The sequence below is a fragment of the Tamandua tetradactyla genome, chromosome 11 (genome assembly GCF_023851605.1).
Source record: "Tamandua tetradactyla isolate mTamTet1 chromosome 11, mTamTet1.pri, whole genome shotgun sequence".
In the NCBI taxonomy this organism is placed as follows: domain Eukaryota; kingdom Metazoa; phylum Chordata; class Mammalia; order Pilosa; family Myrmecophagidae; genus Tamandua; species Tamandua tetradactyla.
In genome coordinates, this window is record NC_135337.1 from 53,601,191 (window position 1) to 54,754,623 (window position 1,153,433).

General features: G+C 35.6%; 1 protein-coding gene, 2 long non-coding RNA genes, 1 other non-coding gene and 3 pseudogenes across 4 annotated transcripts; 3 read left to right on the forward strand and 4 right to left on the reverse strand.

The window, feature by feature from the left end:
- Window positions 1-13,077: 13,077 nt before the first annotated feature.
- On the reverse strand, window positions 13,078-19,968 carry LOC143649525 (uncharacterized). Its single transcript, XR_013159085.1, has 3 exons — window positions 19,914-19,968; window positions 15,001-15,129; window positions 13,078-14,152 (listed from the first exon to the last, which is right to left on the reverse strand). It is a non-coding gene; the product is annotated as an uncharacterized LOC143649525 (long non-coding RNA).
- An 11,287-nt stretch (window positions 19,969-31,255) lies between these two features.
- Window positions 31,256-33,400, reverse strand: LOC143649123 (chromatin target of PRMT1 protein pseudogene; annotated as a pseudogene).
- A 21,070-nt stretch (window positions 33,401-54,470) lies between these two features.
- NEGR1 (neuronal growth regulator 1) lies at window positions 54,471-940,569 on the forward strand. The gene is made up of 7 exons (XM_077120622.1): window positions 54,471-54,932; window positions 414,074-414,306; window positions 554,822-554,947; window positions 658,501-658,632; window positions 742,056-742,176; window positions 773,093-773,244; window positions 936,808-940,569. Exons 1-7 carry the CDS (start codon window positions 54,757-54,759, stop codon window positions 936,930-936,932), a joined length of 1,065 nt encoding a protein of 354 aa, XP_076976737.1. The 5' UTR covers window positions 54,471-54,756; the 3' UTR covers window positions 936,933-940,569.
- LOC143651121 (U2 spliceosomal RNA) lies at window positions 653,060-653,250 on the forward strand. Its single transcript, XR_013159858.1, has one exon. It is a non-coding gene; the product is annotated as a U2 spliceosomal RNA (small nuclear RNA).
- On the reverse strand, window positions 886,537-919,779 carry LOC143649526 (uncharacterized). Its single transcript, XR_013159086.1, has 4 exons — window positions 919,698-919,779; window positions 910,945-911,100; window positions 900,367-900,479; window positions 886,537-887,370 (listed from the first exon to the last, which is right to left on the reverse strand). It is a non-coding gene; the product is annotated as an uncharacterized LOC143649526 (long non-coding RNA).
- Window positions 940,570-955,356: 14,787 nt separating the features above from the next.
- On the reverse strand, window positions 955,357-955,503 carry LOC143649527 (guanine nucleotide-binding protein G(I)/G(S)/G(O) subunit gamma-5 pseudogene; annotated as a pseudogene).
- Window positions 955,504-1,019,839: 64,336 nt separating this feature from the next.
- LOC143649124 (jupiter microtubule associated homolog 2-like) lies at window positions 1,019,840-1,095,286 on the forward strand (annotated as a pseudogene).
- The last annotated feature ends 58,147 nt before the right edge of the window (window positions 1,095,287-1,153,433 follow it).

The window sequence follows — 1,153,433 nt, forward strand, 5'->3', positions numbered from 1 at the left end:
GGTTGAACAGGGATAGAGCATTTCCAACAGAAAAGGGACACAGGTCAGAAGGGATACAACAAAAATGCCATTGCTACTAAATAACATCTTTTGAGCATTCACTATGTACGAGGAAATGTTTTTAACTTTTGTTTTTAAATAAATATGGATTCACAGGTTTTAAGTTGAAAACAGACTTAAAACCGAGATGCACAATAAGTTTATTGAGCTAAGTGGCACACGTGGGAGCAGAACTAAAAGAAAGCTACTGCTCAAAGAAAAATGGCAGGGAAACAGTTTTACCTGCTTAGAACAAAGAAAAGGTATGGGAGAAAAGAAAGGAAGAGGCAAACAGGACATGAGCTATATGAGTTGTCTGGAGCAGGGCATCTTTGGGTGTTGAAATCTGCAAAAGTTGCTCAGGCAGAAGTTTGTGTAGGAATATAGCACAATATCAAAACCAATTCTTATTTTATTCAAGCATTTCCAGCTTATTTGCAAGTCATAAAAGTCTAACTTAGATGGTGCAAGGGAAGCTCAGTGTTAGCATTCTCGCCTGCAATGCCAGAGATGCAGGTTCGTTTCCCAGAGCCTGCACATGCCAAGGGACAAAAAAAGTCTAACTTATAAAGTTTATGCTTTTAAGATTAATAAAACATAGTAATAATTACATGTCCCAATGTCTTTCATGGCCTAAATCTAAAAGGTCAACTTTTAGCTTAAAGAAAGAAGATGCATATTTCAATGGGAATTTCTCAACCAGCAAAGTAATCTAGGTCAAAGATTTTGTTAATAAAATGAAGATTCAGGTCTCAGCATGTATCAGCTCCAACTCCAGGAAAGCTTTCTAGGGCAAGGATATGCATCAATATAAGATTTTAGGATTCTTATACAACTTCAATGATACCAGCCAAGTGTGGGGGTGTACCTTAAATCATATTGCATCTTAAACTGACTGGATTATCAATTGGAATTAAACAGAACATCTTCCTAATCTGTCTTAACATTTTTAAATATCTTGCAAATGCAATGCTTCAACACATTTTCCTGATGACACCCTTAATGTGCCCAGCAGCCTACTATGTACAGTTAGATAATATACGCCCTCCACTGCTATCCAACAGCCAAGAGCATGATGGAGAAAAACGTAAGTCTTAAAACCTATGACTAGTTGGAATTTTAAAAAAAGAGATTTTTTTTTTTTGCAGACGAGAGTTTGACAAACAAAAGTTTTTTCATATTTGACATATTTCACTAAAGTTCTTCATTTTATTTACTTTAATAGAAAACAGAAAATATCTAATGAATTAAATTATGCTTTGTGTTTCTAGGTCTAGTCTTTCACTGTTTATGATGACCATAATAGAAAAAGCATTTATACATTATGTATTATATATAATTTAAACATTTTAGTGTACAATTGTGGAAGAATGATATTTTTCTTCAAAGATTTCTTACAAGCTCTATTTTTAAAAGGAAGCTTGGCTATATATCTTTTATGTCCTTTATTTAAATGAATAACTGACATATTTTAAATACCATTTATTTTATAAGAAATAGGAATGAAATGAAAGGGAGTCTTTAATTGTACTTTTTGGAGCATATATCTGCATAGGAAAAATCTAATCATATTAGTTGAAAATAAAAGTGTGTGACCTGTTTTGCTTTATTGCTAAATGGTGCATTTGACATTGAAGATAATGAAAGAGAAGATTCCAATTTTTATTTTAGCATTCCTAATAGGCCTAGCTCCTCCCTACCAATTTATAGGCATCATGGAACATCAGTTTCAGCAAAATTAAAGAATGTGAAACAGAACTTCGATGGCAGGAAAGTTGAGAAATTGATTTGTTTGGGCAGATGATAGTTACAATAGGAAAATATACAGCTATCATCAGGCAAGAGTAAAACCACTCAAAGGAAGATGCTGGGGGGTCAATTTCCTTATTAAATTCATTCCATTAATGGCAAGAGGCCCTAATACATAAGGGATCTTAATATTATGGGTTTTGGAGTCAAACACACATGATGTGAATTATTGCTAAGCCATATTATAGCTGTGTTATACTGGAGTATTTTCATATCTAAAGAAAAGTGTGAATAATAGTACTACAAACAAAAGTTTTGACAGAAATTTAACATTTAAGCCAGATCTACTAATTAAACATAAGGGTAAGTGGCTGTCTGACATTGGAAGAAGTGATCAGCTAGTTCCCTGGAGGGAACAATACATAGGGCAGATTAGAACATATTAATGCCTAGAAAATGAATAGATGAAAAGAATGAAACATACAGGAAAGACTGTACCAAGGAGAAATGAGAGTAGAAGGAGGAAGGTGCATACTGCTACTTAATGTCTACTCTCAGTATTTGATATAGATCAAATCATTTTTACATGAAGGCCATTCAGGACAAATTATATGGGGACATTTTCCATTCAAACATGAGAGAATAGATATATAATTTTCTTGAGAAAGGAAATTTTATGAAATATCAAAGCCTGTGCACATTGGGAAGTACAGCATGGTGGCAACTTGCCACTTCATTACTTGTAATGAAACTGGATTTTATACCACAGAGCAAGACTGGCTGAAATTGGCCTACAGTCTTTCCTTGCCTGCCCTCATTCACAGAGGCTCGAGTTGATTCAAACACAATGACTTGGACAAAGTATAAGATTGCCATCATATATATAAGATTGTATGGGACAGATGTCTCCTGAGCATAATGCTCCTTGTATTGAATTCCTGTCAAATATGGAGAAGGTCTGACTGTGGAATACAAGCAACTCAAGCCAATATACCTTAGGTATGGTGGAAGCAGTATCAGCTAGATTCTTCAAGAATGGGATTTTACAAATATCATCACTTTCAATCCTCACAATGTCTTTTAAGTAGCTGATATCCCTTTCATTCTACAGGAGGCAAATTTTGTGCTCAGAAAAGTCAAGTAACATCATTCCAAAATGGAGTCAGGATTCAAGACCCATTTGTTTCCCTGTTAGTGCATATTCTTTCAATCAAGATACAGTTTCGGCTTTATAATAATATATAACAGTAATAATTTATTGAGTATTAATCTGTGGTAGGCACCCTAGTAAATACTTTATTTGCATTCTTGTATGCACTCTTTATAATAAATTTTGAGTTGAGTATTGCAATATCTATTTCTAGGTAAGACAATTAAGGCTAAGTAAGTAAAAGAACCATAACTCAAAAATGTACTATTTTTATCAGACTTTTAGTTTTAAGAAATTTTGGAAGGATATAACGTTAGGTTCCTTTATTGACTGCTTACTGCAAAGTTTATATATATTCATATATAATTCATATGCATGGTGAACACATGCAATTCCATCAGTAAAAATGACAGAGTAAGACCTCTGAAATTTTGATCCTTCATAAAATCAATGACAAAAAATCCACACACACACAACGTGTCAGAATTATTTCTTTCTCAGAACTCTAGAAGTGAATCAAAGGGCTCTAGCTATGCAGAGATCATCTAATTAAGAAAATTGGCTGAATCTCTATTGTAACAGTGAGGTTTTTGGTGTTTTAAGTTTTTGTAATCCCATTTCCCACTCCTTAACTCAGCAGTACCCTTGGAAAATAACATTACTGGTACTTAAGGGAGCAGAATAAATTTGGAGTTCTTTCAAGGTCTCCTTCCCAAGCACCAATCATTATTAGACATTTCTGGTGCTTCCCTAGAAGATCCCACTCAAAAAGCTTGTTTTTATTTTGTATAACACAGATTTTACATAGTGGTAAACACTTCTCCCTGGAATAAAGGAAAAGGGAACTTGTGAAAAACACATGTAAACATGAGTTATAGTGCTGCTACTGACTTAGTCAAATGGATATCAGTTGGAACAAATAATAGACCAACCAAAAAGCGTAAAAGGAAAATCTGGGAGATGAGATATTCATTCAGACTTTAAAGAGCTCCAACATATTCTTGGTTAGTTGGAAGGTCATGAAAATATGTAGAACTGTATGGATGCTGAGGAAGAATCTGAGAAGACTCTCGGCTCTCTCCTCTGCCTGACCTTCTGCTTCTGCTCAATGATGAAGTAAATGCAAATGCAGAGTTATCAACTTCCTGTTTGAGTGTACAAGATGTGCTCCAACCCACAAACAAAGCCCCCTTGGAAAAGACTGGAAGATTTATTGATTCCAGATCTCTAAGGAAATCTCTGTGTCAGCATTATGTGACTCTATGTGAATAGATTCTTCAGTATCACCCACAACAAGAAATACAGATTCTACGGAATTGATTCACAAAATTCACTAAACAATTACCTAACAACAACAACAATAAGCAGCAACAATAAACCTAGGGATGGGAGTTACTGGTTTTCTAACTGTCAATGTTATAATACTTAAGATGCCCAGTTTCCAACAAATATTATGAAGTATCCAAAGAAAGAAGAATGTATGGCCCATAAACAGAAAAAAGCAAATAATAGAAATTGTCTTTGGAGAAGCTTAGGTATAGCATTTTAAAAACAAAGGTTTTAAATCTGCTATTTTAAATATGTTCAAATGGTCAGCGATATTCCCTTTGTCTAAAGAACTAAAGGGAACTATAAGAATGATGGCTTCACCAAACACAGAATATCAATAGCAAGAAAGAAATTATAAAAGGAATCAAACAGAAATTCTGGGGCTGAAGAGTAAAATAACTGAAATTATAATTTCAAAGTTCATGAGAGGGGCTCAAAAGTACATTTGAATAGGCAGAAGAAAGAAATGGCAGATTTGAAGATGGAGCAGAGATTGGGGCACAGAAAGATAAAGAATGAAGGAAAATCAGTCAAGTCTCAAAGATACGTAGGACACTATTACATATTCCTACATATGTTAATGGAAATCCAAGAAGGGGAGGACAGAAAGAAAAAGACAAAAAAAATTGAAGAAATATTGGCTAAAATCTTGCCAAATTTGAGAAAAATACATTAATCAATTAATGTGAGGTGCTCAATAAACAAGTAGGATAAACCCAAAGATGTCCATACTTTGACACATCATAATCAAACCATCAAAAGTCAAAGACAAAGAGAATCTTAAAAGAATGAAGAAATAAGAGGCTAAACACATACAAGTACAGACATATTTTATTGTTGTTTGCTTAATTGTGTTTTGCAGATATTGAGCTTTTTACAAATTGAAGGTTTGTGGCAACCCTGCACTGAGCAAGTCTATCAGTGCCGTTTACCAACAGCATGTGCTCACTTCATGTCTTTGCATAACATTTTGGCAATCTTCACAAAATTTCAAACTTTTATTATTATATCTTTTATGGTGATCAGTGATTGGTGATCTTTACTGTTACTATTATAATTGTTTTTGGGACACCACGAATTGTATCCACATAAAATGTCAAACTCAATCGACAAATGTTGTATGTGTACTGATTGTCCCACTAATAGGCCATTCCCCCACTCTCTTTCTTTTGGCCTCCCTATTCCCCGAGACACAACAATATTGAAATTAGGCAATTAATAAACCTACAATGACCTCTAACTGTTCAAGTAAAAGGAAGGGTCACATGTCTCTCACTTTAAATCAAAAGCTAGAAATGATTAAGCTTAGTGAGGAAGGCATATCAAAAGCTGAGATAAGTTGAAAGCTAGGCCTCTTGGGCCAAACAGTCAATGCAAATGAATATATATGAAGAGTTCTTGAAGGAAATTAAAAATGCTACTCAAGTAAACATGCAAATGATAAGAAAGCCAGAAAGCCTTACTGTTGATATGTAGAGTTACAGTGGTCTGAATAGGAGATCAAACCACGGACAGCATTCTCTTATGCCAAAGCCTAATCCAGAGCAAGGCCCTAATTTTCTTCAATTCTATGAAGGCTAAATAGGTAAGGAAGCTGCAGAAGAAGTTTGAGGCTAGCAGAAACTGGTTCATGAAGTTTAAGTAAATAATTTATCTCCATAACATAAAAAAGTGTAAGCTGAAGCAGCAAGTACAGATGCACAAGCTATGGCAAGTTTTCCACACTGTCCAGCTAAGATAATTGATGAAAATGAATATGCCAGATTTTCAATGCAGATGAAACTGCCTTATATTGGAAGACAATGCCATCAAGGATTTTCATAGCAGAGTGGAAAAGCTTCAAAGAAAAGGCCGAATCTCGTTAGGGGCTGCAGATGGTGACTTTAAATTGGAAGCTAATTTAAATTGGAAGCTCATTTACCATTCAGGAAATCCTAGGACCCTTAAGAATTAAGGGAACATCAAAGTCTAGATGTCTACAATATGGTTTACAGAATAGTTTTGAGATCTATTGCTCAGAAAAAAAGATGCCTTTCAAAATATTACTGCCCATTGACAATGCACCCAAGAGCTCTAATGAAAAGATGTTTGAGATTTATGTTGTTTTCATACATGCTTATATCCATTTCGCAGCCCAAAAATCAATGAGTAATTTCAAATCTTATTCTTTAAAAAATATATTTCATAAGACTTTAGCTGCCATACATCATGATTCTTCTGATGGATCTGGGCAAAGTCAATTGGAAGTCTTCTGGAAAGGAGATGCCATTTAAAACACTCATGACTAATGGAAGAAGGTTAAAATATTTAACAAGAGTTTGGAAGAAGTTGATTCCAATCTCTAGAGATGACTTTGAATGGTTCAGGACTTTAGTGGTGGAAGTAACTGTAGACGTGGTAGAAACAGCAGGAAAATTAAAATTAGAAGTGGATCCTGAGATGTAAGTGAACTGCTGCAATCTCATGATGAACCTTGCACAAATGAGTAGTTTCTTTCCAATACATACTATTAAAAATCTCTTTAATTTTACCTATTGTGTGACTAAAGTTTTAATTAACTTTCATTTTCCTGATGACCAATAACATTGATCATCATTACATATATTTAATGGTCATATATATATATATATCTACCTTTCTCAGATGGAATTAATATATCATTTGAGATGATAGAAATCAAAAACAAAAAGAGCTTCCATCCGAGAATATTTTTAATTGCACAAAGAACTCCTTTTAATTTTAAATTTACTGGTGACTTTGCTTGAAAACTTATTTGTCTGTCCTATATTTATAAAAGTTATTTCCACTGGTTATCAAATTGGAGATTGCCATTATTTCATTAAATCCTTTGATCATAATCATTTTGTTTTATTCTACCTTCCATGAAGTGGTAAATTGTTATGTCTTCTGGACAAATTGAACCTTTCACCATGATGTAATATCCTTACCCTCTCGAATAAAAGTCTCTGTTTTAAAGTCTATTTTGTCTGGTATTATTATAGCTACTCCTGATTGTGGTTATTTTCCTGACATAGTATTTCCATCTTTTATTCTATGAGATTTTCAGTTTAGCTGGGATTTTGTTTGTTTTACAAAAGACGATACTTTTATTCATTCTGACAATAATTGTATTTTAACTGGATAAAGTCATTCACACTATGTATGATTACTGATAAGTTTATGTTAGCTTCTGTTATCTTATTTTTAATGCTTATGTCTTGCTTCTTACACTTCTTTTCTTCTCTTTTTGGCCTATGTTTTTTAACCAACTAATTCTTCAACTTTTTACTCAGTCATTTACACATGCGCACACACACACACACACACATATACACATCCCTAAAACGTTAAGAGTAAACAAAGCAGTCAGAAATGGAGATTATGTATATATTAACAGCATGAATCTTTCTTTACCAAGCCTTCACCCCCTACCTAACATCCACTATTTTTTATAATTGCCAATAATGGCTTCCTTGTGATACAACGTCATGTGTCCAAATCACTGCCATATGTTTATTTTAAAGCTTTTGGTGTGTATACTTGCCTATATTTGAATGCGATAATTTCTCTTTCTTTCTTCTCTTGTTCTACTTCCTTCTTTTACTGATATGGAAATGATATATTTTCTCTCTATTCTTATGGTATTTATGGTTAAAATATAACCATGCATTTTTCCTTAATGAGAATTAAGGTTAAGGAATATCTTAATCTCCTTCTGAAAAATTCAGGACCTTGGAATAATTTGCCTCTTATCAAGCTCTTACTGACATACATGCTATTGTTTTACCATATATTAACTCCACAAAACAGATATATTTTGTATACACAATGGTTATGTACATTTATTGACTTTTTTGCATTTCATGGTTATTGGTTATGTACGTTTATATACATTTTTGCATTTCATGGTTTACTGACATGAATGCTGTCTAATTGTCATCCATGTAAACTCTATTCTCTCCTTCTGGGAATCTAATGTAAATGAATTTATTCTTCATTTTTCTTGCATCTTTTCCATATTTTTTATTTTGCTTTCTTGCTACGATGCATTCCAGATTATCTCTTAGATACAGCTGCATATTCATCTGTTTTTAACCTGCTACTTTACTGATTCTCTGAGAGTTTATTTTCAATACGTATTTCTTTTTCTAGACATTTCATTTGGCTCTTTTTTCTTGATAATCCCCTATTGTGTTATTCCTCTTTATATGTATATTCTTTCCATCTTCTATCTTGCTTTCAAAGCTATTGCATCTGAAAATAATAAAAGCTAAAAGCTCTGTTTGTTGTGTCTGCTGACTTTCACTCATGGTGGATTTGTTTTCTTTTTTAATTAGAAAAATTATTAACACTACACAAGTGTGGTATATTTATTAAAACATATTTATAATTGTACTATTTATAATTGTACATATTTATAATTGCACTATCAAGTATTGTCCATTGTTTACATTTAATTTCTCTGAGTCTTATATGTTGATTTTTTTAAAAAAAATTCTGATAACATATGCAACCTAAAATTTCTCCTTTTAACCACATTTATATATAATTTAGTGTTATAAATTATTTTCACAATGTTTGCTACTACCACCACCCTACATTACCAAAACTTCTCTATCAACCAAATAGAAACTCTGCACAATTTCTGAGTTTGATAATCTCTGTGAAATTATTTTTGCTTTCTCTTTATTTGAGAAGTTTGTTCACAAACAGTACAAAGATGCTTAAGGCAGAGACTTTGAAGGAGTTAAAATCCAGTACAAAGATAATCACATATTCTCCATTTTCCCAGAGTCTCTAGTTCACCATGCTGCTACAAGCTAAATCAAGATTTTGTAATTGGGTTTGCAAGATTTTCTCCAAATATATATTACTCATTCATCTGATTATAAGTACATGTTGACCTTGAATTATTGCATTGATTTTCCATTGCTTTTATATAGTGATTAACTACTAAAATGCATTATGTAAATGCTGTGGTTATTCCCAATTTATCTTGTTATCTTTGTCCCTTTCAAGTAAAAAAAAATATCATATAGAATCACTTTTATTCTTCCTCTAAGAATAAATATTACTCCTGTCTACTTTCTTCTTTCAACTGTTTATATAAACCATAAGTTATTTAGGTGACTTATATGTCTTCTCAATGTTAAAGTCAATTTTACATTATATTTTCCTATGTGAAAATTAAAATATCAAGTCTGATTATTTTTAAAGAAATCTCTGGGTTCATGTAAGATCAAACTTACTTCTTGTTATTCTCATGCCTCTTAAGTTAATTCATTTAAAAGTCTTCAGGAGGAATGCATTGTGTCACAAAGGTGATTTTATTTGTTTAGTCAGCCTACAGGTATTGTTACTAACAACAGACAAATGTTCTTATTTCAGTTTCTAGTCATATTATTTGAATCAATAAAATAATTGGCTTAATTTTGGGATGAGAAGTGAGTAATAAGGTGTATTGATGATGAATGTATTTATTGAAAAGGTATCATTCTGTTTCAAAACTGCAGTGTGTATTTCTTGTCTAGTTTATTTTTGACAGCATTATTTTATCACTAATTATTAATTAATAATGTAATTTCCCATTAATAATTGAATAATTATTAAAATTATTAGTGACCACAAACAACGCTAATCGATTACTTAATTTTTGTTAGTATATGGGCTAAACATTTTAGTTTTAGTTCTTGCAAAACTCCTTTTGCCATTTCACAGTCAGAAAACTGATGCAAATACTACTTAAGTGACTTATGTGAAGAAATATAGAAAAAGATGAAGGTCTTATTCCAAATCCTATACTATCAACTATTAAATTGTTCTGAATCTCTATTAAAAATCATATAAATCCTCATTACACTAGTTTACTGAATATATTTATTTATGGAAATAGATTTCTTTACCATCAAAATAAGAAGAAATAACAATCTAATTTTAGTTTGGAAAAATTCTAAACTGAGTAATAGATACACATATTTTACTTTTATGAATGTAAAGGTAAATGTATTGATCTATCAATAGATAGATAAGTAGATAAGATAGTTAGGCGCATAGACAGACTAATTTTGCTATAATGCTGGGCATGCAATTAAAAAGCATGACTTGTTGATTTTTCATTTTAAAAACCTTCATTTTTTATAACATAGCTTCTAGATTTTAAGGCTCCCAAAATCATTACATAGGAAAATAAAAGCTTGTTGATATAAACAAAACATAGCATTTGGTAGGACTTTCATTTCTCACACCAAAATACATGTTAGAATTATTCCTGTTTAGCAATAGTATTTGGCTCTGTAAACAAGCACTCTAATGGGAATGGATGAACCAGAAACCAACAGATTGAATCAAATCAGTGTCAGCAAACCTTGGAAGTCATTATCATAAATGCCTGTCAGCAAGTGTACATAAAGTTTGGATGTCATTTCTTGGTTTTTAATAGAGTGGCATATACATTACAGCCTCCCTTTTACTACAGCTGGTACCTTTGACCTCATACTGTAAAGGCAGACATGTGCTGACCACAGCAAAGGAAAAGGCAGGATGGAATGAGCATGGAATTGCACAGGGTGCAAATATTATTAAAGGATATTGTTTACTGAGCCCCCATCTGCCAGGAAAGATCAAGTCATTACACACAATATATCCTGCTGGGCATACTCTTGGCCTCTCCTTTCCCTTATGTAGTCCACATTTCTTTTTCTTCAGTAAAATGACTTTTTGTTTACATACAGAAAATCATGCAGCTGCTGTTTAAAGCAACATATCCCACTTTTGCAAAAATAGGAGGCAAAATGGTTTCAGTAGCATTAGCACGAGTGTGCATGCACATGCACATATACTGAAAACTGTGGCTAGGACTTGGGGCAGATTTTTGCATCCAAATAGCTTTTACGTATTTTTAATTTTTTTTTAACTGAGCTTATTAATGGGTAGTGAGTCATCTCGAATTCTCTGTAAAATATTTAGATACGTGTATATATTGTGGACAGATAGCTTCTTTCTATTCAAGGATCTGTCTCCCCTTCCCACTCCCTCCCCATGTGAATGAGTTGAGTCCCACGTACTATGTTCGTACTATATGACCTCAGATGTGCTGGTTTGAATCTATTATGTACCCCAGAAAAGGTCATGTTCTTTAGATCCATTCCTGTGGGTGCAGACCTATTGTGGTTGGGACCTTTTGATTAGGTTATTTCCATGGAGATGTGACCCACCCAACTCAAGGTGCACATTTATCCCTTACTAGAGTCCTTTATGAGGATAAAAGGCAGAAAAAAAGCCTAGAGAGTTCAGAGAGACAAACATCCAGAGAGCACAGAGAGTCACTGAAACCAGAACCTGGGGAGAAGGACCAGCAGACACCAGCCATGTGCTTCCCAAGTGACAGGGGTAGCCCAGATGCTAGCGGCCTTTCTTTGGAGAAGGTATCCTCCTGATGATGCCTTAATCTGGATATTTTCATGGCCTTAGATCTGTAAATTTGTAAACTATTAAACCCACATTGGAAAAGTCAATCCATTTCTGGTATATTGCGTTCGGCAACTTTAGCAAACTGAAAACACTGGGCCTATGGCTGCACTTGATGTATTATGACTCGTTTCTTGATCTAAATAGATCTGGTCAGAGTCCCTATCTTAGTAATTTGGAATGAAGATTCAGCATCAGCCTGTATGTGCTTAGAGGTTTATATGCTCCAAATGTAACATGAGTTGATAATCCAGTTTACAAACCCTGCAAAGGTGTTTCTTGTGCTTTGTGGTATTTTTACTCCCAGGCCACTAGGTAGTTTCCTTAGGCCTGCCGGATACAATGAAACTTTAGTTTTCCTCTAAAGAGGATGTAGAGTAACTATGAAAACAAATACATGCTCTTGAAATAAGCTGTTCAGAATAAACAAATTCACTTTGGTTAAACAACAACAAAACTTTTGGGATTGGACAGCATCTGCATTTCACCATACGTACTTCACTGTTCAGTTCCACTTGGTTTCTCATCCCCGAAACTGATGCTTCATAATTAGAGGAAAATCCAGTGACTCCAAAGTAGGTGATTTAGTATGGCAGAGTGAAAAGAGAATGTCTTTTGAGCTACATGGGTCCTCTGCTAATTGTGTGTGACCTTGGGCAAGTTATTATCATCCTGAGATCCATATCTTCTTCTTAAAGACATGGCAAATGGGTCACTATAAGAAGCAAATTCAAGGAGGTAGCACTTGTTATGTAGCCTGAATGGTGCCTGATACATAGTAAGTATACAGAGCATGTTAATTTCTTTCCCTGGCACTTACATTTGACAACCCACAGACTTAACTCAGAATTTCAGGCTAATATCCAATCAGGTCAATAAGGCTGGCACTGCTGATCAGAGCTCCCCACATAGTAATGCTTCCTTATCTACTGCTCCCATCTGCCCAAGAGGTCTTTGAGTGCTCTTGACACCAATGATGAAGAACCATTTTATTCATTTTAGAATCAATTTTCATTATGCTTCTATCTAGAACATCCCCTTTATCAATAATAAATGCCAGTTATTGATCACTAACTACGTAGTAATTGGCTAAGCATTATATGACTTATCACGTGGATGCTCACAGCAACACTCTAGTTAGCTAATGCTGTCTTTATTGTAATGCAAAGAAATCTGAGGCTTAAAGAGGTCAACTAACTTCCTTGCCCAAAGTGACCAGCTAGAAAGTGTTAGAATCTGAATTCAAAACCAACATCGTCTGTCTCTGAAGCCAACCAGCATTATAACCAGCTTCCTTTATGTATGGCCTTTCAAAGTAATGGTGCCCCAGCCTTTCAAGTATGTCACAAGAATCCAGGAGGCTAAGAGATAGAAGTTGTTGATTCTACCAACCAATACTTGGGAAAAATAAACCAAAAAAACAAAACCCAAACGTGCAGTTTATACACCCACTTTTATTTTCTCAATCCTTTACTTCATAATATCATTTGGTGATATATTTTCCAATTTCAGAATTGCCCCAGCAGTCTTTTAAATTTGATTTTGCTTCTCCTTTTAAGTTTAATATTTTAAGGCTTGCGCATTTTTTGCTGAGTTATTCTGCTTTGTTTTGATTGTGTTTTCTCTTTTTATTTTTTTATCAATTCCAGCTCATTTGAACAAAAAATAGTTGAAAGTGGGCTAGTGTTACCATTCATAGTTCCCCCACTATCCTTTTTTGCACCATCAAATAAAAGATGGTGAATAAACTAAAATATTATTTTAAAACTTTCATTAAACATTCGAATACTGGAAGTTTAGAGAACTAAATCACTTATTTGGCAAATTTAATCACCTATTGGACTTTATGACAGGTTCTGCTACACACTAGGAAACCAGAGTGAACCCAAGAAAGTAACTTCCAGCCCTAAGGAGGAAATATACAATACAATAAAATGAACAAATCTATAATTGTGTTAGGGAAAGACCAGTGTTATTTTAAAAATAAAGCACACCACTTCTTTGTAGTTGGCTGGGTCTGAGGGATGGTGAGGACAGCTTTTTACAGGTCTGTTCTTACATCAAGGCCCTGTTAGTCACTGCCGCCTGCGATACTATAATCATCACCATGATCTTGAGAACCCTTGATGTCTTCCTCTGCTCCTCAACTATTGTGGGAAACACATTTGAAATTGCATTCAGTGCCCTCCCATATGGCTCCTGGGCTACTTGCATCCATTTTTAGCAAGCTGGATCTAAAATTTTCTAGCACTGAGATGTTTTCTGAAGATCATATAGCAGGTAGGAACTGGATGTCTTCGCGCACCCAGACTGCCTTACAGATAATGAGGCTATCATTTCCGACTCTGTACAAAGAGCTATGAGGAGTTGATGTTACAGCCACCGCAAAGCAGACGATGCCAGGATGGGATCTGCTGGCTGGAACAAAACAAAGCAAACTAGGTAAACAAAGATGAATCAGTCACAGAAGCCATGCTACCTGTAAAGTTTATGATTATTTCTGGTTAAAAACACAATTTCCTGTCTCTACCACTGACTTTCATATTAATTGCTGTTTGTTGGCATAGTTTCGAAAATAGATTAGACCCACCCGAAAGTACAGTTTTGTAGAACTGCTTGTATGTGGATAATTCTTGCTCACGTTGCCTAAACCGATTCAGTACTCTAGAAAGACACTTCATTCAGATTGTTGCCAAAAAGCATCTTCTCACAAGGGCTTTGCATGAACACCTTGTTTGAGCTAACATTTTTCATTCTCTTTTCCATTATCCTTTTGTAGCTTTTTTCACTGCATTTAAATTCTTTGAAAACATATTTCATATGTGATTATCTGTTTATTTTCTGTCTTCCCCACTAGAATGTAAACTTGATTATGGAAAACACTTTGTCTCTTTTGCCACTAGAAGCTCTCACACCTAGAACACTGGCTAGCCTTCATTAGCAACTTAAGTAAATCTTTGTAAAAAAAAAAAAAGTCAAATACAGCAAAAAGATTGGCTGGGAATTTGAAGTCATTCTATAAAGAAATGAGATACAGTTTATTAAAGAGTTAAATATAAATAGAGACCAAATTACAACAAATATACTGTCATACTATGTTGTCTTTCTACTAATAAAACCTATTCTTTCCTTAGTGGGAAGTGACAAACAGTAGGAACTTAGTCACCATATATTTTCTATTCTTTTTCCTTCATCATTCATTGAAACGATCTTTTCCCCATGTTACAGTGTAAAAACCCACCATTTTCCAGTTATTTTCAACTTACATTTTATAATTTGCCATTGTTTTAGGGCGCATGGAATTCCTATTTTTTTTTTACTTTCTTTTTTCTTGTCTCACACATCCATCACTCCAAGAAACATGGAAAATATGTTGCATGTATATTCTTCTGATGCTTTATGCAAAAAAAAAATTGAGAATGTCTTTACTCAAAGCTTCTCCCAAAACATTTGTAGAAGTTAAGAATAGGACTTTAGAGCCAGAATGCCACATACCAGCTAATAATTACTAACTATCTCTGTGCCTCATTTTCCTCCTCATTAAAATGAGAATAACAGGACACCCAGATCACAGAGTTGTTCTGAAGATAAACACCCATTGTTCACAAAATATTTGTTTAACAGTACTGGGCAGGTAGTGAAATGCCAGTATTGGGATATTATTCTGCACAGATTGTTCATGTTTCTGCACGTCTTGCGAGCAGAGACATTGATAATTTTTTTCTAGGCTATCTTTTCAAAGATATTTGCAGAGTGAGCAGCATTGTGTCTGCTGACAGAACAAAAGGCAGATTTGTTTACTTTTCTACAAAATAATGTTTCCCTCTGGGACAAAATTTGGGTGGCTTCATGGAAGCCCGTTATAAAGATTGGGTCCTTCTAAACTCAGGGTTCCTCAGCTGTGATACAGACCCACAGACATCAACTGGCACTCTTTTTGTTTCCTTGGGAGAACCGGAGCTTGGAGAACCAGTGCAGAAAAATATTGATACTCTGGCTACCACCAGTGCTGTGAATGATAAATTCTCTTTTGTCTCTGACACAGGAGTCTCATGTCTTCTCTTAGCACTAACAGAACAGTGGTAATCTATCTTGTTAACTTGAAAGTAAGGTAAATGTCTAATCCTTCATAATTCTTGATAGCAATATTATTGTCAGGTGTTTCTCCCATGAATTTGAATAGACTCCTCTGACTCTGCACCAGAAAAATGTTTCTAAGATAATGACAACCTGGATAGTTCTCCCCCATTAATCATAAACACTTTTGACTTTTAATTTTAATCCCTGCACCCTTCCTACCACTCACTATAAAATGTAGCCTCTATTGGAGTACCTGACATTAAAAAGTTCTCCTAGCAACAAATTGCTACATGCTAGTTTCTGTTGTTTCACCATTTCCTACAACCTCCATATCAACTACTCAATTTATTCTCAATTTTCTAATTCTGTAAATTGAAGCATTTTCAATTTATCAGTTATGTACAGTTTTCTGTGAGATTTTTTCTTTCTTTGCTAGAGTTCCCTCACTTTACTATAATCTCCATTGCCTTGTTTTCTGTTTTACAAGCTCTCATCTTCATACCACATTCTTTATTCAAAAAACTTTACGTCTTTTAAATATGCAGAAAAGCAAAGTATAGCCAAGGGTTGAAGGTTTCTATTCACCACTTGAGTGATAGTGCATGAACAAAATCAGCAATATTTACAATCCAAAATGTGTTATAACTTTTCTTTTCTCTATTTGTTTATACTCAGTCCTTCATTTCTAGTGAAAAATCTCAAAATATTTTGCAAAATGGTTTAAATTAGGTCATTTAGTCATTTGCTTATCAGTATTTTATGATTATCTCCAACATTTATAAATTTGTCTCCTATGGTGTTTCCAGTGCAACAAACCATGTCAGAGATTATCATATCCTGTGGCTTCAGCAGCAGTTTATTAAGCTGTTTAGTAAACATAACTCAGCATATTTAAAGTTTGTGAAATGTTACTAAAACTTATGTTTTAAAATCGCTAATTTTTGAACTATTTATTAATAATATTGTTAATAGAAATTCATATAAAATTATAATAATTATTATATTTATTATTTTGTTGAATTTGCATTTCAAAGATCCCAGTTAAACATCTTAATCATATCAGTTGTTAAGTTAAGGTTGCCCCAATATTACTTAGGGTCTAAAAACAAAAGTTAAAGACTTCTTCACAAAGTTATTTCTTCACTATTGTACATTGAATTATGTTTCTCAACAAACACATGTCCTTTATCTTAATCTGCTTCCCTGTGGGTAGGAAGCTATTGTAAATGAAACCTTTAAAGGATGTTATTTTAAGTTCACGTGTGGTCATCTGAAACAGGGTTCACCTTCATATGGATTATATGATAAAATGGAAGTCACAAAGAGAGAAAAGAGAGGGCATCCCATATGATGATTGGCAGAAATTCAAATCAAGGAACCCCAAAGATTTCTGGAAGGAGCACAGGAATACTATTCTTTGGGGAGAAAGCAAGACTTATCGATATCTTGATTTTGGACTTCTAGCCTCAAAACAGTGAACCAGTAAGTTCCCAATGTTTAATCAGACCCATTGTGTGATTTGTGATAGCAGCTCTAGCAAACTAAGAACCACAAACACCTACAATCCCTGTGTCTTACACAAATAGAAACAGTACATACACACACATACACCACACCCGCCACAAAAGTTTATATGGTAGTATTCAAAAAGAATGATGGAAGATGATTCAGGAAATAGCAAATAGATGATATTTAACTCAGTTTTGGGGCAGACTATGTATTACCATGAAGACTATCACACAAGTCTAAGCAGTCCCATGTGTCTCACAGGTAGATGCTCAGCCAAGTGATAAGTTATTTGGGGAATTAATAGACAGCTATTATTCCCAGAGCCCCTCCCTTTGGGAGTTCATTACTCAAGGTAATTTAACTTCCATTTGGTTTTATTTTAGTACGTATGTAATAGATAGAAACCGATATTCTCCATCCCAGCTGTGCAAACCTATGATCAGGGTGTGGATTCCATTTTTCCCTTTAGATCTGGGTACGTCCCCACCACGTTCTTCATTGTTCTCTAGGTCCACTGCCTTGCCAGAGGTTTTTTTTAGTGTTGTAGATTTTTTCTTTGAACACTTTCTCAGAGACCTAAACTTACACTTAATTTTGTAGCTTAACTTTTATTTTTTCCTCTATAATGATCTCAGACAGTTTATATAAGTGATTGTCCTAAAAGGTCAGTATAGAAAAGTCCAGAGTGGGGATAGAAGAAAATACAATTCAGAGAAAAGTATAGGAAACACACAAGATGTAGCAATGGTCTAGCAGGTATGCCACCGAGTGCCAAAAAGAGAGGGAAGCTTTAGGCAGAAGCAACATTAGAAGACGTACAGGCAAAAAAATGTCCAAAATTGATGAGGCACATGAAGCTGCAGACTCAAAAAGTACTTCACACATTGAAAGGATCAGTAATTAACCCAAAAATTTACCTCTCAATATATACAATAGAAACCAGGGACCATAAATTACTTCAAAATATTGGAAGAACTGCTAAATTAAAATTCTACAGCCAGTGAAAATGCCCTTCATAATGAAGATGAAATAAAGGCAGTGAAGTCACCCCAGTGCACCTGTGCTAAAAGCAACATTGAAAAGGTTCTTCAAGTAGAAGGAAATGATGTACATGAGACCACAGCAATGGAAGGAAGGAAAAAAGAGAGGAATGGAATGAGGGAGAGAGAGGCTCAGGGAGGGAGGGAGGAATTCAACAATTTACCAGTGATTGCTGGTGTAGTGAATAAAGACAAGGCTCCCAAGACCCTAACTCTGTCTGGGAAGTGGTGAAACTACCAATTTAGCTTAGACTTTAAAGTCAAGGATGCATGCAGTAATCTCAAGGATAAACCAAAGAATGGAAAAAGAATGTGTGGGTAATAATCTAATAGAGAGGATGAATAGTATAAAAATAATGATAATAAAAACCACTTGATTCAAAAAAAGGCAAAAGAGAGAAAAAGGAACATAAACATGGTGAAAAAATAGAAAATTAGAAGTAAAATAGTAGATTTAATCCCCAATATATCAATGAATACATTAAATGTGAAGGCTAGTTGCTCATATTAAAAGACAAACACTGTGCAATAGTACAAACAAAACTACATACTGACTGAAAAAGATACTCCTTTAATGTAAGAAGACAGAAAATAGAAGGTAAAAGGAATGGGAAATGCATTGTAATCAGAAAGGAGCTGGTGAAGGAAAATGGTATGTTTGTGTGTGTGTGTTTGTGTGTGCATGAAATCAGATAAATTATCTATTATGGAAAGAAACATTGCCAGACTTTAAAAAGAAACTTTCAAAATGATAGTAAGTTCACCAAGAAAATGCACCTATTCTAAATTTCTATACATCTAATAACATAGCCTCAATACATAAAATGTAAAAATCAACAGAATTAAAAAGAAAAACACACAATTCAATAACAGGTGGAAACTTTGACCCAATTCTCAGTAATTGACAGAGCAAGTAGACAAAAAGAAAATCAGGAAGGAAATCTGAACAGCATGTTTAACAAAAATTGATCAACTTGTTGCATCTACACTACTGAATATACTGTAGGACAGAATATACAAGCAAACAGAACAATCAGCAAATGGAGCAACACTGGACTAAAAAAAGAGCCTCTACAAATTTTGAAGAATCAAAACGATGCGAAGTATACCGTATGATCATAGTAGAATCATGTACTCGATACCAAAAACTTAACTAGAAAGCGCCCATTAAGTAGTGTGCTTTCAAATTGCTCATGAATCAAAGAAGAAATCACAATTGAAACTAGGACATAATTGGACTTGGAGGATATTAAGTTGCTTAGAGGGATTTTCACACAGACGATGAGTGGCATCCCATCATTTAGCTGAGGAAAGAGCCCAGACAGAAAGTGGGACACGCAATAAGGCAGTATGAGTCCTGAGAGCAGACCAGAGTTCACTTCCAGCCCCACCAGGTTACAGACAGGTGAAATTATCAACACCCTGTGTAGGTACGAAGTCACCTGACTCAGAACAATTGTCCTTTAATAGCCAAAGGGCATAGTTTCTTTGTAATCCACAAGGAGGGACACATCTTACACTCCCAAATGCCCAAAGTTATGAGTACCCACCTGTTATTTGGTGTCCTTTCTTAGCGCTAAGTATTTCAGTGTTGCTTGGTAACACAGCTGAAATTCCAATTTTACAAGGTTTCCATGAGAATAATAATGAGAGAAGTTTGACCCAGGTCACTTTAGACCAGGAAGGAAAGAAAGTTTTGTTAACTCATTGTCCACAAATTTATAGTCTTAAGTGATATAAATTTCTAAACATCCAGATAAAGAAATTAGAAGAAACACAGTACTTTTAACATGAAAAGATAGGACATATTAAGGATCAGAAATGAATGAAATATAAAAATGTGTATTTATTTAATAGAAAAAATCCATAAAGCCAAAAGGAGGATATATGGTTTCTAAAATTTTTGCCCTATTCTTTAGGTTTTCTTTTCACTTTCTTTATAATGTCCTTTGATGCACAAAAGTTTTAATTTTAATGAATTCAAATTTGTCTATTTTTTCTTTCTTGCTCATGCTTTTGATCTAAGAATCCAATGGCTAATACACAGTCCTGAAGCTATTTTTCTATGGCTTCTTCTAAGAGTTTTACAGTTTTTGCTTTTATATTTAGGTTACTGAACTATTTCGTGTTTATTGGTATATGTTGTGAAGTAGGGATCCAATTTTCTTTTTTCTCTATGGACATACAGTTTTCCCAGCACCATTGGTTAAAAAGATGATTCTTTCCCCATTGAGTGCACTGGCATCTTTGTCAAAAATCAATTGGGTATAGATGTGTGGGTGTATTTCTGTTCTCTCAATTCAACTTCCCTGGTCCATATGTCTATACTTATGCCAGTACCACACTACTTTGATTACTATATATTTGTATTAAGCTTTGGAGTTGAGAAGTGTGAGTCCCCCAACTTTGTTCACTTTCAAGATGATTTTAGATATTTGGGGCCCCTTAACACTTCCATCTGAATGGATGATTAGAGTTTTTCCATTACTGCAAGTTGTTGTAATTTTGATTTGATTGCATTGAATCTGTAAATCCTTCTGGGTAGAATTGACATTTTAATGTCATGAGATACCTTTATATTTATCTAGGTCTTCTTTCATTGCTTTTATGCTGATTTTAGTCTTCTATGTACAAATCCTTTACATTCTTGATTACAAATTCCTACATATTGTATTGCATTAGTCACTATTGTAAATGGAATTGTTTTCATGATTATCTTTTCAGATTATTCATTGCTGGGGTAATAAAAACACTACTGATACTTTTTGTTGTTGGTCTTATAACTGCCACATTGCTGAAATCATTTATTAGCTCTCGTAACTTTCCTATAGATTCTTCAAGATTGTCTCTATATAGGTTCATGACATCTGCAAATAGGGATAGTTTTACTTTTTCCTTTCTAATTTGGGTACCTTTTATTTTTTTCTTGCCTAATTACTCTGGTCATAATTTCCAGTACAACATTTAATAAAAGTGGTGAAAGTGGGCATCCTTACCTTGTTCCTGATCATACAGTACAAGCTACCAGTCCTTCACTGTTGAGTATGAAGTTATCTGTGTATTTTCCATATATGCTATTTATCTTGTTAGTGAATTTCCCTTCTATTTCTAGTTCTCTGAGTGGTTTTATCAAGAAATGCTTTTATCAAGAAATTTTGCTGTATAGCCAGCCTGTGAACATCTTAATTTCTCCTTCATTTTTTTTGTATGCTTTATGGTGGGGGTCGCATTTCATTCTATTTCCCTTGTGACTATTCCATTATTGCAGCACTATTTTTGAAATTTTTGTGGGGGAGGTGCATGGGCCAGGAATCAAAACTGGGTCTCCCACATAGCAGGTGAGAATTCTATCACTGAACTACCTTTGCACCCCCGTCTCCTTCATTTTTGAAAGATAGTTTTGCCAGACATAGAATGCTTGGGTGACATTTTTTCTTTCCTTTCAGCACATCAAACATGTGATCCAACTGCCTTCTTGTCTTCATGGTTTTTGATGAAAAACTGGCACTTAATCTTATTGAGGGGCCCTTGCACGTGATGTATTGATTCACTCTTGCAGCTGTCAGGATTCTCTTTTTGTCTTTGGCATTTGACATTTTGTCTGTAATATGTCTTGGGGAGGATCTCTGAGTTCTTCCTGTTTGGAGTTCAATGAGCTTCTTGTATTTGTATATTTATGTCTTTTGCTAAATTTGGGAAGCTTTCAGCCATTATTTCTTCAAGTAGTCTTTCTCTCTTTCCTTTCTTCTTCTTCTAGGACTCCCATAATACCTGTATTTGTATGCATGTGTTGTTCCACGAGTCTCTTGGCTCTGTTCATTTTTCTTCATTCTTTTTTCTTTGTACTCCTCAGATTGCCTTATCTTCAAGTTCACTGATTCTTCTGCTATCTACAATCTTCTGTTGACCCTTTAGGGAATTTTCTATTTTAGTTATTTTGATCTTCAGCTCCAATATTTCTGTTTGGTTGCTTTTTATAATTTCTATCTCTTTATTGAAAGTCTCTTTTTTGCCATCCATCATTTTCATTACTTCCTGTAGTTATTTGTTCATGTTTTCTTTCACATCCTGAACATATTTATGAACATTTTAAAAAGTGTTTGATATGTCTTGGGTCTGGTCTTTCTTGTTGATTCTTTGTTGATGGTTTCTAATGCTTTTTTCTTTCTCCTTGGCATGGACCACCATTTTCTGTTTCTTTAAATGTTTTATAATCCTTCGTTACCCTACTAAGAGTTTTAAATCTTTAATGTTCCATCTCTGGAATTTAGTGACTGCTGTATTTATTGATTATATTTTCCATATAGTATATATGTATTTTCAAATAGTATAAATGGAAGATTGTATGCAGCTAGTGTTATGACTGATATTTCCTTGAGTGACAGGAACTAACCAAAAGTCAATCAGTCAATCAATCCATCAATATCTTTCACAGTCTGCAGATTGGGGTGCACAAGTGCCTGCAAAGACTATGAAAGGTAATTGATTGATAGGTAACAGTTGGTTTAAAGAACAGCCCAAGGCAAAAGCACAGGATCCTTCTGGTCTTTGATGAGCATGTGTTTTGTCCTGGGCATGTTTATGTGACCTTAGGAATTCCCTCATTTTCACAGAACTGAATGTCCACTCTTGCTCTAAGAAACAATTTTTCCTCTAGATACTGGGTGCTCTATTCTATGTCATAAAGCTAGTAATCCTCTGTCCCAGACAGCTGAGAGTTTATGGCTTTTTTAAAGCATATAGCTTCTTGGCTACTTCTCTGTGCTGGATGAGCTCTGGTATGGTAAGTCTATAATAAGTGTCCTGGTTCAATTCTTCATGTTGCCACCAGACAAACTGGTACAGACATACATATACCATAGTACATGCACAAGGGTTACCTGTTTCCTCCAGAACTAGGACCAGGAACTCCCACTGGGAGTGGGCACTGGCTCCACATAGAGCTGGGAGGGTGCAGGGAAGGGTCAGCAATAGTGCTATGATGTTTTTCTACTATTTTTAAATTGCCTCTTTCTTGATTTAGCACTTATCCATGTACTATAGTGCTTTAACTGTTTTTCTGGAGCTCTGAGAAACATGGTTCTGCATATTTTATTTTCCTGTTTTAAATTTCAATGGGGAATGGCACCTGGAGCATCTCAGTCCATCATCTCAGTGAAGTCACTATCTTTTTTAATATTTCTTGGAGGAAAAGACTGTTGATAACACATTCCCTAAACTTTTGCTAAACTCTTTATTTCTCTTTCAGTTATGAAAGATAATTTCACTACACATAGAACTAAGGATCTACATTTTTTTTTCCTTTTAACATTTTAAATATTTTGCTCCACTCTCTTTCTACTAGCATGGTTTCAGGAGAAAACTGACATAATTCTTATCTTTTTTCTCTATAGGTAAGGTGTTCTTTTCCCTGTGGCTTTTTTCAAGATTTTCTTTTTGTCTTTAATTTCTTGAACTTTGAGTATTATACGTCTATGTGTAGATTCTGGGGGATTTTTATCCTGCCTATGAGCATCCCGGATCTGTGGTTTGGCATCTCTCAATAATGCTGGAAAATTCTCAGTTATTATTACCTAAAATATTTCCACTGCTCCTTTCTTTTTTCTCCTTCTAGTTTCTCCATTACACACATATTACAGCTTCTGCAATTTCCCACCTTTCTTAAATATTCTGTTCCAATTTTTTTTCACTCTTTTATTTTTTTAACTTTACAGTTTGGGAAATGTCTATTGGAATATCTGTAACCTGTTGACTCCTCTGCTCTGTCCAGTGTACTGATGGGATCATGAAAAACATTCTTTATTTTTGTTACAATACTTGATTTCCAGCATTTCCTTTTGATTCTTTCGAGGTTTTTTTCTCTCTACTTTCAATATGTATTTGTTCTTGCATGTTGTCCATTTTTATTCCCATTAGAGCTGTTAGCATATTAATCAAAGGTATTTTAATTTCAAAGTCTGATAATTCAAAAATGCCTACTATATCAGCATCTCATACTGACATTTGCCCTGTCTCTTCAGGTGGCTGTGAAGGTTTTTCCTTTTCCTTTTAGCATGTCTTGTGATATTTTGCTGAAAGCTGGAAATGATGTATGGGGTAAAAGGAACTAAGGTAAATAGGTCTTTAGGGTGAGATTTCCTGGTTATCTGGCCAGAGATTAGGTAGTGTTTACTGTTTGCTATAGGGGACATAGCCCAAAATTTCCTCTGGTGTCCTTTTTGGTCTCCCCTGCAGTCTCTGGTTTTCATTTTGTGCCCTTTTATAAATAGGGTATGAGCCTTACAGGTCTTTTCAGCTATAAACTCTAACTTCCTGCTATAATACAAAAGCTTGATTGATGTGGTGGTAAGATGTGGGGAGAAGGGAAGCATTCTATAATCTTATGATTTCTTCCTTTTTAAAGAAGCTGTGCCCCTGAGCTGTGACCTTCACAAAAGTGTCACAGCTTCACCACCACCCCCTTAGGTGAGACAAGAAGGCTACAGGAGTTGGGAGAAGGGTCTTTTGTTTCCCTTTCCCATATCAAAGCCTAGAGGGATTTGCAGCTGGTATTTCTCTTTCTCCACATTGATTAGCTGCTGGTAAAACCCACATTGGTTAGACTATGGTAAATAGTTTCCCTTGAGGACTGTTATTGTTAAGGAGAACAGAAAGCTCTGGGTATATTTAAAAACTGATTTCTTTTCCCCTTCTCTTGTTGGAAGTACAAGGGGGTATTTCTCTGATCTTCACATTGGGAACCTGGCGAAGCTTCTTGAGGCAACTCATGAAAGTGTGGGGGTCCTTCTAAGGGTGGTTCCCCAGGGGATTCTTTTACTCCTGAGCTAGCCTACACATACTCCCCAGCAATTAGTCAATTTCCCCTTGAGCATTCTTACCAAGTGCTGGGTCCAACAGAGGTTTTCTGGTCTGGTAAGCTGTGATTCCATGTATCTCCCAGACCCTTCAGTTTTCAGAGCGCTGATTCGCCCTATGGTCCCAATTCTCTCATGAATATAAGAAGAGTTGTTGATTTTCAGGTTTTCAGTGTTTCTCTTTTTCTGAGGACATGAGTGATTAATTCCACGTTCTTTAAATACTGGACTGAAACTGGAAGTTTTACCTTTGAATTTTATTATTCAAATTTTATTGATGATTTTTTTTTGATATGCAATTCCATTTATTGCCTTACAACTTAGAATTCAAAAGTCTTTATGCCTTTTTTTTTGTCAACTTATTAGTTAATACACAAGAGTGTTATTAGGTTCCACCGAGAGAAATCACATGGTCTTTCCCATGAAGACAATGCAATGTTCTGCTCTTGGCAGTTGGAGCTTAATTTGTTTCCTCTTATTCAGATGGGTATTTCCCAAAGTTTTACAGCCTTGAATCTCTGTGTTTATTTGTTAGCCTGTAGCGCCCTTTCCTTTTTGGTCCCTCGGAGTCACTTTCCCGTGACCTGCACGATGCTTGCTTGGACTCCACTCGTCCTGCTTGGCCACAGTATATTTCTTCTGAAGCCTCCTGGAAGTGGTTTCAGAGCCCTCCTGTCCTTTCACCTTGTAAACCACAGGGATGCCATCATATGCAACAAGCTTTAATGCTGCTTATTTTTGGTGGGCCAAACAATGAGCTGAGGGAGGGAACTCACAGGAGACTTCCAGATTATCCTCCTGCCAACCTGCCTTGAGAAGGCTGAGGGTCCTGTGAATGAAGTTCCTGAAAGAGGGATTCAATCGCATACATCTTCTCGGCATCCTAAGCTTCCTCTCCCATCTCACAGTCTTCTGAATGCTCAGAGAGCAAGATGTTCACGGCACCATTTCTCTTCAACATGTAAGTTGTCGTTGGATTTGAGGAGTTAATACGTTCCTGCTTCATTCCTTTCACCTTTTTAATCTTTGCACAGTTTTTGAAGTTCAGATCCCTCTCTTCAATTTCTTCTTCATCTGTACACTATTTTCTATTTTTATTTGTTTGCAGAGATAGAGTGGCTTCCATTCCTCCTCCTCACTCACATCTTCAGCTGACTTCCCTCTTCCGACTGGAGGGCGAATGGCTTTGTCTCCATGCCAGACAGTGACTTATGAAGCCTTTTTACAGCCAGCATAAAATTCCTCAGGTGAAAAACAAATCAAACAAACAAACAAAAAGTTCCCTGCACAAGTGCTTCTCAAACAAGCTTTTATTATGAGAGACCCCTTTATCAACACAGTTGATACTGGCCAGCCAGGCAAGTACAGGACAGAATTTCTCAGGGGAACCATGGGTCCCAATTCTGGTATCTAGCTTTCTTTCCCCATCACTGAGGAGGTGCTGGGTGTTGAACTGTTGGCTCAGGTCATTAATAGCTTCATTGCAGACATCAAGTGGCTTCTTCACCCCATCCCTCATATCTTCAGCTGACTTGCACTGGAAGTCTATTGGCCCCCAATTCTCCTCGCTCACATCTTCAGCTAACTTACCCACTTCTGAACGGAGGGGCATTGGCTTCCACTCCTCCTCCTCCACCTTGCTCACATCTTCAGTAGACTTATACCCTTTGGATGTCAGGATATCCTGGCTTTTAATCAGTTGAGCCTTGTCTGTGGCTCTTACTTTATCTGAAGGTCTGGGAACAACCCCATAACTCTTCTTTTCACTCATGTTTGTCTCCATGCCAGAGGGTGACTTCTGAGTCTTTCATGAAGCCTTTTTACAGCCAGAATAGAATTCCCCTTTATCAACCTCATTGAAACTGGCCAGCCAGGTAAGTGAGGGATAAAATTTCTCATAGCTTTCTTCCCCTATCTAGGAGGAGGTCCTGGACAAGGTCTGGCAGCTCATTAATAACTTCCTTATAGTGAGTGAGTAGCTTCCAGTCCTCGCAGCTCTCCTCAAAGAAATTCCTTTAAAGCAGATTGAGCTGTACCACATTCTGTGGCATGGCTGTACCATAGGCTGAGTCATAGGCTGAATCATACAGAGGGATATTATTATCTCTGTCACTACTGTCTCCTGAGTGAATGTCTTGATTTTTACATTTATTTTCAGCCCCCTGAGGCTCGGTTAGGGTCTCTTTGGCTTTCATTTTCTTTCCAAAGCTGCCCTAGTGCCCAAATTTTGCTGTATGATGAAATATAGGCAATGCAGATCTTCTGTTAACTCTGGTAGGCAGTGGAGATTGTGGTACAAGAAGCCAGATACTCATTAGGTGTCACTGAATGTGGAAAGTAGGGATTTCCATTTTTCAAACCTGCTACAGGCATGAAGAATGGCTGATAGCACCAAGGATTCAGGAAAGTCTGAAGGGCCAAGTGGTGCACATAAAAAAAAAAAGGGTCTGAGGTTGCTGCTTTCAAAGGACGCGTAGTTTTGTGTTGAGTTCATTTTCTAGGTATAAAGGGTGATATAATCATGCAAAAAATTGGGGATATCATGACCACAATATACAAAGCTTTCCAAGTAGAATTTCAATTTTTATTATTTTTTCCTAAAAATAAACAGAAACAGTGATGTCATGCTCCAGAGGGTGCAAATGAATGATGACAGGGAAGGGTATCCGTTACCATTTTTTAGGCTTGCCTTAATAAATTATCTCAGTCTATATGGCTTAAAACAACATAAATTTATTCTTTTACAATTCTGGAGGCTGTAAGTCTGAAATCAAAATGTCCACTGACCATGATCCCTCTGAAGGCTCTAGGAAAGTATCCTTCCTCGCTTATTCCTAGATTCTGTCTTATTACCCCATTATTATTATTACTAAAACAAATGAAAAAAAATAACTGCAATGACTGAGTTTTGAGCATTCTGGGGCAGTGATATACTTTATCAAGTGCCTTTGTAAAGCTCTCCAGATAGCTCTCTCAGGGGGTCAGGTACTGGGTCAGACTTCTAGACTGGACTCTTTCTTGTGTTTTTTGAATCTCGCCTTATGCTTCTAGTGTGAGGAATTGTGTATCATGCCTAGTACCTCTATTGCTCATAAACTGGTAACTGTTTCAACATGATCAGCAGATTTTTATGAGTGGTCCACATAATTTAATAGTACATAATTTAATAGAGAAACTGCTTTATAATATTTTTGTTTTGTCTTATTTTCTTAAACTTAATGCCACATTTTTATCCCACTTATAACAGATTCTAATTAGAGAAAAATTACAAAGTTATAAGTAGAGGAAGAGACTAAAGAAACAACCTGCACTTATAGAGATAAATATTAGCATTTAGTTTTGTCTTCTTCTAGGTTTATTGTTTTATATTTAATACAGTTCTGTATTATAATATACATAAAACTTGTGCACACTGCTTTGTTTCCAAAACTTATCCAGCATTTGCTACATGCCAAGTCTTAAGTGTTTAAGTATATATGCCTACAGGGAATATTTTATCTATTTTTAACAAATTTTATCATGAGAACATAAAGAAAAGTACATAAAACATATACTCCTAGTTTGAAGAAAAGTTATTAATTCAACATCCATTTAACTACAAACTAGGTGAAGAAGTATAATGCTGTCATAGCCCCAGAGACTTTACTGAGTACATCTTCATTTAATCCTTCTCCCTTCCATCTTCCAGAGATAACAATACTTTTTAGCTATGTGCTAGCTACTTCTCTGCTTTATCCTTATATTTTTATTTCCTTGTGGATATGCAATAAGGCCAATGACAAGTATGGTGAATGATTTCAGATTTTACCCTATTTGCAAGTTAAAGAGTTAGCAAGCCATAGTTTCATGGCTGCTGACAAAAGATAACAAAACTTCTGTGAGCGAGACAAAGACCAATTTATCACTCGTAACAATAGCCAATAGCCAGAGTTTTAGCATTTGTATAAAATCCCCTGAATTCCATTTCCAACATGGGAACACAAAAGGGTCAGAATATAGGCACACATGCAGTGGGATGTGTTATAGCAGAGGAACTCTGAGTTTAAGGAACTTGAATTTGTTATAATGGGCAGCGAGTACACCTGAACTCTGACCCTGAAGAAGACATTATCTATTACACTGTACAATAAATAAACTTGCTCTTTGCTTTGGGGTGGGGAAGAGAAGAGTGGACAGTATCTTTACTTTCAAGTCTGTTTGCTTTACAAAATCTCTTAAAAGCTAGCTCCAAACAGAAGCAGTCAGTGCTGCTGCTCAAAAGACATGCATAAATATGAGAGACGTACGGAGAATTGTCATCTAATTTTCTTCATCCAATATATTATTTTTCAGCTACTTTGTTAATCTTTCTTAATTATAATTTTTATCCTTAGAGTCTTTGAGACTGTACATATGATTTTAAAATACTGTTGTTATTCAGGTGCAATAAATTTAAAATAAATTTTATTCTTATTTTTGCCTTAATCTTTGTTAGAACCTTGAGTAAAATATTACATGGAATTTGTATAGAAAGCATTCTTTTCTTATTTTCAAGTTTAGCAGATATGTCAAAGATGACAGGATGTGATGTTTAATATAGTAAGTACTCTTAAAAATCATTATCAGCTTGCATAACTAGTTTGCTAGTTTGCTAAGACAGTTTTAAAGTCATTAATGGATATTCAATTTATCCAACGGCTTTGCCTCTGAGATTTTAAATTACTATATGATTTTATATCTTAAGGTAATATGGTAAATTATTTGAGTGATCAGGGTTTGCAGAGTCTTGCATTCCTGATACAAATCAAATATAGACTTGAGATATTGTTTTTAAATATATTGGAAATTTTAATTTTAATTTCCAATATTTTGTGAATTATTTTTGTATCTCTATTGAGTGTGATGGGGCTTTGTTTGCTTGAAAGAGTATCCTTTTGGAATTCTGAATCAAAGTTATACTAACCTAATAATATAAGTCGGAGAGTATTATTTCCATCCAATTCTCTATAAATACTCGCATGCGACTAGAAACTCTATTCCTTTAGTTACTGGTGTAACCAAAACAGCAGTCTAACTCTAGACTTCCATTTATGAATTTTTTAGAACAATTCTTCAATTTCTTTAATGGTTATTGGTCTATTCACATTTATTTTTAGAAATAAGTTTATTTAGAATATAAGTCTATACTATTTCTTTTTTCCCCTTTTTTTTCACGATATAAAGTCAAGAGGACATTCTCTTAATCTCACTCAAGGATAGAAAGTGCACATACCCAACCCTGTGCACTCTATCACCTCTGTAGTGTCAACACATGCAGTAATGACTTTAACCAGATCAGAGCGGGCACCCCTTGTGACCTGTTATGTGGCCCTGTGAATAAGTCAGTGTTCCCAATTTGCTACACTAAATTATCAAAGCAGAAGAATGCACTTTAGAGCTTTAGATTTTTTATACGCTTCTAAGAGGACATTAAAGACATAGAATAGAACTACACCTAAGAAATCCAGACATTAGGGAGGCACACTCACCTCCCAATCACACTGATTGTACAGTGTACCCTAAATGGCTCTTTCTGGAGGCACAGAGATGACTGGAGGAAATGTGAGAATGCCGGAGCATCTATGATATGGGGCAAGGAAGAGGGTGCCAAGCTACAAGGCCAATGCATCATATTTAAAGAGAAATCTGGGACAAAAAAACACACAAAATTATATATAACCAAATTAAGGAAAAAAGGGTTTCATACAACACAGTTATCAAAAAGTAAAAGGAGGGTGGTGCAACGGTGGCTTAGTGGCAGAGTTCTCACATACTATCCTTGCCAGAGACCTGGTTTGATTCCCGGTGCCTGGGTACGCAAAAAATAAAAAAATAAAGAAAAGAAAAAGTAAAAGGAACACGCTAAATGCACTAAGTTGTCCATATGGCAAATCAGTCCATAGCCTATTGTGATAGGTCTTTCAGCATCAATCAGATTTCTTCTTACCTGTTGTCCCAAGATCATTTACTGATGTAGTGACTGTAACAAGACATTCTCTTGGGAGGGTGGGCAGGCTTAATCAATCATTGGTTTCAGGATCTGTCCGCGCCAAGGAGGCATCCGATTCTGCCTCCTGGTGTCCTTTGATTTTCTACATATATGCATCCAACTGGTTGTCCAGCTGCTTCTTGGTCAATACAGGGCAAGCAAGAGCACCTCTCCCACAGCCTCTGCCTCCAATGCGCCCTCGTCCCCTACCTATCATACCCCAAGCTCTACTACCCATTCCGTCGGGACTGAAAGCTCCATGCCCTAGGCCGGGTCTCCCAGGACCTCTGCGACCCAAACAACACATCTTAAGGGCATTTGGGGAGCTACGGCTCATCTACCTTGGAGCAGGTTGTGACCTTGGAGCAACATCCCCCTCCTAAGTGGGGTTCTCGTGGCATGTTGCACAGGCCCTTCCTCCGATTGCTCCCCTGGCCAGGACCCCTATGGGAGGGCTGAATCGTGCTGGATGTTACTCTTACCCAGGCGCTGCCTTAACTCTTTTGCTCCAGTTTCACTGCTATCTGGGCGGAAGGTCTATTCTCCATCTGGCCCTGGCAAGCTGCTGTTGTTCCTGCACCTTAGCCTGTCAGTTCTCTGGCCTCTGTTCTTCAGCATGTTAGTAAAGTGCTCATTTAGAGACATCTTGGTGGTGCTTTTGAGCACAATTTTCGGTGCTGATTGTGCAGCTGTCTTCACATCCCTAGAATCTAAGGAAGTGGTTGCCAGGGCTCCTCCCAGAGTTGCCAGCTGTCAGCTGGCAGGCAGGCAACCAGCTGAACATGAGTAGGTGATGGGGAAGCTTGGGTGAGCTTGGCGGTGGCTGATAGATCCCTAAGCCATGAGGTGCTAGGTTAGCTCCTTGTTGTTATTGGCTGTTTGGTCTGCCAGTCAGTCTGCTCTCTATTTCTTTTTGTGTTAGTTTGGGAAGTTCTTGTTTACTCATTTAGCTGCATTTGGAAAAAGTTAGTGGATAAGACCATTGCTAATTCCATGTTACCTAATTAAATCCCAGCTCATGTTAGACATTGCTCAATTTATTTCACTATTCTATGACATAGTTACTCAATATCTAAGTTGTGCACTCACTTGTCTTGTTCATAGGAATGTATATTGGTATAAAGATTTGGAAAATCTCTAAGGATTAAAGTGCTACTAAAACTCTAATGAAAGTTAAGATGTGTATATATACATACAGACACACACATACACATACAACTAAAGTTAAGATATGTATACCTATATCTATATCTCTCTATATATAATATATATAATATCTCTGAAATTCCTATTATAGATCCAAAAGAAATAAATGCTTATGTGTATCATAAACATATAAAGAAATGTTCACAGTGGAAGAATGTTAACATTAACTGAGTACTACTGACACACAGAGAATAGATGCATCTCAAGACATGATTAGAGCAAAAGGAGTTAGATACAAAAAATACAAATCATGATTCTGTTTACAGTACTTCAAATCAAGTCAAACTAATTGATGATAATATATGTTAACTATTAGTTATTCATGGAAAGAGGACACTGAGTACTAGGGGACACAAGAGAAACTTCTGGGTGGGAATATTCTGTCCTAGAATAAATATAAAAGGTTTATTACAGGAATTGACTCACATTACCATTTGGATTAGCTCTGTGTCAGGTTTCTTAGAGAAGGCTACGAGCTGGAAATTCCACCAAGGGTGAAGCTACGTTCTGTAGGGGAAGCTGGCTAGGTGAAATAGAAGCAGAAATTAAGACCTCCAACTGATAGAATGAGAAGACAGCCACCATTGCTGAGGACTATCTTTTTTTATTATGGATGCAATCAGCCATAGGTGCAAACAACAGTTTATAGGTGCAAATCCGTCTATAAAATCCCCTCACAGTAACAATCAGGCCAGTGCTTGCTTGAGCAGACAACTGGACACCATAATCAAGCCAAGTTGGTACACAAACTTAACTATCGGATTCTAAATTTTTATTTGAATGGTGGTTAAATGGGTTGTGACAGGTAAACATTCATTTAGCCATATTCATTATATTCATGTACTTTACCATATGTAAGTACTCCTCAAAAATGAGATAATCAATAGGAGGCAGGTGTCTTAGTTTGCCAGATCTGCTACAACAATGTCCACTTACCGACTGGCTCAACAGCAAGAATATATGGGCTCATGGTTCGGGAGGATAGAAGTCCATAAACAAGGTATCCGCGAAGCCACACTTTCTCCCTCAAGTCTGTAACATTCTGGTGCGGATATGCCTCAATTCATGGGTTCCTTGATTTGTATATCTGCCTCCTGTCACATGGCAATCTCTCTCTCTTTGTATCTTTTCTTTTAGTTTCCCAGACTTCTGGCTTTTTCCTGTGGCTCTCCGTGACTTACTGCGTCTGAATTTCTTCCTTTATAAAGCCTCTAGTAATATGGATGAAGACCCATTCTAATTTAATTTGGCCACACCTTTAGTACTAATAACATCTTCAAAAAGTCTTATTTATGAATGGGTTCATGCCCACAGGAATGTGAATTAATATTACAAACATGTCTTTTGCGAAGTACATGATTCAATCCCCAACACTAGGTAATTAGGGAACGCCTGCCCAGGTGAATTTTGAAAAAAATACTTTGATCAGTAAGATTATATGTAATGTCTGCATTTCACATCCTGTGCTGTGTTCTTTAATACAGTGGACACAGCAATAAGTGGTAACCAGACATCTGTGCAAAGAAATGATATGGACCGGTTTAACGCCGGTCAGATTAGCACTACTTATAAAACCCAGTGTAGATTTAGTTTGAGGCATATTGGCCTCCAGCCTGACTTCTAGCTGCAGTGCTTGTTCTGGGCTAGAAAAAAACTTGTTGCTGTTCTCCTAGACATCCTGCAGTCTGATTAGTGTCTCCTGCCACTTAGGGCTTTAGATCCTCTTCTATAGGCCATCTGGGACCTGACTCCCAATTTAGGTTATTCACCTGCAGTCCACAAGCTCTCAGCCAATGGATTTCAAAGACTTTTATATCCACCACCTTCAAATACATTGTGTTCCCTGTCCTGGTTATTGTGCATTAGATGTATTTGAAGCTGCAATTAAAGAGCAATTAAATTACACTGAACAAACTGTAGTCATGTGGGACTTGCTTTCAAACGTCATTACTTTCAATTTTGATCTGCTTTTGGCTTGTTACAACAACATTGACAAGATATTTATCACAACATCAACAGGGCTCCAGTACAATAACTGCAGAAAGAGCCAGGAGACATAGCATCTATAAGAGCGAAGCAAAAACAAAGACACTGAGGAATTTGAGTACCCTGGCACCTATAGTTACAGAAAATATTAATCATATCACAACTCCTTTAAATAGATTAACTATTAAACTCAATTTCTATTACTCGATACATCATATGTAACTTTCAACATCGACAAAACAGAACTTTCTTTGGTAGATGATAACATGATTGTCTATGCAGAAAATTCCACAGTCTTAAAAACTATCTTCTAGAACTAATAAGTGATTATAGCAAGGTTGCAGGATACAAGGTTAATATACAAAAGTCAATTATTTTCCTGTATACCAGCAATGAACAATTGGAATTTGAAATAAACACATTTACAATAATATTAAAAATAAATATTTAGGTACAAATATAACAAAACATATAAAGAATCTACATGTGAAAAACTATAAATCTGATGAATGAAATCAAAGATCTAAATAAGTGGAAAGATATTCTGTGTTCATATATTGGAAGACATAATATTGTTCAGATGATAGTTCTCCCCAAATTAATCTATAGATTCAATCAATCTCATTCAAAATTCCAGCAAGCTATTGTAGAAATTGGCAAACTTAATCTAAAGCTTATATGTAAAGGGAAAGGACCAAGAATATCCAGCATAATACTGAAGAACAAAGTTGAAGGACTCACATTACTCAGTTTCACCACAAATATAGTTGACTGGTCTTTGACAAACAGGCAAGGGCAAGTCAATGGAGAAAGAATAGATTTTTTGATAAATGACACTAGAACAATTGGACATCCATGTGTAAAAAAGAGCAAAAGGGAACAAGACATTAGAAAGAAAAATTAACTCAAAATGGGCCTAAATACAAAATGAAAACTATAAAACTTCTAGAAGAAAACATAGGAAAAAAATCTAGGTGACTTAAATATAAAATGAAAAACTATATCACTTCTAGAGGAAAATAGGGAAAGTCTAGGTGACCTTGGATTTGGTTTTGAGTTTTTGGAAACAACACCAAAAGCATGACCCATGAAAGAAATAAAAGGGACTTTAAGAAAAAGTTCGCCTTTATTACAATGAAAAACTTCTGCTCTGCAAAAGACACTGTTAATAAAATGAAGACAGAAGGCACAGAATAAGAGAAAACATTTATAAAACATTTATCTGATAAAGGACTTAATTCAAATTATACAAAAAAAGGCTTAAAACTCTAATACAATCCAAATTAAAAAAAAACAGGCAAAGAGCTGAGCAGATACCTTATCAAAGAAGATAAGCAGATGGCACACAAGCATATGAAAAGATACTCAACCCCACTTGTGATCAGGAAATTGTAAATTAAAACTACAATGAACTAGCACTACACACCTTTCGGAATGGTTAGAAACCGAGGACTGATAAAACCGAAAATTGGTAAGGATGTAGAGCAAAAGGCACTATCATTCACTGCTGGTGGGAATGCAAAATTTTATTGCCATTTTGGAAGATATTTTGGTGATATCTTCAAAAGCTAAACATTGTCTTACCATACAATCCAACAATCACACTTCTAGGTATTTGCTCAAATGATTTGAAAACTTATGTTTACACAAAAACCATACGTGAAAATATAGCAATTTTTTTCAGAATCACCGTAACCTGGACTCAATCAAGCTCTTCAAAAGGTGAAAAGATAAACTGTTTTACATCCGTATACTGCAATACTATTCAATGATAAATATTGGTAATGATATTGCTGCATAAAAGTAGTCAATCTAACAAAGCTACATTCTGTATGATTATAATTATACGGCATTCGGGAAAAGGGAAAAAATATAGAAACAATTTTAAAATTCAGTGGTTGCCTGGGATTTGGGAGAGATGGAAAGAAGATTAAATAAGTGAAACATGAGACTTTTTTAGGGTAGTGAAACAATTTTGTATGCCACTGTAATGATGGCTACATAATATTATGCATTGTTCTAAATATATACAACTTTATAGCACACAAAAAATTAACTTTAACATTAAATGAAGAAAAGCAAACTCATTCAGAAGATTGGGTGCTCCTCGGATGGAAAGCAGAGTGTGACAAAAGAATTTAACTGTACTACAAATGTAAGAAACAACTTCACTGGAGTGGGTGGGAGAAAAAGGTGCTGCGCTAAACTCCAGAAATGAGAAGACTCCTCTAAAGGAAATAGGACCTTCACAAAACCACTCTTGTTTAGTTGATAAAGGTGTTTTTCACTGAAGTATAGGTTAACAATTTAATACTGCTATACATGTATACTGGAATTGATAATGGATTAGAACTGATATGGACTAGAGTTGAGATATTAGTATCATCTCATGTTCAGCTTAATATGGATATATATATGGTTACATATGGAATATTCATAGATAGGTATACATGCACATATATATATTTCCTTGCTCTGTCAGCTGAGGTTGCTTACAAGCAATAGTACCCCAGTAACAATGAGATGCCCATGCCCACATCCTAGCTTCTAATACCATTTTCAAAACAAAAACAACAACAGGGCTACTTGGAGAAATGACTGGCTCTAGGAATGGGGCAGGAAATATACTGGATAAGCATGGAGACCTGAAGCATCTTATAGTGCATGAAAGTAAGGAAGAGCTTAAAGAAAAAGCAAAATATAATAAAACAAAAAACTACATTGATTTGGGTATGTCAAAAAAGATAAAAGAACCAAGTGCCAATGTCCAAAGCTGAAACAATGTGAGCAGGTACTGTCTAAAATAAATAAGCAGAATTTCAAATATTGTATGTAGATACTCCATCCTCAAGCATGGTGGCCATAACTTACCACTTTAAAGTATGGGCTGTGCTTAGTGACCTCCTCCCGAGGAGCACAGCATAGGAAAGTGGAGGGAAAGAATAACTACACTGGAGAAGCCTGAAAAAATCGTACTTTTGCCGGGTGATCAAACTCAATAGTAACAGTGTTAAATCATTCTGATAGTGTTTTGGTTTCCTAATGCTGTCTATAATGCAATATATTAGAAATGGACTGGGTCTTAACAATAGGGTTTTGTCAGCTTACAAATTTATAGCTCTTAGGCCATGAAAATGTCCCAACTCAAGGCATCGACAGGAAGATACCTGGACTCAGAAGACAGACTGCTTTCATCCGGGGCACGTCTGTGACATGGAGCGCCATTTAATCCTCATAATAACCCTATGAGTTAGGTGACATAAATAGCCCCATAGCAAAGAGACAGAAACTGACATACAGAAATCTGAGATGAAGTGAGCTGGTTTCCAATCCTGCACTTGCATCCCCACTACTGTCCTGTTTCCATAGTTTCTTTTAGTTAAGACCTTGGATTGAGTCACAGAAAACAACTAGTGCAAGATTTTAAAAAGCGGATGATGTTTTTTATTTGGACACTGGATCATGCTACTCTAGCTCTTTTTCCTCCATTTTCAGTTCTTTGATCTTACTTATAACTAATAGATTTGTTCCCCCTTCCTTTTCATTTTTCTCCCATATGTGGAACAAAGTTCCATCTCAGCACTCACATATGTACTGCATTACTCTATTCAGTGATCAAGGGAAACTTTAGATATTCAAATCCATCTTCTATAGAAATAAAAAGGAAATTATACATATTTTCTCCTATCTTTATTATCTATCTATCCATCCATCCATCTACTGTCTTTCTATCTATTTGATGTACACAAACATCCTTCATATACCAAAATACTATTAAATCTTGTCTCTCAGTGATGGGAAAAAATAAATATTTAAAAAATTTTTTCCATGTGTCTTTCTGTGTTTTCCAATCATTCTACGAGGAATGAGAATTTCTTTAATAATTAGATGTTTCCCTATATTTTAAAATTTATATTGAAGAAATTATGGATTAAAACACCCTCAAGATACCATCCTCCAATGCAAATGCTTATAAGGATCCAGAAAAAATTAAAAGTTTACAACACTACTAAAACCTAAAGCTGACAACTAACCTGATGCCAGTACCTGGGAGGTAGCTCCAAAACTATAAGAAATATAAAGTTGAATTAAAAATAACCACCCAAAGTCTCTCTTAAGTTTTATCTTATGAAATAAAATATTTGAAAAAAAAAGATATGATAGAAATTCTGTTCCCCTATGAGAAACCTAGGTTTTGTAATAACCAGAAAAATAAGTGGTGATCTTGCTGCTTCATAGGTTCTTATTTTACAATCTTTTTTAAAAAATTCTTTTTATCGGAAGAAATGCATCAGAGAAAATTTAGAAAATATAGATAAGCCAGGGAAAACTCCTGTCATTTATTTATTTAAACTATCATTATGCAACACGTTAGTTTGTATTCTTCCAGAACTTTTTCTATTCAGATTACAGTTCTATATGTCAGTTTCTACTTTCATGATATGGGGCTTTTTATGGTCCCTAATTTATAGGGTTTTTGTGAGGATTAAATTGTTCAAATATGGAAGTTAAAACTGTACATGTTTTAAAATTAATTCATTTTGTTATATTTCATAAATATGTTCATGGTTTTTCATTTTCTTTTTACAATTATGGTAGTTTTTAAAATGAAATACGCAGTGAAATTTTTCATTTTTATCTTTTTTTTAACTATTTGTATTCTTAAAAATCCTCTCCAAAACATCCCCCTCTATGTTTCTACTTGATTTTAGTGTATAATGTGAAGTAAGGTAGTACTTTTTACTCTTTTCCAAATAGTTAACACAATTTCTCATCACCATTAGACTCTTTCTTCTCTTATTTATTTATGCCGACATTATCATACATATATAATACCTAATATGAATCACATTTTCATTTTCCTCTAGCGCCTAGCAAGAGTTCTTCATGCTTTTCCTCCACATCATTAATTCACTTTATGCAGTATCAATATTATTTGTTTGTTTTTGTGTTTTTAGTAAGTTGGATATGGATTTTAATTCTGCTATTGCATTTGTGGTTTATTTGATTAGCTTATATTTTGTTGCATATTATTTTTGTTTAGGAATGGCACATTTATGTGCTTATGCAGTATTCATTTGCATGTAGGCCCCATGTGAAGTTTTTTTTTAATGTTTTTCTCCATCACATATTCATATAAAATATAAAGATGCTTGTTGACTCTCTGCTTGCCTAGAACATCAAATAGTTTTAACAGAAATATTGGATAATTTTCCAATGTTGTGAGCATTGTCTTATAAACAGGCAGTTTATAATCAGATAAGTCAATTTATAGTATAAATGGCAACATTCATGGATATGTACTCTTTCCTACATAGAAAACTAAAACAAATATCTTTCATTAAAAATATGGGATAACTGCATCAATCTCTTCATTACCGTTTCTACCACCTCTTCTATTTCTGATCTGTATTTCACATCGTGACTATAATTATTTTCCTAAAACATGGTAATCATGTTATTCCCCTACTTAAAATATGTTAATAATTTCATACTTTTTATAAAGTCTAATTTCTTTTAGAAGACATTTATGCTTCTTCACAATCTTTCTCAAGCTATATTACTGCCTGTTGCAACACTTATTTTATAGTCTCGCATAACAAAACTGCTTTTCTAGGCTCTTTCCCTCATGATGTTTCTTCTTTTCAGAAGCCCACCTTATCCTCCTTTTACTGAAATATTAGTAAAATTACAAAAGTAAGTTTGTCTACTTGTTCTTTAAGACAGAACTCAGATGGTATCACCAATATAAAGAATCTGCATTGAAAATTCCCCTGCGTGCCATAGCACTTTGTTTCTGTCATTGTTGTAAACTCCCACAATGAGACAAGCAAGTGTGTGGTAGTTAGACAGTATGTCAGCCTGGGTCAAAACCGGGACAGCTATCAAAGGCACACCGAGAGCTGCAGTGGGAGCCAGCTCCTTCCAAAGCCACTCTCATGGGGGTCACTGCTTGTGTCCAGTTCTTCTTTGTATGTCTGGGGCTCACACCATGGAAGCAAACATATGCCCATGATAATGGTGGAAAAATCTGAGCCAAGCAGCTAACAATTAAAACGGTATTATATATTACTTTATTTAGATGTAAGTATGTGTTTGAGCTTTTTTTTTTCTAGAGATTTGAAGAGTTCTTGGGCATTTGACATGTTGAATATTTAGGTGCCCTCATTGTTTAATTCTTTCAACAAATATTTCTTGATTACCCATTATGGGTAAGGTATTAAGATAGACCCTGGGAAATTAACAGTCAACAAGAAAGAGACTTATTATACCATGGACCATGATGCCATGATGGCGATGTTGGTGAGGTGGAGAGAAAACAGACCCTGCAGTCTGAAGACCTATGTTAAAGGATTATGGTTAATCTTTCTAGTACAAGAGTTTAACAGGGGTGGCATGTAATATTCGTTCTTTGAAAAGAATACTCTGACAGATTAGGTTGTCTGTGGACAAGAGAGTATGTCTGGAGACCAGTTATGTTGCCTAGGCAAGAGAGAGTCATTATAATAACATGGTGAGCAGAGAGGAAGAATTTTCAGTAACTATTTGCCACTAAAAGGTGACTTATCAAACAAAGTTATATTCAGTATTTATTCTGCTAAAGCATGTTAGGGATAATATAGGCTCAAGAAAACTTATTTCAAACAATATGTATACTTAGAGTAACAATTTTGAGATACATTAAGAGTCTTAATCATGCAAGAGCCAATAATGATAAATTTATCTTGCTTAACCAAAAAAGGGAAGTGAAGAATAGGTTTTGGAAGGAAGTTAAAAAAGTTTTGCTGATAAAATTGCTTTATAATTTAACGTTTTACATATTGTAGCTATGATCAAAAATATTTTTAAATAAATGCATTTTCCAGCTGTTTATCACATGCAGTTTGTTTTACAAAGCAAATATATCTAATGTACAATTATATCAAATCATATTATGTAAAATGAGATAATGCAGAACAAACAGCATTTGGTATATAAGAAGTTCTCAGTGAGTGTTTTTGGTGAGTTTTATATTTTTCTCATATATTTGATCTGTTTGGCCTTAATTCTTCCTGATGTGGAACCTATATTTAGTCCCTTCTCCCTCTTGCAAAATTAGACAATGTTAATGATGTCCTTGGTCATGAGGTAATTTAGTACAGTCACTAATCATATAGAACAAAATACTTTTGAAATAAGATCATTTTTGAGGGGGAGTCACAATAAATATTAATAACAGTTACTGACAAATAATCATAATAAATATTGATCTTTAATGACTCTCATGTTGCAGCCTCTGTTCTACAGTGAAAACTGTGTGGTGCATTAGAAATACAGCCATAATGAAATAAAGTTGGTTTCAGTCTTCAAAAGCCATGTGATCCTACACCAAAAAAGAAAACAAACAAAACACCCCACAACAACGCAATTATTATATATGAATAATCCAGATAAATGAGTCATTTGGGAATGCCACAATTGGTTTCTGAACGGTGATATGGGCAGCAGAAAAAGCATTTGGGAAAAGTGAGCAAATCAGATTACAAGAAATTTTGCTATTGTCTGGCCACAATCATTCTCTGCTTTCTCTGAGGAGTCAGAACTAAATATCATTAAGAGTTTCTGATAGCATCTGTATTTGCTTTTTGGGTAATGGAAAATTAGATCATCCATAAATGATCACAGATAAATCTTACCTTATAAATCCAATTAAAACTAACAGATAGGTTTAAGTGTAGCTCCTAAACCATTACTATGGAAAGAGAGTATAATTTTATTTATTCTAAGATCTGATCATTTACATGCCTTATGTAGAAATTATGGGGTGTGGGCAAATATCCTTTAGAGTCCAGACATCTCAATTATCAAACTGTTTTCACTGGTTCTGTTCAAATGTTCTTGAAACCCAATGCCAGACTCTTAAATACTTTGCAATATATACAAAGTGTGTATATATGTATGTGTGAATAAAGTGTGTTGTGTGTGTGTACCAGCTTAAAAAGGATATGTACCAAGATACAAGGAAACCACTTATTTTCCTACCAAAATTACATGCTATTTTGGTTTGTTAAAGCTGCCAGAATGCAATATATAAGAAATGGTTTGGCTTTTACAATGGGGATTTATTAATGTAAAACTACACAGTTCTTAGGCCATGAAATGTCCCAACTCAAGACATCAAAGGACAATACATGAACTCTGAAGCCAGGCTGCTGGCATCCAGGACCCTCCTCTCCCACGAGAAGGCACATGCCCGGCATCTGCTGGCTTTTCTCTCCAGGGTTTCAGCGCTTTCAACTTCTGGCTTCTCTGTCTGTGGCTTCCTTTCTCAGCTTCTGCGTCTTTTTCTGTGAGCTTCTCTTAATTTCATTTCATTAAAGGACCCTGGTAGAAGGATTAAGGCCCAACTTGAATGATGTGGGTCACAACTCAATTGAAACAACCTAATCAAAATGTCCCACTTACAATTGGTCTTTATCCACAGGAATGGATTAAAAGAACATAGCCTTTACTGGGATGTAAAACAGCTTCAAACCACCACACATGCTTAGGGAAATTCTGATTATTTTAATCTTCTAAATTCCACTTTGACACTTTGTCTCTTATTCATAATCTATCCAGGTATACAAAGCCCCACCTCCTAGTTCAAAGAAGTTCCACTTTAATCTCTAAGAATAATATAACTGAATTTACATGTCACAGTAAATGACCTATTATTTTAACTATTATTTTTCAAATAATGATAACAAAATAGAACCTAATTGGACAGCTCCTGTATAGTTATCCTACCCTGAAGTACTGAGAGATGTAAGCACTGGGTGTACAACAGAAAATCTCTCTTGGCAAAGGATCTAGATGACCTGTGATCAGGTAGCAGTCACCTACTTCATTTTATCACTGAACATATTACTGCATAATCCATCTAATTATTCTAACAGGAACCTTGCAAGAGGTGGAATGTAGTCCAAGGGAAGAGATTTGTCTTTGGTGCTTCACCACTTGGTTAAAACTTAAGAAGAACTAAGAAATCCTGTCCACTGTTTCAGTTTCCATTCCAGTTATTATCATTTAACCTAAACTACTGATTTAAAATTTATGTTCATCTATAACAAATTTCACTTTTATTTCATTTCCAATCATGAGGTAATTCCACTAAATATAGCCATCACAATTTACTTAGAAAGGAAACAAATTTTTCTGACTGATATAAACAATCAACAGTGGTTATAGAAACACAAAAACATGGATTGATATAAATATAGCCACTTCAACGATATTATATAAATTCATCCTGGTGTTTTGAAATACTTCCTGGGTTAGTGTTCCATAGTTAAGAAAGTCCATAATATACTAAAAATTTCTTCCTTAAATCTGTATGCTTCCCTTGTAGGGAATTAAATTCTAAGAATAGTTATTTATAAATAACTTATTATAAATAGTTATTTATAAATAACTAAGAATAGTTATTTATAGTGATAACGAACAAGCTAAGTTCAAATAACTTTCCAACAAAGAGAAAGGAATGCCTAAAGAGAGCTTACTAGAAAGAATAAGATTATAATTTTTGAAAATTAATGGGAGGGCATAGATACACTTTTCTCTATTCCTCCCATTAAGTCCTCTAAAATTAATGGCTAATGTCAAATTATATTTATATATAACATTATCAAACAGAAGAAAACCCTGAAAATTGGAGGAAAGAAGGCAGACTGGCTAGGGATCTGAGGGCCCAAGGAATGGCATGACGATGAACTCTCAGGGTTTTTAGTTTTGCTTCCTATTCGCCAGTTTTGGAAACGACAACAGGCAAGCTAAGTAAAAAGCACAAACCAAAGGACCAGAATGAGCACAGTCTGACAAGGCATAAAGCTTTCAGATAGTAACATAATACCACGGGAAAAAAAAGCAAAACTTCAGCCTCACCCTACTCCTGCCAGCAAAAGTTCAATGAGAAGACCAGACTTCCAGCCTCACCAGGCTGCAATAAGCAGCCCCAAACCTCTCCCTACTGCTGGGGTGGTATTAGAGAAGGCCAAATAGGGAGCGAAGACTTTCATCCACACCTGCCTGCAATGAAGTACCTCCTCCCTCTTACCTGCTGTGGTGGTTTCAGAGAAGATGTAGTGAAGAATCAGAAATTTTGCTACTGCCCTGAAGTAAGGAGACCACATCCCCTACCACAGGTGCAGTGGAGGCCTCTTGGGGCACTGCCTCTCATAGCCAGGGGTATATCAGTAGAGGCCTAACGGAACCTGAACTTTCACACCTGCTCCACTAGTAACATGGAGCCGCTTCTCTCAGGTGCCAATGGAAGCCAAGGAGGGAACCAAGACTTATACCTCCACCTGGCACTAATGAGATAGTGCCCTCTATCCCCACCGAAAGGTGTCAGAAGATGGCTGCTAAAACAGAATCCTTACATACTTTCCAGAGTTTCATAATGTAAAACACAAAATATCCAGGTTCCAATAAAAAAAAAAAACTCATCATACCAAGAATCAGAAAAATTTCGCCTTGCATGTCAAAACTAAGTGACACAGATATTATAATTAACTGACAAGCATTTTAAAACATCCATCATAAAATTTCTTAAACAATGAAGAACACACTGGAAACAAATGAAAAAATAAAGAGTCAAAAACAAGGAAATATAGTCTCTGCAAAGAAATAATAGAAATAAAGAGAAGCTGAAAAGAAATTTTAAAAAGAGAATAGTAGAAAAACTAAAATACAAATACTCAGTGAATGGGATCAACAGCAGAATGGAGAGGACAGAATAATCAATGAATTTGAACACAGAAGAATAGAAATTACCTAGGCTAAATGACAAAGAGAAAATAAACTGAAAAATATGAACAGATCCTCAAGACCTTGTGGGACCATAACAAAAAATCTAACATTTGTGACCATTGGCGTCTCAGAAGCAAAGGAGAAGGAAGGTGTAGTGAAAAAGGATTTGAAGAAAATTGGCTAAAAATTCCTCAAATTTGGCTAAAGACATAAACCTATAGAGTCCTAAAGTTCAGAAAACGCTAAACAAGTTGAATGCAAAGAAATTCATGTCAAGACAAATCAAAGTCAAACTTTTTAAAACTAAGCACAGAAAAAAATTTTGAAAGCAGCACCAGAAAAATGCACCTTATCTAGAGGGGAAAAACAATGCAATAGTAGATCACTCTTTAGAAATCATGGAGGCTGGAAGAAGTGAGACATTTTTACAGTACTGAAAGCAAACAACTGTCAATCCAAAATTCTATATGCAATAAAAATATACTTCAGAAATAAAAGGGAAATAAAGACATTCTCAGATGAAGGCAAACTAAGTTAATTCATCCAATTGACCTAAGCTATAAGAATGAACAAAGTTCTCTAAATAGAAAGGAAATGATAAAAAAGGGAATCATGTAACATCAGTGTCATGGTCAGGTTCATGTGTCAACTTACACAGATGGTAGTGCCTGGTTTTCTGGTCAGGCAAGTCTAGCCTGTCTGTTGCTGTGAGAACATTTCTTGGACTTAAATCATACTCACATTGGCTGTATCCACAGCCAATTGCATCTGCAATCAGCAAAGGAGAGTTTCTTCTACAATGAGTGATGCTTATTCTAATTACTGGAAAGAGGATTCAGAAGAGACAATCACTCTTTCTGGTTCAGCCAGCTAGACTCTCTTGAGATTTCATTGAGGACCTTCATTGGAGCTGCCAGCTTGCAGCCTGCCGTACAGATCTTGGATTCCTACATTGCCACGTTTGTATGAGACACTTTTATAAATCTTATATTTACAGATATGTCCTGCTGATTCTGTTTCTCTAGAGAATCCTAGCTAAAACAATCAGGAAGAGGAAAGAACTATAGACAGAGCAAATGTATAGGTAAATACAATAAATTTCCCTTCTCATCTTGAGTTGTATAAATTACATTTAATGGTTGAAGCGAAATGTGTGACACCATCTGATATGGCTCTCAAAGTATGTAGAAGAATTATTTAAGACAAACTATAGATGAGGAAGCAAAAGAGATTTAAAGGGTGGCAAGTTTCTACACTTCAATCATAATGACTAGATGTTGATACCGGTAGACTGTGATAACTTCTGTAAATATTAAGTAATACCTAGAGCAACAACAACAAAATGCTATTATAAAGAGATACACTGAAAATTTCATACTAAACTAATATGGAATTCTAAAAGTATTTAGGTAACTCACTGGAAGACAAGCAAAGAAAACAGAAAGAAAAGGAGGGAAAAAAACAGGAAACAAAAATGCAAAATGGAGAACTAAAGCCCTAAGATATAAATAATCACATCAAATGTAAATAGTCTAAATATAACAATTAAACAATGCAGATGGGTAGAGCGGATAAAAAAAATCCAACTATACGCTTTGCAAGAACCTCAAATGTAAATATAGGTAGGTTGAAAGCAAAAGGATAGAGAAAGATATACCATGAAAATATGAATAAAATGAAGGCAGGAGGTATAGATTGATATCAGATATAGTAGACCTCAGAGTAAAGGAAATTCAGAGCAAAGGGACAGAGAGAAATATTACTTGATGATAAAATATCAACTCATCAAGAAAATAGAGCAATCCTAAATATGCACAAACCTAGTAGGAGAGCTGCAAGGTATGTGAATTAATAACTGATGAACTAAAAGAAATAGACAAATCCACAATTACATATGGAGGTGTCAATAGCCCTCCGACAACAATAATTGATAGAACAAGTCAGAAAATCAACAAGAAGAGAGAAGAACTCAACAACATCATTTACCAAGAGGATCTAATTGATATTTCTAGAATACTCTATTCAACAACTGTAGAACACATTCTTTTCAAGAGCACTAAGAACATATAACAAGACAGGCCATATTCTGGCCATAACAAACTTCAACAAATGCATAAGAATTGAAGTCATACAGAGAATGTACTGTAATCAAATGGAATCAAATTAGAAATGGTAACAGAAAGAAAATGGGGAAATCTTCAAACACCTGGACACTAAAAATCATATTTCTAAAAAAATCCATAGGTCAAAGAGGAAAAATCAACAGAAATAAAAAAAAAATACATTGAACTGAATGAAAATGAAAATGCAACATATTAAAATATATGAGATGCAGTTAAAGCAGAGCTGAGAGGGCAATTTATAGCATTTAATCCTTACATGAAAAATGTCTCAGATCAACAATCCTGGCTGCTACTATAAGAAAGTAGAAAATGAAAAGCAAAATAAAACTGAAGGATTGAAATAAATGTAAGAGGAAGCCAATTAAACTGAAAACATACAGTTCATGAAAACCAATGTATCAAACTACATATTAAAAGAAGGATAAAACTGGCCAACTTCTTCTACTAAGACTGACAAAAAAAGAGAGAAGATAATAATGAAGTATAAAATAGGTATGTCACTCAGACTCAGCAGACGTCAAAAGGATAATAAGAAAACACTATGAACTACTCTACAAACATCAACTTGATTGCTTAGATGAAATGGACCATTTCTTTGAAAACTCACACTCCTAAACACAACAAATATGAAATATTTTGTATTGCTACATAACTATTAAGGAAATTGAATTTGTACTTTGAAAACTCAGGAAAATAAATCTCCCAGGCAACATAATTTAACTGTAGAATTTGACCAAATGTTTAAAGAAAAATTAACATCAATTCTGCACAATCTCAAGCCTACACAATTAAATACACACAAAATAGAAAAGAAGGAACCACTTCCCATTTCGTTTTATGAAACCATTATTACTAAAATCAGACAAAAATAGTCCCAACCCCCCCCCAAACCTACAAAACTTCAAAATCTGAAAACAATATCCTTCATGAACATAGACACAAAATTTCTAACAACATATTAGCAAATAGAACTCAGGAACATACAAAAGGTATATACTGTGACCTACTGGTGTTTATTCCAGTTATGCAAGGCTAATTCAATATTCAAAAATCAGTTGATGTAATTCATCATATTAACAGACTAAAACAGAAAGATCACATATTGATTGATAGAGGAAAAGCATTTGACACAATTCAATACCCACTTATCATAAAAACTCTCAGAAGACTACAGGAGAACTACCCCAATTTGATAAAGAAAATCTCCAAGAAATCCTACAGTTAACATCATACATAATAGCAAAAGACTGAATGCTTTCCTTTAAAGACTGGGAATGAGGCAACAAAATCCAGTCACACTGGTATTCAACAAAGTATGACAATTCTAGTCATCACAAAGGCAAAACGAAAAGGAAAAACAGGAACCCCAACATGACCTCACACCTTGTACAAAAATGGACTAAAAATGGATCATAGGTATATAGGGATATCACTATAGACTCTGCAGACATTAAAAGGATAATAAAAGAACACTATGAACAATTCCACAAACCTAAATTTGATCACTAGATGAAATGGACCATTTCCTTGAAAACTCAAACTACTATAACTCAACAAATCTGAAAAATTAGAAAACTCTTAGAAGAAAGCATAGAAAATCTTTGGGACCCAGGGCTTTGTGAAGAGTTCTTAGACATGATATTAAAAGTATGCTCCATAAAAGGATCATAAACTGTACTTATTAAAGCTAAAAGCTTTTGCTCTATGAAAGACTTTGTTAAGAGGTTGAAAGAGAAGCTCCAGCCTGGGAGAAAATATTTGCAAACCGCACACTTGAACAAGGAAGGGCTCATATCTTTAATATATGAAGAACTTTCAAACCTCAAAAGAAAAGCAAACAGTACAGTTAGAAAATGGGCAAAAGGCATGAAGAAACATTTCACTGAGGAAGTCCACAGATGGCTAATAAGCACATGAAAATATTTTCAACATCACAGGTCATTAGGAAAATGCAAATTTGAATCACAGGGAAATATCACTATAAAACTATTAGAAAAGCTAAAGTAAAACAATATGAAAGGCTGATAAGAATGTAGAGAAACAGGGTCTCATATATTGCTGTTGTAACATAAAGGGTAAAGATGTTCTGCAAAATAGTTTGGCAGTTTCTAAAAACAAAAACAAAAGCAAAATACTAAATACACAAATCATACTCTTGGGTGCTCATTCCAGAAAAGCGAAAACTATGTCACCCACAAAACCCTGCATATTATTGTTCACCGCAGCTTTATTTATTATAGTCCCAAACTGGAAGCAACCAGAATGCCCTACAATATGTGAATGGTTAGGCAATCTGTGGTACATTCATTCCATGGACTACTTAGCAATAAAAAGGAACAAAACACCGATAAAAGAAACAACTTGGATGGTTCGCAAGGGCATTATTCTGAGTGAAAAAGGCCAGTATCAAAAGGTTACATACTACATTATTCCATTTTTATAACATTCTCAGACTGACAAAATAATAGAGATGGAGAACCAGTTAGTTGCTACAGAGGTTAGGGATGGTGTGGAGAAAAGAGGGTGGATGTGTCTATACAGAGACATGACAAAAGACGGCATTGCTGTGATTGAATAGTTCTGAGTCTTGATTGTAGCGGTGGTTACACCTATCTGCATGTGAAAAAAATGAACTAGATCTACATTCACACACTGTATCGAAGTCAATTTCTTGGTTTTGGTATTATAGTTATGCATGATGCAAACATTGGGAGAAACCAGTGATGGGTAGGTATACAGGATCTCTGCAATATCATTGCAGCTTCCTGAGAATATACAATTATTTTAAGATAAAAAAGTTAAAAAAAAGGAAAGAATGTGGAGCTCCCACATTCTGTAATGTTGCTAAGAATTAGAACTTACCTACCACTGAAGGCAATTAAAAAAAACAGAGATGAATATGAAAAACAACTTTTTAAAGGCATAAAACAACATCCTTAAAAATTACTGGGTCAAATTCTAGGGGAAGACAGAAACACAGAGGTGAGTCTGGCACTGGCTGGTTTTGCCTTAGATGCAAACCCTAGAGATGACTGCAAGCCTGGTTTTCGTTACCATAATTGGGGGGAGGAGTGATACTGGCATCTAGTGGGTAGAGGCCAGGAATGCTGCTAAACAATCTCCAATGTACAAGACTGTCCCCACAACAAAGAATTATCCAGCCCAAAATATCAACGATGCTGAAGCAGAGAAGCCCTTCTATAGAGGAAGATCACTTCTCTGCCCACATAGTTCCTGAGCTTTGTCGTTTTCACACAGATCTGCAAATTATTACCATAGGTCAGTTTTAGCTGGGCAGGTGCTCCAAGCTAAGCCAGCTGAATTCAAATAGTGAGTCAATTCTGGCTCAAGTCAGAGTGCCGTTATTCATATGTCATGTTTATAAGGCCTTGCTGACTGACTCAGGAATTACGAAGTGTTCTCATTAGTTATTTCCATTCAGTCTTGCAGCCTGTCTTGCCTAAAATTTCCAAGGCCTGGACAGTAAAAGTATGAAAGATGAAGCTGGGTTTACTCATTCACTATCAAAAAGCAAATGCAAATATATAGTAATTGTTTCCATAGTAAAAATTCAATTTGTATCTTCAAATGAAAATCAAGTTTATTAAATTAAGGAAACTTAAGAAGCTTCCTTATAACATTAGCCTTCTTAATACCCTTGAGCGATTCAAAATAGGGGCATGAAATACACAGGTGTAAACCAATCTAGATAATGGCATAATTAGCTATCACAGTCAGGCTCCACTTTTCTCCTTTCAAACCAACTCCATACTGGGTATCACATATCTTCAAAAATTAGAAGTTGTGCTGTAAAAACAGAATAAAGGTATATGACTAAGGAAATAGGAATTAATTCCAAACTCAGTTCATAACAATTCTAACCAATAAAGTATCCTATTACATCCACTCCAATGGCCCTCATTATCTTGAAAGTTCAAAACAATGCTGTGACTTATCTTGATACTTACAAAAAAAAAGAAATTAAGTGCTATTTGAGCTAGGAGATTCCCTCTCTTTTTCTCTCTCTCTCTGTTGATTTTGTTTTTATTCTATTTTTCCCTTGAAAGGAGCCAGGGCTGGCAGGATTTGACCCTCTGCTTGGAAGAAATAACGGACCTCAAAAGCAAATACTGGAAATCCTGTACAATCCTCTCAGATGTATGCCCTTAGAAAGGGCAAGAGGAAAAGAAAGCCATAAAAGCTTTTAAAATCTTTTTCCTCTCTAGTCAGAAGGACAGCAGAAGCACCCGTGGTAAATGAGGCTGCCCCTCTCACAATCTTGCACTCACTTTCAAGAATAGTAACCTATGTGTAAATACTTTCTATCAACTAGATTTCGTTAATGCTTCCTTTAGATGGGTGTTCTGAAAGTTAAGTCCTTTATGACCAGTGAATGCAAGTTGTCATAAAAGCTAGAAGAAATAAGGAAAACAAACTCTTTGCCTTTCAATAGAAGTGGCTGCAGTTTGTTTACAAGCCTGAAGAACTGCTGTACATATAAAACTGCTGCATAGCTCCATCCTGGTCACAGAAATCCCCCCTCCTGTTTTGTTTTGTTTTTGTGCGTGAGTGTGTGTGTTTTCTTCCTTTCCCCTGCGGACACTGAAGAAGTCAGATCCCCGGGAACCAGCCGTTACGAAAGGATGCTTTTCATAGCTCCTACTAGAAAACGATGGCACCTCATCTCTGCATAAAATAGCACTAAACTGAGCCACAATGCCGGAAGCAGTGCTCGCTGCTTCTTTTCAATAGGATCGAGATGATTTCTAGCGAAAATACTAAATAACTCTACATAGTTTTGCCCATGTATGTAACATGTCAATTCTTCTAATCCCCTGCTTACCCCAGATAAATGTAAGCTTTATCCATAAGTAATGCCACGCGAGTAACAAAAACAAGATAACAGTGTTACTGAGGCATTTGGCATCAATATTAGCGAGAGTCCGTTATCGGACAATTATTACCCTAGTATACCAGACGGTAAAGAAAACGTTTTCATTCATCCGCAAATGACTAACATTTTATTGATGTTTTAAAACGCAGTTGAATACTATTGCACTCGCAATTTCCGAGCCGTTTTTGAGAGTTAAAACTGAATACTAATGACAGCACTAACTCCTGCTGCAAAATGTCTCAGTTAATTGGCAAGCCTTGAAGTGTCAGTTCAGCAGGGAGGTGTTGCTGGTGAGGGTCTCTTGGATCAGTCAGTCAGGGAATTCACAGGTGATGGGAACCCTCTCCTTTTGCCATATACTCTGCGCAGCGATAAAAATCGTCTTCAGCATCGCTACAGCCAAGCAAAACGACTCCCTGCCTGCTTCGTAAAGAGCTCAGTCTAGGGAGAAAGCCGGATGCTGACCCCTGCAGAGATTATAGCTTCTGTGCGCTTTGCCAAAGGATCCTGCTAACGTTATTGAAACGAGTTAGGGATGTACGAGGTTTTCCATTATTTATTTTCTCCAAGGAAAGAAGGGCTGGGTTCAGGCGAAGAAAATCTTTAAAGACTGCTAAAGAGGGATAGACCTGTGGGGGTGGGGGTGGGGGGTGGGGGGGAAGGGAGGGAAGAATCGGGGAGGGTGGGAAGCTTCTATTTTAATTACTTGTTTCTCTCCTTCACTTTCCCGCTCGGCTTCCCAAATTCCTCACTGAACAAGACTGATTGGCAGCTATCTACTCCGGCCTCGGTTTTCGCATAGATCTGCAAATGGCCCGGAACAGCTAAGGGATCTTGAATCTGGAAATGAGTTCAAAAAAGGAAGAAAGGAGGAAAGGGTAGGGGGCGACACCACGCGCAGCACCCTACTCTGCGGTAGGCCGGGCAGCGACCTAGAGCAGCTCGGAGAGGGGCCAAGGGGGTTGTGGCGTGGGAAGGAGGGGTTGCAGCTCTGCGCCGCGGAGAAGGAAGCCTGTCCAACCTGGTGTGGAGGGTGTTGAAAAATATAACCTGGTGACTCGTTAAATCCAATAACTCTGCCCTGCTTTGATTCGGATGCGCTGATCATCCCGCCTTATAGGCTCAAACAGGTTAAACTGCCTCTTACATAAGAGGGCTGCCTGGCTCTACACAATTAAAACACTTGATTGCAGTCTCTTCCCGACTCCGCTGCCCCGCACCACCCGCGCGGTCCCTCCCAGCGCGCCTGCGTGCCGCGCGCGCACGGAGTCCCCGCGCGCGCCCCGCGCTGCAGAACCGCGCACGCGTGCCCGCACGCGCATACTACACACACACCACACACACGCACACAACTCTCTCTTGCTGCCCACCCCCCCCCCGAAGACCCTACCCTCGCCCCCAACACACACAAACAACTCAGTGCCAACATGCACGTAGAAGGGGGTGGCGTCCTCTAATCCACACCGACTGACCCTACAGCCATGCAAGCTGTTCTGCTGCAAAGCCTTGCACCCCTGCGTATCACCGCAAAAAGCAGCCCCCTTCCCTCGTCCCTGCCGATTCCCGAAAAGGAGTAAAGGAGGAACTAGTTGGCCGCTCGTCAACTGAAGTGCAGCCGCCGTTATAAGGTAAAACAAAACAAACAAAAAGCAAAAAAATAAAACTCACAGTCGCCGGCGTCATAATGGCGCCAACCACAACTTAGAGGACTTTAAACTTACAGTGCCTTGAGAGGTAAAACGCACTGGAGAGGGAAAGCGCCCCTCTACCCTCTTCACCCTAGCCCGGACGCGAGACTTTTCTAGAAAAAAAAAATCACTGTAATGCATACGACAGAAAGCAAAGCGTTCTGTGCACGAGGCATCTGTCTTCCTCCCTCAGTTTGTATAATTGTGATATATCTCTCCTGATTTTTTTTTTCGTTTTCTTTCTTTCCTTTTTTTTTTCTTTTTCTCTCCCCCCCCCCCCCACCTCCCTGCTCCATCACCAGTCTCCGGGCGGGGTTGCTAAGGAAACGGCCGCTTGGCAACGCGCGCGAGCCCGGGGGCCGGCGGCCGCCGCTGCGCCCGGCGCTGCCTCTGCTGTTGCTGCTGCGATTGCAGCCGCCGCCGCCGCTCGCCCTGCCTCCGCCGCCGCCGCGCCTCCTCCCTCACTCGCCGGCGCGCTCGCCTCCTCGCTAGATGGTGTGCGAGCCGCCCGAGAATTAGACACACTCCGGACGCGGCCAAAAGCAACCAAGAGGAGGTGTAGTGTGGTGCCAGGGGGTGGGAGGGGAGGGAGGGAGGGAAAGCGAAGAGAAGGAGGGAGGGGAGGCAAGGAAAAAAAAAAGGGAAACAGAGAGCGCGCGAGAGAAACAACACCCAACAACTGGGGGAGAAAAGAAAGAAAGAAAGACAAGAAACCCACCCACCCACTAAAAAAAAAAAAAAAAAAAAAAAAAAAAAAAAAAAAAATCCTGTGGCGCGCCGCCTGGTTCCCGGGAAGACTCGCCAGCACTAGAGGGTGGGGGAGTGCGAGCTGAAAGCTGCTGGAGAGTGAGCAGCCCTAGCAGGGATGGACATGATGCTGTTGGTGCAGGGTGCTTGTTGCTCGAACCAGTGGCTGGCGGCGGTGCTCCTCAGCCTGTGCTGCCTGCTACCCTCCTGCCTCCCGGCTGGACAGAGTGTGGACTTCCCCTGGGCGGCCGTGGACAACATGCTGGTCAGAAAAGGGGACACGGCGGTGCTTAGGTAGGAAAGACGGCGTGCTTTTCGTACTTGTCTCAGTCTATCTTTCTGTCTCTTTCCACCCTCCTTGCCTTCTTTTTGAAAGCGAGTGATAATGCTGGTGGTGATCACCATCAAAAGACCACGTCTCAGAAAATCCGGGCGCTGACTCTTGCCGGCGCCTCGGCCCCTTGACGCTGGGGCAGGTAGCAAGCGGGACTCGTGACGCTAAAGCACTTCGCCAGAACGCCAAGTAGCCCCGGGATGAGTGAAGTGTGAGGTTTAGAAGGAGGGGCAGGTGCCACTTTGAAACTCGATTCACACGGTCTCTGTGTAACTGTCCTGGTGTAGGTACTCTTGGAGAGTCTGGCAAGTTTGTCAGGTTTGTTTCTAATTTACTCTAGCAAAAGCGACTTTGTCAAACTGCTGGCTCGTTACTCCAATATATTTTCCCTCTCGTTTGGACACTTAACCTCAATCGCAGCTTTCTCTTCCTTCCTCTCAGCTTTCCTTCTTTCCTCTTATCGCTTTCTCCCCCTTTCCTTTTTTTCTCCCTCCTCTTACTTTTTCCGTTTTCTCCATCTCTTTCTTACTCTCTGTCCCCTCCGTTGCCTCTTTCTATTTTCCTCTCTGTTCTCGTCCTCCTTTTTTTGATTTTCTCCCTTTCCTTTTATCTCCACCACTCTAATTTCTGACCCTTTTATTGAGCCCATTTCCTCCACTCTTCACTCTTTCCTTTTTCTCCATTCCCCGTTTTTCGTCCTCATTAATATCCCTATTCTGTGCCTTGTCTACCCTCTTGACTCTCCCCTTTCCATTTCCCAACTCTCTCCCCATCCCCCCTTTTCCATCCCTGTCACACGCACACAGGCATGTTCCTGCCTTCCCCCCCATCAGTTTCTCACCCTCACAAATCGCTTTTTCATAAACACACTCCCTCACATACTCTCTATCTCACATCCTCACACACGTTGGCTCTCCATGCTCTGAGAAGCACTTTCACATTCAGATTCTCTTTCGCTGCTTAAAAGGCACACACTCCTTCACTGTTCCACACACTGTCACTCACACGTGTGTACACACGGTCGCTCGGTTTCTCTCTGTCTCCCCTCTTCCTACCTCAGTCCTTTTTCAGTTTTACTCGTTTCCTCACTCTCCCCTTTTCCCCAAGCTTGAGCATTGAACCGTTTGTCACTCATGAACATCCACAGCCTGGTTTTAACTCTAAGCAACACTGTAGAGTGAGCTTCTGGAAACATTTCCTCTCCCATGAAAATACAAATTGATGGTCAGCAGTGATTAGAACTAAACAAGGCTAACAAAACAACCTTATTCTTTCATTTCCCATTGCCCTCCCTTCTCCCTGATGCTCCTACCTGGCACACACCTCAGATCTCACTGAAAGATCTTTCTCTCCACTGGGTGGTTGCTGGTTTTTAAGTGTGGATTGCACAAAATCAGTATACATGGAATGTTTAAGGTGAAAGAGAGTAGGATATGTTTCTGCTTGAATTATGCAATGTTTTTAAATTTAATGATGTGGGTGTGATATATGACTGACACCTACCAAAATGTATTTTTGAGACTGAATTTGAGTAGAATATTATTATATTTCCTAATATGAATTAATAATATGTTTTTCTAATATATCTTGTTATCTTTGCTGTAAACATAGAATTCCACTGAATGCATACAAAAGTGACAATTTTTTCTAACCAAGTAAAATACTTTTTCGTTGCTGGTGACAAAGAAGTCTTTGCAGAGCACAACCTTGTTTAGAGGTTATAAATTAAACTCATACCTACGTTCTTTTTATTAAGTTTGTTTTAAAAGTTTGTTCGATAGTGGTAAGGGTGAAAAACTATCTTCAGGGGCTGCAAATGCATATCATGGGGACTGCAATCTGTATATTCCTTAGCAGCATATTGCTTATTTGTGATCATCATTACCACTTTCAACATAGAGTGTTTGATAAGGTGCTTGTCTTTTGATTGTTGTATCTTGGCATTTTGTTTCCTAAAAAACAATCTAATAATAAATACTGTGTTCATTTAAATAGCTGGCCCTACAGTTCTGCTTTTAGGAAACCTATGTTTAGTTCACTTACTGCCTCCTACATTCTTTAACATGTGGTAACAGTATCTTTCCAATGTTGTTGTTTGGTGTAGTCCTTGTTTACTTTCTGTGCTCTGCACTTCATCCATTTATATGTTATATTCTGAGTGTTGCAGTATCTTATTTAAGGAACTTTTGATTTTTAAACTTTTTAAAGAGAATAGATATTGTCTCTTTTCAATGATGTTTATAGCCATTTGCAATTTTTTTTGTTTAATAAGCAGAATCGTTTCTTGACATATGAAACAGATATTTGGTCTGCAATACTTTTTTTTACCAAAAGTAATTTGCTCCTAACAATTTTATAATTCTCTAGGGAGTATCCCATTTGTTGAACATTTTTCCACTTTCCATAGATTTTAGACTGATTTAGCATAGTTATTTACTAAAAAATCCTCTCTCAGTTCAAAGAAAATATTTTTAAATCATGTTAATTTTTCTTTCCTTAACTCTTCTCCTGAGCTTGTATTTGCTCTGATAATAGACCAGTAGAAACCCAGCTTAAGGTCGAACTGAATGACATAGGTTTCATCAAAAGTAATATCACAGAATTACACTTTATTTTTTTATTTTGGATACTGAGAATCACATTTGATGCTATTCACTAACCAATTAGAAAACAGAAAGAATTCTACTCTTCACACATACATCTCTCCACCCATCAAATTGCATGAATATAGTGCTCAAGAGACCAATTTACTGAATTACATGATATTACTTATTAGTCTTTACACAATATACCCCATTTTTAATGTAATGTAGTTCTCTAAGTGTCTTTAATAAAGAGTAAATGGTGTCATAATAGTTATCAAACAACTTTAAGTGTTAAAGGCCTGAGAGGACCAATATGCCACTAGTGACTCTGGCTTATGGGAACACTAATGGAAGAGAAGATTAATGATCAGATGATACATTTCTATCTCTCAAGTATCAGAATGCCCATTTTTGAAAAGAGAATTAAGAAAAAACAAAACTTTCTTTGTAATACCCAAGGGAAATGAGTTCTTTGATCTTCTAACCACATCTATCATTTTGTAAGTCATCTCTTTAGCTTAAGTAGAGGACTTATAATGAAATTCCGTTTAATAAATTCAACATCTTTATCATTTTAACTTTGCCTTTTAAGGTTAGTGAAGCAATATATTAAATGTCAAATAACTCCTTACTTCTAATAATGCTATTCACGGCTCAGCCTCTGAAAATTTCACTTGAGCTATTTGGACCTTCTATATAAAGATAAGTATTTAATGATGCATCTGTTTAATATTGTAAATTTGATACCTCTTTTACTTGAGCTTTGGATTTAAATAAATACATGAACATATAATGTACATTGTAATTTGCTATATACAAGATTTAATAATTTTATTAATGTCATTAACTTATTACGTATAGGCATTGATTGCTACTATGTGAAATAAGCATAGTATTTTATGCCTAACAAAAAGCTTGAAATCTGTGCATGGAGAAATTGACTTTTTTTCCTGTCTTTAAGTCACAGTTTTTAGTACATGGAAAATCTGAGTTAATGTGTCAGAGAGTGAATTAGCAGAGAACAGGAAAGGCTAGAACCACTTTGGTCACACAGGACCTGTGTTTTAAGACCTGGAGAACCCAGAGGTACACCAGTACATACATTTGCCATGACTTTTTTTCAAGATAATTTTGAAATTCCTTGCACATAAATTACTTCCTTATTAACAAACACAGTTATGTGAACAAGTCCAAAGTGTTTAATGTTCTTTGGAAACAATACGAGGAACATCCTCATTTATTTTCTCCCAATGCCTGCACGTTTAAAAAACACGTCATTGTTAATGCTAATTCTTTCAATCTGTTTCCACTTCAGCGACTCTGTATGAATTTTGTACATTTTTAGCCACCTTCCTGATATGAATTAAAAATATCTATTCTCTGCTTGTCATGCTTTAATCAAGGAAAGAGAGATTCTCTTCTTAAGTGTGATATCTTTTTCCTTGCCAAATTTGAACACAACTCTGTCATTTTAATGCAATAGAGACCCTACTATAATAACGTAATAAGTAGGAAAACTTATTCAGAGCTTATGATGCATTTTAACAGAAGAAATTTCCATTGGAAACAACAAAACTTTAGAAGGTAGAGTTTTTGGATGGATATGGCAAGTATTTGTTACTTCTCAGTCTGTTTTATTGAATATAGTTTGCCTTTTGATTAGGTCACATTAATTAGTTTTGGCTTGGAATGTGTGCTCTTGGATACAATGAAGTAAATGGCTTAGGAATGGGAATGCTGACTTAGCAATAACAATAGAAATCAATTGTGCTGTACTTTTGGATTGTCATTGGAAATTCTCACATAGTCTTTTGAGTAATTTATTCCTACACATTAATGCGTTAGAATTTCCAAATACACTCTTCAACTACATAGGCATTTTCAGTTTAGAACCTTGAGACTTAATTTAAAAGTGTATGTGCTTGTTAATAGTGTCCTTAAATATTCTGTGGATTTTCCCCCTCTTTAAAAAGGATGGGGTAATAAGATTGGTAAACTGAGTCAATTTGGAAAAATATGCTTCAGAAATGGAATAAGTGCTCCAACATTACCTGTAGTGATTTGCAGAACTGTTCAACCCGCAGAACATATTGCTTGTTGTAACAATACACAACCATATTTTATTTTAAAGAACAAAAGAGTATTTTAAAATTTTCTAGATAAATTCACTTTTTGAGCCGTCTCTTCAGTTCAGAGGACTTGATAAATCCATGGTGGTCGTATCAATCTTTGAGCACAAGTGTTTTAATGAATTACTTATTTTAAATATATTGGCTTTATAATTAAATGACTCCCAGAATGTTAATTCTGCAATTCCAGACCTCTGAAGAGTTTAGGAAAATGATCATATCATGGTCAGTGGCAGTTCTGGATCCCACTGACCTGAGCCTTCTGTTACTCCGGGCATTTGGGAGTTGGGGATGGAGCTAATGCCTTAGGCTCCGTTTCCCAGTCTTCCACATCAGCTGTCTTCAGGCTGCAGTTGGCCAATGGAAGGTAATTTTGAGAGAAGGGAGGACACACTGAAGTGAGAAGCCAGGGTATTTCTCCCTTCCTTTCTTGCTTTGAGGAAGGTCTAACAGTGTCTCTACTGGAACCTCTTTGTTCAGCATCCACCAGGAGACTCTGGCTCCTGGGTTTCTGTTTACTGACTCGTCCTTTTGTTCCTTCAACCTAGGAATGGTAGTGGCTTCCTGCTCTTGCTACTTCTGGTTTCTCACTATCACCCATTTGGATTCTCAGTTCTTTCATCCCCTATGTAATCAATTCCCTAAATTCCCTATGATTTAAATATCCACAGTGATTCTTGTTTTGCTAGTGGAACCCTGATTGGTATATAGGAAAAATTAATAATTTAATATATTTAAATTATATTTGATTGAATGACCACTTTGCCCGTGGCACCATAATTGTTGCTTTTTAGCACTCTATGCAATTGTTGCTTAAGGAGACATGCATAGAAGATGAACATAACAACACTGAGGCTGAGGCGCATTTCAAAGAAGAAAGATGGATACATTGGGACTTTTTCCACGTTTAGATTATGGTGAGAATCATGAACAAAATATGTAAATATTGTATTAAATGTATTACTTAAAAATTATTTCAGTAGAAAAATATGTAACATTTCTATGCATTCAGTAATTCAGTGTCTTTTTTGACTGTGCAAAAGAGGACTAGGGCCAAAGCCTGCTTGTGGCTATGTGATCAAAAAGCTGAGACAATTCCTACAGTGTTGCCTATTGAAATCAATAAGAATTAAAGACTTTTCCTTTATGTAGCTTAATACCTGGGGAGCTAATCAAAGTTTCTGGTTTCTACTGAAGACCATGACCATAACAATGCCCCAGATTCAAGTATATGACCTTTGTGGAATTAGTATCATGAACCAGTTAAATCTTTTGGTTTCAACATATCCTGTTTCAATGGCATAAAGCAAGAGGTCATACCCACTCCATAATTTATATAGAAAAGCTAAGAGAACCTTCTACCTAGGAGTGTTTGAGGCTTCCTGCTATTGTGACTGTTAGAAGATGGGGATGGAGTTTATCCCTTAGGCTGCATTCCCCAGTCTTCCACATCATGTATTCAGGCTGCCAGTGGCCCATGGAAGGTAGTTTTGGGAGAAAGGAGTACACATGTTTTTTCTGTCCCTCTTAACTATTAGATGATACTTCTTAACTTCCCCTTAACTTCTATGAGACATTTTCTGAAAGATATTTAAGTAAGTGTCTGACTTCAGTATAAACAAGCAATTACCATCATGTTCTACTTTTGGAACATTTCTCCACTTTTTTTTTCACATAAAAGATGTTAATTTAAAGCCATTATTAATGAAATGACCCTCTCTTGGGATCTCTAGAGAGTATTTATGAATGGGAGGGAAGTTGATCTGTTTGATCTCTGCCATTGCTTCCATCTAAAAGTTTTGCTGATCTGTTAAAAATTGTCATTGACACTTTCTATGTATAAGAGAATATAAAAGCTATTGCCCTATTTTCCCCAAGGAATGTCATCTTATCTGCATTTGAGTTTTCTAGAGGACATTTAAAATTGGGTCACATACTATATTGTTAGATTTTTTTTTATATATTCATCAGTGGAAATAGGAACTTTCCATACTAGTAAAGAGTAAAATATAGGATTTTTCTATATAGGCATGATCATTATCAAATCAGACTGTAATTAATCTGTTATTTACCTAGTACAGGAAAAAATGTGACATTAAAATGTCTTGAATTAATTAAATGGTAATAAGAATTTTTCCATGCTTTCTTTCAAAACATACATCATTGCTTTATTAATTTTAATTGGCAAAACAGCTGGATTTGAGAAGTTGATGTCTGTGGTTTACAACTCTATTCCTAGGACCTTAGCCTGGAACCTGGCATGTATCAGGGTGACATCAACTGTTTTTTGAATTAGTGAATCAGTGGAAGGATAAATGAAGGAATAAATACATTTGTTCTTTTTATAAAAAATGTTTCACATTTCAATAATGGTAATATCTTTAATACTCTGTTGGATCTGCATGGTTATAATGTTTAAGCACTTTTTATTGAATCCCGTAAGCCAAAAGTCTTTACCATAATTAATTCCTGTAGAAATCTTAGAAGTGGGTTAAGAAACATATATTGGAATAGTTCAGTGTATTTGAATTGTGGGTCATGATCTATTAGTGGGTCTTGAAGAAAATGTATTGGGTACTAGAAGTATTTCTGAATAAATTGGAATAAAGTAGATGAGAAGACATTGCATGTAATAAAGGTGAGTATTGTTTGATTAAACATTTATTTGTTTGTATTTGTGTATGTGTGTGTACTATGCCAAGATTTCAGGCATATCTTTTATGTGTTGCAGCTGAAAAAGTTTGAAATGCTGTAGTCTAGTTATAATTTTAAGAAACTGCAAAATTTAAAATTATATAGGAAGAGTTTTGCTCATTGCAATTATAATCAGCAGATAACAGGGACAGTTGAAAATAGTAAGCTGTCTATTGTGACTACGTAACTTCTTTTTCCGTTTCTACCTCAATTCATTGAGCTTCCTCTTCCTTTCTCCTAAGGTTTCAATTAAACAAAATCAATAAAGATACAGAGGTAGAGAAAATTGACTTTTTGCAATGGGTGAATAACTCTCAATTGTGAAGTGTAGCCATATCCTCCAAACCAGAGCAGAAATTTGTATCATTCCAACTGTCTCCCAGAGGTAGGTCAACAGTACTTTATAAACCACAGGGTATTGATACTAGCTGATGGAATTTTAATGTGGTCATGTGGCTTTGATTTATAATGTGGAGGAGATTATCTATTAGCATAGTGGTTTCTAAGCCATATCAAGTTCTGTATCTTGACAGAGGACCTTTGATGCTCTTAAGCATCCAGCTGGCCTGGGAATTGGTCTCTTAATCACTTTCTCTAAGAAAAGGGGAATAGAGGAAAGGAAGAATTTGGCAATGTTGTCAGCATTAAGTGTTGCTCTTTTGAACAGAAGCCAACACATTGTACTTTCCAAATGACTGGTAATTTGCTCAGTTTAAAGAAGATGTCTATAACACTCTTCATTCCAGAACTAAATGTTTTTAACTAAATTTCACTCAGTTGTCTGGACACAGGGTTAGTGCCTGTGCTCATGTCACATGTTAGGGTTTCTTTAAAACTATAGCTATTGCCTTAAAGCATTTGAAGGTTTTGACTGATATAAAGGGCAAAGGAGAATATGTGTTCTGGTGTTTTCAGAAACCCCTTTCCTCTAGTGTAACTAAAATGTAAATGTGTTAAATGGACTTAAGAGAGCTTGTGAGCATAAGAGCTATAATTGGTTTAGAAGGCAAAATAACATTGTTTTCTCTTCTCTCCAATAGCATTCCATATTATTACTTAAAGATATTAAATGAATAAATCAAAAGAATCATAATGTTTTCCTAATCTTATTTATCGAGTATTTCTTGTAAGGGAACATGTTTTGGGATATTTAGTTTGTTAGTAACCTCTTTTCCAATTAGTATCTTTGGTAATTGATCAGTTCAATGTAAAATATTGGTAAAATGACATTTCTATTGCTTAACACAGAGCTTGGCAAATAATTAGTGCTCAAAACCTGAATTTTGTGTAAAGCCACACAGAGAGGAAGGGAATGCGGGAAGGAGGAAATATGTTATGGTATATGAGTGATTTCTAATCAAATTACCTGAACCTTTAAATCACTGGATAACATTCAATTAAGCCCAGAATTTCCACTAAATAGAAGAACTTCAGTAAGAGGAAATAAATTTCATGTCATAAGATTCATTAAATAATTGGAATGATCATAAATCTATGTGTGTATTGTACAAATTGAAGTTGTAAAATAATAGTCTTTGAAGACATTTTGTTGATAGCACTGTAAGGATGACACTATAAGATCCACTCTTCTTTTTCTAAACTTCTTTAGTAGCAAATTTATATTTCTTCTCTTTGTCCCAGTTTTCCAGGTCCTTCTTGCCACCAACACAGTTAATGCCATGCAGTTCAATTTTATCTGAAGAAAGCTACATATGCTTCTTATGCAAGAATTCTGATCATCCTGCCACTTCCTTAATTTGAGTACTGGGACAGTGTAAATAATAAATAAAAATGAAGATTTTAGATTCATAAAATATTAGGATCAGGCCTCCACTCACTAGAGTGGCTTCTTGGAGGTAGTATTTCTAAGACTGAAGTTCATCAACTCTAAAATGAGATGCAAGAGTCTTCCTCTGAGATAGCTATGAGGAATAAATGAGAAAGCATATATGATGCACTTCAATCCAAGTACCTGACACATAATAAGGATACATAATCTATATTATTTTTTTTATTTTGGGGAATCACTTCAATCTGGTTTATGTCTTTCTTATAATTTATTAGCCTGTGTATGTTCATTTTAGATGATAAGTAGTAGCTCTAAACCTTGGTCTGGAGTGAATGGGGGGGGGCGTGTATTTTGGGAGGAATATGTTCAAAAAAGGACATTCCTTAACACAGCTGCATGGGTTATTTGAGATAATACATGTAAACTGTTAATATAGTACATAGTACATAATAAGGAAAAAAACTTAGATCAGCTAATAATATTATGCAGCTTTTCTTTTCCAAATCACAGTCTTCAATTTATTGGCACTATTTGCTTCCTAGTGGTATGCTTTTCCCTATTTAAATTTCTCCGTGAATTATTGGTGAACCCTTTGGACATTATTCTTTGAACATATATATGTTTTATATTTTAAAGATTTTATTTAAACTTTAACTGTAACTCAGTGGACATTGTTATGTTCGTTGTTGAGCCCATTATACAAGTGAAATGACTCCAGATCTTGAAATAGATACGTATTAAAGACATTTTAGTCATTAAAGTGCAGACCCACAGCACTCAACAGCCTTAGAACCACTTATTTTTTTGCTTAACAGACTGTGTGGGTTATTGGATGTCCTTACCAGAAGTAAGAGATCACCGTAATTGGGTGGTCACATGAAACAATCCAGGACATAGGGTAGAAATGAAAATGAAAATTAACGATGATTAGATATTTCCTTACATTTCAGTGGTTCCTCAGGGTGTCTTTGTTTTATGCTGAAGGAGATACAGTTCAAAAACAATCTGCTTGGACAAGAGCATTCCCTGTAGGTTGTCTTTTTAGGCACTGACTGAATATAAGCTCAGAAAATGTGTGTGAATCCTTGACAACTCGATGTATTTTGCCAAATATAAAGCAGAAGGATTTGTGTTCATAATAATGACCCAGCCATCGGCATCATGATTCAGATTCAGCTTACACTCACTGACTACATTTTATATATGAGGCACTTTTGTAGCAATGTGAAATAAGGTGATGCTCTCTCAGTATTACAGCCAAGACAGTTCACTCTTGGGAAGGTAGCATAATGTTCTCTAGGGTAAACAGACAAGAAGTGGCTGAACCAAAATTCAGCTCTATGTCCTTTTTTCCCAAACCCAGTGTCTTTTTCTACTATTCTCTGGTGCTTTTCACTAAGAAAAGAGAAAAAATAATATTAATTAAAATTAAAAATCATTGCTTTTCCAGTTATTAACATTTATTAAGTACCAACTATACTTTAATTACTATTGAACATTCAGTGGTGAAAAAAATCAAGGTTTGTTATATGTTTGAAGGAAAATATGAAACTATTTAAAATGAGGTTGTGCTTAATATATTTGAGATGATCACAATCATTTGCTAGATTGAAAATACTGAATTTTTAAACTATAGATAAATAGAAAAAATTCTGCTAACCAAAAAATGGCTTTATCCCTAATGATTACAAGCAACTGATAGGATGAAAGAAAAAATAAACAGCTACTGAACATGATTTATAGTTAGACATTATACATTCGTTACCTGATTTAGTCCTTACAGCAACCTAAAATGTTTCTACTTTACAAGTAGGAAAACTTAACTTATAGAAGCTTAGTAACTTCCTGAAGTTTATATGATTAGCAAATGGCAGAACCAGAATTTGATCCCAGGTTGTGTATTTTCAAAGCCCATGCTCATTTTTTTCAAAGCCATATTTTCTGGAGCTTGTTGTATGTTGTACTCCGAGTGTTGACCACATTTATTTTCCAAGATAAATGGGAAGATCAAAAAAACAAACAGAAAAATTCAAGGACTTATAACAAATGTTTTGATTCTGATTTCATTAATCATTCGGTAATATCTTATAGACTTTTGTTTGGTTGCAGCCAATAAGTACAATCAAGCATATTGGAACTAGACATATTGCTTTTATCTGAGGGAATGCAATTTAAGAATCTTCGTTAATGCTCTTACATACCCACCTTCTACAAACTTTAAATGTGCACCCAAAAGGAGGGTATATTTAATAAATATTCACCCTCATGGTGACGACTTCTTCATGTATTCAAAGCTCTCCCAATTTAAAGTTGTATTTTTGCCTCATATCATTTAGGAACTTTTTCAGATCTTTCCAGCCCAATTTGTTCTCCTCTTTCTCTCAATTCTTACATCCTTCCAATTTGTAATGCTTGTTCTATGAATTTTATGTTGTAATATATTATCTCATTTTCAGTTTGAGGAAAATATAATAGCCATTGCCTTGTATAACTGACATTGACTTACAATACTTGAATTGATTTTTCTGTTTCTTCTTTTGGAATTTATTCTACTCATTGTGTACTTTTTCTATAATGAACAAGTTCTTTCAGACACTGATTTGCTCATTTTCTAAATATCTTTATGGAATGTCTGTGGACTTTCTGTGAGTTTGAGATGTGTGATAAGAGAAGTCCATTTCATTGCAATGTTTACATTCTAATTCAACCTGTATTCTTAAACGGTGTTGTTCAATAAAGGAACTTATATTTGAATCTTAAGCTCACCAACTATTAGTTCCACGGCCATGGGAAACTTTAGTTTTCCTGAGACTCAGCTTTCTTCTCTGTAATATGGAAATGATGATAGCTATTCCTATACTTATTGTGAATGTATGTAATGGCAGAGGTGAATTGCCTAAAACAGTGGTCAACACATAGTTGGTCTTCATTCAATGTCAATTTTCCTTCTTTATTCACTTCTCCTTGCCATTAATTTAATTATAGCTTATAGCCAGTTCATGCCAGTAATATGGTGATGATATAATAACATGGATGGGAAAAATTCTAAGCAATGATAATCTAAAAAACTAAGCAGCTGTTTCTCTGTTGGGTGCACGTGTAGTTCAGTGGTAGAATGCTCACTTTCCGTGCAGGAGACCCAGGTTTGATTCCATAACCACGCACCGCCACAAATTAAGCAGTGCCTTTTACTTTTTAAATGCAATACCACCTATAAATAAGTTGAGTTGTTTCATATTTTATTAAATCAAATCACTTGAATTCCAGAGAGAATGGTGGTAAAATGTTTTTCTCCCTAATTTTTTGAGTAAAGGATTTTAAAATAGGATGTCACAAGTAGAGAAGGTTTAATTTCTTATCTGATAGGATCAATCAGATACATTATCTGAATGAGGGAATTGTGATGCGTATTGTATTATGGCAATGATGATAATACCTATGATTTTTATAGCCTTATAAGAAAAAGCTTTTTAACTTCATAAAATTAGGAAGGCAGCTAAGGGAGTTTTCCAAATACATTGTATGTTCAATATTCCAGTGTATATACTTAATATCTTATGCCTCAGTAATTTAAGAATTTACTTTGGTAAATTCCTAAATTTAAGTCTTACTTTTCTTTTAGAGATAAAGAGCTTTTGGCTTCTGATGCTTGCAGTATATATTATGAGGCACTCATAATAGTAAATAGTTTAGTAAATAGTTTATTGATTGATTGTATTGCACTTCCTTGAAAGCTTGAATTATTTTTTAACCACTAACTTAAATTCCTTAGTAAATTAGAGACATACTTTGGGATCAGAGTTAGTTTCTAAAATTTTTTAAATTGTGGTGTTTGCGCTTCAGTCATTTTCCTTACAGAAATTTGCAAAAGAGGAAGTTTGATGTCCTCTATGATTAAATGGAAATAGTGAAAGTGATTGATTAAATACAAAACTAAAGTAAAAGGCTAAAACACCTGCTTCTTAAGAAAAGAGTCAGTTTATTATCAATTTTGAATGATTTTCATTTGGCATCAGCAGATGGGTTGGTGGTCAAACATGCAAACAGCTTTAATTAGTCACACATAATTAAAAAAGAAAAAGATTGCCCAAGAGTTGAGATTCAGTGTAGCTTAGAGAGAAAAATCTGACATATAAAATATACATAAATTGGATGTAATCATATAGTTAATCAACTTTTGATGAAAGAGAAAATGCAAAATTATGTAGATTTATTGATCTATTTTATGAATGAATAAGAATTGAGTAATTACTTAAAATTTACTCAGCACAGTAGCTTATGTAATAATTTCTAAATGTATTACATTTACGTGAATAATCTTAAAATAGATAAATCTATTTACTATCACTTCTTGTTCATATATTTTCCATCTACAGAAAAATTAGCCTTTGGTAATTTTTACCAAATTACTAAAATTAGCGTTTAAATTTTTACATTCAAGAAGTCATTTTTTTGAGAAGAAATACAATATTGACATTTTAAATAATGATTCCTTCTTTACAAGAAAAGTCTATTATTTATCTTTTTATGGGTGTCAATAGGGGCTGTATTTTCTGTCATTAAAAATGGTTCATTTAAATAGAGTAAAAGTATTTAAATGTTTTGAAAAATTAAAATGACTATAAAACTATTTGGTCTCCATATATATTTTTTACTTTGAATGACAAATAGTAAAAATGTAGGAAAATTTATATCAAAAAAAGTTGAAACATAATCACTTTTAATTATTAATTATTAACCTTTCTATATTTAAAAGCAGCCTTCAGTAAGGTTTTAGTACCTCAGACTATTGGATGATAGACTTAAATAATCACACCAAAGTGGTAATCAAGATATGAGTGCATTTTTAATTAAATAAAATTGAATTAAAATTTAAACCTATTTCTTTCATAACTTTGAAATAATAATGTCAAAATTGCATTTTTTTGGCTGTTTGCTATTTTTCTTAAATAACAGAGAAGCAGGACAAAGGTTAAAATTCCAATTTTATAGATGAACTCATAACTAGATGCTTTAGGACCTCTTATTAGCTATAAATAATAGAGATGGCTTGATAAGATCAAAATTTGGACTGGAACTTAATCTGGGTTTTTGTGCAGTGCACTTTTCTTCATATTAATGATTACATAAACATGAACTACTCAAAGCTGTGATTTTCAAGGGATTGTATATCAACTTTTCATTTCCTTTAGCCTCCATATTGAACGTATCTGCCATAATTAGTGATGCCTCTAATTTCCAGGAGCCACTACTTCCCATTGTGTGTTCCATTCCCAGTCACACTTTATCCATTTCCATTGAGTAAATGATGGCATCATCTAAGAACTCATAGACAAAGAATGATGTAGTGAAACTACTCAGTAATTTCCCACTATTTGCTATTCTCTTTTGACATTGCCCCTTAATAAATGTTTATGTTTGATTTATGCTTTGACCCTTTCTTTACTTTACTCTCAATCTCCAAAGAAGAAAGTCCCTGGAGATTATAAATATCTACTAATGCTGATTCATGAGACAGTTGCCCAACAGAGAATTATATTTCCACTTCGCTTAATTTTGGGGATAGGAAAGTCAGGGAATGGTAATTCTTTGCAAAAAGACATGGGCATATCGTGTTTAATCTTAATTTTATCTCTTGTACAACTCCAGAGAACCTGAGATTTCCTTACATGTTGTAGGTGAATGAAATATGATGAAAATGCATTCTGGACTGTAGGAAGACAATATAGGATTCAGTGGAATTAAAAAAGCTGAGAGAAGAGAGAAATAGATCAGAGACTATTCTAGTAGAGAGAAGTAGTAATTCTACAGAGTCTTTTTTGTTTGTTTTTGGCTGACTACAAAAGGTTACTCTAGGTCAGCATTTTCCAAATGGTGCTGTGAGGAATGCTAATCTACCCAATGTTAACACAATAGAAGCTGTCTTATTTGACTTCAAAATGACCAACACTGTTTATTTCCTCTAAAAAATACTAACAGATACTCATAAGCTCCCATGAACTTCTCTTTCTGTCAATTAAATTCAGAGCTTAGCAGAGTCAGTTAAAAGATAAGTGTGATGAAAGAGTTTTGTTTCTACATAAACAAAGTTGAATGCTTTGAAAAGGCTTCATAAAGGTAATTGCTGAAGGTAATCATGTTTAACACTATGTAGGTGGGTTAACTGTAAAATATTTGCAGGAAAATGATGAAAATCTAGATGTATCCTACACTCACATTACTTCACAGATGTGTTTAAGTTCTCATTCCACCTTGAGGAACTGAAAACAGGGAAGTTGGTCATCTTAATTAAAGCTTTATGTGACATGCAAAGACAATGTAAAACTTTAGTCAGTCATATTTTGTAACAAGACTTCCATCCTATCTTTTAAGACTTGTTTATGAATATATACATATACTGAAATGAAAATATTTAAGATATGCATATATTAAATTGCTTTTTGATTAACTGAACAGCATCATCTCTATTTTATTTTATAAGAAGTTCCTAAAACAAATATGCTGTATGTGTGTGGTGAATTAGAAAGCTAATGTCCTCAAATAATGTGTCCCTAATTATCTAGTGAAGCAAATGCTCTTTATTCTACATGCATGGATAAGAATTAAAATGATACTTTGAAATTGTTATTTATAAAGGATACAAGACATGGTATGTCTCTTGTTCTTTTGGGGAAAGTGTTAATCATTATTTATTAATAGATATAACTCATTTTTATTGAGCATTTAGTATACAGTAAGCATTATTCTAGGTATTTGGGATCCATCAGAAAAGAAAACAGAAAAAACATGTGCTGTCCTTAAGGAACTTATATTAGGTAAGTCAGTCAAGATCAGAAAGCAATCAGGGAGGAAAACTGTCTCCCGGAATGTTCCATTTGGATGTCTCCCTTGGGTACAAAAAAAGCCAATGAGCCAATGTTATTTCGGCTTTCACTTCAGTCAAGTTTTCAGTGCTGCCAGGACTCAACAGGAACACAGTCTTATCTCCCCTCTCAGCCTCACCACCTTGTTCTTTATAGTTACCATTATTTTGACATATAGTATTGCACTTGGTTTTGCCACCTTTGTGTTAGGAAAGGGAAATATTGTTCTCATTTCTGTCTTGTCATTTAGGTCCCAGTAAAATTCATCTCCTCAGATAAGTCTGTGCTAACCACCCAATCTCATGTAGACCCCTCCAGTTAAGCTTTAAGCAATGCCCATTTCCCCCCATCTATGTGGTATTTCACATTGATATGTTTATTGTAAAACTAAGGACTCAGGTAAGAATGGGGACCTCACATGCCTTTTGTGGGAACTTTATCCCCAAGGCCAAATCAGGACCTGCTGCATTGTTGGTGTTCAGTGAACATGTGGTGAGAGAAAACAGTAAGTGTCAGAAATAATTTAATTGTAGTTTTTGTTAATTGTAGAGCTTCATTTTACAGAATAAGTGATTTTATCAAAATTATTTTAGTCTTGGATATTTTTTCTTAGAGATAGCTCTTCAAACCAATATTTTGTATAGCATAGTTTGGGAAACACATTTATACATACACTATAAGGTTTGACTATTAGAGTTTTATTTAAAAAATAAGAAAATGAAGAATATTTGTAATACATCATGGTAGGGGCCAAAATCCCAGTACTCATATCCAAATAGGTTATGAAGTTAAATGACAGCAAATATAAATGTGCAAAAGGGTATGGAAATAGCTATGTATTTCAATATTTTCATTCTTTATAGTATAAACATAATGTCTGCTTATTCTATAGCCATCTATTTAGACTTCCATTAATTGTAAGTACTCTTTGCTTTGGAAATTGCTATAAAACGTGAGTTTTCCTCCTTCTGAATAAATATGTTCTGATAATTTTCACAATATACTTATTTATTATTACCCTTCTAAAGTACATCTCACTGTATGAAACTAACAAAAGCCAAAATCTTACAACTGCATCTGGAATCTTTCAGAAAGATTTGTATTGAAATGGTCAAATATTTTATGAACTTCTACTTAAAATTTATTTTCAAAAATTCTTCAAGAATTGTTTACATTTTATTCTGCCACTCAACTAATTTGATAATTCTGTCATTCATCAGAAAGGGATGTAATTACCCAATCTTTATGTAAATGCCAGTTTTTAAGAATGACTCCCTTGCTGTTTGGTAAAATACTGATTCAAGTGTGAAGTTGCACTGAATTCTATTTGGGATTCATTAAAAATATAGTGTTATAAATTGAGCAACTATTTAAGAGTGTATATTTCTTCCACAGTACATTTCATTTAGTCAAGTTAGCCACTGTGAGGAATATCTGACAGACTAACAGCGGAATGTATTAGTCTATAGTTTCATCTCTAGAGTCCCTTACTTTGTTTTGAATCAGGGTCTGCTCTACCACCTAATTGCATCTTTGGACAAATTTCTTGGATGCCTGGTGCCTGTTACCTCATCTGTAAAGTTGGGAGAATAATAATAAATAATTTAGAGAATTTTTTTGAGGTTGTGTTTACATAACAATTTTTGAATTCCTAAAAATAGTGCCTGGCCCCTTGTAAACAGCTTAGTAAATTTTAGTAAGTTATTATATGCTGATTGCTAACAGTTCATGTAATGTAAGTTGTGAGAAAATAGTTCCTGTTCAAAAATATTCTTCATGACAGTTGGATCTGCCATTAGAAAATCAAATCTTGGTTTCTGAAGGATGCCTCTGTAAAATATAAATTCCCTTTGGGGGAAGTATAGCTTTTTAGTTTTCAGATTTAAAAGTCAGGCCACCTAGTTCTTTCATTTCCCCGCTGTTGTGCCATTAGGCAGTTTATGTAACTTCTCAAAACTAGTTTCTTTATCTATAAAATGGTTATAAAACCTGTTTCATGAATTCATGTTTGTGATGATCAAAGAGAAAGTTTATATAAAGTGCTTTCTGCAATACATGGCACATAGTAAGGGGTTGATAAATTGTTGTTATTTTAACTTAAGTTTTATAGCTAATTATTTAAGAAAATCATTTTTAAAGCTAGAAAAAAAAAGAAACAGATGTACAAATGTGAAAATCATACAGTAAAAATTGGAAGAATTAGTACTGAGAATAGAGTACTAATAACAATGCAAAAGTTGAGAGATAACAAAAGAGAAATATTGCCTGCGTTTCAATTTTACCTGAAATTGAACTACATAGAAGAATAGTTTTATTTGTACCTCATTATTGTCAACATTTATTAGGTTCCCACATCTTCATTCTCTTGTAAAGGCCCATTAAATAGACATGATACTTACCCTTTAGAAGGATATAATGAGCTCTGTTCTCTCTCCACGTATAAGTTCACTTTCCATAATAGGTTTAATATGTTGGGAAACTGCACAGTGTTTCTGTGCAATACAATGAAATAGTAAAAATGTCTCCTTTTTGGGTCCAGATGAGATAAAAGTCAACCTCTTTTTGAGAAACTGCTTCTTCTTATTAAAAAAGAACACTATAATAATTTCGGTGATGCCTTGATGAACCATAAAAATATTTCTTCAGTTGCCACAGGAGTCATGCTTTGACTGAAGGTGTACATGAAAAGGGAAGTTAGGGTAAAACATGTACATGTCTGTTTATTAAAGGAAAAGAGGAGAGCAACAAGTAGTATGAAGTTGTTATCTCCTTTAGGAACTATCTAGACTGATTCCTATTTTATCCTCAGCTGTTAAACATCTTTTCAGCAAGTTGGCTGTTTCCATTGGTATCATCAGCACCTAGGACAGTGCATGAACTAAATTGAACTTGAATTGCATTGCAGTGCATGCCAGTTGAGTTGAATTACAATCTATAGCACCTTGTGTTTAATGTAATTTTTTAATACAGTTCTCATCTACTCAGTAAATGCTGACATGCTATCCACTGGAAACTGTCTTGATTAGACTCAGTCATAAAACCATTCATTTGGTTTCTCTATAGTTCAGCTAATATGATGCAAACAGGAAAAGCAAAGATATTTAAAATGTTTTACAAAGGCTTGGAAGTCAGCAGAACATTATATTTTATATTGTCGTGTTCTTTTTAATGAACTTTCACATGCTTTTACTCTTCCATGTAATCCTCAGAATATAGCTCACTGAGATATCTAGGGAGAATTGTATAATAAGAGAGAAAATAAGCAAGGTCATGTAGCTATTTAGTAAGAGAACTGCAGCTTAGCTCCAAATATAATGTGCTTTTAGTGAAACTAAAGAGTGTTAGGTGAATTTTGGTGTGCAAGAATACGTATTAGTGTATTTAAAATGTAATATATTAGCTTATCTCTCAATTATAGGGTAATTTTTCAGTACTCATAAAAGTTTTATTTTTCATTTTTAGGGTTCCAGAATAGCTAAAAGTTTGCATTCTGTATATTTGCATCATGTTTATTACAAAGTTGTATTTTTTATAATAATTTGGTCACATAATTGCCCTGTGGGCTTCAGGTTTATAGCTAATTTTGTTCTATAAATGACAATAGCTTACTTATGTGGAATTAATCTCTTTGTCCTTTGGACCCTACTTTCACTATAAATCATTGGTTATTAAATATTTGTGGACCATATTTACTCTTGAAAATCCTAATGAAAATCAAGGCTCTGAGGGTAGAGGTTGGTAAAGGCTCAAACACACAAAAAATTGCAATAATGTCACCATTACGGATGTCTCAAAGTTCATTCTGGAATTTCTTAATCTCTACTATTACTATTTTAGATTGGGTAATTTGTTTTGAGGGTTACTTTCCTGTGCATTGCAGAATGTTTAGCAGCATCCTTGGCCTCTGACCACCAGATACCAGTAGTATATCCTCACTCCAGTTGTGACAACCAAAAATGCCTACAGATATTGCCAAATGTCTCCCAGTAGGCCATACTGGACCCAGTTGGGAACCAGTGGGCCATAGCCCAATGAGCCTTAGTTTATGGGTCCAGGTTAAGAAAACTGCCATGAATGGAGATTTGGAAGGTTTGGGAATATTGAAGAATATATTAGTGTAATCCATTGGCGTCTTAAATTCAGGATCCTTCAAGCTTTTTACCTCATCTTTGCCATAAAACAATGGCAGAAATAAACATTTTCCAAATTAGAGAATTTTAAAGGTGGTTTCATTGCAAAAAGAGTTCAGTGACTTAACTGGAAGACAAGATCCTTACATGTGTAACATTTGAATTTTCATTCTTTGTGAATTTAAGATATCTGATCTTCATAAGTTTGATTATAAGGAAGAACAGTTAACTTTTGTAGCCTTAGATCACAGTTTACTCTCTCAAGGCTGGGTAGATAACAATGGGGCACCCAAAAATAGCAAGTAAGAAAGAATGATACTTCAGTACAGGTGGATACTAAGTTGTCTTTTCCCTTTTAATTTATTCCTAATAAATTAAAAATAGAAAAATCATTACTTAAAAAAAGATACAAAAATAGATTTCAGAATATATGGAGGAGAGGCATTTGGAAGAGAGGAGTTATAAACATGGTGTTACCTATCTATTTTTAAATTAGTATTTCTATAAATAAGGATAATCATAACAGTTGTGCTTTTAAAGTGCTTTGTATTTTCCAGGATCAGCGTACATTAATTTACATATTTAATTATTTTTCCATTCTGTCTTCTTCTAACCTTGCAAGGTAACTAACTATTCTTAACTATTTTGTAAAAAAAAAAATAATAATACAGATGAAAACCTTGAATCTTAGGTCATAATTTGCGTTTGAATCAGACTTTTTTCAGGCCCTATTCTGTTAACCACTCTATTACATTGATTGTGTATGCACATTCCATTTTTGCCTTATTTATTATTTTAAAAATTCAAAAGCTTGTAGTTAAGCTGTGGTATTTTTCTAATTAGATAAGCAAAATCTATAAAAGGACATCAAGAAAACAAATACCTTGACTAGGCACAGAATATATGTTCTAGATTTTACATAAATTTTGACTCATTAATTCTTTTCCTGCTGTGGACTGCAATAATGATACCAATGTTAGGAAATAAATGTTTGATGAGTATAAAGTATTGACATTACATGGTTAGAGTAATTATAATTCATAATTCAATTTTAATTTCAAATGTGTATTTTCTACCTCCCCATCAATTTAAAGTAGAGAGATTAGATAAACAAACAAACAAAAAGCACATTCTTGTTCCTTTCTGTTGAGAGTGGGGTAGAGGAAAAAGATCTGGCCAGCTGGTGCAGAGTTACAATTTGCAGTAAATGGCAGTGAAAACAGACTTGTTTAGAATCTCCAGCTGGATGAGCATTGTGTCAACACTTTTGTGATATTTCTTCGTGATATCATGTTAGTCTGAAGAGCACTTAACAGATACTAATTATCATCTGGTGAATACTCTTCAGTTGAAAAGGTGAAAATCTCTTCAGTATGTGCAATGCATGCTCAATTGCAAACCTAAACTACAAGTTAATAAAACTGAATGTTTTGATGAATAAAACACACCAAAACACATAAAAACATGTTAAGCTATAAATTGAGGTATGCGTATTTTAACTATATCTATGTAGCTAAGTATATAAAACTTCTAAGGAGTTATTTGAAGGAACAGGAATGGTTTTAAAACTTCTGGGAATATTCAGCTAGGAAAATATGGAAGTGATGAGCTTTTTAAACAAAGAAAGAATATCGTTTAATGGAGAGAAAAAGATGAAGCACTTTATATAAAATATCAACATTTTGCAGGCAGTTAAAAATGTCAAATCACATGTTGGATAGAATGTATATATGCAGAGGAACCAATGTATCATTTCTGATGGCACAAAAGTTTTCAGAACTTTACCTCCATGATTTGAAAGGCAGCATCATTCCTCCTTCCTTCATTTCGTCCATTCTGCAAGCCTTTGTTGGGTGCATCCATATATGTACAATTCTACTAGAATGAGGAAAAGTTATAAGGTTGTTGCCCATTAGAAGACAATTTGGTTGTAACCTTTTTTTTTTTTGGCATGTACTACATATAATATACATGTAGTACATGCTGTTTCCATTGATACATGGATACATATCATATTCATTTTAAAGTCAATACATAATGACTTAACCCAGAGAAAGGGGAGTAAATATGATTTAGCATGAAAATGTTATCCAACATCAAGTGAGATTTGAGGTTGACCTTGGAGAACGTATAGAATTTGGGTGTTAGAGAATACAGATCAGTGCATACTGTTAGATATTCTTATTCAAATATGCTTTAGGAAATTCACTCCTGGGTCCTTAGGAAAATAATTTTAACCACTTTAGATTTCAAATTTTCATCTGTAGAATGATGAATTTTCTTTAAATAATTCTATTGTTCCTGGTTCTTTTTAAAAATTAATCTTGTATTTCAACCTTAGCTATTGTCTCTTTGCTGATTACCTTTTCTTCCAACATCACATCCAAAATGCAGTTCCAGTTGCCTAAAATCTCCATTTCAATATCGTGGATTCAGTCTACATTCATTATGCTTGATATGGATCTTTTTCACTGCCCTATCATATCCAGAAATCTAAATAGTACTTCTGTTGATACCAGTTTTAAAATTATTTGTTCGATTAACTTTTCCTGTACTTTATTTGTTATATCTATTCACTTAGGAATGCCTCTGAAATCTCTTGTGGCTACCTCATTTCATTTCTATTTGTGACAAAACATTCCACTATTTATCTCCTTGTGTGAATCCTTACTTATACGTAGCTTACTTTCCTGTGTCTTTCTTCATTCTCTCTGTCCCTATAGTTGAATGGAAGAGACCCATACTTGGCTATGTCCCAAGATACGGCAGAAAGAATAACATATCAAACTGAAAATGAGTGTTAATTTGTTGCTTAATCCTTCTTCAGACTTATTGTCACTCCATAAAGGTATTCTGATTGTTTGATTTGATCTGAAATTCATTGTATGATTTCCCCATCTGAACTTCTGGGCATCTAGCCTAATGAGATGGAAGGATTTCCTAGAGAGTACCCAAAGCAACTTAATGTGAACCTTTGAATTCTTCAAGTATTTTCAAAAGAGATTGAATGAAAATGGAACTATTAGAGATTCTGTGTTGACAATGAGGAAGAGATGATGAATATGGCGGTGGAGCATTAGTGCACAATATCCTGAACAGAAATCACGACCGACAAATTCAGCATTATTTGAAAAGCTACGAAAGCTTTTTATTAGACCTTTATTAGATGCTGAAATATTAGATCATTAAAATGATTTCCACATTTGGTACTCTGTAAGAGGTAATACACTTACATGATCCCTTCCCAATATCTTCCCAATATCTGTCAAATTATTGCTTTAGGTAACAAAAGATCATTTAAGTTAAAACAAAACAAAAGGAAACAAACAGAAAAAATGACCCACAAATATTTACTTCTCTTAGCTTGGCAATACCAATTCATTGTCCTTTAGCAATTCCATTGCTTTCTATACTTAGAAAAATTCACCTTGCTGTAAATGTGGCCATTTATAGTGAGAAGTCTGATCTGGATGGTGTAGTTATAAAATAGATCACATACTATTTTCAGAGAATGCTTTGTCTCCCCTGTCCTCTCTCCCACATACGTGTATTGACACATAAATACACCTTACCTTCTTGCAACTTCTCTAAGATTGAACTAATATGTAAACTATAGAGTCCAGTCTGCATAAGAATTCCAATTATGGAGCTTAGTTATAAAAGAAGAAAACTGAACAAATATGTTATGGGCATGTCCTAGAATTAGTAAATGGGGCTTGAGCATATCAATGGATGGGCGAAGAGCTTGGTGTGTTAATGTTTGAAATGGCTTTTGAGTTCTGAGAGGAACTTGACAGAAGCCCACAGTGGTATAAAAAAAAAGCTTCTTGAATAAATTCACTAAGGTTCCTAATAAACCTGAAGATATTTAGCTTCACACTCTTTTTAAGGTAAAAATTCACTAACTGAGGCTTTGGGAACATTGAAATATAATGTTTAATGTGAAAATATACTTGTATTTACATAGTTATCTGTAGCCAAAACACCATGAAATCTACACATCCAAAGATAATATGCTGAAATTGTCCTTAATAAAGCTCTCTTCTTTGATTAGTTTTCTTTTTGAGGAAGTAATTTACTAAGTTTGACTGGAATGCATTGTTTAGTGCAAATGAAAATTGCTTTTAAGAAATATTGTAAAAAAAATGCTTTACTATATAGATATAATGAAATCATTCAAACAACATAGAACACATTTTTGTTCATCTTTTATTTTTGTTTTCTAATATATAGTTTTGTGATATGAAGAAGTTATAATTATTGCATATTTTTAAATTGCTATACTAATCTTTTCCCTTCAAAGAGTCATTGAAGGAATAAGATGTACATGGTACAAAAGGCTCCTTTTGTTTCAAATAATCCCTTGCATCAAAAAACAGTGTAAAACTGGTGAAGAAAAGTTATAGTGGTCAGCAATACCTAATAAACCCTTTTAAGATATAGTACAACCTAACAAGACATAATATGGTCCTAGGCTATTCTTTCTCATGCACATTCACGAGGGAATTTCTAGTAAATAGGAGTCGATTTTAATGTCCCATTACTCTCCCCACAAATTTTCTGTTTTGCCAAAGGATCCTCCCATAGGCAAAAGAAATCCTCTGGTGAATTCAGCTGGGGTTCCCTACAAGAAAAGAATTCATGAGTTAATAAATCTTTCAGTCCCTTCAATTTATCTGGAGAGTTATGGATAGCATGCTGGGTAACAGTACATGGGGCAGATCATCTTGAAAAATAATGTCATCTCCATAATGGGTAGGTTGCTATTTCCCAGTGGGGGGTTGCTGTTTAGGCTGCATAGATATAGCCCTATTGCACATTGCTGCTGGCAGGAAAAAATCACATTCTTCTTGGTTTCCATATTGCTTTAAATGTATTTCGTGGCTGAGACTTTAATTATGTCAAAAAGAGCACATGTAATCACCATTAAATGTCTGCTATAAATGGCCAAAGAAAAGAATTTCACAGTTAAATGTTTCATTCTCTTTTTACAGCTCTGAAATGTATGAAGGTATTACAAAGACTCCGAGATTATTAAGCAATATTTTGTGCCCTGTATGCTGTATCTTTAGGCACAATGGCAAACAAGAAAGTAGATAACCTTTATTGACTTGTTTTACATATTCCTGTAGAATTTATTATTTATTACTTGAGGGTAGAGATTTGTATTTCATTTTTCCCTAATTGAACAGAATAGCGGCTACATTTCTGAACGGTCACTTTTTTCTGACAAGTTATTGTTTCTCTTTTGCTGCATGTCACAATATGTATATATATGCTAAGATTTTAAAATAATTTTCTTTTTTCTGTGTAGGGGAAAAAGTAATTATTTAAATATGTAAGGTGACAAAAGGCAATTTTTTGTAATCAGTGATAAGATACTAATATATACCATCCAAATGTTGCATTGGAGAGTTGGAAAAGGTGTAAGAAAAATAAGTTACATGAAAAGGAATAGTTGCTTTGCATTTATAGGAGGAAGATATAAGAATAAATTTGCCTCTTTCCAGTAAGCAGTTGTGTTAGCTAGGGTCCTCTAGAGAAACAGAATCAGCAGGAGATATCTGTAGATATGAAATTTGTAAGAGTGTCTCACGTAACTGTGGAATGTAGAGTCCAAGGTCTGTAAGGCAGGCCGCAAGCTGGCAACTCCATTGAAGGTTGTCAGCGGACTCTCAGGAGAGGCTGGCTGGACAGTCATGGAAATGGAAGAGTCCAAAATCTGTAGATCAGGCTGTGAGGCTGGCGGCTCCGTTGAAGGGTCTGGATGAACTCCACAGGAGAGGCTGGCTGGCTGAAGCAGGAAGAAGTAACTGTCTCTTCTGAATTCTCCTTAAAAGCCTTCTCGTGATTAGATTGTCACTCAGTGCAAAAGACACTCTGCTGAGCTGACTGTAAATGCAATCAGCTGTGGATGCAGCCATTGTCATCATGATTTAATTCCATGAAATGTCCTCATAGCATCAGATAGGCCAGCACTTCCCTGACCAGATAACCAAGCACCACCACCTGGCCAAGTTGATACATGAACCTGACCATGACAACAGTGTATTCCATTTTTCTTTTTTGTATGGAAATACATCTCTTCTCTCTTTTTCCCTACTTAGACTCAATCCAGTGTAAACTTCAATACCAAATTTGTTTTATTTAGTATTCCGTGCTTACATTCATCCCTCTTTCCCTGAAATCATATAACCCTTATTATGTATTTAGCTTAGTACTCAACTGTTTTTCATTTGTTTCAGTTATCTTTTATTTCATCCATTAGCATTTGATCCTTTGAATTAAGCACGTGTCATTATATTTCCTCTGTAGGCCTCAAAGTGGCTTGTTCATATGAAGCTCGTTGTAATTTCCTAGACAATATTTGTGGAACTACTAAGTACATGCCATATTTTTACCTATCTATTAAGGGTAGTTGTATCAAACAAGAGAAGAATATCTTTTTGATGATGAACATATAATTTATGGGATTGCAATCAAGTTTCATTTTCCAGATGAATGATATAATAAAATATAGAATAAAATAATAGTTTTCATCCTCTCTACTCTAGTAGGATTGGTATAACACAATAAAAATTAGTTTTAGCATTTCCTTACACCTGTTTTCTAAGATATAGTTGTTTCTAAATAAAAATGGTGGGCTCTGTTCTAAAATTATTATTTGCACAGGATAATTACTCCTTAGCCAATGCTTTATTTACAAATAAATGGTTAAGGACACATGGTAAAATAGCTTTGTGTAATAGAAGACAGCATTTTTCAGTATTCCTGCAAGGGTCAAAAAGCCAAATAGTGATCTCTATTGATAGTTTATAATGTTTTTATGTTGGTTATATCTTCAGATAACAAGGAGAAATAGTGAGCTTGTTGAGTCCAGATAAACCATATGATTCTTACAGTGAACAGACTTTTGAGGGAAAACTATGCACGAGTCATTGTGCTATAGGTAATGGACAGTGATAAAAGGATGAATTACATACACTTCATTTAAGAGCTTGTTTTATTATATTATTGAACAAGGTAGAGTTTATAAAGCATTCTAAATTCATTAACTTCTTTGTTCTATCCTTAAGAACATTTTAATGTAGACAAGATAGATTGTGCAGGTGGAGATCTGAGGCACAGAAGAACTAAATCTATTTATTTATTGATTAGTTGATTCATTCCCTTATTGGATACAAGAATATTGTGTGTATCATTTGCCAAAGTTGCTAAGGGTTGGGGATGTCATGGGCTCTTCCCAAACTGACCCACAACTAATGGAACTGCACAACTGAATTACAGTTATTTTTTAGAGTGAGTCCTTAAGTGAACATTAATATCAGTGTCTTAAGTTGCTTTTTTACCTCAAAAGCAATTCTTAGAGTTTAGTTCATAAGGAAAGCATGCAAGTATGTCATGTGGTTCACCAGTATACAAAATTCTCTAGCTTTTCTTTAATTATAAAGAAAAATTTTGCATCTTCAAATTTTAAAATTCTTTATTATGCATACTTTCATATACAAAAAAGCAAATAGGAAATTTTATAGTGAATCTCAATGTGCCCATTTCCTGAATTCAAAACTTGTGAGTGTTTTGTCAATCACATGTGCCATAAGCACAGACATTTTTCTCCGGCTGAAAATTTTATATATCATTTTTACTGTCTAAAAATAGCTTTAGGAAAATACCATTATTACACTGAACATTATTGAAATAATTCTTTAAAATCATCTAATAGCCATTGAATACACTGAGCAATCTTAAAATCACGAAAGGTATGCAATCAGATATCCCGTGACTCCTAATTTGGGAAAACAAGAAGTATTCAGTCCCAACTATAAAGTTAATCTTACCAAAAAAAAACAGAGCCTGAATTTATTCAAGCCAATATAAGTAACTACACATTTACAGGTAGTATAGAGCATAGAGGGGATTGTAAGCAAAACTAAAAAGATGAAATCATCCAAAGCCAGAAGTGGATAATTCTACAGGACAAATGACCTGTTTCTTCAGTGACTGAGTGACTTGAAAAAAGGGATGAAGTATAATTTTTATAGAAGGAAAGTAACGTAATAGACTTAATCAACCAAAATCAAAGTGTGAACTTTGATGTTAACAAACCAGGTGTATAAATTAGGACAATTGAAAACAATTTGAATATGGACTGGTGTCACTTGACATTTAAAGCGTTTAATGCATTTTAAAAAATTTTGTATTTTTAGCATGATTTATTATAACAACCTAAAGGAATGTTTTACACATTTTGCATTTTTCTAAATATTATTAGATTTGGATATTAATCTTATTTATGAGTCATGACTAAACAATAACATTCTAATCAGAAGCTTACTTATTTAGTGTTCCAATATAAAAAGTTGATTTAAACAGTATAAAACATAGCTTTTTGTCAAAATGATCATTTATTTGTTCCATAATATTCATCTAGGCATCATATACTACAAAAAATGTTCAAAAGTAACTATTTAATAATCTTTGAAAGCAATTTATTAAATGCAAAAATCCATGTAAATATATATTAAATATAAGTTTGATTTGAGTCTCTTTTTGGCAAATAAGTTTATTTATGAAGAAAAAGTAGCATAATTATTTTAAGAAGAAGAAAAATTCCTTTCTCTGAGATGATTTGTCATGGCCCTGAATTTATAGCCAAAAAATAGCACAGTACAAAGAGGGAATGGCTAAATATTTGATAAATGTGTGTATGTGAGTTTAAGAATAATATTTTCATTCTTTTATTATCAAAGGCCACTTTCTAATGTATGATTTTTTTCACTGCCCTATGAGCTTAAATATTAGGCTTTTAATCCAATAGTTTATTCAACAGATATTTATTTTTTATCCTTAGAAGTTTTAGCAATGAAATATCAGGAATTTTTTAGAAAATGTCATTAAATGTTTTGCAAATGCATAGATAGCTTAGAATTAAAATTGCTTAAAGTTGCTAAATTTTCTGGTTGTTCTGTAAACACCCTCCTGTGATTTCCTTAAGAATATTAAAATGTATGTGAGACATGTCAGGAACTTATATACATATATGTACATGTATGCATAATATGTACGTATATACATATTTGGCACAGATTTAAGAATGATATAAGCTTCCCAATAATAACAATCTCTTGTTATTTAAAATGTGATGTTCCTTATTGTAAGCACTACATTATAGACCAAGTACTGTACAAAGTGTTGAAAGAACATTATTATCATAAATTATACTTTTCATTTTGCCTCTTACAAGACATTCTGTGTATTTTTGCATGTATTTGTCAATTTTAAATTATGCATGTATTTGTGTGAACATTTAATTAATACCAGTCTTGCCTATAAAGCTTCTTGGGAGGAAAGGCTATGTCTAATTGGTTACCATATTCTTCATATCTAGAACAGGGACTCGTATATGGTAGGTCTTTGGTTAAATTTATGAATGAATTTGTTCAAGAGGAATAAATTAATAAAATGATACAAATAGAGAAGCTTGGATTTCTGCATATGTTTGGCTTTGAAGCTTAGAACTTTTTGCACCATGCCTTGCTGACTCTCATGCCGTTGGTCCCTGACCAATTAATTTATTAAAAAAATAAAAAGAGTGAGAAATTTTGCCATTTCATCACAGGATAAATAGTCCCTGAAGATATACCTTATTTAAGAAGGGCAATAAAATATCCATGCTGGTGAATTAAATATAAGTTCAAGAAAAAAATATTGGTATTGTGTATAGACTGTATATGCTATCGTTTCAGCAGGTGTGAACAGTTAGATCTCCAATATATGCTTCCCAACTCCTCTCCATGCTCACACAGTGGCCCTACCACAAACTATTCTCAGCAATGCAGCCAAAATGTTGAGCAATCATTTTTAAGTGTGTGACTCAGAAAATGTCAATACTTTGCTTAAGATTTTCTAATATACCATCTCATTAAATGTATAATTCAAAGAACTTGCAGTGGCCAACAAGGCCCTGCATATTCTGACGGCTCGAAATTGCTCTGATTTCATCTCCTACTCATCTCCCACTTGCTCTTGATATTACAAGGCCTGCTCGTGCTTTATGACCTTTGCACTATTTCTTAGTCCTGAAACATCTACAAACCCTGTTTCTTTATTTCCTTCTGGTTTCTGATCAAGGATCGTCTTATAAGTAGGCTTTCCTGACCAGTACTCATCGTCACCTGACATTGTTTCTTTTACGTATTTGCTATTATTGATGTAGGATATAAGCTCATAAGGGGAAGAATTTTTTATTTGTTTACTACTGTATCCCTGACACCTAGAAAAACATCTGATGCATAGTAATTGTGCAGTACAATTACTGAGTTAATGCGTATTTGAGGAAGGTTTTAATAGATGTGGTCATTATTCATTTTCCTAGAGTCTTTGAACTATAATCCTCATAGTAAATTAGAACATCAGAATTCAGAGAATCTGGGGCATTTGAGCTTAATTAGCTGCAGAAATATAAACATTCACTGAAGTTCACTTTAATGTGTAAGTCTCAGATATATAAGGCATTTTGAGTTGAAAACATCTAAATCTCTATCTTGATTCAGCCACTTACTGAGGAAGTTACCTAAATGCTGACTCTATTTTCTCAAAATAAAATGGTACTACACCTATTCTTAACACCTCTCTCCATAGTCATCAAAAGGTATTTATTGAGATACTACTACATGGCCATGTATTTAAATATTACTTTGCAGGATTGTTTCCTAGGATAATATGTAAAGGACTTGGTTAAAAATATGATCTCAATAATCAACAATTATTTGCATTTGAAGGCACTTAAAGAAAATGCAGAGCTAAATTTATTGTTGAAATCTTACAGAGATTTCATGGTAAAGGAGTGGCAGGTAGTGATTAAGAGGGCAGTCTCTGGAATGAGACTATTCACTCAATATGATGCTAGCTCTTGTCCCCACTGGCTGAGTAATCTTGAGCAAGTGTTTTGTTTTAGTTATTTTTTAACATCTCTGTCTTCGGTTTCTTTATTTGCAGTATAGAGGAAGACAATAGCACTGATCTTATTTCATGCCATGAGGATTAAATGAATTAACACAGTTAAAGTATTTAGAAGACTCCCTGGGTGATAAACGCAAGCGTTGTTAGTTATTATTTGTCCTATATTACGCGATAGCGTATGTTTACTGCTAAAGATGCTTCAAATCTTTTTGAAACTAGATGGTATATAAATCTAAGATAAAGTTTGAGTTAGTTTGATTAGTAATATTTTGATGAATTTCTCATCAAATGCTCATTTCTTTTAATTCTTTCAATGTGACTTCTACTAAGGATGTGTACAATGAAATAATTCCTTAATTTCTCCAATTTCTATTAATTAGAAATTTCTATTAAGGTGTTTTTATAGGTAGGAAAACTACCACACTGCTGTCAAGTTCTGTATCAAACCAAACTGACAGTGGATGTAGAATGGACAAAGGGTGGTTTCAATTTCATTTTATAATTCTGCATCCATTTATTGATTGTTACTTTGCGATAACTACTGTGCTGCTTGTTTGGGTTAAAAAATAATTTAAAAAAATAATAATAAATAAGGCACTCCAAGTCTTGGAATTTACTCCTATATGATCAAAGAAACAACAAATGAATATGAAAAGTACTAAAGAACAAAATGATCAACGTTATTTATGGAAAGGGTCAGGCAAAACTTCATGGTGAAGCTAACTCTTGAATTGATTTTTGAATAAGCAAGAATTCATTAGGCAGGCTAAGAAATGAGGGGAATTCTAAGACACAGATGCAGGGCATTGAGGCAAAAACAATAGCATACTTTAGAGTAAATTAAAACTATCACTGCATTGCTGAGTACAGTGTCTGGAGAAGGCTTAGTAGGAGGAGAGGCTTACGAATTAGACAAATGCAAGATCTTAAAAGGACTTTTAATACTGTTAGGAGTTTGTATTTTTTGTTGTTGTTGACTATGAATTATTTCAAGTATCAAAGAGATTTGGTTAGGAATATACTTTAGAAGATAGATGACTGGAAAGAAAGAAGACCGTAAGACTGGAAATGTAATTATTAGTTTCGGTTATTGCAAAAACATTTTGGAGAGTTATATTAAAACAATTTGGTATTGTTTAGGGAGAAAAAACAATTTCTATGATAACATAATTGTAAACCATCTCATTGTAATAATGGCATTCAAATATAACCAGGGAACAAGCACTTTATGGCAAATATTGGTAAGAATATTAGTGTAGTAAAGAATATTATGTAAATGTTGCGTTAAAACTTGTGCTTAATTACATAACTTAATTTACCTCAGTATAAGATTTAGGTTCTCACAATATATAGTTTTAGGTCAGTACTTTTTTGAAACTTAGGTTGAGAATGTTTAGTAACAAAGTAATTTTGTGAAACATATAGTAGAAGAAGTCAAGAATTTATAATTGATTTTATATTAATGGGATATTTATTTAGTATTTTTGTTAATATTAATATTTACTATTATATTTCATTACCCTATAGGCAGAGAAACGTATGCCAATTTGAAATTTCTGCATTTAAATGTATACATCCTATATTTAAAATTAATGTTTGAATCTTATAAATTAATAGAAAATATTTTATTTTCTTATATTCAGTGTTGCTATTCTATATTTGAAATGATGTGATTTAAAAGTTGATACCTATTTTTTTTGAAATTGGAATTAAACTATGAATTAATGCCATATTAATTAAACCTTACTGCATGTTTTCAGGTATTAGTAATGATGTGTGAGCATGCCTTTGGGTCAGCAATTGAATAGAAATTGTGACACGTTAAGAATCATCTTTTTCAATGGAGCTCAGATAGTACCAAAACAAATGGCATTATAATCCATTTAGTCCTATTCATATTTTAATATATTTTAAATAATTTGCAAAATAATTTATTGAACATATGTTCTCATCAATTCTCAACCAATTAAAAAGCTTTGTTGGGCTGGGTGACCCAGCTTAGAAAATCTGACAATATGTTTACGATTTTCCCTACTAGTAATTTTGGCAGTATGAAGAAGATTCATAAACAACTATTGGTTTGCTTTCACACATACATTAAACAGAGTTGAAAAACGTGTATAAATTCGTATCATTTGATAGAAAAGCCCTAAATCAGGTATCAGGCTGCATAAAGTAGACAGAAGAAGTTTGCAAAATCTAACAGATCTAAAATTTCTTAATCTGTTGGGTAGTTAATGTTAGATAGATTATTTGACAAATAGAAAGTGATAAAAAGGTAAAATTTCTCAAATAGCCCTAAAGCTAAGGCATTTATAGTAGCCTAGATGCCATAAACCTCCTTTGCATTTTGGAATATATATTTTGAATATGAATAAAAATTCATGTGTATATGGAAAGATGTTTACTATCACGTGTTGTTACCAAAACAAAAAAAATCAGAATACTGAAAAAACTAATTAATGAGATATAGAATTAACTTTACATCATCAACTAAATATGTGTCCTGAAATAGGATTAAGATACTATACTTAGTTAAATCTTAAAGGATAAACCTTAGCTTTTCTCTACAAATCACCTATTAACCTAAAATAAAAAATAATTTCATTTTCAATTCAAATTAAGGTTAAAAATGTTTATCAAGTATATACTAATAGCACAATGCTGTTTATTCATACTTCATATCATACAGAAACTAATATGCTTATTTTAAAAAAATAATTTGAAATGATATAAAACTACAAATATGTTAACATGATATTTGAACTTCTTAATGCATATATTTAGGTAATGAGAGTTAATGATTTTAGTGGATATAATTCAGTAAATTTATGCACATAAAAGATCTCATTTTTCTACACTTTTATAATTGTAGTCAATTTAAGGTTTTTGTTTTTGTGTTGTTGATTGGTTAAAATACCTTTCTTCATCCAGTTATGGAACGTATCTAGTGTCAGGACTGCTTGAAAAGTAGCATGGAAATATGACTATAAAAGATTGTTTTACAAAGTCCAATGCTGAAAACAGCTACATAACACACCTTAAAATTCTGGATTGTTTGCTATGTAATCCTCCAAACAACCCTAGGAGGTAGGCATTATTTTGGTCTCCCATTTTTATAGGAAGGAAGTTGAAGCTTATTCATCCTCCTACAGAAGAGACTCAACCCTCTGAGAAACTGAAGTAGCCCTAAGTTTAGCACTTAAAAGAACATTTTTAGTGATACAAATCATATTTCCCTCTCAGAAATACAAACCAAGTATAATTTAATGTGGCAAGTAGTATACTTTATGGTGTACAAGTAGTTTACTGCTATGATTTGTCTGACTTGACCTGGTAAATAAAACTGAATCATCAAATACATTTGAAAGATTGATAGAACCATGTTTAAGGAAATACAGACAATATTATTGAAAAATGTTTTAAAGTTTATTAATAATGAAAAAAAGTCAAATTTTAGTTACTTTTTATTCCTTTTTTGTTCAATCCTTCATTTATAGCACAACAAAGTTGTCTGTTGTAATGCCATGAATAATATGAACATAATATTACTTTTAGTAATCATATTACATGATGACTTTCAAATACGGTATTAATATAATATTTTTTTCTTGGAATTATATAATCTTACTTTATAAAAGAATAACATTATACTCAAGGAACTTAATAATAATATCTATGGGAATATTTAGAAATCTTTGTGTTCACCTCCACGCTGATTTCTTTCTATAACTATAACTTTTTTGCGGTAGTGTAGGACTCACTCAAGAACGGGACTGAGTTTTACTCCTAGCTTTACCATTTAGTAGTTTAGTCACCTTGACAATAAAACTAATTTATTTGCACTTTGCTTTTCCCATCAGACAAATGCAATCAAGTATCTCATAGCATCATGATAGGGATTAAATTAAAGAAAACAAAGTACTGATACAGTATTGTTTCAGTTAGCTAAATCTGCTGGAATACAATATACTGGAAATGGGTTGGCTTTTAGCAATGGGCATTTATTAGGTTACAAGTTACAAGTCTGAGACCATGAAAATGTTGGAATTAAGGCATCAACAAGAACATACCTTCTCTGAAGAAAGGCTGCTGATATCTGGGGCTCCTTTGTCAGATAGCAAGGCACATGACTGGTGTCTGCTGGTCCTTTGCTCCAAGGTTTCCTTGTTTTCTGCTTCTGATTCCAGTGGCTTTCTTTTTGAGCATGTGTAAGGTCTTTCTGTCCTTTTGACCACATAAACTTGCCTCTCATGAAGGACTCCAGTAAAGGATTAAAACTCACCTTGAATTCTAAGAGTGTCACATCACCATTGAAACAACCTAATCTAAAGGTGCCATGCACAATAGGTCTGCTACCATACAAACGGATTGGAAGAACATGGCCTTTTCTGGGGTATGAGAGGTCCAAACTACCACAAGTATCTAGTATAGAAGTACTTGACAAATGTTAGCAATTAATTAATAAATGTGTAGTTTATATACAATGTCATGGAAAATTATTACATATGTGTATATATTTTATATACAGTATCAAATTATTAATACATGGTAATAGAGATTAGCAGACATATTAGAAGTTTAATAAAGAACTGTTAATGAATGAATGAAAGTTCTTACTTAGTATTTGGACCTAAAACAGTTGAAAAATTTTTATTAAGTGATTATTTGCCACTGGACCCTGCAGATGGCTCCATGAGCAGGACAGATCTTGTCCCTGCAAGCATCGTACTTAAAGTCTATTAGTGAAAAAAAGGTCTGTGTATGTACGTGTGCATAGCCAATTGCATTTGTTGATTATGGCTATGTATTAATGAATGCTTTGTAGTCTTAAGTTTTTTTCTATCCCAGTTCAAAATTTTAGCACCTCAGCTCATTATACTGCAGATAGAAACATGCAAAAATTACTTGTTTTAAAAGGAATAATATTCAAGAAGATAATTATTTAATATGCAGTCCAATTTGAGTAATAAATATGTTAGATATCAAGGATAACAATTCAAGTAGCATTAAGTATATTCTATGATAATGATACTATGATAAATTCACCATTATTTCTTTTGTCATCACCTGCATACTAAGAGTTTACATTATACAATACATCATTGTCCCTCTTATCCTTCTTTCTCTTTTGGATGGAAAATAATAATAGTAATGCTAGTTCTAATAAAAATAACAATCCTTTAATAAAATAATTCACTATAGACAAAAACGTTACCTTTTGCATAATAGCTAAGGTTTGTTGAATTCTTAGTGCCAAATGCTATTCAAAGGATTTTTCAAGTATAGTATTATCTTAAGTCCTCAATATCTCTGTCAAGTAAGTATCGTTATTAAACTTATTTAACAGATAGAAAAATTGAGGCAACAGAGGCTACGTAGTTTGTCTGCATTCACATGCCTGTAAGTGATACAACTGGAAATTAAATCCGTCTTCAGGATTTACATTCGTATCATCTCCATGCTTTACTGCCTCTACTTATGAAGTCATTTAATTTTAGATAATCTAGAAATATGGAAATATTATGATTCGCTGAATTTGGATTTAACTCCTCTTTGAAGCTTATACCATTATTTTATTTAAATGCCAAAAAGGTGGAAAAATAAACCAGTACAGAATATAGTAAAAACTGATTTGACAGATTATTAATTTTCATTAGAGAGATTTATCCTATAGGTTTAGGATCTGTTATATTGGTCAGTCCCCATCTGATCCAATAGATCTATGCATGTATTCATGTAAAATTTTTAAGTCACACTAAATCAATAGTAAGGTTACATTAACTCCACATAAAGTACTTAGCTCCATTGCACAGTTAAATTATTATGTAACTTGCCTAAGGTCATGTGACTAGTGAAAATCAAAACCAAATGAAAACTCAGATCTATAGGCCTCCCAGATTTCTCGTTATACTACTCAACCTCCTTAATAAAATACTCTGGAAAGAAAAGGCTTAACATAAGACTTGGTAATTTTTTTCCTAAGAAAATTAGATATTTCGTTATCAAACTTCTAGTAATTAGAAACGGAATTACAGATGCTTCTCATTTTACAAACGAGGTGTTTATTGGAACGTGTGTAAACCAAATTTTCTTTAAAACCTCCTTCATATTTAATTGATATTGATTTTAAATTTATAATTTTCTGGTTTTAGAATCCCATCAGGTTGTCATAGACCTGTAAGGGAATCTTTAAATGTAGCAGGATACTTCACTATTTAGACATGCATGGATACTTCGGTAAATTGTAATTCTGGGATTTTTTTTGGTTTTTCATAAACAGGTCCTAGCTGTGAAAAAAGTAAAGAATACGTTATAATTTTCTTTAAATATCCACCTATATTTCTTAAATTCTAACATAGTTCCTTGATTAGTTGGAGAATAGGACTCTGATGAGTCCAAATTCTGGTAGTGCTTGTCTTCTATTTTAACCTTTATGATTTATGGAAATTTAAAAAAAAAAATAGTGGAAGATGATACATTGAAAGGAAATAAATGCAGATAAATGTTGCCATTTTACACTAAACAAATTGATTTAATGTCAGGGATGTATATTTTATTTGAAAAATTAGCCTCGTGTGGAAAACATTATACTAATTATCTTGAACAAACAGAAACTAGATTTGTAACAAAATATTTTGACCCAGAGTTAGAATCCTCAACTGCAGGAACACAGTGTCTCTTGGAACTCTTAGTGACTCAGAAATCTCTCTAAATTTTGTGTATCTAAATTAAAATTATCCACTGAAATATTAGAGAATAAATTTTTTCACAGCAGAAAAGTCCTAAGCAATTGAAAGTGATTTGTTCAGTCATTCAAGGAGAACCAATATTGATTAATTCCAGTGATTAATTACTAGGAGTCAGTACTAGTATGGATATTTCATATTAGCATTTAATTCAAAGTCTTCATGTTTGGCTTTTTAATCTCAATGATCTCAGTTTAAAAGATTTACCTTTGTAATGTATTTTTCTTAAGGTTACTTTGACTACAGTCTCTTAAAGTCTCATGCTGTGCTAACTAGGGAGCACTAGCAATTCTCCCTAATGATCAATTTCTGCTAGTTCTTAACTGTCTCATATGTTATGTCTCAACACAGAGTTTTAGTCATGGTACTCTCTGCATAGGAACCTGGAGTGGCTTCCTACTATCTACAGAATCAGTAGTGAACTCCTCAGAACTTATGTTGTTCACCTCCACCATTGTTCTTTATTAAGTCAGTTCGATACTCAATAAGTCTCTATCATTCAAAATATCATACTTTCTGTCTCTAGATTTGTACTCTTTTGGCTCCTCCTTTCTGAAAAGGATGTTACTATTTTAACTATGTGCTTTTTAAAATCCTTCTACAATTATAATATTATTTAGTAGTCCCCTGCCAGCTTCCAGTTCATCTTATATTCTGCTTATCAAAGACCTCTGTAAAATGCAAATAGTTTCCTACTCTTTTCCCTAGTCAAAAACTACAATGCATTCTCACCACCTTGTAAGGCGCTGAAGTCCTTGAAATAGGTTTCAAAATCCTCCACCATCACCATCCTCCAGATGGGGTTTTTCCAGGTAAACCTCTCCCCACCAGCCTTCACAGATGCTTGAAGTTCCAGCCATGCTACATATTGATCACCCACATTTATCTTATGCTTTACCACTTCTGTATGTTTTTCTTTATGCTGAGATGTAAAATAATACCTTTTTCCCTCCATCCTTTTCCCTTTATATTCTGCACGTGCTGCTAAACCAAGAAAAAAATGTGGTCTCCTTTGTAAAAGTTTCCCTGATTAGTGCAGCTGTAAGGCCTGGCTGCTTCTACCTCAAGATGTCTTCACTTTTACACTTTGCTGCTAATAGAATTTGCACCTTGCTATATATTTGCATATGTACAAGTTCACTTTGTTAATGGAAACTGTATTGCATTTCTCTGCACTTCTGCATATCCATGTTCTTCTTGGTATAGTCAGCTTGTAAATTCTTGTTAAAATGTGGTGAACATATGACAGAGGTATCCTCACCCATAACCATCTGGGTTGTGAAATGAAAAACCTAGGTACCTGGTCAGCTAGTTTTCAGGAGGTTACTATGTGTACCTTTTCATTCATTTTATCTTCCTGCCTTTTCTGCCTCCAGAGGGCAGAAAAGAGTCTCTGAAAGAGTTAGATACCTTTAAATTTGGGTAGAACCAGAATGAAGTTCATAAAAATGTAAGGATGGGTTAATCCTTACATTATTTTAATCCTCTGTTTTCCCCATACTTCTCCTCTGCCCAAGGCCACAGAACTCAGTGTATTTTCCTTATCTTTCCAGATCAGCAAAAAACACTTCAGAAAAACAAACAAACAAAAAAAATAGGGCTGTCTGATGAAATTGAAACTATTTTTCTATAACTTTAAAGGAGAAAAGTATTACATAAAAATCTATCATAGCACACATTTTTATAGACATTGTTTGTCAAGACCAGCCCATTACGCAGTTATGGACATGGTAATGGTCGGTAACAGCTCATTCAGTGCCTAAGGAGATTTTTCTATCAAACCTCTCTAAGGAAGCAGAATTCCCTTAACTGAATGGAATGCATATAGCATAAACGTTGTTTCCTTGCCTGACTGTGCATTACAATTACCTTGAAAGCTTATTGAAAATACAGGGACTAAGACTGCTTTAAGAACTCTTGATTCAGTAGCTGTGGTCAGGTCTTATTTGTAGTTAAAAAATATATCCCCATTGATCTAGATACAGGCAACTCATAAAATAGTATTTGGTAGATTCATAAGAGTGAGTGTATATATTGATGAATGGTAATGAGGAACTTATCAAAATTCTGCTAAAAAAAAAATACCAAAATTTTATTTCCTATACAAATCTCCACCCATTTATTCCTTTTCTTTCTTCTCAAACTAAAATTAATTGGTGAATTTATCACCATTTATTTTCAGAAAACCATGCAACAAGTGAAATATAGATCCTGCCCACAAGTTGTTCAAAGTGTACAATGCTACATTACATTTGAAATGCCATGTGTTCTCTAATAGACTTGAACAAAGTTATTTGGTAACAAACATGATAAAGTGATGAATTGTGTCAAAGTGGACAAGGTGCTAGCTACATAACACCAATAATTATAAAACAGTAATAATTGCAAACACTCATATAGCATTTACTGTGGTTGTAAGTGTTTTTTATATATTTACTCATTTAATCATCAGAACAATCCTATATGGTAGGTACTATTATTATTTCCACATTAAAGACAAGAAAACTGATGCAAAACAAGGCTGGATGCTTACACTAGATCACATAGCTATTAAATGATGGATATAGGACTCATATTCTCAGGCACTCTAGATTTAAAACTTGTGTTCTTAACCAAAAAAAAAAAAAATTATTGAGGAGACAAAATATCAGCAGGTAATAAAAGGGAGGAAAAATCATTTCACAAAATGAAAGAAAAGAAGGACTCGAACAGATATGTAAAGAAGCTATGAAAGTGGTTGGCAGGGCAGTTTGCAGGAGGTAATTTGGAGGATTGAATGTGAAATGGGTATAAAGACAGTGATGGTATTTCACTTTCGTCTACCTTCCCATTTGCCTGGGTTGCTCCTTCAACCAACAGCATTCAATAATACATTCATCATGAACTTGCATATCACTCTGGACAGAACATGAATCACTGCAGTAGGTGCTTACGGACAGATACTTCTGGCATTCTTCCATGATCTTTAGAGATGGCTGTTAGGGAGGTGGACATCTTATTAGAATAGTTTAATAATGTATATTCGTGAACGGCTCCATGTTGACCTAAAAGGGCACGTTGAATCATGTGGCTGGACGTGGGTCCAAGATCAGTACTATTTCATATAACTCATTATTTGGAAGGCTAAAAAAAGAGTATGCTTATTAAAATTTGGATGACAGGAAGTCAGACATGGTTGATAGAATCTTGGATGTGATAGGATTAGAATTCAAATTAATTTTGACAAATCAGACATATTCAGCTTTATATTAAATGAAGAGGACCAATTCAGGGTGTGCTTTGCATATAAGAGAAATGAAAAGAATGAAAGTGGCTGGCTGAGAATAATATTTTAGAAATAAATCTGAGGTTCAAGGACTAGATTTGTTTTTATTCATTCAGCAGAAAGCTAGATTTATGTTTGTGATGAAGAGCACCATTATTTGATTTACATATTTGATGACTTGTGAAATGCATTTGAAACCTATCTTGGATTTCCTTTCATCAGTAAATCAGTTTCTAGCAACAAAGTTGTAAAAATAACTTCATAGGTACCATTTGTACCAATCAGCACCACATTTTTTTTTTAATTGGGTATTAGGTTCAAATGATTTTTGTAGTCTATTATCATGTCATTATGTCAAAGAGAATTTGTGAAAAAAATAGGTAACTTCATTCTGATAGAGCAGATTTTAACTTTTACTTGCCTGCGTTGCTAAAACTAGACTGGCAAGTGATTCCTGTGTTACTTCCAGCATTGAAATCAGTGAAGTATCTTACCCGGTATGGTTGCTTAAATGGTTAAATCCTTTGCAATCAGAGAACCCCCACAGAACTAGTGATTATCTGTATGATATATTCTAATATACTGAACAACTCTGTAAAGATCATGTGGATTGATTGTTCATTTTGCTAACTTTTAAAGGGATTGAGTGGAACAATTACACAGTACACTGTTCATTGTACAAAATCTGCTTTTCGATGAAAGTGGAATGTCCTAGAAGAATGTGGAATTTAGAAATGCAATTTTCATTACTTGTTGGAACAGATTTTCTTATTTATGTAAACATCCTTGAAATCAGAGGGTGAATCTCATTCTCTAAAGAAATTTTCGTTTTGAAGATTTTTAAAAATGCATTAGAAAATGTGATTATTGGGCCTCTTTAAAATTCAAATTAAAATAAGAGAAAAAATATAAAGATTAACATGAATATATCACTTACAATTAGTTTAGGTATATTTTCCATATTATGGTTTTACTGTATAGTTTTACTATGCCCGGCATTGAATACTAATTTTGCAAGAAGATGAAAAACTCTGAATTTAACTTTATGAAAGTATTGAGATGATTTACTTTGGAAAATTTTTAAATGTATTATTTAATTAGTTAATTATGGCTTATTAAAAAAAAAGAATGTCTAGTCTGTTGTTACCTAAACTTTTATTTACAATCAAAATGTTATTTCATATATGAATATGTGTGTACCTATAGTAATATATTTATGTATGTGTGTGATTATATACCTGTTAACCAGAAATATTATAGATTACAAGATCATCTTGCTCAAGTGATACAGTAGCATGCAAATTCATGTCAAGACTATAGCAGCTTTTTACAGATGGCACTGGGAAAATAATTTGGCAATGGTTTTCAAAAATCTAAAATTGATGATTCAGTGACTTACACTTATAAAAATATTAGTCCCAACATTTGTTCATTCAGTTGGAAATTTAATTTCACTAATATCTGCTCTGTAGAAGGCATTGTGTGCTGAGAAGAGGGAGAGGTGGAGCAGAGTTGATTAAAAACTTAATATTACTCAAACCCTTCTTTGAAGATTTTTTTTTTATTATTCTTTTACTGGAGACATATTAACAGTACTGACACCACTATTCTCAGCAAAGTGAATTTTCAATGGTAATTCCCTTATTCTCTTTTCCATTCCCTAATTCTGACCTTTCTCCTATGAAGCTAAATTGTGAGGAGCAAACTTTATTAAAATGCCACAGGATTAGTCTTTTTGAAGTTCGTTTTCCTCAAAGATGTATTACAATGCCATGGGATTAGATGTTTGAGGCTCATTTTCCTCAAAGAAGTACAGCTGAATGAAGACCTGAGAGCCTTACATTGGAAAGTCTCTTTAATCGCTCTTTGGTCCATAGAGGTCACAAGACTTTGGTTCCGATGCCTTAGAAAACCCCAGGCCACTTAGTATATTTTAGAAGTAAGTTAGGGTTTCCCTGGTACTTAAAGCTCTTTCTGTGCCCTAGGTGTTGTTCTAAGAGCATTATATGCATTTAATTTGTTTAATGCCAACATTATCGGGTAGGTATTGTTTTTCTTCCTGTTGGTATAAAGAGGAAATAGAGGCATCAAGAGATAAGGAACTTTCTCAGTGACATGCAATAATTAGAGAAGCAACCAGTATTCTAATTTAGGCAATCTAGCTGCAGTGTCTTAACTCTTCACTTGCTCCATGGCTAAAACTCCAGGTCCCCACCCTGTGAAATTCAAAGCGCTCTCCAATACTTTGTGAATTACCCATAGAGCTCATGTTGGTTTGTTTACTTATTTGTTTATTTTAATGATCACCTCTGCTCGCTTTGCAGACATTCAAAACATTCAAACATTTATCCATATGTCCATACCACATCAAACCAGTGTCTCTTGATTTCCAACAAGGAAAACAAGCTCTCTTTCTGTGACGGATTTTTGTGAATGGTAAAGGAAGGGTGTAGAGCTTAGCAAATCTAAACATTCAAATGAAACAGAAAACATTTCCATCTCTGCATTGCTTGAGCTCCTTCACTCGAGGACATGTCCAGTACCTGATCCTCATATCATCTCAGCTTTGAATATCCTCCTGATTTTCTCAGTCCTTCCCCCTCGGGTTCTTCTAATCTTATATAAAACAGTAACATCCCATCCTTCTTTAAGCCTCTGCTCTTTCCTTTCCTTAACATCTTTTTATCTCAGTTTACCAAACTTTAAGACATTTTCCCAGGCAAGAACTTTCTACCCTATGGGAATAGTGGTCAAGATAAAACAATTTTAACTTTCTTTACCTCCCAGTTCTTAGGTGCTCTTTATTTATGAGGCTTTACGCTTTAAAACATTGCTCTCATTCTCAAGAATTTCCCATGAGGGAGGCTCTTATTCCCATTTTAAAGATGAGGAAATCCCGTTCCAGGACAATTTGCTTCTCCAAGATTTCAAAGCCATTAAGTGTGAAGATAGAAATCCCAGCTCTTATTCCAAAATCCAGACTGGTTTCAATAGTGGTTTCTCTTCTTGGTCATGGATATTCTTAAATTCATTATTTAAATATGGTTTCATGTGATTAAACATTCTGCATGGATCTGTGTTCCATTTTTCTTTGAAGATCAGCTTGGTGACTGCTCTGTGAAATGGACCATTTTGCCTAGCCTAATATGACAATAATTAAGCCTTCACATCCCTTAGTACCATTTTTCAAGTTACAGAGTAGGAGTGTGACAAAAAAGAAAATGCTTTGTTTTGTTTTGCTTTCTATTGAGCTAAAAATATGTCAGTAAATATATATATAAAGAGGATAATTCTTTTTATGAGTAATTTTCTTTCTTATATTTCAAAAAGCATTATGGATGGGAATTATCAGCGTTTTATCAAGACATAAATAATTTTTGAATAAAAAAATGCGACTATACTGGTAACTATTTATTTCTCGTAGACTGAAAGTGATATAGTTGGTTATCAACAAAGTCCAAATTAATCTCCTAAAGTAAATTGAGCATTTTTGAATGTATGAAGTCAAATGTAAACTTTCCCTAGACAATTAGGAACTGAAAATTATAACATTTGCCACTGAGAAGATAATTATCTTACAAATATTCCATAAAGTCTATGCCCTGTGACATTAATGTTTCAGAAAGTAAGAATATGCCCTCTATGAAATATCTGAAATATTGGCTTTGGACACAAAGAGGCCACATGTGTTATTTCTAAAGTGTAGCCCTTTGATGCTTAGGTCTCTGATCAATTTAAGAACTTTTTAGGCATTCATTCATTATGTTTTTATTTAAAAAACTATATATGATAGTAGAATAATGTTTTACAATATGTCTACAGCTCTGTTCTACCAATAAAGTTCCTTATTAAAGACACTTAGAAAGATCCAAAATAAATTGAAATACATAGGTTTTATAGCCATTGAGAAAATTATAGCCTGGAACATAAATCATTGTGTTAGTCAAAGTAATAATTAATCATTAATATATTTGTATAATGCAGTTTTCTTAAATAACCATACTATATAATCTTTTGACATGTTGTCTTAAATACAGAAATAGTCTCTAGACCAGATCAAAATAAATGATTAATTTTATTTTGACTGTACTAATGAGTCAGTCTGCCTACCCTTCACTCCCACCCGCATAAAAACCTCTCTTTCTCTCTCTTTGTCTCTCTTAAATTGGAGGTCATATTGCTTTGTGGTTAACAGTATGATTTCTGTAAAAAGAAACACCATCTTTTAATCCAGCCTCCTAAATATGCCAGTTATGTAATTTTACGTATGTTATGTGTTACTGTGTAAACCTGGGTTTATTCATACACTGAATGAGAACAATAGGAGGGGACCTATCTCATATAGAAGTTATGGTAATTACATAAAATGTTGCATGTCAAAAGCAAATAATTAAGAGTGTTTGCCTTCAACCCTGTTTGGAACTCTCTTCCTCCAGATATTCAAGGCATTTCATCAGAGAGTATTTTCCTAATCCTCATTTTTAAAAGCATCTTCCTCTCCTATCTCCCTTCATTATATCTCAGATAACCTGACCATACTTTAGGAAAAAGGTCAATGAATTTGACAGCTTTCCTAACCAGTTTTTTTTTTTTTTTAACAGGGTCATTCCTACCTGACATAGTTCTCAAGATAGATCCCATTAAAGAGGAAAGTTCTTCTCAGAACTTAGAAAATTCTCGAATGCTATAGTCAATGAAAGTTTGAATTCTTGAGGGACAGACACTTCCATAGTCAATTTGGTGTACTTAAGCATTCAATAGTCTTCTAAGCTTTGTCAAAAATATTTTTAATTAAAGCAATTGTCTCGCAGCTGTGATGTTGTCACTTATCAGCGTAATGAATTTACACTGAAGGCCACTCTTACTGTGAGGATGAACTGATTAACTTGAGGGACCACATTGGTAATAATTAGTCAGAAAAGTGCAGTGGTGCAAATCAATATCTTGGTGCTGGCACTCTCCTTGGGGAATCTAAACTACAACAAAGCTGTCAAGCTGCTGGGAGATGGAGATATTGCTGATTTGTGTTGCTAATTTCTTCTCTGATACTTTTAACTTATATGCTGAATATGCCAAAAATGGGAAAAAAAGAAACTTCACTTCATGATCTGAATTTGAAGCCTTATTGATAATCACAGCATTTTTTGAGGGCGTGTAGGAGTATCAGTATTATTGTACTCCTAACTCTTTCTGTCAGTGTTTAGCAAATTTACGTCACTTGCTGTTCAGAGTTATAAATTATATGCAAGTAGTTTTATTTCAAATTTTGCATTTTAAGGGAAGACAATATTGTAAAGTAGGCAGAACCTTTAAATAATAAAATGATATTCACTCCTGTGGCTGATTACATAGCATGCTTCAGGGATGCATTATATAGAGTTAGACAGCTTGGCACTCATTGTAGGTTTTTAGGTTATGAAGTCCAGTAACTTATTATTCCTACACATTAGCTGTGGGGTGGATTTTGTGCAAAGCACATTCTTTTGGATTAATTAAAATGAAATAAAACTAATAATTCACTTCTTTAGTCACAGTAGCAATATTTTAAGTGCTTAATATCTTGTGGCTACCCTATTTGGACCATGGAAATATAGAGAGCATTTCCAGAGTGCATGTATGTAGTAATTATTAATTCAATTTATCTAGCAGTTTTTAACACAAGAAAACCTGGAAGATGATACATGTCATTTTATGACTTAGTCTTTGAAATCACATGGGCTCATCCAGCCTTACTCTGTTGAAAACAGCAGTAACAGGTCTGCCCAGATTCAATATATGAAGATATAAACCTTGCCTCTAAAGAGGTGTAATGTCAAAGAACTTGAGGGCCATAATTTAAAACAATCACAGACTAAATCTTTGCATCTCAAATGGATTGGTGCCTTAGAAAACTAAATATTTGTATACATGATGGGAAGGGCTCAGAGGTCAAATAAAAAATACTTGGTTTATGTTTAATATGACTTCATAATTTTTATAGCTTTCAGTGTGCTGATTGTGATTTAATTGTGTACCCTGACATAGATATATTCTATTTTTTAATGTGACCCTATAGGTTCCATCCATTGTAAATAAGAGCTCTTGGAGATGTTATTTTAGTTAAGGTGTGGTCAACTGAAATGGAGCAGTGTGGGGTTTTAATTCAGATTCCTGCAGCCCTTATAAAATAAACCAAGAGATCACAGAAGTGAGAAAGGACAGGACACTGCCATATGATGGGAGACAGAAATATTAATGAAGGAACTCCTGACAACCAGCCTCAGAACCCTAACAATCTCAGGGAGAAAGCAAGATCTTGATCTTGGACTTCTAGCCTCAAAGCCATGATCCAGTAAATTCCCATTGTTTAAGCCAACCTATTGCATGATACTTGTGATAGTAGCTCTGGCAAACTATGTCAGATACTGGTACCAGCAAGTGGGGTGTTGCTAGTACAAATACCTAAAAATCTGGAAGTGGCTTTGGAATTGCATAATGGATAGAGTCTGGAAGAATTGTTAGGTGCCTAATAAAAAGAAAAAAAAAAAAACCTAGATCAATTTTGAAGATATTGTGGGTAGAAAAATGGATGTTAATGTTATTTCTATGAGTTCTTAGAAGAAAATGGTGAATGTGTAATTGGAAATTGGAGGAAAGGCTATCCTTGTTATAATATGGGAGATAACTAAGTGAAATTGTGTTCTGATGTTGGATGGAAGGCAAAATCTGCAAGCAATGGACTTGGATATTTAGTTGTTTTGCAAATTAAATGTTGCTGGTACAATCTAGTTTCAAATCCTAGCAGCATATACTGAAATGCAAGAGGAAAGAAATAAGCTGAGAACTGAAGACATACATAAAGGAGCAGGCAATTAATCATTCGGGAAATTCTCAGCCTATCCAGATAGTGTGCTGTGAGAATAGGGCCAGAAGCAGCTCTCCAGGACCTTCCTATCTTCTGAAAGGTGAGCCCCTAGAGAATGAGGGTATAGCTAAATTACCCTGCACTAAGAAAGTTATGCATGTGCAGAAACTGCTGGTCTGAGCTGAAAAGGACAGAAAAACGTTATATTGTAGGAAGAATGGCTTCAAGGGCAGAACTATATAGAAACAGAGGCCTGGACTTGAGATCTCCATAGACCAAGAGAAAAACCCTACTCGTGAGTGTAAAGGACATCCACCCCTGCTCTTGGAGGAAGTGAGCTTTCTTTGCTCTGGTGCTTGGATGAGGGTCTGCTGCCCTCATGTTGAGGGGAGTTTGACCACTACCCCAATACTCAGAGAGGGTGGGGTCTATGGCCAGGTGTTTGGAATGAGTTTGACAGCCACTGCAATGCAAGAGTTTCCCCTAGTTTTCAGGCTGAGACTGCCACTGTAATGCTCCAAGAAGGTGGGGCGAGGCCCCAGCATTCAGATTGCTTAGCCACTGCTTCTGAACTCAGAAAAGTTAGGACTACCACTCTGGTAGGCCCAGAGGATAAATCTACACATGGTCCTGAGTCCTTGAGATCTAATGGATTTTGATCTGCAGCTTTGGACTTGCTTGGAACCTAGGACCCCTATTTTCTTTCCAATTTCTCCTTTTTGGAATTAACTGTCCCCCAGGTAATTGGAAGCAATTAACTGGTTTTCTAGGTTTCACAGGTCCACAGATAAGAGGAATTCTGCCCCAGGATAGACCATATCCATAAATTTTGATGAGATTTTGTATTTAGAGTGTTAGTGAAATGACTTGAGGGATTTGGGTATTGTGATGGGTGAACATAGCTTGCTTGTGAGAAGGCCATGTCTTTTGGAGCCCATAAGACTCTGGTAGATTCAGTTATGTGCCCCAACAAAAATATGTTCTTAATCTTAATTTGTTTCTCTGTGGCTGAGAACCTATTGTCAATAGAACCTTTGAAGATGTTTCTTTTAGTGAAGGTGTGGTTGCCTGAAGCAAGGTGGACTGCATAAAGAGAAACTAAAAGTTATAGGAGTGAAAAAGGAAGGGATATCACCATCTGATATGATGCAGAAAGGCCAAGGAACCCCAAGGATTGCCAGAAGCCAAAATCACAACTCTTTAGTCTTCTGGGAGAAGGCAAGCCTTGCCAGTATTGTGATTTTGTACTTCTTCGAGCCTTAAAATTGTGAACCAACAACTCCTGTTGTTTAAACATACTCATTCCGTGGTATTTGTGTTAGCAGCTCTGGCAAACTGAGACACTAATATTTCTGAGGGACATTGCATGCTGTGTTTACCAACTGCATTATATCAATGCATATTTTAGTAAATTAACAGTTCACATCTGGTAACTTAAAAGTTCCACAGAAGGAAAATTTGAGTAGTGCTGGATTGTTTTCTTCACTTTCTGAAATCCTGTGATTCTATTATTGCTCTTGTTTTCTGAAAAGCCTATTTTATCCATAAATTTTTCTGGCCTTTGAATTAAAATTAGATGACAATTTTGAGAGATTTAGCTAACTATAATCTTAACCTTTGTTCTTTTTAAAAACATTAGATAAAAATGGCTTTTTATTTGTCAAAATCTAAAAGATAATTAAAAGAAAAAGTGCCCTTGCACAGGGGCAAATTAAATTTATTCTTTGATTGTTGTTTTTTTGGGTTTTAAGTTTATTTATTTTACACATTCATTTTATTTATGAATAATAGTCAGTATCCAAACTAGCTAATATGGGGTCCTAAGTGATTTGCTCATTAAATTCTCATAAATTCTGAATGCTCATAATTTATTTAGTTTAGAATTCTGAATTCTAAATGCTCATAAATTCTTATGAATTTCAGAATATCTTAATAATGTTATAGCAATGTTTAAATATGTGTATATTATGTCAAAATTTAATTGGTAAATAATGTATCTCAGATTGGTTAAGCAATCAGGCCAAATTACTGCCTTACTCGTGATATTTTCTCAGTCCTTCTTTGATATTCTACTCAAATACATAAAAAGTGATGTTCTAGAGCATTTCACTGAATTTTGTCATTTATTGGCAAAAAACATCTACTTTATATCAATTATATGGCCTCTCATTCAAAATCTTACCATTTATCCTGAATTATAGAGAAATAGCTTCTATAGACCATTTTATTTATATCTGCCTTAAAAGTAACCAAAGCTAGCAGCATTCTCGCCTGCCATGCTGGAGACCCAGGTTAGAGTCCCTGTGTCTGCCCATTCAGGAAAAAAAAAAAGGTAACCAAGGATAAACACAAGCAAATTGTTTCTTCTTTTTCTTTCTTTCTTTTTGAAGACTTCTTACAAAAGGCCAAAATTGTTTGAGGAAATGGAAAGTGCATCATACTAGAATTTAGTTGTCGTGTGTTCTAACTGTGCTATAACAACTAGGTGTGTGAACTTGTACGTCACTGATCCTCTCTGAATGTCAGTTTTTTTTTTTATCAGCATCTGCCACCTCAGTTGCCACTTTCTATGGGAAAACTCCTGTTTTCTCCAGCAGAATTATAGTCCATCTTTAATGAAGCCAATGCCTTTTGGTTATATCTCTGTTGTACGTTGTATTTTAGTAATTAATCTCTCACGCTTATTAGAATGCCAGCATTTCAAGAGGACTTATATTTTTTATTTCTTCATAATTAGCAGCTTGTAATATGTGGTACTTCCAATACATACCATATATTATATATTGAATGAAGTTATACAGTAGACTATTGAAGTGTCTCCGAGAATTAAGCTGTGTTTTTGTTTTGTTTTGTTTTGTTTTTTTGCGATGTGGAGGGTGGGGTGGTGCATGGTCTGGGAATCCAGTGTGGGTCTCCTGCATAGGAAGATGAGCATTCTACCTCTGAACCACCTGTGCACCCCAGAATTAATCTATTATTTTAGACAACTACACATGTAAAATATCAGAACTGTTTGTGAATGACTTAATTGAAAATCATCATTTATGAAGCTATGTGATACTTGGTTGAACCGTTTTTCATGGAAGTAGGGATTTTAAATAGCAGGAAAATAATTGCCCATAAAGTTCTGTCTGTTGGCACATTATCAAGATAGATAGAACTTACCTTCTAATCTGAGATTCATAGTTGAGGAAAATAACTTTCTTTCATGCCTAACTTCTCCTCTGTTTTTGAACTACATATTCTTTACGTTTTTCTGACTTAGCTTATAGAAGCAAGAGTGCACACCTGACTCATTAGCTGAGTCAACCAGATATTCTTTGTCTTGAAATTTTAAAGTGAAAGACAAAGGAATTGATAGCCAACTGGTGGTAGCATTTGGAGCTGGAAGATCTATAGACGTAGATGCTAAGGAGGCAATCTGGTGCCACATTGGCTAATAGCAAATAGGGAGGATGTTTAATGAGCAGAGTGAGTGAAGAGATTATGGTGGACCTAACTCTGGAGAAAAAACTTCACTGAGAAGAGAATGCCCTCTACAGTCTGACATTTGTGTGTCTGTGCATTTGTGAATTCAGCGGTCCTTACACCGAGAGGATTTCCTCTTGGTGATGAGAGGGACAGCTTCTTTATGTGCTACTTTTGTAGAAATTTTTTTTGACTCTGTAAACATTTCAGGACTGCCCCAAAAGTGCAATAATGTTCTCCCTTTATGTTTAAACCCCTTTAACTATCACATCCTCCACTTACCTCACCCAATACAACTCATTTTTTCTTTCACAGGCACTGTTTTATATTTTGAACTTCATTTCATGTATCCCTGAAGAGTCAGAGGAGATCAAAAATCTACTGTGTTTTACTTAATCTCTGTTTGATCAATGTTATTTAGTCTTCATGGGAATAAGTCATTTCCTATAATTTAGGAAATATATGTTGATTAATCTATCTGCATTTCTTTATTGCTTAATTCTATTTGATCTTTAAGAATTGTACATTTATCTAGTTAGCATAAAATAGTATGGTGAGGTAAACAGTTGGTACTTTAAACATACTTTTATTCTATATAAGCCTCCAGATTCAGGGGAAAAAGAAAACTCTAAATTTAATGTTTACAGAATTTCTCCAAATTAAATGGTATTTATTAAAACTATCAAAGACTACTAGACTTTAGCAACCTATGGACTTTTCTTATCATATACCTTGGTAGCTAATAATTTTATAATAATGAATCTGTGCTCACTTTTGTCACTTGAGCAAATTATAAATGTTTTAAAACTACATTAACTTGCTTATAAGTTGTTTTAGTTTGCTATTTATTGGAGCTGTTGCCATGAAGACAAATCTTCATTGACATTTCCAAATTGGGATTTTCTTTCTTTCAACTTAAGATGCTACATAAGGCACATGCTTCTTTCTTTGTGCATTAACCTTACCTCAGAAAACTTTTGAGTTAACTTTATTGCTTCAGTAATAACCATTCAGGGCTAAAACCTTTGGATGTTTGATTTAATGTCAATGTTTTTTATTTTAAAGGCACCATTTAATAACCTCTAGAAAAAAATACAACTGTTTTGTTGAAAATATTTAATTTGAATTGTGGATTATTTTTCAAAATGCCTTGAATTCAAGCAATTTATTTATACATTCGAAATGTCAGAATTTGTTTTTTTATCCAGCAGTTTATTCTGTTATTACATCCAAAGGCTATATTAATTTTTTTATCATAAGCTTACTATAACTTGATTCCATAGTGCCTGAAAAGGTTGCTATTGATGACTTACAGATTTTTAAATGCTTGACTTCAAGATTTTAAAATGAGGGGATATTGGTGTTCTGTCTGAAAACGGAGGTCTTTTAATAATACAGACATAAGAACTTTGAATAAAAGTGTTTAGCAATGTTGCATTAGAAAACCAATTTTAAACATATGAACAATTACAAGAACTCTATGAAAGAAAATCTGGTCTATATTTATAGTGAATATTTCAATCTGTGTCATATATATGGTAGATTCTGGAAACATATTAATAATAATGCTTAACCTTTATTATTACATAGGCATTCTTATAAGTTCTTAATATGTATTTCATTTATTCTTGATGCCTTGTTATCACAGCTGTTTTTTTGAAGAACTTCTGTGAATTCAATGGTATAGTGAATAATTACCTTAACAAGTTGTAAATCACATAAGAACTTTCTAAAATATCATGTCAAGTGTAATAAGCCAGGCACGAAAGTAAAATTATTGTATGATCTTATTGATATAAAATAGAGTACGCAAATTCATAGAATTAGAAATTAGAAGACAGGTTATCATGGGCCAGAATGAGAGTAGGTAATGAGAGGTAATGCTTAAATTGTTCAGAGTTTCTATTTGGGCTGATGGAAAATTATTAGTAATGGATGGTGATGACGGTAGCTCAGTATTGTGAATGTAATTAGCAGAATTGAATTATATATTTGAATGAGATCAAAAGGGGATATTTTGGGTTGTATATATGTCACTAGAATAAAATTAAAAGCACACACACCAATATAGGACTGTGCAACACAAACAGTGAACCTTAATAGAAAGCATGGAATAGTTAATACTACAATTATAATATTATTTTACCAATTGTAGGACCAATGTACCACACTGATGCAATGTGTTAAAAATGGATGGTATATGAAAGTTCTACATTTTCTGCATGATATTTTTATAAATCTACAACTTCTCTAATAAAAAAATAGGGAGCCAAAAATTGTATTGAAAAATTTTATTTTAGTTTTATGCTTTAAAAACGAATAACTCATGCATGTCAAATCTCCATTGACTAGAGTATTTGATTTTAAGGTTTAGCTATCCAAGTTATTTTATAATTATGTATTTTTCTGTCCACTTTTTTATTTTTTTCATATTTTTATTGCACAACACAACATACAAACATGAACATTCTTAACATATGAACACTCCATACATGGTGTACAATCAGTGGCTCACAGTATCATCACATAGTTGTATATTCATCAGCATAATCATTTCGACCATTTCTTAGAACATTTGCATCACTCCAGAAAAAGAAACAAAAAGAAAAGCTTATACATACCATACCCCTTATCCCTCCCTCTCATTGACTAGTATTTCCATCTACCCAATATATTTTAATCTTTGTTCCCCGAATTTTTTCTGTGCCCCTTAATAATAATTTTCTTAGCAAATAAAATTAATAATATAAGAATGAGTCATTGATACCTCTTTCAATTAAAAACATGAAAATTAAAAAATAAATTTGATGAAAACTTTATATTTATTAAACAAAGAAAATATGCCATTATTTGAACAATATTTTGAAACTTCTGGATTGATCACATTTATTGGTTTTTAGAATATCTCACCTTAATAAGCCTTTTTTTTCTCCCTGTAATATGATATAGTGGTAGATTAATCCTTTCTGGTAGGAGGGCTATTTAACAGTTGGTGCTAACTCTAGATGTGATTATAAGTAGATATATTTCTTTTGTGAATTATGTGTGTATTATCTTCATAACACTTAATGTGAAAACCTTTTTATTAAGGTTTTTTATATATTACATAATTTATTACGATGACAGATATATGTATATTTTTATTGGAAAGAACAAAATTGAATAAGATATCTTTGAAGCATATGGGGAGACTGTGTCAGTTTTGCAAACGTTTTACAAAAATCAACAGGGCAAAAAATATGTCTGGCTCCATGAATAGTGAATTTGTCCTCATTTACACTTGTGAATTACACTTTGCCTCCACAATATACCCACTCTGTCTTCTGCCCCCTCACTGAATTACCAAAAGAGAATAAAAACATTTGTCTGCAATTAATAGCTTTACTATTTTTTCTATATGCTTGACTTCTTCAATGGTATGATTAGAAAGATACAGGCTTGCTTTCTTTCCATCAGACTTGTTCATCTCTCCATGCCTTTGGCTATGCTTCTTCACCTTGAATTTCTCCTCTTCTTTACTTCTAGCCACTAGTCAAACCATGCCATCCTGATTGCCCACCTTAATTTTTTTCTTTTACACAGCCTTCTCTGAATGTTTCTGTCCCACCATCTTCACGTTGACACACTTAGTCTCTACCATGCACTTGACACATAGCAAGATCTCCCTTTTAAAGACTCTTTCTTTTGATCTGAAGTATGACAGCTTTGTGAATAGGTCTTAATATTTACAATAAACTCTTTTAAGCTTTAGGTAATGGGGGAGATTTTACATTTCTTTGTATTTAACTCATGATTGGTTCAATTTCTTTATCTTGTATTCACTAAATTTTGTTGACTGAGTGGAAGGACCTCAGAATTCTTATTTGAATCCTTCTTAAGCTCTTATTTATTGTCTTCCACACAGTGTCCACTTGGAGACTATTTTGATGATTAATTCCGTATTGTTTCCTCCATATGCTTAGAGGAAAAAAATGTTTAAAGACAATGAAATACTCAGAGTGTGAGTTATTATTGAAAGCGTATTTAAATAATGATATGGATTGTGAGAATCTCTTCAAAATTGAACATTTATGACTTTGGAGATTAATCTTGGCTTAGATTGTTGTTGGTTTTTTTGATAAATTTGGTGTCCAGCTGCCCACCACCGTGCTTGGCTTCCTGAGATAAGTTCCAGCCAAATGTTTTGTTTTTTGCCTGTCCATTTCAGGATAGCACCTAACCTGTGAGCCATCTGCCACCCTGAGCATAAGGAAAACTGAGAAAAAAAATATTTCAAAACAAACCATGATGGGAAGGAGGATACATTTTTTTTAGAGCATTTTGTTAGAGATTATTAAATAAAGATGAGAGATTTTTCTTTTGTAAAAAATCTTATTTGTCTACAAAATTCTATATATGATTCCTTTAGTTTTCTTAAATCCTGAACTTCAATGAATTAAAACAGGATCTACAGACTTGCCAATATCATCACTTGGTGATTGGCCAGAATCAGAACACATCCATCATGCACATTTCCCTTTAGATTTAAGCATTTCATCCTTTGATTCTGTTTTTAGTATTCCATAGTTACATGTTCGAATTTGAAACATTTTCCAAAATCTTTCTTCTTCATTTACTACTTTCCTTTGTAGATGAGTGTCTCACAAAGATACTTACTAAAAAAGGTACTGAAAAACTGAAATATTTTCATAAGGTGGTCTCCATTATTGTTTACCCCATTCTAGTATGACAGTTTATTTGAAAATAAACATTAATAATATAAGAATGAGGCATTCTACTAAGGCAGGAATTTTTGAGTATTTTTGTCTCATCACTTTTATAGACTTAAAAAAATATTTAGGACCAAATTATGTGGGTAATGTCTGTCGATATTTACTATATTTGAAACTGAAGTTGAAAAATTTAAAATTAGTTGTTAATTGATTTAAAAATATAAAATAAAAAACCCATTACTTGTTAATATAAATAGCACGTTATTATAAAAATAATATATTTTTTAAAAGTGACATGAGTGAAAACTCTTAAATGTCTTCCTTAATGGAAGATGACTGGATTACAATATGATTATGCAATCAATCTGTCACAATAGGCTGGTCTGAGTGTAAGAAGAAAATTTTACTGAACCAGATAGAAAATTGAAAGATGATGAGCAATTTCATAGCCTTTTCGGAAAGTTTTGAATATTCATCTTTTATACTACACCAAAACTTGACAAGTGAAATTTCTAAAAGGTTAACTGAAATATGGAATGTGAAACCATAGCAATGCATTTTAATATTCTGTTATATTGCAATCCATTGTTATATCTTACATATTGAATACATCATTTACCTGTGCCTCATTTTGTAACATCATGCATTGGTCGATTAGAAAATATGGTTCATGGAGTTATGCAGACATTCCCCACATTCCAATATAAAAGAACAAAAATTAAACCATTTTAAAATAACACTACCAATACTTAGTAATGCCTTTAAAATGTTTAAATTCATACACATAATTATAATAGCAATGCCATGTGTGTAATACAAAAATAAGGGTTGTAGGAATTTGTGAATTTTTAAAATAATTTTGTCTGAAGTGGTTAAAGAAATCATTGAATGAGTTGAGTAGGTGCTCAAATTGCTAAGGTTTTTGTTCTGTAAATGATTGCATGAAGTGGGAGATAATTTAGTTAGATTTATCCAACAGATGGAATAGGAGGAAGAAAGAAAGCAGGAGACCAGTTAGAAGGCTATTACAGGAGTCAGAGAGGGCAGCGGTATTAGGAAGGGAGAGAAATTGGTGTCAAGATTAGAAATATGAAAAAAGGTTGAAGGGCATGGTGAGTCTTTGGTAGACAAGAGAAGTCAAAGTTAATTTCAGGTTTTGAGTATGGGTTCATAGAAACGTTTCATTTCTGTAGATTTCTGGGAGATGAAAATACATAACTCTCGTTTATTATTTGAGTGAGTGAATACATCAAATATAAAATAAATCTAAATATGATTTTTGTTCAAAATAGTTATCAAAAATCTTATTACAACACAACAGGAATATGTTAATATAAAACTCAAGGTACATTTGCTCCAGTTTATCTGTATTTTTAATATTTAAAATTACCCGAACTAGTATTTTACATTTATATCAGTGCTTTATTGTTTATCCAGTTCTTTAAACACGTGCACACACACACACACACACACACACACACACACACACACATTCCATTCTGTTACCGATAGCCACTTATTAGTTCAGAATGAGATCTTGAGTGCTATAGGAAAGTATTTTACTTGTTTTCTAATGAGTGGAAAGAGTTAGATTAAAAATAATTGGTAAAAGTCATTTCTTAAAAATGTATGTATAAAATTAATACAAGTGCAAATTTTGCATAACTCTTATTGGTATATATGTATAAGTTTAAAACTGCGTATCATTAAAACTTTTTTCTAATGTGAGTTTCCTATATAGATACATTCAGAAATACATAAGCTTATATGTGTATATATTTGCATTTTTATCTTGACTTTTCACATTCTGATTAATATAAAACGGAAACTATTTGTTAAGAATTTTCTGTTAATTTTGGAAGCTATTTTTATTTAAATCTTGTTTTAAAAATATTTAAATCTGATATTTTCCTATAGAGTTACCATTTTTGAAATAATGAAAATAAGTGAAGTGAAAATAAGTGTAAATATACTTGGATTTCAGCTTTACTTTCTAGCTATTAGTTTTCAACTTAATTATGCAAAGCTTACTTTGCACTTTAACTTATCTGTTTATTTTTGCTCCTCATGTCCTTCGATCATGGAAATGGGCGAGGACAACATACATGATCAGAAAAGACGGCTAGTAAAATATATTCTGAAGTCTTCAAACAATTAAAAAAGACAAACTTACAAGCACTTTTTTAAAAAGTATTTTTGGACTAACAGCAAAATAATGGCAAGACACTTTAAAAAACTGGTTATAATATTATGTCCTTAGGGGTGAAAATGAAACTGAGATTTGATTTGTCGTAAAATATAATGTGACTTGTTTTTCCACCCTCTTCTTCAATGGTTGTCTTGACTCTGAAGACCCAGGCTCTTTGTTCTCTATGCATTAGTCATTCCTATATACTGCAAGAATCAACTTGTAGAGTGAGAACAAAGTAAAATGTCAAGGTTAGTTCATTTGAAGATGGGTCCATTCATAAGGTCAGGATCATAAATACAAGAAAATAGCAGTCATTTAGATAGCATTATCAAATTATGAGGCACTTTAATACCCAATACAAAATTGTTTTCACTGGGTAGTTGCTAGCAATGAACTTTAAGACACGGGTATTTCTCAAATAATCAGTTTTCCTGTTTGTTCAAACATTTTTATAAATGTTGAAGTCATTTGTGTTTCATTCTCATAGTATACAACATTTTCAGAAATAGGTTTGTGTCCAGACTCAAGTATAATCATTTAATAATAATGTTGGGTGCTTTTTTTTTTTTTTTTTTTTAAAAATAGCATTTTCATGCAAACTTCCAAAATTGCCTGACCTCCTTTGCCTACAGAATTAATCATGCCATCTGCATTCACATAGTATTTAATCATACTTCTAGTATAACATTTATCACATCACATTATGAGTTAGTTGTATATCTTTTTGTCTGTTCCATCAAACTATGTGCCCATGAGAGTAAAGGTACCTCATCCATCTTGATATCCCCAGCATCTGGCATCCTGCTGACACATAGTAGACATTAAATAGGATACTTACTGTGTGTACTGCTTTGAAAAACAATTGAGTAAAATGAGTAGAAGTATTTTTTCATTAATAAAAATCATCTGCTAACCTAGCGCTCCTGAGTGTTCAGCTCAATTGTTAATGAGCAGCAAAGAATTGTGAAATGTCAGGGGCCTTAGAAGACTAACACAGTGCCTGCCTAGTAGAGCTAAACTGAACATGTAGTTTTAGCATTTGCTTGCTCCAATGTTATCTTCAAGACAATCTTAAAGTAGGCGAAGACCAGAGAATCAGTCCCTACTCCTTTAGTTCTTACAGTCTGACCACCCCAATTTAGCTTTCCTCTATTTGAGAATTGTATCAAGTGGTGGTAGCAGTGAAGAGACCTTCTATTGACCAATAAGTGAATTGGATGAGAAAGAAGTAATAGATCCTCAAAAGAACTGCAAGTTGGACCTGAATATTTTACCTCAAAATCAGTTTCACATTCCATATTAGCAATCTGATCCAGGTTTTTCTCCTAAAGAAAATGATCTGCTTTTCTTTTTCTCCCCAAAATACTACCCTGTTACCGGAGAATCCTCCATTTGCAATGCAGTAGGGTTTTTCATACCTCCAAGCACTTTGCTTTGACATTCATCAGTACAGACTCATCTTTGCTTCTTGCTTTATATTGTCTCCACAAGGGCATACAATTTAACTTTTAAGCATTGTTATCTGCCTCTTAAAGATTTGTCAATTTAAATTTGCAATGAGAAGTTGTAGTAGGGAAACTGGAAATACTTTTAGCATTGCTCACCAATCAGAATTGGGGGCCATAACCTATTTGCATCTTTAATTATATATAACATTTTGTTTTCATTTGGAAATTAAACATAAGTCTCTTTAATTGTTCTGTGTTACGACTTTGAAGTAGAAGTGAAAATTGGTTTATATATATATGTATACATACTTTCTATAACTTGTTGACATTGCCTTGATTATTTTTATACAGACTTATTTCTTATCCTTGCAACACAAAAGTATGAAATTAGTTTGGATATATGAAAAACAAGTTGCACTATTTCACATGCTGTGAGATATAAGTGATCTACAATAATATAAAAGATAGCAAGCATCAACAGATCATCCCCCTTTAAAGCTGAACCTTCTTGACTTGCTACCTATCACCTTTTAGGGAACTGAACAACATAGAGGTTATACTGATCTGATGCCTATTGACTGTTTTGTTACTGAAATATATGTAAAATAATTATCTTTCTTTTCCACATAATGCAAGTGAAGACAGTAAAAATGGACAGATTCTTCAGAATAAATGAGAGAGACTTCAAAGTGAGTAAACTGGTATTACACATTCATGAATTGAACACAATTACCGAGTCATCTTATAATATTTTCATAGGTACAATTTTTATCACTAGTAGTATAAAAAGTAGGGGTGCATCTTGAAATCATAAATTTACCTTAGAATTAGTGAAATATAATATAATGTAGTTAATATATGTAAATACTAAAATATAATGCAAGGATAGGTGGGGACATTTTGTAACTCAAAGTAGTATTCACACAATCTTATCTTGGTGTCAAAATCCTCAACTATCTTTACTTTCCAACTATTTGGGGTGGTTTAAATTTGAACTTTATATTAAATTCCTCTTTAAATATGTCAGAATTGTCATTCACCATCTCTGCTACATTAACTGAACAATTTTTCCAAATTTATCAAAGTATTTGATCAGTTGGTATGTTCTGTTTTCTCTTCCAGTTGTTCATATAGTCAAAGACAGCATAAGGCAGTCAAAGATAAAATGTGAGGAAGAAAATAATACATCAGAAAACATAATGCACTAAAGATAATCAAATTCAGCCTTTATGCATCAGAAGTAGGTTTGGTTACAAGTGACAGAAAACACTGAACAACAGTTGTTTAAACTAAATAGAAACCCATAAAATCCAGAATTAGGTGGTTTGGTGCTAGTGTGATATTCGTGACTATCACAGAGCCAGTCTCCTTCCATCTTGTTGCTAGGGCTTGCATATTCTCTATTCCCAAAGTCAGATCATGGATTAAGGTCTTTCCAGCTCCAATATCACATCTGCATTCTAGTCAGTAGGGCATCAGAAAAGGAAAGAAGAAAGTCTTAAACTCTCCCTTTAAACCCTTTCCCAGACAAATTGCCCATTCCATTTCCTCCAAATTTCTAAGTTCTTTGGTCAGAGCTTAGACCTATGGCTAGAGGTGGTTGTGAAGGAGGCTAGAAAATATTGTTGTTTTGGACAGCCATTGAAAAGTTGCAGGTAATTGTTCAGTTTAAGGAGAGAACAGTTGGGGGGAAATAGCATTTTCTACCTCATCCTTTCATCAACCATAGGAGATTGTTCAGCAACAAGGAGAGCTGTAGAGCATTCTCTGCTCCAAAGAGGAAGACTTTTTGCTTAAAATGTTAAGGCTAAATGTAGTCTTCATTTACCAACAGGGGTTAATTATTCCTGAAAAGACTTAATGTGCATTTCATTTAATAAATATTTATTAAGTGTGAATTTTGGTGGTAGGTACTCATAGTGCTATCTTATTGAAAAATTCCAGGATTACCATTCAAATTAAATAAAATGTTTTATGATACAGAGGATCTGGTATTTAAAATAGAAATGGAAAGCAAAATACTGTACTGAATTTTAGCTGATTTCATCAAAATCTGTTTTTATATTAATAAATTTACTCTTTCCTAATCTTTGGCTATAAGAAAAGCTGTTTATTTGTTTTTTAAGTTTTAGCCTATAAATGATTGTAATCTTACCAAATATAGAAAATGGTGCTGTTGTTTTTATCAATATGTTTTGTTTAATCTACTCCTGTGGACCTCCATTCTTAGTTCTGTGGGTCAAAAATCCAAATGCTTGTTTAGGTTGGAATGTATTGTGGAAGGTAATTTGTCTTGTAGATGAAAATGGAGAAAGTTTCAGCATTTGAAAATATACATTGCCGAGTGTGGGACTGTAGCCTACTCCTGGGCTACTGAATGAATGGCAGGTGTTCTAGTTTGTAAGTTGCTGGAATGCAATACATCAGAAATGCAACAGTTTTTGAATGAGGAAATTTATTAAGTTGCAAGTTTACAGTTCTAAGGCCTTGAAAAGTCCAAATTAAGGCATCAAGGGAAAGATACCTTAACTCCAAAGAAAGAGCTCACGAAGTCCAGGTTTTTTCTCTCAGCTGGAAGGGCACATGGCTATGTCTGCTAGCTTTCTCTCTTCATGTCATAAGATTTCCCAGGGGTATTTTCCTTCTTTTCCAAAGCTCTCTGGCGTTATCAGTTCTGGTGACTCTGTAGCTTTTTCTAAAATGGTTCCCTCTTAAAGGGCTCCAGTGAGCAACCTCACCTTGAATGGGTGGAGACACATCTCCATCTAATCAAATGTTACCACCCACAATTGGGTGGGTCATAGCTCCAGAAAAACAATAAAAAAGATTTCACCTAGCAATATTGAATGAGGATTAAAGGACATGCCTTTTCTGGGGTACATAATAGCTTTAAACCAGTACAGGAAGTATAAAGTCTATGGTGTTAATCAGTGTATAGATAATTGGTCTTAAACGGTTCACTTTTGAATATTGGATCTTTGGTCTACAGTAATCTGATTCTTCATTAAAGAGATAAATCATTATCTAAAGACTTAAATTATTAATTAAACCAAGTATTGTTGAAAATTCTGTACACAAAATATATTATTTTGGAGCCTAAAACCAAAGTGATAAAAGTTGTACCTCTGTTGATTAAGGTTATTGTTTCAATCATACAGCATGGCAAAATAAATCTTAATAATGTTTTTCTTTTGACATTGAGATTCTGTAATTCTTTAATATGATTTCAAGAACTAGGAATGATGCAACAATGTCTCATTGTGACAGAAAAGTTGGTGTACTTTGTAATGAATAATGAGATATCAAATTATTATGTTAAATTACTCTAGATATATTTGAAAGAGTGATATAATGGTTTAATTTTAAAATGACTATATTTACTGTGCACCAGAAATTTAAACTTAAGGGTACAAGTCTTAGAAACTTCATAATATTTGAGGATATAAATATGTTTTTCAAAATTCTGTTGGAGGGGGCAGTGCGACAGTGGCTCAGTGGTAGAATTCTCGCCTGCCATACCAGAGAACTGGGTTCAATCCCTGGTGCCTGCCCATTCAAAAAAAAAAAAATTCCATTAGGGGATATATGAGCAAAACTAATTATTTTGTGAAGAACTCCGTTATAAACAACTGGGAACCACTGAGCGAACTGAGTGCAGAGAAAGTGATGCCACATTCCTCATGGACTTTGGGAACATCCATCTAACTATGGTGGGAAGGTCAAGTTAGATAATGGAGGAACCAGTATGAGCAAGATCAGGTAGCTATTATAATGATCTAGGAAGAGATAATGGAAGAATAAATAATGGCAGTGGCATGAGAATGGCAAGTACATTAGTAGATTTGACACTTTAAATGGGGTAGGAGTAACAGAGATAACTCGATGGTTTGGAACCTAGGAAATGCCCAGAATGAAGCATTCATTTTAAAAAGGAGGGTGGCGTTCTTTTTAAAGTGATAAAACATGTCACTCTAATCTTTGTTTAGGGTTTTTATCACTATAATGTTTAAAGTTAATTTGAGCATTTATTTCCTTGAATCTTACCCTCATACCCTTTTGAGAAAAGGACAAATGACATTGGTGGAAGATAAAAGACCCATATTATATAGCTCTTGAGCTTTTCTCAATTTCCTTTGACCCAGGTAACATTTTTAAACATTTCAGGTAATTTTAACCACACAGCCTAAACAATGTCTTGTAATTTTTAGCTGAAATAGAAATTTGATGCTAACTAAGTTCTCTGATTAATTGTTCCGAATTATATATTAGGTTGTTCCAAATCTACTTGCCATTGTTATATGGCACATAGGGAAATGAGAAAATAGTTATTAAAATTTTAATTTCATTCTCAGTTATTAAAATGACTTCTTGTGGGACTATGTTTTATTATCTCAATTTGCCAGAAATCTTTTTATTAAGGTTTGTCATTTTCTCCCCTTCAGTGATTATTTTTCTAAGTACAAAATGCATTTTCCTGTCATTTTCACATAGGTGCATCTATTTTCAGCATTTTAGAATGTACTGTGACAAAAAGAAATAAATACTCAAATAAAAGTCAAACCTAAAATAAATATAACATTATTAAGAAAGTCCTTGTGGTACTACTCTTTATCCAGCCTCAGAATGCTTCTTTGACTGGCGTAAGACAGATTTCTTAAAGGTTGCATGTATTTCCTGGTAATGCCAAACCTAAATCATTCGAAGAAAGAAACCAAGAAGGGAGTAGGTGAACCTGAGGGAGGAATAAAACACGAGTTTACTGAGACTCAGGCTGGGACAACCTTTGTGTTGTTGCTGTACAGCTCTTCTCTGTTTTCCCAAACTCAACCACCACCTCCCCCTTCACTCCCCAAGAAAAGTTGCAGCTTGGTGATGAGTTTTTGGACAGAATATATAATAACATATAATTTCATGACCACTCAAGATTTCAGTATTCTACAATGTATAGATAAAGTTTACTGGTCCTCCCTAGTTCTATTTATATTTCCAGGAATTTCACATTGGGTATGGTTCATGGATAGTATGATATTAGGTATTAGAGATGTGTAGGTGTTAAACCAAAAAAAAAAGTCACGTGACTTACACTATAGGGCTATTCAGATGACAGTTAGCAAAGAAAAGCTCTCTTAACTCCTAATTTTTTTTGCTCTTTTTGTTTTCATTTACCTATTTAAAAAAATCATTTTTATCTCCAAGATTTAAATGTTGGTTTTCCTTAGTCTGACTGGTAGTTTTTAAAACAAAATTACATCCATTAATATAAAGAAATATCTGAGCCATTACATCTTAGAAGAGTGATTTAAACTAAGATGAACATGGATTTTAAAAAGATATTCTTTCTTGGCAATTAAAAATTTAGAGGCAGTTAGGCCTACCAGTGTCTATGAAAGGTAATTAATTATCTTGACTGGATGCTGGAAATTATGAATGGATAGGTACAATCACAGTGGTAAATTGTGAAATAATTAGGAAAATATATGAATAAACTGCATTAAGAACAGTAATTCCTTGCCCTCAGGTGGTACACTGGCTCTTCTAAAGTTCTTGGTGGTGGTTGTTTACAATGTAATGATAAGGCACCTACTTCAGTTACACCACTGGCCTATTACAATGGTTAAGCATGAATATTGGAAATAGTGCTATGTGACGGTGCCTCATTACTGTGATGGGACAGTAATTTGATTGACAGAAAGATGCCAACAGGTATCTGAGTGAGATCCTTTAATGTTTAAGATACAACATACTTTGCTTATTTTGCATGCATATATAGATTACTATGCATAGCTGGAGAGATAGCAATTACTTTGCCCATTTGGGAGGCATACTGAAAGGCCTTCCAGGACATGGGAAGGAGCTGGGGCCAATGAAAACATCTGGTAACATGCAGGACAGCAACCAAGATACTTGAGCGCTTTTGCTCAGTCATAAAGTGGGCTGCCTCTCATAAATCCAGGGTCATCAGAAAAATATGGAGAAAGAAGAGAAGAATAAAACTCCTTGTGTGGATAGTAAAACAAGATCCCCCAAATCCTAAATGGGATTTTCATGTGTAGCAGATGCTTTCATGATGCCAGCACCTTCCCATGCGCTGCCCAGACTGGGCAGACTTGTGGTCAGTTTCCCTTTTTAACATACCCCTGTAAGGCCAGGTGGTTAAGTCTACTTGTAGTCTACTTTTCAAATAATTGATTTTCATGCTTTTGATAGAACCAGCTTGGGAAACTTGGCAACCTCCCTGAAAGTGTTTCCTCTGGACTTCTACTCTAACATGGTTTACTTTCTGAAAAAAATATTATATACTTTTAAGACTCAAGGTTAGATGTAAATGAAATATTTATTAGAACAATATGCTATCACTAAAGATAAAAACTTCTAATTTGTCTCATCCTGTTGATTAGTACTTTACAAAATAATATTAGCTTCCTTACATTTATCATTCTGAAGAAAATATAGGAATGATCTTTTCCTTAAAGAGTTGTGTTATGTACTATCAATGTATTGAATAGGAGTAATAAACAAGTAAGACTTTATCAGGCTTTCAGATACCAAGTTCTAATATGTGATACACATAGAAAAAAACTGTAAAATACAAGATATCTAATTGAAAGGAAAGCATCCTACTATTCAGTGGCAGGCTTCCCAGTCATTTATAAAAATCTGGATGTGGTAACACTATAATCCCAAAACTGGTGTTTTAGTTTCCTAGGTGGCTCAAAGTAGATAATATGAAATATGCTAATTTGAAAGATGGGACCTTATTAACTTTCAGTTTTGAAGCTGAGAAAAATGCCCAAGTCACGGCATCATCAAGGTAATTCTTTCTTCCTGAAGACAGGCTGTCTGCGCTCCTTGACTCCTCTGTCACATGGCAAGGTATATGGTAGCTTCTGCTGTCCTCTCCCTTTCTTCTTGGTTTCTTTGTTTCTGGCTTCCCAGCACTCTCCCTCCTTTTCTTTCTCTCTTTTTCTCTCTCCATCCCATTTATAAAGGACTCCAGTAAGAGGATTTCAAGACTCAAAGGTCCTACTTAAAATAGGTTTACACCCACAGGAATGGATTTGATTCAAGAACTTGATTTTCTAGGGTACCTGCAGTTTCAGATCACTACCTGGTAAGGCAAAGTAACATCTAAGAAAAAAAAAGAAAAAGCACCCATTCTAATGTGACAATATTAAGTTTGATTTAATAGTGGTAATAAATGGAATATTTGAAGCTTAATTAGTATTTTACTTACCTAAGTGAAATATTATTCTTCTTACTGAATAAGTGCTAAGGATATGTCTCATAAAGACATATGCATATGCTCTCCTAGACTGTAATTTGCATTTTTAATATTTGTAATTTGCAATTAGCACTTTTATTTGGGAAAGTATACTGAATCAGTAGTCTTAAAATTTTAAGAACAAAAAATCCATATTTTGTAATGTTCTTCCTAGAGTACATTATACCTTGATGCATTTTACTAACTGCCAAAACTGCTCTCTTTCACAGCAGAAGATAAATTGCTCTTTATTTCTGAGCAGTCCTCTTTTTGCCATAGTCAGTGGGATTCAATACCACTGATTCTTTTTACAATCTTGGTTTAGAAAATTAAAGAAACTCAAGTAGCACTGCTGCCATCCTTCATGGCTAATACATCTTGTAACGCATGACTGAGAACAAGTGCCCTCCAGATTAAATTTTGCTGCTCAGCATCCTGCATTTTCATAAAATATGGTCCTTATATAGCTGCATGAATATCCCAGGCTTGTGGTTTAATTTAAACCAACATGCTTGAGTCACCTATTTAAATAAAATATTTGTAATGTTCCAAAACTATTTCATAAGTGCACCTTCTAAAAATAAAACAAGCAAAAATTACGGTTTCAAATGAGATCAAACAAGATCTACACAGTGATAATCAGAGAGGTCTTCAGGGAGGATCAGCTGAGTTGCTTTAGCTAATACATTGGACATCTATTTCTGAATATTGATTTGTAAAAGAGAAAGGTGGCACTGCCAGCTGATGCTATAAGTCACTGTAAGTGATGGATCAGCCAACCCTGTGACCCTACTTCACCCCAGAACCAAAGAACAGAGACATGGTTAATATGAATACCCTAGAAAAACATTACCTTCTCCAGCAATGCTCTATTTATGTTGTTAAGTTGCACCTTTTATAGTCACAGCTCAAAGGTGGTCTATGATGTGCAATTTGATAAAGTGTGTTCATAAAATTAAACTCTGTGAGTTTGGTAAGGATAAATGAGAGAAAAAGTACTCAGATGGATAAAATCATATCCTGCTAGGGAGGTATTTTTTGGAATAGAAACACCATGGATGTGTTTTTAGTATAAGAAACACATCTTGAAATCTAAGGAAGCATTTTAGACTTTTATGTAATGATGAAAACAAACGAATTCAGAGAAATACATGATGCCCAAAGTTTCCCTTCTGTGTATGTATGTGTGGGTATGTGTGTGTGTGTGTGTGTGTGTGTGTGTGTGTGTGTGTGTGTCTTCTGGTCTCAAAGCAATCCGTCCAATGCTGTCTCATTGTGATAAAAATTTACTTTAGGATCTAGTTCAAAAGAGTTTTGATCATATGAAGTGATGATGGCATTGAAAATGAACCTGAACTTTTAATGAGAAAGATTCAATCCACACTCTGTTGATATGTGTGAACATTTACTTATATCCTATAAATCAGTTGAAGGGGTAGTGTGGATCCCTAAAAAGTTAGTAGAATGTTATGTTTACAGGACTCTGAATTTGAACTGGGAGCTTTAGGGAACCCCAGTAAATGATCTGCAGTCACAGGGATTCATAGTTTCAGGGTCATCATGCAAGACTTTCCTCCACATAGATATTTTATTAAAGAGCAAAAACAGTTATAAAATTAATTGAGTCACTGTTTACGTATGGTTTAGATTATCATCAGCCTACAAAATGACATTACAATAGGTAGCAGAATCCATCTAAAACAATAAATAGTAAAACCAAAATGATTTAATGAATATGTGTTTTAATTACTATATAATATGTATTGTCATGTATAAATATTTAAATGCATTATCACATAAATGTAAAAAAAAAAACTATTGAATAGTTATATGCTATCTAATGGGAGTGGCAGGTAATTTATTTCCAAAGAGCAGTTTAGTGACTCTAAGCTGTTCGTATCATGTATAATTATTAGCTATTTTGGTACATTAACAAACACACTTTTTCGCCTCTCTGAAAGTTTAACTAAAATGCTAATTTTATGTACTAAGCTATTTGACTGCCATGTTATTTTACTATAATAGAAAATATAATTAAATTGAAATGAATGTTTAGATCACACTTTTCTCTGATTTCAAGAATGAGTGATTACTTAAGTTAATTAAGTATTAATAAACTATTTTCCAATTTCAATGGAATGAAATAAACTAAATGCTCCTCCTCCTGTATAGATATCTGAACCCATATTTCTTTTTTAAGTTGCTCATTTATAGATAATTCCTTTGTATTGTCAGGCATTTTTCCTATTTTTAATATCTCTCAAATCATTTCATGTAAATTATATACTATATAGTCACAAAAACCTGTATGTAGTTATTATTAATTATTTTCTATAGAAGTAAACACATCCACAGACACAACTGAGAATTAGGAGGGTTAAACGAACTTCCCAAAGATACCATGCCTGATTATACTCACAGTTGCAACATGATTCCACATATCGTGGCTCTACCTCTCATGAAGTTATACCTAATACAGCTCTATTTGACCAATAGAGTTCAGATTTTTCTATTCATGTATGATTTCTTTTAGCTAGTATGCAATTTTTTCCTTTATTAGTAAAATTTTTAGCATTATTTATTAAATTGAGACAAATGCTAAGGCAAAGTGTTTCTTAACACTTTACATGCAAGAGAGAAATAAATGGGGATTAGGTAAAGAGAAGAGGAAAGGAGAGAAGCAATGAAAAAATATACACTCTACATCTCAACACCAATTCTCAAGGGCTTACTTCCTATCCTCATAGCCTAAAGATTAAAAATAAAAACCAGATCAAATCTTTGAAGAGATCACTGTCAAGAGGGCAAGACAGACACATACAGAGAATAATAACACGAGAAGAAGTCCCAAGACTATATTGTTTTGGGAACCCAGAACAGGGGTACATGCCGCATGATGAGGAATTTGAGAAGACTTCCCCAATAAAGATGTGATCCCCGATAAGAAGTCTGAAAAGATAAATTGGAATTTTCAAGGTCAGGCAACTAGGGGAAAGAATAGGAGGTCATTATGAGTAAATCTAGGGAAGTGCGCAACAGTGTGAAGTTCCAAGCATATCTGTTTTATTTTATAGTGAGTTAAATGTCAGAAGGAGGGAAGAGAATAATTGCCACATTTTATGACTGTTGGGAGAGAGCACTGCAAGAATTAGTACATCACTAAAAAACATAATTATATAATTAAAAGATAGATACAGTAATATATTTTTATAATGTGACAAAAAGTACAATTTATTGATTGAATAAAGAAACTGTGTTCCTGAGACTAAGAGATGAGACAGTGGGCATCAAGCTTGCTGTTGGCAAGATTTAGAAAGTGCATTGGCAAATGTGTTACGTTTATGTAATATTATTATTTCAGGTTAGATGATAGGGAAAAGACTCAGTGGCTAATGAGAGTATAGACCTGAGAACAGATATTGAAGAATAAGTACATGTTAAGAACAATTTCCTTTCTTGTTTGCTTTTGACAGCTAGCTACAGTTGCTTATCAACCATTCCTAATTGAAGTACCAGTCCTAACTTAATGGCCTAACTATTGCTTAAAATAAGATCAAAATATTTTTTTTTTTATTTTGGACTGGAATAATAGGAATGTACAATTAAGGGAATTATTTGTAAATCCAAATTAAATAACACTATGAAGCAGAAGAGTGACAGTAAATGTTAATAAGTCAAAGATAAGTCCTTTGAAATTTTACATGAGATTTGCAAACGTTCTCTAAGATGAATAAAGTTACTTTAATAATAATTGAAAGGGGCTCTTCTTTTGTTTAAGCAGACTGTAAACTCCATCTCAGATATTCAATATAAATCACTTCTACTGACTTTGAATAAAAAATGCTGAAGAAAATGAATTTTTAGAAGTAAATGCACTAAAAGAAAAAATATGATTTATTTTACTACAATTAATGAACTGTTGCCAAGATTAAACAGTGCCATTCCCACGTGTGACGTCACCAGTGGGCAGACAAAGTATTTAATATACAAAATGTGGAGATTTAAATGATGTGCCATGGGTAGTAACATTGACAGAGAAATATATGTCCATAGTTATTGAGAAAAATCCCTACCTTCTTGATCTCTGCAAGTTCATAATTAATTGATAAAATTGAACTTTTGAAAGGTCCATTGTTTTAAAATAGTTTGGCTTTGAAAACTAATTATGCCGTTTTCAAGCACATATATAGCTAAAGAATGGCATGGCGTAGCAAGCACGAATCATTACATATTCATCTCATGAGAGTAAAGAGATCAGTTTTTAACGTGCAGGAGGCTTAAGGAACCAAAACTATGCTACAGCTTAGAATGGCTTGAATATATTTGGTAGTATTAAACTCTTTTTTCTATATTGATCAAATAGACCAGAGTGAAGTATTTTGAGGGCACATTACATGCAGCATATATGAAAGTAAGGAAGTATATCGTAGTAATTGTGCTATAGCTGAGCATGCCTGAATTTGAAGAGTGGCTTTGCCTTCACTCAATTTCTTAAAAATAGGAATTAAAAATAGTACCTAAATTATAGTTTGTTGTTAAGATAAGATAATGAACGGAAAGTACTTAGCACTGTCTGTCTTGCCTAAAGTTTCAGTAAATATAAATTATTATTATTTCTTCTTTAAAATATACTATCTTTGGGAGGTGTTTTACATTGCATATTTAAAATATATTTTTAGGGTACATGGGTGGTTCAGTCATAGAATGCTCACCTTCCATGCAGGAGATGTGGGTTTGCTTCCTGAACCATGCACCCCACCCAAATATATATTTATTTATATAAATTGCATAAATGTTTATTATTATTTTTTGTCTTCACCATTCAAAAAAGAAGTAGAAATATGAGTTCAAAATCTTACAGTCTGCACCCAGGAAAACTTAGACTAGTTTATATTATCAGTGGTAACCTATTTTTTTTTAATTTTATTATTATTATTTTTTTGCACAGGAAGGCCCTGGGAATCGAACGCAGGTCTCTGGCATGGCAGGCGAAAATTCTGCCACTGAGCCACCAGTGCGAAGCTATTGAAGCTATTAAGAGGGTCCTGAGGCCAAGTCTTTCATTTAGCTGATCAAATAATATATATTGAGAATGCAGATTCAGAAAATAAATATTGAATACTTACCATGCTTTAAATACTTTGCTAGAATCTCTCATGTTATTTCAATAAGTTATTTTCTAGAAAAAAACTAAGAAAAATTAAAATAAAAAAGATCCCTTGGCGACAAAATCCTAGAGCTTAATAATAAACATTTGAGAGTTAAGAAATTTTATTATTAGTGATTCTATAGAGGGGAGAAATCTCATCTGGTAAATTGCTAAGAGTGAATATCAACCTCACATAGACATACTCCCCCTACCGCTAAAGAGGCAGTCACTGGGAACTGGCATATCACCACTTTCTGATACAAGGAGAAAATGTATTTTCAGGGCATTGAAATTGGCCAACAACAATGACAGTGTCTCAAGTGCAGAGTGAGTGTTAAGCACACTGAGATTGGCTCCTAGTGAAACAGGGAAAGAAAAAAAATTGATCCAGAACTTCTTTTTTCCTTTTAAAGCAAATTTGGACAAGCACTTGACTGTCAAGAGAGAGAAGAGAAAAACAACAAAACAAAATAAAACAGTAGCAATATTACTTTCCTTTAGTGGTGAGTAAGTATTGCACAAAGCAAACCAAGAGGTTCGCTATCATGAAAATGATGACACAATCTTGCAGAACATTTTATACTTTTCAAAGTTCTTCTAAATGTATTATCTCATTGAATTGTCAAATAAACCTGCAAGGTTTTATTCTTCCCACTTTACAGTGGAGGGAGGATCCTTAAGACAGATCTTAATACAACTCTAAGAACAATACATTGAGATTTGGGAAGCCTCAGATTAAGGGTATATTCTAACACTGATTATCTATGGGATATTATTAATTATCTAAATGCAGTAAAATGGTCTGTTTAGTGTCTTAAATCTCATTGTGATTATAAAATTACCTTATGCTTGTCTTAGTTCTATGTCCAGTAAATAGATAAACTGAGACTTTGGCATTGATACCCTATCATCTGGTCCCGTTTTTTCCTCCCCTGTCTCATGCTTCTCCTCTTGAATAGATTACAATATCCATTAACTTGATTAAGACTTCATGAAAGATCTAAGGTAAACCATTCTTAAGGATATAAACCTGCTAATGAGAGTCACTTATATTGAGTAGGGAAGAGAGCAGAATGAGTGGAAAACAGGACTATGGGTGTGTGGGAATCACATGTTCTCTTTCAAAGCGCTTAATAACTGAATTTGCATCAACTGAATAAAAATTGCAATTCATGTAGGAAGCTGACAAAATTATGTGATAAGCTTCAGCTGGCCTGGGACAAGGCAATATCTGGCAGTCTGTTCAAAACTTTGTTAGATGATATTTTCTAAGTTAGATGTGGACTAGATCAGCCTCCATAAGGGAGCTCTCTTTTCACTGGGTGAGAATGGATCTCCTCTCCACTAAGACAGATTTCTGGGTTGACTAAGTATAGAATGGGTAATAACTAAGAATTTCTGATGATCTTGAAGGTTGCAACTTGAGTTTAATAAATTTTTAAATCTAAAGCCTCATCATGTATGATTTTCAGTACTTCCCTTAAATTAGAACTGAATAATAAATGTATAAAATGCCAAAGTAAAGCATGTATTTTTTTCTCCTATTTGGAAAAAGTTATTGTGTGAGTAGCTTTTAAGTTGATCAATGACATCAGGGTTTTATGAGTCATCCCGATTGCATTAGATGTAAGAGAACTTAAAATAAATGTGGGTCTTCAGAACTTTGATATTTAATGTAGAGTTGAGCAAACTATTAAGCAACAACCAAAAAATAACTTGAGAATAATCCATAGTAGATATTGCTGTTCATCTCAGGTTCTGACCTAATAAAATACTAGGTTGGATTTTAATTTTTTTTTCATCTAATCCCTCCCCCATGTTGGTGAATTCAAGTAGGAAATATAATGTTAATGGTAGAAAATCCCATTTAATGCATGGAAACATCTCAGTGAGTGCCATTTCATTTTTGTGCAGTTTATCTCCCACTTATTTCTGAGCCATTCAACAGTTCTCCTGGGAAAAGGCATCCCTTGTTTCTCAATTCTCAGATGCGGTACAAGTAATTGCTAAGTTTATGAACTCAATCACAAGAGATTTCTTTTTATTTCATTGATTGGAGATTTCAGCTCTTGGATTATACCATATTGTGTTTATTATGCAGTCTTCCCCATACTCATAGTTCTTGAGGATAAAGGGAAGTATAACAGCAAAACTACATGCATTTAATTGCCATTATTCTACACACAGTTCAAATTGTGGGGTGGTTTTCCTTAGTGTTTGGATGAACGTTAAGATCGATCCAATCAGTGTCAAAATAAAAAAAGCATTAGTAATATATGGGGGAAGGAAAATAAGAATGAGAGAGAAGAAAGAGAAGGAGAAGCCTATATTGAAAGCCTTGTAGCAGGCACCATGACAAATGTTTTCGATTCATTGTGTCGAATCTTTACAACATTAAAAAAGTAGTAGTAGTATCCTCACTTTACAAATAAAACTTTTTGGGGTTCAGAAAGGTTAAATGACTTGCTGAAGAAAATGAAACCAGTAATAACAGCTAACATTTATTGAGAATGTCCTATGCTATAGCTAAGCAAAGCACCTTTTAAAAAATATATATATTGTCTCATTTAATTCCCAGAATAATCCTATAAGGTAGCCATTGTTTCTAGAAACCACACAGTTGAAGAAACTTCTGCATAAAGGTGTTAAGTAAGTATTCATATTGACAAACTAATAAGAATTTAGCAGATATTGAGAGTTAGAATTTTAGTACAGTAACTGTACTAGGACCCAATGGTTCATAAGGATCAACCAGACATTTTAGGATACTGCTGGATTTTTCTGGATAAAACTTAATCACAGGACTTCTGGGAAGATGGCCAAGTAGAGTTGTTCAAGATTAGCCCTGTTCCATGGAAAAGTTAGAGAAGGGACAGGAGGACAATTGAGGCAGCGATTCGGGAGTGTGGCTGGCCGGGAAGAGCCTTCTGCACCACATAGGGCAGCCCTGGTTGCAGAGGCCGAGGAACTGAGGGGCAGAAGGCTGGAGGCTGGTGCGGAGGCACGGAGCCCGCCGAAGTACATGGAGAGGAGGCGGTAAGTAAGCCAGGTCGTGCTCCTTGGGCACACTACCCTCACCAGCACAGCCCCGTGACCGGTGACTCGCCCCACATCCCACGCACCCGAACCCCGTCACCTGCTCCCATTCCCCACGCTCCAGGCACCCGCACCCCACCAGCCCTCGGTGCATGCACTAGTCCCACACCCCACGTTCAGCCCAACCCACCTCTCCTGCACCTCTCCTGAGCACTACCTCCCCCTCCCTGTTCCCTGCAGGCTGTTGCCAGCACACAAAGGCTCCGGGCACTAACCTCCATACCCAGGCTGCCCCTGCCCCCCTGCCCATAGTGTCGGACAGCTTCACCCTGCTCCCCTGAGCTCTGCGCATCAGTTTAGGGCACGCCCAGGCCCACGCATGTGCACAGCCCCCATCATACCCTTCAGCTCTGGGAACAGCACTTTACAAAAGCCCTAGAACTGCACATGCGCATAGCCCTGAACCTCACTTCCAAGCTCTGAGAAAGTGCCGACCTGTGCAGCTGGGTCACATGCCTCCTGGCTGCCACAGCTCAACACATGGGCACAAAAGGCCCTGTGACTTAGACTAGCGCACATCAGGGTTAAGCCCCCCGGAACAGTGCACCCGCACAGCTATATTCTCCCTGGCCACTGGGTGCCCACACTCAGAATCATCAGTGTAACGTCCCCAACCTGCACCTATACCTGCCCTGAAACAAGTCACCACACTGAGTGCCCCACCGTGTGCCCTGTTCCCTGCTGTACAACCATCCCGCAAACACAAGGCCTTAGACTACTGAAAGAAATCAACTCCCAAAGTAAATCAATCAAGATATTTACATGCCATGAAGATCACTAAGCATATCACAATGCAAACAGATATAGCCCTGCCTAATGACCAAATTAAAACACCAGAGAAGACAAAGACATTGGAACAACTAATCAAAGATGTTCATACAACTCTACTCAATAAAGTAAGTGGGATAGCAAGTGACGTAAAGGGGATTAAGAAAACAGTACAAGAGCATAAAGAGGAATTTGAAAGAATAAATAGAAAAATAGCTGATATCAAAGAGAGTAAAGACTCTGTTGACCAAATACAAAACATGCTAGAGGCGCACAACACCACATTTTAAGAGATAGAAGGAAGAATAAGTGATAACTGACTTTGAAGACTCGAAACAGCAAATGACAAAAAAATATGGAGAAAATTGAATTGGATCTCGGGGAAATGATAGACAAAACAAAGTGCACAGATCTAAGAATCATTGGTGTTCCAGAAAGAGAAGAGAGGCCTAGGAAGAGTAATTGATATAATTGGGGAAAACTTCCCAACCCTCATAAAGGATGTAAATATACAAGTCAAAGAAGCCCAATGAACTCCAGATAGAATAAATCCAAATAGGCCTTCCCCAGGGCACATATTTTGACAAAGCCCCCAAATCCTCTGAAATGGGGTGAAATAGTCTCTTCAATAGTTGGGCATGGAAGAACTGGATATCAATACCAAAAGAATGAAAGAGGACCCCTATCTCACACTGTACACAAAAATTAACTCAAAGTGGGTCAAACACCTAAATATAAGAACTAGCACCATAAAGCTTCTAGAAGAAAATATAGGGAAACATCTTCAAGACCTAGTCATAGAAAGTAGCTTCCTAAACTTTACACCCAAAGCACAAGCAACAAAAGAAAAAAATAGATGAATGGGAACTCCTCAAAATCAAATGCTTCCACACTTCAAAGGACTTTGACAAAAAGGTGAAGAGACAGCCAACTCAATGGGAGAAAATATTTGGAAATCACATATCGGACAAAGGTATGATTTCCTGTATATACAAAGAAATCATACAACTCAACAACAAAAGAACAAACAGCCCAATTATAAAGTGGGCTCAAGATAAAATAGGCATTTTTCTGAAGAACAAATACAGATGGCTCAAAAGCACATGAAAAGATACTCATTTTCATTGACTTTAAGGGAAAATGCAGATCAAGACTGCAATGAGATACCACTTTATACCTGTAAGAATGGCTGTTATTAAACAAACAGTAAACTATAATGTTGGAAAGGATGTGGAGAAACCTGGACACTTATGCACTGCTGGTGGGAATGTATAAGGGTGCAGCCACTATGGAAGGCTGTTTGGCAGTTCCTTAGGAAACTAAATATGAAGTTGCCCTATGACCCAGGAATAGCACTACTTGGTATATCCCCCGGAGAGCTGAAAGTAACAACACAAACAGACATTGTACACCGATATTCATAGCAGCAAAATTCACAATTGCCAAAAGATGGAAATATATTAAATACCCATAAATAGACAAGTGGATCAACAAAATGTGGTATATGCATACGATGGAATATTATACAGCAGTAAGGCAAAATGACATCCTGAAGCACATGACAAGATGATGAGCCTTGAGGACATAATGCTGAGTGAAATTAGCCAGCATTTCTGTATGATTCCACTTTTATAACCAGCATAAAGGTATAATCAGAGGCCTATAATACAGAATATAGGGGACTTGGAGATACAAAGAAGCTAGAGATGGGTGAACTGTTACCTAATGAGGTTGAACTTCAATGTAAGGGAATAGATAAGAGAGAAAAAGTGGTACTCTAGTGGGTCTATAAGGAATATTACCATACTGAAAATGAACAAGATTAAAAGAGGTTGTATAGACTTACGTGTCCCACTGATTAACACTAGAAATATGAATTAGTTCTCACAAGAATTACTTCAAAGATATGATTTTTCTATAAAGAGTGTTTAAATCCAGGGTACAGGGGGAAAACTGCTATCGCATGCTATGAGCTATGTTCAAAGGAAACCATCAGCACTACCCTAGCAACAGCAGAGGTAAATAATGGGGTGAGGGACAAGAGTTAAGAAAAGGTTTAGATTTCCTATTCGATGAGGGTGTGTTTGTTGGTTTTCTTTCTCTTGGAAACAGTGAAATTATCTAAAATTGAGAATGTTGATGGAATGTGGACTTTGGGCCCTCTACATGGTACAATGAATGCAGGTGGCTGAAAGATGCACTGATGGAGAAGTAGATTGGTGAACGAGGGTGTATACTTGTGAACGAAGGCTGTGCTGCTACAAAAAGGAACAATGTCGTGAGGCAGGCAACGATGTGAATGAACATGTGGGACATTTGGTGAGAAAAATTAAGCCAGAAACAAGAGAACAAGAATGGTATTTAGAAAATGCTTATAAGAAAACAGGGGCCTAGATTAATGTGTAAGCTTTTAGGGCAGACATATTAAGTCCGGAGTGGTGATTATTATTTCCGGATTTGATGGTCTGTTTTACATATATAACCTGATATTTAGAGATAAGAATGAAGCCAAGCAGGTGGGGGTTATAGTAATTCAGAACATAGGGGTAAGGAAGACAGTGTCTATATTTTAGAACCACACATATTCTTTGAGACCAGTGGAAGAAACGTTTATTTGGTCTGTAACTGAAATTTTCTCTAGTGAATAATCTAATTCAACCTATCTGTATAGCTCATTTGAACAACTGAAACACAGGGAGCTCAGAATAAAAAAGAGGTCCTTTAATCCTGTATAGATTGTTGTAATGCCTGGATACATCCTAGAGTATATTAAGCAGATAATCAAAAAGTTTTGGCAAAGTCCTCTGAGGGATGGGAAAAAGAATATGGAGCTATTATCAGCGAATCCCCTGATACTGTGTCAAACTTTATAGACACCAAATCAATAGGCCGTGCCCTCGATCGTGAGGTTTACTCTTGTGAAGCTTACATAGGTAGCAGAGAAGCTTAGACTACCTATAGACATGCCTAAGAGTTACTTCTGGAGGACCTCTGTTGTTGCTCAGATGTGGCTTCAGTCTCTCTAAGCTCAACTCTGTAAGTTGAATCATTGCCCTCCCCCTATGTGGGACATGACATCCAGGGGTGAAAGTCTCCCTGGTGACGTTAGAGATGACTCCCAGGGATGAATCCAGTCCTGTGACCATGAGGTCAATTCAATCCTGACCAAAAGGGGGAAAAGAAGTGTAATTAATAAAGTATCATTGGCAGAGAGAGTTCAAGGAGTCAAGAGGCTACTCTGGAGGTTGCTCTTATACAAGCTTCAAGTAGACCTTACTACCTATCATAACGTGCCAATCCCCAACCAGGACCATTCCATCCAATCCTAAAGAACACCTAGGGCAATATATAAGATTCCACAAGGGTCCCATGCACTAGAGCAACTTTCCGGAAACCTACAATCTCCAGATGGGTCCCTGGCCCAGATAAGTCCAGAAACCTAGCCTAGCCTTTCCAGAACATCTGATAGTTCCATATCCCTTCCCCATATTAGTGACAGACCCTTCCAATATCAAAAACTTAGAATGACCATAGCCTAAACACCTTTAAAGAGAGGAATGGAAAGATCAAAGGTGGTGGTAGAGTTATGCAGAGAAGATAGGATTTAACAGATTAATATGAATGCTGAATCATTAAATTGATATCTCTTTTAGTCTCCAGTATTTTAGAGCAACTAGAAGTAAAAACCTAAAATTGTGAAATTATAACCCTTGACAACCTCTGAAATATGTCCTACAACTAATTGTAGTACTGTGCTTTGAAATTTATAGCATTTTTGTATATATGCTATTTTTCACAAAAAAAAGAAGGAAAAAAATTGATTGTGATGATAAAAAAATATTTAAACCTCCTCTGTTCTGGAGCAGCTAGAAGGAGAAATATGAGGGGATCATATAGTTGCCCATAATAAACTCTAGGATCTGTCCTGTCACTACTTGTTGAAGAGTGCTTTGAAAACTATTGCTTTTTAATTTCTTTGCTTTGTATATATTTATACTATACAATAAAAAAAGTAAAAAAGTAAAAAATAATAAAAAAAAACTTAACCAAAGTATGGATCTAAATAACATGAGTGCACATTGTACAATTAAACGTAGATTTAACTATGATCAAATCACAATAAAAACTCATACCTAGGAAATCCAAAACTATTGATTCAGGCCTGTATCCATTTTCTCTTATGTCTAATTCTTTTTTTCACATCAGTTATCTATTCTCTTTTCTGCCTAATTCTCTCTTCTCCTTTTGTCATTTTTGTGCATTCCATGAAGTTCACTAATTCTTTCTGCAGTGACTCAGGGCTCAGTCATGTATTGTTCTTTCTCTCTCGTGTGTTTTCCTGCTCTAGAGCTGTGGTTACTCACACTATCTGTTTCAGTTCATAGATCTTATTTTCTCTTGAATTCCTTTTTTTTTCCTGTTTTCTTTCTTCAATTACCTTTCATATATTCTTTTGTAGTTCAGCCAGCTTTCTTATTAGCTGAATTGTTTGGTACCTCCTTTGGTAAATGTCTTTCTCTTACAAATATCTTATGTATTCTGAAGTTTGAACACTCTATTTTGCTAGTCGTGTTGCTTTTGCTGCTACTGACTTCATAAAATACAGAGAAGATCCCCTATACTGCAATCACCTTCTTACAGCTTCTTTCATTGTTTCTCATGGCACGTGATGCTGTGACTTTCCCTCAAAGTTCCTTCCAGCATCAGCACCAAAACCTACCCTCTTCCATAAATCCTAGTGTTCTTTACTTAATTAAGACAGTAGAAGCAAAGGAGGTTTACCTGTCAATACAGCTAAGAAGTAATTTAATAAAATCTTGCCATTGGAATCATCATATATGAGGCATTTCCATTATAATGGATGTAGTTGTTGGATATCCCTCCAATATGTCATATACTTTAACATGGCTGTTCCTATGTTTATGCTGACCCTTCTATCTGGAATGCCCTCTTCCAATCTCCTTTCCCATCTCTATTTCCTATACTTGAGAGCCAATCTCAACTGTCAGCTTATTTATGAAATGTTTTATATCATCTCTTCCTGGCAGAAGAAATTGCAATTCTTCAAGTTCTTATATACTTTGTAAACCTCTGGATTATAGGATTTAGAGAATTGTGCTGAGGGTAATACAAATAACTGTCACTGATACTAAATTTTGAACTCCTTAAGATAAGGCAGTTCTTCTTACTCATTGTCATTTTCTCAGCACTTGGTATTAGACACAGTTGATGCCAACAGATGCTTGAATGATTTATTTACAGTGTGTCAGTTTAGGTATCCCAAGAAACAGTTGTCAACCCAGGATTGGATATGCAAGACTTATAGGTGAAACACTTGTGAAATATAAAGCAGGCTGGAGTGAAAGTAACCAGGAACAACTTTCAGACAGTGATGAAAGTCTGTCATCCATGGAAGGAGAGAGGGAAGGAATGACAATTGGAGAGGAAGAGCACAGTTCCGAGGCAGTCTGAAATTCCTAAACAAAGGTTAGAGGACTCCCACAACAGTAAGAAATGTCCTAACTCTAGTGTCCCCATTCCCAGTCATTCACTGGAATAAGCACAGGAAAGGCATGGCCTTGGCTCAAATGCCATAGTAGATCTGAAGTTGCACAGCTCGTGGTTGTCAATCAGCTATACTCCATAAAGCAGAATCTCTTAAACAGAGGTTTCAGTGGCCTACACACCCTGTTACCATACAGTGCTTTAATAGGAATAATTCTCTTTTCTACTTCATTAAGTTAGCATATTTTGGGGGGGAGGGGAGTGTAGGGGAAGCTACATTTAAAATTGTTATGCAAGTAATACTGAATTGGGAGTCACTAGACCTAGATTTTGTTCTTGCTTTAGTTGTTTTTAGTTTCATAACTACTCCAAGGCACTATATCCTTGAATAGTGACTTTGTAGGCCTGAAGTTTCATCTCTATGATATTCTATTAATTTTTTTTTATTCCATTTGAAGGGAAAGACAAAGTGCCATAAATAAGACTATTAATCCAAACCACAAAATAAGCCTTCCACTAGCTCTTTGTATTTGTCTCATTTAAAATTGCCATGATAATTCTGGAAGTGATTACTGTGGCCAACACCTTTTATGTTTTATTGACCTAATAGACATTTATGTATACTGATGTGTATATTGCTAACAAAATTATCATTGTTATTCTCAAATTCTTCCCAGTTCAGACCTTACAGAATCAGATGTTGGTTCCAAAGATTGTGGATTACATTTGGGTACAGGGTGCTTGGTAAATTGTCTCATTTGGGGTGAATTCTTCATTAAAACTGTCAAAGTGAAACAGAAGTGACAATCTTGCCTTATGATCAAGAAATAGAAGGAAGTGCCTACACTTCATCCTAATTATTTTATGTTTCACAGTTTTCATCAACTTGTTTATAAATACACATTGAACTATACATTGTAAAGCACTAATCCTAGTATTCTGGAAGGATAAATGCAAATCACTAAATAATGCTTAATATTTTTGTGTACATAATATACACCAAACATTTTTCTGAGCATTTCACAAGTATTAGATCATTGATTTCTTCTAAATATGCTGCATCAGTAAGTTATTGTCACAAAAGTACTGTGTAACAAACAACCACAGAATTTCAGTGGAATCCAAGAATCAGCATAAATTTAGGTAAAAAATCTCCAAAATATTTTTTAGTTTGTGGCTGAAGGGTTGGTTGACTTGGGCTGAACGGTTGTTCTGGTTTCAGCTTTACTCATTCATCCATCTTTGACTGGGTGAAGGATGCCTCTATGCTTTATGTATCTCTCATCTTACTTTGAGAGCAGTGGGTGGGCCTGGGCATGTTCTTCTCTTTGTGATGTCAAAAATGCAACATGGGCAGGTGAAAAGTCACTTGAGTATTTAAAGGATAGGCTCAGACCTAGCACAGTATCAGTTCATTCTAAGTCAAAGCAAACACAAAGTAGCTTTGGTTTGAAGGGGTATGAACCCCATAAAACATGTTCTTAAAGTTATTCCGTTCCTCTGGGTATAAATTCATTGTAAGCAGGACCTTTTGATAAGACTGCCTCAGTTAAGGTGTGATTTACCTCATTCAGAATGTGTCTTAATTCTGTTACTGGAGTCCTTTATTTAACTGAGTGAATAAAGAAAGAGAAAGAAGAAAGAAGCTGAAAGCAATGAAACCCAGAAGAGAATGGAGAGACCAGTAGACACCACTATGTGCCTTGCCATGTGGCAGAGGAGCTTAGGATTGCTGGCAGCTGATCTTCTGGAAGAAAACATTTCCTTGATGATGGCTTGATTTTGACATTTTCATGGACTCTATCCATAAGTGAATAAATTCCCATTATTCAGGACAAATCATTTCACGGTTTTTGCTTTGAGCAGTCTAAGAAACTAAAACAGAAGTCAAGAGGCAGGAAAGAAAACTGCGTCCACAGTAGGGGTGCTCTACTAAATTACATGGCAACCCATGTGGATATAGGGAGGGATGAATTATTGGGGCCAATAAAGCAAACTATCATGTACTCTAAGATGAAATTAATTTTCTTATTCCAGTTTTAGAGATGAGGAAACTGAGTCACAAAAAGTTAAAAACCATCCCAATGTCTAAGATAATAAGTGGCAGAGACAAGATCTGAACTCAGATAATCTGAGTACCTTCCCTCAGGAATCTTTTATCTGATTGAAGAATGACAAAGGTCCACATTTACCTGGAACACCATGCAAGTAATGTATGATTTAGAAAAAAATAACATTTTAAATAATTACTATTACATCACAAAAAGTGTGTAAACACTGTGGGATGTGGAAATATGGTTAAAATTTGAATTTTCAGATAGAAGGGAAAATGGCACTTGAGATGGGAGATAGTGGGATATATGCAGGCATGTATCCATATGTTTGCAAGACAAATGAGTAGACTAAGCAGACCAGTCAATATAATTTTGAAAAAGAGGATATGCAGTTGTGGAAATCAGGTTCAGTAATTAGTCTGTCCCTCTTGGAAGAATTGATTGTTCTGGACTATTCTCAGTGTTGAGTAACCCAGGTTGAAGATTATTATATTGGGCAGACATAAAATTAAGAAACCTGATTTAAGGTGGATATAAGAAATGAAGAACTATCATGGGACATTTTGGGGAATAAAGAGTAAATAGACTTGCTAACTAATCTCATAATGTGGGAAATGCCTAGGATGAAACAAAGTTAAAGGTAAGATTTTTGACCCTGAAACCTTGGAACGAAACTATGGACCCAAACAAGAATATTAGGGAAGAGGTATGTCTTGGTAGAGACAGAGGTACTGATTTTGATTTTGGACATGTGAGTTTAAGGTACAATAGGTGACATATAACTAGAATTGTCAAGCAGAAAAATAGAAATGGGGAGCTAGAACTCAGCAAAGAGATAAGGATGGTAGACTTGAGCAACATTTACCAGGAGGTAATAGAGTTAAAGCTGTGAGTTAAACAGTGGAGGGGGACTGTGTAGGAAAGAGCTCTGAAGGTTGGTAATTAAACCATTAGGCAAATTTGTGTTGGGAGAGAATGAGAAACATAAGGAAAATGAACCTAAAAGGAGCCAGAAGTATGTTTATCAAGAAACCAGAAAGAGGATGGTATAGGGAAATGGAAACCAAGAGCAGATAATTAAAAAAAGAACATTAAAAAAAAGAAGAAAGGTAATTTTTTCAAATCCTCCCCCCCCCCAAAAAAAAAAAAACACACTTGTAAGAAAAATTTGATGGGTTTGACTCTGTAAGCATATTGCTTCCCTAAAAGAGTGCTTTTCCCAATAAAATTCTAGAAGCTTGATTTGAAAGAACAGAAGAGTGAGTGGGTGGAGAAGAAATAAAGGAAAACAATATAGAGCGTTCAAAAATATGTGGAAATTAATACAGTCGGGACTGTGGTAACCAAAGTGGAGAACAGAGTGAAAGTTTGTCCCAAAAGAAGGAAAAGGCTGAAATGTCTAATGACAGTTTTAGAGAGTATTTGGCCCTTTCCCCCCGCCCCCCCCCGCCTCCTACTTTTGTACTTTCTTCACACTAGTGTTGTGATGTGGAGGAAAATCAACACTCTTGCAGGGTAGAAGTGTCCTATTCTTGTTCATTATCAGTTCTGAAAAAGAATAACCCTGAAACAACATGCATATTCATAGTCATAACAGAATTGATTTTTATTTCACAGGAGATTTTATTTTATATCATCTGTTGGTTATTCTGTCAAAACATTAAACTACAGAGTTTGAAGGAAAAAAATCGTTGGTGAGGGAGACCTGGTTACTTATCTAAACATTATCTCAAATATTGTAAAAATGTAGTAAGTCAAGATTGTTTTAAACTAGATATAAAAAGACTAGGGAAAAATTTGTGGAAACATCTTGATATCCCTATTAGTCTGCAACACTATTATTATTTACTTAATTAAATCATATATTGTCATGACCTGTGATGGGTGCTGGAAAGAAAATTGTGTTCAAAATGTCACTTTACTATGATCATTAATGTTTTATACACAAACGTGCTCACATAGACACAAGTATGCATTACTTTTTTGAGTTAATACTGAGCATAATTTAAGTCACTGAATGCTCTACATACTGATATAACCAAGAAGTTAGGATTTAAGGGATGATTTTGATTAATGAATCACTGTATCGATAGATATTCCTTTTTGCTTTCTGGCCTTTTGGAGTAGACAGAGGAAATACCTGAAATCTTTAAATAGTAATCCAGCTGCCTTGATCTCTGATAATGACTGTATAGCCTTTATCTTCTGCTCCTGTGATTGTAAAACCTTGTGACTAACGTTCATTTGTACCCAGTAATACAGCTTTTCAACTTCAGAGTCTTGTACTTACTAAAGACAGCCCCTAACGTTTATTAATGAAGAGTCTTGGGTCGGCCCAGTACTAAGTCTAAAATTGCCTTGTTGACCGAGACAGGGATCTAACTAAAGTGGGCCTGCCTGACATGCACAGTAGCTTAGACTTTAAGTCTCCTAGATCTCATTCCACCATTTTCTTACTTATATTCTGTGACTAGGCATGTTATCACTCTGCACATGCTCAGTAATTAGATCACCTCTAATTACATCGTCTGAGCCCACTGTGCTCATTATCCTAAACACTGCCCATCTTTTCTCTAATAAAATTATCAGAATTACTGCAGTTTCGGGAGACAGATTTTAGGCTGCTAGGCCATCTGCTTTCCGGCTACGTGCCTAGTAATAAACTTTTTTGCTCTTTGAAACCCCACTGTCTCAAGAATTGGTCATTGAGTGCATAGGGCAAAAGAATCCACCAACTTTGTCTGATAACACTGTAACACTAGGACATTGGATACACACACTCACAGTGAATACTTTTTAAGTAGGTCAACACTTAACAGACCATCTGCCCTATCAGTCCTCTTCATATGCATTTTTTTTATTTCAGTCTTGGTATGCTTTAAATTGGAAGGTAGTTGTGCTGGTTTGAAAAGATATATGTCCCCTAGAAAAGCCATGTTTTAGTCTAAATCCCATTTCATAAAGGCAGAATAATCCCTATTCAATACTGTATGTTTGAAACTGTAATCAGATCATCTCCCTGGAGATGTGATTTAATCAAGAGTGGTTGTTAAACTGGATTAGGTGACGACAGGGCTCCACCCATTTGGGTGGGTCTTGATAAGTTTCAGGAGTCCTATAAAAGAGGAAACATTTTGGAGAATGGGAGATTCGGAGAGAGCAGAGAATGCTGCGGCACCACTAAGCAGAGAGTCCGCAAGCCAGTGACCTTTAGAGATGAAGAAGGAAAACACATCCTGGGGAGCTTCATGAAACAGGAAGCCAGGAGAAGAAGCTAGCAGATGATGCTGTGTTCGCCATGTGCCCTTCCAGCTGAGAGAGGAACCCTGATCGTATTCACCATGTGCCTTCCAGATAAGAGAGAAACTCTGACTGTGTTTGCTGTGTGCCCTTCCACTTGAGAGAGAAACTATGAACTTCATCGGCCTTCTTGAACCAAGGTATCTGGATGCCTTAGATTGGACATTTCTATACATTTGTTTCAATTGGGGCATTTTCTCAGCCTTAGAACTGTAAACTAGCAACTTATTAAATTCCCCTTTTTAAAAACCATTCTGTTTCTGGTATATGCATTCTGGCAGCTAGCAAACTAGAACAGTAGTCATTTTAAATACCAAATGCTCTTAATTCAGACTTTGTATTATTAGTATTGAGACTTTCTATTTTTTTAACTTTTGAGCTAATATAAGTGAGAATAATAGTACTAACGTCCAGCATTAGAACTTTTCAGGATGTTCGATATCTGATACCGTATTCTTTGGTTCATTTCATTAGGTGGCTGAGTAAACCTGAGGAAGAGTCTCAATATAGAATGAACCTGGCAAGATAAGAGCCAGTGTAAGCTACACATTTAACAGGTAGAGAATTTTTAGAATCAGGGTCTTCCTCACACTCAGAAGACAAGGAAATGTGACAACATGGCTATCCAGTCTAAGCAAGAAGAGCTGTGAGAGGCCTCCAGCCTCCATGAGTCCCGGGTGTCATGATTTAGCCTACTTGCTCACGCGAGCTGTCAGGCAGAATCGGCAGAGGGCAAGGTAAATGCTGTGACAAGGTGCCACTGAGAGGAGAGCTAATTAGGATTCTGCAAGCCAACGGGTGTGTGAAGTTCAGCAAGTGGACCAACTAATGGACGACTCTGTTCGTAGGGACTGACCATAAAAAGCCACAAATTGCTACTAGCAATTGGTCCCAAATTCAACATCTGTGTGTTTTTTTTCAATATATATAAAATTAACTGTTGAGAATAAAATAATAGAGAAAAGAGTCATCTTTATTTCAGTTAAGCATGATACATTCTTTCCCTGTGACCTATATCCTTCCCCTTAAAAAATAACAAATACAAAGTAGGAAAAGGAAAATCTCTGTATAATTTAATATCCTTAAGTTTTTGGTATTTGCCCTTTTTAAAAACACATTCTCCTTGAAAGAATTTTGAGAACTAGGTTAATACTGTCCTCCTTAATTTTTAAGATCCCAAGGTTCTAGAAAGGTATGAATTTTCAAAGCCCATAGTTAAAGATCTGAAAAGCAGCAAGATGTGTTTCATCTCAGTGAGTCAAACTGCTCTTCACAATGAGACCTCTTGGCCCCCCTTGCACTGTCTACTTGGGAAGTTTTTCTTAGTGTTATTAAAATAACCTGTGGGTATATTGAAATATTTAGAGGGTATGGATGAAAAAGAAAAAAGGATGTGTTCTACAGTTACATTTAAATAGTGGTTTCTTTATCTAGAAGGTAAGAGTAGTGATGCTTTAGGAGGAAAAAGAAAGAAATACCCAACGTGGGTAAACTTCCTGGAGAGATTATGACTTTAATGTACTGTTGGTATAAAGATTAAAATTGCATGTATTAACTTCTATAAAAACAACATAATTTAAAACATGAAAATATATATGTATCATGATCAAAATAGGGTTAGCTAAGTAATGAAATATTGAAAGTATTGGAAGTAAGTGCTCGATAATAGGAAAATGGTTAAATAAATTGTGGTAAACTCTAAACCATGGTAATAAGCTTCTCAGATTGCTTATTCATGTCAGTTAGAGTACTGCATTCAAAAGAATTGTAGTAAATTTCTGTAACCTCTCCATGCCTCTTTTCCTTCATTTGTGAAAGGGGATAGTAGTATTACCTTAATTGTGAGGTTCACTAAGATTATATAACTGTAGCACATGTATCAGTATCTGGCAGATAATAGGTCCTCAATGAATATTCACTATTGTGAAGAGGATGTTGGTATAGTCATTTCTTTAGCTATTCAATTTGTACATTCAAAGTGTTCATTGAGTCCAACTTGAAACTGATTCCTGTTTCTAAACAATTCTTTTCATTCTAAAATCCAGCTCCAGTTTTGAAACTACTAATATAGTCGACCTTAAGTATTACATTTGTCCTTTTCACTCTCCTGCATAAAATCTCTCAGTGGACTCCCTAAGCATACCTGATAAACATGCTACTTAATCAAGGTACCTAAGCTTTCCATGATTTGTCCCTGCTTGCAACTGCAGATTTATTTCTCACAACTGTATTACCTATTTCATGTTCCAGAAATCCTGAAGTGTTAATTCTTTTCCTTGTAAAATACCAACCTGTTTTTTTCTCAAGCCATTATTTTTGTATATATCTCCTTTGCCTGGGAAAACTTGCCTGTCCCCAGCTTTGTCTGATTAACATCTACTAATTGACCATAAGCTCAATTAGTTTGATATCCTTTTGGAGCTAGGCTTCCCTAGTTGCCTCTACTGCGCACCCTAATGAAACTTTGTATCTATCTCTATCACCATATCTGCCGTGCTGTAATTTACTTACCTGTTTTGGTGGCCTTCCCCATTAGAGTTTGAGTATATCCATGGGATTATTGCCTGGCATAGTGCTTGGAGCATAGAGGGCTCAGTAAATATTTTGAACAAATGAAAGTTGAATTGATGTAATCATTGTGAACACTGTAAAGATCACTATGGAAAGTTATATTTTCACAATGAAAGATTTGGGTAATCCTAGGAAGTGAAAAAAAAAACAAAAAAATAGGGTACAAAATTCTGCGTAGAATTCTGCATACCGCTGTTGGAATTGTATGTATAAGTTTGCCAGAGCTGCAATGACAAATACCACCAATGGGTTGGCTTAAACAACATGAGTCTGTTGGTTCATGGTTTTAGAAACCAGCAATCCCGTATCGAGGCAATGGCAGTGCTATAGCTTTATCTTGGAGTCTGTAGCATTCTGCTGATGGCTTGCTACAATCCTTGAGTGTCTTGACTTGCAGCTCTGCCTCCATCACAAGATATTGTCCTTAGTCCTGTGCTTTCTCTGACTTTTGGCTTCTATGTCTTCTGACTTCTTCCAGGTTCTGGTTTCTACCAACCGCCATTATCCAAATTTCCCATCTTTATAACTCTCCTTAATATGGATTAAGACCCACCTTTGATTCAGTTTGTTCACACCCTAACTAATAATAAAATCTTCAAAAGGTCCTATTTATGAATGGGTTCACACCCATAGGAATGCAATAAGAATTGGAACATGTTTTGTGGACTACAGAAAATGATTCATCCCTCCAGTGGTCTACCCTCTGGACCCCCAAAAAATATGTGCTTCCTACATGCAAACTATTCCTATTCATCCACCCCAAATCTGAAAAGTCTTAAGTTATTCAAATAACAATTCCAAGTACAAAGTATCATTAAAATCAGTTATGGGTATGTTCCAACGTGGTATAAAATTCCTTTCCATCTGTGGACCTCTGAAATCTAGAAAACATATTTTCTGCTTCTAAAAATACTTGATTTGAATATGTCTTTTGTGAGGTTCATGATTCAACCCCAACACTGTATAAAAAATCATAAGGGGAAAATTGTTGGATTATGAATAAATTTTGTGTTCGTTTTCCAAATAATTTCCAAGAGTGGTTATTTAATATACATTGAAGTACTAGTGCAATATATGTAATTTTTCTTAGGAAATTTCAAAAAATATTTAGTACTCTTTCTGATAATGACTGTGTTCTAAAGCCCACAAAGTATCTTTCAGTGTACATAAATCTTTACATGCTATTACATAGATAAAAGTTACATAAATAGATTTAAACAAGTAGCACGATAATTGTTTAAATAATGCCCATATTTTAATGCAAGGCTGGTTAAAGAGAGGAATGTATGGAATCTTTCAGTTTAAAAAACATGTAAAATTAATTCATAGAAAAGAAAAAAACATGATTCCAAATTTCAATACTTGATTCTATAATACATCTAAAAGCTACAGCCAATACTTGTTTTGTAGGTAGAGAATGCCAGCACTTTTGTTCATATCTATTTCTTAAGTCCACTCCAAATTTAAACCTTATTTGAAACAAGCCCCTGTTCTTATTCTCTAGCATATTTTATCGTAGCACTTTGACATGATGGGACTATTTCTGAAGTACTCAAACCAGCTCTGATGCTATAACATTAGTAGCAATTTTAGACATTTATAAAGAGGAGAAGTGAACATTTTGCCATTTAGGTGATTTTGAAAAACATTTCTGAAAGCCCAGTTGTACTATTAAATTTGTCAGCGTCATGAATAGGGAGAAGGGTAGAATGGACAGAGCATCCATTTGAATCAGAAGACCAGGGTTAACTTCTAGATATAATTTCTCTTCTCTGTGGATTAATTTTGCATGATAACTAGCTTGTGATCAGCTTGTAAGAATGACCTGAATCATCTTCTGTACTATCTTCATCATTTATTGATGGGTTGTTGGACTTTCCCTTCTAATAATTGCAATGATCTGTGATATTCAAAAGAACATCATAATCTGTAAAGTAATTTCAAATACACTACCTTTAAACCTAGTCTACACAGTTCTTATAATGATTGAGATTATTATCCACATATTCCAGATAAAGTAAGTTTCAGAGTTTAAAAGACTTACCAAAGCAGAGAAAACTCCTTCTCATTCACTGGTTTTGCAATATACTCACTTTGATCATGGTAAAAACAATGAAACAGAGGTTTAAAGCTGAAAAACTACTTTATTTTTCATTCATTTTTACTTTTATATAAAATAACTTCCCTTTCTTTTAATCTATTTGCATTCTGTGGCAAGCCTGTCATTTGGATAGAGTGAAGAGCTTAAAAAATGCACTTAGTAAACCAAAATGTCTTTGTTCTAATTCAAATCAAGTCACCTGCTGACTAGACGGTATGAGGAGCGACAGTGAACTTCTCAGGTTTCAGTTAGCTCATTTTTAAGCTAGGGATTAAAAAAATGCCCAGTGTGCCCATGTCAGATTGTGGTAAAATCAAGAGAGAGTGAGAAAGTGTTTTGATAACTTAAAAAACACTTCAGAAAGGTACAGCTTCATTAATATTGCCATTATCCATATTATTTTCATCTATCTTTTCTTATTCAGTAGAATAGGAAATAGAACTGGAAAACGTGCTGATATATGTAACCAAGACTTGAGCTGGAAATAAAAGTATTAGAAATTAGTTGACCAAAAAAATGAAAAGGGGAAAAAAGGCTAATTAATTGCTGTAGTCCTTTCTCTTAAAAAAGTAAATAAACGTTTTAAAATTGTATTTTAAGGAACACAGGTTAGTTCTATGCAAGTTAGCAGTACTACAATAAATTCTATTGCATTATAGTAAATGTAATCCCTAGAATATCTGAGTATGTCAGTTTATGTGGCATAGGAAATTATGGTAGCACATGGAATTACTGTTGCTAAATGGTTTACTTTAAGATGAGATTATTCTGAATTATCTGAGTAATTCAGGGAAACCACCTGAGTAAAACAGGGAACCACAAACCTCCTTATAAATGGAAGAGGAGGCCAAGGCAGACAGAGAGATGGCAGCACAAGAACTCAGCCTGACATTGCTAGCTTCAAGGTGGGAGAACAGGGCCAAGCCAAGGATTGAAGGTCACCTCTAAATGGTGGAAAAGATGGAAAAACGGATTTTCCATTAGAGCCTGCAAAAGGAGTACATCCCTGCAGACACCTTGATTTTAACCCAGTGAAACCCATTTCAGACTTCTGACCTTCACAACTATAAGGTAGTAAGTTTGTGTTGTTGTAAGCCATAATTTGTGGTAATTTGCTACAGTAGCAGTAGGAAGCTAATTCAGTGTGCTTCGATAGAAAAGAAAGAATACATCTTTTGTAAATCATTTTTTAAATGTCAGAAAACCTATTTTCAAGTCCAGTGTGCCAGAATAGGATTTGAGATTACATTTGATGCTGGGATTTTTATTAATGGAGAATTATGGCCAATATATTATTCTTAAATTATAGTTAGATGTAAAATTGTTTCATATCTTTTTAAAAAGTTTCCTAGTGATATAAATTTTGTTGAAAAACATTGCATTATGGCAGAAGTAGATGCAATGATGGTACCTAGTTATGATGACAAAATTCTTTGACTATGCTTGGTGCAGAAAAGGAACTAGCATATACATTTCACTATACTTGTCTATTGTGGACTTAATATGTAACAAATTATATTTAGAATTATTTTATTGAAAAACTCTTACTGGTTCTACTTTTTTTAATAAAAAAATAGCAAAGGACTAAATGCTAACTATTCTATAATTAGATATGAATATAATTAGATAGCTCTCCGTTCAGCTACCCACTGCTGTGGTTAGTTCTCAATATCAAATAGCTTCATTTCCATCCACCAGTTTTCCCGTTCAGTGTCCTGCTATGACAAATTTTGCTTTAAAATCAATGGCCTGAGGAAGTAGTCTCTAGCCACATTTCTAGAAGAGTAATTTTAAATTATAAACATTTAATTAAAGGAAAAATACTGAATTAGAAAATTAGTTGTTGAAAGAACAGTGCCATTTTAATTTACCTTTCTCATATTTTTGGTCATTTTTCATAAAAGTATTAGTATTCTTCTAACACTTTTTGGAAATCTGTTGATTTTTTTTATTAGTTAAGAGACCTGAAGTTAGTTCTAATAGTTAGTTTAAACATCCAAATACTGTGTTTTCACAAGTAACTTATTTTTATCCATTATTTAGATAGGATATTGTTAATATTTTTCGAGAGTAAATTACAATAATATTCTATCTATGGCAAAAATATCAGACAGTGAATTAGAGAGAAATAATTTAAAGTTTCAGCTGGTAAAGAACTGGCAACACAGATTAATTTCACTGTATTTCAGAAGCTCCTAGAAACATAGCCAGAGTTTCTCCTAGGCAAATGTTTAACCAGCATTATTTCTATTTATCACCAGCTCCTGAACTTGACTTTACTCAATATTTCTTTGATAGAATTCCCACTATATGCCAGAAAGATCAAAGGGATACTTAGGATATCCTTATACCCGTGATCTAGGGTAGATTTTTGAACAGCATATACACCCAAATTTATAGAGGTAATGGCATTCTAATAACTTTATACCAAGATTCTTGTGATTGCAGTTATATTTGTAGGAAATATCAGATTTTGCTTCTTGGGTAACTATTGTTCCTTTAATTTGTGATTCTTCTACACTAAATTGCCAAATTTGGGTGCTTACACGTACATTACTCATTGAAAATAAACGTAGGATGCAAGGACTTAAACATTTAACAGATTAAGTATTTTCTTGGTTCAGCAACTCCCTTAAGGGTGCCCGAGTTCTAAAAATGATAAAATTTACATTTGTTTACTCATTCCACACTCCATTTGATCACCTGTCATGTGCCAGACAGAGAACACAAGAGCTACATCCCTTGCTGGCAGAGTTTACATTCCATCAAGATGGACAGACAATAGACAAATCAATAAGTAAAACATATAATGAGTTACATGGCAATAAGTGCTATAAAATAAACCAGGGAAGGAAGCAGGAGTGGGTTTACAGTTTCAAATAGGGTGGTCAAGAAAGTTCTCATTGGAAAGATGATATTTAAAGAAAGGTCTGACATGTGGGTTCATGTAAATGACAAAGAAGCAAAGCTGTAGTTGAAGCATTCATTTCTTTATTTGAGAAATGTCCAGAGTGCCTAGGAAGTCTGAGATTCTGAGCACTGTGGAGGGGCACAGAACTAACTCCTTAAGGAAAGACCCTTAAACCCCCAAAGACTTACAACCTGTCTGGATATAAACCAATAATTTTACAGCAGGGGTTTCAAAAGAAGTAGGAATAAAGGAATTTTGTGTATTTCTAAATGAAATAATTTTTATTTTGTGTAAGGAACTCTAGCTTTGAATTGGTTTAACTGTAAACTCCACTAAGATGTATACCCCAAATTTTGATTAATTTTCAATATAGTGTTCTCAAGAGCTATCTCTTATTCTCTTCTACTGAATATAGTCTTGTTAAATCTATCATTTGTCTTTCTTCTCACCTCTAATTTGTCAGTGAACCTTTAACTGGCATTTTTTAAAGTTCACTAAATTTGGAAAAGATTCTCAAGGATTAAGGGTTGTCGAATATAATTCTGTGCTAAAACAATGGATAAGAAGGAAAGCCTCATCAGTTTAGATCCATTTAATAGAGAGTTTGGCATAAATTCTGGATAACATAAAAATCCTTGTGGAAAAAAAGCACTATTTGCATAGGGTTAACCATTGGAGAGTTTACATTTCATTAACGTGTTGAATCTTGTAAAAGGTCAGAAGCATAAATAATATTAAAAGCAATAAAGAAGAATTCAGTAGAGACAATATACTTAATTCCTAAATTATAAGATTGCACACTAACTCCAGGCCTTAGGCAAAATTATTAAAATTGATAATTAACTTAAACATCAAAATTAAAATGCTATATAGCAATATATTCACTACTAAATTAAGATATAATAAATCATTTATAGGGGATATTTGGAGCCTTAAAATCAAGAATGGCAATATTTAATAGAATGTGCTGACAACTGCACCTTGATAATTTCCAGTAAAAATATTCTAAAGATGATTTGAAAATATGAATATGATTTTTAAAGTCTAATTTACATTTACCAGAATTCTATTATAACCATTATAAGAATTTAGTTCAACAACACAATATTCTTTCTTGATGATTAACTATTGCATATGCATGAATATCTGACTCCTTGAAAATTCATTTTAATGATACTGATTTTTTATTATGGAGAATAACACACATTTTACCTTTGACAGATTTTTCTAAAAAATTCAAAAAACATTCTCACGTTCTCTTCTATCTCTTTATTTCCCATCATTCTCAGGTTCATCCTAACTATTTCAGCTACTACTCATTTGATAAAGTTTCCAAAACCTTCATCAAATCTGTAGTCGCTTTCCCTATTGGCAAACTCACTTGTCAGTGTTCTTTAGACTGAAGTCCCCTCTGGGAGAATTCCTAGTTGAGGGGGAACCTTTCTTTCCTTGGCCTCAAAAGATATTCCCACTACTTCTACCTAAATCAGCATTCATTTTTTAGCAGCCAAACCGTTAAGAAGAATCACCATTACTTTTTTCCAATTCAAATATGTGTATTTTTGTTTGTGTGTGTGTGTGTGTGTGTGTGTGTGTGTATGTGTGCCCTTGCTTAGACAGAGAAGAGCAAAAGAGAAAGAGAACAAGGAAAAGAAAGAGATTGGCTTTCTTTCAGCTCACAGGATTCTCTCTAAAACTTAATGTAAACACCTTCTAAAAAATGGTCTGTTTTCTATTTCTAGTACAGAAGTTACTGTAAAATTTGTACAGTGCAACATTGTAAATTTGGAACAATGACAATATTAAAGGTAAATTTATATAAACCGATCAATATAAAGTGACACATTAGTGTGAAGGAAAGCAATTGATCCAAAAGTGAGAGTAATATATAATCTTTAACATTTCATGAAAAGATAATAAAGTTTATATAAAATTCTCATTTTACAGAGATAGCTCATTTAAAATCAACTTTGGTCTTGGCAAATGAAAGTTTTGATGAAAAGACTTAATGAATATCTAACTAGAGGGCAAGTTTATAGTAGCAACAAGAAGTATTAGTAAGAAAAATATGTAACTTTACCCCATTTCTTTTACAGTGGTTATTCACTTTAATTTGTAAAAATTCTTGCATATTATATATATTGTATAACACAATATATGTGATTTTAAAGCCGCTATTTCTAAAGTTTAACTAAAATATTTGTTTACTTAGCTACTATATAGTATTATGTGAAATTCTTGACTTTTCAGTTACCTATTTACTCTCAATTCAGTAATTAAAAAATCATTTCCTGAGATTGTTTAACATTTCATAGTAAAAATAGTTAATATTAATATGTATATATATATATATATATATATATATATATATATATTTTTTTTTTTTTTTTTTTACACGGGCAGGCACTGGGAATTGAACCCGGGTCTCCAGCATGACAGGCAAGGACTCTGCCTGCTGAGGCACTGTGGCCCACCCAGTATGAATATATTTTTATCTTTCTCTTCATTCTAGAAGAATTCACTCTTCCTACTATAGAGAGAGAATCATAAAGAAATCATAGGTAAATAAAATTACTAGAAGGAGGCTGTGTTTATGACACAGACAGTACGGCGGACCATGGCTGTTTGACCAGGCAGTATTCCTGTCCTTCCTTGGAATAGCATCTTCTTGTTTTGGGAAACAGCTTCCCTCCTCAAGTTAAGAATATTATCTGAGTGGGAGTGACCATGATTTTATAAAACCCAATTCTTTTACTATCAGAGATTAGACAGAGCATTAGCTTATAAATCAAGTTAGGCCAAACATGATAAAATTTAAGATCATTTAGTATGTCAAGGCTCATACCTTCTGTTCTAAAAGCTGTATGGATGAGTAACTAATCATGTTAACTGTTTTTAAAAAAATCACTGAAAGTTAGAATTTAAAAGTTGTTTGTAAGAAAAGAGAGAAAAATTTGATATGCATTTGGGAAGTTAATCAAAGTGATATTTAGCAGAAGCTAATGACATTTAAGTCTTCCTGTTTTCCTTCAGAATTTTCAGAGTATTATATTTATTAGTTTACCTGCTGTATTAGCTTAAAATCCCATATTACTGCACTTTAATTTGCACTCACTACCTTGATTTTCTTTGTATTATCATAAAAAAGAAATTAAGGGAAAAAGTGGGGTGAAAAGAACAAACAAAAACAAGTACATGAAAATATTTAAGACACTGATGATCTCGAAAATTATAAGCATTAGCTAGCCTACAGAAGAGTAAAGTTACTAAAACCAAAGGAAATGTTTAAATAGCACAAATTTTAAGGTATGTTCAGGTGAATCCTAAATTAATTGTATAACTAAAATGACAGATCCTATGAATTATTTGGATACTGAAAAGATTGGATATCACTTGCAATACAAAATACAAGTTGGAAAATTGGGGAAATATCTGAGCTGGTCTCATGGTTGTGAAGCAGTGCTTGAGATGGGTTGATTTTAAAGGTAAAGAGAGAAGTAGGGATGATACACAGGTAGTAGCAGTACCTGGCCTTAGATTACTCAAGGATATTCCTGCTTCTATTACAAAAAGCCAGTATCAAGTCAAATGGCTACATTCTGAATGTAAGCTTTATTCTTTAAGACATGCATTAACTCCTTTAAATGGTCATTTAGGGTCTCAGAGCAGCAGTTCACTTCAAGGTAAGCTGTAGCTTGAAGGAAATAATAGGCTTCCCCAAGGCTCGAGGGAAGCTTGTTTCAGTTGCCTGCACACTTATTGAACTTGATGGAAGGCCACTTCCATATCCATCCCTCTGCTTTCTGCTTTTAAATGGCTTAATCTTTACTTTTTTCTAAAATTCCTTTCTGAAGATTTATGTACATTAGGATTATTTTATACTCTTCATATCCTAAGAAAAGTGCTTCAGTGCTATCTCTGGACTTCAGGATAACTTTTAGTAACAAGAAAATATTCACTGTCTATGGTACTTTTCTTATTTGCTTCTATATTTATTAGGATTTCAGTTCCTGGTAGAAAATATGACCAAATACTAAAATGCCAAAACTAAATAACACACTATATTTCCGCTTTCTGATGTTAAGAATTAAATAAAAAGATAATTTACACAAGGAGACCAGTGTATCATTTGTCTTCACAGATGTTTCAGAAAAGTCTAGAATTCATCTTTAGACGTTGTGACATGGACTGAATCTACAACAGTCCCCAGCTTAGCAACTTAACGTTCTAAAACTTCATTTATGTGTTAACATTTGGTTTATGTGGTCTTCGGATTTCTGGCTTGACTATTTTTAGCAGCTAAACCTTTCTAATCATATTTGGGTATATGTGGCGTAGGGCATGGTAGAAAGAAAGTAAGCAAAAGAAAAATAAGCTTAAAATAACAGCAAAAATGCCTTTAAAACATGCGGTTATTAACCAAAAGGCTTTATTGCTGATACTTAACTACATATCATGGGTTAGCATTGTAGGCTCTGGAGCTCTAGGTTAGGATCTGGGCTTTGTCCCAGCATTTGAACTTAAACATGTTATGTAAGCTGAGTTTTTTGATATGTGAAGCAGGAACAATTATAGTATATGTTATGAGGATTGAGTGAAAATTTAATTGCACAATATATGTAATTATCGCCATATACTTATGCTAAAAGAAATATAATACAGAAAACTAAATAGCATGCTGCAATTCAGGACTGAACTATAAGCACATTACAATCTCGCAATATTTTCTAATCCATTTCCCATAACAAAATGGCTTTTATAAAATCTTATTATGTGATTTTTATTTCATGAATGCAAATCAAATGAGATAGAATATGAATTTATGTTTCCTAAACTCCAGCAATCTGTAACATTCCTGGAAAAGTATCTGAGCCCTGGCATTCCCCCTTATAAGAAAACTATTTATCTCCCCAAGCAATATGAAATTTTCACTAATGATTTTTAAATAATTGTGATCAAAGCTGTTAATGTACTTAGCTGTACATTATTGCAACTACTTTGCAATGTTGCATTCAAAGGAGCACAAACTTTTCTTTTTAAACTGCTGTATTCCCAGAGCTCAGAACTTTGACTCTGATATTATAGGTGGTCAATAAGTATCTTTTGTTGAATAAAGGATCCCTTAAATGCTTCCAGTCTCTGCAATCTATATGAGGTTATTAAATGAGGTGAGGAATTCTCTTAGTGCCCAAATTGTAATTATTCAAGACTTCACTGTTCTAACTGCTTTAACATCATCTCCTTGAGATTTCTGGAGTTTTATGGGGTTACCTCATGTGTCTCTAGGAACAAATTTTTCATGTTGTTTTATTCCAGCCTCCCATTTTCTTGGCCGTACTGCTGTGTCTGCTACCCAAGCCACAAGGAATCACCACCATGGTGATTTAATTGCACAATATATGTAATTATCACCACATACTTATGCTAAAAGAAATATAATACAGAAAACTAAGTAGCATGCTGCCATTCAGGACTGAACTATAAGCACATTACAATCTCGCAATATTTTCTAATCCATTTCCCATGACAAAATGGCTTTTATAAAATCACCATGGTGGTGATTCCAGAGAAATAGAGATGTTTCTCTGCCATTTCTTTGTGCAGAGTAGACAATTAATAGATCTTTAATTCAACTGAACTTACTTATCTATAGCTGATTGTTGTGATTAGCCTTTCCATAATTCCTGACAGCACATCTAAGCCTAAACTGCAATGTTTCTTTAATTTTGTTACCATATATACAATCTAACATTTTCCCTTTTAATCATATTTAGATATATATTTCAGTGCTGTTAATTTTGTTTAAAATGCTATGCCACTATCACCACCATCCATTATTAAAACATTTCCAACATTCCAAATAGGAACACTGAACAGTTAAAACTTCATTTCCCCATTCCCTAACATCAGCCTGTCCACTAGTAATCTATATTCTACATTTTGACTCTGTGATTTTGTTTATTCAAACTATTCCAAATCCATGAGATCATTCATACAATATTTGCCCATCTGTAATTTTAATTAATTATGATCAAAGCTGTTAATTAACTTAGTTGCATATTATTGCAATTACTTTTTTTTTAACCCTGATTGACGGAACACTTCAGGATAATGTCAGGAAAACATAGCATGAGGGGCATAATGCCCTTCCTACATACCAAAATCTGCCCTATTGACATTTTGTACTAGGAAATTCTTTTGTACGTGGCTGTCCTGTGCAAAGTTAGATAATACCAGCATCCCTGAACTCTACTGACTGGATGCCGGGAGCACATGCCCAAGTCATGACGGTCTTAAATGTCTCCAGACATTGTCCAAGCTCCCTGTGGGCAAAATCCCTTTGGCTGGGAACCACTGACGCTGGTGATGTGGACTAACTCATCTCTAGCACCAGAATTCGTACAAGCCATCTCACATCTTGGAAACCAAATGACCACATTCCAAGTGATCATGAGCATCTTTGTGCTCTCCGAATCAATCTCTTCTTAAAATCCGTCCCAAATTATAGTGAAGATATTCTCAGGGCTGAAGATCCCCCTTACAAAAACTTCATCCAGGCTCTGAAGTTCCTGCAATAACTGCTCAAAATCATTACAAACAATTCAATGAGCATATGCAATAGAAGTATGCACCTAATTGGTATTACTGAACACAGCAGTTCTTTAGTCCCTTCGCTGAATTCAACCTACCACCATGAAACAAGCATAGATTCTTGCTATGGAGCTATTTAAATTATAGTTTAAACTTGATGTTTTTGTTTGTTTCATTTTCCCTAACAACCAAAGGAATGACAACAAAAATAAAAATTCACAGAAGGCAGAATCTGCTTGAACAATTTTATATGACATTTTTCTAATTTCAAATAGTCTTAAATTCTAGCCTCAAAAGAGAAGCTCTTTTGCATCAGCTTTGTTAGGTCAAGTACCACTTTTAACATTCTGATAAAGCTCCTTTTACCTATGTAAAAGATGTTCTAATGATCTTTCCAGAAAAGCAATACAAGTAAAATCATCATTGTTAGTGTTTTCAGAGTCAATGTTATGATAAATCTATGTATATATCATTGGAAGTTGGGTTTATTTAAAGTTTCAAATTTGAATTTTGATACTTGGACTACTTGATTTTTTTCTGTTTTTTCTCTGATCTTTTTACTACTGAAATAGACTTTTCATTTAAAAAAACATTTTCACATGGAGTCATATAAACTGTAAAATCCCTGAAATGCAATATTTTTTATAAAATTGTAATTCCCCTAATTGCATATTGAGTTTATAAAGGGAAGAAAAATGAATTAAACTATTGCAATATTTTAGACTTTTTAAAGTTTAATTTGCCTTCCCACCTGGGCACTTTAGGGAATTTAAAAGTATTTTGATATAATATTCCAGTGAGAAAAGTCATCACCAAACGGTCTGTTCTTTTTAGTAGTAATATTGTTCACACATGAACACCTGCTTCTTTTGAGATGGTAGCAGCTGTTTGAGTTGGAAAAAGGGATGAAACTTTGATAGTTTCACACTCAGTACTATTGTATAATGAGCTAAGCCAGCTTCTGAAAATCCAGCTTATCTTTTGGAAGAAAGTGAGACATCGGTTTGGAGAAACTTTGGAGATATTCATTTAAAAACCAATAAATAGTTACCAGAAAATGGACAAGTTTAAAATGTATATGTATTTGAATGAAAAAAGTATATGAAATCTATTTAATTAATGTTACAGATTATTTTGTGTCAAAGAGGGAGGAAATATTGTTAGTAGTTATAATACATTTTAATTTTAGATTAGTCTAAAATATCAATACTTTGATTTTAATCAAAAGCTTAATTAATACAAATATACAAAATATAAATTCTGAAGGGTTCTACTATCCATAAGATTTGTGCATTTACTCATCCATGTCTTTTTTACATCTCATTTAAATATAAATAATTGTGCCTCCCAAATACGTCAATGTTTTTTGAAAATAATCTATCATCAAATATCAAATTATATTCAAGCAGTTTGTAGTATTAGACATGAATAAAATTTAAAAATATAATACCTAAACAAGGCATTGCATTCTTTCCTGTTCTTTAAATTCATTGAATCCAAATTATTTAATTTGTGGGGAATGGGTATGTGACACTGCTTGCAGCATTTAATGTTTGAAGTTAGCAAGCAGTTGTCCTCCTTCCTAAAGTCCTGTAGTACTTTATACTTGAAGTTGTCCTTGAAGACCATGGAGAGGTTTTGTGTTGTGCAGAATTCAGTGACCCACTTACTTACAATGTGAACTCAATATTGCACCTGTGCTCTGCAGTGCCTGTTTTACCTCTGAGTGATATTCAAGGTGTTGTGTTTAATCAACCAAGACCTATATGGTTTGGCCTATCGTTTTCTTAGAAATAAGAGTCTCTCCTCAGCTATGAAAGATAAAGGTTACAGAAAAGCAAGAGACTATTGGAAAATACTCTTACTGCTTTTAAATAACTTGTTCGCTTCCAGAAATAAATGTTTATATAAAAACATAATACAAATAAAACCTGGGAATATAACCTTAGCAGATTTTGGGGCCAAACTATTAAAATCGGGATGGCAAAAGACAGCTGTAGGTACAGAAGGAAGTGCTCATATCTGAACTTTTAATATTCTGTTAAGGTCAAGAATAATTATTTCACATTATGTAGGCAATATACTCACTACTTGCAGCCTCAGAAAATGTGTATTATTCAGCCTCACAAGGCCTTATACTTGCATTTGATTTCATTTCAGGATCAGTTTAACATGTTGAATTCAATCCTCTTAGGTCTCATCTTTATCAACCAAATTCTTAGATGATTCCTGTGACTGAATATTTATGAAAAAAATCATCAATAACATCATTTCAATTTGGCTGACCTTTTTTTTTTTTTAAACTCAATGAGGTAATGATCTGGGAAACTTAATGAACTGATGTATAGTATAGATTATATGTTTTCATATCATAACCTGGTTGAGTGCATGAATGGTCTTCCCATGCAGTATATGGTGACCTGGTAAAAGGGCTTCATTTTAATTTCTGTACAGATAGTGTCATTCCAGTTCTATCTAAGTAAAATTATGTCCTAAATTTTAAAGTAAATCATCAGGCAGAGAAGAGGAAGGGGTAGAATATGGTGGGGATCGTTGAGTGAACTGTAAACAAGCCAGCTGGAATACTATATCACATGAAAAGTACAAAACTCTCTAGGCAGTGGTCCCTTCATTTAAATTAGTAGCAGAATTGGGCAAACTACAACAGCAGTTGCAAGTTATACTAACGGGAGACATTTCCATAAAATGTCCTGTTTCCTGGGCTACATTATCTAAGAAACATTACATCTTGTCCATATTAAGAATATCCTAATCACAGGCTATTTCTTTTGACCCTGAGCCAATAAATGCAAAGACTGTTAGTGCCTATCTTTCATAGATGACAGCATCTACACACTCTCAGGTGGTAAATAATATCTGGTCCTAGTGTAGACATTTTATCATGTATTACTGGAGGAACATTCCAGAATTCCTTATTTCTTCTGTGACTTCAGTATGCTTCCCCAGTGCAGCCCTTCACTCTGGCTTTGGGGAGTCCTTGGCTCCATCTTCTGGTACTTCCATGGGTCAGATGGTGGAAATGTGGGATATCTGCCAAAGCAAGTAATGCCTGTTTGCTCTGATGACAGCATCTTCCTTTCCTTTTAAACAAGGCATCCTGTCTGTGGTTTTGTTCTTAAGTAGGAGTTAGCAGTGACAAATTTGTCTATAGGTTGGTCTCTGTTCTTTGACTGTACAGGGGAATAGAAAGTTCTTCAAAAGGAATCAAATAATGTGTAGTGCCATGTCTGTGAACTGCATTTCTAGCAGTTAGTCTCACCTGATGAGGTGCTGTTGTGGTGGATTCCTGCCAAGCAGTGCCAGTTGTTAGGGCTCCATGAAGCTCCCTCTGTCATTGTCTTTATAATGCTAGCCCTGCTGATGTGCTCACATCATATAGAACATTCAACCTAAGCTGGCTCAAATGCATCAAATATGCTCTTCATGTTAAGAACAACACTTTTTAATCATGCATCAGCTGTAAAATTAAAGCTGCCTTACAAAGGATGCCCTGGTTAAAGCCTCAGTCTTATATCCATAGCTGGTTATAAGAAGTATAGATGAGAGTCTCATCTGGAGAATCTGGAAACCACTGTCATAAAAGTAGGTGGTCAGAATGCTGAAATTATGGATTAATTTTATATTATATTGCATATCCTTTACCATAATGTTCATCACTGTTGTTCAAATGAATTACCTTAATTCTGGAAGAGAGTATGAGGCATTTCTATTCATTTCCAATAAAACAAATGCATGCTTCCCAGTGCTGCCCATTCAAAAAAAAAAAAAAAAAAGCATGCATACCCTACTTTATTGATACTAGAACAAGTGATGTGGAAGGTTAGGAAATTCTACATCAGTATGGTATAGATAATTTCTTTATTATCATCAAAGTTTATAAAAGCAAACAATACCAAAAAATACTTTATGTTCAAAATTAAAGAGGAAGACATTCGTCATCATGCTTATTTTTGATGTGAAAACGTTATACTCTGTTTTGTTCTAGTCTACTTAATGCTGCTAGCTAATTTCTATTGGCTAAAATTATGAAAGAAAAGCAGTACCATCTCAGAAACATTGTAGTACCTTGGTTATAAAAAATAGTAAGAGACTGAAGAAATAAAATGTTATGGCACTAAAAGCAGCGTCAAAAAGCAATACAAATGTAAGATTTGTATTTGCAATCTGTATGGATATCATCTGCCACAGATTCTGTCAAGAAAAGCCAATCTCGTTGAAAAGGAAGATTTTGCTTAATAGCAAAGTCCGTTGGAAAGGTAAAGCATTTTTTTTTTATTTTTTTAACCTTTTTTATTGTATAGTACAATATATGTACAAAGCAAAGAAAGAAAAAAAGCAGTAGTCTTCAAAGCACTCACCAACAAATAACCACAGGACAAGCAATTTATTTTTAATAAATGTGTTTTAGGCTGCTAAAGCTGCCATAATGCAACATACCGGCGATGGATTGGCTTTTAATAAGGGGATTTATTTGGTTATTAATTTACAGTACTTCAGAGGAAAGGCAGCTAGCTTTCATCTGAGTTTCTCTATCTCAGAGGAAGGCACATGGCAATGACTGCTGGCCTCCTCTCCTGGCTTCTGGTTGCAACACTTTCCCTGGGTTATTCCTTCCTGCATCTTCAGATGTCTGGGCTGAGCTGCGAGGTATGCTGAGCTGGTGAGCACTCTTCTGACTTCTCTCTTTTAAGCCTTCAACTAAGTAAGTTAAACCTCACTCATTGTGGAAGGCACTCCCCTCAACCCACCGCAAGTGTAATCAGCCATAGATGAATTCCACATGCTGATGATTTAAGTCCATGATGATGATAATGTCCAGTTGTTCTGATTCATGTTAACTTCTTATAGGAGGTAGCAGGACTTTCAGGTGTTAAAGTTCAGATAATTTTCTTATATATGAAACCATATGCCTAGGCTAAGAAAGCGTCCTCTAAAGTCTTTCAGTTTGTTTCTTTTCCTTTCTTTGATTTGTTGCATTTGTCTTGGCTTGACTTGGTTATCTTGGTTTTGTGTTGGGAAGATATGGAAGTGACTTAATACTAATAAAATACTAGTCACACTTATAGGACCCATGAAGGCAAGTATTGTGTCTATGATTTGACAACTAGCATAAGACTTGGTTCAAGATAGGTATTTGAAATGTCTTTGCAAATGAATATTAGTTCATATTTCCCCATTAAAAATAGACCTTTTATTTTAAATTGTGAGGGTTTTAACGTGTAAAATTTTAAAGAGAGTTTTTAGATGTCTAAAGGATATAAAAATAAGTAGGAATAATTGGAAGATGTGAAATGGAGATGTAGCAAAGTAAAGGCATACTTAGCTACTTCTTAATTTTGCTGTGGGCTACCCTATTTCTTGGAAAAGTCAAATGGAGTACTTCATTTAGGCCTGATTTCTCACTTTCTCACCATCTTTCTCAAAACATATTTGACGTTTCATATTAATTGCTACCCATTATTGAATACTTTCTATGTGTCAGTCACCTATGTTATATTACATTTCATTATCTCTTTCAATATCTGTGAACTAATTATTTTCCCCATTTTTCAGATAATGAAACTGAGGCTTAGATTCTACAGTTGACATTTATACTGTAATGTGGATATATAGACTGATTCAGATATATAAACAATTATATGTAGGATTTCTTTCTCTCTCTTTCTGTCTATCAATCAGTCAATCATTCTGCCTCTTAAGGGCTTAAAAACCTAAAATGGCTCTACAAATAATGGAGTAGATGATGCCTAGTTTAGCAAATGTTTTAAAAAATATTTTGCACAATCGGACCACAAAGATAATTATATTTTCAATTAATGGCCCATGTAGGAAAAAATACCCAAGTCCCTTATGAACTACAATGTAGCTATTATATCATTTTTGAAGAATTTGAATATGATAAAATGACTAGCTGTAAAGAGATACCATCTTTGCCAAAAGATTAATTATTTCAAAATGGAAATCTGATTGTTCTTATGTTAATTGACTAGACTACCAGGTTATGTGATTTGGTTGCTCATGACATCTCTTTCCTTAAATTGTGATTTGGAAATATTATGAAAGATGGGCTTCTTTCACTAAAGTTAATAGTTAATTTTTCAGTGTCCTTTAGCTTCTAACCTTTGAAGTGAGTATCTTTATTACTAAAGAGAGATGCGCTTAGAACCACTAATGGGATAAGAAGATTCAGTAGTGGTTCTTAAGCAATAATAAAAAGGTTAGAATAATTAGAAAGAACTCATGGCAGAATTGGAATGTATGAATTTCTAGTATATCATGAAACTGCTTTAAGTGGCTTCAGAAAACTAGAATAAGAATAATGAAAAAAATTAATTTGAGATTTCAAACTTAATTTAAGATTTGCCATTTTCTACCATGTATTTTTTCCTAGGGGACAGGAATTTGCAGTTATTCTGTTATATTCATCATTGTGTATATGCTGAATTATACTTTTATTATATTCAAACAGTAAAGTTATTCATAGTTATTCCTTTAATAATAGTCTCATCTTTCATCTATCCTATTCAAACGTGGCGTGCTGACATTCATCCCGAAGGATAATTTATTAATGTATTAATATACTCGGTGACCTGTGGACATCTAATAACCGCAAAACAGCAGGACTCAGATTTGCCCCGTGAATCATGTGTAAAAAAACTAACCTAAAAGTGTGAACAATCTTAAGCTGTGCCTCTGAGATGTCATTATAAAATACACTATACACTCGGAATGTCCAAGTTCATATTTTGAGTGAAATGAAATTTCTTATGAAGTGTGTTGTCCTGAACATTTTGTTGTGTTGTACCCACTCAAAAATAAGTCAGATTTGGTGAGTTTCTTCTTGAGTTAGGCATTGCTGGAATCTTTTCCACTAGGAGGATATTTGGTAAGCTTCTGCACTAGAAATTTAAACAGTTCCATTGTGACTGGAGGGAAGCTGACAGCTTTCAGAGTTACCTTGAGGACAGAAATGAATCCTGGAAAAGGCTCTAGGAGGACTGGTTTCAACAAAAATAAGGCTAAATCATGCACTAGAGCCCAGAATAGTGTAACCCAAAAAGTAATGTTAATTGGTTCTGAATTGAGTGGCTGACAAAAAAAAAAAAAAAAAAAATCTGCCTACTCAGGGACCTCACTTCATCTCTTACAGGATTCACTCCAATGTCTTAAACCTCTTTCTCTTCATTGTTTCACACTTCTTGGCATATTAACACATTCTCACCTTGTGCCAAACTTAAAAGCAACCAGATCTATCCACCAATCTCCTCTTCAGGCCAAACCTGTCTTAGTTCCTCCATTACATCTATCCCCACGTCTGTTTGTATTTGCTGTCCCTTCCAGTTCAACTCCTATTCATTTGTCAATTTTCTGCCAGATGACATTCACCTCTACCCAGAAACTTAATTTGCCAGTTTAACTCTCTGCTTTCTACTATTCAAATCAGTGGACAGTATTCTATCCTTAGTTTCCTGATTTCTAAGTGATACGGCAAGCACTGTGTTCTTATAACTCTGTTCACATTTCCATGCCATCGTCCTTTCTTAGGTTTCATTCTCTCCTCTGCCTTCCCCTTCTTAGTGTGCTTCACTGTATTTTCTTACGCATAGCATTAAAGTTATTATTCATCCAGGCCCTAATTTTAGGTCCTTTTCTTTCTCATTGTAAACAATTCCATAAATAATCTTTTTTATGTAAATGACATTAATCATCTTTTTACACTTTATGAAAATAGATAAAGATCTATGAGTTCTCTCTCTCTACCATCTCCCTAACCATCTCTCTGCTCTATTTTTTTATCTATCTCTTTACCTTCTATCATCTATCAGTCCTGCCCTCATCTCAATTATGACCTCTCATTCTATACAGTAAACATCTTTTTGGAAATCCTCATTTGGAATCTTAAAATCTATCTATACAAATCTCAACGTATAATAATATTATTTCCCCACACTCTGATTTTATTTATTGGTCTTTTTCTCAAATAATACAACTATCATGGTGTGGTCTCCAAACAATATAGCTCTGTTATCTCAGACATCTAGCTCTCTCCTTTACTTCCTTAAGTTGTGTCTTTTTTTCTCTTTTATTGAAAAGTTAATCTTTTTAAGAACCCATCTCTTGGTATCACTGTCTATTCTGTTTTTGTGTGTGTGTGTGTTTGCATGCCTATTTCATTTTTATTGTTGTTTGCTGTCTGGTGGGGGTCACATTTCATTCCTTTTCCATGTGATTGTCCCGTTACTGCAGCATCATTTGTTGACTTTTCTTTTTTTTCCCCTTTTGTTATTGAATTTTTTCATTTAATTGGATTTTGGTCAGAGAAAATGATTCTTTGCAACTTCTTTAGATTAGTTTTTTGCCTAAGTCCTAGAATGTGGCCTGTTTTCTATTGCTTCTCATAAATTAGAGAAGGATCCATTATGTTGAATGCATGATTTCCTATATGTCCTTTAAATCTGTGCTTTCAGTTATGTTATTTAAATCTACTGTACCTGTACTATTTTTTCAATATCATTTATCAGCATTGAAATAGGCACATTATGTTTTCCTACTTCGATAATTGCTATATGAATTTTCTTCCTGTTCCATAAATATTGCATATACAATTTGGGCCATTTTATTTGGTCTGTGCATTTTTTAAATCATTATATCTTCTGAATGAATTGACACTATTATTATTAGCTAGTGAACTTTTTGTAATGTAGTAGTATTTAGAGAATTTTTTATGATTTGTCAAATTTTTGTTTTATTAAAGGAGTCATCCATTCCTTGAGGTCATAGATACATTTTCTAGGCAATATTGTTTATTTTTTAACAATTATTTCAGGTCTCATTTTATTCTCTTGTCTTATTGCATTGATTGAGACTTCTAGTACAAATTGCATAATAGTGACAATAAGAGTTCTTGCTCTTTTAATGTGTTTAACATTTATTTAATCATTATATCCCAAGTGTTTAACAAAATGCCTAGCTAGCAACTGGTATATAATCAGTAAGTATATAATTGAATTAAAAAATGAGTAAATGATTATATACGTGCATTCAGAAGCAAATGTTTATTCACTAAGGAATAAGTAATGAGAGAATCATTGTGGAAAACTTTTTTTGCTTGTTGTACAAGTTATTTCTCTGAAATTATTAAAATTAGTATTCTAAAAGGGAGAGGTTTGTCTTTTGTTTGGTTGCTATTGTTTTCCTTTCCTTTTTCTTTCTCTTTTTGTATACCTGTGGACTAAAGAAGCAAGGGGGTTATTGATGGACCAAAAACTAAACTGAATAACAAAAATACAGTTGAATCAGGAAGATTGTGAATATGTAAACCTTGTTTTATTTTTTTATTTTTGTAGTTCAGGTTGTAGAATGGCATTGCAAACTATATGAATAATTAAAATTACCCTAGAAGTTGAATTTCTTCTTTTTGACCTTATAAAACTTTAAAATTGCATTTTATAGTGTAGAAAATGCATAATTATGCATATAGTAAAGCCCTGCAAATCACCAGCACATCTCAATTTATAAGTTTTCTGATCAGTGGTGGTGGCAGCAATCCAGGCTTTTCCATTCATTCTAATCAACAATACTGTATAATCACTCATTTTGCAAAGTGACTGCTATCCAAAAATCTCACTAATCCAAAATTTAAGATATGAAATGACGTACTGTAATTTGATCTATTGCCTTTGACATGTGCTAAGGCACCAGGGAGAAATTATTTGATTTAGTATGAGAATGAACAAATCATTATTATACAATATAATGTTTTTCAAATGTATTTCAGTTCATTTTTGCAAAGATTATTTTACTCATTGTTGATGCAAAAATTCCTATCATAGTCCTTTAAACTTCATAGACTTAACAGGAAATCTCTGCCAGATTTCCCTTTTCATTAAATATTCTTCTTCTAAAAGGAGAAATAAATGGCTCTTCTTCTCAAGTCAATGTGTGTGAGTTACAAAGTTATAGTATCTTTCTAGCTTGAAGAGTTTGTGTTTCATGATGGGTGTCAGCACTGGTGATAATTCAAGCTAATATTAAAGGACAATAAATGAATGGCAGAGGAAATCTGGAAAATCTTCTCTATAAGATACTAAGCTTTGGGCCCTTAATGCTAATAAAAATGAATTGCACTAGGCAAATTATAATAATCAGAGAACTGATATGTGAAGAGAACGACACAACAATATGGTTGACAAGCTTTTTGAATGTAAGTACTGATACTCAAGTTATAAACTGGTCTTACAGTTATTATGTAAGCATGTTAGTATTCGGTGGGTTTGCAGTGCCAGCTTTGTAAATGGATTAATTAATTTGGTTTCGCTTTTCTGTAAGAAGGTGATGTGTTAAAAATTGTGTTACTGTTCAATGTTTATTTTTAATATAGTGTGTCAAAGCAGATGGCTTTGAACTCCTGATGAGTTTAAGAACTATCTGTATTAGCCTTAGAATATTTCAAAAACCCTTTGGGAAATATTATTTCAATGAAGATTCTTTTTATGTACTAGGTTTAAATGTGTACTTTAAAGTTTCTATTGCCAAATTTGCCTTAGGTAGCATGTATATAAACACATACACATGCATTTTGATGTTTCATTATAGCAACAGAGATTGTCTAAGTCAGCTTCAATCAAATGTATTCATTATTAGTACAGGTCAATCAAGAGTACATAAATTTCTCATGAATTGAAAGTAATTGCATGTCATGGTATAGAAGCAAATGCAAGTTTCTACAAAATGCTACCATAGATTCTACTTATAATGTTTGAATTGGATGAATGCATACAAAAAGCATGTACTATGTACACTAAGGCCACCTGTCCACTGGTATTACAACAGATACAGCATTGCTCTTGACACAAGAAAGAACTTCCTTCTGCCAGAAATTAAAATGTAGTTTTAAAACATCTCACCTCAACTGCTACCACAACAGCAAACTGAAAGAGAAATGATGGAAGTCACACAGCATTTACAAACAGCAGAAACTTTGACAATTCTGTTCAACAGAATCCTCCAGCGTTCAAAAGAAAGCTAATGCACATAAATTCCAAAAAACAAATGCAAGTCACAGCAGATGGAATTCTTCATATTTAAGTAGAAAGTAAAATTAGGTGCAAAAGTGGGTGGAGTTTATAAAAGGAAGCCCTAATTAGAACAGCTGTCACAAGGACAAATAGAGTAATATTTTAGCAGTGTTGTTTTTGTGAGTGCTGCTGAAGAAGGAAAGCAGGAAAGTATTAATGAAAAGAATGAAGATGGCGAAGAAAGACTGATGTGGGATTACATGAAAAATCACAGTCAAAACAGAATTGTATTAGGATATCAGATGTTTTGTGAGATGTGCCTTTTACCGCCAAATGTCTACTTACCTATGGAGGGACGAAAAACAACTTAAATCACCCTAGCCTATACAAACTTTACAACAAACATCCCATTCCATAAGGCAGGCTAAGACAACCTAGATTTTAGAAAAGCACGATGCATGCACACTCATCTGTCAACTTCAAGTTCGCACATGGCTGCTTTGGTGCCCAGAACAAAACTGTGTTTCTCACCACCTTACAAACTCTATTTTCTGCTATCACGTTTAGCGTTCATGACTAACAAACGTGCTTTTTAACAACTCGATTCACTTCAAGTGAACTCTCAATGATTAATATACTTGGAATAAAAATAAAGCTACATAGGCATACCTTAATGCAGTCTAAAGAATACATACAATATGAATCTTTGGCAGACATTTTTTTAAGCATTTCTTTCTACTTACTATTCAGAATGCTTGAGATTTATGAGAACTGTTTCATCCCAAGTTTTCAGAGGTTCTTATGATAAATTATTTCTCTGGTCAGTTTCTTTATTTTTTAGGAGGACCATGTAGACATTTTTTTACCTCTCTCTTTTTGAAAAGTAACAGATTCAATTTTTTAAAACACTTCCAATAACTTCTATTAGTTCTTTGTTAAAAATGAACAACTGCATATTCTTCTTGTAGGTACATAGTTAGTGCATACAGATTAGGAGGAAATGCAAGTCCTGAGGCTGTGTTGCATATCTAAGATTGAATGAAGACCCAAGATCTACTCTTCCCTGTTAATTTTCTAAGGGTAGAGATACAATAAGCAGAAACCAGAAAAAGGATGTATTTGGTTATTGGAAGCATTTGAGGATATTGGGGATCAGCAAGAAAGTATTTTGAAAGACAATTCCTCCCCTCTAAAACATAGAATTCAGCGGGCCCTGTTCAATGTTCTTTTCTCTGAAATTTGGACACTCATGAGAATGGTGAAAGATGTTCAAAGCTATGTAATTAGCTATACGTACTAGACTATTAAGAAGTATTATCTGTGGTTAAGCTCAAAATACTTTTGTTTTGCTCTGTTCAAATGTGAAAATGTTGATACCTGATTATGAAAGTGTGTGATCCATTCATATATAAATTCTTCTAGGTTCTGAATTTCCAATTCATATCTCATAGCAGCTACAGCTTAGGTGCATATAAATGATGCTTTCAGTTTCTATTCTGTTTTAGTTTGCTTGTTGCTAAAGCAAATACCATGCAATGGATTGGCTTAAATGATGGAAATTTATTGGCTCATCGTTTTGAGACCAGGAAAAATCAAGGCGATATCAAGGCAATGCTTTCTTCCCAAAGACACCTGGCTGCTGGTGATCCTTACGTGGCTTCTCAGTCCATGGCATGGCAATGCACATGGCGGCTTTTCCTGGCCTCTCCTGTCTCAGGTTCCATTGACTTGAGCTTCTGGCTGTTCCTTGGGCTTTCTCTCAATCTATCTGAGTTTCCTTCTGCTTATAAAGGGTTCCAATAATAAGATTAAGAGCCAACTGATTAAGTTGGGCCACACCTTAACCAAAGTAAACTCATAAAATGGTCCTACTTTCAATAGATTCACACCTACAGGAAGGATTAGATTTAAGAATATGTTTTTCTTGGGTATATAGCTGCAAACCAACACATGTTCTTAATAGCGTTTCTCTTGGTTTTGTGAGCATAGTCTCTTTACGTAGTTGGTAATACCTCAAATACAAATAGTATTGAAAAATTTAAGTTGAGAGAAAATGATTGTATCTTTTCATGGATGATTATGTCTCCATAGCCTAGCACCTGCCCAGCACGAATAGGCATTCAATAAATATTTGTTTAAAAAATAAATGAATGATTGAATGAGGTACAATTTGAAAATGTTGGCAAACCCTATATGGTTTGTATAATTTAAAGTAAATAAAAGTCTGTTTCTGGAACATTCTATCCAAAATTGGATATGTGCTTAGTTTTCATAATCTTATTCATTTAAATAGTGATTTTCCTACTCTAAAACATTTGAGGGATAGAACACTTAGCATTGATAAAATTGATACAGAAGGAAAGAAGGTACCGAGAAAGTTCCAGTTCATTCTGACAAGTCCCTCTGCAGTTGAAAATAACTGAATTGATGATGATATCCATTTAAAATCCTTCCTATAATTTTCAGTACATTTTCTTGGAATAAAGTGACTACTTCTCTGTATAATAGATATGAATAATATGAAATACTGTCCATATTTAATAAATATATACATAGAACAATAATTTTGTTTTTCACAATTATTTCAGACATATTCACTATTAAATGGGAAATGGCTGCTTTAGAGGATATGTTGCCTTGTGAATCAGAGAAGTACTTATTTATTTATGAGATGCAAAAGAGTTTATCAGAAAAAAACATAGTTTCTTTAAATTAACACAAATTTAAAAGCCAAGTTATTTTCATTTTATTGGGTATTTTCATTGATTCTGTGGCTTAACCATATTGGCTTTTCATTTCCCACTTTTGATGTTTCCTTCAATATGAAGGAGATCATCAGTTTATATAAAGTCCTCTGCTCACGCTTTCCTTTAAGGGCACAATGACTGTCTTGGTTGGTGAATGTGGAAAGAGCATTTGGAAATGTGTGCCTCAGTCTCTCTAAGGGAAAACTATAAATTCACTGTATTTTAGGGTTCAGATTTAGGAAGCCTAATTGTTAGCCTGTATAGGCCAAAGCTCTCTATTATCAGCTTGAAAAACATATTTTGGTTCTACCTGCTCTGCTCTTTGCTCTTGTTTTCAAACATTTTAGAGTTTGAGCAAGAAAAAGAGAAATCATGGCCCACTCAGAGACTAAAGCAAAAAAAATCTGCCCAAATTCAGAAATGGTTAAATAAAAAGGCAGAGGAGCTTTTATTTTACTTTTTGAATCAGAACACTATTATTTAAAAATATTTTTTATTGAGACATCTTCACACACATACAGTCCATACATGGTATACAATCAGTGGCTCACATTAACGTCACATGGTTGTGTGTTCATCACTATGATCATTTTTAGAACATTTGCATCACTCTAGAAAAAAGAAAAAGAAAAAACTCATACATCCCATACCCCTTACCCCTCCCTCTCACTGAGCACTTGTGTTTCAATCTACCCATTTTTTTTACCTTCCCCCCCATTATTTATTTCTTTTGTATCCTTATTTTTTTACTCATCTGTCCTAACCCTGGATAAAAGGAATATCCGACACAAGGTTTTCACAATCACACAGACACATTGTAAAGGCTATAACATTGTACAATCATCTTCAAGAACCAAGGCTACTGGAAAACAGTTCAACTGTTTCCAAGTCCTTCTACCCATTCACTCCAATAACACCGTAAACTAAAAAGGGATATCTATATAATGCGTGAGAATAACCTCCAGGCAATTCTGCCTGAAATCTCTCAGCCACAGAAACATTATTTTGTCTCATTTCTCTTTTCCCCCTTTTGGCTTTCTCAGACCCATGGTGCTGGGTCCTGGCTCATCACAGGAGTCCTGTCCCATGTAGAGGGGGAGGGGAGTGAGTTCACCTGCCGGATTGGCTTAGAGAGAGAGGCCACATCTGAGCAACAGAAGAGATCCTCTGGGGGTGACTCTTAGGCATAATTATACCTAGGCTTAGCTACTCCTTTGCAGGAATAAGCTTCTTAGGGGCTAACCCCAAGATTGAGAGCTCAGTCTTTTGAGTTGATTATCCCCACTCCTTGTGAGAATAGAAATCAGAACACTATTGCCCATAATTTTTAAGAAAATGACTTGTGTGAGCAGTTTTCTACAAGTTTTTGTTTAACTGTTATAAAAGTTACCTCTTTGGTTTCATGGGGGAAATATATATAATATTAATGCTAAACATATATGCTGTCTAGCTGCATGACATAATATAGTTTAATGGAGTTTATCGTTATATCACCTCCCAGTTTTATGCCTTACCAAACCATTATTACTTTATCATAAAGAGTAAGTATATGACAACATATATTCTCATTGTGTTGTCTATAAGAATTGATTAAAAACCTTGGAAGACATATTTAACCAATGCTGACAGTTCTTTCTTATGTTCCAGACACAGGATAAGTCTTTAATACTTTCATGTTGAATTACTTAGTGAATAAACATAACATGATGATGTTATATATGAGCACAGAAGTGAGATGAAAATGAATTTATGTCATGAACAGTTTGAAAAATTTTAAAGTAAAGAGAACAGAACTATAGCTATTTCTTTAGCATTTTTACTTTTATGCCAAGACTATCAGATACTGTGTTCTATTTTGGCGTGTATATATTATTGAATTTAAATGTGGGCATAGTTTACATGTCACTAAATAGTTAAAAAAAGAGAGAGAGAGAGAAAGGAATGTAGTAAGGTTTACAAAAGTGTTGATCCAGACCTAATTTTATATTTTTCTGCTAATTCATTTCAACTGTATAAAATTTCTCACTTTTCACTTAAATATTAGTATATCCACTAGTAGAGTTCTAGATTCTGACTTCTTTAGAGATGTTATCTTGCATGTAGTATAAAAATGTTTATTTATTTGGCCATATATAAATCCTATATTAAATAATAATTCAATCCTCACCATAATCCTGTAAGATAAACATCTCTTTACCCTATTATATACAAGAGAAATGGAGGCATTCGGAGGTTAATAACATGCTACACATGTAACATATGAATTAATGCAATGTCTGCTATCTTAACCAAATTGGAATACCGCCCCTCTGAAAAACTTTTTTCTTAAGGGGGGTTAAATATGTGATCATGATAATGGGTAAATAATGATCCCATCATTTTACTTTCCAGTCTAGTTGTGATCTTTTTTTTTTAATTATTAATATATCATTATATTACAGGACATCAGTGGAAGTGTTAGTACAACCCTATCATAGAAAAATGATTCGCTGTTTATTATTACAGGCACTCATTATTATTATTATTATTTACTTTTAATTTCAGCACTTTTAATTTCTAGTATATAGTATTCATTATGCCAACCAATACTAGTACACAAGAGATTTGTTTCTGACATTCTGACATTCTGATTAGCAGGGAGTAGGTTATTAATCTTTTCTTCTTTAATTTTGGATGACTTTTATTTGTCATTTTAAAAACCCAAATCCTTTATAATCTCATAAATTTTTTTAAACATGCTTTCCCCAAGGTTGGTTGGGACAGAAGCGATTAATATGTAAAAGAGACTTTCCATTACTCCCCATTTGTTTTAGACCAATGCAATATATTGTCCTCTATGTTCTGTGACAGTTTTCTTTTCTTTTTTTATTATCATAATCAACTTTTTTCCCTTTTTTAAAGATAGCATATATACAAAAAAGCAATAAATTTCAAAGCGCATTGCAACAATTAGTTGTAGAATAGATTTCAGAGTTTAGTATGGGTTACAATTGCACAGTTTTAGGTTTTTACTTCTAGCTGCTATAAGATACTCGAGAGTAAAATAAATACAAATATAATGATTCAGCAGTCATCCTCATTTGTTAAACCCTACCTTCTCTGTATAACTCTGCCATCACCTTTGATCTTTCTCCCATTCTTATTTGGGATAAACCCATTCTAACTTTTTCATGTTGGAGGGGGCCATCAATAATATGGGATAGGGGGATGAAACTAGCTGATGTTCTGGAGAGGCTGACCTCTTTAGATTTCAGGACTTATCTAGTCCAGGGACCCATCTGGAGGTTGTAGGTTTCTGGAAAGTTACCCTAGTGAATGGAACCTTTGTAGAATACATATATATATTTTTTGCATGGTCAGGCACTGGGAATCACACCCGGGTCTCCAGCAGGCAGGCGAGAATTCTGCCACTGAGCCACCATCGCACTGCCCTGTAGAATCTTATATATTGCCCTAGGTATTCTTTAGGATTGGAAGGAGTGGTTTTGGTTGGAATTTGGCAAGTTGTGATAGGTAGCAATGTCTAACTGAAGCTTGCCTCTTGACTCTATTTGAACTCTCTCAGTCACTGATACCTTATTTGTTATACTTCTTTTCTAATAGAAGATATTCTAATAGGAGATTTTGGATGATACGTTTTTAAAAAAAGAAGCATGATTTCATGTGAATTGGCCCAGGCACTGTAAAACCAAATTTGAGCCTTGACTTAGTATTTGGGTCACTGATGCTATTAGGATTGAATAAGGTCATATATATGTAAAGCAACCTGGAAGATAATGGAAATTAAAGAAATTATTTTGCTTAAATAAGTTCAAATATATGAAAATATGTTTTAAACTATAGAGTGATATGTATATGATCACATCACATTATTGTGATTATTCAGTGTCTTGTCTTGTGACTAAAGTGGCTCTGATGGTGGTAAAATCTCTCTTTCAGGTGAATCCTCAGCATCCTAGCAGCTTGTTGACTAAATATTTTGGTAGCTTGAAATGATCACATCTGATAATTATATTCCATAGATGAAAATTGGGTTACTTATGTTAAAGATCAATGTTAAGCATATCATTTCCATCCCCAGGTGTCCCTGATAATCATTCAGAATTACCTTTTGTTTAGTAGGAAGTTTTAAAAATCACACTCTGACAGAGTAGAACCTAGCTAATGAAGCATTAAATTATAAAATCTAAGTACCCGTTGTTATCTTGGCCATGAAGGCACGGAGTTGCAGTCTGATGAAGTGCAAGGAATGATGAACCCCTCCAGTTCAGCAGTCTGATTTGCTGATACGTAGGTAGTTTGTTAAAGAGATAGTTATTCTATCAGTTTATTTATGATAATTGCAAGGGTGCAGTGTTCATGCAGTTACTCCATTCCTTTTCTTTATTAGCTGCTGACTTTTTAAAATTATCATGCCTTTGCTTTTTGCCATAAATCATTAATTATTACCTTGATGGCACTGGTTAAAACTTCTATTAACTGTCATTGTTTGACTAGCAGTTATGGAGATTTACTTTTGCTAAGCCCTCTTTGTACTAGACAATCATAAACCACAAGTCGCATTGCATTAGAGTCAAATCTTTCTGCTTTCGTGGCCTTCAGCCCAAGGGAGTGTGATTGTTTCTAGGTTTTTAAAGAAACTGTTGAGGGACTATGGATTTTGTCATGGAGGCTTAGTCACTATCATTTAAACAAAGGTCTTCACTAATCAAATCCTAGAGAAATAGATTGCTTTAATTAAGCTGTCACCTTTGGACTGATATAATTATCTAGGCTTTGCTAAAGTGAAGTTTATTATTAATGCCCCAAGAAAGTGAGTGCTGCTCTTATTTAATTGCAGAATATTCAAGTTTTAGTAACCAACTTCCAAAGGTATGGTTATATTCCATAAATGTGAGTGGATGATTTATTTATTGAATGTGTGATTTTGATATCTTTTATTTTAGTTCCTTAATATGAATTCATATAAATATTAGAAAATCTGGATAAAATATATCATTTATATTTTTACAATTTCTTGGCAATGACGTGTGTGTGTGTGTGTGTGTGTGTGTGTATTTCTCTTGCATCTTCACAGGGCGTCTTCCCAGTCACATCTTTGGTACCCCTGGACTATATTCCATGAATATTATTGGAATATATTCCAGTATACTGAATTTCATGGTTTCCTAAATGTACCACATGACAGTTACGGATTTCTCTGCAATGAATCTCCCTTTCCTGCCCTGTTTTATTTCTCTAACATACCTGTCTTAACTGAGCATTTTCTGTATTCTTCTGTAATGGGATTTATTACATTACACGGTTGTTGTTAGTGCATGTAAAGACAAGGTGTACAGCTTTAATCTTTATAGCCATGTAATCTAGTATAGTATCCACATTTGATAAAACTTTGTTAAAGAAAGAGAACAATTTTAATTCTCTTTCAAATTTAAATGTAAGTCCCTTTTGAAAGTCGTACTGAAAGATTGTGGTTTTGGCAGGTAAGATTAAAAGTAAAAAATAAATAAAAAGTAATATGTAAGCTTATTTACTAATATATGTTAGCATCTGAATAATATTTCTGATTCATGAATCAACTGCCTCATTTCCTGGCCAAAAAAAGGGGTGAATAGGTGAAAAATTTATTTCTCCTCGAACTATTTCCTTATTAAAACAAGATGGCATGTCCAATTGAGAATACCAAATAATTATTAGTTGATTATTATTTTATATTCTGTTACACAGAATTGATTATCTTTTTTTACCTAAATTTAACAGAGTATATTTTAGGTTACTTAAAAGAAAATTTTAAATTTAGATTGGAAAGAAATTGTCTAAAGAAGTGTAGTTTTATATTGTTCATGCTATTTGGTATAAATTAAATTTTCCTTTATTCATTATAAGCTGTCCCTAAATGTTTATTGCTAACAATATGAATTTCTTTTGAAATCAAGGTTAGGTCGCTGCCAAAAACTTGAGTATCTTTTTCCCATCCCCATTTATAGCATTATCTTAGTGCTGTGTTCATTTCCCTTACTAAAGACTATGTATGAATTTCCTGAAAGCAAAAGTAATGATTTCATTCACTGATTACTTAAAAGAGGTAATGTATTATTTTTAAGAAAAAATACTTTTCATAACTGAAATATAGAACAACTTTTAACAGAAGGAAAAATTTCTCAGTAAGGTAACAAAGGGGTTTCATAAGGACCCCCTTTTCCATTTTTGTTATGTGCAATAGTCTTAATCATTTGAACTAGAGAATACAGCCAATAAAAGAAACCATGCCTGGGAAATTGACTGGATGACATATGTATTAAGAAATTAAATCCTGGATCTCCAACCAGTTTTTGTGGGTTACTTTTACAGCTTTTTTAGAACTAGAGGCTCTATCTCAAAATGATGTCTGACTATTTAATCTTTGATGATTAGATATAATTTAATAATGTGATTCTTCTATAAGCTAGCAATGAAAAACGAGTTGGTGTATTTAGCTATTGGCTGGACTCCAAGGATTAGGGAAGGTGTAGAGTTGGTTGCTGCTACAAATTCAAATCTAGCTGTTGTCACAAGAGGCATGAGAAACAGAAGAAATAGTATATTTGCAGTTACATATATAATAATGATAGGCTCTAAGTCTAGAAAATATTTCTGTTTTGTAACTTCTTCTATGATCACATCACAGAATTCTACTTTTACAACTTTAAAAATGTTTAAACTCTAGAGTGTCAGCTTAAGATATCTTTGTAGTGATTAAATAAATCAAAGTGAAGAAAAATATATAGGATATATAACACTCTATCCCCAAAAGATATTTAACAACTGCTAAAATTTTGCAATATTTACTTTATATCCTTTGTTTTTAAAGAAATCAAATATTACAGATACCACTAGAAATCTTTGCCCCATTTGATTTCGTTTTCCCATAACTTACTGTTACTTCAAAGGCAAACTGAAGTTAGAGTGTATCTGGGCCTTCTAAAACTTTTATGCAATATATAAGAACTGTTTTATATATATATATATATATATGACATTTCCTTTTTTTTTTTCACTAAAATGCAATTTTGGGGGTTTCTTCATGTTAAACATGATAAAGTAGGTCATTCATTTTATCTGCTGTATAATATTAAATTCTATGACTATATTTCCAGGCTCTTTGTTTGATTAAAAAAAATTTGTATTATTTGTTACTATTGTTCCTTCAGTTTAATGAATGTTATCTTTAGTCTTGTTTTCATAGTACTAGTTTTAAATTGAACATTCTATTTCTGCTCTTATAGTAATTATTCTTATATTTGTAATAGGTATTCAGACCTCTACAGGATAAAAAGTGACTGGTAGCTCTATCCTCCAAACAAAATGCCCAGGGAAATCAGAATGCCTGAATACAGTTACCACATATGACATTTATGTTACTATTTTACTGTGTTTTAATTTTATCTTTTTTTAAAGATAAAAAAAATTGCTGCTACTGATATTTTTACTGATAATGCATGTGAGATTTTCCAAAACATTATCAATTTTTTTCTCTGTTAATTTTTTATCAATTCCTTCTTCCTGGAATTAGTTTCTTCCTTCATTCTTTCATCTCTTATGATTCATGCATGAATAATTTATGAAGAATACTTTTTATATTGAATCTGAAAGTGTTCTAATTCTAATGTACTCTGGCATGATAGTTCAGCTGGGTATGAAATTCAAGAGTCACTTCTATTTTCTTTAAACCTCTTGCAAATATTGTTCTATTATGTTGTTAATTAAAAATCTCCTACTAATCTAATTGTTTCTCTATATAAATTCTGACTTTCCTGTCTTTTTTCTGTCTTTGTGGTACTGCTATTTTAAGACTGGAAATATTGTTTAGACATGTTTGTTTAATCCAAATTTTGACTGAGTATGCTTCTTGAAGCTGAAGATTTAGTTTTCAATTCCAGAAGATTCATCCATTGCTACTCCAATATTGTCTTTCTCCCATGCTATGTATTCTCTTATTCTGAAATAGATACTGCACATGAATTGGGATGTGTCATTCTAGCTTTGAGATTACTGTTCTCTTTATTTTTTCTGTTTCTTTGTGCCTATTTGATTCATCATGGATCATCTTTCAGATTACTAATTACTTCCAGATTTTAATTTTGAACTGCTATTCAGTCTATTAATGCTAGTGTGCATATCTTCCATTGCTAGATTTTATTTCTTTTTCAATACTTTCTGTTCTCTTGACATGTTTTTATTGATTTTTCACATTTATTTTTTATCTCTTCATTCATTTTATGCACAGATATTTACAGATTCTTTTATTATTTTAGAATCGGCATATGAATCCTCCCATTTGCTTTATCTGTTGTCTTTCTAATACTAATTCATTGCCTCACTTGGCTTATAATTTTAGATTGTAAGTGCATCTTGACTAGATTGTTTTATTTGTCATTTGCCTATGTGTTCCTTTCTGTGGACCATGCATCATGGGTTTTGCAGTATATTTCATAAAAGTGTGAAATGTATTTTTCCTCACCCAGAGTCTATGTAGAAGAAATATTTCTAGATCCTTCTTTGAACAGGTGGGGGAAACTTTCTTTGTTGCTTTTTTCATTAATGAAGTAACACTCTAACCCTCCAGTCTTTATGCAGCTGTGTCAATTCTAGCTCTACATCTTCTGCTGTCTCAAGTTTTTTTCTACTATCACTACTTGAAACTAAATTCAGGTCCATTTTTCCCTCAGCCTCTGCAAGTTTAGAACATTAAAAAAAACTCAGTCAAAATTACCTCTGTTTATGGCACTAGATAATTCCCTTTTTTAATCAATTTTTTGTAACTTGAATGTGGATACTGTTTGGTTGTTTTATAAATTGTATAATTCAGCATATCTATACTTTTGTAATATGAAAGGGCTCCATTACACACACTTAAGTTTTAGAATCATGTCTGCCTTACTGAATATAATATTCTTGTAGCAAGGGGCACAGTGCATCCTGATCCTTAAGAAATTTTTGTGTCACCTTTTATGTGTGTATGAGTGTTTGTATGTTTGTGCATGTTTAGGTTTGTTAAGTTTGGGATATTCTTTTTTACAGTACATATTTAGAAAAATTTGGAATTTGTTAAATCAATTTGCAAAGTCAGTTATCAATGAAAACTTCAAGTTCAGGAATATGATCATGTAAAAATAAAATACTCAGCTATACTGAAATAATGACATGGGAAATGGGGTGGCAGTGAACATCATATTTCCATTTTCTTTAATAATTATGTTTTATTGCATATTTGGAATAATCTGTAGGCACTAGTTATGTTACCACCTTCATTCCTGATAAAGCTAATTTTTTTCTCTTTTTTCTGATGAGACAATAGATTTATCAATTTCATTGTTTTATCTCAAAGAATCAACTTTTGATTTATCGGTTGTTTACTATTTCATTGATTTTTGTTCTGATATGTATCATTTTATTTCTTTCACTTACTTTGGGTTTATTTTTCTCTTTATTTTCTAGTTTCTTAATGGTGAAATTGATGTTATTGGGTTGAGACCTTTCTTAATTTCTGATATTGATAATTCATGCCATATTATTATCTTTAAGTACTGTAGTTATGTACTATTGACTAATTGACCCCTTTATCTTTGTGAGATGACCTTCTTTATTCCTGGTATATTATTTGCTCTCATGTCAGCTTTTCTGTTATTAATATAGTCCCTCCAGCTGTCTTTCTATTAGTATTTTTGTAGTATATATTTACTCATCTTTTTATTTGTAACTGTTTAGCTCTTTATATTTCAAGTGTATTTCTTCTTGACAACATAAAATTGGGCATTTGCTCTTTTACCCAATTTGACAATCTCTGCCTTTTAAGTAGAATATTTATATCACTTTTGTTTCATATGATTGTTAGTATAGTTAGATTTAGAGTCATTAACTTATTTTCTTTTTGTTTATCTCATTTATTCCTTAATCCCTTTTACTCTGTTCTTTTTTCTGCCTTCTTTTGAATTGAAAGAGTGAATTCTCATTCTGTTTTACTTCTATTGCTAGCTTATTTTGTTTTTACGATTTGTCATTTTAGTGGTTAGTTTACTATTACTACTACTACTAATAATAATAATATACAACCTGCTATGACTTACATTAAACTACTACTATGTCTATTCACTTATGGGGTAAGAACCTTACAATAGTATACTTCAGTTTATCCCCTTAGCATTTATGCTATTTTGTCTTACAGTTTACTTATATGTGCGGTATAAACATCACAACACATTTTTATTATTTTTTAGACAATAGTATTTTAAAGACATTTGAGCAAGTAGAAAGGTATTATGTATATCCTAACCTTGTGACCTTTTCCAGTTCGCTTATTTCTTCTGCTTTCATCCATATTTCCATCAATATCATATTTTTTATGCCTGAAGTGCTACCTTTAAAATATTTTAGAGTACAAGATGCTGGTGGTGAATTCTTTCATCTTCTTTATATCTGAAAAAGTCTTTACCTTTATTAAAGACATTTTCAGTGGGTGTAGAATTCTAGGTTTACTGACCTTTTTTTTCAGTACTTTGAAAATTTGGTCCACTCTCTTCTGCCTTCCATTCTTTTGGTGAGAAATCTGCTGTAATTTATAAGACATTTGTCTCTCTGTATATAAACTGTCATTTTTCTCTGGCTTTTTAGAATAGTTTTCTTTATCACAGATTTTGAGAAATTTAATTACAATGCATCACAGTGAAGTGTCCCTAATGTTTCTTGTGTTTAGCTTTTATTGAGTCCTTGGAATCTGTGGGTTTATATTTTGTATCCATTATTTATTCAAATAGTTTTTTCCTCTCCCATGTCTTTTTTTTTTCTTGAAGATTCCAGTTACATTTATATTAGGCTTAATTGAAATTGTCCCCCAGTTCATTTATCTTTTTACATTTTTAAAAATTCTTTCTCCTCCATATTTTTCATATTGGGTGAATTATATTTCTGTGTCTTCAAATGTATTGAGTTTTTGTTCTGTAAATCTAATGTACTGCTAATCCTGTCCATGTATTTTTCATCTCAGATATTGTAGAAATTAGTTTTAAGTCTTTTTAATACCCTATTTGTCTCCACTTAAGTTATCAAACATATGAAATACATTTATGATAAATGTTTTAATATACCTGTCTTGTTAATTCTAACATTTGCTATTTTGAGGATAGTTTTTTTTTTTTTTTTTTTAACATGGGCAGGCACCGGGAATTGAACCCGGGTCCTCGGGCATGGCAGGCAAGCATTCTTATCTGCTGAGCCACCGTGGCCCACCCTTGAGGATAGTTTTGAGTGATAAAATGTTTTTCTTCATTATAGGTCATATTTTCTGCTTTTTGTATGACAGCTATTTGATCAGATACCAGAAACTGTGAATTTTATGTTGTTGAACACTAGCTATTTTTTAATACTATCAGTATTTTTGCACTTTGCTTCTTATGGTACTTTAGTTACTTACAAACAATTTTATCCATTCAAGTTATACTTTTAGTGTCTTTTAGGCAGGCCAGAGGAGAGTTCAGTCTTGGGCAAATTACTCCCTTCCACTAAGGCAAAACCCTTCTGAGGCTGTGAATTACACTTCAAGACTAGCTAGTGAAAATAGTACCTTGTGAGTTATGCACTTTCTAGTTTAGCTTGTGGTAGCAGTCACTCTTCTTGACCTGTGTGAGTGCCAGGTAATGTTTTCTTTAATTTTTTCAGATGGTTTTTCCTTGCCTTGGGTAGTTTCCATACATGCTTGTGCTTTAGAAATCTCAGACTCGCAACTTTGTCTTCTCAACTTGGGAAATTCACCAACTTCTCAATTCAGGATGTTCCCTCTTCTTTTGACATAGGAACTCTCCAAGGCAATAAATTTATGCAGTCATAAAAATGGCTCATTTCTTTCCCATCTCCCAGTGGTCACTGTCCTTCAGTTGCCTAAATTTCATAGCTTGAAGACAGATATTTCTTACATTTTTCTACGGTTGTTTGATTGTTTCAGACTGTTGCATTAATACAGTCTTTGGGACTCCATCATGGTCTGAATTGGAAAGCCTCATTTATTACTTTGAATAGTGAAAAAAGCAAAGAAGATCATCCTGTAAATTTGATTTTAAAAACTAGTATAAATGCTGGCTTAGTTATACAATGACCTTGCATACAAAATGTTAATGTAGTCATATATTGATCATGATGATATTCTTCATAAGGAAAATTTCCCCCAGATAATCATTACTAACATTAATGTGTCATCTATGATTTGTAGTGATACTTAAATATATACTGTAACCACAAGAAACATGTATGAATTATCATACACTTAAAGGCAATTTATAAGTTTTGATAGTGATAATGATTTTGTTTATATAGTGTTATAATATATCTTGATCTTTTTCTAGCTGACATATGAATGGATTTCAAATAAAAAAAGAATTGGTTTTATGAAATATGTTGATTTTTTATTAAGGGAAAAAATTAACGCATACCTTCTTCAAAATTTAATAATATGAAAATTTTGCTGAACATTTATAAAAGCCAAAGAATTATTGCAATGTTCATATGAAATTAGCTTTCATGGCTGATTTTACCCAAATGGATTAAATATACAATGGCTAATGTTTAATATATAATTAATCCCATTTTTATGTAAGTTTATATAGGAGTCTATAAAATAATTTACAAAACTATTTGTAGTTGTAAAACTATAAAAATCAGAACAGAAGTCACTCTATCCTGCTACTTATATGCTATTGGCATTTGTTAACGTATTTTCAGATTTTGCCTAAAAATGTTTGCATCTACTCCTTATTATTTTTAAAACTTTAATTTTACTGAATCCCAAAGATTTTAATAAAAATATCCGTAAAATTTCAATTGTAATGTCATTTTTAAATGAATGGCTTACTTTTGAATATCAAAGCATATGTAATACATCTGGAGTAACTTTGGGAACTTAGGTCTGAGAAGAAGAAGGTCTCTGAGGCTTGGTACAAATGAAAATAATATTTTACTACACAGTATAAAAAAGTCTACATTGTTTTCTCCCTTTTTATTACCTCTAAACAGAAAAAAAATATATAAAAACAAACATTTGCCATTGCTTAATATGTTTCTTGTGAAAAGTACAATATAATATAGAAAAGTGTCTGTTTGCATTGTTTTGGTTTTCCTGGCTGCTCAAAGCTTAATATGTTTCTTGTGAAAAGTACAATATAATATAGAAAAGTGTCTGTTTGCATTGTTTTGGTTTTCCTGGCTGCTCAAAGCAGGTACCATGAAACAGGTAAATTTTTAACAATGAGAATCACTAGCTTCCAGTTTGAGACCATAAGAGTGTCCAAATCAAGGACAGTGCTTTCTTCCTGAAGACAGGCTGCCAGCAATCCTTGGGTCTTCTGCCACATGGCAAGGCATGTGGTGGCATCTGCTGGTCTCTCCCTTCTCTTCGAGGTTTCATTGCTTTCACCTTCTTGCTTCCATGACTTTCTTTCTCTCTCTCTGTATTTATCCTGTTTATAACGGACTCCAGATTGAGAAGATTAAGACCAACCCTGGCTAGCCTTAACTGAAGTAAACTATTAAAAGGTCATACTTAAAATAGGTTTATGCCCAAAGGTATGTATGGATTAACCTTAAGAATCTGATTTTCTGAGGTACATACAGTTCTAAATCACCACATGGATTAAAGAAATATAACAATTTCTCAGTGCTTATCAAAAAATTTTGCTTCCAAAAAGTCATTTAGACTGTGAGAGCTTTGTATTTAAAGTTAATATAGAAGTTATAGTAAATTGTTCCCTTATATCTGAAAGGGTGCAAAATCAGGTAATTTACAGATATGGGTTGATTCAAAACTGTAATTATGATTCTTTACGCTTAAATGAGCACTGTCATGACAAAATGATGTATTTTTAAAAATATTTTTATTGGTCAATTTTCACACACATACAGTCCATACATGGTGTACAATAGTGACTCACAATATCATCATATAGTTGTGTACTCATCACCATGATCACTTTTAGAACATTTGCATCACTTGAGAAAAAGAAATAAAAAGAAAAGGAAAATACCCATATATTCAATAGCCCTTATCCCTCCCTCTTATTGATCACTACTAGTATTTCCATCTACCTAATTTATTTTACCCCTTATCCCCTCCATTATTTATTTCTTTGTTATCCATATTTTTTCACTCATCTGTCCATACCCTGGATAAAAGGAGCATCAGATACAGGTTTTTACATTCACATAGTCATACTGCAAACATGGATCATTGTACAATCATCTTTATCAATCAAGGCTACTGGAACACAGCTCAACAGTTTCAGGTACTTCCCTCCAACCATACCAATACACCATAAACTAAAAAGGAATATCTATATAATGCATAAGAATAACCTCCAGGATAATCTCTCAACTCTGTTTGAAATCTCTCAGCCACTGAAACTTTATTTTGTCTCATTTCTCTTTTCCCTCTTTTGGTCAAGGAAGCCTCCTCAATCCCATGATTCTGGGTCACCGTGAATCCCAGGAATTCTGTCCCACTTTGCCAGGGGGACCTATATCCCTGGGAGTCATGCTCCACATGGTGGGTGGGGGCAGTGAGTTCACCTGCTAAGTTGGCTTACAGAGAGAGGCCACATCTGGACAGCAAAGGAGGTTCTCTGGGGATGACTCTTAAGCATAATTTTAAGGAGGCTTAACCTATCCTTTGCAGGAATAAGCTTCATAGGGGCAAACCTCAAGATCGAGGAAACAATATCGATTTGGTTGTCCCTACTGCTTGCAAAAATATCAGGAATTCTTCAAATGGGAAAGTTAAATATTTCCTCCTTTCTCACTAATCCCTCAAAGGGATTTTGCAAACACTTCTTTATTCACTGTCCAAATTATGCTAGGCTATATTGGGGCATCAGACTAATCTGGACAAACTAACAAGATCTCATGCCCTGTTCAAGATTTCACATACTTATGGTGTTCAACTAAACTGAGCAAACAAATTAAATTAGATAATGTGCTACCCAAAATATAAATTTTGCACCAACTAAATATATATCTCTTTGATCTCACACAGAAGTTGAAGTTTTAAAATATGGATGAGATCATCCTTTAAATTAGTCACACACATCTCTTTCTCTTCCAAAATAAATAAAATCTCAAGAACAATTTGAAGAAAATATCATGTTTAATGAAAGAAAAAAATCTGTCAGCTCTGCTCTGCTGTCGATAAGTTTTTACTTCACTAATGAATATTTGAGGTTAACTGGTCTTTGTAATATGTGCTTTAGATTCTGTTTTAAATTTTAAATAATCTTTAGTTTTATACTCACCTATAGAGTAAATAACGGTCTTTTAGAGCATAATGTACATGTTATTATTTTTATTTTCATGTAGTAGGTGATTACTGTAATACTCACTTATTGGAGTTACACATTGTCCTATGTTAATAGTAAAGGGCATGTAAAAGACTCAATTATGTAACCCAAGAAAAAACAAATTCTTAATCCCAATCCATTCCTGTGGACCATTTGAGGGTATTATTTTTATTTAAGATGTGGCCATCTGCATCGCATGGGTCTTAATCCTATTATTGGAGGGCTTATGAAGAAAAAGCATCGGAGGAACTAGAAACCAGAAGGCAGAGATCATTGGAACCCAGAAGAGAAAAGAGAGGATATTGTCATGTGATGAGAAAGCCAAGGGAACCCAGGGATAGCCAACCAGTCAGAATGCTACTGAGCAGATTGGAAGGCAAGCCTTCCAGCCTCTGAAACTGTGACACGATAAATTTACGTTAAGCCAACCCATTGTGTGGTATTTGTCATAGAAGCCAGTAATCTAAATCAAGTGATATTATATTAATTAAAGATATAACATTTAAGAAAATCAATACTGCATATTTTACCTTCAGGATCTCTGTCAAACTGTGATTGCACATTGAGTGGCTTTCAAGTTCAGTTGCAAAAGCTCCAAAAGGCTTTTACTCTTTACATTCTTGACTTAAGGTTATTTTCTAAGGCTCAGGTTCCTGGAATTGTTAGGATACCCTGACTAATCCATTTGTTCTGTGTTTTTAATTTGTTTTATTAGAGAAGTTGTAGGTATACAGAAAAATCATGCAGAAAGTACAGAGTTCCAATATACCTACATTACACACCAAATTTTCCTTATTAAAAATTTGTATTCGTGTGGTACCTTTGTTACTGTTGATGAAATAATATTATTGTAAATAGACTATTAATTATAGTCCCTGAGTTACATTAGGAGCCACTGGGCGATGCAGTTTTATTTTTAATTTTTATTCTGGTAACATATACAACCTAAACATTTCATTTTTAACCACTTTTAACTCACAATTCACTGGTATTAATTACATGAACAGTGTTATGCTACTATTACCGCCATTCATTTGTAAAACTTTTTCAGAACCCCAAACAGAAAACGTGTACCAATTAAAAGCATTAACTTCTTATCCCCTATGCCTTGTGACCAGTATTCTACCATGTGATGCTTAAAGTTCACATATTTGAATTATTTAATGTAAGTGAGATCATATAGTGTTTGTACTTTTTTGTCTGGGTTATTTCTTTAACCTGATGTCTTCAAGATTCATCCATGCTGTCATATGTATCAGAACCCTATTCTTTTTTTTACGGTTGAATAATATTCTATTACATATATATATATATATATATATATATATATATATATATATATATATATATATATATATATATATATATATATATATATATATATATCACGCTTTGTTTATCCATTCATCTGTTAATTGACACTTGGATTGCTCCCATCTCTTGTGCATTGTGAATAATGCCACTATGAACATCAATATGCAAATATATATTCATGTTCCTGCTTTCAAGACTTTTTATATATATTTAGAAGTGGAAATACCTGGTCATATGGTGACTTATTTTCTACAGTGGCTAAAGAATTTTTATTCTTCCATAACAATGAAAGTGTTTCTATCTCCAGATCCTCTGTGCTACTTGTTATTTTCTTTTTTATTAAACCCATTTAGTGGGGAAGAGATGGTATCTCTTTCTGTTTTTTTTTTCTTTTTGTGTGCTATATGGAGGGGCCACATTTCATTCTTTTTCCATGCGAACATTCTGATATTGCAGCACCATTTGTTGAATTTTTGTTCTTGTTATTGTGTTGCTTCCACGTTGGAGCGGGGCACGAAGGAATATTAAGGAATGACAAGCGAGACAGACAGGATGAAGAGGTCTGAAGCTCAGTGACAACAGACAACTTTATTCCTAACTGGTTCCTGCTTATATACTGCAGGGTTCATGTGACAAAGAGTGCGTATGCAGCTGGTGAGAATACAGAGTGCTTACTTAAGATGACCAAAAAGAACCTGGGGCTAAGACAAAACAAACGTTCTCTCTCTCCCAGACTGTTCTCCATTAAGGAAATAACAATCTCCACAGATTACTACTGCCGCCACTCTGATACCAGCTGTTCTCAACAAATTCTGCAGGTCTTGTTTTAACCCTTGTTCCTACATTGTTGTTTGTTTTGCTTGTTGGTTTTTGGGAGTGAATGGGCTAGGAATCGGACCTGGGTTTTCCACATGGCAGGTGAGAATTCTACCACTGAACTACCCTTGCACCCCTTCTTTGTGGTTTTAATTTGAATTTTCTAAAACTGATGATGTTGAACATATTTTCATGCGTCTATTGGCCATTTGTGTATCTTCTTTGGCGAAATGTCTGTTCAAGTCTTTTGGCCAATATTTTTGGGGTTGCCTTTTTATTGTAGAGTTATAGGATTTCTTTGTTTACTACGGATACTAAATCCTTATCACATTTGTGGTTACCAAATATTCCCATTGTGGCTTGTCTTTTTATAGTCAGGATAAAGTTGTTTAATGCACAAATTTTTAAAATTTTGATGAAATCCCTTTTATCTTTAAATAAAGATTGTTGTTGTTTATGCTTTGATGTAAAGTCTAGAGAACCAGGACCTAACATAAAGTCCTGAATAAGGCTTCATTATGATTCCTTCTAGGAATTTCACTGTTTTGTTCATTTTATTGATGTCTGTGCTCCAGTTTTATTTAATATTTGTATATGGTGTGCGTTAGGGGTTCATCATTATTCTTTTGCATACGGATGTCCGGTTTTCCCAGCAGTTTTTGTTGAAGAGACTCTTCTTCCCCACTGAATGTAGTTGGCACCTTTGTCAAAATATAAATGGGCCATTGAAAAATGTGTTTCTTTCTAAACTCAAAATTGTATTCCATTGGTATATGTATCTGTCCTTTGTCAGTACCACACTGTTTGGATAACGAACTTTGTGTAAATTTTAAAATCAGAAGCGTGATCCTCCAATTTTCTTCTTTTTCAAGATAGGTTTGGCTATTCCAGTTCCTAACACTCCCATATTAATATGATGATTGGCTGCAAAGAAGGATGTTGGCATTTTGATTGGGTTTTCATTGAATCTGTAAATAACTTTGGGTAGAATTGACATATAAATAATGTTTCACTTTCCAATCCATGAACATGCAATATACTTCCATTTATTTAGGTCTTCTTTTATTTCTGTTAGCAATGATTTCTAGTTTTTCATGTCCATGTCCATGTCCTTTACATCTTTGATTAAATTTATTCTGATATATTTTTCTTTTAGTGTTGCCATTGTAAGTGGAATTTTTCTTCAGATTGTTCATTGCTAGTGTGTTGGAACATTAGTGACTTAGTATGTTGACCTTGTATCCTGCTTCTGTGCTGAATTATTAGCTCTTCCAGCTGTGTTGAGGATTTTTCAGAATTTTCTATATGTGGGATCATATCATCTGCAAATAGGGAAACAAACTTCTTGCTTTCCAACTGGATGCCTTTTAAGTCATTTTCTTGCCCAATTGCTCTGGCTAGAATTTCCAGTACAATGCTGAATAACAGTGATAGCAGTGCATATGCTTGTATTGTTTCTGATCTTGGGGGGAAAGTTTCATTTTTTCACCATTCGATAGGATGCTAGCTGTGATTTATCATATATGCCCTTTATCATGCTGAGGAAGTTTCCTTCTATTCCCAGTTTTCTGAATGTTTTTATTATTCATCTCCACTCTAATATTTATTTCCTTCCTTCCTTCTCACTTTGGGTTTAGTTTGCTCTTTCTTTTCTAGATCCTCCAGTTGTGCAGTTAGGTCTCTGGTTTGAAATTTTTTGTCTTTTTTTAAATATATGTAATGGAGGCATTTAGAACTGTTACATTTCCCTGTGAACACTACCTTTGCTGTGTCTTAAAAGTTTTGCTGTGTTGTACTTTTGTTTTCATTTGTCTGAAGAGATTTCTTAATTTCCCTCGTAATTTCTTCTTTGACACATTGGTTGTTGAAGACTATGCTGTTTAATTTTTACATGTTTGTGAATTTTCCAGTTTTACCTTTGTTATTGATTTCTAGCTGCATTCCATTTTAGAAGAAGTGCTTCTTCTCTATCTATTTCTTGCTGCTTGGTGAAAAGTTCTATATATGTCTATTAGGTTCACTTGGTTTATAGTATCATTCAAACCTTTTATGCTCTTATCGATCTTCTGTCTTTATCTTCCATCCATTACTGAAAGTGGTGTGTACAGGTCTCCTGCTAGTAATGTAAAGCCATATATTTGTCCTTTCAAATTTGTCAAAATTTGCTTCATTTATTTTTTGGTTCTGCTATTAGGTGCCTGTACATGTATAATTATGTGCTCTTGATAAATTGACCCCTTAATCATTATATAGTGAACTTTCTTTGCCGCCTTTTGTCTTTTGACTTAAAGTCTATTTCTCTGATACTGTTATGGTGACTCCATCTCTCTTTTGGTTACTGTTAGCTTGCTTTATCTTAGTCCATCATTTCTCTTCCAATCTACTTTTATCTTTAAATTTTAGATGTCTCTTGTAGACACCTTATATGAAGGACGTGGTTCTTTTATCCATTCTATCAATCTTTACCCTTTGACAGGGAAGTTTATTTTACTTACATTTCAAGTAACTACTGATAATGCCAGACTTCTTTTTGCCATTTTGCTATTTGTTCTTTGTAAGTCTTATACAAATCTTATCCCTCAAATCTTTCATTAATGTCTACTTTCATATTTATTTGATTTTTTTGTAGTATACTATTTTGTGTCCCTTCTCATTACCTTCTATGTATGTTTTTAGGGCATACATTTAACATCCAAAATCTATAACTATCACATTTGTTTTTTTTACCAGTTTAAATTCAATAGCATACACAGGCACAGTTCCTAGGCCACTCTGTCCCTCCACCTTTTTTTTTGTTGTATGTTGTTATTATTTATATCTGTGCATTTTATGTCCAAAACCATAGGTTTATCATTACTTTTATGCATTTGCATTTTTAAAACTGTAAGACATAAAAATGGAGTTCGTGTACCATAAAATGCTACACATTAGTATTGGCATTTATGATTACCCATGTGTTTTCCTTTACCAGATATCTCCGTTTCTTTTTGCCATTTAATCAATTGTCTAATGTTATTTCCTTTCCATCTGAAGAAGTCCCTTTAGCATTGATTGCAGAGCAGGCCTAGTGGTGATGAGCTACTTCAGCTTTTGTTTATCTGGGAATGTCTTCATCTCCTTAATTTTTTAATGCAAGTTTATTGAGTTATAGTCACATACAATATAATTATCAAAGTATGCAATCAGTGGTTCACAGTATATAGTTGTACATTCATTACCACAATCAATTTTATAACATTTTCATTAATTCAAAAAAAAAAGCAAAAGAACATCCAAAGCATCCTATTCCCCTTATCCCTCCCTATTGTTTATTTATTTTTCTCTTTATTTTCTTACTTAGCTGCCTAAACACTGGATAAAGAGAGTGTCAGTTACAAGATTTTTACAATCACATGATCACACAGAAAAAGCTATATAGTTATAAATCATCTACAAGAATCCAGGCTACTGGATTACAATTCAACAGTGTCAAGTATTTTCTTCTAGATATTCTAAAACATGAGAAACTAAAAGGGAATCTCTGTATAATACATTGGAGAAAACTCCAGAATGACTTCTTGACTATTTGAAATCTTTTAGCTACTGAAACATTATTTTGTTTCGTTTCTTTTCCCTGTTTTGGTCAAGGAGGATTTCTCAATCATGCAATGCCAGGGCGATGCTCACTTCTGGGAATCATGTCCCACCTTGCCAGGGAAATTTATACCACTGAGAAACATGCCCCACATAGGTGTGAGGGTAGTGAGTTTATTTGCGCGGTTGGCTTAGACAGGCCTCAGCTGAGCAACAAAGGAGGTGACTCTTAGATATGAATTTAAATAGGCTTAACTTCTCCTTACATTTCATAAGAGTAAGGCCCCAAGATAGAGGGCTGGATTATTAATTTGGTAGTCACTAATACTTGCAAGAATATCAGGAATTCCCCAGGTGGAAAATACTCCCCCAGTCCCTCAAAGGGACTTTGCAAATACTTCTTTATTTTCTATTCAAATTACCCTCGGATTACATTAACCTCTAAAAACAACAGGATTTCATTCCCTATTCAATGTTCCATGCAATTATGTTGCTTGAATAAACTGAACATACAGATTAAATTAGGTAATGTGCTACACACAGTAATAAATTTTGTTCCAAAGAAACATCTTTTTCTTTGGTCTCAAACTGATGTTGAAGTTTTAAAACACAGTCAATATCATACTTTACCCTATACTCTGATTTACCTTAGTCCTAGCCAGATCAAATCCATTCATATCTCTAATTGAAGCCTGAGCTCTTTTTCAGTTTCTTTAACTGTTTCTGTGTGGGATAATGCTGCAGAAATCTAACTTTGTTTCAGGTATCACACAGATACCCAGAGTTTCAGGGAATGACCAGGTTATACCCAGAAACTCCACATCTCAGAATTTAGAAATAACAGTTACCATTTAGGAATAGATATGTCTACTGTAAGAGCTTACAATCTAGAAACCTTTACAATAAGCCCTATGAACATTCTGTACTCCTTAATTGTCGATTTTCCAATTTCCGCTCACGTACTATCGCTGATAATCTATGCTCTTGAATTGTGTTCTAAGTTTTGCACATTATAGTTTGTTTATATTAGTGAGGTCTGATAATATTAGTGAGGTTAATGTCCTCAAGGATCATTTATGTTGTTGCATGCCTCACAACTTCATTCCTTCTTGTAGCTGCTCAATATTCCGTTGTATGTATACACCATAGTTCGCCCTTCCATTCATCAGTCAACGTACTTTAGGCCACCTCCATCTATTGAAAATCGTGAATACTACCACTATAGACACCAATTTAAAAATATCCATTTGTGTCCCTGCTTTCAGTTCTTTGAAATATATACCTAATAATGGTGTTACAGGGTCATATGGCAACCCTATACTTAGCCTCCTGGGGAACCGCCACATTGCCTCCAGAGGGGCTGCACCATTCAACTTATTTACCAACAATGGATAGGTATATTTTTCTCTCCACATTATCTCCAGCACTTGCATTCTGTTTATTTTTAAACAATTTTCTTCATACACCATACAAGCCATCCTAAGTAAACGATCTTAAGTAGACAATCAATGGCTCCTGGTATAATTGCATAGTTATCCATTCACCTTATGGAGATTTCCATTTCTTCCACAAAGAAAGAAGAAGGAAAAATGAGGAATAAAATAATACAGAGGAGAAGCAACAACACACTAAGAATCCCATACTCCTCCCTTATATTCCCCTCTTATTCACATTTAGCTTTGGTATATTGCCTTGTTACAATTTATAGAAGCATAGTACAGTGCTAATCTTAACTATAGACCCTAGTTTGCACTGATTTCATTTTTTCCAAATGCCATCCTATTTTCCACACCTTGCAATATTGATATTCATTTGTTCTTTCCTTTGTAAAAACTTCCTTTTATTTGTACATTTAATCACAATCATATCTTTTCATATCTGCCTGTGGGGCTGTCTTCGGTATTTCTCTAGAGCAGATTTCTTGAAGAGCAATGCTTTCAGTATCAGTTTGTCTGAAGATATTTTGAACTCTCCCTTGTTTTTGAAGAACAGTTTTGCTGAATATAGAATTCTTGGTCGGCAGTGTTTCTTTTTCAATATCTTAAATATATCATGGCTTCTGCTGAGAAATCCACAAAGTGTCATATTGAGTTTCACTGATATGTGATGGATGACTTTTATCCTGCTGTTTTCATAATTCTTTTTGTCTTTGACATTTGCCAGTCTTATTAGTGAGGGTCTTAGTGTGGGCATATTGTACCCTGTACTTCTTGGAACTGTAATTTTATTACTTTCATTACAGATATTGGGGAATTTTCAGTGATTATGTCCTCCGTTTTTCTTTCTACCCCCTTTCCTTTCTCTTCTCCATCTGGGACACCCAGAACATGTATATTCATGTGTGTCATGTTGTCATTCAGTTCCCCATGACCCGGCTCAAATTTCTCCATTCTTTTCCCTATGTGTTCTTTTGTATGTAAAATTTCAGAGGTCCTTCCTGTAGGTCACTAATCCTCTCTTCTGCCTCTTCAGATCTGCTGTCATATATCTCCATTGTCTTTTTCATCTCTCCCATGTGCTTTTCATTCCCATGAAATTCTGCCATTTTATTTTTAAGCTTTCTAGGTCTTCTTTATGGTCTCCCAATGTCTTCTCTATATCTTCCATCTCTTTTGCTATATCTTTCCTCAACTCATGATTGGACTTGGACTTTTAATTTGATTTAGGGATTTGTTTGAACAGCTTTAATTAGTTGTCTCAACTACTGTATCTCATTTGCAGTTTTAGTTTGTTCCTTTGACTGGGCCATATCTGTGTTCTTCCTCGTATGACTTGTGATTTTTTTATTTATTTATTTTTTTTGCTAATGTCTAGGTATCTCATTTTCCTTCAGTAGTTTCTTCTGGAGATCATTTTCTCTCTTTTCCCTAGGTTTTCTTATTGATTGACTTTGTTCTCTATCTGTTCTTTGACATTCAGTTCAACTTATTCGGGACCTCTAGCATAGCTTCTGTTTAACTGAACAGAATTTTTCATCTCTTGTTTCCTGGTTTTTGCTCTGCTTATATAGAACCTTCTTTTTTCTGTTTGAGGAGGGTCTCCCTAGATATAATTGCCCTCAATCACACTTTCTCAGACAAGATATGCCCAGGTCTCAGGAAGTGGGTATATCAATATCACGTTTCCCTGAGTATGACACCTAGTAGGTTGTCACTCTTTCCTGAGAAGCTTGTTGACACTGTGCTTTTCCTATCCTGCCCAACAGGTGGCACTTGTCAGCCTGCTGGTCCCCACCAGCATAAAGTGCTGCAGTGCCTTTAATTGCCAGCACTCCCTGTCCTTGCCAGGGTTGTGGTTGAGATGGAGGCTGAGAAAGAAGGTGAGCTTAAGCTGTTTCAGTTTTCCATCCCCTAGGGTCTGAATTCTCTAAATGAGATCCTGCGCTCTCCTTTTCTTGGAAAAAAATATGCCCCTTTGGAAAATATCTCCTTCACTTGTCTAGTTATTTTGTCTCTCAGACATACCTTCATTCTGCCCTTGCCTGGGTCAATGGGTCAATGCTGACAATTGAGATGCATGAGTTTTGTTTTTTTTTTTTTTTTTTTCTTTTTTCTTTTAAATTGACTGCTAAGAAAAGTTTTAAAAAAATCTTTTTAAGACCTGACCCCCATCCCCCTGCATTTGCCTATGAAGAGCCAGAGTGGGTACCCAGTTCTTTGTGCCCCTTTTCTTGGGTTGCAGCCATTTCCCGTATTCTGAGCTCCCCATCTTCAAAAGACTGTGGTATTTTGTTTTTGTTTTTTCATCAGCCCCACCTCCTCTCTGCCGAAAGAGACCAGGTTCCTTTTGTGCTTGCTCTGGGTTTATCTGTGCTCAGAGCTTGTATTCATCAGTGTGACTTAGTTAATTAAATCTGCAAATGGACTTTGCTTGGACTCTCCTTGCCTTTCTCCTAGTAGAGAGTGCTTCTTTTTCTCGTGGGAAATTGTTCTCAGGACACCCTGTCATGATAGTGGGAAAGGGGCACCAGTCTTCATGGTTTGGGAGACTTTGCTTATAGTTCTGTGCTGGGATATTGACCTTTTCACTCATTTCACAGTGGTCTATTACATGTGGTCAGTCACAGAATTCCCTAAAACATTTGTTCCAGACAATTCCTGAATGTTTACTAGCTGCCCTAGGGGACTAATTAAAATCCAGAACTCCTTCTGCTCCCATTTTATCCCACCTCTATTTTGGCCAGCCACTCTAATGTTTGAAAGACAGTTTTGCTTGATAATAAATTCTTGCTTGACAATTGTTTTCTTTCATCTCTAAATATTTTTATCCTGCTGCTTTCTTGCCTTTGTGGTTTGTGATGGGAAATTGGAACTTAATCTTATTGGGACTCCCTGTTCTTAGCATTTGGCAGTTTGGCTACACGTGTCTTGGCTTAGTTCTCTTAATGGGGTTTTTAGGGCTTCTTAATGTGCATATTCATGTCTTTTGTTAAATTTGGGTAATTTTCTGCCATTATTTCTTTAAATTTTCCTTCTGCTTCTTTCTCTCTTTCTTCTCCTTATGGAACACTCACAATGCCTTTAATTTTATGTGTGATCATGCCCATAGGTCTCTTAAATTCTGTTCACTTTTTTAAAGTCATGTTTTAAACATTTTTGCTCTTCAGCTTGAATCATTTCCATTGTCTTATCTCTGAGTGCATTGTTTCTTTTCACCATGTTTAATCTGCATTGAAAACGTCTAGGCAGTTTTTAATTTCAGTTATTGTTGTCCTCAACTCCAGTATTTCTTTTTGGTTCTTTTTAAAACGTTTCCATCTCTTTATTGATATTTTCTTACTGGTCATTCTCTGTCTTACTGATATTCTTTAGTTCTTTTTCCATGTTTCCTTTATCCCTTTGAAGATATTGAGGATCATTTTTAAAGCTTTTTGTCTGGTATGTCCACAGTCTGATCTTCATTGATGATTTCTGAAATTTTATCTCTTTCTTTTGGATGAGCAAATAATCTCTGTTTTTTTTTTTTATTTGTCTTTTAATGCTTTGTTGCATGCTATACACTTTTAAATATTTTAATTGAACTATGGGACTTAGTTCCTAAAAAGACTGTTCCTCAAGTTCCTGTCCACCTGGTGATTTCACAGGTTTCCTTGCATGCCAGGAGTTAAGAAAAGCAAACAAACCAATGCAAAACAAAACAAAAACGCCTTTCACAGTCTTTGCAAATTGACTCTATGCTGGCTGTTGCTCTTGTTCAGAATTTAGACTCCTTATCAAGCACTTTAGCCTGAGGCAAAAGTGTGAGTTCCTATCTCTCTTTATTAAGCCTGTGTCTGCCTGGGCTTGTGCTGTCACCTGTGGCATTAGGAATGCCATCATTTACAGAAATTTACATGCACCTTTGACTCCCTATGAAATATACATCCCTTTCTGCTCTAGGGAATTCTATTGTATATAAAAGCAAGTAATTATGGTGCTTTGATGTAATTGTTTCTTCAGCTGTTTTAGCTGTCTGCAAGCTGCTTCTACCTTCAGGGAAAGTTCTGACTGTCCTGGTACAGTTTTTTAGGCTGCCCGATGATAGATTGGCACTGACATACAGGCTCCCCAGGATGCTCATATAGGTTACCCTTCAACCTCTGGAACAGAGCCAGGGACCCAAAACAGAATTCTAGGTTTGCTCACATTGTGTAAGGAAGAGAATGATGGAGAGGCCAGCAAAGGCACAATGAGATTCCCATATTATGTTTTTAAGTTTTGTCATTTTGATTTGGTACTCATTGAGTTGCTGCAACTTGCTAACTCTTTTCTGGAGTTTGAGAAGATGGCTCTGTTGACTTTTCCTAGTTGTTCAAATGTTCTGTAGGGAAACCACATCCTAGAGCATTTCATTCCACCATCTTGGTCAACCAGAAGTCTTTTGTTTCTGCACTCTGATTTGCTCTTTTCTTACTCTATGATATTCCAAGAAGTGTGACCTATAAGCTCAAATTCAATTCTCTATGAAAAAAGCAAAATAAGTATGGATTTATAACCCTAAAAGAACATAATCAAAGTGTTGAGGAGATCCCATTAGTTCACCATTCTAGTTATATCTAATTCATGATCATGGATACTGGAAGTAAATAACTGTAATGGGTACTTAATACTATATACAGTAGATTCACTAATATAGACATTAGCAATGGAAAGTGCATATGATTTTTCCTAGATTTATCACCTAATTTCCCATTTGTTATTATAAGGTTGCCATGAAAAATGAGTTAATTAGATGCATTTTTCTGTTTGATTTACATAGTTTTCTCTGAAAAAGATAGACCACTGAAAATTGCTTTGGTATCTCATTTTGATTTCCTAAAGATGAAATTATCCTAATTCTACAATTAACCTTAATTTGCAAGCTTCCCCAAGTTTTTATTTTACTTTAATGGAGAAAACAATATTCACATGACTTTTGTACATGAAGCTTCTAACCCCACCCAAGCTGAATTTATTTCTTCCATATCTTAATTTTCACATTATATTTTGAGTTCTACATTCATGTATGTGTGAATGTCTTTCTTCCATATTATTTTGTAAGATCTGTAAGGAGAGGTATTTTAGTTTCCTTGGCTACTCAAGCAAATACCATGTAATAGATTGGTTTAAGCTATAATAATTTTTTTAGCTTATGAGTTTGAAACTAAGACTAGGTCCAAATCAAAGTGCCATCAAGCTATGCTTTCTTCCCAAAGTCATGTGTTCTCATGCTGACTGTTAGGCAATTCTTGGTCCTTAGCTTGTCATATGGGAAGGCACCTGGTGGCCATTTCTTCTGGATTCCGTTGATTCTAGTTTCTGGCTTTGACTCCTTCTGTGGCTTTTTCTCTCTCTGTCAGAATTTCATGTTATGTACAAAGAATTGCAGTGATCAGATTAAGACCCATCCTGGTTGAGGTGGGACACATCTTAGCTGAATAAATCTCATAAAAATGTCCCGCTTACAATGGGTTCACACTCACAGGACTGGATTAAGTTTAAGAAAATGGTTTTCTGTGGTACATACAGATCCAAACCACCGCAAGAAGGTTTTCCTCTTTATTTTGGTAAAATCGGAGTGTCTGACAACAGCGTAGTATATATATAATGCATATTTTGTTGAATATGATTAAAAGATATATTGAAAGATAGGTGTATTTGATATACAGCCTCTAGATGTAAAAGAATATACAGTCAATCTAATCAACAAGCTTGAGCAGGATTAGTAGAAAGGATTTTAACAAGGTAATGTTTGTAATGTAAAAGTATTTGCCAGTTCGCACAATTTAAACATGACATAAAACTTGAGCAAAAAAGAAATTTAGTTTTATAAAAATCAGATCCTTACAGACTGATATTTCTCTGTTGGGCAATTTTACTCTTTATTTCTCTTTCCTTCCTTTCTTCCATTCCTCAGCCATCCATCCATTCAAAAGTATTAATTAAGAATGTAATAGTTGCTAGGAACTCCTCTAGGTAGTAGAATCATAGAACAGACAAAAACTCCCAATCTCGTGCAGCTGGGGGCATGAGGAAGGAGCAGGACTGGGGTATTTAGGGATCACCAAGGAGATCAGAATATCCAGACTGTAGTAAGCAAGGAGTAATAGGAGAGGATATCTCAGAGGTATTAGAAAAAGGTGAGCATGGGCTATCTGTCCACAGTATAAGGAGGCAGCTTTAACTCTAGGTAAAATGGGAAGCACTGGAGGGTTTGAGCAGAGCAGGTTTTGATCAGAGTCACTGTGAATGCTGGGTTGAGAAGAAAGTCTAGAAGTGAAACTATTGAATCTGAAATCTGGGGCACCAATTAGTGGGCTATTGCCCTATCACAGGCAAAAAAATGATAGTAACTTGGTCCAGGTTATTAGCAGTGCAGATGGTGAAAAGAAGTATGTACGAATATCTTCTGAAGGCAGAGATGAGAGCATTTTCTGATACATTGGATATACAGTGTGAAAGCAAAAGAAGTGAAAATGACTCTAAGCTATTTCCTCTGAGAAACTGGAAAGATTGAAATGTCATTAACGAAAAAAGTTATCAGTACTATATACTTTCATTCCTTTCAACTCATTCTCTTATACCATGTGATTTGACTTCTATTCCAAACACTCTAATGAAGTAGATATCTAAACTTTTTCCTACTTGCCCACCTTGCAGCATTTTATATTACAACAGCATGTAGAATACCCAAACCTATTTCAGATTAAGCAGAACTGGTCACTTGTATATGACTGCTTTGTTTCTTCATGTATTAGAAAATCTTGTTTCACTCAATTGATCATAAATATTGTTTGTTGTGTTTCTTTTTAAAATTATTACTGTTAGATATGTAAACTTTGTGGCCCTAGTGCTTATTATGCTTTACTATCTAAGGGCAGCAATTCATTTTTTAGATGGACATGTTTCAGGATTTATTGCTGCATTTTAATACTTTGTCTTGATTGCCCAAATGTTCCACACCTGTCTTTTGTGAATATGTCTTACTCTTAGATTTAACATCATTGCAAACCTTTAATGTAATGCATTCCCAATGTAATTATGTTGTGTAATGCAATCTTAGCTTCTTACATTTTTGCTCTCTTTGAGCTTGTAACAATCTATATCCTGTAGCAAATGAGAGTTATTTCATGCTTAGTGTGGTCATCGAAGGAAGATATGAGCTCTATCCAGATGATTTTAACATGAGATTAAATAGTAATTTAAGATTCTGCTAATAGCTTGTACTATTGCTTTTCTTTCAAGTTTTGTTATTTGTATTCATTTGACTTGTAGAAACATATTCTGTTACTATGCGCCTTCTTCCTGCTATAACTGTCAATCATATGGATGCTCAGTAACTTTTGTCATTCAGTATATTAATATAGACTGAATATATAAATAATATATACAATTGGCATGCAACTTGTATAGCTTATGTATTGTTATATATTTTCAACCTTCTTGCTTAGACTTTGGAAAGGATGACATGGGATTGCAATGTGTATTTAATATGAAAATATGTTCTTTTCCTTTTAGAAGTAGAGACAGTGTAAGTCAGCTATTCCCTGATTGTGATGAACTGCATAGGTGCCTTGTCGAGGCTCTTAGATTAATGAATTGGGCGAACTGAATGTAGTCAACTACCACTTGTTGATTTATTTATTTTATATATGAAATACTATGTTCAAGGTGCAAGACTTTATTGAGAACTACTTAGCAAACTAGGCCATTAAATCACCTTTAGAAATTTTAATTTTCAGCACTTTATTATCCAAAAGCAAGCTAATACTTTAGAACTTTAGAACATTTCTGGTGGTGATAACTAAAATTGCATAACAAATCACAATTTTCACCTTTTTGAAGTGACTTTGTTCAACCGTTATGACATTCAGTCATCACAAAGGTAGTGTTATTACTTTTTAGGGGATAACTCTTCGTGGTGTTTCTACATATCTTATGACAACTTCAGCTTTCTTTTTTTCAAGGATACTTCTAAAGCAGTCAGACTTAGAAGAAGGTATAGGTTTTTCCTCCACACCAAAAGGCAGAATTTTTTGCTGTTCAGGATAATGAGGGTAATGTTTTCCTCCAGAGCAAATGATGGACAGTCTTGGTGGCATCCCCTCCTAAACTAGGGGGGATTCCTAATTTCAGGGTTCTTTAGCTTTGAGACCAGCCCACTGTTTGTATAGCATTCATCTGGCCATTGTCCGTGACCTCCATAGTCTTAGGCTGCAAGGAGAACTGAGAAGAGGATGAAGCCCTTACTATGAGTAATAAACTTCTTTGTTTTTTGACGTAAGAGTCTCATGTTTACCTCCAGCCTCTGAGAAAGTGGGACAGGCTAACTTGTTAGATTCCAGGTAAAATAAAATCTCTGACCCTTCACAGTTCTTGACACTGCTTTCATTTTGCAGAAACAATAACTGAGGTTCAGGGAGCATGAAAACATAGCTTTAGAGGACATCACTGACCTAGCTGGAACGCAAACTCATGTCTTGAGCTTGTTTCAGAATATGATACTGCTTCTAGGAATTGTACTTTCATTCCCCATTACTAAATTTATGATCTGCTGGGAAGTAACTGAAGCTAAACACAGTGAAAACTTTTTATGGCAGAAACATTTTAGGAGGTCAGGGATTAATAAGGAGATAGTAATAAAAAAATAAAAACTCTTTTTCACCACTGCTCCTTTCCCACAAAAATGTTTCCTTTCTCCCACTCCTTTCTTTCTTTCTCTGTCTCTGTCTCCTTCTCTCTCTCTCTCTCTCACACACACACACACACGCACACACAAACACATTTTCTTAATTGCGTTCTGATGCTTATCTGAAGGGAATCATATCACATAGTAGATATCCCTTGTGGTATTTGCTTAGGATTTGTCATTCTCACTATACCAGCTAGAATTATTTCTTCACTGGGGACACCGAAATGTAATAAATTCTGGACTGAGAATCTGGACACCTGAATTCTAGGCTCACCTGTGTCAGCAGTTGTGTGACCTTTGGCATATCACTTAACTTTGTTTTTTTAATTTTGCCCTTCTGGGGAAAGGAAAATTGATTGATCACTGTAATTTTAAAGGACCTGTCTAGGTCTAAAAGTCTGAGTATCTTGATTCTTTGTGAGAAATCTAAAACCTTGGAAAAGTAATATAGGTTCCATTATCCAATTGCATTTCTTCATAGTTTGAATTCTTTAGGCATTGGCTGTTATGTTTGGTCATTTCATACACTATTGGCATTTAAATATATCCATGATAGTAATAACATTTTCTTGCTATTTTTGTAAAATATAATGAAACTACTATTGGCTTTCATAACCGAAATTTCATAATAATCTGTCTTTACAAATAACATTATCTAGGGTATGGACTGAATTTAAGTTTTTTAATTTGGCTATGTTTTGTGTTGTACTTTATAACTTAGCATATCTCTGGAACATACTGTTAAAATGATAGTCCTTTGCAAACTGTGCTATTCTTATTGTTGTTTCAAAGATCCTGAGCAAATCTCAAAATACTTGTGTGCCCAGGTAGTCTTTTATTTGGGGTATTTGATTATTCCTGACAAAGATTAAGCCTTTTTTATAATTCTTACAAATAGCATTTATTTTCATTAAGATAGATATAGTGTAAAATTTGAATGGAGTGTGATCACAGGTATTCCAGTGATATTATTTTTATACAGTTTTGCCTGACTTTGATGTTTTCCCAGAAGTCGCTCCTTTCAACCTGACTAGCAGATTGTTTATTGAGGTTGTTATTGAGTGATACACAGAGATGTTTAAAAAAACAGAAAATAAGTTAAACTTCTGACTTTTATATAAACCTTTAAATTTTTCTCAGCATTAGTACACATTTCTTAAGGAAAACTTAATACTCATTCTAAAATGTAATCTATATTATCAGATGAGGATATTATACCTTAGCTATATAGGTGACTTTATATTGCCCAATCAGATTATTCATATCAATTTTGTGTTAGTGAAATTGGTAGCTCATGATTAATTCCACGTTAGTCATAAACCCTTTATTAGTAATCCTCCAGTAAAACCCAATCCAATTCTGTCACTGATAAATCATGAAATCAGTGCCAAGAATGAACTAGCCTGTATAATTTCTGCCACTAGCATAAAGACAATCATTAATCTAATATAAAAGGGATAATAGAAGTAGGTATCTGGTAATCCTTTATATCTACACAGACAACCAGATTCATTTTAGTTAAATTAGTACCAAATCTATAAGCAGTTTGGCCTTCACACTTAAACACATCTATATGTTACTGGGTTCCTAGTAATGTTTCTTGATATGTCAGATTTTTCAAGATGTTTTATTATTGTTGTTCCTACTGTTTTATTTTGTTTGTTTTTTCTATACTAATTTTAAAGTCTTAGTTGTTGCTCTAGGCTACTCTTTTTTTTTAGTTCCTTTAACTGTACTCCAGAGATTTCCAGAGAATTCTCTGGGGGCTCGGAAAGTTATGTGTAGCCATCTAATGTAAAGACGTCACCAAGGGGATGGATCTTGAACATGCAGTTATTAAACTTAAATGTATATTTATTTAGGATGGGGTAGAGTTATGGAGATTATGGGGGATCTTAGAACCTCCTTGATGATGTCTTGCCTATACTCAATTTCTTACTTTCTTATTTCTAAATCATCAACATACCTCATGAGAAGAGATTTGTAAGCCAGAAGTTTCTGTGGTTAAAGAGAAGAATGTTTTCATCCTTTTTTTCCAATTTATTGGACATTCCTTCTCAGATTACATAAGTTATATGAATGATAAGATTTCTAGTTGCAAAAAAGATGATTTGTACATAACTTTAAAAGAATATTTCTTAGGGCGGCAGACGTAGCAACAGTACTCACTTAGGCAAAACCATCCCTGGACAAAAGATTTTACTTCACTTCTGTAATTTTTATATGCATATATATAATATACCCATCCTCTCCTCTTGTTTTTAGGTGTTTAAATTCTTAGAACCTCAATAACTAATGTTTTGAATTCCATCCTTTAGAACAGTTTATAATAATATGCTACCTTCTCCTTTTAGCTGATAATTTGCCTATAGTTAAGACTAATTTATTATGTGGATAATAAAAAAAGAGGATATTGTTCTGATACCATGTCACTTTGTAGGGATTTTCTGTTGCTGAAGAGCTCTGAGAGACTCTTTGTAGTTCCTAAATTTTACCTTTCTTCATAAATTTCAGGAAACTTAGTGTATTGTCTAATATTTAACTTTTTTTCCAAGCCCCAAATATTTGCATTTATTGGAATAACCACTTATAGTTGGAATTTATGACCCTACTGATCCTACAGCATTTTTAAAGCTGTTGTATTGTATATGTAAAAGATATTTCTGGGCCTGTTCACATGATTCTCCAGGAATTTTACTTTTCTGCTACTTATTATATAAACTTACATGAATTTATGCAACTATACTCTCCAGAATATCTACTGAAATCTTAAAAAATATATAAGAATGAGTTTATTCATGAATAAATTTTTGTTTTTATGTTGGATAAAATTGGCTTTTAAAATAATATATTGTTTTATATTATAGTGGAAGTTACATAGAAATCAATAGTCAAAGATAGAAACAATTAAAACAGAAAATCTTAGAGTTCATGATTCCAATTACTGAGACTTTAATCAATTTAAGAGTCTTTGCTAGGAAATGGAATAGCACTCCCCAAATAAAATCGTGACATGAAACTGATTTAATATCTTGTGCAACTAACCTGTCTTTTAAAAGTTTTTACAGGAGGTATTGTATATGTAGATAATTCTCAAGTCTTGCCTTATTTAAATCTATTGAGAGTATGTCTCAAAGCTAGATGTGGCCATTATAGAATACAGCTGTTTTGTGTTTTGAAACTAATCTGTTTCAGTGTAGTCATAGTTTAACCCTGGTATTGGAACTCATTGCTTTCTGTAAGTTTGGTCATGGAACTGAGAGAAAACTTCATTCCAACACACTAAGGTCCTAGTGACATTTTCTGCTGTAAGTATACCAGAGAAAGGTGATGAATTCTCTACCCAGTGGGTCAAATGACCAATTTCTGAGACACCAGAGTTTCAAAGAGAGAATAAGTTTATTGCGAGATACAAAGCTGGAGATCAAATGCCTTTGTGGTCCCCAAATCTGTCTCCCTGAGTTTAGAGGATCAAGACTTTTATGGTCTCAAACAAGGGGAGATGAGAGTTGTTATTATAGTAGTAGGTACACACAGGGCTGAGACTAGGCTAGAATAACCATTACAGTAATAAATGTAAACAAGGGTAAGGCTAGGCTAACATAATTATTACCAATAGTCATTATGACCAAGGGTGAGACTAGTTGAGTTTCAGTAATTTCAGGTATCAACTTTTGGCTATTCTATAATATAGAAAGAGAAGAAACATCTATATAATGATTTGGTAAGCATAATCATCCCTTCAATCCTAATTTCTCTGTTAAATAATTCTTCATTTTCTTATGTTTATAATAGTATTTTTAAATGACAGTGCCCTCTAAAAATTGATTCAATAGCAATGGACCACTCTACCCTAAATAGTTTTGTGCCATTTCATGGCATGCAAATATTTTCTATATATTAAAGAGTTCTTTGTATAAGCCCTAAGAATTGCACTCAAAATGTATATATGCCTATAAGTATATGTATATGTGATTATATACATTTATAAGTATACATATATATGATTATATACATTTATAAGTATATATAAATATGATATGTATATACAAACACTCATTTTTATATACATACGTAGCCACATGTATATACACATAATATATACAACATATAAACTTCAAGGTCACAAGTTCATGTACATTTGTTTTGGTGAAAGACCATAAAGTTACTAAATAGTTTGGGAATAAATTCATAATTTTTCTGCCAAGTGTGAAACTGCACATTTCTGCATGTTCTTGCAAAGGCCATTTCTTTACAAATAGGGTCCTGGGGGATTGTTAGCACTAGATGAAGCTTCCTGTTTATTTACCCGCTCTGGGATTTCCCATTTGCCAACACTACAAATCCACTGTATTATAAATGAGAACAGCTTGTTGAGAGCGGTGTTTTAATGTTTTCTGGGAATAGATGAAGACAACAATTCTGCTGATATATTTGTAGCAACATCCAGTTAGGAGCTTACTGAGTATAGGGAAATTTTTTTTTAACAAACACGGAAAATATATTCTTGTAGTGATATCATTGATAATTATAAATCCTTCCTAAGAAAAGTAATTATGCATATTTTAGAGTATACCTCCTTTTAGGAGAACAACTGGTATTCAGTTCGTTATCTGGTAACAATATTATAAAGTTACTTGCATATGAACCTTAAAAATTTTCTGTATTCTCTCCCAAGAAAGAAGCTAAACTAGGAACTAATTTTTGTCACAGATCAATTTGTGAACTCATCTTGTTCCTCCTCATTTATCTTAATGCCATTTGAACACATAATCAGATAATGATCATCTTCTGAAAAAATGGGTGAGGGAGATAAAATAAAAGTCCTCCCCTACTTTTTTCTGCCAACATGTTTTGCTTTTTGGACTTTTCTACTTTTGCCTATTTCACAATTCTGAGACCTTCATTTTCTCAAAGACATTAATAACTGTCTCAAAGATATTTATTACATCTTTAAGAAAACCTGACTTACAGGTTTTTTCCTCCATTTTCTTATCAACAGATAAAGATAACTTAGATGTATAGAGGTGATATTTATTTATGGTTTTAGTATTTATTTCAACTCAAAGCTTGAATATATGTCTTATTTTATTTATAATATTGTCTTCTTTAAAATTTGTCCTGAGAGTTCTCTGAAATTAATTTCTAAAGATTTTCAGCAATTTTAAAAATAGCAAGAAAGGTTTGGATAGTTGATAGGTTACCCAAAAACTGCCCATTGCCCATTGCTTTTTGTGTGGGGTGTGTGTGCTAGCAAATTTAAGTGTAAGAGATGTATCACAACACAGTCGCAAAATATTGGGTAGCCTACATTGATTCAATTTTAAATGGGACACATATTTGATTTGCCATAAATTATAACAGCATGTAGAAGTTGTTTATGTAAAAATTGCAAACAGAAATGTAAGACAATTACTTAGCTCTACATGAAATAAAAGTACTTCTTTCTACACTCAAAATTTAAAGTTTAAGTATAGTCTTGATATATATATATATATATAAATGCACAAAAATTTGTTCTAACACTTCTGAGTGGTTCTGTTGACATCTATATTACTGATCATTTTTTTCATATTACTGAACATTTTTATATGCCAACATTGTGTGTTCAATTGAGCTATAAACAATGTTAAATCATATGGCTTCAGAATGATGCATTGTTCACTACAAATTGCAAAGGGTAAGGAAAAATGGAATGAATTTATAAAAGACCTTAATGCATTAAAAAAATAATTTGTTAAATGAGTATCTTAAGCAGTGTTAAATTATGCACAAACATATAAACCGTTAATAGGATAGTTGTATTAGTGGCTAATTTCATCTTTAATTGCTGCATTTATTTACAGCATGTATTGTGACATTTTAGTGTCCCATATTTCCAGTCATATTCTTGAATAACTTAGACATATTTCTGAGTGAATCTGCTTCATCAAAAAAGCATACCTTCTATTGATATGTGTATTTTTGATTGACCTTTTCCTTTTCTGCAGTGCAGTTCAGATATTTTTGGATGTAAAGAAAACATGTTTTAAGCCTTCTTTCTAATATGCTTTTTACTATAATATATTTATGTGTACTATTTTTGATGTCTCATATTTCCCAAAGGTTAACAGAACTTGACCTTATGTTTGTCAACAATACTCCTCTGCAAGTAGGTTAGCTATAGGATAACCTAAAAAGTTTTGTTTGATTAAAATTATATACAACCCATCAATATGGTGACTCAGGCAGCTCTTGGAAGAGTCTCTCTTCTGAATAAACTAATGAAAGGACAAATCCCACTTGCTTGGAATGCCAACGGATGATAGTTTGGAGAACTCCACAAGTGCTGATTTGAAGAGAAAGAAAAATAATCTCTAAAATCAGGTAGGGGGTTTTCATTCTTGACCCACCAGACTTGACCCCTTCATTATGACCCCTCCCCTTCCCTCAGTCCCACACAACTTGGGAGTTTCACATGGGTTCTTCCTGCCATGCAAATCATCTATAGAGCCACTCACAGCAGCAAATTAGAAACCCATGCATATCCAGGCACAGGGACAAAGTCCATAGAGACTTAGGGTGGAACACAAGCAACTGAGGAGTGCAGCATACAACAGAGTGTACAAAGTGAATCATTATATACAACTGAAGCATTGCTGATCTAATTTAACTATGTTTAAAGATTTCCTATCACTGCCTTTTTGCCTTCATGATTTCTGATGAGAAACTGGAACTTAGTCTTTTTGAGGACTTCTTGTCTGGGACACATTTGTTTTCTCTTGCTGCATTAAAAATTCTCTCTTTATCTTTGACATTTGGCTCTCTGATTAGTATGCATCTCACAGTAGGGGTGAATTTGAAAGTTTAAGAAGAAACATAACAGAAACTACAGGGATGAATGGTACAATAATGGAGGTATAAAATATACTAGAGGCATAGCACAGCAGATTTGAACAATCTGAAAAAAAGAATCGGTGAACAGGAAGATAGGGAAATCCAAATCATATGGTCAGAAGAACAGATAGAAAAAAGAATAGAAAAAATTGAGCAGTGTCTCAGGAATTTGAGGGACAGCATGAAGTGTTCAAACATATGCATCATCAAAGAACTTCCCCAGAGAAGAGAAGGGGAAAGGGACAGAAAGAACATATGAGGAAGTAGTGGCCAAAAATTCCCCAGCTCCTATGAAAGGCAAACATATGTTCGTTCAAGAAGTACAACATACTCCAAGCAGAATATATCATAATAGACCTACTGTGAGATGCATACTAATCAGAAAGCCAAATGTCAAAGATAAAGAGAGAATTCTGAAAGCAGCAAGAGAAAATGAATGTGTCATGTACAAGAAATCCTCAAAAAGACTAAATTCCAGTTCCTCATCAGAAATCATGGAGGCGAAAAGCAGTGATAGGATATATTTAAGGTACTGAAAGAAATGTGCCAAGCCAAAAATCTTTATCTGGCAAAACTGTCCTTCAAAAATGAGAGAAAGTTTAGAATATTCACAGATAGACAGAAACCGAAGGTCTGTCAACAAAAGACCTTCCATACAAGAATTACTAAAGGAGTTATCCAGGTTGAAAGGAAAAAAAATTGGAGAGAGTGGCTTGAAGTAGTGTGAAATAATAAAGATCTTCATTAAAAGTAGCAAAGAGGGTAAATGCAACCCAGTATTACTGTACCCTCAATATGCAACTTTGCCCTTTAATTTCTATGAGTCACAATACAATTGAATAAGAAAAAGACATTTCCTGATAATGGACCTGTAAAATATAAAGAGATAATGTGGGATAAAAACAACATAAACTGAGGAAATAGAGGGTTATGGGAGCAGACACTGTTGTGCTATTGTAGTTAAAATGGTATATTTTCAAATTAGTAGCTTATAGATAAAGGTTATGTAATACAAACCACAGGTACCACAAAGAAAGGACTTCAAACACACAGAAACAGAAATGAGAAAAGGATCTGTCAGATACATCACAAAAGGTCAACTATACAGAAAAAGAGGTTACAATAATAATAATAACAAAAGACATGACATATAAAAACCTTGTCATGCTGGAATAATTACCACCTTTACATTTACTGACTGTTAATGGAGTGAACTCCCCAAGCAAAAGACACAGATTGACAGAATGATTACAAAAGTATGATCCAATAATATGTTGTTTACAAGAGACTCATCTTCAATCCAGATGCAAATAGTACCAAAAAAGAGCTGGGGTATCCAAACTTATATAGAACAAAATAGTCTTTAATACAAAAAAATGTTAAAAGAAACAAAGGACAGAATATGTTAATAAAAGGACCAATCCACCAAGAATAAGTAACAATGATAAATATTTATGCACCTAATCATTGTGCCCCAAAATACATGAGGCAAACACTGGAAAAAATGTAGACATATCTACAGTAAGAGTGGGAGACTGTAATATACCACTCTGATCAATAGATAAAATATGCAGACTTAAAATCAATAAGAAAACAGAGAACTTGATTAAAAAGACAAAGGAACTAGACCTAACAGACAAATACAGAACATTGCAACCTAAAACAGCAGAATATACATTCTTCTCAAGTGCACATGGATCATTCTCCAGGATAGACCATGTGTTGGGTCACAAAATAAGTCTCAATTAATTTAAATGGATAGAAATTAGGCAGACCATCTCCTCTGAACATAATACAATGAAGTTGAAAATCAATAACATGCAGAAATCTGGAAAATCCACAGATATATGGAAGTTAAATAACACATTTAAAAAGTCATTGGGTCAAAGAAGAAATTGCAAGGGAAATCAGTAAATATCTTGAGACAAATGGAAATGAGAACACAACATGGTGAAACTCATGGAATGCCAACGAGGCTGTAATGAGAGCAAAATTTATAGCCCTAAAAGCCGACACTAAAAAGGAAGAAAAAGCTAAAATTGAAGACCTAATTGTACACCTGGAGGAATTAGAAAAACAAAACAAACAACAACAACAACAAAAAACAGCAAACCAATCTTAAAACAAGCATAAGGAAAGAAATAACAAAGATTAGAGCAGAAATAAGTGAAAATTGAGAATTAAAAGAGAGAGAGAGAGAGAGAGAGAGAGAGAGAGAGAGAGAGAGAACCAATGAAACCAAAGTTTAATTCTCTGAGAAGAGCAACAAAACTGATAAACCTTTAGTTAGAAGACAAAGAAATAGAAAAGAAGAGATAAATAAAATCAGAAAGGAGAGAGGGATATTACTACTGACCCAACAGAAATAAAATGGATCACAAGAGGATGCTATAAACAATTGTGTGCCAACAAATTAGACAACGTTGATGTAAATGGACAAATTCCTAGAAAAACACGAATAACCTATACTTACTCTAGTAGGAATAAAAGATTTTAACAGACAAATTACAAGTAAAAAAATAGAATCAGTCATCAAAAACCTCCCACCAAAGAGAAATCCAGGACCAGATGGATTCACAGGTGGATTTCATTGAACATTTCAAGAAGAATTAATACCAATCCTGCTCAAACTCTTCCAAAAAGTTGAACAGGAATGAACACTACTTTACTGGTTTGAAACTGTTATGTACCCCAGAAAAGTCATGTCTTTTTCCAGGTCCAGTCTTGTGAGATAGCAGTTTCTTTTAATCCTGATTCAATTTTGTAGGGTGGAAACTTTTGATTAGATCATATTCACAGAGATGTGGTGCATCCAATTGTGGGTGTGGCCTTTTGATTAGGTGGAGATACAACTCTACCCATTCAGGGTGGACCATGAATAGTTTACTGGAGTCCTTTGAAAGAGGAAACTTTTTGGAAAGATTTAAGAGCTGACAGAGATTGCTGATGCAGATGCTTGGAGAATGGTTGCTTTATTGGTGACAGAGCCAACGTGAGACCCAGAAGTTTGCAGATATGTGGCCAAACAGACATCACCATGTGCCTTCCCATGGGATGTTAAGCAAGCCAGAACCCAGAGTTCTGTCCTGGAGGAGCCAAATGAAGGCCCATAGATGGCAAGTGAGGTCCCCCCACAGGAAACAGAGGCTGAAAGCAACAGAGCCCAGGAGCAAGGGATCAGCAGATGCCTGCCACATGCCTTCCCACCTGACAGAGGTGTTCTGGATGGCATCATCCTTTCTTGAGTGAAGTTAAACTCTGGTTGGTGCCTTAGTTTGGACATTTTTTCAGCACTAGAACTGTAAACTTGTAACTTATTAAGTTCCTTTCTCCAAAGCCTTTCCATTTCTGCATATGGCTTTCTGGCAACAGGGAACAAACTAACATAACTACTTACTCATTCTAAAAATCCGACATCACCCTAATACCAAAGCCAGATAAAGATAGTTCAAGAAAAGAAAACTATAAGCCAGTTTCTCTTATGGATATAGATGCAAAAATCCTCAACAAAGTACTTGCAAATTGATCCAACAGCATATTAATAGAACTGCACACCATGATCCAGCAGGTTTCATTCCTGATATGCAAAAATGGTTAAGCATAAGAAAAATAATTAATATAATATAGCATATTAACAACAATAAGAGGAAAAACACATGACCACCCCATTGATGCAGAAAAGACATTTGGCAAACTTTGTTGATGAAAACACTTAGAAAAATATGAATAGAAAAAAATTTCCTCAACATGATAAAGGATATATATATATATATATGAAAGGAACCACAGGTAACATCATACTCATGAGTGAAAGACTTTCCTTCCTAGATCCAGAACAAGATACAAGGATACCCAGTGTCACCACTGTTATTCAATATTGTATTGGAAGTTCTAGCCCAAGTAGTTAGGCAAGAAAAAAGGTATAAAAGACATCCAAATTGGAAACTAGGAAGTAAATCTTTCACTATTTACAGATGACTTGATCTTATATAGAAGAAGTTCTGTAAAATCTACAAGAGCTAATGAATGCAGCAAAACACTCGAGTACAAATTAACATGCAACATTAATAGTGTTTCTTTACAATAATTGTGAGAAATGTGTGGAAGAAATCAAGAAAAAAATTCCATTTACAGTAGCAATTAGAAGAATCAAATATCTAGGACCAAATTTAACAGAGGTTGTAAAGTATAGGGTATATCCATGGAAAGCTAAAAACCTTTGCTAAAAGAAATCAAAGAAAATCGAAATAAATGGGAGGAAACTCTGTGCTCATGGATTGGAAGACTAAATATTGTAAAGATGTCAATTTTTCCCCAAATGATTTACACTTTCAATGCAATCCCAATCAAAGTTCTAGCCTTCCTTGCAAAATAGGAGAAGCCAGTTATCAAATTTATTTGGAAGGGTGAAGGGCCCCAAATAGCCAAAAGCATCTTGAAAAAGAAGAATTAATTTGGAGGGTTCATGCTTCCTGACTTTAAAGCTTATTGAAATGCTCCAGTGGTGGTCAAACAAACACAGCATGTTACCGGCATGAGGATAGATATGTAGAACAATGGAATCAGATTGAATGTTTAGAAGTAGATTCTTGCCTCTATGGTGAATCGATTTTTGGGAAAGAATGGTCTCTTTAACAAATGCTCCTGGAAAAAACGAGATATCCGCTTGCAAAAGAATGAAGGAGGACCCCTGTCTCACCACCATATGCAAAAATGAACTCAAAATGGATCAAAGACCCAAACTTTTAAACTCCTAGAAGAAAACACAGGGAAGCATCTTCAGGACTTGTTAGGCAATGGTTTCTTAAACTTTGCACACAAAGCACAAGCAACCAAGAATATCGATCAGTAGGACTGCATAAAATTAAAAAAAAAAAAAAACACTTTTGTGTTTCAAAGAACTGCATCATGTAAGAGAAAAGACAACCTGTTCAATGGGAAAAAAAAATATTTGGAAACCACATATGTGGTAAGGCTTTAATATCCAGAATATATAAGGAAATCCTACAATTCATCAATAAAGAAACAACCCAATGAAAAAAAAATGGGCAAAAGACTTGAATAGAAATTTCTCCATTGAAGATATTCAAATGTCTAAAAACTGTGTGAAAAGAATCTCAACCTCATGAGCTATTAGGAAAATACAAATCTAAACCACAATTAAATATCATTTCACACACACTGGAGTGGTTACTGCTAAACAAACAGAAAATCACAAATGTTGGAGAGGATGTGGGGATATAGAAACATTCATTTATTGCTGATGGGAATGTAAAATGGTGTAGCAACTTTGGAAGACAATTTGGCAGTTCCTGAGAAAGCTAAGTGTAGAATTACTATATGACCTGGCGATCCCTCTACTAGGTATATACCCCCAAAAATTGGAAACAGGGGCTTGAAAAGAGGTTTGCACACCGAATATTCATAGCAGCATTATTAACTGTTGCCAAAAGATAGAAGCAGCCCAAGTGTCCGTCAAAAGATGAATGGATTAACAGAATGTGATGTATGCATATAATGGAATATTGTTAAATATTAAAAAGGAATAAGATTCTGATACATGTATCCTGAGGACATTATGTTGAGTGAAATAAGCCAGACATAAAAGGACAAATATTGTCTGGTCTCACATATAAAATAATTAAAGTAAGCAAACTCACAGAGTTAGAATCTAGCATATAGGTTTACAGGAGTTGGGTTGGTGATAGAAAATGGAGAGTTGATGCTTAATTTATGCAAAATTTCTATTTAGATTGATTATAAAGTTTTAGAAATGGATGGTGTTGAAGGTAGATAACATTGTGAGTGTAAATTAACAGCACTGAATTATGAATGTGAATGTGGTTAAAAGGAGAAATTTTAGGTCAGATACATGTTATTGGAATAAAAATTAAGAAATAAAGATAAAAGAGTGTACAAAGCGAATCATTATATAAAACTGAAACATTACTGACTGAATTTAACTATGTTTAAAGATTTCATGTTTATTTAGTCATTACTCTTATTTAATCGTATGTATGTGATTTATTTCCAATTCATCAGAAGGCCCAGTTAAGCCAAGCCATTCTCCTAAAGTATATCCACACATTTCAGAGGGTGTGAGCATATGCCTTATAACATTTTTCTGTAAAATCACTATGAAAAGCCCTCTCAAGATTTTCCAGGGTTTCTCAACCTCGGCACTATTGATGTTTTGGTTGGATAAATTCGTTTAGAGGGGTGTCCTGTGCCCTGTAGGATATTTAGCAGTATCGAAATCCTCTACCCGCTACACGCCAAAGTGATGCCGCCTCCTCCCACCTAGTTGTGACAAGCAAAAATTATCTCCAGACACTGCCAACAGCCCCTGGCAAGAGGAGCGGAGGACAAAGTCATAGAGGTTGAGAGCTACTAAGGTATTCTGATATTTTACATAATTCAAACAGTATAAATACTACCTTTTGGCATATCTTTCTCATTATAAGAGTCTTAGAAATTTCTTGGTCATGTAAATAGTATGGTTTTCTTGTACCTCTTAATTGATTTTTTATCCTCATTAGCCACCCCCCCATCTCCATGCACAACATTTTTTTTTAAATACTAAGCCATTGAAATCTTACAGTATTTCCCTTTATAGTACATTTTGGGAAGAGGGCTGTCTTCATTATATTTTTTAGAGGACAGTGTTTTCAAGATAGTCATAAATCTTTATCTGTATAATTTTAGGAGCAATGTTGTCATATTTTGCCTGTTTAAAAAATTTAGTCCACTCTATTCTTACAAAAAAAAAGGAATAAAGATGATCATATTTATGATTTCTGTTTACAAGTACCTAGGACTTATTGATAGCATTGAATTTACTTGATGTTTACCTATTCCCAGTAACTCTGAATTCATTACCATATATTGTCACCTCTTCATTTGAATTGATGTGTATAACTCACATATCCATTCTTCGTATTTCAAACTTCCGTTTGTCCTTTGATACCCGATTGTCACTTATTCTGATGGAGTCTTTCACACCCATTTCAGGTAGTGCAACATCCCTACCTCTACCCTTGCACAGCACTTTGTTTAAACATTTATAATTGTACTTCCCACATCACATTTTGTGTTTTTATTGACTTTTTAAAAAATGAACAGGATCTCAGTATATAATCTCTGAATGAAGACTTTTCACCAAGATCTAGAAAAAGTCAGGCTTCTTTTTGGCATATCATATGGGCTTGAATTATAAGAAATTTGCTTAAGAAATAAAATCCTTACTCATCACAGCTGCATTTATTCAAAATTCAGTTGGAAATGGTTCCCAATGCAGAAATTTAGGAATATATCTATATCTATGCATGCACACATACATATAATTTTTATATTTATTTATATAGATTTTATATAAATTATGTGTTATATAAAACATTTTTATATAAGTTTTATATAAATTATGTTTTAAATAAATATTAAAATATGTATTTCGGTCAGGGTTCAGCTAAGGTAAAAGAAATCACCGTAGCTGTTCTAAGCAGAAAGGGACTCAATTTAAGAATTTGGGTGCTTACAAAATTCCTAGATGGTCTGGAGAGGCAGGCTCTGGCTGGAGCCCAGTAATGACTCTTATGGCAGCTTTGCAAAATTGCTACTTTTCCACCATCAGAGAGTAGAGAAATAAGCATACAATTTCCCAAATACCAATTCCAAGATCACACCACCTTAGCCACTACCAGAATTATGGTCACTGGAGACGCAGAATACCTGCCGCATCCTCACTAAGAAATGAAGGCAGTATGACCCATCACCTCTTCCCAGTCAAGTCAATTCCTAATTCTGATTGGCAGAACCGAAATCACTCTGGAGGGCTTATGAATGATGTCTTAACTCTACATTCTTTGCAGTATAAACTGGTAGAAGCAGGAGAGTAGAAGAAAGTCTGAGGATTCCAATCTCCTGGAATCACTACAGCTCGCAAGTGGCAGAGCCTGGATTTGACCCCAAGTAGTGCAATTCTTATGCCAGTGTTTATTATCTTATATGCAAAGGGGTTTAAAGGTCTGTACTGTAATTTCCTTAATGAGTTCAATGCACGTTTATGCACTGGTCACTGAGTTTAGTTTTGTGGGGGATGCAAGTCTTAGGGAACACACAGGAATAAGTCCCTGCCCTTGGAGATTGTATCTAGCCTTGAGAAGCAGGAGAAGCAAAAGTGGTTTCTTGCGTGAAGAGAAATTCCAGCACTGCTCCATAACTGCCTTCCACCCTTTTCCCAGTAAAGTTATGCAGGTGCCTTTTTCGAGTGAGTAGCTGCAGTATTTGTACAGTTTTCTGTAGTTGCAGGAATTCTTTGCCATACTTTCCAGCACTTCTCTTAGATAACATTTGACTGCAGTTTCTGGAGCAGGTGGTGCTCGAGAATTGAAAATACCTTAAGGCAAGTGAACATCCGTCTGCTTGCAGTCTGGCTTTTATAAAAAGAATGTAAAACTAGCAGGTGTCCACCCTGGGATGCATTCTGCCCACAAACCAAAAAGATATATTTGTTTTCCAGAGGGAATATATTTCAGGTTTGTGGGGACAAGGAAACAGGAAAGTTCAGGAAGTATTAGCCACATTTGGGATACAGCGTGTACAAGTGGACAGACTGCTTGAAATTCTACCATTTTACTGCAAAGATGATATTTCTCCAAGCACTATGGAATTTCCTTATTTTTTCTCCTCAGCGTACATGGTTAGAAGTCATATTTTGTGTCCTTTGTGCCCAGAATGCTGTCAGATTAAAAGACAGAAATCAGTATCAGTGTTTGCTAGATGCTGGTTTATGTTAAAGCCGTATTCTGAAACAGATAATTCACTGTTGTTTACAGAGCACTGCTAATATAAATAATAGAGTAACAAACATAGCTAATAACAATTTGTTTAGGAATCATTGAGGACAAAGAAACCGTGCATGAACATCTCTAGATTTAATTACAAGTAACAGCTTCAATTAGACACATCTTTAAACCCCTTACATAATATGTTCCAGGAATATAAAATATAGCATGTGAAAATAATGGGCCTTCATTTTTCCATTATATTTTAATGTTTGTTAGTAAAACTCGTCAATTAGAGATAAAGCTAAAAAGATGGATGGAAGCAGTAGATTAAACTTAAAAATGGCTCTTGACCACCAACACTTGTATTTTTTGAACCAAAGTTCACAGAAATCTACTTATGCTTTCACTTGAACTTTTAGACCAGCAGTAATAAGCTCAGATAAAAAATATTCTCAGAGATAAAGCACTATGCTATGAACTATTTAATCTGCCATTTATTAAAACATTTCAATTAATATTCTTATCAAGATCAGTGATAAACTTTTATTAACAATTCCTAAGGATGTGAATAGCAGAGGATGTTCCAATGTAAGCAAATTAGCTATAAAGAAATAAGTGAAAATAAATAAATACAAATGCTTGAACAGTCTATTCATTCGCAAGTTTAAGTGTTTATCTTAACCTTTTTGCATAGGTTAAATGTTTCTAAGCTTTAAGCTATTGTTTGAAAGTCAGCATAAATATTTTACTAAAAAAAACAAATTAAAATGACTCTTTATTGTTAATACATCACATTAAGAGAGTGTGGCAGGGGAATGGTAGTCATCTGGGACATTTCATTTCATGTTGCTCTGTTTCATGAGAAGGGAATAATTTAACTGTGGTTAACACCATTTCTGACTTTTTTAAAATTCAACAAATATTTATTGATCATCTGCTGTATGTTCAGGAATGTGCTAATGAGTGTCTAGCTAAATCACTATCGCTGTATATGACTTTAAGGAAATCCAAAGTGCTAAACCTGTGGTTGTAAATTGTGTGCTTTTGTTCATAATTCAAAGGAAGCTGTGCTTAGCAAAGCACTTCTTCTAAATGCCAGCTGTAATGCATGTGTAGCTTTACAAATCATAGTTACTTTTCTAAGTTTGATGGATAGATACGTTTTAACCTAAAGTCTATGCCCTTACTTTCTTTTTAAGCATCTTTTATTGTGCATGGATTTTAAAAAATATAACAAAAAGAACATACTGCTATTATATGAAAAGTGAACTCTTATATCACCACCATTGTACACCCAAGAGTGGGGCTCTGTTGTATCTGTTTCAAGAATGAGAATCTCTATAATTTTTCTAAGGAATCTCCAATCTGATAATGATATTATAATACTATCTGTGATTATTTCCCTTCCTGATTTGTACTCTCTCTGTTTTAAAGAGGCAAATTGACTCTTCCATAATTTAAAATTTAGACTGCACATTAAAAGGGTATCTAATGTTTAAATATAATACCTGTATCCCTGAGTAAATTTTTGTTATTATTTGCACCTTAATTGCTCTCTTGGTTTCATGGACCTACAATTGTGTTTTAAGAATCCCTTGTCCCAAACACTCATACTCCATTTTTGAAGTTTTCCTTCTCCTTTATTGAGTACCTGCGTTAGTTTCCTAGCCCTACTATAACAAATTATCACAAGCTGGGTGGCTTAAAACAACAGATACTTATCCTCGCAGTTCTAGAGTTTAGAAGTCTAAAATCAAGGTGTCGGCAAGGACGGCCACACTCTCTCTAAAGGCATGAGGGAAGAATTCTTTGCCTCCCCTAGCTTCTAGTGATTGCCAGCTATCTTTGGCATTCCTTGGGCTGTAGAGGTATCACTCCAAGCTCTGCCTTCATTGTCACAAGGTGACATTCTCCCTATATCTCTAACTCTCTGTGTCACTGTATCTCTTATAAGGATAGCAGTGATTGGATTTTAGGGTTCACCTAAATTCAGTATGACCTCACTTTAACTTAACTCTTACTTATATCTGCAAAGACCCTGCTTCCAAATAAGGTCACATTCGTGAGTAAGGGAATTATGACTTGAATTTCTTTCTCTCTTTTTTTTTTTTTTTTTTGTGGGAACACAATTCAACTCACAGCAGTACCCCATTTGATTTTTAGGTTAGCCTATTTGGTCAATTGGCAATGCTGGTATCTTGAGTGGGTGTGTGTTTTTCCTTTGTGGGATTTCCCCATGCATCACAAGAGTGTCGCATCCCTGGTCCTCCCACTAAATGTCCTGACCTCTGTCCAGCCAAGTCAATCAAAACGACCACCCTTCCCACGCCCCCCCACACATTTTCCATGTTTTCTTACCTTTTAAGACCCTTGGGGTGAGCATCCTCCTCCGTTGGGTTGTAGTCTACTCATGTCTCCTCTGCCCAGAAGTCACTGCTGACAACAGATGTTCTGGCAGAAGAAACACTCCTTGAGTACCTGATCCTAGAGTCCCAGTGGCCTCAGAAAGATTGCAAACCCATACCATTGAGGCTAGCCTAAAACTTTGAAGAAGATTTGTCAGACAACTGAAAGAATTGAAGAAAGGACTAACATAAACTTGCATCATGCTATAGATATCACTACAAACCCTAGAACTGGCCTCGTTTTCTTGGCTCCGTTCAAGATAACAGTCTACTTAGCTTTTGATCTATGAGTTATAGTGGGAATTACCATTCCTTTCAGGGAAAACCTTACCCCATTCCTGAGTGGGGTGACATTATTTTACATCGCCAATGGAAATATGCATAAATATATAACAAGCTAAAATTAATGTATTACTCATGTCTTCTCAAATACTTCCATTACTGAGGCTATTCTTTACCTCACATTGACATAATTATAAGTCTCACTTAAGAGGCTCCCCAGAGCAAAGCAAAAATCTGAACCAGAGGTATGCTTAAGTGTCTACGTTTTACAAAAAGAACCAAAAACAATAACAAAAAAAAAAACTTTAGAAAGCCAACCTTTTTAATAGTCTCCTGATCCCATTTTAGCATCAAAAGGCATACTGACAAATATGACAGGGCATTTTTTTGTGAGACTCAACTTTGTTCAAAAACACAAATCTTTTTATGAGTGCAATGACTCATGATACTAATAAACTGCAAGTTCAGTGAAGTGGAAGTGTGACTCTCTTGAGTGAGTAATTTGCCAAAAGCAATATGTGCTTCTGTACTTGAAATAGAAAAAAAATAATAAACAATATTTTCATTCCTTTCTTATTTTTTCTCTGGGAAGGCAAACAAAAAAGAAGGGTGTGTCAGAATATTTTCTCACACCATCTGAAATTACAAGGAGAAGAAACACTTCTTCCAAAAGTAGAATCTATTTTTGTTTATGTAATCACTTCAAGTCCTGATTTTAATGCTTAGTGGATTGATCATTTCTGAAAACTTTCAAATATCATAAAATTACAAGTTACACTGTTTTGTGATTAATAGATGATAACATGCCATTCCACAAATGTTTGCATGTAGAGAAACAGAGGATATGGCTCAATGGGCTACATGGTAAAAATATAAGCATAATAAAATAGAAGTGGTACCCCTGATTGATAAAGTCTGTGTGGTGCTGTCATAAACAAGAGTCAAATTCAGTCTTAAATATTGTACTAGACTGTACCCACTGAGAAACTGGCAGCCTGATAGATTTTGAATAAAATGAGAGGCACCTAACGATGAGAGGAAAAAAATTCCACACAAAATCTGGGATTAACAATTGAGAAATCACAGTCCAAATCTGCTTAGAAGGAGTATTTTGAAATACTGTACTAAAGTAGGTACAGTTCCTCAGCTTCAGCTATCCTCACCACAACTTCCCCTCATTCTTTTCTACTTTTCTGTTTACTTTCTATTTTCCATTTCTTTGGCATTACTTCTCATATCTTTCTTTATATATATATATATAAATGATATTCCTACTTCCTCACTCTGCAAGGATAGCACTATAAATCTTACCTCACCAATTCAGCTGTACAACAAATATACTTTGTTGTAATTTCTGATTTTGAGCCTCCATTCAATAAATGGGGTTGGCGATAAACTACAAGCGAGTCACTATTTCAGAGTATTATATAGCATGAAGACTTAGGACGCTGGTCCACAGACTTTGCTAGTAATGAGATATCCTCAGTCTGGGTCAGCATGATGCCCTCAGACCTCTGGGCTCGCTGCTCCTCTTTGTGCAGAGTTATCCATCTGAAGTCCAGTATTCCTAAGTGAACCATGTAACTGGGCTGAGGATGAAGCACTTCTCAGGGTGCTGAGGATGAAGCACTTCTCAGGGTGCTGAGGAGTAAATACATTCAAATGAAAATACCCAGTGAAGGAGGTCAGAGACTCATTCTCACCTTGTCGTGGATGGATTCTTTCAAAAAATAAAGAAGTGTTGAAGAAATGCTGGGTACTGGTTATGGAGGTGGTAGAAAAAGAAGGAACTTGAAAGAGAAGTAAATAACAAGCAGCATTAGAAAAAAAAGTTGTGAGAGAAGAAATGGAGAAAGTCCCAAATTCCTCACCAAAATCTGATTTAAGAAGGAAGCAGGGAGGATCTCAAACTATGCTTTGGATAAGGGTGGTAACTCAGGGAGAGAAGTGGGAAGAGGATAATGACTTACAGGGGGGCACTATTTAAATGTTTAAAAAAGGAACCAAAGAATACATCACCCAGACAGAATTGAAGTAGTCCCAAAAGCTGAGATATTTTCCAATAAACCCATATGTAGCTGGAGGACTTTGGCAGATAGAGGGCAGAGGAGGAAAAAAAGAATGGAGAGAGAAAAGGCAGAGGTCCCAGATTATGAAATTAGCAGTAACTTGAGCATGAAGAGTTTTTTGGGGTTTTTCCCCCCACATTTGGGACTTTATGCCCTGCCACCCCTTGCTTTTGGAAAGCTGGTTGTAGATCTGTTCTCTTTAGTTAATCACAGACAACTGTATATGTTCTCTTGTCCCTCCCTGCAATTTAGGGAAATGTTCTTATCTGGAAAAATTGTTCTCCCTTTATGTTTGTGACCAAGACCCCTGTTTCTCTAAACCAGTCAGTTTAGAATTGCTATCAGCTTCACTACAGAAAGGAGGAAAACCTGGGAATTACTGATATATCTAAATATTAGACAAGCCAAACCAATACAATAGGCACTCAGAATCAACTGATGATTAGAAAGCTTCATAAGGATTTAGGAGAAAAAAGTATGGCTTTAAACAATAAAACAAACAAAACTGATTATATTATGAAAAAGAGTATTGTTTGTGGAAAATATAATGAAGAGAATAGATATAATGAAGATAGATTTCTAATTGTTACTTTGGAATTTCTTATATTAAATGAGAAAAGTAAACCTAAAAGGTAGATAAAAAGTAGGAAAAAACAAAAGACCCAGAGCTGTATTCTAAATAGAAATACCATTTTTAATGAGTTGGGTCTAATTGGAAAGACTTAATCCTCACAAAAACTCAGAGGCAGGCACTATAGTAACACATATTTTACAGATGAGAAAACTAAAGCTTAAATTGAATAACGAGTTCAGGATCATGTAACTCATGTACACTGAACTCTGGAGCTGACTAAGTCTACATATTGATGTATATAATTACCTGAATTTATGAAATTACTATAGTCCCCTCCAATATAAATCAAGGCAAAAATGAGAAAACCAAATAGTGTATGCAGCAGGATAGAATAACCAATCATACATTTGCTTCTATTTGTTCTTTGTTCCAACTACTATACTGTGTTTTAAAACTGAAACCAGCTTGATTAGAAGAATAGCTGTTTGAGTTTGCTAATGCTGTCATAATACAATATACCAGAAATGGATTGGCTTTTCTAAAGGGGATTTATTAGGTTACAAGTTTGCAACTCTAAAGTCATAAAAAATGTCCAAACTAAGATATCCAGAAAAAGATACCTTGATTCAAGAAATGCCGATGGCATCTAGAAGGCACATGGCTGGGAAGGCAAATCGCTGGCGTCTGCTGGTCCTTTCGCTCTGGTTTCAAACAGCTTCCCTGGGGGTGTTTTCTTTCTGTGTCTCCACACATCTCTGTCTGTGTTGGCTCTGAGCTTTTTCCAAAATGGTTCTCTCTAGAAGGACTCCAGTAAGCAGATTAAGACTCACCTTGAATGGGTGGAGACTCTTTGCCGTGGAAACCACCCAATCAGAGGGTCCCCTCCACCACTGGATGGGTCACATCTCCCTGGGAACATCTTAATAAAAAAGATTCCAAACAATAAGTCTGCCCCAGCAAGATTGGACTAGGAAAAAGAGCATAGCTTTTCTGGGAGCACAACAGCCTCCAGGCAGCACGATCTCAAATGTATTTTGAATATCAAATGTATTTAAAAACTCACAAATCTAGTATGTACAATGTAAATATGCTCAAGAAAAGCAAAAACTGGGTGGAAAGTTGTAAAATCATGTATGCGGGTTTCTTTACATTTTTAAACGTGTCTCCTTTCTAAGTATGTTTATTCATAGTCTAAGCAGTACCCCTACATTTCAAAATTAATGAGAGCCTCCTTTAAAGTAATTAAGAGTTGATTGTATAGCTTTTGCTTAAAGAAAAAATATTCGTCTGGTTTACAGTATTTTTTTATTGTGTATAGACTTTTTTTAAAAAAGTAATTCAGCATCAAAAAGCAGCTAGTGTTAGAAAATCGCTTTCCCCCATAGAGAATAGTTAATTACCATGGCTACCATAATAAAGAAAAACAGTTAAATGAATATGAGAAAGATTCTCTCTTACATTTTTATTCCTTTAATATTTTGCTTCTACTTTAAATTTATCAATTTATCAAGTGTATTCTTTAGTCACTACACATTTGTAATTAAAATAATTGTTCCCAAGTGTCATGAGGTAGGCATGTGGAATCTTCCTACCACAGAAAACAAGGTTTTATGCCTTGTGTATCATTTTTATGTACATGGATCTTAAAATTATTGGTGGAAATTATGTGTATAAAATACCTCTTTTTGATCACCACATCAAACTGAAAATTACTCTGTTAATGTTTTACAGTTGCATTGCCTGTCACTTTCCTCAGCCAGGGAATGGATAGGTTCTAGAAGTACTCATTTTTAAACCTATGCCCTCCTATCAAGATAAATAATGACAATTCTATAGTGTTGGTTCCTAAGTAATAACACTAATGTTTTTATTCTGTTACCTATATGCTTGATCAGAAAAAACAGATTTTTTTTTAGGGAGAAAGAAAGGTTTTCTAATTCTATTTTAAGAATCTCTAATGATATAAGCAGAATTGACTTACAGGACATAGATCAGTCTAAATATTTTCCCATTGCCCTATTGTCATATTTTCTTTTTTTAAAAGCATGACAATAAATATTTTCTTTTTTGTCAATGCAAACATTGAGTTGGATTGCATAAGCCAGTTGAGAACTGATGACCAAGGTCAGCAAGTTTTAATTTTTTCTCCTGGCACCTTCTGACTTTAGGAAGGAATTAAAGACAATTTTTCAAGTTGCTGCCTTCATACCAAGAACAGTGGAATTTTTGAAGACATTACAGAGCTAAATACACGAGAGTACATATTTGTAGTTTGGGAAGATATAAAGGATCTGCAAGAGAAGCAATGATTATAAATTCATCTCAAAAAGACATTGTAGAAGCAAGTGGAGGTGATAAGTTTCTTCAGTCGTTTTTCAAGAAAATTTTTTGCTAACAATCCTCATTCCCATAGGTGTTAAAAGAGAAAGAATAAAATATAGCTGTATTGTACTCAGTCACGTTTAGAATTCGATGAATTATTTTTATTTATGACTCTTCCTTCTCTCCATCTGAACCATTCACCTCCATCTTCTATGGAATAAAATGAAGGATTCAGATAAAACAGAGTGAAGTGATGGTACGGATTTTGATTTTTTTCTTTATCTTTTTGGATTTGTGTTTTAATATTTAACACAATTTTTAATATTTAATAGCACCCCTACTTTTTATATCAGCTTGTTATTCTAGGCCTGCTGCTGGGATATTAAGGGATTTGTCCATACAACCAGGTTATTAAATTATTTTGTACTTTGCTTAGTTGAAAATAGGCTTATGTGAAAATGAGGTTAAAGGAAGAGAATGCTATTTTTTTTTTGTCGTAATTACTTTGCCTGACAATGTCACTTGCTTACCTAGGAAAACTTATTGAACTCATTATGACCAGGAGAAGATTTTAATAATAGAATCTGTTAAGTATAGCTGTTTTTAAGTTGGTGTGGGGATAGGGTGTTCTAAACTCAAAAAGCTGGAAATTTCTGCTTAATTATGACATTCGTTAGATTAAAACTTACAGGTAGCATAGTAGATCAGGTGGTGTTAAAGAAAAGAGCAACACTTTAGGAGTTAGGAGAGTTTGTCCCTGTTCTAGTTTGCTAGCTGCTGGAATGCAACACACCAGAGATGGATTGGCTTTTAATAAAAGGGGATTTATTTTGTTAGTTCATCAGAGGAAATGCAGCTAACTTTCCACTGAGGTTCTTTCTCACATGGGAAGGCACAGGATAGTCTCTGCTAGACTTCTCTCCAGGCCTCTGGGTTCCGACAACATTCCCTGGGGTGATTTCTTCCTTCATCTCCAAGGGCACGGATTGAGCTGCAAGTGCTGAGATGAGGTATGCTGAGCTGCTTGGGCTGTGCTACGTTGCACTCTCTCTTTTAAGCACATGCCAATTAAGTCAAACGTCGTTCATTGCAGCAGGCACGCCTCTTAGCCGACTGCAGATGTAATGAGCAACAGATGAGGTTCACGTACCATTGGCTCATGTCCACAGCACCAGAACTAGGTATGTCCAGCTGGCCAAGTTGACAAATGAATCTAACTACCACATTCCCTGTTCTGCCACCATTGAGGTCTCTAGCTCTGGGCCATTGGGCATCTCATCTAACTTTTCTTAACTGCTAAGGAGAGATGACAATATCTGATTCCTAGGGTCTATTCTAGCTCTAAACTTCCATAATTATGTTTTTCTTAGCAAATAATTCTTTAGATAGTCTTGAATTATATAAGGCATTTTCCATATTCTTTTTGCTTGAGAAATGAATCATCTTAGGATATTTTGGTATATCCTCAGATATTTAGTCTTCTATACTATATATATTATCATCTAATTCAGGATAATTAAATTAATCATATTGCATGTGTCATGTTTGCCAATATGATGGTATGCTCTGAAGGTACTCAAAACCCTCAAGACAAATATGAAAAACTTATGCTAAAAAAGGTATCATTAAAGATGCTTAAAATGAATTTAGAAGGGAATATTAACACTCAGTGATTCTGAGATAGTCACTTAAACAAAGAATGAGCACTGTGACGAAGTGGAAAAATGAGAAAATATATCTAAATTTAATTGCCACAATATATTTAACATTATGTGTTTGTCACTGTGTGAAGGACAATACCAGGTGACATTCAGAATATTACTTGTAGTTACCTGACTAAATTATATGGATTAATTCTATTTATATTATTATTTCTTTAAATAAACAAAGCCAAATTGCTCTAGAGAAAAATAGACTAGTTTTAGAGATGCTATGTATAAGACAATTTTTAAGTGCAAGGCACAATGGATATGACATCTTTTTGCCTAAAAATGCTAAAGATAGCTTTTCTTTGAAATGATACTAGAAACCCAGCCAAAGAAAATACATCAAACTTGGATTTAAATAGGTAAAACTATTTAGCATATTTTAAAATTTAATGTAAAGAGCTTTTGAAAAATATATTTATGCTCCTATCACACTTTCTCCAAATTAATTATTTTTTTCATGCTGTTCAGTATTTTTTTTTTCCAAACTAAGGCCTTGTTCTCCAATAGTTAGATGCACTAAAAAATATATGGCTTTCCATGAAGTTTCTAGAATAGATCATTATGTTTGTAAGTATAAATCTTATCATCCTTACTATGAAAACTTCACATAATGAAATGTATAATATTCTGAATGTAAGTTCATTTCCTTCCTAGACTTTTATTGTAAAACAGTTCTGCAATCAGTTGATTCATTGTAACCTACTTTAAAGAAGATGTGTAATTATTTCTTACCTTAATGCTATTTCATTCAGGTCATTGTGTACAGATTGAATAAGAAGAGGAATTTTCTTACCTGAAAAATTGGCTTCTTGAAGAAGCTACGTAAATCAAGCTTGAATCTCTTACAATTCTAATTTTCTTGGGTTGTTATCTCTTACTGACATGAAAACAGTACACAGGGCACACACAACAGACACACACAGAGACACACCCAGACACAAAGGCTTTGCTACACAAACACAGACATAGATACACACAGGTAACTACAAGTAATATTCTGAATGTCACCTGGTATTGTCCTTCACACAGTGACAAACACATAATGTTAAATATATTGTGGCAATTAAATTTAGATATATTTTCTCATTTTTCCACTTCGTCACAGTGCTCATTCTTTGTTTAAGTGACTATCTCAGAATCACTAAGTGTTAATATTCCCTTCTAAATTCATTTTAAGCATCTTTAATGATACCTTTTTTAGCATAAGTTTTTCATATTTGTCTTGAGGGTTTTGAGTACCTTCAGAGCATACCATCATATTGGCAAACATGACACACACTCATATAAACATAAAGACAAAGGGAGATCTCTGAAAATCCTAATGATACTTCATTCAGAATTGTATATAAAGAATTATCCAGACTTTAAAACCTCAAAGTAGCATATCGTTCCCTCATCTACCATTGCTCTGGGTCATTCAATTCTTTTGTCACAAAGCTTGATGGGTTTTTTATTCTAAATGCATAGCTGTCTTCCTTAGTCATATTTTAATTTGAATTTTCCGTTCAAGGGAATGGAGAAAAATCCATAACCTGTCATTTTTAAGGCATCATCCAATCAAGCAGAAGCAAAATCTTATAATTCAAAGCCATTTGTTCACTCCAAGAGTCCTTATTTCATAGTTAGCATTGAGAACTGATATCGGAAATTTAACATGCGTGACTTCAGCTAACATAGTCAGCAATATCTACTGGACTTTTTCCTACATAATGAGGCACTCCTGTGAACAAAGGATTTTGGAGAAGTGGACAGTGAGGTTTTCACATGGTCTGTGTCTGGTTCACTCACATTAAAATAAAGTGCTCCAGCACACTCAGCTTTTCACTCTAAGGATAGGATAAACGGAAAAGTTATCTGTGAAATTTCAAATCTACCCCTGAGGCCAAACTCCCATATCTAATATCATTTAAAAAGTTGTGACATAATTTTTCATCTGTTCAAAACATAAGCTTAGGTCCTACTTATTCTATGGCAAAAGTCATGTTACTTAAGTTTTATCTAGGTTTCCACTGTCATTTGTATCTCTTGTGTGGCTTCAATTTTATTTGCCGTTAAATGTTTCCAAAAATCTTCTGCTCTCCATAAACCCTCAGCTACAACTTAACACTGCCTTCTTGTCTTCCCTATGAAAGCAAAACTTATTCTACTAAGGTATTTCAAGAGCTTTATTATGAACTTACTCAAATTTCCCCCTTCTTGGCCACGAAATTTATAGTGCTAACCTCCCTCCTGCTTTTCCCCATCCATGCTCTTAATTCAGTTCCTCTTCAGCTATAATTACTTGTGTAGCCATCTTTCTCTCTCCAAACTTAGAAATAGCTTCAAGTTTCTCACATTCTAAGGAAGACTCGGCAAACCCTGCTGTCCACTAAATTGTTTTATTTTTTCTTGAATTTTTTTTCACTTTAAAACTTCCTTGATAAGATAATTTATATCCTCCTCCAATTTTTTTTTTCAACACTCACTCCTGTAGTCAAAATCCTGCCTTTTACGTCTACTGAATTTTTTCGCTAAAGTGTGAGTGATGACTTCACCACACAAACTCTGTCCTCCTTCCAGCACTCATCTCGTTAATCATTCACCACTGGCTGTTACTTTCTTCTGTGAAAGCTGTCTTTCTCATTTACTTCTGGGGCTCTTTTGTAAGGCAATGCTCTTCAAGACAAGTTAAAACTATGTTGCAGTAACAGAGCACACCAAATCCCATTGGCTTAACGAAAGAAATATTTATTTTTCATTCATACTATACTTGGGTTGGAAGAACTTTGCTACATTCAGTCACTACTCTGAGCAGGCCAAGTGGAGCTTCCTGATCTTTTAGTTACACCATCTGGAATGCACTGCTTCCTCAGTTGTAGGGACTGGGGAAGAGACACTGGGGCACGATGGCCAGCTTTTTTTATGCTTCAGCCCAGGGAAACTACATGTCACTTCTTCTGCAGTCCATTGTCCTGAACTATTCACATGAGCATGCATAGGTACAAAAAGACTGAGAAGTAGGGCTGTGGGGTAGATGGGATGTCTGGTGAGTGTGCCTGTCTCGCCACACTAGTCCTGGTCAATATCTTATATTCTCATATGTACGCCTTCTCCAAGGTTGTTTCCTTAACTCTAATTCTATAGTCAGCCTTAATAATCTGTGTAATTCAACTACATCCATCTCTGTGAAGTGGACTTCCCTGTATGGTATCCAGCTTTATCTCTCTCTTCAGTGTTGGTTTTAATGTTGTCACTTCCTGCTGGGTATAAACCACCTGCCTCGTTCCCAATAACGATTAGTACAACCACTATTTCCTAGACATTCACTTTTTAAATGTAAAAGAATTATCTGAAATTCACTTCTCTTTTATTTCTTTATATCGTCTATAATAATTGTCCGATTTACTCCCTCCACCCCCCACTTTTTCGCAATTCTGATGCCCCCACCCTAATTCAAGACATTATTACTATTTTTTTCAGCTAATGAATTAGCCCCAAATCTACTCTCATTGCTTAAAATCTCTCCTGAAACCTTCTTGTCCTACAAATCAATACCAGCTCAATCTTCCTGAACTACACCTGGAATTCCAAGTTCCCTGGTTTTGAATGGGAAAGGACAGTTTTTAAGCTTTCTATATGAAAAGCAAAGTTCCGGTATTGTTATATTTACGAAGTGACATGAATGACTAATTTACTCATTTTCTACACCAAGAGTATATGTGCCTTAAATTAATTGCTTGATTGGTAATGAAGACCAAAACCTTTTTGTTGTATAAATCCAGGCAACTGTTAGATTTCAAGCTGTTGCAGTTTCAAATTCTAATCATTATGTAGTAACCATAAATTGAATAAACACACAAAGATCCAGACAAAACAAAAGCTAAGATAGGCTTAGTTTATAATACCAACTCATATGGCTATAGTGGGAATTAAAATTGATAAAAAAATATTTTTTTATTCAAAAGTTAGATTTGTCTAATGGAAAGACTGTTTACTATTTCATATAGTCAATAGTTTTATCTCAGGAGTAGGAAATATACTCTAAGAGTTCTTAAATATCATGATAAGTCGTATTTTTACAATTCAGTATATACTCTGAGTGCTTTTCTTCAGCTAATTATATCACAAGACAAAGTAAATAAACTCAGGACAAAAAAACTCGCTGCCAGTTCTCTTTATGAGGCTAGGATGACTTTGCTGTGATTGTCTCCTTGAGGGCATAGCATATCTTGATAAGTAATTATCTCTTAAGTAAAGAAACTGCTACACCTAATTTTTAAGACTTGTTCAATAATCTGTTTTAGGTCCTTTGTAAATACTGGTATATAATGAACGTGTTTTTTATGAGTAATAAAAAGTAAATTTATTAAATACTGAGTCAGTAAGAAATAAACATCATGGGTTTAAAAAATACATGTCCTTTATTTAGAAATAAAAAGTGAGATGATAGAAATCAAATATGCATCTAGAGAGAAGCTCTATTATTAGTATCATTAATAGATCTGCCTTTCATGTCTATTTTACCTCAGTTAATGCAATTTTTAATGAAAGTTGTGAAATATTTTTGTTGATCTGTCTGAAAATACCTCCTCCCATATCTATATTCATATTCTTTTATATAATTAGACATTTTATTTAAATTACCGAGCAGTAGGCACTTGGATAGCCTTGGAGGGCACAAATGTGAAAAAAAAAAACAAAACACAAAAAACATGATTTCTGGCCTTGGGGATTTTATTTTCTCCTGAAATGTAGAGAAGAAAAAGATCAAGGAAACCGTAAAGCTAATGGACAATGATAGAGGACAATGTAGGGGCCAAGCTTGCTATTTGTTCTAAAAGAAAGAGTCAGAAATATCCCCTGATAAATAATGCCTAAAGTAGATTTTAATGGGTAAGACATTACTTATAAGAAGTGTGTGGAATGGACGGTTTAGGTAAGTAAAAGCTCTTTCTGGGGATTTTAGAGATTCAGTAAGGCAGAATCTAACCCCTCTTTTTTGGTAAGAGAGGGACTAGAGAAAAGCCAAAGTATATAAACCATGTACATCTGAGCAATCCAGCCGTTATACTGAAGCAAAGTGGATTAGTTGAATAGTTTAAATGTTGGAATGGTATAAAATCAGATGCACACTTTAGAAACTTTGTTCTTGTAGGGGCAATTTGGAGAACAGATTAGCAGTGGGAAAAATAAAAATTTTCTTTTCTTTGGCTCTTAAGATAAAAGTAAAAATAAAAAATAGGCATTCGGTGTAAGTTGCTTATTATTTGCATTTATAGTGAAAAATGTTGTAGCAAACTTCCATTTAAACTTATCCCTTGTATGAATAGAAGCTGCTTCCATTCTTTTTTAAAGATATGCTGAATGATACAATGGCACAGCAATAGCTACTGACCAATATGCTACCCTCTGATAAATTCAAGAATTTCTCTTTCTTTGTGTTGCATTGTATGCTTACAATGAGTAGTTGTGTTTGTTTCCAGATGACAATTTGATTGTTTTCAAAACTAGTAAGTTCAATTTAATACTCCATTGTGAAATAAGATATGAGGGCAAAGAGAAAAAGCATGGTCATTTTTATGAAACTAAATGAATCCTTAGTAATTAATTAATAAATCCAAGGCTCCTTAAAGATTCTACTAATTAGGTGTATATGCAATAAGAGTAGAAGACATCCAAAGGTGTTGTATTAGTTTGCTACTGCTACTCAAGAAAAAAAAATCACAGACTTTGAGACTTAAAACAACCCAAACTTATTTATTATCTTAAATTCTGGAGTTTAGAAGTCCAAAATTAGTCTCATTAAGGCTATAATCAAGGAGTCCAAAGAGCTGTGTCACTCAGAAGGCTCCATTGGAGAATCTGTTACTTGTGCTTTCCAGTCCTTAGTGTTTGCCCATAAACTTTAGCTGTGGTGCTGTCACTTCTTCAGAGTTAACAATCCTATCACTGGGACCTCTGCTTCCATGGTCACATCTCCTTCTCTGACTCTGACCCTCCTGCCTCCCTCTTATAAGAATCAATGTGATAACATTGGGCCCAGTGGCATCATCCATGATGATCTCCCTGTCTCAGTATCTTTCACATCATCACATCTGCAAAGCCCCTTTTGCCATGTACGGTACCATATTCACAGGTTCTGGGGATTGGGATTTGGACACATTTGCAAAGGAGGGGGAATTACTCAGCGTATCACAAGTGGTAAAAACAAAATTCATAAGTATTCTGCACACAACACGATATGTTTTCCTTGGCAAAAACTTAATCTGAAAAATCAAATGCAATGCCCCTGGATGTGGTTGACCCCATAGATAGTGAGAGAGAAAGAGAGAGACATACACGCTCAACATGCCAATCCTTGGACCGTAGTCAAAAGCCTCAATATCTTCAGTCCTACATAAAAAAACACATTTTAACTTGGAATCAAATGATTCACTTTTTTTTTTTTTATGATTCCAAATCTATGGCTTTGTATTCACTCATAATTTTGTATTTGTATCAACATTCCCTGTTGACCTGACATCTGCTGGATCCAGAGAGGGCCAGCTAACTTAAAAATGTTGATGTAAGAGCTTCCCCACTTTATTATCATTCCTCTTCATGTTCCGTATCTCTACCCTGCTGGGTTAGAAACTGGATGTCCAGAGGGTGAGGGGCTGGAAGTAGGATAAAAAGGAACAGTATAACCTGAGAAATTGAATCCAACCACTCCCTCGTGTCCCCCTGCAGAAATCCAGCTTGAAGCAAGTCTAATCAAACAGTGGAGATGATTTAATACTGAATGGATCCAGAATCTTGAATCATATTTTGGGTTTGACATTCTTAAGGAATTGAGATGGTGACCCAGTGACTGCCTATTAGCTGGGAATGAGCAGAGAAGACATGAAACATCCTGGATGTTTTATGTACAACAGGGTAAGATTTTTTTGCCCTGAGAAAAACCTAAGGAGATGATGGAATACAAAATGTAAAATTGTATTTTCATTACATCAATAGCTTTAAAAATTAAATCATTAATATGCTTTGTCTGCATACCATAATTAGGAAAGGGGGTTGGGTTTATGGGGAAGGGAAGACTATATTTTACATTTTAACTTTTGTCTTGCTCACTAGTTTTATGCAAATAGCCTCAATGGGACATAGTAAAAATGAAAAACAAAATCAAAAGTATCTCAATGCCTTATTGGCTCAAATGTCCACATATCAGTGGAACTGATTAAACAATTTCATTTCACCTTGTAGCAAATACTTAAGCTATGGTGGTATAATTTAAATACTTTTCTAATAGAAAGATAAAACATAAATAAAAATCACAGATGTAAACACTAATAGGCATTGCACAATAAGAACAACAGAAAAGATGGCTGTTACTTAAAAGATGGTTGATGATAATATGTACCTTTTTTCCGTCTATTGACTTTGTTTTGGTTGGTTAGAAATAATTGTAATTTAGCTAGTAACAAAATTTTCTTTCGGTAGTCGTTACATATGCTTAGTGTATTGCTGTGGTGGCTTGCCTTCTAAATATTTCTGGAATTTATTGAGAGAGATCAGGATTCATTTCCAACTCTACTTTACTTTTCAGCAATAAACTTAGGAATAATCAGAAAAATACTATAGAAGGGCATATATACGTCTTCAAAGTCCTAAAATGAGTGCAAAATATATATTATATATATGTGCATATTGGTGTTTAATGTTTATTTCTATATTAACTAATAAGATGTGATATTTTAAGGTCATATATGTCTTCAAAGTACTAAAATGAGTGCAAAATATATATTATATATATGTGTGCATATTGGGGTTTAATGTTTATTTCTATATTACCTAATAAGATGTGATATTTTAGCTTGCTTTGAAATAATATGTTAGCAAGGACTCACTTTAAAACTTTTCAAATATGCTCTCACCAGAAAATTGTAAGTTGGTGTGTTTACAGAAAGTTGTAAGTTGCTGTGTTTACAAACCTGTCCTGTTTTAAAAATTCCCCCAAATATGAATAGTGCATTGAACTTAAATGTCCTATTTTTTCTCCCATTTTATAGGTGTAAGGTCACAGATATAATATGAGATAGAATCTATCTCTGAGTTTCTCGTGAAACAGAAAGACTGAAATATTTATGCAACTTGACACTTTTTGTTAATTTAGCATGTTAATTTGTCACACTCACAAAAACCATGAAGCTTTGTTACCATAAGGCTTCCGAATTTTTTTAGAGCATCATTGAATTGTCTGTCTGTGTGTGTGTGTGTGTGTGTGTGTGTGTGTGTGTGTGTGTGGGCAGGGGTGGGGTGGGGATTGAAATACCAGTGTTGTCATCTAAGTCATCATATTACTTATACTGATATTTTTCATCATATGAATAAAACTTTTAATAAATATGCTTCTTTCCTGAATCTGCTGTGGGATCCTTTGTAAGTAGCACCTCATCGAGAATTGCCTGGAAACCTAATTGTGTCTGTAGTCTTCTTAGACTCACATTTCTCCTGTGATCAGCTGCTGCTTCCTAGAGTTGCAGAGCCAGTATAGCATTTCAGGTGTGGGCCACCAGATCAGATAAGAGGAATGGATGGATGGATGCATAGACAGACATGGTAACATATGTAAAGATCTAACCTGTTTTTAAAACAGCAATATAATGTTGTTAACCCTCTTAAAATCAACTGTAGAACATGAAGCCATTTCTAATTTGACCTCTAGCATTTATTTTAATGAATTCCTTCTAAGAGGCCTTCAACCTCTTTACTTACATCTTCCTGTTTTTGGAACATCTAAAGCAAAACTTTCAATGATGTGGTTCATCATTCTGGATTAAGTACCTGTCCTTCTCTTTGAACATTTTTTTTTAAATCTGTTTTCTCCTTTTCTTGGGAGTTTCTGAAAATGAACATCACCTCCAAATTTCCTGAAAGTTTGGTGAATTCAGTAGGCTTAAGTTTACTTCATTTAGTTCAAACTTTAGCCCTGAAGTTGTCCTTAGGGCTCAGTAATTGGAATTTTTAAAGTACCAGATTTAGTTTGATAGAGTTATTACATTTAAAATTTACCATTTACAATTATTCAAAAAGCATTTCTTTAGTTTCTTAATGTTGAGTATTGCATGGTAAATGGTAAATGTTGAGAGGACTTTTGTAACTAGATAACAGTTTTTCTGTTAGGTAATTATTCTACTTATTTTATTATGTAACATGTTCTCAATTTGAGGAATCTTAGGTTTTACTTGTTGTGGTTTTTGTTGAAACTCAACTACATAGAGACCTCCTATTGAATTTTTGCTCTTTAGATGTTTTATGAGAGGTGAGAGAAAGCAGACCCAAGTTCATAAACTGTACTTAAACATACAGTAAGTATCTGTAAAACTTGTTCAAGGTGAACTCATTTTGTCCTCAATAGATAAGTTTCATGGCACATGAACCCCACACCACACAATTTTAAATCAAAACCAAATATTTTGAAACTGTTTTATAGGTGTATATAGAGGAAATCATGACATATTACTTCCACAAACTGGAACAATTCAATAAATAGAACATAAAATGAATGCGGTAATAGGAAGTCATGTTTAGCTATTGTTTGTGCTGAAAAAACTAGGTTCTAGAAGAGTACACAAACTTTGAACTGTTGGATAAACTGAACAAATAGTTGGTTAATAAGATCTTGGGCTTGGTCATTTGTATAAGCTTAGGTATAACTGGTTAGTAGTTTCGGTGATTGTAAAAATGAAACAAGGAGGGAGGACTGAAATAAGATGATTTTAAGTAAAAACAAGAACAGCCGTATTTGTGGTTTCCTCAGCAGAGACTAATATTAAAAATTTATGTTATATTTTTAAAACTTTCCTTGTGGATGTTTTAAAATTAAATATTGATTTGGTTTCTAGTTATACTCTTGAGCCCCTGGTGATAGAGTTCCAACTCTGTCTTTTTATTCCTCAGAAAAAGGGACTCAATCACACAGAATTTACAAGTGTATTTTAAAGATTTATTTTAGTACTTATGAGAAATCAAATTATTTTATTTCTGGTAATATACATATATTCAAATTCCAATTTTCTTTGCTGGAAATGCCAAGATCACTCACTATTCCTATTTATTTTATATTTCATTTTGTATATAGTGGATAAATATAAGAACGTTTGCCACTTAAGATACACTTATATTATGTACTTCACACAAATAAGAAGATACTTGAAATTTTACTTAAAATTATACCAACTGAAAGTACTTTATGTACTGTTTTCAGAAGAGAATCCTAAATTTACATATATCATATTTAAAAGTAGTATCTAAAGCTTAGTTTTTCAACTGTAAAGGAGTTAAGATGCTAACTAATCTACATCAGCAAGAATTGAATTGGAAAGAAAATTAAAGGTATAATGTGTATGAATGGGCTAATTACTGCACACTAAGCTAAATATTAGACATGTGAGAAGAAATGTTTCACAAAGTTTATAAATTATGACCAGTGTAAATGGTAAGTCATTTACTGTGTATCTTTAAAATGAGTCTAAAAAAATTGTGGTTATAAAAGAGTTTTATTCATTATATAATGTTTTTACATCATTGAGCTAGGAAATCTACAGTCCAAACGCTAGAGTATCATCTGTTTACAAATGTGCTAATCTCTTTACTTGAAACAATTCCTCTTTTCCCATTTTACTTTTAAGAATAAAATTGCAATTTCAAAAATTTCACAGTTCTTAAGTAGTGGATAGGATAAATTCTCCTAGGCATATCAACCATATTTTTAAAATACACTAAAATATACAATGAATTTATGCTAGTTTAGAAAATAACTGTTCTTTGAGTCAAAATTGTCTTCATTCTTAAGCATAACCAAGGAATTAAAAAATCCATCAGAGTGAAAAATAAGAAGGAACAGAAAAACGCTATGAAAGTAAATTATTCAAACTCGCCTTAAACTCTTGGAAATTATCTTATAAAACTTTAAAACATCAAATGTGAGACAAAATTAAAAATCCCTCTAATAAACGTGAATTTTCTACCTCTGATTGAATTATAATAAGAACAATCTATTATATAACGAGAACATTACTGAAATTAAGAAATACAAAATCTGATTAATACAAATATTTTACTGCTGCTCATATCAGTATCAAAACTATTAAGCAAATGATCTAATTCAAAAGTTTTTCACTGTATTTAGTTTCATTTTTGGTTTTGTTGTGTATTTTTTATAAAAAGTATCACTTAATCCACAGACATTGCACTTTAAAAAAGATACAAAATTGAGAAAAAAATTCCTAGCCATACAACAATGTTATGGATTGGCAGGGAAAAAGAACTGAGTTGTTCTGTGGATTAAATTTTCTTTGTTGTTATACTGAGCCATAACCAGATTAAAATTTCTGATATAACTCTGTTTATTAAGGTTGACCTATAAGTATCAAATGTTAATGATTGTAGTCTTCCCTTAAGCTACCAGAAAAACTTCCTGCTAAAACAAAGCTGAGGTTAATAGATTTAGTTTAGTAAAGGACAGCATCACTTTGAAAGAATCTTGGTAGATACTCCAATAAGACAATTAGAAGGATATTTACAGGTTTCAGAGTGTTGGCTGGGTGATTTTAACGTTGTCTTGCAAAGATGGGGCAGAATCCATGACATAATAGTTTTTGGTTGATGGGGACAGGATGGAAAGGACCCAAAAATGATTCCTGAGGAGCAATCTGATTTATCTACTGGGAGCAAGTACTTCCTAGATCCAACACCTACAAGTTGCTCCCTGGACCTGGTATTTAGCAGAGGAACAGAAAAGTATGCTAAATGTAGGGGCAGGAGAGTACGGCTGGTTCCAGTGTTGTTTCCTAAGGGCACATTGATTTATGTCACTCTCAGTCCCTCCTTTTTGTCATTGTGCAGCCTAAATTGGAGGCTAGATCATTATGCTCTGGTGACATGTTCACTCCAGGTCTTCAGAGCTGTTTGATGTATCATGGTACAGATTGATCTTCTATTAGTCATTCCACATTTCTTGTTCTTTTTCTTGGTAAAGGATCAGTTGTTGCACCACTTAATAGAGCAATGGCTATGTAATAGCATTTGAAACTCTGACAGAGGTCCCATTTGCTCCTTATAACCAGAGATTTTAAGGCAGGAGTCAAAAATGCCGCAAATTACACCAAGAGAACAGATTCTATTCCCAATCCAGAAAGTCCATTGGAGCAGATATGGGGATATTGGCCAAATTGACTATATTTATAATTCTTTGACCAGTGCCAGCATTGTTGTAAGATCGCAGAGACTTCTGTAGAGATTCGCGGTACAACTTTTTTCCCTCCAAGAGTGAGTCAATTCATGAGGCCAATATTATATATAAAGCATGTTATACAATTTCATAAATCTCTCAGGTACTATCATGCAGAAGACAAAAAAAAAGCCAAAGAGGGAAACTAATGAGACACAACAGAGAAAGCCTGTGGTCTTTGTTTTATTCTTTGGCAATCAGTGTTATCAAATAATCTTGATAGTTTGACAATAATAGTTAACATGTATCATACTTCATGCATATGTAAGACATGCTGTCACTGCTTTTCATGTATTAGTTAATGTTTACATCTACCCTGAGGTATAGATATTGTTATTATTTCCACCTTACTGAGAAACAAGGAAGTTTAGCAACTTCGCAGTATCTGTTAGCTGGTAGGTGGTGAGCTGAATTTCAAACTCAGTCTCTAGATTCTTTACTTTTAACCATTATATAGTATCACCTGTCAAAAGTCAGGACATTAAGAGAAAACGAAGTATTAAACCTAACTAATCAATGCAAGACTTTACAAATTTTCATGACTTTACAAAATTTTATTTTTTGAGAAATTTTTAAAGAAGACTTCAAAGTATCAATATATAGATAAACTTTGTGAAAAAATACTTAAAGAAAATCTGAATTTTCTGTATACAAATGAGTATTTTAGTTTTCTAAATGAATTATACTGTTAAAAGTTGTGAATTTGTAATCAATAGGTTATTTAGTGACTATATTTATGTGTTTCTGATCAAAATACAATTTATGTTTTAATATGGAATTATCTATTAGACTACATTTGCACTGACTTCATTTAATGTAAAAATAAAACTAAATGACACAATGCAGTTAACTTTTTAAAGACTCAAACCAAGTTTCACTGAATTATCTGATTAATTCAGTTGAAGCAGTAGAACCAATTATACATGTAGATAGCATCTATGTTTAGATTTCCTATATAGTAAAATAATTTGAAATAATCATTTGCCTTGCTATTTTTCCTGCTCAAATTTGCATTAACCAAGCTCTTGGGCCTTTATAAAACAAAGAATGAAATTTAAGGGATACATTTGCCTTTTTAAGAACATTTAGAGTGAAAAGAAGTTCAAGTTCACCTTGAAACATCAAACATCATTTCCAGTTAATTGGAAAATTGATCATGTAAGTCTTATATCTGAAGTGTATAGAAATATGATCCACAGAGAGAAGAAAATTCCTTACGTACTGGGTTTTAAAGTCTTGTGAAATTCTTAGCAAGATGCTTAGTCATATTTCAAGGATCATACACTTTGGATCAGAGCTTCAAATAAACAAAATATCCAGTATTTTGAGTGTTAAAAGGAAATGGTAGTAGGTGATAGGTGGTTCAGTGGTAGAATGCCCACCTTTCATGTGAGAGGCCTGGGTTTGATTCCCAGACCATGCACACACACACACACACACACACACACACACACACACACACACACACACATGCACACACATGCACACACACACACACACAAAGGAAATGGTGGAGGGCATAGAGGGGAATAGAAAGGAGATGTGAAAAGAAAATACCTTCATAGCTAGTTCGAGAAAGGAGAGCAGTTCCATTTTCATTGGAAATGAACCCTAATAGATATTTGTTATCTGTGATTGGCTTGGGTTAAGGCTTGCTATCAAAATGGCAGTGGTGCAATGGTTTTGAAGTCTGTGTAATCCAAAATATTAAAGCCTATGAAACACTTTCATAGGAAATAATTGAAATAATAGAGAATAACATATCTAGTAATTTTTTTAATACTAACAAAAGAGAGAGAGAGAGAGTGAGTAAGACACTGGTAAGGTAATGTCCTGACTGAGAGATTTAAATAGCATGCTAAGTTTGGTAATCACAAAAGAACAGAACTTGATCTAAACAGGGCATTTTGGCTTACTAAAGCTGCCAAAATACAATATATTGGAAATGGACTGGCTTTTAACAATGGGGATCTACTAGGTTACAAGTTACAATTCTAAGGATGTGAAAAATGTCCAGATTAAGGCATCAACAAGAGGTTACCTTCTCTGAAGAAAGGCTGCTGGTATCGGGGACACCTCTGTCACATGGGAAGGCACATGGCTGGCATCTGATTGTCCTTCTTTCCTGGGTTTCCTTGCTTCCAGCATCTGGCTTCAGTGCCTCTTTTGCCTTGTGAGGGTCCTTCCTTGCTTCTCCAGGGGCTTTTCTTTCTCTGCTCCTTCTGGGTGTTTCTCTCTCTATCATCTCTGTCTTTTATCCTCTCATAAAGGACTTCAGTAAAAGATTAAGACCCACCTTGAATTGGGTGGATCACATCTCAATGGAACATCCTAATCAAAAGGTCCCATCCATAATTGGTCTGCACCCTCAAGAATGGGTTAAAAGAACGTGGCCTTTTCTGGGGTATGTAATAGCTCCAAACTACCACACAGGGGGTTACATTATAAGGTGTAAATAGAGGGCAGGAGATTTTTTAATTAAAATAAAACAGTCCTGGGAAATACACCATACTAATAAATTAGCAGAATAAGTTCCTAATTCTTCTGCTTGATTCCTATAGCAGAAGAATTACACTCTTAAAAATAGTGTAATTTTACCTGCATACATAGTAAAAGGGAAATTATTGATAAAGTAAAGAAGGATATGACTACACTCAATATATTAGGCATTGGAGAATAGTTTTTTTCAGATTGCCAAAGTGGTATTTATGCTTGAATACAAAAAGAATTTTGAACTATTATTGAGCTGTTTGAAATTTATTTTAATCCACACTCATCACTAATCTATCTATGTTTCCAAAATGTGAATTGAATGGAAATTTATCTAGGTAATATAAAAATGCAAGCTTGAAAAAGTAAATGTGTTATTGAATTTCATCTTCATATTTATATAATTTGATTTCACTATTTTTAATTTTTAGGTTTTTGCTATCAGACATCTTTAGTTGTACAATGATTTCCTGTGGGTGTTTTTTTTTTTTTTTTTTTTTTGGTCGTTTGGGAGAAATTTGGAATTTTCTATATTAAAAAGAAAATGCACCATATGAAATTATATGCCATTCATGCATAACCTTTTGGAAGTTTCAATGCACTAGCCATTTACTTTTATGACTTTTGGTTTTTTAAGGCATATACATCAATATTTTGTGTTTTACTTCTATTTGCTCATATTGCTTTTGACCTACTCTGTAACTGTAAACAGTTATATTTTCTGTAAAAACAAATCTCCTTCCTAACTTTGACTTAAAAAAAAAGTTATCTCTCAAAGTTGCTATTGATTAAATAGTGATTCCAGAGGAGACATTTCTATTGAATAATAGGACTTTATGGTTTGCTAGATTCCATTTCCTTAGAAATGTTTAAACATACTCAGAAGAAAAAAAAAAAATCACTACACGTCTTTCTTAGAAAAAAGCCTATTGTGGTTTATCAAAATGTAAAATTACTAAGGTCATTAACTTGAATAGATTGTATTGGAATGTTTTTTAAACTATCCATGGCAACAGATCTGTGGTGAAAAATGGGGTCCATGGCCTGGATGAAAGGTATAAAATTCTGTTGAGGATTAGGAAGAACACTTAGTTGGTAATTACTCAGTGAGATGACTTGAATTCAGCTGGTAGGTATGCATGTGCATATTATGTGTGAAAAGGGAGGGGATAATACAGAGACCCTTCTTTGGTTTTGCAAGTAAAGAAGGAGGACCACAGAAAGTCATCCAATAAAAAGTGATAGAATGCACAAATGCCTAAATAATGGTGATCAATAAAATGATAAACACATGGAACAAGTGCTACACATTTGATTGAGGACGATAACCAGATAAGTAAATGCTCATAGTATAGGCTCTTTTGAGTATCCAGCTAGGTGGGAGCACAGAGTATGTTTAGGTGCCATGTTTCCTGGCCTAGACTGTTGAATTATCTGGGTCACAGAGAATGCCTTTGAGATTGGGAGCTTGTACTAAATACGATAATTGTGTTTCTAAGAAACCATGGGTGATTAAAAATTACTTCCAAAAGCAATTGTTCTAGTGGGGAAAATGGGATAAAAAAAAAAACAGCCAAAGAGTTTCAGAGTTGCAGTTGCAAATTATTTTTTCTGTGGGAATTCCAGATATAAAGGTAGAGCTAGAATATTTAAATATCTATTGAAAAAAATCCAGCATTTGATTAGATCTCACTTTTCCTCAAATATAATGGCCTTTCTTCCTTTCTCACCACTGCAGCAGCATTATATCAGCACCCCTTTTCTTAATTCCTCTCACCAATAAACTAACAATATGCCACCCAAAGTAGTTATGATGTCACGGTAATAAGTTTGCCCAGTGCTTTCAGTTGTCGGTTCTATATGAGGGTCTCAACACAGCTTCATAATTAAAATTGAGTTCCATAATTAATTACACCCAGTTATTGCCAATGCACATTATAAAAACTTCCCATATATGGGAAGTGTTTGTACTCATTAAATATTTTATTGCGATTAAATATTTTATTGCAGTAGAAAGAATATGACCTATTTCCTGCCTCAGGGCCTTTGCATAAACTACTCTCTCTGCCTGGCATACTCTTTAGTACTCTTTTCCTAGCTATTGCCTATTAATCCTTGAGATCTTATATTTCTTCTGCACATTCCCCCATCCAACCTAAATTACTTCTCATTCACTATTTTCTCTTGTAACATAGCTTTTTGATATTTCCTTCATAGCCTTTCCATAATTTATAATTATGGACTCATTTGTGTGCTTATTTTTTTGTTAGTTTCCCTATTCCAAGTATAAGTACCAGGAATATATCACACTGACACATACTATTTTAAATTGTGAGGCCATAACTGATCTTTTATTTAAGTGAGCAGTGAATTCTTAGTTATTAAATCATAAAGACAAGGGAGGAAATAAGTAAAAATTTTATACCTCTGTACCTTATGGTTATTGACTTTTAAGCAACAAAATTCTCCAAAATTTATTCGATTGTGCAACTCTTAAAAAAAGGGAAACAATTACACCTGTGTGATTTCCTTTCTCTTTCGATTCTAGATATTCACCTTCCCAGAAATGCTAGAATGTGTGCTAAGATTCTAACTTTTTTTTATTGCATGGCTCTCATTAAGAAATCAGAACATGAAGTTGAGAACATTTACTGACAAGATTTATAAATTTAATCTAGCCAAGCCGTGGTTTTAATAAAATGCCTGATTTGTAGGTAACAGCCTAGATGACCCTGACTATCTTACAAACATATTTCTAGGGAGAAAAGCACATTGCCTGTAATAATGCAGTGTGATAATGTTCTCATAATTTATTAGGTTTTGAGATGTAATTATTCTTTGCATTTGGAATAATAAATTCCTGACATCAAAAAAAAAACAGAATAGCCACAAAATAATCTTGCCTTTACATTTTTGTAAACTATTGACAGATGCTAATGTGACTTGCAAATACTTTCTTTCCAAAATTTATGTAGACTTAGGTGCCAATTACACATTTATAAAGAGAAGAAATATGATGTGAAATTGTTAGAGTAGTACTCCTAAAAGGTTTTGCTTTTAGCTTTAACATTCGAGTCTTTAATTTTTAAGAAACTTTTGTAGTCAATACAAGGCTTTCAAAATAGCCCAAGTAAAATAGCAGCCTCACCAGTAATGATAGGCATTTGAAGAAAATTGTACATTGTAGTTTAACAAAGAGGAAAAGCTCATCTAATGTGTTCATTATGGGCTGAAAAAGAGAAAAAGCATGATTGCATTTCACTCACCGATTGCATCCTTTGTATTAAAACATTTCTAGATAAATTAAAATTATTGGGTACCATGTTTAGTTTTCTTCTTAAGGCATGTTCTTTCAGGAAAAAATAGTCAATAAATAAATATATTTGTCATCTTCCCCAAGTGCATCTCCACCTTACAGTATGTTCTCAACAAGAAAGTAAACCATAATGAGTTGGGAAGCATTTTTACTAGTTAACGTAGAGAGACCCTGAACTAAGCTAAAACTTGCTGGTAGTATTTGCCAACAATCATAACACAGTATTTCTTCATGCCTTATCATGTTCAGTGTGCCATGCCATCTCCTGAAGAAGGCCTTTTAGGCTACCTTTCCTGTCTTTTTACTAACAGTTTCAGTTATACTACCTGCTTGCTAGTTGTACTGAACTACTTGTACTACCCACAACATGCAATAGCATTTTAACAATTTTGGATCTTGTACTAACCCCCTCCCCACACCTTGCTTGGATTTTTCAGTGTCAACTTTTTTTCTCATCCATTTGGTTATTCTTAGGATTCAAGTGAAACTTCCTCTCTAAAGCCTCTGGATTTCTCCCTTCAAATTAGGAAAAATCAGTGGCTCCCTGCAAATCAGCACTCCGGACTTGCACGCAATTGTAATGTGAGAAGATCTTTTTGTATGTGATTATTTATTCATTCTTGTCTGTCCTGTGAGGTTGTAATGTCTTTAAAGACATCAAGGTCAGAGTCTGGCACAAGTAAAGGAAGGAGGGGAGAAATAGAGAGACAGAACTCGTTAAATATGAAGTATTTAGTATCATCCTTCTCCTCCACCTTATCACCATGATAAATATGTCAGTGCTTGGCAATGCATGATGATATGTATCGTATAAAGTCGAAGTGTGGCAAATTCTCTTACTGGGGCAGACCGTAGCCTTGTGCTAATCCTTGGTGATATCTCTAGATTTCTAAAGGGATGGAAAAGATCAATTGAAACCATCTTTTATCATATTTGGGGAGTGGGGGATGATGGTTGAAAGAAATATAAATATCTTGCTGTATCAAAAGATGACAATGAAAAAAGAAAAAAAGATGACAGTAATACGTGTTTTCCCAGGTATCTATGGGGGGTGGAATTTATGTCTTTGTGGACATTGAAAGCTATTAAAATTATCTTCAAGAAGATCCCTAAATGTTGTTCTTCAGGGATACTATGGCATTTCATGGAATCTCAGCTGGACTGCACCTTGGAAATGAGCACAGTCCCTTCTTTTTCAGATGTGAAGAATAGGGCAGGAGGTTACGTGACTTGTCAAAAGCCCCACAGATCTCTAGTTTACTCGGGGAGAAAGCAAGAAAGCAGGTGTTTTGACTCCCCATGATTGAGCTTAAAACCTGCTTGAAAATGTGCTCATTTTCACTTTCATGAATCTAAGATTATCGTTAGGCAAGCTTAGAAAATTTGTTAAGTGAGCAAACTTGCTTGCTGTTAAAAATATTATCCAAATTATCAGGTAGATGATCCCGGAGTTATTTTAATTAAAGGCAATGGAGAAAAAAATTAGGCACTTAGAATAGGTTTCTTGGACTCATAAAATTAAAGAGCCTCTCCTTCAATGTGTAGGTTAGAGGTAATTCCTGTAAATGTGAATGTAAATTAACTGTGTAAATTCTCATGCATATTAATTACAAAATAAACCCTCACTACATTATCCTTTATTTCCATGGTAGTAGGGGAAAAAAAAGAGTCTTCTGTGACTCAGGTAGGGATATTTTAAAGCTCTTCCTCTTTTAATCTTATCTGGCCCCAGCCACCCACTATATAATTACTCCTTAATGACCTTTTTGTTTTAGGGCATCCCATTAATAAAAGACTGTATCTAAAGGCCTCTAAATGCCTGTCTTCTTTCCAGGTGGCCACACCCTAAGGAGTTATTAAATCTTCAGGTATCCCTGCTTATAGGTATACTAAAGAAATAAACACACAACTATCTTCTCAATAATAAAATGCTAACTAGTTATTTGGAGCATTCAAGAGTGATTTTACATTTTCATCCAATTTTCTTGATAGAGATTAAAATCTAATGGTAAGATGTTGGTCATCTGGTAACTCCCTAACTTCCAACTTCAATTTCCAATTTAATTTTGATCAGCTGCATGATTAAAAGGTTCATCAAACATAATAGTAATCATTTTCTATTTTAAAAAATTAGGATCCATAACACAGATCCCTGAAGACAGGTATGATTCAGGATTTCTTATCTCAACCAAATTTGAAATTAATGACTGGACTAATTAGTTACATATCTTTAATAGTCCATAATTTAATCATCTGTCTTCAGGGTAAGAAATTATTTAAAGTGCCCCAAGTGGACTTAGACTGTAACACATGGATGGAATTAAAATAAAAAATTTCTTCTATCAGGAAGAAAAAAAAAAAGGCTTATGTAGGAGTTATTGACATTTGGATGTCATCATTGATAGGACAGATGTAAGCTCTGAAAATCTGTAATTTGAGCTAGGAGTCAAACAGAATTTCATAAAGGAAGAAAACCTTATTATTCTACTCATGAAATTATTTTTGGTGACATTTGCTGCTTCAAATACAATTATCTGTTGATAAGAATATTATATATATTACTTTATGTAAATTAATTAATAAAATATTGAATGACTATCATTTAAACGATTTACATTTTGTCTTAAAAGTATTTGGTTATAAAACGTATTTGGCTAGAAAAGATAATCAGACTGCAATTGTAAACATTGTAAACCTTTGGACTTCTGAATATACTAGAAAGACACTGAGTTAGTGATTCAATACTAATCCCACCATTATTCCAACCCAAAGGTATTTATGTTTGAGATAAAAATTAAATATAGTTGTTCAGTTCTGTATGTTTATTACCTTTGTAACAGAAAATGCCACAGTTGTGGTTGAGCTGTGGATGGATTTTGTGATATAAATTTCTGGGATTATAATATTAATAATTAAAAATTACATATTCAGTGGGTGCCTGACACTTTTATGCATTTTGTAAACATTAACTCATTTAATCTGCCAACGATGTTAAGACAGGCAATACTGCTGGTTCCAGAGGTGACCATAACCTCCACATCCTTGCTACCCAAAGTGCTGTCTATGGGCCAAAAATAAAGGCATCATCCAGAAACTTGTCAGGAACACACATCTGGGGCCCATTCCATTTCTACTACTTCAACATCCACATTTTAAGATTTCCTAGAAGATTCATTGAAGTTTGAAAAACATGGCTTTGTAAAATACGATTTCCTTGTAAGTCACTCCTTTCAGCAGTCTGTTGTGTTGTTTTATATTCATAGCTGATAAAAGAATGTTTCACTTGTTAAAAGGAACTCAAAAGCTTCTTGAGGTCAGCATCTTTAAAACTGTGTATAAATTTGAAGCTAAGATTTAAGATATTGAACCAAGGATATATTATTCTAATATTCTTGATCTTGCTTTTTTATGGAAGGAGTTGGTGGTTACATGTTTAAACTTCTGCTTAAGGCACATATAGATTCATCTGGTTCTACTTCATACTTGCTTATTGACTGCAAGTTACTTAAAGCTCTGTTTCCCAAACAATGAAATTCAATATTAATTGGGTACAATTTCTCTGAAATAAACTATAGAAACAGCTGTCCTCTTCATTATTCATAATTCCAACCTACTATGATAGCCCAAATCAGTCGTCCTTTAAATTTCATGTTCGTTGGAATCGCCTGGAGGTCTTATTGACCCACAGATTGTTTCTATACTACCCCAGAGTTTCTGATTTGGTATATAAGAGGTGAGAGCCAAGAATTTGCATTTTTAAGTAGTTCATAGGTTTAGACTAGGGACCATAGGAACAGGCCATCTTTCTCTCTGAGATTTTCTCTATGCTGATTACCAACAGTATTTCTCAAATTAAATGAATTAGTCATTATGAACGCACCAGGCTATGTACTGTCATTCTATGTATAACTGTGAGTCTAGAAACTTGGTGAAATGATTTCTTTCCAGTTGTTGGACTCATATCCTACCTGGTGAAAAATTCCTAAGAACTTGAGACATTTTATAGTATTTTGGAGACAGATATTCACTGTTTTTCTTCAGCCAGCCATTTCATTTGTTCTCCCATAGAAGAAATCTCCTCCATATTAAGCAACTATGCTTTTGGGTGACTGTCCTCATTTTACAGATGTGGTTCTGTGGGTATATGCCATTCTATCATAAGTGTTTTGACTATAACCCCTGCATTGTACATGTTTTTCTTGGGTTGAGTTTAAGTCATAGTATTCTAAATGTGGAGTCATAGAATTTTGAGACCCTTAGAATTTCTCTATCATGAGCTTTCATTTTAAAAATAAGGTGTAGAGAGAGCCTTCCTAAGAACTACACAGCTTATTTAGTGATATTATTGAAATATAGTGAGATGATAACCCAGATTTCCTAAATCCTCACCAAGTGTTTTTTAAAAACACACCATAAATTATGGTACTGAACTTTTTGGCCATCAAAATTTTTTTTAATTATATTTTGATTTAAAAATTTGAGAATAAAATTATTAAATATGCATAGAAATATAAGTTACAATTTCATTATAAGCTGAATGATTAATGAAGATTAGACAAATGAAACTATAATAAATAAAAGTTTTCATAAAGAATATAGCATCTTCTTACACCAAAACATCTCACTTAAGATAGATTTGTGGGGAAATTAATGATTCATGATATTCTCAAATTGACCTGAACAACCCTAATTATAAAGGAAACAAAGAATCTCAAGTTTTAGCACTGTCTGCTCAGTAAAACAGTTTTTGCTATGTAAGTACTGATAGCAATAATTCTGACAGGTTCACGAAGTCTCACAATGTTTATATTGTTAGTAATAAAGTTGGCCACTCCTTAATCTAGGCAAAAAGGAAGTGGTCTAGGAATCAGGGTCTCTGTTTCTTTTTCCTTTTCCTTTGTCTTTCTCATACTCTTATTAATCTTGTAAAGTACCTTTCTGATACTTAAATGAAATCTCTGGAAATCAGAAAGATAGAAAAATGGCAAATAGCTTAAAAATTAAATGTGATGCCATGAATGCTCTTACAAATCCAAGAGAGAGGTTAGTATTCATCCAAATAAATGGTACAATCAATCTCTTGAGAGAGCACATTAATTGGCAGTGTTGGCAATAATTAGCCGTGATTTAGTGATATCAACTTGTAACTGGCCATTCAGATGTTTTCACTTCAATATCAAAATTACCATAAATGTCAGATGAGTGATAATTGAGCACTACTTTTTTAGATGATTTATGACAAATTGCTACTGTTGAAGTTGTCCATGAGCACATTTTGCTCTTATACGCATTCAGTGTTTGAAGTATAAGCCTCTGACTCATTTCATTCTAGATTCTGAGGCAATATAAAATAAGATTTGGGGAGAAACATAAAACTTGAGGAAGAAATGTTTAATTCCATTTATATCCTGATTGAAGTACTTGTAAAATGTTCAATGATGTTGCATAATAGGATATTTGGAAAGAAAGCAAAATGTGCTATAGCTTAGAGAAGTAATTGGTTACGATAACAAAGAAATGGTATATGTCAGCATATACCTGGCCCAACAATATCATCTCTGAGTAATAAGAAAAAAAATGTTTTGCTAATATTAAAAGCTGCAACTACAAAATAAACAGTGTTTTGTAATTGGTTGTAACAAATATGCCTAGATGAGCAATCTGAGCAAACCATGGCAAAATTTTTAAAAATATACTTCAAGGAAGAAACTGGAAATAATAAAGACTTTTTCTACAAGATTTAACCTTCTGATACTAACATAAAAATGCTAACTTTTAGTCTCTGCCTACCTATCTATATGTATTTATCATCCCTCTGTGTGTAACCATATGTATATATTTTATCTGTGTATATATGTGTACCTACACATAATTATATATTCCATTCATTTCATATAATAAATGTAACTTCCTTATTAAAGCAATTTAATAATGTAAAGTAATGTGACATGATATCATCCCCCAGCTGTTAACCTCTTGGAACAATTACCTGGAAGCTGCCTAAAACCAGCTTTGTCTATTAAAACCTGAATCTGAAAATCTGCTCAATCCACAGTATCCCCCTTCCTTTTTTGTCCTTAAATCTACCAGATCATTCACAAAAGTTCTTACCCTAAAGCATTTTTGTTTTTTTCACTTAACTTAATGCCCACCTTTAAAGAATTGCTAGCCCTTATTCCAGTTGTGGCTGCATTTTCACCTTGTGATGTTAGTCGTGTGTGAATTTTTCTAAAAGATACTTCAGCTCATACCAATCAGTTTATTTTTCCAATATGGGATTCTCTCAGAAATTTACAATTTCCTGAGCATTAATTAGAAGAGATTGCTAAATCATGCCATTACTTAAAATTACTTAGAACCACATTAAAATTATTTGGTAAACATTTCATTCTTTTATTCAGCACCTAATTCTTAAGCATACATTATGTTCCAGGATGTATGTTTCACCTTCTGAAGATCTAGTAGGAAAAAATCCTGGACATTGTGGCATGCAGATTCTAATGCAGGTTTGCATAAGAAAAAAATAATAATAATATATATATATATATATATATATATATAAGTAAAATCTATAGTTATTTTGGTTGATAGTTGCTATTGAAATGATAAAGAAAAAATGCAATAGAGATTATGAGAAAAGATTTGCAATTTTCAATGGTATGTCTTAGAAAACTGAACCATGACAGTAAGATTTGAGTAAAGGCTGATGGAAAGAGCCATATGGATATGTGGGAAAAGAGAGAAGAGCTGAACAAAGCCATGAGACAGAATCTGTGTGGCATATGAGAATATAGACTAGCTACATAATTTGTGGGGCTTAGTATAAAATGAGAGTTTTGGGTGCCTTTTAAATTTGTAGTTTAAAATGAAGGCCGATAGCTTTAATGGGAGGACTCAGCTTTCAGTGAAACATGAAGGCACTATATGGTTCTGATCGGAGGGGTGATGTGGCCTGTCTTATTTTTGAACAGACTCTGGCTGCAGTAGGAAGAATAGCCTTGATAGGGGTCATGGGAGGCTGACCAGCTAAGAGACTGTTGTGATAATCTGGAGAATGGGTGATGATGATTTGTCCCAGGCTTGTAGCAGTAGAGGTGGTGTTAACAGTAGAGGTGGTGTTAACAGGTAGAATAGGAATCAGGAGAACTCCGTTACAGATCCCAGACGTCACTCACTAGCCTTACTAACTGGGACAAAGCACCCACCCCTCTTAGCCTTGCTTTCCTAGTTGTAATGCACTCATTTATTTATTCAACTCATTCAGTTTATATTTACTGGTCACCTCAGATGCGCCTGGTACTGTGCTTATTTTTCAAGATACGATGCTGAGCAAAAGAAATGACAACTTACTTATTCTCCTAGGACTCAGAGTCTAGTGAAGAACCAAAAGTAACCAAATAATTGTACAGATATATAACTCTAAAATGTGACAAGTGCAATGAAGATATACTATGGGAGTTATCACTGAAATGGGGTGGGGGTGGTTACAATTTTTTTGCAGTTTTAGGCTGTATAACTTCTGGGACGTCTTTCAGATTTAAAATTTTATGGAACACTATTTATAGATTTCTGGATCCAGTGTGAGAGCTATTTAATCATTTATGAGGGTTCAGGAAACTCCAAGAAGCTCCTTTTCTGCCATTCTTCATCATCTGTCTTCTTGTGAGCTATGGCTTGAGGAAGGCATGTGGTCTCAGTTACTCTGTAGTTTGACTTGGTTTGTCCAGGGCATACTGAATTTAGGACACATGATAACATTGCCTTCTCTTTATTCACTTTCACCTCTCTCCTAAATTGAGGCCAAATCTTGAATATATTTTTCTGTGACCAGTGCAACTGGTAGTATCTGAATAATCTGTCAACCTTAGTCTATCTTTTCTTCTCTTTTATATTATAGTTTCATGAAACTACTGTTTCCTTGAACATGTTCTACCATGTCTCTGTCCTTTTTGGTTAAACTAGGCCCTTAGTGTGAAATAAAAGTTCTTTTAACCAGGAACCCATTTATTCATTCATTTTGGGCACAGTGTCAAGTACAGTTTCATGTGAAGAATCTTTCAGGATGCCTTCCTTGATTTCTCCAGGGAAATTGGATCATTAATACCATATATTGATTGCTTTCTATGTACCAGCTTTGGTGTTAGGCATTTTGCATGCTTATAGCTCATTGAAACCCTGTAACAACCCCATGAGATAGTTGCTTTTAGTATTATTCTTATTTCACAGATGAGGAAACTACAGCCCATGGCTCTTGCATGACCAGGCCAGAATGCAACCTAAGGCATATAATTGTAGAAACTTGACTCTTAACCATCACACTCTTCTTCAATTTGATAACACTTAATTCATTACCTCACTGCAGTAACTTAATCCATTTTGCTTCTTAATACTCCAGTATCTATCCCCCATAATCAAATGAGATCCTTAAGAGAAGGCTCCATATCATTTGCCATTTTTATTATCCACAGGACCTAGCAGAGCATGTTTTTAATGAATAAATTAATATGCACATTGCATGCTATCTAAGAACCTGAAAAATGTTTAATTAATGCAATATGTTTTGAAGACATGCTTCTAAAATGAGTCTTAACATCAATAAGAAAATGTATATCTGGATGTTTGTGTATAGGTGGCTTATTACATTCAGAGTACTAGAAATTTATAAGAGATACAAAGTTATCTTCAGTGTGTCATAATAGCAAATATTTTACTTAAACTTCAAACACAGCCTAATGTTAAATCCTAGAAGATTGTCAGATGGGTGTTTTATAACTTAATATCTCAGTTGCAAAGCTCAACAATAATAACACCAACATGTTAATATCATAGAGATCACAGATTGTCAAAAAAAAAAACACCTCCTAATGGTAGGCTTCTAAATAAAGCAGTTGGAGGGTTATTGACCTAAGCAAGCCAACTGACAGTTCTCCATCTGGTGAAAGATACACAGAAGTTATTGAAAGATATTTATCCAAATAGACAAATAAAATCTTGTGTTCTATTACGCTATGTAAAAGTTGAAATGGAATTCAAAAACCCAAGTTTCTGGTTCAGTGATCTCCAATTTTTTAAAAAAATATTGAATAGATAAAAATAGTATATATGCATATATTTTTACATTAAAGATTAAAATGAATAAAACTTATTCCCACTTTGAAGCTATCAAAGATCACTTTTAAACACTTGAAAACATTTTAGTTGTTCAAAAGTAGACAGATGTGAAGATTGAGGATGAGAAGTTAGATCTTTGTTTTGATCCTTAGTTGCTCTAAATTCAAATTCAAATTGACCGAGTTTTGATTATTCAGAAATAACACACATATGGTACATCCTACCTATATTTGTGTTGATGAAATACTGAACATGGAAAAGAGGAAAACATATTTATTATGATTGTGGCATTTTTATTTTATTTTCATGTTTTTTTAAATATGAATATTTCAGTCTTTCTTTGCTCTTTGTAATAAGATTGTTAGGTAGGACTGATTTATTCTTGTATCTGATGCTGTTTTTTAAAAATTAAGAAATAAAAATGATTACTAGCTAGCATAATATTTTCCTATGGGCTTTTGATAACTGGGACAATAACTTAATTGGTATGTTTTCATTCCCACTGGTGTACTAATTAGGTGAAATATTCTGTAATATAGATTTGATATAGTGCTGTATAGTTGTTTGTGAAATTTAAATGTGATTATCAAGCAACTGTATGTCACTCAGATATCATATACATATTCCTAAATGAACTAAGAAGTATTAGGAATGCTGGAATTAATTTCACATTTTAATTTGAATTTATATAATTTTGTTAAAGATGAAATTGCATATGATAAATTTAATGAGGAAGTATATATTATGTATTATATAAAATATTATATTAAATACTTATTATATGTCACACATGTAGCCTGTTTAAGTAACTTTTTAAATATTTTTATTGAGAAAATAACATACAAACACAAACTTTCTTAACATACAAACATTCCATACATGGGGTATAATCAATGGCTCATAATATCATCACATAGCTGTGTCTTCATCACCATCATCATTTTTTAGGACATTTGCATCATTCCAGAAAAAGAAAGAAAAAAAAGAAAGAAAAACTCATACATATTATATCTCTAACCCCTCCCTCTCATTGACCGCTACTATTTCCAGCTACCCAATTAATTTTAATCTTTTTTACTCCTATTTTTTAATTTTTTATCCATATTTTTTACTCATCTGTCCATATCTATCCCTAGATAAATGGAGCATCAGATACATGGTTTTCACAGTCACACAGTCACATTATAAAAGCTATATCATTATACGATCATCTTCAAGAAACAAGGCTATTGGAACACAACTCTACAGTTTCGGGTATTTCCCTTTAGCCACTCAAATACACTATAAATGGATATCTATATAATGTGTAAGAATAATCTCCAGGATAACCTCTTAACTCTGAAATCTCATCCACTGACACTATTTTTTCTCATTTCTCTCTCCCTAATTTTTTTCAAGAAGGTTTTCTCAATCCCTTGATGCTGGGTCCTAGCTCATCCCAGGATTTTTGTCCCATGTTTCCAGGGAGATTTATACCCCTGGGAGTCATGTCCCATGTAGTGGGGGAGGGCAAGGGGTTCACTTGCTGTGTCAGCTTAGAGAGAGAGCCCACATCTGAGCTACAAAAAAGGTTCTCTGGGGATGACTCTTAGACCTAATTTTAAGTAGGCTTAGTCTTTCCTTTGAGGGAATATGTTTCATAGGGAAGAAACCCCAAGATCGAGGGCTTGGCCTGTTGATTTGGTTGCAAGAGTAACAGAGATTCTCCAGATAGGGAAGTTAAATCTTTCTCCCAATTCCCCTAAGGGGACTTTGCAAATACTTCTTTATTCACTGTCCAAATCACTCTGAGATTTATTGAGGCATCACACTAACCTGGACAAACCAACAAAATCTCATGCCCTATTCAATATTCCTTGTACTTATGGTGTTCAACTAAACTGGCCATACAAGTTAAGTTAGGAAATGCACTGTCCAAAGTATAAAGTTTGTGCCCAATAAACATCTCTTTCTTTAGTGTCACTCAGATGTTGAAGTTTTAAGATACGGATAGTATCATCTTTTATCCAGTCTTCTGATATACCTTAGTCCTATCCAGATCAGCTTCATTCGTATCTCCACTCAAAGTCTGATCATTTTTTCAACTTTTTAAACAGTTCCTGTATGGGGTACTGCTGACTTTCATAGCTTCAGGGCTCTGACTCTGAATCTCAGGTGCTACATAAATACCCAAAGTTTCTGGGAAAGACCACGTTATATACAAAGAGCTCAGTATCTCAGAATTTAGAATTAACAGTTACACCTCATGAATATACATGACTGCTGTAAGAGCTTACAATCTAGGCCCATTTACAATATGAACCAACTTGATAACCCATGCTCTCAACTTTAGTTCACAGAATTTTTATATTATCGTTAGTCCATATAATTGAGACATGATAATAGTTGTCTTTTTGTTCCTGACATTTCATTCAACGTACAGCTCTTAAGCTTCATTCATCTACTTGCAGGCCTTACAACTTCATACCTTCTAGTGGTGGCTCAGTAGGCCATTGTATGTATACACGGTAGTTCCCCCTTCCATTCCTCTGTCCTTGTACCCATAAGCTACCTTCATTCATTGTGAATCAGCAACACTTCCACCAGAAACATGTTTTGATAAATATATATTAAATATTCCCATATGTTTTTGATCTAAATAGGGCCAACTTATTCCTAATTTATAGGTGTAACCATAACCTTATCTATTATTTGAACCAATGATAATTCAGAGAAAATAATTGAATTTTGAAGGAGAGATAAAATATAAATTAATTTGCAAGTAGATGAGTATATATGATAAAGTAATGCATACATACAAATATTTAATATTTTTTTAAATTTTAATTTGCTGTAATATATTTGGTAAATGTTCACACTTAGATAAGTACATATTCTTTCTACTGATCTGTGGAATTTGTGAGCACATATCCAAGGGCAGAACTAGATTCACAAATATCTCTAGACTTCAAAGTTTTGGATTGTGTACTATGTATGCAAGTTTTCGTTCTTGTGTTTTCCACAAATTCATGTCTGAATTTTAATGAGCTTTTTAGCTCAAAGGTAAAAGGTTGAAGGATAGCAGCAGTGTTCAGATTACTTTCAGTCATTTTTTTTGCCTTAAAGTAAACTGAATTCGCTGAGGTGTTGAAATTCTGCAGCTGCTTTTTCTGGTTTTGATGTCAGCACACCAATAAACTGCACTTGACATCCTTGGTGTGTCTGATATTTTACTATGTGATTTGGATAACTGGGTTAAATTAAGAAGTAATGTTAGTACTCGTAGTTGATCATGGATGAAAATACAGGCTGTCTAATGGACAAGGATGTCAGAGTTATACTCTCTTGAACTGAGACATTGTTAGTTCCAAGCTAATAAATAAAAAGTATGCATCTTTTCAGCTGTAGTCTTAGTTGTTCCACATTTCCACTGTATTCTGATCATTTGTAATTATTTTCTGCATTGTAATCACAGAAAAAGACTTAATTCATAGAGACATCCTAATTTCTAAGGACTGCACACTGTTAGTTTCTAATAATTTTTCTTTCAGTTCTTCTTGTCTGATTTGGAAGAGTTTAGAAATCATTATCAAATAGGTGGCATGGGTTTGAATTTTTTCTTTTTATTTATTTTGAAAGATCTTTTATGTGTCGAAAAGGAGCGCTTAAGTCGTTCAGTTAGCATTAGATTTGACTGCAAGAGATAGAAACCCCTAAGTAGAGGTAATTCTTGTTGTTGCAATTTTACCTGCCACACATGGCTGACATATCATTGTCCATTATGGCTTCTCCAAATGCACATATCACAGTCATGCTCCAGCAACAGAAAGGAGAAAGGGAATGAGAAAACCAAATGCTTTCTTTTGTTCATAGTTTCTGGAAACTGAATACCAGTTCTGCTTACCTCCCACTGGCCAGAACTTTGTTATGTGGCCACAACTAGCTGTAAGAAATCCTGGGCAATATGGACTTTGTTTTGAAGTTAAAAATTGGGAGTTATTTTACTGTGGGAAAAGGGGGAAACAGAAATTGGGGAGAAACCAGCAGTTTTTGCCACAGGTTATTATTAGTGGTTTCAAATAAAAAAAAAAAAAGAAAACTCTACCTACGTGTAATTAAGGAGAGATTTTGTTCGAAAGTGTTATTGCAAGAGAAGGGAAAGAGACTATTACAAAAGAGATGATGCCCCCACCATGAGATCTGCAAGCATCTTAAAAGCTCCTTTACATAGATAAGTAAATAAGGCTAGAGAGAACTTGGGAAAATGGAATGAGGTTGGACAGTAGGCCAAAGAATGTTTTACGTGATGTTAATTTGCAGTCATGAAGGATCATTAATTAGGGACTATATGTTGGTTCAGGTTGAGGGCAGGCCGAAGTTCAGGGACCTGGGGGAAAGAGAGAAGCTTAACCAAACTCTTGTTAAAAATAAGGTTGATCCAATCGATTGTTGCGGACAATCAGTTCAGCTAATCATTTATGAGACACTGGAAATGTTGAGGGTATGTGTTTGGTCTTTAAATAAATAAGACTCCATCTGTGAGTCTATCTAAGTCACATGGGGAAGGGTGTTTCTTTACAGTAAGACGTTTTTGAAACACAAAAGGGTGAGGGATTTCTTTAAATATTGTTGATTACTGGGCTCACAGTGCTTGGTTAAAAATCCAACATTGTTACTAGGGTAAAAATAAAGATAGCTTTAATGTCTGAATTTATTGAGATAGAAGAGGGTGGAACATCGTGCTGACAAATGCATAGTCCTTTGATCGTATTAGGGAAACAAAACTTGGCATAATAGTAACATTGTGCATGCACTTGTTAAGATCACTGGTAATAGAAAAACCCCATGGTTAATATATGTGGTAGCTACTTGTAAGAATATTAGACAAATTAAGTCATACTGCAAAAGATTCACCCGTTGAAGCTACTGATTCAAACAACATTTATAGGTGCATTTTCGGGGTACACTTGCATGGATTCTCTCCTGAAGGAGCTGCATAGAAGTTTCTGTTACTGGTTGTTACTGGGGTGAAAGGCAGCTTCTCAGACAGTGAAACAAGTTCTTCAAAGGCAGAAACTTGGTCATGAGAGGGAGCTGTTGCCTCTCTTTCTGTCTCACTCTCTTGAGTCTGGATTTTCAGTCTAGATTTTAAATTTCGTGAAATTCAAAGATGACCTCTGACTCGGAAGACCAGTGGGAAGTGGGCCAAACAAACCTGAATGAGCTTATTTTGCAAGCTGGATTATACAATGACATATGACTTTGTTTATTTATTCCTATTTAGTTCCTTCCAACCCTTGCAACACTTTTAAAATATATAATTTTTCATCAGTGACAATAAGCTTTTGCTAACATAATAAAGGGTGTACTATTGTAATAATTATAGTAAATTAGAAAGAAGTTGGTGCTATGATGTTGAACTTTGCATTTGAGATATATCCCTACTTTGTCAATCTTGTTTATGTGAAACTTTGTTTTAAATTGATATTTTATTCATGGTTCCTTAGCCATAAGTATATGGAAGGGAGTAACAAATATGTTCTGAACCAACTGAAAAATGATATGAATGGCATTCAAAATTATTGATAAGATCTATATTGAAAGACGTGTTTATATAAGAGTCGAAACGGGCTTCCTAACTCATTACCTCCTTGGAACATTATTCCTGGGTACAGATAGAGGGAGAAGGAGAAAAAAACCAAATCATGCTCTTCTCAGAAGCTTTTTAGAAGACTAGCTCCATATAATAATAAAAAAATGTTTACTGATGGTTGCTGGCCACCAGCTAACTCAATTTCTATAATGAGAAGGGGTATACTTTTGCCTTCTTATTACATGGCCCCAGTACTCTTTGGTATTTACCTTGTTTTCTCATATAACTAGACATGAGAGGTTCACCTTACACATTTTTTTTTAGGGTTAACTGTTTTGTACAGTTCTATGGCATTTAAAAAATGTATTTTGTTTATATATATATATATACATGACCTAAAATTTCCCTATTTAATCACTTTTAAATATCCAATTCAGTGGTGTTAATTACATTCATAGTGTCATGCTACCATTACCACCATCATTTTGCCATCATCCAAACAGAAACTCTGTACCAATTAAACATTAATTCCCCATGCTCTACCCCCACCCTGGCCCCTGGTAACCTGCATTCTAATTTCTGACTATGAATTTGCATATTATAATTATTTCATAGAAGTGAGATCAAACAATATTTGTCCTTTTGTTTCTGGCTTATTTCACTTAACATGATATTTATAAGGTTCATTCAATTTGTCACATATATTAGAATGTCATTCATTATTATAGCTGAATAATATTCCATTATATAGATATACAGACATACCTCAATGATATTGCAAGTTTGGTTCTAGACCATTACAATAAAGTGAATATCATAATAAGACAAGTCACACAGGTTGTTTTTTTGTTTTCCAGTACATATAATAGTTATATTTACATATACTGTTGTTTAAGTGTATGACAGCATTATGTCTAAAAAAAAGCAATGTACATACCTTAATTAAAAGTACTTTATTGCTAAAAAGTGCTAATCTGAACCTTCAGCAAGTCAGAATATTTTGCTGGTGGTGAGTTTTGCCTTGATGCTGATGGCTGATGATTAATCAAGGTGGTGTTTGCTGAAGGGTGGAGTGGCTGGGGAAATTTCTTAAATAAGACACAGTGAAGTTTGCCACATCAGTTGGCCCTTCCTTTCACAAAATATTTCTCTGTAGCATGTGATGCTGTTTGATAGTATTTTATCCACAGTAGAACCTCTTTCAAAATTGGAGTCAATCCTCTCAAACCTTGCCCTGCTTTACCAACTAAGTTTATATAATATTCAAAATCCTTTCTTGTCATTTCAGCAATGTTCATCAGCATCTTCACCGAAAGTCTATTCCATCTCAAGAAGCAAATTTCTTGCTCACTCATTAAAAGCACCTCTTCATCCATTCAACTTTTTATTATGAGATTGCCTCAATTCAGTCACATGTTCTAAATCTATTTCTTTTGCTATTTCCACCATATTTGCAGTTACTTCTTCCACTGAAGTTCTGGACTACCCCAAGTCATCATGAGGATTGAAACAAAGTTTCTCTAAACTCCTGTTAATGTTGATATTTTGACCTCCTCCTATGAATCATGAATGTTCTTAATGGCATCTGGAATTTGACTCCTTTCCAGAAGATTTTTAATTGCCCAGACCCATCAGAGGAATCACTATCTTATGGTAGCTATGGCTTTATAAAATGTATTTTTTAAATAAGAATACTGGAAAATCAAAAGTACTTCTTGGTCTATAAGCTGCAGAATGGAGCAGACATGAAAACAACATTGATCTCATTGTATTTCTCCATCAAAGCTCTTGGGTGGCCAGTTGCATTGTCGATGAGCAGTGGTTCTTTGAAAGGAATCCTTTTTTTTTTCTTTTTGAACAGTAAATCCCTACAATGGGCTTAAATTACTAAGTAACCCATTCTCCAAAGAGATATCCTGTTATCCAAGCTTTGTGTCTCATTTATAGAATACAGGTACTGCACATTTAGTACAACTGTTAAGAACCCTTGGATTTCCAGAATGGTAAATGAGCATTGGCTTCAACTTCAGGTCACCAGATGCATTAGATGCTAAGTGGAGAATCAGCTTGCCCTTAGAAGTTTTGAAGCCGGGCATTGACATCTTCGTTCAATAAAAGGCTGTTTCATCTACATTCAAAATCTAAGCACCTTTATTAATTATCTTCACTAAATTTTCCAGATAACTTTCTGTAGTAGTTGCTGCTTTGACTTGAAATTTTAGGTTATGGAGATGACTTCTTCCCTTAAACCTCTGGGACCAGCTTTAAACTTTTCTTCTGCAGCTTCTTTACCTCTTTTAACCTTCATAGAATTTAAGAGCATTAAAGCATTGCTCAGGTATAGGCTTTGGCTTAAGGGAATGCTGTGGCTGGTTTGAGCTTCTATCTAGACCAATAAAACTTTCTCCGTATCACCAGTAAATCTGTTTTGCTTTCTTATCATTTGTATGCTCACTGGAATAGCACTTTGAATTTCCTTCAGGAACTTTTCATTTTCATTCCCAACTTGACTAACTGTGGCACTAGAGGCCTAGATTTCTGCATATCTTGGCCTTTCTATATGTCTTCCTCATTAAGCTGAATCATTTCTATCTTTTGACTTAAAGTGAAAAACCTGCAACTCTTCTCTCACTTGAACACTTAGAAGCTAATGTAGGGTTATTAATTGGCCTAATTTAAGTATTGTTGTGTCTCAGGGAATAGGGAGGCCTAAAGGAAGAGAGAGGGACAGGGAAACAGCCAGTCAGTCAGTGGAGCAGTTAGTATACACACACAACATTTATATGGGCATGGCTTGTGGTGCTTCCAGACAATTACAGTCATATCAAATATAACACTATAACAGATATAATAATGAAAAAGTATGAAATATTGTGATTATCAAAATGTGAGACAGAGACATGAAATGAACACATGCTATTGGAAAAATGGGGCTGATAGCCATGATTGACACAGATTGTATACAAACATTCAATTTTTTTGAAATGCAGTATCTATAAAGTGCAATAAAACAAGCACAATAAAACGAAGTAGGTCTGTACCACATTTTGTTAATCTAGTCATCTGTTGATGGGCACTTGGGTTGCTTCCATTTTGGGGCAATTATGAATAATGCTGCTATGAAAACCAGTGGAAAAGTATCCATCTACCTCCCTGCTTTAAAATCTTTGGGGTATTACTGTGACATGAGATTGCTGAATCATATGGTAATTCCATACTTAACTTTCTGAGGAACTGCCCAGTTGTTTCCACAGTGGCTGCTCCATTTTACAAATGGGCCAACAAAAAATGAGTGTTCCTATTTCTCCATGTTCTCCCAACAGTCGTTATATTCTTTTTTTTTTTTTTTTTCATTTTTTAAGAGAACCATTCTAGTGGGTGTGAAATAGTATCTAACTGTGGTTCAATTTGCATTTCCCTGATGGCTAATAATGTTGAGCATCTTTTTCCTGTGCTTGTGGCCATTTGTATATCTTTTTTGGAGAAATGTCTATTCAAGCCTATTGCCCATTTTCAATTGGGTTTTCGTCTTTTTATTGTTGAGTTGTAGGAATGTAGGATAATACATTCTGAGTATTAAACCCTTTTCAGATATGTGGTTTCCAAATATTTTCTTTCATTCTGTAGCTTGTCTGTTTTCTTTCATCAAGTCCTTTATTTGTAAAAGTTTTTAATTTTGAAGAAGTTCCATTTATCTATCTTTTTCTTTTGTTGTTCATGCATTTGATATAAAGTCTATGAAACCATGCCCATCCCAAGGTCTTGAAGAGGCATCCCTATTTCCTTCTAGTTGCATAGTTTTATATTTAAGTAACAGTTCAATTTTGAGTTAATTTCGGTATGTGATCTGAAATAATGTCCGCCTTCATTCTTTTGCATATGGATATCCAGTTTTTTCAGAACCATTTGTTGATAAGGCTATTCTTTCCTCATTGAGTGAGTTTGACACCTTTCTAAAGAATCTTTTGGCCATAGATATGAAGGTATCTTGTACATTTTTTTACCCAGACCCTTGAATAAACTGTTTATCTATGGTGCTGCTTCATTTTAGTGGGAAAATATATTTAGAGACTGCATCTGGGTACAAAAGGTTGGGTATTATTTTTATTTATTTATTTTGCATGGGCAGGCACTGGGAACTGAACCTGGGTCTCCAGCATGGCAGGCAATAGCTCTGCCTGCTGAGCCACCATGGCCTGCCCAAGGTTGGGTATTATTTTACAATTTATTTTATTTTAGATTGATTTACTATTCATGAAGGAGCTTTCTCATTTTTTTCTTATGCAAATTTCTTTTCTTAAATTGTGTAATCATAAAAACAAACAAAAACTGTTGTCATAATATGGTAGATGCATAGCATAAGATTAAACAGATGTTAATATTTATTTGCTTTATATCCTTTCATATTGAGTAATATCTGTGCAATAGTAAATACTATACAGACACTGAAGTAAGTCATATTTAATAAAATATGAGTGTGATTCATATATAAAATGTATAGAAATGGCATGATGAGGTTTACATAGTTTTTCAATATTCTTTTTCAGACAACATTCTGTTTTTGAGATTTGCCCACTTTGATGTGACTATCAGGTTTTTTTACTGTATATTATTCCACTGAATAAATAAACAACAGTTTATATTCTTTCTCTCCCCACCCCTCTCACACACACACATTGGGACGCTGTTACTGTTGTTTCTCTCAAAACCTTCTAGCCCATGTTTCCTTGTGCTCATGTGAAAGGCTTTTTCCAGGGGATGTGCCAAGAGTAGAAGTGTCTTGGAACATACAGACTTGTTCACTTATACTAAATACTAACATATATTCTCTCCAAATTGGTTCTTGAATTTACCACTCACACCAGCAAAATATAAATGTTTCCATGACCTGAAATCCATATGTATATTTGGAATTGTGAGATATTAATATCTATTTAGTATTAATTATTGTGTTATTTTTATTTTCCTGATTGCTACTGGATTTTGAAAATTTTTATACTCCTTTAGGGTTTCTCATTTATATGCATAGTTGGGTAGCTGTAGGGCTAGTCAGGTTTTTTCATCATGTCAGTTTCGATAACTTATTTTTTTCTAAGGCCATGTCCTATTTATCTGAATTTTCAAGTTTATTGACATAAAGTTGTTCCAGCAGTTGTTTGTCACTTTAAACATTGCTAGTTTTATGCATTTATATTCTACATTTCAGTGGACATTTATTTGGTTCACCTGTTTTCTTGATCAGTCTTACAAGAGCTTATTAATATTCTTAGACTTTGCGGAGCAATATCTTCTTACTCCATTTGATTTCATTTTTATAACAATCTTGTCAACTATGTACTACAATCCCTATGAAAAGAAGAAGTTGTAGTGCAGAGAGGTTGAGGTTTGCCAAAAAAGAACAGGGAAAGTGTTAAATCATAACTCAAACCCAAGTACTCTATTTTAGTTCTTTAGCCTCTTCACTGATATTCAGGAACTGATATTCTTGTTCCTACACCTTACAGAAATATAACTTAATATGGAGAGGAGAAATTCTATATAGAACATACCTGGGCACAGTTCCACTTTCCAGCCTGTTGACAAATGGACTTCCTAAGGCTCAACCAAAATATATTTTTCCATAGCAGCAGGCGGAACTTTAGTTTTGTTGAAAGGACCTTGGGTAGTCATCTGTAGCATTCATTCATCCAGATGGTCAGCACCATAAAAATTTGGATGAAAATTAGGATTGCAGATGAGCTGTAGATGCTTCACAGCTTGACACTGCTAAAATGATTTTTAAAAATACAAAACAAAACATTGTGCCTGAAAGCTCAGATTTTTCTTATTTTCAAGCTGAGGAAAAGATTTACAGTTTATATATTAATGTTTTAATTTCAGCATATATTATTATTTTCATTGTATAATCTTTAGAAGGCAATTTTAAACTTTTATTTTATTTCAGAATTTAGATTAAAACTGCTTTACCTCATGGACTGACTTACCTTTTTTTTGGTAACACTATATAAATAGGCATGCTTTTAAACATAGCATAGAGAAAGCAACCCTCTTGAGAATTTATCAAATCTGTACTATATTTTTTGCTATCTAAATAATTTTTCAACTTTAACATCTGAGGGTTTTGTCAATTTATAAGAATGAAATATTACTGATACTTTCTATATCCATATCCAGTTGGTAGTCTGAAATATTTTTGTTTCCAAAAGTATCTACAATCATTTATAAGTAGTTTACAGAGAAAAACATTAATTCATTTATTTCATGGTTTATGTCATATTTATTGGAGACAGAAATTAATTTAAACTGCAATTTTTTAAGCTCAAGATTGTCCATATTTATATTCTTAAAGTTGAATTTGAAATATCCCATTAAATATGCTTTATATATGCACACACACACACACACACACACACACATATATATGAGTGTTATATATATATATATATGCTGCAATATATATGTGTATGTATGTATATATGTGTATATGTTTATACATGTATATATACCTAATTCTGAAAAGAGGCTATGAATGGAGAAAGTATTGGTTTTTGATATGCACAACATGAGAATGATAATCTGTCTTTTGTAAATGCCATGCTGTATTTGGAAGCTTATTTGAAAATATAGAAAGACTGTAAAAAATAGAAGTGCGCTATGAGAGTTCATGAGGCATTTAATCATTTTAATAAATTTTGTGCTTATTTACAATTATGGATTGATACTGTAGGAGCTCAATAAACCATTCTCAAATAATGAATGTCAAATTTTTACTTTTCCTTACATCGAAAAGATGCTTCTCTTTCAATGCCATGGAGGGAGGAGCACAGAAGTTCTTTTCAATATGAAGGCTCAGAGAGGAAAATGATAGAGACTGCCTCATAAAACCTGGGGCAGCAGTGAATGGAGATATGTTTTGGTTTTTTTCTTGCCTTCTCAACTAATATTTGTGATACATTTGCACATAAAAATGTTGGCCAATATATTATTAGTAATAGTATCCTGAAGTTATATAAATGTATCTGCAATACTTGGAAACCTAACATTTTATAGCAATGCTTATGTGAAAAAAATATTGTGAGTTCCATTATCTGATTGACAAATAAAATTCAGGAGGGTAAATAAAGTGATGCATGAATTTATCAGAATCATTCGATCTACTTTTTTCACTTCTATCACTTTTGGAACTAATGCCATATTTCATCAAATGTCATTTATTGTATGGCATAGATATCCTACTACAAAAACAAAACAATTCCAATTAAACAACCCTCTAGTAATTGTAAATCAATCCTAATTTCATAAATATAAAAACATATATCCTAACACTGATAAAATGTGATGCTTTATTAATACATTGCCTGTTCTGTTTAAGCTTCCATATTCCAGCCTTCAAACTTCTAAGCTTCTGTATTTCGGCCTCAATTATTCCCCTATCCTATGATTTTTTTTTTCATCTTTCTTGTGGCTTAGTCTCACTTAAAATCCATGACTCTCCTTTTTTATGTCACTTCTTGTTAAATCATCCTTTTAATGAGTCTTAAGGTCATCTCTTAGTAGGTATAACTGATTGTATCCTTTCATCCATTTTTAAAAACTTTGGCCATGAACCATTTTTGTAGTAGTTGTTTAAGAAAGCATTTATACAGCATTGAATATAAAATAAATATGTTGTTTGGTTAAAGATTTAAATGCCATATTAAATTGAAGCATCAAATTGTGAACTATTTATAATGATGATAACAAAAATAATAGTAATAATAATTATAAAGCCCTTATAAGATTGCTACATTTTAGCTGTATACTTCTCCTAGTATCACCTTCTTACCTTGCAATGGATAGGTAGATAGGTAGATTGGTAGATAGATAGATAGATAGACAGACAGACAGACAGATAGATGAAAGAGAGACAGAGTGGCAGCAGACAGAGATGAATGAATGCATATGTTTCCATAGGAAAAATAAATACAGCATGGAAGCAAATACAAAATTTAGCAATTGTGGTTGATGCTGTGGTGTACCACCCAGATAATTTTCAGGAATAAAACTTACTCTCCTAACTTCCAGAAGTGCTATGGGAAAGCACTGATTGATGAAAAAATGCCTTGTCCAAGGCCAGATATCCTGCTAGGGAAATGTACATCCAATGACTGATCACGACAGCGTGTATGAGTCCTGGCGCCCTTGCCCAGATGGGAATACCTCAGAAGGACTATCCTAGCTCCAGAGTTGCGAGTGGGTGAGGAAGGGGGCTGGGCTGGGGGGTCCCCTTTTGGACCATGTGCTGCTCACTTCTTGTGCTCTATCCTGCCTCCTTGCCCTCCCTCCCATACATGTTTAATCCCAGGAACATCTCTTTATGAATGTCCTGCACAAAACACATCATCTTAAAGTCTGCTTCTTGAAGAACCTCATTGAGAGAACAAACTAATCTAAAATTTACAAATGAAGCACCTATTTTTTTTTTTCCCTTCCTGGGGTACAAAGTATAGTGATATTGTAGTTGCATGTGTGTATGCCTGGGGAGAATCCTGGCACATTTTCGCAAGATTACTTTGTAATATTTGAAAGAGTCTGCCCTGGCAGTTAGTGCAAAAGGGAGTTCTCTTTCTATAAACCAGGGGACAAGTAGTTCTGAGAAATAATGGAAGTGGTTGAGAGCCAGATGGATAAAAGGAATCTGAAGTGAAAAAACACCAAGCGAAGACTCAGCTTTTGTATTACGCAGAGAACCCACATCAACTGACTTTCAGAAATCAGTGCAAACTAATTATTTTTGCCTGAGTTTTATTCTCAAAGGGCTATATGCAAATATATTTGGCTTTATTTCTCTGGAATTTTACTTGCGCCAACTATTCTTTTAAATGATAGATGGCTGTCATTTAAAAGATTGTTTAAAAAGTGTATTAGATTTGCTTTTCATGTGGGCCTGTGTGAAAAAAAATATTTGTAGATTGCATATTGTATAATTTTTAAACACTATTTCATTAACATAAATATTTTAAGAGCTCTATTCTGGCATGAACAACCATTCCCTATCTCATATGTTTCCGTGACTATATTAGGTACTGGAAATTCAATGATAATTAAGATGGCAGTTGTCCTTAAAGTGTTTAAACATCTGGTGGTGGAGACAAATAATTTATTCTGCTTCTAATATATAATTTAAATTTTAATATAAATTAATATGTAATTTAATTCATTTGAGGGATGCACAAAATTCAAAATGCTATGGCGTTATGTAAGATATAATAGGAAAGTTAGACTAGCACGTTAGGGTTTTCTTAAAGCTAAGGGGATTATATTTGAACTGAGTTTTGGGAAACAGGAATTCGATATGCCTGGGAAGAATAGCTATTCCTAAGTCACGTAGGTTAGTAAAAGTATAATACAGTCATATGGAGGAATTTGCACTGAAGTTTCTTGGAAGGCATTGACAAGAAATAAGACTGACTGAGGTGTTTGGGCTTTATTCTAAAATCTGTTGGGCTCCATCAAAATTTTCTAAGAAAATATGAATATTAAATTGGTTTCAGAAAGCCTGTAGTATGGAGGAAAACTAGGAAAAGAAGACCAGAAAAGTGAGAACATGATGTCAAGATTGTTTAAAAAGCTAATATTAGGGAGATGATGGGGTTTTTCTAACTAGCAAAGTGGTTGTGGAAATAGAAAAGACTAATTTGAAAGATATTTCAGCTGTACACTCAAGAGAAACTGGAGATTAATCAGACATATTAGCATGAAAGTGGGATGAGAGAAAGGGGAAAATTAACAGTGGTGCTCATGTTTTTATCTTGAGTTGATGATGAAAAATAACTTATGAGTGATCAGCATAAGTAGCTAGTATATACTGGGAAACTCTAGTGAGGGTGCTGAAATGTGGGTCAAAAGGACAGCTGAAGCTGGCCAAACATGGATTTATGGTCTTAGAATATTAATATCTAAAATAGTATTATTGAAGGGAAGGTATTATATACTAGTTTAATTTTAGACTACTTGTTTCACTAATATTGCTACTAAAATGATATGTCATTTTAAAAATGAGAAATAAAACCTAAAATACACAAAAATTAAAAAAACAGAATAATATGTCATTAGGCTGAAACATGCATACAGTGAAAGTTGTGTTTCTTTTTTACCATAGGAAGTTCTGGAAGAAACTTCACAAGAGAGCATCATTCTCTCTTATTTGGAATATTAAAATTTTAGGTGCTGCTCTCTGGTTAGTACCTAAGAAAATGTTCCACCTATTCTTATGAGCTACATAAATGAAATGTAAAACAATGATCAGGTTTTGAGGTTGTGGCTCTTAATAAACTGTAGGGGTGAAACCGGTTTATATAAATTGAAAAGAAGGATTTTCAAATGATGGAAACGGCTTAAACTTTTATGTTGGCTACCCTTATTATAAACAAATAGAACTTACTTTTAAAGAGATCTTAATTTTTGAATATGCTACCTCCTATCCTATAAAGTTAACTTGTCTCAGGTTTAATTATCCTTATTAAAGAGGAAATAGCAAAGTCCAACAAAGTTTAGTTGGATGTTCTCATGGATTACAGTGGGATTAGGACTTTTCAGGGCCAGAATTCATGTCCATGACATCTGTCTGGACTCAATATGTCATACTGCTGTAGAATTTAATTAAAAATACCTCATATTTCAGCATTTTAATAAAATATTTATATGCTGACTTTAGAATACATAGATTTGTTATTATTTCATGATACAGCTATCTTTGTTATAATATCTAAAACTTCTACATGCAGCAATGAAATCGTATGCAGGAAATTTCAGTATTAAATGTGAAAACTTTCTTGACCAAGTTACTGCTGATATCTACTACTGATACATCATTGGATGCGAATACTATGACTCTTTGGGGAAAAGATAGAACAAGTATAAGAAACATAGTCATTAGGAGAGAAATTTCAATTTTCTAAGTGCAAGAAGGAAACATTAAACTATAATTAAAAAAAAAAGTTATTAGAAACCTCCAGAAAGCTTGAAGCCAATTTAATTAATGCAACTAATTTACTTTCCTTTCTACATTCAAAAAAAAAATCAATGATCTGTAGATCAGCATCACAAAATTTATGGAATTTTGTAATATGCATTTAAATGAAACAAAATTTTATTTTCAATTGAATTAAAAATATTTTAATTACACCTTTAGTGTGAAGCCCACAGATAATGACCCTGGCTTATATATTATACTACAAATAAATCTTCACATAACAAACAAGAGTCATTGTTATTGGCCAAACCAAAAAGTGATACCTCCTATTTAACCTGCTTTAATACTACCAAAAAAAATAGAAATATTTGAAATGTTATCTTCCTTGCATGTCCGTTAAGAAAGAAAATTACCTTGTCAAAACTGCCAAGCAGCATATCATGCCATCCTGAAAAGGCTGGAGTCATTAATGAGCCACGGGAATTTGTGCATGTATGATCAGTAGAATATTCAAAGGTCCTTTCTGGAGAAATTTCTCTATTAACACAGCAGAATTTGAATCCAGTTATAAGAAAAATTCATTTTTATAGGATGTGATTCTCCTTTCCATAGGGTGTTATTTCATTGGGAAATGCTGGGAAGAGAAAAAGAAAAGAAAAAGAAGAAAGAGATCAAGGAGATGGGAGAGAGAGAGGAGGAGACTCACTTGGCAGGAAACAGAAGTAGATTCATAGTGTCTAAATAATCTGGTATGAACTATTAATCAATATTCCTTATAACAAATATAAATAGTTTAGGCAGTTAAACTGACTCAAGAGATAAATGATATGGGGCAATTATTTTAAGTTAACATTTTAGCTATTGATTAAAATCTGAAGACTTCACTGTTAGAAAATTAATCAGAAACATGATTTCTATAGAGACAAAAATTATTTTTAAGTGTTAATTGACCAATATTTCACTGATTTAATCTATCTTTAATTTTTATATGAAGTTCATACAATTTTGACAATAACTATCTCTTTGGGATAAACTTAAATGATTAAATATTTATACACCAACATATGCTTATGTCTAGCAAAATCCCCCAAGATAATTCCAAAGCTAGTGTTTGAAGGCAAGAAACATTTAACAAAATTGCTTTATAATTTCTAAGACATGACTATTGATAGTTATTAATTCAGGGAAAGTTGTTTCAGTTTTCTTACACTGGTACCCTATCCTATTAAAATGGCTCTGATTATATAAATTTACAGTTTTCAAGAAGCTGCATTGCCTTATAAAGCTCTTTTACAAGTACTAAGGTTGAAGTGTCATGCCAAAATACATGAACTAGCCACCCCATCATTCTCTTATCCATCCCTCTATCCCTCCATGTAATATAGTGTATTAGATGATGATCCCTGGATCTCTGATTGTATTTTGTGAAATTACTAAAATAGAGATGAATCTGATCCTCCTTGTTAGGGCTGGTTTTCCCATTTGAAGGGTGCTAAAGAAGAATTTATGAATATGGATTTCACAGCTGAATGCAAAAGCTTACACATAAGACACAAAACAATACTTTAGTGTATTCCAATTGGAAAATGCCCAACAACTGTTATAATGAATACAGTCTCCAGTAACTATAAGTATGATACACAGTACAACCAAATTTAAACATGGTTGCCAGCTATTTATTCCAATGTCTTAAATAGGATAAATCTGTTAAACACTTTTATGTAAATGATATATGTTAAAAACAGTTTGTCAGGGTGGGCCATAGTGGCTTAGCAGGCAGAGTTCTCACCTGCCATGCCAGAGACCTGGGTTCAATTTCCAGTGCCTGCCCATGCCAAAAAAAAAGAAAACAGTTAAATTTTTTCCTGAATGTTATGTCTATTCAAATCCAAAATATGATGGCATTATGCATCGCTGCCTGTAGTCCTTGTTAGAGTGGTCAACAAAATTGGCAAACTAGAGCACAGATTAGGAGAACCATTCAGTGTAAAGCTGCAGTTCAAGCAGGGTTTGGAACAAGTAAATTGTTTGGAAATTGTGTTACGTTTATCTTCAAAGTTTTATGAATTGTGTAAATTGTACTCCTAAAATTGGAGTAGACATCTAGTCAGTGTTTTTTTCATTTAAGAAATGGATCTGGTGTTAAAATATGCACGTTATCATCCTGTTTGATGCTTGAGGTATGACGAGATGAAACTCATCTTTACATAAAATCAAAATGCAGTTCGTACTGTGAACTTTTTACAAACCGGCTTGAACAGAACACTCATTAAGGGTAATGGAAATTGAACATATACAGACAGTGTTACACCACAACAAAATTTAAATCTCTAATGTACAGGATATTACTAAGCATGAAAGATTCATGAGTTGAGTTTGAAACTTCAAATTAAAAGATATGTAATTTGGTTTACAAATCAAATTGATCTTTCTCATGTTTTCAGAACTTGCTCTTTTATCACCAAATGTTGCTGCAACTATAAAAGATAGTTCTTTACTGCTTTAACATGGTTAAATACACCTAGCATAAAATGAATGTAAGATATATAAATGTATGTGTGTTCCTATTAGGAATTTGTAGCAAAATCTAAATAGGAGGACCTAAAAGATATCCTTTAATAAATGTTTCACTAGCAATCTATCTAGTTTTTAAATTTTTTTTCTCAGTCCTTCTCTCCTATACACGATCGTCTTTTGGGTCCAAAAATTTAAGTGCCAAAATTATACTATGAGTTATTTAACTACTATTTTTTCCTTTTGCTGAAAGTTAAGATTTGGTCTGAGTTCCAAGCCTCTAAATGTAGCAGGCTGGTTTTGTCTAACTGTCCCTTATTTTATGCAATGATTATGCTCATAAAAAACATAAATTGTAATGAATGTGACTGAGAAACAGTGTGACTGAGTGGTGAGGAACAGGTGTGTAGAGCAGGCTGCCTGGGTTTGTATCCCAAATCTGCCGCTTACTGGCTAAGAGATTTTGGGCAAGTAACTTCACTTCTCTATGCCTCGGTTGTTGTTTTTTTTAATGTATAAAATTGGTAAAAATAATATTCTATAAAAGCACAAAGTATTAAAAAATAAAAAATTCCTGACTCATAGGAAATGTCTTATAAGTACTAACTATATTATTACAATGAGTCATACTTTTCTATATATGCTAAGTATTTAAAGGAATGCATGGATTTGATTAATTTTTAATGTGAAGAAAAAAAATGTCAATGTTTTTACTGCAAGTTCATTGAGTGTCTGAAGTCTGATGTCAGGGTGCTTTAGTTTCTACCCTGGCTCCATCACTTCCTAACTTGATGCTCTCTGTCAAGTCACTTAACCTCTCTAGGTCTAACTTTGTTATCTGGCAAATGAGAATTAAACATAGCACCTCAAAAAAAAAATAGCACCTCATAGGGGTGCTGTGAGCATTCAAAGTGGTCACATAGTTAAAGTGCTCAGAGCACTGTCTGGTGCAAAAATACTGCCCTTAATGTTCTTATTTATATAAATGCTATGATAAACACCATTTAACTGTTTGAGAAATGTATGCTTCATCCTCTGAGACATACATGTGTTTATTTTTTTTTTTTTTCACTCATCATGGAGCCGCACTTGAACCATAAGCCCAGTTCTTTCCAGCTGCCCCTGCTGCAGTTCAAGTTCCTCCTCCCCGTTTTCGGAATGGTCCTAAGTACACACGTGCAGAAGGTGCTGGGTTTCCAGCACAGCTGCTGTGGGGTGATTTTGTGTGTTTGCTTGTCTGTTTGAAGTTATGGCAGGTAATGAGAAATGCCTGTGGTTCATGCCCAAATCTGTGGGGAAAAAAATGAATGAGCAGCTACTGTGTTCTCAAAAAACAAGGTACGTTCACCACTTCTAGGGGCTTTTGCTGAATGATGGGTTCAGTATAGGAAGGATCTCCAGGAAAGCGTACAATTTTAAAGAGGAACAGGGTGACTTAATGGCAGCTCAGGAGGCTCAAGAGGCATTCATACAACTGTACCTACTCTAATCTAGAATTTATACATCTTGTAATTGATCCTTAGGAAGTAATAGTACAAGTATGAAATATGTAAGTATAAAGATGTCCAGCAGAAAGTGAAAACATGGCTTATCATCTTTTATGATTACCCTTCCTTGAATGCTTATACTAATTGACTTTATATGTATATGAAAAAAATATATTTTTATACATGCATGTATTTATGCATGTATAACCAAAATAGCATCAAAATAACAGTGACCATCTGGAGGCTCTAGGAATTTGTGTTCCTCAGGAATATGTGATATTTTACCAGCAGTTACATATAAAATTAAATAATAATAAACAGAACCTGGGGTGGTTGGTAATTTATATTTCAGGTACTGCAACTGAATATCACAATCCCACTGTCGTAAATCCTGTATCTTAGTTTCCTCATGTATCTAAAGGCAACATGAAGCTATACCTTCTCTATTTTATAAGGTTGTGGTTGAAATCGTGTGAGATGAAAGATATGAAAATGTGTTGTTGAAAGAGCCATTTAACTGTCAGGCATTAGGGTTAGTGGCCATAGTAAAAAATAATAATGATGACTCTCATCCATTGTATCTTATGATTAATGGATACAATGTACAATTTGCTTTTTTTTTTTTTTTTTTTGAGAGCATATTCTCTGGAAACACAGCTCCCATTAAAATCCCATTCTGGGCCAAAATTTAAACTAAATGCATCATAAATTGACAAGAATGATGGTATTTGGATACCACTGATGAAAGAATGGGGCCAGCAATAATGGAAGCCCTGGTGCTCGGAGGCAACGCGCTCCGGTTTGATCCCAGCTGGCCGAACCACGGGAGCTTTTGCACAGACACTGTCAACACCCTACTTGTTCTGTCAGAGTTTATTTTCCTTCAGTTATTGGTACACTAACAAAGCCACAGAGGTAAAGATGCCTCAGCTCCTCTACATGCCTGGAGAGAGGATTAGAAGGTTTCTTTAGGTAACTGTGTCTGTTTTCTGTATTTGCAGGACTTATTTTTAATAACTGAAGAGAAGAAGGCAACGTGAAAAATGTCCTTTCTGAGAAACTGGAAAGGCAATATTATTTGAGACAAAGGCTTCTTTCCACGAAATAAATGTCAGGAACTTAATTACCCATCACCCCCTCTGTGGTCGACTTACAGCCCTGTTCTCTTGGCTAGTGCAGTTCGAGTAAAGCATATGCAAGAGGGAAGGATTTTTGTTTGTTTGTTTTTACCTTTTAAATATTTCTTTTTATTCCAGTATGGGAAAATTTATGTAATGCACCTCTTGAATTGCTCTTTAAGCTGAAATTGAGTCCGTAAAGCCATCACTCATCACTGAACATTATTTTACAGAATGGTGGTTGTCAAAAACTACATTAAACCTAACACTTGCCAGACTGCACATCACAGGGAGATTCTCTGAGTATTAAGTCCTACAGAGAACACATCATCACTGTGATCAAGCATTGCAGTCCTGGCATTGTGGATGGTTCCCACATCGAGGTCTAATAATTATGATTTAATTGTGCAATACATGCATAAACATCTTTTTTCCTGAGTGTTATTTTCAGGATGGTATATGCGATAGTTTTGTGGGCTACTGAAAATTTCAATCTACATATTCAAGTCTACACAAACTAGAAACCACACAGTGGAAATGGTGTACTGGAAATAAAAGTGGCTTTAGAATATATTAGACCAAGATTCAAATTCTGGCTCTGCCAGATATTCAGTGCAAACTCAGGCAAATCAGTTTATCTGTGCCTCAGGGATTTCATGTTACCTTGCAGGTGATTTTAAAGGATTAGAGTTATATTTGTTCCATACTGTATCTTTTATCTCATTAGTATAATAAATGATTCAGAGAAAATACTGAATTTCAAAAGTTCTCAAGTAAAAATGATTGCTACTGATGCAGATTCAGAAATAGTTTCAACTTCCATGTAGCTTACCTGTTTGAAAATACAAATTGTAACTTGATCTCTTGCTGATTTCCAAAGTGAGTGTTTCTTTTAAAAAATACAACATATAGAAATAAGTTCCTTCCTTTCCTCCTACTAGTTTCAGTGCCATTGATTGATAGTGTTCCACTCAGCTTATAGACAAATGTGTGACCTTTTGAACAGACAAAGAAGATTGGAGCTGTAAATAAATTCTCTCTGGAAATGGCTGCCCATTTGTGAATCAGTTAATAACACTGTGTGGACAGGCCCCAGCTTCCTCTTCAGGAAAAGCTGTCTGGGGAAAACATTCCCACTTGAGGCTCGACAGGCATCAGCCGCGATCAGTTCAGTTGACAGGCAAGTTCCTGCCCGAGGCGCTGGAGAAGCAGTTAATATGGCCTTACTTTAGATCAGAAACCTATTTACTAGCCAGAAACCACTGAGACAAGTGCAGAACTCTCTTTCTCTGAACTGGAAGTGAAACACTAAAAGAAGCTACATACAAATGTCTTTTGGGACTTCATCAGTCTATTTTCATCAGGGAAAATATTTGCATCTCTAAAGTCTTCTGTGACAGTATTATTTCACTCTGTATTTAGATATGTTTTAACTCATTTAACTTCTTAACATCTTCACACTATTGTACATTCTGGGCATTTAAAGAAGAAAAAGGATGATCTTTTTTCTTGCAGAAGAGGAACAGATATAAATAGATATAGCGAAAGGTATAGTACCTAATTAATATCAACACTATTGGATGTGATGTCTTCTCATAGAATCACATGAACAGTGATTAATTTGGCCTAGAGGATTCTGGAAGGAGTCAAAGAATGTTGACATTTGAATTAGCTTGCCAATTGGAAAAAAAATATAAAAAGTTGGTAACTGGTGAACACTCTCTATGCAGAAGAAACAAAATAAGCCAAGTCTGAAAAAAGGAAAATTCATAATTATTGGAAATACCCTTATAGGCAGACAGTATAGTTTGTCTAGAGTGGTAGTTTGGGAAAATAAATTTGGGGCCAATTTGGGAAGGGTCTTGAATGACATGCTCAACAGCTTGGACTTTATTCTGGAATAGTGGAGTCATAGCTATTTGGAACACATTAATTAGGGAGAGAAAAGGACAAATGAATAATTTCAGAATATTATATCCATCAGCAGTGTGGGAAATGGCCTGTGGTTGGGGGTTGAGCTGGTGGGAGACTGTAGGCAGGAAGCCCATTATAACAATATTGAAGTGATCTGAGAAAGAAGTATAAGAGGATAGACGCTGCACACAATCTGATGGCAAAACAATATATTTACTGCTTCATGAAACATGGATTGTCTCTTGAACATTAGTTTAGGAATATCCATGAAACAAGATAACAATAGATATAATTTAGATAAGTTATTTGGACAAGACTGGAATTTGTGTGAGAAACTTTCTGGAAAATCCTATTTTAAAAGCTTTCTTCCTTCTTACATATTCATTGGGGGAAATCTGATCAGTCACCCATGCATTCATGATTATTTAATAAATCTTTATATATTATCTCCATATGTTAACCATGCTAGTTGCTGGATGTTGAATCAGACCTAGTCTCTGGCTATGGATATCTCACTGTTAAATGTCTGAAAAGAATTGATGTTATATAGCAGAATATATTGTGATGATTCTATATTTGGAAATTCTATGTGTGGCATTGCTGGAAAAAAATAACATTAAATGTCCAAAATATCCATCACCACAGGCAATTTCCGGACATAGGTTCTCTATAACATGCTGATGAAATCATTACAGTCTGCTGATAATGAAACAAATGAAATTGTGCTAGTTCATCAGTACAGTGAGACGTTAATTGAGTTACTGTATTCCTATATTTGAAGATAATTCTGGACCACAAAAGACAATTTTGCATTGAGTTCAGTGTAGAAGAGGAGAGTGTTGTACTTTCTTTTTCTTTTCTTTCTTGTCTTACTTCCTATGAAAAAGCCAAATCTAGAGCTCTCACGGTAGTGTAACAAATATTTCATTGGGGGTAAGAAAGTAGCCATGTCATAAATTCCAGCCCAGAGTGAAGAAATACGCTATTGACCACTTATTTCCCATTTTGAGATGTGACATATTTACCCACAAATCCTTTGCACAGTAGAAAATATAGTTCAGGAGGGGGATGAGCATTTGAGGATGTGTTATGGAAAACATTAAGATAATTTGAAGCAGTTCAGTTGCTGAGAAAAAAAAAATGCCTCTAAAGAACTATCTATCCAGAAAGTACATCAATTGTTTTAAATCCAGTCTTTTCAAAATGGTCCTACTTAATGGCCAGGAGTCTAGAGTTTACAGAATGAAAATAGAATGGCTGCCACAGATGCATCTATCTTAGTTAATTACATAGAAACTTCTGGAACTTAAGTAATGTTTACTGTTGATGCCCATCTCCCGCTGAGTGCGGCTCCAATTGAATGTCGCAGAATTTTATTTATCCCCAATTTTAAAAGTGCTCTCTGTAATCCAGGAGCTTATCGTATTAACGCCTCCTCTAAACAAGGGCAGAGATGCAAATAAAGAGGTTATTAAAATCGACTGTAAAAGACATAGATCTTTCATTAAAAGTTTCTAGACAAGCAGAAACACATAAGCTTAACTCAAGGAGATTAACATGGTTAGGTTAGAGGCTAATTGTGTTTTGCATCTGAAATGTAATAAAAGTTTGTACCCTTCGGGGGGAAATGCAGCTAAGGTTCATCAATTTTTACCATCTTTAATTCTGCAAACCCTGGAAAACTAATTCAGAGCAGTAGTATGGCTAGTTAATATGATAAATCTCTAATTAAACAAGGAGCTAGCTTCTTAAATGAATAATCTGTATCTAGATCTCAATGTGTCTTGCATAGTTAACTGTCTGTGTATGGGGGGAAAATCAAGGTAAGTTCATAAACCTGGAAGTAGAAAGGTTGAGTATTTTGGAAATGCTGTTGACATCAGTGTAAATTATTAATATTGTAATTTCCTAAAAGCAATTTTTGCCACTTCAATATGAACTTTATGAAAATTTTATTATAATTTTTCCAGCCAATTACTTTGTCAGAGGAATGCAAGATAGATTTTTAAAGACTGCGTTTCTGTTTAAATCATGGTAACATCTGAAATGCTTCAGGCACTGTCAAAGATGGGACACTGGTCTATGTAGGAAGCACAGAAAACAAGTCCAGCAGGAAGGTTCTCTTTGATTTCCCAAAGTGGAATTTTGCAGCTTGTTTAATGTTTTGAAATATCCATTAGTAAATATATGATTTAACATGCATATCATATAAATTTATTAGAAGTACTCAACTTCATATTTATTAAAACATGTTTGTTGAATGAATATGCATGGTTATTTTCCATCCAGGAAAGTTAAGCTGAGCTTTCTTTCTAACATATGGACAAAACCATTCAAAGGACAGGAAATTACTGTTTCACTTTGTTTCTTGTATATACTCTCTCAAGCTATTAAAATTACATATTGTTCTAGTTAGCTAGCTGCCGGAATGCAACACACCAGAGATGGATTGACTTTTAATAAAAGGGGATTTATTTCGTTAGTTCTTCAGAGGAAAGGCAGCTAATTTTCCACTGAGGTTCTTTCTTACATGGGGAAGGCACAGGGTGATCTCTGCTGGCCCTCTCTCCGGAGGAAGACCTCTGGGTTCCAACAACTTTCCAGGGGGTGATTTCTTTCTGCATCTTCAAAGGCCTGGGCTGAGCTGCGAGTGCTGAGATGAGGAATGCTGAGGTACTTAGGCCGTGCTACCTTGCACTCTCTCATTTAAGCACCAGCCAATTAAACCAAACATCATTCATTGCAGCAGTCACGCCACCTAGCCCACTGCAGATGTAATCAGCAACAGATGAGGTTCACATACCATTGGCTCATGTTCACAGCAACAGAACTAGGTGCTTTCACCTGGCCAAGCTGACACCTGAATCTAACTACCACACATATTATAACAGAAAAATTGATCTCAAGGTTGTCCTGTGTAAAATTGTATATTGGATAGCTGGTTAGTGTTGATAATGTTACAAAAACAGCAATTTCAAACTTTAAACAGTTATATAACATTAGGGGATGAGGAAATCAGATTTTATTCAAAAGTATACTTGGATCTGATCAGTCAGAACTCGATATGCCAAGGTAAAGAAATTCTTGTCCCTCTAAAGGATGAATTGTCTCTAAGTCTACAAGAGAATGGATTTAACAAAAGCTGGAGTATGCGATGTGTTTAGACCATTTATTGTGGACTTAACGTTATAGTCAGATCTTCGCCAATTCGGATGCACATAATACCCTGAGGCTTAAAACTAGAAAATCAGGGAAACTAATAAAGAAGGTTCAAGTTGTAACTAGATGCCTGCCTCTGTTCAGCTGCTTTGTTGACATGTTGTCACAATAAATTCACTAGGAGTCAGAAGTAAGAGATAGGCAACAAGAAAAATGGAAAAGAAAAATCGATGTGTTGCAGTAGAACTGGGGACTAATCTGAATGACAAGCTTCTAGTTGTATTTCCATTGTGCTTTTCCCATTTTATGATGTTGTAAAAGAAAGGTCTTCATTAGATACCTCTGGTGTTTACAATCCCCACAATAGAGATAAAAAGGAAATGAGATGTTCCAATTTTAATATTACTCATACAATCATTTTAGAGTTTGGAGGCTAATTCCCCCCGCAAAAGTGAATGAAAGGAATTAAAGGAAACAATTTGAACATTTTAATTCTTTTCGTGACTTTCAAGGAGGGGAATTAAGCACCAAAACACAAAACAATTATATGTGTAATTTAAAATAGATATTGATTTTTTTCAGAGCAATAAATAGGCAATGGCACTAAAGTGTAAAGCTTACCTTGCATGAATGAATAAATTAAACATTTGCCTACCCAGCAACACAGAACTCTAAGGACAGCTGTATGCTAGTGCCTAGCTCACCACGTTTATATTGGTATAATCACCAATTTATTTATATCGGTGAATCCAGTCATTGAAATGTAAAAGAAGCATATGAAACAAACCAGACATAGTCATAATTACTATTTGAATTTTCCCTTTAACGGCCCCACTATATTTCCTTTTAAGTCCCCACTGTATTTCAAAATTTGCTGCTATGTTTATTTAGAGACCACTTGAAATCCCAGGAACCTTGAATAGGAGCAACAGTTGTAAACATCTGAACTTTCTGCTAATGAGGTAATTTGACAGCTATCTCAGTATGTAATAGAAAGATGCATTGAATTCTCATGTTAGAGACTATTAAGGCAGTCTTTCTGTTGATTCTCTTTGTCAAGATCCTTTGCCTTTGGTACAATGAAATGCAAAAAGGTTTGTAGCCACATTAATGGTGTTCCCTCAGTTCGGCTTAGTCATATCAGATGAGAGATCCATTTTTGGTGTGTCCGAATGATGACTCATGTGAAGGAGTGCCACGACCCTGAACCCTAAAGACGAGAATGAATGTTTGTCCTGTTACGTTGATAGTGCTCAGACGTGTCCAATTAAGAAAATCAAAGAGTGTGTGGGTAGGGTGGTGAGGAAGGAGGGGTGTTTCCCTCTAGGGTAGTAGAGAACTGCTAAGGATACCTCATGCTTTCTAAGCCACCGGGCATTCTGCCACACATAGTTGCTGAGAAGTCAAGAATGAAAATCCCTATTTTGTCATGTTTTGACAAACGCTGACTTAGGTGAATTGTGAATCTGTTCCTTACCATGACCTAGGAGACCTGCAAAACATGTGTTGAGGTGAGGCAGAATGAGCACTTGACTGTTCCTGTGAAATCCAACTATCTGGACCAGTCGGTACCAAGTATTAGCCATGCTAGGCTAAGATGTAGAAAACACAATAAATGCTTAGAAAATTAAAGTGGAATTTAAATGTACCCCCTTCCCATCATGAACTATCTGAATTTTTCAGTCAGGTGATTTGATCAGGAAGTCCCACACCTCCCATGGTGTAGATTTTGGTGAACAACTTGTGTAATTCCTTATTTTATCCATCTATAGATCCTTACAGCCCATATATAGCATTGGGTACTACTAATAATACCAGGCCTTAGAAAACAAGGCCCTACCACTACTTTTTAGAAACCCTCAGCAGGGAGGGAGGGATTGCTCTGAAGCAAAGGAAAAACTGTCAAAGTAGAGACTATGTGTCACGTGCCATGGGAACACAGAGAGGACTGGCTGTGCCTCAGTGCAGTGACTGCGTGACTAATGCTTAATGGGCATGGAAGGACCCATGTGTAATTTATTTTGGTGGAGTAAGCCAACAGTTCAGAGGTAGACCCAATAGAAATCCGTGACTAATTGGACATATTAGTGGGCAAGGAGAGAAAAAATTGTACAAACAGACTTCAAAACAAAAGTTACCTTCCATGTCCTATTAGTTCTCACTTAAAACACTGTTATGTGTAATGAAAAGGAACTAATTCAATAAAAATGAATTATTGGCTACTGTATTCCATTTTAAATGCAACCAAAGGACATAGAACAGTGAAATTATTATTAATGAGCATAAAGAGAAATGTGTTCCTTAAAATAGTAACAGTGAGAATCTAATGGCATTCTTATTACATTGATGAGCGTCTAAAGTAAATCTCTATAATTACAGCAAGAACCTCTCTTACCAGATAGATTGTTCTAATTTCAATTTCCGCCACAGAATCTGAAAGGGCACTGACAATACTAACTCTGAGAGGCTGAGAAGTAAAAGCTGTTCCCTCATATTCTAATACGAGCCCAGCCAAAAGATCCCTTTGATCTTTCATGTAGTCATTAGCAGAAAAACCCTCCTTTCACTGCCACCAAAAAATCCAATAAATGAATAGCAAATAAATCTCTCATTCTATTTTTCAGGCATATTTATTTTCCACCATTTTGTTAGTGATGTTAAAAAAAAATAAAGATTGCATTTTAGCACCAAAGAATGAAACTGTAGAGAATTCTGGGTCAGATAAAGCAGCATTGAGAATCACAATGGAGAAGATAGAGACAACGGTGAAACAAAGCAATTATTTGCTTAGTGCAGAGGAAAGAATTTAATCCAGTGGCATTAATTGAAACTACTTGTAAGTGCCTAGTTCAAAAAGCCTGATCTGAGTCATTAAAGATAATGTAAGCCTATCTTTAATGTAATGTTGCATATCACTGAAACCTGAGCAGATATTCACAATGAATATGAGATAAAATTTTGTAATAAATAATTAGGACCCATAAAGAAAACTGTGTGTACATCATAGCATAAAAATCATGTTTTTAAAAGGAAAATGTGGTCCACATGTCTTGAATGTGTCATCTTGCTAATTACTTAATATTTGGAAAAGGCTTTGAAGATGAGAGGTGCTATATGCATTAATATTATTATTTGAGTACTAGGGCCTCCATAGACTAAAGGTATTTGCAAACAAAATTCCTTCTCTTTGATCATGAGGGATAATTAGTAGATTCTGCCCCCTTGTGAAAAATCATAAATCTTAACTTCTCAAAATTCATAATAAAATTACAACCTACTAAAGTAGAGAGAGAACCCCTTCTTCTGTGAGGATTGGAGAGAAAGGTTTTACTATATGTATAGAAGTGGAAAGGAAGATAGGTTCAAAAGTGATGTTTTAATTGGAGTATATAGATAGTATACGTGAAAAGCCAAATGGGGGTAGAATGCAGTGGCAAATTGGTAATGAGAGACCAGGTGCTTATGGTAAGTACTAAACTAAGCTGTCAAAGATCAGAAGGTAAACTTTATAAAGTTGTAATCAAAATAAAAGACATTTATTGATAAATAGGGCACCATGGTATTTGTAGATATAAATTAGTTGTACTTTTAGCAATTCTTAGAAATAAAATTCATTTTTGAATGTTGGCTGCATGAAATCACGTGCCAAAACTTGAAGAATTGAGCCAGGCAAGTGGAATGACAAAATATTGCAAAGAATCTGCAGTCTAAGATTGATGGTTCAGAAAATGGTTCCAAAAAGCCAAGAAAAAGAGAGGTAGAGGAGACAGAGACAGGTGGAAAGTGCTACGATATAACTATAGATGTAAATATTCAGAGTCAGATACATCCATCATTTTCTCAGTATAGAGAATTTCCTCAGGGGCTTTCCTGCGTGCTGAAGGGTTTCTGGTTTAATGTGGAAAAAAACTGTGATGATTTACTTGGCACTAGAGTCGAAAAGACATGTTCTTTACAATTTTATTTTTGCCACATGCTTTATTTTTTTATGCAGGAGATATTTTGCAGTAATTTTCTCTAGCTAATGTACCTATTATTTTAAAATTATTCCCCAGAGCTAATTAACTTCTGTAATTTTTGCGTGTTTAGATCCTATCATCTCACCTTATGGTTTATACTCTTCTAATTGCTTGAACAAAGCTTGCTGTCAGGAGAAATGGTTTCATTCTGAATATGGAAGTATTAAATTAAACGCACCAAACATTTAGCTGAGGCTTTATTGTATGTAAGCCATAAAAAAAAATAATAAAAATAGAATAGAAAAATGTCCATCTTAATTTTAGGTATATTAAAGTCATGTGACATTGAAAGTCTGTTGAAAATACTAAACACAAAACTAGTGTATTATTAGATAAGACTCTAAAGGACAAAAAGAATGGAAAACAAGTTCAGTATCTAAATAATTCACAATTTCTCATTTTTCCTTAAATTATCTGAATAATTTAGCTAATTTCAGATAGAATTGGCTGGGATACATGGCCTTTAAGTATAATGTTAATTACCTTGCTAGAGTTCCTGGAAATTAATCTTAAAAATATAGATTCAATGAATTCTATCTAGAACCAACCATGACTTATATAAAGTGAAAAATTAAAGTTTTTAATCTTTTATGCTATGCAGATTCATAATTTAATTGGTAAGAGTTTAATATTATTTTTCCTATATATATATAGTTGTTGACACTGATTTATATACTGAAATAAAGGTTGTTCTTTTTTTGTAATTTAAAGATGTCAGTCTCCAAGATTTCAGGTAAAATAATTATACTATCACATGTAAGTTGTGTATAAATGTTTGATCTTATCCAGTTTCCAAGTCAGTTTCCTTTACTCAACAATGAAGAAGATAAACACATCTTCCCACATATAATCATTTCTCCTCAAACATGGGGTTCTTGAAAATAAATCAAAACAATATTTGCATGCAAATCACATTCATTCGTGAAGCATTTTGTGAATATATACCACTTGCAAGGCATTGCACTAACTCGTGTGTGTACTGAATGAAAATATGAATATATACCTCAGTAATCTCAATCTAGTGATATGAAAAAAGAAAACTACAATAATACCCAATAAGCACTAGAGCAGAGGTAGTAGCAGAGGGTGGAGGAATGCAGTGGGTGACAATACTGACTCTGCAGTGGAAAGTAAAAACAGCACAGCCTAGAAGGTGAAGCAGCTGACTCTTAGCTTGTGCAGTCACCAGTGCTATTGAGAATCCAATGCAATCAATGGAGGCCCCACCCTGGAAAAATTCAAATATCAATATAAATGCACAATTGTTCATAAAATCTAAGTGATGTCTTAGCATGTGTTCTATTCACATACTAAGTTAAACTATTAACAAATGATATTATTGTTTTTAAGCGAAAGTTAATGGCCCAATCAAAAAGCTCCCAGCCCACACTATTAAGTGAGGATTAAAGGACATGACTTTTTTGGGGTCTACCACAGATTCAACCCGGCATACCACTATTATTAGCCTCGTATTACTATGGTGCAGTTATTACAATTCATGAAAGAACATTTGTAGGCTAACATATGTATAGCCTAAAATTTCTCCTTTAAACCACATTCAAATATATAATTCAGTCCTATTAATTATGTTCACCATGTTGTGCTACCTTTACCACCATCTGTTACCAAAATTTTTTCTATAATCCCTAATAGAAACACTGTACAATTTAACCATTAACTTCTCATTCACTGATCTTTTCAAGAGATGTAAATAACATGGTACCCATTGAATTATGACTTACTTTTTTTCTGAAGAGAATTCAATTGCCATTCCTATCTTTGTTTTTTTGTAAGTAGCCTTTTTGAATCTGGCTTTTTTTTTTATTATTAATTAACGGAAAAAAAGAAATTAACCCAACATTTAGAAATCATTTTGATTAGATAGCTTCCAGAGAGTTGCAACTCTCCCCATTCCAGATAACTCCTGATTAGTCTACTGGAATCCTTTAAAAGAGGAAGCATTTTGGAAAGAGCTAAAGAGCCATGAGATACACAAGAGCCCACACAGTCAAAGACCTTTGTAGATGAAGAAGGAAAATGCCCCTGGGGGAGCTTCATGAAGTAAGAAGCCTGGAGAGAAAACTAGATGTCATCATGTCTGCCATGTGCCTTTCCAGTTAAGAGAGAAACTTCATCAGCCTTTCTTCAGTGAAGGTAACCACTTCTTGATGCTTTAATTTGGAAATGATTATAGACTTGCTTTAAAATTGGGACATTTTCACAGCCTCAGAACTGTATATTTGCAACTTAATAAATTCCCCCTTTTAAAGGTGAAAAAAAAAAAAAAAAGTTAATGGCCCAATGCTAAAAACAAGAAAAAAAGAGATCAAGAAATTTAAGTTTTGCAAATTAAAAATAAATTAAACTTTTACTCTGTTCAAAATGAATTTCCTTGACAAAGCAGCTTTTCAAATACAATTTATGAGTTGTGTTCTTTCTGAAACATGCTATGTATACATCATGTTGACATCAACTGAGGTTGTCTTCCACCTAATGGAAATATGAAAAGTTGGATAGTGATAGGAAAAGGAATCAGGGCTGGTATAGACAGCTATATCCATGAGGGGTTAACTATTTTCTAGAACACCTGAATTCTCTAAGTTTCATTTGAATTCATGTCAGCAACACTTTGGAGTGAGATTTGCCCAGATCTGTTTCTCTAATGCTTTTTACATCAATATGAAAATTACTAACAGTACATACTCAATTTTAAAACCATTTTAGCAGAAGTGATGATGAGTTCTGTTGTGATTCCAGGTGTCTGAAGTTATTTTCCTGCAAGAAATTGGCCAGGCTTTGTCACTTTCAACTTCACCCTGACAAGCCACATTCTATAGCATTTGAACGCTCTTGTAGTTATCCACCTCAGAGCTTCTCTCCCCAAGCAGCAACTTAAACAAAATAGCTTAAAGTTTATAATCACTGTCAAGAATGGTGTTATAGGGCTCTATGTGGAAAGGTTTGTTCATCCTTATGTCCAGAAAAAAACCCAAGTAAGTCAAGCCACCAAGAAGCTCTATCTAATTGTTCTGAGGAGGAACGTTCTTTCTCCTTAACTTTTTACTCAAGGTTCAATTGTGATCTTCGGTACTTGTGCTCTGGAAAGTTGGCAAACTTCTTTGTAGTAGAGGTGATATGTTCTTCCATTTGCTGACATATTTCTTAAAAAGGCAGCCATTCAAGGCCCTAAGCTCTGAAAAAGTTGACAACTTTCAGGACACGAAGACAAAAATTTTCGCAGGATATCTGGCAGGGTTTTCATTTCCAGTGTGTGCCAATTTAGAAAGCAGTGAGTCACAGTCTTGTGTGGGGCTCCATTTCTTCATGGAGGCAGCAAAGAGATGGATGGTGCCAAGCCTCACAGGTGCTCCGTCTGTGCACCAAGTTACAAGGCTTTTCTTCCAAAGCTAAGTTTTCTTTGGCAGAGAAACTTTTCGTACTTCTGAGGGTGTCATTGGCCCTTGTAGTTTTCAAAAGGGCCTGAGAAAATAGCAAATCTTATTCAATAACATAAAAGAATACATGATAAGAGGAATGCCACAAAAATTTTGAGGATCCTGTTTTATTCTGCTCCAAACCATAAATAAATTGGATTCTTTCCAGGATTCATAGCATCAACTAGATCACTCCAAAGAAGTTTTTTTTTCATTAACTTGACAATGTGATGATTAAAATGAAGATTTTTTTTTTGTTTGGAAAAGTCCAAATCTAGATACAGTTGCATCCTTTTCAAATTAAGTTTCTCCTCAAGACAGTAATCTTGATTGTACTGAATATGTTTATGATGGACTAATGCTTTATTATATGCATCTTCAAGTTTTTGGCCTCAGACTTCCTTTCAGCATAATCTTGCTGTATATTTAACACAAATAATGTGTCTATGAAATTTACTGCATGCAAGGAAGGGCTGAGCTTTGAAATACGTGGAGAACATCAATTGCAGGGTCAAAAGGTAGAAAATTCATGTGGATTTTTAAGAATAGTAGCAAGTTTGATAGCCTATTCATGGAATAGGGAGAGAAGAATCCCAGAATATGAGAATATTGACTCTAAAGTCAATAGAGGATTGTGAGGTCTGGAATCTAAGTATAAAACAAAAAAAAGTTAAATTTATTCTATTCTTCAGTTTCCTTCTTTTACTTAGGAAATATAGTTTTATGTTGACTGAGGGCAAAATATTATTTCATTCTGAACAATTGTAGAATATTGTGGGCTGCTATTATTTAAGGTCAGATATGAAAGTTTGATTGGGCTGAAGGATTAGATTCCAGAAATGGCTTAGCCGTATGATTGACAAATTGATGCTAACTTTTGGAAAGAAACATTATTTCTTTTCTTTGTGGGCTGGAGTGTCTCCATGATACTAGCTTTCCCTAGAGTGAGTGATCCAAGAAAGCGCGAGGTAGAAGTCACAATATTGTACAAACTAGCCTCAGAAGTCACACATAGTCATTTCCCCAGTATCCTATTGGTATCACAGTCAGCCTTATTTTATGAGGAAGGGAAGAACCCAAGGGTGTGAATACCTGGAGACAAAGATCATTGAAGGCCATCGTGGAGATTGACTTCCTTATCCAATCATCTACAAGTGCCCATCATCGTGCAGATGGAGCAGCTAGACTAGTTATCCACGGATAGAAATAAAGACATTGCTACTTTTTCCAAGGAAGCCTGATTCTTTCCAGGATTCATAGCATCACCAAGATCACTCCAAAGAAGTGTATTGAAGTGGGTCAGATATTTTATTTATTATTATTATTATTATTATTATTATTATTACTTTGCATGGGCAGGCACCAGGAATCAAACTCGGGTCCCAGGCATGGCAGGTGAGAATTCTGCCTCTGAGCCACCGTGGTCCACCTGGGTAAGATATTTTAGAAAGTAATCCAGTGTTCTGAGGGTGTTGAGTAAGTTAACTAAAAGATTCTGCTTCATACTTTACATGGAATTCACAGTCAGACCAAAATAACTGTTCTTCCTTTATTTGAAATTATATAGAATTCGCAATTTTAAGACAATTGTTTCCAACTTGCAATTTAAAATTAATTTAAATGCAGCTTATTACTGATGTTTATTTTAGAAATAGTATCATTTAGTATTAGAATATAATATGTACATTAATTCATTTACAAAGTCCTTAATTTATTAAATATTTTAATTCAGTTTCCAGAAATAATTTTAACTTTAACCTGTTTAATTTCATTTAATTTTAAACGCTATATCTAGTAATTACTTTTAATTATTTTATAATTTCTTTAAGACTTTGGCCTTTTCCTTGTTAGAATAGAAAAAATGGTACTTCATCTAGAAAAGCAGTGGCGTTTTAACAGAATCAAATATAATGTAATTGGAATTCATGTTATCCCATATCCACAGCCATTTTTCTCTACCACAATGCAAAATACTTCGACTATCTACAAATCAACAAGAAAAAAATCTTTCCACCAGGTGGGAGCAAAAATTTAAATACTTTTCTCCACATTAGCCAGGGCTGGAAATCCATTGCCTTGGCCATTCCAAATTGCTGTTTTGACACGTTCAACTAGAGTGGAGTTTAATCTAATTTACAGAGTGAAATAAAAAGGAATATGACAACAATTCAGCTTTTATTAATGTCTTGCAATATGCCAGGAATTGGGAACCACAGATGAATATGCGATGATGCTTATCCACAAAAATCTGACCCTTCAGTAGGGAACATTGGAATGTTTGTAATTAGCCTCTCTCTGTTTCAAGGTTATGGGTATTTCAGATTTGTGCACACTAATGGTAAGAGCACATAGCAGTGAGCTTGAGTCAAAATGCCCTGTGATGTGCAGAACACCACGCATCCAAATCAAAGATGTGTGCAACCAACTGCCCCTCTGCAATCTCCTATCCAGAGCATAATGTATTTGTTTTTATATTATATTACTATTTTAGAATAATTACATAATATATGATATATGTATTGCATCAATATATTCTGTAATATAGTATATTGCATATTATATATCTCTATGTTTTTCCTATGGTTATTTTCCATGGTTTTATTAAAAAATGTATCTGATCAAAAAGCCATACTTCCACATGTGGTCATTTAAATATATCTTTGTGCTTAATATTCCTTCTGCCTGGAATAAACTTCTCCACGTTATTTCTGAAGTGGTTCACTTTCATCTTTCATTCTAAGTTCAAAAATGTCACATCCTCAGAGAAATTTTTCATGACCATCCTATCTAAAATAGGTCCCCCAATTTATTTCTAATCCACTAACCTATTTATTTCCTTACTAAAATTATATAATCTATAAATCTCTGGTTTATTTTATGGTTACTTTGATGGCTCCATCAATGCAGTGCTAAATCAGACTGCAATTTTTAGGCACTATATCCTGGGCTATTCCTTTTTTGTTTCCTTAAGATTGTTTCAGTTAACTTAATTTTTCAGAATGTCTCAAGACAATGGTGAAGGCAAAAAATAACTACCTCCTTCTGAATTGGTTTATTTTCTGAATTGGTTTATTTTCACTTTGAAGACCACATATTAATCACTGAAATTTGGAGAAAGACTAGAAAAAACATCTTCAAAGTAATATTATTCCTTACCAGGTCCCTAGAGAATTTTCACTGCTAATAGGGTAATGGAATCAAGCCTTGCTCCTGCCTGTCCCACCCCAAGGGGCATCAATTCAATGGTTTCCCAAAATGGAAAAGTTATCATGCAAATATGTATCAAGAAAACATGAAACTCGAAGAGTCTAAAGTCATTCATAATACAAGATAGAAAGGAAGGTGTCTTTGTCTCCTACAGCTGCTGTGACAAAGTACCACAGATTAGGTGGCTTGAAAATAACAGAAATTTATTGGCTTGCAATTCTGGAGGGTATAAATACAAATCAGTGGGTCTGCAGGGCTGTGCTTCCTTTGAAGTCTGTAAGTCTCTGCTGGTGCTTGCTGACGATGCATGGCATTCTTTGCCTTATGTCATAACGCAATCACTGCTGCTCTCACATGACTGTCCTCTATTTGTCTTTTAGTAAACCAATTTCCTTTCCTCATAAGGACACCAGTCATGTTGGGTTAGAGCCCACCCTAATCTAGCTTGGCCTTGTTTTAACTAATAACATCTTCAAAGAACCTATTTCCAAATAGGATCTCATTCACAAGATTGGGAGTTAGGGCTTGAATATATCCTTTAGTGGTATACAATTCAATCCGCAGCAGGAGGAGGCAAGTAGAAGGGATATAGTCCCATTTTGACTCTAATGATGTGCTCTTAAGCAATTCATTTAATAGAGACTTCAGTTTTCTGATGTGCCATTAAAATGGGGTTGTGGGTGAAATGAACTCTAAAGTTTCTTAAAACTCTAATATTCTGTGTTATATGATGAGTCTTAACAAATAAAAAGTCCTTTGGGAATTGAGTAATGGTCATATCACTTCTGGCAAAGGATAATAAAGATATAATTTCAAGAAAAATTTACATTTAAGTGAACTTCTCAGGATGAATAGGATGGCTAGATTGTGAATACTTAAATATAGATGTGGGCGATAAAAGAAGAGGAAGGGTACTGCAGATGGTTGGAAACACTGAGAGAAGGAAAAGCAGAATTGAGCCAGAGGAGGGAATAATAAGTTGTTCCCCGGTCTTAAGCTACATATCAGTCTAGATTTGGGGGGGGGGGGGCTAGTGAATGTATATACTGGGTGCTATATGGTTCTTCTACACAGGATATTTCATCTGCCTGAGGGAAAAAGAGAGACTTAATGTCTACCAACATATAGGAAAAATTAAAAGTGTGAAGTGTTCATTAATGAACATATTTTATCATTGTATTATCAGTGAGCCTTTTCATAAATGTGAACTGCATTTTGCATGCTTTTGGTATATAAGAGTTAAATGGATTTAACTCTTGTGAATTAATGGATACGTCTTGTGAATTTAAAATAAAAACTGGTTAGTCAACGTTTCAAAAATACGTTGAAATCTATTTCAGAATCATATATTCCTATGAAAACTTTTTGTGAGTTTTAAGCAATTTCTGGTAATTTAGAAATTAATGTTGACTAGTATGCAGATGGTATATAACATCAATCTATCATTGAGTCTTTAAATATATATTGATTAAAATGCCTATATGTTTCTTTTAATAAAATCAATTTCTAATATTGAAAAATCATGGGATCAACTTAACATTATTGCTTACTAGAATAGAATGATATTTCTGTAGATTTGAGCTATTTTTCTGTTCCACTTTTTCATTTACTTACGTAGTGGGTGACAAGAGATACTCAGAGATAAATACTGAAATTGTTTTCTAGGGATTTAACTGTGGATCTCTTATTGACGTTAAATCTCATCTGTCCTCTGTATGCTTGAAATGCTTATTGAAATGAGTGTGCATATATTTAAAAGAATCAGAATAGATTGCTAGAATGGAGAAAAATACAGCAAAAACTAATCTTTAAAATGAATTTGGGCAGAGGTCTGGAAGCCAAGATTGCTCAATTTAAAATAATGTGTACTTCTTTGATGATAAATGTGGGGGGGGGGGGGCTAATGTTTTCTTATAATCTTTATACCAATCTGCCTGTTGGAAAATCATAGATAATAGAAGGGGATGGATATTTGTAGGTTTCACTGACTGCATTCCAGCTCATCTGCAAGATAGTGTTCCAGTTTTTTGCCTGCCATATGTTTCTTTGTTTCTTATTGTAGACCTTCTGACATTTTATTAGGATTCACTTTTCATACATTGAGTTTCCTCAGAAAGATTTCCTTACTTTGAATGACTGTTTCTCTGCTTACTTATATGTTTGAACTGTTTTTATTTGGTTAAACTATAGTATACTATTCTGTGTAAGTTTTGTGTAAATGCTTTTCTTTACCACTGGAAAAAGGCATACTGTCTTTAACCCTTTGGTTTTTTTTTTTTTCCCTGTAATTTCAACACTTTTAAATAAGTAGAATATACCTTTTACACCTAACTAAATCAAATCATTTGCCTGCTTTATCCATTCCAAAATAGGTATTTATTGCTTGTGGTCATATATCTGGGTATACTCTAGAACCTGTAATTTATTCATCATTTTTCAAGGATTACAGTGTCTTAAACTCAGTGTAAGTTGAACAGAGGAATTACCTCTTTCTAGAGTCATTTTATGGTTCCTTGTATGTTTTTCCCCAAGGAAAAAATCTCTTAAAATTATAAAACTGTGCACTTACTTTTCTCAAATCTTTCTTTATTCTCTTAGATTTATTCCTCTTGATACAGCATGAAAATATTTTATTTTCATTATTTCATCCTGTGAATTTCAAATTCACTTTCCTGGTGTTTCAGTTAGTTTGCTTAAGGCCGCGGGAATGTGATACACCAGAAATGGAATGCCTTTTTAAAAGGGGATTTATTTAGTCACAAATTTACTTATTTGGAAAGGTTCATGGTGACATCTTCATGGCTTCTCTCCCCGCCTCTGGGTTCCAATAGCTTTCCTCTGGTTGTTTTCTTTCTGCATCTCCACATGTCTGGGTCTTAGCTGGCTCTGAGCTCCTCTGTTCTGACTCCTCGGTCACCATTGCCTTATTAGACGGTTATATTTTCCATTAATTATTTTCCTTCTACTAATGATTCTTATTTCAGACTTGAACAGATTCAGTTTATTTACCAGAGGAATCCACAGCATCTGATGAGGCCCTTGGAGTCCCACAAAATCTACCTGGGATCATGTTGTCACTTTATGATAGTTCTTTAAAACTTTTCTAGATAGAGCCAGGCAAATTGCATACATTTTGTTTGAGCTTTTCTTTTTATATTCTCTTTAGTATCCCCAATTTTTTGGATGCTGCATCTAATCTACTACTTCTAATAGAGAAATTTATGAAATGTGAAATGTCCAGATGCCTTACAAGTAGACATGAGGATCTAATGCTGACCTATCTAATTTGTTTCTAGTTTTCAAGAGATTACTTTGATATAATGCTGAAAAGCTTTGTTATATAATTCTGTATCATTCTGCTATAAAAATGCACTTTTAAAGGGTCATTAATATGCTTTTCTTTCAAACCACTAGAGATTTTAATGAACTTTCTTGCTCCAATTACAAAAAAGAATAGGTTATTTCAATATTGCAGAATTCTTTTGCTATTAATGTTATGATGAGTAAGGTCAGAATTATGTTGAGAAGGTAGGTCTCAAAATTCTGCGTGAATATAATGGATTATAGAGATATAAACATTGTTAGTTATTTTTCCCTGTCTTTCATATGAGAGGGCTGCAATTAGAGCCCCATAACTCTATGAAATCTGCTTCTGATTATCTCCCTGTCCTTGTATATCACAAGAATATCCTCAGAGAGTTTTGTGCTGGAGGATGTTTTGTTTTCTTCTATTCTATCTGGCAGAAAACAAAAATACCCTGGGGTATGTATGAACTACATTCATAAACCAGTTACCAAAGCAGCTGAAGAATCAGCATATATCTGATAATTTTCCTTTTCCACCAACCAATATGGCTCATTTTTTATTAATTCACAGCATCAAAGCAAGGTGGACACTCCCTAAGAGTCTGCTAGGTGATAGACTTATTGGAAATTGATCACGTTGGAGTTCATATTTATTTGTTGAGTGAGATCTTTGTTTCATGGTTTTTCTATAGTTTCTCAGTGCTGTTGTTTCAGTGGTCATATGTGCAGCCTAACTGTATCTCTTTAACTTTATAGGTTGTTTGTACAAAACTTGAATATATACCAAGCTCTGCATTGAGGATATGGTTGCGAAGATAATGTGTACAATTTGTTATTTGCATGGCACCCAAATTTTCTGTTTTATCAAGTAATAGTAAATAGCATTGTGGAGTAGCCAATGTCCAGGAGAAAAGAAAGATGCGTACTTCTTTATTTTCAGGAGGTATTTTTCTTTTTTCATTTCCTTTGTTTGTTAAATAAGGCTTTTGTGTTAAAACTTTGTTTTACTGCATTTACTGTTGAACTTACAGAATATTGGCACTTTTTATTTGGTAGGAATTGGACATCTTTCTCAATCCATTTATCATTAATGAAATCTTAATATTAACCACTACATATATTAATATATATATATATAGTTAATATATATAGTTCTTGTTGTGTATTAAGCACTGTGCTTGGTACTTTATGAACATTAACTGAGTCTGGGAAACATCAGTATTTTGCCAGGCTTCAGTGCAGGCATCTGCATACAGATCAGTTGAGAGGGACTTCACAGCAAACGGTGGTAAACCATAATGACATATGCCATTTATTCTGGAGTATTTTACTTAATTAATTGTTTTCACTATTTCACGCATAATTTTAGTTCTTATCTCTCATTGAGGAATAAGGAGAACATGTTTTCCAATTACTCTGATTCTTTTTTTGTTAGATATGTTTAAACATCAATTTTGGAAGTCCAGCTATCTCCAAGACTATTGTTGTTTTCCTTACAGGTACTAAGGCAGTATGAGTAAATGAACAGTGTAATTCCTGTGTCTTGTTCAAGTGCTTTTGCCCAGTAGGGCAATATTTGGCAGGTTTATCCCAAATTTATTCAGATCATTTCAGACCCACATTTCTGAGCCCTCAAATAGCAAGTAGTTACAAATGCATAGCAGTACGGTGCTTTGCATTGCCAACAATTATGCTACGTTTTGACTATAGAGTGTATACTCCATTGCAGGAGGTCCAGTGTTCAATTTAACTGCCTTTTTTAATTGAGTTAAATTAGACTTTGTTATTCATTCTGCAGACATTTTAAAGTTATTTATGATTAATGTATAAGAAAACTTTATGTGACATACACATTTACTTCTACTATGTCCTTCAATGTTTATATTTATATGTTTGTATATGAAATATAATCCAGAGTTAGTGAGTATATTAGCAAAGGCCAAGTCAGGAAAACAGAAGAAATGCTGGCTATTTCAAATGGAGAATATTTGATAAGGGAAATGATTTACTTTTCCCTTATTGGAAAGTTTGGAAGAGGAAAAGAGGAGCATGTCCTTAGTTGATCCAGAGATTACTAATTCTAGGGAAGAAAATTAATAGAGCCCAGAAATGACCTCATGGCCACTCTGCCATCTGGGGACCAAGAGGAGGAGCATTCATGTTGGTCCTAAATAACTGGACAGCTGATTCCTATTCTTACAGGGGCACTTGGCTACGTAGGTGCCTCCATAAACAGGGAAGTACAGTGAACACAAATTCTTGTGTGCATGTTTAGGTGTGTTATGAAAAAGTGGAACTCTATGAAGTACAGTACAGAGTGCTTTTCTTCTCATCCCTAATCCCAAAGCCTGTTTGAAACTACTGTAAGGAGGAGATATATTGAGCTGTAATAAGGAGAAATCATTTGAATTTCCTACATGTGCTAAGAAATAAAAGTGTCCTGATCATATTTAGACAGAAATTGAGTGCATTTTTCAGAGTTAATGTGTCTGTCGTGTCTAGGCAATGTAAGAGATGAAATTCCAAACTTAAACCCACAAGCTATGGCCTATTTAAAACTTGTATTCTGCCTTAGGAAAGCTTGGTAGGTGACTTTTGGTTTCTCTATTTCCTTGTCTAGTGATTGTGTGGTTTCTGAGTCTTCCTGAGTTGATGGCAGGGGGAACAATTGGAGGAGAGATAAAAAGCAAAAATGTTCTTTTTGACTACTGCTATTGTGATCTGACTTTGGGGTTCTTTGTGTTAGTTATGAACACTCAGCAGATGTTCAAAACTAATATTTCTCTAATGTTTTCTTTGGACGTATCTGTACCAGTAAAATCCAGCTGCATTTCCTTTGCTGGATGTATATTCTCTGGCTGAATTCTTTAGACGTTCCCCTGATCCCCATTTCTGTAGGTTCACCATGCCCCTACAGGCAGTTTTCTTTTGTGGTATGCCTCTTTAAGTCATCCCAGGCTGGCTTTTTTTGTATCACAGTCCTCAAAGGTCAAGGGAAGTAGGGATATACTCAGGTTCCCTTGCTCTGACAACCCCAGGAAGTGCAAGAATTCCTACATGTCCACTTGGCCTCCCTTTGCTGTGTGAGGGGCAGATGGATATAACCTCTTTCTTCTATCTCTTTGACTCAGAGACCTTACACGCTCTGTGTGTTGAAGACCCTACTAACTGGCATGATATAGAGATGTACCCAGTCACCCTGCAGGCATTCTTCCAAAACATTTTCCCACTCCTAACTTCTTCAATTTAAAGTGGGCTGGAGTCACAAAATCAGTATTTGGCTATTCTCTTGAAATAGGTCACTTAGTATCTTATTTTGAAAGATATGGGGTGGGGGAGCTTGTTATCCACTGTCTAGTCCTCAGCCTTTAAGCCCACAGGCAAACCAAGATAGAAAATATCCCATTTTAATGTCTACTTACTAATGGAGAGTGCAGTGTAAGGAGAAGAAGAAGGAGAAAGGAGAAGATATGAGTTAGAAATAATATAAAAAAGAAAGAGTGAAAAATTTTAAGACTATTTCTAATCAAGACAACAAAGGATTCCAGCTATAGAATAACTGGACATTGCATACATAATGAAGAGGTCTATAAGTCCTTGTGAAACATACTGCAAGTGGACCTAAAGGGATAGAGGAATGATGCAAATTGCAAATGACTGGAGCAATAGAACTGTGTGGTTCAATCTAATACCAGTTATAATGGTAAAAAGTGGGTTCATGGCCAGAGCTAAGCTGATATAAATATATTTTTATATATATATATATCCTATATAATGAAATAAATAGTGCATTTTTAATAATTTTATCCTTACTTTAGTTTTTAGATTAAATTAGTGCTTCTCTGTCTATAGGGAAATTGATATGCTCAAGAGCCACTCCCTTTGGTAACAAATTCCAATTAAGATCTCTGGAGTGGCATTGGTTCCTTGAAACATACTGTGTTAGTTTGCAAGCTGCTGGAATGGAATATACCAGAACTGGAATGGCTTTTGAAAAGGGAAATTTAATAAGCTGCAAATTTATAGTGCTAAGCCTATAAAATTGTCCAAACTAAGGCATCCAGGCAAAGAGACCTTGATTCAAAAGAGGCCATTGGGTCAGAAACAGTTCTGTCAGCTGGGAAGTGACATGGCTGGCATCTACTGTTCCCTTGCTCCTGGGCCCTGTTGCTTTCAGCCTCTATTCCTGTGGGAGTTCCTCAGATTGCTTCTCCAGGTCTGGCTTTCATCTCTTGGCTTCCCTTGTCTTTCTCCAGGTTCTGGCTTGCTTACCATCTCATGGTGATGTCTGCTAGGCTCCACACATCTCCAAATATCCGTGTCTGTATTCTACAAGTGTTAGCATCTGTGTCAGCTTTGCTCTGAAGTTTCTGTGGGCTCTGTCATTTCTGTCATCTCTAACTCTCTTCAAAATGTTTCCACTCCTAAAGGATCCCAGTAAACTAAGGAGTCACATCTCCATCTAATAAAAAGGTCGTGCCAACATTTAGGTGTCAGATCTTCATGGAAATAATCTAATCAAAAGTTTCCACCTACGGTGTTGAATCAGGATTAAAAGAAATGGCTATCTTTTCTTTTAATCAGGATTGAAACAGGATTAAACATGGCTTTTCTGGGGCACATAATAGACTCAAACTGGCACACATACTGAAATATGAATGGGCTGAAACAGAAACTGGACTATTAGACTGATGTAAGGAGAGGGATAGATTGCTTCTGATTGGGTCTACCTAAAGTCATATCTCCTTAGAGGAGACAAGAATGTTAGCAATTATGAAATTAAGGTCTTGAAAATATTTCCAAGATACTATTTGAGCTGCATTTAATATTTAACCACATTTCAAAAGTTATTTTTTACAACTTCAATGGAAGTCTTCTTTTACATTTCTCATAATCGGCAAGTATTTAGACACATGTTTCGTTATGAGAACCGTATAATAGTCATGTCTTCCTTCTTTTTACATGCACATGCACAAACACACACACGTGTGAATGCATTTTCATTCCCAACTGCTTTTCTTTCAGTGAGGTTCAGAGTTGATGGACTTGATCTCTGATTTTTTTTGTTGTTGTTAGCGCTCTCATTGCACTTCCAGTTTAACGGCTGAGGGTTACAGGCTGACAGGTTCATCATAATCAGCATCTATTCCATCTCCATTTTATACTCAAGGTCTATTGTTACCAATTCATTCAAGAAGGTGTTTTTTATTTAAGTGGTGCTTAAGTGCTGGCTTCTGTGCTCTGTGAATGCAGTCCTCATAAGGAATGCTACTGTTCACTCTAAGTTATTCTAACTACTTTGATGTTCTTGTATATTAGAGATTCATCAGAGAATTTTCTTTTCTTTAATGAAACAGGAGTTTATCTGGCTTGTAATATACTTTAGCACTTTGAGGGCTGCTATATGGAATTCAGGAGACTCTGCATGCCAAAGTCTTGGCCATCAAGAAATTCCAAATGTATTTGGGACTTCAGAATTTATGCAATAGAGAATCATATACATACAAAATAGTTAAATGCCAAATGTGTGGTGTAAGTATTTAATTTTTCAGAAAACATGGAAAACCTTGCTGGCATTGTATGTTTTCATATTTTATTTCTTCTAAGCTGCATATGTGCCTAGCAATCATTTTGCACAGCACTTTGAATACTTCTTTTTCCTTCTCCTCAGTATATATTAAGTCCAACGAAGCAGCATTCTGTCTCATTGGAGGCCCTTTTAAAATATGTTGCCATAATTATCAATGATTATCAGTATAAGTAAAAACTGAATTGTTTTTATACACCACTAATCATAAAAGAATTCCATATTTCTGTGAATCTGAAGATCTACTCATACATTCTTGGCACGCAAGTGGTGTTTACACTTAATACCAAAAAATAGTCCTTGAACCTTTCTTTATTCTTTGATATCGTACTCATTCCTCTTATCAATTTCCTATATTTTGCTTTATATATTTCAGAATTTCTCCACTGTAGAAAATCCAAAATCCTCTTTGTCCTCTTGATCTCAATATGTTTTTGTATTGAGAAACACAAAGAATTCTGTTTTTTTTTTTTTTTTTTGTCTCCAACAGCCGGAAGTTTTGTGTTTAATGTAAAATAGATTATTGCTGGAATACAAAAAGTCTGAAGAAATTTAATTCCTCCTTTCATTTCTTTTACAAGAGCCTCCCTCTGAAATATCTCATATGTTTGCTCCTTTTTACATTTCCATTGCTACCGGCACAGACATATTGTCCGGACATGTGCAATAGCCTCTCTATATCCATTGATCCGCCATTAATCCAGCTAACATGGCAATCTTTTGGAAACACAAAAATGACAATGTCCCTCCCCTGATCAGAAACTTCAGTGGCTCCACAGTGCTTCAGGAATGATGGTATAATATCTTGGTATTATGTTCACATTCCTTCAATGTCAAACAATCATTCTCATCTTATCAGCTACCTGTTCTAGTTACATAAGCAAAACTATAATTAATTTGCTGTTTCTTGAACTTTTCACAAACTATTCCACCTACATGCCTTGACTCATTCTCTTCTTGTTGTCTGGAATGTCCATTTCCTACACCGCTCACTGATGAGATCACAGTGATTCTTCAAAGTCCAACTCAGATTCTGCTGCTAGAATAAGCAATCTCTTTCATGTTCTTGCAATTTATCTGTATGACACAATTTACCATAATCTGACTGCCATTACGATTGTTCGATGTGAATGTTATTCTTCTCCACTATCAATTTTGAACCCCTTGATGACTTGAATGATGCGTCCTTTAAGAATCTCTCATGTGGTCTTACAGCCAGTGTGCTTTGCATTCAGTGTTGCGATACAATCCGTTACTTTGTTAAAATATCTTGACTCATGGGCCATCCGTGAGAACATGTTTCCTGTATTTTTCTAATACTGTTTCTTGGAGCACAAAGGTCTTTGCATGTCTTACTTCAGTTTTCATCTCTGCTTACTAATGAAGGGACTATTCAAAAAGATTATGAGCTTGTTGAAGACAGAGATGATCTCTTTAATCTTTGTACCCTAATATTTGTTGAGCAGAACTCATTTACAGATGGAGACATTATGTAAGAGAGATTAAAAAAATAATGCGCCTTAGCTTGTATACTCATGGCAGAATACAGTATCTCTTGACTTATAAAGTAATTGCGTTGACCTTGGAGAATACTTATCATAGTGCAAGTTACATGAATTTTCCATTGGAATGGATCCAGCTTCAGTTTCAATTTAAATATAATAATGTATAACCTATTGTTTTAATAAATATAATCACATTATTTTTGTATATAATGTTCTCCCACATGATTTTTTTGTCTTATTACTATGCCATGGATATGTATCTTCACCATGCATGTAGAATCACCTCATATTTATTCACCACCACAGAATATTCATGTGGATGGATATAAGAGATTTTTAAAATCTGAATGGGTAAACAGATTTTTTTAAATGTTTTTCTAAGAGGGAAACCACTGTAGCTTAGAGGTTGACAGCTTGGCATATAGATTCATGCTTTCTAGATTTTAAAACTTGCTACACTGTTTACTAGTTATGTGACATCTTTGTTAAGGCCTAAGATATAAGTACACTGTATTTAGAACATGGTATATACCACTAACTGGTAAATATGCTTGCCAAAGGAAACATTAGCTCCGATAAGGGAATACCACCAGTGGATGGCAATAACCTTGAGTGAGGGTCAGTAAAACCAAGACTGGCACTTTGTTAGATGTTGCAGGGAGGAAATAGAAACATGACTTTGCAAATATTACATCCTGGAAGTACAGTTATTAATGGAGTGGTCTTACTTTGTTTAGTAGTGCATAGTATTAAATTAACATGAGGTTTTGGATGCTAGCACTTGCATTGCTGTGTTTATTCTAATTTTACTAAAAAAAAAGTTGAGCACACACACAAATCACAACAATGCTACACATGATGAAAATAGGTTCAGGTGTTTGCAATGGTCTAAATTGAGTCAGTCTTATAGATAGTTACCCATGAAATAGCTTATGGCTCAATTTTAAATATAAAGGTACTTAAGTCCAATATTTCCTCTCTATATCTTAAAGAAGTAAAAAAATGACAAAGCATGTAAATCAAGATAGTTACAGTTTAAGTTTGAAAATCAGTGTGTCTTCTAAAGAATTGCTAAAAATTCAGTGTGTGAATAAAGGTTTAAAAGATCCCTCCCTGATTTTGATGTATAATTGTCTGGGTTTATGTACTGGTTCTATCAGTTATTAGTTTTTTTACTTGAGCAAGTGCATGTTTCCTCATTTGTGAAGCAGAAATAACAGTGTTATTGATTTCATAGTGTGTTTTAAGGAATAACTAAGATGATTATAGAATGAATGATTAGCCATGCTAGACAGCTAGACAAGCTCAATAAAGCATAAATACCCCTTCTAATATGGTTTTAAACCACTGTTTAGAATTTGTATGTATTACAAAATCTAACACTTACTCTTTAAAATCTCTAGTAGTCGCTGTGGATTTTTTTTTTTTTTATCATCACATAGTTGTATATTCATCACCATGACCATGTTTTGAACATTTGCATCACTCCAACAGAAGAAATAAAAAGAAAAAAAACTCATACATACATACCCTCACCCCTCCCTCTCATTGACCACTTGTATTTCCATCTACCCAATTTATTTTACCCTTTGTCCCCCCTATTATTTATTTATTTATTTATATCCATATTTTTCACTCGTGTCCCCCTATTATTTATTTATATCCATATTTTTCACTCATCTGTCCATACCCTGGATATAAGGAGCATCAGAAATAAGGTTCTCACAATCACACAGTCACATCGTAAACATTATATCTTTATACAATTGTTTTCAAGAATCTAGGCTTTTGGAACACAGCTCTACAGTTTCAGGTACTTCCCTCCAGCCACTCCAAAACACCATAAACTAAAAAGGGGTATTTATATAATACGTAAGAATTACCTCTCACTGTCACTGAGGGTCTTTTCCCTATATTTATGCTTAAAATAATGCAGGTAGTTTAAAAAAAACATATTTAAGGTGGATATTCATTATGCAAAGTTATTTGCAATGGAGACAGTTGTTAAAGTAGCTGGACCTTGTCATAGCAAAAACATGAAGACCAAGAACTGCCATCACCCTTATTTCATCAAATAGATCTGAGGTGTGCCCTAGAGAGTGGTGATCTTCCTAATAGGTAAAAAATATGTGGTTTGTATCACTTCTTTTGAAAGGATTGTATTTTACTCTATTTTCCTCTACCTTGGCGCTCTGCCCTGTAAATTATGTATTTATTTATACCCCGCCTTATTACAAAAAGAAAGAAGAATCTTTACAGTTGTTTGATCTATTAACAATATCCTTAATTTTTATCTCCCTTATCCTTAGCTTTACTGAGAGAAATCAATAAGAAATATATTTTTCCTTTTAAACATATTAGTATAATAGCACCTTAGACCAGAATTTTTTAAGAAAATAAACCTTTAATTTTCCATCTGTGTAATTTAATCTTGCTTTTAATTATGACTCTGTAGGTGTGCGTATTTTTCAGCTATTGCCTAGGAGGACAGAGAACTTTATAAACATTTGCGACATTCAGAAATGTAAACTGCTCATTGGGAATGCTTCACATTTTTCTATAGGGATTTTTACATTTCAAGACAAGCTCATTTCTATATAAATAAATAAGCTATATGAAATGTCTATGCAATCAGTCTAAGAAGATAGATTGCTGTAAACAGTTCCCTTCTGACAGCATTGCAACAGTACTCACTAAAATATAGTTATACTAAATCAGAGTGCAGATTTGGAAATTGTGAATTATTCACATGATATTTTAAAGAATCAAAGAGTTGTAGTGTCTGAGAGAACACCTTTTGAATCATGTATTTCTTTGCATTTTCAACTGTAAGGTAATTTCTTATATTCAAAGTTATTCCTAAATCTGTCCATGTGTTTTGTCAAATGATTACAATACAATGAGGGGAATCTTTGGAAGAATTCTCCTAACTGAGAGTCAGGACAAATAGGAAACTACCCTAATTCTACTCAAGGGCCATGTGAGCTTCCACAAATTATTTCACCTGTTTCAGGTCTCCATTTGTTCATCTGTAAAAAAGGGATTGCTGAAGGACCTATTTTCATAGAATTTTTTGTGACGACTAATGAAATAATAAAATGTCAAGCACAGGGTCTGCCTTGTGGACATTATCAATTCATGTCAGTAATTTTCCTTTTTATAAAATGCTTCAGTTTTTTACCAGTTTCTATCCAAATATCCTTCTCCCAGTGGAGCCCTGGCACTCATAACTCACTTCTAGTCGTTGTATATAAGAAAAGCTCAACATATAGAATCTACAAGATTAGACTTTTGAGTCTGGCCTCCGTGATTTAATAGCTGTTTGAATGTAAGCAAGACATTCAAATGTTCTGTGTCCTATATCTTCATCGTAAACAAGAGGAAATGATTCTCCAGTGAGGTCAGGGGTGGGTATAAGGCTTAATCCTGGAAATGTTGTGAAAATCATTTGTAAAACATCATCAGTTACTCTATGATCTCTTAATGTCATTCTACAAGGTGCTGAAAAGACAAACACCTTCTCTAACTTGTTAATAAACCTTTGGAGGCAGTAAATAGTAACTGTTGTCCATTATTATTCAAAGTCCTTATCAACAAGAGATATTTCTACCTGCTCTATTTGACATCCTGTTTGTTATAATATCATAAAAGAAGGACTTGTGATTCATAAGGAAATAGAATACATTAATCCCAAGGGAGAAACTGACAGTGCAGAAGTTGTGATTTTCCCAAAATGGGCCATTGAGTTAATTAGTGGCGAGCCACAACATAAATACTCAAAAACACTAGATCCTTTCCTTCCTGCTCATCCAAAAAGAGATTCAATTTATGCTCCACAGTAGGTGGTCACACCTGCACGCACAATAAAACTGCTTCTGGTGTTTTCTGAAGGCTAAAGAAATGAAACAGTACTACAAGGAAGTAACACACCTGTGTGCTTTTGGCTGGAACTGCTTTATATTGTAACTGGCCAAATGTTTCCAAATAAAAGTATACTGTAGCCGACTTTATATAAAAGCCAAAAAAGCACTATTCCATCCTGCATGCATAAATCAAGGGTGTCTCTGTTATATGGCTGCTGCATTGACTATTTTCATTATTAGAAGAGATACAAGAAAATAATATTGTTCATATTTGTTCTACCTTCTTGAAACACATGCAGTAATTGAGATTTGAATGCTTTAATGAAAGTATAGCATGTTGGTTTTCTTGTTTAAAGTAAAAATATGAAAATGAATCAATAAATCATAGAAGGCCAGAATGCCTTAGGGGTATTTTAAAGCATGAGTCCGAGTGGCTTTATCCTCTTCAGGGAAGTGTTATAATCCCCCAGAAATGCATTGCATTAATATTACAAAATAGAATTCATACATTAAAAAGAAGTCATGTAAGTTTCAGCACTTTTACTAGGCAGTATACAAATGGCAAAACATTAAGAGAGTGTAAAACTGCAGGTTCTTAAAAGCTGCTTTGCACGTAAACCCAGTTACACATTTCAAACTCTTAATGTCTCAAAAATTTGGTGCATTCCTTAAAATTGATTAAATGATTAAAGCTAGACAATTAATCATGGGATGATTTCCTATGCAAATATGGCTAGAAATTAAGGTGTATGTGTTTACATGAATGAAACAGTTCGAAAGCTAAAGATAATTGTTTCATACATTAAGAAATAGCATTGTTTGTGGAAGTACATATTATCAGAATAAAATTCTTACCTGTAAAACAGTCTCCTTTTTGACAGTGCTCTAAAATTCTCTCCGTTATTGCAGGGTAATAGCTTGACTGCAATGTCTGCTGTTAAAGGAGTAAGTGTCTGTACAAATATTAATCTTATGTTATTACTGCTAAATATTCAGCTGATTTGAATATTAAAATAGCCCAAAGGCTCTTCAATAAAATATGTGATTACTGAAATAGTGCAGTTCCTTTTATCATGCCAGGCATATTCCATACATATTAGCAGATTTCATAGTTGCTTAAGTAAATATATTAATTTATGACAGTGGCAAAGCTTGAAGTTTAATTTTTTTGCTTTTAGATATGCTTTTTCCATTTTCTTTGGGAATGTATTATTTTCTAATATAGTGCAACAAAATTTTGATTCTGTGAGTAACTGTTGAAATTTTGTAATAGTTTTTTTTTTAATTTCTGGAAACTCTGATATAATTTTTTTAAATATCTTTTAAAATAGTAATAATAATAATGTCCAACACATAAAGCAATTATTATATAACAGGTTCTGTTCCAAATAGTTGAGATATTAAGTACTTTAATCCTCATAACAAACCTATGGGGGAAACATATTCCATTATTGTTTCAATTTTATAAATGAAGAAACTGAGGCTTAGAGGTTTTAAATAAACTTCCAAGAGCACACAGCTAGATAGTGCCCAAGCTAGAATTTTAGCCCTGGTGGTTGAATTTCACAGTCTGTGCTTTTAATTGCTAAAATATATTAAATGATGGTAAAGATTAGACCAGCCTTCTCTGCCATTGCAATATAAAAGAAACTATATGAAAGGATAGCGAAAGTATAATTTTAACAATGGCAGATCTTTTCCTTCCAGCTTTTCACTGTATAATAAGTTCTGCTTGGTTCTGGCTGTATCTGTTCCCAAACTTCCAGTATTTTTTGCATGTGTCTGTACTGATATCTTCTAGTATTATCAGGATTCTCAGGATGCCTCTCCTAGCACATCACAGAATCCTAGAGCTGAAGGGTTTTCAAACTCACTTATCTTAAAATGTTGGAATAAACATTTATTTATAAAATTAAAAAAACATATATGAGCACTAAGTAGTCTCTCAATGATAGATGCTACTTGTTAATATAGAAGAACAGGTGTTTTGACATCAGAAAAGCTTATGTTATTTGCCTGCCCTTCTACTTTTTAGCTTTGTGAGTTTGGGAAAGTTACTTCATCAATCCAAGTCTGTATTCTTGTCTCTAAAAATGGACAAAATAAAATCCACCTCACTTGGCTGTGGGATTGCTTTAAAAAAGAAACTGCGTTTGAAGTTATTGTAACACAGGAGATACTCAATAACTCAATGTGGTTCCTGCAGTCTTCTTGAATATTTCCAGTGGTGAAGAACATGCCACATTGTGGGGTGGTCCGTTCCCGATGGTGCCCCTCGTGGGGCTCATGTCACCCTCGCTTCAGACAGTTCCTGGCTCACCTTGAGTCCTCCTGGACCTCTGGCTCATGTAACCTGGGACAAGTATCAGAACCCCTCAGACCTGGTATTCTCCCCTGAAAATGAAAAGACTTTGTGATAGACTTTTCAACCTATTCACATCTATAAGATTAGGTAATACATTGTAATCTTTCAGATTTAACACTTTCCCATTTTGCTACGCCTTAACAGTGGAGCTAATGACAGCACAAATGTATCTTCTCTTCCTACTGCCTTGCCATTGTTTTGGATCCATTTTAAGGAGTAATACTGATGATAGTGTTTAAGTCTGAAAATTCATTTAATTTTCACACACAATATTAACCGAATTTCTATATCCAATATGAGTAAAAGTGGAATGACTCCTGAATAAAGTAGGGCTGAATACAGAGGAGCTCTCTCTGCTTGGCCTCACTTACCTTCTTATCATCAGATCCATCATCCCTACACCCCTTCTCTCTCACTGGTGACTCATTTTATTTTTAATTTTTTGAAATATTTTTATTGTAAACAACAAACAAACATACAAACATTCTTGACATACAAAATTCTTGACACGGTTGCAATCAATGGCTCACAATATCATCACATAGTTGTTAATTCATCACCATGATCATTTTTTTGAACATTTGCATCTCTCCAGAAAAAGAAAGAAACAAGAAAAAAGAAAAACTCATACATGCCATACCCCTTACCTTTCCTTCTCGTTGACCATTAATATTTCAATCTACTCAAATTATTTTAACCTTTGTTCCCCCTTTTATTTGTTTATTTTTATCCATATTTCTTGATTATCTGTCCATACTGTAGATAAAAGGAACATCAGACACAAGATTTTCACAATCACACAGTCACATTGCAAAAGCTATATACAATCATCTTCAAAAAACATGCTACTGCAACACAGCTCTACAGTTTCAGACACTTTCCTCTAGCCATAGTACACCATAAACTAAAAGGGGGATATGTATATAATGTATAAGAATAACCTCCAGGATAACCTCTCGACTCTATTTGAAATTTCTCAGCCACTGACACTTTGTCTCATTTCTCTCTTCCCCCTATTGGTTGAGAAAGTTTTCTCAATCCCTGGATGCCAAGTCTTAGCTCATCCCAAGATTTCAAATACAAATTTGAAATAGAGGTTTGCATCTCTGGGAGGCATGTAGAGGGGGGAGGGCAGTGAGTTCGCTTGCCATGTTGGCTGAGAGAGAGAGACCACATCTGAGCAACAAGAGGTTTTCTGGAGGTGACTCTTAGGTGTAATTTTAAGTAGGCTTAGCCTATCCTCTCAGGAATAAATTTCATAGGGTCAAACCCCAAAATTGAGGTCTTGGCCTATTGATTTGTTTGTCCCCATTGCTTGCGAGAATATCAGGAATTCTCCAAATGGGGAAGTTGACTTTTACCCCCTTTCTCCCTATTCCCCCAAGGTGTCTTTGAAAATACTTCTTTATTCATTGTCCAGATCACTCTGTAGCTATATGGAAACCTTGAATTTCATGGTGCATACTTTGAAGAACACTGCTTTAAGCCAAGTCGTGGTTTATATAGTATGTCTTTCAATCACTTTGTCAAGCTGTTTATATATATGTAAAAATACTGATGCTTAACACTAAGGAAAGGTCAGGTTTCCAAGCAACCCCAGGTACCTGCTTTTTCCTTTCTCTTGCTTCTCTAAGAACTGGTTATCCTAGTAGTTAATAGTAAAGCCTTTTTGGATAGTCTAAATTTCCCCCTAGTAAGCAAACAAGGAAACATAGGATGTAATAGAAACTTTTAACATTCACTTTTAAGAAAAGTGTTCACAGCATAATTGTTTTAAGAGCATTACACAGGTCTCTTTCCTTCATTTGGTTGCATTCTATATCGAAGTTCAATGTCTTCTTTCCCAGGAAACTATACAGAACTTTCAGTCAAGAATTTTGTGTGATTGCTATGAATATTAGATTGCCTCTGTCAATCTTTCCAAGGATATGGGGTGTTAACTCAAATAACATGGAAATTTCAATAAGTATGATTTCATTTGCTTTATTTAATGTTGCTATGCCATTCCAATTATATATGGTATATATATATTCATTTTCTGCATTGAACAGCAATTCTTTCCAGTGTTAATCAATGTGATGATTGCTTTTAGGAAGAGCCCTGGTTACTTTCCTTACTTATATAGTTGGAAAAGATTGTTTTATTACACTATGAATAAAGATAACCATATACTATATACTATTCTAAATTTTAAATGATAAAGTCATGGTTCTTCTAATGAGACTTTTATGTACCAGGTGTTAATGTATGGTGCTGTATCTTAAATATGCTTCCCTATAGACCACTCCCAAAAATATGTCTAAACCTTAAACCAACCATCATGCTCAGTAATATCCCTAGTTGTGACCTTACATGTGTGAGCTGTACAGTCTAGATTTTCACTCAGCAAAATAACAACTTGTGCCAGGTGAATGCTACAGAATTTGTAATGTTCTGCAGCTACAAAGCACAGAATTTATATATTTTTAACTACTTGTATGCTAAAGCTGAATGCATTGGCACACATTTCAGCTCCTTTTTTAAACATTTCTTCACACAGAATTCTTGGAAGGGAGAAAGAAATCAGTAACAGCAGATTAGCATTTTTCAGTCATGAATGTAATTATATTTTACTTACATGCTTTTAATTAACAAACCAACTTCAGTGTACACATTAGACAGGGCATAAGGACAGAATTGTGTTTTACTGTATTTTGGCTTTCTGACATTTCTCTTTTAGCTATTATTATCCCCTTAATTAGATGATGTGTAATAATAATTTTCTGCATATTATTTACGATCTCTCAAAATATACTTTCATTCTTTAAAATTATTCCATACTATTCAAACACTTCCTTCTTTTCCATTTTGTTGCATAAAACTTTTAAACACACAGTATAAAGTTGAAATAATTTTTCAGCTTGACATGTTGTTTTCTGTTTAAAAGTCCATATTATTTAATGAAATCTACTTACTGTAGGAGACAACATTGTTTGTCAATAAAGCATCAAATAACTCTGTTACAGGCACACAATACTTGAAAGACTGTTAATTGTTGATTCTGTGAGTATTACAGATTTAATGATCTAGAGCTGTCAACTCACAGAGCTATTCCAGTTGCTAACTGGCCATGTTCCTTGCTTGCTTTTTCTTATATCTTCAACAGCATGCAAACAATACTGACGTTGCCTCTGTCCTGTCCCTTTTTCCCCTTCTCTCTCTTAATAAACCTCTTCCTCATTTTGTTCCTCTTCTCCTTTACCCATAGTATATTTCTATATATTTGATGTAAAATGATACAAATTTTATTTGTGGGAGAAGGCATTCTAGGTAAAAGATACTACTGGCCAAAATTCACTTAAAGCTTTGTCCCAGTGCCATGTACTCAGTAAACTGAAAACTGTGGGTTGAATGATCAGAGATGTAGGTAGAGGCTAGTATGTGGAGGACTGCTTTATTTTATAGGCTTGGAAGATTATTGCATACATCACCCACATTTGAATATAAAATCCCCTGTTGTATTATTATCTTATATTTTCATGTTCATTCTATGTATGCCTATGAGAAAATAAATATATTGTGTGAAAGGTGTTAATCAGGCAGTATAAACAAGAGTCCTGATTTTGGAAATCAGTTCTGATATGATGTGCACGATGGATTAGGATAAGGATGGCATGGAATCAGTTTGAAAGCTGCTGAGATGGTTGAGAAGAGAGGTGGTGCTAGAGTACGTAGAGGAAGAAACAGGTTTGAGAACTATTTAAATTGTGATGTGGAGAGCCAATTATAGGGACAGGTTAGGAGTTGCAGGAGAAAGAGTAGCTTGGACATAGGTCAGGAAAGAAAATGCTGTTTGGTTGGGGGGAAAGAGGGTATTATGAGTATAGGGTGTAGTGAAAAAATCTAATACTGCACTTCTCAAAGTTGAAAATATGTGCAGAGCACCTGGGGATTCTCTTCAAATGCAGATTCTGAATCCTGGGTAGGGCTAAGATTCTGCAGTTTCATCAAGCCCCCATGCTGCCTATCCAAGCATCACACTTTGAGTGACATGGATCTAAGGGATCTTTGTGGCTTTGGTGCTTCCGTGCTCAACAGAGATAGGAGCTTTAGATAGGAAATCACAAGTTCTCAACAAATTGGAAGTAGTTGAAGCCAGGCTGGTTCTTATTTATATAGCTTAACCATAGCCAATTTTTTCTTAATTAAAAAAAATTGGAGAGACTACTAAAAAGCTGCAAATTATGCTTTCCTTAATAGATTTAAGATTTTATATAAAGTATTATTCGTATACACTTCATTAAACTCAGCCTTTTACTCATTTAGCCTCTCAACCATAGAAGCATGAATATATAGTGTATTTAGGAAGAAATTTGTCTATATTTTACATGGAATCTGGTAAACTAATGGATCTGTAATCTGGGATCACTGAAAGTCAACATCTTTGTAAGTGAGAAAGGATCTCATTCTTATACCAGTCAGGGGAAGCATTTATTGAAAGTATAATAAAAAACAAGTTGGCAAGCAAGGGACCCAAAGATGCAGACCAGAACTTGAACCCATATAAAATAAGAAAACAGCTAGTATCTGGGACCAATCCCTGTGGAGCAAGAACATTTGAGAGATGAATAGAAAAAAGAAAAGCAGCTAAGGAAGTGAAGGAGGATTAACAGCAATAGGTCAAGTCAGCAATTCATCAAGTTATTTTAATCTAAGGAAAACAAGGCTTCAGGGATGATTAGGCCAAAAGTATCAGTGCAAGTAAAATGGGGTCCATTCAATATTTGTTGAACTTAGAATTTTTGCATTTATGGAGTTGATTGCCTTTTCTAGGGCCCTTTCAGTAGAGGGAGAGGGATAGAAATCAGCTAACCATGGTTTGAAGATTGAATTGATGGTAAGGAATTAGAGCTAATAAGTGGGTATTTCTTTTTTAAAAGGAATTTCATTGTAAATGCTATCAAAGTGAAAGGAAAAATTAATAAAAGTCTTATATAAAGTTATATGTTAAGCTCAATATTCAACTTTGCTGACAATGAGGTTTTTAAAAAAAATTGCTTTTTTTTATTGGGTCAACATGTATACAACTAAATTTCCCATTTTCACCACTTTCTAATATACAATCCAGTGGTCTTAATTACAATTCCAGTGTTTTTCTCACCACCCCATTACCAAACTTTCCCAGTGCCCAGAAGTAGAAACTCTTTAATCATTAACCATTAACTACTTCCCTCCCCATCCAGTCTCACCCTCACCTCTGATAACTGGCAATCCACATTTGTCTCTTATTCTAAATAAGTAGAATTTGCATATTCTACTTATTTTATATAAGTGAAATCATACAATATTTGTCCTTTTGTGTCCAGCTTATTTCACTCAGCATGGTGTTTTCAAGGTTCATCTGTGTTGGTGCATCTATCAGAACTTCATTCCTTTTTACTTCAGAACAGTATTCCGTTGTACGTATGTACCACATTTTCTGTGTCCATTCATCTGTTGATGGATCTGGGTTGCTTTCTTCTTTGGGTTTTTGTGAATAATGCTGGTATGGAATTGGTGTGCACATGACAATTAGTTTTTACTCCTTTATTGGTGTATAAGAATCTAGTGTTTTTTTGAAAAAAGACAGAAGGATTTTAATCTCACATCTGCCATTAATTACCCATCTAATAAAATTGGAAAATGACTGCTGAAAACCACCCCATCCAAATGCCACATTTTTGTTTCTTCCCCATCTTTAGACTCTTAAAAGTGCATGAATTGATAGTGGGCCATGGTGGCTCAGTGGCAGAGTTCTTGCCTGCCATGCCGGAGACCGGGCTTGATTTCCAGTGCCTGCCCATGCAAAAGAAAAAGTATATGAGTTGAGATGAGTACCACTTCCCAGGTGGAGCAGAGCAACATTTCATTTGATCCAATGAACCATTTGCTTTAATTTTGTTACTTTGCTTTAATTATGTTACTATCTTAGTATGACTGGCTGGTCTAGCAAAGCATTTTTCATGGGATTGATTGTGAACTCAAGAGTGTGGTGTTCACTAGCATCATGCTTGACAACATGGAACATCTTCCCTAGGTACTTAGTGAATAAATCAATTAATTATTAGTTAATAGGGACTGTTAATACCATGGCAGGTTTTATTAAGCTAAAAAAAACAACATCATGGATACATTTTGTTTGGTCAACAGGCATTTTAGAAATACCTCATCGCCAATGTGGTAAGGATATTGGATAAGATCATTTCGATTAAGTATAAAAGTCAGTATCTGACTGTGGCTTTCTTGTAATTCATATATATATATATATATATATATTTAATGCTATAAGTACATAGAATTTGAAAATCTCCTGTGTTTTTTTTTTTTGTGTGTGTGTGTGTGGGATTAATGTGAGGGTTATACCAGATGAGATGTAAAAACTTAATATGTTTTATGAATTATATCTTGTTGTCTAGACAGAAAAGTGATCTTGTTTTAGCTTCCCAGGCTGCTGAAAGCAGAGACCATGAATTGGGTTGGTTTAAACAATGGGAATTTATTAGCTCAGAGTTTGAGGCTGATAAACTATTCAAATCAAGGCAACATCGAGGTGATGCTGTCTTGCCAAAGACTGGCTGCCAGCGATCCTTGTCTCCTGAAATGGCAAGGCACATGGTGCTATTTGCTGGTCTTTCCCTTCTCTTCCAGGTTTTCTTGCTTTCAGCTTCTTGCTTCTGTCTATCTGTCCTTTCTCTCTTCCTCCCTCCCTCTTCCTCCCTCCCTCTCTCTCTCTGCCTCTCTCTTTTTCTCTCTCCATTTTCTTATAAAAGACTCCAGGAAGAGGATTAAGAACCATTCTTATTGAGGTGGCCCACTCCTTAACTGACGTAGCCTCATCAAAATGTCCTATTCAAAATAGGTTCACATCTACAGGAACAGATTCAATTAAAGACATGTTTTTCTGGGGCACATACAGCCTCAAACTATCACAGTACCGTAAAAGTTTAATAGACTTTTTTGTTTTGTATCATTGTGTTTTCAGGGCCATAATTCATCGGTAGAAAAGTAAAATTGAATTGCTTCACTATAAATCCCAAGCCGCAAATCATTTCAAGAACTCTATGAATAGTTACATTTGCACAACCTGATTGGCTACCCTAAAGGCAGAACCAATTATATTATGCTAATGTGCATATTATGCTCAGAAATCTGAATTTACCATTCGAACACATCAATGTATATTGTCTTTTTAAGAGGTAAGCCTATAGCTGTCAAGTTTTGTGTAAAAAGTGGTTTTAAAGATTTGTAATTGTCAGGTTTAGGGAGCTGGAAGCATTCTTACATTTCATGATGATGATTGAGTCTTTCCTTTGACAGTAAATACAGAGCTGAATATAGTGATAACCTTGATTATGTATTACGTGACTGAGGAAACAGTTTGGAAAAGGCTTTTTGCATCTTTATGTGAAAGTTCCTAACAACCAGAGGAAGATTATTTGGAAACTTACTCATTAAGAGCCTGGCAGAAAAGCATTTTGTTTGCATTGCCAAATAAAATGGACCAATGGGTAAATAAATGTTCCTAGAGCAGGCAGTTTATGGTCTAAAGTGTTGTGATACTTTTGTGACACTATTTATCAAGGATTTTTATTTACTTTATTTCATAGCTCATCAAATTGTTTGACATGAAGAGTTTCCTTTCAAAAATGAGTACACAAAAGTAAATGCTCTAATATGCCTGTCTGGCTTAGGCATTCTATGAGCCCTGGAATGCTCTGAGATTCTCTTGATTCAACTAGGAAAGAAACATGGAAAGATATAGATTATATACTATAGAATTTTCTATTTCCATTCTAGATGGAGAGAAAAACAACTGTGTGATGGTAAAAACCTTTTGTAACTAGAATTTTTCTTAAATAGTTTCTAGTGTGGTATTCAGTAATGTCATGTAGCCCAATGACTGTAAATGAAAAAAATCATCTAGGTAATTCAAACAGTTTAATAGAAATTTTACCAAGGGTGATGCCATAAATTGAAGAGAATGAATAACTTTTATATTAGAGCTGAGTTATAAATGATGATTTTCTTTGTGTGTGTGTGTGTGTGTGTACATATATATAAATATATATATATACACACACACATATGTAACTTATACAATGCTATTAAAGTTTATTCTTAATATAACAAGAGTAAGAGATTTGTGCCCGAGTTGTAAGCAACCCATTTTGTTCACTATGTCTTTCTCTCTTACTGTGATTATTCTTTTGTTTAAACAATACAGTGTTTCAAGGCAGGAGAGCATGGCATAATTTGATAGGAGAATATAATAAAATATAATGACATTTACTAGTCCCTAATACTTCTCCTATGTTATTTTGTTAGTTCATTAAACGGTTTTCTCTTTCACTTTAATGTTTATTGATCCCCAGTGCATATGAAAGCCTTTACATAGCTCAACTCTTTAATTTGTTATTTCAGTAATTATTGTTCTTGTGTTATTTGTTAAGATTTTTTTTCATTAAAATGTTTTAAACATGGAATGTAATCTAGCAGGGAAGCATTATATTAAATTTAAGAATCCCTTGCTTTAATTTACAAGATATTTTCTAAACTCATTATGGGGGATTTAGCAGCATAACTCTCATTTACACAAAAACCAGGCCAATTGGTCTCTCTTTGTGGATGAATTTGCATCAGCATTTTAACGCACTAAGCCTTTTTAATATTCCCCTGATAAATCAGCTTTTAGGATTCATCCAGAAAGTAGGTGTGGGTAGAAACTGTAAACACTTAGCTAAATGGTTACGGATACATGAGCAATCAAAATGAGGCAATTTTATTTGTGTAAAGGGGTTGAGCTTAATCTGAGTCAGAGAACATCTGTCAAGGGCTCTGCTCAGGTGCCAGTAGAGCCACAACCGCCACCACAAAAACCCAGTAACCTCTGCATTGGCAAAGTCAGAAAATGAGTTAATGGTTAGCTCTGCTTTCTTTCCGGTAATTTCTGCCACAAAAATGACAGTGATGATGACATTGAAATGAAATGAAATAATGTTTAATTAAAGAGTTGGACATGTAGAGAGTCTATATATACTTGCTTGGTTGTTTCTTTTGTTTGTTTATTCTGAATTTTGGGCACTTATGAAAAACACGGTAAAATTGAAAGATCATTGAACTATAATTACCTATTGATTCATTAACTTTCTTAAGTTCAAATTTTTTAAAAGTCCACTTTCTAGGTAGCTTCGCAAATTCCTAGTTAACTTCTATTTTTGTTGTTACTGTTTTACCTTATTTATAAGGTAAAATTGTACAATTCTCTAGTACTTGCTAGTGATATTATTCTGCCTTATAAAAATTGTAGTTTTCTATTATATTCCTGAGAATTATTGAATTCAATCTATGTGTAGATTCCTTTGATGCTTCCATGTTTATAATCATATTGTATGTGAATAATGACAGCCTGTAATAAACTGTACCTCATTTTTTCATTTCTTTTTCTTGTCATTTCATACTGGCTATCATATTTATATATATTTTAAAGTGATGATAGCAGATATTGCATCATGTTTAAGTTATAAAAGAAATACTTTTTAGAATCTAAATAAAATGCTAACAATACTGCCAGTATTATTACTGAGCAATGGGCTTGTGGCACCAGAATTTTGAGAAAAGAAGTTTATTGCAAAGTCAATCAGCAAGAAGATAGGAGGCAAGCTCAAATCTGTCTTCCAGATCCAAGAACTAAGGGAGATTTTGAGGATGGAAACAAAGGGAGATGGGGATAGCGATGGGATTTTGGTTGGCATATTCTGATTGGTTGTCTGTAGAAATATGCTAGTGGGCTGCATTTTATTTTCTTTTTGAGGCCAGCCTCACATTTTATTTGCTTTTGATGACTCTTCATCCCCATAATCTTGGTTCCGAGGAAGGAAATTTTAGTTCTTAGCATCTTAGGGGGCATTCTGGGGAAAAGGTGGTTCATGCTCTGGTCTCTCACTTATGGCTGAGTTTGGCCATCTGTAAAACAAGCTCAGAATGACTTCTAAATATAGAAGAGGAAGAAACCCTTTTTAAGCAGGGTCTGGTCTTAATCTTGACTTTTAATCATGATTCCCAGCTCTCTTGCCCATGGTTTCAGTATCCTTTGTACCTTTTATCCATTTAAGCTTTTTAAATATATTCTTTATCAGTTTACTAAGCTTTTAAATAAACAGATATTGACTTTCATTTTTTTCTGTATCCATTGAGATGATCACTTATATCTTTTCCTTTGATACAGTATTAAATTAATCAAATCACTGAATAAATTCAGTGTGGTCAAGCAGTATTCTTTTTAGAAAATGCTATATTCAATTTACTTTAAAATTTTTACATCTGTATTTTCAAGATTTCTTTATACTTTTCTTTTCTCATAGTTTCTTTGCCTGCTCTTGGTATATTGCTTATAATTATCTCAAAAATGAGTAAAGAGACTTTTTTTCATTTCTATTCTTTGAAAGCTTTTGAGATTGGATTATTTCTTCAAATAATTTTACAAACACTGCATCTGTAAAAAGTAATGCTCTGATGTTTTTTGTTGGTGATTTCTCACTGTGATTTCAATTTTTTTAGTAGTTTTCTGAAAATTATCAAATTTCTAAATTATGAGTAATTTTTTCTAGGAATTTGACCATTTTGTCTAAGTTTTCAAATGTATTAGTATAAAAGTTTTTCAAAATATTTTATTTCCTTTTAATTTCTATTTATGACAGCTACAGTATATTCCTTTTCCTTTCACATATGGTTTTTAAGATGTATATATATTTTGTATTTTGCCATATATTGTAAATTTTATTAATTTTCTTTGGCTATACCATGTTATGATCCTCTCTGTTACATTTGGTTTTCTAATACTTTAATTTCTGCTTTTTTATAACTTATTTCTCTTTCTTTTCTTTGGTTCTATTCTCTTGCCTTTTTATAACTCAAATTTAGATGCTTAGTCCATTAATTTTCAGCATTTCTTATGTTATAATAATATGTCTATAAATTTTTCTCCGAGTGCTCTTTAGATATAGTCCTCAAGTTCTGATATGTAGTACAAGTATTATTTTGCATTATCATTATTATTATTTTGCGTGGGCAGGCACCAGGAATCGAACCCGGGTCTCTGGCATGGCAGGAGAGAACTCTGCCTGTTGAGCCACCATGGCCCACCCACAAGTAGTATTTGTATTGTTCAGTTTTTTTTTGAAACACCCATTATCATTTCTTTCTTGAGCTATACATTGTTTACATGTCTGTTGTTAAATTTCCAAGCAAATGAGTTTTTAAAAATGTAATTTTCTATCACTTATTTAAAATTTAATTGCAGTCTGATCAGAGTGTGCTCTTTATGATACTGATACTTTGAGTCTTATTATGACTTTTTAGGCTTTGTTTAATTTTTGTTACTGTTTTGTGCATGCTTGGAAAAATGTGTTTTCCACTCATGGGAGCATTGGTCATTTGTAATCATTGGGTCAGTCTTATTAATTAACTTGTTCAAATCTTCTCTATACTTTCATGATTTTTTTTTTTCTTTAGATTGGATTGATCTGACAATTACCAGAATTGTGGCACTGTAATGATAGATTTGTCATTTTTGTTCTGGCAGCCATGCCAATTTCTTTGTTTAAATATTTTGAAGTTGTGTCAAAAGCGCCATCAAAAATTAAGTATTTTATATATTCCAAGGGAATTGAAACTTTTATCAATACGTAGGAACTCTATCTCTACAAGTGCTTTTTCTTGTTTTGTTGCACTATTTTATCTCATAATTTACTTTGGTATTAATACAGTGGTATCAGATTTCTATTGCTTAAAATTTCCCTGGTATATCTGTTTTTTGTCCTTTGATTTTTAACTTTCAGTGTACTTATGTTTTAGTTGTATTTTTGCTTTTGTTTTTATAAATAGCATAAAGCTGAGATGTGTGTTTTCCTTCATCTGGTCTGATAATTTTTATTTGGTCTGTTTGATCATTTTTATCTGGTCTACTTATAAGGCCTAAACTACTAAGTATTTCCGGTGTTCCCCTTTCTGAGAGGAATGTTTTTCTTGCTTTATTTGGTGAGGGTGTAGCTTTTCAGAAGCCTAGTTTTATAAGCTAATTGTTTCAACCTCCCACCTTTTCTGGTCTCAGAGTTTCTCTCTTGCCTAAGGAGTGGCTTGAGTTATCTGAACTCTAGGCTGCTAGAGATAAAAGTGTTCTATAATTTAACTCTCTTACTTCAGGCATTACTGAATTTTCGGCCCCAAGGATTCCCTTTCCCTTGGTTTCCAGTCGGCTACACAGTACATTCACTATTTTTAGCTAACCTATATTGAATTATTTTCCCCAAGATATACTATGCCATGTTGCCAGAAAAAAAAATGAATTTTTTTAGAATTTAAAGTATCTCAGAATCAAAATAGTAGTCTTAGAAGGAATGTTTAGAAGTGACCTAATCAACTTTTCATTTATATAGTCTTTCATTTTCCTCATCTGTAAAACAGGAATTTTAATACCTACTTTGCTCACTGGTTCTAGGATTATAACTAAAATATGTGAAACCCTTATCAACAACATCACAAGTATTCAATAAATGATAATTAATGTTACTCATAGTTATAGAGTTATTTTTATATTAAATATTCAAGTGGCAAATGCTCTTTAAAAAGGAACTGAAGATGATGAAATACAAACTACTAATGACACTATGAATGATTTTAGGTTAAAATCTTCAGCTTCAAATTTAAAGTGATGCTTGGAACAAAATGAGGATATGTGACACTGTATGGGAAATTAGGCACAGTAATGAAGCTCAACCATTATTCAGCTTTTATCAAAAGAGAAGTGGCAACTTCAAAATTAAGACAAAGCCCATCTAAAAATGCCTTTATTGTCTGATGGCTTCTGCTTGGTTAAAATTTGTTCATTGTTCTGATCAATGTTTCATTTCTGTCTTCTGTGGTACTTTATTTTATTAGTTCTTCCTGGCTTTTAGTATTCTTAAAGAATTTTCAGTGTCATATTAATGGAACCAGGATATGCTACAGTTGCATTAGAATATAGTGTTCTCTCCTATTTTATGCATTTTTTTCTTGCCACTATTTTCTTGTGTGGAGCAAGAAAGGACTTCAGACTTAAGAGTATTTTATAGTGTGCACACAATTATGCAAATAGGCTTGTATGCTGCGTCCATATGATCGGGATTATATACTTACATAAAAGAGAAAGAGAACTCCGAGTTGATTATTTTATCATGGTATATTAGGGCATCAAGACCTATCTTCTGTCCCTTTTCAGTTAGATAGAAATACATAAACAGGTAACTCAAGAATTATGAAGGCAGCACCATCATGTGTTTATTTGCTTGAGCTAAAAAGCTTGGCATCATCCTTGACTTCTCTCTTTTTCCCTAGCATCATGTCCAATTTCTGAAAACATATTCTTGATTCTAACATCAAAATCTATATTGAATCGTTTTTCATGATCCACACCACTGCCACCCCACCCAAACCACCACCATCGCTTGATTGGACTCCTAGAGTAGCTTCAGGGTTGGTCTCGCATCATCTACACTTGTTCTTCTACCGCATATTTCCTGCGGAGCAGTGTGAGGGGAGCATCTGAAACTCTGCCAGATCATGTTTCTGCACTCTGAAATTCCTCTAACGCCTCCCCATCACACTTAGGAGAAAGCACAGAATCCTTGCCATGGTCCTACCTATCCTCTTACAGAACTCTTCTGCCATGATCCCCTTTGCTCCATCCCAGCACAGTGGCCTTTTTGCTCGTCTAGCAATGTTCTCCCACAGGCAAGCACATGGCTGCATAGCACCCCCAGCGTGTTCCATTTTCTTTCCTTTGCCCTGCTTTATTTTGCTTTAATAGCACTTATCAGGACGTGATGATATATTATCTTTTAGTTTAGTTTGGATGTCCTCTACCCTCAATAACATCAGAATTACCTGAAAACATTTTTAAATCATATATATATATATATATATATATATATATATATATATATATATATATATATATATAAAGTATATATATACACACAAAATTTATTCCCAGGGCTCTATTCCCAGACAAAGTCAATAAGAATGTCTTCTTGGTGGGAGGTAGTTCTAATCATTGGTAAGTTTTAAAAGGATATCGCCCAAATTGAGAACCATTATATATTTGTTTTGTATCTTTCTCTCTTCATAAAATTATAAAACTCAATAACAATGAAGGGATTATCTGTTTTATTCACTGCTGTAGACCCAGCCGGCCTTTTGAAAAACAGCTATCATGGTAGGCTTTTAATAAATATTGGTTCATAATTTTTTTAACTTTAGTTTGTTCTTTCCATCAAGAATATGCAAGCAAATATGCACTATGAACATGGGGTCTATATAATTCAGTGAACTCTGTACTGCTGATTCGTTTACCCATTTGTTCACTCATTTAAGAAATACCTCTTCAGTGAGAAAGGTAATATTCTAGGCTCTAGAAAATCAGGAGTGAAATACATAAATGGATAAATCTCTGCCCTCATAGAACTTAAATTCTTGTATGGGTGGTCCATTTTTGTGCGTAGCTGCAGCCTTAGAAATAAGATTATATAAGTTATTTTTAAGAATTTTTCATTATCCTTTTTGTTACCTTAGAAGAAAGTCACAATCTCTTTGGGGCCACTGGTGAAATTATTTGAAGAATTCTTCTACTTTAACACAGTGAAATTAGAACTGTTCTTTTTGTGCTGCTGCTCAAAGTACTTTCCAAAGTAATTTCAGAAGATTCTTTCTTTCTCAAACTATGACTAATTAAAAGAAGATCAAATTTCTGCAAAAGAAAATAATTGATTCGCAACAGATTTACAAGAAAAACTCACTACATCTGTCTTAAGAAAAGCTCATAGTCTGTAGTATAAAGCCAGCTGGAGTGATAGCTTTGGGATATCCTGAATGGCAGCATTGGAATCATTTTAAAGTTCATTTGAGTTTTGTGCAAACTGATCATTCATTTATTTTTTCATCCATTTATTCAACAAACAACCTTGGGTGCTAAAAGATTCCAGGCATTTTGCCAAGGCCTAAGGTTTATAATACATGTTCCCTGCCCTTAAGAAGTTCATTTTATGAACTAGTTTTGTTAAAACAATAACAACAAAATGCAAATATCATGTATTTCATGGTGTAAGGAAATGCAAATATTAGACTTAGCCCCTTCCTGTAAAAAGCTTAACAGAGTCTCATCCTCTTTTGAAATTCTATATCTTTCAGTTAATGTCAATTGATATAATTAAATTATTAAATTATTCTAATAGTTTATCTACACATGCTATCCCATCTTTTACAGTCCTTTTGACTTATGCATGTATCTATTCACTAACATTGCATTACATATCACGTTCACTTGATATATCTATTTTATTTATATAGAATAACATATAGAATATAATTCTAGAATAAATAATTTTTAGAGGTTATAATCATTGATAAAAACATCTAGAACAAAGTTCAATAAATCCAAATGCATAATATGCTCAGAAGCTGCTAGGGAAGCTAAACAAATTCAAATGAATAACTGCGCTCAGGAATAAGACAAAAAGATCCAGTAGATATAATTAACTGGATGCAAACCTGAACATCTAGAATGGTCAAAAAGTTTTTGGCATGTGGTCACAGTTCATAAAACACCAACTTCTATCTTCATTATGCAAGTGTTTAGGGGAAATTCCAAGAACCTTAAAAATTCCCCATCCCATTGCCAGAATCTTTTCAACTCTTGCATAGTTTTCTATTCTTTTTTATCTTGGGAGGCAGTTGAGTATAGGAGGGAAAGTGTGTGCTCCAAAGTCACACAGACCTGAATTTGAAATCTGATTTTACCAGTCTGTAAATTTTACATCCTTGCAAGAGTTTAGTTTTCTAATTCTCAGTCTCTCTGACTGTGAAATAGGAACACAAAGTATACCTTACTCATTAGATTAGAATTTTGTTGTGAAGGTAGTCAATCACAACTTTTTAATTTCCTCTTATACCAGCCTTCCTTGCACATTCCATCAGTTTCAGTTTAATATTTTATTCTTTACATTTGCGTCACTCTGATTTATTGTTCCTGTAAGATTGAATTCAAACCTGTAAGTGATAACAACAAGAAATATATTTAATGAAAAAAAGCACATTTAAGCAAAACAAATGTAAGCTGCCATAATTTCAGTATGAAGGACAGTTTCTTAAATTGAGAACATTTAGATTTATGTTAATGTGACTGCACCGTCTCTTACTCTTCTCATTTCACTTTGCAGTAGACAAAGCGTCAGCCTAGATTTGGGCCATGTCTAGGACTGAGTGGATGGCTTTGAAGGTCTCTGTAAAACTGATAATCTCTGAATTTACCTTATGGAAATGTATTATATTAAAGTTTAATACATATTTAAATAACTTTTACATATCAAGTTCTGTACATACATATACATTGACGAATGTAAGTAGGGGAATTATGAAATAATGGAAAATTTTTGGGGGGGATCCACGGTGGAGGAATTAAACCCGGGTGTCCTCCCATGGCAGGCACGCGTACTACCACTGAGCCACCCGTGCACCCAAAATAACTGAATTTTAAGATGAGGTTAATAGTCATAATAAAATGGGAAATGTTGCATCAAATATATCAGGAAAACATTTTCACATAAATTACAAAAAAAATCTTTATAAATAAAGCAGAATCAAATATCGCTAAGAATCGAGCTTGTGGAGTTCAGCAGTCCTAGGTTCAAACCTTGCCTCTGCCAGATGACAACGATGATACTTCAGCTTGGTTCCTTAAATGAACCATGAATTCCTCATATCAGAGGGGTTCAGGGTTTATCCTTATCTAACAGGATTATTAACCAAGATATCGTTGTACTGTAAACATCTTCGCAAAGAGCAAGACTCAATAAATAGCAATATTTTGATGACTGTGCAAGCATGTCATCTTAAAACAAGACAAGTTATCTGGTTAAAGGAATTTTGGAAATGCTGTATATAAAAAAGCCTAACACCTTTTTTTTTTTCTTCAGCATTCCATAGAACTTTTAAGATACTAATGTGCAGAGGGGGCAAGGGTAGTTCAGTGGTAGTTCAATGGTACAATTCCCAAATTTAATTAGTTCTGGAGAACTTTTTTTTTTTTTTTACACACAGGGCATCTCTTGGCACTAGTATTCTCATAATTCTCAAATAAAAACCACCTATTAATCATAATGCATGTAAAATTCATATTGCTTAGGTTTGAATTAAAAATAATAATAATATTTTAAAGGCACTGCCTTAGTTTGCCAGGCTGCTATAACAAATACCACACACTAGTTGGCTTAACAGTAGGAATTTACTCACGGTTTGGCATACTAGAAATCTAAAATCAAGGCATCAGCACGACCAGGCTTTCTCCCCAAAATTTACTCTAATTGTTCTACCTGTCAGCAGTTTTGGAAAAGGGACCTTCTACATCCTACCAGACAGATACACTTAAACAAAAGCTGGCTTCCCTTTGCCTCCAGGATAATGCCAATTCACAGTATTGCACAAAGACTCTCCACAGCCTCGCTCATTCCTAGCTCTCCATCACATCACCAAAACTACTGTGCACTTCGTTACTCTATATTTTCTCAACAGTAAGGTTTTGATAGGTTCCTGCACAGTTTTGGTAATTATTTTTTATGTGTCTGTGCATATTGTTCTTATTGACAACTAACTACAAAATCATTGTTTAATTTGCACTTAGGCATCATCATTCCTGGAAATCTTTTCCAACCACTGACCCAAAAACTGGATTTAATGCCACTCAACTGCATCCTCGTTTTCTACTATTACTTCTATTATTTGCTGTGACCATGCTGTATTTTAAATATCTTCCTGAGTGCCCCGTTTTCCCCCTGAAAATCAGCTCTGAGAATAAGTATGGTGACTTATTATCTCCTAGAATCCCTGTGGCATTTTGCTCTATCAGTGATTGTTATTTATAACGGATCTCCCTAGATGTTATGAAATGGTTTCATTAGGCAGGTTAACCTTAAAAATTTGAGGTTCTAGTGTCTGAGTGGGTTTGATCTGCTAAGTCAGTATTCCTGTGTGAGAACTGTCATACAGCCTTGAGAATGCTTCCTTTCAAACCCTAAACTTCTGTCATTTCCTTTTCCAAACATATCAGCTTACCCACTGATTTTTTGAATTATTCTAAACCAAGTGTATCTTATTCAGGCACTTTCTTATAATGAGCTCCTTAGACATGCTGAGTCCACTAATATCCTTCACACCCTTATGTTCTCTCTGGCCTCCTTTCTGGGTAGATCTCAGAATGTTCATCAGCCCACAGTGCACGAATTGATCATTGACATGACAAAAATTACACGGAGGGTACTATATTAGATAATTAAGAAAAAACAAGAACTTGAGGGGAATTTTGAGTTTTTAAAAAGTACTTAATTTTTCTCCTATTATTTTTTTTTTCAAATTTTAAAAATAAACTCTTTATTTTATAACAATTGAAGGTTTACAGAAAAGTTGCAAAGATAGTGCAGACAGTTCCCACATGCTTCTCACTCAGTACCGCCTACTGTCAATGTCTACATTATTAATATGATGCATTTGTCAAAACGGCACTGGTACATTACCATTAACCAAACTTTGAACCTTATTTTGATTTTACCAGTTTTAATACTAGTGTCCCTAGGAGCCAATCCAGGATTCCACATTGCATTTAGCTCCATGTCCTTGTTTTGTGTTTTTATTTTAAAAATTTTTAAATGTATAATATAACATATATACAAAGCAAAAAAAAAAAAAAGTAAGAATTTTTAAAGCACACTTCAACAAGTAGTTAGATAACAGATCCCAGATTTCATCATGGGCTACCATTCCACCATCTCAGATTTCCTTCTAGCTGCTCTAAAACATTGGAAGCTAGAAGGAATATTGATATAGTGATTCAGCAGCCATACTCAATTGTTAAATCTCATTTTCTCGGTTATACCCCCTCCTTTGTCCTTTAATTCTTCTTCCAATCTATAGGGATCTTTGGGGGGATGTTTTCATTTTGAGAAGGGATATCCACACTGAAGGCTAGGGGGATATAATTAATTGATAATCCTGGAGAGGCTGGTCCCTCTGGGTCGTAGGATTTATCTGACCTGGATACTTGCTCTTTAGCCTGAATCCATCATTTTCATAGTCTCATCTTTCTGTTCTCTATTGTCAATTGTAATGATGTATCATTTCTAGGGAGCATTTAGAAGAGAGATCTCAAGATGATAATACTGATGAAATACGCACATGTTCGTAAGAGTTGTCATGTGAATATATTTTTAAGTGTCTTTAGAAATCTAATTATGGGTAAAATGGTTAAAGAAAGCACTTCAGTTGGCCCAGTTCTTCCTCAGGTTCCCACCAGCAAACACACACTTCCAACCTCCTACATTTTTGCAGGCGTGCCGGCTCAGAGCTGTAGCCAAAGTCAGGTTTCCTCTGAGCTCCACACAATTCTGCTTTCAGAGGAAATATTTTTTTCTACTGTCCTGATGGGGCATGAAGGAGAGAGGGGTTCATGGGAGGTGTGAGACAAAAAAGGAATCTAAATAGGCAGGAGAGAATATTGTAATCTTTGACTTAAGCCTGGCAGGTATGTAGAGTTATAAACTGCACATACAGCAGAAATTTCATTTTTATCCATTTCATCGCATTTTGTAGTGAACAGAAGGAGGACAAATAAAGAGTATGACTTGTACTAATTAGAAAAATAAAAATTAAAATGGACTTTTTGAAATTGAAGCTTTTAGGGGAATCATTAGTTCCTTCTTTTCCTTATGTTTTTATCCTTAACTGCTTTTCTGATTTCTTTCCCTACCTGGATCCTCACCTTATTTTGTCAGCTGTCTTTAACTACTTCTGACCTATTTCCCCAGCATGGGAAGGGACAACCACAGGTGTCAGTAGTTCTTCACAGCTGGTAGAGTTGTACTTTCACTTGATACTCACCCACTCCCTTTCTACCCCCCACCCCCACTCCCACCCATTAAAAACAGAGACCCTTCTCCTTCCCTTTTCTCCAATTGCAAATTAAACTGACAAGCTAGTATGGACAATGGCAAAGGGTTTTTAGTTTTTAGTCAGATTACTTTGTCTCTTTTTGGCCAGTGTTTTCCTGTTTTCACTTCCTGTCCTTTCCTCCCTATATGATTTTGACAGCTGGAATTATTTTTATGTACATTTTATTGTGCATACCGGTCTCTGCTTTTAATAGCTAGAATTCGTTTCTCACATCTCAGATTTACCTAGAAGTCAAATGTCCATGTCTAATCCACAAATTTAGCTATGTTCCCAAAGTCACAAATATCTTTGCTAGGTTTTATTCATTGTTTAAGAATATAAACATCTGTGATATGAAAATGCTCCCTGGTGTAGAAACAAAAGATGTAAATAGCACATGATTTCTGTCATTGACTAGCTCAGTGTGAAATGACCAGCTATCTGAGTATGGAGAGGTGAAGGGAGGCAAACCGGAACGCCATGAGAAGACAATGCCTCAGGTTACCTGTAAACTGTAGCAGAATATACATTGCCTTAATATACTTGTGCATTTGTGGTATGTTCAGGTTCTGGTGTCCACTTGGCCAAGTGCTGATGCCCAGTTGTCTGGTCAGGCAAGCATTGACCACACTTTTGCTGCAAGGATATTTCCTGGCTGGTTGATGAATGAGAAGACTGGTGTATTAAATCGTTGATTGGTTGATTGCAGCTGTGGCTGGTGACATCTGTGATCAACTAAGGTGTGTCTCCCACAATGCAGCAATCCAATCAGCAGAAGGCTTTTAAGGTGAGAGATTCTTTCACTGCTTCTTCAGCCCAGTGAGCCTCTTCTGTGGCGTTCACCCACACCCTTTTTCAGAGCCGCCAGCTTCACAGCCTGCCTTATGAATTTTGGACTCTTCTGTTCCTACAGTTGGGTGAGACACCGTTTATAAATCTCATATTTACAGCTCTCTTCTGTTGATTCTGTTACTCTAGAGAACCCTGACTAATACAGTTTGTAAATTGTAGTAGGGCCTTTGAGAAACTCTCTCATTTTACTGGAGTTGCTATAACAAAGTACCACAAATTGAATGGTTAAAACCACAGCAGTTCATTGGTCACACAGTTTTGGGAGAAGTCTGAAATTGGTATGTCAGTGGGGTCATACTTCCTCTGAAGTTTGTGGGTCCTTGGCATGCCAGAAATCCTTGGCATAACTCAATATCCGCATCGTTTACATGACCATCTTCTCATCTCCTACTGACTCTGCCCACATCACTTCTCCTGTTAAGGGCACATATGCATTGGGATTAGAACCTATCCTAATCCATTTGGCCTCATCTTAACTAAAAAATCTTCAAAGATCCTATTTCCAAATATAGTCACATTCACAGGATCTGAGTTAAGATTTGAACATATCTTTTGGAAGAGACAATTCGGTCTGTAACAAGGACCACCTTGTCCAAGGAGCATATTCATTTTAAGATTGTGCTTTTTATAAAGTACATGTTAAAACTCATTTAAAAGTAGGATGACGAAAAGAAAAAGAAAAAAAAAGAAACATCAGTTGGGAAAAAGTATGTTAATTTTGGATTTAAATGAGATTAAAAGTAGAGTATTATATAAGGATCCATATGTTAACCTTCACAAAGGCATACAGAGAAGAGGAACTGTCCTTGAAATAAGGAGGCCCATGGAATTGGTTTTGGGAATCTCCATACTATTATCTGTAATTGGCCATAAAAGGAACCTTTCATTTGAGCTCTGATTGTTTCTGTTATGGAAGAAAAAGATAAGGGTTCAAAAAGGAAATAAAGAAATTTTTGAGCACCTGTTATATAATAATATTGCAAAAGGATATCGTTTAATTTCTGTTACAATTCTGTGAGGTTGATATTTTTAACCCCCTCCCCTCTCTTTCTCTTTTTTATTAACTGGAGAGAAATAGCCTTTATAGTTCTTAACATAGGTACGAGTTAGGACCAGGTTTAAAGCAGGAATGTGTGTCTCCACTCTTCCTTCAAAAGTGATTTCTGAAGAAGTGTGCAGAAGCATCAGTGGTAGAACAGGAATAAGCCTTTAACAGACATTGTAGGTGATTCTAATCTGGATGGTCTAAAGGCAAAATCCAACATTTATATCTTGATTTATCTCAAGTATAATCAACATATCTCATTTTAAACAAGTTACATTAAGCACTGCCTTAAGCATAGGACTGTACAAACATTATACAAAGAAACTTCCGTAAGCCAAGATTCAACTTTTGGCCAGTTTACAATCACAGGTGATTATGGTGATTCATAATAATGATGTTTTTAAATATATGAGTGCTTACTGTGTGTCAGGCCATGTGGTATGCTCGTTTTAATTCTTAAAGCAGCCCAGTGATGCCCATGTTATTACGATTCCCGTTTGCAGATGAGAAATCTGAGGCTTGTTAAAATTAAGCAACTTTCCTTTGTCCTATGTGTAGGACACTGTAGAGGTGAACAAGGAAAAATGTAAATGCAGACTCGTGCATCACAGACACGTAAAGTATATTTTATTGGAGAAAAAATGTTTCTTTGTAACTGGGAGAGGCTCCATTGGAGTTGGATGTCCAGATTAGGAAAGCTGGAAGGGAATTTCTAGCCTTTCTTTGATTGGTCTATTCATTAGCTATTTGACCTTGGGCACAACATAATTTCTAAATTCAATTTCCTAACATATAAAATGTGGATATTAACAATTGACTCCGATAAAAATCTCCATTGAACTTGTAGCTTGAGACCTTAATTATTTCCTCACCTTTCCAAAACAGTCTGTGTTTGTTAAACAAAATTGGAGGAAAAAAAATCTCCAACCTTTTTTTTAAAAAAAAAAAAACCTTCAGGAAACAAATAATATTGATTCTCACAGCCTTACTTTTTAAAAAGTCAGAATTTCATTTTATTTCTTCTAATTCTTCACAGCTCCGAGCCTCACCCTCTGTCCTCATAGACCTTGTTATTATCCAACCATAAAATGACTCACTTGTCATGTTTTCTTTGAGAAGCAAAGAAAGCGTAAGATTCCAGTTTTGAACAAAGTTATTATATTAACAAATATACTTAATGAAGAAGTTAGCAAATGGGCTTTATAGACCCAGTATGTTTTGGAGAATTAGTACTAGTTTTTTCAGAGCTTCCAAACTTAGAACATGTATCCTTTGGTCAGAAGAAAATAATAGTACATGCCACTTTTTTAAACTCATTGACTTACACCTATAAGCCTGTTTAACTCTTGCTTTTGAACTATTCTTTTCATACCAGCTGCAATACTAGATTTCACATATGCTTTTACTTTCTACTGGTGGCCATAGGACAATAAGTAACTTAGCACATCGATAATGAAGAAAAGCCCATGGAGCTAGCAGAGAGAAGTTCCCTTCTTCAGAAGCACTGTGGTGTCTCCTTCTCCCAATCAGCTGAGCTCACACTGAGTTGACCCAGAAAATTGGTCAGGTAAGATAGTAAAGGAAAAAAAATCTGCTTTTTATTATTATTTTTTTTAATCCCTGTACTCAGAAGGAGGAAAAAAAGTTTTAAAAGGATTTAATGCCTGAATTCACTCTGGGATATTACATTTAAGAGAGAACTCCAAACTCAAAGTAACATAAGAATTATGAAAGAAATGGTCAATCTTATATAAGTGAACCCAAGGAGACTACTAATGCGAGTGAATTCTTATCAGCATCTGTGCTCCTATGGTGAACCCTGGTAGTTAAATGACACCTTTTTTACTGCTCCAGCATAAATGTTTCCTCTTTTCTCATCAAAGTTAGTGATTATTTTAGATAGAGATTTTTGACCTTTGAAAGGAATAGAATTAGACCCAATGGACATTAAAGAGCTATGTGGAGAAATTTTAAAGATATAGGAACCAACAAAAAAGTTTCCTCCAGTAACTTTGACCCAGATGTCTCACTTTAAGTGTTCATCAAGAAGCATTTCACAATACACTTCTCCCTGCTGTGATCTGTAAGGAAGGTAAGGATGCTGCAGACTATTTAACTCTGTGTCAAAGGTACTTGTTAAAATGCAGTCTAACCGTGTCTTTGCAAGCGATCTTTTTTTTTTACATACCTTCTATGATGTCGTGACAACGTATAGTAGAAATGGAGATTCACCTCTGCATTGGTCTGGGTTGCTAATATTTTTACTTTTAGTGAGAGTTTTTTGAAAGACTTTTCTTCTGATGTCATTGTCATGTCCTCCCTCATCACATCCTATAGTTAGGTACTTGGCTAATTTCTGGGTCCTTAATGTCAAAATGCACAATGCTTGAAATGTGGAGCACACACTTAGTTCTCTAACACCCAAGCAGCATTATGCTGTTACTGACCACGAAGGAACGTGAGCAGGGCAGCTATTTTCATGGCACTGATACTTATGGAAGAAAATAATTATTCTGATAGAACATATATTGCATTTTGTAATGGAGAGTTATGATTATAGGCATTTAAAATGCATGGAGTGTTTCTGCTTTACCTACGCGGTCCGGAAGGTCTTTGCTACATAGGGCTTATTTACTCTCAGAACTCTAAATTTACTGTGTCGTTTTAACACATTCTTTGGGGCTGATGGAGCTGGAGATGCTTTCATGGGCTAATGTAAGTGGACACACAGAAGTGCCAAAGTGCATTAGGAAAATGGAAATCTATTCTGCTTCACGGTTGAATTTACCCTTCTCCAGAGACTGAATTTATTTGCATATTTATTTCAAATATATGTGAATTATACTGAAGAAGGTTTGAAATTAAATAAATGCCATGATTAAATGACAGACATAACAGTGGCAAACCTGGTAGCCTATCATAACCTTTTCCTTTTCATGGGAATGAAAGCCTTTGTTACTTTTCTAGTGAAAATGATACCTGTGCTGGAAAAATGAGGGAAACTTTATTGGAAATGTTTGGCCATCTGAAAGGCATATTTGATAGTTATTATTCACATTACTACTACATAGGGAGAATTAAAAATACATTGAATCAAGTTGTAAGTGGTTAAATAGTTGTCCCCAATATTGATTCCCTTTTCTAAGTATTCTTTCTTGGATCCATGTAAAGTTTTTGGCTGTTAAACATTTTGAAATATTGAAATCACTAGAAATATTTTACAGAGCTCTTGTCATCAACTAAAGAGATATGGAAGCTTGATTTATTTTAAAAAACTACTTTTCAAGACAAATTTTTGAAGACATAATTCAACTGAAATTCTCAAAAGCTGTTTATTTGAATGTAAGTTTTTAAGAAATCATAGAAATGTAAAATGCAGATATAGGTATGTTTATAAAACTCAAGTGCTTAATTTCAAGGAAATTCATTGTTTTGAAACTTTACCATATTCGTTATAATTGTAATTTATAATGAGAAATATGATAAATAGATAAAAGTCAATTCTGTCATCAAATGAGTATCCATCAATTAGAAGTTATAATTATCACTTAAACTCAGACATAGGTTGTGGTGATTAACTTCTCGATTTTACTCAAACACAGTCTGGTAGTGAACTATTCTATCAGAGCCTTGATGACAATTTGGGACATTTGTTTTGTTTTTTTTAATATATTTTTATTTTTTATTAGAATAGTTGAGGCTTTCGGAAAAATCATACAGAATATACAGCATTCCCATCCCCCTCCTCCACCACACACAGTTTTCCCTGTTATTAACATTTTGCATTATTGTGGTGTTACGATTAAGGAAACAGTATTATAATTATACAATTAACGCCACAGTTAGGATTCACTGTGTCGTACAGCTTGGCTAGTTTTTTTTTTTTTTTTATTTTGTTCAAGTTAACATTATATATAACCTAAACTTTCCACTTTTAAGCACATTCAAATTTGTAATTTAGTGGAGTTTGTTACATTCACAAGGTTGTGCTACCATCACCACCATCCATTACCAAATCTTTTCCATCACCCCAAAAAATACTCCGTACCAATTCAGCACTAACTCCCCATTTTCTACTCCTATCCCAGCCCTCGGCAGCCTGCATTCTAGCTTCTGATAAGTTGGGACATTTTGTATCTCCTGTGCCGTGATTCTGTTTTCCCCAATCCATTCTCATTTAGTTCACAGCATATAATAGAAGAAATATAGTACCCCCCAAATACATATAATAAATAGAACTTACTTGCCACATTAGTCATTTTCAACTCTAAGTCATTACTAGAATATATTGGTACACCCTTGTTTTGTCATTGTCATCACCAACTCCTTTACCAACCCAAAGAAAAGAAAACGAGTATAATAAGAAGTCAATTAAATGAAGTGCAGCCTTACCTAATACCCCATAAAAGTAAAAGCATATTAATATAATGCTATCTAATAAGCTCTCTTATGATGCACTCACTAGAAAACTGTTGGATTGAATTGTAAGATTTCAATTCTTCTGCTTTTGTTTGTCTTCTTACTTTTCAAACATTATGAGTCATACTAATGAAGCCTTAACTTCCAGGATATTGTAATGAAATAGGCCACAATTTTCCTGAATATCAGATTCTAAGTGAAAGCATTATTTAGTGATTTTTTTTTCTGGATGTTGAGAACTGAGGTAGCTGGTTATTTTATATTTCTCATTTTACACACTAGGTGTGTTATATATGTCTATGAGAGTAACTGTTGTGTACAATAAACATAATATATAATTTTATAAGGTAAAATATTTCTGTTGCTTAAAAAAATTGCTTTTCCATTTATTGTTTCCATAGAAGAAGTAAATTCTTTATTTAAAAAAAGAATTGGTAAAGGGAACAGAAAAAGGAAGAATAAAATTGTGACTTAGAGCAATTGTTAGTGGTAGGAAGTTCAATTGTCCCATTTCTCTAGCCTTCCTTTCTCTTCAACTAACAGGGCTTTCTTACCACACAAAATAAAATAAAGGGGAGGAAAACTGTGCCTTTATTTTCTAGCTATTAAACTCTTACTTATTTGTGCATGCATTCATTTATCCCTCACTTACTCCATGAAAGGATTTAATGTAAATGACTATAAATCTGTGGTTTGAAGTTAACAATACCATGTCACAAGAAAAATAAGTAAATTATGTGCTTTATAATGATTCCAAGATTCTGAATTGCAATGAAACATTTTAGTTCCTTTTATTTCAATCTTTTAGGTTTTCTTTGTATTGAGTTAGTTCTGGAAAAGAGAATACAGTATGTGCATTCAGTTTGATTATTCTAAATAAGATTTTACATAATATATCATACCATAATTATTTATATAAGCATTTCAAAATGAGGAATGGCTATAAATATGACCATGTTCAGTTTATATAACCTAGAAACAAAATTTAATTCTATCTTCTAATAACATCTTGGCTCCCTCAATTTATACCTTTTGTTTTTCCAAGTTCCCCACTTTCCCACCTGCTTAAAAGTCTCCGGATATTGGCTTTAAAAAATCTCTTTACTTTTGCATGTTATCCCATCCTTCTCCCTTTTCTTTTTACTTTCCACCAATATCTCTTCCTTGATTATTTAACTTTCTAACTGAATCCTGACGAGATCCCTTCATAGTGACACTCCATGTTTGCTGACAGGCTGCATTTTGCTGTGTTGCTATAGCTCGAGTTCAGGTACAAAAAATATTGATATTTACGGAGCATCCTATAAAAATCAATATTATACCAGACAGAGCAGAACAGATGCTGAGTTGTAAGCCTAACCTGCTGCCCAAAACTCAAAGTTTAATTGCATAAGGACTAAAAGCAAACTTCATGCACTTAGATATGTATTTTAGGTTATTCCAGAACCAGAGAAAGTTTCTAAGGAGGGAAATATCTGAACATAGAATTGAGCCCTATATTTTCTTCAAATCCCTGGTTTTTATTTAGATGTAATTTGCTCACCTTAAAAGTACCTATCTGAATATTTTATAGTTTTTAAGTGCTACTTTCAAGCCCCTTTACCAGATAATAACAAGTGCAAGCTCCCAAAATGTTTTTATTCATACGCTATTAAAATTGTAGCCCATTAGCAGCAATTATGTAAGCTTTGGAACATGGAACACTTTACATTTGTTTTGTCCTTTACATTGATCTAGAGAAACCATGAGAGATCTGTGGTCAAACTCTGGTTCAATTTGTAAAGAATAATTAATGGATTGCTGAATTGCATTTTTGAAAGTTACTATTGATTTACATTTAAGACTAGACAACCCATATGACCTTATTGATTAGCAGTATGAACACTAAAACTTTTATATCATTTATCAAGTTACATGGTTTCATTATTGCAACAATCTTCCACCCAATTCACTAATTTCCTATTCTGCATTTAGTCTATAAAGTATATAATAAAATCCTATATAACCTTTCTTGCTCTCTAATGATCATGTCAATAACTTCAATAGTCCATAGTCTCCTTGAGTTTGTAGCTTCTTCATGATGCTGATGTAGACCAAGGATTCAACAGCACCTGTCAGTTAGTTGATATTAGAATTACTTGCCCAGGTAACTGTTGAATTGTGCTTTCCTTGTTCTCATTAGTCTGGGGACTGTTAGAAATTCAATGGGAGAAACTGCATGTAAATGGGAAAAGGGCAATGATTATCAAACTGGTATAGTAAAATTTAAATATTGTACTGTGTATTTTTGACCTTTGCATGACAAATCTCCCACATCTTTACATGCAATTTTAATTTTAGAAAATAATAAAAGTGACCCCATTGCCAGGATTCCAACTTGTTTCCTGCTCCTATTTGCATTACAGCACAATTTAAAAGATGTGGGAAAAAAAGGAGACAGAGAGAGAGAGACAGAGAGATTAAGTTTCCAGACCCAAATTAGTTTCATTCCAAAGCTGGTTAAAACTTTGGAATGGACCAAAGCACCACTTGGCTAGAAATGCTAGAAGACTTGAATTTGATTAATGTATCAAATTTCAAAAAGATAGTAAAGATTTGACTCATGAAAAGTACACGTGTAAGTGGTATATGACAATCCCTGGAAAAATTATAGAATGAAGTATCAAGTTAATATTTTGGAGCACTCAGGCAAATACTATTTATCCTTAAATGAGGATCAAAACATCTACTTGTTGAACTTGGTTACATCTCTTAAATATCTTTTAATCTACAAAAGTTATTCCTCTTTGTAGATTTATCCTGGCTGTTCCTTATGGTTTTGTTTTATTTACCCCTTACTTCTAGGTATTTAAAGCCTTTTTTGTCCCCGGGACCCCTTTTGTAGTTTGATGAAAACTATAGATACTTCTCAGAATAATGTTGTTAAATACCTAAAACAAAATACATCGAGACCACAAAGCACACACACACACACACACACACAAATTATATCAGAATATAGTTATCAAAATATAAGCAAGTAATATAATAATATATGTGCTTCTTTTTTAATGGCAGGATCCATTGGCAAGTCTAATACCTTAATTTCATGGTTGTGTTGAGCATAACAAATATTTTCAGATATTTGTAACAACTCTAATAAGATAGAAATATGTGTGAATTCTGTTGTCAGTTTGTTACCTGCATTCATAATTTAAGGACATGCTAAATTTCAATGAGGACAGTGAAAACATAGAAATTTTTTTTCTATTAGTTCACTGAAGCCTAAATTCTATCCATGGACCACTGTAGCATCCCCTGAACCACAGTGGTGCTGTGAACTTCCTTTAGCACCATATCCTACCCCTATGTGGCTGGTCATACAACCTTTACTGGTGTTAAGAATGGTCAGCAGGTTCAGATTCTATCAGCATAAGAAATTTCCCTTCAGCCTTTCTTCTAATGGTTTTCAGATCCATTGACAATAGTTTTCTAGATGTATTATTTTATTAGGGATTGAAAGGGAATTTTCCAATTCTATCATTCTTTCAGCCTTTTATTAGACACAGTACTTCCATAAATAAAAATGTGGTTACCTCTAAATACAGTTCATATGATAAAAGTATGACTAATGCTTGATTCTTTCCTTCAGGTTTTCAATTTTCAGAATAATGAACCGGTATCCTTACAAACTCCCATGTGACCAATGAGCTGTCTTTGTTGTTTTTCTTTGGTCAGTTTGGTTTGAGGTTTTAATGCATGGGCATTTATTTATTTGATCTGTTTCAATCAATTGTGATGATCATTATTTTTGGTCTTCAAATTATTCAGTCTTAGGCCAGGTGAGAGACCTCTTAAATTGGCTTCTATGTCTTTTTGAAATGACCGCATTAGTCTTTGACAGCTACATTGCTTTTTGGCATAAGAAGATGTCCTAGACTCAGCTTATAACATATCTGTCCCAAAGGTGGAATCAGGAATTTTCCCAAGAATTCCCAAGGTTTCTTTTAGTGGAAGTTGGTGCTTAGAAAGTAAGTCTGATTCTTAAGGGTATTTATTTCTTGTATGTTGTCATTACTTCTAGACCTTTTCAGTGGACAGAGTTAGGAAATTGGTATTTTGTTTTGTTTTGTATTCTTTTCTTATTAGGGAAAAATAAATAGTAAGTTTGTGCTACTTTTCCAGTTGATATGTCTCTTTGCAAAATTTTTCCTAACTTATTTGACTTTATATTTACACAAATATAAAGCACAGTCTGCTGTGCTGAAAATCTTAGTTCCAAATGACTAGCATCATAGCTTGTTTACTACAACCCATATTACACATATAATAGTTTCAAAATAACAATATAGATATTATAAACAGCAATAAGACCTTTAAATTTAATTGAAGATTAAAAAAAATCTACCTATGTAAGTAGTATACGTCAACCCCTGGAAAAATTATAGAATGAATTATCAAGTTAATATTTGGAGTTAATACGCTCAGGAAATTACTGTATATCCATACTCTGTGTAACAAAGGGGATAGATAACTTGGAATGGGACTCCTTGAGTGTATCAGTAATACACTCATTTTAGGGTAGTCACAGGGCTCGTTTGTTCTATGGGATTGCATGTGATGTTTTGAATAATTGCCCTTGTTAATTTCAATTTACTTGACTAATGCCCAGATACCTCTCTATTATTCCTCTTTGTTTTGTTCTGCTTTCCTAAAATTATGTTTGGTGTTGATGATTATTTATTGATAGTCTATGTTTGTATCTTTGAGGCAGGTCAAGAGCATTCACTAGCAAATCTTGTGATTATCAGTCAAATTTGTTCTCTAAAACAGTGCTACACAATATCAATGTGTATATAAATCACTTGGGAAGCTTGTTAAAATGAAGATTCTGACTCAGTAAATTGAGGTTAGGGCCTGAGATTCTGCATTTCAAATAAGCTCCCAGGTGATGCACATTTTGAATAGCAAGACCCTAAGGATACAAAATGAATGGCAGAAATAATACAGTAAAATAAACAGGTGCATTGCAAAACACTCTCACTTTTGGATGGCTTGATAAGTTGCTCATTGATTGGTTGTTAGATATTCTTTGCAGGGAAAAATAATTTTATGACAAGAATATAGAAAACAATAAGCAGCATGTGAGAAGATGAAAAATTTGTTAATTTTTTACAAAAGAGGATAAAGCTTATTAGTGTTACAACAATGTAAACACAAGTCTGAAATAAGTTAATCACACTTGGTATGGCTATAGATAGGCAGAAGTACTATGTCAAGCCACATTTTCAACATTGAAATTTCTGACTGGCAAAAATGATGGAAGTTATTTAGACTAACAACCTGATTTATTAGATGGGAAAATTATATTCATTTAGCATTGTCAATATATTGGAGAAAAAGTAATTTGTTCAAAAAGAAAGAAAAAAGCAAAGGAAGTATTATCTAAATTACCAAGATATGAATTCAGGTCCATTTTTAAGAAAAAAATACATTTGACAACATTTATCAAGTTCTTAGTTTGGCAAAGTATGAAGGGGTTCTCGGGAAGAAACAAGAATTGTTTGTTTTTTGTCTTTAAGAAGTTCACAAGAAAGCAGAACATTAGACCTATACCAAAGGGTTTTACTATTGAATGGAAAGTGGTAAGCATTCTTTGAGAAATAAAAGCAGTGTTATTAGACGATACTTCTTGAGGAAAAGGCATTTGCATTTACATGACAGATAGGATTGGACTCTTTAGGAGAAAGGACATTGCGTTCAATCTGGAGATATGACTGTAAATTGAATGTTTAGGGTTTGGAATACAAGATGTAGTTGATTGTTCCTATAATTTAGGAAGAATAATAGGGAGTTGTAGGGTTTAGACTTGAAAAAGGAAAGTGAGATCATGGAGAGCCTTGAGTGATATGCTAAGAAATTTGGATTTTTTTTCCTTAGGCAGTGTGACTGTATAGCCTTATAAATGGTATTTGAATTTAGAGTGTCCTGATTGATGATTTAGGGTGATTAATCTATCAGTTGGTATAGGGATCATAATATGAAAATACATATTAGAGGTAAAAAATAAAATCCATTTTCAGAATTTTGTATTATTCTAGGCTTGAAGTGATGCAATCCTGTAGTAGAAAAGAAAAGAAGAAAAAGAAAACAAAATGTGATATTTAACTGGTTTGGGGAATAAAAATCGAGGATGACTTCAAAATTTCAAGCCTGGATGATTATGTTTATTTTGTTGATATTTAGAGACCTAGGGAGAACCAGAGAACAGTCAAATGAAAACTTCACTTTTAACCTTGTTGAGTTTTAATTTATGCCAATCAAGGTAGATTGAAATATAAAACTGAAGCTGAGAGTAGAAATGAGGGCTGGAGATTTAATTCTGAGAGATATCAGCTAGTAGTGATATTTAATCCTATACAATCATGCTGTCTAGAGAGAAATTGAGAAAAAGAGAGATGCAGAGTACACCTTTCACTGGTGGGGTATAGTAGGGAGATAGAGGGAGAAAAGATGAGGAAATTTTGGACAATGTAGTATTGCAGAAGCTAAAGGAGGAGCATGTTTCAAAGACGATCGGAGCAAACTGTCTGAGAAAAGGTCAATTCAGAGATCATTGTCAACCTTAGAAAGCACTTTATTTAGAATGCCAGGGTCGAAGATCAAGAGAGAGAGAGCTGTGTGTGACATTGAAAGGGAGCTCTTTGAAAGTAAAGTTAATCTTATCCATTGTTATATACCCTGCTCCTTCCAAAGAGCCTGCACCTGGATGGGAATGAAAGATTAAAGATTTTCCTGAGATGGAGATTGATGGAATAAGGCAGAAGAAATAGGATCAAGATCATAAATTAAGGAAGTAGCCTTGCAAGTGAGGATAGATCCCCCAATGCCCCTGGTGGAAGAGCAGATAATCAGAAATACTTTTGAGGTGGTTAGAATGAAAAATTATGAAAGTTCCCACCTTCAAGACTTTGATCTTTCCCTTTGAGTAGAAAGTGAAGTCATCTCTTAAAAAGTGATGGAATAGATTGAGGGCTTGAAGGATTTAGAAACATTTTTAAATATCTCTGTGCAGAAGTAATTGATAAGCACAAAGGAATAAGCAGAATAAATAGCAAGGGCCTATGGGAAGTAGTGTAACATAAGCTGGAGTTGACCTAATTAAGATATTTTTATAACTACTTCCAGTTATATTTGGCTACAGATAGGTGAATACATGTATAGGTTGACTACATAAGGAGCGAATAAATGTGTTTTATTTTATAGGATATGAACAGGTTGGCTTGACTTTTAAATGTACTCATATTTTCATGATATCATCACTGGTGCTACATATTATTATATTATCCAAACGTTAAAAAAAAATCTTTAACAGTCTATATAGAACAGAGAGAGTTCTTTTTCCTACAAGTTTCCTGTGCAATATGTATTGTTTTTCTTTTTTCCCATCAAGTTAATGGCTATATCTAACTTCTCTTGAAATTGCAAAGCTGACAGATAAATACATAGATATTTCCGATTGTGAAGGAAATTCATTCTCTAAACTAAGGCCAAATCATTTAAAACTTTTTTAACCAAGCTAACTATGAAGGAAAAGCAAAAGAGATTTTTCAGAATTTCTTGAGTGCCATTAAAAATAAAGCTTCAATTAATTTCATTTGGAAAATTGCTCTAGAATATCATGTTTGAGTTATAATTGGTGACTGATGAAGTGATGAGAGCAAGAAAATGTTGATTGCATGTGGCATTAAAAATGAGTTTAGGTTACTTGCCGTAATTATTCACACATAGAGTGCTCTGGTTGTCTCTTTTCAGCATTTCCTTGAAAATATTTGAGGTCTGAATGATAAAATAGGGCAGAGGAAAGGGATCCAGATGCATTTAGATCTTGTAGTGATGCAGTTTACATAAACTAATTCCAGTTGGTCCTTAGATACAGTGATGACAGTAGATAATGGGGAAATGACATTTTACTGATCAGATTGCAAATGTAAGAATCCCACCATCCTTCAGATCCCTATTTATTTAGCCTGTTATTCTTTTGCCTGATGTGTTTGTCTATACAATGATTTTTTTTTTCCAAAAGCCCTTTCTCTGACAGTAACATCCATACACTTGTGTAAAATAGCAGCGCTATCCATTGCATAAGCCAAATGCATAAATTTACTTCACTGAACAACCTTCATGAACTGTTCTCTGGGGACACAGTACACGGTGTTTTAAGCCCTCAGTTTTCCTGCTAATAGGATTAAACTGGACAACACAAAGGAGGTTATCCAGCTGAACCCTTTAATATCTATGCTTACACTTTCCAGCTAAGGACAGGCACCTCACATTCTACCACTGAAGGTTTTCTCTGTGAGGAAAGGCATTCCTGGGACTTGTCAATACTTTGAAGTCATGCATTATATTTGACCTTGGGTAGATTTCTTTTAGAAAATATCTAATGTTAAGAGTCTTTCTCAAGCAGGGAAACCTTTTCCTCTTGTTATTTTGGAATGTTTTTATATCCCCCATCCTTATACTGCTCTGACAAACCTGCTGAAATCTAGACTCATTGAAGGAAGGGTTAGATTAAAGGTTAGCTGATGATGACGCTCTAGAATTCAAGATAAAGATGATAGAAAAATGAGTCATGAGTCTTGCTCTCTTGCTGTCTTAAGAGATTCACAGAGAAAAACCTTTATTCTAGGTTCTAGAGTACTGGGATAAGCACTCAACTTCAGCTTGTGTGATGTGGGGACTTCAATGAGTAACTAACCACCTTTTTCCCCTTTATCATCTGGGACAAAAAGTCATTCCACACTTTTATAATAGTAATACTCTTTTACTGCTCAACCTTTTGGCTCTGAACAAGTGAGAGAGATGGATTTTTAATGAATGACTTGTAGACATTTGGGGGTCTTAATGGTTTTTATGCATATTTCATGTTTTATGACATTTAGGTTCATGATTTTAAATGAAATGGATGCTGTCTGATACATTTAAACTTTCTGTGCTAGTAACTCAATGCAGCCACTTCTGGAGGTAATTGACAACAGCATGAATTGTCAGTCTTATTCATTCACTCGTTCATCCATTCCTTTAACAACAGAACTGTGCTAGATGTCATATTAGCTGCTCGTAATATAAAATTTAAGCTCCTTATGCTTATAGACTTATTCGTGGTTGTGGTAAGGAGAATGAGAATTGATAATGGGTAGTCCTAAGAGTGTGGTTTAACGTGACTAGATAGGGGGGAAAAAAAGACTCCTAAGAAATAGTTTGGTTAGGAAACACCTTATGTCTCCAAGGATAGCTCTTTCGGGTCGTAATTGTGCTTATGGAAATGTTGAAGTTGGTTACTTTAAATCCCAGTCTGCCACTTGATAACTGTATGACTTGGAGGGAATCTTTGCTTCTCTTTAACCTCAGTTTATTCCTCTGTAAAGTGGAGATAACACTTTACAATGTGGTTGTGATGGTCAAATGAGAGAATGCCCTTAGCACATTCAGTGGTAAATTGTAAGAACTCAACACATAGCTAACCATTATCACTTTATTGTTACTACTATTACTGCTACTATTATTTCTTAGCTATTCTCCCACTTCTGTCTTCTTACTTTTTATTTTATTGTTTTTTTGTTTATTTATTTATTTTTACACTTCTGTTTTCTTAAACAAATATCATGCTGATTTTAATTAAAAATTCACTTTTACATAGCTTTTGGCTTTTCAGAGATTTTGAGTGTTATAGTTCACATCATCTTTACAAGTCTAGTATCTGTCAAGTAAAGTAGGCAAGATATTTTTTCCTCCATTTTAGTCGTATTTAGACTGAGGCACCAGGGAAGGTAAGCAGTTTACCTAATCTGCCAGTCATGGCCTGCTCCAGTCAGGAGTTGGTTCACCTAACTCCCCTATCTGTTCTCTGTCCATTTCATCATGTTCACTTTCTTAAAATACTTTGTTGTCTGCAAAGTTCTTTTGCACATTTTGAGAAAGTTGTGAGGGAAACATAGTATTCTAATAATTTAGAGATTTGCTTAATCCATGACTTTAGAATAGGGCATGGGAGACTAAGGATCCCCAGTTAAGAAGAGTATGAACTGCCAAAGTTATCCACACAAAATCTGGCCATGAGGCCTATAGAGCAGTTTTTCTCACCGAATATACTGTATTCATATACCTTTGCTCTAGGGAAGCTTTTGCAGATGAAGCTGGCCTTCTTTGATTTGCTTTGAAATCCATAATCAGTGTATATTGCACATTTGATGCAACTTAGAATGTGATAAGGAAACTCCAACTACCACTTCTTCAGTTGTCTTCATTTTATTTTGAAGATATCCCTTTAAGTTATCTTTTTAAAGTAATTTAAGCTTTTCTCTGTTCTTTTTGTAAGTACTCAAAAAATAAAGAAAGAAAACAACCACAAAAAAATGGTTTCCTGTCAGAAACACCAATTCCAGGCTGACCTGGTGTTTACCTGATTTATTATGTACTGGGTTTGTCTCACCTGGCCTAGTGAACTTCTGAATATGGTAGTCAATAGCCATACGTGGCTATTGAACCCTTAAAGTGGGGCTACACTGAATTGAGATGTGCTTAACTATAAAATTCATACCAGATTTTTGAAGACTTAGTATAAAATATTGTTGATGATTTTGTAAAACTTTATTATTGTAGAATATAGCATATATACAAGGCAGGGAAATAAAAAAGCATTCGTTTTCAAAGCACTCTTCCACAACTAGGTGCAGGACAGATTCCAGAGTTTGCCATGGACTATCATACTATCCTCTCAGATTTTTCCTTCTAGCTACTCCAGACCATAGGGGGCTAGAGAGCTTCAATGGTCTTTTGTCACCACAATTGACTTTTTTTCTTTCTCTTTTTGTGAAAAATAATATATATGCAAAAAAGCAATAAATTTCAAAACACAGCACCACAATAAGTTGTAGAACGTATTTCAGTGTTTGACATGGGTTACAATTCCACAATTTCAGGTTTTTTGTTTTGATTTTTTTCTTAGTTGCTCTAAGATGCTGCAGACTAAAAGAGATGTCAGTTTAATAATTCACCAATCATATTCATTTTTAAAATCCTATCTTCTGTGTATAACTCCACCATCACCTTTGATCTTTCCATCCCTCTCTTTAGGGGTGTTTGGGCTGTGGCCATTCTAACTTTTTTTATGTTGGAAGGGTCTGTCACAATATGGGAAAGGGAGATGGAACTATCTGATGTTCTGGAGAGGCTGGTCCTTGTTAGTTTTTTGAATATATATTGAAATGAAATTTTGAATGTTTTGGGCTAAATAAAATATGTTAATAAAGTGAATTTTGCTGATTTCTTTTACTTTATTTTTAAAGGGGCTGCTAGAAAATTCCTAAGTACATATGTGGCTCACATTGGATTTGTATTGGACAGTACGGTTCTAGACTGTAATTATGAACTCTTAAAGAATATCATGCATTAGTTTGTCTTCAATTATTTAAGAAGGGATAATGGAACAAGATTTGGAATCCTGTAGTAACTTGAATGTTAAAGCCTAATTTTTGCTTTTAATATATTCCTGAAATATCAGCAGTAATTTTATTTCTATATAGTATAGTAAAAATTTAAAAATCTATGTAAATGGCAAATGTTCTCAGGATATTAATATTAGTCTCCAAAAATATGTAAAGACACATTTATGTCACCTGCTTCAGTAAGAAATATAGTGTTAAATATTTAATAATGCCAGACGTTTGTTCATTCTTTACAAACATTCAACCAACACTTAGACTATATTAGTTCAGGAATATAGAGTTGGTCATTGCTTGTTTCTTGATCTCAAGTAACTTAGACTCTAGTAGATTGAAAAGTCAAGTAAATATTCACTGGAAATATAGAGAAATACATTTTGGCTTATGTGGACACGTTGTTATGCAGAGAGTAGGGGATTCTTCCTGGAGAGGTTGAAGCTGAGTTTTAATAGCTCACTGGCCTTCAAACAAAAGAAGAGGTAACGGCATTCCAGGAGCAGCATTAGCCAAGGTCCCGAGGAATGAAACCTGACCTCTTTAGGAAATGCACGTGTTTTTTATAAAATAAAAGGTGTGTTTGTTATCAATGGGGCGGATAGGGGCTTATAGGAGGTGAAAGCAGTGGCAGGAGCTTACATTGTGTCAGATAATGCTACAATTGTGATTCTAAAAATATAAATCATTAAATAACATAATGAAAGACATTTTTGCAACTAGACAGAAGAGCAGTGGGTTTATTTTAGGGAGGGAACAGTGGTGGTGAGGGATTCAGTTAAGAGGGCATTGCAGTCCAAGCCAGAATTTAATGCACCTCATCTAAGGAATTAGTATTTTTAAAGACTGGTCAGGCAGGGTAAGGAATACATACTATGAAGGCCTGGAGAAGTAGATATAGTTAGCATTTTAGAAAGAGTTCCATTAATGTGTTTGTAGAATGAACTCTCTCAGGAAGAAAACATAGAATGACACAGAGTAACAAAGTCTTTTGATGAAAATTAGAAGATATTAGAGATGTATCCAGAGAGAACTCATATTATCCAAATTTTCAAAATTACTAATATAATTTGTTGCCTTGGTAGCTCAGGGTTGTTCTAAAAGACAGATGTTTTATAATTTCACTAAATTATCATCATTTTACCCGTGATAAATGATGGGAATCCACATTATAATTCAAAATTATGTAAATCAAATACAAAAATATATTTCTTGGCATTCATTTTATAACTATGACCCACAATTTCCCCCAGCAAACTGTAATTGATATGCACATCAGATATTATGATGCCCTTTACAGTTGACTTGGAAGAGAGGGTGGGATCATGGAAAGGTTATCAAAATAATTAACCTTTGGGAGTAACTATCACAAAAGTCCCTGATAAAAATAATGTATACAGTATAATATAATAGAAAAGAGCAGTGGTTTGGGTTACCCATATTATAATGATGCTCTTGAAGAAACCACAGCTATTGAGGTGTTTCAGCAAACCCAAAGCATTCTGGGGAATTAGGAAGGTGTGACAGGTAGGATTCAACTTCTGTATGTAAGATCAACAACTTTTGTAAATATGGCTTGCTTTTTGTAAGCACAACTATTGCAACTATTATATTTCATTATTTGGATTCTGTGAGAAAAGTAGCATTGCAGATTTTGAAGGCAGATTCCTGCTGCACTTCGGTAGTTAATAATAAAAATGTTTTCTGCACAATAAAGGAAAGCCTTTAATAATAAAATTATCATAGTCACTCCATGTCAAATGAGTTAGAATATTTTATTTTAAGATATAGATCAAAGATCACAAAGGTTCAGAGAAAATGGACAGTGTGGTTAGAAATACATTAGTATTTACATATGATGAGTGATTGGAAAAACAACTGCAATGGTATATAGATGAGAAATTCTAGACAAGGAACTTTGAGAGGGTCACAAATGCAAAAGCTATGGTAGAAAATTATTCCAATTACTTCTTTATTCTTATAGTTTAGAAAAGAAAAATAGAAGCTTTGATTGAGAGATTTGTTAGAAATATACTGATCAATAAAACGTAAAATAAATAGTAATGATTTCAATACTGTACTTACTCGTGCAAATTATGGTCAGCTACAGGCTTTATTTTCCCAAAATCTACAGAAAAAGCATGCTGGCAGGATTTATTTTTAAATGAATTTAGGTCACTGCAAAAGATGGATTAAAATCATTAATAACATTTGCAGTTATGTAAGCTCAAGCCATAAAATGCCATTACTCATTTGTTCTACTTAGGCAACACAACATGCAGTTGCTGGATTGATCAGATCTGCAGCTGGATCACTTACTGGCTCATTAATTTTTATCATATATTGAATATTCTGACCTGGTACATCAGCTTTTGAAATAGCCACTTGTCTTCTTTCCCTGGGCAAATAGCTACTGGATGCATTTTTAAAATGTTGATCTAATTTATTTTGTTCTCATTGAACATCTGTGGGAGAGGAAAGGCTGGTAAACATGTGTTTAGGTTTACATGTACTTTGGGACTCATATCACCTCTGTGTACATTCCTGCAGGATCTGCTTAAGCAAATTTGATTAGGTGACAGAACAAGTCTTTGGGATTTCACATCTTTTTTTATTCCATTTGCCCTTCTCTTTTGACATCCACCCCCAGGCATTTAGGCTTCACTCGTCGTGCCACTGGGTTTCGCTGATGTCCCAGAGATGCAAAATAATTTTGGATGTTTGAGATGAAACGACTTAGTAGTAATATTCATTCGCCCTCTTAGTCTTGTGTGTGTCTCACAGATTTTCCCTGGTATGAAGAAGCGTTTGCTCTACCCAGCATGATAGAAACCAGCGCCTTGACAGCATTAATCCCCATCCCAGTTCTCATATTCAGTCCCTCTTTCATGAGAGTTGTGGGATAACAATGCCAGGCCACAGAAGGCCTAATGCATTTTAAGGACTTCAGTTGTCTTGCACAGCATTTTCCTCTGTTCTGCCGGCCACAGTGATAACATTTCTCTTTCCAACCCTAGTATTCTGTTCCTATCTCCTAAATTAATCTACACCAAGTTATTTACGTTCGTTACAGGCCTCAGAAATAGCACAAAGTGGGTATCCAAAGAGGGCAAGGTTTAACACAGATTAATGATGGAATTCTGGATATCACTGATAATCTGGAACTATGACGTGGATGTGTCTATTTTCTTAGCATTCCAAAATCTGTGTGTGCTCAGCCTTAAGGCAGGTTTTATTCTCTCCAGTATTCCTAGCTACATGATGATTTTAATAGACCTTTTGGTGCCATTGTAAAATCTGTACATAAGATACAGTTACCCAGCCCCCCGCCTTCCATTTAACACAACTTTTTGTATTTCCTCACCTGAAAAATAGAATATGATTCCATTTCACCTCTTACTTTGATATCATTCCCATGACATCACTGTTTTCCATCCTCTTGCTCTCTGGCTCGTGTTTCTAGGGGAGAGGGCCGTGCCAATTCCCTGAGGGTAGTTTAATGACCAAACAGAACTGGCATGGCATGGCATGCCAGTGGTCTCATGAAATTAACTGGGCAGTGGATCCAACAGTCCGAGGCCCTTTTATGGCATGCTCACCTGTGGCCCTGTAGGTGCCTTTAATGAGTAAGAGACAGTATGTTGCATTAGAAACCTAAAGCTGGAGAAGGGTTTCCCAATAATTTTTAAAACAGCCCCTAGAGCATTTTTTATAAAGGGTTCCTTTTTCAAATTTCCTTTGGCAAAGTTGATAATTTTATACCCATCCTTCCAGTGAGTTAATTTATCGGGAAGGAACTAAGAGGAGACTTGAAAAATAAATTGCTACGATATAGCAGATTTTATAAAAAAAAAAATCTGATTTCTTCAAATCATCATAAAGTTCTGGAAAATTACCCCTGGCTATAAATGGACATAGCTTCCCATTTAGTGTCCCAAATGGGGTTTTTAATTTTCATGCTGCTTAACGGCAGCTGAAATGATGTGAGGAATGTGCTTCTGTGGGGTCTTCTCCAATATTCTCTGTTGCCATGCAGTCACATAAATTGAATTATTGGATACCACTAGGTACATTCATGTTCCAGCTGCAGTGAGCGAGAAGGTCAACGTCCTGCATTCTGTGTCTGCCCCTTTCTTTCGCTGCTCAGCAGTGTACTGTTGGGTCAGCATCATTTAGTCTTATTTCTGCACCGTCTCCCCCTTCACCTGTGCTTCCCATACATCACTACCATGCGAGTGGTTTGTATTTCTCCCTGGTAGCTGTTGCTTCCCACTTTCGCTCCTGCCTGTCTCTTTATCTCTTTTTTTGTGTGCCAGCCGTGAAGCTGACACAAGGTCTTGATTGAAACCCTCGAGTAGCTCTTTCACTACTTGCTATTCCTACATCTTGTTTCTTTTATCTGGACTCAGTAAGTGAAGGTTATAGAACATGCAGGATTAAGCAGGTCTGGGAGAGAATTGAACATTAACTCTTTAGGAATTCTAGTGTGGCTGATAAGACCATCTTGTTGAAAAAAGCAGAGGGGTTGCTTTGTAAGCAGCTTGATTCCAGAGGCAGCAAAGAATTGTCCCTTCCTGGAAATCTCTTTCTCACAAAACAGTCAAAACTTTACTCTGAGAGCATGAACCTCTGAGTTAAATGTTTCTGACTGAAGATATTGATATCAAGATAGACCTTGCAACGTGTGACTTATATAGATCCTTATAATAGCCTCCAGATTCTGCAACTCCCTACTGCAAAATTATCACTCCTTTTTTTGCACTCAATATGTTGCACTGAGGCAAGGGTAGGGGATACAAGGACTGAATAATCTCTGACAGATTAATTTCTATAAAGCAGCACCTCAAAGACACTGATGAGAGTGGGCTTTAAAAAGCTGCAAACCTACCATGGTCCAATGAAGCGACTCTGGCAGTTCCTAGTGTCAGGGGAGGGTCTTTCATATTATGTGGCCAAGGGAAACGAGCACCTAGAAATTGTTTCGAACCCTGACCTTCCTCCTAAATTAGATTTATTCCTTTCATCAACACTCTGAATATGCATTTCTGCATATGTTTGGAATTTGGAATCCCTTTATGATCTATGTTTGTAAAGAAAAGAGAAAAAAAAAGGTAGTGGGGTGGGGGACAGGATGCAGTAGAAGACGGGGACAATTCTAAAGGGACAGGTAAGAAGAAAACGAAGGGAGCTTCAGCCGGCCAGACCAGATATGGCAGATGTCTTTGCATTACTGAGCAGTGGAGTCCAAAGAAGCAGAAGAGAAAACTTGCAAACGTTCACTAACTCAAGACAAATGTTTCTTTTAAAGTCTCATAATGCAGTACTGTGTGGAACATATCTGCTAGATTAATGGCCAGCTGTGGTGAAGGCCTGGAGCCCATTTTTAAGCCAGTGATAAATAGCCTGGATTTAGAGGATTAAACATTTCTGTAGCTGAGACATATTTTATGAAATGATAAAAACCATTACTCCACCACATATAGAAGCCAACGATGAAACCAAACGTAATTGGCTACGTCTTTTTAAATGAAATTGGAGAATAGATAAATGCAAACAAATATATATATACACACACACACATGTATATGAGTATTTGCAGTTTCATGTGTACTAAAGATTTTTCCGTCCTTTCCTTTTATAGTATTTTCTCAGCTAATGTACTTTAAGTGCTCTCCTTTCCAATTTCCTTCTCATGAGCAAAGTTATCTTCATTTTAAACATGAGAACACCTGGTGGTTGGAGAAAATTATTTCATCAAGTATAATGCACTTGTAAGTATGGTGAAGCAATGCAAGTTGTCTACGAATTAAAGAATGAATAAACAAGCCTATCAAATACCCTAATTTTCTATATAGTCTGAGGAACCACTGTTGTAAAATAAATGGATTTCTTAATGGATTCAAAAACAAGAAATTATTTTTGCTTCTTTTCCGTGCACCACTCCATGGTTACGATTTTTAGGAAAAAAAAAAAAAAAAAATATATATATATATATATATATATATATATATATATATATATATAAAATTTAACTTGTTTGTCCAAACATTTTTAGGCTATTATGTAATAAACTTAGGACATGAAAATACTCCTTCCCCAACAAGTTTATTAAGTATAATATATAGGTTGAGAGTGTGGACTCCAGTATTAAACTGCTCACATTCAAATCCTATTCTGAGATGTATCTGTGATATAACCCTGGGCAAGTTATTTAACCCTTCTTACCCCGGTTTCCTCCTATGCAGCAGTCCTATGAGAACTAGATGAGCTATTGCACATGAAGTACTTACCACAGTGCTTTGAACATAATTTGTATTATACAGAGTTGCAGGTAAGAAGCATAGGATAGTGTTTCCATGAGTAAAAATGTAAGATGAAGGAGAAGGTTCTAGGACTATCCAACACATCTTCAGATTTTGACAGTGTCCCAAATACTTTTGCCTACTTGATACTTCACAGCTTATTACGTTTTAATGATTACAACTTTGCTTGTGAGGGACAGATTGTTGTTGGCATTACATAGAAGAGGAGTTTGAAGCTCTCTATGTGATACAAAGGTTAGGAGCTCATATCCTGGAGATTCAAATTTTGCCTTTACCATTTATTACCTATGATCACCTCAATGATCATAGGTGATTAATCTCTTGATGCCTCAGTTTCCTAAACTGTAAAATGGGATAGTCATAGTATTTTTCACCTATAGAAGTTATGAGGGTTAAATGAGTTATATTCTCAAAAGGCTTAGAGTTGTGCTTGGCTCATAGTAAGTGCTCTATAAAGCTTAGCTATTATTTTTTATGTAATTAAGTACAATAACCCTTAAGTTACACAGGTAGAAAGCAGTAAAATCAGTACTAGGATCTTGGCCTTGTGACCAAAAATATTTGTGTTGCAATTAGAATGGGAGGAATTTCTCTGAAAAAACAATTTCTCTGACAACACATTTATTGGACTCTTACTTTGTCAGACATTCGCATATGTACTTTACATGGATTCTCTCATTTATTCTTCCCTGCAACTGTGTGTCAGACTTATTAATATGTCCACTTTATAGATGAGCTGACTGAGGCTGGGAGAGGTTAAATATCTTGCCCATGTACTAACTCTGCATAACAGTATGTAAATTTTATTATTTTTTCCGCAGTTTTCAATTTTTCTAAGATGGGCATACATTAGTTTTACATGAAGAAAACCACGGATGTTGATATTTATTTCATTGGCATAACCATTCTGTTAAACATCTGGCTCCTGAGAGAATTTGACACAATAGATAACTAAATTGGGAAATGAGTGCAAGTTAGGATCATGTAGCTGTCAGTGGACAGCAGGAACTAAGGAAGGAAGGAAATGGGAGAGAGAACAGAGGGAACCAAGAGGTAGCAGGGAGATACCAGAAATGGTAAAGTCATTTCTCAAAAATTTTGCTCAGGACTGGACTTTAGGATAGAATGTCACGGCATGTTGTAGAGAAACAGGTTTTATCATGGTTGATTTAATGAAAGCATTGGTTTAATGAATGTCACATTTGACATTGTGATTCTGTGACTCAAAAGAATATTGTGAATGTGTGAAATCACACCTATTTAAAGAATAGCTGATTGTTTTCAATGGAAAAATATGAGTCTGTTTGAAAGCTATGGATAGAAAAATTAAATGACTCAACAATATGAAAGTGGACTTGAATCCAATATGCCTCCACTGTGTCCGGTTATCTTTGTGATCAGTTGGGTCCATGCTTGTGAACACATACTCAGCCTCACGCATGTATGTCTTCCTTTGTCCGACTCCTATTTTAGGGACCTCCAGACAAGTTCTTTACAGCCCCTTCCTCTCTGAGACTCTAGTTGTCCACAAAGCGGTCTGAACTTCTGTAAGCTAAGCAAGAGCAGTTGAAGAGGGCTGAAGTTGATTTTATTTTATTTATTTTTTTTCTGAAAGCAAAAGTTACCCAAGTCAGAGCTCCTGTAGAGGTTGGCAGGAGGTTTGGGGAGGTAATGGATTGTGCTCTGATATACAAATGCAGGACCTACCCCCCTCTATTACATGAACCAATGAAGTAAATAATGCCAGTAAAATATTTAGAAATATTTTGTCTTTGTCACAAGATTAAAAAGTAACAATTTAATCAAATTTATCTTTTTGGAAAAGAAATAAGTATTTTCTATTATGAAACATGGTATGTTTTCTATGTATCATGGTGTTGCTAGAAGTACGTTTTGGTTAATTTCCAGTTTTTCATAATTAATTATTTATGTGTTATGTCAACATATCTACACATATAAGTGAAATTTCTATGTATAAAGTATTTATGGTTTTGTAATGATTAGTTGTTCTAATAATCAGAATTTTTGCTTCAAATCATTATTTTTGCCTACCTTTTACCGATATCACCCATACAATAGGCAAAGAGATTTCAGCTGCATAGTACTCTTAATGATTGTCAAATGATTATGATTCATGCGGAATTCTGTAAGTCTAAACTATTAAACATAGTTTAAAAAGAATAATTATTATTTTAAACTTACAAAACCCAGCTAGCATATGCAGGGATTTTGTTGTATATATGAAATTCTTAAGAGCTATGATGATACAAGGTCATTTGAACAGTGCAGCAAGTTCCTGCAGGAGAACTATACTTGTGGAATTCTTCATATGTGAAACAGAATGCACTCATCTTTCTGTCTGTGCTGATACGAGGAAGGAAACCATTTTATTGATTTTGCCAATTTAACCCTTCATGGGTTTGTCCCCTTAGAATAGATTTTTGCAAATTATATTTCCTTTTTACTTGCTGTTACCTTCCTTAATTAATCTTTGTGCTAGGCACTGTTACTCAATTCAGTTAAGTAACCTGTGCTTTGTTATTGGTGGCACTTGATTTGAGTTTCAGAATCCAGAAAGAGTTTAAATGTATGTAAGCACTATACAGTCTATACAGTCTTTTCCCAGTTAATCAGCTAGTATCTATTGAACTCATGCTGTATGCACTGCAATGAAAGATGCAATTTGGGAGTTTTGAAGGAAATAATAGATGCAGTTGCTAACTGTGTGCAACAGTAGAGACAAGACAGACATTTTCCAAATCAATAAGTATGTTGTCTTTTCTGGTAAAGAGAAACTAAAGTTGAATTGAAAAATGTAAGAAGGTGGGATACTAATCCAGCATGCAGAATCATCAAGATTCTGTCTTTCTCTGTTGGGCCAACTAATAATTAGGGAAAAGGAATATTACCCCTTTGAGCATAGAGATGGTAATGATTAATAAGATATTCTTTTGTGATAGGCTGAAAGTTGTTTAGAAGAAAAAACTCATGTAAATACACCTGAGTTTATGTTAAACTTGGAAATTTGAGTGTTCTGGATAAGTCCATATTTATAGCTGGGCTTTAGTTTGAATTCACAAAACCAGAAGGAATTTGAGAGATTTCTTAAAATCTTTCTTGAAAATTGTTTTTATTTACTATTGCGTTTTTTAACCAAAATTTCTTGAAACTTATTTTTTTCCATAAATTGAAGGAATCAGTTACTAACAATTTCAAAAATTACTTGTATATGGAAAAATTTGTCATTTGATGCAAAAAGACATTAAATGATGTTTCCATCATTTAATTATATATGCATAATATGTATGATTTTTTGTTCACAGTGATAAATGATGGTTCTCTTCTTGGTGTGTATTTTAAAACTTTAAATAGTTTATAACTTTAGCACAGACAAGTTTCATTTTTTTCATTGTGATGCTTAACACTTCTAACTTTTCTAAATCTGTCACATCTCAGTAGATGACCTCACCTTTGACCATCGAAGGCAAATCATATTCCTGTTTTAGTGTTATATTCTTTACACACTGCGTTTCAAAGCTTTGGATCCATCATCATGTCTCCCCTCTCACCAATATTATGTTTACCACTAAATTTTGTAGAATTATCTAATAGGTCTTTCACAATCCTTTTCCTCTAGTTTTGTTCTCGATTACTATGTTGTGATACTTTAATCATAGGCACCTTTTCAACAGTTTCAAATCTTACGTTCATTGTTCACTCCGTTCCCATCCACTGTACATATGTCAAAATGCTTTTCTAAATACCTGGCCTTGTGGGTGATGTTCAAGTTTCTCCAAATTCTGTGGTCAAACCTTCTACCCTTCCTATTACAGCTGAGCCACTCTTCCTCAGAAGAGGAGTTCTATCTTTGGCTGTACTCTCCACTGGGCATTTTATCCTTTGCTTTAATTATGTAATGAGCCTAAACCTCCTTAATAGTTTTGTTTTCCAAACTCTCAAAGACTTTAACACATTTCTCACAATAGTTTTCAAACTCTGTCCAGAATTACAGTTTCTTATGTAATCTTTCTATATTTACAGTTAGATTCCAATTTTGTTATGGTAAAGAGCTCTGATTTTATCCCCAGTAGCCCTGAGCTTACAGCAATGAAAATGGCACAGTCTCTTGCAGATGTATTTGCCAGTTGGTGTATAAACTATGAAGTAGTTGAGCACACATTAGTTATAGAAGCATGGAAGAGGGACACGTAACTAACTCAGTGGGAATGTCAGCATGTAGGAAAGCTTCTTGGAATGGGAACATACCATAGATGGGCCAGGTTATATAAAGAGGAAGTTAAGTGAAGAAAGATGGAAAGACCATTATAGGCAGAGGGAATAACATGGGGACACACAAACTGTGATGCAGATACATTGCAGTCCATGCACAGTGTGTTTGGTATTTACAGAACTAAGAATATAGGGTAGGAAGTGGCAAACAACAACCCGAACGGTACAAAGCAGTGGAAACTTGGATGACACTGTGTGAAATGGTATGGGACTTGAACTTCATTGTGTTAGATAGAGAGAAGCCACTGAGAAGTTTAAGTTGGGGGATAGTTGTGATACGAGGGGCTTGTAAGGCAGGTGCATGTTGACATCCCACCCTTGCCACATGCTGTCCACCATTGCCGGTGGGGGTGTGGCCGGCTGAGGGGGGATTCCGTATTCCTTACCTGTCAAATGTGTCCCATGATAAGTAACTCGTTGCTAGAAGAATTAGATTAGATAATGTAGGTATAAACGTTCTTTGGAATACTGCTTGGATGTTGTCTTTCACCTTAGCATGTAGAAAATTTGCATAATGTTGAATACAGTGCTAAAGAGAAAGGATTGCATGTTTGGCAACTAATAATGGCGTACATCTGAATTTTCCTTTATTGAATATGTAGGTTGAATTTTTAGTTTTCTCGAAGTAAAACACATACATATAGTATTTAGAAAGTCAAGGAGAAATACAAGATTTGTTAGAAATGAAAACTTTTGTTCTTTGCCTCATGATTTCCCACTACTATATGCCAGTCCTCAGAGGCAACTACTTATACCTTTTTAGCTGTTTCTACTAGCATGTACCTCCATTTTTTTGTAATTATTTTCATATTTTGTTATTTGGGGATCCTTCCATTTGAGACATTTCTAATGAGTTATGGCTTGTGGAAGGTGAGATTTTAGTTATCACACTCTCTCCTTCCTTAGCAGGCGTATGCATTCTCCCACTCTGCTCCTCATATCCCCCTTTTCTAATTGTATCAAATTCAGGGGTTAATAAAATTAATAGTCATTGACCATTATATCATGACTATATAGATTTTTTTATAACAAAACAATATAATCTACCATGATTACACTTTCTTTCGTTTACAACTTAAAAAAAAAATACTGGATTTAATAAAAGTTCTTTATCCCATTTGCATATTTTTCCCTATTACTTATGTTTTGGTTGCCTGAAGAGTTTTCAATATGAAGTTTTAAATGTTCTTTTTATTTTTCTTAAGTGTTAACATTGTCATTATCCAGGACCACTTATTCTTTGTTTTTCATGGCCGCAGTATCTTCTTCCCTCATCGCTGTGAGGCCATTAGCAATGGTCTTTTTATTGTTTTATTTCTAAATGCTCTTCTGCTTCTTGTATTGCACTTATTTACTTGGTGAATCTTTTGTTTCCTGAGATTAATTTGTTTTCTCAAATGCTTGATGGTCCTTTCTGCCTGCTTGTATTAAGAAAGAGGCATCACAAAGTAGGTTGGTAGAGCTGTGTGGAGGAGCTGGCTGTAGTGTAGATGTGTATGTAATCCATGTGTTTTGCTGGGACCTTCAATTATCATGATCTCTTGGCCATATCCTTGGGACATGACTCAAAGTTTCCTTCAAAGACAAATCTTTAGCCTCTTTTTGGGGCTGGAATAAGAGCCTGTCTTCCAGATTTCTAGTAGATACATAAAGAAGCTTTGCGTTTCATAATTTTAGAGGTAAATATCCAGTTTACTCTCCCTGTTTTCACTGCAATACCTTACCCATTGATGGGCATGGTGTCCCACATTTTGGAGTCTCTGGTATAATTGCCCTGGCCACATAAGGTAGAGAAGTTTCAAAATTGTACAAATTTGAACTGGTCATCCTTCCCCCACCCCCCCCAAGCTTCACCTCTCCTACTTTTTGAATTAGCTGGCACTGAGATTTTCTAAACCTTCTAAAGTTCTGTGGGTCCTCCTAACTTACTTATTTTGGCCCACATTTAGGCAAGTACAAATTAAGCATCCTTCTCCACTAATTCAGTAACCAGTTGTCCATTAAGTTCCATCTTCCAAAAAGCTCCTTTGTAGTTATTGTTATGTCCATTTTCATTCTAATTGACCTTGTGGGTTATTGTTTTGCCTTCATTTTTTGTTACCATAGTTTGATTGTAAGAGTAATAGAATATAGGAGAAAATTCAATGTTTATTCCTGCATTCAAAATCTGCAAAATGATTTTATAGTGATCATCTTATTTGAGGCTCACAACAATTTGAGATGCTCCACAGCTGGAGTGGGTGTTATCCCTGTTTTAGAAATCCTGAAAATAGCTTGTTAAGTTAGTTTAGGTAGTTGTTGAGTAGAAGGTTCAGGACCATAATTTAATTTTATCTTCAGTGTTCATTATAATAAATCACAAAACCCAAGCTAGAAAACCTAAGGATGTCATTTAAATCTAGAATTAGCTATAGGAAATGGAAAAATAAACTGTAGTCATGGTTCAAAGGAAAGGTCTTTTAAATATCAAGAGAACAGTACAAATAATTTATTTTTTACTTTTGCTTACTCATAGGGGACAAAATACTTTCCATATTTAAACTAAGTGATGCTGCTGTTAAATCTCATATATTTTTGGCACTTATTCAAAGGGTTTGGTACAACCTGCATCTTTCCTTTCATTATAAAGAATTTCTTGATTGCTGAAACAAAAGACTCTTAGCTTCTTAAATGATAGAATCTATATAAAAGGGTCTAGGGAATCCTCCTTCTCTCTTCAACACATCTTTGAAAATGCAGCAATGGCAATTTGAGAGACAGTCATCACCAGAAAGTTTAGCAAAAGGTAGCTTGCCTGACACTATTGGTAATTCATTCCTCAAGCCTCTTCTTACCAAAACAGCAGCAGTAGCAGCTACTGAGAATACACTGCATGAAGATGAATTTATTCTGCTGGATAAATTCAAAGATGCTGCTATTTTCTTTCTTTTACATTTCCATGCCTTTTCTTTGTTCTGTTCTTTGCAAGTCCATTTTGTGACTCCTACTGCCACCATATTCCCTAGTACTTTTTCCCTTTTGATTTCTAGAAATTAAAATATTCACCTTGTAAAATTTTTAATTATGACAAGATGTTAAAGATAATCATTTTAACATGTGTTCAACAGCATTATACATACTTTTTTTTTTTTTTTGGAAAAGGATAACTTTTAAACTTGTCCCTTACATTAAATAGAGGAAGTCAAAATGAATGAAGTACATCTAGATTCAGTTCTTATGGAATCTTTAAACTTGTCACCCGGATAATCAGTACTGAGGTTCACTATTTGAACATTATGAAGATTCTCACTTTCCCTTCAAGACTGCAATTCATTCCAACAATAATGAATAATGTCTTCAGTATTTTACAGTCTTTGAAATCCAGAGACAAATAGGCACATTCTAGATTTGACCTTTATTACCTGCAGTACCAAATATTATATAACCATTATATAAACCTCTAGATTATAAATTTGCCTTACAAATGGTCTCCACATAAATGAAAAACACTGAGGCACAAGCTGTCTGGATTAACTATCATCTCACTGTTCTTAAGCTATTTGTTTGAACTCTACAATCGAATACTTTGAAGGTTATAACTGAAAAAAAAAGCTTTTTCTTCCCTGCTGACATTCCACACAAAATGTAGTTATTGCCATTAGAAGCAGTAAGATTAAAGTGTTTGGGGGAAAAAAAAGATTTCTGTTCAAAAAGTCTTAATACTAGACAAACCAAATTGCAAAAATAAAGATAAACAATGAAATTTCCTTTTTTTTTTGCTTACAAACTTATACAGCATTTTGTTTTAAATGTGACTTAAAAAAAAAACTATACTAAATTCTAAATACTGAAAGATAGGTAATTGTCTATAGTTGAGATCACTCAAAAACTTTCACCAGCTTTTATGCTACTAGTCAGTACTCCTTAATCAGATTCACTTATCAGGTGTTAAAAATGGGAGTAAGAATAAAAAGAAAAAAAAATGTGTAATGAAAATGTTCTAAAATTAATCATGGGCATGTATGCACAACTATGTGGTGATACTGTGAGCCAGTGATTAGCTTGGGACGGTTTGTGCCACGTGTGACTATATCTCAATAAGACTTTAAAAAATAAGTGGGAGGGGGATTGTGGGAAGATGGCAGAGAAGGAAGCCCCAGGAATCAGTCCCTCCGCCAGAACAACTAATAAACAGGCAGGAATTATCTGAATCAACTATTAAAGCTCAGGAGTTGAGCAGAACATGGCCCAGTGTCCAGGTAAGAGTGAGAGGAAGAGGCCAGTAAATTTCAGTAAATACCAATAAATTGCTCTCTCCACACATTCCCCACTTTGCAGCAGAAGCAGTGGGATCTAGCATATGGCACAGCTTGCTGATGTCAGGAAAGGATATAAAAATCCAGTTACCCAAGATCCAAAGTGGGCAAAGGCCAAACACTAATCGTTGCTTTTGATTGGCTGCTTTGGATCACTGGGATCCCTGACTCTGAAGGGGACTATTGTTCCAACCCACCCTTCACAAAAGCTGTGGACAAAAGCAGTATAAGAAACAAGTGAGTTGGATGATGTGGGCAAAAATGTACCTGCTCTAAGTTCAGCAATGTAACATCCAGGAGAAGAAGAAGATTTGTCTCCTGGGATGTACAGGGGGCATTCAAATTTCCATAAACGAGGGAAATCCTAAGTCCGCTAGCAAGCACAAGCTCAGGACAAAACACAGTCCCAGAAAAGACAATGAGGATCTTGCACTTTGCATTTGCCTGTGGCAGGCCTTACTGATCAGAGGTTGACACTCACGAAAATTTCGGGCATATCACCAGCTGTTTACAAACTCCAGAAACATACAACTCAGGGAATATAGAGTTAAAATTGTATAATATTAAAATGGACAGAGAGCAACAAAAGATTATAAGACCAAGAAAGGGGAAAGATTGGCTTATTCAAAGGAAGAAGATAAAAATCCAGAAAACATCAATAAAGAAGATCAGACTGTGGTCATACCAGATAAAGAATTTTAAAAAAAAAGCAATGCTCAAGAAAATGAAGGAAAATACAGAGAAAGAATCAAAAGTTATCCAGAAAACAATGAATCAACAATATGAGGATAACAATAAAGAGATAGAAATTATACATAGGAACCAAAGAGAAATATGGAGTTGAAGACTATATATTTCTATATATAGGCTGTATATAAATATATATTATTATTTTTATATAATGTGTATATATATAAAGCAAAAATAGTCTAAAATACTTCTGGGACATCAAGCATACCAATATATGCATTATGAGAATCCCAGAAGAAGAAGAAAGAAAGGGACAGAAGGAATTTTCAAAGAAATAATGACAGAAAACTCCCTATACTTAGCAAAAGAAGTGAATGTGTACATCCAAGAATCTAGAAAACCTTTTCTTATTCCTGATCTTTGGGGAAACTTGCAGTCCTTCACCTTTAACAATGATGTTAACTATGTTTTTGTTGTGTCATATATACCCTTTATCATGTTGAGGAAGTTTCTTTCTGTTCCTAGTTTTCTAAGTGCTTTTGTCAAGAAACCATGCTAGATTTTGTCAAATACCTTTTCTGCATTATTGGGATGAACCTAAGTTGCCCCCACCCCTTCATTCTGCTAATGTGGTATATTACATTAATTGATTGTCTCATGAGGAACTACTCTTGACTACTGTAACAAATCCTACTTGGTGTGTAAGTCTTCTACTGTGCTGTCAAATTCAGTTTATGAGTATTTTGTTTAGGATTTTGGGATCCATATTCATAACAAATATTGATTAGTCTATAGTTTTCTTATGGTATCTTTATTTGGCATTGGTATGAAGACGATGGTTGGCCTCATAGAATGAATTAGGGAGTATTTCCTGATAATTCTTTTTTTTTAGAAGAATTTGGACATGATTGCTGTTTATTCTTAGGATATTTAGTAAAATTCCTCTGTGAAGCCATCTGTCCAGTGCTTTACCTTGTTGGAAGACCTTGCTGATTCAGTCACTCTACTAGTTATTTGTATGTTGAGATATTCTACATCTTACTGAGTCAGTATAGGTAGTTTTTTTGTTTCTAGGAATTTATCCATTCTTCTAGTTTATCTAATCTATTGATGCACAGTTGTGTATAATATTCTCTTATTGTCCTTTTTATTTTGGTGGGGTCTGTAGTTATATCTCCTTTTTCATTTCTGATTCATTTGTATCTTCTCTCTTCTTTATTTCAAAAACTAGCTAAAGATGTGTCAATTTTTTTGAACTTTTCAAAGAACCAACTTTAGGTTTTGCTGACTTCTTTATAGTTCTTAAATTCTATATTTAATTTATTTCTGCTCTCATCTTTGTTATTCCCTTCATTCTGCTGGTTTTAGGCTAATGTGCTTTTCTTTTTCTAGTTCTTCCAGTTTACAAACATAAAAGTTAAGTCTCTAACTTGAAATATTTCTTCTTTTTTAATGTGAGCATTTAGAGCGATCAGTTTCCGTTTCATCACTGCCTTTGGTGTATCCCATAAATTTTGGCATTTTTATTTTCTATTTTCCTTTGTGATTTCCTCTTCAACCCATTGGTTATTTAAAATTTGCATTGTTTAATTTCACATATTTATGGATTTTCCTTTTTTTTTTTTTTTTCAACCACTATTGATTTCTAGCTCATTCTGTTGTGGTTGGAGAAGATAAATTATATTATTTCAACATTTTTGAAATTGTTGACACTTGTTTTATGATGCAAGATATGGCCTGTCTATACAGAAAACTGTAAAACATTGCAAAAGAGATCAAAGAAGACTAAAGTAAGTGGAAGGACATTTGTGTTTATGGATTAAACATTATATATTTTTAAGATGTCAATAATATCCAAAGTGACTTATAGATCATGAAATCCCAGTAAGCATTGCAACAACCTTCTTTGTAGAAATGTAAAGACAATCATCAAATTTATATGGAAGGGCAAATGTCCCTAGATAGCCAAAGGGATTTTGTAAAAGAATAAAGAGGGAACTCACACTTCCCAATCTAAAAACTTTACTGAGCTACAGTAGTCAAAAAAGCATGGTATTGGCACAAGAACACCCACAAACCAATGGAGTCAAATTGAGAGCTCAGAAATCAACTATCACATTTATGGCCAATAGATTTTTGACAAGGTGGCAAAGACTATTCAATTTGGGAAGAACAGTTTCTTCAACAAATGGTGCTGGGAAAACTGGATCTCCATATGCGAAAGATGAAGGTAGAGTCCTACCTCATGTCATATACTAAAACCAACTCAAAATGGATCAAATACCTAATAGAAGAGCCAGAATGATAAAATTTCTAGAAGAAAACACAAAAAAGTATCTTTAGGACCTTGTGTTAGACAGTGTTTCTTAGAATTTATACCTAAACCACATACAACAAAAGAAAAATTAGATGAGTGGAACTTGATCAAAAATTAAACTTTTGGGTGTATGGGTGGTTCAGTGGTAGAATGCTCACCTTCCATGTGGGAGACCCAGGTTCAATTCCCAGACCATGTACTCCAGAAAAATTAAAAACTTTTGTGCATCGAAGTATTCCCTTGAGAAATAAAATGACACCCTACATAATAGGGAAACATTTAGAGATCATATATCCAATAATGGTTTTATATCCAGAATACATAAAGATACCTTACATTCAACATCAAAAAGACAAACAGCCCAATTAAAAATGGGCAAAAGACTTGAGCACACATTTTTCCAAAGAAAATAAACAAATAGCCATAAGCACATCAAAAGATGCTCAACATTATTAGCCATTAGGGAAATGCAAATCAAAACCAAAATGAGATACTCTGTCGCCACACTATAATGACTACTATTAAAGTAGAAGAAGATGATGTGTCAGTACTCTCAGAAAGTTAAGTTTATAGCATACATAGGTGTTCTAGTATGCTAGCTGCTGGAAACAGAATGACTTTTAAAAAGGGGAATTTAAAAAGTTGCTAGTTTATAGTTCTAAGGCTGAGAAAATGTCCTAATTAAAGCAAGTGTGTAGAAATGTCCAATCACAGGCATCCAGGGAAAGATCCCTTGGTTCAAGAAGACCCATGAAGTTCAGGGCTTCTTTCCCAAGTGATAGATACATGGCGAACACAGCCACAGTTTCTCTCTTATCTGGAAAGGCACATGGTGAACACAGTCAGGGTTCTTCTGTCATCTGAAAGGGCACATGGCGAACACAGCATCACCTGCTAGCTTGTTCTCCTGGCTTCCTGTTTCGTGAAACTCCCCAGGAGACATTTTCCTTCTTCATCTCCAAAGGTCACTGGCTAGTGGACTTCTGTTTCTTGTGGTTTTGCGGCTCTGCTCTCCTCTCTCTGAATCTCCCATGTTCTCCAAAATGCTTCCTCTTTTATAGGACTTCAGAAACTAAACAAGGCCCATCGAAATAGGTGGAGACACATCTCCCCTAATCCAGTTTAACAACCACTCTTGATTAAATCACATCTCCAGGGAGATGATCTAATTACAGATTCAAACATACAGTATTGTATGGGGATTATTCTGCCTTTACAGAAAGATTTTGACTAAAACATGGCTTTTCTAGTCGACGTACATCCTTTCAAACCAGCACAATAGGATTCATCAAAACAGGTTTCCTTTCTATTTATAAATTTATTTATTTATTTATTTATTTATTTTGGCACTCCCACTAATGGGTATATACCCAAAATAATAGAAAACAGACACTCTAACAGATACTTCCACACACCAATGTTCATAGTGGCATTATCCATAATTTGCAAAAGGTATAAACAACCCAAATGTAAACAAACTGATGAATAGATAAAATATGGTAAATCATTGAGCCATAAAAGGAATGAAATTTGGATACATGTGACAACATAATGAATCTTACAGATATAATGTTGAATAAAATAAGTTAAATACAAATGTTGTCCAAATGTTGTATGATCTCACTGATATGAAATGATTAGAAGATGCAAACTCATAGCATCAGAATCTATAATACAGATTACCAGGGGACAGAGTAACAATAGAGATTAGGGATATACAGAGTGGGTAGTGGAGGGTGGCGATGATAGTACAACACAGTGACTGTAATTAACAGAAATGAACTATATATTTGAATGTGGTTTAAAGTTGAAATTTTATATGTATATATGTTACTAGAATAAAATTTTTTTAAAAGTCCATGGAACTGGATAACACAAGCAGTGAATCCTAAATTAAACTATGGACTATAATTATTAGTGTAATTACTAAAATGTCCTTTCATTAATACTACCAAACATATCGTACCAATGCAAGGTATTAATAATGTGGTAGTATATGGCAATCCTGTATTTTATGCATGGTTGTTCTGAAAACCCACAACTTCTCTAATAAAAATAAAAAATAATAGAAAGGAAAAGTAACTACCTTGCTACATCCTATGTATTCGATGTTTGAATCTTCACAGGAAGTATTCTAGTAAATCATAAAGCTGTGCCACTGAAATTCTGCTGTATTTCCAAAGGCACCTCCTTATTACTCCTTTATTTCTGGGCTTATGTACGTATAACATGATAGGAACTTGATAGGCTCCACATCACATCAATGATCTGAATTTGGGTGGGAACCGGTAAGTGTGTGCCAAGGTTATTGTGTAGAAAAGCGAGTTCTTGAAGTGAAGCCAAAAGAAACAAAGTATAAGACTAAGAAAGAACAATATTGCAACTTAAAGAGGAACAGCTAATTAGATCTGGAAGGATGGAATACTTTGGAAATGTGGAACATTAGATCTAGATGGCACAGCAGTATTACTGACTCAGCCTGCAGCTCTGTTAATTCTACTGACTGCTCATGGCCCATCTCTCATGCAAAATCTGGGAATCCTTTTGTGAATGGTCAGATTATTCATTCATTATAGTTTTTGTTCTTATGCTTATATGTAAGCAGTTCTATTTTCATAAGGAGCCATTGTGCTCTGCAGTGACCACACAAGACAGTCAGAGCCTCTGTGTTCATGAGAAACTGGGAATAAGTATTTTTCTCTTCCCAAATATCAGATATTAGATATCTCACATATCATATATTTCAAAAATTCCTTTTCCAAATTCCTAGATTAATTCAGTTACTTAATAAAGATAATTATCATCAAAAATTTTGTGTGGGTGCAATTTTGTCTTGGCACAATCCAAATAACCTGTATTATTTCCATTGAACAGATTCAGCAGCTTCTGTAATGTAGTTTCAGACCTCACTGTAAAAATAAGTCGATTCCCAGATTTTGCATGAGAGATGGGCCATGAGCAGTCAGTAGAATTAACAGAGCTGCAGGCTGAGTCAGTAATACTGCTGTGCCATCTAGATCTAATGTTCCACACTTCCCAAGTATTCCATCCTTCCAGATCTAATTAGCTGTTCCTCTTTAAGTTGCAATATTGTTCTTTCTTAGTCATAGTTAATGGTACATTAGGCACACTTTCAGAGTTCTGTGAAGAATTAAAAAATAAATATAGCAAGGCTAAGGAAATGAGAAGAAATGCACCAGAAATACTGTAGACAGTGTCACTACCACAACCTCCAAATAAACAGCTTCTGCCACTCTTCAGCTTCTAACATGATATGGACTGTATTGTGCCTGGCATCAGGAATACATTTGTAATTCTTCTTTACATGCTCTTTAGGAAAAGTGAATTTCTCTAGGAAAAGTTTGAATTTCTCCTTCACATTTGTAATGCTTCTTCAATCAATGATTCAAGATGTTTATGGTAGAAAATGGCTCATTCTGGAATAAAGAATAAGGGCAGGAAAAAAAAGAGTTGAGGTGTTTTCTCCTTATATTAGGGCTTTTCCCAGTAGAATCCTATTAGCATGATGTCCCTGCTGTGAGCCCCAAACTGAACATTAAAGTGCATTCATGAAGGAAACATTGACTAAAAGGGGAAAGTTTTCATTCTCAGTTTTGTGCTACTCAAGAGCTAATGAACATTCCATTAATTTCAATAGGAACTTGAATAAGAGATAGTGGAATATTATGATTTACATATACATCTTTTCAAAGGTCATCTGTATTATTCTGTCATTTTTGTGGAATGAATAAAAACTGCTCAGACCTGATGTTGAGGAAATGAATGGAGATGCAGACAAGATATTTACAAAAATAAGCAGTGTATCACGATATAAACAGACTGAATTTAAAACAAAGACAATAGTAAATTATGCAAGGTTCAGAAATGTCTTGCCTTTAAATAATGTTTAAATATTACAAGTAGATTAGGCCTCATTACCATTACTTTTAGTAATGTTGAATGGCTATCTTATTTGTGCTAATTGGGGGTTTAACTATATTTTTATGCACCAATTCATGGAATAGTTTTATTTCGAATAACTATTACTGGAATAGTTTAATTGAATGATCTGTCACAAACCCAAAGAAGTAAACTTGACAGTTAATAAAATGGTATAGAAATCTATTCCTCAATCTAATCCTCAAAATATAGAATCTTGACTATTTGTTTTATTTATTCTCATACAAATACATATTATTAATCAGGATCTAATCTAATTTGGCCGAAATGTTCGTAAGAAAGGACAAACTCAAATTAACTTTTAATGTCAAAATAGATAGTGACCAATTTCATAGAGAAAAATCAGCATGTCAGAATCAATAGTTGTGACTATCCTGAGGTAATGCAGCTAATATTCTCAGGCCATGTTCTTCAGACTGCATTACTGAGGCAGCAGTGTTGAGTATCTGCAGTGAGAAGATAAAGAATACCAGTTGAGTGGAGATGACGGTTTTGCTAAGTAATCTACTTCCTTGACTGCATTCTGTAAAAGCTAAATTCCTCTGGCAAAATTCTTTTCACAATGAATGAGTCAAATGAAAATATGGCATGAAAATGAGCATGAGCTACCAACGTGCTCAGGGAAAAGAAAAAAAGGGGGGGAGGGGAGTGGAAGAATAGAATAAAAGGAAAGAGAAAAGAAGAAAAATCATCCTGTTAACAGTATAGGAAAAAAGAACCATAAGGCAAAGCACCAATCCCAGAGCCAGGCAGCCCCTGCAGGCCATCCTCTTAGTTTCTACTCGCCTGTTCTTGCATCCTGTTCATATCCTGCCAAACAGCGGTCAAGATGGTTTCGTTCACATTTTAACACAAATGTGACCTCTCTTTTCATTATCTTTTTGTGATTTTTCTGAGTTAAGGAAAGGAGAGATGATAACCGTTCATTCACTTATATTTACCCCAAGCAGTTTTCAAACCTTGCTCAAAGATAAATTATTTTATCTTTGAATCTTTTTTTTTTTTTAATTTTTATCCTTTCTATTCTCCATGGTAGATAAAGATCCCAATGGTTTTTTGGATTAAAATGAAAATCTGTATTAACTTCTTAGAGCGACTATTAAAGTAGCACACATTTGGCGGTTTAAAATGATAGAAATTATTCTCTCTCTCAGTTCTGGAAGCCAGAGTTCTGAAATCAAAAGTCAGCAGGACCACTGCTCCTCCCAGGGCCCGAGGGAAGATTTTCTTCCTTCTTCTGCTATCTGGTAGCTCCAGGCTTTCTTTGGCTTCACTGTAATCTCTGCCTCTGTGGTCTCCACCTCTGGCTGTCAGAAACTCCTGTGTGTGTCTGATAAAAACACTGAACATTGGATTTAGGGTTCACCCCTTTAATCCAATGATCCCATCTTCTAAAGAACCTTAATTTAATTATATCTGCAAAACTACTTTTCCAAAGAAGGTAACTTTCACTGGTTCCAAGAATTAGAATGTATGTGGACACATCTTTTGGATGGTTAGGTTTTGTTTTGGTTATTTAAAAATCTTCCTTTTGCAGTCAGTCCCATGAGACTTAATGAATGTAACCATAGTGGGAATAGAGTAAAAGTGCTGAGAATATCAATTTCAGAGTCGGGACAAAACTGGATTTGAGTTGCTGCATCCATCGCTTACTAGCTGTGTGGTGCTAGACAAATATTTTCAAATTCCCTGATCCTCAGTCTCCTCCTCAATAAAATGCAAAATGATAATTTCTGTATTGTAGGGTTGTTGTGAGAATTAAATGAGGAAATATAAAGCTCTTGGTGTCTAGAACATAAAAAGATCAGTCAGTAAAATGTTTATGGCAATATTATAGTGTTTGAAAATGTCTTGATAAATGGATTTCTATTGAACCATCCACAATAGGGCAGTGCATAAATGTGAGGATATGCTACTGATATGACATAAATATTTATATCCTCCCACCTTTACTTTTGAAAAGAGAAAATGATCAGTACTGGTTGATCCTACGTCTAAAAGTTTAAGAACATCAGTCAGTTGGGAATATAGGTATAACAGACATTTCTTCCTCTTGAAACCTATTTTGCCAGAGCCATATTTTTTAGATGTTAAATATGTATTAAATGATTTGTTTTATCAATATTTATAGAACACCTACTCTCCAAGATCTGTGTTAAAACTGTTGAAGATACACATATAGATAAGACATTGTCCCTGCCTTCAAGAGGCCTTAACAGATAAGACATCTTGCATTAATATGGAGTGAGTAGAGCAAAATGTGGACAGTGCCACAGAAATACTATACACATAAAGTCACAAAGAAAAATATCTTTCTCATGCTAAAATACTGTTCCTGGAAAAGAAATCATTTTAAACATCAATTAAAGTACTATAGCATTTCCGTACATTTTTTAATTTAATTTTTTTTCTTTATTAGAGAAGTTGTAGGTTTACAGAATGATCGGGCATAAAATAAAGGATTCCCATACACCATCCAACCAATTGCAACTTGCATTAGTGTGTAACATTTGCCACTACTAACTGTAGTCCATGGTTTAGCTTAAGGTTCACTTCTTATGTCGTGTAGTTTCATGGATTATTTATTAATTTTTTTTTATTGTCAACATATATACAATCTGATCTTTCTCCTTTTAATCATATTTGCATTATATTTTGGTGCTGATGATGTTTACAATGTTGTGCTACCATTACCAAAATATTTCCATCATTCTAAATAAGAACCCTGTACCTTTTAGTCATCAACTTCGCACTCCCTATTTCCCCAGCCCTGTCGCCTGGTAGCTTATATTCTATATTTTGACTCTATGAGTTTGTTTATTCTTATTATTTCAAATTAGCGTGATCAAACAATAATTGTCCTTTTGAGTCTGGCTTATTTCACTCAACGCCAAGTTTCATCATCTATATTGTTGCATATGTGAGGACTTCATTCCTCTTTACGACTGAGTAATATTCCATTGGATGTATACACCACATTTTGTTTGTCCATTCATCCATTGCTGGACACATGGGTTACTTCATTCTTTTGGCAAATGTGAATAATACCACTGTGAACATCAGTGTAAAAATATCTTCTTAAGTCCCTGTTTTCCACTATATAGTGAGTAATGGGATTGCCAAGTCAAATGGTAGTTCTGTCCTTAGCTTTCTGCGGAACTACCAGACTGTGTACCCCAGGGACTACACTGTTTGCCATTGCTACCAACACTGAAGGAATGTTCTTATTTCTCTGAATCCTCTCCAACACTTAGTATTTTCCTTTTTTTTTTAGATAGCAGCCATTCTAATGTAAAATCTAACAATTGCCTAACACAAACTACCGAATATGCTTCCCTCTTTCTTGGGGGGGGGGGGGGTTATAGTTCTAGTTCTTATATTAAGGTCTTTGACCCACTTTGAATTGATTTGTACATATATCAATTGGAAGGTAGAGGTCTTTTTCTGTTTTTTTTTAATTTTTTTACAAGCGGAGGTCCAGTCTTCCCAGCAGCATTTCTTAAAGAAACCCTTCTTTCCCAATTGAATGATCTTTGCCACCTCATCAAAAATCATTGGGACAGAGGGTTGATATCTGAGCTCTCAATTCTATTCCATTTGCTTATATGTCTGTTTTTTTTTTTTTTGCAGTACTTTTTTGAGCAAGAAAATTTTGAATTAGCCCAAAGAGATTGCACCTGAATTTTATTTTAATTGAAAATAAAGGATTGCAACAAATACTTTCTGAAATCTTAAAAACATGCTAGTTTTTGTACCTAAAGTTGATTTCTTAAAAGCTGGTTTTAAAGTTAGTTGATAAAAATAAACTTTCCCAGCAAAAACAAAAACAAAAACAAAAAACAGAAACAAAACAAAATTTTACTGTGCCGCATATCTGTTTTTTTCCCAAATGATAAACCAACTGACACAGGAAAAACTAATAGAAAGGCACTTTATGAGAATCAAAGTAGGAACAAAGGTAAAGCAGGCATATCAGATAATTAAAATATTTACTATATGAATTTCACTTTTTAAAGAATTTGAGAGGAAATTATTTAGTTTTTATTAAATTTTCCAGTGTGTAAATCTTTGTTTGCTTACCTCTGAAAGTGAATCCTATAATAACTCTTTAGGTGAGACTTTGGAGGGAACATCATTACTTAGTTTTATTTGTTTTATTTTGTTCTTTTATTATTGAAATGGTACATTTACAGACAAATCCATGCATAAAATACAACATTCCCATATACTGCCCCATAATTAACACCTTGCCAATATTTAGTTTTACTATTTAAAACTTTGTTACTGCTTTTCCAATTTCCAACCAAAAAACAACAATAAACTGTAGAATATGTCTTAAAATGAAAATCAACTGAGGAAGAAATATTACTAAAATAATTCATACTCAGGTATACCTCATAACTTACCTTTGACTTCACCTGTGTCAAAATAAATAAGAAAATAATTTCATAGCATGAAGAGGGTCTAGTTGAATATATGGTATCTATGGGTCAGGGAATAAAATTGTTGTTATTTTGAAGGATTTTGAAATATTCTATAGAGAAACAAATATCAACCAGTATAGAGCAACCCTTTTCACTCATCAGAGAAGCAATTTACAATTTAAGCTGCAAAAGGAGAGAAAAAATTTAAGGAAAGTTAGATATACCCAAGTTCTTCCTAAGTAAAAAAAAATAATAATAATTTAATCTGGCGGACGTATTTTTAAAGCAAGAGCATATATAAGTGGAAGGAATTACTTTATTCTTAGTTTCTGCTTTGCATTCACTTTAGTTTTAGTATACTAAACTCATATAGGATTAAGGTTAGTGAAGTATCTTTGGATATTTCGTATTGTAGACATAGGTGTTTTGGCAGGGTATCTATTTATATACCTGCCAACTCTAATTTAAAAAGCTTTGTAATACACCAGTAATAAATGCATTCATATCCACATCTTCTCTAATCACTAGAGTGCCTGTATTGCTATTTGGCACTCATTAGTAGAAACTGCCATTCACCTATAATTTATGACTAGCATACAATTATATGTTATCACTACTCCAAGTGATTACTGCGCTGCATGTTTTTGAGATAATGGCATGCAGCACTCCATGATAAATTGTACTGCAATGGATAGTTCATTTCTATCATTTACTCTATTATTTTCCTAAAAAAGGTCTCAAGAGAATTTTCTTGAAATATGAGTCCCTTCTTAAGGTGAAAATATTGGATCAGTGCCTTTCCCACATGAAGAGGGGAAAACTGCATTCAGAGAATGAAGCATACTTAGTGTCAAATACATTGTTAAATCTTATGATAAAGATGCAAGACAAACTTTTAAGGGGAGAGTTTGAGTTTCTCTTTAAAAATGCATAATAAACATATGCATGATCATATATTGACTAAAAAGCTATAATCATTTATTTAGTAATTTGACAATATATTAAAACATTTTAGCATTAAATATGGAGCATGGCATAGATAATTGACAGAAATTTCAAATTAATTATCACATTAGATGTGATGCTCTATGAAAGATATTTAGAATATTTAAAGCATTGTATTTTTATTATCTACCTAGTTACTTTCACAATAATTTTAAGAAATAACATTAACTTTCACTCTGAGCCAAGCAAAGTACTGCTCTAAGTATTTCACAAGAATCAGCACATCTATTTCACATCCAATACTGATTGCTATTAGAATCCTAATAACATAGGGAAGGGAATGAGGTACAGAAAAGCGGAGTAATGTACCCAAGAGCATACCCAGATACATGGTGAATCTGGAGGTTTTATCCAAACACAGACTGCAAAGACTGTGCCCTTAAACATAAATGATTGTGCCAGGGACTATGCTCAGTCCATATTTCATGTAATAGTCCTGCCAACCCTCTGAGATAAATGCTAACCCTTTTTTACAGATGAGAAAATACAGCTATGTGTCACACAGAAGCATGATCCAGAACTGGAGTGGTTTTCTAAAAAACTAAAGCATATCAATCCCTTGATTAAAAAAAAAAATATATATATATATATGTCATGCATTTCCATTACCTTTAGAATAAATCCCAATTCCTTTAAGTGAATTTTTGGGCCCATCACTATTTGCCCCCTGTCTATATCTCCAGTTCATTTCTAACCTCCTCACCTCATGCTTTACTATGGTCTACCCATCTTGGCCTCTAGACCTTTCCCATTTTGGTTCCCTCTGCTGGCAACACTCTTTTTGCTACCCTTTTGCTTCTGCCTACCCTTATGGTCTCTCCTTGACACCCTTCTCTGGGATGCTACCCTGCAATAAGGTGTCTCTGACACCCTACGATAGATTTGATGATTCTTATATGGACTACAACAGCATTCTAAGTCTTTGCACGTTGGTCTGTAAGTTTCTGGAAGGAAGCACCACAACTGTATGCTCTCAGCTGTATTTTCAATACTTAAGTATGACTGACACTCACATCCATGTTGAAAGAATAAATGAATAAAAAATTAGAGCCAGAAAACGTCTATGAATGGAATAAAGCAGAGGAGGAAAATTTCTGAGTAATTTATGACTCAGTGTTTCCATCTTGTTCCCCAAAGACTTATTCTGCCTTCCTGGCTCACTGCTTTTTACAACTAGGATTCTCCAGTAAAGAAAAGACAATCAAATAATGTGTCTGTAGTGTCATGTCCTCCTGCAGTTTCTTCATGAGTCCATAACTTCCTTAGTATGCTCTAAGAATTAAGATGAAATACTTAAGATTTTCTTATTTGTGGGTATTGAAATACAATGCAGAAAGTATGGAGGCAAGCAACAGAATTCCATGATAGGGCACAACATTTTGTCATGGCACTAACTGCTTCCTGAGTTTGTGCCAAACCTAAACTTCCATATGCCTCTTTGAAGGCTTACCGAAGTCATGTTGTGACAAGAGGCAGGGAAATCCTAAATGAAACAATTTCAACTAAAGGATTTCATACGTTTTAGAACATGATGGTGGATGGATAAACACCTGTAGTATTAGATAGGTGAGGTATGAGTTATAGCTACACAGCATAGTAGCTCTCATTTAGAATTCAAGTCAGATATTTTATATGGAAGGTACCTTTCCCTATGGCAGAATGCACCATTTTGAAACATCATAGTATTTCCAGTTCAGCCATGCTGTTTTCCATGACAAACACCCACAAAGAGGGTTACTCATCAATTTGTATCTAGCCAAAAAAGAAGATTCACTTTCATGTAGAATGCCTATAGATCTAATGTGCTGTTTTACACATAATATAATCTAGATGTTTTAGATTAGAAAAATAAAAATATTTAAGAGGGACAACTTACATTTCTGAAGAAAAAAATACCTATGAAGCATTCAGTCTTCATTTAGCATTTTATTTTGTAAATATTTTATATGGAAAATTTCATTAAATTCTCTCCTAGTAGAATTAATCACTGTAAAGATTGTTCCCCCCTGAATGTACATAATATTACATGAACGCCACCGCCATAGGATTTATTTATATATATTTTTTCTTTATTGGTGAAGCTGTAGGTTTAGAGAAAAATCATGCATAGTGTAGAGGATTCCCATATATCACTCTATTACTAATAAATTGCATTTGTGTGGGACATTTAATGACTCATGTTAGCACATTTTAATAATTGTGCTATTAACTATAATCTGTGGTTTAAAATAGGGTTCACTATTTGTTTAGTGTAGTGCCATGGATTTATATTTCTCAAATCAATGAGAACATGCAATATTTCTACTCTTGTGTCTGGCTTGTTTCACTTAACAACATGTCTTCAAATTTCATCCATGTTTTCACTTCATTCCTTTCTATGGCTAGATAGTATTCCATTATGTGTATACACCACATTTTGTTTATCCATTCATTGGTTGATGGCCACTTGGGTTGCTTCCATCTTTTGGCCATTGTGAATAATGCTGCTATGAACATTGGTGTGCAAATAGCTGAGTCCCTGCTTTCAATGATTTCATCAGAATACTTAGAAGTAGGTTTGCCATACCATATGAGAGTTCTATACTTTGTTTCTTGAGGAACCACCAGACTTATTTCCACAATGGCTGTACCACTTAACATTGTCACCAATAATGATTGAGGGTTCCTATTTCTCTGCATCTTCTCCAACACTTACTTTATGTTTCTCTTTTTTAATAGCAGTCATTCTATTGAGTGTGAAATGATATCTCATTGTACTTTTGAGTTGCATTTCCCTGATGGTTAATGATGTTGAACATCTTTTCATGTGATTTCTGGCATTTGTTTATCTTCTTTGGTGAGAAATCTATTAGTCTTTTTTTTTTTTTTCATTTTTAAATTGGATTATCTGTCTTTTTGTCATTAAATTGAAAGATTTCTTTATATATTCTGAATATTAAACCTTTATTGGATACGTGGTTTCTAAATGTGAGTGTGATTTTACTTTCATGATATAGTCCTTTGAGTACAAGATTGTTTAATTTTGATGAAGTACCATTTGTCTATTTTTTCTGTTGTTGCTTGTGCTTTGGGTTTAAAGCTTAAGAAATTATTTCTTAACACAGGTCATGAAGTAGCTTCTCTATGTTTTCTTCTAGGCAGTTGATAGTTCTGGCTCTTATATTTAGGTTTATGATCCATTTTGAGTTGGTTTTTGTATAAGGTGGAGGATAGGAGTCCATCTTTTATTTTTTGCAAATGGAGATCCAGTCTTGCCAGAACAATTTGTTGAAGAGACTATTGTTTCCCAATTTCCTTACCAAAATCAGTTGGCCATAAATGTGATGGTTGATTTCTGAACCCTCATTTTTATTCCATTTGTCTATATGTCTTTTTTTGTGTGCCAGTACCATGCCCTTTGATTACTGCATATTCGTAATATGCTGTAAGATTAGGAAATTTGAGTTCCCCAACTTCACTTTACTTTTTCAAGATGGCGTTAGCTGTTCAGAACCTTTATGCTTCCATTTAAATTTGATTACTGTTTTCTCAATGTCTGCAGAAGAGGTTGTTGGAATTTTTATTGAGGTTATGTTGAATCTATAAATTACTGTAGGTAGTATTGGCATCCTAGGACATTTAGTTTTCTAATCTATGAACATGGCATACTTTTCCATTTATTTAGGCCTTTGGTTTCTTTTAGCAATGCTTTGTAGCTTCCTGTGTAGAAGTCCTTTACAATCTTGGTTAGTTTTATTTTTAGATATTTCTTTTATTTGCTATTGTAGATGGATTTTTCTTTGATTTCGTCTTCTAATTGTTTATTAAGTATGTACATAAGCACTACTGATTTGGGTGGGAGGGTAATTTGCACCCTGCCACATTACTGAATTCATTTATAAGGTCTAGAACCCTTGCTGTGGACTATTCAGGATTTTGTGTATATAGAATTGCATCTACAAATACAGAAATTTCACATCTTCCTCTCTAAATTGGATGTCTATAATTTCTTTTTTCTTCCTGATTGCTCTAGAAGGAATTTCCAGTAGAATGTTGAATAACAGTGGTGACAGGGTGCATCCTTGTTTTGGTTCTGATCTTAGAAGGGAAGCTTTCAATATTTCACCATTAAGGAGGGGATGTTAGCTGTGGGTTTTTCATATATGCACTTGATTATTTTGAGGATGCTTCCTTTTATTTCTAGTGTTCTAAGGCTTTTATCAAGAAGAGTTGCTGGAATTTTTCAAATGCCTTTTCTGCATCAGTTGATATAATCCTGTTTTTTTTCCCCCTTCATTTTGTTAATTTATTGTGTTAGATTAACTAATTTTCTGATCTTGAACCAACCTTTCATACCAGGGATAAATCCCACTTGATATGGCCTATATTCTTTTTAATATGCCGTTGGATTCAGTTTGCTAGTATTTTGTACAAAATGTTTGCATTCATATTCATAAGAGATATTGGTCTGTAGTTTTCTTTACTTGTGGTATCTTTATCTGGCTTTGGTATGAGGGTGATGTTGCCCTCATAAAACGAATTAGGGAGTGTTTTTCCTCTTCAAGTTTGTGGAAGAGTTTCAGCAAAATTGGAATGAAAGCTTGGAATGTCTGGCAGAATTTCTACACAGAGCCATATGTTTTGGGGGTTTTTTTTGTTGTTGTTGGAAGGTTTTTGACTACTGATTCAGTCTTTTTACTAGCAATCGGTTTGTTGAGATCCTCTGTTTCTTCTTGAGTCAATGTACTTAATTTGTGTTTTTCTAAGAAATTGTCCATTTTATGTAGGATTTCTATTACATTGTTATACAGTTGTTCATGGTATCCTCTTTCAGTCCTTTTTATTTCAATGAGGCCAGTAGTAATGTCCACCTTTCATTTCTGATTTTTGGTATTTGTATCCTCTCTCTTTTTTCTTTCTTAGTTCAACAAAGCTGTCATTTTTATTGATCTTTTTGAAGAATGCACTTTTGATTTTGTTGATTCTTTTTGTTGCTTTTTTGTTTTGCTTTGTTTTCTATTTCATTTATCTACATTTTAATCTTCCAGTTCTTCCAGTTTTGAGGTTAGATCTCTGATACTAATCTTTTTTTTTTCTTTAATGTAAGCATTTAGAGCTATAAATTTCCCTCACACCACTGACTTTGCTGCACCCCATAAATTTTGGTGTGTTATATTTTCATATCATTTGCCTTAAAGTATTTCCTATTTTGCCTGTGATTTCCTCTTAACTCATTGGTTGTTGAAGAGTGTGTGTTTTCATATCCATATATTTGTGAATTTTTTTTTTTTTTAACTGTATTGCTTTCTAGCTTCATTCCATTGTGGTCAGAGAAGACACATTGTATGATTTCACTATATTAAAATTTAGTATTTTAATGAGGGCAGGCCATGGTGACACAGCAGGCAGAGTTCTTTCCTGCTATGCTGGAGACCCGGGTTCGATTCCCAGTGCCTGCCCATGCAAAAAAAATTACTGAGATTTGTTTTGTTACGTAACATATGATCTATTCTGAAAAATGATCCCTGTGCACTCAAGAAGAATGTCTACTCTCTTTTTCTTGGGTGAATTGTTCTATACATGTCTTTTAGGTCAAGTTGGTTTCGAGTATCCTTCAAATCTTTTATTTCCTATTTCATCTTCTGACTAGATGTTCTATCCATTATTAAAAGTGGTGTATTAAAGTCTCCTACTACTGAAATAAAACTGTCAATTTCTCCCTTTAAATCTCCCAGCATTTGATTTATATATTTTGGAGATCAGCTGTTAGGTGCATATATATATTTTTTTTTTTTCTTTGAATGTTGTATGGCAGGAGTCATATGTCATTCTTTTTCTGTATGAGTATCCCTTATTGTAGCACCATTTGTTGAATTTTTTTTTCTGAGTTTTTCATTTGCTTGTTTTTTGGCAAGTGCATGGGCCAGGAATTAAACTTGGGTATCCTGCATGGCAGGTGAGAATTCTACCACTGAACTACCCTTGCACATATATTTGTGACTGTAAAATCTCCTTGTTGAATTGTCCTATATAATAGTATATAATGGCTGTTTTTGTCTCATGGGAGTTTTTCACTTAAAATCCACATTATCTGATATTAGCATAGCTACCCCAGTTCACCCTTGGTTACTATTTCCATGGTATCATTTTTCTCCATCCTTTCACTTTCACCCTACGTGTTTTCTCCTATAAAACGAGGCTCTTGCAGACAGCACATTGTTGGTTCATGTCTTTTATCCAGTCTTCCAATCCATGCCTTTGGTTTGGGTGGCTTGAAACCCTGGCCACCCACACAACTGGGTCCCCAGCGATCCAAAGTTGCCAGTCAAAAGCCATGATCAGTGATTTGCCACACCCACCCCATCTTAGGGAAGAGAACCTTTATGTCCCTCTCTGTCACTAGCGAGCTAACCAGGGGTTGAACCCCTCTGTGGCCTGCCATGATTGTGGGGGGTGGGCGCCAGCAGCTGTCACACCTAGAAAGCGACTCATAATTCTTTAGTGTAACTTGTCAGCCTCTTCCTCTTGCTTTTCTCTGTATGCTGTGCAGTGTTCTTCTGGCCTCCAGAGTTTCAAAATAGTTATTTCAGACAGTTCCTGCCTGTTTAATAGTTATGGTGAGCGTGCTGAGTGTTGGAGCTCCCTACTTTGCCATCTTCCCACAATCTTCCCTCCATAGGATTTCTATGTATTTTTTTCACTGATGTATCCCAGTGCTTAGAACTCGGACATAATAGTTGCTCAATAAATATTTTGAATAAATATACAAATATAGAAGAAATGTGCTACAGCTTTAACTTACAGGTCACAGCAGACTTAATATCCCAAAGTTTTTTTTTTTAACACCTTATTTTTTTATATGTCAACTTCATTAAGTATTGTTCACAATTTAAACTCATCAACTGTATATCAGTGGGATATTGTGCCTTGTTCTTTTTATGTTTCTCTGCTTCTGTCTCCATTGATTGAAGACAAGGTCCTTTCAGAAGTCTCTGTTGCTGTGAAAGATTAGTATAGAAAATCTAAGTGGTACTGGCCTATGTTCTGTCTTTCTATTGCAAATTTGTTTCTTTATTATTATACAAATTTAATTTCTGAAATGAAAATTGGTAATGTTCCAAAGTTGTTAGAAAATAGATAAATGAAGTGAAATCTTAGCAGGGTGAAGAGTGAAAGTGATATCTTTTAAAGCATACTTGTTTAAAACATGACAATCTGAGAAATTCACTTGGCTTCCTTGATGAGGTTCTTGATAGTTTTATTGAGGTTGAGTTTGGCTATTTTTCAGGTTCTTCTATATGACTAATCAACATCCATTGCCTATAAAATTCTTCCCTGATCAACACACAAATCTATATGTAAAAACCAAAGTTATTATGTTATATACAAAATGTTGCTTGTAATCATTGGACATAAGCTGATGTTACTACTTTTCCTCCACATGTATATTTTTAAGAAAACAGTATGTCTTCAAATATTTGCTTCTTCCTCTTTAGGGAAAATACAGTTCCTATAGATTATTTGCATTTGAAGTAGGACAAGTAAATGAAGGATAAAACACTTTGAAGTGTCTAGCACCGTCCCTCTGATCCACTCATTTGCTTTTGTTTTATTTTAGTTGTTGTCTTTTTGGAATTTACCAAGCCAGAGCTGTTGATTATACAGAGATACTCTTTACTTATTGTGCATATAATTATAATGGAGATGAATTTACTTTGAGATAAAACTAAATATACACATTATAATCATATTCCACACCTCAGTTACTCAACTTTTCCATAGTTTTACTAGATTTCCAGTAAGAAAGCATCATATTACTTTAAAATTTAAGGTTACAATTTTCCTTCTCCACAAAGGCCTGTTGTAATGTGATATTTATATGCTTGATTGTCTGGGAGTGCCACAGAAGAAAAATTATCAGTGCCTTTGTATGATGGTTAGGTTGAATTGCTCTATTTTCTTTTCTTGACTGCCTTCTATTAAGTAAGTACACCCAGCATGGACTTTTTTCACCATCACAATCCATTTATTACTAAGTTGTGGCATTTATTTGAATTTTGCAAGTATAATATCGGTTCTCCATTCATTATTTTTTCATAAGTGCATCTTAGTGTAATAATCCTTACTCTCTGCTCTCATGTTTTTGTCAGAACCTATTACATCATTGGAGAAATCTCTGTTTCTTTCTTAGCCTTGAATATAGTAGGAACACATTTAGGTTTTCTTAAACTGAAACAAATGCAGCTAATTATTCCTTGACCTGTATGAACAACCCAGCTGGATGAGTCCAAATTTAGCCTACTGAATATAAAATTATAAAACAATTGACTTGCACTCTTCTTCCAAGTTGTGAGCATGTTAAATATTATGAAGAATTTCAAAAGCTGCTTATTTTCTTGCCTTTTAGCATGTTCTACCACTTTTCCATGGTCTCAAACTGTATATTGCTTTTAATATCTTTAATTTCTCTTTCTCTGCCACAGAGCAGAACACCAGAGGGGAGAAGTTACCATCTGCATTGGCTGTCATCACCTGCAGGAATTTTTGACTTGCCTGCTGATGTGATTGAGCCCTCTTGATTTTCAGGGTGCCACAAAAGATGCCTTTATTTCACTCGAAAACTCTGTGTATCTTGCATGCTTCAAAAGATCATTTGATTCTTTTGTATAAGCTTAAAAAATTACAAATTTGTCATTAACAAAAAAAAAAAAAACAACACTTTGAAAGCCAATGTTTCATATTCTGAAATCTGCTTTTTAGAAAATTTGCAATCATCAGGAGGTGGAGAAAAGGGAAAGGGTTATTCAAATAAGTATGGGCAGCAGAGGCAGCTGTTTACCCATGAGTTGGCTGGAACACTAGGGCTTAGTCCATTGTTTTTCCATGGTATCAGAAATTTTCAAAACTTTTAGGGCATTTTTTTTCAACCATGTAGACTTTAAAAGGAAGTTGTTGTCTTGGACAAAGCACATGTGTTAATAAATTGATATTTAAAGTCTTGAAATGAAAAGGTTGTCAGTGTAACTAGCTGTAACTTGAGAAGGTAGCTGTGCTGTAATGAAATAAGCATCTGCATTTGTGAAGGCAAAGAATCATGAGATGTGCTTATTTTTTATATATAAATATTTATTTAAGAAAATAAACAATACACTTAGAACCACCAAAAAAGTGGTATCATAGCTTATCTATAGGCATATTTGAATAAATTATCTAAATAATCATTGTAAAACCTGTGTTTACACAGTAGTTTTCATAAACCAATTGAAAATTACGGCAGCAAGGAAAAAATCTACAAATTCAAATATCAAAGTTTCTCAAATTGTAAATATTAAACACTAAATTAAATACCATTTTATCAGCTGTCAAAATTGTGAATATTCTTAAAATATCAAGTAGAAAGTTATAAACTTTACATTTTCCTGATTTCAGGAAAATATAAAGATACAAATAGTTTTATAATTAGCATATGAAGTTCTTAGCCACCAAAAATGGATATCTAGGTTAGATTATCCATAGGCACATTTAAATAAAATAATCATTGTAAAGCTTATTTGTACAATATGTTTCATAAACCAATTTTAAAATAATGCAAACCTAAAGGACCTAGCCTCTCCAAAACACCAGATAGTTCCATCTCCCTACCCCATGTCAGTGACAGACCCTTCCAATATGAAAAATTTAGAATGGTCATAGGCAAACGTGCCTTAAGAGAGAATGGAAAGATCGAAGGTGTGATGGTGGAGTTATACAGAGAAGATGGGATTTAACAAATGAATATGAATGCTGAATCATTAAATTGATATGTCTTTTAGTCTCCAGTATCTTGTAGCAGCTAGAAGTAAAAACCTAAAATTATGGAAATATAACCCATGTCAAACTCTGAAATATGTTCTACAACAAATTATTGTGCTATACTTTGAAATTTACTACTTTTTTGTATTTATGTTATGTATCGCAAAAGCGGAAAAAGTTGATTAGAGTGATAAAAAAAATATTTATTCCTCTAGCCTCCTATATTCTGGAGCAGCTAGAAGGAAAAATCAGAGAGGATCATATGGTAGCCCATGACAAACTCTGGATTCTGCCCTGTAACTACTTGTTAAAGAGTGCTTTGAAAACTATTGCTTTTTCATTTCTTTGCTCTGTATATATGCTATACTATACAATTTTTAAAAAAATTTAAATAAATATTTGTCATTTAACTGAAAAAAAGCAAGAAAAAATCTACAGAATTCAAAGTTTTTTAAATTCTAAATATTTAAACACTATCTTAAACACCATTTATTTAAAACCATATATAATTTCTAGCCTTTAACGTAATTCCTGGAATCTAATAAGAAACAGTAATTGAATGATTGAGGTAAATTATTGGATTTGAACTCTCAGAGGCCTATTTGTTAGCATTCTGGAGCAGTGTTTTGCACATGGTCATTGAATTAATGAATGAAAAAACTGATTCAATAACAGACATGGTTACAACCTCTTAATCTCTAATCATGCGAAATGGTTATTTTTTAATTCTATTTTTTCTTTATCACCAGGATCAAATGAAGCTGATATCTAAAGGGGAAGAGAAAGATTAACCTCCCCAAACATTTTCTATGTGGTTTAGATCTAAGTTCAATATTCATTTCCCAAATATAACTTTCTAAATGCCAATTTATTATATCAAGCTCTATTAAGAATGTTAATAATTTCTTAATCAAATGTGAACCATCACATTATGACATAAGAAATGATATGTAAAATACCAAATTACAGGAGAGAATGGATACATAAATAGAAGACCTAGGTCTTCCTTAGAGCTTTCTAGTGAATACATCAAGCACATCTCGTTGATTCTCACCAGCTTCCATTCAAAGCAGAGAACCTAGGTCTTGGATAGGATGTATGCTCATTTAGAAAGAACTTAAGGAAGACCAGACATCCTTTAGAAGTTAAGAAGAGACTCCGCAACACCTTCCAAAGGACATTTTTCAGAGCTTCTATAAAAGAAAAATGTTTAGGGAAGGAGCAGTTCCACAATTAAATTTCTCCTGGGAACTCTGCAATACTTTGTCCTCCCATAGATGACTTAGAATGCATGTTGACATGGCCACTGCATTACACAAGTTCAGGAATATAATTCATATCATAGACTACAAAGAACTTTTCCTAAACCCATTGAAGTATTTAGAATGCATTCAGCTGGAAGCAACAGAAAACTTCACCAAAGTTGATTAAATCATCGAGGTCTTCATTGTCTTCACCTAAAATGGGAAATAAGTGATTCAGGTGGTTCAATGGTGACTGTGCTTTGGATCATAATTTCTGTAGTTCCTTTGGCTCTTCCTTAATATTCACAAGATAGTCACTATTGCTTTGGCATCAGTTCATCATAAGGCAGATATTAAGAGCAGAGAGGCAATGATGGTCCAACACAGGATAGAACACTATCATTTTACCAGGGAAGGACAATATTTTCCAAAAATCCCCCATTGGGTCTAAATACATTGACTTAAACTTGAATAAAAACCATGATTCCTGATCCTGGCTGTGAAACTCATTACAGAAATTTTGTGATACATTGTTTTGTGGATTCCAGCTCATATTTACTGCATCAGGAATTCTGGTGATGAGTTTCCTCAGTAATGCTTGTGTGGCAAGTCTAGAACTATCAAAATGAGGGAATGATTGCTAAACATGTTTAATCATTAAAATTATCTTGGAGCACCTTTAAGAAAAGTATACATAGCCAGATCCAGTCACAGAGGTTAATATCGTTCTTTGGTGGTTCTCGGGATGTGTTTTACACACATGTATATGCATGCATATATATGTAATCACACACATATACTCAGAACAAAATACATAAATGTTGCCACCAACTGAAATATGGGTATATTAACTAATACATTTAAGAAGACTATTAGGCAAAATTGAAGACATACACAACATTGATCCAGCAATTCCACATCTATGAATATATGCTTCAGCTGTACTATATTGTTTTATCTAAAAGCCAATTGTTACAGCAGCATTGTTTTGGCAAAACATCTATTGGGAGAAAACTAACCAGCCTTTACTTAAAAGAGATGCAAGATTAGCCTATCTTCTACATTCTCTATGTAAAATAGAATGATTGCTGTGACTTCTCAGAGCTAGTAGGTTCTCTCCTCTCTCAGACACCTTTTCACTGTTTGATGAATGAATTATCCAGGAGGCCAAACTTAAGAGCTTCTTGCATAAATGGTTCATAGCCCACTCCTCAGCTACTTCAAAGAAGGAGGCTATTTCTACATGTATGCATTATGGAGAGATATCCTAGATATATTGGAAAGGAAAACTAGCCATTTATTGTATATCCTGTACAAGGTGATCTGAAAGCTAAAAAAAAGAAAAAAAAATCTTTAGGTATGTATACATAGTTAGATGTGGTAATGAAACATATGTTTGTTTATATGATTACCAGAAAGACATATAAGAAATAGGAGCCTTGAGAGAGTGGCCCACTGGGGGTTTTAGTATTTTGGAGTAAATATTTCTGCATAGCTTGGTCTTTTTTTTTTTTTTTTTTAAATCATGTACATTCATCAGTTCTAAAACAAAGGGGATAATGTACTCTTGTTGTCATTATTTAAAATGCTGCAAAAGTAATTCTGATGGCCATCCAGGATTAAGAACAACTGTCACCAATAGGATTCACTTTTCAGGTGGGAAAGGGGAGCACAAAAGATATAGTTTTAGAAAAAAAAATATTGGAAAATTTGGAGGGAATATAGTAAAAGTCCAAGATTTTTCAACAGTGTGTTCTTTGAGGGAAATCAATGTGAGCCATTTTTTATTCTCCTAAATTAGCATTTTAAAATCCAATAATAAGATATGCTTTAACATATCATTATCTAAGAGATAGGTGCTTCTTAATTTCTAAAGGATTTTTAAGTATATTGAATAGAGCCAAGGAGGGCAGATTTTCATTACAAAGTGATATCATTATCCCAGTGATTGCAGGCTAATTCCCCACTTACACAATCTGACCACTGACCATGCTAGATCAAGAGGATTTAATTTCTTTTGTAAATGTTCATTCCTGCTCATTTTACTTGAAAGCAAGTAAAATAGTGGTTTAATAAGGGAAGAAATCATTTTTTTAAGCAGAGACTATGTAAAAGCAAATGCTGTGGATTTTTGTCACAATAATTATACATTTCTCTTTATCATCATTCCCTGACATAGCTGTATAAAGCTAGGGGGAAAAAATCATGTTTTCTGTTTTGTTTCCAATAACCTTTTAAATGATGCCCATGATTGTACTGACCTTTAGTCTTGATAACAGCACACTGGACCGTTGTCGTCAAGAAACAGGGTGTAATAATAGATCCTCTTCCTCTGTCTTAGCTTGACATTTTGGCATTCATCAGTTTTTAAGACCGTATTGGATTTTTTTTTCTCATGAAAGGATTACTTTATATTTGCCAACAGTGAACTTCGTGATTTTTCACAATTCTCAAGAAGTTCTTAAACAAATAAAATATGAAAAAAAATAGAATATTTATAGGGCCCAAGACTTAAGATTAGTTCATTAATCTTCATGAAAATTGATGTCAGAGTTATTATTCCAATTTTACAAATAAAAAAAAAAATAAAGCTCAGTGAAGTTTCCTGCCTTTCCGAAGTCAAAAAAAGTAGCAAAATGAGATTCCAATTGATGCCCATTGGACCTCAAAACACTGCTCTTATCCTCACTTTACTTGTAAGAAAAATGTCTTCAAAAAATTCTTTCCAGTTTACAAAGTATTCTCATAGACATTGCCTCCTTTAGCCATCAAAACAGTTTTATAACCTAGTAGTGTTGACATTTTACAGAGGAATAAAAAAATAAAACAAAGGATTGAGAAATGAAGAGAGCTGCCCAAGATTGCAGAATTAATAAGTGACAGACCTGGAATTTGAACTCAGGCCTCTCCATTCCCATGTCTCTTTCCTTTGTGCCTCGCCTACCTTGATGATTTTATACCCATTTTGTCACTTAATTTAAGCCTCACCACCACCTGTGTGGTTAGCAACTTTGTAATCTTGATTTTACAGCTAAGACAACCTGATACTCAGGGAAGTTGCGAGCAGCCATAGTAAGTGGCAGTGCTGGGGCTAGAACGGACTGCAGAGTCACTTCTCACAAGATAATCTCTTACTTAAGCCTCATCCACTTGGCATTTTGCTCAGTAAACAAAATTAGTGTCATCCATAAATGTAGAATTTCACTTTATCACCCTGCTTCCAAGTCAGTGACAAATGTTGTTCAACAGAACATGCATCGGTGTTGATTACAGCTTCTACCTCAGGAAATTGGAAGAAGTCATCCTTGACTTGGAATAATGTGCAAACTTTTGGGGTGAAATCACTGAATAATGGGTGTTTAATTGGATTTGAACACAGTCCTCAGCCCAAATGCAGCAAAATTGAACTTCAAATTGGTGATTTTCATAAGTGAATGCTGCTTCTTAGTGATCCCAAACTATAACCAAGGAATCACCTAGGAAATAAGAACATAAGGTAAAATCCTGTGAAGTGTATTTGACAAAAGGCTGATATATGGACATTATTCCAATTTGCCTATGGAAAAGTTAGGAGTGTCAGATTATAGAGGCTTTGAAGGTAATAGTATATTAAATGATACCTGAGGCAAATAAGCATAATTTTATTTTGTATTCTGGCATTTAAAGAATTTTATCTCAATGGAGGCATTTTTGCATTTCTAGAAGCATATAGTTAATTTTAATAAGAGATAATTTTATAAGGGCTCTTTCCAGACTGAGTTGAATTTACTGCTATGGCCCAGGCAATAAAATTAACCAAAATTAGATCTCTGCTTATTTCTTAGTCTGGGGAAAGCTAGCCTTAATGATGGAACAAATTCTTAGCCCTGCGGATTAACTCTGAGCCTCCTAATGAGACATTAATGTTCGTGGAAATGCTGGACAGAGTTTAAGATGGATACAAGAAATGAAAACCTAATAACAGTAAAATAATTAATTTGAGACTCTGCTCTGGTCATTACAAATTCAACTTTAATGGCAAATAATGGAAACTTACATTTTCATTTTATGCTATGATAATTTTCTAGACAATATAAAATCCTTATAAAATAATACCTAGCTGCTTTTTTCTCAGATTCAAATTTGTGTGGCAGTAAACTTTTTTAAAGGATCTTTTTTATATTGAGAAATGCCTTGAGATAACTTTAGCCATAGAATATAAAACAAAGCAACAAAAGCCAATAACAGTATTTATAATAAGACAATTAAAGGACAATTTTATTCCTATTATTCAAGTTCAGAAGAAGCTTCCTAGTTCAAGCCCTCTCTTATATAAGAGGTGCTCAGTCAATGTCATGGAGTTGATATGATTGAAAGAGGTGTGTGATATTCCTTAAACATAACGTGTAAGCGTAAAAGACCCTATAAATAGATTGTTTGGAAAACTGTTTTAGAACCCATCTATTAATCAAAAAGGATATCATAGACATGAATGCTAATGGCATCTTTTCGTAACTTTTAGTGTCTGCCTTATTGCCAACTTATAAAAGTTCTTAATTTGAGAGTGAGGGGATAGAGGAGTGTCAATATAAATTTACACTGCTGTCTTTTCCTTGATGTACAACTTTTGATGCAGCCAGTCTAGAAAATAAATGACATAATGCAATTGTACTGAATTTTCATCTCTTGATGATGCCGTGTTGCTGGTTCCTTCTCCTTTATTAGTCACAATTGTCTGTGGAACATATTGGGGAATAAAAGATATTTTCAATATGTGTAAAAGTTTTCAGTTTGCAAAGTGTCAATCAAAAAGAATAAATACTAGGTGATTTAATGGGCTTTTCTCATGAAAATATTTAAAATTATAATTAGATAAGAGGAATAAGTATGAGATTTAGAAGCATTGTAGCACACTGGAAAATAAACTATCATCAATTAAACTACTAGGGAACGTGTATGTTGAGAATTAAATATCTGCTTAAATTTATTTAGACCCAAAATACATCAGACTCCACAGATACAGAAAACTGTATCTAGAATGAATTATTTTGTTAATATTATATTTGGAATATTTTACCATGAATGTTTGTTAAAGAATTTACCTAACACATTTTTCCAAACAATGAGGTAAAACAAGAAAATATATAGGGAAAGAGAGGCATTAAATCCCCTGAGTTTAAATCTACTGAAGTTAGTAATTTAATTGGAGTTGTACCGGGGAAAAAAATAGCTTTGTTTAGCAGGGTGGTTAGAAGTCCCAATTGGCAACACAGTAAAAATGGGAAGAGATGTAGGATATGGAAAAATCATCATTTCAAGATTAATGAAATTGAGTTTGTGTTGTGAACAATTGGTTCCAAAGTTCTGGAATTCAGGGTGAGGTCTAGATAAGATAGCTAGATCTATAGAATCATCTCAGTATAAGTAGAAATGGAAGAGTGAAAGTGAGTTAGGTTACCCAGCTGGAAAAATCCAGTTGTCCTTTGTCCTTTGCATTTATACAATGAATAAGATTTTAATGGTATAAACAAAAATAAACCCTGAGATAATATCAGTAAAGTATTGTTCTGCCTGCAATGGGTTAAAGAAAATTTGATGTAGATAAGAATATGTGACTTGATCTGAAAAGATGAACTAGATTTTGTCAGAGAGTAGGACAGAGAAAATAGATGACATGAGTTTGTGCCTCTGAAATTTTTGACACATGCTAAGGACTCAATTCATCAAAATATTGAAAATTAATTCATATTATATGCATAGTCAGTCATGGGAATAGTGTGATTTCCTGGACTATGAGAAAACTTCTTCTAGTCCTTCCCTTATCTCCTTTATTTCAATAGCTGCTATTTGGATTCGTTTTATGGAGAAGCAAAAGTTTCATTTTTTTCAGTTATAAATCATGCTTAACCAAGTAAATGTCTAGGTAAGTTAACTACTGATGTGAACAAAAATACATTTGGAAACTGGTTCTTTTACTTTGGGGAAAGGGATTCGAAAATTGGAAGATGTGAATGCTAAGGGATGGGGCAAATGTAGTAGAAAGGGAATGTTATAAGCATTAAATTTCATCGTACACATTTTTGTCATGAGAATGTTACAGTTTTACTTGAAAGCCTATGAACAAATAGAAATGTTAAAAATAAGGCCTATATTAATGTGTGTTGCAATATATTCACATGAGATGACAAGAAAGGAGCACTTCAAAAGGAATTTAAATGGACATTGAAGGATGCACGAGATGAATATAATGGATGAATTTCAGGCAAATCTATCCCTAATAGATCGGTGTAATAAAATTTTTAGGAAAGAGAAGAGAGACCAAGTTGCCTATTACACAAGGGTCATATAGGAAGGTTCTAAGAGAAATGGCTGGAAAGTAGAGGTCAGGTTATAAGACATCTTGAGTCACAGGCTGATGCCTTTAGACTTGATTCTGTGGTAAATAAGGAGTTATTTGATAGTTTTGATTAGGAAATTGCTATGATCAAAATAGACTTTGAGGAGGACTAATCAGATCAGACTGGGCAGGGGTAGAAGGGTGCTATAGAAGTGAGTCACTCTACGAGTTCTCAGATGGCTGGGAAACTCTTCATCCTGTTCCCCATATTTCCCCTGCTCTTGATAGAGCCAGTCAACACGTTTTTACATTTATTGATTTGCCAGCAATAAATTTTTATTTATGTGGCAATGTGGACTATTTTAAACAATTTTACAAAATCAATGAGATGGATAGATGTGTGGAATCAGTTTCAAAATCCAGCTGACACCTTAATATGATTAAAATTTTGAAAAATTAATGAGAAATATTTTGTTCATATAAAATCAATGTTTTACAAGGAGTTTGGTTAGTATATGTTTTATTTCTCTCAACTGCAAAAACATAGGCATTCTCTTATTTACATCTTCAATGATTTGATATTTAATGATTATGAACTACTATATGGATTTATAGTACGTGAACTAACCTCTGCCTAAAATTGATCTGAAGTAACTTCAGTGCTTATGCAACTGGATTTTAGAGCTTCAAATGACTTGTGTAGAGCAAATGCCTGATAATATCATACTTACCCTTAAATTTAATCCAGAGTGCTATGGTTACCAGCGTTTAGATTTTGCTCTATAGACTAAGCCTCTACGTGAACCAGGGTGCATCAAGGGAAACCCTCTGAAATATGCACTGGAATTTTAGCATGTCTTTCAGTTTGACTTCCTTTGTCCCTCAGATATATTTGGGTAATCAATTCTGCAAAATTGATCTGGATATCATGTCCAGAGACAAATGAGTTTGGGCATGATTACATAATATTTCTCCCTCTTTGAGATTACACATGAACATTAGCATACTAGATGTTCTGAAAATTCCTGCAATCAGGAAACCTAATCTTAACTTATTTATTTGTACACAGGGCCACATTTTGTAGTGATGCCTGTTAAGATTGGTTTGACTTGTCAGAGTGGCTGTTGCAAATAACACACAATGGGTTGGCTTAAAAATATATATATATTATCTTATGGCTTTGAGGCTAGGGGAAACCCAAAATGGAAATGTCACCAAGGTTTATTTTCTCCCCGTAAATTGTAGCATTTTGGTGCTTGCTGCATTTCAAATTAGGGTTTCCTTGGCTTTTAGTCATATGGCAATGCCCTCTCCTTTCTTTTCTGGGTTCCTGTTGACTTCCTGCTAGGGCCTGTAGCCATCTTGTTATGAGGCCTCAAGTTATCCAGATTAAGACCCACCCTGGTTCAGTTTTCCATACCTTCACTAAAAATAGTTTAAGAGGTCATATTTTTGGTGGGTCCACAACCACAGGGGTGTGGACTAAGATTAAAAACCTATCCATCGCTTAACTTACGCAACATCCTAAGGAACTAGTTCCATGGAATCCACCTTGGGAAATACTGACCTTATTTCAAAGATCAGGCAATCGAGCTCTATACTGACTATGTCCCAGATGACAGTTGGTTAGCATCGTGATAAGAACTAGCGTCCATGTCTTCAGATTCATTTTTTGAGTCCTTTATACAGGGTTGTATTAGCAAGTATCCCAGATGCTTCCAGGTTAGAGTCTAGCCCCAGTATACTTACATAACTATTAACGTTCACAGAATACAAAATACGAATACTTCCTACTGTTAAGATTGGCATGTATTGACAGATAATTGCACAAACACTGTATGGCTTTTAAAGTATAAGTGTTAAAAACATTGATTTTTCTTTTCTTGCCCTGAAGTTGATGACAATTTTTGTTAATCCAGTCTTAGCTTACTAATTTCTCATTGTTGTTATCATGTGTGGAAAGGATCCCCCCTACCACACAGACTACCTGCAGTTTTAGCTATAAACATATTTAAAAGAACAAATAGAAAAACTTAGAATTTAGTTTTGCAAGAGGATACTATTTCACCATTATTTCTTTGGGTTAATGTGTTTTTAAAATTATCTTTCATCAACTTGGATGTGATATATTTTGAATTTCTGACATTAAAATTCACACTGAAAGATGATTTATTCAATCATTAATTTACTCAACCAGCAATTATTGGCACTTAGTAGGTGTTGGACACTATTCGATCCTGGGAATAAATCAGGAGCAAGAAAATCCTTGTATTCAAGAAATTGGTAGTCGAGTTTAACATGCTGAAGTTGTATTTGTGTTCTTTATAGACAGCACGTGAACATAAGCCTCAGCACAGAAGTATAGCATGTTTATAAGCCTTTTTTTACCCCTCAGCAATAGCATGGGTAACTGAGCCAGGCTGACTGTTCTGTGAAAAGTCAAGTTCATGCTGCCAGCCCCAAAGGTACAAAGAGAACTGAGGTCAGAGAAGCATATCATGGGCAGTGCTGCTGCAGGCCTGTAACTGACTATATAATATAGCTCTTTAAATATCCTATCACCTTGTATATTTTTACAGACATTACTCTAGTAATGATTAATGATCAACTCTATTGGCGAAAGCAAATGCAAAAGCACAAACTCTTAAAGTAATAAAATGTATTCTTCTAATGCTAAGGCAAAGAGGTAGGGAGAATCACAAAGGGCTGGTACTGATTCTTTGGGGAGAGTAAGAACTTGTACTCTATTCATGGTACCTGGGTATCAGCTAGAAAACAAACACGTACTTCAAAGGGTATGTAAAAAAAAAAATAAGAATAGAAGCAAACAGGTGCAGTTCACTATTTCTTCCTTTGTTCTGCAGGAATGTCTGTTTGATGTTTGGTAGTTACCTAAGGGAGTTTGCACTTGTCAGAGGAACCCAGAGTCCTGAGGTCACCACCATTTGTTTCTGCAGGCTTGGAGAAGACAACATTAACATTAAAGAATCTATCTACCACCATATAGGAGGCTCATTTCCTATATTACATTACTTATGGTTTCTGTTGCTGCATTATTGGGTGCAAACAAGGTCTGACTATCGCCTAAAAGAAAAACATCATTCATTTCCTGTTACACAGTTCAGTGCAACATAACAGGACAAAAAATCTTGCTCAGTAGAATATGAGAACATTGAAGAATACCTTAGAAAATTATAGTTTAGTAGTAGTCTGGAGAGCATGATAGAAACAGCCTGGAATTTGATTCGGATTGGACTTGAGTTCAGATCCCAGTTCTGCTTAAACTTTGTTGCTTTGGACTCATCTTATTTTTTTGTAAAAATATAGCAATAATGACAGTTTTACCAATTATTTTTGAGCATTTGATTCGAGCATATCACTAGATACAGTTTCATAAAATAAGTGATGATCAATGGTAATCATGACTTGATCATTTGGAATGTGTACTTGACAGCTATAAGACTGCAATGTTTTGTATTGGTATTGATTGTGTCAGTGCTTTTTGTGTTTTTGTCAATGTGCTTAGGTGGATTATTGTTTTTAATATCTTGATTTTTCTAGATTCTTTGTTGGAAGTCAGAAAAGGGTCCTTGAAAGTGATGATATTTATTCTCATACTTCATTCATCCTTGATTTATTGTTCATTATTCCTGAGGTTATTATCTATGGGAATTATCCTGGCAATTGGTTTAGATCAGTAAGAGTTTGTCTTCCATTTTATTTAGGCTTATATACAACCAACTTTAATATAGCGTCATTCAATTTTTCAAAGCCTGGATTTTTGAACTGTAGTTCATGGTCTGCCAGGAAGATAGAGAAGTTGGATTCAGAAGTATCAATATATACTAAATCAACTTATTTGAATGCCCTTCTCCTTCAAGACAGCAGTTTCCTTCTTCCCTGATTCATCTTTGTTTTTCAAATATACCCTTACTAACTGGCTATAAAGTAGCAGGAAGCATGAAAATTTCTTGTATTTATGTATGTTTAAGGATTGAAAATACCCCTCTAGACACACTCACTGAAGGTATAAAAATGAGAAGAAAATAGTCTAAATATTAATACTTTTCCAAGTCCTTGAATGAGTATGAACGGCATCTGATGCTGTCCTGCCTTCATTAATTTAAGACTGTCCATATAAATTACATGATACTGTAATTAAAGATCCAGAAATTGTATTATTTCAAGGATAGAAATATTGATTAAACACTAAAGAAACTCTAGTACAAAAATGTTGGTCAGCTGAAGACAAACTTTCACATAAAAATTGTCAGAATTTAAATGATATTTGGCAAGTCAACAATGCCCAAATAAGCCATTTGTAATTCACAGTTTCTAAGACTCTAGGCCAGGAATGCATAGGATAATCTAAGTGGTCTTTTTTCTCTCTAATTAAAGCATACTGTCTATAAATAGCAAGCTGAAGGAAACAAAACAGAGACATTAAAATATGAGATAGATAAGGAAGAAGATTGGAAAACCTTTTAAAGTTCCAGTTTTATTTGAGTCTAAAAAGAGTAAGATGAAGCACTGATAATACCATAGTCTTGAATTACTCATCCTTCTATCCCATAAAACCTCTTCACAGGTTTGCTTCCTTATCATCCACACCACTCTGCTGAAACTGCTCTCATTGGGAAATAATCTAGTTAATGACATATTTTCAGTCTTCCTCTTTGACTTCTCTGTAATGTTAAGCACATTGCCAAAAACACAAAAAGCATTAAAACAATCAATAGTAATACAAAGTACTGCAATCTTGTAGTGTCAACTACACATTTCAAATGATCAACCCCTTCTTGTTTAAACTTTTCCTTCATGTTAAAATGTCTTTTCCTGCTATTCTAGATACCAAGACATGCAGGATGTCCCAGTTTCTGGCTTTGCAACTCTATTCTATTCATAATTTCCCATAGAGTGAGCATGCTTTTATCTGTTGTGAATGATTTTCAAATGTATCATTTACCTAATGGCTCTATTCATACTTACTTGTTGAACATCTCTTCCTGGTGAGACCACCCATATCTTAAATGCAATGGATTAAAAGGAAATAATTGCCTCTGCTCTCTAACCAAATCTTCTTTCCAATTTCCTTAGATTTCAGGAGTATCCATATGTTGCCAAACAAGTGGGTTCAAACCACTGGAGCCATCTCTCCACTATTGTTTGATTCTAAACCCACATTCCATTGAAGTTAACAAGTCCACCTTGACCATGACTCTTCACTACATCTTTTCCTTTGCATTTTCTTTTTTGAAAGGCCAGTCTAGTCTGTCATGCCTTCAGGCCCAAATCAAATTAGTTTATAACTGCATATTCTGCCTTTTTTTGTGGATCTTCATTTCAATTTAGGCAGCATGAGGCAGATGTACCTTGTCTTCACTATCCTTCCTGCATTTGAGCTTTTTACATACCCATCACAGTGTATCCATTTGAACTATTTATCCATATGTTTCTTTACTATTCTGGGAAGTCCTAGAGTTTCCAGGATTATATATTTTCATCTCAGTATCCCTAGCAAATACAACAGTGCTGAACTCAAATAGAAGTCCATAACTACTTGGTGAAATTGATTGAGTGAATGCATGCGTGAATGAATGTAGAGAACATTTAGGATGCTTTTTTCTGGTTTTCCTACATTAGGAAAGTCTCTCATTTTTCAGGTATGCAAAATACATACTAATACATGCTTCAGACAGTTATGAAAATTATATCACATGATGTATGTGAAATCACTTAGTTTAAGGTTATAGGAGATGAGCAAAAATACTCATCTCTTTTCAGAAACATCTCTATCAACTTCATTGCCTGCTGAAATTATTATTAAATCCATAGATAAGTATCTGGAATCATTGATCATTTACCTCCACGTGAATACTGGAGCCTTACCCCCCACTTCTCATATATACCCTTTATTCAATCAAATCAGATCGCATGCTACTGCACAACTTCTGTGCTTCTCTTGGTCCATCTGTATTTTTCATGGTCTATCCAGCTGAAAACCATTCTGTTAACAGCTCCTACTCATCTTCTTTTCTAACTTTTTGCAGAATGATTCCTGTCTATAAAGAGCCATCTCACATGTTCCTTTCTCCAGGTAATTTTGCTAATTCCTCTAAAGCTGTAAAGTATGATCCCTGATTTCTTGCAATATCCTATAAACTATTGTGTCTCTTTTGACAATTCTCTCATGTCTGTGATATTTTGCTTATCTACCCTTCTGGATTGTGTGCTTGTAAAATGAAGGGATCATTTTTATTTGGCTTTCAATTTTTGCAGTTTACTTGCATAATTAAATTCAAAAAAGAAAGTTTATAGTCTTCCATTTTATTTAGGCTAAAATAAAACCAACTTTAATTTAGCCTAATTGGAAGTCTGAATTTGTGATCTATAGTACCTGGTCTACCAGGAAGATAGAGAAGTTAGATTCAGGATTATCAGTATTTAGTGTATTACAATCCATTTTGCTTCAAGACAGCAGTTTCCCTCTTTCCTAAACAGGAATTGACCCAGATCTTGGATTCATTTTGAAATGATGTTATTTCCTAATAAGATCGGATAAGTATATCTCTGTTCATTATATTTCAAAGCAAATTTAATCCGTTTATTTACTTATAATTCAACAAAATGCTGCTTTCAAATCTACCAGCTCTCCGTAAAGTCCTATGCTTATTTTATAGCACATCTTACTTCTTTTTTACTACATACATGTAAAATAAGGTATGGCTTTAAGAAATTCAGAGTTGTGATTTGAAATCCCGAAGTGATACATAGATAAACTAATGCTTTAGGGAAAACAAGGAGAAAAATGTGCTAGGTTCTTTCAGGGGTTCATAATTAAAGTGGCCAATTAAAGAGAGAGAGAAAGAGAGAGGGAGAGAGAGAGAAGATGCATGTGTGTGTGTGTATATATATATATATATATAGAGAGAGAGAGAGAGAGAGAGAGAGAGAGAGTACAATATCTTTGAAGTCCTTTTGAATCAGAAGTGATTCATGAATTAAGGAGCTCAGGAGACAAGCAAGTCCAGAAACAATAGACCTGGGTGTTCCTTATTGATTGCCAAGACAATTGTGAAATATTGGGTATCAGAATAAAAGCTGAACATAGTGCGGCTGTATTCTTAGCATGATTTTTACAAGGGAGTTTGTGCTTATTTACTGGGTTGCTTGAAAATAATACACTTGGAAAGATAAGAAAAAATAGATAGAGTATGCTTCGATTTCCTTAAAACATTTTGACAGCTTCACGTGAGAGATTAATGGCTGTGGTAGAGAATTGTAGAGCACATGGGAAGGAGCTCCTAACATACTAAACCAGTTTCAAAGCAAAAACAGAGTATTTGAGGATGGAAATATTTCAAATAAAGTAGAATTTCAAATGTAGTAACCCTTAACAGGTGTAATATGTTTAAGGGCTACTATGTTTTATATTTCTAATTTAAGAAAATATTCATTGTCCATTCTTCTCCTTTCTTTCTTTTCTAATTTATTATTACCATACATTTATTATGTTTAATTATATTCCCCAAATATGTATTATACTAACCACAAATTACATTAAAATCAATTACTAGTGTGTTCAGCAACAAAATGTTAATATATTTAAGGACAACGAATGACAAATTTAGCCTCTGCTAAGAAATTAGAGGCTTAGTGCTCAAATTAGGAACTCTGAACTAAGTGACATACACATTAATAATATTTAACTGAGACCATGTTTGTCCATCATCAAATAAGAAATTTAAAAAGCTATCACATTTGTAAGTATAATAATTACAAATATTATATTGTAAAAATCAAATGAGTTAGGTTTCTCCGGGTTTAAACAAAATAAGTGTTTATATTTCAAGTATGGTTTCTTTTTGCCACTACCGCATCATATTTTACCGATTTAACCTGGCCTCTGTGTCCTTCTCACATATTAGAGATATTTAGGGAAGAAAATACCATGATATGAGTGGCTTCCATTTATTTTCTGAGACAAATAGGCAGCTTGTTCTATTTTCAGGTGTTAAAGCTGGAATGTAGCATCTCTAAGTTATTTTTATAGTGAAGTGAATAAGGAGGTGAAGAAAACGAAAAGAGAATGGGCATTCCCAGTTGTCCCAAATGATGTATTCGATTTTTGAACCATAGGGGATATCCAGAGGTTTGTGTGTGGGGTTTCAAGTTAGGATAATTAGGAACAAAAGAGCTAAAGTAAAACAGTAAGGATGGGTTTCAGTACTCCTTCTTGTACAAAACCTGCCCTGACCTACCCAACCCATGTTTCCAGCAGGGTGAAATCTCTTTTATTTTATGCACCACTTGTGCAGTATTTTATTTGGAGTTCACATGGTATTAAAAATATTCTTACACACCAACTCTACGCCAGCTTCTGTGCTTGTTATAGGATATCACGATGCATGTCAACCTTGGTCCTTTACAGTGTAAGAAGGGTGATAAATGATTAAGCAAGCAATTTTACAGTACAGGATAATAAAGGGAGATAGGTAATGTGTTGCATGCATAGCAAGCCTTAGGAAGGGCCCATTAAACCTGGCTGGGTCATGGAATAGAGATGTCAGGTAGAACTGTACAAAGAAATGGCATCTAAGGTTAGGTGCTTAGGGCTTACCAAATGGGACAATCCAGTTAGTTAATCCTCGCAAAATAACCTTTTCAGGTACATATCACTCTCACTGTCTTAAAGAAGCAGGTGTGAAGCCTGAGGAAAATTTGATAGCCCCCAAATTCCTCAGGTTAGTAAGTGCCGGGAAAGTTGTGACTCAGCTCTGCGCTGTTCTGAATTCAAGGTACGATTATACTTGGAGAACCCGTATTAATCTTTCCCTAGATTTCAGTTCACCTGTTCTTAGAGAACCAGATAGTGACATGCTTTTCTTCAGGTTTAATTTTTTTAGGATGACTTAAGGAGGCAGTGATGACTATCACAAAAATCTGACCTTGGAAGGTGATTCAGTCATGGGGATTAAGAAAATATGCAGCAATCTAGTCAGGAGAGATCTGGGCAGAAATTGAGGGCTGAAATTTCAGCTTTTCATATATCACAGTGGAATTTTATATCCCTTGGAGGCACTCACTTTCCTGAGCCAGCCAGGCACTGAGATATGGCCGGTCCCCTGTCCACTGGCCACTGCTGTTGGACGGAACCGCTAGCGAGGGCAGCAGTGCTATTTGGGAATGTTCCGATACTTTCAGCAGGCAAGTGCATGGATGAATTCTATAGAAATTATATGTTGGTTGCAATGCAAAATCTTGTCATCCTTTACTACACATGTAATTATAAATATTCATTTCCACATCTTGTCCATTTTGGCACCCACCGCACACGCGCTTTGTCTCTCTCTCCCTCTCACAAGCACACATGCACACATGCATGGTCTCAAACCCACACCTCCTGAAGTGCACATAGAGCTCTTGAAGCAACAAAGATTTAACAACAAAAGCTGCACTGATCAAAAAGACAAAAACATTCTAGATTTCTCAAAAGAAAAAGAAACCGATGAGACTACCAACATATATTTTGAAAAAATAAGCCCTTAAAAATACATGAAAATCAGTTTAAACATTTCAAGTGTAGTTAAATGGTTGAGTACATAAATGAAGGATAATTGAGCTCAGGTAATTTACCAAATTTACCAAATAGGGCACCTATTAGATTTAAGAGATAGGATAAATATTTTTAATTTACTAATGCAAAGACAATTATAATACAACCTGTCACAACCCAGCTTTGTTTGCTTTTAACAGGTTTCCAGCAACTTCAAACATAGACTTAAAAGAGAAGGAAGGGGAAAGACTTTTTTAGCAACTATATTCAAAAAGGACATGTTCTTCGTAAAGAACATTTTGGGGCCACTGCCTTCAATTTGTAAATTGATATTCTAGCCATTCTCATGCCCAAATTTGATTGCCTGCTTTTCCTACCCCAGGGCGGACAGAGGCTGAAGTTTAAAAGGGGACAGCATTAGAGGAATTTGTCTTGATAGCCAAATCAGAAGTTAGTTTAACAGCAGAAAAAGATACAAAAGACAGTGTTTCAGGCATCCAGATAGCAGTCAGAAGGCTTCACACTGTGATACAAATTCCCTTGGGGCACATGTTGATTTTCCAAGTAGCCACAGGAAGAATTAAGCAATTTCTTTACCTTAAATGCTCGGGAGTATTCTCTTCTAATAGGGGTGTGCCTGAGATGGATTGGTGGGTGGGGTGGGTCGGGTTCCTACCTCCCGCTTTCACAAAATTTCTCTACCGTGAATAATCATATCACAGGGCGTGACTCAATGTGTAAAATCCTCTGTGTCACAAAACAAAGGGACTATTTAAAATATTGATGTTGATATTGAGACTGAATAATTTGAAAGGCTGCTTAACAAATCTTTTTGTAACTTGCCAATTCTTTGCTTTCAGCACTACTGTAGGAGGATATAGAAAGCCATCAAATGATAGAGTCTTCAGCATGTTTCTGTTCACTGTTTATCTTTTTGGGACATCATTCTGATGCAGTTACAGAATGGCATCCCTGTAACAAAACTACTTCCATGATCACCATCTGATTTGTGCAAACCAAGTTTCTCATAGGTTCCATCTAAGAAAAAAAAAATTGGAATAATTGATTCTGAACCCTGTCTTATGCAAACAAACGTTGACTCATTTGAGCAAAAAATGACGTCCATGTATGTAGATTCAACCCCTTATTAAGATATCTGCTAGTAAACGTATATAATAAAAATATGTTTAATAAATATTTATCTTCTGATATATAGTTAATCGATTATGTACTATTTAATCTTTGCCAAAATAGCATCCAGAATAGTTTTATACTTAGATTCTTATTGTCACAAGAATTTTAATGCTGATTAACATATTTACTTTTATTGCGGAGAAGGTAGTATGGCAATAAAAGGTTTTAAAGAATTAAAAAATTAGATCAGGACCAAATTATATTGCAGAGGTGGAATGAGAATGTGAGTTTGAGGAGAAAAAGCAGCAATGCAATATTTATTTTAAAGTAGAGCTTGTCCATGTACTTTTTAAGTGACTGATAGTGAATATCAAAATCACTATGCTCCTTAGATTTTGGGGACACATTTAAAAGAGAGAATTAACAGTTTTATTTTTAAATGGCTATAGTAATCAGAAATTACCTCTTTACAAGATTTCAACTTATGTAAAATTTGTAAGTGGCGATTTAAAAATGTGCAAGGATGCATTTGGTTTAATTATTTTGTGTGATATAAAACAAAAAGAAAATTTTGTTAACCTTTTACATCATTTCAGGAACTTTAGGAAAATCACTATATTTATGCAATATCCAAATAAATATTCGTAACTGTGTTCTAAACTTACAGCTAGGGTTAACTCATACCATCTTATAATTATGAAATATTTACCTTTCTATTTCACATTATAATTTTATAAACCTATCTGCCATGCAATGTCTCATTTGAGCTCATAACAAAGTAGGACTTACCTAGTATAGGCAATGTTATCTCCATTTTGCAAATCAGTAAATTAATTTTTAGTTTGAGTTACTTGTCCAAAACAGTTGTTAGTAACCTAGGAAATTGGTATTCAGAACATAAATTTTTCATGTCCAAATATAATGATTTTACAATTTAATGCCAGATCTTTCTTCTTACTGCATATTCCACTTATAAGATAGGGAAATTTAAAGATAAACAAATAAAAATAAAAAGCGCTTACATAAGTAAATAAAAATAATTTTTTTCCCTAGAAGTTTGGAGGGTAAAATAAGAGAAATACTTTAAGGTATGACGATTAGTTATCTGCAAAATTAACCAGTCCTGTTCTCTGGCAATGTAGATAAATGAAGTTTTGCTGTATCAAGCCATACTCTACAAAATGCCTCTTCTTTTTTTTTTCCCTTCTCCCAACTATATTCTATAGCACTATGTTTTGTTTTGTTTTGTTTATTTTGGTGGTGGTGGTGGTGGAAATAGTGGTAGGTTTTTGTTTTGTTTTGTCTTTAAACACCAAGTTAACAATAGAAAGATAGGATAATAATAGTTATCCTAAATTGTCTGCTTACTTATATGTCCTGAGCACATTAAATAGACTAATTAATTTATCTTATAACAATTTTGCCAGGTAAAGACTTTTTACTAATCCATCAATCATACAGGTGAAAAAATTAAGGTCACAAGTTCCACAAACAGTAAAAATAAAGCTGACATTTGAACATTGATATCAGCTATAATTAATCACTACCTTATGCTGCCTCTCAGAGAAAAATAATTTGTCCATGTGATCCAGCAAAGACTCAAATTTGAGATTAGTTTTGCATCTTTTGAGAAAATACCATCAGCTTAAATTTGTTTGAGGAAACAATTGGAAAAAAACTATGTTATTGGGTTTTCACCCCCTTTATTCTGGATACAGTCCCTAAGTTATATTTTAAGGCATAGCTCATGTCGAACTATGGTTTGACCAGTTTTCTCAAGAGAGGACAGATAAATATGGATTACTGGCTACTTTAATGTTTGGAAGGTTTGCTTTAATTAATTTATTTATATAGCTATTGTTTATTCATAAAATACAATTTGTGCTTGAATACTTTTTATCAAGAGAAAAATTGTAAGAAGAAAAATACCACAGGGACCAGCAGGAAGTTTAAAGATCAGCATACCTAAAGGGAGAGGAAAAAAGAAGATGAATTTATTTTTCAAAATTTCTGCATTCACTGATGACTGCAAAGTAACTTGTACTTAATTAGACCAATGAATTTGCAAACTTTCCATTTATCCATTTATTGTTTCTCTTATTTCATCACCTATGTTAACATTCAAACAGAATAGCTCAAAATGACTTAATGACAAGGATAGTTGATGGGATGAAGTAGAGTTGTTGGTGCTGTTGCGTTCCACAGAGCCTTGCACACTCCGTGGAAGGAATATGAATGGTGTGTCCCTATCTGACCCTTGGAAAGAGGCTTGAACCAAGAGGCTGGCTCCAGAAGAACCTGGAGCTCTGAGCTGGTCATTTCTCTCGCTGTTGTTGCTTTCCCTCTCACTGACACTGCTGTTTTAAACACCTCCTGCATACATTTTAAATTTCACTCAAAACATAAAAATTCATTCAAACCCTAAAGAGTCATGCATTTCGGTGCTCATTCTCTTTATAGGTCCTGAGGTGCAAGTCCAGCTTCTCCATGAAGCAGCTGTCAGGCAGACAGCACCACAGACACAATTCTCCCCTCAGCGGTGCAGAGCACCTGCCAGCTACAAAAATTTTGAAGCCCTTCCAGATCCAAATATTCACATTCTAGAACTCAGAGGAAAAACCAAGCTAGTTTAGTTAAATTAAAAAAATAAAGAAGTTGAAAGGACAAAGGCATCTCCAGCTCCATTCTATGTTAACACCATTTCAACCAAGTTGGCCCTAAACTAACTTCTCGAATACTAAGCCCCTCTTCCTTCAGTTATCCATTTGCATTAATGCATGCATCGTCTGTACAGTTGGGATGAGAAGACCCACCTCTCAGGATATTTTGGAAAAGTTAAGTGAAATTCTGTATAAAAGGCATTTTTGATACTTCTTAATCCCTAATTGCTATTTGGCAAATAGATTCTATTATCCAGAGGATGGTATGACGTACAAACAGAATCACATTGGTTTTTGGAATCCAGAAAGAGGTGATCTACCTGAAATCAGAAAAACAGCTATCTTAGTCCTAATGCTCTGTCCTTCCTCCACCCCAATCAAAAGTAACTTTTTTTAGCACCAGCATATTATATATAATCTTCGTAAGAGTAGAAAACTAGTACTTTTCCAAATATGTTATGCATCCCTGTACCCAATAGAGCACAATCTTATTATTTTAAAAATGAATAATTCCATGGGTAGAATTTTAGGTTTTAGCAACAGGCCAAAAAGGGAGACATTTTGCCCTTCAGGATTTCATATTCTCTTTAATCCTTAATTTTTTTCACTCCACTCATGCTTATTTAACTTAACCAATGTTCATTTATAGATTGAATGATTTAAAATAGTGCATTAGAACATATTCAGGAAAAAACAAACAAAACAAATTCCTTGGTGTTGTCCCATACAAACACAGAAATACAGTATCTCCTGAAAGCTTAACTTAAATGAGTTAATGAAGAAATTAAGATACATCAATTTATGCTATTGATGAAAAGCATGGTTTAATTGTAAATTAAAATAGTGAATTTAATATTTGGAAATAAGAGATTTAACCCCCCTCCCCCCAAATTTAATGATTTTCTATGAATTGAAATTGTTGGATTATAAATACAATTTAAAAAGGAACACAGACTTTAAAAAATTAAAATGTACATTAAGATAAAATTTAAAAGTTTAAACTTATACTATCTTACATTAAGGTTCCTAGCTTTTGAGAAAGAATGCGCTATAATCTTGTATGTAAAATGCAAGAAGAGCTCACAAAGCTTTATTTTTTCAGGATTACTCTCTGATTTAGAGTAATAAATGTATATATAATGTTTGAGAATTTGCTCTTTTAATTAGTGAATAGCTGATAGTTTTCAATTTGTAATCAAAGATATTTTAATATCTTATTCTTGCAAAAAAAGTGCTAGAATGAACTATATAGGATATAGATTTTTTTCTCTAACAAAATAAGAAATGAACATTATTTGTGATTTTTTTTCTTCTTTGGCACTACACAAGAAGTAAAATGCATGCAACGTCATAACTCCCCTTCTAAAAAGAAATGCACTTGATTCATTAATATTACTTGGAGGTTTAATGTAATTGTATCAAAATAAAGTTATATCTATGCATTAGATATTTCAATGAGCAGGCATCCTCTGAGTCCCTTAATCTCTCGTAGTTTACCTTCGTCTCTGTAAGATGGTCATAACAGATGGTCTTTGGCAGTATGTACCTCAAAAGGTTGCTGTAAGATTGAATGAAATAAATAAATAAATATATATAATGTGTTTAGAACAGTATCTGGCACATCATAAAGTCTGTATATTCTTTTCTACACCACAGTGTTGAATTGTTACCTGCAGAAGTGCAATTCACACTTACACATCTTAGGAAAAATATTTGAAAATATTTTGGGAGTTCATGGAACAATGTGCTGACTGTTGTGTTTTCCCCACCAACCCTTAGTAGAATCTCCTGCCCACACCAGCCAAAGAGGGAAAAATAATAAGAATCTTCCTTTCCAGCTTATGCTCTGGTAGTTGGAAAGTAGAACTTAAAATAGTAAATCAACCTTTCAGTATTAATATTAATATATTAATATAAATAAATTAATATTTATGGAATAAATGGCATGGAAGTCGGTAAGGAAAAATCACCTAACAAGCAAAGACAGGTGGGAGAGAGGGTAGAATTTGCTGGATTCCATCTAATCTCTGTCTTACTTCCCTGACTTCATGTTGTCCTGGAAGTCAGGATGTCGGAACCCTCTTTGTGTGGAGAATTAACATGGACATTGTAGGCGCTTCTGACTTTTAATTGTTTTTTTCTGTATGCTTTTGAAATTCTCCTCCTGTCAAAGTTAGAACTTTCTGATCCGGCAAAGGTAGCATGAAGCTGGCTGGCCAACCCCTTCACAGGAATACGATTCTCACATGCATTGGCTCTGAATCCAAGGGAAATTGTACTTTGCTTCTTTTATTAATTAGTGCCTTTAGTGGGAGCTTTCATTAATCAACATGTCTTGAGAAAAGCTGGTCTCTTTCCATAGAGATGAATAAATCCCATTGTGTGGGGGACTAGTGACGGTGCTAACGCTTATGTTTTTGGAATGTGTTACAGGGAATTAGAGATTTTATGAAAGGACAAAATCAGTCCTCTCTAACTGCAGGCTTTTGTCTTAACAGAGTATTAAAAAATAATAAATAACCCCAATATGCTAGTTTCCACTAAGCTCTCTGATGTACACCTCTCAGATTTAATCACCACAGGATATCATATCACAGACGGAGTGTGTTAAAATTAGTCCAACACCAGTTTGATCAAATAGCAGCTCACCAAATGGGACTTCATATCACACTGGTAGGAACTTTGCCTTAATGCAGAGCATAATTCCTTAGGAGCTCCTTAAGAGAGTTCAGAAGTGGCAATACCCTGCTTATCAGAAGAGCATTAGCTATCTTCAATGGCTTATATAATTAAAAACCATGAATAAAGTGAAATATTTGGGCTATTTTCTATGCAGTTTCTAACAGCCAGATGTGTGGAGCTATATATGCAAAACATCAGATGATTGACTGAATAACTTAAGTACTTATCATGCTATCTGGTGGGGTGTTAATACAGCTTATACTAAGGAGTATATTTTTGGAACTTTTTTACTCATCTCTCTATAAAGTACATAGTTTGGCATATATTTGGGGGGGGATGCACAGGTGTGAGAACTCTACCACTAAACTACCCTTGCACCCCTAGCAAATATTTTTTAAGGAAAAAAAAAAAGACACTTGTGTGAAAAGCCATGCTATTCTCAATTATATTCATTTTTAAACCTTTTGCAATGTAAATTATGACTGTCTGTACCTCAAAGGGATCCTAGCATCAGGAGCTGTTCAGATCTCCCGTTTTTGACCTCCACGGACTGACAATGACTGAGTTTGTGGCTGGAGCACTGCTCCTTCATCCCGCCTCGATCAGTGTTTTGACCACTTGTACTTCACATCTCTTTCCCTTATGCCCCAGTTCTTCTGGTCTGAACAGGGAAAACTCTTTACCCTTACTGCTCTCTGGCTTTTAAAAATGTAGAACATAGCCTATCGCCATGGGTAAGAGGGCAGGTGGAGTGGTTTCAGTTCATAATCTCCCAGCACCTTGGTTCTTTCATCTATAAAATGAAGATTGTTTAACAGTATCTGACTCATAAGGTTACGTGAGCATTTAGTAGGTTAATGAATGTAAAGTACCTGACACTTGCTAAGTAGAATGTGTAATGGTTTAAAGAAGTTCCTGAAGTATAGGGTCAAATGTGACAGAGCTTTCTTATTCAAGTGGCTACATATATGAATGATTTGCTTGCTCTGTCACCTGAGTCCAGCCCCAATTTTCACCCCTTCCCTATGACTCTACTCTGTTTACTCAATGCAGAAACCACTGGTCCACCTACTGACTTAGATTGCTTTTCTCCTATCCTTTGTATCAGAGCAGCCATTGATTTCACTACATATATTTGTATTTATTTCCAGGTTATCACAGTTCATACTGGCATTGGCTTTGCTTTCTAATTAGGATGCACTTAGAAATTTTGATATACCTTACCATATTATTCCTTCTAAAGAGACCTTAATTTTTGCCTTCATTCATTCATTCATTCACTCATTCAATACACTGTAATGTCCATCATGTAAGGTACTCTTCTAGCCCTTGGAATGGAAGTAAACAACATATACAGATTTCTTGAATCCTAGTTCTAAAGGGGAGACACCAACAATAAGTGGTCAAATAAATTAAATTTCTGTTTGGAGTGGAGGTAACAGTGGTATTATTTTTGCTATTTAATACATTGAGTAATTGAGAGAATACCTAAGGAAGGTTATCCAGGAATCTGGGGGAAGAGAATTCTAAGTGGAGAAAATAGTAAGTGCAGATTTCCTGAGGCAAGACCATGCCTGACATGTTTGACACACACTTAGGGGATCACATCTGGAGCAGAGTAAATCTAGGGGAAAGCAGTAGGAAACAAACTCAGAAAAATGTATCAAGAGACCAGATTGCTAGATTTATCAGGACCATTATTAGGATTAGAGTTCTTCTTTTGAATGAAATAGGAAGCCTTGGCTTTTGTTGATGGTCTGATTTACATTACAAAAGGCTCATTCTGTTTCTTGTGGGAGAATGGACCCGGTCATAGGGGTGAGAAGCAGAAGCCAGAGACCCAGAAGCAATCTCAATAATTCAATTATAACAAAAATTTGATTATGACATTTATCACTTCCTGTTTTGTGTGATGGCTATTCATGTGCATATTTCACCATCCTTGATGAATTTTAAATTGTGCCTGTGCCAGGATTCCAACAGATTTACATTTATTGATACCAGAGGCCTTAGGCCAAGAAAAAGTTTTGGGTGCCAAATGAGGGCAAAACTAAATTGAAGTCACCACTTCCCGACCACTCCCTCACATAATCATAACCTTTCCTTTCCTCCTTACAGAATTATATATATACCAAATGTCTCTGTGTAGTATAAAAGAAAGGACATTCCTGTAAAAGTAGAAGACAATGAGGAGGTAGACGACATAGTCCTTATTCTCAAAGAAATTTTATAATAACATAATAAAGCATACTCACAGATATACTCATATGTGTGTGTATTTTGTATTTGGCCTAGTTCATGTATATTATATAATGATTTTGTTGCGGCATGGGGCTTGCCTTGCCCGACCGCACTGGGGTGTCGTCCTCGGATGCGGTTCGGCTGGAGAGGGGCGTCAGCCGAAACCACGGGGCTCGAGGGGTCTGGAGGGCGCGCGAGCACAATAAACCGAGAGCAAAAAAGATTTGCAGCAGTTTATTGCAGGTGTAGCTCGCGGAACCTAACTGGCTGGCAAGGCTTACAGGCTAGGCTCCTGAGAGGGGGAAATACAGAGAATATATAGAGTTGGTGAAGGGGAGGTAACATAGGCGGGGAAACTTTGACGGACGGCTAGTATGGAGTATGTGGATTGGTTAAGGGGGTGTGTACATGGTCCAATGAAAAGGAGGTGAAAGGGTGGGGTGATATATGCTCAGGAGTTGCTAGGCAGAGGGTCAGATTAGCAGGGCTTGCAAGATCGAGAGATGTTTGGACATGTCAGGGCATGTCAAGGCAAATAAGAGGAGGCAGTTTTTGAATATATGCAGCAGATTTCATAATTTACCTTGAAACTACATATTATGTATATAGGTTTCTTATGATTTTATAAAATAAGAAGTCGCACCCAGACCTTACTAGTGTCAATTTCTAAAATTCTATACATGGCAACGGGTTATTTAGGCTCTAACTCAATACTTTGAGAACAATTCTACAGAAATCCAAGGAAGTAATGCCAAAACCATTTTCCCCTTAGTCTTAGTTAATTGTCGTCCTAATGTTTGTCTTGAGTAACTTCACATTTGGACCACTGGCAAATATGAATTAAAGGTCTCCAAACCAAGAGGACATAATGGATGCCCTTATTCATATTTCACAGAGAAGAAGTTAAACCCTACTCTTCTGTGATGGCCCCTGACATACCAGAACAGAGAAATAGATGCTTAAAGCTAAAACTAAGAGTTATAATCCAGACCATGTCTTGACAGCTCTGGTACGTAAAGATGGCTCCATCTCTGCAGTCTTCCAGACACCCCAAAAAACAAAGGTAAAATTGCTTCTGCCTCTAGGGAAAGGGAAATGCCAGGAAGATTTGTTTTAAATCAGACTTTCATGGTAAAATACCCATTAATAATTAATTTTCTGCTTCTTTTAGAATAAAACAGGTTAAGCAGTTGGGCACATTCAGTAAATAAGAAATTACCTGCAGAAATTTTACAACATTCTAATCATCTTCCCATTTGTGAATCCTGTTTTAAAAGTCTTTGCTCTGCATTACAGTGAAAAGGACATTGAACCTGGAAACAGATCTGAATATGAATCCAACTTTGCCACCAACAGAGAATGTGGCTTAGGCAATTTAACCTAAGCATCTCTATTTATTTTCTAATGTTGAATTGGACATAGCTATTTTACCCCCCAGGGACTGAAAACCAAATAAGTTCATGCAAAAACCACAAATGCAGAGATCACACAATGACCATCTGATGATTGCAGATACTAAATGACACATACTAGAGCATTATCACAGTCCTGGCAGAGGTACTTCTGAGTCCTGCCCTATACTAGCACAGTGGTGATCTTTCAAAAATGGTGAATAAGTCCCCTCTATCTTCTCTCTGCAGATTACTCAGAATGACAATATACTGCAGTTGTTTAATTATATCATAAAAAGGAAGTTTTATTTTCTTCATTAAATACATATGGACAAGCTGTTCAATTAACAATGACCTTTAAGACTTCTGCTGGTTTGGATCCCATAGATGGGGAAGCTGACTCCAAATGAGATTCTGCAATATACCTTGTTCCTTTTTTACCCACTGATTAGTTTCATGCAGTTGGGCACAGCATACACTGTTGCATTCAGCTTGCAATTTTGTAGCAATCTGAAATACTGTGTTCAATCCCCCAAGGTATTCTGTAGAAATGCTGTCAAACTGTTTTGATGTATGTGTGTTTTCATTCTGTAGCTGTGCTTTGTACTCATTTAAGAGAACCAGTCTTTAATTTGTAACAAGGTTTTCAAGATGAAACATAGAATTCCAGGCCTCTGCATAATCACTGGCATGTGACCACAGCCACCTTCTATTTTAGGTCTTGACTTGCCTGATTTCTTTTAGATACAAAGTTATATTTTTAAAATCCAGTTATAGGATAAAACTTTAAATAAGTAACTTCAGATTTAGCCTTAAAATCCACTAATTGTCATCATCCTTGCCACCATCATCTGGCTTAAGTTTATCTTTCCAATTTCATTTCTCATTACTCCTACCCTATAGTCTAGGCATATTTGTACGTCCTTGAAAGGTCTGCCTCTCTCACCTTTCCCTTGGCCTGTCATATATAACACTCTGTGCCTAGAATGCCATGCCTTCACTGTTTTATCTAGGGCATTTACAATTTCAGGAAGCCTTATTCTACACATATGATGCCCTTTCTTAGTCAGTAGTCCTCCTTTGTTTTTCATGCATCTTTTGCATGTTTTAGTCAAAGTAAAGCTCTTTCTGTTTACAGATAACATGTTCCTATACTTAGTGAACCCTGAAAAATTCACAACAGAGCTCCTAAAACTAATCAATTAATTCAGCAAAGTGTTGGGGTACAATATGAACATGCAGAAATCAGTGGTATTTCTATATTCTAGTAATGAGTAATCACAAGGAAATCAAGAAAAATCCCACTTACAAAAGCAACTAAGGTAATCAAATATCTACAGATAAAGTTAACCAAGGATATAAAAGACATACATGGAAAACTACAAAACATTGCTGCAGAAAATTAAAGAAAGCAAACAAATGAAAAGACATTCCTTGTTCATGGATAGGCAGACTACATACAATTAGGATGTCAATTTTACCCAAAGCAATATACGGAGTCAAAATAATTACAATCAAAATTCTAATAGGCTTCTTTGTAGAAGTGAAAAAGCCAATGATCAAATTCATATGAAAAGGAAAGCAGCCCTGAATAGCCAAAGCCATCTTGAAAAAAGAATAAAATTAGGGAACTCACACTTCCCAATTTTAAAACATATTTCAAAGCTATTGGCACAAAGATAGACATATAGACAAATGAAATCTAAATGAAAGCTCAAAAATAAACCTTCACACCTTTGACGAGCTGATCTGTGGCAAAAGTGCCAGTCCCATTCAGTGGGAAAAGAATAATCTCTTCAACAAAATATTGAGAGAAGTAGATAGACATATGCAAACGAATGAAGGGAGGACCCCTACTTGACACCATATAAAAAATTAACTCCAAATGAATCAAAGCCCTACATTTGAGAATTAAAAGTATAAAAATCCTAGAAGATGAGATAAAGAAACATCTTCAGGATGTTATGTTAGGCAGTGGTCTTGCAGACTTAATACCAAGAGCACAAACAGCAAAAGAAAAAAAAAAAGATAAATGAGATTTCATCAGAATTAAAAACTTTTGTGCAATGAGACCCTTCATTATAAAAGTAGAAAGACAATCATAAAAATGAGAGAAAATATTTGGAAACCATATATTTGATAAGGATTTAATATCCAGAAAACAAATCCTACAACTCAATAACGAAAAGACCAACCCCCAAATAAAAATGGGAAAATACCTGAATATACATCCCTCCAAAGAAGTTATACAAATTGCCAGTCGATACATGGAAAAATGTTCAACATCATAAGCCATCAAGAAAATGCAAATCACACCCACAAGAATGGCTACTATTAAAAAAGAAAGAAAGGAAAGACGTGTTGGAGAGGGTATGGAGAAATAGGAACACTCATACATTGTTGGTGTGGATGTATGATAGTTTAACCACTGTGGAAAACAGTTGGCAATTCCTCAGAAAGTATAAAATTATCAAGTGACCTGGCAATCTCAGTTCTCTGTATATACCTGAAAGAGTTAAAAGTAGGGACTCAAAAAAGATATTTGCACCCTGATGTTCATCATGGCTTGAAAATTTGCCAGAAGTGAAAGAAACCCAGTGTCCATCAACAGGTGACCTGATAAACAGAATGTGGTTTTTGCATACAATGGAATATTGTTTGTCTGTAAAAAGGAATATTGTTCTCATGCGAGTTATAACGTGGAGGAACTTTGGAGACATCATATTGAGGTTCAGCATGATAAGAGAAAAAATACTTTAGTATCTCACTTATATGAAACAAGTAGAATATGCAAAGTTTTCAAGTCAGAAATTAGAATACAGGTTACGAGGATCTGGAATGGGGAGTTAATATTCCACTGGTGTGGAGTTTATTTGGAGTGATGGAAAAGTTTTGGCAATGGATGATGGTGGTGGGGACACAACTTTGTGAACTTAACACTGCTGAATTGTAAAACTGAAAAAGGAAATTGTAAGTTGTATATGTTACCACAAAAAAAGCATAAAATGTACAACATGAGGGATTAACTTAATACGAACAATGGGCTAAATTAATAGCATAATTGCTATAATATTGTTTCATCAATTCTACAAAAGTACCACAATAATGCAAAATAGTAATAGGGGAAACTGTTCACAGCAAAGTATTTGGGAACTCCATGCTTTCTGCATAATTTTTTTGTAAACCTACAAACACTCTAATTTAAAAATAAAAAAAAAATTAGAGGACATGGTCTCTAAGACTATTTTCACTTATGACACCAACTGCAAATTGGGGTGCTCCCCAAAGCACCTTTCTGTTTGATAATTCACTGGAAGTACTCTCAGAACTCTCTGAAAGGATGGGCCATGGAGGCTCAGTAGGCAGAGTTCTCACCTGCCATACCAGAGAGCCGGGTTCAATTCCTGGTGTCTGCCCATGCAAAAAATAAATAAAATAAAATAAAATAGAGCTCTATGAAAGCTATTATACTCATGCATATGTTTAATTACAGGGAAGGAATACAGATTAAAAGCAGCCAAGGGAAGAAGTATGTAGGACCAGTGTAGAAAGAATATCAAACACAGAGCTTCCATTGTCCTCTCCCTGTAAATAGGACATGTTACTCTCATGATATCAATGTGTGCTAAAATGCAGAGTCTTGCTGACCTGGGAAGTTCTTCGAGCTTTGGTGTTCAGAATTTCTTATTGGGGTTCCATTATGTAGGCTAGATTGATTGGTTGCCTACATGGCATATCTGAGTCTGTAGAACAACTGTAACCCTGTTACCCAAAGCTCCCTCTCTGAGTCACATTGTTGATCTTGCTGGTTTAGCCAGTCTCCATTCTAACACTATGCAGTGTGGCAGTCCCCATCTTAAATCACATTATTAAACTATCTAAATGAATGACCCAATGCCCCCAGGCAAACCAAGACAGTCCTGTCAGGCATAGAATTCTCAGGAACCAGAACTGGACGCTAAAGGCATAAGTCAGAACTTATCTTTGGTTTTTACTACAGAGTGCACCTTAAACATTTGTTGAATAAATGAATGCTGCCTGGAAATCTATTGGTCAGCTTACTGAAAGGACCACAAGGATTTTCTACTGAAAGTATCATATAAGCCTTACTACTTTTGGCAGCAATATTATCAATAAAATGTACTTTATACTCTGTGTATAGGCTTAGCACCCTACAAATGCTGATAAATTTTAAAGTAAATATATATATGGTACTAGTCTATGCTTTAGGCTTCTAGGTCATGATATTCAGAATTGGGCTAGGTTACACCAGATTAACTCATAAATTTCTTTAACTTCAAGAATTTCAAACAAAGAAGTATGTTTTTATGTTGAAAATTATTTGAAGTATTTTAAGTTAATTTTTATTTATTTATTTATTGTCTAGAGTGACTAAAAGAGGATTTTGGCTGGCTCTGAATATAAAATATATGCACACACGCACATAAAAAACATACAAACAAGGTGTGTGGGCTATTTCTCACACTTGCATTGGGAATGGAAGCTGCCTCCATATGTTCGTGTCTCCTGCATTTATGTCTGATATTTGCATTTGTGATGGAGCTATTAGCCTGTGGAAGTCCTCTCTGAACCAATATAATGTTAGCAGTCATTTCCATTTTGATTAATTCCATTCTCTCTCTCTGGTAATTTGTAGGTGTTATTTAGAAGATGGAGCTTCAAAGGGTGCCTGGCTGAACCGGTCAAGTATTATTTTTGCGGGAGGCGATAAGTGGTCAGTGGATCCTCGTGTTTCAATTTCAACATTGAACAAAAGGGACTACAGCCTCCAGATACAGAATGTCGATGTGACAGATGATGGTCCATACACGTGTTCTGTTCAGACTCAACATACACCGAGAACAATGCAAGTGCATCTAACTGTGCAAGGTATGCGTTTCCATAACTGCTGTATTGCGAAGGCTAGGCTTACAAATGATCAATATTTAGATTAAAATGACCATCACAATGACTCAGAAGCAGCTTACAGTGCTGAAAGATATGTTGTCATTGACTTCAGAGATTTATGTTCCTAGATTCCATTAAGTGTAATGGCCATTACAGGCAAATCTCCACTTATCAAGATGAAGAAATATCCATTAATGGCAAATTATGATTTTTGTATCTGATTCACTTTGTGTCTTCCTTTGAATCACCCATTCCATAAATCTTTGAGAGACCATCATGGATACATTAAAATGTTAGAACTTGTTGAAATATGGATGGTAAGTTTAAAAGTAAGCCTCCAGCCTTCCAGTACTCTGTCTCAGTCCCACTTCTATTTACTTGGTACAGGTCATAATGAAATTTGAAAACTTTAGAATTACTCTATTTAAGTATAGAGTGATTGAAAATGTGTTTTTTTTTAATTTACTTTCAATAGATCATAAATCATACTAGATAACCTACCATCTCCAATAATCAGATTCATCACATTCTTTTTTTTTCCCTCGCATGCTAAAATATGAGAGCATATGTACCCCCAAAACAAAGATTTTCAGGAAAAATGCAGTCATATTACTAGGAGAGAGGAAAATGTACAGTTTTGCCCTTTTACACTATTTCCTTGCACTGCTAGATTAATCAGGAGGTGCTTCTATAGAAATATACTCTGTGGAACTCAAAATTACATTGTAGTATTTCAAAGTAAAATTAATAACAAATTATTTGATAAGGTGGTGTCAATGTACGCATATTTTATTCCCAAGAGGAAACCTGAGTGATCAAGTTGGTTAATTATTTTGTCACTTGAGTTTACCCTTCAATAAATCAAGCCTAAGGATTAATTTGAGTACAGTGCTTAGGTCTTAAAAATATAGTTCATCTATAAATGTATTAACTGATCTTTGCTTCCTTATATAGAGCCCAGTCAAGTACAGTTTCATTTATTAGTAAATAAGTTTGCTTTGTGATAAGGGTTAAACTTCTTAATTAAACAATTAACTTTTAGGGGAGAAGTTTAAATTGAAGAGTAAATCAATGAATTTCCTCAATGTCTTTCTTACTGAAGACTGTTACAGACTCTGGAGATGTCCATTATTTAAAAATGGCATCCTAAAATACCATGGGGTTTTCACGTGGTACATATTTATTCAAAGATTATCCAGAGGGCAGGATTTTGTTCAGTTTCAAAAACTGATATGAGATTACAAGATAGAAAAACGCATTTCCTCTGTTATCCAAGCCTAAGCCTGTTTTCTTGTTCAGTTCTGTGCCCTTTGACTTGAGTTTCTAGCTCAAAGACTACAAAAGGCTTTTGATACGTGAGAAAAGTGTACTTGGACAATAATATGTTTGAGCCACTTGAGATACAGACATTTTGGTTCTTACAGCTTTGGAAGATATATTTCTGAAAACTAAATACATCCTTCATTTTGTCCACCTTCTTGTTCCATATTTGGTCCATAATTTAAAAGCAGACAATGGGTACAGAGGTCCTTCCCAGATGCATGTTTAATTACCATGGGATATATAACTTTGATTAGGCTGTTCACATTGAGAAAAAAAAATGTTACCTGTCCCACTGCAGCCTCTTTTTGCTGGCCATTTAATGAATGTGATTTTTTTGCGCAGTTAAGAGGGCACCTGTTGGATCCTTTGCCAGTATAATATCTTGTTCCTGTAGAATAAGAAAATTCGTTGTAGTGTTTTGAAAGTACTTTATTGGGTCAAATTAAAAGTAATGATTTTACAGTGTTTACAAACGTAATTACTTATTAGAATTTGATTGACATGTGAGCAGTTTTCCAATTACATTAATAAAGTTCAGGGAATACATTAATAGGCTTGTCAGTCAATTCAAGAACTAAATAAATGTCATAAAAAGTCAGCCCTACTTAAGTTACATTTTCTCTCAATGACGAAAACAAACTGATGTGCACATCTCTTCAGTCTGTAAATTTGTTAGGTAGTCAGATACTCAGGTATATCTCGATAGTTGTAAAGCGTATGTTCTTCGATTAACAATTTGTCAAAAGATTTATTCCTAAGATAAAGAAACTTAGCAATTGAGGGAATTTAGTTTTAATCACTGATGTCAAATAAACATTGGTAAAAACAAAGTTCATCTTTAATTGTTGCAGTGATGTACTCAAGGGAACATTTCTTTTTTTTTTTTTTTTTCTTAAAGTATTGTAGAAAGGGGTAATAAAGGGAACATTTTTCCAACCCAGATACTATGCCTGGGAAATTAGTTGATATTATTGATTTTTTAGATTTTTAATACTAATTGATGGAGCAAGGGGGAACACAACTGGCAAAGGAGTCCGAAAACTTGGGTTCCAATCCTCATTTACCCTTTCGAAATGAATTGCTATCTAGCCCCTCTGAACTCTGGTATTCTCATCCGAGAGAGGAGGTTTATTCTGATAACAAACAGAGAAAAATGACAAAACAGATGTGCTGTTTACTTGCTTTTAATTTGAAAAGAAACAAGATGTTTTATGAAATAAAAAAAAATTCCTTACACTTGGATTGATCACGAAGCAAACTAATTTTACACAGTAGCCCCTGCTACAAGTATTTATCGTGCAACTGTGTTTTATTTCTCATCATGCCTTTCTTTCACCAGCTGAGTTGAACAATGAATGTACTCATGGAATTTAAAGAATGTTATGATTTGGAGTTTTGCTTCAAGGGAGTAGAAATACATGGTGCTGATAAATTTGATAAATCAAATTACCCAATTGTTCAATGTTTCAAATCATCTGGTGCAATATTTGCTAAGAGCAATCTTCTTTATTCATGAGTACAAAAGTGCATGAGGTTTGAAGACGTCTATGAAGCCAGAATTCCCTATTACAATATCATGAGAAGAGAAAACGTGAAATATAAACTCTGGCTACTCAAATATATTGACGAGAATGTTTCCTGCTTTGAGTCCTCTATGATAACGGAAGTCTAGATTGTGTATAGCACAAAATAAACAATCGTAGATGTTGTATGTTAAATAAATATATGTGAAATATTTGTCACTCAAATCTTGCCCTTTCAGAAAGATATACTCTAGGTTTTCTCTAGAAAGTAGGAAGAAATTTGACTACACCTAATTTTAAACCCCGAATCACGTCTCCAGGGTATTTAACTTCCCCATCTAACTTCCTCAGGGCACCTCACTTACTTAGAGCATTTGTAGTAATTGGCTCCCACATTGTTCAGATCCTTTTTCAAGGATTATTCTCTTAAGTGTCTGGAGTGCTGTCAGCAAACAATGTCTAGTGGTAAGCCCCTTTGAAGATGATCCCAGTTACAGTGGGCCTCCTTGCCCAAGGTCAAGCCCTTCCTAGAGTAGCCAACATCTAATAATTGATTAAGGCAGAAAGTGTAGCATTGCCTCATTTTCAACTCAATGTGGGATATCGATGATCAATCATTTTGCTCTAGAGCTCTTCTTGGAGTTGGCTGAGGCTGTGGTCCATCCTGAACTGCAGATTTACTTCTTCTTCTGTTCAATCCTTCCTCCTTCTTCTCCAATTCCTCAGTGGGTAATCACAAGGGCACTCCCTAATAAACATTCTGCACTCTAAACTCTGCCTTGTTTCAGAGTCTGCTTCCCAAAGATCCCAAACCATGACAATGTTAAACCCTAGCCTCTGGCCTCATCATTGTTTTGAGAGTGTTTATAAAATGGAAAGACAGTGCATTCAATCACTATTTTTTATTAACATTCTATTTAATGTTGGAACGGATTAAAGGTGGTATGTAAAGAAGAATTCAGTATACTAAGATAAACAGGAGAAATAGGTTAAAGATAAATGAGATAAGCAAAGTAGGATATAATTATAGGTCATAAAATTGGTGTTATGATTTCTATATAGAGATTGGCAAAAAATAATAATTCTAAGGTATCTTGCATCTAATACAGAGAGGGAAATGCAATCAGTTACTCGTTTCATTATTCATAAGATTAAGATACATTTTTCTCAGTACCCTGATCCTGTTACTTAGAATGGAGAATCATTTCTGCTGTGAGTCATTGTACAGGATCACTGTGAGATATAAAAGACATCTTCAATAACAAATGTTGAGTACAGTCAAAGGGTTGTTTCTTATAGCACCTCTCAATAGAAGCTGAAATGAAGGGAAGTAAAAAATATTTAAATATCTAAAAAATAATTTCAGCAAGATGCCAGTTTAATAACAGACACAGAGTTTTTTCATTATCTCTTTAATCTATGAATAAATTGTAGAATGCATCCTTCTTGTGCAAAACCTTCACAAATACTATTTCTCTGACTGGGTCTTCGAATAAGAATGGAGGTGCAGATATTTTTAAATTATGTTTACTGATAAGTATCTGGAGAGCAATTATTCTATGTGTCCACAAGTACAGAGCCATATTCTTTAAAAACCATCACATCTTAATCTAATGTTAACTTTTTAATGAATATGAAACCTTGACAAGGCACACATACTCTTGATAAGTGAAAAAGGTGATGACTTGCTGATGGAATTACTGTCAGTAAATCTAAGGAGAGTGTCTCCCCAAAATGATCTTACTTTCAAATATGTACTCTAATCTTCTTCAAAGTGTTAAATAGATGAGACAGATTTTTACAAACACCTTATTTTGATGATAAATATGTGCTATCTGATCATAAGAAAATCTTCGTTTACTTTCTAAAATTAGATAAAAATTGATATCAACTTTTTAAGTTAGAATTTACTTGGATAGTGGTATCCATACTCATTCTCATTTTCTCTCCAGGGATTCCTACCTTTTCTGGCATAAATCAGTATTTGCTTATGCCAATTCACATTATAGTGCAGATTCAGTGGGAGACAGAATAAACAGAGTTCAGCGAGCTTAATAAATATTAACTGCTGATCATAGGTTTGAAGGCCAATTAAAGTCCAATAAATGATGCAAATAAGGTAGTGCTTGTCCTTACACATTTTCCCCTGATGGGCTCCTAGAAACACAAGGACCATGCTGAGAAACACCACATCCTTCCAGTTGTGTGGGTCTGAAATATCTAGAATTGTAAGTTCTGAAGAGAGGATCTGATAAACATTCTGAAGAAAGTATCTCATTACTTAATAGACTTAATAGGAATATCATTGAAGTAACATAGATAATTGCTCTTCAAAAACACTATTCATGTGCTCTAGGTAAAACTAAGCAGATAAACTTGGAGATTTGAAAGATAAAAGATTGAGGAGAAGGTGGAGGAGAAAAAGAAGGAGGGGGGTAGTAAGAGTAGGAGGGGAAAGGCATATGAACCCTTCATTAGTGGCCTCCTGAAAAGCTCTGTAGGAAGAAGATATATAATCAGTAGATTACTGAGGTCTAGGAAGAGAATAGTCGGCTATCTAAGGAGTTCAAACCATGTATGTATAATTTGTAAAACTTTGGGATAGTAAATCTACCAGGTGTCATTTGGAATCTGGATTTTAGCAAGATTATCCCCCTGCAAATATATCTTCATGGACAAATTCGGGTCCACCTATGTGGACATACATGGGGTGAGCTTTTTAAAGTAGTACATAATAATTAAAAATAAATTTCTCAGGTGGGCATTTTCAGCCTTTTTTTTTTTTTTTATACAAGCCAACCTAGTTGCAATTTTTGCAGTTACGTGGTGGTATATATCAGATCAAATCCCAGGAAGCCATTATCTCACTTTTATCTATGAGTATATTGAAATTTAATAGTAGATTGATTTAGCTACCGGAGTCCATAAAGATTGAGGTTAATTGAGCTCATTTGAATGCTGGCTTTTCTTCCAGACTACATATATATTATATTTTTTCTTTTCTGAATCTCCTTCCTTCCTTCCTCTCTCTCTCTCTCTCCCTCCTTCTTTCTTTTGCAGTCTTTAGAACAGAATTATTGGCCATTAAATTTCTGTGGTTGGGATAAAAGAATTGGCAAAAGGGGAAGGCTTTAATAAACAGTATTTTCTTTTCAAAAAAGGTTTCCTCCATAAGTGTAGTGATCATATTTTAAGAACCAAAAGTTAATAAATGCTATTTGATATTTTGTAGCATATGCCCTGATATAAGAAAAATATTGTAGATTCCAATTACACTAAAATCTAGAATATTCTTGATGCTGTACACAGAGGGAATGTGTTGATGATATTTTCTTTTAAACTCTCATATGCATCATTTGTCAGTGATAGAGATGGAAGAAAGTGAGAAAGAACAAGAGAGGTTATTTTGATAGGTATTAAATTCTAAAAACTCATAGGCAGAAATACTTTTGCACCTTTTGACATTGCGCTGTTGGCTGGTGTCTGAGTCATCCTTTCTTCCTATGGAAGGGACTTTTATAAGAAACCACTGTTGAGCTCAGTGAACTGGTAGCAGCAAGGGGCACAATTTTGGAATTTAAATAAGTATCTTTGCTAAGTAGAGAATTGTGCCAGTGATGGACATTCAACTTTGTTGCTTCCTATCTAATCATGACTAAGATATTTTTTGAGGGGAAAAGAAATCAAACTATTGCCTATTGTATGGTCAGCACTGAGGGAGTGCAATTCTACCATATTCTGTCCTTCTCTCTATGTTTTAAGTTTCAAATCACATTGACAAGAATAAAAGAAAAGGAATAACTAGGGAGAGGCTGTATATAAGAGACCACAGTGTAATCATCATTTTGAGCTTGAGTAAAACAATATTTCTTTTTCAAGTAATGTACAGTACAAAATGCAACATGGAAATATTTCAAAATATTCGACCCATTTTGAAAGTCCCTTCATTGATTAATGGATTTTTATTCTAGCTCCAGAAATGCACAGATTGATAAGTAACACATGTTCATTTTCACAATAGTAATTCTGATTTTGATGTTATATATTGCCCTGTAGATGATCAAATGTGTTGCCTGTCTTTGACAATCTTTATTTCTTCCTAAAAATGAAGAAAATAAGTATGTAATATATGTCAACCCCCAATGCAAATAGACATTATCACTATGAACATCTTTCTATAAATAGAAGATTAGAAAACTCTAGTTAGCCCACTTATTTTGAGAAACCTTGAAAATCCAATCTAACTCTGGTGAAATAATTTGTTTTCTCCTTGGAAGTCATTATAATGGGATTTGATCTATGTAATAATACTTTTGCTTTTCCAAATTATATATATAAGTAAGATACAACTGTGGATACAATTAGGATTTTCCTGTTTTAATTAACTAAATTCTAAATGACACATACTGTAGATATGTCTTTAGGGCAACAATACAATTTAGCAGTTGAAAAAATTCCAATCTTCTAATGATATTACATATTTTATCAACTGCAGCAGAAAATAAGAATTAATTCTGTGTATTGCCAAGAGGAAAATGGTCACAACTAAAACTAGTGGCAAAGCTCAGTTTGATGAACAGTGTGACACTATATCCTAATGTCTCTTTGGCTAGTGATCTAGCAAGAGCAGTGGAGAGACTCAAGAAACGTGGACCATGTATGTGCACTAAACTGGCAGAGCTTCCTAATCTGCATTTGTAAGTTTACATCTAGACCATCAGTTCTAAACATTCTGCAGTCATGAACCTATTTGAAAATCTGAGGAAATGTATAGATGCTGTCTCCTCTACTGTGGAGTCCAAAGAACTCCAGTGAACTCCTTATGGTTGAAGAATGGGTCTTTATCCTTTCAGACTTCCAAACATCCAGGACAGAATCTGATGATACTAGGGACCCAATAAAAGATTTATTCACTGTATACATAAACATAGCTCTTTTTCCCTGGCTTCATGCCAAATGCTTTCCTTAAGCCATGACTTAATGCATTGATTCTATCTTTAGGGCATTATACCAGGAATGCTGACATTACAAGAAAAGCTTTAAATTAAAAAGATTAGTTAGGCATTCATGACATAGGCCACTTGTTTCATTCCAGGTTATAACATCCTTATCCTCCATTAAGCCTCATCTTTTCATAAATATAAAATATTGGAGTGAAAAATAATACATGGGAATAGAAGCATTTAGAAAACAATTATTTTTCTCCTAGCAAACTTATTTTGATAAAAATATTCTTTATATGGAACAGAGTTAACCACAAAAATTATATCAAAGGATTCCTAAAGTCAAACCAAAGTAAAAGATTAACATTTAAAAAGGACAAAGAAATGCATCATTAAAATTTTCAGTTATTTTATCCTTTAGAGTTTTGATTTGATCAAGTGGGTGAATAGATATTTTTTAAAATGTAATATTGAAGATTTGAAGTGAGAGATATTTGGGAGAGGAAATCAAGGACTATTATCAGTTTAGAGTTAGGCAAGAAAATACATTGCCATCCCCTCTGAGTATGACACTATCAATTAAAGGTGCCCCATTTTATAGGAGCATCCAGGAATAATTCAATTCAATTCAATAAATACTTGAGCAGTCCCACTTTCATTCAACTACTATATGTAAATAATTTTGCTAAAAGTTGTACATGTGATTCCTTTTGTAGTAGGAAGATTAATGTCCTAACAAAGATGTGTACATCTAATCAATGAAAACTATGAGTATGTTAGGTTAAATGGCTAAAAGGAATTAAGTCTGCTAATCAACTGACCTTAAAGTGGTTATATTACCCTGATATAATCACAAAGATCCTTAAAAGTGGAAGAGGTGTCAGGAAAAAAAGTGTCAAAAGAAGTGACTATGGAAGAAGTTCATTAGGATGCAATGTAAGGACTCAGCCTGCTAGCATTCCGGCTTTAAATATGGAAGGAGACTATGATCCAAGAAATGGGGGCAGACTGTAGGAGCTAAAAAGGGCAAGGACACAAATTGCTCTCTAGGGATTCCACATGGGAACGCAGCCCTGCTGATCCTTAAGTTTTATCTGTAAGAATCATGTTGAACATTGAATATACAGAACTATAAGATAATAAGTGTGTGTTGTTTTAAGGCACTAAATTTGGGGTATATTGTTATAGCAGCAAAAAGGAAGCTAATACTCACTCCACCCCACCACACAAACACATACACTCAGAAATGAAGATAGCTTCATGTCCAAAACACAAAGTTTCTCAACCTTGGTACTGTTGACATTTGGAGCCATATAATTCTTTTTATGTGTGTCTGGGGGCGAGGGGTCAGATATCCTGTGCATTGTAAGATGTTTAGAAGTCTCCCCAGCCTCTCCCAGATTGTGACACTGAAAAATGATTCTTGATGTTGGCATATACCCACTTGGGCCTAAATTACCTAGGTGGAGAACCAAACATCTGCTAGGACAGGCACATGCTTTCATTCTTTTGTGCAGGGTAGGCTGTGACACAGTCCATGAGTAAAGGATCTCTTCCGTCTTAATACTCTAGCCTTAGTGGTGAGAACAGTGACTGGCACATAATAGGGGCTGAAATAAATATTGAATGAATGATAGAATAATCAAATGAAGTACTTTAGGAGCACAAGCCAGGCAATGACCAGAGGAAGTTCTTCTGAAGTGTTTTGTCTCATTTGATCATAGTCTGAGCTGTCAGTTATTTCTTCTGTTAATGCTAATTAAAACCAGTTGTCTTCTAAGTAGTATAGTAGGGCATGGGCATTAGACTCACCTCAGGTGTGATCCAGCTTGGATAGTTGCAAAATGTCTGAAATTGTTAAGTATCTTTATCTCTTTAAGACTCAGTTTCCTTTGCTGAGAAGTGAAAAATCCTACCCACATCTCTGGTTTTCTGTGAAAACTTTTTTTAAAAAAGTTATGTATATAAGACAGTTCCCAAACTGTTTGACACATAGTAGATGTTCAATAGATTACAGTTCCCTTCTTTTTCCAAGGAGCTAATAATGTCCATGCAAATAGGTACTTTGTGCTTTCTCTCTTTGAAATAGAATATAACTGAGATTGCTCATTAATTCCAAGTGATTTTTATTTAAGTATACACACAATAGAGTCATTCTGCAAAATGTTAATAACATTAATTTACTCTTCCTTCCTGTGGAGAAATTCCATGTGAAAAAGATGTAATCCATCTATACAATGCTTAAGGTTTTGAGCTATAATACTTGGAAAGAATTCTACATTTTTTATGAAAACTACTGCCTGAAGTTATGGAAAATAGATCGTGGCAGTCATTTTTGCCTATTTGATCTCAGAATCATTCTTTGTCCCTTTCCATAGCTGGGTTTCCCAGACTGCTGTGTTTTCTTATTTCTGGCAGGGTTCATCCAATGGGAGGTGCTGGAAATAAATTGGGAGCAGGAGGCAGGGAGAAGTCAGGCTATTTCCCCCTCTCCCATTGCTATAGACAGTGTCTTCTGAAGGCACATCTTTCCTTGACTCCAGCTTCTGCCAGATAGCCCATCCTCTCGCTGTCAGCTCCCACCAGGCAGCCCCTTGCTGTAGGTCTAGCTCCTGACAAACAGTCCCAACTTATGCGATCTATACAATTTTCTTGTTATAAATCTCTGGGTTACCTTACCTTCACATGGCTTGGCCTTAGCCCTTTATCACCTGTGTAAAAAAAAAAAAAGGTTCCTTCTCTTTTTATTTGAAATGCCTAATTTGACTTCTATTTTCCTGATTGAATCCTGACTGAAACAAATCTTTCCCCTAAAATTTCAAGTTTCCCCTAAAATTTCCTATTCGTGATCACTCGCAAGAGGCATTTTTTTCAGCTATATCCTCTATATAGGTAATCATTCTTTATAATGATAATTACTGCTTTATTGTTCCAGAAAAAAAAAAATATTTCATTCAGGGGTATAAAAAACAAATTTAATAACAAATTTTTAAATTAATTACACATGTGTTGGGATCTTGGATTTACTAAACTAATTATCAAAAACTAAGATAAGTTAGGGAGAAGCAGAAAGTATGCATAATTACGAAATGCTGACATTTATGTGAGCCTTGGGCTTCTCTTATTAGCTTTTGGGGTGCAATTATCATTAACATTTCAGTTGCATCTTTAATGAATATTAGAGCTACAAATGCACAATTGCATGAGTGGAAATGGCAGTCTTTCATTATCCACACAGACTGCAACTATGAGAAATATACTGAAAAGAGGCTGTGGAATTGCAGTTGGAAACTTACCGTGGGAGCTATGAGCTTCTCGTTGATGCACTGGGCCTCAATTTTCACAGGTGTTCCTGTGCCTTGTGGGGAAACAAGCGAAGAACAGTTTGAGGCTCTTCTGCAATTAACCAGTTAGCTGAGTTAGGTCACTAAGTCTGTCGCCACCTAGGCAAGTTATTTGAGCATTTACCTATGCTAAGGATCAATCTAGGTGCTAGGAAAAATAAGAATTAACTCTGTTGCTTGAAGGAACTTACAAATCAGTGGGTGATGATTAACCTGGTGACAGGAGAGTGCCCTAAAGCTAGATAGGGAGTAGGACATGTGCATGCAGGGTATATAAAGTAAGAGTGGTAATTTTTTTTCAGGAGACTCATGGCCAAATTCTGAGTTAGAGCAGTTAGTAGGGAGAGGGGCTTCTGGTTTGACTGCAAGGCAGGAAAAGATGGTTAGCTATAGTAGCCTATTTTATAATCCCTGTAGTTTATACAATAAATCATTCAGCGCTGAATGCAAGACTACTTCAAGATGAAGTAAGGGTTGAGAAAGCAGTTGAACATATGATGCCACACTGCCTTGTTCCATCAACCGGAGGGAGTTTGGGGAGTGCTATGGAAAGTAGTACCAGCTCCACAGATTGAATGCACAGTTCTGTGAAATCACTGCCATGAGACATGCTTCAGAAGTGATGCTGGCAAAGGGATGCTGAAATATTCAGCCTCTGAGAGATCAAGATGCTGTTGGAGGTTGTTTGAGCATCTGAGGAGCAATAGGACTCTGGGGGAGCAGCTGTAGGAGGCTGTAATTGCTGGGTGCAACCGCTGACTGGAATCATTCATTGCTGAGAGTAGCAGCTGCAGAGAACTTAAGCAGTGCACCCTGGGGAGACACCGCTGGGAGCTTCCATAGATTAAGAAAATGCCAGGGGAAGCAGCCGTTATGAGTGTCATCATATGGAAACTTTGGAGTATCCATCCAGCTGCACCATCACTGCTTTTTGAAATACAGGCTACCTATACAAAGAAAGGTGGAAGAAAATTTTGCTAAGATAGGTTTGAGATCGTAAAATACTAAATTTCATCAAACTGTGACACAGACTTCCTTGACCAATGACACGTTTGTTTTGGGAGGAACATTTTACTTTAAATAGCTGTTATGCTGACCAAAAACAAGGTAACTTGACTTTATATCAGAAATTCATTCTTTGACTACACTCCACAAAATCTGTAATATTTATATGTAAAATTTGGTTTGTTTTGGTATTTTTCCCCTCCAAAGGGACTGAATTTTTTCACTGTTTTCTCAAAGCACCTCACACTAAATTAGTTTAAGAACTTTTGCCTTAAGAACTCAGAATAAAAGGCTGACCAACAGAGGAATTTGGTAGCATCTGCCAACAATTTATCCATTAAAGGCACTGTTGTTTAATGAATTTATGTAATCACATTGAACTCTTCCTAGCATTACAATGAGACTGTCCCCTTGAAAATCCCGAGTGGGATAATATATCTTGGTATATTGGTGATTCAGCCTACACATTTTTGGGCCAGCTTGGGCTCAGTTATGTAGTAAAATGGATACAGAACAAGAGAGTTTTCATTTGGGTGGAACAAAATGATGGCATAAAGACTTGAGAAAGAAAATTCAGTTGGAAAACTATATTGCTAGTCTGTGCTTGAGTAGGGATTTTAGAACTCATGTGGGGCCTGAAATGGAAGGAAGGAAGTGGAGGTAGAAGAGATGTTTAACTTGTGAATGTGAACATTTTCATTTTTAAAATGCAGTATATTTTGTAATAAATTTGTTTTAAGTCTTGTAGCGCTGCTGATTTCTTTCAAAATCATTCCATCTATAAAAAATTCCACGTGTATTAAACCCCATGGAAGTCAGTTACCCTGGGCTAATAGATATTTCATTGCTGTGTGTTTTAATCAATGAACTTGACTTTCAACTTTGCTTATTATATGATCTATTCTGAGCAAACAATGGAATGAAATGAAGTGAATCAGGCTTTTAGTCTATTAATGATTTAGCGTTTGAGTGTCCAAGAATGAAATGTCAGAATAACATTATTTTACATGTTATTTATGTACATTTATTTATGTACATAAATAAATGTCAGTATTTTTTAGTGAAATACGTATATCATACTCTCTTTAAAAAAGAGCACCCTTAACAGAAAAGTTACGTGTGCTTTTCAAGGAACATAAATTCACACTTGAAGCATCTAACCTCCTAAGTATTGCTAGAAGTAGTTATTTTATGTCCGCTCTAGACAAATAAATAACCCTCTTAAAGATGTTTATTTAGGTAATGAAGACAGCTTGAACAGCATTTGAACGATTCTTTGAAGGGGAAAACATTCCACGGCCTATCCCGTCTCTTGTGGATAATTTTCGGCTTTGCACGCCTTGGACTTTTTTTTCCCCCCGATCTCCAAAGGAGACGCTGCCCCACTTTCTGAGACTTGGCATGTGATTAGGATTACTGCAAAGCTTTTGAGCTTGCAGTTCACACAGCCCACTTGTCTTTGACAGTATGATGTGTTCCTTTTTTAACTTCACAGAACATAACAGTGAGGTCTTCCTTAAAGGCAACTTAACTCAATCTGTACTTTCTGAAGTGTGGTTTGTTATCCAATTTGGCTGCTGCCAAAAAATGATATAACTTACTTTTCTCATTTACATGTAGTTTAAAAATTGGTATGGCCTTATCGAGATCAAAGGGAGGAACATATGAATCCCTGAAAACTTTGGAATTCATAGAATTTTTTTAACATATTTATGGCTTAAAATAGGGAGTTAATAAAATGGGAAGAACCATGTATTTCAGAAGCAAAATTATCATTTTTGTTTTCCTTCAAGATAAGGGATCAGACTTCTGGGTCATCAACTTCTGAAAGAATAGGGTTATTTGCTATACTTCTTGTCCAAATGTTATATTACTATTCAAAAATAACTAAATATGCCAGTTTGATTTAATATGCTCCATCATTTTTCCTTTCTCTCTTTGTCCCACTGCAGTACTTAACATTCCATATCATGACCACAGAGTGATATTTATGAGTAGCCATAAGCATCACTGTGCCAAGTGTGGGCTCCGTTACCTCTGATTCTTTATTACATAAAATCAGGAATATTTACACAGATAGAAATATAGAACGTGTAGGCACATGCATGAAACACTGAGAAGAAAATGTTGCATTGACCTCTTCTGTTCCAACATTCCTATAGTTAATCAAATAATTAGAACTCACCTATTATATTGAGCTTCATGGACCCTGTTTACTTTAACCAGGATGAAAACAGTACTGATATTTGGAAATAGTATATCTAATGAAAATTTACCCAGTTACTGTGCATTTGGAATTGAAAAATCTCTGGGTTTAGGTATTTCAACCTGATGATTCTATGTACATTCTTTACATTTTCAGTATTTCATAATAAATGAAAATCTTTCAGAGTGCTTCCTACCATTTGAAATTTCACAACCAAATTATCTGTGGCTTCCTATCATGATTTCCATAGTGTGGGTTTCCTTAACAACAGGAATTTGTTGGTTCATGGTTTCAGAGGCTAGAAGGCTTGTTTCCCCTTGGGATCAGCATTTGGGTTGGCTAGCAATCTTTTGGTTCCTTGGCTTTCCCATCACATGGCTGTGCCCATTCATTTTCTGCCAGTTCCATTGGCTTCCAGTTTCTGGCTCTTCCCCAAGGTTTTCTCTTTAGAAAGGTCTCCAGGAATAGGATTAAGACCCATACTGCCTCAGTGGGCCATGCTTTAACAAAAATGACATCTTCAAGAGGTCCTACTTCCGATGGGTTCACAGTCACAGGAATGGGATTAAGGTTAAGAATATTTTTTTTCTCCTGGGGTACACTGTTAAATCTACCACACTATTAGAATTATTAGTAAAGAAAAATATAAGATGCTTTGCTTTTAAAAAGATTCATGCTTTTGACTTTATATTTCAATCAATTTTTAAAATCATAAATGAATGGAAATTTATTGAAACATCAAACAATATAAAATAGGATTTTAAGTAAGTAATAAGAGTTGAAGCTATCTCTCTAGGAAGAGTATAGCCAGTATGGCAAGCAAACCCCTTGGCAGCCCAGCCACTGCCTGGCTGCCCAGATCAATAATCACTTCTGCCTCCCTCGTCCCTCCTTCACTCATCCTTACCATATGGGAGTATTGAACTCTTTGCTGTGTCCTTAAAATATTCTTATGCTTTGCACTACTGTGTTTTTTTTTTAATTTTATTTCCTGAGCCCCTTTCCTTCTTCCAAGTAGAATTAATCACCCCCTCCTCTGAGTCCTTTCTGACCTTTTTAATCCTAGCAAAGTCCAGTACTGATTAACACATTTGTGTTCCTAGCTAAGATGTAAACCACACGAGGTGAAGCAATGCAATTTATTTGAACTTCCTCAATAAATGTTATTATAATGAATTAATTTAAGCCTTCAAAACTGATGTGAATCAGCTGACATAAGCATATTTTCTGCAATAAATGGCTTTTCCAGGATTCTGATGTCATCACACAGGTTTACACAGTGTGACCTGAGTGTAGACCTTGGCTCTGCCACTTAATAGCTGGACAAACTCAGGATTGAGACACTTAATCTCTCTGAGGTTTTGCAGATAATGAAACCTACATGGTACAATTGCAATAAGAGTTAAGAGACGAAGTATGCTATGGACACAGAATCAGTACTCAGTAAGCGATGCTATTATTACTATTTGCAATGAAAGTACTTTAAGAGGGTTGCGGGTATAGTTATGGCCTGATGAAAGATCAGTGACCTCCTTCAACTCCTGCATTTTCCTCTTCTTTGTCACTCTAACTTATTACTAAATAGATGTATTGGACTGCATCATTATAAATGATTTGTTAATATCATAATGACAAAAAAGCTTCTTGTCAAATCTGTGTTAAAATGCCACATGATGGCTTTGATTATTAAAACCAGGGAGATTCTTGTCAACTTTTTTTTAAAGTTATTTTAGACCAGTCATCTCCCAGATTAACAAACAAAGAAATTAAAAAAATAGAAAATGATTTCATTGTGTGGCCTCTATCTTTTGTAGCGGCAAACTAATTGCCAACCAAATTTTTGAAAATGTTTGGTGTTAACCACATAAAGCCAAAAGCTTAATAGCAGCCAATAAGGCTTTCATATGTAAAACAGCGGTCATGATGGTCATTACCAATAGCTAGCAAGATAAGGACATAAGACCAAATGAATCTACCAGTTAAATAGATAATTCTAGGCATTGATTTCATAGTAAAATGATAGCAGCATAGGTGCCTTTGGGGAACTCTTGAAAAATGAAGCCCAATTATTTCCTAACTTCACTGACATTATGATATAGAGAAGAAATAAATAATGAGAGAGAAGAGAGAAAGAGATGGAAACTATAATGACTATGGTAATTCCTAACTCTGGTTTCCCATCAAGAGGTTGTGCAAAAAATATTCTCAAGGGAGAACCATGTCTTTCCAGAGAATGAGTACTGTAGTAGTAGGATGATTCTATAAACGGTGGGAAGAATTAGCAACATAGTTATATTTCTGTAGGACAGATAGAGCAGCCTTACATTTAAATGTAAGGGGAAGTGACAGCACCAAGCCAAACTTGAAATCTAATGAAAGGTGGAATAATCAGATGAGCTGGTAATAATTTAGAACATCTGGTCTTCATTGCTTAAAACTGTACCATATCATTAGAAGGTACCTCTCACTACTGAGAAGTTAATGGGGAAGAGGCAGATACAAAATAATTGTGTAGTATTCTATAAGCACATATTTGTTTAATACAAAAAGGCCCTGCACCCCTATAGACTCATTTTTCGTGAATTAATTACCAAAAATTCTGATTGATGAAGAGAAAGTGTGTGGTGGTTCTATTTTATTTTCCTAGTTTAATTTCTTCTCTCTCTCTCTCCTTTTAACTGAAATTCTCCTGTTTCCTTCTGAATATTATTCAACTTTTTTGTCTCCTGGGTGGTAACCTTCAGAGATATTATGGCTTTGTTGGCATATACTATGGAAATCCAGGAGCAAGTGGTATTTCCAGCTAATTTATCCATTTACGGAAACAATTTTGTGCCTCATTATGTCGTCTATAAAATGTGGAAGAAAAAAAAAAAAGGATAAGGTTGATCACATATTATTATAACAATCACCTCGACCTGTGATGTTACCAGAATAAATTTTGATTGCTGAACTAAAGGATGAGTGAAGTCTATAATTCTGAGGCTGTACCCAGGGTACATCAGGCACTGGGTACAGACAAGGAAAACAATTTATTCCAGTCTGTACAAGTGCCCTTCCAATGTCTTCTTATAGGACACAGATAGCAGTGTGGACTGGGCTGGTTCAGAAAGAGTTAGTTCCTGCTTAGGTTTGGCATCTGAGAATTATATCCTATGTTGACCATAAGCTCTATCTTAAGGACAGAAATATCTCACAACCTTCTTTTATTGTTGGAATTAGAATGAAATTTGCATATACCAAGGTTATACTTAGTTATCAGTGTTTTTTGTTTGCTTGTTTGCTTTTGTTGGTTGTTTCTTATCTTCAGAGAAAACACTTTATGATACTAGAGTTTGCAACCATGTGTTAATGACTGTAGGATAATGGAATTCCAGAACATTCTTTTGCATTTGCCATCCATTCCTTTGTTATAAAAGATTATAAAGTGCTGAACAACTAGGAAGAAAACAGTTGTAAATGGAATCAGGGTAAAACAAATAGAAATGAAGTTCTCCTCAATTAATGAAGGCGTTATCATTAGCATTGGGTCTTCCTTCAGTTTTAATATATATGTGTCATTCTTCAAAATCCAATCTCTAAGATTTGAAAATAAGAACATGGGAACATTACACAAAACATGAGTTTTAAGTGACATCAGATACACACCCACATACATACACACATATGAAGTATGGTAGAATACAGCATTTCCTTGAGGGTATTCTTTGGAACAATAGTTTTGGAAAATAATCTGCAATAAAAGGGAGAGAAATGAGTTAAAAAGCTTGGAATACTATACTCCCCTCAAAAATATACACGTAGTAAATATGCATATACTCCTTGAGTAATAATTTTCATCATAACAGCTATGGCAACCGTATAATGGTCTCTCAAATATATCCAATCCCTAATCCCTGGAATGTGGAATTGAAGTTGTAGATGGAAGGAAGGTTGCTCATCAACTGAATGTGAAATTGAGAGGTTATCCTAGATTATCTGGTTAGACCCAAAATAATCACAAGAATTATTTTAAGAGGAAAAGTGAGACAGAAAAGAGGCCACTGTGATGTGATAGGTTAAGGAATCACCCACTATCTGGCTTTGGTGATGGAGTAAGAGGCCACACATTCCTAATAAATGAAAGCAGTCTCTTGAAGCTAGAAAAGGCAAGGGGATGGATTCTCCTCAAGAGCCCCAAGATAGGAATGCAGCCCTACTGACACCTTGATGTCAGCCCTATACACCTGTGTTGGACTTCTAACCTATGAAATTTATGATAGACATTTAATATGGCAGCTGTGCCTATGTGAGTGACTATTACATGCTAACCATTGCCAGGGATTTATTTTCCATTATCACATTTAATCATCACAAAAGTCAATAAAATATAGACATTGCTATCATCCGTATTTTTTTGAACAAGGGAATTGAAGATGGGGCTGATGTAGATTAAGCAAGTTGTGCAAACCTAAACAAATAGCAAGAAGCAGAGCTAAGGCTCAAATTGAAGACTGTCCGGACATGCTAGTGCGATGGAAAGAGTCTATGCTATAGAGAATATCCTAATTCCAAGTTTGCTACCATGCAACTTTGGCTAAGTGATTTTGTATTTCTTGGTGTTGTTTTTTTCTGGTATTGATATCCTCAAAACAGTCCTGGCTGTCATAGGACTTAGAGTCAAGTCCTTAGATTTATCTGCACCTGTAGTTAAAAGTGTTTCACATCCATCACCTTATTTGCATTATTTCAACTCCCTCCGAATCAATGAATAGGTATCATCCCATTTTAGAGATAAGGACACTGAGGTGCAGGTAAATTGTGTTTCTTACTCCAGGTCACACGGCAGTTAAGTGACAGAGCCAGGTCTTAAGCTTCTGTCATCTGCATCCATAACAAGAGTTCTTTCCACCTGGTATCAAATTTCACTTTCTATACCAATGTAAGCATTGATAGAATTAATTTATTGCCATTTAATGTACCTTTAATCAAATATACTGAAGAAATTCAGTGTTTAACAGGGCATTGTCTTAAACTCTTTTTCTCTGTGGAATGTTTGATTGATTTCTATCTAGAGAATAATCTTAACATTAAACCCATAGAATGATGTTTCTCAACTGAGAATGTGCCCAAAACACTAACGGATCTTGAAATACAAATACTGATTCCTCACTATCTACCAAATAAGAATTAATAAGGTGGTACTAATACTTGTGTGTTTTAAAGTACTGCAGGGAATTCTGGTTAAAAGCCAGGGTTCTAGATGAGTCTCAGACATGGACACTCAACCTTTTTCAGAAGCCTAGAATTTTTGTCAGGTAAACTGAATGTAACGTTGTTTGTTTTTGTTTTTTTATTTTTTTCTGTTTTGTTTTTTTAATGTAACTTTGAATGTAATTTATTAGTTGGGTAGAATGATAAGCAGAGCTGCTGTCAAATAAAAAGAGAATGTTTTTTTTTTTCAAGTCAGATTACCTGGACTTAAATTCCAACTGTACCTTGTATTAGCACTGTTATCTTTTGCAAAGGATTTTAAGTTACATAACAAATCAGGCTGTTTGCCTGTATTGATATCCTCAAAACAGTCCCTGTGAAATGAAAATAATCAGGCCTGTATTTCAGGGTTGTTGGCACATACTGTATGTCCTGGTATTTGCTGTCATTAGGCAAACACCTCTCAATCCAGTTTGGACCAAGAGCCTTTCCAAAGTATCCCAGTATTTACATGTTCAAATTTTTATTATAGGTATATATTATAAAACTCTGGGTTTTAAGTGTCATAAAGGCTGGCATGATGTCTTATTTAAGGTTTTTCATGTGGTCTGGCCTCCAATAGACACCCGTTAAATATTTGTTGAATGAATGAGAACCTTCACTGGATATTACTTGGCTGACTTATAATGTCTGACTTTGTGGGTTTTACTTTTAAAAATCAGTGATGAGGAAAAAACTTTATCTTTTAGGCAAGTTATCCTATGCCATTTGTTGATTTTAGTTTTAACTTCTAGCTGTTTTTTTTTTCCCACCCTGTAAGCATCTAATCATATGAAAGACTTCATTGCAGCTGTAGAATATTTAAGTAAACTGCTATACAATTTATAGTCCATGCATAACTACAACTGATGACTTTGATTAAATATGTTTAATATTTCTGATATAATATTTGCTGTCTTTTGGTGGTTAATAAATCTTTCAAACACCTCAATGTTAATATATTGATTCAGTCTTCATAATGTTTATCAAGTCTAATTTCTTTTCCAAATCTGGCCAAGACAGACTAACATTTGGATCTAACAAGATAAATCTTATACAGATTTGTGTAAAGTGGAACATAATAAATATTCAAAAGATTTCTAAAATCACATAAAACCCCTTTCCAGTTAAAACTGACAATGCATTATTCGTTTAAATTGTGGGCACTAGAGTGGGATGTCAGTTTTGGTTATAAAATTAACTCACTAGTGCCAGCCACTGTTATCATCTTGTCCTAACTCAGAACAAAAAGAGCAAGACAGGAAATTTCTCTTGAAGCTTGAAGTGGTTTTGTGAGATTAAGCAAACAATAACAAAGCAATCACATTCAGTGAACACAGGGGACAATAAAAGGCTATGTTTTATTCCAAGGAATATCTTTGAAGAAATACACAGTTGAATTTTCTGAGTCATATCCACTCCCCCCCCCCCACCTTCTTTTCTAGTCCTATTTTGCCTGATTTGTGGAAAACTTTGTGAGAGAAAAACCACCAGCCATATCAAATGCCGATATACCCTGCAAATGACAGCATGAAAGAATGCCTTCTCTAAAGAGTACTCTCTGTAAAAGACCATCTCATCTTTCATCTTCAGGATTATGCCCACAGAGCATTGTAGCAAAGACTTAATTGTTCTGAAAACCTCACAAGTAGTCCTAAGGGAATTCTCCAAAGTCTCTCAGAAGCAAGAGTCCTTAAACTTCAATTAATACTATTGGGAGTTGCATGGTTAAAAACCTGAGTGGTTTCAAATGACTTGCCTATTGTCAAGAATGTGAAACCTGCCGCTATTTTAAAAACATATATTTAAGAAATATGGCGAGATAAGTAGACACATTTTCCTGTGTTTGAGATGAAAGAAGAAATATAAATATATTAAAAGTTCTTTTGTGTCTACTTTGGTAGTCAGAATGAAAGTGAATGTGTTGGAATTAGAGAGGAATTAATACCCAGATGCTTCTCTGAGTGATTTATAAGTGTAACAGTGGATTACAGAGACTTACTATGGTAGATTTTAGACATGGAAGAGGCTTGAGAAATCAACTGGCTCAATCTACAGGGAAAGGCCCTAATACCCAGGGGAGTTGATGGACTTTGGTAGCTCATGGAGATAGCAACATAAGGGCTTAAGTAGACCTAGATTAAAAATCTGTTTCTTCCCTACCTGAGGTGAATTGTCTATTTTCTAAGGATGATCTATATGTACGGAAGCCTTTAAGATATGTAAGTACTTGGCTGGGTTCTGGTCATCCATGAGTTGCTCACCTCATGATAGTTCCCTTCCTTTCCTGCTCTTTTGATTGTCTGAGTTCTTTCAACTAAGCACATCTGTTAGACTTGGTTCAGTGTTTGGATTCAAACATGCCATGATTCAGACTTGTAACTCTGTTTAGACTTTGGAAATGTTTGCATTAAATTAGGATGAGAGCTGTGCTGGAGAAGATTCAAAGGCATGCCCTGTAGAAGAGACCCAATGCCTGATTCACATGGATTTAACGGGTGTCTTTTTCAAATTCAATCTCTGATAATTTTACATCTGTTGCAAATCAATTATTTGATGTTTCTAACAATGGTTAAATTCAATGCTTTGGCCAATTACTCTACCAAGTTAAATTGGAGTCAAGTGTCATGTAATTTCTAAACTACCAACATGGAGATGCAGTAACGTAAACAGAGGCCAAATCTGGAAATTACTTTTAAATCTATAAAATGCTCCCTTTGGGCCATGTGTTTAATCTGTGTTAAATTAGAAAGTCTTTCTCTTAATCATCATTTTTGGCTAAATAGTTTTCAAATGAAGTCACATATAGTTAGATAACAAGAAGGCTGTCTAGGACACAGCTAAGGCATCAAGAGACTGATCCATTATGATTTCACCTAGAACCAACTATAGCTAACAGTGGCTGGTGGCAGTAGCAATCAAAGCAAGACAATCTTAAAGGTGGGAATAAATGGAGAGTCTGTCTGAATTCCAACTGCCTTCCCCAAGGCTGTCTTTACTAATTGCTCTTAGGATCTAAATACAGCATAGTTCTGGAACCACCTTCTGAAATCCGAGCTATCAGGATAAAAAGTATCCAGTCTCATCTAATACTAATACTGTATTTTGTTGTTGTTTCTTTGGTATTTTTATTTTGCTGGAGTTGTAAGAGTTAATAGGACATATATTTCTAGTTAGCTTCAAAAAGACATCCTTTAAACTTATGTGAGCTTTAATATTCCTGTCCTATTAGTCTATGAGAATACTGTTCTGATACGGTATGTGGCTTCATTTCTTTGGAAGACAATTATCAGTGGCCCCTCTTTAAAGGTGTCCTCTATCTGTTAGCTTTCTGTCTTTTCCTAAATCAGGGAGTTTATCCCAAACTAGTGTTTAAGCTTCAAAGCCACAATTTCGTCTAATTGCCCCATGGAAATCCTGAGGGAATAATGAGTGACGATAGTTCCCATATTGTTTAACTTTAATAAAGAAACTTCATGATCTTTGATTGTTTAGAGAAAATGCTTCCACGGTTCTAAAAATCAGATTCTGTACAAGGAAAATTTCAACTACATAATGAATGTCTTTGGTGTGAATAATATATAAATGTAAATAAAACCATTATACATATATAATATGAGTAGATTAGACTTTTGACATTTTTAATTAATTCAAAAATGTGCAAGTCATTATAATTTCAATATATTATAATTTAAAAGTGAATGAACTATTTTTAAAAATAGCTTCTAAAGGAAGAAAAATTAAGTTTTCTGTGTTTGCATATAATTAAGCATTAAAAATTTAATTCAAAAAGTGGATCAAAAAGTCATATTATAATTGACACTTTGAGTACTTTTTCAAATATCTCAACTGAAATGTTGACTCCGATATTCAGATCCTTAAGACAGTTGTGTAATGAATAAAAGCAGATTATATAAAAATGTTCTAATTAAAGAAAACTCATATTCCTTTAAGAGTATTATAATTATACAGAGAATTATGGTGGTTACTGTAGCATTCATTCTAAGACTGTATTAGAGATGGGTTGAATTACTGGTGTCTTTATAGGAAGCTTTGTATGCGATGAGGGCTCATGTACAAGCTGCCATCTTGAATAGAAAATCCATTCTCCTGGGAGCAGGATTGCACAATCTTGTATTTCGAGCAAATGAGTGTATCAGTAGTAAGATATGTCAGATTCTGCCACAGTCCTGGACTTTGACTTGTTTTTGGTTACCAGATTTAGTGCATGGATATCTAATACACAGAAACTAATAGAGGTAAAGATTCTTTAGTGAGTTAAGCTTGCAGAAAGAGGTGCTTGGGGCTAGAATGCTTAAACAAATTCTAGTTAAATTTGTTCCCAGCCACTTTGTGGAGGCAAACTTGTACCTCTGTTCTTGAGAAGAGACTGCTAGTCTTGCCAAGCCCTATATTGGAAATGACATAGAGATAAAACTTGAACAGCAATGTTAAAAAATTTAAGGAATATTGTGCTGCATTAAATTTATATTACTTTATCAGTCTTTATGTCTCTGCCATGACAATTGTATTGTCTTTCATTTAAAAATGATAGTGTTGTGTAGGACCATTAAGCAGACTTGATTATTTTTGGAGATCTTACAATAAATATCAAACATTTCTATCCAGTTACAAAGATTTCGAACATGAAAGTTATTACTATAGCTATTTAATAATTTTAGCACCATTTCTTAATGAACAATGTAAATTAACTTTATTGAGCAATCTCTTTGAAATCATGTTATTTTGAAAACATATCCAAGCCCCCTCTTTCCCCTTTGTATATGTGGATAGAAGTGGTTGTTCTCCTTAGCAATGTCCTCACAATTGCTTCTGTTCCCTGAGGCACTGCTTCATCCTGGATTTAATTCTGGCTAAATAAAAGATACACTAAAGGATTTTAACATTATATATAACAGAGTAATGACATTGAGTCATCACTATAAACACTGATACCATGTACATAGGGGAAGCAAGGTAATAAATCCGTTGTTATTAAATGAACAAATAAGACCAACGCAAATTGTAAAGCCAGAAATCTGTTTCTGCCCAATAATATTAAAGTCGGTAATAGGAGGCATACCATCTATCGTCTATATAATTAAATGGAAAATAATTATATACACCCTCAAAGAAATATACATAACTCAAAGAAATAAAGAAAGCACCTATAATGGAAATGTATGTGGATACAAGCTAAAATCCATAGAAGATCATTCCTGTCCCATGATTAAAAGCTTCGTCTTTGCCATGAAACTCCCAAGTCATCTCTACATGAAAGATTGAGGTCACAATGGTGCTCTCTGACTGATATAAAACTAACAGCGTCTGACATATTAAATATCTTAGTTGAAATGTTATCATCATATAAAAACCTTTTGTCAAGTTCGCTTAATATTTTATAGAGTGAAGTGAATAGCAAGAACGTTGAAAATTCCTGATATAATTTTCCTGAGAGCAAATGAGCTTGAAGCCAAGTAAAGTTTATTTTTTAAACATATTAAAGATATGAACAGACATAAAAAAAAAAGGTTAAATATCATTGTAGTGCTATCAAAAGTCAATACAGCTTGTATTGGGACAAAGGTGAATGCAGGCTTGAGTCCTGGTAATGTGACCACTTAACTTAGCTTTCTAATCTTTCAATTAGGGTCTGCAGAGGTTTATGTATTTCTGATCGAGTTTCTTCACATTTATTTGATCTAAATCCCTATGCTTAACAGAATTAAATCTCATAGACAGAGGAAAACTCAAAAAATGGGAAATAACTAAAAGAGGATTAATCATGGCATTTCAATAACTCACTGTTTTATCCTAGCTTTAAATAATTTACCCTGTTCCAATAAAAGTTATAGTAACATAGGCAATTAGTATCATACAAATATAAAATGATACAATCTATAAATGCAGCTCACAGGAAAAGTAATAACTTTTGATCAAAGTAATAACTTTTGACACTTAAATTATGATATAAAATAAATTAGTTTGCATTATTTTTAGACAATAAATTATTTTATTTTCAAATAAATTATTTGAAAGTATGTTTTAGAATTAGGCAGTAATTTCTTGTGCCTATATTTGTTTACCAAAGAAGTTTATTCGTTAAAATAATTTACAGATTATGTGTTTTCCAGTAGAACAGTTAGCAATGAACTTTATAAACATTATCATAGTAGTACTGGTGGCAACATTCCTATTGGGTTAGAGCGTGAATAAAGAAGAATGGGTGAGTCCCGAAATCGTGGAATTGTCTCTAAGTTAAAACAATAGGTTATAAACGGTTTTGTGTAGACCTGAATTGAAAAGTGGTGTGGATACTAAACAGCACTGACTTCCTGAGCAGAAAAAAATTGATGGTAACTGACAGAATAGATCATCACATAGCACACAGCTGCTGCAAGTCCGGTATCTATACTAGGTTTGCACTTCTCCTAAGAATGAGGAGTGAATTTTCCCATGAATTGCAATGAATTAAGATGTAATCTTTAAGAAGTAGCCCTAATGTGGAAATTCTTCAACTTCTGTTAATCCCCAGCATTTTATTTTATTTTTTGTCTAATAAAAAAATGCATAAACTGCCAAATGCCCTTGTATTAAGCAGGTTTCAATGAATGAACATCTTTGGAATTCTCCAGCTTTTGTCAAATAGAAAACAAACTAATCACATAAAAAAAAGAAACTCCTATCTTTGTCACATAGTAAAGAAGTACTGGCATCATGGGCACTGGAGCTATGATGTCTGACATTACTTCCATTAGATCCTTAAATTTCTATGTGGCTTTTGACTTTCTTTCTAAGTGTGTGAACTAGTAAGATAACCTTTCTTTCTTAATTTCCCTGGAATGCAACGAGTGAGATGAAAATTTATCATCTTTTAAAGGAAAAGAATCATTATTATCATATATTTTCTTTTCCATTTTTGTGGGATTATGGCTAAAAATCAAATATAAGATGTTTATATTTTATTTCTAGTAAAGAGTCTTTGGAGGTCACTTACCCAATACCACAGAACCAAATTCTGATAAAGAATGCAACTCTGACCCCAAGGTCACATCTGAAATGTTGTTTGACATTCTGTAAGTCAATAACCTACATCATAGATACATGAAATTGTTCTTTCAATATTTGTTTTTGGAGCCCTTAGTTTATACCGTACATTTTAGGAACTGAGGAGTTCACTCATTCAAGGTAGTCTGCAAATACAAGGCAGCTCTCCTGGGTTTATACTCTAGTAAAGGGAGACACATAATAAATAAGCCAGAAATATATCAGATAGTAGCAAAATGACTACTTTTGTCAAATGTAGTCCATAAATGGTACCTGCTATTACTAGTAGTTGTAGTAGTAGCAGTGATAGGATTTTATGAAAAGAAATATGGAGATTAGTCCTTATTTTTTAATCATTGTCTTTCTGATTACTATATCTCACTCAAATCTCATTTTCAAGTATTGATAAATATCTTGGACAGTTCCATTTGGCTGCTTCATTGATAACTGAGTTAAATATAGATCACAGAACTAAAATTAATGTCAACATAGTATGATTTTATTGAGAATAAAATGAACTTTAAAATCATGAATGTGTGTGCAAATTATTATGCTATGCACTCTGTGAAAAATGAGGAAATATTTTTAAATACAAGACTGCTTCACTGATGAAAATGATGGTGATAGTGATGATGAGTTTATATTTTTATTCACTGTTTTCAAACTTGCATGTAAAAACGACTATAGCCTACTTACAGGTCTTGTTGCTCTGTTTCAGAGTCCCTTCCTTTCAATATATCTTGCTCAGCAAAATCAAATTGATAGTAATTAAATTCTATATTTTACATGAAATAATTCTGCACTTATTGAGAGATGAGCTAAGCAAAGAAATGTGCTTTGCATCCCTAGCTTCTATAATTGTGGTTACAGCTTAGGCCTTATGTTTCCTCTTAAAAGTTATTAAAACATGCAAATATTCTTTTTTTCTACATTAATTGGAGCCCTGCCCTCATTTTCCAGTACATAGTTGGCTACCCTGCAAGTTAAATAACTCTAATTATTAAGATTCAAAACATTGCATGTATCAGTGAAGGCAATTAAGATGATTTGAATATTGTTAAATGAAAATGAACTATTTCTGTTTCAAAACCTAAATAAATATGCTTAAAGTTCTTAATTCAACATTGTTAAATTGCCTCAAAAATAATTGGACAATTCAGTATAATAAATTGAATGCAATAAATAATTTTAATTCATAATAATAAGTAATGAGCTTATTTGCATGACTGTGAAAAATAATACATTGTGTAATTACTAAACAAAGAATAATGTGGAAAGCATAGGATATTATACTTTTAAACTTCTAGTTAATAAGTTGTGACACTATACCATAGTTGACTTTGATATAATTCCACTGTGACATCCCTTATGAAAGTTCTTGAGACCACCTCCTATTTGCCATATGGGGAAAATCAACTGTTTAGACCAAAAGAACTATATAGGACTTTTCTTGAGCAGGATTTCACAATCAATGGAATTCTGTATTGTTTGGTTGCAAATAAATGAAAAACTGCTTAAGAAGTCAGTGTACTGGAAAAGGTTTTTGTTGTTTTTTTAATGTACTTTAAATGTACTTTTTCTTTACTAGTCATTCTCCTCTATGACCCTTTGGAAAGACTCCAAGTGCTCCATTGCTAATTCTGTGGAAAAAACTTTAAAGAGACCTGTCAGACCCAAGGAGTGTTCCTAAAAGTGAGAGGAACCATTGACCAGTGGTTCTCATTTTTCGGACATTTGGTAAAATAAAAAAAACAGCATGTTTGATGAGGTATGGATGAGCCTTAAATGTAACCATGGAGAATTTCAGATAAGCGTGCTGTGAGAAGAATTGTAATAGCTGCCTATCAAATATTTGATAAGTATAAATATAAATTAACTATAAATAACATGACCTTGGATGAAAGATATTTGAACCCTAATCAAAACATAACAGTGAGAGCATTGTAATAGTGCCTTATTGTAGGTGAATTTGATTAAAAGTGGTTGCTTAAAGTCATGTATGTCAACAATTGATGTTACAAATATAGATAAGTTCTTGCATGAAAAAAAAAAAAAGGAGTGAAGTCCTGATGCATTCTATGAAATGGGTGAAACTTGAGAGCATTGTGTTGAGTGCAGTAAGCCCTACACAAAAGGACAAGGTATTTTCTAAACTTGCAAAAGTTTAATTAAACATTAAATGACAAAAGCTGTAGAGCCATTATTTCACCTTTAAAAAAATCTGTTGATTTAATGCTTGTAAACATTTTAGAGGATGAACCCTTCTGGGATTGAGAACATAAAGATATACTAAGGAGAGAAAATAAAAAAGGCATTGCTTTACCTCTAAGAAAGAACATATTCCCCTCTCTAATCACTGCTGATATTACCATCAAATGGACTATCTTCAAAAGAACCATTATCCATTGAGTGTCTTTAAGTCGAATTTGTGAAAAAGATAAACTGTGTACTGTTTATAGCCTCTCAGTCCCCCCTCGTTAATGAAATTTCTTCCAGTAATAGCCATGGCATATTGGTAATTATGATGTTTGAGAACTTAAGAAATCAGTTATTTAGGATGTACTACCACTGAGCCCAAATCCTCTATTGGCTCTCAAGGGAGACAAAACCGTCATCTAAGATTACTAATTTGCAAATTGTTTTCTTCCTCTGGGTTTGTGCATATGCTATATCTAATTAGCTTTCTTTAATATTCAGCATTGTCAAAAATATCAAATGAATGTTTAGCTAAACCCACACTTCTTCAGTTAGGGTAATTTCAAGTTTTGTGAGTATATAGTACCATACAAGTTGACCAAATTTGGGGGTTAAAAAAAACCCCACAAAACTCTATATACATTTTATGGCTTTTATTATAGAACTAACTCAGTTTTCATACCCTCAACAAGTTTTCAGAGTTGAAAGTAAATAAACTATGTTTTTTAAGTATTAGTTAATCCCTTTAAGACCCCATAGGATGAATGTACTTCATTCTTCCTTTTGTATAAATGGCAAATATAGACTTCAAAGCTTTGTTGTCACCAGCCATGAAGAATGCCCATCAAACTGGAGTTATAAAGGAAGAAGGAACTTTCATAGTCCAAATTTGTCTTTTAGAATTCTCCTTTTACAGGTGAAAAAGATGACAACAGAGCAGTTGAAGGATTTATCAAGTGATAAGTAACTAACTAGCTGGACAGCTGAGACGGGAAAGCCATCCGTTTGATTTTAAATCCAATGTAGAACATTGTCTTTTTGCTGTGACTTATCTGACTTGTGTTATATTGAGCATAGTCGTTATCCACTATTCATTTGGGGTGGGGGTATGTGTTGGGAGATGATGTTTTTGAATTCACATATATATGCTTTTTTTTTTTTTTTTTTTGCATGGGCAGGCACCGGGAATTGATCCCGGGTCTCCAGCATGGCAGGCAAGAACTCTGCCACTGAGCCACCATCGCATGGCCCTACGTATATTTTTGAAATGGAAACCAGGGATAGTAACACTTTGAGTTGTAGAATATATGTATTGATGACTCTAATTCACATCTGAACAAAGAATAATACTGTGATTAAATAATCCTATTTTATCAGCTGTGAGACTGAAGAAAATCAGTGTGGATTGAAGAAGATTAGACTTGTATACAGGGCAGCAGAGCACAGTAGTCAAGGACGTAATCTTCGAAATAGATCTAGCCAACATTGTGTTGCAGCTTATTAGATTGTCATCTTTGGCAAGTTACTGATCCTCTCCATTCTTCATTTCTAAATTGAGATAATAATTTTAATTTAAAATGCAGAAACAAACCCTTATATTTATGGTCCATTGATTTTTTTTTTCTTGGATGCTATATCTCAGAGTCACCTTTCATTCTTTTTCCATGTGAGTATCTTGTTATTGCAGAACCATTTGTTGAAATTTTTGTTTGTTTTTGTTGGTTTGTTTGAGAAGTGCATGGACTGGGAATCAAACCCAAATCTTGGCATGGCAGGTGAGAATTCTACCACTAAACTACCCTCGCACTCTCTATGGTCCATTGATTTTTGTACCAATATAATTCAATGGGGAAAGGATAGTTTTTTCAACAAGTGATGCTGAGGAAACATACTTTGTCCATGTACAAAGAATGAAGTTGGACCCATACCTTATACCATACACAAAAATTAACTCAAAATAGATGAAAGTACTGGAAGTAAGAACTAATACTGTAAGACTCTTATAAAAACACATGGGACAGGAAACACATCTTAGACCCAAAGATAAATATAGGTTGAAAGTGAAAGGTTGGGAAAAGATATTTCATGCAAACAACAACCAGAAAAGAGCAGGAGTGGCTATACTAATATCCAACAAATTAGACTTCAAATGTAAAACAGTTAAAAGAGACAAAGAAGGACACTATATACTAATAAAAGGAACAATTAAACAAGAAGACATAACAATCATAAATATTTACGCACCGAACCAGAATGCCCCAAAATACGTGAGGAATACACTACAAACACTGAAAAGGGAAATAGACACATATACCATAATAGTTGGAGACTTCAATTCACCACTCTCATCAATGGACAGAACATCTACACAGAGGATCAATAAAGAAATAGAGAACCTGAATATTACTATAAATGAACTTGACTTAACAGACATTTATAGGACATTACATCCCACAACAGCAGGATACACCTTTTTTTCAAGTGCTCATGGATCATTCTCAAAGATAGACCATATGCTGGGTCACAAAGCAAGTCTTAACAAATTTAAAAAGATTGAAATCATACACAACACTTTCTCGGATCATAAAGGAATGAAGTTGGAAATCAATAATAGGCGGAGTGTCAGAAAATTCATAAATACATGGAGGCTCAACAACACACTCTTAAACAACAAGTGGGTCAAAGAAGAAATTGCAAGAGAAATTAGTAAATACCTAGAGGCAAATGAAAATGAAGACACAACATATCAAAACTTATGGGACGCAGCAAAGGCAGTGCTAAGAGGGAAATTTATTGCCCTAAATGCCTTTATCAGAAAAGAAGAAAAGGCAAAAATGCAGGAATTAACTGTCCACTTGGAAGAACTGGAGAAAGAACAGCAAACTAATCCCAAAGCAAGCAAAAGGAAAGAAATAACAAAGATTAGAGCAGAAATAAATGAAATTGAAAACATGAAAACAATAGAGAAAATCAATAAGACCAGAAGTTGGTTCTATGAGAAAATCAACAAGATTGATGGGCCCTTAGCAAGATTGACAAAAAGAAGAAGAGAGAGGATGCAAATAAATAAGATTAGAAATGAAAGAGGAGACATAACTACTGACCTCACAGAAATAAAGGAGGTAATAACAGGATACTATGAACAACTTTACGCTAATAAATACAACAATTTAGAAGAAATGGACAGGTTCCTGGAAAGACATGAACAACCAACTTTGACTCAAGAAGAAATAGACGACCTCAACAAACCAATCACAAGTAAAGAGATTGAATTAGTTATTCAAAACCTCCCTAAAAAGAAAAGTCCAGGACCAGACGGCTTCACATGTGAATTCTATCAAACATTCCAGAAAGAATTAGTACCTACTCTCCTCAAACTCTTCAACATAATCGAAGTGGAGGGAAAACTACCTAATTCATTCTATGAAGCCAACATCACCCTCATACCAAAACCAGGCAAAGATATTACAAAAAAAGAAAACTACAGACCAATCTCTCTAATGAATACAGATGCAAAAATCCTCAATAAAATTCTAGCAAATCGTATCCAGCAACACATTAAAAGAATTATACATCATGACCAAGTAGGATTCATCCCAGGTATGCAAGGATGGTTCAACATAAGAAAATCAATTAATGTAATACACCATATCAACAAATCAAAGCAGAAAAATCACATGATCATCTCAATTGATGCAGAGAAGGCATTTGACAAGATTCAACATCCTTTCCTGCTGAAAACACTTCAAAAGATAGGAATACAAGGGAACTTCCTTAAAATGATAGAGGGAATATATGAAAAACCCACAGCTAATATCATCCTCAATGGGGAAAAATTGAAAACTTTCCCCCTAAGATCAGGAACAAGACAAGGATGTCCACTATCACCACTATTATTCAACATTGTGTTGGAAGTTCTAGCCAGAGCAATTAGGCAAGAAAAAGAAATACAAGGCATCAAAATTGGAAAGGAAGAAGTAAAACTATCACTGTTTGCAGACGATATGATACTATATGTAGAAAACCCAGAAAAATCCACAACAAAATTACTAGAGCTAATAAATGAGTACAGCAAAGTAGCAGGCTACAAGATCAACATTCAAAAATCTGTAGCTTTTCTATACACTAGTAATGAACAAGCTGAGGTAGAAATCAAGAAACGAATCCCATTTACAATCGCAACTAAAAGAATAAAATACCTAGGAATAAATTTAACCAAAGAGACAAAAAACCTATATAAAGAAAACTACAAAAAACTGTTAAAAGAAATCACAGAAGACCTAAATAGATGGAAGGGCGTACCGTGTTCATGGATTGGAAGACTAAATATAGTTAAGATGTCAATCCTACCTAAATTGATTTACAGATTCAATGCAATACCAATCAAAATCCCAACAACATATTTTTCAGAAATAGAAAAACCAATAAGCAAATTTATCTGGAAGGGCAGGGTACCCCGAATTGCTAAAAACATCTTGAGGAAAAAAAACGAAGCTGGAGGTCTCGCGCTGCCTGACTTTAAGGCATATTATGAAGCCACAGTGGTCAAAACAGCATGGTATTGGCATAAAGATAGATATATCGACCAATGGAATCGAATAGAGTGCTCAGATATAGACCCTCTCATCTATGGACATTTGATCTTTGATAAGGCAGTCAAGCCAACTCACCTGGGACAGAACAGTCTCTTCAATAAATGGTGCCTAGAGAACTGGATATCCATATGCAAAAGAATGAAAGAAGACCCATCTCTCACACCCTATACAAAAGTTAACTCAAAATGGATCAAAGATCTAAACATTAGGTCTAAGACCATAAAACAGTTAGAGGAAAATGTTGGGAGATATCTTATGGATCTTACAACTGGAGGTGGTTTTATGGACCTTAAACCTAAAGCAAGAACACTGAAGAAGGAAATAAATAAATGGGAGCTTCTCAAAATTAAACACTTTTGTGCATCAGAGAACTTCATCAAGAAAGTAGAAAGACAGCCTACACAATGGGAGACAATATTTGGAAATGACATATCAGATAAGGGTCTAGTATCCAGAATTTATAAAGAGATTATTCAACTCAACAACAAAAAGACAGCCAACCCAATTACAAAATGGGAAAAAGACTTAAACAGACACCTACCAGAAGAAGAAATACGGATGGCCAAGAGGCACATGAAGAGATGCTCAATGTCCCTGGCCATTAGAGAAATGCAAATCAAAACCACAATGAGATATCATCTCACACCCACCAGAATGGCCATTATCAACAAAACAGAAAATGACAAGTGCTGGAGAGGATGCGGAGAAAGAGGCACACTTATCCACTGTTGGTGGGAATGTCAAAGGGTGCAACCACTGTGGAAGGCAGTTTGGCGGTTCCTCAAAAAGCTGAATATAGAATTGCCATACGACCCAGCAATACCATTGCTAGGTATCTACTCAAAGGACTTAAGGGCAAAGACACAAACGGACATTTGCACACCAATGTTTATAGCAGCGTTATTTACAATTGCAAAGAGATGGAAACAGCCAAAACCTCCATCAACAGAAGAGTGGCTAAACAAACTGTGGTATATACATACGATGGAATATTATGCAGCTTTAAGACAAGATAAACTTGTGAACCATGTAATAACATGGATGGACCTAGAGAATATTATGCTGAGTGAATCCAGCCAAAAACTAAAGGACAAATACTGTATGGTCCCACTGTTGTGAACGGACATTCGAGAATAAACTTGAAATATGTCATTGGTAACAGAGTTCAGCAGGAGTTAGAAACAGGGTAAGACAATGGGTAATTGAAGCTGAAGGGATACAGATTGTGCAACAGGACTAGATACAAAAACTCAAAAATGGACAGCACAATAATACCTAATTGTAAAGTAATCATGTTAAAATACTGAATGAAGCTGCATCTGAGCTATAGGGTTTTTTTTTGTTTTTGTTTGCTTGTTGGTTTGTTTGTTGTTGTTGTTTTTTACTATTACTACTACTTTTATTTCTTTTCTTTATATTGACATTTTATATCTTTTTCTGTTGTGTTGCTAGTTCCTCTAAACTGATGCAAATGTACTAAGAAACAATGATCATGCATCTATGTGATGATGTTAAGAATTACTGAGTGCATATGTAGAATGGTATGATTTCTAAATGTTGTGTTAATTTCTTTTTTTTCTTTCCGTTAATAAAAAAAAAAAAAAAAAAAAACACATGGGAGAGACTCTAACATTTTCATTCATAAAACTAATAATCATAATTCACAAAGAAGATCATGTTTAGCAGATTTTGAATTCAGAAAAGAACTTCTCTGGACTACTCTAAGCCCTTTTGCTACAGTTTTCAACACCTTTTGTTCCTTTGTGTGTAATTAGCAACTCCTTTGAAAGCTTGCAAACATTAGAGTTCAGGCTTGTCATAAGGACTATTAATGGTTGATAGTCTTTTCCCAGAAGTGTGGAAGTGAAAAAGCTGTCGTCTTTTGATATAGAAACTTCATTGCAAGATTTAATTAGCATTTTAAGTATAAATCCTTTAAACTAAGTCTTCCACTTACTCCCTAAAAGCATTTCTATATTCTACTCATTTCCAGTATAAAGCTATATTGGTAAAACTCATATATTATCAGTTCTCATGTTGAATGCAAAGAGCCTATTTGTTTCTGAATGAAAAATATCCAGGTAAACTTAGAATAGATAAAAATTTAGAGAGCAATACATAATTTTTCACTAGATATTTGTATGTCATAATGATGCTAGGGTGTATCATCAAAGAAAAATACTTTCCTAAAATATTGAATATTTTCTGTTCTCCAGCGTTTTTGTACATATTAAAAATTATGTTCAATGTGAATAATTAATGGTTTGTGAACCATTTTCAAGCAAATGTGGAGATCTTATTGCATATTTCTGCTTTTATGAATAAACGTCATGGGTTTTTATTCTTCCAGCTCCTTTTATTTATATTGCATTGCTAATTTTGCATTGTACTGCTGAACTTCATAAAAGAACTAATGTACAATTTTTTCTTATAATCAAAATACTAAAAGAAAAAATCCAAACAAGTAGAAATCCTGCAAGAAATACTGCGGTGTAAGTCAGGTCTTCTGGGAGAATTGCAAGCTGGCATTCTGCCCACTTATGCAGGGATTCTTAATTTGTTCTACCATAAAATAATGTGAGTGCTCTCCCTAGCCATAAGTACCTCACCAGTTTGAAATGCAGGAAGTGTAATTAAACTTGAAACTGAAAAGGAAGGTACCTTGGAGAGTCCTGGCGCTGATTAGCTTTAGAGCTAGGGACAAACAGATGCCACAGACTATTTGAGGACTGTTTCTTGGATGATGATAATTGTTTATCTACTGTGCTCATTATTCTGTGGCATCCTTAGAATCACCCAGGTGGGGAGATGTCAGACTAGTATTACCAGTATCTGTACTAGGATACACAAACATATCCACAGTCTGTTTTGGCCAATGTGAAAGGATTCAAAAGCCATTCTGAGGTTTATAAGCAAGATTAAGAAAGCATGTAGCACTGGTCTTTGCTTGTAAAAATGGCTCTGAGTAAATTGCTTCAGATTCTTTCACATTCCTTGTTCAAAAACAGAGAAAAATATTATACAAAAAAAAAAAAAAAAAAAGATCAAGGACAAATCCAGCCTTTCTCCATGGGAACTTAAACCCATAACCAGTCAACAGCTTTGATTCATTGTACGTGATTGCCTATTGGCAAGTCTTCCATTCTCTTTCTGAATAATCACTAGATACTTATTTTAATGAACCTTTTCTCAGTGTACTTGTTTCATGAAAGTGCTGTGTCATTTTCTCAATTTCCCATGTGAGAGTTAGAGGATTTTGTATGCCACTGTCATTTAATAAGAAAGTCAAACTCTTTGGGAGTAGAGTGGGATATGCTATTTGAGTTGGGTTAAAATGAATTTTAAGATACTTTCAAGATTTCAAATGCTGTGATTTTGATCATTGGTTTATTTGGTTTAATTGGTTGATTTAATTTTCAAATATATGATCAGTTTTAAAAGTAGTATTTTATAAACTACTTGATCAAATACATGAAAATTTGGATGAGTTAATATATATAGTAGTCAATCTGGTATGAATTTACACTGTATGTGAGTCTGCATGTGTGTGTTATAATTTATTAGTTACAATAAATTATAAATGCCACGCAAGAAATGGAAATTCTCTCCGCAATTTCTTTCCCCCTCCTCCAAATAATGAGGCTCAAATCATTCTTGAAATAAAAGAAAAAACTGACACAATTAAAAGCAAGGTATAAACGGTTCACAACCTAAGTTGGATAAAATAATAGCCAATGAAAGATGGTAATAGGAAAGATAAAATGGATGATTGGAATTACTTCCAGTAGATTTTAAGGGACCCCATAGAGAAATTGAGCCATTTGCGTTCATTGATTTGAGGAAAGCAAGGTCTAAATTGGTGGCATGTTTAAGTACACAAAAGAATCAGAGTATGAAAGAGAAGTTAAAAAAAAAAAAAAAAGGTTTTAATTTGTTCGTTTTAGAAAATGTTTCTTGTTTAAAATCGTGGTCGTTTTTGTTCTAACAACAATAACAGTTTAAGCTATGTTTGGTTATCAAGCTGAGTCAATGTTAACTTTAAGAAAAACCTCAAGTTGTCTTACTGAAAAGACTATTTCATTGTAATCACCTGTAATTATCATTATGGTACGCAGACTGTATCTCTCCTTGGGAATTTATCAAATGGTGAGATTTCTGAGTTGAATTATCTACCTGTGATTCAGATGCTATAGATGCTAGTAGGACAAAATGACCTGCCCTCTGGTTTTCCTATTTATTAAAAATAAATAAATAAGTAAAAATAAATTCCAAAATTAGCCAAATAACATATATGTGATGATTATGTAGTAAATCAGATATTTTGATCAAGAGGAAGTTATTACAGAAGTCATTTTATTATTGCATATAATGTATAACATCATAGAATCAAGGTGGCAATTTAATGTTCTGAATGGAATATAATTGAGGAAACAAAATAAATGTTACAGTGATGGTATTGAGGTGAGCTAATGTCTGTAATTTGCATTTATTGAAGTAGTGCTTTCTATAAAGAAGAAACTGAGGGGTAGAAAGACTGATGTCTCAAGGCTACATAGCAACAAAACTGAAACTATCCTTTCTTGAGTTTACATATTTGAATTGAGCTAAACAGAAGTAAATATTGTGGCATTAAACAAATGGTTACACCCTTTTAAGTTCCTACCATATGCTAGACATTTTATATATATTTTTTCCAATATTTACAGTCCTGCAAAATGGATAACAAGGCTTTCATATAAAATGACAGTGCTTCAAAAAAGGCCATGGAAATTATTTACAGTCACATAGCTAGTAAGTGATAGAAAAACCATCAGTCGCCCAGGTCTGAACAGACAACCTCTGAAATTAAATCCTTGAGTAGAGCTCAGCATGCCTGTTTTTGCAGAAGAAAATGAAGACGTTTAGTGCGTGGAGTTGGTAATCTGTTATCACGAGTACTAGTAGGAAGGGAAGTTGAGAGAAAAGAGAGGAACTAAAGATAGGTTCCTTTTAAGCCTTATTAAATTTCACAGTGTCTGTTTAATTTTTAAGGACCTAAAAATTTTACACCTTATGTTTGCAGGAAAGCCAGCCATGAAAGATTCAGTGTTCTTAAGGGAAACATTCTCTTCCCTAAATGAAAAAATAAATTCTCTGTTAACTCTCTTGAAAGGTCGTCTAATTGAGGAAGTCCATTCTTCCCTCAAAGCACGTGGGCAGTTCCCATTAATAATAAAGGCCCTTAGGGGAAAAATAATTCCCTAAGATGCTATAAAATGCCCAAACAGGATGAAATCTTCTGCCAAGGTTTATACTGACTCTGAGTTTTGATATAAGTAAAGTCCGTGCTTCCACAGGATTGAGGAAAAAATTATCAGCAGTTACACAAGTAACCAAATTAAATGGAAAGGAGAAAATGTGAAAGTCAACAGATTTAAATTCACCCTCTAGCTACAAAGCAAAGTTTGCATCTTTTTATTTAGATGACGGTCCATCTTGGTGCCATGCTTTAGGATTCAAGAGCCTAGAAAAGTGAGATAACGCTTTTGAATTATTCCACGGAAAGGCAACATGTTTTGTAGAGAATATTCCCAAGTTGTGTTAATAAGAAAACATCTGTCAGAACAGATTAATTTTCTTCACAGATTTTCTACCTTTGGAAACATCTGCCACTGAAGTGTATTTCTCTAAAATGTAGATTACAGAGGTCAACCAGTTTATCAGCCGTTCTAAGAACTGGCTGCTTGCTACAGTACACAGATATAGCTGAAATAGCAAGATTAAGTGCATACCCTTAAAACCACAAGCGAAAAGCAGTTGGGTTGAAGAGGAAAGACTTTCAAAAAGAATGTATTAGGCATAAAATAACTCAGTTGACAACTCACTTGTGGTCTTCCACATTATTTCAATAGAGGAAAGTCACGTGATATTCATTCTATCTAAGAAAAAATTATATCAATCTTCTCCTTTCCCACATATGTTTTTAGAGTACAGACTTTCCCTGTTAAATTTAACAGTCAATAACCAAATAAAAATAAATTGATCAGACAGATGCACTTTTCAGAATCTTTGTCTAAAATGGTTTATTTATAGTGTTAGACTTAATCTGCATATTTAAGAATAGATATGCATAATTGTACATTTGCTAGGAAAATGTAAAGGTAGAAATCTGTGCAAAGGCCTAACTGAGGTGAAACTTGCCAAACGATTAATGGCTACAGTTTTTTTAGACTAGATTTAAGACCCTTGAGGGAACTTCCTTGCAAGCACCAGCACATAAGGAAGAACCATCAATAGTATTATTAAAGCTAAATTTGTTGCAAAACAGATAGTTTTATCTTCTAATTGCCATATACCTTTTTTTCTGACTCCTTTCAGCACCAAGTCTTTACTGTTCCAGACACAGCCTCTCATAAAACATCTGCCTACCTGGGGACCCCATTATCAAAATGAATCCATAAAATAAATTTCCTGTGCATAAGAACATACACGCTGCCCATCTTTGACTTTCTGCATAGTCAGCCTTATTATTATACTTACTGGATATGTTGCCTGCCATTCTTATTGAACTCCAAGAAGTTTAACTTCGGGCAGGAAATCTAATTTAAATTATTAATCTATAGTAATAATTAAATAAATATAAAATCTTTTCTACCATGTAGTCCTTATTGTGGCAAGACAATGTAAGTTTTTAAGGAGAATGCTAGCATCCATAAACATCGAGTTATGGGTCAAACTTCTAGCCTTCTTTGGTGTGACATTTTTATAGGTAAGAAGAAAAATATGTGTGCAGACAGCCATAATTGAAGGCAGTAGTTACCCTTGGTTGGAAGCTACAAAATAATATTTTATGACAGGGTAAAAACATGCTTTGAAAGTTTCATTGAAACTATGGGGTTTTTCTCTCCATTTTAGGGCTTGGGACTCCTTTCAAAGGTGATCAAAAAAAAATAAATGTTTGCAAAAAGAAAATTTATCAAGAACTAAAATCTGTCTTAAATTTGAACAGAGAGCAAAAAAATGCAAAATCAACAAAGAATCTTTACTCCTGCCAAAGACTAGATTGCATATATTCTTAAATGATTTGTTTTGGTAAGAAATTGGGAGCATCATTATTTTTGTCTCTAGAAATACTTTTTTTTTTTTGCATGGGCAGGTACCAGGAATCGAACCCGGTTCTCCAGCATGGCAGGTGAGAATTCTGCCACTGAGTCACCTTTGCACCACCCTCTAGAAATAGACTTTTAAATGAATTAAAGTGATAATTTTTTTAACCAAAGGAAGACAGTAAAATGGACCTCAAATATAGACATCTTTCTTTGAAAAAGGAAAAATATATTTTGTTAGGGAAGATATCAGTAAAAGATTGAAGATTATAGACTTATCTTTACAAAAACTTATTATTTTTTATTATGAAAATATATCCTTAAAACTTTCCACCTTGATACCTGGAAGCATTTTAAAGTGTAAAGCTTTAAATATCTATTTTGAAATCCTGAAGTTTAAACTTAAAATGGTGTACTTCTAAAAATGTTACTGAAAAGGAAATGGATTTTAGCTTCTTAAATATCCTGGCAATATTGAAATATTTAAGGGCAAGAAACACTAAGGTTAGCATATTTGGCTGCTATGAAGAGGCATATCTTCTTATGGAACTCATGAAATTTCTGAAGCAAGTGTTGGAAATACCTTCATACTGAGGTATATATTAGTGGGATCAATGTTTCTAAATTGGCCACTAGAAAGGAAAAGAAAAATTTTTTGTCTTTTTTATACCTTAATGATCTCTAGATAGATTTTCAATTTGAAAAAAAAAAATCTGAAGTTTTATTCCATGTCATATTTTAACATAGATGGAACAGCAGCAAAAAAAGATCTGGTCCCAAGAAGTGTTGTGAATGCCATGTTAAACATGGCATTTCTAAGATTTTTGTGAAATGCTTTAGTAAAGAGAGAAAATATGTTAACATATTTTTCATAGAGAAGAAAGAAATTATAACTTGAGTGAAGAAGAACTTTTTGCATGCATGGTGTTATTAATAAACTCATGTGTAAGGAGATTCATTGTGAGACTGTCATTGTGCATTTAGTTATTTTCCCACCTGTGTTGCCAGTGTAAGGGTCTGTAGGGAAGTCTGCATTCCCATAAGTATCTCCTCTGGTTAACTGGCCCCCATAGAAGTAGCTGAGTTTGAGCAAACTTGCTGGTACCTCTTCTTGAAGGTATCCTTAGCCTTTATACACAGTTATCTCTACTTAAACAGTGAATCTTAAAGGTGCCACTCATTTCCTTTCAATTCTCTCCTTGGAGGGGTGCTTCTATCCTCACTTTGGCCCCTATTCTCAATTCCAGAGGAACAACCCAAAATTACATAAATTAGTTAAAATACCTCTCATCGCTCAACTTTCTTTAAATGTTTTAATAATTTCTTTGGCCAATAGATAGGATGTGCACAAGTTATATGTCTCCATTTTTAAGCTTTCAGCTTTATGTTCTAATATTATACATTGCTGCCAGTAACAGAGACATTTAATTCATTGACCCTGATATCTCTCTTATTAAAGGAATTCATATAGATATGATATTGACCTATGTTTCTTTTTATTGTCCTTGTGCTGGGGTGTCCAAGACCTATGTGACACATGGGCAAGTGAGAAATGTTTTAAATGCACACTGACTTCTCAGAGTTCATAATTCCATGAATTATTTCTTGCTGACAATGAAAACTACAATTAAATTCAAATCTTCTGCAGTACCATGTGTTTCATGATTATTTCCAGCAATTTCTCATCATTCATAACAATGACTTAAATGAATTGCCTTTATTAAAACTACATATTTTCATAATAAAAAATAACATTGCAAAGTAAAAATGCATATCGTAATTTCAGAGTTGTCATCATGACTGTAGAGCAGAAGCTCTCGCAATGTGGTCGCTGGACCCCAGCCCCACATAACGGTAAACTTGTTAAAATGCCAACTCTCAGGCCCCACCCAAAATAATGAATAAGGAACTAGGAGTGGAGCCCGGAAATCGGTGTTTTAACAAGCCCTCCTGGTGATGCTATTGCCAAAGTATGAGATCCACTCCTGTAGAGGATAATAAAAGCCCTTTACTCAGACATGGGCAATCTTTGCTAAGCAATTTTATAAGAAGGGGAGCAAAGTCAAACTTACATTTTAATATATTTTTTAAAAGGTTAAAGAATATAGTAACTACTGTATTCAGCAACAATTGGTTGGAGACTATTCTTTGATTTAAAAACCACTCAAATATTCTCTCCATCACCACCAAACAAAAATTTTAAAATAGAAATAATAAGAATATTTTTCCCCAGTGTTTAAAATCATGCTTAGGAGAGGATGATTTACAAGTCATTTGCAATCTGAGTTATGTCTAATGAAGTCAGTAAATCATCACCCCGGCATCACAAATGAAGTCTAAATGAAGTTCAGCTATGACAGGGCATGGCATATTTTGCTGTAGTCCTGAAGTTTTAAAATAAAATTGAGAAACCACCTCCATCAAGGCATAAAGAGTTAGTCTTTTAGAGGGGGATAAGGCAATAAAACAGTGTTGAGATAGGGACCTGTGAAATAATCTCCTATTTTTGTTTTGTTTTCTGCCTATAAAAGTAATGTGAATTTATTGTAAAAAGCATAAATATATAAGACTGAACCTGCAGACAATTCCACTCTTTTGTCTTCTACCTCTGGTCACTATCAATTGTTATAGTTGTTCCTTCTTCTAGAAAGGAGGTTACTTCCCTGTTCCAAGTAGAGCTTCCTCTGTTATTTTCAGATCTATGTTTTATTTGCTGGTTTCTGCCATGCTACTCTTGCTTTCAAAACTCTTTGATTCTTTGGTCACTCACCACCCTCACACTCTACTTCTTACTCTGAGCTTTTCTTGTTGCTTGAGTTTATATATTATTTCCATCTATACTATTACTGCTCTAGAATATCATCTCTTATTTATAATCTTCCTACATGCTACATGGTAAACTGTTAATGTCACACTATGCTGCTACTTATTCTCAGTCCTTTATAAACAACTGGCCATTCCTCAAATCTGTGATCTTTCCCCTCTAACAAGAATGCCTGCAGTCATTCAAGTAATTTTCAGATACATCTAGGATCCTCAGATTACTAATTTCGGATCAATGAATTTTGTCTGGAAGGTATAGAAAATAAAACTGTTAAAATGTGCCTTTGAGGTCTACTTCAAATATCATTTCTTCGTCAAGTCTTCCTTAATCACTGTTGTCTAAAGATTCTTGTTTTAAAATACTTTTTATCTTTAGCATTCATTTAGCAGTTGATAGTGAACTAATTTATGACAAATCTCAAGTGTTTGGCTTAGAAAGACTCATCACTTTACAGAACTGTAAAGTACACAGAAAAAAATTCTTAATATATATAAGAACTCTGTTTTGTTAGAGCCAGTATGTTAAAAAATAAATCCTTATAGCTTTCATTAGCTTAAAAGTTGAAAATCATAAACTACCAAATTCAAGGGGAAAGCAGATTATGAAAGCCAAGTAAATGAGAGATGAAAACTACATAAGAAAATTATCTTTGTCAACATTGTAACTCTTAATGTGGTGAGCAATACTTCTCAGTTGGAACAAGTTCATGAAGATAATACAGAATGGTACAATTTCATTGAGTCTTTCCAGCTTTTTGTTCTGTCTTGGAATAGGAAATGATCTAGGGACAATCCACAAAAGAAAACTATTTTCCCGAAAAGGGTAATAGTCAACTCAGGTGTTTGGGTAAGTCCTGCATTAACATTTTTTTGCTGAGTGTTTTGAGTAGTTAAACAATATGCTCTGCAATACTTGTTTCCAACTCCCTAAAATCTAAAACCATTTAGATTTTAACTGCAGCAGGCAACTGTTCAGGTTTCTCACAGCACAGGGATGCTTGGCTGAAAGCACAAGGTAGGGGCTTAAATCCAGCTCACATCTGCTCACCAAACTGTAATCCCTATCACTGGGTTACACCTTTTCTAATTCACATGAAGACTTCTTCAGCCAGCAGCAATGCTGTTTCAATCAGTTTGAGGCTATCATGCTATTGATGACAGCATGATTTGTTTAAATCCCTAAGACACAGAATGACCAGTCATTTACCTTTATAGGCAGAATTATCCTATAACTAAGCTATGAGTTTTAATTTCAGATTTTTTTTTTTTTTATCAGAGACCTGGTTTCAAACACAATTAGAGCAAATAAGCACAGCAGAGAGGAGGATGACAAATTGGGCCCACTAGTTATTTTTCCTGAAGCTCATTATAAAATTGTAGCTACCAGATTGTCATTTTAAAGCATACAAAATATTCATATTTATCTTTCTGATTTAATAAAGCATAAGTTTTATAGAAAAATGTGCTGTGGGCTCAACAATTTCTCTCAGCAATCAGTATGAGCAGAATATTTGCTTGTGATATGATGATACTGTTGGAAAACCCAAATCATCTAATAGTCACTCTTTTAATTGAAGATAGTTGGAGCTCAGCTTCAACCCATTTCAATGAAAGCAGGCTAATTACCAAGTCCAGTTGAGGCATCAAAAGGCAGGACATGTTAATGAAGCAGCAATGACTGTGGAGTAGAAGGTCAGGAGACAGGCACCCAGGGATATGGTAAAACAAGATGAAGACCTACAAATCTAGCTCAAAAGGAAGAGAAAATGGGAAGGTGGTAGTCGTAGAGCACCAAGATAACAAACACCTGAAAGAACAAATTTGCATTCATATGTTTAAAAAAAAAGTTTATTTTCTTTCTTACCTCGCACATCAATCTATTTTCCTCCATTAAATGATAGCATACATTCATAGAGTGCTTTGAGATCCTTGGATGAAATGTACAAATGTCATCTAAAAGCTGTCTTAATGACTTCATAAGCAATGGTGGAAAGGCTTCCAATTTAGTTCTAAATAGGTGTAAATCATTTCACATGAAGAACCAAGTGAATTAATTGCAGAAGAATAGTTCAGCATGCACCAAACCTATTAGGACACTTGAACACAGCTGCAACTCAGAGGATAAACTAGATTAGAATACTGTTTGCAGAAAATAGCAAATCGAAGCACTCTTTGAGGCAATTAACAAAATCAGAGCATCCTTTGAAGCAAATAAGCATGAAAAATGCCTTTCTTACTCTGATTTTTCCAAATGCCTAATTTTGCTACTGTCTTGAGTGTCTTAGATTTTGTTCAAAGCCCAACACAACAGAGTTTCTGACATACAGATGAAATTTTGTTTTGATGTGAACTATTCAACCACAGCTAAATGCACATTTTCAACCACAGCAATGATGAATATGAACTATTACAGCAACACCCACTACAGCTTGAATTGCTGGTGGCATCACCCATCATATTATATTTTTATACATAAATTTTTCCATCAATTTGGGGGAGAAATGTGAGAAGGGTAAAATGAAAAAAGGTAACAAAACAATAAAGGATGATAATGCATGCATATGGTATGCATAAAAAGCATCTTTATAGGGCAGTGTGATGGTGGCTCAGTGGCAGAATTCTCACCTGTCATACTGGAGATGCGGGTTTGATTCCCGGTGCCTGCCCATGCAAAAAAAAAAAAAAAAATGATCTTTATATATACAGTCTCAGATATAGCTACCTATGTATTAGTAAAGTAGGTGTCATTTTTATATATTTTAAAGAAGAGGGAACTATAATTCGTATGTATTAATTAACTGGTCCGGGGTCACACATTGAGTCAGTTCTAGATCAAGAGCTTAACCTAATTTTTTTATTCCAAATCCTTCTCACTAGCAGATGCTGCAATAAAATTTCTCTTTTAATATTTTGTAAATTTTCTGGTCATCAGATTTTTTAGTTACTTCAGACTGAAATCATACCTCAGAGATAATGTTTTGCCATGGATTATATATATTTCGTATATTTATTTGTACATTAAACATTTATTTCAAATGTGAAACTCAAATGACTTTACAAACATAAATGTAGCCTATTACTCCTTGGAAGTAGGTAAATGAACTCTTGCATTAAAAATAAACAAACAAAACCTAGAAACCTCCTCTGTGTCCTTTGTCTTCTACATCTTTAGAAATGCATAGAATTGAGAAACATAACCAAAACAGAGGACCTCTGAGTCATAAAGTGCGGGTCATTCTGTCTTTGAATGTAAAAATCCGTGAATCCTGAAGGCTGCCCAAGTTTCACTAATGCCCTTAGGGGTCTTCAGGAAGAAAAATAAAGTAAATGAAGTAGAAAGAGAGAGGAAACTATTGTCCACATGGGAACAAACAAGGATGGAAGTGTGTGGTTGTGTTGATTACTGTGCCATCAAAATATTAGATACCAAAAATGGTTGCCTACTTTTATTCCAGGTTTCATGTAAATTGTAACTCTCAATAGTGTGGTCAGGAGTGTGTTAGTGAAATTTGGAAATGGATGAAAACAACACCTTTCAGAAGGGACAAGATTAATCCATGATATCAAGCAGATAATACATTTTCAGTGGCATAAAAATAACTAAATTTTATTCTTTGTTCATGTTCCATGTCCATCATGAAGAGCTCTTTGAATCACTGTCTCTGTGAGAACCAGGATAACACTACATCTTGGATGCCATACTGTCTGTGCTAGAAGGAAAAGAGAAAATGCATGTGGCGGCATCTTTCTCTTCTGGTTCCTTTGACTTCAGACTTCTGGTTGTTCCGTGGGTCTTCTTCTGTGTCCAATTTTCTTTGCTTATAAGGACTTTAGTCATATTGGATTAAGGCCGTATTCAATTTGGGCATACCTTAAGGAATAACATCTTCATGAGTCCTATTTACAGCTGGATTCACACCCACAGGACCAGGGCTTGGTCCCTGAACTTACCTCTGTCAGGTTTGTGATTCAATCCCAAGTTGTTATTCTCAAAAACAGATGTTTGAGCTCAAGTTTATAGACACCCAAATTCATGAATGAAGCCTCATAGAAATATGAAATAAAAGAAAAATACTTGTGAGTCTGTGTTTAAAAAAAAAGCTGTTTTGTTTTCAGTGAAGAAGGAAGTAATATGATTTAAAGCCTTCATTACTGTTTTCAAGGTTTCAAAGTCCGTTAGGGTCTTAGTTTTCTGGTATAAAGTATTTCCTGACTGACAACAAATGTACAAGGTATATCAGATATGTGCAGATGAAATGGGCTGCTTAATATGGATGCTGAAGCTGGAATGAGTGTTACACTGCAACTGCAGCTGATACCCAGAGGGAAAGCATGATTCCAGTTCAACACTCTCATATTGACTTTTCTTATGATACTTAAACTGGTATGGCTAGAGGTGCCCTGATAAGGGCAGATTACCAAAAACATTGTAGTCCATACACAGAAGTCTACCAGAAATACTTTTCTATCAATTTTAAATCTAAAAAACTATTGAATTTTCAGAAATCAGAGACTTAGACAAGACCTTCTGAAATGTCTAGTCACCCATTTCTAAAACCACCTCTAGGCTATGTCTTTTCATGCCTCTGCCTAAAAGTCCATCTACTTTTTGTAAACCTATATAAGTGGCACTTCATAAGAAATACTCTGCAGCCCCAAGTCACTGAAACATCCATGAAACATAGTAGAATACTTGGTATTCTTGACACACAATGGAGAAAAGATTCTGAAACAGAAGAGAACTTCTGCTCTTCAACTTAATGTAATCCTACAGTAGAGTTCAACTTCTATTAGACTTGCTTCTCACAGCTCTCTTATCTCCAGATAGTCTTATGAAAGCTGAGAACCTTATAAGCAAAATATTTGAAGCTTCCAAGTGAATTTTCAAAGTACTCCTTAGGCTTACAAACTGTGTTCGTTTATTGCATTTGGGGTGCCTGCTGTCTCTGCAATGTTTTGGACATTACTCCTTCAGGTTAGCACATTCATGAAGAAACATCTCATGAGTGTGATATAAACTCAGATTTGAGCACACAGATTTGAATGAATAAAAAGACACGCACAGAGTCTGATAATAGTCACATTTATAGATCTGTAATTTTTCAACCTAGCTCTAGGCCAACATAATCACGCAGTGTAACAGAATGAATATAAAATTATTACCTAATCTTTGAAAGACATTACAGTACCAGATTCTGGAATTTAAAAATATGAAGCAGCTGTACATAACTACATCCCCTTCCCCCACCAAAGTTTTAATCTCAGTGAAAGAAATGCATGAATTTAAGTTGGGATAGTTTTTTTTTTTTTTAATGTCTTAACCAAATCGCTAAATTTTAATAAGTTCCTCATTGACCATTTTTTATTTTTTCAAACTGCTTTTTCACCAACATCTAGGGAAGAACATTCCTTTAGCTATTAATTACTTAACACCCTATATTACTATGCATCAACTATTTTTATTCCTTATATTAAAAATGAAGCTTTAAAAAAATGTAACCTTTTGTAGCAAGTCTTGGTCAATATCACATTCTTTTATCTGAGAAACGTTCAAGCAAATGATGTGTTTTGCAAAATTAATGCATTCGGAATTCTCAGTTTATGATAGGTACGTCATAAAATGTTCCAAGTAAGTATGAAAAACCATTAGTAAATATTAAGAGTACTGTTACATATTAAAGATTGTCAGGAAAATGTCAATATTCTCTACATTGTCAAGTGGAAGGGAGAAAAGGAAAACTAAAATAATTATTTTAGAGCAATTTTTCTTATGACCTTGGGTATATATTCCATTTGTATTTTATCTTTGTGTTTTTTAATCTTAATATAGACTAGCATTAACCCTAAAAATTTCCTACCTCTACATTGTTTAGCTATTTGATTACCTGAAAATAACAAGTCTTTTATAGCATTGTCAACATTATCTAGCGATCAGTACCCATCACATTAAATAAATGTGAAACTGATTGCATTTCCCTTATGGACTATCCGTCTGTTGTCCAGAATTTTGGTAAGGTAATCACTTTTGCAGACTATGTTTTTCAGTAAGATTTATTTTGAACCATGGAACTATGTTCTAGTTTTTTTTTTCTCTCTCTCTCTATTTTTCAATTATTCGTTTCTTTTTCTATTTATAGTAAAGTTTTAATGTATGAGTCCGTTATATCTATATTTTGTAATTTAGCTCGTAGGGCTTTGAGGATCTGTTATAAGCTAACTAGTTTACCTAATTTTAGCTAAAATTCCTTATTCTCATTCATTTATTCAGCAAATGTTTACTAGAAAGCCATTTTAATGCACACACTTTGCTTGGTTCTGAAGATTAATCTATAAATAAGACACAGAAGGATTCTACCCTCAGAGAAAGTAAAAACTGATCAATGATGCAGATAAGCAAATAATAATTGTGGTATGATGTAGGTTCAGTGTGTTAGAAAATACTCCAGGAGCTGTTTCTAACTAGGATTTTGAGAATAGGAAAATAAGCCAAAGAAAAATTGATGTTCGTGGAAGCCTTAAGATTGAGGAGTAATAGGTTAAGAAAGAGTTTACCTCTTAAGTGCATGTTTGTGAAAGTGTCCGTGTGTGTGTGTGTGTGTGTGTGTGTGTGTGTGTGCAAGCGTATGTAAGGGGGAAAGGGATGGGGAAGTGCAAAGTGAAGGCAGGAAAAAAGGAGTGTAAAAGTGTGTTTAAGGAAAAAAAGACATAGCTTTCAGTAAACTAGAGGGGCATTGATTACTTGGCACCAGAAGTCGGTATCCCATGAAGTAAATGCAAGTTATGGTTCCAAGCTCACAGAACCTTCCAAAGTCCTGGAGTATAGCTTATTATGATCATATATATAGATATGCTTTTTAAAGGTAAAGTAATTTGCCTCAATTAGTTAAGACCTTTGTCTTTCCACACTTACACTTCCCCTTGTGTCAGGATTTTAGTGCAATATAGTCACTTCTGTGCATAGTAGTTATTTCTAGTTATTCCCATGAGAATATCTTCCAGGAATACTCAAACTAATTAATGAGTAAGAGTGGATTAAAAAAAAAAAACTCATTGGAAAAAGATTAAAATTTCTTGCTGATTAGACATGAACACTGATATTGCAAGAGATAATATATATGCCACTAAAAAAGAGAACATTGAGCACAAGTTTATTATGTCCTCAATTTAAAGAATGAAGACTTGCCATATTATAGCATATATACAGTAGACAATTTATAGAGGGTTTTCCAAATTTGAAAACAACCCTAAAAAAATTATCTGGACTAATCCAATCATGATTTGGTATGCTGGAATGGACATTTCTAAATTAATAATAATAAAATCTGAATGGCTTTGCTAGTGGAAAATTGAAAAATGATTTCCCTTTTTCCATGGGAAATTATACCACAAAAAATGCCATGGAATAGGCATATAAAGGGTATTTAGTCACCTTTAAGAAAGTAAAATATTATGAGGTGGGTGAGGCAATTAAATAATAAAAATATTTTTTTTCAGAATTTCACAGACGTTTTTGATGTTTGCTAGGTTTTTGAATGTGTAATTCATTTCTCCCCTAATTTTGTTCTTCTAATGTACTGGTTTTCTTAAAGGACTCCAAAAATTGTATTAAGTCCCTCAAAACCTGTATCTTTCCATGCCTTGTAAAGAGTTGTACTTAAAAAATGATAGTTCTTACTATTTGAAAACCAGCTTAGTTCCCCCAATTTATAAACCCTTTCCTCACTATCTCAGTCTCAATATTCTCTCCTTGTTAGATATCTGTGGCATCTATCTTAGGAGCCATGTTGGTGCTTACCTCTGCCAGTTCCTGTGACGTGTGTGTGCTTTGCCCTTGGTAAATTATTGATTGACAGGCTTGAACTCATAAACCCAAATCTGTATCCCCCACATCAAGTAACATTCTTTTTGTAATTCACAGATTTGCTTTTCTCACCACTGTACGTTTAAGCATACCTTTATCGTTGCTTAAAATTTTCTTTCAGATTGATCTTCACCATCATTTCCTTTCAGAGGAAGTATAGGCATTTGAGTTCTTTCCAGTCTTTTCTTATCCATGCCTCTAGTTCCTTGACCCTTATTAATTTATTCAGTATTACTATAAGGACATCTTTGTACTTAAATGTGATTCAAATAGAAATGATCTTTCTAGAAGAAATCTTATAGGAAACACTATCATCATTTATTTCAGTCTCTGACGGAATTCTGACTGTTGAATTATTCACTTACATTTCGACTTTATGACAGTATTTCTTTGAGGGCCTCAACTGTTGAGTCAAACCTTCATTCTCCCTTATCATTCTTAAATAAACCACCCCTAATTGATTTAGGATTTTGCTACTTAAAGTTGATATATCTTAGATTTTTGAGACAGAAGACCCCATATCTTCTAGGCAATGGGTGAGTTTTTTCTTTTGTTCTTTGTATGTAAGTTTCTGAAGAGAGATGGGATATCCCAGAATAATATTTCTGCAAATTAATCCACATGCTTACCTTTATTTGCTTGTATATAAAATAGCTAGTAGACCCTAAAATGCAGAGACTTACTACAAAAACTGAAAAAAAAAATGCTGTTTTTATACGATGATATACATATTTGAAGGGATGATATATGCTTTAAATGATAAGGAAACTTTAATGTCCACACCAAATAAAATAAGCCTTTCTGTTTTTAAATTGTAAGACAGTTCTCCATTTTCTGCTGAACTATTTTCATGGATAAAAAGTCTGCCATGTGTTGGAACAATCTATATCATAGTATGGCAATTCTGATAATGAGAGTCTTAGTTATCATATCAGTCTTCTGAGCCATCAGAGGAGAAGCCTCTTATTTCTTCTGATCAAGTTTTAAATATATGAAAACTGCTATCAAATACCCCTTTACTATTTCTTTCTTTAATTGAACAAACCCAATTCTCCATCATTATTTTCATGGCATAGTAGTCAAAATTTAGTTTACTTCTATCCATTCCAGGATATATAAATCCTCTTTAAGGTGGGGGAAATGTAGATCTCTTTTCAGTATTTCCCTCTTTTACAGAAACAATAATACTGACATTTTTCATTTGTATCAACTTTAAACCTCACACTAACTTTCATTTAATCTGTCACATCTCATTATGACAGTAAAAAAAAAAAAAAGGTAGATATATGCCCACTTTTCAGAAGGGAACTTCAGTTCCGGAAGGTTAAATGATTTACCAAAGTCATATCTCTAGAAACCCAACCTTTATTCGTCTTTTGACACTGTATAAAGACAGTGTCCTTTATACTGTGACTTCCCACCACAATTTATTTATAAACTGTACAACAGCTGTTAAAGTATACCAGATTTCCCTCATAAGTATCATTAATAGCCCATAAAATCAACAATAAGTTAAACATAAAAGTCATCCTGTCTCTCAGGATGACTCTAGAACTACTAGTATCATTGGCCGGATTTACGCAGCATAGAGTATTAAAAGGTCAAAATATTGGAGGACATTTTTAATGAAACTCTTTAAAGTCTCAGTCATTTTAATTAAAGTATGCAAAAACTTCATAGGGTCAGATATTTGTGTCATTATTTAAAGTACAGCTTACATAATTCACAACAGCTATGGCCTTTTGTCATTTCTTGAATATTGAAATATTAAAAGAATTAAATGGTTGAGAGAGTGTCTGTACTTCATTATTATTTGATTAGCCTATTCTTCCTGACATTTTAATGGATGAATATGATATGTTATGGAACATCACATCAAAAACAATCCTAATACTGCCTCAGAAGCCAAGATTCCTTTTTATAATTGCTATTGGTGTACTTAGGAGGCATTTCACTATTCTTAGTGTTTTTTTTAATATGAGTTAGAGATTTTTTAAATTATTCAAATAATTTTTTTTTACCCAAGAGAGGCTAACTAAAATGTGCATTTTATTTGCCTCTTTTCTCTCATCATCTTAAGTAAGGTGATAGTCTTCTGTTTACAGCCTTTTTTGAGCAAGTTCATGTGGCAGAAAACAAAGATACATCAAACCAGCATTAGGAAAATTGTAGAATATTTTAAATGTTGACATTTAAAAAATCATACTTTCAGCAGAAAGGAAGACCAGTGGAATATCATAATGTTATCCTTAAGATGTATTCAAGATATGTATGTCTTGATTCAGTCCAGGAAACAGAAATAACTCAAGATATTTAAAACCCAAAGAGATTTTTATCCAGAGAAGTAGGTACTAATTATACATTTGTTGGAGGTCCCCAGGCATGGCATAAAAACTTTCAGATCTGCTTTGCTGGGGAGCTACTGCTGGCATTAGAAGCTGGGGGAAACTAGAGACTGCACTAGAAAGTTCTGAACATCTCATTGCTCCTAATGCTTTGCATTTTTTATTCCCCTTGTTTTTAGTTGTCGAAGTAATGCAAACATCCAGATAATTGAACTTCTCTTGAATGAAAATTTAGTGTCAACTGCCCTCTCTAAGAATTGTTCCACTGAACTATTGGCAGTATATTGCTTTTCATCCCATGAAATACTCTACATAATTTTTCTGTTCTTATTGTGGCCCTAAATCAACAGCCCTACAGGACATCATTTTTTTTGTCTCTTATATGATATTCAACTTGGTATATAAAGCCATGTGCACCTAGAACATTATGTAAATAATAAATAATAATATGTCCACCAAGGGAAGACTGAAAACTTTTTCTACTTTGAGTTGTTCTGTTTGTGCGTTTGATGTTTTATTTTTTATGTGCTTTGTTGGAGGGATTTTTCAGTTCATTATTGTGGTTCCTCTTCTATTATCTGCAGTGAAAGTAGCTCCTTCTTGGGTTGCCCATTTCTTTGAAATTTTAGTTTCCATCTGATGAAGGTACTTTGGAAGCTGGAGGGTACTTGTGTTAATAAATTAAGGATATAAAAAAATGCCATCTGCTACTTTTTTTACTATTGTACAACTACTGTATAACATTTGTCAATGTATCAGCCACAATTCCCTCACAGAGAAATTTCTTTTCCTGTTTTCTCTGATGACCTGATTTTTAGATGTAATCAGATTGTAGTGAAGGTTAATAAATTATGCACATATTGTTCTTAAATTTAATCCCTAACCACTGCAGGGCCATTCGGACTATATCACAACAGCCCTTGGAGTGAAGTAGGGGCATTCTAGTTTGCAAAAACCATCAGAATGCAAAATACCAAAAATGGAATGGCTTTTTAAAAGGGGAACTCACTAAGTTGCAAGTTTACAGTCCTAAGGCTGTGAAAATGTCCAAATTAAGGCAAGGCTATAATAATGTCCAAACTAAGGCACCAGGGAAGGATACCTAGGTTCAAGAAGGCTGATGACATTTGGGGTTTCTCTCTCATCAGGAAAGGCACACAGCAGCATGTGCTAGCTTGCTCTCCTGGCTTCTTGTTTCATAAGGATTCCCCACAGGCATTTTACTTCAGCATCTCCGAAGGTCTCTGGCTGTATGGCCTCTGCTGGCTCTGGGGCCCTAAAGCTTTTTCCAAAGTGGTTCCCTTTTAAAGGGTTCCAGCAAGCAATCCTGCCTTGAATGGATAGAGACACATCTCCATGGAAACCATCTAATCAAAATTTACCATCCACAATTGGGTGGGTCACATCTCCATGGAAACAATCAGAAAGATTTTACCCAGCAATATCTAATGGAGCTTAAAAGACATTGCTTTTCTGAGGTACACAATAGCTTCAAACCAGCACATTGGGCAAATCCTCCTTTCAGGGTGCATCAGTGAGAATCAACAACAGCATGCCCACAGGTATGAGTTGTGCAATCTCAATAATTACAATTCACTTAGTATGTGTTGGGACAAGAGATGATACCACTGGACCCACATGATCCAAAGTGGCCTCTTCCTACTCTATCTGCCTGGCAAATGTGTGGTCAATCCATCAGTACATATTGTCTACCATATCGGAGAATGAGACCTGCTCATAGCAGAGAGGGAAGACCTTCATGCCTGTGAACAAAACCTTCATATCAGAGCGATGTGAGGGAGACTCTGAGCTCTATTTTGTGACTTGAGGCAATTTACATTCATTGGCAAGTTTCAGTTTTCTCCTTTATAAAAAAGGATTTTAAAAAATACTACCTTAAAATGTTGTGGCCAAGATTAAATAAAATAATGTATGTAAAACGATTAGTACATAGTAAATGTAAAGAAGCAGTATTTTAATGTCCGATTAATAACGGGCAGTCTTCCTGTTCATTATGTATAGTCATTTCTTTGGGCAGGTGCCAGACTATTCAAAATTATACTCTGTAAGGGGGGCCCTGGAAGACTGATACATTCTATTTCTGACTGAGGAGGATCCATCTGCTTGGGGCACACAATAATCATGGGTAGATACTCTAGGAAAAAAAGAGGATTCTAAGCACTAGCCTCTTTTTCATTCACATATGTAATCAAGTTCATTTTTTAGGGCATATTATGTGCTCAGCAGGGTGCTAGCTCTAATGAAGATATGCCCTTCCTTAGGAAGCACACACATGTTGAAAGATTAGTTTCAGTGCAATGCAATGTATAATAAAAGGGAAAGTATATAGAATGGAGAGGAAAACCACTAACTCCTCAACAGCAGTTTCTTAATAGCAAAACCTGCAGACAATGTAAGATTTTACATCAGTCTGGAGGTTGGGGTGTTTTTAAGTGAACCCACTAGGCCAAAACAGTTTTGGGTAAGAGATATCTAGAGAAAGAGAAAGTAAGAGAAGGAGGAGTCACCTCATGCTGATACTCGAAAACAGGTGAATTAGGGCATATTAGAGATGGGAAAAGGATGGAAATTTGAGCATGTCTGTGGAACATACAGCATTATTAGTAAGAGCTGGAGTCATGTCCACACAGGTTCAAATCCTTTTTTTGCTCCTCCCTAGCTGTGTCCTTACTCTCTTTTCTTTCAAGTTTCCTTATCTAGTAAACATGGCAGGGGCATTGGGAAGATAAAGTGTTTTGGCTTTTTTTTCTAAGTGATTAGAAGGGGACCTACATATAGTAAGTGTTTTAAAAAGCTGATTATTATTCATAACTGTTAAATAAAGCCAATATCATGGGTTAAATATAATTCAGGAAAAAAACACACAAAATTGAGAAAAAATATTTCTCTGCTGCATAATTAAAATGAGTCCTGTCTTCTGTCTTGCATTGTTATCTAGATCATTTCTGCATATTGCCACCACTGAGTATGTAAAACTGATATAATGTCCTGAAAACGGTGTTTTTTTGTTTTGTTTTGTTTTTTTAATGATGCACTGATGGAAGCTGCCTTATCTAAACACATGATTTCTCTTTTTGTGGAGTGAAATTTGTTTCCTTCACTTCAACCCTGTTGAGTCAGACCTCTTAAATGGTTAAAAAGAAAAATGGAAACAGTCCTAATTGTTCACTAACTTGAATTAATGTGACTGCACTATGCCTTAATAACTGCAGTTTACTCATATCTCCCCTGAAATAATCCAAAATTAATTTCATTTTATGATTGCAAGTAATCAGTTTATTTACAAAGATTAGCCATCTTTCTTAGCACAAGTTATTCCTTTCTCATTACTTATTGCTTTGTGCTAATGAAGCAATGCACACAGAGCTATTTCTCCTGTTCTCTTTGGTGTTGAAGGGGCAGCTTGGGAAGGAGGTAAGTCTACAGACAACTGCATTTGGGTTCTGCAAATCTGATTTCATACTTACTTCTTGCACATGTATCTAGGCACATCAGTCTCTCCTAGCATCTCCAGTGGAGGGGGCTAAAACTGCCCTTAGGCAAATATACATAAGCTTTCTGAACATTCTCCAAGAGTTGTGCAAACTCTTCCCCAATCCTTAGATTTTAATAATAGTACAGGGTGCTTATTGTATACCTGGCACTCTTCTGAATGTTTTACATTTAAATCTCACTACTTCTCCAGGATCTAGATGCTATTACTAATCTTCATTTTATAGACAGAGAAACTAAGTCACAAAGAGATTAAAGAACTTTCTTGATATCACAAGGTATTGCAAATCATGGTTAGAGCCATGATTCAAAGCCATTCTGCTGACTCCAAAGTCCAAGCTCTTAAACCCTATGCTATGTTGCCCCCCAGTTTACAGATCCAACATGCTGCAATTCACAATAACCATCTGTTTCCTCTTATAAAATGGAAATAAGCCATAGTTAGAAGTGAGTAATTTCTTAGCTTTTAATAGTTAAGAAAGTAATAGTTGTCCTCTTAATGGTCTTTTCTTGTTTTGGTTTCATTGGATGCTCAATTTTACTATTTTAATTTGATTATGAAAATATGCTATTCTATAAAAATAATTTCCAATTGTTTTATGCCTCTATGTTCCCTATTCCCAACCACAAAACTGGTTTATGACTTGGGAGATTGCATATGCTCTCTGGAGCTCAGTCTATCTGCACAGAAGAGACAGACTTTTCAACTCTAATATGTTATCCTTCTGTAATTTCGTAAAAATGGGATTGAAGGTTCATATGTTTTGCTTTCATTACTTACCCATTCCAGCAACCCACATTCATTATTTGTACCCAGTAAATTCTAGATCAGTCTTACGGTCTTTCATTGTGTTTTGCAATAATCTAAATTCTAGTATAATGATGTTTTTAAAGCTATTTTTATTAGACATTGAGGTTAAAGAGGTACTTTAATATAGCACAGAGTATATTTGAGTTGTAATTCTTGAACATAAACTGGTCTAAAAATGACATTCCACTGTACTTGGACTGTATCTATTAGCTGGCCCACAAGGTCTACTAGGCAAGGATTTTGAATAGGACTTTGAAGAAAGCACTGTGAAGAGATAGCAATAAAAATAATGACTGTGCTGCTGTGCTGTGTAATGATACCTCCTACCTTGCAGAAGACTTAGGAAACCATGTTTTCTGAAATGCATGCTGGAAGGAAAGAAAGCAAGAGTATATCGTCTCTCCATAATTCCCCTTCCTGGAGAGATGGTTAATGAGCTGAATTTCTACCATTCTCACCCAGGCACGCATGCAGGCATACACCACAGGGCTGTGAGCCTCTTGGTGCGCCCATACGGATAAGGGAGTCATGTATGATCTGGATTGGCAGAATTTGGAAGAGAATGCTCAGTTATATTCCAAGAATTTGCAGAGCAGTGGCGCTCTGGAAATAGACTCTTGGCAGTGCTTCCTCCTTTATTAATCATTGTGAAGATGGCAGATGGTTCTCAGGTTCTTTTCCAAGAAGTGGAAACAGAGGTACCCCTCTTCTATTCTGCTCTCTCAGGAGAATGAGCTGTGACCCTGCTATTTAGAAGGATAAATGAAAAAGCTTTTATTGAACAATTCATTTATTGAATATCAGCTTTGTTTCAGGTACTGTTGAGGGCAATGGTGATGGAGAAGTGAGCCTCTGTAGAGTTTACACTCAATACGTGGGAAGAAACAGATAATAGATAAAATAAGTAAAAGATATAATAGGTTAGATCAGGGATGGGTAAGCTATAGCCTTTGGGCCAAGTGTGACTCACTATGTGCAATAAAGTTTTATTGGAGCACAGTCATGCTCTTTAATTTCTGTTTTCGTGCTCTAGCAGTAGAGGTGATTAGCTGCATTAGAGACTGTGGCCAGCAAAATTAAACATATTTGGTATCTGGTCCTTTATGTAGAAAATCTGCTGATCCCTGTATAATGTACTAGTGTGTAGAATGGATGAAAGTAAATATGAGAAGTGGGAAAGGAACAGGATATGTTTTAGATAGTGTAGTTAGGATTAAGTCACTAAGAAGGTAACATTTAAGTAAAGCAACTGAGAAGGTTAAAGCGGAAGTCCCGATGACTTTTAGAAAAGAGCCTACTAGAAAGAAGAACAAGTTCTCAGGCTCTGAGACAAAGACTGCTTGGAATATTCCAGAAAAATGGGAGAGACCAATGTGGCAGGAGCAAAGTGAGTGTGAGAGAAAGAGATAAGAAATCGAGTACAAGGAATAAGAGATGTCAAGTGACCCTGTAGAGCCAGATTCTTTGACTTTTATTCTGAGTGAGATGGGAACACAATGGAGGGCTTTAAACAAGTGGCATCAGACATATTTCAACATGACTTTTTTGTCTCCTGAGTTAAGAGCAGACTGAGAGAGAGCAAAGGTAGGAACAGAGAGACCTTCTAGTAAATGTTATCAAGACCAGGACTGAGATGATAGTGGCTAGAAAAATGATAAGACTGGGAGTATTGAGAAATGCTAAAACTTTAGACAAATTTTTCATTTAAAAAATGACTGCTAATACTTGATCTCCAATTAGATACTATTTATATCCCCTTTAGAGTAATAAAATGATCTCATGTTGAAAGGAAATAGAATATTTCTTATTTTCACACAAGTATATATGTGTTATTTCACTTTTTTCCCCATAGATAGCCACTGGATTAGCCACCACGTATTTTCTAATTAGGATTTAAAACTGTTTTTGTTTGTTCATTTGTTTGTTTTCAATAAGGAGTCGATGATTTGAATGTCCTCTTGAGAACATGCAGACAATCTGAAGAAGAAAGAAAATATCAGCTAGGATCCTTTAGATTCTCTTTCCTTTACCGTTCTTCAATTATCACTGAGAAATTTGGCAATTTAAAAGGAAACTTTTCATCACTAAGATGGATTAGCAAGGTTTCACTGTAATAATTTCCCACTAAAATCCATGAAGTTCAGGTTTTACATGATGAGCCCAGAGATGGGTGCGCCAATGCATTGCTCTGCAGCGCTCTGTTTAATCTAATGTAAAAGCCACTGTAGTTTTTAAAACTTGCCTTCAAAAATATCTGGAAACTGCCATCTGAGAAATACAGTCCTGCATTTTAGAAAGGGATATTTCAAAAAATAAATAAAAACAAGAAGACATCTCACTATGGATTGAGGATAAGTGTCTGAGAAGGATAATTCGATAGCAGTTCACCAGTCTGTTGACCTGAAGGAGCAACTAGTCAAAATGTGTTTTTGCTAATGCAGAATGACCACTGAGGATCACCACTTCAGCCAACATGAGAGAAAATATGGTTAGAAAAATGGAAATTAGGACAGAGGAAAGCGAAAGCCAAATTACAACATTTGATATGAAAGAGTTGAAGGGAAACCTGAAGCCTGCCAAATTCAATGCCCTAGAGATTTTCCTGAGCTAAAGGAAGTTGTGCATTCTTTAGCTTTTTGAAGAAGGGAAGTAGGAAGGCTTTCCATACCAAGTCTTTAAAAAAATCACCCCATCAATTAGATTCTCTAGAAATTATAATGCTGGATAGAATTTATAGACTATATAAAATGAAGCCAAGCTGGATAGAATTATTTATCATAACAAAAAGATAATTAACAATATCATGTATGTATAACATTTTATAATTTATTAAGCATTTTCTGTACATTCTCATATAAGCCTAGGGAGGTATGGGGGTCAGAATTTTTTTCAGGCAAAAAAACTGTGGCTTAGGAAAATTAAGTGGCAGACGGCTTTGGAACCAGAATTACAACAGATCTTTTGAGTCTAACCCAAAGCACCTTTCGATACTGATGTTCTCTTTGACATCAATTAATTATATACTGTGTTCAAGTACAATATTGGACTTTTACCCAGAGTTAAAGGGAAAGAATCCCTAACCACTGCCATTTGCATCACACTTTCCTGTTTACAAGTTGTCCCTGTGCTATCTCATTTGCTCTTTACTTTTTCAGATGTGGAAACTAAGTCTGAAAGATTTGCCCAAGGTCAAAAAGCCTGTAAATACAGAAGCAAGAGTGGAAATCCAATTCTTTTGACTCTAAACCCCTGCTCCTTCTAAGACACCATAAAAACCATGCACAAAATTCTAAACATCCTGCTTTAATTCTACAAGTCATGATAGCACAAACCATATCCCAGCAGATCCTTGTGACAGCAACACTAATAAATGTAAAATAATCCACACTATAATAAGCTGGATTTTCCTCAGATCTGAATCTCTCATAGAGGAGCTGACATCTGAGATAGGACTTGAGGGTTTGTATTCTTATAAAACAAGATAATATACTTATTTACAATAAATGTTGAAAAAGAACAAAAGAATGAGTAAATGGATAGACAGATGATATTTTTAACCAGTTTGGAATTAAATTTATCTCAGTATTGCTTCCTTTCCTCTTTGAAACCTTACTTTACATTCACTACCTCAGCTAAGAACTATTGGTTGTACATCTTTTCTACTCTCATGATACAAGATGTTTTAGACTGTGAGTTCCTTTTAAAAAGGATGAAATTTTGCTAATGCTGTAGATTAGCACACTGTAGAGAACACATATTCATGAAAGGAATGACTAAATAGATGAAAGAAATAGATACATAAATGGTACAAGAGTTCTATCTGGGAGCATGTCTTGCTCATACTTGCTTATAAGTTCTATCTAGAATCATTGTCCCTCTTATTGATGTTTTCACTGTTGTCATTCTATCAAGCACAGTCTGACCCTTGTAATCACACAGCATTGTAGAGATGTCTCCTTAAGTACTTGTGTCCTTTGTGCACATGTCACTTGGTAGAGCACTCACCTGTGTAAATGACTGTCTTTCTCACAAGACCAAGTGTTCCTTAAAGTTAGGAATTTCTCACTCACTATTTTGACCTCAGTATTTTGAATAATGGACAATTCATAGATGTCTGCTTGTTTTTCCACCCCAGCTATTATATCCAGCCAGAAGCAATTGTAAGTAAGGGTGGGGATTGGAATTTTATATCATAGCAAGACACAGAATTGCAAAAAGGCATCTTTAAAGGCTGATGGTGGGATTCTGTGGTAAGGCTGGAGACTAGAATGCAACTGTAGCTGCTTACTTTAGGAATTCTAATATCAAGTTAGCATCATGGCCCATAATTATATCTTTAAACATTAAATTTGTTGCAACAGAGATTCTCTGAATGTATTTATGTAAATTCAGCCATTTTGTAATAAAATTAATTTTACCTCATTGCAAACCCAATCATCTATTAAAACAATGACTTTTTGTCAAGATGACGTAAATATTACCTGTTTCTTTTAAAGTGCTTTGAGTACCTTTAAAGAAAAGTGTAATGCACATATAAGAGAGCATTTCTAATTTTAAGACTCTTTTAAGGATGTATAATTCCAAGCCATGGCTACTGTTCCACAAAGATTATTAAACATAATAAAAATGATAGCTTCCTTCTCATAATAAATTTTAGGCCTAAGGTATTAAACATCTTTCCATTAGGATTTCCACATCCTCCAAATACCAATATGAATATGTTTTATAAAACTTTTCATTTTTCTTCTAAAAAGTAAATGGTAATGACAGTTTATTCTGGAGTTGGGTTACTGTTTCCATTTCATAAATCAACTACTTTTCTCCACAACTGAGGAAATTCCAGAGTCATTTATTCCACTTTGAAAGGAAAAAAATATATACTTTAAAGGGCCTTCGAAATACCCTCACTAGTGAAAAAAATAAAATAAGAGAACAGCCTTCTTCAAGGTCTTCCAGGGAATTGCAGAGATTGTACAAATGTTATTTATCAGCAAATGCTCACCGATTAAGTAAAAATTGTTTTGCTTTATAATTGCCAAATTTCCTTACAAGGAATGTGGTAGTTCAGTGATTTGAGGTTATTGAAAGAAAATAAAAGGTTTTACAGTTTGACCCAACAGACTTCATGCTGGGACATATACAGGTGAGTTTCATTTTTTTTCTAAAGGGACTTTGGGCAATGAAAGTGATTTATAGAACTTCTTCATGCCTAAACTTGATATTCACTGGGGAATATTTAATGGTAAGTAATATGGAGTATTTAAATTCAAGCATCAGAATCATAGGTCAATAAAGGATTAACTCAAAGGTATATAACTGACCATGTGTTTTGTGCTATAACCCACAATTACTTTGGTCTTGGTGCCATGAAATACTGTCTATAAAGAGTCACAACTCTTGCTTTGATACCTAAGATTATAATTCTCATTTCCTCCTGCCTGAACAATTGATTTATGATATTGAGTTAAATCAATTTTTATTAAATCCCTGCTAAATATCAGGTTCTGTGTTAGGTGTTTGGGATACAGAAAATATTCATTCATTCATTCATTTACTCAACATTTATTTATTGAGAGTTTTATGTGTTCTAGGTTCTATGCATGATTCTTGGAATATGGAAATTAATATGACATGGATTTTGAACTATGAATTCTCTCAGTTAGGGGAAGTAATTCTAGAACTCATAGAGAAAGTAATTTTTAACCAGTGTGCTAAATGTAGAAATAGAGGTATATGAAAGTTACCAAATAAATCATGAAAGGATTAAGGAAAACTTTAGAAAAGCTGTAGAGCCTGAAAAGGATTGACAAGGAATAGGGCAAAGTAGAAGTAATACAATGTCTAAAGGTGAAGAGATATGACCTTAGATTGAGTTTTCAAAGAAAGCATTCTTAATAAACTCAATCCTTAGCAGAATCAGCGACATCTCAGCAAGATTCCTTCTGTCCTATGCATTAAGAAAATTTATCTCAAGCTTAGTAGCTTGTTTTGCACATTTCACAACTGTTCCATTTTGCTCTGAATTAAACACTTTCATATTAAAACAAACATCCAACAGTGCTAACAACAAAAGTGGGAACACCTTCATGAATGTAGTACTCTCCAAACCGCAAAACAATTTTTGGCATTTTATGTAAAGAAACTTCCCTGTATGATAACAGAAATTTTCTAGTTCCTTTTTCCTCTATCTTTTGGTCTCTTGACCCCTTTCTGGATCTGATTTTTTGTGGAAAGAAAAAAACTATAAATTGAGAGGCATAGAAGAATGAGCCAAAGAGAATTAAGGTGCAGTTCTTGTTAGCCCTCAGTTTTATCTAGTGGTAGCTCCTGGTTACTGCCTTCTTCAGCTACTCTAAATGAATTACATGCTTAGCGAGCTGCATACCTCCTACAATTTTCATGACAAAGGACAATTTGGTGGAATTCTACTCCATTTTATATGACACAGTTGTCCTTATGAAAATTTTAAAACCAATGTGTATCTTTTAATGGATTCCTAAACATAGCTTAGAATTCTCATAACTATCATTTAGTAAAGTCACATTAAATGCCCGTGTGTCATCACTTCACATGGAATAACTAACAAGAGCACAATTGTATCTGATAACTCAATAAGTTGTAGATTTTAAGACAGCACAATTCTGGGTGAGATGTGAAAATATGCCAACTTTCTGATGATCAATTAAAAGTTATACATATCTCCTATAATTTAATTTGATAAACTTTATGGAGATCATACTCTTTTCCAAGCTCTGAGTTTACAAAAATAGATACAATACTATCTCTGCCCTGAATATTTAAGAATTTGTTGTCATTAATTAGGATCTGCAAATATTTCTAAAGGTTAGCATGATTTTTACTCTGACTCAAGATTATTGGAAATTGCCTTAAATTGAAATATCCCATTTCAGTATGCCCAAATTTGAAATCTCTCTCATCTCTATTCATAATCTTGTTCATCTCATTTCTGTTAAGAACATTAACCCATCTTTTAGTTATACTGATCTTGTGGGTTTTTTTTTTCACCTTTGTCCCTAATAAATAATCAAAATCCTATTGATTATACCTTTGCAATATCGTTCACATCAACTCTTTTCTGACCATTTTTATATAAACTTGGGACCTACTTACCTCTTGTCTGTATTTCTGAAAACCTTCTGTTTTACTTTATCTATAATCTTACCTATCCTCAAATGAATTCTGCAAATTGCACCATGGTAATACTGCTGAAGCTGCCTCTACAAACCGCCTGCTTTAGTTCCCTAGGCTGCTGAATAGGATACCATGAAATGGGTTGGCTTAACAATGGAAATGTATTTGCTTATAGTTTGGAGACTGAGAAAAATGTCCAAATCAAGACATTATCAAGGCTATGCTTTCTTCCAAAAGAGTTGCTGCTGGCAATCCTTGACTCCTCTGCCACATAATAAGATCTGAAGGTCTTTCTCTTCTCTTCCAGGATTTGTTGCTTTCATCTTCTTGTTTCTATGGCTTTCTTGCTTTTTGTCTGAATTCCATTCTCCAGTACGAAGATCAAGACTCACCCTGGGCCCTTCCTTAGCTAAAGTAACCTCATCAAAAAGTCCTACATGAAATAAATGTATACCCAGAAGAATGGATTAACTTTAAGAACATGATTTTCTGGGGGGAAATACAGTTCCAGACCACCACACCACCCTTCTGTTAAAGATTAAAAAAAATTAATCATGGCAGATTGTCCTGATGGGTTACAAACTCAAATACCTTAAAGGGCATGTAGGCAATGAAATGAGTGAAGTTGGCTAAGATGAAGACGTTAGGGAGTAGTAGAGACTCTGGCACACACAAGTTGTAAATAAGGGACCAAGGGGACTTGGTTTGAGTAATGTTTTCTGTATTAAATATAGCTTTATTTTTGAGAATAAAATTATAAATTTTCCTGATACTTAAGATACTATGTAGACCAAACAAGATAAATACGTGCAGATTTTCAACACGAAATCTGTAGTTCTTCATGCACCTCTTCATGGATGTGGATGGTTTGTAACTTTGGCTTCTGCTCTGCAGAATTAGACCAGTCTTTGTGGACTGATTCCAAAGCCCTGTAAAATCTAACTCCATTGTCTGTTATGCCTGTTCTTTGTGGGCACTGTGCCTGGCATTTACTCCTGTAACAACTTAGTGAAGTAGGAATTATTGCATCCATTTAAAAGATGAATAAGTCAGATTATAGAGATGCTGAAAAGTTTGGCAGTAGCCACAGAGCTAGTAATTGGCAGTTCTGTGATCAGTTACATTGTCTGATCTCAAATCCTATGCTATTTGAGGTTCACTATCTGTTTGTCCAACACAGTCATTACAAGGATATATGTAAAAGTGTAGGCGTGCATATATATAGTCACACAATTAAAAACTAATATATTCCACACTAGGTACTCTGGTATGTAAATGTATACATACATGTATTTGTACATTTGTTAGATAAGTAAATTATTATTTGCAAATGTGTATGTTTTATGTACATAAGGAGCATCCTGTGTCTAAATGTAATAATGATTAAAAACAGTGCATTTTAAACAGAAAAATCATTTGAATTTTTCAGTAAGTCTTACATAGGCAGTGCCTTAAAAACCTTGATATAGTATGTAGTCCACCAAAACTGTATATGAAATTATTTAGGAAATAGACCTAGGATGTGTTTGTAAAATATTAGGAAGAAAAAACTCATTTGGTTAGGAAATAAGGTAGGATTTGTGTGTCTGGGCAGTGGTGTCAACATGCAAACCAATTCCTGTGGTAACACGTTGCATAAAAACCATTTTGTTCAAACCAAGGTATCCTGCTGTGGTTTGTATTTTCCTGCCAAAATGTTCCTTTGCTGTCATCTAGATAGCAAAAGCTATCTATTAGGAACACTCCCTTCTTTACTCAACAGCCCAAGTCAACAGTTTCAAAAGCCCATGTGAAGCAAGCACTCATCTCTGAACCATCAAGGCTGGTCAGGAATACTGGTAGCCTGATGTCACATAGTCTCCTATACCATGACACTCGCCTGATTTTAAACTGTATCTTTAGCTCTCAGGAAAATTACAGTCTTTAATATTTCAGGATTGTGCTGCTTTATAAATGCACTTTCCTGAAGAAATTTTCTAAGACCAGTGTCAAGGTCTTTGTGGGCATCGCAAGAGAATAAACTAGATTACTTACTCTAGATTCATACATATTAGAACATCTGAATGGGTAATGTGATGCCTGGTCTTCCCACTTCACTGCTTCCTTTGGCATGTTAACAAGAAAATAAGAACATCATAACATCAAAAGCATAAGCATTATACTCATTAAAAATAACTCCTCATTATCCTGCACCAAAATAAATAAATGTATACTAATACGTACATACAGATACCTTCAGAGGGGATTCTAAGATATTCTAACCAGATAATACAGGGCTCTATTCTGCACTGCAGTTAAGAAATTCTCAGCAACAATTCAAGCAACTAATCTTAACACACAGAAGGGATGTAAAAAGGCCTTATGCGCCACCATAGAAAATGCTCTTGACCTCGGTGTTACTGATTGGGAATTTGAAGCAGACTTGGGTCCGATGGTCTATAAATGAGTGATGAGGAGTTTTGTTGGGCGATAATGATAAGGAGGGGTATTGATATGGAAAGAAGGAATAGTAATTCATTTTTAATTACTTTATTTTTTTTTATTACAGAAGTAGTAGGTTTCCAGAAAAATCATGCAGGATTTGGAATACAGAGTTCCTATGTATACTTCCAATACATGCAGAATTTTCTCTATTATTAACAGTGCGCATTAGTGTGGTAACCTTATTACAATTCCTGAAACAATTTTACTATAATTATACTGTTAACTGCAGTCCATACTTTGCATTAGGGTTCACAGTTTATTGTATGAATTTGGATTTTTTAATTATTATTCAAGTAACACATACACAACCTAAAATTTCTTCTTTTAATTATTTTCAAATAAATTCAGCGTTGTAAGTTATGTTTACAAAATTGTGTTACAGTCACTACCATCCATTACCAAAACTTTTCCATCACCCCAGACAGGAAGTCTGTACCAATTAAGGATGAATTTACCAGTCCCTATCTGCATTCTGCCCTCTGGTAAATTGTATGCTGGTTTTTGACTCTTAAATATGCTTATTCTAATTATTTATGTCAATGAGAACAGGCAATATTTGCCCTTCTGTTCCTGCCTTATTTCGCTCAACATGATGTCTTCAAATATCATCAATGTTGTCACATGTATTGGAACTACATTCTTGACTATATTATTATGGTTGAATAAATTCCATTGTACTTCTATACCATGTTCTGTTTACTCATTCACCTGTTGATGAACTCTTATTTTTATCCTATTTTTTTTTTGACAATTCTTAATAATGCTGCTCTGACCGTCAGTGTGCAAATATGTGTTTGCATCCCTGTTTTAAATTCTTTTAGATATAAATTCAGAAGTGAGATTGCTGAGTCATATGGTAATTCTGCACTTAACTTTGAGTAACTGCCAAACTATTTTCTACAGCAGCTGCACCACTTTACTTTCCCACCAACAATGAACTATTGTTCCTATTTCTCCATATCTCGTCCAACACTTGTTATTTTCCATTTTTTAAAATAGTAGCCATTCTAGTGGATGTGAAATGGTATCACGTTGTGGTTTTTGTTTGTATTTCCCTAAAAAGATGCTGATGTTGTTGTCTTTTCATGTGCTTTTTGCTATTTGCATATCTTTTTTGGAGAAATGTCTACTTAAGTCTTTTACCTATTTTTAATTGTTTTGTTTGCCTTTTTGTAGTTGAGCATTGGATTTTTTTATGTATTCTACACATCAAACCCTTATCAGAAATATGGTTTCCAAATATGTTCTCCCATTCTGTAGTATGTCCACTTACTTTCATGATGAAGTCCTTTCAGGCACAAAAGTTTTAAAATTTATTTATGTCCCATTATACTTTCTATTTTTTTTTGCTTGTGGTTTTGATATAAAGTCTAACAAAACATTGCATAATGCAAGGTCATGAGATGCCTCCTTATATTTTCTTCTAGGAATTCTAGATTTTGATCTTTTTTTCCATTTTGAGTTAATTTTTGTATATAATATAAGAAAGAGATCCAGCTTCATTCCTAGGGATATCCAATTTTCCCAGCACCGTATGTTGAAGAAACTAATTTTCACCATTGAATGAACTTGGCATCTTCATCAGCAATCAGTAGCCATAGATGTGAGGGTTTACTTCTGAACTCTTAATTTGACTCCATTGGTTTAGTATGAGCCAGTAACATGTTGCTTTGGTTACTGTAGCTTTATAATTTTTAAAATCAGAAAGTGTGAGCCTTCCAATTGATTTTCTTTGTCAAGATGGTCTGGTTATTTGGAGTGTTTTAGGCTATCATATAATTTGATAATTGTCTTTTCCATATCTTCAAAGAAGGTTGTTAGAATTTTGACTGGAATTACATTGAATCTCTAATTTGCCTTGGGCAGAATTGGCAACTTAATGATATTTAGTCTTCCAACCCATGAACATAGAATGTCCTTCATCTCTTTATGCTTTATTTGATTTCTTTTAACAATGGTTTGTAATTTGCAGTGTACAAGGCCTTTACATACTTGGTTAAATATCTTCTTACATGTTTGATTCTTTTAGTTGCCATTGTAGGTGAGCTTTTTTTTTTTCTTAATTTCTTCTTTGCATTGTTCAATAATAATGTATAGATACTCTATTGATTTTTGCATGTTGTCATGTACCCTGCCACTTCCCTCAACTAATTTATTATCTCTACTTGCTTTACTGTGAATGTTACAGGAATTTATATTTATATTTTGTGTTTGTGTAATAGGATCATGTCATCTGCAGATAGGGAAAGTTTAACTTCTTCCTTTCCAATTGGATGCCTTTTATTTCTTTTTCTTGCATAATTGCTCTGGCTAGAACTTGCAGTACAAAATTGAAAACAGTGATTACAGGGCATATCCTTGACTTGTTCTTAATCTTAGAGTGAAAGTTTTTAATCTTTCCCCATTGAGTATGATATCTGGGTTTTTCATACATGTTGTATATCATATGGAGATTTCCTTCTGTGCCCACTTTCTGAAGTATTTTTTATCAAGAAGCTCTGTTGAACTTTGTCAAGTGCCTTTTCTGCATGTTGAAGTGATTATGTATTTTTCTCTTCATTCTATTAATGTGGTGGATTAGTTTAATTTCTTTTATGTGGAAAGATCCTTGCACAACTTGGAGAAATCCCACTTGAACATGGTGTATTATTCTTTTAACTTGCTTAGATTTGGTTTGTTTGTATTTTGTTTGAGAGTTTTGCATCTGTATTCATAATAAATATTGCTCTCTAATTTTCTCTTATTGTGATATCTTTATCTGGATTTGGCATTAGGTTGATCTTGGTCTCAGAAAGTAAATTAAGTTTTCCCTCTCTTTAAATTTCTGCAAGAATTTTAGCAATATTGGTGTTGGCTTTGTAATATTGGGTAAAATCCACTAGTGAAACCATGTAGTCCTTCTTTGTTGGGAGGTTTTTCATCGCTGACTCCAACTCTCAATTTGTTATCGGTGTGATGGGATCTTCCATTTCTCAATGCAGAGTCAGTATTTCATGTGTCTCTAGAAATTTGTCCAGTTCACATAGGACAAATTACAAACACTGGTAATTGGTGTACAGTCATGAATAATATCCTCTTATATGCTTTTATTTTTCTATGAGGTTAGTAATAATGTCCTCAATTTCATTTCTGATTTTATTTGTGTCTTCTCCCTTTTTTTCTTTGTCAGTCCAGCTAAAGTTTATGGATTTTGCTGATCGTTTTAAAGAATAAACTTTGGTTTAGTTGATTTTCTCTCTCTCTCTCTCTCTTTTTTTTTTTTTTTGGTTTGTTTGTTTTTTGTATATTTAATCTATCTCTTTCTAATGTGTTCTATATCTTTCCTTCTGCTCACTCTGGGTTCCGTTTGCTTTTCTTTTTATAGATCCTCCAATTGGGGGGTTAAATCTTTGATTTGGAATCCCTTTTCCTTTTAATGTAAACCATTTAGAGATATAAATTTCCCTCCCAGCACTGCCCTTGTTGTATCCCATAAGTGTTGATGTATATTGTTTTCATTTTCATTCACCTCAAGATATTTCCTAATTTATTTTGTGATTTCTTCTTTGACCTTTTGACTCTATAATTTAAAAATATGCCGTTTGATTTCTATATTATTTATGAATTTTCCAGATCTTCCTCTGTTATTGATTTCTAACTTCATTCCATTGGGATCAGAGAAGATGCATTGTATGATTTGAATATTTTTAAATTTTGAGATTTGATTTGTGACCTAATATACTGTCTGTTCTGAAGAATGACCTATGGGTAGCAGATAATCATGTTTTTTGCTACTGTAGGTGAAGTATTCTATATACATTGTTTGATCTAGCTAGTTTAGAATGCCATTCAATACTTCTGTTTCTTTATTGACCTTATATCTAAATGTTCCATCCATTATTGAAAGTGATGTATTATAGTCTCCTCCTATTAGTATAGAACCTTCTCTTTCTCTCTTCAAATCTGTCGATGTTTGCTTCATTTATTTTAGGGGCTCTGCCTGTTGGTGCATATATACTTATGATTGTTACATCTTTTTGTTGAGTCCTTTCTCAGTATATAATAACCTTCTTTGCCCCACCTAACAGGTTTTGTTGTTGTTGTTTTTACTTAAAGTCTCATTTATCTGATATTAGTATAGCTACCCCAGCTCTCCTTTGATTGCTATTTGTATGCTATAGTCTCTGTGTGTTTTCCATCCTTTTACTTTCAACCTGCTTCTGTCTTTGAATTTAAGGTGCATCTCTTATAAACATCATATAGTTGAGTCCTGTTTTTTAATTCATTCTTTCAATCTTTGCCTTTTGACTAGAGAGTTTAATCCATTAACATTTAAAGTAATGGCTGATAATGTTGGACCTACCTCTGCATTTTACTTCTTTATCTTTGTAAGTTGCAAACCTTTTTGGACCTACAAGTCTCCTGTTAATACCTGCTTCATACTTAATTGGTTTTTTTGAAGTGTGCAATTTTGAGCCCCTTCTGCTATCCGTCTATACTTATTTTTCATGTTTTCTTAGCATTTACCATGGACTTCAATTTACGTGTGTTTAATTTGACCTCAACTTAAATTCAATATCTTATACAAATGCTGTTCCTGTACACCTCCATCCTATCACATCTTTGTTGCACTTGTTAAAAATTATATATAAATATAATATGCATACTTATATATCTAAAACCATAGAATTATCATTTTTTATGTATTTTTACTTTAGAATCTGTAAGAAATAAAAGAAAAACAAAGTTACATACAAAAAATATATACTATACAAAAATACTGATACTTATAATTATAATAAATATAATTATGGTAATATATTTTGGCCAATTTTCAACTATCCAGTGTGCTGCCCTCTTTGGTCTGAACAATTCCCTTTACCAGTGCTTCAGAAAATTTCCAGTAGTGACAAACTCCCTCAGATTTTATTTGGGACTGTCTTACTATGTCCGTCATTTTTGAAAGACAGACTTATAGGCTATGGAATTCTTTGGTGATTGTTTTCTTTCAGCACTTTAAATATTTTATTCCACTGCCTTCTTACCTCCATGGTTTCTGATGACAAATTGAATCTTAATTTTTTCAGGGTTCTTTGTATATATATACATTTTTTTTCCTGCAGCTTTCAGAATTCTTTCCTTGTCCTTGGCGTTCAACAGTTTGACTACTGTGTGTCTGTGCATGCATTATTTCAAGTTCATGTTATTTGGTGTTTTTGAATGTGTATATTCATGACTTTCATTAAATTGGGGAAATTTCTGAAATTATTTCCTTAAATATTCCTTCTACCTCTTTCTGTTTTTCTTCTCCTTCTGGGAATGTGTATATTGCTATGCTTGGCGGTATGCCACAGGGCCCAGTCTCTGTTCACGCTTCACCATCTTATTTCTTTGTGCTCCTCAGCTTGAATCATTTCAATTTTCTTGTCTTCAGGTTAACTGATTCTTTCTTTTGTCAGCTCCAATCTGCTGTTAAAACCCTCTAGAAAATTTTTCATTGCCTTTATTGCAATCTTCAATCCTAGTGTTTCTGTTGTTTGGTTCCTTTTTAAAATTTCTGTGTCTTTTTTGAGATTCTCATATTTTTCATTCTTTTTTTTTCCTGTTATCATTTAGTTCTTTCTCCATGTTATCTTCCATCTTATTGAGCACATTGTAGATTTATGCAGTATCTTTATCCAGTTTGTACAAATTCTGGACTTCTTCACTGGTAGTTTATAAATTTTTACCTCTTCCTTTGGAAAGGACATAATTTCCTGTTACTTTGTCCTGTAGTCTTTTGTTATGCATTACACATTTTAATATTATAGTGTGTTTACTCTGTAGTTTAGTCCCCCAACTGTCTGTTCCTTATGTTTATATCCAGATAGTGATATAACAAAGGTTTCCTTGAATGCCTGGAGTAACAAAAACAAACCAATACAAAAAACATCTTTCACAGCCTTTACAAATTGGCTTTGTACTGGCTGGTGTGCTCCTTCAGAATTTATACTTCCTATCAAAAAGATCAGCTCTAATCAGAATTCAGGTGCAGGCTCCTCTGTCTTTTCTGTGCCTGAGTTTATTTCTAGGTTTGGGCTCACTCATGGTGTTAGGAATTATTCTATTTACAGGAATTAATTTGTCCCCTCTGCCACTATGAAATAGACCTCTTCCCCCTTCTAGGTATTCTATCATATGTCATAAAGCCAGTAATCCATTGCCCCAAGATGCTTTGACTTAATTGTCCACAAATTGCTTCTTCCCAAAGAGCCAGTTCGGGGAGGGTGAACCAGAGATGAGTTTCCTGGTTTAATCTTTGAGGTTGTCATATAGTAGATTAGTACTGGCACACAGGGTCTCCAGCATGAGCGTAGGGGTTGACTTTTCTCCCTCTGCCCCTGATACAAAATAAGAGCAAGGCTGACTCCCTGATGTTCTGAGAGGTGGGAAAGAGGCCATCCAGTGTGCCACAAGCTTCTCCTACCATGTTTAAACCTGTGTTTTCTTGTTTCTGCATTTGCCCAATTATTGCAATCCTTTCATTGTTTCTGGAGTTTTGAAGAAGTTGGCTTTGTGAGTTTTTGCCACCTATTCAAGATTTTGTGGTGAAATGGCACCCTGGAGCATCTGTTACCACCATCCTAACCCAGGAATTTATTTTTAAGAGTAGAATCTTGTGCTAGAAGAAAATGAATGAGATGTTTAAATTCATGTGCAATAAAAAAAAAGAATGGACAGTTAAGAAATAGTGTGTGTGTGTGTGTGTGTGTGTGTATGTATTTGAAGCTCTAAAAATGAGATGATCATGTAAGTAACCTTGCCTTATTACCTTCTTAGGTAGATGTGGCTAATAGTACTCCTTGATACTTAGTATTAGAAAGACAATCTGATTGAAACATGCTGCTATGCAAAAATGTTTGATTGTATGAGGGGAATTTTACCCTACACTCAGCCCACCTTTTGAGGACAGCCGTACACTAGAGAAAAAAGAAAACTCCATGATACAGAGACTAAGATCACAGGCTCAGGAGTCAGTCTAAATTGCTTTAATCTGGCTCTCTTGTCCTTTTGAGGTGTGAATTAAGTCAATTTAATCTCTTTCTGCCTCAATTTTCTTATTTGTTTCAAAGTGAGGATAATAATGGCATCTCTTCATAGGGCTTTGCGAAAATTGAGTTGAATATTAAGTGTTTAAATGAATGATACATAGTAAGTGCTCAATAAATATTATTGTTTATTGTCTATTAACTTTGGTGGCACCTAGTAAGAGAATCAGAGAGTATTGGTTTCCCCTGAGTCAGAAAACAAAAGGCATTATGGGGCCTATGGGGGGGGGGGAATGCTTCTTTTTCATTCCTCTTAATTTCTTCCACTCTTACCTCTTTCTGGTTTTTTAAGTATAATAATTTATTATTGACTAAACTGGTTACTATTTATGCCTGCTTACTTATGCACAAAATCATTTTGTATACCATGAAATATATCTTGTGCAGATAAACAGAAATCTATCGTTCATTATTAAAGTGCTAGCACAAAAATTAAACTACTCTGTCTGATCATCAAGTTATGTAGAAATTAACACAAGATATGTTTCTATATAGCAACATATTCTTCAATTAAAATGATGTCCATCATCATTTACTAAGGAAAATTCCCACAAAAATTTAGTGATTACTGATAGGATTGAAAAAAAGAGCCATATTTATTATGCCTGACTTTGATAGAAACCTCTACTTGGCTTGACTGCAGATTGATTTGTTCTAAGTAAATGTTTTTCATAGGTATTTCCAAAGACTTAAAAATGAAAATTTTAAATAATTTCTGTACACAAATATGAACTCTTGTAGAAGGCAGTTTCTTGGATGTATCATGGCTCTACACCTCTGGTAGGTCTTTCTGAGGCTGTCCAGTCTGACAGAATAGTCTTTGTCCGTGACCTGGGCCAAGGCCACTTACTCTGGTTAGTGACCTGACTCTCCTCATCCCTTTCATCTCTCCAATTCCTGGCTATTTTCTTCCATTAGGCTCACCATGAGCTGTCTGGGAGTGCTAGGGAGGGACTTATTTCTTACCAGGCCTGAAGGTACAACATCTTGATTTGCATGCTATCCAAGCTCGTCCGGACTTAGCATAAAGACAAGGGAACTCCGAGTGGTTTAAAGACATGCAGAAGGGTCCAAGACAGTCCCCATGTCAACGTTGAGTTCAGTATAATATTTCTCTAAACATGCTTTATCGGCTTTTCAAGACCCTAAGAATCACCAATAGGTTTAGAACATCAAAAGTAGCAACAAAATGCCTTCTTGTGAAAAAGCAACTGTGATTTATTATTATTTTCTTAACCATATTTGAAACTGATTTTGATTCAGTAATGTAACCCTCTCCTTTAAGGAACACTAAATTGTTGTAAGGGTAAGGAGGCTCTGATTTGCACACCATGGCATGATTCAACCCAAAGTGTTCGTGAGGAAAGGCCTACTTCATAAAATTCTTCCACTCTACTCCTTACCCCTTTGAGACATTATGTCTTTGTTAAGGGATGGTTACGTCCATAGTTCTCATTAGTTTGATTAATGGTATACCTCTAATAGAGGCCAGCACCTGACATTTAGGGAAAAAATACATGGCAGGTAATTTTTAAAAATACAGAACCTGTCCCCTTAACCTAGTTTCATTCCCTCTGGTAAGGGTGGCAATTGAATGTGACACTCATCAGTAGAACAATCTGACATCCTCTCTTTTCCCTCCCTCTCCAGTTCAATTAAAAGAATGATAGCCTGGCTTTCTGAAGAAGCTGAAGCAATGCAGAGAGCAAGTTGTTTAATAACCCCAGCACATGAAGTGCAGGCTCTCGCTTCCACAAATTTTAAACTTTACATTTCCCGTCAATTAGACCCATAAAGGTTTAACTAGAATATTGAATTAATGGAGTGTCTCTGGACCTAATAGATAATGCATCTCATGTGTCTTGCTTGTCTTTTCAATTAGAAGAACAATGAGGTATAAAAATAGGCCAATTTCAAATATTTCAAATGCTGAACTAAAATTCATTTTCATGGTCTTTGCTTTCAGGTTGGCTTTGGATCTCAGCAATAACACTACCTTCTCCTTTGGTCTTTAGAATTATTACAAATGTTTTTCTAGCCCTGGTGGTTATCGACTGTCTCTTGTAATAACAGGATGCGACTTTAGTTTCAGAATCTATTTTGCTCTGAGATAAAGACCTTCTAACACTAGGAACGGATAGAGAATACAAAACTGGCCTTTGACAAACCTTTGCCTGGTCGGCTTATCACAGTCAGTATGTAACTACTAAAATCATCCTGTTTGATTCCTTTTTAGTGTACAGGAAGTCAATATTCTAGATTTTTGTTATTTTAGTGCCTAATAAGAAATGGACTTATTTTAAATTCCCCCAAATTCCAGTTCGTTTCTTATTTTTATTGGTTTCCACAGCAAGTCAGCAAGTCTATTTTCACTCCAAATATGAGAAAGCCTGTGTTTCTATGCAAAAGTATAAGCCCTTCCCTGTCCCCATGCCACAAGCAGGATGTCATTTCAGCCTGGAAACTTGTGATAGCAGCTGTCCTTGGGCATGGATGTTCTCTTTAATCAAAGTAAGCTCCCTAATGAACACTATAATGACATTCATTTGCCATTTGGATGTACCTGAATGTGACACTTGAGTCAATGCCATGATTACTTTTCCTTAAAAAATGTAAAATAATTTTACAAAATCGAAAAAGGCAGAAATATTACCCAAAGAAGTTCAGTTAAAAATAGCAGCATTATCCTGGATTTGGGAAAGTGCTCAATCCTCTATCTTACAAATGGTAATAGGGTCATATCATATTGAATTCAGTAACAAAGTTGTGTATTGGTGAGTATCAAATCTATTGCTTACCAAAGATTAGCCTGGTCTACAGACTCCTTAAAAGAATTTCCTGAATTAAGACATGGGATAATAAGGGCAATTGACATTATTAGGTGCATTTTAGAAATCAAATTCATGTTTTACTGTCGCACATTTGAAAGATATTTGATAATGGAGGAAACCACTCTGTGTTAGAACTAATATTTAGAACTAGACTGATATTTTCAAGGTTCCGTTTTCTATGATATTTCTAGTAACTCTGTATCTAATATGCATGTATGATGTGTTCCATGAAAAGAAGAAAGCCAAATTTCACAGTGTAGATAGGTATATATTAGTATATGTTAGTATGGCTTTTATTAGCTACAATGAAAAATATTTTCAAAAATTTTAGAGGAATTTCTTAATGGTTTCTTATTTGGCCAAAATCACAGTGCTGTGGGTCTGGAAAAATCTTCAGAATATTATCTTTGGCCTCCTGGAAAAAGTAATTGAAAGATAGGTACTGTCCATGAGTTGTTAATACCTTGTCCAAGCATTATAAAATATAAAAATTAAGCCTTATAGTTAGTGGATTTTTCCTTCAAGAGAATCACAAGGGAACATTTTCATAATGTTACTCTATTACTGATCCACTGTCTCATAAGCCAGAACAGCCAAATTGCTAGCTCCCAAAGTGTAACAAAGCTGGATCCTCAAACAGCATGGAAAGTCAAACAAAACTGAATGTTGTGACCAGTGGCAACTTCCCATTTGATTTTTGAACCAACAGATGGCTATTAACCAATCATTTTAAAAGCAGTGACAGTGAGTTTTTTTTTTTTTTAATGAACATTGTTTGGATTTAGACTTGAGATAAATGTTGATTCACTGCTAAATAGCTCTGCAGATCACAAGCTGCTACTTGCAGACTCTAGACTTTTTTATCATCAAATAGGGAACATAATATCAAGATAGATACTGGATTTTGGAGGATTTGAATACATTTCAAAAAATATTCCATGATAAACACACAATGTAGAAAAACATTTGTAATTTGTTATTGTCATTTTTTTTTTTTTGACTAATTAACCAGATACAAAGTACTAAGTCAGGAGCTCTGTGGGATGCAGATATGTATAAGGCAAAAACCTTGCCTCTTAAGGAAATGAAAAGCAAAGCCTGAACTACCATATGCCATATTAAGAACCCTATGTGCTGGATCCTCTTATTTACTCTGTGGAATAGGCATTATTATTGTATAGCTAGCTGCAGGACCTGAGGGTTTGAGAGGTTACCTAGCCTTTCCGGCACTGCGATTCCAGACGGGACACTTGGAACCACCATGTAAAACTGCATCTCTTCGCAATACATTGCCCCAATGAGAGGTTTGAACAAACATAATTAATTGCCCAAGACATTACAGAAAGGATAATTGTTGCTAAGTACATATTAATGCACCTCTTCTTCAGTCTTTCAAATTTGAAATTTAACACCATAGTGTGACCTAAACTAGTAAACTGTGTCTAATTACTGGTCACACCCTCTGAAAAGTTATTTTTTGAAAATTGGCATTATAGAAAGTGGCCACCACCTCCCCACCCCTAGGGAACCCATTTCTTCTGAAAATTAAAAAAAAAAAAAAAGATTTAAATCTACGTTTGTATTTGAAATGTCAATTTTTATGCAGAAATTGAAGACACATTCATATTTTATATAATCTTCTCCAAGGATTACCCTTTCATATTTTATATGCTCTTCTCCAGGGATTACCCCGTAGTCTTTCTTTTGGATGTGTGCTTAATGGTCACACAGATTTATTGTGGTGCAAACCTATGAAAGACTTCTAGTAACTAGAAATTTTTAGTTTATGATTACTATAAGTATCATTATCTTTTAGAAGTAGAGTGGAGCCTAAGTAATTAAACTTTTTTTTTAAGTAAAAATTAAGCAAGGCATACCAGATCATTTATTTTTTAATATAACAGTGGAGAAAGAGAATTATTGCTACTCACATTTTTATATCTGAAATACCAAGAAACATATTTATAGTATTAAGATGTGTCCTAGTCCCTTGAGTGGGCTCCAATAAGAGAGTTAATCTGTTCATTAAACCTTTTCACTTTTTAAAAAATTCTGGATAACAAGCAAATAATTATTTCAAAAGATATCAAATACTGGCTTTTAATAAACATCTCATGACATGGTGTTTTAGTTTGTAAGCTGCCAGAATGTGATATACCAGAAATGGAATGGCTTTTTAAAAGGTAATTTACTAAATTGTAAGTTTACAGTTCTAAGGCCATGAAAATGTCCAAACTAATGAGAGGTTACCTTCACTCAAGAAAGGCTGATGCTGTCTGGAACACCTCCATCAGCTGGGAAATCACATGGCTGGATTCTGCTGGGGTCTTTGGGTTCTGGACACCTCTCTCAGCTGGGAAGGCACATGGAGACATCTACTAGCTTTCTCTCCTTATTTCATAAGGCTTTCCCAGGAGTACCTTCCTTCCACATCTCTAAAGGTCTCTTGCTCTTTGGGCTTTGTTTGTTCTTTCCAAAATGGTCCCCTCTTAAACGGTTCTAGTAAGCAACCCTAACTTGAATGGGTAGAGACACATCTCCATGGAAACCAACTAATCAAAAGTTACCACCCACAATTGGGTGGGTCACATTTCCATAGAAATAATAAAAAAAGATCCCACCCAGCAAAATTGAATGAGGATTAAAGGACATGGCTTTTCTGGAGTACACATGGTAATACCAAACACTTTGGAGTATTTATGGGTTGCATATTATTGTGAAATATGACACTGTGAAACTTTCAGGCAGGAGAATCCTAAACATGATTGCAGTAGTTGGGCTATTTTGAACTATAGTTGAACTATTTTTCCCTGTGCGCTTAATACTACAGAAGTTGTTGATGTACAATATTTCTTGATTCACTTAAATCAGGTGTAAGAGAGAAACTCAAACTGAGTCCAATTCTATAGTCCTTCAATAAGGCAAGCTCTTCCAGGAATTATGTTTACAGAAAAAGAGAAATCTGCTTTGGAGATAATATATATAATTACATTTGCTAAAATTGGAAAAAGCCTTATTACATTCTTGTTTGGTATCTATTCTACATCGTCACCTGCAGTTATGTTCTGTCACCATTATTCTAGTACTAGTAAGAAGAAATCACCAACAACCACCTCAAAATAGAGGACTTATTTTCTATAGCTGTAATTATATAACTGGAGTTTCAGCATCTCCTTCAAAGAATAACAAAGTAGAGTCTCTCAAGCTATTGAAAAAGAAGAACATTGGAAAACCCTTTGTGAGTACTTTTTCTTCCCACAAAACAACAGACTTAAATCTTTGCAGAAACAAAATTGGAGGTTGGCAAATAGTTTAAATTGTCTGGTTAAAATATAATCTGGGATATTTGCAAAATTTTGCCTAGTTTTTTAATAAAGAAGAAACCCATTTTGTCACGATCAAAACCATATTCCTCTAAATCATATCTTCTTGTTTCTCTTGCTTTTGCTTTCCATAATACTAATTTTAATTACTTCATTCAAAAGGATTGATTGCTTTGAAAAGTCTGTAGACAGTTGACATAACAAGTCTGGTCTCTTTTCATCCAACTCTTCCTCTGTTTTTCAAGCCACTTTTCCAAATTTTTTTCGTGGGATTCCTTATTCCTGAGTACCTGATGTTCATAAAATTTTTGTTTGTGGCACAAATCTGTAGAATTTCAGTTTCATCAAAGTGGTCATCTAGCCATTAGAATTTTTTAGGTTATGATTGCTATGAAGATTTCATGTTCATTTCTATCTCCAAAAATAGCCTGTATTTTTTTCAAACCCCATTACAGAATAACAAATCAACTTTATATTAACTATAGGAAACATTTTTTATTGAAACCAATTTTTAATTCCACTTCAAATTTGTTTTTTAATCAAAAACTTGAAACTTACAATTCAAGATTCAATCTCATTTGATTAATTTCAGGACATCTTTTTCCTAGGCTTTTTGTACTATTTATGATGTCTCTTTGCTTGATATCCTCTTTCATCTGAGAATTTAATTAATTTAATTAACAGCCAACTGCATAACATTTATAAAGATATTTAAGAGAGTAGGGTTCAAGATTATTCCAAATGAGACAAAACACTTCATATTCATTATCACTATCTCATATAAATATGCCTTTATATTGTCCCGTTTAATTAATCAGAAAGCTAACCTTCTATTATTACCTAAGTAGTTCCCAATTGTATTCTTAGTATCTAATGTATCAATGATTTTACCTTCATCCAAACTCGGAGTTATTTGACATGAATAGTGATTTTCCCACTAATGTTTTGTATATATATGCATAAATGTGTTTTTTGTCCAAATAGTTCATAATTTTATAACTAATTCCCCAAAATGTGTATAACACCCACCAAAGTATATAATGCCATTGTGCTTTCTTAAATAGTTTCATTTACAAAATATTTTTTAACTCATTTTACCTGCATGGCGCAACATTATTTTCATATCTAACCTCTAGGTATTCTACATTATCCCAATTCATTTTCTTGGAAAGTGGTATTTTTTCAAAAACATGTAGGCATGATTTCCCAGAATAATTTATTCCTGGATAATAGTTTTCAAAGTATATATTTTAAATGTATACTGTCTTTGTATGAAAAAGGAAATAAATGACTCTAGAAAGTTGAAAAATGAGACAATATTTTCCATAAGTATGCTTCAAATAATGTACACAAATGTAGTTTTATATTGGGATGATAAAACTTTTAGAAAAATAAAACCTATCAATAATATTTTGTGGTCTTTTCTAATATTGATAGTTTTGGAACATCCAGGAAACTCTACTCTCAACTTACTTTAATTTTTTTTTTTTTTTTGATTAGAGAAATTGTTGGTTTACAGAAAAATCATGTAAAAAATACAAGATTCCCATATGGAGCACCCCTCTCATTTTTTACTACTTTGCATTAGTGTGACAACTTGTAGCAATTGATGAAAGGATATTATAATTGTAGTGTTAAATATAGTCCATAGTTTACCTTATGGTATATATTTTTCCAATATGCCAAACAATTACTAACACCAGCATTGGTGTGCTGCCCTGGTTATAATTCATTAAAAAAACAGTTTTTAATTGTACTATTAATTATAGTCCATAATTTACAATAGAGTTCACTGTGTTGTACAGTCGTATGTTTTGTCTTTTAATTTTTATTCTACTAACACTTATATGACCTAAAATTCCCCTTTAAACCACATTAACATATATAATTCAGTGTTGTTAATTACATTCACAATGTTGTACTACTATCACCACCATCCATATCCAAAAAGTTACAATTGACCTAGTAGGAATTCTGTACAAACTAAGTATAAACTATCCATCCTCTACTCCCAACTCAGTCCCTGGTATCCTGCATTTTAGATTCTAACTCTTATGAATTTCTTATTCTAATTATTTCATATCAGTAAGATCATACACTATTTGTCCTTTTGTGTCAGCATTATTTCACTCAACTTGATGTCTTCCAGGTTCATCCCTGTTGTCCTATGAACCAGAGTTTCATTCCTTTTTAATACTAAATAATACCTCATTGCATGTATATACCACATTTTCGTTTCTTTATCCATTCATCAATTGATGAACACTTGGGTCGCTTCCAACTTTTGGCAACTGTAAATATCGTCACTGTGAGCATAGCTCCTGCTCTCAATTCTTTTGAGTATATAGCTTGTAAAGAGGTCCCTGGGCCATAAGGTAATTCTATACTTAACTTTCTAAAAAACTGCCAAACTCTTTCGCAAAGGATGCACCATTTTACAAACAGATCAGCAATGAATGTAGGGAAGCATCTTCAGACCTTGTTTCTTAGACTGTATTCACTCAGCACAAGCAACAAAAGAAAAATAATAGATAAATGGGACATCATTAAAATTTAAAACTTTTGCACATCATGAATGTGGAATACTCTTCTAGTTTCTGTTATCCTTCAGAGTTCTAAGAAAGTTGTTTTTTAAGCTGATTGTGAGGGGAAACTTTTTCAGATGATATCTTATATCACCATGTTGGTGGTGTTGTTTCTCAACTTATGTTTAAAATGTTTCCCAATAATTTATCCAACAAAGAAATGAGGAAACTATGTTACATATTTTAATAATTTCCTCTAAAAAATACCACTTTCCAATCACTTGTGAGTGATTAATAACTCAATGTCTATTTCACGCATGGACTTCACTTGACTGTTTCAAACAGACATTAATTAAGGTGGTGCCAATACAGGGGAATTTGCATTTGTACACGGAGAAATATTAAAGAACATTTCATGTAGGAAGCATAAGATTATCTACTCTTTTTTTCATATAAGGAAGTAAAATACTGTGTTCAGTTGGAGGTCCATTATTAACAGAGAGATACAGAGAATGTGGAGAGTGTTAACAAGGGAACGGCAAAAATGACCGATTGTTCTAGGTAAGGTACAGAATAACTGCATTTCATATGAAGGCAAATAGAAGGCCAAGGAGAAATTTAATTTTGGTCTTAATTATTTTTACAAAAGTTGACATGGTCTGGAGACAGAGAGACTTATATTTGAATTTCAGGTACAACTTTTATCAGCTGGCCAACCTTGAACCTCGCATATGTAAAAGAGTAATAATAGCTACTTTGCTGGGCTGTTGTTAGGAACAAGTACAATATAGATAGTATGTTTAAAATAGTGTCAGGCATATATATAGGAATCCGTCTGTAGATGATAGTTACTGTTATTTCCATCACTTTTATCAAATAGTCATCATGGGCATTACAAAGTGAAATTATTAACCTTCAAGATGCTTATGGGTAGTTTGGTATTGGTGGAAGATGGAAAGCTAGAGAAAAAAGGTTGCTTGTTCATAAAAGACAATAAAGCTGCAATTTTTTAAGCATACTAATAAAAAGATTAGTTTAACAGAATTCGAAGTTTGCTCAATACAAATAGCCATATTTTTGTTCCCAATGACTGTTTTTTCTCTTTCTTTCTATCTTTCTATCTTCAAACAACACTGTTTGGTGAGCATAATTGTCATTTTAGAGGTAAGGAAATTTTATTATACAAACATAGTAACAGTGGGGACAAGTATCTACTCCCAAATGGTGTTACTCTAAGTCCAGGGGTCAGCCTGCTCAGAAGGGTCCAAGTTAAACAATGGCCAAGTAAATACAGATTCAAATTTTCCTTTGCTTCCCATCAAAATCCTTAAACCATAAGTCAAACCAAGTTTTATGAAGCACATCTGAATATCCATAAAGATGGTTCCATATTCCAACACAAACCAGTTAATTTGATTAAAATTATATAAAGGTAGGCCAAATCTAAGACTGAAAAGAACCTCATTTTTTAATTCAAAAAACGCTTATTAAAATGTCTGCCATATGCAAGACTCTGTGATTGGCAGTATTATACAATTAATTTTAAAAAGAGGATTTGTGTTTTTGTAAATGATTAAGCTGAATAATTTAAGCAGAGCAAGACAAAAGGTATTCATAAGTACACAAACTAATTGGAGACATCCCAGTTTAAATACTATACTTACATGCTATAATGAGAGTGCCATGGATCTAAAGAAAAATATATATATAAATTCTAAAACAATTTTTCAGTATGTTCGAATATATGAAACAAGGAATTTTGAAACAGATTTTTTCAGTCCACATTCTAGAAAACACATTGTAAATTCGGAAATTTAGTGCAGCTAATTTATAAGCACCAGGTCTAGTACAGCCATAAGCCTAAGTAGAGTACTGATTGACCCAGCTTTGTGTATTGCCAAAAAAAAAAATGTATATATATATATATATTATATATTTTATATATATATATATATATATATAGGGAATCACACCAAGTATCAGCAAGCTAGAACCGCCAACTCAAAATGGCATTTTCCGTTTGTTTTGTATGAAGTCTGCTTTCTTTTCTGTTGCTTCGAGATAATAAAAAGTTTCTGGTTTCTTCCGTAATCATTCCTTCTATAGAGAATTCTGGGCTTGACTGACCATAGAAAGATACATTTTTTCTTCTTTCACCAGGTATAAATTTCTTTTCCTAACTCTTGAAAATGAAATATTGATAGGAGTTAATGATATTTGTCTTTAGAAAACAATGGGATCTGACTCAGAATTTTACAAGACCTATTTTATCTTCCTATTTGAAAGAAATGTTCTAACGTCTTGTCACTGACAGTTAAACAATATTTCCACTGTATTTGATTTATATTTATATTATTGTGAATAAATGCATAATAAACAATAACAATTCTGTTTTCTGATGGTCTGAAAAATAGCAGCCTATGCTGTGGAAAACAGGTCATTTCTCTTTATTAGTTGAAGTAATGAAAATGCATTCCTTCTGTATCATTTCTCTAGATTCATGTATGCCATTATTCATGATGTTTTTATCTCCATGTATCAGTGCAACTTCAGGTCCCAAGGAATAACTGCTTCTTTCCACTCTGTGTTCATAAATAGATAGATACCAGTGATTTAATAACACCATCTGTTCTTAACATGTTGTTTATAGTCAAACCACTCTGTCAAAGACAAATATTTCAGTAGAGAAGGGAGCAAATTCCTGATAATATATGTTTCCCTGATTGAAATTGTCCATGGAAGCACTGGAATACACTTCAACCTGAATTTCAGAAGTGACCATCACATTTTGCCTAGCTGGGCAATGACTTTGTGATTTATTAAAGTTGTTATTTTGCCACAATGTTAAAGAGGCAGGCCAGCTCCCCACTGACTTCTTGTTAACCTCCTTATCCTCAGTTCAATTCAGCAATTCTTTAGTGAGGGCCTACCATGCATTGTTATTTGATGTTTTATTGTGGATTGTAGGTGACCTGGATGAAACTTCACAAGGAGAATATGCTGTCTATTTGCAGTTCTAAATTGTATAGACATCAGAGCTGGCCCTCACTCTGTGGGCATTTAATTTGGTTTGACACATGAGATCACATCGGCTAGTGCCTTAGAGGTCTTCTTTTTATAAGGGTTCAACATTTACCCATATTCTACTGGAGAAGAAAAATCTAAAGACAACTTTCCTTTCAGCTTTGTCTCTCTGATGAAGAGCTTTCAGACATATGGCACAAGTGGTATGTCACTTTGATCATCTGGTTTTCAGCTCCTAGTGCTGTGTTGACTCTATCACTGGTATCAATATCCTGCCAGACTACCTTTTACTCTTCTCTCTCATTCATACCTTGTATTCAGTCTGTCATTGAGTCCTGTCATTTCTTCCTTTGACTGCCTTTTAGCTTCTCCCTTCCTTTCCTTTCCCATTACCCCCACATTAATGTAGGCCTATGCTTATTTTAGTAGTGTGTAGTTGATTTTTCTCCTGCTCTTCTCTACCATCTCTAACCTAGCATGTGCAGTTATACTCCAGTGCTTCTAAAGCCCGACTTTCTTTCGTTATTCCCTGTTCAATCCGTTCTCCCTTCCCATCTCCCTTACCAGCCAGTGTCTCATACTCCCTTAAAACCAGGTTTCTCACTCATCCCAGCACATTTTATGGACTCCACAGTTATAAACCACGTTCTTACTCATGCCTCATTGATTGTGTTATATTTTTTCAACCCCAAACTTCGTCAGTCTCCCATCTCTTATAGAAATCCCATTATATACTCTGGGCTCGAAATAAGTTGCCTTCCTCCCTGGTGACTTCTCTAAATACTTCAGCCCATACATACGCTGCTGTGGTACCCACTTGCACTCTGCCGTGGCACCTGTTACGTCTTGCTGTAACTTCCTGTTTACATGACTGCATCCTATACTCAATAATGAACCTGCTGATGACAGAAAACAAACAAGTCTTTCTTCTTCAACGTTGCAACCCCATGATACCAGAAGTGTTTAACTCAGGGTAAGTTCTCAGTGAAAACTTGTAAAAGTATTTAATAAATCTCTCCCTTCTCAAAGTGCTTACCAGAACAGAGGTGTGACTTTATGTCATGTGTCATATAGTTTGTGGTGAGGAAAGTCATGATGCAGGGCACATGGCCCCCGACTGAAGGGACGTCAATTCATTCAAACAGTTGAAGCATCTTATCTATTGTTTTCTTCTCAGAAGCTACCTGGAGACAGAAACCATTTCTATAAAGATCTTTGACAGTACACAGCACAGTGCTAACGATTAACTGCTTTATTTTCTAGAGCACTTGATTCCCTTGTTTATCACAGCAAAAACTGGCTGAACTAAAAACACTATCCTAAAAGACAACCCACTGCTTTGCCCTTGGCATCTTTATATATGAACCCATTAAAGTAAAGAGGCCTATCCTACTTTTTGTTTTCACCAGTCCATGTGATGGGACTAGCTTAAGGCTATATTAAAAAATAGAGAAGTCAGTTTTTGGAAATGTTTTCTATTTTAGCAGTTTAAATATCCTCAGATCTAGACAATGCTAATGGTATGCATTTCCTAACCCCCATGGTGTGATCTCCTTCAAAGAAGGAAATTTGGCTTTTATAATTGTTTGCCCATAATACAAGGCGACTTGCACAGAATAAATACAAAGAGAATATTTGCTGAATAATAGCTATGAACTAAACTGCCATGGCTCAGAGAAGGGAATGTCAATGTGAAATAAAGTAGAAAATATCCTAGTGGAAATGGGTTTCTCTATCCCACATTGTGGTTTTATTTTTCTCTTTAGCATTTATTAACATTGATGTGATTGTTTTATTTATGTATCTTTGATATGAGGATCAACAAAACAGGGTTTTTCCTTTCTTTTTTTTACTAATTGAGAACAGGGGTCAACAAACTATCATCAGCACATCAGCAGGTCAAATCTAGCCTGCAGCCTGGTTTTCTGCTTGTTTCTTTTAAGTAGTCTTATTGAACATATCAACACCCATTAATTTACATATTGGCTGTGGTTGTTTTGGTGCTGCAAAAGCAGAATTGAGTAGTTGTAACATAGACTTCATGCTTCACGATCTTGAAATATTTACTATCTGGCCTTTACAGAAAATTTTCCAATTCTTGATCTACAGCAGTACCTGACACAGAGTAGATGTTCAATAAATGTCTGTAAAATTAATAAATGAAATAAAATAAATGGGTCAGAGATAAAACTTAGTTTAGCAACACTTTGTCATTCCTGCCAACAGAAACAGAAGCAAAGATAAATGGCTTTCCCAAAAGAAAATCACCATCAATAAGGAAATCTGATAATGTCAGGTAGATTTTAAGTGGGTACTAGTTAGGGGGAGTAGAAATTCTGGATAATTAAAGACTGTGCCTGACATTTCTTTGCTGGGAACCTGGGAAGGATGGTTCTATAATATCAAGAATAGTACCTGACATTTCACTGTGGACCAAAAAACTCAGTGGTGAGATCCTTCTTATCAAAAAGAGTAGAAAAAGAAGCAGAGGTTTTCCCTGATGACTGGAGATAGAAAAGTTTTTGGTTGCCAGTATTTTGGTGGAAATGAGTGCTAGATTTTGGGCCACAGAAGTCAAGGGACCAAAAGGGAGTTTGGAATCTTAGAATTCAGAGCCAAGAGATTATAGAACTATAAGAAGCAGCTCTGTTTATATATCAGAAGCCCCTGCCAGAAATAATTGGAGTGTGGTATCTATGAAAAACACTGGCTGTCTGCCTCATCTAGCAGATAGGAGCTTATTGCATAGAGATTTGGAGTATTTCTAGGAATGTTACACAGTCATACTTAGTGGTCGGTGATGCCAGAGGAATACCGGATCCAATATCTGTTAAATATCAGAAGAAATGAAGATTTCAACTTAACTTTTCATAGAAAACATTAAAAGGAACTTATGATACCACAATCAAACCTTTGTAGATTTAATGCTAATTGATTTCAATTTGGTTTTATAATAGCCAAATCCAGAAAAACTCCCAAGTCCTCCAAACTCAGGAGCAATTTAAGGAAATCACAAAAGACATTGAAGGTTTGTTTCCAAATGTACTAACTTAATTTGGATTTAGAGTTCAGATAATAGTAATAGACTGTGAGGTGAGAAAGGAGGATTATAGGTGCATTTAGGCTCAACAATTTCCAAACGTGATTGTGTTTCCCTCTTCTTTCCCTGTAAAAGGAATATGCCTGAAATACGTATGCAGGCTCCTGCACACTCAGCCCTGGACCCTGTCTCGTTGCTCAGCAATCAGTAGTATTCATTGTGCATTAGTTGGGAGAAAAACATAGCCAAATGCTTTTTTCTTTGAAGGAGCACAGTACACACTGCAGGCAATAAATAATCACACAGAATCAGAACAAACAGTAGCTCCTGTGGAGCACAAGACAGTTGGTGTACTTTGCTAGAAAGTCAAGAATTTGATCCCTGATGGCAAGAGGCTCAGGCTACTGGGAAATGCTAAGCAATGTGGACTTGTATCCCACAGACATGACCAACATACTCATTAGAAAGGTGAAAAGACTGAGTGGAATTGTGGGGATCTGGATGGAGTGTGCAGGTGAACCGAAAAATAAAAATAATAATAATAAAGGAAAGAAAACCTATCTGTTGAATTGGAAGTAAAAGAAAAGGTCAAAAGCATATTTAGCAACAATATGTAGCAACAACAGGGTGTGTGTGTGTGTGTGTGTGTGTGTGTGTGTGTGTGTGTGTGTGTCCGAGTTGTTCCCTTGGGAATCCAAAATACAGCTGCCCTTTCCTCTTTATCATGTCCCTTGTCTTTTGTTTCTTTTATTTCTACTCCTGGTTTTCATATGAAGGGAATGAGAGAAAGAACTAAATCAGGGCTAATAAAATTTGGAAAATATTTATTGAGTACTACCAATAAACAGAGAACTGAACTAAATCCTTCAGACACAGAAAAGCATCCCTGCTCTGAAATTCACTGCATAGTTGGTGAGTCAGAGAGGTAAAGAATTATAATAGAGTGATAATAGTCGATTAGTTATTTCATTCCCCTTGCCCCCAAATAGTTCATATCTTTATCATAGTACCTATTACAGTAATATAATGGTATAATTCCATAACTCACATACCCCTCTGGCTTTACAGCAATTACAGTTAGTTCTCTGATTTTGAGATTTTAGATATGCCAAAAAGGAACACTGAATTCTTATGGAAGCTGTCAGAAATGAAATATTTATGAACCATTTACTTGACCTAACATTTGGTTCCACGGTTTGTTTGTTTTTCTTTTTTTACGTATTTATAGTGGGCATGAAACTTGTATTTTCATCTGGGTCAGGTGAGATAAAGAAACAATCTTGAAGAAGTTATGCTGATTTGTGTATTCATGTTTATGTCTTGGTACAGTTACATAAAAATTCTGACCCAAATTGTGAGTATAATTTGGGGAAAACAAAAAAGTAAGAATTCTGTGTTGCCTGATTTTGTCTTCAGAGCCTTAATTTTGAAAACAAGTTTTAGATAAGAGTTCTGCATTGTTTTTTGTTTGTTTCTTTTTCATTTCTCTATATTTTGAATGATAGGTTAAAAATAGTATTGAAAAAAATATGAGAGACTGATAGAAGGGCTTCAGAAAGTACTGGAGCTAGTCTTCTCTCTTTTGGCATTTACCATGAGAACCCAGAGTCACAAACGGTAGGGAAAAATCTGTGGCATCAGGAACTGAAGAATGATTCCCTACAGAGAATTTTTCAGCTTCTTCATTGATAGAGTAGTAGTGTCTAACAAAATAATGAGTTATTTTGTTAACAAGAGATGTAGACATTTCAATTTACTTGGAAAAGGAAAAGCAAGTCCAGTCATTCTTGTGAGACTTTTCAGCAGTTTAGCAGGTTGTACTTATCAAAGGTAAAGCTGGGATTGTTTCTATCTCAGATATAAAAGGCATTATATATTCCTCAAGGAAACATTTTCCTTTTCCTCTCTGGTCATTTCTTGAATGAATGAAATGTGAAGAAAAATTTATAGGCATATTTATCTTTCTATATAATCATTAGATATTTACTTGACAGCCATAACAAACTCAAATTTTCATGAGTCTCATTTTTGGGGAAATCACTGTCATGAGAGAAAAGTCAAACGTAGCAATGCTAAGAGCAAAAGTTTAAGTTTAAAAGCAGTAACTTGCTAAAGGCCTTAATAATAAAAGCTAGCTGTTTTCACCTTTTTCCATGAAAAGATGTTGACTGTCATCATTAATAAAATGTTCTTTTTAATAGACAAATCTCCATTTAAGTTTAATGGGTGCTCTATTTTACCTTTGTCATTATCCCTAGGTCTCAGTAAAGCATTAAAATGTATTGCATAAAGAGGGCCATTGCATTTTGACATTAGGGAAATGTAGTTATGTTGTAATGTAGGTTACTAACTAACAATACCCTTGCCCAAAAGTACAAAATTTTAGCAATTCAAAAATAATTTTCTTGAGCTGCATACTTTTAATGCAAATGAGTAACAAGCTCTTAACTCTGTCTTTTCAAGTCATACCATGGTATTGCAAACACATTCCTTTCCCAAAAAAAGGGAAATATTTTCTTCCTGACTTGCATAGGCGCTTATATATTTGTAAAGGCATGAAAATCTACCTATAACCCTTTTTAGTAAATGTACATCATGTTATTAAAGATTGTTCAGATAAAAATTAAGCTAAACCTAATTAAGTAGGAAGCTACAGCTAACTAAAAAAAAAAAAAAAAAAAAAAAAAAAAGAAAAGCCAGAAGCAGAAAGAATGTTGAATATGTAAGACAGGTGTGTCCATTAAAAAAGAGAGATGAAATTTAGAAATGGAGTGATGCACAGCTGGATTCATGTTGTTACAGCAGGGAAAGTAAACTTTATTCTGAGAAGCAGAAAAATCATCATGGAAGTGCTAATGGAGATATCTATCTTTCTTCCTATAGATAGATAAAGTGATGAGAAAAAGAGAGGGAGAAAGAGCTTGGCTGGGCATTTTTATCAATAGCATATAGGGAAGGAAAAAGAGAGCTAAGAATCCAAAAACCAGTACTGAACAATTTTGTATCACACCATCAGATTGAAACAGGACTATGGGGAGAAACCAAAGTTCATCCACGATACCTTGCATTGGTAATAAGAGCCCACCTTCTACCACTCATCTTATGGAATCTGAGAACTCCATAAGGCTTATGGAATTTGAGAATGCCAAGACCTGGGACAATTTATCAATCCATGAAAACACTACAGGTGAAAGAAAGATGAAGCAAAATTGGAAAACAAATGTTTTGGGGAGATTATCTGACATGATACCAACATTGGGAGTTTTTATTTGTTTAACTCCTTATTCATAATATTTTCACATTTTTTCTTTTTCCTTCTGATGTATGTTGACTGTTTATTAAGAGTTAGGCACTGTGATGAAGATTTTACATGCAGCAGTCTCCTAACAACTCTATGAAGTAATTTATGGAGGGAGGAAATGAGGCCCTGGTTAAGTAACTTTCCTAAGGTCACATAGACAGTGAATAAGAACTAGGACTCAGTGTCCAGTCTTCTTTATTTTAAAGTCTGTGGTCTTAAGTATTATTCCTATTGCCTTTTTATGACATAAAGAATAGATTACTAGTATTGAAAACATCTGACAGATATCTGGAGCATAATGTAGTGGTTCAGTTGTAAAACAGAATCAGGTTTCTACTCCTTATGGCAGACATTCCAAGTTAAAATACATTCAAGTGGGACAGAAGTATGAATTGTTTTTAAGAGCTACATAAGTGTTATAAAATGTCAAGAGAAAACAAGGGAGGAGACTTGTTTTTTTTTGTAGAAGATTTAAACAATGTCTAAGGTCAATGTGGTTGACTTATTAAAAGATGTCTAACCTCATTTAACTGAGATATGTAAGCTAAAATTGCAGGCAGATATGTGTTGGTTAGAAGTTGTGTGTACCCCAGCAAAATGTATTTTCTTGAATTTGCCCCATTCCTGTGGTTGTGACCCTATTGTGGGTAGGACATTTTGATGAGGTGGCTTCAGTTAAAAAGGTGTGGTCCCCTTCGATCAGGATAAGTCTTAGTCCCATCACCAGAGTCCTTTATAAGTGGAGTGAAATTCAGACACAGGGAGAGAAAGGGAGCAGCCAGAAGGTGGACATCAGCAGAACTGGAAGAGAAGGGAGAGACATGGAGACACAGTCATATGTCTTGCCCTTGACAAACTAAGCACCAGGCATCTGTGGCAGCCAGCCCCAGAACATGTCTTCAGGAAGAAAGCATCATTGTGATGATGACTTGATTTGGACTTTCTTTTAATGTCAAACCATGAGTGAATAAATTTGCTTGAGAAGTCCAGGAAACTAAAGCAGATACTTTTTCACAACCACTGGAATGATTAACATTAAAAAGACTGATAATACCAAGTGTTGGTAAGGGTGTGAAACAACTAGAACTTCTGGGAGGACTATAAATGGCACCACCATTTTGCAAAGCTGTTTGGCAGTTTCTTATAAAATTAAGCGTACATCTACCCTATGACCTAGAAATTCCACATTTAGATATTCACCCAATTTCATAGCAATCTAACCTATGAGAGTAAAAAAACTGAAAACAACCCAAATATCCACTCAGGAGAATGGACAAACAAACTGGTGCATATTCATATATTGTAAAACTACTTAGAAATAAAAAGGGACAAACTGAATGATATGTACCTCGTGGAAGAATCTTACAGACAATCGTGGTAAGCAAAAGAAGCTAGTTGATTCTGTTTACATGAAGCACAAGACTAGCCAAAACTAATCTGTGTAATAGAAATAAAAGAATAATTACTTCTTCTGTATAGAAGGGGGCAGATTTTGATTGGGAAGGGACATGATAAAAATTTTCTGGGGTGATATAGTCTCTATCTTGAGTTGGATTTTGGTTATACAGATGTATTCGTTTGTCAAACTCATAGTATTAAACACTTAAGATGTGTGCACATAATCCATTTTTTTAAATATATGTAATTTATATTATTTCCTTCCTCCACTTAAAAAATGAGAAGCTGAGGCTCAGGGAAGATACATAAGATTATATGCTCTCAAATTATAGAATTTATGTCAGAATCCAGGTCTTCTGATTTTGAAGCCTATGCTTTTGTCAACTCTATAATAACTATACAGTCACAAATCTCTCCGTCACAGTCTAGCTATAAAATTTCAAAATAAATAATTGACAAGTAAACCAAACAGCCTGCACATTTTTTCCATTATAAAAGTGTTAAAATGAGAAAATTGTAGAGATTTAAGCATCAAAATTAACTATATTTTAACCTAGTTTTCTTGGTTTTCTGGACTGATACCATCACCATTCAAATTCTCTTTGTATCAGTGATGCTTGCCTTGATGTTCAAGGGTAGCCCTTTTTCCTATGTCTCTGGAAACAAGCAGGGAAGATGACTTGGCACCTTGCTCAGGATTACATTTTATGTTTAAGGAGTCCCTCCCACACTGAATAAATATAATGAACAGAAAACATTTCATTTCATAGAATCACTCTGTAGACATTCACGAAAGATCAGCTTCTATGTACTTCAGTCAGAACGTGTAGTTATAAAAGTACCATAAAACCTGTGTGATCACCACCTGCATGTAAAAAATGCCAGCAATAACTTACCAAAATATTTCCACTGAAAATATGACTTTGACCCAGATGGCAAAATAGGCTGTGTTGGCCATAAATCTGCAGGCAGTAAGTGGGCAGGTGGTAAATCTGCTATCATTGCTACTGTTTTCTCAACACTTTATCTGTACAGACTTTTCCTAAGGAAATAAAAATGCTGAAAATATGGGGGAAAAAACAAAACATTGACTAGAAACTCTAGTGTGAATTTTTTTTTTTTTAATTTTAGGTAAACTATCCTTAGATGACAGACTCAGATTTGTGATACTAAATAGTAGGAAAAAAGCAAAGACTAGAAGGCATAATATATAAAAGGCCTGAGTTCATTTCCTGTAAGTTTTGGCAGCAATGTCATTCTGAAAATGCAAAGTTTGTTTTCATCATTAAATAGAAAGACAAATTTTCCCTACATATGAAAAGTTTATTTACCTCCCAACGGCTATCACAATTTCTTCTTCCCAGAAGGAGAGAAAGCTTATAGCAGCATTACCATGGATAGAGTGGAATAAACCAAAGTCAATTTGGAAAGAATTTGTGATCAAGGGGTTTAGATTTAGGGGCAAGATATCATTCTATTGGAGGAAAATTTAGTTTTCTCCAGAAAAGAATGGATGTATCCACTATCTATCATCCTTTGAAGAAGATGTGTTTAATTCTGAGGCAAGAAATGGTGCAGAAATTTGGTCTTTGGAGGGAAGTATTTTCATTACTTTTAGATCTGATATATTTCAGCCAGATTCTGAGTCACATGTTCAAGTGGCTAAGGAGAACTTCTATATCCACATGGATTAAGATAAGTGATTTCTTCCCTTAATTCCTGGGCTGTATGATTTCCCTACTGGGAGCACAGTACCATATTTAGGTATTTAATTCAATGCATAGTCTGAATCCTAGAGGATGACACTTATTTCTCCAAGAATAGTGCCTGCAACCTGGCACTTCAGCTGTGGTTTTGGCAGGCTATTCCTAACATTTAAAGTTATCAACTTCTGGATGAAATATGTGACATGACCAGCGGATCATTGGCCACGGTTCCACTCAAGCTCCTCCTTTGCTGTTGAAGAGGAACACTGGTCAGTGGGATTCCATGACAGTAGATCAAACACTCTGTGAGCCTTTGAATAATGGGGCTGGATGTGACCCTTACAGTCAGGGAAGGCAGACCTATACTAAGAATGTATATCTGTTTCTCTGGAGTTAATCCGTTGAGCTTTCCATGATGGAAGGAAAACAGTATAGACAATTTGTCTTTAAATAGCTAGTTAGACTCCTCAAGGAATGTTGTCACACTTAAGACTCAGCCTTGGACTCTACCGCTGACAGTTTTGGCAATAAATAGCAATAGAGATTAGCCTTGATAAGTGGGATTTGATGGTGTTGAACCCATACCTAGTATTCATATTTGCCATCATGGCCACCTTGTTTATGTGTTCATTATACCAACACTCATGTGTCCAATGGCAGCAGCTGGTTGGCAATGATGGCCAGGTCATTATAGGCTATCTAGTGGTTTATTTCATCTTCCATTTGTGAATGTTCTATAGTATTATTAATATCGATTTAAATATCTTCTCACTTTGTGCTCTCTCCCTTATGTTCATCTGCACTGAGCTCTTTGTTGACCATAGTCCATTTTTTTCTTCCCAGGCCACTTGCCAAGGCTGCCTGTCCACTTTGTAGCCTGCTTCTCTCCATAAAAAATAGAATGCCAGCTATACTGTTTGAAGACCCACTCACTGAGACAATTTTCCCCCATGACTGTCTCGCAAGGGTACTCTTAGTACTCTGAGCAAGTCTATAGTGTCGATTTTTTATTCACATCCACAATATTCTACAACTCTTTTTTAAACCAAACTGAGACTATTTATTTCTTCATCATTTGGTCATACTTGATTTCCCCATGGTAACCTAGATATGATCTGAAGAGGGGGTGCTGTTGCAATAATGCTAGGTACCTTGAGGCTCATGTTTCTTGCCTGTGTCCTCTTGCTCTACTCACGCTCTATCCCAAATATCCCACTTCTATCTTATGATAGTTGCACAGTGTGGTCCAGCAATAATCCTTAAGACTTGGTGGGTCTGAGAGGACCTAGCTCATGATCATATAAATTTTTTGCCAATATGTTAAATCCTGTACCTTGGGAAGGCGCTCCCTAGTCAGTATTCTTCCCCATTCAATTTTATATACCAGGCCCCTTGATTAGGCACCCTTGCAATCCAGTCCCACATGCATTCACCTAGGTTCAGTTAGTACACGTCAGCTAAGTCTGACAGGTCCTTTTGGATATTGACCATTTTCTCCCTTGTCAGGTCCAGCAATCCCCAGCTGAGTTATTTTGTGACTTTATCATAGTTAAGGCCCAGTGCCAGATGGGAGATGAAGGTAAGTCCTTAGATTGATGCATGCTGCCTTGGTGGGGAGATGATTTTACACTGTCTTCCAGGAGGTTTGGCAGCAAATGCTAGCTCTTAATAGCCATATCTGCAGGCTCAGAAAACTTAGAGAATCTAAGGGGTCAAAATGTTTAGGTTTAGCTGCCTGATGCCCCCATCCTGACTTTGACCTTAGTCAGGGTTTAAATTTCTTTCATGTCTTACAGATCTGACTATGAAACCCTGAACTGGGTTGTCAGCCTCCTCCAACCTCTCACTAGAGTAGGTGTGATTTTTTCCTGTGTAAAACCTAAGAGGCCCTCGCTTCTATATTAAGCTTTCAATTGCCTGTACTCAATCACAGCTTTCTTTTTCTATAGAGCAGTGTTGTTCAACAGAAATGTAATGTGAGCCACATATAAGCTTTAAAATATTTCTAGTTGTCACATGGCAAAAAGTAGAAAGAACAGATGAATTTACTTATAATAATTATAATTCATTTAATAAATAAATATTTTTATTTACCCTAATATATTCAAAATATTATTTCAACATAAAATCAGTATAAAAATAATGGGTTATTTTATATCCATTTCTATTTTGGACTAAGTCTTTGAAATCTGATGTGTCTCTCATACATGCACTACGCTATTTTGCTTTGAACTAGCCACATTTCAAATACTTAGTAGCCTCATATGCTGGTGGTTACTGTGTTGGGCAGCACGCCTACAGAGGATCAGCAGTGCTTAGTGATAGCCATCTATTCCCAGTATTCTTTAACTATCATTTTTTACTTGCATTTCAAATTCCTGCAACATCAGCTTCCAGCCCTTCATACCAAAGGTGGAAGTTTCAGCAATTGTTATCACCATTTTCTGCTGGAGGTTGTCTAGGCTCCCCTTACTAGTGATGTGTCATTGCCAGGCAGGTACCACGTAATCCAGCTCCAAAGGTTAAAACTTAACTTATGGCCTGCTTTCTCAGGTCCCTCGTGGTAAAAGCTGTCACAGGTAGGATTCTCTAGAAGCAGACGCTGAAGTAAAGTTTAGGGTGTAAAATGTTTAATAGGAAATAACACCTGTGAAGGGAATGTAGGAGGAAACAGGACTAGGCAGAGGAAGAACTCAAACAGTGATGAATGTCTAACATGGACAATCTAGTGGGTACGTTTTGGAACTAAAGTGGTCCACCAGAATTATTCCATGTCAATGAAATGGCTGGGATATTATGTTCCCACCTTGCTCAGCCACTGAATTTGAGCTGCTTGGGTAGGATCTCTATGGCTGATGTCAACCATGAAGAAGTTGATCGCTGGAGGCAGTCTTCTGGTCATCCCTGGCAGATGCACTGCAAGTCCTTTCTGGAAGGGGAATGAGGGCAGCACAACTCCATATGTCCCATAGAGGCCATTGGTGGCATTAAGATGGATAATCTCTGCTAGAGCGGATAATAGTCAAGAGGGTAGAGGGGGTTGGTACAGATGCAGATTAATCAGTAAATTTGGGATGAGAAGAAGAGAGGCTTCATATCTCACTGTATGAAAGTAAGTTTTCCACTAAGAGGGGAAAATAAAGTGATGGAAAGGGGGGGTAAAGAAATTAAAATATAATTGTTTTTTTTGCAGAAAAATATTGAGTTCTCATTTGAATATTGTGTTCATGAAATTAAATTCAGATCAGATAGCAAGTGCATAGGCAGATACTTGGATTTTACTATGGTACTGCATTTCCAAGATGACTGTGACACAGGATAATTGGGATGAGGGAATTAAGGGTGTTTACAGGGAATTGATGTCATTGATGCATTTTTGAAATGCAATTTGAGTAAAAAGGGAATAAAGGACATAGGGTAGTTGTTGATTGATAATGAAAAATTTGTAATGTGAATGATCTGAAAGGCTCAGAAAAGCTGATAAATGGTGGGAAGCTGTTTTAGAGTGGGTGAGCAGTGGATAGGCCATGGCACACAGAATGGGTACTTGAATTTGTGATTGCAAGGCAATGATAAAATCTTCACTGAGTTGAACCATTGAGATAGGCACAGAAAAGGAGCAAGACTGATCCTTTGGACTTAAAAGAGTAGTATTTTTCTCCTTGAGACAGAAGTGGGATATCAGTGACAGTCACCTGCAGAAACAGCTGGGTCCATTCTCATGATAATAATAAGCAGGAAACTTTATGACAGAGGCAGCAAGCAGCTCTTACCAAGTGTCCAGAATGATGCTTTGTGGATTAAACATGTTCCCTGGCCTCAAGAAGTTCTAACATGTGTTTAGGGAATTAAGATATGTGTGAAAGTGTTACAAAAAGGTAAGAGTGTTGCATTTCCTATGCCATTTAAGCTCTATTACTGCTATGCAATGAAACTGTCACATTCTTGTGAGATATTGGGATTATACCTGTATTAGTTTGTTAAGCTGCTGGAATGCAATATACCAGAAATAAAACAGCTTTTATAAAGGGGATTTAATAAGTTACAAGTTTACAGTTCTAAGGCCATGAAAATGTCCTAATTAAGGCACCAAGGTTACGCTCACTCAAGAAAGGCTGTTGCCATCTGGAACATCTCTGTCAGCTGAGAAAGCACATGGCTGGCATCTCCTGATCCTTGTTTCTGGTTCCATTGCTTCCAGTTTCTGGTGCCAGTGGTTTATTTTCTAAGTGTCAGTGGGCCATCACTTAATTCTTCTAAACCACAACTCTGGGTTCTGGCTTGCTTAGCATCTCATGGGAAGGCACATGACAACATCTGCTGAGCTCTACCTGTGCCTAGGCATCTGTTCGTGATATTAGCACTCCAAGCATCTCCAAACATCCATGTCTCTGTCAACTCTGAAGCCCTTCTTCTCAAGGCATCTGCATCTGAGGTTTCTTCAAAATGTCTCCCCTTCTAAAGAACTCCAGTAAACTAATCAAGACCTACCTCGAATGGGTGGAGTCACATATCCATCTAACCAAAGGCCACATGCACAGATTGGCATATTCTCTTGGTGATAATCTAGCCAAAAGGTCACATCTACAACTGGGAACACCATATCTCTATGGAGATAATCTAATCAAAGGCTTCCCACTCTCTAATATTGAATCAGTATTAAAGGACTTGGCTTTTCTGGGGTACCCAATGCTTTCAAACTAGCACATTCCACCCTCTGGACCCCAAAGAGGCATTGTTTCCCTATACAAAGCAAATTCATTCCATCACAATATCGCAAAAGCCTTAAACCATTTCAATGACAATACAAATGCGATACAAAATCCAAAACAGTATACAGTCTCATCAAAGACAGCTACAGGCATGGCCAGGTCTAAGGCAAAAATTCCCCTCTGGCTTTGGACCTGTGAAACTCAGAACAAGTTATCTGCTGCCAATATAGAAAGGAGGGACAGTCTTAGGATATATGTTTCCATTGCCATAAGGTGAAATTGAAAGATAAACAGGGGCACCAGACCCAAACAGTTCTGAAAACCCGCATGGCAAACTCCTTTGTATTTCAAAGTCTGAGAGTCATTTATCCTTAGGGATTTAGAAAGCACTAGTCCTACCCTTTCCAAGGGCCTATGCAGCAGCCTCACCCTCTCTCCAAATGCTGGGGAGTTGCAACACTGCGGAGCATTGCAGAAACCACCTTATTAAACCACCTTTCTCTCAGCTCTACCATCTCTAAGATTCGGCTCAACACCTAGGATCTCTGCCATCTCTGGAACACAAGCTCAACCCCTCCAAAACAATGGGATGGCAGCTAGACTCCCTCCAATCCCCAGTTTATGTGCTTCACCCTCTCTGAGGCCTGGGGCAGCAAAACTTTTTCTGAGCATTGAGAAGGAAGGCAAAGCACTCTACTTTTGGGGCAAACTCACCCTCTCCCACTGCATGGGTGGGTCTGCTCTCCTAGCCCGAGATTACTTGGCTTCAGGCTTTAGCTTCCATGGCTTTTCCTCTGAAGTCATTTTTCCTCAATGTGTCCCTTTTTAGGCCCTTTTAGTCCAGACTAGCAATGGTTCTATTTATACAGATCCCACAACCCTCTTTTTTTTTTTTTAGAGGTATAAACATCGTATTATTATTTTATAACAATATTTTCTACACATATTGATTGATCATTTGGAATGTAATCTTTTTTTTATCAGCAATTTTAAATTTTTTAAGTGTATAAAACATTCTTTTAAAATGAACAGCTTGTCAAACTATATAACCTTACTATCAAAAGCTAATAATGCTCATATACACTTCTTTGAGGGATTTTTTTTATTAATTAAAAAAAAATTAACTAACACAACATTTAGAAATCATTCCATTCTACATATGCAATCAGTAATTCTTAATATCACCACATGGATGTATGATCATCATTTCTTAGTACATTTGTATCGATTTAGAAAAAGAAATAGCAAGACAACAGAAAAAGAAATAGAATGATAATATAGAGAAAAAAATAAAAATACAAAATACAAAAAATATATTAAAAAATATATAGCTCAGATGCAGCTTCATTCAGTGTTTTAACAGAATTACATTACAATTAAGTAGTATTGTGCTGTCCATTTTAGAGTTTTTGTGTCCAGTCCTGTTGCACAGTCTGTATCCCTTCAGCTCCAATTACCCATTATCTTACCCTATTTCTAACTCCTGATGGTCTCTGTTACCAATGACATATTCCAAGTTTATTCTCTAATGTCGGTTCACATCAGTGGGATCATACAGTATTTGTCCTTTAGTTTTTGGCTAGTCTTACTCAGCATAATGTTCTCTAGGTCCATCCATGTTATTACATGCTTCATAAGTTTATCCTGTCTTAAAGCTGCATAATATTCCATCGTATGTATATACCACAGTTGGTTTAGCCACTCGTCTGTTGATGGAGATTTTGGCTGTTTCCATCTCTTTGCAATTGTAAATAATGCTGCTATAAACATTGGTGTGCAAATGTCCATTTGTGTCTTTGCTCTTAAGTCCTCTGAGTAGATACCTAGCAATGGTATTGCTGGGTCGTATGGCAATTCTATATTCAGCTTTTTGAGGAACCGCCAAACTGCCTTCCATAGTGGTTGCACCATTTGACATTCCCACCAACAATGGATAAGTGTGTCTCTTTCTCCACATCCTCTCCAGCACTTGTCATTTTCTGTTTTGTTGGTAATGGCCATTCTGGTGGGTGTGAGATGATATCTCATTGTGGTTTTGATTTGCATTTCTCTAATGGCCAGGGACATTGAGCATCTCTTCATGTGCCTTTTGGCCATTTGTATTTCCTCTTCTGAGAGGTGTCTGTTCAAGCCTTTTTCCCATTTTGTAATTGGGTTGGCTGTCTTTTTGTTGTTGAGTTGAACAATCTCTTTATAAATTCTGGATACTAGACCTTTATCTGATATGTCGTTTCCAAATATTGTCTCCCATTGTGTAGGCTGTCTTTCTACTTTCTTGATGAAGTTCTTTGATGCACAAAAGTGTTTAATTTTGAGGAGCTCCCATTTATTTATTTATTTATTCAGTGCTCTTGCTTTAAGGTCCATAAAACCACCTCCAATTGTAAGATTCATAAGATATCTCCCTACATTTTCCTCTATTTTATGGTCTTAGACCTAATGTTTAGATCTTTGGTCCATTTTGAGTTAACTTTTGTATAGGGTGTGAGATACGGGTCCTCTTTCATTCTTTTGCATATGGATATCCAGTTCTCTAGGCACCATTTATTGAAGGGACTGTTCTGTCCCAGGTGAGTTGGCTTGACTGCCTTATCAAAGATCAAATGTCCATAGATGAGAGGGTCTGTATCTGAGCACTCTATTCGATTCTATTGGTCGATACATCTATCTTTATGCCAATACCATGCTGTTTTGACCACTGTGGCTTCACAATATGCCTTAAAGTCCGGCAGTGTGAGACCTCCAGCTTCGTTTTTTTTCCTCAGGATACTTTTAGCAATTCGGGGCACCCTGCCCTTCCAGATAAATTTGCTTATTGGTTTTTCTATTTCCGAAAAATAAGTTGTTGGGATTTTGATTGGTATTGCGTTGAATCTGTAAATCAATTTAGGTAGAATTGACATCTTAACTATATTTAGTCTTCCAATCCATGAACACGGTATGCCCTTCTATCTATTTAGGTCTTCTGTGATTTCTTTTAACAGTTTTTTGTAGTTTTCTTTATATAGGTCTTTTGTCTCTTTAGTTAAATTTATTCCTAAGTATTTTATTCTTTTAGTTGCGATTGCAAATGGAATTCATTTCTTGATTTCCCCCTCAGCTTGTTCATTGCCCACAACCCTCTTGTCAGTTTTCTATATAGTGTGTAGGGATCATAACCATCAGACAATAAAATTTACTACAAATTTTTCTGAATAACTCCATTTCCAAACCTGGCTTTTTCTGAAATGGCTGTTTCCATGTTTGGTTACATCCTCACATGGGGCTCTATTCACTGGGGTCTCACTTTCTTGAAGCCCAGAAATTTCCAGATGATCAATTTCTGACTTCTTTGTACCCAAGACTTTAATTCTCAACTTACTTTTTCCTCTTACATTTTACAATAAGCTGCAAGGAGCAATAAGATTACATTTTGCACATTTAGTTTGGTAATTTCTTCTGCTACATATCCAAGTACATCACTCAAATTCTGCCTTCCATCCATAAGTAATGTCTTCCTTCCAGTTTGCAATGACACGTTCATCATTTCTGTCTAAAGCCTTATCAGAAGTATCCTTCAGTCCACATTTCTACCACCAGTCTCTTCAAAGCATCCTAGGCCTTCTCTATCAAGTTCCTCACAACTCTTCCAGAAACTTCCCCTTATCCATTTAAAAAACTGTTGCAACATGTTTGGTATTTACAAACTGCAGTAGTACCCCACTCTCAGTACCAGAATCTGTTTTTGGTTTGCTAAAGCTGTTCGAGTGCAATGTACCAGAAGTGGAATGGCTTTTAGAAAGGGAATTTAATAAGTTAAATTTACAATTCTAAGGCCATAAATATGTCCTAACTAAGGCATCCAGAGAAAGATACCTTTGCTCATGGAAGGCTGATCTGGGAAGGCATATGGCTGTAGTCTGCTCATCCTTGTTTCTCAATCGGTTGTTTCCAGCTTCTGATGCCAATGGTTTCCTCTCTAAGCATCTGTGGGACTTCACTTAGTTCTTTCAGGACACAACTCTGGGTTCTGACTTGCTTACCATCTCATGGAAAGGCACATGGCAATGTCTGCTGGGCTCTACCTGTTTCTAGGTGTCTCCTCTTGCTGTAGGCACTCCAACCATCTCCAAACATCTGGGTCTCTGTCAGCTCTGAAGCAATTCTTGTCCAAGCATCTGCATCTGAGGTTTCATCAAAATGTCTCCCCTTTTAAAAGACTCCAGTAAATTAATCAAGATCCACCTTGACTGCGCGAAGGTACATCTCCATCTAACCAAAAGGCCACAGCAACAATTGGACATGTCACATTCTCATGGAGATAATCAAAACGGTTTCCATCTTACAATATTGAATCAGAATTAAAGGACATGGCTTTTCTGGGGTACACAACACTTTCAGACTAGCACACCTTAGAGAGAAACAGTTATTCCATCCACATACAAGATCATCCCTGAGGTTCCTCAGTATTTTCATTTATTCTAAAAATATACTAAAAGTATATAGATGTTGTTTCTTGTTTTTTTTGTTTTGTTTTGTTTTGGTGTGCCTTAGAAATCCTTGTTGCATTTCCTCCATTAAAATATAAGCATTGCAAGAAAAGGTAAAATGTTAAACCTCTCACAACCTCAAATTTGATTAAATTTACCAGGGAACAATGGCTGATTTAAATAGAAAGAGAAGCTGTGAGGTAAAAAGAAATGGAGGATGAGGGTATTGATGGCAGATTTTACCTATAGGATAGTGAGCTGGCTATTAGTTCCCAGGATACTGAAATACTGAAAAATTCAGAATCAGGGTATCTGCAGGCAATGGGATTTTGTTAAAGAAACACTGAATATTGAGTCAAATGGCCTGAATTATTGAAACTTAGCTCTATCACTTTCACTCATTCATTTATTCAATCATTTATTCAACTGATATTAATTTAGCAACTAAATGCCAGGCACAACTTTTCACAAAAAGCTTAGAAAACAACAGTGAATAAATTGAAAAATTCTCTCACAGGCTTACATCCTAGTGTGGGGTAGAGACAGAAGGAAAGAAAACATACACAAGTGAATAAATCAATCATATAATTTCAAATTATAAATACTATACTGAAAATAAAATACAGCTATGAGATAGCCATTGATTTGGGAAGGGGATGTATAACTATCATTCAGTAAGGTGCTCTTGGAAGGCGCCTCCAAGGAGGTGGCATTGGGTCATGGATCTGAATGACGAGGAAGTGCCCGGTGTGCAAAAGAAGTATTCCAATCCAAGGAGAGAGCAGCTAGCTTTGCCACCTCAGATAAGAACAGTTGACTTTTCTGAGTTTGAATTAGCTCATTAATAAATGCTGTTAATATCCCCACAGAGATTGCTGTAAAAATAAATAACATGTAGCGTACAGTGTAGGAGCTACCATACAATCAGGAAAATCGGATCTCGCCTTCAGTATTTCTTCACAGAGTCCCTCATTTGATAAACTGTAATCCCCATGAAGGTGTTTCACAGAATCTTCAGCATTGTACTTGTGGTTAAAACCTCCAGAACATCAATGATAAGTGTTTCTTGGTTTTAAGGATAGGATTGTCCCTTCTATGGAAAGGCAAATATGAGAAATACAAACTTTAATAAACAAGGGTTAACAAACTTGGTAAATCTTATACAATATCGCTATTTCAAGTAAACTTATTCCAAAGCTTTCAAAGCATTTCAATACTGTATTTTTGTACAGTATTAATACTGTTTCAGCTATATCTGGGGTAGTATTAGATTACTTGACTGGAAAATTGCAAAATTAACTATAAGGCAAGGAGCACAGACATAGTCTAGAGATTATGTGGAGGGAGACACATCGTGCTATCAGTGCTACTCTCTGTGTAGAAGAAAAAAAAGGTGATTTAAAAAAGAAAATGTAATTACAATATCATTGGACTTTTTTTTTTCTTTTCTTTTTTAGTTTTGAAAGAATAGGGCAATATAAAGTCATTAGGTCCCAGAACACGAAAGAAAGCTTAGCTTAAGTGAAGGAGATCTCTTCCGTTCCACAAGCTGCTCCTCTCTCTGCCAGTTAAGCCAGAGTTTTAATAACTATTAATAGTTCAGATCACTAGCTTGAATAAATGAAAATGTATTATTTCCTCTAACATAAAGTAGCTCATGGCTCATAATCAATTTCATTTGTATCAACCATCACAGTCCACTGGCCACAAAGCCCTTTGGAATGACTCTTAAAAGACAATTACCATTTGTTGGGGATGGTTTTAGTTTCCCTCAGTGCAAAACCATGCTTTTCTTTACTTCATGTCCTTACTTTTCTTGCTCAAAACAATTTGTTTTAAACTACAATTGTTTTAGGCTCACCAAAGAGTAAAAGACTTTGAGAAGTCATATATTTAATTTCTTTATCTCTTAACCAAGCTACACTGGAGCCACCTTGGTATCTTGAACACACACACACCTACAAAACTTTGAATTGGCAGATTTGGCGCACGAGCTTCCTGTTGGCAGGACGTTAGATGTCGTATTTAATAATGACGTTACTTTGGATGCAGAAAACAATTAATAGAGAACATTTTATGTGTTTATTTTTGTTTGCTATTGCAATAGATGCCTTTAATAAAGAGAAGAATTCCTAGATTTGGGGTTTTAAGTTAGTATTTATCAATCTTCTAGATTCACTGCCTTACAAGGAGTTGGAGGGCATACTTCATGTATCTATTTAAACCCACTGCCTAGTACAGAGCCTTAGAAATAGAAGTTGCACAGTAAATGTTTTTTGAATGGATGAATGATTATGGCAACTTAGTTTACTATTGTTGTACCATGTGGGTGGCACTTAAATCACTCTTAGAAAAGTGAGACAAATGAGACAGCTAGCTAAATTTCCATGGCAGTAAATTTCTAGAGATGAGACCATGGCCTATTATATCTGTTTACTTAACTGCCTCATTTAATGATGATGGGAGATGCATGGTGATGATATAGGTTAATCAAAATCTCACAGAAGCACTACTTTCCACAAGGGTTCACACATTTTTGCAACACCAATAAATTGGAAACAAACAGTGAATGGAGGTATAGTCATTTTTCTTTCCTCTGTAGCTATCACTTATCTTGTCAGTTGCCGGCTGCTACTACTGCTGCTTCTGCACGCATGGAGATGTATGTTTAATAAGCAATAGGTGGAGATCTATAAACGGATGCTCTTCAATCACAGCTCTGTTAAGGATCTAATCATATCAATAGAAAAAAGCCTCGTGCACACACTCCTATTAGGCTTTGCTGGCCAGTGATGAATTGCCTCATATAGGAAACAAGCTATGGATAAACAGATATTGCTATTATCATTTTTATTGGCTTTGAGGTAATTTGGTGTGCACTGACTTAAAAACACAGATAATTTTCTCTGGGGAAAAAAATCATGCATCCTTTTTTGGGTGTCTACCACTCTGAAAATCTCTCCCTATTATTCTCTTCTTCTGAAATAATTTGTAATAAGGAGTTGGGGAAAGCAATTATGCAAAAGATTGTATTCATTTTAATGTTAATGCTTTTAGACTTTCAGAGCTAGTACTCTGAAGGAATGAAGGACACTCTCTTGTTTATACAAAAATCAAATGACTCCACTGGAAAGCTTAAGAAAGGCTCTTTTGATAAAGGTGTGTGCAGCTGTCTTACAGGTCCCAAACCAGCTGTGTGACTGACAGGTTTCCCGAGCCTCTCTTCTCAAGTTTGGTTTTCTTTATCTGTAAATAGGGAAAATTTGCTGAATGGTCATGCTTAGCAAATAATATAATGTCTCTAAATCACATAGCAGATGCCTCATAGCAGGCATTCAAATAATATTTTTCTTCTCTACCATCTCTAGCTGATTTTGGAAGGGATAGAATGGTCTCCAAATCAGAACCTGAAAAACCTATAGTAGATAATGACAAAATCAAAGTTTGAAAAATCTTCATGCAGGTTTTTTCTCCATTGATTGGATTGAAGTTCTCATTTTCTGAGTATTTCAGAGTGGTTTTCCCTCTTCTGAGTTTCGGCTTTTTGGTGTCTGATTGTGGTGCCTGTGGGAAAAGTAATGGTCTGGTGTACTTTTCCAGGTAAAATGTCCTGTGGTGTCATTTGCAGTTTTGTCTATTAGGAGCAAATAACTTTTATTATGATCATCTTATCTCAGTTTTACATATATACTTTTCTGTTGTATAAATATATAGCTTTTCTAAATGTTTTTAAAAATTATATATATATATATATATATATATATATATAAGAATTTGAATGCATTATCTTTTGGAGTAGAGTGGAACAAGTTATGAGATATGATTAATCTCATCTTTTTTTACATTTTTATATTTATGAAAATGGAAAAAAAATAGAAAGAACCTTCTTGGAAATCTCAAGTTTCTCTTGTTAGCACCCATTGTTCCCCCTCACTTGTAGATGGGCTTCTGTCCTATGAGACTTACTGAAGAGTGAAGTAGGGATAAGCCTTATTGAAAGAACCTGCTTGTCTGATTTGTCCCTTCTAAATTTTTAAATTGTATCACCAATATTCAGTTGGATCTGATGGGGTGAAGCATTGATTGAAAAAAAAAAAAAGATGAAATGATTGTTATCTTACCTTGTAAATGAAACAAAAAAGTATAACCTGATACTAAATCTATAGCAAAAAATAAAATCACCTGGAGTGTTGTATAAAGTTAAATTAGACATAAAAATTTCCTATTAATTCCAATTCGTCTTCACAATGAATTGATCAGATCATTAGATCTGGACTGGTAGTAGCTCTGGTCTCTATGTTTTTGTCCATTGTGACTCCTATTTATATCCCTTAGTAGGTGATGATTAATAGGGATGTTTTGTTGTTATTGTTGTTTATTTGATTGGTTGATTTATGTTTTCTCACCTATTGCAGAAAATGTTCAATTTCTATCTATAAATGTTTGAATTTTGCATTTTAAATTGAAGGTCTTTGCTAGCCATATATCAATGCCTAACTGGACCAATTTCTTTGTGATATGTTTTCCATAACTCTGCAAAATATCCCATATAGTATTTATTTAAAAAAATAGATGGATGTGTCTATAGTATTTAAGTTTGCATGGCACACTAACTTTATAGAATAACAATTAAAATCCAGTGTTTTAGTGCCAAAAGACATCTTAAAGTGAGCCCACCTTTGCAGTAAACTTGTCTCATAATTTGGTCATATGATTTAGCTACTCATTTAAAATAAACCCATTTAATAGAGATAAGAAGAGTGTTACCTTATAGGGCCATTGCAAAATTAAATGAGATAGTGTATACGAATTGCTTACCATAGTTCTGGTAAAATAATAAGTGTTCAATAAATATTAACTTTTGTTCTTATTATAAAAATTTTCTAAGCTAGATTAGGTCTCTGCAATAAGGCAACTGGAGACATGGTGAGAAAAAAGTTAAACCTTCTGGATTTTTAGAAGAGAGAAAGGGAGTATTTCAAAAGGCTTTTGAGTTTAAATTGTTTCTCATACTGAAAAGTCATATACTCTTATTTGAAATATCTTATATTAAACTATTAAAAATCTTTATTACCGTAGGACTTTTACTCTTTCAGTATGTGTTTTAGTTTGTAGAAGCTGCCGGAATGCAATATACCAGAAAGGGAATGGCTTTTAAAAAGGGGAATTTATTAAGCTGGAGTTTTACAGTTCTAAAACTGAGAACATGTCCAAATTAAGACAAGGCCATAAAAATGTCCCAACTAAGGCATCCAGGGAAAGATACTGTGCTGGTTTGAAAGGATGTATGTACCCTTGAAAAGTCATGTTTTAATCAAAATGCCATTTCGTAAAGGCAGAATAATCCCTATTCAATACTGTATGTTTGAATCTGTAGTTCGATCATCTCCTGGAGATGTAACCCAATCAAGAGTGGTTGTTAAATTGGATTAGGGGAGCTGTGTCTCCACCCATTTGGGTGGGTCTTGACTGGTTTACTGGAGTCCTATAAAAGAGGAAACATTTTGGAGAATAAGTGATTTAGAGAAGAGCAGAGCAGAACAACGTAGCCATGAGAAGCAGAGTCCACCAGCCAGCAACCTTTGGAAATGAAGAAAGAAAATGCCTGCTGGGGAGCTTCATGAAACAGGAAGCCAGGAGAGAAAGCTAGTAGATGATACTGTGTTCACCATGTGACCTTCAGCTGAGAGAGAAGCCCTGACTGTGTTTGCCATGTGCCTTCTCACTTGAGAGAGAAACCCTGAATTTCATCGGCCTTCTTAAACCAAGGTATCCTTCTTTGGATGCCTTTGATTGGACATTTCTGTACACTTGTTTTAATTGGGACATTTTCTCAGCCTTAGAACTGTAAACTAGCAACTTATAAAATTCCCCTTAGAAAAAGCCATTCCGTTCCTAGTATATTGCATTCTGGCAGCTAGCAAACCAGAACATATACCTTGGTTCAAGAGGGCCAATGGTGTTCAGGGTTTCTCTCTCAACTGAAAAGGCACAGGCTTCTGCTAGCTTTCACTCCAGGCTTCTTCAACTGTTTCCCTGAGGGCATTTTCCCTCTGCATCACCAAAAGTCTCTGGCTATATGGGCTCTTTTGATTCTAAAGCTTTTTCCAAAATTGTTCCCTCTTAAAGGGCTCCGGTAAGCAACCCCACCTTGAATGGGTGGAGACACTTATCCATGGAAACCATCTAATCAAAAGCTACCACCCACAGTTGGGTGGGTCACATCTCCATGGAAACAATCAAAAAGATCCTACCCAGCAACATTGAATGAAGATTATAGAACATGGCTCTTCTGGGGTACATAATAGCTTCAAACCAGCATATCATGTTAAGTTTCAAATCATAGAGAACCCATTTATATTATAAAATACATTTAAAATAATTTTTAAATTCAGATGGTACTCACCAATATTTTATAGTGATGAAACTTTTATATTTTCTTAGAAATCTCAATGTCAGATCTTTAACATTTATTATTGGCTAGACTCCAAATCAATACATTAAAAGAGACCAGGGAACTAACAATGTCCAAATGGGGATAATAAGTCTTTATTTATTGTGTTATAATTTTGAATTATCTATCATATTATAATTATTTATTATACATCCCAATATTGAGATCCTTGAATTAGTCATTGCTTAATTTAGAAATAATAGTGGAAATTTCTTGTTAAATAAGTGGCAGATGTTTTGCACACAAATTACTGTAAAAAAAGAGGGGGGTAATTGACTGAAATCCTTATATCATTTGGAGATTACTTTCAATCATTTTATTTTGATAATGAGAACTTGAGAGGTTTGAAAAAACAAATTTTCCAGAGTCATTATTTTTTCATTAACCACTTAATTTCTGTTTACCTTCCCAATGCCTATTACCAAGAACATGAATAAAATTTGTCACTTAAATAAACCAGGTGCACACGCATTTGAATTCTCTGCCTATTATATATATATATTACAGCAGGTAAGTAGTTAAGCATTTTATAAAAGAGACATGATAAGTTGTAAATATTGTTTGCAAACTGTAATGAGCTTGCAATGAAATCTCTAGCTAAATACAACATTCCAATTATCTCTAAAATTGTGTTAGTGTGTTATTATCTTTGAGAACGAGATGCAAAAAAAAGTATACAGCCATCCCTGTGCTTCCACATGTAAATATAATTGGATGGTATCTACATATGCAGTAGGTACTTTGCCCTGTACTGTGAGATCAGAACTGTACCATGGCTAGAGGTACCTTAGAACTGCATTATATCTTTTCTTACTAATTAATTCACTTGCAGGATTCATAGTGCTTGGGAAGATTGGTGACAGGGCTGGTGACTGCCATTTATTATACAACTTATAACACAAGAATAAACAAACGCAGTCTAAAATATTAGTGTCATATTTCTAGCATTTATTTGCAAATATTACATAAAAATTGACTTCATAAAAATATCAGAAATGAAAGAAATGATAGGATTATGATTTTAGACTCGTGATTCCTATCCCTTTTATCACCAAGCATTTATTCTTTCACTTAAGACTGGAGTCTAATTTATTATTCTATTTTTGCACTCTGTTATATATTGTCATATATAATTACTTGTGTAAAATAGTTATTTATAACCAATCATGCTTTAATTTTATAAATAAGCACTACTTTGTATAATGTGTTAGAAATAAAAAAATGATTTCATATGTTTTGACTAGCAGAGAAGGAAATATAAATGCATTTCAATTAATTCAAATAGGTTTATTAAACATCTACAATGTGGCAGATATTATTCTAGGCACTAATGATTCAGCGCTGGCCAAGATGGACAAAAATTGCTGTCACCATAGAAATTTAATTTTAGTGGGAAGAGACAAAAAACAAAGTACAAATGTAGTTCATATACTATGTTAGAAGATAAGTGTTTTGGAAAAAATTTCATGAGGCAAGGTGGAAGGATAAAACTTGTAGAATGGTCAAATAAGTCATTTTTAGCAAGATGACATTTGTACAAAGACTTAAAAGAGGTAAAGGAGAAGAACACATATATCTGGAGAAGTGGCTAGATATGCAGGATCAGGCAGAATGTCAGAAATCAAGGAAGCAGTGGGGCAGAAGCAGAGTGGAAAAGCACAAGGTATGATGTCAGAGAAGTAACTGGATGAGGAAGAGAAAGCTATTGTCACCCTTTGAAAGGACGTCACCTTTTTCTCCGAGTATTATAGAAAATTATTGGAATGTTTAGTGTAGAAGAGAAATGAGATCTGATTTATTTTATTAGAATTACTGTGTCTTCTGTGTTGAGAAATGATTACAAAGGGACAAGAATCAAGGAAGAGGTTATAGGCTCTTTCAATAATCCAGGCAATGCGATGAGTGGCGCAAGGTGATTCAATTCTGGTTGTCCTTTGAAGGCAGAACCAAAATATTCTTTGATGGATTGGATGTTCCTGTTAGAAAGAGAGAGGATCTAAGTATGACCTCAGGGATTTTGGACTGAGCACATTGGAAGGGCCAGTTATCAATAATTGAGGTAGGGAGATTAGCAGGCATAGCAAATGTTAGTGGAAATATCAAGAGTTCTCTTTAGATGTGCTAAGGTTGAAGTAATAATTGGACATTCAATTGAAGTTGCTGAGCAGACAGTTTTATGTCAGTGTCTATGAGATCTGGGCCAGAGGTTTAAGCTTGAGAGTGGTCTGCTTTTGACTTTGTATTTAAAGCCACGACATTTGATGAGATCACTAAGGTAGTGATGTAGATAAAGAAGAGGCCCAAGGATGTATCCCTGAGATGCTAAGGAAGGGAGTCTAGGGAGATGAAGAAGAATAGCAGAGGTGACTAAGAAGAAGAAGCCAGTGAGGGTTAGAAGAAAACTAGGAGAGTGTGATGCTCTGGAAGCAAAGTATAGAAGGTGATTTCAGAGAGAAGCAAGTGATCCACTATGTCAAATGTTGCATAATAGGTGAAGTAACGAAGTAATGTGAGGGTTGAGATTTAGCCAGTGGGTTAAGTAACAAGGCTCATAGTAGAGTAATGGGAGAGTAGGTAGTTGCAGAGAAGTAGTGGTAGCGAAAGTCTAAAAAGAGTGGAAAGTCTAATCAAGAGATATCAGTTGCACAGTTGGTCTAGACATGATTTTGAGGCATTTTACTGAAAAAAAAAAATGAAACAGTATTTAGATGTTTGAAGGGAGAAGAAGATCAAATGTCTTATTTATTGGATGTGTTTTTTAAACTTAGATAAATCAGAACATACCTTATGGGAATGTCCAATAAAGGTGAAACAATGGATGATGTAGGATACAGAGGGATAATTGATATAATGATGTCTTTTATTAGTTGAAGGGAATAGGCTTAGTGCTTGAATAGAAGGCTGGACCTCTATAGGAGAGAGTCATTTCTATCAACAGGGAAGAAGACAGCATGAGAGCAGAGACTTATATATGAAAAGACAGAAAATAATTTTGATTGAAAATGTGATTTTGATTTAAAAATTTGATCGAAAGATTATAATGTGAGGATATGAATGCTGTGTTATAGGGATAAGGGAAAGTTATAGGGAGAGGAGCAAACTGGGGTATTTGATCATCTACACTATATCCAATATCCTGCCAATGATTGGGAGGAAAAATATAAATCAACAGAAGATCTTTCCCCCTGTTCTCAAGGAGTTCACAGTTGAATAAGGCAGACAAGCAAAGATAAAAATTCAATAATGCAGAGTGGTAAATATCTTAATGTTGTAGCTGCAGCTAGTTACATAAACTGTGCTTACACTCCTGTCTAAGCTGCATTCATAAACATGCATACAAAATTTTGGAAGGGATTATAAAGACAGGGTGCCAACACACTTTCTGAGCTCTACGAGCTGCTAAGATTTCTCTATACACTATGCTTCTCTCTCTTCGGTGTTTTGTTTTTAAATCTCTTTTGTCTCTTCTTTCTAACTGTGTAGCAATGGAAATAAAAATTCAGGCTTTGGAGTCAGATCAGCTCAGTTTGAATGCTAAAGCCTCAGTTAATAGCTATGTCACTTGGGTAAGTTAATGAACTTGCCTCAGTTTCCCCATTGACAAAATGGGAATAATAATGTGTCACAAAACATGCTGAAGATGGAATTATTTAATATGTATGAGTGCTTAGAATAATGGCTGGCACATAGTGAATGTGTAATCAATATTAGTTATTGTATACCCTATTCTTACTGCATATTAATTTATTTTATATTTTTCCATCCTGTGTCAGCTCTCTTTGTTACCTTTCTTTTTTGCAAACTTTCTTTTTTCTTTTTTTATGTTTATCCTCTGCTTCATATCTCGTTTAGGATGATTTGTTACCATGGGGTTTTATCTTTAATACTAAAATTTTCTGCATTTCTTTTTTGGTTGTTGTTTATCTTTAGGCTAAATGGAGGAACGCTGTGTTCCACCAAGTCTGATCCTACCCTCCAAATGAGTTGGAGTCAGTGGCAATATCAAAAAAGTCATTCATAGCTGCAGGGGTCCTGGCTTGTCTGTAGCTTCTATTCCCATCCAGCTGTGCTGTTTGCTTTATATAAGAGAGAATACCTGGGTCAGAGGGTGAAAGTGCTTGGCTCTCTGTGTGCTCTAAGCAAATGACAGGCATCAATTTGCTGGTGTTAAAGCACATGTACTTATTTGTATATGACAAGGAATGATAGTCTTGATCTAGTAAAGAAAGCATAATTATTTTTATGCTTTCTTCACTAGATAATTATATTATCTAGCATAAAAATAATTATGCTTTCACCAATTCTATAACCAGATACTATAGTGATTCAGTTTAGACAAAATAAGCCATTAAAATGATCAGTGAAAATGCAAAATATATGGGTGAGTTTATGGTACAATCCACCTAATCATATGAGCTGAGTCAGTGCCAAGAAAATATTATTTAGAAGGAAATAAAGACAACTTAAGAATTAAGAGAAAATTAAGAAAAATTAAGAGAAATATGTACACTGCTCTGAACCATTTTGAAATTCCAAAGGAAAAAGAAGAAGTCTGCTGAGGTTATTTATTACAAGAGTGTTTAATACTAGTTCTATAAATCTAACATCAAATATATAATATGTGCTGGTTACTGTTCTCGTTCTTTATCTATATTATCTCATATGTTCTCGCAAAAATACTATAAGATAGGTCCATATTATTCAAATTTTACCTGAAAGACATGAAAAATCATAAAATTTAACTTGTTTATTCAATGTCAAACATTATGACAATGTTTCAAGGCTGCTGACCCCAGGTTCCATGGCCTTAATTTGCAAATGGAGCATTTACATTTTAAATTTTATAGATCCTTAAATAGTATGCCACATATTTTAGTGTACCAAACACAGGCTTTTGTAAAAAAAAAAAAAAAAAAAAAAAAACAAGATTTGGGGGTAAAACCTAATGTAGTGCTGAGAAGCTGTATGTCCCCAGAAAAATATATTCTTAAATGTAATCCATTCCTGTGGCAGTGAACCCACTGTTAGTAGGACTTTTGATGAGGTTATTTCAGTTAAAATGTGACTCACCTCAATCAAAGTGGATCTTAATCCTATTACTGTAGTCCTTTATAAGCAGAGTGAAATTCAGAGAGAGAGAAAGCCACAGGAAGCAAGAAGATACTGTCAACAGAACCCGAAGAGAATGGAGAAACCAGGAGACACTACCGTATGCCTTGCCATGTGAAAAGCTAAGGACCAAGGATTGCCAGCAGTCAGCCCAAGAACACTAGACTTTGGGAAGAAAATCTTGCCTTGATGCTTCTTGATTTAGAATTTTTCCCAACCTCCAAATACAAGCAAATACATTCGATTGCTGATCCTGACCCATTTCATGGTATTTGCTTGAGCAGCCCAGAAAACTAAAACACCCAGACTTGCCACTATTTTGTCTCAGATTTTTCTCCTCTTAGAATTAGGTTAATAATTCCTAATTGATAGGATGACTAGGAGAATTAAATGAGCTAATGGAGGTGAAGCACAGTACAGTGCTTCATACGTATTAAGTATTCAGTAAATATTATTTCTTTCTCACCTTTGGAATTCCTGTCTGTCTTTTTGCAAGGAATTCTGGCTGGTCTGAAAGCTTCTTCTGCTCCTCTTTATTGATTTAATAAGGCCCAGTTTTGTAAGTGTCTTTTGTAAAAATGACCAGTGTGTAGTCCCTACCCTTAATTAAGCCCCTTATGATATGTAAGGGCCCTCTATAAAATTGACTGCCTTTAAAACGTCTTCCCTGAAGACAGAAATGCGCCACTCATCCCCTCCAGACCTTAATTTGTATTCCCCTTATTTGATATTGAGCAATTTAATTCCTCCTTTGCTACTTCTCTTTTTACTTGCCTGGACCCTGGCTTCTAGGGAGATTGTACAAGGGAGTGTGACAGCTGTCTCATTGTAGCCCCCACACCTCTTAGTCTAGCACCTTACATTACGGGTAGACACCATCTTTCTGACAGATAAATTAACGAACTATTGTTTACTATGGAATTCATTAAAAAAAAAAAATCCTTCCACTTTATTTGCCATTCTTCACTGTGTACAAACATGCAACTTGGCCACTACAGACTAGGTTTTTTCCAAATTGCTTGAGCCTCCATTCTAGTTTTCAATCTCACTCCAATTTCTGGAATATTTGAACATAATCATTAAGAGATGACATTGAGAGAACACCTTCTCAGAAGTACCCTCCTCATTTCCCAAGAAGGTATGTAAGTAATAGGACTCATGATCACGTTTAGCATGAGGCCGAAACATGGCCCCAGCTGGGCAATGCCTCCTGAGAGATGAAGAGGGAGAGAAGACAGAGAAGACCTGCATACATCTGGGAGGAAAATTGTGTGACGTGTGTGATGATGGGAGTTGGATAGATGGATGAGGCTCCTGAATTTAGCAATTGGAATTTAGAAAAAGTATTAATATGCAGTCAGGAAAGCAAGCATTGCTGCAAGAGTTAGACTCTAGGATTTTTTTTAAATTTTATTTATTTATTTATTCATTCATTCATTCATTCATTCATTCATTCCATGGGCAGGCTCTGGGAATCAAACCCAAGTCTCCGGCATGGCAGGTGAGAATTCTGCCACTGAGCTACCATTGCACCACCTAGACAATAGGATTTTTTTTAACCTTTTTTGTTGTATAGTATAACATATATACAAAGTAAAGAAATGAAAAAACATTAGTTTTCAAAGCACTCTTCAAAAAGTGGTTCCAGGATAGATCCCAGAGTTTATCATGGGATCCTCTCATATTTTTCCTTCTAGCTGCTCCAGAATATAGGAGGCTAGAGGGCTTAAATACTTTTTTATCATCTCAATTGACTTTTTTTCCCTTCTTTTTTTGTGAATAATAACATATGCAAAAAAGCTATAAATTTCAAAGCACACACCACAATTTGTTATAGAACATGTTTCAGACTTTGACATGGGTTACAATTCCACAATTTTAGGTTTTTATTTCTAGCTGCTCTAAAATACTGAGACTAAAAGAGATATCAATTTAATGATTCAGCATTCATATTCATTTCTTAAGTACTGTCTTCTATGCATAATTCCACCATCACCTTTGATCTTTCTGTACCTCTCTTTGGGGTTGTTTGGACTATGGCAGTTCTAAATTTTTGATAGACAATAGGATTTTAATGACCACAAGTGGGGCTTAATTTGAGATCCAAAAGAGAACCCAAAAGCACTCAATTTCTCTGGGATTGACTGACTTTAAATGATGTCCAAAGGCCAGGCTGGTCCACAGCTGTTTTTTCTTTTATCATTAAACAAAACACTACTTCCTTCCTAAAGCATGTGGACTCCTAGTCCTCAAATAATTTTATGAAAGTATATCTTTGTAATTCCCCCTATGCACCAATCTATTGCCCTGATGTTTGGTAGCACAGGCAATGGAACTTTTAGAAATGAACCCCCCCCCCCAAAAAATAATATTTAATTGATGTTGTAGTTTATTATTGTTTTGTTTGTGGTATGGTTTTAAAGAATTCAGCTTTATCATAACATCGATCATGGCAATAGGTCAAAGGCATTTGATGTTTGATATATAGATGATATTTATTAACATCACATGATAGCATACTTATATAATTGCTGCATGCACACCCATAGTTGGTTGAGAGAAACAAGAAACAATAATGAAAAGAGAGGAAGCAGAATCATATAGAAAAGTAATAAGCAAGAAATTATAAAAAAGAAAATAGGAAGAAGAAATGAAGGAAAAGGAAAAGGAACGAAAGTATGAGTTGAATATATAGAGAAAGATGTGAAAAATATAAAGAAGAAAGACATCATTAGAGAGACACACTGTGCTTATGAGACCAGAAAATGATGAATGCTTTGGGTTAATTTAATTTTATTTGTTTGTTTGTTTGTTTATTTGCATGGGCAGGCACCGGGAATTGAACCCGGGTCTTTCGGGTTTATTTTATAAGGATTTAGAATCTGTTAGAATAACAGCTAATATTTGTGACTTTACTTCTGTCTCTTAATGCAATTTTATTAATAACTTCTAATAACTGCTTAGCACTCATATTACAAAGCTGTTATTTCATCTAGACATCACATTGTCTCATTTACAGGTTCGCAACAAGCAAATTAAATAGGAAGCCTTCCAGTTAGAGGTTATTCAATTTTAAAAATTTTTATACCATTTCAAAAATACTGATAACTATTAAAATAACATTGTGGTCACCATTGCTCCAATACACAAATTTAACCATTTTATTCACTTTACATATACAAAAGAAAACATAGATAATGCTTGCTCCACACCCGTTCTATTCTCCTTTCATAATTGCTGACTGTATTTACTTTAAGTGTGTATTGATCTTATGCATGTTTTTTTCATTTTATTACATATTATAATCATAAAAATTTGCAGTCCAGTTGTATGTATTTTGAATATTTCCATGACTGGTGTTGTGCTTTCATACTCCATGATTCTTTTCCAAATGGCTTTTTGCTCTCAACATTTTTTTTTTAAAGAATAGTCAATACTGATTCACTATTATTAATTGATTTTCCCTCCAGTTCAGGATTATACTGCACAGCATAACAGTTTATAAATCCATAATCTTGATATACCACCTGTGTATACGTGAGGTTTTCTCCATCGCAGAGGTTTTCAACCAAGCATTCACAGTAAAATCATTGGAAAAGCTTTTATTTTTTTTTTCCACATGGGCAGGCACTGGGAATCGAACCCGGGTCTCTGGCATGACAGGGGACAACTCTGCCTACTGAGCCACTGTGACCCACCTGGAAGCTTTTTTAATTACAGATGGTGATTCAATTTGTCCAAAGTAGGTTCCTTGCATTGGAATTTTTTTAAACCATGCTACATGATCCTAATATGCATACAATATTGAGAATCTCCACTCTATTCTACAGCAGTGATTCTTAAAATTTAAAATGGGTATGTCACCTGGAAATCTTGTTAAAATGCAGATTTGAATCAGTAGATCTGGAGTGCTCCTGAGATTCTATATTTGTGACAATCTCCCAGATTAAGCAGGACCATAGTTTGAAATATCAACTTTCTATGGTGTTGAAATATATGTGCATCTTCTGTTTCACTAGACATTTTCAAACCGTTTGCAGGTCTATTTTGTTTCAGCAGTGTATGATTTTTTTCCTTTTTGGCATCCTTATTGGTGGAATTATCTATTTTTTTGTTTGTTTTACCAATATTATAGATTTGGAGTTGTGTTGTTTTAATTTGATTTTCCTAACTAAGGTAAATGGTTCACATTTTTCATGGAATTTGCCATTAAATTATTGTGAATTTCTTTTTTAGGTCTTTGGTCCATTTTTCTTTTAGCCCAGTCTTTTTTGGCTTGTTCATTTGTTGAAGTTCTTTATAGAATCAGGATACTTTATACTTTATAACTTACTTCATACTTTATAGAATCAGGATACTTAAAAATTTTTTTTTGTTTACATTTATTGTAAATACCTTCTGCAAATGTGTGTTTTCACTTAATTTGTTTATGATGAGTCACCGATGCACAATTATATCTTGTAAAATTTTAATATAGTTGCATTGATCAAATTTTTTCACTATAGTTTGTGTTTTCTGTCTTATGTTTTCCCAACTTCAATACCATAAAGTTATTCTATTGTTTTAATATTAAAATGGTTGATTTTAATGAGCTTTTAATCTGCGTGCACCTTATTTCTGTGCATAATGTGAAGTAAAAATTCATTTTATCTTTTTTTGCTAAGGATTGTCAATTGTCTTGTCACTGTTGATCAGTTCATATGGTCTTCTCTGGTGTGTAATATCACATTCAAAACCTGTGTATGTGTGTGTTTTGTGTATGTTATATAATTCTGCATGTGTCATCTTCATTATGTTTTTTATTTTTCTTTTGGAGTCTTATAGTAAATTTTGAGACTATAATAAGACAGATTCCTCTCTACTTTTCTTCTTCAAGGTTGTCTTGATTACGTTGTTCCTTTACTCTTCAATATTCATTTTAGGTTCATCTTCATAAAATTTGGAAATGCAAATGAGATTTTTGATGTAATTGCATAAAATTTTTAGATTTACTTTGGGAAGAACTAATATATTTTCTTTAATTTGGATGACTCATCAGTTTCAATGATACGTATTTTTTTCATAAAGAGTTACAAAGACGATTGTATTGTCTATGAACGATGACAATTTTGGCACTTTATTCCCAATACTTATACTGTCCTGCTTTAGTTTTTATCTGATAATAATCATTGTGAATTTTTGATAGATCCTTTTTCTCATACCGTGAAAGAGCTTTTCCATCAGTAGCCTGCAATGTTTTATTTTTACAGAATATTTTTTCTTACATAATGCTTTCTCTAAATCTTTTGACATGATCGTATATATTTCTCCTTTTATCTTTTCCTGTGGGGTATTAAATTAATAAATTATTAAATTATCTCTTCAGTCTTGGAAAAAAGAATTTTACTTAGATGTGATATTATATACATAGAGCTGGATTCAACTTGATGGATCCACTATTACAATTAAAATGTTTTATCTTTTCATAAGTGAAATTACTTTTCCCACGCAGTCCTTGTCTATATTTCATATCACATGATAACAGTCTCATAAAATGAATTGGTTGTGTTTTCCTCTTTTTTTTCTGGAATTTGTTTATAAAACAATTATTTCCTTTAATTTTGTTTCTTATATATTCTTAGAAGTTTATATAAGACAGAGATCAATTCCTAAAGCACTGGTAGATCTCTTTTATGGAACTATCTGGGCCTGTTGTTTATTTCTTGTTAATGGTGCATCCAAATCAGGTGTTCTCTACAGGCTGGCTACATTCTCTAGGGATCCTCTTCTCTCTTGTCTTTCTGACATCTTCATTATGTGGTTTCCACACACAGGAGGTTTTTGTGGGCCATGCCTGGAAGTAGCACATATCAGTTAAAATGTGTGCTGAATGTGAATCAATTATTCACATTCCACTGGTTAAAATTCAGAATTCAGTCCTAAGTAACTGCAGAGTTGTCTAGGAAACATAATCAAATTGTGTGCCAAGAAGAGGAAATGAGCTTGATGATCAATTAACTGCCTTGCTACACCCAGAATAAAACACATTGTATTTCTCAACTACAAAAGAAAAGTTTATTTCATCTCCTATAATTCTATTTAATTCCCTTTGTTAAAAAAAAGACAAACTATCATTCGGTAGCAAACACACATTTCCTTAAGGTGCCATTTTACTGTTATAGTTCTCAGCCTGATAGAAACAGTTTGATATTACAGTCAGAGCATAATTTTACTGAATCCGAACCAAAGGCACAATTCCATATACATAATAAAGCATCTTGTCAGCTGGTGACTTTGCTGTCATTTGGTACATGTTTTCTTCAATAAAATAACTGGCAAAAATGAACCATAGTCACTGCTGTGTTTGCAATATGTTTGAAAGGCAGGTGGTCATCCCATCTCTGGAGATTAAAAGTAATTCAAGGATAAATGGGGAAAAAAAAGAGAAAGAGGCAGAAAGCATGTGGGTTTATGTCTTTGGTGAAGCAAGATGAGAAGGGCTCTTGTGTAGCTCATTAACAAAAACATATCTTCATCTGTTTATCCTAAAACATTGATCTAGGTACCTATGATGTGACTATCATAATGTACACAAACATAAAACGTTTGCTTTGGTGTAAACTCATAATGTAACATTTGTATTATAGGGGAAAATATAACATTTGCCAATGAAGTTTTTAATAGTAGAGAATAATGTCCTTTTTCCCATAGAGATAGTGATTAAATGTGCTTTCCATTCCAAGAATTAAACAAGAACTTATTTAATTCTTTGTGTCTTATTCAAACATTAAGACAGTAAATAACCACTTACAAAAGCATGTTTGCATGTTTGTTTGCTTGCTTCAACAATGCCTTAACTCCAGATTCCATATAATTTATGTCCATCCTACCTTTTCAATCCTGTCTCTTACCAGCTCCTTTACTGCGAAACTGCCTTATCTCTGAGGCCTGTATGTTCACACACAATTGTTTAATTCCAAATACAGATGTGACAATTCTCCATTCTTCCAACTAAGTTCAAGTATTATCCATGATTCAAAGCGAGACTCAAATTTCACCTCTTCCAGTAAGCCTCTTCTAATTCTCCCCTGCACTTAACACTACTCACATATCTCTGAGTCAAAAGCAATCTCTTACCTAAAATTCCATAATCTTTTACTCTGAACCTTATTGCCCTAAGAATGTTTGAATTTACTGTATAGTTATTTATAATGATAATTATAGTTATTATAATTTTTTTTTTTTTTTTGCATGGGCAGGCACCGGGAATTGAACCCAGGCCTCTGGCATGGCAGGTGAGAATTCTGCCTGCTGAGCAACTGTGGCCCACCCAGTTATAATTTTAATATGGTTATTGTGTCCTCATCTTCTCCCTTGATTTGGCCCTAGACTCCTAGAGGACAACACCATGCCCCATGCCCCTAACTTGAATATCATGGAACATTCTATTGTAGACTGTTTCAGAATATTTTTTAAATTAATGGCTTTTCCTTTTTTTTTTTTTTTTGCATGGGCAGGCACTGGGAATCATCTCCAGCATGGCAGATGAGAGCTCTGCCATTGGGCCACTGTCACAGCATCTTAATGGCTTTTACTTTTAATGTATCTTTAATGTATGTATGAAAGATGTCATTGGTATGCTGGTAAATAGTTAACGACCAACTCTCCAAACAGAAAATGTGATTTGTAGCATTTGCAGGTTTCCATGGTATTAACAAGTTATGCCATGACCAGTTTCAAATTACTACCATGATATCACACTATAGACAAGTTGGAAGAGTAACTTGTTCAGTAGCATACCATTATATAGTGTTGCCGCTACATAGATAAAATACATGTAAATCACCCAAAAGCATAGATGATAGTAAAATAATTAGGAAATGTTGCATTGCCAGTTTTTATAACTTTCATTATTAATATAACTAATTTAATTTAATTTTAATAATGGCCATATTTAAAATACAGCTCATGAATTTCTCGAAATTTTGCAATCAGCTTTTGTGTGGTGGTATAACCTAGCTTTCGCACACTGCTGGGTGAAATACACACCGATGTTGATATTGTCTATAAATACATACTTTCCATTTTCACATTTTTGTTTACAAATACAGTATAAAAGGAAAAGCCATACATAGTATTATTATTGAATGGAACGAGAAAAATCCCATCTCTCTCTTTTTGTTTGTGCATTCATTTTCTCTGCATTTTTATCGCCACCCCTCTTCTTTTTTCCTCTCTTTCCCCAATTGTCTGCCAGTCCCATCTCCATTCTTACATTGATGTTTTCTAATCACCACTTACCTCCCTCAAATCTTGTTTTCAGTTTCCCAGTGACCCAGGCCCTTTTCAACTTTTCAAAGTGTTTTACTCAGATTTGCTCCCTTGTATACTATATACAGTTTTGCAGAAACAAATCATAGAACCCCACATTTGGAAATCCTGAGACTATATTTTATTCAAGGCCCCCAGTCAATGTAGCAATCCCTTCTTTACTAAACTAGTGGTCTTCCATCATCTCTTAGACTCTTGCTATGACAGAGAACTTATTTTCTCACAAAACAGTCTCTTTTATTGTTGGACACCTACCCTCATTTGGGATATTTCATTGTACAGTCTTTATATCTACCATTATTGTGTCCCCTGAAAAACCTACTTGCGCACAGTCCACAAGCCAATCCCAATTTTTTTCTTCCTCACATTTCTTATTTTTATAAGAACTATAAGAACTCATAGTTCTTTTCAGCTGTATCCTCACACAGTATACTGTCTGGACACTCTCCTATTCTGAGTTTGTTCTAGCTGTAAAATAACTTATTGATATAGCCCTCAAATTGTGAGTATAACTGAACAATACATGATTCCTAGTATGGTCTTATCAATAAAGAATACAATGGCCATATATCCTCCTGGATCTTGTTTCTATGTTTTAATGCCAAGAGTTCTTTCAATTTCATTTTATCATATTTTTTGTTCATGATCATTGATACTGGGTCTTCTATATCATATAAACTACAATTAAGTTACATTTGCTACCAGCAGCTGTCTCCACCCTGTTCCCCATATCCTTTATTTATACAATTAATTTTGGATTATTTGCCAGGACTTAAACTTTTATTTTGTTTAAAGTCATCTTTTAGTTGTAGCAATGAGGTTCATCACCCAAAACCAGATGATTTGCTCTCACTTCGATGTTGTATTTGCAGATTTGATAGACATGCCTTCGAGAGCATCATTCAAGTTGTTGGAAATTAAAAAAAGAAGAGATCACATACAGATCTCTGCAGCACTCTTTTAACATTCTCCCTATGCACTGATACAAAGTCCACCTCCACCATTCTCACTGCCATGGCTTAGGACAGCTCCTGGGTGTGTAAGCACTTTGTCCACACTTCATTTTATTGCTTAAACTTTATTAGAAAATTTCAAATGGCTCCTGAAATCTATCTTAATATGTTTGCGGAATTCCCTTTATCGACCAATTAGCCTGTTTAAAAAGAGAAACTGGATTATTTTCCATGGCTAACTAATTCTTGTTGTTTATTTCTCTGAAGCCTCAAATCAAACACTGAGAATCTCTCTGCCCCTCCAAAATAGTAGTAAATCTGAAAGAAAAGATAAGCAGTTTTATGACAATTGGGAATAGGGAGAACTATGGAATAAAGGAAATCAAGTTTATCAGGTAGGTTATTTGGTTTTTCCAAGTTTTAGAAAGAAGAGAGGATCCAGTCTATTTTTGTAGGATTTGCCCAGTGATGAGAATGGAGTATTCAAAACAAGAAAGTTAGCAGCCTGGAAAGATAGTTACAGAACACACTTTCCCAAGAGAATATAGCTTTCAGTCATAACCTCATCTTTAAGTTCTTAAACATATAATAAAATAGTATCTAGAAAGCCAATATAAAGGCATGAGACAGTTTTCAACTGGAATATGAAAAGTATGATGCACACCCAGGCCTTAGAGAAGCTAATACACAAACTTTTATTTCTGACTTAATGCCACAGGGAATAGTTTACACTTACTTAATTTTTAAGTCAATAGTAAAGAAGTGATGTTATATCTGTGCCTCAAAATGAAGCAATTAATAGAAGGGAGATAAGCTTTCTAATAAATGTATAAAAGACTAAAACATAAGAAACTGATGAAAACACACTCATTTGACACTTTCTGAGACTTAGCATGTGCTAAATTTGATCCTGTAGAGTACTCGGGGATCAATATAGAATAGTTCTTGCATTCATCAGGCTTCTCCAGAAGTATCTAGAAAACAAATTGCTCATAGTTAGAAAGTGAATAAAATGAATAATTTTAGATGTGACCATCCAAGCCATATAATTAACCATTGCAGCCACAATGTGGTATGCAAATGGGGTCATCATTTTCCCTACTCTGTGCCATCACACATGTTATCTCCTGGACTGCACATAAAAATTTAGGTAGTTACAATAAATTATTCCTAAAACTATCTTTGTATCTCCCTCACCACCTTTCCACCTCCATTTGAATTAGGTGAATTTCCCTTTAGCTTCCATAATACCTTTTTCATATATATGTCTGCAATATAACTTTATATAATTGCAGTTTTTATCCATTTCAATGTTTGTTTCCTTCTGTAATCTATAAGCTACTAGAAATCGGCAACTCGGTTTTATTAAATTTGAAAAACTAGCATCTACCACAGTCCCTGGAGCATAGCAAATAATAAATGTTTGCTAAACAAATGAATAATATATAAATCTGTATAGAGAGACCTTTTGAGATTAACTTTATATGACTAAGCTTGCCCCTTGTAATACCATATTTCAATAATCTAGTAATACATGGAATAAGTCACATGATAATATAAGATATGTTATACATAGTGATATTACACATATATACACATATATAAATATAATATATCTCCAACTATGCAATTAACATACACATATTTATACATAAACATATATATTTCATGGTATGTATACATATGACTTATGTATATATGTCTGTATATATATTATATAATATATACAGATACATATATACTTTATTGATTATACAGTTTCTATATTCTATTTGAAATTACTGAATCTAAGTCACCAATTTTGAGTATTTTTGTATGGGTCTTCCCTGTTATTTTATCATGATTCATCAGGAATTACCTAAGAATAATTTCCCTGTTGCTAATAATGATCATTAAATAACACCCAGGTATAAGAAAATTTATAATATTTAATTCATTTGCTGCAAATGAGTTAAAAAGAATGACCTCTTATTGAAGGCCAGAGTATTAGGAGTGTGTGAAATTTTCAGAGTTTTTGCGATTCATATTTAAATGTAGATCTTAGAAGCTAGCCCTGGTATAAAACAATTTCTGGCAGGAGTCTGACTTTTTTTTCCAATGAATAATTCAAAAAGCAACTTTTTTTCATGTCAACTATCTTATGCCTTGGCAGTAGCATAGTATTTCAATAATTTATACAATTTTGAATATAATATAGTTAATGCCACGAAAGCAATTTCTTTCATATTGAATTATAAAAGAATGCACTTAGGCCACCGTGACTAATGATCTGGGGGCGAATAGCATGGCAGATTACCTCTTAACCCAATTTCAGAGAGGTTCTGTGCATGTAACCACAGGAATATACTGAGACCTCCTGGCAAAGAGTTGCAAGACCACATTTGGTTGTTATGTGTAAAAAATATAAAGCATCTTCTTTGAAAAAATACGTTAAAATATGCTTACTTTTTAAATGTTGGTAATAATTATTTTATTAGAAGCAGAGTATTAATGTTCAACATAGTTCCGTCATCTAAGTTTCTGAATAAAATCTCTTCTCAGAATATTTCCTAAAGCAGGACTCTAGTCACTCTGGAGATCTAAGCATGGTTATTCCATGACTGTTGAGCAGCAACACATATTAGTCTACTCCCCTGGTGTGTGTGTGTGTGTGTGTGTGTGTGCGCGCGAATAACTTCTATAAAATAACAGATGGCTTTTATAGGACGCCAAGCAGTGTAATAGCAAAGTAGATTCCTTGAGCCTCCCAAGGCAATTAAACAGGCTCGGTGTTTGTCAGGATGTGAGGAATAGGTAGGGAGCTGGACACTCCCTGACTGAATCCAGACAACACAAGGCTTGCAACCTATTGTGAAGACGGTGTGCACATATAAATTTATGAACACCATTTACTTATATGGACTCTGGAGAATTCTATAGCATGACAATTTTACAGCATGTGAGGATGAAATGTCTTCAGTAAGAGCCAGTTTTTTCTAATGCCCCTAAAGATGCCACAGATATTTTAATGAAGTTGTATGATATGCAAAAGTTGAAAGAGTTCAGCCTAAAGATCTTTTAAACTTAAGTTTCCATTATCTAAATGGAATACATATGTAGTAGCTGCCCACTTAAGACTAGTGCACCCTACAAGTCCTTATTATTCACATTCACGTTTTCTCCTGACTTGCTACCTAGTTTATGTTACTTATCCATTGCTTTTGGTATTTTAGTGTTTATTATAAGGAGTCAGGGTTTTGACTCTTATAGGAAGTTTATTGCAGGAGTCTCTATTTTGTTCCATTTGAACTGTTTGTCGATCGTGATGCGGTGCCCTGCTGTCTTTGTTGAATCACTATACTAAGTCTTGAAGTCAGGTAGTGTAAGTTCTCCAATTTCATTATTCTTTTGTAAATGATATACAAACCTGGTGGCTTAAAACAACTGAATTTGTTTATTTTACTTACAAGTCTTCAATGTAGGTAGGGCTCAGCAAGGACACAATTCTGGGGCCTCATTGGAATGACTTGAGCTGTTAGGGCGGGAAGACCTGGGACTTCCCAGGTACTCTCTCTCTTCCTGTTGTCTCACAACTTCTCCAGGTGGTGTCTGCATCTGAGATCTCCACAGATTCTCACGAACATCGTGGCCTCAGAGCAGTCAGATTAATTATATGATGGCTCAGGACTCCAAGAATAAGTGATATCAGAGAACAGGGAAAAAGACAAATGGCATTTTTATGAACCAGTCTTGAAAATAATGTTCCATTACTTCTACCTCACTCTAGTGGTTTAATCTATCAGGAACCTAAGCGCATTTCACATGGAGGAGATGAGAGAACCCACTCTAGAGGTGAGGAGTGGTAAAGAATTTGGGGCCATGTTATAAATAAAATTGTCACACAAGCCAACTACCAATAAGCAGGTTGATGGAAGAAGGAGTTGGGAACTGGATAGCTGGAACACCAAGAGATGTCATTAAACCCACAGCATGAGACACATAGTAAGTGACCAAAAGATAGTAACTCTTGTTGTAGGTATCATTTTGTTAGTTTGTGTTTTTAATGAGAAAAGAAGAGGGCCACAGTACCCTATTTTGAATCTCTAACCAACTTCCTTCTAGGTTGTCTTAGACAAGGACAGTCTCTGTTTCAAATTAAGACTTAAGCACCAATCCCTGGTCAGCTTGGTCGGCCCACATGGAAGTCTTTGGGATCTATATAAAAACACATACTTTAAAAAGACTGGAGTGAAATATATCAAATTATTAATAATGATTCTCTCTGAATGGAAGGATTATATTAAATTGAATCACATAAACTGTGAATAGATATTTGTTTTTAATCACCAAAAGGCAGCTTTGTAGGATTCAACCTAATAGGTGATTTATATAGATTTTCCTTTTTCTTTCTATCTTTACCATATCCTTTTAAATGTATGCTTATTACTTTCATGATTAGTAAAAATAAGCATTATATTTGCAAAGATCAGAGACCAGTATTTTTCAGAGTAGGCACTAATTTTTTCTGATTGAGCTGAAAAATAATGTATCATCTCCACAAGCCCAAATATCACCATGGCAGACTATATATAAGAATCAGCTAGAACACCTTTATAGAAACCTGAGTTGAACTCATTGAAAACACATGTTGAACCTAAACAGTCTCCTGAAATCAGAAGCCAGGTGTTACGTTATGACTCTTTAACTCGGAGGGTAGACATTGGACTCATGTTTTAAAAAATCCTAACGTAAGCTCTTAGCTATGGGAAATCTTTGCAGAGAAGGCAGCTGAGTTCTAGTGTGACGCAGCTGGGCTCTTTCCTCAGGTTTATGAGGAGAAGAGTTCACTGTAAGGCCTCAGGCCAGAAAAATTCACCCTGGTGGTTCCAGAGGGTATATTTTGGCACAAATCCCAAATTTAACAGTGGCACTGGCCACCAGGTTTATGGGAATAGTGACTAAACTGAAAAAAACTCTCTGCTTTCCTTAAGATACATTCCTGGAAGGGGAATCATTGGCTCAAGGAGTTAGACTTTCTTAAAGCTCTTAAAATACACTGCCAAATGGTTTTCCCGGAAAAAAAAAAAATCATTATTAAGTCTTAATAAAATGTTCCTACCACTGTGCAGTTTTGAAGTTATAGGGTTATTTAGTTCCTTAAGAATTCTGCTTCCCTGAGTAAGGACACTTATATTTGTGGGGTCTTAGGTATATCACTGATGATGCTCTTCCTAAGCATTTATAACCGTTTGCTACTAAGGAGGGGAGTGACAGAGGCATTGCAGATTCCCTGTGATATACCCAACACTGCTGCCAGTGTGCTGTAGCCTTCCTGCTGCTGCTGCTGCTGCTGCTGCTGCCTAAGGGGGTAGCTGCTATTATGGTCTTGATTTTAAGATTGTCTTTGAACCTTCCAAGTAAATGTAGCAGCAGCTAGCCTGAGGTAGAGCAGAGATTTGAACACTGCTGTAAACACTCATGTGTAGAGGCCAGCTCTTGATCTTCTAGCCAAAATGAAGCAAAATAAAAATCTTTACGTTCCAAAATATTGAAACTCATGTATAACAATGTTCTACTTTTGCTTTCAAAATGTTTGCATAGCAGGTGAGAGACTTGCCTTCAACCTAAAATTTTAAAATCATTAAATGAATGTTAAGCTACCAAAGGCTGCCCTCTCTAAACCAACAGTCTTTCTTTATTCTTTTGTCACATTTGATTCTCATGTGTACTGAGCCCTCTTAATATGTATGCGTATACCTACTTCTACATCAGTCTGTGTCATCAGTATGTCTATATTTATATCATTTATGTCTCTATCTGTGTTCTCTTTTCCACTGAAACTCTGTCTAGCGATACTCAGGTCTTCCTTCATTGAGAAAATGTGAATTAAAATCTAGGGATTACTGGCTTTCTCTCATTCCACTGGTACACGAGCGACGTAGCAGGTGGCCAAGAAAAGACTGAGAGAAGGGAAAAGGGAGACATTTTGACTTTGATTTTTCTCTAACTCCGTATCCTGTGGGTACTATACTTTTCAGATGGTTGCCTTTTTTTTTTTCCATTTTTGTTTAGTCTTTATTTACAGGAAAGCACATAGTATGTGGTCATTTTTGTAACTCACAACAATAAAGGCAAAGCAATGGAAAGAAAAAGGGAAAGAGCAAGCATTTAACAGGGAAAAAAAAAAAAAAACCTGAGTCTTTATTTAACTACTCACCCTGCTCCTGAGGCAGGGCTGGTTAGACCCTTACTACCTCCAAAAGCAACAAAAAAAAGGCTTGTCTTTAATATCAGTTACCTGGTACAGAGGACAGCAGAAGACCCAAAGACAAAAGATTAAAGGACAAGACAAAAGATTCACCCCAGAGATGCCTTTCCCAACCTGCCATCACCCCTATTTTATCTCACACCAAAGAAGGTGAAGTCCAATCTGCAACCCAGAACCCAGCCTTGCCTCCACCCAAACCAGCTCAGTTCCTTGGCACTGGAATTGTCAACAGGCCAGTAGGAGACTAGAGCAGAGGAAAAAATCACACCCAAAAGCTACTTCCCTCCAACAGCCTTGGTGACATTAGTGCAGGTCAATGTCACTAAATAAGTTAGCCGTGCTGGAGCAGCAAGGGAGGTAATATATGAACCAATGGAGCTCAAGTCCCACCTGCTTTCCAATGCTCTGAGGAGGACATGACGCTCAGGCTGACCTTGTGGCAAAGAGACTGGCAATCCCATCTGGATATGGGAACAAATGTTCAGAGCCCAGAGGAGGCAGGAAGCCAACTTCCACAGATATCTGTAGCAGGGATGATTGAGTTAGTTACAAGGAAGGAGGAACTGGAGACCCTTACAGGTGTGGCAGCACTACCACTCTCTCCTGCCCTGTCCTACTGCCTTAGAGGGTCTGCCGTATCTACTCCAAACCTAAGGACATCCGGAGGTCACAACACTCACATCCTCCTCACATAGGTTCCCATCTCTCTTCTCGTGCCAGTATCCAACTGCCTCAAGAATAAGAAATCTGGGGCCGAAGTTCCATGCTACAGCCTGGATGATTGATTCCTGAGCACTTGATCTGGGAATACTACCTGGGCAGGAAGGGAGAAGCAACACCACTGGGTGGCTCTGAAGCCAAGGGTCTCTCGTACATATGACCAATGCTCCCCTACCCTGCTCATCTGTGTCTCCTCTTTGGACAGCCAAGAGTACCCAGATGACAAATGTGTAGTTTCCAGTCTAATAATTCTATGCTTGACTCACCAGAGGAATCAGAAATCCAGTGGATCATCAAATACTGCCTCAGACCAGGATTTCTCATATAGGAAGCTCAAGCTCAGACACTCAATAGGCTAAACAGCAGATGGTTACCTTTTTTTCTTTACTTTATATTGTTTTTCTCACTGTCATGCAGAATTAATTCTGGGTTGACCCAAGGGAAAATAAAACAATGGTAAAAAGTTGTTTTTTGTACTTTCCTACCTCCAGGATGGCACTGGAGATCATACCTGCTCCCCAGGCTGCTTTCAGTAAATTTGGAAAGAAACATGTGCTATGAAGAGGTATCATCTCTTGTAAAGATAGTTACATTTTAGTATTAAGCCCTAGAAGACAAATAGCCTCTCCTATGATCTGAAGGAGATAAAACCAGCAAACCCACAATTGTGAATCATATTTTATTAGCAACTGAATTATTTTATAAACCAGATTTTATTCCTATCATGTTCTTGATATGTGTGTGTGTGTGTGTGTGTGTGTGTGTGTGTGTGTGTGTATTTATAGTAGAATAGTCAGGCCCTAAAAGAACTGCAATCCAAGTTGGTTAACCTTTGATGTAGCCAGAAAGCAAGGGAAGTCTCTCTAATTAGCATGGAGATTTTATATGGAAATGGGTGCTAATTTTAAGGAAGTATCTTCCTGGTGTCCTGTAAATCAGTGTTTCCAGAAATCTGTAAATTATGGATCCCACTCCATACCTACTGATATATCATTTTCTGAGTCAGTCCTATCCCTAGAACAGAATTGTACAAAGCTATCAGATTATATCTGAGTGCAAAGTCCATCTCTTTTTTAAAGCCTTATCTAGTATCAGCATCCTCTCCAGCTCTTATTCTACAGTCAAAAGATAGACTTACTAGTCTGTGTTCCTAAAACACTGTGAAGGTACGTAGGTCTTATAACTCTATATGTAATTAGGACTGTTACATCTTTGTAATTCCCTAGACATAATTGGGGTTCAATAAATGTTTGTTAAATGAAGGAATGGCTGGCTGGCTGGATTAACAAGTTAAAATAGATCACTGCCTATCCTGCCTTTTTAATATGGCTGACCTTCTGAGGTAGATTGGGAAGACTTGTGCGTAGATTGCTACATAAGGAGAAGTACTAAGTTATCAACATGATTCAAAGTTTGAACCAAGGTTTAGAAGACATATTTTTTTTCAAACATGGTCTTTGTCCTTTAAAGTTCTGGCATATTCACTAGGTAATTTAAGTTTGCATTTACAAGTCACTCAGGGTATGTTTTCCTCCTATCACTACCTTTGAGTGATGGGATGAAAGTGGAAGCAACAGAAATCTCAGAAATGTCATAAACTATATAAAATATTAAAAAGTTAGTTATAATCTCTCAGATGGAAAAAAGTAATGTTGCTAGTTAGATGCAGACTATGAAACCATCAAGCACCGGCAAGCAAACCAATTTAGGAAAGAGAAAAATCACGAAACGATCTTTTTCTCTCAGTTTAAGAACAGCACCTTTTCTAGGGGTTTTGTTATGTAACTGGAAGCTGCTTTCACTTTCTGGGGGCTGGGCCAAGCCTGAAAAGGGAAGTGCCAGCCTAGTGAAAGGAAGACTGTTCTTTTGATATTGCCAGCCAGATATGGGAATGCAATAAAAAAGCCAATTCTCCCAAGATTTACAGTTATGTCTAGCTTGTTGACTCAAGCGGTTTGGAAAAGCTTCAGAGATAGAGTTTATCCGAACTAACCAAGATTCCAGTCTGTGCAAGGAAAAAAAAAAAAAAATGTAGAAATAATGTGTACTTGCCATTGGAGTCAAAACCTTTTGACCCTAAATTTATATAGCATTTGAAGAAAAACAAATACTCCAACTACCACATGCTATATTGCCTGAGATTCGATAGCCCGTCCATCCTGTTGAAATGGAACTTTTATGATTATTGTCCAATTATTTCTACAATTTGCATAGCAAGAACTATGGTAGGCAATAGATAGGAAAATACTATGCATATGAATGAGGTAAAAGAATATTGAAACCCCAAACTCAGAGAATCCTTGAAAAAAAATTTATATAAGACCCTGGAATGACAGTTAAATTTTCATGGTATTTTCAAAATTTAGATTATGGCATCCTTGCAGTGGTATAAAATTCTGCCACTGCAGAGAATTGTTCATTGAGAAGTCAAAGTATTAGCTTAACATCTGAAAGAAAGAGAAAAAAATACTGAGTACTTAGTATGTACCAGCCGTTTTTGTAGGTGCTGAGGATTACTGGTGAATAAAGTAAACAAGATCTCTCCCTACCCTAAACCTCTACTTAGATTATATGAAAGGAAGACAGACATGAAACAAATATAGAGATAATAGTGAAAATGACATATTGTAAAGAATACCATAAGAAAGAAACTGTGAGAACAAAAGTAGTGGAAAGTAATGAAGGGATTGTGATGCAAATTATTATTTCAACAAAATACATACTGAAAAGCCTACCTTAAGATGATCAAGGCATCAATGACACAGTGTTTTAATATCAGATTTTGATGTTTGAGCATCCAGTCAGAAATTCATATTTCAATATTTTTCTTTGAGGTAAGTTTTTGAAATAAGGGAAGTTAAGATGAATTGAGGCGAGTTAAATATGATACCAAAGAGATGGAGTAATTTTTATTTTCATTTGTTGTTTGCCTTGGTGAGCATGTTTGGAGACCAAATATAGTGATTGTGTACATAATCCAAATAGATATATCATAAACTTTAAATGATTTTGGTAATAATCCTATAGCATGGGGGAATGAATGGGATGACTCTCAGTGCATTTGCTTGTAAAATACTTCTTTCATTTGACACCGTAACTGTGGAAGCAGGTGGGTTTTGTGCTGTGAATATTGTGGTTACAATAATTGCTTAATTGATGTTCATCAATAATCTGAGAGTGTTTCTGTGCCAGATTAAAGAAATAACCCACCCATTTTTTGGCCCTGGAAGCCTAAAGATCTCCAGATAATTTGCAGGGGCTATGGTCTTTCAAAGTTTAAGAGCTTGATGGGGTGTTTTGTTGATTCTAGTGAGCCAATGCAACTCTCCAGGTTGAAGTAGTCTACATCTTGTGTTTATATCGAAGATGACCAATTAAGTGTTAGTCAACTTCAGAGTCTTCAATTTTATGTGTGATTCGACCTCACATCTCAAGCACCTTAGCAGAGATTTAAACTCTACTTTATGTATCACTTCTAACAATCATCTGCATATACTTTTAGTGTATGTTGGCTTCTGAAATTGTTAATGGCATGACTACATGATGAATTATTGGAAGAATTGAAAGTTAAATCTATGAAGATTGCTCATGGAATGAACATTTATCTACAGATCAGAAAATATATAAACAGGAAAAAAAAGCATGCAGCCACTCACAAAATCAATTGATCACTATAATGCAAATAGAGGGGAATAAACCCAAATGTTTGGCGGTATGGAAATCATCAGTATTTGGTTTGAAGCTGCACTCTAAGATATTCCTTGCTGATGCTGCTTCATGCTCTGCCTGAGGCACTGTGACAGAAGGCTCAAATCAGGAAGGCAGTGGGGGCAGTTCATATTGCACGGTATTTTAGATCCACATGAAACCAACAAGGTATTTAAGTTACATTTAGAGAATCTAAACGCATATGCACATCTAAATGTGCATTATTTTCTCTCTGTGGAATCAATTTCATAGGAGTTGAAAACCAAGTGTTAAGTAGTAGTCAAATTTAAAGCCCATAAATAAAGAGAAAGAAGATTGTGGATTTGAGAATCTGAGTGATTCCTTCAATAGGTACTTGAATTTAAAAGAAAACATTTCACCCCAACACATTTAAACCCACATCCTACCTCTGTTGTTGAGAAAACCTGCAGTGTTCTTCCATCTCTGTAACTGCTGATAAACACCAATTAGTTATAGACACAGTTGTAAAGCTTATATATCCCCAATTATGGTCTCATTAGGAGAGAGATCCTGTGATTTGGTATAAAACCTAGAACGCCTATCCTTTATTCCTTTTATTTATGGAATCATGATAATGATGGTGATAGTGGCATTACAACAATTATTTCCTGTTATTAAACAAATTTACATTTAGATGAATAATAGCATAGTTCTTTATTTCTCTGTCCTAAGTCATAATATATACTTAAGTAATAAGCACAGCAATCGAAAAATACTTCTTAAAATCTGCAGTTATTTAATGGCTTAAAATTGTTGAATTTATTGAATATATGTGTTCCTTTTTAAATACATTATGTTTTAGTAGTTAGAAAAGCATTGGGGGAAAGTTTGAAGCAATGCACATAGAAAAGGAATACACAGCTAGACTGGGAAGTTTTTTTAACTTTCCTTGTAGATAGGCCGCTTTGTCCTTCTGAAAGCTCATTCCAGTCCCTCCCACCTGAATACTTGCATCGTTTATGCACTGTAACCTGGGAGCTAATGGCTGCCAGCACCAGAGGATCTAAAGAAGCCTGAGGCGTTGCCCTTGTTTGGTCCTGTCACCCAGAGCAGAAGCATTTCTTCCATTCTCCCTTAGGCTGCTCCCAAGCCACAGCTTTTTCCTGGAGGCAGAGCTGATATTTGGGAGCCTAGATCCTCTTGACCAATTCTCCATACCTCCATGTTGTCATCCATTAAGATTATTTGTTTTTTCTTTATTATAAATAACACTGCCCTGAACAACTTTGCATATAAACTGTCTTCCATACTTCATGTTAGTAGAAATCAAAATGAGACTAATCTCTACTGATTAGAACCCAGAAGGGGTACCATTGAGCATATGTTACTCAAGTCAAATGGGAAGGGAAAATGTGGAAAAACATTTGTTTCTCTTAGTTATTTACATATCTGTTTCTTTTTTAATTTTAACTTCCTTGAGGGCAAGGATTATGTCTTTTTAAATTTTGGCATTCCCTGTGAGTCCAGAATTATTCCTTCCATAACAATCAGTAAAAGTTTGAAATCTTGCACAGAATATGCAATGCCTTTAAATATGCAGCAAAACACCCATTATTGCCTCCGCAGCCACAATGCCTGTGAAGGATTTCGTCGGCCCTCTTTATACACAGCATCTGCTGCCAACAGGTGATGTGTTCTAGGGAGAGGAGTCTTGCCAGAGGGATTTTCCCTTACTAACATCCTCTTTCCAGATGTTTTTTTCCCTGTAGCATGTTCTGAATTATGAAACCCCAGGAGGCTATTGTAATCAATGAGATGACATGTCACACCTGGAATTCAACACTCTTCCCCCACCATGTAACTTCCCACAGTAAATGTCAAATCTAAGTTTATTGCTACTGCTGTTGTCATTCTGTGTACTCATATCCTAGTCCTTATAATTAGTTCATTACTCATGTTTAGAACTTAAAGTATAGGTAGATATGTAAAGATACAATTAAATGATTTTAAGATCAGCTATGATTGACAAAATATAATGTAAAGGAAAGAATGCATTGTTTTATGGTACCCCTTCATTTCTCTTAGATATGCACACCTCTGTCCAAAGTTGAACTTGCTCTATGTTTAAAATAGGTAACTAGAGTAGCCAGAAAAACAAGACTAGACTGAGATCTCTGTGTACTATCTTCTACAGAGAGAAGGAAAGTACCATTCTTACAAAGTTTCTTTAAAATAGTGGGAAATGTGTGTATGTATGCATATTTATACCTATGTAAAATCTCCACATGCATTTATTGGTTTATGAAATCAAACCCATACCTATGTCGAAATGATATTTTGATATAGTGTTTTGAGTTTATTTTCAAGTAACTCTCTAATTCAACAGTTAAGTCATGCACATGTTTCTCTACTTTTCTAGGGTATGTTGAGGTCTTTCTTTCTGTTCTATTTCATTTCACTTTTAAGGACTCTTCTAGTATGTTTTTTATATATTTTTTATTGTTTGCCTTAGGATAGATCACTGAAGTGTGTAATGATAATATTATTTAAATGCCCATTAATATATGTCATTTAGAAACAGTTGCAATGGTGTTGTGTGTGTGTGTGTGTGTGTGTGTATGTGTGTGTGTGTATCACTTAAGAATAAGCCTTTTCCTCAATATCAACTGTTACATATAATAACATTCTTTATATCTGTAATCACACCATCCTAGATTTTCTTATAGCAGAATTTTGGTTCCACAAATATCAAAGATGATATTCATAGTATGGGTAATTTAATTTATCCTTATATGACACACTTCAGTTTCTGGATTTTAAAATAACTGTGGAAACATTGTTTATATAAAGAAACTCTAAGAATGGGACAATTAAAAAGGTTAAAGTAAAAATAATCTAATTATTACCAAGGTAACTTGGTAGCCATTTATTTAGATTTGAACTAAAACTTCAACATAAAGTAAACCAAAACTTACGATGTATGCCAGTTATATGCACTTTCAAAGTGCTGAAGTTTTGAATGTAATTTTAGGACATGGGGAAAGGTCAGTATTGCAACTAAATTCAAACACTGCACATGTATTTTAAGGCATCTAGTAACAATTGCTAATACTGATGGTGTACTTTCCATGTGCCAGGCACTTTTCTAAGTTCTTAATAGAAATTTGTTTGTTTAATCCTTACAGCAGCTATAGGTGGTTTGCACATTTTCTCCAGCTCTCAGTTACTTCCTCTAGATAGCACAGCTGGCAAACAGAGGACCCAGGATTCATAACCATGTTGTTCAAGGACTAAATGAGGGTATTTGATTTTTAAGAGAATAAGGACATTTTAATCCTGGAGGTTAGGGATTTTCATCTCCAACATTTCCCAAAGTATGTTCCATGATCAGTAGTTTCATGAAGTGCTCTCGGGTAAAAGCTTCCATAATCTACTACATCAGAGGAAACACTCTATAATGTTATCCCTTCTCCTCCCCCCTTGGAAATTTACAGTGCAAAAAGTATAGTAAAGGTACTGAGAAGTTGTGAAATGATTTATTTCACCCAGGATTTTCCAGCCATCTCTGACAAGAAAATGCTTGTTGAACATTCCTTTCACTATCCTTAGAATTTGTGTTCCTTCTAACATAAATGTTATTTTTTAGATAGGGAATTGAGACCAAAAATGCTTTTGTGACTCTGAAATCTCATCTCCCAATTCTGTGCATGCCTATTTTACTCAGCTCTTGAATCAGCAAGTAAGCATAACTGTTCTTGTCCTTTCATTTTCTTCCAGATTATCATTTTTATTTAACTGTTTCAACATTAAAATCAGCATTGCAGTGAAGATGCATGAATGAAACACATTGGCCATATTCTATTTTATTTGATACCAGTTATTCATGATAGATATTTATGCTCAGCAGTATTAAAACATTAATTATTTACTATTAAATATTCCACTTATCATGAAGTGTTTCATATCTGAAAATTAGGGGAAAATGAAAAAACAAGATCCTGAAGATCTAGAGAATCCGTGTTCTAGATAACAGCCATAGGTGATAAATTTATTTCTCCACAGTTTTTTCACAGGCTATCATGGAGCTAGTCATATGTAGTTCAACAGAATTTTATATATTTTTCTGATCACTGAATGTTTTGCCATTTCAGTCCCTCCGAAGATATATGACATCTCAAGTGACATGACTATCAATGAAGGAACCAATGTCACCCTTACTTGTTTGGCCACAGGAAAACCAGAGCCTTCCATTTCTTGGCGGCACATCTCCCCATCAGGTAAAGTAGGATCATAACTGCATGGTTTGTGCTGTTCCTTAGTCCTCTATGACATCCCTTACTCAAAATTTTAGACCGTGTGATAAAACTTTCCTTTTCAATTCTTAAGATGCCATAAGGTTTACTGATATTATTATTATTATTTGTATGCTGTGTGGCAGGGTCACATTTCATTCTTTTTTCCATGTGAGTATCCCGTTATTGCAGCACAATTTGTTGAATTTTTGTTTGTTTGTTTTTGTTGGCTTCCTTTGTTTTGGGAAGTGCATGGCCCAGATTCAACCACTGAACTACTCTCACCCCCCCCCCCACTGATATTATTTAATCAGAGAAAAATATTTAATAGAGAGCAAAGAGAATTATCACTTTTCCTTTGTATAGAATAGTGCATATACAAGAGTCAACTTATTGAATTTTTTGTACCTTTTTGAGAGGGTAGGATAATCTTTTTTTTTTACATGGGCAGGCACTGAGAATCGAATCTGGGTCTCTGGCATGGCAGATGAGAACAGGATAAGCATTTTTATACTCACTTTTTATACTGAAAAGTGCAGTTCACAAAAGTTAGATGAACACTTTCTGTCAGAGACTAGAATAGTACGTACAGCTCGTGATTTTTAGTCAAGGTTATTTTCACTTGATTTTGTGGGATCCATCACAAATAAATAGACAAAGTCTCAAATGGAAGTATCAGGAGAGAAACGTCTTCATTTAAGGTATGTAAGGGATTTATTCAGTCGACATTCACATGTTTATAAGCCAGCATGACCCACTAAGATAACCAGCGCAGAATGATATTATATCAGTAATGAGGTGGCTGATTCTAATTTCAAACTGTAGTTCAGATTCAAGGGTTTGGAGGTTAGAATTAAATTTTAACTGATGAAGGAATTAAAAACCCAAGAGTTTAAGTAATTTGTGCAAGATCACATGGTTAGGTGAAAATAAGGGATATAACATGTTTATGGGTTCCTAGAGCTTCTGCTATAGTACATCCCAAGGAGATCATGCTAACTTTAGGAAATTGCGAATAATCATCATCAGAGCATGCCTGTTCCACAGCCCCAACTCTAACAGAACTATCAAGTTTTGTAAAGTTTAAAGGACTAGGACCTCTCCCCTCATTTCTGATAAATGAAATTTGATTTTGTTTCTTTAGATTTTTGGTAAAAATAGCTTCAACAAGCCTAGCGAGATGAAATTGCTACTAAACAAATCAGAAAGGCACATTTTATTTAGGCATAGAAAGCATACAACTGGAACTGAGTTTTATTTTATCTGTGATTCTTTAAGATCATTCATCCTTAAGGTCTTCTAGTTTCCGCCTTTATACAGTAGATCTAATTAGACTGACCCACATCACCTGCTTAGTATTACTGTTAAAGTAAAGCAAAAATCAATGAAACAGCAGTGTGTACTTATACAATATGCATTCTGGTTCCTATAATATTACTGAAACATGAGTGTGTCTCCCCACTCTGCCAGCACTTCACTATTAAAAAATCAGAAAACTGGTATGTGAGCACTGAGTTCCTGGTGGGCCTCTCCATGAGGCATAAGTGAAACACATAGAACTAGCACAGGTGTGCCCTTATCCTGACTTCTTATTAATTGGTTCAGTCAATCCTCATGCAAATCTCTTAGCTTCAGTTACCCTCGGCCAGTTTCCTACTTTCCAAAAAAAAAAAAAATCTTAATAATCCCTCACTATTGTGAGGCTCAAATAAATTAATAATGTATAAATGTACTTTCCAAAATATAAGGGGATATGCAAATGTACAGCTTATTCATAATCATTTTTCCAGGGATTTACATCTGATATGGCAATCTCATTCTCGTAAGATGAAACACAATCTCCATCTTCACATAATTTGAGATTAATATTTTGAACTTAGTTCTCCTGCTTTACAGTGTTTGTTATTATGCTTATTCTTCTCTTTAAGTGCTTAGATACATTTTAGTTTAATTAAATAGCATGAATGTTGGTTAGTGAAATTATTAGAACAATAATAGTGGATAACATCATGAAACCAAAAGAAAATAGATTGGGTTTGTAAGTTAAACCATGCATAGATTTGCATGCATGGTTTAACTGCCATACAGAGGAAATGACTAAAATTAACATAAATATTAACTATATCTAAATTAATAGCTAGACTTGGCTGATATTTTTAATAGATGTTTCCAATAATTTCAAATTTTAATTCATTAATGATTTTTATTCAGATGCACAGCACTATGGAATTTCAGCTTTATGTGACTTGGGTTATAATTCTATTAGCTTTTCTCATGTTATATATTCACATTAAAAAATATCATTGTGAACCTAATATGTCTGTATTTTACCATTGGGAACCTAGTATGTCTATATTTTACTCATAAAACATGACTATATTTCACCTTTCAAACATTACATTGCAGCACACCATTCCTACCAGTTTCCTGTTTTCTTTTGTTATATTATAAAATGTGACTCAAAACAGCTGTCAACATATGGGCAATTTTTAATGTTAAAAACAGATAGAGATGCATGGCAACACTAGGAGTAAGGGCTAGATTTTATATATGTATGATTTGGTTAGAAATATTTTAACTAGTAATTTTGATAATTCTTGCTGACCTATCCATGGTTAGTCTTAGTTATAAATATTAAGTGAAATGGCTGTTCACAGTGCTGATGACGCCACAGATCTCCTTCCTAATCTGCAGAAAAATGAAGCTGTAGCCTCAACCACATCACACACATCACCGATTAGAGTTGGTAGTTCAGACAACTCAGTACTTTTCCCCAAAGCATCTTTCCTGAGAAGTTTCTGAATTTATGAGCTACTTTAGTGTACACTTATACCGATGATTTCTTTATTATTTATTTTTATTCTGTATTTTGGAAATTTCAAATTTATTTTAAAAGTTGTAAGCAATAATACAAAGAACACCCTATATGCTTTACTCAGTTTCACCAATAATCATTTGGTCTATTTTGTTTCATCATTTGTCCTATGTGTGTTGAGTGGATATGTGTCGGTTTGAATCTGTAGTGTATCTCAGAAAAGCCAAGTTCTTTAATCCTCATTCAATTTTGCTGGGTCGGGGCTTTTTTATTATTTCTATGGAGATATGACCCACTCAGTTGTGGGTGGTAACTTTTGATTAGATAGTTTCCATGGAGATGTATCTCCACCCATTCAAGGTGGGGTTACTTACTGGAGCCCTTTACAAGGGAACCATTTTGGAAAAAGCTTTCGAGCCACCAGAAATGACAGCCTAGAGAAACAACAGGAGCCTCAGAACCAACAGGGAGAGTAGATGTAGATACTTGGTAAACAGTTGCTTCAAGAACGGAGATATGGATGTTTGGAGATGCTTGGAGCCCAGCAGACATGACCACAAGACGTTAAGCAAGCCAGAACCTGGAGAAAGCCAAGGGAAGCAAAGAGATGAAAGCCAGCCCTGGAGAAACAAAGTGAGGAACCTCCACATGGACAGAAACTGAAAGCAACAGATCCCAGGAACAAGATGCCAGCCATGTGTCTTCCCAGCTGACAGAGGTATTCCTGACCAATCAACCTTCCTTGAGTGAAGGGAACCTCTTGTTGATGCCTTAATTTGCACACTTTCCCTTCCTTAGTACTATAAACTTGTAATCTAGTAAATTCCCACTTATAAAAGCCATTCCAATTCTGGTGTATTACATTCAGGCAGCTTGGAAACAAACACTGGTTTGGTACCAGAGAAGTGGGGTGCTGCTTCGGTTTGCAAATATCAAACATATTGAAATGGCTTTTTAAATTGATAAGGGGAAGACTCTGGAAAAATTGTGGAGAGGATTATAGGACAGGCCCGAATTGCTTTGAAGAGACTATTAGTAGAAATGTGGACAGACAGAAATGATGAATGTGTTGTTCCAAACTGGAAGGAAGGTGTTCTTTGTAGATGAAAGGCAGAATCTATGAGTGATGAACGTGGAATTTTAGCAGAAGAAATTTCAAAACTAAATGTGGAAAACTCAGTCTGGCTGCATCTTGAAGTTTATAGTAAAATGCTAGAGGAAAGAGATAAGTTGAGAACAGAACTCTAGGATATAAAGAAACCAGGAATTAATAGTCTGTAAAATTCTGGGCTTCCAGAAAGGGAGACCCCAGAGAATAGTGTCTTATATGAGGATTTAACCGAACATGGAAAACAGTCAGCCATTTCAGAAAAAGCCAGGATTTGAGATAGAGTTACCCACGAGGGAATTGTGAAGACTTCTTTTTTTTTTTTTTATTAATTAAAGAAAAAAAAGAAATTAACACAACATTTAGAAATCATTCCATTCTACATATGCAATCAGTAATTCTTAACGTCATCACATAGATGCATGATCATCATTTGCATCGATTTAGGAAAAGAACTAGCAAAACAACAGAAAAATATATAGAATGTTAATACAGAGAAAAAATAAAAATAATAATAATAGTAAAAAAAAAGACAAACAAACCAACAGACAGACAAAAAAAAAAAAAAACTATAGCTCAGATGCCGCTTCATTCAGTGTTTTAACATGATTACTTTACAATTAGGTATTATTGTGCTGTCCATTTTTGAGTTTTTGTATCTAGTCCTGTTGCACAGTCTGTATCCCTTCAGCTCCAATTACCCATTATCTTACCCTGTTTCTAATTCCTGCTGGACTCTGTTACCAATGACATATTCCAAGTTTATTCTCGAATGTCGGTTCACATTAGTGGGACCATACAGTATTTGTCCTTTAGTTTTTGGCTAGACTCACTCAGAATAATGTTCTCTAGGTCCATCCATGTTATTACATGCTTCATAAGTTTATTCTGTCTTAAAGCTGCATAATATTCCATCGTATGTATATACCACAGTTTGTTTAGCCACTCATCTGTTGATGGACATTTTGGCTGTTTCCATCTCTTTGCAATTGTAAATAATGCTGCTATAAACATTAGTGTGCAAATGTCAGTTTATGTCTTTGCCCTTAAGTCCTTTGAGTAGATACCTAGCAAAGGTACTGCTGGGTCGTATGGCAATTCTATATTCAGCTTTTTGAGGAACCGCCAAACTGCCTTCCACAGTGGTTGCACCATTTGACATTCCCACCAACAGTGAATAAGTGTGCCTCTTTCTCCGCATCCTCTCCAGCACTTGTCATTTTCTGTTTTGTTGATAATGGCCATTCTGGTGGGTGTGAGATGATATCTCATTGTGGTTTTGATTTGCATTTCTCTAATGGCCAGGGACATTGAGCATCTCTTCATGTGCCTTTTGGCCATTTGTATTTCCTCCTCTGAGAGGTGTCTGTTCAAGTCCTTTTCCCATTTTGTAATTGGGTTGGCTGTCTTTTTGTTGTTGAGTTGGACAATCTCTTTATAAATTCTGGATACTAGACCTTTATCTGATATGTCATTTCCAAATATTGTCTCCCATTGTGTAGGCTGTCTTTCTACTTTCTTGATGAAGTTCTTCGATGCACAAAAGTGTTTAATTTTGAGGAGTTCCCATTTATTTATTTCCTTCTTCAGTGCTCTTGCTTTAGGTTTAAGGTCCATAAAACCACCTCCAATTGTAAGTTTCATAAGATATCTCCCTAGAACCATAGAAACTAAGGTCTGAAGTCAAAAACCCCAGGGCCAAGAGAGTAGACCTACCCAAGCACTTAGAGAGGGTGAGTTTGCCCTGAAGGTGAAGGGTGGGCCTTCATTGCTCTAGAAGAGTTGTGGTTCCTCAGGCCTTGGAGAGGGTGGAGCACATTCCTTATAGAATGGGGGGAGCCTGTCAGCCACCATATTGTTCTGAAGGGATTGAGAATGTGCCCAGGAGATAGATGGCAGAGAGCCCGGATGCACCCGATGCTTGGAGAGGGTGGAGCTGAGATAAAGGTGGTCTCCCCAGTGTCCCCAAAGTTGTATACAGAGAGAGATGGACCTCTGCATAGGTGCTTGGAAAGGGTGGAACTAACACTTTCCAAAGCCCTGGAGATAAATGACTCTCAGACTCTGAAATCTAATGAAGTTTGCCCTGCAGGTTTTCAAAATTGCTTTGGTCAGGTGACCTCTGTGTTCCTTCCAATTTCTCCCAATGGAAATGGGACTATGTATCCTATGACTGACCCTCCTTTGTCTGTTGGCAGCAAATAACCTGTTCTGAGTTTCACAGGACCAGAGAGAGAGGAGAATTTTTTTGCCTTAGAACAGACCATGCCTGTAACAGACTTTGATGAGATTTTGTGCTGGTTTTAACTTTGTATTTGTATTGTTACTGAAATGGTTTAAGGCTTTCTGATATTGTTGTGGAATGCATGTATTTTGCATTTGGAAAGAGCATGCCTTTTAGGGGTCCAAAGGGTGGAATGTGTTGGTTTGACTCTGTTGTGAACCCCAGAAAAGCCATGCTCCTTAATCCTCATTCCGTATTGCTGGGTAGGAACTTTTTGATTGTTTCCATGGACCTGTGACCCACCCAGTTGTGGATGGTAAATTTTGATTAGATGATTTCCATGGAGATGTGTTTCCACCCATTCAAGATGGGGTTGCTTACTGGAACCCTTTAAGAGGAAACAATTTTGGAAAAAGCTTGAGAGCTACCAGAACTGACAGAGCCTAGAGAAATGAAGGAAATGACAGATGCCTCAGAGCTGACAGAGAGAGCAGATGTAGGCACTTGGAGAACAGTTGCTTCAGGGAATGGAGACACACATAGCTGGAGATGCTTGGAGCCTAGCAGATGTCACCATGAGATACTGAGCAAGCCAGGAACTGGAAAGAGCCAAGGGAAGTCAAGAGATGATAGTCAGCCCCAGAGAAGCAAAGCGAGGAACCTCCACATGGACAGAGACTGAAAGCAATGGCGCCCAGGAGCAAGAGAACAGCAGTTGCCAGCAACGTGACTTTCCAGCTGACAGAGGTGTCCTTGAGTGATGGTAACCTCTTGTTGGTGCCTTAATTTGGACAGTTTCACTTCAGAATTGTAAACTTCTAACTTATTAAATTCTACTTTATAAAAGCCATTCCAGTTCTGGTGTATCACATTCCAGCAGCTTGCAAACTAACACAGGATAGAAGTGTGTGTGTGTGTGTGTGTACATATTTATATATAAGTAGATATGCACATGTATGTATGTGCATGTATACATATATACATATGCATGTATATGTGTATATATATTATTGAATCCTTTGAGAGCAGGTTGCATACATCATAACCATTTACTACTAGATATTTCATATTTGCATTTATTAGGAAAAGGATATTGTCTTAAATAATCACAGTACAGTTTTCAACCTCAGTAAATTTAACACTGGTACCATACTCTTATCCAGCTAACAATCCATAGTCATATTTTTTCAGGTGACTCAGTAGTATCTATTAAAGTATTCATTTCCCTCTACTACAGAATACAATCCAAGACCATGTATTGCATTTAATTCTCATGTCACTTTGGTTTTCTTTAATCAGTAACAGTTATTTTCCTTAGCCTTTCTTTGTCATTAATGCACATTGAAAGTTTCAAAGAATACATATCCCTTTATTTTAACAGAATGTTTTAAATTTTGGATTCTATGTATTTTAATAGAATGATTTTAATTTAGAATTTGATTCTAATCTAGGTATTCCCACCTGGAATTAAATAGGTGATGTTATGTCCTTCCCAGGGAATCATATCCAGAGATGCATGATCTCCATCTGTCCCTCATTTGCGATGTGAATTTCAATTATGCTGTCTTTCTTCTCCATATTATAGCTACTCTTCCATACTCATGTCTAGGAAGCAGTTTATGGTGAGAAATTTTTAGACCTTGAAGTGGAAATATCTGCTTCTTGTCAAACCTCCCCTTAGATTTATATTCATATTTATATGAAAGAAAGAAGAATATGTCTTCTGTGAACTAGTTTTCACTCTGATGATTGCAAAATGATGACTTTTTTGTTTAGCTTTAGCAATCCTCCACCTTTACCAGTTAGCACATCTACTGTCAACAGTAACATACTACTGTAAACAGCAGCTCTCCCTAGAGCCCTATTTATTAGTTTATCTAACTTCTACGGTGCAGACTCATGAATTGTCAATTATTAAAAATTGCTTGTAATTTTATTTTGATACTCAAATTGTGTCTGACTTGGTCAGTAGGGACCACTTCAGTCTGGCTCCAGTGTCCTTGTGATATGCCTCATATTTTTTTTGAGCACTCTTTACTTTCATTCATGACACAATGTCCTAGGCTTATCTTTTGCCTTTCCTGATCCAGCTCTGGAATAAATCATTTCACTTAACTTGAAATGATTTGGTACCATAAACTTGAGATTAGAACAATTATATATTGGTTTAATAACTGTCCATCTGCCTTACAGAAAAGTTGTCAGAGGCTCAGGTATTTGGGTTGCTTCCTATGATTATCCTACTAAGCCACAAAACCTTAAACAACTTTAAGGCAAGGAAAACCATGTGTTGTCTGTCTTCATCTAACAAAAAGCCTAGAACAGGACCTGGAATCTGATATATGCACAAAGGGTATTTGTAGAATTAGCAGCAAAAAAATATTTATATGAAAGAAAGTATATGGAGACAATTGTCCTATCATTAGAGGGATAGATAGGTTCATAGATTTGTATTTACACTAGATTCTACCACTTCAACTAATCTAGGAGTAGATCCTTATCTACTTAGAACATTTTCAGTTTTCTCAAAATTATTGATAGAAGGTGCATCTTTCCCTTTCGTTTCTACCAGTAATCCCAGGTGTTAGATGGTATCAGTATAGTGCAGTGATTAAAACCAGGAACTTTGATGGCACCCAGAATTGAGTTTGAGACTCAGTTCTTCCTCTTGCCAATGATAAGGTGGTGAAATAGTGTAGGGTATTGAACAGAGTTCCTGAAGCATTGTAAACGGTTTACATTAGTTATTAATATACCTTTGACATGCAATTGAATTTTTGACCAAATGAAATCTCCAACCCCATTTCAGAAACTGAGGTCCTATTTAAAACCCTTGAATGCAGCTTCACATAGATGCTATCAAATGAAGCTGGCATGAAGCTAAAGAGCACATCAAGCTTGTAGAGAACATTGAGATGTTTACAGAAAGGCATCTGATTCTGACTATAAAAACAAAGTACAATTTTAATCACGTATTTATAAAAAGCTTGGGAAAAATTTAAAAGATACATTTTAAAATAAGAGACTAGAGACAACAATTTTTGAGGCATTTTGAAGGGCATTGTCAAATTTTCACTTACTATGCTTGGCTGTTTTTCTTTATCTTGTTTCCTAGTGTTTTCTTAATCTTTGGTATCTGAAACCTCCAGAGATGTTCACACTCTAGCCTGATGATTTTTATTAGCTAACAAACTTGTTCTTTTGGCTCTGACATGAAAAATATGAGCAGTACACAGTGGGATATACATCTCAAATTGTTTGTCTAATTTCTATATGCCAAATTCCTTTTACAGATATTCTCACCTTAATTATCCTCAGGAGTTAATGCTATTGCCTAATTTTTTTTTAAGCACTATTCAATTTAATTCACATCTCTCCCCTTATGTTCTGGATTCCCTTTTTTCCTATTTGTCAAGTCCTTGTTAATTTAATTATCTTCTTTTTCTCTCTATCTTTAACCTCTTCCTCTCTATTGACTCCTTTCTCTCCACATTTAAAAAGGCTCAAGTCTCTCTCAGATTAAATCAATCCATGACAATGCTCACTTTTGTTCAGTAAACATATATTGAGCACATATAAAAGAAACCACAGACAAGTGGTCAAAAATATGAGAATAGAAACAGAAAGCTATGATTTCCAGAAACCAAAAGAAGAAAATGTTTCCAGGAGGAGTGAGTGGTAAACAATGTGAACAAGTACAAAAAAGAAAAGATCCTAACAGTTTCCTTTAGGTTGTGTATTTTGGTGGACATTGTAGCCATCCATAGATATGATGGGGCAAAATCAAAGTTGTGGAGGATAAAAAGTAAATGGGAAAAGTGAAAATCAATAACCAGAACATTCTGGAATTTCGGGTATTTGTGTAACACCTGAAACTCAGAGCTAGAGTTCTGCAGCCATAAAAGTCAGCATTACCCATACAGCAGCTGCTAAAAACACTGAAAAAGTAATCAAACTTCAATTAGAGATATGAATGAAGCTGATCTGGGTAGAACCTAAGGTAAATTAGATTAAAGGGTAAAGGATGATATAGACTGCATTTTAAAACTTCAACTTCTGTGTGAGACCAAAGAAAGAGATGTTTATTTGGTACAAAATTTATATTTTCAATAGTACACTATCTAATCTAACTTGTGTGGACAGCTTATTTGAACACCATAATTACATGGCGAAGAGGGAGTGAAATCTTGTTGGTTTATACAGGTTAGTGGGATGCCCCAATAGATCCCAGCGTAATCCGGGCTGAAAATTTTTAAAGTTTTGCAAAGTGCCCTTGTGGGACCTGGGGAAAAGGTAGAGATATTAAACTTTCCCAACTTGGAAAGACCTCATATTCTTGCAATCATTGGGGACTGTTAATTTGATGGCCCGGTTCCTCAATCTTGGGGCTTGCCCTTATGAAACTTATTCTTACTAAGGAGAAGCTAAGGCTACTTATAATTATGCCTAAGAATCCCACCCCAAAAGAACCTCTTTTGTTGCTCAGATGTGGCCTCTCTCTCTCTCTAAGCCAACTCCACAGGTGAACTCACTGCCCTCCCCACTAAGAGGTTCATAACTCCCAGGGGTGTAAGTCTTCCTGGAAACATAGGACATGACTCGAGGAGATGAGCCTGACCCTGGCATTGTGGGAGTGAGAAAGCCTTCTTGATCAAAAGAGGGAAGAGAAATGAAACAAAATAAAGTTTCAGTAGCTGAGAGATTTCACACAGAGCTGAGTTCACTCTGGAGGCTATTCATATGCAGTATATAGATATCTCCTTTCAGTTTTTGGTGTATTAGAGTAGCTAAAGGGAAATGCCTGAAGTGGTTGAACTGTAGTCCAATAGCCTTGATTCTTGGGGATAATTGAATAACTGTAGAGCTTTTAAGGTGTGACCATTTGATTGTGAAAAACTTGTGACAAACAGTCCCTTTATCCACTGTATGGACAGGACAAATGGGTAAGAAAAGGGGGGGGGGGGATATGGAATGTTTTGGATATTGTTTTTCACTTTGATTCTCAATTTGTATTTTTTTAAGTAATGAAAATGTTCTAAAATCAATTGTGATGATGAATGCACAGCTATATGATGATACTGTGAGACACTGTATAGTTCTAATGATTATATGGTATGTAAATATACAATATATCTTAAAAATTGCATTAAAAATAAGTAAATGGGAAACAAAAAATTTAGATGAGTTTCTCAGGAATAATTGGGCACTCCTTCCTCCACTGATATGTAAGTATCTTTTGCCACTGCTTGTGTGATACCTAACCTCTAGTTTTGTCTATGGCCTCATGGGATTGAGGGCTTCTTGTGTCCAGAGATGATATCTGTTCATCTTTGTACTCTGTGACTTAGATCAGAGCCTGAAACAGAGTAGGGACTCCATTAATGTTGTTAAATCAATGGGCATTTTTTCTCTTTCCTTTCTTCACACATGGCTTCTTACAACTAGAAATTAAAATTTGAAGAGACAACATGGTAGTGGTAAATGCCATTTCCTTCTTGATATTTCCCCACTACTCCTGGATACCTAATGTAAATACTCACATGCACCCTTAAAAATGAATTGGGAAACAGTGCAGAACAGCTCCTGGGGCCATGGCAGGGAACGGACACACAGCGTACCCCAGTCTGGACTGGCTAGACCGTCTGCGAGACTCCACTGCGGTGAGCTCCCCGAGTGGCGCGGGCTTCCCCGGGCCGCAGCAGATGGCGGCCGGCGCCCCTCCCTCCCTCCTTCCCGGACTGGCTGAGAGTCTCAGAGAGGCAAATTTCCCAAGCCGTGGCGGCCGGCACCCCTCTTTCATGGGCGGCTTCCCGGACTGGCTATGAGTCTTGGATCAGCGGGCTCCCCAAGCCGTGGCGGCCGGCGACCGGCGCCTCTCCCCCAAGGGCAGCTTCCTGGTCTGGTGGTTCCCCGGGCCGTGGCGGCCGGCGACCAGCACCCCTCCCCCACAGCCGGAGGGAGAGGAGGGAGTTTCTGGCAGTGGCAGGGACTGGGTCCAACCAAACACCACTAGTGGCATTAATAAAGGAGCCACAACATCTTTTGCTAGTGGGACCCGCAGACAGACAAGCAGCACCTACGGGGCAGGATAAAAAAAACAGAGTCCAGAGACTTTACAGGAAAATCTTTCAACCTGCTGGGTCTCACACTCAGGGAAATCTGATTAAATGTCCAGACGCCAGCAAAAAATAACAAATCACACCAAGAAAATTGAAGATATGGCCCAGTCAAAGGAACAAACCAATAGTTCAAATGAGATACAGGAGCTGAGATAACTAATTCTGAATATACGAACAGAAATGGAAAAACTCTTCAAAAACCAAATCAATAAATTGAGGAAGGACATGAAGAAGGCAAGGGATGAACAAAAAGAAGAAATGGAAAGTCTGAAAAAACAAATCACAGAACTTATGGGAATGAAAGATACAGTAGAAGAGATGAAAAAACAATGGAAACCTACAATGGTAGATTTCAAGAGACAGAGGTTAGAATTAGGAACTGGGGGATGGAACATCTGAAATCTAAAAAGAAACAGAAACTATAGGGAAAAGAATGGAAAAATTTGAGCGGGGGCTCAGGGAATTGAATGATAATATGAAGCACACAAATATATGTGTTGTGGGTATCCCAGAAGGAGAAGAGAAGGGAAAAGGAGGAGAAAAACTAATGGAAGAAATTATCACTGAAAATTTCCCAACTCTTATGAAAGACCTAAAATTACAAATCCAAGAAGTGCAGCGCACCCCAAAGAGAATAGATCCAAATAGGCGTTCTCCAAGACACTTACTAGTTAGAATGTCAGAGGTCAAAGAGAAAGAGAGGATCTTGAAAGCAGCAAGAGAAAAACAATCCATCACATACAAGGGAAACCCAATAAGACTATGTGTAGATTTCTCAGCAGAAACCATGGAAGCTAGAAGACAGTGGGATGATATATTTAAATTACTAAAAGAGAAAAACTGCCAACCAAGACTCCTATATCCAGCAAAATTGTCCTTCAAAAATGAGGGAGAAATTAAAACATTTTCAGACAAAAAGTCACTGAGAGAATTTGTGACCAAGAGACCAGCTCTGCAAGAAATACAAAAGGGAGCACTGGAGTCAGATACAAAAAGACAGAAGAGAGAGGTGTGGAGAAAGTATAGAAAGAAGGAAAATTAGATATGATATATATAATACAAAAGGCAAAATGGTAGAGGAAAGTATTACCCAAACAGTAATAACACTAAATGTTAATGGACTGAACTCCCCAATCAAAAGTAATAGACTGGCAGAATGGATTAAAAAACAGGATCCTTCTGTATGCTGTCTACAGGAAACACATCTTAGACCCAAAGATAAACATAGGTTCAAAGTGAATGGTTGGGAAAAGATATTTCATGCAAATAACAACCATAAAAGAGCAGGAGTAGCTACACTAATATCCAATGAATTAGACTTCAAATGTAAAACAGTTAAAAGAGACAAAGAAGGATACTATCTACTAATAAAAGGAACAATTAAACAAGAAAACATAACAATCATAAATATTTACGCACCGAATCAGAATGCCCCAAAATACATGAGGAATACACTACAAACACTGAAAAGGGAAATAGACACATCTACCATAATAGTTGGAGACTTCAATTCCCCACTCTCATCAATGGACAGAACATCTAGACAGAGGATCAATAAAGAAACAGAGAATTTGAATATTACAATAAATGAGCTAGACTTAACAGACATTTATAGGACATTACACCCCACAACAGCAGGATACACCTTTTTCTCAAGTGCTCATGGATCATTCTCAAAGATAGACCATATGCTGGGTCACAAAGCAAGTCTCAACAAATTTAAAAAGATTGAAATCATACACAACACTTTCTCGGATCATAAAGGAATGAAGTTGGAAATCAAAATAGGCAGAGTGCCAGAAAATTCACAAATACGTGGAGGCTCAACAACACACTCTTAAACAATCACTGGGTCAAGGAAGAAATTACAAGAGAAATTAGTAAATATCTCAAGACGAATGAAAATGAAAACACAGCATATCAAAACCTATGGGACGCAGCAAAGGCAGTGCTAAGAGGGAAATTTATTGCCTTAAATGCCTATATCAAAAAAGAAGAAAGGGCAAAAATTCAGGAATTAACTATCCATTTGGAAGAACTGGAGAAAGAACAGCAAATTAACCCCAAAGCAAGCAAAATGAAAGAAATAACAAAGATTAGAACAGAAATAAATGAAATTGAGAACATGAAAACAATAGAGTAAATCAATAAGACCAGAAGTTGGTTCTATGAGAAAATCAACAAGATTGAAAGGCCCTTAGCAAGACTGACAAAAAGAAGAAGAGAGAGGACACAAATAAATAGGATCAGAAATGGAAGAGGAGACATAACCACTGACCTCACAGAAATAAAAGAGGTAATAACAGGATACTATGAACAACTCTATGCTAATAAATACAACAATGTAGATAAAATGGACAAGTTCCTAGAAAGGCATGAACAATCAACTTTGACTCAAGAAGAAATAGATGACCTCAACAAACCAATCACAAGTAAAGAAATTGAATCAGTCATTCAAAAGCTTCCCAAAAAGAAAAGTCCAGGACCAGACGGCTTCACATGTGAATTCTACCAAAGATTTCAAAAAGAATTAGTATCAACCCTGCTCAAACACTTCAAAAAAATTGAAGTGGAGGGAAAGCTACCTAAATCATTCTATGAAGCCAACATCACCCTCATACCAAAACCAGGCAAAGATATTACAAAAAAAAGAGAACTACAGACCAATCTCTATAATGAATATAGATGCAAAAATCCTCAACAAAATTCTAGCAAATCGAATCCAGCAACACATTAAAAGAATTATACATCATGACCAAGTAGGATTCATCCCAGGTATGCAAGGATGGTTCAACATAAGAAAATCAATTAATGTAATACACCATATCAACAAATCAAAGCAGAAAAATCACATGATCATCTCAATTGATGCAGAGAAGGCATTTGACAAGATTCAACATCCTTTCCTGTTGAAAACACTTCAAAGGATAGGAACAGAAGGGAACCTCCTTAAAATGATAGAGGGAATATATGAAAAACCCACAGCTAATATCATCCTCAATGGGGAAAAATTGAAAACTTTCCCCCTAAGATCAGGAAGAAGGCAAGGATGTCCATTATCACCACTGTTATTCAACATCATGTCGGAGGTTCTAGCCAGAGCAATTTGACAAGAAAAAGAAATACAAGGCATCAAAATTGGAAAGGAAGGAGTAAAACTATCACTGTTTGCAGATGATATGATACTATACGTCGAAAACCCTGAAAAATCCACAGCAAAACTACTAGAGCTAATAAACGAGTACAGCAAAGTAGCAGGTTACAAGATCAACATTCAAAAATCTGTAGTGTTTCTATACACTAGCAATGAACAAGCTGAGGGGGAAATCAAGAAACGAATTCCATTTACAATTGCAACTAAAAGAATAAAATACTTAGGAATAAATTTGACTAAAGAGACAAAAGACCTATACAAAGAAAACTACAAAAAACTGTTAAAAGAAATCACAGAAGACCTAAATAGATGGAAGGGCATACCGTGTTCATGGATTGGAAGACTAAATATAGTTAAGATGTCAATTCTACCTAAATTGATTTACAGATTCAACACAATACCAATCAAAATCCCAACAACTTATTTTTCAGAAATAGAAAAACCAATAAGCAAATTTATCTGGAAGGGCAGGGTGCCCTGAATTGCTAAAAGTATCTTGAGGGAAAAAAAACGAAGCTGGAGGTCTCATGCTGCCGGACTTTAAGGCATATTATGAATCCACAGTGGTCAAAACAACATGGTACTGGCATAAAGATAGATATATCGACCAATGGAATCGAATAGAGTGCTCAGATATAGACCCTCTCATCTATGGACATTTGATCTTTGATAAGGCAGTCAAGCCAACTCACCTGGGACAGAACAGTCTCTTCAACAAATGGTGCCTAGAGAACTGGATATCCATATGCAAAAGAATGAAAGAGGACCCGTATCTCACACCCTATACAAAAGTTAACTCAAAATGGATCAAAGATCTAAACATTAGGTCTAAGACCATAAAACAGTTAGAGGAAAATGTAGGGAGATATCTTATGAAACTTACAATTGGAGACGGTTTTATGGACCTTAAACCTAAAGCAAGAGCACTGAAGAAAGAAATATATAAATAGGAGCTCCTCAAAATTAAACACTTTTGTGCATCAAAGAACTTCATCAAGAAAGTAGAAAGACAGCCTACACAATGGGAGACAATATTTGGAAACGACATATCAGATAAAGGTCTAGTATCCAGAATTTATAAAGAGATGGTTCAACTCAACAACAAAAAGACAGCCAACCCAATTACAAAATGGGAAAAAGACTTGAACAGACACCTACCAGAAGAAGAAATACGGATGGCCAAGAGGCACATGAAGAGATGCTCAATGTCCCTGGCCATTAGAGAAATGCAAATCAAAACCACAATGAGATATCATCTTACAACCACCAGAATGGCCATTATCAGCAAAACAGAAAATGACAAGTGCTGGAGAGGATGCGGTGAAAGAGGCACACTTATCCACTGTTGGTGGGAATGTCAAATGGTGCAACCACTATGGAAGGCAGTTTGATGGTTCCTCAAAAAGCTGAATATAGAATTGCCATACGACCCAGCAATACCATTGCTAGGTATCTACTCAGAGGACTTAAGAGCAAAGACACAAATGGACATTTGCACACCAATGTTTATAGCAGCATTATTTACAATTGCAAAGAGATGGAAACAGCCAAAATGTCCATCAACAGACGAGTGGCTAAACAAACTGTGGTATATACATACGATGGAATATTATGCAGCTTTAAGACAGAATAAAGTTATGAAGCCTATGATAACATGGATGGACCTAGAGAACATTATGCTGAGTGAATCCAGCCAAAAACTAAAGGACAAATACTATATGGTCCCACTGATGTGAACTTACATTAGAGAATAAACTTGGACTATGTCATTGGTAACGGAGACCATCAGGAGATAGAAATAGGGTAAGATAATGGGTAATTGAAGCTGAAGGGATACAGACTGTGCAACAAGACTGGATACAAAAACTCAGAAATGGACAGCACAATACTACCTAATTGTAATGTAATTATGTTAAAACACTGAATGAAGCTGCATCTGAGGTATAGTTTTTTTTTTCTTCTTTTTTTATTTTTTTTATTTTTTTCTCTCTATTATCGTTTTATTTCTTTTTCTGTTGTTTTTCTATTTCTTTTTCTAAAGCAATGCAAATGTACTAAGAAACGAATATGCATTTATGTGATGATATTAAGAATTACTGATTGTATATGTAGAATGGAATGATTTCTAAATGTTGTGTTAGTTAATTTTTTTAATTAATAAAAAAAGAAAGATGTAATGGAGAGGCTGGAGGGAAGTGCCTGAAAATGTAGAGCTGTGTTCCAGTGGCCATGTTTCTTGAGGATGATTGTATAATGATACAGCTGTCACAGTGTTACTGTGTGATTGTGAAAATCTTGTGTCTGATGCTTCTTTTATCTACATTGTCAACAAAGGAGTAGAACGTATGGAATAAAAAATAATAGGGGGAACAAATGCTAAAATAAATTTAGTTTGAAATGCTAGTGATCAATGAAAGCGAGGAGTAAGGGGTATTGTAGGTATAATCTTTTTTTTCTTTCCTGTGTTCATTTTATTTCTTTTTCTATTGTCTTTTTATTTCTTTTTCTGAATTAATGCAAATGTTCTAAAAATGATGAATATGCAACTAAGTGATGATATTGTGAATTACTGATTATATATGTTGATGTTTTATTTGATTTCTTAATTTTTTAATTAATAAATAAATTTTAAAAAGAAAAAAAATGAATCGGCCCTTTGTTTTCCTTATGTACTCAATATGGCTACACCCAGTTAACATAATAAAGAGCAGTTTGCACCAGTGGATTTTTGGCAGACATGGTTCACTAACTTCTGTAATACTCTGGGCAGAGAGAGAGAGGCATGCATGTACTTAGTTCATTTAATCCTCAAAATAAAATTGTGAGATATATATTGTCATCTGCATTATATAGATAGACTATGTCCTTTAGAGTATTTAAATGTTTCTCCAAGGGAATGTGATATTTTTTACTTTTTATTTAGCAATAATTGCAGATTCACTGGAGGTTTCAAAGATAGACAGAGAGGTCCTGTGCACACATCATCTAGTTGTTCCCATTGGTTATATCTTACATGCCCATAGTATGATATCAAAACTGGGAAATACACATTAGGGCAATATGTGTGTATAGTTGCAAATCATTTTATCATATTAGTAGATTGGTGCAACCATCACCACAATTAAGATATAGAACTATTTTCTTATCATAAAGATCTTTAAACTATCCCTTTATAGTCCCGTACATATCTTGTCAACCCCAGCTCCTAATTATCCCTAACCCCTGATAACCACTAACATGTTCTCCATCCCTGTAATTTTGTCTTTTCTAGATTGATATGTAGAAGGAGATATATAGTATGAGACCTTTTGATATTACCCTTTTTAATGCAAAACAAAGTCCTGGATATTTATCCATGTTGTAGCTTTTATCAATAGTTCATCCCTTTTTATTGCTGAGTAGTATCTTGTGATATGAATGTACCACAGTTTGTTTAGCCATTCATCTATTGTAGAATATTTTGGTTGTATCTAATATTTAGCTACAACAAATAAAGTGCTATGAATAATCACATTCTTTTTCCATGCTTTTACTTTAAAGCTATCTCTATAGTTATATTTTAAGTGAATTCCTTGTAGACAGTTTATAGTTGAGTTGTGATTTTTATCTACTCTGCCAATCTCTGTATTTAAATTAATGTATTTAGAACACTCATATTTAATGTTCTTATTGATTTGTAAGGACTTAAGTCTGATATTTTTTTTTCTGTCTCTAATCTCTGTGTTTTGTTTCCTGTTTTTATTCTTGCCTTTCCATGGTACATTTGAGTGCTTTTTATAATTCCATTTTGATTTATCTGTCATGTTTTACAGTGTATCTATTTACATAGCTTTTTTAGTGGTTATTGCATGTAATATATGTGCATAGCATAGTCTAAGGGCGTCTGCATTTTACCAATTATAGGAAAGTACAGAAATCTTACTTCCATTTATAACACTTTACCTTCAACCATTTATAATTGTCTTAAGGATTTTCTCTATTTATATGAAAACCAAATCAGACAGTATATTTTCAGATTGCTCTAGGAAAACAGAACCAGCGGAAGATATCTGTAAATATTATAAGATTTTTGTAAGAGTTTTCTTAACGATTGTGGGGAAAACCATATTCTGTAGGACAGACCAAAAGCTTGGAACTCTAATGAAGGTTTTCAGGGTTTTCCACAGGAGAAGCTGAGTGGCTGAAGTAGAGATGGAAAGTCTCTCTTCTGACTGCTTAAATCGTTACTCTTCCTTGTAAAGCCTTCAACTGATCAGGTGAGATGTCTCTCATTGTTGAAGGCAGAGGTCTCCTCAGTCGATTCTAGATGTAATCAGCCATACATGCAAGCAACTTACTGATGAGTTAAGTTCACATAATGTCCTCACAGTAATAGTCAGGTCAGTGCTTGTCTGACCAAGCAATGGACACTATAACCCAGCCAAGTTCATCCATGAACCCAACCATCAGAGTTCATCCCTTCTCAACTTGGCAACACCATGCACACCACCTTAAGTCATAGTTAATCTCTAAATAAAGCAATAACAGTCATATTTTTATAACAATACTCAAATCTCCTGCATATAACCAGACACACAACTCTCCCTAGAAAAAGATGCAAGTCCTTGGGTAATATTTATGCTTAAACTTGATATTCTATAATTTAAATACTACAACCTAAAGTTAATGTAACTTTTGTCATATGAGAGGAGGATAAGATATGGAAGAAAACAAAAATAATTGCTTTTGTACATGTACAAATATAGGCATAAACAAGGATGAAATATTATAACTATTATAGTCCTCTTCCTGTAACTGGTCACATGGGTACAGCTCATATTTATTTTTACCTTCCTCCACTACTCATTCCTTATTCTCCTTACCCTCAGCAAGCACCTTAGCTGGCCATGGTTCTTCATCTGACAGGGTGACCAAACCTTCATTCTTGAAGTTTCTATGCCATTGATAGTCCTTCCTGGATTGGATTTTTGCAGTTTTACATTAACATTAATAACAAAGCATGGTAGTGTTGAGATGTCCTTAGAGATCTCCTTTACTTCCTTTGTATAGTTGCAGTCCTATTTCCCTTTGATACTCAGGATCAATCACCCCACCCAGTACAATAATTCCTTACTTTGTTGATTTAGAGGCATGAGGAGCCCAAAGTGTTCAAGTGGCAGTCTTAACTTCCAGTTCAATGGAATCATTGCTATGTCTCCTAGTGGAAGAATTATTCTTTTGAAACTAAGACCTATAGATCAGAAGAGCTTAAGGTAGTAGGAATAGGAAACAAAATGTTTTCTAGTGGATCCCTAAGAGTAATAGTGAGTGGTGCTCTTCATCCCCTTCATTCCTGGACCCATGAATCCTGGCTATGGAGAAACAGCACCTTAGAGTAGATGCTGATTTAGAGTATGCACAACCTTCTGAAGATCATTGTCCCAGCCATCTGGTTAGGTGACTGAGCCTTCAAAAGGCTATTTATCCATGCAATCAATCCAGCTGCTTCAGGATAGTGGGGAACATGGAAACCAGTGAATTCCATGAGCATGTGCCATTCCCACACTCCATTTGCTGTGGAGTGGTTTCCTTGATTAGAAGCAATGTTATGTGGAATGCCATGATGGTATATAAGGCATTCTATAATTCTACAGATGATAGTTTTGGTAGAAGCATTGCATCTGGGAAGGTAAACCCATATCCAGAGTATGTGTCTACTCCAATTAGAGCAAAACCCTGCCCCTTCCATGATAGAAATAGTCCAATGTAATCAAGCTGCCACCTTGCATAACATATCATATTGGGAACTGAGTGTTGGTCTCTGCTTCTAGGAGACTGGGAATTCAGCAGTGGCTGTAGCCAGGTGGACCTTGGTGATCAGAAGTACGTTTTATTGAGTCCATGTATAACTTTGATCCCTACCACCCTGCCCACTTTATTTATAAGAAATTGGGCAGTGGCAGGAGTGACTGGGGAAAGAGACCAACTGTTATCCACATGCTAGGTCATCCTATCCACTTGATTATTAAATTCTTCCTCTGCTGAAGTCTCCCTCTGGTGAGCCCATGAATCAGTATACAAACACACTTCCAGCCATTTTTCCTTCCAAGTAAAATGAACAAACAGTTGCACTGCTCAAAGTTCTACTCACTGGGAGAATTTCCTTTCACTGTTGTCTTTGTGGATGTCCCACAAAAGGCCTGTAGTGCTACACCTGTCAACTTATAAGTGGTACCTGTGTATCGTGCAGAACCATCTGTAAACCAGGCCTGAGTTATCTCTCCTCAGTCAACTGATTATAATGAACTCCCCAAGAGGCCAAAGCTGTAGGCTGGGAAGAAGATAATGGGGGAGGAGTGGATACCATGTGTGTTTGGGCCACTTCTTCATGTAACCTACTTGTGCCTTCAGGTCTTACTGAAGGCTTATCTCATAGATAACACTTTCATTTTATGACAGGGTGTTGCTGTGCACATTTAACTTTATGGTTTGGTGGGTAAGATAATACCAAGCTCATGATAAGCCACTCAGTTCTCATGGTAACTGGGTGACCCATGGTTAAGAGTACAGTCTCTACTAAGGCCCAGTAGCAAGCCAAAAGCTGTTTCTCAATAGGAAAATAGTTACCTGCAGAGTATGACAAGACCTTGCTCCAAATCCTAAGGGTCTGCATTGTGATTCTCCTATAGAGGCCTGTCAAAGGCACCAGAGATCATCTCTGTGGTCACTGACACTTCTTTCACCATTGGATCTGCTGAATCATATGGTCCAAGTGGCAAAGCATTTTATACAGCAGCCTGGACTTATTATAGAGCCTCTTCCTTTTCTGGACCCCCTCAAACTAGCAGCTTTTCAGGTCACTCAGTAAATGGGCTGAACTAGCACACTTAAATGAGGAATATGTTGTCTCCAAAATCCAGAGAGGCTTACTAGTCAAGGTGCCTCTTTTTTTGTTGTAAGAGGAGCCAGATGCAACAGCTTATTTTCACCTTAGAAGGGATATCCTGACATGCCCTACACCATTGGATACCCAGAAATTTCACTGAGGTGTAAGGTCCCTGATTTTATGTTGGCTTTATCTTCCATCCTCTGACATGCAGCTGTCTTCCCAATAAATTTGAATTAGCTGCTACTTCTTATTCATTAGGTCCAATAAACATGGTATCATCATTATACTGGACCAGTGTGATGTCTTGGGGGCGCAGGGTAGACAATCAAGTTTCCTGCAGCCTAGGTTATGACATATACTCCTGAAGTAGACATTGGAGATATATTGCTGGCCTTTTCAGCTGAAAGCAAACTGTTTCTTGTGATCTTTACTAATAGCAATTGAGAAAAACATTTGCCATATCAGTGACTGCACACCAAGTAACAGGGATGTGTTGATTTGTCAAGCAACAATACCACATCTGGAGAAGGAGCTGCAATTGGAGTCACTACCTGGTTAAGTTTATGATTATCCACTGTGAGCCTCCAAGTCACGGCTGTTTTCTACACAGGCCAAATAGGAGAGTTGAACAAAGATGTGGTAGGAATCACCACCGTGCAACCTTCCAGTCCTTTATGGTGGCAATAATCTCTGCAATCCCTCCAGGAATCATGTATTGCTTTTGAATTCTATTTTGCTAGGTAGAGGCAGTTCTAATGGCTTCCATTTGGCTTTTCCAACCATAACAGCCTTCACTCCACAACTGAGGGAACCAATGTGGTGATTCTGCCAGCTATTGAGTGTGTCTATGCCAATTATGCATCCCAGAACTGGGGAAACAGTCACAGAATGGATCCAGGGACCCACTGGACCCACCGTGAGATGGACCTGAGCTAAAACTTCATTCTTCACCTGACCACCATAAGCTCCTCCTCTGACTGGTGAACTGCAGTGATGTTTTGGGTCTCCTTGAATTAATGTCACTTCTGAGCCAGTGTCCAATGATCACCCAAAATTTATGATCATTTCTTTTTCTCCAGTTCATGGTTACCATGTTACAAGGCCATTTGTCTCTTTCTGGGAGGCTGGAAGGAAGAATAACAGAATAAATTTTTGCCAATGTATCAGGGTTCTTCCTATGTAACAGGGTCCTTCTGCAAGGGGACATGGCCTTCCCTTCATTCAAGAGGCTGTGTCCATAGCAAGTTTAAATCTGGGTATTGATTAGGGGTCTCATGACTCTGGTTTTATAATTCAAGTTAGACTTTTATTCACATAACCTAACACTTTTATGTTTGTGCAGATCAAGTAAGAACTTAGTAGACTTACCATCTATTTTACTTCCAAGTACCCCATGATCTACTAGCCAGCATCATAGGTAACTGTGAATCAGACTGTTTTGATTGCTGCTCAAATGTCCTATCCCTTATGTTAGCCATGCCCACCTTGTCTTTGGCAACTAAGTGCTGCCACTTGGCTTCTGCCAACCCAGTATCTGCTCATCCTAATTGTATTTAAGGATACAAAGTCATGGCAACAGTTCCTATAGTAATATCTAACCTACAGAGAAGAGCAACCACAGGACATTTTAGGAATGATGGAGTTATTCTCACAAGTTTATATCTCCCAGTCCTGGTGAAAGATGTATCCCCTGGACATTCCTAGGATGGGTGAGGAGGTCTTACATGATAAATCCATTCTAACATTCCAATCTAAGCTCTTTGATACCCCCATCTACATTATACCATGACAGGTCTGGCATTTCCACCTCAAGTAATGAAGGCTGCCTCTTGGTCCATGTTTTAGTCAACCACCTGAATAAACTACTAGACCACTTTCTAACTCCTCAAGCTACAACAATGAATGCAGAATCTCTGCTTTGAGGGCCGTATCAATAAATTCAGCTTGATCCAACTTTATGTTCCTTCCACCATTATCCCACACCCTTAATAACATTCCCACACATATTCCATTGATTTCTGCCTATATAAATTATAGAAATCATGCAGTTCTCTTGGAATATAGCACACCTTCTCATGGGTCAGTTAGTATCTCACTTTCTGGAGCCTATTGGACTTCAGTTAAGTTATAGGTCTGAAATAAAAGAGGGGTGATGGGGTGTGTCATGAGAGGAATTAGAAGTGTTTTGCAAACTAGCTACCTCAGTGCCTTCCATTGCAGCTTCATCTGGTGAAACAGGAATAATCTCTCCAGACAGAAGAGGGAGGACTGTTTGCTTGGGGAAAGTGGTTAAAGGTTAATCAGGCTCAACAGGGTTAACCTCTTCAGGTGAAAAAGGGATGGCAGACTCCTGGAGCAGAGTGGAGGTTGGGTGACTTACAAATTTATCTGACAAATATTTAGCAAAATCTAGGGTTCAGTGTCCCCACAACCATCATTATCAACTCATATGTCCCCATTCCAATTTTCAGGATCCCATTCCCTATCGATATACTCACTTTAATAGCAGATGCCCTTATGGGTATGGAATTTAGTTTACATATTATTTTAGCCACTCACACAGTTAAACTCATGGTCTGGTTTTCAGAAATACTTTTTCTTTGAGTACATGAGATAAAATTTTCTCATAGAAACTTTCATGGACTTAATGCACCACTTAAGTTGTGAACTTAAAGTCTTGAACTCATCACTTTTTTATAGCTCTATCCAGCATTCTTGGGAACAATCCAGGCAGCATTATAATACCTGTTTAACCCCACAAAACTCTGTTAAGGTGAAAAACATATTCTTGTCTAGAGCCTTGCCTCATAAACACTTGAGTTGCCATATCCAGGGGTGATATTTTATGGATTTCTATTGCCAACTCACACCATGGATTCTCAGTGCCACCTTGATTATTAGAAATAGAGTCACTAGTATCTTTGACTCTAATCATTGTAGATAACCAATTCCAAAAATCCCAGAACCAATTGGGAAACAGAACAGAAAGGAGATATCTGAAAATATTATAAGGTTTTTATAAGAATTTTCTCATGTGACTGTAGGGATGAGTCAAATTTCATAAATTTGTAGGCCACAAGCTGGAAATTCTGGTGAAGGGTTTTGGTGAGTTCCTACAGGAGAAGCTGGCTGACTGAAATAGAGATGGAAATTCTCTCTTCTGATTGTTTAATCATTACTTCTCCTTGTAAAGCCTTGAACTGAATGAAAGAGGGTTCTCTAATTGTAAGGAGTCTCTTCAGTTGATTGTAGATATGACCAGCCATAGATACAATCAAATTACTGATGATTGAAGTACACAAAATGTCCTCACGGTAAAAGGCCAGTGCTTGCTTGACCAGACAACTGGATGTCATAACCTGGCCAAGTTGACACATGAACTTAATCATCACAGATAATGTAGTTTTTCTTTCAACTATCAAACATAATTTAGAGAAATAAAGGCAAGAAGGAAAGTGTATTGTATTTACCCATATTTTTACTGTTTCCATTGTTCTTTCTCCCTTCCTGATGTTCTAAAGTTAGCTGTTTCATCTATTCAGAAAAGTCCCTTAACTAGTGTCTTAGGGTAGGGCTGCTAGAGATAAGTTCTCTTGGTTTTCTTCATCTGAGAATCTCTTGATTTCCCCTTTATTGCTTAAAGATATTTTTGTTTGTCATAGAAATCTGGTTTGAAACTTGATTTCTTTCCCCACTTGAAAAATGTTGTGCTGCTTCCTTCTGACCTCTATGCTTCCTAATGATGAAGTTGCTGCCGTTTGATTTGCATTTTTCCTTTATAAGTAAGGTGTAATTTCTCTTGCACGCTTTCAAGAATTTTTCTCTATCTTTTGTTTTCAGAAATTTGACTTAGTGTCTCTCCATAGATTCCTTTGAGTTCCTTTATTTGAGATTTTTCAGATTCTTTAATCTGTAGGTTAATGTCTTTTGCCAAATTTGGGAAATGTTCAACCCACAAACTTCCTTCAAGCACATTTCAGTCTCCCTTTCTTTTTCTGTTACTTCCAGGACTCTGATGACATGAATGTGAGATCACTTATTATAGCTTTGCAGGTCTCTGAGTCTTGTTTTCTTTTTTAGACTTTGGTCTGTCTTCTCCTGTTGTTCAGATAATGTATAATGTAATTTCTACTATTCTGCCTCAAATTTCTCTCCATCACTCCCATTCTGTCTTTTATTTTTCATTTCAATTTTTATATTTTCCAGTTCTAACATTTTCATTTAATTTTTCTTTATGCTTTTTGTTCATTTTCTGAGACTTTCTATTTCTTTTCTGACTTTTATCCCATTTGTTTTAGGTGTGGATTTGAGGCAGTTTTATGATGGCTGCTTTAATATTCTTGCCAAATAATTTTAACATTTCTTTCATGTCAGCATTGGCATCTGTTGATGATCTTTTCTCATTCAAGTTGAGATTTTCCTATTTCTTAGCATGACAAGTATTTTCAACTGAATCTTTTTTCTTTTTTTTTTTTTTTTTTGGTAGGTATTATGTTATGAGACTCTTGATTGTATTTTAATCTTCTCTTTTAGCAGGCCTCTTCTGACACCAATCAGACAGGGGAAAGAAGGTTTCCCTTCCTTACTTCCAAGGGAAGTAGAAATCCAGTTTCTTCATTGGCTTCCATTGACACCTAGCAGGGAAGGTGTTTTCCTTTTACTTCTAGGCAGAGCTGGGATCTCAGACTCCCTGACCAACCACCTCAGTTATTACCCTTGAGGAGATGATCAGGAGTGACTTGCTACTTCTCTTTATATGGTCTTCACTGGCACTGTGGTTGGTGTGAATTGGCCTCATTAGTATGTTATTGTGGGTCAGGAAGGTCCTGGCTCTCCACTAGACCTTCCCTTAAACACCCCTCTAGGGAAATGGAGAAAGGCCTCATTCCTGCCAAGGTTGGCATGTATGTCAAGGTCTATTTGGTCTCCATTGACAACTTGGAAGGAAAGAATTTAATGCTGCCAGAGAGAGTGAAACTCCCACCTCTCTACTTGGCCTTCTTTGAAACAACCCCTGCAGGAGTGAGTACATTGGGGTGCCTCAATACAGACTGGCAGAGTTGGAGGCCCATGTTTCCCAATTGGCCTTTGCTTGCAGATTTTGGGGTGTTTTCCTGGAGTAGAGTGATTATAACCTAAAAGTTTTTGTCTTGCTAGATCTCATTTTCCACTATATTGGCTAGAGAAGGCTGGCATTTGGGGAGCTCTTATTTTGTCTGTGCCTATTGGCATTTCTGGGTTCACAGTTTCTCCATTGCCCACTCTGGGTATAAAAGGCACAAACAAAAAGCCGGAGTACTCACCACTGGATTGTTCCTCTGGTTCCAATATCAAAGCTAAACTGCTTCTCTCCACCTTTCAGGTTTTCTTGCTTCGTTTTATATTTTAATTTAATATTTTTTATTTTTATAAACACATACTCCTCTTCCTTCTCTCTATCCCTCCACCCACCAGCAACCTCTAATCTGCTTTTTACCGCTGTGAATTTGCTATTTCTAGTCATCTCTTCTAAGCGTATCACACAATTTCTTCCTCATATGCCTTGCTTACTTCACTGAGTAAAATGTTTTCAAGGTTCTTCCATGTTACATATGTCTCATGACTTCATTTTTTATATGGCCAAAAAATATTCCATTGTGTTTATGAGCCACATTTTGTTTATGCATTCATTTATGATGGAAACTTGTATTGTTTCAGCTTTTGGCTATTGTAAATAATGCTCTATAAACACTGGTCTACAAGTATCTCATTGCATCCCTGTTTTCACTGTCTTTGGGTATATATCTAGAGTGGGATTGTCAGGTCAAATGGTAATTCTATATATATATATTTTTTTTTTGAGAAACTGTCATATTGCTTTCGACTAAGGCTGCACCATTTTACATTCCCACTAATAATGCACTAGATTTCCAGTTTCTCCACATTCTCTCCAACACTTGCTATTTTTTTCTTTTTTAAAAAATAGCCTTACTTGTGGGTTTGAAATGTGTATCACTGTGGTTTTTATATGCAGTTCCTAATGACTAATAATACTCAGCATTTTTTCATGTGTTCCTGGGTCACTTGTGTATCTTCTTTGGTGAAATGTCTATTCAAGTTCTCTGTCCATTTCTTTTAATGGGCTTGTCTTTTTGTTTTTGCATTATAAAATTTCATTGTATATTCCGAATATTAAACCTTTATCCAAAATTTGGTTTGAAACTATATTTTTCTCATTTAGTAGGTTATCTTTTCACTATCCTGGTAATTTCCTTCAATGTATAAATGTTTTTAACTTTTATAAAATCAAAAAGGTCACTTGTTTATTTTGTAGCTCATGTGTTAGTTGCCATGTCTATGAACCCATTGACAAACCCAAGTCATGAAGATTTTCCTCTGTATTATTTTGTAAGGCCTTTTTAGTTTTAGCTCTTATATTTAGCTCTTTATAGTTTTAGCTTGATCACTTTTGAGTTGGTTTTTGTGTGTGACGTATGGGAGTGGTCTAACTTCATTCTTCTCTATGGGGCTATCCTGTTTCCCCAATACCATTTGTTAAACAGAATATTTAATACTCACTGCATGTTTTTAGCACCCATCAAAAATCAATTGGCCACTGTATGGTTCCATTTCTTGACTTTCAATTCTTTCCATTGATCTGTTTGTCTATCTTTGTGCCAGTGCAGCCCTATTCTAATTACTGTCACTTTGTAATACAATTTGAAATACGGAAGTGTGAGTTCCCTAATTTTGTTCTTTTTCAAGATCATGTTTGCTACTTGGGGGCTCTGGAAGTTCCACATAAATTTGGGCATCAGTTTTTCCATTGCTGCAAAAAAGGCTACTGGAATTTCAATAAAAATGCATTGAATTTGTACATTGCTTTGTGTGATATTGACATATTAAGAATATTAACTCTTCCAATCCATGAACCTAGAATGTCTTGTCACTTATTTAGGCCTTCTTTAATTTCTTTCAGAGGTGTTTTGCAGTTTTCAGTATAGAAGTCTTTTATATCCATAGTTAAATTTATTCTTAGGTATTTTATTCTTTTAGATGCTATTGTAAATAGGATTGTTTTCTTAATTTCCTCTTCTGATTGTTCCTTGCTAGTGTATAGGAACATAGTTATTTTTCTGTGTTGATCTTTTTTCCTGCCATTGTACTGAATTCAATTATTAGCTCTAATAGTTTTATTGTGGAATCCTTTGGATTTTCTGTATGTAAGATCATATCATATGCAAATAGAGATAACTTTACTTCTTTTCCAACATTTCGTTTCTTTTTCACACTTAATTGCTCTGGTAAGAACTTCTAGTACAATATTGAATAGCAGAGGTGAAAGTTTCTGATTTGGGGGGAAATTTTTAAGACTTTCACCATTAACTATGATGTTAAAGGTGTTAAACGTTCATAAATGGCCTTTATCAAATGGAGAAAGATTCCTTATACTCTTACATTTCTTTTTTTTTTTTTCAAGAAAGGGTGCTGTGTTTTGTCAAATGCCATTTCTGCATCTATTGAGATAAGCATGTATTTTGTTTGTTTTCCTGCATACTGTACATGCAGTGTAGTAATTACACTGAAGGTTTTACTTTATTTTATTTTATTTTTGGCACGGGTAGATTCTGGGAATTGAACCTGGGACTCCAGCTCGGCAGGTGAGAATTCTTGCCACTGAGCCACTGCTGCACCACCCTGATGGATTTGTTTTTATGGTGAACAACCCTTCCATTCCTGGGATGAATCCTACTTGGTCATGGTGTATAATCTTTTTAATATGTCCTTGGATTCATTTTACTAGTATCTTGCTAAGGATTTTTGCCTCTAAATTCATAAGGGAAATTGGCCTGTAATTTTCCTTTCTTGTGATGTGTTTATCGGGTCTCGGTGTCAGAGTGATGCTGGCCTTATGTCTTAATAAAGACCAACATTTTTAGCTGGATTTGGCAGGAGAAACAGGGCAAAGTACATATTCTCTATCTTTCCAGAAGTAGAAGTTTCATACATAAATATTTAATGCATGTTTTAGGAACTCTTCTGTGCCATTCCTGAGGACATTTTTCTTAGTGTGTTTTCATCTTTTACTTGTAAAAATGTGAACTTTTTTTCTTTTAGCAGTAAAAGAATACTGAGTTTATTAAAACATGTTGGTCATTATTTAACATTCAAGCAACTTAAAAATAGCCATAAGTCAATATTTAGAAATAATGTGGGTTAAAGTTTAGAACCTTTGAGAAATAAAAAGCAGCACACAAGTATTGCTGTGGATTTACTTCAAACATAAGTTTTTAACAAAACTCTCAACCAAGAACAAAGCATATTTTTCCAAACCAGAGTATTTTAAGAACTTTAAGAACTTTGAGATGGTTAAATGAGAGTGTTTCAGGATAAATGGGATAAATAATGTAAAGAATTTATTAGACCCCATGGCTTGCGGACCAAAGTGGCCTGTGGCCTGTAATTTAAAACAAAAAAAAATGTTTTTTGGGAACACAACCAAGCTCAGTCACATTAATCTATGACTGATCTTGACTAAAACAGTAGAGTTTAGCAGTTGCAGCAGAAACCATATGACCTAAATATTTATATGATCTGATTATTCAAGTAAAAGTTTGTTGACCCCTACGTTTTATTTTAAAAGATGTTTGGTGCTTCCCAACTTCTAGAAACACAGGTTTTGTACTTTAAAACTTCCATTACTTTTAGAGATAATTAAGCTCAAGCAATCTTATGATAGAAATGCTAATTGTTAATTATCAGAAAAAAACTGACTACCACTCAATTCTACAAATTGAGTGGTAGTCACTGAAAACCACACACATTGCTGGAATATATGGTTCACAATAATTCTGAAAGTAGCTCAAGTCATCACAGGTACAAACTAGAAAATACTACTTTCTACTGGTGCTCTTCCCTCCATTGTCATTTCCCTTTTGTGGCAGTTTTTTGTGATGCTGAGTGCTGGGCCGATACCAAGACGTGCGTGCGTCTTCCAAGGTGGCGGCGTGCCACCCAAGCATTGTAATTCTTTAAGATTCTTGTTTTAGGTTTGCAATTCTGACACTGCACAGTGCTCTTTGATATTAGCATTAAAAAGTTTCAGTAAAACCTGCAATTTATCCTGATGATATTTCAACAATGCCAGATCTTCAGATTGCAAGCTATGGTTCTGGTTCCATTGTAGAGTTTTCACTCTATGTGGAGCTTTTGTGAATTTCTATAATGACTTTATATAATGGTTAATTATATAATGAGTGAGTCTACATAATGATGGCAAGTTAAACTTTTACTGTAAGATTGCCCACCAGTAATTTATATACACAGTTAAAATTACCTCTTTTTTGAGAGCGTTTTCTTTATATTTTTAACTTTCAATTGTCTTTTCTAAAATCCCCTCTGGTTCTATCTAGTTAGTGGTGGGCTGTACTAAATTGTTTGCATTCAGAATTCTTAATGCCTGCTATTTGAATTTTGGAAGCAAGAAAATGTTTAGTATTTTAAGAGACATATAAGACTAAATGATCATCCTGATGATATGATGAATCTGTATAAAAAATAATCCACCATTGTCAGAGGATAATTCTTACCGTTATAAAACAAAAAACAGGAACCCATCAAGCATTTCAAAAGAGACCTTTTTGTTTTCTTTTTTTTCCCCCCTTTGGAACTTGATTTTCTGAGCACACTGAGGCATTAGAAGAAAATGCCCCTCCAAGGTAATGTCTCTCTTTAGTGGACGGAATTTGGGGAGAAGGTAATGGTTAAAATGGCTAATATTAACCTGTTTGTATTTTAATGGTTAGATTATTCTAGTTTCTTTCTCTCCAAGGTGTTCAATGTCATGTTGCATGTATTGTTAACTCTTCTACATGTAAAAACTTGTATATTCATGTACCACATTCACGGGGAAAACAGCATGATGTTAATTTTAACCCCAGATTTAACTGATTGCCTAAACCTTGGCAATCAATAAAAGTACAACTTGGTTCTCCTGCCCCAAAAACAGAAGATCATGTCCAACAAGTTTCCTTTTACACACAAAACAAGGCCCACCGGACTTTTGGTACTCTTTCTGGGTCTTTATTAAGACATAAAAAAGAGAGAATATGTGAATAATGATATTTTTTAATATCAAGACCCAATGTGTTCTTGACAATAACAAACAAGAATATATTTTGGTCTGCAATAAATTTTTATTAATGGTGTTATTGACCTCTAGTTAAAAGAGCACTATGGACATTTTTTTTCACTCAAAATGAATATATTGCTATCAGATTTTAATTGTACTTCACCTTGTTTTAAAGTGATGTTTTTCTTTATTAACTTGACCGTAATTCAGGAAAAATCATCACTAGTGGGAAATCAGAAAGATTTCAGTCATCTTGAGTTACAAATTTTAAAAACCCTAAGTTAAAGGATTTTTAGTTCTGACACCTTTTGAGTGTAATCTCTTTAATAACCCTGATTCTGGCAAGCATAGCTATATGTAGTCACTCAGTAAATATTTATTAAATGGAAGAATAATTTAGAATACTCTAAAGCCTTTACATGATTAGTAAACATTTAATATGCTTTAAAATCAATGTGATTAATGATTTTTTTTACATTTTTTAACTATATGAGTAGCTCATTTCCCAAAGAGGTTAAAGAAAAAGCTAATACATTTTTATAATTATTGAACTCCTATTAGGCAATGTGGTGTATAGCACAGTGCTTAAAAGTACATGCTTAGTAATTGGACTACCTGCATTCAAACCTCTACTCAGTTCCTCATTAACACGGGCACATTTGTTAAGCTTTCTCAGTCAATTTCTCCATTTGCAAAATGGAGATGATAATAATAGTAGCTCATGTTGTATAAACAGAATATTACAGGTACATAATTTAGGCAGCCACAGTTAAGGGTGCCAAACTCGCAGATATCATTCAGTTCATTTTTCCATAGAAGTTGCTTCATGACAGATGGAAAAAAGATGACATACTAGATTGTAATAGTGTCCCACAAAATTCATGCCCACTGGAACCTTAGAATGTGATCTCAATAGGACTTTACAGCTACAGCTTGTTAACCGAAGGTGAGATCAGACAGGATGAGAGTGGGCCCTAATCCAATGACTGCTGTCCTTACGAAATGATAAAACAGAGACAAAGGATGGCCACACAAGGATCATGCCATGTGACGATGAAGGCAGAGATGGCGCCAACCAGAGGACACCCAGAATCGCCAGCAACTCTCAGACACTAGGAAGCGGCAAGGAAGGAGCTTTCCATAGAAACCTCAAAGACAGCACAGCCCGGAGACTCCTGCTTTCAGGCCCCTGTCCCTTCACCTCTATGAGAGGATAAATTCCTGTTGTTTTAAGTCACCCACTTTGTGGTCGTTGTGACAGCAGATCCAGGGAAACTAAGACAGATGGTGACCAGTGCTGTGTTCTCAGGTGATAAAATCAGGGAGACGAATTGATACTGATTATATTTCAAAACTAGTGGTATGTTATTTTGTATTTAGTTGTTATGGAAAAAAATAATAAGGATTATTTAGGTGAGCAACGATAGGATGACTTCCAAAACAAAAGTCTGAATTATTTATTCAGAACCCAACATATTGTTGGGGACAAGAGAGGAAGACAAGAAACACAGTGTATTAGGGGGGAAAGGCATTTTTTTTTTTTAAAGAAAGCATTCCTTAGTTTCATTCTGTGCTGTAGAAGAAGAAGAAATCTATAAAAATAAAGAACAGAAGAAAAAATCTTTTCATATAGCCATAGATTCCTAAGTGGTTGTTATCAGAATAAAGGAGCCAGGTCTCTGAGACTTCTGTATAATTACTGACCCAAACAAAGCCAAGGAAAAGATGTAAATGAACATGAAAAGCGGTTCCCTGTTTTCCTGTTCATCATTTTTATTTCTATTATTATTATCTATAAATTTTCCAATGCTAATTTACCATCCAACTCAATTTCAGCCTGTTAAAGTTTGCCAACATTTATATTGAGTATTTTCTATCAGAAGATACCACTTTCACTCTCTATGAAAATGTTACAAAGGGACATCACTTTCACTCTCTATGAAAATATTACAAAGGGAATTTTGTCCTAAGGGAAGAGGGTCAGCATTCAATAATACCTCCTAGCATAATGAAAATGTTTCATGAAATGACTGCAGATTAATTTTGCCACACAGAGACAAAAAGGTAAAATGCAACACTTATAGACTAATCATTTATTTTGTCCCCAACTCCCCAGATATTCATAGTGAATGTATATTCTTTTTCAAAACCATGATTAATAATCATGAGAAAGTAATAAAAAAGTAACTTTTGTTAATTTTGGCAAAAACAATAGAGTGCAGTACAATTCAGATCTAAATTAAACATAAAATCAAATGGGATTAGAAATGATCACGGCGTTCTTAACAAGTTCCTGCCAATTTAAATAAATTTCCTTTGCCTATAATTATTAAAGTGTAAACTTTCCAGGAGAGTTGTGACTTGAAGAACTAGATTTATTGTATTTTTTATCTAACTAATGCTTGGTTTCATTGCAGTCTTCAGAAATGTACAGAGAACATTAGTGCATACATTTACAAATTAGTAATAAGCAATAATTAAGGTCTTGAAAGTATATAGGCTTATGGGGTTCATTAAAATAACTTTTTTTTTTCTCTTAGGGTTTTATTTTTTTTACCTTCCTCTTTAGCCAAAAAAAAGTTTTTGAATGCTTCTTTTTGTATTAGCTTTGAATTTAATCCAATACCAGCTGTATTGTTTCTGAACAGTACTGAAACTCTAAGATGTATTACACCCATGCATCATCGTAGCATTGTCATTCGGACGATATATTAGTGTAATACATCTTCAGAGTCCTCAAATGAGAAGCTGTCTGGGAGGAACGGGGTGAGGAGCAAATTCAATTCAATTATAGGACAAAGGACCCGGCTAAAGAGAAGGAGACTCTCTTCCTTGCTCCTCTCAGAGCAAGACTCTCAGTGGAGTAGATTACAACCTGCCATTTCATGGAAGTAATCCCATTTTTCCTTTTGTGACATGACAAGCAGTAATTGTGGATTTGAAACCCATATCTATAGGAAGAAAATGGCTTCCTCACCCTTTGGATTTAATTCAGTAGAGACCTGATGGTTGTTTTGGAGGAACTTAACGTATTTGGGGAGAAGTATAAGCATGGGTATTACTTTAATATATAAACATGCACTGTTCAGCTAATTTACAGATTAGCTTCTTAAAATGTGATAGGCATAAAGAAATGTATACCTTCAATAAAGTCTTAGATGGCATGCTGTATAGTTTCAGACACAAGTAAAGAGGAACAGCAGGTGACTGACAAGTGGTCAAAAGGAAGCAAATGAGAAAACATCAACTGTTCTCAGCCAGGTCCATTATTTCTGGACTGATCAGTAATTTTTATTGCCAGGGTAAATTTTTTCTTGACTATCTCTCATAGATTAAAGAATGGCTCTTACTTTTATTATAGTTAAAATCGATTTTGGGCTTAAATCTTTCAGTCTAGCATACTTGTTTCACAAACACTAGATTGCTTAAGTTAAAAAAAAAGTACCCTAACGCATCATATAATGATTATATTATGAATATTTATTTACTCCTATTATTTTTTTTTACAAAACTCACCTATTGGATAATTATATGTCTGACATTGTGTTAGGCATTGGGCATAAAGTTATAAAAGAAAAAATATAGCTTCTACCTTCAAGGACTTTGCAACCTAGTTGGAAGAAGCATACATGAAGAGGCAAGCAATTATACATTAACTAAAGACAATGAATAGAATAATAAGACTTCACTGAGGAACTGTATTTTAAACTGAGACTTGAAGTTAAAGGATGGAGAGGCTGCTGTGTGAGGCACTGAAGGGCGTTCTAACTTCAGGGAACAGAATTTGTAAATTCTTGGAAGTGGTAAATAAGTTGGTATACAGTAGACAGGAAGTCTGTGAGCCTGAAACAAGATAAAAGAAGATACTGGCTTAAGATGAGGTTGGATAATGTAGCTGGGAGTGGAGTGGTGTGGTCAGACCAAGTTGGATTATAGGTCATGGTGATGAGTTTAGATTTTTTTTTCCTAAATGTGGAGAGAGATACATGGACATTTTTTAAGCAGAGAAGTGACCTGATTTGATGATCATTCTATGGTATTTTTTGTTGCTGTGCAGAAAATGAGCTCCAGTAAGGACAGAGATAAAACAGGGAGACCATTTAGGAAACTACGGTAAGAGTTAAGGTGAAAGATGATGCTGAAATTAACAAGGATGATGACAGTAGAGAAGGAGTGTGGGCAAACCCAATAATTTTTTGGAGATAGACCACAAAACTCATTGGAGAGGGGAGTGTGTTTCAGTTTCCTGGCTTCAACAACTGGGAGAACAGGCATGTCACTAACTGAGATGGGACAAACCAGAAGAGATTAATACTGGGGAGAAAAGTTAAGATTTCTGCTTTAGCCATGTTAAATTACTAGGCATCTAAGATATCCAAGTGGAAACATCTGTGACTGATTGAGTATATGAGGCTTGATCTCAAGGAAGAGGCCAGGACAAGAAATGAGATTTGGATGAATGAGTATAGGTCCACTCTAAGGGGACAGGGTATATAGACAGAAGAAGGTGCAGGACCAATGTCTGAGAACCTCCACTGGGAAGATAAGGCAGCCTGAGAAAGGGTTGCTAGTGTGACAGACAAATTCCTAGGAGAGTGAAGTTAAAAGAGGTGAATATTTTACTAATTAGAAGACATTTGGGTGCGTTGAAACTTAATGAGTAGACTAAAATACATGCAACGAAAATGTTTACTGTGTTTGGGAATATGGTGACCATTTTTGAAATTGATGAAAAAAAGTTTCAGGGAAACTGTGAGAACCAAAGCCAGGGTGGGTGGGATAAAGAGGAAATGACAATGGAGAAGGAGGGAAGAAAATTTGTCTCTTTCAAGAAGTTTTGTGATGAAGAGTGGAAGACAAATGAGACGTTTCCTGGAGCGTTATGTCAGGTTCAAGAGAGGGATTTTTGTTGTTTTCAGGAGAGAGAGAGTAACATAACAAATCCAAAGTACAGATCACATGTCTTCAGCAATTATCAATACATAGCCATTTGCGTTTCATCTATACCCCTTCCCCAACTCAAGGGGGGGTTTCTTTTTATTTTTTATTTTACAATAAAAAAGGACAACAAGCAGTAGTAGCTGCAGAACATCTACATTCCAATCTACCATAAAACAAAATAGCAAATGTAAAAATGACATCCACTTCTTTCTCTTTTATGTTTTGCTTCAAATCCTTGATATACAGGCATCCATTTGACCACCCTGGAGTGCATAAGGCACCTTACAGCTCTTCAAGGCCTGCTGGCTGCTTCTCCCCAAGCTCCCTTTCCTCAGCTTTGACAGAGTATTTCCTGTCACTTCTGAGGAACATAGATTTCCTTAGTCCACAGCTCTTTCGGGAAAGCTTCTTTCCCCCTCTTTTTGATAAGATGCTCTGTCTCTTAGCTCTGTTCCATTGCTTTGCCTTGAAATTGTGTGCCTGTGATGCCCAATTCATCACCCCAGGTGCCTGCTGGTGCTGCTGCTGAGGCCAGCCTGGAACTGTCACTCAGCAGTTTACTGCTCAAAGGAATCACCATCATTTCCCATTCCTTGTGGTCTGTAACGAGAGGTGCAGCCCTCAAGAAAGTCAGCCTTTGTCTTCCCAGGTGTTCTCCTGCTCTGCAGCTACCACATATGGCCAACTGCGCCATTACCATTTTGAAATGTTACAGAGTATAAGTCGGATCCACAGTTAAATCAGAAAGAAGAAAGAATACTATCAGGTGTAGTTTTCAGGTAGTTAGAAAAAAAAAATGCTTCCGTCTATATACCTACTGATTTACATCTGAGCAGTAATTATTATATGAACTCACTCTGAATAAGCAAAATACTCAAATACAATTTGAGCCTACGATTCAAAAAACAGAAATTTGGATGAATGTACTTGACGAATTGCTTGATCCTTGAATTTGTGTTGAATCTCTCAAATGTTACTTCTGTGGCACACTGAGTCCATGTATCATCTAAAATTGTCATCTAAGAGGATTAAGGTGGAATTAAAATTCTGACTCATGTAGTTTGGCAATGGAATTGGATCTCAACCTTTACTTGGCTTCACTGTGCAAATTTATACTCTCTAGATTTTCTTCTTACAGATGGTGGGGTAATGAGATGTGAGGGGGTTGAATAGAATATGATTTCTCCCAACCCCACTAAATTAAAGAAGTACACATGTTGAGCATGTTAAGGCCCTGACATAATCATCTTTAATGAGGATGTCTAGACCAAATATCACACATGCCTAGATTAGGATATGCAATTCACAGGATCTTTCAACATCAGAGTTTTCTTAGGCATTGCCTTTCAATTTCATTATTTTTAACTTATTCTTTCATTTAAACCTCTAAAACATTCACAGATTTGAAAATCCACCCAGGGATGAAGATACAGACCTACTAAAGAAATATTTGCAACCCATTGTCAGAATACAAAGAAAGGGAGATAATCACTTGAAAATCAAAGGAGGAATCTTGTTAAAGACCCACAGGCAGAGGCCACTACTTATATCCGTGGTTCCCTGTAATGCCTGATGGAAAGGCAGTATGTGGCTCTGTAATTGCTAAGGGGGGTGGATCCTGTAATTCTGGATCAAATATTCAGAACATGAGCAAAAGGACTACCGACATTTGTGAAAATCACTACCCACCACCCACTTTTGATGATTAATGACTTTTTTCCCCTTTGATGACACCATCTTTTATCCCTGCCAGAGTATAAGATTTGTACGAGCCCAGGCCATTTATACCAAATTATGATTATGCTTGACTTATAGTAGGTACCTAAAAAAAGACTAAACCTTAAATATATTTCTAGTGACTTGGGGTCATGATCCAATACCTTCTTCTATGCGATCACTCGCAACAATATCATTTTGTACTTATTGTCTGCCGTGGGTCATTTATATTATTTTCTTAATTAAACCTCAAAAATATTCCTCTGCTGTAGGTGATATGATATATGTTTTTGAGATAAAGAACTTGGGATCCTGCAATTTGCCAAAGGATCACAATCAATATGTTCCTGAGTCAGTGTTCAAACATCGGGATTCTGACACCTCCCAAAGCCTAAGCTGTTAGAAGGAAGATCTGGAAGGTGTATGACTGGCCACATGAAGGCACTGAGAAGGAGAATTAAAATCTCCATTTACATATTAGAGTTCTCAAGAGAACTTGGCTTCCTGTTCTCTGAATCAACAGGAATTTATAATAGGAATTGGCTCATGTAACAAGGATGGGCAAATCCAAATTCTATAAGGCGGTGGGCAAGCTGGAAACACCAATAAAGTTAAAGTTAAATTTTCTGGAAGCTGGCCAGCTTAAGGAGGGGCAGAAATTCTTTCTGATAGCTGAAATCCTCAATTCTGGCCTTTAAGACATCCAACTGATTGGATGAGGAGACTCTCCATATGTCGATTGTAGATGCAACTGTTTTCGTGTGTAAAAGCTGCTGGAATGCAATATACCAGAAGTGGAATGGCTTTTAAAAGGAGAATTTATAGGTGGTGTGATGGTGGTTCAGAGGCAGAATTCTCACCTGCCATGCCCAAGACCCGGGTTCAATTCACACTGCCTGCCCAAGCTAAAAAAAAGGAGAATTTATTAAATTGCAAGTTTATGGTTCTAAGGGTATGAAAATGTCCAAATTGAGGTGAGGCTATAAAAATGTCCAAATTAAGGCATCCAAGGAAAGATACCTTGGCTCAAGAAGGCCAATGATGTTCAGAATATCTCTCTCAGCTATGAAGGCACATGGTGACATCCGCTAGCTTTCTCTCCAGGCTTCTTCAATGGCTTCCCTCGGGGCATTTTCTTTATGCATCTCCAAAGCTCTCGGGCTTATGGGCTCTGTTGGTTCTGGTGGATCTTTCCAAAATGGTTCCCTCTTAAAGGGCTCCAGTAAGCAACCCCACCTTGAATGGCTGGAGACACATCTCCATGGAAACCATCTAATTGAAAGTTGCCACCTACAATTCGGTGGGTCACTGTCTCCATGGAAACAATCAAAAAAGATCCCAGCCAACAATACTGGATGGGGATTAAAGGACAAGGCTTTTCTGGAGTTTTTTAGATAAAGAACTTGGGATCCTGCAATAATAGCTTCAAACTGGCACAGCAACCAACTGATTATGAGTGCACATCTACAAAATACCTTCCCCATTAACATTTAGGACAGTGCTTGCTTGGCCCTAAAGAATTGGACAACTATAATCTAGCCAAGTTGACACATGAATTTAGCAATCACAGCTTAATATTGTAAAATGTTTATCACAAAATAATCAAGATTTTCTGGAAAAAAAAATTCAACACACAATGACAACTATTAAGAAATAGAAATGAGGCCCTATTAGGTAGTGGACTTCTACTACTGGAATATTAATAAAGACGGCATAATCTCTCCTATCCTGCACAATCTCCCGCCTAGAAGGGCTCCTGCTCTTGGGACAGCAAGAAGGTACATTAATGTCTCCTCTGATAGTATATCGTGCATTCATTACTTAGGTCTTTTGTAACAAATTAATCACAACTTTTGATGGCCTGAAACAACAGACATTTATTATCTCACAGTTCTGGGGCCAAAAGCCCCAAATCTGGGTGTTGGCAGGATCATATTTTCTCCAGAGATCTGGGGAAGAATACATTCCTGATCTCTCTTAGTTTCTTGGCATCCCATGGTTTGTGACCACATCGCTCCAGTTTCTGCCTCTGTCTTCACATTGCCTTCTTGTCTGTGTCTGTGTCTAATTTCCCTCTGCCTCTCCTATCAGGACACTTATAAATGTGATGGCATTTAGGTCCACCTGGATAATCCTTGATAATCTCCCAATCTCAAAATGCTTAGCTTACAGTTTACTTTCCTTTTTTTAATATTTAAGAATAGTATGAAACAGTACATTTGAGGTCCCTTTGTGTTTGATCTATACATTTCCTACAGAATATTTTAGGGAGGCAATGGTTTGAATGAAGCTAGAGTACTTTTTTTACATGCTAACTTTTGAAATTAGTAATGTAATTTATACTATTTTCCCTCAGTGCAGGAGATATTTTTTTAAGTAAATTTAAGCACATAGTCCTTTGGCATTACCTTACGGTTTTTTGTTTGTTCGCACTTTGAAAGGTCCTATTTTTAAATTTGGGTTTAGAAGAACAAAAAGTTTATTTTACTTTTCATCTACCACCCTGACGAGACTGAAGGTGGGACTTACCATGATTATTTTTTCCCTCCCCAATCCTCTGTTATTGAATCTACAATATTCACTGTTATAGAACTCATAAAAAGGGGGAAATTATGTTTCTAAACTTCTCTCTGCCAAACCCATTTTTCTGTTGTAAAATGTATGACTGTAGACAGTGAGACTCAGGATATTTGAAAAAATAGCAAAGTAATCAAATTGCTTGGTTAAGATTATTCTCCTATTGCATATTAGAATCAAAACATAACAAACTTTGGAAGCAGGGAGTTAATTTTCAGAGATCCGATTGTAATAAGTTAATATTGCTAATCATATCTAATACCTGACTAGGAAGTCCGTGGTACAATCTTTAGCATGCATATGATATTGGCAGAAATACTAGTGATGTTTCACAAAAGAACTTAGAATCTGTAAAACATTGTTTTAATCATTTCCACGAATGGTGATTTTTAAAGTACAACTTTAAAGTTTTGAGTTTTCTATTTAAATAAAAAGCTATCGATGTTTAAGCTTAGCTTAATCACATCTACAAATATAATTTTTCCAAATAATGTAACATTAACAGCTTCCATGGATTAGGACTGATATCATTGGGGGTGGGTGGGTGAGCATTTTTTGGACAACCAGTTTTATATACATTTTAATGGCAAACGTACTTATTTGTCAAATAAAGAAGTTCATTAAACCAAATTTTGCTACATACTCTCACCATAATTTCATAAGCAAGAGACATGGTAACACACACATACACACACACACACACATACACATACACACATAAAGAAGCAGGCATACATTTAGAGTAAAAGATAGTGCTGTGAAAAAATGAATAATCTTACATCATTAGATACCCATCATTATTTGACAATCAATAAAAACAAAACTACGTATTTCCTATATATTACAGGTCAGCAAACTATGGTCTGTGGACCAAATTTCTCATTCTACAAATTTGGGTAAATGAAGTTTTATTGGAATACACTTATCTACGTATTAGCTATGACTTCTTTCAAAGTACAGTGGCAGAGTTGAATAGTTGCAATAGATACTGCAAGTTCTCCAAAGCTGAAAATATTTACTTTTTGGCTCTTTATAGAAGTAGTTTACTGACTCCTGCTGTAGATAATAAAAAGATTCTTCTCCCATTTTAATATATTTGTTTCCTTGTCAATATTTATTACACTATGTATGACTGTTGCTGCACTTCAGAAGGCCAATAAGTGATATGATCAATGTTCCCGAATATTACATGATTCCCAATAATGAGCTGTTTCTTCCATTTCTTCCCCAACTAATTCTTCAAATACATTCTTTTTTTTTTATTTTGCCAAACCCCCATCAACGGGTGAAACAGATGACTACCAAATTTCCTTCCAATACTTAAGAATTTAAAATTTTATATTGATAATTATAAATCTTCCTTTCACACAGTTTTCTCCATTACTATGTCAAAAATCATTGTTTATTACCAGATTCAAAAGAGATACATCTTTGACTGAATTATTCTAGTGACAGAGACAACGTGTCCCTGCACTTCTCTCCAGGAAGCATGCTGCTCTGAGCCAATTTATGTAACCACTGTTGAAGTAGAATCATTTTTATTGGGAAAGGAGTTGGAAGCTGGCACATTTGCCCAGGAGGCCTGTGAGCCTTCATTGAGTGCCAGCCATAGATGCAGCTCTGGGCTGAATAGTTCCTGCATAGTAAGATAAAAGTCACTATTTCATCAACATCCAAGGGGTAGAGAAAGCACAAGAAGCAAACAGTGGGGAAAAAAAGTTGTCAAGTAAAATCAATAAGGCCTCTGCCTGGGATTTGGGAAGTCAAACAATGGGAAAATGTGTGATTTAATAGTATTAATCTTCAGAGACATCCATAGCAGAGGCTCTTATGCCCTTAACAGGGATTTGTTGTGTTAAGTGTTGATCATTCACTGTTCCACAAGTCAAATACATTTCTTGATGTGTTCAAATTATACTGCAATCTAAACTCTAATAAGTACTATCTCTACACTTTAGAGGTGAAATAAATAAACTGTGTAAATAAATTTGAAATGGCAGATTAAAATAACAGATCTTGGGATGCTCATTGCTGACCTTAGCTGAGAGTTCATCTCTTATTGAAGAGGAGATGAAATCTGAAACCACTGAATTTCTCAGTCACATTAGATATTGCTCTGCATTCCAAGATGCAGGCTAAGCGCAAACAAAGTATGACAAATTTATACCAAACATTTTACCATATTCTCACTTGCTAGGATAAATTTTTTAGACAAAGATAACCTAGTTAATGAAAAAAGAAAATGTCACCCCTTTAAGTCCTACTACCTTACTGTGGTATTTCGGGTAAGCCTCTTGGCTTCTTAAGAACACAACTTTATCACCCCTAAAATGAGATATAAGATGATTTCTAAGGTATATTCTGCTTCAAAGTCCTGTGATTCTGAAAATCTATTCATAAGCTAGCATTCATAGATGAGATAGCATAAAACTCTGTCTCATTACATCATCCTAACCTATAGATACATATATATACATATATATACATATAAGCATACAGCATAGACACAGAATTACGTCTGACTATTTAAGCAAAAACTTGGGATACAACCAATTCAATGCTACTTAACAGAACACGAAACACAAAAATCAAGTAATAGATGTGCTTTCTGGGATATTCAGTAGCAATTCAGAAAAAAAAAAAACTAAGATGTGAAGTTGCTAGCACTCAGTGCACAGAGAGTAACACAATGGCTTCTATAACTCTTGTGATCCAACGGACGATACAAACTATTTTTTTAGTAGAAACTGAATTTTCTGTGAGCCTTGAAAGGAATTTTTACATATGTCGATACACATGTGACATCAAACAGTAAAATGGGCCTGAACAACTATCTCTATATTAAGCTTAGTAAATGTTAAGTATAAGTGACTATTTGGAAGGGTGGAGTTATAGAGTTCAAGTGTGTGATTTACAGTGGTTTGACTTTATAGAGGAATACAGCATTCAGATGCCTGAGGAGAGAACAGTCAACACAGCATTTTCTCTCCTAAATTTTAAATAGTTACTGCCCCTTGAAACTTAGAAAGTGAGGTTAGCACTACCTGAGCAGGTTCCATGAGAATGGAGCTAGAGCTAAACAGGAAGTTCAGACCCAAGATGAGAGTAGATACAGCATGGTGGAAAAGTTAGCTGAGACCAGGGACAGGAAATAAGGGAGTAAATTAGGCCCTAAGTAGCTGTCAAAGACAGGATGGCAGAGACAAGGACTTAAAAATAATCCTATGAATAACTATCTTTTGCTGAGTATGTATGTCATAGCAGATACTAAAACTAAGTGCTTTAGATATGCTGTATTATGTATTTTTATGGCAACTCAAAGATACCCTGTTGTTACCATCTCTATTTTACTAATGAAGAAACCAAGACTTAGACAAGATAAATGAAAAATATTACATTGAGACACCATTGCTCTGTATTTTTCAAATATATAGTTTATGAGAATTTCTCCCTTGAGAATATATTTTATTCCAAATTAAATTTTAAAAATAGTTTCACAAACTGTGGTATATACATACAATGGAATATTATGCAGCTGTAAGACAGAATAAAGTTATGAAGTATGTAACAACATGGATGGAACTTAAGGACATTATGCTGAGTGAGATTAGCCAGAAGCAAAAGGAAAAATACTGTATGGTCTCACTGATATGAAGTGACATTAGTGAATAAACTTGGAGAACTTCATGGGTAACAGAGACCATAAGGAGCTAGAAATAGGATAAAATATTGGGTAATCAGAGCTGAAGGGATACAGATTGCGCAACAGGACTGATTGTAAAAACTCAGGAATGGATAGCACAATACTACCTAACTGTAATACAATAATGTTAGAATACTGAATGAAGCTGAATGTGAGAATGATAGAGGGAGGAGGGCTGAGGGCACAAATGAAATCAGAAAGAAAGATAGATGATAAAGACTGAGATAGTATAATCTAGGAATGCCTAGAGTGTATAATGATAGTGACTAAATGTACAAATTAAAAAAAATGTTTTTGCATGCGGAAGAACACAGGAATGTCATTACTGCAGGGGTGTTGAAAATAGATGGCAATTAATATTTTAAAATGTTGACTTATGTGTGAGGCCAAAGCAAAAAAATGTTTATTTGGTACAAAATTTATATTTTGACTAGTGCAGCTCTTAATATAACTAATGTAGATAACTTAAGTGAACACCATAAGTAAACCTTGAGTAGGGCATGAGATTTTGTTGGTTTGTCCAGAGTGATGCCCCGATAAATCCCAGTGATTTGAACAGTGAATAAAAATGTATTTGCAAAGTCCCCTTGAGGGAATGGCAAGAAAGGGGGGAAATTCAACTTCCCAAAGTGGAGAATTCTTCTTGATAGTCTCACAAGCAGTGGGAACAACCAAAGCAATAGGCTCAGCCCTCAATCTTGGGATTTGTTCCTATGAAACTTAACCCCACAAAGGATAGGTCAAGTCTACTTAAAATTAAGCCTAAGAGGGTGGGCCATGGTGGCTCAGCAGGTAAAAATGCTTGCCTGCCATGCCCGAGGACCCTGGTTCGATTCCTGGTGCCTGCCCATGTGAAAAAAAAATTAAGCCTAAGAGCCACCCCCAAGAGAACCTCTTTTGTTGCTCAGATATGGCCTCTTTCTCCAGCCAACACAACAAGTAAACTCACGCCCTTCCTCTCTCTACATGGAACATGACTCCCAGGAGTATGGACCTTCCTGGCAACATGGGGCAGAAATTCTAGAATGAGCTGAGACTCAGCATCAAGGAATTGACAAAACCTTCTTGACCAAAAGGGGGAAGAGTGAAAAGAAACAAAATAAAGCGTCAATGGCTAAGAGATTCCGAACAGAGTTGAGAGGTTATCCTGAAGGTTATTTTTATGCACTAAATAGATATCACCTTGTTAGTCAAGATGTAATGGAGAGGCTGGAGGGAACTGCCAGAAAATGTACTGAAATGTGTTGCAGTAGCCATATCTCTTGAAAATGGTTGTATAATGATACAGCTTTCACAATGTGATGTGTGATTGTGAAAACCTTGTGTCTGATGCTCCTTTTATCTACCTTATCAACAGACGAGTAAAACATATGGAATAAAAATAAGTAATAGGGGGAACAAATGTTAGAATAAATTTAGATTGAAATGCTAGTGATCAATGAAAGGGAGGGGTGAGGGATATGGTATGTACGCATTTTTTTCTGTTGTCTTTTTATTTCTTTTTCTGAATTGATGCAAATGTTCTAAGAAATGTCATGATGATGAATATGCAACTATGTAATGATATTGTGAATTATTGATTATATATGTAGAACGGAATGATCATAAGTTAAGATGTTTATGTTTGTTGTTTTATATTCTTTTTAAAAATTAAAAAACTATAGTTTCAAAAAATCACCATGGCACCTCAATAGCTGTGATAGAAGGGAGAATTGTCATCTTAATTAAATATCCCCCTCCTATGGACATCAGAATATTCATTCCAGATGCTCCCATTATAAATCTTATTTTTCACTAGTTTTAGTTCACAAGGTGCTTTAATTCTATATATTGAAAGCATCCTTCTTATTTTAAGTTAACAAATCTTTGGTTTCCAGATAAACAATAGTTAGATTAGCTTGTTACACTACTAATGAAGAACACTCTCCCTAGTTTGACTCCATTCTCCTTGTGTAATCTCTTGATTCTTTTTCTCAGATAACTTCCTTAGATCAATCTCTGAGTGATGTTTTTGTTCCTCTTCTGTGAATCATAAGAAGCATATTATAGTCCTTTATGGAGCTCAGTCTCTCAATGGATAAGAACTTCAGAGCCGAGGTTGATTTTTCATACCAGAGTGGAATTGTATTTGTTTGATTTAATTTTTTAAATTATGCCATCATAGGAGAACAAATAGTCCCTGTCTTTTTTTTTTTCTGGAAATGATAATATCATTTTTAAAAATGAGAAAATGCATTTCACTGGTATCAGCCAACTAAAAACTCATGAGTTCACTCATATAAGTAAGCATGCCAAAGCGAAGGGCATTATCTCTGAAATTTTCCTCCATTTTTTTCCAGGATGCATATATCATTATTCATTAATAATGTCTCAATATATCATCACATTTTCCCCTTTATCTGGGGACTGACACTTATTTAAATCATACTGAAAGATATCAGTCTACCTTTAAATTAAAAGAACAAGGGTAAAGGTACATATTCTTCCCATCCAACAAATAAACTTGCCATTAAAAAAAGATGCATATTCTTCTTGAGTTAATATAGGCACACCTGTATTTTTCATCAGTAATGAGTTTCAAATTTACACCTAGGGATCTCATGCTATGCAACAACACGATCAATCATCAAGGACTTTTGTGGCACTGATGTTGGACAGAAGGATTCTATTTACATAAACAGTGTCAGGCACTATGCAATGTGAGGTAGGGAAAATGGAAAGAATATTGGCCTTGGAGTCCAAAGAGGCCCTTTTTTTCAAAGCTCTGCTATTGTGTGTTGTGCCATTGAGCAAGATATTTTACCTCTTTTGGAATTTTATCTTCTTATGTTTGAATTGGCAAAGTTACACTTACCCAACTACATTGTTTGGATGACAAATGAAATAATCTACATGAATCCATTTCAGAAATCAGAAAGCTTGAACAAGTATAAGTAAGATATTGGCAGATTTACCATATCTTTTAAAATCCAAACTGAAAGGACATGAATAGAAGGAAATAGTTTTATTTTTCCTAAATACCCATATATTTTTTCTTAAAACTTTATAACCCAGAGAAGTTATTCAAAAGGTATGTCTCTAATTGAACTTAAATGCAATAATACAGAATCAAGGGGGCTGTGTGTGTGTGTGTGGGGGGGGAATTTCAAGATTTTGTTGCAAAAATGAGAAAACAACACATCCTACCTCTTCTGTTAAATCTTTCTGTTACCATATAAACGTGATGTAAGAAATTTTCACCAGGCCTCTATTTTCACTCAGAAGTGGTACTAAGTGATTTCTACATTCATTATTATATGTGTTAATATTGATTGTATGCTCTATTCTGAGAAGGATTTAATGGAGGAAAATTGACTAACTGATTTGCATATCTGTAATATCTGATCCCTTCTGGTAAATATCTGTAGAGGAAATGCCTCATCTTCTTTTTTAAAAAAAATCAGATTTATATACCTGTCTTCAGAATAGCTCTCTTCAAGTATATCTGTCTGTCACTAAGTCAATTGTCCCTTTAAATGATAAGCTGATGCATTTTACTGCTCACTAGAGGAAATAGTCTTAAGGAAGATAGCCTAACTCCTGCACTCAATTTAATTGTTATTTGAAAAGCCAGTAATGCAGCTGAATCATTTACACTAGCTATATCCTTTATTTTCGGAAGAGGGTTCGAAACTTCAATGACCCTTAGAATCAGATAAGCTTTTTACATAATTGAGACAACCAATATTCCATTTTTAATGGCTAATATCCATGCTGTCTGAAAGGCATTTTAGAGACAGAATTTGCCATGCATTAAAAGGGAAATGGAATTGTAAAAAACATCCAGGATTTTCATTTTGGAAAATTTCAGAATGATTGTATCTGAGTATATATTCTGAAAAAGGGTGACATTGTGTGAGTATTGTGAACAGAAGTGGCAGATCAGAGGACATAAATTGAGTTAAATTGATTCATATGTGATGTTAAAAATTACCTTCCAGAGAGAGTTAAAAATGCAGGAGAAAAAAAATGCTCTCAGTTGGCAGTCACGTAAGGATTTAGATAATGAGCAGTTGAAGATAATTGGCACCTTCTTGCATGTGAAAATGTGAATTGTAGATTTTTTAATGGCTTTCAGGTATAACCAGATAATCTTAGACTAAAGAGTATTTCAGATTTACTGAAATTCCTTGTCCAAGTTTCGTATCCTTGGTTCGAAATCCCATTACTTTCTCCACGTGATCTTTAACTCTTTACTGTGGTACCATTAAACAACAAATTTCATTGTCATTTATTTATTAAACAAATATTTATATAAAGCTTATCATAAAGTACTATGCTGGGTGGGCAATGGTGGCTCAGTAGCAGAGTTTCCGCTTGCCATGCCGGAGACCCGGGTTCGAAAAAAATAATAATATGCTAAATTACAGGTAATGGCATGAATTGCTTTCTGGATTTTCAGTGGCATGAATTACAGGTGCAGCAGTTTGCTTTCTGGGTTTTCTGTTCTCCTAGGTTCAAACTTCAACCTCCATGAGCCAAGATAGGTTATTTTTAGTGCTCTATTTTTCTTTTCCCACCGTCACCATTTTCTCTTAATTATCACAAGTCTTGAATATTCCTGGAAGGTAATCTTAGTCATTTTTGCCCCTTTAGACAACTCAAATCTTAACATATCTTCTTCTTGTTCCTATCCCCAGCTTCTAAATTAATTCTGTGTTCCATCCTCTACCTGGTCATTAAGATTATTCACTCCTTGAAATCAAGGACCACATCTTCCTATGGCCGGGGTTTGATTGCACCACAATACTCTTACAAAGGTTCCATCAGTAATGTGTTCACAGGGGGCTGGGCTCACAGAGGACTAAGCCAATTAGAAAATCAAAATGTATGAAGAGTAATTTTCTTTCTTTCTCAAACTTCTCTCTCTCTCTATATATATATATATAGAGAGAGAGAGAGAAAGAGAGATATATGGATATATATATATATATATGGATATATAGATAAATATATGGATATATATATATATGGATAATATAGATATATATATGGATATATATGGATATACATATATGGATATATATATGGATATACATGTATGTGTATATATATGTGAGATATATATATATATATATGGATATATATTAATTGGATACGTTGGTCTCATAAAATGTCTTCTAGAATCCTAAATAAATCTGTTTCTCCTTGGTTAGAAAGTACTTTAGACATTTTTTCCTTATACAGTCTTCGTATATGCTTTTATTTCAAAGACCTAATTTCATGTGCATTTTATAATTGAATTTGAATTCAAGTTTAATTCAAATAGATGACAATACTGTTTCATTATTTTTATTATTTAATTTTTGGAACTCAGTGCAGAGAACTGAGATAAAAATGCTCTTCAGTTCACCACTCCCAGCGGTCCATGCATAACTTCTTTTACTTTACTTTTCCCTTTCATCCTTTCTTGTCAATCTGCTTTCCTTCTCCTGACTTCACTCATCCATTCTAATATGTCTGATATAAATTCATTAATGTGAATGTATTCTTATAAAGTATATAGAATTCCTTTTGGATTTTGAATTTATGCAAATACTAGTATTTGCTTAGAGATTTACATTCCCCAACACCCTTGCCAAAACTTAGTATTAAAGAACTTTGTAACTTTTGCCAATCTTATGTGTATGATATACCTCAGATTTTTCATTTGAATTTATCTATTTCCAGTGGATTTGAACATCTATTCATAAATAGTATTACTTGTCACATTTCCCATTTTGTAGATTGTCTCTTAATACATTTATCCATTTGTTTTTAAATTTAGTGTTTTTAATGGATGATTCAAAGATATTCCTTATATAGTCTATTATTATTTTGTTCATTTTTGTCATTTTAAACCAATCTTCCTACTCTGTGCTCTATCTGTTAATTTTGCTTAAATTTTCTTTTTTTGCAGAGGTCTTTAATTTTGATGTTGCCAAACCATTAATTTCATACCTTACCATTTTTATCATCCTTAAATCACAATAAATTCTGCTATATTTTATTATATTAACTTCATACTTGTATGTACAATATTTAAGTATTTAATCATCAAAATCTGTATAAGCTAAGCTATCTGTGATCCAGTTTTACCAACATCATCTAATAAACATTTTTTCTGTTTTTTTATTGATTTATGGAGTCCTACCTTATTCTGAGCCACTGTTTCTGTTCTATTATTATACTTGTTTGTCCCTTACTTTTGTCATAGCTTTTAGTAATATGGCTTCATGGCATACTTTGACTGTGGTAGGTAAAGTGCACTGTTCCTTTTGGATTTTTATTCTTCCACATAAATATATGTGAAAACTTTGACAAGTTTCTCCATAAAAACAGACAGGAGTGTGTGGATTAAATAAAACTGGTATGCTTTCAAATTTAAGTCATCTGACTATGAATCTTTTTTATTGGTCAATCTTGTTTTATAACAATCTTAATTTATTGTCAACAAAGTGTTAACATTTTTGCTATAATGAATTTATAGAAATAAATGCTAAAAAGCATGTATATGGTGGTCAGAGATTCTGTTATTTCTCAGCTGATTTCTTGCATTTTTTTTCAATGAATTACAAAGCCAAGTCATCAGATAAGAGTGAGGATGAGAACTAGGTACTGAAGATGGAAGGAAAGATTGAGGGAACGGGAAAAAATTTTGTCTTGGTAGATGGAGGAGGGATTTTGTTTTGCTCTATTTTGTTTTGTGAATAAGAGGTGTTTTCAAATTTGAAAAGGGTGTTACATGGATAAGATTTTCAGTTGTTCATGTGTGATCCCGGAGGACAGACCAAGGGCCATCTCACTTTCCTGCAAGTTATAGGAAGATAGATTTTAACTTTTATGTGAGAAAGAATGTTCTCTTTTAGAACTGTGAAAATAAAATGGTTTTCATCGATGTAGTGAGATTGGAAGTATTCAAAGAGGATATCACTGGTTTGGAATTTATGGGATTGCCAGAGTAGTAATTCATGCATTGGTTAAGAGTTGGTCTAAAAGTCCTTAAAAACTTTAGTCAACTTAGAAATGCCATTCTATGATCTAATAATTATTTTCTTTTAAAATTAAAATAATAATTTTACACTGCTTCTGTTGTCGTGGACTTTGTGCTATTTGACCAACAGTGGTGATAGAGATGGACAGAGCCAGCTTTGCATGTAATCAAGAAAATCATTAAAAATAACTCACATCTTTTATCATCATCATTTCCTCAAATAAATGATGTTTTGACACAAAGGAGAAGAAAAGTTAGAATCTCAGAATAAAAAAAAACTCATTAAATTGATCTTCATTTGTCTTTTGAGAAAAAAAGTCGTTATATGCCCTCATTACACTTCATTTCTCGAGTAAAACTTTGTCATGACTTGTTTTGGGTCCTTTTATTGGTTGGATCTAGGTACATTATATGGAGATATATGGATTGGAGATTTTCTTTGGGCTGGGGTGTGGATCTTCCAGTTACTCAGAAGGGGGTAACAAACTACATCCTGACTCTATGTGTAGATAAAGTTTCTTTGGGATTGCAGCCACACCCATACACTACATATCATTTAATGCTGCTTCCATGCTATGAAGAACTGAGTGATTGCCACAGAGATCATATGTCCCACAAAAGCTAACTTATTTACTATCTGACTTTTTACAGAAAACATTATCAGACTCTCTTTTAAAAGATGAAGATGAAAGATGAGCTTATATGGCGCTAACTAAAACTCCCTCAGTATATGACATTGACTTAAATGTATTTAAAGCTGCTTTGCTTATTATTATTACTAGTATTTATGGAGCACTTACTATAGGTTAGACACTTTGCCAAGTGTAAATCGTTTAATTATCATGATTATATTAGCATCCTTCCTTTACAGATGAGAACTAGAAGAGCACAGCTAGCACATGAACCCTGAGCCTTATAACTAAAAAATCCATGCTCTGAATCTTCATGTTACAGTCTGAAGTGAAAAAGCAATAAATGTCATCTGCTTAAGTTTACCTGATGATTTTATCTCCCTACATATAGAACACCACCATCGTTTTTTGATAATTGATCTCCTCTTCACTTAAGCCACTAGGGAAAGAAGATTGCAGAATAAACCAGAGGGGAGGACTTAGTAATTGGAAGAGAGATCATATTTCTAATTTCTGAAAGAAAAGATAAGAGTTATTTCATATTCAACTTTTATTTTAGAGGTGATACTTGAATGAAGAAGACCAAAGAGTGGAATCAAACACTTCAATTATCTGACTAAGGGAAGACAATTCAGTTCATAAAACTTAAGTACCAATTAACTGAAGGAGAAACTCAAGCAGAAATCCTAGCTTCAAGATCTGAACGCGCTCTGAAAGCCTATAGCACTCACCGCTACATGCTGGTTTTCAGCCACACTGAACTCCGAGACCCTGCAAAATAGATCAGACCCATTGAACGTGATAGTGCAGGTTTTAGGGTCCTGTTAGAGAGTCTCAGAGAAAACACCAATAATGCCATACTGAAAGATATTTTCATAATTCAGCAAATTAAGCAAAGACTTTATTAACAAAGACTCTGACTGGTTATGAAAACTTGAGTTGAAATTATTCTCAAGCTGATGAAGAAACCAATGACAATTCAGTTATAAACTAGTCAAATTGACATTCTTTCTGTCAAAATCAGGTAACTGCAGTTGCTTAGATTACACTTATGTTTAAATCTTTTTGTGCATATATCCAAATATATTTTACTCTCCTTGAAAAAGGCAATTCTGCATTACACTTTCTGATCCTACACAGATCCTAGTCTAAGAAGCAATGCATTCAGTAGGTCCTTTGGAAATATTTGTGGGAAGAATGTGTGGATTTTGAGGAGATGAATGTGTTTTCCAGGGAAGAATAACTTGAAAGAACTAAAGCATAAGTTATCTACTTTTGAAATAGGAATAAGAGAGTTGAGGTGACATGAGGAAGTAAATATCACATGTCTTATAACTGGACTGCTCAGTAGTGACAAAGATGATGGACACGATTCTAATATTCATTATAATTGCTATTTTTTATATAATGTTCAGGGCTGCACAAAGTACCATATTGTTAGAAAGACTTGAAGATATTTTCTGGACTCTGATCTCAGTACAACGTTGTACCATGTTCTATAGCTACCAATGCTGAACACGCAGCTTAAAAAGGACCCATGTAGAGAATTAGCAGGTCAACCTGAGAGTCCAGGTATGTTTTCCTTAGAGCAGTGATGAATATACTGAACTTTAGTATAATAATGAAACCAAGTGGTTGAGAGCCTTGCCCCACGGGACACAGTAAATGGAAATAAAATCATTGTTAGATTCTCTTTGTGAGTAAGTTAGTTCCCGTTTACTTTGGGTGTCAGGAAATTGAGGAAAACTCTGCAGGTTTTCTTTTAGTCTGTAGAGTCACACTGAAGTAAAGTAGTAGCCTTACAAAATAATTCTTGAAAATGCATTTTCATGTGGCAAAGCCAATATACAGTGACCCAACTTGACTATAGAATTTTTATTAAAAGGACCCCAGCACTTAAGTATGAAGGTAACGAATGGAGGAGTAAAGAAATGTGCCTGCCTCCTATTTCAAAATGGTTTAGCTCCAACCAATGTGGTGATCCCTTGTGATTTCCCAGGAACAATGCTAAATGATTTATCCTATAAGTTAAATTTTAGCTAAATCTAAGTCTCAGCCATCCAAGCACTTATTTTATTTTCCTCTGTACGACAGACAAACCCTTCCATTATAGTTCCCAAGAAACATCTTTTTGGCATGAACAAGCTCATTTTGTTTCCTCAGGTTCTGACATTATTTCTAGGATGTAGATGATTCATGGGGGGAAATTTGGCTCCTTATTTTTTAGGTGGACTAGATATTCAATTTCCTTACTTTTGTTTACTGACTCTTAAACCATGTTTAATCTATGTTAAGACAAACACAAATGATATAAAGTAGCAAATCTAAAGAATAATACAAATATTACATAGCAATAGTGGAGATGTCCATTCCCTCTGTGCTGAAAATTATCTATAGTCCATGCTCTATTAGAGGCACAAAGGGTGGAGAGTGGTTACAGAATAGAACAAAACGCACTGATAACTTCAAAAGTTTACAATTTATTAGGAAACTATATATATAAATAGCTATACTACAGAGAGAAGGGATATTAATTTATAAGATAAATAATGAATCAGATTCTAGGGAGGTCACATGTGAGAGAGAACATGTCTAGATTAGACAGTTTTAAGATTGGCTTTATGAAGTATTTGAATGGGGTAATAATTCTCCCATAGAAGAGAGGCTAGGAGGAAAGAGGATGGCTAGAATGAATTGTTATGAGTTAGTAATGTGTAAGGAGTGTTTGGAAAACAGTATGAGAATATTTAGGTATATAGTGGGGAGCTTACACTTTTGGTAAACAAATGAAAGTTATTTAAGGTTTTTGAGCAATGTGGTAACATAAATATAGGTATGCATTATAAAGATTAAACCTATAGGAGTATGGAAACAGGAAGGCAAAGTCTATTGACTCCATGTAAGAAAGAGATTTTTTCTGTTTAATTCACTACTGTACTCTTGTCACCCCAATCTTACTAGATGCTCAGTAGTTTTTTTTTTTTTTTTTTTTAATGAATGAATGAATCATTTTCATGATTTGGGAGAGTCCATGAAAGGAAAGTAAACTTTTGAGATACTCCTAGAATTCATTGGAACAAATTTGGAATTGCAGGGGTAGAATATGCAGAAAATAACCTGTTTATGCAAAGGAGTAAGTAGGATTTAAGAGTTTTTTGGGAATTTTTTCCCCGTGTCCTTGTTTTTTTGTTGTTATTATGTTATGTCACCTTTGTGCACTCTTTATCCCTGGTGTAATGATTTGAATTAAATGAGAAAAACTCGTAGCTCATAGCATGCAATTCTATGTATTCTCAGTTCCTAGAAACAGAGCATGGGGTTCAGAAAATGCCTTGCATGGAGGACAATTGAAGTGGGCAGGTTTTTGTGAGGTCTGCTTCGGGGGTGAATAGATGAGAGAATAGCAAGGAGAGGGAGGAAAGATGCTCAAACTTCACTATTGCAGCCAGGTCTGCTTCCTCCAGAGCTGGGTGGATGGGTGGGATAGCCACCTGATTATGCGGGGAGTAAACAGACCCTGGGCTGTTTACTAAACTCAGTTCCCTAAACTGACTGCTGCCCCTGCCTCCTGGGCTGGCTACCACCTAAGCAATTGACCCCAGAAGGAGGAAGAAGGGAGGAAGAGTCAGCTATTTATTGGGTCCAATGTTCTTAGCAAAACTGCACTCAAAGAAAATAAACTGTATTTCTTTGGGTCTTTCTTTGCCTGAAGAAATACAGACTGAATAAGTATAAACTAGGTCTTCTTTGCCATTTTGTTGGTACACCTCAATTCTTAAAATTAATGGCAAGATAAATGCCCAACTTGCATAGTAAGAGGGTTCTTCTCTTGGCTTCATTATTTTCTTCTTTTCTTTACTCGTTGGTATAAGGATAATAGCTTTACATCCAAATATCCATTTTGAGAAATGGAACAAACTAATGCTTTGGCCTTCTGCCAACATTAGCATTCCTCCACAAGGAAAAAAGGTTATTTTTTCACCTCCACACCAGAGGTGTTTGAATATGAAATATGCAGAGAATCAAGACCAGAATTTGTAATTCTAAAACTATTGAAAAGCTAGTGGAGTGAAAGGTCACATTTTAACAGACATTTTGAGATATCATGTGGTTGAGCCTATTTCATTTCCTTTTTCATAAGTTGAGAAATCAAAAGGATTTCTTTTACAATTCAGGTAACATCTCTACTTTTGCTTGAGGTTTATTATAGCTGAAAGAATGGTTTTACATGTAAAACTTTTTCGGCTTAAAATATGCATGAATAGTTTCTGATTTCTTCTCATCCAGATATTAGAGAACAATTTTAGGATGTTCCCAACTTACTGCATTGCATTTTCAAGCACTCCTGCTTTATTCCTTTTACAGATCACATCTAAAATGTGCCTTCATGGTTTTAAATGCCAGTTGGCATTTTTAGTTTGGTTGCAATAGAATTACACAAGTTTGCTTTTCTAAACTATGAAAGAGACAGATAGTTATCCACAATTTTTCTCCTTTTGCATGTCTAAAAATGCATTCATTTCTTCAGCAAATATTTAGTTCTCCTATTGTAGAAGACACTGGAAGGCATTAACCCAAAGTACTGATTACAGTGGAGGTTCCTAGTTGTAAAGCAATCTCCGCTGGTAATTTTGGTCCAGGAAGACTTTCCTGATTCCATTCAAACAATGTCCTTGAAGCAACTGGCAGACAACTTCACAATTTCAGCAACTCTGTTAGGTGGCAGCATTTTCTGGCTCAGACAGAAAATGTGCCTTTTCAAGAAACTGTACATGGTGCCAATTACAAAGCTGTTTACCAATTAGTGATTACAGCAAGGCATTATTGCTGCTTAGCCTCAGGGGGCAAAAATGTACCTCTTGAATGGCAATTTAATGATGAACTATAAGGTAGAAATTTAAAAGTAATTGTGTCACTTACATTTTTATAACTTCTGAATATAATCATGTAAAAGAAAAGTCATTTACAAAGACACATCTGTCTATCCATATCTATCTGTCTGTCCATCTATCTAAATACTAAAATCTAGTATTTGACAAAGTCATTAGATGTCAAAACCCAGACCCTATTTTGGACATAAAATTCATAAAAATATTTTCAATAAATGTTAAAGTATGGAAAGAACTTAATACTACAATGCATGATTGAATTAAACTGAAAAAAGAAAGCAGCCAATGAGAAATGTGTTCATATAATTTCAAAAGTTAAAAGGTAGGATTTTCTTTTTTAAAATGACAGCTATTTTAGCTGATGGGCTGACCTGGCTTTTGTCAATGAATCTGATGATTTTGAGCTTTTAGTATGGAGAATGATGAAAATATTGGAAGAAAAACAATCTAGGAAGATCATGAAGTACACTGTCAGGAGCTCCAAGGATATTCTTCTTCTCTGAATATCAATTGATCATTTCAGTAGAATGTAATAACTGGAGATCCTGAGACAGCTGTATAAAATAGATGACTTTTTCAGTCCTTCCTAGCCGTTTGATTTACATGTAATGATTTTTTTAATGTTTTTTTCTCAAATGCCCTTAAGGACATAATATTATTCTAGAATGGGACATATTCAGTTCTTACCCCCTAGTACCTATCACAACAAAAATAGCACAGGTAATGGCGCATCTAAAATACCATGCAAAAATATATTTTATATTTTGTACATATTTAATTATATATGTGTCTAATTAAGTTATATGTGTTTATATTTTATCTGTTTTTCTATGTATGTTATATAAATGTGTATATTTGTATATCTAACATTTATTTTGATAGTTTCTTTCATAACCATTAGATCTTGTAGGGGTTTTTTTTTGCTCCAATGATTGTAACTGTACTCTGCTCCTATAGTATTTGTACACAAACCATGTAATCACTCCATTTCATTTACCACTCTAAGAGGTAATATGTTACTTTGCTTTCAGCAATCATTAAATATCAGAATTGTGCTCACTATCATTTTTGAAGTATTTTGAAAATTATTGCAATATATTTGAGCCCTCAACAGCTTATTGATAACGGTGCATTAAAAATTACCATATAGGTAAAAATAAGGTAGAGAACATGTAAGAATAAAATAGAGACAAATAAGAAAGAGAGACCCAAGCAAGTTTGGAGTAGCAATCAAATTTAACTTGGAGCACTTAGAAAGCTTTGTGAAAGATTAATACTGAACCTTTTAGCATTGCAATGGATGAATCAGATAATCAAGAAATGGGGGAATTCTTGTTGAGGTAGAGAAGCTAGTGGAATATCCGTGGGAAATGTCAGTGTAACTGGTAATTGAAATTCAAGAAAGAGGCCACATCTAGTGAAGAATATTTGGAAGTTTGCAAGATCTAACCAAAGGACTAAATGAGATTCCCAGTTAGAAAGTATATATATTGAACTTAAAGATGCTGAGGATAGAAGCTTAGCAAAAATGACTATAATTAAGTGACAAGTAGGGGGAAAAAACAGTGAAAGTGAATGAAGAGGAGCAGCTGGAGATGAGAATCTGGAGAGCACAATGACAAACACATCAAAAAATAGAATGTCGGGAGGGCCACAGTGGCTCAGCAGGCAAGAACGTTTGCCTGCCATGCCAGAGGACCCGGGTTCGATTCCCAGTGCCTGCCCATGCGAAAAATAAATAAATAAATAGAATGTCTCCATGAGGAAGAGGGGGATGCATTTAAGATTACTGAAAGTTGCAAGATAGCAAAATGGTGAATGGGCTCACTGCATGCTTTAAAGTAAAAGGTCATTGGTGAATTTAGCAAAAGCTGTTCCATAGGTGGCATGACTCAGATTACAGAGATTTAAGGACAGACTGCATTTGGGAGGAATGATTATTTCATAAAGTATGACAGTGATGGAAAGGAGAAAGACAGGCTGGTAGGTGAAGTTAGAAGCATAGTTCAAGGAACATTTATTATTACTTTGGGGGAATTTTTCATGTTTTTAGACTAAGAGGAAGGGGCCAGTGTTGAGGAGAGGTTAATGTAGGAGAAAGAAAATAATTAATGCCAAAACCTTGCCTGGAATAATCAAAGGAATAGTAATTATTATTATTTCTTGACTCCTTATCATATGCTAGGCAGTGTTCTAAGCACTCCATATCAAACAAGTCAGTAAATCCTCCCAACAAACTATGAAGTAGGTGTTACTATTATACTCACATTACAGATTTAATACTTTGCAATTTAGGAAGTTTCAACATAGTAGTTGGAAATGAGTGAGAAAGTTATACATTTTAGGGGACGATGACACATCAAGTTTCTTGTTTGTAAGATGTTGCCATTGACATGTCCTTTTGGTGTCATTATGGTAGATGTGATTGGATGGGGCATCTTATTCTGCACACTTTATTGTGGGTAGGGTATAATAATATATTCATATTGTATTCTACTCTGCTATTTCAAAAAATGACCTCTAGTGAATTTGTCAGTATTTACTCTACCTTTTCCTGAGTACCTCATTCTCATTCTCCTACTCGTAGCTTCTCCACTCCTTGACTTGTTTCTGTTATTTTTGCTTCATTGAAAAGTTCTTAGATCTTTGAGCTGTTCACCTAAAAGTGTAATATGAAGCTGAAATACAAGTAATACATAATATCTACTTTGCCACCTTCCACTTCTCTGGGCAAGTGACGTGTAGAATTTTAACAAACTGCAGGCATGGTGGCAAATAAGAGAATATTTGGAAGAAGGTAAATTGCAGTTAGAAAATAGCCTAAAATTTCTAAGATAGTGTTCCTTCTCATTTAGCTAATGTATGTAATTTAGGTTCATTAGAGGAACTGGTTGGCTCTCAAATGTTCAATTGCACATCTGCAATTTTTTTCCACAGAAAGAATTTGAGCCTCTCCTTTCCACCCTCAGAACCTTTGCTGATTCTTGTGATTTCTTCAGTGACTTCTTTTCCAAAGATAAGCAGCTATTTTAGAGGGACTCTAGTGTTCCTCTATTAAAATGTTTGTCTATAAAAATGTAGATATATTCGCCTTTCTCGATTTCAGTCTAATCTCTGAGGCTAGTCAGCACACTGTGTAGCATTTCACAAAGTGCTTTCTTTGGAAGAATAACTTCAATAAAACAAAAATAGCTATCCTGTGACCAAACTGACTTGAGAAAAATCTAAGCACACCAGTCTTAGAGATTCTCAATACCTGTTAATGTGGCAATATGGAGGTATGTTTTATTCTGTTTAATCTGATCTTTCGCAAGCTTATTTGAAAATTGGAAAGTGTTTTCTCCGTAGTCCTATGAATGAAACTTCCTATAAGAGAGGTGTATATTGGCGGTGGTTATTTTGAGGTCTCCCCCCCCACCCCCAATACTACATTTTAAGAAATTCTGCGGTAAAACACTTGGTCTCTGATTTGGCCTGTGCTTTCTGGTAGAATGTGTCTAAAGGGATACTCACACCCTTGTATACTTATATGTTAATCATTGCAATTCATATTTTAGTATAGATGGTATACTATCATGTAGATTATATCCTATCATATGTATGATTCTGCAAAATTGAAAAACGTTTGGAAAGAGAAAGGTAAACTTGATTTCATCTAAAGGCCATATGACATAGAGTTTTGAAGTTGTAACACTATGAGGAGACACCTGCAATTTATCCATGTGGATGCAAGTGTCTTTGAAAGGAACTGTGTGGTGCAATCTTATGCAACTGAATATCCAAATTTTTAATTTTCGATAGAAGAATGTTACGTTAAATTTCCCCCACATCCATCTCCAAAAGTCCACGAATTATGCAAAACAAAGCAATAGCTGTAAAAATATTCATTTTATAAGCACTTTTATCATATTTTCTATTTTCCGGGTATAACACAGAAGTTGGCAATTTAAAAAAGGCATTCAGTAATATGTGTTGAGTATTACACAGGTGAATTAAAGGCAGTAACTAGTAAATATAACAATTGGTCACATTGACTGAGTCTTGATCCCTGATAAAAGTCAAAATATCTTCAGTTCACAGTTACTTGCTAATTTCAAAAGTTCTTTATCATCACTGATACACACCAACATCTCATAAAAAGCTAGGGGCTTCTATTTAAATTATTTAATATATTCACAATGGAGGTGTAAAGATAAGCCTAATTTATGAGCATTCTAAACGATTCTCCCTTATTTCTTCTCCTTGTTCATTTGTGAGTTTTCATAGGAGAACTAGCCCCAAATTTCAAACCATCTTGAAATTCAATCCTGACAGTTTTATAGTCACATTGTTTAATGGTGATGTGCTAGTAAAGCACGAGTCTTCAGAAGATGCTGCATATGAAAATGATATGTTAGTGTTGTATCTTCTGCAGAGGAACATAACAGCAAGGATGATTTGGGGCAAGTCCAACTTTGCCTGCTCCACTGATGGGGAGCCAGGAAATAAACTGCATGTTTTTTAAATGAAGTTTGTACAAAAAAGGAGTAGTGATGTCTCTTTGTTGAGTTAAAGAAAAGAAATTGTCCTCATTCACTTATATTATTGCTTTTGCCAAAAAAATTACCTCTAATTAGCAATACTTGCACAACTATTTTTTGAATGTGTATCTCACTCCAGTCTCCTTTTTTTTAAAAAAAAAAAAAAAAAAAAAAAAAGCACTCCACATGGTTTGGGGAAAGTATGATTTGAGGCTTCAGGGTGAGTGCTCCTCACCATAAGTACTGATCACCGGAGCTGAATGCCACCGTGTATAATCAAGCAGCAATAGGCATTTTTCAGTAGTGCAAGCCCCTCTAAGGGCCATGCTCAAAGTTGAGTTTTATATAGTATAATTCTACAAAATGTGTCACATGTGGGTTTAAAAAACATGAGAAGGAGGCATATAATTCATGCCACATCCAAGTCATCATATAAAATGTACCATGCTGACATATAATGTCTTATTACTAATTATGATCTCCTTGAGCATGTTTCCATTAAAATTTTGAAAATATTAATCCATTTAAGAACAAATCCCAACAGCTTCTTTTCTTGATGTCTTAGCCTTAGAGATTCTTTGAAAAACAGAATTTTTTTTAAAACTCTTAATGGCAAAATTTAAGCATTTCTTAGTTGCTGTTGATCTTTTACTTTCTTATCTGAGGTCATTTATTTATAAAAGCAAATAAAGGAAGAGACATTAAGACTCATCTGTGAAAGCTGTTTAAAGGGAAGTCAAGAAGATTCAAACAATTCAATAAAAAATACCAAACAATTTGATGACTAAAGTCAAATTATAGCAGATGTTTGTGAATATTGAAAAGAACTTTTTTATTTATACTTTGTGACGTTTCATAATAATTATACCTTAATGGTTTATTTGATAATATTTTGGAGAATGTGATAATGGATTTAAAATACTTTTTGAAGATGCATTTGCAGAGTTTGGGGAAGTCCTACAGATTTTATAAGTCGCATTTCTACATATACAAGTAAACTGTATGATTGTATAATATGTATACTATATATGACTTGAAAACTGTCCTTCCAAAACCTTGACTCAAGCAAGAAGGCCTATTGGTTGTATTCAGATATGCTTTCGTTCTTTTTTTAACATGGCTGTCATTACTATCATCTCAGCATGAACTGCAGGTTAGGCATATAGTTCTTTTTCTATACTTTCCAAATTTTGCCTGTTTTTCCAAATCATTTTAGGGTTCTTCACTATTGCTGTTATCAATTCTCTACTTAATCAGAGTGAAAAATAAGTGTTTCAATAGCTCCCTCCCTCTGATGTTCTGATTGTCCATCCCCTTAATGGGCCAAATAATATTTATTCCTGGAACCTCAGTACATACTAGTTATTTTTCCAATCAGTGACTGGGTTGTCTGTGGTAGCCTTCTGGTAAAAGCAATCTTTAAGAAGGCTTGCATGCCTCTTGGTGTATCTGGCACCAAAGTCATCTTCCTAAACCCTTTTCCAATTACTAGATGTCATAGGCTTTTTTTCTGTTTCGAAGTTACTTTTTTGATTCTTACCAGTATTTATTTCAGAGTTAGTTTTGGACTCTCTCACTCATAAGTATTGTTTTCCAATCAAAGAAAAAAATTGATTCTTTCCTCATTAAAAATAGGAAACTCTATCTCTTAACTGGTTCTGTTAAGTTGCTAATGTAAAACTCTCAGATGAGTCTTCATAAACCGAGTCTCCATTATCTCAACAACTGTTTATTAAGAGCCTGCCATGTGCCAAATTTTTGAATGCAGTAGGGAACAAAATAAACAAAAACTTATTTTTCTGTAGAGCTTTCATTACAGAAAGGAAGACAGACTGTATACCAAATATATATTTTAAAAAATCATGTAGTATATTGGAAAGTTATAAGACATGGAGAAAATAAAAGTAAAGCCAGGTAAGGTAGAATGAGAATGTTGGAGACAGGGAGGGAGATGTTACAATTTAAGCAGGTTGTCTGGGCAGCCTCGCTGAGAAAGCATCACCCAATACCGCTCTCCATGGCAAGAGGTTTACAGTAAGAGTCAGCAGCCAGCACGGATCCCTGGTGCTAGAGTGTCTCTGACGTGTTCTGGGAGTGATGAGGAGACCAGTGTTGCTGGAACAAAGGGAGCAAGGGAGAGAGGTGAAGAAACGGAAGCTGAGATGTCATGAGAACAGGGCAGGTCATGGAAAGCTTTAGGGCCATTATGAAGATTTTGCATTTCCTCTTTTTTTCAAGTCATTCTCCTGTCAAAGTTGGACAGTGGCTCTCCACTAGCTATAGTCTTAGGAAATACCTGACTCCCAGTCCTCTGCCTCTCTCCCCCTCTCAGATTTCTCTCATGGGCACAGCCTCACTACAGAGAGAACAACCTTTGATTTGGTCGCTCACTACTTTTATCAGCTCCCATGTTTCAGTACCTCGAAGTGAGAAAGAGAAGAAAGGAAGAAGAAAAGAAGTAGTGAAGACATAAAGAAAATTTCCATTTATGAGCACACACTCTGTATAAATCTGTGCTCCTTCCTAGGATATATTTTGCATTATTTAGTCTTCAAAACTCTGAGAGACCGTCATCGTTTCCGTCTTTACAGAAGAATCTATCATAGGTCTGAAAGATTAAGTAAGTTACCTACAACCAGGTGAAAGATTTTTCTAAAAGGATACTAATAAAAAATATGTTGGGAACAGGGCAGAGAAGACAGAAAATCAGAATATGGAACTGACCAACCCAGTGTGATTTGTCTGTTGCTCCATCTTACTCACACACCAGCGTCAGTTCTCGTAGTTGTCAGAAAGGAAACAGAAACCTCACAAGTAGCTGAAGCACAAACCTGAGCAGTAGCTGAAGAGCAAGTTCTGTCCTGATTCTCGTTTCTTCATTTCTCTCGCTCTGCCTGGGTCCCATCTGTCCCTCTATCCCTCCATGCCCTCATATCCTCTGCATGTGCCAGTTGCCTCCAGAACCTGGCTGTCTGCTGTTGAATTGAATTGAATGTAATCAAGTTTCCTTCCCTTGGCCCTTGGAATCCTTGCCTATATAAGCAATCCATGTCAGTTAGTGCTCGCCTTTCTGATTACATACTTCCAGTTATGTTCTATTGCCTTAGCTTAGGAATATTGCCAGTTCCCTTTGTTCTAACTCAAACTGACTTGAATGTATGGTTTTCATATGTATCTTCCCATAAAGAATGGCCCAGGGTTACAACAGTTGCTCAGCTACTCTATGTCAAATTCTGCTACCACTTTCTCACCTCTAATCTTGACCTGTCCAGTTACTTCCCAACTTTTAATATTTATAAGTCCCCATACCCCATCAGCAGTTCTCAGAACACTTCTTACCATTCTTTTACATAAATCTAATACTCTAGTCAAGCAAATTTAGGGCTGTCCCTTACCACATGTGAAATAGGATCAGCCTTGTCTCTGTACCTTGTTCCTCTGTACTCAGCCAGAAACATCCACCATGAACCCAAATCCTTTCTTTCAGACTCCCTAAGTCTTGCTTTTTCCTGAAAGCTTTTACAGAGTACTCCTGTCTGAAGAGTTCTCTCCATTTTCTGATTTTCCATTATATGTGGCACACCCCAGGATGAAAACTGAGTACTTTTTTCTTATGTTTATGGTTGGTTTAGTGCTTATGTTTCTTAAGAACAGATTTCAACCTGAATCTAGGTGAGAAATAACTGCTTCTTTTATATTACCTCCAGTACATAATGATGTATTGGAAACCTAGTAAATTCTGAATAAATATCTGATGTGTAATTACTAGCAAAATCCTTTATCAGTTCATTAGGTGAATAGCTAATTCACCACCTTCACAGATCTCTTGGCATGGCCCAAATTTTATTGCTGTTATTCAAAATGTCTATTAACTTACCTGCTATATAGTGTGGTAAACTTATATACACATTGAAATTACCTTAAAATTTGTGACATCAAGAGAAAAATAAGGTATAATAATTTATATGTCAAATTTTGCTACCACTTTCTCACCTCTAATCCTTACCTGTCCAGTTGCTTTCCCAACTCCTAAGAAGTAGAACATCTAGATAAGAATCTGAAAGGAAGTGGGTAGAAATGTAGGGGAACAAATGACAAGGTTTTACCAGAGCAACATAGAACATGAAATTTAGCCTCAGCTCACAAAGGTACCCAGTTGAAGTTATTAATGATTAAAATGGAACAGAAGCAAAAAAAAAGTTCATGAAGCCCAAGGTCTCCCTAATATTGTAGCCCACGGTCAAGTTCTGATCATAGGTAAAGGGGTCATAATTTCTGAACGTGAAGAGATTCAGACACTAGAAACTGAGTTGACATAGCATGAGACACGCTGCAGAAGCAGACCTGAAGAATTACCAACAGATATTTGTTACTTTCGTAGGCCCAGCATCTCTTCTTTCTCCTCAGGTAATAACTCTGTGTCTCTTTGAGGAATTTATGTGCATCTGATATGCAAGCCCCTGGGGGTCTCTTCCAGTGAAATGATCCCTGCATCTAACCTTCGACAGGCATATCATCGCATTCCCTTGAGCACACTGATTGTTCTACAGGTGAACATTTGACCACAGCAGGGCCAACTGGAGCCCTCTGAGGAGAAGTGAGTGATGGAGAGAAAGAAAAGGTCTCACTTCTGAGATCAAAGACAACGAAGACAGTTTGAGCCATGAGCTAAGGGGCTAGCTTTACAATCACACAGAAAGAACATGCCTGAAGGTAGAGACAACACAGAAGAAAGCAGTACTGGGAAATGTAGATAGTGTGAATTGCTATGACATTGTCGCCTAACTTTGGACAGTTCGGTTACTTAAAACAGTAAATTTCCTTTTCTGTTTAAGCTAGCTTAGACTGAGTTTCTATCCCTTTGAAACAATAGCACCATGGCTAATGCATTTATCACATGGTACCCTGCAAAGTAAAAATAATTGTATTTGTCATATGTGATGAACAAAATCAGAAGGATCACTTGCAATTTTTCCGTCTCATACTTACTCCTAAACTGGGTGGGGATTAAAATCCACATTTTGTGATTACTTGCAAAAAGTATAAAAGAACCACTCAGAGTCTGCATTTCACAGAAAAATAGATTCTAGCTAACATTTGACAGTAACAGCTGCACTTCAATAAGGATCGTGTAAGTACTCTCTAAGTTTCCTAAATACTGATTCCAATAACTCCCCACAGCAGCAATTTGTCATCCAACAGGCTTTCCGTGCATCAGTACTAAGAAGCTACTTGGATCAATTCTTCAGAACATGTTCACTTGTTGAAGATAGGATTTTGGTTAATGTTTTTGTTTTTTCAACAAGACTGGTGAGAGAGACAAGAATAAATGCCACTTATAGAAGTAGTGAGATACTGAGCAGATAAAGCCAGTACTTTTATCATTGAAGAGAAGCAGTAATATAGACTTCATTTGGCCTAGAGTATTATCCTATTCAAGCTTCGAAATAGATACTAGAAATTGTGCCAAAATCTAAGACTGATTAAGAAGTGCGCACACACACACACACACACACACACACAAAAGAAGAAGAGGAGAAAAAGATGACAAGCTCAGATTCCTCTGAGATTTCTCAGAGAATAATAATGACAAGAAAAAAGCCTGGCTTAGTAAATTTCCTGAAAGTGGCCCCTGGAAATAAATTCTCCAGAGATACCGAGGAAAAAAAACAATATAGCATTTTGAAAAACCTGCTTTTAAATTTGAAGGTAACAAATCATTTAAAGTAGAAAATGATTAATCTTAAAGTGCAGAATACTACCTTCACTTGTGATGCAACTACTTCTCCCAAAGAAAAGTTAAATGGAAAACCAGAAGGGAGACAGAATTAGCTGACTATTATTCTAGATAACCCATATTTTTAACCTTTATCAGCAGGGGTGGAATTTAAATTCTTAGGGTATACATAAAGAAGTATCGACGTGCAAGATGTACAACCATAAAGCTTTCTAATAAAACAAGAATGAGTAGTGGCAAAGGGGCGATGAGGAGAAAATACAGTGTATGTGTAGGGCCTACCTAGTATGGGTTCCAGTACACATGGAAAACCAATATAATGCCTGACACATATCATGTTGTAATTGTTTAGTTGCTTAAAACCTTGTACATGTCAGATCTTTTAAAAGGATCTTGACTTCTATTTCTGGCCACAATAGAATAATAGGGACCCGATTAACTCTCCCACTGAAACAGTGAAAAAATTAACAAACTATGTGAAGCAGTGTTTTAGAAGAAATTGAACATCAGGCAGTAGATGACTGACTTTTCAGAGAAGGGAAAGCTCTGCAATAGCCCCTGCTTATTTCTTTGAGAGAGTAGCCAGACTGTAGTGCTAGAGGTGAAACCCAAGCAGAGCCTCGTGGCTGCACAGAGGTGAAGAGGTCAGGCTGAGAATTCACAGATAGTAAGATAGCTAGAGTTCACAGAAGAGTACGAGAGAGTAGAATGCTGCACAGAAAGAGGACTTTGGAGATATACAGAGGATCTTCCTTGAATTTAAAGGAGAATAATGAATGCTAGGCTGAGAGTTGTGCCTGTTCCACCCAAGAAATCTTAAAAGCAAGACACAAACTGTATTCAAATAACTGAAATACATCAAAGAGCAAAGTTAAAGAATATTTATAGGAATACTAATGTATTTATCAACCAATGAATGAAAATTTACAGTGGATGGAATTTAATGGAAAGCTGTCAGGTATGCAAAGAAGCAGGACAGTGTGAACCTTAATGAAGAAATAAATCAGTTAATCAAAATTGACACCAAACTGAAATTGTTGTTCAAATTAACAGATAAGGTTTTAGAACAGTTATTAAATCTGTGTTCTTTATGTACAAACAGTTAAGTAGAGACATGGAAGACCCACACTGAACTTCTAAAGATGAAGCATTCAATGTATAATATGAAAAACTACATTGAATGTAATTAAAGGCTGCTTAGACACACTGCACAAGAAAAGATTAATATACTTGAAGGCATAGGAATAGGAACTATCCAAAGATGCAATGGAGGACATAGAATTTTAAGAGTAAACACAGTACACAACGCTGAAGATGAGCAAAGTTAGAGCACTGACACTACCCAATTTCCAAGCTTACCTAGAATGCTACAGTGATCAACACAGTATGGTATTGGCAAAAAATAGACAAATGGATCATTGAGGCACAATTAAAAGCCTAGAAATAGACCCACACAAATACAGTCAACAGTTCTTTGACAAAGGAGGAAGGACATTTCAAGAGAGAAAGGATAGTCTTTTCAACAAGTGGTGCTAGAACAAATAGACATCCACATCCAAAAAAAAAAAATCAATCTAAACATAGATGTTTTATACTTTTCACAAAAAACTTAATTCAAAAGGGAGCATAGATCTCCATGTAAAATAAAAGCATTTTAAAACTTCTAGAAGATAACATACAGGAGACTCTAGGTTACTCTTGGGTTTGACAGTGACTTTTTAGACCCAATACCTATGAAAGAAAAAAACTGAAAAGTTGGCTTCATTAAAAATAAAAACTTCTGCTCTGTGAAAGACATAATTAAAAGAATAAAAAAGACAACACACTGACTGGGAAAAATATTTGTAAAATAAATATGTGATAAAGGTCTGTATTCAAAATACATAACAAAATCTTAAAAATTCAACAATTAAAGAAGAAACAACCCATTTATAAAGTGAGTAGAAGTTCTGAAAAGGCACCTCACCAAAGAAGACAATTAGGCATATGAAAAGATACTCAACGTTATGTCATAGCAGACTGGAAATTAAAACGAGACACTACTAATCACTTATTAGGATGGCTAAAATCCTAAACACTGACAACAGCAAATGCTGATGAGGCTATAGAGCGACAGAGATTCTCATTCATTGCTGATGAGAATAAAAGATGTAAAAGCCGGATGGTGCAATGGTGGTTCAGGGGCAGAATTCTCACCTGCCATGCCAGAGACCTGGGTTTGATTTCCAGAACCTGCCCATGTAAAAAAAAAAATCAAAGCCATTTTGGAAAAGTCTGGCAGTTCCTTAAGAAACTAAATATAGCTTACCATGTGACCCAGTAATTGCATTCTCAGGCGTTTAACCAAATAAATTAAAAACTAATACCCATGCAGAAACCTGCACATGAAAACTTATAGCTGCTTTATTCGTATTTGTCCCTGATTGGAAGAAATCAAGATGTCCGTTGATAGTTAATGGATGAACAAACTGTGGTACATACATACAATGGAATATTATTCAGCAGTAAAAAAGACATGAGCTATCTAGCCACAAAAAAAAGGACATGGAGGAACTTCAAATGCATATTGCTAAGAGACATAAGCTAGTCTGAAAAAGACTACATGCTGTATGAGTCTACCTATATAAGATTCTGGAACAAGCAAAACTATAGTGATGGTAGAAAGATCAGTGGTTGGCAAGGCTTGAAAAGGGCAAGAATGAATAGGTGGAGCATAGAGCAATGTTAAGTCATTGAAACAATTCTGTAAAATAGTATACATGACATTTTGCATTTTCCAAAGCCCCAAAAGTTCTATAACATAATAGGTGAAACTTTATGTAAATTATGGACTTTAGTTAATACCAATGTATCAATATTGGTTCAGCAATTGTAACAAACATATCATGCTAATGCAGTATGTTAATAATAGGCCAAAGTATGTGAGAGGGGAAGGGAGGATATGGGAACTCTCTATACTTCCTGCTTAAGTTTTCTGTAACCTAGACCTACTCTAAAACATAAAGTTGAAACAAATATAAGGGAACAAAGCATCGGTGAGACAACTTCAAGCAGTTATAAGTATGTGTATCTTAGAATCCCCAAGTTGAGAGAGGGATGTTTGTTTTTTTCTTTAATAAGTTTTTTTAAAAGTTTGAAAACTAATAGTGGGAAAACTTCCAGATTTGATGAAAACTGTAACAGTAGAGATAGATACATGATGCTCGATGAAACCCAAGCCTAAGAAACAAGGAAAAAAAACTACCACAAGGGACCTTATAATCAAGTAATTATTAACCAATGGAAAGAGAGAAAAATCTGAAAAGCAACCAGAGAAAAAGTTTCAATATAAAGAGAGTAATGAATATATACTCTCTTTATATTATAAAGAATAAAGAATAACAGCAGAATTTTGGCTGAAATTATGCAAGCAAGAGGACAGCACAGCAACATCTTTAAGGTACTAAAAGAGAAATACTATCAACCTAGAATGCCATATCCAATATGATTTCATTCAAAAATGAAAGTGAAATCAAGTATTTTTCAGGCTGTAAAAGTGGAAATTTATATTTTGACTAATGCATTTCCTAATATAAAAAAAAAGCGGAAAGGATTCATCACCAGCAGACCCACATTACTAAAAATGTTAAAGTCCTTCAGGCAGATGGAAATATGAGTCCATGTAAAGGAGGGAAGAGCATCAGAAAGATATGGGTAAATATATATGATTGTTTTTAATTAAATATTTAAATAACTTACAAAGTAAACTCAAATAATAATCCTGTCATTTGAGATTTATAGCACATACAAAAGTAAAGCATACTGTGACAATAGCTTGCACCAAACACTAAAAGCAAAACAAAATGAAACAAAGACCTAAATTTACAACCAAAAACTATTAAAATTCTAGAGTGAAAAGAGAGAAATGCCTTTGTGACATTGTGATAGTCAGAAATATGTTAAATGCAAACTTAACAGCAAGATTCGCAAAAGAACAAATGTGTAATAGCATTTCATGAAAATTAAACCTTCTGAGGAACATCCGGGGAAGATGGCAGAGTAGGGAGCTGAAGGGCTCCTTCTTTCCTCCAAAGCAGCTAGGAATCAGGCAGGAACTGTCTGAAGCAACTGTTCTGGGACTTCTGAGGCTAAACAATGCACAGAATCCAAGGAAGAGTGGGAGGAAGAGGCTGAGAAACTTCAGGAAAGAAGCTGTGAGTGGCTTGCTCCGCAGTGGCTGCTGGCACCCATTCCTTACTGCTGCTGTGGGCCACTTTGGAGACCAGCCCCTGGCTAGCTGCCACAGACAGAAAAGGAACTAAAAATTATTTTCCCAGAGAACAGGAGTGGGCACAGTAGAGCACTGATTATGGCTTTTGATTGGTGAATTTGGATCGCTGAGTCCCAGTTCTAAACTACTGTTTCAAACTGCACTGTACTGGCCTCAGCCATTCTTTCAGCCCCACTCCTGACAGGGACAAAGTCAGTGGAAGGGTAAAGACACAGTGCTGCCTTAGGACTGCAGGGGGCAGTTAACTGAAGAGCACCACCTGCTGGGTAGGCCAGGGAGGGCAGCTTTGAGGACGTCTTTCCTGACCCTCTCCCCAGGCTCCTCTAAAGCCAGTCTGCACCCCCTCTGAGGGTCCCTGCCCCTGTTTTAGCTGGTAACTACTGACTTGGGAAAATCTTTGCCAGGGTGACCCTCCTCCAGAATTAGCATGTGGGCAAAAACCACTAGAGGCAATAAAAGGACTTTAAAAATACTATAAAGCCAAACCAAAACAAACAGAACAGATCAAGATTCCTAGAGAGAGAACAGAAGAAAGGTAGATTTCTCCTGGGAGTGAAACAAATGCAAAAATAGTGCAATCTTAAAATATGTTTCACATATCCAGGGCAAGGGTCAAATGAAGAGGTGAAAATATCTAATCAGTTAAACATGGGCAGTTCTAAAGTTCTAGAATCAGTTGAACCAAGTGTCAAAGAAGAGCTATAACACTAAGCCAATCAGCAAAACAACCCTAAGCAAGAGAAAGAGGATGACCTTCAGAGTAAACTCATCAAGGTAATCAGATGCCTAGACATCAGCAACAAATTGCAAGCCATACTAAGAAACAGGAATATATGGCCCAGTCAGTGGAACAAATTAAAACTTCAGAGGAGATACAACATTTGGAACAACTAATCAAAAATATTCAAATAAATCACCTAAATCAATTTGGTGAGATGGAGGTAAATATGACTAAAGAGGTAAAGGATATAATGAAGAGTAGGTGAGCATAGAGAAGAGTTTTAAAGTATAAAAAGAAACAATAGAAATTATGGAAAAGAAGGCACAGTCAAAGAGATTAAAAATACCCTGGGCTTACAATAGCAGATTTGAACAGGTAGAGGAAAGATTAGGCAAAGTGAAGACAGGACAATTGCAATCTTCCACACAGAAAAACAGATAGAGAAAAGAACAGAAAAAATTGAGCAGGATTTCAGGAATTTGAATGACAGCAAGAAGTGCATGAAAACATGTCATGGGTGTCCCATAAGGAAAAGAGAAGGGAAAAGGGGCAGGAAGGATATTTGAGGAAATAATGATCAAAAACTTACCAGCTCTTGTGAAAGACATAAATATGCATGTCCAAGAAAAGCATAATGTACTCTAAATAGAATAAATCCAAATAGACATATTCTGAGGCATAGACCAGTCAGAATGTCAAATGCTGAAGATAAAGACTCCTTTAAAAAGTGAGAGAAAAGTGTTTCATACATACAAAGGAACCACAATAAGAATGCCAGTGTTTCATCAGAAATCATGGAGTTATGAAGGCAGTGGTCTGATATAATTAAGGTAGTAAAAGAGAAAAACTGCCACCCAAGGATAATTTATCCAGCAAAACTGTCCTTCAAAAATAAGGGAGAGTTTAAAATATTCGCAGATAAACAGAAACTGAGTTTGTCAACAAGAGACCAGCCCTATAGAAATACTAAAGGGATTCAGGCTGAAAGGAAAAGATAAGAGAGAGAAGCTTGGAATAGAGTGTAAAAATGCAGATTACAGTACTGGTAACTAAAAGAATAAAAAAAGAAGCAAAACAAAAGTTATGACATACAAAAACAAAAGGATAAAATAGTTGAAGTAAGTGCTGCTTTTACAACAATAACACTGAATGCTAGTGGATTCAACACCCTAGTAAGATTGGCAGAATGGATAAAAAAGAATGATCCAACTATATCTGTCTACAGAAGACTCACCTTAGACTCAAAAACACAAATAGGTTGAAAGTGGGAGGTTGACAGAAGGTATTCCATGCAAACAGTAACCAAAAAAGAACTGGGGTAGCTATACTGACATCAGACAAAATAGACTTTAAATGCAAAACTGTCATAAGAGACAAAGCAAGACACTATATATCAAGAAAAGTGGCAATCTACCAAGAAGAAATAACGATTATAAAAGTTTAAGTAACTAACAAGTGTGCCCCAAAATACAGGAGACAAATACTGCCAAAACTGAAGGGAGAAATTGTGGCCCCTACAGTAACAGTTGGAGACTTCATACTGCTTTCATAAATAGATAGAACATCTACACAGAAGATCAATAAGGAAAAAGAGAACTTGAATAGTATGATAAATGAACTAGACCTAAAAGACATATACAGAACATTGTACTTGAAAACAGCAGGATATATATTGTTCTCAAGTACATGATCTACAGTGGTCAAAATAGCATGCTATTGGCATAAAATAGATATATTGACCAATGGATATGGATTGAGAGTTTAGAAATACACCCTCATCTCTACCTCCAATTGATATTTGTCAAGCCTTCCAAGTCCAATCCACTGGGAACAAATAGTCTCTCCAATAGATGGTCATAGGAGAACTGGATATCTACATGTGAAAGAATGAAAGCAGATCCCTATCTCACAGCATAAACACAAATTAACTCAAAATGGAAAAAGACCTAAATATAAGAACTAGGACCATACAACTCCTAGAAGAGAATGGAGAAAAGCATCTTCAAGATCTTGTGGTAGGTAATGGTCCCTTAGTCTACAACCAAAGCATAAACAAAAGAAAAAAAAGATAAATTGGACCTCCTTAAAATTAAAACACTTGTGCTTCAAAAGACTTTGTCAACAAAGTGAAAAGGCAACCTACTCAATGGGAGAAAATATTTGGAAGGGTTTAATATCTAGATAAGAGTTTAATATCTGGAATATATAAAATAATGCTGCAATCCAACAATAAAAAGACAAACAACCCAATTAAAAATGGGCAAAAGACTTGAATAGACATTTTTCCAAAAAGGAATCCCAAATGGATTAAAAAAGCATTTGAAAAGATGCTCAACATTACTAGTTAGTCGGGAAATGCAAATCAAAACCACAATGAGATACCATTTCACACCTACTACAATGGCCAGTATTTAAAAAAACAGAAAACTACAAGTGTGAGAGAGGAAATAGAGAAATAGGAACACTCATCCATTGCTAGTGGAAATGTAAAATGGCATGGCCCTATGGAATACAGTTTGGTGGTTCCTCAGGAAGCTAAGTGTAGAATTGCTGTATGATCCAGCAATCCCTCTACTAGGCACATACCCAGAAGAAGTGAAAGCAAGGATATGAACAGATATTTTCTTACCACTGTTCATACCAGTATTATTCACAGTTGCCAAAAGATGGGAGCAAGTTGAGTATCCCTCAACTGATGAATGGGTAGACAAAATGTGTTATGTGCACACAACAGAATATTAATCATGTGTAAAAAGTTGTGAAGTCCTCATGCATGCGACATGGATGAACCTTGAAGACATTATGTTTAGTAAAATAAGTCACACACAAAAGGAAAGTATTGTATGATCTCACTGTTATTTACAAATTATAATAAGCAAGTTCATCAAGTTAGACTCTAGAATATTAATTGCCATGGGATAGATTAGTTTAGAAGATTGAGAGTTGATGCGTAACTTGTACAGAGCTTCTATTTAGGCTGATGGTAGAGGTTTAGAAATGGATGGTGGTGATGCTAGCACTTTATTGTGATTGTAATCAACGGCACTAAGCTATATAGGTGAATATGGTTAAAAGAGGAAATTTTGGGATATATGTTAATAGAGTAAAATTAAAAGATAAAACATAGGACTGTACAGCACACTGAATCCTATTTTAGATGGTGGACTATAGTTAATATTACGAGTATACAAATGTTCTTTCATGGGTTATAGCAAAGATATGATACTAATACAAGGTGGTATTGATAGAGAGATATATTGGAAAAAATACACTTAATGTAAATATTAGACAATAGATGGAAATATTTTAATAATCTTTCACCAAATGTAACAAAGGTTACTATGTTAAAAACGTTACCAATATAAAATATATGCTATCATAAATAGGACAAATGTTCCACAACAATGCATGGCAGTGGTAGTGGTGTGGTGCATGAGAGTTCTGTATTTTATGCATGATTGTTTTGCAGACTCACAACTTCTCTAATAAAACAAAAATTAAACTTTCTTTTTTTTGAAAAACACTGTTAAGAGAATGAAAAGACAAGCCTCCACGTGGAAAAAAATAATTGCAAATCATACATCTAATAAAGGTCTTCTATCCAGAATGATAAAGAACTTTCAAAATTCAATATTAAAACAAACAATACAAAAAAAAAAAACCAAACATGTAAAGACTTGAACATACACCTCACCAAAGAAGATGTTTGACAGAACAGAACATGAAAGGATTCTCATTACTCATTAAGGAAATGAAATTAAAACCACAGTGAAATATCACTAACTACAATAAAAAAACTGATAAAACTAATATTTGGCAAGGATGTAAAGGAACTGGAATATTCAGGTTTAATTGGCAAGACTGTGAAATGATAGTATGACAGTTTCTTAAAATGTTGTTAAATATAAAACTTCCTTATGATCCAGCCAGACCACTCCTAGGTGTTTACTAAAGAGAAATGAAAACACATGTTATAGAAGACTCATACACAAGTGTTTAGGGAAACTTTATTTGCAATAGCAAAAAAGTAAAAACAAATCTGAATGCTCCTCAACAGATATGGTAGTTTGTATCCATGTACTCCAGAAAAACATGTTCTTGAATTGCATCCGTCCCTGTGAATGTAAACCCATTGATGAGGATAGGAAGTGACTTTTTATGAGGTAACTTCAGTTAAGGTACAGCTAAAGATTGGTCTTAATCCCATTCCTGGAGTTCTTTTTAAGCAGAATAAGATTCAGACAGATAGAGAGGAAGCTATAGGAAGCAAGAAGCTGAAGGTCAGTGGAATGCAAAAGAGAATGGAGAGGCCAGGGGAGGCTGCCATGTGCAATGCCGTGTGACAGAGAATGCCAGTCCTTGGCCCAGGACCAAGGATCATTGGTAGCCAGTTCCAGAATGCCAGCCTGTGGGAAGAAATCTGAACCTTGCTGATGCCTTGATTTGGACTTTTGGCCTTAAAATCGTGAGCTAATAAATTCCCATCATTAAGCCAAATCATTGTATGGTATTTGCTAGATCAGCCGAGGAATCTAAAATAGCTGAATAATAAACAGGCGGTCAATCATACATTGGAATGCTATGCATAATAAAAATTAGCAATCACTAGTAAATCAATAAATAATTATTTAATGGGTAAATCACGAAGTACTTATTTTGAGTATAAGTCGGTCGAATAAGAGAATGCTGTATGAAATACTAGGAAGTACACACTAATGTATGGTGACAGAAAGAGCAGTATCACCTGGAGGTAGGGATTTCAGGAAGCCAGAGGAGGGAAAGATTGCAAAGGGGCATGAGGAAACTTTTGGAGGTGATGGATATATTAATTACCTTGATGGGGTGATAATATTATGGGCATATTTCAATGTTAAAACTTATCAGGTTGGCTTTCTGGGAGAAGATTGCAGCTTAGTAAGACGCGCGGATCTTAGTTTCTCCTCCAGGACAGCTACTAGGGGAGTAGAAACGATACAGAACAGCTCCCAAAGCCATAACAGAGATAAAAAAAGACAGCGTACCCCATCCTGGAACGGCTGGCTGGCTGAGAGAACCCGCTCTGGTGAGATCGCCGAGGGGCGCGGGCTTCACCGGGCGGGGCGGCAAGTGGCTGGAGTCACTCCCTTCCCCCTTCCCGGGCCGGCTGGGAGAATTGGACAGGCGGTCCCCTCAAACCGCGGCGGCTGGCGCCCACACCACACGCGGCCCCCCGGACCAACTGAGAGAATTGGATCAGAAATCCCCAGGCCGCGGAGAACGGCGACGGGGGGGGGGGGGCCCTTCCAAACCCGTGACTCCCCGGGAACGTGCACTCTCCCAGGCGGGCCGCTGCGGCTGGCGCCCTCCCGCCAAGCTTGGCGACCCGGGCCGACTAGGAAATTCAGACGGGCGCTTTCCCGGGCTGCAGCAGCCAGCGACCCTCCCCGCGTTCGGACCCCGGGCCGGCTGGCACTCTTCCAAGCCGCTTCGGCTAGCAAACCTCCCGGACGGCGAGAGTTTTCCAAAGTTAAAGGACCCACAGCACCTTTTACTGGTGGGACCCGCAGACAAACGTGTGCCACGAGCGCCACCTACTGGGCAGGATAAGAAAAACAGAACCCAGAGATTTCACAGAAAAATCTTACAACCTTGTTGGGTCCGACACCTAGGGAAATCTGACTAAATGCCCAGACGCCAGCAGCAGAAGATAACTGTCCACACTCAGAAGATTGAGAATATGGCCCAGTCAAAGGAACAAACCAATAGTTCAAATGAGATACAAGAGCTGAGACAACTAATGCTGAATATACGAACAGAAATGGAAAACCTCTTCAAAAATGAAATCGATAAATTGAGGGAGGACATGAAGAGGACATGGGCTGAACATAAAGAAGAAATAGAAAAACTGAAAAAACCAATGACAGAACTTATGGAAGTGAAGGATAAAGTAGAAAAGATGGAAAAAACGATGGATACCTACAATGATAGATTTAAAGAGACAGAAGATAGAATTAGTGATTTGGAGGATGGAACATCTGAATTCTAAAAAGAAACAGAAAATATTGGGAAAAGAATGGAAAAATTTGAACAGGGTATCAGGGAACTCAAGGACAATATGAAGCGCACAAATATACGTGTTGTGGGTGTCCCAGAAGGAGAAGAGAAGGGAAAAGGAGGAGAAAAACTAATGGAAGAAATTATCACTGAAAATTTCCCAACTCTTATGAAAGACCTAAAATTACAGATCCAAGAAGTGCAGCGCACCCCAAAGAGATTAGACCCAAATAGGCATTCTCCAAGACAATTACTAGTTAGAATGTCAGAGGTCAAAGAGAAAGAGAGGATCTTGAAAGCAGGAAGAGAAAAACAATCCATCACATACAAGGGAAACCCAATAAGACTATGTGTAGATTTCTCAGCAGAAACCATGGAAGCTAGAAGACAGTGGGATGATATATTTAAATTACTAAAAGAGAAAAACTGCCAACCAAGACTCCTATATCCAGCAAAATTGTCCTTCAAAAATGAGGGAGAAATTAAAACATTCTCAGACAAAAAGTCACTGACAGAATTTGTGACCAAGAGACCAGCTCTGCAAGAAATACTAAAGGGAGCACTAGAGTCAGATACGAAAAGACAGAAGAGAGAGGTATGGAGAAGAGTGTAGAAAGAAGGAAAATCAGATATGATATATATAATACAAAAGGGAAAATGTTAGAGGAAAATATTATCCAAACAGTAATAACACTAAATGTCAATGGACTGAATTCCCCAATCAAAAGACATAGACTGGCAGAATGGATTAAAAAACAGGATCCTTCTATATGCTGTCTACAGGAAACACATTTTAGACCCAAAGATAAACATAGGTTGAAAGTGAAAGGTTGGGAAAAGATATTTCATGCAAATAACAACCAGAAAAGAGCAGGAGTGGCTACACTAATATCCAACAAATTAGACTTCAAATGTAAAACAGTTAAAAGAGACAAAGAAGGACACTATCTACTAATAAAAGGAACAATTAAACAAGAAGACATAACAATCATAAATATTTATGCACTGAACCAGAATGCCCCAAATACGTGAAGAATACACTACAAACACTGAAAAGGGAAATAGACTCATATACCATAATAGTTGGAGACTTCAATTCACCACTCTCATCAATGGACAGAACATCTAGACAGAGGATCAATAAAGAAATAGAGAATCTGAATATTACTATAAATGAGCTAGACTTAACAGACATTTATAGGACATTACATCCCACAACAGCAGGATACACCTTTTTCTCAAGTGCTCATGGATCATTCTCAAAGATAGACCATATGCTGGGTCACAAAGCAAGTCTTAACAAATTTAAAAAGATTGAAATCATACACAACACTTTCTCAGATCATAAAGGAATGAAGTTGGAAATCAATAATAGGCGGAGTGCCAGAAAATTCACAAATATGTGGAGGCTCAACAACACACTCCTAAACAACGACTGGGTCAAAGAAGAAATTGCTAGAGAAATTAGCAAATACCTCGAGGTGAATGAAAATGAAAACACAACATATCAAAACTTATGGGACGCAGCAAAGGCAGTGCTAAGAGGGAAATTTATTGCCCTAAATGCCTATATCAGAAAAGAAGAAAAGTAAAAAATTCAGGAATTAACTATCCATTTGGAAGCACTGGAGAAAGAACAGCAAACTAATCCCAAAGCAAGCAAAAGGAAAGAAATAACAAAGATTAGAGCAGAAATAAATGAAATTGAAAACATGAAAACAATAGAGAAAATCAATAAGGCCAGAAGTTGGTTCTATGAGAAAATCAATAAGATTGATGGGCCCTTAGCAAGATTGACAAAAAGAAGAAGAGAGAGGATGCAAATAAATAAGATCAGAAATGGAAGAGGAGACATAACTACTGACCTCACAGAAATAAAGGAGGTAATAACAGGATACTATGAACAACTTTACGCTAATAAATACAACAATTTGGAGGAAATGGACGGGTTCCTGGAAAGACATGAACAACCAACTTTGACTCAAGAAGACATAGATGACCTCAACAAACCAATCACAAGTAAACAAATTGAATCAGTCATTCAAAAGCTTCCTAAAAAGAAAAGTCCAGGACCAGACAGCTTCACATCTGAATTCTACCAAACATTCCAGAAAGAATTAGTACCAACTCTCCTCAAACTCTTCAAAAAAATCGAAGCGGAGGGAAAACTACCTAATTCATTCTATGAAGCCAACATCACCCTCATACCAAAACCAGGCAAAGATATTACAAAAAAAGAAAACTACAGGCCACTCTCTCTAATGAATATAGATGCAAAAATCCTCAATAAAATTCTATCAAATCGTATCCAACAACACATTAAAAGAATTATTCATCATGACCAAGTAGGATTCATCCCAGGTATGCAAGGATGGTTCAACATAAGAAAATCAATTAATGTAATACACCGTATCAACAAATCAAAGCAGAAAAATCACATGATCATCTCAATTGATGCAGAGAAGGCATTTGACAAGATTCAACATCCTTTCCTGTTGAAAACACTTCAAAGGATAGGAATACAAGGGAACTTCCTTAAAATGATAGAGGGAATATATGAAAAACCCACAGCTAATATCATCCTCAATGGGGAAAAATTGAAAACTTTCCCCCTAAGATCAGGAACAAGACAAGGATGTCCACTATCACCACTATTATTCAACATTGTGTTGGAGGTTCTAGCCAGAGCAATTAGACAAGAAAAAGAAATACAAGGCATCAAAATTGGAAAGGAAGAAGTAAAACTATCACTGTTTGCAGACGATATGATATTATACGTTGAAAACCCGGAAAAATCCACAACAAAACTACTAGAGCTAATAAATGAGTACAGCAAAGTAGCAGGTTACAAGATCAACATTCAAAAATCTGTAGCATTTCTATACACTAGCAATGAACAAGCGGAGGGGGAAATCAAGAAACGAATCCCATTTACAATTGCAACTAAAAGAATAAAATACCTAGGAATAAATTTAACTAAAGAGACAAAAAACCTATATAAAGAAAACTACAAAAAACTGCTAAAAGAAACCACAGAAGACCTAAATAGATGGAAGGGCATACCGTGTTCATGGATTGGAAGACTAAATATAGTTAAGATGTCAAATCCTACCTAAATTGATTTACAGATTCAATGCAATACCAATCAAAATCCCAACAACGTATTTTTCAGAAATAGAAAAACCAATAAGCAAATTTATCTGGAAGGGCAAGGTGCCCCCAATTGCTAAAAACATCTTGAGGAAAAAAAACGAAGCTGGAGGTCTTGCACTGCCTGACTTTAAGGCATATTATGAAGCCACAGTGGTCAAAACAGCATGGTATTGGCATAAAGATAGATGTATCGACCAATGGAATCAAATAGAATGCTCAGGTATAGACCCTCTCATCTATGGACATTTGATCTTTGATAAGGCAGTCAAGCCAACTCACCTGGGACAGAACAGTCTCTTCAACAAATGGTGCCTAGAGAACTGGATATCCATATGCAAAAGAATGAAAGAAGACCCATATCTCACACCCTACACAAAAGTTAACTCAAAATGGATCAAAGATCTAAACATTAGGTCTAAGACCATAAAACAGTTAGAGGAAAATGTAGGGAGATATCTTATGAATCTTACAATTGGAGGCAGTTTTATGGACCTTAAACCTAAAGCAAGAGCACTGAAGAAGGAAATAAATAAATGGGAACTCCTCAAAATTAAACACTTTTGTGCATCAAAGAACTTCATCAAAAAAGTAGAAAGACAGCCTACACAATGGGAATCAATATTTGGAAACGACATATCAGATAAAGGTCTAGTATCCAGAATTTATAATGAGATTGTTCAACTCAACAACAAAAAGACAGCCAACCCAATTACAAAATGGGAAAAAGATTTGAATAGACACCTCTCAGAGGAGGAAATACAAATGGCCAAAAGGCACATGAAGAGATGCTCAATGCCCATGGCCATTAGAGAAATGCAAATCAAAACCACAATGAGATATCATCTCACACCCACCAGAATGGCCATTATCAACAAAACAGAAAATGACAAGTGCTGGAGAGGATGCGGAGAAAGAGGCACACTTATCCACTCTTGGTGGGAATGTCAAATGGTGCAACCACTGTGGAAGGCAGTTTGGCGGTTCCTCAAAAAGCTGAATATAGAATTGCCATACAACCCAGCAATACCATTGCTGGGAATCTACTCAAAGGAATTAAGGGCAAAAACTCAAACGGACATTTGCACACCAATGTTTATAGCAGCGTTATTTACAATTGCAAAGAGATGGAAACAGCCAAAATGTCCATCAACAGACGAGTGGCTAAACAAACTGTGGTATATACATACGATGGAATATTATGCAACTTTAAGGCAGGATAAACTTATGAAGCATGTAGTAACATGGATGGACCTAGAGAACATTATGCTGAGTGAGTCTAGCCAAAAACTAAAAGACAAATACTGTATGGTCCCAATGATGTGAACCGACATTCGAGAATAAACTTGGAATATGTCATTGGTAACAGAGTTCAGCAGGAGTTAGAAACAGGGTAAGATAATGGGTAATTAGAGCTGATGGGATACAGACTGTGCAATAGGACTAGATACAAAAACTCAAAAATGGACAGCACAATAATACCTAATTGTAAAGTAATCATGTTAAAACACTGAATGAAGCTGCATCCGAGCTATAGGTTTTTGTTTTGTTTTGTTTTGTTCTTACTATTATTACTTTTATTTTTTTTCTCTATATTAACATTCTATATCTTTTTTGGTTATATTGCTAGTTCTTCTAAACCGATGCAAATGTACTAAGAAACGATGATCATGCATCTATGTGATGATGTCAAGAATTACTGATTGCATATGTAGAATGGTATGATTTCTAAAAAAAAAAAAAAAGAATGGACAGCACAATACTACCTAATTGTAATGTAATTATGTTAAAACACTGAATGAAGCTGCATCTGAGCTATAGTTGTTTTTTTTTCTTATATATTTTTGTATTTTTTATTTTTATTTTTATTTTTTCTCTATATTATCATTTTATTTCTTTTTCTGTTGTCTTGCTATTTCTTTTTCTAAGTCGATGCATATGTACTAAGAAATGATGATCATACATCTATGTGATGATATTAAGAATTACTGATTGCATATGTAGAATGGAATGATTTCTAAATGTTGTGTTAGTTAATTTTTTTTAATTAATAAAAAAACTTATCAGGTTGTATTTTTAATTATGTGCAATTTATTGTAGGGCAGTTATATCTCAATAAAGCTGTAAAAATTTTAATTTATAGTTCTTGACTATAAAATAAAATAGTCAAAATATTTTTCTTCTATTTCGCTCATCCATGTGCAAAGGATATAGTTCCTATATTTTATAGATAAGTAAACAAATCAAACAATGTTAAAGGTTTTACCCAAGTCAAGTCAGTGAAAACTCAGGTCTACCTAACTTCAATGGTCATTGATCCTCTTTTTCCTTACTGCCATACAGACAAGATGAACAAATTCTAAAAGATCGTTCTGATGGTATGAAACAGAAAGCATGGACATAATATATTATTATATGAAACATTATACTCAGTGAATGGTTAACTCCTTAATGAGAGGGATCTTTTCTTTTAAAATCCTTTCATGCAGGGCAGGCCATGGTGGCTCAGCAGGTAAGAATGCTTGCCTGCCATGCCCAAGGACCCGGGTTTGATTCCCGGTGCCTGCCCATGTAAAAAAAAAAAAAAAATCCTTTCATGCAGTTTCTATTATTTAATAAATATTTGTTGCATAAGTAAATGAATTAATGAAAATTGGTGATTTATGGTACACTTTCTGAGGCTAGGAAAGAAAGGAAGCAGCCTGTATACAAGAGAAGGGTATGAGAAGAAAATAAACATGTACAGTGTACATATGCCAAGTTATGTTTGGTGAATAACTTAAATTTTCACAGATACTCGTGCATCATTATCTCACTATTCTACAGATATTGCCTCCTAACCAGTCTTCTGTCTTCTACTCATGCCCCTCAATCTGTTCTCCAGAAAGAAGCCAGATTTTTTTAAAAAATCATTAGCCAGGTAGTAAAATTTCATTTATGAAAAGGTTACACCACCACCTCATTATCCTTAGATATCCTTAGATATCTCTCTCTCTCTCTCTCTCTCTCTCTCTCTCACTCACTTCTCTTTCCCCTACTGACCTTTCTACCCTTCAGACCTGCCATTCTTGTTCCTCTTTGTTTCATTAACTGTTTCCTTTGCTAGATCACTCTTCCCCCAATCTCCACATGGATGGATCCACCATGACATTTAAGCCTCAACTTAAATGGCCTTTTGTGACCATCATATTTCATTTATCCAGTGACCCAATAGCTCTGTCACATCACTTTATTTCAGTGTTTTGCAACTAAGGACAGTAATGCCCCCCAGGGAATATATGGAAATTTATGCAAAAGTTGTTTGAGATGGGGGAGAGGAGGAAGCTGCAATTGGCATTTAGTGGGTAGAGCAGCCTGGGAAGCTCTAAACATTCTACAAGGTACAGGTCTGCACTGCACAACAAAGAATTAAATGGCCCAGAATGTCGATAGTGTCAAGTTTCAGGAACCTTGCTTTGTTTTAATACCCTGCCAAGAAAGTATAATTATCTGATATTTTCTTTTGTGTTTGCTTTTTACTTTCACTTTCTTGTACCCTCACTAGACTCAAATGTCAATGAGAACAGGAACATTTTCTCTCCTGTTCACCATTATAGTCTAATTGTTAAAACAATGACAATCATGGAATATTTCATCAATAAGTATTCAACTGGATAACAACTGGATAAAACCCACTTTTTTTTTTTTTTTTTTTTGCATGGGCAGGCACTTGGAATCAAATCTGGGTCTCCAGTATAGCAGGCAAGAAGTCTGCCACTGAGCCACCATCATACCACCCCGTCACCATCGCACCGCCCCACATTTTCTTTTAAAAGCATTATTTATACTTGTTAAGTATTTCTGCAGCTGACCTCCATCATCAACTAAAGACATGCTTTCCCCGGGTATGATTTGAGACTAAGAGAAAGGGTATTCAACATCCTAAAAGTCTTAAAATAAAAGGGGTGTGAATACCAGAAATCTTCAGGGAATGAGGATTGCCAAGCACACATTATTTTTTCGAGTAAATTTCTTTCCAGACCTTGTAAAAATAAATTTACTCTTCTAAATCTCTGTCAGGGTCAATATTTTGTGTTTAAACGTACAAACATGTTGTATCTCTGATTTTCCCTCTTATCATGCTATAAGTAAAAACTTCTATCTGATCTGATTTGCATCTACCTGTTTGTTATAATTTGAAATGATATTGCTGTGCTGGCTGATGTTTTCTCTGCAAGCACCATTAACCTTACTCTTCCAAGTAAAGGTAATTGTTTTAACTATTGATTTCCAGCAATGAAAGAATCCAGAGGAAGGAAGCAAGGATTGCTAATAATTGTACTCCCTAGTGGGCAGATTGTGATGAGACGTGAAGTTTGACAGTCATCAAAGCATCTGCACAGTACTGCTTGTCAAAACTTGGTTCTGCTTTATTTTGTCCTGTATCTCCTCCTCTCTCTCATGGCTCCTTTGATGTGACAAATTCATCAAAGACAAAAATTGTGGTTGTTGAAACCAGGTCAAGCAACTTGCTTAGTAACATGGTGGCGGGATTTGAATTTAGGTCTGTTAATGGAAATAGGCACAGATAGGTATATAAGCTTTACTTTTTAGTTAAAGCATTTACATTTTAGCAACAGTTTTTAGAAAAGAAAATTGCCTTAAACTGAAAATATAATTGATAATAACAGGAATTTTAGGTGCAAGGAAAATCAGTAAGGGATATGTTTGATAGTTGGCAAAGCTGTTTTTTTCCCATCTTATCATCGCAGCTATGTATAAGGATGGCTCATTTCTCCACTTTTCTTGACTTAGCTGTATGGACACAGATACCTGGGGCTTCAAAAGAGTCTTCTTTTTTTTTTTTCCTTGTATGGGCAGGCACCAGGAATCGAACCCGGGTCTCCGGCTGGCAGGCAAGAACTCTGTCTGCTGAGCCACCGTGGTCCGCCCCAAATGAGTCTCTTTTTCCTCCTGTTCCATAGAGATGGCATTGTTAGAGTCATTAGGTTGGATCATTCTTATTGGGACAGTATATTCCTTCTGTCTACCAATATAGTCCCATATACACTGTCACGATATTGTACAATGGACAGTGTTAATAAAACTTGCTTTATTTGTTTAAAAATCATATAATTACTGTTGAAAATCGCATCATATCTGCATTCATATTTTTCTTCAATATATCCATCATTTCTTATTCTTTCATAATATTATAATATCAAATAATCTTAAGGTCATAGTCCATTATATATTTTTATCACTAACTACCTTTTCAGTTTAGGTTTCTTTTCCTTAGTGCATAGGTACTATATGAGATGCATCTAACATATTTAGCAGATAGCCCTTTGTGGGTTCAAGTAATGTTTTTTTGTTTTGTTTTTGTTTTTTCACTAGAAATTTTTGACTCTTAAATACTCTAAAGTTACTGCCTCTCTGACTTTGAACTTAACGTTACAAAGACTAACAGGTCCTACCTAGTCTGCCCGGTGATGTTCGAAAGATCTTGGATTCGGTGAAAATGACAGGTCGTCGTTGCTAGAGTGAGGTGAGCAGGAGTCATGATAATGACATTCTTGTCTCTATTCTTAGCCTTAGCACTGGGAAGAGGACACAGCGCACAGCAGTTAAGAGGTGGGCAGATGCAGTGATGCTCAAACTCTGTAAAAGCCAGTTCATTACTTTGCATATTTATTCTTGGTTTAGGTTCTATTATTCTTTTGTTCAGTACCTTTCATTCCTTCATTTAACAAATGTAACGAATATTTACTATGTACGAATAAGGCAGAACTTTGGAGTTTTCTAAATTTGGACACTGTTGACTATGGGGAGAGTAGGAAGCTAAGAATAAAATCTTCTTAGTCAGCCTCATATATCATCCTGTTGGTTTGCATTTAAGAAAGGCTACGTCAAATGTTCCTTTTGCAGAAACCAAGGGCTTAATATGTGAGGGGCAAGAACATAAAGGATTTTAGAACTCTTTCCCCAGAGAGAGGGATAATTTGATTTCCTCAAACTCTTTTCTGTGAAATCTTATAACCCAAAACCTTGGTTTATCCATTTTTCCAGCACCAGCTTCACATATAAGGAAAGTAGAACTTTTCTGTCCATAATAGAAAATCTCATGGATTCTTTTTTCCTGTGGACTTACTGAGGTGTTTTTTTGTTTTTTTTTTTAAAGAGAGATCAAGGGATTGGTGCAAGGAGGCAGTCTCCTAAGCAGACAAAAAGGGAACTGGGTAGAGAATGGACTGTAAGAACAAAAACGGAGAAGTATATAAAGTAAACAGAAATGTAGTAAAAAAGGAACACTGCTTCTATTTGTGTGTGTGTGTGTTTTGTTTTTAGAAAAACTGAATGCATTATAAAAAAATGTCAGGTGTGTTACTTTTAATGCTAGTTGAGGATAAGTGATAGCTGTAACTATTTGGAATTTGTAAAAAATAGAGTCCAATTATTTATAAAACTAAACTATTAATATAAGCAAAATGCCAAGTTTCAAGCATCCCAAAAAATAAATAATATATCCTAGCAACCAAGATTGGCCTTTATGTTCTTTATTATGACATCTAAAATAATGTTAACCAAGGAACATGTACTGGAGAATGGTATTTCCTTCTGGAACTAAAGCACTGTTATATATTGGGTACAGCTTAAAAAAAATAGTATGTTATAGTTATGCCTAAGAGTTATTCCAGAAAACCTTTTTTTGTGGCTTAGATCTCTAAGCCGAATTCTGTACGTAATATCGTTACCCTCCCCACTTCTTGGGGCATGACACTCAGGGATGCAAGTCTCCCTGGCAATTTGGGGCATGACACCCAGGGATAAGCCCTGGTATCATGGGACCAGCAACACTTTCCTGATCAAAAGGGGAAAAAGAAATGTAACAAAATAAGGTGTCAGTGGCTAAGAGATTTCACATACAGTCAAGAGGCTATTCTGGAGGCTTCTCTTATGCAAGCTTCAGTTAGATATTGCTCATTACTAAGGCTTGCCAAATCCCAAACAAAACCATTCCTTAACCCTAAAGAACACCTAACGCTCTATCTGAGATTCTACAAAAGTTTCACACGCTACGATTACTTTCGAGAAACCTACAACCTCCATATAGGTTCCCAGGCCAGATAAGTCCTGAAATCCAAAAGGCCCAGCCTCTCCAAAACATCAACCAATTCCATCCCCCCATCCATAGTATCAACACCTTTAGAATGGACATAGCCCAAATACCTCTAATGATCAGGAGAAAGATCAAGGAAGAAGGAGGAGTTATACCAGAGATGGTAGGATTTAACAAGTGTGTATGACTGCTAAATCATTATATTGATATTTTATGTAGTATCCAGTGTCTTAGAACAGCTAGAAGGAAAAACATAAAATCATGGTACTAGAACCCACACCAAACTCTAAAATCTGTTCTATAGCTATTTGTTATAATGTACTTTGAAATTTTTGCTTTTTTGTATATGCCTTATATTTCACAATAAAATATGCAAAAACATTATAATAGTAATACATTAAGTCCCTGAATCTTGATCAAAATTATAAAATAATATATAGACACTCAGGAGAGATGAGGCATATTATCAGGATCAGCTCTAAAGATCTACGTAAGTGTTCTATTTCTGTTCAGCAGGCAGAAAAGTTTCTGTTCAGCAGGCAGAAAAGAAAACTGTCAGTAACTGGGGTTTACTCAACAGAAGTAATATTACGAACAAGAATGAAACAATTCCTATTTTGCAGATGCAAAACTGAGGAACAAATATGCTGAAAGACATATAAAGCTATAATGTTGAGTTGTAGGCACAGTAAAAATGTAAACAAGATTTTTCTGATATCCAGTTGAAACTTCTATAACTGCAACTATTGTGCTTGGAGAAAATGGTTTTATTAGACTACGACATATGTAGACAAATGCGTTCAGATAAGTTATAGTACTTACAAACGGAACATAATAGAGGTTTCACACGGTGCAGACCGAGGACATATGGCTCCGTTCAGAGAAACAGTAAATAATACTTTGCTAGTAATGGATTCAACCTGGTTAGACAGAACGTAGCTACAAACAACCACATAAACAGTAACAGCCGGTTCCTTTGCAGTCACATATTTTCAAATCATAATTTATCCCTCTTAAGAAAGTTTATGTGTTGGGAAGTAAGAGAGGAAAAAAGAAAGGGTAACGATTCTTCCCCAGTATAATATAAAATATAATATCTCACTTTTTTCCTTGTGCAATTTAAATTTTGTGGATGATTTAATTTGACATTGCAACTGGAAGCACTTTTTTTTTTTTTTGCAGGGAAAGTAAGCCTGCAATCACACAGTGGGACAAAATATAAAATAATAGTAAAAGGGAGTGGTTAGGGAACTGTTTCCACAGTGTCCCATTGATATCAATGTGCATGGGAGCTTCAGATCGTGCTTGTTTACATAGAGATATCCTCATAGATACTGGTTCAGTAGGTCTAGGATTGTAAGGACCAAGTCTGTGAAAACTAACAAGCACCCAAGCCGTTTTGTTGCCAGAGTTCCTTGTTCTGTAACTCCAACTTCACTCAAAACGAGAAAAGAGTTATTAGAATCTGTGGAAAGGAGTTGAAACAGAATTTTATTTGGTCTCATTCTTATTATATATTTCACTTTCTTTCTTTGAACTAAAAATAGGAAAGATGGGCTGATTCAAAAGAAGCTAACAAGAGGCCAGAAAAAAAAGTCACAAGGTACAAATAGTGTGATAGCGGTCAAAGAGGCTCTGCATTATTGTGAGTGAACATTATCAGTACCGGCTGGAAATAGGCATCTGTGTTGTTTCTTACACTTTAAACTATTAAACTACTATTCTAGCTGTGTAGGGCTTGGTGTACAAAATAAAATTATGTTGTAAGATATGACAACAGAATTCTTACTTGTGAAAAACAACTGCTGTAGGTACTGAACAGTGCTTCATAGTTTCAATTTTATTAGTAGTAATACATTTTTGCATTTTATTTTATCGGGATTTTGCGCAGAATTTTATATACATTCTTTTTTTTTTTTTTTTTTTTTTTTTTTTAAAGACAGAGAGAAGGAAGGAAGGATAGAAGGAAGGAAAGGAAACATCTTTAAACATTTTCTTGTTTTATTGTATTTTGTTTGTTTGTTTGTTTTTTACATGGGCTGGGGCCGGGAATCGAACCGAGGTCCTCCGGCATGGCAGGCAAGCACTTTGCCCGCTGAGCCACCGCGGCCCGCCCAGAATTTTATATACATTCTTGTATTTAATGTTCATCATGGCCCCATCAGCTTGGTATTATCTCCGTTGTTCATGTGAAGAAACTGACCTTTATATGAGGTTAAAAATGCTGTCCTGGATCCCATGAAACCCAGAGCGTACTTCATTTTAAAATACCTCCTTTCTTTGGATGAGGGCACTCATATGAGCACATTTGGAGTTAACTATTGTATTTCTACTTTCTAAAGATCCTGTATAATTTTTGACACACTCACCAAGATTAGGCACTGGAATGCTCTTTGTTGATCTCAAGGCATTGTCATAAATATGACAGCATTCCTGTTAGACACCAGCCTTCTTTGCTTTGTGTCTACTCAGTGGCTATTTCTGCTTGTAACCAAAATAAGATCCGAAGATTGCCTGGAAATATCCAATAGGAAATCATATATTCTATTTGGTTTTAATACAGTTCTGCTCCATTTAATGGTATAGCTATTTTCTAAATATATTTGGTTTTGTGTTCTTATTTTTGATGTACTGTTCTATCTATATGTAATACTTAATAATCTTCAAAACCTTACTATGTATAGAGACATCAAAAGAATATTTTCCATCATCTTAGCTTTGAATTTCTCAGTGATTCAGAACCTAAGGGGAAACAACTAGTTTATAGGATCATGGATAATATTATAAAAGTAAATTAGGATATCAGAAATAGAGATTTTCCTGGTACTAAAACGTACACGGTATTTCTTCCATAAGTCCTCAGTAAATGGGCACATTAATTATAGTAGACAAGGACCTCAATAACTTCTCTGATAGAAATGTATTAGGAACTTTCGTATGACTTTTCTCATAGTGTCCTTCAATGTAGATTGGTATGATGATTCAAAAGCAAAATTTGGTAAATATAATTTTAAGAGTTACCAAAATAAGCAAGATAAAATGATACAGTTTTCTAATATGCTGGCTTATTCTGTGAAGAAAACTTTAAATAATTAAATGAATGAATGAATTTCCTTTATATAATTCTTACTGAATATTATTTCTCATTGTGAAATTATGAAAAGAAGAATTAAATACCAGAGAATTCAAAGCTCCATTCTCTGTCCAGGCCCTGGAGTGCAGACCATATTGCTAAAATCATGCCCTCAGTCACAAAACTAATGTAATAATATATTAAAATAGAATGTTAAGCTGAGAGCCTAAGGCAACACATAACAAAGTGAGGTATGACTCACATCACATCCATATAACTTCTATAATATGAGCAGCCAAGAACTAATTAATGTACACCTAAACCTCTCTCCCTTCTAGTGGGACTAAAAGAATTTGAAAAGAGGGATTTTCATATGAGTCCTTAGGAGAAGCTCTGCTACGTGTTCCCCACCCCCAGAAACCCAAAAGATGTGTCAGGTTGGGGGGAATTTGTCTCTCATTTCAAACCTGTTCTGGAGTACTTCTATAGAATCACTCAGGCAATGGAATATTACCCCATGTAATATAGGAAACATGATAGACTAGTGTCTGATACCTGTTGAAGAATCTAGAACTAAGTGATTAACTGGCTATCATCTGAAGGATAAAATGAGGGAGGGGCTTCTGAATAAAGAATTGACTTACACAGGTAGGTCTCCCCCAAGAACGATTTTGTTCCTAAGAAGACTTTCTGCAATGTCTGAACATATTTTTGTTCCTACGACTGTGCATAATTGGCATTCAGTCTGTTGGACCCTAAGTTGCTGCTGAACATCTTACTATGCACAAAAATAATGTCCCATAGCAAAGAATTATCAGGCCAAAAGGACAGTGGTGCCAAGGTTTAGAAAACCTGGCATATACTAAAAGTATACTGATGAAAATCTTGTGTGACTATTTCCCATGGCCACTGGCAAGAGAAGTTCATTATGGAGGTTGTCTTAGTTTTCAAGGGCTGTTATGACAAACACCACACAATGGTTTTCTTAAACAGAGGAATGTGTTGTCTTGTAGCTTTGGGGGCTAGCTGCCCAATATCAAGGTATTGGCAGGGCTTTCTTTGACCCAGAGTCTGTAGCCATCTGGTACACCTCCATCTCATGGTGTCACATAATATTTCCTCCTCTGTTTTGTATGCCTGCTCCTCTCTTTTCCAGTGACTCTGTCTTCTGTTTTTTTGTTCAGTTCCCTTTCCTTATAAGGACTGTGGCCATATGAATTAAGGCACACATGATTGTATCTTCTCACCCTCTGTTCTTTATCAGTCTTTTTTTATGTGGTGAATTTTGACAACTTTTAACAAGTATATTTTATTTCAGATATTTTGCTTTCATATTTTCACTGGGCTTTTTTCTATCTTCCATTCCTCTCCTCATTATTTTCATGTTTTCCTTTAAATACTGAACATAGTTATAATAGCCAAACTTTTAAAAATTCATATCTGGCAGTTTCATCATCTGTATCATTTCTAAGTCTCTTTCCATTAATTTATTTTTTCCTGCTTATTTGAGTGTCTATTCAAATAGGTTTCCTGATTATTTGAGTATCTACTAATTTTTAAATTGTATGCTGGACATTTTGTTGTTATGTGTTGAATATTTAGATTTTCCCCCTTTAAATAGTTTTGGACTTTTTTCCTATACTAAGCTACATCACTTTCAGGAAATTTTATTTCTTTGGTCTCTGTTTGTAAGCTTTAAAATGGAATATACAGAAGAATCTTTACTCCAGTTTCCGTTGAACCCTACTACTAAGGCATGAGCCCTGTGGATTCTTCAGTGAGTGCTCTGATGATCACACAGTCCTCTGCATTCTGACTGGCCAATGACCAAATATCTCACTGACTAGTTTAAGCACTCTGCTCTAGAACGTAAACCTTCTCAACTTGTCTGAATTCTGTCTTTTTGCTCATCTCAGAAAGACTACTGGACTCCATTTGGTTTCCACTTCCCTAAGCCCAGCATCTAAACATTGCTTCCAGATAGAAAGTCATGGTGACCAGTTAATTGTAGGGCTCATCTTCTTTCCTTGCCTTTCTTCAGAGATCACAATCCAGTACTGCCTTGTGTCTGATGTTTGAAAAACTTGTGTCCTAAATTTTGTTCATTTCTGTAGCAGTATATGGCATAAAAAGTAAGTCAGGTCATTGTTCTTCAATATAGCTGGTAACAGAATTCCAGAGGTATTCTTTTTAAAATATAATATTTGTAAATATTCCAATCTGTAATAATTTTTTACTTAAAGCATTCCAATAGTTCCTCAAATTAAAATTCAGATTTTTCGTATGGCATGCAATACCTTCCAGGCCCTGATCTCTACTTATAGGTACAATCTCTCTTCTAACCAGCACCACAAGATCAGTGTTCTGACCTCACCATATTCTTAAAATTCTTCCCTGAATTTATGACAACACAATTATGAAAGCACAATCGGCTCTCGTAGCACCCTGTGTTTACCCCTAAATGCAACACTTATACAACTTTATTGAAATTGTTTATTTGTATTTCTGCTTCCCCAATAAACTATACTGTATGCTCTTTGAAAATGAAGCAGTCTTGTTCACTGGTCAGAAATTGTTGCACAATTAATATCTTTTGAATGAATGGATGAATGGAAAAAAAGAAGGCAGACAGGTAGGAAGGAAAGAAACACTTGATTGTGAGTTTATTTCAGAATTTTCCTCTGATGCTCGCTGCTGTAAAATGGTAACTATGCAACAGAACAAATGACAACACAGAGGTTTTTTTTTTTTTTTTTTAATTCACTGTATGTGTGTGTTTTGCTTTTGTTTGCTTTTGAAACCTCTGTTGTAACCATTTCAGTTTATGACTTCGGCAATTTCCCCTTTTCATAGACCTCCCCTCGTTGTTCCTTAAACTGTCATTATTTCAGTTCTTAACAACACTTTCCAGAATTAGTACCTGTTAAATGTGGGGTACAGTCACATGAAAATTAATCGCTTCCTAACATATATTTTAATTAAACTAAACTTCACTCATATTATTCAAAGTTAATTAATGAACTGAGCACCTTTATAAAGTAGCCAACATATTTTTCTTTTCCTGCTTTCTTTGAAAATCATAGACAAATTACAATGTATGTGCAAGTGTAATTACAAACTGTTATAAAGAATTGTGGTAGGTAGAATAATGGCTCCCAAAGATGCCCACACCCTAATCCCTGGAACCTCTGATTCTTTTACCTTATGTGGTGAAATGGACTTTGCAGGTGAAATTAAAGTTAAGAATCTTGAGATGAAAAGTTACCTTGGACTATCCAGATGGACCTAAACTAATCACATGAATTCTTAAAAGTAAAAGAGGAGGGCAGAAGAGTGGCCAGGCCTGGAGAAATGGAATGGAAGAAAAGGCAGAAGAGATTCAAAATGGGAGAAGAATTTGACTCATCATTGCTGACTTTGAAAATGGAGGAAGGAAGCCATGGGCCATGGAGTGAGGAGGTGCTAGAATCTAAGAATGGCCCTCAGCTGACAGCCAGCAAGGAAGTAAAGACCTTGGCAATATAACTGCAAGCAACTTAATTCTGTCAACATCTGAATGAGCAAAAAAAAAAAAAAAAAAACAGTGAGACTTCTAGAGAACATAGCCCCGTTGACCCCTTGATTTCTGCCCGGTGGACTTGGTATTAGTTTTAAATTGCTGCTGTAACAAATTCCCACAAGCTTAATGGGTAAAAACAATGCAAATGTAGTATCTTATAGTTCTATAAATCAGAAGTATGCCCCTAGTCTCTCCAGACTAAGATCAAGGTATGAGAAGAAGAGGTTCCATTCTGGAGAATCAATTTCCTGATGTCACTTAAAAGGCACTATTAGTTTGCAGAGGTCACAGAATCCTTTTCATCTACCTTTGATGCCATCAGCATGGATTCAGTCCTTATCAGATTATATGTTTCTGACCCAGACTTTTACCTTCCACTCTCTCCCTTTTAATAGCTTATCTGATTGGATTGGACTCTCCCAATAGAATCTCCTTATGTCATGAACTTCAACCTTAGTCATCTGCAAAATTCTTTTTGTTATATAAAGTAATAGAGCTGTAGGTTTCAAGAATTAGGATGCACATGTCTTTGGAGAACCAGTATTCTGTCTACTACAGACATGAATTGGATTTTTTACTTATAAACTGTAATAAATGTGCATTGTTTTAATCTGCTAAATTTATGGTAATTTGTTATGACAGCAATACATAAACTAATAACATCTTTCAGAAATTAAATTAACATTTTTGTAGTGCCCATAGTTTCAAGAGCAAATATAGCATACCTATGACTTAAGTTAGTTCTCATAGTGAGCTAAGCATTTTTTTTTTTTTAAAGGAAAGACAGAGAGAAGGAAGGAAGGATAGAAGGAAGGAAGGAAGGAAGAAAGGGAAACATTTTCTTGTTTTTATTGTATTCTGTTTCTCCGTATTTGTTACATGGGCTGGGGCCGGGAATCGAACCGAGGTCCTCCGGCATAGCAGGCAAGCACTTTGCCCGCTGAGCCACCGCGGCCCGCCGAGCTAAGCATTTTTAACATCACCATTTACATTTAGTTTTCCCCATTTACAAAAAAAAGGGAACTAATGCAGCATTTCAAATACATACAAGTCAGGTGCACAAGTTTTGCAGTTAGCTCTTGATTTCAGATCTGTCTCTGGGTTGGTAGGCAAGATATTTAACTATTTTAACCGTTAGACTCTTAGTCTATATAATGGAAAATAGCTCAGAAGTTTATAAAATATTAATTGAGAAATTCATCAGAAGCATCTAGCATGGCTCCTTACATGTAATACAGACTCAGTAAAAGGTTAATCTTATTCCTATTTGTGGTAATATGTTTAAAATTCACTTGAATAAGAAAAATGTCATATTATATTGTCATTCTCCATCCATATAGTCAACCAATATGTCCAATGCCTGTTCCTAATACTTCAAACAGGGAATAAGATGTAACCTTTCACACCACAGAACTTAAACAAGAAATCATAAACATTTTAAAAGTCATTAGTAAATAAGTAGTAGGAGGCATGTATATGCCACACAAGATTTGCAGGTTTTTGTTCATTTTATTTTGGTTCGGTTTGGTTTTGGAAGTAAGAAGTATGGAGCTACTAGGCTGGATAGTGACTAAATCAGCAAAGATTTCTCTCATGAGGTAATTTTTAGGCAGAAACTTTAAAGATAGGTAGCAGTTAGCTAGGTGAATTGAAAAGTATAGTGTTCCAGGAAAAAAATAAAACTGTATATGGATAAATCAGGTCAAATGGACACTATCTCAGCCTGCAATTCCCATCAGAAACCCAAAGCTAAAACCTATCTTTGAATTTTATTTTTGGACAAGTGACTATACAAGGCTGAATGTGTGTGTGTATGTGTGTATATATATATTTTTTTTAAAGAAGAAAAGAAATGAATCAAGTAGGCTAAATTGTCCTTGTGCACAAAGAGAGTGACTCCAAGATGAGACCACTCTTTATGCACAGATTTACAAGGAAGATGTTAAGTTACTGATGTCCTACAGTGATGCGAGAACTCAACTGGTCATTGATGTTAACACTCCTTGAACTGCCCCCTTAACCTCAGTTCTGGTCCCTACTGAATATCATGTTAAGACTGACGTAGCATCGCTTCTCGGCCTTTTGGCTAAGATCAAGTGTAGTATCTCTTCTTATCAGTTTAATATCTGATATGCTCTCTATCCGAGGACAATATATTAAATGAATTTTTGGAATTAGGAGATGGAATAGGAGCTTGCTCCATCCACTCCACGCATCGACCTGGTATTGCAGTACTTCCAGGAACGGTGCATCCCCCCTCGGGGAAACAAAAAAAAAAAGAGAAAAAGACTGAAGTAGCAATCCTTGAATGTAGTCACCAGTTACCATGGAAACAATCTTTCTCTAAGCCACTCTCCCTAGTATGACTTAGCCTGTGCATTGTAATAGTAATTTGAACTCTTATGAAATGTTGCACCCAGTTCTAAGCACTTTACTTACATTAGTATTCTTAACCATATAGCAACGTAATGAGGCAGGGTTTGCTATATTATCCTCACACAGTATAGATGAGTAAACTAAAAGTTAAGTGACTAGTAAGTTCAGAGCTGAATTTGAACCCAGATAGACTGGTTTGAGAACCTATACCTGTAACCACTTGGTAGGGGTAGTGCATGGAAGAGCTACTTGCAGGATATCAACTATGGTGGTGGATAAATAGCTGAAGGGAAATAATTGTAATCACAAAAGTAAATGAAACATTCCAAAAAAAAATTTAAATTCAGTTGCAAATAATACTATCTAGTAATCAATGGCCAGGAGTCCCTAAATACATAGGGCCTTCCTGGAGAGCTGCCTTGAAAAGTGGATAACTCTGTCTGAGCAAGAGTTTAGGAAAACAAGTGAGATGACTGCAAAGCAGTGTGCAATCATTGTCACACCCTCTGATTTGTGCATTCAAAGACCAGTAACTGAGATACAAGGACTCCTAGAACAAGTTTGAGAATTACTTGGGAGGCAAAATTGGCAGGACACGGTGACTGATGGATGTTTACACTGAGCTAAAAATAGTTGTCAAAGTTGATATAAAGACTTCCAGCTTGAGCAGCTGGGTCATGATCAAAGCATTCAGTAAAACTTGGTACCCAGGGTGATATGGCAGGAAAGGTAAGTTCATTTTTGGTCTTGTTGACTTCGAGATGCCTGTGATACAGCAAAGTAAAGATGTCTAGAGAGCTGTTCAACTATTTATTGAATAAAAAGATCTATTTATTGAATAAATAAATAAATCTGTTTATTGAATAAATAGATCAATAGCATACTTGTCAATATATAGATTGTGACGGACTGCAGATGAATGGACAAGACACCCTTGGACAGAAACAATATTTGAAGGATGGGAAGATGAAGAAAGTTCTGGGGAAAAAATGAGAAGAAATGGCTAGAGAAGTGAGAGGAAAATCAGTGGATGGTAATGTCACAGAAATGAAAGGAAGAGTTGTTAATATTGCCATATACTTTTCTGAAACATCTGAGTGTTGTGGAGAAATACTGATGCTGTTGCTAATGATTTCTATATGCAAGAAAAGTATGTTCAAACACCTCTCCAGACCATGAAACCAAATGCCTAGATATCATTTAGTGGCTACAATAGAATTCTTTCTGGCCAGATTTAACAGTCAGTATCAGAGAGATACTATAAAGTCTGGTTACATTATTTTTTTTCCAACTTTCTTTTTTGAAGATAGGGATAATTGTGGCATCATGAAAGCTCGTGGCTTTTCTTTAGTTCTCTATTGTTTGAGAAAATTATATCTATGCTTGAAGGAGACTGTGCACAAAGGAAAATCCTTGTTTAGATTATAGGCAGTATTTTTCTTTCTTTCCCCCAAGTTGCTTTTAATGTTTTTGGCACCTTTATAATTTTTTTTTAAGTTACGTATGATAACTGTAAAATCTCATCATACCTCTGCCACCTCCTATCATTTTAAGATCTTATCAAGGATGACAACTCTTTTTAAGTTCTTTGTTTTCTTCATGAACCCAAAAGAGGTGATGACGTCCTCAACTGCAAGAGTTTAATTTATATACTCTGTACTCTATGCTAACAGACTTTATTAATTCATTAATTAATGCATTTATTTATTTATTAAATAAATATTTATCAAGTGTCTTTGATGTTTCAGGCATTATACTAGGGCTGGTAACAGAGATGAATAAAACAGGAACTGTTTTGTAAAACTTGTAACCTGAAGAGGGCCATTGCTTTTATAACCCATCTAGTCATATAATAGGTACTCTAGAAGATGCAGATATATGGTTAATATGTATCTTTCTTAAAGTCTGGAAATCCTTGGCTTTGTTGTGGTCCAAATATCTGTTCAGCCCTCCATTTCTTGGGGTGGGTTGATTTACACTGGCAATATGAGCTGAGGTATTCTACTCTACATATTTAATGTACAGTGACTGAATCCAGTCACCTTGGGAGGGGAGTGAATGGAAAACAGGGGACCCAGCCAAGTATTTAAGGACAGGATTAGTTCCAGAAGTAAGGTAAAGAATAACTCCTAGGGAAAACAGAGGACTGCAACAACCAAAGATGATGCCGAGACAATGAGTAAATGCCATGGGTTAAATCCTGGGCAAAGCAACTCCAAGTTCCAAATCTGGAATTCAGTTAGTGTGTAAGAGTCAGTAGATCAGAATTAGTCACTGGTAAAATCAGAAAGAATAGAGCAAGGATGAGTTTCAGATGAAAGCAGAACTTTTTGTGTAAAAACAAGAGAATGCTTAGAGCACAACTTTGGGAATGCTGATACATGGTGAATGGATGCAGCAGGATGACATAAAATCCCAGAAATCGGGCAGGGAAAAATAAGGTGTTGATCATGCACTTGTATTGGTATGGTAATTCATATTGGCAATATCATACATTCACTAGCCTATAACTATTGAGTTATGTATTACATAACCATGTTCTGGTAATTCTGGTAGTTGTAAATAAGGACCTTGTCCCATGGTGGAACTAGAGAAAGATCTCTAAACATGGCTATGCAGGTTAGGCAGTGATCTCCAAAAACCAAAAAGTAATAGGTGTGAATCTTCCCTCTGGAGTTGTGAGATGCTGGAGCCCGGTATTGGAGAGAATTATCATCACCAATATATTATATAAAATATACTTATAGTTTATATATATAAATAATTATATATATATAATTGTATATATAATTAAATATATAATTATATATATATAATTGTATATATAATTAAATATATAATTATATATAATAATATATAATAATTATATATTAGTGATCATTGGTCATGTGGTTTCTTGTACTTGTTCTCATTCATTGAGACTCTGCCATTTAGGAAAGAATAAATTATTGTTTTTCTTTGATTTTTAAAACCTGGTGTTTTTCTCTTTTCATTCTACTTTTTAAAAATTTTCTATTAGGCATATTAATTGAAAGTGTGTTTTCCTATCCTCAAATATTTTAAAAGATAATGTTTGTATTTCTTCAGTGTTTTTCAACAACCCAAACATTAACACATACACTCACACCCACCACACTTAATGGTTTATTAAATGATAGTAATAGTTGATTATTATAATAATTGCAATTATCTATCTGCTATCAAAGGATGTAATTTTGGGATATTGTTTCTTAAAGTTCTATCTTGGAATGTTCAAGTGAAAATTTAATATTGAAAATAATTTTGACCTTGGTAAATTTGTTTTTACAGTGTTTCAAAATTTGTACTTTTTACTTATGACAGCCTTCATTTTGTACAGCTGGACTAGGTCATTTAATTCTGATACAATATATTAATGCTCTCCAGGCTTTAACCTCCATTTATTATTGCCATTGCTTTAAATTCAAGTTATACTTTTAAAATTCTTGTTTGTGTGTAAAGATTTTGTTTCTATATGTTTCAATTTATTTTACAGATATAAGCCTAGAGTATCTTAATTGAAAAGACAAAAAAAAGGAAATAATAGAAAATCAATATTATACTAGTATATTGAAAATGGAGCAGGATACCAGGATGAGCTAAGAAAATAACAATAAAATCAGATTTCAAGAATATGGACTTTGAAGATAATTGCTACTTTTGTAGTTTTAACTCTGAAAAGCAAATAGAAATTTTTAACTCATCAGTTAACTTATTTCCAAAAATAGAAATTTTTAACTTACCAGTTAAAATTTAACTTATCAGTCAGAGGAATGTCTTTCCCCACCCCAATTCTCCAACTTGGGATCAGCTGACTACATAGAGTAAAGAACTAATCATTTATATTCTAAACCCTCTAGGTGATTTTACAGATCAAAAAATCAGACTTGTTGCTAAATAAAGCAAAGTGTGGAAAGCAGACTGTGCAACAGCTGATGCAGATGCAGACAAAAGAGCCTAACCGGAAAAAAATCATTTACGTGAAACATTTAGATTTGAAGAGCCATAACCAATATCAGGTTTTTTTTTTTTTTTCATAAAGAATTAAATCTTCTTACTATTCTTCTGACTTCTCCATCATTACAATAGTTTCTGAAAGAAAACAGGATGAAGAAAAAAATGAGCTGATTTTTGCGATCAGGCCATCTAATAGAAGCTCTGTTTTATCTCCCAGTTCCCTTTTCTGTGCACTGAAATGTGATTTGCCACCTGGGCAGAAAGCAGTGCCACTCTTGAAATTCTGAGGTCCCTTCTTCCATTGCCATACCTCAGCTAATTAGGATCTTTCTTTCCCAGTGATTCTCTGTTTTCAAATAAATAAAAATTCCATTATTTCACAAAGGATTCTTTATTTTGTCTGAATCGTGTTCATTTGTAGTTCATCTTTCATCTGTGATTGTCTTTTATATTCTTAATGCACTAATACTTACAGCCAAGTAGAATGTTTTCCCTGGACTATTCAAAAAATAAAGATAGTGTGTTATTACAGCCATTGAACTCTTAAAAGTTCATAAAGGTTTATTAAAAGACTTACTGAGTGGACTATATATATATATATATATAATGTACATAGCATATCTTCCTTGGCAGTTTTAATAATTTTGTAAACTGAATTATTATGATCATTTGATTTATCTTTATATGCTTATCAAGCTGTCTGGTTTGAAACCTTGAGTGGGCATGCAGTTTCCCCAAAATAAAAGTCACATTTAGTTGGGTTAAGTGTCAAATTTCTAGCTTACACTGTGCAAAAGTCAATATGTACCAAGTCATATTAGTGAATTTTATCCACACTGCTAGGAGGTTGTTGAACTCAATTACAGAAATGTGCACAGTTCTATTTGATGTGCAATGAGGTTGGGAGACCACAATCAATTAAAAGAACACATGTATATCCTGTTCTGGAGAAACATTTGTTATAGTATCCCTGTTCGTCTCATGCTTTTATTCTCTGAGTTTCCTCTGAACACAGGAGAACAAAGGATTTAATAATTCCCCAGTTTTGTTTGAATTTTTGTCAGCAATATCTCTTTTCAAGTCATGAGATTGTTGTTTGACTTGAATGAAGCCTCAGGCAGCTGCAATTAAACATGCTATACTTCTTCTCTTGTAGCAAAACCGTTTGAAAATGGACAATATTTGGACATTTATGGAATTACAAGGGACCAGGCTGGGGAATATGAATGCAGTGCGGAAAATGATGTGTCATTCCCAGATGTGAAAAAAGTAAAAGTTGTCGTAAACTGTAAGTCCTATCACTTTTTATCACTATAACCTCAAAGAAAAGAAAACATCCGAGAAATAACATCTGAACTTTGTATTATTTTTTGAAAAGGAATCTATTGATATAGGCCTCTTACTGACAGAGAAAGTATGTAATGTTGGATGAGATCTTGCTCAAATTATTTAATTTTACATTTACTGTCTCAAGTAACCCTTTAACCATTCAATTTGAATATAGAGATTGAAATCTCCCAATATTATTCTAGCCCCCTGTATTCCAGACCATGGCATCCTTCTCTCTAAAGCACTGTAGACACGTGGTGTTTACTCCCTTTTCATGGGTTTCATCTGGAGTGTACTCTCACCAACTTGAGTGTGCCAATCAGGAAATGAAGTATGCTCGTCTATAACAAACAAAAAAAGAGCTTTCAGATGATTTGATTCTATTTAGCTTGGAAAATACTGAGAAACTGAGGAGAAATAAAATTCCCGTGAACATCTCATTAGGAATTTTGCATATGAAGGATGACTGCAGAACATTCGTTGTCATTATGTTATGCCTTCTCTCTAAAAGACCCCAAACACTGGTATAAGAAAAGTTTTCATTAATATTCTCCTATACGTCTTACATTTCCAACAGCAATGACTGCAGGAGTCTACCCTGTACTTTTCAAAAGTATCTCCTTAGTCTCAAAAATTTTCACATAATTTAACTTAGTCTAATGAAATAACTTTGGGACAATAATATTGTACAGAAAATGTTTAGAATCTAGCATCCAATTTTTTCTCCCATCTACACATGGGAGAAATATATATATATATTTATAGCCATTGCCAATAATGTATACTTAGCATTGTATCACAGATCAGAAGAAATTGTTCCAAATATATCCAAAAATAATAAAACTAATCAGCAGTCATTTCATATTAATATGAATATTTTAGGCTATGGGCCAAAAAATAATTATTAAAACACTCTTGACAGCGGAAGTGTGAGCCACAGCAAATCACTGTCAACAACTAACATTTGTCTGTGCCTAGTCTATGCATTTGGGATTGAACTATCTCTGTGAAATAGACTGCTAAAAATATGTGCAATATCAGATAAGGAGGCAGTTTCTGGAGCAGCCTTTCTCATTGACTGTTCTGCAGACAAACCATCTCAGAATCACTTAAGAAACTCCATAAAAACGGAAAATTCCTGGGCCCCTACATCAGTCTCACCGAATCAGAATCCTTGGGGTATAAGGTTTGTAAATATACATTTCCAGTCAGTTCCCAGTTATTTTCAGGACTTCGGTTGCAGAGGGCTGCTACTGATTCCTCTGGAATTCTCTTGAATAAGAGGTAACAGGCAAGTGAAAATTCCTGACTATTTTGTCACCATCAGTGTTTACCTGAATACGTGTATACTGATTTTATTGTTGGAAGTTTTGGAGGAAGGTGAGAAACAGTTTGACGATGAAGTAATATTTTTAGTTTTGAGCACAAATAAAAAAAAAAAAAAAGTAGAGTAAAAACTGTCAAATAAACAAGGCAGCCAGCCAGGCAATGCAACCCAGTCCCCAACCTCCAAACCAATAGGTCTCTAAAAATGATGTCCTCCATGGGATTGGAATTTAAGACCCAGCTGATAAATGGATTCTTATTGCCCCCACTCTATGTATAACCCACAATTGCCTTTTTATCCAACCCTATGACTTTTATTCATTGCTTAATCTAATATTCTTTGTTCCTAGATGGGTGGGGTGTGTGGGGGGGGGGGGTCCTTAGATGGAATGATCAACTAAGGAGGTAGAAATGTGGGAAATAACTGAATTGAAAGGAAAACATATCAATCAATTAGTCATCAATTGAAGGGAGTAGGGGGGAAAACATATATATGAGGAAGAAGGACAAAAGCAGGGTTACAAGGCCTGAGGAATTGTGAAAGGTCTGCCAAAGTTTCATGGAGGCTGACAGAAGGCTGAGACAAACAGTAGCCAGAGTATTATCATTTTCTTGCTTCGGCTCCTCAATCCTCAGTTACCATAGGATGACTTGATGAAGGTTGGTTGACACAAGCTGAAGCACCCTGAGCTTAGGAAACTTGAATGTCATAGCTGAAGCACCCTGAGCTTAGGAAACTTGAATGTTTCTAATAGGCTGCAAGCAGACCTTTGCCCCAGTGGAAGAAATTCTCTTTCTTTTATATAGAACTGCAGATAAACATGCCCTTTGCTCCACAGGGAAAACCGTCTACCTTCCAAGACAGTTTGCTACACAAACATCCTCAAAAAGGTAGTCAGAAACAAAAGCTGTTAGTGCTTCTGCTTGCAAGATGTGCAGAAGTACAAGAGACCCATTGGAGATCCACAAGATGGAAGCCAGAAAATTTGAAATAAAGCCTAGGGCCATTCCATCTGCTGAAGTGTATGCGTCAGTGATGTTATTGGGTGTCAGATGCCTTAGAATAGATAGAAAATAACTTGTTAATGAACTTTAACTTAAGACAGAAAAAGGAGTAAAAGAAAGGAAAATGTAAAAAAGAGGATAAGGGATGTTTTTAAATCATAACGTGTTACCTTTTTTTTATAAGAACTGATTTCAGGTAGATAAAGTATAGTCACAAGTGGACATATTGCTATAAATATAATATTAACTTCTCTCCCACAAAAAATGGATGAGAAAGATTTTTTAATTATTTTAAACAATTTTATGTCTTTTGCTTGTCCCCTTAAGTAAATCTTTGATTGCTCACCTTTTCTTAAATGTTCCATGAAGAATTGTGTTTCATATCGACTGATAAATCTACATCTCAAACCAGCATTATGCAAGACATGGGTTTTGCTCAGACTTCTGGTCAAGACCTAAATTCTGCCTTAGTTTGGAATAGTTTGGCCACACACACCAGAAATATCTAAGATGAATACGTGTGTGTGAGATGTGTATGTATGCTCCTGATTGTGATGCGGTTTGAAAAGTGTTAGCTTTGTGAATTTTTCCCTTTCAAAGTCAACAATTGAGAGCTTCCTGTGAATTTTACTGGTTGATTTCCCAAAGGAAATTAGCCAAAGCCTACTGAACAAACCTCAGTTCATCAAAGCCCAAAATTGAGCACAGTGTTCTATGTTAACAGGACAGGGCTGTACATCAACATCCCCTGATAATCGGAAGAGTCCCTGAAGGTAATGCTGTGCCAGGTTCAAGACAGCCCTGCCTTTCATAGCTATTAATCAATATTGACTGTGCATATGAAATGCAGTAGCTATGTAAGTTATAATTTGAGGAGAAACTTTGTCCCTATTCCCAAATGGGTTTTAAGAGATGAAATGTAATATATTTTCATAAGCTCTGGGAGACTTAGTTATGTGGTAAATCAATTTGAGAAAGTTAATGTTCTATTATTCTTCTAATAAGTCTTTCATGTTCGCTATGTATATATATAAATCACAAACATACAATAAATATCATATTGGGCGTATACGTTGTAGTTTGATATAGATTTATATTCAACTTAATTAAACACGTGTTTGTGCAATGATCATATAATTGATTTCTTGTTTATAGATTGGGTTTGTTGATTGACTACCTCAAAATCAATTGTTCTCACAATTACTCAAAATTGTTGAGTTATTCACAGAAAATCATTCTAATAATAGAAAGATATCTGTAGGCTAGTAGGATTCGATGCAAAAAAGTTATTTCTGGGAAGGGGTACTGTAGGTGATTTTTCTCCTTATATTGTCTGTATTTTGTTTTATTCCTCTATAGCAAAACAATATTACTTGTCAAATGTAAAAACACACTAAAACCAAAAACAAACCAAAAAACCGCAATCAAGAAATCATGCATATTTTAACCAGACCCCAAGAGAGTAAGACACACACATGCACAGACACACCAAAGAAAGCAATTCAATTTGGGACCATCAATTAGCTAAGTCAGAAGGTGCTCGTGTCCCTAGAGTTGGAAACAGTCTGTTTTATTTGTGTCTGTGTTCCACACCTAGCAGCAGCCTCATGGACTCTAGGCCCATAATTATAAGTTGAAACCCTGGGAGAAAAAATGAATTCTAGAAAGTCCACTGATTCATCCAAATTGAAAAAGCAGGAACCAATGAACATCTGGTTTGGAATGCAGAGCTGAGAGTCTGGGAGATCGGCAAAGTTGACTATCATTGGACGCCAAATCCAGAATCTGGAAGATTTAGAATGTATGGTACAAGTGATGTAGATCAAGATAGGGGAACAGAATCCCATGTCATCAGAAACCAGCAAAGCACTGAAAATCTAGCCCTTCAATATTATTGCTGCTTAGTAAAAAGGATAGGGTTATTCAATCTTTTGACAGAGGCTGAAGTTTGTATGTTCTCCATCATCTTTGTGTGTATTCTTCCTGCTAGGAGAAGCTGCTCTGGAAATGGTTCCAAAAGGACCATGCCCTTATAGTCTGCTGTAACTCATCTGAACCTCTGGTCTATAATTTACTGGGTTTTGAGATGTTGGGCAAGCCACTTTAGCTCTCTGAGTCTCAACTTCTTTTTCTGTTAATTCAAAGTATAAATACATAATTTCCAAGGTTTTGGTAAGGATTAAATTACATGACAGAACATAACATACCAATCTCAGTACCTTGCTGAGCAGAGGCAATTTAAAAAATGTAGATAGACATATATTTTTAGTTATTATTATTCTAGAATGTAAGTTTCATGTGCTAAGGAAATTTACAGTGATGTTCTCATCACCTAGAAGAGGAACTAGTGCATAGGAGTCACTAATAAATAGTTGTTGAATGAAAGAATTATGAAAGAGATTAGAGTCCTCCAGGTCAGTCTTCCTACTAGGTAAAACAGGGAAAGAGATTTTATTTGCTCCACAATTACATTTTGTTTCTCCCAGGACAATGAATAAACAGTATGTTGACTAATTTACTTCTGATACGATGACTACACTACCACATTTCTTTAGGTGAATTCAATAAAGATAACCTGACATTTATATATTGCTTTCAACCAGAGAGAGGAAATGTTATGTCCATTTTTTAACAGATTAAAAAATTGAGGATCAGAGAGATTAGAATATTCAAAACCTTCCCTGATGTTCAAGAACAGAATAGACATGAATAAGAAAAAGCTATTAATTAACAGGAAAAATAGAGCGAGTCAACCAGATTACAGTGAAAAGAGGTCCAGATATCCTTTCAGTGTTCACTCATGATAGTCAGGGTTATATATTGACCATTCTATTTAGTATCAGAAATGATTAACCACATGCGATTTTCAGTAAAATAGAATTGAGCTCTTATATGGTCAAATAATAAAAATTTGGGGGAGTTCACTGTGAACAATTTTTTTTTCATACTGTGAGCTGTGTTTTTATCCAATAAATCATAGGCGCATTTTTGTGCATTATTTTGCATTTGATACATATTCATTTATGCAAATATGCACTTTGTCTTCTCAATATAACTAGCTCCAAACATGTGGAGGAGAATGTACCAATTAGTACAACTTAATACAATTGTATTAGAGCCTGAAATGAGAGTCACCTGACAGGAGAGGCAGGTGGAGGCGGCTTCTAGGGAAATGACCAGCTTTCTTAAGCAATTCATGAAGTGTTCTGAAAAACCTAGGGCAATTTTGGGGAACATGTCAGACTTAAGAAGAAATTTCAGATAAGTAGCCATCACTTTAAATATGGAGAAAATCCTGGCATTCAGGGTTTGGTTGGAGCAAAGATATTATTGGGAACAGAAGAAAAATGAGTGTTGTTTGAATTAATAAACATCATCTTAACTTTTATTTCTTGCTCCTTTGTACACCCCTGCCTTTACTTTCCCTGTATTTCATCTTTCAAATCTGCTAATAATTTAGGCCACTCTATTGTATTTTATATTTCTTTATAAGCTAATTATCACTTATTTGTACAACTCAGCCCATAAAAAAATGCATAGAGTTCATCTAGAGAAAGCACTAGACCGTAGTGATGAAGCACTTCAGTAAATATACATATATGTGCAAGTAATTATATTTATATTTATAGCAAGCAATATGTTTTCTTCTTGCTATGAGACTATCAAGGTGCTAAGGCTTCAGACACCTGTCTTAAAGTAGTTCCTAAACTAGAAAGGGAGCAATAAAAGAAGCATATAGCTATACTACATGTGACAAGTGCTTTGTTAAACTAATCATAAGGTGCCACACGAGGCTGTCAAAAAAGCACTGGACAGAGCCCTGAGGTGTCCCAGAAAGCTGCTAAGAGGTTTTGACCCTGATGGAGTGTGAAACTGAGATTTGACAGATTAACAAAACAAACAAACAAACCAAAAATAGGATGGAAGGTTTCTTCCAGGCAGGAACAGAAGCCTTGTTCTAGCCCCATAGGAGACAGGGGACAGGGGACAGTTGGTTCAGTGAGGCTGCAGTGGGCTGGAGGAGACCAGAAAGGAATGAAAGGAAGAATTGGTGCTGCATGGGCAGACTGGGTGAGATTAGATAGGAGGTAATGAATTTACAAAGCTTATTTAAATTGGGGGCTCTACATTCAAAGATGAATAACTTTGAGATGAACAACATATTCAGAGATACGGCTGAAAATTAAACACATGTATTTAAGTAGTTTAAGTCTCTATGACTATGGAAAATATTAGGAAGATTTCTGTTTTGCCACGGCAAAGGCAAGGGAAAGGATTAGAATAGTAATACCGAGAACAACTCCTGTGAAAGAGCTAAGATGTTTAAAAGGAAGTCCCTGGCGGTATTAAATAGTAAATATTAGTACTATATGGAAAAATCACCCCAAAATAATACTTTTAAATAGAAGTATTTCCCCTCAATGGAGCCATATAAAAAAAAAAAAAACTAAGAATTAAATTGGTTGTTTTCACCTTGGGACTTTCATGGCATAAAAAGTTCAGATTTAATTCTGTGGTTTACATAAGCCCTCCATTGAAGCATTAAGCACATGTTATTAAATATGCAGTTCTGGAATACATGACTCCCTCTATTGAGGGAAACATCATAGGTCCTTTGTTTTAAATCTTAGACGTAACTTGCACTTCAATTAATGAATAGTGTCCCACAGCTATTTTTACTTAATGACTTTGGGACCCAATTTAACTTAAATGTATTCTCTCATATTTTTATCCAGATTTTGAAAGAAGTTTTAAAGTTAAGAGTCTTTGAGTGATCTTATCCCTTTTGCTCATGGAAAATGAAAATGCATCTGCTAATAAGCATTTTTTTATTGTTCATTTTATTTTCTAACAATGAGGGAAATTCCATTTTGTTGGTTTAAGCTCATGAGCAAAACTTTTGCTCAATGAGAGTCTGCATTATGTTATGCTGTCTTATTTATAGTTCTTTCTAGAGTGGCATTCATTATTTCAGAAAAATAATCCATGGAAGAATAGATATGACAGAGTTTGACCATCATCTGGCAGTAAGAAAGAAATTTCTAACAAGGTGAAAATGCTCTCGGTTGAAAGTGATTCTATGCTAAACTAAAGAAAAGTGATGAGGTCAGGAGAGAAAAATATATACATATACATCACTTAATATGTGTGCATCTGCGATAGTATACTCATCCAGATTTGTGTTCTAGTAAGCTGCCAAAGGGTCAAATTCTGAAAATATCAGGGTGTATTCTTCTAATTATATTCTTCAAACTGGCCGGAAGGTTCAATCCTTGCATTATTCAATAAGCCTGAGTAAAACCAAGTACAACTTTATCAGCATACTACCCCAGTGAGCATGTATCCCCATCGTGGTAATGTATGGAATTAAATTACTTAATCCAACCCTTCTGGGTTAAACTTCTTGGGATTTTTCCATACCATCGTGGTTAAACTTCACAGGATTGTCACAGATTCTTATGATTGATATTGCACACATTTGTGCGTGTTGTGAATATGTGTGCATGTATTTGAAGGAAATGAAAGTTGAGTGGTTAGTGAGAGTCTGATAGAAATAAGAGAAATTTTAAAAGTAAAAGAATTGTGGTAAGAAAATTTGGGTGCAAGCTCACTTCCCCCATTCTCACTCATTTCTTCATTTATTTATTCATTTAGCCCCTTTCCCTTTCCTGCCATACACAGAACATTAGTAATTTTTTTCTGACTGTCCGTTTTTGGTTTCCTCTCACCCTTCTTCTTATGTCTTCCCAATTATGTAAGAATACTAAATCAATTTTCTTTTTTTTTTCACTTGATTTTTTTTATTATAAAAAAATCAAGCACAAAATTAAAAGTATATAACAAATCCCCATGTGCCCTCACCCAGGCTCAGTAATTATCATCTTACTGAACTTGTTTCATTCTGCACTTTTTTTTTTTACCTTTAAAAGAAAATCCATAAAATACATAGGACTTTATAATACTAACAGAATTACTCAGTATCATACATTGGCCAGTCCATGTTCAAATTCTCTAGATTGTTGAAAATTCCTTTTAATACTATGTATATTCAATTAAGGATTCCAAAGGTTCACATAATGCATTTACTTAATATATCTCTGAAGTTTCAATCTATTAATCTCTCTTGATCAATTATAGTCTTTCCCGCACTTCTCCAACATTGTAAATCAACTTTTGAAAGACATTTATATAAAGGGGATCAGCAGTGAATTACTCTGTCACCCTGAGAACTTTGTAAAAGTACGAATTTCTGCATAAACACTCCCCAGATTTTCTGAATTATTTAGTCTATATTTTGTTTACCTGTGTGTGAATAAATCATGAAAATATTGAAAAATGAAAATTTTGAAAAACTACTATGTTATAATAAACACTTATGTTTGGGGATTACAGGATAATGAGTATAACATTATAGCAGAAAGAAAAGATATGAATTCTATTTTTAACTCCATGGCTTAACACACTATACAACTTTGAACAAAGAACTTGAATTTCTAGGTTTCAGTTCGGCCACTTATAAAATGAGGAAGTCATCTTTATGGTATCTCTAACTTTTGAGATTTGGATATATTTCCCCAATATGGGCATCCAAGAGTCCAGGGAATGCAAGGGATTCAATTCACAATAAGTAGGGTGGAAAGGTTTCAAGCCACACTTTGTTTTAGTGTCAGATGATTCCACATTTGCTTTGTGAGTTCCTTGAGGAATTATTAAGTATCATAACTATGTTCTCTCATGCATTATTGGCAAATTTGGGCAAAGTTTTTTTTTTTACTGTAAATTTTAATTTCATGGAATGAACAAGTTCAATAATAGAGAAAAAACGTCAAAGAATCTCAAAGTTAGGTATACTGTTTATGTGATGGAGCATGGCAGTGATGGAAAATGATTTAGAGTCAGACACACTTGATCACTTATTACCTATGGAGTATTGGAAAATTTAGTTAATCTCTCGGGGACTTAGACTCCCTGCATTAAAAAACTGGGAAAAATTACGCCCATCTTGATTTGTTCTGAAAGTTAGGTATCATGATATATATGTAAAAAACAGAGTGATTTGCATATGGTAAAAACTTCTATACTGTAACTATTAATATACAGCACTCATCAGATTGTTCTATTATATGTCTACCTGTGTTTGTGGCTTGTGAGCTCCTTGATGGGGCAGATTTACTATTACGCCATTCTCTGTGAGAGATAATATAGCACAGTGGTTGCAAAGACAGACTCTGCAGCTGAGCCAGTCAGTTTTAAATCCTAGCTCTGCCACTTACCACTATGTGAGTATGGTCTAGTTACTAAGCTTTGTATGTTCCAGTTTCTTCAGCTATGAAGTGGTGAGTATGAAGATGAACTGAGTGAATACATGACAAGACTCAGTGCCTATCATTATTACTCCCCATAGCTTGCACAGTGCCTGGCAGGAAATGTCCATTGGTTGAATAAATACATGAATTTAAAATAAGTGACCATGGAATTCTACAATTGATAATGACCTTCCAACAATCCAATCAAAGTTTTCATCTAATGTGATTTGCACATGGCTTTGGAAATTAATTCAGAGAATTCAGGGATGTCCTGAGAATGGAACCTTGAAATCCTGATTGTAGATATGAGGCCACTTTCAATACACCAGCCTGCTTCCATGTTTAAAAAAAAAAAAGAGGGAATCTAATTACTTTTGATAAAAAGTGTAAACTCCAGAGAATTTAGAAAGATAGTATAGTCTGAAGGATAAGAGGGAATACGCTGATGGAAAGCACTGAATAGCTGGAATGAGCACAGGTGCTAATTTTCAGAATGGCTGACACTCAAAGTGAAGAGCCAAGAAAATTATAATTCTCAGTGAATAGAGAAGACAAGCACAATAAATAATCCTTGGAAATGAAGATGCCCTCAAAATAGGTTTGTTCACATATTGTCTGAAATAAGAATTTTTGTTTAAAGATGGATATAAGGAAGTCTCAGCATTAATATAGCCTGCTGCTTGCTGCTACACAGTAAAATTAACAGCACTGCAAACAAAGAAATAACAACAATGTAAAACCCAGGAAATTAAACACTTACAGTTTTCACCCGCAAAGTGAAAGGTACTAAAGTTCTATTTAAAACACTCTGTGTGTGTTCCATGTTTAATGTTCACAGTTCTGCTCTTATTACCTTGAAATCATAGTCCATTTAAATCATCCAATAACTTAAAAGTATTTTGGTAACTGTAGAAAAGACAGACCATCTAATGACCATTCCATAGTTGTTTCAAAGTTAGTTTAGCAGTTTGGATGAGATTTCTAAGATTTTAAATAATATAATGATAGCTATTAGCTTAATACATATTAAATTATTTTTCTGCAGTAAATTATGCTTTGACCTAGTCTAAACAAATAAGTGTTGTACAGCCTGGAACAGATGTTGAGAGTGTTTCTGTATTTAGTCCAAAGAACTAGTGTATATTTACATGATAGGATGGGAAAAGGTGTATCAGTAATTGGATACTGTTCACAAATGTTACATTTATTAATGCTGTTTCATCTTTGTGAGCATATTGGTTTTGCAAAGCCTCCCATTTTCTCTGTGGATGTCAAAAGGACTTTGAAGCTCAATGTAATTCACGGCAGATATACTCTTTTCTAAAGCCTCTCATGAGCTATTCTGCACAGCCAAACAGGAAAGAGATACCTCTGATGAAGTGTGAATTCTTTAAGAGTCAAGTTGAAAAGTTCTGCTAAGAATCCACTGGTCCTACAGAATTTTCTAGATTATCCAGTGTGGTAGAGATTCAAGCTGTTTATCAAAATCTGTTTTAATCTTCTTCCTGCACCCACTGCTTGAACTACACTGCATAGCCACTTCTGGGGTCAGTGTTCACCATATAACTGAGTTTTAGGGTAGGGAATATGAGCAGAAATAATATGAATCATTTCCAGGCTTTGCCCGTAAAATCTTTCCATGCACACTCTCCCATGTTTATTTCCCGTTCTGGCTAATTGGGATAATTAACTGTCAGAGTGACCTTGGAAGCTGCATGTTGAAGGTGGTAAAGTTGCCATTATCATGAGGCCCTAAATAATCGTGTACAGTGGGATATATTTTCCCCCTTGCCCTATTTCACTACTCACCCTTCCCTGACTTGAAACACCTTGGGCTATTAAGTGAGTGAGAACTAAACTACCTTTTAATAGACTCATTACACATTTAGTTCTATTTGTTACCATAGTTTAGCCACCCTCCACCCACATACCAATTTATATCATCAAAAATATAGGTAAATTCCCTGGATCAAATAGAAACTTATACCTCTATCTTACTTGAAAAATCTAGCCCAGAGAAAATAACTTCCTGAGAAGTAGAGAGTGAAATGGGTCTTTTTTTCCTCCAAAGTGACGCAGAACCTACTAAAATCCTTTGCAAATTTTGTGAGTCATGGTGAACAAAAATCTATGAACATCATGAATTTGAGGCTACATATGATTTTGCTCAAACATGTAATGGGGTTCAAAATAGCATCTGGCTCTCAATCTCTCACGTGAACTTTCCTGACCAAATATGATTGGAGACAAAGAAAAAGGAAAAAAAAAAAAAAAGGTTGCAAAACCTAAGACCTATAACCAACGCAGAGTCAGAATCTGCAAGGAATTTAGACAAATTAAAAAGTTCAGGAAGTTAGAATAAGAAAAACAATGGTCTACTTGGCTTAGCCTCACTGAAACAAAACCAGTGTTCCCTGCCTGAAAGGAGGCAGAAAATTTATTATTTTTTTCATTCCCACCTTCTACTTGGCTCAGAAATTTCTGGGCTGCACCAAAGAGAACACCGGACAATCTCACCTCTATATATACCTTTATCCAGTAGTCCATTGCATTTCTTGGGATATGCTTTCACAACTTAAACATTATATGTACAAATAAAAAGAGGAGAATAGTACTAGGACCTGGACACGTTGAAGATTATAGCTTTCCATTGGTTTCAAGAATCATAGTAGCAGAGATTAGAGGTAGAGGAGGAACCCAAGTAAATTCTATAGAGCTGCATTTGATTGATTCTGCTAGACAGAGGAAAAGGGAGAGGATCTGAGACCATGGGGTAGCATAACTCTAGTCTCTGTCTTCTTTGTGGCAAGCCATTCTCCTTGTGTGTCTCTGTGTTCATATTTCCCTCGCATATTTCTATGAGAATGTGGTCAACGAGAACTCTCACATACTATTGAGGGGAATGTAAAATGGAACAGCAGTTTTTTGGATAGCAAGTTTGTATCCCCTGGTAAAGTTGGAAACATGTCTACTTCACAACTTGGCAGTATCTCTCTGTGATGGATTCCCTACCTACATGCACATGTGAACCACAAGCACGCACAAGCATATGTTAGAGGCTTTCTTTATAATAGCAACAAATCAAAAAACAACCCAGACACCTGTTCGTCAACACTAAATTGGATATATACATTATATAAAGTCATAAAATGGGCTTCTAGACAGAGAAGAAAATACATGCATAATAGCTACATGGATCAGTATCATTAGATCCCAAAATTATAACACTAATCTTAGGAAATAAGACACAGAAAAAATAGGTATAACGTGAGAGTGTTTGATATGTAATGTTTGAAAATAAGCAAAATAAACAGTATAGTGTTTAGGGATGCCTGTATAGGTGATGACATTTAGAAGGAATGCTTCCAGAGTACAGGTGAAAATGACAAACAAATTAAAACTATAGAAGAAAAGATGAATGATTTGGAGGAGAAACTAAAGCACAGCTAAAGTATAGGAATAATTGAAGAAAATGTTTTAAGAGTTGAAAAAAAGCCCTAGGTGTACCATATTATAATAGCCCACAAACTTCAGTGTGTCTTGTCAAAAAAATGTTTGGAATCATATGTACAAAGTAAATTTTCTCAATAATACAGTCCACACACTAAAGACTGTTATTCCGAAAGAGAAATGAAATAAATGGCCGATCCTTCAGATTTCTGCCCTATATCAATAAATAACAACTGGCATAGAATCATGCTGATAGAATTTAGAGAGGCATAAATTGTGAATTAAGAATCAATGTGTGATGACAACAGATTGGGGTTATTGTTATACAAGATTTATGAAAATATACTCTCTACAAGTCTATGTTGCTTCCAATTGATAAATTAGCATTAGTAGCTTACTAATAGAAAAATAATAGTATCTGAATACTGTAACCAGCCAAGCTCAAATGTAATTCCAAACAATTGGTATAAACAAGATTTCATAAAATCCTTCAAAGGGTTTGCATTCAATATATATAATATAAATGCACAAAAGGAACACCAAAATCTTGGTATGTGAGCCCGGATTATACTTTTTAAAGCCCTAGGAATTGACAGGGACCTTGAGGTGAAGGGAGGAGTGTAGAGCAGAACGGGTGGGAGGAGTGGCATTGGATAGAGAGCATGATGGCTGTTACCCCTCATTTGTTGGAGAAAAAAATGGCATCATTTAATTGTTGCATTTTGGTAATCAATGAGACATAAATAATATCATTAAATGTCCAATCTAAACTCTAGGGTAAATCATGCAGGAGACATAAATGCAAATATCTTCCACACATAGCAAAAAAAAAGGGAATTGGAAATCAGTCAAATCTAAAAACTGGAGCACCTGGAGAACAGAAAAGCAAATGTAAACATCAGTCATGATAACCTAATACTATCAGCTGTCCTAATAAAGGTAAAAATACAAAAATTACTGGGTTTCTGATGAAAAACACTAGTGTTTACTGTATACTGACAAAATAAACAATGATATATTGCTTACAAAGGCAAACCAAAAGCAAAATCACATTTTAGTTAATCATATTTTAACTAAAGAATAGACGGTTTTATTAAACAAATTAAAATGAAAGGAAAAACAGGAGTAAAAATATTACAGACAGTGACAGCAAAAGCAAGAAATGTTAAAATGAACTAGAAGAAAACAGTATTATTTTATATTGAGATTTGAAGTCATTGCCATTGGAAGGAACATAATACATAGCCTTATAAGCTTCCCTCAAGAGTCTGGAGCCCAACAAATGAAATCAAAAGGAAAGATAGATGAAAAAGACTGAGATGGTATAATCTATAATGATAGTGACTAAAATGTACAAATTTAAAAATGTTTTTACATGAGGAAGAACAAAGGAATGCCAATACTGCAGGGTGTTAAAAATAGATGGTAATTAATATTTTAAAACCTTAACTTATGTGTGAGACTAAGGCAAAAAATGTTTATTTGGTACAAAACTTGTATTTTGACTAGTGCATTTCCTAATATAACTTATGTGAACAACTTAATTGAACACCATAGTACATGGAACTTGAGTAGGGCATGAAATTTTGTAGGATTGTCCAGAGTGATGCCCTGATAAATCCCAGAGTGATTTGAACAGTGAATAAAAAAGTATTCACAAAGGCCCCTTGGGGAAATGGTGAGGAAGGGGGAAAATTCAGCTTCCCCAAGAAGAGAATTCTTGATATTCTTACAGACAGCGGGGACAGCCAAAGCAATAGGCTGAATCCCTATTCTTCGGGTTTGTTCATATGAAACTTAACCCCGCAAAAGGATAGTCTAAGCCTACTTAAAATTAGGCCTAAGAGTCACCCCCAAGAGACCCTCTTTTGTTGCTCAGATGTGGCCTCTCTCTCTCAGCCAACATGACAAGCAAACTCACTGCCCTCCCCCTCTCTACATGGGACATGACTCCCAAGGGTGTAAACCTTCCTGGCAACATAGGACAGAAATCCTAGAATGAACTGAGACTCAGCATCAAGGGATTGGGAAAACCTTATTGACCAAAAGGAGGAAGAGAGAAATGAGACAAAATAAAGTGTCAATGGCTAAGAGACTCCAAGCAAAGTTGAGAGGTTATCCTGGAGGTTATTCTTACTTGTTAAATGGATATCACATTTTGAAGGTATAATGGAGAGACTGGAGGGAACTGCTGGAAAATAGAGAGCTGTGTTCCAATAGCCATGTTTCTCGGAGATGATTGTATAATGATATAGCTTTCACAGTGTGACTAAGTGATTGTGAAAACCTTGTATCTGATGCTCCTTTTATCTACCTTATCAACAGATGAGTAAAACATATGGATGAAAAATAAATAAATAATAGGGGGAACAAATGTTAAATAAATTTAGTAGATTGAAATGCGAATGATCAATGAAAGGGAGGGGTAAGGGGTATGATATGTATGAATCTTTTTCTGTTTTCTTTTCATTCTTTTTCTGAATTGATGGAAATGGTCTAAGAAATGATCATGATGATGAATACACAACTATGTGATGATATTGTGAGTTATTGATTGCATAACAGGAATGGAATGATCATATGGTAAGAACCTTTGTGTTTGTATGTGGATATGTTTCATAAAGTAAAAAAAAAAAGAGTTTGGAGCCCATTGAGAGATAAGATGTAGAGCTCGGACTGATGAAAAGCCTGTCTCTGTCAATTGGAGTATGGAGCAGAAGGAATACACATGCCCGGTGAGAATGCAGGCTCTTAAGAAAGGCATTGGGTAGAACATGCCTATTCCTTCTTCCAATTCTGCATTCACGTAACTCACTGTCCTGGTTTGAAAATATTATGTAACCCAGAAAAGCCATCTTTTTATCCTAATCCAATCTTGTGGGAGCAGCCATTTCTTTTAATACCATATGCTGGGAACCTTTGATTAGATGATTCCCACAGAGATGTGACACCCAGATGTGGGTGTGACCTTTGATGAGCTGACATAAATGTTGACACTTGAAGAACAGAGACACGGATGTTTGGAGATGCTTGGAGCCCAGCAAATGTCACCGTGAGATGTTAACAAGCCAGAACCTGGAGAGAGCCAAGGGAGGTCAAGAGATGAAGGTTAATCCTGGAGAAGCAAAGTGAGGAATCCCCACAGGAACAGAGGCTGAAAGCCGTTGGAACCCAGACGCCGGGAGAGAAGGCCAACAGATGGCACCGTGTGCCTTCCCATGTGACAGAACCTCAGATGAAAGTTAGCTGCTCTTCCTCTGATGAACTATAAGGTTTTAACTGCATAAATCCCCTAATTTACAGCTGTTTGACCAGCTGCATTCTGACAGCTTGCAAAGGGAAAGGGTATTACTGTAGTAGCAAAGACTCTTCGTGTAGAAATACGAGGCCAGGGAAGTGAAATTTCCTCCCCTAACAATCTTAGAAATTCCTTCTTTAAAAATGAAAAAAAGGAAATATTTACAAATTTATGAATACTTGGAGAGAGTTTTATTTCAAAATCCTGCATCCTTTGCTGGAACAAGTAGAAAAAAAAATTAAGGAGATAAAAATTTTAATAACATAAATGATGTGGAATTAATATACATATTGGCTTTTGCACCGTTAGAGAAACCAACTATCTTTTTTGGCATTCACAGAATTCTTGTAAGTGTGGTTTATTACCAGGCCACAAAAAAACTCAATAAATCCCCCAAAGCAGAAATTTTATGTCATCGTTTCCAAACCAAATTTAATAACACAAGTTTAGAGTTCCAAAGCAAAAGAAGAAAATCCCAAACCTGTGAAAAAAAAAAAATCCAAAATAACTTTTGGTGGAGTCTATTTAAGAAATAGCAAAAGTAAATATAGTGCATAGCAAGCAAAGCAAACTAGATGCAAGGAAAACTATATTCAGAAGGAAAACTATATTCAGAAGAAATAAGTTTAATGGCCATTTATTGTGAAAAAAGAAAGAATACTAAGTAAATATGTATTTATCTTGAGGTATTCAGAAAACAAAACTTGAGAGAGATTGCCACTTTTAGAAGTATTGTAGATAAGATACCCAGGGGCAACCCTGGGACTGAAACAACCAAATGCTGGATAAAATTTTCAAGTATGTTTTTAAATGCATTGTTGAATTGAAGAAAAACAAAAATACTGAGCTTTAAAATTAATCAAAATAAGGACCATTAGTAGGTAAGAAGGTGTAAAGATTATTTTCCCTCTGAGTATCTGCTGGATTATTTAGACCTCGAGTGTCAATTTTGAGGCTTGTATAAGGTGTAGGAAATAGGAGGAGATATAGCCCCAGGGACCCATGAAAAAACTATAGGAGAACCCTCCTATGTAAACCTAATACCTTCAAAAGTTTATACCTGTAATATAAATATGTACAATTATTTAAATTACTAAAATTTACACAAAATTAGAGAATAATCTTAATCCATTCCTGTGAATGTGAACCCATTGTAAATTGAACCTTTTGAAGAAGTTATTTTTAATTAAGGTGTAGCCCAGCTAAATCAGGATGGGTTTGTGTCCAGATTATTGAAGTTCTTTATAAGCAGAATGAAGTACAGATATATATATCTGTACTCCTGGGATAACATCAACTTGGTTTATATTTTTTAAATATTTTGCTGAAACTTATATGACTCTTAGTTTCCCGGCTGCTAAAATAAATACCATAAAGTAGGTTGGCTTAACAACCGGAATTTACTGGCTCAGTTTTAAGGCTAAAAGAAGTCCAAAATTGAGGCATCATCAAGGCAATGCTCTCTCTCTAAAGACTCTGGTGTTTTGCAGTTGAATTCCAGAGATCCATGGGTCCTTGGATTTTCTATCACATGGTAATGTCCTTTCCTTTTTCTTTCAGCTCTTCCCATGTTTCTTCTCTTTATATATATACATATATAGATCTGAAGACTCAATCTGAAAATGCGAAAATATGTCAGTTATCCCCCAAATTATCTATACATTAAATACAATTCCAGTTGAGATCCCAACAGGTGTTTGTGGAACTTGACAAACTGATTCTAAAATTATCATGCAAAAGCAAGAAGTTAAGATGACACAAATCAGTCCTAAAAAAGGAAAAAATTGGGACTATAACATCATTGTAACATAGACAGTGTAGTATTGGGGAAAGAAAATAAATAGGCAATGCAAAGAGACAGAAATAAACTAATGAACAAAAATCATCAGCTGAAATACAACTATTGTTTTGTTTGATTTCAAAGCCACTCCACATTATTTCCAGAGTAATCTTTACAAAATACAAACCTAATACAGTCACTGTTCTTCTGAAAAATCTTCATTTTCCCATTCTCCCAGCTTTAAGTGCTAATCTCTTTGAAATAACATACTAAAATCTTCTCGATCTGGTCTCTGCATGTTTACTCATTCATTCTCTCTCCTCCCATTCTGTGATATCATGCTCCAAACAGACAGAATTACTCCCAGTTCTCTGATTTGGCCATGGTTTCTTAATTCTGAATATTTGCCTGTACCATCTTGAAGACTTTCCTTTCCTGCCCTCTTATAGATGGGTTAACTTCTACTCTGCCTTCAATACTTAACTATAATACTCCTACTCTAAAAAGCTGTTGTTACTCTGCTATGTTTATAAATTCCTTTCCTTTGTACTCCTATGTTATCCAATGCATATCTTATTATAATTATAATTCCTCTGAACATAATTGAATTCCTGTCAGTTCCCTGCTAAATCATTGGGTTATCAGTGCTAAACCAACTATTTTTCAGGCACCCAATAAATAACAGTTGAACAAAATGTTGAATAAATAGGGTAAACATAGCACATTCCTGGGAGAAAATTTCTACACATGGGTGGTATATGCACATTCAAATCAATCTTTTAATGTGGCCACTACAGGAGACTTGCTCTGGAAGGACCTGACAAGCTGTTAATAAGGGAATATTACTGTGTTGATGGTGAATCCCTCAGAATATGTCCACACTTAAGCATTTAAGACAAATTTTTAATGAACACTTCATTAGCTCCTGCATTATACTCTCATTTTGTTATAGAATAAATCACATTCTTATCATGCCATGGAATTGACTGATGAAATGGATGCAAAGTTTCAGTGTGAGGTAGCTAAAGAGAAAAGCTTTCAATATGAATATTCATTTTACTATATATCATAGTGGCTCAGTGTTCTAAATACATATACAAAAAATACATGGTTTAAATTACTGCTATCCCCTTTTGATTACTTCCAACAAGACATAAACAACCAGTTCCCTATCTTTCCTTACAGCATAAATATAATAAGGCATACAGTTTTCTTGATTGGTTACATAAATTGTTTTTGAGGTGCATGAATACTTTCTTTTTATTACCATACTCCACAAATGCATCACTAGGTGTCTGCTCACGCACTGTGAAAAAAATATGAAACACAATCTCAGTTTCGGTCCATATCAGGACACAAGTTTTGAGGCCAATTTTCAAATTGACTTAAAATAGATAAGTTATAATCCAATTTCCTGTTACCAGTAAATCTTATTAGCATTTTCCATTACATTTCACAAGGCAAACGCTGATTTATGCTTGATTATCTTGATTCTTCCTTCGCAATTTGAGCTCGGATTAACAAGATTTTAATGCCATAGGAAGCTATTCTGCAAATTACACATGCACAACTCCAGCCCCACTAACTTTCTTATTTGTAAGTTGTGTTTAAGGACATTACTAAACACCAGTCAGTGTGGTCATGCTGAGATGATGAAGAATGAGACCCAGGCTCTGTGAAACAGGCTTTTATTTTAACTTACGTTAAATTGTCAGATCCCTAAAGTAATGAATAGCAAATGCAAACCTCCAAATGGGCTCATGTGGAAATATTACTCTTTGTGGTTATCTTTTTAAATTATATTAAGGACTTGCTCTTCAGTGCCTGTAAAATAAATATAACTTCACACCAGAACCCAATGTTCACTCAATGAGAGTATAGCAGACATCAAATAAAAGCAGCCATGCAACTAAAATTAAAGTTCAATATCATTAATTTAATTATAGCACATAATCATCTGACAGTGCCGTGGACTGGATTTAAAGGATGATATTGTGGTTGATTGTTAATCATTAAGAAGCATGCAGTAAAGATAATGCTGCCTGGGTGGTAGTGAGTTATGATGTTATCCTATTCAGGGACCAGATTGTGGGAACAAATGGCTCCTGTCACCATCAATGAATCAGGAAGGACAGAAATGGAAACGGAGGGCTGCCCTTCAAAGAGCCAAGGCAAAATAATGAGCACCATTACAGTGGCTAACATGCCCCAGGCCTGTAGCTACATACACTACCTCACTTAATCATTACAGTAAGCCATGGAGGTGGAGCTCACTATCTCCATTTTAAATGTGAAAGACATTTTGTCCTGAGGGATTGGGTAACCCACATATGGTCACAGGCCACATCATGGGAAGAGTAAGGCTTCCTGCTCTATTTGTCTGATTATGAAGCCCAAGCTCTTAACTGCTACTTCACACTTCCTCCAAAATCTGAAAAGTGAGCTTCTTGCAGTCTCAATGGGTGTAATGCTTGCCAGTCATGCATTTGTATGTTTCATTTGAACCACTATTGGCTAGGATTATCCTTCTTCCCTCAGAATCCTTTCAAATCTCTCTTCTCCCTTTTTTCCCCTCACCATTTATAAGGAGTAATTAGTGAGTAAAATTATAATACATTTTGGTCTGTTTTGTCGGATAGTTTTATCCTAACAAGAAAAAGAAACAAGACAAAACAAACGATAAAGATTCTCTGATGTGCCTTTAGGGTCACACTAAAAAGAGACACTAGTGAGCAGGTCGGTGGAGAGTTTTAAATACCCAGCACCAAGCAGGGCATCCAAAATTGCTTGAAGAAGCTGCTGAGAGACAACATATCCTTCTAGATGGGAGATTACTCATAGTTTGGTGTTGTTTTCCTGAATCTTGCAGCAACCGTTCCATGTACTACCACTGTTTTTGCACTGATTGTTTCTCAGGGAGGATTAGAACTTAATCGATTATAATGTGCAACCACAAGATTTTATTCCTTACCACCTACTCATAGTATTTAATTGAGACAAATACATTGACTCCCCTTATTGTTCATAATCAAACTACAGAAACTTTAATGAGACCTACTGCTGCATGATGGAAGAAAATCATTTTTATCAATAATTTCCAAAAGAAATAATGTCCCAAACTGGAATGTGTTCAAAAAATATATTTAATAGAATAGAACACTTTTCCCAAGTAAGAAAATAGTATTTATTTGAATTTTATACCTTAAATATTATATTAATACTTTTTATTGTATGAATTTTAAAAAGTAATGTACAATGTATGTCCCTAATAAGTAATAGCAGCCTTAAATTTCTCTGTTATTGAATCACATGTCTGTGTTCTCCATAAAGGCTGAGCTGCATAGAACTGTGTCTAAAGCACAGTAGGTGCTTATAAAACTTTATAAAAAAATTTCTTTAATATAGGAAAGAAAAATTCTTAGCAGAAATGAATGCATGTGAGCACCAGCTGTGCAAGAATTACAATATGCATTGATTTTGTTGCTTTACACATTGTCAGAAGTCAAATGAAGCTTGACCATTAGTGCCTTAATTTTTAGATTACTTAAGGCTAAAACTGAATTGAGGCTTTCCATGTTTTTGGTATACTTCATTTTCAATGTTTTAAGGAAATTGTATTATCTTCTAAGGGAAATAATGTTTCCAATTTTGATGGAGCCAGTATTCATGAACAAACCATCCTAACATCTATAATGCTTTTTTAGTTATTTGTCGTTATAGATGTATTTCTACTAGATCACAAGCTTCCTAAGAGTAGAAACTAATCATATTTCTCTCTGATCTTCAGTGTTTGGCATAAAGAAGGGCCTAAACACATTTCTTTTGAATGTTGAGTTGATAAAGGAGGATCAAAGGATATGATATTTGGGCTTTCTCAATGTCTGGTTAATTTTTCACTTAGAACATCATTAGTATGATAATGCACGAGTCCTGGACATAGTCTGTGGATGTAGTTGCTTTAAGTGGCATTTGTTGGGTTTAACCCCAATGAACATACTGCAATGCAATCAACTGTGGTGTGATGGGCCCTAAAAATTTCCAAATTAATACTCCTCCATTCTAACTCACTCATGATCTTTTAGCTTTATTATTTTGTAATTTGTTGACACCATCTATATTTTGGGGGGCTGTTTTAGCTTTATCTAAAGAAACAGGTCTACGTTAAATGGGAATAAAAAAGCCTCTTAACCTCTTCCAAAGTACTTATCAAAATGTACTACTTTTAAAGCTGCATTTGCTGAACAATGAACACTATCTTATCAGGTAATCACAGAAAACCTGCTCATATTAAAGACTCTTAGAAATTGTGAAGAAGAAAATTTTGTTTGATTCTGTTGACACCAGCATTTCTTTCATTCATTTATTGATATAACAAATATATATTAAATATCTATAGCATACCAGCCATTATTCAAGTGTCTGGATACACAGTAGTGAATGAGATTGACATGGACTCTGTCTTAGTAAAACATTCAGTCTATAAAGCAAAAAATGTTTATTTGGTACAAAATTTATATTTTGACTAGTGCATTTCCTAATATAACTTAGGTAGACAGCTTAAGTGAACACCATAAGTATATGGAACCTTGAGTAGGCCATGAGATTTTGTTGGTTTGTCCAGAGTGATGCCCCGATAAATCCAGAGTGATTTGAACAGTGAATAAAAATGTATTTGCAAAGTCCCCTTCGGGGAATGGTGACAAAGGGGGAAAATTCAACTTCCCCAAGTTGAATTCTTGATATTCTCACAAGCAGTGCAGACAACCAAAGCAGTAGGCTGAGCCCCAATCTTGGGGTTTGTTCATATGAAACTCAACCCCATAAAGGATAGGTCAAGCCTACTTAAAATTAGGCCTAAGAGTCACCCCCAAGAGAACCTCTTTTGTTGCTCAGACATGGCCTCTCTCTCCAGCCAACACAACAAGCAAACTCATCACCCTCCCCCTGTCTACATGGGACATGACTCCCAGGGGTGTGGACCTTCCTGGCAACATGGGACAGAAATCCTGGAACGTACTGATACTCAGCATCAAGGGATTGAGAAAACTCTAGAATGAACTGAGACTCAGTCAGCATCAGGGGATTGAGAAAACCTTCTCGACCAAAAGGGGGAAAGGTGAAAAGAGACAAAATAAAGTGTCAATGACTGAGAGATTCCAGAGTTGAGAGGTTATCCTGGAGGTTATTCTTATGCATTAAATAGATATCACCTTGTTAGTCAAGATGTAGTGGAGAGGCTGGACGGAACTGCCTGAAAATGTGGAGCTGTGTTCCAGTAGCCATGTTTCTTGAAGATGATTATATAATGATATAGCTTTCACAATGTGACTGTGTGATTGTGAAAACCTTGTGTCTCATGCTCCTTTTATCTACCTTATCAACAGATGAGTAAAACATATGGAACAAAGATGAATAATAAGGGGAACAAATATTAAAATAAACTTAAATTGAAATCCTGGTGATCGGTGAGGGGAAGGGGGTATGGTATGTATGAATTTTTTTCTGTTTTTATTTCTTTTTCTGAATAGATGCAAATGTTCCAAGAAATGATCATGATGATGAAAATGCAACTATGTGATGATATTGTGAATTACTGATTGTATATATAGAGTGGAATGATCAAAAGTTAGAATGTGTGCATTTGTTTGGTGGTTTTGGTATTTAAAAAAAAAATTAATAAAAAAAATAAGTAAAGTAAAAAAAACATTCAGTCTAGCAAAGAATAGATAACGTAAGAAATACATTTTATAAAATGATATTTTTTATCTCTCACTGCAGGTTACAAAGATATCACATATTTTAAAAATAATGAATGCAATAATTTTCTTTGTTTTCGTTTTATCTCCATGCAGAGCATTTTTAATTTAATAAAGCAAATAATAGAATTATGGCTATGGTTTATTGCCAAAAATTTAGCCATCAGCAAGATCTTAACTTTAGAAAATATTACTGAATTTGTAAGTGTTCTTATTCCTTGGATATGCTTAACCTTTCCTTGATGATATTTGACTAGCCTCATATTATTTATGAAATTTTCGATATGTATTCAAAAGATGCTCAGGTACATAGAAGATAGAGACAGAATTTGCCTCAAACATATGGAGCATAGAAGATAATGAAGAGTGGTTAGATAAAGTGGAGTTTGGTAAGTATAAGAATTAATGTCTTCCAGCACAAGAATGCAGTCAGAGATGTCTTGCTTGGAACACGGAGTAATGAGAAAGAACTTGGACGTGATAATTATCTGACCTTAAGCAATGAGACACTTTAAAGGAAATTGAGGCTGGTTGAAAGATAAAGGATGGAAGTCCAAGATGAAGTTGAGTTTTTGATGAACATGGCAAGATGGCAGGATCAGGCTTATGCATACTATCCTAGAAAAAGAATTGCTTATAAATAAGAGCCTAAAACAATTTTTCTTTATAAACTAATTCTCTGCTTGCTTTTTCCTGTTCCTTGTTTACATCTTTGTCTCTCAAATTTTATCCATTCACAATCTCTATCAACTCTAACCTTATTTCAAAGCATTATTATAACTGTAATTCAAGTTTTTCCAGGTCTTTCCATTTTTATCCTCAAAGATGACTTTAACTCACTATGGAGCAATCCAAAAGTTGCTCTTCACTGAATTTTCCACATATATTTTTTCCAGTGTCACCAAGTGTGTAGACTTCTCTGCTATTTGCCATAAGCCATCTGTAGTCAAGGCCGTAATATATCTTAGAATGCAACAGTCTTTTATGCTCTGAAATCCAAACAGTGAAATGGAATTGTTCTCAACTTTTGTCCCATCAACCTCAATTAGACCAATACCCAGAGAGCAATGGCTATGTAAAGTTCTCTTGCTGCAAAGTTAAAGTAACAAAATATAAACAGAATAAGGATTGATGTATAGCACATTAAAAAATCCTGCATATTGCCATTCTGCTTCCAATTATTATGATGTACACTTAAACTCAAAATGAAGAAAAACATATCTAAAGGCATCAAAGAGCCAAAGCAAATATCTGTAAGGATGGAAAACTGTGATTTAATATTCTTTGGATTTATTTTTTATTATTATTCTGGGGATCTGCTGATTTGACATTCAGGGCAGAAGGCTGAGAATTCAGGGGATTTTGAACATGGAAACATTGCTACGGACTAAAGCTAAGACTTTTCCCAAATTGAATGAAGATATCAAGTTAAAGATTTTAAAAATATGCAAACTACAAGAAGGATAATACAAAGAAATCTATCTTAATTACATCATAGGAAAATTGTTGCCTCTTAACAGCTCATTAGATAGAATTGCAAGCACTCTCAGGCTCCAGCAGTGACCCAGGCAAGGGCAGAATTCAGGCTCGTCTGAGAGACAAAGTAACCAGTCAGGTGAAAGGGATTAATTCCCTAAGGAGTGGATCTTCCCCAAGAAAAGGGGAGTGGGGCCCAGCTCAGGTGGACGCCGTCCTTCAGGGAAGTAGGCCTCAGGGGCTGGAAAGCAATCAAAGCCACCCTACTGCCTCACCTCTATCACCTCTATCTCAGCCATGTCTACTGAAATTTAAGCTGGTGGGAAGCTGTGAGCAGACAAGCATCACATGCTGGGCAGGATTGGAAAACCAGAGTCTAGAGGCTTCATAGAAAGTCTGATAACCTACTTGGTCTCACCCTCAGGGAAAATTGATGCTGTTTACTCGCACCTCCTGAGACATAATCCTATCTTGTCTTGGAAAATCTGACTGGGATGGATAATATCTGAGGAGATCTTCCTCCTCAAAAAAAAAAAAAAAAAAAAGGTTCCATATAGGTAGGGCAAGAAACAGAAAAACAAGAACTGAAGATTTCTGATCAATTAAAGAGAACCTATGCCAGAAGTCTAGAATTAAGTTAAATTGAATGTCAAAGATAAGGTAGAAAACAAGCCATTCAGCAGAAAACTCTAGGTAAAAGAGTGAAAAAAAAAACTTTCAGTATAAACAAATTAAGGAAATTAAATGCCTAGACACTGGCAAAAAATAATAAGTCACTATGGGAAAATTGAAGATGTGTCCCTATCAAAGGAACAAACCAACACTTGGAATGAGATATGGGAGTTGAAACAACTAATTCAGAATGTTCAAACAGATATTCAAAATCTCATCAAAAATCAAGTCAACAAGTTGAACAAGGATATAAAGAAGGTATTGGTGAACATGAAGATAAAAGTCTGTAAAAACAAATTGCAAAACTTATGGGAATGAAAGTCACAAGAGAAGAGATGGAAAAAAAACAATGGAAACTACAACAAAAGATGTGAAGAGTGAGAAGAAAGGATTAATGAACTAGAGGACTAGACATCTGAAATATACCACACAAAAGAAAAAATAGGGAAAAGAATGGAAAAATATGATCAGCATCTCAGGGAATTGAATGACAACATGAAGCACATGAAAATACATGTTGCGGGTGTCCCAGATGGAGAACAGAAGGGGAAAATGCAGAAAGAGTAATGGAGGATATAATCACTGAAAATTTCCCATCTCTTATGAAAGACATAAAGTTATAGATCCAAGAAGTTCAATATAACCCAGACAGAATAAGTCCAAATAGACATACTCCAAGACACTTACTAATCAGACTGTCAGATGTCAAAAACAAAAAGAATTTTGAAAGCAGCAAAAGAAAAGCAATCCATTACATACAAGGAAAGCTCTATAAGATTATATATGAATTTCTTGGCAGAAACCATAGAGGTGAGAAGTGGTATGATGGATTTAAAATTCTGAGAGGGAAAACTTCCAACTAATAATTCTATACCCATCAAAACTGTCCTTCAAAGGGGGAGATTAAAACATTTTCAGACAGTCACTGAGAAAATTTTTGACTGAGATTGACTCTATAAGAAATACAAAAGGAGGCATTACAGGCAGATAGGTAAAAGCAGGCAAGAGAGGTCTGGAGAAGAGTGTAGAAATAAGACTGTCAGTAAAGGTAAAAAAGAGGGGAAAAAATAAATACAACATGTAAAATCCAAAAGACAAAATTGTTGAAGAAAGTACTGCCTTTATAGTAATAACATTAAATGTTAATGATTAAACATTTGTTGGCCCCAATAAATGATGTAGATTGGCAAAATGAATTTAAAAGCAGGGCCCATCTATATGCTATCTACAAGAGACTCACTTTAGACCCAAGGACAACAATAGGTTGGGAAAAGATATTTCATTCAGACAACAACCGGAAAAGAGCAGGGGTAGCTATACTAATCTATCAAATTAGACTTCAGATGTAAAACAAAAGAGATAAAGAAGGGCATTTCATATTAATAAACAGAACAATTCAATAAGAAGATATAACAATCATGAATATTTATGCACTGAGCCACCAAAATACATGAGGCAAACACTGGCAACACTGAAGGGAGAAGTAGACACCTCTACCATAATATTTAGAGACTTCAATTCCCCACTCTCATCAATGGATAGAATGTCTAGACAGAGGATCAATAAAGAAACAGAGATCTTGAAAAATATGATAAATGATCTAAACTTAACAGACATTTACAGAACATCACACACCACAACAGCAGGATACACATTTTTCTCAAGTGCTCATGGATCATTCTCAAGGACAGACCATATGCTGGGCCACAAAGCAAGTCTCAATAACTTTAAAAAGACTGAAATCATACAAAACACTTTCTTGAATCATAATGGAATGAAGTTGGAAATCAATAACAGGCAGAGGGTCAGAAATTTCAGAAACATATGGAAGTTAAACAACACACTCTTAAACAGTGAATCAGGGAAGAAATTACAAGAGAAATCAGTAAATATCTCAAGGCAAATGAAAATGAAAACCTGACATATCAATATTTATGGGATGCACCACAGGCAGCTGAAAGGGAAATTTATTACCTTAAATACCTGTGTTAAAAAAGAAGAAATTGAGGAATTAACTGTTCACCTGGAAGAACTAGAGAAAGAACAGTAAACTAACCCCAAAGTAAACAAAAAGAAAGAAATAGAAAAGATCTGACCTTAAATAAATGAAATTAAGAATATGAAAACAATCATGAAAATCAACAAAACCAGAAGTTGGTTCTTTGAGAAAATCAATAAAATAGACTCTTAGCTAAGTTTACAAAGAGAGAGAGATGAAAACGATGCAAACAAATCAAATCAGAAGTGGAAAAGGAGCCAAAACCACCGAGCCTGCAGAAATAAAAGAGGTAATGAGAGGATACAATAAGCAACTATATGCAAATAAACTAGACAACATGGATGAAATGGACAACTTCCTAGAAAGGCATGAGCAACCAATATTGACTTAAGAAGAAACAGGCAACCTCAATAAACCAATCACAAGTAAGGAGATTGAATCAGTCATCAAGAAGCTCCAAAAAAAGAAAAGCCCAGAACCAGATGGCTTCACGTGTGAATTCTACCAAGCAGTCAAGAAAAAAATTAGTACCAATTCTACTCAAACTCTTCAAAAAATTTGAAAAGGAGGGAAAGCTGCTTAACTCACTCTATGAAGCCAACATCACCCTAATGCCAAAGCCAGACTAAGATACTATAAGAAAAGAAAATTATAGACCAATCTCTTTAATGAATATAGATACAAAAATCCTCATGAAAAGGCTTGCAAATCGAATCCAGCAGCACATTAAAATAATTATACACCATGACCAAATGAGATTTATTCCAGATATGTAATGCTGGTTCAACATATGAAAATCAATTAATGTAATATATCATATCAATAAATCAAAGCAAAAAACCACAGTATCATCTTGATTGATGCCGTAAAGACAAAATGCAACATCCTTTCTTGATGAAAACACTTCTAAGGATAGGAATAGAAGGAACTTCCTCAACATGATAAAAGGAATATATGAAAAACCCACAGCTAACAACATCCGCAATGGGGAGAGACTGAACACTTTCCCTCTAAGATCCAGAACAAGACAATAATGTCCACTGTCAATGCTGTTATTCAATATTGTGCTGTAAGTTCCAGCCAGAGCAATTAGACAAGAAAAAAGAAATAAAAGGCATCCAAGTTGGGAAGGAAGAATAAAACGTTCAATATTGGCAAATGACATGATATTATATGTTGACAATCCCCAAAAAATGTATAACAAAGTTACTAGAGCTAATAAATGAGTACAGCAAAGTGGCAGGTACAAAATCAACACCCACACATCAGTAGTGTTTCAGAGATGAGCAATCTGAGAAGGAAATCAAGGAAAAAATTCTATTTACAATGACAACCAAATGAATTAAGTATTTAGCAATAAATTTAATTTAGGATATAAAAAACCTATATACAGAAAGCTACAAGAAATTCATAAAAGAAATCATGAAACACCTGAATAAACAGAAGGGCAAACCCTGTTCATGGATTGGAAGACTAAAAATAGTTAAGATGTCAGTTCTACCAAAATTGATTTATAGAATCAATGCAATACCAATTAAAATCCCAACAATGTACTTTGCAGAAATAGAAAAAACAATAACCAAATTTATTTGGAAGGGCAGCATGCCCTGAATGGCTAAAAATATCTTGAGAAATTAAAATGAAGTGGGAGGTTTCATACTACCTGAATGTAAAGCACATTATGAAGCTACAGTGGTCAAAACAACATGGCACTGGCATAAAGATACTAATCAATTAAATAAAGTTGAGTGTTCAGACATAGACCCTACTGTCTATGGACAATTGATATTTGATAGGTCATCAAGCTAACCCATCTGGGACAGAGCAGCCTCTTGAATAAATGATGTTTGGAGAATTGGATAACCATATGCAAAAGAATAAAAGAGGATTCATATCTCACACCCTACAGAAATTAACTCAAAATTGATCAAAGACCTAAATATTAGAGGTAAGACCATAAAATTTTTAGAAGAAAATGTAGGGAAATATCTTATCTTGTAATAGGAGATGATTTCCTAGACCTTACACCCAAAACATGAGCAATGAAAAAAGAAATAGATAAATGAGATCTCCTCAAAATTAAACACTTCTTTGCATCAAAGAACCTTGTCAGGAAAGTATAGAGGCAGTCTATGCAATGGGAGACAATATTTGGAAACCACATATCAGGTAAGGGTTTTAGTATCCAGAATATATAAAGAGATTCTTTAATGCAACAACAAAAAGACAAACAACCCAACTAAAAATGAGCAAAAGGCATGAACAGACACTTTTCAAAAGAAGAAATACAAATGGCTAAAAGGCACATGAATAGATACTCGTCTTCACTGGCTATTAGAGGAATGTAAATCAAAACCATAATGAGATATCATCTCACACCCACTAGAATGACCATTATCAAAAATCAGAAAACAAGTGCTGGAGAGGATATGGAAAAAGTGGCACACCTATCTGCTGTTTGTTGGAATGTAAATTGGTACAAATGCTCTGGAAGGCAGTTTGGCAGTTCCTCAAGAAGCTAAGTATAGAATTGCCATATGGCCCAACAATCCCATTGTGAGGTATATATTCAAAGGAACTGAAGGCAAGGACACAAGTGGACATGCACACCAGTGTTTGTAGCAGCATTATTTATTTATGATTGCCAAGAGATGGAAACAGCCCAAATGTCCATCAGTGGACAAACGGCTAAACAAACTGTGGTGTTTACATACAATGGAATATTACACAGCTGTAAGACCAAATAAAGTCACAAAGGATATAACAACGTGGATGAACCTTGAGGACATTATGTTATTTGTGTTAAAGTTAAGAACAAAGTTTTCAGAAGTTAGAAATAGAGTAAAAATTGGGCATTTGGTGCTGAAGGAATGCAGATTGTGCACAGGACTAATTGTAAAAATTCAGAAATGAACAGCACAATACTATCTGATGGTAGCACAATAATATAAGTACACTGCATGAAGCTGAATGTATGTATGGTTGAGGGAGAAGGGCTGGGGCACATATGAAGGAAAGATAGAGGATAAAGACTGAGACGGTATAACTTAAGAATGCTTAGAGTGGAGAATGGTGGTGATTAAATGCACAAATATAAAAACATCTTTCTATGAGGAAGAACAAATGAATGTCAAAATTGCAATGTGTTGAAAATGGATGGTATACAGGAAAATGTACAATCAATGCAAGCTAGGTCTACAGTCAACAGAAACATTGTATATGCTTCCACTGAATGTAACAAAGGTATTACATAAAAACTAAATGTCAACAAGCATGGGGTGTGGGGGAGGGATATGGATTCTTTGCGGAAGAAAAAAAAATGTCTTCATAGAGATTATGGTGGCCAAGGCATGTCTATTTACTTAGGTTGGACTGTGTGATGTACAAATAAAACTGTTTAAAAATAAACAGAGAGAGGTGGGCAACAATGGCTCAGTGGCAGAGTTCTAGCGTGCCATGCCAGAGACCTGGGTTCAGTTCCCAGTGCCTGCCCATGCAAAAAAAAAAAAAAAGAGAGAGAGAGAAACAAGAGCTAGAGAAAATGCAGAGATATACCTATTCACTGTTGGTAGGGAAGCTGAGAGGTGCAGCCCCTCCAGTGGGCAGAATGGCGGTTCCACAAGTGGCTAGGGATGGTGTTGCCATATGATCCTACAACCCTGTTGTTAGGTATATATCTATAGGAACTGAGAGTGGGGACATGAGTGGACGTTTGTACACTGGTGTTTATGGTGGCAATGTTTGTGATTCATAAGGAAGGAAGATGTCCTCAGAGTACAATGACTGAGAAATGGAAGTGGGAACTAGTGTGTGCATACAACAGACCACTGAGCAGCCACAAGAAGGAATGAAGTTGTGAGGCATGCAACAAGGTGAATGAAACTTAAGGGCAGTAGATTGAATGAAATGGCAGAAATAAAAAGACAAATATTAGCATGTCTCACTCATATAGACTAACTACAATGTACAAACTCAGAGAATTGAAGTTGAGAACATGGGTTATCAAGTTGGGGCTTATTGTAAAGAGATCTAGATTGTAAGCTCTTGCAGTAGTCACATATTTTTAGGAGTTGAAACTATTATTTCTAAATTCCGAAATACTGAGCTTTTTAACTATAACCTGGTCATTCTCTGAAACTTCAGGTATGTATGTGACACCTGAGACTCTGATTTAGAGCGCTGAAGCTATGAAAACCTGCACATCCCATACAGCAACTGTTTAAAAATTCAACTAGAGATATGCATGAAGCTGATTTGTATAGGGCTAAGGTAAATTGGAATACAGGGTAAAGAATGATATGGTCCATATTTTCAAACTTCAACTTCTGTGCGAGACCAAAGGAAGGGATGGTTATGGGGTGCAAAATTTATATTTTGGATAGCACATTATCTAATTTAAATTGTATGGTAAGTTTATTTGAAAACCATAATTACATGGACTCTTGAATAGGGTGTGAGTTCCTGTTGGTTTTGACAGGTTAGTGTGATGCCATGATACATCCCAGAGAAATTTGGGCAGAGAATACAAAGGTATTTGCAAAGTCCCCTTGGGGTACTGAGGAGAAAGGAGTAAATATTAAACCTCCCCATGTGGGGAATTCCTGATATTCTCACAGGCATCAGGGACAACCGGTTCAATGGGCTCAGTCCTGCATCTTGGTATTCGCTCCTTTGAAACTTGTCCCTGCAAATGAGAAACTAGGCCTACTTATAATTATCCCTAAGAGTCACCCCCAGAGGTCCCCTTCTGTTGCTCAGACATGGCTCCTCTTTCTAAGTCAACTCAGCAGGTCAATTCGCAGCCCTCTCCCCTATGAGGCACATGACCCCCAGTGGTATAAACCTCCCTGGCAATGTGGGACAGGACTCCTGGGATGAGCTGGGTCTCAGTATCATGGGATTGAAAAAGCCTCTTGACCAAAAGAGGGAAGAGAGAAATGAGACAAAATAAAGTTTCAGTTGCTGAGAGAGTCCAAACAGAGTTGAAAGATTACCCTGGAGGTTATTTTTATGTATTATATAGATATCCCTATTTAGTTTATGGTATATTGGAGTGGGTGGAGGGATGTAGCTGAAACTATTGAGCTGTGTTCTAGTAACCTTGATTCTTGGAGGTGACTGTATAAACTATACAGCTTTTACAGTGTGACTGTATGATTATGAAAACCTTGTGTCTGATGCTCCTTTTATCCAGGGTATGGACAGATGAGTTTTTTTTTTTTTTAAAAAAAAAGGATAATAAATAAGTAATGGGGGGGATAAAGGGTTAAAAATTGGGTAGATTGAAATACTGATGGTCAATGAGAGGGAGGGGTAAGAGGTATGGGATGTATAAGTTTTTTCTTTTTATTTTTTTTCCTGAAGTGATACAAATGTTCTAAAAATGATCATAGTAATGAACACACAACTATGTGATGATATCGTGGGCCATTGTTGTATACCTGTATGGACTGTACTTGTATGAAGATCTCTCAATAAAAATATATATTTTTAAAAGTAAATGGGGGCACTGCAATGGTGGCTCAGTGGCAGAATTCTCACCTGCCATGCCAGAGACTTGGGTTCAGTTCCAGAGCCTACCCATTTGAAGAAATAAAAATTAAAAAAATAATGGTACCCCAACCAATAAAGAATCCAGAATTTCTTTATTCTGAAAACCCCAAAGAATACCTGGACTCTACCTAAGACTATAAAAGTTTTACCTATTAAGTTTATTTTGTCAGAAACTTAAAGCCTCCAGATTGTTCCATGTCAGATAAGCCCTGTAACGCAGAGGCACCTGTCCCTCCAAGAACATCAACCAGTTTCATTCCTCTATCCCAGAATGTCAACGTCCATTTTCAGCATGAAGTTAGAATAGTCATTGTCCAGATATCCCAGAAGATTGGGGGAATGATCAAATGAGAAGAAGGAATTGTAACTGAGAAGTTAGGATTTGACAAATGATTATGACCACTGTTTCACTATATAGATATTTATTTTTAGTTTCTGATATATTAGAATAGCCAGAGGAAAAACCTGAAATCATTAAACTGTAATCAAGTAGCCTTGACCTTTGATGATTGTATAACAATACAGCTTTCATCTTGTGACCGTGTCATTGTAAAAACCTTGTGACTGACACCCCCTTTATCCAGTGTATGAGTAGAAAGGCAATAAAACAGAGACATTCATAAAATAATAATAATAATAATAGGTTGGGAATATGGAAAAAAATACCCCTATTTAAACTATGAACAATAGTTAACAGTACTACTTTAGTAGTCTTTCATCAACTGAAACCAATATAACTACTCTTAAAAAAAGTAGAATTACAAAAAATGTGTATCATCAATTGTAACAAATTTTCCTCACCAATTCACATGGTGGTGGTAGGGAGGTATATGAGAACACTTATTTTATGCCTGATTGTTCTATGAACACCACACCTTCTCTACTAATTTTTTTTAAATAAATAAAAGTAAATGGGATGTACACTGTTGAAAACTTTTCAGACCCACTTTAAATATAAGAAGATAAAAAGAAAGATATACCATGGAAATGTAAACCAAAAGAAAGATGGTGTAATTTTACTAATATCAGACAAATTAGATTTCCATGTAAGAAGTGTGATTAGCAGTAGAGTGCACTTCATAATGATAAAGAAACAGGAATATATCAAATTTCTAAGTCAGCATGCTCTCAATAACATAGCATCAAAATATACACAGCAAAACCTGACAGAAATAGAGGGACATAATAGACAAACGAGATAAATAGCTGATAGAACAAGCAAACCAAAAATCAGTAAGGATATATAGTAAATGAGAACAACACAGTCAACATATGTGTAAAATATTGGCTCACACACAGTAGACCACTCCCAGGAGGATTCCGCCCACGCCCAGCATGCGTCTCCACCCTCACACTCTCACCTTTAAACTTTCTCTGAAATAGGTCATTCACAAGTCTTTATCTCTTTCTTTGGGAAAACTCGACCTTTCCAGACAACACATTCTCATTTTTTTCAGTCTCCAGGAACTACCAGGTATCATCCGGATGACTCTGTGTTCATGTTCTAAGTAAAGGAAGGACCTCAATCCTCAACAGAAACCTATATAGACCTTCTCAGTCAAGTTTTATCTTCTCATTAGTGAGAACTGTTGTTTCCATGGTATTAATGACTTATGAAATATGTTTATCACTCAAAGACAAATATTCTACCCCATTGGGAAAAAAGATATCCACGAAAAACCATAAACCTAACATTTTGTAATTCCATACCCTCATTATTGTGCAAAGAAGCATTGTGCTTTCTACTGCCCTAAACCTGGCAGTGACCAAAATGGGATACTAGCTTTGAATGGCTGCTCCCTTTGCCACCCAGGGAATGGCACAGACTTCAATTACTTGAGTCTTCCTCCAATGAAAGGAGAGTCAAGGGAGTTCCATAGTCTTCTGGACATTTTAGGAGGCATTTCTTCTCCCGTGAGAAAGAAGGTCATGCTTAATGGGCAAGTTACCAGCCAAATGAACCTCAATGTGATGGGCTGAGAGTTGTTTAAACATGCACAAATCACGCAAAAAGGATTTTCCTATCAGGAAGAAACATTTGGCTAATCCCAAACTAAAATAATGAGTTTGTTAGTGTCCCAGCATGTATAAAAAATAAATCATTAAAAGGACTTAAAAAAGAAAATTTTTAGGATCTTGGAACAAAAGGAAAGCAAAGATAAATCAATGTCATAGTTGTCATCCATTTCTGCTTTCATATAGATCAATGATAATGATGATGATAATAACTAAAACTTACAGATTGCCTAAAACATGCCAAAAAGTTGTTTTATGCGCTTAACAAAGATTATGTCTTTGAAATCTACTATGACCCGTATTTAAGAGGTGAGAAACTGGTGCTCAGAGAAATTAAAGAGCTTACTCAGAGACGTACACAGCTAGCAGGTACAAGCAGGGATTTGAATCCAAACAGTCTGATTCTGGAGTCTGTGCTCTGAATCATTTTGCTATTCTACCTTCAAAGGTAAAGGAAAAGTTTTAATAAGACCTTCATCAACAATGCACTGCTGAGACCCAAATAATTTAGCAAAAGAAAAATATTAATATTTCATTATCTTTTTTGGTCTGAACAAAATTATAAAAGAAAAAATTTTCTTTCAGATCATCCCAGTAATTCATCCACTATTTTTTTTCCATTTAGAGACCCCTCCCAACCAGACACCAAGGCATACAGAGTTGGAGCTAAAACCCGATCTCCTGACCCCAATCCAGGCTTCTGTCCGCCACTTCACCAGATTGCAATACTGATTTTCTATCTGGCACCATATTTCTAAAGTAATTGCTCCCATTCTCACTTGTGGGTATTTCACAGACCTTAGTTTGATCTCATAGTTACACAGAACAGCTTGATTCATTATCAAGTCTTAGAAACCAGCTTTTACTCTCACTGTGGCAGTTCACAGTAAATTACTGAAAACATTCTGAATTTACTTTTAAAGTGAATTTTGACTGTCACGCTAAAGTATAAACCCTTGGAATTCTAGCCTTAAACCTCTGAATAATTAAATTATGTGATCTGGGCATTTGTGAGGTTCTATTTACTCGACATATAGTTCCCACCTTCTGGAGAACACTAAACATTGGTGCAATGCTTTCCTTTCTCTCTGCAGCTCTGCTCTGGTTTCTTTTGTTTCACGGACTTCACATTATAACAGACATAATAATTAGCATGTTCCTTTTGAAAGTTGTACTACAATAAAATTTAAAATGTTAACATCAGACCAAATATTTGTTAATGTCTACAGACAGATGCCTTCAGAATACTGGGAATTGGTTCCTTAAATTGGAGTTCAGGGAAGAATTTTTCTACAGCCTCTTTAGGTGGGAAATGATGGGATGACTTCTGTTACAAAATAAATATTTTCTTCGAATGTGGTTTACAATACAACTTAAAAAAATCTTTCAAAATCACACTGTAAAGAAAGATGAAATGCCAAAGTTATTCAGCCCTGACTGCAGAACTTTTTTTCTGGTATGTTAAACCTTTGAAGTAATAACAAGAACTATATTTTGGCATAAATTTACAGAACAAAAGGACAGCGAGCTTTTACCACTGAGTAGGTATATTTCTAGATGTAGGATTTGTAGTAAATCCCAACATAATTGCAGTTTGGGCTGGAAATATTTCTCCATGGATGTGGTACTTAGGTCTGTGAAAAGCTTGAATGGCATTTCCAAAGATAAACACGGCCTACTCTACGGCCCAATCGAAATAAAAGGGCAACAGTAACAGATCAGGGTGGATGCTAGAATGTTTCATTTTTAATGCTGATTGAGTGCCGATGCTTTGGCTTCTAAGAGAACTGACTATTCTTTTTCCACGGTGTGCCTTTTTTTCCACACTTCGCAATCAAAGAAGACAAATCAAACTCCTTCAAGGGTGTTTCTTAGCATGTGGTTTCCATAAAGGAATTATTTATAGTTTGAGACCCAAGCTTTTAATGCAGATGCATTTTGGTAGGAGTGATCCTGAAAATCCTAAAGAAGTGTTTTAACTATTCCTATTGCTTGGAAGTAGGTGGTAAATCTTCTTTACTAATTGAGAGATTCAAGTAATCAGGTACCCTGAAGTATTTAAGCTCGTTTATACATTCACATTAAGAAATCATTTCACATTAAGGAAATGATACAGATGGACAGTAAGAGGAAATGAGACTGATGACTAAACTGTTCACTTCTAGACGTCAGGGACTGTCTCCAGATTACTGTTGTATCCTAAGCATCCAGTATAGTAGCACCCATATAGCCAAATATGTCTATTAACTTAAGGAATGAATGAGGCCTGTATAAGATTTTAGATTCTATCTTTTAGCCACCAGAGTCCATAGAAGTTCAGAGGGAAAAAAAAAAGAACGAAAATCAAATGCATACTATTAAAAGAGCTAATTAAGAGGTTAAAATGTCGGGAGCATGTGTTCTACAAAGTACAATTGAAATACCCAGGAATATTTTGTCCATAAGAGCAAAGATTTAAGAAGCTACAATTAACCTCCAAAGGTAATGAAGTTCTACTCAATAGAAAGAGTGACAGAACACTTGCATAATTTCAAAAAGAAGATTCAGGACCAAAAGCTGAGAGTCTAATGAAGAAAAGTGGAGCTCAATTTAACAGTAAAAAAATCTAAATTGGAGCTACTGGACACTGTAACAGGTGAGACACTGTGAGTGGATGCTACATCACCGGAAGTATTCAAGCGAAATTGAATGTGAGTTTCTAACGGGCAGGGACCATGCTGTATCCCTTGCTTCTATCACCATAGCTAAGACATGGTACCTTTTTGTAGAAGGAGTGGAGCACAAACCTGATAGAAATCTCACAAGGATATTCAGCCCTGCTCATTTCTATCCTTTTACACATTTATTTTGTTAGCAAAAGCCCCACTATAGCTACCTGTAATTCAAGTCAACAGGAAGTGCATTGCACTTAAGAATCGGACAGAAGTAACGTGTTTTTGTCCCCAGACAGTCCAGATGGATGAAAATGATATGTAAAGGAAACTACAGTTTTAGAATAATTCATTTTATAATTACAGAATATTGTAATTTTACTTCCTAAGTATCTTTCATTTGTCATGTGAAAGTTAACCTACCTTAAAATGTTTAATATATTTTCATGAATGATTTAACTCTGCAAATAGCTTTGGTAAATATTTGATATGCTGTTATTAAATTTTCTTTTTGCTGACTTAACCTTTTGACAGTTATTTTACTTTGTCCTGATCTTGTTGGATTTAAGTCATTTCTACATTTGGATAGTCATTCCAAAGAAAGGTTTGATAGAAAATTTATGTTTATACCTTCTTATTAAAGGTTATCTATCCTAGAAACTTGCATTTTTCTAGATAAAGTAAGTCCAAATGGCAGGCTCCTATTCTGCAGCAATTCTGCCGCAATAAGAGGATCAGCTTAAACAGATCAAGGGAAAGAGTGTCAGAAACACAAAGAGATATTTTGTACAATATAACCTAACCTTGCAGAGAGATAGGGTCTTTTTTTTTTTTTCTCACAAAAGCCAAATAACACAAGGTAAGGTTTTGATTGACAGTGAGAAAAAGGAAGTTGGTGAATTCTCACAAGGTTTCATTTTAAATGATGTTCAAAAACAAATTTAATTGATTTGGTATATTTATCCTATTACACAATAGTAAAACCAGTATAAGCATCAACTTCCCTTCTCTTCTAAAGTCCCGCTGAAATCACCAAAAATTTGTTAAAAGAACTTGACCTACCATGCCAGAGACATGCTCGATTCCAGGTTCGATTCCTGGAGCCTGCTCATGCAAAAAAAAAAAAAAAAAAGAAAGAACTTGAGAAAATTGTATTGTTTTGTGAGAAAAGGAAGGCGGTGTCAACACAGAAATTGTGAGAAAATCTTAAAAGAGAAAAGATTAGAATTAAATTGAGGTGGAAAATCATGGAATAGCAAACACAAAGGATAGAAGCTATCTTTTTCAAGTTCAGAAATATGCCAATTTCAGGAGTAAATCGTCTGGCTATGAACAGGGTAAATTAATGAAAGATGTGCTTTTAGACCAGCTTGGAAAGTTGGGCCCGTTCTTTCATCCCATTGTTTTCCCTCGGTGTATAGATAAAATCCAGACACTACTTTCTAAGGAAAGAATTTTCTATACAGGGAGAACTAATATGTAGAGGTGGGGACCGAAGAAAGAATAAGCATTTGAAAATGCTGAACATTAACAGAAAACTTAGAGAACACACACACCCCTTCACAAAGGTCAACTACGTGTAAGAGGGAAATACTCTATTACTAAACTATAATTCCTTCTTACGTTGATATAATCAAGTGTCCTAGCATGCATGATAGCTTCATCCCACACTTCTAAGTTGGAAGCATCCAGCCAGTACACATGTAGTATACTCACTTGTATAGGGCACATAATTATCTCTGAGGAGTTAATATTCAGGAAGGGGTCTGGTGAGAAAACAGACATACATACCTTCAGAGAAAAACTATGACTGTTACCCGGGTAAACAAACCCAGTCCATTATTTAATAATTTGCATAGACAATTAGGAATCAAGAGGTTGGGTCCTAGAATTCCATAAACACCAAACTATCAATCTTGTATGAAGGCTCAAAAAAAAGACATTTTCAAATAGGCAAAGATATGGTTTACTTCAGTTTCTCAATGAGGTTACTCCAGTACACTTTTTTTTTTTTTTTTTTTTATGGGCAGGCACCGGGAAGCAAACCCGGGTCCTCTGGCATGGCAGGCGAGCATGCTTGCCGGCTGAGCCACCATGGCCCACCCTCCAGTACACTTTTAAAAGATTTCAAAAAAGAAGATGGCATGAGCTAAAATAAAAAGTGGAAACTGAGAGAACTGGGAAAAGCAAAGAAAATGCCAAAGTAACTAAATGGGATTCCAGTGGACTTTGGAGTTTGGGAATTTCTTCCTCTACAAGTAAGGGTTTAATGATACGTGAAGAAGAAGACTTCCATTTGTAATTAAAAATATTTATGTATTTGTAGAACTCAATGGTTGATTGTTGAATTTAAATAACTGAGTTCACCATGTAAGTAAAGAAAACTTAATTATATATAATAAAGTTATAAATATGTTACAAACATTGACAGTGTAACATGAAAACAGGACAAAAATTAGGAGGTAAAAGAGTGAGAAAGGAAAATAGTAATTAATTCCTAATATATTCATCTTTCATATCCAAAGTGAATATGTATATCTTAGATATGATCAGTTGAAATAATATAGTATTTTAAGCTACAGAAGTAAGTTCTATAAAAACTAAAAACACAAAAACACAAACCGCTATAATTAATTTCATAGAGTGGGTGGGTGCTAATGAATAGCAATTCATTGTTACTTTTGAGATATTTCTATATAGATGAAAGTTGCTTTGTTATATGCAAATATTACTTTAATAAAACTCAATTATTAAATTTTCATTTTAAATTTTATTTTAAAAGATAATATCTGATTCATTAAAAGATTTTAGATTAATATAATTTCTATAGAAATGTTTTGGATATACATCTCCGTTTCTATTTTAGTAATAGTATGCTTTAATGCATATTTTCTGAATTTATGAAGATAATCACATTTGTGTTTGAATTTATTATACACAAAGCACTTTAAAAGTCTTTTTTATTTTTTTGGCATGGGCAGGCACCAGAAATTGAACCCGGGTCTCTGACATGGCAGGCAAGAATTCTGCCACTGAGCCACCGTGGCCCACCCTCCCCTAAAAGTCATTTTTTTATGCTCATAGTAACTATTTATGCTCATCATCCCATTTACTGATGAAGGAAGCTGAGGCTTAGACTGGTTAAATAACTTGCTCAGAGTTTCACACAAGCTTAGACTGGTTAAATAACTTGCTCAGAGTTTCACACAAATTCACAAATTAAACCACAAATTCTTTCTGACTCCAAAACCTGTCCACTTAAGCACTAGACCATGCTGCTTCCCAAAAAAAGTTTATTGACCATTTATTATGTGCTGGACATGATGCCAATGTTGTGCATATATTAACTCATTTAATCTTCACAACAACCATAAGAGGTAGGTATTGCTATTATCCTTTTTTTTAAAAGAGAACTTAAATAATTTTTCCAATATCACACAGTTGCTTAATGACAGAAATGGATTTTAAATGCAAGTCTGAGCCTAAAATCTTCATCTTCATCCTAGCCTGAAGCTATATAACTAGTATGAAGCAGAATAGGGATAAAAATGTTTTTAATTCTATAAATAAGGTTGGCAAAATGGTAAGGTAGAAGGGCATAGAATTTAGCATCAGATAAATGTGTGTTGCAATTCTCATTTTTTGTCTACTGGTTGTCTGACTTAGAACATTTACCTCTTTTCTCTGAGTTTCAGTTTTCTTCTGAAAATGGCCTAATAATTACTATGTTGCAGAACTCTCAAATAATATTTGTGATACACTGTAGTTGTCCAATAAATGATAACTATTTTTATTATATTTTTACTCATCTTTCTTTTGGATAAATATTTCCACCGAAGTTCACTCTGTGATTTCCAGAATGTAAAAAGGAAACTTGCACTATCCATAGAATCCTCATCATTTACATTATAAAATAGAACTTTAAAGCACAATTAAATGGTGATTGGGCCTCTAAAACATGCGTTACAAAAGACAATATCAGGTTACTGTTTAATGGGTGCTAAGTCTCTGTTTTGAGGTGATGAAAACATTTTGGTAATGGAGGGTGACAATGACAACACAACAATGGAAATGTAATTAATACCACCCAATTGCACATTTAAAAATGGCTAGCATGGCAAATTTTATATATATATATATATATATATATATATATATATATATATATATATATATATATGTTATGACAATTTAAAAATAAATTTTAAAAAGACCATATCACAAAGCCAAAGATGTTTAAATACAGCATTTCCAGTTTTCCCTTCCCAATTAGGTCCCAAAGCTTAACTTTGGAAAAAGCTTCCTCTCTGGGCATATGTAGCATCTGATGGTACGGGGCTTCGTATGCAGAGAGAACGTTTGGAAAGAAAAATGCTCTCTATCCCCTCCGGACAGAGGGAGGTCCGCTCTAGGACTCACGGCTTGGCTTCTGAAGAACACACTGGATTGTCAGCCTACGTGAGAATGTGTACGGTAACCTTCCTTCAGCAAACACACTTTCCAACTGGTTCTGGTAGCCCTGTTCAAATCCCTTGAGGTTTGTAAGTCTTCTTTTGTAGTTTTAAATTGAACTCAGAGAAATTAAGTAACTGACTAGGTAAAACAGTAAGAAAACTGAGCATCAAAAAGGGCCTTGGACTCCAAGTCCAATAGCTTTCCATGAATTCTCCAATCTCCAAAGATGGTTGATTAGATGGGGTCACACCTGTTACGGAAAACACAAGGTGAAATAGCCTACACAAAGGATTTTTGAAAAATCTGGACCTTTAAATAGCTCCTCAGACTTTTGGCTTCACAGTTTGATTTTGGCAAACAATCAGTTTAAGTAATAATTGTATGGCTTACAATCGTATTTTCACATAATTGTCAAGTATAAAGTGTAAAGAAGTGGAGTGCACCTGACAGGCTGCGTTTCTGTTAGTATTTTAGCCTTCCAACATTCTTTTAAAATTTCTAGTAACTGTAGTAATGTACAGTTATTTTTTTCCCTAGGAGCCCTAGCTAATTTTATATTTACACTTCTCTAATAATCTATTATTCTCCTTTTGTTGTTTTAAGTATTAAATAGAACAAAAGACAATTGTGGGCCTCATTTACAAATGTTATTGCCCAGAAGAAATAGAAATTACATGCGTGCAATGGAGATCCAGTCTCCATGTGCCATAATAAACAATTTGGCAGCTCTTTAACACATGACCTGTATTAAGTGTCTGAGAGGTCTGGCACATTTACAGAGGCATTTGGCCCAGAGCTGAAAATACAAGTTTCTGAAATCTTATGTGTAGGAGGAAAAAAAAAAAGGATTGTATTTATTCCTGCCCATGATAGATTATGATTATGGCTAAATGAATGAATAAATATATTAGCATGTAGGTAACAGATAAATTCATTTTATTGAGAAATTAATCCTATATCCATTCCCCTAAAAACAAATAAACCTTAGTTTATAGCAAGAAGCAGTTAATTATGTTTTGAATGAGATTGTCAGGGAGTTTGGACAAGTCATTAAAGCTGTTTGGATTAATATTACCACGCAAGACTTCAGTTCATGAGTGTATGGTTTTACGGAAGCTAAAAATTTACTATTAAATTTAACTACAGATTTTGAAAATATTTTCTGTGTTGTGAAAACTTTTATTGAGCATTGTGGTAACAAATTTCTACCTCATTATCTATTACCAAAGGAAGCGAGTCACCAGGAAAGATCAAACCATCAAAACTGCGGCATATGTAAAGGAAATCCCATTTCCCCAGCCTGGCCTTTGTAATCTTGTTTTCCCACTTGGCATCTGCTCCTTTCTCCTGCCAGACCCTAATATTTCCTGACTCTGTTTTCCTTGCCATTGTTACAAGCTGCTTTCCCAAATATAACTTTTTGTTTCTAAATCAGTCTCTTTGCCTTGAACGTTTTTGACGAGATTCTAAATGATGTTAGTGCTTCTTTCTAGAAATGACAAACAAAAGTTTTGGACATCTTTTGTGACTTTTGATTTGGTTTTATAATGATATAAAACAATAAATCAGTGTTTTTATTAGTGTGGTGTTTACAGCTAAAGTGAGTATTTATTTCCACAAAGAACAGATGTTTGGTAGAGAATTTTATTTTATTCTTGATCTACTGACTTTTTCCAACACTTATTACAGTTTTTGTAAAGGTCGAGACAGAAGTCCTTTGAAGCATTGTTAAAACCCTTTCCCAGGGATGGTTCCTGTGAAGAAACATGAGGTTTTGTTTGCCTTTTAAAGAATTCCACTAGTTCTTTATGCCATTGTGATTCACTGTCTGAGTGTAAAGCTATTTCAAGATATTCTTTGTGGGCTGCTGTTTCAGATCTCCTTTATCGAGCTGCAGTGGCCCATGGGGCTCCTTGCTCAATACGCTCACATCTTTCTATATTCTGTGTGACAAATCCTGGCTAATATTTTTAAAGCAAAACAGTATTAGTAGATGCCCACATCACAATATTAAGACCTTTGGTCCAATTCGGGGACACACATTTAAGTTTTTAATAAATGAATTAGAGATGGTAGAAAATCCACTTCAAAACCGACTCCTAAATCCTGAACAAATATATGCAGATAATTGAAACTCAAAACTTTCACTTAAATTAAGTTGGTGTTTAAGTAATCTAATGTTGGGCAAGCTTCCCTTTCTTCAGTTGAATACTGAGGAAAACACCAGTATCCAGGGGTTAATTGAGATAGTATATAAAATGCTCTTAGCATAGTACAGACACTTTAAACAGATCACGATGTTAACATGCATAATAATGATGGTTCTTAATGTTACTAAGTGACGTTTGCTAGGGTGGCCTCTCAGAGGCCCATGGCGTTAAGAATTAAGCCTGTAATAGACCATTATGGAAACAGTCACTTTTCCTTTCTCAACTATAATTAAATAATCATTTGCATAATAAAATGTGAAATCATTTGTGCAATAATTTGCTCAATGCCTTTCTACACCTGTGAACTGTAAACTTCATGAGGACAGGGATAAGTTTGTCATTGTTTGTCCTTGTTTACCATTCTACTCCCCAAGTTACTAGCACAGTGCCTGCCAAATAGACAACAAATATGTGTGTGTTCAAAACTCTGAAATGGCAGAGGAGGGGTAGAATAGGGGAGGATGATAGAAAAAAGTGGATCTTTGGAAATCCACTGGATCACAATTGCGAAGCTACATCCTACTCCCCAGGCAAGCAGAGGAGAGAAATTGGAATCAGTTTAGAGTGGGACTTTCCCAAGCCCTGGAAAAAGCAAGAATCAGTGCTTCACCACATACCCCCGCCTCCCAGAGTGCAAGACTGCTTTGTGATTTAGGAATTCTGCTGGTTACCTCTGTAAAAAGTGTGTACTATGTTTGCATATATTAATGCTGGGGGATTCCCAATACTGAAGGAACATTCACTGTAGGAAGAAAGGGAGTGCATGGATTCCCTATAATTGGGATTTTGAATGTATGTTCCCGAGAAATTTTCTTTCAGGGATTCTATTTTTTTTTTATGTCTTTCTGAAGGTTTTAGGCTTTAGTTCATTTTATTTTCATCAATATCACTACTATATTCGTTACGATCACTTCTTTATTTCTGATCTGTCAATACACAGGGCCTTAAAATGCATCTTTCCCATATATTCTATTCTTTTCTTTGCTTGAAATAGTCTTCAGCTTTTTTGTAAGCTCCTCAGTGGTTCAGCACACTATAAATTCTTTAAAACAGCCACCTAAGCAGTTAATTCTAGGATCTGCCAAAATGACAATACTTAATAAATGGTTCTTGAATAAATGAATATAAGCACAACTACTTAATAAATTGCCCTCTGAATGGACTTAAAAGTGTGCAGTTTTGATTCCATAGGAGGAGTGTTATTTGGACATAGCCAAAAATACAACTGAAAATTCAGTTGACAAAGATGCAAATTCAAATGCATATATAGACTGAATGTGATGGGAAATTTTATTGCAACTTCAACACTGAACCTCACAATATAAAATGTGTTATATTTCTCAATCACTACTCATCCAGGGAATTTTTTTTGTCAGTGAGAAAATACTTAGTATTCATCATCTAACTCTATGTGTTAGACAGTCCCCTCCCAAATTTATGTATTCATTGAAAACCAGCACCCCACAATGTCAAAATTTTATTTATGCTTAGAACGGAGCCACTTGTGTTAAAAGTATCACTTGTTATTTCTGTCAGAATGAGTTCAGAAATTATCTATCACTTGACCTATTTTATATTAACCTACAATAAATCTTTCATCCTATCTCACCACTGGCACTGCCTTTCCACACCCCATATTGAATGTGTTCAGAGTGCACAATATGGACTTAAAAAAAAACTCCATAATAGACCAAGGAACAGAGTCAATTGTGAGTGAAGTCATAATCATATTTATATAATGACTATTTTCCAAATAAAAAAGTGGATTATCTGAAATGTCAAAAAGTGGAAAGAATAGGGCTTTGGAGCCTCATGGCCATGAATTTAAAAGTAGATTTGCCAGTTTTTAGCTGTGTGATGTTGAGCAATTTATTTAAGATCTGAGAATCTCAATTTTGCCATTTCGCAAATGAAAATATTAACATCTACCTTGAAATGGCCATAAGAAAATAGCACGTAAAACCTGAGCATGGTATCTGATCATGCCAGCAGCTCCATAGGCAGAAGCTGCGATAGCTATGGCAGTAATAGTAACATACTTGGTTTATAAGGACATTGTCTTTTCAATAATGTACCTCCATTTAATAAATGCCATTTATCTCATAAATAGACTAGAACACTAGTGGCTGTCAATTGGATAAGGCCATGCAATCAGTTGACAAAAAAATACAGTTAATGAAAACTAGAAGGCCTTAATCAAAAGCAAGGAAATAAGCAAGCAAAACAAAGAAGGAATGGAAAACTTTCCATAGTTAATGCATCTAGTTGAATAGGAATTTCTGAATTAGAAAACTTTTTAAAGTTTTTAAGTCAATGTACTTTTTTCAATTCAGGAAGAAATGTTGGTGCATGTGCATATTAGATTATTCTGAAATATTTTAAAGCTGCTTCATTCTTACTAAGTAAATACATATGATATGTCTTCATGAATACTCCAGAGAATGTTTTAATTACATTGAAGATTACAGCGTAAAAGGAAAGTCACATGAGTTACAGGTTCATTGACAGTATTTGTAGTCAGTCATGATGGCCTCTCTGTCTACTGTCAACGAGTTATTAAAATTATAATAAATTATGCACCTGAAAAACTTAACACTTAAAAGGCAGAAAAGTCGAAGCAAGCCAACATTGTTTAAGCATTGATATTGGGTATATATTACATCTAAAATATTTAAGGCTGAGCCTCAAATTCCAAGACTTAGTGTCAGTGAATCTGCTTTGCAGGAAGGGTCAGTGGATAAATGAGTTCTGGCTCCATCCAAAATGGTTTAAAATATTGAATTCAGAGAGAATGAGGTAGTTTAACAAAAATAAGGCCATAAGTTAGACACACACACACACACACACACACACACACACACACACACACACACACACACACACACACACACACACACTACCACCACCACCAGTGATCTGCAATAGGGGTAGACAAACCTTTCTTATAAAGAGATGAATAGCAAACATTTTAGGCTTTTTGGACCCTGTGGTCTCTGTTGCAACTACTCAACTCTGACACTGGTGTACAGCCCGCCACAGACAAGATCTAAACAAATGAGTGGGCTGTGGTTCCATGAAACTTTACTTAATACAAATACACTCAGATGGCCGGAATTCATCAAAAGCTATTGTTTGCTGAACTCCAGCCTGGAAAATGAGGAACAGAGAGAAATTAACCAGAAAACATTTCATTTCAGATTACAAAATCAATCACATGCCTAATCAAACTGTGTTCTACCAAAGTCTGACTGATGGATTGTGTAAAGAATGATTAATGGACAGTGCAAATAATTACTGATTCTATATATATAAGAAGAAGGATAGTTATCTTTGTAAGATGTATTTCTTGAGCATTTGGTAAGAGCAGGACCCTAATCTGTGTGTTGGGCAATGGAAGAAGGGAAGTTTTGAAATTGGAATTGAACGTACCTTGGTTTTAATCCTGTAATTTAGGGGGCGTATGATCTTTTGTCTCTTACTTAATCTTTCTGAGACTTCAGATACAAATAAATTCTACCTCATAATATTGTCATATATTCTAAACAAACAAAGCTTGTACAAAGCTCTTAATATAATTCCTTGAATGCTGTAAGTACACTCAAAGGAATTTATATGAAATTAGTTACTTGTTAAGCAATTTAAGCTTCAGTTTAAAAAGCCGCAACAAAAAGTAATAATGGTACTTTGTAAAATTGTAAAGATTAAATAAGATACTGTATAAAAACACTTAGAACAGCACATGGTACCTTATTGCATCCATAGATGAGTTAAACGTGTACACTACAGAATTGTGACAAATGCCACTGTAAAAAGACAGCAGTCATCTGATTGGACCATCATAGAAAGATTGAGAGAAATGACACTTGAGCTGTAAGTGTAGGGGGAATAGGATTTCAATGATAAGAGCTAAAAGATATTAAAGATAGAACAAAGAATGAATGCAAAAGAAGAGGAGCAAGTAGTTGATAGGCATGTGCAGTGAGAAATAACAAGATACTGTTTATAGAATGTCTGCACATTTATTATTCAGACCTCATAACAACTCTGTGTGCTGGACATTATTACATGCACTTTGGAGAAAAGCAATCTGGAGCCAAAGGATTTAATGACTTTCTCAAAGTCATACAAGTAATATGCTGTTCCAGAAGTTGAAACTGGATCATTTTTGTTGAAATTCAATGTTATTCCCACTCTCACATGCAAACTCTGTAAAACTAAGTGGAGGTTAGTGGAGGCTTAATCTTCCATAGTATGTCAATTGTTACTCTTTGATGCTGCAATATTTCTGTATCTCACATTTTATTCATTACTCAAAAGTATTTATATATCTTGAGAGTCATTCTGTCATTCAGTGAAAATATATCTGAGTGCCTAGTATGTACCAGGGACTATTCAGGGGTAGGAATAGATAAGAAAAATGAAAATGATGATCTCCGCCACACAGTTATGGGTTAGTTGTTCGTTTTGCTTTTTGAAAAGAATGTTCAAATTTCAGGGAAGAAAATATTATGAAAATAATGTTAATTTTACCCACAAGGAAAAGTACAAAGTCTTTTCTTATTTAATTATCATTCCAAGCTCCTAAAAAATGTACTTTAAAAAGCTGATGCCTCAAAGTTATTAAAAAGTAAAATGAGATCTCCATCGAGCTGATATATACATTATTTTTTTTCTTTCCGCACTAAAAAGCAAAACTATGTCTCAATGCACACAGTGATAACATTGTGTTTATTTATTCAAAATTTTAGAAGAATGCCATTTAAAGACTCAAGCTTCATGATAGAAAGTTATCATGAAGTATTCAATGCTAAAAAAGAAAAGTACTCTCATAAGCAAGCTAGTGGTGAAAAAGCTGGTATGCCCTTTTCTCAGTAACAGCAATAAAAAGAGAGATTAGCTTATAATAAGACAAACCCAAGTCTATATTTTAAATTTTGTTATCTCTGCATTTATGTCTTCACAGGTTCAAAATGCTTTTTAAAATGTGAAACTTGTTCTTACTAGATTTAAGACCTAGAGATAAAGAGGCAGCTTCCATGGAACAGCTGGATTTAATTAGAACCCAGAGTTCTGATTCCACTTGATCTGATTTCCCCATCTGTATGGAGTCATTACACCATAAATAGTGTAAACTATAACTTCCAGTTCAACCCAGAAAGAAACTGGCAATCACAGCTCCTGTTATTCAGGGGTCACTGAAATTTCTGTTTAACATCACAGTATTTCCATATCGGCTGATTCGGTAGTTTAGAACTTTCCACCAATAAGTGAATAAAGAGAGAAATGAGCAGGTTTTTCTGACATGCATCTCTTCACTTGCTTTTTATTGGGAGGTATTTAAAAACTGTGAAGCGATAGGCTTAGAAATAAAATATTCTCTCATCACCCACCTCATCTGTGCGTACTTTTGTGTTTATGTATTTTTGTTTGGTGTTTCATATATGAGCGTAACTCCCCTTGGCCCTCTTTTTTACAACTCATAAGAAGGATATTTAATAGATTCAGAGAATAAAATTCTCATCATTTACAGATGTGGAGACTGAGGGTCAAAGAAATGTCTGGCTTACCGTCTTGTCACATGGGAGACTCAAGAGTGGAACCCAGGTTTCTGAGTTCCCACAGAGCAGTCATCTCGGTTTTCAGACTCATCAGTCTAGCAAACCCTGCCAGGGAAAACATAAAGTTTCTCCGCATTTATAGTCTGCCTTCTTCTTGTCAGGTAGCAGTATCCGTTCATTGTAAAGAGTATTACCAAGCGGAGAAGAAAGAGAAAAATCACATTCATCCAAAATGGATCACTATGAAATTTTGGTTTTTATGTTTCCGCACATTTTGCACGTACGGTTATGCTTACCCTCTCCATTTTACTATATTTTATTCTGTTCCCAGGTAATTACTGAGTCTTCCTGAACAAGTTTTTAATATCTGAATGATATCCTATATAAATAGTCCACAATTTAAACCAGCATTTTATCATTTGATAGATTGATTCCAATGTGGTTATGTAATGATACTGTGGTGATAATCCCTATATATTGTTCTTTTGTACATCTCTGTTTATGTCCTAGGGTAAAGTATTTGAATTGGAATCCTCAGGTCACAAGATAAGCCTTTCAGGCCTTCCGATACATGTTGCAAAAAGTCTAAACCAATTTACGATGGTACTCTCTGAATGTGAAAACTTTTTCTGCACATGAAACCACCCCTGCATACTAATATTTCCTAATAATTCTGTGTTTGGTAGATAACAGATGGTGACTTATTTTAATTTCAATTTCTTTGATTAAAAGTGAAATTGGACAACTTCCTCAAGCTTCTTGGACATTTCTACATTTATATAAAAAACTATAGAGAGTGGCACAATTAAAAAAAACTATTGAGAGGGAAGGAACAATCAATTTTAGCTGAGATTAGGGAGGGAAGGCATTGGGTAGGAGTCTGAAAGAGTCACTAGAAAAAAATTTTGAGGTGTGGCGCTCAATGGAAAAAAAAATGAATTGGAGAAACGGAAAATAAAAGTGATGGTAAAAGTTGAACACGGTGGAGATATACAATCAAGAAGTCGGGGTAAAACAAGTAAAAGATTCTGACTCCAGTCTTGAGAGTCATCAGTGAGAATGGATGTGGTTTGGACATTGTTAAGGGCTTATGGAAAAACAAACTGTAGAAACAAAAAGCAACTAAACAAATTCTTTGATTCAATCATGGTGTTTTAGAGCTGGAAGGGACTTCTGGGGATGTTCTAGTTCAGCCATTCAGTTTTCACAGAAAATTGAGAACTTAAGTGCTTTGCCTAGGTCTGATCTTGTTTGGAAAGCCAGAAATAAAATTCAGACCTCCTAAATCCAAGTTGAGTATTCTTCACGCAATTTTACAGATCTAAACCATCTTCAAATGAACAGTGCTGTGATGTCATGTTTGTCCCTTGAATGAATCAATTAACTTCTCTGAAACTCAGTTTCTGCATCTTAAAATGAGCAGGGCTAAATAAATATGCTCATTCTTTGCTTTTATCAAAAGTATTGGATTTGTACCTTCTTTTAATTCACTCTCAAGTTATGTGTTTTCTGGTTTATGCCAATCTTAAAAAAAAAAAAAAAAAAAAGTGCTTCCCTGCATATACAAATAAACGGTTTTAGGTAGCTGAAATGTCCATTCATCCCTGTGGTCATCTAATTCAAAAACTGTTCTGATTTTTGTTTTAAATTGAACTTTCTGAACAAAATTGTTTCTTGGCCAACATGATTTATAAGATACTTTAGCCCCCAAAAGCATTATTTTAAGAAAGATATAAACAACTCTGAATTGGGACAGTGCCAATTTACTATTTATTTTTTCAGCTCAAGAAACCTAGTAGGATATATTAAACATTATTTTTCATTGGAACTGAAGAAGTCCTCCATAGCTTTACCCAAACATTTTTAAATCTTTCCCTACTCTCTATGCTTTATAATCTCTGAAGTAGCCATAACGTAACTATTCAATTTTCTTAGAAATATATCCGTGACATGACCACATGCATATAGTACTAGTGCAGATGCTGCTACAAGCCAAGTTTTATATAATTTCATGTGACATTTGTATATGAAGTTATAGCTGTAGTTCTCTATATGGTGCTCATACGGCTGAGGTCACCCGTTCAATTGTTGTTCTTTGGTTCTGTTTCACTCCTAGCTGCAAATAGTGACATTAGTCATAAATGTGAATGAAGGATAAAGTGCAGAAGGCTCAGTATGAATCCATGACTACCATGGGGAAACCAATAAATGAACAAAAGCTCACACATTAATCATTAAATAGTGATTGAAGCTTGGCAGAGGGGAAGGGGATTAAAGGGAAATGGCTTATGGAGGCTCATCTATTAGCACAGAACCAAAGTATTTATGTGTGGCCTCATGGATTTATTAGCACAGAACCAAAGTACTTATGTGTGGCCTCATGGATATATTGTGAGAAAGTGACTATTTCTTCACCAACAATGATGTGAATAAGAAAAGTTAAGAAAGGAGTAGGTCTCTTGTTCCTCAACAAGGATGAGGCCAATGCCAGTTCTGTGCATTCATTAGAATTTGGGCTGATAGAACTTCTGACAGTTGTTTATAAAGTGAGGTTAATGGGCCATTGGGTTGGAAAAGAATGTCTATTGCATGCAAACATTTAAGCAACCTACCATATAGTATCAGTGGACCCAATTGGTTCTCAAAGACTGAAAATAGTAGGAAAAGAAACTTTCCTGCAAGTTAAACTCGGGACTGGATTTAGCATATGGAGAATGAATGGGTGGCAACACAGATGACCCTTGAAAACATCATAATGAGTTAATTATGAAAACATCATAATAACTCATTATGAAAACATCATAATGAGTTAGACAAAGGGGCAAATATTGTTTCATCTCACTAATTTGAAATAATAAGATTAAGCAAACTCATAGAGTCAGAATTTAGAATATAGGTTACCAGGGGCAGGTTGGGGAAAGGGAATGGGAAGTTAAGGCTTAAAGTGTACAGAGTTCTTATTTGGAAAGATGGAACTATTTTGGTAATGAGCAGTGGTCAATAGTAGCACAACAGTGTGAATGTAATTAACAGCACAGAAATATATATCTGAATGTGATTAAAAGGGGAAATTTTAGATTGTAGATATGGCAACAGTAAAGTTTTAAATATCAATGGAACTACATTATACCAGCAGTGAACTCAAAGTTAAAACATGGACTATAGCAAATAGCACAATTATAAAAATGTGTGAACATCAATTATAACAAATGTTCCACACCAGTGCAAGGTGTTAATAAAGGGATGGTACATGGAAATCCTCTAATAAAGAAAAAACAAAAAAAGAAAAGAAAAGAATGAATAGGATTGAGTCTAAAGAGTCCTGAACACATTTGGTCACATATAGAGAATTCTGTTAGTTTTGCTTTTATTGATCAACAAAGCTATTCCATTGGTTTACCTTTTTAAATAATGACAATATAACTGTAGTCAAAGCCAACACATTCTAAACTTTTTTTTTCCTTAAAGTGAAATACCTTATCTATAGCTAATTAGTTCCTTAATGTAATCACTCATACTCTACAATAGTAATAATTATTAGCTAAAATCATTAGTTCAGTAGTCTTGAATGTGTTTTCTTTTGGTGTCATTCACCAACATCTCAATATTTCTTTTGGAAAATCCCTGGAGAATCCTTTTAATAAAGCAGCAGCACAACAGATCAGTTTTCTGTCTGACAGTCAGATGTTATCTCTGATCAAGGATAAGCAGATTGAGCTATGGCTTACTCTGAAATAATATATATATTTCCAAACATGAAGACAGAAGCCATTTTTCAAATATAAATTGCTCACTGGTTATGAATCCACACCCAGATCGCATGAGCAGATTGCCTTGCTCTTTGGCACATATTCTAACTTAGGAGAGCTAGCATAAACCAACGTGCTAAGATCTGACCTAAGATCAATCTTTATCTTAATTGGCATGTTACGTAGTTCTCAGGAAAAAAAGAATCACTTAATTTCTGGGCATTTCTGGCATATTTTCCTATGTAATTAGGATTCAGGTCAAATACATCATAGAGCTTGCTATAAACTCCTAGGCTATGCTCTTTTTCCACAAGAGATATTATGCCAAGCTGCCTAGCAATTCAGGTCCTCTATGCTTTTGCAGACCACAGAAGAGAAAATGAAATACCACTTCAATGAATGCTTAACTTGATTGTAATTTTCATCACTCATGCATATATATAGATAGATAGATAGATAGATATGAACATATGTATATATGCGCACATGCACATTCATTAGATTCATTAGAAATGGCAAAGAATTCATCATAGTCCAAATAGACCAAAATATTGTAATGGCATACTTTCATATTCTTTGGCAAATTACTCAAAGTACTTCCACTTCTCTAGGGGAACAGGATGATATTCTATGAAGTAATTTTTCTTTCCTAAGAATGTTACAATCCAAAAATTCGGGCATGGAGTCTGTGACCTACACAGTGCATGCTCGCCAACCATGATTAAAAATGAAACTTCCCAATCGTTACTCAACTTCTCCACAGTCCAATAGGTGACATCTGATTAACCCTAACTGAAATTTAATACTCATTTTTTCTATTCAACCTGATCTGTCAAAGAACTAAAGGGAAAGTGGAGATAAATGTTAGCCTCTTACTTCCGGGATATTTTTCAAACGTCCAGAAACTTCAAGCTTAGCCATTTCCTCTAAAAGAAATTAAATTTTACCTGGTGCTTGAAAACTCATTCTCTTGAATATTTTAAAAATGAAGACCTCAGGTGATGATTTATTTCACCCATTATTTGTTACTTCATTATAAAAATAATTATTGAGACTGTTATTATTTGCTGCTGTGGGACTGAGAAAAAAACCACCTAATTCAGGAGTATGTTATATTGCTAAGGATAAATAAAAGTTAATATATGATAAATAGCATTATTCTTAAGTGCTTGTATTTCCTTCGGCATCCAAGGATTAAGCTTTTTGAGGGGACACTGCTGTCCTTATTATTCAGTATTTTGAGCTGTTCTGCTCGAAATACATTGCCAGATTTAATTTACCTAACACAACAAATTTTTATTCCATGCCTGGATATGTCCAAAGCACGCTAATAAAAGTGCTTTTACTTTTCAGAAGTCAGAAAATACGTGATGCCTTTAAAAATAACTCCAAACTGGTACATAATCTAAGATTTCTGAGAGGGTTGAAAAAAGCAAATCTGACAGGCACGATGCAGACCTGACTTATTATATGGGTTGGTTTCTAATTTGGGTTTGAGGGGTAGCATATATAAGAGGATGTCTTATTATAGACCATCAAGGTAGCAACATTGCATAAGACATAGAGTTGTATAAATGGAATGAAGACAGCCAGTAGGAAAAGCCAGTAGAAAAATGATTAAAGAGAGAAATGGTTTAAGGGACAAAATATATTCATTTCTAGCTGGCTTCAGAACACTTCACTTGCAATATATAAACAGACGGTAGTTTGGGGAAGTCATTGAAATAAGCCCCTGGGTAAAAGTCTCTCTAGTATTGGAAGTAACATAGACAACTTCTGGTCCCACTGAGAAAACTTTCAGTATTAATAACAATGATGGCTAACGTCTATAGATGTTACGGCAGGCTTGATGTTAAGCACGTGGACACCTATTTCACTTAATCCTGACCACAATGGATATTAGCTCCATTTTGGAGATGTAGAAGCTAAAGGATGTATTTTAAATGCCTTTACCAAGATCTCACACCTATTATATTCATTCAACAATTACTTATTGAATACCTACCGCATGCTATTTTCGAGTCTTGGAATATATGAATAAATAAAAACATATTCTGGTCTCTAGGAGTGTTCACTTTAGCAGAAGACAGACATCAAACACGTGAGCACTTTTTTTAAAAAGTAGATTGTGCATTAGAAAGCGATAAGCACTACAGAAAAAAGAAAGAGTAGAGGGTTAAGAGAATTGGGGGGTGGAAACTGTGTTTTAATGGAGTGTTCTGGGTAGGACTCAATGAGCTGACGTTTGAGCAAAGTCTTGAAGAAAGTGAGGAAGTTGACCAGGTAGCCAACTTTTTTCCTTAGGACCTTTGCTGAGACTGATGTGGCTAATAGAGGAATGAAAATCAGCAGATAATACAAGAGGCAGCCAGACAGTCACTGAGGCCAAAATCATGGATGGTGGGGACTATCATAGTGATTTTGACTTTTACTCCCAATGGCAAGGGGAGCTCCCTGGGACAGCTATGACCTCTGCTATTGCCAGTCATATGGAAGAAGCTCCAAACTGGGTACGAAAAGAATGCTCCACTACTTTATTTTGTGCTTCCTTCCCTGTGGTAATTAATGTTTCTTTACAAGATGCATATCATAGTTTCTGTAAGTAATAAAACTTCCATTAAATGTTTGCTCATTTACACTTAAGTTAGTCTTTGCAAAATCCAGGAGGAAACGTCATTAATGACTTCTATTAACTGTTTAGGATGCCCAGCTATATCAAATATTATTCCTGAAGGCATTCTATTCCCCACCAAATAGGGCTGGATTGTTTCTGAGTTCCTATTGGATTTAGGAAAATTAGAATATTTCTCAGCCAGAATTTGAAGAAGCATGAAATCTACACATTGCTGCAACCACCCCAATGCATATACATTTGTATTTGGACAGTGATTAGAATAGTGATAGAAGAATACTGATATCTACCTCTCTCTTTCCTAAAGGCTGATCCTCTCTTCTGTCCACCCTGCTTCTTAAGGAAGTTACAAGGGCAGTATGTCAGCTAGCATATACTTGCATTTCTTTCAGACTAGTCTAGTCAGTATGATTGAAAAGTCAATGAAATAGCTATCCAATGCAACCTTTGATGCCAGTCTTTGCAATGTATTCCTTAATTTAACCATCAGTCTCCCAACAGTCTTTTTTTTTTTTCCTAGCCTAAGATACTCTCATAATCAGTCTATCACCAACATTGCCACCATCACTTAAAAGATGTATTGCCTCAAACTTAAGGTCTTTCCTGCCCAAATAGGTTGCATTATTATACTTTGGCAACTGTGTTCTGTGGACTTGTTGACAAACGACAAAATACCACACAAGATTTGGGGAAACTTCAGGTCAGATCAGGGGAGGGCAAGGGCAAGTATTTGGGAGTTTAGGTGGTTTTTCATTATCTTACGTTTCACATCAGACTGAAGAATAGGCTGCCTATTTCATCAGCCTGACCTGGTTGCCCAAAACAGAGCAGCAATTCTCTCCATTTGACGAGGTTGGTAATAACAAGCTCACCGGTTTTCCTTTTATTCTGATGTCTTTTACTTTCCTTCATGATTTTGAACTTTTCTTCTTCTTTGTAAAACTCCTGGTGATACTCACAGGCCCAAACCTAGATAAAAGAGTGACTGTCTTCCTCCCTGCTATGGGCTCTCAGAAAAAGAAATATCAAAAGAGACAAGAGAAAAAAAAAAAGAGAGAGAGACACAAGAGAAACACATCCAACTTCTATGTAACATACATTTATAGATTGCCTGCTGTAAGCTAAAATAAACATTTACAGATGCCCCACTGCATACTAAATGCTGGAAGCAAGAACAGTGTACTTGATTAGTTCTGGGGACTCTAATGAATAAATGAATGAATGAATCAGTGAGTGAATGAGCAAATTAACCAAACCAAAAAAAAACAAAAAACCTACTGTCCTAATTGACTATGTCATCTTACTAACATTTAAAAAGTATTTCATTTATAAAAGCAGGTTTCTTTCTTCTGTATTCATTTCTCCCCATTTTGCTCCCTTCCTCTCTTTCTCCCTCTCTCCCTTTCTCTCTCTCTCTCCTTCTCTATTTTTCTCTCTCCTTTTGTATAGTCACTGAACTGCATTTTGCTTGTCCCTCCTGTTTTTTTTTTTTTCAGCATCATCACCTTTATAATTCATCAGCATTCAGCAATTGAATCATTTCCCCTTTGGTTCAAACACTTATTCTTGTTAATAATGAGTAATCTGGTTATTAGTGCACCTGCCCTAACAACAGTTGGGTTTGCAGTAGTGAGAGGCACTGACCTGCTAACCTACCCCAATCAACATGCGAGTATTGCTGCACTGCTCCTCTGACCTGCAGGCATGTTACTTATTCTGATCCTGTCTTTCTTTTGCATGGAGGCCAAACACTTTGCCAAATTATGGGATGATGATGAATGGGAACTTGGACAAAGCTGTTGGGTAAATGCATTAACTCACAATACTTCCTAAGGACCCCAGTATATGGCTCATCCTACAATAGAGCTTAGAGAGCCTAAACTAGTGAATCTTGCAGAGAAAGTCCAAATGAGAGAATCTGATGCTTCCTTGTCACTTTTCAACTAACCCCAGAATATCTGAACTATTCTTATCCCCACATATCTATCAGGCAGAGATTCTGTGTTGCTGAAATGAAGCTCTCAGCACTGAAGTGCGTTATCAGGTTGGTACTGGGTAAAATCTAGAGCATTGACTTGCCTCAACCACAACTGGCTGTACTTACTGATGTCATCCTACCCTCTCATGGTACTTCTACCCCATGTTCAAAACTGAGGAGGGGAGTTGTTTTTTTTGTTTTTGGTTTCTTAACCTATTTTTGTCCTAACAGTGCTAAAATTTTAGTGAAATAAACGTGCCTCTCCCTAGGGTTCTGTGTTCACGTCGGCCTCATTTGGTTGCAAATAAAACTTCTGTGACAGGAAGACCGAATTAAAGAATGCACAGAAAGCTGCTGCTGTTTTACTCATCATGCTTTCACATGACTTTTTGGGTGGGTATTTTTTTGTAAGCAAAATGTTTTCCTACACTGATAGGTCTGCTTTATAGGAGCATCATTCTTTTTTAATGTAGTTCATAGAGCGGTAGCCTCTCAACCTTCCATGGTTATTCAGCAACTGTCTCATTTTTCATGAGATACACATGTATATCAGCTATAACACACTGTCAGTGAACAGTGGTTTTCAATCAAATAGACTGTCAGTAAGCTGATTCACTAACAAGAAAGCTGTCAAGCTGTGACAGCTGCTGTCTTTGCTCCCCAAACAATCTGTTCTCTGCTAATGGTGACTTGTGCTCTCCCATTTATTATACGGTCGTAATGAGCAGTGTTCTCAGAAACACAATCTGATTTAGTGGATGTTCATACTTTGTTGTTTGGGTTCTGCAAAATCTACACCAGCAGATTTAGCAGCTGTTTCCCTACAAAGATTTTGAAGGAGTTTCTTTTTTTCGGAAGTTTTGGTTAACAGTCCGTCGATCCATCTAAGCATCTAGTAAGTTCCCTGTAAGCAGCTAGTAAGTTTATACTATGTTCCCAGCACTCTTAAGTCTTGGGAATAGAAATAAAAAATAAGAATCATATCTGTTTTCACCCATTTGTGTCAATCTTTTAATAGACAGATATTGGGTCATTTATAGTGAGAGTGGTTTGAACATTGTGTTCTGGTCAGGAGCTCTCAAATTTTAATCAATAATAAATGACTTCTTAATTTTCCAATTTGAGGTAAATGTTCAAGCTCTTCTGCAGTGAGCTACTGAAATGATTTCCTCTAATCCAATACCAAGTTGTTGATGAAGAACTTGATATTTCTAGTAGGCTGTGTGCTTAGATTGGTGGGAATATTAGATTCCAGAGACTTAAAAAACGTACCAACTGCTTAGCGTGTTCCATCACTTTTGTTCAGAGAGGCAATTATAACCATTAATAAAAGCCAGAATATTCACGCCATGTTCTATCCCTGGCTTGAATTACTGGGGGAGACTAGAGGAAGGACTGAAGGAGAATCATTCGCTTTGACCCTGTACACATCTCCTCTGTTAATGTATCCCTTGAAGCCAAAGCATCGTTTCAGTTTCAGGGGAACTCCGCGCTCCAGGCAGATTAGTGGCCTATACACCATTAGACTCTACAGAGCCAAGTTTGGCATATTACATAGCTCTCTCTCTCTCCAGCCAAGGTTTCCCTTCTCGTTGTGGCAGCAGGGTGGCCACAAATAACTAAGAGCAACTCCCGAGCTGAGTTGCATTGAACACATAATTTGTTTCAATGCAGGGTAAGCCAGGCTAGAAGCTGTTGGCTGGACAACAGCTCATTCAGTTGCAGCATTACTTGCCCTTAGAGAATAATAAAAAAGGCCACATATTAGGCCTGTGATTGTAATAATGAAAATATGACTTGTGTGGGAAGGCAACACATCAGGCTGGAACTGGCCACTCTAGGAAAAAAGCAGAGCAGTTCGTCTCAATCCATGGTTGTTTGCTTGCAAGAAAAGGAGTACAAATCCTCTGTAGGATGGAGTGGAGGAAATGCATGCTGAGATGAGTGACCTGCTTTTTCTCTTTGGACAGTGCTGATTGGTTTTGTGCTCTCCCATCCCCTTCCTCCAACCCTCTACTAATATATCACAAAGACACTCTAAATGAAGGGTACATCTCCATTCATGCTGCCTCTGGTACTCAGGTGCCTTAATGACACATCCTTGATGGGCCTACACCATATTACTTGGCAGGTCACAAACGCCTGGAGCCCAAACACAAGTGAGTAATGGCTGGTGGCTTTGATTTCCCCCTTCACCAGCAGTGCAATGTTTGTTATGAGAAAAGGTTTTCATATACTCGTGCTCAAGGACTATGTCTCACCTTCTAACTACCTCCGCATGCTAATACACACCCATATATTCTTCCACCATCCCTCCAGTCTACACACACTAACCCTCATTCCACTGAAAAGCAGAGACTGAAAATATTGACAGAATATCTTCAGCAATAGCAGCAACAAAAGAAATAGGAGCAACAACCCTTTGTGATGAAAAGGGGCTTTGTGGAGCCAGCTCTTTGTAACTGTGCACTGAAGAATTGTGAAAATGCTCAGTAATTGCAATGCTTCTTTTTGCTGATGAAAATCATAAAGCATAAACTCACCTAGTTCACAAAGCCTCTGATTGGACATGGCGCACTTGCTTTGTGTCCTTTCCTACCCCCCTCCTCATCTGTTCGTGTTCAAACATGCAGAAATCATCTGTGCAAGGAGAGTCTTTATTTCTCATTACTCACGCCGTATACTAAGCACCTACCTGCTCATGTGGTAGAGAAAATGAATGTGCATTCCCTTTGTCTCAGTGACACCTGAATGCAGTGGCTTTAGGTCTAATTTATTAGTGTGTATTTGGGTTTTAGGCTGATTCTGATGGTATCTTTATTTTACTTCTCCCTCTTGTGACAGGTGAAGTGGATGTAAGTTTATAGCTGTTAAAAGCTGTAAGGTCATTTCTTCCCCCTCAGTGTTTAGACACTGTAATATTATTGAGTGAAAGATTTAAAATATGGGACAAAAGGAGATTTTTAAAAGGTCCAGAAAATACCAGTGGAAGGCACTACTATGGATATGTGGAGGCATTATGAGAGATACCACAGCAATTAATAATGATGCTGTATGAAAATGTGAAGAGTCATTAAAGGCAGAGCTTTACCACCTGTGAGACTAGTGATTGAGAGTGTGAATTCAGACACCTTCCCTCTCCTTGCTTCAATGCAAATAATCATGGGTACTTGATTGTGTGAAGGTTAAACGAGTTCATGCTTGAAAAGTGCTTAGAATAGTTCCTATCATCTACCTTGACTTCCATTTGGATGGGATGGAACTGCCTAAAATAGAATTTTATGTATTTCTATGTGCTGGGTCCTGAGCATATAAAGAAGACTGCCTCAGCTGCTTTCTATGTGTAGCTCATATTCTACTTGTAGTATCAGACATCTTGTTTTTGAGTTCCTTTCTTGAGTGAGACACTTGCTATGCGTTCTTTTCGTACCTTCTAATCTGTTCAGCTGTACACGGAGAGTGTGTTCCTATTTTATCAATGGGTAAACAGGATCATGGAGGTTTAAAGAATTTTCTCACAGCCTCCTATAGAATTTAAAAACATTCTAAAACTATAGTATGCTGCCATGTGATCCACTTGATAAAACCATGGAGGTTTTATCCATGGAGAGGGGAAGATGTCTTGTGGAGAATTTAGCAGTGCTTCATAGAAGAGATGAAGAGAGAGTGTCTTACATTTTCTCATGATAAAATTAGTTGAGCCATGGGCAGAGACGGCCATGCCCAAGGTTCTTTTGGAGAGATCATGTTTGTTAGCATAATGAGATTTTCTGAGTGAGACAAGTCTGGATTTGAATTCAATTTATCAGCTAAGTGACTTTGGGAAATTTACTTAATCCCTCCAAGTTAAACTATCTCATCTGTAAAATAAAAATTAAATAGTACCCAAAAAAAAGCATGAAGTTCTGAAATATGATAATGCATTTATGGAATTAGTACTGTTTTGATCTGCCTGATATGCTTACTATAGACTCTGTGAGTGAGGAGAGATTAGGTTTTCCAAGATGGCACCCTAAGATGGGTTATATGACCACTGTCATTCTCTTTCAACTCTGATGATTCTTCTTCCTCTTCCTCTTCCTTTCACTTCTTCATTCACTTCTCTTTTCTTCATTCATTTTTCTTCTCTTCCTTCTTCTTTTAGAAAAAGACATACATAGGAAATGTTGATTAATCATGGAGATGTCAGTGTGTTTGCTTTCATATTCTACCTTCGTTGTGATTATAATTACACAGCATGCAAAATGTTTTATGTATATTTCTATATAATTTCTAGAAGTGACCATTTTGAATGCTTCTCTGCTATCTACAGAACTAGGATTGCATTGTACCAAATAATATACTTAAAGACAATCATAACTCTAAAGTCTATCTCGGTTAAACTAGCTATCTCTTTAATTGTACATTAAATGTTATAGATGTCATATTGTCGTATGATAAATGTAATTCAACATAAAATCAAACAATAATATGGAAAAAGCCTAAGTTTTTGAAGTGGGAAGAAACTGTTTTATTCTTATTTAAATGACCTAAAGGACATTTAAGTTATTTAATGAATATTTGTTTCAAACAAACAGAGTTTGATAATACATAATAATGCCTGGGTATATTTGCTCCTTTTAAACATAGACATCTGAAGGGGTGGCAGATAAAGCCATTCAAACCTACTGGTATGTGTTGAGATCCATACACAATATGAGTAGGACCCCATAACCCTAGGAAATGTTGCTGTTAAACTCCTTTTTTCCTCTCTCTGTCATAAAAAGGAAGAGAGAGCACCAATCTCTGTTGATACTCTTTAGAGAGCAGACATCAATTTCTTCTAATTCAATTTATTTCTATCCCCTATATGAATACATCTGCACGTACAGTTACTCCAGCACTCTCCCTAACTTCGAAGAATCAGTTGACCATTATAGGAACCACACACTGGATATATGGCAAAAGTTTCCTCTCGGGAGCTCCAAGCACATTCATAAAACTATCTAACTTGTTACTGAATGGAATACATATGTTTTAGGGTTGTCATTAAAGTCTCCATTGAATAGCCCTCACATATGAAAATAGCCATTTTTAGATTTTTTAAAATGACAAACAATATTATAGTCAGCTCAAAATAATACAGGTATTCCATAAAATCATATCCAAATATGCCCTGAATGTCTGAAAATTATTATTTGGTGATATCCCTTAGAAAACATCCATTAGAATCATATATAATCTCTCAAAACGGAAATGCTTGCCTTTTCATGGCAATGATTCTGTTACTTCCTTTCAATCCATCAATCTATAATTTACCTTGCCCAGTAGTAGTTCTAAGCTTATAGACTTATATTCATTTTCTCTGTTGGCAAGTGCAACAGTATTTCTTCCTCCGAACTTATTGTAATATGTTTAAAAATATTTAGTTATTTTGGGGTCTGTCAACACTTCCACTCTCAAATTTTCTATTCAGAAAATACTTAAAAGGTATGAAAAGATCATCAATAGTTGTATAATAGAGATCATTATATGTACTTGAGAAAGATTAAGAACACTTCTATAATACCAATTATTTCTATCTTTGATTTGCTTTGTCTTCAAGTGTTTTATTTAAACATTCTCTGCTTTATATACAGTGATATTTCTCTCAGCGCCAGAATCTAAAATATTTATTAGTTTTCAAAATACTGTATGAGTAGCACATATCTTGATTTAGACAATATGAAACATTCTTAACATACATAGTAACAAAACAGGAGACACTAATTTTTTTACAAGTGCTTTCTCAATCCTGCAATCTGACCCTACCTGTGACATTGATTAACACCTGTACAAAGGGACTTAAACATTCATCAACCCAGCCTAGACTTATCCTTGGGCTCTATTCCTTTCATCTTATATTGCCTCTTGGATATCTCAAGAGCATGTCAAACTCAGTATGTGCCCAAACTTAATTTGGGATTTCCAGGCCCCCCTATCATCAACTACCTGCAATATTTGCCACTGGCATGATCATGTCCTCAATTGTGCTAGCCAAAAACCCAGAAGTAAACACCGTCATCTTCTGCTCCCCTTATGTCCAATCTGTCATCAAACCCTATACATTTTGCCTCTTAAATAATTCTATCAAAGCCTTTTTCATCTTGCATCCATACTGCTATAACCCTGTTTCCTACCTCAGTTTGGACTGTTGCACTATATTTCTGACAGTTTTCACCCATCCTCTCGAATATTAGATCTACCCTGCAGCCAAAATGATTGTTTTGTGGTTTTGTTTTGTTTTGCACTAGTAATAGTAATGCATATCTCCATTTTCTAAAAGCAGTTAAACCAAGATATTATTTTTGCATATATATATATGCATATTTATATATATATAAAATCACTACTTCTGGCTTTTACCATGTCATGTTCCCTTAATATCTGTCTGGGCTGGTCACTAAGATTTCAACCATTTTCCTGAGAGTCTACCTCTCTCTCTCGTCTACCACTGAATCAGCCTGACTTCTTCTTTTCTGTTTTAATTCATCCATTGCTGCTCATTTATAAGACCGAAACATGAATTTCAAATCCCTCTGTCTCCTCCTTGACTTCCTAAGCAAATCTGATTTCTTATCCTTGCCCAGACCTTTCTAATCTTTCAATCTATGGCAGTTTTATTGAATTGTCTCTTTACCTCCATACAACATGGAAAAGATGGCATGTTCTCTTAATGATAAGGTACTCATTCCTTTTTGTTAGTAAAATATGGCTCTTTTATTAATAAAGCCACAAAATTTGGATCTCAGCAATCCAAAGCCATCATCTGACCTTATGTAATTAATAAATCCAGAGCCAACATGAGAGCACTGTATAGGGAATGACAGCTTCTCCTAAGAGCCCTGGGACAAGCCTCATGTTTCCTAGGTTAGTCTTTTCACAGTCTCTGCTGTCAGTCCTGAAGTCAATTCAAAACATAAATTTGGGACAGCTGAGCTAGCAGTTTCTACCTGTTTGGAAACTTGGGATCTTTTGCAGTAAAAAGAGCCTGGGCTTTTGCCCTGCAGACCTAGCTGAAAACACAATAAAAGTAGGGAGGATTTCTGCTTCATCTCCATTACCAGGCCACACATGACAGTAGAGTTCAAAGTGAAGCTTCGGCAGCCTACACAGTAAAGCCAGCTTGGCTGGTGCCTGCCAAGGGTCCCCGGTGCTGCCTGCATTTGGCCATGCTCTGCCTGGCTCATTCTTCTGACATTTTGCTGAAACCGCCCACTTGGCCCACCCGCTCTTTGTTTAAGGTCAGGCATCGGCCACCTGCTTGCTCAGGCCACCCCGATTAAAACATGATTCTGTCTCTCTAAAATATAAAATGCCTGCTCATCTGTAGAATAAAATCCCACTTCCAAGGAACAAAGACAACACAAGCACCAATGTGGAAATCCTCCGGGGCCTGTGCCAAAGCCTGAAAACTGTATCCTTGGATGCTGTGGTTAAAAGAGCACCCTAGAACTGTAAAAACCATCCAGATGGCACCTTTATCTTCAAAACCTGAACAACTTGGACCCTTCAAAAATGCATGGTTCTGAGTACTTTATTTTGCGCCCCAAATCCCTCTCCTTTTGTACTTCTCAGGGTTTCTGGCCCAGCGTAGCAGACTGTCACACTCACTGGAACTGAACCTATTTCCAATCACAAACAGAGCTGGAAAACCACAGGCCTCCCCAAATGGGCAACCTGCTTTTGTAAACCCTCCTCCATGAAGAAACAGAGCAGAATATTTGCTTCCTACTAGCCGCTACTTACCCAAGAGGAAAAAGAGAGGTGGGGGGTGGGGGTGAGCTATAGAAGATCTGTTCCTCGCCAACAGAGCAAGTCATATCAGTCCTTCCACCTTCCTAGGGCGAAGACTTGGAGGCAAGTCAAATGTATTCCATGCAACCCCCTTCCTGTATTCCTTTAGTTTCCCTGAGATAAACCTTCCTCCCCAGCCAGCTAGGCATTCACTTAATCCCTTTTCCCAGGACTTTGCCGCTCTGCTGAAAATGCCATAGTTCAGACCTTGACTCCTGAAATGGACTGAGTCAATTTGACCACATTTAGTTTCAGACTCCACCAATCCACCCTGCACACAATATAATCACACAAGATTCAACTCTGTGCCATGGAAAAATTGCCCACAATACAAGTAGTGGGCCTTTGAAATTACTCAGTGAAAGTTAAAAACAGTAAATATTAAATATGTGACAGCAAAGGGACTAAATATATAATACTGAAGAGATGGCAAAGAATCCCTGTGGCATCTATTGATGCCAGGGTACTCAGGATGTATAAAAGTAACAAACTAGTTGGGAAAGTAGATACAGTGGATCGAATTCATGGGGGACAAAGAAATGGGTTAAAACAAGGAAGAAAGTATATCTACACTGATATTGTTATGCATAAATTACCACCAAAATATATAGTTTGTCACAAGCTCAGTTTCAAAGTAAATTAAGTTAAGCAAAATTATGTCTTGTTAGAGATCCTTTAAGCCTTATGTAAGTATATTTACTTCATAGCAAAACTCCTTATTAAAGTTAGACAACTATTCAGAGATTCTTGCCATGAAATACTGAAAGGATTGGCAGGAAATTTCACTTGTCACTTCATTATTTTCACTCATAGACACAGCCTATTAAGGAAAAAAACTCATGGAAAAGCTCTCCCATAAATCAATACACTGTCCAGTAATAAAACCATAATGCATTTATTTATTCATTGATATAAAAATATTTATTATGTACAAAGGCATAGTTCTAGCTGCTAAGGCATAACACAGTAACTGACAGGCAGTAAATGCTCAAGAAATTGTAAATCAATTTCTTGATTTATAGACTAACATAACTAAAGTATAAATGCTACCTTAGATATTATAATGTATTAAGGAAGATAATACTACCAACAGTGAGACTATAAAAATATGCTGTATTTAATTTATTTTCTATAAAATTACATAATATAATCTTGAAATTATAAATTATAAATAAAACAACACAATGATTAGAATGGTTTTATTACTAAAAATACTGATATAGAAATTCAATAATTCTCAATTCTTATATATAAATAGCTATAAGCTATCATATAAGTCTGTATAGATAAAGTTATGCAAAGGTGAACTAGGAATGCAAGTACCATAGTAAACAATGGAATGGTATATGTGATGATTAATCCACAGTGGACAACTGATGTCAAGTTAGTTATTTTTAATAACAATTATGTGTTAATATATACACATATCTTTATGTATACATACACATATACATATACAATACTCATATGCATATGCAAGTATATATTTTCACCCACACATGAGTCACATTTATCGATGGATAGGTTGAACTAGAAGATATGAGGAAGGTAAGTGGTATCTTCTTGTACTGCTCTGCCAGATAATCTTAAAGCAGCGTGGCAGTACTATCTGTGAAGCCATGTAGCACCTCACATTTTCGACTGTTTGCTATGTACTAGACGGTCTTTGTACTCATTCTTTACAAAGAATTATATCATTTAATTGTTACAACAAACTTTTGAATTATACTTTATTATCCCTGCAGTTATAGAGGCAGAGGTTGAAGTTTTAAAATGTTCAGGTACTTACCCAGCATCCCACAAATACTAAGTGATCATAAGCTAAGATTCTAATTGAATTTCTCCTCAATGGAAAGCTGTTAACTGCTCTGTTATACAGACGTCTATATTTATAGGAAATTCTCTGATAAACACCTCCCCGCTAATTCTTGTAAGATGTTTGTCTTTCACACCCTCCCTTGTTCGGTGAAGAAATATACCACCTGGATCAGGAATAAGACTACACGGAGTCCAAAAATAAAGAACTCATCTGATAAAGTTGTGGTTTTGTTCACCTTCAAATTCTGGTTGTTTTTATTTCCCGCTAAGTAAATATAACTCTTTACAAGAAAATCTTATTGCTATCCTAATTATCAATTAACATGTCTTGATTGCCCTCTGGGTGCAGAACCCTGTACTAAATTTCAGGGATGGAAAATGAATCTGGAGCCATTTGGATTATTCTAGTATGAACATTTTGGCAGAGAATTAGCATCTAAGACGTAAAGAAATGCATTATGCCAAATGGGAAGCAATGGTCTTGTTGATAGAAGCCAACTATCCTTAGTGTTTACAAAATGTAAAGGTTTCTTTTAAAAGTTGCATATCCTTGTGTATGGAATGTAAAATAAGCTGACATCTCAGAAAAATATTTAGCTTTGCTTACAGTGGTAGATAGCTTCTGATAGTCTGATTTTAGGCTCCTCATTGAAAGAAGTCTTAGAAATTCCACAATCTTTTAAATAATTCAGAAAAAAAAAGTTTTAACTTTTCAAAGTAAATGTGTCTAACAGAATGACCTAAGATAACAGAAAATAAACATTAATAAAAATTGGCAAAAAGCAAAAATACAGACACTGTTTTTTGACATATACAATTAATTCCACATAAATATTTGTTTAATCTGACAATGTGGTTAATCACCAAGGTGAAATGGAAAGTTACCAACATCGAATGCTGGTGTAAAAGTTAATAAATTCAGCTCATAATCATTATGCACATGCTAGTTATAATAATTTACTGTCCATACCAAATCTTTATAAGCATTGTAATTAAATATAAAATGCATATTAGAATTATAATGAGTAATTAGGGCAACATAACTAATATGCATGAAGGTCCCAAAGCTCATTAAAATGTTAAAAGACAAAACCTGTTCTACCTACTGTTTTTGCATATTTACTGTAGCGAAATGAATGCCAGTAGAATCTGTGCATTGTTTTACCATTTTTGGTTTTTATGAATTATGCATTTAAAATGCCCTGACCACATTGGGTTCAGTTACCAAATACAGGCCTATTTCCATTTGGGATATAACAGAGCTGACACACACACACATGCACGCGCAAATCAAAACAGTTTATTTGATGCTACTGCTAGGTCACCTCAAAGGCCCACTTCAGTAAGAAAACCATACAACCATAGTGGTCCATTATTCCCTAGGGCACAGCGTGGACACATTGGAAAGAACCTGCAGATACCCAGACCAGATGGGAAACAGCATCCTTACCAGTTTTCACACGCTTTATACCAAAGTCATATCCTCACCTCCTGCTATGCATTTCCATTTTAAAACATAGGAAATTCAGTTCAGGAGGAAGCCAGCTTAAGCATAAAATGATAACAGGTCAGACTGCTTCTAAAATTATTGTGGGGTCAATCACCCTATATCTTTTATGAATAAACACATAAACTGCTTCTAAAATGCCCCATAAATACAGATCACTTTTCTAGTTTACATTAGCATCTCATAGTTTATACACAAAGTGAAAAAAATTATTTGAACTCATAAATATGTTGAAGTTTCTCCTGAAAACAAAGGTTTCTAGTCGAAAATTATCTGCTTATCCCCATAAGAGGCATAGCCATTTGTTTGATCAAAATATAGTCCTATGTGTCTAGAATGTATAATTTTTTTAGAGAAATGTTTAGTTTTATATTAAATTATAGGTGAAATATACCAAGGAATTTTACTATTGCCACATATTTACTCATTAAAATTTCTTGATTAAAAAATTATTTGAGAAATATACATTATTAGAAAATTTTGATATCAATATAACATATATTGAAATATCACATATATTATATGAACACAATAAGATAATTGACATTGAACCTAACTTACTGGACTTTAGCTGTATTGAGTTGAGAAAGATGGAAGAAAAATTATAGCAAGATCATGGAATCATAAGATTTTAAAACTGTATGTCACCTTAGAGACAATGCATTCATTCATTAAATATATTTGTTCAGAAAATATTTTTTAAGTATCTACTATCTTCCAGTATTGGACTAGGTCTTAAAGAAACAAAGAAGACTATGACACAAGATTTCAAACTCCCAGTTCCACTAATGTCTTGAGTTTCTTTAAGACAAGCATCATTTCCATCCATCTTTGATTGTAGTACCGCATAAATAAATGAGTAACAGAATGGACAATAACTCAGAATATTTATTAAGTTAGCAGATGACATAGGAAAAGTGAAACATTTCCCCCAATTCCCAAATGCTTCTCATCTGTAGTAGCTGAAGAAGTAAGGAGTGCTGGGTTTTCGTCAGCCTTTCTGAGTGCTCCCTGACAACATCTGAGTGCTCCCGACACCTTCCAAATATGCTAGCTTTCCCAATCCTTAGTTTGCATAGTGCTAGCTATTCCTTTGCTTTCTTTTTTTTTTTTTTTTTTTTAAAGGAAAGACAGAGAGAAGGAAGGAAGGAAGAGAGGAAGAAAGGGAAACATCTTTTAAACATTTTCTTGTTTTATTGTATTTTGTTTCTCCGTTTTCGTTACATGGGCTAGGGCCGGGAATCGAACCGAGGTCCTCCGGCATAGCAGGCAAGCACCTTGCCCGCTGAGCCACCGCGGCCCACCCCCTTTGCTTTCTTTGAGCAGTTCTGTTTTCTTCGGCATGTCTTCAGCTAGATATTCCTCATATGGATTTACTCTAAAATCCACAACTCATTTTAGAAAGCCCATTTCTTTGGCAGATTACCTAAACTTTTCTCCTTCAGGCAGTCACTTAGAGCTCTTATTGGTTTGGGATGAAAGAAATGTTAAGACTAAATGACTTCAGGAAATTCTACCTGCAAATAATATTGTTAGGCAAGTACTGATTCCAAATGTAAGTAGAGTAATATTTCCCCACCCCACTGATGGCAGACTTGTCCAGGTGACTTCCTTAGCTAATGGAATGTTTCAAGTAGGACAGACAGCAGATATGTAAGTGAAAAAGAGATGTCTGTAGTTGTATGTCACTCAGATTCTGTGATTGTTACACAGCATTATTATGGCAGTAGGGTATGGAGACACAGTATTAGCCTAAAGATTATCTGTGATTGCTTTATAAGTCACAATATATTGGTGGAAGCCATAAATAAGCACTACTTGAAACTTTTTCTGGAACTCTGCTGTGTGGGTTGTATAGTATTTAGTGCCCAGTTCTATAGTGTTACATGTGACAGCTATTTTATAATATATAAAAATGAAATGCTAAAGTTCACCATCTAGTTGCAGATGCTTTGTCCCCTATGATACCTAAGTTCTCTGAAGGAAATTTTAAATTCAATTATGTGCATGTCTGTATATCTAATAAAATATAAAGGGCTGTGAAACCTACAAGTTTTTATTTTACGGCAAATATTATGAAAGGCAATTTTTGTGATGTATTTGCAGACATTGCAGTATTCATTTCACAAGCACACAACATTGGGGTTTTAAAACATACAAATGATTATGCTACCAAAATACTCTACCGAGAAAAGGGAATCATAATAGAATACCTTTCTTGAGCTACATCAAAATGTACAAAATTTCTGCAACACAAAGTATTGCAAGATTATTTTATCCTTTATTTATTACACAACATTAACATGTCTCATTATTTATTTATTGAGTGCTACTGTGTTCCAGGCCCTGGTCTAGGGATTGGTGTATCACTGGACAACACAAAAACTGTTCCCATGTGGACTGTACTTTCCAGGGAGAAGCGAGACAATAAAAAAGTAAATATGATCTGTATCATATTTGTAAGGAGAACAATAAGGAAGAATAAGAAAGAAAGGGATTACAAGGGGAATGGGTGGAGTTCTATTCTATAGAGGGGCCAGGGAAGGCCTTAATATAATGAAACTGGAGCAGAGCAGAAGGAAATGAAGATCCAAGCAAGGCATACAGATATCTGAGGATGAATATCCCAGACTGAGGAAGCAGCAAATACAAAGACTCTGAATAGAGACCGTCTTGGTATATATACTCCACGAAGGTCAAGGAATCCAGTGTAACCAGGCAGGAAGGAAAGTGGCTGGGAGGGGGTCAGAGAGAAAGCAGTAGCATCAGAACATTTAGAACTTATGAAGCATTGTAAAGTGAATTTGTGAAATGAATTAAACATGTATTCTGAATGAAAGGGGAAGCCAGCCGAGAGAATAAGGAATAATGGGGATGGAGGATCTGACTCGTTTTAACAGAAACACTATAGCGGCTGTGTTGAGAATGACTGGAGAGGGAGCAAGGGCAGAAGCAGAGGGACCAGTTAGGAAACCTGCAATATTCCAAGCAAGAGGGAGTGTTGGCTTGTACCAGCATGATAGCTGTGGGGGTGGTGAGAAGTGATAAGATTCCAGATGCATTTTAAAGGCAGAGCCAACAATATTATAGAGTCTCTCAAGACTCGGAAATGTTTTGTATATGACATTGACGAACTGGTAATAGTAACTGTTCATCAAATGCACAGATAGGCTTTGCAGGATGAGAGCAGTAAATAGAGAGGAATGTAGTGATTTTGACTGAGGGGGCACTAAGGAAGATTGAGAATATGGGGAGGATATCAGGTGCATTCTATGTATATTTTTTATTTCTGAGCAGGAGAGGAAAGAACCCAAACGTTTCCTCTGATAAGTTACTCATGAGCTGCTTCTTGCTGACATGGAATTTCTTATTTTTCAGTCAGACTTTTCCTTTCTTGACACACCCTTCAGTTGTCAAATTACTTTGGCTGTTGGGTGGAGTTTTCTTATCTTATGCTTTATTTAGTCATTTTAGGAAACGTGACAGTTTTTTTTTTTTCTGCGTGAAACGTTCTTAGTTCCAAAGAAACACGTATTATTTTTTCCGAAAATTACTGTTCTCTTTCCACTCCTCCTCCCAAATCTCTTGATTTCTATATGATACACTATTTGTAAGTAAAGTATTTCTCTTACGTTTTGTCCTGTCAGACTTTTGCTCTCGAAGTCACTGCTTATTGTGTGTTTAAGTTTCCTGGTTGCTAAGACCAATACACTGCAATGGGTTGGCTTAACCACAGGTATTTATTGGCTCGTGGTTTTAGAGACTAGAAGGCTTGCTTCTTCCTGGGGTTGGTGTCTTCTGGCTGACATACAATCTTTGGGGTTCCTTGTTTTTTCTGTCACATGGCAATGCACATGGCAGTGTCTTCTCTTATCTCTTTTGGATTCTGTTGACTTCCAGCTTCTGAGTGCTCCCTGTGGCTCCTCTCAATGTCTGACTTTGACCATGTTTATAATTAGCTCCATTAATCTACATAAAAGCCCAGCCTAATTCACTTGGGTCACACCTTAACAGAAGTAACAACTTAAAGAGATCTTATTTACAATGGGTTCCCACCCATCAGAATGCAGAATAAGACCAAACCGAGGGCACACAATTCAATCCGCTGCACTGGGCTTACTCTGATTTAGCTTTTTTCCTTCCTAAACAGAAGTGCCTAGAGATGTGTTTTTCAAATAAGAAGAAAAATTACCTTTCACTTCTACAACTGATATCATTTCCTGCTATGCTGTTTCTCTCATTCTTCATAAATTCATGACAAACTCATGGATATAACACATCTCTTTCACAGTCATGATGTGAAGGCTCTGATGCTTGACTGTTAGAACCATATAGAAACACTATGACAGCACAATCTCCAGGATGTAGGACTGAACACAGAGTTGACTGCCCTCTCAAAATAAATGGAGAGCTAGAGGTGATTCTACTTTAATGTTCATTTCCTTATTAGGGTATAGTGTTTGTCATGCCTATAGTTTTGGAAAATTTTATTGACCTAATGCATTTCCTGTAGTCTTGCTTTACTTTTTTTTCTGCTATAATTTTAATATTTTCCCTCATGCATTTAAGCTTGGAGAGCAGGGAGAAATAGCAAGTTTGCAACTGTACTTCTATATTATACATATTTTTTGTTAATATTCCTTTTTCTTTCTAGCTGCACAAAGTTTTCTCTTCTCCTCTAAGACAATATGTTTGGATAGAAATTCTTTAGACTGTGTTAGCAATATGAATTATTCATGTTTCAGAATTAAACAATTTTAATAACTGGATTTTAATCAACTTTTTAAATGTTCTATTTTAAGATTATAGAAGACCACAGAAACAAGAAGAAATAACAAACTGTTCTGTCAACAAGGAAATCTAACCCAATGATTATTCTACAGAGGGCAGAAGTCACATCAGCCCCAGGTTCCCTAGTACCTTCAGATTTAATATTAGGTCCCTGGGGGAAGCTGGTCCTGAGGCCAGAGGGCAATGTCTCTAGTGAGGAACTGGCCTAAGGAAGAGTCCACCAATACTATCCCCATTTTCACCAATTACACCTTTACTGTTATCATGTTTTTCAACTGAGTGCAAAAATCTTGAATTTATATACAAATCCAGTTAATTCATAAATTGAGAGATCAATATTCATCTTTGCAAGTGTACCATGACTTAAATTATAACAATAAACATAACTGAAGCAATTAGAAACATTTTCCCCATGTAAAAAAATTCCCAAAAATATTTTATCATTTTACAAGTAATCTAAAGGAAGCACCTGAACTTTCTAATCTTTATTTTTTGAGGATTCACTGAAATAAATAATTTTTATATCAGGAAATTTTATATTAGCTTCAATAGGAAAAGAATTAATTCACATGTTTAAAGATGTGTAAGATTTGTACTGAAGGGCAACTTTTGCTACAAGACTGCACGTGCTGAGAATAGAGATGCCTTCAGAGAGTCCCAACTCCACAATTCTTGCAAACTTGTCCAATGTATCTAAATCAATCACATACAGCTATAATTTCAGCATGACTGACAACAGAGAGGAGATCAAATCATGAATAAAGTCTAAGGAAAGAAAGTTTGGTGAACAGCTAAGAAAACAGTGAACCATTTAATTCCTGTTGATACAGCTGGTAGCCCAATAAATCTCAGAGTTTATAGTGCATGTGTCATTGGAGAGAGCATTGTGATTACAAGGAGACAGCTACTTCAAGCTGCAATTTCACCAGTGCTGACCCTTGCCAAAAGCACGGCATGAATGGATTCTACCTAAGCACCAACAAATTCCTCGTTATGTAACTCTTTCTCTCCTTACTGCACTTTTTATCTGCTTCTGTTTAAGTCAACATAACGTATCCACCCATCCTCCAACTCCCTCTGACACACACACACACACACACACACACTCATAGTCAACACAATATCAGATCTTTTTCACCACAATAAAGGTGATTAATGGTAGTTTCAAAGGTTAAATATTATAATAGCATTGAACCATGGAGCTGAGGAAAGGGGCCCCTATGTTGTAATTTCAAACCCTGGGCAGATAGATATTTCATTATGGTGGTGGTTGAGGTGGGAAGGGGAGGTTTGGAGTACAAATACCTTCCCTCATGCCTCTATAATCAGACCTCCTATTGCAGTCACATATCTGAGTTCTTTGAGATTCTGTAGAATAATTTTGCTTTTTCTGCACCTCTGAAAACATAAAGGAATCAAAGACCACCACTTAATAATACACTGTCATATTAGATATCAGATGTGTAATAAAGCCTTTAAGCTCAAGTTTACACATGAAATTCCACTTAGCATTATCTTTCCTGCAGAAAAGAAAATGACTTCAGCATATGCATAACTGAATCAATACATTGATCTTTTATCTGCCTGAACACATAACGCACCACCACAATTACATATCTTTCTAAAAAGACCTTTGAATTGTTACACTTTTTATTTTCTATCACATTGTTGAACACAATCCTCTTACTTCTTGGTCAATGCAAAATAAGGTACAAAGTCTACCGCATCTGCCTTTCAGAGAAGATTTTCTCAGTTAAATAAACTAAAAAAAAAAAAGAACATAGGTGAAATTCTGGGAGAGTTAAAAGGAATAGACTTGTCCAGCTTTTAATTAAATTAATCACATTCTTCCAATATCAAGGCAGTGAATGAAAAAAGTTCCCTTTTCTATCCGTATTTTATCATTATCCCATGCGCTTAAGGGGAGCATGGCTGTGATACCCTATTCACTTGTAATAATTCCTGTTTAATAATGGCTAATGCTTTTATTGACTGCTAACTCAGTGTAAAGCTTTAGGCTAAGCACTTTTCATGAATTGTTTTATGTTGTCTACACAGCAGTTCTGTGAAGTAGGTACTATTTATTTTACAGATGAGAAAACTTGGCTTTAGATGGGTTAAGTAACTCAGATAGTGACTGTTAGAGCCAATTTTGTTTAACTGCAATGCAGAGCCTTTTTACTATCCTATTTCACCACTGTGTAAACGTTTAAGGACTTGGGGAAGCTTGAGGTACATTACAAAATGAATCATTTTCATCCCCTGTGAAAGCTGAAACAAGGTTTAATTCAATATGAAAGTCTTTTAATGGTCTTGACTGGTCATGAAGATTATGATTCAATTATGTTTTGGTAGTTAGATTTTAAAAGAAACCTCAGTAAATAAATTCCTTCTTTAAAAAAATTTATGTTAGCAATAACATGGAACTCTTAGTTTCTTTTAAGTTAAAATTAGTCCATAAGGCCAAGACATACTTGCTTCATGGAAGAAGCATATTGCCCTGGCAATCCATTTCTGTGAAATCTAACAGCCCCTTTTGAAAGGTTGTCATTATTTCTCCCCCTGAGTTTGAACCTATCTTCAAGAAAGAAATTTTTCAGCTAACTATCATCATCCTCATATGTAACAATAGTGTACAGTACATTTGTTATATGGTATGTTCTCTGTGAGTACCAGAAATCATCACATTTTGACAAAGCCAGTCCATTGGACCAGGCTGCTCACAAAATCCAGACTCCAGACCAAGTTCAACGTGTTTATTTAACGCAGTGTTTTCCCATGCAGTTTCTGTAAGACTGATTTCTTCATGATTTCCTTTACATTTCCATTCCCCACGAGGCCCTCTTCTTTATTATTGCAGTAACTTTCACAATGTACCTTCATCATCTTCCATCATTTGGAGGGGACAGGGTGGTGATCACATTCTTTTGGCATCCCAGTTGTAAAGATTCATTTCAACTACCTAAACTTAGCAAGGCTATTAAATTAATTATTGGATTCACTCATTATTTAATAATAAGATTCTACCTGTAACCACAGCTCCCACTGTGGATGACAAGCGAGAAAGAAAGTCTTTGTGGCCATTGTCATGTAACTGAGAAACCTTGAATCTTGATTAGGTTTATTGGGTGCCAAGTGCAGTTTCTGTTGCTTGCACCTGCAAGGCACAAGGGTTTTGGATGAAGAACCTTTAATTATCTGCATCTTGAAATGACTGGCTGAACAAGAAAAGGAAATAATCCAACTGAGTAAATGAGAAGGGAAGACTCCTCTTTTATGAACATCTAATCACATAGGTGTTAAATATCCCATGAAGACCCATTCACTGCTGGCTTTCCCCCAGCATCTGCCCTTTGCTTTCCCCCCCCCCCCCCATCTATCTAGTAACATGACTCTGAAACTTGTTTCTTTTCACTGTGCAGTTGCTTTAGCTCACAGCCACACACAATTTGACACAAGGGTGGTTTGCCTAAATTTCAGCAGAGCCCACAAATCTATTCCAAAGGATGCCATTGTACCCATGAATTTGAGTGGCTTAGCAGTCACCTTTCTTGCTATTTAGATGATATTCAAAGGAATTGCATATGAGAATTTCCATCAAGATATCTCTATCAAGCAAATGATCTAAGAAAGGATCATGATGATGAATATACGACTATGTGAGGATATTGTGAATTGTTGATTATATATGTAGCATGGAATGATCATATGGTAAGAATGTTTGTGTTTGTATGTTGGTACACTGAATAAATAAAAGTAAATTTTTTCAAAAAATGTAAAAATTATACCAAAAAAAAAAGCTATCTCCATCAAGAGAAAAAAGCCCCAGAAAAAAATATGCATGTATATACATGCATTTATACTCCCACCCCCTATAAAAACAGCTTACACAGTGCCAAAATCCAAAGAGCAATGCAGGGAGTTTGATGGTAAAAGAAAGGATCTGAGAGCATTCACTCGGGTTTTATCATTTGGTTGACGTTTCCAAAAAGAATCCGATATGATTTTATAAAACATGGAACATTTTAGCAGAAAATGACTGTTTTGTACAACTTGGCCAAGCATATTTATAATTTTCATGGTGGTAGCTACAGTTGGAGATTTAATTAGTCATAAATGGTGTGAAGTATATCTATTCCTGGCAAATAAATGACCATTTCCTTATGGTGTATGAAATGTGTGAGTTTATTATAGCTGCTTAGCACATGGAAGCCTGCTGAAAAGTGACGACTGTACACCTTAAAAACCATGTTTCACATTACATAAGATGTGGAATAGACCTTAGAGATTCACTAGTCCAACAATCCAATCCACCCACAATGCGTCCCAAGAAATATTAGGTCCATAATAAACTCTAATATAAAACCTTCTGGAAATCTGTGGTTACATAAATTTGGGAAGCTCTGTAGTATAAGATTCATAAGGCACATGTGGGCATCACGGTCCCTGAGAAATACCGAAGTGTAGAAAATAAACCTTCTGGGTATAATGAGTCATTTCTGTGGCCCGAGAACTGTTGTATTAATACAAAGTCAGTAGGGTTCAAAATAGTATAAACTTAGAATTTCACTGAAAATGCCCAGTCACTGCCAGTTAACAAAAATGAGTTGACTCAAGTCCAATATGACCAATGATCTATTTAATTAAATTTTCTCTCAATTCCTGCCTTCTTTATAGATTGGCCAGGGACTTTCTCATTATCCCCAGGATTACTCCTGGGAGCTGGTCTGCTTCCTCTCCTTCCTTCCTGTAGTCTGTATGCCATGCAGCAGCCAAAAGAACCTTTATAAAATGTTAATCAAATCATGTCACTCCCCTGCTCAAAATCTCCAGCACCACATCCCCTTAGATGAAACTCAAAGCCTTTGCCCAGACCTACTAGACGCCACAATCTGGACCCCAGCCTTCTTGCCCAACTTTCTGTTCTAGATTCTTCCTCTTACTCATTCTGCTCAAGCCACAATAGCCACTTTGTTTCCTCACATCTGTCAAGCGTGTTTCTTCCTCAAGTGTGCTCTCACCTCAAAGCCTTCACCTTTCCCGTTTCCTCTGATGAGAATAATTTCCCACAGACCACCCATGACTCCTTTCTTACGTCATTCATTTCTCTGCTCAGTTCTCAGTGAGACGCTCTGTGGCCTTGCCATGTGAAATAACGCATCTTGCATTCCCCTTTTCTTTTCTACCCCTGGCATATTATTTATTTCCAGCCTGCCCACACACTCCCAGAGGAATATTAATTCCCTAGGCCAGAGACATTACTTTTTCTTCCCCCCCCCCCAATATTGTTCCCTGATACAAATATTTGTTGGGCTGATGAAGGAATGAAGAAATAAGTGGCTGAATCCTCTTCCTCTTCGTCAGTCATTTCCAAAAGGGGCAGATCAGTCTGTAATAGGACTGCATTCATTCATGTCCTCAGCAAACATCAACAGAACCTCCAGACTCAAGTTTATCATTTTAGCCACAAAATGCCATCTATGTGAGAATCCCCTCTCCGCACAGATTACCCCACAGCCCCTCTCCCTTTAAATCACTACGACACAAAATGCTCTTAGGAATCTTTCTTAAACATAGTGTTCTTAGTTTTTTCATATATTATCTATGTAGGTCCCCATATGACTTTTTAGGTCTCTTTCCATTTGTGATTCCACCCTAGCAGCCTGTGAATTCAAGAATAACATGATCACATCCCTTACACTTGTGTGATCAGGTACCTAGTGTTAAGCCCTAGGCACACTGTACTGTGTAAAAGCCTTTCATGACAAATTAGATTTTTATTTAGGTTCATTACGCCTGAGTTTTCAGGCGATGTTCTGATTTCATGCTTTTGTTTGTAATGAGTCATGGCCCACTTGACAAACAAGAGCAATTAAACTAACCAGGTTATCAATAGAAGCTTATGATGGATCTCCTGTTGCATATAGTTATTTCATCTTCAATAATAGTTGGATATCATGAAAGATTATGGCTTTTTACTGTGACAGGGAGAGACAGAGATGAACGCCTGTGAGAACAAGAGTGAAAATGCAATTTTACCTGTAGCTTTCACAAGCAGAACAGTATCAGGATAATAACAAATAAATAGGATTTATTTCTAGATGCCTTGTTTTATTTTATTGCCTGTATAGGGGGCTCATGTATCTTTACTTTAAAAAATATTAAATCTGTTTTTTTTCTATGTTTGTACATATATGTATTTATACATATTTTCTCTCATAGAACTTTCTCACTGAAACTTTTTTGATTGACATTCTTTCATTATTTTTCATCAAGTTATTTAGAAGCATGTTAATAAAAATATTATTTGCAAACATTTATTTCCTAAAAGTAGAAAATTGAACCTTTACTATTAAGCATATAAAAACACTCCAGAGATATAGAAGTATTATCATTTCAGAATGAAGCATCACCCTTAATAGAAAATGATGAATTTGCTAGGGCAGTTTTAAAGGAAAGACAATGTTCTTTGGTAAGAGTGTTTACATTTTTCATAGTCCCTGAATATTGAAAAAACATTAAATTCTGTACTTTTTTATTGCCTTCTGAAGAAAACAGAACATATATAAGTGCACAATTACCCAGGTCATTTGTCTGAATGAATTCGAGTTTGCGTTTTCAAGGCCCCTGTTGTATTGAACTCTTTCTCATAATGTTATTTAAAGTATGCAATGTGTTAAGAACTTGATAAAAAAGAAAATACTTATGAAAAGACACAGGTATGCATTTCCTAATGTTTCCCTCCAAAACTGTTCTACTTACAGTCTTCCTCATCTCTGTCAGTGGGTATTCTAACCTTTCAGTTACTGAAGCCAAATGATATCACCTTGATTCCTCTCCTTTTTTTGCATTGCACTTAAATCCATCAAGAAGTCCTATGGGCTTCATCTTCACAAAAGACTCCCAACACAATCTCTTTGTACCACTGCCACTGCTACCCTCCGCCAATATCACTTGTCTGACTTTCTTCAACGGTGTCTTAGTCCCTCTGCTTTCATCCTGAATCCCTATGGTTTTTTTCTCAATAGAGCAGCCAAAGTGATCCTTTTAAAGCAAAAGTGATATCATATCCCTCCTCTACAGTGGCTCATTATTTCACACAGAGTAAAAGTTAAATCACTGAAATGGTCTTCAACGTCCTACTTGATCTTTCCATCCTTTGCTTCTCTTTAGCCCCATCTCTGCTGCTCTCCCCTTCTTTCCCTTTGGTCTAGTCACACTGATCTTGCTTTTTCACAAACAAACCAGCCTTCCTAGTTTTTCACAAACAAAGAAACCAGCCAGTCTTGCAACCTTAGCACCCACTGTGAGCCCTTTCCTCTTCCTGGAAGGCTACTTCTCCAGATGTCCACATGGCTAATTCATTCATCTATATCCAGTCTTTGCTCAGACCTTACCTTCCCAGTGAGACCTACTCGGAGTACCCTATTACAATGTATCCTTTGCCCTAATTCCTCTTACCCCACTGTAAGTTTCTTATCATAATGTTAAACAACGTTCAATTTAACTTATTTATTGTATTTACTGCTTATGGTTTATCACCCCACCCCCTCCACCCCCATCTAGAATGTAAACTTCAGCATTTCAAGAACTTTGACTGCTCTGTATCTTTATAAATGCCTGGTAGGTAGCAATGGCTCAATAACTAGCTGATGAATAACTATTCTGTGAAAATAAATAATTATTTGATGAATCGCTATGCTACAAAAAAAATAAAGATTTTTAAGCATTAGTTTGTGTCAGGCAATGTGCTTTGATTTCTGAAAGTACAAAGATACACTAGATATTTACCTACCTTCAGGGAGCTGACAGGGAAGATACAGTATACCCATAAGCAATTAGAACACAAGACAGAAAGTATATGGTATGAGAGAGAGAAACTATGCAGAGAAGGAAAGCTATTTCTAGTTTAAGGCAACAAGGAAATGGAGGCAGTGACATCTGAAATATGCGTTGAACCTGTAGAAATGGGAGGAAAGGTATTCACAAAGGGGTGGGAATGAGCAAGAAAAATCATGAAATCTTGAAAAAGTCCAGTCTTTAAGTCAGTATGCATGACTTCACATTCAAATTCTCATGTAGGAAGCTGTGTGATCTTAAACAAAAGACTTAACCTCTCTGAGCTTCTGTTTCCACATTTGTTATGTTGGGACAAAACCATCTACCTTAGACTGTTATTGTGAGAAAATCATGAACATCAGGGTCCTAGCTCAGTGCCTGGCTCCCAGTAGCCACTCAATAAATGACAGCTATTCTTGTAGGGTGGTTTGGCTGGAGAAGAGATGAAATGTTCGCCTCGCCAATGCTGTTTTTCAAATAGGAAGCAAGGCCAAAATGTATTACATTTACTCTGCACTACTCGAGAACATTCATCTATTGTCCAAGTTGAAAAATGAAGCTGAAAATGACTAGTCCTGTATTAGAAGCATAAAACACTGAAAATGTGATGCATTGGCCTATCAAGCATAAGACTGTTTTGAATATAGGGGGAATAAAAATATGTGTGTGATATTTCTGCTGAAGAACTTTTTTTTTTTTTTCACTTACCCATAAAATTTTTTGTTGTTGTTTCTTTTTCAGTTGCCCCTACAATTCAGGAAATTAAATCCGGCACCGTGACACCCGGCCGCAGCGGATTGATAAGATGCGAAGGCGCAGGTGTGCCGCCTCCAGCCTTTGAATGGTACAAAGGAGAGAAGAAGTAAGGACTGTGATTATTCCTGTGTTTCAAGCACTTCGAGCTAATGTGTTTGTGTTTCAGATATTTACTTCAAGCAATTTCTATAACTGGCTGGAATGATTCTCAGCAGCTTCCTCAAGGGCAGGCACTGAAGGGTCCCACGTGGGAGGGGTGAGAAGCTAATAGCATCCAGAAGAAATGTCCACTTTGGTTTATAGGATCTCAGAAATGACCGCAAATCCCTAATCACGGAGGCCTTTCCTTGCTTCCCCTCTTTTCTGAACCAGCACGCCATCCCTTTTCCTGGCAGCCATATTTACCTGGGAAGTAAACCAGCTCTTTACAGGACTTGGGCACAGCTTCCCTGAGAGCACTTCAAAAGCAATTGGAGTTGCCTTCTCGGCCTGCCTTCCTTGATAAGTCTCAGCCCTTTCACCTGCCTTATTCTCCAGAAAGAGGTTTTAAGTTTTTGTTTTATAGGACACTTTTGTTTTAGAGATTCTACCACTAAAGGGGCTGCAGAAGAGATAAAATACACGGTTAAAGGACTAACCAAGGAGATTTTAGAGCTACTCTAACTTCGTCTTTGTTTGATGATCACCCTTGAGAATCCCCAGAAGACAGCACGAGCTACTGAACAAGGGAAAACAGTACCTAGCTACTTTCTCTTTACTTTCAACCAGCAGTAGAGGTCATCCAAACCTCTTCAGATGCTCTTATCAAGCCTTCAGAGAAGGCTGGGACCCCTGTGGGTTGACTGGAAGATTTCAAAGCTAGGAAGGGATATGTTCAAGAAAATGTTAGGCCAAGCCATACGAAATTGCCATTTGTTAATTTTTAAAAAGCCCTCTATTGGCAAGTTAATGCTGTTTAACATGTACGTATAAGGTTACTTGTTTTTGTCATGGTTAGTAGCTAACTGCCACTAAATGCCTGGACAGAATATGAGAAAATCACATAAGAACTTAGATATTGTCGCAATGGATGAGAATAGGTGTGATACCCAGATACTTTGTTCCAGAGAGTAAAATCAAAAGATAATTTGTGGATTTTTAAGTGCTCCCTCTTAAATATCAGGCTGGTCAATAAAAGCTATTCCCATAACTATCTCAGTTGTTTAGAATCACTGACTGGGTTTTTTGCTGATATTCCATTTGCATCCTCTTCTACAACTTAGGGTGTTCAGTTTTTAATTCCTTTTGATAATTTTGAATCTGTCTGTTTGTGGCTTCATGCAGTTCCCAGGGATTTTTAGACACTGAGAATTAGATAAATCATTGTTTTCTCACCTTAGTCCCAACCTACTAGATTGTGTGTCTGCTAATATAACCTTTCTGAGATTCTGATAACAAACCCAGGTTGAAAAGTTTTCAGTTTATGGTTGTCTGTAAGGACAAACATCCAGAAGAGGGCATCTCAATCCTTTATAAGTTATGGAACACTTAGTTCAAAAATAATGTTTATATGGAATCCCAAGAAATTATATTTATGAAATTAGCACTTCTCTGATGGATGTAGGCTGAATGGAGCCCCAATTCCATATGCTCAGAACCCTCCATTAGAATACCCTTGCAGGGATGCTCCAAACCAAAATGGTTATCCAAAAGTGCAGCTTAAATACACTTAGGCCATTTTACACCTACTTTTTAAACTTGTATCAGTTCCTTTCTTGAAGGCTAACATGCAGAATTATTCCTAGTAGTCCATGTGAGAGATCCTTTTTGTTAGAGCCCATTTTGTTTCCAGTATTTTGTAATGTGATGTCTCAAATTTTCTTTTTTGCTCTCTCTCTCTTTCCTTTTCTAAATTCAGCAGCCATTGTCAGACAAGGCTGCAATAATAATCCTCAGACTACTTTCCTGACTTATAGTAAATATAGCAAAGGGCCGATTCTTGTTCAAAATCATAGTTTCAGTTTTGTTTGTTTTTTTTTCCCAGATGGGGAGATAGACTATAGGTTAGATTTTCAAAGAAGTTTAGAACCACTCCTCTAAAGGGAAAGGTATACTAATTCTTTCCAACCAATGTCTCCTACCCTCTCACACATCCAGGAAAAATGCTAAGAGCTATGAAAATCAAATGTACTTGTCAAAGTGAAATATTCACGTATCATTTTGAGGGGTTTTATTTAAGGAAATATCCAAATTCTCAAATACCACTGGAATGTATAATTGCCTCTCACAACTATAGGAAAGCAAAGTGGAGTATATGCCGGGGGTAGAAACAAGGGGACTCTGGTTTTAAATGGTGGACTTTGCAGTTTCCAGGTGAATCTACCATGTTAGCCCAGACCATTCAAATGTTTACCTCATCAAAATGAAAAACTACTTAATGAGCACCTGCTAGTCAATAGACTTCTAAGCTCTTCAAAGATTAACTCATTTTGTTTTCATAGCAAACCTAGCTGATAGATACTAGTATAATCCTTACCTTGTTCTTAGGGAAACCAAGTCCCTGACTTAAGTAACTCTACCAACTTCACACAGTTAGTAACAGAACAGAGATTAAAAGTCAAGAAGTCTTACAGATCTTCATTCAAAGTCCATGGGTTTAAGCCCTCTATCATGCCACTAGAATAGGTGATAGACCTTCAAGTTCTATCAGAAATAATTTTAAAGATAAATGTTAAATGCCAAGGGTAAAAAAAAGAATATTTCAGATCAGTTATGGATTGGATAAAAAGAGACCACACCAATACTCACTTATAATTTCCCAACTTTTTAAGTCAAGGACACTAAACAATGGAATCAAGATGAACACACAGAAAAAGCAGACACAACATGTTTCAGAGTTGTTTTCTTTGACATTCAAAGTCCCTAAATGGGATCATGAAGCTGTCAGAGGCCCCATCAGTGCAGGATAGAATTTTTTGCAGGATCTGAAAAGTTTTATGTCCTGGAGAACTTTGCACTTCAGTTTTACAAAAAAAAATAATTCAGAAAAAAAACAACACAATCTACTCGCCTCTATTAAAGGTAATATTAGTAAAAACCCAACTCTCAGAAGCTAAGATCTTCAAAGCCAGATCTTCGTGCAGATGCTTAAACAAACAACAGAGAATACCTAAACATACTTAGCCCTCTCTCTGCCTCCAGCTGTTCTGCATCCTACAAAGTCCATTTCTGTGTACTGGGAATAAGCAGCTTTGAGCGCCTTTAAAAGATCACCTTCATGTAAATCCTTTAAAATTAAGTACAATTTAAAGAAAAAAAGAAAACAAATACTCACTAAGTATGAAACACTTTTTACATGCTTTAAATTATTTTATCTCATTTATTCTTCTGAAGTCTGTGAGGTAGCCTTTATTATCCACAAATTCCTGGTTACAAAACTGAGACATAGTGAAGTCGAATAATCTATCCAAGAGCACTGTATTAGCTTGCCTGAGCTGCTATTACAAATACCACTCAATAGATTGGTTTAAACAACAGAAATTTATTGGGACACAGTTCAGAGATTGAAGGAGTCCAAAAGCAAGACATTGACAAGGTTTGCTTTCTCCTAGAGGCCATACATTCAGGGGCTGACTGCCAGATATCCTTGGTGATCCTTGGCTCGGTATATCTGCCTCCTGTCATGTGCTGGTGCTGTCCTCTCCTTTCTCAATTGCGACTTCCTGTTCTTTTTATAAAGTCTTTATGAAGTCTCCGCTTATGAGATTAAGACTCATCCCCATTCATTTGGGTCATAGCTTAACTAAACAACACCTTCAAGAGGTCCTATTTATAATAGGTCTGCACTCACAAAAATGCAGGATAAGACTGAGACCCTGTCCATGTTGGTACATGATGCAATCTACCACAATTACTCAGCTTTAGTTGCCATCAGGATACATTTTAGATTTGCCAACTCATGTTCTTTCTCTTCTATGCATTGCTTTTATTAGTTATCTTTTGCCAGGTAAAGAAAAAATTAACTCCAAATTAGCATCTTATATAAAAAAATATTTATTATTTCAAGTAGTTCTGTGCATCAGGAATCTAGGAGCAGATTAGCTGAGTGGTTCTGGCTCAGGCTCTCTCATAAGATTATAATCAAGATGCTGCTTGTTCCTTGATTGGGGCTGGAGGATTCACTTTCAAAATAGCTCACTCAAGCCAAGCGAGTTACTTCTGTTTGTTGGGGGGAGACCTCAGTTAGCCATGTGGACCTCCCCACAGAGCTGCTTGAGTGTCCTCATGACATGGCAGCTGACTTACCCCAGAGAAAGCAATAGGGAAGCCGCCTTGTCATTGATGACCTAGACCCACATGTCATGCTCTTGTCACTTCTTCAGTATCTTATTGGCTACAAAAGGCTCCTCTGTTTAATGTGGGAGGGGATAACACAGGGGCATAGATACCAAAAACTGAGAATAATCAAAAGCCATTTCCAAAGCGGGTGGACATACTGCCTCTCTCATAGATGTTCAAATTTGCCTACTAGAAACATTAGCTCTTTGGCCTTTAATTTATTGAATTGTTTAAATAAGCAAGAAAGAAGTGGTTAAAGTTATATAATTTATTAAAATATTAACCCTTTTTTAAGATGGTAATTTTTAACGCTAAACTTTCTTTCACTACACCTAGCAGGGACAGCCCTAATAGAGTTAATTTTATTTCATATACATTTAAATATTTGAAAAATCAGAGTTTGAGGTTCAATTTTACAGAGAGCCAAAAATTTTAACTTTTTATTTGTTAATAGAGAAGGATGATAAGACTAAAGGTACTCTTTATATGAAATGAAACAACAATTTCAAAACCTGTGAAGTACTGTTAGACAAGTGGTGTCTTTGATGACACTAAATTAAATTAATCTATTTTTGAGAATACTATGTCCATTTATCATTAAGCCTAAAATCATAAATTAAGATATACTAAACTGGTATGTCAATAGGTATTGCAAAAACATGTGTTTTTCATCATTTTGTGAAGACGACATTACCTGCTTCTCTTAGATCAGAAATGGATTGCTTGCTTACCTAGTTGAATGTCCTCCTTTTTTTTCTTAATTTCCTCAGCTCCAAGCCTGAAGTCCAGGAAGGCACGCCTCCTGATTTCTCATGACAAATTTAACTGTGTCAGGCTTTTAAAATACTATTTTACTTGCTTTTCTTGTTTTCAACCAAAGTTGCCAGTTGTAGCAATGCTTTTCTTGGAATTCTTCATCACAAGGTTATTTCTTTCTTAATCTTCTATCATAATGCAACATAGGGATACAAAGCCACAAATAAGATAAACACAAATTACCCCCATAAATTAAAAATATATATATAATAAAACATTTAAAATTATCAGTACATTGGTTAAAAAACAAATGGGACCTAAAAATTGCATTATGTTGCATCTGATATTGAGAGACAATAATAACTTTGATTCATTAAGCAATCTATTTCAAATTTAACCTATGTATTTTTATATTGTATTCTTTTTAATAAATATGTCAGCCCATCTCTCATTTCAGAATCCTGTTACTTGTTCAATCCACATTGCTGCCATAGAGAGTACATGGTGACAATTTTTATTTTGCCATATTGTAGGGATTAATTATCTGTGTGCACACAACATGCATACGCAGAGGCACAGAAATGGTGTATGCAGGCACCACTGAGTGGATACCAAAATGCCTAAAACCAATCAGGTAGAGTCTACCACGATCACTTTACACAGAGACATGATGATCTTTTTAGTCAGGTTAATGTTAGGTTTAAACTTTAAAGAATGATTTTTCAATCTTGACTTTACTTAGTTGAAATGAACTTGAAAAGTCATAATTAAGTGAAGTGACCTTTCCTTTCCTCCTTCCTATTCAACTAAACCTTTACTACCTGATCTTCTGGGCAGGCCATATATTTCAACTGAGCATGCACTATGTTGAAGGAATATGGGAGGAACGGTCTTCTTTGCACTTCTATTTTCAAGAAAACCAGTTAAATAAATTAAAATATTTCACTGTGCTTTCAGTGATCCTCTTTCTTTGCTGTTTCCCATGCAATGTATTTATGTCACAGTTATGAATACATTACACTTGTATAACATATTTGATTTCAAAGCATTTTTCTACAGGGCGGTCTTACAAAATGCACACAATTGACATTTTGCTTACATAAATTTAAGTCTTCAAGTGTGGAGTGCTGAATGAGAGAGAAAAAAGAAAAAAAATTCTATTATCAGCAAAATAATAGTAATCATTTAAATAATTTGTTCTTGCTGCTCTATTCTATGTGTTTAAGCTTTAGAGAGACATATGACGAAAGATATATACTTGCTGCTCCTTTAATTGGACTTTATTCCCATATAGCTCTGTTAGTGTGAGCATCTCTGCATTCTAAGTAGAATTCTAATGTCACAGATAGACATTTGATACAATATGTCTCAAGAACAAAAGCCAGCTGCTTCATCTGGTGCTCAACCATGGACAGTGATGTAATACAGCAATATTTTTGGACATATATCCCTACAAAAAAAATCTAAAACTTAGCAAAAACTAACTATATGCACACATTTATTTGTAAATTGTATATATGCACTTCTGAACAGATGCATACATACATTATACAACCTACAACAGCTAAAACTTTAAAGATGAGATAAATACAACTTACATGGGCATTCTATTAATTTTTTCTCACACTCCAACAGATAATTTTATACCTACCTTGGGATACTTGCACTCCATTTTGGAGACTGTTGCAAATTATGGTAGTTTAAGGAAATTTAAAGCACACTTTGACCTTGCAATTTTTATGCTATGTGTTGGCTTTGCAATCTCTGACACTTCATATGAAAAAGTACACTGTGTATTCTATTACCCACTCCTTTAATAATCACAAGATTACATATTAGATAAAACTGTATTTCAGAAAGGTGAAATGGTTCCTTAATGTGAAATACAAAACTTGAAGTTGATTTCATTTATTGACTTCTGTACTTGGCCATCCCTCTTCTAGCATTTATACCACAAATTTGATTCTTCAGAAAGGACTAGAAATATATTCTGTCTCTCCTTTTCTCTCTTCATCCTCTAATTGGCAATACTACTCTTAGAAAAGTAAGAAGTCATTTGTTTTCATTTAGAAGGGTGCTGGAAATAACCCCATTACCAGTCCAAGCTGAAAATTCTCTTCCCTGCTAACCAGAGATTCTACTGCTTCATTGGGCCCCTTCCATTGGTGAGATCATTGAAAATTTTGAAAAGAATATAAGCTCCTGCATTGAAAGTACTTGTACTTCTGTTATCTCAAATGTTGGTTTTTGTTGTGGTGGTTGTTCTTTTGTTTTCTGGCTTACTCTTTAAAAAAAAAACGTTTTTATTGTATAGTATAACATATATATAAAGCAAAGAAATAAGAAAGCAGTAGTTTTCAAAGCACCCTTCAACAAGTACTTACAGGACAGATCCCAGAGTTTGTCATGGGCTACCATACAATCCTCTCATATTTTTCCTTATAACTGTGCCAGCATATAGGAGGCTAGAGGCTTAAATATTTTTTTATCATCACAATAGATTTTTTCCTGCTTTTTTGTGAAAAATAACATATATACCAAAAAGCTATAAACTTCAAAGCATAGCAGCACAATTAGCTGTAGAACATATTTCAGAGTTTGACATGGGTTGCAATTTCTCAATTTTAGGTTTTTACTTCTAGCAGCTTTAAAATACTGAAGACTATAAAAGAGATATCAATTTAATGATTCAGCATTCATATTCATTTGTTAAATCCTATCTTCTCTGTATCACCTTTGATTTTTCCAACCCTCTCTTTAGAAGTGTTTGAGCTATGGCAATTCTAAATTTTTCATATTGGATGGGTCTGCCACTAATATGGGGTAGGGAGATGGAACTACCTGATGTTCTGGACAGGCTGGGCTAGGTTTCAGGGCTTATCTGGACCAGGGACCTTCCAGTAGGTTTCTGGAAAGTTACTCTAGTGCCTGAAACCATTGTGGAATCTTTTATCTTGCCCTAAGTGTTCTTTAGGATTGGCTGGAATAGTCCTGGTTGGGGGTTGGCAGGTTATGATAGGTAGCAAGGTCTAACTGAAGCTTGCATAAGAGCAACTTCTAGAGCAGCCTCTCGATTCTATTTCAACTCTCTCTGCCACTGATACTTTATTAATTACATTTCTTTTCCCTTTTTGTCAGGATAGAATTGTTGATCCCACAGTGCCAGGTCTGGATTCATCCTGGGAGTCATCTCCCACGTCGCCAGGGAGACTTTCACCCCTGGATGTCATGTCCCGCATAGGGGGGAGGGTAATGATTTCACTTGTGGAGTTGGGCTTAGAGAGACTGAGGCCACATCTGACAACAGAGATCCTCCAGAAGTAACTCTTAGGCATTCCCATAGGTAATCTAAGCTTCTCTCCTACCTACATATGCTTCACAAGAATAAGTCTCTTGATCAAGGGCATGGCCTATTGATTTGGGTGTCCCTAAAGTTTGACACAGTATCAGGGTGTTCCCTGATGGTAAGGTCCAATAGTTCCATATTCTTTCTCCCATCCTTCAGGGGACTTTGCCAATACTTTTTATTTATTTATTTATTTTTGCACGGGCAGGCATTGGAAAATGAACCTGGGTCTCCAGCATGGCAGGCGAGAATTCTGCCACTGAGCCAACGTCGCACTGCCCTGCCAATACTTTTTGATTATCTACTTAATATACTCTAGGATGTATCCAAGCATTACAATAATCCCTACAGGAATAAAGGACCTCTTTCTTATTCTGTGCTCCCTGTGTTTCAGTTGTTCAAATAAGCTATACAGATAGGTTGAATTAGATTATACACTACAGAAAATTTAAGTTCAAGACCAAATAAAACTTTCTTACAATGGTCTCAAAGAGTATGTATGATTCTAAAATATAGACACTGTCTTCCTTACCCTTATGTTCTGAATTACCTTAACCCAACCTGTTTGGTTTTGTTCTTATCTCTAAATATCAGGTTACATATATAAAACAGCCTCTCAAAATCCAGAAGTAATAATCACCACTCCAGACTTAATGTGTCTGCTCTAAAAGTTTATAATCTAGGCCCATGTTTTCTTATTAAGCACTTTCTAAAGGTGACCATATCACTCTTGTTCTTTTGTTTCTGGCTTATTTTGTCTCACCAAATGTCTCACATATTCATTCAGATCATTGCATACCTCACAACTTTGTTCCATTTTGTAGCAATTCAACCTTCTTTCATAAGAATACACCATTGTTCGCAATCTGCTTCTCCCTAACTGCATCCTTCAGCCACCTGCATTCATCAGGCATCACGTAGAGGCCCCAAAGCCCACAGTCCATCAACATTCTCAATTTTAGATAATTTCATTGTTCCCAAGAGAAAGAAAACCAATAAACACACCCTTGCCAAACAGGAAATCTAAACCTCCTCTTAACTCTTGTCCTTCTCCCCATTATATACCTCCGCTGTTGCTGTGGTAGTGCTAATGGTTTCCTTTTGAATCATAGTTCATAACATGCAATAGCAGTTTTCCCCCTATACCCTGGATTTAAACACTCTTTGTACAAAAATCATATCTTTAAAGTAATTCTTGCAAGAACCAACTCATAGTTTCTAGTGTTAATCAGTGGTACATGTAGGTCTATACAACCCCTTTCAATCTTGTTCGTCTTCATATTAATATTACTTATAGACTCACTAGAGAAACACCTTCACGCCTATCTGTTCCCTTACATGGGAGTTCAGCCTCATTAGCTAACGGTTCACCCATCTCTAGCTTTCTAGGTATCTCTAAGCCCCCATATTCAGTATTATAAGCCTCTGATTATACCTTTATGCTGGTCATAAAAGTAGAATCATACAGTATCTGTCCTTTTGTGTATGGCTAATTTCACTCAGCATTACGTCCTCAAGGTTCATCCATCTTGTCATCTGCTTCAGGATGTCATTTTGTCTTACTTCTGCATAATATTCTATCTTATGTATAGACCACATTTTGTTGATTCACTCATCTGTTGATGGGCATTTGGTTTGTTTCCATCTTTTGGTGATTATGAATAATATGCTACGAACATCAGTATGCAAATGTCTATTTGCGTCATTGCTTTCAGCTCTTCTGGATATATACCTAGTAGTGCTATTGCTGGATCATAGGGCAAATCGATATTAGTTTCCTAAAGAACCGCCAAATAGTCTTCCATAGTGGCTGCACCATTATACATTCCCACCAGCAATGCATAAGTGTCCCATTTCTCCACATCCTCTCCAACATTTATAGTTCCTGTTTGTTCAATAGCAGCTATTCTTGTAGGTGTGATGTAATATCTTATTGTAGTCTTGATCTGCATTTCACTTGTAACCAATGAAAATGAGCATTTCTTCATGTGTTTTGAGCCATCTGTATTTGCTCTTCAGAAAAATGCCTATTCAAATCTTTAGCCCACTTTATAATTGGATTGTTTGTTCTTTTGTTTTTGAGTTGTATGATTTCTTTGTATACACTGGAAATCAAACCTTTGTCTGATATGTGATTTCCAAATATTTTCTCCCATTAATATTTGACTGCCTCTTCACCTTTTTGACAAAGTCTTTTGAAGTGCAGAAGTGTTTGATTTTGAGGAGTTCCCATTTATGAATTTTTTATCTTGTTGCTTGTGCTTTGGGTCAAAATTTAGGAAGCTACCTTAATTACTAGGTCTTGAAGCTGTTTCCCTACATTTTCTTCTAGAAGCTTCATGGTGCTAGTTCTTATATTTAGGTGTTTGATCCACTTTGAATTAAGTTTTGTGTAGGGTATAAGATAGGGGTCCCCTTTCATTCTCTTGGATATTGATATCCAGTTCTTCCATACCCAATTATTGAAACATTCTCTGAACTATTTTGTCACAGTTCAGAGAATCTGGGGGCCTTGTCAAAAATCAGTTGACCATAGATTTGGTCAACTGCATTCTCGGTTCGATTCCATTGGTCAGTGCTTCTACTTTATGCTAATACCACGCTGCTTTGACCACTGTGGCCTTATAATAGATTTTTAAGTCAGCAAGTGTTAATTCTCCCACTTTGTTCTTCTTTTTTAGGATGCTTTTAGTTATTTGGGGTTTCTTTCCCTTACAGATGAATTTGATAATTAGCTTTTTCAAATCTTCAAAGTAGGTTGTTGGAATTTTGATTGGTACTGTGTTGAATCTGTAGATCAATTTGGGAAGAATTGACATCTTAACTATGTTTAGCCTTCCTATTCATGAGCAGGGAATGTCTTTCCATTTATTTAGATCTCCTTTGATTTGTTTTAGCAGTTTTATGTAGTTTTCTGTATACAAGTCCTTTGTGTCCCAAGTTAAGTTCATTTCAAATACTTGATTCCTTTAATTGCTATTTTGAATAGAATTTTTTTTCTTAACTGACTCCTCAGCTAAGTCATTGCTTGTGCATAGAAATGTTACTGTTTTTTTCACATTAATTTTATATCCTGCCACCTTACTGAATTTATTAGCTCAAGTAACTTTGCTGTAGGTTCTAAGGATCTTCCAAGTATAGTATCATATCATCTGCAAATAATGAGAGTTTTACTTCTTCCTTTCCAATTTGGGTGCCTTTTATTGCTTTGTCCTGCCTGATTGCTCTACTAGAGCTTCTAGCACAATGTTAAATAATTGTGGTGACAGTGGGCATCCTTGTCTTGTTCCTTATCTTAGGGGGAGAGCTTTCAGTCTCTCTCCATTGAGTATGATGTTGGCTATCTGTTTTTCATATATTTCCTTTATCGTATTGAGGTAGTTACTTTTAGTTCCTATCTTTTGGAGGGTTTTTAGCAGAAAAGGATGCTGAATTTTGTCGAATGCTTTTTCAGCATCAACCAGGATGATCATGTGATTTTTCCCCTTCAATTTGTTGATGGGCTATTTTACATTAATTGATTTTCTTGTGTTGAGCCATCCTCACATTCCTGGAATAAACCCCACTTGGTCATGGTATATAATTCTTTTAATGTGTTGTTGGATTCAATTTGCTAATATTTTATTGAGAATTTTTGCATCTATGTTCATTAGGGAGATTGGCCTATAGTTTTTCTTTCTTATAGCATCTTCATCCGGTTTGGGTATTAGAATGATATTAACTTCATGAAGAGTTAGGTAGTGTTCCTTTTTCCTCAATTTTTTGGAAAACTTTGAGCAAGATTGGTATTCTTTTTTGGAATGTTTGATAAAATTCCCCTGTGAAGCCATCTGGCCCTGGGCTTTCCTTTGTAGGAAGATTTTTGATGACTGATTGAATCTCTTTACTTGTGATTGGTTTGTTGAGATCTTCTATTTCTTCCTTAGTCAGTGTAGCTTCTTTGAGTGTATTCAGGAATTTGTCCATTTCATCTAACTTGTCTAGTTAGTTGGCATATAGTTGTTCATAGAATCTATTTATCATTTCTTTTATTTCTTCAGGGTCTGTGGTAATGCACCCCTTTTCATTTCTGGTTTTGTTTATTTGCACCCTGTCTCTTTTTTTTCTTTGTCAGTCTTACTGACCCATCAATTTTATTGATTTTCTCAAAGAACCAACTTTAGGTTTTATTGATTCTATCTATTGTTCTTTGGTTCTCCCATTCATTTATCTCTGCTTTAATCTTTGTTATTTCTCTTCTTCTACTTGCTTTGGGGTTAGTTTGCTGTCCTTTCTCAAGTTCCTCGAGGTGTGCTCGTAAGTCCTCAATTTTTGCTCTTTCTTGTTTTTTAATATAGACATTTAGGGCAATAAATTTCCTTCTTAGCACAGCCTTTGCTGGATCCCAGAAGTTCTGATAAGTTATATTCTCATTTGCATTAATCTCCAAATAGCTACTGATTTCTGTAGCAATTTCTTCTTTGACCCACTGGTTGTTTAAGAGTGTGGTATTTTATCTCCATAGATTTGTGAATGTTCTCATTCTTTGGTGATTATTGAAATCCAACTTCATCCCCTTGTGATCAGAGAAAGTGCTTTGAAAAATTTCAGTGTCTTTAAATTTACAAAGACCAGTTTTGTGCCCCAGAATATGATCTATCCTGGAGAATGTTCCATGAGCACTAGAGAAGAATGTATATCCTTGTGCTCTGGGGTGCAATGGCCTATATATGTCTGTTAGGTCTAACTCATTTATCAAGTTATTTGACTTCTCTATTTCCTTTTTGATCTTCTGTCTAGTTTTTCTATCTATAAAGGAGAATAGTGTATTGAAGTCTCCTACTATTATTGTTGAAACTCCCCTCAGTTTTGCCAATGTCTGTCTCATGTACCTTGGAGCTCCTTGATTGGGAGCATAAACATTTATGATTGTTATATCTTCTTGGTGGATTGACCCGTTAATTAGTATATAGTGTACTTCTTTGTCTCTTAAAATGTCTTTGCATTTAAAATCTACTTTGTCTAATATTAGCATAGCTACTTCTGCTTTCTTTTTGTTACTACTTTCATGGAAAATCTTTTTCCATCCTTTCATTTTCAATCTACTTGTATCCTTGTGTCTAAAATGAGTCTCTTGTAAGCAGTATATAGCTGGATTATGTTTCTTAATCCATTCTGCCATTCTGCATCTTTTAATTGGTAAGTTTAGTCTATTAACATTTAGGTTATTACTGAAAAGGTGTTTTTTGATTCCACCATCTTATCTTTTTAATTTTATTTGTCAGATCTATATATTCTTTTCCTTCTTTCTCTTTGTATTCTTTAAAATACCCTTGGTGATACTCTTTCAGTTCTGTGCCCTCCTCCAGACCTCCCTCTCCTGTCTTTTTTTTTCAGCTGGCAGAACTCCTTTTAGTATTTCTTGTAGGGCAAGTCTCTTGCTGGCATATTCTTTCAGGACTTCTTTGTCTGTGAAAACTTTAATCTCTCCCTCAATTTTGAAGGACAGTTTGGCTGGTTACAGAATTCTTGGCTGGAAATCTTTCTCTTTTGGGATCTTAAATGTATCATACCACTGTCTTCTTGTCTCCAGGGTGCTATTTGAGTAGTCTGAACTCAGTCTTATTTGGTTTTCATTGTATGTAGTAGATTGTTTTTCTCTTGCTGCTTTCAGGAATTTCTGCTTCTCTTCAACAGTTGGCAAACTGATTAGCATGAGCCTTGGAGAAGGCCTATTTGGATTTATTTTGCTTGGAGTTCTTTGGCATTCTTTGACTTGTATATTTATGTCCTTTATGAGGGTTGGAAAGTTTTCCCCCATTACTCATTACTTTTCCCCATTCCTCAACTACTCTTCCTAGCCCTTTACTCCTCCCTTCTCCTTCTTGGACACCTGTGATTCTTATATTTGACACTTTGTTTTGTCTATCATTTCTCTGAGATCAAATTCAATTTTTTCCGTCTTGTTTGCCATTTGCTGTCTGGAGTCTTCAAAATTAGTTATCCTGTCCTCTATATCGCTTATTCTTTCTTCTGTCTCTTCAGATCTGGTGTTGTGTGCCTCTAGTAGGTTTTTTATTGGGTTAACAGAGCCTTTAATCTCTGTGATATCTGCTGTTTTTCTATTTGTTCTTTCAAATTCTTCTTTATGCGCTTCTCCTGTCTTCTTGATCTCCTTTATGTCATTTGCTATCCCACTTATCTTATTAAGTAGACTTGTACAGATATCTTTGATTAGTTGTTCCAACATCTATGTCTCCACTATTATTTTAATTTGGTCATTAGGCAGGGCCATGTCTGTCTGCATTCTGATATGCTTAGTGATCTTCTGCTGTCTTCATGTCATATAAATATCTTGATTGATCTACTTTGGGAGTTGATTTCTTTCAGTAGTCTTAAGGCCTTGTGTTTGCAGGATGGTTGTACAGCAGGGAGCAGGGTACAGGGTGGGGCACTCAGTGCAGTGATTTGTTTCACAGCAGATATAGGTACAGGTTGGGGATGTTATGCTGATGTTTGTGAATGTGGGTGCCCATCAGCCAGGGAGCACTGGTCTGGGGGTGCATAACTCTGGTGTGCATTGGTCTAAGGCATGGGCCCTTTGTGCCCACATGTAGAGCTGTGGCAGCAGGTTGGTGTTATGTCTTCATGGATTGGGGACAGATATGACCTGGCTGCTCAGGTCAGCACTTTCTTAGAGGTGAGAAATGTCGTTGAGGGCTGTGCGCATGTGCAGTTTTAGGACTGCTGTGAAGTGCCTTCTCAGAGCTGAATGATGTGATTGGGGGCCTGAGTGCATGTGTGGGCCTGGGAGTGCCATAAACTGAAATGCAGAGCTCAAGGGCATTGGGATGATGCTGTGCAACACTATGGGCAGGGGAGCAGGGGTAGCCTGGGTATGGAGGTTATTGCCTCCAGCCTTTATGTGCTGGCAACAGGCTGCAGGGAACAGGGAGGGGGAGGTAGTGCTCTGGAGGGGTGCAGGAGAGGTGGGTTGGGCTGCACTTGGGGTGGGGGTGGGGGGCAAGTATGTGCACTGGGGGCTGATGGGGTGGGGGCACCTGGGGCGTGGGGAATGGGTGTGGGTGACGGGGTTCAGGTGTTTGGGGTGTGGAGTTAGTTGCAGGTCATGGGGCTGCTCTGGTGAGGGTAGTGCACCCAAGGGACGTGGCCTGGCTTACTTCCTAGTCACGGCTCCTGTCCGTGCACTCCTGCAGGCTCCGCACCTCCACGCCAGGCTCCAGCTTTCTGCCTCTCAATTCCTTGGCCTCTGCACCAGGGCTGCCCCATGTGATGCAGAAGGCTCTCTCAGGTCAGCCACACTCCCAAATCACCACCTCAGTCACCCTCCTGTCCCTTCTCTAACTTTTCCATGGAGCAGGGCTAATTTCAAGCTACTCTATTCAGCCATGTTCCCAGAAGTATCTCAAATGTTTATCATTAAATTATCTTACTAATTAAGATTTTTCACTACTTTTAATCACCGATGTCTTATCAGTACAACTTTTATCAGCCCTGGGATAACTTTACCATCTGAGGCTAGGAAGATAAAGACATTTAAGTGGGTGAATTGAGTGGGAGCATTTCAACTACTGGCAATTAGAGAGCATATGCCTTCCAAAGACCTAATTGCATATTATTATATTTAAAACTTTAGACCAGTCAAACAGAGTTGAAAGTGGGCCAGTGGGAAAAAAGAATATAAAAAGAAGAAAAAAGAAAGTGGGTCAATGGCCAGTTTGCATCCCCTGACTTAGAGTTTAGGCTGTGTCATTAAAAAAATCACCAAAATCAAATAAGTAATAAGAAAATACAGGTGGAACACTAAGGAACTGTGAAAGTGCACAGTAAGAGTCCCTTCAACACAAATCTGAGTATTAGGAAATGCTTCAAGGATAAGCTGGCTTTGGAACTGGACACCAAAGGATAAGCAACATTTCCAAACACTGCAAGGAGAAAAGAGTGGTTGTGGGCAAGGGAAAAGCACAGCCAATGATGTGTGATCATTCTATGAAGAACATGGTATGCTTTGGAGTACAAGAAGTGAAAACAGGCATAATAGGAGATAGAGCTTAAAAGTCCTTCGTGAAAAAACCTTGGAGGGTCTTAAATGCCATGATAAGACATTTGAACTTGATTGCATAGACATTTTCAAGAGTCCTTTAGTGACTGATCCAATCCCTAGCTTAGCAAAGTGCTTCTGGGAAAAATTGGAAAGAATAGATGGGAAAGATGAGAAATATGGCTTAAATTAGGGAATTTGCTATGCATTTAGAAAATGAGAGATAGAAAAGATAATATTTATGATTATATGGTATGTGGATATCTCTCAATAAAATTGCATTAAAAAAGAAAAGCTAAGATTTGTAGTTTCAGTAACACAGGAAATGGAACAGTTAAGGATAATTCCAAGTTTTCTGTCTAGATAATTAGATGAATGGTGAAGCCATTACTGAGGCTGGTAATACAGGAAAAGAATTTGGGGTGGGATCATGTTGAGTTTGATTTGGGACATACTGGTGCTCAGGGGCTAATAATACTGCACATAGAGTCCACCTGTGAACAGCTGGAATTTGGTTGTGTTCCTAAAATTCTTAGTGATCTTTTCAACTTGAATGTGTCCACTTATCACTTTATGCTTGAATCCCTTCAGTGGTTCTTCTTGCCCTTGGAATCAAGTCCTAACACTAACATATGCCATGGAAGCCTTCATATTCTAGCATCTTTTGTTTATCTTTCTGGCTCTCTCTCTTGCCATTCTGCTCTCTCACAATCACAGTGAAAACCATCCTGAAATATTTTAATTTCCACACTGTCACATAGTCTCTGTCTTTCAGGCCTCATGACATGTTGGCCTCTATGCTCCACATGCACACCCATCCCTGGCCACTCTTGCTTGGCTGCCTTCCATTGTCTGTTAGTCTCAGTTCAGATGTCATCTTCTCCCAGAATTCTACCTTGAGCCTTTGGAATTCAGAAGCAGATGTGCTCACCTGTGCTCACTCCTATCAAAGCACTTATTAAACTTTACTCGACTTTTTACTTGTCCATCTCGCCTTCTAAACTATACTGTACCTGGGAGTAAGGAGTCCGCCTTCCTCACTTTTGTGTCTGCAGCACTTAACATGGTGTTTGGCACAAATAGCATTGTGTGTTGAAAGAATTGTATATATTTAATATTTACAAAGTAGAGCATTCTTATGTTAATACACTTCCAAAACCATAAGAGAATATTAGCACGAATGGATTCTGTTGCTTTCGATGATGAGACGAGGGTAAACCCATAAGCTGTACAATTAACAAAATGTTGATATCTATTGTTCAATTCTGGTTTACCAGGATGTCTTTGCTGCAAAGGTGGTCTCAGCAAAATGGTTTTATTACATATTGTAGGATGAAACTTGACATTAAATTTGTGGGCATATTGATATTAGAAAAGCAATGCAAGCAAAAGGAGGGAATCCTGTCATAGGTCAGGTTGTCAGGGATACAAGACTCACTGCTCTCAGGGGAGGGTGACACCTGCTCTGAGGCCTTTGTTTATTTGGTGTAGGATTAAAAGGGAATATCTTCCTCATGTGAACCAAACTGTCACAAATAAGGCAGCCCAAATGTCTCTAATCTAAAATTATTAATTTCATTAATATTGATAAAGTAAACAAGACATACATTTTAAATAGCTTAATAAAGTCTAAAATCATTAAAGTGTTCTAATATATTATAATAACATTAATTTATTCAAATGTGCAACTAAAGATAGATACCCCTTGGGGCTGAGACAGTGATGCATGATATTCTTCAGTCTGTTCCTAGGAATAAATGATATCATATTGTTTTGAGAATTAAGTACCAAGCAACACAGTAAACTAATAGGTTGCCATAGCAGCATGTTCACATAAATTTTCATTTCTCTCTGGTTTCTAGCAGCTCTGACTGCTCCTCTTTTTGCCTTTTAAAAAAAGAAATCTACCCTGCACATCTGTGAAAAGCCTAGATGAAGTTGATAATGTGCATGTAATTGATACTGCGTTTGGCACATCTTGAAATCATGATGCCATAATCTTTTCAGTCACTCTCCTAGATCTTTTCTTTAAAAATAATTTCCTGTCTGCTCAATATTTAATATTTTGCTGCCATCTGAAAGGAAATGTATCTGTTCTAAGAAACAGACCCTATCATTGAACAATAATAACACCTATCATATATCTAGTGCCTACTGCAGTTGATACATATATGCCTAGATATTACATTTCATGTATTTAAAAAACATTCTTACATCAGCACTTTGAGATTGTCTTCCATATGAAAAAAATAACACCTCCAGAAATGAACAGGCATAAGCCACTCAGCCAACTGTGTAACGATCACTTACAGTGTACCTACTAAGTACCTGGCACATCATGCATGGATACAAAAAAATAACAATACAAGCCAAGAACCCTACCCTAATAGAGTTTATACCCTGATGAGGAAGAGGACCATCAATCACAAATCACACAAACACATGAAAACTTGCAACAGTGTTACAAGGGAAAATGGTGTTGCCGAAGAGAACATTTGACCTAATCAGAAAGAACACAGTACCTCTATACCTCACTATATCTTTAGCTTTAGATACAATTTTGGACTTACTCAAAATGTTGCATTCTTGCCATTCTGCTAGGTTATTTTTTCTGCTCCTGGCAGTATTCTGCATATGCAAAGGCAAGGAACGGGGACAGGGAAGAGACATTTTCTGCTATCCAAATACTTAGCAGACTTAGGGAAGAAAAATAAACAATACTTGATGCTAAATGTGTGAAAGTGGAGTTAAAGGAGGGAGGGAAGAGAGAACCTATTTGGTGTTTCTCATCTTGGGACTGTGAGTCATCTGTGAAGCTAACTCCATTGGAAGTTGCAGGGAGCTGCCGTAAAAGGTTGCATTGCTGGAGATAACTAAGCTTCAAACAGATTTTCAAAGGCCTCTAATCCAGGGAAGTCTCTAGATAGTTAGTTGAAACTAAACCTCGCTTTTCTGTTTGGCTTTCTACCCTGGTACATTCACCCCTTTGTTTGGACCTAGCTTTCCTGGCATGGTCACCATGTACCACCTGGCTCTTCAGCTTCATTGTTTTTTGTTCCCTAGCTTGACTCAATTTCCTGGAACTACCCATGGTTTCTTACTTGCCTCAGCAAATTCAAATATAAGACTCTGTTTTCTACCTGTTGATTTGCATATCGATTATTTCCTAGGGAGGTGGATACCAATAGTCAGATGATCTGGATTCAATTCTTGGTTCTGTCACTTATCAGGTGGAGAAAGATAAATTCATCTTTCTGAACTTTGGTTTTCTCATCTGTAAAATGAAGAACCTGCCTACTTCCTAGGGTTGCTATAAAGATGAGTTGATATTACATATGAAAATACTTAAATGTTTTCTGAATGTCAATTTCCCACACTCTTAGCACTGAATTTTTTCTACAATGTTGAGATTTTTTTTAGTGTTAGGAGACTTCAGTCAAAAAATGTGTTGAGAACAAATAACATTTCCCCATAAGTAAGTAAAGTACCCCTGCTCACACTGAAAAGACTAAAAAAGAGAAAGAAAAAAAAAAGATAGCCATGATTCAGAGCCAAGATATATAGAAGCTAGGCTTCTATGATTGAGAAATGAGGCACTTTGGGATATGAGGTGGAAGGGCCTAGATGCCAGCCCAATATCATGGTCACATCTTCAGGTTTAGCTAAGGTCCTTGAGAGAGTACTCTGTCATATTGTCTCTTTACCTTGGTTCCTATCAAGTGCTTGGTCCTTGAAGCGTAAGAGGCATTTAATCATTATGTCATAGCTAAGTATTACCTCATTTCCATTAAGGCCATACCAGAGCTCTGCCATTGCCTATGACTTTTCTGAATCCCCCTTTATATATATACAGTTATCCATATCTTTCTCTTATACCATTGCTTGGAACCCCACAAGCCTGCAATCCATTGTTGGAAGTAGCATTCTTTTTCTTTGTAAATATAACTCATGATTCAAGTACTTCGTTCCCCCACCCTCCTTTTATCTCTGCTATACTAGCACCCCAAGATTGATTAACAAGACCACATTAATCTTATCTAGTCTTATAACTTGATATATGGTGATTATATTCCCTTGTAATTCCAGTCTGATAAAAAAAAAATCTGGCATCACTTAAGACTATCTCCCCCACTCCTCCTCCAAGTTCTTTCAATATTTTAGGTGAACATTCATCTGCTACACTAGCAATGAAGTCTTTCTGTAGCTATTTTAATCTTTGAAAAATTTCTCTAGAAATTTTATTGTTATCCCTAACCTGGAAAAACAGATACTGAACAATAACCCAAGATGTGGAGTGAAGGTGGATTTACATATAAAATGACTGAGATCTGGTGTAGGTGCTCGATTTATTTTAGCAATATTAAAAACCGGTGCTGAAGGCTATGTAGTCAGTTGGCTGTGGTACTATTACTACCAGCTCTTCAGGCCATTCTGGACAACCGCTGCCTTAAGGGGATTGTGACTGTGAGGCTTGTGAACATTTCATAATTCAGAAATTGTAAATATCCCTATTTATTAGCATGCCTTACTCATGCCACCTCTGGTTGACAGTTGAAAATATAGGGGACCATTCCAATTCAGAATAGTCAGTTGGACAAGTTGTATCACTTACAAGTTGGCAGCATCTGCTGGCAAAGCAAATAGCTGGCAGCTTACAGTTTTATGAGGCATTGGCCAAGTCAGAAAGGAAGAAGTGTGAGGGTAATGGTCCTGGGTATGGAGGATACTCCTACTGGTGGCAGAGAATAGAGAACAGCAGAGTCCACAGTAATAGAAAGATCCTACAGCCACAGGGTCACTAAATGGTGAAAATGTAACAATGACAAATGACCAGGAATTTCCAAGGAAGCACCATGTACTGCTGATCTTCTGCTGAGGGAAGATACATATAACTCCTTCCTCAAGAAAATTTGTTTCTCTAGTCTTGGAGTGTGATGGGGTTAGGGGATTTCTGTAAGAAAGCACCTCTCATTCTAAAATCTAGGTCAATACAAGAGTGATAATCTTTACAAAAAATGTATTATAGCCAATGTTCACAAGATTGGGATAAATCTGTTTTATAAAGAAAGAAGTACCGTCAGTGAAAGAGCTTGTTTATTATTTGTTTTTCATCAAGGAATTGGCATTAGGGCCATATGTGCTGGAGCTTCTGAATATGGCTTAAATTTCTGTATCCAGTGACTGAGGGTAGTTGTGTTCACCATAACAGGATCGTCAGTGCAGCTACCATACTCTTCTGTTGTAAGTATCTGTTTACAGGTCTGATTCCTACCCTCGGCTTTGAAAATTTAAAGGGCAGAGACCATGAGATGCCCAGCCTAGTCACTTATTGCCTAACAAAGAGCTAACCTTTGTAACAGTATAAGAAAGACTTCCAGAACTGATCTGAAGAGTTGAGCACGTCTCCTCTCCCAACCCCCGTTCCTTCAGGAGAATCCCAGAAGTACATGCTCCAGTTATACACCATCCCAGAAGTTGCCCTTCGGCAAAGACAGCCAGGAGAAAATAGGTCCTCAAACAGTGTTTGAGACCTCAGCACTTTGAAAACCCTCGACTCTAGAAGAAAGTGCTCCTTGGTCTTCTCCAATAATCTCAGAGAAGCAGCTTCCTCTAGAGGGAAGAAATTCTCACTCCCCCCATCCCCCTCAGAAGATACTTTTCCTTCTTATTGGCCATAATCACCAGCCTGGATGATCCAAGCAGCAGGGGTTGGGCACTCACGTGGCAGTCTGGTAAAGATTCATACAGCACTGTTGGCCAGAGACCGAAAATGGGCCTACACGTACAGAGCATGGATAGTGCATCACCATTTAACAACGTGACTTTGCTTAAGCCAACTTCCTCAAAAAGATAGCCATAAGGGACATAAGCCAACTGTGTCATGGAGTGTCTGAATATACTCCCTTGAGACTTTCTCCATGGATTCTAGCTGATTAAAGAACCTGGTTAATTTTTTCTTTTGCAGCAAAATGAATGTTGGTTTTGGAAAATGGGATGCAATGGGTATTTAGTAGCCTAAGGAGTTGCTGGGTCCTCTGGAGAATATGTCTGTAACATAAAGAGGGGCAAATTAATGTGAGCCATAATGCTGAAGCTTTCAGGGAAATGAAACTGTGAATATTACACCCAACACCTATTGATTAGTTGAAAGTAAAATTATTAATGTGTGGCAGAAAAATGTTCAGTAATCACTATAGAAATTCAGCAAAAATATTGTACATTTGTAATATGAGAAAGAGGAGTAAAACAGTGTAACTTCCCTGATACTTTTGTTTTTTTTTTTCGTTTATTAAAGAAGTTATGGGTTTACAGAACAAATATCCATAAAATAGAGGATCCCCATACCAGTCCCACCAACACTTTGTGTGGTACAGAACATTTGTTATAGCTGATGATGCCATGTATTTATAACTGTACTATTATTTAAAGTCTGTGGTTTAACTTAGGGGTCCCTGTTTGCATAGTGTAGTTCTATGGATTTAGTTTTTAATTTTTATTCTATTACCATACATACAATCTAACAGTTCCATTTTTAATCCTATTTGTATAGATATTTCAATGCTGTTAGTTGTGTTCTCAATGCTGTACTACCATCACCACCATCCATTACCAAAACATTCCCAACATTCCAAATAGGAACCCTGTACCTTTTAAGCTTTAACTTCCAATCCCCTATCCCCACCTAGTCCCTGGTAACCTATATTCTAAATTCTGACAAATGAGTTTGCTTAGTCTAATTGTCTCAGGTCAGGGAGATCATGCAATATTTGTCCTTTTGTGTCTGGCTTTTTTCACTCAAGATGGCATCCTCCATGTTCATTCATGTTATCACATGTGTCAGGACTTCATTCCTTTTTATGGCTGAATAATATTTCTTTTTTTTAATTTTTTTTTTTGTATACTATGGTGGGGGTCACATTTCATTATTTCTCCATGTGAGTATCCCCTTATTGCATCACCATTTCTTGACATTTTTATTTATTTGTTTGGTTTTTTGGGTTTTTTTTTTTTTTTTTTTTTGGTAAGTGCATGGGCCAGAATTGAACCTGGGTCTCCTGCATGGCAGGTGAGGATTCTACCACTGAACTACCCTTGCACCCCCCCCAAATAATATTTCATTGTAGGCATATATCACATTTTATTTATTCATTCATCAACTGATGGACACTTGTGTTGCTTCCACCTTTTGGCAATTGTGAATAATGCCATTTGAACATTGGTGTGACTATATCTGTTTCAGTCCCTGCATTCAATTCTTTTGGGTGTACTCTAGTAGTGGGATTGCTGGGTCACACTGTAATAGTTCTATAGTTACCTTTCTGAGGAATTGCCAAACCTCCTCCACAGTGATTACATCATTTTACATTGCCATCAGCTATGAATGAGTGTTCTTTCTCTGCATCCTCTCCAACACTTATTTTCCAATTTTATAATAGCACCCATTCTAATGGATAGGAAATGATATCTCATGGTTTTAATTTGCATTTCCCTGGTAGTCAGTGATGTTAAGCATATTTTCATGTGCTTTGTGGCCGTTTGTATATCTACTTTGGAGAGATGTATGTTCAAATCTTTTGCCCATTTTTTAGTTGGGGTTGTTTGTCTTTTTGTTGTTAACTTGGAGGATTTCTTTATATATTCTGAATACTAATCCATTAACAGATACGTGGTTTCCAAATATTCCTACCATTTGTGTAAGTTGTCATTTTACTTTCATTTGATAAAGTCGTTTGCAGAACAAAAGTTTTTAATTTTAATGAGGTCCCATTTAGCCATTTTTTCTTTTGTTGCTTGTGCTTTGGTTGTAAAGTCTAAGAAACCAATGCTTAACACAAGGACTGAAGATGCTTCCCTAAGTTTTCTTCAAGGAGTTTGACAGTTCTAACTCCTATGTTAAGGCCCTTTGTCCATTTTTAATTGATATTTCCTTATGGTGTGACGTATTGGTCCTCTTTCTTTTTTTTTTTGCAAATGGGGATCCAGTTTTCCCAGCACCATTTGTTGAAGAATTCAATGGTATAATTAAAAAAATCACTTGGCCATAAATGTGAGGTTTGATTTCTGAGCTCTCAATTCAGTTTCATTGGTCTATATGTCTGTCCTTTTGCCAGTACCATGCTATTTTGAATACTATGGCTTTATATGTGACTAATCACTTTTCTTTTTCTGTTTCCATGATTCTCTTTTTGTCTTTGGTATTTGATATTTTGATTAATAAGTTTCTTGGAGTAGGTCTATTAGGATTTATTCTTTTTTTGTTTGTATTATCTTGCCTTTTTTGGACATGTTTATTTATGTCTGTATTGGTTTGCTAAATGCTGCCGGTATGCAATATAACAGAAATGGAATGTTTTTTTTTTAAGGGAATTAAGTTACAAGTTTACAGTTTTTAAGTCCATAAAAATGTCCAAACTAAGGTATCCAGATAAAGATACCTTGACTCAAGAAAGGCTGATGTCTAACACATGAGAACGCATGTGGCTAGTGTCTGCTGGTCCTTGTTCCTGGTTCCATTGTTGCCAGCAGTTTCCTCTTCAAGCATCTGTGGGCCTTCAACTAGCTCCTCTAGGACATAACTCTGGGTCTTTGCTGCTTGGCATCTCATGGAAAGGCACATGGTGATGTTTTCTGGGCTCTGCATCTCCAAACGTCCATGTCTAAGTATCCGCTCTCTCTGTCAGCACTCCAAGCATCTCCAAATGTCTGTGTCTCTGTCAGCTTTGGTTCCTATCTAGTTTCTGTTGACTCTCTCAGCTCCTGGTGTTCCCTGGGGCTTCTGTATTTCCAAGCATCTGTGTCTGCATATGCAACTGAGATTTCTCCAAGTGTTTCCCCTTTTAAAGGACTCCAGTAAACTAATCAAGACCCACCTTGAATGGGTAGAATTACATTTCCATCTAAGGTCACACCCACAATTGGGTGTGTCACATCTCCATTGAAACTATCCAATTAAAGGATTAAATGAAACATGGCTGTTCCCATAAGATTGAATCAGGAAAAAGACATGGCTTTTCTGGGGTACATAATAACTTCAAACTGGCACAGTGTCTTTCCTAAGAGTTGGGAAATTGGGGAACATTATTTCCTCATAGTCTTTCTGCCCCTTTCCTTTTTCTTCTCTTTCTGGAACACCCATGACATGTATGTTTGTGCACTTCGTGCTGTCATTCAAATCCCTGACACCCTGCTCAATATTTCCATTCTTTGTTCTGTCTGTTCTTCTATGTGAGGTTTCAATTGCCCTAATTTCTAATTCCTTGATTCATTCTTCTACATGTTCAAATCTGCTGTTGTGTATACCTAGTGTACTTTTAATCTCTATGACTGTGCCTTTCATTCCCATAAATTCTGTTGTTTCTTTTCATACTTTCAAATTCTTCTTTATGCCTACCCAATGTCTTCTTAATGTCTTTTATCTCACCAGCCTTATTTTCCTTCTTCTCCTTGAATTGATTTAGGAAATTTGTTTGAATTTCTTTGACTAGTTATTCAGAATTCTGTGTTTACTCCAAAAATTTTTTTTTATCTGATTATCTTGATGAGTTTACTCTGAAGGTCTATTTTTCTCTCTTGCCTAGGGATTTATCATTGATTGGCTTTGATTAAGGCTCTTCTTTGATAATTGGTTCAGGTTATTCTAGATCTTTAGGATTGTGTTTTACTGATCAGGTTTTTTTCAGCTTTTCTTCTGATTCTTGGCCAATTTTCTTTTTAAGATTACACTATATATGCAATTGTTTCATACCCAAGGGAAAACTTCTTTTCCTCTTTTCCTTCTCTAGGAATCTTGATCTATTCTGTTTGTTTTTTATTTGCCTCTGTGTGTGGGATTTTTTGTTTTGTTTTGTTTTTTGCTTTGTTTTTATGTTCTGCATTAATTTCTTCTAGCTCCTTTTGCCTAGAGGTTGAAATCTAGAAAGAGGGTCACTCTAGAGAGGGCATTCCCGAGTCAGTATTTCCCAGTCAAAACTGGGCCAGGGACTCATGAAGGGGGCACAGACCAGTTCCAAAGAACCCTGGGAAGAGAGTCAGGAAAGATACCAAAAAGCCTTTTTGATTACATCCTGAAGCTGACTTTCCTGGCCTGCTCTGCAGATGATACTCTTCAGCAACCTTTCCCCACAGCCCTAAGAGAGGCTGGCATCCTTGAAATTCCACTGCCTTTGCCCCTGTCAGGGGTCAAGTTGAAACAATGGCCATGGCAGCAGTCCTTGTTGGGGAAGACAAAAAACACTGGGACCCAACATATCTAAATCTGATGATCAAAAGCCGTGATCAGTACTCATCAGTATCCCCCCCACCCCCATTCTTGAGGAAGAGGACTTCCATATCCCTCTCTGTCCCAGCAGGCAATCAGAAACCAGACCCAAGGCAGCTGGCCTTGAGAGTAGAGGTTGAGCGCCAGCAGTCACCACTGAGTGCTTTACTCACAGTTCTGTACTGCAGTGTTTCAGCCTCTTTGTCCTGCTCTTGCATGGGTGTTATGCAATGCTCCCTTGGCCTCTGGAGCCACAGAGTAGTTGTTTCAGACACTTTATGTCTACTCACTAGCTGTTTTTAGCAGAGAAGTGAATACTGCAGCTCCCTACTCTGCCATCTCCCCTGGAAGTTTCTTATTACTTTTTATTAATTTTCATTTTAGCACCTGTAGAAAGTAGGAAGTAGAATTCATGCCAAGCAGTACAATACAATAATATCAGATTTATAATAACCTAAATGATTGCCTTTACTACAGGTCTTTATTTCTTTATGTTCCTTTGAACCAATGTCTAGTGTCATTTCATTTCAGTCTGTTTGTAGGGCAGGTTTAGTGGTGATAAACTCCCTTAGCTTTTGGTTATCTGAGAATGTTTAATCTTGTCTTCATTTTGAAAGAGAGTCTCACTGGATATAAAATTCTTGACAGACAGTTGTTTTCTTTCAGCACTTTAAATATTTCAACCCACTGCCTTCTTACTTTCATGGTTTCTGTTGAGAAACCGGAACTCAATCTAATGGTGACTCCCTCCTACATAACACATTACCTTTCTCTTGCAGCTTCTAGAACTCTTTCCTTGTCCTTTGCATTTAATAGTGTAATCAAAATAAATTTTTATGGGTGTATTTTTCTTCATGTTTATCCTGTTTTGGTGTTCTCTGAGCTTCTTGAATGCACATATTCATACCTTTTAAGTTTGGGAAGTTCTCTTTCATTATTTCTTTGACTATTCCTTCTGCCCCTTTCACTCTTTCTTCTCCTTCTGGTATCCCCATAATATATATATTGATATGCTTGATGGTATCCCAAATCTGTATTGGGCTATTTTCACTTTTAATATTTGTTTAATCTTTCTTCTCTTCAGTCTGACTCATCTCAAGTGTCATTCTTTGAATTCATTGATTCTTTCTTCTGTCTGCTTCTATCTGTTCTTGCAACCCTCCTGGCCATTCTTTACTTCAGTTATTTTGGGTTTCCAATCCAGTAGTTCTGTTTCATTCCCTTTTAAAATTTTTCTCTCTTTACTTAGAGTCTCATATTGCTCATTCATTGTTTTCCTGGTATCCTTTACTTCTTTCTCTGTACTTTCCTTCACCTCCTTGAGGACTTTTAAGATCATGTTTTTGAAGATTTTGTTTCATATGTCCACATTCTGGTCTTCTTCATTGCTGTTTTCTGTATTTTTTATCCTCTTCCTTTGCATGGGCCATCAATTTCTGTTTCCTTGTCTTGTACTCCTAATACATAGTGTACTTTTTCACATTTAAAACTTTTAACTATAAGATTTTTTTTCCCTGAGATGTCTATTTCTTGGTTTTGTAACCAGCTGGTGATAAAACAGAGATTTTCTTGAGCTTCAGCTCTGGGATCAGGAAGGTCTGCACACAATGAATGCAGCGTATAGGGTTTTCTTTCTCTTTCTGGGTTTTGTCTTGTCTTGGGCTTTTGCTTTTTAGTTGTCTTGGCATTCCCCTATTTAGAAGAGTCTGACTGTTCTCTCTGATTCCCAGGAGACAGACCTCCTTCTCCCAGCTGTTTGAAGCCAGTAGGACTTTGCCCAAGATTATCTACCTCTGTAGATTTTTTTAACCCTCCTTTCATTGTCTCAAGCTGCTTTATCCTAAGGACAAATTCTGGGAGGAGTCACCCTGGAGATAACTTTCTCAAGTCAGTCTTTCCCAGCCAAAACAAGGCCAGAGACCCAGGAAGGGGGGTACATTTTGACTCCAAAGTGCCCTGGGGAGGGGATCAGGAAGGGCACCAAAAAGTTCTCCAAAGGTTACACAAAGTGAAGCTTTCCTGACCTGCCCAGCAAATGCAGCTCTTCTGCTAACTGTCCCCTACAGCCCTGAGGAGACAGTGTGTCTTTAAATCTCTAATGCCTCTGCCCTCCAGGGGGTGGGGTTGAAACAATGGCTGCCCACAGAGCCAGGCCCCCAGCCATCTGAGTTTGCTATTCAAAATCAGTGATCAGAGTGCCCACTTCTGTTCTTGGGGAAGAGAATTTTTATGTCCCTTTCTGTCACCAGTGAGCTAGCCAGGGGCTGGACCCCAAGGTAGACTGCTGTGTTGGTGGGGGAATGGGTGCTGGTAGCCGCCACATTAAGAACAGTTTATTTCGTGCTTTACAGTAGTTTATCAGCCACTTCCTCCCACTTTTTCCTGTATGCTATTCACTGTTCTTCTGGCCTCTGAAGTTTCAAAATAGTTGTTTCAGACAGTTTCTGCCTGTTCAGTATTTATTTTGATGGAAGAACTGAGTCCTGGAGCTCCGTACTCTGCCATCTTCCCCAGAAGCCCATCCCTCCTTATATTTTATACCCTATTTTCTTATATCAGAGTTGGAGATCATTAAGCTTATTGCTCAAGTTAAAGTTTGCTCAATATTTATTCAACTCAAAGTTTTATTAATAAGATTAACATTTGAGTTTTGGATATACCAAATTCAGCTATTACATGAACTGTAAGTAATTCCCAGAGTAATCAAGCATGGCTGCTTATTTCAATCTGCCTTTAAGTACAGTTTATTTTATCTAAATTCAAATGCAAGCCATGTAGCATAATGTGAACGAGTTCAACTTAAACTCTCTGTAGAATGACATTTATTAGCATTTTTGTGATTAAAGAAATATCTACTACTGAAACTTGAACAAATTAAAGATAAAAATCATATATACCATTTCAGCTATGGACTTGCATAGCCTATATTGTGATGAGCACATCTCTTTCACGGTGAACTCTGGGGTTAGTTAGGGAGAAGCTAGTATCTGGATATCATCCTCATTGTGGCAGAATTCACATTTAGAAACAGAGTGTTTTGAAGGACCCACTGATGAGGACATGTTGCACAAATTCCTTTGGCCCACGTACTATTTATTGTGCACCTAGAAGCCCATGATTAAATGTTGTGCAGGACTTAAATATAAGAGAAAGTATATCCAAATGGCCCTACCTTTGGGGAAATTTAAAACAGTTCAATCAATTTCGTATTGAAAAGACTTACATAGTGGAAACTGCTAGAGAGAGCAATGCAAGACAGTGGTCTTGGTTTTATAAATCCCACAATTTGGAGAGAGACATGCAGAGAGGGGATAATCATTTAAGGATCATTAAAGAATGAAGGATAGGATTTAGACTAGGGCTAAAAGAGGAGGGAAGGATCTGAGTGGCAGAAGTGTTGAAAACCATAAGGTGCAGATTCAGGAAGAGTACAGCAGGAATGGGCAAGGCATGTGCTGAGAATGGTAAAGCCATGCCAGCCCCATTGAGAGTGAGGATAGGATCTCTGCCTGTAAGTCTGGAGAAAGATTGTTGAGTAGTCAGGGTAGAATCAGGTGACATTAAGATCCATATTGAGGCTCAGGTTGGTTTAAGGATTTTCACAGGAGCATTACTAAAATTTGACAGAGCTGATTCTCAATTCTAAATGCTATTCTCAATATTATACCAGTGCCTTTTTCTAGATTTAATGGCAAGTCATCTGTTTGTTTTGCACATGGCAGCAGTAGAGGCAGTCAGCAGTGTTGAACTAAGCCTCAAGACCATCCTATCACATAGTTGTAGGGTTAACTTTCATGGGAATAAACCAAAAATACCATCTTAAAATGGCCTCAATATGCTTTAGCCCACTTGCCTAGATATACTCTCACCAGCTTACCTAGAAACATCAGCTTGTACTTTCAGTGCTCTCATTTTATCTTCACTCTTTCTTATTAAGAATGAATAACTCCTAGAAAAATGGAATTTTTATATTTAATTCTCTTACTTTTTCCTGAATTAGTAGAAGAGATGTCAGTGCTTCTGTACTGTTTAGTTTTTTAAAATACAAGAAATGAATAACACATGAATATCTGAGCTCAGTCTGTTATAGAGCATATATAAGAACATAAGAACAGTCTGCAGCTTTCATACAATCTCCTCAAGATCTACTAATGTAAGGAAAATATAATTGTGCCATTATCATGCTATAATGCTAACATCAATGTAGTCAAAACTCTATGTGTTACCATGACAACCCCACCTAAGATAAAAGTGAAAATGACATTCACAACAAATACTTACCTAGAGTTTGCTTTGTCTTCTAGGCTTTTCAATGGCCAACAAGGAATTATCATTCAGAATTTTAGCACAAGATCTATTCTCACCGTCACCAATGTCACACAGGAGCACTTCGGCAACTATACTTGTGTGGCTGCCAACAAGCTAGGGGCCACCAATGCAAGCCTGCCTCTTAACCGTAAGTAACAAGTGTTGCCAAAGTTCTCCCAGGGGCCTCTTCTTCTGTACACCAGTAGAGATCAAACCCAGGAATGAAATATGTTCACTTTAGGAATTCAGATTGGTGTGTATATTTCTCACACCGAGCAATCTTTGCCCCAAAATAAATATGGGCATTTGAGAATTTTGTAATCCCTGTTGAGGCCTATGTGGACTTAGAGAAATGTCTTCTAGCTGAGAAAAGGAAAAAAAAAATATGTAATTGATAAAGCCAACTGAAATATGCCTTCTGACTGATGACAGCTGTTTTGGTGGGGTTTTTTTGTTTTTGCTTGATTGCTTTGTGGTTTTATTTTTTAAATGTGTTCTATTATTATCTTGAAGCATAGATTAATATGGCTTAAATTTACTCTTGACTGGTTTTCTTTAGCCATTCACCTTGGAATAGCAAGAATTTCACAGGCCATAAATAAAATGAAATAGTAAGTAAATGATCATAGATAAAATAGTTTTTCCATATAAATAACACTGTTGCTCAAAGACCATGTTTTGAATTATACTAAGGTTTTACTAAAATAAATACTGCGTATCTGACATGTCTTAGTTCCCGAGGGGTAGAAATGAACAGAGAAGGGCAAATACAAGGACGGGAGAGAGAGCGATCTATGTTAATATAATATTGTTTTTTCCGTAATTAGTTTTAGTGCTTTTTAGAGTTGAGTAACCAACAAATTATTAAAGCCATAAAATGCTCCTGATTTTGAGGTGGAATATTTCTCAAAATATTCAAAAACGTCTACAGATATGTTCCCTTTTCAGTCCCATTCGGTTATTTGAACCATCCTTGTCTTTTATATTTAATGTTTTATAGTAATCTGACATATGTATATCTATGGTATCATCCTGTGATAGTTAAGCTGTCTCTGAGAAATCCAAATATTGTCTGGTTCATCACAGACGTGTTCATTTCTTCTTTATTTTATCTATGGAGATAAAATATGTGATATTCTTACCATTTAAAAAAAAATACTATAATAAGAAGTTTCATGATTTATGAACTTTGAATTACCATGATTTAAGAACCTTAATATTACATTAAATGTCAGTTTGTTCTTAATAGAAAATAATTATTTTAAATGATTTTTTCTACATTTCTACAAAGACTTTTTAAAATCACATAGTTTTCTACAAAGAATTTTTAAAATCACATATTTTATTATTCTGGTTTAATATTCCTTAATTTTTCTTAGTACCCTACTCTGAAATAAAACCATTACTTGCCATGCAGTAGCCATAGTATAATATACTTGCTTAGGTTTCTTCCATGGGGATGATTTATTTAGTGTAATTATAAATAATATAAATGAGTGAAAACATTATAGAGCAGTGCAAATTTCAATTTAATGTAAATATTGATACTTCTTCATTACATTATTAATATTTTAAATGGTTTAAATATTCAAGAATCTGAAAGAATAAACGAATTAAAAGAGGCAAATAAAGAAAAATTTAGTGCCTAATAACATGTTAACTTTTTTCTATTTAAATTTCTAAATCACATTCTGATTTTCAAAACTGGAGCAATAATGAATATGGCAAATAAGGAACAAGTGTCACTTATTTAAACGTTTTATTCTGGCAACCTTAACACAATCATCAGGAAATAATGCACTGCTGAAAAGCTTCTAAACATGGAATTTTCAGAAAGGGCTCTAATGATCTCCCTTTGCCAGTCACTCCCTGTATGTTGAGGTGCCACCGAGTACTAGCACAATTTGATTAATTTGTTAATTAAAGATAAAATGTGAAAATTCTGTCTGTAATATGAACTTAGCCCTGGGAGCTTGAAGAAATGTCTGTATATTCAGAACTCTTACTTGATCTAATCTGAAAATCGTACTGCACTAAGAAATACCTTTTTACTATAATTTTTTTCATCTCTCCACCAGTTATAAATTCACTGAAGGTAGGATAAATGTCTGATTATTCTATGTCCCATATGACCAAGAATAAAACCTGGTATCTAATAGGCAATCAGTAAATCATTAGTAAATAAGTGGATTAGTTAAAAATTGAATGAATGAATGAATGTATTAGTGAATGAATGAATGTATTAGTGAATAAATGAATGAATGAACTGTTTTAGGTTAAAATGTATCTTTGTAACTTCTAAAGCCATATTATAATAATTATAAATAACAGGTATTAGATTACTCTGGACCAGACCCTGTTCTAATTTCTTTATATGAATTTGCTCATTGAATTCTAACATAACCCAAAGAGGTAGAATATAATTCCCCTCGTACAGATGAGGAAACTAAACTAGACAAAGATGAAAAACATGGCCAAAGTTAAATGTTTGGCAAGTGACAAAGCAACACTTGAATTCCAATAGTCTTACTTAACAGCCCAAATTTTTTATTACTACACTTCACTGCCTCTCACTATGAACATAACATTATCAGTGCAATGAAATGTAAGTTGTAAGGCAAGATAAGCCTCTCTATATAACATAATTGTTCTTCTTGTGGTTTTTACAACTTTTCTTTAATAATTAGTATGCTACTTGCTGATGTATGAAAACTATTTTTCTAAATAAACTTTAGGGATAATCAACAAACATCATTTAAATATGAAAGGTGAATGAGGTCAATGGTTTACTGAAAACCTATTTTATAAATATAAGGCACAGGGACATGTAAGGCACACACATTTTTATGGGGTTTTTAAATCTCCTTTGACTGATACAGTTATCCAACTTAAGCATTCTGCCAACTACATGTAGGAAAGTTCAGTTTCCTTAAAGTTTACATGCTACTAGCTGAAGAGAATATGATGTGTCCCTATATATAATATTTCCTATCCCATCTTCACAATATCTATGAATGGGACAAATCATCTAAAATAATCTAAAACTAGAAGCCAGCCTTACACTGATCTAATTGACCTGTGATCTGCAAATTGAAAGAAAGAGAGAATGTAAAAACCTGTTGCCCCTCCTATTTTAAGGAAGTATGTGCAACTCTCTTGGCCATCACCTTACACAGGAAAAAAGGAGGTAGAGCCCAAAGGGTCTATCAGATATGAGGAATGTGGTATTTAGCACATATTGTGAATAAGAACCTTTTCGTGCTTTCATAATTTGTATCCCTGAAAAGATAATAAGCTCAAAGATTGATTGAAAATATGGGTTACCTCGTATAGCGCTTATGTAGAGCAAACACTCAAAATGGTTTTTCAGTAATAGCATTCCAGAAGAGCTTTCGTTACAGAGAATCAAATGCCCATCCATAACTATTTAGAACAAATCTTGTCATCTAAATTCCGAAACCTCAGTTAAATCCTTTTCACAGAGTAAAAATTAAATGAAATGATGCATATTACACACTTATTATTCAGCCTAGAACAAAATAAGTACTCAATAAATGTTAGCCATTATTATTATATAATTATATCCTCCAGGAACACGCAGTTAAATTCATTTAAAAAACCAACATATTGATGATTGAATGTATTTGATGACTAATTGTCCAGTGCTTTCTGAGGGCTGAGATGTGAACAGTCCTTGGACAGTCAGAAGAGGGCTTTCAAATTTGAATCCCAGTTCTAACTCATAATGTAACCTCATCCCTTACTCAGTGCATGAAGCAGACCTTGTGGCACTAATCCCAGATCAGATATGTTGTTTCTAGCATGGCAGTTCAGACATATGGGAATTTCAAAGAGTAGAAGCAAAATAGTAGAATAGTTCTATTTTGAGACTCAGTTCATTCAATGGCACTATTCATTCATAATATATATATATATATAGTGACTGCCTATAATGTACAAGGCACTGTGCAGGATATTGGAAAAGAAAAGATTAATAGAGCCAAAACCCTACCCTGAAGGGATTTTAAGATGAGTGAGTGGAGACAAGTAAGAAAAACAGGCAACTGAAATGCAGTATAGTCAGTGGTACCATATGAGGCACGGAGAAGAGGCTCTTAATCCAGTGTAGCGAGCCATGCAAGGACTTTCAACTAGAGTAGCCAATATCGTTCTATGAATAACTCAAATACAACTCAAAATACTATCATAGCCATTCTTTGTCTATTTTCAGAGACTTCAATTTTCAAGAATTCATTCAATAATAATCATAAACACAAGGTACAGTGACATAAATGAGAATAATATTCGACCTGCATGACTAAGGGCTAGCTGGAGAGGAGATGACCTTTGAGCTGTGTGATTGGGTTAAGCCTGAATGTGGACATGGTGATGAAAAAAGAGCACCACTCTTCACGTGTAAAGGTGTAGCATTATGAAACAGTCTGAATCATCTGGAGATGTGAAAGTACTTTTATAAGGTTAGTGTAGAAAGTGGGAGAGATTTGACAAATGAGGATAGATATGTTGGCAGGATTCAGACATGAAGGGCTGCAAAAGAGTGTGGACTTTATCCTTTATCTGGGGGCCATGGAAGGATTTTAACAAGGAAATGATTAATAGAGATTAGATTTATCAAAGACTTTTCTTAGGCAATGTGGGGTCTGAACCCACATAGTAGATTTTCAATAATTAAGACTAAAGAAGGTAATTATGCAAAAGGAGTAGGAGAGGTAAGAGGATTGAGAAATAATAGGAAGATAAAATAGGCAGGAGTAAATGATCAAATCTGGAGAGACTAGGAAGAGAATTGCAGGAATATAGTTAACTCCTAATATATGTCTTCAGTGACATTAATCACGATAGGCACATAAGAGAGAGATTAGGGCTATGAGATTTGAGGTAGGAGGTGGACATTGAAAGAAAATAAAAGAGTTCAATTTTAGACATGTTGAATTTGAGGCAGTGTCCAGTAGGTAGCTGAGTATAAAGTCTAGAATGGAGATAAAGAATTGGAAATTATCAGAATAGAGGTGGTAGTTTCAGCTGTGAGAGTATAAAAAACTTCTCATAAAGACCATGTACAGTGAAAAGATGAACTGGACAGAAATCCAGGTAAAATCAGAATCAAAGAGAGAACAGAGAAGAGAATCATCCAGTGGAGCCACACAAGTTCAGTGTGGATAGAGAAGCCTGAGGAGGGACAGCATCGCATCGTGGCGTGCATTGGAAAAAGAAAGGATCAACAGTGCCCACAACTACCCTCCAGCAGGTCAGAGAAACCCTGAAGATTTGTCTTCAACAATTGGAAAGTTATTGGAGACCTCTGCCAAAGCACTCTCTGTGGTGCAATGGGAGTAGAAGCCAGGTTACTGTGGATTATGGTTGTATAAGTTGATGAGGAAGTAGAGACATTAATAGTAAATTTCTCTTTCTAGAGGTTAGGCTAGGAAGGGAAGAGGACAGGGCTAGTGTACGCCTTCAGGACCTAGCCTCTGATCTAATAAGCCTTCTTTTCTGATTAAGTTAAAGTCCCAAACTTGTAAAGGTGTAGTATCCCAGACTTTGGCTACAGTTTCCATGCTTTCTGCTTTTCTGCAAGCCTCCCTCATTCTCAGCTTGTTTGCCTCTGTTCTTTGAGTCCTGGAGAAAATAAGCAAGAACATTGATTTTATATGAAGGTACCTTAAATCCCTTTGCCTTCTTGCGGTCTGTAGGCTTCTGGCTGTAATTGTTAAGTGTAGCTATAATTTTAAATGTAGATGTTAGTAATTTCATCAGTAGAATTACATCAGGTAAGGAGTATATATTTTCTTATGTAAGGGGGAAGTGAAATTTATGATGGAAAAAGTACAGAAAAGCTAATAGATCCCTTGTCCTGTAGAACACTTGTCCCAAATTTTCTGAAAGATATCTGCATTTAAAAATTAGCGAAATCACCACATCTGAGCCAGGGGGCAGGGGAGGGGGACTAGCCAAGAATGAGGGCAAGAAAGAGAGAGAAAGAGAGAGAAATATAATTTGCACATCAGCTATAGGGATCAATAATTGATGACAGTGTGCTAACTATTCAGAGCAAACTTCCTTATTAGGTAAAAGGTTTGCAAGTCAGAACTATTTATGGTTATGCTTTATTTTTCAAATGTATTTTTTGCTTCCTAAATATGAACAACTAAAAGAGTTGACTGTATCTTCTGTGAATGGAATGGTCCCATCCTGCCATCTATGGGTCCTATTTGTCAAATGTATACCTTATTTGAGCAGTTTTCAGGAACCAAGAAAATATAGACATTTCTATAAGTTAGGCATGTTTATATGCTTCGTTTCCCACTTTTTAGAAGACCCAGATATTCAGTAAAGTACAGGTATTAAACGACTCACCATCTATAGGGAAATAAGAAAAGAAAAGTAATTAAAAGGGAAGAAATCTCTAGCTACATAAGGAAAGTATTTAAAATTCGCATAGCTTTAGTTTACGCAACCTCCTGAGATCTAACATATTAAAATATCTGGGCTAAATCTAGCTTAATACTGAAAATAGTCTCCTTGCTTAGAGCACCAATTGGTAATAATAATAGGCTTCAATGCATGAATCCCAAATCCTGTTTTAACGTCTCCCCAAAAAGTATAGTATCAAAACTTTCCCTGGAAAATGGGTACCACTAATACGATAGTAACTTCTCTCCTTCTTTTCTTGAGTGTGTGTAGGTGCATGCCTGTGCATGCATGCATGCATGTGCATTTTTCCAAAGTAGCAAAACATTAACCTTAGAAATATAACACAAATAGAACCTTCTAAGGACCCACCAACCCTTTCTCTTCTCCCTGTCTTAGCAACCCTGTAAAGACAATAATGAAGTTCCAATTTTTAACAGGTCACACAATAAGTCTTATTTAACTTTCAGGAAAATTTCAGCTCAGGATAGAGGATATTTCTCTCCAGCTTATTTAATTTGATGGACACCTCCTCTTTTGATAGTAAAAAAAAAAATGTCAGTAGCTGGTATCCAAAAGGAAAATGGAAGAGGCTACTGGAGAGAATAAGAATGTAGGTGACATGACAGTTTTTTTCCTGTTTAGATTTGACTGATTCAGGTGAACAATACCTTTTGGCTGATTTGCTGCATATGGAGCCAGCTGTGCTGTTGCAAGTAGCATTTCATCTCTCTGTTGGCTTCAGACATCCCCACATGCCAACAAGAAACTGCATGGGCTCTCTGTTACTTTTGCCTATTAAAATGCACCTTGATTCCCTGTGAGAGGCGATACCACAAATTTGAATGATTCATATTTTAGATTGAAATTGATCTCCCCTCCTGCAACTTAAAAGAGATAGGGTTTTCGTCTTAGTTGAAAGAGGCAGTAATACATTTAGACGTGATGATTATTGAAGGCAGAGTTCTGTGTGAAGCAACTCACTTTATCCTCACTGCTTTAAAATGTTAATGAAAAGGCTTTCCTGGATATTGTAATTATAAATATTTGACAAAAATTAGGCTTGCAGTTTTCAGAAGGTTCTGAGAAAGCTAAAATGTCTATTGAATGACACTCTACCAGATAGAAATACACACATGCCCCCACATAATCATTACACAAATAATGTATGCATCCATGGATTCTGAAGTAGAACATAAGCGAAGCAAAATCCCTCCCCCCCCCACCCCCTGCCCGACCTTGTGCCTAGAACCTGTGTGTATTCTCAAGAAGCAGATACAAAATGGTCACTCTGTTCCATAAGTGAGAGATGTTCCCTGGTAGATTGGAACTGTCAGAATAACTGCTGGAACCTGTGGTGTTCCAGCTCAGCAAATTGCCACTAGTGAGAACCAAATAGAAGTGCTAGCAGGACTTTAGTTACCCAGTCAATTGACAGAATATTAGAGCTAGCAGAGGTCTCAGATGTTAACTAGTCAATTCTTTTTCAAACTTTTTTTAAAGCAATAGAGTCCTTTCATCCCTCAAATGAAACCTTAGGCAGACCCTAAGACATAACAAAGATAAATTTGGAGTGAGTTGGTTGATTTGGAGGAAAATCAGGAAATCCTCTTTTCTTCCACATTGCGCAGTGAACCAGGTGACTTACTAAAAAGCTGCAGAGTGCCATGGAACATGGTTGAAAACTTCTGGTTTAGACCAGTCCTTTCGCTTTCTAGGTGAGGGAACAGAGGCCTAAATAAGGAGAGTCAGAGCCCAAAGACTCACAATCCAAGTAAATCTATAGGCAAGACTTAGTTAGCTTTTCCTACTCTTGTTCCAGTGTTTCCCCACTACCCAGACCAAAGACCTAGTGCCTTTGGAATATGACATATCTGAGTTGAAACCACAATCCTACATCATGGTTTTGGACAGTTCTCTTCATCTCAATCTTTGAAGCTCAGTCATCTCATCTATAAAATGGGAGAAATAATTTATAAGATTGTTGTGAGGATTAAATGATATTGAGCTTGTAAACTGGCTAATAATGTTCTGGGTCTAAAGCAAGTACTCATTAAATGTTAATTCCTTTTCCTTTTCTTTCCTCGCTCTGTTAAGTAAAGTCCAAGTATTGAAGGGTAAACCAAAGAGCTAAAGATCTAAGATCTACATAACCTTAATAATTGTCTGACTTTATCTCACAGGATATCCACATTCATAGCACTGGTCCTTTGATTCCTTTATTTAATGTACCTATGTGTATTGTTATGATGCCGTCTTTTTTATTAGAATTATTAATTAAATCGGTCATGCAAATAAACATTCACTTGTAAGGAGTAGGGGGGAAGGAGGGGAGGCAGGTTGATAGAGAGAGTTGTACAAGATTGATCACTCTACTGATATGTTTCTCTCAGGTTAAGAGGCAATTTGATAGCTACATCTTCAAGCTGCTAGGATGCATATACATCCCTATAGCTGACAAAGGGTCAATAAATGCTACAGGGAGAAGAGAGGGTTCGTATCTGCTGCTGTCATTGATCAAGATCATAATGTAGCATGCTTGTGGGAATTCAGTACCAAAGAAGATATAGAGAAAATCACAAAGGGTTTAATTGAACCATAAAATTTTATGAAGAACACTAGCCTCGGAATCAGACAGTTTAGATTCTTACCTTAATTCTAAGGGGTCCTTAAGGAAAGCATTTAACTCTCTGGCCTCAGTTTCTATATCTGTAAAATGAGAAGAATAGAATAATCTGTAATTGTTCTTTCAGCTCTAATGCTTCAACATCCCCAGAAATCTATATGTGTTTTAAAAAAAAAGAGTAATATTTATGCATTGCTATTAAAAAGTTATACTCACTGCTTAAAAAAAAATAGACCCACTTCCAATATTTTTCCCCTCTGCACATTTTTACTATTGAACTCTAAATTATTTCTTACTGACCTAAAAAATTGTGTTTTAATGTGTTTGGCTCTGTGGTGAGTTTCCATAAAGTTTAGCTCAATAGCACTGCTGGCCTAATCATTTTGTCATCTCTACAAAGAATTGTACTCTCCAGGGAAATTTCCTTTATGTTCACAGTTTCAATTCTGTTGGCCAATAACCTATGAAAAGGCGTTAGAGTAGATCTTCTTGCTTGCTATTTTATTTCACAAAGCTCTAACCCTATATCAAATTAGGCTAAAATGTGATCCTGTGTATATAGGAGTTGTGGCTATTAGGATTTTGTAAAAATGAAAACATGTCAGCATTTCCAGCCTGAAGAAAAAGTATTACCATCCTTTCACCTTCAATAGAGCCCTTCCTAGCTATTTCTTTGACTGAGCATGTTGGCGGTCCTGGGAGACAATGCCCCCCCCATTATTTCTGAGAAATCTTTTAAAGAATACTTACCCAGCAGTCACTGTTTTCCCTGTAGCTGTGATGGGACTTGAAGCTTGATCTAACGGGTCGAGGCACGTGATGAGGTGTCAAAGTCTGAGGTATTCCCCCAACTTCCCTTCTGTGCTGTGATTTTTTTTCTGAAAAAATGGAAATGTGGCTACTAAAATATAAGACCTCGGGATATGTGTGAACAAAATGATTATTAGAAAGTGCTGAGTACCATTATTATTAAACTTCCCTTTTCCCCTCAATGTGGAGCATAAATTAACAGAATGTGCCAAGAGAAAAAAAAAAGTGAAATCAGCTCCTTTTTTCTTTTTTTAACTATTTTGATGGCCCAGATAAAGGCAAGAAGAGGAAGAATTAGCTGTGAAAGCAATGGTATTTCAATGAGCCACACTTTCTCTAAAGCACTGTAAATTCAGTTTTAGTATCCATAAAACTGCTAGGGAGGGGACTGAAAATGGCATGCCCTCATTGAATGTGTCGGTTCAGAGGGGACTGGATTTCCTTACCTATAAATGTAATTCAATTGGGATGTCTCTCCAGAGACACAAATTAGATATCTTCCCAGTATATGCTTAAGTAACAATTGAATAAATCAAGTGAGACTTCCTCACATGGAAATGTTATTTCACCTTTGGCATGGCTAGACATTTATGGTAGGCTGGGTTTTTCCAATTTTATCCTTTTTTTTTTCAAGCTTTATCTTTCAATAGTTTTTGGGCAAAGAATCAGACTGAGCTATCTAGCTTGAAAATGTGATATTAGATAGATGCCTACTCCTCGGTTTCCTTTCCTTGATTTTCTTTTAATCAATCCAATTAGTGCAAATGTGTAGCTGCTTCATTAGTGAGACAGATCATAATTCTTGTCAAAGAGCCATTAGTGTCATCACTCAGTCTGCATAGGCTGAATCACAAGTTTTCTAAAATACTTGATAAGACAAGATACAACAACACATTTTTCCTAAAACTGGCAGGATGACAATAGCCTATGTTTTGAGAATTAGTAGGCATACCTGTAGGGAGATTGGTATTTTCTCAAAAGATCATAACTTCTTGGGAGTGCTACAGTTTGTGATATAATAATATGCTTACCACAATATAGATAATATCTATAATCAAACTATTTAACTGAGTAAACACATTTGAGGAAGCCTAACAGACCTATGGATACAGTTTAACTCTGCAGGTTTGACTGCTGGAAAAACAATAAATTGAAAGAGCTTATTTTTCTCAAGCTAGCATATTGCCTGTTGGAGTTCATATTTGACATCCTCTCTTACACCCATTTTGCTTCATGACTCAGAACCACCTGTATTTCACCAATGCCCCTCCTGCCAGCAGCACCTGAAAGAATAGGTCTCAAATGCCAAACTATTCTTAGACCGCTACATATTATCATCATAATCACCTTCTGTCTACTATTTTTCTTTAACTTGTTGCCTTGCTCCCTGATTATTCCTCTCTCCATCTTACTGTTATCACTATACATTTTTAAAGCCAATAAAAATATTACTGAAACATATAACTAGAGATAAATGCTCATTTGCTATTTATGTTTGCTTACTGGATTGTCGTCCCGTGTTTTTCTTTTTCTCTCATTTCTCTTCAACTCCGACTTCACTATATCTAAAAGAGATAGCTAGATGCTTCTCTATCCAGGAATATAAAATTGGGAGAGAACCAAACAGCTTTTGAATAGGCATGCTCCATATTGCTTTTGAAAGCTTCATCACTGGAAACGTAATCAAACTTAGCTTATTTGAAATTGATTTAAGTTGCAGCCTGAGGGCCAACCTTTGACCAGGGCAGCATTCACACTTGCATCGATTTTGCCTGCAATTGAATTACTCAGGCAATTCTGTGAGCTTTCAGCTTCAGCCCTGGAGTGCAAATGGCCAATTTGGGAGGCAACCTTGTTGCGCTTGAAATTTGCAGGAGGATTTTCTGGCACGGTCCTGGGGAAAACCAGGCTTACTTTTACAAAAATTTCTTTTAGTCACAGGATTGGTTGCCCAAAGGACTGTTTTGCTTGTTTGTTTTTATGTTTGCTTTCATTTGAGAAAACTTTACTTCACCTGAAGAATCTCTTCTTTCTAATCATTCATAAGTGTACTAAAATTTAGGAGAAATGAAAATTAACAAGGAAAAATAGGACAGTATAAGATGCTGCTATTAGAGGAAACGATTTTGTTTTGTTTTTTAAAGTACAAATTTTATAGTTTAGAAGCAGAGGTTTAAAAACAAAAACACATTTATTACAGTGCAAGCAAAATTAGAACCTTCTGTAGGTTCCTATAGAATTGTATTCTATGACAATACATCCCTCCCTTCCATTCCAAAATATTTTGTAAGGTTGGCACAAAGAAACATTACATAGACTCTCCTCGGACATAATAGGATTTTATTAGACATTTCTATTCTTCCTATTTTATTCCCTTGTACTGTATATTAGTTTTTTTATACTCTACAAACACCTTTCATATTCACATAAACTTTACCATTTTTATGTATTTATTTCACATACTTACACTTGCAAGATAGTTTCAACTCTACATTGCAAAAAAATTCCCATATTTCTATTCAGGCTATCTAAATAATATTTAAATGGCTTCATGATTATATGTTTAGTGGTGAGCTAGTAAATATTTAACTGAAATAAAGGACATGTATCATGAAATTTGAAAATAACAATAAAATATGTCAATTGTTTCTCATGGAATGCTTACATTCATTTTTGCTGAAATCATTTACCTGTAGTCAAACTGTGGTTACATTTCAACCATGATTCAACAAGTGGAGTTGCTTTCCAACTATGAGTATTATTCTGACATGAATGTGGATTGATATTTTCATTTATGATAATGAATAAGATGCAAATTTCTTCCTTCCTGAATCAGATAGTAGTTTTAGAATTCTGGAAGAATATTCCCTCAAGTTGTTGGGCTATTTACAATGTAATGGCTACAGACATAGTATGTTTTAATGGTTAATCTCCAATACTTTTTTATCTACCACTTTCTTAAGTCCCGATAATTAACAAAAATTTTAAATGATCTCTGATTTGGAGCATTTGCCAATGTCCATAGCCACGTGGCCATTTTCAAGCTACCAAGTTAATGTTACTGAATGCAGAGTTGGAAAGAGATGTGCAATATCCCATATGATTTATAATAGTATAATAAAAGAGATAATATGTCAATATCATATAATTATTTAACATTTAATATCATATCATTTATATAATTATCTATTACATTATGTATTTCCTCAATACAGATACAATACATGTAAATAGTGTGAAGATGATAGAAATAGTAAAATGTACTAAAATAATTTGGAAGTAATAACTTCTGAGTAGTGGTCACACTTGCTTTTAATAGAATTTATGTGCATATTGATATAACTTAATTTTAAATAATGGTTATGTTTAATAAGCTCACAACGTTCTTGAAAACTTAGCAATTGACTCTCATGAGCTGGTACAAGCCAGCTCCAGAATTCCACTATTTGAGTGGATATAAAGGAAAACATGATTCCTCTGCATACAAACTGCATAACCCTGGACAAATTACTAGTCTCTCCAATCCGTAATTTGCCTATGTATAAAGTGGAGTTAGTTTACTTATCTCACCTGAGTGTAGGAGAATTAAGTAAGATATATATATAAAGCTTGGCACTTGGCACGTGGTAGGTATTCATACATTACCTGCTTTCCTTTTTTACCTCTAGTACAACTTCTATATCCCTCACTATGTCTAGACTTTCCTTAACTTTATTTTGAGGTAGCAATCATTTGATTCAGTATCACCAACTCTCTGATAACGATCTCTGATGCCCTTGGGGTTTTATTGTCTCTGTGATCATTTATGCATGCATAAATATCATCACAGTCATGCAACAGTTTGTGTTTAAATTTGCTACAATGCAAAATATTTCTTTCTTACAGTTGATTATCACTGTGCGCCTCCCCAATTTGTGCTGGGTTTTAAGCAACATTATTTCTTTAGACATAAATTGGGGACTTTAGGGGATGCTTATCTTGTAATGTTTAACCCTATGAAACCAGAGAGAAAACTGTATTACCTGGCCATCCAAAGCTCTCAAGGTTTTCATATTAACTTCACAGTAGGTTGCAGATCCACTGTTATCTCTCCTCCAACCTGGAGGAATTCAAGGGTGGGTGGATGCATTTTCTTTGAAGTGGATGGAATCATTCCCCTCTCTCATCATGTTCCTGCTTCCCCCCAAGATATTTAGAACAGTGTTATTAAATGCACCACACTAATGCAGGGTGTTAATAATAGGGTGGTACCTGAGAATTCTATACTTCATATATTTTATGCATGACAATAATGTCAACCTACAATGTCTCTATCGAAAAAGAAATATTCATTTTTTTAAAAAGCTACCTCAGAGCTTGAGAGAGGAGGACTGCAGTCAATCAAGCTGCAATCCTGCAAACCCTGATGTTCTTACCGTGGTTCAGCGAAATTTCTCTGGAATAAATGCTTCTTATATTTTTGCAATCCATTGGTTAAGTTCCAAAGTTCTGAAGAAGTTGGTTTTGACTATTTTTGTCAGTGCTTACATGAATTTTATAAAGGGGCGCTGATTTTCAAGTTCTTTGCTCTGCTATTTCTGAAGTCTCAACTCTTCGCTGTTTGTATTTGACTAGTATGCATTGAATGCAGTGGCACAGCGCATTTCCATGCATATGACTTGTGCTCATGGGCCAGTTACTCTCCCCAAAGCTTTGCCCTCCTTCTTCTTCTCTTCCCCCAGCCCTAACACACGGATTGATCCGATGCTATTTGCGGAAACGGTGTTCAGTCAGTACCTTGTGGGGTGTATTATTATTTATCTTGTCAACATTGCTTGAAAATGTTAGAAAAGTCATATAAATTTCTTAAACTTTAATGGTTTGACTTACAGATGTGATTGCTTACAAATATTAATGGAATCGGTATTTTAATAGATGTGAGTTTATCCATATTTTATGATTAGAAAAAAAAGTGTTACTGTTTTGCTTTCTCCTGCTTCTTACTTGTTTAAGCAAGAAAACCATAGTTTGTAGACTGAATGCCTTGGAACAGAAGACTAAACAGTAATACCATAATTTTAAAGCTTCAGTATATATTCACTTAATCAATTTATTGACTGTCTGAATCCATGCTGCAGTGGGGCTAGAAAGATGAACTAAAAGGACTTGATTCCTTTGTTTTAAGGCTGCTGTTTTTGAAGGGAAGCTGGGAAGGCAAGCAGTTACCACAAAATGCATCCTAGAGGTGAGAGAGAGAGAGAATGACAAATAGAGTGAGTGAAAGAAATTCCACATAGATGGAGCTTAGGGGACAGCTACAGGGGAAGTGGGCATGAGGCTGGAAAGGAAGGCAGATGCTCACTCAGGAATGATATTGTAAGAAGGCAATATCTCTGTCAACATGTTATAAAAACTTTATTGGTCAACATCATTTTGTCATATACTTAATGCTTTTAAAATATGGATGACAAAAATAGGCAATTATTACTGGAACATTTTAATATGTTGGTTCCTAAGATGTGTCATGACTTATGTGAAATAACCCCAGTCTCTAAGATAAAGACTAATTTTAGTCTGTGTCTTAATTCCTCTATCACTTTGGGCACTTCTTAGACCACTATTCTTATTTATTGCCTCTTCATATGCTTTTAGAAAATCATATATTCATGTGCCTTTTCTTACTTAAAAGAAAAGCAATTACATCACTCCATTGATTTATTCTGCTGATCAAACAGTAAAATAACTAGTGTTGACTTATTTAATGAGATGTTTAACTTTCCCAGTAGTTCCTTCCCTAACTTTTTCTACTACACCATCAGTATATTCACTAATTCACACTATAACTATTTGATTTAATTGTTTTGTTTCCTTAAGTGATACAATATGTGGTACAAAGACCACATTGGAAGATGATTGGAGCAAAATCTTTCCTTACAAAATACTGTAATTGAAAAAAAGATGCAAATACACTTGCCCATTCCTGAGCACTTCCTTATATGGATTTCTGACACTTTGTCTTCTGATCAGAGAATCGACTGATTAATTATGGCATGGTCACACTGGATTGCTAAATTTTAAAAATCATTTCCATATCTTGGAAAACAACCCATAAACTTAGTTTTTCTAATTAGCTCATTTATTCCATCCCATTAAATACTTGGCACAGGATGCAGTAGCCTCAGACCCAGAGCAAGGAAGAGTTAAATTTCTCAGGAGTACTTGCCCTCTTGGGTTTGTTATGGTTTTTGCTTTGTCGTTGTTGTTTTCACTTTTGTTTTAGGCAGCCTATATCTCTGGTCCCAGCCCAGCATCCTGCAATTGTTTATGACAAGGATCAGTGAGAGAGATGAAATGGCTTAGCACAAGTCCAGCCCCACTATTAATCATCAAGTAGCTTACGAATCCCTGTGAATACCACATTCTGCTAACTGCTAGAGGGTAAGGGTGTGGGGAAGGAGAGGATTATAGGAGGGAATTATAGCTGCCTTTATTCAGTATGGTTGGTGTGAGATCACCTTAGTATCCAGGCACAATTAGAGAATGAGAAAGAGCAAAATGTAATACAGCGCTGTTTCTAGATACAGATAATGGTGGCTTCAGGGGTTCAGAGAGAGTGAGTATCTGTACTGGAAAAAAATAGCTCCAAGCGAGTATTCTGCCAATGGTGATTCAGAATCATTATCTCCAAATATAAAGCACAACATTATTATCCATTGTGAGTGAGCAATAGTTGAATTCAAAGTGAGATAGGACCAGCGTTTAACAGTTTTGAAAAATATTATTCTATGTTGTGGTTGGTATTGTTGTTGTTGATAGAGGAGAGTGCAACAAAGAGATGAGCTGAGATAGAGGACGATTTCAGACTGGAAATGGGGCTGAATACCACCTGCATGGATAACAGAACAAATCAGAAAACTGCTATAATGTTTGGAAGTGAGATTCTTTTAACCGTGCGTGTCTACGAGTGTGTGTGTAAAGCTAGGTTAAAAATGGCCTGATATTGATTTCAGTTTCCATGACCATCATTATGCTTATTGTTTATAACCTACCTGTTCTAAAATGCCATCAGAGGCAGAGTCACGGGCAGACTTGTTTATGTTTCTCACTTCATTGTCCTCACATCATAAAGCTCGAGGGGCTTGGTAGTTCCCTGACATTGTTGATAGCTTTATGATGCTTGAAACAAGACCATGGGCTTCTTCATAAGTGAACCTTTGAAACTATAAAATTCTTAACATTCATCTTATTTAAAACACCTTTTGAACAAAATTTCTAGAACAAAGGTCTAGAAGCAGAAACAAATTGTCTTATCTACAGTCTGTTTACCATTAAAATTCTGCTGAACCAAAATGCTTAGATACCCTCCACCAGAAAGGCAGCATTATTCCAAGAACTAATTTATAATTTCTTATTCATTAAGTATTAAAACACTGTGAGATTTGTAAGGCATCAACACAAAACTTAAAGATTTTGTGGATAACTTAGATAATGTTTCCAAAGTGTGTGTGCTAGGATTAGGAACAGTCACAAGTGACAAAACCCAAACTAATAGTTTTTAAACAAGAACGAAATTTTATTTCTCTCTGATACTGAAGCGTGTGTTCTAGACAGTCCAGGGGTGGATTGGCATTTCACGGGGTTGAAGGCATAGATCCCTTCCATGATTTTATTTCACTATCTGTAGCATCTTTTCCCAAGGCCATTTTATAGTCCAAGGCGGCCACTCCAGTTAAAACACTGGTCCATGTTTCAGGCTGTAGGAGGAAGGAAAGAGAGATGGAGAAGGCGTCACCCTTACTTTAAGAGTGCCTTCCAAACGGTGTGCATACCACTTACACTAGCCTTCACTGTCCTTCACCAATATGGCCACATCTATCTGCATGAGAGGCTAGAAAATGTGCTCCTTGTATGTGACAACTGTATGCTCTGCAAAAATTGTGTTTCTATTACTATAGGAAAAGGAGACAATGGATATTGAGAGATAACTGGTAATCTTTAACACAATATGCCCACTTGTGACCCAAATATCCAAGTGAACGTTCCTTCCCACAAACAGAAGACCTTCATTCCTATAAAAGGTAGAAAACCACTCTTATAAAAGGTGTTGCCTCTAGACGCTAGATCTAACTCAGATCCCGGATCTCTGAGTGATGCACTCTTCTCCATCAGATTGAAGGTGACATCTTGTGTTCTGGTGATCAAGGGAATAAAACAAAAGTTTGCTGCCACACAGAAACCCAAAATACTATAGTGGAATATAAACAAGAAAACTATAACAGTATCCCTATCTGAGAAGGGAAGAAAGGGAAACCTACAGCAATCATTTATCCCTAACAATGATGAGAGCTTGCCAACCAGAAGAATCAAGACTTCTTTTCCCAGCAGTAAAGTGTGTTCCTTATATAATCCCCTGGGCAGCTACTCATACAGTGCTCTAAGAATAGCATCCAAATCCATCATCATGCATCCTGTGGTTTATTTTCCCTGCCCTCTTGGAAGTTGGCTCTTCGACACCATGCTCCAGCATTGGGGGCTGATAAGCTTGTGTGACCCCTCTTTGTTCTAGTACAGACTGGATGCCTAGAAGCTTCTTTGAGTATTAAATAACTACAATAGCAGACCAGGCTTATAGTTCTTTTGACAAGACAATTTGCTTAATAACTTAGTCTAGTTAGGAAAAGATTATTTTCTAGATAGAATTTTTAATACTGAAGGCTCCAATCTTTTACTCACTATCCCCTCTGCTCTCTCTCAGCAAAATAGTAGCTACCTGGAGAGATTCAAGATGATGGGCTTGGTTGGAAAGGCAATGCTCTTAGTTCTGACAGTGCCCCAGAGCCCACAGGCTTTCTGTGGCAGGACATCAGTCTCCTTCACTGTTAAGATTGATGCCGTGTAGCTACTTCTTTACTGTTTCATTTTGAGATACAGAAATAATTGGCTTTTTCAATGCTGTAACATCTAAGTTACTAAACTCTCCGTTGATTTAGATTATAGGCTGCAGGCAGCTCCTCCTTTAACAGAGATGCATTCCCTTCCATCTCTGCAGACCAGGTAGCACTGGCCTGAGTTCATTTCTTTGAAAATGGCAACAAACTTCAGCCTTTGGGAGTCTGCTATTATTATCTCTTTCTTGAAAATAATCACATTTGCATTCAGTCTCAGAACAATCTTTAATATTGTATTAAATATTGAACAAATTCTTGTTCTTCCAAAGATGTCCACATTCCAGAATATACCAAATGAGTAAGTACCTGAAAACTGAAACAGAGATACTAAGAATGATTCACATATTTTGAGTTCAATGAGAAAATAATCTTCACCAAATACTGCACCCATATGTGCACAGAACATATGCACTACCTTTAATGTGGAAGTATTATGGGCTAAATAAAGTAACTTAGTAAGGCCTTCTAAGAGATTCCTGAGTCCCTCAGGCTAAAATAGAGCTTAGTTTATTGGTATCTCCAACATTCAAGGAAATATGCTGAATCTTGGAGGAGAGGACAATGACAAAGTACTCTTAAGACTTGGTCCCTGACATCTTTAAGGAATTACCGTCTATGAACTCCTAAAACCTCCTTCATTCCTCCATTTTTATCCTCATTTTATACATGAAGAAATAGCTCCAGAAAGCAAAGGTAATAATTATGCATTGGCATAACTAGTTAATGGTAGACTCTAAAAAAGAATCCTGACTCTGTGCTTTTTGCAACTGTGCTAAAAAAAAAAAAAAAAGACTGCAGAAATCTGTGCCAATAACTGTGAGGTGTCTGAGATTTTACCCCACTTATAAGCTAATAAGCGAGTATGCCACAGTTTCATGGATGCTGGCAGAAGACACAAGACTCCTGGGTCAGAGATGTAAGACTGTAGCACTCACAGCAAAGCTGGTAGCCAAAGATCCAGCAGATTCCCCTCACTTCTTAGAATCCTACTTCCCACAGGGCAACAGATAGACGTGGCCTAAATAGGTGCCTGAACATGCAGTGGGCTCCATTATAGGGGAAAAACATTGAGTTTGCAGAACCCACTGTTTACAGCAGCCAATAAGCATCTGTTCTGGTTTGCTAGCTGCCAGAATGCAATATACCAGAAACAGAATGGCTTTTAAAAAGGGGAATTTAATAAGTTGCTAGTTTACAGTTCTAAGGCTAAGAAAATGTCCCTATTAAGTCTATAGAAATGTTCAATCAAAGGCATCCAGGGAAAGATACCTTGGTTTAAGAAGGCCAATGAAGTTCAGGGTTTCTCTCTCAAGTGAGAAGGCACATGGCGAACACAGTCAGGGCTTCTCTCTCAGCTGGAAGGGCATGTGGCAAACACATCTGTCAGCTTTCTCTCCTGGCTTCCTGTTTCATGAAGCTCCCCGGAAGGCGTTTTCCTTCTTCATCTCCAAAGGTCACTGGCTGGTGGACTCTGCTTCTTGTGGCTATGTCATTCTGCTCTGCTCTCTCCGAATCTCTTTCATTCTCCAAAATGTTTCCCCTTTTATAGGACTCCAGAAATTTATCAAGACCCACCCAAATGGGTGGAGACATGTCATCACCTAATCCAGTTTAACAACCACTCTTGATTAAAGCACATCTCCAGGGAGATGATCTGATTACAGTTTCAAGCATACAGTATTGAATAGGGATTATTCTACCTTTATGAAATGAGATTTTGATTAAAACATGGCTTTTCTAGGGGACATACATCCTTTCAAACCAGCACAGCATCTATCCTGCTCTTTGTCTCAGAGGGAGACACTACCTTATCCCAAAAGAAATCTCCTTAGTAGAGCATTTACTGTTTGCCCTTTACTTGGACCTTGCATTCTTGGCATTCCCAACAAAACTTGCAGCAGCAAAGGGACACATAAAGGAGTGTCTCGTGACAATCTGTAGATATAAAGAAATAAAAATAGTGGATACATCTCCTAAGACAGTACTTCTCAATTTTTATTATATACACAGATACACTGGAGATATTGTTAAAGTTCAGGCTCTGATCTGGTGATTATGGAATAGAGGCTGAGTTCTGAATTTCCTCAAGTTCCCAAGGATGTTGGTGCTGTGAATCTAAGCCCCACTCTTCACTGGGCAGCCAGGCTCTGAGGGAAGTCTGGCTAGGTCTTGGAAGGACTTATTTAGGTCACCATATTCTAGATTCTGGATCTCTATTTCAAAGGTCCACTATCTAGGACCTAGCAGACTATGAGAGACTGACACTGACTAAAAAATGAGAACACAGCACATATCTTGGGTAGACCCCAGAATACTAATTTATTAATTTACAGTAAGAGATTGGCTTGGATGGCAATATTCCTGCTGACGTGATCAGTTCGTTCGGTCTCTAAAATGAAGCTGCAGGGCAAGTCACATTATAATCAAGAGCCATTTTATTGAAACATCATGAGCAATTCCTGTCTGAGGACAGTCTCTAGAATTAATTACTCTCTTCCTGTCGGCAGGCTTATAGGAAACCAGATCACAGTCAGAGTGTTGTTTGGAGAACATGGAATCAGAATGAGGAGAGATAAATGAATCCAACATTTAATAACATTTGTCTAAGATCCATCCACATTGCTTCATTCATCTCCCTCAAACAGCAGTTTTACAGTGGAGCCCAAACTGCATAATGCCCAATAAGTCTGTCTCCCTTTCCTCGGACCAGTTCATTTGTCATCTCCATCTTTGAATCCCCACCTCTGATTTACCTCTCTGAGTTTCCTTTGTCTACCCATGTGTCTGAACAGCATCTAGATCGCTGTATCTTTTTTTCCTTAGGAATAGCATACGCTTTGTTCAGATGTGTTAATAAATTCAATCAGATTTCTGTCAAGTTCTGTTTGCTGTACAGTATGTTTTTTGCCTTTAAAAGGTAATTTTTGCATACATCTTTTCTGATCCATTGCTTTCATAATTAAATTCTCAGAGTGCAAGCTAATTTTGCTCATTTTCAGTTCTACAGGTAGAGTGAGGGCATCAAAATACAATTCCATCAAAGAATAGCTGATTATGCTGCTACTTATTTCTTCAATTGATTATCTAGGAACCTTGTAAAAAGGAAAAAAAAATTCTCAGATAAAAAACTAAAAATGAATTTTTTCTTTTCCATTAAATGTTTTTAGTCATTTCCATTGAAAGCCACATATATGAATTATCCCAACATTGTTCAAACCACCTCAAATACTGTGCAATATTTCTGTGAATTCCTGTGACTAATCTAGTCAGAGCCCTTACGTACTTAGCAAATGTATCTAAACCTAATATTATGAGTTTTCATGCTTTAAAAGTAAATAACTAAGAGCTACAGAAAAACTACCTCTGTACATAGATAAATAAGCCATGTTCCATTTGCAATTATTGGTCCACTGTTTAAAAGCTGGAATATTCTTTTTCTACAGAAACAATGTTCACCCCTTCATTCATGCACTCATTCATTAATTCATTCATTCATTTCTGAAGGTGGACTTCTCCAGGCACTACATTAGTTCCTGGGAATAGAATGGCAATATGACAGACATAGCTCCTATTCTTAAGAAATTTTTAATTTGTATGAGATATAAACATGTTGCCAGACAAACATAATGCAGTGTTTTAAGGTCTGTGTAAAAAATAGCAAAGTGGCAGCAGAGATTAATAGTACACAAGGGCAGTACTCAAGAGTCAGGCATGACTTTCTAGAGAAATTGGTATCTAATCTGAGACCGGAAGGATGAGTGGGTGGTAGCCAGGCAAAAAGAGGGAGAAGGTAGAACATGTCAGGTGGGTGAAGCAGCTTGCGTAAAAAAAAACAACAGGTACTGTAGAGGATTTTGCAGATAGTTTCACAAAAAAAAAAAAAAAAAAAAAAATCTGTTTAACCCATAATATATTTTAAGTTGAATTGTGGATTGTTCATGATAAGAAGAAATAAAAGGATTTAGCTGTTGAATCTTAGGTCTAAAGACTATGAGAGCTCTAAAAAGGTAATCTTATCTAAACCCTAATATTTTGTTTGGAGAAACTGAGACCCAGTAACTAGCCCAACAAACTCCTGAGATTTAGCAAGCAGAGCCCAGACCAGAAGCCAGGAGACGTGATTGTCCCTACAAACACTGCCTCAAGGATAGAACTAATTATACAGCAGAATCTGCTGTATATCCCTCTTAGAAATAATTTGTAGAGTATAATTGTATCCAGAGCTCCAATTTAGGATAACTTGTATACATAGCATTGTGCTTTAGACTCAGTCTTTAATCACCATGTTCTTACGTGGGTACATGGATATTTATATGTTTTTATGTATACCAGTTAAATGGCAAGTAAAATAAACCTGAAAAACAGCGCCTTAAACAAATGAGGGGTTTGTTTTTCTTGTGTACTCTAAGTCTGGTAGGTAAACTGGTTTGTGATGGTGGCACCACCATATGCAAAGGCCCAAACCACCTCTCCATTCAACCTCCCAGGGGCCCGATCAGCAGCATCTACCTCATACTTCGTTGTTTGGAATGTATTACTTAGCCACTCTGTTTGCAAGGGAGTCTAGAAATACAGTTTGATTTTATAGTTGGACACACTATTGCCCCCTGCCCAACAGAACCAGCTCTTAAAGATTAACTCAGAAAGATCTAGGCTGGGACTTAGAAGAGGTGGGTTCTTCTTTTCCTGTTTGTTTGTTTGTTTGTTTTTTACATGGGCAGGCACCAGGAATCAAACCCAGGTCCTCTGGCATCGCAGGCAAGCACTCCTGCCTGCTGAGCCACCGTGGCCCACCCTCTTTTCCTGTTTTAACCATTTACTTGATAAGTGACTTTGAGCAAGTCACTCCATGTCTGTGAAAATCATTCCCCTCATTCATATACTGGAGTTGAAATAACAATTAAAGTTGAGTTTCGAAAGTTTCAATGAAACTAAATCGCTTGCTTTGATCTTTTGTTGTAGGTTTTCATTTTACCCAGTAATTCTTCAGAAGAAGCAAAAAGTGAAAATGTCCTTAGGTCCCTAAGTGCAGTTTTTGCTTTCCGTGTAACTCTTAGGTCTTTATGCAGGAATGATTTTGAGGCAGAGGGCAGAGACCCAGAGATGGATAAACGCAAATTGCTCTGGCAAGCTTGTTGGTTTGCACAATACATTTGCAACATTGGCTAGTGAACACAAAGCTTCTGCAACCTCAAGTAAATCTTTTAACTCTTCAACTTGGTATCAGGAAGATGAATACCAAGGAGCAGAATATGACCATCAGGAGCAGCAATCTCCGCAAGTCCCAGCTCTCGTCCTTCCATCCAGCAAAGGTCCTTTCTGTTCACCTAGCCGTGGTCTATCTGGGTGTCATTTTAATAAAAGACAGCTGGTTCTTTCTAGCTATAGCTGTCTTTAAAGTCCTCTGACTTTAAAGTACTGTACAATAATATTTTATTTCCTAAACATCCAGTTCAAAATTTTCTAATTTCAAAATTAAATTATTTATCCAGTTTTTATTATTTATTTATTTAATGGATTACACAATAACCCATTCCTATGTTAAATGTCTCCATAATGCTCCTAAAGCAGAGATGCTGTCATCACGTAACTTTATACAGGGAAAGGGGAGATCCCCAGCTCAGGGGGATTCTCTACAAAACTCTTATCAGTTACAAGAGCTCTGCCTCTGGAGGTTTCAGGTAGCCCTGGGCTTCTCCAGAGGAGCCTTCTTTCTCAGTCTTCTTAGAAAAGAAGAAAATTGCTTTCAAGATGATAATAACAAACCAATCTAAATGGCCATCCTCTTTCAAGTGTTCATTGATTACTCTCCTAGAGGTCCCTCTGAGGATGTAACAAACCAGAAGGCAAAGTGCCATGTCTATTCATTTATTCGTGTCTAGCACAATGATACGTGCAGTCAGGCATTAATTAACTAGTGTTGTTTCCATAGCAATGTCTCCAACCTGGAGTAGGTTAACACGTTGATAAATTTGCAAAATAAACTTGAGCACACAAGGATGTATTTAAATGAACATAGACTCTCAAGCCTGCTTTAAGCCTCTGGAACCTAAAGCAGACGTGTCCAGCCCCTATGCTGTAAATCAATACTTAAGCAAGAGCTTGCAGTGGTATAAGATGCTTGTCAATTGGCAGCATCGGATGCTTTGCTTTTCTCAGTAGTAAGAAGAGAGTTCATATTCAGGGTATTTATGTTAAATGTATTATCTCCTGTTCTGAACACTGAAAATAAGTATATTAGGGGCTTGTTCTCACCTCAAACACGGAAGCCCTTTGAAACAGCCAAATGATGAAGTGGCCTTGGTCTGAACAGAGCCTTGCAGTTAATTCAGTTGCTTGTTTGTTGTCTTCCCTCGGAGTAATGAGCACTTCCCGGACTCTCAATGGCCTGCTTTCTGCCTTTCGTTAGACTTGCTATACGATGCAATCCTAATGGATACTTACTGTAGTTATGACTCTGAGTAAGACATGGAGATCAGAGAGGTCACAAATGCTTGTTAGAATTTTAGACTCTCATGAACAATTTGCACAAAGCTAACTAAAGCCTATTTAAACAGAGGAATCATTGGTATCCTAATAAGAGACAAAGTCTGATACCCAGAATTATTTGAAAAATGTAAGTGTCAAAATATAGAACAAACATTGTGTGCATATACAGCAAGAATAGTGTGCCAAGTCTGTTCCACTTCCACCTTGTACTTGATTTTATATGAAAATGAGCTGTGATGGTGGCAAGGCATATATGTTTGGGCCATTTTTGTACCCCACCCAACTTTTGAGAAATGTTTGCTACAAAAGGTGTATTTTGAAGATATGCTTTGCATATAATTTCACAATTCAGATTTTTCTAAGTTTTTATTTGTTACTATTACTTTTACATATTTGGATCAATTAATGTGTTTGATTTGGATCATGGAAAATTTTATCTGGTCAATCAGACATAAACTTCTGTTTTTAAAAAATATATAGTAAATCCATGATACCAACTCAGACTATCATTAACTATAGAAGTATTTATGCTTCAGGGAATTATGATAGTCTTATATTAACTAAATTATGTAACGGCATTTTGCATAAATATGCCTTATGAGTCAATTAAACACATATGGCTCCTCCATTTTGGCTTTTATAAAAGAAAACTTTAGATGTCCATCCCAAAATATATTCATGAATTAAAAGGAAAAGTTGATAAAATGCTATTCACAGCTACAATGTGTCCCACATTCTAACAAGAATTTTCACATTATATGTGCCCTGCAGACTACATCCCATTACTATCTTCATTTGTTTAATCCAAGGTTCAAAGTGAAAATGCCCTTTGATTTCTTGAAGTATCATCAGTTTAATCTGACAATTAGCTAACACAGCTAGGATCAAAGATAGATATCAGTAAACAGTGTCTTTCTCCCCTGTCAATATAAAAAACAAACAAAACTACATAAATACAAAAACAACAACAAAACATTCTAAAAGCTATCATCTACAAGCTAAATATATTTACTTAACTCTCCATCCTTTCAATTTTATTAAAACTTCTGCTACTTTCCCTCTCTAGGCTATGATGATTAAGTGTTATGCCTTCATGTATTAAACACAATGAAACATAAAATAGTATTTCAGAAATTTTTTTTAAATAAAAAGTAATAATAATAAATACCTACTATAATAATACCAATGAAGAAAAATTTTACTGTGTAGCATAAAATAATTTGGCCACTGGAAAATGCACTTACAAATAAGAAGGGTGTTTCTAATACAATGATTTTTGTATTGTATCTTATATCTGAAGGGTACATTTAGCTACTGGTTAGTAGCCATAGTCACTTCCCAGTTTACAAATCTGGGTAATGTTGCTATATTGGAAGCTGGTCTGTTACTCAGATTAATGTACTGGAGCCAGGTGTAAAAGGTATATTAAGACCTGAATGGACTATAGGCGTTGACAGGGAGGACGAATTTAAAGTTCTGTGAGTGTGTTGGTGACATTGGTGTAAGTATAACTATGTGCCATTTGTCAAAGGAAAGATTATGTATAAGTGCAAGCCGATAATAAGAACAAATTAGAAACAGCCTACGTTTTTAATGCATAGAAGTCATGAAATGATTCCCTCCCTTGGCATTCCCTTAGGAAAGTCTGGTGTATGATAATAGATTATGAAATAACAAGTGATAACATTTCCAAAAATTATACCAAGTGCTTAAAAAATACTCTATCCTGTCCTCAAGATTCTCTTGTAAGGGTATTTGGCACGGCGTGGGGGTGGGGGGAAATGAAGCCTTAAGACATGAAGTTAGTTATCCAGAGTCACAGAATTAGTGGCAGACGTGAAGCTAGCACCTCATTTAGTAAAGTCGGTGCTCTTTACACTATAACCAGCAACACTGGAAAAGAAATAAGACAGTGCTTAAGCAAGATCGGGATGGGCTGACCTCCTTGTGAGCTGCATTCGTATCTGAGCCATTGTGTGGGTCTCATGAAAGATGACTGAAGTCACCAGTTTACAGCAAATGTGGGAAAAGAATCCCTCAAGGGCTTAACATATCACGATGCTTTCTGGCTCTTTTGCCAAGAAGAAACGCTGCGGCAATCTCTTGAAGTAATCCAAGTGAAATCCAAGCATCACATATTTATTATCCAACTCTACTCTTATTAAAGACAAGAACCATGTGTAACCCAATGAAACTGGTATATCTTGTTTTTACATTTTTTTTTTCCTAAAGAGACATTAACTCAACTTAAAACCGAGATTATTATTGAAAGTGTTCTTAAGGATGCGCAGGAAACACCAAAATATTCCAACAACAATAATAATAAATTTCATCTCTTTTCCCTAGGTGCCCCAAACCTCATGTTAGCTGGAAAAAAAGATTATTTCTCTCTCTTATCTCTTTAACCCCTCCTTCCATATCAATTTCTTATTTCTTTCTTAGTTATTTCCCTTACTTATGTGAAATGACTCATCCATGCACATAAGATTCTAAAATTCATACATTGCCCCTAACAAATAACAAAGTATTTTATAGACCAGAAAAGAATCCTTGCTCCTGAATGGAGAAGGGAAACATAAAATATATATCTACATCTATATATATGTGTGTGTGTGTGTGTGTGTGTGTATACAAATATATATATATATATGTGTGTGTGTGTGTGAAACAAATTCGTATACTTTAATTTGGGGTATTCACAAACACACGTATATATTTTTTGTTTACCATCGGAATTTCAACACTCAGCATAAGACTAGTCGTCTAGTAACCTCTGTGAATCATTGACTAATAATGAACATATAACCCATTTTCTGTGTTTGCTCATCTGTAACGTGAATAACCACTAAAGTCTCCTTTGTCTTTTGGAAGCCTGGCTTTGTTCCTGCTTTCCCAGGTTTTCTCCTGGTTCTCTAGACAGTTTTCTCAGGGGTAAAAGAAACAAGGCAATGGCATGTGGACTCCACATTTAGCAGAAATGATTTTTCTCTAGAGCTCATCATATCCTGTGGTCTTACAGAGTGTTCTCAGATTGAGAATGCTTATTCCCCATCAAGGAAACATGAAGAAGCCTCTAATCTGCCATCTAATTGATGAGCTAATAAAATGGCTTCTCTAAAACTACGACGGGAAGTCAGTAATCCAATTGACAATGAACAGAGTGCCTTTTCTCTTCATACATGACATGATTTAATGGGCAGGGTAGAAACACTATCATTTCATAACTCTGAACATATGTATTACACATGATAATTTTCCTTATTGTGAGCAGAAAATGGCAGAAATTGATTACAATATGAAATCTAGAACATATAACACAGAATGAATCTAGAATGAATTTCCATTATTGCTTGTGGAAATCAAGCAATAGTAGAGCATTTGCTCAGTTTTCTTGAATTTTCTTCTAACAATGAAGAAAGCAGAAAAGCAGCTGCATGTAAACAATCATCACTAGAAAAGGCAAGTAACTGTTCAAAAAAGCACAACTATTAGATTAAAGTGTAGGTAATAGCAAATGCTTATCCATTCCTATATTCTTTCTGCCTTTTGCTGGAAATATTATTTCTAGTACAATCTTCCCTCAAGTCATTTTTCTGATAGTGAGCTACTGCATTCATAGCAGTGTCTATATGAAAAAAAATATGCTTTTGAAACTACGTCAAACTCTGTGATATCTCATCAATTGTATCTCAAGCAACTCCAATTTTGGGATATGATAGAAATGGGTATGAAAAAAAAAACACAACAAAAAGCCCAAAGATAATGTCAGTGGGCCTGCATTGCTCTAATAAAAGGGAGATGTACCCTTCCTTTCCTCTGTTGCAGTCTTTTCCTCAGATTGTCCTCAATAATTCAGAAAGCTTTTTCAAGGCTTTTAATGCTTAATCTTTTGACAGAATATTTTAGTATATTTTCTATCCCTGTATCCATGTTCATTAAAAAGGTTTTTAAGTGATAGTAGGTAGAATTATCTTATATTTAAAATTTGAAATGTGATTTTCAAGAGCGAAAAGGAAAGATATGAGGACTAATCCATAGCTTTAGAATATTAAAAAGACAGCATCACTAAATCTTTCCCCAGCTCAGAGGTGTCATATTTGTACCTTCAACTTCCCATAACATCCAACACAGAAGGCTGGCACACTCCAGGATCTTACCAGTCAACTGATGAGTCCCAGAAAAAAACAATATCAGGTTCCCTCTTGGAGGCAGAAGTGGGGATCAACTTTCTTATGCCCTGGTTACAGGTATTTTGAAGGCAGGACTTTCCCCTAGCAAGAAGGCAGATGAAACTTGACTCCTGGTCCCTTTAACACTAGGTCCATTCTTCTCAAGGTCCATTCATCTGACATTTCCTAAAGCACCTCCCTGGCCCTCCGTTGACCACTCCCTCTGATTTAAGACTGGCAAACCTCAGCCCTATCTGTAGCAGTCTCCCTAGCTTCTCCACTGGGTAGGCAAATCGACCCCATTCTGGCCTCCACCCACACTCTCTTTATCCTTCTACACAAAAGCCTCATTTGCATTTCTTTCACAGAAAACCTTCATAGCCAATTAAACCTGACTCTAACATTAGTGAAAAGAAGAGGGGAAACATTTGCATTCTACACTATAAGGGAGACAGCCACATCATTAAACTTTGTGAACTTTTCAAATGTAACAAAGGGAAAAAAATAAAGCAGAATATTTGTTTCCAAATGCAGTGCTTGAATTCTGCTAGAGTGTATTTTTAGTTTTATTAGTTTTGCTTTTACATGGCTGCCCCCTTCTACCTTGTTATGGTGAAGGTGGAGGTCAGCAAATTATTGCATGAGGGCCAAATCCAACCACCACCTGTTTTTGTATGGCTCAGGAGCTAAGAATGATTTTTTCTGTTTTTGTTTTCTTTTTTTGCATGGGCCGGCACCGGGAATCAAACTGGGGTCTCTGGCACAACAGGCAAGAACTCTGCCTGCTGAGCCACCGTGGCCTGCCCAAGAATGGTTTTTATGTTTCTGAACACTTGAAAAAGTCAAAAAACAAGTAATAATTCATGACACATGAAAGTTATATGAAATGCACATTTCAGTGTCAATAAGTAAAGTTTTGTAAGAACAAATCTGTATCCGTTTGCTTAGGCATATTTTGCTGCTTACAACTGGAGATGAGAAGTTGCTATGAAAACTTCTACTATCTGGCACAAAATAGAAGAAGTTTGTCAGCCCCCGTCAAAAAAGCATGGGCTTTGGAATTAGACAAGGGAGCCCTGGGTTGCATTCCAAATCTTACTTAATAGCAGCATGATCTCAGGCTAGTTAATCTAAAGGATATGATAACCCATCTCACAGAGAATGTTGTTCTTCAGAATAAAATGGGTGGATGCACACAGGGTGCAGCAAACTACTGGTGGAGAGTCATATTAAATAAATGTTTTGTTGAAAGTTGAGTAAGAATTATATTACCAATTGCTACATTCTCTGTACCTCCATTTCCCTATCTATAAAATTCAAATTAAAAATCTTATAAAATACTTTTGCCTTCCCTTGCTGATACATATTTCTAGTGACAAAATAAAGAGCATACTTAAAATCCAGATACTTTGAAAAGTTGAAGGTATCAGAAATTTATGCACCTAAATGTGTGGAGAACCCAAGTTCCAGACATGGCGTTAAATCATGGCATATTTTTATGATTTGACTTATATGCGGATATAGATCAGCAGGAAGATATTATCAAATTATGCAGAAAGAAACTGAAGAAATTTAGAAAACTTTAAAGAGTAATGCAAATCCATTTAAAGAGGATGCTCCTTCTCAAAATGTCCCTATGAATGGTGTCATCTCTAGCCTAATCTCACTCCCTCCAATATCAGTCCTCTCTTCAATATCTTCAACTTCCATTCCATCTAACATCTTTATTTCATGTTCCTTCTCTTTCCCTAAGCTTTATGTGCTCTCTCTGTATTTTTCTCTCTAGGCTACGTACCTGAACAACCAGCTGGCATTCTGCATGTTCCTGTTTGCATGCCAGTACTTGTGTCTCTGTCTTATTTGAAGGGCCTGAGCTCTTGCTGAGGATATGTGCTGTGCACAGAGACCAGCACGGTGTTGGCAGTCATCAGGAGAGACCTATTTTCCCTGCTAAGCAAATAGCTTATTACTGAAAACCACTAAGAACTGAGATGAAGTCTGTATATAAGAAATGACATGAATCATGAAAGCCTTAGCCGAGCTTAAACTATTGTGTATACATATATAGAAGCACGCACAAGCACATAAACTCCAGATGTTTAAATCTTCCCTCTTCTTTCCTTGTGAATGTGTCTTAATTCTTCAGTAACCCCAAGTCAAGATTAAGTCAAGTAGGATGGCAGTAGGAATCTGATCAACCTTGTTTTTGGATAGAATACACAGAAGAGCTCCAAGCAATGGGAACATGGCTTTCTACCAGGAGCCATCAGGTAATATTTGCTGTACTGCTACTTTATCCTACCTCATTATCCCTTGATAAATAGGCCATTGGCAGACATGAGAGGAGGATTTCAGTTCTGATTCTTAACCTGAAAATACCATGCAAAATGCATGTGTGAGATCCAACTGACAGTTGTTTTTAGTTTCTGCTTAGAAGTAGTGCCATGTGGATGAGTAGGAGAGATATTTGCATGAACCCAAACTGGGAATCGGAAGACCTGGGTTAAACCATGCCTCGGCCAACAGGTGAGCTTGGAAAATTATCTGAAGTCTCAGGGCATGGGATGAGACAATCTCTAAATTCCTGTCTAGCTCAAAGAGTCAATGATATGACCTTTCAGCTCCAGTTTTATCCATGTGGAACATAGCATAGCCATGTACTATTTGTTGCTTTGGCAATTGTGTGAAAATTGTTGGCACCCATGACTCACAACCCTAGTTGCCCATCAAGATTTTCCTTATTTTTTCAAACTATAAAAAAGAGCTATGACAAATATTCTGGATACTTTAACTGCCTAGATTATATCTCTGTACTGTGAACAGGAAGGGAAAAGAGAGAGACAAATATAAATAGGGGGTTGGGTTTTGAATGTAGAATATTGAGGTGCTAGAGAAAGAGTTTTTATTTTCCTCTGTTTTCTGGGTGAAAAAAAGAAGTTAGAGAAGATGGCAGAGTAAGGGAAGTAAAGAAAGATTTTGGGATCACAGAACTTGGTCCAAATCCTGGATTCACTATTTATCATGTGCAGATCTTGCCCGAGTTTTCTTTACACAATTTAAGAATGATGGAGCTTTTTGAGATAAAGCTCCATCATTCTTAAATTGTGTAAAGAGAAACTGTGAATTTGTAATGATGATTATATAGGATAATAATACATACAATTCCTAGCAAGGGACTGGTAGTCCTAGAGAGAGCAGTGCTTCTCAAAATTTAACATGCGTGCACATCCACTGGGGATTTTGTTAAAATGAAGATTCTGAATGAGTATGTCTTCACTGGAGCCTAAGAGTCAGCATTTCTAACAAGGTCCCATGTGATACCAAAGCTTTGAGTAGCAAGAGCAGAGGCGAGTAATAAACACAGAATGTCTTTGCCCTTCATCCTTCTCCTCCAAGCATAAAGTACATATTTTCTTAGAAATGATCAATTAGAAAGTTTGGGATTTTTTTGTTTTGTTTTGTTTTGTCTGTTCAAAAAACAAACAAAAAAAAAAACAGATCAATATGGCTGTTCTGTACCAAAGTCATCTGTGGTCAGGACAGAGGACACCAAAAGGGTATATCATTTTCAAGTCATCTTGTGTAAACCCGCTGAGAAAGTTCCCAAACTTTCACTCAGCACTGTGGTCCTTTCTTTCTCACTTTTAGCCCCTACCATCAGTTCCACTAGAAATTATTGATTAAAGTCTTTACCCTCTTTTACATTAGAAAGGGAATGTTCCCAGCAAATTTGTATCTCTTAGTTATTTTCAAATTTCCCTCTGTTAAGGAAATAAGATAAAAAAGAAATAAATCATTCCCACTTATCCCAAGACTCATGGTTTTACCACTTTCGATGTTCTTTTATTTCTCTAAACAATAGCAAAAGGTCTAGCAACTATTTACTTGTCTTTTTAGCTCTTTCAGTCAGTACTAGACGTTAATTTACTCTCCCATTGTTGAGTGGGGCATACTTTACATTATCCATTTAAATTTGGTCTGTAATTAAAATTATGTGGGCATTTAGACAATTATTCTGCAAAAATGTTTTTTGGACTTTCACTGATCTAGCTCATAGAATCCAGGTGCAAGACAGCATTAAAAGCATCGGGGTGGGGGGAGGGAATAATCCATATTTTTAGTTTATGTACTGGTCATTTATCCAGCAGTTCCCAGACAAAAGCCATCAATAGCTCTTTCCAGGAAATTAAGTATCTCCTAGGATCAGCTGAAAACCTTAAGTGTTCTCTTCCTGCACTGAATTAGAGAGTAGTCCTAGATATGCCTGTGGGAGATTCTATTATTCACAAATATTCACTTCCTTTCCTGTAAGAGGATTATACATCTCTACCCATTTCTAAATGACATTGAGGAGCTCCCTCCTAATGACACCCGTGACCATGTGACTTGCTTTGGGTAATGAAATAGCAGGAGTGATGGCATCACATCTAAGAAGAAGCTCCAAGAGCCATTAATGTTGCAGCTTCAGACCTTCTCTTTGCCATAAGAAGGACATAAACTAGGTATAAGATATGCCTTCAACCTGATCCTATAATAGGGAAGACAAGGGAACAGAGGTGGAACTGCTGTTCATCTGAAGCCAACAAGTTGTGTGTGCAAGAAATAAATTTTGTTGTTGAAAATCACTGAGATATTAAAAACTGTCACCACATCATAACCTAGCAAAAGCTGACAAAATCAGAGCCCTTACAACTATATAAACTGTTTTCAGAAAGGAAAGCAAAGCCCCTCAGCTTTAAAAATAAAAATTGACCTAATTATCCAAGGAATTTTCTATAACAGTGCTTAAAGCTGAGTGAGAACCCAAAGGTTGCACTCTAGCCTTGTACCTTGGTTAATCTGTACTAGGGAAGGCATATAGATTTCATCCAGCTGCCAGTTCTGCTTGATTGGATGCTGGTGTTGGGGATAGACTCATGTCCCCTACAAAAGACATGTTCAAGTCATGATGGGTGTTCCTGTGGGTGTGAACATCTGTAAATAGGATGTTTAAAGAGGTTAATCATTAAAGTGTGGACTCATTTGTGTATAGCCTCTTCAAAGATTTCATTTATATGAGGCTGGATTGCATTAGAGTGGATCTTAACTCATGACTGGAGTCCTTATAAAGCAGGGGACATCTGGGTGCAGTCAAGTCAGAAGAAGACTTAAATCAGTAGAAGCTTGAAGGTAGGAGCCAGAGAATGAAGAGCATCACTGAGTGCTGGAGGCAGAGATGCAAGCAAAAGGACCCTAATGATTTCAGGAAACCAGCACCAGAATGCTGCAGACTCTGGGAGAAAGAATGGCCTGTTAAGACCTTGATTTTGGCCTTCTAGCTTCTGAAACTGTAGGACAATAAATCCTGATGCTTAAGCCAACCACTGTGTGGTATTTGTCATGGTAGACCTGGCAAACCAAGACAGTTGGGATGAAAATAATTTTGAGGTCTGTGAAAAAAATTATAAAACAGATCATTACTCTCTTTCATGTGTGCAATAGTAGGCCCTGTAAAAATATATTTATTTGTTTTAGAACCAGAAAAAAAAAACACCAACGTAAATCAGAAGATTCATGTTCAGTGTTTTAAAGAAGGAAATAAAATCCGTTTAGAAACTGGAGTAAACTCATGCTCTCAGATTTGAGTGTTATGGCAATCACAGAGAAGGTTACAGAGCAGAGTAAGTTCTACTGGGGAAGTTTACTTTTTTTCTTTTTACTCTCTATTATTATTATCATTATCACTATTATTTTTTCAAATAATATATGTGTCTTATTAGCGATTATCTGAATCCAATCTTTGGCCCCTACATTGTCAGTAGAAACCTTTTAAGCCACAAAGGAATCAAAAGAGCCTTAATAATTCATCATTAGTGTGGCTTTGTGTCTCCATTTCACCTCAGCCTATAAGCCAGCGGTGGAACAGATTCAAAAATGACCTCTAAAGAAGAAATTGTAATTGCTCAGAGTCAAAAGCATGGTTAATCATATGGTTTTTTTTTTTATATTCTAGCAAAAATGCAATTTAACAGTCTCCTACATCTCAGTGATTCATGAATGCTATACTTATGCATATTCATGAAAGAAAGACCTAAAAAGTAAAACTTTGTCACTTTTTTCCTCTTTTTGATGTAGACAGAACAGATACTAAAATGACACCTAAACCATCTGTTCAAGTCTGAAAACTCTAGAACTCAACATGATTGGCCACACAGGACTGTGAGCATCTGTGCTTTTAGGATTCATGGTTGCCTTTAGCTATTTGAACACCAAAGTATATGGAGAAACAATGATATTGAAAATATGGGGCCCTAAACATTTCTACTTCAATCGACTATTTATTTTCATGGCCATTTTACCTTCATTATTGAAAATGTTTAGACTCTTCCTTTCAAATTTGGCTTGAGATTTATAAATTCAAGTGAGCACATAATTTTATCCCATGTAGGATGTCTCTTCTATTCATTTTGCAAAGAGCTAAAGGACAATGGAACCAGTGAGTGCAGGAATAAAAAAAACCTTTTAAGTAGTGTGGTCAGATAATTTACTATCCAAACTGGAAAACTTTGGAGAGTAAAGGAGGGCTCTATTAAAAATTATGTATGAGATTGTCTCAGGCAAACCTGGACGTGTAATCACACTGGCTATGGGAAAATTTGGCATTTGAATGTTAAAGACTATTGAATGCTGAATTAAAATTAATAGGACCATTGATCTTTGTCAGGCTCATAATAAACTTCTTAAAGTGGCTCAATGCCCTTATTGACTAACAGGAAGGTGTGCTGTGTAGATGACTTAGTGTGGTTGAGAGTTGCCTGCCCTGAGACCAGCTCTCATAATCACAGCCAGGACCTCCTAAGGACTTTATGTACATCATATTATTTAGTCTTTGCAATAACCTGAGATTGAGTCTCAAAATATTAAATAACCTGCCTAAAACCAAATAGCTAGTATGAGTGGAGCCTGATTTAAACCCTGTTCTATCTAGATAACAAAAGTCATATTCTTTCTGAAAGCTTCTGAGATTTTTTTCCCTTAGGTCTAGCCTTAAAGGTCTGGGGGTCAAAACATCAGGAGAATCTTCCTAGTTAAGGGAAGAGACTGTTTATCAACTTACACTTCTATATAGGATCACATCCTTTCTCATTTAATAGCTGTTAGAACCTTGGCTGGTCCTTCAGGAGACACAAATGTTGGGTGTGAGAACCGAGGGTAATGTTACTCACTTTAACAACAATCCAGTGTGATGTGGAAAGAACATGGAATTTTTTGTCAAACAAGAAGGGGTGGAAATCTTTGGGAAAATTGTTCTGCCTCTCAAAAGTCCTAATATCTTCTAGTATTTACTTTACAAGACTGAAAGAGTGACATTATATGGGATAAAATATAGGATGGAAAATTATACAGTACTTGGTACCTATTAAGATCAAATATAATGAATATTGACTTTATTTCTGTTTTCCCTTTGTAGCACACTTGAGTGTAGAAAATGAGAAGAGTCAGAAATTTGGGGAAAAAAAGATCTGGGTTAAAGTTGCAGTTCTAAGTACAGCTTGTAATAATAGATGTCTTAATGTCTCTCAGGGTCATCGTAAGTTGCAAATGAAAGGTTTATGAAAGATTATGTACAAGTGACTGCTACACTGTAATACACAGGCCCTGAATTCTTGTAGCAGTGACTCAAACCATGCCCCCAAATAAAAAATCTAAAGGAGCTGAGCTCTGGACAAGATCCATATCCTCCATCACATGACTAGCTACTGTGTTAGGCCAAGGTGGAGATATAAGGATATAGAAGACGTGCTTCCTCTTTTTTGGGAAATGGTTCACATCTAACCCAGAAGATAAGTCGTATAAATAGATACACAAAATACAGAGTAGAAATTGTAAGCCTTAAAAATAAGACAAAGAAAAAGTCCTTAAAAATAAGACAAAGAAAAAGTGTTTTGGAGTCAAGGAAGGGAAATATTTTTTGAGCTGAGGGAATAAGGAAAATGTGGGTGAAAATGTTGGATGAGAAGGAAGAGAGCAGGTGATGCCTTATGTGCCTTACCCTGTGACAAGCTACGCGCTAAGGATCACCAGCAGCCATCCCTAGATCACCAGTTGGAAGAAAGCATTGCGTTGATGTTGCCTTCATTTGAACTTTTTCCCAACCTCCACCTTGATTGTGAGCTATACTCAGTGACACATTGCTAAAGAAAGAGAATGAAAAAGAAAAATAATAACTTTGCAATAGGGAGACATGACAGATACCATCTTACCAAATGATCAGTGTTAACATCATCAGTTAGGAATAAGATATATTGACAGCATATACCCCCCCCCAAAGGATGTGATAAGAAGGGCATATCACTTCTATGGTATTCTTGTCCCAAATACATACCCTCAGTCTAATCATGGTACAACATCAGACAAATAGAAATTTAGGGATATTCTACAAAATACCCAGTAAGTGTTCTTCAAAAGTGTCAAGATCATAGAAGACAAAGGAAGACTGGAAAACTGACAGACTGGAGGATACTAAGGAGAATGGCCACTAAATACAGTGTGGTGTCCTAGAATAGAAAAAGAAAGGGTATTAGTGGAAAACCAGGGAAATCTGAATCAGTCTGAAATTCAGTTCATGATATTATACCAATTTTAATTTCTAGATATTGATAATCAAGTTTATTATGATAATTGATATTTGATAATTGTACTTGTTTATGTTGACCTTAGAGGAAGTTGGTTGAAGGATGTACAGAGATGTTCTATCATTGCTACCTTTCTCAAAGTCTAAAATTATTTCAAAATAAAAAATTAAGGGAGTAACTATGTCCAAATAGATTTTGCCTTCTTAAAGCACTGGGAAACTTAATTTAGTCCAATGTAATCAAGCAATTAGAAATAGTAAAATATTTTATCAGTATTTGTTTTCTCCCTCATTTTGATTTATTTCCTCTGTTTTGATTTTCATTGTTAAATTTCAAAACAATTGAACTTGAACTCTCCTGCTTACCCCCGTGTACTGCCCCCATGACAAGGCTAACATTTGCCTGGAAAAGGGCCAAATACCCATGACTTCACTATTTCAAATGCCACCTGTTCCAAGCCCTCACATGCCCACTCAGAACTCGAGGGTCTGCTACTCACCTATTTCTCCACCAATCTCCCCCAGTTATTTTGTGCAGTCCTCAGAGTGGTTGCCTTCCCAGGGGCATTTGTGTTCCAAAAAGAAATGTGGGAGTTGAACTATACCTACCTTAAAGAAAGGATTAATTTTAAGTACAGACTATCAAGCTTTGCAAGTATCTGGGTGGAAGAGATATATTTTGATGTCTACGACGGGAAGGCCTCTTTGAATTCTTCAAGTAAGCCCCATCACATGTTTCTAAAAGCATTCCAACTCACAGACTTCCCACTTGGAAGACATTTTTGTGCTTTACAAAATGAACTCTCCATATTCCTAATCATTTCATGCAAAATCAAAATTATACATATGTTGAGGTGTTTTCATTTTGCTATTTTATGCCTCTGTTGTTCTGTGACCCTTCATATTAGGAAGATTTGCTACCATGTATAATAATTTAAAAAGACACAGGAAATAGATTAATTGAACATATATGGCTAGCTTTAAGAGAAAATACATCCCCCTCCCCCTCCCCATGCTTGGACTTTAGGTGTATAATTCTTTCTTTCTATGCCTTTTATTTTCTGTCAGTGTGATTGTGAGAGAGTGAGTTTGTGTGTATATGTTGGGGGGAGGTGGGCATGAACCCACTATGTGCTTTTGCATTTTGTGAGTAATTGTGAAATTGATAAAAGTTTATTTTAAAACATTGTTACTGATGATAATATGATGTTATCATACATTGATGGGTTTTCCTTTGAATTTTGTGTATATTTTAAAGCATTATTGTAGGAAATGCTTCTAGAATTGCTAAATAAACCGTAACATTCAATTTGACATAATGGTCACATTGTATTAACTCTTCAGATTTTCAAGAAATTGTCTCCCATCAATTAATTGAGCTGTATGCACCTCTCTCTTCAGCTAACATTTCCCACTCGCTGTCAGGCTAATCTCTTGACTAGATGATGAGCAAATTGTCTAAAACATAAAAAACAGAAGGTTTTGCATATATTACATGAAAGCATGAGTTCTATGCCACAAATGCTAAAAGCCAGCAGGGAAACCTCAGGTTCCACCGCTATGATGCACTTAAGTTTGGTAAATCTGGACTCTTAAAAATTCTTTTTAAAACTCTATTTCACCTGAAAATGTAGAGCTGTGTTCCAGTGACCATGTTTCTTGAAGATAATTATATATAATGATATAACTTTTACAATGTGACTTGTTGATTGTGAAAACCTTATGTCTGATGCTCCTTTTGTCTACCTTATCAACAGACAAGTGAAACATACAGCATAAAAATAAGTAACAGGGAGAACAAATGTTAAAATAAATTTGGTGGATTGAAATGCCAGTGATCAATGAAAGGGAGGGGTATGGGGTATGGTATGTATGAATTTTTTTCTGTTGTCTTTTTATTTCTTTTTCTGAATTGATACAAATGTTCTAAGAAATGATCATGATGATGAATATCCAACTATGTGAGGATATTGTGAATTACTGATTATATATGTAGAAGGGAATGATCATATGTTAAGAATGTTTGTGTCTGTTATATTATTTTTAAAATTTAAAATTAATTTTAAAAAATCTAAAAAAAAAACCAAACCTCTATTTCTATGTATAGAGAAGAGGCCTAGTAAATTACACTTCTAGTATATTAAATAATATTCTCTAACTATAAATCAAGGTCAAAAACTTGTGCCATCTTTTATGATCTAGGCATTCCAAGTTTGAGATTATGTTCGTGTTTTCTTGAATTATACAACATCATTTAAAAAAAAGCCTGTTACTAAACTTCTTGGCTGGCATGTAAGAATACTATCAGAGAGAAAATCTCAGAAAATCTGAAAGAAATTCTTAGAGAGGTCTTGCTGAAGCCTAAATATTACTAATATCCCAGTGAGGATGAAGTAGATTTAAAGGTATTCTCAACTCCTAGGGTTACAGAGAGCTACAAGGGAGTATGAGAAGTAATTTCCATGCATGCAAAGGTGGAATGCAAAGAGTCTGGCTAGAGAATGTCTACTTTGCTTTGCTGACTTTACCCTCTGAAGTTACCGAAGAAAGGAATAGAATTTGGCAACATGTTATACTTTGAACATTTAAGACTGACTAGCCCTATGCCTTATGCACACTCAGGTGTACACTTATCGTATTCTCACTCCAGGTCATGATTTAGAATAATAGGTTAACTTTCTCCTTCCTTGTGAGAAGGGACCACAAATGTGTTATTTTTACCTTTACATCCTTTGCAGTAAGTAAATGTTCTAAAAATGCATTTTTTTATGTAGCAGGTAATATCATGAATCAGGAAACAGAAAGGAAGTTATGACCTCTTTAAGGTGGGGGTGTGAGTGGATTCTCCCCTCTTCTTTCCGGGAAGACATTGATAATCAACCTTGTCACTCTTTGCCACTTAGCCCAATTGCGGCCTCCAAACATCCAGTACCAATGAATCAGAGCTGGCATGCAAGGAATACCTATCTACTTAGAGTTTTGAAAATGTCCGTCTGTTTAAACTGGGATGTGATTCAAGACCCGTGTAACCTGTGAGCGGGGAAGGGGGCAGGGCAGCAATATCCAACTAGAACATCTTCATCCTTTACTCAAAATGATCATAACTCTTTGTCTCATATTGAGTTCCCAGAGGCTACTCCTTAGGGCATTATTTATGTATGCCAATTCCGCATCAACTGTAGCAAAAAATGATCCTTTGAAACAATGAGCTGTTAGGAGGATGGAGAAAAGCAAAACTGTTGAATACTCTTGAAGTGACATCTTGGTGTTTTTCACCAAGGACACTGACAAGATCTTGAGTTGAAGGTTCTTGGCCTCTTAGGACATTGGTGTTCTAGAATTTCCCCCTTGAATGCTTAGTGGTCTCATTCTGACCTTCAAGCAGGTGCCACACGCAGGGCACCTTTGATTCTGGCAACCTAAGTGGTAAAATCCAGAGGAGAAATTCAGGTACTTTCTGCTCAGAATATTTTTTGATTAGGAGGAAGAATAAATTAGGCTGTGGTTTCCTTCTAGAATGTCCAAGAAAAGGAAGAGATATCCTATCATGGAATAGAGTGTTTATATTCTATATTGTATTTCATGGAACAGTGAGGGCAGTAACAGGATGCAGTAGAGAACTTCACTATAAAACAAGGCTTTCTGGTTGCAAATCTTTCACCCTTTGAACAGCTAAGTGACTCATTCTTCCGGAATACAGACTAAAGAATATTCCCAGGCTGAACAGGTCATTACCTTGTCACATGGATAATTAAACAGCTTCTGCTAACTGAAGTGACAAGAGAATAATATCATTGTTTGATATTTTATATTCATATTCCATTCTAAAAAATATTGTCTTTAATTAGCAATATAATATTATCGAATTGTTGTCTAATTAGCAAAGTAATAGTATCAAGAATTAGCGCTTGATTGACACTTGTCACTTTTACACTTAATTTATGCCCAGTTATTCAGTAGTAGAAAAAAAAATGCAATGTTCTTTAAAAGCAACCAACCTTTTTCAGGCTAAAAATGTTCAGTAAAGTCATTTATATGATATACCATATTTATTTGCCTACCCTAGCTTCCAGTGAGTCTAACGGACATAAAGATGAAAGCCAAACAACAAAAGCATATTTATTAATTCTTAAAAGTATTAATTAAAGTGATGAATCTTTATTCAGTATGCTCACTTAGTCATTACACTAAAAAGTCCTTTTTTGCAGCCCCAATTTACTATTAAATCATAGTTTTAAAATGCTCTGTGATGAAGATATTCAAAATTAACAAAAGAAAATAGGTTAAGGGAATTTGTACCTAATTAAAGGTAAATTTTATTGTGTGCTAATAGCATAAAGACACTTGAGCCATATCTACACACTCAGACAAATTTGAATTGAGTCAACTCTGTTATTTTGAAAGCCATCAGCCATTAAACATTTTCTTCCAGATTGGCCCATGTGTTCCTCCAGTCTCAGGTAAAATTTTTTAAAAACTATGCACAAACAGATGTGAATCCTTGTCTGCCTTTAATTCCTAGAAAAGGCTGGAGCCTGTTAGAGCAATATATTTTAGATGACTTAATCTCAGCTATGAATTAAAAATATCTTCCCTGCACCATTCCTTTTAAACCTTTTCATCTGAAAGGTTTATATTTGAGTCAGATTCCTCTACTTATGACACATTCAGATAGCGTCTGGCCTACTTCTAGAGCTTAAAGAGTGTTCATTAAAATGAAATGCATTAACATATAAGCTGCAGACAGAGAAGATGAAATTGCCTTAAATAACTACCATGGAAGTAGGTGTAAATGAAAACAGTTATAAGTTGAAAATTAATTCAGGCATTAATACTGTGTTACTAGACGATTCCAGATTAAGCAATTAATTACTCATTCTAAAATGCTTGAAATAGCCTCATTTTTTAAGAACATAGAAAAACTTAGAGGTGTGACTGGTCACTCAAAAAGAGGATAAATGTAAAATATGTTAAGACACTGTGGTACCTGCTGTTAATAAAAGAATGTTGTTCACAATATAATCTTTTTTTGGGGGGGGTGGGGAGGGTGCATGGTCTGGGAACCGAAACCGGGTCTCCCACATGGAAGGCAGGTATTCTAACCACTGAACTACCTGTGTAACCACACAATGTAATCTTCTTTGTAGAAAGTACACACTCAGAATTTTTAATAAAGTAGAAAAAGAAAGAAGTAGGAAATTGCATCATAAATACATGTAATTTTTACAAACTGTCTCAATTCTTTTGTGGAAGGATATGGAATATAAATAGATAAAATCTTTATGCAAAAAGCTAAGAATAGAAAGGCCAGTGTATGCCCCTATATTTAGGTCAAATGCAAAGAAACATCTTTTCCTGATAGTGCCAATTCATCGTGTTCTGGACAGATTAGGGAATTTCAGTTGCTGAGTTCTCCGGAGAATATGCTGTACAGCAAAATGCACTTCTGCCTATTTGTAGATGATGTATTCTTTTGAAAAAACAAAAGTAAAGAAAAGGGAAACAGGAAAAAATCCCTGTGAATGAAGGTTTAGAAGTTTTCACACTCTTAGCATTTATTTAGCTTGTATACACATGAATATGAATGGGTTATTTTGTGGCTCCAAATCTTCCCAAAATGAAAAGAGACATATATTTTTAAAGAAGCTTATAGAAGGAAAATTCAAGGTCATCTGCCCAGTATAGCAAACGGACCTTCTATCAAGTGCAAAATCAAATCAGTTGTAGAGGCTTCCTGGGGCCTCATGCTAAAATGGTTTTGAAACTGCCACCCTGGCCAGCATATGGAGTGCCCTGATAGATTAGCAATGTCAAAGCAGTGAGAGGCGGGGACGAACAAAAATATTCTCAGGTCTAATTAAATTTTTTTAATCGTATGAATGGCTATTAAAAGTAGTTTGACTAAAAATGTTCTGAGAAATGATCATGATGATGAATAGACAACTATGTGATGATATTGAGAATTACTGATTATATATGTAGAACGGAATGATCATATGTTAAGAATGTGTTTTCCCAGTGCCTGCCCATACAAAAAAAAAAAAGAACGTTTGTGTTTCTTTGTTGTCATATTAAAAAAAATTTTTTTTTTTTAATAATTTGGCTAAGACTTGAATCCTACATAGTGAAAGTGCAGGAAAAAAAAAGACCCCAGTTCTCCTTGTTTCCATTCTTCATTACACTGAATCTACTTGAATGTATTCTTTGTGTGCACATTCAAACACTGGAAACATATATAAACATATATGTGTGTATGTGTATGGCCATCTGAATACACCTTAGAAACATTTAACTATATGAATAGTTCATCTGGCAATGTATTTCTCAATTTCTTTGTCTCATTATTTATTTGGAAATTGGAGAAAGTTTCATTGAAATTCTGCCAAAGTTAAAGCATGATTAATTTTTCTTTCATGATTGTGAAGGTATCTGATCTTTTTTTCAGAAACTTTCAGTGGTCACATTTTTAGGAAGTTAAAGCAGCTGCAAAAGAGTAATAGTTGCATTTTTGTGTTTAGGTAGGAGAAATTCTGTTAGCAATCCCGATGGAGGATATAATGTTATTTAACTAAGTACTTATAAACAATATCTATAAAAATTCTTCTTACGGGCATAAAATGTAGAAAACCACAATATGGTATAGTAAATTCTTTTTATAATGCTGGTGTCTCAGACAACATAATGTCTATGATGTAGGTGTTGTGCCCAGAGAGACGTATAATAAACTTAAACCAGTGAATGCACAGGTAGGACTGAACTCACAGCTTCACTAGTTGATGTATTTCATGATCCCAGAAAGAGACCAAAATTCCTTAACTCCTTCCCACAAATTGATTATTGGCCCAAATACAAGTAGATTTTCCTACACCATGGAACAGTGTGATCCACATTCTCCTAGCAAGTGATTTGGGTAAGAAGCAGAGAGTAGGTAGTAGGGAGCATGGCTCAGAAATAATCTGAGCTGTAGTCTCAAGAGCTATGGAAAGGGATGGCCATGGCTATGGGATATAATACAGAAGAGAATAAGAATTTTCAAGCCAAGTGTTGCAGGCCTGGACAAGTATGCAAGGAAGGGCTGCATTCAAGAAAAGTCAAGTCCACAGCTGTAGACACAGGAAAACCCAGATTGGTAGCAAAAAAAAAAAAAAAAAAAAAAGTCAGCTTCTGGGAACTGACTGCAGCAATTTGAGTTAAAGTCTAGAAAGGTCCCTTGAGGCAGTGGTGCCTCTATGAAATGGCAGCTCCAAGACCTAGGAGGGGAAGGAGTTCTTAAGGGCACAGGATAGCAAGGTTCAGACAGTTTCAACCTTTAATTATGTCATTTATAGCTTAATCTGGGTGAGGGGTTGGAAAGCTACAAATGGCCGGAAAATCAACATGTCAATGAAGATGAGGATGGAAATGATCATACATCAAGAAGTAAATATATGCAGAACTTGGGAGCAGAACTCAAAACACCACATATAGGGGACAAAGGATAGAGAGGCCAAAAAAAATCTCAAAGGCTACCCGCTCACTCACTATTTGGCCTTGGGCAATAGAAATGATTGCCCTGCAATGCTGTTAACATTAATGGAAGAGGAGGTGATTTCATAATATGGCTTTATTTTACTATTTTACTTATTATCCTAAAGCAGCACCAAGTGCCCAATAAAGATCCTAGAGCTACAGTACAATTATAATTCCCAGAATAAATTAGGTGTCCATTCAACAGGTTTCAACCAAAGTTCACTGGACACTTGCTATGTGCCTGGCACTTTGCTAAGTACTTGAATGGTGGTCGAGTGATGCCATGGTCCCTGCTCTTATTTGCATAGTGGATCTAAAATAATTATTTGAAAGAATCCATGAAAGAATGTTTTGCAAACTTAATAGAGACTTATGACTCCCACCTCCCTCCAGTACCTCCTGCTGTGGGACAGGAATTCTTCCCCCCAGGTGTAGTGCTGGTTCTGACCATTGAGATTTGAGCAATCATAACCTGTGGGGCTTCACGACTAGAGCATTGAAGAACCAGCATGTGACACTCTGTCTTTCACCTCTAAGGTGACCAAAGAGAACTTTTGTTCATTCCAGATGGTACAATAACAAGATGCTTAATCTGTTCTCTGAAGGATATATATGAATATGCAGGTAGCATGGCAATAAACAAGTCTTTGTTATGTTAATTCCCTAAGATTTTTATGGTTCCTTAATACTGCATCATTTTCTAGTTTATTGAAAATAATAGATGCCAGGACTAGATAAAGCATTTGAAATGCTGAACACTTACTAGGATATAGTAAACCCTCCATAAATGCTACTCTGTGCTTTAGACACAGATGGTTTCTCTGAAGGGGTCAGCCTATCTCCCTGGTGTCCAGAAGGAAGAAGTTTTAGGCATTTCTCTTAGTATCAGAACTCTGCTATTCTCAGTGCAGGAAAGCTATCAACAGCCATCCACACAGACTCATATGAAATGACTAGCTCCTTCTTTTATTTAAATCACTGTACATTGACAATATTTGCTCTACCAAAGGGGCTCATGTTATTCAGCTCTACAAAGTCGCAAATAATATATATTTGAAAACAAGTGGTAGCTGATGTAAGCACCAGATGGCTCAAACATAAAATCAAGGAAGCTTCTTTTAGCTCTACCCCAGGGCTCTTAAAGCCGCCTTCTCAGGGCTCCTTTATATGTTGTAGTTTATTTCTGAAGTGACAATAAAATTGGGAACAGCAGAATGGAAAGGCGCACCACAGCCTCAGCATGTTTTAACAGTCTGCTATGCATATGAGATGAAACGTTGCCATCACTAGAATCAACAACATCTTGACACATGATTCAAACGTCAAGAATATCCAAAAATGTAAGATGTCTTTGAATCAGAGACAAGATGCTGAAGTCAAAACCAGATTGGAGCCCATCCCTGAAAGGATCTTGTCTCCTGTTCTGAAAGCTGAGAAATTTGTAGAGCACAGTTTTAGCCTTAGGGGCTCAACCTCTAAGAAATCCTTGATTGCAATCACTTGTATTTGATGATAGCGTGGGATGAGCCTAGCTTTGTGTCAAGGTATCTCAGAAAGGCATCATACCCCAAAAGCAGCAGTAATATTGCTGCTCAGAAAAGCCACCAGCTCTGGAAATGCTTAACGTGTCTGCAGAACCAGCCCCTTCTCAAACAGAGTTGCTGGGGCTGTATTTGTTATGTTTTGCTGTATGATAAATTAGCCCAAACATAACAATTAACAACAGCAAATATTTATTATCTCATGGTTTCTGCAGGTCAGGGATCTGGAAATGGCTTTAGCTGGGTGGCTCTGGGTCAGGGTCTCTCACGATGCCAGCCAAGGCTGCAGGCATCTGAGATGTGACCGGTCTGGAGATTTGATTTCCAAGATCACTCTGGGCGGTTGTTGTGGAAAAGCCGCAGTCATTTGCCTTGTGGGCTTCTCCATGGATCAGAGGTGGGGGCCTGGGGAAAGTGCTCAAGAGCAGCCTTGGAACAATATGAAAGGGAACTAGACAAAGATGTGAAATATCAGGAGTCCAGGACCATTGAGGGCCATCAGGGAAGCTGCCCTCCACTGGGGCCGTGGCTGTAAGCAGAGCTGGCCCAGCAGTGCTTTTCCCTGCTCATCTCTTTCCTTCTGCTGGATCAATTTTCTAAGACGAGTAGACAATCCCTACTTCTGTCTGGGACCATGCTGATCTGTAAGACAAATCCCTTTAATAATTCTCATGTCTATTTTTTTTTAATATTTTGCACATCTCAAAGTATCTTTCCTTCTTTTTCAGTGGCGAAGCATTCTTGTTTTGATTCTTCACCCATGCATATCAAAGCTGCAAAGCTGTAAGTCCAGTTTTTAGAAATGCCCTTTCCCAAATAGGAAAGACACAAGAATAGAGTATGAGTGGCAGAAGCAGCCTGTCCCCTTTCCACTCCGGTAACTTTGCTAAATTACAAAATACACATGCTTTCATTTCCAATTAATTATCCCCAAACAAATACTTCCCAGTCTATTGTCCCTGCCTCTTGACAAATGAACAAATTAGATGGACGGTATCAGACAACAAGGAAAGGGACTTTTGCTTTGAATTAGTAATGAAAATGAGGATCTAAACAATGAAATGTAGATGAGAAGAATAGGAGAGCTATTTATAAAGGTTTTTCCCACCTCCTGTTTTAGCTATATGAAAACATCAAGCACATCAAATCATTCTGAGAGAAAAGGAAATTGGCAAGCACTGTTACTGGCCTTTATAAATACTCAGAAAATTTGTTTTAAAACTAAAATAAACAGTGATTAGAGTGTCAAACCATCTTGCTAATCGTCCTCTAGTTTGCACCTCATATCTGTGGTCTGGCTGGTAACTGAAAATGATCGATAGCGGCAACAACCAATGAGCTAATTCATTTTATGGACAACCAATAGTGAATAATGCAGGCTCTTAACTTATGTCACTGGTGTACCTTAAGTCCTGTAAGCTGTCTTTTCCACCCAATTATAGTGAGGGCTGCCTCTAAGAATCTCGAAGAACCTCTAAGTGTGAAGAGCAGGTTCTAGGAGCCAGTCACTCAGGATTTGAATCTGGCTATGCTACTTACTATCTGTGTCATTTTGAACAGAATTTCTGTTTCTCCACTCTTAGCTTTCTCCTCTTTCATAATGGGTATAATAATTGTACCCACTTTGCTGGATCATTGTAAAGATTAAAAAAGGTTAATGTTTTTGAAGCTCTAGAGATTGCTTGGCATGTATTCAAAGCACGTTTCCATCATCATCACTTTCAAAATCGCATTTGCCTTTGTTAAGTTTTCATGTTATCATGTATCTTTTTTTAATTATTTTGCTGTGTCTCTCACGAGAAAATGAATGCTGTCTTGTGTATCTTTGTGTCCCCATCACCTAGTAGAATACTAGGCGCAGAGTAAGTACTCAATTTCTGAGTAGAAGAATTAATTATAAACGGTATTTATATATATTATATATCAAGTTCATATTAAAATAATGTCAAGTGACTTCATTCCTTGCTATCAAATTTTCATTTTACCCTTTAGTGAATAAATGAACATTTTGGAAATCATTTTACCATGGGCATTCCTGATTTATTGGGTTAAATAAAGATTTGGTAATTCACATTTATACTAACTATAACCAACCCTGGTTAAATAACTTGGTAATTAGAGACACTAGGGACTGAAAAACTATTGTGTGAATTTTAAGAAGTCTTAAATAAAAGATTCCTTTTACTTTTGGTATGTTACCTCTTGTACACTTATCAGAACCAGATTACTTGCCACAGATATAGTCATTTGATCCACAGACTATTAATACTTTCCAGCTAGATTACATCGCAGAGATGTAAAATTGTGTAAGATATCAGTATCTAATAACAGAAATATATCTATGAGAGAAGTTGTAGGGGGAGACTCAGCCCTTATCAACCCTAAAGTCATATCTCGATGGCCGCTTTCACACACACAGCCTGAGCTCCCCCCACGGGGCTGAGTTCTTCCAGTAGAGAAGCCACCAGGCATCTCTGCTCCATGTCACTTGTCAAACCCATGGGAAATAGAGATATTGGGAAATTTGTCACAAAGCAAATCACGTCTGCAGAGGTATGACAGTCACATATAGTTAAAAAGGCAAAAAGAAAAGTTAAACCGTGAATATGACTTGACAGAGAGATAGGGAAAGGGAGAGAGAGAAGAGAGAGAAAGAAAGAAGGTACTGAAGGCAGTGGGCTGCTCACAGCACTGGAATTGAAGAGGATATGCAACACACTGAAATAGCAAAGGGTGTGGCATCCAAAGTCTAATCACCTCCAAGCTAGGACAGTTCAGAAGAGTTTCTTTTCCACAAAACTTGTTTGGAGTTGCCAGGGAAGCCAGCAAAACTCCTAAAAATTGAAGGACATTTGTAGTTTGCTTCTCTCTGGTAAGCATAAAGCACACCTTGTTCCTTCTGAGAACAGGTCAAAGGCAGACAAACAGACCCTAATCTGTGGCTTTTGACCTCAGTTGAAGTCCTCTTAAATTGAGTATGGGACACCACCACTCACCACCACCCCCGCCTGCCTCTTGCTGTTAGACTACTAGACCGTGGGTTCTATCAGGTCAGAGACACTGTCTGTTTCTGCACACTATTGTATGTATAGCATCTAACAGAGTACTTGAAATATAATAATTAACAATCTTTGTGGCATGAGCTAATGAAGGAAGTACTTAAGATGGAGCCAGCAGCAACCAATCGCTGCTAAAGAAAGAGACCTGAATTCTGGAAACCTGAATTCTGATCTTAGTTCTAACCGTAATTAGCATTAATGCAAGTAACATGTTATTTCCCCTCCCCCCTTGCCAATCAGCTTCACTTTTTGAATGGGGAAACAGAGCCAGAGAGCTTAGATGATTTGCTTAAGGCTGAAGAGTTAACTGTCACAGAGCCAGGATGGTTTCCCAAGTGCACATTCTTTTCATACACTATGCTGTGTTTCTATAAAGCAAATGAAATCTCCTTGGAACTATAAACTACCTTATTACTTCACTAACATTATCCCAACTGTAGCTACACAGACTGCCTCCCACCCAGATCCCCAACAATCTTCCATCCTGGGTTGTTATAAGATAGAAGCTAATAATAATAATCTAATGTGTAATATATTACATGCATATAATGTATTTAAATTACAGTAATAACTACTAACTTTTTTAATGTTTATTATGTATTAGGTACTATGCTAAAAACTTTATAGAAGTTATTTCATTTAATTTTTACAACCACTTTATGAGGCAATTTATTATTTTCCTCACTTTACAATAAAAGAAACCAAAGCTCAGAGAGGGTATTTAATTCACCCAGTATCCCCACTGTGAGATAAGATGGGTAGGTATTATCCTCGCCATTTTTCTAGATGACAAAGTGAGGCTCAACGAGTTTGTGAATTATCCAAAATTACTAAGCTAGTTCATGACAACATCTCTGTTCCAAAATTCAAGTGTTTTGGCTACTAGCATGGATTTTTTTTTCTATCCCCTATTGTCTCTAGGCACTTTTGATACAAACCTAATGTTAATTTAGCAAAAATATACTACTTAAATGATTTAGACAATTGAACATTAAACAAATAGGTCACTTAAAATACAAAGTATTTCAACATAGACAGGAACATTTAGTATAAAGGAAGTTTGGGGAGTTACCAAATTTGACAAGGCAATACATGGATAAAATTGGCTTCTGAGACTTCCTCAGTAAGTGCAGCCTCATCAAATACAGTTCTCAGGGGAAGGGGGCAAAAGAAAGCAAAAAAAAAAAGTAAAACTTCCATTGTGTTCGTATAAGGCCCAAAATTCATACGATTTTAATAGCTAAACATTTTGTCCAACTAATCAACTGGTGATATGTCTTGTATTCTTTTCCCAAGCATTTGATTCTGTGTGTATAAGAGTAATTTGCTTGCTTCACTGAAATATGCAATTTGGGGTAACAATCAGTCATAACTGAAATTCTGCTTTACTTTATAATTTTAATTGTTTGTGTGAGTCTATTAAAGGTCTTTGTATTAGCATCTACCGTAATATCAAGACTAAGCAAAATCTAGGTGAATTGAGCTTGATACCAGTTCATTCTCTAAAAACAAGCTTTATGAAATCGTATGTATTTCTTCTATGTGCATACAGTAGATTGTGCAATCAGGACACATTTATATCCAACTCATTATGCCCTCCTGCATTATCTATCTTTTCTTCCTTTGTGATAATGAGGCATGTTGCAATTAAATATCAGGAGAATAAAAATAGAAAAATTATGATATGGTCAGGGTAGCAAGTCTCTTGGTATAAAACTTTAATATTTTAATTTGTATAATAGAAACTGCTTTAATGCTGCCCTAATTTTTAAATAAAATTCTTTTTAAATTAAGACTTTTATATACAGGTCAAGTCAAAACTTCTACTTGAGGGCGGGCCACGGTGGCTCAGCAAGTAAGAGTACTTGCCTGCCATGCCCGAGGACCCGGGTTCGATTCCTGGTGCCTGCCCATGTTAAAAAAAAAAAAAAAATTCTACTTGAACTTAGTAATAGAACTCTTCTTATCACGGGATCACATTTAAACTACTTACTCCCTTAAGATGTTTGGTAGGAGACTGTGGGTCACTACTCTCCAGGAATCCTCTTGTTTCCACAGATTATGTGGTGTTGTCACATGTTCTTGACACATATTCACAGATTTTGCAGGGGTGTCACATTTGCATGACATACAGATGTCCACAACAATACATTTCACACATGAGCAGATGTACAAACATGCATATATGCAATTGTATATATGTTCTCACACTCATCTAGCAAATGTTCAGTGAGTCCCCACTGTGTGCCCAGCAGTGTTTTAGCCACTGAGACAACAATAGCAAAACAGGCAAAGTTGCTATTTTGGGGAAGCTTACATTCTAGTGACAAAGACAGACAATAAATTACCAAATAATTTTATCATGCCAGGTTATGAGTGATTTGGAGAAATATGTACATATCTTAATGTGCATGACAGCTGTTTTAATTTGCCAGGTTGCTATGACAAATAACACAATGCATTGGCTTAAACAACAGAAATTTTTTGTTGTTGTTTTTGGAAGCTGGAAAAAAGTCTAAAATCAAGTTTCAGCAAGGCATATTTTCTTTCTGTTAGTCTGTGGCATCTTGGTGCTGCCTGCCTGCAAAATCTTTGAGGTTCCTTGGTTTCCCCTTACAAGGCAGTGTCCCCTCCTTTCTCCTCTGGGTTCCGGCTGACTTCCAGCTTCTCCCCATGAACTGACCCTGGCTTCCAGTTTCTTCTCTTTTTAAGACCTCCAGCAATCCAGATTAAGACCCACGCTCATTCAGTTGAGCCACAACTTAATTTAAAATGGCATCTTTAAGAGGTTCTGTTTACAAAGGATTCATACCTGCAAGAATATGGAGTAAGATAACATGTTTAAATTGGAGTACATAATTCAGTTTACCACAACAGCATATATATCATAGAAACACATAATTATTCTATTCTATAAATATCATATAACACACAAATATGTATGTATATATGTATGCATATATATTCATCTTATACTCCAGTATATATGTACATACACATTTGCACTGGTTCAGGTAAACTTAAGTCAAAAAGGCAAATTTTTCAAAGTTAAATGTCCCCTAGAGTTGTTTGGGTCAGACTTTGACACCAAGTAAAATTGCTTGTGGAGAACCTGATCTTCAGTCAAATGCTTTCTTTGCCTCAGGGAGCCGTGAAGATCAGATGTTATGATAACAAAGAAATTATATCACCTATCCTGGCACATTATTAAGGAAATTTGGCTCTCTGGTTTGGTGTACTTAAAATAACATTGTTGGGTAGAGTGCTGCAAAGGTTTTCTTTTTCTCCATTGTTGTTGGTTGGAAGTGAAAAAATAAACAGGCTTCTAATTCCATCCCTGCCATTTATTGGCTGTATGATTTATTTGAACATGTCCCTATCACTATCTAGGCCTCGTTTTGCTCATCTGTAAAATAAACTGGTGGGATCAGGGTATTCTCTAAGATTGTTTGAGCCCCAACATCCTCTGATTCAAACTGAAATAATTTACCTTGATACTATGCTAGTCAGAGATCACATTATGCCGTCTCAATATCTCAGATTCTCAAGTGCATTGCCCAGTGCATAATTTGCTGCAGCCAAACTTGTCAGCAGATTCACACCAGTAATGAGTCCATCTGACGTTCCATTCTGTTGTCTGTCACCAGCTTGGACAAAGCATATGATCCACATGTGGAAACTAAGATACAGTATGTCAGTTCTCAGAGACGCTTTCCCCAAACTCCTGACCAGGATAGAAGTCTTCCCCAAACTCCTTCTACCTGCTCCTTAAGTACACTATACTTCTTTTTTCTTTTTCTTAGTACTTACCAAAGTGCAAACTATATAATTATTTTTTGATGTTTTTTATATGACCCATCTCCCTTACAAGTTATATGGAAAAGGGAGTTTCTGTGTTTTATTCATTACTGTGTCAGCCACCCTTAGTATGGTGTTGGGAAAGTAGAATTCACTTAAAGATTCATTGAGAAAGGAATGAATGATTTCTAAATTATCTGGTTTGTCAGTGTGACAATAATCAGGAAGTTCTTCTCCAAGGAAGTATCTGTGGTCACCACTCTGGGCTTTGCCCTTGGTTCTTGGTATTTTTTCTTAACGGAGTCTATAATCCAGTGTGGACTGCTCCTTGGCAGCCCCAGCTTTCTGCTAGCATCAGTGGCCAGAAAGCTATTTCGTGGCCACGCTGATCCACACAGAACATGAGGCAGCTATAGTAACGCTTTCTCTGCCAGTCTGTTCTGCTCCGGACGGCCGATGTTGAGCCTTCCCTTACTCACCCAGCCCAAGGAAGCTGCCCTTGAGTGCCCCTGGCTTCAGCACCTGTGATTGGTGTCCTCTAGCACAAGAGTTTGCCATTGAAGGCCATTTCACAGTGGACAACAGGAGGACTCACTTTGCAAACCTTCAGTGGACCCAATACTCCAAGGACATTTGTCACCATCCTCAAGCTATTTTTTTTATTATGAGTCTTCAACCTTTTTTAATATGCTGTTTATAAATATACTGCCCAAGTAGAACCTAGGTATGCCTAGAGATCAAAAGGTTTTCCATGATATCAGAAAATGTGGACCTGAGCTGGAGAGAGAAGATACAAGATTGGTATCTTCCTACTATATGCCATATCATATGTCTCACCTTGATTATTCATTTTTTAAAAAAATCATTTTACCAATGATCAACAACTCTTAAAAGATCTTACAGCTAGTACATGTCAGAGAATTAAATTCAGGTCTGTCTGACTCCAACAATGCTAAAGACATTAAAATATATTTCACATGGCTGTCTTATAATAGTGTTGAACTGAATTTGCCTAACTCCCCTTCATATCCACCATGTCAATCTGATGAGCAATGCACTAATGTAAGGGGGTGGATACTTCAGAGAATCTGATCATTTTCCAACTCCTTGGAGATCCCTGTGCTAACATAAATCCAGAGGCATAACTACAATCCATTCTTCCATGCAGTCATATGTGGAAATAATTGGAAAGAGCTAACAGGTTGCACAGTCTTTGGAAGTAATTAGGGTTTTGTGGGTTTATGGCAATAAACAATCCAAGTATAAATCACCAGATGAGGAGGCACTGCATTTCCTTACATGACATCAGTACCGTGGACTTTCACAAATATATTAGTGGCTGATCTTAATAGTCCACTTATGAATCCTTATGTCCTTAATCACATTCCCTTTGCTTTGATTTTCATCTTAATTTGTATTAGGGAGGAAAACAAGTGCAATTTCTTAAAGACTGAGGTGATTGTTCTTTTGTGTGTATATATATGGAAGCGTGTTTCAGAAATAATACCATTTTCTCATCAGATCCTTTCCAGAGATTATCTATGTAATGATGAAAGTCACAAAGTCTTTGGCCTCAGAATACTATATGAAATTTTCACTAAAGCCCAGAAATCCTCAACTGCCTTTTGACTCAATGTTATAATATATTTGCTGAAAGCTGGTAGTTCACCAAGAAGTCTGGAGACAAATAGTTCACTCTCTTGTAATTCACAGTATAGACAAAAATTCTTCTCTCAAAATGCCATCCAAGAGGGAAATATATTAAGCAACCTTGTGTATAAGCTAGAAAGTTATTTTATTAATATTATTAAGTATGTGAATGCACAATTTGGTGTTGCCTCTTCATTGCTGCAGAAAATATTTTCTTCTCTCACACAGAGCTGTCTTTTGATTAACTGAGAGGATAGTTTTATATTCAAAGGAGTTTTGACCAAGGTTAAATATAACACATTCATATCTTTCTCAGTATATTAACAACATAACAGATGCCCATCTTTTCTTAGTTTTGACATAGCACTATGTCTTCAAACAGACACTGGAGGGACACACACTCATAGAGAGAATACTTAGTACAGCTCTGTAATTCTGACCCCTTTGTGAATTCTTTTCCCCATCCCCTATGTGTACATATTCAAACATCTCCCAACAATAGCTGCATGTAGCATATTCCTTCCACTAGGTACAAAAGCTTCTTCTATAAAATAAATGCAGAATAATCTTGTGTATTTGCAAAGTTCCATTGAAGTTTTAATGATTGAATACAGCTGATCTTAACATGGAAACATCCGCTTGTAAACATTTGGAAATATTTTCACAAGCTTTTTCATAATGGAAATGGTTTTCCTGAAAATACTTACTTTTAGGGTTGAATTATATGATAGCCCTACTAAAACAAAGTGTTGGTCATGCTGTTATGGTTTTAAGGCCATTTATCATCATTTCAATTAAAAAACAGGCTAGCATTTACAGAGCCATATGCCAGCTAGGCACTGGGCTAGAGGATTTGTACACATTATCTCATTTACTCTCACTACACTGCTGAGTGGTAGATATCATCTCTGCTTTATAATTGTTTATAAACTGAGAGAGGGTAAATAACACACAAGTATCGGACCCCAGATTTGATCCTAGAACCCCAGATATTAACCACTGAGCCAAACCATCTTTTAGACAATGACCATATGATGAGAAACAGAAACCCAAAGAAATATGCATGCCAATTATTAATAGCTTCTTATTTATACATCAGAACAGTGAATCCAGAGTTTGAGTTAGAGTCACACACTTAGGGTTACCAGGTAGGATGAAATCTGAGTCTCCTGACTTCCAGGACAGTGCTTATTATACTAGACAATTATAGCTTATGGTCTATGATGTCATCTGTAACCACAATGAATGTTCAAGGATCATGTATTTCTTCTCTGAAGGCTTAAGTGTGGTTCCTAAGTTGTAACTTGAGCTCTATGCACAAAGTCTCTGCTATTCCAGAGCTCAGAGAGGCCTGAAATACACTTTATGGACCTGCTGGTAAAGGTGAAAAGGATCATCTCTTCTGCCACCTGTGTCCCACTCAGTTCACAGTCTGTCTTCTGTGGCTTCCACAGCACTAACTTTGGTCATTCCGATGCAATATCCTCTTCATTCTACTGTGAAAATGACATTGCTTCCTCCCTACAAAAATTGGGAATCAGAACTTTCAGATTAAACCATGGTAACCAGAAGAATTAACTTTGGCAGTGTCTCAGTAACAATCATATTCTCTCTCAACAAACTAAAAGACAACCTGCACACATTACTGCTATATGATAACATAACGATAAAATAACAACCTAGAAACAAAATATGGCTTTAAATACGTACAAACAAAGGGTTTTGATGCTGGACCATTCTATTAGTTTATAGTGTGTGCAGAGTTATAAAGCACTAATTAATGAAGTCTCTCAAAAGGACCATTGCAAAATGTTCCTTCTTATAAAACAGTGTTTCTTCAACATCTTGTTTTAATAGACTTCCCTCCTGTCCTGGCCAAAATCACATTTACTAAAGAAGTAAAGTCTTGTTTTACACGACACCTCATTTTTCTATGTAACTGTTAAAAATGTCTGTCTTGGTGAACTTCTCTTCACCTCTGTGCTATGTACAATTAAAACAGTCCCTTCGCTAAGGCCGTTCCCCACGGTAATGCAATAGCCTGTGATGATATATTCTGCTGTTAACCCTGAGTGCTCATTCTGTCCATGTAATGAGACACATAGGAATTCTTACTAAAACCTTTGCTGTGGCTCCTGAGGAAAGCCTGCATGACACCTCATGAAGAATATTTCACGGCTTGCAAGTTGATAAATAAGACTATGGAACAGCAGCTCAAATATGATCCATATAAAAATAATGAGAGTTCTTGAAAGCTAAGCAATCTCTGTTCAAACTTCTGTGTTAACAGAGCAGGGTTTACAAGTTCAAGATTCTTATTTGATGGTTTACTCTTGTTAGAATAGTCCTCAGAACTGCGTAGGGAATTAGCCCTCTATGGCATCAGGACTTGTGCAGTAGTAAACAACTGTACTCGGTTAGACTGGAGCAAGATGAGAAAACCATGTTATAAATGCTTTCTCCATGCAAAGTTCACTACTGTAAAAGCATCCAAAAATTGACATTGAATTTGCCTCTCTTCCATCTTTGGTGACAGAAACCACCCATTTACCTCTAAGAAGATCCTATTGTTTGGAAGGCTAGTGGTGGTGAAGAGTTGAGTTTTAGGCATAAAGCAAATAGGGTATTTCTTCTGAAGTATGAAAAATGAAATACTAAGTTGTCCTAGCACAGTGTCTATCCCATCTCTATTCTTTATTAGTTGTGTGGCTATAAGCAAGATATTCAACCTCTCTGTACTCAGTTATCTCATCTATGAAAGGAGAATTAGTAATATTATCTACTTCATAAAGTTGTCCGAGGATGAAATGGGTTAATGTATATGAAATGTTAGATCTGTACCTGGCACATAGTAAGAGTTCAATAAATGTCATCAAATGTAATTAATATAACAATTATTATCATTATTACTATAGCAGCTGTTCCATAAGTAGCTTCTGAAATATTGAAGTAATGGTTTCTAAAGAGTATAAGAAAACCTATAGCAGGTTGAGTACATCTAGTCAGTAACTACCCAGAATATATTTTCCAAATAATAAAATATCATTATTTTAAAGAAAAGGAGGTGGGCTATTTAGAGTTAGTGGGATCATTCTGATTTGTTGAGGCCTGAAGTTGAGTATTTTAAATGCCTCCTTTATGTGTTAAGAATATGTTCTTACCATTTGGTACAGAGGTCCTATTTTAAGATTATAGTACATATGTCCTTCACAAAAATTTTAAGATCTTGAGCCATAAATTGCTACTCTAAACAGTTATCTAAATCAGAATCACTTAAAATATCCTAGACTCTATAGTTAACTTCCAAGAACCGATGTGACTCCCAAATAATTACTTCAAAGATGAATATAGTTACCATTTTTAATTAGAAAAAAATCAATGTCCTCATTCTAAGTGGAATTTTATTCTTTATATAGTCTCAACAACTCTTTGTGGTCTCTTTCTTTACCTTTCCTTGGTAGAGTTCAGCCCTCCCAAAAGCCTAACACTCTACTTAATTTTCTATTCATTGATTGAAATGCAAATTTTGCATTCACTTTTTTTCTTTTTTTTTGGCTTGGGCAGGCACCGAGAATCAAACCACATCTCCGGCATGACAGGCGAGAACTTGGCCACTGCGCCACCATCGCCTGCCCTGCATTCACTTTTATAACAATAACAACCGCCACTCACTGTTTGTTTATATCTATTTAATGCTCTCAGCAACTCTACATAGTAGGAGCTATTAGCCAAATTTGATAAATGAAGAAACTGGGGGCTACTCGCTCACCACTGCATAGCCGAACAATGCAAGGTCAGTATTCAACCCCAGTTATGTTTGAGTCCTTTCTAACTCACCGAACTGGCTCAGTCAAGGCATCCTGCTACTCTTCATCTCATCATCTATGACCCTCTGCTCCAGCTTTACCCAATTTCGGTGTTTTGACCCTGCTTTGTGCCCATCCAACCCTGTGAGTGAATTCTAGACTTTTGTCATATGAGTCTCCCACTCAACAATTTCTCTGTTTCCAAATCTTGTTTTACATAAAATTGCCTCACTAGGAATTAGGATCTATTTTAGACTACGTGGAAAAAAACCTATCTTGTATTTACCATGATGCTAAAAGTAAGTGGAACCTGTATGTAATGTAATTTTTCATGTACTAAATTCCTGTTTTCTCATAAAAGCCCTTTCTATGAGACAATGTGGCTTTACCTAAGCAATTTAGCTCTACATAAGCAAGCACAATGAAGATCTTGTTTCAGTGGAATGGCTATTTGTTTCTACCACCCTTGCATTAAGATGAAGTTGTAGTTGTTTGCTGCCCCATCTTTTCCAATAAGCTCTCATATCAGCCCATGAAATTCAAAACAGTTGAAAAAAGTAAAGCTCAAATGTCCAAATTGCTGGACATAGAAAACTCTGCTCACTGTCCCACTGAATTTCATCTTGCCATGAATAAATATTTTGATTGTCTGCCTTTCAAACCATCTTATACCTTCATTTATCTTTTGCATCATAAAATCGTTTCATTTGAGTACACATACTAAAGTATATAGTAATAAGATTTAATATTTAGCATTAAACTATGCTTAACATAAATTTTCATTATTTCAAGGGCTTTTTATTTTAAAACATAATAGACATAAAAGCATTTGAAGATTTATTGCCAGCCCACCAAAAGAACAGTGTCTAAATTACAGTACCATTTCTCTGATGTATCTTATTTCAAATGCTATCAATTTTTTTTTTTTTTTTTTTTTTTTTTTTTTTTTTTTTTTTTTTTTTTTTTTTTTTTTTTTTTTTAGACAGAGAGAAGGAAGGAAGGAAGGAAGAAAGGGAAACATCTTTTAAAGACAGAGAGAAGGAAGGAAGGATAGAAGGAAGGAAGGAAGGAAGAAAGGGAAACATTTTTTTTTTCTTGTTTTATTGTATTCTGTTTCTCCGTTTTTGTTACATGGGCTGGGGCCGGGAATCGAACCGAGGTCCTCCGGCATAGCAGGCAAGCACTTTGCCCGCTGAGCCACCGCGGCCCGCCCAAATGCTATCAATTTTATATAAATAACTGAATTTGACCCAAGAATTGAATTCTTTGACTTTATAAAGCCCTACATAATAGAGTCGATAAGCTCCATGAAGGCAAGCATTTTTTTTTTTTTTTTTTTTTTTTAAAGAAAGACAGAGAAGGAAGGAAGGATAGAAGGAAGGAAAGGAGGAAGAAAGGGAAACATCTTTAAACATTTTCTTATTTTTATTATATTTTGTTTGTTTGCTTGTTTTTTACATGGGCTGGGGCCGGGAATCGAACCGGGGTCCTCCGGCATGGCAGGCAAGCACTCTTGCCCGCTGAGCCACCGCGGCCCGCCCGAAGGCAAGCATTTTAAACCATTTTATTAGTTGCTAAAATCCAAGCACTGAGTGGGCAATGGTGGCTCAGTGACAGAGTTCTTGCCTGCTGAGCCAGAGACCCGGGCTCGATTCCTGGAGCCTGTCCATGTTAAAAAAAAAAAAAAATTGAAATCCAAGCACCTAGAATATCACCTCATACACAGAGGGAAATAAATATTCAGTTATATATGTATACATGCACAATTATATATATATGTATATGAATACAGATATGGGTATATATATGTGTGTGTGTGTGTGTGTGTGTGTGTGTGTGTGTATAAATACACATACCCTTAATATAGACAATCAGATTCTATCTTTGGAGATTGCAAATAGAAAAATTTACGTATTTTAAGTAATCCAATGCAGATTTGCCTTAGTAGGGATCCACTTCTCAACCACACCAAATCACACAGCACCATGGCTGACTGGAGTTTTAAACTTTTAATTGTAACATGCTAATTATTTTGCTATTTGAGAACATCTTTCTTCAAAAGTATAATCCCCCATTCCAGATCCATTGCAACCTTGTCAACTGTGTGAAGCATCTTTTGCATAGTCCATTAATCCAGAGCACAGCCTGAGACGCATACAGAGTTTGCTTCACCAATAACTGATAACCAAAAATACTTTTTGGAAGACCCATTTTATAGCTCCTGCTAAATTAAATTCTTATAATTCAAACCACAGTGAACTAGACTAATGAGCAAGATGAATTTCCTATTGAATAGAAGTGATGATTGCCATAGCCATCAGTGGAAGAATCAAAGACAAGACCCCTGAAGAGTTTAGCAAATCAAAAATAAAGCAAACACAAAAATGCCTTTTTCCTTGGTTCTGCATCTCTCGTGGGCCATGGGATCAGAGGTGACAAAGGAGTTTCCAGAAGATAAGATTTCACATGAGAGTTTTTGCTTTCACTTTTCACAGCCACTCTCACAGTATGTCTGGTCCTAGGAATTCATACAGACTTTCTCACTATCACAGGACATGCTTATTAAATAAACTAGGTTAAAGGGGACTCGGTTACCTGTATGGAATAAGTTCTGTAATAAGTCTCCCATGCCACTATGTTACTAGTGATCAAAAAAAAAATGCAGTTTTTTCCTGATACTTGCATTCTCCTTTGCTAAAAGTTGATATCACTAATGTTGGTGTTTAATCTTTGTATTGGTGTTTTTTCATTATCATAGTCATTTAACACTTACAAAGAAACAATCATATTAAAAGTTAAGTAACAATGGGAGTCTTAAATAAAAGTATGGCATAATTTCAAATATTATCAATTTTATTACTGTTAGATACTTGCTGGATAATTATATTGCTACACCAATGATTAGTTACCCTCCAGTTATGCCTGGGATATAGCCAGCAGTCCCCTGGAGACATGCAAATACATATCAGGTAACTCAAAATGTAGGCATGGTTGTGTGGGTGTGTGTGTGTGAGGGCACACACACGTGGGTAGGTTTACTTTTTACACAGAAATCTAATAGCAGACATAACTGGGTCCCCTTAGTGGTATGCTTGTAAAATATGAGATTCATCATATTCTATTCGAAAAGACATTTTGGGATCATTTGAGTTTGAGCCACTATCTTTATACTTAACCTATAAGAAGCAAGAGTTGATGGGATGACTTCGTAGGAACTGGCATCAGCTCTCTCAGAAAAAGGCCCTCTACTTGCAGATCTTAGTATCTTTCTTGAAGATATCCTTGTAAACTGTTGCTTAAGAACTCTAAGTGTTGATCTCAGACCCTAAACTCAGCCAGCAAAAATTGATCCTACACACTGGAATGTGAAAATGACTCCATCCTGGCTCCAGATGAAAGATGACTTAATATCAAAGACAGTTGCTGGGTGTTGTGCAAACCTCAGCGACTGCGTTTTTGTCAGTGGTTTCCACGGTCAGAGAAATCTTCGGATAAAAGAACCCTTGTGTATATGTTGCATGACTGTTGATTGTCTCATGTGTGTTTGTCTTTTATGTATGATTAATACGCAAAATGTTTTTTCTTTTCTTTCCTTTTCCCTCTTTGTAGAAATTATTGAGCCTACTACCTCTAGTCCTGTCACAAGTCCAGGTCAGTATCCACATACATTCACAAAGTATGTCTGGGTACTTTTCCATTAAATAAGACATTCACATCATTATAGAAATAAACTGAGTTGATTATGTGCCACGTGGTTCTGGCACTGCTCTAATGTTTGTTACTTGTCCTCGTCTATCTGTGATTTGTCCCCCCCCCCCCCACTTTGTCTTTTGTGATCTGACCCTGATTTGAAGGTAACATCTTTCACTCCATTCTTTTGGGCTTATGTAGTATGTCTGTGTCACGTTGTGATATAGTTGCAAGATGACTGGCCTCTGCAATCCCTTTGCAAACAGAACTGCAGAGAATTTACAGGGTTTTCCGAGTAGCTATTAAAAACCTATTTTCTTTGCCTTGGTGTTACATTACTATAAAATCATTATGAAACAGAAGGGCATTTAGTGTCCCTAAAAGGAACAATACCTGAGAGAAAACCTATCCTTCCACCTTTGCAATGTTATAGTGGGAGATTTTGGTTTCTTGAAACTGTCAAGTCAAAGGACTTATTTCAATGTTGGGCTTTATTTTCAGATTGTTCCTCACACAACTACAAATACTCAGTCTGAAAGGATAGGCTATTCCTATCAATATGTTTTTAAGGGTTGTTTTCAACTGTGAACATTTCTGGGTGACATGAAATCAAGATAAAAGCTATTGATATTAGAAACTGCCTTTATCTTGTTATATAGGAATTTAGCAGTTCATTTTGAAAGTTGGCTGCTGACTGTTTAAAGAAGAAAGTGGAACTGCTGAAGTTATTAAGCTTTGAAAAGTTCATAGGGATTTCTAGTAATTGCTGAGTTCAAGGATTTGTTGATGCTGCCTATCCATAAAGAGGTGTAAGTTAGTTAAAGAGTTGTTTCTCCTCTCGTTCCAGAAATGGCACTAATTTTAGTCTAAAACAGGATTTGCTGATCTGAAAAACTGAGTATTTTAGAAATGAAAAAAATCTCTATCTCAAATTGTAATCAATCAAAAATGCTTAAAATTGCTTTAGATGATTATGAATTACCCCCACCTCCAAATGAAGCAAGTTTGAACAAGTCTATGATTATATATTTAAAGAACCTCATAATATAACACTTTTGTTCAAATTATAGAATACGCTTTCATAACATCTCATACCAAAGCATTTTTGAGTTGTTCTTTAAAATTATTCTTTTAGTTGAGCTTATAAGGTTTAAGTTTTATGGATAATAACAGTTTTGCCATTTCATAGACGGGGTTAATTGCCTCCCAAGATTGAGTGCCATTTAATATAACTAGAACTACTAGACATTTGAAACTGATTTTTCTCTTAACTTATAAAAACTCAATAGGTTTAATTCCTACTAATGCCTATGTTTCCATTGAACAATATCATCTCCAGGTCATTTTTAGAGTTAATTTTGTTAATAAACTTTTTATCTCTTTTCTCTATTTAAAAAAAATAATAATTTATTTAATATTAAAGAGAATATTAAATAATTCCTTTTAGCTGTGTCACCTAGTGGATTGAAGTAAAGTTTAGATAAATACTTATTTTCCTTTTTAGGGTATTGCCTTAATTATTGGATTATGTCCTCATAAATTTAAAGGATAATTTATTTTCCACATCTATTCACATAAGAAAAAGTAGAATGCAAAATATTTTAAGAAGTAGTGTCAGATAGATTTTAATATATATCGTATTTGCTGACTTTATGTTTTTGGAGAAACAGTTTTATTGAGGATAAATTTTATTTAAGATGGAGTTGGATACCTGTATCAAAAGTTCTTTCAATGGTTGCACCTCTTACAAAGGAATTCATATGTCACAAGCAAATGAAGAAATTGCTCTTACCTCAATGAAGATTAATATTTCTTCAAACATGCATAGCATAAAGCTACAAGTATGGACCTTAGAACCAAACTGCCTAGATTTGAATTCGTGCTCTGTTACCTTTTAGCTGTGTAAACTTCAGCGATTATTTAACATCTCCCTGCCACAGTTCCCTCATTTGTAAAGTGAATAGGGGACAGGGGGAGGGCAGCAATAATAGTGGCTATCATGTAGAGTTATTATGAAAAATGAATAAATCAATAATGGCAAAGCACCTCTAAGAGTGCCTAGTACATAGTAAGCATAATAAAATTGTAGGTTAAATTTTGGGGAAAAATTACATACTTATATATATATAAAATGTATGTGTGTATGTATATCCTTATGTTGTCCATATATAAAAAAAGTCTAATAACTTTTTTGAGAGACTATGTAGTCTCTCAAGTACTCAAGACTTTATAACTTTTGCCACTGTCAATAGAATGCCTAAGTGACAACTGTTCTGTTCCACATTGGTCAATTCATGGCTAAGGTTCAATGTCTTAAAACTGTAAACAAGTGCTAAATAATTTAAAATTGATTTCCTTAGCACTACAATCTTGAAGAAGATCATGTAAACTTTAAAAACATATAATATAGGAAAGGTTAATACATACATGTTCAATTGAATTGAATTGAAGGATGGAAAAACAAAGGCAGCTATCGGTGAAACTCATCCATCATTAATTGGAAATTTGTTAAAGGTCTCCAGAGAACAGTTTGGTTAGTCAGGGATTTGAAGAGTATGTGATTATAGCAGGATTTAAAGAGCAGTATAAATGATAAACAAAAGCTTTTAAAAGTGTGAGCAGTCTGCTAAGCATTATATAAAAAAGAAGGATATGGTGATATATAACTGTAAGCAAAAGATCATTAAAAGCAGATGGGAAAAAAAAGCAAATAGGAAAATAATTGACCTTATGAATAAAGCCAAACTGTTTAAAAATCCAGTCATTTAAAATAAAGCCTTAAAAATATGTTATCCAAATACCAATAGTAAATTAAAACTCTCACAGAAATATTCAGAGGAGGAGAAATATCAGATTTGCAAACTAGTCCATTTACTGCTTCTACATAAGTAGAAAAAGAGAATGTACAATAACTCAAGACAGATCTCATATTTCCTGATATTATTGCCAGAGAGATAAAAGGAGATAAAGTGGATATAGTTATGAAAATATTGGACACACTGAAAATAGATTGAAGAAAGTGGATTTATATCATTTATGTCCATAAGTTCTAACGAAATGAAGGTCCTGAAGTCATAACTTATATTTTTATATATTCTTGACAAGTCAGAATCTGTTCCAATTGAAGGGAATGGAAAATTGAATTATTAACTCCATTATTCAAGAAAAGGCCATGAAATATAGTTGGTAATAAGAACAAAAGAAAACTGTTCTTTGATCAGTCTCAAAGTTTAAAGGGCAAGGGGCATTTTTCACAATGATGAGATATGCAGTGAATTTGAAATATTAGACCATTTTAATGCAGTTACTATGCTGGTCCATATATTATCTCAGTAATGGTTGGGCTTAAAAGTGCCTATCATTAGACCAATAGCACGAGCATTTAATCACAACAATTAAACCATTTCCATTTAATTTTTAACAAGCAAACATATACATTTTCATGATCACCTTTGAAGTGTGTGTGTATATACATATATACATACATGCATACATATATATTTTTTCTTTTTTCTTTTTTTTTTTTGCATGGGTATGCACTGGAAATTGAACCCAGGTCTCCAGCATGGCAGGCAAGAACTCTGCCTGCTGAGCCACCGTGGCCCGCCCTGAAGTATATTTTAATATTAACATTTGACCTTTAATTTTTTTAAAGATGAAAAGGAGATTAAGGCTCTATTATTTGAATAAGGCAAACTACTATTCCTGAACTATCTATTTGGTTTGCACTGCAGCCTGGCTCTCTGAGTACATTACACGAGAACTCTCTACTATGACCTTGATTGCAAGTCAAAGTTGAACCTCCTGGTCTAAATAAAATCAAATTCATAATAATTTTCTGATTCTGAGTTTGTATTCTATCTACTAACATAACATGAAAGTGATCATCCAAGAACTGAAAATTCCAGCCAAACCAGCATTCACTTGGCTTCCTATAGATGTAAAATATTAGTAAACATTAATTCAACCAATCTTTTTTCAGCCTATAGGCACAGGATTAAAACTGAATCTTGTTTAATATACTACAGTTGCCCCATCGAGCATTTTTCCATAGCAGGTATCGCAGTAAAATTGTTATTCTTCAAATAGCCTAATTTTTAACCTCATGCCATTTTTACTAGTGCTAAAAATTGCTTAACTTATACTTCAGACAATTTGAGAAGTGCTTTAAAATGTGATTTTTCCCATATATGCAAAAAGTAAGTCATCACACATCCTTCAATTGGACTTGCAAATTTCACTATTTAAAAATGACTATTGTTAAGCACATGGGATTTATAGGTTCTTTAAGATCATTTTTAAGTCCATGTGGCAGATGTAGTTCTATCTCAGAGCTGAGGAAAAAGGCAAAACAATTGCTTTACCAAATGTCACTCAGTAAGTATATGGCAAAACCAAAATTAAAATGCCCAGAAATTATCATCAAACATAAGTGTGCCTCACTTTAAACCTCAGAAATCCTTTTTGAAAAAATAGCATGTAATGTTTGTAAACTAAATCTTTACATACCATTATATAAAGAAATCCCACTTTAAATTGGATGATCCCTATCTGAGTCATCTACTTTGCAAATAATTTTTCATTTTTGCCGATCTACTGGATTTTCATTAAAAAGAAAAATCTTTTTTTTTTTTTTGGCTTACCACAGGAAGCCCCATTTCCTATCTTCCTCTCAAGAACATTGTTCATCATTTACAAACATTTACTGAATAAAAACTGTATAAGGCACTGAGTGTTGGAAGCATATGGCTATTGCCTTAAAGGAGTTTGTAAACTATTAAGGAGACAGACATGTGTGTAAGTAAACATTATTCAATAAAATGTATTCTATAATTTCAGTGTAGAGAAGGAAGCATACAATTTTGCCAGGAGGAAATCTTCACATATATTAACAGATTCTTCATAGATTGGGCACAATTGGCAAAGAGCAGGGGTTGCTGTAGCAAGCAAAAGGAATGCTTAAAAAGTCCAAGAGACCGAAAGTGTAGAAGATTAAAGATAAAAACTGATCTAATTTGTGTATATTTATTATATACTACAGTGCCTGGTGCATAGAAGGCCCTTCCTGTATGCCAGATAGTTTCAACAAAAATACTGAAGCTCTAACAAAACATTTGAATTGAAAATTCAGATAAAAAGTCAGGAGGTTTCTTGACAACTAGTTATATAATGTCTTTTAGTTTACATCAAATGGTATCTAACGTTCATCATTTTAAAAGCAAAAAAAAATTTTTTTAAACAGAAAATTAATTTACAACCAATTTAGCCATTATTCAATGGCTTGCAGCCATCAATCTATAAATAATGGAAATTCTTAATACTTTTCATACTAGCATTTGTGGTGGGAATTGAAACAGTATATTAGACCAGGTTTGGTTTTTTTTAATTGCTTCATCAGCTGAAAGAAAAATAAGCCCACTTGTCAGGAAGTTATCTTTTCTTAAGAAATGAATGAAAGAATGGTTTAGAAACCTACGTGCAGCCCACTGAACTAATGCATAAGAAACAGCTCATAGGTAGCAATTGTTACTCCTAAAGCTCATTTGGAGATAGAGAAGGAGTGATAATAATCACAAATCATATCATTCCATGAAAACAAGAAAGTTGGGTAATTCATCCATTTGATAACTAAATAGAAAATTCAAAACTCCCAATGCCTAGATCAAACATACCAATGAGTACCAATGGATGGGTAGATGGATGGATAAATGACAAAGTTAAATGTAGTTCATAGGGCCAGAATATGAGAAAATGGAGGAAACTAGCAGATTTTGAAAAGATAAATCATCTTGTGTAGTTTCTGGCAGTTCCCAAGAACTTATTGAATGTCTGAAAGTGTCAGATACTGAGCTAGGCATTAGGGATGCAATGGCAATTGGCCCACTACATGTCTTTGAAGAAGCTCACATTGCAATGAAGGGGAAAGACCTGAAAAAAGAAGAGATTAATGTAAGGCAAAATTTGCTACAATATGTGTAATGAGCTTTGGGAACGTACTGAAGTGCCATCTGGTCCAGTCTAGGAAATGTCAGGGAAGCCTTTCTGGAGGAAATGATTCTTGAATTTGGTAGTTTGAGCATGGAGGAGAATTGGATAGCCATTCTAGACATGGTGTTCAGTGTGGGCAAAGGAACAGAGACAGATAACATTACGGTGTGTTTGAAAGAAACTGTGAATAATTTCAGGAGTACAAATTGTGCAGAGATGCAGTGAAGCTACGGAAGTGGGTTGGCACTGATCACAGAGGATCTTGTGGGTCTTGCTTGGAACCTTGATCTATTTAACCTTAGCATAGACTGACTATCTGGCTTTCTAGGTAATTGATGGGGCTAGGGTAGAGTACGACTTCATGTGAGCGAGACTGGCAGCAGGGAAGGTTATTGCACATATTAGGAAAAAGGTGGTAAGAGTCAACCTAGTACAGTGATAGTAGAGAGAGAATGATACCAATTAAAAAATTATTCAGAAGGTAAATTTACCAGGGCTTGGTTATTGATAGATTTGAAGGACAGGAAAGGAGCAATACAAAAATAATTCCCACCTGTCTCTGTAGATGCCGTGAAACCTAGTGAGATAAGATAAAATGCATCAAATGCTATACTAAATGGTTCGAATGAGAACTCAATGTTTTGCTTTAAACAGGAAAATGTTACAAGTGTAACATTTTTTAAAAAATATAATTCTGGAGTCAAAATGAAGACTAAAAAAAAGGAAGTAAGAATGGGGATGAAGAGGCAAGAAGTAAAGCCTTTGGAAGCACAGTTCCTAGCTACAAGTTTGGTGCCGTCTCTTAGAAAAATTTCTACCTAAGTACAAGCATTTCTCTAAAAGCTGGGGCTAAGTGACAAGTTCCTGTAAAATTAGTATCAAATCTATAGTGTTATTTCAAAATTTATTTTAAGGCTTTTTTTTCCTTAACTTGAAACAATCAAGCTTCCATTATTCCCTGATTGTTAGAGTGTCAGGAATTTAAGACACATCAGAATATATTTCAAATCATAATTAATATGCCTGATATAATGAATTCAGATATTAATTATAATTATCCATAATTAGTTGATTAATTTCCAGATAAAAGTATACCAGAAAATCTATGATATGATTTAGAATATCATGCTTTTTTTCTAAAGATGATAAAACTGTGATGTTCTCTAATCTCTGCTTCTTGGAGTTTATTCAGTCCTTTCTTGACATATCTTCTCTGTCTCAAATAATTATTTAGAGCTATTGATCATTTCGATTGTGATTATCTGGGCTCTGAATATAGAACCACCAAGTATTTGGACCAATGCTTCTAAGTCAAACACTGCATATACTAAACAAAAACTTTCAATATATTAAATCGAAGAATTAATATATAGTAGAAGTATTAAGATTACTACTGATTATATCACTTTGGTAAGTATACATAAAATAATGTACACTTATAAGTAGGAGTTCCTAATAGGTATTTACCAGGTATATAGTAGAACATTGCACTGTATTAAAAAATACAGAATTATATCACAATGTTCAGAGCACTTAATGTCTAGTATTATATTTGGAGGTGTGTATCTGCCACAGTCTTAGATTGTTAACAAAATGCAGTTCTATTGGCTGAACCCTAACTAGAAGAGTGGCTATATCTTGCATTTAGAAGACACTCAAGACTTATTGAATGGATGAATGAATGAATGTCCAGGTTTGTTAGATCTCTAGTGCTGCTGTAACAAATTCCCACAAACTTAGTGGCTTAAAACAATATAGATTTATTACCTTAGAATTCTTGTTTTAGTTTTTCCACTGTTAAAGCAAATACCGTGCAATAGTTTGGCTTAAACAATGGGAGTTTATTGACTCAGTTTGGAGACTAGGAGAAGTCCAAAATCAAGGCATCAACAAGGCGATGCTTTCTCCCAGAAGACTGTGGCATTCTGGGACTGGCTGCTAGTGATACTTGGTCATTGGCTTTTTCTGTCACATGGCAGCACCGAGGATGGCCTCTCCTGGCTTCTTCTTTCTCTTCCTGGTCCCACTGACTTACAGCTTCTGTTGATACCTGTGGCTTTCTATCTGTCTGAATTTCATTCTGCTTATAAAGGACTCCAGTAACAGAATTAAGACCCAACCTGATTAAGTTAGGACACACCTTAACTGAAGACACCTCATCAAAAATTCCTCCTTACAATGTATTCGCATTCACAGGAATGGATTAAGTTTTAAGAAGATGCTTTTTCTCTGTACGTAGCTCCAAAACACCATAGTGCTTCAGGTAAGAAATTTCACATGAGTCTCACTGAGCTAAAATCAAGGTGTCAGAGGAACTTCAGTCTGATTAGCAGGCTCTAGGAGAGACTTCAATTCTTTGCCCATTTTTAGCTTCTAGAGTTGCCCATATCTCCCCACTGTGACTCCTTCCATCATCAAAGTCAGCAGATGACTGGTGGAGAGTCTTCTCACATCACATCACTCTGACATTGACGCTGCCTCCCTTGTCCACCTTTAAGAAGCCTGTGATTACATTGGGCCCACCTGGATAATCCAGGATAATCTCCCTATTTTAAGGTCAGACAATTAGCAACCTTAATTCCATCTGCTACTTTAATTCCCTTTTGCCATATGCTTCTGTTTGTGTATGTGTGTGTGTGTGTGTGTAAAGAGAAGATGGGGAGAAGAATAAATTATCTTAATGTTAGAGATAAATTCCAGATGGCTCACTGGTCAATTAGAGCAGGAATCTATAAAGGAAAGAATCAGAAATGGAGGTAAATTTTGAAACAATTGGAGTTAACAGCATGCAATCTAACAAGTGATTATTCTTTCAATTATGCATGTAGGTTTTGAAATAGTCCCTTTCGTTTGTGGACACAGGATTCTGTAAAATCTTACAGGCAAATGTTTACATGTAGTTATTCTCAGTGGGAATGCATTTTAAAACTGTAAAATTTTCAAGACAGAAAAGGGAAAAAATGTGATTTAATGAAGATTTTGCATTTAGGACAATAGGGTAAAATTAGTTGGAAGGTGAGTCCTCTGATTTTACATTTCTCTGCCACATTTGAGAAGCACAATCTGCCCTCTACTGTCCCCTTGCCTTCTCTGGAACACCTGGTCAGTTCCCCCAGCCCAGTCTTCAAATTGGCGGGAATCCAGGACAATGACTATAATTCTTAATTAGCAGATTTTCAGCCAGTCGTTATTAGTAGGTGTGATGGTTCGGAACTATATATATCCCAAAAAAACACGTGCTTAAACTTAATCCATTCCTGGTGGGTATAAACCCATTAAAAGCAGGACTTTTTTCATGAGGCTGCGTTGGTTGAGGTGTGGCCCGCCTCAATCAGGATGGGTCTTAATCCTACCATTGGAGTCTCTCATAAGTGGTTTGAAATTCAGACAGATGAAGCAAAAGCCACAGAAGGAGCAGCCGGAAGCTGACGATCAGTGGAACCCAGAAAAGGAGGAGACCAGAATAAACCACCATGTCATTGCCATGTGTCCAAGGATCCCCAACAGCCAGCACAGAATATCATAGTTTTTAGGGAGAAAGCATCACCTTGATGACACCTTGATTTGGACATTTTTCCTAACCTCAAAAGCATGAGCCATTAAATTCCTATTGTTTAAGCCAACCTAATGCGTCACATTTGCTTGAAAGGCCAAAGAAATTAAAACAGCAGGTCAGTTATTAAACTAATATGTCCTTGTGTGAAAGTCTTAATGACTATTTACCTCAAATATGTACCTTCCTAAAGGCACTTGTATTCTACAAGAAGTTATCAACTCCAAATAATTCATTTCTATTGGTGGAAAACTTCACACAATGAAATAGGTCCATCAAGGGGGTATTATTAGATAGGAGAGCATTTCTGTTGCCACATAAATTAGTAAATCTTCAGTCACTGCCTAGTCATCTGGCCAGCAGTGGTAACTGACTTTGCAGCTTTCTCCCTTTGTTTACCTTAAATAGACTTAGTAGGTACTGTGCAAAAGCAAATAGACAAGTCTGCCTGGGCACTTTGTCAGAAGCTGATATTAATAACTCATATTTGAAACTGTGTTATGGTTTCCAACAAACATCTACTTCTCAAAATAATCTTATATAAATTATTTGTGCCAACATTTTATGGATAACGAATTAGAAGTACAGAAAAGTTACTCAAGGACCCGCATTTTGGCAAATGTATTAGGGCATTTGTTGCATTAGATTAGAGGTTTAACTTGTATTCTTACTCCCTCCTCACAACAATCCAGCAATTGAAGCTCTGTAATTAGCCTCTGGATAATGTTCAAAAATTGAGCCAGAATATGCTGGGAAGCACCTATTTGGACACTTTAATACTAATAATATGTCAACTAATTTTCTCCTTGAAGTGCACCAAGCATCTTTTGTTCATCTCAAATGAAACAGCATCCTCTAATGTCACAATCTTCTGTCTTAGAGGTTTTGAAGAGAGAGAATGTTAAGGTTTTGAAGAAACCATTGATTGTTTCATAGGTATATAGACTTTCTGCCCCTGATCATGCAGTCAGGCAATCAAAATCTTTCCAGTTCATAAACTGCCCATCACATTTACTTATTGTTTTTCATTGAATTGGGGAAGGGTCCATCAGCCTAGCAGGGCAATGCAGTCGGTGGTCAACCACAGATAGGAGCATATGAGTTTGTGCCTTTTGTGTTAGGCTTGATTTTAAGAAAGAGGGATATGTGTGTTAGTGTGTGTATGAGAGGGAGAGAGAGAGACACAGAGGAAGAAAGATAGGACAAAAAAAGATTAGGGAGCTCTCATTTACCCAATTTACTACTGTTAATGGCAACTTGATTAGTTCCACACCATGAACAAATACATTATACTAGAAATGCTTTATAATGCCAAGCAAAAATAATGGTACATCCCACCAGTCTATTCATATATCATTCATAACGCTTTTTAAAGTCCTTTTCTGACTTTACCTCTTCCTCTACCATGCCCTTCCTCTTGAGCCACCAAAGTGGCTTTATTCCAGGATTTTGTTCAGACTCCAAAATGATCTGATTATACCCAGCTATCCATAGTATTGTCTTATTCTGGTCATTTCAATAGTGAGGGCAAATTGGGCCTGTCTCCTTCCTAAGGTGAGGCCAACTCTCTTGAAATACCTTAAATCCAAGTATTCATGTTGTAGCCATTCATTAATGCATCTACTCATTCTCACCCTTTATCAAGCATCTGTTATTTGCCACAGACTGTGTTAAATGCTGGAAATGAAAAGATCGTCTTAAGATATAACCCTAACTGTCACAGCAGAGGCAGGAATTTTTTTCCATCATTTTCTCACATCATATGTTACAAATTCTGTTAATTATATTTATTTATATGAGCACCCATAAGGAGCCAAATATGCTGATAAACATCTTATACTGTTTTGGCCTTTGTGGCTCTAAAGACTCACAGTAATGTCTTCAGTTAATATTTGAATTTGACAGAGCAGACCATATTATAAATAGACATTTTGTGTTATAACGTATTTAAAGATGAGCCTATATATATATGTTATATATCTCCATGCTAACAAATCTGTGTTCTCACAGAAGGCTCAGTCACTAGGTGGCACCTCTGTGCTATATTCTCTACTAAAGACTCATAAATGTCATTTCTGTATACTGATATATATTGGAATTTTATAACATATTCTCCTCCTATAGCAACATTTGTCAGACTGTGTGTTGAACTCAACCCTCGAACGAAGTTTGCTCCTATAATAACCATTTATTTTAGCAATAAAATATTGAAATTGTTCATACCCACTGCCAATTGAAAGATGACAAATTCAGACACACTGATTGGCTGTTGAAGCACATGAAACCAAACCATCTATTTTCATTTAATACTTCAGTCGTTTGAGGCTGAGTGGAATGTGATCATTTACATAGGCAATATAGGATAATGATACAACAATATTAGTTGTCCAAAAGTGCTGAAATCAAATCAGGTATTACTTTAGGGTTCCAAGCATGTCTCTTTATTCATTCAGGAACATAGATGAATAAGATGTGGTCCTTATACTCAAGGAACTCTCATTCCAGTGGGAATATAGACCCTATAAAATAAAGCTATTGGGCTAGATAATCTTAAAGTTTGCTTTAAATTCTATGACTTTACTATAAAGAGTGTATAAAAGGTCTATGGGTCTAAATCAGCTGTGAAATTGCTTTGGTGTTCCTTAAGAGTTTAGTTAAATTGACTGTTTCCCAGTCAGATGGGTAAACAGCATTTTTGTGAATATAGTTTACTCTGAAATATCTGAATTGAACCTAGAATTTTAGGAGGACAAGAGTCAACACAGAGGTAGATCTGACCCTGGATCAGAGGCACTAGAACTAAGCTCAAATGAAAGAAAACAACTCTACAAATTCCCATATTGTTAAGCTACTAATTAAAATTTCTGAAGTGACAAGTCACAAATAACTTGTCTCTCACTCTGGAAAACTGCAAGAATGATGGGTCTCATACAAATACGAGAATTTCCAGTGGGCTCATTTACCTATAGATCAGTAAGCTCTCTAAAACCTGCTGGATTGGGATGGAGTGAAAGTAAGCTCCTCATGGCAAATAAAAGCCTGGTTCCTTTGGCTAAATGCATGACACCTAAGACTCGGAGTTAGAGTTTTACACTCTAGAAGTCAGCATTGCTACATACAACAACTGTTAAAGAAACTGAAAAAGAGATCAGCCTTCAATTAGAGATAAAAGCGAAGCTGATCTGGTCGGGAGTAAGGTAAAACAATACAGGAGTAAGCAGGACATTGTCTATATTTTAAAACTTCACCTACTCTATGAGACCAAAGGAAGAGAGTTTATTTTGCTCAAAACCTAAATTTTATGTAGCACGTGATCTAACTCAACCTGTCTCTGTATCTCATTTAAACAACCCAAACACAAGGAGCCCAGCCTGGGAATGTGGACTTGAAATTGTATATAGCTTAATGTAATATCCAGATACATCCCAGAGCATGTTTGGCAGATAATTTTAAAAGTATTGACAAATACTTTGACCAAAGTTCCCCTTGAGGGACTGGAGAAAAAATATGGAACTATTAAACTTTACCACTGGGAAAACCCCTGATATTCTGTCAGACACTAAGGACTTCCAATCAATAGGCCAAGCCTATTGAGGCTCGCTCTTATGAAGCTTATTCCTGTAGTGGAGAAGCTAAACTTACCTAAAGTTATACCGAAGAGTTAACTTCCAGAAAACTTTTTTTGTTGCTCAGATGTGGCCCTTCTATCTCTAAGCTCAACACTGCAAGTAAAATCATTGTCCTCCCTTCAATATGAGACCTGACATCCAAGGGAGTGAGTCTCCTTAACAGCCTGGGGCATGACACCCTGGGATGAGCCTGGCCCTGGCACCGTGAGATAGATAATGCCTTCCTGACCAAAATGGGGGGGAAAATGCAAAAAAAATAAAGTATTCAGTGGTTAAGAGATTTCAAATAGTCAAAAGGCCATTTTGGAGGTTACTCTTATGCAAGCTTCAGCTAGATATTGCCAATTAACAGTTTGCCAAACTCCAACCAAAACCATTCCTCTTAACCCTAAAGATCACCTAGAGCCCTATCTGAGATTCTGTAAAAGGTTCACACACTAAGATTACTTTCCAGAAACCTACAATATCCAGATGGGTTCCTAGGCCAGATAAATTCTGAAACCCAAAGGGGCCAGCCTCTCCAGAGTATCAACAATTTCCATTCCCCTATCCCATATTGTCGATACTCCTTTCCAACATGAAAAAGTTAGAATCGGCATAGCCCAAATACCCCTAAAGATTGGGAGAAGGATAAAAGGAGAAGGAGAAGTTGTAACAGAGAAGACAAGATTTAACAAATGAATATGACTGCTGAATCATTATATTAATATTTCTTTTACTCTCCATTGTCTTGGAGCAGCCAGAAGGGAAAACCTTAAATTGTGGAACTGTAACCCATCCCAAACTCTGAAATCTGTTCTATAACTGATTGTGGTGGTGTGCTTTGAAATGTATTGCTTTTTTGTACATATGTTATTTTTACAGTAAAGAAAAACATTTTTAAAAGGCAGAGTTTCTTGTATCTTTCTAAGAAATCTTTGAAATCGCCTTCCATTTTCTCCATTCTGCTCTCCTTTATTACCTTCCACTATTCCAGCCAAGCCTGTAACACAGGGGAGGATCCATGGGTTCTGTGATTTGAAATATTTTTCACACAAGATATTGCTCATGGTATGCAGTACAAAACGAGATGCTGCTTCAAGAACTTGGAAATATATCCACCTGCCAAGAGTAAAGAGCAGAAGCTTAAATGTTATCTTAAATAAACAACAAGTAAAAGTTCTAGGCCTTTGCTTCATAACCATCTTACAGATATTAACCTCTCTAATTAAAGAATGTAGGGTGTTGACAATATGAACTGGTCGCCTGCCAATGGGAATCATGAAGCCAAACCCATTTATTTTTCCCTCTAAGCCCTGTCCAAAAAAATTTCTTTGGCAGATAAATGGAACTAGGTCTGCCTGGCAGTGAGCGACGAATGTTTGAGGCTGAATATGATTCCAAGCAATGTTAAGATCCCTGGGAGGCACGTCAGCTTGGTTAGTGGACAGCACTGGGCTAGAAATCCAAATCACAGTCATCACCATTTACTAAGCAATTACTGTGTGCTGGATACCGTATTCATAATTTTCAATACATTATCTCAGTTAACCTTCATGACAGCCCTAACAGTGGGGTATTTTCGTCCCAACTACAGAAGAATTGGAAACAGAGAGCTAATAAGTGGTGCAGTCACGACTGTCAGAGTTTACCTGACTCCAAATTGTGTGGTCTGAAAAATTAAGCCAGTTTCTCAGCTGAGACTCTCACTCATACGAGGAGAATTTTGAAATTTTGTCTTTCCATTTTTTGTAGTAATGCTTAGTAAACATTTTGCCAGTTATGAAGAAGGCATTTCTCTTTACAGGGAATAATGAGCAAGTTTTATTGAAAAATTCATACATGTAGTCTCAGCTTTACAGGATAATATTTTTTTCTTTACAAGGAATTCATACATCCCTCAGTTCTGGAAATACTGTAAAAGAAAAAAAAAAGAAAGAAACAAAAATTAGGCCAAGACCTCAGTTTAAATCTGATTCTGGTTTACTAGCTATGTTATCTTAGGTAGACTACTTAACTTCTCTGTGCCTCACTTTCTTCTGTAAAATGGGGATATATTCTCTAACCTCTTCTGAATGTATGCAATAAAAGTCCCTCACCCAAATTTTATCAACTGAAGAACAAAGAAAAAATAGATTTGGGACCCACAAACTGTGATCCAGAATCTAAATGATGGCAGATTTGCCAAGAGAAAAACTACTCTGTGTGCTTTCTTCATACCTCATCTTTTTTTTTTGGGGGGGGGGGGGGACAGATTTCTGCATCAGACAGTAAATAGATAAGGTAATGTACCCAGATAACTGATGAACTAAATATGCCTAGTTAACAAAACAGAATGTCCCAGATTGTATTGCGTTACCATACAGTCTACTTATCAGGTAATAAAACTGATTTCTACAAGATTCATCTGAATTCAGCCTTTCTACATTATAATACAATTCTTCCATCAAGAGAAATTATTTAATCTGCCATATTTATTTGCATTCTGTATATTGGTGGTGTTCCTTGTCGTATTATACATAGCAAAACTATTAGTTACTCAATAATCAAGGGAAACTTTTAGTTTCTACTACATCTTATTCTTATAGCTTATTTTACTTACATGATTTTTTAAAAAGAATTGCTAGTATTTGTGCTTCTGTTTCCTTCTAAATACTGCTTTTTTTGAGAAATAGCATACATAGAATTTGGGGGGAACCAATGTATAAATTTTATGTGCTTTCACTAATGCTTAATGCTTGCATAGACTGTACTCAAAGTACTGTAACATTTAAAACATTGGAGAAATAGGACATTAAAGACTACAGTTTTTATCCTTAAATACAGTCCAGTTAACATAAGATAATCCGTACTCATTTTCACTTTTGTTTACTAAAGTATTATCTTAAATACTTTTTTGTTAATATACTTCAAAAGAATATTCTGGAGAAATATTTTTACTTTTAATATTCCTTGAAGAAAAGATTTTATAATCAGAAAAGATTCATTTTAAAATAATTGACAGTTATTTTTAAAATATAAGGCTTGACTCTACAGAAAGGAAGAAATATTTCTGTTTTGAGAGGAAGCTATTGGTTTTAGTTTGAGAATAAAGAATAATAAGGGACTTTAATCAAGCAACATTTGATGGAGTTCCTCGTGCATATTACATCATTTACTTGCAGCTAAAGTATAAATAATCGCAACTTTTTACACATTTCCCAACAAATCCACCTATGTTTGCAGCATATAATTATACTATAGATGGTATAATATCAACCCCAAATTCAAAGCATTCTTTGAAGGTTTTCTTTTTTTCTTTAATTTCTAAAATCTTGATGTAGAATTTGACCAATTTAAGTTTGAATGCAAATGAAGAAAGATTTGGTTTCCTATATTTTCTTACAACATAGTTACTCACATCAGTTATATTTGATTTTGACTTGGTGTGTCTAATTATCTCAGTGCAAATATAGATGCCAATATATTGAGACAATAAGAATATTAACAAGGGGACATACCTGTCTTTGATTCAGCTTATCCCCACACAACCATCAAAGTCATCAGGTGACTTATTTTATGACATCCTGACATTGAAATACATAAAAATAATAAGTAAAAATAATGCCTCAACTCTATGAAACTTCTACAAAAGTTTCTGGGCTCTTAGAAGTTAAAATTTCCACTTTGGTTAGTTGAGCCTCTGATGACCAATTACGTTTGATATATATGATGTGTAATAATAAAACACAGGCTTCTAAAGATAGAGTAGGGTTTATATGCTTCACTGCAAGTACTACTTCTTTGACATGTTTTGAGACAACGTGGTTCTGTTGATAACATAGGTTTGGGGACCCTGTCTGTTATCTCCTTCTCTTAAAGAGTCAAATTAAACATTAAGCATGTTAGAGATTCCTGGAAATCTAGCAATAAAGACACTCAATAAATTTTGTTTAATTCAAGATTTCCTAAACTTGCATATGTATTGAATACTGTCCATTCTTTTATTAAGCAACAGCAAGCTTTACAGAATATATTATGGTCAACACTGATATTGATTAACCAATTCAAAAATCATTACATTATCCCCATCAAAAACAGAAAATTTTTCATTTTATAAATCTGATTTAAAAAATAAGAATGAGAGTTTTAGTGGACAGCTTAGACTAGGATAAAATGAAGAAAGTGGTTACTGTCATTCCTTGTCTAGATTAATCGTGCATGACTCTGATAACTTTGTCTAGAACTCACTAGCAGGGACCAATAGCTATCGATGACATGGTAAGTTAAACAAAATTTCACCAGAGATAAATTTTTGAGGCATATTTCTGTAAAAAGAAGAAGAACCATGAAGAAACTATACCACTGACTCTTTTGGTATTATGGTTGATTCTTTCATTTAAAAACATTGCTCTGTTAATTTGTTAACAATTAAGCCTTTTTTGATGTATCTCTAAAGTTGAAAATTAATCAATAAACAGTATCACATTGTTTATTGCGATATGTTTTTTTGATATTGCAATTCAACAAGACAGTGTTAGGAAGTAGTGTGGGTTAAATACATAAATTGATCTGGTATTTATTGCGGCTTAAATATTTTGACTTGAGAGTTTCAATTTAATGATGCACATTTTATTTTGGGGGTGAACTGTTTCTCTATGACTGAGAGGCTGTGCTAGATCAAGAATGGCAGATAGGTCCCATTCTCCATGTCTGCTCTTATTGATTAGTGGCAGCTCTCTGGAACAAAGGTTGAGAATGATGAAAAGGATGTGGCAGCTGTTTAGGGCTCAGGAAGAAATGATGCTGTCATAAGATTACTAATGTTTCTGTTCCCACTAAAATTAAAGCACCACGAGGGCAAGAACTTTGTCTCTGTTGCAACCTGAGTGTCTATAACAGTGTCCTGCAGAGAGGAGGCAATCAATCAATCAATCAATTTACATGTGCAGAATGGCAGCACACTTGGTGGTATATTTTTGCCTTCTCAGTACAAGGTGGTTATAAATGTCCAAGGTCTGTAAATCACAATCCTTAGTACGTGTTGAAATACTATGAACTAGTTCAATTTCAAAGGGAAATTCCTGAAAATAAAAAAAAAAAATGCACATAATGGCTTATAGGTGTGTAAAATTAACCTAAGCCCAATCAATCCCAGAAAAGGAAATGATTTTTGGATGATCATTCTGTGAGACAATATAAGGAAAGTTTATTTCACACTACATGGACGCGAACCAGCTTTTTGCTGAAAACTAACATTGCTAAATAAAAGAAAGGAAACAAAGTAAACCTGGATCCCGCAGTGACATCAAGGTCTTTATATTTATATTCTTGATCCATATGTCCTTAGTCAGCAGAGGGCTTCTCACTGATAGGGAATGGATTTGTCTTTGAAGCGACTTTGGATAGAACCGACTGCATCCAAGAGATGAAAATGGTAGAAGCCAAGAGACCTGGCAGGCAGCAGGGCAGTGTACACCTCCACAACTCTCTCTCCTGAATATGTTCCCTGTGGTGGAGTAATGACCCAGAGGTCTCCTATGATGAAGGAAAATGATCTTATGAGTAATCATGGGTATGCACATTGATTGGGCTTGGCAGATTGCATAATCAATTGCAAATTAGCTTTTGGAAATGACTGACTTTACCCAGTGGGCAAAAGAAATGGAAGCAAAGGGATCTGGCAGACAGCAGGAAGCCACAGCAGCTGTATGAGTTACATTCCCATAATTTACTGATGAAGAGAGCCAAGCCTGGACCTTTCATAGATGCACTTTTCATTTCCGTTAGTTGGAGGGACTACAGGAGGGAGCTGCACACTCGAGCCATTTACCTTCAGAGTAGCAGTAAGGTAGAGTGAGAAAATCCTCCTTACATTGTATGTCTCTTGAAGCATGATGTGCACATCCCTTTTCTTTATATCCAGCAGAAAAGTACAACATCTGTTCTGCTGATAATTGGATACCAACTTAGTCTGATAAAAGGGTATTAATTTTCACTTCTTAGATTAATAGACCTTGGGAAGTCAACTAGTCCATAATACCATCTTATTGCAGGATCATTCCTAAACCAGATGGAAATGTTTGAGAGAGATAAAAGCATGTTTTACAATGCAATGATTTTGAACACTATAAACTTCATCTGAATACTAAACAGGGAGGCACATATCAAAGAGAATTGCTAAGCCAACCCAAGAAAAAGGGCAACTGGTTAGCCAATACCTCTCAGCTATTAGAGGAGCCAGTGTCCTTCTGTCTATATATTTTATTAGGTCAAGACCCAGACTTACAGAAAAGAACTGTGGAGTTTTTAGCAGTGTGCTCAGGACCATAGGTGGGTGGGTGAGAGTGTTTGGGGGATGGGGTAGGGTGTTATATACCTCATAAGTCTTAATCCAGCATATGTTTGCTTCTGTAATGAAAAAGGTTCAAAATGATGTCTTATCATTTAGCATCCTATCTTGACTGAAATGATATTAAGAAATGAAAAAAGAGGTTCTAATCATAGAAAACATTAGTATTAAATTTCATTTTAGCTTACCTATTTTCTTTGATCTATCCATATATGTCCATAGTTCCCTATGCTGCGTGTGTTTACATCTGTGTATTTTGCAACTGTATATTTTTTTTCATCCTTTCAATTTCACTCCTTAAAAAACTATGGATTACATATTGAAACAAAACAACATGAGTTCTTAAATCACCACAATTTAGAGAAACAACAAACCAATTCTACACTGGGGAATCAGCTACCTTGAAAGTAATTTATTCATCTGATCTCATAAAAAAGATGGAAAACCCTCAGTTTCAAAAAGGTTTTCAAATTATCTTAGGAAAAGCCTATTTGAAAAAAAATTATTTAATATAATGTTAGCAAATGTTTCTGTTTAAAAAGGTAATGTATATTTCAAGCAACTCACTAAGTGAAATCTGATATTTCCATATATTTATTAAACAAATATACATATGGCATCATTTCAGAAGACTATTTGAACACAGGGAATCATAAGGACATTATACATTGCCAGTGGGATAAGTGCATCTTTCAGTCCGAAAGGGCAGCTTCTCTTTACTTAAAAAGCCATAGAAACATCTGTCCATTGATCAGTACTTACAAGCCCAGAGTGGAAAGTACTAGTAGATATCACATTAACTGGAGATACATTTCATATCGAAAATTTCAATATTAATAAGCTCTTTCTGATTGCTTCTAGTATATCGGAGTGGATAATATTATGGGAACTGGACACACTACACTACTTTTGTGATTCATAAATGCAAATGTTTCAAACAGAAACCAGACTAAGCACTTTAAAACCTAATGCATTATATTGATTGATTAATTTTCTAATATTGAGGATGGATGGTAGCAAAGTTGCAGGTGATTTCACTAACCATGAAGGGGCCTGGTGGAGTGTGGAGGCTGCTTAAAGATAACCATCTGCTTCTGGGTTATCATAGGACTGGAGCAGGTAGATAATGAGTTCTGGCTTTGTTAGTGATCTACTGCACATCTCCCTACCCTGTCAGGATCTGTAGAGTTATTTCAACAGAACAAGCAGATAATCAAACATTCAGTTTTTGTAGTATTGTCCCAATTTAGGGTCTTTCAGGGCCCTCCAGGATGCCTATTTGAGATAGTTTTCTTTCTGAAAAGCTGTATCTTGGGATAAAAAAAAGAATGTAGTCTATCACAATCCCAGAAATAAAAATATAAACAGGAAACTGAGATGACATATGAGGAAAGGATATTGAACTTCTGGACAGAGGGAATTGTCATTTTTCCCATCTCACTGTCTAATGCCTGTACTCAAACCAAAAATCCTCATTTCTGATTTCAGGACTTTTACAAATTTCCATGAATATCCCCCTCCAAACTAATTCCAGATACCAAAGTGACCCCACTTCTGGCCTTTTAATTTATTTATTCCTTCTGATTTCTTCTATCCTATTACTGTATTACCTTGTTGACATTCATGTTTTCGCTCATGACTACTCTTTCTGTTCCCTCTTTTGTGGGGTTATCTCACATTAGTTAGAATCATCTCTTTCTGTTAAACTGAGTAAGAGTTCCGCACTGACATTGGTTTCCTTCATAAAGAAAAGGAAATAGGAAAAATTATAATTAAGTGGAAAACTATTAGTCACATTTAGGCAAAGAGCTCTATTCCAAATGCCTGAAGTCTCTGGAATATTTTCCCCTGGGCACTTGGGAACACTTTTTCAGTATCCAGCATGTGCTCAATTAATGTTGATAAAACTATGGAACTATTTCCTCAGTGTGTTCATTCCTTAGAAAACTGTGTAACACATCCTTACCAGAATCACTATCACCTTCTCTTTCTTCTACTTGTTCACAGCGTTATGTAGACATTCTTTTCATCATTCCTTCTATTTCCTCTTGTTCTAAAAAATTACCAATTTACTAAATTTCCATGGTTACCAAAAGCCAAACCTTTGCTATTACTTTTCCTAAAGTCTACTTAATAATCATTGTCCCATTATCTGTTAGAGAAAATTTTGTGTGATATTCAATATAAATACTCTCAACATTCAAAGGGAGGAGATATATCAGTGAGGAATATAGCACTTAGAGGATGTTTCAAGAAGGAAGTGGGTCTGGAACTGAGTTTTAAAGCAAAGAGAAAATAACATAGGCAGAGAGGTAATAAGTCCTTTCAGGCAAAAGGATAAACATAATGAAAAGCTTGAAAGTGTGAATGAATGAATGAAAGAGAGCACTAGTTAGAATCTCAGCCCAGCTAAAGCAGGAGATATTTTAGGAAATTGAGATATAAAAATTGGGTTTGTAGAGAGAATACAAATTCTGAATTTCCTTAAAAGTCAGATAGACCTCAAACAGAAGAATTTTTGCTTTGGAGTAATACAACCTGGGATTATTTAATATTCTTTAACTGGGGGGATTAGTAAAATGCTGAATGTAGTATGTAGAGAAATGCTGAAACATTCTGTTTATTTCTGGACACTACAGTTTAAATAATGCCAACAATTATAAATGTGATTTAAGATGGCAAGGCCTAAAAATTACATAGGACACAATTAAGGAAGCAATGTATGTTTAGACAGTATTTAAAAATAAAATAGGGCCCAGAGAACTAAAAATAGCACTCTACAAATATTTGATGGAATTTCATATTTCAGGAAACAAGACTGGGATTCAAGGGAGAAAATAGAGCAAGAAAAGCATGCAAATCGAAATAAAGGAAATTTTTCTAATGATGAAAATCATAATTGAAATCAATTAAATGTAGTACCTTTTGCAAAATTGGCTTTTCATCAGTAAGTATTCTTCAGGTAGTAGAAGACTGTTCGTTCACCTATATTCCAGGATGACTAGAGATTTTTGCATTGGAGGATATGCCTCTTCCTATTTTAGAATTCTGAGTTACTTTGAAGTACACAGAATGACTTAGGTGTGAGAGAGAACCTGAATTCATAGATATCTGCTGGGAAGTTGCAGAAATATAGGTATAAATTGATCCTATTTTGAACTAAGTTGGGTGTAATGGCCATAGAATGAAGGATGAAAGAAACATTACAAAAGAAAAATGAACAGAACTTCGTGAGTGGCTAGATGGGGAGTATGAATTTGAGGAAGATGCAAAGAATACCCATCTTTCAAGCATGAGTGACCAGGCTCACTGTGAAACTGCTCATAGAAACAGAGTCATCACAATGGAGAACAATTTTTAGAAGGAAGATGGTGAATTCTATCTTGGACCTAGTGAATTTGAAATGAAGGCAAAGGCCCAATAGGCAGTTTATACTTAGAAGCCTGTCTAAACGTCAAGCAGGTTTTGCCATTATCATTGTGTAAAGGCATTTGTAGGGCATTTTTCACAGTGGGACTTAATATTTGAATTATTTTAAGTGTCTGCTTCCCAAACTTGGCACTGAGATTCCTGAGAGCAGGGTCAAAGATGTATGCAGCCCTTCCTTTTTCCAACACAGTTTTGTAACTTGTGCATCTATCTGGTAAGTATTTGGGCACTAGATTGTTTAGAGATAAAAATCTGAGCCAAATGTGTAAAACTCACACTATAAGAGAATAGAAAGAGAAAATAACACTCCCTGGAGAAGGGTAGGGAAAGAGCCGAGCCAAGATCCGTGGAAGTATTGAAATGTGAAAAGAAACAGGGTCCAGTCATGCTATGGATGCCTGAAGGTAGAGGCTTCAAGACTGAGACCCTGACTTCCTGAGAGTTCTCTATAATGAGGATGGAGAAAAGGTCAAATCAAGGTTTAATTGATGAGTTTAAGAGGTGCAGACTCTATTGCAAATGGTTTAGAACTTTACATTATAAAGAAAATCTATCCTGTGCCCAAGGGATGCTTATAGAGGCAGACAGCCTCCCTGCCTGTGAGTGATTTCCTCTTCAGTGTGCTTCTCCCCGTCTCCCTCATCTGAAAATCTACCCTGCATTTTCGTTTGTATTTTTTCTATTTACACCATTAAGTGAGCCTTGGAAAGACACGTTTCTCTCTCCTAGGATGCCGATAGAAGGAAAGTCCAATAAGCACATTATTCTGTTTGGTTTTAAATTTGTACACATTTGGTAGGTGTCCTATTTATCCATTTTGAAAAAATAGTCCTTTTGGGGTTGAGAGAACTTTTGCCCATGTGTTGCCTACAGGCTAGAAATATGGAGAGATACAGCCTTTGCCGTGGGATGGTGGATTGACCTTCACACTAGCAGGAAGGGTGAGAGAGAGCATTGCTGTGAGCTCATGTTTTCACTTCAAGCAAAAAGCATCGCCCTGAGATGGTCACTGTAGGTCCCAAAAACGTGTCTTTTCCTGCCTTCTTCCCCATAATACTACTTACCTTATATCCATTATTTGGTTGCAATTACCCGCCGTTTTCATCTTTAACTCAAATAAATATGGGTCCTGTAATGATTCCTCAGAGATTTTTAAGTCCCAGATATTGATACTACATTTGTATTCGTTATTTATATCATTTGAACACTCACTATATGCCAGTCACTGTAGTAAGAGCTTCTGTGAATTACTTATGTGCATCAGTTAGGATGTTCGGAGGCTGCATATAACAGAAACCCCAAGTCAAATTTGCTTAAACAATAAGAAAATTTTGTGATAATCACATAACAAGAAATCAGCTCCAGAGTTGGTTAATTCTGTGACATGAGGTATCAGTTCTTTCCATTTTTTTAGTTCTGTGTTCTGCAAATGACCTCTACAATCCCATTAGCTGCGGTTATCCCAGGCTTTCTATGCACATAGGTCCAAAGGAAGAAAAGCCATCATTTCTTCTTCAGTGTTTCCTCAGTGTGGAAATGTCAATCTCTCAGCAATCTTCCCTTGATCTCTCACTGTCAAGATGTGAATCAATGATTGCCAAAATTGAGCCACATACACACCCTTCCCAAGCCACCCATAGACAAGGGTGATGGCATTACCAAAACTGGTAGAGACTGATGCAGATTCACCCCCTGAATCACAAGCTCTGCTGGGTCGGAAAAATATGTCTGCTACCTTGTGTCTCTTATAATGTTCAGTTAGAATATGAAAGAAATCACTGAAAAGTTGGAAGAGCAATATTCATTTAGGTCACAATGTAAGGCTGACATGTTGGCTTTCTTAAAGAATGTCGTTGGCCATGTATTTTCTATTCTATTATCCATTAGTGCTGTTTAGATCAGAATAATGAGGTTTCATGTTCATTTAATTCAGTTAAACATATTACAAAATTTAAACAAATGCATAATAGTTATTGTTACCTTTGGCTAGATTTCATATGATCTCATTCTAAACAAGAAGAACACAGCCCTAAAAAAAATTTTTAAATGGCATCTCATTTTTTAAGAACAAGGAATTAACGAAAGTCTCTGCTATTCACAATACATCAACAGTCCCAGGATTATTCTATAATGCAAAGTAAAGAACAATACTTAGTATGAATCTATTCAAACTATGACTCATAACAATTAAAATTTAAGTGGGTTTATGGATTAGTACCTAAGCGATAATTCAGTTCGGTTTAATTCATGGATTAGCAAGAGGTTAATGCTTTATTTGGGATTGGGGACATTTCTTTCTCTTGAGGAAATGCAATCTTTCAATTTTATTCTGTTTGGTGCCAAGATATGATGAATTGAAAGCAATGTAGCAAATCTTCACTTTTAAAACTGTATGCAGAGTTCTTGCCTGCCATGCCGGAGACCCGGGTTCGATTCCAGGAACCTGCCCATACCAAAAAAAAAAAAAAGAGAGAGAGAAAACTATATGGACTTTTGTTTTCTCTCCTTCCTATTTTAAAGTAGTTCACATCAGAGTGAATGAATTTTTCCTGGATATACTTCTGGGAAATGGAAACAGTTATAAAAACTTTGGGTTAGTGAGACCGCTCTAGTTTAAGCAGAATAACAGTTTTCACTGGGGTTTTACTGTCTGGAAAATCTGGATTTAAATGTTGGCTCTACTATTTACTAGCTCTGTGACTTTTGATTAGTAACACAACCTTTCTGTGGTTCAGTTTCCCCTTTTATAGGATAGAAAAAAATAATACTCTATCAATTAATGTTCTTTGTAAGAAGTAATGGGAACCAACTCTGAATAACTAAAACAGAAGGAGATTTATTGGAAAGATATGATAGAAGCTAACAACATCAACAGGCAGCTGGTGAAGCAAGCCTATGAATGAATACGGAACAAGGGCACACTTTTTAGAGCCCAAAACTGGAAAACTGGAAGCAGCATGGAACTGATTAGGTAGGACTCCACTGTTACTGCCTATTTCTCTTTGATGAATCACCTACAATTTCTCTGGAAAGTGTGGTCTCAGGAAAGAGCTCCCAGTCCACTGAACTTGGGTCACTGTTTCTGTCATCTGTGTAGCTCAAGAACTAGTTCTCTGTATCCAACTGCAAGAACTAACTCTCCAATAGGAGAACCATGTGCTAAGTTCATGCACAAATATCATCTCATTTACTCTGCAGAAGACGTTTGCAAGGTATTTGAATCCCAGGAAACAGAACCGAAAAGAATAAATAATTTTTCTAAAGCCACAACAATGGTGAATAAAATGGAAGAGCCAACATCAAATCTAGATCTGTCTCCAAATTTTATAATCTTTTCATTATTTCACACCATCTTTGTGGGAAAGATAATCCTCTAACTTCATTGAGACTTGGAAGATAATATTTGTAGTTGCATAAGTGGTTGCAAAAACAGACACTGAAAAATAGAAGTCTAAGTTGGGTTGGCTGAATGATTTGGAGTCAGGGAGAATCTGTCCATAATAGAAGTTGGAACAGAAGTATTTCATGGTGCAAAGTGACAAACATTACCATTAAATTATCATATGTCATAACTACTAGAAGTGTGGCTTTGGCAGACTGAATGGAGTTGCACCTGAGTACAGTTGCCAGTGAGTGGTAAAAAGGAGTAGAAGGACTTTGAACTGGAATGGCTTTTGTGATGGCACTAGAGTTCTACAAAAAAGAAGGGATATACTCAGTGTTTTAAATTCTGGGCTCAAGTCATTGTCAGTAAATCCTGTGACTATCCTGAAAAATGGCACAAATGAAGTATCTGATGTTGTGAGATACCAAATCACAATGTATACAGAAAGTTAATAGCACTGTTTTGGAAAGAGTGAACTCAGAGGATAGAATGTTAAATTTGGAGGAGTTTTTTGAAAAATTGCATATTTCAGTATTTCAGATTTCTTCTAATAACAATTCTGTATTAATGGGAGCACACAAAGAAAGCTAATACCCTCCCACAAAGAAAATATATGCCTTGGCCAATTTCAGGTAGCTGAGGGATTCAAGAAGTCCATCCCAACCACTGCTATCTCTGAAAAAAAAAAAAAAAACTGCTATAATGGGAATCTTGAAATCATCAAGCAATAGCCAGCTCTGTGAGCTTCAGAGCCACATCATTCCTCTGGGAGTCACATGAGCAAAAGGAACCCACATGCAACTGCCTCCCTCTCCATTAAACTGAGTTCTGAATTCAAGTCTTCAGCATTTGTGTCTAATTTGTGGAACATAAATCAGGGCTGGGAACCTAAGTCCCATCAAGCCACAAGATGTCATTTTTAACTTTCTAGCCTCTACAAAAAATACACATCAGAAGGAGATTGGAAGAAACGTCAAGCAAGCAAACCTGTTCTTTGTGCCACATCATTAACCTGTTTTTATAAAATGTTTATTACAAAGAGAAAGAATTTCGAAGTGGTTGCTGCAAATTTAGTGCATTGTAAAAGAAATTGATGGGCCAATATGACTTCATAAATTTCAAGGAAAAGTACATTTTTGCTTACAAAGAGGAAAAAGTTGTAATTTTAAAATATATTTTTAATGCGTGCTCCAGTATGTTTGCATCATAACCACATATGTCAGGAGCAAAATTTCTGATCGAAACTTGGTCATTCATAAATCAGCATTATTTACTTATCAACTAACTCATACTAAGCCATCCTGGAAAGCTTTCATATTAGTCAATTTGGATAATGTTGCAAAAATGGGGCCAAAAAGTATGGAACAGCTGTGCAAACTCCAAAGTCTTTTAAAGACCTGGATTATGAGTGAATAAGTGATGTACAGAATTTAGAATAACAATGTGTAAAAGGCATGACTCTCTGGGACTAAAATAATTATAGGGGCTACAACTTAAAAGGGTTCACAGAACAAAGCGCACCTCAAGAGACAGCTCTTGAGTGATTATTGAAATTTTACTAAAATCATCTGGCTGAGAGACAGTAGTGGGGAAAAGAGCAGGGAAAGCAGGTCCTCAGTGGACAAAAAGGAATGTGCATCTTAGAAGTTACTGTGGCATTAAATGATGCACGTGTATGTAGAACTATGTCAGCAAGAACATTCCTGTTCTTTTCTGCTGGACCCTCAAAATGACTACCAGGAATTACTTCCCAAAAATGTGACGTGGCTTTGTAGGAATGTCTGGATGTTTCTAGAATGAATCTTCTTTCATTTTCAAGTAACTTAAGAAGTACAAGAAACTTCTTTGTATGTTCTTAGGTTTTCCATATCAGTATGGAGTAGAATTGGTCAAGACTCTTCAAACCATTAAATTACCTTGCTATTTTGGACAATCAAATAAAGACAGTCCTCTGTCTAACAAATATCTCAAAACAGGTGTATGGAGTGCTGGGGGTGGGTAACTGAAGATTTTGGAGACTGTATGATTTTACGTAATAATAATGATAGCATGGTCAATTATTACTTAAAATATCTTTAATGTTATCATAGATACCATTTATTGACCTCTTACTGTTGCCAGGTACTGTGCTTATATCTCTAGTCCTGGTTTGATTTACATTAAAAAGCAAAAATAAAAAAGAATTACTGCAGTTCGAAGAGACAGATTTTTAGGCTCATAGGCCATCGATCTCCTGCTTTGAGCTTAACAATAACCTCTCTCTTTGAAAAAAAAAAAGACAAAGAATGTGGAAATGATAGTATATAAGTCAAGTAGCAGACCCTAAGAGAAATCTTCAATTAAGAACCAACTTGCCAACAGTAGAAACTGAAATAGCAATAGCAAAGTTCCAGAGACTAAAAGGGCAGAGCCTTCTGCTTTCTCTAGTAGGGCTATGTTTGCGTCCGACCATTACATTGTTTGAGGATGTGCTAAAGATAATCGAAACATCAGGTAGGTCATTAGAAAAGGTGTTCACCCAAATCCGTGAATAGTCTTCCCAGGCCTAAAGAGAGAGGTTGAATTTCACCTTCTATTTTACTATGAAACTTATATGGCAACAGATATGGTCAGAGGGAAAGAGAATAAGAAAATGGGGTGCATTACCCCACTTTCCCTTCCATATCTTTCCGTCTACTCCCCACACAATTATCTGCTGAATAAACGAAGACTAAAATGACCAAGGTCAGGATCCTGTCACTCATTTCACTGGAATAATCTTAGTCCTGGAGATGATTATTTAATTAGTATTTTTTGTGTCTTCTTTTATGAAATGGTGCAAAATATTTCCACTAGCCAAAAAAAATATCATAGCTAAATTATCACCTCCAAATAGTCTTTTTTTTTTTTTTACTATTCAGTTTCTCGTGGAAGTTGGAGTTATAGTTTCATATGTGGGAAATTTGGACCAAATCAGTATTGCATCATAAAAAGAATTCTTAATGAAAAAGTAGGAGGATAGGTTTTGTCTTTTTTTCTCAATAGTTGTGTGATTTGAGAATATCTTTCAGCCTCTGTATGCCTGTTTCCCATCAGTGTAAAGAGGGAGTTGTGCTAGAGCCCTCCATTTCTATGAACCTATGCCAATTTGCCCTTCCACAAAAGGGTGGAAGATTCTTAATTCTATTGGATAGAAGCTGATAACAGATTTTTAAAAGGAAAACCTACTTTGAGAATTCAGCAATAAATTGTCTTAGAATATTTCAGATGCACACACTTTCTGGTAATATCCAATATATTAAAGGCCATTTGTGAGGTTTCTGTATCTTGATTTTTTTTCTTCTAGTCTGAGATTGCTTTTTGAAGGGATAATCTCATTTAGATTATTGCCTTTTTAAGATGTAGCAGCATTATACAGAAAGATAAATTTGCACTGCCTGCTAAATGCAAATGATTACTATTTTGGAGAAATAATTTCAGGTTCTATTTTATACAGATGTCTATGGAGATTCTTATATATTTAAGGGTTACAGGCAGTAGCAATAAATAAAATTGGTTGATCCTGGAGATGAAAAATATAACAATGTGTGAGAAAGAATTGTATCTCAGTCGTACTAGAGGGTAACACCCAGTCGGGTGTTTTATCTGTGTACCCAAATGGAATCGCTTTAGGAATGTTCAATCACCCTGTATACTGATGTACACAAAGCCTGTTTGAGAGCCTGAAATAGAATGGAAAAGCTGACATTTCTAAAGCTAGTCCCTCAGTCAAGGCTCGAAGTTCAGAGCCAAAGAAAGACATCATAGTGATAGTTTCTCAGTTTACCTTAAAAAAAATTCAGGAGATTCTCAAGTTTTTACTCCCCAAGGCATACCAGTTATTTTCCAGAAAATATAGAAAATAGTCTATCTGGTTTTTGTTCTTTATTCTTAAGGAATAGAAATGTAAGTGAAGGAAATCCTTAGTGAAAGTGCCATTTTAAAAACCTTTTTAGATGTGCTGCTATTGCTGAAATTACTGTTAACTGCTGGGCACTTTAATTTATTTTATGTGTTTTAAGCCAAAAGAAGGAAAATCTTAGCTATTTAAAATTCATTACTGACAGTTGGCTTTGCACAGAGAGGAAAAGTACCTGCCATCGCACAGCTACACCTTCTTCTCACAATTATGGACTCTCCCTCTGAGCCTGAACTTGGTTTTTAGACTTTCTTTCTTTTTTTTAAACACAGAAATGGCCAATACATGGGAGCAGCACTGAAGATAAAACCTCTGAGCCATGCTGTGATAGGTTGAATCATGTTCCTCAGAAAAGATGTGTTTTATTCTAAATCCATATTCCTATGGGTGTGAACCCATTGTAAATAGCATCGTTGAATACGTTAAGGCAAGTCAGGGTGTTGGCTCATTTGTGACTAGGATATCTGAAGGTCCCTTATAGGTGTGGGCCAACTGAGTTAGGGTGGGTCTTAATTCCTGTTACTGGAGAAAACCCAGAAGTCACAGAAACCAGTACAGAGAGGACTTTGCCATGTGATGGAAGACAGAGCTACAAGCCAAAGAACCCCAAGGATTGCTGGCAGCCAACACCAGAATGTTGTAGCCTTGGAGAGAAGACAAGCTTTGCTGATATGTCTATTTTGGATTTCTTTCAGGCTCAAAACCATGAGCTAATAAATTCCTGTTGTTAAGTCAAAGCCAGTATGTGGTACTTATGGTAGTAGTTCTAGCAAACGAAGACACTTGCCTACCTTAAAGATTTGATATATTTGTCTGTATGGGTAGTTCTCTTTCTTTTGGTCTCCGCTTCAAGCAGACTGGCCTCTGTGATATTCCTAGAGCATGCCATATGGGCTGCATCTCATGTCCTTTATACTGGCTGTCCCCTACCTGGAACACACTCCCTCCACATACACACACGGCCTCCTCCTGATGTCCAGTCTTTGCTCAGAAACCCCCTTCTGGTGTGTCCTACCCTGGCCACACTCATTCTAATAGCACCCCGCCCCATCACTCTCTACCCCCTTCCCTGATTAATATTTTTTTATCTCGCTTATACAAAATAATATTTTGTTTATTTTTTGTTAATTGTCATTTCCCTCCTCAACCAGAATATGCATTTCACAAAGGCAAGGCTACTTTATCTCCAGCACTTATTACAGGTAGCATATTATTATTTGTTAAATTAATGCATATGTGAATCAATGCATTAATAACAGTTATGCCACAAGGGCTCAGGGTAGTACAGATGTGAAGCAGTCACTGGGCTTATCCTTATAAATTCAACTTCAGTTTCACATGTCCATTTTGGAGACTTGCTATTTGCAGCTTAAAAATGTTAGATGTCTGGATCATAACAACCACTTCAGAATCTTTTAGTGGCATACCTACTTATATGAAAACCTAAAGAAACTGGGATTGAAATGGAAAGGCAGAACGTAATATTTCTTAGTCATATCACTCGATGCTGGAGTTTCTTTAGAATAATGATTGTTTCCTTGGCAAGTATACTTAGACTTACTGTTTCATCAGAGAAGTGAATTAGGTAAACAAGTTTCTTCACTGTTTCCAACCATCTAACAGTATGTTCTGTTTTGTTTAGAAAGATGAGCTGTGGCAGGTGTTTTTATCCTCCGATGTTCAAAACACATTCTACAGAGGCAGGATGTCTCTCAGCGACTCAGCCCAAAATACCTTTTTTTCCAACTGTCTCCAAGACTAACTCCTTAATATTAATGTGGTTTCCTTTTGGCAACAATGACGGTGAACAGCTATTTGTGGTGTGGGTTTTGTTTTCCAGTCTCTGGGCTATTTAGTTTAGAGAGATATCAGTCTGAAGCGTTAACAGTGCTTTTAAGATAAACTGGAGTTTAATCTTCATTGCTCTCGCTTCAGTGTTTCATCAATATCAAAAGACCTTGTGCTATAAATAAGAAAGTACATTAGTCCCGAAGCTCTGGGTTTCTGCTCTTCAGGATTAGGCCGATGTCCACAAAATAATGGGTAAAGAATAAAAGAAATGAAAGAAAACTGAGAGACCAAAGAAGAGAAGAACCAAAGAGAAACTAATAAAAATTTTAAGCCAAAGGCATGCATGTAGCTTCCACCTACAAAATGACTAAGGAGTCTTTTACCACCAGGCTCATATTAAAAATAACGAAAACAAACAAAAATTGAAACTTATAAAAACTCTCAAATCAATGTTTGTTTGTTTTATAAAAGAGGCAAGTTGGGAGTGGGCACTGATGGCTCAGTGGCCGAGTTCTCACCTGCCATGCCAGAGACCCAGGTTCAGTTCCCAGTACCTGCCCATGTGAAAAAAAAAAGGTAACTTGGGAGACTAGGACTAAGAAAATCAATGCCTATGATTCTATATTATATTTTACCAATAACGTTTACAAAGCTGTTTTATTTTGAAAGAACTTACAGTGAATAGTTGCAACAGTTACTTAAGCATTCATTGGTAGAAATAGATAAGGAATACTCATCTAAATCTATGCTTCAAGGAAAGCCAATCAGTCCAAAAGTTTTACTTCATTTTGAGGTTCAGTAGATACAGCTCATTTTTATCTTTTTATCATTAGAGGAGGGGAAGCCCAAGGAGGCAGAGTGAATCGCCTACAGATAATCAATGCATGTGAACAAAACCGAGAGAAGATTTGCAGTACTCCAGACAATTTAAGTTCCAAAAAAATATCATGAGAAGAGAAAGGATGGTTATAGTAAAAAGACAGGATTGCTGTTCGTACGTTTGCCTATAGAAGCTAAATTTGTCTGGCATTTTTTCTGATTCCGTCCATCCATCTGAGCAGGAGACAATGGAGCCCCACTGTGCTGGTCCCCGGGGGTGCTGAAGGGGTTCTGCAGGGGCTTCTGGAGGAAAGCAGGACAGGCCAGCATGGAAAAGTCTGAGCAGTCTTTCCCACTTACTAGTTCTGAGACCTGGGGAAGTGCTTTCTCTATTTCCTTGTCTAGTCAAAGCTTAATAATAGTGTCTGTCTCATGGACTTATGAAATGAAATTTATTGCATGCCAAACACTTACAGGGATGATTATTTTTTTAATGAGCATTAGCTATTTTTATTATATTAAATAAAGGAATTAGGATTTAATAGAAAGAACCTAGGACTTAGATGCGAAAAGAGCAAAGCAGACCCAGGCTCCAATCTTTATTAGTTATGTGATTTCAGGTAAGTTACTTAAACTCTCTGAGTCTCTGTTTCATTAACTGTAAAATAAGAAAAAGTATTCTCCCCTTTCAGGGTTATTTGTGAAAATTAGAGGTTAAATCTGTAAGGTACTAATTATAGTGCTTGCTGTGGCCAGGGTTCACAAATTATTATTTTAAATACCCCTTCTGTTCTTCCATAGAGCACACTTCCACTTGTCTCCAAATGGGTTCTGAGGCTGCATGGTATTGTATTTATAAACAAGGACTCTAACAGCAGACACCCTGTGTTTTACTCCTGCGCTACTACTTCATTCATTCATTCATTCATTCAGCAAATAGGCATTGACTACCCACTTTGTGCCATCGTTGTTCCAGGACTGGGGCATAGCAGGATACAAAACATACAGTCTTGTGCTCTCATGGAGCTTCCCTTCCAGCAGGGAAAGTCAAACAATAAATACAATAAATAAATTCCTTAAATAATATCCTAGAAGGGGATAAATTTTATCCAAGAAAGAAAGAAAAACAACAGAGAGAGGGAGGAAGGGCGGGTGAATAGAGAACAAGTTTAGGAAAAATAAGAGTTTTCAATTTCTTTTTCCTCCCCCTCTCTGTTCCCTCGAGAGTTTTCAATTTTACTAACAGTTACTTATCCTAAAATGTCATATAAGTTACTTAACCTCTCTGGCTTTAGTGTCTTCATTTGTAAAATAACAAAAATAAGATTATCAACTTCATAGGATTGCCTTTAGGCTTAAACGAATTAGTCCATGTGAAGTACTTAGAACAATGCCTTGTACACAGAAGATACACTGTAGGTACTGGTCATTATTTATTATTGTTAGGAGTTAGAGAAACATGACCATGATCATTATGTGGTTTGGCTGAAATGTAGTTTATCAACTGCATTGTTTTCAGGCCTCTCATTATCTAATATCTACTATATTGAAAGCCTAAAAGTGGTTTACAAGTTAGACCTCCTTGAAAATTTCATAACTAAATATAATTTACTTTAACCATGTAAGTACAGGGTTTTAAAGACTATTCAGAAACATATTAATGCTTGCATAGTTGCTGTTGATAAACATGCAAACAATTATGGAACAAATAAGAAATATTAATAAGCCATAGATAACACAATCAATGACAAAATTAATTGCAGGTTGGCAGGGGAAAGAATTTCCTACCAACCAGTCTCTGATTTTTTTTCATGAATGAGAGACTACGAATAGATTAAAGCATAGCTAATACCTATATATAAAGATTTTACTCAAAAGATATCTAAGCCAAAACTCAGCTGGATTGATTAGAATAAAAACAGTTTTCCAGAAGCAAAGTTTTGTCTCTTAAGTGTACATTTACCTTAATTACCCAACACGATGTAAGATTGGATGTCAGAAGGACCTAATAATAATGAATAAATAACACCTGGATTCCTATTAAATATTTAGCCTGTCCAGAAGAGAAAACAAGCAAATGAGACATACTTTTATAATGACTTTTTCTACTGATTGACTCTACTGGATAGTGAATTTATCTGGATTATATAAACCAGTTAAAATGGGATGCTGGTGTTCTGATTGGTTTTCAATCCCACATCAGGGCACTGCTGCAGTGCATAAATGAGTAAGAAAGATGCAGCAGATGCAGAGAGGAGCAGGCAAGAATAAGGCAGTAAGAAACTAATCCAGCCTAACTGAAGAAGTGCAATGAGATTCTTTAGAGCAGATTCAGCACAGTGGCACAGCTAATCAACCCCTAAGATAAGTAGAGGTACGAGTTAGAAATTCATAAAGCCAGGCCAGGTCCTTTGATCTATGCATTTTGTATAATAGTAATGTAAAATGATCATTTCTGCTGAGTTCATGTAGAAAAATATTACCACAGTAATTTTCGTACTTAAATTACACAGTTTAAATGTTTTAAGCAGTGGTCTGTAGGATTGTATTGATTATATTTTTAAGTGTCAAAACCTTAAATGGCTTAATTAAAAGGAATATATTGGTTCATGGCATGGAAAAGACAAAAAGTACTGGCTTCAGGTGAAGTATAATCCAAGTGCTAATAGAATGGCACCAAGAGATTTTTTTTTTTTTTTTTTTTTGCATGGGCAGGCACTGGGAATCGAACCTGGGTCTCCAGCACGGCAGGTGAGAACTCTGCCTGCTGAGCCACCGTGGCCCACCCCAAAAGATTATTTTGCCAGATTATTTTACTCTGTCTCTCTAGCTACCTTCCATGGTGTGGTTGTTTGAAACTGTATGTACCCCAGAAAAGCAGGTTCTTACATTTAATCCATTCCTGTGGGTGAGAATCCAGTTTAAGTAGGACCCTTTGATGAGGCTACTTCAGTTAAGGTGTGTCCTGGTTGGGTCTTAATCCTCTTCTTAGAATCCTTTATAAATGGGATGAATTCTGAGAAAGAAGGCCATGGAAGTAAGAAGCTAAAAACCAACAAACGCTGGAAGAGAAGGGAGAGACTTGCAGATGCCACGATGTACCTTGCCATGTGGAGGGGAGCCAGGGATCACTGTTGTCTTCAGAAAGAAAACATAGCTTTCATGAGGGCTTGATCTGGGCATTCTCATAGCATCGACTGTAAGCTAATAATTTCCCATTGTTTAAAGTCAACCTATTTCGCGGTATCTGCTTTGAGCAGCCCAGGAAACTGAAAGCACATGGTATCAGCTCCATCTTCAGATGCACCATATGGTGGCCTCTGCTAACATTGTGTAGTGGGAGACTGATACACCAGCCGCAGATCTCCCATTCACACACAGAATCACCCAGGGGGGAAAGAAAACAGTGGTCTCTTCTGATAGCACCTGCAAATGCTCTTGGATTTGCTTTTATTCTGTGACCCCAAATTGGTTCACTAACTATTATGTCCAAGGAACTGTGATATGCTAATGTTTTGCATCCCAAATGGAGAACAAAAGAAGAATGAAGTTTCCAAATTAACATCAGGTCAATGTGGACAAAGTCAGCGTGGACAGCATGGGAAAGCAACAACCACAGCTCATCTGTTTCAAGGGATGAGTCCATAAACCACTAAAAATGTTTGATATGATAGTGGGGAGTGTCAGTGCAGTCACACATGCGCTTCCTGACTGTGAACGATTTTTCACGGGGCTGAGAAAGAGGGGTCATGAGCCAGATCATGAAATATTTTAAATGCTATGCCAAAGAATTTGAGGTTTTGCCCTTGTACTGGGTTTTTTGATAAATTTAATCAGAGAAAAACATGTTCATTTTTATACCATCCTCACACGTGCATACACACACACACACACACACACACACACACACACACACATTTCAGTTCTGCCACAGTAAGTGTTTCTTTTCATAACAAAATAAATCAATAGTATGAGGAAGAGTCAGTTCCTGAGAATAAAAGTGGATGAGTCAAAGGATAAAGGCTTAGACTCATTTTGTAAAAAACCTATGAAGAAATATCCCAATTCAACAGAGACAATCCTTGGCTTACTTGGAGAGAAAAATGAAGGGAAGGCACTGATAAAAGTATACAAGAAAAGTACAAGATCATTGCAATTTCTTTTTTATTCCTCATGCCTCTGGGCTTCCTACAGGTTTTGATCTTGAACCCTGTGTATTAAAAATACATTTCCCAGGGTGAAATATCTTTGTCGGCCTATTGGGATATCTCCTCAGTCTCTCTGCAAGACGTCCGAGATTAAATGCCAAAATGCTATACTGAAAATAAGTATAACGAAGCACGAATAATCTACGGAGGGAGCAACATGTCTCAAGCAGAAGAGCCCGTGGAGTTTAAAGAAAAGGCTTCACCTTCTCCTAATCCTGCTTCTCCTTAAAACCACCCCTTGGCCTGTGTAACATCAGCTGCAGCTATCTAAAGTAAATGGACACATTCACCCATCAATTTGGTAGACAGGCCTAAAAAAGGTGAAAGAGGAAGTCCAGCCAAGCAGGGAGAGTATACCACGCTGCAGGCATAAACAGTACGATTAGAAGGCTAGAAGCCTGAACTAGTCAGGAGGCAAAAGACAGGGAACGCTAACTTGCCTTCAGTGCTCTGGCAGCCTCAAGAGAGACAATTAACACAATGTCACCAAAGCAAACTTCAGCCTTCGACTAGTCCCTGTGAAAGGCGAAAAATAGATTTTCATACACGGTTGTCAAGACAGCTGCTGAACAAAAGCATCTGCCAAATTTTCTGCACTAAAGATGGGTTTTCAGTGAAAGTCAACAAATTTTGTAGTTAAAAAACATACAAAAGCAGCCTTTGCAATATCTGCCAGTCACCTCATATTATCAATATTGCAAGGCTGCCTGTTTTTTTTTAACACTTTAAAACTGCGCAGGTTAAGCATGTTTTTAAAGTATGGAAAGTTCGCCAGCATGCTTGATTAGAATTCAAATTGATTCATAGATGATATTCTTCTCGTTGTACATATCTATCTAATACTCAACCATACTTTTCTGTCATAGGGAAGTCATGGTAAGGGGAATAAGCTTATAATTATACGTATGAGTATGCATTATGTATTTTTATTTTGCCTGGCAAAGTATGCAAGCTTTATATCCTGTTTTTGTTTTTCCTTAATCCCCCAAAATGACAATTGTGTGGTAGAAAAGAGAAATGCATTTCAAGAATTGATGCTACAAACCTTTAAAACCCCAGTATGATCTTCCCGTTTTTTCTTTACTGCCATTCATTTGTAATCCAATGAAGCAACTCTTGTTTTCTCTTGATTGACCAGGTTGATGTAAAGAAAAAATTCATGGAAGACTACTTCTATATAAAATATGATACATATCAAGGGTGTTTAAATATGCTTTAAAGATAAAAAAAAAGCATTGGAAAAACAAAGAAAATCATCTTATAATACAGCCTTCTAGGCAGAACTCTCAATAGAGGAGTTTATAAACACCAAAAGCATATGAGATGATTCTAAGTGAAGTCTTGGAAATTAAAACCCAAAGACTTGAACAAGAGGACACAAATGAAATGATAATTGAAGATATTGTAGTTAGTCTCTAGAGAAAAACAGTATGGGAATAAAATGTAATATTCAAGTATTATATACAAATTGAATAAATTAGATTAAATAAAATCTTTAACAGAGAGGAAATATGGGATATAAATGGCTAATTGAGCTCTATAATAACACCTTATAATTTAGGTTTTAGGCCAGGCTTCAGTAAAGAATTAAAAGGAAAAAAGGCATTGTTAGGAATATTTTATTCTTGCCTAAGCAAGTAAATGTGAAATCTTGTACACCACTTATATATTTTTTAAATGTAGCTTGTATTCAAACATGATTAAGTTAGGCTAAAGTTTTTGTTGTCATTATTTTAATTTCTATAATTTTTCAGACTAGTGTACATGGGAAAATATTTTAACAACCTTTTTTCATATCCAAGAATAAAAATTGTACAAAGTTACACTTTGTTAGCATACAGATATATCAAATATATTCTTTCCTTGTCATAAGAATTTCAGATTGATATAACCAATCCATTATATTTCCTTTTTGTTTGAAAAAGGTTTCTTTAATTATACCAACTTGAAATATTCTTCATACTTCCTTTCAAGTCTTTTGAGGAAAAGCCTATCACTCAGGAGGTTTCAAATCTCATTTATGAAATACTTAATACTATCTATAGAAAGAAATATACTTTCATTTTGTATAGAAAAGTATGATTGCAACAAGCAGATTTAACAAAAGTTTAGGTTTACTATTATTTGCTTCAGATCTTTTTGTAGTAGAGTGGAAGTTCCCTTTGTCCTATCCCTCCACCCTCTCTCCATCCTGAATTTAAGGTGTATCTTTCTCAAAAATGTTTATGTGCACCCATAAAGAATATATAGTTTGAGATTTTGTGTTTTAATATTTTACATTTTCTTTGCTTTTCTCTTTGCCGGATCTCTGTCGAATTGCTCATGTTTCCTTTCACAATTTTTTTCTGTGTTGATTTGGAAGCTCTAAGTCCTATTTTCTATTCCCATTCTTTTGGTGGTTTCTCTTACATTTTTAACATGCATGATTCACTACATATTTTTGTAACGAAGTTTAAATATAGTCAGTGGCCTCTTCCTAAAAAGAAACAGTGTGGTTTACTTATTCACTGAAATAACCTCCCTGTCCACTCCCCACATATGCTTTCACAGTCTTCCTTGTAATGTTCCCCGGTTTTATTTTGCTGCTTAATCACACAAATACACCTAAATGCACAGGCACACTAGTTTTGTTATGCTTTTTTTCTTTATTCAGCAGTTAATTAACTTTACCAAAATATGTGACTTTCTGTATTCACCATTGTTTCTTTCACGTCTTCCTTCTCTCTGGGTTAAGTTTGTTTATTGCTAAAGTACATTTTTAAAGTCTCTCAGTGATAGTTTATGTGTGGCAAATGTTCTTACCGCAGGTACATTTGAAAATTTGGGTCAGGGTTTCTGAATGATAGTTGTGGTGACCCAACGTCTTCAGTTGTCCGAGAACATTCCTGCATCTCATAGATCTTAGCAAGCAGCAAGTTTCATTAATGATTCAAAAGGATATAGGCAAATGCCAGGCTCAGACAGAAGATATATTTCCTACGGGAGCTCAAAACCTACAGATGCTATTTCCAGAAGTGTTCCTTTGCCTGCTTTAGAAGGTGTTTTAGTTTCAGATAAACAGACCAGTGTTGAGCCATACCTGCAGAAACATTGTTCACAAAGGAAGTCAGTAGGAATTTGGAGCACTTTCATTTTATATGCTGATAATTGTAGAGAGAGGGAAATGCTTAGATGATTAACCCCCACTCTCCAGAAAACCATATATAAATCCACAAGGTCCAGATTTATTTAAAATAATCAATTTAGTTACACCAGGTATATCCTCCTAAAAACATTCTTTAGATAAAGGCTCCCTATCTGTAGTAAATACCGTTACATAGTGTAAAGCACTCTGTTCAAGGATGTCTGCTGAAGGTCATTCATGTCCCCCAAGTGTCTTCAGTAGAGAATGAGTTACAGGTTCGGTATTAACCCTTTTCCTTCCAATTATTTTTAAGATGTAGAATTCTGGGTTGACAGGTTGTTTTTACCTTTAGCACTTTGCAGCTGTCATTTCATTATCTCCCCATATCCACTAGTTGCTAATGAGAAGATTGCTGTCCGTCTAATTATTGTTCTTTTGTAAGTAATCTATCCCCTTTTTCTGATAGCTTTTCAGATGGTCTCATTATTATCCTTTGCAAGTTCATTTTAATGCTATGATGTTTCTGAGTATGCATTTAATCTCATTTATCCTGACTGGGATTCAGTGTGCTCTTTGAATCTTAGTACCCATAGATGCTTCCATCTAATTCTCTCTTTTCTTCTTTCTGTTGAAAGTATTTTCATCCCACTGGTGGAAACTTGCACTCTACCTTCTGTGTATCTTAGCTACTCATATGTCCACATACACACATTTTTAAATCACTTCATCACTGTGACTGTGAATTGTTCTGATGATTCACTTATTCTCTCTTCCACTGTCCCAGGGTAAAGCTGACTACATCTTAAGTTTCTAATTCTTAATGTTTCACTTCCAGAACAACTAATTTAATTTTTTCATATTTGTACTTTTTATTTCATTTCTGCCTCTTAGTTTTATATATATATTTTTTCTTTTTCGTATTTGTCTAAATAACACCTGAGTCTGAAGTCTCACTAAGAGAATACAAATACTCTTTTATCATGAGTCAGAGTGAAGAATAACCCTTATCCTCCACCAACTCCCATTCGGTCTAAGGAAAGGTTTACAGTGTGCCGCCTTTCTAAACAAATAGAGACCGAGCTGACTTCTACAGATTGGTCAGCTTGATTTTAGAGCCTGGGCAGATACTGGATCTCCAGATAAATCAAGTTGCCTCCAATTTTCAAGTGCCTAAAAGATCTTGAAGTACTAAGAAAGAATCAGTATGTCTTTTCAGGCCCAAATCCCACAAGGCCAATTAAATTTCATCTTTCACACCAGAATCATGGTCTTGGAAGGTGGAGAAGGAAAAAGGTCATATATTGAGATTTCAGTAAGGCTGTGTTTGGGCAGTGCTAAAAACAGTGCTGGAGAGGTGTAATTGAAAGCTCAAGTTTGTAAATATCTGCAGATTAGGAAAAAAAGTCTGGTCAGATGATTTTGTAGTAGACATACTTATATCATCAATCCATATCATTCCCTTGTTCTAGCCAATACCCCTTCCATCGCTCATTCTTATAACACTGTTCTTACTAGGCCCAAAGATAGATCTTAAAGTAAAAAGCATCAAAGGGACTTTAGAGATCATCTAATCCGAATCATTTAATTATATTAGCTTTTCCACAAATATTGGTTCTAGTGAAAACCAAACTGAAGAAAATTTAGGTATGAGGGAATAGCATGTGATAAGAAACTTTATTCTATTTACAGATAAGAGAAGTTTGCCCCGAAATTCCAGAACATAGGGTCGGTGAAAGGAAACAGTAAGGGACAAGTAAAGAAAGATAGATGGGGTTCAGCATCTGGAATTCATTGAATGCCAGGTTGAGAAGGAATGCTGGAGTTCTGGAGCTATAGAATGCTGGCTCCTAAAATGTCACCAACACATGTTTATAAGGTGGAGCAGAGTTAGTTGCTTATCTAGATAACTGATACCACTACCTTGATAAAGCTTTTGTAGTATGTCAGAGGGGGAAGGCAAGTGCAGATTTTACTGAGAATTTGAAGTTTAATTTAAGGCAGGACTTTCATTTAGGGTCTTGGTTTAGAATTCAATGAGGATCATAATATAATAGTTTAGGATTGCTGGGCAGACCAGTGTTACCGGACAAAGGCAGTGAATTCTACTGCCCGATGCGCTCAATGACTAATTCTTGAGACACCAGGGTTTCAAAGAGAGAAAGAGTTTATTATTACATGTGTACCAGGAGAGCAGATGGCCTAAAGGCCCAAAAATCTCTCTCCCTGAATTTGGGGGGGTTCAAGGTTTTTAAGGATTTTAGCAAGGGGAGATGAGGTCATTTTGGATAGTTAAATTCAAAGCAGAAAAGAAGACAAGTGTTATCATCATTTCAATAGGAGAACCGAAGTTGGAAGGAGACTCACTTCAGTACCAAAATGTAAACCAAAAGGAAGCAGTAGTTAGTGGCTGACTTCACTAGCATTAGGACCTTTGCTCTACAAGAGAATGACCAGCTCTTACAGTCACAAAGGCACAGTCAAAGGGCTTTTTACACTCATTTGAGATATATAGGCAGCTCGAATACAATTCAGAAATCTCAGGTATTTCCCTGTTTGCTCCAACATTACAGAAAGCAAAAAGAAATTTTTCTGTAACGATTCACTAATCAAAATCATCCTTTAAATCCTTGGATTTCTCAGTTACACCAGGGAGAGGATTTTGAGAATTTTGAGATGAGGGGTTCAAAGAATTTTAAACTATAAACTGTCTGTTGATGCTTTCCACTGAAGAGTTGATGGATCGTCCAGAAAGTCCCCGTAATGCACAATAAAGAAATTTGCCTGGGCACGATTCTTCTGAAATAACAAAATTATGCTAATAAAGACAATAAAATAATAACTTCACGTTAATTTAGACAATAAGCTGTCTAGGGACAAATGGTTTCCGTGCTCATAGCCATTGGAGGTTTTTCAGCAGGGGCATAATTTTGATGAGACTGGTGTTTTACAAAGTTTTCTAGCATTTGCAAATGGAACAGAAAGATATGTGGGAGAAAGAAAACAACATTAGCTGGGAAATGTTTTTCTGTGATAGCAATTAGTAATTTCTGTGCCTGGATATAAGAAACAAAATGAAAAGAAAGAGATAAGGAAAATCAAAGAGGAAATAGTTGGGTGGTAGGCACTGGGTGGGGCAGAAAAAGGTTAAGGGATATCAAGAGGAGATAGAAATTCTAGATAACACTAAATTTTTAATCCGAATGATAATAGGATTGCTGATTGTACTAACAGGAACATTCTCACATCTCACAAATTTCATTATTTGAGTACCGGCTATGTTAGGTGGTTTCTCCTTAGCCCTGACTGCAAATTAGAATTTAAAAATACTGATGTCTGGTCCCTATTCCAGAATGATGGAATCTGCATCTGTAGAGATAAAGCATGGACTTCAGGCATTTTTTCAAAGCTCCCCAGGTAATTTCAATGCACAATGAGGATGATGACCCTGAAGGGCAATATTGGCATCCAATACTTAGTCTTTGACTGCTAGGAACTTGGACTTCATCTCAGAAAAAAGATGTAAGAGAGAAGGTTGCGCATTCCCTCATTTCACAAAAACTTGTGACATTGACTTCCTGAGAGTAATACAGACAAAAATATTTTGATTTTTCATTTTCAAAATAACTTCATGTTTGAACATATTTTGTAATTTTGGTCAATACTTGGTTCTTTGTTGGTAATATTAGCAAAGAGTAATCGCAACTGTAGAGGTGAGGAAAAGGGCCAAATGCATTGTAATGTCCAATGACTAGTGAATTTAGCCTGCTCTGTTTGAGCACACTTAAACACATACACTGACTTTTTTTTTTTATTTTAACAATTTTGGACTCTAAAGATACTATATTTTAATACCTTCCATTTTACCAGATGTTCCCTTCTTTAGAGAGAGGTTTTATGATATCCGCTCTTTCTTCAGTAATTCATCAGTTGTCCCTTTCACTCTGTCCCAGGCTATCTTTGATTGTGCTAACCAGGCTGCAGCCAAGATCTCAGCTAGGTCTAAGTGAAGTAAGTGCTTCTGATGAAAGATTTGTTTTTCCCCCTTGGTGATTCCAATTCAGTTTATTAGTTTTCATTTGCAGCCCCATATTTTCCAATAGATACTAAATTCAACAGATAGTTAAACATCTGTTAATGAAAAATGACCAGAAGTAAAGTATTTATTAGAATTTAATTACAGAGCAAATTATGGTTTTTTAATAGTTTACAATGTGATCCTGCTTACCCAAAGTGGTGCACTCTATTTTACAAATCTTCAACTTTATCCCCATGCAACAACCAAATTATCTTAATGGGTGTCCAAGTGACAAATTAGATGAATGCCTTCCCCCCTGAGTCATTTTCTGATAGACACATCATTTAGTTGCAAGATGACAAACTATGTGTTCAAAGTGACAAATCATTTAATTAAAATTTACAAGCGGTTAAATACTGTTTGACCCAAATGGAAGCTGTTATCATAAATCAATTTTAGAAGAGGAACAGGCTTTTCAGAAACATCAATCCCAAATAACTATAACCCTTTGGAAATATTATACAATCTCTTTACAGTGTTTTCGAACACCTCTTTGGATTAGCAGCAATTTTTACCTGGTTCAAAAAGAATTTCAATCTAGTTGAAAAGAATTTAAGAGTTTTACTTAGTACTTAAACTCTATTCAGTTTCATGAATATTTAATATCACGTTCAATGTTCAAGCAAAATGCTCTTCTATCTTAAGAGAAAATAGCTAAAATTTTGATGAGTTATGGTTTTTTATTGCATATACAGGCCAATGGAAATTGCAATCATCTTTCATGAAAAGGCTGGGTAGTTTTTATTGTTTGAGAATAAGGATGGCCATTGCATTTACTTACTAATACAGTAAATGTAGAATTGCCTGAGTAACATGCTTTATTATTTATGCTGCCAACCACATAATGTGAGGGTTGTTTCATAAAAAATATAAATTAGAGAAATTTCACATGCCAGCAGGCAATAGATCTGTTTTATGGCTCTGACTTAGCAGGTGCCCTTCTATTTTAGTTGTGCCCTATAATGAAGTACATATTTAAGCAATATTGAAATGAATATTAAAATACAATGCACATAAGGCAAGTCAGTTCCTTTCTCTGGTGACACTGTACTTTACAAGTTCCATCATTAGTAGTTAATGACTTGGGATTCTTTTCATCAATTCATCTCAGGTCCTTACTCATCTGTTCCATGCCAAGGTTGATAAGGTCTGAAGAAAAGTATTTGCTCAATTTGAGTAATTAGACTTTCAACATTGGTGGATTCATCAGATATGGGACACTCACATATGAATGAGAAAATTCATTAATAATCAGGGTTAAATATAGCCTATAGCTTCTGCTATTTATGTTAAAATAATAAATAGAAATAATCAATGAAACATCAAAGAAATCATCTAAAATACATATGTACCATTTCTTTCCCCAAAATCATTAAATGTGATTATAAAGAAAAGGCAAATGTGCTATATGACTCCATTTAAAATATACAAAGCCAATAAAGTTTATTTGATTGATGAGGACAATTATCAATAGTTACTGCCAAATACTTAGATTTAATGGGGTATGCACAAGTCAAGAGCTCGTTTGCAATGCCAGGTATTAATTGGAAAGATATCTATAATATGACAAGCAATTTTATTCAAATAGAGGAATATTTTATAAAAGGTCAAAAGTATATAATGTTTCATCCTCTGTGGAAATTAATGGTTCAGCTAATGCATATAAAGTTGTTTACAGTATTCTGAAAAACACACAACCCTTAATTATCTATGAGTCATAAATAGTACTAGTAGTCATAAATTGTTGTCAAAAATGCAAATGAGAGAAATTCTATCAAATTAAAATAATTAGTTCTCTAGTTAAAATTTCCTGTCATATTAAAAACCTCTTACTTGGTAAACTATGACACTGAAAGATGACGGAATCGATTCCTTTAGCATACTGTTTCTGAAACTATTAAAATTTGACTGAAATGCAAACACAAATGCCATATAAAAGGGTTAAGCAGATTATACAATTTCCTGGGCATTTATTTATTACCTTTTTGTTTTATTCTTACACCATGATACTTTGGCAAACTGACAGGCCTCAAGCATAATTTCTCTCATACCTTAAATACCTTCAGCAAGGCCTCATGAATCATTCGCATAATTCCAGTTCTAAATTTAACATACTGACTAAACTGATGGAATAATCCAGCCTCCTACTCTGGGGCAAAATGCATGACTTTTTTTGAGAAGAAAGAGGCTAATTTTGTCTTATTTCCCTTTCATTTATTAATTTTATAAAGCGTATTTTATGAATACGTATATTTTTAGCACTGCTACATAAATGTCAGTGAACAGGGACTAAATCTTCTGACCATGACACATAAAACAAAATCCACTGAAGTTATGAAAGAGAGCTTTCTCCTTCCTCACTCTATTCCATGTACCTTGGCCCCCTTGCTCTCCTGGATACAAGCCAGGCATGTTTCCACCTCAAAGCTTTTACACTTCCTCTGCTTGCAGGATTTTCCACTCTCTCTCTTTCCATCCATGTCTTTGTTAAAATATCATCTTCTCGAAGCAGCCTACTGGGACCACACATGGTTATTACCTACATTACACTCCCTAGCATTCCCCATCTCCCTTACCCTATTCTTTCTCTATATGGTATATCCACATCCTCACATGCCCTATAATTTACCTACTCATTATGTTTATGGATTGTAATCTGTCTCCTCCCATTAGAGCATAAGTTCCATAAGGACAAGGATTCACAGTGTTTTGTTACCTAAACACATCGTGATAGCCTAGACCAGTGAGGGCCTGGCAGAATGCATTTTTGCTTAATGTCCCTACTAGGTGCACATTATTATTACCATTTTATAGATGCAGAGGCTGATCTTTAAAGAAAATTAAGTGATCACACAGCTGGGAATGAAAAAGTCGGGAATAGAACTGGGTCTGTTGATCTCACAGACTTTACTGTTATCTATCACCCAACACATTAAATGCTCACTTCAAATATAAATTTGGTAAAGTCCGGACATAATAATAATTCTTTTTCTTCCCATTCTGTATAGACTCTAATTCAGATTCTTATTATTTATCTCATGAAGGAAGGTAATACTTTCCTCACTGATAGTTCCCTCTTTTCCTAATCCAGTGTGCTAGCTTAATCTTGTAAAGTGCAGCTATCATCATACCTCTAATATAATCAGAGATCTCTCATGTGACCCCCAAAAGTACACAGGCTCTTCATAATATGATTCCAGTTTACTTACCCTCAAATGCAGCCTCCACTGCACAATCTCCATCCCAGTAAGAAAGCTGGACTTTGAATAAACGACTAATGAAATGAATAAGAAAGGTCTACAAAATTGAGTCCTGTATCTGACTTAATGGGTTCATGATTACCAGGTTTTTAGTAAGTTTATACTTCTAGTGTAAAGTTTGTCTTCAAAAAGGTTGCCCTGGGTGTGTATGTGGTTCAGTGGTAGAATGTTCGCTTTCCACGTGGGAGACCCAGATTCAATTCCCAGATCATGCACCTTTAAAAAGGGTGTCCCTCTTTTTCTCCAGATTGACATGTGTGCATGCCATTGTTAAAATGAGTTATAGGGCGGGCCACGGTGGCTCAGCAGGCAGGAATGCTTGCCTGCGATGCCAGAGGACCTGGGTTTGATTCCTGGTACCTGCCCATGTGAAAAAAAAAAAGAAGAGTTAAAGCAGATTACGGTGCAACACCCAGTACAGAACCCAGACCAAAACCACCTCAACAGTGGCCACAAATATGGGGGCCAGTTGTCGGCAGGTCGTGCATCCCTCAGCTCCTACAGTAATTAAGTATATGACTTAGAGATTTTGCTGACTTTGCAGATGTCTTGACATCTAATTGGGATTTAAAAGCAACAACAGGAGCCCAGGAAATAGATGATTTTAACTCTGACCTTCTAAATGAAGACATTCCCCAGTTCTGTGTAATCAGTTCCACCTTGGAAGGCTGGCTGTGTCATGATCTCTGGTTATCTTTATTTTCAATTCATTTTGTTTTCCCTTTTAAACTTACCATATTGCTAATGATGAATAAAAGCCATCTCAACCTTTCCCAAGCCAACATATTTGCCAAATGCTCCTAAACAATATTATAAAAGTCAGGGTTTGCTCGTGCCTAGTGGTATATGTTAGTTTTGCACTCCTGACTTGATCCAGTACCAGTTCAATGTTGACCTCAGTTTCTCTTTGATTGGTTTTTTTTTTTCTTAATTTCTTTAATGGGACAAAGATAAGCAAGCTGTTGACAGAGGATTAAAACTTGATGCTAATCCACATTTATTAACTGCATGAAGACTTTGCAGATGTCTTGAAATCTAATTGGGATTTAAAAGCAACAGGAGCCCAGGAAATAGATGATTTTAACTCTGACCTTCTAAATGAAGACATTCCCCAGTTCTGTGTAATGAATTCCACCTTGGAAGGCTGGCTGTGTCATTCATCTAGCATAACCCCCCCAGCCCACCTCTTTATTTTTATTATTACTTTGGGCCTGTTCTCACTAATTAAATTATAAATTCCTTGAAGGTTAAGACAAGACTCCAACACAGGTCACACTGTGAATTGTTCTGTGAAGTCAACAATATACACAGGATTGGGAGAGTGTGTTTTATTATTTAATTATAGAAAGCATATTTTCCCAGACCAATTGACCCTCAAGTACTCTTCATTTTCTACGCTGTACGGTGGAAAAAGTACTTTAATTTATATATATCCAGGTTTTGGCAACCTGGCAAAGACAAGACTCCAACACAGAGCCTTGTACAAAGCATGCAATTGCATGATTTTTCCCCATGTAGAATTGCTTGTACTGAACTATACATTTACATTCAATATGCCACAATAATCTCCATAGTGACTAAAACACCAGTGTGTTAACAAATTTTATGTCCCTCTCTAAGCATTACCCATAGCCTTCATATTCTTCATTTTGCTTCATCTTATGTCACCCTTCACATATAATGTGTATAATTTACTTATTTATTATTATGTTTCTATTCTGCCCCACCCCCTATCCAACCTAATTTATAAGGCAGAAATTTTTATCTTCTTTGCTCACTGCAGATGTCCCAGAGCCTAGAGAAGGAACAGATTCATAGGAGGCACCCAATACATATTTTTTGAGTGAATAAATGGTCCAGGGAAAGAACAAGTGAATTACACAGGTCCTTAGAGCACACATCTGGCTTCATCTTATTTTCCTTACCATGGCTCTCCTCTCTTATTTAATCATATATTTACATATTATTTATTAGTACTATAAACACACACACCTTTGTAAGTCTTATCCATTTTGCCCTCAAGAACTTGTTATTCCTTTTGAGACACGACAATAGATAAATGGGAATTGGCACCACAACCTGTTTATCAACTAATTGGTTGATAGTTTTCAAGTTATACTCAAAAGATTGGAATAAAACAAGTATTTCTTATATTCTCTTTAAAGGAAATGTTGGGGTTGTTTTCATCATAGCTGAACACCTCGTCTGATTGTACTTTTAATGTAATCTCTGGCTTTTAGAACAGAAGCCTCTCTCCCTGAACTCCCCTGGCAGAATCATCTGAAGTATCATTTTGTATGATTGGCCTGGTGTTCGCAGTCTCCTGACAGGTAGGGGCATCCTGCTAGACAGGGCCCTGCTTTTCTGAGGTCTGCTTTGCACTATAGAAAGGAGCTACCTCAGGTGGGCCACAGTGACTCAGCAGGTAGAGTTCTCACCTGCCATGCTGGAGACCTGGGTTTGATTCCCCGTACCTGCCCTTGCAAAAAAGGAAAAGGGAACTACCCTGAGAGCACCTACTAGGGCTGGATTTTCCTCTTTGCTTCCCCATTGCTCTCTTAATGGCACACTCTCACGGAAGGGCTCTTCTAAAAGGGTCTGTTGAATTTCCCAAATATCAGCTATTAAGTCTTTCCTTGATCTTAAATGAGTTGTCCTAGTCTTAGAGAAGGATAAAAAGAATGCCTAACAAACGTATGCTATGCCTACTTAAGGAACAATTGTTGGTTTCTGGCTGATGCTGCTGAGTATGTTGTGTTTTTCCCCCAGTACATTAGGTTACACCATTGATATCATTTATAAGTGGATTTTATTGAAATGTTTTATATGCAATATCTGCTGTCCTAAAATAATGCTAGCTGTTCTGTAATGCCTAGCTTAAAGAAAATACAACTTGATGACTTTAGTCAAACACACATATAATTTAGTGATCAGGATGATAAACTTAAGGAACAGACAGGCTGGGGTTCAGATTCCATTCTGCCATTTGTTCTGCCACTGTAAAATCTTGGACTGTTACTTGACTACTCTAAGATCCCATTTCCTCACAGAATAAGGGCTTGTGAAGATTAAATAAGAGAATTTATGTAATGTCTTTATAGCAATGCTTAGCATAAAACTTTGAGAGAGAAAATAACTTGGCTCTATTTCCTCAATATCTTCAGTGTTTGTTAATGCACACACTTCCACAAAGCTCTCTGAATACCTTTAAGCCCCTCTTTCCCCAATAATTAATTTCTTTCAAACGATAAAGCCATCTTCTCTCATCAGCCCTAAATGTAAGTTGCCTCTTCCCAGGGTCAGCTTATGGATATTTGACATGGGATACAAGTCTGAAATTCATTTGTGACATTTATATAAGTCAGATGGGAAGATTAGACATAAGCAAACAGTGTGTCTCTCTATCAGCATGTGTTCAGCCTTCTGTGGGAAATATCAAGAGAACTTATTAGAGTAATTTGCAAAGTTTTGTGGGCCAGTTTGCTTATTCAAATTAGCAACTGATTATGTATTCAGGCTCTATAAGAGAATAAATTAGTTCAAACTTCTTCAACAAAAGGGAAGTTAGGATGGGCCACGGTGGCTCAGCAGGCAGAGTTTTCACCTCCCATCCGGGTGACCCGGACTCCATTTCTGATGCCTGCCCCTGCAAAGAAAAAAAAGAGAAGTTATACCTTCAAATTTGGCAATCATGACCAAGTTCAGGATGTTAATTTAGTTTAGCTAATTATGCAAACTTAAAGACAGTCACTTAGAAGTGATCTGTCTTCTTGAAAAAGCATGCATTAGGATAACGCATAATTTTTGCAAAAAAAAAAAAAGTCCCTTGTGGCATAGTAGATTGGCTAAAATTTGTTATGATATTTTTGTTAATTTAGCCAAAGACTTGAAGCAACTGTCCTTTCTTGAGAACAGCAGCACTTAGGTTTATTATGAATTAAGGAGTTTTACGCTTGATATTATAAACAGATAACATTGGATGAGCCCCCTTTGTTTGGAAAATAGGTTGCAATTTTACAATCACAAAGAAGAAAAGTAAGCCTGAGAGAAAACTCACTACCCATGAGGTAGACAAGATGGGTTTACTTCAAATTCAGACATCAGCCAGCCTCAGAACTTTGTATGTGGCCATGATATAGGATAAGTCTGAAAAAGAATCTAGACAATTGGAATTGAGCCAAAAATAATAATGAATGCTTGTTCTTACTGCTATCAATGACAGCTCTGACATAGAAAAGATGTGAAGTAAGCAAAGAAGTTTGTTTCTGGATTTTTCTATATCCCTTTTCCTTATACTTGGTGTCTTTGTATTCTGACTATCTGGGTGCTTCCTTACTTCTCTGTCCAGATAACTTCAGAGTTTTCCCTGCCTCATTGCACCATTCAAACCTACCCATGACCCATTGCCTCAAAACCCTAATTTAGGCTTGCTGACAATAGGATAATAAAACTGCTGGTGACGTTCTACTTAGCACAGACTTTGAACCAGTTGTTTTGCTAAGTGAATGATCTCACATAATATTCAAAACAGTCTTATAAGGAAAATAATTTCTTTCATTCTTTTATAATTGCGAAAGCTAGATCTGACAAAGGTTAAATAAATTGTCTAGAGCATGGTGAGGCAAGCCGTGTTTTAGTGGCAAACTTGAAGTTGGTATTTACTCTCAGTGTTGTGAGTGCGTGGTGGTTCCTTAAAGTTCACGTCCTAGCCTAGGTTGCCTTATCTTAGTCCACATCCTGTTTCATTGGCCACACAAACAGAATTGGGAAGAACTGAAGAAGTTTGGCTACCAAGACTATGCTTGACTATGTTTCAACCACATTACTCTATGACAGAAATACTGGTGGATATTGATTAGTTGAGATATCACTTTGTCGTTCTTCCTAGGAAACATAATCCTCAACCTAAAGTAAAATGCACACATCACTCATTCATTTATTCAAATAATGATATTAAGTACCTACTATCATCTGAATACTATGCATTCGGAATAAGAATAAAACAACAAGCATTGTACATGTTTTTAATGGATTTAAAGTCTAAAGGAAGAGGCAGACATTAATGAAATAATTATACAAATGAAAGTAAATTGCAACTGTAACAAGTGCCATTAAAGAGAAGTATAGGGCAGTGAATGTCGGTATTACTGATATCTGATGTGCTCAGTTAAGTCCTAGTAAGGTTCTGAGAAAATGATGACTGAGCTGATATCTAAAGGAAGAGGAAATTACAAGAGGAGAGTAAGAGAATTGCAGCCATGAAGTGGGGGTGGAGGGAAGGGACCTGAATAAATAATTCATATGCAAGCAGAAAGTAATAAGTTGTGCAAAGAAATCATTATGATTACTCATTACGAGTACTAGGTGTACTCCAAAAGATGGAGAAGAAGCTCTATGGAGATGGGGGAGAATTCCATTAGGGGAGCTCCAAGGAAGAGTTGGGATTAGACTCCAATATTGATGAATACTCAGGATGTCGACATGCAGACATGGGGCAAGGGGAGGATGGATTCAAGGCAGAGGGATTAGTAAAGCAAAGAAACAGAAATAAGAAAGCTAAGCCTGGGTACAAAGAAAAGTTTGCCTAGGTAATGGTGTGGTAGGCAAGGCACAAAGATGAAGTTGGGTAAAAAAATAAAGTTGCGACTAGGTCAGCAGATATTTTAAATGCCACCCCAATCTGATGGGCAGCAGGAAGTCTTTCAAGGCTATTGAGTAGTCCAGTGGAAGCCAGGCAGCTCTGGGAGTTCTCAGAGAAACTGAGATTTCAACTAAAGGGCTGGCACCGTGAAGATTCTTGACTCAGTCACAGGAAAGAGATCAAGGACTAGTCAGCATGTACAGCTCAAAAACTTTAGTGCCTAGCGAAAGTACACACTTGAGGGATAATGAGCATGGGAGTTATTCAAAGGAGGAGAAGCCTTCTGAGGTTGGGATCAGTGCATTAAAAGGGCCTGAGAGGGGCCCTTCCGCCTCTGGCAATACTAATGAGGTATTGAGGAGCTGTACTTTTCATTGTTTCTTTCCAGGTGCTGACCTGAGTGGGGGCTTGGTGGGGAGGGTGGGGGTGGCTAGGAAAGTGTGTGCATGCCAAAGGGAACTGCTGGTTATGGATCTTGGGGTCACATCCCCCTCCCTCCTACCCTATCTAACCTGGCTCACAGTCATATAATTAGAGCTATAAAATTTAGTTTGGAAGCTTCATACTAAGAAGAAAAAAAGAAAGGAAAACAGGAGTGGTGGTTTGAAACTGTATTACCCCAGCAAAGCATGTTCTTAAAATTAATCCCCTCCAGTGGGTGTGAACCCATTGTAAGTAACACCTTTTGAGGAGGTTACTTCAGGTAAAGTGTAAATCACCTCATTCAGGATAGGTCTTAGTCTTCTGACCGGAGTCCTTTATAAATGGGATGAATGCAGACAGAAAAACCACAGTAGCAAGAAGCTGAAAGCAAGGAAACACAGAAGAGAAGGGAGAGGCCAGCAAACGCCACTATGTGCCCTGCCATGTGGCAGAGGAACAAGAATCACTGGTAGAATCTTCAGGAACAAAGCATTGCCTTGAAGCCTCAATTTGGACATTCTCACAGCCTCAAATTCTAAGATAATAAATTCCTATTGTTTAAAGCCAATTCATTTCATGGTATCTGCTTTGAGCAGCCTAGGAAACTGAAAAAAGAGGCATGAGGTCATTCTAAACTCAGATTAGTAAACCATTTGAAAGACTAACTTATTATCTATAGAGAGACTTTTTTGCTTTTTTCTTAGAGAAGGGTCAGGCAAGACTTCATGGAAGAGAAAAATCTCAGAGCTGATCTTTTAAAGTTCAGGTGATTGTATCCTCAAGCTGGAATAGTATTTTCCAAAATATCGACTTGAAGATGGAAGGGAGAGAATTTAATTTATACCTAAAGAAAGACGATGTTTAAAAGAATGGAAGGAGATCAATGAGACAAGAAAAAAAGACCTGGGCTGACAAAGAACTTGAAGCTGGCAATCTGTAACCTGGTGTGATTTTCTATGTCAGGGGGAGGTTTAGAGGAATGGGGTGACAGGATCAAAGAGACAGAGGGGAGATAACTTTGTTAGAGACATGAGGGATTGATGAAAACTGGGAGACATTGAGGCATAAGAGCCACTAAAGAAAAAAAATTAAAGTCATTTAGGTAACAAATGACCAAGTTCTGGATCCAATATAATTCCATGTCAAAAGACGTATTTGATTAACATTTGGAGAAGGACCTAGAAAAAGCACTCCTTGTGACTGAAGAAGTTGGAATTAGGGACTCATTCATCCATTTAATGAATATATATTTTGTGCCTTGTGCACCAGACCCTGTGATAGGAATTGAGCTCACAGAAGTTAATAAAGGCATAGTTCTTTCTTTCAAAAACATATGGCATACTGGTATGAAGAAAGCCATATCAAAATTGGGCAACAAAGAGACAACCTGAAATTGTGCAGAATATGACAATGTGTTGAGACAACCAAAAATATTTAAGGAAGACTCTTTTATGCACAGGACTAATATGGTAAGCATTATAGAGGTTACTGTAAAATGTAGAACCAATCCCTGTCATCAAAGAGCTCACAATCTATCTGAGTTTGCAAGACACAAAGAAACAATAGGCTAAATAAAGTAAGGCAAAATCTAATCTAATGACAGAGGAATGGTAGAGATAATAAGAGCTTATGGGAGTTTAAGGCATTTAGGGAACATGACCACAAAATAAGGGAAGACTTTACAGTGATGTTGGGTCTAAGCCTATACCTTGGTTGAATTTGCATCCAGCCTAACCTAGAGACTCATGTGATTTTGGAATCAGGGAATGAGCTCCTTGGGGCAGCAATGTGCTACGTGGACAAGGGCAAGAACTTTGCAGTCAAATAGATCTAGGATAACACTTTCGTGTATCTGTGTGATTTTTTGGTAGTGAAGTAGATTCTCTGAAACTTAGTTGCCTTTTTATAACACAGGAATAATAATAGCAGGTCCTATTTCACACAGCTGTGAGAATTAGGGAAAGTAAAGTGTGTAAAACCAAGCCCAAATATACATGTACAAAATGTTAGTTTCTGTAGTGAATCAGCAAATGAACAGCTTGTTAAACTAAGTAGATCTGGGTACCATAACCAGACCTTTCTGTGCGGCATAGTTCACATAGGAAAGAACTGAAAGAAAATGCTGGGAATCGAAGAGGAGCTTGATCCTGTTCTTTGGAGCTTAGGTCTATCTTGTTGGTGGTGAAGCATCACTGAGAGCTCTTCAGCAGGAGAGTGGTATGAGAAGGTACTCCCCAGGTAGTGTGGGGAGAAGAGAGGGGGACATAAACACAAGATTGGAGGGGAAGAAACAAGAGACACGGTAAAAGAATTCCAGAACCTAGTGACCAATTGAATGAAGAAAGAAAGAAGGAAGAAACATGAGGACTCTCGGAAACCTGGGGAAGATAACAGTGCTTCCAACAGAAACCAACCAGGAAAGCAGATAGAGTGACTAGTCATGGCAGTTTGCCTAGGCCTGGCTGGTTTCCTGAGATAAGAGACTTTCAGTACTAAACCCAAAAAGTCCCTGGGAAACTGGGACAGAACTGATCACGCATTCCATTTCACCCACCGGGACTGAAATTACTGGCATGCCAAAATACATTTAAAAAGATTGGGAAAAAAAGGCATAGACCAAGGGAGAAATATAGGGGAAAAAAAAGAAAGGAATGATACTTACCTGTAAAGAGGTATATGATAAACTTGTCTCGGCATGTCCAATGGCACTAGTAATTATTTGTCTCCTAAGCTAGGAGATAAGTTTATGATTTGACAGCAATAAATCATAAATTAGTGCTTTAACCTGGAGACATGAAGAGATATTAAAGAAAGAGCAGGTAAAAGCCCAACATAATAGTCAGAAGATCTTAACTCACATCACACATTCACTAAAAGCTAACTGAATGAACTTGAACAAGCTGCTTAAAGATACTAGTCTTCCATCTGCATGTCTACATTCATTCTTTCATTCGGTCAGTCATTTAATTCATACTTGAGAGAGTTAGGAGTTAATATCGCATTCACTGAACTAGGCTCTAGGGTGGAGTTTCTTACCCTCAGCACTCTTGACATTTTGGCCTAGATAATTCTTTGGTGTGAATTGGGTAGGAGTGGGGACTATCCTATTCGCTGATAGGATATTTAGCAGCATCACTAGCCTCTACCTGCTAGATAGCGTTAGCACCCCCCCAAGTTGTGACAACCGAAAAATGTCTCCTCAGACATTGCCCAGTGTCCTCTGGTGGGCAAAATCACCTCCAGTTGAGAAGCACTGCTCTAGGGATGGAATGGTAAGCCTTCGTAATAAAATTCATAATAAAATTGGGCAATTTCTTGCCTCCAGTTTGCTCAGTTGTAGAACATGAATGATATTGTTCCACTGCTAAGATTGTTTGAGCTTTAAATAACTTCATCTTAAGATGGTGTTGTTTTTAAACTGAGATTTTAGTGAAGGGTATAAGGGAAAGTGGAGTCCGTGCTGCAGACAAACAGAGAAAGGCATGCATAAATGCCCAGAGTAAGGGATAATGGCGCTTAAAGGAACAGAAAGAAGACTGGCATAGCTGAATAAGCAAAAGCAAAAGAGGGAATGGTAATAAATTACACTGAAGAGGCAATCACATTCTAGATCAGGTACAAAACGTTTTAAAACACTTTAAATGTTTGGCTTTTATTCCAAGAGCAATAGGAAGTCATTGAAGAATTTAAGCAAGGGGATTTTTATAGTTACTCTTGTTTTCTGGAAGCAGAAAATGGCTTAGAGAGAGCTACAAGCAAAAGTAGGAGAAATAGACCAGTTAAGAGGCTGATCCAGGAGCCATAAGGATTCCTGAGCTAGGCACACAGTAGTGGAGGTAAAGAAAAATTGACAGAAACAACTTATCAAATGCCTAGTATATAGGAATTGTTCAATAAGTATTATTGCTATTATGATTATTAATATTATGATTTTTAAGTTCTCCTATAGTCTAAAAGAAGTTTCAAGTTTATCACTGACAAAGAATTAACATTCATTAGTTGTATAGATCAGGGTATTTTTAATGCCAGTGGCAAAAATGTAAATAGTTTAAGCAAAACAGTGGACTTGCTTATGTAACTAGAAAGCTCAAGTGAAAGTTGGGCTTCAGGAATGAATGGATTTAAATAACATCAAGATTCTGTCTCTTTTCTCTGTTTTTCATCTCTGCTTTCCTCTCTGATGAGTTCATTCTCAGACATTTTCTCTCTGTGGGGTTGCAAAGATGCCCAATGCAACACCATCTTTGCAGCTTGCACTGAATGAAAATGGAGCATCTCCTAGTAGTAGTTCAAGTAAAAGTCCCAACGTTGATTTTACTTATGCTTGTTTTGTTCATATGTCCATCCTTAAACCAATCTTGCACAGTTTTGGGTTTGGTGCAGGAAAGAGAAGAAGGTGAAATTAGATCCCATCTGAAGCTATTGACTGAGATTAGTAGATGGTTGTCTTCCCAAAGGTATGCCAGGTATCTGCAAATGAACACATTTACTCTTCCTCCCCTATTAAATACTCCCCCATAACATAACGTGCTCAGCCTCTCCTCAAAGGGAGATGACTGAATGCCTTCTCCAGTAACTGCATCCACCTCCAGGTTATGGATATCAAATTATAGGCGTACTTCTTAGTCACATATCTCTTCACACTTTGCTTCCAAATTCTATCAAACCAAGTAGATAAAAGCAGACTCTGGGGACATACTGTTTAGGTTCAAGTTCAAGCTCTGACAATTATCTGCATAAAATGTTGGACAGTTTCCTCAGTTTTCTCATCCTTAAAATATAGTGATAATAATGATATCTACCTCATAGAATTGTGCAAGAATTAAGTGGTTAAATATGCACAGAGACACCTGACACTTGACACAATTCCTGGTAATACTAAATGCATATTAGTTCTTATTTGCTGCCACAAGAGTTTTTGATCGCAAGCAAGAGAAAACAACTCTAGTGTAAAACAGCAAAAACAAAAAGAAGGGGCAGTATGGGGGAATTATTTAAAGAATACTGGGTTTTTCCTAGAATTATAGTAAACATTGAAAAAACTGTTGTTGCAAAAGGATGAGAACTTGTTCTAAGGACCTAAATAATAAAAAAATAATAGATTCTGAAGAGATATTTTGTCTCATATTTAAGTACCTGGCAGACAGTCTTATTGTCACACTTGCATCCCTAAATCGGTTGGCTGATTGGCCAAATTTGGGTAACATGCCTACACCCAAGCTGGGGCTGGAGGGAGACAGACTCATCCCCACACAAACCAGAAGTTGTCAGTAGGAAGGGATGGTGTCCTAAGGATGGAAGCTGGGCAAGATAAACAATCAATATCCACTACAGAAGTTTGCAAAGCCTCTTTGCATTTGTTTCCACAGTGGATCCTGCAATCCACTCTGTGATATAGATCTTGGAAGTATCTTCATTTTCTGGACAAGGCAATGCAATCAAGTGATTAGTTCAGCTTAAATGATTAGTACGTGACAAAGCCAAAACCCAAACCTGGATCTTTTGGTCACAAATGTTTTGCTCTTTGCATTTTCCTATGCTTCCCTTGAGTATTTTCTACACAACCCCAGTCTGGGGATCTACATGGTAAGAGGGGGAAATAAGTAAAAGAAACTCCATAAGGAAAGCTAGATATTAGATAAATCATAAAGGTTTCATATCCCAGAAACAAACTAAGAAGGATTTCAAAGAACTGATCTTATTGGGTGTGAGATGATGAGAAAATTGCAGAGAATAGAGATAGTGGCGATGAAAACTGTGTGTATGGAGGATACTGCAGATGTGAAAGGCTCAGGTAATGGGACAGACCATCAGATAGTGGGACAAATTCTATTCTATCAAATAGAGCAGAGTTGAAATCAGAATTAATGATAATAGACACAGTCATAACCTAGTTCGGAAGAAAAGGAAGTCAGGTAATCAACTCTAGTAAGAATTTCGTGAAGATGCAAATACTCATGAAATGCTTAAAATTGGCATAATTTAAACTCATTTGATGCTGATGGATGGAGTGCTTTTGATAAGGGAGTTGGAGAATAAATTAAGACTATGAATGTGAGAAATGCAGAAATCAAGTCTACAGAATGAAGTTTCAGTTCAAAAATAGGAAAGTGAGCACATGAATCGAGGTTGAAGAGGAAAAAAAAAAAACCATGAGAGCAGTGAGATAGTCAGCAACCAGTGTTTGAGAGTAAATGTGAGACTAACATTTGCAATATAACTGTGGCTCAGTTTAGAGTAAAGCATATGGGCAAAGGCTATTCCTTTGTGTACAATTCTGATTTCTAACCCCTCTACTACTGAGTGTGGGGCATTCTCCATTTAGTACTATCGTCCATCAGTGAACAATCTACTCAGAACCATTCCAGATTTCATGTGGATCCTTATTAGCTTTTCATTTCCCTTGGAGTTTTTCTCTGACAAGAACAATACTTTCCAGTTCAAGCAATTCTGCAGCATAAAATATCATGAAGGGCAATAGCAATTGATTGCACTATTTTTTTCCCACATCATACTGAAAAAAAGCTGCTGGTGTTATATCAGATCTTTCCCCGGCCTGGTAAAAGTTGTAATTCTACCACATGATAAGCTGATTTGTCTCCAGTGTTTCCATTTCTTTCCTATTTTAGTATAAAAACTTGGTCCAGTCACTGTTGTCTTCCTGTGAAATTAAACATGAGTTTATTTATATCCTGGACATTGAGTGGCATTTTACACTAAATGTGCTGTGCTAAGAATGATGGCTCACTCATTACAGAGCCAGAGTTGAAGATTTCAAATTCTATACCCAAACTCAACTAATATTATAACCCTTTCCCTGCACTCCAAGGGCAGGTTACTATATGATTAAAGGAGCTTTTGCAGTTAGTTCCCACAGCATGTCCTTGGTTGCACCTCAGGTAGAACATAAAGATGACATAGAACTCATAAAGGATGCGTTGGAGAATATCTTGTTCCCTGAATCCATAAAGCACATCTCTGAAACCAAGCCTGTATCATCTACCCTTAAATGTATAATGGCCTTTTCAGTTTCCAATTGTCACTGCATTTCTGTACTTTCAAAAAGCCATTGGGATACTTGGAGTATGAAAGATGCCATATAAAACCAAAATTAATTCCATACTATTCCAGTAAGTTGCCTCATAAATACTTCTTAAAATGGTGAAATACTTTCAGTTATAGAAATAAAACTTATATATTCATGACCTATGTATTATTTCATCTTCTTGGAAGTCAAAGGACCCTTCCAGTGTTTATGCTGCTGAAATAAATCTGCTGTGCGTATTTTTGTAAAGCTTGTTAGTACAAGTTAACAGTGTTGTTGGCGCTAGCACTTTTATCAGTTGTATTTCCCTTGTAATTATTTATATGCATTTTTCTTCCTTGTTCTAAGTGACCAGGCTCCAATTTTTCCCCTAACCTACTTTCATATCCCTAAACAGCATAATTTGGTATATGGCAAGGAGTGTGAACCTGACCTAATGACTAAAAACATGGTATGATGGAGATTTCAATCAAATTAAAATCACACAATGGAAGAGCCTTAGCATTTGCCGTATTTGACTTTGAGACAGGGACATGGATATAATGATTTCTCAGGTTTCTGTTTTTACCAATGAGTTACACTTCACATGGTATTTTTCTCCTTATCTGAGCATTTCTTTTGTCTTGCCCCCACTGGAAGTCCCTTTTTTATCTGGAACATTAGATAGGAAACTCCAACATTTTAGTTGTGAAATTATTTTCAACCCTTGTAGCAATGTTAATTGCAGCTTTAACAAGAAAACTTGTCAAAAGTTAGGAAAAAATTAAACATTCTGTGGAATTTCATGCATAGTGATCTCATTGAAGATTATCTTTGCATCTCTGCACCAAGGAAATCCATGGGTATAAGAATTAGCCATCCAATTTGACATTTAAAAGAACAGAATAAAATATAAGGAGGTTCATGGTAATTGTGAGTGTATGTGTGTGAGTGTGGGGGGGTGGCTTCGGGGAGTTAACAAAAGAATATAGAGTATCAGGAGCTACTCTCTTTCTCATGGTGAGATTATATTCCCAGAGTATCATGGGAATGATACTATATCATGATGCTTGGATGGCTTTTATTCACCCAGTTCAGCTAATAATTTTGTGCCTGACCGGTTTTGGGGCACAGAATGGGAGTGTAAAGTTGTGTAAGATATGGAACCTGCCTAAAAGAATCCATGATCTAGTGAAGATTACATGTTAAAAATAAAATCCCATTTGGGACTAATTTTTTCAGGATTGTGTACTAACATATAAAATACTATCGTTGGGTATTTTAATGGGTATAATAAGATGAAAAATTCCTTTTCTTCAAAAGAACTTTAAATACTTATTTTTCAGTGCTTGTAGAGTAATCTTCACAGTCTCCTCGAGGGCACGGACAGAGCTCTGGTCATTTCTGATTGCACAGTACAGCCCTCAAGGCTAACAGTTTGCGTGTGGAAGGAAGAGTGAAACCACCTACTGGGCAATCTGTAGCATCTGCTGAGAGCCTCTTGGTTTTCTATTAGTTCTTTCCTGGGATCATTTTACACTGTAGAATTGGAAAAAGTAAAGAAACTCTTACTTTTCTTAACAAAAGTCTGTGAACTGCATTCTAGAACTGTTTAAAACTTCTAATATTAAAGCTCCTATCTTGAGCAAGCAGAGCCAAACTACCTGAGGAAGCATCTGAAGCACCCTCAGGGGGCCTCTTCCAAGTGCCCAATTGGTGTAACTGATTAGGAAATGAAAGTCCATTCCTGCTGTGGAAAAGATCCTAAAGATGATTAGAATTGGACTTTATTCTGAATTCCCATACACTGCGCCAAGCCGGTCACGGATTCAGAAAACATAAAAACCTTGAGGAAGTCACACATGATGCTACCACAGTTAAGCTCACCCGCTTTTAAAATGTGTACTTTTCCATGCTAAGAAGTATTATATATTTACTAAAGATTGTGTTAAAACTACAAAAATATAAAAGAAAAAAAGGGAATTATTACCTGTATTTTCAACTCCCAGAGATACACACTACTAACATGAAACCTACTTTTAGCATTGTATATGAATAATTCCTCTTGAGGAAATATTTCTTATACTTCAGGCATGCACAGAATTTACAATGTAAAATGATACATTACATCGCACCTTGATATTTCACTGATTTTTTTGTGTACTGAATAACAGCAAGATGTCTGACCTATGAATAATAGCATTGTATATAAAATCCAAATAAGCTCACAAATTTTTTGAAAATGTAAGGCAAATCTGAAAATAAATTTCTTCATTTAAAAAAATATATTCTAAGCTTCTATTAATCAGTGGGAATAACGGGAATACAGAGATTAATAAAAGACAGTCCAGGCTGAGAAGTCTACATTAAGCAGCTTGTTCTAGGATTTGGAGTTTTTAGACGTGGGTTTGAGTTCATATAATGATTGTGAGCAGATCAGTGAATCTCCCTGAACCTCTGTTCCACCTTCTATAAAATCGGGGCCCTAATAAAGCTTACCCTAAAAACTTGTAAGAATTAAGTGTGGTAGTTAGATTCAGGTGTCAACTTGGCCAGGTGAAGGTACCTAGTTCTGTTGCTGTGGACATGAGCCAATGGTACGTGAACCTCATCTGTTGCTGATTACATCTGCAGTCGGCTAAGAGGCATGCCTGCTGCAATGAATGATGTTTGATTTAATTGGCTGGTGCTTAAATGAGAGAGTGCAACATAGCACAGCCCAAGCAGCTTAGCATAACTCATCTCAGCACTCGCAGCTCAGCCCAGGCCTTTGGAGATGCAGAAAGGAATCACTCCAGGGAAAGTTGTTGGAACCCAGAGGCCTGGAGAAAAGGCCAGCAGAGATCACCCTGTGCCTTCCCAAGTAAGAAAGAACCTCAGTTGAAAGTTAGTTGCCCTTCCTCTGAAGAACTGTATGTTAACTAAATAAATCCCCTTTTATTGAAAGCCAATCCATCTCTGGTGTTTTGCATTCTGGCAGCTAGCAAACTAGAATGTTAAATGACATAATTTGTGTGGAATTGTGTTGTAAACTTTAAAGTGTTTACTCAGATGGCACTGGCATACAATTTACTAAGTGCTACTTAATATTTAGTAAATCAAATTGTTGTTCTTCTTTTCTCATCATATACCGGTTCACAGAATGTAACTGAAAATGAATACCTACCAGCAAGGCCTGTTTTCCAAGTTAAAAAATTTGGAGGTAACTTCTTTGCTTAGATTTGAGCATTACTAAGATGACCCTTCTATCCAAATAACAACCCTGACAGCAGTTTTGTTTTATTTTCCCATGAAAGTGACAGTTTGAAATTTGCAAAACTAAATGTATGCACTACTGAATACAGTTTTAGTCAATATAAGTAGTTTCAAATTAAATGTTGCAAGCAATTGGGTATGGGACTGGTTTATATCATGAACCAACAAAAGCTGCATATGAATGATTAAATCTTTGCATTAACTCTTTCTCGTGCATCTCCCAGCCTTAATACTGCAGGAATGGATATGAATTCTGATCTAATCAGGTGCAGTTGAGGGGAGCCACCTAGTTTACTTACTTCTCAAGAGCAGTACAGGTTATAGCATCACGTCTCTGTGTGACTAGTAAACAGACTTGAGAGCTCTGTGTTTCCACACCATCTCAGTGACAGGCTCAGATTACTCTTGACAACTAAATAAACAGAAAGACGCAGCAGCGAACCATAAGTCTCTTGAAGAGAAAATGAAAAGCAGTGAGTTTTTTTTTTTTATCATAGCCCTTTTTATTGTGCCGTTATCACTGGAATCAAAGATTCTGGAAAGCTCTTCATGATGTAACTTACAATGTTTACTGCTGTACAATTTGGACCCAATTGCATAAATTATGTGTAAATTGGGGAGCACCTTGACCTTTTTGTATTTTTGCCAGACTGTGTTTGTTGTCAGCTGCTCTGCATCTTTGGAAGACCTTGCCCTACCACCTGCTTCAGAGTTTTTCTGCTTCTGGACTTCTACATCATCTCCTCTAATCTCTCTCAGCTTTTTCTTACCAAGGGCTTCTCTTATCTGACAGGGCACAGGGAATAATAGCTTTTTTTTTTTTCCCTCCTCAGCAGTCTCTGCAAGCTTAGAAAGTTTCTCTTTCTTCTAAGCTCTGTTAAGCCTCACTTGTATTCCTTTCTTTCAATACTGAGCAAAGGTGCCAAGAACTAAAATTTCTAAATAACCTTTCAATGACCAGTAAATAGAGCTTTCTCGGCCAGGTGGACAAAAAGAAAAAGGTTTTACTTTCCTTCTACTTGGGTCCTTAAGCCCTTTCCCTTAAGGCTATTGTTGAGCCCTGTGTATGTATCAAAGATGTAGGTTTATTGAAGCGTTTCCTCTTCCAGTCCCCATAGCGAATATATGTCTTTATTTTTTTCTTTTAATTATTTCTCATAATAGGAGGTAATTTCTGTGATGAAATATTACTGATTTTTTAAAGTATTTTTGAAAAGGAAAAAAAAACTTTACAGGAAAGAATGATTCATTCATTCACTCACTCATTAAACCTGCACCAGGCACTTACACAATCATCTTCAAGAAACATGGCTACTGGAACACTAGCTCCATATTTTCAGGCAGTTCCCTCCAGCCTCTCCACCACATTTTGACTAACAAGGTAGTCCATTCTAGGCACTGAGAAACCCAAGATGCATAAGACATTGTCTCTATCTGAGGCGTCACAGTTTCACAGAGAGAAAAACATAATCAGTGAGATCAGTACGAGTTATGTTCAAGCATTTGGGGATCACGTGATGAAATTAGCTTGCTTAAGAAAGTCAGGGAAGGCTTTTGAAAGGTGGTAGAACACCAACAGAGATTGAAAAGAGGATTAAGAGTTCAGTAGGCAGAAAAGATGCAGATAAAATCATTCCAGATGCAGAAGGGCAGTATGCCCTGGACCTTCAGGGAACTGCAGGTAAAGCCATGTGGTTGGAGGAGAAGCAGGGCCCCACGCTGGACTAGGGGTCTTGAAGTTTATCTAAGACACTGGAATTTTTTTTTTTTTGCTTAAAACAATAACCTTTTATTTTTTATTTATTATTTTTTGTTTATTTTTAATTTTTTTTAAATACCCAAAAAAAGAAAACAGTAAACAAATGGAAACATTCATAACTTTTGATCATTTCATTCTACATGTATAATCAGTAATTCACAATATCATCACATAGTTCCATATTCATCATCATGATCATTTCTTGGAATATTTGCATCTATTCAGAAAAAGAAATAAAAAGAAAATAGAAAAAAATGCATACATATCATACCCCCACCACTCCCCCTCACCAATCACCAGGATTTCACTCTAAATTTATTTTAACATTTGTTCCCCCTATTATTCATCTCTGTTCCATATGTTTTACTCGTCTATTGATAAGGTAGATAAAAGGAGCATCAGACACAAGGTTTTCACAATCACACAGTCACATTGTGAAAGCTTTATCATACACAATCATCTTCAAGAAACATGGCTACTGGAACACAGCTCCATATTTTCAAGCAGTTCCCTCCAGCCTCTCCACTACATTTTGACTAACAAGGTGATATCTATTTAATATGTAAAAAATAATCTCCAGGATAACCTCTCGACTCTGTTTGGAATCTCTCAGCCATTGACACTTTAGTTTGTCTCATTACGCTCTTCCCCCTTTTGGTCAAGAAGGTTTTCTCAATCCCCAGATGCTGAGTCTCAGCTCATTCTAGGGATTTTCTCAATCCATTGACGCTGAGTCTCAGCTTATTCCAGCTCTCCCATGTTGCCAGGAAGGTCCACACCCCTGGGATTCATGTCCCACATAGACAAAGGGAGGGTGGTGAGTTTGCTTGTTGTGCTGGCTGAGAGAGAGAGGCCCTATCTGAGCAACAAAAGAGGTTCTCTTGGGGGTGACTCTTAGGCCTAATTTTAAGTAGGCTTGACCTATCGTTTGTGGAGTTAAGTTTCATATGAACAAACCCCAAGATTGGGGGCTTAGCCTATAGCTTTGATTGTCCACACTGCTTGTGAGAATATCAAGAATTCAACTTGGGGAAGTTGGATTTCCCCCCTTTCTCACCATTCCCCAAAGGGGACTTTGCAAATACTATTTTATTCACTGTTCAAATCACTCTGGGATTTATCGGGGCATCGCTCTGAACAAACCAACAAAATCTCAAGTCCTACTCAAGGTTCCATATACTTATGGTGTTCAATTAAGCTGTCTACATAAGCTATATTAGGAAATGCACTAGTAAAAATATAAATTTTGTACCAAATAAACATTTTTTGCTTTAGTCTCTAACATAAGGTAAAATTTTAAAATATTAATTACCATCTATTTTCAGCACCCTACAGTAATAACATTCCTTTGTCCTTTGTTCTTCCTCATGCAAAAACATTTTTTTAATTTGTACATTTAGTCACTATCATTATATACTCTAGGCATTCCTAGATTATACCATCTCAGTCTTTATCATCTATCTTTCTTTCTGATTTCGTTTGTGCATCCAGCCCTCCTTCCTCTACCATTCTCACATTCAGCTTCATTCAGTATTTTAACATAATTGTATTACAGTTAGGTAGTACTGTGCTGTCCATTTCTGAGTTTTTTTATTCAGTCCTGTTGCACAATCTGTATCCTGTCAGCTCCAATTACCCAATATCTTACCCTATTTCTACCTCCTGATGGTCTCTGTTACCAATGAAATTCTCCAAGTTTATTTACTAATGTCAGTTCATATCAGTGAAACCATACAGTATTTGTCCTTTTGTTTCTGGCTAATCTCACTCACCCTAATGACTCAAGGTCCATCCATGTTGTTACATACTTCATAAATTTATTCTGTCTTATGGCTGCATAATATTCCATCATATGTATATACCACAGTTTGTTTAGCCACTCGTCTGCTAATGGACATTTTGACTGTTTCCATCTCTTTGCAATTGCAAATAATGCTGCTATAAACATTTGTGTGCAAATGTCTGTTTGTGTCCTTGCCCTCATGTCCTCTGAGTAGATACCTAGCAATGGTATTACTGGGTCATATGGCAATTCTATATTTAGCTTTTTGAGGAACCGCCACACTGCCTTCCGCAGCGGTTGTACCATTTGATGTTCCCACCAACAGACATTGGAATATTTTGACCAGGGAAATGACTTATTCCAATACAAATTTTCAAAGATCTCTCTTGAAGCATATTTTAAAGGGAATGGATTAGTGGGAGGTAGAGAAGACACTTTAGGAAGGAATGACAATCATAAAAATAATGCAAAATATAATAGGCTCCAATGAATCACATACAGTAAATGAAGAAATTGCAGCATAGAAAGACTGGATATGAAACACACATTCATAAAATTTGGAATATATCGTCATTCTTATTTTTAATGATCTTTGAGCCTTTTGAGCATTTATTTATATTTAAAATTTTAAAAAGTCACATTTTAAATTCATGAATTTAAACAATTATTTGCAAACTTAAATACTAGGATCAAATTAGTTAGATGACCAAAAAGGTAGAACAAATAGTATATATAGCCTGATTCTTTAATCTTAAGCCTATGGCAAAATTCCTAATGGAATTTTGGAACATGGGCCAAGATAGAGGATTCCAAGTTAACAGATCCTCCTAATAGTCGCCTGCCATGAAGGAAATCAGGGTTCGATTCCTGGTCCTTGTGCCACCACACCCCCACTGCCCCCCAAAAAAGATCCTCCTATTTGGGACTCTTTAAGACTCAGAGACACAATGTGTTTTACTCTTATGTATGAGTATTATCTGAAGATAATGTTAAAAGCGATTATGTCTCTATTCTATATTATGACAAAAAACACCGTTAAGAGTGAAAAGGCATATCACAATTTTGAAGAAGATATTTGTCAAATTGTATCTGTTCTAGTTTGCTAGCTGCTGAAATGCAACACACCAGAAACGGATTGGCTTTTAATAAAAGGGGATTTAGTTAGTTCTTCAGAGGAAAGGCAGCTAACTTTCCACTGAGTTTCTTTCTTACGTGGAAGGCACAGAATGGTCTCTGCTGGCCTTCTCTCCAGGCCCCTGGGTTTCAACAACTTTCCCTGGGGTGACTTCTTTCTGCATCTCCAAAGGCTTGGGCTGAGCTGCGAGTGCTGAGATGAGGAATGCCGAGCTGCTTAGGCTGTGCTACATTGTGGTCTCTCATTTAAGCACCAGCCAATTAAGTCAAGCGTCCTTCATTGCAGCAGACACGCCTCCTAGCTGACTGCAGATGTAAATCAGCAACAGATGAGGTTCACGTACCATTGCCTCATATCTGCAGCAACAAAACTAGGTACGCTCACCTGGCCAAGTTGACAACTGAATCTAACTACCACAATATCCAATACAGGGCATGTATCTTAAATGTATATATTTTTAATCCCTCTACACTAAGATAAGGCCATGTATCAAGAGGGAAATGGGCAAACATGTGAAGAGACATTTTGCAACAGAGCATATCCAAACTGTCAATAAACATATGAAAAGGTATTCAATGTCAACAGGCAACTGCAAGTTAAAACAGCAATAGGAAACCTCTCCACACCCATCAAAATAGCAAAGATGAAAAATATAAGGCTGGATAGGATCAAATGGCTCTCTCATTAGTCCATATGGGGTTTGGGAAAACTGTTTAAATTTTGTCATAAGCTGAACTTATTCCTACCCCATGACCAAACAATTCCACTTCAAGGCAAACCCACAGACATAGGCCACGTGTCAATCAAAAGTGATGAACAAAAATGTCGAGAGTAGCATTATTTGTAATAGCACAAATCTAGAAACAACCCAAATATCCATCACCAGTGCAACAGGTAAACAAATTGTGCATTTTTAAATAACAAAATATTATACAGCCATGAGAGTAAATGAACCACGATCACACAATGAAGACTGATTCAACATGAATGAATGTCCCAAATATAATGTTGGATGAAAATAAGCCAGCCACAAAAGAGTAAATATGGTTTGATTCCATTTATTAAAGTTAAAACCTAGGCACTGTTAGAAGTTGTGGTAGCGGTTTCTCTTGGAAATGCAGAGAATGATTAGAAGTAGGCACTATGGATTCAGGGACTCTGATTATGCTCCTTGATTCTGGGGGTTGGTTACATGGATATGCTCCCTGCTTCCTTGGTGAAAAGTCATCAAACTCTACAGTTGCAACTTATGCTCATTTCTGCCATATTTTAATTAAATTTTTACATTAAAAGGATAAATGGATTAAATATGAGTAACCAGCTTCTATTATGACCATACAACAGCCTAATATTGTCATCTTTCATTAAAATCTAGATACACAAACTAAATTTGTAGTCATGTAAATTGGTCATAGGGACAGAACCAATGTAAAACGTGTCACTTTTGAAATATTTCCCTTTCTCAATAGTATTATGTGCAGTTCTTAGAAGTCATCCTGTCAGAAATAATTCATCTTACCTTCCCAAAATAATGAGCACATTATAGAGGCTTGCCTCCTAATTCTGTGAAATAATTTCCTATTTGATGACATTTAACAAAATATAGCTCCCCCCCCCAAGACAACATGACATCTCTCCAGCTTTGTTTTCTAAGACGGTTATCTCAGAACAAACTAAACAGAAATCTATTTGATAACATAACTGATTTGAAATGCCTCCTATCTCCTCTTCCTCATGATCTTCTGTGAAATGATTTCCAATGACTTCATCTCAAATGAGGTAGCATGGCTTCTAGTAAAAGGAAAAATATCTTCTAATATGGTCACAGATGATCTAATGGCCACGTTGATTCTCTTACTTGTAAATCTTTACAGCACATGATTCAAATGTTAGAATCTAAAAACAACAGTTTTCGTTTTGTTGTCATTTTGACCATTTCTTATGAAAGGATAATCTAAATAGCTATGTAATAAGATTAAAGAATTTGAAAATCAAGATCTGATATAATCTCTTTTCTTCTTCATTTCCTTTTTTTTGATCCTTATAGCAGAAAGGTAGGGAATTCAGTGACAGAAGTTAAGCAGCACAGCATGACACTAGATATGGCATTTACTAAATGTCCTTGGGAATGTCCGAGTAGGTCACAGGTGTGTGACCACTGCACTGTACTTGACATTGTACTTTTCCCATGCAGGTTCTCATTAGGAAGCCAACTGCCTGCTGACACACGAGAATAACTATATTGGGAGTTTCTATTTTTATATAGAGAGCCAAGTATATTTCCTAGATCTTATTCTCCCAACAGCATAAATCATGTTCCTCTCAGGTGTCCCAGTTTAGATTGAAGCTTCTTGTTTTGAGAACTTGACTTGAGTCTGAACACTAGGGAGTCCATTGTGTCAGACTGCTCATAGATAATTTACCCGCTATCCAGTCATCATTTCTAATTCAGTTTTTTTATAGTCCATCAGCCACTTCCTCTAAAGCCATAAATCCTCAACTAACTTCAAGTCTAACAATATTTAGAGATTCTTATTTCTAGGGCTCCGTAAGGAATTCCATATTCCTCGACTGATACTGTCCCATTATCTACACTCCTTGCTTAAAGACAGTTTTAACAGCCTATGTTAGTTAAAAATAAAACAAAACCAGAAAAACACTGAGCCTGTATCTTGATTTGCTTACAATTTCTCCTTGATTTATTGTGTTTCTGAGAAGACAAGCCTTAGGTTTTCCTCATGATAGATCATTAACCCCAACTACGGTTCAAATGAGCAGGCTGGTAGCACCTGGCTTGGATAACCCTGTAAAAGGATTGTTGGTACTGTTGTTGTTTCCAATTTTGCCAAGATCCAGGAGTATTTGTGAGTTGACTTGAGCATGCATTATATTTATGCATTGTGTGTGTGTGTGCACGCTTCACAGTTATTATATCATTCTCGTATAAGAATGTAAACTTCATGAGGGCAGAGATTATATCCCTTTGTGTGCCTGGGCTACTGTATTTCTAATGCCTAGAATAGTGTTTGGCATACAGTAGCTGCTCAAAGCATCCTTGTTTGAGTTCATCAGTATTATTGTGTTAGAGTGTTTGTTGCCTTTTGGGCAGAAACTGTGGTTCATCTTGTACTTTGTACAACCTGCCTATATGAATACCTCTTGCTTTTTTCATGGAAATTTACTACTGTCTAAACAAGGGATTGTCAAGCTTTTTCTTAAATGGCCAAAGAGGAAATAATTTTGGCTTTGCAGTCCTTAGTGTCTCTGTTCCAAGTACTCACCACTGCCATGTAGCACAAAAAAAAGTAGCCCCAGATAATACAGAAATTAATAAACAGGCAGTTAATTGACCTACAGCCATTTTTTATGTCTCTTGAGCAAAGGATAGTTTTCAGATTTTTACATGGTTGAAAAAAATCGAAAGAAAAATAACATTCCATGATGTGAAAAAAAAGATAAATTAAAATTTCAGTGTTGATAAACTTTTATTGGAGCATAGGCATGTCCACTCATTTTGGGCTTTAATGACAGAGTTGAGTAGCTGTAACTACTAAATAAAATAAGAGATCCTTTAAAAAAAAAAAAAAAGGTGGGGGGAGGTACCTGGAAGTGACAGGGAATTTGTCTTTTCATTCTCTGCCATAACAATGTCTTTATCTTCAAGACAAATAAAAAGTTCAATATTTTCATTTTTGGAGCCAGGGGCTCCTAAACCTAGAACTTGCCAATGGTACAAAAGAAAGACTAAGACGTTATTCTAAATGTGTCAGTGAGAATCTGTAAAATCTGTAAACACAGAACACAATTCTCAGTTACCTATAATTGATTCAAGAATAAAATCTCTAAATGATGTCCACAGGTGATGCTAAAGAATCCAATAAATCAATAGGGCTAGAACTCTTGTGTTGCTCAACTTGACACCAACAATTCTTTGCAACAAAAATTGAAATTAACATCTCGTTTTTATCCTCTGACACACTTGGAAGTGCTAATGCAAATCTGGAAAATCTATACATCAGTTAATTAAGAATTGACTGTGGATATTATATTCAATAAACTGTAAAAATCAAATGAGCATTACATATGTTCAGTAGAGAAAGGAAGCTAATGTATATTTCTCACAAATTATTTCTTTAAAAAACTGTCAGCATGAGACAAAGTATATACAACTGATAAAGACATAAGGATGTGAGCATTTTCCAGTTGGAATAGGAGCTTCATGAGGACAGGTATTATATCTTAGTTATGAGTGTATCTTCAGTGTCTACTCATTTAATGAAATAATTCAAGAATGATGCTCACAAACTACACGTTCAGTCATTTATGCATTCAGCCAAAAATATGCATATGATAGCCACTCTGCAATAAGAGTTTGAAGATTCAAAGATAAGGAATTCTCTACCCCTCTGCAACAATTTAAGTGGGGAAATAAAATATAATTAATAAAAGTAGACACTATGTGGGGTGTGAGGGTAGTTCAGTGGTAGAATTCTCACCTGCCATGCAGGAGACTCAGGTTCAATTCCCAGCCCATACACTTCCCAAAAAAACCAATAAAAACAAACCAACAAAAACTCAACAAATGGTGCTGCGATAACGGGATACTCACATTGAAAAAGAATGAAATGTGATCCTGCCATACAGCATACAAAAAAAATAGTTGACACAATGAAAGATATAAAAATAAAAGGAACTGGAATGCAATGTCTTTTTAAATGGCAAATAAGTAATAATAAGGGCTAGAGAAGTTGTGGGGAGGAGTGGATTGCTGAAATTTAGAGTGGTCATTGAAGGTTCCTGGTGGAGGAGAGACTTACAAGGGTATTTAAAGGATGAATAACCATTCAGTTAATACTTGATGAATGAATAATAAATCTGAGATTTAGTTAGCAAAGGAGAAAGAAGGATACAAATAGGCAAAATTATCAGCTTTCTGAGCCCTGCTCTTAAATCCACTGGTAAGTTTGAGGTAAATAGTCACCTCCTGACATCTGCAGGAGCCATCGAGTCTGCCTTTTCTCTACCTCTGGCTGAGTCTCATGAAGTATAAATCTAAGGCCTAATCTCAACACAGGAGGGTCTAGAACACATGGGTAGAGGTGGGGATAGGATTTTTCCAGAAAACTCACCGAGTTTAACATCTAGCAATATGATCAACTACGGTAACTCTCAGCTGTTTTGACAAAAGGTTGACCTATTGACCGTAACTTTCTGCCAAAACAAGGCCCAGTAGAGGGATTCTTAGTTTTGCCTCATTCTGCCCTCACCTTTTGCTTTATGCTTTTATAACCAGGACTAATGCTCACTCCCCTGGCCTACTACCACTGCAATATGAAAAGAGTACTCACATTGTCCCATGTGAAATTAAAACATCTGATTATTTAATAAAGGAAAAATTTTCTTGGGTTGTTTATTGAAGGTATGGAAGAAGCATCTAAAAGTCAGGGAAAAAAGTGGTTTAACCATTGTATTTTAAAATGTCTGATGTGAATGTTCATGTAACATGTGGAGTTACTATTTGCAAATGCACTTGTATAAAGGGGATATTTTTTCCAAAGTAAATCATGGGGATTTGTTTCCTATCATTGTGAAGGAACACCTGCACATTTTGTGATTCAGCTTCTTTTATAGGATATAATCATCGCTATGTGTTTTTTTAAAATATTTACATACAAGTTTCATACACCTATTTCAGTTACCACTTGACATACTTATCAAGTACTAGTCTTGTGCTAAGCTTGGAGACTGTTTGATGCTAGATGGTTTAGATTCCCATCATCAAAGAGCAAAAAATACAAAACCATGGGCAGAACAAAACAGTCTTTTGTACTTTTGCAGTGTTTTCCCCTCCAGATTGAATTATCTTTTCCATAAATTCTCGTTCATGCAATATTCCTAGAAATATAGGCACACATGTAACCATTTTAGCTACCACTTGAAGTATTTTCCAAACACCCACCATGTGCTTAGCATAGAAATGTTCAAGGGTAATATAGATTTCCATCTCCAAAGAGCTAAAAACAATCTAGTATTGGTGATGACACTTTATTCAGAGAGCTATGCTACAGATCAGAATGGGATTCCTTAAAATCCCATTATGCCTTCCCATTGCACTAAAAATAAAATCCAATTTCATTACTGTTGTCTATGAGACACTGAGTGATATGACCACTGCTCATTTACCAAGAATCATCACTTACCCTGTTGCTCATCATGGCTCACCAAGATCTTTTGAGGTATAAGCTCAGAACAGGCACCCTGTTACTTCCATCTTGCTTCATTAGCCGAAAGAAGTCTCATGACTTAATCCAAAGTGATGACACAGGGAAGTATGCATGGCTCACAGCGAGAGGGCCCTGAAAAGTATGTAGCAAAGGGCATGGATACAGGCAGGGATAAAGAATAAGGACCAATAGCAAAAATCAACCAGGTTACATAGGGATATATATGATTTGGAGTTCTTCTGGTTCTTGATTCTTTTCTATTCCCAACCACACTGATTTCAAATGAGTTAAAATTGTTGACCACACAACACAATGGCCATGTGGTTGACTACGTACCTACTCATAGCCATGAGTATTTTGCTCTCATTTGTACTGATTTGTACTGATACTCATTTTGTACTGATACTCATTTTGGAACTATGCCTCCTATATTCAGCTGTAGTTCTCAATAGTCCTGTATTCCACTGTATTCTCCTATTTTTCAAATGAAATTGTGTCTCCTATATTCAATTTGAACCATGTCTTTCATTTTATTTGTATGACCCCTGGGTTACTAGGGCTTGAATGGAATGTCACCATATTACTTTTCTTTCAACACATATTAAATATGATGAATTATCTTGCCCAAGACTGATGATGACAGATGTTCATGTACCTCACCATGCATCATAAATGGTCCATAAATGGAAACTTGTTATAGTCATTCTACTGTTTTCTACTGATTCTTGGTCCCCCTCTCTCTCTTCCTCTCTCTCCCTGCAACCTTTCTGCACACAGTGAGTATCCTACAAATGCTAACTTGTAACTCACTGCTTTATCCTGTTTCAAAATATAGGTGACCAGTATATTTCCATGTTTCTGATCATTCGGAAGTGTTAATATTCAAAATCTTACTAAGCTACTCACCTGCATCAACTATGCTGATTGAGGTTGTAGAACCAATCAAAAGCCAGACACAACAAGATTTTATTCTTTCCAACTCTATAAATATAACATTTCTAATTCCAGTGATAGAAATAAATATCTAAGACTGTACCTCTCAAACATTAATGTACAGCTGAATCACTTGGAAATCTTGTTAAAATGCAGATTCTGATTCAATAGTCTGGGGTGAGGGGTGATATTCTACAATTCTAACAAGCAGCTGACTGACGTTGATGCTGTGGTACATGAACCCCACTGAAAGACAAGTGTCTAAAGGATTCGGTCGTATCCTTTTCTCAATAGAATCTTTATCTGTGACTCATGTAATAACTGCACTTAAAAAAAAATAAGAGGTTACCTCAACATGTCAATTAACATAGGATTTTTTTTTCACATATTAGAATCCAACTATAATTGTGTGTTGTAGATGGATGGAATTTATATTTCGGAAACAGATCTGTAATAAAAACTAAAATCATAGTCATCAAATACAAACTACTTCATTGCTCTATGTGTCACAGGCTCTGGTTGTTGGCAATGAATACAGAATTACACCTGGTCAAGTAAATTAGAGCAGCGGTCATGAGAAATTACGTACCGGGTAACTCAGTATTTCTCATTTCATAGTAAATCACCAGTTGTTCTGTTCATCAACCAACAAAGTGTATTAATTTACTTGTAGAATAGGGTGCAGAGTCTTTTGGGTAAAGATAATTATTCTGTTGATACCTAATAAGACATGGCTTGATGATACTGTGGGGAAACTGTAGAGCACACGATGCCTATTCTCAAAAGGCTTACAAACCAAGGAATGGAAATGTGTAATTAGCTTACAATAAAATGCTATAAGAAGTGTTAAATTCCTTAAGAAATGAACAGAAGTGCTAAAAAGTCTATGGAAGGAAAAATTGCTTGAGGTAGAATAAAAGCAAACCGTCCAAAATAAGAGAAAGAGAACCACTGATTGAGGATCAATAGTGTTCAGTCGTGTTGACATAAATCCAATTAAAGAAAAAAAAAAGGAAAAGAGAGATAAGCCTTCTCTCTTCTGGCTAAACTGGATATAGTCTGTGAAAATAGGAACCTATTTTTATATAATTTCTAATAGGGTTAACTCAATTTTTAAATTAAATTTGGTCTAAATAGTTTGCACTCGTCATATGGGCTATATACACACACACAGAGAGAGAGTATTCAGGGACTACTCAGTAAAGCTTAAAATTTGTTGAAAGAAAGGTAATATGGTGACATTCCATTCAAGCCCTGGAAACCCAACCCATAAACCCACCTTACACTTTGCTCCCACCTGAACATTTACTTTTCTCTCCCACCATTCTCCACTTTTGCGTTCGTAAAATAAATTGATATTCTAAAACACAGAACCCTACTCAGAATTGATTACAGCCTTATACAGTGCTTAAAAGATGTGATTATTGGAATAGTTTGGAGAGGAATAAAAACAATGATAAAAAATGGAATTAAGAGTAAGGGTTAGAGAACATGGTATTTGTGCACATGGAGAAAACTGTAGAAGAACTTGGATTTTGTGGCAAATGTTAGACTCAGGATAGTGAACAGCTATTTGCTGAGTAAAAAGAAATACCCTCCAGTGAGACACATAAGCAGTAGGCACCTGTCCACATGTGCCTCTGGCCCCCGCAGCTGGCTCCTCCTGTGAGTGTACCAAGAGCAGGCCAAGTTTCTGCTGCTCTGTCACCAGCCAGGGACACTTGCCAACCTTCCCGATCAGTATGTTCAGGCTCTGGCCATAATAGCACCAAATGGGGTCAGGTGCTCTCTCAAGAGTGTCTGGCCCCAATTCACTCATGATAGACTGTATGAAATGTCTACACCCCCTTGACAACCAAATTTGTGAGCTTGGATGGAGACCAGATCATCACAGCACCACAACCCAGTGCCATCTCCATTCTTGGTGCTGCAAACCAGTACAAAGTACTAGTGTACCTAGGCACTTTTTCAACCTTTTAAAAAAAGATGCCTGGGAGTAGTTCTTCATCTCTCTTTTCAGTAGAATGAGAAGGTAATTATGTTTGTTTAGAGACTTTATTACCATGCAGAGTAATTTTTCAGTACCACGAAAAATAAAATAAAACAAAAAGAAGGTACTGGGATTTATCATGCTTGAAGTATCATTATAATTTGATAGAAACACTTTGCAATAGGGAAAGATTCTAGGAGTTTGAATATAAATACAGATGTATTATTTCACAAGAAGCAGTTTGAATTACCTCTTCATAAGATCAATTTATTCTTGGTGCCAAACTTAAGCACAGCCTAAGATATCAGAACACCTGTTATTTTGTCATTTGTACACCACCAACCTCAGCAATCTTTGACTAAGGGCTCATAAAGAGTATTTATGCATCTGCAAATCTATCCATACAGTTTACATGAACTGATCGTATTACCCATGAAGCACTAAATGAGCGTTATAATTTGGTAGTAACTGATTTGAAGCACAGATTAACAGCTATTGCTAATAGAAATAGATTCAAGAATCAAGCCTAGCTGTGCACACAGCCCCTGTGAGAAAGTCTCTCCAGGTAAAAGGTATTACTAATAATGAGAATTTTTCAGAGACCTCTGAAAGGTAGTGCTGCTTTAAGAAGTACATATTTAACATATCTCTCCTTTCCTTTGACTCAGCAAGAATCACATCTGGCCTTGAAAGCTCTCCTTAACTGAAATTTACCATTAGTACTTCAAACAAATCTTCCAGAGATATCTCAGACAAACTCAAATTCAGGCATTTGATTTCCACGGTGCTGTTAGTTAATGATGCTGTTCCTTCTTTCCAAAGACCTCATGCTCCACTTGTCCCACAAACACATACCAGTTTTCCCATGCAGTGATTATAAACACATGAACTTATCCTATGACCATTACTACATATTGCAAGAACTCATCTATCAGTCTTACAGTTATTTTTCTGGTTATATTTTATTGAGATGTAATTCACATACCACATAGTTCACCCATTTAAAGTATGCGATTCAATAGTTTTTAATATATTCAGACGTGTGCAATCAGCAACACAGTCAACTTTAGAACATTTTCATCACCTAAAATGAAACCCTAATCCTTCCATCTTCCACAACCCTAAGCAACCACTGATCTACTTTCTTTCTCTATATATCTGCCTACTCTGTACATATCATATAAATGGAATCATATGGCTTATAATCATTTTTTATTAACTCTATTCATCTAAGTGTATTTCATTGTCTTTTAAAAAGTATTTGTTTTTGCCAAACCATGTTTTGACCTACAATGTTTGTAAGACTATTATTATAGCATATACTTAATAATGTATATTAATACACTGTGACCAGCCATCATAACAAGATTTATTTCTAGCTTATTAGCTCATAATGCCAATGTCACTTCAATTTTAAAAACTTCTGTTTGGGCAAAGGATAGTTTCAATTGTTTCTGTTTGCTTGTGAAGTTGTTTTGGAATATAAATCTGATACCAGATTTATTACAGATTTATTACCCATAGTAATAAACCTTTAAGCTTACAGAAGGGAAAAAAAAAAAAAGATTACCTCTTGGTCTCACATGCACCCTGGGCTTCAAGAGTCATGCTTCTTTATTGTCTAGGGAAATTTTCAAGCAGCATAAATCACAATGGCTGGGGTTTGAAGATTTGTTGAAAGCAACTGCTAATCACATATACACTAGTATCTCTTGCTTCCTATTTCTATGGCCCTATGGTCTCCTTATTTGTCTCCCTAGCTCCCCACATTGACCCATTTTAAATCTATGCTCAAGTAGCCCCTGTGATATATATAAAGCTTGTCACTACTCTGCTCAATACCATGTAAGAACTTCCCATCTCATTCAAGATAAAGATCCAAGTCCCACACTGGCCTACATGAGCTCACTCCCCAGTTCTACAACATCATCTCCCATCATTACTCTCTCAATGGACACTCCTACTTTATACCAGCCATTCTACTTTTGTTCTATTCCTGAAATACCACCTAGTACACTCCTGCCTTGGAGACTGTGCTAACTAGTCCCTCTATCTAGTGTACACTCCTCCCAAATATTTGTACGGCTCATATTGTTCTTTATTTACATCTCTAGTGAAAAATCTCCATTTTCCAGACTGTACATAAAAGAGACCCATCCCTTCCCATGCATTTTCTACCCCCTAGTCCAATTTGATTTGTCTGCTTAGCACTTATCACCACCAGGCATTTAATTCACTGTTGTATCCCTAGTACCTAAGAAGTACCTGGATAACAACAGGTGTTCAATAAATGTCAGCTGAATGACTGGATGGATGGGTGGTGGATGATTGGACAAATGGGTAAACACATAAAAAAGAAATAGTGATCCCTTTCCCTTCAGATAACTCCAAAGTAGAGGTGTGGAATTTCTATAGACTTATTTTTTCTGGGTACAATTCAAAGTGCTTTGCCCAGTTTTTAAATTACTGTTTAGTCCTAAAATTATTTTTATATCTTGTAACATTGGTGGATTCTCAGATCAACTGAGTTAGGTTAAAAAAGAGTGAGTGATTTGATTTTGACCTAAAGAAGACTTTGAGAAGATTAAAAAGCTAAGGAGTTTTCTAATCGGACAAGCAAGTAAGAAACTTGGTCTAGGGACTGACATTTTATAGTCACTGGATGAACTATTAGAAGCAATGAGAGGTCTTGTCTGTCAGTGTACTATAGTAGAGCCCAGCACAGATGTCCGTCATCTCTTCTTTACTTCTTCCATTAGTATATTTTTTACTTTATCCAAAGCTGCATATCTTTGTATATTAACATCAAATAAACAAAATTCGTGATTTATACCCATATCATATTTTCAGACATATTTTAATTGTGTTCCAATCAGTATATGTAGGTTTTGTTTGTTTGTTTGTTTTTATTGTATGGGCAGGCACCGGGAATCAAACTTGGGTCTCCAGCGTGGCAGGTGAGAACTCTGCCTGCTGAGCCACCGTGGCCCGTCCTGTGTAGGTTTTTTAATACATCTAAACATTACCAAAGTATATGTATTTATTGCCTAATCACAAAAAAATAGTGCTCCTATGTTTATTCTTATATGGAGAGTCACAACTCTAAAAAAATCTACAAGACACACTACTTACGAAAATTCAGTAGAATGTATGAATTACACACTCTGCATTGTCAAGATGAAATTTGTGTGCCTTTATAATTGACTCTCATCTGAATAATCTAAGAGTTTTAGAGTGAAAAATACAGTGTGGTCACCTTACAAAAAATTCAATGCCATTTTAAAAAAGCTAATGCACGTATCTTATAAACACAAAAAGACATATTATCTTACATCTCTCCAACTGCCTATTTGAGCCCCAAGACTGACAAAGAACTTCAGAGGAAGCACATAATAGGGCAAAAGCCAAGAAAAGGAACCAGGTTAGACTGAGCTTTATAGAGACAACCCAAATAGGAAAAGAGCTGAGGTCCAAATAAGATAAAAGCAGAGACAGAAAATGCTTCTTCAAGCCAGGAATCAGAAGCTACAATGACTGAAGTTTGCCAGAAGGTGAGAAAAATAAATAAAATTTTAGAGATGAGTTGTCCAAGTGGTTTAGGAGGGTATCGTCTCCCTTTCAGTTTTAAAAAAGCTGCTCATTGCTTTTAAGAGCAAAAATTTAAAACTGTTTTAGTTTGAAAGAATGAAGTTAAAATGATAGCATGAGAAGGGTGCATATACCCTTCCTCCGGCTTCCCCCAATGGTTACATCTGATGTACCTATGGTACAACACTCAAACCAAGAAATTCTATGCCCACTGTCTGCTTTGGGTACTGCAGTACCACACCACACTAGTAGCCCTGCATTGCCAGGGAGACGTGGGACTTGGCACTTGTGTGACATTCACTCATGCATTTGTTTTATCTGCCCTACCTGGAGATGAGCCTTATAAGAAGAGAGACCGGGGCTGGCAAAGGGCCTTGGACATGGTAGGCACTTGACACACTTGTTGAATAATAATGTAAGTTATCCTTTTTTTTTCAAGGCAATTATTCATAAATACATACTGCAACTTGTGAGGTAATATTTTCACTTTAAAATGAAGTATAATTTCTTAAATATCTTGGTGCTGTGTGTTGCTTTTAAAAGAGACACAAAGTCTGTAAAGCATTTTACAGAATCACTTTGAACTGAAGGCAAATGCTAAGTTTCTATATGAAAAATATTTTGAGAAAATTTTAAGTATTGCAAGCCAGCAGTTTTAAAATGGAAGGGCCTTTCCAGCCATATCCATAGTATGTCATCCCTACCACAAAATCATAATTTCCATCATTTGTCTGGCTGTAAAACAATAAGTTATAAATGGGTCTAGGACTGACTGGAGAGTTCCCAGGGGGGAGGAAAAAAATGGAATGCTCTGTACAGTGATACTCTCATATGGAGACAGCCTCCAGTGGATGACTTTCTCTGGACAGACTACCTAAGAGACTGCTGGTGCTCAGAGATGTGCCTCAGATTATTAACAAAAAGTAAGGTTAATCAGCAGCCTTTCAACCATAAGGATTTTATTATGCAAGCCACTGAGCATTTGAATTCAAAATGAAATGCAACTTAGAAACTTCTTAACATGTTAGGCATTGCTTTTGTTTTCATTTTTATCCTTTTTGAAATAAAATGGCTTATGGCACAATAGGAATGCTTATCTCTGACTCGTGAAATAATTCATTTAAATACTGGAAGGTAGTTTGTTCCTTCTTACTTTTTCACCGAGTTTGCAATCATTGAAAATAAACATGACTATGCTCGCCAGTACCAGCAGTTCTAGTCAACGTGGTTTAGGAATAAACATTCTAAAATAACCCAGATGTCATCTTTTGATGACAGAACCAGAGGAAAGTATGTATTGATCATGCCAAGCTCTCTCCTTACTTCATATTGGCTTTAGGTGATAAAGATTTTTAAAGTACCCTTTCCATAGTATTGTAACACATTTCTTTCTCTTTATAACAGAAAATCCAAAGGGAGGTTTTGTTTTTTTAATGGCAGATCTTATTCTAGTATTTTTAAGCTTCTAATTTCCCCTGTGTCTGAGGAACAGCATTGTAATGCAGTTAAGAGCAAAGGTCACACAAAACCAACCACACAAAGACACTTTATACAAAGTTCTCAGAACAGTACTTGAACTTAGTGAATGTATTATGTGAATTAGCTATTGTTATTGTTTTTTGTCTTGAGTATCAGAGAGTACCAACCATGTAATTATTCCTTCTCCTTCAGCTACATAGTTGACTAATAGCACACTGATATTAGTTCTCTGGAATCTGAAATTATTAAGGCTTATACTCAATGCTTTAATATTATAGCAGTTGTATAGGTAAATAAAGACAAGCTGTTTTTATTTGGGGAAGCATTGGTTGGAACACTGTTTATCACATGCGTAAGATTTACGATGGGACTTAACATAGACTGCATTTGCAGCAGGTGTGCAAGCCTTCAGGCCACAGGCCAAACATGTGGCTCAGCTTAATATCATCTAGCCAGAAGGCCAAGCACCAAGAGTCTAGTATTTCCATTCAAGCCTTCAGCTGTGAAAATACAAGAGAGCATTTGCATTCTTTTGGAGCATTACCCTATAACCACATAAGCTGGGGTGTTTCTCCCCCAGTAATTCTCATTCTCCCTTTGCCCTTTGACTATGTGTTTGCATATGTGTCTCTGACTCACTGACACATACAAGGAGTGTGTGTGTGTGGGGGGTCTGTCTCTGTGTGTTCTTACATATGGGTACATAGTTCCCCTTGAGCATCTCCCATTATTGTCTTACTGTATCTGTGGTCACTTTCTTTCTGCGGCTCATACCATATCTAAGTGCAGCATTAAATGTCTTTCCTCACTCCCTGCATTTCATTGTCTCTATCTATCACTTAAAATTCTAGAATCCGGCATTGGAATGGAGCATTGTCTTATTTTACAGTTGCCACAATTCCTTCTCCCTCCATATTTCTTTTCATCTTTCCCCTTACTGACTCAGGATACACAAACAAAATTTCTGTTTTCCTGCTTAGTGTATTTACTGAGTAGAACTCATTTATTCAATAAACATTTAACTTCCTGCTCCATGCCAGGCACTCGAAATATAGAGTTTCTTTCCCTTATTTTATTTTTGAAAGGTGCATGGAATGCCATGCATTTCTATGAGTTAAAACATATCTAGTAATTTAAATTTAAATATCTTTTAAATCTTTTAACCTGATGATTTATTGTACTCGATTAACCATAGAAAAATTCATTATTCTTAAACACAAAGTAAGAAATCAGTGATAAAAAAAGGTCTAGACATGTATCTACAAATATATTAGGCTATGTTAACCCAAGGAAGCACAAATCCACAATAGCAATGAATTTAATTATTGAACCTTAACATCCTAAGAATGTTGTTCTTCAGAACAGAGGAAGAATGAAGGCTGTGGTCCATCCTATCGTCATGGGCATGGACATGAGATTCTTGTGTAATCTGTCTCATAGGGTTCGCCTTCTCTCACACAGGAACAGCATATCATTGTCTGGTCCATGCAGCGAGCTTCTCTCTCTGCAAAGAAGACAATCTTTGAGTTTTGGCTCAGATAAACACCCAATTACCTGCTTGTGAAGTTTCAAAGCTGAAGGTGCAGACGTTTTTATGATGCTAATGAAGGAAACATCAGTTATTCAGTCAGTGAACCCAAACAAGGCTTAAAGGAGAAGGGGTAAGAATCAGTGCAAATGAATGAATATATGAGGAAGAATTTGAGCAGGCTGTGGGGGTGGGCTTTCTCTTTCCTCTCTGGCATTTCTTTGATATGTGATTTTCAAAGCAGGCGCTATTCTTATTGCAATCACATTGTCACACTCCATTATGAGGAAGCAATTAAGCCCATAATAAGTTAAGAGGTGATGTTTTTGCATTTTTTTTTAATCTCACACAACCGTTGATTCGTTAGCTTTTGAAAACAGATAGGAATTTTTCAATTACACCCTCCAAAATACCTTTTCTCATTCTGAGCATCTGAAAAGCAAATGTATCTTGGATCCAGTGCTTTTGTGTTTACAAATCTGGATATGATTTAGTAGAGATAGCAAGCGCATAGTAAGGAAATCAGATTTACATAATTTTCTGCTTGCTTACAGAACACAGCAGTTGAGGTTATCTTTTACATTTGGAAAGACTGTTTTAATATGATAAGATGAAATACCACCTACAGTACACTTGATCTTGCTAGTTTGACTTCTTAAAATAAATTACGTGCTGATTTGTCATAGTGACTTTTACCACAAATTGCTATTATAGTCTAAAGAAGCAATTCTAAAGGAGAACTGCCTTTTCACCTCATCTACATAAAAAGATGTAGGTTATTTCTACATTTATTCTTTTCTCCATGCAATTTATTTGCTGTAACTTTACATGGCAGGAACCACAAAAATCCATGCTTTGTTCCTTTCATCTATTCTGCTATTCATGGATGATAAGTAGCAAATAACAGCTTAAATGGAGAAATGGCATAAGCCAAAGAAGTATGTCGAGTTTATTTTTCAAATATAAAAAGTGTTTTGTAAGGGTGCATGCACACCCTTTTCCCCATTGGGAACACAATTAGATTGCAGCCTTGGGGAAATAAAATTAAGATGAGCTTTACTCTTTACCTTCCACACGTTTCCTTTTGGTATATATGTATGCATATATGGATGCATATATGTACATATGTGTGAACATGTGTATGCATGCATTCTTGCAGCTCAATAGCTACTGGAAATGAATGTTAAAGTCCAAACATCTTTTATCTATAGGAGTGTTATTGGTCGTAAAATAGAAGTTAGTGCTAAACCCAAGGGGCAGACCTTCTTACACAAGCAGGAGCCTCTGAGGAATGTATGAAGTGTTTAAACCAGATTTTTGCTTTCTGTTTTATGAGCATTATGCTTGATTAAGCTTTCTGTCACTATCTCTAACTTCTCTTTGTCCAAATTTGCCATGGTGCCTATTTCCTGTATCATCTGCATGTATTATTTGACCACAAAAGATTTAGAAACATCAGCATTGCTGTGTACTTATTAGGATTAGTTATTCATGGACAAGTGTTCAGATTTAGGCATTTTATATTAAAAATGAAGAGGGGGTGCACACAGGGCTTCTGGTCAAACTTTCTTGCTGTACCATGGATAGAGATTGCATGTATCTGTGTGTTATCTCATTCAGTGCTCAGCATGGAATTAGAGTAATCTTGGATTTATAAGTGGCTGATGATTATTTCCTTTCATCTAACTAGAACAATAGTTCTGGACCCCTGGAGTCTCTGATTGGAGTCTTCGTTTTCATTTTTTACAAAGGTGGGAAAATGTTTGTAGAAAACATAGGTGGCAGACATAGCATAGGATTATAGAATATCATCTAATAAAAACTGGAATAAAAAGTAGACAAATAAATTCTAAGGGAAATAGAGAAGTTCTCTGCCAAACCCTCCGATGCTTTAAGGCCCTCTCCTCCAGAAGGAAAGTATCTGAGCAGCATTTATTACGTGTACTGCTTATTTGTGGCATAATCATTTTCGCCTTTGATATGCCTTTTGGTTTTCCATTCCTAGCTTTTGTTTATTTAACTCTTGCATTGCCTTTCCACAGTTTATGCCACGATGTCCCACTATGAAAGGAGGTTGCTGAATGTATTAATTCTCTATGGCTACAAAACGAATTGCCACAGATGTAGTGGCTTAAAACAACATGAATTTATTAGCTCATAGTTTTGTACCAATATAAGTGCAGCTTGGCTCAATTGGGCTCTCTGCTCATGTCTCACAAGTCCCAAATCAAGGAGCCAGCTGAACTGTGCTCCCATCTCCCCGCTCTAGGGAAGACTCTATTTTCAGACTTTTTCAGGTTGTTGGCAGGATTCACTTCCTTAGATTGCAGGACTGGTTGTGAACTGGAGCCAGCTCTCGGCTTTTAAAGGCCATGGGCATTCCTTAGCACAGGGTACCTGGAGCCTCTAGCCAGCTGCTGCAAATTGAATCCTGGCTTGCTCCTTACCTCTGATTGCTCCTTCTGAGGCCAGTGGAGAAAGATGCCTGCGCTTAAAGGGGATCGTGTGATTGGATTTGTCCCGCCCAGATACATTTCATATTTTAATGCCAAATGACTTGGGACTTTAATTGCATCAGCAAAATCCCTTCGTAGCATTAAATTAGTGTTTGATTAAATAACCAAGGGATGAGAATCTTACCGTACTGACCATGGTTTTTTCTTCTTCAGGGCCATTCTATGCAGAGTAGATACTAAATAAATATTTTTTTTAAATAATCCACAAATGCATGAACTAATGAAAAACAAAAGAGATATTTTAGAAGTCAGATGTCTCACCACATGGATTACTTATTGATAATACTGAGCTTCCAAGTGAGCAGAATTTTATTTAAGCTGAATAATTAATTTTGGGTTATTAGGGTAACGGTTTGGTATAGCCATGAAATACTTCACTTTATAGCCATTATTGAGTTGATTAATCATGCGAAGATGTACCATTCGCTGATGAGAGTTCATTTAATAATTGACAACAAATTTAAGGGGGATTATTTTTTCTTTAAAGTCCCAAATATCAGTCCTAAGAACTAGATCCTTGGGGCAAAATGGTTTTTAGAAACTGATTTACAAATGACAAACCTCAATCAGGAGCGTTATCTCCTCTAACCCTCACAACTACCCATAACGCCCCACGGGTACTAGGAAACCCATTCTACAGATCAGAAATTGAGGTTCAGAGTAACTAAGTATCTTGTTGCAGGTCTTAATTATTTTTCTTTTTTAAGGTCTTAATTCTTTATACTTAAAATTTTCTAAAGGCAATTAACTTTGCCAAAGGAAAAAGGATATAATGATGTAATCAAAGAATCAAAGAAAAGTGAAGACTTTTTAAAAACAAAAACAGACCTTTACATGCCTTGCCCAAATGTTTGATAATTATAATGTAATCGTTATTCTACCCTGTACTTAACATTGGAAATGCATCTCCTCAAGAATTAAAATAGTAAGTTATCTGTGTCAAATAACAGAGGCTAGTTTTCACTGCATTATAGCCAACCAGCTGGAAAAGGACCTCTGATATGTACCTTCCAGTGAAGTGACGAAAAAGCAATATCTTAAATTAAACACCATGCAATTAAATATGTATCTAATTGTCACCTAAGAATTAGTGCCATTCATTTTTTTCCTCCAGAGTTTTGTAATTTTCCCTTATTTTAAAATAGCTTTTTGAATTTTTTGAATATATTCCCTCTAGGAATCTGTGATCTGTGATCATACCTTATTTACTTACTCAGGATTCTTTTTTCTGGAGCTTAAAAACAAACACAAATGTAACTCAGTGGTTTAAAACGTATTTTATGGTGGTCCTTGAAGGATGATTGGAATTATTAGGCCCAAATAATTTAGTAAACGTACCTAGGAATAGAAAGGAATCAAAAATGTTTGATATGAAGAGATCTATTTGTGGGGTTTCAACATGAGTATGTTTGTGTTTCTGATGATGCTTTCTTTTTTTCTTATTTTTAAATATTTGTATTGAGAAATCTTTACACACATACATTCCATACATGCTATACAATTAATGGCTCACAATATCATCACACAGTTGTGTATTCATCACTATTATCATTTTTTCGAACATGTGTATCATTCCAGAAAAAGAAAAAACTCATACATACTATACCCCTTACTTCTCCCTCTCGTTTACCACTAGTATTTCCATCTGATGATACTTTCAATCATAAAGTCTTCTTAGACCATTCCTTCCCCAACACTGTTCATCTTAATCTTTTCCAGCACTCACTTGAGTCCTTCTTAGTCACTCCCTTTCACTTCCAAAATCTTCTTCCTTAGTATTCCACATCATATTTCATTTCATCATCAGCAAGCAATAAAGCAATGAAACAAAGCCTGCCATGGATTGTCTTCCTGTGACTACTAAGTTTAGGGTGGTTTTCTTATAAGTAACTTTTGAGCTTAGACCTGAGATCCTGCCTTTCTCATTTGACTGTGAGATTTCACAAAAATTGTTACCTTGTTCCTTAAAAAAAAAATGGTATTATGGCTACTTTAAATAAGAAAAACACAAGAAAACCATTATGACAAATTGAGGAATATTGAACTACTCAATCAATTTCATTGAACACTCAGCACCCTACAAATTTGAATGAAGCTTTCAATACACAAATAAGCCAATTCTGTAACAATAGATACTGCCATTGTATACCAGAAATTATTCACAGTACAGCCAGTTACATTAAGGAGGCAAATTAGAATTTGTTTCCAAAGATAAATGGAAATCTAAAAAAAAAAAAAAAATTATTATTGTTGTTCTGTAAGGATATGTCACTTAATGAAAACCCCTCTTTTTATTATTGGTGAGTTTTGTGTCCCTAATTCAGACATGTGGATAAAGCTCCTTTATTACTCTCTCTAAGCTGGTAGCTGCTATAATGCTGCAATTTTGTAAAGGAATGTGTCGTTCATATGTGAAGACTATCAGAAGAATATTTAAAAGAGTATAGACAAGAAATATAAAGGAAGAGATTCCAGTAAGATTAGTAAGAGCATGCACAGTGTTTATCGCATCTTTTTTATGTCCCTATATCTCCAGGAAAAAAAAAATGTAACAATGAGATAATAGTATTTAATATCTTTTCCCTTTTTTGTGAAGGGAGAAAACAATCATCTGTCTTTTCTACTTTTTAAGACTTTTAAAAAAGCATACACCGGGCGGGCCGCGGTGGCTCAGCAGGCAAAGTGCTTGCCTGCTATGCCGGAGGACCTCGGTTCGATTCCCGGCCCCAGCCCATGTAACGAAAACGGAGAAACAAAATACAATAAAAGCAAGAAAATGTTTAAAAGATGTTTCCCTTTCTTCCTCTCTTCCTTCCTTCTATCCTTCCTTCCTTCTCTCTGTCTTTCCTTTAAAAAAAAAAAAAAAAAAAAAAAAAAGCATACACCAGTACAATTAGGTAGACCAAACATTTTTATAAGAAGACATTTTTCTAAAAATACATCAAAATGAAAATGACTTCATGGTTGCTTTCCTTAAATCTCACACATAAACTTACAGGGAATTTTAGAAAATAGTTTTTACTATGAGAATGATTCTTAATCTCCCTGTTAATTGCTTATAATTAAACTTAGTGTGAAATAGAAATTTTATATTAACCTACATGTATTTAAATTTGGCTCTTCGAATTCATTAACAATTGCTTTTAGATTGGTGTACTAGGAAAGTAGAGAGATGATAACTGCAATAAAACCAAATTGAAACATTTGTTGTCTTTAAAGCTATAACTTTGCTCTCTGGGAATCTATGTTTCCCTTTATCCCTTTTCCAGTTTTCAAGTCCTGAATGCAAAGATAGACAAAAAACCTAAGCTAATTCTTCACTTAAACAAAGAAAAACTGCATTTCATGCAGAGTTGTTCTGAGTACTATTTTCCTGATTTCATTGTGTACTTTTGAGGCATTGAGAAATCAAGATGTAGTCTATATATATATGTGTGTGCGTGTGTATATATAGGGCAGAACTGTATAGCTACCTATTCTTTTGCTTCTAGGCAACATTCTCATGTATGGAAATCTATTCATAACAGATTTTTAATATAACAATTATTCAAATATTACTAAAATTGATCAAGGAATATTTATTATGAGCTTTTAATAATTGTGGCACTAAAGAAGTTAAAGTTGAATACATTGTGAAAGATGCAAATAAAACATACATTGACTGTAGATCTATGAAATTATTTCCAAAATTCAATTTCAGACGACAATTGTATCACTTCCAGCATATATATATCATAAAACAAGCTATTTTGCATTTTATTGGTTGAAATTCCTAATTAAAGTGGCACCTAACTCTTGGATAATATACTAGACAGTGAAATCATTTTGATCATATTAAATTTGGAAAAATTTACGATTGTATTTTCTATATTCAATATTAATAAGCAGTGAGAGTTATAGAAACCTGAAACAAGATACTAAATGAATTAACGTGGGCAACGCAGATATGCCGGAATAGACACTAGACTCAAAGTCTAGAGACTTATATTAACTCTCTGTTTAGCTCTTCCCTCTCCAGGCCTCAGTCCTTTAAAATGACATAACCCTGAAATGTCTTTTGCTAACTCGATACTGGTACCTAGTTGTTTCTGATTTGGTTATACTTTGACAGAATTGATTCTCTCAAAGTTTCCTTTAAACCTGGAATTCTAATAATATATGATTTGGTAGAATTTATCCTTTTTCTCCTAGAGTTGAACATTTATTTCTACTTAGCTGTTAATTCTTTAAAGCCAAGGGGTATATCTTGTTCATCTTTGTATATTCAGCACTGCACACAATGCCTAGCAGATAGTAGGTGCTCCATAAGTATTTGTTGAATAATTAATGTGACTACTGGTATAAAAGCAGCTACTCCTAAATTATTTCTTTTCTGTCTTACTTAGGTCTGAAATATCTATCTTTCAGGTTTGGATTTAAATATATACCATTTCTAGGTCATGGATCATTGAGAATACTGCTAAAATAGAGGCATCTCTCAACAAATTAAGGGTTTTGTCTTACGAATGGTAAGGAAGGCTTCTCTTAGGTGCTTTGTGACCAAAGGAACTCCAGATATAAACTTATGATATGACAGACTGAAACCCTTAGACATAGTCCAGGAAGCATTATTTCAGATACACTCAAAAACTCTTTCAAACAGTAATGTAAATGGCCAAACTTATAATATCCTTAAAATGAGTCAAAAGGTAAGGTGTTCCAATGTATAGTCTAAAAACTACCCATCCCTCTTTTTGAATATATGACTAGTGTCCAAGGAAATTATGATTATTATTATCATCTCTATTTTTGGGGATGGATCTAACTAAACATCTTTAAAAATCATTGTGAACCCAGACTGCAAAACGCATTCAGTGCCAGAGTTCCTATGCAAATTTACTAATTTTCACTCTTTACTTGACCCTTCTTTGGATGAGGATCGCCGAATATCTAATTATTGTGTGCATGTCCCCAAGTTCTTTCTATAGCAGCTGCATTTTCCAATCTCCTATTTTACAATTGGATTACCTTAGAAAATGTAAGGCAGGCTGATGCCTTGAGAAAAGACCATTTCAAGGTTGCAGAAGAGACAAATATTTTATAGTTGAAATTATAATAAAAATATAACAACCATGAGTACCTTTAAATATTTAACAAATTCAACAGGAGAGAGAACTTTCATTAGGCAGTGTTGCTGCTGTAGCAGAAATCAAAATGATTATAGTGTGAAACAGTGGGTAATATTCCTGGGACAAAATCTGGGAGAAAAAAATTATTATTTTGCTAAGAAAATAATTAATGCATACCTCATAAAAGTGATGCAACTCAGAGAATTATCATGAGCCAAGAAAAGTGAAGTCAAAGTGAGAAAAAAAAGAAAACCACTCGTAACTGTGATTGTTTGCTTGCAACATATGTATTTATTTATCCAAATTAATTTGTTGCATACCTTCATGTGCAAAGCAACATGAACTTTGCAGGGGTGGGTGGTATGAAGTTACTCTAGACTCAGTATTTAAAATCTATTGCTTTTCTCCATGGAAAAGTGTCATCTTTGCTTGGGTCCCTCCAAAATAAGCAACTTAGCTGAAGGTGATTATTTTGGGAAAGAATGTCAAGGAACACTCACTGGTGGATGGGCAAATCAGACAAGTAATACAAATGCATATTTAAGGGTGTGAGTGAGTGTGTGTGTGTATGTATGTGTGTGTGTAACTCTCTAGTGTTTATAAGTATGATTTCTTCAGGGACATCCAAGAATATGTGCTTCTCCTTTACAGTAGAATGGATCCAATGTTGTCCTACAATGGTTGCCAACATTTCTGATTCCTGAGTTCTTGATTCATGATATTACCTTTCCTATATGCTATCTTCTTTTGGGGGGGGGGTTGCTTTATCATAAGACCTCAGTAAAATGCAAAAATTAAAGCACTGCATCTATAATTTAGTTCTCTGTAATAAATATTTTGACAGTGTCAGCCTCTTGGTCCAGCGCCATGAGTGGTACAAAAGTAAATTAAATATGTTCCTTGCTTCCAAGTTATTTAGAGTTTATCAAAAAAAAAAAAAAAATGAACATGAGAGTGATAAATTATAAAGTGCAGGTTAAAGCAAATGGCTACGGGAGAAAAGAGTAATTGGGAGATTAATTCCAACTAGAGTTAGGTATAGTTCAGGGAGGCTAATAGAAATGCAAGCACGGAATCAGAATACCTGAGTTCTTGTCTTAAGTTTGCCTCTAACTTAAGCATGTCACTAACTTCCTAAACGGCTGTACTAGATTATCCCTATCACCCACTATAGTTCTGACAGGGTCAAACTTTGTGAGCAGGGTGCATTTAAGATGGTCCTGAAAGATGGGAACACAGAGAGTTGTAGAAGCTTTCCCAGATGAAGGGAGAAGTGTAAGTAAACACACAGATGCTGCAAAGGCCTGGGCATGTCCTGAGAATGGAGGGCAATCCTCGCTAGTGGGACTCAACGCAGAGAAAGTGCCAGAGAATGTTCAGCAGTCAGGCTAAAAAGGCAGGAATCATTGGGGCATGGGGAATGTGCACAAAAGGCCTCAGATTCCATGCAAAGTCGTTTTATGTTATTAAGCTTTTTAAAAAGCCAAAATATAATGTCAATGATTAGGGAGTCATTCAGAATAACTGGGAAAAAAAAAATCAATCTAGAACATAACAAGTAGAACAATTTTAGCGAATCAGAACTAGAGGGCCAAATAATCACTGGCCTTTATTGTATTTGACAGGCTAAGAAAAACTTGAAAGGTTAAATGGACTATTCCGAAAATGTGGAAAAGTTCATCAAATCTTAGGAAATTTTGAATCCTTATTTCAGAAAGATGATGTTGCAGAATAACAGAAAAAAAAAAAAGCTGGCTTAGGGTAACCTTCCTACTCTAAAAGAGGTAGAGAATAGATTTTAATAAACAAGACACTTTGGTCTTTAAAGCTCCAAGTTCAGGGTGGGCCACAGAGGCTCAGTGGCGGAGTTCTTTCCCCTGCCATGCCAGAGATCTGGGTTCGATTCCTGGTGCCTGCCCATGCAAAAGAATAAAGCTCCAAGTTCAGACACCCTATGTGTAAAAACTTAAAACAATTTCATATTCACATAGTCATGTATAAAAAAATTTTTAACTCCATTAATCTGCAAAAGTGTTTTACTGGTTTGCAGTTTCTTCCATTTTTTTAACCACCTAGCACTGTTTCATGGTAATGATACATCTGATGATAGTGACTATTAGTGATCTTAAGAACGCAGCTGGGTTTCTATTTTTATTTCTGCAAAACCTTCTTTTCCTCAGCTAGTTAAGGTCTTAAAGGTCCAAACTCAAATCTATGTAGTCAAGGTAATTTGTAATATGTTTGTATATATAAATTTCACTCACCAGAACCGGCTTTTAAAACATACATCGCACACCAATATACATAATGCTTTTATACAGAAACTATTTGCAAACCATCCTGAAATCAACTACTGGACTTTGTCAAGTTCAAGGAACCATTTAAGTTCATTTACAACCACATATGTTGACAATACTCTTTAAAACAAAGCTATCATAAATTCATGTAAATTACCTCTAATTTGCCAGAAGTAGAATTTTGAAATTCCAGCATATTTAGAAGATTTTGATGAACAATTCAGGCTTTAAGACTTTGTTTCAATGACTATGAAGGGCAGAAAGAGGTAACAGAATTTGTTTCTATTTTGGTTGATTGCTTGCTTATTCTCCTTAGCTCAAATTAGAGGTAATAGTGTTAGAGTTTCATCTGGCTATTTGCAAATAAAAGTATTTATCTACAAATAGGCAAATTTCTGGATATGGGTGATACCAGAGACAAACATATGTTTAAAATTCCTAATGTAGTTGATGCTGAGTAAATAGGATGGTATAGCGTGAACTTTGGCAAATTAGGCTATTCAACAAGCAAACAGGGATTCAGAGATGATGGTCTGCCAGAGAAATAGCTTAGTAGCTGCTAAGAACAAGCTGGCATGGAAATTCCATTAGTCAGAAAGAGGAAGGAATGGCATGATTTCTCTACCATTCTCCCTGTTGTTTATAACACAAAATAAAGAAATTTTCTGTGAAAATAATTATTTTACAAACTCATGAATGCTGAGTCTGTAAAAGACATTGGACTTCCCTAAAGATATGCATTCAGTTTTGAACAAATGAAAAAAATAAAAATCCAAATAAGGGCCTAAATGCAGATTTCCTATAACCTTCGGCCTCTAATTTGAGACAAGTGCACCAATGGACACTTATTAGCATGATTCCTTCTGAGGAAGACAAAGGGAGACGTTGATTGGCAGAATTCAAAGCCATTTATCCAATTCTTACTTTCTCTTCCTGAATGCGGGTGGAGCTGGGTATGGTAGGAGCTATGGATTAAGCTCTCCTCTTCCAAACTGAGAGCTGCTCGAGAACTGGACCGTGGTATGTTTAACTCTGTGTATTCCTAGGAAACGGTGTATAGTTACAAAAAAGATATGTCGAGTAAGAGAAAATGAAAATCTATGCATTGGTGTTCCCACCACATGACAACTATGGCACTCAGACATTCCTCAACTCCAAAGCCCAGGGAAAGAAGATTTGGGCAGGTCTACAGCATATTGACATGCAATATTCACAGAAACAGAGCCCTCCCTGGAAGTCATTGCGCCCCAAGGGAGATGGTCAGATGTGATTTATCTGTGCCATCTTTTTCACACATTACATCCCATCCTAAGACCTGGGCCATTTTAATTGCACCAGAAATAACAACAAGAAAAGGAATAATGATAGTATGTCACAGGTGCTGAGGCCTGATTCTCTAGACAGCATAATAAAAACTGTCTATCCAGTGCTAAAGCATATCCCATTCCAGTGCGCTTTCCCGCCCTTAATCTCTACCCAGTGCTTAGGTGGGATTGAGTGATACCAAAAAAGCTAGGTATGCTCCAAACCACAATATAGCCCCTGCACCTGCTGGTGGTGTTAAAGGGTGGGTATTGCTAAAAAGAGGATTAAACTTATCTTTCAAGCAAACTCCTCCTACAGGATATAATGAACCAGCATTGAACTGTCAGTTGAATCCAATCAATGGTGCATAATTTCTCAGTAAATGAATGTGTTCTCTATTTTGAATCCACATTAATCATTCTTTTACACAAAACCTCATTTGGGTGTAAATCATTCACTTCCCATTAAAGTATAAGCTTCCTCAGGAAAATCTAAGTTTGAGGCCAACTTTGCTTTATAGAATCAGAGTTAATGTACCTAAAGTAACCCTACCTAAGATTGCAACAGAAATCTTAGAAAATGACTCAAAGCTAGTTTAGTTAAAGCCTGAATAATTTAAGGAAATTGCCTAGGCGAGTAATTGGTATTGAACCAAGACTAAATATTTCACAGTTACATTTGCTCCTGCCTAAAAATAAAAACTGGAGCAATACAAGGGAACACTGCCAAGACTGAAAATAATATGCAGCAGCTGTAAGTAATTGGGAGTGATAATCATAATTAGACAAGATATAAGATATGTGTTAAAGCCCAGATTGGATCCTCTTGCTTACAACTGGAAGAAATCCCAAAGGCCCGGACTCCACACCTAGCTTGGGCACCTCTGTTCTATGCCTGAGAACTTCCCCCAAACCAAACTTGACATTAGATTGATCATGAAACCACTCCCTAAAGGCCATGCACCATGCTGTTTCCCTTGAGGGGAAAAAAGCCAAGAAGGTCCTATTCCCTGGCTCTAAGGAATCCACAAACCAAAAGATACTGGCCCATTATCTAGCAGTAATCAAATGGCATTAAATGAAATTTATGCAGAAGCTAAAGTATTGTGTCTTCTAACGTATTTGTGGTGAAAGTGTGGGTAGTACATGTGAATCATATAATCATTCAACAAACATGTATGAGCACCTACCAAATCCTACATTGAGCACTACTAAGAAAAGATTCATATACTGAATCTTAGTTTCAAGACTTTCTTGGTCTAGTCAGGTAGGATAGATGTATAAATATGATGTTACTTATTACTAAATAATATGGAGAAGAGAGCGCCTAATTTAGCATGAGGGATTTTTTTTTTTTTTAACATGGGCAGGCACCAGGAATCGAACCCAGGTCCTCTGGCATGGCAGGCAAGCATTCTTGCCTGCTGAGCCACCATGGCCCACCTAGCATGAGGGATTTTATGTAGGCTTTATTACTTTGTAAAGGAAGTGATCCTTGAGTTGTCTTGAAGCTAATTTTAATAACAGTTATTTGATGAAATTTCTTAGCACCAAATAGTTGATTGAGATTGAACATTCCAAGCAAATCTAACCTGAAATAATACTAAGACCTCTTACTTTAGCACCGTCAGCCCTGTGAACTAAATCAACTCAGTTACAAGTCACAACAAATCACTTACTGAGTGTTAATCAATAGGAGTAAGTTTGTAAGATGATGGCATACCCCATAAAGGACTAGTATGCAGCCATTTTTTAAAAATGAGTTGGTTTTGTACTAATGTGTATATCACTGCATTTTGTAAAAAAATAATTGTCTTTGTATCTGTTGCCGGTACTGTTTACTGGTCATGGTTCTTTAGAGAGCCCGCCCATGATCACCCACTATCCTTATAGTGGCATATATCCTAGTGTTCCATATTTGCCTGTTTATCTGTATCCCTAACTAGAATAAAACATTTCTAAAGGAAGGGTTTGGCTTTTGTGAATTTTTGCCCATGTGATGCTTACTTTAATCCCCAACACATATAAAATGCTCCTTATATAGTTGAGTGTGAATAATGATACATGATTTGAATTAGATATCTGACCTCACATTTCCTTGACTAACTTTATTTTACCCCGTGTATTTTGTCCTACCAGTTGTCATTAATGATTCTACCATCCATTGCCTATAATAATTCCAACTTAGTAATGCAATGCCGGCTGTTAGTTTTAAAACTAATAGAAATATTAAGTTCACAAACAAAAAAAAACAATAATTTGAGGCATAAGTTTAAAAAGTACATTGTTTTCATCATAGAGTAATATTAAAATATATTATTGATATATCTTCACCATGTTTAAGAAAATAGAGGGCTGAGTGGAAGAAGATACAAGCACTGGGGGCAAGTTGGCATTAAATGAAGATGACACAAAGAAATATAGAGAATAAAGTTAAAAAAAAAAAGGATCTTATTCATCTTATTAGCCACTGTCTTTCCAGCACTTCCTAGAGTACCTGGTACCTAGTTCAATAAATATTTACTGAGTGAAGTGTGTTGATAGATTTTTTTATCCTATTGGTAAGTGACTTGCTTCAGAACAGATTCCATTTTGTGGAATAGAAATAATCATTCTAATTCTGAAATATTCCTTTAATTGAATCACTTATTTAACAGACGTTTCTTGAACATCTACTATGTACCAGAGTTTGTGTCTGGAAACACAAAGATAAATAAGCATGGCCTAGAAAAGTTTCTTCCCTGGTGGGAGAAATAGAATGTAAACAAATGTGGCAATGCAGTATGATGGTTGTGTAATAGACAATCATGCATGGTGAGCTAATGATACAAACAGGGGAATCAACTGTTTCAATTTACTGGAGAAGGAGAAAGATTCAGAAAAGATTGCCCAAAAACGTATTTTTAAAAATGGATAAGAAGTTTTGAGGCTCCTTGATACTTTTCATTTGATATACTATTTAATATACTATTTCATTTGTCATAATAATAAAAATAATTTCCCTCTGTTTTAAATGCTCAGCTTTTTTTTTTTGTTTTTTTTTTTGTATGCTGTATGGCGGGGTCACATTTCATTCTTTTTCCATGTGAGTATCCCCTTATTGCAGCACCATTTGTTGAGTTGTTTGTTTGTTTTTGTTGGTTTCTTTGTTTGGGAAGTGCATGGACTGGGAATCAGACCCGGGTCTCCTGCATGGCAGGCAAGAATTCTACCATTGAACTAACCTCGCACCCCCTAAATGCTTAGCTTTTAAAATCAATTTCTTTTTCTTACAAAATCACTTTATATTTGTTGCTAATTATTGGGGCTTTACTATTTACTGGTTTTAGTACACTCAAAATCCTTAAAAAAAAAAAACAGTAACAAAGACAACTCTAAAACGCCTATCATTGACAAGGTCATATTACCAACCATTTATATTTTTAAAAAGGAAACATTTTTCTAGGTCTTGAACAAGAGGAGATAATTTAGGTAGTTTCATGGTTTTAAATTAGGCTTCTTATATATCAGAATTTGAAAAGCTGTCTGGTCAACAGGTGACTTACTTCTTCATTCTCTCCATTTTTTTTAAAACTCATTTGTGATGCAAATAGAAGCATTAAGTAGTTGATGTTGATGTCTCTTTACTAAAGAGTAGTAGCCTCATTACTTGAAGTCCACTCACCTGGAATCAACAATTAAACTTGTACTGTCAAGGAAACTTCCCACTGGCAAGGGCCAATGCATTTTTCTTCTCCTTTCATTACTTAGAGGCATAAACAACACCATAGTCACTTGTGAAAGTTCCATTAAAAACTACCTGCTGGTAATTCAAACTCAGTGTGACTAAAACTGCTCCTGAATTTGAGTTATGGATTTAGGGGTGAAATAGTATATTTCTTGATTACATCATTCATGTTTCTACCGTGAAGCAGTGCTTGCAATCCAGGTTGCATTAAGAAAAGGTAGTTCAAAATACATTTGTGGGTTCTTTTGTTATTACTCTTATTATCATGGTGCAAAGCTAAGCATGCCTGTGATCTTCAGTTTCTGAAGCAGAATATAATTCACATTCAAGAAGGCAACCATCCTCTTGTGAAATGGAGTGGGATCTAGTCAGTAGATTCCAACACTATCCTGAGCATGGTGAATCTCTAAGTATTTGGTGGAAATTCAACACGGCTCTTAGCCAAGTACCACATAAGCTTCTCTACATATAAAACAGATCTTTCTAAGGTATAAATGTAATCATATAATTCCATTGCTCTAAAGTCTTCAAATTCTCTTTCAGTATAAAAAACTGGACTCTTTTTTCATTACAACGGGAGATCCTTCTCCCTTTCTAGAGCGCCAGTCTCGATTCCCTCTGCTCCAGGCTCAAACTCCGTGGTCCAGAAAGACGCATCTGCTTTTATATCCTAGAACATATACCCTGCTCTCTCCTTTCCTCATGCCTTTAAACATGTTGTTTGTTCACCCAAATAACAGTCCCTTGTAGTGAAACTCTTTGTTAAATCATCCTCCCTCTGCCCAGGCAGATTTAATCACACAATTTGCTGTATCACTGCAGTTTGCACATGCAACTTAATATTTCTAGGATTATATTATAATTATTTGAATGTTTTCCTTACCAAAAAAAAAAATATATATATATATATATGTATGTATCTTGGGGGAAAGAACTCTTCCTTGTTTTTCCAGCCTTCCTTACAGTACCTGGCTGATAAAAATTATTTGTAAATATATGCGGGTATGAGTATTATTCAGTAATACAAGTATTTGAAATATATATGAGTAATAATCATGTTAGCCACTATTTCTTGAGAATTGAGTGCATCTGGCCTGTTGCAAAGGGCTGCATATGCTTCATCTCCAATTCTCATCACAGCCTTGCCAGGTAATTTATATGATTTCTGTTTTGTCCTTGGAAAACTGAAGCTCAGAGAAGTTAGTTCATCAGGCCACACATCATCACGTAGCACAACCAGATGTGAACTAAGTCTGTCTGACACCAACCCCGGTGCTGTTCCCCAAATCCCCCACTGCCTTTGGATTACTGTCAAGATCCTGAAAGACACAAATTAGATTCTGATTTAATCTTTTCCATTTCTTTCCAGCTCCGAGTACAGCTCAGTATGGAATAACCGGGAGCGCCGACGTTCTTTTCTCCTGCTGGTACCTTGTGTTGACACTGTCCTCTTTCACCAGCATACTCTACCTGAAGATTGCCATTCTACAATAAATTTAAAGACCCATAAAAGGCTTTTAAGGATTCTCTGAAAGTGCTAATGGCTGGATCCAATCTGGTACAGTTTGTTAAAAGCAGCGTGGGATATAATCAGCAGTGCTTACATGGGGATGATCGCCTTCTGTAGAATTGCTCATTATGTAAATACTTTAATTCTACTCTTTTTTTGATTAGCTACATTACCTTGTGAAGCAGTACACATTGTCCTTTTTTTTTTTTTTTTGAAGACGTGAAAGCTCTGAAATTACTTTGAGAGGATATTAATTGTGATTTCATGTTTGTAATCTACAACTTTTCAAAAGCATTCAGTCATGGTCTGCTAGGCTGCAGGCTGTAGTTTACAAGAACGAATATTGCAGTGAATATGTGATTGTTTAAGGCTGCAATACAGGCATCCAATTTCCTGTTTCAATAAGAGTCAATCCACATTTACAAAGATGCATTTTTTTTTCTTTTTTGATAAAAAAGCAAATAATAATGCCTTCAGATCATTTCTTCAAAATATAACACATATCTAGATTTTTTCTGCTCGCATGATATTCAGGTTTCAGGAATGAGCCTTGTAATATAACTGGCTGTGCAGCTCTGCTTCTCTTTCCTGTAAGTTCAGCATGGGTGTGCCTTCATAAAATAAGATTTTTCTCTTCGTCTCCAACTAATATAAAATGTTTGCTAAATGGTAAAATTTGAAAGCAAAATCAAACCATAATGATAAAGTTAAACTGTATCCTGTCTCTAAATAAGGAAAGAACTTTTGGCTTGTAAAAATCTCTTCCCTCATTACCAGTGGGGTTTGAGACTTTTGGCCCACAATAACTCAGTTTTTGTGACGACAAAACAATTTCACTAACATAGCACAAGTGAAGTTACCATATGATTTCTTTAGTCGTGGCTAAATGTTAAATCCACTTTGGGAAATAATTCCCTTTAAAATGGCAGCACTGTCCCTTCAAGAGATCGCCTCGCAATATAACATCTTTTCATTTCACTGTTCCAAGCCAAAATCTTTCATATGGTTTGACAGAAAGGACACAAAACCTTATCACCTAATATTGCATGAGTTGCTAAGTCCTCAAAATTGATTTGGTTCTATGGCAGGTAAATTAGTATGACAGACAGTGCTCCTGCGGACAGGAGGGTTTTGCATATTTTCCTCCTGAAAACATCACTCTATTGAGAGTCTGGAATGTATGTTATATAAAAATCATGTTCCCAAATACATTGTAACAAACATTTTATGCTGGTATGAAGCAGATTGATCCCTGAAATAACTACATCTGCAATATGATCTTTCTCTATGGCCATTTCAATTCAAAGAAAGCCAAGAAAATTACCATGCTTTACTTCTTCTTACATAGTATGTGTAAGATGTGATCAAGTGAAGACAAGACACCAGTGATGAGAATTTCTTGAGAATAAAAAAAGTACGCAGTTATTGTGAGTATTAAACTATTTCTGTTATAAAGAATAAAAATCTGAAAGAAAATGCTGCTACTCTAAGTATTGTATACAGGAATAGTTTGATGGTTTTTACTCTTTATTAAAGAAAGACCATAGACTTGAAAGCCATTTTACAAGTTTGGTGAAGTTATCAGTTTCACTCTTAAAACTCTTCTGCAAACAGTCCCCTTTTGCAAATTATAACAATTAGGACAAAGATAGTGCATGTTTACGGTGTCTAATATTTCACCCTGAATGATATGGCTTGAAAATTGTGATTTTTTTTAGCACATTTAGCTCCAAAATACATCATAAATCTACTTTAATTAGAAAAATGAATCTCAAATTAGGGGGCATAAATAATATACTGTTTCCACAAAATGGCAATAATCTGGCATAATGCTATTAAATTGACTGTGATAATTTATTACATTATTTTGAGTGATATATTTAAAATGGGTTTTTAAAAAACAAATACGGCATTTTAACTTTGATTACTATTGATTTGCTTTTTTTTGATATTTGTGGAATTGGTAACTGCAAAATATCCTTTTTGTATTGCAGCTTTAAAGTGGCACACTCCATAATAATCTACTTACTAGAAATAGTGGTGCTACCACAAAAGTGTTAGCCAATGGTACCATTGTTTGGGAGAAAGAAACAGATCAAGAATGCATATTATTCAGTGACCGCTTTCCTAGAGTTAAAAATACCTCCTCTTTGTAAGGTTTGTAGGGTAAATGTGAGGTAAATCAAGGTATAACTATGGATGAACCAAATAATTAGTTCAAAGTGTTGTCATGATTCCGAATTTGTGGAGTCTGGTGTTTTTCCCATAGAATGTGACAGAAGTACAGTCATAGCTCAGTAGCTATATGTATTTGCCTTTATGTTAGAAGAGACTTTCTTGAGTGACATTTTTAAATAGAGGAGGTATTCACTATGTTTTTCTGTATCACGGCAGCATTCTTAGTCCTTAGGCCCCTGGACAGAGTGAAATCATGAGTATTTATGAGTTTGATATTGTTCAAATAAGGCTACAGTATTTGCTTTTTTGTGTGAATGTATTGCATATAATGTTCAAGTAGATGATTTTACATTTATGGACATATGAAATGTCTGATTACTCCATCTTATCAGTCCTGACTGTACAAGATTGTTGCAATTTCAGAATAGCAGTTTTATAAAATTGATTTATCTTTTGATCTAGAACAACTTTTTTCTAGCTATTCATTTCAGTATTATACTTTCCACAAGTTCCATTTATGGGACTCCTTTGGTTGCCCCTGAATTTTTATCAAGGAAGGAAGAAGGAAAATAAAGAGCAGTTGAGAGGAGAGGAGAGAAAGAAAAGAAATAGAAGGGTAAAGGAGGTAAAAAGAGAGGCATATAGGTAAAGAAGGAAGGAAGGAAAGGGAGGAAATGAAGAGAGAGGGAAGATATGGGATACTAGTGTAGTTAAGTTATTCATTTGCATTCTTGGTTTAGCTACAAGTGGTGTAATTATGTTTTACAATGATCCCATTTGAAACATGTCCTGTTATAACATTAAGTCCTATTATGCAGTAATTATATTATGAAACATACTGCCCAAATTATAGTATAGCTTTTTTGTGACCCCTAAAAGATTCAAGAGAGAGAATTTCAAACTTGGAGCCACTTTCAGGTGGCTTATAAATTAACTGAAAAATTAATGCTTTATCATGACATTTGAGCTATATCTAGAAAGTAGACTGGAGAACTGAGAGAATTACCCAGATAATTCAGGACGCATAAATACCCCTATGTGTGAAGTCAGAAAACTCTGAGAAACTGAATTATCAAAGCCAATCCTCTATATGGATCAAATTTACTGAGTAATTGTTACTTTCTCCATTGTGTTTAGCTTTGTGACGCAGCCAAAAGTTATCTATTTAATCTTTTCACTATAAATTGTTTTTTGAAATCCAGAAATGATTTAAAAAAGAGGTCAGGTTTTTAACTATTTATTGAAGTATGTGGATGTACAGTATTTCAATAGATATGAATATGAATAAATGGTATGCCTTAAGATCCTTTGATTATGTATTTACTTTAAAGACTGGAAAAAGAGCTCTTCCTGTCTTTTAGTAAAACATCCATATTTCATAATCCGATGTAAAATATGTTGTACTGTTTCCAATAGGTGAATATAAAGTCAGTTTATCAATTAAAATATGTATTTGACTCATTTCCAAACTCTCTTAGTTTCAAAATGCAAAGGGACGAAATAATAATGTAAGCATATTTCTGCTATTTTCTTCTTCATTTTCTGCTTATTCACTATACCACACTATCTTTCAGATACTCCAAAGCAATATCAGGTGACAATTGTTGATGCTGCAGAATGTAGCCTTTCTCTGTGGTGCTGGTTTGCAAAAGGTCTGAAGAGCTAACCTCCATGTAGCCTAACTAATTTTTTTTTTCTGGAGAGATTTTATTATCAACTATTTAGAAATTTTGTCTGCTGGAGGTAACAGAGTTAGCGACAGAGAATGATAACGAAGTCCCGATGGTCTTGCAGCCTGAACAACTGAAAACTCAGATATCAGAATTTTATAAGACAGCTAGGTATAAACAACAGGGAGTATTTGCTCTACCTCGAAGCACAGAATTTCTTTTAAAACCCTTGTTTTCCAAACAAATCCTATGGTTTAACTTAGTACTCGTTTGTGAGTACAAAGTAATATGTGAAAGGGACCCATCTCAAATGAATGTGTTAAGCCTCCTCTCCGACTCTGGCCACTTACGATAGTCAACCAAATAGAAGAGAGCAATGGGGTAGATGAAACAAGAAATAACCAAAAAAACGTGGGAAAGCTCCATGCATGGATTTTGAGATATGGTTGTGTATGATATTCTAGGAAGGTCATATATGCCAAACACCTCACTCCTAAATAAATGAAAACACACTAATAAACATCTCACTATTCCACAGTCTTATAATTTCACCTTTTCCAACTTCTGTCCTGCACTCGATCACGTTATGGAAACATGAAATGTGAAACAGCTGGTTTCTCTCTCAACATATTTAAATCAAAATGCAGATGTTTTCAAAGCCATTACCCAGGGCTTTGGGAAACAATTGCTCATTTTGGTCTGGCAGGTAGAAATACAAGTAAGAATTTTTAGAGGAATAATTTCAGGAATAATTCATCTGAGATGGTAGAATTTGATACAAACACCAGAGGAATCAGTGTACTCCTCCTGAACTTCCCAAAATGCATATGCCTTCATAGATGCATGCACTTTTTGTTTATAATTCCAAACTTACTGAAAATATTTAGGAATGAATGCCTCTCGTGGAAGGAGAACAGGTCAGCAAGGAAACCAAATAAAGATTTTCTAATCTTCCTGGAGAGAAAGAAAGGAGGAAGAGTTTGCATTTTTCTCCCTAAAAGAGCCACCCAGTCATTCTAAGGCTAGGACAGCCCTTTCAAGGCTTTCAGTTCAAAAGTGTTCTCCGCCTCTCAGAGACAGATGTGGCAGCTGGAGTGACTCCAGGAGAACAAGCATAGGGCTACAACCACCTTTACCTGGCTTTGTACAGCAACAAAGCACTTTGACAGATGTTGCTTTGACTTTTGCAGTGCTTTAATATCCTTAGGGCAGAAAATATTGCCATGTATTGATGAAATTGAGATTCAGAAATGTTGAGTCACTTTCCAAGATTATACTTCTACTAAGTGTCACATTTGAGCCAAATGTGCAGTGCAGAAAAACTTCCAATTTGATTTGTTTCCATTAGCCTTCCTGGGAAAAGGATGACATCACATCACTAACTTCAAACAACTATATATGAAACTTTGTTTATACATATATAAACAACTATATATACACAAGTGTATATATACATACACACACAGGTAAGCACAGATATAAAACATCAACTTCCCCTTGCACCTCTGTAAAGTATCATTTTATGTCATCCCTTTATTTTCCAATGCCTCCAGAAGATAGAGGGTTTAAAAGCAAGTCACATCGTCCATCACATCTAAACCTTCTGGAGTGAGGAACAAACAATGCAGTTGCCTTTGAACACACAGCCTCTACTGGTATTAGACTCCCCACACCAAATGGAAGCTCTCATTATAATCATATGTAACCGCTTTTTACATAGCATTTTGTAAAGGACCTGCTGAGGTTTAGATAATCCACTAAAACTATTCCTCAGGCATTTCAATCAACAGAATTTTGGGGGAAAAGGTTATCAGAATATACATGCATGCATCTTTTTAAATTCACAGTAGAATACCGATCTTAAACTTTAGTGATGTTGTTTGTGCCAAATTACATCAAACTACTAATTATATGCACATCTGCTTGTGCTTGGGCAGTAGAACAAGAGGGCGATTCTAATTCTAGAGATTAAGCTATATATAATCTGTGCTATTGTCAAAATATAAATCTAATGCAAATCTCTTTAGGTTGAGAAAAAGCAAAATCATGACTTTCATACGCATATAAATTCAAGACACTAACTAATTACTAAGGGGTCTTTGATAAGATGATGCACCAGATAAAAAAACAATCCAAAGAACAGACACATGTCCAAATCAAGAGTATTGCAATATGCTAATGGACACAAAACTGATTTCTTCCAGTGAGGAAGACAATTCAATTGAATCTTTAACCAGCATTTTATTTACATATCTATAGACAAGAACTCGTTGCATTGTATCACTCACTACAACTTGTGATAAATAAAATCTAGTAAGGCCAACCGGAGGCACTTGTGCTACATACCCTGTCAACAAATCCAAAATGGGAATATTCCCTGTAAATGGAAATAGAAATTTATTCTGGTTCTCCCAGAAACCAGAAATTAAGTCAGCCAATCAGCTATCAGCAACCCTCTATTCTTACACCAGCCACACTTCTCTTTACTAAGCAACCACCTGCACTAACTATTTTGGAACATGTAGTCTGCCTTAACCAGTGAAAATTTCTTCCCGGTGTAATTCCTTATTCTGTCTGTAAAGTTCAGAGGAATTCCTTGCTACCTGCTGGTGATTAGACTCTCCCCGATTCATGAATTGATTGACTCCCCACACCAAATGGAAGCTCTTATTATAATCATATGTAACCTCTTTTTACATAGCATTTTGTAAAGGACCTGCCCTGAGTTCTAGCCACATTTTGCTCGTCTTTGTTTTAACATTTGTAAAATAGTAAAAGTTAATACTTTAACCTGCCCTATTGTAACCTGGAAGGATGTGCTCTCTAAACAACGCATGGTTTTTCATCACAGCACAAATTTTTTCCCTAAAATTATGAGATGCAAAAATTTCAAAAGCAGTTGAGTTAAATGAAGTGTTTTTGTTTGTTTGTTTGTTTTTTTGCCTTGGGTAGGCTCTGGGAATGTCTCTGGCATGGCAGGCGAGAACTCTGCCACCGAGCCACCATGGCCCACCCAAAGTGCTATATTTTGAGGTTTGATAATATAAACCCTATTTTAATAACTCAGGAAAATTCACTTGATCTATAAATCTAATGTCCTACCTTTTCTATATTCTACTAACTCCTTTTCTTCCTTATCCCACAAACCAATATGTCCCACTGGGTTGAAACATAAACAAGAGGAAATAAACAATGAAAACAGACAACAAGAAACACCTTGCCTTGAGGCTGCACCTTGTGAAAAAATAATATATTTTGGAAACATGCGAAAGGAACTAAGAGAAAATGTCTTTTTGTCATTTTGGGGGAGGGGCATTTAATTCAGGTAGAACATGAATATTATATCAACAACAATGAGAAAAATGAATAGCAATATTTCATCAACCAAATCAATGGGAATGGTGAGAACGTTACAAGAAGCTGTGACCAGAACCGAATGGCCTGCTTCCACTTAACGCTAATGAGGCCAGTCCTTGCAGAAATTTTGGTTTGGTAGAAACTGCAGGAGGTAGCATGGTTCATTAGGCTTTCAAAGCTTTAAGATGTTAAAGGGGATAGTTTTCCTCTTTCATTTCAACTGAATTGCTAAAAGCATTGGTATGTTCCTCCATGGAACTTTGAATTTGCTGATTTCTTCATTAATTTTGACCTCTTTACATTCAGAAAAGTTAGCTTTGCACTAAACCACAGCAGACTTCTACCTCCTGTAGTTCTGAATTGTGCTTAAACAAGTACTGGAATTTTCTGAGAAAATTTGGGGACCGTATTTTAGAAAAGGACTTATAAAATATTCTTTGGAGACCATAATATGCTAATAATAAAGAACAAAGTTTTCTTGACTGTTTTAAAGCACCTAACAGGATCCACATAACTCTTACACAGTTTTCTAAGTTGGTTCATAAGGATGGACTGTGGTTGCCCTGACACTTGACATCTCCCTATACCACATATTTGACAAATGACCTAGCAAAAACGTGGTCGATAGCTCATTTTTTGACATACTCCTTAAGAAACTGTTGTCTGAAATTTGAAACAGCTTCAAACTGATGTCTTTCAAAACAAAACACACACATCCACAAACACACACATACACACATACACACAGTCACATTGCTATCTGTGATCTGGAAAATAAGCTTGCAAGCTGGCCGTGTGGTGTTCTGGATAACCCAAAACAGGAAAAAAGAAGAAATGACAACAGTGCATCCAACAGTTTCTGTTTAAGTTTTGTTTGCTAAGATTTTAGCATAAGTAACATCTTGCGGTTTAATTAATCAGAAGATGGCACCTGCTTTACATGCTGACATGGAGGAAAGCTGATTTTGGAAAAAATAAAATAAAATTTGTGTCTGAAAATATATTTTTCCTGTTGATAGATAGACAAGCAGTTTGTGCCTTGCAAAGTCTTACTGTTTAATTAAAATGTTGACAAGGAGAAAGACTGAATTTTTTTAAAACTTGGAATAAACATTTTTTCTGGAAATGCCTATTTCCAATGTATAGACAGACAAACTGCTATGTGTGTTCAGAAATTTCTATTCTCTCATAATTCAATGTTTCACAATATTTGAACAAAGTCTTATGGTTTAATGCATGACCAATATATGTGTTTTATCAAGTAGTACAAGAATTTATATAATGATCGCCATTCTCTCGTTGAAGTTCATTTCTCAGGCAAGTATCGTTTCAAGAAGTATCTGTCATCATTGATTTTGGAAATTTCAAATATCAAATTTAGTTTAGACTGAAAAGCCATCACCTCAAACTTTATCAGATAACGTGAAATGTTTGTGTGACATTCATTCATTTATTCATGGATTCATGCAGTCATTCCACAAGAAAGTGTGATTTAGGCAACCATTGAAGAATCATCTAAAAGGAATTGTAGAGTTAATCTGGATGTGTAGAAGACAATCACAAACTGGAGATAAAGGCATAGTTTTCTCAGTCTTTCTCCAGAACACCAGCTTCTTAAAACTGAAAGAGAGAGCTGGAGGAGAAGAAAGAGGGTGTGGGAGACAAGGAGAAAGAAGGAGACTTGGGGGAAGAGAGAAAGAGATGAACAATGTATATTTTTGGTGGAAAATGTCTGAAAAGAGTTACTTCATCAGTGTGTGTTTGTGTGTGTGTATTTATGTGTGTGTACTTCCTGTTCCCTGGGTTTATCATGAAAAGTATCTTTGCAATACAGCTTCACTTTCCACATTTATAACTAGTAAATACATACATATGAATAAAAGCTGATATTCTATATTTTCCAAGTTGTCATTCTTCTTGTTTCTTTACAAGTTTAATTATTGTTCATCTGAATTTAGATTTTGATGATAGTATATCATACCCTTTTCTCAGGTAAATTTGAGAATATTCTATTGCATTACACAACATGATGAAAGACACGTTTTCCATTTCTCTGTGACTTTGATACTTAACAATGAATTTGCCTAGGGAATTGCCAAAATTTCTTAATAAGAAAATAAATTTGAATTTGAATTGGTTGCCACTTTATAAATATGCACAGCAAAATAGTCAGTTCTTCCATAATTGCCAGGTATAAGCTTTAGTAATGTTTGCCAAAAAAAAAAAAACAAACAACCCCAAACCTTGGGAATTTGACTCCTTTAACTTCAGATTTCAGGAAATATTATTAAACATTTTCTGAAAGTAAATAAAAATAAAAATTTATTTTAAAGATCTGTGTTTCATAAATCTGTGATATCAGTATATTCAAATATCATACTCTATCAATCATAGTAACAAATAACAAAAACAGACTGGCTACATGGAACAGAAAAGGAGTTCATTCCAAGGTTATTGGGAAGTGCTCAGAATAATGGGAATCTTGGGGAATTTTCTGGATTGAGGCAAGAAATGCAACAGTGATAGGCAGCCAAACACACAGCTAAGGACATGCCACAGGAGCAAGAAACACCACCTCCATGGACACCTGTCACTTTTGTTGGATTCTCAGCTTTGGTATAAGTATCCTGATAAATATTCAACCATTAGACATCTGCTCCACTCTCCCAAGATCCAAAGTCCTGAGAACTTAGCCAAATCTAAGTTTATACACTTGCGTTAGTTTCCATGGCTTCTCAAGCAAATACCATGCAAGAGGATGGCTTAATAGGAATTTAATGGCTCACCATTTTGAGAGTTAGAGAAGTCCAAATCAAGGTATCATAAAGGCATTTCTTTATTCCCAAAGACTGGAATTCTGGGACTGTCTGCCTGTGATCCTTAGTTCTGGGTTCCTCTGTCATATGGCAATGCACATGGCAGTCTATTTTGGCCTCTGTCTTCTCATACAGATTCCAGTGATTTTCAGCTTCTTACTTCACATGGCTCTCTCTTTCTGAATTTCACTCTGTTTATAAAGGACTCCAGTAGTAGGAGTAAGACCCATTCTGACTGAGGTGGGCCACACCTTAACTGAACCATCTTCATCAAAAGGTCTTACTGACAATGGGTTCACACTCACAGGAATGGAGTAAGTTTAGAACATGTTTTTCTGGGATACATAGCTCCAAGCCACCATAATACCTAAACCCTAATCTGTCAGGTGCAATATTGACTCCACCTGAGTTTTAGAAGCTGAAAATGGGGCTCTTTCTTCCACAAAGATCAACTCATAGGAGATCTTCCCAAATAGGAGGGATATTCAGATACAATTTAGCCAAAATACGGCAACTATCTACTACGTATGCCTGTAAGCAATGGAGTATAATAGACTATGGATGGAAAGCCATTATACTTTTGATGTGGTGTTAATTTAGTAGGGATTTTATATTTTAAATATGATCTTAGAAGATTTAACTACATCTGCAAATTTAGAGTCTTCTATGCCAAAACTCTTCAACTGTTCCTTAAAATGAATATGTTGAATAATCCTTTAGAATGTTGTATTTCATTTGATGTAGTCCGAAAAAATATTGTGAAGTTGATACCAACTAAAAATTTGCTTTGTAAAGATTAAATTTTCAGTTTTGGGACATAAGTAGATAGATAGATAGATAGATAGATAGATAGATAGATAGATAGATAGATAGATATAGATCGATATAGATAGATGATAGATAGATAGATGGATAGATAGATAGATGATAGAGATAGATAGATAGATAGATAGATAGATAGATAGATAGATAGATAGATAGATAGGTAGAGATAGATAGACAAGCAGACAGGCAGACAGAGAGAAAGACAGACATACATAAATTTTCTTTCCTCAAGATATACCTTTCCTAGCAGAGGGAAAGTATACAGCAATTTCTTTGCTTAAAAAATTTCCTTTTAAAAACAACCATCAAAATAACCTAGCAAAATGTTCCTCTCTCTCTCTCAAAATATTTGCCTAATATTTAGAACAAGTGGAGCTATATTATCTTGAACTTTTACACTCATTCCAGTACATTGTTGAAGTAAGGGGTTTCTTGGGAGTAGTTTAGCTTCCACAACAATTATTTATTTAAAATGCATGGTAGCATAAAAACTTTTATATGCACATTTAATATTTTAGTTTTTAAATAGGTTTTGTTCCTGTACTCTAATTCAGTATCTCAAACATGGTCACATGTGTGAGCAAGCTGTAAGAGTTATATTAAAAATTAATATAAAAACTAATCACACTTAGGAAAGTAGCTGTACAGGACAGCTGGAGTTCCAAATCAGATTAACAGTCTCTCTTTTAAATTGAAATTGTAGTAATTTTAGTTTGAACACTGATGAGCTCTGAGGGCATGGAGATTTTCAAAAAGTCTGTGAACCAAATTCCAGACTTCTGTACAACAGGAAAAAACTCTACCTAGATTGTCTGTTATTATCTATGAAAGTCTTGAATTAATAATCTGAATAATGTCATGGTGAAAAAGATGTTTAAAAATTTTGATAATTTGAAACAAAATAATATGAAAGTATTGTAATTAGTTGGAGGGTACATTCATGCCTTATTACCTTGTAGGTCTTTTTTACTCCATAAAAAAATGGAAACTGTATGCCTACATCACAGAAATAAGCACCATTATTTCCCTAAACTACCAGGATTTAGATCTCAGGAAAAGTGAACGAGCACGTGCCTTTACCTATAATCCTTATCACTCATTAAATTTTCTTTCTGCATTGACCTACATCATTTACACTAACTTAAAATGTGATAGTTATACACCAGGTATGTATTGAGTGCATACCTCTACCAAACACTGTGCTGCTAAATAAGTCTGAGAGACTCACAATTTCATGTAAGGCAGTTCCAGAAATAAATGATAACAACGCAATGTAGAATTGAAAATGTATTTACGAAGTGGTCAAGGAGCAGAGAAGCAGCAATTTACTCTGTGAGGGAGGCAGAAAAGACTTCACAGAAGAGATGACATTGAAGTTTGATCTTGCAATATGACAGTTTCATACCAATTTAAATTACAATAAGTATTTCATAAATATGAGCTTGAGTCTTCATTTGGAGCAATGTATGTCGAGATAGCTAAATTCATTTTAATTTATGACCAAAATATTATCACTTGTATCGATCAAATGCAATGTTGATACTGCCTCCAATTATTACTCGCTTCTCAGTGCCTCTTTTTTTAATTTTTATTAATAAAACCAATCAATATACAATATGAACATTCTTTTTTATCATATAGTTGTTTATTCATCATCATGATCATTTCTTAGAACACTTGCATCAATTCAGAAAAAGAAATAAAAAGAAAACAGAAAAAAAAGTCATACATTCCATACCCCTTACTCCTCCCTTTCATTGATCACTCACATTTCAATCTACTAAATTCATTTTAACATTTGTTCTCCCTATTATTTATTTATTTTTAATCCATATGTTTTACTCACCTGTCCATAAAGTAGATAAAAGAAGCATCAGACACAAGGTTTTCACAATCACACAGTCACATTGCAAAAGCTGTATCATTATACAATCATCTTCAAGAAACATGGCTACTGGAACACATTTTCAGTGGTTGAAATTCCCTCCAGCCTCTCTGTTATGCCTTAACTAAAAAGGTAACATCTGTTTAATGCATAAGAATAACCTCCAGGATAAGCTCTCCACTCTGTTTGGAATCTCTCAGCCATTGACACTTTATTTTGTCTAATTTCTCTCTTCCCCCTTTCAGTCAAGAAGGTTTTCTCAATCTCTTGGTGTTGAGTCCAAGCTCATTCTAGGATTTCTGTCCCACATTGCCAGGAAGGTCCCTGAAAGTCATGCTTCAGGTAGAGACGGGGAGGGCAGTGAGTTTGCTTGTCATGTTGCTGAGAGAGAAAAGCCACATCTGAGCAACAAAAGAGGTTCTCTTGGGGGTGACTCTTAGGCCTAATTTTAAGTAGGCTTAGCCTACCCTTTGTGGGTTAAGTTTCTTATGGACAAACCCCAAGACTGGGGGCTCAGCTTATAGCTTTGGTTGTCCCCACTGCTTGTGAGAATATCAAGAATTCTCTACTTAGGGAAATTGAATTTCCCCCCTTTCTCATTATTCCCCCAAGGGGACTTTGCAAATACTTTTTATTCACTGTTCAAATCCTTCTGGGATTTATCAAGGCCTCACTCTGGACAAACCTGTAAAATCTCATGCCGTAAGTACAAGGTTCTATGTACTTACGGTGTTCAATTAAACTGTCCACATAAGTTATATTAGGAAATACACTAGTCAAAATATAAATCTTGTATCAAATATTTTTTTTTTGCTTTAGCCCCATACATAAGTTAAAATTTTAAGATATTGATTACCATCTATTTTCAACACCCTGTCCCAGTGCCTCTTGCATCTACTCCAATCAGATTTCTATATCTCTATCTCTTTGGTAAAATTCAGTATCATCAATGACCTCCACATTGCTAAATCCAAAGGTAATTTCTCAGTCCTTGTCTTTTTTGGTTTATCAGCAGTATTTGACACAGCTGATGGATAACTTACTCCTCCTTGAAACATTTTCCTTACTCAGTTTGCACTTTGAAAGTGTTGTGTACTCCTGAAAAAGTCATGTTCTTTTCATTCATTCCTGTTGGTATGGACCTATTGTAGGTGGGACATTTTGATTGTTATTTCAATTGTGATGTGACCTGCCTCATTCAGGGTGGGTCGTGAACCCCTTGCTGGAGTCCTAAACCATTAAATGCTAAAACACATACAGAAGCAAAAAGATGAAATTAAGAGATGCTTGCAGAGAAAAGCCCTGGAGAAGCAAAGAAAGGACCCACAGAAAACAGAGAGTAAGCCATTGAATACTGAAGCTGAAAGCAATGAAACCCAGGAGAGAAGGATGAGCAGACACTAGCCATGTCCCTTCCATGTGACAGAGGTGTTCCAAATGCTGGCAACTTGTCTTCAGAGTCCAGGTATCATCCTGCTGATACCTTGAGTTGGGACATTTTCACAGCATAAGAACTGTAAATTGTAAGTTAATAAATTCCCATGATAAAAGTCAACCCATTTCTGGTATATTGCATTTCAGCAATTTTACCAACCAAAACACTTGGTTTCCATGAAAACACATTTTCCTGACTTTTCTCCTATCTTTGCTGGTCATTCCTTTTTCAGATTCTTTTGATGGTTCCTTTTTTCTTTCAAATACCTAAATGCTGGATTGCAGTCCTCAGACTGCTTCGTTCCCCACTACACTCAATCTTCAACTGGTATCATATAATCTCTCAATTTTAAACAGTATCTATATAGTGATCTATATTTATATTATCAGCTCAAAAATCTCCCCTGAACTCAAGACTAATATATACAACCACTTACTTACTATTCCCAATTGGATGTCTAGAAAGCTCCTCATACTTAAATATGAAAAAAATTGAGTTCCCTCTAAAACAAGCTCTGCCTGCTGTCTTCCCCATTTCAGGTAATGGTCACTTCATTCTTTTATTGTTTAAACCCAAAACTTGGAATCATTTTTGATCTTCTCTTTGTCTTAGACTCCCACATCCACTCCATTCGCGGAGTGTCAACTGTAGCTTCAAAGTACATCTAGAATTTGGCAGATTCTTGTCACCTTCACTGCCCTTGTCTGAGCCACCTAGATTTGTGTAACAGCCTTTTAGTTAGTCACCCTGATTTTAGGCTAGGCCCTTCTCTCCAGTCTCACACTCAACATTGGAGCCATACTAATCTGTTACATATGTTAGCTCAAGTAATTTTTCTGTTAAATATCTGCTAATATCTTCCCGTATCACTCTGAATGGAAGCAAACATTTTTGCTATGAACCACAAAATCCTGTGTAAGCCAATATCTCATTACCTCTCTGTCATCATCTTCTACAAGTCTTCCCCCATATTCCTTTGAGTCCAGTCTTTCTGACCTTCTTACTATTCTACACATGTGCTAGATATGCTCTCAGGTATTTATACTTATTCTTTTGTCTGCTTGGAATGAACTCTCCTGCATATCAGCTTGAATAGATTCATACCTTCCCTCAGATCTTTACTCAAGTTTCACCTTTTCAGTAAAACCTTACTCTAAAAATTCTAATTTCCATCCTGTTTATTTCTGTCACCATTCTTTGCTTTGTCTTTTTAGCACTTGCAATTAACACTATGTTTTGTTTTGTTTTGTTTTGTTTTTATACATGGGCAGGCACCAGGAATTGAACCCGGGTCCTTGGGCATGGCAGGCAAGCACTCTTACCTGCTGAGCCACCGTGGCCCGCCCAACACTATGTATTTTTAATTACTTACCTTCTTTATTTTTTACCTTTCCCATTAGATGGCAGGGGGTTTTGTGGGTTTTGTTAATTCTGTATTTCCAACACTTAGAAGCAGTGCCTGGCACATGGTAGATTTTCAATAAATGGTAGTTGAATAAATAAATATTATATACCATAGGGATGCAGGATTATATAAATCAGTACCCTGCATTTTTATATCTGGGTTCTGGAGAAGTAACTGAGAAGGAAGTATGGCTACATATATCGCTTGCCAAATCAGAGACTCTTTTAACTGGGGAGAGAAGTAGAGAAGTACATCAAGACATGGAGACCTAGTCTAAACATCCCCATGCATTCTGTGCAGACCATAATTCCAGCCATAAAGTTGAAGTAGTGAAAGCTTTGAAGCTGAACCTTAACAAATTCTAGAGTTTTTGCCATGAAGGAAAGTGTTTTCCAATTCCTCGTCTATTTTCTTCAAGAGCCAGGCAGATTCACATCAACAACAGCAGTGCTATTAAAAACAATAGTTGTTGAGATGATAAATGCAATCCAAAGTTTTACAACTCCAAAAACATTCTAAACTAAAATAGGAAATAAATATGCTGGATTACTTAATCTTAAATACATATATATTATTTTTAATTGGACTTTTAAAAATTGTCTGTGTTGACTAGTGTACTATTTAGATACCCTAGCTGATATAGCAGATAAATGCTGAAGTCTCAGTGGTTCATCTTACTCAAATGTTCTTCTCATAAAGGCTAAACAGCAGCATGGTTAAGGCAAGAGGTACTCTCCTCCATGTCTGGGTCCATTCAGGGGCCCAGGTTGATGAAGCCTCTTCATATTCAAAACATGGCTTCTATAGTCAACTTAGGCACCCAGCATCTAACCACAGGACACAGGAAGAGGGGGAGTAGAGGACCATGGGTGAAATTTTTAAAGACCAGACTAGAAATGACACATTCCATTTTTATCACATTCCATTGGCCAGCTCTCAGATTTCTGGCCCCAACCTCTATCAAGAAAGGCTGAGAAATGTGTGCCAAGGAGGAGGTAGAAACAGATTCTGTCAAATTTAGTTTGTCTCTGCCACAATCTTCTCTTTTAGTCTCTGAATTTCCTTTTTCCTTTTCCTCCCACATATATAACTCATTCTTTGACTCACATATGTAACTCACTCTTCTATACCCCAAGGGGGACAACCTAAAATTCCATCTAGTCTCTGTATCAAGTCAAAGTCCAGCATTCTTTGGTAATGCAAAAACACTCTCTGTTGGGTCTAGAGGTGGCACCTCATGAACTGGCAAACCCTATTAATATGAAGGATATATCACATCTAATATAAATCACACTCCCATCTTCCATCTCCATACCACACACATAGCTATTTAATATAAAGGTAGTGAAGGAACTGTACAACCACAATAAAAACTTTCATTCAGAAAAGCAAAGAATGATGACTGTAGCACAGACATTTTGAAGGGTCCCTAAACAGAAAATGAGGGGGAAATTCCTTAATTAGCACTTGAGTTTAATCTGTGGGAACACCTCCCTTATCCATTGTTTCTCCTGGCCTTTGCCTCCACCCTATGGAAAGTTCTTCCTTGGTCATTACCTTCTCTAGCCACACCTGACATTGATTAGGCCCTCCTTGGGGATTATAAAATCCTTGGAAGCCTGATTCCTGCTTCAGTAGGAAGGTCATACCCCAATCTGATCTTTATGCTTGGTCTTCCTAATTGTTGGTCCCTCAAATACATTTCAATTTTATTACCTACTGTTAGGGATGTAAAGGAAGTCATTTTTTCAATACTGTCTGCCTCCAAATTTCCATACTTTCTTCATATTCTTTTTTTTTTTTTTTTTTTTTTGCATGGGCAGGCACTGGGAATTGAACCCAGGTCTCTGGCATGGCAGGTGAGAACTCTGCCACTGAACCACAATTGCCTGCCTTTCATACTCTTTTCTTTCTTTTTTTTCCCCTAAGTATCTTACTGTATGCTGTCACCAATATATATAAAATAATTACATATATGAAATAGAAACTCATGATGTCCTGGTTTGAAAGGATTATGTACCCTCAAAAAGTCATGTTTTAATCCTGATCTCATCATGTGGAGGCAAACTTTTCTCCTACTCCCTATTCAATAATATAGGTTGGAAATTTGATTAGGTTATCTCCAGGGAGTTGTGACTCACTCAACTGTGGATATGAACTTTTGAATAGAGGAAGATGTGACTCCACCCATTCCAGGTGGGTCTTGATTACTTTACTGAAATTCTTTAAAAGTGAAAGCATTTTGGAAAAAAGTCTTGAGATTCTGAGAGAGCAGAAAACGATGACAAGAATGAGAGATTCCAAGAAAACAGAGTCCACCAACCAGTGACCTTTGGAGAGGAAGGAGAATGCCCCCGGAGAGCTTCATGAAGCAAGAGGCCTGCAGAGGAAGCTAGCAGATGTCACCATATTCACCATGTGCCTTTCCAGTTGAGAGAGAAACCTTGAACTTCATCAGCTTTTCTTGAGTGAAGGTAACCTCTTGCTGGTGCCTTTATTTGGACATTTTTATAGACTTGCTTTAATCGGGACATTTTCATGGCCTTAGAACTGTAAACTTGAAATTTGTTAAATTCCCCTTTTAAAAAATCCATTCCATTTCAGGCATATTGCATTACAGCAGCTAGCAAACTAGAACACATGAAAATTCAGAGAAGTGGATGTTAAAGACTGATAAAGGTAGAAATGTGTATAGTTTGGCATATGTGTTACAGGGATAAACCTTTGTACAAGCTTCAAATTTAGTCTTCCTTTGAATAATCACTGCTTCATGAAAAGTGGTCTAGAAAACTTTTGAGAGATTCATTTTACTACAGAAAGGAACAAACTTGCTGGGGTCAGAAAAGATTTGCACTTGAAGAAACTCCAGTCAACAGGGGATCGTGTGGAGCTTCCTGGAGACAGAATTGTTTCAAGTCTGCAGCTGCCAGAGAAACCTTAACATGGCTGAGTCCAGGCAGGAGCTGCTGAACCACCTTCTTCATAGCAGTGATGCTGGAGAAACCATACGTGGCACGAGCAAGAACAGGGCAACTTGTCAGGCCATACATTGAGTTAGTCTGTGGGGCCAGACTGCCAAGCAGTGTAGGTCTCTTTTATTTCTTGAGTCAGACCTAGAAATAATGGATGTCACTTTTCATCTACAATCTATGGGCCAATGGGCCAAACATCAGTCTCATGGCCACACCCAACTTCACAAAAGGCTTAGAAATGAAGTCCAGCTGTTGTGCCCAGCAAAAAGGGAAATAAACCCCCTACATGCGATGTGACTCCCAGGGGTGTAAATCTCCCTTGCAATATGGGACAGGACTCCCAGGATGAGCTGAGACCCAGTATCAAGAGATTGAGAAAGCTTTCGTGACCAAAAGGGGAAAGAGAGAAATGAGACAAAATATAGTTTCAGTGGCTGTGAGATTTCAGAGTTGAGAGTTGTTCTGGAGATTATTCTTATGCATTCTATGCATACCCCTTTTAAGTTTATGGTGTATTGGAGTGGCTGGAGGGAAGTACCTGAAACTGTTAACTATATTCCAGTAGCCTTAATTCTTGAAGACACCTGTATTACTATATAGCCTTTACAATGTGACCATGTGATTGTGAAACCTTGCACCTGGTGCTCCTTTTATTCAGGGCATGGACAAAACAGTAAAAAAAATATATATATATATAGGATTAAAAATAAATAAATAAATGAATAAATAAATAATGTGGGGTGGATAAGGGGTAAAAAAATTGGGTAGATTGAAATACTAGTGGTCAATGAGAGAGAGAGGTAAGAGATATGGGATGAATGAGGTTTTCTTCTTTTTTATGTTTTATTTCTTTTTTCTGGAGTGATGCAAATGTTCTAAAATGATCATGGTGATGAATACACAACTTTGTGATGATATTGTAAGCCATCGATTGGACTGTATGTATGTGAAGATTTCTCAATAAGGAAAAGAACAACAACCAAAAAGGAAATGAGTTTGGTTAAAATCCAGTTTCTGCATAACCTTTAATTAAGTATGAGGAATTTTTAGGATTTGGAGAGTGGGTTTTTGTTTTGCTTTTTTTTGTTTTATGATTTCATGATAGAGAAGAAGACAATGACAAGGAAGTCTCAGAACTACTATAAAGAATATATATTTTTATCAGTATTACATTTTTGAGAGCTTTTGTTCTGCTATTAGTTTTATTACCTAATGTGAAAAATATGAAAAAATAGTATAATTTTGAAGGAATAAAAAAATGTATTCTCCTCTATCTTTTCTGTTATAGATTTGTGATCTTACATTTTGAGCATGCTTCTTATCTGCCTTCTCCCCTACCCCCACCCCCCACCACTCTTAGCTCCTGAAAGGCAGTTTTAACTGTTATATCCACATACCAATCTTGGTAAATGTTCAAGATTCAGGGAAGTAACAGAGGATGTGAAAAGAGAATGAATACAGGCTTATGCATTTTTAAGAAATTAACAGATAATTCATAATATCACTTGAAATCAACTGCATTTATGGAGATGCTTAAGCATTTAAAGAAACATGTTTCCATGATAATATGGATTTTTCTTTGATGAAAACTACAAAATCATTGGGTTAAATTATCTTTTTCATTTATATATGAATGACAAGTGTGTGGTATTTTTTTCATTCAGAAGTCCCAGAGGCAATGAGGACAGGGATTGCAGGAGGTTGGTGTCGGTGGCACCACGGCACAGGATAGGATTTTCCACTAATGCACTCCAGATTCCACCTCCTGCTAATATATTGGTTGAGAGGAGATTCAGGAAAGGGAACTTACTGGGAGACTCTACATCTAAAGAATATTCCTTATAGTTGAAGGTAGAACCAGGAGCAGGAACTAAAATGTCAACAGCTTAAATATCTCCTTTAATGTAAGTTTCTCAGGACGAACTAGCAAAGAGTAATATTTGTCCATGTCTCTTTAAAGGACTAAGCCTATTATAGCTTTAACTTCTAATAGATGACCTGTGCAAAACTAAGAAAATGGCTTCAGTGTGAATCACCTTCAAGGTTATTACCCATGGGAGTTAGGCTTTTGTATGTGGAAAACTTCTCCAAGTTTTCTTCTGGAATGCAAAGAAAATTAGGCAGTAGTTCTCATTTCTCTGCCCTCATAGAAAGTATATATTGCCTTTCTCAATTACTCAGCCGATTATGGCTACGTTTGATTTTCTCTGACTAACAACAGACTAAGTATTCTTTATTATGTATATCTATCATATGCATCAGAACCACTTCTACAACAAAATTCCATCACCACATTACAAATTGGACAAAATGTTAAAGCATCTTAATTCAGTAATTCTCTGCATTGAAATGGGAAAATAAAATGAAGAATTCTATTTCACTTTAACTAGTACAGATTTGTAACTAGAATTAGAATGTTTTTTCCATTGAGTCATTAAAGCTCAGATTCTACCATCCATTTAATTTTATCCTCATTATACATTTTATTTTTACTACTTACCACAGACTTAATGATTCCAAATATATAGTTCTGTCAGTTCAGGACATTTGCAGTAAGCATTTTTTCTTCACCTTGATTATGGCATAGAAAATCTTTAGAGAATTATACAAAATCTATACTATTCAATCCATTTTTAATTCATGCCTCCAAATTAATGGTTTCTAAATTAGACAACAAAAAACTGAAAAGGAAAAAAATAGAGGGTACAGTATTTTTCATCTAAAGGTACACTGCTCTAAGAGATGTTAAACAGTTGAGCTGGATTTTAATGAATTCTGAGATAGGTTTTAATTAGGGTTGACATATGAACTGAATAGTCCTACAGTGCCCTATACATGAAGGGTTCTTTTTAAAACTAAAACCTAGAATTATTATGTGTAATTAGTGTTATAAATGAAAAGATACTAATGGCACATTCTTGATGCCAGGAGAATACTAATCCAAACCTCATTCCTAACAGGTTTCCAGCTCACATTGGCTGCCATTTGAGAACTGGGACATGTTTCACAAAAGTGAACATTTGGGCATCTAATCGGTAAACAAAAGGTGCAAGGACAATTTGTTTCTTCTTCTTCTTTTTTTTTTTTTTTGATTTTTACTTTGATTTCTTTCACTTTATTTAATTGCAATTTTCTGGCATTTATTTATTTTTGTATAATGTTCCCTCAATTTTGTGATCCAACATGAATGGAGGAAGCCATTCAACATAAAACTTGCTTCAGCCCCTGGATGGCACCTTTCACTTTACATCATGTTACACTGTTCTGTGATTAACTCACATCAATCTTCTGTTCAAATGGGGACACAAAACAGGCATAAACAATATATTAGCAAGAAGGAACCATATATATGTGAATATGCAAAATTGAAGGAATAAATAGAAGGTGATGAAGATGCATCATCCTAAATAAATGGCACAGTTAAGTCAGTCCTGTCATAGAGAAGAAAAGAATAAAGCAAAACATCACCGCAAAAGTATTGGTGAGGCAGCCAGATGTGCTCTCCAGAAGCCTAGAGCTCAGTAAGTGTGTGGGTAAATCAGCATCCTCACAAGCATAGATCAATATATTATGGCTCTCTAATTCCAACCATTTTCACCTTTTAATTTCCATTTTGATCTTTTCAAATAGTTTTTTCTTTTAAGTTTTGAAGCTAAATTCCACAACGACCACACTATGACATCAGTGATTATTCCTGAGAGTTACTCACAAGAGCAAGAGTTACCATTACTAACTCCAGACAAATCATACTTTTCTTCTTACTGTTAGTACAAACTAGGCATGAGTTGTGGTCATGTGGTCATGCCTTTTAGTTACACCTTTCGAGCACAATGCTTTTCCTAGATCAGTGCTTTTCTCAAACTATATCCATGGAATACTTATCTTGGAAAACCCCTTATCAAAAAAAAAAAAAAAAGATTCACTTTGGGAAATGCCATATACCATATTCCCTTCTTGAAGATTCACAAGAAATATTAACTTCTTACAATAAAGGATCTACTTGTCTTTGCTTAACTCAGTATTTCCTAGGTTTATTTCCCCATCACACCCCTTTTGGATCATCTATGAACATTCCTCAGAACTTGCATTTCCAGAAAGATGTACTGGGAATACTCCCTTTGCTCAGGGATAGAACTAGTTCAGATGAATATTACATCCTCCCAAAGCTTGAAAGCACCAGAAAGAGGCAATGGTGCTTCAACTAAATGAGTGTTGAGAAGGAAAGGATTTTTTGAAATTACAAGGCCCTCTGATCAATGGCAGACATTCCACCTACTTAAGGAGATTTCCGAGATTGAAAAGAGCCCGGTTATGCTGTGGATTTAGCTGCAGAGCCCTCTGGTAGTACATCTTTGCTTCTGCTGTGTCTCTTGTCAGTGTTCCAAGGTTGTTCAGGGCACTGGCATGGCGTGGATACAACCTTGGTTCAACAAGGCAGATGAAGTTCAGAGTTTCTCTCTCAAGTGAGAAGGCACATGGCAAACACAGTCACAGTTTCTCTCTCATCTGGAACATGGTCAGGGTTCCTCCCTCGTCTGGAAGGGCACATGGTGGACACGGCATCATCTGCTGGCTTCTTTTCCTGGTTTCCTGTTTCATGAAGCACCCTGGTCCACTTCATTTTCCTTCTTCATCTCCAAAGGTCGCTGGCTGGTAGACTCTGCTTCTTGTGGCTATGTCATTCTCTTCTGCTCTCTCTGAATCCTATTTCTTCTTATTCTGATGGTAACTTAACTTTCAAATAATTTAGTTTCTAGAACTATAAGATTTTTGTATTCTTTGTAACTCTAAAAGATATCACATATGTCTGCTGACAAATCTGACTGTGTTAGTTTGCTAAATGCTGCTGGAAAGCAATATACTAGAAATTGAATGGCTTTTAAAAGGGAACTTTTTCATTACAAGTTTACTGTTCTAAGGCCATAGAAATGTCCAAACTTAGGTATCCAGAGAAAGATACCTTGATTCAAGAAAAGCTGAATGGTCCAGAACAACTTTTCTGGGGAAGCATATGGCAAAAGCTGCTAGCTTTTTCTCCTAACTTCTCATTTCAAATGGCTTCTCCAGGGGCAGTTTCTTTCTGCATCTCCAAACATCTCTGTCTGTGTCAACACTGAAGCTTTTTCCAAAGCGTTTCCACTTTTAAAAGGCTCTAGTAAACTAATCAAAACCAACCTTGAATGAATGGAGTCACATCTCCATCTAATCGGAAGATCACACCCACATTTGAAAGTGTCAAATCTCCATGGAAGTAATCTAATAAAAAAGATTCCACCTTAAAATATTAAATCCAGATTAAAGAACCTGCTTTTCTGGAATACATAATAGTTTCATACTGGTACACTGACCTAATCTGAGAGGTGATGGAGAAAAAAATAGTCCAGGTAACCTTGATAGACAACAGTGTTGCAAATGGCTCAAAAGCAATTGTGCCAACTTTTAAGAGACTGCATGGCTTGTTAATTAACCAACAAGTACATGACTCACTTTAAAGGAGAAATTTATCTGGTCTGCTGGGCTATGAGGTAGAATTCCTGTAACTTCCTTGATTTAATACTGAAAAGACAGAATGAGGTTACTTTAAAATATTACTCTACCCCAAACTTTTAAAAACATTCAGACATAACCCAAAACTGCATTCAAGGTCTACTAATGATCTCCTTGTCAGAGAAAATGGAAACCCTCAGGAGCAGTCTGGTTCTTGAAGGAAAATCTATTTTTAATTTAAATTAGAATTAACAACTTGAATAATTATATGCAAAAGCATATTGTCGAAGTACTAAAGAATGTTCTAGCAGACTTTATAATAGACTCAAAAATGTGACCTGGGAACGTTCTACTCAATAAGAAACTGCAGAGTGGATAGATATAGTGGCCAAAAACATTATCGACATCAGCATCAACCATGTAAATCATAGACAATCCATTTCATGGGCGTGATTAGAAAATGAGAGTTTGATGGGATCCTGTCCTATGGAAACTAAAATCTAATATAGGCTCTGGCTAGGATTATTTCACATAAGGGTTCAGTAGACTTTTTCTGTAAAGATCCAGACAGAAAATATTTTAGGTGATAGGGTGTGTGTCATAACTATTCAATTCTGCCACCATAGAGAAAATAGCCATATGCACTATATAAATGATTGGTTATAGCTGTGCTCCAAAAAAAATATTTATAGACATTGAAATTTCAGTATTATACAATTTTCACCTGCCATGAAGTTTACTTTTCCTTTGATATTTTTGAACCATTAAAAAGTTTAAAAATCTTTCTTAGCCTGTGGGCTGTTCAAAAACAGACAGTGGACAGGATTTTGTCCATGAACCTTATTTGCCACCCCTGATCTACATTATAGTTTGCTTAGGGCAGTTGCAGTTTACATCTGTTGACTTGCATAATTATTAATTCCATTCTCAAAGTGTTCTGGTGTGGAAAATAAATTGTATGTCACCCTATATATAGCAAAAATATATAGAAAGAAACAAAAAGCCATGGCACATACTGAAATTTACAGCAAAAAGTATAGTATAAAAACATGTATTTTATATATATATACTGCATTATTGTATATAAGTGCTATTCATTATCTAATTTATATAGTGTACACTTAGAAGCATAATTGAGTAAGTGAGAAAAATAACTAGTGGCTAAAGAGAGGGCATACAAATTGAGAAAATTCCATACAACAGAGATAATTAGGTTTCTTTGAGATGTGCTGAAGTGGCATCTAGAAAAATAAAGAGTCACGAAACAAGTTTAGCCAAACTTCTCTTTTGATATTGGTGGAATATTTTTCCTGAAACATCTTGTTATAACACAGATCAAGGAAAATACTGATTAATACCTGAAAACTTTAATGCAAATAAGGTGATTACCTACGTGGCATGATAGGCTAAGAAAAACAGGAAATGGTCATGAAAATGTTTAGAATGAGTTAAAAGCTAGAATACTAGATGCATTAATACATAACAGAAAGCAAAACTTTTTTGGAAGTCTTTTGCATCCAGAATACTTTTATCCTGAGACTACATAATTATAAAAGATACTTTATAATTACAAGAAAATATTACTTCCAGTCTCAGTATTCTGCAATCACATTTGTTGGTTAGACCTAAAGCACTGTCAAATTTCTCATAGGAAGGTTTCATTTGTCACTAAAAATGACCAGTAATGATAATATGAACTTTAGGTTTATAGCCACAATTTCATCAAGAGGGTATACAACTGAAAGAATGTATTTTCTTCTTCCAGCTCAGAGGTTAAAATGTGTCATGCTAGATAAAAGCAACACTTTGTGCCCTATGGAGACAAGAAATAATAACCATGCTTTAAGGCAAAGCATGATATGTATTCTTGCAACCTGTAGTGAAAATTCATAGAAACCCCCTGAGGTATCATGATAATGCCATAATTTACTCTTTCTTTATGGTCTGTAGACTGTCACCTTTCTGTACAGTGGTTTACTATTAATAAGGATAAAGAATTTCTGTCGTGGCTTCTGTGGTGGTTTGGAGTTTTATGTGCCTCAGGAAAAAAACATATTCTTAAATGTAATCCATTCTTGTGGGTGTGAAACTATTTTACACAGAACTTTTTGATGAGGTTATTTCAGTTAAGATGTGTCCCACCTCAATCAGGATAGGTCTTAACACTATTACAGGAGTCTTTTATAAGCAGAATAAAATTCACACAGATGGAGAGAAAGCCAAGGGAAGCAAGAACCTGAAATTCAACAATATCCCGAAGAGAACAAAGAGGCCAGGAGAGACCACCATATCCATTGCCTTGTGAAAGAGGAGCCAAGAATCAAGTATCATAGGCAGCCAGTCTCAAAAGACCAATTTTGGGGAAAGAAGCATTACCTTGATGATGCCTTGATTTGGACTTTCTCATAGCCACAAAACTGAGAGCTAATAAATTCTATTTCAGTTTAATAAAACTGCTGAAATGAAATATACTAGAAATAAGTTGGCTTTTACAATGGGGACTTACCTAATTACAATTTTCAGTTCTTAGGCCATGAATATGTCCAATTTAAGGTATCAACAGGGTGAAATCTGGATTCTGAAGAAAGGCCACCAGCATTTGAGATACCTGTGTCACATGGCAAGGCACATTACAATATCTGCTGGTCCTTCTCTCCAGGTTCCATTGCCTCCAGCTTAGGAGGCTTCCTCTCTCAGTTTCTGTGGGTGTGTTCTTGTCTCTCAGATTCTTTGGGGCTTCTCTTACTTTCATCTCTTACCGTCCATATGTGTTTTATTCTCTTATAAAGGGCTCCAGAAAGTGTATTAAGACTCACGTTGAATGGGGTGAATCACATCTCAGCTGAAATAACCTAATCAAAGAATTCCACCCATAGTAAGTCTGTATATATAGGAATGGATTAATTAGACATGGCCTTTTTTAATTTTAATTTTTATTAATAAAACCAATCAACATACAATATGAATATATTCTTTTTTCATCACGTAGTTGTATATTCATCATCATGATCATTTCTTAGAACACTTGCATCAATTCAGAAAAAGAATAAAAAGAAAACAGAAAAAACTCATGCATACCATACCCCTTACCCCTCCCTTTCACTGATCACTTGCATTTCAATCTACTAAATTTATCTTAACACTTGTTCCCTCTATTATTTACTTATTTTTAATCCATATGTTTTGCTCATCTGTCCATAAAGTAGGTAAAAGAAGCATCAGACACAAGGTTTTCACAATCACACAGTCACATTGCAAAAGTTGTATCATTATACAATCATCTTCAAGAAACATGCCTACTGGAACACATTTTCAGTGGTTGATATTCCCTCCAGCCTCTGTTATACCTTAACTAAAAAGGTGATATCTGTTTAATGCATAAAAATAACCTCCAGGATAACCTCTCCACTCTGTTTGGAATCTCTCAGCCATTGACACTTTATTTTGTCTCATTTCTCTCTTCCCCCTTTTCAGTCGAGAAGGTTTTCTCGATCCCTTAGTGTTGAGTCCAAGCTCATTCTAGGATTTCTGTCCCACATTGCCAGGAAGGTCCCTGAAGGTCATGTCTCATGTAAAGAGAGGGAGGGCAGTGAGTTTGCTTTCATGTAGGCTGAGAGAGAGAGACCACATCTGAGCAACAAAAGAGGTTCTCTAGGGGGTGACTCTTAGGCCTAATTTTAAGTAGGCTTAGCCTATCCTTTGCGGGTTAAGTTTCATATGAACAAACCCCAAGATTGGGGGCTCAGCTTATTGCTTTGGTTGTCTTGCACTGCTTGTGAGAATATCAAGAATTCTCCACTTGAGGAAGTTGAATTTTCCTCCCTTCTCATCATTCCCCTAAGGGGACTTTGCAAATACTTTTTTTATTCACTGTTCAAATCCTTCTGGGATTTATCAAGGCCTCACTCTGGACAAATCTATAAAATCTCATGCTCTACTAAAGGGTCCATGTACTTATGGTGTTCAATTAAACTGTCCACATAAGTTATTTTAGGAAATGCACTAGTCAAAATATAAATTTTGTACCAAATAAACACATTTTGCTTTAGTCTCACACATAAGTTAAAATAAAAAGTATTTATTACTATCAATTTTCAACACCCTGCAGTAATGACACTCCTATGTTCTTCCTCATGCAAAAACAATTTTTTAAGTTTGTACATTTAGTCACTATCATTATACACTCTATACATTCCTTGATTATGCCATCTCAGTCTTTATCGTCTATCTTTCTTTCTGATTTCGTTTGTGCCCCAAGCCCTCCTCCCTCTATCATTCTCACATTCAGCTTCATTCGGTGTTTTAACATTATTGTATTACAGTTAGGTAGTATTGTGCTGTCCATTTCTGAGTTTTTACAATCAGTCCTGTTGTGCAATCTGTATCCCTTCAGTTCCAATTACCCAATATCTTACCCTATTTCTATCTCCTGATGGTCTCTGTTACAAATGAATTTCTCCAAGTTTATTCACTAATGTTGGTTCATATCAGTAAGATCATACAGTAGTTTTCCTTTTATTTCTGGCTAAACTCACTCAGCATAATGTCTTTAAGGTCCATCCATGTTGTTACATACTTCATAACTTTATTCTATCTTACAGCTGCATAATATTCCACGTATGTATATACCACAGTTTGTTTAGCTACTCTTCTGCCGATGGACATTTTGGCTGTTTCCATCTCTTTGCAATTGTAGATAATGCTGCTATAAACATTGGTGTGCAAATGTCCACTTGTGTCCTTGCCCTCATGTCCTCTGAGTAGATACCTAACAATGATATTGCCGGGTCATATGGCAATTCTATATTTGGCCTCCTAAGGAACCGCCAAACTGCCTTCAACAGAGGTTGTACCATTTGACATTCCCACCAAGAAGAGATAAGTGTGCCTCTTTCTCTACATCCTCTCCAGCTCTTGTCGTTTTCTGTTTTATTGATAATGGCCATTCGGTATGTGTGAAGTGATATCTCATTGTGGTTTTGATTTGCATTTCTCTAATGGCCAAGGAAGTTGAACATCTTTTCATGTGCCTTTTGGCCATTTGTGTTTCCTCTTCTTTAAGTCTTTTGCCCATTTTGTAATTGGGTTGTCTGTCTTTTTGTTGTTGAGTTGAGCAATCTCTTTATAAATTCTGGATACTAGACCTTCATCTGATATATCATTTCCAAATATTGTCTCCCATTGTGTAGGCTGTCTTTTTACTTTCTTGATAAAGTTCTTTGATGCACAAAAGTGTTTGATTTTGAGGAGTTCCCATTTATTTGTTTCTTTCTTCAGTGCTTGTGCTTTGGGTGTAAGGTCTAGGAAACCACTTCCTAGTGGTTTATAAGATTATAAAATATCTCCCTACATTTTCTTCTTACAGTTTTATGGTCTAGATCTAATGTTGAGGTCTTTGATCCATTTTGAGTTAATTTTTGTATAGGGCGTGAGATATGAATCCTCTTTCATTTTTTTGCATATGAATATCCAGTTCTTTAGGCACCATTTATTGAAGAAATTGTTCTGTCCCAGGTGAGTTGGCTTGACTGCCTTATCAAAGATCAATTGTCCATAGATGAGAGGGTCTATATCTGAACACTCTATTCGATTCTATTGGTCAGTATATCTATCTTTATGCCAATATCATGCTGTTTTGACCACTGTAATACACTTCATAATACGCCTGAAAGTCAGGTAGCATGAGGCCTCCAACTTCATTTTTCTTTCTCAGGATATTTTTAGCTATTCGGGGCACCCTGCCCCTCCAGATAAATTTGGTTATTAGTTTTTCTATTTCTGAAAAGTAAGTTTTTGAGATTTTAATTGGTATTGCATTGAATCTGTAAATCAATTTAGGTAGAATTGATATCTTAATTATATTTAATCTTCCAATCCATGAACATGGTATGCCCTTCCATTTATTTAGGTCTTCTGTGATTTCTTTCGACAACTTCTTGTAGTTTTCTTTGAACAGGTCCTTTGCATCTTTAGTTAAGTTTATTCCTAAATATTTTATTCTTTTGGTTGAAATCGTAAATGGAATTTTTTTCATGATTTCCCCCTCAGATTGTTCATTACTAGTGTATAGAACACTACAGATTTTTGAGTGTTGATCTTGTAGCCTGCCACTTTGCTGTATTCATTTATTAGCTCTAGTAGTTCTGCTGTGGATTTTTTTGGGTTTTCAACATATAGTGTCATATCTCCTGCAAACAGTGAGAGTTTTACTTCTTCCTTTCCAATTTTGATGCTTTGTATATTTATTTTGCTTGTCTAATTGCTCTGGCTAGAACTTCCGACACAATGTTGAATAACAATGGTGATAATGGACATCCTTGTCTTGTTCCTGATCTTAAGGGGAAAATTTTCAGTTTTTCCCCATTGAGGATGATGCTGGCTGTGGGTTTTTCATATATTCCCTTTATTATGTTGAGGAAGTTCCCTTATATTCCTATCCTTTGAAGTGTTTTCAACAAGAAAGGATGATGAATTTTGTCAAATGCCTTTTCTGCATCAATCAAGATGATCATGTAGTTTTTCTGCTTTTATTTGTTGATATGGTGTATTACATTAATTGATTTTCTTATGTTGAACCATCTTTGCATACCTGGGATGAATTCTACTTGGTCATGGTATATAATTTTTTTTTAATGTGCCGCTGGATTCGATTCACAAAAATTTTGTTGAGAATTTTTGCATGTATATTCATTAGAGAGATTGGCCTGTAGTTTTCTTTTCTTGTAATATCTTTGTCTGGCTTTGGTATGAGGGTGATGTCGGCTTCATAGAATGAGTTAGGTAGCTTTCCCTCCTCTTCAATTTTTTTGAAGAGTTTGAGCAGGATTGGTACTAATTCTTTCTGGAATGTTTGGTAAAATTCACACATGAAGCCATCTGGTCCTGGACTTTTCTTTTTGGGGAGCTTCTTAATGACTGATTCAATTTCTTTACTTGTGATTGGTTTGTTGAGGTCGTCTATTTCTTCTCGAGTCAATGTTGGTTGTTCATCCCTTTGTAGGAAGTTGTCCATTTCATCTACATTGTTGAGTTTATTAGCATAAAGTTGTTCATAGCATCCTCTCATTACTTCATTTCTGTGGGGTCAGTGGATATGTTTCCTCTTCCATTTCTGATTTTATTTATTTGCATCCTCTCTCTTCTTCTTTCTGTCAACTTCACTAAGGGTCCATCAATCTTATTGATTTTCTCATAGAACCAACTTCTGGTTTTGTTGATTTTCTTGATTGTTTTCATGTCCTCAATTTCATTTATTTCTGCCCTAATCCTCATTATTTCTTTCCTTTTGCTTGCTTTGGAGTTAATTTGCTGTTCTTTCTCTAGTTCTTCCAAGTGGACAGTTAATTCCTTGATTTTTGCTCTTTCTTCTTTTTTGATATAGGCATTTAGGGCAATAAATTTCCCTCTTAGCACTGCCTTTGCTGCATCCCATAAATTTTGATATGTTGTGTTTTCATTTTCATTTGCCTTGAGATATTTACTGTTTTCTCTTGTAATTTCTTCCTTGATCCACTGGTTGTTGAAGAGTATGTTGTTGAGCCTCCACACATACGTGAATTTTCTGGCACTCTGCCTATTATTGATTTCCAACTTCATTCCTTTATGATCTGAGAAAGTGTTTTGTATGATTTCAATCATTTTAAATTTATTGAGACTTGCTTTGTGACCCAGCATATGGTCTATCCTTGAAATGATCCATGAGCACTTGAGAAAAAGGTGTATCCTGCTGTCGTGAGGTGTAATGTTCTATATATGTCTGTTTTATTTATTGTATTATTCAAATTCTCTGTTTCTTTATTGATCCTCTGTCCAGATGTCCATTGATGAAAGTGGGGAATTGAAGTCTCCAACTATTATGGTAGATGTGTCTTTTTATGTTTTCAGTGTTTGCCTCATGTATTTTGGAGGATTCTGGCTAAGTGCATAAATATTTATGATTGTTATGTGTTCTTGTTGGATTGTTTTATTGATACATAGTATCTTTCTTTGTCTCTTTTAACTGCTTTATATTTGAAGTCTAATTTATCGGATATTAGTATAGCTAATCATGCTCTTTTCTGATTGTTATTTGCATGGAATATCTTTTCCCAACCTTTCACTTTCAACTTAAGTTTATCCTTGGGTCTAAGATGTGTTTCCTGTAGACAGCATATAGATGGGTCCTGTTTTTTAATCTATTCTGCTAGTCTATGTATTTTGATTGGGAGTTTAATCCATTAACATTTATGTTATTACTGTATAGGCAGTACTTTCTTCTACCATCTTGCCTTTTGGATATTATATGTCATATCTAATTTTTCTTCATTTTATCTTTACTGATAGTCTTCATTTCTACACTCTTCTCCAGACCTCTCTCTCCTGTCTTTTCATCTCTGTCTCTAGTGCATAATCTTATTGGGCTTCCCTTGCTTCTGATGGATTGTTTTTCTCTTGCTGCTTTCAAGATTCTCTCTTACTCTTTGACATCTGATTAGTAAGTGTCTTGGAGTATGTCTATTTGGATCTATTCTCTTTGGGGTATGCTGCACTTCTTGGATCTGTAATTTTAGGTCTTTCATAAGAGTTGGGAAATTTTCAGTGATAATTTCCTCCATTAGCTTTTCTCCTCCTTTTCCCTTCTCTTCTCCTTCTGGGACACTCACAACACATATATTCATGTGCTTCATGTTGTCATTCAATTCCCTGAGTCCCTGCTCATAGTTTTCCATTCTTTTCCCTATATTTTCTTTTGCTCATTGGATTTCAGATGCCCCATCCTTCAGTTCACTAATCCTATCTTCTGCCTCTTGAAATCTGACATTGTAGGTTTCCATTGTTTTCTTCATCTCTTCTACTGTGCCTTTCATTCCCATAAGTTCTGTGATTTGTTTTTTCAGATGTTTGATTTCTTTTTGTTCATTCCTTTCCTTTTTATATCCTCCTCAATTCATTGATTTTATTTTTGATGAGGTTTTCCATGTCTGTTTGAACATTCTGAATTAATTGTTTCAACTCAATAAATGAGATTAATTGTATCTCATTTGAATTGTTGGTTTGTTCCTTTGAATGGGCCATGTCTTCAATTTTCCTAGTATGATTATCTATTTTTTGCTGGCATCTAGGCATTTAATTACCTTAATTAGTTTATTCTGGAGATTGTTTTCACTTTATTTACCTAGGAATTTCTTGCTGTATGACTTTGTTGTCTATTTGTTCTTTGACATTCAGTTCAGCTTATTCTGAACCTCTAGCTTAGGTTTTGTCTAATAGATCAAAATTTTTCAGTTCTTATTTTTTTGTTTATTGCCTTGCCTGTATGGTGCCTTTCCCCCACCCCTTAGGAGGGTCTCCTTAGGTTTTATAGACCCCAGTCAGATTTTCCCAGACCAAACTGGCCTCTTGTCAGGAGGAAAGTGTCACCTGCTTCAGTTTTCCCTGAGGGTGAGACCCAACAAATTGAAAAGCTTTCCTATGAAGTCCCTGGAATCTCTGTTTTTCCTATCATCCCCAGTATGTGGTGCTTTTCTGCATGCAGGTTCCACCAGCATAGCTTCAGCAGACTCTCCCTGCTGGGGGCATGGTGGAGACAGAGGAGATGTTGTAGTCTGGTTTTAATTGCTTCACTTTACCAGGCCCTGGGGTCTGAACTCCTTGAGGGAGGGATTCTACCTGAGCTGGGCCCCACCCCTCTCTTGGGGAAGGTGCAGGCTCTAGACACTCAAACAAGCTTAATTCTATCTATGTCTGGGGCAGTGGAGCCCAAGAAGTCTTGCAGCTGTATCCAAAGAGCAGTCAAGCTGTAGAAACACAGCCAGCAAAATGAGAGAGAAAAATCCTTTTCAGAGCAGGACCCACATTCCTTGGGTTTGCTAATCAAGAGCTTAAGTTGGTACATTGTTTTGTGTATCTCCAGGTCCTATGTGCCCGCTCCTTTCCTTCAGGGCTCAAACCTCTGTTTTCTTTTTTTCCCATCAGCCCTGCCCCATCTGCTCCAAGGCAAAAATCAGTGACCCCTGCTTTTACTCAAGATTCAGCTGAGCTGGGGGCCTATTTTTAAGAGTCAGAATTTGTTAATTAATTCCACAATTGGAGTTCAGTTGTTCTCAGCCACTGCCATTGGTAAACTCTCTTTCCTTTCTACTCTGGGAAGCAGTCTGTGGGGGAGGGGCACCAGCCAATGTACCTGGGGAACTCATGGTTCTGGGTGGGCTCACAGCTGATCCAGCTGGTCCAGACTGGGGTACGCTGTGTGTCTGGTCACTGACGTGGCCCCAGCAGTTGTTCTGTACTGTTCCCGGCTATGTATTAGTATGGAGGATGAACTTAATCCCACACCACGCTAAGCCACCATCTTGGCCCCAACTCCAGATATGGCCTTTTTTGGGATGAATGACAGCTTCACAGTACCACACTCTATATTGTGGACCCTAAAAAAGCATATTCTTTCCATATGTAAAGTGCATTCATTCCATCACAATATCAAAAAGGCTTGATTCATTTCAGTAACAATATTAAGTACAAAGTCTCATCAAAATCAGTTACAGGCATGGTTTGTCCTGGGGCAAAATTTCCCTCCAGCTATGGGCCTATGAATCTTAGAACAAGTTATTCCTTCCAATATACAATGGAGGGACAATCATAGAGTGAACATTTCTTTTCCATAGGAAAGAAAACAGGAGTCACCACATCCAAACTATTCAGAAAATCTTCAAGGCATATTTCATTAGATTTCCATGTCTGAAAGTCATCTACAATATGACATTTTCTCCTCAGAGCTTGATTGAGTGACAGCCCCACCCTCTCCAAGGGCTTTTTGCAGTGGCTTGCTCTCTCTAAACAGTGAATGGCCTCTCCAACATCTCCAAGCAATGGGGAGACAGACATGCGCTTGGCTCCACCCTCTTCAGGCACTGGCTGGCAACCAAAATCTATACCCCACCTTCTTCAAGCACTGGGGTGGCAGCTGGACACTGTGCCATCTCCAAGGCATAGGCTTGACCTTCTCAGAATGGTGGGGTGGCAGCCGGACTCTCCCCAATCTCCTGGACACATGCTCAAACCCCTCAGAACAGTAGGGTGCTGGCCAGATTTCTCCAATTCCCAGGGAATTGGCCCCACCCTCTCTGGAGCCTGTGGTGGTAATACTTTTCCAGAACAATGGTGTGGAAGGCCTGTCCTCGTAAGTTCTGGAGCGAACTCACCCTTTCTAAGTGCATATTGTGGGTTCATTCTCCTGACCTGAAGTATCTTGGCTCCAGACCTCAGTGTCCATGGTGCTGACTTGGCAGTCATTTTTCCTTTAATCTGTCCCTTTTAGTCCAGGCTGGCTTGGTTCCCTTCATACAGATCTCATAACAAAATTGTTAGTTTTGCATGCAGTACACAGGTCTGTGTGCCAACTATCAGACAATAGGAGTTTCCATAAATCCTCTCTGGATAACTCCATCTCCAATCTTAACTCACACTGAAATGGCTGACTGATTCCATGTTCAGTTAAATCCTTGCATGAACCACTGTTCTTTAGAGACTTGCTTTCTGGAAGCCCAGAATTTTCCAAACCATCAATTTCTGGTTTCTTTATACCTAAGAGTTCAGTTCTCAGCCTATCTTTTTCCTCTTGCTATAAGCTGCAAGAAGCAGCCAAGCTGTACTTTATGCATTTTATTTGGAAATCTATTCAGCTAGATATCCAAGCTTATCACTTTCAAATTTTTCCTGCTATCCAACAGCACTCAGTTTTTTCCCAAATTCTCTGCCAATTTAAAACAAAGGTTGCCTTTCTTCCAGTTGACAATAACACATTCTTCATTTCTGCCTAAGGCTTCATCTGAAGAAACTTTAGCAACCATATTTCTATCAACCAGTTCTTCAAAGCAATCTAGGCCTTTACCATGTGCTGGTTTGAATCTGTGGTGCACCCCAGAAAAGCCATGTCCTTTAATCCTCATTCAATATTGCTGGCTGGGAACTTTTTGATTATTCCTATGGAGATGTGACTCACCTAATTATGGGTGGTAACTTTTGAATTGATGATTTCCATGGATGTATGTCTCCACTCATTCAAGTTGGGGTTGCTTACTAAAGACCTTTACGAGGGAACTATGTTGGAAAAAGCTACAGAGCCCATGCAACCAGAAACCTTTGGAGATAATGCTCCCAGGAACTTCATGAAACAAGAAACTAGGAGAGAAAGCTAGCAGACGCCACCATGTTCACCATGTGCCTTTACAGTTGAGAGACAAACACTGAATGTCATCATGTCACCTTAACAAGGTATCTTTCTCTAGATGCCTTAGATTGAACACTTTTGTACTCTTGCTTTAGTTGGGACATTTTCACGGCCTTAGAACTGTGGACTTGCAACTTAACAAATTTTTCCTTTTAAAAACTGTTCTGTTTCTGGTAAATTGCATTCTGGCAGCTAGCAAACTAAAACAACCATCAAGAATCTCACAGTTCTTCCAGAATCTTCCCCTTATCCATTTATAAAGCCATTCCAGCACTTTTAGTATTTGCGAATAGCAGTAGCAGTAACCCACACTTGGTACCAAAATCTGTTTTGGTTTGCAAAAGATGTTGAAGTGCAATACACCAGAAATGGTTGGCTTTTAAAATGGGGATTCATCAACAAACAATTTAAAGTTCTTAGGCCATGAAATTTTCCAACTCAGTTTATCAGCAAGATGATCCCTGGGCTCTGAGGACAGGCCGCCAGCATCTGGGACACTTCTGTAATATTACAGAGCACATTGCAATGTCTGCCAGCCCTCTCCTGGGTATCATTGCTTCCAGCTTTTGGCTTCAGTGGCTTCCTCTCAGTTTCTGTGGGTATATTTTAATCTCTCAGCTACTCAGGCTTTCCTGAGTTCTCTTAGTTTCATCTCTTAGCTTTTATATGTTTTTTATTCTCTCATAAAGGACTGCAATAAGCATATTAAGACCCACCTTGAATGGGAAGGGTCACATCTGAATAGAAATAACCACCCACAATAGGTCTGTACCCACAAGAATGGATCAAAGGAGCATGGCCTTTTCAGGGGTACATAACAGCTTCAAACTACCACAATCCCCATTGTTTAAACCAATACATTGTGAGGTATTTGCTTGAACAACCCAGGAAACTAAAACAGCTTCTTTCCCACATTCTTTACCTCACTTATTTTTTCTTTGTCTAAGCTGTGTGCCCAGTTGCTACATATTATATGAGGAGCAGAGTCTGAAACAACCAGCATGATTCAAAGTCATCAGATACCATGAGAGCTAAACACTAGAGCTCCTCATACAAACTGAAATCCATTGGTTCTATGGTTTTATCCTTTCAAGACTGCAATTTTGCCCTATTTCTAACAAAAGCACACTTAACATCCATGGTATTAATCACACTGCCTTCATGAAATTATTATATTATGAGGAAAAGAGAGATTAGAAACACAACCTGACCAAACAATAAAGAAAAATCAATCTTCATGACAGAGTGAGATTTACAGCCTAATCAAAAAGACATAGAAAAAAGATGTGTAGAGCTCAAACATGGTATCCCGGCAACTCACTGCATTGCTGAGAACAATTCATACTACATGATCATTTCCCCAACTTCTGGACAAATCTTTCAGTATATTCTGCTGAAGTATCCATATATTGGTGTCTAATTTCTACCAATAAATCTCTCCTTACATTGACTTCCTGGGCCTTGTACATTTAAATTCCTGATGTGATCAATTGGCAGATCACATACACTTGGAAAAGTGTTCATGTTAGAAGCTAGCCTCAGTGAATCTCACTTTGTACCTGGAATGCAGTGTGAGGTGTTAAAAATATTTAAGCCTGGCATCAGAAAGAATAAACTGATTACATGACTTGAAGTCAATTCATTTAAGCAAATATAGTTATTAATTTTTATTCTGTAAACATGAAGGCTAAATTCAATATAAAAGTCAGAGTTTAATCAAATGAAATTTCCAAAGTCTATAATGCACTTATTCAATTAAAACAATTTTTAGAGGCTCTTAAATTCCCCTTACTGTCTTCTTTTTGGGTTTTTATGTAGGACTTGTAGTTTAAAAATCATGCTTCGGGGCGGGCCACGGTGGCTCAGCGGCAAGAACGCTTGCCTGCCATGCCAGAGGACCCAGGTTTGATTCCTGGTGCCTGCCCACGTAAAATAAAAAAAAAAAAAAAATCATGCTTTGTTTTGTTTTTCTTCAAGTTCTAAGACTAAAAGTTGATACTGGTAAAAAACAAAAACATATTACCAAGTGCAGGACTATTTTCAACATATTACACATGTGTTTCTTGTGTATTCCTCATAGTAACACAACAGAATAAGGCCTATTAGGATGCCCATTTTGCAAATGGGGAATCTAAAGCACAGAGAGGTGAAATAATCTACCCAGATCTGTGAGTGATGGGTTCAGCTAGGTTTAGAACAAGGCAGTCTGATTCCGGAGTCTGATCTTTTAACAACCACTCTATACGGCTTTCCTGCATTTTATTCTTAAAATAACATGATTGTGAATCTTAAAATTTTTCAGATATTGGAGTGATATGATTCTCTGTAAGATTCTGGAGTATGAACCTTCATGTCAAATCTATGTATGAATTGCCACTTATTCGTAACTAGTTTTATTTACTCTATTTGAAAAATAGACAACAATTATCTTCATTTTAGGTATGGATCAGTGTAACCTCCTCATTATTGAGAGCTGCCAGACAAATTGTAAATATCTGTTTGCTTCTATCACACTGTCTCTCTTGAGGAATGCATTCATTTGCTTTCACATTTTATTAAGGTCAGGATTTCAGGAGAGTCATTTGCTCTTATATCTGTTGAATCTATTGCAGATATCATGAATCTATTGACTGAAACTATAAAAATGAGAGGGTTACTACTTCAGCAATGTTCTCATTATGTGTGGCTTTTCAGGTCAGTGTCTGTAGAGAATACAAGCAACACGGAACCTACGTTTACAGGATTTCAGGTTGCTGAAGAATATGATTCAGTGGGGTCACTGGGTTTCTATTCTGGTATCAGTAGCTTGAGATGGGAGAACCTGTATTTTAACCATTATTAATGGATCAAATCTAAAAGGATTCTAAATCTGAAACCTTAGTACAAATGTCCAACCTCTGAATCTTATTGACTCTTGTCTAATGCCCTTTGAAAAGGTATGATTTTAAGGCAAGATACTGCATTAAAATATCATTCAAATTGTTAATTGCTTCTTCACAGTTTCATTTTAATGTATTTAAAATATTTTTCAGTATTACTTTTAATTAAAGATTTTCTTTTTAAAAAGCATTTTTTAAATTGCAATAGATTAAAAATACACACAAAAGAAGAAGAAAATGAACTACAGTTAAATGGAATGGCAAACATCTTACAGGTTTTTCCTATAAATTCATTAAATTATTTCATGATTTCACATCAAGTATTATACTGCATTTTCTTTACAAATATGCAATGTGGTTTTCTACCACAGAGTATGTAGTGTTCCATAACTGAGTGTCTTTAAAAAGTGGAAAAATTTATTGTTATATTTTTTGGTTTATCTTCATGTTTGATTATATGAAGTATTTTTAACTGTGAGCATTTTGCTTTAACAAGAATTGGATTGATGAATGGACAAAAGTAGCAAAGGAGCAGATGGGTAATTGAGAAATAAACATTAGAAGGGCTCAAATTAAATTTTTCAAGTTTACTTAACTTGAAACTCCATCTTGTTTTCTTTAAATCATTGAAATTGCCAAACAAATATATGTATGAAGGGGCACAAAATCTTTCCTTTTCAACTGGCAGATTCTTTAATGTGAAAAATAGATAAACTACAGGTTAAACATTTCTGTCCTATTATTAATCTATTATAAGGTATGTACTCTTTTTCTCCAGGGAAATTTTGTAGTTATAAATATATATGTATTCACACACATGTGAGTGAATATGATTTTTTATTCCATCTCTATATGGATTACCTTATTCTGATTCATAACTATTTTAATTTAAAAATTCTCAACAGTGGGCTATAGAATTGCTCATCATTATATTCATTTTAATTAAATTGAACCAACCCTCTAACTATGCTAAATCTTTTAAAGTAGTAGAACAGGTTTTGTGTGCATTAATATTAATGGTCTAAATATTCATGCAAAATTTGATTCCAATTCTTTACAACCTTTATTTCATGAATTTAGACATTTGAGTCAATCATCACGTGATTTTTTTGAAGCTGGTAAAATTAAAGATTTCTGAAAACAGTAAGAAGAAAAGGTGCTGGATATAAGTGAACTATTCTTTACTTTCTCCAGAATGATGATTATAGTAATAATTCCATTTGGAAACTGAAAAATGATGTTTAACGTGCAATATTAACATTAGTATTATCTCTTTAAAAAGCTGATGTCCTTAAATAGGCTACTTTCTGTTGAAATAGTTCATGTGCTGGATTGAAATATTATGTATCTCAGAAAAGCCATGTTTTAATCCTGATCCAGTCTTGCGAGAATAGCTGTTTCTTTTAATCCTTATTCAGCACCATTACCTTGGCAACTTTATTAGATTATCGCCATGGAGACGTGATATGACTAATTGTGGATGTTTCCTTTGAGTAGATGGAGATGTGACTCAACCCATTCCAGGTGGGTCCTGATTCATTTTTATAGGCTTAGGACAATAAACTTGTAACTTTTTAAAGCCATCCCAGTTCTGGTATATCACCTTCCAGCAGCTTGCAAACTAGCACATATTTTGGTCCAGAGAATTGGGGTGCTGCTGAAGTTGCAAATACAAAAAATGTTGGAACAGCTTTTTAAATAGATAAGGGAAAGATTCTGGAAGAGTTGTGAGGAGCTTGATAGAGAAGGCCTAGGATGCTTAAACGAGATCGTTGGTAGAAATGTGGACTCTAAAGATACCTCTGATGAGGCTTTAGACAGAAATGATGAATGTTTTGTTCCAAACTGAAAAGAAGGCACTCTTTTTGATGGAAGACAGAATTTGAGAGTTATGAACTTGGAATTTTAGCAGAAGAAATTTCAGACTAAATGTGGGAAATACAGCCTGGCTGCTCCTTGAAGCTTAGATAAGTTGAGAACTGAACTCTTGCATACAAAGAAAATGGAAATTGGTGCTCTGGAAAATTCTGGGCTTCCAGAAAGTGAGACCTCAGTGAATAGGGCCCCATGTGAGGATTTATCCAAGCATGGACATGCTCAGCCATTACAGGACAAGCAAGGATTTGAGATGGAGTTATCCAGAAAGGATTTGTGGAAAGTTATATTGTCTGATGGGCATAATCTCAACGTATTGCATAGAAAACCAACAAGCATGTTGCGAGATCTGTATAAATGGAACCACTGTCAGTCTGGACAAAAAGACAGAAAAGGGGAAAATTGGAAGAAAACTAACTTCAGAGGCAGAACCAAGGAAGCTAAGTTCTGGAGCCAAGAAAACTTGGGCCAGGAGAGCTGACTGGCCCATATGCTTGGAAAGAGTGAGTGTGCCCCAGAAGCAGAGGGCGGGTCTTCTGCTTTGTTGTTCAAGAAGAGTCCTGCCACCTCAGGCCTTAGAGAGGGTGGAGCACATAAACCTGGAATTGGAGGGAACCTGGCCACCACCCATTGTTCTCTCGGGCATTGTTGTCCTCAGAGTTGGCAGAGAGCCTGGGTGCTGCCCCAATGCTTGTAGAGGGTGGCGCCAAGTAAAAGGTGATCTCCATGCCAGCATTTGGAGAGAGTGCCTTGCTACATAGGCCCTTGGAAAGACAGGACTGCAGCTTTCTAAAACCCCAAGGATAAATGACTCTCAGACTTTGAAATCCAATGAAATTTGCCCTGAAGGCTTTAGGAGCTGTATGGCTGCGGTGACCCCTGTGTTTCTTTCAGTTTCTCCCTATGGAAATGAAACGTATCCTATGACTGTCCTTTCTTGGTATATTGGCAGCAGATAACTTGTTCTGAGTTTTACATGTCCAGAGCCAGAAGAAAATCTTTGCCTTAGATTTTCATGCCTGTAACAGACTTTGTTGAGACTCTGTATTGGTTTTAACTTTGTATTGTAGTTTTATTCTAACAGAAATGTTTTAAGACCTTGTGATATTGTGATGGGGTGAATGTATTTTGTATATGGATAAAATATGTCTTTTGGGGCACCCAGAGGGTGGAATGTGCTGATTTGAAAATATTATGTGTCCTAGAAAAGGCAAATTTTAATTCTGGTCCAATTTTGCAGGAGCAGCCATTTTTTTAAATCCCTCTTCAGTACTGTATTTTTGAAACTTTATTAGATTATCTCCGTGGAGATGTGATGCACTCAATTGTACATGGAACCTTTGATTAGATGGAGATGTAATCCCACCCATTCCAGGTGAGTCTTGATGAGTTTACTGGAATCCTTTGAAAGAGGAAACATTTTGAAGAGAGCAGACAGAGCTTACAGAAATGATAGAAGCCTTAGACTGACAGAGTGAGAAGACATGGATGCTTGGAGAATAGTTGGTTTAGAAAACAGAGACACAGTTGTTTGGAGATGCTTGGAGCCCAGCAGACATCAGCATGAGATGTTAAGCAAGCCAGAACCTAGAGAGAGCCAGGAAACCAAGAGATGAAAGCCAGCCCCAGACAAGCAAAGTGAGGAACCCCCACAGGAACAGAGGCTGAAAGCAATGGAGCTCAGGAGCAAAGGACCAGCAGATGCCAGCCACATGACTTTCCAACTGACAGAAGTGTTCTTGAACAATCAGTCTTCCTTGAATTAAGGTATCTTTCCCTAGATGTCTTACTTTAGACAGTTTTTATAGGCTTAGAATTATAATCTGAAAAAGTGTTTTGTATGATTTCAATCTTTTTAGATTTATTGAGACTTGCTGTGTGACCCAGCATATGGTCTATCCTTGAGAATAATTCATGAGAACTTGAGAAAAAGGTGTATCCTGCTGCTGTGGGGTGTAATGTTCTATATATGTCTGTTAAGTCTAGCTCATTTACTGTATTATTCAAATTCTCTATTTCTTTATTGATCCTCTGTCTAGATATCCATTGATGAGAGTGGGGAATTGAAGTCTCCAACTATTATGGTAGATGTGTCTATTTCTCTTTTTAGTGTTTTCAGTGTTTGCCTCATGTATTTTGGAGCATTCTGGCTCAGTGCATGAATATTTATGATTGTTATGTGTCCTTGCTGAATTGTTTCTTTTATTGCTACATAGTGTCCTTCTTTGTCTCTTTTAACTGTTTTATATTTGAAGTCTAATTTGTTGGATATTAGTATAGCTAATCCTGCTCTTTTCTGATTGTTATTTGCATAGACTATCTTTTCCCAACCTTTCACTTTCAACCTATGTTTATCCTTGGGTCTAAGATGTGTTTCCTGAAGACAGTATATAGATGGGTCCTGTTTTTTAATCCATTCTGCCAGTCTATGTATTTTGATTGGGAGTTTAATCCATTAACATTTAGTGTTATTACTGTACAGGCAGTACTTTCTTCTACCATTTTGCCTTTTATATTTTATATGTCATATCTAATTTTTCTTCTTTTTATCTTTACTGATAGACTTCATTTCTATACTCTTCTCCACACCTCTCTCTCCTGTCTTTTCATATCTGTCTCTAGTGCTCCTTTTAGTATTTCTTGCAGAGCTGGTCTCCTGGTCACAAATTTTCTCAGTGATTTTTTGTCTGGAAATGTTTTCATTTCCCCTTCATTTAGAAGGACAATTTTGCTGGATATAGAATTCTTGGTTGGTAGTTTTTCTCTTTTAGTATTTTAAATATATCATCCCACTGTCTTCTTACCTCCATGGTTTCTGCTGAGAAATCTATGCATAGTCTTATTGGGCTTCCCTTGTATGTGCTGGATTGTTTTTCTCTTGCTGCTTTCAAGATTCTCTCTTACTCTTTGACATCTGATGTTCTGATTAGTAAGTGTCTTGGAGTAGGTCTATGTGGATCTATTCTCTTTGGGGTATGCTGCACTTCTTGGATCTGTAATTTTAAGTCTTTCATAAGAGTTGGGAAATTTTCAGTGATAATTTCCTCCATCAGTTTCTCTCCTCCTTTTCCCTTCTCTTCTCCTTCTGGGACACCCACAACACGTATATTCATGTGCTTCATATTGTCATTCAATTCCCCAAGTCCCTGCTCATAGTTTTCCATTCTTTTCCGTATATTTTCTTTTGCTTGTCAGATTTCAGATGTCTTGTCCTCCAGTTCACTAATCCTATCTTCTGCCTCTTGAAATCTGACATTATAGGTTTCCATTGTTTTCTTCACCTCTTCTACTGTGCCTTTCATTCCCATAAGTTCTGTGATTTGTTTTTTCAGATGTTTGATTTCTTTTTGTTCATTCTTTGCCTTCTTTATATCCTCCCTCAATTCATTGATTTGATTTTTGATGAGGTTTTCCATGTCTGTTTGAACATTCTGAATTAATTGTTTCAACTCCTGTATCTCATTTGAATTGTTGGTTTGTTCCTTTGACTGGGCCATATCTTCAGTTTTCCAAGTATGATTCATTATTTTTTGCTGGCATCTAGGCATTTAATTACCTTAATTAGTTTATTCTGGAGATTGTTTTCACTTTTTTTTTTCCTCTAGGAATTTGTTGCTGTATGACTTTGTTGTCTATCTGTTCTTTGACATTCAGTTCAGCTTATTCTAGTCTTCTAGCTTAGGTTTTGTTTAACAGATTGGATTTTTTAGTTCTTGTTTTTTTGTTTCTTGCCTTGCCTGTATGGTGCCTTTCCCCTACCCCTTAGGAAGGTCTCCTTAGGTTTTATAGACCAGTCAGATTTTCCCAGACCAAACTGGTCATCTCTCAGGAGGAAAGAGTCATCTGCATCAGTTTTCCCTGAGGGTGAGACCCAGTAGATTAAAAGACTTTCCTATGAAGTCTCTGGACTCTGTGTTTTTCCTATCCTGCCCAGTATGTGATGCTTTTCTGTGTGCAGGTCCCATCAGCATAACTTCAGCAGACTCTCCCTGCTGGGGGCATGGTGGAGACAGAGGAGAAGTTATAGGCTGGCTTTAATCTCTTCCCTTTTCCAGTCCCTCATTTCTGAATTCCTTGAGGGAGTGATTCCACCTGAGCTAAGCCCCACCCCTCTCCTGGGAAAGGCACAGGCTCCAGATAAGCTCTCAGACAAGCCTGTTTCTGCCTATGCCTGGGGCATTGGAGCCTGAGAGGCTTTGCAGCTGTATCCATAGGGAAATCAATCTGTAGAAACCTAGCCACAAAAGAGAAAAAGAAAATTCCTTTTCAGAGCAGGACCCCATTCCTCAGGTTTGCCAATCAAGAGCTTAAGTTGGTACGCTGCTCTGTATATCTCCAGGTCCTATATGCCCCCTCCTTTCCTGTAGGGCCCAGAACTTTTCAGATCCAAAAATACCTGGGTTTTTTTTTTTTCTTTGTCTATCAGCCCTGCCCCCTCTGCTCTGAGGCAGAAACCAGTGACCTCTGCTTTTACTCGAGGTTCAGCTGAGCTGGGGGACTATTTTTAGTAGTCAGTTTGTTAATTAATTCCAGAATTAGCATTTGGTTGTGCTCAGCACCTGCTTCTAGTAAACTCTCTTTCCTTTCCCCTCTGGGAAACAGCCTGTGGGGGAGGGGTGCCAGCTGCCACTCGCAGCCGGTCCAGCTGATCCAGAATGTGCGTCTGGTCTGGGTACGCTGCGTGTCCGGTCACTGACATGGCCCCAGCAGTGGTTCTGTACTGTTCCTGGCTATTTGCTAGCTGCTCTGGAGGTCGAACTAAATCCCACACCTCGCTAAGTTGCCATCTTGTGGCTTAGAATTATAAGCTTGTAACTTATTAGATTCCCCATTTTAAAAGCCATTCCTGCTCTGGTATGTCACCTTCCAACAGCTTGCAGACTAATACTTTTCCCAGATATTTTTGTATACCTTTCTCACTTTACTTATGCAAAGATACATATTCAACCAGTTTAAATTTGTTCTCTAAACAAGACTGTATATTCTTTGAAAATACCTACATATACATAACAGGGCCATTTAGTGGAGTCATGGTTGCTAAGAGAAGATAATTATTCTTCATTTTTAGTATTCATATATAACTTTTTTATATTTTGTAGAAAGCAATGTTGAAAGCTCTGTTATGGATGGGAGTTCTTTTGAGGAGGATGTAAAAAATATATTTGTATAAATATAATTTATATATGTATATAATCACATAAAATTTTCCCATAAAAAGGAGGTATAAAGTATAGCAATAAATAGTAAGGAAGAAATTATTAATCTGTAATTTACCTAATTTTTTCCCATTTTTTATTAATTTTTAATTAAAAAATATAACAACAAACAAATGCAAATATTCTTAACTTATGATTGTTCCATGCTACATATATAATCAATAATTCACATTACATCACATAGTTCCATATTCATCATCATTATCATTTCTTAGAACATTTGCATCAATTCAGAAAAAGAAATAAAAAGACAACAGAAAAAAATTCATACATACCCTTTACCCCTCCCTTTCATTGATCACTAGCATTTCAATCTAAATTTATTTTAACTTTTATTCCACCTATTATTTATTTTTATTCCATACATTTTACTCATCCGTTGATAAGGTAGATAAAAGGAGCATCAAACACAAAGTTTTCACAATTGCACACTCACATTGTGAAAGCTATATCATTATACAATCATCTCCAAGAAACATGGCTACTGGAACCCAGTTCTACATTTGCAGGCAGTTCCCTCTAGCCTCTCCATTACACCTTGACTAACAAGGTGATATCTATTTAATGCATAAGAATAACCTCCAGTATAACCTCTTGACTCTGTTTGGAATCTCTCAGCCATTGACACTTTATTTTGTCTCATTTCGCTCTTCCCCCTTTTGGTCGAGAAGGTTTACTCAATCCCTTGATGCTGAGTCCAAGCTCATTCTAGGATTTCTGTCCCACATTGCCAGGAAAGTCCATCCCCTGGAGTCATGTCTCATGTAGACAGGGGGAGGGCAGTGAGTTTGCTTGTTGTGTTGGCTGGAGAGAGAGACCATACCTGAGCAACAAAAGAGGTTTTCTTGGGGGTGACTCTTAGGCCTAATTTTAAGTAGGCTTGACCTAGCCTTTGTGGGGTTAAGTTTCCTTTGAACAAACCCAAAGATTTGGGTGTTCAGCTTGTTGCTTTGGTTGTCCCCACTGCTTGTGAGAATATGAAGAATTCAACTTGGGAAAGTTGAATTTTCCCTCTTTCTCACCATTCCCCAAAGGGGACTTTGCAAATTTTTTTTATTCCTTGTTCAAATCACTCTGGGATTTATTGGGGCATCACTCTGGACAAACATACAAAATCTCATCCCCTACTCAAGTTTCCATGTACTTATGGTGTTCAATTTAGCTGTCTTCATAAGTTATATTAGGAAATGCACTAGTCAAAATATAAATTTTGTACCAAATAAACATTTTTTGCTTTAGTTTCACCCATAAGTTAAAATTTTTAAATATTAATTACCATCTATTTTCAACACTCTGCAGTATGACATTCCTTTGTTCTTCCTCATGCAAAAGCATTTTTTAAATTTGTACATTTAGTCGCTAACATTATACACTCTAGGCATTCCTAGATTATACCATCTCAATCTTTACCGTCTTTCTATCTGATTTTGTTTATGCCCCCAGCCCTCCTCCCTCTATCATTCTCACATTCAGCTTCATTCAGTGTTTTAACATAATTTTATTGCAACTAGGTAGTATTGTGCTATCCATTTCTGCTTTTGCAATCAGTCCTGTTGCACAATCTGTATCCCTTCAGCTCCAATTACCCAATATCTTACCCTACTTCAATCTCCTGATGGTCTCACCTAGCGTAATGTCCTTAGGGTCCATCCATGTTGTTACATACTTCATAACTTTATTCTGTCTTACAGCTGCATAATACTCCATTGTATGTATATACCACAGTTTGTTTAGCCACTTGTCTTTTGGCGGACATTTGGGCTGTTTCCATCTCTTTGCAATTGTAAATAATGCTGCTATAAACTTTGGTGTGCAAATGTCCATCTGCGTCCTTGCCCTCATGTCCTCTGAGTTGATACCTAATAATGGTATTTCCGGGTCATATGGCAACTCTATTTTTAGCTTCCTGAGGAACCGCCAAACTGCCTTCTGCAGCGGTTGTACCATTTGACATGCCCACCAACAGTGGATAAGTGTGCCTCTTTCTCCACATCCTCTCCAGCACTTGTCATTTTCTGTTTTATTGCTAATAATTTACCTAATTTTGACATTGAAGAATTTACCAGCTGAAAAATCTCCCTCTATTAAAGATGTAGATTATATAAAGAAAGTATTACTTTTTGATTTGAGAGGAGAGCAAAGAATAAAATCTTATATTTCCAATATTCTTGTAGATATAATTTAAAACTAGGCATCGAGATTTTTTTCTAAACTAAAATTATATTATACAATAGTAAATATTGTAAATACTGTAAAGGCACAAGTCATTACCATACAAAACTGAAATGAACTTAATTTGTGTGTACAGAATAGGGGAAGGGGTATGAAAGCGATCATGCTCTGCAGGGTTAAAATGAAGCATGTAACCACACTGGTTTTCAATAGGAATCTAAAACTAAATAGAGTACTCATGGGGGTTTCTTCTTGTGGATTGCACAAGAGTTCAAATTATGATTTTGACTAAATATTAAAAATAAATGACTCAAGGGAAAAGAAAGATACTTTAATTAATATAAACATTTGTGATAGGCAAAAAATGACACCCCTTCCCTAAAGGCATCTATGGCCTTATCCCCAGAAACTGTGACTATGCTAAATTATGTGGCATAGGAGAATTAAAGTTGTAGATGAAATTAAGATTGCTAATCAGCTGACTTTAAAATAGGGAGATTATCCTAGATTATTTGGGTGGGCCCAACGTAATCATAAGCACCATAAAGGTGAAAGAGAGAGCCAGAAGTACCAGTTTCAGAGTGATGTAATGTGACCTAGACTAGACTGACCATGGCTGACTTCAGGCATGAAAGAGGAGCAAATGTCAAAGAGTGCTGTTGGCCTCTAAAAGCTGGAAAAGTAAGAAAACACCTTCTCCCCCAAAGCCTTCATGGAGGAATGCAGCCCTGTAACACCTGACCTCAAAATTGTTAGATGATAAATTTGTGTTATTTTAAGGCACTGTTTGTTGTAATTGGTTAAAGCAGCAATAGTAAACTAACATGGCACCCAATTTCATTTTCTCTAACTGCCTTTCCATAGACACACAGAGAGAGAGAGAGAGGGAGGGAGGGAGGGAGGGAGAGAGAAAGAGAGAGAAATGATGGAGGGAGAAGAGAAGAGAAAGACAGACAGAAACTATGCATGTCCATACCGGGGAATATGTTAATGCACATTCTTACTAAGCATATTTTAGATTCCTGCATTAACTTATTTGGCTTATCTGCTAAATAAAACACATTCTTAAGAAGGGTCTTGAAAAATTAAAGTTAAACAGACTTTTAAAATTTAAAGTTAATAAATGGTTCTTCTGGATTAATTAACTGTACAAATAGAAAGCAGAGGGCAAATCAGTTTGGGCCTCCCATAGGATGCTATTAGAGAAAAAAATATGTTGCTGTAATTTTCACTAGAATGAAATATAATTTTGTTTCATTCTATTCACTCGGTTTCTAATACATAAGGACTCAGACATCATTGTGCCTGAGTAATAACTTAATGCCGTACCTGAAAACACAATAATGGGAAATTCTGATAAGTTAAACCAATATCTATTGAAATTAGAGTTTAGGAAAAAATGCTCCCATGTGATAATTACAAAACAAGCTGTTGCTAGCAGTAAACTTTAGCTGTTATATTGTGAGGGCAATTAATGGTCCTGTTGAAACAATTTTACAGCTATAAAATGTAATTGCATTTTGTTAACCCCATATGAACCTATTTCACAAATGGAAAAAAATAAGTTCTGAATGTTGTAGTTTCTTTATTTTGCTTCTAGCCAAAGTACTAGCCAATTAATAAATATATGTGTTGCCTGAATAAGAAGCCATCTTATTTTTTATTCCTATACTAAATTTCAATATGCATAAGGTACCTTAACAACACAGTAATGATATTTTTATTCCACATGGCAAGTTTGTTTAATAAAAATATGAAGTTTGAAATGAAAGTAATGTTAGTAAATTTTGCATAGTTTAGTCTTCTTGTTTAGTACTTATCTTAAAATGGGACTGGTAGAATTTTTTTCTTAATATCCATGGCCCACAGTATGTTTACAGAATTGTGTATTCATTACCACAATCAACTTTAGAACATTTTCATTACTCCATAAAGAAAAAACCTACACCACTTCTATCCCTTTATTATTGACACTCAGCATTGGCATGGTACCTTTTTTCCAATTGATGAAAGAATATTAAAATATTACTGTTTGCTTTAGGTGTGTTTTTCCCATATACCACCCTATTGCTGACACAACGTAATAATGTTGTATATTTATTTTAGTCCATAAAAGAACATCCTTATATTTCGTACTATTAACCCCAGTCATCATCCACAAGATTCACTAGGTTAAATGGTCCTATGTTTTATCTTCTAGCTTTCTTCTAGTGACAAACACAACCATGAACTTCGCCTTTCAACTACAATCACACACCTGATTTACTCCTATTAATTACCTCTATCCATCCCCAAACATGTACAATCCACATAATTAAAAACTCTGCACAAATTACACATCACCTCCACATTCTCTACCTTCATTCTACCTCTTGGTAACCTATAATCTAGATTTAAACTTGGAGTTTGCCTATTATTATTAGATCATATTAGTGAGATCATACCATATTTGTCCTTTTGTGTCTGGCCTATTTCACTCAGTATAATTTTCTCAAGGTTCATTTGTGTTGTCACATGCATCAGTACTTCCTTTCTTTTTAAAGCTGAATATATAATGTGTATATTCCACAATCTGTTTATCCATTCATTGGTTTATGGACACTTGGGTTTCTTCCACCTTTGGCAATTATGAATAATGCCACTGTGAGCACTGATATGCAAACTGTTTTCAGCTCTTTTGGGTATTCACTTAGTAGCTGGATTGCTGGATCAAATGGAAATTCTTTACTTAGCTTCTTGAGGAGCCATTGAAGTGTCATTCACAGGGATTGCACCATTTTACATCCTGACCAGCAATGAATAAGTGTTGCTATTTCTCCACATCCTCTCCAATTTTCTGTTTTTTTTAATAGTGGCCATTCAAGTAGGTATGAAATGATATCTCACTGTTGTTTTCTTTTGCATTTCCCTAATAGCTAGTGATTTTGAGCATCTTTTCATGTGCTTTTTAGCCATTTGTATTTTCTTTTTGGGAAAATGTCTATTCACTCTTTTGCCCATTTTTTAATTGAGTTGTCTTTTTATTGTTTACTTTTAGGATTTCTTTATATATTCTGGATATTAAACCCTTATCAGATATGTGGTTTCCAAATATTTTCTCCCATTAAATAGGGTGCCATTTCACTTTCTTGACAAAGTACTTTGAAGCACAAAAGTATTTAATTTTGAGGAGGTCCATTTATCTATTTTTTTCTTTTGTTCCTTGAGCTTTAGGTATAAAGTCTAAGAAACCATTGTCTACCACAAGAACTTGAGGATGCGCCCCTATATTTTCTTCTAGGAATTTTATGATCCTGTCTCTTATATTTTGGTTTTTGATCTATTTCGAGTTAATTTTTGCAAAGTGTGACATTGGGTCTCCTTTCATTCTTTTGGACATGGATATCCAATTCTCCAAGCACCATTTATTGATAAGATTACTCAGTCCCAGTTGAGTAGAATTGGCAACCTTGTGTCAAAATCAATTGAACATAGAAAAATCTATTTCTATAGAAATCTATTTCTATTTCAATTTCATTGGCCAATATTTCTAACTTTATGACAGTGTCATGCTATTTTGACCACCATAGCTTTGTAATATGCATGGAAGTCAAGAAATGTGAGTCCTTCAGTTTTTTTCTTCTTTTTCAAAGTGTTTTTGACTCTTTGGAGCCCCTTACTCTTTCAAATAAATGTGATGATGGACTTTTCCATTTCTGCAAAGTAAGCTGTTGAAATTTTGATTGGGATTGCACTGAATTTGTAATCCATATAGATAAAATTGATGTCTTAATAATATTTAGTCTTCTAATCCATAAACACAGAATGTCTTTCCATTTATGTAGGTCTTTTAAAATTTCTTTTGACACAGTTTTGTAGTTTTCTGTGCATAAGTCCTTTACAACCTTAGGTAAATTTATTCCTATGTATCTTATTCTTTTAGTTGCTACTTTTTTATGTTTTTATTTGTTTTTAAACATAATAACATACAAACATGAACATTCTTACCATATGAACAGTCCATTATTGGTATATAATCAATAACTCACAATATCATCACATAGATGTATATTCATCACCATGATCATTTCTTAGAACATTTGCATCAATTCAGAAAAAGAAATAAAAAGAAAAAAGAACAAAACTCATATGTACCATACCCCTTATCCCTTCCTCTCATTGACTGCTAGTATTTCCTTCTACCCAATATATTTTAACCTTTCTTCCCCTCTTTTATTCTATACCCCTTTGTACCCCCTATTATTTATTTATTTTAATCCATATGCTTTACTCATCTGTCCATACTGTAGATAAAAGAAACATCAGACACAAGGTTTTCACAATCACACAGTCACATGTGAAAGCTATATCATTTTCTGCTTTCTTGAAGAAGTCATCTCCAAGAAACATGGCTACTGGAACACAGCTCTATAGTGTCAGGCAGTTCCCTCCAGCCTCTCCAATATATCTTAACTAAAAAAGGTGATTTCTATGCAATGTGTAATCATAATCTCTAGGATAGCCTCTGGACTCTGAAATCTCTCACCCATTGACACTTTATTTTGACTCATTTCTCTCTTCTCTCTTTTGGTCAAGAAGGTTTTCTCTGTCCCTTGATGCTGAGTCCCAACTCATTCTTGGATTTCTGTCCCATGTTGCCAGGAAGGTTTACACCCCTGGGTATCATGTTCCACTTAGAGAGGAGAGAGGGCAGTAAGTTTGCTTGTCATGTTGGCTGAGGGAGATAGGTCACATCTGAGCAACAAAAGAGGTCCTCTGGGGGTAACTCTTAGGCCTAATTTTAAGTAGGCTTAGCCTATCCTTTGTGGGGATAATTTTCTTATGAACAAACACAAGATTAACGGTTCAGCCTATTGATTTGGTTGTCCCCACTGCTTGTGAGAATATCAGGAATTCTCCACATGTGGAAGTTGAATTTTCCCCCTTTCTCACCATTCCCCCAAGGGAACTTTGCAAATACTTTTTTATTCACTCTTCAAATCACTCTGGAATTTATTGGGGCATCACTCTGGATAAACCTACAAAATTTCATGCCCTACTCAAGGTTCCATGTACTTACAAAAACACTACTGATTTTTGTGTGTTGGTCTTGTGATCACCACTTTGCTGAACTAATTTATTAGCTCTAGCAGATTTATTGTAGACTTTTTGGGACTCTTTATATAAGATCATGTCATCTGCAAATAGTGAAAGTTTTATTCTTCCTTCTAATTTGGATGCCTTTTAGCTCCTTTTCTTAATTATTTGCCCTAGCTAAAACATCTAGCACAAGGTTGAGTAACATTGGTGACAGTAAGTATTTTAGTTTGCTAATGCTGCCAAAATGCAATGTACCAGGAATAGATTGGCTTTTTTTTTTTTCACATGGGCATGCATCAGGAATTGAACCCAGCTCTCCAGTACGGCAGGCAAGAATTCTGTCTTCTGAGCCACGATGACCTGCCTGAGTAGGCTTTTATAAAGGGAATTCATTATGTTACAAGTTTACCATTCTAAGGCCACAAAAATGTTCAAACTAAGGCATCCAGATAAAGATTCCTTGACTCTGAAGTAAAACCAATGGCATCTGGAACACCTCTGTCAGCTGGGAAGACACATAGCTGGCATCTGATGATACTTTGGCTTCTGGTTTCAAACATCTTCCCTGGGGGTGTTTCCTTTCTGCACCTCCAAATGTCTCTGTTTGTGTCAGCTCTCTGAGCTTTTCCAAAATGGTTCCCTTTTAAAGGATTCCAATAAGCAGATTAAGACCCACTTTGAATGGGCAGAGATACATCTCCATGGAAGATGGAGTAATCGATAGGTACCACCCACAAATGAGTAGGTCACATCTCCATGGAAACAACTTAATCAAAACAATCCCACCCACATTAGGGTGAGTCATATCTCCATGGAAACAACCCAATCAAAAGACCCCACCCTAAGCAATAGGTCTGCCTCCATGAGATTGGGATAGGAAAAAGAATATGGCTTTTCTGGGATAAATAACAATTTCAAACCAGCACAGTGAGCATCCTTGTCTTGTTCCCAATTTCAATAAGAAAACGCTCAGTCACTCACTATCAAGTACAAGGTTAGCTGTGGATTTTTCATATATGCCTTATCATATTGTGGATGTTTCCTTCTATTCCTATATTTTGAAGTGTTTTTATTAAGAAAGTATGCTGGATTTTGTTAAATGCCTTTTCTGCATCAAACAAGATGATTGTGCATTTTTTCCCTCTGGTTTGTTAATAGTAGTTATTACATTAACTGATTTTTGTTGTTGTTGTTGAACCACCCTTGTGTACCTGGTATGAAATTCATTTGATCATGGTGTATAATTATTTTGATATTCTGTTGGTTTCCATTTGCAAGCATTTTGTTTAGGATGTATTTATCTATATTTGTCAGAGAAAAATGGCTTTTAGTTTTCTTTTCTTGTAGTGTTTTCAGCTGGCTTTGGTATTAGGGTGATGTTGGCTTCATAGAATGAGTTACATATGCTCCCTCATTTTCAGTTTTTTTGGAAGAATTTCAGTAGAATTGGTATTTATTCTTCTTGGAATGTTTAGTAGAATTTACCTGTGAAGTGTGGCCTTTTCTATGTTGGAAGATTTTTGATGACCAATTCAGCCTCTTTATTTGTAATTGGTCTGTTGAGGTCTTCTATTTCTTCTAGTGTCAGTGTAGGTTGTTTATATGTTTCTAGGAAGTTATATATTTCATTTAAATTGTCTAATTTATTGGTATTAAGTGTTCATTATTATCCACTTATGATCCTTTTTATTTCTCTGTGATCAGTAGTTTTCCCCAAAGTCTCAGTTTTGATTTTATTTATTTGCATCTTCCCTCTTTTTTCTGTCATTCTACCTAAGGGTTTGTCAATTTTATTAATCTTCCTATAGAACCAACTTTTGGTTTTGTTGACCTCTATATTGTGTTGATATTCTCAATTTCATTTATTTTTCCTCTAATCTTTATTATTTCCTTCCTTCTGCTTGCTTTGTCATAAGTTTGCTTTTTTCAGGTTTCTCAAAATGTGCAGTTAGGTATTTGTTTTGATCTCTTTCTTTGTTTTTAATGTAGGCATTTAGAGCTATAAACTTCCCTCTAAGCACAGCCTTTGCTGCATCCATAATTTTTGATATGTTGTGTTCTCATTTTCATTATTCTGAAGGTATTTTCTGATTTCTCTTGAAATATATTCCTTGAGCCACTGATTGTTTAATAGCGTGTTATTTAACCTTCATATATTTGTGAAATTTCCAGTCCTCTAGCTGTTATTGATTTCAGGCTTCATTCCATTATGGTCAGAGAGAGAATGCTTTGTGTCATTTCAAACATTTTAAGTTTATTGAGACTTGGTTTTGACTCAAATGTGGTCTACCCTGAAGAATGATCTATGAGCACTTGACAAGAATGTATATCCTCCTGTTTTCAGGTGCAATGTTCTATACATGACTGTTAGGACTAGTTCATTTGTTATAGTATTCAATTTCTCTGTTTCTTTGTTGATCCTCTGTCTAGATGTTCTATCTTTTGATGACAGTGATGTATTGAAGTCTACAATTATTATTGACGAGACATCTATTTCTTCCTTCATTTTTGCCAGTATTTGCTTTACATGTTTTGGGGCACCCTGGTTGGGTGCATAAATATTTATGATTGTTATTTCTTCTTGGTGGAATGTCCCTTTTATTAATGTGCAGTGTCCTTCTTTGTCTCTTTTAAAATTTTTATATTTTTTTAGTCTATTTTGTGTGATATTAGCAATTTTGAAGTTACTCTGTGTATAGAAAACTTTCAATTTCAACCTATTTGTGTCCTTGAGTTTAAGGTGAGTCTTTTGTAAACAGCACATAGGTGGATCACACTTTTTAAATCCATTCTGCTAATCTTTGATTGGGCAGTTAATCCATTCATATTCAATGATATTACTGTATAGGCAGTAGTTACTTCATCATTTTATCCTTGGTTTATATATGTCATATCTATTTTTTCTCTCTTTTTATCCTTTTAATTACCCTTACTAATAATCTTCATTACTTCATTCTCCTGTAAACATTCTCTCCTGTCTTTTCCTTTCAGCCTGCATAACTCTCTTTAATATTTCTTATTAGGTTAGTCTCCTGTTGAACCCTCTCAGTTTCTGTTTAGCTATTATATATTAAACTCTTCATTTTTGCAAGACAGCTTTGCCACAGAATTTTGGGCTGGCAGTTTTTCTCTTTCAGTACCTTAAATATATCATACCACTGCCTTCTCATCATCATAGTTTCTGATGAGAAATCAGCAATTGGCCTTATTGCATTTCCCTTGTGTGTCAAAACAGGGCCAGGGACCCACAAAGGGTTAGAGATACTTTCCAAAGTGCTATCTGGGGAAGATAGCTGGGGAAGAGACCTAGAAGACACCAAAACTTGTTTTTTGATGGATCCCTGAATCTGTACTTTCTTAGCCTTACTTGCAATGGGCACTCTTTTTAAAATTGTTCCCCACATTCCTAAGGGGGTACTGTTCCTTTAAATCTCAACCAACTCTGCCAAGGTTGGGGGCAGGGTTGAAGAAGAGATTGCCAGCCTCTTTCACCTGAGGTGGATTGAAAGCTTAGGCAGAGCTGAAATCTACCAACTGAAAATCTAATCAAAAGCCACGATAGTGCTTTACTGTGCCCCTACCTTTTCTCAGGGAAAAGTTGCCTTTCAGCAAACTTCTGTTTGCAAACACAAGAAGGCACTATGATTTTAAATCCCCCCACACACACACAGCCCCCATGCATCTACCCTTGTGTGCTGGCTTGAAAGGATATATGTCCCCTAGAAAAGCCATGTTTTAATCTGAATCCCATTTCATAAAGGCAGAATAATCCCTATTCAATACTGTATGTTTGAAACTGTAATCAGATCATCTCCCTGGAGATGGATTTAATCAAGAGTGGCTGTTAAACTGGATTAGGTGACTACATGTCTCCACCCATTTGGATGGGTCTTGAAAAGTTTCTGGAGTCCTATAAAAGGGGAAACATTTTGGAGAATGAAAGAGATTTGGAGAGAGTAGAGAATGCTGTAGCCCCACGAAGCAGAGAGTCCACAAGCCAGCGACCTTTGGAGATAAAGAAGGAAAACACCTCCCGGGGAGCTTCATGAAACAGGAAGCCAGGAGAAGAAGCTAGCAGATGACACCGTGTTCGCCATGTGCCCTTCCAGATGAGAGAGGAACCTGGACTGTGTTCATCATGTGCCTTTCTGAAATGAGAGAGAAACTGTGACTGTGTTCACCATATGCCTTCTCACTTGAGAGAGAAACCCTGAACTTCATCAGCCTTGTTGAACCAAGGTATCTTTCCTGGATGCCTTTGATTGGACATCTCTATAGACTTGTTGTAATTGGGACATTTTCTTGGCCTTAGAAGTATGAACTAGCAATTTATTAAATTCCCCTTTTTAAAAGCCATTCTGTTTCTGGTATATTGCATTCCATCAGCTAGCTAACTAGGACACCCTGTCAGGCTGCTTTTTTTTCTAAATTTTTTTTGTTATTAAATAAACTTTTTTTATTAAATAAACATGTTTTATTGCTAATAAAGCAGCTGCTGGCTGCTCTTTTCTAAACTTTTTAAACTGTTAACTATAGCATACATACAAACAAAAGAAAGAAAAAGCAATGATTTTCAAAGTGCACTTCAACAAGTAGTTACAGAACAGATATCAGAGTTTATTATGGATTACCATTCCACTATTTCAGGTTTTTCCTTCTATCTGCTCCAAAGTACTGGAGGCTAAGAGAATTTTTTTTTCTTTTATTTTGTAAAAAATGACATTTATACAAAAAAGCAATAATTTTTAAATTAATTTTTAATTTTTTAAAAAATACAACAAATGCAAACATTCTTAACTTATGATCATTCCATTCTACATATATTATCAGTAATTCATAATATCATCACAGTTGCATATTCATCACCATAATCATTTCCTAGAACATTTGCATCAATTCAGAAAAAGAAATAAAAAGACAACAGAAAAAAATTCATACATACCATACTCCTTACCCCTCCCTTTCATTGATCACTGGCATTTCAATCTAAATTTATCTTAACACTTGTTCTCCTATTATTTATTTTTATCCCATATGTTCTACTCATCTGTTGATAAGGTAGATAAAAGGAGCATCAAACACAGGGTTTTCATAATTGCACAGTCACATTGTGAAAGCTATATCATTATACAATCATCTTCAAGAAACATGGCTACTGGAACACAGCTCTACATTTTCAGGCAGTTCCCTCCAGCCTCTCCATTACATCTTGACTAACAGGGTGATGTATATTTAATGCGTAAGAATCACCTCCAGGATAACCTCTCGACTCTGTTTGGAATCTCCCAGCCATTGACACTTTACTTTGTCTCATTTTGCTCCTCCCCCTTTTGGTCAAGAAGGTTTTCTCAATCCCTTGAAAAGCAGTAAATTTCAAAGCACATTGCAACAATTAGTTGTAGAACAGTATTTAGAGGTTCGTATAGGTTACAGTTTCACAATTTATGTTTTTACTTCTATCTGCTCTGAGATACTGGAGACTAAAAGATATATCAATTTAATGATTCAGCAATCATACTCATTTGTTAAACCCTACCTTCTCTGCATAACTCCACCATCATCTTTGATCTTTGTTCCATTCTTTAGGGTATTTGGGCTATGCCCATTGTAACTATTTCATGTTGGAAGGAGATGTCAATAATATGGGGTAGGGGGATGGAACTAGTTGATGTTCTGGAGAGGCTGGCCCATCTGCATTTCAGGAGTTACCTGGTCCAGGGACCCATCTGGAGGTTGTAGGTTTCTGGAAAGTTACCCTTGTGCATGGAATCTTGTAGAATCTTATATAACCCCCTGGGTGTTCTTTAGGATTGACTGGAATGATTTTGATTGGAGTTTGGCAACTTATGGTAGGAAGCAATGTCTAACTGAAGCTTGCATAAAAGTAGCCTCCAGAGTAGCGTCCTAACTCTATTTGAACTCTCTCAACCATTGACGCTGGCTATTTTTAGCCTCTCAACTCTATTTGAACCCTCTCAACCATTGATGCTGGCTGCTTTTTGTCCTGGGTTTGTTGAAACTGTAGCTGTCCTCAGAGCCAGGACCCAGTGTTCTGAATTCACTAATCAAAAGCTGCAATCAGTGCTCTGCCATGTACCCCTCCTCCAGTTCTTGGGGAAGAAGACTTTTATCTCTAGTCAGGGACTGGATCCCAGGGTAGCCTGCTATAAGAGTGGGGAATGGGCAGCAGCCTCCACAGTACGGAGTGTTTCACTCATGGAGTGTTTTACTACATTTACTACATTTGTAACTGGGTGTAGTTACAATCCTTCCACTTTTCCCTGGATGGTGTACAGTTTTTCTGATCTCTGGAGCCCCCCAATAGTTGTTTCAGAGAGTTCCTGGCTATATACTACTTGCCCTGGAGAATGAACTAAGTCTTGATGCTCCCTACTCCTTATTTGGAAACTCAAAATTTTATAGCATTTATTTCATGCATGCTATAGTCACAAATAGCCCAGGTAGCTCATTAGCATTTGTGAAGTTCCATTTTTTAATTATCATTTAGATAAGGCTGCAATCATCTTAAAGATAAAATAACATACAGCCCAATACAGACTAGAAGTATTATCATAAAACATAGCCTTGCACATTTATGGGCTTACTCTCTACATTGTCTTTGCCTTTGATGATTCTATTTGCAAGTACATTTAGAAAACCAGATAAAGGAAAACCAAGGGCATTTCTTCTTCTAGGATGGAGCTTTTCAAAATGGGTTATGTTGATAATAATAAAAGTCTTAGATTTCTCAGTCTCCTTTTCTTCTCCCCATAATTTTCCCAACATTCTATAGCTATAATGATTTTCTTTAAAATAGTCAAATCTTGCTTTAACAAAGAGCTTTCTTTACATAAATTTTGAGGGTCTTGGAGGTTATTTACTTAATGCATTATACACTCTCCCCAATTATTAAATGTGTTGTAAGTTAAAAATGATAATTTTGCCATCATTTTTGCTGACATCACCATACTTCATTAGACATTCTTTCTCGTCTGCTTAGACTGTATTATTATGTCATTTTATAACCAAGTTGGTTGTATTTACTCAAGTCAACTTTTGTCAAAGCCAAAACAAAACATGTATTAGTATGAGGAGTAATTTTCTAATAACATACTGAAGGTTGGACACCAATGATCAGTTTGATTCATTTTTAATCCTACCATGTTATTCTTCAGAGAGATATGTATCCAGTGCAATCCTACAGCTCTCAAACAGTGTATTGGTAATTGTTTGGCAACAAAGTCAAACAATTTAATAGGATATCAAATAACTATAAACAAAGGTGAATTAAAAAAAATTCTCAACTATTGAAGTAACCATCACTAAACTGCTGTTTAAAAATACGCCACTTAATTGCATCACACATGGCACACACATACATTCACACACATTACGTTAAAGAAAAAGCATATTTATTATAACGCTCAAGCTAAAAGGAATGTAAGAAAAAACTGAAATTATGGCCACCTAGATTTCCAATGAGTCATTGAGGAAGTGAGGTGCAGTGCTAAGGGCAGTAAGAGTTTTGTGGTCATTACCCACCATAATGATAATTTCAGGAACAGTATCTTAGCAGCAAACAAGAAATATTCTTCTCAAATAAGCCTAATTTATTCCTTGACTGGATATAACACAATGCTATCATGTTAATGATGGCACCAGATTTTTTAAAAAACCCTTCTACATGGAAATAGAAAATGAAAGTAAATACTGTATTTCATCTATAAGCCAAAGAAAAAGTAGGAGTTTAAATCACTGAAACTTGGATATTGGGCTACAGACACATAAAAAAATAAACTAAATGCATTTTTACAGATTTTTCTTTTTGTCATCAGTTCCAGCTCTATTACTATTCAATCTGCAAACAACCGCCTTAACAATAACACCAGATAATTGAGTTATAAATAGATGTAAAACAGTAGGAAGCGGTATATCACCATATGTGGCTTTTACAAAGTGTTCAGAATGATTTCATTATTAGCACACAGCTTGCCCTGTGATCGTTATAAATCATTCCATTGATAGAAGTAATAATAATGGCTTATAATATTATCCCCTTGTCCACTGTCACAGCTTTCCAGTAAGGCTCAGCAGGTAGTGGGAAAATCTAACAGATTTCTATCTTTCCTTTGACTGTTTGTTCATTCAATGTACACTTATAAAAAGTTTTACAAAAGCAAGTAAACGTAGGACACCCCCCAAAAATGTTATCAAGAGATCAACGCGCATTTGTAAAAACTGTTGATCATGATCATTTGAGCCAGTTTCAGCTATGCATTTAAAAAATATGACCTTTCAATGCTGTGTTCAGAGGGGAAAGACAGGTAAAAGACAAAGGCTTCTCCCCTGCCTTGTGCCCACTCTGTGCCAGGTGCTCTACATAATTTACCTCCCTTTATTCCACAGCAACTCTGCAAGGGAAACGCTATCAGCTTTACACAGATAAGAAAACTGAGCTTCAGTAGTAAATAACAGACAGAATTGAACTCTGCCTGTCCGGCTCCAGATTCCATTTGGCACCTTGCTTCATTGCCCCTAAAATAATCCATCTGAATTAAATTGGAAAAGAATAGTAAATTAAAAAGTAGTAATCTTCAGGACATGCTTTAATAAGCATTTTTACCATAGTGTTAACATTCATGAAACCAGGTAGCTAGTAGGTCTCTGTAGAATATCCCATTGCAGTTTCTAAATAGAGGGAAACGGATGATAAGGTCCCAAGTAGTTGGCATTTCAATGAATGCTTCTCAACTAGCTGTGGTAAGGAATTATTTTCGTTGGCATCGCAGACTACTATTTTTAAAAATACAGTAACAATTATTACAAAATTGAAATGAAAATATAAAGAAAGCTATACAGAAAAGAAGCTCAATTGTTTTATTAGATTTTTTTAATGAGCCTACTGATCACATGGTTAGTTATGGTGCAGGTCAAACTGCTGTAAAAGTTGCTAAACGCCTACTCTCAATTCTGCTCTCACCTCCTTTCAGATTGGTGACTAGCATGTCTCAGATCTGCTGAAGTTCTTAGACCACTTCCTCAGTAGCATTGATCTGGAGAAACTGAGGGAAGCAGTAGCACTACTTTTCCTCTATCTGAACATATACTCAAGCTGTACCGAAATTTCAGAGCTTGGAAACTTCTGGAAAATTATCAACATATATAAATGCTTCTCTCTGAAAGTAAACTGAAATTTTAAGCTTTTTATTCATTTCAAAATAACACAGTCCAAAAGGAAAGAATTATTTGGAATGGCCCCATCCTACAGGAAGTCGTTAAATTGCTCTTTAGAAAATATTTCTTTGACTGATTTAAGCAATGGGAAATCTACTCTTTATGTCTTTAATTTTAAATGCAATCATTAGACAATTCTTTGTTTTTAAAGTAAACTTTCAAGTTAAAAAGTTGGAATGTGTTCTGTATTCTGTTACTTTACTATATAGCTGGCAATTGGCTTCATTTTTCCTTTAAGAGTTTTCACTTGAATCATCAACAAAATACTTTAACATATTCACATACAGTAAATTCTATGTAGGAAAGTAGTGTTTGTCAGTGCATGCATGCAGACCCTATTCTGTTCAAAAATTAGGAAAGTACATTCTTGGAGAACTTTTCCATTAGCACTTAAAAAAAACTAATATAATGAAAAGGTGATATGGATAAATACAATATTGATTATAATATAATGTAAATAATTTTAAGACTCAAAATCTTTTATAAACCTGTTAATTGACCAAAAAGTTAGATTTGCATAAAATTACTTTCGTAATGACATTATTTTCACCAAAAATGTAGAACATTTTGTAAGGACAAAAGTAAAGTTGTGGGGAAATTGTGTGACAGTTTTTTTCCTGACGTGAACTCTGTTAGCGCTGATGATCATGATGCCTTCAGAGTAGAGTACTTTCCCTTTTCTTTGGTTTTGTTTCTAGATATGCAGACGTATATGTCAACAAAAGAAATTCAAATTCAAAATTCAGAACTTCAATAGAATTTCAGTTGCATTTCATTATCACATTTTATTATCCCAGATAATCCCATTTTTATCCCTCAGGGTTCCAATAGCTGACATCAATGAGTTCTAAAAGTCAAGAGGAGAAGGGGAAGAGAGTGAAATAATATTGCTATTTTATGTTGCAATACAAAACATGTAGTAATAAAATTTAGAAATATAGTTAAAATTAGAAACATGAAATAAGAATGTAGTGTTCTGATTTCTGTTGTTTTGGTGTATGTGGTTGCTACTTAAGAGGAATCACTACTGAAAAACCTACTAGAAATTGGCACTGATGCCAATCATATTTTGATATTTAAATATGATGTTATTTTCCTTTAACTGCATCTTAAAAATAAAACTAGTATTGAAGATCTTAAACAGAGTGACTAATTGTAACTACATAAAAAATAAAATTCATTTGTCAGAATTTTCACTTGTGTCCAGGAAAGAGTGATCTTAAATGTTTTAAATTAGAAAAGGTTTCTTTAAAACACAAAACAAAAGCTGCTTGGTATTCTAGCTAATGAGATAGTAACAACTACTATTGTAGTATTTCATCATTTATAAAATAAGCAGTAATGGCAAAATTTTGTTGCCATTATCAGAATGACTTTTTAATGTATGTTGCAATAGCTGATATCAGATAATCAGACTGAGATTCAGTCTATCCTGCCAAATCAAAATTAAACATGTGTCTGTCTTGCAGAAATGTTTATTCCACTTCCTTGAGAGATGAAAAAGAAAAACATTGCTTCTTCCCAATGATACATTTACATGGCAAATATCTTTGTAATATTGCTGTGATCCACCCAATCGTTTCTTAAGTTACACACAGAAAAATAATAATAATATAATTTAAATGTTTCCCATTGTAAACATTTAATTGCCAATAGAAACTAAAAATAGCAAAGAACAGGTAAATTTTTAAAAACATATGGCATTGGACTAACAAGAAAAGGCACTACATTGTTCGACAACAGGTTAGAAGAAAAATATCTAGGTATTCTAGTTAACCACAATGAAATGAGGAAATAAAATGAGATAGCAAAAAGATAATAAAATCTAGGCTGAATTAATGGAAGTGACAGTCTTATGATCTTGGAACCATCACATGACATAACATCAATTTATTTTAAGAGAGCAATAGACAGAACATTGCCATAGAAAGAAACCCAGGAGTCAGGAAATCTATTGACTTTAGAACACTTATAGCAGAAGTTCCAAGCAAAATTTGACCATTTCAATGTGTTTCATTTGGCTTGCATGCTGTTGAATTACATAGTGTTTCGAAGTTTAGAATGGATATTAATGTTAGGAAATTTCACATACAAACCAGACTTCCAGTTTCTCTTGGGAATCAAAAGAATGGGCAGCACAAGGCATACATTCTGCTTGGTGACAACTGGCTGAAGCTGGGGAGCTCATCTCTTGGGGAAAGGTATGGACTTAGATCTTGCCCCAATCTCTCTCCGTTATCTCTTCTCCTTGCAGACCTTGCATATTCTTGCCAACAGCCTGTCTTTTATAGGTCCATGAGATTCTGACAGACCCCTGGATAAAGGTTCAAGGTATGTGATATCTAAAAAGAAAAGAGGAGTTCAGATCACCTTCTTTCATTATTTAAGGACTGTCACGCACAAGATCAAATGGCTTTACTGAAAATTTTCACAGAAAGCCTAAGTAGTACCTAAATGTGTAGTTTTAAAGGCATTAGGTTTTAAGAGAACATAAGAAAAACTATATTCTTCCAGTTAGAGCTATTTAATAATGAAGAAGTCTTTTTCAGAAAAGAGCATGCACCCTTTTCTTGGAGATACTAAGGCAAAAGCTGAATGGCCACTAGTAAACATTTGTCTCTTAGTCCTGCAAATAACGTGGTTCTACAAAAATAAGCCGTGTCACTATATCTATATCCACAAACATGAAAGTAGTACAATCTTAGTTGTTACCTAGCTACTCAACAAGAAAATTTCCCTTGCCCTGCTCTAAAAATCCTTTTTATCTCTCAGATGCCATGTAGACAGAGGAAATATGGCCTCTATCAGGTTAATGTAGTTGCTGCTCAGAATGTCCCACTTTCTGTCCTAAACTTACATACACAGGTACATTTTCCATTATTTTATGCTCATAAATTTTGACAAATAGGGACAAGCAAGAAAATGTTACATTGAAAATTTGGTCCATTATATAGGTTGTAAAGGGTAAAGCCTGAGTCAGTACGTTCTACACAAGCAGTGAACCCATGTTCTCCAGACAGAATTGAGTTTTAAAACAAGGATATCAGAAAAACAATGAGAATTTCAATAAAGAGAAAAAATTTTTAAAGGAATAAAATAGAACCGAAAATAATAGAAATGAAAAATTCCCAGAAAGAATTTTTAAGCAACATATTGGAGCTTGTAGAAGAAAGAATCAACAAACTCAGAGATAAGACAATTGAACTGAGTCAGGCTGGTAACTAAGAAGTTATGATTTAAGGGATGATTATAATTACTGAATCATTATATAGATATTCCTTTTGACTTTCTGGCATATTGGAGTAGACAGAGGGAAATATCTGTAATCTTTTAATTGTAATCCAGCAGCCTTGACCTCTGATAATGGTTGTATAGCCTTTATCATGTGCCCTTGTGATTGTAAAAGTCTTGTGACTCACCCTCATTTGTACCCATTTTATCCAGTTTTTCAACTTTAGAGTCTTATGATCACTAAAGACAGCCCAACCCCTAAAGTTTATTAATAAAGGACCATGAATCAGCCCACAACTAAACCATCCCAATTCCAAGGCTATCTTGATAAAGGTAGCTGGATCTAACCAAAATAGGCCTGCCTGTCATGTACAGCACCTGAAACTTTAACATATAATGATCTATAAATAATTTATACTACTAAAAATCACACCCATCATCATATTAAGGCCACAATTTTCTTAGATATGTGGCTAAGAATATAATCAATCTGAGTATGTTCAATAATAAGATCACGTCTAATTTCATCATTTAGAGTCATTGTGCTCATTATCCTAAAACTTGCCATCTTTTGATACTATGAAATTATCAGAGTTACTGCAGTTCAGAGAGTCAAATTTTTAGGCCAATAGGCCATTTGACTCCTGCTTCATGCCTAACAATAAAGTCTTTCTCTTCCTGAAACCCCGGTGTCATGGATTGTTTATTATGCATATCAGGCAGAAAACCCACCATTTTTGTTTGGTATCAGGCTGAAGAGAAGAAAGAAATAAGGACTGAGAAAACTGAAAATAGCCTAAGACACCACTGGGACATAATCAAGAATGCCAATATATGCATTATGGGAGTCCAAAAAGAAGAAAGAGTGAAATGGGGAAAAAGAATAGTCAAAGAAATAATGACAGAAAAATTTCCAAACTCAGACATATAAATAGGCACATCCAAGAAGTCCAGAGAACACCAAGTAGGATAAACTTGAAGCAAAATATACCTACCACAAAGTGATCAAACTGTCACATGCAAACTACAAGGAGAAAGTTCTGAAAGTGCAAGAGAAAACCAACATGTTACATACAAGACAACCCTAATAAAATTGTGTACCAATTTCTCAAAAGAAACCATGGAGGCAAGAAGGCAGTAGGCTGAAGTACTTAAAGTGCTGAAGGAAAGGAACTATGAACCAAGAATCATATGTCCAGTGAGAAGTTCTTTCAAAAATCAAGTGGGCAGGCCACGGTGGCTCAGCAGGCAGAGTTCTCGCCTGCATGCTGGAGACCTGGATTCGTTCCCAATGCCTGCCCATGCAAAAAAAAAAGGAGTGGTTAAGAAATTTTTAGATAAAGAGAAACTGAGGGAGTTCATTGCCACTAGACCTATCCTACAAACAATGCTAAGGGAAATTTTTTGGACTGAAAGGAAAGGGCACTAGACAATTGATCAAAGTAGCATAAAAATCCAAAGACCTCTGGTAAAGATAGCCATAAGGATATTTGTAAATGCCAGTACAATTTTAGTGTATTTTTTGGTATGTACTTCTTCTTCCTAGATGTGCTAAAATGTAAATGTATAAAATGTAATGATAAATCTATGACTTTGGACATACATATACAAAAATATAATTTGCAAAAATATATATATAATTTGCAACAAGTATTAAAAAAGTGGGGGAATGGAGGGATATTGGAACAGTATATGTGAATGTTATTGAAATCAAGTTGGTATCAAATCAAATATGATTGATAACCATTAAAGATTTTAAATTTTAACCCCATGGTAACTACAAGGAACATATATGAAAAATACATCTCTGCTAAAGCTGATGAAATGCAATATACCAGAAATGTGTTGGCTTTTACAATGGGGATTTATTAACTTACATGTTTACAATCCTGAGGCCATGAAAATGTCCAAATGAAGACATCAACAAGACAATATCTGGACTCTGAAGAAAGGTTGCTGGCATCCTCATCTCCCCTGTCACATGGGAAGACAAATGCCATATATGCTGGTCTCTCTCTTCTCTCCCAGGTTTCATGATCCAGCTTTTGGCTTCAGTGGCTTCTTCTTTCTCTTTTATCTTCTTATAAAGGACTCTAATGAGAGTGTTAGACTCATCCTGAATGAGGTTGGTCACATCTCAACTTAGTTAAGATGCTCCTCACCAGAAGATCTTACTTACAATGGGTTAACAGGAATAGATTACATTTAAGAACATGAACTTTTCTTTGGTACATACACCTTCTAACCATCACAATATCCAATAAAAAAGAGACCATACTCAATATGGTACAATATAAACAATCAAATGAATATGAAAGTAGACATTAACAGAAAAATTGAGGGTAAAAAAATGGTTTCCCATACCTAAAAAGCAAAATGGCAAAAGAAAGTTTTGCATTATCAGTAGTGACATCAAATGTAATTGGATAAAACTCTCCAGTCAAAGGCAGAGATTAGCAAAATGGATAAAAGAAAGCACAATCTAACTATATCCTGTCTGCAAGAGACTCACCTAAAATTCAAAGACATAAGTAGGTTGAAAGTAAGATAATGGAAAAATATACCATGCAAGGGTAACCAAAAGAAAGCTGGGTAACTAGATTAATATCAGATAAAATAGACTTTAAATTTAAAACACTTACAAAGGACAAAATAGTCATTATATAATAATAGAGGGGTTATTTCATAAGAAGACATTACAATTAAAAAAATATATATACCTAACAGCAGAGCCCAAGAATATATGAAGCAAATACTGACAGAAATGAAGGGGAAATTGATGTTCTACATTAGTATAGAAGACTATAAAACACCACTTTCAATAATGTATATCACATCTAGACAGAAGATCAATAAGGAATTACAAGACTTGCATGATACTCTAAAACAACTAGCCCTAACAGACATATATAGAACACTATACCCAACAATAGAATATTCAGTATTCTCAAGTGAAATAATCATCTCAAATGGAATGGATCATTTTCTAGGATCAGATCATACCATAGGTCATAAAACAAGTTCAATATGTTCAAAGATATTAAATTCATACACTATATCTTCTCCAATCATGATGGAATGAAACTAGAATTCAATAATAAATAAAGAGATGGAAATCTCACAAATATGACAAAATTAAACAATGTAGTTTAACAATATAATTATTTTTATAATTAAACAATGTAGTCTTAAACAACCAATGGGTTAAGGAGCAAATCACAAGGAAAATTAGTAAATACCTTGAAGCAAATGAAAATGAAAATATAACACACCAAAACTTACGTGATGCAGTAAAGGCTGTGCTGAAAGGGAAATTTATAGTTCTAAATGATTACATTAAAAAAGAAGAAAGATTTTCAAATCAGAAACTTAACCTCAAAATTGGACTAACTAGAAAAGAAAGAGGAAACTAAACCCAAAGCAAGCAAAAGGAAGGAAACAGAAAAGATTAGAACAGAGATAAATGAAATAGTAAATTAAAAAAAATCCTTAAAAAATGTTAAAAGTTGGTTCTTTTAAAATATAAACAAAGGGCAGTGTGATGGTGGCTCAGTGGCAGAATTCTCACCCGCCATGCTGGAGACCAGGGTTGGATTCCCGGTGCCTGCCCATGCATGCATGCATGCATAAATAAATAAATAAATAAATAAATATCAATAAAATTGAGAAACCACCGACTAGACTGACAGAAAAAAAATGGAAGACACAAGAAAACTAAGATCATAAATAAGAGGGGGATATTTGTAGTGACCCCACTGAAATAAAAAAGGACTACAAGAAGATATTATGAGCAACCGTCCGTATGCCAACAAATTAGATACTTAGATAAAATAAACAAAATCCTAGAAACACACAAACTACTCCATTGACTCAAGAAGAAATAGAAGATCTCAACAAATCAACATGAGCAAAGAGATTAAATAAGTAATAAACATCTCCCAACAAACAAACTCTCACAGGGGAGCTTTATCAAACATTCCAAGATATAACATCAATCTTACAGAAACTCTTCCACAGATTGAAGTGGAAAGGACACTCCTTAATTCACTCTACAAAGCCAGAACCACCCTCATATCAAAACCAGATAAAGCTACTACAAGAAAAGAAAATTACAGACAATATCTCTTATGAATAAAGCTAGAAAAAATTATCAACAAAATACTTTGCAAACTGAATTAAATATCACATTAAAACAATTATACTCCTTGGTCAAATGGGATTTATCCCAGGTATGCAAAGATGGCTCAAAATAAGAAAAGCAATTAATGTAATACACCACATTAATATAATGAAGGGAACAAACAAACACATGATCATCTCAATTGATATACAAAAAAAAAAAACAAAGTGAAAGAATCCAGTACACCTTTTTAATAAAAATACTTAGAAGACAAGGAATAGGAGGAGATTTTCTCAGCATGATAAAGGGTATATATGAAAAACTCATAGCTAATATCACACTTAATGGTGAAGGAGTGAACGCTTTCTCCTCTAAGACCTAGAAGAAAACAAAGATGCCCACCGTCACCACTGTTATTCAATATTGTACTGGAAGCTCTAGCCAGAGCAACTAGGCAAGAAAAACAAATAAAAATCATCCAAATTGGAATGGAAGAAGTAAAAGTTTCCCTATTAGCAGATGACAGCATCCTATATATAGAAAACCCTGAAAAATCCACAGCTAAGCTCTTAGGCTTAAATGAATTCAGCAAAGTGGCAGGGAAGAAAATCAATGATTAAAATCAATAGTGCTTCTATACATTAGTAATGAACAATCAGAAGAAGAAATCAAGAAAAACTATTTCACTTTCTGTAGTAATTGAAATATTCAAATATCTAGAAATAATTCTTTCCATAGCAATTGAAAGATTCAAATATCTAGGAATAATTTTAACCAAGGATGTAAAAGACTTGTATGGAGAAAACTACAAAACATTGCTAAAAGAAATAAAAGAAGACATAAATAAATGGGAAGACATTTCATGGCATTTATTGGAAGACTAAATATGGTTAAGATGTCAACTCTACCAAGTAATTTACAGATTCAATGCAATTCCAATAAAAATTCTTACAACCTTCTTTGCAGAAATGTATAAGCCATCCTACTTAAATGGAAGCCAAAGCCATCTTGAAAAAGAAGAATGAAGTTGGAGGATTCATAATGCCCAATCTTAAAATTTATGTCAAAGCCACAGTAAAGAAAACAGCATAGTACTGGTGCAAGGATAGACATATGGATAAACAGAATTGAGTTGAAAGTTCAGACATCAGCCCTCACATTTATGGCCAACTGATTTTGGCAAAAGGGCAAAAACCAAACAATTGGGAGAGAATAGTCTTTTCAACAAATGGTGCTGGGAAAACTGAAGCTCCACTTTAAGGAGAGTGAAGATGGACCCCTACCTCACACCATATACAAAATTAAACTCAAATGGATTGGGCAGGCTATGGTGGTTCAGTGGGCAGCATTATTGCCTGCCATGCCAAAGACCCAGGTTTGATTCCTGGTGCCTATCTATGCAAACAAACAAACAAACAAACAAAAAACACCTCAAATGGATCAAAGACTAAATATAATGGCCATAACTGTAAAACACCTAGGAGAAAATGTAGGGAAATGTCCAGGATCTTGTGTTAGGCAATGGTTACTTAGACTTTACACCCTCAGCACACACAAAGATTGATGAATGAGACATCATTAAATTAAACACTTTTGTACATCAAACGATTTATCATGAATTTAAATAGACAACCTACACAAGGGGTGAAAATATTTGGAAACCAGAAACCCCATAAGGGTTTAAGATTCAGAATATATAAATAAATCCTTCAACATAAATAACAAAATGGCAAACAATCCAATTTAAAAATGGGTAATGGACTTAAATGAACATTTCTCCAAAGAAGAGATATTCAAATGGCAAAACAAACAAAAAAAAAAACCTACATGAAAATGTGCTCAACATTATTTGCCATTATGCAAATGCAAATCAAATCCTCAATGAGATATCATTTCACACCCACTATAATGGCTGCTATTAAAAAAAAGAACAGAAAATTACAAGTGTTGAGAGGATGCAGAGAAATAGGAACACTCATTCATTGCTTGCAGCAATATAAAATGCTGCAGCTTCTGTGGAAGACAAAAAGCTACCATATGACCTGGCAATCACTACTAGGTATACATTCAGAAGGACTGAAAGCCGGGACTTGAACAGCTATTTGCACACCAATTTTCATACCAGCATTATTCACAACTTCCAAAAGTTGGAAGCAATCCAAGTGTCCATCCACTGATGAATGGATAAACAAAATGTGGTACATATATAGAATGGAATGCTATTCAGTATTAAAAAAAAGAATGACATTCTTTTTGTTTTAGTTTTTTTAATTTTATTTTTTTAAATACCAAAAAACACCAAACAAATGCAAACAGTCCTATTTTGATCATTCCGTTCTACATATATAATCAGCAATTCACAATATCATCACATAGTTGCATATTCATCATCATGATCATTTCTTGGAACATTTGTATCTATTCAGAAAAAGAAATAAAATGAAAACAGAAAAAAATTTATACATGCCACACCCCTTACCCCTCCCTTTCATTGATCACTAGTATAAGAATGACATTCTGATACATGTAACAACATGGATGAACCTTGAAGAAGTCATGTTGTATTTAAAAAGCCAGACACAGAAGGACAAATATTGTATGATTTCACTGGTATTAATTAGAATAGGCAAATTTATAGAGTCAGAAACAACAGTAAAGGTTACCAGGGGCTAAGGCAGAAGCAGGGAATGGAGTGTCAATCCTTAAATTGTACACAGTCTGTCTTCAGGTTGAAGGGAAAGCTTTGGTAATGAATGGTGGTGATAGTAGTACAAAATTGTGACTAGATACCTATATTGAAACGTAAGTACTATGTCTTATCCCAAGAAGCAACATATTATAATTTTTAAAGCTTAGTTTTTGTATCATCTCTGCCAAAATTTCCTTCCTGTATTGCTTATCAATTAAGGCTTAGTTGATAGAAGATTATTAATAGGTTGACTCTGAAATACCTCCTTGCATTGCCTATGATCCACAATATTCAATTTTATAAATGAAACATCATTCTAAATAATCATTTAAATAAATCAAAGTATTTTGTAGCTTATTCTCAGTCATTACATGCTAAAACCGGCGTAGTTTGGATTTTGACATAAACAGTGGTGCCTTGTAAAAAGCCTCAGTTCTGAGCCATCTGCTTCTCAGTGCACAAATATATTTCCATTAATAATTCTAATTGGAAGGCTTATGTCTCTAGGTTCACGTTTCCCGTGAGTGCACATACTATCCTAATGTTGGCTTCGTAATTTTAATACAATTTAAAAATAATTTAGGCTTGAATTTCCTGAATAATGCTTAGCATCAATCTGCAACCTCCTTGGCTTTATATATTAAACTTTTCACCATATTTACACTTGAAGACCAAGAGTAAATCGTGTGGAGGGAATGAAGGTGTCTCATCAGATTCCAACATCTCTAACCAAATAATGACCTTAGCCATACAGAAGGGAGAGCTTGAGTTCTATAGGAGGGTTTGGAAGTGTCTTATCAGTGCTTCCATTCAGAGGGACATCTAGATCTTTGCTGTCACTTTTTTTTTTCTTCCTGTTTCCTTTCCTGCCTGGAGAAAGGTTGTGGAAGTTATTTTTTCAGCTTTTGAATATCTTAGAAGAATGGAAAATGTGGTGAGAACCCTTACACATCCTCTTATCTCCTTAAAGGGATGAACTTAGAGCAACTCTGGCAAGCCTTGACAAGGTCAAAGAAACTGTCAAAGTCCATCTCAAATTTTCTCACATTCAGAACTATAATTTGACTGGCCTTCAGGAATCAGAAAGCAAAGCATCTGTGAAAATCCCAGTTTACCTAGAATTTCACATTCAATCCATCCATCCATCCATTCAATAAATACTTATTGAAATTTAGTGTGTCACACATTCTACTAAGTGATAAAATATGCATTGGTGAGCAATATAGCCATGTTTGCTGTCTGGGATGTTTACAGTCTACGGAGAGAGTTCACACTGAACAAATAAGTACAAGCTGAATGTATATTATAAAGCCAAAGTGAAAATAGCTAAGGAGTGTCCCCAAAAGGGGGATTAATGTGACCTGTAGCATGGGGGAGGGAGGGAAGTGGGAATTCAAGGTTAAAGCTAGAAAGATGAGTAGAACTTTGCCAGGGGAAATAATGGAAACACAAATAAAATTTGGAGGCTCTAATTAATATTAGAGTAGAATATATTTCAAGAAATAAAACTGAAGTAAAGATAATATTTTGTCATTTAATAAAAAACTTCTTTTAATTAGGTCTTCTTTTATTTATAAAAATATCCATAAAATCACATTTGCAATGAAACAGAACATCTAGAAAGATCAGATTTTGCATATATGTCTAAGTCCTGGGTATAATTAAAAGTGTGAAATTGTAGTACATTGATGATAATGTAATATTGATATATTTTGCAACTCACAATTTTGCATTTACTAATTTTTTGAATAATGCCAAAATAATAGTAATTCTGACAATTTTAAGGATGCTGGATTATGAATTTTTGCTTTCCTTAAATATATCATGTTAATTACTTGGCTTTCTAGAATTCCTTTGTCTGGAAATTAATCAAATAAAATCATCCTAGATGGAAAAATTGACATGTCGTTTGGGTGAAAAAAGAACTGAACTACTTGCCTAGACATAAGGAAATTAAAAGTTGACTTTATTTTTATCTTTTCCATTGAATATTTGTTGAAATTGGGAAACTTTAATTTTTAATTTATGCTGAACTTATAAGGTTGCTTTACATAGTGGTTGCTTATGCAATGAAAACTAATATTTTCAAAATGTATTTTAAATTTTCATTAACCTGATTTTCATTTATGTTCTTTTTTTGTTATTTTAAAACAATTTATGATGTAATACAGAAATGAAAATATAACCAATCATAAGCATGAAACCCAATAAATTGTCATACAGTGAATATTCCCATAGAACCACAGGACATGTCAAGAAATAGAACATTACTAGCACCCCAGAAGCCAATTCCCATACTATCATTTCATCCTCATAGCTAAGCAACTATCCTCACTTCTACAATACAGATTATGAGCACCTGTTTTTGAAATTCATATGTAGAGAAACATGCAATGTGATAATTGATAACAATGAAAGTATGATACATCAAAACTTGTAGTTTGGAGCTAAAGCTGTGCTTAAATAAAGAGTTATATCCTTAAATGCACATTGTAGAAGCTGAAAGTCAATTACCTAAGTCTCTGTCTCAAAAAGTTTGAAAAGTAAGAGCAAATTAAATACAGAAAAAACAGGAAAATAAAATAATTAAATTGTGGCATATCCTAACCCCTGTATCTGTGGATGTGAACTAATTTCTAAATACGATTTTTGAATACCTTATCTAGATGGGTTCAAATTGAAACAGGGTAGACCTTCACCCAATATTATTGAAGTCATTATAAGCAGAGGAAATTTGGACACTGTCAATTGAAGAGACAGAGATAGGTTTCCGTGTGGAAGAAGCAGAGACTGAGCCTTCACCAGACACTACAGACTTCAGAGAAAATATGGCCTGCAAATATGTTGATGTTGAACTTCTTCTAGCCTACAGAACTGTGAGACAATAAATTCCTGTTGTTTAAAATAACCCATTCTATGGTATTTGTCATATAGCCCTGGTAAACTAAGACAAAAGATAATATCAGAAATTAATAAGATACAAAACAGAACTGCAATAGAAAAAGATCAACAAAGCCAGATATGAGATTGTGAACGGGCTAATAAAATCTATAAGACCCGGGTGAGAATTGTTTTAGTTTGTAAGCTACTGGAATGCAACATACCAGAAATGAGATGGCTTTTAAAAAGAAAATTTATTAAGTTGCAAGTTTACAGTTCTAAGGCCATGAAAATGTCCAAATTAGGGCATCCAGAGAAAGATACCTTAACTTCAAGTAAGAGCTGATGAAGTACAGGATTTGTCTCTTAGCTGGAAGGGCACATGGTGATATCTGCTAGCTTTCTCTCCTCATTTCATAAGGTTTACCTGACGGCTTTTTCCTTCTTCATACCCAAAGGTCTCTGGCTATGTGGGCTCTGTGAGCTCTGTCAGCACTGAGCTTTTTCTAAAATGGTTCCCTCCTTTTTTTTTTTTTTTTTTTTATTAATTAAAAAAAAATTAACTGACACAACATTTAGAAATCATTCCATTCTACATATGCAATCAGTAATTCTTAATATCATCACATAGTAAAATGGTTCCCTCTTAAATGGCTCCAGTAAGCAACCCCACTTTGAATGGGTGGAGACACATCTTCATGGAAATCATCAAATCAAAAGTTACCACCTGCAATTGGGTGGGTCACATCTCCATAGAAACAATCAAAAAGATCCCACCCAGCTAGAGTACACAACAATTTCAAACCCTTTGGACCCCAAAACACATGTTCTTTCAAATGCAAATGCATTCATTCCATCACAAAATCACAAAGCCTTAAGCCATTTCAATAAAATGCAAATACATTACAAAGTAAAAAACAGTATGAAATTTCATCAAAGTCAGCTACAGGCATGGTCCATCCTAAGGCAAAATTCTCCTCTGGCTCTGGACCTGTAAAACTCAAAACAAGTTATCTGCTGCCAATATACAAAGAAGGGACATTCATAGGATACATATTCCCATTTCCATAGGGAGAAATTGGAAGGAACACAGAGGTCACTGAATCCAAACAGTTCTGAAATCCTGCAGGGCAAATTCAATTAGATTTCAAAGTCTCAGAGACATTCATCCTCAGAGCTTTAGAAAGCAATAGTCCCACCATTTCCAAGGGCCTACTTTGTGTCCCTATTCTCTCCAACTGGAGAAGGCAACCTTGGAAGTATTGGGGAGACGACCATTTTCCTTGGTTCCATACTCTCCAAGTATTGGGGCAGCACCAGGGCTCTCTGCCATCTCCAGAGCACATGCTCACCCCCTCCAGAACATTGGGGTGGCACCTGGTTCTTCTCTTTCCCCAAGGAATGTGTTCCACCCTCTCCAAGGCTTGGTACACAACTCTTCCAGAACATCCAGGTGGAAAGCCCACCCTCTGCCTCTGGGGCAAACTCACCCTCTCCAAGTGCTTCACTCTCCTGACCTGAGGTTTCTTGGCTTCAGACCTTAGCTCCCATGGTTTTGCCTCTGAAGTTATTTTTCCTTCAATTTGTCCCTTTTCTGTTCTCTTTAGTCCAGACTGGCAGTGCTTCCATTTACACAGATCCCACAGTACTCTTGTTGTTTTCTATATAGTAGACAGGGATCATAAAACCATCAGACAATAGGACTTTCAGCAAATCCTTCCTGGATAACTCCATCTCCAATCTTGGCTCTTTCTGAAATGGCTGACTGCTTCCATGTTTGGTTAAATCCTCATGTGGGGATCTATTTTCTGACGTCTCCCTCTCTGGAAGCTTAGAATTTTCCAGACTATCAATTTCTGATTTTTCTGTTCCCAAGAGTTCAGTTCTCAGCATATCTCTTTCCTGTTTCATTTCACTATAAGCTGCAAGGTGAAACCAGGCTTCACTTTCCACATTTAATTTGGAAATCTCTTCTGCTAAATATCCAAGTTCATGGCTCTTAAAATCTGCTTCCCATCCAAAAACAGTAGTCAATTTTGCCAGATTCTTTGCCTTATTTTAAAACAAGGGTCATCTTCCTTCCAGTTTTGCAATAACATGCATCATTTCTAAGACTTTATCAGAAGTATCTTTAGAGTCCACATTTCTACCAACAATCTCTTCAAAGCATTCTAGGCCTTCTCTACCAAACTCTTTTCAATTCTTCCAGAATTTTCCTCTTATCCATTTAAAAAGCCCTTCCATCATGTTTGGTATTTGCAAATTGCAGCACCTCACTTCTCTGGTACCAAAATTTGTTTTAGTTTGTAAACTGTCAGAATACAATATACCAGAAATCGAATGGCTTTTACAAAGGGAATTTATTAAATTGTAAGTTTAAAGTTCTAAGGCCATGAAAATGTCCAAACTAACCTTTGAAACCATGGTATCAAAAGTTACCACCCATAGTTGGGTGGGTCACATCTGCATGAAAACAATTAAAAATACTCTATCTAACAGTATTGAATGAGGCTTAAAGATCATGGCTTTTCTGGGATGCATGACAGCTTCAAACAGCATAAGAATGATGAAGTAAAAAAGAAAAATCACAAGTAACCTATGTTAAGAAAAGAAACAGAAAAAGGACAACACTAAAACTCTTACAGCTATTAAAAACATAAAAGGATATTATGAACAACTTTATGTTATTGTATTATCAGTTTTTAATTAGGAAAAACAAAATTATCCAAAAGTACCAGTAATGAAAATAATTAGAATATCTATTTTTAAGCTTTTTGAAGGACTGGAATATTAGAATCGAATTTGATTTATATTCATTAATCCATAGGGACAGAACAAGGAACAGTGAACAGAAGCCACTGAATGTATATTCAAGCTCACTCTAAAAGTTTAAAAACAATCACAATTTCTTGAACAGCAAAGGTACTCATATGCACATTGAAAAGTCTGAGATGGATGAACAGGTTCATACCCTTTTGAAGTTATGAATCTCTTTGAGAACCTGAGGAATGCATTGGACATTTTTCCCAGAGAAGTACACACATAAATACATACATAGAACTTTACATCAGAAAGCCTTTTGCGGACTCCCCAGTTAGGAAGGCTATGGCAAAAGATATCTAAATAACAAGTGAAGAACTGGAGCCTTAAAATTTATACATACTCTATGATAATTCTCACGTTCTAATTAAATGCATATCCTCCTACATGGGACATTGCAGAAATGTAAATCTCCCTGGCAATGTGGAACAGGACTCCTGGGATGATGCAGGACCTGGCACCATGGGGTTGAGAAAGCCTTTTTGGCCAAAAAGGGAAAGAGAAAAATAAAGTTTCAGTGGTTGGGAGATTTCAAAAGAATTGAGAGGTTATCCTGGAGGCTATTCTTATGCATTATATGGATACCCCTTTTTAGTTTATGGTCTATTGGAGTGGCCAGAGGGAAGTACCTAAAACTATTGAACAGTGTTCCAGTAGCCTTGATTCTTGAAGAGGGCTATATAACTATATAGCTTTCACAATGTGACTGTGTGATTGTGAAAACCTTGTGTCTGATGCTCCTTTTATCCAGGGTATGGACAGATGTGTAAAAAATTAAGGATAAAAAATAAATAAGTTATCGGGAGATGAGGGCTAGGAGATAAAAAGAATAGGGTAGGTTGAAATACTAGTAACCAATGAGAAAGAGGGGTAAGAGTTATGGGATGTGTGAGTTTTTTCTTTTTATTTCTTTTCCTGGAGTGATGCAAATGTTCTAAAAATGATCATGGTAATGAATATACAATTATATGAAGATATTGTAGGCCATTGATTGTATACTTTGGATGGACTGTATGTGTGTGAAGATATCTCAATAAAAATATTAAAAATAAATAAAGAAATAGACAGTAGCTGGCAGCAAACCATCAACCTGCCAAGGCCTGAGGTACCACATGTCAACCGGAAGTTTCAATGTGAGATCAAGTGAGATTTTAAGACAATAGGGTTAAATGAAGTAATAAGACTATCTTAGGTTAACTGGCAGGGAACTTAGATATTTTCCTTTAAAACTTGTTCTTACTAATAAATACAGAAGGCATATATATTAGTTTGCAAGCTGCCGGAATGTGATATACCAGAAACGGAATGGCTTTTATAAAGGGGGAATTTAATAAGTTACAAGTTTAAAATTCTAAGGAAGTATAAGTTTCCAAATGAAGGCACCAACATTAGGTTACCTTCACTCAAGAAAAGCTGATGGGTCAAGAACACCTGTCAGCTTAATAGCTGGCATCTGTTGGTCCCTTGCTCTTGGGCTTTATTGCTTTCAGCCTCTGTTCCTGTAGGATTCCTCACTTTGCTTCTCCAGGGCTGGCTTTCATCTCTTGGCTTTACTTGGCTCTCTCCAGGTTCTGGCTTGTTAAACATCTCATGGTGATATCTGCTGGGCTCCAAGCATCTCCTAACATACGTGTCTCTGTTCTCTGAAGCAACTGTTCTCCAAGTGTCTACATCTGCTCTCTGTTGGCTCTGAGGCTTCTGTCATTTCTGTTATTTCCAACTCTCTGCAAAATGTTTCCTCTTTCAAAGGTTTCCAGTTAACTAATAAAGACCCACCTGGAATGGGTGGAGTCACATCTCCCTCTAATTAAAGATCACACCCACAATTGATGTGTCACATATCTGTGTAGATAGTCTAATCAAAAGATTCCCACCTAAGTATTGAATCAATATTAAAAGAAATGGCTGCTCCTACAAGATTGAATCAGGATTAAAACATGGCTTTTCTGGGATACATAATACTTCAAACAGGTATGATATAACTTCCAGTTCCTTAAACTCATGTGTGCAAAATTAATAAATTTATTTTCTATAAATAAACAATTTCCATTCAGTGCCCCATTTTTCTGAGCAGTAGAAATAATCTTGGTCAATTTAGCATCATCTCAATCATTTCATTATCTCACCCTATCTCCCCATAGGCTTCCCTTCACTGAGGTTCTATCTAAGCTCCCAGAATCTTACAGGCTACCACACAATTAGCCAGTTGTTTGTATGTGGTAGTTTGAAGTTGTCATGCACCCCAGAAAAGGCTATATTCTTTAAATCTATTCCTGTGGGTTAGACCTATTATGGATGGGGCCTTTTGGTCAGGTTATTTCGATTGAGATGTGACCTGCCTTATTCAGGGTGAAGCTTACTCCTCTTGCTGGCGTCCTTTCTAAGAGGATAAAGCACATACATAAGCTAAGAGATAAAATTAAGAGAAGCTCAAAGGAAAAGTCCCAGAAGCTGAGTACAAGGACATACCCACAGAGGCTGGGGGAGGAAGCCACAGAAGCTGGAAGCAACAAAACTCAGGAAAGAAGGACCAGCAGACATCATCATGTGCTTGGCCATGAAGCAGGGGAGTCCAGATTGCCAGCAGCCTTGTTTCAGGAAGAAAGTATCTTCTTACTGATACCCTAATTTGGGCATTGTCATGGCCTTAGACTGGCTACTTGTAAGCTAATAAATCCCCATTATTAAAAGCCAAATAAATCAATAAATAGGCAAATAACTTCTAAACACTCTTCCAGATTGTTGAATGGTAGTCTGGGAAGAACAATGTCATCATTTTTTCACTTCAGTACCTGGTCCGTTTAATTTTAATTCATTCAGAATGTTCTCAAAGAGTATCTGGAATATTTTCTATTAAGAAAAATGTTACTGTTTCGGTGGCTCATTTAATGACATATTGCCCAAGATTAAGTGAGGTTTAATTTCTCTGGAATATCCAGTTACCAGGATGAAATGGAATAAATGTTAGTATATGACAGCATGTATCCTTGAACCTTATAAGAGCATATTTAGAAATAAATAGCTTCAAACTATTGTGTCCCTTTGAAAAACTAAAAGACAAAGAACTTGTCAGATACAATTTTCCCACTTTCCGATTATCAGGAAGAAGGCCTATTCTATTTCTATGGTTAAAACAATCACAAAGCAAAAATCAAGGTGTTTACAGGGAAAATTGTTAAGAAGAAAAATGAAGCCATCAATTAGAGTAATCAACCTTATTCAAGGCTTAGGTTCAAAATATCTAAAAGGCATATTTTTCCTCCATTATTATTACTAGAAAATGAAGGCATATTTTCAAATCATTTTTGTGAGATTCTTTTACAATAGCAGGATGCTGCAAATCTTGTTCTAAGCACTAGAAATCTCGATTGTCACTTACATGTTACCTTCATTCTTTGCTCTGATTTCAGCATTTAATGAGTAGAATCCTAAATACACATAACATTTGCTTTTGTATGCTTAAAATGTCTGACCTTTACACCACATGAGTTTACAATTTAATTATATGATGGTACTAGGAAGACTACAAAATGAAATCACTCAATAGTAAAACTTACATGCCATAGAATGTTGCACACTGTGAGGTATAGCCAATATTACACAGTATGACTCCTCAAGCATATGGGAAATCATTCAACAGAATTACAGCTTTTCAGGGCAGAGATTTTTTAAACGCAAATAAGGTCAAAATTCCATTAAGGGACATGTGACATAGCCCAGCATTATTCATCAGTATGAAAACTAAAGCCTTTGGTGACAGCTCTTAGCAGTTAAAGCAAACATTTGCATAACACTTCGCTTAACATGGATCAAATTAAAAATGGAGAGAATTATTTGTGTTCTTTCAAATGCTTTCATTGCAAATAAGATATATTTTTGAAAGAGAGATAGTGTGAAAAAGGTCTCAAATTTGTACCTTGATACAGATTTCCAAGTTAATGGGAAATGAAGAACATGACACAGAATGAAAGGAACAAATATTATAACTTCTAGCATAGTACTGTCTTTATGAGAGAAAGCAAAATTTCCCAGTATCCAAGTCTGAATTAAGTACCTTACATGATGTTTCAGTTATCTATCACTGCATAACACATTACAAGAGTTAATGGCTTATAAGAACAATGACTTATTTCTCATGATTCTGTAGTTGGCTGTGCCCTTCTCTTGCTCTACGTGGGTGTCTACTGGAGCCTCGCTGGGGCCGCATTCAGCAGGAGAGGCTGGCCTGGAATGTCCAAGAAGGTCTCTCTCACATATCTGGGACTTTGTGTTGACCTGCTGGCCGTGGGCCTCGGTTTTCCTCATTGTTGCTAACTGTCCTCCAGAACTTCTCTACGTGGACTCTCAAGCAGGATACCTGAGACTACCTTATAGGTGGCTGCTGACTTCCCAAAGACAGGATTCTGAGAGGTTAAGACTCAGTGTGCAAACACATGTCAAGCTTCTGCTTGCATTGCTATGGCTGTGATCACTGTCATTGTGAAAGGGGAACACAAGGGTATAAAGTCCTGGGGGCATATTTACTACCCTCACCCCTCAATACAACAGCCTATCACCCTGTGCTGGTTTGAATCTGTAGTGTGCCCTGAAGGAGCCACGTTCTTTAACCTCATCCAGTACAGCTGGACAGGAGTTTTTTTATTGTTTCCATGGAGATGTGACCCACACAATTGTGGGTGGTAATTTTATTTGACTAGATGGTTTCCATGGAGATGTATCTCTACCTATTCAAGGTGTGGTTGCTCACTGGAGCTTTTTAAGAGGGAATCATTTTGGAAAAAGCTTTAGAGCCACCAGAAATGACAGAGCCAACAGAATGGATAAGATCCCTGGGGAAGCCATTGAGGAAACCTGGAAAGAAAGCTAGCAGACATCGCCATGTGCCTTTCCAGCTGGGAGAGAAATTCCAAATGACATTGGCCTTCTTGAACCAAGGTATCTTTTCTTGGATGCCTTAGTTTGGACATTTTTATGGTCTTGCCTTAATTTGGACATTTTCATGGCCTTGGATCTGTAAAGAAGCAAGTTAATAAGTTCCCCTTTTAAAAAGCCATTTGGTTTCAGGTATATTGCATTCCAGTGCTTTTATATATAAAACACACTCAAACATGAAATATCTTTTTACATGTAAATTAAAATGTATGTGATAAGAAAAAACTTACATTATTGGTTTGAGTTTTTTTTTTTACGTTCAAAACAAAAAAAAATGTTCAAATTAGAAATATTGCAGGTGAAGAATCCTTCATTTGTTAAGAAAAAATTGCCATTTTTAAATAAAACTGGGGAGATATTTCTAAAATCAACTGTTAATGTGGATTTTAGGAAATAACAAAACCAATTACCTTGTGTGCACTAATGTAAGAATCATTTTTCCAGACACCTAAAATTTCGATATCTTTTCTTTTCTCAAAAATAGTTTTAAAAAAAAAGGAAGACTCAAATTCATTTAACCAGGGATCAAGACCATCTTATTCCCTCAAAATAGCTTCTTATTGTTGTTTATGAGATATTCAAACAATGATAATAATAATTGATAATGGCAGTAATATATACATGCACACAAAATAAAAGGTGAACTAAGTACAGTGATTAATAACTTCACCGAAATCAATGATAAGTTTGCTTAAAGGCCCTAGTAAACTCACAAGAACATAAAGGAATAATCAGATAAAAAAAAAATGTAGGAGAGAATGAAAGAGAATTTTAATAAGCTTTATCTATCTTTTTTTCTTAAGGGCATTTGATCAACCAGATGAACTTGAGCTTTGATTTTCAGGGCTACAAGAGGCCCGGAACACCTGTGAGCCTTCCTAAGGTAGGAAATCTGAGAGAAGACACCCACTTAAAGTGGACCCCAAAGGATTACAACTTCACTATAGGGGTGAACCAAACAAACAAATAATCAAAGCAACCCAGCCTTTCCACAAGAATATCACAATGAAAGTTGCTTGTCTTAAATTTTGATATGGACTAGAGAGGGAAAAGATCTTCCTCAGGAATTCCTAACCCTAACACAGCTCTCAGGTGGCTTTGGAACAAGAACATACTACATGGATGGTTCAAAAAACTTCAAGTGAAGAATTTAACTTAGTAACCCTAGACTGGTGCCCCAGTTTCCTGGAAGAAGTAAAGTCTAATCTTTTTTAGAGGAACTCGTCTTCATCACAGAATTCAAAGAATTTTCACAGATAAACTTCCAAAAAATATAAGTTCACAGTCAAATGTGAAAGGAAAACAAGATATTATAAATTAGAAGCAGATGGCAAACTTACACAGCAGATTCATATCCAGAAAAAGTTCTGATACTATAATTATCAAACTCAATAAAAGAAAGGAATAGAAATTTGAAGACAGACAATGAAACTATAAAGCATAACCAACTAGTTAAAAAGTATTAAATAAAACTTTTGCAAAAGGAAATTATATTTGCCAAAATAGAAACATTCATTGTGTGTATGAGGGCACTATAAGAGAACTCAGAGTTTTCTGTATGATTTGTCTGTTGATCTTCAGCTTCTCTAATAAAAATTATTAAAAACTCAATTAATGGATTAAACAGGAAACAGATATAACTAAAGAATACACTACTCAATTTCAAGAGTGGTCATAAGACAATATGAGCAATGCATGGATAACAAGATTGAAAATATGAAAGAGAGACATGGATAAAAAGCAAGAAAGTCTAATACATGTAATTTTGAATACTAGAATGAGAGGGGAGAGAGAATGAGACAAAGGCAATATTTGAAGAGATAATGGTAGAATTTTCCTGAACAGATAAAAGATCAAGTGTACAGATAAGAAGTTCTATGAATCCCGATCAGGAGAAATAAAAAAAAAACAAAAACCCCTCATATTTATAAAGAGAAAAACGCTAAAGAAAAAAGACAGACTATTCTAAAGTATGATAATTAGATGATAAAAGCATCTGTGATAAAGAGTATGATTCCATATTTGATATTTGTCTGTGAAGAGTTTTTAAGTCCCACCACTTTCTCTTCACCAACTGCGCCACATCTGAGCAAGCTGACAAAGAAAAGCCAAGTTGTCCCTCCTTTGGTACCATTGAAGAGTTCAACCCACATGAGTCCTAACCAGTATGCAGGAAACCTCATCCCAGCCCCCTACTCACAATCAAATCCTATGTTCCAACCAAGCTCTTGAAGAGCTCAAGTGGGCATAGCTCCAAGACCAAAGAATACACTAGGCAGAGAGTTAGGCATGGATTTTACTGGGACTTACAAACAGAAGATCTTTCCCGGTGGCTGCCATCCAGAAAATGGAAGTCAGTGGTCCACAAAAAGGCAGGGAGTGCAAGGGACAGCTTATTAGGGTTTAGGACAAAAACATTCCATAGGGTGTGAGAGCAGAGTTTTGAAAGAGTCCATGACACTGGGGTCTGGAGTTTTATCACTTTATCAACAGTGATAAAGGAAAGGGAGTTTTAATACTTTGATGATACCATCTGTACATTCTTTTCCCCCTCCAGAAGAGGTCTGATGACCTTTAACTTCCCTCCCAGTCATTGCAGGTGGCTACATGCAGCAACTTAGTCCCAATATGGGGGTGGGAGGGTGCCCAGGTCCTGTGTCTCCACACCCTATCTCCTTCCCTTCTCTCTCAAACCATTTACGGACCAGTATGGGAGATTGCACTGCTCTCCCCAGAAAGCTTCATTATGCGAGTATCAAACTTTCTTATGTGAGGCATCTCCAGTTCTGACATCTGAACAAAATTTTGGGTTAGAGTCCATTTCACATTTACAGGATGGCTACAACTGACCCAGAAAAAAGCATATCCAGACAATGACCATCACTACCCAGGGCCTTTCTTCTCTTGCTTTGGCTTGCTACCTGCTGGCTGGTGTGGTATTTCAGCTGTGCTGCTCCCCACTGGCAAGCTTAAGCTTTGACTTTGAATGCCTTGTATTGCATTTGTCAAGTCTCTGTTTAGATTTAATTGACCTAAGTCAGAAATTTTAATAATTAGTATTTAGGTACAGGAATATGGGATTGGGTCCTCCTTAAAGTGGCCCCGGGTTTCACGTCTAAGGCTAGACCTATTTGTGTGTGTCTCAATTTCAGCATAAGCCATAATACACTAGGGTCCGAGGAGCAAGTCTTACCCTGTGACTACTGGATGTGTCTCAATCAGGCATTGACCATATTCTATAGAGTACTTGGAAAAGACTGATACTGTGTGCAGTATGCATAGCCATTGAGTGATGTGGAAGAAGAGGAAGTACCATGTTGCATGATGAGTTCACACCCCTAAAAGCCGATGGCTTATTATGACCCTACAGAAGAACTTTGTTGCTGTTACTCCTTAAGCTTCTTTCACAACAAAGATCTTGATCCTCAGGGTTTCAGGGAAAAAACATCCATGGCACGCCTCTGGAAGAGCTCCTGACTTGACCCCAGAGGAGGCCTCTAATAGTGAGGATACTCATTCCAGGCTTTCTGGAGGGAGAAATATATAAATATGAAAAGGTATAGAGAATCCCCCATCCTCAAAATATGTCCAGTAACCACCAAAACAAGAACACAGAAACCTGAATACAGGGGGAAAAAACAAAAAACCTGAAAACTCAATTTCATCCAGCTGAACATCAATAATTTACTAAAAGAATTTATGCATCAAAAAAGATAAAACGGCACTGATTGGCACTCTGTCTCTAAAATATAGGTTCTAAATTAACTTTGACACCTGCTGAAACGTACCAATTGGAAAACCTTCATATCTTAATCATTATGGTGACAGAAGTTATGGTTGCTCCTAGAGATTTCACTAAATTTAAGAAAGGTATCTTTTATAATCTTAGGAGACTTACTGAACATAAAACAAAGGACAAATATATATGTTTCACCTTCGCCTTGGAAATGTTGCCTTGCCTAAATCCCCTGTAGTCATACTGCCCATTTTCCTAAAGTATCCCAGTGTGGTCATAGACGCTCTGATCCAACCAGGTAATAAATTTAAATTAAATTAAAACTTTAGCACTTACAATTGGCTTGATAAAATGGTGTCCTTTGGACCTTTCCTCCAGATAAAACAGTTAATGTAGCCCAATATAAATGAAAATACGGCCTCAAAAGAATGAATCCCATTATGCAATACCTATTTAGAGAAGGGGTGATTATCCCCACTGCTTCTCTAATTAACAGCCCAATTTGGCCTGTTTTTAAATTTGAAAAGAATGAATGGCTCCACATAGTGGATTACTGCTACCTTAATTCTATAGTTGCAATAATTAAGGCCTTTTATTCAATATTATTGAAATTACTGACTTCATCTAATCAGCAATTGATAAATACTTTGTAGTCTTAGGTTTTGTTAATGTATTCTGTTCAGGTCTGTTTCAGTAGCCTTTCTAATGCAGTTTACCTTCACCTTGGAAGGGACACAATACACATTTAACTGGCTACTCACTGGCTATCTAAGCAGCCCTGCCATCACACACAATCTATTCAATTAAGATCTTGACTGCATCAATGTTCTCCAGAAGCACAGTATGACATCATACCAATAACATCCTTCTCAAAGAAGATTCATTGGACTTATTTATTTAGGGCATATAAATGGGCCATTCCCACACACATTGTACAAGGGCCCACCACCTTAGTTAAATTCCCAAAAATGACTGATACACTCAGGGCTGCTCCATCCATGACCTTGTCAGGAAATAGTTATTGACCCTGTTAGTACCCACAATGTTAAAACAAGCCCAGCCTCATTTAGGCTGTGGATTCTGGAGACATATTATTTATTTACAAATTTTTATGTATATCCATTTGTTCTGTTAATACAAATAAACTCACTTTGGATGGGGCCTTCTGCAGCCAAAGACTCTAGAATCTGTCCAAATTGAAAAGCAACAGACATTCTCATTAGTTCCCCAATTCTTTCACCTCAGAGACTTTACTAACCTCCTCTCATGCCTCCTCTCCTGATATCCTTGATCTACCTGTGATGGCCATAAGTTGCATTTGAGTTTCCAGTGCAAGAAATTTCCCTTCTTGGCACCATGCTATATGACATTAAAGCGGGAATTGCTGATCATACACTGGTTTCTCTTGGAAACAGAGGTTCTCACAAGACTTGAGCCCATGACCCTTTGTACCCAGCTACCCATTATACGTTGGGTCAAGGAAGCAGAATTCCAGATGCATGGCATGGCCCATGAAATGTCCTTGCTACAGGATAAAACCAAACGTGCACCTTTTAGCCTATTTCACCTGCAGGTGGGGAGGATGCAGACTTTTCTGTCCTCAGTCCCTTCCAGGTGCCCCAGTTTTAGAGAAGATCTTCCCTCTTCTGGTCTCTGCATCCCCTTGGTTACCTGTGGAGCCCACTTGGAATCAAGTAAGTGAACAGCAATGGTAGCACATGTAAGGCCAATAATGTCACCATAAAATACAATGAAGCTCACTGAAGAGTTATTACTTTTCATCTTTTACCTGCCTGTTCCTCATCAAGAATGATAAGAACAAAACCTAAGAGTCAGCACCATCAGCTAAACTTCAGTCAGTCATCCTAGCACAGAACACCTGAACGACAATCAGTGTGCACATTTTTACAGGCTATTTGGTCTGATCTGGCTGTGGCAGCAATGACGATTCCTTATCCAAGGTAAAGAACATTTACCTCCTAGATAATGGCAAAGTATAAATCAAGGTCACACATGTCACTGCACATGCTAAAACCACAGTAAAAGGCCCATCAAGACACTCATTTTTCCCTTTGGTGTTCCAGACACGATTGAGAATGTGACCAAGGAACTTCATTTCACATCTTGAAACAGACTATGCTAGGTTCTTGAACACAATGTTCAAAAAAATTTCACCTCCTTACCAGTTTCAGGCTACAGGCCTAATAGAATGCCACATGCCTTCTATAAGAAGAATTCTATAAGCAGAATTGGAGTATGTTTAGTTTATTGTAGATACAGCTGGTTATGTAAAAAAATATTGATAGATGTGCAACCATACATGGATTAGGATTCACATAACTATTTCCTTGTTCTGTCAGCTGAAAGAGCCTAAAAGCAATGATACTCCAGTACCAATCAGTAGACTTAGCTCTAAGGTCTTGGTTTCTAATATGCTTCTCCATTGAAAGCTTACCAGGGATCCCAGAAAAAAATGACTGATTCTATGTTGGGGGCAGGTTATACAAAATGTACCTGAAGAATCTTGCAGAGTCAGAAAGTAAAGTGCTTGAACACACACACGTACACAAACAAGGACAAAAATATATCAAGGGTCACAGGACCCAAATGAAAGCACTCCCAGTGAATGAAGCTGGAATAATCAGAACCACAAAATAAATAACATATTGAATTATAACCCACATTATAAAATAAATACCCCTGAGTCCATAGTAGCTTTGATGGTCAGGTTCAGATGTCAACTTGGCCAAGTGATGGTGCCCAATTGTCTGGCCAGGCAAGCAGTGGCCTAACCATTACTGCAAGGATATTTCATGATTGGGTAATAAACCAGAAGGTTGGTTTTAAATCATCAGTCAGTTTATTACATCTGTGGCTGATTACATCCACATTCAACTAAGGGTGGGTCTTCTGCAGTGAGAGAATCCAATCAGCTGAAGACCGTTAAAGGAGAAGAGAGAATTTTCATCTTTTCTTCAGCCAATGAACCTCTCCTGCAGAGTTTGTCATGGACTCTCATTGGAGTTGTCAGCCTTGTGGCCTGCCCTATGGATTATGGACTCCTGTATCCCCAAGGTTGCGTGAGACACTTTTATAAACCTCATATTTACAGGTATCTCCTGTTGGTTCTGTTTCTCTAGGGAGCCCTTACTAATGCAACAGTGTTATTTCCTATGAGATATTTGTCATCTTTTTCTGTGCTCCTATGCACGTGATGTGACTTTCACATTTAAAATTTTTCCTTTATCACTAGTTTTGAGCAATTTGATCGTGGTGTGCTTTGTGAAGTTTTTTCATGCTTTTTGTGCTTGGGGGTTAACTGAATATCTTGGATTTGTGGGTTTATGGCTTTTATCAAATTCTGAAATTATTCAGAATTTATTTCTGCAAATATTATTTCTGCGCATCTCCCTACCATTTGCCTCTTTCAAGGACTTTAATTGCACCTTTATTAAGCAGTTTCACATTATCCTACAGTTCATTGTTGCTCTCTTTATTCTCTGTGCTTTATTTTGATAATTCCTGTTGCCATGTCTCCAGTACATTAATCTTTTTCTACCTTGCCTCATCCGTAGTAAATCCCAGCCAATGTAATTTTTGCATCACACATTTAGTTTTCTTCTCCAAAGATACAATTGGGGACTATTTTTTCTATCTGTCAGGTATTTGTTTAACCTTTTGTGCATATGGAACAGACTAAAAGAGCATTTTTTATGGAATATAGTCAAACAATTATTTTAATGTCTTTGCTAATTCTAACATCTGTATCAGTTCTATTGATTGATTTTCCTTCTCATAATCAGTTGTATCTTATGCTTAATTTTATGCCCAGTAATCTTAAGTCAGATGTCCATTATTGTGAATTTTATTTGACTAGTTACTGCATATTTTTGTATTCCTGTGAATATTTTTAATCTTTCTTCTGTGATGAAGTTAAGTTACGCTGAAAAAAACTGATCATTTTGTGTCTTGCTTTTAAGATTTTTAAAGTAGGACCAGAGCAAGACTCAGTTTAAGGCTATTTATTCCCCCACTCCCAAGGCAAAAACCTTCTGTCTACTTTACTCAATAAACCCATGAATCCCAAAGCTTTCAAGTGTAGTTGGTGTAAACACTGTGCCAGGCCCTGCGTGATTGCCAAGCACTGTTACCGCTAATCATAACCTTGATAATTGTACTGTGGTTAGATAAAAGAAGAGCATTTTTTATAAGAAACACACTCTAATGTATGTTGATGCAAAGAAACATCTTGCCTGCAACATATTTTCAAATGTTCAGATAAGTTATTAATGTCTATGAGCATATATGTGTACGATAGAAGTGTGTGCATATATAAATATGTAGAAACATATACAGAGAAAACAAATTATAACACGGTTGTGATAAAATGTTGCCATTCAGGGAATTGGCGTGAAGTGCAATATAATTTTTGCAACTTTTTTTTAAGTCTGATATTTATCAAAATTAGTTTCTTTTAAGTAAATTATTTTAAGACTAATAAAATTTGAAACATTTCTTTTAAAAGGAGATAAGAAATAAGTAACAATTATCAGAAATGTAATAGAACATAGGCACACAGGGTATGGATATTAAATATAAATAGATTAATATAATTATTAATTATGATAATCATTTAGATGGAATTGACAAATTTTTAAAGAATCATAGCTAAAATGGATTCAAGGTTAATTATAATACCTGAATAATCCTATAATTAAAGTTTAAATTCTTTTTATGAAGAAAACTTTATGCCTAGGTAGTTTGACAAACAAATACAACGAACATTGAATAACCAAAAAAAGTATTTCTTATACAAATTATGCCACAGTGTAGAAAAAAAGCAAACATACTGAATCTATCAGACTAAAAAAAGTATGATATTGAAACTTCATAAAAAAAAGTATGAGAAAGATAATTACAGGTCAATTTCACTCATAAACATAAATATAAATATCATTTAGAATTTGCGATTAAAACCAACAGTGAAATAATTCACTATGAAGATGGACTTACCCAAGGAATACTGTTAGCTGTTGTTAGAAAAATCAACTAATGAGATGAATCATGATAGCAGAGTAAATGAAAAGAATCATATAAACATGTTAAAAGATACAGGAAGAAATTACAATATTTCATATCTATTCATGATAAAAATACTTAGAATTCCAAAACTAAGTAACAACTTCCAAAATTTGAGTAAAGAAATCAGCAAAAACCAATAGCAAGTATCATACTTAATATTTAAAAGTGAAAGCATTTCCTTTAAAATCAAGAACAAATCATGAGTGCCTACTATTCAGCACTTTACTGACAGTCCTAGCAAAGCCATGTCAGAAAATAAATCAAATGTTTAGGCAGCGGAAAGTAAGAAACAAAGTGTCATCATTGACAGATAAGATTGTCCATATAGAAACTCCAAAGCATCAGCAAATACATCATTAAATTTGAAAATTATGTTTAGCCAGTTTTCTAGGTACAAAATCAATATTAAAAATCAATTATAATTCTATACAACACAAAATAAGATCAGTTTCATATTCAAAAGAATGTATCCATATAATAGTGTGCAAGAATTTTATGGAGAAAATTGTGAAACATTAAGGATATTAAATAAGCTTCCAAAAATGGTAAATATGTTATATACAGAAGTGAGGAGATTCAATATCATCTAGATGTTAATTTTCTCCAGGTTGATTTGAGAAGTCAATACAATTCTCATCAGAATCATCATATACTTCAGCTGTGGTGGTTGACTAGTGATTTTACAGTGTACATAAAGAATAAATAACCAAGAATTGTCTGTTTATTAAAAGTAAAGCAAAAGGGGGTATTTATCTTTCAATATGGTATGACTTACTATAAATATATATTAAATAAAGCATTGTAGAATTGCTCAGAAATTGAAAATTGACCAATTGAGCAAAATAGAGAACCAAGAAATTGATTCCTAATTATATGAACTTGATTATGACAGAATTGTCACTGCAGATCAGTAGGAAAGGATAGATTATCGATTTAGTAGTGCTGGTGTACATCTGCAAAAATGAAAAAAATATATAAGGTTGCTCCCCTATCCCATATTATAAACAAAAAAATCAATTTCAGATCATTAAACTACTAAATATGAAAAGTAAGTTAATATTTGGGGAAAACAATATAGAAGAAAATCTTTTGACTTATGAAGAGAGATGGGCTTCTTAAAACACAGAACCATTTATAAGGCAAAGGGCTGATAAATTTAAATAAATTAAAATAGAATTTCTGTCTATGAAAAGTATCACAAAGGGAATGAAAATTCAAGCCATAAATAGGTGATAATTGAAAAACATAATTTCTAATGATACAGAATATGTAATTTCTAAAATCGCTGAGAACAATAAAAAGACTAATAAGCTTAAAAGAAAAGGACTTAAAGAGCCACACTATGCAGAAGAAGAAACATGGATAGTCAATAAACATATGAAAACATGCTCAATCCTATTGATAATCTCAGGGTGCTAGTCACGGTTCCCCAGGGAAACAGCACTGACAGGATGTATACCTATAGCCTTGCTTCCTATGTATATGTAAATGCTAATAGGTTTATATAGGAATTGGTTCATGCCATAATAGGGATTGGCAATTCCAAATTCCATAAGTAAGGCTGCAAATTGGAAATGATAAAGGTGACATTGAATGCCCCAGGAGAAGCTGGCTAGTTGAAGTAGAAACAGAAATTCTTCTGAGTGCTGAAATCTTCAGTTCATCCTTTAAGGCCTCCAACTGATTGGATAAAGTGACTCTTCTTGCTCCGGAAGGCAAGTTCCTTTGTTGATTGTATATGTAATTAGCCACGGGTGTAATCAACTGACTAAATCCATCTGAGAAATACCCTCTCAGTAACAAGCAAGCCAGTGCTTGTTTGACAAAAAAATTTGACACCAAATCTAGCCAAGTTGACATATGAAATTAACCATTAGACAGGGAAATAACAAATAAATTTCCAATGGCTTAATATTTCATATCCAACATATTGGCAAAAAATTTGAAATTACAACCACTTTGGAAAACAAGTTAGCATTATTTTGTGAAGTTGATAGCCACATGCTCTATAATGTAGCAATTCTACTCCTAGATTTATACCCTAAAACAATCTGTGCACATATGCCCTGGGCAACTTTTCAAGGATGTTCATGTTTGTAGTATCAGAAAATATCCATCAAAAGTAGAAAGAGCAAATAACTGTTAGTGTATTTGTATGCTGGAAGATAATACAACAGTGAAAATGAATAACTTATTGACATGTGAAAAAAGAGATGAATTTTAGGAACAATTGCATTACTATTCTACAAGAATTTGCCAGCATATCTCAGGCATAAATGCATGCAATCAATGCATATATATTAAGTATTTTACTTTGTAAAATTATACTTCAGACTCTCAAACATCTCCATTTCTAATTATTATATTATGAAGTCTTTTCTATGAAATGTAATTTCTCAAGTAAATCAGGCTAATAGGCTATATTCATAGTTAATTACTTTTTAAATTTGACAGAAGAAAACAAAAACACAAGCAGTGCACTATTTGTATTACATCTATGTAAGATATTTTATAACAGAGACTTTTTGTAAAAGAAACATCTTCTTATTTATTGGTATGACTGAAAATAGGAGTGGTTAGGGAAGAAAGCATCCCCAAATTTCAAAGGATACAATAACACTAAATATACAATCAGTCTCTGAGTCCAGTGAATAATGTATATTATAGAAAAGTAGAAAACTCAGTTTATGAATGTACTGTCAGGAATATTAAAGGTAAAAATATATCACAAGGAGAATCAAACGCAAAAATTGAGTGTATGACCCATGGACTATGGTAAAATCAACTTAATAATGGTTTGTTACACTCATTTCTCTTTTTGAACAAAGTCCAGCTTTAATTAAAATCTTCTCATTCAATCAGATGGAGCTGCAGATGAGATTAGTTGAAACTGTCTATTGTTCTTATTCATTTTAATGTACTGCATTTCAGCATTAAGAAGCAATACAATAGAAAAGCATTTCACTAACTCTTCAAAGAGGTATGTTATGATTCTAAATTTAATTAAATTAGATTAGTTGCACATGATTTATCTTACTGAAAATCCAACGCAATTTCTAAGAGATTCCCTCCTCCTGCTACCCCCCCCACTGTCATCCACCACTCCTGAGTTCAAAATTAGAAAATCTATGCTGAGCTCCTGTTATTCTCTTTAGTAAACAATAGAACATTTTGTATAAAGCCATCTTTTTTACTTTTCTAATCTACCTGACAAACATAAATAGGAATCCATAAAGAAGTCACTAATACCAGCATTAACTGAATGTACAACTGACTAGTTAAAAAAAAGACATGTACAGTTATGAATCAGGCATAATTCCCCTTTGCTTCTTACCTTCTGTGTCAAAATATCTACAGATGGATATACTTTGGGTATTTACCTACTTGCTGCCTATGAACACAGTTGAGAAAAATCAGTCTGGAAAAAAACTACATTAATTCATACATTCCTGTGACTAAAGTTAATCCAGCTGCCTCAGAAACTACTTAAATGTCTTCTAGCAATAAGATAACACTATCCCTGGGATCCAATGTGCATCTCTGTGTATATGTTTGCTGATAATGCAACAATGTCGGTATGTTTTCTGTTGATTTAAGCTGCTAGATTATGGATCTACTTGTCATGTGGTACTAAATAGCTAATACTGTTTCGAGTACTTGGCAGAGGAAGGAACTGAAGGATTTTGAGATGAGTGTTGGTGAGAGTAAGAAGAGTCTTGAAGAAGCTGCAGAAGCAGGAGAGATTTGAGATAGCTGTAGGCAGGGCTTAAAGGATAGTAAGAAAACCCTCACTGGAAATTGGAGGATATGGTTCCCTGTATAGAGTGACAGAAACTGTGGCAATATGATCGCCTACACTGATATGGAAAATAGAAAATGTGTCTAATGAGCTAGGTGATATAACTGAAAAGATTTCAAGGCAGAATGTTGGAGGTGTTACTTGGTTTCTTCATGCTGCTAATATTAAAATGTGAGAGGAAAGAGATAAGAACTGTTCAACAAAAAATGATCCAGGCCTTGGCGGTTTTTTTTAATTTCCAGACTCGCCAGATGGCAAACAATGCTAAAATGAAGAAAATGGCTTCTGAGCAAAGATCAAATCTAGAGTATTCTCAGGAAAGAACGATTTAAAGATGAAGTGGAGGATATTGCTATAAAATTATTTGTTAGGGCCTCAGAAAGAGTCAATGTGGGGAGCCAAGAATCATTTAGTTAAGCAATAGGGATTCTAAGAAGCTTAAGATGAGTTGCCCACAGCAGTTTTCAGTATAAGTCAAAGAGGAAAAAAAACTCATCTCAAATATATTCAGGGCATGGATTTTATCTAATTATGCAAACCCCAGTAAGATTCACAGAAAAACCAAATACTTTTAAAGAATAATATTGACCGAAATGCTACCAATTTGCCCAGAAATGAACAGAGGTAGTAAGAGAGGCTTGTATCCTACAAATTCTACTGTCAATAAGCAGCTGAGAAAGCTATATAGCCATAAACAAAGCTAGTAATGATTACTTATAATGCAGAAATGAAACTCCAGAGGGTTGAGCCAAGAAACAGAGAATCAATCCTGGGCAGCAGTGAGACCTAGAACTAACCAAAGATCTTCCAGCATTTTCTGAGCAGAGTTTCAGAATTTCTATGGACTCATGACTTATGTGTATCACCTATTTTCTCCGTTTTTGAACAGGAGTGTTTATATAATTATGTATGCCCATCCCACCATTAAATATTGGGATTTGGGGTGGGGAGGAGAGATGAGTTCACAAGCCTTTAGATTCAGCAGAACTTTACTTGGGGAGCTACATGAAAGAAATCACACCCAAGGAAAGTTATTTTCACCTGGATCTGATTTAGATGATGAAATTCTAGACTTTGAGATGATGCTGTGAAGGGATGAGACAATAGTGAGGGAGAGGTTGGGTATTTTTGCGTGTGGGAGGAATGTAAATGATTAATGATAGAGGTGTACTGGGGTACTCTAAAATTTTTCTACAATTTTTTTCATACTCCTCCTCCCAAGAAGTGGGGCTTAATTCTGCTCCCCTTGAGTGTTGAGTGGATTGAGAGACTCACATCTAATGAATAGAATGTGGCAGAAGTGACAGTGTGTGACTTCCAGGGCTAGGTCACAAAAGACAGTGTGGATTTCACCTTGTGCTCTCTCTCTCTCAGATGACTTCCTCTGAAGAACTCTATCTAGCTGCCACGTTGTAAGTAGACTCAAACAGCCCTCTGGAGAGGTGCAAATAGGAAGATATTAAGTCCTTCTGCAAACAATCAGTAAAGAACTGAGGCCTCTATGGTGGGTCACATTAGTTATTTATTATTGCCTATCAAGTAATCACAAACTTAGCATACAACAACATGCATTTATTATTATCTCAGTTTCTGTGGCTCAAAGTACAGACAGGGCTTAGCTGGAATATGTTGTGTCTCATGGCTGCAATCAAGGTGCTGACCAGATGGATTTCTCATCTGTAGACTTGGCTGGGGAAGAATCCACTCCAAACTCACCCAGATTACTGCAAGAATCTTTTTTTCTTTTTTTTTTTTGTAGCTGTAGGATCAACAATCTTGAATTCTTGCTGGCTGTTGTCTGGAGTCCACCCTCTGAGTCGGAGGCCATCTGAGGTTCTGAAAGCCCACCTGCAGTTCCTTGCTTGAGCTTTCCCAACATGGCCATCTACATGATGAAGCTAGCAAGGAGAGTCACTAAAGTGACCCAGGGAGTAACTAGCAAGCTGGAGTCTAATATAGCATAATACAATCCCAGGAGTGGTATCCCATCACCTTTGCCATATTCTGTTAGTTATAAGCAACTCACAGATCCTACTCATATTCAAGGGGAAGGAATTACACAAAGCATGAACACCAGGAAGTGAAAGTAATCTGGGGAGGGGGTGACCTTAGAGTTCGTCTGCACAGAGGACCTACAGAGAAAGTCAAGAACATTTCTGAGCAAAGTTGACAACATGGCACTCCTAAAACTGACATAATGATATATGAATGGCAACTTGAGGTTTTAAGCAGAGGATAAAATAATTACATTGATTATACATTAGAATTACTTAAATTTATGAATCAAATAACAGACAAATCTAAGGAATGTGGTGAATCATTGTTATCTTGCAGGAAAACTTATCATTCAACCAAGAAATATTATTTGGCATCTCCCATATGTTATGCAAGTATTAGAATAATTTTAAGAAAAAGAAAGAATAAAACACAGAACCTCTCCTCATAGAATTACCATTTACAAAAAGAAAATGAGATATGGTAATATATAGCTAAAACATTAAATGAAAAATTCCTAAGTTATGAATTTTTTCCATTTACCTGCTACATGTAAATTGAATGTTTCCAATGGGGGGGAGCATTTTATAAGCTTTAACACAAAACTGGAAACTTTAATTGAATCAGAAAATGAAAATGAAGGCTTTCTGATCATGGCATCATGAGGAGGTGGGCAAGACCTCATTGCAAAAAAACAAGGATTAAAAAAAGTAGAAGAAAACAAGGATAAAACTGCACAAAAGCGCTATTCAAGATTTGGAAATTGCCCAAAAGCAGAAAACAAGCTAAGAATTTCTTGTTGAAAAAATACTACAACCTTAGATAAAAACAGCAGACATTTGTGACTTTCTTTCCTGGAGATCCTCTTGTGCCTCAGCTTAGTCAATGTGAGTTACAGTTTTACCAATGAGAGGTTTTGTTGCTGGAGGGGGAATACTTGATTTGGGATCTGCCTTTGTCATCTAAAGGTGATAATTTAGTAGGAAATGAAGGAAGAATATCTGAACCTTAGCTATCCCCAGGTTGTGGTCCAGTTGGGGCAAGAAATAAGCCTGTCAGACATTTAATGGAGAAGTCAAGGAATGAGAGAGCCATCAAAAGACTAACATAAGCTCTGGACACTTTCCTGACTTACTTGGAAACTGTGCATGCATGGGCTATGCAGACACAGGAAGAAACTTCAGGAAGCCAGCCTAAAAAAATAATAAAAATAAGGATAAAAGCTTCCAAATTAAGCAGTGTAAGCCCAGGCAAATTACTGAGAAGTAAATCTGAGAAGTAAATCAGAATCTATAGTTACCGTATGTATTGTCTAAAATGTCCAGTTTTCATTCCAAACTTATGAGAAATGCAAAGTTTTCTAGTTTGCTAGCTTCCGGAAGGCAGCACACCAGAGGTGGATTGGCTTTTAATAAAAGGGGATTTATTTCATTAGTTCTTCAGAAGAAAGGCAGCTAAATTTCAACTGAGGGAAGGCAAGGATGGTCTCTACTGGCTTTCTCTCCAGGCTTCTGGGTTCCAACAACTTTCCTTGGGGAGATTCCTTTCTGCATCTCCAAAGGCCTGGACTGAGCTGCAAGTGCTGAGATGAGGTATGCCAAGCTGTTTGGGCTGTTCTACGTTGCACTCTCTCATTTAAGCATCAGCCAATTAAGTCAAACATCATTCATTGCAGCAGGCATACCTCCTAGCTGACTGCAGATGTAATCAGCAACAGATGAGGTTCACGTACCATTGGCTCATGTCCACAGCAACAGAACTAGGTGCCTTCACCTGGCCAAGTTGACAACTGAATCTAACTACCACATGTCCACCCCATCAAGGCAATGCTTTCTTCTGGGACTGGCAGTGGCATTCCATGGTCCTTGTGCCTCTATCACATGGCAGTGCACATGGTGGCTTTCCTGGCCTCTCCCTTCTCTTCTGCATTTCATTGACTTTCAGCTTTTGGGTGGTCCTTTGTGATTTTCTCTCTACCTGAATTTCATTCTGCTTATATAGGACTCCACTAACAGGAGTAAGATCCATCCTGATTGAGGTAAGCCAAACCTTAACTGGAATAATCTCATCAAAAAATCCTACTTACAATGGATTCACACCCACAGCAATGGATTAAGTTTAAGATCATGTTTTTCTGGAGTACCTAGTTTCAAACCACCACACCCATTGTTTTAGTTTGCTAAAGCTGTTGAAATGCAATATACCAGAAATTGATTGGCTTTTAACAATGGTAATTTACTGGTTTACAAGTTTACAGTTTGGAGGCCATGAAAATGTCCAAGTCAAGGCATCATCAAGACAATACCTTCTTCCTGAAGACAGATCATCAGTGATCCTTGGGCTTTTCTGTCACATGGAAAGGTACAAGGTAGCAACTTCTGGCCCTACTCTTCTTTTCTGGGTTTTGTTGCTTCCAGCAGCCAACTGTTTTGATGCTATTATGTACCCCAGAAAAACTATGTCCTTTAATCCTTATTCAATAATTTCTGGGTGAAATCTTTTCTATTCTTTCTATGGAGATATGACCCATCCAATTGTGGGTAGTAACTTTTAATTAGATGTGTCTCCACCCATTCAAGGTGAGGTTGCTTACTGGAATCCTTTAAGAGGGAACCAGTTTGCAAAAAGCTACGGAGTCACCAGAGCAACCAGAACTAACAGAGTCCACACAGCCAGCAACCTTTAGAGATGAAAAAGGAAAATGCCCCTGGGAAAGCATCATGAAACAAGAAGCCCAGAGAGAAAGCTAGTAGACATCGCCATGTGCCCTTCCAGTTGACAGAGGTGTTCTGTACCCATCAGCCTTCCTTGAGTGAAGGTAACCTCTTGTTGATGCCTTAATTTGGACATTTTCATGGCCTTAGAACAATGAACTTGCAACATTATAAATTCCCCCTTTTTAAAAGTCATTCTACTTCTGATACACTGCATTCCTGCAGCTTGCAAACTAGCACATGACTTCAGTGCTTTCCTTTCAATTTCTGTGTTTTTTTGTCTATATCTCATCCCCTTATAAAGGACTCCAGTAAGAGGATTAAAACCCACCTGAAAGAGATTGGTCACATCTTAGGAGTTTACTGATCTATTGTATTATCTATAATAGGTCCACACTCAAAGGAATGGATTAACTTTTCAGAACATACTTTTCTGCTACTACACTCATATTCAGGGAGGAAAAAACAGTCCGTAAAAACTGAGCCCAAGTGGATTCAGATATTGTATTTAGCAAATGAAGACTTAAAAAGAGTTATTATAATACGTTTTGAGAATTAAAGGAAACCATGTTTAAGGAATTAAAAAAATGTATAGTGACAAAAATTCAGCGAATAGCAAATATCAATAGAGAATTTTAAATCATTTTTTTAAATGGATGTCCTGATAGTTGAAAAGTACTTGAACAGAAATGGAAAAAATAATTTGATGAACCCAATTTGACAAGGCAGAAGAAAGGACTAGAGAGCTGGAAAAGGGATCTATAGAAATTATCCAATGTAAAGAACAAAAAGGTAAACAATGGAAGAAAAATGGAAAAAACCTCAAAGAGCTATGGGTCAACATCAAATGCACAACATACCAAAATAATATAATTATAATCCCAGAAAGAAAGGAAAGAGGTAAATAAGGCATAAATAATATTTGAAAAAACAATGGAAAATATGTCCCAAATTTAAAAATAGCAATGTACAGGTCCATTAAGCTCAATGGAGCCACTGCCAATTTGAAAATATTATGCACCCCAGAAAAGTCATGTTTTAATCCCAATTCAATCTTGTGGAGATAGCTGATTCTTTTAAACCACAATGCCATAGGGCAGAAACTTTTGATTAGATTATCTCCACAGAGATGTCATGCGCCCAATTGTGACCATCAGATGAGATGGAGATATGACTCCACCCATTCCAGGTGGGTCTTGATTAGTTTACTGGAATCCTTTAAAAGAGGAAACATTTTGGAGTGAGTCAGAAACAACAGAGCCTACAGAAATTTCAGAGCAGAGCTGACATAGACGCCGATCTTGGAGAACAGAGGCACAGACGTTCGGAGATGCTTGGAACCCAGCAGATGTTGCCATGAGATGTTGACAAGCCAGGAACTAGGGAGAGCCAAGGGAATCCAAGAGATGAAAGCCAACCTCAGCCAAGCAAAGTGAGGAACCCCCACAGGAAAGAGGCTGAAAGCAACAGAGCCCAGGAGCAAGAGACCAGTAGATGGCAGTCACATGACTTCTCAGCTGACAGAGGTATTTGTGACCAATCAGCCCTCCTTGAATTAAGGTATCTTTTTCCTGGAGGCCATTTTTTGGGCATTTTTATAAGCTTAGAACTGTAAAGTTGTAACTTATTAAATTCCCCTTTTAAAAAGCTGTTCCAGTTCTGGTATATCACATTCTGGCAGCTTGTAAACTAATACACACCCTAAGTAGAATAAACACAAAGAGTTTTACCCTAGACACATCATAGTCAAACTGCTGAAAAACAAAAATAAATCTTTAAAGGAGAAAGAGAAAAACGACTCCTCATATACAGAACAACTTGATTAAAGCTCACTAGCCCTCAGAAGCAATGGAGACCAGAAGGCAGTGGGATAATATATCCAAAATGCTGAGTGTAAAAAAATCATTATTATATGACCAGTAAAACAATTAAATAAAATGAAACTAAAATAATGATATTCTTGGTTAAATAAAAACTGAGAAAATTTGTTACTAGCGAGCCTGAATTACAAGAAAAACTTAAGTTCTTCTCACCGAAAGGAAATTATACTAGACTGTAAGTATAAAACAAGGAATAAAAGGCACGGGCAAAGGTATATATGTGAATAAATATAAAAAAATGAAAGCAGGTAGGGTGGAAAGTAAGGATGGAGAAAGAGATGGAGGGAGAGACAGGAAGACAGAGAGAAAGCTAGAATTGATTCTTTATATTTTTTAAAAAAGGAAATTTGTGGTAGTTTGAAGCTGTTATGTACCCCAGAAAAGGCCATGTTCTATGCCTGTGGCTCAGACCTATTGTAGGTGGGATGTTTTGATTAGGTTATTTCAATTGAGATGTGCCGCACCCCACTGAAGGCTGGTCTTAATCACTTTACCAGATAGAGTCCTTTATAAGAGGATAAATGACACACAGAAAAATGCCTGAGAAGTTCAGAGAAGCCCCAGAGAAGTTGAGAGATAAGGACACACCCACAGAAGCTGAGCGAGGAGGCTACTAAACCCAGAAGCTGAAAACAGTGAAACCCAGGAGAAAAAGACCAGTAGACACTGGCCTTGTGCCTTCCCATATGACAGAGGTGTCTCAGATGCCAGCAGGCTTTCTTCAGAAAAGATACTGTCTTGTTGATGCTTAATTTGGACACTTGTGTGGCTTTAGAACTGTAAATTTGTAAGCTAATAAATCCCCATTGTAAAAGCCCACTCATTTCTAGTATTTTGTATTTCAGCAGCTTTGGCAAATCACAACAAAATTTCTTTTTTTATCCTCTCCCTAGAATTGTAATCCTGTTCAGAGCGACATAAAAATGAAAAATGGTTTATTCACTTTGACAGCCATGCCTTTTGGAGACTGTCTGTTGGTTTCTGCATCTTTAGAGTGGCCCCAATTGTTGCCTCAGATTTCCTTTGATGCTATGAGCTGCCCAATATTAATCCAAAAAATTCCTTTTGTGTCCATTTTAGCCTAGAAGCTTGCATTGTTGCAATCAAACCATACTATTTATCATTTAAGAAATAACTCATGGTTATTCATAATTTATTTATTCACTCATTATATTTGTTAAACAATAGTTGTACTAGATTCAGAGGTTGTATTGATGAAAGGTATATATTTTCTGCTCTTATGGAGCTTACAATTATACAGAGGATCAGAAATTAAACAAAAAAAAAAATCAAACTGTTTTCCAATTAAAAATACGGTAAACTCCACAAAGGACAGAAATGTTCTGAGATTATAATATGGAGCAATTAATTTAATAAGGATGGTCAGAGAAGACGTCTCTGACATTTAAGTAGAGACTAAAAGATGTTTAAAATCAGAATCTTTTTTCAGGGTTACAAGGTTATGAAATACTTCACAAAATAGACTGTCTTGTAATTGATTATGTCTGTAAATCATTGCCAACACCAGAAACACTCATTGAAGAACCATAGCACTTTTTTCTTCATCTTTTGCCTACTCATCAAATAAAAAAACTTGTTTATACAAAGTTGATCTCTCCCCAATCCCTAGAGATGGGCTTAGAGAATATTTACATTACAGAAACACTTCATGTTATTGATCTGTGGTTAGTAGCCTACTTGGAATTGCTCCTCATAAAAGTTTTCTCCTTCTGTATCTTACTAATTGTCCAGGGAAAAAAATGACATGATTGCAGATCTTTAACATACCACCCATTTAAAAACAAACCACATGCCTTTAAGCCACAAAAGAAGGTCAAATGAATAGCCTTGGTATGACATTGCCAACATTCTCTACTACTTGTATATTTAGGCCATTATTTTTAATTATATCTCTAGATACAAAGAGGGTCAGCATGCCACATTTTCAAAGTGATCTTGAATATATAAAAAAAAATACTGTGTGAACCATGAACAATTTAACAAGTCCAAACTTCAAGCAACAAATGGCTTTATATAAAACATGTAACTTTTTTATAGCAAAGAATATAGCATTTGCAAACTAGTAAAATATTACTGATTTCCACATCTGTATAATACTTTCAAGGGGTGTAGTGAATAGTATCCATTATGAATTGTTTGTAAAAAATGTTTCTATCTCAGAGGGATTTTATATAAACATCAAAGAAACATTGTCTATTTATTTTGAGGGAAAGTATATTTTAGTAAATGTAATATTTCATAGATGAAAAAAATGACAACTGCCCAAAGTATAAGAACTAGTGATTTTTAAAAATCTTTTGCAACTGAAAACTGTAACTATATTGTTTAAAATATCACTCTTTTAAAAAAGAAACACTATCTTTTTGTTGAAAATTGGCCAAAGATTTAAATAGACATGTATCCAAAGAAGATATTCAAATGGCCAATAAATATATGAAATGATGCTTAACATCATTAGTCATTAGAGAAATGTAAATTAAAACTACAATGACCTGCCACTTCAAACCCATTAGGATTACAACTACTTAAAAAAAAACTGAAAACAACGTGTTGGTGAGGATGCAGAAAAATAGGAAAGCTTGTGCATTGTTGGTGGGAATGTAGAATGGTAAAGAGAACGTGGAAAACAGTTTTGTAGTTCCTCAGAAAGTTAAGAATAGGATTACCATATGATCTGTCAATTCTAGTGCAAGGTATATACCCAAAAGAATTGGAGATATGGAATTGGACTAATACTCATACACTAATGTTCATAGCAGCATCACCATATGATAGCAACCCAGTGTCTGTCGACAGATGAATAGATAAACAAACTGTGCTATATCCATACAATGAGATAATTCTCGGCCAAAAAAAGAAGAGAAGTCCTGGTTCATGCTACAGGACGGATGAGCCATTGAAGAAGCATGTTGATTGATGTAACTCATATGCAAAAGGACAAATATTGCATGATTTCTCATATGAAGTGCTTAGAATAAGCAAATGCATAGAGACAGAAAGCAGAATAATGGCTACCAAAGGCCGAGAGAGAAGAGAATGTGAAGTTATTGCTAAATAAGTATGTATATTGGTTTAGGATGATAAAAATAGATTGGAAATAGTGGTGAAATTTACATTATCTATTTAAAAAGAATTGTCCACTTAAAATGGTTAAAGTGATCTTTACATTATGTATAGTTTACCATAATTTAGAATAAATAAATAATATTTAAAAAATAATTATTAATGCATTGTACTTGTACATTGGAGCAGGATTTCTCAAGCAATGACCACAGGTTAGTTTAGTTTTTATATACCCCCCCCCCCCAAAACAGTTGTGGAACATCTAGTCTAAAATTTAAGCAACTCCATTTACACTAAATAAAATAGATACATTCCTCCTTTGAATATTACTGTTCATAGCACTGTCTCAGGGATTTGAGTAACAGTATGAAGTACATGAACATATGTGAAATAGTGTCCCAGAAAGAGAAGAGAAAGGAAAAGGAACAGAAAGAATATTTGAGGAAATAGTAGCCAAACATTTCCAAACTCTTATGAAATACATAAATATACAGGGTAAGAACATCAACTTACTCCAAACAGAATAAATCCTAATAGACCTACTCTGAGATACATACTAATCAGAATGTCAAATACCGAAGACAAAGAGAGAAGTCTAAAAGCAGCAAGAGAAAAGCGATTCATCACATACAAGGGAACTGCAATAAGATGATGAGCCAACTTCTCATCAGAAACCATGGAGTCAAGAAGGCAGTGGGATGATATATTTAGGTACTGGAAGAGAAAAACTGCCAGTCAAGAAGTCCTTATCCAGCAAAATTTTACTTTAAAAATGAGAGAAATTCACACGCCATACAAATAACACAAATAAAACTGCTTTTAAAATAGATAAACTGAGGTAGTTAAAAATAATTATCCTTTGGTGATTCTTTTGATTTAAAAAATGAGAGAGAGTTTAAAATATTCACAGATAAAGAAAAACTCAAAGATTTCATCAACAAAAGACCTGCCCTACAAGAAGTACTAAAGGGAATTCTACAGGTTGAAAGAAAAAGGCAGGAGATATTGTATCCTCAATATATGACTCTAGTCTTTGAGTCCTATAAGAGTCAGATACATCTGAACTGTAAAAAGGATATTTCCTGATAATGGACATGTAAAATATAAATTGGTAAAGTGGGGCAAACAATATAAAGAAAGGGAAAGGAGGAATATTGGAACAGAGAACATGTATGCTAGTGAAGTTAAGCTGGTATCTTTTCATATTAGTAAGTTATAGATGTAGGCTGTGTAATATATACTCAGGTAAACCACAAATAAATTATTTCTATGGAAATAGTAGCCCAGAATGAACTGGGGTAGCTACACTAAGATGGGACAAAATAGACTTGAAGTCAAAACCTATTAGAAAAGTCTAAGAAGGGTACTGTATATTAAAAAAGAGGCAACCTACTAAGAAGAAACAACAATCATAAATATTTATGCACCTAACAATGGTGCCCCAAATTACATGAGACAAACACTGGCAAAACTTAAGTGAGACATATATACCCCTATAATAATAGTGGGAGACTTCAGTACACCACTCTTATCAATAGGTAGAAATATAGACAGAAGACCAATATGGAAAAAGAGAACTTGAATCATATGATAAATAAATGAACTAGCCTAACATACATATGCAGACTACTGCACCCCCAAAACAGTAGAATATGCATTCTTCTCAAGTGCATATAGATCATTGTCCAGGATAGATCACAAAACAAGGGTCAAAAAACAGTCTCAGTAAATTTTAAAAGATCGAATTATACAAAATATTTTCTCTGACCATAATGGAATAAAGATGGAGATCAATAACAGGTAGAGACTGAGTCTTTTACAATGTGACTGTGAGGGGTGAGGGCTATGGTATGAATGAATTCTTTTCTTTTCTTTTTATTTCTTTTTCAGGAGTGATGCAAATGTTCTAAAAATAATCATGGTGAAGAATACACAACTATGTGGTGATACTGAGAGCCAATGATTGTATAATATGATTGGACTATATGTAGGTGGATATTTCTCAAAAAAATGATTTTAAAAAGGTGGAAAATGCATGAACATATGGAAGTTAAATAACACACTCACATAATCAGTGGGTCAAAGAAGAAATTGCAAGAGAAATCAGAAAATATCTTGAGATGAATGAAACTGAGAACACAACATACCAAAACTTATAGGATGCAGTGAAAGTAGTGTTGAAAGGGAAATGTATACCGCTAAGTGCTTACTGTAAAAAAGAACAAACAGCTAAAATCAAAGATCTAACTTCACACCTGGAAGTAGTGGGAAAAGAAGAACAAAGTAATCCCAAAGCAAGCAGAAGGAAAGAAATAACAAAGATTAAAGCAGCAATGAGTGAACTTGAGGATAAAAAAAAAAAGAGAAAGCTTTAACAAAACCAAAAGTTGTTTCCTTGAAAATAATCACTAAAATTGACAAACTCTTAGCTAGACTGACAAAGAAAAAGAGAGAAGATGCAAATAATTAATACAAGAAATGATATAGAGGACATTACTACTTACCCTATAAAAATATCATAAAAGGATACTTTGATTAACTTGTGCCAAAAGTTAGATAACCTAGATGAAGTAAACAAGTTCCTAGAAGCACATGAACAACCTATACTGACTCTGGAAGAAACAGAAGCTCTAAACAGACCAATTACTAGTAAAGAGATTGAATCAGTCATCAAAAATCTTCCAACAAAGAAAAGCCAAGGACCAAATGGCTTCATAGGTGAATTCTACCCGACACAACAAATTAATACCAATCTTATTCAAAGTCTTCCAAAAAGTTGAAGGGTATGGAACACTATTTGATTCATTTTATGAAACCAACTACCACCCTCACACAAAGCCAGATAAAGATACTACAAGAAAAGAAAGTTACAGACCCACTTATCTTATGAAATAGATGCAAATATCCTCAATAAAATACTTGCAAATTGAATCCATTGGCAAATTAAAAGAATCATACACTATGATCAAGTGGGTTTTATCCCAAGTACGCAAGGGTGGTTCAATATAAGAAAATCAATTAATGCAGTACACCACATTAAGAAATGAAGGGGATAAAAAACACATGATCATCTGTGTTTGATGTAGAAAAGGCATTTGATCAAATCCAGCATTCTTTCTTGATAAAAACTCTTAGGGAAATAGGAATAGAAAGAAACACTCAGCATAATAAAATACATATATGAAAAACCCACAGCTCACGTCATACTCAATGGTGAAAAACTGAAAGCTTTTCCTCTAAGACTGGAAGCAAGGAAAGAATGCCCATGGTTACCACTCTTATTCAACATTATACTGAAAGTTCAAGCCAGAGCAGTGAGGAAAGAAAAAGAAACAGAAGGGATCCAAATTGCAAAGGAAGGATAAAACTCTCACTATTTGCAGATGATGTGACCCTATATATATAGAAAGTTCAAAAATATATATACCACAAAGCTGCTATAACTAAGAAACAATTTCAGCAAAGTGGTAGGTCATGCAAGATCAGTGGTGTTTCTATACATCTGAGCAGAAAATCAAGAAAAAAATCCATTTGCAAAAGCAACTAAAGGAATCAAATACCCAGGAATACATTTAATTAAGGATGCAAAGGGCTTGTACACAGAAAGCTACAAAATAGTCCTCAAAGAAATCAAAGAAAACCCACATAAATGGAAGGACATTCCATGTTCACAGATTGGAAGGCTAAAGATTATTAAGATGTCTATTCTACCTGTATTAATTTACAGACTCAACACAATCCCAATAAAAATTCCAACAGCCTACTTTGCAGAAAGGAAAAGCCAATTGTCAAATTTATTTGGAAGAGTAAATGGACCCAAAAAGCCATAAACATCTTGAAAAAGTTGGAGGACTCACACTTGCTGACTTTAAAGCTTATTTCAAAGCTATAGTGGTCAAAACAGCATGGTATAGGCACAAAGATAGATTTATTGACAATGGAATAGAATTGAGAGTTCAGAAATAGATCCTTACATTTACGGCCAATTCGTTTTTGACAAGGCTGTTAAGTCCACTCAACTGGGAAAGAATAGTCTCTTCAACAGATGGTGCTAGGAGAACTGGATATCCATGTGCAATAGAATGAAAAAGGAACCCTGTTTGTTAATGTTGATAAAATGCAATATATCAGAAATAGCTGGCTTTTACAATAGGGATTTATTAATTTACAAGCTTATGGTTCTGAGGCCATGAAAATATCCAAATCAAAGCACCAGAAGGATGATATCTTCTCCCCAAAAATCAGCTACCAGCAATCCTAAACTCCTCTGTCACATGGACAGACACATGCAATGTCTGCTGCTCTCTCCCTTCTCTTTCAGGTTTCATTGCTTCCAGCTTCTGGCTTTAGTGGCTTTTTTTCTGAGCTTCTGTGTGTGTCTTTGTCTCTCAGCTTCTCTGGCTTTTCTATTTTTTTAGCTTCTCTATGTGTGTTTTAGTTTGTAAGCTGCAGAATGTAATATACCAGAAATTGAATGGCTTTTAAAAAATGAATTTATTAAGTTGCAAGTTTACAGTTCTACGACCATGAAAGTGTCCAAATTAAGGCATCCAGAGAAAGATACCTTACCTCCAAAGAGATGGTGGATGAAGTTCAGGGTTTCTCTCTCAGCTGGGAAGGCACCTGTTGACATCTGCGAGCTTTCTCTCCTCACTTCATAAGGCTTCCCCAGGGGGTCTTCCTTCTCCATGTCCAAAGGTCTCTGGCTGTGTGGGCTCTGTTGGTTCTAAAGCTTTTTCCCAAAAGGTTCCCTCTTAAAGGACTTCAGTGAGCAACCCCACCTTGAATGGGTGGAGACACATCTCCATGGAAACCACCTAATCAAAAGTTACCACCCACAATTGGGCAGGTCACATCTCAATGGAAACAATCTAAAAGATTCCACCGAGCAATATTGAATGAAGATTGATGAACATGACTTTTCCGAGGTATACAACGGATTGAAACAAGCACAGTGTGCTTCTCTGAATTTCATCTCTTAGCTTCTCTGGGGCTTTTTGTTTGCCTTTTTTGGTCTCTTTTCCTCTTAAAAAGGATTCCAGTAAGAGGACTAAGACTCACCTTGGGGTACAACTCAACTGAAATGACCTAATCATAAGGTCCCATCCACAATAGGTTTATACCCACAGAACTGGATTAACTTTAAGAACATGATTTTCTGGGATCCATAAAGCTTTTAAACCATCACAACCCATGTCTCACACCTTATACGAAAATAAACACACACATACACACACACACACACACACACACAAGAATACAAAATGGACCAAAAACATAAGTGTAAGAATCAAGACTATAATACTCCTAGAAAAAAATGTAGAGAAGCATTTTCAGGACCTTGTGTTAGGCAATAGAATCTTAGACTGTATATATTCAAGCAATGAAAGAAAAAATAGATAAGTGAGACCTCATCAAAATTAAACATTTTTGTGCATCAAAGACTTCATCATGAAAGTGAAAAGACAATCTATTGGGAACCACATATCCCATGAGGAGTTACTATATAGACTATATAAAGAAATTCTACAACTCAATGATTAAAAGGCAACCAAATTAAAATGAGCAAAGTACTTAAATAGAGAAATAAGGACATGCATTCATTGCTTCTGTGAACATGAAATGGTGCAGCTGCTGTGGAAGACAGTGTCAGTTCCTAAGAAAGCTAAGTATAGAACTACCATATGACCTAGCAATCCTACTATAAGGTACAGACCCAAATAATTGAAAACAAGGACTCAAGCAGATATTTGCACACTGATGTTCATAGTGGCATTATTGACAATTGTCAAAAGATGGAAGCAACCTAAGTGTCCATTAAACAATGAATGGGTAAACAGAACATGCTATATATGTACAAAAGAATATTATCCAGCCATAAAAAGGAATGAAGTCCTGATAACATGGATGAACTTTCAGGACATTATGCTGAGTGAATTGTCAGACACAAAATGACTAATATTGTATGATCTCACTGATACGAAATAGTTTGAATAAGCAAATTCATAGAGTTAGAATCTGAATTATATAGGTAAATGAGGTTGAAAGAGGAAATTTTAGATCATATATATATTACTAGATTTAAAATTAAAAAATAAAACATAGGATCCTATAACACAATGAACCCTATATTAAACAATGTATTATAAATAATAGTACAGTATAAAAATGTTCTCTAATGAATTATAACAGATATACCATACTAATATTTTTCCCATATAAGTGTATATGGGAAAAATACACTTAATGTAACCTAGATAATCATACAGTTTTAATCGTTTTTCATCAATTGTAACAAAGATACCACACTAAGCAAATTGTCAACAATAGGGGGTACTTTTGTTTGTTTGTTTGTTTTACATGGGCAGGCACCAGGAATCGAACCCGGGTCCTCTGGCATGGCAGGCAAGCATCCTTGCCTGCTGAGCCACTGTGGCCCGCCCAATAGGGGGTACTTTTAACATGATTTTCTGTAAACCTACAACTTCTTTAATTAAAAATGCTAATGTAAAATTGGCCACAAAAATAAAGAAATGAAAAGTAATGAAGAAGAAAGAACACAACAAAATGCATGATGTATTATATAGCTTCAGTAATCATGACCATTGGTTTTGGTGCAGAAATAGAATAAAAGAATAAGCACAAATATATATTGAAATTTTGACTATTATAAATGTTCCATTTCAAAATCATTGGGAAATGCTGAATCATCCCATAAATGGTATTGCTTCACCAAGTGAGTCAAAAATATAGCTAGATCCTGACTTCACCCCAACACCAAAATAAACTGCACTTCTAAGAATTTTTTTAAAGTACTAGGTGATAGCAAGTGAAGTTTTCAATAATTTTGGAGAGAAAAGGTACTTTCTTAACATGACACAATACCAATAAATCATAAAAGAAAAGAGGAAATAATCTGTATACAGTGAAATTTAAAAGTTCTGTTTGGAAAAAGAATAAATTGGCAAAATACTACAGCACATAAAATGGACTAGTAATTTCCTTTATATACAGAACTCTCACAGAATAACAACAAAAACAACAGGCAATTCACAAAAAAAGGAACTATAAATGCAGATTAATACTTTAAAACTATCTTATTCATCGGAATTCAATTCAACCTCAGGGTCAGGCAGTAAGAGATTTGCTCTCACAAAATGGAAAATTGGATTGACAATCCTGCATAGACTAGCATCTTTGAAATTTTCCAACCTAGGATGGTTGGGAAAAATTCTGCCTGATACTGAAAGAGATAAAACGGAAGATTTTCTATTCAGCCATTGTTGTGGGAGTGGGGAAAAAAAAAAACAACTGGGAAAATTTTTAACCTAGGCCATGCTACATATAATTTCAGGATTCTAATATACTCTTCTCTGGGGTTTAGGAAACCCTGAGATAAGACATTGATTACTTATAAAATAAAAATTGCATGTCAATCTCATTCATTAATATAAATGCAATAACTATAAACAAAGTGTTAGTATATATTTTCAAAAATTCTGCCCAAGTAGATTTTAATCACAGGAATGTAAGGATGATTTAATATTAAACCATATAAAAATGTAATGACAAAGTATGTAAACATCTCATAAGATGCATTAAAAATATTTTATAAAATTAAAGCAATTATCACATTTTATGGGAAATACATTAGTAACATTTCTTGAAAATTAGAAAGAAAATATATTCCCATTAAAACATCTATTTAATGTTTTATTGGAGGTCCTAGGCTATGCAGAAAGAGGAAAAATAATAGTATTATTATAGTTGTTATGATGATATGATGATGGTTATAGGCATAAGGATTTTAAAAAGAACCAAGTCAGTCTTATTTACAGAAGTGTTAGTTATATACATAGAAAAACAAAGAAAAAGACTCTACACATGAGAAAATCTGCAAAAATCAATTGCTTTTCTATATACCATTAATAAAAATTCAGAAAATATCATTTAAAAATATATTATGGGCGGTGCAATGGTGGTTCAGTGGCAGAATACTCACCTGCCATGCTGGAGACCTTGGTTCGATTCTAGTGCCCACCCAAGCAAAAACATAAAAATAAAAATAAAAAATATTTATATATAGAATTTCAAAAAATGATAACATTAAAAATGTTCTTAAAGAGAAAATTATGACTTTATAAAAAACTATTAAAGAAGGCCTAAATGTTTGTAATTACATCATGTTTATATATTGAATGTCTCAACATCATGATAATATCAAACTAATATATGAATGTAATGCAATTGCAATGAAAAGCCCAAAATGTTCGTGATTCTAAAATTTATATATAACAGTAGCAAAGATATTCCTGAAGAAAATGAATAAATTAGTGGGACTTATTTTACCATATGACTTATAATAAAGCCAGGTAATTAAAATTGTGAGATACTAGTACAGAAAGTAACAAATAGTAATGGGTCAAAATAAATACCCCCAAAGAACAAAATATATAATGCAATGTAATGTGTGACAAAGACAGCATTAGAAATCCATGGAAGAATGAGTGGAGTGTTCAATAAAGGGGCTGGGTTATGAATATGAAAAAAATTATCACACCACAGAGTATGCAAAATAAATTCTGCATATGACTTTGTCATGAATCAACTTGACTAAGCTGAACTATGTTTCCTAGAGTTCCCTTCACTATGTTTATGGAGAGCTTTAGCCATCAGAGAAATTTACTCGAGATTTTGGAGGAAGAGAAGAGGAGCCATGTTCACTCTCTGAATGTTGATGTAGGGCAGGCCACTGAGCAGCTCAAGGAAATTTTCATAATTTGTCGGCTGACATTGTTGGTATGCACAGTGGCAGAGCCCAGAGTTCCTTCAACTCCCATGGAATATCTTCCTACAGTTTGTCCACATCTTGGGTCAGGTGACAATGTATGTGGCAAGTGTGCCCATCACCATCTCTTGTAGGTCACCCACAGCTGCAAGGTTCATGGCTTGGAGATGAACCCGTTGTGAGAGATACAGGCAGGTTCCAGCTTGCTCTTCATTGTGCCATATTCACCTTCTCTTCCCCATTCCCTGCCCTATGGCTTTAGACTTAGCACCAGATACAGAATAAACAGCAGAACCAAAATTGTTTTACCAGATCCCACAGTGACATAGGTCAATTCCCTAAAAAAAAATTCCTAGTCTATTTCATTCCTAGTGGTTCTGCTTCTCTGGTTTTACTGACTAGTACACTTTAATGTGATTAGAAAAACTATAAAAATTTTAAAGGGAAATATGGGAGAATATTTTTAGGACTTCAATATAAACTTTTTTTAAACAAGAGACAAAACTATAAATGAAGGTACTGACCAATTCAATAGCATTATCACAAAAAACTTTTGTTAATCCAAAGACATCATTTAAAAATGAAAAGACAAGTACCACACTTGGGAAGAGATATTTGCACACATGTAACTGAAAAAGGATTATTATCCAGAATATAAAAAAGAGCTATAAATCAAACCAATAAAAAACACTGGAAAAAGATATGAATGGGTAATTTACGAAGGTGTTATCCAAAATGAAATATGCCTGTTAAAAGATGATTTGCCTCTGTGTTAATCAAGAAAATATCAATTACAAGCACAGTAAAATACCTTTCAAATCATTGACAAAAATTAAGAACTCTGAGAACATCAAGTGTTTACAAAGATATGGATAAAAGGCAACACTTATAGATTGATAATAGGAATGAAAATTCATACAACCACCTTGAAGAGAAGTTAAGTAACTGTCATGATCTGGTTCATGTGCCAACTTGGCCAGATGGTGGTGCCTGGTTGTCTGGTTGGGCAAGTGTTGGCCTGTCTGTTGCTGTGTGGACATTCCATGGACTTAAATCATGATCACATTGGCTGCATCCAAGAGGAGTGTCTTTTGCAATGAATGATGCTTAATCTAATCACAGGAAAGCTTTTAAGGAGAATTCAGAAGAGACAATCACTCCTCCTGCTTCAGCCAGCCAACCTCTGCTGAGAATTCATTGAGAACATTCATTGGAGCTGCCAGCTTGTGGCCTGCCCTACAGATCTTGGATTCTTACATCCTCATGGTTGTGTGAGACACTTCTATACATTTTATATACATTTTATATTTACAGGTATCTCCTGCTGATTCTGTTTCTCTAGAGAATCTTAGCTAATACAGTAACCAATAAAGTTGAAAATGTATATACCCTAAATAAACAAATCCCTTTAAAAAATCTCTACAAGCAAATTCCATGGAGATGTGCCTGATCTTTTGGGAGAGTTGATCAGAATTCATGGTGTACTTCTTTCCAAATAATTACTTTCTCTCCTTTCTAATCTATCAAGTTTCTCAATATTATTCTTATATATTCTACTCTAAAACTAAATCTATAAAAGAAAAGATCTTGTTTAATGCAAACTATGGCACATAAAGTATTTCTTATGTCATATTTATTCTTATCTTAATACATCTATAAATTAATTAAAAGAAAACTAGTACAAATCTAACATGTGCCAGGCACTGAGTTAGGTGCTGAAGATACAAGTGTCACTGTCCTGTCCACTGGATAAGCCCACACATTCTGATAAGTTGCACAATATGCTATTATTAAGACACTAAAGTGTTAACTGGGAATTGTATTCTATGGACACACTTAGCAATCTCACATGGACTGCCAGATATTTTATTAAAGTCTCCTAAAGTTACCTCTATTTTTCCCACTATGTTTTACTATATAGTATGATAGCATATCTGTCCACTGGATGAGCACATAGTTTAATGGGGAAAGATGAACATATATAACATTTAAAAATGCAGTTTTATAAGTATCAATCACTACCCATTTTCTACTCATTGATCATATTTAAAGCAAGTTCCCTAAATCACCTAAAAAAAGGATCCTTTCTCTTTATTTATAATTCTATAAAAAAATTGTGAACACACAATATAGAAGATTGATCTTTAGTTTGTAGATAACAATATATGAGGAAAAATCAAGTCTTTCTAAAAATAATTATTTTAAATTGACAAATTTTGTTCTCTATAAAATCATTGATGTTTCAAACCAAGAAATTTGCATTTGAAAATGGACATTTTGAGGATATGTTATTTTTTATTCTTAGCTATCAAAGTAAGATTTTTGGTCAAAATAATTCAAGTTTTATTCTTTTAAAACTTCTTACATTTTCAGTATTAGAACAGGCATCCAGCCTAATATAATTTTTAGAATGAGCTAAGATTAGTAATCACATAACTAGTAGGAATTTTGGCAGGCTGTTATGAGAATTAACAGGGTGTTAGGAGAGCTGAAGCACTTGGTAAGACTTAGAGTATATAATATATTTATGGCTGACTACAAGCACAGTTGTATATCTCTTATTCAATAAGCCAGTAAGATGCATTATATTTTTAAAAGCCTGGTGCTTGGGGGTAAAACAAATGGCTAACACGGAATGACTAACACAGACTAACACAGCAGATACCATGAAAAAATTTTAGGGAAAGAAGTGGAACATGGACTGTGTGGTTGTCAATTAAAGCATAATATTGACATACTATGTCTTTGGGAGCCAGTGGGGAGATTTTGAGAGAAGTGGTAGTCTGAGAAAGCCTGTATACCACCAGACACTAAACAGTTACATTCTAGATGCATTAGACATGATGAAGTATACCCTCAGGTAACCTAGTGAATAATGAATTACAATCATCTAACAGAAGCTAAAAATAAGGAATCAACCCAATTTCCTCCTCTTTCCTATTGAGCCTAATGCTGGCGGCACTATGCATAAAGAAAGAACTGCACTACTTAGAATGTCTTTCAAATCTCAAAGAATTCCATTATAATAGGTCTTACATATCTGTGTAGCTTCAAATATCATTAAAACATTCCCCAAAGGTGTTAAGAGTTTAAAAACCAAGCAGTGCTATCCAACAATGTTGAAAGAAAAATATAAGATACTGTCAATAATTCTCTCTGCTAAATTCACATAGAAGATTTGGGATGAAGTATTTCTATAATGAGTCAGCCACTGTTTATGAAAGTAATGTAATAAGCCTTTATAGTGTTCATGTAGTTGGGTTTACTTACAATGCATATTCATTCAACAAACATTCATTGAGCCCCTATGGTATGCATGTCAGATAATATGCTACGTTCTGTAGGGGAACAAAGTTGTAAAAGAAATGAACTAGGGTAAAGGAGCTTATTGCATAATTCAAGAGATTATACACCCAACTGAATTGAAATACAGAAAATGATAAATGCCATTTGAAAGGTACAGTAAAAGTGCTAGGCTATTCAGATGAGAGGAAAAGAAGAAGAGTGTTTATTCATTCATTCACTAAATATTTCCTTAGGGGCTCTGGCTCTTCTAGGCATTGGAGATAGATTGGTAAACAAGATTGACAAGGACCCAGCCCTTCTATGCTTTTACAAATGTTAACACACTTTACTCTTCATGAGAAGGTGGGAAAGCAAGTATTATTATAAAAAGGTGACTGTTTTGCTATTTGGAATATAAATAAAGGTCTCCCAGTAGAGTCTACAGCACACAGCTCAGCAGGAAATTCAGTCTCCTTACTCCCACGATCCCTATAATATAGCCCAAAGTGCTGATATATATCAAAGGACCAGTACAATTTGTACTGACTTTTTGGCTCGGGATAGATTTAAAAGCTCCTGCTGAAGAGGGACTTCTCTAGGACTGATATCAGATGTCATTGCCCAGGGCTATTCCATATCACCTCTTTTGTGATGTTACTACAAAAGCAAGAGACCTGGGGTAGCTGTCTATCATGGCTGCTTCAAACCTGGATAACTTGAAGAAATGTTGTGGCTTCTAAGAGTAAAGCCAGAAATTAAGCAACTGAAAACCCCACTGGGGCAAAGAGATATGCCTGGGGGGTGGGGGTGGCGGTCAACCTTCTGTTATGGTTGCCACCTATAATATTTGCACAAAGAAATCTCTTCCCAAACAACTGTAGCTCCTCAAAGGGCCAGGCAGTACAATTATGCATTCTTTAGCAGTATACCAGCCAAAGATAAATATCCTACAATGAAATTAGCTTGGGATTTGAATGTTCTGAAGCACTCATTTTATTCATCCAACCAATTGCCTAGGGTTCAAGACTATTATCGATTGTCTAGTATAGAACAACCTCCAGGATCTACCACTACATATTCTCATCAACCCAATCCAGAGCATTCTATTATCTCTGGAAATTTTATCTCAGAAGACTTTGTCCCTTCCCAACCCATCCTATTCCAATTCCATATTGACAGATTCCAGAATGTTGGAATTTTAAGGCAAAGGAGTTAAGGTTTCTATCTCTATCATCCTGAGCTAATATTTTCCATTTGGTCCTCCATATCTGCTCTTGGAATGCCACCTTGTTCTGTGCTTTGGGGGGCTGACCTTACTGCATCAAAGGCTCCAAATTGGGCTCAGTCAGTTGGAGGCACCAGAGGGTGAGGAAAAAGTGAAGTCCCTCATTTATCACCTTGACTCCCTTCCTACAGTGTTACTGAGGACTAGCCTCATCCCTCTTTAACATGTCCTACAAAGAAAGCAAAAAAGAAAACAACAGCTCATTGTCTGCAAAAATCCTCAACAAATAGAATTCAGGTATGCAAATCTGGTTCACCATCAAAAAATCACTGTTATGGTGGCACACTTGGGAGCCAGAAGAGCTGCTCATGTCATGGAACAGAGTGATGTGAGGTTGCATGTGAAGCTGCTTCCCCCAAGCATTTGGTAGCCTTCAGGGGTGAGGCTGGCTGTAGGTGCATGTAGGTACATGTAGGCATTCACTTCCCTGAGGCTGCCTGAGCAAGGATTATTGAGCCCTGAAGCTCAAGACCATGAAAAGATGCTTCTGTACTTTGCATAAGAGGATCCTGCAGGGAAGGCCATTAGAAAAGACCCCAAACCACTATACTTAGCATCCATTTGCTACCCTTTGGCTCAAAGCCTGAATCAGGTATACTGATGGCACTAGGTAGCAAACATCAAAAGTCTTAGTACTAAAAAGGACATGGGGAGCATGAAGTTGCTGTATGTTTGGGCATATTGTTTCTTCTAAACTGGGTGAACTGTGGGCAGAGTAAGAATTTGTTTTCCAGCCTGTATACATAAGGATTAGGGTTGAGATAAAATGTAATTGAACCAAAAATAAAGACTAAATTAAATCAAATAATTTTTTTTTAAAAAATCCAAATAATCTGCTATCTAAATAAAATAAAGAGAGAAAAACCATATGATCATATTATTTGATGATGAAAAAGCATCTGACCAAATTCAACACCAATTAATGATAAAAACTCAAAACAAGTTAAGAATAGAGGGGAATTGCCTCAACTTGAGAAAGAGCATGTACAAAAAACCTACAGGTGGCATCATACTGTTGGTGAAAGAATGAATATTTCCCTAAGATCAGAGAAAAGGACAAGGATGTCTACTCTTGCCACTCTTATCCATCATAATATTAGAAGTTCTAGCTAGTGAAATAAAACAAGAAAAAGAAATAAAAAGGTACGTTGATTGAAATAGAAGAAGTAAAACTTTCTTTATTTGGAGATGAAATGATTGTCTTCATGGAAGTACATTGAAAATCCCAAGGAATCTACCAAAAAAAAAAAACCCTCCTGGAAGTAATAAGTGAGTTCAGTAAGGTCACAAGATAGAAGACAGGTGCCCGCCCATGTAAAAAAAAAGAGAGAGATAGAAGATAGTACTGATCGGGATTGTTATGTACCCCCAAAATGCCATGATCTTTTAATCCAATCTTGTTGAGGCAGACCTAGTGTTGGGTAGGACCCTTTGATTAGGTTGCTTCGACGGAGATGTGGCCCTGCCCATTCAGGGTAGGTCTTAATCCGTTTACTGGAGTCCTATAAAAGGGGCATCTTTGGGAGAAAGCACAAATGCTTAAAGTCAGAAAATGCCCCAGGAGATGCTAAGCTAGGAGAAGAAATCCAGAGTTTGCCTGGGAGAAGCTAAGAGAGGACCCACAGATGCTTAGAAAAAGAAAAACACCCCAGGAGAAGTCAGAAGGACCCATGGTTGCTGAGAGAGCCATTTTGGAAATCAACCTAGAAGAGAAGGACAAATAGATGTCACCATGTGCCTTTCCATGTGACAGAGAAACCCTGGAAGCGATTGGCTTTTCTCCAGTGAAGGTATCCTCTTGGGGATGCCTTAATTTGGACATTTTTATGGCCTTAGAACTGTAAATTTATAACCTAATCCCCTTTGTGAAAGCTAATCCATTTCTGGTATATTGCATTCTGGACACATTAGCAAACTGAAACAAAGACCAATATACAAAATCAATCACATTTCCATATACTAACAATGAACATGTGAAAGCCAAAATCATTTATAATCACTCTAGCAAAAAATGGATTACTTAGTTATAAATCAACAAAGCATGTGAGAATCTCTATGCTACCAATTATGAAATGCTAAAAGAAATCAAAAACTTAAATAAATGGAGACACAGCATGTTTATGGTTTGGGAAACTCAACATGATAAGCATATTAATTTCCCCCAAACCAATCTACAGCTTTAATGAAATTCTCATTAAAATTTCAGCAAAAATTTTCATAGTCGTATTCAACTTAGTTTTAAATGTATATTCTTCCTGATAAGGAAAAATAATGTGGGAGGGATCACTCTGCCAAATATTAAGGCTTATTATAGAAAACCTTGGCAAAAACATATCCAACAAAAGACTAATATCTAGAATATATAAAGAACACTCAAAACTCAATATTAAAAAGGAAAACGTTGAACTGCAAGAATTGGTAGAAATGTCTTTTTAAAAGTTCCAGAAAACAGTGAAAGGATTACAGTAACAAGGTGAAATCTAAATCAAACAAATGGCCACTTAAAAGGATCTCTTGGCATCCTGGCTGCGCTTCCCCATCACCCCAGGCTCAGTACACAGACAGCCCATGGTCCCAGTACAGATCCCTGGCTCCCGTTGCAGAGGGAGCAGTGTAAACTTCATGTCCATACTGGGAGCATGTATACCTGGCCCAATCTGTCTGATAGTGGCCTGAGGGACTTGCAGTCCCAGAACTTGCCCTGTGTGTAGAAGGCCATTCATTGTGCTCTCCTACTGGATGCTAGGTGAGAGCAGTCACATTGTGCTGCTTGAGGCAGTGTGACCAGAACTGTCAGGAAATTGTTTTCTAGGCAAGAGGGGACATTCACATCCATGTAAAAGAGTGAATTCCTAGGGCCACATACACATGCCCGAGATACCATGCATTCACAGAAAGGACCAGAGAGACCCCTATGCTTTGGCCTGCAACTTTCTCTAAACTCATTGTATAGATAAGCCCTGAAGGAGAACATCCACACAAGTAAAGCCTGAGAAAGGTATTTTTCTTATCTTATAAAGAAGTAACAGAGGTGGATCCTGTGCTGATGGAAGTGTTCTGTACCAAGAGGTGGTAGGACATGAAGTTACACATGTGATAACATTGTAGAGGTAAATATACACTATAAGGGCTGAACTCCAGAATATATAAAGAACTTTTATATGTAATAACAAAGAGACAAACAACCCAATTTAAAAATGAGCAAAGGACTTGTATAGACATTTTTCCAAAGAAGACACACAAATTGCCAATAAGCGTATGAAAAGATGCTAGGCATTGTTAGTCATTAGGGAAATGCAAATCAAAACCACAAGATACCACTTTACACCCACAGTATAGTTGTTTATTTTTTTAAAGAAAATAGAAAAAGCAAGTTTTGGAGAGGACACAGAGAAATTGGAACTCTAATGCATTTTTGGTAAGAATGTAAAATGGTGCAGCCACTGTGGAAAGCAATGTGGCAGTTTCTCAAAATGTAAATATAAAATAACCATATAACCTGGCAATCCTACTTCTAGTTATATACTCAAAGAAAGTGAAAACAAGGTTTCAAACAGATACGGGTACACTGACATTTATAGCAGCCTTATTCATAACAGCCAAAGGTGGAAACAACCTAAGTATCCACCAATAAATGAATGGATAAACAAAATGTGGTACATACACAACAGGATATTATTCAGCCATAAGAAAGAATGCAGTTCTGAGACATGCTGCAACAGGGAAGAACCTTGAAAAAAAATATGCTCAATGAAATAGGCCAGACATAAAAGGATAAATATTGTATAATGTCACTTATAAGTGATGTTTAGAAATAGTAAATCCAAAGAGACAGAAAGTAAATTAGTTGCCAGAGGATGGAGGGGAAGGTAGAAGGGAGAGTGCATGTTTGATAGATGTGGGATGTGTATAACTGAAATTATTACCAAAAGATTAAGAAAAAGAAGTAAAAACACACACAACCATGCACACATGCATACACACACAAGTGCATGTAACACTAGGGAAATCTGAGTGAGATGGATAGACTGTATTGATGTCAGGTTCCTGGTTGTGACAGCAACATAGTAGTGCAAGATGTCACCATTATAGGATACCAGGTAAAGATACATGAGAGCTCTTTGAATTATTTCTTACAACTGCATGTAAATTTGTAATTATAACAAAATAAAAGTTAATCAGAAACTTCTGTCAGACGGTCCTCATTATATAGCTCTTGTCTTTGAGTTCCAGTAACCACTTCCTCCCCTTAAAGGGCTCCCTCAGTGCATACCACTCCTTAGTTTTCTCAATTTTAGTACCTTTGTTAAACTCTCTTAAATTACCCAATTGGAATGCACGTTTGGTTCCAGCTAAGATCCTAAATGATACCACTTCCTAAAAGCTATGTGCAGATTTCTCCATCCCTACCTAGAAAACTTCAATCACTAAATGCTAGTATTTTCAGAGGAAGATGCGACGTACTTCATACCAAATATCCCTACATCTCAAAACTCCCATGTTACTGATGAAATACCTGACTGTAAGTGGGAGCGTGCTTCAGGGGAAGGATTGCTGTTGAAGAGATGAAGGTATTAGAGAAATCCTCAGTGAAAACTTGCAGCCAGCTGAGAAGGGTTGACTCGCGGGGAAATAAGTATACTTTAGAAATTAAAGAGCTTGAAAGAATTAAAGATAGCAAAGTGAGTGCCCTAAAAGAGAAATTTATCTAAGTATTCCAAAATTTGCTTATCAGCATTAGTTTCCAACACAGAATCCCAGTGCCCTTATCACAGAGCAATGGCTGCCGAGCATTGCACTCCACAGCAAAAGGAGAGCAAGCAGGGCAGGATGATGTGTTGGCATAATGGTAAGTAATCAGAAATGGGTTAGGCAACAATGAGGGCAAATGGCCAAAAAGTTCCACTAATGAGAAGCTAAGTCTACAGTGGAACGTGGCCGATTCACTTCAGTTCCTCCAGAAATCCAGAACTGTAAAGAATCTGATCTGAGAAAGTAAGATTTAGATGTTATATTGAAAAGGCAAGGCATAGTCACCTAGTGAGATCTACACAGAAAGAGGTGCAGAGAATGCAAATGAACCTTAAACAATAAATAGCCAAGTAGGTTGCAGCAGTGGTGAGGGCTCTGGAGTAAACAGCAGATGCAAGTGAGAGAGGGACACAGACAAACTGACTTCTGCTGGACATGTGCCCGGGTATGATGCTACCTGAGAGCAAGATGGAAGTAAGTACCCAGCATTGCTGACTTCAGCAATGTGGTAAGACACTGTCCAAAACTGATCCTCTGTGGGGATAATACCAAGTCTCACCTACAGTGGTTTAACAGGAAAGGTATAATCGTTTGAAAATAGATGGATTCAGAAAATTAAAAAAAAAATAGTTTAGAATCCACTTTTAAAATATTTGCATGTTGTGTCTAGCCTGTCTTGAAAAGACTTGTTTCATTGAAATCATGATCAAACTATGTTGTATTATAAGAATGAATTGGAAATACTGATAAACCTGAAGTATTTTAATTAGTACTATCCAAAAGATTATTAAAGGATATCAAAAATTCAAAAGTGACACCAAATAATCTACTTAAACTATGATATGGTCAAGTCCAAAGCTTCTCAAATGTTCTCCGTTTGAGGAAGAAGAGTCTGTGAGCTACTCTGGTACTCCAAATCCTTTTCCCCTCGACACAAAGTATAAGATCTTCTTGTCAAGGAGATGAAGAATATCAGGAATGAGTTTAACACGTTTTATATTAAAATCAGGCAAAATAACAAAAAGCATATAAAAACCACCTCTCAGCTAAGTCCCGCGTGTCCGAATACCTCAACCTAGTCTTCCTCAATAAGTATTCTTCTATTGCTGAATAATCAGAATTTGGGGTTCTGAGTGATAACACTGTGGCACTGGAATTATCAAAATTAATTCAATTATGTTTGCTATACTAGATTTTTTTAAGGCAGAAAAGACAATTAGATTTTAGGAATATTATCAACTATGAGAATGAAATCAAAATTTATTTTCTGGCTAGCCCAGGGAAACAAATTAATTGGAATATCTAATTTCCTGATCATTTGGGTAAACGTGTAGCACTTTATAAATTCAAAAGACTGTTTATACGAATAATGATATTTTTCCAAATGCCTCAAAGGCCTTCAGCTTTAGAATGACATCTTCCTTACAACATCTCTTTAGTTCTATAAATATTAATAATCAGTATTTATGGAGCACCTAACAAAAGCCAGGTACTAACCATATGATCTATGATTCTCACAGTCATTTTATAATGTTATTCTCATTTTAAAGATGAGGATCAGCGAGTAAGAATATCTGCAAGCATAAATCAAATGAAGTTAATAAAAGGCATTTCGATATACTTATAGTTCTCAGGTAAAGCCATGCTTTAGAGTCACCTGTGGACTTTCAAAAACTGCAGAAGCCTGAGCTCATGTGCAGATCTGTGAACCCAAGTCTCTGTGATGCTGTCTGCCTACTTTTATTTTTAAAATTTTCCACTGGTGACTCTGATCTAGCTGAAAGTGGTAGGACCTGTCAAATAAGAAACACAATGGGAGACCCCTCCAGATTCTAAATGAATTGGGAGCTAAAAAGTAGTGGGAGGCATTAAAGAGGAAGGATCTTCTGTTCCTTGGAGCCTAATATGGGTAATGAGAGGGAAAAGGCAGTGTGTGTGATTTGCACAACTGGGCTTTAGATTGTGAGCAATACAACTTTCTCTGATGCCTGTCCTTCCAGGGTGAACGTGGTAAGATTACCTCTCTTTTTTAATGAAAAGCATGAGGACCTAGAAGGAAACACCATCTCTTTGATTCCAGCTTCTGAATTCTTCCCTTTACTAGCTTAATGGACTAAAGCCTGCATCAGGGCCTCAGTAGTACATGTGGCCACTTCCTGCGCTACACCCTGGCTAGACAGACGTGGCAGATGGGAGTGCTCTTTCCAGCTAAACACGCGTACCCGTCCAATGAACAATTATAGACTAACTGCAAGGCAACAAAAATATTTGTTTGGGGTCTTAGAATTGCATTCAGGGAGCACAGATTCAGGTAACAATCCAGTGTCCTGTCCTAGCAAGGGCTTTTGGAGAAAAAGAAGAAACTATAAACTATTTGTAAAGAATTATGATTGGTGGATATTTGGGACTTTCCAAATGTTCTTCAAGTTAGACAGTTTGCTTATTTATCTTGTACTTTGTTTCCAGGTGTACAGATCCTCAGAAGCACCATTACTTTTGCTTTTGCATTACTTGGCAGTTTGCAATATCTGGCTGAGACGTGCATAAAAGTAACTTCCTGAATGGTCTCCCAGCTCCATTTTAAATCTCTTAACTATAGTAACCCCATTTTGTTTTATTTCTTTTCTCAACCCTAATAATTCCTTCTGAAGAAAGTCTACCTTCTGAAGCCTACCAAACAATCAGAATTGGCACAGAAGACAACACTTATTTGCCACTCTAGATCATTTATCCATTCATTCATTGTCCAAACACTTAGTGGATGCCCACTGTGGCATCAGAAACAGTGCTCAAGGTGGGGATTCCGTGATGACTGAGTGGGTCATCCTCACTTCTCCAGACAGCAAATGGCAGAAGAACCCCTTCTACAGATACTCAACATCTATTTCTCTGGCACTGTTTGAAGCTCTCTTGTGGTCTGATCACAGGTCTTCTTTTAAAGATGTTTTAAAAATATTTACCTTTCTTAAAACAGTTCAGTTCTACTTTTTAGCATTTAACCCTTACAGCTAACCTTTAGAGTAAATACTATTATCTCTATTTTACAAGGGAGGAGATGGAGATTTGCAGAGTATGGGAAATTGCTAAAAGTCACACAGATAGCAAGTGATAGAATAGAGACTTGAACCTAGGTCAACCCGACTCCAAAACTCAGCCTGTTAACCACTGAACTCATCTCTGTGACATCTTTGAAAACATTGGTCAAAGCCCTGGAGAGAGACTGGCAGAGAAGCTTTTTACCTGCACAAAGCAGGAATGATACTTTTGCGTCAGGAAATGAGAAATAGGAAAGAAGGAAAGAGAAGGAAGGGAGGGAGGAAGAAAATGGATATGAGGAAGAAGTCCAGGGCTCAGTACAAAGACCACTGGAGGCGCCCACCCACACACACTTCCATTTATAGGCTATTTCAACTCCACTCGTTTGCAAATCTATTGAGGAACTATCAACACTCTTTTACTACTGGTCTGTAAAATCTGATTGCAAAAGGGACTTGCTATCTTCTGCAACCCATTACCTCTTCAAACCCCTCCTGCTTAGCAGCTATGCTGCCTCTTCCAGCTGGATCTATAGCCTCCCTTAAATTATTTGGTTAGTGTGTTAGTTTGCTTGGTTGATTTGCCTTTTGAATGTTTTTGATTGGATTTAGTTTTCCTCCCAATTAAACAAAACTGATATAAGCATGTGGGGGCTTCCAGTGGTCCAGAAAGGCCACGGGTAAGTGATCTCTGCTCTAGCTGTGTTCAGTTTCTAACAAATACATTTGAGAAATTAACATTATTTCATTAGATCCTGAGTCTGTGTTCAACCATTCCTGAGTCTGTGTTCGACCATAAGATGGTTTGCTGTATTTTGCCTGGTAAGAGTTCTCAGCAAAGGTCCTTGAAAGGAGAATTGAAGCTATAGTGTAAAGGACAGTGAGATGAAATGAAGATAAGTATATTCCCTTTCTGTGCTGAGCACCCTGCAAGGAAAAGCAAATGATAATCTAACTTAAGACAAGAACTTAAAAAGCTGCCTTTAGATTTGTTGTCGGTGGTGAGAATTAAACTTACTTTCTTTTGACAAAAGTGAAAATATGTTTATGCCAAAAATACTTTCAGCATGAAAATAGATAAAAGATGTTGTATCTTCACATGGTTATGAGAGGGAAAATGTCTTCCTTTGTTAATAACCCCTTTCGGAAAGCAAAATTAAATTGTTTTGTTTTTGTTTCTTGCTCAGGGTTTTGAACACAGTGCCTAAAACATTGTGGGTGCTCAGTAAATATCTGTAGAATAAATGAATGAATTAAAAGAAATATCAATCAGAAAAGCAAATTGAACTGTGTACGGTGCCTTAAACTATCACAGGAAATTCTATCAGAATTTGCAAGAAATTATTTCATTATATCTTCAAGTTAATGAGTTGAATGCAAAAAATATGTGATTTGGGAAAAGAAAATACTTATCTGAAACATGTAATCTCTGAAAATACTGAACTTAGTTTTTGGTCTTCTAATGAAACTAATTTGTAATGTGAATGGTTCTCACTTTATTATTTTTTTTCTTGCATATAAATGAACACTGTTTTTCCTAATTCCATTTGTTTATCACAGAAGGTTTTGTCCTTTACCTACTAAATAGTTACTTTTTTCAAAACACTATAGAGAAACTCATTAAACCTTAATCAACTATTTAAAGAGCAGCTACTTGGTTCTATTCTGGCTTTGTAATTACCAATCACCTTGTTTTTTCTTAAGAAGAAGAAACACTTCTGGACTTCTTCTGATTGATTTTTATCAAGCAGCTCTCTTGCATCTTTAAGTAGCATCTTCTATCCAAAAAAGTTTCAGTTTTGCTTGGTTTATGCTGATAACATTTACATTTTCAGTTATTAATCGATTCAGATGTCTCATGCATGTTTGAAAACAGAACTTAAATTATAAAAAAGAGGAAATTATCGATAAATTCTGCTTTCAAGCAATTTGAAAACCAGACCTCAAGTGAAACCAGTGTAGTTCTATCACCCACTGCCTCCAGATCTCTTGTCCACACTGGTCTGTCCAGCTGCAGATGATAGTTGCTTCTAAGTCTCTCCAGTTCTTTTCGATGAGAATTTATGGAAGAATTTCTCAGGACCTTAGTGCAATGATCCAATCAGTCTTACCATGCTGCCCAGGAAACAAATACGGTTTTGGAAACAAAGTTCCAGTGCAACTTCTTGCTGTTCCAGAAGTGCTGCTCCTTTACCACATTTAGCCCTGCTACTAAATCTACCCCCTGTTCACACATATGAACAGACTCTGCCAAGGATCCTGTTGACTCTTCCTGTAGCCATGCTTCCTTAGAGACCACTCCTCCCCCAGTCCATTAGCCATCATCTCTCCCTTCCATTGCACGGAACTCCTACCCCTTCACTGGGTCACTTGGTTGCATCTATAAGAATTCTAATTATGAATGAGTTTATGGACTTTCTCATAGGGCTCCTGAGACCCAGACAAATCAGGGAATGTAGCCGGACATCTGTTTGCATCCCTAGAGCATCCTGTGACAGCTAAGGAGACAGTATGCCCAGAGCAAGTATAGGACTTCCAGCAGGGTGTCTGCTAATTCCATTTGCTGGCACACCTGGAATGCACATCCAGTCCAGTCCAGACACACACTGTTACACACAATTTCCCTAAAGCTCAGGGGTTACACACTGGAAATTGATTTGGAAGTCTGAATCACAGGTCATAGTTTACTCATCTTTAGAATGCGGCTCCCTCTCCTATTTCCTAGCCTGCTTCTACCTGTCAGGGGCCTTTCTCCTGTTTGATATACTTGTAGCCTCAAGAATATTGAGCCTCATTAAAATTCAGTTTCAAGACCAGAAGAGGCCCAGAGGGAAACAGAAATCCATTCTCTAATTGTTCTGTAGACTGTTTTTCTTAAAAAAAAAAAAAAAAAAAAAAAGAACACTGAAAAGCTCATCCTCTTTTTGGGATAAGGGATTCATAGAAGTGTAGCTTGATTCATGGATTTAAAAGACAGCAATATCAGGATTTGGACAAGCATAAGCAAAGCCTAACATCTACCCAAGGCATTTGCATCCAAAAAGAAGCACTGTTTCTTTCCAAATAGCACTAACCTATTGTCTACAGGATAATGTCTGAACTCTTGAGCAAAGCAAAAACCTTCTGCAACCAGTAGTAACCAGATGTCCTAGTCTCATATTCTGCCTTCCAACCTAATCCCTTCTCCAAGCTTCGCTCATCATACATTTTATCCTGCTAAACTACCTGCCATTCACCAAATTCACCAGGCTTCCTGACTCAGTGCTTGTGTACGTGCCAATCTCTAAACCCAGAAAACCCTTCCATGTTCTTCCTATGACAAGAAAATACTTGTCATTTCTTTTACCCAACTTGTCAGCAAAGTCGTTCTCTTTGTTTTCTAGGTTTCCGCAGCAACTTCAGGGGTTCCATGTAGTAATTATTAAATTACATTTTGTTTTCATTTACTACTAGACTCTACCAGGTATGTAGACAGTATCAATAAGTGTTTGATGAATAAATTATTGCATCTTATGGAGTTTTCCCCATAAGATTCCAATATTCCCCTTGATCTTAACCCTCAGACTCAGAGAATGACTGATTGTTCTGTCCCTATGGCTTGAGGCTGGAGGGAACTGCTTTCCTCCTTAACAGGAATGGTAAATGCCCAGAAAAAAGCATGACAGACATCAGCAATCAATTGCTTCTCTTCAACTTTTCTCCGTGAACCAAGTTTTGCAGTTTGGGTTCTCTGGAAGCAGACACTGAGATGCAGTGTGATAGAATATTTATTAAGGATCAACTCTGAACAAAGGCAGGAAAAGAAGCAGGATGGAGAGAGGGAGAAGTAGAACTGTGATGCAGGCCTGACAAAGCCTCAGAAAAATCTTCAGTGAGCTCTGGAGTTGTCCTGTCATAAACCATAAATGGTGAACCTTCACAGCCTCACCACAATTAGTCATTGGACGTTGATTGCCCTGGGCAGGGTGTGTCTTTCGTTGAGGTGGTTCCCTCCAGCTGAGGCAGATCCTGAAATTGCTGAAAGCTGGAAGCTGTTGGCTGACTGTTGGGGGGAACATTTTACGTCTACCATACCCAGATGTGACTTTTTCTCTGCATAGCACTCTAAGTAGCCATGACTAATTAATTGTTCAGGGTTGCCAGGTGTCATGGTCAGGTTCATGTGTCAATTTGGCAAAGTGGTGGTAACTGTTTGTCTGGTTGGGCAAGTGCTGGCCTGTCTTTTGCTATGAGGACATTTCATAGAATTAAATCTTGAGCACATTGGCTACATCCACAGCTGATTCCATTTGTAATCCACCAAGGGGAGTGTCTTCTGTAATGAATAATGCTTAATCTAATCACTGGAAGCCTCTTAAGGAGGATTCAGAAGAGACAGGCTTTCTTCCTGCTTTGGCTGGCAAGACTCTCCTCTGGAGTTCATCCTGATCCTTCATCAGAATCATCAGCTTCACAGCCTGCCCTACAGATTTGGACTCTATGTTCCCACAGTTATATGAGACACTTTTATTTTATATTTATGAATATTTTCTGTTGATTCTGGTTTCTTTAGACAACCCAACTAATACAACTTGATACCAGGAGTGGTTCTTAAAAAACAGAATCTTAAAAGTGGGTTTTTATGAATGGTTTTCTACTCTGATTGGACTCAAAGGCACTAAGGACTCTGATTCCCATAATCAGAATGACATTGCCAATCCATGGAGTGAGTTGGCAAAAAAGACAGTCAAAACATCACCATCTGATTCTTCTAATGCTTCACTTGTACAAAGCCAGGCTCTGGGGGATAATGTTTTTGACATCTTTATAGAGTTTTGTGGAAATAGAAGGTATACAGATGTTGGCTGGTTGTTGTTAGATACACTATATACTTTAATGAGTGAAAGAGATGGGGTTAAGGCTTCAAACAAGAAGCTTATGTGCTGTCTAACAAATGTAGATGTTTCTGTGAGTGTCCTGAAGGAAAATCTTATTTCCTGCAGCCATAGACTTGAGCTCTCCAAAAATCAGACTCAGAATCTTATTGTTAGAGTAGCAACTTTACAGCATAAACTGAAATCTCAGTCTTGCATGGTGTCTGCTGTTAAAGCGAGGGCATTGATTGGAAAGGAGTAGGTCCCTGAAAAATAGGATGGTGACATATGGATTGATAATGATGTCAGTGGAGAGGTTGAAACCCTAGGTCATGCTGAGTCTTCTCTAGATAACCTTGTACTAGTCTGCCCTGAGGACATAGCCATCCTACTCCAGTCTGCCTTGAGGAATTGGCCAACCAACCTCCACCTGAAGGGATTAGCCCTAGAGTGATTAATCCTGTTTCACCAGATGAAACCGCAAATGAATGCCCTGAAGCAAATGGCTTGGAAGATATTTCTAATTCTTTTCATGACCCACCCCCAGCACCCCTCATTTCTTCCAGACCTATAACTGCATTAAAGTCCCAACAGACCCCTTAAAGTGAGGTACAAAGTATCACACATGAGGAGGTACATTATCCAAAAAGTCCAAAAAGGACTTTTCCAATTTATATATATAAAAATCAGGGGAATATGTGTGGCAATGGATTTTAAGGGTGTGGGATAATGGTGGGAGGAACATAAGGTTGGATCAGGCTGAATTTATTGATATGGGCCCTCTAAGCAGAGATTCTGCACTCAATGTTACAGTTCATGGGATGAGAAAAGGCATTAACAGTTTGTTTGGATGGTTGGCTGAAACATGGATCAGAAGGTGGCCATTACCTGAGGTTGAAATGCCAGAACTGCCCTGATATAATGTAGATGAGGGAATACAGAGGCTTAAAGAGATTGGAATGTGAGAGTGGATTTATCATGCAAAGTCTGCTCTTACACCTCAGGAATGTCCGGAGGAGGCACCTTTTACCAGAACAGTGAGAAATAAATTTGTGAGATTAGTGCCATCATCCCTGAAGAGCTCTGTAGTTGCACTTCTCTGTAGGTCAGATATTACTGTGGGAACTGCTGTTACTGAGCTAGAATCCTAAAACATAATAGGGATGACCAGATCCCAGGTGGCAGCACTTAATCACCAAAGACAGGGTGGATGTGGCCATTATAATAGACAGCAAACTCAGAGCAGGAGTCAAAATAATCTGACTTGCAGAAATCTGTGGCACTGGCTAGTAAATCATGGGGTGCTTAAAAATACAATATATGGGCAGTCTACTAAATTCTTGTTTGAGCTGTATAAACAAAAGAGTTCTAGGTCAAGTGAACAGAAGTCTAATTTGAATTACAAAAACACAGAGTCACAGCCCCTTAATCAATTTTCAGACTTGAGACAGTTTACAGACCCAGAGCCCCTTGAATGAAGGGGAAGCCAGGTCCCTTTGGGGGAGAACCCTGTTATACTGCCACAAATATATACTGTTAATCTTCCTCCAAGCCTTCCCCAAGGAGACTGACGAGTCTTTTACCAGGGTAACCATGCACTGGGGAAAAGGAAATGATCAAACATTTGGGGGATTATTAGACACTGGTACAGAGTGGCATTAATTCCAGGGGACCCAAAGCATCACTCTGGTCCACCAGAGTGGGGGCTTATGGAGGTCAGGTGATTGATAGAGTTTTAGCTCGGGTCCATCTCACAGTGGATCCAGTGGGGCCCTGGACCCATTCTGTTGTTATTTCGCCAGTGCCAGAATGTGTAATTGGAATAAACATATTGAGCAACTGGCAGAATCCCTACATTGGCTCTCTAACTCATGCAGTGAGGGCTATTATGGTGGGAAAGGCCAAGTGGAAGCCACTAGAACTGCCCCTACCTAGCAAAATAGTAAATCAGAAGCAATACCAGACTCCTGGAGGGATTGCAGAGATTATTGCCACTCTTAAGGACTTGAAGGATGCAGGGGTGGTGATTCCCACCACATCCCCATTCAACTCTCTTATTTGGCCTCTGCAGAAAACAGATGGGTCTTGGTGGATGACAGTGGATTATTGTAAACTCAACCGGGGGTAACTCCAATTGCAGCTCCTGTTCCAGATGTGATATCATTGCTTGAGCAAATCAGTACATCCCCTGGTATGTAGCTATTGATCTGGCAAATGCTTTTTTCTCAATAGTTGTTAGTAAGCACCACCAGAAACAGTTTGCTTTCAGCTGGCAAGGTCAGCAATATACTTTCACTGTCCTATCTCATGGATATATAAACTCTTCCAGCCCTATGTCATGATCTTGTCTGCAGTGATCTTGATCATTTCTCCCTCCCACAAGACATAACACTGGTCAATTATATTGATGATGTCATGTTCATTGGGCCTAGTGGGCAAGAAGTAGCAACTACTCTAGACTTACTGGTAAGGCATTTGTGTGTCAGAGGTTGGGAGACAAATCCAACAAAAATACAGGAGCCTTACACCTCAGTGAAATTTCTAGGCATCCAGTGGTGTGGGGCATGTCGAGATAGCCCTTCTAAGATGAAGGATAAGTTACTGAATCTGGCCCCTCCTGTGACCAAAAAGAGGCACAATGCCTAGTTGATCTCTTTGGATTTTGGTGACAACATATTCCTCATTTGGGTGTGCTACTCCGGCCCATTTATTGAGTGACCAGAAAAGCTGCTAATTTTGAGTGGGGACCTGAACAAAAGGAGGCTCTGTGACAGGTCCAGGCTGCTGTACAAGCTGCTCTGCCACATGGACCATATGATCCAGCAGACCCAATGGTGCTGGAAGTGTCAGTGGCAAATAGAGATGCTGTCTGGAGCCTTTGACAGACCCCTATAGGAGAATCACAATGCAGAACCTTAGGATTTTGGGGCAAAGCCTTACCATCCATCTACTGCAGATAACTACTCTCCTTTTGAGAAACAGCTTTTGGCCTGCTACTAGGCCTTAGTAGAGACCAAAAATTTAACCTTGGGCCACCAAGTTACCATGAGACCTATCATGAGCTGGGTGTGGTCTGGCCCACCAAATGATAAAGTTGGGCATGTGCAGTGGCACTCCATTATAAAATGGAAATGGTATATATGAGATAGGGCCAGAGCAGGTCCTGAAGGCACAAGTAAGTTGTGTGAGGAAGTGGCCCAAATGCCCACAGTCTCCACTTCTGCAACATTACCAACTCTTTCCCAGACCAGAGCTGTGGCCTCTTGGGGAGTTCCTTACAGTGAACTGACTGAGGAAGAGAAAACTCGGGCTGATTTATAGATGGTTCAGCACAATATGCAGGTACCACCTGAAAGTGGACAGCTGCAGCACTATAACCCCTTTCTGGGGTGTCCTTAAAGGACAGTGGTGAGGAGAAATCCTCCCAGTGGGCAGAACTTCAAGCAGTGCACCTGGTTGTTCATTTTGCTTGGAAGGAGAACTGTCCAGAGCTGCATTTGTCTACTGACTCATGGGCTATTGCTAATGGTTTGACTGAATGGTCAGGGACTTGAAAAACACATAATTGGAAAATTGGTGACAAAGAGGTCTGGGGAAGAGGTATGTGAAAAGAACTTTCTGAGTGGGCTAAAAACATGAAGATATTTGTGTCCCATGTGAATGCACACCAGACGGTGACTTCAGCAGAGGAAGGTTTCAATAATCAAGTGGATAAGATGACCCATTCTGTGGATACCAGTCAGCCTCTTTCCCCAGCAATCCCTCTCATTGCCCAATGGGCTCATGAACAAAGTGGTCATGGTGGTAGGGATGGAGGTTATGCATGGACTCAGCAACATGGACTTCCACTCACCAAGGCTGACCTGGCTGTAGCCATTGCTGAGTGCCCAATCTGCCAGCAGCAAAGACCCACACTCAGCCCCCGATATGGCACCATTTCCCAAGGTGACTAGCCACTACATAGTGGCAGGTTGATTACATTGGACCACACCCTTCATGGAAGAGGCAGTGATTTGCTCTAATTGGAATAGACACATACTCTGGATATGGGTTTGCTTTCTTTGCACACAATGCTTCTGCCAAAACTACCATCCATGGGCTTAAAGAATGCCTTATCCATCATCATGGTATTCCACACAGCATTGCTTCTGATCAGGGAACACACTTCACAGCAAATGAAGTGTGGGAATGGGTCCATAATCATAGAAGTCTCTGGTCTTACCATGTTCCCCATTATCCAGAAACAGCTGAATTGATAGAACGGTGGAAAGGCCTTTTGAAAACTCAATTACAGTGCCAACTGGGTGGCAATACCTTGTAGGTCTGGGGTAATGTTCTCCAGGAAGCTGTGTATGCTCTGAATCAGCGTCCACTGTATGGGGCTGTTTCTCCCATAGCCAGGATCCATGGGTCCAGGAACCAAAGGGTGGAAATGGTAGCTGCACCACTCACTATTACCCCTAATGATCCACTAGGAAAATTTTTGCTCCCTGTCCCTGCAACCCTGAGCTCTGCTGGTCTACAGGTTTTAATTCCAAAAGGGGGAGTGCTTCCACCAGGAGAAACAACAATGATTCCATTGAACTGGAGTCTAAGACTGCCACCTGGTCACTCTAGGCTACTCATGCTCCTGGATCAACAAGTCAAGGAGGGGATTACATTACTGGTTGGGATGAATGACCCTGACTATCAGGGGGGAAAAGACTGCAACTACACAATGGAGGTAAAGAAGAGTTTTCCTGGAATATAGGAGATCCCCTAGGGCTTTTTTTAGTACTACCATATCCTATGATTGAAATCAATGGAAAACTGCAACAACCCAATCCAGGAAGAGCTACCAATGGCTCTGGAACTTTAGGAATGAAGATTTGGGTCACCACACCAGGTAAAGAACCACAGCCAGCTGAAGTGCTTGCTGAGGGTAAAGGGAACATGGAATGGGTAGTGGAAGAAGGTAGTTATAAATATGAACTACGACCACGTGATCAGTTACAGAAACAAGGACTGTAATGCCGTTTTGTTTATGTTATACTATTTAAGTTGTAAGATATCAAGTTTAAGAATGAATATTACCCAAGGACTTGTACCCTATACTGGAGAGATTTAATGTGTTTCTGGTTATATGCAGGACAGTTGAGCACTGTTAGGTGAGAAAAAAATGTACTTTTATTGTTTTCTGTTTAGAAATTAAGTATGGCTTAAGGTGATGAGCATAGCTGCCAAGTTGACAAGGAGTGGACTGTCAAGGTCAGGTTCATGTGTCAAGTTGGCAAGGTGGTGGTACCTATTTGTCTGGTTGGGCAAGTGCTGGACTGTCTTTTGCTATGAAGACATTTCATAGAATTAAATCACGATCACATGAGCTGATGCCATTTGTAATCAGCCAAGGGGAGTGTCTTCTTTAATGAGTGATGCTTAATCTAATCACTGGAAACCTTTAAAGGAGGATTAGGAAGAGACAGGCTCTCTTCCTGCTTTGGCCGGTGAGCCTCTCCTGTGGAGTTCACCCAGACCCTGCATCGGAATCATCAGCTTCACAGCCTGCCCTGCAGATTTTGAACTCTACATTCCCACAGTTATGTGAGACACTTTTATTAATTTTATATTTACAAATATTTCCTGTTGATTCTGTTTCTCTAGAGAACCCTAACTAATACAGCAAGTAAGATAAAAATCACTATTTCATCTTCAGTATTGAAACTTTAGATTGTATTCTCAATGATATTTTCCTATTGGAATTCTCAAAAATGCATTCCCTGGGCAGGCCATGGTGGCTCATCAGGCAGAGTTCTTGCCTGCCATGCTGGAGACCCAGGTTTGATTCCCGGTGCCTGCCCATGCAAAAAAAAAAGCATCCCCTTTACCAAAGTTTCTGAACCAGTGACAAAATAATTGAGCTTAAAATACAAAATGGCTATAAACATTCAGACAGCTAATATGCCAATAAAATAGCATTTTCAACAATTTAAAATTTTTCAATTGTCTTTTCTACTAGGCAGATCTAAGACAGTTCCTTCTTTCCTCTATATCCAGGAGATTTCAAGAGAATTAGTCCTTTATTTTCTAATGCAAGTTCTAGTCTCTCTTTCCTTGCTCCCCACTTCTCCCTTCTCACTTTTTTCCCTCTCCTTTTCCTCTCTCTTCCACTATTCTTTTTTACCCTCTCATAGATCTTTTCTCCTTCTTGGCCTCTCCTTCTTATTTGTCTCCCTCCTTTCTCTCTTCTTTCCCTCTGCAGTTAGTGAAAATTTACCAAGTTTGACCATTAAGAGCTTAATGATCTGAACCATACCTTTGACCTAGAAAATATCCCACAAAAAATATTTACATGTGTGAAGTGCAAATAAAACTGTTCAAAAATGAACAGAGAGAAACAAGTGCTGGAGAATATGCAGAGAAAGAAATGTACTGCCCCTTGGAGGACAGTGTGGTGGTTTCACAGGAGGCTAGGGGTGCGGTTGCCATATGACCCTGCAACTCCATTGCTCAGTATATACTTGGAGCAACTAAGTGTGGGGACACAAATGGACATTTGCCCACTGGTGTTTTGGCAGTGTTCAAGATTCACAATGGATAGAGGTGGCCTACGGGTACAACCACTGAGGAATAGAAGGGGAAATTGTGGTGTATGCATACACCGGACTACTGATCTGCTGCAAGAAGGAATGAAGTTGTGAGGCCTGCAACTAAGTGAATGAACAGGACTGTGGGTTGAATGAAATGTCAGGAACAAAAAGACAAATACTATCATGCCTCACTCACATGGACTAAATATAATATAAAAACCCAATGAACTAAAGTCAAGAGCATGGGTTATCAGGTTGGAACCTATTGTAAAGGGTCCAAAATTGTAAGCTCTCACAGCAGGCACATGTATTCAGGAGTTGTAACTGTTATTTCTAAATTCTAAGATCCTGAGCTGTTTGTATATAACCTGGTCATTTCCAGAAACTTCAAGTATTTATGTGACACCTGAGACTCAGAGTTAGAGCTCTGAAGCTATGAAAGTCAGCAGCACCCCATATAGGAACTGTTTTAAAAATTTGAAAAATGGGTCAAACTTTGACTAGAGAGATGAATGAAGTTGGTCTGGGTAGGACTGGGGTAGAGGATGATATTATCCATATTTTATAACTTCAGCTTCTGTATAAGACCAAAGGGAGAGATGTTTATTTGATGCAAAATTTGTATTTTAGGTAGCATATTGCCTAATTTAACTAGTATGGTCAGTTTAGTTGAACCCTGTAAGTACATGGGATCTTGAATAGGGCGTGAGATCTCGTTGGTTTGTACAGGTTAGTGTGATGCCCCCAATATATACCAGAGTAATTTGGACAGTGAATAAAGAAGTATTTGCAAAGTCCCCTCGGGGAACTGGGGAGAAAGGAAGAAAGATACAACTTCCCTACTTGGAAAATTCCTGATATTCTTGCAAGCAGTGGGTAAAACCAAATCAATAGGCTGAGCACTCGATTTTGGAGTTTGCCAGTATGAAATAATTCCTGCAAAGGATAGGCTAAGCCTACTTATAAATATACCTAAGAGTAACCTGCAGAGAACCTCTTTTGTTGCTCGGATGTGGCCTCTCTCTCTAAGCCAACACGGCAGGTGAACTCACTGCCCTCCCCTCACCCCATGTGGGACATGACTCCCAGGGGTGTAAATCTCCCTGGCAATGTGGGATGGAAATCCCAGGATGAGCTGGGACCTGGCATCATGGGATTGAGAAAGTCTTCTTGTCCAAAAGGGAGAAAAGAGAAATGAGAGAAATGAGCTCTTAAAGTGTCAATCAATGGCTGAGAGATTTCAAACAGAGTTGAGAGGTTATCCTGGAGGTTATTCTTACGCATTATATATACACCTCTTTTTAGTTTATGGTGTATTGGAGTGACTGTAGTGAAGTACCTGAAACAGTTGAGCTGTGTTCCAGTAGCCTTGATTCTTGAATATGATTGTATAACAATATAGCTTTTACAATGTGACTGTGTGATTGTGAAAACTTTTTGTCTGATATTCCTTTTATCCATGGTATGGACAGATGAATAAAAATATAGATTAAAAAATGCATATATAATAGGGGAGATAAGGGATAAAAAAAATTGAGCAGGTTGAAATACTAGTGGTCAATGAAAGGGGGGTCAGGGGCATGGTATATATGAGTTTTTTCTTTTTTCTTTTTATTTCTTTTCCTAGAGTGATGCAAATGTTTTAAAAATAATTATGGTGATAACTATAATTATAGGATAATATTGTGAGCCATTGATTGTATACCACCTATGGACTGTATGTATCTGATCTGTCAATAAAAATACTTATTAAAATTTCAGATTAAAATATGATGAGGAAAGTCAGGAGGAAAAGAAAATAATGAAAGAAAGCCTGATTTCCTTCTCATTCATGTTATTTGGATTTTAGACTAGAGAACATATTTCACGATCTGAAATTCCACAAGCACTTCAAATAGTCCTAGGTATCAAGGGATAAGTCATAAACCGTCCTTGACAAACAATAACCGATTCTATCCTGATCAAAGATGAGACCAGGTTAACGGACTTCCTTATCCCTCTAAAGAGAATTCAGAAGTTTGGTGAACGTGTTTATCTGAACAAGGGCAGATGTGTGTAACCTAATAATGCTTTGCTGTAGTCATCACAGTGGCCTCCCAGTTTAAATGTCAGTATCTGCTGAAATGGTTTTGAAAGTACAGCTGTGCTGAATCACATTTTCAAAATGACTCAGTGTGTAGTTGCATTTAACATCAGTTAGCGGGTCATTTTTTCTTTCTTCCTTGAGAGAAGGGCCTCATTTAAGTCCTCTATTTATTCCTATCATGATGAAATAGAACTTTTCTTAAAAAGTTTATCTTTATTACTCAATATTGCTTTTAAGAATTTTCTTACAGCATCAAGTGGCAATATTACCTGCATGAGAAAGATATGCATGCCTGGGATAAATGATAAATCTTTCATTTCTGCATGTTCCTGGCCTTCTAAGAATGCAGGTCCCAAGGAAAAGTATTTTATTTTTGCTTATCAGAGATGATAGATGAAAATGGAAATGGAAGAAAAATGATAAGAAACAGTTTTATATAACATAGCTCTTGAAGTTGCATTAGTGGAAATAAAAGGGAGTATGATCTGGAAGAGAGAAAGAAAAGAAAGGGAGGATGATGATAAATTACTGCAAGAAGTGAAACTTTGGAAGAGGGAAGTGCCTAAAAAGAATTTTTAGGAATATTTGCTTTGATGGGCTGTATAATCTCCACCTTGGGTTAGTTCAGAAAATTTCAGGAAACACCAAAAAACTGACTACCTTAAAACAAAGATCAGTAAAATGTTTTTTGGCTCTGGGCCAAATCTAGTCTATTCCCTCCCCACATCCCCCCCCAGCTTATTTCTTTTTCTTTGCCATCTATGAGCTAAGAATGGTTTTTATAGTTTTAAATAGTTGAATAAAATGAAAATAAGAAACATTATCTTGTACCATGAACACTATATAAAATTCAAATTTGATGTCCATAAATAGTTTTCTTGGAACACAGCCATGCTTATGCGTCATGATCTATGGCTGTTTTTGTACTATAACAGCAGAGTAGTTGCAACTACATCAGCTAGCCCACAAAGCCTAAAATATGAATTAGCTGGACCTTTACAGAAAAGATGTGACAACTACTGCGCTAAAATAAGTGTTTAGTCCTATGTCTCTAACTGGGGCAGCAACGCTGATCTAGGATAGGCTCAACTGGGTGGCTCTTCTTCAAACTACAGCAGCTGGAGCAGCCCTGGTTCCTAGGTGAAGGTCTATCGTTGGGTGGAGTGGCTGCTCCACATATGTTCATTGTGGAGCAGAGGTGGGAGGGGCAGCAGCTACCTGGAAGTTCTCCTCGCGATAAAAACAGAAGTGCAAACAGTTACATGGGCATAATATAACTGGAATGGGCAAAGAATCAGGGCCAGTAAATCAAACTACCACGAATACTCTTGACCCAGGACTCCAAAAGGTCCAATCTAATCATGGTATCAGTCTCAAGATTCAGGATCCCATGATCTGTATCAGATCCAAATGCAGCTTCTCTTTGTCCAGCCCCCTTCCATCCACTGAATATGCATTTATGGAACCAGGAGAGGACAACCTCATAGCAGTCACTACACTGATAATAATTCCGAAGCTCCCACTGGTCAAATGCTGCCAGGATACCATACTCTGGTAGGGAATGTTTCTTTATTAGGTCCTGGCTCTGATCACTGGGAGGGGGTCTCTGGTTCATTGTTACCCACAGACCTTGGTTGTGTCTTCTGTGGCCATCATCGTCCATGCCCATTCTGAAAAAGGCTTTGGAAAACATGCTCCTTTTTAATGGCTGAAACAGTTTTCTCAGCCTAGCTCCTTGCATGTGGAAAGTTAAGGGCCCAAAGGCATTCTTGTATCTCCAACACTCACAGTTTCTTCTAACTCAGGCTTATTCTCTCTCAAAAAAGCTTTGGTGATTTTCTATATATCTGATGCAAGTCGACTCCATTTGACAAAAACCACATTTGCAATTCCTTTTTAGATATGCCTATTTCTCTAGACTTAATTACAAGTACTTTGGGTCCATCAGGCTTTTGCAGGACTACAAGTTTATGCTTTCTAGAAACCATTATGTCCGTCTGAGAAGATATATGTCACCCTAATTATTTCAGGAGTCTTAACAAAGTTTTTAACACCACTTCTTTGATTTAATTTATGTCCCCAGGTTATATTTAATGCTCATACCTTTGATTTGATCTTTACCTTTGATCTGGATCTTACTCTGAGGATCTTTTACTGTCTCCAGAGTCTAGAGATAAGAAACCATTTTAATTATCCAATCCAGCAAGTTATGGAGTGTCTACATTCCCACTAAATTCTCCTTGCAAACCAGCCAGTTCTTTCCCAAGCTTATCACCTTCATGTAAGTAAATTATCAAAGGCAGTTAAAAGCAACCAGGCTACACTCTGGACATTCTGCTTGGAAACCATCTCTCCCAATTCCACAAGTTCATTGAGCACTTTATTTTCTATGTTATTGAGTGACATGTTTAGCCAATGTTTCCCTATTATTTTACACAGATTGTCATTTTCTCAGCCTCTTTTAAGAATTTCCTTACAACCACTGTATAGTTCCAAATATTTTAGGTATTTGTTATTTGGTACCTACTTCAAGGTACCAAATTCTGATAAAATCACTGCGGCCATGTTAAGGTCACGCTTAAAAAAAAGAAAATGAATAAAAAAGCCTCAATGTCTTAGAATGACAATCATTTATTCTCATGGATCAGCAGGCCAGCTGGAGTGGCCTCAGCCAGCTGAGCTGCATAAGTAGAGGCAGCAGCAGTAGCTGAAGAAACTGTTCTCATGGAGATTGCAGACATACAAAAGGACAGACAGAAGCCTGTAAGGCTTCTTCCATCCTGCAGACGGCACACTGATATATCACTGACCAAACCAAGGCACATGGCAAGGTCCTAAGCTAAGAGATAAGAAAAAAACACCCCATCCCTGATAAGGCTGTGACATGGTGTAGATGCAGAAACAAATAAAAAGTTGGAGCTCATTTCAATCCATCAGAAATGTATCAACATACAAGGGAAAGGTATTTGATGAAATACAGCAATTATTTCTAAAATAAAACAAAAAAAAAAGACTTGTGAATTAGAGATAGAAAAAAAATCAATGAAAATCTTTTTCTAAACAATAAAGACCAAGGTTGTTTCAATTAAATCAGGTATATAGGGGTGCCATCTATGATTTAGCATTGTCATGAAAGTCATAGGGAATATCATAAGACCAACAGAGAAAAAGAAGAGGAGGAAAAGGAGGAGGGTGGTGAAAGAGGAGAAGGAGGAGGGAGAAGGAAGAGGATGGAGGAAGAGGGGAGGGGGAGAGCGAGAAGAAGGGGAAGACATAACTTATACAAAAATAGAAAAGATAAAATGATTTTATAGTTTTCTGTGGCATAATTGGTTTCTTGGAAAATCTAGAGTTTAATTGAAAGAAATTAATAAGAGAATGTGATAAAGTGATACGAAAATTAATAGCTTTTCTCTATCCTAGCAATAAGCACTAAGAAATGGGAACAGGAAAAATATTCCATTTAAAAGAATGGAAATACATCCTAGAACACATAAGAATAAATTTTACAAAAGAAAAGCATAAAATCTTCTTGAAGGCAAGAAAACAAAACTCTGAACAAATGATAAAATATTCAATGCTATCAGTTGAGAAACTTTAACATCAGAAAATATCGATCTAACAAAATTAATATATAAGTATTTCATTTTACGGGGGAATTCCAATAAATTTGGCGAGAAACTGGATCAAATTATTTTAAATTTTACACAGAAGCATAAATGGCCAAGCATATCCAAGAAGACTATGAAAAAGAAGAATAAGGAGGCAAAACTTGGCTTTTAGTCATTCAGTACATATTGTACAGTTAGTATAAACAAATATTATGGCATTAGAATTGAAATATATGAGTATTGGGGGGTCAAATCATGAACCCTAGAAAGGACATGTCCTTCATATTATTCATGGGTGTGAAAGCATTTGTAAACTGTATCTTTGAATATATTAAGATGAGTGAAGGTGAGGACTCAAGATCCTATTTAGGTGTGGCCAATTGAATCAGGTTGGTTCTTAATCTGCATTACTGGAGGCCTTAGAAAGAGAAGCCAGAAGTCAGAGAGTGTCACAGGAGGAGACCAACCATATCACTATGGTATGGAGAACTGCTGTCCCCAGGCTCTGGGAGAGAGCACAGCCTGCTTGTTAAGCCAACCCACTGTGTGGTTTTTTTCCCCATAGCAACTGGCAAACTAAAATAGCACATATTTATACAATAGATAAAAACAGAATGCAGGGCAGTGCAAAGGTAGCCTAGTGGCAGAATTCTCGCCTGCCATGCCGGAGACCCGGGTTTGATTCCTGGTGCCTGCCCATGCAGGGGTAAAAAGAAATAGAATGCAGAATACAGGAGATTTTAATATATGACAAAGACTATGGTTCAATTCAGTTGGAAAATGATCATTTTATAAATGGGGCCAGCACTTATATCTATAAGAGGGAGAAAGTGCAATTGGACCCCTGTCCTACAAAAACTATTGATGTATTAAAGACCTAAATGTAAAAAAATAGAAACAAATACATTTTAAGGAAACAAGACATATAATTTTGGATTGGGTGATTTTCTTAATCAAGACAAAAGGGTAGGCACTATTTGACTGTACTAAAATTAAAAATATTGTATGGCCAAAAAATTATTTGTCCATATTAAAGTTTAAAATGTTAGTAAAAGATGCTGTAAACAAAATCAGAAGAGTAATATTATTTTTAGAAAAAATATTACAATGCAGATGATGGAAAAAAGATGAATTTCTATTCTATAGAAGAACTGCTTCAAAATGACCAGAAAATGACAACAATCCCAAAGACAACTGGACAATGATTATGAATGTGCAATTACAAATAGTTAAAAATTACATAACAAGATGCTCAAGTTCATTAGTAGTCAGAGAAATTCAAAGCATAACAGCCCTTTACGTGCCTCTGACTGCCAAATATTCAAAAGAGCAATGACACCTATTGCTGGGTATATTGGGGTGCTGTCATATACAGTTAGCATAAATGTGATTTTTAACAGCTTCTCTGGAAAGCAATCTGTAAAATCTATTAAATTTTCAATTCATCTATCATTTGATCCACAAATGTCATTTCAGTGAAGGGGGGTGAGGGTGCAGGGAATATTAGCACATAATATCATATATACAAGAATGTTCAGTATTATTTTTAGAGATTAAAAAATTTTAAGCAAAGTGCATTGCCATTGACAGAGCTATCTTTTAATAAAATATGGTATAGTCATATCAGTGACTATTGCCAAAAAATAATTAAGAAGTTTATAAGCTCGGTTTATTTATACAAATCCTTAAAGTGGTGTTCCAAGACCTAGCAGAGTTAAGAAGCAAAATAAGTCCTTTAATTAACAATTTCAATGTTATGCTATTCAATAATACCCACTAAAACTTTCTGGCATTTTGCAGTGCTTAAATATTTACTATGGTCACTGTTCTTTGTAAATACTTTAACAGAAGAAATGCAACACAAAGATGTTGTAGATGTTGTTGTTGGACACTTTGACATGAGATAAAAATCTGGTATCAAATATGAATTAGCAAGAGCTAAAATATTATTTTAACAGCAAAACCAAACCAGAGCAAGCGGACAAAGTATTTTCATTGCTAGAAATAAAAGCATTTACATGAAGCAACATGTAGCCTAACAACAAACTTGTTAGCTTTTGTTGAAAAGCTGCTTATGAACAAACTTTTTAAAAAATTTTTATTAACAAAACCAGTCAACATACAATATGAACGTTCTTTTTTTATATAACATAGTTGTGTATTCATCATCATGATCATTTCTTAGAATGTTTGCATCAATTCAGAAAAAGAAATAAAAAGAAATCAGAAAAAAAATTCCTACATACCATACTCCTTACCCCTCCCTTTCATTGATCACTAGCATTTCAATCTACTAAACTTATTTTACCATTTGTTCCCCCTATTATTTTTTTATTTTTAATTTATATGTTTTATGATAGATAAAAGAAGCATAGACACATAAGGTAGATAAAATCTGTCCATAAGGTATATAAAAGAAGCATCAGACACAAGGTTTTCATGATCACACAAGTCACATTGCAAAAGCTATATCGTTATACAATCATCTTCAAGAAACATGGCTACTGGAACACAGCTCTACATTTTCAGGCAGTTCCCTTCAGCCTCTCCATTACACCTTAACTAAAAAGGTGATATCTACTTAATGCATAAGAATAACCTCCAGGATAACCTCTCAACTCTGTTTGGAATCTCTCAGCCACTGTCACTTTATTTTGTCTCATTTCTCTTTTCCCCCTTTCGGTCGAGAAAGTTTTCTCAATCCCTTAGTACTGAGTCCCAGCTCATTCTAGTATTTCTGTCCCATGTTGCCAGGAAGGTCCACACCCCTGGGAGTCATGTCCCATGTATAGAGGGGGAGGGCATTGAGTTTGCTTGTTGTGTTGGCTGAGTGAGAGAGGCCACATCTGAGCAACAAAAGGGGTTCTCTTGGGGGTGATTCGTAGGCCTAATTTTAAGTAGGCTTAGCCTATCCTTTGCAGGGTTAAATTTCATATGACCAAACCCCAATACTGGAGGCTTGGTCTATTGCTTTGGTTGTCCCCACTGCTTGTGAGAATATCAAGAATTCTCCACCTGGGGAAGTTGAATTTTTTCCCCTTTCTCACTGTTCCCCCAATGGGACTTTGCAAATACTTTTTATTCACTGTTCAAATACTTCTGGGATTTATCGAGGCATCACTCTGGACAAACCTACAAAATGTCATGCCCTACTCAAGGTTCCATGTATTTATGGTGTTCAATTAAGCTGTCCACATAAGTTATTTTAGGAAATGAACTAGTCAAAATATAAATTTTGTGCCAAATAAATATTTTTTGCTTTAGTCTCACACATAAGTTAAAGTTTTAAAATATTAATGACCATCTATTTTTAGCACCCTGTATTATTGACATTCCCTTGTTCTTCCTCTTGCAAAACATTTTTAAATTTGTACATTTAGTTACTATCATTATATACTCTAGGCACTCCTAAATTATATCATCTCAGTCTTTATCATGTATCTTTCCTTCTGATTTCCTTTATGCCCTCAGGCCCCCTCCCTCTATCTTTCTCTCTTTCAGCTTCATTCAGTGTTCTAACATTATTGTATTACAGTTAGGTAATATTGTGCTATCCATTTCTGAATTTTTACAATCAGTTCCATTGCACAATCTGTATCCCTTCAGCTTCAATTACCCAATATTTACCCTATGTCTATCTCCTGATGACCTCTGCTCTTAACTGAAATTATCCAAGTTCATTCATTAATGTTAGTTCATATCAGTGAGACCATACAGTATTTGTCCTTTTGTTTCTGGCTAATCTCACTCAGCATAATGTCGCTAAGGTCCATCCATGTTGTTACATACTTCATAACTTTATTCTGTCTTACAGCTGCATAATACTCCATTGTATGTATACACCACAGCTTGTTTAGCCACTCCTCTGTTGATGAACATTTGGGCTGTTTCCATCTCTTGGCAATTGTAAATAATGCTGCTATAAACATTGGTATGCAAATGTCCATTTGTGTCTTTGCCCTCATGTCCTCTGAGTAGATACCTAGCAATGGTATTGCTAGGTCATATGGCAATTCTATACTTAGCTTCCTGAGGAATCACCAAACTGCCTTCCACAACAGTTGTACCATTTGACATTTCCACCAACAGTGGATAAGTGTGCCTCTTTCTCCACATCCTCTCCAGCACTTGTCGGTTTCTGTTTTATTGCTAATGGGCATTCTGGTGGATGTGAGATGATATCTCATTGTGGTTTTAATTTGCATTAATAATAGCCAGGGAAGTTGAGCATCTTTTCATGTGCCTTTTGGCCATCTGTATTTCCTCTTCTGAGAAGTGTCTGTTCAAGTCTTTCGCCCATTTTGTAATTGTGTTGTCTTTTTGTTGTTGAGTTGAACAATCTCTTTATATATTCTGGATACTAGACCTTTACCTGATTTATCATTTTGAAATATTGTCTCCCATTGTGCAGGCTGTCTTTTTACTTTCTTGACGAAGTTCTTTGATGCACAAAATTGTTTAATTTTTGAGGGGTTCCCATTTCTTTCTTTCTTTCTTCAATGCTCATGCTTTGGGTGTAAGGTCTAGGAAACCACCTTCTATTATAAGATATTTCCCTACATTTTATTCTACCAGTTTTATTATCTTAGATCTATTGTTGAGGTCTTTGATCCATTTTGAGTTGATTTTTGTACAGGGTGTGAGATATGGATCCTCTTTCATTCTTTTGCAGGTAGATATCCAGTTCTCTAGGCACCATTTATTGAAGAGACTGTTCTGTCCCAGGTGAGTTGGCTTGACTGCCTTATCAAAGATCAATTGTCCATAGAAGAGACAGTCTATATCTGAACACTCTATTCAATTCCATTGGTCAGTATATCTATCTTTATGCCAGGCCAGTACCATGCTGTTTTGCCCACTGTAGCTTTGCAATATGCCTGAAAGTCAGGTAGCATGAGACATCCAACTTCATTTTTCTTTCTCAGGATACTTTTAGCTATTCAGGGCATCCTGCCCTTCCATAAATTTGGTTATTGTTTTTTCTGTTTCTGAAAAGTAAGTTTTAGGAGTTTTAATTGGAATTGCATTGAATCTGTAAATCAATTTAGATAGAATTGAGATTTTATCTATATTTAGTCTTCCCATTCATGAACACAGTATGCCCGTCCATTTGTTTAGGTCTCCCTGTGATTTCTTGGAACAATTTCTTATAGTTTTCTCTGTTTAGGTCTTTTGTCTCTTTAGTTAAATTTATTCCTAAATATTTTATTCTTTTGGTTGCAAATTATAAATGGACTTTTTTTTATGATTTCCCCCTCAAATTGTTCATTACTAATGTATAGAAACACTATAGATTTTTGAGTGTTGATCTTGTACTTTGCTGTACTCATTTATTAGCTCTAGTAGTTTTGCTATGGGTTTATAGGGGTTTTGACATATAATATTATATCTTCTGCAAACAGTGAGAGCTTTACTTTTTCCATTCCAATTTTGATGTCTTGTATTTCTTTTTCTTGTCTAATTGTTCTGGCTAGAATTTCCAACACAATGTTGAATAATAGTGAATAATAATAATAGTGAATGGTAGTGGACATCCTTGTCTTGTTCCTGATCTTACAGGAAAAGTTAAACATACTCTTAATCAACATCAATGCAAAAGTAAGAGATTTTTTTTTCATATGGAGTATTTGTCACAAAACAATGATCAAGTTCATCAGATTGGGCAATTGATATTTTATATATAAAATTTAATTTTAATAATAATAGTTTTAAAATATTAAATATTTAGTATTATCTTTCAATATTTTAAATGTTTTTTAGCTTCCAAATACTTCCTATTATGAAATGTCTAGGTCAAATAGAGATCATTTTATGTGCTATTAAAAATATTAGTTTATAGTAACAATAAACATTGCATTTTTCTATCTTTTTTTAAAATAGAAAACCTCTGAACCTCTTAGTAAAACCCCTTCACAGAAAAATGATTCATTACATTTTATGGGCACTCATCAATATTTCAGACACATAAATGAAGTGCTATGAAAAACTCAGACTAGCATGATTGGGGGAATTCCTGAAAATTCCCCCAAATTTCTGATTTTTCATTCTTGAATCCCAAAGATTAGTATCTATTCAAAATTTGTAAACATTAGCTAACAACAATAATAAGATGCCTGATTATAAGACACATCCCAATTTCAATAATGTAAAAACATGAAGATGTATAGATCTTATAATCGAGGAAGTACAGTATTAAATGCAGATATTATGTTAGAGGATAACCTTTTGCATGCTCCTTCTAGATCTAACATATTCAGTAAGCATGTTTTAGAAATTTCTTGAAAGTAGAGCACATTAACAATTGCCCAGAATGGTAGTCAATACTTTCTCTTTTTGCATCACTCTTCTCTCTCTATCCTCACCCTAATACATAGATTCTCTGTTGATTTGTTTCTTTTTACATTTCTACCTTCTTTTACTTCAAATAAATTGTAACCAAACCGTGATTTTAGACTTTCTAGTGTTAAATCATATTAGTTTCAAATACTTTACAAATGTCTATTATATCAATAATAGAAAAAAATTACTGAGCAAACTTTTAGTAATTAAAAACTATTTCTGTAGAACATAAATAAGTTAAATAATTTGAAAAATTATACTTTTCTCATTTTTATTTTTCTTCAAAATATCAGATGGTATAACACCAACCATCTAAAGAATACTTTCTTCTGTTTTTAAATTTTTTGTTAGCGAAGTTTTGGGTTTACAGAACAATCATGCATGAAATAAAGGATTCCTATGCATCACCCTCTACCATCAACACGTGCACTGGTGTGGAAAATTTGTTACGAATGATGATAACACTTTTTTTGTAATTCTACTATTTTTTAAACAGTAGTTACATTTGTTACAATTGATGAAAGGTTATTAAAATAGTACTATAACTATTGTCCATAGTTTACGTAGGGGCATTTTTTCCCCATATTCCCAACTTATTATTTTTTTTCATGCCTGTCTTTATTTTATTACTCACCTACCCATATATTGGATAAAGGGAGCGTCAGTCACGAGGTTTTCAAAATCACATGATCCGATGATAAAAGTTATATAATTAAATGATCATTATCAAAGAGCAAAGCTATTGGATTACAGTTCAACAATTGCAGGTATTTACTTCTGGCTATTTTGATACACTAGAAACTAAAAAGAAATATCTATATAATGAGTAAGTAGTCATAATCATCTGTTAAATCCTAATTTCTTAGTTACAACTCCTATTTCTCATTTGATCATTCTTTCAATCTTCAGGGATATCTGGGCAATGATCATTTTAGCTTCTTCATTTTAGAAAGGGCTGTCGACCTTGTGGGGTAGAAGAATGAAACTGGTCGATGTTTTTTGAGAGACTGGTACCTCTGGGTTTCAGGGCTTCTCTGGCATAGGGACAATCTGGAGACCTTAAGTTTCTGAAAAAAAATAAATGTACTAAGTAAAACATTTCTAGACTCTTAGATTGAGTCCAAAGCATTCTTTAGGGTTCTCAGGAATGCCTTTGGTTGGGACTCGGTATACCATGGCAGTTTGCAGTATCTGGCTGAAGTTTACATAAGAGTAACCTCCAGAATAACGTCTTGATTTTTTTTTTAAATCTCTTAGCCGCTAAAACTTACTATGTTCCATTTCTTTCCCCTCTTTAGGTCAAGCAGGCAAAGAATACTTTTAGATCTATGGTATTATTGGAGAAAAAAAAGGCAGGTGGGTACAGGGATAATATTTTAGTTTATTTGATAAGATCAGAAAATAAAGCACAAAATCTTTTTTGTTCTTCCCTGAAATATCCTCCATATTAATATTCTAAGAGGAAAGATTCTTTTCCAGTACTTCCTGGAGCTAGAGTAACAGGGAATTTTGGGATCCTTCCAGGTTGTAATAATATAACAAAATTTTATCACTGCTTTAGAGTTTTTGTTAGTCCCATTAGTTTCTTGCAATCTGACCGCTGTGAATGAGGAAGACCTACATCTACAGTGTAGAAGCAAAGTATGAATACCCTTTACTAAGCAGTCCTTAGTATGTTCATGTCTTTACCCTCTGATCCTCATCAGATTGATCCTCAATCAAAATCCAAAAATGGCTTTGCTGATATCAGATTATCTATTTTAATAATTACTGTTACTAGAGTCTTTATATCAGTCCTGGCACTACATCCCCATTGCAGTTCTAGGACTTGCCACTTAAACTTGATTGCCCCTTTTGTAAGGACAGAACACTACATCTCAGAGGAGTGATGTGAGGTTTCCTGGCTAAGACTTGCAAAGTCCTTTAGAAATTAAAGGGTTGTCAAATTGATAATTACTATTATAGAGATATTATAGAGACTAGCACAGTCAAGTGTTCCAAGTAGAAGATTGGCAGCTTGTGAAATTTTACATTGGTTGCAAGAATTCTCATTATTAGAGTACGGTTGCTTTAGGAAAATGTATATTTAAATATTAACAACATTTGAGGAGCAAGTGCTCCCAGAGATAAACATATGCTCTGAATCCACAATTACTTATGCATCTTCTCTGTGCCTCTTCCATGTCCGTATTTTTAAAATTCCGTAGGTGAAGGACCGAAGTTCAAGCTCAAGGTCATTGAAGCGGCTGTGATTTTATTAGTATGCTCATTGAATGTGCTATAGAATGTAATTTAAGGCATTAATATGTACACATTAAATAAAACCACACAGGCTGTGAGAAAAGTTATTTATGATACTGGAATTTTACCAGTTATAGAAATAAATAATGTAATATGTGTATCTCTGGAAACAATGTAAACTCGGCTTACTCACATAAGCAGTAAAGAAAATCTAAACATTTCTGTTATTCTATGAGGAGGGTAATTTCACTGATGACAGCTTTTCATAATTTTACTCTTCTACATAGTAAATAATTTTCCTTATTCTTTATTTTATTACTGCTTTGGATTACACTCTTTATTGGAGTTTCACCTTTTGCTAATAATTCTTCGGGAAATGTATTTTCACTGTTTTTCATGTGGCAGTTACTACTGGCAGTACCTAATTGAAACCAACAGAATCACAACTCTCCTCAATATACCTACATGACATGAGTAATATTTCAGTTTAATCCAGGGGCATGAATTGAGCCAGGAACAACCATTTCAATTTCTATTGCAGTTTGTTTAGGCTTAACATAAACTAGCTCCCATACCCTCTTTCGGTGAACCATTTTAAAGCTTACAGAGACCCACTAAGAAAGCAAAAGTCATTGCTTTACTATTCTCTTGGCATGCTTTTGCCTAATGATCATGAAAGCTATAAAAAGAAAGCCACCATATATCCCCCCACAAAGCTCCATACTACACCCAATAACTAAGCTGCAAAGGATTTAAACAGCTAAGATTACTTCACTTTTATATATTATATTTAATACAATATTCTTTAAAAATCAGAGGCTCTCATGTTTTCTAACAGACCAGTCTGTTTCCTGTAGTCCTATCCACAATAATATGACACTGTTACATACTTAACATATGAAGGATGGAAAGTGGGAAGATTCATTCATATATCAATGGTTCTATAATAGAGATAACTGATTTGCAAAAGGCTGACTGAGGTTAAAGAATTGTTTGTAGCTATGCACTAAAACAGTTTGGGGGTTGTTTTAGTTTGCAAAAGCTGCCAAAAGGCACCAGAAACAGAATGGCTTTTAAAAGGGGGGAATTTATTAAGTTGCAAATTTACACTTCTAAGGCTGTGAAAATGTCTAAATTAAGGCACCCACAAGAGGTTACCATCACTCAAGATAGGTCAATGAAGTTTGGGCTTTCTCTTTCAGCTGGGAGGGCACATGAGGGCATCTGCTGGTTTTCTCTCCTGGCTTCTTGCTTCATGAAGCTCTCCCAGGGGTGTTTTCCTTCTTCATCTCCAAAAGTCTCTGTTGTGTGGGTTCTGTTGGTTCTGGTTGCTCTAAAGCTTTTTCTAAAATGGTTCCCTCTTAAAGGGCTCCAGTAAGCAATCCTACCTTGAATGGGTGGAGATATATCTCCATGGAAACCATCTAATCAAAGGTTACCACCCACAAATAGGTGTCACATCGCCACATAAACAATCAGAAAAGTTCCATCCAACAATATTGAACGAAGATTAAAAGACATGGCTTTTCTGGGGTACATAATAGCTTCAAACCAGCAGAGGTGCCAAATGAAAGGATCTTATGCAAAACAGGATCATGCACTTTATAAATTCTCTTTTGCCCCTCTATACTATATCAATGTTCCTGCTTATATAAAAAACTCATAATTAATAAGGAGATCATCAATGAACTGAAACAGTGGATTTTACTGAGACTAACACATAGTAAAGACACAGCTTAATGAACAAAGGTGTGATGATTATGACACTTTCCTTCTAGCTGGAGATTAGTACACATCACAACATATAAAAATAATTGAAGAATTGTATAGATTGTCCAAATAAGACAATTAAGGCTTCAGAATACTTTCTGCTAAATTATCAAAAATAGTTGATGCATCTATTCAATAACCCTTGCTTGTTTTTGGAAGTGTGGTAAGCAGACAAAGCATAGATAGTGAACCAAAGAAGCAGACTGGAATCTTAAACCCGACAGTTTCACTCATTAGCTTTGGGCATTTGACAAAAGCCTTCAACAATCCATGCATTAGACTCCCCTATGCATAATGAGGAGGTTGAACTATGAGTTATCGATGTTATAACATGTTCTATTATGCTGTGGATCTATGTAGGGAGCATGATTTGCTAAATTCCTCAATATAGAACAAGAAATTTTGCTGACTTCTTGTTTCTTCTCTCATGTCTGTTTATTATAATGTAACAGTTAATACTAAGTGAACATTGACTAGGTTTGAGGCATTAACCTATTTCCCTTTTGTCTGAGGAAATATTTATTATCTACTTACAACATTACAAGGAACTGGCCTTTTTACTACTCTTTTTGCTTAGTTTTAGTTTTTTTTAAACGCCTATCCTTGTGTCTCTCTGTATTTTCATTTTCCTTGTGATATGCTTGTGTTTGGTCATGTGTTCATTATGCAGACAAAGACAATTGTTTTATTTTTGTCCCTGATGGCATAGCCACTGAACAAACAAGATGAAGAAACCATTGGTTATCACTTAGTGATGTGCAATGCCTGAAAATTATAATATTTGTTACATTAAAATGTGTGTTGGCTTTGAGGAAATCAAACTCTTCAGAAATTATTGAGCATGACCCAACTTCACTTCTCTGAATGTCCTATTCTTTGGCATAGATCAATGCACTGAAGCTTCATGATTCCCTGAAGGGGTTTTAGTACATTGGTAGTGTGACTTTTTTATACTCAAAACCTGTTGGGGAAAAACTGCTACATGTATCATCTGCTTAGTTCTGCTCTCTTCCCTACTTAAATTACTGATCTCTTCTCCAAATTCTGCTTTAACAGGAATATCTCTTAAACAGATATCTTCTTCATCTTCTGCTATTCTAATAATAACCAAAGACACTTCTTTGTTCTTTTGCACATAATAACAGACTGACAAGTCTTTGAGGCTACATTAAATTTGCTCTAAAATCTTTGCTTACAAATCCCTTGTAGTCAGTTTTCAATACAATGTCTTAATTTAAAAAGCATACGCACACACACAAATTCCCCACGTGACATATATGATATGAAAATTAGGTATAGCTTTGGATTTACAATACTTTGGTGTGGGTTTTAATTTGGAAGGGGAATGCTTAATAGTATTAACAACATATTTAGCTTTCTAATTATTTTGCTGAGGTGAATATTAAATGAGCATTTCAAATCGACAGAGATATTTTTGAGCTCTTGTTAAACTCAAAGTGGTGCCAGAGGCACTTATTAAGAATCGACTAAAATTTTCTGTTTTCAAGAAGTTTATTGTCTGTCAAGAAAGATAAGTTCAGTGACTATTTGATAGTGCCAAGTAATAGCCATAAGAGAAGTACAAATACTATTTTTAAAGAAGAGACTTGCCATCTAGTTAAGACCCTCAGGAAAGGTGGCTGAAAGGGTTTTACAAGTGGGGATGAATCACTCCAGGAGGAAAAAATACTCTAAATGAACACAATGGCTGAAATGGGTGAGGTTTGTTTGGAATACAGAAAGCAGATAATTTGGTTGGACTGTAGGACCTGTATAGACAAGTAAAGATATCTGAAACTAAAAGCTAGATTGGGCCACATATCTTCTTAATGATATAAATGTTTTTATGTGATGTGATATTAATTTTTTACACACTGACCCAGAATTATATATGAAAATTTCACCAGTTCTACAGTAACTAGAGCCAATGTTAAGAATAATATGTATAATTTTCTGGGTGCTATCCCTTTTTATGCAATCAATTCTATAAAAATAAATAATTGATGCATTAAGAACGGAGTTTTTGCATAATTAAGATAAAAGAGCTCTCCAGGGTTCAGCAACCAAGATTTAAGACCTAAAGTCATATTAAACAACTATTCAAGTAACAGCAAAGACATTGACTCTGTACATTTATAGCCACACAATCTTGAAACATTAATAAAATGATTGTCAAAGGAAGAAGAAAACTTACAAAATAAAAAAGATAAAACAAATAAGAGAAAAAGACCAGAATCAGTGATAAATGCCAACAATATTTCAGAATATAAAAAGCAGCCAGATATATCTGAATACAGCTTGAGCTTTCTCTGGTTTGTTAAGTGACTGATAGCAGAAAGGAGATGAAGGTAGGATATAGGAGATCAAAAGAAGCGAGCTGATTCATGCCAGTAGCACAATAAGGCTTACGATTACAGATATAAGGGATCTGTGAAGGTGGGAGAGTATGGGTTAGGGCAAGTGGGATGACCTCAGATGTCTTCTCTTAGGCCACAAGCAGATCAGCATCTGTCCCCATCCCTGACAGAGTGAATGAGGCAGGTTCTGGACTGAGGGATATGAGACTAAGGAATATGGAACAGAGGGCAGCCTTACCGAAACTTGGGGCTAAGTGAAAGAAACCTAGACCTTTCTAAGCCCCTAGTCTTTAATATAAAGATACCAAATAAGTAATAAAATAAAACTTTTAGAAACTGAAAGAATACTATGAGTAGAAGAAAACTTAAAACAAACAAACCACATTATTAATATCCTTAGAAAGAACAGGGAAAGAGAAAGACATTAAATCTGTGAAACAAGAACAGGATGCCATAAAAAGAAGATAATTCCAAGAATATACAAGGACTTTTGGAAATTAAAAATATACAGAAATAAAAAAATAAATAGATGATTTGGAAGATAAATTTAAGGAAATCTTCCAGAAAGAACAAGCATTCAATGTAAGAATCAATCCAACAGAAGTTCCAAAAAAAAAAAAAAAAAAAGGGAGAGGAGAGACCTATTAAGGAAAATGACATAAGAACATTTTCTTTGAGATAAAGAGTATTAGTTTTCAGAATGTAAGCTTTCCTAAGGGATCAGAGTAAGATAAAAGCCCCACACAAAGGCATATCACTTTAAATTTTCAAAACATTAGGGATACAAAGGTTTCCAGAATTTTCCAGACTTAAAAAACTAGCTATATGCAGATGTTCAGAAATCAGAATGGCAACAGATTTGTTACAAACAATGATAGGGAGTGGAACAATCCCTTAAGAATTCTGAGGGAAAATTATTTACATTTTTATAACTAGCCAAACTACCAATCAAACATGAGGGACAAATAAAGACATTTTAAAACATTCAAAAATTTTATATGGAGTAATAAAAATGTTCTAAAATTGACTGTGGTGATGAATACACAACTACGTGATGATACTATGAGGCACTGACTGTATACTTTGGGCAGACTGTATGGTGTGTCAATAGATCTCAATAAAATTGCATTGGGGAGGCACAGGCAGGGGACATGTTCCAGGTCCCAGCGGTGTCCTGCATGACCAGGCCTACTTCAGCGTAATAAATACTCCTGGAAGAGACTCTAGTAATCCTTTCCGAGTCCAGAAGAAGTCGTCCCTTCAAGCAGGTCCCACAGGATGGCATTGAACATTTTTGGACAAACTGAAGAACCTCAGAAGATCCCCAAGAGGACAAATCCCCCACGAGGAAAAGGAAGTGGAATCTTTGATGAATTTACAGCCTGCACAGGCTCTACAGCATCTGAACCCACCAGGTGGGAAGACTGGTGACATCTTTGGGTCCCCCATCACTGCCACTTCCCCTTTGGCACACTCAAACAAATCCAAGGACCATGCTTTCTTGTGTGAAGGAGAAGACAGGAAGTTGGAACCACAAGCTGCAGCGAGCAGCCCACGAGGAGATGAGGAAGTGACTGCAAAGGAGCAGACCACACCAGGGAGCCCGGGCCCATGCCCAGGGTGGACACCAGGAGCTCAGGCTGGGGCCACGGCCACGCTCGCACAACAAAGTCGTGAACCGTCCAGGGGTCGAGTCCAGTATCTCCTTCTACTGAGGAAGCTGCCACTTCCCTGGAGCAGGACAAGAAATTCAAGAGCAAATAAAGTTTCTTTCAGCCCAAAAGAACGACAGGGTTGGGGAGAGGGTCTGTTGTGCACCTGAAGCTGTGTGGAGTTTCCGTGGCTATCCGTGAGAGTTGTGTGGGTACGGAGGAGGATAAAAGCACCTCCCCAGGGGTGCACTCACATTTGTAATTCCGGACTCTGAGGGACTATGGCTGGGGGTGGGGAGGGAGGCGGATGGCAGCAGGCAGCTGGGCAGAGCCTCTGTGCGCTTGGAGCGTTCACGGTCTGCAGGCTGCGGGCGTTTAGGAGTGACTGAGACCTGCGAGCCCTAAAGCAGGTGAAAGGACACCAAAGCCAACCTGTCGTTGCTGTGGGACAGAGGAGGAAGGCACGAACACAAACGCTAATACAGGGCCGGCTGGGCCGGCGGCTCTGGACGAGCTCCCCTTCCAGCCCTGTGACCTTCTTTCTGCCCTTCGAGGCAGCAGATTTGGTCCCCGAGCAAGCAGCTGCTGAGGCCCGTGTCTTGTTCAGTCTTTTCCAGGAAAATCTTGATTGCTTTTCCTCAGCAGCTTTCAACCAAGGTCAAAAAGTTGCATTTAAAGTGCTCTCTGCAAGTGTTTCGCTAGTCAGTTTCCCTTTTCCTCCTGTTCTCAGTCTTATGCTTTCTGGAAGACTTCTGCACCCTGATCCTCTGAAGTGCCCAGTGGCTAAAGCCTCAGCCAGATCTTAGAGAGGGGTCCCCCCCTTTCTCTTCCAGGGGAGGGGTTTTGGTCTCTTTACCTGTCAGCTGTGCTTGTGAATTGTTCCTCTTTCCTCAATTCATTTGATCCTCAAGCCTAGGCCTCTGCTTCTCGCAGAGGCTGTGGACAGCTGCCCTCACAAGCGACAGTTGTCCCTCCACAGGGGCTCCTCGGGCAGCTGAGGACGTTTTTAATCTATTCACATCTATCTGGGCAGTGGAGTTGATCAAGTGTTCATCTGGTTACTTTTCTCCTGTTGATGGGAAGAGGAGATGCTCCAGGCAGAGGGTTCTTAATTCCTTAATGATATCTGAAGAGCTGCTTTTAAAATACCAGCTTTGCACAGAGGACTGTTTCTCACGCCTTTCCAGGAAAAGTCAGCTACTCCGGTACACCAAAGAGGAGAAGGAGTTGCTTAGGCCACGCCGTGTGATGCTTTGCAGAACCACCTCTGGGTCTTGTCCACGAACAGCCTGGGGATCACGGCCCGGGAAAGCAAGCATCCAGCAGCTAAGTCCCGGCTGCCAGGTCTGCAACGCTGCCCTCGACCACCATAGGCGGGCAAGCATCCCACCCTCTGGGCACCTGGCGACGGTTCTCCCAGGGCTGCAGTCTCAGCTCCCACACCCCAGTCTCCCTGGACGTCTGCTAACAAGGATAGTGTCTTGGTGGGGGCGGCTTCCGGGATGGAGAAGTCACTTCGTCTGTACTGACATGAGTCCCGGGAAGCTGGGTGGGTCGCCTTCCCCAGGCCCCGCTGCCCCGGTGCAGGGCCGACTCTCCTGGCGCTGGCAGGGCTGCACGTGGCTCTTTCCATTTTGCCCCGCCAACTTCAGAGCCGAGAAACGCTCCTTGCCTCCTACTTCCAAATAATTTGCCTCTCCAAGCCGTTTCTAAGAAAGTTGTCTGGAATGCACAGCAATTGTTTCTCCACTTAAGAACAGCGTCCTAAATGGTGGTTAGCTTTTCAAGCTCAAATGCACTAACCTGGGTGACTTACAACGTCAGTGGCATATCCTAGTGATGAGATGAACTGCCACTTGTAACTGGTTCTTATGAGGAGATGATTAATGAGCAGCACATCGGGTTGCCAGGTAGAAACTTGAAGTTACAGGCTCGCCCTTGTTACCTTCCCCCACGTCCCTGCTGCCTGCCGGTGGTAGGAAGTGCTGCTGCTTCTTGCCCTGGCAGGGATTTCTGCACCAGGAACAGGGAAACAAAGATGGGCGCAGTCTCTGGGGGATTAGGAAAACGTGAATGACTGTGAGAGTCCCGGGCCAGCAAGGACAGAACTTTCCGCCTCAGCTTCCTTGTGTCCGTCCGTTTCCCCTTTCCTTCCCTTGATGATGGTGGGAAGTAGCATTTAGCCTGTCTGGGTGGCCTGTTCACTGGGAGAACAGAAGAATTGCTGCTAGAGCTCGGCTGGATGGCCATGTTATTGGGAAAGCATTCTCAACACTGGGGACTGTCTGTATTTGGAAGATCCAAAACCTTTCAGCATTCTGCCCTCAACCTCCAAGCTGCCTTGAGAAATTACTGGTCTCTGTATTTTTATTAAGCCTTAAACCTTTTTTTAGTGCACTTGGTGCCAACATTTTTTCTAGAGCTGTAACAAACCAAAAAACCTGTACTCACATCTCAATGTAATTTTGGTAGGAACATTGTATTATTTTTACAAGGCAGAATGGGGTGTAACGGTTGAATTAAACTTAGCAATCAAAGAAATTGCATTAAAAATTTTATATGGGTACCACAGCATGTACTGAATTATTGCAAGGAAGTAAGTAAAAAAAAAAAGTGAAATATTTGGAGTCCAGGATATAGGCAGTAAAACACAGGAGAGAGGACAGGGAATTCCCAAGATGATAGTAATGGGAACCCCCAGAAAAACAACTGCATAAAGCACCTAAAAAAGAGCCAGGCTTGTTAACAGTAGGTGAACAGAGAGTTTCAGGACATGAATCTTCAAAGGGGGAAATAGAGACAGGCATGCATTCATAACCAATGGTCTTGATTCTAGTGAGAGGTTAGAGTTCTGTCAGAGACTTTGAAATAAATTAATAAATGTACAAAGATGACTGAACAAATCTAAAATATGAGGTAATTAACTTCACAGGGGAAAACCAGAAAGTTGAACACCAATAAATGAAGTATTTTCATGGTATACTACATGATCCAGCTGTAAATATTTACGTAGCCAATATAATTATCTACCAAATAGCAACATAGTCAAAGCTGTGTAGAAATATTATGGGAGGCTAGGGATAGGAGCATTGAAGAGGGTTTATGGTATTAAAAAATAGATACATGTTCTAAAATAGAAAACTTTAAAAGTAAGAAACAAGATGCTAGACAGAAACATGCAGGCAAATGCCACAATTAATAAAGAGAGAATGGAAATTTGTGATGAGAGGAGAAAGGCAAGGGACTCCTTTAGTTTTTGGAGTCAAATCAGCCTTATACTATTTGATTATTTAAACTACAAATATGTATGACTTCAATGTAAAATTAAAACTTAAATTTAGAAATTTATCCCACATTTACTAGTCTCCCCTCCCCATTACCATGATCACCAGAGACATGATCCCCTTTTCCTCAGGTGCCATTAGTTTAAGTCTCTGAACTTTTGAACTACTGGGCCACTGCTCTTTGACAATTGAATGGTAGCCAAGCTCCAGGTGCATGCAAAACTGATTTATGCTCTAGAGTTTTAAAAAGTAAGCCCTAATGTCTGAAATCTATGCGGTTTAATTATTGTTATTAAATAACAGAAGGCATTATGAACTAGGCTTATGTAATTCAAGCTAATAGAAGTCATACATAATGGATGCTAACAATATGGTAGACACCATACCAGACATGCATACACTCATATGCATTAAACTATGTAATTCTCTCCCAACCCCTGCCAGAGAGGCATTTTATCCCAACTTTTATGATGACAATACTTTATGATGAGACTTAGAGATGTTAAGTTCTTTGGCAAGGATCACTCAGCCAGAAGTAGTAGCATGGATATGTGATTCTTAATCTGTTTTCCTTCTAAGGTATCTGTTTTCTTCCCACTAGCCTGTGCCGCTTTTTGTTCCATATCTTTCATTCAACCTGTGATCATAAATACTATTATTACACAGGCTCTTTTGTGACTTTTTAAAATGTATGAGTCTATTGGTTGTCAACATGTTTTCAAACTGGTTATCGATCACCTTTCACTTTTACCTTGCAGCTCAGAAGAACAGTGATTAGGCGGTCTGACAACTTTCCTGCTATAGGAACTGCCCCTCAAACCTCAGCCCCAATACACAGAATTACAAAAACTCACCACAGCCATATTTGTGATAAATGACCCAACTTCTGGGTTACAGTGGATTGAAGCAGGGGTAAACATATTACCCAGCTGGGGACACTTAGAGATTTTTTGCTATGAATTTGGAATTGGGACTGAGAGATTCAATTCTCAAGTTTGAAAAATAATTATGGAAGTACGTTCTATACCGTGCACTTGTTAAACTGTAGGGACAAAACTGTGGGATAGACAGTTTCCTCTTTATAAAAAAAAAAAGAAAGGTACACTCTGGTGGGAAAGACAGAGTAAACATTTTATATTATTTATTTTACTATTAACAAATATACATTTTTCTATCTATATCTATCTATCTATCTATCTATCTGTCTATCCATCATCATCATGGTGATGTGATAACTCCTAAGGAGGAATAAAGAACAGTATAATAGAAAATAAACAGTTTGACAGAGAAGTGAGTATGGGAGAAATTTCCTTTTATTAGGGTGATCAAGGGACGACCTCTCCTAGAAAATGGATTTTAAAGTAAGATCTGAAAGACGAGGAGGAGCCAATCATGCAAGTATTTGGAGAAGGAGCATTTTTCAAACAGAAGGAAGTTTAAGCAACAAGATCATTGGTACAAAGGAACATGGGCAGTTTGGAGACAAACCAGAGTGGCTGAAGTACAATATTATGAGGTAAGTTTGAAGATGGAAGCAAGTATTAGAGTATCAATTTATCCTTATATTTTAAAAAATTTCTGCCTAAGTATAGTGGGTCTAGATCTTAGCAAACTGTAAGAAATATCAAATTTATTTATTTCTCTAGGTCTATTTAAATCCATTTCCCAGCCCTTATCCTACCATGCTGCCTGGAATTCTATTTCATTTGTTACTTCTCCTGCCCTCACACCCTTCCAAAGGATTATATGAAGGTCCCAGGATCTTGGGCAACATCAAAAGTTCAGGAAGACTCAATGATTGGTCTTTGGGGTGTAGGGTTTACCATTGAGATACGTATTATCCCAGTCCTTAGTGTCTTCTAAGATTTGGAGGTGCTGCACTTTCATGCCAGCCTTTTGGGCTTTCACAAAGGACTAGGTAGAGTTGTTGTCTTCAAGCAGCTTCTGCGTCAGGTCCTGCAAGTGACCTTGAAAATAAGGAATATAAAGAGCCTGGCTATCTATTTGAAATAAGGAAAGGAAGAAGTTAAAGGAGAACAACCAACAATTCATCTCTCAATAAATTATTTGGTCTCACTAGCTTGAGTTAAATTTTGTTACTTGCAAACAACAGCAATAACATTTTAATGGAAACATCAAGTGTTCCCCTGAAAGTTTATAGGAGTTCTAAAATTAACTACTGTGGCCTGGATCTATAATCCCCTCTTTCACACCATTCTCTCGATCCCAGCATGTGCTGGTTTTCTGGGTAATAGGTTGTTTGGCCCAAATAGATATTCTAGTATAGTGATGAGCTGATTTATTCACCTGCCTTTTCTCTTGGAAACTGGTGGCTATTGGAGCTGACTAAATCAATCTATTGCTGACTCTTCTTGCCAGAGACTTTAGATTTTGGCTATGTACCTTTTCAAAAACTAGGAACACATGAGCCACACAAAATCAAAGTCCTTCAGGCCCCTGAAGATGAAGACTTAACAGATTGGAGCATTGTAAAAGAAAAACTATTCTAATTTGGAAATATATCCCCAATGAAATAAGCTGTATTCCTCCTTCAGTAATCTTAAATCAGTCTTCATGCAGAGTTTACAGAAGACACATTTTCCAGACAATCTTTGATGTGGGAAAAAGGCTAAAAAGATTGATTTTCTAAGTTGTCATAGACTGTGGTTTAGCAGCTGCATTCTGCATGGTCCCTACGCAGTTTATTCTTCTAATTATGTTGCTGACAGCTTCCCCAATGGATTAAAATCCATACTGAGAGTTCTCTTATCTTTAACCTTTCATCCCCATGACTCCGAAGTCCACAGGTGCTTCTTCTAATGCGTAGTTCTAAGTCTGGGAACTGCTTGGATGAGTACTTAAACAACAATAAAAGGGAAAAATGATTGCAGTCTTTCTCTGATCCTTCCCATGTCATTTCTACGTACATATTAAACACGGAAAATGAAGACACGATCCATTTTATGATACAAATGTTATCTGGTCCCCCTTTCAGCTTTTGGAAAGTGATAAACCTTTGATGTTTTTATGTGGGATAACTTAGTGGGGGGAAAAAAAAACACCACAAGCTTCACCGTACAGTAATACCTCATTTAAATGATATAAAAGAAGACGGAGGAGACCCCAAGTATTTAATTACTCATGTAATTGAGGTTTACTCCTTCATAAATCAAAATTTACCTAATTTTTGGTTCAGAATCTTTCAGGAGTGCATGACCCCACTTAGTCAGAAGGTGCTGGATAATTCAACATTCCTTTATTCAAGATAATCATTTCTAACAACCAGGCCAGTAAGAGAAAACAATTTGGCTCAATTTGACTCTCCATTTTCCTTCCTTGAAGATTATCCAACAAGAACAGGCATACCTGGAAGGTAAGTGTATGTCTATATTGGTCCTATCCTCTCATCTTCCTGTTGTGCTTTTGACCACTTGTTGAGAACAGAAAAGCCAGATACCTAAGCATGTCAAGAACTCTATAATAAATGTCAGCCAGGGGTCAGAAATAAAGTTACTCAATTATTTTAACAGCTATTTAAAAATTTGTCTTTCTTTAATCTGGCAAGAACATTATTCTAAAGAGTTAGATTGATCAAAATGAGTTACAGGAGGGCTTTCTAGCAACATGATTAAATAATTTTGATTGTGTGCTTTTAAAGAATACCATAGTTCCTTGAATTTAGGATGAAGAATATTTAGGATGAAGGTTGTTCCAAGGGGAAGGAGGTAAGGTGAGAGATCACAGGCAAATTCTCAGTTTCTGCATCCATTCAAAAAATAAATTATTTTCTCTCAGAGAAATGGAGAGAAAGAGATGGGTTTCAGGGAGGTTGGTAGCCAAGGAAGGGAGACGTATCAGAGGGAATACAAGCCCAAGATAAATTCTGAAGTTTCCTCTCTGAGCCGTTCCAGGAACCAGGGACCCTTTAAAAGTCAGAGCTGGAATGTGTCAATAGGAAGACTATTGGCTGCAAAGGAAAGAACAGACGTGGATCCAATGGCATCACAATTAAGTCCTATGTATCAGGCAACATGCCATTGGTGCTTAGTCCTTGGACTATTACCATCTGATCCATTCTTTGCCTTTCCTCTCATCTCTCTGTATCTGGATCTCCAAGATGCTGTGTCCCTCTAGGAGGCTGTGTTTCTCAGATTCCACGTCTACTGGCTTCTGACTGAGTTTAAGTTGGGAGGCACAGGATGGAGATTGGAGACTGGGGCAAGGCCAAGTCTCCTCATCATCTTTGCTTCTGGGAGCATCACCATAGGTATGTCCTCCATGGCTCCCACCAGACAGATCAGCTATCGTTGGTTCCAGCTTGCCAAGGCCAACCTTTTACCTGCGTTCTAGTAACACTGTCTCCTCTCTCTGTCCCCCCAGCTAAGGAGTGGGACTTGCTTCCTTCTGTGCCTAACTATTCCCTGTTTGTTCTTGGTTATTCCATCGAATTTATAACCCATTTACTATATTCAATTCCCTGTATAATACACTCATCATATCTGTATACTACATGGTGGTTTCATTTCTTCGAACTTAATGATAAACGAGGAGTTTTGCACCTTATCATATTTAATTTTTGCAATTGCCCAAGAATATTGTAATCATTACCTCCATTTTACAGATGAGAAGACTTGAGACTCAGTGAGTTTAAGGTTATTGTCCAAAGTCACAGTCCTAGTAAGTGGTAGAGGTAGAATCAAAGCCAATTTGAATAGTTCTGCCTCACAAGGGAAATGGGCAGAGCCAGGAGAGTAGTGGTGGCAGAGAAGGTGGGGGGAGGGGAAAGGGAGGGACACAAAACAGCAATCCTATGTCTGAAAAAGCAGCCATTTAACCTGCAATAGAGCTAAGCCAGAGCAGGGCCACTAAAGGATGTTCCACCTCCCATGAACAGCAATAGTCTGCCGAGAAATGTCCTAGCTTGAGAGCAAAGTACCCTGCTCCAAAGAACCAGTGTAGCCTCCATGCTAGACCAAACTAAGGGCCTGTTCATTGCAAGGACAGCAGAATCTGAACTAGGACACAAGGTAGGTCATACACACATACACGCACACACACAAATATAGTATCTGAAGTTAACACTTCAGCAATGTACTTTTTATCTTTTGTCAATTTTTATTTTATGATTTTCTATCTTTGTCATGCTCTTTCTGGCTTGTAGAGATATTTATGAATGTGATATCATATTATTTTAGTAGCAATCATTAACCACAGGTATTCTCTTTCAACTGATTTTTATGTTACCTATAAAATATTAAATCAAAGAGAGTCCAGTTTATTTACTGAATTCTGAGAGGTACATTTTAACAAAATGACAAATTATGTCAGCAAAAGAGATTTGAGAGATCCTTTATGGAATATGTTGGTGTTTTTTTCTGTTAATGCTGCTGGAAATGCAATATACCTGAAATGGGTTGACTTTTATTAAAGGACTTTATTAAGTTACAAGTTTACAGGTATAGGGCCATAAATATGTCCAAACTAAGGTATCCAGAGAAAGGTTTCTTGAATTAAGAAGGACCTATCTGGGAAGGCATGGGTGGATGGTGTCTGCTGGGCCTTTGGCTTCTGGTTTCAAATAGCTTCCCTGGGGCTGTTTTCTTTATGTATCTCCAAACGTCTCTGTCTGTGTTGGCTCTGAGGTTTTTCCAAAATGGTTCCCTCTTAAAGGACGCCAGTAAGTGGATTAAGACCCACTTTGAATGAGCAGAGATACACCTCTATGGAAACCACCTAATCATAAGGTCCCATTCACAATTGGGTGGGTCTCATCTCCATGGAAATAACTTAATGTAAAAGATCCTACCCTACAATAAGTCTGTCCCCACAAGAATGGACTAGAAAAAAGAACATGGCTTTCCTGGGGTAAACAACAGCCTCAAACTAGCTAGCAGTTAGTAATATCCTTCATACTATGAGATGTACTCTAAGAAATCTTATTATATTCTCATCCAGCCTGAATAAAATGGTTGGTAATCCTGAAACCATTCCTTTTAGCAAGCCAAACTGATTGGACCCTATTCCTTTATTAATCATTGCCTCTCTAAATGTTAATAAACTATCTCTAATAAGTGTGTCACATGGATTGTTAATGTAAAGTCAATTGTAAGGATATACATAACTGTACAACTTACACTGAGGTTCTTCAGGAATACACAGACAGAAAGGACACAGATTCTTTAAAAACAACTGAACAAATAAAACAAAACATTAGTACATATTGTTGGTCCAGTTTTCTATCCAGCGCAGCCAGAAAGAAATAGTGAGAAATATAAGAAACACCATTTTATGCATTTTAAAGTCCTCCGTTTTTTTTTTTTTTTTCCCAACTTTCCTTATTTCTCAGAACAAAAACAGCCTCTGTTGCTCTGCCAGTCCCTTCTTTTATGTGCTACAAAACACCTGGTGGCCAATTGCTAGGTGGAGTATAATTAGCCCCTCAATTATCACCAGCTTATTTTCACCTGTTCCACTTGCATTTCTCTAGAACTTGAGGCTTGTCTAATTAGTCTTTTTGACCCATTTCCCACCATCAAACTCAAGAAATAGCCCTTCTACTAAGTAATTAACCCATGGTAGGCCAATCTCCAGCTTTTGTTTCAACTCCTGTTTGAATCATTACAATCAAATAAACAAAGAAACATCATGGGACAGAGTAATAAAAAACAACAACAACAAAAAGTTTTGTCTTCCTTTCTCCCTTTGCCAGCTTCCAAATCCAAATTATAGAAACCTTAAGCAGTGACATTTAGTCAGACACAATGTGCTTGAATGTCTTGAAAGAGCAAAATAGCACTGCCAGAATTATCAAGTTCAGTTCTCTAAAATGCCACAGGAAATATGGTGTTTATATTATACTAGAAAGGTGAGAGAGATCAAAAAGAAACCCAATTTTGAAATGCAGGCCAAAAATCTCAATTTGTGAAAACTTTTCAGGATGCTGCCAATAAATCTAACAATTCATTCTTTACCTTATTTTGATAGTCTATGAAAAATACTTTTAAGCTACTTGCACATATGCATAGGAATCCTTATTTTGTTTTATCAAGCAAAAGAGAAGTCTAGCAGATATTTCTATAAGATCAAGAGAAGTTTAATGTTTACTTGTTTACTCAGCAAATATTATGTACCTACTTTATATCAGGCATTTATTTAAGGCTTAGGGGTGCAGGAATAGTGTAAGGTCACTGCAGTCCTCGAGCTATAAGTCTAATGTGCCCTGAAACATAGATACTCTTTTTTTTAAAAAGAAATCATTGATGTCAAACCCACAAGCTCAAAAGTTTACAGTAAAAAACTCCTCTGTGTAGTGAACATTTGGCATACCATTTTCTATTCTTTCTTTTAATATTACACCCAATTCCTCTGAGGACCCAATTCTCCTCTAACACAGAGTGGTTTAGGGCATGGACCCAACTTAAACACATAGAGCCAGGTTCAATATATTTGTTCCATTGTTGTAGAAAGAGAAGTTCTTCCTCCCCCACTGAAAATTAGAGGATGGGGTCTTTTTTAAATGCAATTTTGTTCATATATATTGCATATTCACAGACCAAATTATCATCCAAAGTATACAATCAGTGGTTCACAGTATCATCATATAGCTGTGCATTGATCATCATAATTGATTTTTGAACATTTTCATTGGTCCTAGAAAAATAAAAATAAAAGTAAAAAATATCACCCCAAACATATGATACTTCCCATAGTCTCCTATTGTTTATTTTTGCCTTTATTTTCTTACTCATATGTCCTTACACCAAGTAAAGGAAGTGTCACTCACAAGGTTTTTACAATCACATTAATTTGCTAGTGCTGCTGGAAGGCAATATACCAGAAATAGAATAGCTTTTATAAAGGAGGTTTGTTAAGTTACAATTGTTCCTTTCTAAGGACTTAAAAATGTCCAAACTAAGGCATCCAAAGAAAGATACTTTAACTCAGAAGAAAGGTTGATGGCATCCAGAACACCTCTTTCAGCTGGAAAGGCATGTGGCTGAAGTCTGCTGGTCCTTTGGCTTCTAGTTTCAAAAAGCTTCCCCAGGGGCTCTCCAAAGGTCTCTGAATGTGTTAGCGCTGAGCTTTTTTTTAAATGATTCCCTCTTAAAGGACCCCACTAAGTGGATTAAGACCCACTTTGAATGGCAGAGACACATCTCCATGGAAACCACTTAATCAAAATGTCCCACCCCAAATTAGACTTTGCAAGTACTTTTTTTATCTTCTGTCTAGATTACCCTGGGGTATATCAGGGCATCACACTAAACTATACAAACCAACAAAATCTCACTCCCTATTCAAGCTTCCATGTAATTATGGTGTTTGAATAAATTGACCATACAAGTTAAATTAGATGTTGTACTACTGAAAATATAAATTTTGCACCAAAGAAATATCTCTTCCTTTCGTCTCACGCAGAAGTTGAGGTTTGACTATACAGTCAATATCATCCTTTTAAGCTTTAGTCTGATTTACCTTAGTCCTAACCAGATGAGCTTCATATATCTAAATGAAGTCTCATCACTTTTTCAGTGTTTTTAACAGTTGCTGTATGGGATAATGCTAACTTTCATAGTTGCAGAACTCTAGCTCTGAGTCTCAGGTGTCACACAGATATGTGAGGTTACAGGGAATGGCCAAGTTATGCACTAAGAGCTCAGCGGCTCAGAATTTAGAAAGTAAATTTACCCCCAATAACCTATGTTCTGGAATTCATTTCTCAGGGTTCGTACATTATAGTAAGTCATAGTAGTGAGGCATTATAATATTTGTCTTTTTGTTTCTGACTTGTTTCATTCAATTTACTCTAGTCAAGGTTCATTCACTTAGTGCAGGCCTCACAACTTCATTCCCTTTTGTAGGCACTCAAAATTCCATTGTATCTATATTCCACATCTCTCCCTTCCATTCTCCAGTCGATGTACACTTAGGTCTCCATCCATTGCAAATCGTGAAACTGCCGCCATAAACACCAGTGTGCATATATCCTTTCCTGTCCCCTGTCTCAGTTTCTCCAAGTATACACCTCGCAATGGGATTGCAGAATTGTATGGCAACCCCACACCTAGCTTCCTGTGGAGCCACCATACTGCCCTCCAGAAGGACTGCACTATTCTATTTCCCTACCAACAGTGAATAGTTACATCTCTCTCCATATTTTCTCCAGCACTTGTATCTCTCTGTTCATTTTTAAACATTTTTATTCACACACTACACAATCCAACCTAAGTACAAAGTCGATGGTTCACATAGCCATGGCTTCTCTACCACAATCTATATAAGGACATTTCCATTTCTTCTGCAAAGAATCCCATACCCTTCCCCATATCCCCCCGCATACTGACATTTAGTTTTGGCATTATTGGCTTTGTTACATTCAATGGAAGCATATAACAATGTTACTGTTAACTATAGACTTAATTTGCATTGGTTGTGTTTTTTCCATATACCATCCGATTTTCAACACCTTGCAATGTTAACACTCATTTGTTCTCCCTCATGCAAAAATATATTTGCATATTTAATCACCATCATTGTCCACTCTAGGCCTCACTAAGTTATACCATCCCAGTTTTTATCCTTTATCTTTCCTTCTGGTATCATACGTACCCCAGCCCTCCTTCTTCAACTATGCTCACACTCAGCTTCATTCTGTGTATTTACAATATTGTGTTACCATCAGATAGTACTGCACTATCCATTTCTGGATCGTTATAATCAATCCATTGAACATTTTGTACTCTATCACCATTGTGCTGGTTTGAAGGGATTTATGTACCCTAGAATGGCCGTGTTTTGATCCTAATCAACTTGTGGGAGCAACCTTTTCTTTTAATCCCTATTTAATAATGTAGGTTGGAAACCTGATTAGGTTATCTCCATGAAGATGAGATTCACCCACTTATGGGTATTAACCTTTCATTTGAGGGAGATGTGACTCCACCCATTCCAAGTGGGTCTTGATTAGTTTACTGGAGTCCTTTAAAAGAGGAAGCATTTTGGAGAAAACTTGAGAACGACAAGAGCCAGAGACCTTTGGAGATGAAGAAGGAATACACTTCAGGGGGAGCTTCACGAAGCAAAAGGCCTGGAGAGAAAGCTAGAAGATGTCACCATGTTCACCATGTGCTTTTCCAGTTGAGAGAGAAACCCTGAACTTCATCAGCTTTTCCTAAGTGAAGGTAATTTCTTGTTGGTGCCTTTATTTGGACATTTTCATAGACTTGCTTTAATTTGGACATTCTCATGGCCTTAGAACTGTTAATTTGCAACTTATTAAATTCCCCTTTTTAAAAGCCATTCCATTTCTGGTATACTGTATTCTGACAGCTAGCAAACTAGAACAACCATCAAACAACCAATTCTAACTCTTGGTAACATATGTTCTCAACTTTAACCCCAAAGTTCACTCTTATTGTTAGTTCATGTGAGTGGGACCATATAGTACTTGTCTTTTTGTTTCTGCCCTATTTCACTCAGCATAATGTCCTCAAGGTTCTTCCATGTTGTTGCATGCTTCATGAATTTATTCTGTTTTACAGCTGTGTAATATCCCATTGTATGTAAAACCACCATGTGTTTTTCCATCTCTTGGCAATTGTGAATAATGCTGCTATAAACATTGGTGTGCAAATGTCCATTCCTGTCCTTGCCTTCAGTTCCTCCAAATATATACCTAGTAGTGGGATTGCTTGATCATTTGGCAATTCTACACTTTGCTTTCTGAGGAACCACTGAACTCCCTTCCAGAGCAGTTGCACCATTCTACAACCCCACCAACAGTGAATAAGTTTGCCTCTTTTTCCACATCCTCTCCATCACTGGTAGTTTTCCATTTTTCTGTTTTAAAATGGCCATTATAAAGTAGAGGGAAATGATATCTCATTCTGGTTTTGATTTGCATTTCCCTTATGGCCAGTGAGCATCTTTACATGTGTTTTTAAGTCATTTGTATTTCCTCTTCAGAAAAGCATCTGTTCATGTTTTTTGCCCAGGTTTTAATTGGGTTGTTTGCCTTTTTGTTGTTGAGCTGTAGAATTTCTTTACATATTCTGAATATTAAACTGTCATCTGATATGTGATTTCCAAATATTGTTTCCCATTGCATAGGCTGCCTTTTTACTTCCCTGATAAAGTCATTTGATGCACAAAAGTTTTTAATTTTGAGGAGATCCCATTTCTTTTTTTCATTGTGGTTGGGTGTCAGGTCTAGGATACCACCTTCTATCACAAGATATTTAAGATATTTCCCTTCATTTACTTCTAAAAGTTTTACGGTCTTAGCTCTAATGTTTAGGTCTTTGATGGAGTTTGAGTTAATTTTTGTATAAGGTGTGAGATGTGGATATTCTTTCATCCTTTTGAATATGGATATTCAGTTCTCCAAACACCATTATTGAAGAGGCTACTCTGACTCAGTTGAGTTGGTTTTACTGCTTTATCAAAGATAAATTGTCCATAGATGAAAGGGACTCTTTCTGGACACTCGATTCAGTTCCATTGGTCAGTATATCTATCTTTATGCCAGTACCATGCTATTTTGACCACTGTAGCTTTGTAATATGTTTTAAAGTCAGGTGGTGTGAGACCTCCCACTTAATTCCTCTTTCTCAAAATATTTTTTAGCTATTCAGGGTACCCTACCCTTCCAAATAAATTTAGTTTTTGGTTTTTCTATTTCTGCAAAGTAAGTTGTTGGGATTTTAACTGGTATTGCATTGAATCTATAAGCCAATTTCAGTAGAACTGACGTCTTAACTATATCTAGACTTCCAATCCAGGAACACAATATGTCCATGTATTTATTTAGGTCTTCTGTGATTTCTTTTAGCAATTTCTTGTAGTTTTCTGTGTCTTTTGTGACCTTGGTTAAATTTATTCCTAAATATTTTATTATTTTTGGTTGCTATTGTAAACTGAATTTTTTTTTAAACTCTCATCCTCACATTGTCCCATACTAGTGTATAAAGACATTATTGCTTTTGGGGTATTGATATTGTACCCTGACAATCTGCTGTACTCATTTATAAGCTCTAATAGCTTTGCTGTAGATTTTTCAGGATTTTTGACATATAGTATCATATTATCTGCAAACAGTGAGAGTTTTACTTCTTCCTTTCAAATTTGGATGCCTTTTATTTCTTTTGCTTGCCTAGTTGCTCTAGCTAGAACTTCCATCACAATGTTGAATAACAATGGTGACAGTGGGTATCCTTGTCTTATTCCTGATCTTAGAAGGAAAGCTTTCAGTCATTCCCCATTGAATATGATGGAACTTTTTTCCCCATATATTCCTTAATTATGTTGAGGAGGTTCCCTTCTATTTCTCTCCTTTGAAATATTTTCATCAAAAAAGGATGTAGAATTTTGTCAAATACCTTTTCTGCATCAGTTGAGGTGATCATATGGTTTTTTGGCTTTCATTCTTTGATGTGGTGTATTAAATTAATTGATTTTCTTCTGTTGAACAACCTTGCATACCTGGGAATAATTCCCACTTGGTCATGGTGTATTAATTCTTTTAACGTGCTCTTGGCTTTGATTTGTGAGTAATTTTGTTGAGGATTTTTTTTTTTTAATTTTTTTTTTTTATTAATTAAAAAAATTAACTAACACAACATTAGAAATCAATCCATTCTACATATGCAATCAGTAATTCTTAATATCATCACATAGGTGTATGGTCATCATTTCTCAGTACATATGCATCGATTTAGAGAAAGAAATAGCACGACAACAGAAAAAGAAATAAAGTGATAACACAGAGAAAACACAAATAAAAATAAAAAGTACAAAAATATATAAGAGAAAGAAAAAAAAATCAAAAAAAAACTATAGATCAGATGCAGCTTCATTCAGCATTCCAACATAATTACATTACAGTTAGGCAGTATTGTGCTGACCATTTTTTTTTTTTTTTTTTTTTTTTTAGACATCATACCATTCTACATATGCAATCAGTAATTCTTAACATCATCACATAGATGCATGATCATCGTTTCTTAGTACATTTGCATCGGTTTAGAAGAACTAGCAGTATAACAGAAAAAAATATAGAATGTTAATATAGAGAAAAAAAATAAAAGTAATAATAATAAGAACAAAACAAACAAAACAAAACAAAACAAGAACCTATCGCTCGGATGCAGCTTCGTTCAGTATTTTAACATGATTACTTTACAATTAGGTATTATTGTGCTGTCCATTTTTGAGTTTTTGTATCTAGTCCTATTGCACAGTCTGTATTCCATCAGCTCCAATTACCCATTATCTTACCCTATTTCTAACTCCTGCTGAACTCTGTTACCAATGACATATTCCAAGTTTATTCTCGAGTGTCGATTCACATCATTGGGACTATACAGTATTTGTCTTTTAGTTTTTGGGTAGACTCACTCAGCATAATGTTCTCTAGGTCCATCCATGTTATTACATGCTTCATAAGTTTATCCTGCCTTAAAGCTGCATAATATTCCATCGTATGTATATACCACAGTTTGTTTAGCCACTCGTCTGTTGATGGACATTTTGGCTGTTTCCATCTCTTTGCAATTGTAAATAACGCTGCTATAAACATTGGTGTGCAAATGTCTGTTTGAGTTTTTGCCCTTAATTCCTTTGAGTAGATTCCCAGCAATGGTATTGCTGGGTCGTATGGCAATTCTATATTCAGCTTTTTGAGGAACCGCCAAACTGTTTTCCACAGTGGTTGCACCATTTGGCATTCCCACCAACAGTGGATAAGTGTGCCTCTTTCTCCGCATCCTCTCCAGCACTTGTCATTTTCTGTTTTGTTGATAATGGCCATTCTGGTGGGTGTGAGATGATATCTCATTGTGGTTTTGATTTGCATTTCTCTAATGGCCAGGGACATTGAGCATCTCTTCATGTGCCTTTTGGCCATTTGTATTTCCTCCTCTGAGAGGTGTCTATTCAAGTCTTTTTCCCATTTTGTAATTGGGTTGGCTATCTTTTTGTTGTTGAGTTGAACAATCTCATTATAAATTCTGGATACTAGACCTTTATCTGATATGTCGTTTCCAAATATTGATTCCCATTGTGTAGGCTGTCTTTCTACTTTCTTGATGAAGTTCTTTGATGCACAAAAGTGTTTAATTTTGAGGAGTTCCCATTTATTTATTTCCTTCTTCAGTGCTCTTGCTTTAGGTGTAAGGTCCATAAAACCGCCTCCAATTGTAAGATTCATAAGATATCTCCCGACATTTTCCTCTAACTGTTCTATGGTCTTAGACCTAATGTTTAGATCTTTGATCCATTTTGAGTTAACTTTTGTGTAGGGTGTGAGATATGGGTCTTCTTTCATTCTTTTGCATATGGATATCCAGTTCTCTAGGCACCATTTATTGAAGAGACTGTTCTGTCCCAGGTGAGTTGGCTTGACTGCCTTATCAAAGATCAAATGTCCATAGATGAGAGGGTCTATATCTGAGCACTCTATTCGATTCCATTGGTCGATATATCTATCTTTATGCCAATACCATGCTGTTTTGACCACTGTGGCTTCATAATATGCCTTAAAGTCAGGCAGTGCAAGACCTCCAGCTTCGTTTTTTTTCCTCAAGATGTTTTTAGCAATTCGGGGCACCCTGCCCTTCCAGATAAATTTGCTTATTGGTTTTTCTATTTCTGAAAAATAAGTTGTTGGGATTTTGATTGGTATTGCATTGAATCTGTAAATCAATTTAGGTAGAATTGACATCTTAACTATATTTAGTCCTCCAATCCATGAACACGGTATGCCTTTCCATCTGTTTAGGTCTTCTGTGATTTCTTTTAGCAGTTTTTTGTAGTTTTCTTTATATAGGTTTTTTGTCTCTTTAGTTAAATTTATTCCTAGGTATTTTATTCTTTTAGTTGCAATTGTAAATGGGATTCGTTTCTTGATTTCCCCCTCCGCTTGTTCATTGCTAGTGTATAGAAATGCTACAGATTTTTGAATGTTGATCTTGTAACCTGCTACTTTGCTGTACTCATTTATTAGCTCTAGTAGTTTTGTTGTGGATTTTTCCGGGTTTTCGACGTATATTATCATATCATCTGCAAACAGTGATAGTTTTACTTCTTCCTTTCCAATTTTGATGCCTTGTATTTCTTTTTCTTGTCTAATTGCTCTGGCTAGAACCTCCAACACAATGTTGAATAATAGTGGTGATAGTGGACATCCTTGTCTTGTTCCTGATCTTAGGGGGAACGTTTTCAATTTTTCCCCATTAAGGATGATATTAGCTGTGGGTTTTTCATATATTCCCTCTATCATTTTAAGGAAGTTCCCTTGTATTCCTATCCTTTGAAGTGTTTTCAACAGGAAAGGATGTTGAATCTTGTCAAATGGCTTCTCTGCATCAATTGAGATGATCATGTGATTTTTCTGCTTTGATTTGTTGATATGGTGTATTACATTAATTGATTTTCTTATGTTGAACCATCCTTGCATACCTGGGATGAATCCTACTTGGTCATGATGAATAATTCTTTTAATGTGTTGTTGGATACGATTTGCTAGAATTTTATTGAGGATTTTTGCATCTATATTCATTAGAGAGATCGGCCTGTAGTTTTCTTTTCTTGTAATATCTTTGCCTGGTTTTGGTATGAGGGTAATGTTGGCGTCATAGAATGAATTAGGTAGTTTTCCCTCCACCTCGATTTTTTTGAAGAGTTTGAGGAGAGTTGGTACTAATTCTTTCTGAAATGTTTGATAGAATTCAGATGTGAAGCCGTCTGGTCCTGGACTTTTCTTTTTAGGAAGCTTTTGAATGACTGCTTCAATTTCTTTACTTGTGATTGGTTTGTTGAGGTCATCTATGTCTTCTTGAGTCAAAGTTGGTTGTTCATGTCTTTCCAGGAACCCGTCCATTTCCTCTAAATTGTTGTATTTATTAGCGTAAAGTTGTTCATAGTATCCTGTTATTACCTCCTTTATTTCTGTGAGGTCAGTAGTTATGTCTCCTCTTCCATTTCTGATCTTATTTATTTGCATCCTCTCTCTTCTTCTTTTTGTCAATCTTGCTAAGGGCCCATCAATCTTATTGATTTTCTCATAGAACCAACTTCTGGCCTTATTGATTTTCTCTATTGTTTTCATGTTTTCAATTTCATTTATTTCTGCTCTAATCTTTGTTATTTCTTTCCTTTTGCTTGCTTTGGAGTTAGCTCGCTGTTCTTTCTCCAGTTCTTCCAAATGGATAGTTAATTCCTGAATTTTTGCCTTTTCTTCTTTTCTGATATAGGCATTTAGAGCAATAAATTTCCCTCTTAGCACTGCCTTTGCTGCGTCCCATAAGTTTTGATATGTTGTGTTTTCATTTTCATTCGCCTCGAGGTATTTGCTAATTTCTCTTGCAATTTCTTCTTTGACCCAGTCGTTGTTTAGGAGTGTGTTGTTGAGCCTCCACGTATTTGTGAATTTTCTGGCACTCTGCCTATTATTGATTTCCAACATCATTCCTTTATGGTCCGAGAAAGTGTTGTGTAAGATTTCAATCTTTTTAAATTTGTTAAGACTTGCTTTGTGACCCAGCATATGGTCTATCTTTGAGAATGATCCATGAGCACTTGAGAAAAAGGTGTATCCTGCTGTTGTGGGATGTAATGTCCTATAAATGTCTATTAAGTCTAGTTCATTTATAGTAATATTCAGATTCTCTATTTCTTTGTTGATCCTCTGTCTAGATGTTCTGTCCCTTGATGAGAGTGGTGAGTTGAAGTCTCCAACTATTATGGTATATGAGTCTATTTCCCTTTTCAGTGTTTGCAGTATATTCCTCACGTATTTTGGGGCATTCTGATTCGGTGCGTAAATATTTATGATTGTTATGTCTTCTTGTTTAATTGTTCCTTTTATTAGTATATAGTGTCCTTCTTTGTCTCTTTTAACTGTTTTACATTTGAAGTCTAATTTGTTGGATATTAGTATAGCCACTCCTGCTCTTTTCTGGTTGTTATTTGCATGAAATATCTTTTCCCAACCTTTCACTTTCAACCTATGTTTATCTTTGGGTCTAAGATGTGTTTCCTGTAGACAGCATATAGAAGGATCCTGTTTTTTAATCCATTCTGCCAATCTCTGTCTTTTGATTGGGGAATTCAGTCCATTGACATTTAGTGTTATTACTGTTTGGATAATATTTTCCTCTAACATTTTGCCTTTTGTATTATATATATCATATCTGATTTTCCTTCTTTCTACACTCTTTTCCATATCTCTCTCTTCTGTCTTTTTGTATCTGACTCTAGTGCTCCCTTTAGTATTTCTTGCAGAGCTGGTCTCTTGGTCACAAATTCTCTCAGTGACTTTTTGTCTGAGAATGTTTTAATTTCTCCCTCATTTTTGAAGGATAATGTTGCTGGATATAGGAGTCTTGGTTGGCAGTTTTTCTCTTTTAGTATTTTAAATATATCATCCCACTGTCTTCTAGCTTCCATGGTTTCTGCTGAGAAATCTACACATAGTCTTATTGGGTTTCCCTTGTATGTGATGGATTGTTTTTCTCTTGCTGCTTTCAAGATCCTCTCTTTCTCTTTGACCTCTGACATTCTAACTAGTAAGTGTCTTGGAGAACGCCTATTTGGGTCTAATCTCTTTGGGGTGCGCTGCACTTCTTGGATCTGTAATTTTAGGTCTTTCATAAGAGTTGGGAAATTTTCAGTGATAATTTCTTCCATTAGTTTTCCTCCTCTGTTTTCGTTCTCTTCTCCTTCTGGGACACCCACAACACGTATATTTGTGCGGTTCATATTGTCCTTGAGTTCCCTGATACCCTGTTCAAATTTTTCCATTCTTTTCCCTATAGTTTCTGTTTCTTTTTGGAATTCAGATGTTCCATCCTCCAAATCACTAATTCTATCTTCTGTCTCTTTAAATCTATCATTGTAGCTATCCATTATTTTTTCTATGTTTGCTACTTTATCCTTCACTTCCATAAGTTCTGCTATTTGTTTTTTCAGTTTTTCTATTTCTTCTTTATGTTCAGCCCATGTCCTCTTCATGTCCTCCCTCAATTTATCGATTTCATTTTTGAAGAGGTTTTCCATTTCTGTTCGTATATTCAGCATTAGTTGTCTCAGCTCTTGTGTCTCATTTGAGCTATTGGTTTGTTCCTTTGACTGAGCCATATTCTCAATCTTTTGAGCGTGGACAGTTATCTTCTGCTGCTGGCGTCTGGGCATTTATTCAGATTTCTCTTGGTGTTGGACCCAGCAAGGTTGTAAGATTTTTCTGTGAAATCTCTGGGATCTGTTTTTCTTATCTTGCCCAGTATGTGGCGCACATGGCACACGTTTGTCTCAAGTGTTTGGAATGGGTCTCCCCCAGTCACCGATCTCCGTGGCCTGGGGATTTCGGATCCAATTCTCTCCGTTGGTTCAGGGGCCGCGCGTGGTGGGGGCGTCAGCTGCCGCGGCTTGAGGGGACCCTGTGGCTGGTTGCGGGCCGCAGCGGGCCTGGGGGATTCCCCACCAGACCAGGAAGCCTCCCGTGTGTGGGGGGGCTACCGCTGCTTGGATAGCCCTCCTATCCGAGACTCGTATCCGTGGACTCGAAGCAGAGACTCGAAGCCGCCCGCAAAAGAGGGGTGCCGCCTGCCTCGGCTTGGGAAACTTGCTTCTCCAATACTCTCAGCCGGCCCGGAAAGGAGGGAGGGAGTAGCTCGGACCACCGCAGCTGCCGCTGATCGGGAAATCACGCGCCGCTCGGGGGTCTCACCGCAGACGAGTCTCGCAGCCAGTCTAGCCAGCCCAGACTTTGGATAGCCCTCTGATCTGAGATTTGTAGCCGCGGACTCAAAGCTGAGACTCGAAGCCGCCCGCAGAAGAAGGGCGCCGCCTGCCTCGGCTTGGGAAACTTGCTCCTCCGATACTCTCAGCCGGCCCGGGAAGGAGGGAGGGATTAGCTCGGACCGCCGCAGCTGCGGCTGCTCGGCAAATCACGCGCTGCTCGGGGGTCTCGCCGCAGCCAAGAGTCGCAGTCAGACTTGCCAGCCCAGACTTTGTATAGCCCTCTGATCCAAGACTCGTAGCTGCGGACTCGAAGCTGAGACTCGAAGCCGCCCTCAAAAGTGTGGCGCCGGCCGCCTTGGCTGGGAAGCTTGTCTCTCCGAGTCTCTCAGCCAGCCCGGGAAGGAGGGAGGGATTAGCTCGGACCGCCGCAGCTGCGGCTGCTCGGGGGTCTCGCCGCAGCCAAGTCTCGCAATCAGACTTGCCAGCCCAGACTTTGGATAGCCCTCTGATGCGAGACTCGTAGTCGCGGACTCGAAGCCGAGACTCGCAGCCGCCCGCAAAAGTGTGGCGCCGGCCGCCTTGGCTGGGAAGCTTGTCTCTCCGCGTCCCTCAGCCAGCCCGGAAAGGAGGGAGGGATTAGCTCGGACCGCCGCAGCTGCGGCTGCTCGGGAAATCGCCCGCCGCTCGGGGATCTCACTCACCGCAGCCGAGTTTCACAGTCAGACTAACCAGCCCAGACTGGGTTACGCTGTGTGTCCATTCCCTGCTGTAGCCCCGGGAGCTGTTCTGTACTGTTTCTGTTCACCTATTAGTTGATTTGGAGTCGGAGGAACTAAGACGCATGTACCTTACTAAGACGCCATCTTGGATCCCTGTTGAGGATTTTTGCATCTATATTTACTAAAGAGATTGGTCTGTAATTTTCTTTTCTTGCAGTATCTTTGTCTAGCTTTGGTATTAGGGTGATGTTGGCTTCAAAGAATGAGTTAGGCAGCTCTCCCTCCTCTACAATTTTTTTTTTCACAATTGCAATGTCTTCTTCTTTTTTTTTTAATTAAAAAAATACCAAAAAACACCAAACAAATGCCAACATTCTAACTTTTGATCATTCTGTTCTACATATATAATCGGTACAATGTCATCACATAGTTGCATATTCATCATCATGATCATTTCTTGGAACATTTCTTCAATTTTTTTTGAAGAGTTTGAGCAGAATTGGTAGTAATTCTTTCTTGACTGCTTGGTAGAATGCACACGCAAAGCCATTTAATCCTGGACTTTTCTATTTTTGGAAGCTTCTTGATGACTGATTCAATCATTTTACTTGTGATTGGTTTACTGAGGTCTTCTATTTCTTTTCAAGTCAATGTTGGTTGTTCATGCTTTTCTAGGAAGTTACCCATTTCATCTATGTCATATATTTTATTAGCATATAGATGCTTATAGTATCCTCTCATTATATCCTTTATTTCTGCAGGGTCAGTAATATGTCCGCTCTTCCATTTTTTATTTTATTTACTTGCATCGTCAGCATCTCCTTCTCTCTCTCCTTCCCTCCCTCCCTCCCTCTCTCTCTCTCTTTCATTTTTTTGTCAACTGAGCTGAAGCTCTGTCAGTTTTATTATTTTCTCAAAGAACCAACTTCTGGTTTTGTTGATTCTTTCTATTGTTTACATGTTCTCAATTCACTTATTTCTGCTCTAATCTTGTTATTTCTTTCATTCTGTTTGCTTTGGGCATAGTTTGCTCTTCTTCCTCTAGTTCCCCCAGATGAGCAGTTAATTCTTCTATTGTTGCTCTTTCTTCTTTTCTAACATAGCAATAAATATCCCTGTCAGTGCTGCCTTTGCTGCATCCCACAAGTTTTGATTTCTCGTGTTTTCAATTTCAGTTGCCTTGAGATATTTCTCAATTTCTCTTGAAATTTATTCCTTGACCCACTGGTTATTTAAGGGGTGTTGTTTAGCCTTGATATATTCCAATGAATTAGACTTCAAATATAAAACAATAAAAAGAGACAAGAAGGTCATTGTGTATTAAAAAATGGACAATTCATCAAGAAGACATAAAAATCATAACTATTTATGCACTGAGCCAGAGTATCCCAAACACATGAGGTACATACTGACAACACTGAAGGGAGAAGTAGACACTAGCCCCACTCTCCAGTTGTTGCTTGCACGAATATCTTTATTCAACCTTCCACTTTCAACCTGTTTTTCTCCTTGGATCTAAAGTAATCTCTCAGAGACAGCAAAGAAATGGGTCCTGTTTTTTAATCCTTTCTACCAGTCTGTGGAGTATTTAATCTATTAACATGTAATGTTCTACTATAAAGGCCATACTTTCTCCTACCACTTTGTCTTTTGGATTTTATATCATATCTTATTTTTTTTCTCTTTTTACCCTTCCAGATAGTCTTCATTTTTATACTCTTCTCCAAACCTCTCTCCTGTCTTTTCCTGTCTGCTCCCTTCAGTATTTCTTGCAGAGCAAGTTTCTTGTTCACAAACTCTCTCAGTGACTGTTTGTCTGAAAATATTTTAAACACTCTGACCCCATTTTCTTGTATGCTGTATGGCAGAGGTCACATTTCATTCTTTTTCCAGGTGAGTATCCCCTTATTGTAGCACCATTTGTTAATTTTTTTTGTTTGGTTTTTCATTTGTTTGCTTGTTTGCTTGTTTGAGAAGTGCACCAGGAATTGAAACCAGGTCTCCCACATGGCAGGCAAGAATTCTACCATGGAACTAGCCTTGTACCCTTCCCAACCCACCTCATTTTTCAAGGACAGTTTTCCCAGGTATAGAATTCTTGATTGGCAGTTTTTCTTTTTCAGTATCTTAAATATATCATACCTCTGTCTTCTCACCTCCATGGTTTTTATTGAGAAATCTACACATAGTCTTATTGAGCTTTCCTTGTATGTAATGGATCACTTTTTTCTTGCTGCTTTCAGAAATTTCTTTGTCTTTGACATTTGGCAATCTGATCAATAACTGTCTCACGGTAGGTCTATGAAGATGTATTCTGTTTGGGGTACGCTGCACGTCTTAGATCTCATGTCTTTCCTAAGGGATGGGAAATTTTCCATGATTATTTCCTCCATTATTGTTCCTACATATTTTTCCTATAGATTTTTTTATCTATACTTTTATGTGTAGGATTTCAGATGTCCTGTCTCTAGTTCACTAATCCTTTATCCTGTCTTTCCAAATATGCTGTTATAACTCTCCATTGTGTTTTTCATCTCCTCTATTGTGTCTTTCATTCCCATAAGTTCTGCCATTTTTTTCAAGCTTCAGAGATCTTCTTTATGGTCACCCAATGTCTTCTTTATATCCTTAATATCTTTTGCCATGTCTCCCCTCAACTAATTGATTTAGTTTTTGAATTGATTAAACATGTTTGTTTGAACATTGATTAGTTGTTTTAACTCCTGTATCTCATTTAAAGTGTTTGTTTATCTCATTTAAAGTGTTTGTTTCATTGCCTGGGCCATATCTTCATTTTTCCTAGTGTGACTCATAGTTTTTTGTTAGTGTCTCAGCATCTGATTTCCTTGATTAGTTTGTCCTGAAGGTTGTTTTAACTCTCTTACCTAGGGTTTTCTTGCTGATTGGCTTTCTTCTCTATCTGTTCTTTGACAATCAGTTCAACTTATTCTAGACCTCTAGCATAGCTTCTATTTAACTGACTGGTACTTTTCAGCTCTTGTTTTTCTGGTTCTCGCCCTGTTTAAATGGAATCTTTTTGTGTGTATATAAGGACTCCCCAGATACAATCGACCCCAATCAGATTTTCCCAGATAAGACAGGCTCAGGTCTCAGAAGGAGGGTATAGTCAGTATCAAGTTTCCCAGAGAATGAGACCCAGCAGGTTGTCATAGATTCCTGTGAAGCCTTTAGACTCTGCTTTTCCTATCCTTCCCAGCAGGTTGTGCTTGTCAGCCTGCAGCTCCCACTGGTGAAAGTGGTGTGGTGTCTTTAATCTTAACCAGACCCTGCACTTGTCAAAAGTGTTGTTGAGACAGTGGCTGAGGTAGAAATCAGACTTAGGCCTTAGCCCCTGTGGTCTGAATTCTCCGATTGAGGGCCACCATTGAGTTGGGGCCTGCATCTCCCTTTTCTTAAGAAAGATATGCCCTTTAGAGAATTATTTCCTTCACCTGACTTGTTACTTTGTGTTCTAGTTTGCTAGCTGCTGGAATGCAATATACCAGAAACGGAATGGCTTTTAAAAAGGGGAATTTAATGAGTTGATACTTTACAGTTTTAAGGCCGAGAAAATGTCCCAATTACAACAAGTCTATAGAAATGTCCAATCAAAGGCATCCAGGGAAAGATACCTTGGTTCAAGAAGGCCGATGAAGTTGAGGGTTTCTCTCTCAAGTGAGAAGGCACATGGTGAAAACAGTCAGGGCTTCTCTCTTGGCTGAAGGGGCACATGGTGAGTACGGTGTCATCTGCTAGCTTTCTCTCCTGGCTTCTGGTTTCATGAAGCTCCCTGGGAGGCATTTTCCTTCTTCATCTCCAAAGGTTGCTGCCTCGTGGACTCTCGGCATCTCATGGCTACATCGTTCTGCTCTCTCTGAATCTCTCATTCTCCAAAATGTTTCCTCTTTTATAGGACTCCAGTAAACCAATCAAGACCCACCTAAATGAGTGGAGACATGTCATCCCTTAATCCAGTTTAACAACCACTCTTGACTAAATTACATCATCCAGGGAGATGATCCAATCACAGTTTCAAACATACAGTATTGAATAGAGATTATTCTACCTTTATGAAATGGGATTTATATTAAAACATGGCTTTTTTTAGGGGGCATAATTCCTTTCAAACCAGCACACTTTGACTCTCACACTTATCTTAACTCCACCCTTGCCTGGGTAAGAGTTGACAATTGAAAATGTGTGAAGCTTTCTCTAATGAACTACTTAGAATAGTTTCAAAAAAGACCAGAAGAAGAAAGAAAGAAATCCCTTTCCAAGCCAGCCCCCAAGGTTCACCACTCAAGAGCCAGAGATGGTACCCAGCTTATATGTCCTTTTCTTGGGGCACAGCCCTTTTCCAGTATTCTGAGTTCAGCCAACTCCAAAAGTCTCATTTATTTTTTCCATCAGTCTCACCTCTTCCCTACCAGGAGAGACCTCAGGGTTCCTTTTCAGCTTGCTCTTGGTTAATCTGTGCCTAGAGCTTATATTCATCCAACCAAATTTGTTAATTAAAACTGCAGTTGGAGCTTGGCTGAGCTGCTCTCCCTTGCTCTGAGCAGAGACTGCTTTTTTTTTATTCATATGGGGAAGTATCTCCAACTGAGACTGCCAGGCCAGTGGAAGATGGGCACCAGCCTCTAGAGTCTGGGAGCTTTACTTAAAGTTCAGTGCCGTGATCTCAGTCCTTCCACCTGTTCCAGACTGGTTTATGATGTGTATCTGGTCATAGATATCCCCCCAAATAGTTGTTCCAGACAGTTCCTGGCTATTTACTAGCTCCTCTAGAGGACTAACTAAATTCCACACTTTCTTACTCTAACATCTTGCCCCACTCTCTCAAAGGATGGGGTCTTAAATTGCTACTCATACTTTGTAACTATGAGAATGCAGTGGAGAATAGAGCTAAAGCAACAGTAAATAACAAGGTTAAAACATAATGATAACATCATTTCAGCCTGTTCAAGTCATTTCCCATGCTGGGTCTTATCTGGGACTTCTCTGTTCTGTGAGCCAGTAAATACTCTCAATACTTATACCATTTGCATTTGGTTTAGGTCAATAGTAACCCAAAGTATTCTGATTGACTAAGATTGACTCTCCAATGTCTCACATAAAGCCTTAAGCTATAAAATAGTTATGTTTTTCTTAAAACAATTAAGATTAGGGGCTGCGCATCTTATTCATTCTTAAACTTTTAAACACTCAGATAGGAAAGTATCCATGATCATCTATAAGTGTGTTTTACATTTGTTTTTGACCTACAAGCATTCAAGTTTCTTTCTGGACTATAAATTTGCTTGTGTAAGTCTGGTGAATCATAACATTTAAAACAGTGGGCTACCACGATGCTGTATCCTTTCATATATATATATATATTCAACACATTTCCTGTAAGTGATTTTTTTTTAACATAGTGGCTAAAAGTCTGTCAAATTGAGTGATTTTAGGCTACTTTCATATCTTTCATTTCACAGATACTTAACTGACCCATAACTATATATTGTTACTGGTAAGCTGAAAATAATTAACAAGGGTTATTATTTTCAATGAGTTTACAGGCTCTTTAGGAAAATATAAAATGATATAAAGGGGTGATTAAGTACTGTATGACAATTGCTATGTAGTTTTCAATCTTGGGTGCTATATGTGCTAAATCTAACATGGTACCTCTTTTTTCATCACCTATATCCAACCCATCAGCAAGTCATATTGTTGTTATCCCCAAAATCTTTACCAAATCTAGCCATTTTTAAGCTCAATTTTTAAAACCCAAATCAAAACCACCATCATTTTCTCACTTCTACCACCCCACCAAGTCCCTATCCTATTGCCCTATTTTATTTTCTTCATAGAACTCATCACTATCTCAAGTCAGATTTTTTATTTCCTTATGCAATAATCATTGGGCTTTCCTCACACTCCAAGAGACCAAGGACTCTGTTTTTCATTGCTCTTTTCCCAGTGCCAAGAATCCCTGGCAGCCGGTAGGAATTCAGTACATATTTATTGACGGGGTGAAAACAAGAATACAGATGCGATACATCTAACCTAAATTGGAAAACCAAGGAAACAGGAAAGGAAGTTTGGGATGATGCAATTTTCAACAGATAATGAAGCTACAAAATGTATAGAATGTAGAAATACAAGGTAAAGGGAAGTTGGAGGAAAATACAATCACTTGAAGAATTAATTCATCTCATCCTATAAAGCAATCTCATTTCTGCAATCTCATCCTACAAAGCAAACTGACCACAATATCACAACATAGAGCAATGACGAGACAGAACAAACTAAATTGTAGGAGTGTTCTAAGTACAAGCTCTAGGGTCATTGTGAAGTTTGCTTAGTTAGCACTGTTATTAATGATCTGGAAAATAAAATATGTATTGCACTGAAGAAAATGTAGATAATCCTGAGTTGAATTTGTTGCAAATATCAGTAAGGGCCCATTCTTAAATCAATCAATTACCATGAAAACCTGACTTGACCAAAACTTGAGAATTGATTAGAACTCTTTTTAAAAATAGAACTATTTATGTAATATTCAGCTGAATGTAATCATTCATCAGATAAGAGAATACTGAGGAGCTAAAGGGACTAGTGAAAGGTACTGGGCACAAAGTTACTTTCCACCATTTGATAATTCAAAAATACCATTTAATTTTTAAATTTTCTGAACAGATAAAACATTATTGTCTACTATGTGCCAGGAACTTTATGTGTCTTTCATATTTTCTTTAGTTCAACTTCAAAGGGTTTTATCATCTCATTTTACAAATGAGAAAGTTGTTGGAAATGAGATTTAAACCTTGATCTACTTAACTCTAAAGTTTTTCATAATCAACACTTACCTGTTGTAAGCTCTGTGATATATAATAAAGCACTGGCCAAACAAAATATACCATTCTGCTCCATTTAAGACTGGGCAACACATTCAGTGAAAGCTATTGGGAATTGAACAAAAATAAGAAAACTTTAAAAAGGATTCCTAAAATGAAAAACAAAACAAACAAAAAAGCAGGTATATATATGTTTTTCTAGGCCAGAGCTAAGAAAATAATAGTATGAAAAAAAAACCAAAACATTGACCTATGTTCTAGTTTGCTAGCTGCTAGAATGCAATATACCAGAAACAGACTAGCTTTTAAAAGGGGAAGTTAATAAGTTGCTAGTTTACAGTTCTAAGGCCGAGAAAATATCCCAATTACAACAAGTCTATACAAATGTCCAATCTAAGGCATCCAGGGAAAGATACCTTGATTCAAGAAGGCCTATGAAGTTCAGGGTTTCTCTCTCAAGTGGAAAGGCACATGGCGAACATGGTCAGGATTTCTCTCTTATCTGGAAAGGCACGTGGTGAACAGGGCATCATCTGCTAGCTTTCTCTCCTGGCTTCCTATTTCATGAAGCTCCCCAGGAGGTGTTTTCCTTCTTCATCTCCAAAGGTCATTGACTGATAGACTCTCTACTTCACGGTGCTGCAGCATTCTCTGCTCTCTCAGAACTTCCTGGCTTTCTCTCTTATCATTCTCTTTTATAGGATTCCAGTAAACCAGTCAAGAACCACCCAAATGGGTGGAGACAAGCCTCCACCTAATTCAGTTTGAAAACCACTCTAGATTAAATCACATCTCCAGGGAGATCATCTAATTACAGTTTCAAACATACAATATTGAATAGGGATTAACAGAAACGGCTACCTTTACAAAATGGGATTAGGATTAAAACATGGTTTTTCTAGGGTACATACATCATTTCAAACCAGCACAACCTATAACAAGAAGAGAATATTTATGAACTGAAACTAAGTAAAGATTAATTTATGCCAAGAAGTAATGAAAGATATGTCAACAAACTTGTAAGGGTAAATTCCATCCATTATGACATTTAGAACCAGATTGATAAATCAGTGAATGAATGAATGAGTGAAATGGGAAAAAATACTTTATGCTATTGAGAACAATCTTGAGCTGACAAACCAGGGGCTAGAAGGAAAAACTCAGATAACAATTTAGGATTTTTTTTTTTGTCTTGTGCCAAGGATTTTGTTTCTCAAGTGATTCTGTGTTCACACTTCAATAAAGTAAATGAAGTTTTAATTGGTTGCCTTCCTTGAGCTAGAAGATAGGTGCAGGTATCACTCTTAATAGGAATCTATTCACCAGTACTTTGTGTGAACCTGGGTATTATGTCTATAGTATTTTCAGCCTTCACATATTTAATTTTTGTCAGGCAATACTGTAACAAGATCCCTTAAGTCAATGTGCTACCAGGGAAAAAAATGAAATGAAAGAAGCATCCATATAAAGTAAACAAGTAGAAAGGCTCATTTTTCATTTGTTAACTAGCCTCCACACGGCTCTTGGCTGTGACAACAAATGATTTAATGAGTCCAATTTAAAATGGTCTTGTCTGTGTAAGATAGATGTCTTGGAAAATACTTTTTAAAATCTCACAACTATACCACAGGCTCCTTCTATAGAGCTTGAGAAAAATCTGCACTACAGTTCCATTTTTTTTAGAAATTTCTAATAGGCAGGATATCAAACTAGTAACAGCAAGAAGGGTAATATTCTCATTATACCTATGAACATTTTCTAATAGCAACTGTTAAATAACATGTTTCAGGAATACCAGCTTAAAAAAAACCATAAAGATTTATCAGTGATTGGAAAACTGATTAGTCAACAAGAGCCTTTCCGAACTATGTGTTTATCTTTTCTTGTCATTCATTTAAATGGTCCATTGATGTAAGGCTTTGCTAGAAATGGATGGTGATAAGGGATGCGATGTGAATACAAGGCAGTGGCCAGGAAAGGGCCACCTCTCCAGGAATGAGTACTATCTAGGTTTTTGATTTTAGAAAGTTTGTAAATGTATTAAATTGAAGAGAGGAAACTTTCCAAAATCTATTTGCTGAATTCGCAAATATATGTCTTCCTCATTTACATTTCTTAGGTAGATTTTAAGAGTGATGAGCAGGTAAGAAGCATTATCTCTGAATTCACATGATGCTTTGCTTTGTACAAAGAAAAATTGCATTTTTTTTTTATCATCCTTTGGCAACAGATAAAACACATTATACAGCTTCTGAGAGAGTCATGAGGATCGAATTTTGTGGAATGACCTGACTCTGCTCAAAACTGAATACCTTGTTTTGTTCTTGGAACATGAATAAGTTTAAATTTGGTTAGTCTCAATGTTAATCTTTACTTTTTTGAATATCCAGATGGCATGATTATCCAGAATTAACCACCAAACATTGGATTGATTAAAGTCACCTCCATAAGAATATTCTAATTTGCTAAAAATATCTTAAGATTTCATGAATAAGAGACTTGAGCACCAATACTGAAGGGTGTATCCACTAGATAAAAGCCTAGACACCCATAGAGCAGAACTGATTCAGAGCCATCCTCATAATAAAAATATTCAAGTCAAAGAAATGAGAAAAAGCAATGTCAAAATATTTCCACATTTTAAAAAGTTATTACTTATACTGCATAAATTAAAGACATGTAGACGAACAGACCTAGCCATCACACAAATACCTTTTCAAGCCAAGATTCAGTTTAGATAAATACAGTTCACACAACTGTGAAAAAAAATTAAGCAAATCATTTCTCACAACTATACATGTGTGCCTTCCCTGACTTTTGAGGCAATATCAAGGAAGCCAACAGGGAAGCCAGTAGGTAGAACAAATGCTACCAAAAAGATTTAGTAAATTGCCTACTGTATACTCTTGCAGTAGGCATTAACCTCCCCATGCTGACATTTTGTTTATGGTCCAAATCTATGACCAGCTTTGTGATAGGCTATGTTTTATAGGGAACTAGTAGCAAACAAATTTCAAAATGTCAAATGCTGCCTGCTATTTACACATTCCACATTTGTTTCTTTAGTCTTGGATGGTCGAAAGAAAAAAAAGGAATTTAATCTACTGAAAAAAATGTTTTTAGTTTGGATACCTAATTTCCTTAATTGAATGACATATACGATGCACAAGTCCCAGAACTTTTTTGTCATATTTTGAAATGGAAATATGATCAGTGGTCTAACTCCAGATTTAATTAATCCATTTATTGTTATACAATTTTATCAGTTATTTATACTTTGTATTTTAGTCTGGTATCTTTGGTAGTTCCAAAATTATATTATATTGACACTCACTTTGTTTCTTTTAGTATTTAACCTCTATTTTAATCTCATTCTGCTGTTCTATCATCTTCTCTTTCATTTCTTGTTTTATTTCATTATAATCTTACTAAGTTGTTTCATGGCAAGAATTGCTTGCTGAGAATTTCCTCTGTTCCTTGGATTTTCATTTTTTCAAAGTTGGAATCTTTGCCTTTTGCATTCTGAATTCCTTTATAAATTTTTTCTAGCTTTAATTTGCTCATGCTTGAGCAGTTTCATCCCAATTTTGTAGTTTTATTATTTCCTCTTATATAATATAGCGCAAGTGATTTTTCTCTTTCTTTAGTGTTGGAAATCTGGTTGTGTTCTCTTCCAAGCTATTTATATTTGAGGGCTGGGTATTTTATGTTCAATTCATTTCTGTAGACATAGGACATGGTAATGGTGGTGGGGGCAGGGAGGAGTAGGATGAAGTTATCTCAGTTGAAAGTAATGAAATAAGGTGTAGTTTCCTTTATAATACCTGGGTTCTGCTCTTACTTCTGAAATGTTGTTAAGTGACCATAACAGAGGAAAATTCACCTATTGGGGGAAACATGGTATTCTCCTGGGAAATAATCTCAAATTTCATGTTGAGTTAGATGGCACCCTACACATTTTTTGTATCCACTGATTTATATGGGATGAAGGTTTGGGTTAGGGTTAGATACAAAAAACATGATGGTAGGAATTCAGATTAATATATACAGACATTTTTTCTTGGACTGCGTTGGAAGGGGAAGAAAGAATGTTTGATAAATGACAGGAGTAAATGGCAAAGCCCTTCAGAAAGAATTCATCCCAAGGGAAAAAGGAATCTGGAATAGCAATTTCAAATAGAATTTGAGAGTTATATGGTAGCAAAGCTGTATTGAGTTGGAGAAAACCAAAATTCCACCCCAACCTAATTAACCTAGTGGAAATATACACCCCAACAAGACAATAGAACATAATTGTTCTGGTTTGAAACTGAAAAGCTTTGTTCTTCAAATTCTGATTCAATATTGTGGGGTGGAACCCTTTGATTAAGTTGTTTACATGGAGATATTAACGCACCCAATTGTGGGTATGACCTTTAGATTAGATGTAAATGTAACCCCACCCATTTAAGGGGGTCTTGATTGGTTTACTTAAGTCCTTAAAAGAGCTCATGGAGAAAAAGAGAGTTCAGAATCGACATAGATGCAGATATTTGGAAATGCTCAGAGAACCGACATAGATACAAATGTTTGCAGGTGCAGAGGAAAGCATCAGAAGGACCTACAGGATCTGTGAGAGCCATTTGAAACCAGAAGCCAGGAGAGGAGCACAGCAGATGTTGCCATGTGCCTTTCCATGAGATTCTAAGCAAGCCAGAAACCAGAATTTTGTTCCAGAGAAGTTAAGTGGGGGCTTACAGATGCTTAGAGAGGAAGCCACTGGAATCAGAAGCACAAAGCAATGAATCGGGAGCAAGTACCTCAAATGCCAGCCACCTGCCTTCCCAGCTGACAGTGAAATCCCAGACACCATTTGGCCTTTCTTCAGAGTCAAGGTATCTTTTTCTGGATGCCTTAGTTTGGATATTGTAAGGTCTTTATGTAAACTTGTAACTTAATAAATCCCCTTTTATAAAGGCCACTCCATTTCTAATCTTTGCATTCCAGCAGCATTAGAAAACTAAAACAATAGGTTTTGTTTTAGTTTACTAGGCTGCTCAAAGGAGATACCATGAAATGTGTTGGCTTTAACCAACGGGAATTTTTCATTTACAAGCTTACAGATTTGAAACCATGAACATGTCCTAATCTAGGCATCACCAAGATGATGCTTTCTTCCCAAAGACCAGCTGTAGTGATCCTTGGCTCCTCTACCCCAAGGCAAGGCATATGGCAGTATCTTCTGGTTTCACCCTTCTCTTCTGGGTTTCGTTGATTTCAGCTTCTTGTTTCCATGACTCATTCTCTCTGTACTATTCTGCTTATAAAGGACTCTGAGAAGTAGATTAACTAAATTCATTCTGTTTATAAAGGATTGCAGGAAGAGGATTAACACCTTAGCTAAAGTAGTCTCCTCAACAGTTTCTACTTACAGTGAGTCCATGCCCACAAGAATGGAATAAATTTAAGAACATGCTTCTTGGGGGGGGGGGGGGGTATATACAGCTTCAAACCACCACAGGTATAAACAGAAAGTGCTCCCTTGCTAAATAGCTTAGCATTCAGGGTCCAAACAAACCCAAACCATCCAAGTGAGCATTACCTACTAGCACCATGAAAATTAGAAGTACCAGAAACTAGGGTAAATCATGCGTAGATAACATGGGGTTGCTGATCTGATCCAACTGGTGGACCTTCTTTTCTTATTGGGAAAGCATACAGGGGCTAAGATCCAAGAGAAATTTGTACTTTACGCCTTGTTCTAGTTGATAATACTCTCACCTTTGTAAATCAAATTATAATTAAAATATAACACATTTTAGGGATTCTTTAGGAAGCTCAGGAATCTTCCCTTCAATTTTAACTTCTACCATGTATAGATATATCCCCAAGTATTTTAAGACACTGATGAGTTTTGAGAAAACTTTCCTTCCTTTTTTCCCTCATCTGATTCCACTGCCTTCTGCCTGCCAATGGCAATGACCTTGTAGATCTTGCTTTCTTAAATATGATACAAAATAATACAAATAAAGGGAATTTGTATTCCTCAAATCCTTTGAGTTCCTTAAAGAAAGAATGCTACAAAGATGTACAATGGTTTATCTTTAGTAATTACTTTAAGTCCAAAAGTGCCTAATTTAATTAATTAATTAATTTATTTATTTTGCCACAGACTCTTAGCTCTTTATTTTACTTTTTTTAATACAGCTTTATTGAGATAACGCTCACACACCATACAGACCATCTGAACGATACAATCACTGGCTCACAGTATCAACATGTAGTTGTGCATACACCCCACAATCAATTTTGGAACATTTTCATTACTCAAGAAAAGAAATAAAAATAAAAAAATAAAACTCAAATTCTCCCATACCCCTTATCCCTCCTGTCCCTCCACCCATTGGCCATAGTATTGGTGTGATACATTTGTTAACTGTCAATGAAAGAATACTAAATATTACTGTTAACCATAGTCCATAGTTTGCAATAGGTACATTATTCCCCATGTAACCATCTATTATTTTTTTTTAATATTTGTTCCCCCTATTATTTATTAATTTTAATCCTAATTTATTTTAATTTTGCTGATCAACACTAACTATTCAATAAACATTATTTGAACACCTATACCTGGCATTGGGCTAAGTTCTGGGAACTCAGTGATAAATTAGACAGGCCCAGTCTCTGCTCTCACAGAGCTTTCAAACTGGTGAAAGATATAGATGCATAAACTGTCAATAGACAGCTACCACATAATATGCAAAAGAGGCAAATTATATAGTAGTTAAGCGCATAGTCCCAGAGCCAGACTGCTTTTGTTCCAAACGTCAGCTCTACTATTTGCTTCTTATCTTTTTTAGTTTGTTGCATAAATGAATAAAATAATGAGCATAAAAACATTCATTACCATATCTGTTTTGGCTAGTCATTAGTCCTTCGCTTTCTCTGATATCATCTGCTTTTATATTGCCATATGTATATGTTGCCTGTTCCATATACTGTTTTGTACTTGCTGTCATTTTTATTTTTGTTATTTTTTACGATGACTGAAGTTACCACCCTGAAGTCTTCTAGCAGTACACAATCATTTTTGTGGAATTTTCTTTTAAATGTCTTTTAAATTCTGGGACAAAGACATTCTCTGAAAATGTTACTCACAGGAAATGTATTGCCTGATAATCTGAAGACAAAAGCTTGCTCCTTCGAAAATATGGTCAATTGTAATCATTATCAATTCACCCAGATAGCCCCTCCTCTCCCTGTTTTCCTACCAGGGATGCATTATGCCCTCAGGGAGGTTCAGTGCAGATTCTTTGCTACTCTTAGCCAGGTCTGTTGTGGTATTTCCAGAAGGGTGACTGTCAATGTCTTGTCAAACTCGGTGGGCATTATTTGATCTTTGAACTTGTGGGTCCACAAAAGCAACAAACTAAAAGTACTTAGAGATGACTCACCAGAACCATCCCTAGAGATAATACTTTTTCCCACATAACACTAAGATCTTGCTTTATCTATTTTTTATTATAAAATGAAATTAATGTTCTAATTTTTATTCCTGCTAGTGCATATCCTTGATGTGGGAAATCAACTAGCAAGAAAAAATGATCATTTTGTCTCTCTTTTACTATTTGGCAGCTTTGGTACACTTAAATAGAACTGCTAGTGGGAAAAGAAACTGCTTTGCTACATCTATAATTTATCAACATGGAAATGTTATGATACTAATCATAAAATCTGAAAGGACTTATCTCCACAACTGTGGTCAGAAGATTTCGTAATTGGAGAGAATGTATTTCCTAAGAATGAAACTGCAATTACTAAAAGTTAGAGAGGGTAAGAGGAACAGGAAGAGTGCAGAACATTCTATGAAGCTAAATGTATAAATCCTTAGAACTGGGGAGAGTAAAGAGGGAGGGAACAGGTCCAAAATTTCCATATAGGAATTAGGGATAGAAAATGTTCTGGAAAAGGCAGGCTGGAGGACTGGTCTTGAAACTGTATGTGTGTAGCAGGTACATGGCCTTTACTTAGACTGAATGTTGATTTGGAGCAGGTTTTGGAGAGGCCTCAGGGAGATTATGAGAGTGTTAAACCTCATAAATTCTTCTCTTATGCCAGCATTAGGGAGAAGAGAAAAGACCATGAAGCATAAACATGTTCTTCACTAGGATATGCTATATATTCAGTGGCTATGATGGAGCAGTTGATAAAGTCAACAAACACATAACACAGTCATTGCCTGAACTAGATTCCTCTGCCTAGGAGAACAGATCATTACCCCCAAAGATAACAAAATGTTAAATATATTTAGAAGTATTGGTACTCCACCCTCTATTCTCAGGCTCTGCTATTTCCTTGCTGGTGCTCTTTAAAAACATTCAAGCAAAAGCAACAGTTCAGCAAATGCTTCCTGAGCATATTTACATGCTCCTATACCACAAACACCCAATTCATGCATCACTTATCGTTATTATAATTGGCTTGTTATACACCCATGTCTTCCTCTGTAAACTGTATACTTTATGAAAGCAAGGCCCATTTCTATCTTAGCATCATTAATAATTATAGTAATAGCTAACATTCATTCATCACTTGTTTTCTGCAAGGCACTATGCATTATATCATTTAATCTTCTCAACAACCAATTATCAATAAATAACGAAGTGTTTATTCTTTCATTTAGATATACAACCCTACTCTTGGAGCACTTAATTGGGTTAAACACAGTACCAGACACTGGAGCTTAAGTAGCAAACAACACATACTTTGGCCAGCCTTGATAAGGCATACTTTCTAGTAGAGGAAACGGGCTATAAACAAGCAAACAGGCAAAGCAACCAAATAACTAGATAATGATAACAAATAAGATATGTGAGATCATAGTGAATCCCAATGTAACAGTGAGTCCTCATGTAAACCATGGACTCTAGTTAATAGTTTAATTATAAAATGTGCTTTCATCAACTGTTACAAATGTACCCCACCAATGCAAAAAGATTAGTAAGGTGGAATGCAGGTAACCATGATTTTTCTGTAAACCCAGAACTTCTCTAACAACAACAACAAGAAAAGACAAATAAAAGAATGTTTTTACATGAATTAGAACAAATGTATGTCATTACTATAAGGTGTTAATAATAGAGTGATATATGGGAAAATATAACTAATGCAAACTATGGATTATAGTTAACAGTAATATAGTAATATTCTTTCATAGGTTATAACAAAGGTACTATACCAATGGTGTTAATAAAATGAGGGTATAAAGGACTATGTTTATTTTTTTTTAAGCAATGAGAATGTTCTCAAATTGATTGTGGTGATGTATGCACAATTCTGTGAATAAACCAAGAGCCACTGATTGCACAGTTTGGATGAACTGTATGTTGTGTAAATAAAACTGTTTTTTGAAAAACGAATCTTTAGTACTGTTCCTTACTCCCCCATAACGAGCAACAGCAAAGCACAGAATAACAACTCTGAAACTGAAAGTTTAGCCAAAGCTGTTTTTTTTTTAATTGGCCTTTTATTGGATGACTGGTGCCATTCTGAGTTTTATAGGAACTTAAAATTTGGAATACTGTCAAAAGGAGTTGTTTAGTTTACCTCATTGGGTAGAATATAGAATATCCCCAAGTTCTACAAAATGTCAGTGGTATTGCATGATAAAAAGGGTTAGTTAAACTAGTTTGTGAAATGCTAGGCTTTAAAATACATATTTCTTAACTGCTAGGCTGCTCAAAACCTTTAATATGTAGATGTTTGCCATAAACCTTGGGGACATTTCTCCATGATGTGCGGCCTTGGAGTTCTCAAATTATGGAGGAGCTTTGGGTTGCCCCCAACCCTGTTTGGGAAATGCTAATCGATATCATATCACACCAAGAGAGTGTGTCATTTTCTGAGCTCTTCACAAAAGAATCTGTAATTGTTCTTTGGTGAAGCTTCTTTGTGCCCATTCTGCTGCTTTGTTTTATTTCATTTAATATTTCCATTGTTATGTTACAATAAAGACATTGTGTTTAGTGGTGCAGATGAGTGTTGCTGAAAATGTACCAGACCGTGATATGTGTTTCCATGGTAGAAAAGTGCAGCAGAAGCTTTATAGCATTTTGACATAGTAATTTTATGTCTATGAATCTAATAATAAAAAATGGGATTTATATTTTATAAGCCTGTTTATTTTTATTTTGCTTTTTCTAGCTTTTCATTTTTATTTTATTTGACAAAAATTGATTCTCAGCAAGATGTAAAATACAACAACAACTGGTCTATCCTGTTTTCCTAGGGCTGCCATAACAAGGTACAACTAACTGAATGGCTTAAATCAACAGGAACTTAGAGTCTCACAGTTCTGGAGGCTAGAACTGTACAGGGCTGTGTTCCCTCTGAAACCTGTAGGGAAGAATCTTTCCTTGCTACTACCAGCCTCCTGTATTTCCCAGAAATTCTTAGTATTCCTTGGCTAACTGATAGTGCTGCTCTTTGCTGCACTGTATAGCTGGGGTTTTGGTAGGAGTTCTGTCCTCTACATGCTTAAAGTTTCTTGCAGTTTTTCCCTGCCAATCATATCACCATCCAATTTTGACAACTTGCAGATTGGTGTCAGGAGTGGGATTTGCACGCACGCACACACACACACACACACACACACACCACAATGTCAGATTACATTCAGAGGTATTATTGTATAGTGGTCATAATGGCAGGTCCTTGGTGTAAATCTTAATTCGGACACTTAAAACGTATGTGACATCAACCTCTCACAGCTCAGTTTCTTCATCTCCAAACTGTGGGCAATATTCAACTTGCAAATCACTTAAAGTTCTTATGATATTTAAATGAGTTAATACATGCAAAGTTCCATGTACCCGTCACAGAGAAGATGTTTGAAATTGTCATTTTATTATAGTTATATTAAACCAGGGTTCAGCAAATTTTTTCTGTAAAGGACCAGATAATAAATATTTTAGACATTGCAGGTCAAATAGAGTTTCTGTTGTATACTCTTCACTGTTTGTTTTTGTACGAGTGTGTGTGTTTACAACTCTTTAAAAACAGAAAAGCCATTTTTAGCTCACAGGTTATACAAAAATAGGTTGCAGGCCAAATTTGGCTCACTGGCCGTAGTTTTCTGATCGCATGTTAAAACATTTTTTTACTTTCTATTGAAAATGAAAGAATGGACATTCACCCCTTTCTTATTAAGAAATGGCAGCCTCATAGTGAGATTCTAAGTCATCCATTAAAAAATAAACAAAAATTAATAGTAAAATTATTTTCCCAAAATTTGTAAACTTAATGAAAACAAGTATCTTGCAAGTCTCCCCCTTATCCCAGTTGGGCCCAGTCCAAGAGAGTCATCTGCCCTAAACAAAATTATGTCTGTGAAAAGAAATTATGTATCCTCTTTAGATGAATTATGTGGACAACATTACAATTCAGTATTGTCAGGAATAATGTATCATCCTGGAAAGAAAGTTATAGATATCAATTTCTCAGTCACTTTTTGTCAAAATATTTACCTACCTCACAGAAAAGGGGAGCTTGTTAAATGTATACTATTGAACAGAGGGAAAATACATGAGGGATTTTAAAAAGTGGATTAAAGTTAGTAAAATATCAGGAACTATAGTATCAGGAATATGATACTAAAGTGGATTAAAGTTAGTAAAATATCAAGAACTACAGTATCAGGAATATGGCAGAGTGGGGCAAGAAGGAGGTATAGCCACCTGCTGAAAATGTGTGCAAAAGTTGCCCCATGTCCATAGCTAAGTCATGCTCCAGAAGCCTTTGGTGGATGTGACATTTGAATGAATGTCATGGGTATAGTAACTCATTAGCCCTCAAAAAGCCACAATGCCCCCCAAAGAGTTGTCATGCTAATTAGACATGCAATATGAGAGATTTCCATTTTATTTGCTCTCTGGCAGATAGTTAATCTGAGTCATTAAGTTCCTGGGAATCTCTTTAGTGGTGATGTACTTAAAATAAACCATAGAAACTTAAGAACAAATTTCTGATCATAGCTGAAGGCAGGAAGCCCATTGCCTGGTCAACCTGTGAAAATTTTAGTAAAACCATATTTTCCCTTTGTGGATCTATTTGGGTTCAAATTACAGGAATGAAGTCATTTGGGTTTTATATTGAGGAAATCATTCAGTTAATATGAAATATAGCTTCATATTAACTGTGCAAGTGCACCATGTTTTGGTCTCTCCAAAAATCATATATAAGCATGAGGGCTATTTGAATTGAAATTTCCTATTGCTAAAACTTGGTGAATTCTGTTTTGTTCTTATGTAAAAATGAAAAGGATTAGAAATATACCAACAATTTATGGCATTACTAGTAAAGGGACTATTAGTAAATTACGTTTATAATTTAAACATAAAATTGAACATGAAATGTTATAATCCAGTGTTAGAAACCACAATATAATCCACTATTACAGGTTTTCGGTCAAGTATAATGGAACCAGGCAATGGTACTATGCTGGTTTGAATCTGTGGTGGACCCCAGAAAAGCCGTGTCCTTTAATCCTCATTCAGTATTGCTGAGTGGGAGCTTTTTGATTATCCACAGAAATGTGACCCACCTAGTTGTGGGTGGTAACTTTTGATTAGATGGCTTCCATGGGGGTGTGTCGCCACGCATTCAAGGTGGGGTTGCTTACTGGAGCCATTTAAGAGGGAACCATTTTGGAAAAAGCTTAAGAGCCACAAGAGCAACCAGAGCCCACATAGCCAGAAACCTTTAGAGATGAAGAAGGAAAACACCCCTGCGAGAGCTTCATGAAACAAGAAGCCTGGAGAGAAAGCTAGCAGACTTCACTATGTTTACTGTGTGCCTTTCCAGTTGAGAGAGAAACCCTGAGCATCATTGGCCTTCTTGAACCAAGATATCTTTCCCTGGATGCTTTAGATTGGACATTTCTATAACCTTGCTTTAATTTGGACATTTTCACAGCCTTAGAACATGTAAACTTGCAACTTAAAAAATTTCTCTTTTTAAAAGTCATTCCATTTCTGATATATCACATTCCAGCAGCCTGTAAATTAGAATAGTTACCTACAGAAATTGTTCCATTTAAACTTTTGAAATTTTAAAAGATTTTGATAAGTCTTGGCAGTGATATTTAGGTACTATCTGCAATTCTGTAATTGAACAATTAGACTATTGGGACTTGAATCATGTCCCCCACAAAAGGCATGTTCATGCTGCAATCCCTAGACCCTGTGGGTATGAACTTATTTGTAAATAGGACCTCTGACAATGTTATTAGTTAAAGGGTGGCCTTAATCCAATGTGGCTGAGCAGCCAAGTCTTGAGTACTTGAGCCAAGAGGCAAAAATAGAAAAAGAAAATAAAGGACTTCTAAATATGGGAGACAAAACATTATTTGATATGACAATAGGTAACATCAAAGCAACTGATGAAAGAATAAATTAAAAGTTCTCATATTAGGGTTAAAAATGGAGAAGTTAAATTGAAAAGATCAACGTAAAATTGTTACCTTTTATTTAAGAAAAAAAGAAAGGGTACTTTTTTGCTGTTACTCAAATGCTTCATTAGCATGCTGCATGCCCAATTCTCATATAAAATATTGAAAACCTCTAGATCTAGTCCCTAGATTTGACCATGATTCCTATTCCAACAAAAAGAACTAGAACACTTTGGGGAGTATGTTTGATTTATATTAAGAGCCTAACATGAGATAGAAATATCTTATTGATGTGAGAAAGCAATGACTTTCATTTCTGAATGAAACACTTGCTCTTTGCCCAACAAAGAAAACATTCTGCTTAAGTAGAGTAAGGAACTGCCTAAGTTATACAATTTAAGGGATACTGAGAAGGCCCATAACCCATTCAAACACGTTTGCCTATCTGTTACAGATGATTTTAATGCTACTACTAGAAAACCAATGCTTTGAATTAAGTGTTGCATAAAAATACTACATGGATTCAACCATTTGTTGAAAAAATGTTTATGGATGACCTTATGTATGCCAGCATAAACACATGTATGCATATAGAGTATACATATGTATACAAATACATATACAGTATACATACACTGTGCTAGACAGAAGATATAACATCACAAATATGTGAACATGTCCCCCCCTCTCATGGAGTTTGTAGTCTATTCATGAAGATAGACATGAGAAAACTTCTAAAATTTTATTTAATTACAGTTGTAAGGATAATTAAAGGAAAATGATAGTACAGAATAGGGAATTGTTCTGCTATGTTGGGTATTAGATCATATTCCCCACAAAAGACCTAGTCTGTGATGCACAATGGATGGAGGTGGCTGAAGGATATATTGACTGAGAAGTAACTGGCAAACTGTGGTGTATACATATGACTAAATACTGTGCAGCTGCAGAAAGGAACAAAGTTGTGAGGTATGCAACTAGGTGAATGAACCTTGAAGACATTACGTAGTACAAAACAAGCCAGAAACAAAAGAATGAATATTGTATAGTCTCTTTTAGAAAATACTTATAAGAAAATTGGGGTCTAGATTGTAAGCTCTTATACCAGTCATATTCAGTCCAGAGCTGTAAGTGTTATTTCTAGATTTTGAGACACGGTGCTATATATTCATAATCTGATACTCCCTGGAACTTTGGCTACCTGTGTGACACTTAAGACTCAGAGTTGGAGTTCTACAGCTCTGAAAGTCAGCATTGCTACATATGACAACTGTTAAAAAAACTGAAAAAGAGTTCAGGTTTCAATTAGGCATAAGACTGAAGCAGACAGGGTCAGGACTAAGGAAATCAGAATACAGAGATAAGGATGGTATTGTCTGTATTTTAGAACTTCACCTACTATATGAGACCAAAGAGAGAGAAGTTTATTTTGCCCAAAACCTAAATTTTCTGCAGCACACAATCTAACTCAACCAGTCTGGATAGCTCATTTAAACAATCCAAACACATGGAGCCCAGAATGGGAATGAGAGTTTGCAATTCTGTATAGATTAATGTAATACCCAGATACATTCCAGAGTACGTTGGGCTGATAATTAAAAAGTATTGGCAACATCCCTTGAAGGAGAGGAGAAAATTTGGAACTATTAAGCTTTACCACTGAGGAAAACCCTGACACTGTCTCAAATATTAGGTACTCCCAAGTCCAAGCCCTTGATCTTGAGGCTTGCTCTTGCGAAGCTTATTTCTCTAGGAGAGAAGCTAAGCCTACCTAAAGTTACGCCTAAAAGTTACTTCCAGAAAACCTCTTTTGTTGATCATGTGTGGCCTCTCTCTCTCTATGCCCAACTCTGCAAGTAAAATCATTACCCTCCCTTCAACATGAGATATGACATCCAGGGGTGAAAGTCTCCCTAGCATTGTGGGACTTGACTCCCAGGGACAAGCCTGGCCCTGGCATTGTGTGATTGACGACACCTTCCTAACCAATAGGGGGAAAATAAATGTAACGAAATAAGGTATCCATGGCTAAAAAAGGTCAAATAGAGTCAAGAAACTGTTCTGGAGCCTACTCTGATGTAAGCTTCAGCTAGATATTGCTAATTATCACAGTGTGCCAAATCCCAACTAAAACCATTCCTCTTAAGCCTAAAGAACAACTAGGGCTCTATCTGAGATCCCACAAAAGTTTCACACACTGAGATTACTTTCCAGAAACCTACAACTTCCAGATGGGTTCCTAAGTCAAATAAGTTCTGAAACTCAGGAGGGCCAGCCTCTCCAAGAATGCCTACTAATTCCATCCCCTATCCCATATTATCAACACTACTTTCCAACATGAATAGTTAGAATAGACATAGAGCAAATATCACTAAAGATTTGAAGAAGGATCAAAGGAGAAGGAGGAGTCATAACTGAAAAGATAGGGTTTAATAAATTAGTATGATTGCTGAATCATTATATCAATATTTCTTTGAGTCTCCAACGTCTTGGAGTGGTTAGAAGGAAAAACTTAAAATCATGGAACTGTAACCCATGCCAAACACTGAAATCTGTTCTATAACTACTTGTTGCAATGTACTTTGAGATTTATTGCTTTTTTTTGTACATATATTTAACAATAAAAAATGTTTTTTAAAAAAGGCTTGTTCTGACGGAATAAAGCATGCAACAAGTTAGATGGACTTTGAGGACATTATGCTGAGTAAGATTAGCCAGAAACAAAAGAACAAATACTGTATGGTCTCACTGATATGAATTAATATTAGTGAGTGAATTTAGAAAATTTCAGTTAAGAAAAGAGATTATCAGGAGAGAGAAATAGGGTAGAGATTGGATAATTGGAGCTGAAGGGATACAGATTGTGCAACAGGACTGATTGTAAAAATTCACAAATGGATAGCACAATGCTACTGATTGTAGCACAATAATGTAAGTACAGTGAATGAAGCTGAATGTGAGAATGATAGAAGGAAGAGGGCTGGGGCACATATGAAACCAGAAGGAAAGATGGACGATAAGGACTTGGATGGTATAATCTAGGGATGCCTAAAGTGTACAATGATAGTGACTAAATGTACAAATTAAAAAATGTTTTTACATGAGGAACAACAAAGGAATGTCAATATTGAAGGGTATTGAAAATAGATGGTCATTTATATTTTAAAACTTCAATTTCTGTGTGAGACTGGACAAGAAATGTTTATTTGGTGCAAAATTTATGTTTTGATTATGCATTTCCTAATTTAACATACATGGTCAGTTTAACTGAACACCATAAGTACATGGAACATTGAATAGGGCATGAGATTTTGTAGGTTTGTCCAGGTTAGTGTGATGCCCTGATATATCCCAGAGTGACCTGAACAGTGAATGAAGAAGTAATTGCAAAGTCTTCTTGCGGAATTGGGGAGAAAGGGGGAAAATTCAACTTCCCCATTTAGAGAATTGCTGATATTCTCGCAAGCAGTGGGGACAACCAAATCAATAAGCTGAGCCTTCAATCTTGGGGTTTGTTCATATGAAACTTATCCCCACAAAAGAAAGGCTAAGGCTACTTAGAATTAGGCCTAAGAGTCACCCCCAGACAACCTGTTTCGTTGCTTAGATGTGCCTTCTCTCTCCTTCTCTCTCAGCCAACACAGCAAGCAAACTCACTGCCTTTCTCCTCTCAGCATGGGACATGACTCCCAGGGGTGTAAACCTCCCTGGCAACATGGGACAGAAATCTTAGAATGAGCTGGGACTCACCATCAAGGGATTGAGAAAACCTTCTAGACCAAAAGGGGAAAGAGAGAAATGAGACAAAATAAAGTGTAAGTGGTTGAGAGATTTCAAACAGAGTGGAGAGGTTATCCTGGAGGTTATTCATACACATTATATAGATATCTCCTTTTTAGTTTATGGTGTATTAGAGTGGCTAGAGGGAAATGCCTGAAACTATAGAGCTGTGTTCCAGTAGCCATGTTTCTTGAAGATGATTGTATAATGATATAGCTTTTGCAATGTGACTGTGTGATTGTGAAAACCTTGTGTCTGATGCTCCTTTTATCTACTGTATGGGCAGATGAATAAAAAATATGGATAAAAAATAAACAAATAATAGGGTGAACAAAGGTTAAAATTAAGTGAGTAGATTGAAATACGTGGTATGGCATGCATGAGTTTTTTCTTTTTTCTTTCTTTTTCTGGAGAGACACAAGTGTTAAAAAAAATGATCATGGTGATGAATACACAACTATGTGATGATATTGTGAGCCACTGATTGTAGCTATGTCAAGAATGATTGTATGTCAAGAATGTTGGTATGTTGGTTCATTGTTTACAATAAAACAATTTTTTTTTAAATTTTTTTTTATTAATTAAAAAAAGAATTAACAAAACAATTAGAAATCATTCCAATCTACATGTACAATCAGTAATTCTTAATAACATCACATAGTTGCATATTCATCATTTCTTAGTACATTTGCATCGATTTAGAAAAAGAAATAAAAAGACAACAGAATAAGAATTAAAACAATAATAGAAAGAAAAAAAAACAAAAAAAACAAAAACAAAAAACCTATACCTCACATGCAGCTTCATTCAGTGTTTTAACATAATTGCATTACAATTGGGTAGTATTGTGCTGTCCATTTCTGAGTTTTTATATCCAGTCCCGTTGTAGTCTGCATCCCTTCATCTCCAATTATCCCTTCTCTTTATTTTTTTTTTAATTAATGGAAAAAAAGAAATTAACCCAACATTTAGAGATCATACCATTCTACACATGCAATCATTAATTCTTAACATCATCACATAGACGCATGATCATCATTTCTTAGTCCATTTGCATTGGTTTAGAAGAACTAGCAACATAACCGAAAAAGATATAGAATGTTAATATAGAGAAAAAAATAAAAGTAATAATAGTAAAATCAAAACAAAACAAAACAAAACAAAACAAAAACCTATAGCTCAGATGCAGCTTCATTCAGTGTTTTAACATGATTACTTTACAATTAGGTATTATTGTGCTGTCCATTTTTGAGTTTTTGTATCTAGTCCTGTTGCACAGTCTGTATCCCTTCAGCTTCAATTACCCATTGTCTTACCCTGTTTCTAACTTCTGCTGAACTCCGTTACCAATGACATATTTCAAGTTTATTCTCAAATGTCCGTTCACATCAGTGGGACCATACAGTATTTGTCCTTTAGTTTTTGGCTGGATTCACTCAGCATAATATTCTCTAGGTCCATCCATGTTATTACATGGTTCATAAGTTTATCTTGTCTTAAAGCTGCATAATATTCCATCGTATGTATATACCACAGTTTGTTTAGCCACTCTTCTGTTGATGGAGATTTTGGCTGTTTCCATCTCTTTGCAATTGTAAATAATGCTGCTATAAACATTGGTGTGCAAATGTCCGTTTGTGTCTTTGCCCTTAAGTCCTTTGAGTAGATACCTAGCAATGGTATTGCTGGGTCGTATGGCAATTCTATATTCAGCTTTTTGAGGAACCGCCAAACTGCCTTCCACAGTGGTTGCACCCTTTGACATTCCCACCAACAGTGGATAAGTGTGCCTCTTTCTCCGCATCCTCTCCAGCACTTGTCATTTTCTGTTTTGTTGATAATGGCCATTCTGGTGGGTGTGAGATGATATCTCATTGTGGTTTTGATTTGCATTTCTCTAATGGCCAGGGACATTGAGCATCTCTTCATGTGCCTCTTGGCCATCCGTATTTCCTCTTCTGAGAGGTGTCTGTTCAAGTCTTTTTCCCATTTTGTAATTGGGTTGGCTGTCTTTTTGTTGTTGAGATGAACAATCTCTTTATAAATTCTGGATACTAGACCTTTATCTGATATGTCGTTTCCAAATATTGTCTCCCATTGTGTAGGCTGTCTTTCTACTTTCTTGATGAAGTTCTTTGATGCACAAAAGTGTTTAATTTTGAGGAGTTCCCATTTATTTATTTCCTTCTTCAGTGCTCTTGCTTTAGGTTTAAGGTCCATAAAACCGCCTCCAGTTGTAAGATCCATAAGATATCTCCCAACATTTTCCTCTAACTGTTTTATGGTCTTAGACCTAATGTTTAGATCTTTGATCCATTTTGAGTTAACTTTTGTATAGGGTGTGAGAGATGGGTCTTCTTTCATTCTTTTGCATATGGATATCCAGTTCTCTAGGCACCATTTATTGAAGAGACTGCTCTGTCCCAGGTGAGTTGGCTTGACTGCCTTATCAAAGATCAAATGTCCATAGATGAGAGGGTCTATATCTGAGCACTCTATTCGATTCCATTGGTCGATATATCTATCTTTATGCCAATACCATGCTGTTTTGACCACTGTGGCTTCATAATATGCCTTAAAGTCAGGCAGCGCGAGACCTCCAGCTTCGTTTTTTTTCCTCAAGATGTTTTTAGCGATTCGGGGCACCCTGCCCTTCCAGATAAATTTGCTTATTGGTTTTTCTATTTCTGAAAAATAAGTTGTTGGGATTTTGATTGGTATTGCATTGAATCTGTAAATCAATTTAGGTAGGATTGACATCTTAACTATATTTAGTCTTCCAATCCATGAACACGGTATGCCCTTCCATCTGTTTAGGTCTTCTGTGATTTCTTTTAGCAGTTTTTTGTAGTTTTCTTTATATAGGTTTTTTGTCTCTTTAGTTAAATTTATTCCTAGGTATTTTATTCTTTTAGTTGCAATTGTAAATGGGATTCGTTTCTTGATTTCCCCCTCAGCTTGTTCATTACTAGTGTATAGAAATGCTACAGATTTTTGAATGTTGATCTTGTAACCTGCTACTTTGCTGTACTCATTTATTAGCTCTAGTAGTTTTGTTGTGGATTTTTCCGGGTTTTCGACGTATAGTATCATATCGTCTGCAAACAGTGATAGTTTTACTTCTTCCTTTCCAATTTTGATGCCTTGTATTTCTTTTTCTTGTCTAATTGCTCTGGCTAGAACCTCCAACACAATGTTGAATAATAGTGGTGATAGTGGACATCCTTGTCTTGTTCCTGATCTTAGGGGGAAAGTTTTCAATTTTTCCCCATTGAGGATGATATTAGCTGTGGGTTTTTCATATATTCCCTCTATCATTTTAAGGAAGTTCCCTTGTATTCCTATCTTTTGAAGTGTTTTCAACAGGAAAGGATGTTGAATCTTGTCGAATGCCTTCTCTGCATCAATTGAGATGATCATGTGATTTTTCTGCTTTGATTTGTTGATATGGTGTATTACATTAATTGATTTTCTTATGTTGAACCATCCTTGCATACCTGGGATGAATCCTACTTGGTCATGATGTATAATTCTTTTAATGTGTTGTTGGATACGATTTGCTAGAATTTTATTGAGGATTTTTGCATCTGTATTCATTAGAGAGATTGGTCTGTAGTTTTCTTTTTTTGTAATATCTTTGCCTGGTTTTGGTATGAGGGTGATGTTGGCTTCATAGAATGAATTAGGTAGTTTTCCCTCCACTTCGATTTTTTTGAAGAGTTTGAAGAGAATTGGTACTAATTCTTTCTGGAACGTTTGGTAGAATTCACATGTGAAGCCATCTGGTCCTGGACTTTTCTTTTTAGGAAGCTTTTGAATGACTAATTCAATTTCTTTACTTGTGATTGGTTTGTTGAGGTCATCTATGTCTTCTTGAGTCAAAGTTGGTTGTTCATGTCTTTCCAGGAACCCGTCCATTTCCTCTAAATTGTTGTATTTATTAGCGTAAAGTTGTTCATAGTATCCTGTTATTACCTCCTTTATTTCTGTGAGGTCAGTAGTTATGTCTCCTCTTCCATTTCTGATCTTATTTATTTGCATCCTCTCTCTTCTTCTTTTTGTCAATCTTGCTAAGGGCCCATCAATCTTATTGATTTTCTCATAGAACCAACTTCTGGCCTTATTGATTTTCTCTATTGTTTTCATGTTTTCAATTTCATTTATTTCTGCTCTAATCTTTGTTATTTCTTTCCTTTTGCTTGCTTTGGGGTTAGCTTGCTGTTCTTTCTCCAGTTCTTCCAAATGAATAGTTAATTCCTGAATTTTTGCCTTTTCTTCTTTTCTGATATAGGCATTTAGAGCAATAAATTTCCCTCTTAGCACTGCCTTTGCTGCGTCCCATAAGTTTTGATATGTTGTGTTTTCATTTTCATTCGCCTCGAGGTATTTGCTAATTTCTCTTGCAATTTCTTCTTTGACCCAGTCGTTGTTTAGGAGTGTGTTGTTGAGCCTCCACGTATTTGTGAATTTTCTGGCACTCTGCCTATTATTGATTTCCAACATCATTCCTTTATGGTCCGAGAAAGTGTTGTGTAAGATTTCAATCTTTTTAAATTTGTTAAGACTTGCTTTGTGACCCAGCATATGGTCTATCTTTGAGAATGATCCATGAGCACTTGAGAAAAAGGTGTATCCTGCTGTTGTGGGATGTAATGTCCTATAAATGTCTATTAAGTCTAGTTCATTTATAGTAATATTCAGATTCTCTATTTCTTTGTTGATCCTCTGTCTAGATGTTCTGTCCCTTGATGAGAGTGGTGAGTTGAAGTCTCCAACTATTATGGTATATGAGTCTATTTCCCTTTTCAGTGTTTGCAGTATATTCCTCACGTATTTTGGGGCATTCTGATTCGGTGCGTAAATATTTATGATTGTTATGTCTTCTTGTTTAATTGTTCCTTTTATTAGTATATAGTGTCCTTCTTTGTCTCTTTTAACTGTTTTACATTTGAAGTCTAATTTGTTGGATATTAGTATAGCCACTCCTGCTCTTTTCTGGTTGTTATTTGCATGAAATATCTTTTCCCAACCTTTCACTTTCAACCTATGTTTATCTTTGGGTCTAAGATGTGTTTCCTGTAGACAGCATATAGAAGGATCCTGTTTTTTAATCCATTCTGCCAATCTATGTCTTTTGATTGGGGAATTCAGTCCATTGACATTCAGTGTTATTACTGTTTGGATAATATTTTCCTCTAACATTTTGCCTTTTGTATTATATACATCATATCTGATTTTCCTTCTTTCTACACTCTTTTCCATATCTCTCTCTTCTGTCTTTTTGTATCTGACTCTAGTGCTCCCTTTAGTATTTCTTGCAGAGCTGGTCTCTTGGTCACAAATTCTTTCAGTGACTTTTTGTCTGAGAATGTTTTAATTTCTCCCTCATTTTTGAAGGATAATTTTGCTGGATATAGGAGTCTTGGTTGGCAGTTTTTCTCTTTTAGTATTTTAAATATATCATCCCACTGTCTTCTAGCTTCCATGGTTTCTGCTGAGAAATCTACACAAAGTCTTATTGGGTTTCCCTTGTATGTAATGGATTGTTTTTCTCTTGCTGCTTTCAAGATCTTCTCTTTCTCTTTGACCTCTGACATTCTAACTAGTAAGTGTCTTGGAGAACGCCTATTTGGGTCTAATCTCTTTGGGGTGCGCTGCACTTCTTGGATCTGTAATTTTAGGTCTTTCATAAGAGTTGGGAAATTTTCAGTGATAATTTCTTCCATTAGTTTTTCTCCTCCTTTTCCCTTCTCTTCTCCTTCTGGGACACCCACAACACGTATATTTGTGCGGTTCATATTGTCCTTGAGTTCCCTGATACCCTGTTCAAATTTTTCCATTCTTTTCCCTATAGTTTCTGTTTCTTTTTGGAATTCAGATGTTCCATCCTCCAAATCACTAATTCTATCTTCTGTCTCTTTAAATCTATCATTGTAGCTATCCATTATTTTTTCTATGTTTGCTACTTTATCCTTCACTTCCATAAGTTCTGCGATTTGTTTTTTCAGTTTTTCTATTTCTTCTTTATGTTCAGCCCATGTCCTCTTCATGTCCTCCCTCAATTTATCGATTTCATTTTTGAAGAGGTTTTCCATTTCTGTTCGTATATTCAGCATTAGTTGTCTCAGCTCTTGTGTCTCATTTGAGCTATTGGTTTGTTCCTTTGACTGAGCCATATTCTCAATCTTTTGAGCGTGGACAGTTATCTTCTGCTGCTGGCGTCTGGGCATTTATTCAGATTTCTCTTGGTGTTGGACCCAGCAAGGTTGTAATATTTTTCTGTGAAATCTCTGGGTTCTGTTTTTCTTATCCTGCCCAGTAGGTGGCGCTCGTGGCACACGTTTGTCTGCGGGTCCCACCAGTAAAAGGTGCTGTGGGACCTTAAACTTTGGAAAACTCTCGCCGTCCTGGGGTTTCGCTAGCCGAAGCGGCTTGAGCCGGCCCGGGGTCCGAACGCAGGGAGGGTTGCTGGTCGCTGCAGCCAGGGAAAGAGCCCGTCCGAATTTCCTAGTTGGCCCTGGGCAACAAGCGTGGCGGGAGGGCGCCAGCGGCAGCGGCCCGCCCGAGAGAGTGCACGTTCCCCGGGAGTCACGGGGTCACCGTTCTCCGCGGCCTGGGGGTTTCCGATCCAATTCTCTCAGTTGGTCCGGGGGCTGCGCGTGGTGTGGGCGCCAGTCGCCTTGGTTTCAGGGGACCACCTCTCCAATTCTCCCAGCCGGCCCGGGAAGGGGGAAGGGAGTAACTCCCGCCACTTGCCACCCCGCCCGGTAAGGCCCGCGCGCCTCGGCGATCTCACCCGAGCTGCTTCTCTCAGCCAGCCAGCCGTTCCAGGATGGGGTACGCTGTTTTTTTATCTCTGTTGTGGCTTTGGGCGCTTTCTGTATCGTTTCTACTCCCCTAGTAGGTGTCCTGGAGAAGAAACTAAGATCTGCGCGTCTTACTAAGCCGCCATCTTCCAGGAAGTCTCACCTAAAACAATTTTTTTAAGGCATATTCTGTTCTCAATCCCTATTCCCATATCTGTGAACACATTTGTAAATAGGACCTTTGAAGATGTCATTAGTTAAGGTGTGCCCTAACTGAGTGAGGGTGGGGCTTATAAGCTTAGGAAATTGACCCAGAAGGAGAAGTCCCAGGGAGCTGTCAGAAGCTAGAAGTCAATGGAACCATAAGACAAAGGAAAGACAGTACCATGTGCATCGCCATGGGATGGAAAAGTCAAGAACCCCCAAAATCGCTGGCCTGCAGAAGATATCAACCCCAGAGGGAAGCAGGCCTTCCAGCTGATGAAACAATGATCCAATAAATTCCTCTTGTTAATCTAACTCATTATATGGCATTAATTTTAGCAGTTAGGAAACTAGGACACAGAAAAAACAGCATTTAGGACAAAACTTAAAAAATAGGTGAAGAGGAGGGGAAGAGTGTCCTAAAGCAAAGAAAACAGCATGTGGGAAGGCCTTAAAATATGAATAGTGCTGTTTGGATTTTTTTTTTTTTCTTTTTAAGAACAGAAAAAAAGATCCAGGTGGCAGAATTATGTGAAGTGAGAGGAAAGTACCTCGAGGTGAGGCTGGAAAATGTGCAGGGAGTTAGATCATGAAGGCCATGCAAACCATAACAAAGATATTAGTCTTTATAAAAAAAACAAAAACAAAATCTGAAAGATTCCAATTGGAGAATGATCAGATTTCTATTTAAGACTTCTGGTAGCAGTGAGAAGAAGGAATTGGAGGAAGGCAAAGATTGAATATTGTAAAACATGATGCCATTTTCAGCTATTAGCACGTGTGTCCCTCAAATTCTTTCTGACTAGCTGTTAGTACCGGAGTGTGACAATTAAAACCTCAGATTGAGATTCCTCACATAGCCACATCCTCACTGAACTGGAGCTTTCTCTCTACATCTCTCCTATCCTTTTTTCACAGACTTTTTTCCTAAAATGAAGTCTCTCTTGGTACATCATCTGGAGGTTTAGCATCCCTAACACCTCTCACATTTAAGCCTCATCTAACTCTTTCTACTCACACCCAGAGGCCATCAGTAGGAATCCTACCTCTGAACTTCAGCCCCGGGAGTGGGGCTCTGTCATTGACCAACAGGTTAACCTGATAATTAAAAATGCCTGCCCAAGACTTCTCATTACCATACTTCATTTTGCAAGACTTTTCCTACCACTCTTACTGACACTCCCCCTCCTAGTTCAGATACTGTCATGTCTTACCTCCATTATTCCAACAAGCTGCTGACCAACGTTCCTTTTTCAAGTCTGCTCCTCCTCAATGCTTCGGTCCACACCACAGAAAGAGAGATATTTCTAAAACAAAAATTTCACCACATCATTTCTCCACAGAAAGCCCTTTAATGGTCTTATGGTCTTAATAGACAAACTATCAACACCTTCCATGTCATACAAGGTCCTTTATAGCTGTGCCCCACTTACCTTTTCTGGCCTGTCCCACACGCTCTTCTCCTTATACTTTATGCTCTAGTAACCCTTAAGTTCTTTAGGGGTCTGACCAGGGGATGCACAAGTTGAGGGCTCACATCATTGGAACACATTGAAAATATTGGGCTTGTTAACTTAATCTCCAACTTTTCATTTGGGAAAATTTACAATGAGGTAGTTTCCTAGAAAAGAAGTCTGCCCCTCAAGTATAAATAAAAATATTCTTCTCACCACTGATTTATTAAGTTATTTCTGCAAAGCACATTTACAATAACAGCTGAAAGTTGGCAGTAAGCTGAATTTCTAAAACAAAGTAACAAGTGACACAGTGCTATTTATCAGGGATGAGATGTCTATTTTTTCTAAATTTGGCATTTCTAATACACTTCCCCAAAAGTTACCTGGTTCAAAACACATACAAACTGAAGAAAGAGAAGAAAACGGGCAACATTTTGGTGACTGTTTTACTTTCCTTGGCTGTTCAAGCAAATACCAATGCATTGGTTAACTTAAACAATGGGAATTTCACGGCTTATGGTTCTGAGGCCAGGAAAAATTCTTTGAATCAAGATATCATCAAGGCGATGTTTTCTTTCCAGTGACTGTGGCATCCAGAGTTGTTAGCAGTCCCTGGTCCTTGGCTGGCTCCTCTGTCATATGGTGGCCTCTCTGTCATATGGTAGCCTCTCCTGGCTTCTCAGTTCTCTTTAGGCTTCTGCTGAATTTCAGCTACTTACTTCCTGTGGCTTTCTCTCTGTCTGTCTGAATTTCATTATCGGACTTATAAAGGACCTATAAAGGATTCCAGGAGCATCCTGACTGAGGTGGGCCACTCTTAACTGAAGGTAACTAATGAAAAAAGTCCTCCTTAAATGGGTTCACACATGCAGGAATGGATTAAGTTTAAGAATACATTTTCTGGGGGAACATACAGCTCCAAACCACCACAGTGAAAAGCTCCATAATGTTGGAATGATAGACTTGGACCTTGAACAACGGACAAAAGAACAGAGGCCACGGCATGGGACATTTTATTTCTGCCCAACCCTACCTGGCCTGGAAACTCCCCTACTGACCCCATGCGATGTCCAAACAGACTGTTGCATTCACCTTTCAGTCCGCACAACCTGTCCCCACCCGCCATGCCCTACCCCCTCACCCTCTGGCCAACGGCTCCAGGCCCTTTCCTGTCCCACACCTGCAAAACCCGGGCAGCAGTTATTGCCCCTCCTGGTTGCTCAAATATAAAAGATCCTCCATTGCTCTCCTGGGCTGAGGGCTTCCCTTAAACCCCACATGCTGTCTGAGCAAAGCTCAGTGCCTGAGGTCTGCCTCCATGCTGCTTTCAGCCCATTTTCTTCTCTAACACATAATATCCACTCAGCTTTGACCCAGGTGAAGTGAATTACTAAGTGAATTTATTCCGCTTATAATTTTTCTTAACATAAAGATGAATTTCTCTCTGCCTCAGGAAATGAATGTTGAACAAATAGTTTTTAAACTATACATTTTAAGAGGTGACAAAAGTTAGCCTGCCTTACAGGCCCTCTCTCAGCATGCCTCTGCTTTTCCTTATGCTATCTTCTCTCAATGGAACAGGCTTCACTTCCTCCATGCTATCTCCTACACAGTTCAAATGGCAATCCTTTAAGAAGCCTTCTATGACCCCTAGAGGAAGGAAGGTCTCTGTTCATACTCTCCTATCTCCCTGTGCTTCGTATCATTTTCTGGTATCTGTTCTATTTTGTTGTACATCTGTGCTTCTAGACCTTAAGCTTCTGAGGCAGGACATTCTGCCTCTGTTTAGTTAATTTATGTATCCAGAGTATGTAGATCAGTGCCCAGAACAATAGAAGGTCCTCAATACATACCGAATGAACAAGTGAATGAACACATGAGTAAAAGATTACTCCTGTTAGCAACCCCGACTCCTTGCCTGAACTGGTCCTGTCATCAATTCCATTGAACTAATTCAATGCCAAATCCAGAATCCTCCTCATCTACTTCACCTACCTGAGCACATGACAGTTTTCAACAAGGGATATAGAAAAAGCAAATGCTAAACTACTAGACACCATGAATTATCTCCTTCACAATTTTGTGTATGGCTAAACCTCTTCATGTTTCTCCCCAATTTTTGTAGGAAACCTGTGGAGCCAGTTGCTACAATGGTGTATTGTAAGAACACAGCTTCAGGGCACAACAAAAACTTTCAGCAAATGATCCCTTCATTATTTGCATAGAATAAAGAGTTCAGAAAGAGCAAATAACCTCCTTGTTATTTATACAGCACAAATTGTCCTAAAGAGCAGGGGAGGAAGTCCCAACGTGGCCAGTCTCCCATGGTGGCCAAAAACTGGAGTAGATAGATGGCAGCTCCACACACCCACTTTGCATTGGAAAAGAGAGACCAATTATACTGTTAAGTGTGGATTTTATCCATCTTGGGAGGAGGGAGCCCTACCACTGAGAACTCCTGTTCCAATAATCATCTTGGACAGCTTGTCCCCAGCTTCCAGGTTTAATATCTGGCTGGGCCTTTTCATTGGATGTAGCATCTCCCCCAGGTTGTGGTATGGCGCACAATACAAAAGGAGGTGCGGGTAGCAGAAGGCCAGAGACGACCACTTAGCATGTATTTGTGATTTCCCAGAGAAGGAAGTGGGGGTAGGTGAGGTCTGGGAGTCCATGATTTCCCTACAGCACCTTTCAGGAATGGCAAAACAGTTCAATTAATGAAATTCCAGCTCTGCAGAAATTCCCAAAGGGCTGCAACTGGGGTGGCATCAGTGAATTCAAAGGTACAGAGAATGTCAGGCCAAGGTAGGTACTGTGCTGCCCTGGAAATTATTGATACACTGAGAAATAAGCAACGTTTTCTTCCAGCTGACACAACCACTCCAGAATTGCAACAACTATGTATCATATTTCAGGCATCATGTTGTCCTTTACAGATCTTATTTAATTCA

Coding starts and splice junctions, on each gene's coding strand:
- NEGR1 (XM_077120622.1), top strand. CDS start 54,757: ATGGACATGATGCTGTTGGTGCAGGGTGCTTGTTGCTCGAACCAGTGG. Junction 54,933..414,073: donor GGGGACACGGCGGTGCTTAG/GTAGGAAAGACG, acceptor GGTAATTTGTAG/GTGTTATTTAGAAGATGGAG. Junction 742,177..773,092: donor TGGTACAAAGGAGAGAAGAA/GTAAGGACTGTG, acceptor TTTGTCTTCTAG/GCTTTTCAATGGCCAACAAG.